Genomic DNA, 1,153,433 nt, shown 5'->3' on the forward strand with positions numbered 1-1,153,433 from the left:
ATAACTTGCTTGTTGTGTGAATCATATAATTTTACACAGGCAGTAGCTAAAAGGACTTGATTATTAGAAGATAAAGATGAAAGACTAGACACGTTTTGACCTATACTAATATTTTCATTACGAGTTGTAATGATTGGTTGAGCACTAGTGGACAAATGAGAAACTTCTTGAGATTCATTCTGAATTTGTGATAGATTATTTGATCTGGATACTTCGTTGTTGGATCTTTGACTAGGAACTTCATTGGAATATTGGCGAGTTGAAGTCCTATTGAAATGGAGCAAACTATGATGCTTTCGATGGCAATTGAAACATGTGTGTTGACTAGAACACGATTGTACACTATGACCCAACGTAAGACAATTCAGACAAGCATTCTTTTCTTTCACTAGACTGTGACGATCGTTAGGAGACAAATTCATGAATTTCCTACACGAATATATCTTATGTTCATCCGTATTACACATAAGACATTTGAAAAATTTATTTTTGTTCGTTCTGTTCGACGTGTTAGCATGATAAGAATGCGTATGGGCATATTTAGGGGAAGTTTTGAATTTCGAATGACCTGTTTGTTCTGTTGAACCTAAATTTTCGAGTACCTTATATTTCTTTTCTAAGAAACCAATAAATTCTGGGAGCGTTGGAAATTCTGAAGTATTCTTTTCTTCTTCAAATTCTTTTTTCAGAGTGAAATCCAATTTCTGGGTGAAAATTTGTATGAGAATCAAATCCGTTAATTTCTCCGATAATTTATAAGTCTTCAAGGCAGCGATATTTGTCTTGATTTGCGTAATAAAATCTCTTAACGCGTGTTCATTACTTTTCGTCAAGGAGGGAACATTCAATAGTTTACGAATATAAGAGTTGACAATAAGATGTGGATTATCATATCTGTCTTTCAAAGTGTTAATAGCTATGTTGAAATTCAAACCTACAACTTCCAAGTTTTCAATAAGTTGTAACGGTTCTTTTGATAATGCTGATTTTAAGTACATCAACCGTTGGATGTCAGACAAATTTTCGTTGTCTGTTATGAGGACGTTGAATAGTTCGAAGAAACTCGGACATTGTTTAATATCACCCGAGAAGTTAGGAATCGAAATTTCCGGTAACTTTATGCTAGAATGAGTAGTGGGCTTATTATGTTTTTCACTTGGCGAGTTTTTGAACTGATTCATAGTTCTCGTTGCCATAGATATAACTTTAAAATACTTAGTTTCTACAATATCTCTGTCCTCTTCATATGAGGCAGAGTCAATTAACTCCAATTGAGTTTGAACATGTTCATAGTCTTTGAAGATTTGCTCTAACTGACATTTACGAGCACTACATTCTTCTCTATCTTTATTATTATCTTGGCCGAACCAATTGGCCATTCTAGTTAGTTTACTCTTAAGTATGGTTCTTTGTTTAACCAAATCATCGATATTAGACATTTTGAGCAAAAGAAATAATTAAGGAAATATATAAAATAAATAAGAATTATATATAAAATGAATGAAAATTCTAAAATTAACTTATCACTCTCCAAAACTGCTTGCACTGGAACCAAAATGGATTTTGGACAGGAACGATACGTCGTAGACAGCGACCTCTTGTTGCGAAAGAATTCACCACACTTTGCGCATGCGTTGATTAAGTTAACCTCTAAGTTAACCAATATGTCTGCTTCAGGCACGTGGGTGATACTTCAATTGTGGAAGTTGATAATTTCTTCAGGGATATCTCCAATTTATATACGGCTCCAAGGATCAAATTTATATCCGGCTCGAAGGATCAAACTTATATCCGGCTCGAAGGACCAAATTATGTAGCTATTAGATGAGAACATCCATACATAAATTGGACTGTTAGGTGCTGGGTTGTTGAAGTTCGAAGGACCATGAAATTTTCCACACTATTTATTGAAGTAGGTTTATATATACAATTACACAATGTACACTTTACAAGATTCGCTTAACTAGTTATCGAAAACTATGAATCAGTTCCACGCACTTATCCAATAACAATTTACCGACTTGGGTACTAATGAAGATGACCGACTGATGGGTCTTTTTTAACCACGTGGCGACTAGGCCAATATTTAACTAACTTGAAATGTGCAAGCTGAACACTGTGTCTCAAGGGGTGAGAGCAACGACGAACTATACTAAACTGTACTTGACTTGTACTTACTAGACTGTGTGTAGAATTCTGAGCTGACTTGAACTCGAACTAATTGAAGTAGGTTTATATATACAATTACACAATGTACACTTTACAAGATTCGCTTAACTAGTTATCGAAAACTATGAATCAGTTCCACGCACTTATCCAATAACAATTTACCGACTTGGGTACTAATGAAGATGACCGAGTGAAGGATCTTTTTTAACCACGTGGCGACTAGGCCAATATTTAACTAACTTGAAATGTGCAAGCTGAACACTGTGTCTCAAGGGACGAGAGCAACGACGAACTACACTAAACTGTACTTGACTTGTACTTACTAGACTGTGTGTAGATATTCTGAGCTGACTTGAACTCGAACTAATTGAAGTGACGTTCCATCTCTTACCCCCTCTCGACCCTTTTGTCGAACCATCGAAAAGGGTTAAGAACATAGAAGTGCTACAGATAAAACGGCCATAGTTAAATTATCATTATAGCCAGCCGTCATTAAAGGACGACTGCGCGTAGCACACAAATAAAGTGCGCGGAATTATCTATAACCAACTTCAGGGGTGGATCTTTGGACAATGGCGGCGCTGAGTTCTACGAACCTTGATCAAAACTTAACAGTATATAAGACCATTTGTTGTATCATTGATTAGTACTCTGTTCGATTAGTTGATGTATCTGAATAATAATAAAATTTAACATATGAATTTCTATAAAAACGATTATTGAATTTTTCTTATATCCTGAAATGATGGGACGTAAAACAATAACAAAAATTATATGAAACAAAAAAAAAATTGAATAACAACACAAATAGGACGGTGAATGAACAAACCCATTACAGTTATAAAAAATTATACTCAATAAATTCTTTCAACAGATGTTGCATATCACATTCGAAGAAATTTATCTGCAACCATCAAGAATTTTGTTATCGCACCACATTTTCAATTGAAGAGATAACATTCCTATTTCCACCAATTGGAGCTAATGCATATTTGATGACTTTCTCTTATTGAGTCATTATAGAAAGAAGAGATATATAGAAGTTGCCTGAAACTTAAAATTACCTCAGTATTTTCGTGAAAGGCATTCTGTGAATAACGTGTTTGCATAGTGAATAATTTCAATCTTTTTCGTAATTGAACAATTCAAAACATGAACATAATGAATGAAAAGGTGATTTTGAAATCGGGATTGAGGAAATTGAAAAATCATAAACTGAACATAAGGAATACTTTACTGATCAAGAAAATAGTTAACGAAGTGAAAGATATTTAAAATGGCGACTTAAGGGATGTGTCAAATATCAGTTGGAAATCTGAGAAATCTACAACTGAGCCGTATCGCGGAAAAATTTGTGATGCAGAAAAACAGAACATTAAAATGAAAAATGATTCAGTTATTGTGAATATGAACTCAGAACCTGAATATGAAGAAGACAAAACAAAAGAAGAGGATAAAATTCATTTGAATACATGCTTGAGAAATGCTTTTCTGATCAAGAAAATTCTTGAAATTACAGCATCTCAAATGAAAAAGGGTTTTAAGACCGAAAAATTCAATCAATATAGTGTAACCTTGAGAAAGAAAAGAAATAATTTTCGTAGACATCAAAATTTCTATTTCAAAATTCCAAATCGAGCTCTATAATGATGTTATATTTCACGTTATTGAATTAAATAAATTACTCTTCAAAAAAACATAAAAATAATGTATATAAGACCATTTGTTGTATCATTGATTAGTACTCTGTTCGATTAGTTGATGTATCTGAATAATAATAAAATTCAACATATGAATTTATATAAAAACGATTATTGAATTTTTCTTATATCCTGAAATGATGGGACGTAAAACAATAACAAAAATTATATGAAACAAAAAAAAAATTGAATAACAACACAAATAGGACGGTGAATGAACAAACCCATTACAGTTATAAAAAATTATACTCAATAAATTCTTTCAACAGATGTTGCATATCACATACGAAGAAATTTATCTGCAACCATCAAGAATTTTGTTATCGCACCACATTTTCAATTGAAGAGATAACATTCCTATTTCCACCAATTGGAGCTAATGCATATTTGATGACTTTCTCTTATTGAGTCATTATAGAAAGAAGAGATATATATAAGTTGCCTGAAACTCAAAAATTACCTCAGTATTTTTGTGAAAGGCATTCTGTGAATAACGTGTTTGCATAGTGAATAATTTCAATCTTTTTCGTAATTGAACAATTCAAAACATGAACATAATGAATGAAAAGGTGATTTTGAAATCGGGATTGAGGAAATTGAAAAATCATAAACTGAACATAACGAATACTTTAATGATCAAGAAAATAGTTACCGAAGTGAAAGATATTCAAAATGGCGAGTTAAGGGATGTGTCAAATATCAGTTGGAAATCTGAGAAATCTACAACTGAGCCGTATCGCGGAAAAATTTGTGATGCAGAAAAACAGAACATTAAAATGAAAAATGATTCAGTTATTGTGAATATGAACTCAGAACCTGAATATGAAGAAGACAAAACAAAAGAAGAGGATAAAATTCATTTGAATACATGCTTGAGAAATGCTTTTCTGATCAAGAAAATTCTTGAAATTACAGCATCTCAAATGAAAAAGGGTTTCAAGACCGAAAAATTCAATCAATATAGTGTAACCTTAAAAAAGAAAAGAAATAATTTTCGTAGACATCAAAATTTCTATTTCAAAATTCCAAATCGAGCTCTATAATGATGTTATATTTCACGTTATTGAATTAAATAAATTACTCTTCAAGAAACCATCAAAATAATGTGTATAAGACCATTTGTTGTATCATTGATTAGTACTTTGTTCGAATAGTTGATGTATCTGAATAATAATAAAATTTAACATACGAATTTATATAAAAACGATTATTGAATTTTTCTTATATCCTGGAATGATGGGACGTAAAACAATATCAAAAATTATATTAAACATAAAAAAAATCAAATAACAACACAAATAGGACGGTGAATGAACAAACCCATTACAGTTATAAAAAATTATACTCAATAAATTCTTTCAACAGATGTTGCATATCACATTCGAAGAAATTTATCTGCAACCATCAAGAATTTTGTTATCGCACCACATTTTCAATTGAAGAGATAACATTCCTATTTCCACCAATTGGAGCTAATGCATATTTGATGACTTTCTCTTATTGAGTCATTATAGAAAGAAGAGATATATAGAAGTTGCCTGAAACTTAAAATTACCTCAGTATTTTCGTGAAAGGCATTCTGTGAATAACGTGTTTGCATAGTGAATAATTTCAATCTTTTTCGTAATTGAACAATTCAAAACATGAACATAATGAATGAAAAGGTGATTTTGAAATCGGGATTGAGGAAATTGAAAAATCATAAACTGAACATAAGGAATACTTTACTGATCAAGAAAATAGTTAACGAAGTGAAAGATATTCAAAATGGCGACTTAAGGGATTTGTCAATTATCAGTTGGAAATCTGAGAAATCTACAACTGAGCCGTATCGCGGAAAAATTTGTGATGCAGAAAAACAGAACATTAAAATGAAAAATGATTCAGTTATTGTGAATATGAACTCAGAACCTGAATATGAAGAAGACAAAACAAAAGAAGAGGATAAAATTCATTTGAATACATGCTTGAGAAATGCTTTTCTGATCAAGAAAATTCTTGAAATTACAGCATCTCAAATGAAAAAGGGTTTTAAGACCGAAAAATTTAATCAATATAGTGTAACCTTAAAAAAAAAAAGAAATAATTTTCGTAGACATCAAAATTTCTATTTCAAAATTTCAAATCGAGCTCTATAATGATGTTATATTTCACGTTATTGAATTAAATAAATTACTCTTCAAAAAAACATAAAAATAATGTATATAAGACCATTTGTTGTATCATTGATTAGTACTCTGTTCGATTAGTTGATGTATCTGAATAATAATAAAATTTAACATATGAATTTCTATAAAAACGATTATTGAATTTTTCTTATATCCTGAAATGATGGGACGTAAAACAATAACAAAAATTATATGAAACACAAAAAAATTAAATAACAACACAAATAGGACGGTGAATGAACAAACCCATTACAGTTATAAAAAATTATACTCAATAAATTCTTTCAACAGATGTTGCATATCACATTCGAAGAAATTTATCTGCAACCATCAAGAATTTTGTTATCGCACCACATTTTCAATTGAAGAGATAACATTCCTATTTCCACCAATTGGAGCTAATGCATATTTGATGACTTTCTCTTATTGAGTCATTATAGAAAGAAGAGATATATAGAAGTTGCCTGAAACTTAAAATTACCTCAGTATTTTCGTGAAAGGCATTCTGTGAATGAAAATAAATAAAATAAAGACTAAAATAATGATAGTCGATAGATTCGGCACGTTACGGTTGACGGGCCTTCTGAGCCAATATGACCTGGTAGACAGTTTCAATAATAATAATAATAATAATAGAGTCTTTATTTTTGGAAATTTTCAGGGGCGAAGTCTAGCCAAGGCTACTCCACTCAACCCCCGACAAAATACAAATAAAGAAAAAACAAAACAAAAAAATCAATAAAAGGAAAAAAACATAAATGAACCCTATCAATATTCAACTGAAATATTTCCAAAAATGAACATAATTTACAAAAACTATAACTGGCTCAAAAACAATGTATTCTTCAATTCTCTTCTCAAAGAGCTCAAAGAAGAACCCCTACATGAAATCAGCATTTCATTATGCAACTTCACCGCATTAAAGGTGAAAGAGCGCTGAAACATGGCTGAACCAAATCGAGGCAGCATGAGCCTCTGCCCATGTCTTAAAGCAACACGGTGAACATCTCGTCTGTAGACCAACCTGGCTTTCAAATAAGGAGGAATACCCGTTCTCAAAATTCGATGTACTAAAATACTCATATGAAGCCGAAAAATATTTTCGACCCTGAGCCACGTTAACCCATTTATTCCATTACTGATCCCCCTATCGTACTTTCTCAAACCTAAAACGTAGCGGCAGCACGAATTCTGCACTTTTTGTAACCTATATCTCTCGACAGAGTCTAGACAAGGATAAAAAACTGGCAATCCATAGCTCAGCTTGGACAGCACGAGTGTTTCGCAGAGATACTTACGTGAATGGAAATCTAAAAACTGTCTCTGGCGATACAAATAACGTAGTGCCAGAAAAGAATTTCTCAACAACATCGAGACATGCTCCTTGAATCTCAGTCGACAATCGAAAAAAACTCCTAAGTTCCTGCAGCAGGAGAAGGATGGAATCTTCTCCACACCTATCTTAACGTCAACCTCAGCATGAAACGTTCTTGGAAAGAAGGGTATATAGAAACATTTTTTCACGTTAATTCTCAGATTGTTCATCCTGCAATATTGCTCAATTCTGGAGAGATCTTCATTTAACCGTTCAACAGCCATAGAAATAGAGGAGGGGAGGAAAGAAAGGTGAACCTGAGTGTCATCACAATAAAAATAAATGTCAACAAACTTAACAACTTTATACATATCAGCTATATATATAAGGAATAACAGAGGGCCAAGAATGGAACCCTGAGGAACAGCCGAAGTTATCAGACAGTACTCCGAAAATGCATCACGCAATTTAACGCACTGATATCTACCAAATAGATAAGACTTAAAAAATCTCAAAGAAGATTCATCAAATCCGAAATAACCCAATTTAGCACAGAGCAACTCATGGTCTAGGGTATCGAACGCCTTTGCGAAATCTAACAAGGTAAGAAATGAAGCATGCCCACTATCCAAAGAACGCAGGATGTCATCAGCTACATTTAAAAGAAGAGTGGTAGTGCTATAACCCCTTCTGAAACCTGACTGGTGAGCAGTAAGAATTCCACTCTCGGAAACATAGTCATAAATCTGAATGAAGAGTACTTTCTCGAGAATCTTCGACATGGCTGGTAATATACTTATAGGTCTAAAATCGGACAAATCTTTAGGATCAGGAATCTTGGGTAGAGGATTCACAATAGAGCACTTCCAGACGCTCGGATAATAACCAGACTCAATGCAAACATTAATTATATGCGTAATGTGTGGCAAAACAACATCGACCGACGATTGTAGCATTCTAGCAGATATACCATCAATGCCCAATGCGTTCGAACTAAGATTTGAAATAACAGACCTTACCTCCTCCATAGTTGCAAGTCTGAAAGAAAATTCCATATTCGGATCGAATTTACTCGAACAATAATGACTAGTTGTCTGCGGGCAAACATGAGGAGGGCTGAAAACAGAACGAAAAATAATCATTAAACTGCTGAGGATCAACAAAGTTTTCGGGCACCGACATCTCTGAACCAACCTGCAATGATTTAAAAGATTTCCAAAAAAATTTTGAACCTTGAGAGCGGGCTTGGGACATAAAGCTGAATTTTTCCCTTCGCACAGCCGATGTAACAGCATTTCGCAGACGAGCATAATATCTGTAATCAGCTAAGTTTTTCGTAAGCTTATATCTTGATAGGGCCCTGTTCCTCAACTTCATCATGCTTTTCACGGTTGGCGTTATCCAAGGAGCAAACGGCTTAGAAACTCTCGATTCAACATATGGGGCATGTAGGTCAAATATTTCCGTAAGACAACGACAAAAGTTGGAGATCTTCAAATCAATATCACCAATATAGAGAACATCATCAAAACATGCACCAGAAAGGTCCGACAAAAAGTCCTGAAGTACAAAATTACGAAAATCACGATAACGTATTAACTTTGGGGAATTAATCTTTTTTTTTAAATTGATCTTGCAAAATACACCCCTATGGTCAGACATCGAATGATCAATGACCCCAGAATCAATTACCAGTTCAGGCCTACTAGAACAAATCACATCAAGTAGAGTATGGGATGTGGCCGTTATACGTGTTGGTTCATCTATTAGTTGTTTCAGACCATAAGATTCAATGCAATCAGTAAAATTACTCACAATCAGTTGATTCTCGTTTATGTCCCCGGCGACAATAACATGCTCATACCTTGAGGATACCATGGATAAAAAATCATCCAAGTAGTGGATTAAATTTGAAATACAACACGCGGCTGTTCGATAAATAGATCCCAGCAGAAGAGTTTCCTTGCCCAACCTCAGCTCGATCCAAATATGTTCCACCCCATCAGGCAGGTCAAAGTCGACGAACACACTCCTCGATGATAGAGAGTCCCTCACATAGAAACCAACCCCCCCCCCAACACGCGCAACACGATCACAACGGAAAACACGAAAACCTGAAATAAAAATGCTTTCATCCGGAATGTTTTGGTTCAGCCAAGTTTCAGTTAAACAAATTATATCAATACGTTCAGCAGTAATAACATCAAAAAACTCATCTAATTTAGGAAAGAGAGAACAAATATTAAAATGGGCTATCTTCAAACACGCACGTGATCTACTCTGCATAATCTATTCTAGACTTAAGTTTACCTATATGGGACAGAAAATAGTTACATATAGAACTGTTAGCACTGTGACCTATATCATGAGCTGTATTGAACCTTGAATTAAGAAACTTACAATTTACACAGCAAATATCATTCGAATCGCAATTTTTGATTTCATGAGGGCCTGAGCATTTGGGACATAAGTCACATTCGCTTTTACATTCACGCCGGTAATGACCGAATTTCCAACATTTGAAACACCTTATAAAACTGAAATGTTCCTTTACAAAACACTTCGACCAACCCAGATAAAGAAATTTTCTCTTAATAATGTCATTAAACAAAAGTGGGGCCACTTCAAGAACTACATTGAATTTATCTTTGAACTTAATTTTGGTAATGAACTTGATATCCTCAATAGAACAATTTAAATTGTTTATATGAATTACTTTTTCCAAAAAATCGGGCTCACCTACTGCATATGAATCAACACCATAAACCATAATACGAGGCCTCAATTTTTTTGGGACGGTTACATTGTATACACCCTTTGTTTCATTTCCCATAAGGGATTTTAGTTTCTCTAGGGAATTATTGTCACCACAAGATATAAGAATTCCATCCTTAATTCTTTTAGTTCCCAAAACGAGTGCTTGAGCAGACGATGGATTCACTTTCGATTTTATTTCGTTTTCGATCACAATATTGTTTACATTTTTATCGATTGTTTTTACTAACAGCACATGGGAATCCCGGCTTCTTTTAACAGCTGATGCGTACGTTGACTTCTCTGACTCACATTTATCCGCCTGCAATCGAACACTGCGAGGTACTTCACGTTGGAAATCCCTCGAAGTTTTCAAAATCTTATTTGAGAATTCTAGTTCAGAGACATACTTCTCTAACAGAATTTTCTCACGGGTCAAACATTCGACCTCCTTCTGCAGAACAATGCACTGAGTTCTCGAACATGAACCGCTGGTATTTTCCGACGACTCGATACAACGTCGACAGAGGAAATTATTTTTGTCCACATAAACCACCTTGCAAATAGCATCCAAACACTTATTATGTACCACAATTTCACAACCTTCAGTTTTGCACTTAATATCACCTGAACCAGCAAATTTTGAACAAAAACGACATTTCTTGTCATTAGTATCAGATGTTGAACCGCCTGCCATGACGGTCAACACAACACACCACAACACAATTACTTGGGTTCTTCCATAACTAGTGATGGAAACTGCGAAGCGGAAGTACGAAGGCGCATAATCATGGCAAAGAGCGCCATGACCCGGTTAACTAAAGTATGGAGAGACCGCTCGATTTCTAAGAGTGTAAAGGTGAGACTTGTTAGAGCTCTTGTCTTCTCTGTCTTCCTGTATGGTGCTGAAACCTGGACTCTGCGGTCGTCTGAACGTCAGAAAATTGACGCGTTTGAATTGTGGTGTTGGAGGCAAATGCTGCGAATACCTTGGACAGCTCATCGCACTAACGTTTCTGTTTTAAGTGAGTTGAAGATAAGAACCAGACTATCGTCCATCTGCTTGCAGCGCGTTCTTCAGTTTTTCGGTCATATAGCCCGCCGAGATGGAGACAACCTGGAGAAACTAATTGTGTCGGGAAATGTTCCGGGTAAGAGAGCGAGAGGTAGATCACCGACTAGATGGACCGACCAAGTTCAACAAAGTACGACCCGCCCATTCTTTCAGGCTCTTCGAGATGCAGAGGATAGAGCGAGGTGGAAACAACTGACCGAGCGTATAGGAGGGAATCACGATCATCAGCAATGATGGAACGACTAGAGAGAGAGATTCTGTGAATAACGTGTTTGCATAGTGAATAATTTCAATCTTTTTCGTAATTGAACAATTCAAAACATGAACATAATGAATGAAAAGGTGATTTTGAAATCGGGATTGAGGAAATTGAAAAATCATAAACTGAACATAAGGAATACTTTACTGATCAAGAAAATAGTTAACGAAGTGAAAGATATTCAAAATGGCGACTTAAGGGATGTGTCAAATATCAGTTGGAAATCTGAGAAATCTACAACTGAGCCGTATCGCGGAAAAATTTGTGATGCAGAAAAACAGAACATTAAAATGAAAAATGATTCAGTTATTGTGAATATGAACTCAGAACCTGAATATGAAGAAGACAAAACAAAAGAAGAGGATAAAATTCATTTGAATACATGCTTGAGAAATGCTTTTCTGATCAAGAAAATTCTTGAAATTACAGCATCTCAAATGAAAAAGGGTTTTAAGACCGAAAAATTCAATCAATATAGTGTAACCTTAAAAAAGAAAAGAAATAATTTTCGTAGACATCAAAATTTCTATTTCAAAATTCCAAATCGAGCTCTATAATGATGTTATATTTCACGTTATTGAATTAAATAAATTACTCTTCAGAAAAACATAAAAATAATGTATATAAGACCATTTGTTGTATCATTGATTAGTACTCTGTTCGATTAGTTGATGTATCTGAATAATAATAAAATTTAACATATGAATTTCTATAAAAACGATTATTGAATTTTTCTTATATCCTGAAATGATGGGACGTAAAACAATAACAAAAATTATATGAAACAAAAAAAAAATTAAATAACAACACAAATAGGACGGTGAATGAACAAACCCATTACAGTTATACAAAATTATACTCAATAAATTCTTTCAACAGATGTTGCATATCACATTCGAAGAAATTTATCTGCAACCATCAAGAATTTTGTTATCGCACCACATTTTCAATTGAAGAGATAACATTCCTATTTCCACCAATTGGAGCTAATGCATATTTGATGACTTTCTCTTATTGAGTCATTATAGAAAGAAGAGATATATAGAAGTTGCCTGAAACTTAAAATTACCTCAGTATTTTCGTGAAAGGCATTCTGTGAATAACGTGTTTGCATAGTGAATAATTTCAATCTTTTTCGTAATTGAACAATTCAAAACATGAACATAATGAATGAAAAGGTGATTTTGGAATCGGGATTGAGGAAATTGAAAAATCATAAACTGAACATAAGGAATACTTTACTGATCAAGAAAATAGTTAACGAAGTGAAAGATATTCAAAATGGCGACTTAAGGGATGTGTCAAATATCAGTTGGAAATCTGAGAAATCTACAACTGAGCCGTATCGCGGAAGAATTTGTGATGCAGAAAAACAGAACATTAAAATGAAAAATGATTCAGTTATTGTGAATATGAACTCAGAACCTGAATATGAAGAAGACAAAACAAAAGAAGAGGATAAAATTCATTTGAATACATGCTTGAGAAATGCTTTTCTGATCAAGAAAATTCTTGAAATTACAGCATCTCAAATGAAAAAGGGTTTTAAGACCGAAAAATTCAATCAATATAGTGTAACCTTGAAAAAGAAAAGAAATAATTTTCGTAGACATCAAAATTTCTATTTCAAAATTCCAAATCGAGCTCTATAATGATGTTATATTTCACGTTATTGAATTAAATAAATTACTCTTCAAAAAAACATAAAAATAATGTATATAAGACCATTTGTTGTATCATTGATTAGTACTCTGTTCGATTAGTTGATGTATCTGAATAATAATAAAATTTAACATATGAATTTCTATAAAAACGATTATTGAATTTTTCTTATATCCTGAAATGATGGGACGTAAAACAATAACAAAAATTATATGAAACAAAAAAAAATTAAATAACAACACAAATAGGACGGTGAATGAACAAACCCATTACAGTTATAAAAAATTATACTCAATAAATTCTTTCAACAGATGTTGCATATCACATTCGAAGAAATTTATCTGCAACCATCAAGAATTTTGTTATCGCACCACATTTTCAATTGAAGAGATAACATTCCTATTTCCACCAATTGGAGCTAATGCATATTTGATGACTTTCTCTTATTGAGTCATTATAGAAAGAAGAGATATATAGAAGTTGCCTGAAACTTAAAATTACCTCAGTATTTTCGTGAAAGGCATTCTGTGAATAACGTGTTTGCATAGTGAATAATTTCAATCTTTTTCGTAATTGAACAATTCAAAACATGAACATAATGAATGAAAAGGTGATTTTGAAATCGGGATTGAGGAAATTGAAAAATCATAAACTGAACATAAGGAATACTTTACTGATCAAGAAAATAGTTAACGAAGTGAAAGATATTCAAAATGGCGACTTGAGGGATGTGTCAAATATCAGTTGGAAATCTGAGAAATCTACAACTGAGCCGTATCGCGGAAAAATTTGTGATGCAGAAAAACAGAACATTAAAATGAAAAATGATTCAGTTATTGTGAATATGAACTCAGAACCTGAATATGAAGAAGACAAAACAAAAGAAGAGGATAAAATTCATTTGGATACATGCTTGAGAAATGCTTTTCTGATCAAGAAAATTCTTGAAATTACAGCATCTCAAATGAAAAAGGGTTTTAAGACAGAAAAATTCAATCAATATAGTGTAACCTTAAAAAAGAAAAGAAATAATTTTCGTAGACATCAAAATTTCTATTTCAAAATTCCAAATCGAGCTCTATAATGATGTTATATTTCACGTTATTGAATTAAATAAATTACTCTTCAAAAAAACATAAAAATAATGTATATAAGACCATTTGTTGTATCATTGATTAGTACTCTGTTCGATTAGTTGATGTATCTGAATAATAATAAAATTTAACATATGAATTTCTATAAAAACGATTATTGAATTTTTCTTATATCCTGAAATGATGGGACGTAAAACAATAACAAAAATTATATGAAACAAAAAAAAAATTAAATAACAACACAAATAGGACGGTGAATGAACAAACCCATTACAGTTATAAAAAATTATACTCAATAAATTCTTTCAACAGATGTTGCATATCACATTCGAAGAAATTTATCTGCAACCATCAAGAATTTTGTTATCGCACCACATTTTCAATTGAAGAGATAACATTCCTATTTCCACCAATTGAAGCTAATGCATATTTGATGACTTTCTCTTATTGAGTCATTATAGAAAGAAGAGATATATAGAAGTTGCCTGAAACTTAAAATTACCTCAGTATTTTCGTGAAAGGCATTCTGTGAATAACGTGTTTGCATAGTGAATAATTTCAATCTTTTTCGTAATTGAACAATTCAAAACATGAACATAATGAATGAAAAGGTGATTTTGAAATCGGGATTGAGGAAATTGAAAAATCATAAACTGAACATAAGGAATACTTTACTGATCAAGAAAATAGTTAACGAAGTGAAAGATATTCAAAATGGCGACTTAAGGGATGTGTCAAATATCAGTTGGAAATCTGAGAAATCTACAACTGAGCCGTATCGCGGAAAAATTTGTGATGCAGAAAAACAGAACATTAAAATGAAAAATGATTCAGTTATTGTGAATATGAACTCAGAACCTGAATATGAAGAAGACAAAACAAAAGAAGAGGATAAAATTCATTTGAATACATGCTTGAGAAATGCTTTTCTGATCAAGAAAATTCTTGAAATTACAGCATCTCAAATGAAAAAGGGTTTTAAGACCGAAAAATTCAATCAATATAGTGTAACCTTAAAAAAAAAAGGAATAATTTTCGTAGACATCAAAATTTCTATTTCAAAATTCCAAATCGAGCTCTATAATGATGTTATATTTCACGTTATTGAATTAAATAAATTACTCTTCAAAAAAACATAAAAATAATGTATATAAGACCATTTGTTGTATCATTGATTAGTACTCTGTTCGATTAGTTGATGTATCTGAATAATAATAAAATTTAACATATGAATTTCTATAAAAACGATTATTGAATTTTTCTTATATCCTGAAATGATGGGACGTAAAACAATAACAAAAATTATATGAAACAAAAAAAAAATTAAATAACAACACAAATAGGACGGTGAATGAACAAACCCATTACAGTTATAAAAAATTATACTCAATAAATTCTTTCAACAGATGTTGCATATCACATTCGAAGAAATTTATCTGCAACCATCAAGAATTTTGTTATCGCACCACATTTTCAATTGAAGAGATAACATTCCTATTTCCACCAATTGGAGCTAATGCATATTTGATGACTTTCTCTTATTGAGTCATTATAGAAAGAAGAGATATATAGAAGTTGCCTGAAACTTAAAATTACCTCAGTATTTTCGTGAAAGGCATTCTGTGAATAACGTGTTTGCATAGTGAATAATTTCAATCTTTTTCGTAATTGAACAATTCAAAACATGAACATAATGAATGAAAAGGTGATTTTGAAATCGGGATTGAGGAAATTGAAAAATCATAAACTGAACATAAGGAATACTTTACTGATCAAGAAAATAGTTAACGAAGTGAAAGATATTCAAAATGGCGACTTAAGGGATGTGTCAAATATCAGTTGGAAATCTGAGAAATCTACAACTGAGCCGTATCGCGGAAAAATTTGTGATGCAGAAAAACAGAACATTAAAATGAAAAATGATTCAGTTATTGTGAATATGAACTCAGAACCTGAATATGAAGAAGACAAAACAAAAGAAGAGGATAAAATTCATTTGAATACATGCTTGAGAAATGCTTTTCTGATCAAGAAAATTCTTGAAATTACAGCATCTCAAATGAAAAAGGGTTTCAAGACCGAAAAATTCAATCAATATAGTGTAACCTTAAAAAAGAAAAGAAATAATTTTCGTAGACATCAAAATTTCTATTTCAAAATTCCAAATCGAGCTCTATAATGATGTTATATTTCACGTTATTGAATTAAATAAATTACTCTTCAAGAAACCATCAAAATAATGTATATAAGACCATTTGTTGTATCACTGATTAGTACTTTGTTCTATTAGTTGATGTATCTGAATAATAATAAAATTTAACATATGAATTTATATAAAAACGATTATTGAATTTTTCTTATATCCTGAAATGATGGGACGTGAAACAATATCAAAAATTATATTAAACATAAAAAAAATCAAATAACAACACAAATAGGACGGTGAATGAACAAACCCATTACAGTTATAAAAAATTATACTCAATAAATTCTTTCAACAGATGTTGCATATCACATTCGAAGAAATTTATCTGCAACCATCAAGAATTTTGTTATCGCACCACATTTTCAATTGAAGAGATAACATTCCTATTTCCACCAATTGGAGCTAATGCATATTTGATGACTTTCTCTTATTGAGTCGTTATAGAAAGAAGAGATATATAGAAGTTGCCTGAAACTTAAAATTACCTCAGTATTTTCGTGAAAGGCATTCTGTGAATAACGTGTTTGCATAGTGAATAATTTCAATCTTTTTCGTAATTGAACAATTCAAAACATGAACATAATGAATGAAAAGGTGATTTTGAAATCGGGATTGAGGAAATTGAAAAATCATAAACCGAACATAAGGAATACTTTAATGATCAAGAAAATAGTTACCGAAGTGAAAGATATTCAAAATGGCGAGTTAAGGGATGTGTCAAATATCAGTTGGAAATCTGAGAAATCTACAACTGAGCCGTATCGCGGAAAAATTTGTGATGCAGAAAAACAGAACATTAAAATGAAAAATGATTCAGTTATTGTGAATATGAACTCAGAACCTGAATATGAAGAAGACAAAACAAAAGAAGAGGATAAAATTCATTTGGATACATGCTTGAGAAATGCTTTTCTGATCAAGAAAATTCTTGAAATTACAGCATCTCAAATGAAAAAGGGTTTTAAAACCGAAAAATTCAATCAATATAGTGTAACCTTAAAAAAGAAAAGAAATAATTTTCGTAGACATCAAAATTTCTATTTCAAAATTCCAAATCGAGCTCTATAATGATGTTATATTTCACGTTATTGAATTAAATAAATTACTCTTCAAAAAAACATAAAAATAATGTATATAAGACCATTTGTTGTATCATTGATTAGTACTCTGTTCGATTAGTTGATGTATCTGAATAATAATAAAATTTAACATATGAATTTCTATAAAAACGATTATTGAATTTTTCTTATATCCTGAAATGATGGGACGTAAAACAATAACAAAAATTATATGAAACAAAAAAAAAATTAAATAACAACACAAATAGGACGGTGAATGAACAAACCCATAACAGTTATAAAAAATTATACTCAATAAATTCTTTCAACAGATGTTGCATATCACATTCGAAGAAATTTATCTGCAACCATCAAGAATTTTGTTATCGCACCACATTTTCAATTGAAGAGATAACATTCCTATTTCCACCAATTGGAGCTAATGCATATTTGATGACTTTCTCTTATTGAGTCATTATAGAAAGAAGAGATATATAGAAGTTGCCTGAAACTTAAAATTACCTCAGTATTTTCGTGAAAGGCATTCTGTGAATAACGTGTTTGCATAGTGAATAATATCAATCTTTTTCGTAATTGAACAATTCAAAACATGAACATAATGAATGAAAAGGTGATTTTGAAATCGGGATTGAGGAAATTGAAAAATCATAAACTGAACATAAGGAATACTTTACTGATCAAGAAAATAGTTAACGAAGTGAAAGATATTCAAAATGGCGACTTAAGGGATGTGTCAAATATCAGTTGGAAATCTGAGAAATCTACAACTGAGCCGTATCGCGGAAAAATTTGTGATGCAGAAAAACAGAACATTAAAATGAAAAATGATTCAGTTATTGTGAATATGAACTCAGAACCTGAATATGAAGAAGACAAAACAAAAGAAAAGGATAAAATTCATTTGAATACATGCTTGAGAAATGCTTTTCTGATCAAGAAAATTCTTGAAATTACAGCATCTCAAATGAAAAAAGGTTTTAAGACCGAAAAATTCAATCAATATAGTGTAACCTTAAAAAAGAAAAGAACTAATTTTCGTAGACATCAAAATTTCTATTTCAAAATTCCAAATCGAGCTCTATAATGATGTTATATTTCACGTTATTGAATTTAATAAATTACTCTTCAAAAAAACATAAAAATAATGTATATAAGACCATTTGTTGTATCATTGATTAGTACTCTGTTCGATTAGTTGATGTATCTGAATAATAATAAAATTTAACATATGAATTTCTATAAAAACGATTATTGAATTTTTCTTATATCCTGAAATGATGGGACGTAAAACAATAACAAAAATTATATGAAACAAAAAAAAAATTAAATAACAACACAAATAGGACGGTGAATGAACAAACCCATTACAGTTATAAAAAATTATACTCAATAAATTCTTTCAACAGATGTTGCATATCACATTCGAAGAAATTTATCTGCAACCATCAAGAATTTTGTTATCGCACCACATTTTCAATTGAAGAGATAACATTCCTATTTCCACCAATTGGAGCTAATGCATATTTGATGACTTTCTCTTATTGAGTCATTATAGAAAGAAGAGATATATAGAAGTTGCCTGAAACTTAAAATTACCTCAGTATTTTCGTGAAAGGCATTGTGTGAATAACGTGTTTGCATAGTGAATAATTTCAATCTTTTTCGTAATTGAACAATTCAAAACATGAACATAATGAATGAAAAGGTGATTTTGAAATCGGGATTGAGGAAATTGAAAAATCATAAACTGAACATAAGGAATACTTTACTGATCAAGAAAATAGTTAACGAAGTGAAAGATATTCAAAATGGCGACTTGAGGGATGTGTCAAATATCAGTTGGAAATCTGAGAAATCTACAACTGAGCCGTATCGCGGAAAAATTTGTGATGCAGAAAAACAGAACATTAAAATGAAAAATGATTCAGTTATTGTGAATATGAACTCAGAACCTGAATATGAAGAAGACAAAACAAAAGAAGAGGATAAAATTCATTTGAATACATGCTTGAGAAATGCTTTTCTGATCAAGAAAATTCTTGAAATTACAGCATCTCAAATGAAAAAGGGTTTCAAGACAGAAAAATTCAATCAATATAGTGTAACCTTAAAAAAGAAAAGAAATAATTTTCGTAGACATCAAAATTTCTATTTCGAAATTCCAAATCGAGCTCTATAATGATGTTATATTTCACGTTATTGAATTAAATAAATTACTCTTCAAGAAACCATCAAAATAATGTATATAAGACCATTTGTTGTATCATTGATTAGTACTTTGTTCGATTAGTTGATGTATCTGAATAATAATAAAATTTAACATATGAATTTATATAAAAACGATTATTGAATTTTTCTTATATCCTGAAATGATGGGACGTAAAACAATATCAAAAATTATATTAAACATAAAAAAATCAAATAACAACACAAATAGGACGGTGAATGAACAAACCCATTACAGTTATAAAAAATTATACTCAATAAATTCTTTCAACAGATGTTGCATATCACATTCGAAGAAATTTATCTGCAACCATCAAGAATTTTGTTATCGCACCACATTTTCAATTGAAGAGATAACATTCCTATTTCCACCAATTGGAGCTAATGCATATTTGATGACTATCTCTTATTGAGTCATTATAGAAAGAAGAGATATATAGAAGTTGCCTGAAACTTAAAATTACCTCAGTATTTTCGTGAAAGGCATTCTGTGAATAACGTGTTTGCATAGTGAATAATTTCAATCTTTTTCGTAATTGAACAACATGAACATAATGAATGAAAAGGTGATTTTGAAATCGGGATTGAGGAAATTGAAAAATCATAAACTGAACATAAGGAATACTAATAAATAAAAGCACTTATCGTTCCTTTCTATAAGGAATACTTTACTGATCAAGAAAATAGTTAACGAAGTGAAAGATATTCAAAATGGCGACTTAAGGGATGTGTCAAATATCAGTTGGAAATCTGAGAAATCTACAACTGAGCCGTATCGCGGAAAAATTTGTGATGCAGAAAAACAGAACATTAAAATGAAAAATGATTCAGTTATTGTGAATATGAACTCAGAACCTGAATATGAAGAAGTCAAAACAAAAGAAGAGGATAAAATTCATTTGAATACATGCTTGAGAAATGCTTTTCTGATCAAGAAAATTCTTGAAATTACAGCATCTCAAATGAAAAAGGGTTTCAAGACCGAAAAATTCAATCAATATAGTGTAACCTTAAAAAAGAAAAGAAATAATTTTCGTAGACATCAAAATTTCTATTTCAAAATTCCAAATCGAGCTCTATAATGATGTTATATTTCACGTTATTGAATTGAATAAATTACTCTTCAAGAAACCATCAAAATAATGTATATAAGACCATTTGTTGTATCACTGATTAGTACTTTGTTCGATTAGTTGATGTATCTGAATAATAATAAAATTTAAGATATGAATTTATATAAAAACGATTATTGAATTTTCCTTATATCCTGAAATGATGGGACGTAAAACAATATCAAAAATTATATTAAACATAAAAAAAATCAAATAACAACACAAATAGGACGGTGAATGAACAAACCCATTACAGTTATAAAAAATTATACTCAATAAATTCTTTCAACAGATGTTGCATATCACATTCGAAGAAATTTATCTGCAACCATCAAGAATTTTATTATCGCACCACATTTTCAATTGAAGAGATAACATTCCTATTTCCACCAATTGGAGCTAATGCATATTTGATGACTTTCTCTTATTGAGTCGTTATAGAAAGAAGAGATATATAGAAGTTGCCTGAAACTTAAAATTACCTCAGTATTTTCGTGAAAGGCATTCTGTGAATAACGTGTTTGCATAGTGAATAATTTCAATCTTTTTCGTAATTGAACAATTCAAAACATGAACATAATGAATGAAAAGGTGATTTTGAAATCGGGATTGAGGAAATTGAAAAATCATAAACTCAACATAAGGAATACTTTACTGATCAAGAAAATAGTTAACGAAGTGAAAGATATTCAAAATGGCGACTTAAGGGATGTGTCAAATATCAGTTGGAAATCTGAGAAATCTACAACTGAGCCGTATCGCGGAAAAATTTGTGATGCAGAAAAACAGAACATTAAAATGAAAAATGATTCAGTTATTGTGAATATGAACTCAGAACCTGAATATGAAGAAGACAAAACAAAAGAAGAGGATAAAATTCATTTGAATACATGCTTGAGAAATGCTTTTCTGATCAAGAAAATTCTTGAAATTACAGCATCTCAAATGAAAAAGGGTTTTAAGACCGAAAAATTCAATCAATATAGTGTAACCTTAAAAAAGAAAAGAAATAATTTTCGTAGACATCAAAATTTCTATTTCAAAATTCCAAATCGAGCTCTATAATGATGTTATATTTCACGTTATTGAATTTAATAAATTACTCTTCAAAAAAACATAAAAATAATGTATATAAGACCATTTGTTGTATCATTGATTAGTACTCTGTTCGATTAGTTGATGTATCTGAATAATAATAAAATTTAACATATGAATTTCTATAAAAACGATTATTGAATTTTTCTTATATCCTGAAATGATGGGACGTAAAACAATAACAAAAATTATATGAAACAAAAAAAAATTAAATAACAACACAAATAGGACGGTGAATGAACAAACCCATTACAGTTATAAAAAATTATACTCAATAAATTCTTTCAACAGATGTTGCATATCACATTCGAAGAAATTTATCTGCAACCATCAAGAATTTTGTTATCGCACCACATTTTCAATTGAAGAGATAACATTCCTATTTCCACCAATTGGAGCTAATGCATATTTGATGACTTTCTCTTATTGAGTCATTATAGAAAGAAGAGATATATAGAAGTTGCCTGAAACTCAAAATTACCTCAGTATTTTCGTGAAAGGCATTGTGTGAATAACGTGTTTGCATAGTGAATAATTTCAATCTTTTTCGTAATTGAACAATTCAAAACATGAACATAATGAATGAAAAGGTGATTTTGAAATCGGGATTGAGGAAATTGAAAAATCATAAACTGAACATAAGGAATACTTTACTGATCAAGAAAATAGTTAACGAAGTGAAAGATATTCAAAATGGCGACTTGAGGGATGTGTCAAATATCAGTTGGAAATCTGAGAAATCTACAACTGAGCCGTATCGCGGAAAAATTTGTGATGCAGAAAAACAGAACATTAAAATGAAAAATGATTCAGTTATTGTGAATATGAACTCAGAACCTGAATATGAAGAAGACAAAACAAAAGAAGAGGATAAAATTCATTTGAATACATGCTTGAGAAATGCTTTTCTGATCAAGAAAATTCTTGAAATTACAGCATCTCAAATGAAAAAGGGTTTCAAGACCGAAAAATTCAATCAATATAGTGTAACCTTAAAAAAGAAAAGAAATAATTTTCGTAGACATCAAAATTTCTATTTCGAAATTCCAAATCGAGCTCTATAATGATGTTATATTTCACGTTATTGAATTAAATAAATTACTCTTCAAGAAACCATCAAAATAATGTATATAAGACCATTTGTTGTATCATTGATTAGTACTTTGTTCGATTAGTTGATGTATCTGAATAATAATAAAATTTAACATATGAATTTATATAAAAACGATTATTGAATTTTTCTTATATCCTGAAATGATGGGACGTAAAACAATATCAAAAATTATATTAAACATAAAAAAAATCAAATAACAACACAAATAGGACGGTGAATGAACAAACCCATTACAGTTATAAAAAATTATACTCAATAAATTCTTTCAACAGATGTTGCATATCACATTCGAAGAAATTTATCTGCAACCATCAAGAATTTTGTTATCGCACCACATTTTCAATTGAAGAGATAACATTCCTATTTCCACCAATTGGAGCTAATGCATATTTGATGACTTTCTCTTATTGAGTCATTATAGAAAGAAGAGATATATAGAAGTTGCCTGAAACTTAAAATTACCTCAGTATTTTCGTGAAAGGCATTCTGTGAATAACGTGTTTGCATAGTGAATAATTTCAATCTTTTTCGTAATTGAACAACATGAACATAATGAATGAAAAGGTGATTTTGAAATCGGGATTGAGGAAATTGAAAAATCATAAACTGAACATAAGGAATACTAATAAATAAAAGCACTTATCGTTCCTTTCTATAAGGAATACTTTACTGATCAAGAAAATAGTTAACGAAGTGAAAGATATTCAAAATGGCGACTTAAGGGATGTGTCAAATATCAGTTGGAAATCTGAGAAATCTACAACTGAGCCGTATCGCGGAAAAATTTGTGATGCAGAAAAACAGAACATTAAAATGAAAAATGATTCAGTTATTGTGAATATGAACTCAGAACCTGAATATGAAGAAGTCAAAACAAAAGAAGAGGATAAAATTCATTTGAATACATGCTTGAGAAATGCTTTTCTGATCAAGAAAATTCTTGAAATTACAGCATCTCAAATGAAAAAGGGTTTCAAGACCGAAAAATTCAATCAATATAGTGTAACCTTAAAAAAGAAAAGAAATAATTTTCGTAGACATCAAAATTTCTATTTCAAAATTCCAAATCGAGCTCTATAATGATGTTATATTTCACGTTATTGAATTGAATAAATTACTCTTCAAGAAACCATCAAAATAATGTATATAAGACCATTTGTTGTATCACTGATTAGTACTTTGTTCGATTAGTTGATGTATCTGAATAATAATAAAATTTAAGATATGAATTTATATAAAAACGATTATTGAATTTTCCTTATATCCTGAAATGATGGGACGTAAAACAATATCAAAAATTATATTAAACATAAAAAAAATCAAATAACAACACAAATAGGACGGTGAATGAACAAACTCATTACAGTTATAAAAAATTATACTCAATAAATTCTTTCAACAGATGTTGCATATCACATTCGAAGAAATTTATCTGCAACCATCAAGAATTTTATTATCGCACCACATTTTCAATTGAAGAGATAACATTCCTATTTCCACCAATTGGAGCTAATGCATATTTGATGACTTTCTCTTATTGAGTCGTTATAGAAAGAAGAGATATATAGAAGTTGCCTGAAACTTAAAATTACCTCAGTATTTTCGTGAAAGGCATTCTGTGAATAACGTGTTTGCATAGTGAATAATTTCAATATTTTTCGTAATTGAACAATTCAAAACATGAACATAATGAATGAAAAGGTGATTTTGAAATCGGGATTGAGGAAATTGAAAAATCATAAACTGAACATAAGGAATACTTTACTGATCAAGAAAATAGTTAACGAAGTGAAAGATATTCTAAATGGCGACTTAAGGGATGTGTCAAATATCAGTTGGAAATCTGAGAAATCTACAACTGAGCCGTATCGCGGAAAAATTTGTGATGCAGAAAAACAGAACATTAAAATGAAAAATGATTCAGTTATTGTGAATATGAACTCAGAACCTGAATATGAAGAAGACAAAACAAAAGAATAGGATAAAATTCATTTGAATACATGCTTGAGAAATGCTTTTCTGATCAAGAAAATTCTTGAAATTACAGCATCTCAAATGAAAAAGGGTTTCAAGACCGAAAAATTCAATCAATATAGTGTAACCTTAAAAAAGAAAAGAAATAATTTTCGTAGACATCAAAATTTCTATTTCAAAATTCCAAATCGAGCTCTATAATGATGTTATATTTCACGTTATTGAATTTAATAAATTACTCTTCAAAAAAACATAAAAATAATGTATATAAGACCATTTGTTGTATCATTGATTAGTACTCTGTTCGATTAGTTGATGTATCTGAATAATAATAAAATTTAACATATGAATTTCTATAAAAACGATTATTGAATTTTTCTTATATCCTGAAATGATGGGACGTAAAACAATAACAAAAATTATATGAAACAAAAAAAAATTAAATAACAACACAAATAGGACGGTGAATGAACAAACCCATTACAGTTATAAAAAATTATACTCAATAAATTCTTTCAACAGATGTTGCATATCACATTCGAAGAAATTTATCTGCAACCATCAAGAATTTCGTTATCGCACCACATTTTCAATTGAAGAGATAACATTCCTATTTCCATCAATTGGAGCTAATGCATATTTGATGACTTTCTCTTATTGAGTCATTATAGAAAGAAGAGATATATATAAGTTGCCTGAAACTCAAAAATTACCTCAGTATTTTTGTGAAAGGCATTCTGTGAATAACGTTTTTGCATAGTGAATAATTTCAATCTTTTTCGTAATTGAACAATTCAAAACATGAAAATAATGAATGAAAAGGTGATTTTGAAATCGGGATTGAGGAAATTGAAAAATCATAAACTGAACATAAGGAATACTTTAATGATCAAGAAAATAGTTACCGAAGTGAAAGATATTCAAAATGGCGAGTTAAGGGATGTGTCAAATATCAGTTGGAAATCTGAGAAATCTACAACTGAGCCGTATCGCGGAAAAATTTGTGATGCAGAAAAACAGAACATTAAAATGAAAAATGATTCAGTTATTGTGAATATGAACTCAGAACCTGAATATGAAGAAGACAAAACAAAAGAAGAGGATAAAATTCATTTGAATACATGCTTGAGAAATGCTTTTCTGATCAAGAAAATTCTTGAAATTACAGCATCTCAAATGAAAAAGGGTTTCAAGACCGAAAAATTCAATCAATATAGTGTAACCTTAAAAAAGAAAAGAAATAATTTTCGTAGACATCAAAATTTCTATTTCGAAATTCCAAATCGAGCTCTATAATGATGTTATATTTCACGTTATTGAATTAAATAAATTACTCTTCAAGAAACCATCAAAATAATGTATAAAAGACCATTTGTTGTATCATTGATTAGTACTTTGTTCGATTAGTTGATGTATCTGAATAATAATAAAATTTAACATATGAATTTATATAAAAACGATTATTGAATTTTTCTTATATCCTGAAATGATGGGACGTAAAACAATATCAAAAATTATATTAAACATAAAAAAATCAAATAACAACACAAATAGGACGGTGAATGAACAAACCCATTACAGTTATAAATAATTATACTCAATAAATTCTTTCAACAGATGTTGCATATCACATTCGAAGAAATTTATCTGCAACCATCAAGAATTTTGTTATCGCACCACATTTTCAATTGAAGAGATAACATTCCTATTTCCACCAATTGGAGCTAATGCATATTTGATGACTTTCTCTTATTGAGTCATTATAGAAAGAAGAGATATATAGAAGTTGCCTGAAACTTAAAATTACCTCAGTATTTTCGTGAAAGGCATTCTGTGAATAACGTGTTTGCATAGTGAATAATTTCAATCTTTTTCGTAATTGAACAATTCAAAACATGAACATAATGAATGAAAAGGTGATTTTGAAATCGGGATTGAGGAAATTGAAAAATCATAAACTGAACATAAGGAATACTTTACTGATCAAGAAAATAGTTAACGAAGTGAAAGATATTCAAAATGGCGAGTTAAGGGATGTGTCAAATATCAGTTGGAAATCTGAGAAATCTACAACTGAGCCGTATCGCGGAAAAATTTGTGATGCAGAAAAACAGAACATTAAAATGAAAAATGATTCAGTTATTGTGAATATGAACTCAGAACCTGAATATGAAGAAGACAAAACAAAAGAAGAGGATAAAATTCATTTGAATACATGCTTGAGAAATGCTTTTCTGATCAAGAAAATTTTTGAAATTACAGCATCTCAAATGAAAAAGGGTTTTAAGACCGAAAAATTCAATCAATATAGTGTAACCTTAAAAAAGAAAAGAAATAATTTTCGTAGACATCAAAATTTCTATTTCAAAATTCCAAATCGAGCTCTATAATGATTTTATATTTCACGTTATTGAATTAAATAAATTACTCTTCAAAAAAACATAAAAATAATGTATATAAGACCATTTGTTGTATCATTGATTAGTACTCTGTTCGATTAGTTGATGTATCTGAATAATAATAAAATTTAACATATGAATTTCTATAAAAACGATTATTGAATTTTTCTTATATCCTGAAATGATGGGACGTAAAACAATAACAAAAATTATATGAAACAAAAAAAAAATTAAATAACAACACAAATAGGACGGTGAATGAACAAACCCATTACAGTTATAAAAAATTATACTCAATAAATTCTTTCAACAGATGTTGCATATCACATTCGAAGAAATTTATCTGCAACCATCAAGAATTTTGTTATCGCACCACATTTTCAATTGAAGAGATAACATTCCTATTTCCACCAATTGGAGCTAATGCATATTTGATGACTTTCTCTTATTGAGTCATTATAGAAAGAAGAGATATATAGAAGTTGCCTGAAACTTAAAATTACCTCAGTATTTTCGTGAAAGGCATTCTGTGAATAACGTGTTTGCATAGTGAATAATTTCAATCTTTTTCGTAATTGAACAATTCAAAACATGAACATAATGAATGAAAAGGTGATTTTGAAATCGGGATTGAGGAAATTGAAAAATCATAAACTGAACATAAGGAATACTTTACTGATCAAGAAAATAGTTAACGAAGTGAAAGATATTCAAAATGGCGACATAAGGGATGTGTCAAATATCAGTTGGAAATCTGAGAAATCTACAACTGAGCCGTATCGCGGAAAAATTTGTGATGCAGAAAAACAGAACATTAAAATGAAAAATGATTCAGTTATTGTGAATATGAACTCAGAACCTGAATATGAAGAAGACAAAACAAAAGAAGAGGATAAAATTCATTTGAATACATGCTTGAGAAATGCTTTTCTGATCAAGAAAATTCTTGAAATTACAGCATCTCAAATGAAAAAGGGTTTTAAGACCGAAAAATTCAATCAATATAGTGTACCCTTAAAAAAGAAAAGAAATAATTTTCGTAGACATCAAAATTTCTATTTCAAAATTCCAAATCGAGCTCTATAATGATGTTATATTTCACGTTATTGAATTGAATAAATTACTCTTCAAAAAAACATAAAAATAATGTATATAAGACCATTTGTTGTATCATTGATTAGTACTCTGTTCGATTAGTTGATGTATCTGAATAATAATAAAATTTAACATATGAATTTCTATAAAAACGATTATTGAATTTTTCTTATATCCTGAAATGATGGGACGTAAAACAATAACAAAAATTATATGAAACAAAAAAAAAATTAAATAACAACACAAATAGGACGGTGAATGAACAAACCCATTACAGTTATAAAAAATTATACTCAATAAATTCTTTCAACAGATGTTGCATATCACATTCGAAGAAATTTATCTGCAACCATCAAGAATTTTGTTATCGCACCACATTTTCAATTGAAGAGATAACATTCCTATTTCCACCAATTGGAGCTAATGCATATTTGATGACTTTCTCTTATTGAGTCATTATAGAAAGAAGAGATATATAGAAGTTGCCTGAAACTTAAAATTACCTCAGTATTTTCGTGAAAGGCATTCTGTGAATAACGTGTTTGCATAGTGAATAATTTCAATCTTTTTCGTAATTGAACAATTCAAAACATGAACATAATGAATGAAAAGGTGATTTTGAAATCGGGATTGAGGAAATTGAAAAATCATAAACTGAACATAAGGAATACTTTACTGATCAAGAAAATAGTTAACGAAGTGAAAGATATTCAAAATGGCGACATAAGGGATGTGTCATATATCAGTTGGAAATCTGAGAAATCTACAACTGAGCCGTATCGCGGAAAAATTTGTGATGCAGAAAAACAGAACATTAAAATGAAAAATGATTCAGTTATTGTGAATATGAACTCAGAACCTGAATATGAAGAAGACAAAACAAAAGAAGAGGATAAAATTCATTTGAATACATGCTTGAGGAATGCTTTTCTGATCAAGAAAATTCTTGAAATTACAGCATCTCAAATGAAAAAGGGTTTTAATACCGAAAAATTCAATCAATATAGTGTAACCTTAAAAAAGAAAAGAAATAATTTTCGTAGACATCAAAATTTCTATTTCAAAATTCCAAATCGAGCTCTATAATGATGTTATATTTCACGTTATTGAATTAAATAAATTACTCTTCAAAAAAACATAAAAATAATGTATATAAGACCATTTGTTTTATCATTGATTAGTACTCTGTTCGATTAGTTGATGTATCTGAATAATAATAAAATTTAACATATGAATTTCTATAAAAACGATTATTGAATTTTTCTTATATCCTGAAATGATGGGACGTAAAACAATAACAAAAATTATATGAAACAAAAAAAAATTAAATAACAACACAAATAGGACGGTGAATGAACAAACCCATTACAGTTATAAAAAATTATACTCAATAAATTCTTTCAACAGATGTTGCATATCACATTCGAAGAAATTTATCTGCAACCATCAAGAATTTTGTTATCGCACCACATTTTCAATTGAAGAGATAACATTCCTATTTCCACCAATTGGAGCTAATGCATATTTGATGACTTTCTCTTATTGAGTCATTATAGAAAGAAGAGATATATAGAAGTTGCCTGAAACTTAAAATTACCTCAGTATTTTCGTGAAAGGCATTCTGTGAATAACGTGTTTGCATAGTGAATAATTTCAATCTTTTTCGTAATTGAACAATTCAAAACATGAACATAATGAATGAAAAGGTGATTTTGAAATCGGGATTGAGGAAATTGAAAAATCATAAACTGAACATAAGGAATACTTTACTGATCAAGAAAATAGTTAACGAAGTGAAAGATATTCAAAATGGCGACTTAAGGGATGTGTCAAATATCAGTTGGAAATCTGAGAAATCTACAACTGAGCCGTATCGCTGAAAAATTTGTAATGCAGGAAAACAGAACATTAAAATGAAAAATGATTCAGTTATTGTGAATATGAACTCAGAACCTGAATATGAAGAAGACAAAACAAAAGAAGAGGATAAAATTCATTTGAATACATGCTTGAGAAATGCTTTTCTGATCAAGAAAATTCTTGAAATTACAGCATCTCAAATGAAAAAGGGTTTTAAGACCGAAAAATTCAATCAATATAGTGTAACCTTAAAAAAGAAAAGAAATAATTTTCGTAGACATCAAAATTTCTATTTCAAAATTCCAAATCGAGCTCTATAATGATGTTATATTTCACGTTATTGAATTAAATAAATTACTCTTCAAAAAAACATAAAAATAATGTATATAAGACCATTTGTTGTATCATTGATTAGTACTCTGTTCGATTAGTTGATGTATCTGAATAATAATAAAATTTAACATATGAATTTCTATAAAAACGATTATTGAATTTTTCTTATATCCTGAAATGATGGGACGTAAAACAATAACAAAAATTATATGAAACAAAAAAAAAATTAAATAACAACACAAATAGGACGGTGAATGAACAAACCCATTACAGTTATAAAAAATTATACTCAATAAATTCTTTCAACAGATGTTGCATATCACATTCGAAGAAATTTATCTGCAACCATCAAGAATTTTGTTATCGCACCACATTTTCAATTGAAGAGATAACATTCCTATTTCCACCAATTGGAGCTAATGCATATTTGATGACTTTCTCTTATTGAGTCATTATAGAAAGAAGAGATATATATAAGTTGCCTGAAACTCAAAAATTACATCAGTATTTTTGTGAAAGGCATTCTGTGAATAACGTGTTTGCATAGTGAATAATTTCAATCTTTTTCGTAATTGAACAATTCAAAACATGAACATAATGAATGAAAAGGTGATTTTGAAATCGGGAATGAGGAAATTGAAAAATCATAAACTGAACATAAGGAATACTTTAATGATCAAGAAAATAGTTACCGAAGTGAAAGATATTCAAAATGGCGACTTAAGGGATGTGTCAAATATCAGTTGGAAATCTGAGAAATCTACAACTGAGCCGTATCGCGGAAAAATTTGTGATGCAGAAAAACAGAACATTAAAATGAAAAATGATTCAGTTATTGTGAATATGAACTCAGAACCTGAATATGAAGAAGACAAAACAAAAGAAGAGGATAAAATTCATTTGAATACATGCTTGAGAAATGCTTTTCTGATCAAGAAAATTCTTGAAATTACAGCATCTCAAATGAAAAAGGGTTTTGAATCGAAAAATTCAATCAATATAGTGTAACCTTAAAAAAGAAAAGAAATAATTTTCGTAGACATCAAAATTTCTATTTCAAAATTCAAAATCGAGCTCTATAATGATGTTATATTTCACGTTATTGAATTAAATAAATTACTCTTCAAAAAAACATAAAAATAATGTATATAAGACCATTTGTTGTATCATTGATTAGTACTCTGTTCGATTAGTTGATGTATCTGAATAATAATAAAATTTAACATATGAATTTCTATAAAAACGATTATTGAATTTTTCTTATATCCTGAAATGATGGGACGTAAAACAATAACAAAAATTATATGAAACAAAAAAAAATTAAATAACAACACAAATAGGACGGTGAATGAACAAACCCATTACAGTTATAAAAAATTATACTCAATAAATTCTTTCAACAGATGTTGCATATAACATTCGAAGAAATTTATCTACAACCATCAAGAATTTTGTTATCGCACCACATTTTCAATTGAAGAGATAACATTCCTATTTCCACCAATTGGAGCTAATGCATATTTGATGACTTTCTCTTATTGAGTCATTATAGAAAGAAGAGATATATAGAAGTTGCCTGAAACTTAAAATTACCTCAGTATTTTCGTGAAAGGCATTCTGTGAATAACGTGTTTGCATAGTGAATAATTTCAATCTTTTTCGTAATTGAACAATTCAAAACATGAACATAATGAATGAAAAGGTGATTTTGAAATCGGGATTGAGGAAATTGAAAAATCATAAACTGAACATAAGGAATACTTTACTGATCAAGAAAATAGTTAACGAAGTGAAAGATATTCAAAATGGCGAGTTAAGGGATGTGTCAAATATCAGTTGGAAATCTGAGAAATCTACAACTGAGCCGTATCGCGGAAAAATTTGTGATGCAGAAAAACAGAACATTAAAATGAAAAATGATTCAGTTATTGTGAATATGAACTCAGAACCTGAATATGAAGAAGACAAAACAAAAGAAGAGGATAAAATTCATTTGAATACATGCTTGAGAAATGCTTTTCTGATCAAGAAAATTCTTGAAATTACAGCATCTCAAATGAAAAAGGGTTTCAAGACCGAAAAATTCAATCAATATAGTGTAACCTTAAAAAAGAAAAGAAATAATTTTCGTAGACATCAAAATTTCTATTTCAAAATTCCAAATCGAGCTCTATAATGATGTTATATTTCACGTTATTGAATTAAATAAATTACTCTTCAAGAAACCATCAGAATAATGTATATAAGACCATTTATTGTATCATTGATTAGTACTTTGTTCGATTAGTTGATGTATCTGAATAATAATAAAATTTAACCTATGAATTTATATAAAAACGATTATTGAATTTTTCTTATATCCTGAAATGATGGGACGTAAAACAATATCAAAAATTATATTAAACATAAAAAAATCAAATAACAACACAAATAGGACGGTGAATGAACAAACCCATTACAGTTATAAAAAATTATACTCAATAAATTCTTTCAACAGATGTTGCATATCACATTCGAAGAAATTTATCTGCAACCATCAAGAATTTTGTTATCGCACCACATTTTCAATTGAAGAGATAACATTCCTATTCCCACCAATTGGAGCTAATGCATATTTGATGACTTTCTCTTATTGAGTCATTATAGAAAGAAGAGATATATAGAAGTTGCCTGAAACTTAAAATTACCTCAGTATTTTCGTGAAAGGCATTCTGTGAATAACGTGTTTGCATAGTGAATAATTTCAATCTTTTTCGTAATTGAACAATTCAAAACATGAACATAATGAATGAAAAGGTGATTTTGAAATCGGGATTGAGGAAATTGAAAAATCATAAACTGAACATAAGGAATACTTTACTGATCAAGAAAATAGTTAACGAAGTGAAAGATATTCAAAATGGCGAGTTAAGGGATGTGTCAAATATCAGTTGGAAATCTGAGAAATCTACAACTGAGCCGTATCGCGGAAAAATTTGTGATGCAGAAAAACAGAACATTAAAATGAAAAATGATTCAGTTATTGTGAATATGAACTCAGAACCTGAATATGAAGAAGACAAAACAAAAGAAGAGGATAAAATTCATTTGAATACATGCTTGAGAAATGCTTTTCTGATCAAGAAAATTCTTGAAATTACAGCATCTCAAATGAAAAAGGGTTTCAAGACCGAAAAATTCAATCAATATAGTGTAACCTTAAAAAAGAAAAGAAATAATTTTCGTAGACATCAAAATTTCTATTTCAAAATTCCAAATCGAGCTCTATAATGATGTTATATTTCACGTTATTGAATTAAATAAATTACTCTTCAAGAAACCATCAGAATAATGTATATAAGACCATTTATTGTATCATTGATTAGTACTTTGTTCGATTAGTTGATGTATCTGAATAATAATAAAATTTAACCTATGAATTTATATAAAAACGATTATTGAATCTAAGTATATATAAAACCGCTTGCACATATACGTCAAACTTTAAACGTAAAATCACAGCCCAAACGGGACCATCTAGAGCAAAAATGACAAGAATAAGACCCCCCTCAAAATCGTCTGGAGATCCCGGGAAAAATCCCAAACCTTCGATTCTCCCCGCGGTTTTCGAGTATACGGGGTGTTTCGGATCATTTTGACATTTCAAGTCCCATATTTCTGTGGTATCTGTGGACAATTTGGCTGTCAGTGTCATGTTAATAATAAATATTCCATTTCGATATATGAAAGTTCTTGAAAAAGTTTGCAGTTTCCAAAATTGTTATTCAATATTTAAATAAATGCCGACAGATAAAATGCAAAGTCTTCGGCGAATCGAAAATTCGATAGATATTTGTCAAAATTTGGAAATGAACATTTATATCATCGAATGCATTTTCCTCAATTCAGGTTTGTTTTAAGTGTTTGTATTATTTGGAATTGATTGGATGAATGTTACTTTATTTCAGGAATTTTTCGTTTATTTTCCACAAACTATAAAACTACATTCCCTTTCGTGAAAATTTGAATTTATTGCGACAGAAGATGGAACTACCAAAGAGAACAGAAGCTTCATTCATCAATTCAGTCTTGGATTGGAGTAAAAGTTGTGCTACTATGAAACAGTATTAAACAGATAGAAAAACTATTGGATTATATATTTGGGTTATATAAATACAGAGTATTCACTAATACACAGATGATGATAATAATCGTTTATTCTCTAGACACTCAGTAAGTCTTAACTCTATCTCAAAAGCAAGTACAATTCACAAGGCAGAACGACCTGACAGAAGCCAGGTTAGAAGAGACTGTCACTCTAAAGTCTTGTCCCCGACCTTCGCTCTCGACCACCGAAGGTCCATTCTTGTTTTCTCTCTCGATGGCCCTCGATGGCCTCGCCACGCGCAGACTCGTAGCGCCACCGCACGACATGCAATAACACTATCAAGTGTAGGGTTGGTTGTCTCTCTCGTAATCTGTTCGGATGAAGTAATATTCTAACACTCCCTCCCTTCATCGAACTGCAATCAACATTCTCCACTCTAAGTCTAATCTATAAACAGAACTCAATTAGTTTATACTCTAGTCCCTAGAAATACTCTGAAAACAAAAATTCAATGAGTTAGTATTAAATCATTAGTTTTTGAGTTAATCTCTTATGACCGTCTGATGGTTAAAGGTTTTGTCATTATGTCAGCCACATTCTCCTTGGTTGGAATCCATCTCACTGTGATTCTCTTTACTTCAACACATTGTTTTATGAAATCACCATGTGTTTCAGCCATATGTCTTCTAAGTCCAGATTTCTCTCTATGTAGTAGGTCGTCATTTATTACCTCTAAATGATCATCAAATACTTTTAGTTTGGGACTACCATCTTTCTTGGTGCAGTCTCCAGCGGAATTTTTATCACACCAGATTGTTGTAGGAAACATCAGTTTTCCTATCACAAATCTAAGTACCTTGTCAAGAATTATTAATTCTTGATAGGCATTATTCATGGTTAGGTATTCGGATCTACAAGTGGACAATGTGACATAGGTTTGATTATGGCTTCTCCAAGCTATTACATCTTCAAACAATTTAATAACATACCTTTCAGTTGATGACAAGTCGGTATGGTCTCTAAATGTTGCATCGGTAAATGCCTCTAAGTATTAAGTTTGAGCGGTGAATTTAAGACTTAAATACACAGTACCTTTCAAATACCTGACGATTCTCTTTACACCTTTCCAATCAGCTTCGGTCGGCTTCATTTGTTTTCTCGTTAAATAGTTAACAGCAAACGTAGTGTCTACCATTTGATGGATACATTAAGCTACCAATAGCTTCTCTATAAGGAACTCTTTTCATCTCTATAAGGAACTCTTTTCATCTTTAGTTTATCTGAGTCATCTTGTAGATTCTCCGATTGATTTCTCTTAATCCTATTTTCAATCTGTCTGGTTACCATAGGAGTATTTTGAGCATTGCAGTCATTCATATTTAATCTATCTAATATATTCATGGTATAATTTGATTGATTTGTTTTATATACCTCTCTTCTCGGTTTCTCTTTATATTTATATCATTTCTCCTCCATGTATATAAACAAGTCCATGTATATCATTCTCTGAACCAAGTTTCTGGATCTCTTCAGTGAATCTCTTATTACATCTCTTTGGACTTATCTTCAGTCCATATAGGGCTGTCTGGAGTTTATATACATAAGATCGTTTGATCTCATTGTCAATGTCTACTCCATCAAGGATCTTCATATAGATCTCCTCTATAGTGCCATTTAAAAAAGCAGGTTTTTACTTCTGATTGACAAGCATGTAAATCATACTTATTTATTATTGCAAATGTAGCTCTAATTACAGGAAGTCTAATGTCATAGATATATTTGACCTTAAAGCCTCGTATGACTAATCTTACTTTGTATCGTATAAGACCATTTGCCTCTAATTTTCTCTCGAATACCATTTCGAGTCTATAATGTTTGCCTGTTTTACAGATATTTGAAGATACTCTTTATCTACCAATATCCAAACCTTATTTTGTATCATGGAATCAATTTCTTCTTTTATAGCTTTCTTCCATAAGTGGCCTTCTCTAGAATTTATAGCTTCCTTGAATTTAATCGGTTCTCGATTTAATGAAGAAATAAGACAAAACCTCATATCTTCTTCTCTATCGGTTTTCTCATATTTACCTAAAATAATAATATTAATAGCTGATCTTTATTGATAATGAATTATCCAAAGGCAATCGACCGAGGTCGTTCAGCCCAATTTCTAAAATATTATTCTCTGAGTAATTAAGAAACCTTGCATAGCTTACGTCCTTTACGATTTTCTTTAAGTGTAGCAGGGTATTGGCCTTTTGATCGGCAGTTCCCTTATTTTGGCTCTTTCGAGTTTTTCATCCAATCCCAGTCGATTATATTTTCCTGGGTCTGTAATTTTTCTTTATTGTCATCAAGTTGTTTATTTCTATAAACGTCTTTGTAGGCAAGTTTCTTGTTAAATCTCACATGTTGAGATTCAAAGGACTTTTTCGAGCTTGAATGCAACATCAAGTATCCACGGTATAACTCACTGGGACAGCTTTCAGGATTCTCCAAATTTCAAGCTGGGTTTTGGAATCTTAATGTATGCGAACATCGCAATACATAATAATACTTACAAATACATCCAATACATCCACATCTCTCAATTTGATCAAAGTGGCATTTTGCATTTGGTGCAAACTTTGTCAATGGTGTTTGATATCTGATAGACTTGTGTGTTCTGTTGTACACATCTATGGATGCATCAACACCAATCTCCCACATACTCTTAGGTAGTCTGGAATCAAACATGTATGTACAAACCTTCTTTTGGATCGTCAAGTTAAACCTCTCCGCTCTCTCGTTCTCTATATTTTCTCTACTCAGTACTTCTGGGAATTTCCTTTCGGTAAATCTGTACCTTGATCTGACCTGATATAATATACCTTCTCATTTTTCTCCAACAAGTTTCTTGTTGATATTAAGAATTTCTTTAATGCTTCAGCCAACTCAATCTCTGTTTTAATGAATATGCTTTAGCAAGTCTCCAATAGTCTTCTATGTAGACATTAATGAATCTTTACTGACCTGGATGAGATGGTGGTTTAATAAGTTCCATCGTGTCAGTGTGTGTCAACTTGTTGTTTCTCAGCTCTCATTCTGTCTCTTTAAAATGTAATTTTTCCATTGTCGATATGATACATACTTCACGTTCTAAGTTTTGGAGTGATTCCAAGTTATCGATCTAAATTACCTCTCTACTGATATGACTGCAATCCCAATTTTTCTTGTTGCTCAAATTGTGTTTCATCTGTTTTGTCAGTTGAAACTTGTGAACTTTCTCTTTAGTTGAAACGATGAGATTATATTACTTCTCCCTCCCAATCGCAGATTCTGGTTCTCCCTCCGAACCTAATAACTCGTTATTGGAATGTGTCTGCGATTGCAAGCTCATCTCATCTTCTTCGCTTATCGTTGCTCGACTCTCTAAAACAATCTCATATCTTATTGTAAACACTTAGGATTTGGAATTGTCCTCTAAAACAATTTCATTATTAACCTCATTATAAACTCTTAGGACCTGTTCTCTAAAACAAATTCATTATTAATCTTATTGTAAACACTTAGGACTTGGACATCTAAGTAAATATTGAACCCAGAGTCTGCGAGTTTACGTAAGGGAAGTAAATTCTCAGAAATCTCTTTCTCTGCAAATACGTTTTGCAATTTCTTAGTATTCTCATCTATAGAATCTAAATATAAGATTAACTCACCCTTACTATCGATTACAATGACTGCTATCTCGTTTTATTCGCTCTCTATACTCATATTTTGACATCTCTCAAAGTTTCTCAAGTCAGACAATCTTTAACGATATGGTCTGTTGCTACAGAATCTGCTAAGAAGTTAATGATTGGATCAAGTTTACCTGTTTTAGTTTCTCTATGCTTTATACTTCCAACCCTTCTTGCCTTGGAGCGACCCTCTTTGTTGAATCTCTTACTCTCTCTCATTTTCCTCTGGTTTACATGACTCCGTCTCTTAGTGTTGAGACGTGGCTTGTTCATCCTACCTCTACTCGATCCTCTAAATTGAACGTTGCGATCGTGCCACCATTGTTAATTCAATCCTCTTACTTGATTGTCCCACAACCGAAACAGAGTCACTTACTTACTCTGTTGCACAAATTTGAATCAGTTGACCAGTGTCTCTCTTTGTTACAACGGAAGCATTTTAATTTATGTACCCGTTGAAATTTTGGAGTCTCCTCTTCAATTTCAGACCTCTTCTCAACCTCTAATCTCTCTGATCTCGTCTAAATTACCTTCTTGGTTTGGGGTCTGTCTCCTGGTCAGATCTGCATCTCGTAAATCGGATATGACTGGTAATACAGCCTGATAAAGTGCAGATCTTATCTTTTTGAGCAGTTAGCTTAATCACACCTCGAAAGCTTCATACTCTCATACTATCGAGTCGAATCTTTCACAGAAATCATCGACCGATTCGTGTTTCTCCATTTTAGTGGAGTACGAGTGAGCTCTTACCTGAAGTGTGTGTGTCGCATTTGACTTGCACTTCCTGGAGAACCTCAAACCTCTACTTACTTCAACAGGGTCTTAGGATATTGAAAGTTTTCTTTTAAGTAATTCTCCTCAATTATGTTTATGATAATATCTCATACTCAATTACTTCTCTTGGATTTGTTAGCCTCTGAAAAAGTTTGGTTACTCATACTTGGCTCTCTGACGTCCAACAAATCGTTTGTCAAAAAGCTCTGATCATAGACTGTCCATCCAGATCTTAAAATTTGAATTCTGCTCTGCAACATAGATTAATTTTAAATACCTGGGTTTTCTAGTACTCTAGAATTTTAACCCCAAAAATTATTCTCTCAATTCTAATCACCTCTGTGAAATGAATTAATTTTTATTAAATACAGCTGGGTTTTCTCAAACTCTTAAATCTCTAAGATTTAATCTCAAAAATATTCTCATTACCTCTGTAACATGAATAATTTTTATATACCTGGGTTTTCTCGTATTCTAGAATTTAACCCCAAAAATTATTCTCTCAATTCTAATCACCTCTGTGAAATGAATTAATTTTTATTAAATACAGCTGGGTTTTCTCAAACTCTTAAATCTCTAAGATTTAATCTCAAAAATATTCTCATTACCTCTGTAACATGAATAATTTTTATATACCTGGGTTATCTCGTATTCTAGAATTTAACCCCAAAAATTATTCTCTCAATTCTAATCACCTCTGTGAAATGAATTAATTTTTATTAAATACAGCTGGGTTTTCTCAAACTCTTAAATTCTCATAACTCTACTCTCTCTAGAGTTTAATAAAAATTATTCTCATAACTTTAGTTACCTCTGTAACATGAATTAATAATTTTTATATATACCTGGGTTTTCTAATACTCTTATATTCTCATAACTCTACTCTCTCTATTGTCGACAATTCCTCCTCTCTCAAATCTCTAATATCTCAAAAGGGGTTTTGTGTAATGACTCTAACATTTCTCTAGCATCTCCCTAGTCTCTTACGTATCACTCGTTGATACTGCTCTAGTCAGCTAAAATCAAGGAAATGGGCAATTATTAATTGCATGAAAAACTTACATTGGTTTTGACAATTCTCTCTTTCCTCGTAATGCATGAAACCTATATCTTCTGCACTTACGGAAATGGTGGAATCGCTATGATAATCCACCAATGGTTTTCCTTGATTTCCTTTGGCTGCCATCTATTTCAGGATTTATGAAACAAAATATTTATATTATGTATTCTAAGATTTTTGTGCATTATATGCTCTCTTAATACATCTACTACCAGGTATAAGATATAAAATTTTGTTTCGTGCTTCTGAATTGCCTCAGACGCACAGCAATCTGATACAATTCGAAACGGAATTATCAAGTTTTCAAATATCACCACCTCATATTTGTAAACCTTACTACAAAAGCGGTATCACGCACTGCAATGAAAACCTGTTGAGTTAGGTATGGCCATTTTACAAATACGGGATGAATACTTGAATCCTATAATATCCCTAGCTTACAAACAAACAACACAGCACAGCAAGCATTGTATGAAAGAAGCCCTGAAATAATAGTTATCACTAATCTTACCATACTGCAGTTTTTGTAGTTTAGTGAAATAAATAATTCCCCAAATTTTTCATCAATATATATAATCTCAAAATATCTCCATCTCTGGATTATGTTTATGGAATGTGAAACATCTAATTTTACATGCTCCAAGCAATGTATGTAGAATCTTCAAATCTACATGATCCAATTCTCTAGGTGTGGTATGTAAATTCTATAAAATTATCCAATCTAAAACAGAAAGTATGTTAGCACAATTCCTAAAGTTTACATAATCTCAGGCTCTGAAAGGTTTAAATAAACACTCTAAAATTTCCTCATGTAAACCTCTCGAATGATGTATGTACATCTCTCAAATTATGACTCTGAAAAATACTCTAAATTCACATAATATAACTTTCTCAAATGATGAATGTGAAATCTCTGAATTTACAAACATCTAAATCAATTTGATACAATGAGTATGCAGAATCTACATCTGCATAATCTAAATCTGTAAAACATGTGTATATTAAAATATCTCATTTCTCTAATCTGAATCTCTATCATCTGAATCTATAAAACATGTGTATAGTAAAATATCTCTTTTCACTAATCTGAATATCTATCATCTAAATCTATAAAACATGTGTATAGCAAAAATATCTCATTTCTCTAATCTGAATCTATCATTTAAATCTATAAAACTTGTGTATAGCAAAATATCTCATTTCTCTAAACATCAACTGTCAATAACCGTTAAGAATCAAAGTTGATTCCTTGTCTAATAGATAGGTAAACACATTAACCAAATATAGTATATACTGTATAACAGGAATTCTCTATTTCAGGAATGAATATGAAATAAATCATTTCCATTCACTGAACTAAGTAAAATATCTCTAGCCTCATAATTAAGTTGAAATTCAACTTACCTCAATGTTTTTTCTCGTTGTTTACACAACGGAATAAGTGTTTACCTAGTTACAGCGCAGTTTAAGCATGCCCTGGAGCCCATTACCTATTGGATTATATATTTGGGTTATATAAATACAGAGTATTCACTAATACACAGATGATGATAATAATCGTTTATTCTCTAGACACTCAGTAAGTCTTAACTCTATCTCAAAAGCAAGTACAATTCACAAGGCAGAACGACCTGACAGAAGCCAGGTTAGAAGAGACTGTCACTCTAAAGTCTTGTCCCCGACCTTCGCTCTCGACCACCGAAGGTCCATTCTTGTTTTCTCTCTCGATGGCCCTCGATGGCCTCGCCACGCGCAGACTCGTAGCGCCACCGCACGACATGCAATAACACTATCAAGTGTAGGGTTGGTTGTCTCTCTCGTAATCTGTTCGGATGAAGTAATATTCTAACAAAAACTCCTTATAGATAATTCACAATTGGCTTTATTACTGGAAAAAAAGAGCCAAGTTAGTCAGATAACATTCAAAAGTTTCCATGTGTTTTTTGAATATCTAAAATATACACTTTTACTACAGAGGAGTGCAAAAATATAAGTGACCACTCCGTTTTTAAGAATTTGAGTGCAGTGCTGTTGAATTTATAATGAATAAGTCAAATCTTTCATACTAATAATTTCAACTATATATACCCTGTTATATTATTTTCCGCTCAACTGAAACATGTATTAATAAACCTTGGAAATTAGAGACTCTCAAACTTATAACCTGATTTCTCAAAAAGGTTTCACCAAGATAAGATATTATAGGTAATTGCTTATGAGGTAACATAGGCCATGGGTATTTGAAAGGCAAGTCTATTCATTATGTCTCTTTTTAGTTGGTTTATTATAGCTATACTGAATATTTCTAAAAATAACATTCACTTTAGATGTGAATTAATTAAATTTGGACTTATGCATCATATCATATATGACTATGAAATTGAGAAAGATATATTCTTCTAAATTCCATTATAAGTCTTTTGAATAGTACTTTGAAGATATTGATTTCAATAACGTATGGAATATATCAGTTGAAATACTAGTCAAAATGTTACGACAGAAATAAATCTTGAAGGATCATTCAGTATATGAAGAATTTTAAAATGGCAGTCACTTTCGAAATTGGTATCAATTTTCCACCAATTCAATGAAGGTATAAAATACTTTAAAAAGCAGACTATTTATTGAAAATTTCCATGTCATGAATGAATGATCAAATTTGTATAAAAATGTAGATACCTACCTATTTGTTCACTAAAGTTTCCAATCTTTTAATCGTTATGGAAATAGGTGCTATATGGCCATTTCAAAAATGCTATCCTACTGATTTATTCATTGCTTTTCATTTTGGTAGAAATTAAATTATTCATTGATTCAGATCCAAAGTTAACATTTGAAAAAATCAAGTCAGATATCGAACCCACTAATATGGGTCAATAGTATTGGCCGATACAATTTAAGTACCGATTTCAAATACTCAGTTCCTTTTGACTGAAGTAAAAATTGAACAATGATCTTTGTATCTTGAGATGAGTTTTGCACTTTTCTAGTGTTCAACAATGAGATAATTATTAAATTGACTCAAGAAATTAACAGAGTATGCTATATCAGGAGTAGTTAATACTGCTAAAGATGTTAATAAACCTATTAATTTCTTATATGGTTCATCATTACCACTCTCTTTTGTTGAATTAAAATTCCATTTAGTTTTCACATGTTCACAATCAGACATGTTGAATTATTGCAATACATATTTGAAGAATATAATCGATAGCATTACTACTTTTTCCATAATTTCTAGTAATATTCAACCCTAATCATTTTTTAGCTTCCCCTAATTTCTTTATCATAAAATTTTCTATCAGAAAATTCATTCAGAATTAACATTAGTTAAAACAAAAAAGTCATCCACGTACAATGCAACAATAGTAAGCCAGTTATTTTTTGATTTATGTAAATACTATGATCAGTTGTTGATCTTTTGAAACTTATATCTATCAAAATTTTATTTACTATATAGGACATAAATTGCCCTGTTTAATTCACTTCTGAGTAAAACCCAGAGCCACAAGTCTCGTTCTATAACATAGCATCAATACAATCTTCAGATACTAATAAACTCCTTAGTTCGTCAGGAATTTCCAATAGGACCTTCAAATTGTTGCAATTATATTGTATTTCCTCACAAAATATGGAATAGAAGAATAATTTGCTGCTCAACTGAAAAATGTATTGATAAACCTTGGAAATGAGGGACTTCTTATAACCTGATTTCTCAGATATGGGTATCGGAAAGGTAGATCTATTATTCATTCTGCCTCTTTTCAGTTTGTTTATTACAGCTATACTGAATATTCCTAAAACAAAAATCTCACTGTAGGTCTTTTCATAGATCTTATCGAACGATTATGTAAATTCAATATTTGTCAAAACTGAAAATGAACATTGAATGCAATTTCTTTATTTCAGGTAGTATTTCTATTAATGAGTCAATTGAATAAATGTAACTTCATTTTAGGGCTCACAAGTAAATATCCAATGGAATGATAGCCCTTAAAATATATCTATTATTCATTTTGAATTGACTTACAAGAATATCAATATTTTCATCGGCAAGACATAAAACGACAAATTTTCTTTCAAAGTTGAAATTCAGAGAAAAATATGCTAATAATTGTCTATTGTAACTATTAAATAAACAAAAAAAGGACCATAAAAAGGATTACAACTTAACTAACAAACATAAACTTTTTTTGTCAATTTTTCCCACCCAATCATCAATTAAATTTGGACTTATGCATCATACATGTCTCTATAAAGAAGAAATGTGCTAATTTAAAATCTTAATGTTGGGATTATATTATTATTCAATATTCTCTAAAAATTTTTTACAAACCTATAAGCATGAATAACTTTCTTGAAAGACTGACGCTCACATTTTGATTATTCATTTCTCCCAAATTCTTCAAAGAAAGAAATTGCCATTTCTGGAAAAATGAGATCTGAGAATTTGGTTGATATCGGTTATTTTTTATTCATTATTAAAGAATACAATATACGATTTATATTTCAACAAATTTTTAAGACATGCGTATGACTGACATTATGATCATAGAGAAATCTTTGTTTATGGTTATGACTGCGTTCGGCAAATCCACACTAGGGATGGGCAAAGGTCAGAAAACTATCGATATCTATACAGGGTCTTTCACGAGGAACCTCACCCATATTTATACGGGAAACTACTGAACGTATTTTCATGAAATTCAGCACTTATAAGTATTTCACGACGCTGATGAAATCTAAAATATTTTCAAGGCATGAGCACCTCCGGTTTTTCCGGAAATGACGTCAACTTCCGTTTTTCAAATTAGAACACAATTTTTTTATTGCAGAAATAGATTCCTTAGAAAATTTCAAGTTATTTTGATGTAACATTTTTCAGTTTTGGTTGGAAAATTCTCTCTGAGCGGGAAAATTCGAAAAAAAAAATCGAAAATAGAGCTCCGCTGAAACAAGAATAACTTCGAGGTTTTTGGATGGAAAATTTTCATTTTTGGGATTTTTCAGGATGTAAGATTGATGTATCCACTTTAAAAATCGAAATCGCGAATCATGATACAGGGGATGAAAAAATCGCTTTCAAAGTTAGGGATGACAAAATCGTGAAAAATCAATTTTTTCAAATTAGAACCCCATTTTTTTATGGCCGATATTGAATCTACGTTAAAAAATAATGTGAGTGTATGCATCACACCCTTGCCCTAAAATGGATATTTTCTGAGTTATTCACAAAAAACTGTTTTTCGTCTTGAATTTTCAGCTATTTCTTTTCCCTTCACGCCAAAAAGATGAAATTTTCAGGAACTGTTATCTGAACCATGCTGTAGATTTTTCACCCCTTCTTGAAACCGACTTCAAGTTACTATTAGGAGAACCATGGCAAACTCTCGCAGTTATAACTAGAGAATTTCTCAAGTTTGTCATGGTTCTGTTAATGGTATCTCTCGTTGGTCTGGGTCGGTCAGGAAACCTCTCAATGAAAATGAACAGTCGAATCGTTCTATCTACAACTTTATAACATTCTCCATGAAGTAGAATGAGATTTAAATAATCTTCATTGGTAAAATTAGGCATAGTGATTGATTTTATAACTTAATACGAATTATCACAAAATTAATAGTAAACACAAAATGCTACTGAATAAAGAGGAATTTGGTAGATGTAATTAATGATATCTATTTTAAAAAAAAAAGAATGTAAAACATGGTAAGTTTTTGCATATGGTTCATAAGGAATTATTTATTTATCACTGGAGAGAAAACCGATGGCCGATTAGTTGAAATAAAGAGGTTTCCGATACAAATTCGAATCAAAATTCGCCATCTATTTAGGAACAACCTGTAACTTTTTTCTCTTGCATATTAGGGTAGTAAAATCTAAAACATGGTTTAAGTAACAGTTCCTGAAAATTTCATCTTTTTGGCGTGAAGGGAAAAGAAATAGCTGAAAATTCAAGACGAAAAACAGTTTTTTGTGAATAACTCAGAAAATATCCACTTTAGGGCAAAGGTGTGATGCATACACTCACATTATTTTTTAACGTAGATTCAATATCTGCCATAAAAAAATGGGGTTCTACTTTGAAAAAATTGATTTTTCACGATTTTGTCATCCCTAACTTTGAAAGCGATTTTTTCACCCCCTGTATCATGAATCGCGATTTCGATTTTCAAAGTGGATACATCAATCTTACATCTTGAAAAATCCCAAAAATGAAAATTTTCCATCCAAAAACCTCGAAGTTATTCTTGTTTCAGCGGAGCTCTATTTTCGATTTTTTTTTCGAATTTTCCCGCTCAGAGAGAATTTTCCAACCAAAACTGAAAAATGTTACACCAAAATAACTTGAAATTTTCTAAGGAATCTATTTATGCAATAAAAAAATGGTGTTCTAATTTGAAAAACGGAAGTTGACGTCATTTCCGGAAAAACCGGAGGTGTTCATGCCTTGAAAATATTTTAGATTTCATCAGCATCGTGAAATACTTTTAAGTGCTGAATTTCATGAAAATACGTTCAGTAGTTTTCCGTATAAATATGGGTGAGGTTCCTCGTGAAAGACCCTGTATATTGTATCGATAATTTCTGACACTATCGAAATGTATCGAAATATGTAAGAGTAAAATATCGATATATATCGCTGTGATATTTTGGTGTGACAAAATTCTGTTGATTTGAATAAAGTTTTTCTATCATAGAGGATAATAATAAGATTCAGATGACAAGATTCAGTGGAAAACGACATATTTAGTAGTTTGCTTCCATTTTTATGGAGTATTTTGTCCTCCTGAACATTTATAGGGACATTGATGTTGACGAGGACGCTGTGATCACAAGGTTTTCAAAGGGTTCAAAGTTTTAAAGACCAAATTAGATTTTGTGATGTAGTTGCCAATTATCTTCTTTTTTTCATATTAAACAATCTAATTTTTTTTTAATTTCTACCTGAATGGTTAAAACCCTGATAAGTAAATAATGGCATTATAATACAACAAATACATAAGGGTACAACTTTTTTTGCGAAATTCGAGGCTTTATTGTAAAAAACTGGTTATACATTTATAATTCAAAGTATTGCCCATCGCTGGTCACTACTTTCTCCCATCTTTCGGACAGCGTACGAATTGAAAAAACTGGTCATCTTTTGAAGCGATCCACGAATCGATTCAAGTTTTTACTTCTTCATAAGATCGGAAGTGTTGGTCAGCCAGGCCGTGTGCTATTAATTGAAACAAGTGATAGTCCGTGGGAGCAACGTCTGGAGAATACGTCGGGTAGGGTTGTGGGGTAGGAATTCCCATTTTAACGTTTCCAAGTATATCTTGACTACTTTCGCAACATGGGGTCGAGCATTGTCATGCAGTAAAATCAATTCATCTTCTCTCTCGTTGTATTGCGACGGTTTGTTTTTCAATGATCGGTACAAACGCATTAATTGCGTTCGATAACGATCGCCTGTGATTCTTTCAGTCATAATACACTACGCCGAGCTGGTCCCACCAAATACTGAGCATGACCTTAGAACCGTGAATATTCGGTTTGGCCGTCGATGTGGAAGCATTGTCAGGATATCCTCATGATTTTATGCGCTTGGGATTATCGTAATGAACCCATTTTTCGTCTCCAGTCCCAATCCGATGCAGAAACCCCTTCCGTCTTTTTCTTGCAAGCAGCTGTTCACAAGTAAATAAACGTCGTTCAAACACCTCGCGGCTTCAACTCGTACCGCACCCAATTTCCTTGTTTCTGAGTCATTCCTATGACGTTCAGGCGTTTTGAAATGGCTTTTAGTGTCACTCCTATTGATCCTACAATTATTGTTGCGTTTGACATGAGTCTTGATCAATTATTGCCTCCAATTCTGCATCTTCAAAAAACTTCTCTCTTCCACCGCGATGCTGGTCTTCGACATCAAAATCACCATTCTTGAAGCGTTGAAACCACTCATCTATATCTTTATTTATTTAATCAAACGGAACAAGCCATTTTACAGATGTACCAGAAAATAACTAAACCTAGACATAAACAATATCGTTGGTACGTTCTTCCACCAATATCGTTCTCACTATAGGTATTTGATAGCATTCGATGAACCTCAGCCGCGGATTTTTTTATATTTTAATGGAAAATTGAAACCTCCCGCAAATGACGAGAATTTGGCTCGTAAGCTAACATGGTTAATCGTGAATAACTTTATGATGCAGACACAAATCGACTAACATGTCAATGGCGTTATGTTCACAAATACCTAAACTTATTGTATGACATCTACGATATATTTATTTCTACTACCACTTACCGTTACAGCCATCTATTGCAAAACGGCGGACGCAAAGTTGTACGCCTTATATAAATATTCATATGAATATCTAAATATAAATATTTTTGAGAGGTAAGGCTTGATATCGGTATAATCTGGGATTTGGTCCCATAGAAATACTCGAAGCACATAACGGCGAACCCCCTCAAAATTTAAGGCTAGGACCGCCCTTGATTTGTCGTCATGGAAAGTTATTTGCATCAAATATTTTCATGTGAGCAAGGGCGAAACGTTATGTTCTAGGAAAGAAGTCATATAGAATTCTACCCTAGAATCAGCATAGGATACCGAGTGAATCGTCTAAAATCAGCTAACGATACAAGGTTTCCGAAAAAAATCTTTTATTTTCTAGAGGGATACCCAGTGAAGGATCTACCGGCATAGTGACGGGGTCCAAGGGGCGGAGCCCCTTCGGCGAGCAGAGCGAGTTTTTCTTATATCCTGAAATGATGGGAAGTAAAACAATAACAAAAATTATATGAAACAAAAAAAAAATTAAATAACAACACAAATAGGACGGTGAATGAACAAACCCATTAGAGTTATAAAAAATTATACTCAATAAATTCTTTCAACAGATGCTGCATATCACATTCGAAGAAATTTATCTGCAACCATCAAGAATTTTGTTATCGCACCACATTTTCAATTGAAGAGATAACATTCCTATTTCCACCAATTGGAGCTAATGCATATTTGATGACTTTCTCTTATTGAGTCATTATAGAAAGAAGAGATATATATATAAGTTGCCTGAAACTCAAAAATTACCTCAGTATTTTCGTGAAAGGCATTCTGTGAATAACGTGTTTGCATAGTGAATAATTTCAATCTTTTTCGTAATTGAACAATTCAAAACATGAACATAATGAATGAAAAGGTGATTTTGAAATCGGGATTGAGGAAATTGAAAAATCATAAACTGAACATAAGGAATACTTTACTGATCAAGAAAATAGTTAACGAAGTGAAAGATATTCAAAATGGCGACTTAAGGGATGTGTCAAATATCAGTTTGAAATCTGAGAAATCTACAACTGAGCCGTATCGCGGAAAAATTTGTGATGCAGAAAAACAGAACATTAAAATGAAAAATGATTCAGTTATTGTGAATATGAACTCAGAACCTGAATATGAAGAAGACAAAACAAAAGAAGAGGATAAAATTCATTTGAATACATGCTTGAGAAATGCTTTTCTGATCAAGAAAATTCTTGAAATTACAGCATCTCAAATGGAAAAGGATTTTAAGACCGAAAAATTCAATCAATATAGTGTAACCTTAAAAAAGAAAAGAAATAATTTTCGTAGACATCAAAATTTCTATTTCAAAATTCCAAATCGAGCTCTATAATGATGTTATATTTCACGTTATTGAATTAAATAAATTACTCTTCAAAAAAACATAAAAATAATGTATATAAGACCATTTGTTGTATCATTGATTAGTACTCTGTTCGATTAGTTGATGTATCTGAATAATAATAAAATTTAACATATGAATTTCTATAAAAACGATTATTGAATTTTTCTTATATCCTGAAATGATGGGACGTAAAACAATAACAAAAATTATATGAAACAAAAAAAAAATTAAATAACAACACAAATAGGACGGTGAATGAACAAACCCATTACAGTTATAAAAAATTATACTCAATAAATTCTTTCAACAGATGTTGCATATCACATTCGAAGAAATTTATCTGCAACCATCAAGAATTTTGTTATCGCACCACATTTTCAATTGAAGAGATAACATTCCTATTTCCACCAATTGGAGCTAATGCATATTTGATGACTTTCTCTTATTGAGTCATTATAGAAAGAAGAGATATATAGAAGTTGCCTGAAACTTAAAATTACCTCAGTATTTTCGTGAAAGGCATTCTGTGAATAACGTGTTTGCATAGTGAATAATTTCAATCTTTTTCGTAATTGAACAATTCAAAACATGAACATAATGAATGAAAAGGTGATTTTGAAATCGGGATTGAGGAAATTGAAAAATCATAAACTGAACATAAGGAATACTTTACTGATCAAGAAAATAGTTAACGAAGTGAAAGATATTCAAAATGGCGACTTAAGGGATGTGTCAAATATCAGTTGGAAATCTGAGAAATCTACAACTGAGCCGTATCGCGGAAAAATTTGTGATGCAGAAAAACAGAACATTAAAATGAAAAATGATTCAGTTATTGTGAATATGAACTCAGAACCTGAATATGAAGAAGACAAAACAAAAGAAGAGGATAAAATTCATTTGAATACATGCTTGAGAAATTCTTTTCTGATCAAGAAAATTCTTGAAAATACAGCATCTCAAATGAAAAAGGGTTTTAAGACCGAAAAATTCAATCAATATAGTGTAACCTTAAAAAAGAAAAGAAATAATTTTCGTAGACATCAAAATTTCTATTTCAAAATTCCAAATCAAGCTCTATAATGATGTTATATTTCACGTTATTGAATTAAATAAATTACTCTTCAAAAAAACATAAAAATAATGTATATAAGACCATTTGTTGTATCATTGATTAGTACTCTGTTCGATTAGTTGATGTATCTGAATAATAATAAAATTTAACATATGATTTTCTATAAAAACGATTATTGAATTTTTCTTATATCCTGAAATGATGGGACGTAAAACAATAACAAAAATTATATGAAACAAAAAAAAAATTAAATAACAACACAAATAGGACGGTGAATGAACAAACCCATTACAGTTATAAAAAATTATACTCAATAAATTCTTTCAACAGATGTTGCATATCACTTCGAAGAAATTTATCTGCAACCATCAAGAATTTTGTTATCGCACCACATTTTCAATTGAAGAGATAACATTCTTATTTCCACCAATTGGAGCTAATGCATATTTGATGACTTTCTCTTATTGAGTCATTATAGAAAGAAGAGATATATATAAGTTGCCTGAAACTCAAAAATTACCTCAGTATTTTTGTGAAAGGCATTCTGTGAATAACGTGTTTGCATAGTGAATAATTTCAATCTTTTTCGTAATTGAACAATTCAAAACATGAACATAATGAATGAAAAGGTGATTTTGAAATCGGGATTGAGGAAATTGAGAAATCATAAACTGAACATAAGGAATACTTTACTGATCAAGAAAATAGTTACCGAAGTGAAAGATATTCAAAATGGCGACTTAAGGGATGTGTCAAATATCAGTTGGAAATCTGAGAAATCTACAACTGAGCCGTATCGCGGAAAAATTTGTGATGCAGAAAAACAGAACATTAAAATGAAAAATGATTCAGTTATTGTGAATATGAACTCAGAACCTGAATATGAAGAAGACAAAACAAAAGAAGAGGATAAAATTCATTTGAATACATGCTTGAGAAATGCTTTTCTGATCAAGAAAATTCTTGAAATTACAGCATCTCGAATGAAAAAGGGTTTTAAGACCGAAAAATTAAATCAATATAGTGTAACCTTAAAAAAGAAAAGAAATAATTTTCGTAGACATCAAAATTTCTATTTCAAAATTCCAAATCGAGCTCTATAATGATGTTATATTTCACGTTATTGAATTAAATGAATTACTCTTCAAAAAAACATAAAAATAATGTATATAAGACCATTTGTTGTATCATTGATTAGTACTATGTTCGATTAGTTGATGTATCTGAATAATAATAAAATGTTACATATGAATTTCTATAAGAACGATTATTGAATTTTTCTTATATCCTGAAATGATGGGACGTAAATCAATAACAAAAATTATATGAAACAAAAAAAAAATTAAATAACAACACAAATAGGACGGTGAATGAACAAACCCATTACAGTTATAAAAAATTATACTCAATAAATTCTTTCAACAGATGTTGCATATCACATTCGAAGAAATTTATCTGCAACCATCAAGAATTTTGTTATCGCACCACATTTTCAATTGAAGAGATAACATTCCTATTTCCACCAATTGGAGCTAATGCATATTTGATGACTTTCTCTTATTGAGTCATTATAGAAAGAAGAGATATATATAAGTTGCCTGAAACTCAAAAATTACCTCAGTATTTTTGTGAAAGGCATTCTGTGAATAACGTGTTTGCATGGTGAATAATTTCAATCTTTTTCGTAATTGAACAATTCAAAACATGAACATAATGAATGAAAAGGTGATTTCGAAATCGGGATTGAGGAAATTGAAAAATCATAAACTGAACATAAGGAATACTTTAATGATCAAGAAAATAGTTACCGAAGTGAAAGATATTCAAAATGGCGAGTTAAGGGATGTGTCAAATATCAGTTGGAAATCTGAGAAATCTACAACTGAGCCGTATCGCGGAAAAATTTGTGATGCATAAAAACAGAACATTAAAATGAAAAATGATTCAGTTATTGTGAATATGAACTCAGAACCTGAATATGAAGAAGACAAAACAAAAGAAAATGATAAAATTCATTTGAATACATGCTTGAGAAATGCTTTTCTGATCAAGAAAATTCTTGAAATTACAGCATCTCAAATGAAAAAGGGTTTTAAGACCGAAAAATTCAATCAATATAGTGTAACCTTAAAAAAGAAGAGAAATAATTTTCGTAGACATCAAAATTTCTATTTCAAAATTCCAAATCGAGCTCTATAATGATGTTATATTTCACGTTATTGAATTAAATAAATTACTCTTCAAAAAAACATAAAAATAATGTATATAAGACCATTTGTTGTATCATTGATTAGTACCCTGTTCGATTAGTTGATGTATCTGAATAATAATAAAATTTAACATATGAATTTCTATAAAAACGATTATTGAATTTTTCTTATATCCTGAAATGATATGACGTAAAACAATAACAAAAATTATATGAAACAAAAAAAAAATTAAATAACAACACAAATAGGACGGTGAATGAACAAACCCATTACAGTCATAAAAAATTATACTCAATAAATTATTTCAACAGATGTTGCATACCACATTCGAAGAAATTTATCTGCAACCATCAAGAATTTTGTTATCGCACCACATTTTCAATTGAAGAGATAACATTCCTATTTCCACCAATTGGAACTAATGCATATTTGATGACTTTCTCTTATTGAGTCATTATAGAAAGAAGAGATATATATAAGTTGCCTGAAACTCAAAAATTACATCAGTATTTTTGTGAAAGGCATTCTGTGAATAACGTGTTTGCATAGTGAATAATTTCAATCTTTTTCGTAATTGAACAATTCAAAACATGAACATAATGAATGAAAAGGTGATTTTGAAATCGGGATTGAGGAAATTGAAAAATCATAAACTGAACATAAGGAATACTTTACTGATCAAGAAAATAGTTAACGAAGTGAAAGATATTCAAAATGGCGACTTAAGGGATGTGTCAAATATCAGTTGGAAATCTGAGAAATCTACAACTGAGCCGTATCGCGGAAAAATTTGTGATGCAGGAAAACAGAACATTAAAATGAAAAATGATTCAGTTATTGTGAATATGAACTCAGAACCTGAATATGAAGAAGACAAAACAAAAGAAGAGGATAAAATTCATTTGAATACATGCTTGAGAAATGCTTTTCTGATCAAGAAAATTCTTGAAATTACAGCATCTCAAATGAAATAGGGTTTTAAGACCGAAAAATTCAATCAATATAGTGTAACCTTAAAAAAGAAAAGAAATAATTTTCGTAGACATCAAAATTTCTATTTCAAAATTCCAAATCGAGCTCTATAATGATGTTATATTTCACGTTATTGAATTAAATAAATTACTCTTCAAAAAAACATAAAAATAATGTATATAAGACCATTTGTTGTATCATTGATTAGTACTCTGTTCGATTAGTTGATGTATCTGAATAATAATAAAATTTAACATATGAATTTCTATAAAAACGATTATTGAATTTTTCTTATATCCTGAAATGATGGGACGTAAAACAATAACAAAAATTATATGAAACAAAAAAAAAATTAAATAACAACACAAATAGGACGGTGAATGAACAAACCCATTACAGTCATAAAAAATTATACTCAATAAATTATTTCAACAGATGTTGCATACCACATTCGAAGAAATTTATCTGCAACCATTAAGAATTTTGTTATCGCACCACATTTTCAATTGAAGAGATAACATTCCTATTTCCACCAATTGGAGCTAATGCATATTTGATGACTTTCTCTTATTGAGTCATTATAGAAAGAAGAGATATATATAAGTTGCCTGAAACTCAAAAATTACATCAGTATTTTTGTGAAAGGCATTCTGTGAATAACGTGTTTGCATAGTGAATAATTTCAATCTTTTTCGTAATTGAACAATTCAAAACATGAACATAATGAATGAAAAGGTGATTTTGAAATCGAGATTGAGGAAATTGAAAAATCATAAACTGAACATAAGGAATACTTTAATGATCAAGAAAATAGTTACCGAAGTGAAAGATATTCAAAATGGCGACTTAAGGGATGTGTCAAATCTCAGTTGGAAATCTGAGAAATCTACAACTGAGCCGTATCGCGGAAAAATTTGTGATGCAGAAAAACAGAACATTAAAATGAAAAATGATTCAGTTATTGTGAATATGAACTCAGAACCTGAATATGAAGAAGACAAAACAAAAGAAGAGGATAAAATTCATTTGAATACATGCTTGAGAAATGCTTTTCTGATCAAGAAAATTCTTGAAATTACAGCATCTCAAATGAAAAAGGGTTTTAAGACCGAAAAATTCAATCAATATAGTGTAACCTTAAAAAAGAAAAGAAATAATTTTCGTAGACATCAAAATTTCTATTTCAAAATTCCAAATCGAGCTCTATAATGATGTTATATTTCACGTTATTGAATTAAATAAATTACTCTTCAAAAAAACATAAAAATAATGTATATAAGATCATTTGTTGTATCATTGATTAGTACTCTGTTCGATTAGTTGATGTAACTGATTAATAATAAAATTTAACATATGAATTTCTATAAAAACGATTATTGAATTTTTCTTATATCCTGAAATGATGGGACGTAAAACAATAACAAAAATTATATGAAACAAAAAAAAATTAAATAACAACACAAATAGGACGGTGAATGAACAAACCCATTACAGTTATAAAAAATTATACTCAATAAATTCTTTCAACAGATGTTGCATATCACATTCGAAGAAATTTATCTGCAACCATCAAGAATTTTGTTATCGCACCACATTTTCAATTGAAGAGATAACATTCCTATTTCCACCAATTGGAGCTAATGCATATTTGATGACTTTCTCTTATTGAGTCATTATAGAAAGAAGAGATATATAGAAGTTGCCTGAAACTTAAAATTACCTCAGTATTTTCGTGAAAGGCATTCTGTGAATAACGTGTTTGCATAGTGAATAATTTCAATCTTTTTCGTAATTGAACAATTCAAAACATGAACATAATGAATGAAAAGGTGATTTTGAAATCGGGATTGAGGAAATTGAAAAATCATAAACTGAACATAAGGAATACTTTAATGATCAAGAAAATAGTTACCGAAGTGAAAGATATTCAAAATGGCGACTTAAGGGATGTGTCAAATATCAGTTGGAAATCTGAGAAATCTACAACTGAGCCGTATCGCGGAAAAATTTGTGATGCAGAAAAACAGAACATTAAAATGAAAAATGATTCAGTTATTGTGAATATGAACTCAGAACCTGAATATGAAGAAGACAAAACAAAAGAAGAGGATAAAATTCATTTGAATACATGCTTGAGAAATGCTTTTCTGATCAAGAAAATTCTTGAAATTACAGCATCTCAAAAGAAAAAGGGTTTTAAGACCGAAAAATTCAATCAATATAGTGTAACCTTGAAAAAGAAAAGAAATAATTTTCGTAGACATCAAAATTTCTATTTCAAAATTCCAAATCGAGATCTATAATGATGTTATATTTCACGTTATTGAATTAAATAAATTACTCTTCAAAAAAACATAAAAATAATGTATATAAGACCATTTGTTGTATCATTGATTAGTACTCTGTTCGATTAGTTGATGTATCTGAATAATAATAAAATTTAACATATGAATTTCTATAAAAACGATTATTGAATTTTTCTTATATCCTGAAATGATGGGACGTAAAACAATAACAAAAATTATATGAAACAAAAAAAAATTAAATAACAACACAAATAGGACGGTGAATGAACAAACCCATTACAGTTATAAAAAATTATACTCAATAAATTCTTTCAACAGATGTTGCATATCACATTCGAAGAAATTTATCTGCAACCATCAAGAATTTTGTTATCGCACCACATTTTCAATTGAAGAGATAACATTCCTATTTCCACCAATTGGAGCTAATGCATATTTGATGACTTTCTCTTATTGAGTCATTATAGAAAGAAGAGATATATAGAAGTTGCCTGAAACTTAAAATTACCTCAGTATTTTCGTGAAAGGCATTCTGTGAATAACGTGTTTGCATAGTGAATAATTTCAATCTTTTTCGTAATTGAACAATTCAAAACATGAACATAATGAATGAAAAGGTGATTTTGAAATCGGGATTGAGGAAATTGAAAAATCATAAACTGAACATAAGGAATACTTTACTGATCAAGAAAATAGTTAACGAAGTGAAAGATATTCAAAATGGCGACTTAAGGGATGTGTCAAATATCAGTTGGAAATCTGAGAAATCTACAACTGAGCCGTACGCGGAAAAATTTGTGATGCAGAAAAACAGAACATTAAAATGAAAAATGATTCAGTTATTGTGAATATGAACTCAGAACCTGAATATGAAGAAGACAAAACAAAAGAAGAGGATAAAATTCATTTGAATACATGCTTGAGAAATGCTTTTCTGATCAAGAAAATTCTTGAAATTACAGCATCTCAAATGAAAAAGGGTTTTAAGACCGAAAAATTCAATCAATATAGTGTAACCTCAAAAAAGAAAAGAAATAATTTTCGTAGACATCAAAATTTCTATTTCAAAATTCCAAATCGAGCTCTATAATGATGTTATATTTCACGTTATTGAATTTAATAAATTACTCTTCAAAAAAACATAAAAATAATGTATATAAGACCATTTGTTGTATCATTGATTAGTACTCTGTTCGATTAGTTGATGTATCTGATAAATAATAAAATTTAACATATGAATTTCTATAAAAACGATTATTGAATTTTTCTTATATCCTGAAATGATGGGACGTAAAACAATAACAAAAATTATATGAAACAAAAAAAAATTAAATAACAACACAAATAGGACGGTGAATGAACAAACCCATTACAGTTATAAAAAATTATACTCAATAAATTCTTTCAACAGATGTTGCATATCACATTCGAAGAAATTTATCTGCAACCATCAAGAATTTTGTTATCGCACCACATTTTCAATTGAAGAGATAACATTCCTATTTCCACCAATTGGAGCTAATGCATATTTGATGACTTTCTCTTATTGAGTCATTATAGAAAGAAGAGATATATAGAAGTTGCCTGAAACTTAAAATTACCTCAGTATTTTCGTGAAAGGCATTCTGTGAATAACGTGTTTGCATAGTGAATAATTTCAATCTTTTTCGTAATTGAACAATTCAAAACATGAACATAATGAATGAAAAGGTGATTTTGAAATCGGGATTGAGGAAATTGAAAAATCATAAACTGAACATAAGGAATACTTTAATGATCAAGAAAATAGTTACCGAAGTGAAAGATATTCAAAATGGCGACTTAAGGGATGTGTCAAATATCAGTTGGAAATCTGAGAAATCTACAACTGAGCCGTATCGCGGAAAAATTTGTGATGCAGAAAAACAGAACATTAAAATGAAAAATGATTCAGTTATTGTGAATATGAACTCAGAACCTGAATATGAAGAAGACAAAACAAAAGAAGAGGATAAAATTCATTTGAATACATGCTTGAGAAATGCTTTTCTGATCAAGAAAATTCTTGAAATTACAGCATCTCAAATGAAAAAGGGTTTTAAGACCGAAAAATTCAATCAATATATTGTAACCTTGAAAAAGAAAAGAAATAATTTTCGTAGACATCAAAATTTCTATTTCAAAATTCCAAATCGAGCTCTATAATGATGTTATATTTCACGTTATTGAATTAAATAAATTACTCTTCAAAAAAACATAAAAATAATGTATATAAGACCATTTGTTGTATCATTGATTAGTACTCTGTTCGATTAGTTGATGTATCTGAATAATAATAAAATTTAACATATGAATTTCTATAAAAACGATTATTGAATTTTTCTTATATCCTGAAATGATGGGACGTAAAACAATAACAAAAATTATATGAAACAAAAAAAATTAAATAACAACACAAATAGGACGGTGAATGAACAAACCCATTACAGTTATAAAAAATTATACTCAATAAATTGTTTCAACAGATGTTGCATATCACATTCGAAGAAATTTATCTGCAACCATCAAGAATTTTGTTATCGCACCACATTTTCAATTGAAGAGATAACATTCCTATTTCCACCAATTGGAGCTAATGCATATTTGATGACTTTCTCTTATTGAGTCATTATAGAAAGAAGAGATATATAGAAGTTGCCTGAAACTTAAAATTACCTCAGTATTTTCGTGAAAGGCATTCTGTGAATAACGTGTTTGCATAGTGAATAATTTCAATCTTTTTCGTAATTGAACAATTCAAAACATGAACATAATGAATGAAAAGGTGATTTTGAAATCGGGATTGAGGAAATTGAAAAATCATAAACTGAACATAAGGAATACTTTACTGATCAAGAAAATAGTTAACGAAGTGAAAGATATTCAAAATGGCGACTTAAGGGATGTGTCAAATATCAGTTGGAAATCTGAGAAATCTACAACTGAGCCGTATCGCGGAAAAATTTGTGATGCAGAAAAACAGAACATTAAAATGAAAAATGATTCAGTTATTGTGAATATGAACTCAGAACCTAAATATGAAGAAGACAAAACAAAAGAAGAGGATAAAATTCATTTGAATACATGCTTGAGAAATGCTTTTCTGATCAAGAAAATTCTTGAAATTACAGCATCTCAAATAAAAAAGGGTTTTAAGACCGAAAAATTCAATCAATATAGTGTAACCTTAAAAAAAAAAAGAAATAATTTTCGTAGACATCAAAATTTCTATTTCAAAATTCCAAATCAAGCTCTATAATGATGTTATATTTCACGTTATTGAATTAAATAAACAACTCTTCAAAAAAACATAAAAATAATGTATATAAGACCATTTGTTGTATCATTGATTAGTACTCTGTTCGATTAGTTGATGTATCTGAATAATAATAAAATTTAACATATGAATTTCTATAAAAACGATTATTGAATTTTTCTTATATCCTGAAACGATGGGACGTAAAACAATAACAAAAATTATATGAAACAAAAAAAAATTAAATAACAACACAAATAGGACGGTGAATGAACAAACCCATTACAGTTATAAAAAATTATACTCAATAAATTCTTTCAACAGATGTTGCATATCACATTCGAAGAAATTTTTTTGCAACCATCAAGAATTTTGTTATCGCACCACATTTTCAATTGAAGAGATAACATTCCTATTTCCACCAATTGGAGCTAATGCATATTTGATGACTTTCTCTTATTGAGTCATTATAGAAAGAAGAGATATATAAGTTGCCTGAAACTCAAAAATTACCTCAGTATTTTTGTGAAAGGCATTCTGTGAATAACGTGTTTGCATAGTGAATAATTTCAATCTTTTTCGTAATTGAACAATTCAAAACATGAACATAATGAATGAAAAGGTGATTTTGAAATCGGGATTGAGGAAATTGAAAAATCATAAACTGAACATAAGGAATACTTTAATGATCAAGAAAATAGTTACCGAAGTGAAAGATATTCAAAATGGCGACTTAAGGGATGTGTCAAATATCAGTTGGAAATCTGAGAAATCTACAACTGAGCCGTATCGCGGAAAAATTTGTGATGCAGAAAAACAGAACATTAAAATGAAAAATGATTCAGTTATTGTGAATATGAACTCAGAACCTGAATATGAAGAAGACAAAACAAAAGAAGAGGATAAAATTCATTTGAATACATGCTTGAGAAATGCTTTTCTGATCAATAAAATTCTTGAAATTACAGCATCTCAAATGAAAAAGGGTTTTAAGACCGAAAAATTCAATCAATATAGTGTAACCTTAAAAAAGAAAAGAAATAATTTTCGTAGACATCAAAATTTCTATTTCAAAATTCCAAATCGAGCTCTATAATGATGTTATATTTCACGTTATTGAATTAAATAAATTACTCTTCAAAAAAACATAAAAATAATGTATATAAGACCATTTGTTGTATCATTGATTAGTACTCTGTTCGATTAGTTGATGTATCTGAATAATAATAAAATTTAACATATGAATTTCTATAAAAACGATTATTGAATTTTTCTTATATCCTGAAATGATAGGACGTAAAACAATAACAAAAATTATATGAAACAGAAAAAAAATTAAATAACAACACAAATAGGACGGTGAATGAACAAACCCATTACAGTTATAAAAAATTATACTCAATAAATTCTTTCAACAGATGTTGCATATCACATTCGAAGAAATTTATCTGCAACCATCAAGAATTTTGTTATCGCACCACATTTTCAATTGAAGAGATAACATTCCTATTTCCACCAATTGGAGCTAATGCATATTTGATGACTTTCTCTTATTGAGTCATTATAGAAAGAAGAGATATATAGAAGTTGCCTGAAACTTCAAATTACCTCAGTATTTTCGTGAAAGGCATTCTGTGAATAACGTGTTTGCATAGTGAATAATTTCAATCTTTTTCGTAATTGAACAATTCGAAACATGAACATAATGAATGAAAAGGTGATTTTGAAATCGGGATTGAGGAAATTGAAAAATCATAAACTGAACATAAGGAATACTTTACTGATCAAGAAAATAGTTAACGAAGTGAAAGATATTCAAAATGGCGACTTAAGGGATGTGTCAAATATCAGTTGGAAATCTGAGAAATCTACAACTGAGCCGTATCGCGGAAAAATTTGTGATGCAGAAAAACAGAACATTAAAATGAAAAATGATTCAGTTATTGTGAATATGAACTCAGAACCTGAATATGAAGAAGACAAAACAAAAGAAGAGGATAAAATTCATTTGAATACATGCTTGAGAAATGCTTTTCTGATCAAGAAAATTCTTGAAATTACAGCATCTCAAATGAAAAAGGGTTTTAAGACCGAAAAATTCAATCAATATAGTGTAACCTTAAAAAAGAAAAGAAATAATTTTCGTAGACATCAAAATTTCTATTTCAAAATTCCAAATCGAGCTCTATAATGATGTTATATTTCACGTTATTGAATTAAATAAATAACTCTTCAAAAAAACATAAAAATAATGTATATAAGACCATTTGTTGTATCATTGATTAGTACTCTGTTCGATTAGTTGATGTATCTGAATAATAATAAAATTTAACATATGAATTTCTATAAAAACGATTATTGAATTTTTCTTATATCCTGAAATGATGGGACGTAAAACAATAACAAAAATTATATGAAACAAAAAAAAAATTAAATAACAACACAAATAGGACGGTGAATGAACAAACCCATTACAGTTATAAAAAATTATACTCAATAAATTCTTTCAACAGATGTTGCATATCACATTCGAAGAAATTTATCTGCAACCATCAAGAATTTTGTTATCGCACCACATTTTCAATTGAAGAGATAACATTCCTATTTCCACCAATTGGAGCTAATGCATATTTGATGACTTTCTCTTATTGAGTCATTATAGAAAGAAGAGATATATAGAAGTTGCCTGAAACTTCAAATTACCTCAGTATTTTCGTGAAAGGCATTCTGTGAATAACGTGTTTGCATAGTGAATAATTTCAATCTTTTTCGTAATTGAACAATTCGAAACATGAACATAATGAATGAAAAGGTGATTTTGAAATCGGGATTGAGGAAATTGAAAAATCATAAACTGAACATAAGGAATACTTTACTGATCAAGAAAATAGTTAACGAAGTGAAAGATATTCAAAATGGCGACTTAAGGGATGTGTCAAATATCAGTTGGAAATCTGAGAAATCTACAACTGAGCCGTATCGCGGAAAAATTTGTGATGCAGAAAAACAGAACATTAAAATGAAAAATGATTCAGTTATTGTGAATATGAACTCAGAACCTGAATATGAAGAAGACAAAACAAAAGAAGAGGATAAAATTCATTTGAATACATGCTTGAGAAATGCTTTTCTGATCAAGAAAATTCTTGAAATTACAGCATCTCAAATGAAAAAGGGTTTTAAGACCGAAAAATTCAATCAATATAGTGTAACCTTAAAAAAGAAAAGAAATAATTTTCGTAGACATCAAAATTTCTATTTCAAAATTCCAAATCGAGCTCTATAATGATGTTATATTTCACGTTATTGAATTAAATAAATTACTCTTCAAAAAAACATAAAAATAATGTATATAAGACCATTTGTTGTATCATTGATTAGTACTCTGTTCGATTAGTTGATGTATCTGAATAATAATAAAATTTAACATATGAATTTCTATAAAAACGATTATTGAATTTTTCTTATATCCTGAAATGATGGGACGTAAAACAATAACAAAAATTATATGAAACAAAAAAAAAATTAAATAACAACACAAATAGAACGGTGAATGAACAAACCCATTACAGTTATAAAAAATTATACTCAATAAATTCTTTCAACAGATGTTGCATATCACATTCGAAGAAATTTATCTGCAACCATCAAGAATTTTGTTATCGCACCACATTTTCAATTGAAGAGATAACATTCCTATTTCCACCAATTGGAGCTAATGCATATTTGATGACTTTCTCTTATTGAGTCATTATAGAAAGAAGAGATATATAGAAGTTGCCTGAAACTTAAAATTACCTCAGTATTTTCGTGAAAGGCATTCTGTGAATAACGTGTTTGCATAGTGAATAATTTCAATCTTTTTCGTAATTGAACAATTCAAAACATGAACATAATGAATGAAAAGGTGATTTTGAAATCGGGATTGAGGAAATTGAAAAATCATAAACTGAACATAAGGAATACTTTAATGATCAAGAAAATAGTTACCGAAGTGAAAGATATTCAAAATGGCGAGTTAAGGGATGTGTCAAATATCAGTTGGAAATCTGAGAAATCTACAACTGAGCCGTATCGCGGAAAAATTTGTGATGCAGAAAAACAGAACATTAAAATGAAAAATGATTCAGTTATTGTGAATATGAACTCAGAACCTGAATATGAAGAAGACAAAACAAAAGAAGAGGATAAAATTCATTTGAATACATGCTTGAGAAATGCTTTTCTGATCAAGAAAATTCTTGAAATTACAGCATCTCAAATGAAAAAGGGTTTTAAGACCGAAAAATTCAATCAATATAGTGTAACCTTAAAAAAGAAAAGAAAAAATTTTCGTAGACATCAAAATTTCTATTTCAAAATTCCAAATCGAGCTCTATAATGATGTTATATTTCACGTTATTGAATTAAATAAATTACTCTTCAATGAAACATAAAAATAATGTATATAAGACCATTTGTTGTATCATTGATTAGTACTCTGTTCGATTAGTTGATGTATCTGAATAATAATAAAATTTAACATATAAATTTCTATAAAAACGATTATTGAATTTTTCTTATATCCTGAAATGATGGGACGTAAAACAATAACAAAAATTATATGAAACAAAAAAAAAATTAAATAACAACACAAATAGGACGGTGAATGAACAAACTCATTACAGTTATAAAAAATTATACTCAATAAATTCTTTCAACAGATGTTGCATATCACATTCGAAGAAATTTATCTGCAACCATCAAGAATTTTGTTATCGCACCACATTTTCAATTGAAGAGATAACATTCCTATTTCCACCAATTGGAGCTAATGCATATTTGATGACTTTCTCTTATTGAGTCATTATAGAAAGAAGAGATATATATAAGTTGCCTGGAACTCAAAAATTACCTCAGTATTTTTCTGAAAGGCATTCTGTGAATAACGTGTTTGCATAGTGAATAATTTCAATCTTTTTCGTAATTGAACAATTCAAAACATGAACATAATGAATGAAAAGGTGATTTTGAAATCGGGATTGAGGAAATTGAAGAATCATAAACTGAACATAAGGAATACTTTAATGATCAAGAAAATAGTTACCGAAGTGAAAGATATTCAAAATGGCGAGTTAAGGGATGTGTCAAATATCAGTTGGAAATCTGAGAAATCTACTACTGAGCCGTATCGCGGAAAAATTTGTGATGCAGAAAAACAGAACATTAAAATGAAAAATGATTCAGTTATTGTGAATATGAACTCAGAACCTGAATATGAAGAAGACAAAACAAAAGAAGAGGATAAAATTCATTTGAATACATGCTTGAGAAATGCTTTTCTGATCAAGAAAATTCTTGAAATTACAGCATCTCAAATGAAAAAGGGTTTTAAGACCGAAAAATTCAATCAATATAGTGTAACCTTAAAAAAGAAAAGAAATAATTTTCGTAGACATCAAAATTTCTATTTCAAAATTCCAAATCGAGCTCTATAATGATGTTATATTTCACGTTATTGAATTAAATAAATTACTCTTCAAAAAAACATGAAAATAATGTATATAAGACCATTTGTTGTATCATTGATTAGTACTCTGTTCGATTAGTTGATGTATCTGAATAATAATAAAATTTAACATATGAATTTCTATAAAAACGATTATTGAAATTTTCTTATATCCTGAAATGATGGGACGTAAAACAATAACAAAAATTATATGAAACAAAAAAAAAAATTAAATAACAACACAAATAGGACGGTGAATGAACAAACCCATTACAGTTATAAAAAATTATGCTCAATAAATTCTTTCAACAGATGTTGCATATCACATTCGAAGAAATTTATCTGCAACCATCAAGAATTTTGTTATCGCACCACATTTTCAATTGAAGAGATAACATTCCTATTTCCACCAATTGGAGCTAATGCATATTTGATGACTTTCTCTTATTGAGTCATTATAGAAAGAAGAGATATATAGAAGTTGCCTGAAACTTCAAATTACCTCAGTATTTTCGTGAAAGGCATTTTGTGAATAACGTGTTTGCATAGTGAATAATTTCAATCTTTTTCGTAATTGAACAATTCAAAACATGAACATAATGAATGAAAAGGTGATTTTGAAATCGGGATTGAGGAAATTGAAAAATCATAAACTGAACATAAGGAATACTTTAATGATCAAGAAAATAGTTACCGAAGTGAAAGATATTCAAAATGGCGAGTTAAGGGATGTGTCAAATATCAGTTGGAAATCTGAGAAATCTACAACTGAGCCGTATCGCGGAAAAATTTGTGATGCAGAAAAACAGAACATTAAAATGAAAAATGATTCAGTTATTGTGAATATGAACTCAGAACCTGAATATGAAGAAGACAAAACAAAAGAAGAGGATAAAATTCATTTGAATACATGCTTGAGAAATGCTTTTCTGATCAAGAAAATTCTTGAAATTACAGCATCTCAAATGAAAAAGGGTTTTAAGACCGAAAAATTCAATCAATATAGTGTAACCTTAAAAAAGAAAAGAAAAAATTTTCGTAGACATCAAAATTTCTATTTCAAAATTCCAAATCGAGCTCTATAATGATGTTATATTTCACGTTATTGAATTAAATAAATTACTCTTCAATGAAACATAAAAATAATGTATATAAGACCATTTGTTGTATCATTGATTAGTACTCTGTTCGATTAGTTGATGTATCTGAATAATAATAAAATTTAACATATAAATTTCTATAAAAACGATTATTGAATTTTTCTTATATCCTGAAATGATGGGACGTAAAACAATAACAAAAATTATATGAAACAAAAAAAAAATTAAATAACAACACAAATAGGACGGTGAATGAACAAACTCATTACAGTTATAAAAAATTATACTCAATAAATTCTTTCAACAGATGTTGCATATCACATTCGAAGAAATTTATCTGCAACCATCAAGAATTTTGTTATCGCACCACATTTTCAATTGAAGAGATAACATTCCTATTTCCACCAATTGGAGCTAATGCATATTTGATGACTTTCTCTTATTGAGTCATTATAGAAAGAAGAGATATATATAAGTTGCCTGGAACTCAAAAATTACCTCAGTATTTTTCTGAAAGGCATTCTGTGAATAACGTGTTTGCATAGTGAATAATTTCAATCTTTTTCGTAATTGAACAATTCAAAACATGAACATAATGAATGAAAAGGTGATTTTGAAATCGGGATTGAGGAAATTGAAGAATCATAAACTGAACATAAGGAATACTTTAATGATCAAGAAAATAGTTACCGAAGTGAAAGATATTCAAAATGGCGAGTTAAGGGATGTGTCAAATATCAGTTGGAAATCTGAGAAATCTACTACTGAGCCGTATCGCGGAAAAATTTGTGATGCAGAAAAACAGAACATTAAAATGAAAAATGATTCAGTTATTGTGAATATGAACTCAGAACCTGAATATGAAGAAGACAAAACAAAAGAAGAGGATAAAATTCATTTGAATACATGCTTGAGAAATGCTTTTCTGATCAAGAAAATTCTTGAAATTACAGCATCTCAAATGAAAAAGGGTTTTAAGACCGAAAAATTCAATCAATATAGTGTAACCTTAAAAAAGAAAAGAAATAATTTTCGTAGACATCAAAATTTCTATTTCAAAATTCCAAATCGAGCTCTATAATGATGTTATATTTCACGTTATTGAATTAAATAAATTACTCTTCAAAAAAACATGAAAATAATGTATATAAGACCATTTGTTGTATCATTGATTAGTACTCTGTTCGATTAGTTGATGTATCTGAATAATAATAAAATTTAACATATGAATTTCTATAAAAACGATTATTGAAATTTTCTTATATCCTGAAATGATGGGACGTAAAACAATAACAAAAATTATATGAAACAAAAAAAAAAATTAAATAACAACACAAATAGGACGGTGAATGAACAAACCCATTACAGTTATAAAAAATTATGCTCAATAAATTCTTTCAACAGATGTTGCATATCACATTCGAAGAAATTTATCTGCAACCATCAAGAATTTTGTTATCGCACCACATTTTCAATTGAAGAGATAACATTCCTATTTCCACCAATTGGAGCTAATGCATATTTGATGACTTTCTCTTATTGAGTCATTATAGAAAGAAGAGATATATAGAAGTTGCCTGAAACTTCAAATTACCTCAGTATTTTCGTGAAAGGCATTTTGTGAATAACGTGTTTGCATAGTGAATAATTTCAATCTTTTTCGTAATTGAACAATTCAAAACATGAACATAATGAATGAAAAGGTGATTTTGAAATCGGGATTGAGGAAATTGAAAAATCATAAACTGAACATAAGGAATACTTTAATGATCAAGAAAATAGTTACCGAAGTGAAAGATATTCAAAATGGCGAGTTAAGGGATGTGTCAAATATCAGTTGGAAATCTGAGAAATCTACTACTGAGCCGTATCGCGGAAAAATTTGTGATGCAGAAAAACAGAACATTAAAATGAAAAATGATTCAGTTATTGTGAATATGAACTCAGAACCTGAATATGAAGAAGACAAAACAAAAGAAGAGGATAAAATTCATTTGAATACATGCTTGAGAAATGCTTTTCTGATCAAGAAAATTCTTGAAATTACAGCATCTCAAATGAAAAAGGGTTTTAAGACCGAAAAATTCAATCAATATAGTGTAACCTTAAAAAAGAAAAGAAATAATTTTCGTAGACATCAAAATTTCTATTTCAAAATTCCAAATCGAGCTCTATAATGATGTTATATTTCACGTTATTGAATTAAATAAATTACTCTTCAAAAAAACATAAAAATAATGTATATAAGACCATTTGTTGTATCATTGATTAGTACTCTGTTCGATTAGTTGATGTATCTGAATAATAATAAAATTTAACATATGAATTTCTATAAAAACGATTATTGAATTTTTCTTATATCCTGAAATGATGGGACGTAAAACAATAACAAAAATTATATGAAACAAAAAAAAAATTAAATAACAACACAAATAGGACGGTGAAAGAACAAACCCATTACAGTTATAAGAAATTATACTCAATAAATTCTTTCAACAGATGTTGCATATCACATTCGAAGAAATTTATCTGCAACCATCAAGAATTTTGTTATCGCACTACATTTTCAATTGAAGAGATAACATTCCTATTTCCACCAATTGGAGCTAATGCATATTTGATGACTTTCTCTCATTGAGTCATTATAGAAAGAAGAGATATATATAAGTTGCCTGAAACTCAAAAATTACCTCAGTATTTTTGTGAAAGGCATTCTGTGAATAACGTGTTCGCATAGTGAATAATTTCAATCTTTTTCGTAATTGAACAATTCAAAACATGAACATAATGAATGAAAAGGTGATTTTGAAATCGGGATTGAGGAAATTGAAAAATCATAAACTGAACATAAGGAATACTTTAATGATCAAGAAAATAGTTACCGAAGTGAAAGATATTCAAAATGGCGAGTTAAGGGATGTGTCAAATATCAGTTGGAAATCTGAGAAATCTACAACTGAGCCGTATCGCGGAAAAAGTTGTGATGCAGAAAAACAGAACATTAAAATGAAAAATGATTCAGTTATTGTGAATATGAACTCAGAACCTGAATATGACGAAGACAAAACAAAAGAAGAGGATAAAATTCATTTGAATACATGCTTGAGAAATGCTTTTCTGATCAAGAAAATTCTTGAAATTACAGCATCTCAAATGAAAAAGGGTTTTAAGACCGAAAAATTCAATCAATATAGTGTAACCTTAAAAAAGAAAAGAAATAATTTTCGTAGACATCAAAATTTCTATTTCAAAATTCCAAATCGAGCTCTATAATGATGTTATATTTCACGTTATTGAATTAAATAAATTACTCTTCAAAAAAACATAAAAATAATGTATATAAGACCATTTGTTGTATCATTGATTAGTACTCTGTTCGATTAGTTGATGTATCTGAATAATAATAAAATTTAACATATGAATTTCTATAAAAACGATTATTGAATTTTTCTTATATCCTGAAATGATGGGACGTAAAACAATAACAAAAATTATATGAAACAAAAAAAAAATTAAATAACAACACAAATAGGACGGTGAAAGAACAAACCCATTACAGTTATAAGAAATTATACTCAATAAATTCTTTCAACAGATGTTGCATATCACATTCGAAGAAATTTATCTGCAACCATCAAGAATTTTGTTATCGCACTACATTTTCAATTGAAGAGATAACATTCCTATTTCCACCAATTGGAGCTAATGCATATTTGATGACTTTCTCTCATTGAGTCATTATAGAAAGAAGAGATATATATAAGTTGCCTGAAACTCAAAAATTACCTCAGTATTTTTGTGAAAGGCATTCTGTGAATAACGTGTTCGCATAGTGAATAATTTCAATCTTTTTCGTAATTGAACAATTCAAAACATGAACATAATGAATGAAAAGGTGATTTTGAAATCGGGATTGAGGAAATTGAAAAATCATAAACTGAACATAAGGAATACTTTAATGATCAAGAAAATAGTTACCGAAGTGAAAGATATTCAAAATGGCGAGTTAAGGGATGTGTCAAATATCAGTTGGAAATCTGAGAAATCTACAACTGAGCCGTATCGCGGAAAAAGTTGTGATGCAGAAAAACAGAACATTAAAATGAAAAATGATTCAGTTATTGTGAATATGAACTCAGAACCTGAATATGACGAAGACAAAACAAAAGAAGAGGATAAAATTCATTTGAATACATGCTTGAGAAATGCTTTTCTGATCAAGAAAATTCTTGAAATTACAGCATCTCAAATGAAAAAAGTTTTAAGACCGAAAAATTCAATCAATATAGTGTAACCTTAAAAAAGAAAAGAAATAATTTTCGTAGACATCAAAATTTCTATTTCAAAATTCCAAATCGAGCTCTATAATGATGTTATATTTCACGTTATTGAATTAAATAAATTACTCTTCAAAAAAACATAAAAATAATGTATATAAGACCATTTGTTGTATCATTGATTAGTACTCTGTTCGATTAGTTGATGTATCTGAATAATAATAAAATTTAACATATGAATTTCTATAAAAACGATTATTGAATTTTTCTTATATCCTGAAATGATGGGACGTAAAACAATAACAAAAATTATATGAAACAAAAAAAAAATTGAATAACAACACAAATAGGACGGTGAAAGAACAAACCCATTACAGTTATAAGAAATTATACTCAATAAATTCTTTCAACAGATGTTGCATATCACATTCGAAGAAATTTATCTGCAACCATCAAGAATTTTGTTATCGCACTACATTTTCAATTGAAGAGATAACATTCCTATTTCCACCAATTGGAGCTAATGCATATTTGATGACTTTCTCTCATTGAGTCATTATAGAAAGAAGAGATATATATAAGTTGCCTGAAACTCAAAAATCACCTCAGTATTTTTGTGAAAGGCATTCTGTGAATAACGTGTTCGCATAGTGAATAATTTCAATCTTTTTCGTAATTGAACAATTCAAAACATGAACATAATGAATGAAAAGGTGATTTTGAAATCGGGATTGAGGAAATTGAAAAATCATAAACTGAACATAAGGAATACTTTAATGATCAAGAAAATAGTTACCGAAGTGAAAGATATTCAAAATGGCGAGTTAAGGAATGTGTCAAATATCAGTTGGAAATCTGAGAAATCTACAACTGAGCCGTATCGCGGAAAAAGTTGTGATGCAGAAAAACAGAACATTAAAATGAAAAATGATTCAGTTATTGTGAATATGAACTCAGAACCTGAATATGGAGAAGACAAAACAAAAGAAGAGGATAAAATTCATTTGAATACATGCTTGAGAAATGCTTTTCTGATCAAGAAAATTCTTGAAATTAGAGCATCTCAAATGAAAAAGGGTTTTAAGACCGAAAAATTCAATCAATATAGTGTAACCTCAAAAAAGAAAAGAAATAATTTTCGTAGACATCAAAATTTCTATTTCAAAATTCCAAATCGAGCTCTATAATGATGTTATATTTCACGTTATTGAATTAAATAAATTACTCTTCAAAAAAACATAAAAATAATGTATATAAGACCATTTGTTGTATCATTGATTAGTACTCTGTTCGATTAGTTGATGTATCTGAATAATAATAAAATTTAACATATGAATGTCTATAAAAACGATTATTGAATTTTTCTTATTTCCTGAAATGATGGGACGTAAAACAATAACAAAAATTATATGAAACGAAAAAAAAATTAAATAACAACACAAATAGGACGGTGAATGAACAAACTCATTACAGTTATAAAAAATTATACTCAATAAATTCTTTCAACAGATGTTGCATATCACATTCGAAGAAATTTATCTGCAACCATCAAGAATTTTGTTATCGCACCACATTTTCAATTGAAGAGATAACATTCCTATTTCCACCAATTGGAGCTAATGCATATTTGATGACTTTCTCTTATTGAGTCATTATAGAAAGAAGAGATATATAGAAGTTGCCTGAAACTTAAAATTACCTCAGTATTTTCGTGAAAGGCATTCTGTGAATAACGTGTTTGCATAGTGAATAATTTCAATCTTTTTCGTAATTGAACAATTCAAAACATGAACATAATGAATGAAAAGGTGATTTTGAAATCGGGATTGAGGAAATTGAAAAATCATAAACTGAACATAAGGAATACTTTACTGATCAAGAAAATAGTTAACGAAGTGAAAGATATTCAAAATGGCGACTTAAGGGATGTGTCAAATATCAGTTGGAAATCTGAGAAATCTACAACTGAGCCGTATCGCGGAAAAATTTGTGATGCAGAAAAACAGAACATTAAAATGAAAAATGATTCAGTTATTGTGAATATGAACTCGGAACCTGAATATGAAGAAGACAAAACAAAAGAAGAGGATAAAATTCATTTGAATACATGCTTGAGAAATGCTTTTCTGATCAAGAAAATTCTTGAAATTACTGCATCTCAAATGAAAAAGGGTTTTAAGACCGAAAAATTCAATCAATATAGTGTAACCTTAAAAAAGAAAAGAAATAATTTTCGTAGACATCAAAATTTCTATTTCAAAATTCCAAATCGAGCTCTATAATGATGTTATATTTCACGTTATTGAATTAAATAAATTACTCTTCAAAAAAACATAAAAATAATGTATATAAGACCATTTGTTGTATCATTGATTAGTACTCTGTTCGATTAGTTGATGTATCTGAATAATAATAAAATTTAACATATGAATTTCTATAAAAACGATTATTGAATTTTTCTTATATCCTGAAATGATGGGACGTAAAACAATAACAAAAATTATATGAAACAAAAAAAAAATTAAATAACAACACAAATAGGACGGTGAATGAACAAACCCATTACAGTTATAAAAAATTATACTCAATAAATTCTTTCAACAGATGTTGCATATCACATTCGAAGAAATTTATCTGCAACCATCAAGAATTTTGTTATCGCACCACATTTTCAATTGAAGAGATAACATTCCTATTTCCACCAATTGGAGCTAATGCATATTTGATGACTTTCTCTTATTGAGTCATTATAGAAAGAAGAGATATATAAGTTGCCTGAAACTCAAAAATTACCTCAGTATTTTTGTGAAAGGCATTCTGTGAATAACGTGTTTGCATAGTAAATAATTTCAATCTTTTTCGTAATTGAACAATTCGAAACATGAACATAATGAATGAAAAGGTGATTTTGAAATCGGGATTGAGGAAATTGAAAAATCATAAACTGAACATAAGGAATACTTTACTGATCAAGAAAATAGTTAACGAAGTGAAAGATATTCAAAATGGCGACTTAAGGGATGTGTCAAATATCAGTTGGAAATCTGAGAAATCTACAACTGAGCCGTATCGCGGAAAAATTTGTGATGCAGAAAAACAGAACATTAAAATGAAAAATGATTCAGTTATTGTGAATATGAACTCAGAACCTGAATATGAAGAAGACAAAACAAAAGAAGAGGATAAAATTCATTTGAATACATGCTTGAGAAATGCTTTTCTGATCAAGAAAATTCTTGAAATTACAGCATCTCAAATGAAAAAGGGTTTTAAGACCGAAAAATTCAATCAATATAGTGTAACCTTAAAAAAGAAAAGAAATAATTTTCGTAGACATCAAAATTTCTATTTCAAAATTCCAAATCGAGCTCTATAATGATGTTATATTTCACGTTATTGAATTAAATAAATTACTCTTCAAAAAAACATAAAAATAATGTATATAAGACCATTTGTTGTATCATTGATTAGTACTCTGTTCGATTAGTTGATGTATCTGAATAATAATAAAATTTAACATATGAATTTCTATAAAAACGATTATTGAATTTTTCTTATATCCTGAAATGATGGGACGTAAAACAATAACAAAAATTATATGAAACAAAAAAAAAATTAAATAACAACACAAATAGGACGGTGAATGAACAAACCCATTACAGTTATAAAAAATTATACTCAATAAATTCTTTCAACAGATGTTGCATATCACATTCGAAGAAATTTATCTGCAACCATCAAGAATTTTGTTATCGCACCACATTTTCAATTGAAGAGATAACATTCCTATTTCCACCAATTGGAGCTAATGCATATTTGATGACTTTCTCTTATTGAGTCATTATAGAAAGAAGAGATATATAAGTTGCCTGAAACTCAAAAATTACCTCAGTATTTTTGTGAAAGGCATTCTGTGAATAACGTGTTTGCATAGTGAATAATTTCAATCTTTTTCGTAATTGAACAATTCAAAACATGAACATAATGAATGAAAAGGTGATTTTGAAATCGGGATTGAGGAAATTGAAAAATCATAAACTGAACATAAGGAATACTTTAATGATCAAGAAAATAGTAACCGAAGTGAAAGATATTCAAAATGGCGAGTTAAGGGATGTGTCAAATATCAGTTCGAAATCTGAGAAATCTACAACTGAGCCGTATCGCGGAAAATTTGTGATGCAGAAAAACAGAACATTAAAATGAAAAATGATTCAGTTATTGTGAATATGAACTCAGAACCTGAATATGAAGAAGACAAAACAAAAGAGGAGGATAAAATTCATTTGAATACATGCTTGAGAAATGCTTTTCTGATCAAGAAAATTCTTGAAATTACAGCATCTCAAATGAAAAAGGGTTTTAAGACCGAAAAATTCAATCAATATAGTGTAACCTTAAAAAAGAAAAGAAATAATTTTCGTAGACATCAAAATTTCTATTTCAAAATTCCAAATCGAGCTCTATAATGATGTTATATTTCACGTTATTGAACTAAATAAATTACTCTTCAAAAAAACATAAAAATAATGTATATAAGACCATTTGTTGTATCATTGATTAGTACTCTGTTCGATTAGTTGATGTATCTGAATAATAATAAAATTTAACATATGAATTTCTATAAAAACGATTATTGAATTTTTCTTATATCCTGAAATGATGGGACGTAAAACAATAACAAAAATTATATGAAACAAAAAAAAATTTAATAACAACACAAATAGGACGGTGAATAAACAAACCCATTACAGTTATAAAAAATTATACTCAATAAATTCTTTCAACAGATGTTGCATATCACATTCGAAGAAATTTATCTGCAACCATCAAGAATTTTGTTATCGCACCACATTTTCAATTGAAGAGATAACATTCCTTTTCCACCAATTGGAGCTAATGCATATTTGATGACTTTCTCTTATTGAGTCATTATAGAAAGAAGAGATATATAGAAGTTGCCTGAAACTTAAAATTACCTCAGTATTTTCGTGAAAGACATTCTGTGAATAACGTGTTTGCATAGTGAATAATTTCAATCTTTTTCGTAATTGAACAATTCAAAACATGAACATAATGAATGAAAAGGTGATTTTGAAATCGGGATTGAGGAAATTGAAAAATCATAAACTGAACATAAGGAATACTTTACTGATCAAGAAAAAAGTTAACGAAGTGAAAGATATTCAAAATGGCGACTTAAGGGATGTGTCAAATATCAGTTGGAAATCTGAGAAATCTACAACTGAGCCGTATCGCGGAAAAATTTGTGATGCAGAAAAACAGAACATTAAAATGAAAAATGATTCAGTTATTGTTAATATGAACTCAGAACCTGAATATGAAGAAGACAAAACAAAAGAAGAGGATAAAATTCATTTGAATACATGCTTGAGAAATGCTTTTCTGATCAAGAAAATTCTTGAAATTACAGCATCTCAAATGAAAAAGGGTTTTAAGACCGAAAAATTCAATCAATATAGTGTAACCTTAAAAAACAAAAGAAATAATTTTCGTAGACATCAAAATTTCTATTTCAAAATTCCAAATCGAGCTCTATAATGATGTTATATTTCACGTTATTGAATTAAATAATTTACTCTTCAAGAAACCATCAAAATAATGTATATAAGACCATTTGTTGTATCATTGATTAGTACTTTGTTCGATTAGTTGATGTATCTGAATAATAATAAAATTTAACATATGAATTTATATAAAAACGATTATTGAATTTTTCTTATATCCTGAAATGATGGTACGTAAAACAATATCAAAAATTATATTAAACATAAAAAAAATCAAATAACAACACAAATAGGACGGTGAATGAACAAACCCATTACAGTTATAAAAAATTATACTCAATAAATTCTTTCAACAGATGTTGCATATCACATTCGAAGAAATTTATCTGCAACCATCAAGAATTTTGTTATCGCACCACATTTTCAATTGAAGAGATAACATTCCTATTTCCACCAATTGGAGCTAATGCATATTTGCTGACTTTCTCTTATTGAGTCATTATAGAAAGAAGAGATATATAGAAGTTGCCTGAAACTTAAAATTACCTCAGTATTTTCGTGAAAGGCATTCTGTGAATAACGTGTTTGCATAGTGAATAATTTCAATCTTTTTCGTAATTGAACAATTCAAAACATGAACATAATGAATGAAAAGGTGATTTTGAAATCGGGATTGAGGAAATTGAAAAATCATAAACTGAACATAAGGAATACTTTACTGATCAAGAAAATAGTTAACGAAGTGAAAGATATTCAAAATGGCGACTTAAGGGATGTGTCAAATATCAGTTGGAAATCTGAGAAATCTACAACTGAGCCGTATCGCGGAAAAATTTGTGATGCAGAAAAACAGAACATTAAAATGAAAAATGATTCAGTTATTGTGAATATGAACTCAGAATCTGAATATGAAGAAGACAAAACAAAAGAAGAGGATAAAATTCATTTGAATACATGCTTGAGAAATGCTTTTCTGATCAAGAAAATTCTTGAAATTACAGCATCTCAAATGAAAAAGGGTTTTAAGACCGAAAAATTCAATCAATATAGTGTAACCTTAAAAAAGAAAAGAAATAATTTTCGTAGACATCAAAATTTCTATTTCAAAATTCCAAATCGAGCTCTATAATGATGTTATATTTCACGTTATTGAATTAAATAAATTACTCTTCAAAAAAACATAAAAATAATGTATATAAGACCATTTGTTGTATCATTGATTAGTACTCTGTTCGATTAGTTGATGTATCTGAATAATAATAAAATTTAACATATGAATTTCTATAAAAACGATTATTGAATTTTTCTTATATCCTGAAATGATGGGACGCAAAACAATAACAAAAATTATATGAAACAAAAAAAAAATTAAATAACAACACAAATAGGACGGTGAATGAACAAACCCATTACAGTTATAAAAAATTATACTCAATAAATTCTTTCAACAGATGTTGCATATCACATTCGAAGAAATTTATCTGCAACAATCAAGAATTTTGTTATCGCACCACATTTTCAATTGAAGAGATAACATTCCTATTTCCACCAATTGGAGCTAATGCATATTTGATGACTTTCTCTTATTGAGTCATTATTGAAAGAAGAGATATATAAGTTGCCTGAAACTCAAAAATTACCTCAGTATTTTTGTGAAAGGCATTCTGTGAATAACGTGTTTGCATAGTGAATAATTTCAATCTTTTTCGTAATTGAACAATTCAAAACATGAACATAATGAATGAAAAGGTGATTTTGAAATCGGGATTGAGGAAATTGAAAAATCATAAACTGAACATAAGGAATACTTTAACGATCAAGAAAATAGTAACCGAAGTGAAAGATATTCAAAATGGCGAGTTAAGGGATGTGTCAAATATCAGTTGGAAATCTGAGAAATCTACAACTGAGCCGTATCGCGGAAAAATTTGTGATGCAGAAAAACAGAACATTAAAATGAAAAATGATTCAGTTATTGTGAATATGAACTCAGAACCTGAATATGAAGAAGACAAAACAAAAGAAGAGGATAAAATTCATTTGAATACATGCTTGAGAAATGCTTTTCTGATCAAGAAAATTCTTGAAATTACAGCATCTCAAATGAAAAAGGGTTTTAAGACCGAAAAATTCAATCAATATAGTGTAACCTAAAAAAAAAAAAGAAATAATTTTCGTAGACATCAAAATTTCTATTTCAAAATTCCAAATCGAGCTCTATAATGATGTTATATTTCACGTTATTGAATTAAATAAATTACTCTTCAAAAAAACATAAAAATAATGTATATAAGACCATTTGTTGTATCATTGATTAGTACTCTGTTCGATTAGTTGATGTATCTGAATAATAATAAACTTTAACATATGAATTTCTATAAAAACGATTATTGAATTTTTCTTATATCCTGAAATGATGGGACGTAAAACAATAACAAAAATTATATGAAACAAAAAAAAAATTAAATAACAACACAAATAGGACGGTGAATGAACAAACCCATTACAGTTATAAAAAATTATACTCAATAAATTCTTTCAACAGATGTTGCATATCACATTCGAAGAAATTTATCTGCAACCATCAAGAATTTTGTTATCGCACCACATTTTCAATTGAAGAGATAACATTCCTATTTCCACCAATTGGAGCTAATGCATATTTGATGACTTTCTCTTATTGAGTCATTATAAAAAGAAGAGATATATAGAAGTTGCCTGAAACTTCAAATTACCTCAGTATTTTCGTGAAAGGCATTCTGTGAATAACGTGTTTGCATAGTGAATAATTTCAATCTTTTTCGTAATTGAACAATTCGAAACATGAACATAATGAATGAAAAGGTGATTTTGAAATCGGGATTGAGGAAATTGAAAAATCATAAACTGAACATAAGGAATACTTTACTGATCAAGAAAATAGTTAACGAAGTGAAAGATATTCAAAATGGCGACTTAAGGGATGTGTCAAATATCAGTTGGAAATCTGAGAAATCTACAACTGAGCCGTTTCGCGGAAAAATTTGTGATGCAGAAAAACAGAACATTAAAATGAAAAATGATTCAGTTATTGTGAATATGAACTCAGAATCTGAATATGAAGAAGACAAAACAAAAGAAGAGGATAAAATTCATTTGAATACATGCTTGAGAAATGCTTTTCTGATCAAGAAAATTCTTGAAATTACAGCATCTCAAATGAAAAAGGGTTTTAAGACCGCAAAATTCAATCAATATAGTGTAACCTTAAAAAAGAAAAGAAATAATTTTCGTAGACATCAAAATTTCTATTTCAAAATTCCAAATCGAGCTCTATAATGATGTTATATTTCACGTTATTGAATTAAATAAATTACTCTTCAAAAAAACATAAAAATAATGTATATAAGACCATTTGTTGTATCATTGATTAGTACTCTGTTCGATTAGTTGATGTATCTGAATAATAATAAAATTTAACATATGAATTTCTATAAAAACGATTATTGAATTTTTCTTATATCCTGAAATGATGGGACGTAAAACAATAACAAAAATTATATGAAACAAAAAAAAAATTAAATAACAACACAAATAGGACGGTGAATGAACAAACCCATTACAGTTATAAAAAATTATACTCAATAAATTCTTTCAACAGATGTTGCATATCACATTCGAAGAAATTTATCTGCAACCATCAAGAATTTTGTTATCGCACCACATTTTCAATTGAAGAGATAACATTCCTATTTCCACCAATTGGAGCTAATGCATATTTGATGACTTTCTCTTATTGAGTCATTATAGAAAGAAGAGATATATAGAAGTGTCCTGAAACTTAAAATTACCTCAGTATTTTCGTGAAAGGCATTCTGTGAATAACGTGTTTGCATAGTGAATAATTTCAATCTTTTTCGTAATTGAACAATTCAAAACATGAACATAATGAATGAAAAGGTGATTTTGAAATCGGGATTGAGGAAATTGAAAAATCATAAACTGAACATAAGGAATACTTTAGTGATCAAGAAAATAGTTACCGAAGTGAAAGATATTCAAAATGGCGAGTTAAGGGATGTGTCAAATATCAGTTGGAAATCTGAGAAATCTACAACTGAGCCGTATCGCGGAAAAATTTGTGATGCAGAAAAACAGAACATTAAAATGAAAAATGATTCAGTTATTGTGAATATGAACTCAGAACCTGAATATGAAGAAGACAAAACAAAAGAAGAGGTTAAAATTCATTTGAATACATGCTTGAGAAATGCTTTTCTGATCAAGAAAATTCTTGAAATTACAGCATCTCAAATGAAAAAGGGTTTTAAGACCGAAAAATTCAATCAATATAGTGTAACCTTAAAAAAGAAAAGAAATAATTTTCGTAGACATCAAAATTTCTATTTCAAAATTCCAAATCGAGCTCTATAATGATGTTATATTTCACGTTATTGAATTAAATAAATTACTCTTCAAAAAATCATAAAAATAATGTATATAAGACCATTTGTTGTATCATTGATTAGTACTCTGTTCGATTAGTTGATGTATCTGAATAATAATAAAATTTAACATATGAATTTCTATAAAAACGATTATTGAATTTTTCTTATATCCTGAAATGATGGGACGTAAAACAATAACAAAAATTATATGAAACAAAAAAAAAAATTAAATAACAACACAAATAGGACGGTGAATGAACAAACCCATTACAGTTATAAAAAATTATACTCAATAAATTCTTTCAACAGATGTTGCATATCACATTCGAAGAAATTTATCTGCAACCATCAAGAATTTTGTTATCGCACCACATTTTCAATTGAAGAGATAACATTCCTATTTCCACCAATGGGAGCTAATGCATATTTGATGACTTTCTCTTATTGAGTCATTATAGAAAGAAGAGATATATAGAAGTTGCCTGAAACTTAAAATTACCTCAGTATTTTCGTGAAAGGCATTCTGTGAATAACGTGTTTGCATAGTGAATAATTTCAATCTTTTTCGTAATTGAACAATTCAAAACATGAACATAATGAATGAAAAGGTGATTTTGAAATAGGGATTGAGGAAATTGAAAAATCATAAACTGAACATAAGGAATACTTTACTGATCAAGAAAATAGTTAACGAAGTGAAAGATATTCAAAATGGCGACTTAAGGGATGTGTCAAATATAGTGTAACCTCAAAAAAGAAAAGAAATAATTTTCGTAGACATCAAAATTTCTATTTCAAAATTCCAAATCGAGCTCTATAATGATGTTATATTTCACGTTATTGAATTAAATAAATTACTCTTCAAAAAAACATAAAAATAATGTATATAAGACCATTTGTTGTATCATTGATTAGTACTCTGTTCGATTAGTTGATGTATCTGAATAATAATAAAATTTAACATATGAATTTCTATAAAAACGATTATTGAATTTTTCTTATATCCTGAAATGATGGGACGTAAAACAATAACAAAAATTATATGAAACAAAAAAAAATTAAATAACAACACAAATAGGACGGTGAATGAACAAACCCATTACAGTTATAAAAAATTATACTCAATAAATTCTTTCAACAGATGTTGCATATCACATTCGAAGAAATTTATCTGCAACCATCAAGAATTTTGTTATCGCACCACATTTTCAATTGAAGAGATAACATTCCTATTTCCACCAATTGGAGCTAATGCATATTTGATGACTTTCTCTTATTGAGTCATTATAGAAAGAAGAGATATATAGAAGTTGCCTGAAACTTAAAATTACCTCAGTATTTTCGTGAAAGGCATTCTGTGAATAACGTGTTTGCATAGTGAATAATTTCAATCTTTTTCGTAATTGAACAATTCAAAACATGAACATAATGAATGAAAAGGTGATTTTGAAATCGGGATTGAGGAAATTGAAAAATCATAAACTGAACATAAGGAATACTTTACTGATCAAGAAAATAGTTAACGAAGTGAAAGATATTCAAAATGGGTGCTTAAGGGATGTGTCAAATATCAGTTGGAAATCTGAGAAATCTACAACTGAGCCGTATCGCGGAAAAATTTGTGATGCAGAAAAACAGAACATTAAAATGAAAAATGATTCAGTTATTGTGAATATGAACTCAGAACCTGAATATGAAGAAGACAAAACAAAAGAAGAGGATAAAATTCATTTGAATACATGCTTGAGAAATGCTTTTCTGATCAAGAAAATTCTTGAAATTACAGCATCTCAAATGAAAAAGGGTTTTAAGACCGAAAAATTCAATCAATATAGTGTAACCTTAAAAAAGAAAAGAAATAATTTTCGTAGACATCAAAATTTCTATTTCAAAATTCCAAATCGAGCTCTATAATGATGTTATATTTCACGTTATTGAATTAAATAAATTACTCTTCAAAAAAACATAAAAATAATGTATATAAGACCATTTGTTGTATCATTGATTAGTACTCTGTTCGATTAGTTGATGTATCTGAATAATAATAAAATTTAACATATGAATTTCTATAAAAACGATTATTGAATTTTTCTTATATCCTGAAATGATGGGATGTAAAACAATAACAAAAATTATATGAAACAAAAAAAAAATTAAATAACAACACAAATAGGACGGTGAATGAACAAACCCATTACAGTTATAAAAAATTATACTCAATAAATTCTTTCAACAGATGTTTCATATCACATTCGAAGAAATTTATCTGCAACCATCAAGAATTTTGTTATCGCACCACATTTTCAATTGAAGAGATAACATTCCTATTTCCACCAATTGGAGCTAATGCATATTTGATGACTTTCTCTTATTGAGTCATTATAGAAAGAAGAGATATATATAAGTTGCCTGAAACTCAAAAATTACCTCAGTATTTTTGTGAAAGGCATTCTGTGAATAACGTGTTTGCATAGTGAATAATTTCAATCTTTTTCGTAATTGAACAATTCAAAACATGAACATAATGAATGAAAAGGTGATTTTGAAATCGGGATTGAGGAAATTGAAAAATCATAAACTGAACATAAGGAATACTTTAATGATCAAGAAAATAGTTACCGAAGTGAAAGATATTCAAAATGGCGAGTTAAGGGATGTGTCAAATATCAGTTGGAAATCTGAGAAATCTACAACTGAGCCGTATCGCGGAAAAATTTGTGATGCAGAAAAATAGAACATTAAAATGAAAAATGATTCAGTTATTGTGAATATGAACTCAGAACCTGAATATGAAGAAGACAAAACAAAAGAAGAGGATAAAATTCATTTGAATACATGCTTGAGAAATGCTTTTCTGATCAAGAAAATTCTTGAAATTACAGCATCTCAAATGAAAAAGGGTTTTAAGACCGAAAAATTCAATCAATATAGTGTAACCTTAAAAAAGAAAAGAAATAATTTTCGTAGACATCAAAATTTCTATTTCAAAATTCCAAATCGAGCTCTATAATGATGTTATATTTCACGTTATTGAATTAAATAAATTACTTTTCAAAAAAACATAAAAATAATGTATATAAGACCATTTGTTGTATCATTGATTTGTACTCTGTTCGATTAGTTGATGTATCTGAATAATAATAAAATTTAACATATGAATTTCTATAAAAACGATTATTGAATTTTTCTTATATCCTGAAATGATGGGACGTAAAACAATAACAAAAATTATATGAAACAAAAAAAAAATTAAATAACAACACAAATAGGACGGTGAATGAACAAACCCATTACAGTTATAAAAAATTATACTCAATAAATTCTTTCAACAGATGTTGCATATCACATTCGAAGAAATTTATCTGCAACCATCAAGAATTTTGTTATCGCACCACATTTTCAATTGAAGAGATAACATTCCTATTTCCACCAATTGGAGCTAATGCATATTTGATGACTTTCTCTTATTGAGTCATTATAGAAAGAAGAGATATATAAGTTGCCTGAAACTCAAAAATTACCTCAGTATTTTTGTGAAAGGCATTCTGTGAATAACGTGTTTGCATAGTGAATAATTTCAATCTTTTTCGTAATTGAACAATTCGAAACATGAACATAATGAATGAAAAGGTGATTTTGAAATCGGGATTGAGGAAATTGAAAAATCATAAACTGAACATAAGGAATACTTTACTGATCAAGTAAATAGTTAACGAAGTGAAAGATATTCAAAATGGCGACTTAAGGGATGTGTCAAATATCAGTTGGAAATCTGAGAAATCTACAACTGAGCCGTATCGCGGAAAAATTTGTGATGCAGAAAAACAGAACATTAAAATGAAAAATGATTCAGTTATTGTGAATATGAACTCAGAACCTGAATATGAAGAAGACAAAACAAAAGAAGAGGATAAAATTCATTTGAATACATGCTTGAGAAATGCTTTTCTGATCAAGAAAATTCTTGAAATTACAGCATCTCAAATGAAAAAGGGTTTTAAGACCGAAAAATTCAATCAATATAGTGTAACCTTAAAAAAGAAAAGAAATAATTTTCGTAGACATCAAAATTTCTATTTCAAAATTCCAAATCGAGCTCTATAATGATGTTATATTTCACGTTATTGAATTAAATAAATTACTCTTCAAAAAAACATAAAAATAATGTATATAAGACCATTTGTTGTATCATTGATTAGTACTCTGTTCGATTAGTTGATGTATCTGAATAATAATAAAATTTAACTTATGAATTTCTATAAAAACGATTATTGAATTTTTCTTATATCCTGAAATGATGGGACGCAAAACAATAACAAAAATTATATGAAACAAAAAAAAAATTAAATAACAACACAAATAGGACGGTGAATGAACAAACCCATTACAGTTATAAAAAATTATACTCAATAAATTCTTTCAACAGATGTTGCATATCACATTCGAAGAAATTTATCTGCAACCATCAAGAATTTTGTTATCGCACCACATTTTCAATTGAAGAGATAACATTCCTATTTCCACCAATTGGAGCTAATGCATATTTGATGACTTTCTCTTATTGAGTCATTATAGAAAGAAGAGATATATAAGTTGCCTGAAACTCAAAAATTACCTCAGTATTTTTGTGAAAGGCATTCTGTGAATAACGTGTTTGCATAGTGAATAATTTCAATCTTTTTCGTAATTGAACAATTCAAAACATGAACATAATGAATGAAAAGGTGATTTTGAAATCGGGATTGAGGAAATTGAAAAATCATAAACTGAACATAAGGAATACTTTAATGATCAAGAAAATAGTAACCGAAGTGAAAGATATTCAAAATGGCGAGTTAAGGGATGTGTCAAATATCAGTTGGAAATCTGAGAAATCTACAACTGAGCCGTATCGCGGAAAAATTTGTGATGCAGAAAAACAGAACATTAAAATGAAAAATGATTCAGTTATTGTGAATATGAACTCAGAACCTGAATATGAAGAAGACAAAACAAAAGAAGAGGATAAAATTCATTTGAATACATGCTTGAGAAATGCTTTTCTGATCAAGAAAATTCTTGAAATTACAGCATCTCAAATGAAAAAGGGTTTTAAGACCGAAAAATTCAATCAATATAGTGTAACCTTCAAAAAGAAAAGAAATAATTTTCGTAGACATCAAAATTTCTATTTCAAAATTCCAAATCGAGCTCTATAATGATGTTATATTTCACGTTATTGAACTAAATAAATTACTCTTCAAAAAAACATAAAAATAATGTATATAAGACCATTTGTTGTATCATTGATTAGTACTCTGTTCGATTAGTTGATGTATCTGAATAATAATAAAATTTAACATATGAATTTCTATAAAAACGATTATTGAATTTTTCTTATATCCTGAAATGATGGGACGTAAAACAATAACAAAAATTATATGAAACAAAAAAAAAATTAAATAACAACACAAATAGGACGGTGAATGAACAAACCCATTACAGTTATAAAGAATTATACTCAATAAATTCTTTCAACAGATGTTGCATATCACATTCGAAGAAATTTATCTGCAACCATCAAGAATTTTGTTATCGCACCACATTTTCAATTGAAGAGATAACATTCCTATTTCCACCAATTGGAGCTAATGCATATTAGATGACTTTCTCTTATTGAGTCATTATAGAAAGAAGAGATATATATAAGTTGCCTGAAACTCAAAAATTACCTCAGTATTTTTGTGAAAGGCATTCTGTGAATAACGTGTTTGCATAGTGAATAATTTCAATCTTTTTCGTAATTGAACAATTCAAAACATGAATATAATGAATGAAAAGGTGATTTTGAAATCGGGATTGAGGAAATTGAAAAATCATAAACTGAACATAAGGAATACTTTAATGATCAAGAAAATAGTTACCGAAGTGAAAGATATTCAAAATGGCGAGTTAAGGGATGTGTCAAATATCAGTTGGAAATCTGAGAAATCTAGCCGTATCGCGAAAAAATTTGTGATGCAGAAAAACAGAACATTAAAATGAAAAATGATTCAGTTATTGTGAATATGAACTCAGAACCTGAATATGAAGAAGACAAAACAAAAGAAGAGGATAAAATTCATTTGAATACATGCTTGAGAAATGCTTTTCTGATCAAGAAAATTCTTGAAATTACAGCATCTCAAATGAAAAAGGGTTTTAAGACCGAAAAATTCAATCAATATAGTGTAACCTTAAAAAAGAAAAGAAATAATTTTCGTAGACATCAAAATTTCTATTTCAAAATTCCAAATCGAGCTCTATAATGATGTTATATTTCACGTTATTGATTTAAATAAATTACTCTTCAAAAAAACATAAAAATAATGTATATAAGACCATTTGTTGTATCATTGATTAGTACTCTGTTCGATTAGTTGATGTATCTGAATAATAATAAAATTTAACATATGAATTTCTATAAAAACGATTATTGAATTTTTCTTATATCCTGAAATGATGGGACGTAAAACAATAACAAAAATTATATGAAACAAAAAAAAAATTAAATAACAACACAAATAGGACGGTGAATGAACAAACCCATTACAGTTATAAAAAATTATACTCAATAAATTCTTTCAACTGATGTTGCATATCACATTCGAAGAAATTTATCTGCAACCATCAAGAATTTTGTTATCGCACCACATTTTCAATTGAAGAGATAACATTCCTATTTCCACCAATTGGAGCTAATGCATATTTGATGACTTTCTCTTATTGAGTCATTATAGAAAGAAGAGATATATAGAAGTTGCCTGAAACTTAAAATTACCTCAGTATTTTCGTGAAAGACATTCTGTGAATAACGTGTTTGCATAGTGAATAATTTCAATCTTTTTCGTAATTGAACAATTCAAAACATGAACATAATGAATGAAAAGGTGATTTTGAAATCGGGATTGAGGAAATTGAAAAATCATAAACTGAACATAAGGAATACTTTACTGATCAAGAAAAAAGTTAACGAAGTGAAAGATATTCAAAATGGCGACTTAAGGGATGTGTCAAATATCAGTTGGAAATCTGAGAAATCTACAACTGAGCCGTATCGCGGAAAAATTTGTGATGCAGAAAAACAGAACATTAAAATGAAAAATGATTCAGTTATTGTTAATATGAACTCAGAACCTGAATATGAAGAAGACAAAACAAAAGAAGAGGATAAAATTCATTTGAATACATGCTTGAGAAATGCTTTTCTGATCAAGAAAATTCTTGAAATTACAGCATCTCAAATGAAAAAGGGTTTTAAGACCGAAAAATTCAATCAATATAGTGTAACCTTAAAAAAGAAAAGAAATAATTTTCGTAGACATCAAAATTTCTATTTCAAAATTCCAAATCGAGCTCTATAATGATGTTATATTTCACGTTATTGAATTAAATAAATTACTCTTCAAAAAAACATAAAAATAATGTATATAAGACCATTTGTTGTATCATTGATTAGTACTCTGTTCGATTAGTTGATGTATCTGAATAATAATAAAATTTAACTTATGAATTTCTATAAAAACGATTATTGAATTTTTTTTATATCCTGAAATGATGGGACGCAAAACAATAACAAAAATTATATGAAACAAAAAAAAAATTAAATAACAACACAAATAGGACGGTGAATGAACAAACCCATTACAGTTATAAAAAATTATACTCAATAAATTCTTTCAACAGATGTTGCATATCACATTCGAAGAAATTTATCTGCAACCATCAAGAATTTTGTTATCGCACCACATTTTCAATTGAAGAGATAACATTCCTATTTCCACCAATTGGAGCTAATGCATATTTGATGACTTTCTCTTATTGAGTCATTATAGAAAGAAGAGATATATAAGTTGCCTGAAACTCAAAAATTACCTCAGTATTTTTGTGAAAGGCATTCTGTGAATAACGTGTTTGCATAGTGAATAATTTCAATCTTTTTCGTAATTGAACAATTCAAAACATGAACATAATGAATGAAAAGGTGATTTTGAAATCGGGATTGAGGAAATTGAAAAATCATGAACTGAACATAAGGAATACTTTAATGATCAAGAAAATAGTAACCGAAGTGAAAGATATTCAAAATGGCGAGTTAAGGGATGTGTCAAATATCAGTTGGAAATCTGAGAAATCTACAACTGAGCCGTATCGCGGAAAAATTTGTGATGCAGAAAAACAGAACATTAAAATGAAAAATGATTCAGTTATTGTGAATATGAACTCAGAACCTGAATATGAAGAAGACAAAACAAAAGAAGAGGATAAAATTCATTTGAATACATGCTTGAGAAATGCTTTTCTGATCAAGAAAATTCTTGAAATTACAGCATCTCAAATGAAAAAGGGTTTTAAGACCGAAAAATTCAATCAATATAGTGTAACCTTCAAAAAGAAAAGAAATAATTTTCGTAGACATCAAAATTTCTATTTCAAAATTCCAAATCGAGCTCTATAATGATGTTATATTTCACGTTATTGAACTAAATAAATTACTCTTCAAAAAAACATAAAAATAATGTATATAAGACCATTTGTTGTATCATTGATTAGTACTCTGTTCGATTAGTTGATGTATCTGAATAATAATAAAATTTAACATATGAATTTCTATAAAAACGATTATTGAATTTTTCTTATATCCTGAAATGATGGGACGTAAAACAATAACAAAAATTATATGAAACAAAAAAAAATTTAATAACAACACAAATAGGACGGTGAATGAACAAACCCATTACAGTTATAAAAAATTATACTCAATAAATTCTTTCAACAGATGTTGCATATCACATTCGAAGAAATTTATCTGCAACCATCAAGAATTTTGTTATCGCACCACATTTTCAATTGAAGAGATAACATTCCTATTTCCACCAATTGGAGCTAATGCATATTTGATGACTTTCTCTTATTGAGTCATTATAGAAAGAAGAGATATATAGAAGTTGCCTGAAACTTAAAATTACCTCAGTATTTTCGTGAAAGACATTCTGTGAATAACGTGTTTGCATAGTGAATAATTTCAATCTTTTTCGTAATTGAACAATTCAAAACATGAACATAATGAATGAAAAGGTGATTTTGAAATCGGGATTGAGGAAATTGAAAAATCATAAACTGAACATAAGGAATACTTTACTGATCAAGAAAAAAGTTAACGAAGTGAAAGATATTCAAAATGGCGACTTAAGGGATGTGTCAAATATCAGTTGGAAATCTGAGAAATCTACAACTGAGCCGTATCGCGGAAAAATTTGTGATGCAGAAAAACAGAACATTAAAATGAAAAATGATTCAGTTATTGTGAATATGAACTCAGAACCTGAATATGAAGAAGACAAAACAAAAGAAGAGGATAAAATTCATTTGAATACATGCTTGAGAAATGCTTTTCTGATCAAGAAAATTCTTGAAATTACAGCATCTCAAATGAAAAAGGGTTTTAAGACCGAAAAATTCAATCAATATAGTGTAACCTTAAAAAAGAAAAGAAATAATTTTCGTAGACATCAAAATTTCTATTTCAAAATTCCAAATCGAGCTCTATAATGATGTTATATTTCACGTTATTGAATTAAATAAATTACTCTTCAAAAAAACATAAAAATAATGTATATAAGACCATTTGTTGTATCATTGATTAGTACTCTGTTCGATTAGTTGATGTATCTGAATAATAATAAAATTTAACATATGAATTTCTATAGAAACGATTATTGAATTTTTCTTATATCCTGAAATGATGGGACGTAAAACAATAACAAAAATTATATGAAACAAAAAAAAAATTAAATAACAACACAAATAGGACGGTGAATGAACAAACCCATTACAGTTATAAAAAATTATACTCAATAAATTCTTTCAACAGATGTTGCATATCACATTCGAAGAAATTTATCTGCAACCATCAAGAATTTTGTTATCGCACCACATTTTCAATTGAAGAGATAACATTCCTATTTCCACCAATTGGAGCTAATGCATATTTGATGACTTTCTCTTATTGAGTCATTATAGAAAGAAGAGATATATAGAAGTTGCCTGAAACTTCAAATTACCTCAGTATTTTCGTGAAAGGCATTCTGTGAATAACGTGTTTGCATAGTGAATAATTTCAATCTTTTTCGTAATTGAACAATTCGAAACATGAACATAATGAATGAAAAGGTGATTTTGAAATCGGGATTGAGGAAATTGAAAAATCATAAACTGAACATAAGGAATACTTTACTGATCAAGAAAATAGTTAACGAAGTGAAAGATATTCAAAATGGCGACTTAAGGGATGTGTCAAATATCAGTTGGAAATCTGAGAAATCTACAACTGAGCCGTATCGCGGAAAAATTTGTGATGCAGAAAAACAGAACATTAAAATGAAAAATGATTCAGTTATTGTGAATATGAACTCAGAACCTGAATATGAAGAAGACAAAACAAAAGAAGAGGATAAAATTCATTTGAATACATGCTTGAGAAATGCTTTTCTGATCAAGAAAATTCTTGAAATTACAGCATCTCAAATGAAAAAGGGTTTTAAGACCGAAAAATTCAATCAATATAGTGTAACCTTAAAAAAGAAAAGAAATAATTTTCGTAGACATCAAAATTTCTTTTTCAAAATTCCAAATCGAGCTCTATAATGATGTTATATTTCACGTTATTGAATTAAATAAATAACTCTTCAAAAAAACATAAAAATAATGTATATAAGACCATTTGTTGTATCATTGATTAGTACTCTGTTCGATTAGTTGATGTATCTGAATAATAATAAAATTTAACATATGAATTTCTATAAAAACGATTATTGAATTTTTCTTATATCCTGAAATGATGGGACGTAAAACAATAACAAAAATTATATGAAACAAAAAAAAAATTAAATAACAACACAAATAGGACGGTGAATGAACAAACCCATTACAGTTATAAAAAATTATACTCAATAAATTCTTTCAACAGATGTTGCATATCACATTCGAAGAAATTTATCTGCAACCATCAAGAATTTTGTTATCGCACCACATTTTCAATTGAAGAGATAACATTCCTATTTCCACCAATTGGAGCTAATGCATATTTGATGACTTTCTCTTATTGAGTCATTATAGAAAGAAGAGATATATAGAAGTTGCCTGAAACTTAAAATTACCTCAGTATTTTCGTGAAAGGCATTCTGTGAATAACGTGTTTGCATAGTGAATAATTTCAATCTTTTTCGTAATTGAACAATTCAAAACATGAACATAATGAATGAAAAGGTGATTTTGAAATCGGGATTGAGGAAATTGAAAAATCATAAACTGAACATAAGGAATACTTTACTGATCAAGAAAATAGTTAACGAAGTGAAAGATATTCAAAATGGCGACTTAAGGGATGTGTCAAATATCAGTTGGAAATCTGAGAAATCTACAACTGAGCCGTATCGCGGAAAAATTTGTGATGCAGAAAAATAGAACATTAAAATGAAAAATGATTCAGTTATTGTGAATATGAACTCAGAACCTGAATATGAAGAAGACAAAACAAAAGAAGAGGATAAAATTCATTTGAATACATGATTGAGAAATGCTTTTCTGATCAAGAAAATTCTTGAAATTACAGCATCTCAAATGAAAAAGGGTTTTAAGACCGAAAAATTCAATCAATATAGTGTAACCTTAAAAAAGAAAAGAAATAATTTTCGTAGACATCAAAATTTCTATTTCAAAATTCCAAATCGAGCTCTATAATGATGTTATATTTCACGTTATTGAATTAAATAAATTACTCTTCAAAAAAACATAAAAATAATGTATATAAGACCATTTGTTGTATCATTGATTAGTACTCTGTTCGATTAGTTGATGTATCTGAATAATAATAAAATTTAACATATGAATTTCTATAAAAACGATTATTGAATTTTTCTTATATCCTGAAATGATGGGATGTAAAACAATAACAAAAATTATATGAAACAAAAAAAAAATTAAATAACAACACAAATAGGACGGTGAATGAACAAACCCATTACAGTTATAAAAAATTATACTCAATAAATTCTTTCAACAGATGTTGCATATCACATTCGAAGAAATTTATCTGCAACCATCAAGAATTTTGTTATCGCACCACATTTTCAATTGAAGAGATAACATTCCTATTTCCACCAATTGGAGCTAATGCATATTTGATGACTTTCTCTTATTGAGTCATTATAGAAAGAAGAGATATATAGAAGTTGCCTGAAACTTAAAATTACCTCAGTATTTTCGTGAAAGGCATTCTGTGAATAACGTGTTTGCATAGTGAATAATTTCAATCTTTTTCGTAATTGAACAATTCAAAACATGAACATAATGAATGAAAAGGTGATTTTGAAATCGGGATTGAGGAAATTGAAAAATCATAAACTGAACATAAGGAATACTTTACTGATCAAGAAAATAGTTAACGAAGTGAAAGATATTCAAAATGGCGACTTAAGGGATGTGTCAAATATCAGTTGGAAATCTGAGAAATCTACAACTGAGCCGTATCGCGGAAAAATTTGTGATGCAGAAAAATAGAACATTAAAATGAAAAATGATTCAGTTATTGTGAATATGAACTCAGAACCTGAATATGAAGAAGACAAAACAAAAGAAGAGGATAAAATTCATTTGAATACATGCTTGAGAAATGCTTTTCTGATCAAGAAAATTCTTGAAATTACAGCATCTCAAATGAAAAAGGGTTTTAAGACCGAAAAATTCAATCAATATAGTGTAACCTTAAAAAAGAAAAGAAATAATTTTCGTAGACATCAAAATTTCTATTTCAAAATTCCAAATCGAGCTCTATAATGATGTTATATTTCACGTTATTGAATTAAATAAATTACTCTTCAAAAGAACATAAAAATAATGTATATAAGACCATTTGTTGTATCATTGATTAGTACTCTGTTCGATTAGTTGATGTATCTGAATAATAATAAAATTTAACATATGAATTTCTATAAAAACGATTATTGAATTTTTCTTATATCCTGAAATGATGGGACGTAAAACAATAACAAAAATTATATGAAACAAAAAAAAAATTAAATAACAACACAAATAGGACGGTGAATGAACAAACCCATTACAGTTATAAAAAATTATACTCAATAAATTCTTTCAACAGATGTTGCATATCACATTCGAAGAAATTTATCTGCAACCATCAAGAATTTTGTTATCGCACCACATTTTCAATTGAAGAGATAACATTCCTATTTCCACCAATTGGAGCTAATGCATATTTGATGACTTTCTCTTATTGAGTCATTATAGAAAGAAGAGATATATAGAAGTTGCCTGAAACTTAAAATTACCTCAGTATTTTCGTGAAAGGCATTCTGTGAATAACGTGTTTGCATAGTGAATAATTTCAATCTTTTTCGTAATTGAACAATTCAAAACATGAACATAATGAATGAAAAGGTGATTTTGAAATCGGGATTGAGGAAATTGAAAAATCATAAACTGAACATAAGGAATACTTTACTGATCAAGAAAATAGTTAACGAAGTGAAAGATATTCAAAATGGCGACTTAAGGGATGTGTCAAATATCAGTTGGAAATCTGAGAAATCTACAACTGAGCCGTATCGCGGAAAAATTTGTGATGCAGAAAAATAGAACATTAAAATGAAAAATGATTCAGTTATTGTGAATATGAACTCAGAACCTGAATATGAAGAAGACAAAACAAAAGAAGAGGATAAAATTCATTTGAATACATGATTGAGAAATGCTTTTCTGATCAAGAAAATTCTTGAAATTACAGCATCTCAAATGAAAAAGGGTTTTAAGACCGAAAAATTCAATCAATATAGTGTAACCTTAAAAAAGAAAAGAAATAATTTTCGTAGACATCAAAATTTCTATTTCAAAATTCCAAATCGAGCTCTATAATGATGTTATATTTCACGTTATTGAATTAAATAAATTACTCTTCAAAAAAACATAAAAATAATGTATATAAGACCATTTGTTGTATCATTGATTAGTACTCTGTTCGATTAGTTGATGTATCTGAATAATAATAAAATTTAACATATGAATTTCTATAAAAACGATTATTGAATTTTTCTTATATCCTGAAATGATGGGATGTAAAACAATAACAAAAATTATATGAAACAAAAAAAAAATTAAATAACAACACAAATAGGACGGTGAATGAACAAACCCATTACAGTTATAAAAAATTATACTCAATAAATTCTTTCAACAGATGTTGCATATCACATTCGAAGAAATTTATCTGCAACCATCAAGAATTTTGTTATCGCACCACATTTTCAATTGAAGAGATAACATTCCTATTTCCACCAATTGGAGCTAATGCATATTTGATGACTTTCTCTTATTGAGTCATTATAGAAAGAAGAGATATATAGAAGTTGCCTGAAACTTAAAATTACCTCAGTATTTTCGTGAAAGGCATTCTGTGAATAACGTGTTTGCATAGTGAATAATTTCAATCTTTTTCGTAATTGAACAATTCAAAACATGAACATAATGAATGAAAAGGTGATTTTGAAATCGGGATTGAGGAAATTGAAAAATCATAAACTGAACATAAGGAATACTTTACTGATCAAGAAAATAGTTAACGAAGTGAAAGATATTCAAAATGGCGACTTAAGGGATGTGTCAAATATCAGTTGGAAATCTGAGAAATCTACAACTGAGCCGTATCGCGGAAAAATTTGTGATGCAGAAAAATAGAACATTAAAATGAAAAATGATTCAGTTATTGTGAATATGAACTCAGAACCTGAATATGAAGAAGACAAAACAAAAGAAGAGGATAAAATTCATTTGAATACATGCTTGAGAAATGCTTTTCTGATCAAGAAAATTCTTGAAATTACAGCATCTCAAATGAAAAAGGGTTTTAAGACCGAAAAATTCAATCAATATAGTGTAACCTTAAAAAAGAAAAGAAATAATTTTCGTAGACATCAAAATTTCTATTTCAAAATTCCAAATCGAGCTCTATAATGATGTTATATTTCACGTTATTGAATTAAATAAATTACTCTTCAAAAGAACATAAAAATAATGTATATAAGACCATTTGTTGTATCATTGATTAGTACTCTGTTCGATTAGTTGATGTATCTGAATAATAATAAAATTTAACATATGAATTTCTATAAAAACGATTATTGAATTTTTCTTATATCCTGAAATGATGGGACGTAAAACAATAACAAAAATTATATGAAACAAAAAAAAAATTAAATAACAACACAAATAGGACGGTGAATGAACAAACCCATTACAGTTATAAAAAATTATACTCAATAAATTCTTTCAACAGATGTTGCATATCACATTCGAAGAAATTTATCTGCAACCATCAAGAATTTTGTTATCGCACCACATTTTCAATTGAAGAGATAACATTCCTATTTCCACCAATTGGAGCTAATGCATATTTGATGACTTTCTCTTATTGAGTCATTATAGAAAGAAGAGATATATAGAAGTTGCCTGAAACTCAAAAATTACCTCAGTATTTTTGTGAAAGGCATTCTGTGAATAACGTGTTTGCATAGTGAATAATTTCAATCTTTTTCGTAATTGAACAATTCAAAACATGAACATAATGAATGAAAAGGTGATTTTGAAATCGGGATTGAGGAAATTGAAAAATCATAAACTGAACATAAGGAATACTTTACTGATCAAGAAAATAGTTAACGAAGTGAAAGATATTCAAAACGGCGAGTTAAGGGATGTGTCAAATATCAGTTGGAACTCTGAGAAATCTACAACTGAGCCGTATCGCGGAAAAATTTGTGATGCAGAAAAACAGAACATTAAAATGAAAAATGATTCAGTTATTGTGAATATGAACTCAGAACCTGAATATGAAGAAGACAAAACAAAAGAAGGGGATAAAATTCATTTGAATACATGCTTGAGAAATGCTTTTCTGATCAAGAAAATTCTTGAAATTACAGCATCTCAAATGAAAAAGGGTTTTAAGACCGAAAAATTCAATCAATATAGTGTAACCTTAAAAAAGAAAAGAAATAATTTTCGTAGACATCAAAATTTCTATTTCAAAATTCCAAATCGAGCTCTATAATGATGTTATATTTCACGTTATTGAATTAAATGAATTACTCTTCAAAAAAACATGAAAATAATGTATATCAGACCATTTGTTGTATCATTGATTAGTACTCTGTTCGATTAGTTGATGTATCTGAATAATAATAAAATTTAACATATGAATTTCTATAAAAACGATTATTGAATTTTTCTTATATCCTGAAATGTAGGGACGTAAAACAATAACAAAAATTATATGAAACAAAAAAAAAATTAAATAACAACACAAATAGGACGGTGAATGAACAAACCCATTACAGTTATAAAAAATTATACTCAATAAATTCTTTCAACAGATGTTGCATATCACATTCGAAGAAATTTATCTGCAACCATCAAGAATTTTGTTATCGCACCACATTTTCAATTGAAGAGATAACATTCCTATTTCCACCAATTGGAGCTAATGCATATTTGATGACTTTCTCTTATTGAGTCATTATAGAAAGAAGAGATATATATAAGTTGCCTGAAACTCAAAAATTACCTCAGTATTTTTGTGAAAGGCATTCTGTGAATAACGTGTTTGCATAGTGAATAATTTCAATCTTTTTCGTAATTGAACAATTCAAAACATGAACATAATGAATGAAAAGGTGATTTTGAAATCGGGATTGAGGAAATTGAAAAATCATAAACTGAACATAAGGAATACTTTACTGATCAAGAAAATAGTTAACGAAGTGAAAGATATTCAAAATGGCGACTTAAGGGATGTGTCAAATATCAGTTGGAAATCTGAGAAATCTACAACTGAGCCGTATCGCGGAAAAATTTGTGATGCAGAAAAACAGAACATTAACATGAAAAATGATTCAGTTATTGTGAATATGAACTCAGAACCTGAATATGAAGAAGACAAAACAAAAGAAGAGGATAAAATTCATTTGAATACATGCTTGAGAAATGCTTTTCTGATCAAGAAAATTCTTGAAATTACAGCATCTCGAATGAAAAAGGGTTTTAAGACCGAAAAATTCAATCAATATAGTGTAACCTTAAAAAAGAAAAGAAATAATTTTCGTAGACATCAAAATTTCTATTTCAAAATTCCAAATCGAGCTCTATAATGATGTTATATTTCACGTTATTGAATTAAATGAATTACTCTTCAAAAAAACATGAAAATAATGTATATCAGACCATTTGTTGTATCATTGATTAGTACTCTGTTCGATTAGTTGATGTATCTGAATAATAATAAAATTTAACATATGAATTTCTATAAAAACGATTATTGAATTTTTCTTATATCCTGAAATGTAGGGACGTAAAACAATAACAAAAATTATATGAAACAAAAAAAAAATTAAATAACAACACAAATAGGACGGTGAATGAACAAACCCATTACAGTTATAAAAAATTATACTCAATAAATTCTTTCAACAGATGTTGCATATCACATTCGAAGAAATTTATCTGCAACCATCAAGAATTTTGTTATCGCACCACATTTTCAATTGAAGAGATAACATTCCTATTTCCACCAATTGGAGCTAATGCATATTTGATGACTTTCTCTTATTGAGTCATTATAGAAAGAAGAGATATATAGAAGTTGCCTGAAACTTAAAATTACCTCAGTATTTTCGTGAAAGGCATTCTGTGAATAACGTGTTTGCATAGTGAATAATTTCAATCTTTTTCGTAATTGAACAATTCAAAACATGAACATAATGAATGAAAAGGTGATTTTGAAATCGGGATTGAGGAAATTGAAAAATCATAAACTGAACATAAGGAATACTTTACTGATCAAGAAAATAGTTAACGAAGTGAAAGATATTCAAAATGGCGAGTTAAGGGATGTGTCAAATATCAGTTGGAAATCTGAGAAATCTACAACTGAGCCGTATCGCGGAAAAATTTGTGATGCAGAAAAACAGAACATTAAAATGAAAAATGATTCAGTTATTGTGAATATGAACTCAGAACCTGAATATGAAGAAGACAAAACAAAAGAAGGGGATAAAATTCATTTGAATACATGCTTGAGAAATGCTTTTCTGATCAAGAAAATTCTTGAAATTACAGCATCTCAAATGAAAAAGGGTTTTAAGACCGAAAAATTCAATCAATATAGTGTAACCTTAAAAAAGAAAAGAAATAATTTTCGTAGACATCAAAATTTCTATTTCAAAATTCCAAATCGAGCTCTATAATGATGTTATATTTCACGTTATTGAATTAAATGAATTACTCTTCAAAAAAACATGAAAATAATGTATATCAGACCATTTGTTGTATCATTGATTAGTACTCTGTTCGATTAGTTGATGTATCTGAATAATAATAAAATTTAACATATGAATTTCTATAAAAACGATTATTGAATTTTTCTTATATCCTGAAATGTAGGGACGTAAAACAATAACAAAAATTATATGAAACAAAAAAAAAATTAAATAACAACACAAATAGGACGGTGAATGAACAAACCCATTACAGTTATAAAAAATTATACTCAATAAATTCTTTCAACAGATGTTGCATATCACATTCGAAGAAATTTATCTGCAACCATCAAGAATTTTGTTATCGCACCACATTTTCAATTGAAGAGATAACATTCCTATTTCCACCAATTGGAGCTAATGCATATTTGATGACTTTCTCTTATTGAGTCATTATAGAAAGAAGAGATATATATAAGTTGCCTGAAACTCAAAAATTACCTCAGTATTTTTGTGAAAGGCATTCTGTGAATAACGTGTTTGCATAGTGAATAATTTCAATCTTTTTCGTAATTGAACAATTCAAAACATGAACATAATGAATGAAAAGGTGATTTTGAAATCGGGATTGAGGAAATTGAAAAATCATAAACTGAACATAAGGAATACTTTACTGATCAAGAAAATAGTTAACGAAGTGAAAGATATTCAAAATGGCGACTTAAGGGATGTGTCAAATATCAGTTGGAAATCTGAGAAATCTACAACTGAGCCGTATCGCGGAAAAATTTGTGATGCAGAAAAACAGAACATTAAAATGAAAAATGATTCAGTTATTGTGAATATGAACTCAGAACCTGAATATGAAGAAGACAAAACAAAAGAAGAGGATAAAATTCATTTGAATACATGCTTGAGAAATGCTTTTCTGATCAAGAAAATTCTTGAAATTACAGCATCTCAAATGAAAAAGGGTTTTAAGACCGAAAAATTCAATCAATATAGTGTAACCTTAAAAAAGAAAAGAAATAATTTTCGTAGACATCAAAATTTCTATTTCAAAATTCCAAATCGAGCTCTATAATGATGTTATATTTCACGTTATTGAATTAAATGAATTACTCTTCAAAAAAACATGAAAATAATGTATATCAGACCAATTGTTGTATCATTGATTAGTACTCTGTTCGATTAGTTGATGTATCTGAATAATAATAAAATTTAACATATGAATTTCTATAAAAACGATTATTGAATTTTTCTTATATCCTGAAATGATGGGACGTAAAACAATAACAAAAATTATATGAAACAAAAAAAAAATTAAATAACAACACAAATAGGACGGTGAATGAACAAACCCATTACAGTTATAAAAAATTATACTCAATAAATTCTTTCAACAGATGTTGCATATCACATTCGAAGAAATTTATCTGCAACCATCAAGAATTTTGTTATCGCACCACATTTTCAATTGAAGAGATAACATTCCTATTTCCACCAATTGGAGCTAATGCATATTTGATGACTTTCTCTTATTGAGTCATTATAGAAAGAAGAGATATATATAAGTTGCCTGAAACTCAAAAATTACCTCAGTATTTTTGTGAAAGGCATTCTGTGAATAACGTGTTTGCATAGTGAATAATTTCAATCTTTTTCGTAATTGAACAATTCAAAACATGAACATAATGAATGAAAAGGTGATTTTGAAATCGGGATTGAGGAAATTGAAAAATCATACACTGAACATAAGGAATACTTTAATGATCAAGAAAATAGTTACCGAAGTGAAAGATATTCAAAATGGCGAGTTAAGGGATGTGTCAAATATCAGTTGGAAATCTGAGAAATCTACAACTGAGCCGTATCGCGGAAAAATTTGTGATGCAGAAAAACAGAACATTAAAATGAAAAATGATTCAGTTATTGTGAATATGAACTCAGAACCTGAATATGAAGAAGACAAAACAAAAGAAGAGGATAAAATTCATTTGAATACATGCTTGAGAAATGCTTTTCTGATCAAGAAAATTCTTGAAATTACAGCATCCCAAATGAAAAAAGGTTTCAAGACCGAAAAATTCAATCAATATAGTGTAACCTTAAAAAAGAAAAGAAATAATTTTCGTAGACATCAAAATTTCTATTTCAAAATTCCAAATCGAGCTCTATAATGATGTTATATTTCACGTTATTGAATTAAATAAATTACTCTTCAAAAAAACATAAAAATAATGTATATAAGACCATTTGTTGTATCATTGATTAGTACTCTGTTCGATTAGTTGATGTATCTGAATAATAATAAAATTTAACATATGAATTTCTATAAAAACGATTATTGAATTTTTCTTATATCCTGAAATGATGGGACGTAAAACAATAACAAAAATTATATGAAACAAAAAAAAAATTAAATAACAACACAAATAGGACGGTGAATGAACAAACCCATTACAGTTATAAAAAATTATACTCAATAAATTCTTTCAACAGATGTTGCATATCACATTCGAAGAAATTTATCTGCAACCATCAAGAATTTTGTTATCGCACCACATTTTCAATTGAAGAGATAACATTCCTATTTCCACCAATTGGAGCTAATGCATATTTGATGACTTTCTCTTATTGAGTCATTATAGAAAGAAGAGATATATAGAAGTTGCCTGAAACTTAAAATTACCTCAGTATTTTCGTGAAAGGCATTCTGTGAATAACGTGTTTGCATAGTGAATAATTTCAATCTTTTTCGTAATTGAACAATTCAAAACATGAACATAATGAATGAAAAGGTGATTTTGAAATCGGGATTGAGGAAATTGAAAAATCATAAACTGAACATAAGGAATACTTTACTGATCAAGAAAATAGTTAACGAAGTGAAAGATATTCAAAATGGCGAGTTAAGGGATGTGTCAAATATCAGTTGGAAATCTGAGAAATCTACAACTGAGCCGTATCGCGGAAAAATTTGTGATGCAGAAAAACAGAACATTAAAATGAAAAATGATTCAGTTATTGTGAATATGAACTCAGAACCTGAATATGAAGAAGACAAAACAAAAGAAGAGGATAAAATTCATTTGAATACATGCTTGAGAAATGCTTTTCTGATCAAGAAAATTCTTGAAATTACAGCATCTCAAATGAAAAAGGGTTTTAAGACCGAAAAATTCAATCAATATAGTGTAACCTTAAAAAAGAAAAGAAATAATTTTCGTAGACATCAAAATTTCTATTTCAAAATTCCAAATCGAGCTCTATAATGATGTTATATTTCACGTTATTGAATTAAATGAATTACTCTTCAAAAAAACATGAAAATAATGTATATCAGACCATTTGTTGTATCATTGATTAGTACTCTGTTCGATTAGTTGATGTATCTGAATAATAATAAAATTTAACATATGAATTTCTATAAAAACGATTATTGAATTTTTCTTATATCCTGAAATGTAGGGACGTAAAACAATAACAAAAATTATATGAAACAAAAAAAAATTAAATAACAACACAAATAGGACGGTGAATGAACAAACCCATTACAGTTATAAAAAATTATACTCAATAAATTCTTTCAACAGATGTTGCATATCACATTCGAAGAAATTTATCTGCAACCATCAAGAATTTTGTTATCGCACCACATTTTCAATTGAAGAGATAACATTCCTATTTCCACCAATTGGAGCTAATGCATATTTGATGACTTTCTCTTATTGAGTCATTATAGAAAGAAGAGATATATAGAAGTTGCCTGAAACTTAAAATTACCTCAGTATTTTCGTGAAAGGCATTCTGTGAATAACGTGTTTGCATAGTGAATAATTTCAATCTTTTTCGTAATTGAACAATTCAAAACATGAACATAATGAATGAAAAGGTGATTTTGAAATCGGGATTGAGGAAATTGAAAAATCATAAACTGAACATAAGGAATACTTTAGTGATCAAGAAAATAGTTACCGAAGTGAAAGATATTCAAAATGGCGAGTTAAGGGATGTGTCAAATATCAGTTGGAAATCTGAGAAATCTACAACTGAGCCGTATCGCGGAAAAATTTGTGATGCTGAAAAACAGAACATTAAAATGAAAAATGATTCAGTTATTGTGAATATGAACTCAGAACCTGAATATGAAGAAGACAAAACAAAAGAAGAGGATAAAATTCATTTGAATACATGCTTGAGAAATGCTTTTCTGATCAAGAAAATTCTTGAAATTACAGCATGTCAAATGAAAAAGGGTTTTAAGACCGAAAAATTCAATCAATATAGTGTAACCTTAAAAAAGAAAAGAAATAATTTTCGTAGACATCAAAATTTCTATTTCAAAATTCCAAATCGAGCTCTATAATGATGTTATATTTCACATTATTGAATTAAATAAATTACTCTTCAAAAAATCATAAAAATAATGTATATAAGACCATTTGTTGTATCATTGATTAGTACTCTGTTCGATTAGTTGATGTATCTGAATAATAATAGAATTTAACATATGAATTTCTATAAAAACGATTATTGAATTTTTCTTATATCCTGAAATGATGGGACGTAAAACAATAACAAAAATTATATGAAACAAAAAAAAAATTAAATAACAACACAAATAGGACGGTGAATGAACAAACCCATTACAGTTATAAAAAATTATACTCAATAAATTCTTTCAACAGATGTTGCATATCACATTCGAAGAAATTTATCTGCAACCATCAAGAATTTTGTTATCGCACCACATTTTCAATTGAAGAGATAACATTCCTATTTCCACCAATTGGAGCTAATGCATATTTGATGACTTTCTCTTATTGAGTCATTATAGAAAGAAGAGATATATAGAAGTTGCCTGAAACTTAAAATTACCTCAGTATTTTCGTGAAAGGCATTCTGTGAATAACGTGTTTGCATAGTGAATAATTTCAATCTTTTTCGTAATTGAACAATTCAAAACATGAACATAATGAATGAAAAGGTGATTTTGAAATCGGGATTGAGGAAATTGAAAAATCATAAACTGAACATAAGGAATACTTTACTGATCAAGAAAATAGTTAACGAAGTGAAAGATATTCAAAATGGCGACTTAAGGGATGTGTCAAATATCAGTTGGAAATCTGAGAAATCTACAACTGAGCCGTATCGCGGAAAAATTTGTGATGCAGAAAAATAGAACATTAAAATGAAAAATGATTCAGTTATTGTGAATATGAACTCAGAACCTGAATATGAAGAAGACAAAACAAAAGAAGAGGATAAAATTCATTTGAATACATGCTTGAGAAATGCTTTTCTGATCAAGAAAATTCTTGAAATTACAGCATCTCAAATGAAAAAGGGTTTTAAGACCGAAAAATTCAATCAATATAGTGTAACCTTAAAAAAGAAAAGAAATAATTTTCGTAGACATCAAAATTTCTATTTCAAAATTCCAAATCGAGCTCTATAATGATGTTATATTTCACGTTATTGAATTAAATGAATTACTCTTCAAAAAAACATGAAAATAATGTATATCAGACCATTTGTTGTATCATTGATTAGTACTCTGTTCGATTAGTTGATGTATCTGAATAATAATAAAATTTAACATATGAATTTCTATAAAAACGATTATTGAATTTTTCTTATATCCTGAAATGTAGGGACGTAAAACAATAACAAAAATTATATGAAACAAAAAAAAATTAAATAACAACACAAATAGGACGGTGAATGAACAAACCCATTACAGTTATAAAAAATTATACTCAATAAATTCTTTCAACAGATGTTGCATATCACATTCGAAGAAATTTATCTGCAACCATCAAGAATTTTGTTATCGCACCACATTTTCAATTGAAGAGATAACATTCCTATTTCCACCAATTGGAGCTAATGCATATTTGATGACTTTCTCTTATTGAGTCATTATAGAAAGAAGAGATATATATAAGTTGCCTGAAACTCAAAAATTACCTCAGTATTTTTGTGAAAGGCATTCTGTGAATAACGTGTTTGCATAGTGAATAATTTCAATCTTTTTCGTAATTGAACAATTCAAAACATGAACATAATGAATGAAAAGGTGATTTTGAAATCGGGATTGAGGAAATTGAAAAATCATAAACTGAACATAAGGAATACTTTACTGATCAAGAAAATAGTTAACGAAGTGAAAGATATTCAAAATGGCGACTTAAGGGATGTGTCAAATATCAGTTGGAAATCTGAGAAATCTACAACTGAGCCGTATCGCGGAAAAATTTGTGATGCAGAAAAACAGAACATCAAAATGAAAAATGATTCAGTTATTGTGAATATGAACTCAGAACCTGAATATGAAGAAGACAAAACAAAAGAAGAGGATAAAATTCATTTGAATACATGCTTGAGAAATGCTTTTCTGATCAAGAAAATTCTTGAAATTACAGCATCTCAAATGAAAAAGGGTTTTTAGACCGAAAAATTCAATCAATATAGTGTAACCTTAAAAAAGAAAAGAAATAATTTTCGTAGACATCAAAATTTCTATTTCAAAATTCCAAATCGAGCTCTATAATGATGTTATATTTCACGTTATTGAATTAAATGAATTACTCTTCAAAAAAACATGAAAATAATGTATATCAGACCATTTGTTGTATCATTGATTAGTACTCTGTTCGATTAGTTGATGTATCTGAATAATAATAAAATTTAACATATGAATTTCTATAAAAACGATTATTGAATTTTTCTTATATCCTGAAATGTAGGGACGTAAAACAATAACAAAAATTATATGAAACAAAAAAAAAATTAAATAACAACACAAATAGGACGGTGAATGAACAAACCCATTACAGTTATAAAAAATTATACTCAATAAATTCTTTCAACAGATGTTGCATATCACATTCGAAGAAATTTATCTGCAACCATCAAGAATTTTGTTATCGCACCACATTTTCAATTGAAGAGATAACATTCCTATTTCCACCAATTGGAGCTAATGCATATTTGATGACTTTCTCTTATTGAGTCATTATAGAAAGAAGAGATATATATAAGTTGCCTGAAACTCAAAAATTACCTCAGTATTTTTGTGAAAGGCATTCTGTGAATAACGTGTTTGCATAGTGAATAATTTCAATCTTTTTCGTAATTGAACAATTCAAAACATGAACATAATGAATGAAAAGGTGATTTTGAAATCGGGATTGAGGAAATTGAAAAATCATAAACTGAACATAAGGAATACTTTAATGATCAAGAAAATAGTTACCGAAGTGAAAGATATTCAAAATGGCGAGTTAAGGGATGTGTCAAATATCAGTTGGAAATCTGAGAAATCTACAACTGAGCCGTATCGCGGAAAAATTTGTGATGCAGAAAAACAGAACATTAAAATGAAAAATGATTCAGTTATTGTGAATATGAACTCAGAACCTGAATATGAAGAAGACAAAACAAAAGAAGAGGATAAAATTCATTTGAATACATGCTTGAGAAATGCTTTTCTGATCAAGAAAATTCTTGAAATTACAGCATCCCAAATGAAAAAAGGTTTCAAGACCGAAAAATTCAATCAATATAGTGTAACCTTAAAAAAGAAAAGAAATAATTTTCGTAGACATCAAAATTTCTATTTCAAAATTCCAAATCGAGCTCTATAATGATGTTATATTTCACGTTATTGAATTAAATAAATTACTCTTCAAAAAAACATAAAAATAATGTATATAAGACCATTTGTTGTATCATTGATTAGTACTCTGTTCGATTAGTTGATGTATCTGAATAATAATAAAATTTAACATATGAATTTCTATAAAAACGATTATTGAATTTTTCTTATATCCTGAAATGATGGGACGTAAAACAATAACAAAAATTATATGAAACAAAAAAAAAATTAAATAACAACACAAATAGGACGGTGAATGAACAAACCCATTACAGTTATAAAAAATTATACTCAATAAATTCTTTCAACAGATGTTGAATATCACATTCGAAGAAATTTATCTGCAACCATCAAGAATTTTGTTATCGCACCACATTTTCAATTGAAGAGATAACATTCCTATTTCCACCAATTGGAGCTAATGCATATTTGATGACTTTCTCTTATTGAGTCATTATAGAAAGAAGAGATATATAGAAGTTGCCTGAAACTTAAAATTACCTCAGTATTTTCGTGAAAGGCATTCTGTGAATAACGTGTTTGCATAGTGAATAATTTCAATCTTTTTCGTAATTGAACAATTCAAAACATGAACATAATGAATGAAAAGGTGATTTTGAAATCGGGATTGAGGAAATTGAAAAATCATAAACTGAACATAAGGAATACTTTACTGATCAAGAAAATAGTTAACGAAGTGAAAGATATTCAAAATGGCGACTTAAGGGATGTGTCAAATATCAGTTGGAAATCTGAGAAATCTACAACTGAGCCGTATCGCGGAAAAATTTGTGATGCAGAAAAAAAGAACATTAAAATGAAAAATGATTCAGTTATTGTGAATATGAACTCAGAACCTGAATATGAAGAAGACAAAACAAAAGAAGAGGATAAAATTCATTTGAATACATGCTTGAGAAATGCTTTTCTGATCAAGAAAATTCTTGAAATTACAGCATCTCAAATGAAAAAGGGTTTTAAGACCGAAAAATTCAATCAATATAGTGTAACTTAAAAAAAGAAACGAAATAATTTTCGTAGACATCAAAATTTCTATTTCAAAATTCCAAATCGAGCTCTATAATGATGTTATATTTCACGTTATTGAATTAAATAAATTACTCTTCAAAAAAACATAAAAATAATGTATATAAGACCATTTGTTGTATCATTGATTAGTACTCTGTTCGATTAGTTGATGTATCTGAATAATAATAAAATTTAACATATGAATTTCTATAAAAACGATTATTGAATTTTTCTTATATCCTGAAATGATGGGACGTAAAACAATAACAAAAATTATATGAAACAAAAAAAAAATTAAATAACAACACAAATAGGACGGTGAATGAACAAACCCATTACAGTTATAAAAAATTATACTCAATAAATTCTTTCAACAGATGTTGCATATCACATTCGAAGAAATTTATCTGCAACCATCAAGAATTTTGTTATCGCACCACATTTTCAATTGAAGAGATAACATTCCTATTTCCACCAATTGGAGCTAATGCATATTTGATGACTTTCTCTTATTGAGTCATTATAGAAAGAAGAGATATATAGAAGTTGCCTGAAACTTAAAATTACCTCAGTATTTTCGTGAAAGGCATTCTGTGAATAACGTGTTTGCATAGTGAATAATTTCAATCTTTTTCGTAATTGAACAATTCAAAACATGAACATAATGAATGAAAAGGTGATTTTGAAATCGGGATTGAGGAAATTGAAAAATCATAAACTGAACATAAGGAATACTTTACTGATCAAGAAAATAGTTAACGAAGTGAAAGATATTCAAAATGGCGACTTAAGGGATGTGTCAAATATCAGTTGGAAATCTGAGAAATCTACAACTGAGCCGTATCGCGGAAAAATTTGTGATGCAGAAAAATAGAACATTAAAATGAAAAATGATTCAGTTATTGTGAATATGAACTCAGAACCTGAATATGAAGAAGACAAAACAAAAGAAGAGGATAAAATTCATTTGAATACATGCTTGAGAAATGCTTTTCTGATCAAGAAAATTCTTGAAATTACAGCATCTCAAATGAAAAAGGGTTTTAAGACCGAAAAATTCAATCAATATAGTGTAACCTTAAAAAAGAAAAGAAATAATTTTCGTAGACATCAAAATTTCTATTTCAAAATTCCAAATCGAGCTCTATAATGATGTTATATTTCACGTTATTGAATTAAATAAATTACTCTTCAAAAGAGCATAAAAATAATGTATATAAGACCATTTGTTGTATCATTGATTAGTACTCTGTTCGATTAGTTGATGTATCTGAATAATAATAAAATTTAACATATGAATTTCTATAAAAACGATTATTGAATTTTTCTTATATCCTGAAATGATGGGACGTAAAACAATAACAAAAATTATATGAAACAAAAAAAAAATTAAATAACAACACAAATAGGACGGTGAATGAACAAACCCATTACAGTTATAAAAAATTATACTCAATAAATTCTTTCAACAGATGTTGCATATCACATTCGAAGAAATTTATCTGCAACCATCAAGAATTTTGTTATCGCAACACATTTTCAATTGAAGAGATAACATTCCTATTTCCACCAATTGGAGCTAATGCATATTTGATGACTTTCTCTTATTGAGTCATTATAGAAAGAAGAGATATATAGAAGTTGCCTGAAACTTAAAATTACCTCAGTATTTTCGTGAAAGGCATTCTGTGAATAACGTGTTTGCATAGTGAATAATTTCAATCTTTTTCGTAATTGAACAATTCAAAACATGAACATAATGAATGAAAAGGTGATTTTGAAATCGGGATTGAGGAAATTGAAAAATCATAAACTGAACATAAGGAATACTTTAATGATCAAGAAAATAGTTACCGAAGTGAAAGATATTCAAAATGGCGAGTTGAGGGATGTGTCAAATATCAGTTGGAAATCTGAGAAATCTACAACTGAGCCGTATCGCGGAAAAATTTGTGATGCAGAAAAACAGAACATTAAAATGAAAATGATTCAGTTATTGTGAATATGAACTCAGAACCTGAATATGAAGAAGACAAAACAAAAGAAGAGGATAAAATTCATTTGAATACATGCTTGAGAAATGCTTTTCTGATCAAGAAAATTCTTGAAATTACAGCATCCCAAATGAAAAAAGGTTTCAAGACCGAAAAATTCAATCAATATAGTGTAACCTTAAAAAAGAAAAGAAATAATTTTCGTAGACATCAAAATTTCTATTTCAAAATTCCAAATCGAGCTCTATAATGATGTTATATTTCACGTTATTGAATTAAATAAATTACTCTTCAAAAAAACATAAAAATAATGTATATAAGACCATTTGTTGTATCATTGATTAGTACTCTGTTCGTTTAGTTGATGTATCTGAATAATAATAAAATTTAACATATGAATTTCTATAAAAACGATTATTGAATTTTTCTTATATCCTGAAATGATGGGACGTAAAACAATAACAAAAATTATATGAAACAAAAAAAAATTAAATAACAACACAAATAGGATGGTGAATGAACAAACCCATTACAGTTATAAAAAATTATACTCAATAAATTCTTTCAACAGATGTTGAATATCACATTCGAAGAAATTTATCTGCAACCATCAAGAATTTTGTTATCGCACCACATTTTCAATTGAAGAGATAACATTCCTATTTCCACCAATTGGAGCTAATGCATATTTGATGACTTTCTCTTATTGAGTCATTATAGAAAGAAGAGATATATAGAAGTTGCCTGAAACTTAAAATTACCTCAGTATTTTCGTGAAAGGCATTCTGTGAATAACGTGTTTGCATAGTGAATAATTTCAATCTTTTTCGTAATTGAACAATTCAAAACATGAACATAATGAATGAAAAGGTGATTTTGAAATCGGGATTGAGGAAATTGAAAAATCATAAACTGAACATAAGGAATACTTTACTGATCAAGAAAATAGTTAACGAAGTGAAAGATATTCAAAATGGCGACTTAAGGGATGTGTCAAATATCAGTTGGAAATCTGAGAAATCTACAACTGAGCCGTATCGCGGAAAAATTTGTGATGCAGAAAAACAGAACATTAAAATGAAAAATGATTCAGTTATTGTGAATATGAACTCAGAACCTGAATATGAAGAAGACAAAACAAAAGAAGAGGATAAAATTCATTTGAATACATGCTTGAGAAATGCTTTTCTGATCAAGAAAATTCTTGAAATTACAGCATCTCAAATGAAAAAGGGTTTTAAGACCGAAAAATTCAATCAATATAGTGTAACTTAAAAAAAGAAAAGAAATAATTTTCGTAGACATCAAAATTTCTATTTCAAAATTCCAAATCGAGCTCTATAATGATGTTATATTTCACGTTATTGAATTAAATAAATTACTCTTCAAAAAAACATAAAAATAATGTATATAAGACCATTTGTTGTATCATTGATTAGTACTCTGTTCGATTAGTTGATGTATCTGAATAATAATAAAATTTAACATATGAATTTCTATAAAAACGATTATTGAATTTTTCTTATATCCTGAAATGATGGGACGTAAAACAATAACAAAAATTATATGAAACAAAAAAAAAATTAAATAACAACACAAATAGGACGGTGAATGAACAAACCCATTACAGTTATAAAAAATTATACTCAATAAATTCTTTCAACAGATGTTGCATATCACATTCGAAGAAATTTATCTGCAACCATCAAGAATTTTGTTATCGCACCACATTTTCAATTGAAGAAATAACATTCCTATTTCCACCAATTGGAGCTAATGCATATTTGATGACTTTCTCTTATTGAGTCATTATAGAAAGAAGAGATATATAGAAGTTGCCTGAAACTTAAAATTACCTCAGTATTTTCGTGAAAGGCATTCTGTGAATAACGTAATTGCATAGTGAATAATTTCAATCTTTTTCGTAATTGAACAATTCAAAACATGAACATAATGAATGAAAAGGTGATTTTGAAATCGGGATTGAGGAAATTGAAAAATCATAAACTGAACATAAGGAATACTTTACTGATCAAGAAAATAGTTAACGAAGTGAAAGATATTCAAAATGGCGACTTAAGGGATGTGTCAAATATCAGTTGGAAATCTGAGAAATCTACAACTGAGCCGTATCGCGGAAAAATTTGTGATGCAGAAAAACAGAACATTAAAATGAAAAATGATTCAGTTATTGTGAATATGAACTCAGAACCTGAATATGAAGAAGACAAAACAAAAGAAGAGGATAAAATTCATTTGAATAAATGCTTGAGAAATGCTTTTCTGATCAAGAAAATTCTTGAAATTACAGCATCTCAAATTAAAAAGGGTTTTAAGACCGAAAAATTCAATCAATATAGTGTAACCTTAAAAAAGAAAAGAAATAATTTTCGTAGACATCAAAATTTCTATTTCAAAATTCCAAATCGAGCTCTATAATGATGTTATATTTCACGTTATTGAATTAAATAAATTACTCTTCAAGAAACCATCAAAATAATGTATATAAGACCATTTGTTGTATCATTGATTAGTACTCTGTTCGATTAGTTGATGTATCTGAATAATAATAAAATTTAACATACGAATTTCTATAAAAACGATTATTGAATTTTTCTTATATCCTGAAATGATGGGACGTAAAACAATAACAAAAATTATATGAAACAAAAAAAAATTAAATAACAACACAAATAGGACAGTGAATGAACAAACCCATTACAGTTATAAAAAATTATACTCAATAAATTCTTTCAACAGATGTTGCATATCACATTCGAAGAAATTTATCTGCAACCATCAAGAATTTTGTTATCGCACCACATTTTCAATTGAAGAGATAACATTCCTATTTCCACCAATTGGAGCTAATGCATATTTGATGACTTTCTCTTATTGAGTCATTATAGAAAGAAGAGATATATATAAGTTGCCTGAAACTCAAAAATTACCTCAGTATTTTTGTGAAAGGCATTCTGTGAATAACGTGTTTGCATAGTGAATAATTTCTATCTTTTTCGTAATTGAACAATTCAAAACATGAACATAATGAATGAAAAGGTGATTTTGAAATCGGGATTGAGGAAATTGAAAAATCATAAACTGAACATAAGGAATACTTTAATGATCAAGAAAATAGTTACCGAAGTGAATGATATTCAAAATGGCGAGTTAAGGGATGTGTCAAATATCAGTTGGAAATCTGAGAAATCTACAACTGAGCCGTATCGCGGAAAAATTTGTGATGCAGAAAAACAGAACATTAAAATGAAAAATGATTCAGTTATTGTGAATATGAACTCAGAACCTGAATATGAAGAAGACAAAACAAAAGAAGAGGATAAAATTCATTTGAATACATGCTTAAGAAATGCTTTTCTGATCAAGAAAATTCTTGAAATTACAGCATCTCAAATGAAAAAAGGTTTCAAGACCGAAAAATTCAATCAATATAGTGTAACCTTAAAAAAGAAAAGAAATAATTTTTGTAGACATCAAAATTTCTATTTCAAAATTCCAAATCGAGCTCTATAATGATGTTATATTTCACGTTATTGAATTAAATAAATTACTCTTCAAGAAACCATCAAAATAATGAATATAAGACCATTTGTTGTATCATTGATTAGTACATTGTTCGATTAGTTGATGTATCTGAATAATAATAAAATTTAACATATGAATTTATATAAAAACGATTATTGAATTTTCTTATATCCTGAAATGATGGGACGTAAAACAATATCAAAAATTATATTAAACATAAAAAAAATCAAATTACAACACAAATAGGACGGTGAATGAACAAACCCATTACAGTTATAAAAAATTATACTCAATAAATTCTTTCAACAGATGTTGCATATCACATTCGAAGAAATTTATCTGCAACCATCAAGAATTTTGTTATCGCACCACATTTTCAATTGAAGAGATAACATTCCTATTTCCACCAATTGGAGCTAATGCATATTTGATGACTTTCTCTTATTGAGTCATTATAGAAAGAAGAGATATATAGAAGTTGCCTGAAACTCAAAATTACCTCAGTATTTTCGTGAAAGGCATTCTGTGAATAACGTGTTTGCAATGTGAATAATTTCAATCTTTTTCGTTATTGAACAATTCAAAACATGAACATAATGAATGAAAAGGTGATTTTGAAATCGGGATTGAGGAAATTGAAAAATCATAAACTGAACATAAGGAATACTTTACTGATCAAGAAAATAGTTAAGGAAGTGAAAGATATTCAAAATGGCGACTTAAGGGATGTGTCAAATATCAGTTGGAAATCTGAGAAATCTACAACTGAGCCGTATCGCGGAAAAATTTGTGATGCAGAAAAACAGAACATTAAAATGAAAAATGATTCAGTTATTGTGAATATGAACTCAGAACCTGAATATGAAGAAGACAAAACAAAAGAAGAGGATAAAATTCATTTGAATACATGCTTGAGAAATGCTTTTCTGATCAAGAAAATTCTTGAAATTACAGCATCTCAAATGAAAAAGGGTTTTAAGACCGAAAAATTCAATCAATATAGTGTAACCTTAAAAAAGAAAAGAAATAATTTTCGTAGACATCAAAATTTCTATTTCAAAATTCCAAATCGAGCTCTATAATGATGTTATATTTCACGTTATTGAATTAAATAAATTACTCTTCAAGAAACCATCAAAATAATGTATATAAGACCATTTGTTGTATCATTGATTAGTACTTTGTTCGATTAGTTGATGTATCTGAATAATAATAAAATTTAACATATGAATTTATATAAAAACGATTATTGAATTTTTCTTATATCCTGAAATGATGGGACGTAAAACAATAACAAAAATTATATGAAACAAAAAAAAATTAAATAACAACACAAATAGGACGGTGAATGAACAAACCCATTACAGTTATAAAAAATTATACTCAATAAATTCTTTCAACAGATGTTGCATATCACATTCGAAGAAATTTATCTGCAACCATCAAGAATTTTGTTATCGCACCACATTTTCAATTGAAGAGATAACATTCTTATTTCCACCAATTGGAGCTAATGCATATTTGATGACTTTCTCTTATTGAGTCATTATAGAAAGAATAGATATATAGAAGTTGCCTGAAACTTAAAATTACCTCAGTATTTTCGTGAAAGGCATTCTGTGAATAACGTGTTTGCATAGTAAATAATTTCAATCTTTTTCGTAATTGAACAATTCAAAACATGAACATAATGAATGAAAAGGTGATTTTGAAATCGGGATTGAGGAAATTGAAAAATCATAAACTGAACATAAGGAATACTTTACTGATCAAGAAAATAGTTAACGAAGTGAAAGATATTCAAAATGGCGACTTAAGGGATGTGTCAAATATCAGTTGGAAATCTGAGAAATCTACAACTGAGCCGTATCGCGGAAAAATTTGTGATGCAGAAAAACAGAACATTAAAATGAAAAATGATTCAGTTATTGTGAATATGAACTCAGAACCTGAATATGAAGAAGACAAAACAAAAGAAGAGGATAAAATTCATTTGAAAACATCCTTGAGAAATGCTTTTCTGATCAAGAAAATTCTTGAAATTACAGCATCTCAAATGAAAAAGGGTTTCAAGATCGAAAAATTCAATCAATATAGTGTAACCTTAAAAAAGAAAAGAAATAATTTTCGTAGACATCAAAATTTCTATTTCAAAATTCCAAATCGAGCTCTATAATGATGTTATATTTCACGTTATTGAATTAAATAAATTACTCTTCAAGAAACCATCAAAATAATGTATATAAGACCATTTGTTGTATCATTGATTAGTACTTTGTTCGATTAGTTGATGTATCTGAATAATAATAAAATTTAACATATGAATTTATATAAAAACGATTATTGAATTTTTTTATATCCTGAAATGATGGGACGTAAAACAATATCAAAAATTATATTAAACATAAAAAAAATCAAATTACAACACAAATAGGACGGTGAATGAACAAACCCATTACAGTTATAAAAAATTATACTCAATAAATTCTTTCAACAGATGTTGCATATCACATTCGAAGAAATTTATCTGCAACCATCAAGAATTTTGTTATCGCACCACATTTTCAATTGAAGAGATAACATTCCTATTTCCACCAATTGGAGCTAATGCATATTTGATGACTTTCTCTTATTGAGTCATTATAGAAAGAAGAGATATATAGAAGTTGCCTGAAACTCAAAATTACCTCAGTATTTTCGTGAAAGGCATTCTGTGAATAACGTGTTTGCAATGTGAATAATTTCAATCTTTTTCGTTATTGAACAATTCAAAACATGAACATAATGAATGAAAAGGTGATTTTGAAATCGGGATTGAGGAAATTGAAAAATCATAAACTGAACATAAGGAATACTTTACCGATCAAGAAAATAGTTAAGGAAGTGAAAGATATTCAAAATGGCGACTTAAGGGATGTGTCAAATATCAGTTGGAAATCTGAGAAATCTACAACTGAGCCGTATCGCGGAAAAATTTGTGATGCAGAAAAACAGAACATTAAAATGAAAAATGATTCAGTTATTGTGAATATGAACTCAGAACCTGAATATGAAGAAGACAAAACAAAAGAAGAGGATAAAATTCATTTGAATACATGCATGAGAAATGCTTTTCTGATCAAGAAAATTCTTGAAATTACAGCATCTCAAATGAAAAAGGGTTTTAAGACCGAAAAATTCAATCAATATAGTGTAACCTTAAAAAAGAAAAGAAATAATTTTCGTAGACATCAAAATTTCTAATTCAAAATTCCAAATCGAGCTCTATAATGATGTTATATTTCACGTTATTGAATTAAATAAATTACTCTTCAAAAAAACATAAAAATAATGTATATAAGACCATTTGTTGTATCATTGATTAGTACTCTGTTCGATTAGTTGATGTATCTGAATAATAATAAAATTTAACATATGAATTTCTATAAAAACGATTATCGAATTTTTCTTATATCCTGAAACGATGGGACGTAAAACAATAACAAAAATTATATGAAACAAAAAAAAAAATTAAATAACAACACAAATAGGACGGTGAATGAACAAACCCATTACAGTTATAAAAAATTATACTCAATAAATTCTTTCAACAGATGTTGCATATCACATTCGAAGAAATTTATCTGCAACCATCAAGAATTTTATTATCGCACCACATTTTCAATTGAAGAGATAACATTCCTATTTCCACCAATTGGAGCTAATGCATATTTGATGACTTTCTCTTATTGAGTCATTATAGAAAGAAGAGATATATAGAAGTTGCCTGAAACTTAAAATTACCTCAGTATTTTCGTGAAAGGCATTCTGTGAATAACGTGTTTGCATAGTGAATAATTTCAATCTTTTTCGTAATTGAACAATTCAAAACATGAACATAATGAATGAAAAGGTGATTTTGAAATCGGGATTGAGGAAATTGAAAAATCATAAACTGAACATAAGGAATACTTTACTGATCAAGAAAATAGTTAACGAAGTGAAAGATATTCAAAATGGCGACTCAAGGGATGTGTCAAATATCAGTTGGAAATCTGAGAAATCTACAACTGAGCCGTATCGCGGAAAAATTTGTGATGCAGAAAAACAGAACACTAAAATGAAAAATAATTCAGTTATTGTGAATATGAACTCAGAACCTGAATATGAAGAAGACAAAACAAAAGAAGAGGATAAAATTCATTTGAATACATGCTTGAGAAATGCTTTTCTGATCAAGAAAATTCTTGAAATTACAGCATCTCAAATGAAAAAGGGTTTTAAGACCGAAAAATTCAATCAATATAGTGTAACCTTAAAAAAGAAAAGAAATAATTTTCGTAGACATCAAAATTTCTATTTCAAAATTCCAAATCGAGCTCTATAATGATGTTATATTTCACGTTATTGAATTAAATAAATTACTCTTCAAGAAACCATCAAAATAATGTATAAAAGACCATTTGTTGTATCATTGATTAGTACTTTGTTCGATTAGTTGATGTATCTGAATAATAATAAAATTTAACATATGAATTTATATAAAAACGATTATTGAATTTTTCTTATATCCTGAAATGATGGGACGTAAAACAATAACAAAAATTATATGAAACAAAAAAAAATTAAATAACAACACAAATAGGACGGTGAATGAACAAACCCATTACAGTTATAAAAAATTATACTCAATAAATTCTTTCAACAGATGTTGCATATCACATTCGAAGAAATTTATCTGGAACCATCAAGAATTTTGTTATCGCACCACATTTTCAATTGAAGAGATAACATTCCTATTTCCACCAATTGGAGCTAATGCATATTTGATGACTTTCTCTTATTGAGTCATTATAGAAAGAATAGATATATAGAAGTTGCCTGAAACTTAAAATTACCTCAGTATTTTCGTGAAAGGCATTCTGTGAATAACGTGTTTGCATAGTAAATAATTTCAATCTTTTTCGTAATTGAACAATTCAAAACATGAACATAATGAATGAAAAGGTGATTTTGAAATCGGGATTGAGGAAATTGAAAAATCATAAACTGAACATAAGGAATACTTTACTGATCAAGAAAATAGTTAACGAAGTGAAAGATATTCAAAATGGCGACTTAAGGGCTGTGTCAAATATCAGTTGGAAATCTGAGAAATCTACAACTGAGCCGTATCGCGGAAAAATTTGTGATGCAGAAAAACAGAACATTAAAATGAAAAATGATTCAGTTATTGTGAATATGAACTCAGAACCTGAATATGAAGAAGACAAAACAAAAGAAGAGGATAAAATTCATTTGAAAACATGCTTGAGAAATGCTTTTCTGATCAAGAAAATTCTTGAAATTACAGCATCTCAAATGAAAAAGGGTTTCAAGATCGAAAAATTCAATCAATATAGTGTAACCTTAAAAAAGAAAAGAAATAATTTTCGTAGACATCAAAATTTCTATTTCAAAATTCCAAATCGAGCTCTATAATGATGTTATATTTCACGTTATTGAATTAAATAAATTACTTTTCAAGAAACCATCAAAATAATGTATATAAGACCATTTGTTGTATCATTGATTAGTACTTTGTTCGATTAGTTGATGTATCTGAATAATAATAAAATTTAACATATGAATTTATATAAAAACGATTATTGAATTTTCTTATATCCTGAAATGATGGGACGTAAAACAATATCAAAAATTATATTAAACATAAAAAAAATCAAATTACAACACAAATAGGACGGTGAATGAACAAACCCATTACAGTTATAAAAAATTATACTCAATAAATTCTTTCAACAGATGTTGCATATCACATTCGAAGAAATTTATCTGCAACCATCAAGAATTTTGTTATCGCACCACATTTTCAATTGAAGAGATAACATTCCTATTTCCACCAATTGGAGCTAATGCATATTTGATGACTTTCTCTTATTGAGTCATTATAGAAAGAAGAGATATATAGAAGTTGCCTGAAACTCAAAATTACCTCAGTATTTTCGTGAAAGGCATTCTGTGAATAACGTGTTTGCATAGTGAATAATTTCAATCTTTTTCGTAATTGAACAATTCAAAACATGAACATAATGAATGAAAAGGTGATTTTGAAATCGGGATTGAGGAAATTGAGAAATCATAAACTGAACATAAGGAATACTTTACTGATCAAGAAAATAGTTAAGGAAGTGAAAGATATTCAAAATGGCGACTTAAGGGATGTCTCAAATATCAGTTGGAAATCTGAGAAATCTACAACTGAGCCGTATCGCGGAAAAATTTGTGATGCAGAAAAACAGAACATTAAAATGAAAAATGATTCAGTTATTGTGAATATGAACTCAGAACCTGAATATGAAGAAGACAAAACAAAAGAAGAGGATAAAATTCATTTGAATACATGCTTGAGAAATGCTTTTCTGATCAAGAAAATTCTTGAAATTACAGCATCTCAAATGAAAAAGGGTTTTAAGACCGAAAAATTCAATCAATATAGTGTAACCTTAAAAAAGAAAAGAAATAATTTTCGTAGACATCAAAATTTCTAATTCAAAATTCCAAATCGAGCTCTATAATGATGTTATATTTCACGTTATTGAATTAAATAAATTACTCTTCAAAAAAACATAAAAATAATGTATATAAGACCATTTGTTGTATCATTGATTAGTACTCTGTTCGATTAGTTGATGTATCTGAATAATAATAAAATTTAACATATGAATTTCTATAAAAACGATTATCGAATTTTTCTTATATCCTGAATTGATGGGACGTAAAACAATAACAAAAATTATATGAAACAAAAAAAAATTAAATAACAACACAAATAGGACGGTGAATGAACAAACCCATTACAGTTATAAAAAATTATACTCAATAAATTCTTTCAACAGATGTTGCATATCACATTCGAAGAAATTTATCTGCAACCATCAAGAATTTTGTTATCGCACCACATTTTCAATTGAAGAGATAACATTCCCATTTCCACCAATTGGAGCTAATGCATATTTGATTACTTTCTCTTATTGAGTCATTATAGAAAGGAGAGATATATATAAGTTGCCTGAAACTCAAAAATTACCTCAGTATTTTTGTGAAAGGCATTCTGTGAATAACGTGTTTGCATAGTGAATAATTTCAATCTTTTTCGTAATTGAACAATTCAAAACATGAACATAATGAATAAAAAGGTGATTTTGAAATCGGGATTGAGGAAATTGAAAAATCATAAACTGAACATAAGGAATACTTTACTGATCAAGAAAATAGTTAACGAAGTGAAAGATATTCAAAATGGCGACTTGAGGGATGTGTCAAATATCAGTTGGAAATCTGAGAAATCTACAACTGAGCCGTATCGCGGAAAAATTTGTGATGCAGAAAAACAGAACATTAAAATGAAAAATGATTCAGTTATTGTGAATATGAACTCAGAACCTGAATATGAAGAAGACAAAACAAAAGAAGAGGATAAAATTCATTTGAATACATGCTTGAGAAATGCTTTTCTGATCAAGAAAATTCTTGAAATTACAGCATCTCAAATGAAAAAAGGTTTTAAGACCGAAAAATTCAATCAATATAGTGTAACCTTAAAAAAGAAAAGAAATAATTTTCGTAGACATCAAAATTTCTATTTCAAAATTCCAAATCGAGCTCTATAATGATGTTATATTTCAGGTTATTGAATTAAATAAATTACTCTTCAAGAAACCATCAAAATAATGTATATAAGACCATTTGTTGTATCATTGATTAGTACTTTGTTCGATTAGTTGATGTATCTGAATAATAATAAAATTTAACATATGAATTTATATAAAAACGATTATTGAATTTTCTTATATCCTGAAATGATGGGACGTAAAACAATATCAAAAATTATATTAAACATAAAAAAAATCAAATTACAACACAAATAGGACGGTGAATGAACAAACCCATTACAGTTATAAAAAATTATACTCAATAAATTCTTTCAACAGATGTTACATATCACATTCGAAGAAATTTATCTGCAACCATCAAGAATTTTGTTATCGCACCACATTTTCAATTGAAGAGATAACTTTCCTATTTCCACCAATTGGAGCTAATGCATATTTGATGACTTTCTCTTATTGAGTCATTATAGAAAGAAGAGATATATAGAAGTTGCCTGAAACTCAAAATTACCTCAGTATTTTCGTGAAAGGCATTCTGTGAATAACGTGTTTGCATAGTGAATAATTTCAATCTTTTTCGTAATTGAACAATTCAAAACATGAACATAATGAATGAAAAGGTGATTTTGAAATCGGGATTGAGGAAATTGAAAAATCATAAACTGAACATAAGGAATACTTTACTGATCAAGAAAATAGTTAAGGAAGTGAAAGATATTCAAAATGGCGACTTAAGGGATGTCTCAAATATCAGTTGGAAATCTGAGAAATCTACAACTGAGCCGTATCGCGGAAAAATTTGTGATGCAGAAAAAAAGAACATTAAAATGAAAAATGATTCAGTTATTGTGAATATGAACTCAGAACCTGAATATGAAGAAGTCAAAACAAAAGAAGAGGATAAAATTCATTTGAATACATGCTTGAGAAATGCTTTTCTGATCAAGAAAATTCTTGAAATTACAGCATCTCAAATGAAAAAGGGTTTTAAGACCGAAAAATTCAATCAATATAGTGTAACCTTAAAAAAGAAAAGAAATAATTTTCGTAGACATCAAAATTTCTAATTCAAAATTCCAAATCGAGCTCTATAATGATGTTATATTTCACGTTATTGAATTAAATAAATTACTCTTCAAAAAAACATAAAAATAATGTATATAAGACCATTTGTTGTATCATTGATTAGTACTCTGTTCGATTAGTTGATGTATCTGAATAATAATAAAATTTAACATATGAATTTCTATAAAAACGATTATCGAATTTTTCTTATATCCTGAATTGATGGGACGTAAAACAATAACAAAAATTATATGAAACAAAAAAAAAATTAAATAACAACACAAATAGGACGGTGAATGAACAAACCCATTACAGTTATAAAAAATTATGCTCAATAAATTCTTTCAACAGATGTTGCATATCACATTCGAAGAAATTTATCTGCAACCATCAAGAATTTTGTTATCGCACCACATTTTCAATTGAAGAGATAACATTCCTATTTCCACCAATTGGAGCTAATGCATATTTGATGTCTTTCTCTTATTGAGTCATTATAGAAAGGAGAGATATATATAAGTTGCCTGAAACTCAAAAATTACCTCAGTATTTTTGTGAAAGGCATTCTGTGAATAACGTGTTTGCATAGTGAATAATTTCAATCTTTTTCGTAATTGAACAATTCAAAACATAAACATAATGAATAAAAAGGTGATTTTGAAATCGGGATTGAGGAAATTGAAAAATCATAAACTGAACATAAGGAATACTTTACTGATCAAGAAAATAGTTAACGAAGTGAAAGATATTCAAAATGGCGACTTAAGGGATGTGTCAAATATCAGTTGGAAATCTGAGAAATCTACAACTGAGCCGTATCGCGGAAAAATTTGTGATGCAGAAAAACAGAACATTAAAATGAAAAATGATTCAGTTATTGTGAATATGAACTCAGAACCTGAATATGAAGAAGACAAAACAAAAGAAGAGGATAAAATTCATTTGAATACATGCTTGAGAAATGCTTTTCTGATCAAGAAAATTCTTGAAATTACAGCATCTCAAATGAAAAAAGGTTTTAAGACCGAAAAATTCAATCAATATAGTGTAACCTTAAAAAAGAAAAGAAATAATTTTCGTAGACATCAAAATTTCTAATTCAAAATTCCAAATCGAGCTCTATAATGATGTTATATTTCACGTTATTGAATTAAATAAATTACTCTTCAAAAAAACATAAAAATAATGTATATAAGACCATTTGTTGTATGATTGATTAGTACTCTGTTCGATTAGTTGATGTATCTGAATAATAATAAAATTTAACATATGAATTTATATAAAAACGATTATTGAATTTTTCTTATATCCTGGAATGATGGGACGTGAAACAATAACAAAAATTATATGAAACAAAAAAAAAATTAAATAACAACACAAATAGGACGGTGAATGAACAAACCCATTACAGTTATAAAAAATTATACTCAATAAATTCTTTCAACAGATGTTGCATATCACATTCGAAGAAATTTATCTGCAACCATCAAGAATTTTGTTATCGCACCACATTTTCAATTGAAGAGATAACATTCCTATTTCCACCAATTGGAGCTAATGCATATTTGATGACTTTCTCTTATTGAGTCATTATAGAAAGAAGAGATATATAGAAGTTGCCTGAAACTTAAAATTGCCTCAGTATTTTCGTGAAAGGCATTCTGTGAATAACGTGTTTGCATAGTGAATAATTTCAATCTTTTTCGTAATTGAACAATTCAAAACATGAACATAATGAATGAAAAGGTGATTTTGAAATCGGGATTGAGGAAATTGAAAAATCATAAACTGAACATAAGGAATACTTTACTGATCAAGAAAATAGTTAACGAAGTGAAAGATATTCAAAATGGCGACTTAAGGGATGTGTCAAATATCAGTTGGAAATCTGAGAAATCTACAACTGAGCCGTATCGCGGAAAAATTTGTGATGCAGAAAAACAGAACATTAAAATGAAAAATGATTCAGTTATTGTGAATATGAACTCAGAACCTGAATATGAAGAAGACAAAACAAAAGAAGAGGATAAAATTCATTTGAATACATGCTTGAGAAATGCTTTTCTGATCAAAAAAATTCTTGAAATTACAGCATCTCAAATGAAAAAGGGTTTTAAGACCGAAAAATTCAATCAATATAGTGTAACCTTAAAAAAGAAAAGAAATAATTTTCGTAGACATCAAAATTTCTAATTCAAAATTCCAAATCGAGCTCTATAATGATGTTATATTTCACGTTATTGAATTGAATAAATTACTCTTCGAAAAACCATCAAAATAATGTATATAAGACCATTTGTTGTATCATTGATTAGTACTTTGTTCGATTAGTTGATGTATCTGAATAATAATAAAATTTAACATATGAATTTATATAAAAACGATTATTGAATTTTCTTATATCCTGAAATGATGGGACGTAAAACAATATCAAAAATTATATTAAACATAAAAAAAATCAAATTACAACACAAATAGGACGGTGAATGAACAAACCCATTACAGTTATAAAAAATTATACTCAATAAATTCTTTCAACAGATGTTACATATCACATTCGAAGAAATTTATCTGCAACCATCAAGAATTTTGTTATCGCACCACATTTTCAATTGAAGAGATAACATTCCTATTTCCACCAATTGGAGCTAATGCATATTTGATGACTTTCTCTTATTGAGTCATTATAGAAAGAAGAGATATATAGAAGTTGCCTGAAACTCAAAATTACCTCAGTATTTTCGTGAAAGGCATTCTGTGAATAACGTGTTTGCATAGTGAATAATTTCAATCTTTTTCGTAATTGAACAATTCAAAACATGAACATAATGAATGAAAAGGTGATTTTGAAATCGGGATTGAGGAAATTGAAAAATCATAAACTGAACATAAGGAATACTTTACTGATCAAGAAAATAGTTAAGGAAGTGAAAGATATTCAAAATGGCGACTTAAGGGATGTCTCAAATATCAGTTGGAAATCTGAGAAATCTACAACTGAGCCGTATCGCGGAAAAATTTGTGATGCAGAAAAAAGAACATTAAAATGAAAAATGATTCAGTTATTGTGAATATGAACTCAGAACCTGAATATGAAGAAGACAAAACAAAAGAAGAGGATAAAATTCATTTGAATACATGCTTGAGAAATGCTTTTCTGATCAAGAAAATTCTTGAAATTACAGCATCTCAAATGAAAAAGGGTTTTAAGACCGAAAAATTCAATCAATATAGTGTAACCTTAAAAAAGAAAAGAAATAATTTTCGTAGACATCAAAATTTCTAATTCAAAATTCCAAATCGAGCTCTATAATGATGTTATATTTCACGTTATTGAATTAAATAAATTACTCTTCAAGAAACCATCAAAATAATGTATATAAGACCATTTGTTGTATCATTGATTAGTACTTTGTTCGATTAGTTGATGTATCTGAATAATAATAAAATTTAACATATGAATTTATATAAAAACGATTATTGAATTTTCTTATATCCTGAAATGATGGGACGTAAAACAATATCAAAAATTATATTAAACATAAAAAAAATCAAATTACAACACAAATAGGACGGTGAATGAACAAACCCATTACAGTTATAAAAAATTATACTCAATAAATTCTTTCAACAGATGTTACATATCACATTCGAAGAAATTTATCTGCAACCATCAAGAATTTTGTTATCGCACCACATTTTCAATTGAAGAGATAACATTCCTATTTCCACCAATTGGAGCTAATGCATATTTGATGACTTTCTCTTATTGAGTCATTATAGAAAGAAGAGATATATAGAAGTTGCCTGAAACTCAAAATTACCTCAGTATTTTCGTGAAAGGCATTCTGTGAATAACGTGTTTGCATAGTGAATAATTTCAATCTTTTTCGTAATTGAACAATTCAAAACATGAACATAATGAATGAAAAGGTGATTTTGAAATCGGGATTGAGGAAATTGAAAAATCATAAACTGAACATAAGGAATACTTTACTGATCAAGAAAATAGTTAAGGAAGTGAAAGATATTCAAAATGGCGACTTAAGGGATGTCTCAAATATCAGTTGGAAATCTGAGAAATCTACAACTGAGCCGTATCGCGGAAAAATTTGTGATGCAGAAAAAAAGAACATTAAAATGAAAAATGATTCAGTTATTGTGAATATGAACTCAGAACCTGAATATGAAGAAGACAAAACAAAAGAAGAGGATAAAATTCATTTGAATACATGCTTGAGAAATGCTTTTCTGATCAAGAAAATTCTTGAAATTACAGCATCTCAAATGAAAAAGGGTTTTAAGACCGAAAAATTCAATCAATATAGTGTAACCTTAAAAAAGAAAAGAAATAATTTTCGTAGACATCAAAATTTCTAATTCAAAATTCCAAATCGAGCTCTATAATGATGTTATATTTCACGTTATTGAATTAAATAAATTACTCTTCAAAAAAACATAAAAATAATGTATATAAGACCATTTGTTGTATCATTGATTAGTACTCTGTTCGATTAGTTGATGTATCTGAATAATAATAAAATTTAACATATGAATTTCTATAAAAACGATTATTGAATTTTTCTTATATCCTGAAATGATGGGACGTAAAACAATAACAAAAATTATATGAAACAAAAAAAAAATTAAATAACAACACAAATAGGACGGTGAATGAACAAACCCATTACAGTTATAAAAAATTATACTCAATAAATTCTTTCAACAGATGTTGCATATCACATTCGAAGAAATTTATCTGCAACCATCAAGAATTTTGTTATCGCACCACATTTTCAATTGAAGAGATAACATTCCTATTTCCACCAATTGGAGCTAATGCATATTTGATGACTTTCTCTTATTGAGTCATTATAGAAAGAAGAGATATATATAAGTTGCCTGAAACTCAAAAATTACCTCAGTATTTTTGTGAAAGGCATTCTGTGAATAACGTGTTTGCATAGTGAATAATTTCAATCTTTTTCGTAATTGAACAATTCAAAACATGAACATAATGAATGAAAAGGTGATTTTGAAATCGGGATTGAGGAAATTGAAAAATCATAAACTGAACATAAGGAATACTTTAATGATCAAGAAAATAGTTACCGAAGTGAAAGATATTCAAAATGGCGAGTTAAGGGATGTGTCAAATATCAGTTGGAAATCTGAGAAATCTACAACTGAGCCGTATCGCGGAAAAATTTGTGATGCAGAAAAACAGAACATTAAAATGAAAAATGATTCAGTTATTGTGAATATGAACTCAGAACCTGAATATGAAGAAGACAAAACAAAAGAAGAGGATAAAATTCATTTGAATACATGCTTGAGAAATGCTTTTCTGATCAAGAAAATTCTTGAAATTACAGCATCTCAAATGAAAAAGGGTTTCAAGACCGAAAAATTCAATCAATATAGTGTAACCTTAAAAAAGAAAAGAAATAATTTTCGTAGACATCAAAATTTCTATTTCAAAATTCCAAATCGAGCTCTATAATGATGTTATATTTCACGTTATTGAATTAAAGAAATTACTCTTCAAGAAACCATCAAAATAATGTATATATAACCATTTGTTGTATCATTGATTAGTACTTTGTTCGATTAGTTGATGTATCTGAATAATAATAAAATTTAACATATGAATTTATATAAAAACGATTATTGAATTTTTCTTATATCCTGAAATGATGGGACGTAAAACAATATCAAAAATTATATTAAACATAAAAAAAATCAAATAACAACACAAATAGGACGGTGAATGAACAAACCCATTACAGTTATAAAAAATTATACTCAATAAATTCTTTCAACAGATGTTGCATATCACATTCGAAGAAATTTATCTGCAACCATCAAGAATTTTGTTATCGCACCACATTTTCAATTGAAGAGATAACATTCCTATTTCCACCAATTGGAGCTAATGCATATTTGATGACTTTCTCTTATTGAGTCATTATAGAAAGAAGAGATATATAGAAGTTGCCTGAAACTTAAAATTACCTCAGTATTTTAGTGAAAGGCATTCTGTGAATAACGTGTATGCATAGTGAATAATTTCAATCTTTTTCGTAATTGAACAATTCAAAACATGAACATAATGAATGAAAAGATGATTTTGAAATCGGGATTGAGGAAATTGAAAAATCATAAACTGAACATAAGGAATACTTAACTGATCAAGAAAATAGTTAACGAAGTGAAAGATATTCAAAATGGCGACTTAAGGGATGTGTCAAATATCAGTTGGAAATCTGAGAAATCTACAACTGAGCCGTATCGCGGAAAAATTTGTGATGCAGAAAAACAGAACATTAAAATGAAAAATGATTCAGTTATTGTGAATATGAACTCAGAACCTGAATATGAAGAAGACAAAACAAAAGAAGAGGATAAAATTCATTTGAATACATGCTTGAGAAATGCTTTTCTGATCAAGAAAATTCTTGAAATTATAGCATCTCAAATGAAAAAGGGTTTTAATACCGAAAAATTCAATCAATATAGTGTAACCTTAAAAAAGAAAAGAAATAATTTTCGTAGACATCAAAATTTCTATTTCAAAATTCCAAATCGAGCTCTATAATGATGTTATATTTCACGTTATTGAATTAAATAAATTACTCTTCAAAAAAACATAAAAATAATGTATTTAAGACCATTTGTTGTATCATTGATTAGTACTCTGTTCGATTAGTTGATGTATCTGAATAATAATAAAATTTTACATATGAATTTCTATAAAAACGATTATTGAATTTTTCTTATATCCTGAAATGATGGGACGTAAAACAATAACAAAAATTATATGAAACAAAAAAAAAATTAAATAACAACACAAATAGGACGGTGAATGAACAAACCCATTACAGTTATAAAAAATTATACTCAATAAATTCTTTCAACAGATGTTGCATATCACATTCGAAGAATTTTATCTGCAACCATCAAGAATTTTGTTATCGCACCACATTTTCAATTGAAGAGATAACATTCCTATTTCCACCAATTGGAGCTAATGCATATTTGATGACTTTCTCTTATTGAGTCATTATAGAAAGAAGAGATATATAGAAGTTGCCTGAAACTTCAAATTACCTCAGTATTTTCGTGAAAGGCATTCTGTGAATAACGTGTTTGCATAGTGAATAATTTCAATCTTTTTCGTAATTGAACAATTCAAAACATGAACATAATGAATGAAAAGGTGATTTTGAAATCGGGATTGAGGAAATTGAAAAATCATAAACTGAACATAAGGAATACTTTACTGATCAAGAAAATAGTTAACGAAGTGAAAGATATTCAAAATGGCGACTTAAGGGATGTGTCAAATATCAGTTGGAAATCTGAGAAATCTACAACTGAGCCGTATCGCGGAAAAATTTGTGATGCAGAAAAACAGAACATTAAAATGAAAAATGATTCAGTTATTGTGAATATGAACTCAGAACCTGAATATGAAGAAGACAAAACAAAAGAAGAGGATAAAATTCATTTGAATACATGCTTGAGAAATGCTTTTCTGATCAAGAAAATTCTTGAAATTACAGCATCTCAAATGAAAAAGGGTTTTAAGACCGAAAAATTCAATCAATATAGTGTAACCTTAAAAAAGAAAAGAAATAATTTTCGTAGACATCAAAATTTCTATTTCAAAATTCCAAATCGAGCTCTATAATGATGTTATATTTCACGTTATTGAATTAAATAAATTACTCTTCAAAAAAACATAAAAATAATGTTTATAAGACCATTTGTTGTATCATTGATTAGTACTCTGTTCGATTAGTTGATGTATCTGAATAATAATAAAATTTAACATATGAATTTCTATAAAAACGATTATTGAATTTTTCTTATATCCTGAAATGATGGGACGTAAAACAATAACAAAAATTATATGAAACAAAAAAAAATTTAATAACAACCCAAATAGGACGGTGAATGAACAAACCCATTACAGTTATAAAAAATTATACTCAATAAATTCTTTCAACAGATGTTGCATATCACATTCGAAGAAATTTATCTGCAACCATCAAGAATTTTGTTATCGCACCACATTTTCAATTGAAGAGATAACATTCCTATTTCCACCAATTGGAGCTAATGCATATTTGATGACTTTCTCTTATTGAGTCATTATAGAAAGAAGAGATATATAGAAGTTGCCTGAAACTTAAAATTACCTCAGTATTTTCGTGAAAGGCATTCTGTGAATAACGTGTTTGCATAGTGAATAATTTCAATCTTTTTCGTAATTGAACAATTCAAAACATGAACATAATGAATGAAAAGGTGATTTTGAAATCGGGATTGAGGAAATTGAAAAATCATAAACTGAACATAAGGAATACTTTACTGATCAAGAAAAAAGTTAACGAAGTGAAAGATATTCAAAATGGCGACTTAAGGGATGTGTCAAATATCAGTTGGAAATCTGAGAAATCTACAACTGAGCCGTATCGCGGAAAAATTTGTGATGCAGAAAAACAGAACATTAAAATGAAAAATGATTCAGTTATTGTGAATATGAACTCAGAACCTGAATATGAAGAAGACAAAACAAAAGAAGAGGATAAAATTCATTTGAATACATGCTTGAGAAATGCTTTTCTGATCAAGAAAATTCTTGAAATTACAGAATCTCAAATGAAAAAGGGTTTTAAGACCGAAAAATTCAATCAATATAGTGTAACCTTAAAAAAAGAAAAGAAATAATTTTCGTAGACATCAAAATTTCTATTTCAAAATTCCAAATCGAGCTCTATAATGATGTTATATTTCACGTTATTGAATTAAATAAATTACTCTTCAGAAAAACATAAAAATAATGTATTTAAGACCATTTGTTGTATCATTGATTAGTACTCTGTTCGATTAGTTGATGTATCTGAATAATAATAAAATTTTACATATGAATTTCTATAAAAACGATTATTGAATCTTATATCCTGAAATGATGGGACGTAAAACAATAACAAAAATTATATGAAACAAAAAAAAAAATTAAATAACAACACAAATAGGACGGTGAATGAACAAACCCATTACAGTTATAAAAAATTATACTCAATAAATTCTTTCAACAGATGTTGCATATCACATTCGAAGAATTTTATCTGCAACCATCAAGAATTTTGTTATCGCACCACATTTTCAATTGAAGAGATAACATTCCTATTTCCACCAATTGGAGCTAATGCATATTTGATGACTTTCTCTTATTGAGTCATTATAGAAAGAAGAGATATATAGAAGTTGCCTGAAACTTCAAATTACCTCAGTATTTTCGTGAAAGGCATTCTGTGAATAACGTGTTTGCATAGTGAATAATTTCAATCTTTTTCGTAATTGAACAATTCAAAACATGAACATAATGAATGAAAAGGTGATTTTGAAATCGGGATTGAGGAAATTGAAAAATCATAAACTGAACATAAGGAATACTTTAATGATCAAGAAAATAGTTACCGAAGTGAAAGATATTCAAAATGGCGAGTTAAGGGATGTGTCAAATATCAGTTGGAAATCTGAGAAATCTACAACTGAGCCGTATCGCGGAAAAATTTGTGATGCAGAAAAACAGAACATTAAAATGAAAAATGATTCAGTTATTGTGAATATGAACTCAGAACCTGAATATGAAGAAGACAAAACAAAAGAAGAGGATAAAATTCATTTGAATACATGCTTGAGAAATGCTTTTCTGATCAAGAAAATTCTTGAAATTACAGCATCTCAAATGAAAAAGGGTTTTAGGACCGAAAAATTCAATCAATATAGTGTAACCTTAAAAAAGAAAAGAAATAATTTTCGTAGACATCAAAATTTCTATTTCAAAATTCCAAATCGAGCTCTATAATGATGTTATATTTCACGTTATTGAATTAAATAAATTACTCTTCAAAAAAACATAAAAATAATGTTTATAAGACCATTTGTTGTATCATTGATTAGTACTCTGTTCGATTAGTTGATGTATCTGAATAATAATAAAATTTAACATATGAATTTTTTTAAAAACGATTATTGAATTTTTCTTATATCCTGAAATGATGGGACGTAAAACAATAACAAAAATTATATGAAACAAAAAAAAATTTAATAACAACACAAATAGGACGGTGAATGAACAAACCCATTACAGTTATAAAAAATTATACTCAATAAATTCTTTCAACAGATGTTGCATATCACATTCGAAGAAATTTATCTGCAACCATCAAGAATTTTGTTATCGCACCACATTTTCAATTGAAGAGATAACATTCCTATTTCCACCAATTGTAGCTAATGCATATTTGATGACTTTCTCTTATTGAGTCATTATAGAAAGAAGAGATATATAGAAGTTGCCTGAAACTTAAAATTACCTCAGTATTTTCGTGAAAGGCATTCTGTGAATAACGTGTTTGCATAGTGAATAATTTCAATCTTTTTCGTAATTGAACAATTCAAAACATGAACATAATGAATGAAAAGGTGATTTTGAAATCGGGATTGAGGAAATTGAAAAATCATAAACTGAACATAAGGAATACTTTACTGATCAAGAAAAAAGTTAACGAAGTGAAAGATATTCAAAATGGCGACTTAATTGATGTGTCAAATATCAGTTGGAAATCTGAGAAATCTACAACTGAGCCGTATCGCGGAAAAATTTGTGATGCAGAAAAACAGAACATTAAAATGAAAAATGATTCAGTTATTGTGAATATGAACTCAGAACCTGAATATGAAGAAGACAAAACAAAAGAAGAGGATAAAATTCATTTGAATACATGCTTGAGAAATGCTTTTCTGATCAAGAAAATTCTTGAAATTACAGCATCTCAAATGAAAAAGGGTTTTAAGACCGAAAAATTCAATCAATATAGTGTAACCTTAAAAAAGAAAAGAAATAATTTTCGTAGACATCAAAATTTCTATTTCAAAATTCCAAATCGAGCTCTATAATGATGTTATATTTCACGTTATTGAATTAAATAAATTACTCTTCAAAAAAACATAAAAATAATGTATATAAGACCATTTGTTGTATAATTGATTAGTACTATGTTCGATTAGTTGATGTATCTGAATAATAATAAAATTTAACATATGAATTTCTATAAAAACGATTATTGAATTTTTCTTATATCCTGAAATGATGGGACGTAAAACAATAACAAAAATTATATGGAACAAAAAAAAAATTAAATAACAACACAAATAGGACGGTGAATGAACAAACCCATTAGAGTTATAAAAAATTATACTCAATAAATTCTTTCAACAGATGTTGCATATCACATTCGAAGAAATTTATCTGCAACCATCAAGAATTTTGTTATCGCACCACATTTTCAATTGAAGAGATAACATTCCTATTTCCACCAATTGGAGCTAATGCATATTTGATGACTTTCTCTTATTGAGTCATTATAGAAAGAAGAGATATATAGAAGTTGCCTGAAACTTAAAATTACCTCAGTATTTTCGTGAAAGGCATTCTGTGAATAACGTGTTTGCATAGTGAATAATTTCAATCTTTTTCGTAATTGAACAATTCAAAACATGAACATAATGAATGAAAAGGTGATTTTGAAATCGGGATTGAGGAAATTGTAAAATCATAAACTGAACATAAGGAATACTTTACTGATCAAGAAAAAAGTTAACGAAGTGAAAGATATTCAAAATGGCGACTTAAGGGATGTGTCAAATATCAGTTGGAAATCTGAGAAATCTACAACTGAGCCGTATCGCGGAAAAATTTGTGATGCAGAAAAACAGAACATTAAAATGAAAAATGATTCAGTTATTGTGAATATGAACTCAGAACCTGAATATGAAGAAGACAAAACAAAAGAAGAGGATAAAATTCATTTGAATACATGCTTGAGAAATGCTTTTCTGATCAAGAAAATTCTTGAAATTACAGCATCTCAAATGAAAAAGGGTTTTAAGACCGAAAAATTCAATCAATATAGTGTAACCTTAAAAAAGAAAAGAAATAATTTTCGTAGACATCAAAATTTCTATTTCAAAATTCCAAATCGAGCTCTATAATGATGTTATATTTCACGTTATTGAATTAAATAAATTACTTTTCAAAAAAACATAAAAATAATGTATATAAGACCATTTGTTGTATCATTGATTAGTACTCTGTTCGATTAGTTGATGTATCTGAATAATAATAAAATTTAACATATGAATTTCTATAAAAACGATTATTGAATTTTTCTTATATCCTGAAATGATGGGACGTAAAACAATAACAAAAATTATATGAAACAAAAAAAAAATTAAATAACAACACAAATAGGACGGTGAATGAACAAACCCATTACAGTTATAAAAAATTATACTCAATAAATTCTTTCAACAGATGTTGCATATCACATTCGAAGAAATTTATCTGCAACCATCAAGAATTTTGTTATCGCACCACATTTTCAATTGAAGAGATAACATTCCTATTTCCACCAATTGGAGCTAATGCATATTTGATGACTTTCTCTTATTGAGTCATTATAGAAAGAAGAGATATATATAAGTTGCCTGAAACTTAAAATTACCTCAGTATTTTCGTGAAAGGCATTCTGTGAATAACGTGTTTGCATAGTGAATAATTTCAATCTTTTTCGTAATTGAACAATTCAAAACATGAACATAATGAATGAAAAGGTGATTTTGAAATCGGGATTGAGGAAATTGAAAAATCATAAACTGAACATAAGGAATACTTTAATGATCAAGAAAATAGTTACCGAAGTGAAAGATATTCAAAATGGCGAGTTAAGGGATGTGTCAAATATCAGTTGGAAATCTGAGAAATCTACAACTGAGCCGTATCGCGGAAAAATTTGTGATGCAGAAAAACAGAACATTAAAATGAAAAATGATTCAGTTATTGTGAATATGAACTCAGAACCTGAATATGAAGAAGACAAAACAAAAGAAGAGGATAAAATTCATTTGAATACATGCTTGAGAAATGCTTTTCTGATCAAGAAAATTCTTGAAATTACAGAATCTCAAATGAAAAAGGGTTTTAAGACCGAAAAATTCAATCAATATAGTGTAACCTTAAAAAAAGAAAAGAAATAATTTTCGTAGACATCAAAATTTCTATTTCAAAATTCCAAATCGAGCTCTATAATGATGTTATATTTCACGTTATTGAATTAAATAAATTACTCTTCAAAAAAACATAAAAATAATGTATTTAAGACCATTTGTTGTATCATTGATTAGTACTCTGTTCGATTAGTTGATGTATCTGAATAATAATAAAATTTTACATATGAATTTCTATAAAAACGATTATTGAATTTTTCTTATATCCTGAAATGATGGGACGTAAAACAATAACAAAAATTATATGAAACAAAAAAAAAATTAAATAACAACACAAATAGGACGGTGAATGAACAAACCCATTACAGTTATAAAAAATTATACTCAATAAATTCTTTCAACAGATGTTGCATATCACATTCGAAGAATTTTATCTGCAACCATCAAGAATTTTGTTATCGCACCACATTTTCAATTGAAGAGATAACATTCCTATTTCCACCAATTGGAGCTAATGCATATTTGATGACTTTCTCTTATTGAGTCATTATAGAAAGAAGAGATATATAGAAGTTGCCTGAAACTTCAAATTACCTCAGTATTTTCGTGAAAGGCATTCTGTGAATAACGTGTTTGCATAGTGAATAATTTCAATCTTTTTCGTAATTGAACAATTCAAAACATGAACATAATGAATGAAAAGGTGATTTTGAAATCGGGATTGAGGAAATTGAAAAATCATAAACTGAACATAAGGAATACTTTACTGATCAAGAAAATAGTTAACGAAGTGAAAGATATTCAAAATGGCGACTTAAGGGATGTGTCAAATATCAGTTGGAAATCTGAGAAATCTACAACTGAGCCGTATCGCGGAAAAATTTGTGATGCAGAAAAACAGAACATTAAAATGAAAAATGATTCAGTTATTGTGAATATGAACTCAGAACCTGAATATGAAGAAGACAAAACAAAAGAAGAGGATAAAATTCATTTGAATACATGCTTGAGAAATGCTTTTCTGATCAAGAAAATTCTTGAAATTACAGAATCTCAAATGAAAAAGGGTTTTAAGACCGAAAAATTCAATCAATATAGTGTAACCTTAAAAAAAGAAAAGAAATAATTTTCGTAGACATCAAAATTTCTATTTCAAAATTCCAAATCGAGCTCTATAATGATGTTATATTTCACGTTATTGAATTAAATAAATTACTCTTCAAAAAAACATAAAAATAATGTATTTAAGACCATTTGTTGTATCATTGATTAGTACTCTGTTCGATTAGTTGATGTATCTGAATAATAATAAAATTTTACATATGAATTTCTATAAAAACGATTATTGAATTTTTCTTATATCCTGAAATGATGGGATGTAAAACAATAACAAAAATTATATGAAACAAAAAAAAAATTAAATAACAACACAAATAGGACGGTGAATGAACAAACCCATTACAGTTATAAAAAATTATACTCAATAAATTCTTTCAACAGATGTTGCATATCACATTCGAAGAATTTTATCTGCAACCATCAAAAATTTTGTTATCGCACCACATTTTCAATTGAAGAGATAACATTCCTATTTCCACCAATTGGAGCTAATGCATATTTGATGACTTTCTCTTATTGAGTCATTATAGAAAGAAGAGATATATAGAAGTTGCCTGAAACTTCAAATTACCTCAGTATTTTCGTGAAAGGCATTCTGTGAATAACGTGTTTGCATAGTGAATAATTTCAATCTTTTTCGTAATTGAACAATTCAAAACATGAACATAATGAATGAAAAGGTGATTTTGAAATCGGGATTGAGGAAATTGAAAAATCATAAACTGAACATAAGGAATACTTTACTGATCAAGAAAATAGTTAACGAAGTGAAAGATATTCAAAATGGCGACTTAAGGGATGTGTCAAATATCAGTTGGAAATCTGAGAAATCTACAACTGAGCCGTATCGCGGAAAAATTTGTGATGCAGAAAAACAGAACATTAAAATGAAAAATGATTCAGTTATTGTGAATATGAACTCAGAACCTGAATATGAAGAAGACAAAACAAAAGAAGAGGATAAAATTCATTTGAATACATGCTTGAGAAATGCTTTTCTGATCAAGAAAATTCTTGAAATTACAGCATTTCAAATGAAAAAGGGTTTTAAGACCGAAAAATTCAATCAATATAGTGTAACCTTAAAAAAGAAAAGAAATAATTTTCGTAGACATCAAAATTTCTATTTCAAAATTCCAAATCGAGCTCTATAATGATGTTATATTTCACGTTATTGAATTAAATAAATTACTCTTCAAAAAAACATAAAAATAATGTATATAAGACCATTTGTTGTATCATTGATTAGTACTCTGTTCGATTAGTTGATGTATCTGAATAATAATAAAATTTAACATATGAATTTCTATAAAAACGATTATTGAATTTTTCTTATATCCTGAAATGATGGGACGTAAAACAATAACAAAAATTATATGAAACAAAAAAAAAAATTAAATAACAACACGAATAGGACGGTGAATGAACAAACCCATTACAGTTATAAAAAATTATACTCAATAAATTCTTTCAACAGATGTTGCATATCACATTCGAAGAAATTTATCTGCAACCATCAAGAATTTTGTTATCGCACCACATTTTCAATTGAAGAGATAACATTCCTATTTCCACCAATTGGAGCTAATGCATATTTGATGACTTTCTCTTATTGAGTCATTATAGAAAGAAGAGATATATAGAAGTTGCCTGAAACTTAAAATTACCTCAGTATTTTCGTGAAAGGCATTCTGTGAATAACGTGTTTGCATAGTGAATAATTTCAATCTTTTTCGTAATTGAACAATTCAAAACATGAACATAATGAATGAAAAGGTGATTTTGAAATCGGGATTGAGGAAATTGAAAAATCATAAACTGAACATAAGGAATACTTTAATGATCAAGAAAATAGTTACCGAAGTGAAAGATATTCAAAATGGCGAGTTAAGGGATGTGTCAAATATCAGTTGGAAATCTGAGAAATCTACAACTGAGCCGTATCGCGGAAAAATTTGTGATGCAGAAAAACAGAACATTAAAATGAAAAATGATTCAGTTATTGTGAATATGAACTCAGAACCTGAATATGAAGAAGACAAAACAAAAGAAGAGGATAAAATTCATTTGAATACATGCTTGAGAAATGCTTTTCTGATCAAGAAAATTCTTGAAATTACAGAATCTCAAATGAAAAAGGGTTTTAAGACCGAAAAATTCAATCAATATAGTGTAACCTTAAAAAAAGAAAAGAAATAATTTTCGTAGACATCAAAATTTCTATTTCAAAATTCCAAATCGAGCTCTATAATGATGTTATATTTCACGTTATTGAATTAAATAAATTACTCTTCAAAAAAACATAAAAATAATGTATTTAAGACCATTTGTTGTATCATTGATTAGTACTCTGTTCGATTAGTTGATGTATCTGAATAATAATAAAATTTTACATATGAATTTCTATAAAAACGATTATTGAATTTTTCTTATATCCTGAAATGATGGGACGTAAAACAATAACAAAAATTATATGAAACAAAAAAAAAATTAAATAACAACACAAATAGGACGGTGAATGAACAAACCCATTACAGTTATAAAAAATTATACTCAATAAATTCTTTCAACAGATGTTGCATATCACATTCGAAGAAATTTATCTGCAACCATCAAGAATTTTGTTATCGCACCACATTTTCAATTGAAGAGATAACATTCCTATTTCCACCAATTGGAGCTAATGCATATTTGATGACTTTCTCTTATTGAGTCATTATAGAAAGAAGAGATATATATAAGTTGCCTGAAACTCAAAAATTACCTCAGTATTTTTGTGAAAGGCATTCTGTGAATAACGTGTTTGCATAGTGAATAATTTCAATCTTTTTCGTAATTGAACAATTCAAAACATGAACATAATGAATGAAAAGGTGATTTTGAAATCGGGATTGAGGAAATTGAAAAATCATAAACTGAACATAAGGAATACTTTAATGATCAAGAAAATAGTTACCGAAGTGAAAGATATTCAAAATGGCGAGTTAAGGGATGTGTCAAATATCAGTTGGAAATCTGAGAAATCTACAACTGAGCCGTATCGCGGAAAAATTTGTGATGCAGAAAAACAGAACATTAAAATGAAAAATGATTCAGTTATTGTGAATATGAACTCAGAACCTGAATATGAAGAAGACAAAACAAAAGAAGAGGATAAAATTCATTTGAATACATGCTTGAGAAATGCTTTTCTGATCAAGAAAATTCTTGAAATTACAGCATCTCAAATGAAAAAGGATTTTAAGACCGAAAAATTCAATCAATATTGTGTAACCTTAAAAAAGAAAAGAAATAATTTTCGTAGACATCAAAATTTCTATTTCAAAATTCCAAATCGAGCTCTATAATGATGTTATATTTCACGTTATTGAATTAAATAAATTACTCTTCAAAAAAACATAAAAATAATGTTTATAAGACCATTTGTTGTATCATTGATTAGTACTCTGTTCGATTAGTTGATGTATCTGAATAATAATAAAATTTAACATATGAATTTCTTTAAAAACGATTATTGAATTTTTCTTATATCCTGAAATGATGGGACGTAAAACAATAACAAAAATTATATGAAACAAAAAAAAATTTAATAACAACACAAATAGGACGGTGAATGAACAAACCCATTACAGTTATAAAAAATTATACTCAATAAATTCTTTCAACAGATGTTGCATATCACATTCGAAGAAATTTATCTGCAACCATCAAGAATTTTGTTATCGCACCACATTTTCAATTGAAGAGATAACATTCCTATTTCCACCAATTGGAGCTAATGTATATTTGATGACTTTCTCTTATTGAGTCATTATAGAAAGAAGAGATATATAGAAGTTGCCTGAAACTTAAAATTACCTCAGTATTTTCGTGAAAGGCATTCTGTGAATAACGTGTTTGCATAGTGAATAATTTCAATCTTTTTCGTAATTGAACAATTCAAAACATGAACATAATGAATGAAAAGGTGATTTTGAAATCGGGATTGAGGAAATTGAAAAATCATAAACTGAACATAAGGAATACTTTACTGATCAAGAAAAAAGTTAACGAAGTGAAAGATATTCAAAATGGCGACTTAAGGGATGTGTCAAATATCAGTTGGAAATCTCAGAAATCTACAACTGAGCCGTATCGCGGAAAAATTTGTGATGCAGAAAAACAGAACATTAAAATGAAAAATGATTCAGTTATTGTGAATATGAACTCAGAACCTGAATATGAAGAAGACAAAACAAAAGAAGAGGATAAAATTCATTTGAATACATGCTTGAGAAATGCTTTTCTGATCAAGAAAATTCTTGAAATGACAGCATCTCAAATGAAAAAGGGTTTTAAGACCGAAAAATTCAATCAATATAGTGTAACCTTAAAAAAGAAAAGAAATAATTTTCGTAGACATCAAAATTTCTATTTCAAAATTCCAAATCGAGCTCTATAATGATGTTATATTTCACGTTATTGAATTAAATAAATTACTCTTCAAAAAAACATAAAAATAATGTATATAAGACAATTTGTTGTATCATTGATTAGTACTCTGTTCGATTAGTTGATGTATCTGAATAATAATAAAATTTAACATATGAATTTCTATAAAAACGATTATTGAATTTTTCTTATATCCTGAAATGATGGGACGTAAAACAATAACAAAAATTATATGAAACAAAAAAAAAATTAAATAACAACACAAATAGGACGGTGAATGAACAAACCCATTAGAGTTATAAAAAATTATACTCAATAAATTCTTTCAACAGATGTTGCATATCACATTCGAAGAAATTTATCTGCAACCATCAAGAATTTTGTTATCGCACCACATTTTCAATTGAAGAGATAACATTCCTATTTCCACCAATTGGAGCTAATGCATATTTGATGACTTTCTCTTATTGAGTCATTATAGAAAGAAGAGATATATAGAAGTTGCCTAAAACTTAAAATTACCTCAGTATTTTCGTGAAAGGCATTCTGTGAATAACGTGTTTGCATAGTGAATAATTTCAATCTTTTTCGTAATTGAACAATTCAAAACATGAACATAATGAATGAAAAGGTGATTTTGAAATCGGGATTGAGGAAATTGTAAAATCATAAACTGAACATAAGGAATACTTTACTGATCAAGAAAAAAGTTAACGAAGTGAAAGATATTCAAAATGGCGACTTAAGGGATGTGTCAAATATCAGTTGGAAATCTGAGAAATCTACAACTGAGCCGTATCGCGGAAAAATTTGTGATGCAGAAAAACAGAACATTAAAATGAAAAATGATTCAGTTATTGTGAATATGAACTCAGAACCTGAATATGAAGAAGACAAAACAAAAGAAGAGGATAAAATTCATTTGAATACATGCTTGAGAAATGCTTTTCTGATCAAGAAAATTCTTGAAATTACAGCATCTCAAATGAAAAAGGGTTTTAAGACCGAAAAATTCAATCAATATAGTGTAACCTTAAAAAAGAAAAGAAATAATTTTCGTAGACATCAAAATTTCTATTTCAAAATTCCAAATCGAGCTCTATAATGATGTTATATTTCACGTTATTGAATTAAATAAATTACTTTTCAAAAAAACATAAAAATAATGTATATAAGACCATTTGTTGTATCATTGATTAGTACTCTGTTCGATTAGTTGATGTATCTGAATAATAATAAAATTTAACATATGAATTTCTATAAAAACGATTATTGAATTTTTCTTATATCCTGAAATGATGGGACGTAAAACAATAACAAAAATTATATGAAACAAAAAAAAAATTAAATAACAACACAAATAGGACGGTGAATGAACAAACCCATTACAGTTATAAAAAATTATACTCAATAAATTCTTTCAACAGATGTTGCATATCACATTCGAAGAAATTTATCTGCAACCATCAAGAATTTTGTTATCGCACCACATTTTCAATTGAAGAGATAACATTCCTATTTCCACCAATTGGAGCTAATGCATATTTGATGACTTTCTCTTATTGAGTCATTATAGAAAGAAGAGATATATATAAGTTGCCTGAAACTCAAAAATTACCTCAGTATTTTTGTGAAAGGCATTCTGTGAATAACGTGTTTGCATAGTGAATAATTTCAATCTTTTTCGTAATTGAACAATTCAAAACATGAACATAATGAATGAAAAAGTGATTTTGAAATCGGGATTGAGGAAATTGAAAAATCATAAACTGAACATAAGGAATACTTTAATGATCAAGAAAATAGTTACCGAAGTGAAAGATATTCAAAATGGCGAGTTAAGGGATGTGTCAAATATCAGTTGGAAATCTGAGAAATCTACAACTGAGCCGTATCGCGGAAAAATTTGTGATGCAGAAAAACAGAACATTAAAATGAAAAATGATTCAGTTATTGTGAATATGAACTCAGAACCTGAATATGAAGAAGACAAAACAAAAGAAGAGGATAAAATTCATTTGAATACATGCTTGAGAAATGCTTTTCTGATCAAGAAAATTCTTGAAATTACAGCATCTCAAATGAAAAAGGGTTTTAAGACCGAAAAATTCAATCAATATAGTGTAACCTTAAAAAAGAAAAGAAATAATTTTCGTAGACATCAAAATTTCTATTTCAAAACTCCAAATCGAGCTCTATAATGATGTTATATTTCACGTTATTGAATTAAATAAATTACTCTTCAAAAAAACATAAAAATAATGTATATAAGACCATTTGTTGTATCATTGATTAGTACTCTGTTCGATTAGTTGATGTATCTGAATAATAATAAAATTTAACATATGAATTTCTATAAAAACGATTATTGAATTTTTCTTATATCCTGAAATGATGGGACGTAAAACAATAACAAAAATTATATGAAACAAAAAAAAAATTGAATAACAACACAAATAGGACGGTGAATGAACAAACCCATTACAGTTATAAAAAATTATACTCAATAAATTCTTTCAACAGATGTTGCATATCACATTCGAAGAAATTTATCTGCAACCATCAAGAATTTTGTTATCGCACCACATTTTCAATTGAAGAGATAACATTCCTATTTCCACCAATTGGAGCTAATGCATATTTGATGACTTTCTCTTATTGAGTCATTATAGAAAGAAGAGATATCCCAGCAAACACGTTACATCACTTGGCAGTTTCGCGAAGTCTCAAATTGCACATTGACAGATATCTTCATTGCGATTACGCATACTTGTTCTAAACATATTTATTTTGCGACATTGCTTTGTTAACAACAATTCGAAGATGCAGTGATAATAATTCGAGGATATTAATAAATAACCACAATGCCATCCCCATAGAAAGTGGTAAATTAGTAGTTAAAAAGTTTACCATCGAGCGACTTCGCAACGAACTACACAATGTTAACATGAATTGGATGATATTTCAAATCCTTTTTGAGTGGGTCACTTTATGTTCCCAATGTGGCTGTTTATTCTGGTGAATGTAATAGTAATACTTTGCAGATTATTATTTTCAATTATCCATCTGTGGCACTGAAATATCCAGCCCTCAAAGAGTCCGACGAATATTTATTTATTCTCCTTCATCTGGATGTAATAAACAAAAACAAACGATTCAGAGCAATCCGAGAGGTCGTCGGTGAAAGCAGAACGTGATCCTAATAGAAGCATTTTTGCAACAAAATACAGATTACGTATTCACTTGGTCCGTTTTCTGGCTGATCGAGCGATATTTCGAAAACTACAATAGCTATAGGCTTCCCGTTTTTTCAGTTTTATTTGTGCGTTGGTGTCTGCCATGTGGCTGGTGATATAGCTATATCACCAAAAAACCAATAAATTAAAATATATATAGTATTTTTTTATAAGTGGTCAAATGAAGACCGGCTCTGTTTGTTAATTTTATTATTTTATGAGAGATAATTTCACTTTTTTGTGACGTTTGTTTTTTATATTAGATTGAATAATTATTTATTATATGGATGTTTCATTACTTCATTTCCCATTTCCAAATTGTATGTACAAATTTCTACAGGATTACTTTTGTGATATTCATAAAATAGTCCCTTTGGCACTATACAGTGTGTTTCCAAATTGTATGTATGACTTTGTACAAGATATTCTACACATTAAATAAATGATATTCTATATAGGAATCCTTGTCCGAATTTGAACAATACAAGGCATTTGACCTATATTAAATATCATTTATTCAATGGGTAGAATATCTTGTACAAAGTCATACATACAATTTGGAAACACACTGTATAGTGCCAAAGGGACTTTTTTATGAATATCACAAAAGTAATGTTTTCTGGGGATTACAGATTCCTGCGTTACGGTCATGGTGGCGCTGCCAACCAGGTTAACGCTTCCCCCAACAGAGGGCGCAACAATCTACTTAAGCCTCGAAGTAAGCATCTTAAACGGATATAAGCCGAGGAATCTCAGTCAAATAGCAACCTACATCATGTAGCATTTTGTGTCTTGTATTATATCTGTACTATATTTCATTTTTACTGTTTTATTTTATAACCGTCTAACTAGGAGTAGGCAGATAAAGGCCTAGTTAGAAAACCATTTATTTTTCCCGCTAACTAGGAGTTAGGCAGATTGAGGCCTGATTAAGCCCCGGTGCACACATCCGACATTTGCAGTTGCGACACCGTTACGGTGTCGTAAGCTAGTGTGCATGCTCCCATTTGATTCTTAGTACCACAGCCCGCATGATGGCAGTTACGACGTCGCAACGGCACGGCGGGTAGTGTGCATGCTCCCATTTGATTCTTTGTACCACAGGCCGCAAGTACGACACAGCAACGGTGTCGTAACTGCAAAAGTCGTATGTGTGCACCGGGATCTTAAACCCCACCATCGACCAAGTCGTCACGCTGTCCCAAAAGTTTTATTAAGTTCAAAATTTTATCTAGTATGGAAGTCAGTATGTGTACTCTATGTGTAGTGAAAAAATAGAATTGAGAAGTCTAATAATGATATCCTAATGAAATCATAATCGAACTTCCTATTGAAATTGATATAATGTTCTCTATGTGTGGTGAAAAAGGGAATGGAATATAGAGATATCAAAGAGACCTCCCATGAAACGACCCAATGTGGTTATTAAAAAGACATTTATTGACTCAAAAACTTCCATAAAAGTGACAACAAATGGATGTTTTTTTGGGGATATTTTTTCATGTCTCAATTTGAACAACACAACGACTTGAAATGCGTACATGATGTCGCGGACATTTCGCTGCAAATGCGAGCGGGAGGCAATGTTTTTAATACATCGCATGCGAGCTTTTAGTTGCAAAGTTACTTCCATGGTACTTCACAGTTACCTCCCAGTGTTTGCTGGGATATATAAGTTGCCTGAAACTCAAAAATTACCTCAGTATTTTTGTGAAAGGCATTCTGTGAATAACGTGTTTGCATAGTGAATAATTTCAATCTTTTTCGTAATTGAACAATTCAAAACATGAACATAATGAATGAAAAGGTGATTTTGAAATCGGGATTGAGGAAATTGAAAAATCATAAACTGAACATAAGGAATACTTTAATGATCAAGAAAATAGTTACCGAAGTGAAAGATATTCAAAATGGCGAGTTAAGGGATGTGTCAAATATCAGTTGGAAATCTGAGAAATCTACAACTGAGCCGTATCGCGGAAAAATTTGTGATGCAGAAAAACAGAACATTAAAATGAAGAATGATTCAGTTATTGTGAATATGAACTCAGAACCTGAATATGAAGAAGACAAAACAAAAGAAGAGGATAAAATTCATTTGAATACATGCTTGAGAAATGCTTTTCTGATCAAGAAAATTCTTGAAATTACAGCATCTCAAATGAAAAGGGGTTTTAAGACCGAAAAATTCAATCAATATAGTGTAACCTTAAAAAAGAAAAGAAATAATTTTCGTAGACATCTAAATTTCTATTTCAAAATTCCAAATCGAGCTCTATAATGATGTTATATTTCACGTTATTGAATTAAATAAATTACTCTTCAAAAAAACATAAAAATAATGTATATAAGACCATTTGTTGTATCATTGATTAATACTCTGTTCGATTAGTTGATGTATCTGAATAATAATAAAATTTAACATATGAATTTCTATAAAAACGATTATTGAATTTTTCTTATATCCTGAAATGATGGGACGTAAAACAATAACAAAAATTATATGAAAAAAAAAAAATTAAATAACAACACAAATAGGACGGTGAATGAACAAACCCATTACAGTTATAAAAAATTATACTCAATAAATTCTTTCAACAGATGTTGCATATCACATTCGAAGAAATTTATCTGCAACCATCAAGAATTTTGTTATCGCACCACATTTTCAATTGAAGAGATAACATTCCTATTTCCACCAATTGGAGCTAATGCATATTTGATGACTTTCTCTTATTGAGTCATTATAGAAAGAAGAGATATATAGAAGTTGCCTGAAACTTAAAATTACCTCAGTATTTTCGTGAAAGGTATTCTGTGAATAACGTGTTTGCATAGTGAATAATTTCAATCTTTTTCGTAATTGAACAATTCAAAACATGAACATAATGAATGAAAAGGTGATTTTGAAATCGGGATTGAGGAAATTGAAAAATCATAAACTGAACATAAGGAATACTTTACTGATCAAGAAAATAGTTAACGAAGTGAAAGATATTCAAAATGGCGACTTAAGGGATGTGTCAAATATCAGTTGGAAATCTGAGAAATCTACAACTGAGCCGAATCGCGGAAAAATTTGTGATGCAGAAAAACAGAACATTAAAATGAAAAATGATTCAGTTATTGTGAATATGAACTCAGAACCTGAATATGAAGAAGACAAAACAAAAGAAGAGGATAAAATTCATTTGAATACATGCTTGAGAAATGCTTTTCTGATCAAAAAAATTCTTGAAATTACAGCATCTCAAATGAAAAAGGGTTTTAAGACCGAAAAATTCAATCAATATAGTGTAACCTTAAAAAAGAAAAGAAATAATTTTCGTAGACATCAAAATTTCTATTTCAAAATTCCAAATCGAGCTCTATAATGATGTTATATTTCACGTTATTGAATTAAATAAATTACTCTTCAAAAAAACATAAAAATAATGTATATAAGACCATTTGTTGTATCATTGATTAGTACTCTGTTCGATTAGTTGATGTATCTGAATAATAATAAAATTTAACATATGAATTTCTATAAAAACGATTATTGAATTTTTCTTATATCCTGAAATGATGGGACGTAAAACAATAACAAAAATTATATGAAACAAAAAAAAAATTAAATAACAACACGAATAGGACGGTGAATGAACAAACCCATTACAGTTATAAAAAATTATACTCAATAAATTCTTTCAACAGATGTTGCATATCACATTCGAAGAAATTTATCTGCAACCATCAAGAATTTTGTTATCGCACCACATTTTCAATTGGAGAGATAACATTCCTATTTCCACCAATTGGAGCTAATGCATATTTGATGACTTTCTCTTATTGAGTCATTATAGAAAGAAGAGATATATAGAAGTTGCCTGAAACTTAAAATTACCTCAGTATTTTCGTGAAAGGCATTCTGTGAATAACGTGTTTGCACAGTGAATAATTTCAATCTTTTTCGTAATTGAACAATTCAAAACATGAACATAATGAATGAAAAGGTGATTTTGAAATCGGGATTGAGGAAATTGAAAAATCATAAACTGAACATAAGGAATACTTTACTGATCAAGAAAATAGTTAACGAAGTGAAAGATATTCAAAATGTCGACTTAAGGGATGTGTCAAATATCAGTTGGAAATCTGAGAAATCTACAAGTGAGCCGTATCGCGGAAAAATTTGTGATGCAGAAAAACAGAACATTAAAATGAAAAATGATTCAGTTATTGTGAATATGAACTCAGAACCTGAATATGAAGAAGACAAAACAAAAGAAGAGGATAAAATTCATTTGAATACATGCTTGAGAAATGCTTTTCTGATCAAGAAAATTCTTGAAATTACAGCATCTCTAATGAAAAAGGGTTTTAAGACCGAAAAATTCAATCAATATAGTGTAACCTCAAAAAAGAAAAGAAATAATTTTCGTAGACATCAAAATTTCTATTTCAAAATTCCAAATCGAGCTCTATAATGATGTTATATTTCACGTTATTGAATTAAATAAATTACTCTTCAAAAAAACATAAAAATAATGTATATAAGACCATTTGTTGTATCATTGATTAGTACTCTGTTCGATTAGTTGATGTATCTGAATAATAATAAAATTTAACATATGAATTTCTATAAAAACGATTATTGAATTTTTCTTATATCCTGAAATGATGGGACGTAAAACAATAACAAAAATTATATGAAACAAAAAAAAAATTAAATAACAACACAAATAGGACGGTGAATGAACAAACCCATTACAGTTATAAAAAATTATACTCAATAAATTCTTTCAACAGATGTTGCATATCACATTCGAAGAAATTTATCTGCAACCATCAAGAATTTTGTTATCGCACCACATTTTCAATTGAAGAGATAACATTCCTATTTCCACCAATTGGAGCTAATGCATATTTGATGACTTTCTCTTATTGAGTCATTATAGAAAGAAGAGATATATAGAAGTTGCCTGAAACTTAAAATTACCTCAGTATTTTCGTGAAAGACATTCTGTGAATAACGTGTTTGCATAGTGAATAATTTCAATCTTTTTCGTAATTGAACAAATCAAAACATGAACATAATGAATGAAAAGGTGATTTTGAAATCGGGATTGAGGAAATTGAAAAATCATATACTGAACATAAGGAATACTTTACTGATCAAGAAAATAGTTGACGAAGTGAAAGATATTCAAAATGGCGACTCAAGGGATGTGTCAAATATCAGTTGGAAATCTGAGAAATCTACAACTGAGCCGTATCGCGGAAAAATTTGTGATGCAGAAAAACAGAACATTAAAATGAAAAATTATTCAGTTATTGTGAATATGAACTCAGAACCTGAATATGAAGAAGACAAAACAAAAGAAGAGGATAAAATTCATTTGAATACATGCTTGAGAAATGCTTTTCTGATCAAGAAAATTCTTGAAATTATAGCATCTCAAATGAAAAAGGGTTTTAAGACCGAAAAATTCAATCAATATAGTGTAACCTTAAAAAAGAAAAGAAATAATTTTCGTAGACATCAAAATTTCTATTTCAAAATTCCAAATCGAGCTCTATAATGATGTTATATTTCACGTTATTGAATTAAATAAATTACTCTTCAAAAAAACATAAAAATAATGTATATAAGACCATTTGTTGTATCATTGATTAGTACTCTGTTCGATTAGTTGATGTATCTGAATAATAATAAAATTTAACATATGAATTTCTATAAAAACGATTATTGAATTTTTCTTATATCCTGAAATGATGGGACGTAAAACAATAACAAAAATTATATGAAACAAAAAAAAAATTAAATAACAACACAAATAGGACGGTGAATGAACAAACTCATTACAGTTATAAAAAATTATACTCAATAAATTCTTTCAACAGATGTTGCATATCACATTCGAAGAAATTTATCTGCAACCATCAAGAATTTTGTTATCGCACCACATTTTCAATTGAAGAGATAACATTCCTATTTCCACCAATTGGAGCTAATGCATATTTGATGACTTTCTCTTATTGAGTCATTATAGAAAGAAGAGATATATATAAGTTGCCTGAAACTCAAAAATTACCTCAGTATTTTTGTGAAAGGCATTCTGTGAATAACGTGTTTGCATAGTGAATAATTTCAATCTTTTTCGTAATTGAACAATTCAAAACATGAACATAATGAATGAAAAGGTGATTTTGAAATCGGGATTGAGGAAATTGAAAAATCATAAACTGAACATAAGGAATACTTTAATGATCAAGAAAATAGTTACCGAAGTGAAAGATATTCAAAATGGCGAGTTAAGGGATGTGTCAAATATCAGTTGGAAATCTGAGAAATCTACAACTGAGCCGTATCGCGGAAAAATTTGTGATGCAGAAAAACAGAACATTAAAATGAAAAATGATTCAGTTATTGTGAATATGAACTCAGAACCTGAATATGAAGAAGACAAAACAAAAGAAGAGAATAAAATTCATTTGAATACATGCTTGAGAAATGCTTTTCTGATCAAGAAAATTCTTGAAATTACAGCATCTCAAATGAAAAAGGGTTTTAAGACCGAAAAATTCAATCAATATAGTGTAACCTTAAAAAAGAAAAGAAATAATTTTCGTAGACATCAAAATTTCTATTTCAAAATTCCAAATCGAGCTCTATAATGATGTTATATTTCACGTTATTGAATTAAATAAATTACTCTTCAAAAAAACATAAAAATAATGTTTATAAGACCATTTGTTGTATCATTGATTAGTACTCTGTTCGATTAGTTGATGTATCTGAATAATAATAAAATTTAACATATGAATTTCTATAAAAACGATTATTGAATTTTTCTTATATCCTGAAATGATGGGACGTAAAACAATAACAAAAATTATATGAAACAAAAAAAAATTTAATAACAACCCAAATAGGACGGTGAATGAACAAACCCATTACAGTTATAAAAAATTATACTCAATAAATTCTTTCAACAGATGTTGCATATCACATTCGAAGAAATTTATCTGCAACCATCAAGAATTTTGTTATCGCACCAGATTTTCAATTGAAGAGATAACATTCCTATTTCCACCAATTGGAGCTAATGCATATTTGATGACTTTCTCTTATTGAGTCATTATAGAAAGAAGAGATATATAGAAGTTGCCTGAAACTTAAAATTACCTCAGTATTTTCGTGAAAGGCATTCTGTGAATAACGTGTTTGCATAGTGAATAATTTCAATCTTTTTCGTAATTGAACAATTCAAAACATGAACATAATGAATGAAAAGGTGATTTTGAAATCGGGATTGAGGAAATTGAAAAATCATAAACTGAACATAAGGAATACTTTACTGATCAAGAAAAAAGTTAACGAAGTGAAAGATATTCAAAATGGCGACTTAAGGGATGTGTCAAATATCAGTTGGAAATCTGAGAAATCTACAACTGAGCCGTATCGCGGAAAAATTTGTGATGCAGAAAAACAGAACATTAAAATGAAAAATGATTCAGTTATTGTGAATATGAACTCAGAACCTGAATATGAAGAAGACAAAACAAAAGAAGAGGACAAAATTCATTTGAATACATGCTTGAGAAATGCTTTTCTGATCAAGAAAATTCTTGAAATTACAGCATCTCAAATGAAAAAGGGTTTTAAGACCGAAAAATTCAATCAATATAGTGTAACCTTAAAAAAGAAAAGAAATAATTTTCGTAGACATCAAAATTTCTATTTCAAAATTCCAAATCGAGCTCTATAATGATGTTATATTTCACGTTATTGAATTAAATAAATTACTCTTCAAAAAAACATAAAAACAATGTATATAAGACCATTTGTTGTATCATTGATTAGTACTCTGTTCGATTAGTTGATGTATCTGAATAATAATAAAATTTAACATATGAATTTCTATAAAAACGATTATTGAATTTTTCTTATATCCTGAAATGATGGGACGTAAAACAATAACAAAAATTATATGAAACAAAAAAAAAATTAAATAACAACACAAATAGGACGGTGAATGAACAAACCCATTACAGTTATAAAAAATTATACTCAATAAATTCTTTCAAAAGATGTTGCATATCACATTCGAAGAAATTTATCTGCAACCATCAAGAATTTTGTTATCGCACCACATTTTCAATTGAAGAGATAACATTCCTATTTCCACCAATTGGAGCTAATGCATATTTGATGACTTTCTCTTATTGAGTCATTATAGAAAGAAGAGATATATAGAAGTTGCCTGAAACTTCAAATTACCTCAGTATTTTCGTGAAAGGCATTCTGTGAATAACGTTTTTGCATAGTGAATAATTTCAATCTTTTTCGTAATTGAACAATTCAAAACATGAACATAATGAATGAAAAGGTGATTTTGAAATCGGGATTGAGGAAATTGAAAAATCATAAACTGAACATAAGGAATACTTTTCTGATCAAGAAAATAGTTAACGAAGTGAAAGATATTCAAAATGGCGACTTAAGGGATGTGTCAAATATCAGTTGGAAATCTGAGAAATCTACAACTGAGCCGTATCGCGGAAAAATTTGTGATGCAGAAAAACAGAACATTAGAATGAAAAATGAGTCAGTTATTGTGAATATGAACTCAGAACCCGAATATGAAGAAGACAAAACAAAAGAAGAGGATAAAATTCATTTGAATACATGCTTGAGAAATGCTTTTCTGATCAAGAAAATTCTTGAAATTACAGCATCTCAAATAAAAAAGGGTTTTAAGACCGAAAAATTCAATCAATATAGTGTAACCTTAAAAAAGAAAAGAAATAATTTTCGTAGACATCAAAATTTCTATTTCAAAATTCCAAATCGAGCTCTATAATGATGTTATATTTCACGTTATCGAATTAAATAAATTACTCTTTAAAAAAACATAAAAATAATGTATATAAGACCATTTGTTGTATCATTGATTAGTACTCTGTTCGATTAGTTGATGTATCTGAATAATAATAAAATTTAACATATGAATTTCTTTAAAAACGATTATTGAATTTTTCTTATATCCTGAAATGATGGGACGTAAAACAATAACAAAAATTATATGAATCAAAAAAAAAATTAAATAACAACACAAATAGGACGGTGAATGAACAAACCCATTACAGTTATAAAAAATTATACTCAATAAATTCTTTCAACAGATGTTGCATATCACATTCGAAGAAATTTATCTGCAACCATCAAGAATTTTGTTATCGCACCACATTTTCAATTGAAGAGATAACATTCCTATTTCCACCAATTGGAGCTAATGCATATTTGATGACTTTCTCTTATTGAGTTATTATAGAAAGAAGAGATATATATATAAGTTGCCTGAAACTCAAAAATTACCTCAGTATTTTTGTGAAAGGCATTCTGTGAATAACGTGTTTGCATAGTGAATAATTTCAATCTTTTTCGTAATTGAACAATTCAAAACATGAACATAATGAATGAAAAGGTGATTTTGAAATCGGGATTGAGGAAATTGAAAAATCATAAACTGAACATAAGGAATACTTTAATGATCAAGAAAATAGTTACCGAAGTGAAAGATATTCAAAATGGCGAGTTAAGGGATGTGTCAAATATCAGTTGGAAATCTGAGAAATCTACAACTGAGCCGTATCGCGGAGAAATTTGTGATGCAGAAAAACAGAACATTAAAATGAAAAATGATTCAGTTATTGTGAATATGAACTCAGAACCTGAATATGAAGAAGACAAAACAAAAGAAGAGGATAAAATTCATTAGAATACATGCTTGAGAAATGCTTTTCTGATCAAGAAAATTCTTGAAATTACAGCATCTCAAATGAAAAAGGGTTTCAAGACCGAAAAATTCAATCAATATAGTGTAACCTTAAAAAAGAAAAGAAATAATTTTCGTAGACATCAAAATTTCTATTTCAAAATTCCAAATCGAGCTCTATAATGATGTTATATTTCACGTTATTGAATTAAATAAATTACTCTTCAAGAAACCATCAAAATAATGTATATAAGACCATTTGTTGTATCATTGATTAGTACTTTGTTCGATTAGTTGATGTATCTGAATAATAATAAAATTTAACATATGAATTTATATAAAAACGATTATTGAATTTTTCTTATATCCTGAAATGATGGGACGTAAAACAATATCAAAAATTATATTAAACATGAAAAAATCAAATAACAACACAAATAGGACGGTGAATGAACAAACCCATTACAGTTATAAAAAATTATACTCAATAAATTCTTTCAACAGATGTTGCATATCACATTCGAAGAAATTTATCTGCAACCATCAAGAATTTTGTTATCGCACCACATTTTCAATTGAAGAGATAACATTCCTATTTCCACCAATTGGAGCTAATGCATATTTGATGACTTTCTCTTATTGAGTCATTATAGAAAGAAGAGATATATAGAAGTTGCCTGAAACTTAAAATTACCTCAGTATTTTCGTGAAAGGCATTCTGTGAATAACGTGTTTGCATAGTGAATAATTTCAATCTTTTTCGTAATTGAACAATTCAAAACATGAACATAATGAATGAAAAGGTGATTTTGAAATCGGGATTGAGGAAAATGAAAAATCATAAACTGAACATAAGGAATACTTTACTGATCAAGAAAATAGTTGACGAAGTGAAAGATATTCAAAATGGCGACTTAAGGGATGTGTCAAATATCAGTTGGAAATCTGAGAAATCTACAACTGAGCCGTATCGCGGAAAAATTTGTGATGCAGAAAAACAGAACATTAAAATGAAAAATGATTCAGTTATTGTGAATATGAACTCAGAACCTGAATATGAAGAAGACAAAACAAAAGAAGAGGATAAAATTCATTTGAATACATGCTTGAGAAATGCTTTTCTGATCAAGAAAATTCTTGAAATTACAGCATCTCAAATGAAAAAGGGTTTTAAGACCGAAAAATTCAATCAATATAGTGTAACCTTAAAAAAGAAAAGAAATAATTTTCGTAGACATCAAAATTTCTATTTCAAAATTCCAAATCGAGCTCTATAATGATGTTATATTTCACGTTATTGAATTAAATAAATTACTCTTCAAAAAAACATAAAAATAATGTATATAAGACCATTTGTTGTATCATTGATTAGTACTCTGTTCGATTAGTTGATGTATCTGATTAATAATAAAATTTAACATATGAATTTCTATAAAAACGATTATTGAATTTTTCTTATATCCTGAAATGATGGGACGTAAAACAATAACAAAAATTATATGAAACAAAAAAAAAATTGAATAACAACACAAATAGGACGGTGAATGAACAAACCCATTACAGTTATAAAAAATTATACTCAATAAATTCTTTCAACAGATGTTGCATATCACATTCGAAGAAATTTATCTGCAACCATCAAGAATTTTGTTATCGCACCACATTTTCAATTGAAGAGATAACATTCCTATTTCCACCAATTGGAGCTAATGCATATTTGATGACTTTCTCTTATTGAGTCATTATAGAAAGAAGAGATATCCCAGCAAACACGTTACATCACTTGGCAGTTTCGCGAAGTCTCAAATTGCACATTGACAGATATCTTCATTGCGATTACGCATACTTGTTCTAAACATATTTATTTTGCGACATTGCTTTGTTAACAACAATTCGAAGATGCAGTGATAATAATTCGAGGATATTAATAAATAACCACAATGCCATCCCCATAGAAAGTGGTAAATTAGTAGTTAAAAAGTTTACCATCGAGCGACTTCGCAACGAACTACACAATGTTAACATGAATTGGATGATATTTCAAATCCTTTTTGAGTGGGTCACTTTATGTTCCCAATGTGGCTGTTTATTCTGGTGAATGTAATAGTAATACTTTGCAGATTATTATTTTCAATTATCCATCTGTGGCACTGAAATATCCAGCCCTCAAAGAGTCCGACGAATATTTATTTATTCTCCTTCATCTGGATGTAATAAACAAAAACAAACGATTCAGAGCAATCCGAGAGGTCGTCGGTGAAAGCAGAACGTGATCCTAATAGAAGCATTTTTGCAACAAAATACAGATTACGTATTCACTTGGTCCGTTTTCTGGCTGATCGAGCGATATTTCGAAAACTACAATAGCTATAGGCTTCCCGTTTTTTCAGTTTTATTTGTGCGTTGGTGTCTGCCATGTGGCTGGTGATATAGCTATATCACCAAAAAACCAATAAATTAAAATATATATAGTATTTTTTTATAAGTGGTCAAATGAAGACCGGCTCTGTTTGTTAATTTTATTATTTTATGAGAGATAATTTCACTTTTTTGTGACGTTTGTTTTTTATATTAGATTGAATAATTATTTATTATATGGATGTTTCATTACTTCATTTCCCATTTCCAAATTGTATGTACAAATTTCTACAGGATTACTTTTGTGATATTCATAAAATAGTCCCTTTGGCACTATACAGTGTGTTTCCAAATTGTATGTATGACTTTGTACAAGATATTCTACACATTAAATAAATGATATTCTATATAGGAATCCTTGTCCGAATTTGAACAATACAAGGCATTTGACCTATATTAAATATCATTTATTCAATGGGTAGAATATCTTGTACAAAGTCATACATACAATTTGGAAACACACTGTATAGTGCCAAAGGGACTTTTTTATGAATATCACAAAAGTAATGTTTTCTGGGGATTACAGATTCCTGCGTTACGGTCATGGTGGCGCTGCCAACCAGGTTAACGCTTCCCCCAACAGAGGGCGCAACAATCTACTTAAGCCTCGAAGTAAGCATCTTAAACGGATATAAGCCGAGGAATCTCAGTCAAATAGCAACCTACATCATGTAGCATTTTGTGTCTTGTATTATATCTGTACTATATTTCATTTTTACTGTTTTATTTTATAACCGTCTAACTAGGAGTAGGCAGATAAAGGCCTAGTTAGAAAACCATTTATTTTTCCCGCTAACTAGGAGTTAGGCAGATTGAGGCCTGATTAAGCCCCGGTGCACACATCCGACATTTGCAGTTGCGACACCGTTACGGTGTCGTAAGCTAGTGTGCATGCTCCCATTTGATTCTTAGTACCACAGCCCGCATGATGGCAGTTACGACGTCGCAACGGCACGGCGGGTAGTGTGCATGCTCCCATTTGATTCTTTGTACCACAGGCCGCAAGTACGACACAGCAACGGTGTCGTAACTGCAAAAGTCGTATGTGTGCACCGGGATCTTAAACCCCACCATCGACCAAGTCGTCACGCTGTCCCAAAAGTTTTATTAAGTTCAAAATTTTATCTAGTATGGAAGTCAGTATGTGTACTCTATGTGTAGTGAAAAAATAGAATTGAGAAGTCTAATAATGATATCCTAATGAAATCATAATCGAACTTCCTATTGAAATTGATATAATGTTCTCTATGTGTGGTGAAAAAGGGAATGGAATATAGAGATATCAAAGAGACCTCCCATGAAACGACCCAATGTGGTTATTAAAAAGACATTTATTGACTCAAAAACTTCCATAAAAGTGACAACAAATGGATGTTTTTTTGGGGATATTTTTTCATGTCTCAATTTGAACAACACAACGACTTGAAATGCGTACATGATGTCGCGGACATTTCGCTGCAAATGCGAGCGGGAGGCAATGTTTTTAATACATCGCATGCGAGCTTTTAGTTGCAAAGTTACTTCCATGGTACTTCACAGTTACCTCCCAGTGTTTGCTGGGATATATAAGTTGCCTGAAACTCAAAAATTACCTCAGTATTTTTGTGAAAGGCATTCTGTGAATAACGTGTTTGCATAGTGAATAATTTCAATCTTTTTCGTAATTGAACAATTCAAAACATGAACATAATGAATGAAAAGGTGATTTTGAAATCGGGATTGAGGAAATTGAAAAATCATAAACTGAACATAAGGAATACTTTAATGATCAAGAAAATAGTTACCGAAGTGAAAGATATTCAAAATGGCGAGTTAAGGGATGTGTCAAATATCAGTTGGAAATCTGAGAAATCTACAACTGAGCCGTATCGCGGAAAAATTTGTGATGCAGAAAAACAGAACATTAAAATGAAAAATGATTCAGTTATTGTGAATATGAACTCAGAACCTGAATATGAAGAAGACAAAACAAAAGAAGAGGATAAAATTCATTTGAATACATGCTTGAGAAATGCTTTTCTGATCAAGAAAATTCTTGAAATTACAGCATCTCAAATGAAAAGGGGTTTTAAGACCGAAAAATTCAATCAATATAGTGTAACCTTAAAAAAGAAAAGAAATAATTTTCGTAGACATCTAAATTTCTATTTCAAAATTCCAAATCGAGCTCTATAATGATGTTATATTTCACGTTATTGAATTAAATAAATTACTCTTCAAAAAAACATAAAAATAATGTATATAAGACCATTTGTTGTATCATTGATTAATACTCTGTTCGATTAGTTGATGTATCTGAATAATAATAAAATTTAACATATGAATTTCTATAAAAACGATTATTGAATTTTTCTTATATCCTGAAATGATGGGACGTAAAACAATAACAAAAATTATATGAAACAAAAAAAAATTAAATAACAACACAAATAGGACGGTGAATGAACAAACCCATTACAGTTATAAAAAATTATACTCAATAAATTCTTTCAACAGATGTTGCATATCACATTCGAAGAAATTTATCTGCAACCATCAAGAATTTTGTTATCGCACCACATTTTCAATTGAAGAGATAACATTCCTATTTCCACCAATTGGAGCTAATGCATATTTGATGACTTTCTCTTATTGAGTCATTATAGAAAGAAGAGATATATAGAAGTTGCCTGAAACTTAAAATTACCTCAGTATTTTCGTGAAAGGTATTCTGTGAATAACGTGTTTGCATAGTGAATAATTTCAATCTTTTTCGTAATTGAACAATTCAAAACATGAACATAATGAATGAAAAGGTGATTTTGAAATCGGGATTGAGGAAATTGAAAAATCATAAACTGAACATAAGGAATACTTTACTGATCAAGAAAATAGTTAACGAAGTGAAAGATATTCAAAATGGCGACTTAAGGGATGTGTCAAATATCAGTTGGAAATCTGAGAAATCTACAACTGAGCCGAATCGCGGAAAAATTTGTGATGCAGAAAAACAGAACATTAAAATGAAAAATGATTCAGTTATTGTGAATATGAACTCAGAACCTGAATATGAAGAAGACAAAACAAAAGAAGAGGATAAAATTCATTTGAATACATGCTTGAGAAATGCTTTTCTGATCAAAAAAATTCTTGAAATTACAGCATCTCAAATGAAAAAGGGTTTTAAGACCGAAAAATTCAATCAATATAGTGTAACCTTAAAAAAGAAAAGAAATAATTTTCGTAGACATCAAAATTTCTATTTCAAAATTCCAAATCGAGCTCTATAATGATGTTATATTTCACGTTATTGAATTAAATAAATTACTCTTCAAAAAAACATAAAAATAATGTATATAAGACCATTTGTTGTATCATTGATTAGTACTCTGTTCGATTAGTTGATGTATCTGAATAATAATAAAATTTAACATATGAATTTCTATAAAAACGATTATTGAATTTTTCTTATATCCTGAAATGATGGGACGTAAAACAATAACAAAAATTATATGAAACAAAAAAAAAATTAAATAACAACACGAATAGGACGGTGAATGAACAAACCCATTACAGTTATAAAAAATTATACTCAATAAATTCTTTCAACAGATGTTGCATATCACATTCGAAGAAATTTATCTGCAACCATCAAGAATTTTGTTATCGCACCACATTTTCAATTGGAGAGATAACATTCCTATTTCCACCAATTGGAGCTAATGCATATTTGATGACTTTCTCTTATTGAGTCATTATAGAAAGAAGAGATATATAGAAGTTGCCTGAAACTTAAAATTACCTCAGTATTTTCGTGAAAGGCATTCTGTGAATAACGTGTTTGCACAGTGAATAATTTCAATCTTTTTCGTAATTGAACAATTCAAAACATGAACATAATGAATGAAAAGGTGATTTTGAAATCGGGATTGAGGAAATTGAAAAATCATAAACTGAACATAAGGAATACTTTACTGATCAAGAAAATAGTTAACGAAGTGAAAGATATTCAAAATGTCGACTTAAGGGATGTGTCAAATATCAGTTGGAAATCTGAGAAATCTACAAGTGAGCCGTATCGCGGAAAAATTTGTGATGCAGAAAAACAGAACATTAAAATGAAAAATGATTCAGTTATTGTGAATATGAACTCAGAACCTGAATATGAAGAAGACAAAACAAAAGAAGAGGATAAAATTCATTTGAATACATGCTTGAGAAATGCTTTTCTGATCAAGAAAATTCTTGAAATTACAGCATCTCTAATGAAAAAGGGTTTCAAGACCGAAAAATTCAATCAATATAGTGTAACCTCAAAAAAGAAAAGAAATAATTTTCGTAGACATCAAAATTTCTATTTCAAAATTCCAAATCGAGCTCTATAATGATGTTATATTTCACGTTATTGAGTTAAATAAATTACTCTTCAAAAAAACATAAAAATAATGTATATAAGACCATTTGTTGTATCATTGATTAGTACTCTGTTCGATTAGTTGATGTATCTGAATAATAATAAAATTTAACATATGAATTTCTATAAAAACGATTATTGAATTTTTCTTATATCCTGAAATGATGGGACGTAAAACAATAACAAAAATTATATGAAAAAAAAAAAAAATTAAATAACAACACAAATAGGACGGTGAATGAACAAACCCATTACAGTTATAAAAAATTATACTCAATAAATTCTTTCAACAGATGTTGCATATCACATTCGAAGAAATTTATCTGCAACCATCAAGAATTTTGTTATCGCACCACATTTTCAATTGAAGAGATAACATTCCTATTTCCACCAATTGGAGCTAATGCATATTTGATGACTTTCTCTTATTGAGTCATTATAGAAAGAAGAGATATATAGAAGTTGCCTGAAACTTAAAATTACCTCAGTATTTTCGTGAAAGACATTCTGTGAATAACGTGTTTGCATAGTGAATAATTTCAATCTTTTTCGTAATTGAACAATTCAAAACATGAACATAATGAATGAAAAGGTGATTTTGAAATCGGGATTGAGGAAATTGAAAAATCATAAACTGAACATAAGGAATACTTTACTGATCAAGAAAATAGTTGACGAAGTGAAAGATATTCAAAATGGCGACTCAAGGGATGTGTCAAATATCAGTTGGAAATCTGAGAAATCTACAACTGAGCCGTATCGCGGAAAAATTTGTGATGCAGAAAAACAGAACATTAAAATGAAAAATTATTCAGTTATTGTGAATATGAACTCAGAACCTGAATATGAAGAAGACAAAACAAAAGAAGAGGATAAAATTCATTTGAATACATGCTTGAGAAATGCTTTTCTGATCAAGAAAATTCTTGAAATTATAGCATCTCAAATGAAAAAGGGTTTTAAGACCGAAAAATTCAATCAATATAGTGTAACCTTAAAAAAGAAAAGAAATAATTTTCGTAGACATCAAAATTTCTATTTCAAAATTCCAAATCGAGCTCTATAATGATGTTATATTTCACGTTATTGAATTAAATAAATTACTCTTCAAAAAAACATAAAAATAATGTATATAAGACCATTTGTTGTATCATTGATTAGTACTCTGTTCGATTAGTTGATGTATCTGAATAATAATAAAATTTAACATATGAATTTCTATAAAAACGATTATTGAATTTTTCTTATATCCTGAAATGATGGGACGTAAAACAATAACAAAAATTATATGAAACAAAAAAAAATTAAATAACAACACAAATAGGACGGTGAATGAACAAACCCATTACAGTTATAAAAAATTATACTCAATAAATTCTTTCAACAGATGTTGCATATCACATTCGAAGAAATTTATCTGCAACCATCAAGAATTTTGTTATCGCACCACATTTTCAATTGAAGAGATAACATTCCTATTTCCACCAATTGGAGCTAATGCATATTTGATGACTTTCTCTTATTGAGTCATTATAGAAAGAAGAGATATATAGAAGTTGCCTGAAACTTAAAATTACCTCAGTATTTTCGTGAAAGACATTCTGTGAATAACGTGTTTGCATAGTGAATAATTTCAATCTTTTTCGTAATTGAACAATTCAAAACATGAACATAATGAATGAAAAGGTGATTTTGAAATCGGGATTGAGGAAATTGAAAAATCATAAACTGAACATAAGGAATACTTTACTGATCAAGAAAATAGTTAACGAAGTGAAAGATATTCAAAATGGCGACTCAAGGGATGTGTCAAATATCAGTTGGAAATCTGAGAAATCTACAACTGAGCCGTATCGCGGAAAAATTTGTGATGCAGAAAAACAGAACATTAAAATGAAAAATTATTCAGTTATTGTGAATATGAACTCAGAACCTGAATATGAAGAAGACAAAACAAAAGAAGAGGATAAAATTCATTTGAATACATGCTTGAGAAATGCTTTTCTGATCAAGAAAATTCTTGAAATTATAGCATCTCAAATGAAAAAGGGTTTTAAGACCGAAAAATTCAATCAATATAGTGTAACCTTAAAAAAGAAAAGAAATAATTTTCGTAGACATCAAAATTTCTATTTCAAAATTCCAAATCGAGCTCTATAATGATGTTATATTTCACGTTATTGAATTAAATAAATTACTCTTCAAAAAAACATAAAAATAATGTATATAAGACCATTTGTTGTATCATTGATTAGTACTCTGTTCGATTAGTTGATGTATCTGAATAATAATAAAATTTAACATATGAATTTCTATAAAAACGATTATTGAATTTTTCTTATATCCTGAAATGATGGGACGTAAAACAATAACAAAAATTATATGAAACAAAAAAAAATTAAATAACAACACAAATAGGACGGTGAATGAACAAACCCATTACAGTTATAAAAAATTATACTCAATAAATTCTTTCAACAGATGTTGCATATCACATTCGAAGAAATTTATCTGCAACCATCAAGAATTTTGTTATCGGACCACATTTTCAATTGAAGAGATAACATTCCTATTTCCACCAATTGGAGCTAATGCATATTTGATGACTTTCTCTTATTGAGTCATTATAGAAAGAAGAGATATATATATAAGTTGCCTGAAACTTAAAATTACCTCAGTATTTTCGTGAAAGGCATTCTGTGAATAACTTGTTTGCATAGTGAATAATTTCAATTTTTTTCGTAATTGAACAATTCAAAACATGAACATAATGAATGAAAAGGTGATTTTGAAATCGGGATTGAGGAAATTGAAAAATCATAAACTGAACATAAGGAATACTTTACTGATCAAGAAAATAGTTAACGAAGTGAAAGATATTCAAAATGGCGACTTAAGGGATGTGTCAAATATCAGTTGGAAATCTGAGAAATCTACAACTGAGCCGTATCGCGGAAAAATTTGTGATGCAGAAAAACAGAACATTGAAATGAAAAATGATTCAGTTATTGTGAATATGAACTCAGAACCTGAATATGAAGAAGACGAAACAAAAGAAGAGGATAAAATTCATTTGAATACATGCTTGAGAAATGCTTTTCTGATCAAGAAAATTCTTGAAATTACAGCATCTCAAATGAAAAAGGGTTTTAAGACCGAAAAATTCAATCAATATAGTGTAACCTTAAAAAAGAAAAGAAATAATTTTCGTAGACATCAAAATTTCTATTTCAAAATTCCAAATCGAGCTCTATAATGATGTTATATTTCACGTTATTGAATTAAATAAATTACTCTTAAAAAAAACATAAAAATAATGTATATAAGACCATTTGTTGTATCATTGATTAGTACTCTGTTCGATTAGTTGATGTATCTGAATAATAATAAAATTTAACATATGAATTTCTATAAAAACGATTATTGAATTTTTCTTATATCCTGAAATGATGGGACGTAAAACAATAACAAAAATTATATGAAACAAAAAAAAAATTAAATAACAACACAAATAGGACGGTGAATGAACAAACCCATTACAGTTATAAAAAATTATACTCAATAAATTCTTTCAACAGATGTTGCATATCACATTCGAAGAATTTTATCTGCAACCATCAAGAATTTTGTTATCGCACCACATTTTCAATTGAAGAGATAACATTCCTATTTCCACCAATTGGAGCTAATGCATATTTGATGACTTTCTCTTATTGAGTCATTATAGAAAGAAGAGATATATAGAAGTTGCCTGAAACTTAAAATTACCTCAGTATTTTCGTGAAAGGCATTCTGTGAATAACGTGTTTGCATAGTGAATAATTTCAATCTTTTTCGTAATTGAACAATTCAAAACATGAACATAATGAATGAAAAGGTGATTTTGAAATCGGGATTGAGGAAATTGAAAAATCATAAACTGAACATAAGGAATACTTTACTGATCAAGAAAATAGTTAACGAAGTGAAAGATATTCAAAATGGCGACTTAAGGGATGTGTCAAATATCAGTTGGAAATCTGAGAAATCTACAACTGAGCCGTATCGCGGAAAAATTTGTGATGCAGAAAAACAGAACATTAAAATGAAAAATGATTCAGTTATTGTGAATATGAACTCAGAACCTGAATATGAAGAAGACAAAACAAAAGAAGAGGATAAAATTCATTTGAATACATGCTTGAGAAATGCTTTTCTGATCAAAAAAATTCTTGAAATTACAGCATCTCAAATGAAAAAGGGTTTTAAGACCGAAAAATTCAATCAATATAGTGTAACCTTAAAAAAGAAAAGAAATAATTTTCGTAGACATCAAAATTTCTATTTCAAAATTCCAAATCGAGCTCTATAATGATGTTATATTTCACGTTATTGAATTAAATAAATTACTCTTCAAAAAAACATAAAAATAATGTATATAAGACCATTTGTTGTATCATTGATTAGTTCTCTGTTCGATTAGTTGATGTATCTGAATAATAATAAAATTTAACATATGAATTTCTATAAAAACGATTATTGAATTTTTCTTATATCCTGAAATGATGGGACGTAAAACAATAACAAAAATTATATGAAACAAAAAAAAAATTAAATAACAACACAAATAGGACGGTGAATGAACAAACCCATTACAGTTATAAAAAATTTTACTCAATAAATTCTTTCAACAGATGTTGCATATCACATTCGAAGAAATTTATCTGCAACCATCAAGAATTTTGTTATCGCACCACATTTTCAATTGAAGAGATAACATTCCTATTTCCACCAATTGGAGCTAATGCATATTTGATGACTTTCTCTTATTGAGTCATTATAGAAAGAAGAGATATATAGAAGTTGCCTGAAACTTAAAATTACCTCAGTATTTTCGTGAAAGACATTCTGTGAATAACGTGTTTGCATAGTGAATAATTTCAATCTTTTTCGTAATTGAACAATTCAAAACATGAACATAATGAATGAAAAGGTGATTTTGAAATCGGGATTGAGGAAATTGAAAAATCATAAACTGAACATAAGGAATACTTTACTGATCAAGAAAATAGTTGACGAAGTGAAAGATATTCAAAATGGCGACTCAAGGGATGTGTCAAATATCAGTTGGAAATCTGAGAAATCTACAACTGAGCCGTATCGCGGAAAAATTTGTGATGCAGAAAAACAGAACATTAAAATGAAAAATTATTCAGTTATTGTGAATATGAACTCAGAACCTGAATATGAAGAAGACAAAACAAAAGAAGAGGATAAAATTCATTTGAATACATGCTTGAGAAATGCTTTTCTGATCAAGAAAATTCTTGAAATTATAGCATCTCAAATGAAAAAGGGTTTTAAGACCGAAAAATTCAATCAATATAGTGTAACCTTAAAAAAGAAAAGAAATAATTTTCGTAGACATCAAAATTTCCATTTCAAAATTCCAAATCGAGCTCTATAATGATGTTATATTTCACGTTATTGAATTAAATAAATTACTCTTCAAAAAAACATAAAAATAATGTATATAAGACCATTTGTTGTATCATTGATTAGTACTCTGTTCGATTAGTTGATGTATCTGAATAATAATAAAATTTAACATATGAATTTCTATAAAAACGATTATTGAATTTTTCTTATATCCTGAAATGATGGGACGTAAAACAATAACAAAAATTATATGAAACAAAAAAAAATTAAATAACAACACAAATAGGACGGTGAATGAACAAACCCATTACAGTTATAAAAAATTATACTCAATAAATTCTTTCAACAGATGTTGCATATCACATTCGAAGAAATTTATCTGCAACCATCAAGAATTTTGTTATCGCACCACATTTTCAATTGAAGAGATAACATTCCTATTTCCACCAATTGGAGCTAATGCATATTTGATGACTTTCTCTTATTGAGTCATTATAGAAAGAAGAGATATATAGAAGTTGCCTGAAACTTAAAATTACCTCAGTATTTTCGTGAAAGACATTCTGTGAATAACGTGTTTGCATAGTGAATAATTTCAATCTTTTTCGTAATTGAACAATTCAAAACATGAACATAATGAATGAAAAGGTGATTTTGAAATCGGGATTGAGGAAATTGAAAAATCATAAACTGAACATAAGGAATACTTTACTGATCAAGAAAATAGTTAACGAAGTGAAAGATATTCAAAATGGCGACTCAAGGGATGTGTCAAATATCAGTTGGAAATCTGAGAAATCTACAACTGAGCCGTATCGCGGAAAAATTTGTGATGCAGAAAAACAGAACATTAAAATGAAAAATTATTCAGTTATTGTGAATATGAACTCAGAACCTGAATATGAAGAAGACAAAACAAAAGAAGAGGATAAAATTCATTTGAATACATGCTTGAGAAATGTTTTTCTGATCAAGAAAATTCTTGAAATTATAGCATCTCAAATGAAAAAGGGTTTTAAGACCGAAAAATTCAATCAATATAGTGTAACCTTAAAAAAGAAAAGAAATAATTTTCGTAGACATCAAAATTTCTATTTCAAAATTCCAAATCGAGCTCTATAATGATGTTATATTTCACGTTATTGAATTAAATAAATTACTCTTCAAAAAAACATAAAAATAATGTATATAAGACCATTTGTTGTATCATTGATTAGTACTCTGTTCGATTAGTTGATGTATCTGAATAATAATGAAATTTAACATATGAATTTCTATAAAAACGATTATTGAATTTTTCTTATATCCTGAAATGATGGGACGTAAAACAATAACAAAAATTATATGAAACAAAAAAAAAATTAAATAACAACACAAATAGGACGGTGAATGAACAAACCCATTACAGTTATAAAAAATTATACTCAATAAATTCTTTCAACAGATGTTGCATATCAAATTCGAAGAAATTTATCTGCAACCATCAAGAATTTTGTTATCGCACCACATTTTCAATTGAAGAGATAACATTCCTATTTCCACCAATTGGAGCTAATGCATATTTGATGACTTTCTCTTATTGAGTCATTATAGAAAGAATAGATATATATATATATATATATATATATATATATATATATATATATATATATATATGTAGGGTTTTTTTATCGTTGTCTAGGGGTTTATATAAAAAAGGCCGCCGGAACTTAACTATGTTTATTTACACAATGTACAATTCAACTTCAATTGAATGTACAGCCACTGAACTTTCGTCTATTGTCTATCGAAGCTATTTTATTCCGTCTAACTGTTAATAGTCTAATTATCGAATTATTCGCGTTGATCCGTCAATATCTAACGTCGAATTATCTTACTCGCTGCGTCTACTATTTTACGTCGAACTCTATGCGTCTATCACGTCGAATTATTTAACTTTTCCCGTCTCGTCTCTAACGTCGAATCCTAACTATGTCCGTCTACTATCTTACGTCGAATTCCACCCTCGTTGGTCTGTATCGTACTTCAGTCCTTAAGTTTCAAGTACCTCTTCCCCTTACGTCTTCCTATATCGATAAATCTGCATAGTCCAACCTTTTAGGGTCGATCGTGTAATTCTCGTTTCGTAAAGTCAGAAGCGTATCATTCAGTCGGGTGTTAAGAATTTGGATCCCACACTCGGCCATCCTACTGAGAATCCGACTCGGATTCATACTGTATCCAAGGCTTCATATACTCCGAACAAGTCGATGTCCGAATGGGTCCTTCGTGATTTCCTATCTTAATTACGTCATATCTATCATTTCTCTTCGCTTTGATCACTTCGTATGGTCCTAAAGATGTCTTATGCACTTTTAATCCTGCTCCGAATTGAGTTCTTCTAATCGAAACTAGGTCACCTTCTTTGAAAAATACGGCTTTACTCCTTTTTTCGTTATAATTTTTCCGATTTTTATTTTCGACTTTCATTAAGTGCTGCTTATGAAATTCTTCTCTCAAATTTTCTCTTCTCTTCTCTTCGTCAAACCATTTCTTCACTTCTTCTTCAAAGAGTTCTGCTAACACAATATCTTCCTTTTTTCTCATCTTATTCCCTTGAGCTATTTTCACTTTCTCTAACAATCCATTTTCGTCAAGTGGTTTTTCTTCATGTTCCTTTTCCGGTTTTATGCATATCGGTTCTTTATCTTTGTGTACTTCAAAATTAGTAGACATCGTCTTTTTTGACTTAACATCTCCAATAATTCGTTTCTCTAACTTTCTGAATTTTCCATCGTCTATGTACGTCAAATCAATTCTTCGCCGTCTATATTAACATTTTTTCTGATGGAACCTATTGTTTCAACTCGATTTGCTCCTATCCCTTTGATTACAATCGTATCCTTTGAAATTGGATCTTCGCTAAAATACAATTCGTAAACGTCTTGTCTAATGGCGCTTATATCACTGCCGGTATTAAATAATGCTACTAATTTAATTTCGTCAAACGTCAATGTTATTGCATTTCGCGGTACTATATTCATAGTATTTACCTTTTTAGAAGTTTGAGTCTGTTGTGAAGTTTTGTCAGGACAGTTCGATGATAAATGACCAAATTTCTTACAACTAAAACATTTCACGCCTTTACTTCTGTCTGGACACTCTCTGGATTTATGACCGTGGCTTCCACAATTATAACAAAGTTCTTGCTTATACCTTCTATTTTGATGACTAATTTCAGCTCTATATTCCTTCTTAAATTCATGTTTTTCCTCATGTCTCATTTCGTCTCTGTTCGTCTTGGAAGGTTTGATACATCTTACAGGTTGTTTCTTGGAAATAGTTTCATAGAGTTTCACTTTTTCCTTGAATTCTTGAAATTTTCTGGCACCATATAATATAACTTTATTTGATGATTCGTCTTGTATCCCGTCTATGATGTATTGAATGATAACTTCATCTTCTATATTAGCTCGACTAGCTATTTCCCTCATGATCAATACATATTCTTGAACATTTTCGTCATGTCTTTTCCTTCTAAACATCAAAATTTTATGAATTTGTGCACTGTTTACATTGACTTCAAACTCCTGAATCAATCTTCTCTTCAAAATACTCCAAGTTCTAATACCTTTTTGAGATTGTATGAATAGTTTCGCGAGACCTTTCAAAGATTTCTTTGCAAATATCAACTTTTGCAAGTCATTCCATCCCGTCACTTCTGCAATTTCTTCGAAATCCTCGATCCATCTTTCTATTGGATAATCGTCTTTTCCGTCAAACGACTTGATACTATCTTCCACGTCTCGAAAAGTCAATGAAAAACTCTGTTTTTTCATAATTTTCCGTCTATTGAATTTGTCATGTCTTGAGGAATATTTGTCTACGTCACTGTTTTCATTCTCGTCGTCAGTGTTTTCCGTCTCGTCGTCATTTTCGTCATCTCTCTCTGATTCGTTGGAATCCTCTTCTAAATTTCCGTCATCTACTTCGAATTTTATTAAAAATGAGCATATGCGTTCGATAATTACGTCATCAGTTCCAATATATTCCAAGCCAAGCATATTGGAAACGGTTATCAGGTCTGGGAGTTTGAGTTGTTTATAAACGTCTTGTACTTTAGTCAAGTGATCGTCTGAGTTTTTGTCCCATCCAAAACCCGAAAATTTACGTAGCGCTCTACGGACCTTATGCGATTCACCTTCATCACCGTAACAAATAAAATGTAATGCTTTGACAGCAGATAATGTAGCATTGGATATTTGATTTTCAATAATTGTAATATCGCCCAAAGTTGACATTTTTAATAAAAAATACTCAATCAATATTAAATGGAAAACTGAAAATTCAAATGAACGAAAACCGCCAAATTAAAACAGAAAACACTAAAATCAATACTAATTCAATTATGCTATCTCAATTTAAAATTATCAAAATTCGTAGTAATAGCGAACGTTAAATGGCTGTATATTCTCACAAAATAAATCAAATCAATAATCACAAATATAAACAATGTTCAAATGCAATTTCAAAATTCAAAAATATTAAAAAAAACAAATATAAAGTCTCTTCTTTGGTCGTCTTCTTCAACAAGCCTCACAAAATGGAAATTGGAAAGATAAACGTCCTACCTTGAAAGTCTGCATACAATTTTACCATTCATCCTCTGATTACTGCGGAAAATTGATCTCGTTTCGGTCCTTTCGTCTACTGGATCGAAACTCTCTCGTCTACACCTCTGGTACTGGCTTCTTCCGTATTCTCAATTGTTGATTGACTCACTGGCAATTCTTCCTCGTCGCAAATTCTGGACACTTCTATATCGATTTCGATGTCTTCTCCAAATGATTCTTCAAAATATTTGGTTCTCTTCCTCTATCCCGGACAATGTAGGGGTTCACTTCTTTTATCTCGGACAATGAAGGGGTTTTTCACTTTTATCCCGTCGATGAAGATGTTTTTCACAATCCCGGACGATGTAAGGGTTTCCTTTTTCTTCGATCCCGGACGATGTAGGGGTACTTCTTCTTTTATCCCGTCGATGAAAAGGTTTTTTCACTTTTATCCCGGCTGAGGTGAGGGTTTCCTTCTTCTTATATCCCGGTTGAGCCCCCAAAATGTAGGGTTTTTATATCGTTGTCTAGGGGTTTATATAAAAAAGGCCGCCGGAACTTAACTATGTTTATTTACACAATGTACAGGGTGGGCAAATAAGCGAGGTAAGCGGCTATATCTCAGGAACCACTCATCGTAGAGACTTGCGGTAAAAAATTTTACTACTAAAGTAAACAAAAGAAAACACTGAAAATTGTTTTGAAGTTTATACCTCCACCGCTAGGGGGCGTAATAGCTATCGTCGAGTAGAAAAATGCATTTTACTCGAAAAATTTTCATATTAAGTTGGAAAAAAAATATCATCACTGTAAACCTTGGAAAATTCTCTATCTGTTTGAATTGTCACTTTCGATTTTGCGACATCAAATAAGGGTGGGGGAAAGATAGAAATCTGACTGATTGAAATGTCTGTAACTTCAGTTTGGCTCAACATTTTTGAGCAAATCAGATATTATTTGAGAGACAACATCTTGTTGATTAAGGAAAAAATATACTCATGATGAATTTGATTCAGCTGCTTCCGATAGGGAGCGCTAAGTCAGAAGTTCATTGTTTTGTTAATTTTTCTCTGAAATTTCAAACGTAATGATAGGATTTTCTTAACAGAAACAAAAATTTCATTGAATTTGCATGAAAAAACCTGAAGGTCTCAAAGCGATAATTTCAGGCGTTCTGAAGTTATGGCCGGAAGAAGATATTCTTCAACTGATGCACTGCGAAAAACCAAATTGGGTCTTCAAGTTCTAACAGAAACAGAAATCCCATCAAATTTGTATGAAAAAACCAAAAGGTCGCAAAGCGATAGCTTCAGGGGTTCTCTAGTTATGGACGAAAGAAGACACAATTTAGTTTTTCAGTGCATCAGTTGAAGAATATCTTTTTTCGTCCATAACTAGAGAACCCCTGAAGCTATCGCTTTGCGACCTTTTGGTTTTTTCATACAAATTTGATGGGATTTCTGTTTCTGTTAGAACTTGAAGACCCAATTTGGTTTTTCGCAGTGCATCAGTTGAAGAATATCTTCTTCCGGCCATAACTTCAGAACGCCTGAAATTATCGCTTTGAGACCTTCAGGTTTTTTCATGCAAATTCAATGAAATTTTTGTTTCTGTTAAGAAAATCCTATCATTACATTTGAAATTTCAGAGAAAAATTAACAAAACAATGAACTTCTGACTTAGCGCTCCCTATCGGAAGCAGCTGAATCAAATTCATCATGAGTATATTTTTTCCTTAATCAACAAGATGTTGTCTCTCAAATAATATCTGATTTGCTCAAAAATGTTGAGCCAAACTGAAGTTACAGACATTTCAATCAGTCAGATTTCTATCTTTCCCCCACCCTTATTTGATGTCGCAAAATCGAAAGTGACAATTCAAACAGATAGAGAATTTTCCAAGGTTTACAGTGATGATATTTTTTTTCCAACTTAATATGAAAATTTTTCGAGTAAAATGCATTTTTCTACTCGACGATAGCTATTACGCCCCCTAGCGGTGGAGGTATAAACTTCAAAACAATTTTCAGTGTTTTCTTTTGTTTACTTTAGTAGTAAAATTTTTTACCGCAAGTCTCTACGATGAGTGGTTCCTGAGATATAGCCGCTTACCTCGCTTATTTGCCCACCCTGTACAATTCAACTTCAATTGAATGTACAGCCACTGAACTTTCGTCTATTGTCTATCGAAGCTATTTTATTCCGTCTAACTGTTAATAGTCTAATTATCGAATTATTCGCGTTGATCCGTCAATATCTAACGTCGAATTATCTTACTCGCTGCGTCTACTATTTTACGTCGAACTCTATGCGTCTATCACGTCGAATTATTTAACTTTTCCCGTCTCGTCTCTAACGTCGAATCCTAACTATGTCCGTCTACTATCTTACGTCGAATTCCACCCTCGTTGGTCTGTATCGTACTTCAGTCCTTAAGTTTCAAGTACCTCTTCCCCTTACGTCTTCCTATATCGATAAATCTGCATAGTCCAACCTTTTAGGGTCGATCGTGTAATTCTCGTTTCGTAAAGTCAGAAGCGTATCATTCAGTCGGGTGTTAAGAATTTGGATCCCACATATAAGTTGCCTGAAACTTAAAAATTACCTCAGTATTTTCGTGAAAGGCCTTCTGTGAATAACGTGTTTGCATAGTGAATAATTTCAATCTTTTTCGTAATTGAACAATTCAAAACATGAACATAATGAATGAAAAGGTGATTTTGAAATCGGGATTGAGGAAATTGAAAAATCATAAACTGAAAATAAGGAATACTTTACTGATCAAGAAAATGGTTAACGAAGTGAAAGATATTCAAAATGGCGAGTTAAGGGATGTGTCAAATATCAGTTGGAAATCTGAGAAATCTACAACTGAGCCGTATCGCGGAAAAATTTGTGATGCAGAAAAACAGAACATTAAAATGAAAAATGATTCAGTTATTGTGAATATGAACTCAGAACCTGAATATGAAGAAGACAAAACAAAAGAAGAGGATAAAATTAATTTGAATACATGCTTGAGAAATGCTTTTCTGATCAAGAAAATTCTTGAAATTACAGCATCTCAAATGAAAAAGGGTTTTAAGACCGAAAAATTCAATCAATATAGTGTAACCTTAAAAAAGAAAAGAAATAATTTTCGTAGACATCAAAATTTTTATTTCAAAATTCCAAATCGAGCTCTATAATGATGTTATATTTCAGGTTATTGAATTAAATAAATTACTCTTCAAAACACCATCAAAATAATGTATATAAGACCATTTGTTGTATCATTGATTAGTACTTTGTTCGATTAGTTGATGTATCTGAATAATAATAAAATTTAACATATGAATTTCTATAAAAACGATTATTGAATTTTTCTTATATCCTGAGAAGATGGGACGTAAAACAATAACAAAAATTACATGAAACAAAAAAAAATCTAAATAACACAAATAGGACGGTGAATGAACAAACTCATTACAGTTATACAAAATTATACTCAATAAATTCTTTCAACAGATGTTGCATATCACATTCGAAGAAATTTATCTGCAACCATCAAGAATTTTGTTATCGCACCACATTTTCAATTGAAGAGATAACATTCCTATTTCCACCAATTGGAGCTAATGCATATTTGATGACTTTCTCTTATTGAGTCATTATAGAAAGAAGAGATATATATAAGTTGCCTGAAACTCAAAAATTACCTCAGTATTTTTGTGAAAGGCATTCTGTGAATAACGTGTTTGCATAGTGAATAATTTCAATCTTTTTCGTAATTGAACAATTCAAAACATGAACATAATGAATGAAAAGGTGATTTTGAAATCGGGATTGAGGAAATTGAAAAATCATAAACTGAACATAAGGAATACTTTAATGATCAAGAAAATAGTTACCGAAGTGAAAGATATTCGAAATGGCGAGTTAAGGGATGTGTCAAATATCAGTTGGAAATCTGAGAAATCTACAACTGAGCCGTATCGCGGAAAAATTTGTGATGCAGAAAAACAGAACATTAAAATGAAAAATGATTCAGTTATTGTGAATATGAACTCAGAACCTGAATATGAAGAAGACAAAACAAAAGAAGAGGATAAAATTCATTTGAATACATGCTTGAGAAATGCTTTTCTGATCAAGAAAATTCTTGAAATTACAGCATCTCAAATGAAAAAGGGTTTCAAGACCGAAAAATTCAATCAATATAGTGTAACCTTAAAAAAGAAAAGAAATAATTTTCGTAGACATCAAAATTTCTATTTCAAAATTCCAAATCGAGCTCTATAATGATGTTATATTTCACGTTATTGAATTAAATAAATTACTCTTCAAGAAACCATCAAAATAATGTATATAAGACCATTTGTTGTATCATTGATTAGTATAGTATATCCAAAGTCACTTGGAGGAAGCCAGAATATTTCGATTATACAAGGGTTATCCATGTTCTCAGAAATTCTATCGGGGTCAGTGAATTTATTGCCTAACAATACTTTCAAATAAACCCAGGTATTAAGCGGATTGCGGTATCCACTTCAAAGTGACATCTGGCCAAGCGTTTTTATGGACTAGTTCAAGTGACTTTGAATATACTATACTTTGTTCGATTAGTTGATGTATCTGAATAATAATAAAATTTAACATATGAATTTCTATAAAAACGATTATTGAATTTTTCTTATATCCTGAAATGATGAGACGAAAAACAATATCAAAAATTATATTAAACATAAAAAAAATCAAATAACAACACAAATAGGACGGTGAATGAACAAACCCATTACAGTTATAAAAAATTATACTCAATAAATTCTTTCAACAGATGTTGCATATCACATTCGAAGAAATTTATCTGCAACCATCAAGAATTTTGTTATCGCACCACATTTTCAATTGAAGAGATAACATTCCTATTTCCACCAATTGGAGCTAATGCATATTTGATGACTTTCTCTTATTGAGTCATTATAGAAAGAAGAGATATATAGAAGTTGCCTGAAACTTAAAATTACCTCAGTATTTTCGTGAAAGGCATTCTGTGAATAACGTGTTTGCATAGTGAATAATTTCAATCTTTTTCGTAATTGAACAATTCAAAACATGAACATAATGAATGAAAAGGTGATTTTGAAATCGGGATTGAGGAAATTGAAAAATCATAAACTGAACATAAGGAATACTTTACTGATCAAGAAAATAGTTACCGAAGTGAAAGATATTCAAAATGGCGAGTTAAGGGATGTGTCAAATATCACTTGGAAATCTGAGAAATCTACAACTGAGCCGTATCGCGGAAAAATTTGTGATGCAGAAAAACAGAACATCAAAATGAAAAATGATTCAGTTATTGTGAATATGAACTCAGAACCTGAATATGAAGAAGACAAAACAAAAGAAGAGGATAAAATTCATTTGAATACATGCTTGAGAAATGCTTTTCTAATCAAGAAAATTCTTGAAATTACAGCATCTCAAATGAAAAAGGGTTTCAAGACCGAAAAATTCAATCAATATAGTGTAACCTTAAAAAAGAAAAGAAATAATTTTCGTAGACATCAAAATTTCTATTTCAAAATTCTAAATCGAGCTCTATAATGATGTTATATTTCACGTTATTGAATTAAATAATTTACTCTTCAAGAAACCATCAAAATAATGTATATAAGACCATTTGTTGTATCATTGATTAGTACTTTGTTCGATTAGTTGATGTATCTGAATAATAATAAAATTTAACATATGAATTTATATAAAAACGATTATTGAATTTTTCTTATATCCTGAAATGATGGGACGTAAAACAATATCAAAAATTATATTAAACATAAAAAAAATTAAATAACAACACAAATAGGACGGTGAATGAACAAACCCATTACATTTATAAAAAATTATACTCAATAAATTCTTTCAACAGATGTTGCATATCACATTCGAAGAAATTTATCTGCAACCATCAAGAATTTTGTTATCGCACCACATTTTCAATTGAAGAGATAACATTCCTATTTCCACCAATTGGAGCTTATGCATATTTGATGACTTTCTCTTATTGAGTCATTATAGAAAGAAGAGATATATAGAAGTTGCCTGAAACTTAAAATTACCTCAGTATTTTCGTGAAAGGCATTCTGTGAATAACGTGTTTGCATAGTGAATAATTTCAATCTTTTTCGTAATTGAACAATTCAAAACATGAACATAATGAATGAAAAGGTGATTTTGAAATCGGGATTGAGGAAATTGAAAAATCATAAACTGAACATAAGGAATACTTTACTGATCAAGAAAATAGTTACCGAAGTGAAAGATATTCAAAATGGCGAGTTAAGGGATGTGTCAAATATCACTTGGAAATCTGAGAAATCTACAACTGAGCCGTATCGCGGAAAAATTTGTGATGCAGAAAAACAGAACATCAAAATGAAAAATGATTCAGTTATTGTGAATATGAACTCAGAACCTGAATATGAAGAAGACAAAACAAAAGAAGAGGATAAAATTCATTTGAATACATGCTTGAGAAATGCTTTTCTAATCAAGAAAATTCTTGAAATTACAGCATCTCAAATGAAAAAGGGTTTCAAGACCGAAAAATTCAATCAATATAGTGTAACCTTAAAAAAAAAAAAGAAATAATTTTCGTAGACATCAAAATTTCTATTTCAAAATTCTAAATCGATCTCTATAATGATGTTATATTTCACGTTATTGAATTAAATAAATTACTCTTCAAGAAACCATCAAAATAATGTATATAAGACCATTTGTTGTATCATTGATTAGTACTTTGTTCGATTAGTTGATGTATCTGAATAATAATAAAATTTAACATATGAATTTATATAAAAACGATTATTGAATTTTTCTTATATCCTGAAATGATGGGACGTAAAACAATATCAAAAATTATATTAAACATAAAAAAAATTAAATAACAACACAAATAGGACGGTGAATGAACAAACCCATTACATTTATAAAAAATTATACTCAATAAATTCTTTCAACAGATGTTGCATATCACATTCGAAGAAATTTATCTGCAACCATCAAGAATTTTGTTATCGCACCACATTTTCAATTGAAGAGATAACATTCCTATTTCCACCAATTGGAGCTAATGCATATTTGATGACTTTCTCTTATTGAGTCATTATAGAAAGAAGAGATATATATAAGTTGCCTGAAACTTAAAATTACCTCAGTATTTTCGTGAAAGGCATTCTGTGAATAACGTGTTTGCATAGTGAATAATTTCAATCTTTTTCGTAATTGAACAATTCAAAACATGAACATAATGAATGAAAAGGTGATTTTGAAATCGGGATTGAGGAAATTGAAAAATCATAAACTGAACATAAGGAATACTATACTGATCAAAAAAATAGTTAACGAAGTGAAAGATATTCAAATTGGCGACTTAAGGGATGTGTCAAATATCAGTTGGAAATCTGGGAAATCTACAACTGAGCCGTATCGCGGAAGAATTTGTGATGCAGAAAAACAGAACATTAAAATGAAAAATTATTCAGTTATTGTGAATATGAACTCAGAACCTGAATATGAAGAAGACAAAACAAAAGAAGAGGATAAAATTCATTTGAATACATGCTTGAGAAATGCCTTTCTGATCAAGAAAATTCTTGAAATTACAGCATCTCAAATGAAAAAGGGTTTCAAAACCGAAAAATTCAATCAATATAGTGTAACCTTAAAAAAGAAAAGAAATAATTTTCGTAGACATCAAAATTTCTATTTCAAAATTCCAAATCGAGCTCTATAATGATGTTATATTTCACGTTATTGAATTAAATAAATTACCCTTCAAAAAGCCATCAAATTAATGTATATAAGACCATTTGTTGTATCATTGATTAGTACTTTGTTCGATTAGTTGATGTATCTGAATAATAATAAAATTTAACATATGAATTTCTATAAAAACGATTATTGAATTTTTCTTATATCCTGAAATGATGGGACGTGAAACATTAACAAAAATTATATGAAACAAAAAAAAAATTAAATAACAACACAAATAGGACGTTGAATGAACAAACCCATTACAGTTATAAATAATTATACTCAATAAATTCTTTCAACAGATGTTGCATATCACATTCGAAGAAATTTATCTGCAACCATCAAGAATTTTGTTATCGCACCACCTTTTCAATTGAAGAGATAACATTCCTATTTCCACCAATTGGAGCTAATGCATATTTGATGACTTTCTCTTATTGAGTCATTATAGAAAGAAGAGATATATATAAGTTGCCTGAAACTTAAAAATTACCTCAGTATTTTCGTGAAAGGCATTCTATGAATAACGTGTTTGCATAGTGAATAATTTCAATCTTTTTCGTAATTGAACAATTCAAAACATGAACATAATGAATGAAAAGGTGATTTTGAAATCAGGATTGAGGAAATTGAAAAATCATAAACTGAACATAAGAAATACTTTACTGATCAAGAAAATAGTTAACGAAGTGAAAGATATTCAAAATGGCGAGTTAAGGGATGTGTCAAATATCAGTTGGAAATCTGAGAAATCTACAACTGAGCCGTATCGCGGAAAAATTTGTGATGCAGAAAAACAGAACATTAAAATGAAAAATGATTCAGTTATTGTGAATATGAACTTAGAACCTGAATATGAAGAAGACAAAACAAAAGAAGAGGATAAAATTCATTTGAATACATGCTTGAGAAATGCTTTTCTGATCAAGAAAATTCTTGAAATTACAGCATCTCAAATGAAAAAGGGTTTTAAGACCGAAAAATTCAATCAATATAGTGTAACCTTAAAAAAGAAAAGAAATAATTTTCGTAGACATCAAAATTTCTATTTCAAAATTCCAAATCGAGCTCTATAATGATGTTATATTTCACGTTATTGAATTAAATAAATTACTCTTCAAAAAACCATCAAAATAATGTATATAAGACCATTTGTTGTATCATTGATTAGTACTTTGTTCGATTAGTTGATGTATCTGAATCATAATAAAATTTCACATATGAATTTCTATAAAAACGATTATTGAATTTTTCTTATATCCTGAAATGATGGGACGTAAAACAATAACAAAAATTATATGAAACAAAAAAAAAATTAAATAACAACACAAATAGGACGGTGAATGAACAAACCCATTACAGTTATAAAAAATTATACTCAATAAATTCTTTCAACAGATGTTGCATATCACATTCGAAGAAATTTATCTGCAACCATCAAGAATTTTGTTATCGCACCACATTTTCAATTGAAGAGATAACATTCCTATTTCCACCAATTGGAGCTAATGCATATTTGATGACTTTCTCTTATTGAGTCATTATAGAAAGAAGAGATATATATAAGTTGCCTGAAACTCAAAAATTACCTCAGTATTTTTGTGAAAGGCATTCTGTGAATAACGTGTTTGCATAGTGAATAATTTCAATCTTTTTCGTAATTGAACAATTCAAAACATGAACATAATGAATGAAAAGGTGATTTTGAAATCGGGATTGAGGAAATTGAAAACTCATAAACTGAACATAAGGAATACTTTACTGATCAAGAAAATAGTTAACGAAGTGAAAGATATTCAAAATGGCGACTTAAGGGATGTGTCAAATATCAGTTGGAAATCTGAGAAATCTACAACTGAGCCGTATCGCGGAAAAATTTGTGATGCAGAAAAACAGAACATTAAAATGAAAAATGATTCAGTTATTGTGAATATGAACTCAGAACCTGAATATGAAGAAGACAAAACAAAAGAAGAGGATAAAATTCATTTGAATACATGCTTGAGAAATGCTTTTCTGATCAAGAAAATTCTTGAAATTACAGCATCTCAAATGAAAAAGGGTTTTAAGACCGAAAAATTCAATCAATATAGTGTAACCTTAAAAAAGAAAAGAAATAATTTTCGTAGACATCAAAATTTCTATTTCAAAATTCCAAATTGAGCTCTATAATGATGTTATATTTCACGTTATTGAATTAAATAAATTACTCTTCAAAAAACCATCAAAATAATGTATATAAGACCATTTGTTGTATCATTGATTAGTACTTTGTTCGATTAGTTGATGTATCTGAATAATAATAAAATTTAACATATGAATTTCTATAAAAACGATTATTGAATTTTTCTTATATGCTGAAATGATGGGACGTAAAACAATAACAAAAATTATATGAAACAAAAAAAAAATTAAATAACAACACAAATAGGACGGTGAATGAACAAACCCATTACAGTTATAAAAAATTATACTCAATAAATTCTTTCAACAGATGTTGCATATCACATTCGAAGAAATTTATCTGCAACCATCAAGAATTTTGTTATCGCACCACATTTTCAATTGAAGAGATAACATTCCTATTTCCACCAATTGGAGCTAATGCATATTTGATGACTTTCTCTTATTGAGTCATTATAGAAAGAAGAGATATATATAAGTTGCCTGAAACTTAAAAATTACCTCAGTATTTACTTGAAAGGCATTCTGTGAATAACGTGTTTGCAAAGTGAATAATTTCAATTTTTTTTTGTAATTGAACAATTCAAAACATGAACATCATGAATGAAAAGGTGATTTTGAAATCGGGATGGAGGAAATTGGAAAATCATAAACTGAACATAAGGAATACTTTACTGATCAAGAAAATAGTTAACGAAGTGAAAGATATTCAAAATGGCGAGTTAAAAGATGTGTCAAATATCAGTTGGAAATCTGAGAAATCTACAACTGAGCCGTATCGCGAAAAAATTTGTGATGCAGAAAAACAGAACATTAAAATGAAAAATTATTCAGTTATTGTGAATATGAACTCAGAACCTGAATATGAAGAAGACAAAACAAAAGGAGAGGATAAAATTCATTTGAATACATGCTTGAGAAATGCCTTTCTGATCAAGAAAATCCTTGAAATTACAGCATCTCAAATGAAAAAGGGTTTTAAGACCGAAAAATTCAATCAATATAGTGTAACCTTAAAAAAGAAAAGAAATAATTTTCGTAGACATCAAAATTTCTATTTCAAAATTCCAAATCGAGCTCTATAATGATGTTATATTTCACGTTATTGAATTAAATAAATTACTCTTCAAAAAGCCATCAAAATAATGTATATAAGACCATTTGTTGTATCATTGATTAGTACTTTGTTCGATTAGTTGATGTATCTGAATAATAATAAAATTTAACATATGAATTTCTATAAAAACGATTATTGAATTTTTCTTATATCCTGAATTGATGGGACGTAAAACAATAACAAAAATTATATGAAACAAAAAAAAAATTAAAAAACAACACAAATAGGACGGTGTGTGAACAAACCCATTACAGTTATAAAAAATTATACTCAATAAATTCTTTCAACAGATGTTGCATATCACATTCGAAGAAATTTATCTGCAACCATCAAGAATTTTGTTATCGCACCACATTTTCAATTGAAGAGATAACATTCCTATTTCTACCAATTGGAGCTAATGCATATTTGATGACTTTCTCTTATTGAGTCATTATAGAAAGAAGAGATATATATAAGTTGCCTGAAACTTAAAAATTACCTCAGTATTTTCGTGAAAGGCATTCTGTGAATAACGTGTTTGCATAGTGAATAATTTCAATCTTTTTCGTAATTGAACAATTCAAAACATGAACATAATGAATGAAAAGGTGATTTTGAAATCGGGATTGAGGAAATTGAAAAATCATAAACTGAACATAAGGAATACTTTACTGATCAAGAAAATAGTTAACGAAGTGAAAGATATTCAAAATGGCGAGTTAAGGGATGTGTCAAATATCAGTTGGAAATCTGAGAAATCTACAACTGAGCCGTATCGCGGAAAAATTTGTGATGCAGAAAAACAGAACATTAAAATGAAAAATGATTCAGTTATTGTGAATATGAACTCAAAACCTGAATATGAAGAAGACAAAACAAAAGAAGAGGATAAAATTCATTTGAATACATGCTTGAGAAATGCTTTTCTGATCAAGAAAATTCTTGAAATTACAGCATCTCCAATGAAAAAGGGTTTTAAGACCGAAAAATTCAATCGATATAGTGTAACCTTAAAAAAGAAAAGAAATAATTTTCGTAGACATCAAAATTTCTATTTCAAAATTCCAAATCGAGCTCTATAATGATGTTATATTTCACGTTATTGAATTAAATAAATTACTCTTCAAAAAACCATCAAAATAATGTATATAAGACCATTTGTTGTATCATTGATTAGTACTTTGTTCGATTAGTTGATGTATCTGAATAATAATAAAATTTAACATATGAATTTCTATAAAAACGATTATTGAATTTTTCTTATATCCTGAAATGATGGGACGTAAAACAATAACAAAAATTATATGAAACAAAAAAAAAATTAAATAACAACACAAATAGGACAGTGAATGAACAAACCCATTACAGTTATAAAAAATTATACTCAATAAATTCTTTCAACAGATGTTGCATATCACATTCGAAGAAATTTATCTGCAACCATCAAGAATTTTGTTATCGCACCACATTTTCAATTGAAGAGATAACATTCCTATTTCCACCAATTGGAGCTAATGCATATTTGATGACTTTCTCTTATTGAGTCATTATAGAAAGAAGAGATATATATATATAAGTTGCCTGAAACTTAATAATTACCTCAGTATTTTCGTGAAAGGCATTCTGTGAATAACGTGTTTGCATAGTGAATAATTTCAATCTTTTTCGTAATTGAACAATTCAAAACATGAACATAATGAATGAAAAGGTGATTTTGAAATCGGGATTGAGGAAATTGAAAAATCATAAACTGAACATAAGGAATACTTTACTGATCAAGAAAATAGTTAACGAAGTGAAAGATATTCAAAATGGCGAGTTAAGGGATGTGTCAAATATCAGTTGGAAATCTGAGAAATCTACAACTGAGCCGTATCGCGGAAAAATTTGTGATGCAGAAAAACACAACATTAAAATGAAAAATGATTCAGTTATTGTGAATTTGAACTCAGAACCTGAATATGAAGAAGACAAAACAAAAGAAGAGGATAAAATTCATTTGAATACATGCTTGAGAAATGCTTTTCTGATCAAGAAAATTCTTGAAATTACAGCATCTCAAATGAAAAAGGGTTTTAAGACCGAAAAATTCAATCAATATAGTGTAACCTTAAAAAAGAAAAGAAATAATTTTCGTAGACATCAAAATTTCTATTTCAAAATTCCAAATCGAGCTCTATAATGATGTTATATTTCACGTTATTGAATTAAATAAATTACTCTTCAAAAAACCATCAAAATAATGTATATAAGACCATTTGTTGTATCATTGATTAGTACTTTGTTCGATTAGTTGATGTATCTGAATAATGATAAAATTTAACATATGAATTTCTATAAAAATGATCATTGAATTTTTCTTATATCCTGAAATGACGGGACGTAAAACAATAACAATAATCATATGAAACAAAAAAAAAATTAAATAACAACACAAATTGAACGGTGAATGAACAAACCCATTACAGTTATAAAAAATTATACTCAATAAATTCTTTCAACAGAAGTTGCATATCACATTCGAAGAAATTTATCTGCAACCATCAAATATTTTGTTATCGCACCACATTTTCAATTGAAGAGATAACATTCCTATTTCCACCAATTGGAGCTAATGCATATTTGATGACTTTCTCTTATTGAGTCATTATAGAAAGAAGAGATATATATAAGTTGCCTGAAACTTAATAATTACCTCAGTATTTTCGTGAAAGGCATTCTGTGAATAACGTGTTTGCATAGTGAATAATTTCAATCTTTTTCGTAATTGAACAATTCAAAACATGAACATAATGAATGAAAAGGTGATTTTGAAATCGGGATTGAGGAAATTGAAAAATCATAAACTGAACATAAGGAATACTTTACTGATCAAGAAAATAGTTAACGAAGTGAAAGATATTCAAAATGGCGAGTTAAGGGATGTGTCAAATATCAGTTGGAAATCTGAGAAATCTACAACTGAGCCGTATCGCGGAAAAATTTGTGATGCAGAAAAACACAACATTAAAATGAAAAATGATTCAGTTATTGTGAATTTGAACTCAGAACCTGAATATGAAGAAGACAAAACAAAAGAAGAGGATAAAATTCATTTGAATACATGCTTGAGAAATGCTTTTCTGATCAAGAAAATTCTTGAAATTACAGCATCTCAAATGAAAAAGGGTTTTAAGACCGAAAAATTCAATCATTATAGTGTAACCTTAAAAAAGAAAAGAAATAATTTTCGTAGACATCAAAATTTCTATTTCAAAATTCCAAATCGAGCTCTATAATGATGTTATATTTCACGTTATTGAATTAAATAAATTACTCTTCAAAAAACCATCAAAATAATGTATATAAGACCATTTGTTGTATCATTGATTAGTACTTTGTTCGATTAGTTGATGTATCTGAATAATGATAAAATTTAACATATGAATTTCTATAAAAATGATCATTGAATTTTTCTTATATCCTGAAATGATGGGACGTAAAACAATAACAATAATCATATGAAACAAAAAAAAAATTAAATAACAACACAAATTGAACGGTGAATGAACAAACCCATTACAGTTATAAAAAATTATACTCAATAAATTCTTTCAACAGAAGTTGCATATCACATTCGAAGAAATTTATCTGCAACCATCAAATATTTTGTTATCGCACCACATTTTCAATTGAAGAGATAACATTCCTATTTCCACCAATTGGAGCTAATGCATATTTGATGACTTTCTCTTATTGAGTCATTATAGAAAGAAGAGATATATATAAGTTGCCTGAAACTTAAAAATTACCTCAGTATTTTCGTGAAAGGCATTCTGTGAATCACGTGTTTGCAAAGTGAATAATTTCAATTTTTTTTTGTAATTGAACAATTCAAAACATGAACATCATGAATGAAAAATGTGATTTTGAAATCAGGATTGAGGAAATTGAAAAATCATAAACTGAACATAATAAATAATTCACTGATCAAGAAAATAGTTAACGAAGTGAAAGATATTCAAAATGGCGAGTTAAGGGATGTGTCAAATATCAGTTGGAAATCTGAGAAATTTACAACTGAGCCGTATCGCGGAAAAATTTGTGATGCAGAAAAACAGAACATTAAAATGAAAAATGATTCAGTTATTGTGAATATGAACTCAGAACCTGAATATGAAGAAGACAAAACAAAAGAAGAGGATAAAATTCATTTGAATAAATGCTCGAGAAATGCTTTTCTGATCAAGAAAATTCTTGAAATTACAGCATCTCAAATGAAAAAGGGTTTTAAGACCGAAAAATTCAATCAGTATAGTGTAACCTTAAAAAAGAAAAGAAATAATTTTCGTAGACATCAAAATTTCTATTTCAAAAGTCCAAATCGAGCTCTCTAATGATGTTATATTTCACGTTATTGAATTAAATAAATTACTCTTCAAAAAATCATCAAAATAATGTATATAAGACCATTTGTTGTATCATTGATTAGTACTTTGTTCGATTAGTTGATGTATCTGAATAATAATAAAATTTAACATATGAATTTCTATAAAAACGATTATTGAATTTTTCTTATCTCCTGAAATTATGGGACGTAAAACAATAACAAAAATTATATGAAACAAAAAAAAAATTAAATAACAACACAAATAGGACGGTGAATGAACAAACCCATTACAGTTATAAAAAATCATACTCAATAAATTATTTCAACAGATGTTGCATATCACATTCGAAGAAATTTATCTGCAACCATCAAGAATTTTGTTATAGCACCACATTTTCAATTGAAGAGATAACATTCCTATTTCTACCAATTGGAGCTAATGCATATTTGATGACTTTCTCTTATTGAGTCATTATAGAAAGAAGAGATATATATAAGTTGCCTGAAACTTAAAAATTACCTCAGTATTTTCGTGAAAGGCATTCTGTGAATAACGTGTTTGCATAGTGAATAATTTCAATCTTTTTCGTAATTGAACAATTCAAAACATGAACATAATGAATGAAAAATGTGATTTTGAAATCAGGATTGAGGAAATTGAAAAATCATAAACTGAACATAATAAATAATTTACTGATCAAGAAAATAGTTAACGAAGTGAAAGATATTCAAAATGGCGAGTTAAGGGATGTGTCAAATATCAGTTGGAAATCTGAGAAATCTACAACTGAGCCGTATCGCGAAAAAATTTGTGATGCTGAAAAACAGAACATTAAAATGAAAAATGATTCAGTTATTGTGAATATGAACTTAGAACCTGAATATGAAGAAGACAAAACAAAAGAAGAGGATAAAATTCATTTGAATACATGCTTGAGAAATGCTTTTCTGATCAAGAAAATTCTTGAAATTACAGCATCTCAAATGAAAAAGGGTTTTAAGACCGAAAAATTCAATCAATATAGTGTAACCTTAAAAAAGAAAAGAAATAATTTTCGTAGACATCAAAATTTCTATTTCAAAATTCCAAATCGAGCTCTATAATGATGTTATATTTCACGTTATTGAATTAAATAAATTACTCATCAAAAAACTATCAAAATAATGTATATAAGACCATTTGTTGTATCATTGATTAGTACTTTGTTCGATTAGTTGATGTATCTGAATAATAATGAAATTTAACATATGAATTTCTATAAAAACGATTATTGAATTTTTCTTATATCCTGAAATGATGGGACGTAAAACAATAACAAAAATTATATGAAACAAAAAAAAAATTAAATAACAACACAAATAGGACGGTGAATGAACAAACCCATTACAGTTATAAAAAATTATACTCAATAAATTCTTTCAACAGATGTTGCATATCACATTCGAAGAAATTTATCTGCAACCATCAAGAATTTTGTTATCGCACCACATTTTCAATTGAAGAGATAACATTCCTATTTCCACCAATTGGAGCTAATGCATATTTGATGACTTTCTCTTATTGAGTCATTATAGAAAGAAGAGATATATATAAGTTGCCTGAAACTTAAAAATTACCTCAGTATTTTCGTGAAAGGCATTCTGTGAATAACGTGTTTGCATAGTGAATAATTTCAATCTTTTTCGTAATTGAACAATTCAAAACATGAACATAATGAATGAAAAGGTGATTTTGAAATCAGGATTGAGGAAATTGAAAAATCATAAACTGAACATAAGAAATACTTTACTGATCAAGAAAATAGTTAACGAAGTGAAAGATATTCAAAATGGCGAGTTAAGGGATGTGTCAAATATCAGTTGGAAATCTGAGAAATCAACAACTGAGCCGTATCGCGGAAAAATTTGTGATGCAGAAAAACACAACATTAAAATGAAAAATGATTCAGTTATTGTGAATATGAACTTAGTACCTGAATATGAAGAAGACAAAACAAAAGAAGAGGATAAAATTCATTTGAATACATGCTTGAGAAATGCTTTTCTGATCAAGAAAATTCTTGAAATTACAGCATCTCAAATGAAAAAGGGTTTTAAGACCGAAAAATTCAATCAATATAGTGTAACCTTAAAAAAGAAAAGAAATAATTTTCGTAGACATCAAAATTTCTATTTCAAAAGTCCAAATCGAGCTCTATAATGATGTTATATTTCACGTTATTGAATTAAATAAATTACTCTTCAAAAAATCATCAAAATAATGTATATAAGACCATTCGTTGTATCATTGATTAGTACTTTGTTCGATTAGTTGATGTATCTGAATAATAATAAAATTTAACATATGAATTTCTATAAAAACGATTATTGAATTTTTCTTATATCCTGAAATGATGGGACGTAAAACAATAACAAAAATTATATGAAACAAAAAAAAAATTAAATAACAACACAAATAGGACGGTGAATGAACAAACCCATTACAGTTATAAAAAATCATACTCAATAAATTCTTTCAACAGATGTTGCATATCACATTCGAAGAAATTTATCTGCAACCATCAAGAATTTTGTTATCGCACCACATTTTCAATTGAAGAGATAACATTCCTATTTCTACCAATTGGAGCTAATGCATATTTGATGACTTTCTCTTATTGAGTCATTATAGAAAGAAGAGATATATATAAGTTGCCTGAAACTTAAAAATTACCTCAGTATTTTCGTGAAAGGCATTCTGTGAATAACGTGTTTGCATAGTGAATAATTTCAATCTTTTTCGTAATTGAACAATTCAAAACATGAACATAATGAATGAAAAATGTGATTTTGAAATCAGGATTGAGGAAATTGAAAAATCATAAACTGAACATAATAAATAATTTACTGATCAAGAAAATAGTTAACGGAGTGAAAGATATTCAAAATGGCGAGTTAAAGGATGTGTCAAATATCAGTTGGAAATCTGAGAAATCTACAACTGAGCCGTATCGCGAAAAAATTTGTGATGCAGAAAAACAGAACATTAAAATGAAAAATTATTCAGTTATTGTGAATATGAACTCAGAACCTGAATATGAAGAAGACAAAACAAAAGAAGAGGATAAAATTCATTTGAATACATGCTTGAGAAATGCCTTTCTGATCAAGAAAATCCTTGAAATTACAGCATCTCAAATGAAAAAGGGTTTTAAGACCGAAAAATTCAATCAATATAGTGTAACCTTAAAAAAGAAAAGAAATAATTTTCGTAGACATCAAAATTTCTATTTCAAAATTCCAAATCGAGCTCTATAATGATGTTATATTTCACGTTATTGAATTAAATAAATTACTCTTCAAAAAGCCATCAAAATAATGTATATAAGACCATTTGTTGTATCATTGATTAGTACTTTGTTCGATTAGTTGATGTATCTGAATAATAATAAAATTTAACATATGAATTTCTATAAAAACGATTATTGAATTTTTCTTATATCCTGAAATGATGGGACGTAAAACAATAACAAAAATTATATGAAACAAAAAAAAAATTAAATAACAACACAAATAGGACGGTGAATGAACAAACCCATTACAGTTATAAAAAATTATACTCAATAAATTCTTTCAACAGATGTTGCATATCACATTCGAAGAAATTTATCTGCAACCATCAAGAATTTTGTTATCGCACCACATTTTCAATTGAAGAGATAACATTCCTATTTCCACCAATTTGAGCTAATGCATATTTGATGACTTTCTCTTATTGAGTGATTATAGAAAGAAGAGATATATATATAAGTTGCCTGAAACTTAAAATTTACCTCAGTATTTTCGTGAAAGGCATTCTGTGAATAACGTGTTTGCATAGTGAATAATTTCAATCTTTTTCGTAATTGAACAATTCAAAACATGAACATAATGAATGAAAAGGTGATTTTGAAATCGGGATTGAGGAAATTGAAAAATCATAAACTGAACATAAGGAATACTTCACTGATCAAGATAATAGTTAACGAAGTGAAAGATATTCAAAATGGCGAGTTAAGGGATGTGTCAAATATCAGTTGGAAATCTGAGAAATCTACAACTGAGCCGTATCGCGGAAAAATTTGTGATGCAGAAAAACACAACATTAAAATGAAAAATGATTCAGTTATTGTGAATATGAACTCAGAACCTGAATATGAAGAAGACAAAACAAAAGAAGAGGATAAAATTCATTTGAATACATGCTTGAGAAATGCTTTTCTGATCAAGAAAATTCCTGAAATTACAGCATCTCAAATGAAAAGGGGTTTTTAGACCGAAGAATTCAATCAATATAGTGTAACCTTAAAAAAGAAAAGAAATAATTTTCGTAGACATCAAAATTTCTATTTCAAAATTCCAAATCGAGCTCTATAATGATGTTATATTTCACGTTATTGAATTAAATAAATTACTCTTCAAAAAACCATCAAAATAATGTATATAAGACCATTTGTTGTATCATTGATTAGTACTTTGTTCGATTAGTTGATGTATCTGAATAATAATAAAATTCAACATATGAATTTCTATAAAAACGATTATTGAATTTTTCTTATATCCTGAAATGATGGGACGTAAAACAATAACAAAAATTATATGAAACAAAAAAAAAATTAAATAACAACACAAATAGGACGGTGAATGAACAAACCCATTACAGTTATAAAAAATTATACTCAATAAATTCTTTCAACAGATGTTGCATATCACATTCGAAGAAATTTATCTGCAACCATCAAGAATTTTGTTATCGCACCACATTTTCAATTGAAGAGATAACATTCCTATTTCTACCAATTGGAGCTAATGCATATTTGATGACTTTCTCTTATTGAGTCATTATAGAAAGAAGAGATATATATAAGTTGCCTGAAACTTAAAAATTACCTCAGTATTTTCGTGAAAGGCATTCTGTGAATAACGTGTTTGCATAGTGAATAATTTCAATCTTTTTCGTAATTGAACAATTCAAAACATGAACATAATGAATGAAAAGGTGATTTTGAAATCAGGATTGAGGAAATTGAAAAATCATAAACTGAACATAAGAAATACTTTACTGATCAAGAAAATAGTTAACGAAGTGAAAGATATTCAAAATGGCGAGTTAAGGGATGTGTCAAATATCAGTTGGAAATCTGAGAAATCTACAACTGAGCCGTATCGCGGAAAAATTTGTGATGCAGAAAAACACAACATTAAAATGAAAAATGATTCAGTTATTGTGAATATGAACTTAGAACCTGAATATGAAGAAGACAAAACAAAACAAGAGGATAAAATTCATTTGAATACATGCTTGAGAAATGCTTTTCTGATCAAGAAAATTCTTGAAATTACAGCATCTCAAATGAAAAAGGGTTTTAAGACCGAAATATTCAATCAATATAGTGTAACCTTAAAAAAGAAAAGAAATAATTTTCGTAGACATCAAAATTTCTATTTCAAAATTCCAAATCGAGCTCTATAATGATGTTATATTTCACGTTATTGAATTAAATAAATTACTCTTCAAAAAACCATCAAAATAATGTATATAAGACCATTTGTTGTATCATTGATTAGTACTTTGTTCGATTAGTTGATGTATCTGAATAATAATAAAATTCAACATATGAATTTCTATAAAAACGATTATTGAATTTTTCTTATATCCTGAAATGATGGGACGTAAAACAATAACAAAAATTATATGAAACAAAAAAAAAATTAAATAACAACACAAATAGGACGGTGAATGAACAAACCCATTACAGTTATAAAAAATTATACTCAATAAATTCTTTCAACAGATGTTGCATATCACATTCGAAGAAATTTATCTGCAACCATCAAGAATTTTGTTATCGCACCACATTTTCAATTGAAGAGATAACATTCCTATTTCCACCAATTGGAGCTAATGCATATTTGATGACTTTCTCTTATTGAGTCATTATAGAAAGAAGAGATATATATAAGTTGCCTGAAACTTAAAAATTACCTCAGTATTTTCGTGAAAGGCATTCTGTGAATAACGTGTTTGCAAAGTGAATAATTCCAATTTTTTTTTGTAATTGAACAATTCAAAACATGAACATCATGAATGAAAAGGTGATTTTGAAATCGGGATGGAGGAAATTGGAAAATCATAAACTGAACATAAGGAATACTTTACTGATCAAGAAAATAGTTAACGAAGTGAAAGATATTCAAAATGGCGAGTTAAGGGATGTGTCAAATATCAGTTGGAAATCTGAGAAATCTACAACTGAGCCGTATCGCGGAAAAATTTGTGATGCAGAAAAACAGAATATTAAAATGAAAAATGATTCAGTTATTGTGAATATGAACTTAGAACCTGAATATGAAGAAGACAAAACAAAAGAAGAGGATAAAATTCATTTGAATACATGCTTGAGAAATGCTTTTCTGATCAAGAAAATTCTTGAAATTACAGCATCTCAAATGAAAAAGGGTTTTAAGACCGAAAAATTCAATCAATATAGTGTAACCTTAAAAAAGAAAAGAAATAATTTTCGTAGACATCAAAATTTCTATTTCAAAATTCCAAATCGAGCTCTATAATGATGTCATATTTCACGTTATTGAATTAAATAAATTACTCTTCAAAAAACTATCAAAATAATGTATATAAGACCATTTGTTGTATCATTGATTAGTACTTTGTTCGATTAGTTGATGTATCTGAATAATAATAAAATTTAACATATGAATTTCTATAAAAACGATTATTGAATTTTTCTTATATCCTGAAATGATGGGACGTAAAACAATTACAAAAATTATATGAAACAAAAAAAAAATTAAATAACAACACAAATAGGACGGTGAATGAACAAACCCATTACAGTTATAAAAAATTATACTCAATAAATTCTTTCAACAGATGTTGCATATCACATTCGAAGAAATTTATCTGCAACCATCAAGAATTTTGTTATCGCACCACATTTTCAATTGAAGAGATAACATTCCTATTTCTACCAATTGGAGCTAATGCATATTTGATGACTTTCTCTTATTGAGTCATTATAGAAAGAAGAGATATATATAAGTTGCCTGAAACTTAAAAATTACCTCAGTATTTTCGTGAAAGGCATTCTGTGAATAACGTGTTTGCATAGTGAATAATTTCAATCTTTTTCGTAATTGAACAATTCAAAACATGAACATAATGAATGAAAAGGTGATTTTGAAATCAGGATTGAGGAAATTGAAAAATCATAAACTGAACATAAGAAATACTTTACTGATCAAGAAAATAGTTAACGAAGTGAAAGATATTCAAAATGGCGAGTTAAGGGATGTGTCAAATATCAGTTGGAAATCTGAGAAATCTACAACTGAGCCGTATCGCGGAAAAATTTGTGATGCAGAAAAACAGAACATTAAAATGAAAAATGATTCAGTTATTGTGAATATGAACTTAGTACCTGAATATGAAGAAGACAAAACAAAAGAAGAGGATAAAATTCATTTGAATACATGTTGAGAAATGCTTTTCTGATCAAGAAAATTCTTGAAATTACAGCATCTCAAATGAAAAAGGGTTTTAAGACCGAAAAATTCAATCAATATAGTGTAACTTTAAAAAAGAAAAGAAATAATTTTCGTAGACATCAAAATTTCTATTTCAAAATTCCAAATCGAGCTCTATAATGATGTTATATTTCACGTTATTGAATTAAATAAATTACTCTTCAAAAAATCATCAAAATAATGTATATAAGACCATTTGTTGTATCATTGATTAGTACTTTGTTCGATTAGTTGATGTATCTGAATAATAATAAAATTTAACATATGAATTTCTATAAAAACGATTATTGAATTTTTCTTATATCCTGAAGTGATGGGACGTAAAACAATAACAAAAATTATATGAAACAAAAAAAAAATTAAAAAACAACACAAATAGGACGGTGAATGAACAAACCCATTACAGTTATAAAAAATCATTCTCAATAAATTCTTTCAACAGATGTTGCATATCACATTCGAAGAAATTTATCTGCAACCATCAAGAATTTTGTTATCGCACTACATTTTCAATTGAAGAGATAACATTCCTATTTCCACCAACTGGAGCTAATGCATATTTGATGACTTTCTCGTATTGAGTCATTATAGAAAGAAGAGATATATATAAGTTGCCTGAAACTTAAAAATTACCTCAATATTTTCGTGAAAGGCATTCTGTGAATAACGTGTTTGCAAAGTGAATAATTTCAATCTTTTTCGTAATTGAACAATTCAAAACATGAACGTCATGAATGAAAAGGTGATTTTGAAATCGGGATGGAGGAAATTGGAAAATCATAAACTGAACATAAGGAATACTTTACTGATCAAGAAACCAGTTAACGAAGTGAAAGATATTCAAAATGGCGAATTAAGGGATGTGTCAAATATCAGTTGGAAATCTGAGAAATCTACAACTGAGCCGTATCGCGGAAAAATTTGTGATGCAGAAAAACACAACATTAAAATGAAAAATGATTCAGTTATTGTGAATATGAACTCAGAACCTGAATATGAAGAAGACAAAACAAAAGAAGAGGATAAAATTCATTCGAATACATGCTTGAGAAATGCTTGTCTGATCAAGAAAATTCTTGAAATTACAGCATCTCAAATGAAAAAGGGTTTTAAGACCGAAAAATTCAATCAATATAGTGTAACCTTAAAAAAGAAAAGAAATAATTTTCGTAGACATCAAAATTTCTATTTCAAAATTCAAAATCGAGCTCTATAATGATGTTATATTTCACGTTATTGAATTAAATGAATTACTCTTCAAAAAATCATCAAAATGATGTATATAAGACCATTTGTTGTATTATTGATTAGTACTTTGTTCGATTAGTTGATGTATCTGAATAATTATAAAATTTAACATATGAATTTCTATAAAAACGATTATTGAATTTTTCTTATATCCTGAAATGATGGGACGTAAAACAATAACAAAAATTATATGAAACAAAAAAAAAATTAAATAACAACACAAATAGGACGGTGAATGAACAAACCCATTACAGTTATAAAAAATTATACTCAATAAATTCTTTCAACAGATGTTGCATATCACATTCGAAGAAATTTATCTGCAACCATCAAGAATTTTGTTATCGCACCACATTTTCAATTGAAGAGATAACATTCCTATTTCCACCAATTGGAGCTAATGCATATTTGATGACTTTCTCTTATTGAGTCATTATAGAAAGAAGAGATATATATAAGTTGCCTGAAACTTAAAAATTACCTCAGTATTTTCGTGAAAGGCATTCTGTGAATAACGTGTTTGCATAGTGAATAATTTCAATCTTTTTCGTAATTGAACAATTCAAAACATGAACATAATGAATGAAAAGGTGATTTTGAAATCAGGATTGAGGAAATTGAAAAATCATAAACTGAACATAAGAAATACTTTACTGATCAAGAAAATAGTTAACGAAGTGAAAGATATTCAAAATGGCGAGTTAAGTGATGTGTCAAATATCAGTTGGAAATCTGAGAAATCTACAACTGAGCCGTATCGCGGAAAAATTTGTGATGCAGAAAAACAGAACATTAAATTGAAAAATGATTCAGTTATTGTGAATATGAACTCAAAACCTGAATATGAAGAAGACAAAACAAAAGAAGAGGATAAAATTCATTTGAATACATGCTTGAGAAATGCTTTTCTGATCAAGAAAATTCTTGAAATTACAGCATCTCAAATGAAAAAGGGTTTTAAGACCGAAAAATTTAATCAATATAGTGTAACCTCAAAAAAGAAAAGAAATAATTTTCGTAGACATCAAAATTTCTATTTCAAAATTCCAAATCGAGCTCTATAATGATGTTATATTTCACGTTATTGAATTAAATAAATTACTCTTCAAAAAATCATCAAAATATTGTATATAAGACCATTTGTTGTATCATTGATTAGTACTTTGTTCGATTAGTTGATGTATCTGAATAATAATAAAATTTAACATATGAATTTCTATAAAAACGATTATTGAATTTTTCTTATATCCTGAAATGATGGGACGTAAAACGATAACAAAAATTATATGAAACAAAAACAAAATTAAATAACAACACAAATAGGACGGTAAATGAACAAACATATTACAGTTATAAAAAATTATACTCAATAAATTCTTTCAACAGATGTTGCATATCACATTCGAAGAAATTTATCTGCAACCATCAAGAATTTTGTTATCGCACCACATTTTCAATTGAAGAGATAACATTCCTATTTCCACCAATTGGAGCTTATGCATATTTGATGACTTTCTCTTATTGAGTCATTATAAAAAGAAGTTGCCTGAAACTTAAAAATTACCTCAGTATTTTCGTGAAAGGCATATATAAGTTGCCTGAAACTTAAAAATTACCTCAGTATTTTCGTGAAAGGCATTCTGTGAATAACGTGTTTGCATAGTGAATAATTTCAATCTTTTTCGTAATTGAACAATTCAAAACATGAACATAATGAATGAAAAGGTGATTTTGAAATCAGGATTGAGGAAATTGAAAAATCATAAACTGAACATAAGAAATACTTTACTGATCAAGAAAATAGTTAACGAAGTGAAAGATATTCAAAATGGCGAGTTAAGGGATGTGTCAAATATCAGTTGGAAATCTGAGAAATCTACAACTGAGCCGTATCGCGGAAAAATTCGTGATGCAGAAAAACAGAACATTAAATTGAAAAATGATTCAGTTATTGTGAATATGAACTCAAACCCTGAATATGAAGAAGACAAAACAAAAGAAGAGGATGAAATTCATTTGAATACATGCTTGAGAAATGCTTTTCTGATCAAGAAAATTCTTGAAATTACAGCATCTCAAATGAAGAAGGGTTTTAAGACCGAAAAATTCAATCAATATAGTGTAACCTTAAAAAAGAAAAGAAATAATTTTCGTAGACATCAAAATTTCTATTTCAAAATTCCAAATCGAGCTCTATAATGATGTTATATTTCACGTTATTGAATTAAATAAATTACTCTTCAAAAAACCATCAAAATAATGTATATAAGATCATTTGTTGTATCATTGATTAGTACTTTGTTCGATTAGTTGATGTATCTGAATAATAATAAAATTTAACATATGAATTTCTATAAAAACGATTATTGAATTTTTCTTATATCCTGAAATGATGGGACGTAAAACAATAACAAAAATTATATCAAACAAAAAAAAAAATTAAATAACAACACAAATAGGACGGTGAATGAACAAACCCATTACAGTTATAAAAAATTATACTCAATAAATTCTTTCAACAGATGTTGCATATCACATTCGAAGAAATTTATCTGCAACCATCAAGAATTTTGTTATCGCACCACATTTTCAATTGAAGAGATAACATTCCTATTTCCACCAATTGGAGCTAATGCATATTTGATGACTTTCTCTTATTGAGTCATTATAGAAAGAAGAGATATATATAAGTTGCCTGAAACTTAAAAATTACCTCAGTATTTTCGTGAAAGGCATTCTGTGAATAACGTGTTTGCAAAGTGAATAATTTCAATTTTTTTTTGTAATTGAACAATTCAAAACATGAACATCATGAATGAAAAGGTGATTTTGAAATCGGGATGGAGGAAATTGGAAAATCATAAACTGAACATAAGGAATACTTTACTGATCAAGAAAATAGTTAACGAAGTGAAAGATATTCAAAATGGCGAGTTAAGGGATGTGTCAAATATCAGTTGGAAATCTGAGAAATTTACAACTGAGCCGTATCGCGGAAAAATTTGTGATGCAGAAAAACAGAACATTAAAATGAAAAATGATTCAGTTATTGTGAATATGAACTCAGAACCTGAATATGAAGAAGACAAAACAAAAGAAGAGGATAAAATTCATTTGAATAAATGCTCGAGAAATGCTTTTCTGATCAAGAAAATTCTTGAAATTACAGCATCTCAAATGAAAAAGGGTTTTAAGACCGAAAAATTCAATCAATATAGTGTAACCTTAAAAAAGAAAAGAAATAATTTTCGTAGACATCAAAATTTCTATTTCAAAATTCCAAATCGAGCTCTATAATGATGTTATATTTCACGTTATTGAATTAAATAAATTACTCTTCAAAAAATCATCAAAATATTGTATATAAGACCATTTGTTGTATCATTGATTAGTACTTTGTTCGATTAGTTGATGTATCTGAATAATAATAAAATTTAACATATGAATTTCTATAAAAACGATTATTGAATTTTTCTTATATCCTGAAATGATGGGACGTAAAACAATAACAAAAATTATATGAAACAAAAAAAAAATAGAAAACAACACAAATAGGACCTTGAATGAACAAACCCATTACAGTTATAAAAAATCATACTCAATAAATTCTTTCAACAGATGTTGCATATCACATTCGAAGAAATTTATCTGCAACCATCAAGAATTTTGTTATCGCACCACATTTTCAATTGAAGAGATAACATTCCTATTTCCACCAATTGGAGCTTATGCATATTTGATGACTTTCTCTTATTGAGTCATTATAGAAAGAAGTTGCCTGAAAATTAAAAATTACCTCAGTATTTTCGTGAAAGGCATATATAAGTTGCCTGAAACTTAAAAATTACCTCAGTATTTTCGTGAAAGGCATTCTGTGAATAACGTGTTTGCATAGTGAATAATTTCAATCTTTTTCGTAATTGAACAATTCAAAACATGAACATAATGAATGAAAAGGTGATTTTGAAATCGGGATTGAGGAAATTGAAAAATCATAAACTGAACATAAGGAATACTTTACTCATCAAGAAAATAGTTAACGAATTGAAAGATATTCAAAATGGCGAGTTAAGGGATGTGTCAAATATCAGTTGGAAATCTGAGAAATCTACAACTGAGCCGTATCGCGGAAAAATTCGTGATGCAGAAAAACAGAACATTAAATTGAAAAATGATTCAGTTATTGTGAATATGAACTCAAAACCTGAATATGAAGAAGACAAAACAAAAGAAGAGGATGAAATTCATTTGAATACATGCTTGAGAAATGCTTTTCTGATCAAGAAAATTCTTGAAATTACAGCATCTCAAATGAAAAAGGGTTTTAAGACCGAAAAATTTAATCAATATAGTGTAACCTTAAAAAAGAAAAGAAATAATTTTCGTAGACATCAAAATTTCTATTTCAAAATTCCAAATCGAGCTCTATAATGATGTTATATTTCACGTTATTGAATTAAATAAATTACTCTTCAAAAAATCATCAAAATATTGTATATAAGACCATTTGTTGTATCATTGATTAGTACTTTGTTCGATTAGTTGATGTATCTGAATAATAATAAAATTTAACATATGAATTTCTATAAAAACGATTATTGAATTTTTCTTATATCCTGGAATGATGGGACGTAAAACGATAACAAAAATTATATGAAACAAAAAAAATTTAAATAACAACACAAATAGGACGGTAAATGAACAAACATATTACAGTTATAAAAAATTATACTCAATAAATTCTTTCAACAGATGTTGCATATCACATTCGAAGAAATTTATCTGCAACCATCAAGAATTTTGTTATCGCACCACATTTTCAATTGAAGAGATAACATTCCTATTTCCACCAATTGGAGCTTATGCATATTTGATGACTTTCTCTTATTGAGTCATTATAGAAAGAAGTTGCCTGAAACTTAAAAATTACCTCAGTATTTTCGTGAAAGGCATATATAAGTTGCCTGAAACTTAAAAATTACCTCAGTATTTTCGTGAAAGGCATTCTGTGAATAACGTGTTTGCATAGTGAATAATTTCAATCTTTTTCGTAATTGAACAATTCAAAACATGAACATAATGAATGAAAAGGTGATTTTGAAATCGGGATTGAGGAAATTGAAAAATCATAAACTGAACATAAGGAATACTTTACTCATCAAGAAAATAGTTAACGAAGTGAAAGATATTCAAAATGGCGAGTTAAGGGATGTGTCAAATATCAATTGGAAATCTGAGAAATCTACAACTGAGCCGTATCGCGGAAAAATTTGTGATGCCGAAAAACAGAACATTAAAATGAAAAATGATTCAGTTATTGTGAATATGAACTCAGAACCTGAATATGAAGAAGACAAAACAAAAGAAGAGGATAAAATTCATTTGAATACATGCTTGAGAAATGCTTTTCTGATCAAGAAAATTCTTGAAATTACAGCATCTCAAATGAAGAAGGGTTTTAAGACCGAAAAATTCAATCAATATAGTGTAACCTTAAAAAAGAAAAGAAATAATTTTCGTAGACATCAAAATTTCTATTTCAAAATTCCAAATCGAGCTCTATAATGATGTTATATTTCACGTTATTGAATTAAATAAATTACTCTTCAAAAAATCATCAAAATAATGTATATAAGACCATATAAGACCAAATAACATACAAGTGAAATATAGATTATTCGTTGAAGTAGCGCTCTGAGTAAATCTGATATTTTGTGTTGAATTTTGCCGAATTAATTTTCGTGAACTGTTTTAGAGGAAGTACATTTGTTTTGGCCACATTTGGTGAATGATATATGTATATTATTAATTAGTAATATATTAATATTTTGAAGTTAATCGACTCGATTGATCGGGAGATTAATCGCTTATCTTCAGTCTCTCCATACGGCGACGGTTGATAAGAAATTTTCAAACAGGACCGCATCGAGTGGAATTTGTGAAATTTCATTTCGAGAAATGACAGGAGTTGAGTTGACAAACATACAACTTCGAGATGAGATTGTAAAGGGAAATGAAGATGTAAAATCTTTTTTACGAGCATTAGAGGTGAAACTTTCATTGAAAATCGAGGAGATTAGTCACCTTCTCAACAAAGCGGAAAAAGAAAATGATGAACTGAAGAGGAGAGTTGAATACTTGGAAAGAGAACGAAGAAGGAACGGAATTATAATTTTTGGTTTGGAGAGACACACTGCGATAGTTGGAGTTCAGGATATTGTAGAGTTTATTGGAAATAGTCTGAAAGTTAAACTGGTGGAAGGTGACATCAACAGTTTGTTTACACTAGGGAGGAATAAAAATAGTCCTATAAAGGTTGAATTTACATCCTATTTGAGGAAACTCACAGTGCTCAAGAATACTAAGAACCTAAAGGGTTCCTCAATAAGGATCACGCAGGATCTCACTGAACAGCAGAGATCTGAGAATAAAATTTTGAGGAAACATCTTTACTCTGCCAAACAAAGAGGGGTGACCAATTGCTACATTAGGAAAGGAAGACTTCATATGGACGATCGTGTCTTCACTCCAGCCGATCTTGAATGTCTAGAGGAAGAAGGTTTTGAGTGTTTTCCCAGTAGACCGCATAGTGATCCAGGTACACCAATCCACCAAACCAAGTCTACAAAGGAAGAAATAGGACACGCAAAGCCAGGTGAATCTACGGTGAAACTGCCCCCGCCAACCCAACCAGTGAAACTGACAACAACCAACAGCGTTTCTGAAAGAGGGTCTTCCATTACGCCTAAACCAGGTACTGTACAAAATTCTTTAAGGGCTTTGGCAAGAGATCGACCAAATACAAGAAAAAACTCGGCTAAAGCGAGTCTCAGAGATTAGTTTCTGTATTATTTGTGTGCTTGTTATGTGTGCAACATTTTGTTGATGTAGATTAGTAACTCCTACTACAAGAATTCTTCGTGGGATTATCCTGATTTATTTTCACATTACTTGAATTGTTTTCATTTTGTGCTCGTTTTTTTTTTGTTAGGTCTACAAGAGTTTTGGGATGGATCAATATATAAGGGATTTCGAACATCTGCAGTACGAATCGACTGAAGTGGACGACGACCAGGGCTTTAGGATCATTGATGGGGTAGCCAAGAAGGCGGGATTTGCTGTTTTTCATGCGAACATTAGAAGCATCAATAAAAACTTCGATGAAATGTCAATTTTACTGAAAAAGTTCGATTACCATTTTGATGTTATAGTCTTCACGGAAACATGGTGTGTTCCGGATATCAACCTTTTCAAAATGCCAGAATACGAAATAATTTATAACTCAGGAGATTATAATCAGAACGACGGAGTTGTCGTGTATATAAAAAAGAAACTGGTGTTTCAGTGTTTTTTTCTCGATCTTGGTATTATAAGGACAGTTCGCCTCACCATCAAAGGCGTAGACAGAGATATTACAGTTGATGCCCTCTATCGTTCTCCCTCATCCAGTCCGTACGAATTCAATGAACATCTCTATAATTACATGAAGAACTACTGCCTGGACAACAAATATACGTATTTTTTTGTCGGTGATGTTAATATAGATATTAAATCAGATACTGATTTTTGTAATGAATATCTGAATATACTAGGAGAATTTGGCTTTAATTCAATGATTGATAAATATACGAGAGTACAGGGTGAGTCCCAAACTTTGTTGGACCATATCTTTATCAAGAATCCGGTGAACCCTTCAGGATGCAAGTCATATGTCCTCCACTGCAATGTTACAGATCACTTCCCTATACTTGGAATATGTCCAATGTCAACCATTAGAGAACAACCTCCATCAAAAAAACGAGTTGTATTAGATCGGAAAAAACTTTTTGAGACCATGGAGGTGGAAGACTGGAGTGACTATTTCTGTTTGGATGATGTGAACCGGATGTCTGAATGTTTGCTCAACAAGATAAGAAGTGCTGTGGCATCATCTTCCAGACGACATATTAAAAGCCGTAAAGTGAAGAGAAAACCATGGATAACGAAGGGTTTGGTAAAGTCTGTTGATGAAAAACAAAGGATTTATAGGTTGGTACTTAGTAACCCGAACGATGCTCAATTACTACACAAATACAAAACATATAAGAATAAACTCACCAATCTGATTAGAACAGCGAAGAAAGACTACTACTCAGAACAGATAGGAAAAAATAAGGATAATTCAAGAGCTCTTTGGTCCAATATCAGAGATCTGACGGGAAGTGAGAAGACCCAACCTGGAATATATAAGATCAATAAAGAAGGTACCAGCATCACAGATACAGATGAAATTGCTCGGATGTTCAATTCATACTTTGTGAATTTGGGTGGAGAGATGGTTAATCAGATCAGGAGACCAGTGACCCGTATTGTGAGGAGAGACAGAAAGAGCAAAACAATGTTCTTGAGGCCGACAGATGGAAGAGAAGTGCTTGAAATAATAAATGGACTAAAAAATCATAAATGCCCTGGCTTCGATGAAATAACTGGAGAACATCTGAAAATTATTGGTGAACACATAAAGGAACCTCTAGCGTGCCTGGTGAATGTTATTTTTGAAAGAGGAAAGTTTCCAGACAACCTCAAGACGGCTATGATAAAACCTCTGTTCAAAAAAGGTGATCGAGAAAGTCTCTCCAACTATAGGCCAATCTCACTGATTAGTACCATTGCAAAAGTTGTGGAAAAGGTGATCAGGGTACGACTGGTCGAGTTTCTGGAGAGAAACAATTTGCTTTCCAAAAAACAATTTGGTTTCAGACCGGAGAGATCAACGGATGATGCTATTGTTTGTTTGACGAATGGTATCTATCGAGCACTCGATGGGGGAAAATGTACGATGGGACTCTTCTTAGACTTGGCCAGGGCCTTTGACACTGTCAACCACCGCAAACTGTTGGACGTCATGGAGGACCTTGGTATAAGAGGAGTAGCGGGTGATTTGTTCCGGTCGTATCTTGAGGATAGAAAACAATGCGTGGAGGTTAATGGAGTCGTGAGTGAGGGGCAGGAGGTTTTGACCGGTGTGCCCCAGGGGACGGTCCTAGGACCTGTACTATTTCTCATCTATATAAATGGATTCCTGTCTCTTGAGGTGGATGCAGAAATATCGTCCTTCGCAGATGACACTGTGATCCTGTTTACTGGCTCTACCTGGGAGGAAGTTGTGGATAAGGCCGAGAATGGAATGGAAGAGATGAGAAATTGGTTAAGTGAAATGGACTTGATGCTGAATATGGAAAAGACCAAGTGCATGGTATTCTCTAACAGAGTATCTGGCTTACCCAGGATTCAGAATTTGGTATTGAGGAATGGCAGTGTAATTGAGTGCATAAAATCGAAAACTTATCTTGGAGTGGAATTCGACGAACACCTTAGATGGGACCTTCACATCGCCAGGGTGACGAAGAAACTTAGATCCCTATTATTTACATTCAGATGCCTGAAAAGAATCATGGACGATGGTATTCTCAAAATTTTGTATCATGCACTGGTTGAGTCGCACTTACAATATGGAATATCATCCTGGGGTGGAGCGTACAAATGTCACAAAACACAACTCAAAGTTTTACAAAAAACCTTCCTCAAGATTATGTATAACAAGGAACGGACTTATCCCACCCAAAAACTCTTCGAGGAAGTAACCATGTTAGAATTGGAAAAACTTTATTATTTTAGAGTTCTTTGCCAGCAGTACAAAAGGAAAACGGAATTGCCGTCTATAAGCCATACTCACGACACTAGGCACAAAAAAAGATCGGAATATGTCACTGAAAGAGCAACAAAAGCAGTAGGTCAGAGATCATTTTATTATATGGCTCCAAGAGTCTTCTCGCTGGTTCCGCTTCATATCAGAAATGTGAATAGTCCAACATTATATAAAAAGTGGTTGAAGATCTGGTTGAGAGGTGTGTCCGCGGATGAGATTGACAGGATTACCGTGAATTCTGGTTAATGGCACTCTAAGAACATTGAGAGCGATCTGTTTTTAATTTTCACTCTTGCATACGATCCCGGTTTGGATTGCTTATTGTTTTTTTTTTCTTCTTGCATTTTTTGTGAATTACCTACAAATATGATTTTTCATAACTGATTGTATATGTATTAATTTCTGGGAAATAAATCTTATTATTATTATTATTATTATTATTTGTTGTATCATTGATTAGTACTTTGTTCGATTAGTTGATGTATCTGAATAATAATAAAATTTAACATATGAATTTCTATAAAAACAATTATTGAATTTTTCTTATATCCTGAAATGATGGGACGTAAAACAATAACAAAAATTATATGAAACAAAAAAAAATTAAATAACAACACAAATAGGACGATGAATGAACAAACCCATTACAGTTATAAAAAAATATCCTCAATAAATTCTTTCAACAGATGTTGCATATCACATTCGAAGAAATTTATCTGCAACCATCAAGAATTTTGTTATCGCACCACATTTTCAATTGTAGAGATAACATTCCTATTTCCACCAATTGTTGCTAATGCATATTTGATGACTTTCTCTTATTGAGTCATTATAGAAAGAAGAGATATATATAAGTTGCCTGAAACTTAAAAATTACCTCAGTATTTTCGTGAAAGGCATTCTGTGAATAACGTGTTTGCAAAGTGAATAATTTCAATATTTTTCGTAATTGAACAATTCAAAACATGAACATCATGAATGAAAAGGTGATTTTGAAATCGGGATGGAGGAAATTGGAAAATCATAAACTGAACATAAGGAATACTTTACTGATCAAGAAAATAGTTAACGAAGTGAAAGATATTCAAAATGGCGAGTTAAGGGATGTGTCAAATATCAGTTGGAAATCTGAGAAATCTACAACTGAGCCGTATCGCGGAAAAATTTGTGATGCAGAAAAACACAACATTAAAATGAAAAATGATTCAGTTATTGTGAATATGAACTCAAAACCTGAATATGAAGAAGACAAAACAAAAGAAGAGGATAAAATTCATTCGAATACATGCTTGAGAAATGCTTGTCTGATCAAGAAAATTCTTGAAATTACAGCATCTCAAATGAAAAAGGGTTTTAAGACCGAAAAATTCAATCAATATAGTGTAACTAAAAAAAAAAAAAGAAATAATTTTCGTAGACATCAAAATTTCTATTTCAAAATTCCAAATCGAGCTCTATAATGATGTTATATTTCACGTTATTGAATTAAATGAATTACTCTTCAAAAAATCATCAAAATAATGTATATAAGACCATTTGTTGTATTATTGATTAGTACTTTGTTCGATTAGTTGATGTATCTGAATAATTATAAAATTTAACATATGAATTTCTATAAAAACGATTATTGAATTTTTCTTATATCCTGAAATGATGGGACGTAAAACAATAACAAAAATTATATGAAACAAGAAAAAAATTAAATAACAACACAAATAGGACGGTGAATGAACAAACCCATTACAGTTATAAAAAATTATACTCAATAAATTCTTTCAACAGATGTTGCATATCACATTCGAAGTAATTTATCTGCAACCATCAAGAATTTTGTTATCGCACCACATTTTCAATTGAAGAGATAACATTCCTATTTCCACCAATTGGAGCTAATGCATATTTGATGACTTTCTCTTATTGAGTCATTATAGAAAGAAGAGATATATATAAGTTGCCTGAAACTTAAAAATTACCTCAGTATTTTCGTGAAAGGCATTCTGTGAATAACGTGTTTGCATAGTGAATAATTTCAATCTTTTTCGTAATTGAACAATTCAAAATATGAACATAATGAATGAAAAGGTGATTTTGAAATCAGGATTGAGGAAATTGAAAAATCATAAACTGAACATAAGAAATACTTTACTGATCAAGAAAATAGTTAACGAAGTGAAAGATATTCAAAATGGCGAGTTAAGGGATGTGTCAAATATCAGTTGGAAATCTGAGAAATCTACAACTGAGCCGTATCGCGGAAAAATTCGTGATGCAGAAAAACAGAACATTAAATTGAAAAATGATTCAGTTATTGTGAATATGAACTCAGAACCTGAATATGAAGAAGACAAAACAAAAGAAGAGGATGAAATTCATTTGAATACATGCTTGAGAAATGCTTTTCTGATCAAGAAAATTCTTGAAATTACAGCATCTCAAATGAAGAAGGGTTTTAAGACCGAAAAATTCAATCAATATAGTGTAACCTTAAAAAAGAAAAGAAATAATTTTCGTAGACATCAAAATTTCTATTTCAAAATTCCAAATCGAGCTCTATAATGATGTTATATTTCAAGTTATTGAATTAAATAAATTACTCTTCAAAAAACCATCAAAATAATGTATATAAGACCATTTGTTGTATTGTAGCTATTAGATGGGAACATCCATACATAAATTGGACTGTTAGGTGCTGGTTTGTTGAAGTTCGAAGGACCATGAAATTTTCCACACTATTTATTGAAGTAGGTTTATATATACAATTACACAATGTACACTTTACAAGATTCGCTCAACTAGTTATCGAAAACTATGAATCAGTTCCACGCACTTATCCAATAACAATTTACCGACTAGGGTACTAATGAAGATGACCGACTGTAGGGTCTTTTTTTACCACGTGGCGACAAGGCCAATATTTCACTAACTTGAAATGTGCAAGCTGAACACTGTGTCTCAAGGGACGAGAGCAACGAAGAACTATACTAAACTGTACTTGACTTGTACTTACTAGACTGTGTGTTGAATATAACGAACTGACTTGAGCTCGAATCGATTGAAGTGAAGTTCGATTTCTTACCCCACCTCGACCTTTTCGTCGAACCATCGAAAAGGGTTAAGAACATAGAAGTGCTACAGATAAAACGGACATAGTTAAAATATCATTATAGCCAGCCGTCATTATAAGGACGACTGCGCAAAGCGCACTCATAAAGTGCGCGGAATTATCTATAACCAACTTCAGGGGTGAATCTTTGGACAATGGCGGCGCTGAGTTCTACGAACCTTGATCAAACCTTAACATACTCCCCGGGCTGAACCGTCCAGGTTAAGGATAAAAGTGAAAATGAATAGAAAAAAAATTGATGTGATGATAAAGAAAATAATTTCTTGGAACAAATAAAATAAACAAAAAATAAATGAAAAAATAAAAGAATTAAAGAAAGAAAGAGTCATATTGATAATCATACTTGATTGTCAATGTTTTCCGTGCAGAATGGAAGTGATTGTTCTAGTGAATGTTCCTCCTTGAGTTTTAACATGAACAATGCGAACGCGTGAATCTTTTCCGGGAATCAATTCTACTACACGGGATAAAGGCCATTTAAGCGGCGGTGTTAGATCTAGATTTGATTGAAGAAGAAAATCGGGACCCTGCCACCATAAATATGAGACAAGTAATTGTGATGGCAATGATCCTCTCGAAAGTATATCTGCAGGATTCAGGTGCGATCGAATATGTCGCCAAGTAGCATCTTTGAAATTGTTCTGAATTTGCACAATTCGATTTGACACAAATACAGACCAACGTGATGGATTTGATCGAATCCATGCTATTTTCGAATCAGACCATAGATTTAGAGAATTTATATTTCGTAAGTCAATTGGTACTAAAGTTGAAATTTTTGAAACAAGGGTAGACAGAAGTACTGCACTTATTAGTTCGTGCTTGGGTATAGTAAAAATTCTCAAAGGTGCAACACGACTTTTAGCTGTAATTAGATTTGAAGTGACTGAATTATCAGCAATCATGACATATTGGAACGTACGAAACCGAATTAAATCGAACAAGTCGGGTTGTACTGTAAAACCTTTGATAGAAAAGACAGATGAAGATTTCATTGAACCGTCGAAAACTACTCAAAGTTGAGTTGTGAGGATTTGCTCACGCATTATACAATGATGAGGGAAGAAATATTTTGCATGCCCTAGGGATATATAATTCTTTATAAATTCCGAATACTGATGTTTCAGTTCCTGATTATTTTGTAGTCTTCTTTCGAGATTCAAGAATCTTTTCTTCGCTTGCGAATACGAATCACCTAATTTAAATGGTTCGTTTGGAGGTTTGAAGGGTAGGTCAACTTGAAATCTACCCGATGGTAACCGAATGGTTTTGTTTTTGAATATCCGTTCAGCATTCTCTTCTGCTGAAGATAAAATGTGTTGAGATTGATTAGATATCTCCTTGAGGATAGCACAGGAGACCTTAATCTTTCGATGAGGGTATACTAATGGATGAATTGTTAGATCTATCATTCTATTTGACATAGAACAACTTTGTGAGATGCCAGAAATTTGAATAGTTTGATTGTAAGGTTCGAGATGAAGTCTGTTGACCAGATCTTCAGTTATGAAAGACGTTCGACTTGCGGAGTCAGTCAAACAACGAACAATAACTTGATTGTTGTATGAATCATATAATTTTACACAGGCAGTAGCTAAAGGAACTTGGTCATTAGAAGATAGAGATGAAAGACTAAACACGTTTTGACCTGGACTAATATTTTCATTACGAGTTGTAATGAATGGTTGAGCACTAGTAGACAAATAAGAAACTACTTGAGATTCATTCTGAATTTGTGACAGATTATTTGATCTGGATACTTCTTTGTTGGATCTTGGATTAGGAACTTCATTAGAATAATGGTGAGTTGAAGTCCTATTGAAATGGAGCAAACTATGATGCTTTTTATGGCAATTGAAACAGGTGTGTTGACTAGAACAGGATTGTACACTATGACCCAACGTAAGACAATTCAGACAATCATTCTTTTCTTTCACTAGACTGTGACGAACGTTATGAGACAAATTCATGAATTTCCTACACGAATATATCTTATGTTCATCCGTATTACACATAAGACATTTGAAAAATTTATTTTTGTTCGTTCTGTTCGACGTGTTAGCATGATAAGAATTAGGATTTTGACTTTGCGAGTTCTCGAACTGATTCATAGTTCTCGTTGCCATAGATATAACCTTAAAATACTTATTTTCTACAATATCTCTGTCCTCTTCATATGAGGCAGAGTCAAATAACTCCAACTGAGTTTGAACAAGTTCGTAGTCTTCGAAGATTTGCTCTAATTGACATTTTCGAGCACTACATTCTTCTCTATCTTTATTATTATCTTGGCCGAACCAATTGGCCATTCTAGTTAGTTTACTCTTAAGTATGGTTCTTTGTTTAATCAAATTATCGATATTAGACATTTTGAACAAAAGAAATAATTAAGGAAATATATAAAATAAATAAAAAGTATATATAAAATGAATAAAAATTCTAAAATTGACTTATCACTCTCCAAAACTGCTTGCACTGGAACCAAAATGGATTCAGGACAGGAATGATTCTTGATGTATGCAATCGATGGATGATTGCGATACGTTGTAGACAGCGACCTCTTGTTGCAAATGACTTCACCACACTTTGCGCATGCGTTGATAAAGTTAACCTTAACGTGCTTCAGGCACGTGGGTGATACTTCAATTGTGGAAGTTGATAATTTCTTCAGGGATATCTCCAATTTATATACGGCTCCGAGGATCAAATTTATTTCCGGCTCGAAGGATCAAATTATGTAGATATTAGATGAACATCCATACATAAATTGGACTGTAAGGTGCTGGGTTGTTGAAGTTCGAAGGACCATGAAACTTTCCACACTGTTTATTGAAGTAGGTTTATATATACAATTACACAATGTACACTTTACAAGATTCGCTTAACTAGTTATCGAAAACTATGAATCAGTTCCACGCACTTATCCAATAACAATTTACCGACTAGGGTACTAATGAAGATGACCGACTGTAGGGTCTTTTTTTACCACGTGGCGACAAGGCCAATATTTCACTAACTTGAAATGTGCAAGCTGAACACTGTGTCTCAAGGGACGAGAGCAACGAAGAACTATACTAAACTGTACTTGACTTGTACTTACTAGACTGTGTGTTGAATATAACGAACTGACTTGAGCTCGAATCGATTGAAGTGAAGTTCGATTTCTTACCCCACCTCGACCTTTTCGTCGAACCATCGAAAAGGGTTAAGAAAATAGAAGTGCTACAGATAAAACGGACATAGTTAAAATATCATTATAGCCAGCCGTCATTATAAGGACGACTGCGCACAGCGCACTCATAAAGTGCGCGAAATTATCTATAACCAACTTCAGGGGTGAATCTTTGGACAATGGCGGCGCTGAGTTCTACGAACCTTGATCAAAACTTAACATGTATCATTGATTAGTACTTTGTTCGATTAGTTGATGTATCTGAATAATAATAAAATTTAACATATGAATTTCTATAAAAAAGATTATTGAATTTTTCTTATATCCTGAAATGATGGGACGTAAAACAATAACAAAAATTATATGAAACAAAAAAAAAATTAAATAACAACACAAATAGGACGGTGAATGAACAAACCCATTACAGTTATAAAAAATTATACTCAATAAATTCTTTCAACAGATGTTGCATATCACATTCGAAGAAATTTATCTGCAACCATCAAGAATTTTGTTATCGCACCACATTTTCAATTGAAGAGATAACATTCCTATTTCCCCAAATTGGAGCTAATGCATATTTGATGACTTTCTCTTATTGAGTCATTATAGAAAGAAGAGATATATATGTTGCCTGAAACTCAAAAATTACCTCAGTATTTTCGTGAAAGGCATTCTGTGAATAACGTGTTTGCATAGTGAATAATTTCAATCTTTTTCGTAATTGAACAATTCAAAACATGAACATAATGAATGAAAAGGTGATTTTGAAATCGGGATTGAGGAAATTGAAAAATCATAAACTGAACATAAGGAATACTTTACTGATCAAGAAAATAGTTAACGAAGTGAAAGATATTCAAAATGGCGAGTTAAGGAATGTGTCAAATATCAGTTGGAAATCTGAGAAATCTACAACTGAGCCGTATCGCGGAAAAATTTGTGATGCAGAAAAACACAACATTGAAATGGAAAATGATTCGGTTATTGTGAATTTGAACTCAGAACCTGAATATGAAGAAGACAAAACAAAAGAAGATGATAAAATTCATTTGAATACATGCTTGAGAAATGCTTTTCTGATCAAGAAAATTCTTGAAATTACAGCATCTCAAATGAAAAAGGGTTTTTAGACCGAAAAATTCAATCAATATAGTGAAACCTTAAAAAAGAAAAGAAATAATTTTCGTAGACATCAAAATTTCTATTTCAAAATTCCAAATCGAGCTCTATAATGATGTTATATTTCACGTTATTGAATTAAATAAATTACTCTTCAAAAAACCATCAAAATAATGTATATAAGACCATTTGTTGTGTCATTGATTAGTACTTTGTTCGATTAGTTGATGTATCTGAATAATAATAAAATTTAACATATGAATTTCTATAAAAACGGTTATTGAATTTTTCTTATATCCTGAAATGATGGGACGTAAAACAATAACAAAAATTATATGAAACAAAAAAAAATTAAATAACAACACGAATTGAACGGTGAATGAACAAACCCATTACAGTTATAAAAAATTATACTCAATAAATTCTTTCAACAGATGTTGCATATCACATTCGAAGAAATTTATCTGCAACCATCAAGAATTTTGTTATCGCACCACATTTTCAATTGAAGAGATAACATTCCTATTTCCACCAATTGGAGCTAATGCATATTTGATGACTTTCTCTTAATGAGTCATTATAGAAAGAAGAGATATATATATAAGTTGCCTGAAACTTAAAAATTACCTCAGTATTTTCGTGAAAGGCATTCTGTGAATAACGTGTTTGCATAGTGAATAATTTCAATCTTTTTCGTAATTGAACAATTCAAAACATGAACATAATGAATGAAAAGGTGATTTTGAAATCGGGATTGAGGAAATTGAAAAATCATAAACTGAACATAAGGAATACTTTACTGATCAAGAAAATAGTTAACGAAGTGAAAGATATTCAAAATGGCGAGTTAAGGGATGTGTCAAATATCAGTTGGAAATCTGAGAAATCTACAACTGAGCCGTATCGCGGAAAAATTTGTGATGCAGAAAAACAGAACATTAAAATGAAAAATGATTCAGTTATTGTGAATATGAACTCAAAACCTGAATATGAAGAAGACAAAACAAAAGAAGAGGATAAAATTCATTTGAATACATGCTTGAGAAATGCTTTTCTGATCAAGAAAATTCTTGAAATTACAGCATCTCCAATGAAAAAGGGTTTTAAGACCGAAAAATTCAATCGATATAGTGTAACCTTAAAAAAGAAAAGAAATAATTTTCGTAGACATCAAAATTTCTATTTCAAAATTCCAAATCGAGCTCTATAATGATGTTATATTTCACGTTATTGAATTAAATAAATTACTCTTCAAAAAACCATCAAAATAATGTATATAAGACCATTTGTTGTATCATTGATTAGTACTTTGTTCGATTAGTTGATGTATCTGAATAATAATAAAATTTAACATATGAATTTCTATAAAAACGATTATTGAATTTTTCTTATATCCTGAAATGATGGGACGTAAAACAATAACAAAAATTATATGAAACAAAAAAAAAATTAAATAACAACACAAATAGGACAGTGAATGAACAAACCCATTAGAGTTATAAAAAATTATACTCAATAAATTCTTTCAACAGATGTTGCATATCACATTCGAAGAAATTTATCTGCAACCATCAAGAATTTTGTTATCGCACCACATTTTCAATTGAAGAGATAACATTCCTATTTCCACCAATTGGAGCTAATGCATATTTGATGACTTTCTCTTATTGAGTCATTATAGAAAGAAGAGATATATATATATAAGTTGCCTGAAACTTAATAATTACCTCAGTATTTTCGTGAAAGGCATTCTGTGAATAACGTGTTTGCATAGTGAATAATTTCAATCTTTTTCGTAATTGAACAATTCAAAACATGAACATAATGAATGAAAAGGTGATTTTGAAATCGGGATTGAGGAAATTGAAAAATCATAAACTGAACATAAGGAATACTTTACTGATCAAGAAAATAGTTAACGAAGTGAAAGATATTCAAAATGGCGAGTTAAGGGATGTGTCAAATATCAGTTGGAAATCTGAGAAATCTACAACTGAGCCGTATCGCGGAAAAATTTGTGATGCAGAAAAACAGAACATTAAAATGAAAAATGATTCAGTTATTGTGAATATGAACTCAAAACCTGAATATGAAGAAGACAAAACAAAAGAAGAGGATAAAATTCATTTGAATACATGCTTGAGAAATGCTTTTCTGATCAAGAAAATTCTTGAAATTACAGCATCTCCAATGAAAAAGGGTTTTAAGACCGAAAAATTCAATCGATATAGTTTAACCTTAAAAAAGAAAAGAAATAATTTTCGTAGACATCAAAATTTCTATTTCAAAATTCCAAATCGAGCTCTATAATGATGTTATATTTCACGTTATTGAATTAAATAAATTACTCTTCAAAAAACCATCAAAATAATGTATATAAGACCATTTGTTGTATCATTGATTAGTACTTTGTTCGATTAGTTGATGTATCTGAATAATAATAAAATTTAACATATGAATTTCTATAAAAACGATTATTGAATTTTTCTTATATCCTGAAATGATGGGACGTAAAACAATAACAAAAATTATATGAAACAAAAAAAAAATTAAATAACAACACAAATAGGACAGTGAATGAACAAACCCATTACAGTTATAAAAAATTATACTCAATTAATTCTTTCAACAGATGTTGCATATCACATTCGAAGAAATTTATCTGCAACCATCAAGAATTTTGTTATCGCACCACATTTTCAATTGAAGAGATAACATTCCTATTTCCACCAATTGGAGCTAATGCATATTTGATGACTTTCTCTTATTGAGTCATTATAGAAAGAAGAGATATATATATATATATAAGTTGCCTGAAACTTAATAATTACCTCAGTATTTTCGTGAAAGGCATTCTGTGAATAACGTGTTTGCATAGTGAATAATTTCAATCTTTTTCGTAATTGAACAATTCAAAACATGAACATAATGAATGAAAAGGTGATTTTGAAATCGTGATTGAGGAAATTGAAAAATCATAAACTGAACATAAGGAATACTTTACTGATCAAGAAAATAGTTAACGAAGTGAAAGATATTCAAAATGGCGAGTTAAGGGATGTGTCAAATATCAGTTGGATATCTGAGAAATCTACAACTGAGCCGTATCGCGGAAAAATTTGTGATGCAGAAAAACAGAACATTAAAATGAAAAATGATTCAGTTATTGTGAATATGAACTCAGAACCTGAATATGAAGAAGACAAAACAAAAGAAGAGGATAAAATTCATTTGAATACATGCTTGAGAAATGCTTTTCTGATCAAGAAAATTCTTGAAATTACAGCATCTCAAATGAAAAAGGGTTTTAAGACCGAAAAATTCAATCAATATAGTGTAACCTTAAAAAAGAAAAGAAATAATTTTCGTAGACATCAAAATTTCTATTTCAAAATTCCAAATCGAGCTCTATAATGATGTTATATTTCACGTTATTGAATTAAATAAATTACTCTTCAAAAAACCATCAAAATAATGTATATAAGACCATTTGTTGTATCATTGATTAGTACTTTGTTCGATTAGTTGATGTATCTGAATAATAATAGAATTTAACATATGAATTTCTATAAAAACGATTATTGAATTTTTCTTATATCCTGAAATGATGGGACGTAAAACAATAACAAAAATTATATGAAACAAAAAAAAAATTAAATAACAACACAAATAGGACGGTGAATGAACAAACCCATTACAGTTTTAAAAATTATACTCAATAAATTCTTTCAACAGATGTTGCATATCACATTCGAAGAAGTTTATCTGCAACCATCAAGAATTTTGTTATCGCACCACATTTTCAATTGAAGAGATAACATTCCTATTTCCACCAATTGGAGCTAATGCATATTTGATGACTTTCTCTTATTGAGTCAATTTAGAAAGAAGAGATATATATATAAGTTGCCTGAAACTTAAAAATTACCTCAGTATTTTCGTGAAAGGCATTCTGTGAATAACGTGTTTGCATAGTGAATAATTTCAATCTTTTTCGTAATTGAACAATTCAAAACATGAACATAATGAATGAAAAGGTGATTTTGAAATCGGGATTGAGGAAATTGAAAAATCATAAACTGAACATAAGGAATACTTTACTGATCAAGAAAATAGTTAACGAAGTGAAAGATATTCAAAATGGCGAGTTAAGGGATGTGTCAAATATCAGTTGGAAATCTGAGAAATCTACAACTGAGCCGTATCGCGGAAAAATTTGTGATGTAGAAAAACACAACATTAAAATGAAAAATGATTCAGTTATTGTGAATATGAACTCAGAACCTGAATATGAAGAAGACAAAACAAAAGAAGAGGATAAAATTCATTTGAATACATGCTTGAGAAATGCTTTTCTGATCAAGAAAATTCTTGAAATTACAGCATCTCAAATGAAAAAGGGTTTTAAGACCGAAAAATTCAATCAATATAGTGTAACCTTAAAAAAGAAAAGAAATAATTTTCGTAGACATCAAAATTTCTATTTCAAAATTCCAAATCGAGCTCTATAATGATGTTATATTTCACGTTATTGAATTAAATGAATTACTCTTCAAAAAACCATCAAAATAATGTATATAAGACCATTTGTTGTATCATTGATTAGTACTTTGTTCGATTAGTTGATGTATCTGAATAATAATAAAATTCAAAATATGAATTTCTATAAAAACGATTATTGAATTTTTCTTATATCCTGAAATGATGGGACGTAAAACAATAACAAAAATTATATGAAACAAAAAAAAAATTAAATAACAACACAAATAGGACGGTGAATGAACAAACCCATTACAGTTATAAAAAATTATACTCAATTAATTCTTTCAACAGATGTTGCATATCACATTCGAAGAAATTTATCTGCAACCATCAAGAATTTTGTTATCGCACCACATTTTCAATTGAAGAGATAACATTCCTATTTCCACCAATTGGAGCTAATGCATATTTGATGACTTTCTCTTATTGAGTCATTATAGAAAGAAGAGATATATATATATAAGTTGCCTGAAACTTAAAAATTACCTCAGTATTTTCGTGAAAGGCATTCTGTGAATAACGTGTTTGCATAGTGAATAATTTCAATCTTTTTCGTAATTGAACAATTCAAAACATGAACATAATGAATGAAAAGGTGATTTTGAAATCGGGATTGAGGAAATTGAAAAATCATAAACTGAACATAAGGAATACTTTACTGATCAAGAAAATAGTTAACGAAGTGAAAGATATTCAAAATGGCGAGTTAAGGGATGTGTCAAATATCAGTTGGAAATCTGAGAAATCTACAACTGAGCCGTATCGCGGAAAAATTTGTGATGTAGAAAAACACAACATTAAAATGAAAAATGATTCAGTTATTGTGAATATGAACTCAGAACCTGAATATGAAGAAGACAAAACAAAAGAAGAGGATAAAATTCATTTGAATACATGCTTGAGAAATGCTTTTCTGATCAAGAAAATTCTTGAAATTACTGCATTTCAAATGAAAAAGGGTTTTAAGACCGAAAAATTCAATCAATATAGTGTAACCTTAAAAAAGAAAAGAAATAATTTTCGTAGACATCAAAATTTCTATTTCAAAATTCCAAATCGAGCTCTATAATGATGTTATATTTCACGTTATTGAATTAAATGAATTACTCTTCAAAAAACCATCAAAATAATGTATATAAGACCATTTGTTGTATCATTGATTAGTACTTTGTTCGATTAGTTGATGTATCTGAATAATAATAAAATTCAAAATATGAATTTCTATAAAAACGATTATTGAATTTTTCTTATATCCTGAAATGATGGGACGTAAAACAATAACAAAAATTATATGAAACAAAATGAAAATTAAATAACAACACAAATAGGACGGTGAATGAACAAACCCATTACAGTTATAAAAAATTATACTCAATAAATTCTTTCAACAGATGTTGCATATCACATTCGAAGAAATTCATCTGCAACCATCAAGAATTTTGTTATCGCACCACATTTTCAATTGAAGAGATAACATTCCTATTTCCACCAATTGGAGCTAATGCATATTTGATGACTTTCTCTTATTGAATCATTATAGAAAGAAGAGATATATATATAAGTTGCCTGAAACTTAAAAATTACCTCAGTATTTTCGTGAAAGGCATTCTATGAATAACGTGTTTGCATAGTGAATAATTTCAATCTTTTTCGAAATTGAACAATTCAAAACATGAACATAATGAATGAAAAGGTGATTTTGAAATCGGGATTGAGGAAATTGAAAAATCATAAACTGAACATAAGGAAAACTTTACTGATCAAGAAAATAGTTAACGAAGTGAAAGATATTCAAAACGGCGAGTTAAGGGATGTGTCAAATATCAGTTGGAAATCTGAGAAATCTACAACTGAGCCGTATCGCGGAAAAATTTGTGATGCAGAAAAACACAACATTAAAATGAAAAATGATTCAGTTAATGTGAATATGAACTCAGAACCTGAATATGAAGAAGACAAAACAAAAGAAGAGGATAAAATTCATTTGAATACATGCTTGAGAAATGCTTTTCTGATCAAGAAAATTCTTGAAATTACAGCATCTCAAATGAAAAAGGGTTTTAAGACCGAAAAATTCGATCAATATAGTGTAACCTTAAAAAAGAAAAGAAATAATTTCCGTAGACATCAAAATTTCTATTTCAAAATTCCAAATCGAGCTCTATAATGATGTTATATTTCACGTTATTGAATTAAATAAATTACTCTTCAAAAAACCATCAAAATAATGTATATAAGACCATTTGTTGTATCATTGATTAGTACTTTGTTCGATTAGTTGATGTATCTGAATAATAATAAAATTTAACATATGAATTTCTATAACAACGATTATTGAATTTTTCTTATATCCTGAAATGATGGGACGTAAAACAATAACAAAAATTATATGAAACAAAAAAAAAATTAAATAACAACACAAATAGGACGGTGAATGAACAAACCCATTACAGTTATAAAAAATTATACTCAATAAATTCTTTCAACAGATGTTGCATATCACATTCGAAGAAATTTATCCGCAACCATCAAGAATTTTGTTATCGCACCACATTTTCAATTGAAGAGATAACATTCCTATTTCCACCAATTGGAGCTAATGCATATTTGATGACTTTCTCTTATTGAGTCATTATAGAAAGAAGAGATATATATATAAGTTGCCTGAAACTTAAAAATTACCTCAGTATTTTCGTGAAAGGCATTCTGTGAATAACGTGTTTGCATAGTGAATAATTTCAATCTTTTTCGTAATTGAACAATTCAAAACATGAACATAATGAATGAAAAGGTGATTTTGAAATCGGGATTGAGGAAATTGAAAAATCATAAACTGAACATAAGGAATACTTTACTGATCAAGAAAATAGTTAACGAAGTGAAAGATATTCAAAATGGCGAGTTAAGGGATGTGTCAAATATCAGTTGGAAATCTGAGAAGTCTACAACTGAGCCGTATCGCGGAAAAATTTGTGATGCAGAAAAACACAACATTAAAATGAAAAATGATTCAGTTATTGTGAATTTGAACTCAGAACCTGAATATGAAGAAGACAAAACAAAAGAAGAGGATAAAATTCATTTGAATACATGCTTGAGAAATGCTTTTCTGATCAAGAAAATTCTTGAAATTACAGCATCTCAAATGAAAAAGGGTTTTAAGACCGAAAAATTCAATCAATATAGTGTAACCTTAAAAAAGAAAAGAAATAATTTACTTAGACATCAAAATTTCTATTTCAAAATTCCAAATCGAGCTCTATAATGATGTTATATTTCACGTTATTGAATTAAATAAATTACTCTTCAAAAAACCATCAAAATAATGTATATAAGACCATTTGTTGTATCATTGATTAGTACTTTGTTCGATCAGTTGATGAATCTGAATAATAATAGAATTTAACATATGAATTTCTATAAAAACGATTATTGAATCTTTCTTATATCCTGAAATGATGGGACGTAAAACAATAACAAAAATTATATGAAACATAAAAAAAAAATTAAATAACAACACAAATAGGACGGTGAATGAAGTAACCCATTACAGTTATAAAAAATTTACTCAATAAATTCTTTCAACAGATGTTGCATATCACATTCGAAGAAGTTTATCTGCAACCATCAAGAATTTTGTTATCGCACCACATTTTCAATTGAAGAGATAACATTCCTATTTCCACCAATTGGAGCTAATGCATATTTGATGACTTTCTCTTTTTGAGTCATTATAGAAAGAAGAGATATATATATATATATAAGTTGCCTGAAACTTAAAAATCACCTCAGTATTTTCGTGAAAGGCATTCTGTGAATAACGTGTTTGCATAGTGAATAATTTCAATCTTTTTCGTAATTGAACAATTCAAAACATGAACATAATGAATGAAAGGGTGATTTTGAAATCAGAATTGAGGAAATTGAAAAATCATAAACTGAACATAAGAAATACTTTACTGATCAAGAAAATAGTTAACGAAGTGAAAGATATTCAAAATGGCGAGTTAAGGGATGTGTCAAATATCAGTTGGAAATCTGAAAAATCTACAACTGAGCCGTATCGCGGAAAAATTTGTGATGCAGGAAAACAGAACATTAAAATGAAAAATGATTCAGTTATTGTGAATATGAACTCAGAACCTGAATATGAAGAAGACAAAACAAAAGAAGAGGATAAAATTCATTTGAATACATGCTTGAGAAATGCTTTTCTGATCAAGAAAATTCTTGAAATTACAGCATCTCAAATGAAAAAGGGTTTTAAGACCAAAAAATTCAATCAATATAGTGTAACCTTAAAAAAGAAAAGAAATAATTTTCTAGACATCAAAATTTCTATTTCAAAATTCCAAATCGAGCTCTATAATGATGTTATATTTCACGTTATTGAATTAAATAAATTACTCTTCAAAAAACCATCAAAATAATGTATATAAGACCATTTGTTGTATCATTGATTAGTACTAGATATAGCTAGATATAACACGGCACACGGAGGTGTTGCTATTATAGTGAAAGATCATCACAATACATCGATTATTGAAGACTTGAAGAAATGTGAATTAGAGGGAAACTTCGAAGTGACAGGCATTGAAATAAATAAACTGAATATGAAAGTGATTGGTATTTACAGAGCACCTTCGTGTGCAAAATACGACGTTGAAAATTTTTTCAGCAGTTTGGTGTTGTGTCTAAGGACTATAACTGAAAAAACAAAAGATCAAATAACTTTTATTGGTGGAGACTTCAATGTGGATCTGTTGAAGTCTTCTAAGGACTCGAAAAGGTTGCTGAATCTGATGAAGGAATTCGGGTTCGAACCTCTCTTCGGGACGGCATCAAGAGTTACCTTGGAATCATCTACGTGCATAGACAACATCTTTCACAATTATTATAACACTCATGGCATCAGTACTAGTACGTTCAATCCTCATATATCTGACCATCTAGCACAGAGAGCTGATTTTAGTATTTTCGGAGATAGAAAATCAAAAAAGGAATTTCAGTATGTAAGAAAAATTACAAAGTATAAAATAAGTAAACTGGTAACTCACCTAAGTGAAGTTGATTGGACTGAAGATAAATATAGAACTGATGACCCAAACCAGATATTTGAGAATTTTCAAAACGACGTTTTATCAGCACTGAATCAATATTGTCCATTAATCAGGAAAGAGATAAAACCAGCGAAAAAGTCCAAACAACAACCCTGGTACACTGAGGAATTAAAGGAAATAAAGAACCGATTAGATGCACTACAAACACGAATTCAAGTGAGAAAGGAAAATGAAGCAGTGCAATTATATAAAATATATCTCAAAGAATATAGAAAGTCATTGGAAGAAGCTAGAAAAGAATACTATTCAAGGCGAATAAGTCAATCCGAGAATAAACAGAAAGTGACTTGGGAAATCGTTAATTCCCTCAGGAAAAAAAGGGACATTGAGAATGTAGTGGACCCGGAAGAATTCTACAAGTTCCTTGATAAGTTGAATGATGACTCTCAACATATTGACTTAGATCAGTCTGAACAATATCTCAATAAAGTAAGAATAAGGAATTTTAAGTCATTTTTCTTGGATCCGGCAACACCGGATGAAGTGAAAATGATAACAAATTCACTGAAAGGCAAACATACTTCAGATACATATGGTTTATCCACTTGTATTCTGAAAGATATTATAAATGTTATCGCGGAACCTCTCACTATCATTATCAACAGATGTTTCGAAGAAGGTGTTTTCCCGGAATCCCAAAAGAAAGCTAAAATCGTTCCTGTTTATAAACAAAGCGGCAAAAAGAACATGCCACATAACTACAGGCCGATTTCTATTCTTCCAGCATTATCAAAAATCATGGAGAGTTTGATAAAGAATAGATTAATGAAATACATGGAAACACATAAATATTTAACAAATAAACAGCATGGATATAGAGAGAAAAAGTCGACTATTACAGCACTGATAGAAGTCATAGAAAAAATTACGGAAGGCCTTGATGACGGCAACAAGGTAGAACTGAGTTTATGCGATCTGTCGAAGGCTTTCGATAATGTTTCTCACAAAATCCTCCTGAGAAAATTAGAATATTATGGGATACGAGGCCTGCCCCTTAAACTGATCGCTTCATATATGGAAAATAGACAACAATATATTCTAGTCAATAATAAATCAACAACTTGTATGAAAATCAGCAAGGGTGTACCCCAAGGTTCTATTTTGGGGCCTCTCCTCTTCATTGTATATATGAACGATCTACCCTGCAATATAACATGTGAAAATGTTTGTAATTATGCGGATGACACATCATTCTTGAACTCCTGTAAAAACTCAGAGTCACTCAGAACAAAGACACATAAAACTCTTCAAGAAGCTAAGTTTTGGTTCAATTCCAACGGTCTCCTTATGAATCTAGAAAAAACTAAAATATTGGAAATAGACATGAGGCCGAGAACTACACAGAGTGTCGCAAGTGCGAAATTTCTTGGAATAGAAATTCAAGAAAACTTCAAATTCAGTTGTCACATAGAAAAGGTGGTAAAAAAGTTATCGTCTACAATATTTCTGCTCTCCAGGCTGAAAAAATTACCCAAAAGAACATTTTGGTAAATACTTATTTCGCTCTATTCCATAGCTGTATGTCTTATGCAATAATTATCTGGGGCGATGCGTCGGAGGCAGATCTGGTTTTCCTGAAGCAGAAGAGAGCCATAAGAACAATTGCGGGTATTAATAACACCACTTCCTGCAGGGAATATTTCAAAAAATTAAGAATACTTACCTTCTATTCCCAGTTCATTTTTTCATGTCTAAATTACATTCATGAAAATAAACACAAATATTTTACGACGGGCGAATTCCATCAATACGCTACTCGCAATAGAAATGATCTCTGTATTCCATATCATAGGATCAAAAATGCACAAAAAGCCACTAACTATTTAGGCATAAAGTTATATAACCATCTTCCTGTGGACTTCAAAACTCAAGATGGTTTCAAGAGACGTCTCCGAAATTTGATGATTTCGAAGGCCTATTATTCTATTGAGGAGTTTCTGTCCGATGTTTTTCAGTGAAATTCTCAATACTCGTATAATGAATATAATAATACATGTGTATTCATTTTTGATACTGTTTTCTATTTCAAATGTTTTGGTATATATATTTTTTTTTTTGACTATTAATTGTTACCTTTGGCTTTGTAACTATTTGTGAAATAAATTTGATTTGATTTGATACTTTGTTCGATTAGTTGGTGTATCTGAATAATAATAGAATTTAACATATGAATTTCTATAAAAACGATTATTGAATTTTTCTTATATCCTGAAATGATGGGACGTAAAACAATAACAAAAATTATATGAAACAAAAAAAAAATTAAATAACAACACAAATAGGACGGTGAATGAACAAACCCATTACAGTTATAAAAAATTATACTCAATAAATTCTTTCAACAGATGTTGCATATCACATTCGAAGAAATTTATCTGCAACCATCAAGAATTTTGTTATCGCACCACATTTTCAATTGAAGAGATAACATTCCTATTTCCACCAATTGGAGCTAATGCATATTTGATGACTTTCTCTTATTGAGTCATTATAGAAAGAAGAGATATATATAAGTTGCCTAAAACTTAACAATTACCTCAGTATTTTCGTGAAAGGCATTCTGTGAATAACGTGTTTGCATAGTGAATAATTTCAATCTTTTTCGTAATTGAACAATTCAAAACATGAACATAATGAATGAAAAGGTGATTTTGAAATCGGGATTGAGGAAATTGAAAAATCATAAACTGAACATAAGGAATACTTTACTGATCAAGAAAATAGTTAACGAAGTGAAAGATATTCAAAATGGCGAGTTAAGGGATGTGTCAAATATCAGTTGGAAATCTGAGAAATCTACAACTGAGCCGTATCGCGGAAAAATTTGTGATGCAGAAAAACACAACATTAAAATGAAAAATGATTCAGTTATTGTGAATATGAACTCAGAACCTGAATATGAAGAAGACAAAACAAAAGAAGAGGATAAAATTCATTTGAATACATGCTTGAGAAATGCTTTTCTGATCAAGAAAATTCTTGAAATTACAGCATCTCAAATGAAAAAGGGTTTTAAGACCGAAAAATTCAATCAATATAGCGTAACCTTAAAAAAGAAAAGAAATAATTTTCGTAGACATCAAAATTTCTATTTCAAAATTCCAAATCGAGCTCTATAATGATGTTATATTTCACGTTATTGAATTAAATAAATTACTCTTCAAAAAACCATCAAAATAATGTATATAAGACCATTTGTTGTATCATTGATTAGTACTTTGTTCTATTAGTTGATGTATCTGAATAATAATAAAATTTAACATATGAATTTCTTTAAAAACGATTATTGAATTTTTCTTATTTCCTGAAATGATGGGACGTAAAACAATAACAAAAATTATATGAAACAAAAAAAAAATTAAATAACAACACAAATAGGACGGTGAATGAACAAACCCATTACAGTTATAAAAAATTATACTCAATAAATTCTTCCAACAGATGTTGCATATCACATTCGTAGAAATTTATCTGCAACCATCAAGAATTTTGTTATCGCACCACATTTTCAATTGTAGATATAACATTCCTATTTCCACCAATTGGAGCTAATGCATATTTGATGACTTTCTCTTTTTGAGTCATTATAGAAAGAAGAGATATATATATAAGTTGCCTGAAACTTAATAATTACCTCAGTATTTTCGTGAAAGGCATTCTGTGAATAACGTGTTTGCAGAGTGAATAATTTCAATCTTTTCGTAATTGAACAATTCAAAACATGAACATAATGAATGAAAGGGTGATTTTGAAATCAGAATTGAGGAAATTGAAAAACCATAAACTGAACATAAGAAATACTTTACTGATCAAGAAAATAGTTAACGAAGTGAAAGATATTCAAAATGGCGAGTTAAGGGATGTGTCAAATATTAGTTGGAAATCTGAGAAATCTACAACTGAGCCGTATCGCGGAAAAATTTGTGATGCAGAAAAACACAACATTAAAATGAAAAATGATTCAGTTATTGTGAATATGAACTCAGAACCTGAATATGAAGAAGACAAAACAAAAGAAGAGGATAAAATTCATTTGAATACATGCTTGAGAAATGCTTTTCTGATCAAGAAAATTCTTGAAATTACAGCATCTCAAATGAAAAAGGGTTTTAAGACCGAAAAATTCAATCAATATAGCGTAACCTTAAAAAAGAAAAGAAATAATTTTCGTAGACATCAAAATTTCTATTTCAAAATTCCAAATCGAGCTCTATAATGATGTTATATTTCACGTTATTGAATTAAATAAATTACTCTTCAAAAAACCATCAAAATAATGTATATAAGACCATTTGTTGTATCATTGATTAGTACTTTGTTCGATTAGTTGATGTATCTGAATAATAATAAAATTTAACATATGAATTTCTTTAAAAACGATTATTGAATTTTTCTTATATCCTGAAATGATGGGACGTAAAACAATAACAAAAATTATATGAAACAAAAAAAAAATTAAATAACAACACAAATAGGACGGTGAATGAACAAACCCATTACAGTTATAAAAAATTATACTCAATAAATTCTTCCAACAGATGTTGCATATCACATTTGAAGAAATTTATCTGCAACCATCAAGAATTTTGTTATCGCACCACATTTTCAATTGTAGATATAACATTCCTATTTCCACCAATTGGAGCTAATGCATATTTGATGACTTTCTCTTTTTGAGTCATTATAGAAAGAAGAGATATATATATATAAGTTGCCTGAAACTTAAAAATTACCTCAGTATTTTCGTGAAAGGCATTCTGTGAATAACGTGTTTGCATAGTGAATAATTTCAATCTTTTTCGTAATTGAACAATTCAAAACATGAACATAATGAATGAAAAGGTGATTTTGAAATCGGGATTAAGGAAATTGAAAAATCATAAACTGAACATAAGGAATACTTTACTGATCAAGAAAATAGTTAACGAAGTGAAAGATATTCAAAATGGCGAGTCAAGGGATGTGTCGAATATCAGTTGGAAATCTGAGAAATCTACAACTGAGCCGTATCGCGGAAAAATTTGTGATGCAGAAAAACACAACATTAAAATGAAAAATGATTCAGTTATTGTGAATATGAACTCAGAACCTGAATATGAAGAAGACAAAACAAAAGAAGAGGATAAAATTCATTTGAATACATGCTTGAGAAATGCTTTTCTGATCAAGAAAATTCTTGAAATTACAGCATCTCAAATGAAAAAGGGTTTTAAGACCGAAAAATTCAATCAATATAGCGTAACCTTAAAAAAGAAAAGAAATAATTTTCGTAGACATCAAAATTTCTATTTCAAAATTCCAAATCGAGCTCTATAATGATGTTATATTTCACGTTATTGAATTAAATAAATTACTCTTCAAAAATCCATCTAAATAATGTATATAAGACCATTTGTTGTATCATTGATTAGTACTTTGTTCGATTAGTTGATGTATCTGAATAATAATAAAATTTAACATATGAATTTCTTTAAAAACGATTATTGAATTTTTCTTATATCCTGAAATGATGGGACGTAAAACAATAACAAAAATTATATGAAACAAAAAAAAATTAAATAACAACACAAATAGGACGGTGAATGAACAAACCCATTACAGTTATAAAAAATTATACTCAATATATTCTTCCAACAGATGTTGCATATCACATTCGAAGAAATTCATCTGCAACCATCAAGAATTTTGTTATCGCACCACATTTTCAATTGTAGATATAACATTCCTATTTCCACCAATTGGAGCTAATGCATATTTGATGACTTTCTCTTATTGAGTCATTATAGAAAGAAGAGATATATATATATAAGTTGCCTGAAACTTAAAAATTACCTCAGTATTTTCGTGAAAGGCATTCTGTGAATAACGTGTTTGCATAGTGAATAATTTCAATCTTTTTCGTAATTGAACAATTCAAAACATGAACATAATGAATGAAAAGGTGATTTTGAAATCGGGATTGAGGAAATTGAAAAATCATAAACTGAACATAAGGAATACTTTACTGATCAAGAAAATAGTTAACGAAGTGAAAGATATTCAAAATGGCGAGTTAAGGGATGTGTCAAATATCAGTTGGAAATCTGAGAAATCTACAACTGAGCCGTATCGCGGAAAAATTTGTGATGTAGAAAAACACAACATTAAAATGAAAAATGATTCAGTTATTGTGAATATGAACTCAGAACCTGAATATGAAGAAGACAAAACAAAAGAAGAGGATAAAATTCATTTGAATACATGCTTGAGAAATGCTTTTCTGATCAAGAAAATTCTTGAAATTACAGCATTTCAAATGAAAAAGGGTTTTAAGACCGAAAAATTCAATCAATATAGTGTAACCTTAAAAAAGAAAAGAAATAATTTTCGTAGACATCAAAATTTCTATTTCAAAATTCCAAATCGAGCTCTATAATGATGTTATATTTCACGTTATTGAATTAAATGAATTACTCTTCAAAAAACCATCAAAATAATGTATATAAAACCATTTGTTGTATCATTGATTAGTACTTTGTTCGATTAGTTGATGTATCTGAATAATAATAAAATTCAAAATATGAATTTCTATAAAAACGATTATTGAATTTTTCTTATATCCTGAAATGATGGGACGTAAAACAATAACAAAAATTATATGAAACAAAATAAAAATTAAATAACAACACAAATAGGACGGTGAATGAACAAACCCATTACAGTTATAAAAAATTATACTCAATAAATTCTTTCAACAGATGTTGCATATCACATTCGAAGAAATTTATCTGCAACCATCAAGAATTTTGTTATCGCACAACATTTTCAATTGAAGAGATAACATTCCTATTTCCACCAATTGGAGCTAATGCATATTTGATGACTTTCTCTTATTGAATCATTATAGAAAGAAGAGATATATATAAGTTGCCTGAAACTTAAAAATTACCTCAGTATTTTCGTGAAAGGCATTCTATGAGTAACGTGTTTGCATAGTGAATAATTTCAATCTTTTTCGAAATTGAACAATTCAAAACATGAACATAATGAATGAAAAGGTGATTTTGAAATCGGGATTGAGGAAATTGAAAAATCATAAACTGAACATAAGGAATACTTTACTGATCAAGAAAATAGTTAACGAAGTGAAAGATATTCAAAATGGCGAGTTAAGGGATGTGTCAAATATCAGTTGGAAATCTGAGAAATCTACAACTGAGCCGTATCGCGGAAAAATTTGTGATGCAGAAAAACACAACATTAAAATGAAAAATGATTCAGTTAATGTGAATATGAACTCAGAACCTGAATATGAAGAAGACAAAACAAAAGAAGAGGATAAAATTCATTTGAATACATGCTTGAGAAATGCTTTTCTGATCAAGAAAATTCTTGAAATTACAGCATCTCAAATGAAAAAGGGTTTTAAGACCGAAAAATTCGATCAATATAGTGTAACCTTAAAAAAGAAAAGAAATAATTTCCGTAGACATCAAAATTTCTATTTCAAAATTCCAAATCGAGCTCTATAATGATGTTATATTTCACGTTATTGAATTAAATAAATTACTCTTCAAAAAACCATCAAAATAATGTATATAAGACCATTTGTTGTATCATTGATTAGTACTTTGTTCGATTAGTTGATGTATCTGAATAATAATAAAATTTAACATATGAATTTCTATAACAACGATTATTGAATTTTTCTTATATCCTGAAATGATGGGACGTAAAACAATAACAAAAATTATATGAAACAAAAAAAAAATTAAATAACAACACAAATAGGACGGTGAATGAACAAACCCATTACAGTTATAAAAAATTATACTCAATAAATTCTTTCAACAGATGTTGCATATCACATTCGAAGAAATTTATCCGCAACCATCAAGAATTTTGTTATCGCACCACATTTTCAATTGAAGAGATAACATTCCTATTTCCACCAATTGGAGCTAATGCATATTTGATGACTTTCTCTTATTGAGTCATTATAGAAAGAAGAGATATATATATAAGTTGCCTGAAACTTAAAAATTACCTCAGTATTTTCGTGAAAGGCATTCTGTGAATAACGTGTTTGCATAGTGAATAATTTCAATCTTTTTCGTAATTGAACAATTCAAAACATGAACATAATGAATGAAAAGGTGATTTTGAAATCGGGATTGAGGAAATTGAAAAATCATAAACTGAACATGAGGAATACTTTACTGATCAAGAAAATAGTTAACGAAGTGAAAGATATTCAAAATGGCGAGTTAAGGGATGTGTCAAATATCAGTTGGAAATCTGAGAAGTCTACAACTGAGCCGTATCGCGGAAAAATTTGTGATGCAGAAAAACACAACATTAAAATGAAAAATGATTCAGTTATTGTGAATTTGAACTCAGAACCTGAATATGAAGAAGACAAAACAAAAGAAGAGGATAAAATTCATTTGAATACATGCTTGAGAAATGCTTTTCTGATCAAGAAAATTCTTGAAATTACAGCATCTCAAATGAAAAAGGGTTTTAAGACCGAAAAATTCAATCAATATAGTGTAACCTTAAAAAAGAAAAGAAATAATTTTCGTAGACATCAAAATTTCTATTTCAAAATTCCAAATCGAGCTCTATAATGATGTTATATTTCACGTTATTGAATTAAATAAATTACTCTTCAAAAAAACATGAAAATAATGTATATAAGACCATTTGTTGTATCATTGATTAGTACTCTGTTCGATTAGTTGATGTATCTGAATAATAATAAAATTTAACATATGAATTTCTATAAAAACGATTATTGAAATTTTCTTATATCCTGAAATGATGGGACGTAAAACAATAACAAAAATTATATGAAACAAAAAAAAAAATTAAATAACAACACAAATAGGACGGTGAATGAACAAACCCATTACAGTTATAAAAAATTATGCTCAATAAATTCTTTCAACAGATGTTGCATATCACATTCGAAGAAATTTATCTGCAACCATCAAGAATTTTGTTATCGCACCACATTTTCAATTGAAGAGATAACATTCCTATTTCCACCAATTGGAGCTAATGCATATTTGATGACTTTCTCTTATTGAGTCATTATAGAAAGAAGAGATATATATATATAAGTTGCCTGAAACTTAAAAATTACCTCAGTATTTTCGTGAAAGGCATTCTGTGAATAACGTGTTTGCATAGTGAATAATTTCAATCTTTTTCGTAATTGAACAATTCAAAACATGAACATAATGAATGAAAAGGTGATTTTGAAATCGGGATTGAGGAAATTGAAAAATCATAAACTGAACATAAGGAATACTTTACTGATCAAGAAAATAGTTAACGAAGTGAAAGATATTCAAAATGGCGAGTTAAGGGATGTGTCAAATATCAGTTGGAAATCTGAGAAATCTACAACTGAGCCGTATCGCGGAAAAATTTGTGATGTAGAAAAACACAACATTAAAATGAAAAATGATTCAGTTATTGTGAATATGAACTCAGAACCTGAATATGAAGAAGACAAAACAAAAGAAGAGGATAAAATTCATTTGAATACATGCTTGAGAAATGCTTTTCTGATCAAGAAAATTCTTGAAATTACAGCATTTCAAATGAAAAAGGGTTTTAAGACCGAAAAATTCAATCAATATAGTGTAACCTTAAAAAAGAAAAGAAATAATTTTCGTAGACATCAAAATTTCTATTTCAAAATTCCAAATCGAGCTCTATAATGATGTTATATTTCACGTTATTGAATTAAATGAATTACTCTTCAAAAAACCATCAAAATAATGTATATAAAACCATTTGTTGTATCATTGATTAGTACTTTGTTCGATTAGTTGATGTATCTGAATAATAATAAAATTCAAAATATGAATTTCTATAAAAACGATTATTGAATTTTTCTTATATCCTGAAATGATGGGACGTAAAACAATAACAAAAATTATATGAAACAAAATAAAAATTAAATAACAACACAAATAGGACGGTGAATGAACAAACCCATTACAGTTATAAAAAATTATACTCAATAAATTCTTTCAACAGATGTTGCATATCACATTCGAAGAAATTTATCTGCAACCATCAAGAATTTTGTTATCGCACAACATTTTCAATTGAAGAGATAACATTCCTATTTCCACCAATTGGAGCTAATGCATATTTGATGACTTTCTCTTATTGAATCATTATAGAAAGAAGAGATATATATAAGTTGCCTGAAACTTAAAAATTACCTCAGTATTTTCGTGAAAGGCATTCTATGAGTAACGTGTTTGCATAGTGAATAATTTCAATCTTTTTCGAAATTGAACAATTCAAAACATGAACATAATGAATGAAAAGGTGATTTTGAAATCGGGATTGAGGAAATTGAAAAATCATAAACTGAACATAAGGAATACTTTACTGATCAAGAAAATAGTTAACGAAGTGAAAGATATTCAAAATGGCGAGTTAAGGGATGTGTCAAATATCAGTTGGAAATCTGAGAAATCTACAACTGAGCCGTATCGCGGAAAAATTTGTGATGCAGAAAAACACAACATTAAAATGAAAAATGATTCAGTTAATGTGAATATGAACTCAGAACCTGAATATGAAGAAGACAAAACAAAAGAAGAGGATAAAATTCATTTGAATACATGCTTGAGAAATGCTTTTCTGATCAAGAAAATTCTTGAAATTACAGCATCTCAAATGAAAAAGGGTTTTAAGACCGAAAAATTCGATCAATATAGTGTAACCTTAAAAAAGAAAAGAAATAATTTCCGTAGACATCAAAATTTCTATTTCAAAATTCCAAATCGAGCTCTATAATGATGTTATATTTCACGTTATTGAATTAAATAAATTACTCTTCAAAAAACCATCAAAATAATGTATATAAGACCATTTGTTGTATCATTGATTAGTACTTTGTTCGATTAGTTGATGTATCTGAATAATAATAAAATTTAACATATGAATTTCTATAACAACGATTATTGAATTTTTCTTATATCCTGAAATGATGGGACGTAAAACAATAACAAAAATTATATGAAACAAAAAAAAAATTAAATAACAACACAAATAGGACGGTGAATGAACAAACCCATTACAGTTATAAAAAATTATACTCAATAAATTCTTTCAACAGATGTTGCATATCACATTCGAAGAAATTTATCCGCAACCATCAAGAATTTTGTTATCGCACCACATTTTCAATTGAAGAGATAACATTCCTATTTCCACCAATTGGAGCTAATGCATATTTGATGACTTTCTCTTATTGAGTCATTATAGAAAGAAGAGATATATATATAAGTTGCCTGAAACTTAAAAATTACCTCAGTATTTTCGTGAAAGGCATTCTGTGAATAACGTGTTTGCATAGTGAATAATTTCAATCTTTTTCGTAATTGAACAATTCAAAACATGAACATAATGAATGAAAAGGTGATTTTGAAATCGGGATTGAGGAAATTGAAAAATCATAAACTGAACATGAGGAATACTTTACTGATCAAGAAAATAGTTAACGAAGTGAAAGATATTCAAAATGGCGAGTTAAGGGATGTGTCAAATATCAGTTGGAAATCTGAGAAGTCTACAACTGAGCCGTATCGCGGAAAAATTTGTGATGCAGAAAAACACAACATTAAAATGAAAAATGATTCAGTTATTGTGAATTTGAACTCAGAACCTGAATATGAAGAAGACAAAACAAAAGAAGAGGATAAAATTCATTTGAATACATGCTTGAGAAATGCTTTTCTGATCAAGAAAATTCTTGAAATTACAGCATCTCAAATGAAAAAGGGTTTTAAGACCGAAAAATTCAATCAATATAGTGTAACCTTAAAAAAGAAAAGAAATAATTTACATAGACATCAAAATTTCTATTTCAAAATTCCAAATCGGGCTCTATAATGATGTTATATTTCACCTTATTGAATTAAATAAATTACTCTTCAAAAATCCATCAAAATAATGTATATAAGACCATTTGTTGTATCATTGATTAGTACTTTGTTCGATTAGTTGATGTATCTGAATAATAATAAAATTTAACATATGAATTTCTTTAAAAACGATTATTGAATTTTTCTTATATCCTGAAATGATGGGACGTAAAACAATAACAAAAATTATATGAAACAAAAAAAAAATTAAATAACAACACAAATAGGACGGTGAATGAACAAACCCATTACAGTTATAAAAAATTATACTCAATATATTCTTCCAACAGATGTTGCATATCACATTCGAAGAAATTTATCTGCAACCATCAAGAATTTTGTTATCGCACCACATTTTCAATTGTAGATATAACATTCCTATTTCCACCAATTGGAGCTAATGCATATTTGATGACTTTCTCTTATTGAGTCATTATAGAAAGAAGAGATATATATATATAAGTTGCCTGAAACTTAAAAATTACCTCAGTATTTTCGTGAAAGGCATTCTGTGAATATCGTGTTTGCATAGTGAATAATTTCAATCTTTTTCGTAATTGAACAATTCAAAACATGAACATAATGAATGAAAAGGTGATTTTGAAATCGGGATTGAGGAAATTGAAAAATCATAAACTGAACATAAAGAATACTTTACTGATCAAGAAAATAGTTAACGAAGTGAAAGATATTCAAAATGGCGAGTTAAGGGATGTGTCAAATATCAGTTGGAAATCTGAGAAATCTACAACTGAGCCGTATCGCGGAAAAATTTGTGATGTAGAAAAACACAACATTTAAATGAAAACTGATTCAGTTATTGTGAATATGAACTCAGAACCTGAATATGAAGAAGACAAAACAAAAGAAGAGGATAAAATTCATTTGAATACATGCTTGAGAAATGCTTTTCTGTCAAGAAAATTCTTGAAATTACAGCATTTCAAATGAAAAAGGGTTTTAAGACCGAAAAATTCAATCAATATAGTGTAACCTTAAAAAAGAAAAGAAATAATTTTCGTAGACATCAAAATTTCTATTTCAAAATTCCAAATCGAGCTCTATAATGATGTTATATTTCACGTTATTGAATTAAATGAATTACTCTTCAAAAAACCATCAAAATAATGTATATAAGACCATTTGTTGTATCATTGATTAGTACTTTGTTCGATTAGTTGATGTATCTGAATAATAATAAAATTCAAAATATGAATTTCTATAAAAACGATTATTGAATTTTTCTTATATCCTGAAATGATGGGACGTAAAACAATAACAAAAATTATATGAAACAAAATAAAAATTAAATAACAACACAAATAGGACGGTGAATGAACAAACCCATTACAGTTATAAAAAATTATACTCAATAAATTCTTTCAACAGATGTTGCATATCACATTCGAAGAAATTCATCTGCAACCATCAAGAATTTTGTTATCGCACCACATTTTCAATTGAAGAGATAACATTCCTATTTCCACCAATTGGAGCTAATGCATATTTGATGACTTTCTCTTATTGAATCATTATAGAAAGAAGAGATATATATAAGTTGCCTGAAACTTAAAAATTACCTCAGTATTTTCGTGAAAGGCATTCTATGAATAACGTGTTTGCATAGTGAATAATTTCAATCTTTTTCGAAATTGAACAATTCAAAACATGAACATAATGAATGAAAAGGTGATTTTGAAATCGGGATTGAGGAAATTGAAAAATCATAAACTGAACATAAGGAAAACTTTACTGATCAAGAAAATAGTTAACGAAGTGAAAGATATTCAAAATGGCGAGTTAAGGGATGTGTCAAATATCAGTTGGAAATCTGAGAAATCTACAACTGAGCCGTATCGCGGAAAAATTTGTGATGCAGAAAAACACAACATTAAAATGAAAAATGATTCAGTTAATGTGAATATGAACTCAGAACCTGAATATGAAGAAGACAAAACAAAAGAAGAGGATAAAATTCATTTGAATACATGCTTGAGAAATGCTTTTCTGATCAAGAAAATTCTTGAAATTACAGCATCTCAAATGAAAAAGGGTTTTAAGACCGAAAAATTCGATCAATATAGTGTAACCTTAAAAAAGAAAAGAAATAATTTCCGTAGACATCAAAATTTCTATTTCAAAATTCCAAATCGAGCTCTATAATGATGTTATATTTCACGTTATTGAATTAAATAAATTACTCTTCAAAAAACCATCAAAATAATGTATATAAGACCATTTGTTGTATCATTGATTAGTACTTTGTTCGATTAGTTGATGTATCTGAATAATAATAAAATTTAACATATGAATTTCTATAACAACGATTATTGAATTTTTCTTATATCCTGAAATGATGGGACGTAAAACAATAACAAAAATTATATGAAACAAAATAAAAATTAAATGACAACACAAATAGGACGGTGAATGAACAAACCCATTACAGTTATAAAAAATTATACTCAATAAATTCTTTCAACAGATGTTGCATATCACATTCGAAGAAATTTATCTGCAACCATCAAGAATTTTGTTATCGCACCACATTTTCAATTGAAGAGATAACATTCCTATTTCCACCAATTGGAGCTAATGCATATTTGATGACTTTCTCTTATTGAATCATTATAGAAAGAAGAGATATATATAAGTTGCCTGAAACTTAAAAATTACCTCAGTATTTTCGTGAAAGGCATTCTATGAATAACGTGTTTGCATAGTGAATAATTTCAATCTTTTTCGAAATTGAACAATTCAAAACATGAACATAATGAATGAAAAGGTGATTTTGAAATCGGGATTGAGGAAATTGAAAAATCATAAACTGAACATAAGGAAAACTTTACTGATCAAGAAAATAGTTAACGAAGTGAAAGATATTCAAAATGGCGAGTTAAGGGATGTGTCAAATATCAGTTGGAAATCTGAGAAATCTACAACTGAGCCGTATCGCGGAAAAATTTGTGATGCAGAAAAACACAACATTAAAATGAAAAATGATTCAGTTAATGTGAATATGAACTCAGAACCTGAATATGAAGAAGACAAAACAAAAGAAGAGGATAAAATTCATTTGAATACATGCTTGAGAAATGCTTTTCTGATCAAGAAAATTCTTGAAATTACAGCATCTCAAATGAAAAAGGGTTTTAAGACCGAAAAATTCGATCAATATAGTGTAACCTTAAAAAAGAAAAGAAATAATTTCCGTAGACATCAAAATTTCTATTTCAAAATTCCAAATCGAGCTCTATAATGATGTTATATTTCACGTTATTGAATTAAATAAATTACTCTTCAAAAAACCATCAAAATAATGTATATAAGACCATTTGTTGTATCATTGATTAGTACTTTGTTCGATTAGTTGATGTATCTGAATAATAATAAAATTTAACATATGAATTTCTATAACAACGATTATTGAATTTTTCTTATATCCTGAAATGATGGGACGTAAAACAATAACAAAAATTATATGAAACAAAAAAAAAATTAAATAACAACACAAATAGGACGGTGAATGAACAAACCCATTACAGTTATAAAAAATTATACTCAATAAATTCTTTCAACAGATGTTGCATATCACATTCGAAGAAATTTATCCGCAACCATCAAGAATTTTGTTATCGCACCACATTTTCAATTGAAGAGATAACATTCCTATTTCCACCAATTGGAGCTAATGCATATTTGATGACTTTCTCTTATTGAGTCATTATAGAAAGAAGAGATATATATATAAGTTGCCTGAAACTTAAAAATTACCTCAGTATTTTCGTGAAAGGCATTCTGTGAATAACGTGTTTGCATAGTGAATAATTTCAATCTTTTTCGTAATTGAACAATTCAAAACATGAACATAATGAATGAAAAGGTGATTTTGAAATCGGGATTGAGGAAATTGAAAAATCATAAACTGAACATAAGGAATACTTTACTGATCAAGAAAATAGTTAACGAAGTGAAAGATATTCAAAATGGCGAGTTAAGGGATGTGTCAAATATCAGTTGGAAATCTGAGAAGACTACAACTGAGCCGTATCGCGGAAAAATTTGTGATGCAGAAAAACACAACATTAAAATGAAAAATGATTCAGTTATTGTGAATTTGAACTCAGAACCTGAATATGAAGAAGACAAAACAAAAGGAGAGGATAAAATTCATTTGAATACATGCTTGAGAAATGCTTTTCTGATCAAGAAAATTCTTGAAATTACAGCATCTCAAATGAAAAGGGGTTTTAAGACCGAAAAATTCAATCAATATAGTGTAACCTTAAAAAAGAAAAGAAATAATTTACATAGACATCAAAATTTCTATTTCAAAATTCCAAATCGAGCTCTATAATGATGTTATATTTCACGTTATTGAATTAAATAAATTACTCTTCAAAAAACCATCAAAATAATGTATATAAGACCATTTGTTGTATCATTGATTAGTACTTTGTTCGATCAGTTGATGTATCTGAATAATAATAGAATTTAACATATGAATTTCTATAAAAACGATTATTGAATCTTTCTTATATCCTGAAATGATGGGACGTAAAACAATAACAAAAATTATATGAAACATAAAAAAAAAATTAAATAACAACACAAATAGGACGGTGAATGAAGAAACCCATTACAGTTATAAAAAATTTACTCAATAAATTCTTTCAACAGATGTTGCATATCACATTCGAAGAAGTTTATCTGCAACCATCAAGAATTTTGTTATCGCACCACATTTTCAATTGAAGAGATAACATTCCTATTTCCACCAATTGGAGCTAATGCATATTTGATGACTTTCTCTTATTGAATCATTATAGAAAGAAGAGATATATATAAGTTGCCTGAAACTTAAAAATTACCTCAGTATTTTCGTGAAAGGCATTCTATGAATAACGTGTTTGCATAGTGAATAATTTCAATCTTTTTCGTAATTGAACAATTCAAAACATGAACATAATGAATGAAAGGGTGATTTTGAAATCAGAATTGAGGAAATTGAAAAATCATAAACTGAACATAAGAAATACTTTACTGATCAAGAAAATAGTTAACGAAGTGAAAGATATTCAAAATGGCGAGTTAAGGGATGTGTCAAATATCAGTTGGAAATCTGAAAAATCTACAACTGAGCCGTATCGCGGAAAAATTTGTGATGCAGAAAAACAGAACATTAAAATGAAAAATGATTCAGTTATTGTGAATATGAACTCAGAACCTGAATATGAAGAAGACAAAACAAAAGAAGAGGATAAAATTCATTTGAATACATGCTTGAGAAATGCTTTTCTGATCAAGAAAATTCTTGAAATTACAGCATCTCAAATGAAAAAGGGTTTTAAGACCAAAAAATTCAATCAATATAGTGTAACCTTAAAAAAGAAAAGAAATAATTTTCGTAGACATCAAAATTTCTATTTCAAAATTCCAAATCGAGCTCTATAATGATGTTATATTTCACGTTATTGAATTAAATAAATTACTCTTCAAAAAACCATCAAAATAATGTATATAAGACCATTTGTTGTATCATTGATTAGTACTTTGTTCGATTAGTTGGTGTATCTGAATAATAATAGAATTTAACATATGAATTTCTATAAAAACGATTATTGAATTTTTCTTATATCCTGAAATGATGGGACGTAAAACAATAACAAAAATTATATGAAACAAAAAAAAAATTAAATAACAACACAAATAGGACGGTGAATGAACAAACCCATTACAGTTATAAAAAATTATACTCAATAAATTCTTTCAACAGATGTTGCATATCACATTCGAAGAAATTTATCTGCAACCATCAAGAATTTTGTTATCGCACCACATTTTCAATTGAAGAGATAACATTCCTATTTCCACCAATTGGAGCTAATGCATATTTGATGACTTTCTCTTATTGAGTCATTATAGAAAGAAGAGATATATATAAGTTGCCTAAAACTTAAAAATTACCTCAGTATTTTCGTGAAAGGCATTCTGTGAATAACGTGTTTGCATAGTGAATAATTTCAATCTTTTTCGTAATTGAACAATTCAAAACATGAACATAATGAATGAAAAGGTGATTTTGAAATCGGGATTGAGGAAATTGAAAAATCATAAACTGAACATAAGGAATACTTTACTGATCAAGAAAATAGTTAACGAAGTGAAAGATATTCAAAATGGCGAGTTAAGGGATGTGTCAAATATCAGTTGGAAATCTGAGAAATCTACAACTGAGCCGTATCGCGGAAAAATTTGTGATGCAGAAAAACACAACATTAAAATGAAAAATGATTCAGTTATTGTGAATATGAACTCAGAACCTGAATATGAAGAAGACAAAACAAAAGAAGAGGATAAAATTCATTTGAATACATGCTTGAGAAATGCTTTTCTGATCAAGAAAATTCTTGAAATTACTGCATCTCAAATGAAAAAGGGTTTTAAGACCGAAAAATTCAATCAATATAGCGTAACCTTAAAAAAGAAAAGAAATAATTTTCGTAGACATCAAAATTTCTATTTCAAAATTCCAAATCGAGCTCTATAATGATGTTATATTTCACGTTATTGAATTAAATAAATTACTCTTCAAAAAACCATCAAAATAATGTATATAAGACCATTTGTTGTATCATTGATTAGTACTTTGTTCTATTAGTTGATGTATCTGAATAATAATAAAATTTAACATATGAATTTCTTTAAAAACGATTATTGAATTTTTCTTATATCCTGAAATGATGGGACGTAAAACAATAACAAAAATTATATAAAACAAAAAAAAAATTAAATAACAACACAAATAGGACGGTGAATGAACAAACCCATTACAGTTATAAAAAATTATACTCAATAAATTCTTCCAACAGATGTTGCATATCACATTCGAAGAAATTTATCTGCAACCATCAAGAATTTTGTTATCGCACCACATTTTCAATTGTAGATATAACATTCCTATTTCCACCAATTGGAGCTAATGCATATTTGATGACTTTCTCTTTTTGAGTCATTATAGAAAGAAGAGATATATATATAAGTTGCCTGAAACTTAAAAATTACCTCAGTATTTTCGTGAAAGGCATTCTGTGAATAACGTGTTTGCAGAGTGAATAATTTCAATCTTTTTCGTAATTGAACAATTCAAAACATGAACATAATGAATGAAAGGGTGATTTTGAAATTAGAATTGAGGAAATTGAAAAATCATAAACTGAACATAAGAAATACTTTACTGATCAAGAAAATAGTTAACGAAGTGAAAGATATTCAAAATGGCGAGTTAAGGGATGTGTCAAATATCAGTTGGAAATCTGAGAAATCTACAACTGAGCCGTATCGCGGAAAAATTTGTGATGCAGAAAAACACAACATTAAAATGAAAAATGATTCAGTTATTGTGAATACGAACTCAGAACCTGAATATGAAGAAGACAAAACAAAAGAAGAGGATAAAATTCATTTGAATACATGCTTGAGAAATGCTTTTCTGATCAAGAAAATTCTTGAAATTACAGCATCTCAAATGAAAAAGGGTTTTAAGACCGAAAAATTCAATCAATATAGCGTAACCTTAAAAAAGAAAAGAAATAATTTTCGTAGACATCAAAATTTCTATTTCAAAATTCCAAATCGAGCTCTATAATGATGTTATATTTCACGTTATTGAATTAAATAAATTACTCTTCAAAAATCCATCAAAATAATGTATATAAGACCATTTGTTGTATCATTGATTAGTACTTTGTTCGATTAGTTGATGTATCTGAATAATAATAAAATTTAACATATGAATTTCTTTAAAAACGATTATTGAATTTTTCTTATATCCTGAAATGATGGGACGTAAAACAATAACAAAAATTATATGAAACAAAAAAAAAATTAAATAACAACACAAATAGGACGGTGAATGAACAAACCCATTACAGTTATAAAAAATTATACTCAATATATTCTTCCAACAGATGTTGCATATCACATTCGAAGAAATTTATCTGCAACCATCAAAAATTTTGTTATCGCACCACATTTTCAATTGTAGATATAACATTCCTATTTCAACCAATTGAAGCTAATGCATATTTGATGACTTTCTCTTTTTGAGTCATTATAGAAAGAAGAGATATATATATAAGTTGCCTGAAACTTAAAAATTACCTCAGTATTTTCGTGAAAGGCATTCTGTGAATAACGTGTTTGCAGAGTGAATAATTTCAATCTTTTTCGTAATTGAACAATTCAAAACATGAACATAATGAATGAAAGGGTGATTTTGAAATCAGAATTGAGGAAATTGAAAAATCATAAACTGAACATAAGAAATACTTTACTGATCAAGAAAATAGTTAACGAAGTGAAAGATATTCAAAATGGCGAGTTAAGGGATGTGTCAAATATCAGTTGGAAATCTGAGAAATCTACAACTGAGCCGTATCGCGGAAAAATTTGTGATGCAGAAAAACACAACATTAAAATGAAAAATGATTCAGTTATTGTGAATATGAACTCAGAACCGGAATATGAAGAAGACAAAACAAAAGAAGAGGATAAAATTCATTTGAATACATGCTTGAGAAATGCTTTTCTGATCAAGAAAATTCTTGAAATTACAGCATCTCAAATGAAAAAGGGTTTTAAGACCGAAAAATTCAATCAATATAGCGTAACCTTAAAAAAGAAAAGAAATAATTTTCGTAGACATCAAAATTTCTATTTCAAAATTCCAAATCGAGCTCTATAATGATGTTATATTTCACGTTATTGAATTAAATAAATTACTCTTCAAAAATCCATCAAAATAATGTATATAAGACCATTTGTTGTATCATTGATTAGTACTTTGTTCGATTAGTTGATGTATCTGAATAATAATAAAATTTAACATATGAATTTCTTTAAAAACGATTATTGAATTTTTCTTATATCCTGAAATGATCGGACGTAAAACAATAACAAAAATTATATGAAACAAAAAAAAAATTAAATAACAACACAAATAGGACGGTGAATGAACAAACCCATTACAGTTATAAAAAATTATACTCAATAAATTCTTCCAACAGATGTTGCATATCACATTCGAAGAAATTTATCTGCAACCATCAAGAATTTTGTTATCGCACCACATTTTCAATTGTAGATATAACATTCCTATTTCCACCAATTGGAGCTAATGCATATTTGATGACTTTCTCTTTTTGAGTCATTATAGAAAGAAGAGATATATATATATATAAGTTGCCTGAAACTTAAAAATTACCTCAGTATTTTCGTGAAAGGCATTCTGTGAATAACGTGTTTGCATAGTGAATAATTTCAATCTTTTTCGTAATTGAACAATTCAAAACATGAACATAATGAATGAAAGGGTGATTTTGAAATCAGAATTGAGGAAATTGAAAAATCATAAACTGAACATAAGAAATACTTTACTGATCAAGAAAATAGTTAACGAAGTGAAAGATATTCAAAATGGCGAGTTAAGGGATGTGTCAAATATCAGTTGGAAATCTGAGAAATCTACAACTGAGCCGTATCGCGGAAAAATTTGTGATGCAGAAAAACACAACATTAAAATGAAAAATGATTCAGTTATTGTGAATATGAACTCAGAACCTGAATATGAAGAAGACAAAACAAAAGAAGAGGATAAAATTCATTTGAATACATGCTTGAGAAATGCTTTTCTGATCAAGAAAATTCCTGAAATTACAGCATCTCAAATGAAAAGGGGTTTTAAGACCGAAAAATTCAATCAATATAGTGTAACCTTAAAAAAGAAAAGAAATAATTTTCGTAGACATCAAAATTTCTATTTCAAAATTCCAAATCGAGCTCTATAATGATGTTATATTTCACGTTATTGAATTAAATAAATTACTCTTCAAAAATCCATCAAAATAATGTATATAAGACCATTTGTTGTATCATTGATTAGTACTTTGTTCGATTAGTTGATGTATCTGAATAATAATAAAATTTAACATATGAATTTCTTTAAAAACGATTATTGAATTTTTCTTATATCCTGAAATGATGGGACGTAAAACAATAACAAAAATTATATGAAACAAAAAAAAAATTAAATAACAACACAAATAGGACGGTGAATGAACAAACCCATTACAGTTATAAAAAATTATACTCAATATATTCTTCCAACAGATGTTGCATATCACATTCGAAGAAATTTATCTGCAACCATCAAGAATTTTGTTATCGCACCACATTTTCAATTGTAGATATAACATTCCTATTTCAACCAATTGAAGCTAATGCATATTTGATGACTTTCTCTTTTTGAGTCATTATAGAAAGAAGAGATATATATATAAGTTGCCTGAAACTTAAAAATTACCTCAGTATTTTCGTGAAAGGCATTCTGTGAATAACGTGTTTGCAGAGTGAATAATTTCAATCTTTTTCGTAATTGAACAATTCAAAACATGAACATAATGAATGAAAGGGTGATTTTGAAATCAGAATTGAGGAAATTGAAAAATCATAAACTGAACATAAGAAATACTTTACTGATCAAGAAAATAGTTAACGAAGTGAAAGATATTCAAAATGGCGAGTTAAGGGATGTGTCAAATATCAGTTGGAAATCTGAGAAATCTACAACTGAGCCGTATCGCGGAAAAATTTGTGATGCAGAAAAACACAACATTAAAATGAAAAATGATTCAGTTATTGTGAATATGAACTCAGAACCTGAATATGAAGAAGACAAAACAAAAGAAGAGGATAAAATTCATTTGAATACATGCTTGAGAAATGCTTTTCTGATCAAGAAAATTCTTGAAATTACAGCATCTCAAATGAAAAAGGGTTTTAAGACCGAAAAATTCAATGAATATAGCGTAACCTTAAAAAAGAAAAGAAATAATTTTCGTAGACATCAAAATTTCTATTTCAAAATTCCAAATCGAGCTCTATAATGATGTTATATTTCACGTTATTGAATTAAATAAATTACTCTTCAAAAATCCATCAAAATAATGTATATAAGACCATTTGTTGTATCATTGATTAGTACTTTGTTCGATTAGTTGATGTATCTGAATAATAATAAAATTTAACATATGAATTTCTTTAAAAACGATTATTGAATTTTTCTTATATCCTGAAATGATCGGACGTAAAACAATAACAAAAATTATATGAAACAAAAAAAAAAATTAAATAACAACACAAATAGGACGGTGAATGAACAAACCCATTACAGTTATAAAAAATTATACTCAATAAATTCTTCCAACAGATGTTGCATATCACATTCGAAGAAATTTATCTGCAACCATCAAGAATTTTGTTATCGCACCACATTTTCAATTGTAGATATAACATTCCTATTTCCACCAATTGGAGCTAATGCATATTTGATGACTTTCTCTTTTTGAGTCATTATAGAAAGAAGAGATATATATATATATAAGTTGCCTGAAACTTAAAAATTACCTCAGTATTTTCGTGAAAGGCATTCTGTGAATAACGTGTTTGCATAGTGAATAATTTCAATCTTTTTCGTAATTGAACAATTCAAAACATGAACATAATGAATGAAAGGGTGATTTTGAAATCAGAATTGAGGAAATTGAAAAATCATAAACTGAACATAAGAAATACTTTACTGATCAAGAAAATAGTTAACGAAGTGAAAGATATTCAAAATGGCGAGTTAAGGGATGTGTCAAATATCAGTTGGAAATCTGAGAAATCTACAACTGAGCCGTATCGCGGAAAAATTTGTGATGCAGAAAAACACAACATTAAAATGAAAAATGATTCAGTTATTGTGAATATGAACTCAGAACCTGAATATGAAGAAGACAAAACAAAAGAAGAGGATAAAATTCATTTGAATACATGCTTGAGAAATGCTTTTCTGATCAAGAAAATTCCTGAAATTAAAGCATCTCAAATGAAAAGGGGTTTTAAGACCGAAAAATTCAATCAATATAGTGTAACCTTAAAAAAGAAAAGAAATAATTTTCGTAGACATCAAAATTTCTATTTCAAAATTCCAAATCGAGCTCTATAATGATGTTATATTTCACGTTATTGAATTAAATAAATTACTCTTCAAAAAACCATCAAAATAATGTATATAAGACCATTTGTTGTATCATTGATTAGTACTTTGTTCGATTAGTTGATGTATCTGAATAATAATAAAATTTAACATATGAATTTCTTTAAAAACGATTATTGAATTTTTCTTATATCCTGAAATGATGGGACGTAAAACAATAACAAAAATTATATGAAACAAAAAAAAAAATTAAATAACAACACAAATAGGACGGTGAATGAACAAACCCATTACAGTTATAAAAAATTATACTCAATAAATTCTTCCAACAGATGTTGCATATCACATTCGAAGAAATTTATCTGCAACCATCAAGAATTTTGTTATCGCACCACATTTTCAATTGTAGATATAACATTCCTATTTCCACCAATTGGAGCTAATGCATATTTGATGACTTTCTCTTTTTGAGTCATTATAGAAAGAAGAGATATATATATATATAAGTTGCCTGAAACTTAAAAATTACCTCAGTATTTTCGTGAAAGGCATTCTGTGAATAACGTGTTTGCATAGTGAATAATTTCAATCTTTTTCGTAATTGAACAATTCAAAACATGAACATAATGAATGAAAGGGTGATTATGAAATCAGAATTGAGGAAATTGAAAAATCATAAACTGAACATAAGAAATACTTTACTGATCAAGAAAATAGTTAACGAAGTGAAAGATATTCAAAATGGCGAGTTAAGGGATGTGTCAAATATCAGTTGGAAATCTGAGAAATCTACAACTGAGCCGTATCGCGGAAAAATTTGTGATGCAGAAAAACAGAACATTAAAATGAAAAATGATTCAGTTATTGTGAATATGAACTCAGAACCTGAATATGAAGAAGACAAAACAAAAGAAGAGGATAAAATTCATTTGAATACATGCTTGAGAAATGCTTTTCTGATCAAAAAAATTCTTGAAATTACAGCATCTCAAATGAAAAAGGGTTTTAAGACCAAAAAATTCAATCAATATAGTGTAACCTTAAAAAAGAAGAGAAATAATTTTCGTAGACATCAAAATTTCTATTTCAAAATTCCAAATCGAGCTCTATAATGATGTTATATTTCACGTTATTGAATAAAATAAATTACTCTTCAAAAAACCATCAAAATAATGTATATAAGACCATTTGTTGTATCATTGATTAGTACTTTGTTCGATTAGTTGATGTATCTGAATAATAATAGAATTTAACATATGAATTTATATAAAAACGATTATTGAATTTTTCTTATATCCTGAAATGATGGGACGTAAAACAATAACAAAAATTATATGAAACAAAAAAAAAAATTAAATAACAACACAAATAGGACGGTGAATGAACAAACCCATTACAGTTATAAAAAATTATACTCAATAAATTCTTTCAACAGATGTTGCATATCACATTCGAAGAAATTTATCTGCAACCATCAAGAATTTTGTTATCGCACCACATTTTCAATTGAAGAGATAACATTCCTATTTCCACCAATTGGAGCTAATGCATATTTGATGACTTTCTCTTATTGAGTGATTATAGAAAGAAGAGATATATATATAAGTTGCCTGAAACTTAAAATTTACCTCAGTATTTTCGTGAAAGGCATTCTGTGAATAACGTGTTTGCATAGTGAATAATTTCAATCTTTTTCGTAATTGAACAATTCAAAACATGAACATAATGAATGAAAAGGTGATTTTGAAATCGGGATTGAGGAAATTGAAAAATCATAAACTGAACATAAGGAATACTTCACTGATCAAGATAATAGTTAACGAAGTGAAAGATATTCAAAATGGCGAGTTAAGGGAAGTGTCAAATATCAGTTGGAAATCTGAGAAATCTACAACTGAGCTGTATCGCGAAAAAATTTGTGATGCAGAAAAACATAACATCAAAATGAAAAATGATTCAGTTATTGTGAATATGAACTCAGAACCTGAATATGAAGAAGACAAAACAAAAGAAGAGGATAAAATTCATTTGAATACATGCTTGAGAAATGCTTTTCTGATCAGAAAAATTCTTGAAATAACAGCATCTCAAATGAAAAAGTGTTTTAAGACCGAAAAATTCAATCAATATAGTGTAACCTTAAAAAAGAAAAGAAATAATTTTCGTAGACATCAAAATTTCCATTTCAAAATTCCAAATCGAGCTCTATAATGATGTTATATTTCACCTTATTGAATTAAATAAATTACTCTTCAAAAAACCATCAAAATAATGTATATAAGACCATTTGTTGTATCATTGATTAGTACTTTGTTCGATTAGTTGATGTATCTGAATAATAATAAAATTTCACATATGAATTTCTATAAAAACGATTATTGAATTTTTCTTATATCCTGAAATGATGGGACGTAAAACAATAACAAAAATTATATGAAACAAAAAAAAATTAAATAACAACACAAATAGGACGGTGAATGAACAAACCCATTACAGTTATAAAAAATTATACTCAATAAATTCTTTCAACAGATGTTGCATATCACATTCGAAGAAATTTATCTGCAACCATCAAGAATTTTGTTATCGCACCACATTTTCAATTGAAGAGATAACATTCCTATTTCCACCAATTGGAGCTAATGCATATTTGATGACTTTCTCTTATTGAGTGATTATAGAAAGAAGAGATATATATATAAGTTGCCTGAAACTTAAAATTTACCTCAGTATTTTCGTGAAAGGCATTCTGTGAATAACGTGTTTGCATAGTGAATAATTTCAATCTTTTTCGTAATTGAACAATTCAAAACATGAACATAATGAATGAAAAGGTGATTTTGAAATCGGGATTGAGGAAATTGAAAAATCATAAACTGAACATAAGGAATACTTCACTGATCAAGATAATAGTTAACGAAGTGAAAGATATTCAAAATGGCGAGTTAAGGGATGTGTCAAATATCAGTTGGAAATCTGAGAAATCTACAACTGAGCCGTATCGCGGAAAAATTTGTGATGCAGAAAAACACAACATTAAAATGAAAAATGATTCAGTTATTGTGAATATGAACTCAGAACCTGAATATGAAGAAGACAAAACAAAAGAAGAGGATAAAATTCATTTGAATACATGCTTGAGAAATGCTTTTCTGATCAAGAAAATTCCTGAAATTACAGCATCTCAAATGAAAAGGGGTTTTTAGACCGAAAAATTCAATCAATATAGTGTAACCTTAAAAAAGAAAAGAAATAATTTTCGTAGACATCAAAATTTCTATTTCAAAATTCCAAATCGAGCTCTATAATGATGTTATATTTCACGTTATTGAATTAAATAAATTACTCTTCAAAAAACCATCAAAATAATGTATATAAGACCATTTGTTGTATCATTGATTAGTACTTTGTTCGATTAGTTGATGTATCTGAATAATAATAAAATTTAACATATGAATTTCTATAAAAACGATTATTGAATTTTTCTTATATCCTGAAATGATGGGACGTAAAACAATAACAAAAATCATATGAAACAAAAAAAAAGATTAAATAACAACACAAATAGGACGGTGAATGAACAAACCCATTACAGTTATAAATAATTATACTCAATAAATTCTTTCAACAGATGTTGCATATCACATTCGAAGAAATTTATCTGCAACCATCAAGAATTTTGTTATCGCACCACATTTTCAATTGAAGAGATAACATTCCTATTTCCACCAATTGGAGCTAATGCATATTTGATGACTTTCTCTTATTGAGTCATTATAGAAAGAAGAGATATATATAAGTTGCCTGAAACTCAAAAATTACCTCAGTATTTTCGTGAAAGGCATTCTGTGAATAACGTGTTTGCATAGTGAATAATTTCAATCTTTTTCGTAATTGAACAATTCAAAACATGAACATAATGAATGAAAAGGTGATTCTGAAATCGGGATTGAGGAAATTGAAAAATCATAAACTGAACATAAGGAATACTTTACTGATCAAGAAAATAGTTAACGAAGTGAAAGATATTCAAAATGGCGAGTTAAGGGAAGTGTCAAATATCAGTTGGAAATCTGAGAAATCTACAACTGAGCCGTTTCGCGGAAAAATTTGTGATGCAGAAAAACATAACATCAAAATGAAAAATGATTCAGTTATTGTGAATATGAACTCAGAACCTGAATATGAAGAAGACAAAACAAAAGAAGAGGATAAAATTCATTTGAATACATGCTTGAGAAATGCTTTTCTGATCAGAAAAATTCTTGAAATAACAGCATCTCAAATGAAAAAGGGTTTTAAGACCGAAAAATTCAATCAATATAGTGTAACCTTAAAAAAGAAAAGAAATAATTTTCGTAGACATCAAAATTTCTATTTCAAAATCCCAAATCGAGCTCTATAATGATGTTATATTTCACCTTATTGAATTAAATAAATTACTCTTCAAAAAACCATCAAAATAATGTATATAAGACCATTTGTTGTATCATTGATTAGTACTTTGTTCGATTAGTTGATGTATCTGAATAATAATAAAATTTCACATATGAATTTCTATAATAACGATTATTGAATTTTTCTTATATCCTGAAATGATGGGACGTAAAACAATAACAAAAATTATATGAAACAAAAAAAAAAATTAAATAACAACACGAATAGGACGGTGAATGAACAAACCCATTACAGTTATAAAAAATTATACTCAATAAATTCTTTCAACAGATGTTGCATATCACATTCGAAGAAATTTATCTGCAACCATCAAGAATTTTGTTATCGCACCACATTTTCAATTGTAGATATAACATTCTTATTTCCACCAATTGTTGCTAATGCATATTTGATGACTTTCTCTTATTGAGTCATTATAGAAAGAAGAGATATATATAAGTTGACTGAAACTTAAAAATTACCTCAGTATTTTCGTGAAAGGCATTCTGTGAATAACGTGTTTGCATAGTGAATAATTTCAATCTTTTTCGTAATTGAACAATTCAAAACATGAACATAATGAATGAAAAGGTGATTTTGAAATCAGGATTGAGGAAATTGAAAAATCATAAACTGAACATAATAAATACTTTACTGATCAAGAAAATAGTTAACGAAGTGAAAGATATTCAAAATGGCTAGTTAAGGGATGTGTCAAATATCAGTTGGAAATCTGAGAAATCTACAACTGAGCCGTATCGCGAAAAAATTTGTGATGCAGAAAAACAGAACATTAAAATGAAAAATGATTCAGTTATTGTGAATATGAACTCAGAACCTGAATATGAAGAAGACAAAACAAAAGAAAAGGATAAAATTCATTTGAATACATGCTTGAGAAATGCTTTTCTGATCAAGAAAATTCTTGAAATTACAGCATCTCAAATGAAAAAGGGTTTTAAGACCGAAAAATTCAATCAATATAGTGTAACCTTAAAAAAGAAAAGAAATAATTTTCGTGGACATCAAAATTTCTATTTCAAAATTCCAAATCGAGCTCTATAATGATGTTATATTTCACGTTATTGAATAAAATAAATTACTCTTCAAAAAACCATCAAAATAATGTTAATAAGACCATTTGTTGTATCATTGATTAGTACTTTGTTCGATTAGTTGATGTATCTGAATAATAATAAAATTTAACATATGAATTTCCATAAAAACGATTATTGAATTTTTCTTATACCCTGAAATGATGGGACGTAAAACAATAACAAAAATCATATGAAACAAAAAAAAATTAAATAACAACACAAATAGGACGGTGAATGAACAAACCCATTACAGTTATAAAAAATTATACTCAATAAATTCTTTCAACAGATGTTGCATATCACATTCGAAGAAATTTATCTGCAACCATCAAGAATTTTGTTATCGCACCACATTTTCAATTGAAGAGATAACATTCCTATTTCCACCAATTGGAGCTAATGCATATTTGATGACTTTCTCTTATTGAGTCATTATAGAAAGAAGAGATATATATAAGTTGCCTGAAACTCAAAAATTACCTCAGTATTTTCCTGAAAGGCATTCTGTGAATAACGTGTTTGCATAGTGAATAATTTCAATCTTTTTCGTAATTGAACAATTCAAAACATGAACATAATGAATGAAAAGGTGATTCTGAAATCGGGATTGAGGAAATTGAAAAATCATAAACTGAACATAAGGAATACTTTACTGATCAAGAAAATAGTTAACGAAGTGAAAGATATTCAAAATAGCGAGTTAAGGGATGTATCAAATATCAGTTGGAAATCTGAGAAATCTACAACTGAGCCGTATCGCGGAAAAATTTGTGATGCAGAAAAACATAACATCAAAATGAAAAATGATTCAGTTATTGTGAATATGAACTCAGAAGCTGAATATGAAGAAGACAAAACAAAAGAAGAGGATAAAATTCATTTGAATACATGCTTGAGAAATGCTTTTCTGATCAGAAAAATTCTTGAAATAACAGCATCTCAAATGAAAAAGTGTTTTAAGACCGAAAAATTCAATCAATATAGTGTAACCTTAAAAAAGAAGAGAAATAATTTTCGTAGACATCAAAATTTCTATTTCAAAATTCCAAATCGAGCTCTATAATGATGTTATATTTCACGTTATTGAATAAAATAAATTACTCTTCAAAAAACCATCAAAATAATGTATATAAGACCATTTGTTGTATCATTGATTAGTACTTTGTTCGATTAGTTGATGTATCTGAATAATAATAGAATTTAACATATGAATTTATATAAAAACGATTATTGAATTTTTCTTATATCCTGAAATGATGGGACGTAAAACAATAACAAAAATTATATGAAACAAAAAAAAAATTAAATAACAACACAAATAGGACGGTGAATGAACAAACCCATTACAGTTATAAAAAATTATACTCAATAAATTCTTTCAACAGATGTTGCATATCACATTCGAAGAAATTTATCTGCAACCATCAAGAATTTTGTTATCGCACCACATTTTCAATTGAAGAGATAACATTCCTATTTCCACCAATTGGAGCTAATGCATATTTGATGACTTTCTCTTATTGAGTGATTATAGAAAGAAGAGATATATATATAAGTTGCCTGAAACTTAAAATTTACCTCAGTATTTTCGTGAAAGGCATTCTGTGAATAACGTGTTTGCATAGTGAATAATTTCAATCTTTTTCGTAATTGAACAATTCAAAACATGAACATAATGAATGAAAAGGTGATTTTGAAATCGGGATTGAGGAAATTGAAAAATCATAAACTGAACATAAGGAATACTTCACTGATCAAGATAATAGTTAACGAAGTGAAAGATATTCAAAATGGCGAGTTAAGGGAAGTGTCAAATATCAGTTGGAAATCTGAGAAATCTACAACTGAGCTGTATCGCGAAAAAATTTGTGATGCAGAAAAACATAACATCAAAATGAAAAATGATTCAGTTATTGTGAATATGAACTCAGAACCTGAATATGAAGAAGACAAAACAAAAGAAGAGGATAAAATTCATTTGAATACATGCTTGAGAAATGCTTTTCTGATCAGAAAAATTCTTGAAATAACAGCATCTCAAATGAAAAAGTGTTTTAAGACCGAAAAATTCAATCAATATAGTGTAACCTTAAAAAAGAAAAGAAATAATTTTCGTAGACATCAAAATTTCCATTTCAAAATTCCAAATCGAGCTCTATAATGATGTTATATTTCACCTTATTGAATTAAATAAATTACTCTTCAAAAAACCATCAAAATAATGTATATAAGACCATTTGTTGTATCATTGATTAGTACTTTGTTCGATTAGTTGATGTATCTGAATAATAATAAAATTTCACATATGAATTTCTATAAAAACGATTATTGAATTTTTCTTATATCCTGAAATGATGGGACGTAAAACAATAACAAAAATTATATGAAACAAAAAAAAAATTAAATAACAACACAAATAGGACGGTGAATGAACAAACCCATTACAGTTATAAAAAATTATACTCAATAAATTCTTTCAACAGATGTTGCATATCACATTCGAAGAAATTTATCTGCAACCATCAAGAATTTTGTTATCGCACCACATTTTCAATTGAAGAGATAACATTCCTATTTCCACCAATTGGAGCTAATGCATATTTGATGACTTTCTCTTATTGAGTGATTATAGAAAGAAGAGATATATATATAAGTTGCCTGAAACTTAAAATTTACCTCAGTATTTTCGTGAAAGGCATTCTGTGAATAACGTGTTTGCATAGTGAATAATTTCAATCTTTTTCGTAATTGAACAATTCAAAACATGAACATAATGAATGAAAAGGTGATTTTGAAATCGGGATTGAGGAAATTGAAAAATCATAAACTGAACATAAGGAATACTTCACTGATCAAGATAATAGTTAACGAAGTGAAAGATATTCAAAATGGCGAGTTAAGGGATGTGTCAAATATCAGTTGGAAATCTGAGAAATCTACAACTGAGCCGTATCGCGGAAAAATTTGTGATGCAGAAAAACACAACATTAAAATGAAAAATGATTCAGTTATTGTGAATATGAACTCAGAACCTGAATATGAAGAAGACAAAACAAAAGAAGAGGATAAAATTCATTTGAATACATGCTTGAGAAATGCTTTTCTGATCAAGAAAATTCCTGAAATTACAGCATCTCAAATGAAAAGGGGTTTTTAGACCGAAAAATTCAATCAATATAGTGTAACCTTAAAAAAGAAAAGAAATAATTTTCGTAGACATCAAAATTTCTATTTCAAAATTCCAAATCGAGCTCTATAATGATGTTATATTTCACGTTATTGAATTAAATAAATTACTCTTCAAAAAACCATCAAAATAATGTATATAAGACCATTTGTTGTATCATTGATTAGTACTTTGTTCGATTAGTTGATGTATCTGAATAATAATAAAATTTAACATATGAATTTCTATAAAAACGATTATTGAATTTTTCTTATATCCTGAAATGATGGGACGTAAACCAATAACAAAAATCATATGAAACAAAAAAAAAAATTAAATAACAACACAAATAGGACGGTGAATGAACAAACCCATTACAGTTATAAATAATTATACTCAATATATTCTTTCAACAGATGTTGCATATCACATTCGAAGAAATTTATCTGCAACCATCAAGAATTTTGTTATCGCACCACATTTTCAATTGAAGAGATAACATTCCTATTTCCACCAATTGGAGCTAATGCATATTTGATGACTTTCTCTTATTGAGTCATTATAGAAAGAAGAGATATATATAAGTTGCCTGAAACTCAAAAATTACCTCAGTATTTTCGTGAAAGGCATTCTGTGAATAACGTGTTTGCATAGTGAATAATTTCAATCTTTTTCGTAATTGAACAATTCAAAACATGAACATAATGAATGAAAAGGTGATTCTGAAATCGGGATTGAGGAAATTGAAAAATCATAAACTGAACATAAGGAATACTTTACTGATCAAGAAAATAGTTAACGAAGTGAAAGATATTCAAAATGGCGAGTTAAGGGAAGTGTCAAATATCAGTTGGAAATCTGAGAAATCTACAACTGAGCCGTTTCGCGGAAAAATTTGTGATGCAGAAAAACATAACATCAAAATGAAAAATGATTCAGTTATTGTGAATATGAACTCAGAACCTGAATATGAAGAAGACAAAACAAAAGAAGAGGATAAAATTCATTTGAATACATGCTTGAGAAATGCTTTTCTGATCAGAAAAATTCTTGAAATAACAGCATCTCAAATGAAAAAGGGTTTTAAGACCGAAAAATTCAATCAATATAGTGTAACCTTAAAAAAGAAAAGAAATAATTTTCGTAGACATCAAAATTTCTATTTCAAAATCCCAAATCGAGCTCTATAATGATGTTATATTTCACCTTATTGAATTAAATAAATTACTCTTCAAAAAACCATCAAAATAATGTATATAAGACCATTTGTTGTATCATTGATTAGTACTTTGTTCGATTAGTTGATGTATCTGAATAATAATAAAATTTCACATATGAATTTCTATAAAAACGATTATTGAATTTTTCTTATATCCTGAAATGATGGGACGTAAAACAATAACAAAAATTATATGAAACAAAAAAAAAATTAAATAACAACACGAATAGGACGGTGAATGAACAAACCCATTACAGTTATAAAAAATTATACTCAATAAATTCTTTCAACAGATGTTGCATATCACATTCGAAGAAATTTATCTGCAACCATCAAGAATTTTGTTATCGCACCACATTTTCAATTGTAGAGATAACATTCCTATTTCCACCAATTGTTGCTAATGCATATTTGATGACTTTCTCTTATTGAGTCATTATAGAAAGAAGAGATATATATAAGTTGACTGAAACTTAAAAATTACCTCAGTATTTTCGTGAAAGGCATTCTGTGAATAACGTGTTTGCATAGTGAATAATTTCAATCTTTTTCGTAATTGAACAATTCAAAACATGAACATAATGAATGAAAAGGTGATTTTGAAATCAGGATTGAGGAAATTGAAAAATCATAAACTGAACATAAGGAATACTTTACTGATCAAGAAAATAGTTAACGAAGTGAAAGATATTCAAAATAGCGAGTTAAGGGATGTATCAAATATCAGTTGGAAATCTGAGAAATCTACAACTGAGCCGTATCGCGGAAAAATTTGTGATGCAGAAAAACATAACATCAAAATGAAAAATGATTCAGTTATTGTGAATATGAACTCAGAAGCTGAATATGAAGAAGACAAAACAAAAGAAGAGGATAAAATTCATTTGAATACATGCTTGAGAAATGCTTTTCTGATCAGAAAAATTCTTGAAATAACAGCATCTCAAATGAAAAAGTGTTTTAAGACCGAAAAATTCAATCAATATAGTGTAACCTTAAAAAAGAAAAGAAAAAATTTTCGTAGACATCAAAATTTCCATTTCAAAATTCCAAATCGAGCTCTATAATGATGTTATATTTCACCTTATTGAATTAAATAAATTACTCTTCAAAAAACCATCAAAATAATGTATATAAGACCATTTGTTGTATCATTGATTAGTACTTTGTTCGATTAGTTGATGTATCTGAATAATAATAAAATTTCACATATGAATTTCTATAAAAACGATTATTGAATTTTTCTTATATCCTGAAATGATGGGACGTAAAACAATAACAAAAATTATATGAAACAAAAAAAAAATTAAATAACAACACGAATAGGACGGTGAATGAACAAACCGATTACAGTTATAAAAAATTATACTCAAAAAATTCTTTCAACAGATGTTGCATATCACATTCGAAGAAATTTATCTGCAACCATCAAGAATTTTGTTATCGCACCACATTTTCAATTGTAGAGATAACATTCCTATTTCCACCAATTGTTGCTAATGCATATTTGATGACTTTCTCTTATTGAGTCATTATAGAAAGAAGAGATATATATAAGTTGACTGAAACTTAAAAATTACCTCAGTATTTTCGTGAAAGGCATTCTGTGAATAACGTGTTTGCATAGTGAATAATTTCAATCTTTTTCGTAATTGAACAATTCAAAACATGAACATAATGAATGAAAAGGTGATTTTGAAATCAGGATTGAGGAAATTGAAAAATCATAAACTGAACATAATAAATACTTTACTGATCAAGAAAATAGTTAACGAAGTGAAAGATATTCAAAATGGCTAGTTAAGGGATGTGTCAAATATCAGTTGGAAATCTGAGAAATCTACAACTGAGCCGTATCGCGAAAAAATTTGTGATGCAGAAAAACAGAACATTAAAATGAAAAATGATTCAGTTATTGTGAATATGAACTCAGAACCTGAATATGAAGAAGACAAAACAAAAGAAGAGGATAAAATTCATTTGAATACATGCTTGAGAAATGCTTTTCTGATCAAAAAAATTCTTGAAATTACAGCATCTCAAATGAAAAAGGGTTTTAAGACCGAAAAATTCAATCAATATAGTGTAACCTTAAAAAAGAAAAGAAATAATTTTCGTAGACATCAAAATTTCTATTTCAAAATTCCAAATCGAGCTCAATAATGATGTTATATTTCACGTTATTGAATTAAATTAATTACTCTTCAAAAAACCATCAAAATAATGTTAATAAGACCATTTGTTGTATCATTAATTAGTACTTTGTTCGATTAGTTGAAGTATCTGAATAATAATAAAATTTAACATATGGATTTCTATAAAAACGATTATTGAATTTTTCTTATATCCTGAAATGATGGGACGTAAAACAATAACAAAAATTATATGAAACAAAAAAAAAATTAAATAACAACACAAATAGGACGGTGAATGAACAAACCCATTACAGTTATAAAAAATTATACTCAATAAATTCTTTCAACAGATGTTGCATATCACATTCGAAGAAATTTATCTGCAACCATCAAGAATTTTGTTATCGCACCACATTTTCAATTGAAGAGATAACATTCCTATTTCCACCAATTGGAGTTAATGCATATTTGATGACTTTCTCTTATTGAGTCATTATAGAAAGAAGAGATATATATAAGTTGCCTGAAACTTAAAAATTACCTCAGTATTTTCGTGAAAGGCATTCTGTGAATAACGTGTTTGCATAGTGAATAATTTCAATCTTTTTCGTAATTGAACAATTCAAAACATGAACATAATGAATGAAAAGGTGATTTTGAAATCGGGATTGAGGAAATTGAAAAATCATAAACTGAACATAAGGAATACTTTACTGATCAAGAAAATAGTTAACGAAGTGAAAGATATTCAAAATAGCGAGTTAAGGGATGTGTCAAATATCAGTTGGAAATCTGAGAAATCTACAACTGAGCCGTATCGCGGAAAAATTTGTGATGCAGAAAAACACAACATTAAAATGAAAAATGATTCAGTTATTGTGAATTTGAAGTCAGAACCTGAATATGAAGAAGACAAAACAAAAGAAGAGGATAAAATTCATTTGAATACATGCTTGAGAAATGCTTTTCTGATCAAGAAAATTCTTGAAATTACAGCATCTCAAATGAAAAAGGGTTTTAAGACCGAAAAATTCAATCAATATAGTGTAACCTTCAAAAAGAAAAGAAATAATTTTCGTAGACATCAAAATTTCTATTTCAAAATTCCAAATCGAGCTCAATAATGATGTTATATTTCACGTTATTGAATTAAATTAATTACTCTTCAAAAAACCACCAAAATAATGTATATAAGACCATTTGTTGTATCATTGATTAGTACTTTGTTCGATTATTTGATGTATCTGAATAATAATAAAATTTAACATACGGATTTCTATAAAAACTATTATTGAATTTTTCTTATATCCTGAAATGATGGGACGTAAAACAATAACAATAATTATATGAAACAAAAAAAAATTAAATAACAACACAAATTGAACGGTGAATGAACAAACCCATTACAGTTATAAAAAATTATACTCATCAAATTCTTTCAACAGAAGTTGCATATCACATTCGAAGAAATTTATCTGCAACCATCAAGAATTTTGTTATCGCACCACATTTTCAATTGAAGAGATAACATTCCTATTTCCACCAATTGGAGCTAATGCATATTTGATGACTTTCTCTTATTGAGTCATTATAGAAAGAAGAGATATATATAAGTTGCCTGAAACTTAAAAATTACCTCAGTATTTTCGTGAAAGGCATTCTGTGAATAACGTGTTTGCATAGTGAATAATTTCAATCTTTTTCGTAATTGAACAATTCAAAACATGAACATGATGAATGAAAAGGTGATTTTGAAATCGGGATTGAGGAAATTGAAAAATCATAAACTGAACATAACAAATACTTTACTGATCAAGAAAATAGTTAACGAAGTGAAAGATATTCAAAATGGCGAGTTAAGGGATGTGTCAAATATCAGTTGGAAATCTGGGAAATCTACAACTGAGCCGTATCGCGGAAAAATTTGTGATGCAGAAAAACAGAACATTAAAATGAAAAATGATTCAGTTATTGTGAATATGAACTCAGAACCTGAATATGAAGAAGACAAAACAAAAGAAGAGGATAAAATTCATTTGAATACATGCTTGAGAAATGCTTTTCTGATCAAGAAAATTCCTGAAATTACAGCATCTCAAATGAAAAAGGGTTTTAAGACCGAAAAATTCAATCAATATAGTGTAACCTTAAAAAAGAAAAGAAATAATTTTCGTAGACATCAAAATTTCTATTTCAAAATTCCAAATCGAGCTCTATAATGATGTTATATTTCACGTTATTGAATTAAATAAATTACTCTTCAAAAAACCATCAAAATAATGTATATAAGACCATTTGTTGTATCATTGATTAGTACTTTGTTCGATTAGTTGATGTATCTGAATAATAATAAAATTTAACATATGAATTTCTATAAAAACGATTATTGAATTTTTCTTATATCCTGAAATGATGGGACGTAAAACAATAACAAAAATCATATGAAACAAAAAAAAATTAAATAACAACACAAATAGGACGGTGAATGAACAAACCCATTACAGTTATAAAAAATTATACTCAATAAATTCTTTCAACAGATGTTGCATATCACATTCGAAGAAATTTATCTGCAACCATCAAGAATTTTGTTATCCCACCACATTTTCAATTGAAGAGATAACATTCCTATTTCCACCAATTGGAGCTAATGCATATTTGATGACTTTCTCTTATTGAATCATTATAGAAAGAAGAGATATATATAAGTTGCCTGAAACTCAAAAATTACCTCAGTATTTTCGTGAAAGGCATTCTGTGAATAACGTGTTTGCATAGTGAATAATTTCAATCTTTTTCGTAATTGAACAATTCAAAACATGAACATAATGAATGAAAAGGTGATTCTGAAATCGGGATTGAGGAAATTGAAAAATCATAAACTGAACATAAGGAATACTTTACTGATCAAGAAAATAGTTAACGAAGTGAAAGATATTCAAAATGGCGAGTTAAGGGAAGTGTCAAATATCAGTTGGAAATCTGAGAAATCTACAACTGAGCCGTATCGCGGAAAAATTTGTGATGCAGAAAAACATAACATCAAAATGAAAAATGATTCAGTTATTGTGAATATGAACTCAGAACCTGAATATGAAGAAGACAAAACAAAAGAAGAGGATAAAATTCATTTGAATACATGCTTGAGAAATGCTTTTCTGATCAGAAAAATTCTTGAAATAACAGCATCTCAAATGAAAAAGGGTTTTAAGACCGAAAAATTCAATCAATATAGTGTAACCTTAAAAAAGAAAAGAAATAATTTTCGTAGACATCAAAATTTCTATTTCAAAATTCCAAATCGAGCTCTATAATGATGTTATATTTCACGTTATTGAATTAAATAAATTACTCTTCAAAAAACCATCAAAATAATGTATATAAGACCATTTGTTGTATCATTGATTAGTACTTTGTTCGATTAGTTGATGTATCTGAATAATAATAGAATTTAACATATGAATTTATATAAAAACGATTATTGAATTTTTCTTATATCCTGAAATGATGGGACGTAAAACAATAACAAAAATTATATGAAACAAAAAAAAAATTAAATAACAACACAAATAGGACGGTGAATGAACAAACCCATTACAGTTATAAAAAATTATACTCAATAAATTCTTTCAACAGATGTTGCATATCACATTCGAAGAAATTTATCTGCAACCATCAAGAATTTTGTTATCGCACCACATTTTCAATTGAAGAGATAACATTCCTATTTCCACCAATTGGAGCTAATGCATATTTGATGACTTTCTCTTATTGAGTGATTATAGAAAGAAGAGATATATATATATAAGTTGCCTGAAACTTAAAATTTACCTCAGTATTTTCGTGAAAGGCATTCTGTGAATAACGTGTTTGCATAGTGAATAATTTCAATCTTTTTCGTAATTGAACAATTCAAAACATGAACATAATGAATGAAAAGGTGATTTTGAAATCGGGATTGAGGAAATTGAAAAATCATAAACTGAACATAAGGAATACTTTACTGATCAAGAAAATAGTTGACGAAGTGAAAGATATTCAAAATGGCGAGTTAAGGGATGTGTCAAATATCAGTTGGAAATCTGAGAAATCTACAACTGAGCCGTATCGCGGAAAAATTTGTGATGCAGAAAAACACAACATTAAAATGAAAAATGATTCAGTTATTGTGAATATGAACTCAGAACCTGAATATGAAGAAGACAAAACAAAAGAAGAGGATAAAATTCATTTGAATACATGCTTGAGAAATGCTTTTCTGATCAAGAAAATTCTTGAAATTACAGCATCTCAAATGAAAAAGGGTTTTAAGACCGAAAAATTCAATCAATATAGTGTAACCTTAAAAAAGAAAAGAAACAATTTTCGTAGACATCAAAATTTCTATTTCAAATTTCCAAATCGAGCCTATAATGATGTTATACTTCACGTTATTGAATTTAATAAATTACTCTTCAAAAAACCATCAAAATAATGTATATAAGACCATTTGTTGTATCATTGATTAGTACTTTGTTCGATTAGTTGATGTATCTGAATAATAATAAAATTTAACATATGAATTTCTATAAAAACGATTATTGAATTTTTCTTATATCCTGAAATGATGGGACGTAAAACAATAACAAAAATTATATGAAACAAAAAAAAAAATTAAATAACAACACAAATAGGACGGTGAATGAACAAACCCATTACAGTTATAAAAAATTATACTCAATAAATTCTTTCAACAGATGTTGCATATCACATTCGAAGAAATTTATCTGCACCATCAAGGATTTTGTTATCGCACCACATTTTCAATTGAAGAGATAACATTCCTATTTCCACCAATTGGAGCTAATGCATATTTGATGACTTTCTCTTATTGAGTCATTATAGAAAGAAGAGATATATATAAGTTGCCTGAAACTTAAAAACTACCTCAGTATTTTCGTGAAAGGCATTCTGTGAATAACGTGTTTGCATAGTGAATAATTTCAATCTTTTTCGTAATTGAACAATTCAAAACATGAACATAATGAATGAAAAGGTGATTTTGTAATCGGGATTGAGGAAATTGAAAAATCATAAACTGAACATAAGGAATACTTTACTGATCAAGAAAATAGTTAACGAAGTGAAAGATATTCAAAATGGCGAGTTAAGGGATGTGTCAAATATCAGTTGGAAATCTGAGAAATCTACAACTGAGCCGTATCGCGGAAAAATTTGTGATGCAGAAAAACACAACATTAAAATGAAAAATGATTCAGTTATTGTGAATATGAACTCAGAACCTGAATATGAAGAAGACAAAACAAAAGAAGAGGATAAAATTCATTTGAATACATGCTTGAGAAATGCTTTTCTGATCAAGAAAATTCTTGAAATTACAGCATCTCAAATGAAAAAGGGTTTTAAGACCGAAAAATTCAATCAATATAGTGTAACCTTAAAAAAGAAAAGAAATAATTTTCGTAGACATCAAAATTTCTATTTCAAAATTCCAAATCGAGCTCTATAATGATGTTATATTTCACGTTATTGAATTAAATAAATTACTCTTCAAAAAACCATCAAAATAATGTATATAAGACCATTTGTTGTATCATTGATTAGTACTTTGTTCGATTAGTTGATGTATCTGAATAATAATAAAATTTAACATATAAATTTCTATAAAAACGATTATTGAATTTTTCTTATATCCTGAAATGATGGGACGTAAAACAATAACAAAAATTATATGAAACGAAAAAAAATTAAATAACAACACAAATAGGACGGTGAATGAACAAACCCATTACAGTTATAAAAAATTATACTCAATAAATTCTTTCAACAGATGTTGCATATCACATTCGAAGAAATTTATCTGCAACCATCAAGAATTTTGTTATCGCACCACATTTTCAATTGAAGAGATAACATTCCTATTTCCACCAATTGGAGCTAATGCATATTTGATGACTTTCTCTTATTGAGTCATTATAGAAAGAAGAGATATATATATAAGTTGCCTGAAACTTAAAAATTACCTCAGTATTTTCGTGAAAGGCATTCTGTGAATAACGTGTTTGCATAGTGAATAATTTCAATCTTTTTCGTAATTGAACAATTCAAAACATGAACATAATGAATGAAAAGGTGATTTTGAAATCGGGATTGAGGAAATTGAAAAATCATAAACTGAACATAAGGAATACTTTACTGAACAAGAAAATAGTTAACGAAGTGAAAGATATTCAAAATGGCGAGTTAAGGGATGTGTCAAATATCAGTTGGAAATCTGAGAAATCTACAACTGAGCCGTATCGCGGAAAAATTTGTGATGCAGAAAAACACAACATTAAAATGAAAAATGATTCAGTTAATGTGAATATGAACTCAGAACCTGAATATGAAGAAGACAAAACAAAAGAAGAGGATAAAATTCATTTGAATACATGCTTGAGAAATGCTTTTCTGATCAAGAAAATTCTTGAAATTACAGCATCTCAAATGAAAAAGGGTTTTAAGACCGAAAAATTCAATCAATATAGTGTAACCTTAAAAAAGAAAAGAAATAATTTTCGTAGACATCAAAATTTCTATTTCAAAATTCCAAATCGAGCTCTATAATGATGTTATAATTCACGTTATTGAATTAAATAAATTACTCTTCAAAAAACCATCAAAATAATGTATATAAGACCATTTGTTGTATCATTGATTAGTACTTTGTTCGATTAGTTGATGTATCTGAATAATAATAAAATTTAACATATGAATTTCTATAAAAACGATTATTGAATTTTTCTTATATCCTGAAATGATGGGACGTAAAACAATATCAAAAATTATATTAAACATAAAAAAAATTAAATAACAACACAAATAGGACGGTGAATGAACAAACCCATTACAGTTATAAAAAATTATACTCAATTAATTCTTTCAACAGATGTTGCATATCACATTCGAAGAAGTTTATCTGCAACCATCAAGAATTTTGTTATCGCACCACATTTTCAATTGAAGAGATAACATTCCTATTCCCACCAATTGGAGCTAAAGCATATTTGATGACTTTCTCTTATTGAGTCATTATAGAAAGAAGAGATATATATAAGTTGCCTGAAACTTAAAATTACCTCAGTATTTTCATGAAAGGCATTCTGTGAATAACGTGTTTGCATAGTGAATAATTTCAAACTTTTTCGTAATTGAACAATTCAAAACATGAACATGATGAATGAAAAGGTGATTTTGAAATCGGGATTGAGGAAATTGAAAAATCATAAACTGAACATAAGGAATACTTTACTGATCAAGAAAATAGTTAACGAAGTGAAAGATATTCAAAATGGCGAGTTAAGGGATGTGACAAATATCAGTTGGAAATCTGAGAAATCTACAACTGAGCCGTATCGCGGAAAAATTTGTGATGCAGAAAAACAGAACATTAAAATGAAAAATGATTCAGTTATTGTGAATATGAACTCAGAACCTGAATATGAAGAAGACAAAACAAAAGAAGAGGATAAAATTCATTTGGATACATGCCTGAGAAATGCTTTTCTGATCAAGAAAATTCTCGAAATTACAGCATCTCAAATGAAAAAGGGTTTTAAGACCGAAAAATTCAATCAATATAGTGTAACCTTAAAAAAGAAAAGAAATAATTTTCGTAGACATCAAAATTTCTATTTCAAACTTCCAAATCGAGCCTATAATGATGTTATACTTCACGTTATTGAATTAAATAAATTACTCTTCAAAAAACCATCAAAATAATGTATATAAGACCATTTGTTGTATCATTGATTAGTACTTTGTTCGATTAGTTGATGTATCTGAATAATAATAAAATTTAACATATGAATTTCTATAAAAACGATTATTGAATTTTTCTTATATCCTGAAATGATGGGACGTAAAACAATAACAAAAATTATATGAAACAAAAAAAAAATTAAATAACAACACAAATAGGACGGTGAATGAACAAACCCATTACAGTTATAAAAAATTATACTCAATAAATTCTTTCAACAGATGTTGCATATCACATTCGAAGAAATTTATCTGCACCATCAAGGATTTTGTTATCGCACCACATTTTCAATTGAAGAGATAACATTCCTATTTCCACCAATTGGAGCTAATGCATATTTGATGACTTTCTCTTATTGAGTCATTATAGAAAGAAGAGATATATATAAGTTGCCTGAAACTTAAAAATTACCGCAGTATTTTCGTGAAAGGCATTCTGTGAATAACGTGTTTGCATAGTGAATAATTTCAATCTTTTTCGTAATTGAACAATTCAAAACATGAACATGATGAATGAAAAGGTGATTTTGAAATCAAGATTGAGGAAATTGAAAAATCATAAACTGAACATAAGGAATACTTTACTGATCAAGAAAATAGTTAACGAAGTGTAAGATATTCAAAATGGCGAGTTAAGGGATGTGTCAAATATCAGTTGGAAATCTGAGAAATCTACAACTGAGCCGTATCGTGGAAAAATTTGTGATGCAGAAAAACAGAACATTAAAATGAAAAATGATTCAGTTATTGTGAATATGAACTCAGAACCTGAATATGAAGAAGACAAAACAAAAGAAGAGGATAAAATTCATTTGAATACATGCTTGAGAAATGCTTTTCTGATCAAGAAAATTCTTGAAATTACAGCATCTCAAATGAAAAAGGGTTTTAAGACCGAAAAATTCAATCAATATAGTGTAACCTTAAAAAAGAAAAGAAACAATTTTCGTAGACATCAAAATTTCTATTTCAAATTTCCAAATCGAGCCTATAATGATGTTATACTTCACGTTATTGAATTAAATAAATTACTCTTCAAAAAACCACCAAAATAATGTATATAAGACCATTTGTTGTATCATTGATTAGTACTTTGTTCGATTAGTTGATGTATCTGAATAATAATAAAATTTAACATATGAATTTATATAAAAACGATTATTGAATTTTCTTATATCCTGAAATGATGGGACGTAAAACAATAACACAAATTATATGAAACATAAAAAAAAATTAAATAACAACACAAATAGGACGGTGAATGAACAAACCCATTACAGTTATAAAAAGTTATACTCAATAAATTCTTTCAACAGATGTTGCATATCACATTCGAAGAAATTCATCTGCAACCATCAAGAATTTTGTTATCGCACCACCTTTTCAATTGAAGAGATAACATTCCTATTTCCACCAATTGGAGCTAATGCATATTTGATGACTTTCTCTTATTGAGTGATTATAGAAAGATGAGATATATATAAGTTGCCTGAAACTTAAAATTTACCTCAGTATTTTCGTGAAAGGCATTCTGTGAATAACGTGTTTGCATAGTGAATAATTTCAATCTTTTTCGTAATTGAACAATTCAAAACATGAACATGATGAATGAAAAGGTGATTTTGAAATCGGGATTGAGGAAATTGAAAAATCATAAACTGAACATAAGGAATACTTTACTGATCAAGAAAATAGTTAACGAAGTGAAAGATATTCAAAATGGCGAGTTAAGGGATGTGTCAAATATCAGTTGGAAATCTGAGAAATCTACAACTGAGCCGTATCGTGGAAAAATTTGTGATGCAGAAAAACAGAACATTAAAATGAAAAATGATTCAGTTATTGTGAATATGAACTCAGAACCTGAATATGAAGAAGACAAAACAAAAGAAGAGGATAAAATTCATTTGAATACATGCTTGAGAAATGCTTTTCTGATCAAGAAAATTCTTGAAATTACAGCATCTCAAATGAAAAAGGGTTTTAAGACCGAAAAATTCAATCAATATAGTGTAACCTTAAAAAAGAAAAGAAACAATTTTCGTAGACATCAAAATTTCTATTTCAAATTTCCAAATCGAGCCTATAATGATGTTATACTTCACGTTATTGAATTTAATAAATTACTCTTCAAAAAACCATCAAAATAATGTATATAAGACCATTTGTTGTATCATTGATTAGTACTTTGTTCGATTAGTTGATGTATCTGAATAATAATAAAATTTAACATATGAATTTCTATAAAAACGATTATTGAATTTTTCTTATATCCTGAAATGATGGGACGTAAAACAATAACAAAAATTATATGAAACAAAAAAAAAAATTAAATAACAACACAAATAGGACGGTGAATGAACAAACCCATTACAGTTATAAAAAATTATACTCAATAAATTCTTTCAACAGATGTTGCATATCACATTCGAAGAAATTTATCTGCACCATCAAGGATTTTGTTATCGCACCACATTTTCAATTGAAGAGATAACATTCCTATTTCCACCAATTGGAGCTAATGCATATTTGATGACTTTCTCTTATTGAGTCATTATAGAAAGAAGAGATATATAGAAGTTGCCTGAAACTTAAAATTACCTCAGTATTTTCGTGAAAGGCATTCTGTGAATAACGTGTTTGCATAGTGAATAATTTCAATCTTTTTCGTAATTGAACAATTCAAAACATGAACATGATGAATGAAAAGGTGATTTTGAAATCGGGATTGAGGAAATTGAAAAATCATAAACTGAACATAAGGAAAACTTTACTGATCAAGAAAATAGTTAACGAAGTGAAAGATATTCAAAATGGCGAGTTAAGGGATGTGTCAAATATCAGTTGGAAATCTGAGAAATCTACAACTGAGCCGTATCGCGGAAAAATTTGTGATGCAGAAAAACACAACATTAAAATGAAAAATGATTCAGTTATTGTGAATATGAACTCAGAACCTGCATATGAGGAAGACAAAACAAAAGAAGAGGATAAAATTCATTTGAATACATGCTTGAGAAATGCTTTTCTGATCAAGAAAATTCTTGAAATTACAGCATCTCAAATGAAAAAGGGCTTTAAGACCGAAAAATTCAATCAATATAGTGTAACCTTGAAAAAGAAAAGAAATAATTTTCGTAGACATCAAAATTTCTATTTCAAATTTCCAAATCGAGCTCTATAATGATGTTATATTACACGTTATTGAATTAAATAAATAACTCTTCAAAAAACCATAAAAATAATGTATATAAGACCATTTGTTGTATCATTGATTAGTACTTTGTTCGATTAGTTGATGTATCTGAATAATAATAAAATTTAACATATGAATTTATATAAAAACGATTTTTGAATTTTCTTATATCCTGAAATGATGGGACGTAAAACAATAACACAAATTATATGAAACATAAAAAAAAATTAAATAACAACACAAATAGGACGGTGAATGAACAAACCCATTACAGTTATAAAAAGTTATACTCAATAAATTCTTTCAACAGATGTTGCATATCACATTCGAAGAAATTCATCTGCAACCATCAAGAATTTTGTTATCGCACCACCTTTTCAATTGAAGAGATAACATTCCTATTTCCACCAATTGGAGCTAATGCATATTTGATGACTTTCTCTTATTGAGTGATTATAGAAAGATGAGATATATATAAGTTGCCTGAAACTTAAAATTTACCTCAGTATTTTCGTGAAAGGCATTCTGTGAATAACGTGTTTGCATAGTGAATAATTTCAATCTCTTTCGTAATTGAACAATTCAAAACATGAACATAATGAATGAAAAGGTGATTTTGAAATCGGGATCGAGGAAATTGAAAAATCATAAACTGAACATAAGGAATACTTCACTGATCAAGATAATAGTTAACGAAGTGAAAGATATTCAAAATGGCGAGTTAAGGGATGTGTCAAATATCAGTTGGAAATCTGAGAAATCTACAACTGAGCCGTATCGCGGAAAAATTTGTGATGCAGTAAAACAGAACATTAAAATAAAAAATGATTCAGTTATTGTGAATATGAACTCAGAACCTGAATATGAAGAAGACAAAACAAAAGAAGAGGATAAAATTCATTTGAATACATGCTTGAGAAATGCTTTTCTGATCAAGAAAATTCTTGAAATTACAGCATCTCAAATGAAAAAGGGTTTTAAGACCGAAAAATTCAATCAATATAGTGTAACCTTAAAAAAGAAGAGAAATAATTTTCGTAGACATCATAATTTCTATTTCAAAATTCCAAATCGAGCTCTATAATGATGTTATATTTCACGTTATTGAATTAAATAAATTACTCTTCAAAAAACCATCAAAATAATGTATATAAGACCATTTGTTGTATCATTGATTAGTACTTTGTTCGATTAGTTGATGTATCTGAATTATAATAAAATTCAACATATGAATTTCTATAAAAACGATTATTGAATTTTTCTTATATCCTGAAATGATGGGACGTAAAACAATAACAAAAATTATATGAAACAAAAAAATATTAAATAACAACACAAATAGGACGGTGAATGAACAAACCCATTACAGTTATAAAAAATTATACTCAATAAATTCTTTCAACAGATGTTGCATATCACATTCGAAGAAATTCATCTGCAACCATCAAGAATTTTGTTATCGCACCACATTTTCAATTGAAGAGATAACATTCCTATTTCCACCAATTGGAGCTAATGCATATTTGATGACTTTCTCTTATTGAGTGATTATAGAAAGATGAGATATATATAAGTTGCCTGAAACTTAAAATTTACCTCAGTATTTTCGTGAAAGGCATTCTGTGAATAACGTGTTTGCATAGTGAATAATTTCAATCTCTTTCGTAATTGAACAATTCAAAACATGAACATAATGAATGAAAAGGTGATTTTGAAATCGGGATCGAGGAAATTGAAAAATCATAAACTGAACATAAGGAATACTTCACTGATCAAGATAATAGTTAACGAAGTGAAAGATATTCAAAATGGCGAGTTAAGGGATGTGTCAAATATCAGTTGGAAATCTGAGAAATCTACAACTGAGCCGTATCGCGGAAAAATTTGTGATGCAGTAAAACAGAACATTAAAATAAAAAATGATTCAGTTATTGTGAATATGAACTCAGAACCTGAATATGAAGAAGACAAAACAAAAGAAGAGGATAAAATTCATTTGAATACATGCTTGAGAAATGCTTTTCTGATCAAGAAAATTCTTGAAATTACAGCATCTCAAATGAAAAAGGGTTTTAAGACCGAAAAATTCAATCAATATAGTGTAACCTTAAAAAAGAAGAGAAATAATTTTCGTAGACATCATAATTTCTATTTCAAAATTCCAAATCGAGCTCTATAATGATGTTATATTTCACGTTATTGAATTAAATAAATTACTCTTCAAAAAACCATCAAAATAATGTATATAAGACCATTTGTTGTATCATTGATTAGTACTTTGTTCGATTAGTTGATGTATCTGAATTATAATAAAATTCAACATATGAATTTCTATAAAAACGATTATTGAATTTTTCTTATATCCTGAAATGATGGGACGTAAAACAATAACAAAAATTATATGAAACAAAAAAATATTAAATAACAACACAAATAGGACGGTGAATGAACAAACCCATTACAGTTATAAAAAATTATACTCAATAAATTCTTTCAACAGATGTTGCATATCACATTCGAAGAAATTCATCTGCAACCATCAAGAATTTTGTTATCGCACCACATTTTCAATTGAAGAGATAACATTCCTATTTCCACCAATTGGAGCTAATGCATATTTGATGACTTTCTCTTATTGAGTCATTATAGAAAGAAGAGATATATATAAGTTGCCTGAAACTTAAAAATTACCTCAGTATTTTCGTGAAAGGCATTCTGTGAATAACGTGTTTGCATTGTGAATAATTTCAATCTTTTTCGTAATTGAACAATTCAAAACATGAACATAATGAATGAAAAGGTGATTTTGAAATCGAGATTGAGGAAATTGAAAAATCATAAACTGAACATAAGGAATACTTAACTGATCAAGGAAATAGTTAACGAAGTGAAAGATATTCAAAATGGCAAGTTAAGGGATGTGTAAAATATCAGTTGGAAATCTGAGAAATCTACAACTGAGCCGTATCGCGGAAAAATTTGAGATGCAGAAAAACAGAACATTAAAATGAAAAATGATCCAGTTATTGTGAATATAAACTCAGAACCTGAATATGAAGAAGACAAAACAAAAGAAGAGGATAAAATTCATTTGAATACATGCTTGAGAAATGCTTTTCTGATCAAGAAAATTCTTGAAATTACAGCATCTCAAATGAAAAAGGGTTTTAAGACCGAAAAATTCAATCAATATAGTGTAACCTCAAAAAAGAAAAGAAATAATTTTCGTAGACATCAAAATTTCTATTTCAAAATTTCAAATCGAGCTCTATAATGATGTTATATTTCACGTTATTGAATTAAATAAATTACTCTTCAGAAAACCATCAAAATAATGTATATAAGACCATTTGTTGTATCATTGATTAGTACTTTGTTCGATAAGTTGATGTATCTGAATTATAATAAAATTCAACATATGAATTTCTATAAAAACGATTATTGAATTTTTCTTATATCCTGAAATGATAAAACAATAACAAAAATTATATAATACAAAAAAAAAATTAAATAACAACACAAATAGGACGGTGAATGAACAAACCCATTACAGTTATAAAAAATTATACTCAATAAATTCTTTCAACAGATGTTGCATATCACATTCGAAGAAATTCATCTGCAACCATCAAGAATTTTGTTATCGCACCACATTTTCAATTGAAGAGATAACATTCCTATTGCCACCAATTGGAGCTAATGCATATTTGATGACTTTCTCTTATTGAGTCATTATAGAAAGAAGAGATATATATAAGTTGCCTGAAACTTAAAAATTACCTCAGTATTTTCGTGAAAGGCATTCTGTGAATAACGTGTTTGCATAGTGAATAATTTCAATCTTTTTCGTAATTGAACAATTCAAAACATGAACATAATGAATGAAAAGGTGATTTTGAAATCGGGATTGAGGAAATTGAAAAATCATAAACTGAACATGAGGAATACTTTACTGATCAAGGAAATAGTTAACGAAGTGATAGATATTCAAAATGGCGAGTTAAGGGATGTGTCGAATATCAGTTGGAAATCTGAGAAATCTACAACTGAGCCATATCGCGGAAAAATTTGTGATGCAGAAAAACAGAACATTAAAATGAAAAATGATTCAGTTATTGTGAATATGAACTCAGAACCTGAATATGAAGAAGACAAAACAAAAGAAGAGGATAAAATTCATTTGAATACATGCTTGAGAAATACTTTTTTGATCAAGAAAATTCTTGAAATTACAGCATCTCAAATGAAAAAGGGTTTTAAGACCGAAAAATTCAATCAATATAGTGTAACCTTAAAAAAGAAAAGAAATAATTTTCGTAGTCATCAAAATTTCTATTTTAAAATTCCAAATCGAGCTCTATAATGATATTATATTTCACGTTATTGAATTAAATAAATTACTCTTCAAAAATCCATCAAAATAATGTATATAAGACCATTTGTTGTATCATTGATTAGTACTTTGTTCGATTAGTTGATGTATATGAATAATAATAAAATTTAACTTATGAATTTCTATAAAAACGATTATTGAAATTTTCTTATATCCTGAAATGATGGGACGTAAAACAATAACAAAAATTATATGAAACAAAAAAAAATTAAATAACAACACAAATAGGACGGTGAATGAACAAACCCATTACATTTATAAAAAATTATACTCGATAAATTCTTTCAACAGATGTTGCATATCACATTCGAAGAAATTTATCTGCAACCATCAAGAATTTTGTTATCGCACCACATTTTCAATTGAAGAGATAACATTCCTATTTCCACCAATTGGAGCTAATGCATATTTGATGACTTTCTCTTATTGAGTCATTATAGAAAGAAGAGATATATATAAGTTGCCTGAAACTTAAAAATTACCTCAGTATTTTCGTGAAAGGCATTCTGTGAATAACGTGTTTGCATAGTGCATAATTTCAATCTTTTTCGTAATTGAACAATCCAAAACATGAATATAATGAATGAAAAGGTGATTTTGAAATCGGGATTGAGGAAATTGAAAAATCATAAACTGAACATAAGGAATACTTTACTGATCAAGAAAATAGTTAACGAAGTGAAAGATATTCAAAATGGCGAGTTAAGGGATGTGTCAAATATAAGTTGGAAATCTGAGAAATCTACAACTGAGCCGTATCGCGGAAAAATTTGTGATGCAGAAAAACAGAACATTAAAATGAAAAATGATTCAGTTATTGTGAATATGAACTCAGAACCTGAATATGAAGAAGACAAAACAAGAGAAGAGGATAAAATTCATTTGAATACATGCTTGGAAAATGCTTTTCTGATCAAGAAAATTCTTGAAATTACAGCATCTCGAATGAAAAAGGGTTTTAAGACCGAAAAATTCAATCAATATAGTGTAACCTTAAAAAAGAAAAGAAATAATTTTCGTAGACATCAAAATTTCTATTTCAAAATTCCAAATCGAGCTCTATAATGATGTTATATTTCACGTTATTGAATTTAATAAATTACTCTTCAAAAAACCATCAAAATAATGTATATAAGACCATTTGTTGTATCATTGATTAGTTCTTTGTTCGATTAGTTGATGTATCTGAATTATAATAAAATTTAACATATGAATTTCTATAAAAACGATTATTGAATTTTTCTTATATCCTGAAATGATGGGACGTAAAACAATAACAAAAATTATATGAAATAAAAAAAAAATTAAATAACAACACAAATAGGACGGTGAATGAACAAACCCATCATAGTTATAAAAAATTATACCCAATAAATTCTTTCAACAGATGTTGCATATCACATTCGAAGAAATTTATCTGCAACCATCAAGAATTTTGTTATCGCAGCACATTATCAATTGAAGAGATAACATTTCCATTTCCACCAATTGGAGCTAATGCATATTTGATGACTTTCTCTTATTGAGTCATTATAGAAAGAAGAGATATATATAAGTTGCCTGAAATTTAAAAATTACCTCAGTATTTTCGTGAAAGGCATTCTGTGAATAACGTGTTTGCATAGTGAATAATTTCAATCTCTTTCGTAATTGAACAATTCAAAACATGAACATAATGAATGAAAAGGTGATTTTGAAATCGGGATCGAGGAAATTGAAAAATCATAAACTGAACATAAGGAATACTTCACTGATCAAGATAATAGTTAACGAAGTGAAAGATATTCAAAATGGCGAGTTAAGGGATGTGTCAAATATCAGTTGGAAATCTGAGAAATCTACAACTGAGCCGTATCGCGGAAAAATTTGTGATGCAGTAAAACAGAACATTAAAATAAAAAATGATTCAGTTATTGTGAATATGAACTCAGAACCTGAATATGAAGAAGACAAAACAAAAGAAGAGGATAAAATTCATTTGAATACATGCTTGAGAAATGCTTTTCTGATCAAGAAAATTCTTGAAATTACAGCATCTCAAATGAAAAAGGGTTTTAAGACCGAAAAATTCAATCAATATAGTGTAACCTTAAAAAAGAAGAGAAATAATTTTCGTAGACATCATAATTTCTATTTCAAAATTCCAAATCGAGCTCTATAATGATGTTATATTTCACGTTATTGAATTAAATAAATTACTCTTCAAAAAACCATCAAAATAATGTATATAAGACCATTTGTTGTATCATTGATTAGTACTTTGTTCGATTAGTTGATGTATCTGAATTATAATAAAATTCAACATATGAATTTCTATAAAAACGATTATTGAATTTTTCTTATATCCTGAAATGATGGGACGTAAAACAATAACAAAAATTATATGAAACAAAAAAATATTAAATAACAACACAAATAGGACGGTGAATGAACAAACCCATTACAGTTATAAAAAATTATACTCAATAAATTCTTTCAACAGATGTTGCATATCACATTCGAAGAAATTCATCTGCAACCATCAAGAATTTTGTTATCGCACCACATTTTCAATTGAAGAGATAACATTCCTATTTCCACCAATTGGAGCTAATGCATATTTGATGACTTTCTCTTATTGAGTCATTATAGAAAGAAGAGATATATATAAGTTGCCTGAAACTTAAAAATTACCTCAGTATTTTCGTGAAAGGCATTCTGTGAATAACGTGTTTGCATTGTGAATAATTTCAATCTTTTTCGTAATTGAACAATTCAAAACATGAACATAATGAATGAAAAGGTGATTTTGAAATCGAGATTGAGGAAATTGAAAAATCATAAACTGAACATAAGGAATACTTAACTGATCAAGGAAATAGTTAACGAAGTGAAAGATATTCAAAATGGCAAGTTAAGGGATGTGTAAAATATCAGTTGGAAATCTGAGAAATCTACAACTGAGCCGTATCGCGGAAAAATTTGAGATGCAGAAAAACAGAACATTAAAATGAAAAATGATCCAGTTATTGTGAATATAAACTCAGAACCTGAATATGAAGAAGACAAAACAAAAGAAGAGGATAAAATTCATTTGAATACATGCTTGAGAAATGCTTTTCTGATCAAGAAAATTCTTGAAATTACAGCATCTCAAATGAAAAAGGGTTTTAAGACCGAAAAATTCAATCAATATAGTGTAACCTCAAAAAAGAAAAGAAATAATTTTCGTAGACATCAAAATTTCTATTTCAAAATTTCAAATCGAGCTCTATAATGATGTTATATTTCACGTTATTGAATTAAATAAATTACTCTTCAGAAAACCATCAAAATAATGTATATAAGACCATTTGTTGTATCATTGATTAGTACTTTGTTCGATAAGTTGATGTATCTGAATTATAATAAAATTCAACATATGAATTTCTATAAAAACGATTATTGAATTTTTCTTATATCCTGAAATGATAAAACAATAACAAAAATTATATAATACAAAAAAAAAATTAAATAACAACACAAATAGGACGGTGAATGAACAAACCCATTACAGTTATAAAAAATTATACTCAATAAATTCTTTCAACAGATGTTGCATATCACATTCGAAGAAATTCATCTGCAACCATCAAGAATTTTGTTATCGCACCACATTTTCAATTGAAGAGATAACATTCCTATTGCCACCAATTGGAGCTAATGCATATTTGATGACTTTCTCTTATTGAGTCATTATAGAAAGAAGAGATATATATAAGTTGCCTGAAACTTAAAAATTACCTCAGTATTTTCGTGAAAGGCATTCTGTGAATAACGTGTTTGCATAGTGAATAATTTCAATCTTTTTCGTAATTGAACAATTCAAAACATGAACATAATGAATGAAAAGGTGATTTTGAAATCGGGATTGAGGAAATTGAAAAATCATAAACTGAACATGAGGAATACTTTACTGATCAAGGAAATAGTTAACGAAGTGATAGATATTCAAAATGGCGAGTTAAGGGATGTGTCGAATATCAGTTGGAAATCTGAGAAATCTACAACTGAGCCATATCGCGGAAAAATTTGTGATGCAGAAAAACAGAACATTAAAATGAAAAATGATTCAGTTATTGTGAATATGAACTCAGAACCTGAATATGAAGAAGACAAAACAAAAGAAGAGGATAAAATTCATTTGAATACATGCTTGAGAAATACTTTTTTGATCAAGAAAATTCTTGAAATTACAGCATCTCAAATGAAAAAGGGTTTTAAGACCGAAAAATTCAATCAATATAGTGTAACCTTAAAAAAGAAAAGAAATAATTTTCGTAGTCATCAAAATTTCTATTTTAAAATTCCAAATCGAGCTCTATAATGATATTATATTTCACGTTATTGAATTAAATAAATTACTCTTCAAAAATCCATCAAAATAATGTATATAAGACCATTTGTTGTATCATTGATTAGTACTTTGTTCGATTAGTTGATGTATATGAATAATAATAAAATTTAACTTATGAATTTCTATAAAAACGATTATTGAAATTTTCTTATATCCTGAAATGATGGGACGTAAAACAATAACAAAAATTATATGAAACAAAAAAAAATTAAATAACAACACAAATAGGACGGTGAATGAACAAACCCATTACATTTATAAAAAATTATACTCGATAAATTCTTTCAACAGATGTTGCATATCACATTCGAAGAAATTTATCTGCAACCATCAAGAATTTTGTTATCGCACCACATTTTCAATTGAAGAGATAACATTCCTATTTCCACCAATTGGAGCTAATGCATATTTGATGACTTTCTCTTATTGAGTCATTATAGAAAGAAGAGATATATATAAGTTGCCTGAAACTTAAAAATTACCTCAGTATTTTCGTGAAAGGCATTCTGTGAATAACGTGTTTGCATAGTGCATAATTTCAATCTTTTTCGTAATTGAACAATCCAAAACATGAATATAATGAATGAAAAGGTGATTTTGAAATCGGGATTGAGGAAATTGAAAAATCATAAACTGAACATAAGGAATACTTTACTGATCAAGAAAATAGTTAACGAAGTGAAAGATATTCAAAATGGCGAGTTAAGGGATGTGTCAAATATAAGTTGGAAATCTGAGAAATCTACAACTGAGCCGTATCGCGGAAAAATTTGTGATGCAGAAAAACAGAACATTAAAATGAAAAATGATTCAGTTATTGTGAATATGAACTCAGAACCTGAATATGAAGAAGACAAAACAAGAGAAGAGGATAAAATTCATTTGAATACATGCTTGGAAAATGCTTTTCTGATCAAGAAAATTCTTGAAATTACAGCATCTCGAATGAAAAAGGGTTTTAAGACCGAAAAATTCAATCAATATAGTGTAACCTTAAAAAAGAAAAGAAATAATTTTCGTAGACATCAAAATTTCTATTTCAAAATTCCAAATCGAGCTCTATAATGATGTTATATTTCACGTTATTGAATTTAATAAATTACTCTTCAAAAAACCATCAAAATAATGTATATAAGACCATTTGTTGTATCATTGATTAGTTCTTTGTTCGATTAGTTGATGTATCTGAATTATAATAAAATTTAACATATGAATTTCTATAAAAACGATTATTGAATTTTTCTTATATCCTGAAATGATGGGACGTAAAACAATAACAAAAATTATATGAAATAAAAAAAAAATTAAATAACAACACAAATAGGACGGTGAATGAACAAACCCATCATAGTTATAAAAAATTATACCCAATAAATTCTTTCAACAGATGTTGCATATCACATTCGAAGAAATTTATCTGCAACCATCAAGAATTTTGTTATCGCAGCACATTATCAATTGAAGAGATAACATTTCCATTTCCACCAATTGGAGCTAATGCATATTTGATGACTTTCTCTTATTGAGTCATTATAGAAAGAAGAGATATATATAAGTTGCCTGAAACTCAAAAATTACCTCAGTATTTTCGTGAAAGGCATTCTGTGAATAACGTGTTTGCATAGTGAATAATTTCAATCTTTTTCGTAATTGAACAATCCAAAACATGAATATAATGAATGAAAAGGTGATTTTGAAATCGGGATTGAGGAAATTGAAAAATCATAAACTGAACATAAGGAATACTTTACTGATCAAGGAAATAGTTAACGAAGTGATAGATATTCAAAATGGCGAGTTAAGGGATGTGTCAAATATCAGTTGGAAATCTGAGAAATCTACAACTGAGCCATATCGCGGAAAAATTTGTGATGCAGAAAAACAGAACATTAAAATGAAGAATGATTCAGTTATTGTGAATATGAACTCAGAACCTGAATATGAAGAAGACAAAACAAAAGAAGAGGATAAAATTAACTTGAATACACGCTTGAGAAATGCTTTTCTGATCAAGAAAATTCTTGAAATTACAGCATCTCAAATGAAAAAGGGTTTTAAGACCGAAAAATTCAATCAATATAGTGTAACCTTAAAAAAGAAGAGAAATAATTTTCGTAGACATCATAATTTCTATTTCAAAATTCCAAATCGAGCTCTATAATGATGTTATATTTCACGTTATTGAATTAAATAAATTACTCTTCAAAAAACCATCAAAATAATGTATATAAGACCATTTGTTGTATCATTGATTGGTACTTTGTTCGATTAGTTGATGTATCTGAATTATAATAAAATTCAACATATGAATTTCTATAAAAACGATTATTGAATTTTTCTTATATCCTGAAATGATGGGACGTAAAACAATAACAAAAATTATATGAAACAAAAAAAAATTAAATAACAACACAAATAGGACGGTGAATGAACAAACCCATTACAGTTATAAAAAATTATACTCAATAAATTCTTTCAACAGATGTTGCATATCACATTCGAAGAAATTCATCTGCAACCATCAAGAATTTTGTTATCGCACCACATTTTCAATTGAAGAGATAACATTCCTATTTCCACCAATTGGAGCTAATGCATATTTGATGACTTTCTCTTATTGAGTCATTATAGAAAGAAGAGATATATATAAGTTGCCTGAAATTTAAAAATTACCTCAGTATTTTCGTGAAAGGCATTCTGTGAATAACGTGTTTGCATAGTGAATAATTTCAATCTTTTTCGTAATTGAACAATTCAAAACATGAACATAATGAATGAAAAGGTGATTTTGAAATCGGGATTGAGGAAATTGAAAAATCATAAACTGAACATAAGGAATACTTAACTGATCAAGGAAATAGTTAACGAAGTGAAAGATATTCGAAATGGCGAGTTAAGGGATGTGTAAAATATCAGTTGGAAATCTGAGAAATCTACAACTGAGCCGTATCGCGGAAAAATTTGAGATGCAGAAAAACAGAACATTAAAATGAAAAATGATTCAGTTATTGTGAATATAAACTCAGAACCTGAATATGAAGAAGACAAAACAAAAGAAGAGGATAAAATTCATTTGAATACATGCTTGAGAAATGCTTTTCTGATCAAGAAAATTCTTGAAATTACAGCGGTTTTAAGACCGAAAAATTCAATCGATATAGTGTAACCTTAAAAAAGAAAAGAAATAATTTTCGTAGACATCAAAATTTCTATTTCAAAATTCCAAATCGAGCTCTATAATGATGTTATATTTCACGTTATTGAATTAAATAAATTACTCTTCAAAAAACCATCAAAATAATGTATATAAGACCATTTGTTGTATCATTGATTAGTACTCTGTTCGATTAGTTGATGTATCTGAATAATAATAAAATTTAACATATGAATTTCTATAAAAACGATTATTGAATTTTTCTTATATCCTGAAATGATGGGACGTAAAACAATAACAAAAATTATATGAAATAAAAAAAAAATTAAATAACAACACAAATAGGACGGTGAATGAACAAACCCATCATAGTTATAAAAAATTATACTCAATAAATTCTTTCAACACATGTTGCATATCACATTCGAAGAAATTTATCTGCAACCATCAAGAATTTTGTTATCGCACCACATTTTCAATTGAAGAGATAACATTCCTATTTCCACCAATTGGAGCTAATGCATATTTGATGACTTTCTCTTATTGAGTCATTATAGAAAGAAGAGATGTATATATAAGTTGCCTGAAACTTAAAAATTACCTCAGTATTTTCGTGAAAGGCATTCTGTGAATAACGTGTTTGCATAGTGAATAATTTCAATCTTTTTCGTAATTGAACAATTCAAAAAATGAACATAATGAATGAAAAGGTGATTTTGAAATCGGGATTGAGGGAATTGAAAAATCATAAACCGAACATAAGGAATACTTTACTGATCAAGAAAAAAGTTAACGAAGTGAAAGATATTCAAAATGGCGAGTTAAGGGATGTGTCAAATATCAGTTGGAAATCTGAGAAATCTACAACTGAGCCGTATCGCGGAAAAATTTGTGATGCAGAAAAACAGAACATTAAAATGAAAAATGATTCAGTTATTGTGAATATGAACTCAGAACCTGAATATGAAGAAGACAAAACAAAAGAAGAGGATAAAATTCATTTGAATACATGCTTGAGAAATGCTTTTCTGATCAAGAAAATTCTTGAAATTACAGCATCTCAAATGAAAAAGGGTTTTAAGACCGAAAAATTCAATCAATATAGTGTAACCTTAAAAAAGAAAAGAAATAATTTTCGTAGACATCAAAATTTCTATTTCAAAATTCCAAATCGAGCTCTATAATGGTGTTATATTTCACGTTATTGAATTAAATAAATTACTCTTCAAAAAACCATCAAAATAATGTATATAAGACCATTTGTTGTATCATTGATTAGTACTTTGTTCGATTAGTTGATGTATCTGAATAATAATAAAATTTAACATAAGAATTTCTATAAAAACGATTATTGAATTTTTCTTATATCTTGAAATGATAAAACAATAACAAAAATTATATGAAACAAAAAAAAAATTAAATAACAACACAAATAGGACGGTGAATGAACAAACCCATTACAGTTATAAAAAATTATACTCAATAAATTCTTTCAACAGATGTTGCATATCACATTCGAAGAAATTTATCTGCAACCATCAAGAATTTTGTTATCGCACCACATTTTCAATTGAAGAGATAACATTCCTATTTCCACCAATTGGAGCTAATGCATATTTGATGACTTTCTCTTATTGAGTCATTATAGAAAGAAGAGATATATATAAGTTGCCTGAAACTTAAAAATTACCTCAGTATTTTCCTGAAAGGCATTCTGTGAATAACGTGTTTGCATAGTCAATAATTTCAATCTTTTTCGTAATTGAACAATTCAAAACATGAACATAATGAATGAAAAGGTGATTTTGAAATCGGGATTGAGGAAATTGAAAAATCATAAACTGAACATAAGGAATACTTTACTGATCAAGAAAATAGTTAACGAAGTGGAAGATATTCAAAATAGCGAGTTAAGGGATGTGTCAAATATCAGTTGGAAATCTGAGAAATCTACAACTGAGCCGTATCGCGGAAAAATTTGAGATGCAGAAAAACAGAACATTAAAATGAAAAATGATTCAGTTATTGTGAATATAAACTCAGAACCTGAATATGAAGAAGACAAAACAAAAGAAGAGGATAAAATTCATTTGAATACATGCTTGAGAAATGCTTTTCTGATCAAGAAAATTCTTGAAATTACAGCGGTTTTAAGACCGAAAAATTCAATCGATATAGTGTAACCTTAAAAAAGAAAAGAAATAATTTTCGTAGACATCAAAATTTCTATTTCAAAATTCCAAATCGAGCTCTATAATGATGTTATATTTCACGTTATTGAATTAAATAAATTACTCTTCAAAAAACCATCAAAATAATGTATATAAGACCATTTGTTGTATCATTGATTAGTACTCTGTTCGATAAGTTGATGTATCTGAATAATAATAAAATTTAACATATGAATTTCTATAAAAACGATTATTGAATTTTTCTTATATCCTGAAATGATGGGACGTAAAACAATAACAAAAATTATATGAAATAAAAAAAAAATTAAATAACAACACAAATAGGACGGTGAATGAACAAACCCATCATAGTTATAAAAAATTATACTCAATAAATTCTTTCAACACATGTTGCATATCACATTCGAAGAAATTTATCTGCAACCATCAAGAATTTTGTTATCGCACCACATTTTCAATTGAAGAGATAACATTCCTATTTCCACCAATTGGAGCTAATGCATATTTGATGACTTTCTCTTATTGAGTCATTATAGAAAGAAGAGATGTATATATAAGTTGCCTGAAACTTAAAAATTACCTCAGTATTTTCGTGAAAGGCATTCTGTGAATAACGTGTTTGCATAGTGAATAATTTCAATCTTTTTCGTAATTGAACAATTCAAAAAATGAACATAATGAATTAAAAGGTGATTTTGAAATCGGGATTGAGGGAATTGAAAAATCATAAACCGAACATAAGGAATACTTTACTGATCAAGAAAAAAGTTAACGAAGTGAAAGATATTCAAAATGGCGAGTTAAGGGATGTGTCAAATATCAGTTGGAAATCTGAGAAATCTACAACTGAGCCGTATCGCGGAAAAATTTGTGATGCAGAAAAACAGAACATTAAAATGAAAAATGATTCAGTTATTGTGAATATGAACTCAGAACCTGAATATGAAGAAGACAAAACAAAAGAAGAGGATAAAATTCATTTGAATACATGCTTGAGAAATGCTTTTCTGATCAAGAAAATTCTTGAAATTACAGCATCTCAAATGAAAAAGGGTTTTAAGACCGAAAAATTCAATCAATATAGTGTAACCTTAAAAAAGAAAAGAAATAATTTTCGTAGACATCAAAATTTCTATTTCAAAATTCCAAATCGAGCTCTATAATGGTGTTATATTTCACGTTATTGAATTAAATAAATTACTCTTCAAAAAACCATCAAAATAATGTATATAAGAACATTTGTTGTATCATTGATTAGTACTTTGTTCGATTAGTTGATGTATCTGAATAATAATAAAATTTAACATATGAATTTCTATAAAAACGATTATTGAATTTTTCTTATATCCTGAAATGATAAAACAATAACAAAAATTATATGAAACAAAAAAAAAATTAAATAACAACACAAATAGGACGGTGAATGAACAAACCCATTACAGTTATAAAAAATTATACTCAATAAATTCTTTCAACAGATGTTGCATATCACATTCGATGAAATTTATCTGCAACCATCAAGAATTTTGTTATCGCACCACATTTTCAATTGAAGAGATAACATTCCTATTTCCACCAATTGGAGCTAATGCATATTTGATGACTTTCTCTTATTGAGTCATTATAGAAAGAAGAGATATATATAAGTTGCCTGAAACTTAAAAATTACCTCAGTATTTTCCTGAAAGGCATTCTGTGAATAACGTGTTTGCATAGTCAATAATTTCAATCTTTTTCGTAATTGAACAATTCAAAACATGAACATAATGAATGAAAAGGTGATTTTGAAATCGGGATTGAGGAAATTGAAAAATCATAAACTGAACATAAGGAATACTTTACTGATCAAGAAAATAGTTAACGAAGTGGAAGATATTCAAAATGGCGAGTTAAGGGATGTGTCAAATATCAGTTGGAAATCTGAGAAATCTACAACTGAGCCGTATCGCGGAAAAATTTGTGATGCAGAAAAACAGAACATTAAAATGAAAAATGATTCAGTTATTGTGAATATGAACTCAGAACCTTAATATGAAGAAGACAAAACAAAAGAAGAGGATAAAATTCATTTGAATACATGCTTGAGAAATGCTTTTCTGATCAAGAAAATTCTTGAAATTACAGCATCTCAAATGAAAAAGGGTTTTAAGACCGAAAAATTCAATCAATATAGTGTAACCTCAAAAAAGAAAAGAAATAATTTTCGTAGACATCAAAATTTCTATTTCAAAATTTCAAATCGAGCTCTATAATGATGTTATATTTCACGTTATTGAATTAAATAAATTACTCTTCAGAAAACCATCAAAATAATGTATATAAGACCATTTGTTGTATCATTGATTAGTACTTTGTTCGATAAGTTGATGTATCTGAATTATAATAAAATTCAACATATGAATTTCTATAAAAACGATTATTGAATTTTTCTTATATCCTGAAATGATGGGACGTAAAACAATAACAAAAATTATATGAAACAAAAAAAAATTAAATAACAACACAAATAGGACGGTGAATGAACAAACCCATTACAGTTATAAAAAATTATACTCAATAAATTCTTTCAACAGATGTTGCCTATCACATTCGAAGAAATTCATCTGCAACCATCAAGAATTTTGTTATCGCACCACATTTTCAATTGAAGAGATAACATTCCTATTTCCACCAATTGGAGCTAATGCATATTTGATGACTTTCTCTTATTGAGTCATTATAGAAAGAAGAGATATATATAAGTTGCCTGAAACTTAAAAATTACCTCAGTATTTTCGTGAAAGGCATTCTGTGAATAACGTGTTTGCATAGTGAATAATTTCAATCTTTTTCGTAATTGAACAATTCAAAACATGAACATAATGAATGAAAAGGTGATTTTGAAATCGGGATTGAGGAAATTGAAAAATCATAAACTGAACATAAGGAATACTTTACTGATCAAGAAAATAGTTAACGAAGTGAAAGATATTCAAAATGGCGAGTTAAGGGATGTGTAAAATATCAGTTGGAAATCTGAGAAATCTACAACTGAGCCGTATCGCGGAAAAATTTGTTATGCAGAAAAACAGAACATTAAAATGAAAAATGATTCAGTTATTGTGAATATGAACTCAGAACCTGAATATGAAGAAGACAAAACAAAAGAAGAGGATAAAATTCATTTGAATACAAGCTTGAGAAATGCTTTTCTGATCAAGAAAATTCTTGAAATTACAGCATCTCAAATGAAAAAGGGTTTTAAGACCGAAAAATTCAATCAATATAGTGTAACCTCAAAAAAGAAAAGAAATAATTTTCGTAGACATCAAAATTTCTATTTCAAAATTCCAAATCGAGCTCTATAATGATGTTATATTTCACGTTATTGAATTAAATAAATTACTCTTCAAAACACCATCAAAATAATGTATATAAGACCATTTGTTGTATCATTGATTATTACTTTGTTCGATTAGTTGATGTATCTGAATAATAATAAAATTTAACATATGAATTTCTATGAAAACGATTTCTGAATTTTTCTTATATCCTGAAATGATGGGACGTAAAACAATAACAAAAATTATATGAAACAAAAAAAAATTAAATAACAACACAAATAGGACGGTGAATGAACAAACCCATTACAGTTATAAAAAATTATACTCAATAAATTCTTTCAACAGATGTTGCATATCACATTCGAAGAAATTCATCTGCAACCATCAAGAATTTTGTTATCGCACCACATTTTCAATTGAAGAGATAACATTCCTATTTCCACCAATTGGAGCTAATGCATATTTGATGACTTTCTCTTATTGAGTCATTATAGAAAGAAGAGATATATATAAGTTGCCTGAAACTTAAAAATTACCTCAGTATTTTCGTGAAAGGCATTCTGTGAATAACGTGTTTGCATAGTGAATAATTTCAATCTTTTTCGTAATTGAACAATTCAAAACATGAACATAATGAATGAAAAGGTGATTTTGAAATCGGGATTGAGGAAATTGAAAAATCATAAACTGAACATAAGGAATACTTAACTGATCAAGAAAATAGTTAACGAAGTGAAAGATATTCAAAATGGCGAGTTAAGGGATGTGTAAAATATCAGTTGGAAATCTGAGAAATCTACAACTGAGCCGTATCGCGGAAAAATTTGTGATGCAGAAAAACAGAACATTAAAATGAAAAATGATTCAGTTATTGTGAATATGAACTCAGAACCTGAATATGAAGAAGACAAAACAAAAGAAGAGGATAAAATTCATTTGAATACATGCTTGAGAAATGCTTTACTGATCAAGAAAATTCTTGAAATTACAGCATCTCAAATGAAAAAGGGTTTTAAGACCGAAAAATTCAATCAATATACAGGGTGAGTCTTTGACTTGTACATATATTTTAACCGAAGATTCTTGAGGTCAAAAGAAACACTTTTTTCATTTACCATTTTTTCCGATTCGGCCCTGTTAAAAAGATATAGCCATTTTAAATTTTCATAATGAGCTAATTCACCCCTGGTAACCGGAACACTGAAGTTTTCGCAAGTATAAGATATACAATTTGAACCTTGGAAATAAGATACTACATTGGAAAAGCATCATAAACTCACTTTAACATTCCATTTGTTGAACAAAGTAGTATTTATAATTCAATAAATGAGTTATCCCAATTTCATTGACGATAAAGATTAAATGTTTTTCTGTTGATTTTCCATTTCATTTTCGATAATCACAACGAATTGAGCTCGCTACCACCCATATTAGCTTAGCTCTGATATTCATAATTTATATCCATTCATTTATTATATCGCATTTATAATATATCGTTGTGTATTTCATTCCGTACAATTTAACCTCACATTCTCAAATAAATAATATTCATCTGAGTTCTAACACAGACTAACTACTCTAACTAGTAATCTGTGCTAGTAGTCTGTGGTTTTAAGTTTGAACCTCAAATTTCGAGTGTTGCAAATTTAAACACAGCAGTTCGAATAATCCATAGACCTAATATCCATGGATGGATATTAGGTCTATGGAATAATCTATGTTCTAACCTAAAATATTTATTTACAGTGAGATTACACTGTTGTTGTTACTATGATATTTAATTGATATTATATCAGCATGAGATGAAAATCATCGAAGATTTGAAGAATCCCAACAGAATATTGAATTTCCATACATATTTTCGAGAAATTTAAAAACAATTTCCAAAATAATTGTGTGGATACAAAATAAATAAGTGTGCATTCTGATAGAAAGTAATTCCTTTATGAAATGAAGCATTTGATTTTCTCCAACTATCTCATGAAAATAAAAATAATAATCTGCTTCAATATTTTTGGAGCCATCAGTGTGAAAATATGGAAATGAAGTTTTATGGCTCTGTAATCAATGGAAAATGTTAGACTCCACTTGTCATCAAATTTGTTCTATAATATGTACCTACATTATAGTCAACTCTACTACTTGATTCATCTTGATTTTGCCATTGAAAATAAATGAGAAGTATTCAATATAAATATCCACAGTTGAATATCCTGTTTCTTTCAACTCACCTATTTGTTTTCATATTAAAACAATTATGGCACTCTTGGAAGTATGTCAATCATATGCTCTAGGATGAATTTATGGAATAGCAAAAGAAAAAAAGTATTTAATCTCAATCACATGAAAATTTGTCTAGTATGTACTTAGTGGTATATTTCGGTGTGAGTTTGAATGACCCTCGAAGAATACAGTATTGTTCGATAGCAGCAGTCTTTAGTGGGATATTGACTGTTGTAATTATAATGGGACTATTTTGTGAAAACTTTTTTAAACATGGGCATTATGGGAAATCTGGACTTTTCAAAATAGAATGTTGATTTTAATGAAGTATCTTCTTATTATAAGAGCTGTGTCAAAGCTCAGTAATTTGTAATCAAATAGAAGAGTTGAGGTGAGCTCATTCAAATAACTTCATTTTCAAACTAAGTTGGCTAGTACTTCAATTCTAAAATCTGAGACATGACATCATAGTAAATATTCATTTCTGTGGATTTTTTTCCACAACAGAACAGAGTTGCATTTAGCCAAAGTACCCAATTTTTCGAATTTCACAGATAATTTTTTTTTTTTAAGATCAAGTTACTCGAAAACGGCGCTTTGTAGGAGAAAATATGAAGAATACTTTTATTTTTCAAATAAGCCAAATATTGTTCAATGAACGTTCAAATTACTTTTAAGAGTTGGGTTCTTCGAATTTCTGGTATTTTCATGTGATGTAATGTTCATAATGAAGAAACTGAAAGATGTGTAGGGAATCTTGTGTTCGGAGAAGATGTATCACATCAAGGAAAAGCTATATTCCAAAAATCATTTCCTTCAATAGAACCATTTACGAGATATAGCTGAAAATCACGTTTTTTTATCGATTTTCAACAGCCTGTATCTTTGTAACCGGGCCGAATCGGAAAAAACTGTAAAGGAAAAAAGTGTTTCTTTTGACCTCAGGAATCTTCGGTTGAAATATATGTACAAGTCAAAGACTCACCCTGTAGTGTAACCTCAAAAAGAAAAGAAATAATTTTCGTAGACATCAAAATTTCTATTTCAAAATTCCAAATCGAGCTCTATAATGATGTTATATTTCACGTTATTGAATTAAATAAATTACTCTTCAAAACACCATCAAAATAATGTATATAAGACCATTTGTTGTATCATTGATTAGTACTTTGTTCGATTAGTTGATGTATCTGAATAATAATAAAATTTAACATATGAATTTCTATGAAAACGATTTCTGAATTTTTCTTATATCCTGAAATGATGGGAAGTAAAACAATAACAAAAATTATATGGAACAAAAAAAAAATTAAATAACAACACAAATAGGACGGTGAATGAACAAACCCATTACAGTTATAAAACATTATACTCAATAAATTCTTTCAACAGATGTTGCATATCACATTCGAAGAAATTTATCTGCAACCATCAAGAATTTTGTTGTCGCACCACATTTTCAATTGAAGAGATAACATTCCTATTTCCACCAATTGGAGCTAATGCATATTTGATGACTTTCTCTTATTGAGTCATTATAGAAAGATGAGATATATCTAAGTTGCCTGAAATTTAAAAATTACCTCAGTATTTTCGTGAAAGGCATTCTGTGAATAACGTGTTTGCATAGTGAATAATTTCAATCTTTTTCGTAATTGAACAATTCAAAACATGAACATAATGAATGAAAAGGTGATTTTGAAATCGGGATTGAGGAAATTGAAAAATCATAAACTGAACATAAGGAATACTTTACTGATCAAGAAAATAGTTAACGAAGTGGAAGATATTCAAAATGACGAGTTAAGGGATGTGTCAAATATCAGTTGGAAATCTGAGAAATCTACAACTGAGCCGTATCGCGGAAAAATTTGTGATGCAGAAAAACAGAACATTAAAATGAAAAATGATTCAGTTATTGTGAATATGAACTCAGAACCTGAATATGAAGAAGACAAAACAAAAGAAGAGGATAAAATTCATTTGAATACATGCTTGAGAAATGCTTTTCTGATCAAGAAAATTCTTGAAATTACAGCATCTCAAATGAAAAAGGGTTTTAAGACCGAAAAATTGAATCAATATATTGTAACCTCAAAAAAGAAAAGAAATAATTTTCGTAGACATCAAAATTTCTATTTCAAAATTTCAAATCGATCTCTATAATGATGTTATATTTCACGTTATTGAATTAAATAAATTACTCTTCAGAAAACCATCAAAATAATGTATATAAGACCATTTGTTGTATCATTGATTAGTACTTTGTTCGATTAGTTGATGTATCTGAATGATAATAAAATTTAACATATGAATTTCTATAAAAACGATTATTGAATTTTTCTTATATCCTGAAATGATGGGACGTAAAACAATAACAAAAATTATATAAAAAAAAAAATAAATAACAACACAAATAGGACGGTGAATGAACAAACCCATTTCAGTTATAAAAAATTATACTCAATAAATTCTTTCCACAGATGTTGCATATCACATTCGAAGAAATTTATCTGCAACCATCAAGAATTTTGTTGTCGCACCACATTTTCAATTGAAGAGATAACATTCCTATTTCCACCAATTGGAGCTAATGCATATTTGATGACTTTCTCTTATTGAGTCATTATAGAAAGATGAGATATATCTAAGTTGCCTGAAATTTAAAAATTTTCTCAGTAATTTCGTGAAAGGCATTCTGTGAATAACGTGTTTGCATAGTGAATAATTTCAATCTTTTTCGTAATTGCACAATTCAAAACAATAACATAATGAATGAGAATGTGATTTTGAAATCCGGATTGAGGTACTTAATTGAAAAATCATAAATCGAACATAAGGAATACTTTGCTGATCAAAAAAATAGTTACCGAAGTGAAAGATATTCAAAATGGTGAGTTAAGGCATGTGTCAAATATCAGTTGGAAATCTGAGAAATCTACAACTGTGCCGTATCGCGGAAAAATTTGTTATGCAAAAAAACAAAATATCAAAATGAGAAATGATTCAGTTATTGTGAATATGAACTCAGAACCTGAATATGAAGAAGACAAAACAATAGAAGAGGATAAAATTCATTTGAATACATGCTTGAGAAATGCCTTTCTGATCAAGAAAATTCTTGAAATTACAGCATCTCAAATGAAAAAGGGTTTTAAGACCGAAAAATTCAATCAATATAGTGTCACCTTGAGAAAGAAAAGAAATAATTTTCGTAGACATCAAAATTTCTATTTCAAAATTCCAAATCGAGCTCTATAATGAAGTCATTTTTCACCTTATTGAATTGAATCAATTTTTCTTCAAAAAACCATAAAAATAATGTATAAATGACTATTTGTTGTATCATTGATTAGTATTTTTTGCGATTAGTGGATGTATATGAATAATAATAAAATTTAACATATGAATTTCTATAAAAACGATTATTGAATTTTTCTTATATCTTGAAATGATGGGACGTAAACCAATAACAAAAATTGTATGAAACAAAAAAAAAATTAAATAACAACACAAATAGGACAGTGAATGAACAAACCCATTTCAGTTATAAAAAATTATACTCAATAAATTCTTTCCACAGATGTTGCATATCACATTCGAAGAAATTTATCTGCAACCATCAAGAATTTTGTTATCGCACCACATTTTCAATTGAAAAGATTACATTCATATCTCCACCAATTGGAGCTAATGCATATTTGATGACTTCCTCTTATTGAGTCATTCTAGAAAGAAGAGCTATATATAAGTTGCCTGAAACTTATAAATTACCTCAGTAATTTCGTAAAAGGCATTTTTTGAATAAAGTGTTTGCAAAGTGAATAATTTCAATCTTTGTCGTAATTGAACAATTCAAAACAATAACATAATGAATGAGAATGTGATTTTGAAATCCGGATTGAGGGAATTGAAAACTCATAAATCGAACATAAGGAATACTTAGCTGATCAAAAAAATAGTTACCGAAGTGAAAGATATTCAAAATGGTGAGTTAAGGCATGTGTCAAATATCAGTAGGAAATCTGAGAAATCTACAACTGTGCCGTATCGCGAAAAAATTTTTTATGCAAAAAAACAAAACATCAAAATGAAAAATGATTCAGTTATTGTGAATATGAACTCAGAACCTGAATATGAAGAAGACAAAACAAAAGAAGCGGATAAAATTCATTCGGATACATGCTTGAGAAATGACTTCCTGATCAAGAATATTTTTGAACTTACAACTGTGCCGTATCGCGGAAAAATTTGTTATGCAAAAAAACAAAACATCAAAATGAAAAATGATTCAGTTATTGTGAATATGAACTCAGAACCTGAATATGAAGAAGACAAAACAAAAGAAGCGGATAAAATTCATTCGGATACATGCTTGAGAAATACCTTCCTGATCAAGAATATTTTTGAACTTACGGCATCTCTAATGAAAAAGGTGTTTTAAGACCGAAAAATTCAATCAAATGTGACCTTGAAAAAGAAGAGAAATAATTTTCGTAGACATCAAAATTTTTATTTCAAAATTCCAAATCGAGCTTTATAATGAAGTTATAAGTATTACACGTTATTGAATCAATTCGATAAATCATCAAAAACCATAAAAATAATGTATATAAGACTATTTGTTGTATCATTGATTAGTATATTGTTCGATTAGTTGATGTATCTGAATAATAATAAAACTCTAAATATGAATTTCTATAAAAAGGTTTCCTGAATTTTTCTTATATTCTGAAATGATGGGACGAAAATTAATATTGAAAATTTTATGGAACAAAAGAAAAATTAAATAACAACACAAAAAAGACCGTGAATGAACATACTCATAATAGTTATAAAAATTTAAACTCAATAAATTCCTTCAACAGATGTTGCATATCACATTCGGAGAAATTTATCTGCAAACATCAAGAATTTTGTTAACGCACCACATTTTCAATTGAAAATATAATATTCATATCTCCACCAATTAGAGCCAATGCATATTTGATGACATTCTCTTATTGAGTCATTCTAGAAAGAAGAGCCAAAAAACAAAACATTAAAATGAGAAATGATTCAGTTATTGTGAATATGAACTCAGAACCTGAATATGAAGAAGACAAAACAAAAGAAGAGGTTAAAATTCATTTGAATATATGCTTGAGAAATGCCTTTCTGATCAAGAGAATTCGTGAAATTACGGCATCTCAAATGAAAAAGGTTTTTAAGACCGAAAAATTCAATCAATATAGCGTAAACTTGAAAAAGAAGAAAAATAATTTTTGTAGACATCAAAGTTTCTCTTTCAAAATTACAAATCGAGCTCTATAATGAAGTTATATTTCAGGTTATTGAATTGAATCAATTACTCTTCAAGAAACCATAAAAATAATGTATATAAGAGTATTTGTTGTATGATTAGTATTTTGTTCGATTGGTTGATGTATCTGAATAATAATAAAATTAAACATATGAATTTCTATAAAAACGATTATTGAATTTTTCTTATATCCTGAAATGATGGGACGTAAACCAATAACAAAAATTATATGAAACAACAACAAAATTAAATAACAACACAAATAGGACGGTGAATGAACAAATTCATTACAGTTATAAAAAATTATACTCAATAAATTCTTTCGACAGATGTTGCATATCTCATTCTGGGAAATTTATCTGCAACCATCAAGAATTTTGTTATCGCACCACATTTTCAATTGAAAAGATTACATTCATATCTCCACCAATTGGAGCTAATGCATATTTGATGACTTCCTCTTATTGAGTCATTCTAGAAAGAAGAGCTATATATAAGTTGCCTGAAACTTATAAATTACCTCAGTAATTTCGTAAAAGGCATTTTTTGAATAAAGTGTTTGCAAAGTGAATAATTTCAATCTTTGTCGTAATTGAACAATTCAAAACAATAACATAATGAATGAGAATGTGATTTTGAAATCCGGATTGAGGGAATTGAAAACTCATAAATCGAACATAAGGAATACTTAGCTGATCAAAAAAATAGTTACCGAAGTGAAAGATATTCAAAATGGTGAGTTAAGGCATGTGTCAAATATCAGTAGGAAATCTGAGAAATCTACAACTGTGCCGTATCGCGAAAAAATTTTTTATGCAAAAAAACAAAACATCAAAATGAAAAATGATTCAGTTATTGTGAATATGAACTCAGAACCTGAATATGAAGAAGACAAAACAAAAGAAGCGGATAAAATTCATTCGGATACATGCTTGAGAAATGACTTCCTGATCAAGAATATTTTTGAACTTACGGCATCTCAAATGAAAAAGGGGTTTTAAGACCGAAAAATTCAATCAAATGTGACCTTGAAAAAGAAGAGAAATAATTTTCGTAGACATCAAAATTTCTATTTCAAAATTCTAAATCGAGCTTTATAATGAAGTTATAAGTATTACACGTTATTGAATCAAATCGATAACTCATCAAAAACCACAAAAATAATGTATATAAAACTATTTGTTGTATCATCGATTAGTATATTGTTCGATTAGTTGATGTATCTGAATAATAATAAAATTTAAAATATGAATTTCTATAAAAACGTTTCTTGAATTTTTCGTATATTCTGAATTGATGGGACGAAAATTAATATTGAAAATTTTATGGAACAAAAGAAAAATTAAATAACAACACAGAAAGGACCGTGAATGCACATACTCATAATAGTTATAAAAAATTAAACTCAATAAATTCTTTCAACAGATGTTGCATATCACATTCGGAGAAATTTATCTGCAAACATCAAGAATTTTGTTAACGCACCACATTTTCAATTGAAAATATAATATTCATATCTCCACCTATTAGAGCCAATGCATATTTGATGACATTCTCTTATTGAGTCATTCTAGAAAGAAGAGCTATATATAAGTTGCCTGAAACTTAAAAATTACATCAGTAATTTCGTAAGAGGCATTCTTTGAATAACGTGTTTGCATAGTGAATAATTTCAATTTTTTTTGTAATTGAACAATTCAAAACATAAACAAAATGAATGAGAAGGTGATTTTGAAATCAGGATTGAGGAAATTGAAAAATCATAAACTGAACATAAGGAATACTTTGCTGATCAAGAAAATAGTTACCGAAGTGAAAGATATTCAAAATGGTGAGTTGAGGGATGTGTCAAATATCAGTTGGAAATCTGAGAAATCTACAACTGTGCCATAGCGTGGAAAAATTTGTAATGCAAAAAAAACAAAACATCAGAATGAAAAATGATTCAGTTATTGTGAATATGAACTCAGAACCTGAATACGAAGAAGACAAAACAAAAGAAGGGATAAAATTCATTCAAATACATGCTTGAGAAATGCCTTCCTGATCAAGAAAATCCTTGAAATTAGGGCATCTCAAATGATAAAGAGTTTAAAGACCAAAAAATTCAATCAATATAGTGTAACCTTGAAAAAGAAAAGAAATAATTTTTGTAGACATCAAAATTTCTTTCTCAAAATTCCAAATCGAGCTCTTTAATGAAGTTATATTTCATGTTATTGAATTTAATCAATTACTCTTCGAAAAACCATAAAAATCTTCTATATAAGACTATTTGTTGTATCATTATCATTGATTAGTATTTTGTTCGATTAACTGATGTATCTGAATAATAATAAAATTCGACATATAAATTTCTAACGAAACGATTATTGATTATCTTTTCTGAAATAATGAGACAAAAATCAATAACAAAAATCACTTGATACAAAAAAAACTTTGATTAACAACATAAAAACGAAAGTAAATGAACTGACTTATAATATATATGAAATATAAAACTCAATAAATTATTTCCACAGATATTGCAATCACATTCGGAGAGATTTATCCACAACCATCAAGAATTTCGTTATCGATCCACATTTTCAATTGAAAAAATAATTTTCATATCTCCACCAATGAGAGCTTATGCATATTTCATAACTTTTTCTTATTGAGTCATTCTAGAAAGAAGAATATATAAGTTGCCTGCAACTTAAAAATTACCTCAGTAATTTCGTATAAGGCATTCTGTGAATAACGTGTTTGCATAGTAAATAATTTTAATCTTTTTCGTAATTGAACAATTCAAAACATAAACATTATGGATGAGAAAGTGATTTTGAAATCGGGATTGAGGAAATTGAAAAATCATAAACTGAACATAAGGAGTACTATGCTGATCAAGAAAATAATTACCGAAGTGAAAGATATTCAAAAAGGTGAGTTAAGGGATGTGTCAAATATCAGTTGGAAATCAAAGAAATCTACAACTGTGCCGTATCGCGGAAAAATTTGAAATGCAAAAAAACCAAAAATGAAAATGAAAAATGATTCAGCTATTGTGAATATGATCTCAGAACCTAAGTGTGAAGAAGACAAAACAAAAGAAGCGGATAAAATTTTTTGAATACATGCTTGACAAATGCATACCTGATCAAGAAAATTCTTGAAATCTCGGCATCTCAAATGAAAAAAGGTTTTAAGACCGAAAAATTCAATCAATATAATGTGACCTTGAAAAAGAAGAGGAATAATTTTCTTCGACATCAAAATTTCTATTATTTTTTTTGTGTTAGATTCTAACAAATTTTTTCAATTAACACCTGAATACATATCCAGTGAATAATAAACCGAGTTTAATACTAAATATTAAGAAACAACGTGTTTGTTTCCATCAAATAAATATTTTCTGAAAATATATACAAGGAAAAATCCATTATGCCGCTTACACGTGAACAAACGGATGAATTGAAATGTATAGTAAACTTGACAATTAAACAGTTGCGAAAGGAACCGAATTTTATAAAGACAATCGTCGATAAGGTTTCAGATGCGATTTCTAAAGAAATCAATAATAAACTGTAATAAAATTCGAGGAACAGCTGCGAGATATCAGGAAAATGAGATGCGTCAAGTTGGTGATCCACTCCTAGAATTTTGGTATCCAATTTGTTAAGTTTTGATCAGAGTTCGTAGAACTGAGCGCCGCCATTGTCCAAAGATTCACCCCTGAAGTTAGTTACAGATAATTCCGCGCACTTTATGAGAGCGTTGCGCGCAGTCGTCCTTATAATGACGGCTGGCTATAATGGTAATTTAACCAGGGGGGTGAAACCGCTTGTACTAGCATTGGCAACAGATGTCACAAACACTCAGCATACACGGTATACTTCATGCATACATATCACGATGTAAAAATTTTATTCTCATAATAAGCCAATCAGCGTTCGAGTTTTTCAATACGATTTTATAACCAACAATAAATTGTGTTTGTAATTCTTGTATGGTAGCAATGAACAGATAAAGTAGTTTTTATTGTCACTTATTAATTATAAGTTCTGTTTTAGGTTTCAGGTAAGGTTAGGTCAGGTAATCCATGAGAAAATGAATTTAGAACAAAATAAGACCGGGTTTTTCCTCATATTGTATTTCAATGTTCTAATATATCTGAGATCCTTACTTGTGATTATGATAATCCTTCAAAACCAACTATATTAAAGTAAATTCTGTTCCTCGGCATTTACTGAAGTATCAAATTTATAATCATCAGCCCTATGATTGTAGAACTTCCCTAAATGTTAGTATGGAAAATACTAATGATTCTTACAATAACCATCTACGTGATCCAGAATTATCATATCAAATTAAAATGAATTACCTACTACTTGATCGCTATTTATATTCTTTTTTTTTTTCATATCCACCTACAACCTCCAAATGAGTTAAAAATGAAGTACCAAAGAAGACCTGTGATAATAAAAGTGAATCACGAAATGAGCACTGAAACGCAGGAAGATAGATTAAACCAACTGAAAATTTTTATCTTTCATGTATGTGTAGAAATTTGAATATTGCTTCAGAAATGTATCAATTCAGTTGTTCATCAGATATAATTTTATAAAGTAGGTATAAATAGGTATTTTTTTTTCAGTCAGGTATAGTGTAAATCTCTCAATATAATGTATATTATGTATTGATTTTTATAAATAATTACTATTTGAAGCAAATATGTAAATTGACATTGATAAATAAAACTTTTGAATGATATTTTTTGTTTTAATTCGAAATTATAGCAGCATAATCTAAAATAAATTCAAACAATATTCCAACCATTTCAATGAATTGACATGCCTTCATATTCAAATTTTCCCGCCATGTAAACACTCAGTGATGGCGGACAAAATATCGGCCATATTGTTGCCTTGATTTAGCACGGCGTTAGCACTTCTTATATATTTAGTGTTCTGTGATTTTAACTATGTCCGTTTTATCTGTAGCAGTTGCTCTCGGGGGATTAGTCGACCCCAGCCATGCCAAGGTCTGTGCTGGCATGGTTCACCGCAGCCTCCTCAGGGCGAGAGTTGGACAGTGATCGACCGACACTGACCAATGCGGTGCGACTCCCCATACTCTGCTGTAGTGTCGTGGCTTGGGGTATTGCACGGGGTTTACGATGCCAGGTATGCAAGGGATCAGCACTTCATGCCTGATATACCGACATGTGGAATCTGATGTCTGTGGTCATGTCTCGCGAGCAGAGGACACATGCCGGGGGATTTGGCTTAACCGCCTGAACCGAGTGTATGAAAGACACAATAAAAACTTTCCCCAAGACAAGGTGGAACAGCGTATGCCGAAGTCTGCGTGGCTAGTGGGAGGATCTAGTCCTGAATATGCGAACTCCAGATACCAGGCGACCTCTGGTTTAATTGGCCTGAGGAAAAGGGCGCAAGTCCTGACCCCATGGCGGAGAAAATGCTGCTGAAGAGCAGCGATGAAGAGGTCGTAGCTGGCCTCGAAAAGCTGACGGTCAGGAGACATAGACTCTCCGGGGCCGCCAGAAGGAGGATGAAGTTCCGTCTAAAGAAAGGGATGGCTCCTGACGATGCCAGGAAAGAAGCCTCCAAACCAATTGGTCCAAGGCAGAAAACAGAGGGACCAAGAAAAATAGGTCGGAGGACAGCACGCTTAAAGGCAAGGACCTAAGAGTGCCAAATGCGAGGCTTCAAAAGTCGCACGGTCCTCAGGAGGTGCCGGGGCTCAGGCCTCGGGTGCCTCCAAAGTTCAATCCTCGGGAGCTTCCGGGGCTCAGCCCTCAGGAACTCCCAAGGGTCCCGCATCAGGTGGGCCCACCTACAGCCAGGCTACCGCTGGTCTGAAGGTGGGGATAATGCACAAAAAATTTCCAGAGGGGATTTTGGAAATGGACCAACTAATGGCCATCAAAAAATCGCTAATGAAAGAGATTATTGCACTGGGGAACGAGGACGCCATAACGCCTACGTTCCAGCAACTGCATATGAGGCCAGGCTGGCTTGGGCTGACATGCTCTGACAAAGCCACTGTGGAGTGGCTGAAGAGCATACAGCCAAAACTCAAACCTTGGGAGGGAGCTGATCTAAGGATAGCCGAAGAGGCAGAACTCCCTCACCCGGAGATCCTGGTCGGATATCTCCCCGACAGCCATGATCTCTCCAATGAGAAAATTCTCAAGGCGGTAGGGAATCAGAACGCAGGGCTCAAAACCTCCAGTTGGAGAGTCCTTCGAAGGGGACCATCAGGACCGATGCTCGAGATTGTAATCTCGGCTGATAGAACATCGGTCGAGAGACTTAGAGCAAAGAATTGGCAGATAAATTACTTTTTCGGCCAAACAAATCTTCGCCTTAAGGGACCAAAGACAATGGCCGAGAGGAGAGGAGCATCTCAGGCCCCAACCTCTGGTCCGGCGTCGAAAAGGCCCAAAGGGGAGGTAAAGAAGAAGGTGGTGAAACCTCCAGGAAATGAAGAGGCCATAAAACCGACCACCAGCTCTAGGGGGAGGGCTGATCCGCAAGGGCGTGATAAGGGGGGTCCGACGTAGAAAAACCGGCGGTCCCTTCCGAAAAGCCTAGCGGACATCCTACCTCATAAGGAGCAGATGTCTGACATGCCTTCAGATAAACCTCCAGCACTCGAAGGCAGCCTCTAGTGCCTTATGCTGGAGAACATCTAGAAGGCATATTGACATAGGGCTGATACAAGAGCCCTGGATCAATGGAGGCCAAGTAAGAGGCCTACCAAACAAAGTATATCAGACGATATACTGCGATAAGGCAGTGAGTCCAAGAGCCCTAATAATACTCAGAAGGGGACTAACCTGTCTTCCACTTACAGAGTTCCTGACAAGGAATCTTGCTGCGGCATTGGTTGAGGTGCGAACTGAGAACATCAAGAGGCAGCTTGTTATCGCCTCAGGATATTTTCCAGGAGACGCCATCAGCCCCCCACCGGAGGAAGTACAACGCCTCATCGAATGGTGCCGCATAGAGAAGAAACAACTGATTCTGGGCTGCGATGCGAACGCACACCACAAAGTATGAGGCAGCACAGATATAAATCATAGAGGTGAGGATTTGCTTGACTTTCTATTTTCTACTAACATAGAGATGGTAAATGTGGGTAATAGTCCAACCTTCATGAATGCGATCAGAAGGGAAGTAATTGACCTTACACTGGCGACACCTTTTATTGCGGGGATGGTCAAGAACTGGAGGGTCTCAGAAGAGCCATCCATGTCAGACCATATGGCAATAGAATTCAACGTTGAAGCAACTGCTTCAGCTGATGTTGAGTGCAGGATACCCAGGAAGACAGACTGGGAACTTTACATAGATAGATAGATATATATATATTCATCTCAAGTATTTACAGATGCTGTCAAAATGAATGTATATAATAAATATAAATACATGTTCACACGTTACAAATTTCACAGTACGATATAATCAACGGCAAAATACACAATTTTTCATAGGGATGACTAGAATTTATGGGACAGAAACTCATCCATCGAGTAGAATACATTTGCCCACATGAGTTCTGATCTGAAGGGCCTGAAATACAACATCAGCTCCAATGAGGATCTGGAGAACGCCTCTGCTCACTTCACATCATGTCTGAAGAGGGCATTTGAAAACAGTTGTCCACTCAGGAAGAAAACGATCTCCAGAGACGTCCCCTGGTGGAACAATCATCTTGAAAAGCTCAAGAAAACTGTTAGAAAAGCCTTCAACAAGACTAAGCGAGAGGGCAGCTGGAATGCCTACAGACTAGCCCTGACCAACTACAACAAAGAGGTCAGGAAAGCCAAAAGGCAGTCCTGGAGAAGCTTCTGTGAGGGAATAGATAAAACGGCCCCAGCAGCTAGACTTCAAAAGGTACTATCTAAGGATCACTCAAACCCAATTGGCCAAATAAAGAAGCCATGTGGGGAATTTACGAATGATCCTCAAGAGAGCCTAAGAGCTCTACTAGAGACTCACTTTCCTGGCTCCAGGCAGATTCCCCGCTGGGAAAGTATACCACCAGGTGGGATTCTCAGAAAGCTGGTAGACTATTCACACCAGAAAGAATTGAATGGGCGATAAAGAGCTTTCAGCCCTTCAAATCAGCAGGCATGGATGGTATTTTTCCAGCCATGCTTCAGAAAGATTTTGAAGTGCTTATAGCCCCGATAACTGAGCTCTTTAAGGCCAGCTTTACAAGGGGCTATATCCCGAAATCATGGAGGGAGGCGAGGGTAGTATTCATACCCAAAGAGGGTCGAAAAGGCTCCCCAGAGCCTAAATCCTATCGACCCATATGCCTCACCTCCTTTCTCCTGAAGACCCTGGAGAAAATAATTGACTACAACATAAGAGGCAGTTTAAAACTCCACAGCAAACAGTTTGCTTATAAGGCGGGTAGATCTACTGTAGACGCCCTTCATCATCTTCTTAGAGAGGCACCCTCAACGCAAAGGAGATTCTGCTTGCAATGTTCGGTGATATCGAAGGGGCCTTTGCCAATACCCTACATACCTCCATATGCAATGCAGCCAAAAGGAAAGGGATAGAACCCTCCACTGTTTAGTGGATATCAGCTATGTTGAAAGGACGAACCGTTACAGCCTATCTGGGAGAAACCGAAGTGACTGTGCTGACGTGCAGGGGATGCCCTCAGGGAGGGGTTCTATCAGCCCTGCTGTGGAGCTTGGTCATGGATGGCCTCTTGGAGAGGCTTACAACAGGCGGATTTAACGTCCAGGCTTACGCCGACGACATAGTGGTGACGGTTAGAGGCAAGCATGGGGGCCCAATAAGTAGCCGAATGCAACTTGCTCTCAAAACTATTGAAAAGGAAGAGGGGCTTACTGTCAACCCCTCGAAAACATCAATAATCCCGTTCACTAGAAAAAGGAATCTCGACCTCAGAACTCTGGTCTTAAATGGTCAGACTCTGCACTTCTCTAGTGAGTGTAAATATCTAGGTGTTATCCTAGACAGTAAACTGAACTGGGGAAAACATATAGATAAGACTCTTTCCAGAGCCACGGCGGCTATGTGGGCATGCAAAAGACTCTTTGGAAAGACATGAGGAGTGAAACCGAAAATGGTACTGTGGTTATACACAGCGGTGGTACGCCCTATTGTCACCTATGCATCTCTAGCATGGTGGACAAAAACCGAGGAGGTCACCACACGCATCAGGTTGCAGAAAATGCAAAGGCTGGCGTGTATTGGTCTCACAGGAGCTATGCACACAGCTCCTACGGCAGCGCTGGAGGTCATACTAGACTTGCCTCCCTTACACCTACATGTGAGGAAATGTAGCCTGCTCGAAGCAATAAGGATCTCCCATAATGGAAAGCTCCTTCCTGGGAACTGGGTTGGACATATGAGGATACTGAATCAACTAGATTCAAACCACCTCGCAAAACCATCAGATATTATGCCAACCACCTACGATTTTGAAATGCCCTTTGAAACGGTTATAAATGACCGTCATAGTTCAATAAGTTTCATAAATCGTCTGGACAAAAAGTCATCCATATGGTTTACAGATGGATCAAAAACAGAGAAGGGCACCGGCATTGGGATATATGGACCTAGACTGAGGATCTCTAAAGCCCTGGGAAGTGAGCCCTCGATTCTACAGACCGAGATAATGGCTGTTTATGTATGCGCCCAGGAGTGTCTCAAAATGAACCCCAAAGGGGCGCATATCTACATCACCACGGACAGCCAAACCACGCTGAGATCCCTGGAATCGTGCTGCCAGGGGTCTCTGCTGACTTGGGAGTGCCGTAACACCATAAAGCAACTGGCCAGAGGAAATAAGGTGACTCTACTATGGGTACCAGGGCACTGTGGGGTTGAAGGAAATGAGAGAGCGGACGAGCTTGCAAAAAGTGCATCAAGGTTAAGACCTGCTGGACCTGAGCCTTTCTGTGGGATAGGAAAAGACCAATACAAAGCTGCGGTCCAGCTATGGGAGTTGAACAGTAGGACAATCCACTGGACTAACACTCCTAGACTTGCTCAGGCAAAGAAATTCGTGAAGATTTCACCTACTTACACCAGAAAACTCCTGAAGCTTTCACGAGCGGAGCTTCGGGTGATGGTGGGACTGCTGACGGGGCACTGTCGGTACAAACATCATTTGTACCGAATGGGTAAGTCAGCAGACGAGATTTGCAGACTCTGTGGATCGGAAGTAGAAACGGCTGAACACTTGATATGCAAGTGTCCAGAACTGGCTGGCCTAAGAACCATTCACATGGGCAAGCCGGTCCTGGATACCAGAGAGGTAATGGCCTAGGCCCCTAGGGAGGTTGTCAATTTTATTAACGTCGTTGACGACCTCCCTGGGTTTCTATGAATGAGTAGGGTAGTGAACAAAAGATCTGCATGGTCGCAGTTCCCGGAAGGCTTACCGAAGCAAAACGACCCCAGTTCAAATAATAATAATAATAATCTGTAGCAGTTGTATCTTCTTAACCTTTTTCTATGGTTCGACCAAAAAGTGAATCGGTGTCGAGATGGGGTGATAGATCGAATAGTCAGTTCAGTAAATTCAACACACAGTCAAGTAGCAACAAGTCAAGTACAGTATAATATAGTTCATCGTTGCTCTCGCCCCTTGAGACACAGTGTTCAGCTTGCACATTTCAAGTTAGTTAAATATTGGCCTTGTCGCCACGTGGTTAGAAAAGACCCTACAGCCGGTCGTCGGTCTCAGTCACCAAATCTTCGTTAGTACCCAAGTCGGTAAATTGTAATTGGATAAGTGCGTAGAACTGATTCATAGTTTTCGATAACTAGTTAAGCGAATCTTGTAAAGTGTACATTGTGTAATTGTGTACATAGACCTACTTCAATAAATAGTGTGGAAAATCTTATGGTCCTTCGAACTTCATAACCCAGTACCTTACAGTCCAATTTATGTATGGATGTTCTACATCTAATAGTTACAAGTGCCCATTTTGTGCCAATTTTTGCCATATAAAAAAAATGTCTGCCCATTCAGTTTCCGAGATATTTCGAGTTTTTTCCGTGAGTCACCAACTTGACGCTGTGACTCATACATGAAAACTTTCAAATTTTTTCATTTGGATATTTTGTGCCGGTTTTTGCCGCATAAAAGAAAATTTGTGCCCCTTCAGTTTACGAGATATTTTGAGTTTTCCCTGTGAGTCACTTACTTGTCGGACGGAAATTTTCTCATTCAGATAAATTGTGCTCATTTTGTGGCGTATGGTATGGATTTTGTTCCCCTACAGTTTTCTAAATATTTGTAGTTATTAGTTAGCCATGATATTACAGCAGAAGGAAAGTAGCTATCACAAAACTTGATATGCCGTTCGAAAGCCTGCTAAATGAAGAAGTTTTTACTGCAAAGAAAACATATTCTCATTAATATTTTTTCATTCATAAAACGATTGGAGAGATACGACTTATTTCGCTCTCTTCAGAATATTTATATTCACCACTTCACCACACTCGTCAGTAAAACTCTTTTGCCACTTATACTTCTCATATTAAGGCAATTTTTATGTTCTTTCGGAATATATGATCAAATTCGACGAGGATGCTGAAATGAATAAGATATAATTGGTTTTTTGGAAAAAAGTAGTAAATTCCGTGAAATCAAAAAATGTTAAATGGAAGAATAACCGCCAACATGTGTTATATGACATTTTTTGTTGCAAATCACTTGTAAAATCCCCTTGAAGTTTAAAAGTGTATACCCTGCATATAGTTTGGCTAAGCAACTTTCCATGAAAAATTGTCTGACGGAAGTTTATAGTCTCAGAGCTGAAATACTTTCCACTTGTTTTCAATAAACATCTTTGCTGAATTTGGTTCGATCAGTCGATTGTAAAACTACTATATATAATATGGTGAAAATTTTTAATCTGAAGAGCTACTAAGAAATGGGAAAATATAATTATGTAAATGTTTTAAATTCTGAGCATGCCACTATCATTTGTTGTAATACAGTTACACAAAAGGGTATAGAATTTTTTAGTGACAAAGTGCAACAAGTGTGGGCAGCCACTACATTCTGAACGAATCTATGAAAATATAGTTTTCATCGAAGTAAACACTGTAGTGCAGAAAGAATTCGAGAACTGCCTTTGTCACTAATTTTGGGTGCCATACCTAAAAAGTTGAATATGATGCCCGATAGATATCATAATTTGCGGAGTTGCGTCGCATATGAAGGAGCTGCCTTAGAAAGCAGCATCAGACACTTTTGGGCTGATTGTCGCCGCAATAATAATCATTGTTTAATTGAATTGGGTAGTATATAATGACGTGATGAGAGAAAATGAGATAAAGTGACAAACATCACCGAAAAATCTATAATAAATACATATTTATTAATTTATACACTGTGAAATCATTTAATGTTTGTTTTGAAAGTTGATTTGTTTGTTTTGAAAATTGTTTTGTTTGTTTTGAAAGTTGTTTTATTTGATCTGAAAATTTTATAGATAAATATATTTTTTTATTGTTTACTTTATTGAACATTTCTATCGTGGTATCCTTTAACATGAAATAAAAATACATTTCATCAAACTTATATGTACCATACTGATAGATATGTCAACGTCTTAAATTAATCCCAATATATTTATTATAACTTAACTACTATACTGAATCAATCTTTCTAAGTGATGAGGTATTCCTGAAAATAAAAAGGTATTGAAACGTCGACTCATAGAAATTTGCCTGCCTTCCAATGCAACAACTCATAATTATAACTAGGCTTCGGATAAATATGCATTGAAAACTTTCATACTATATAATATGCATCTAAAATATTACAAATATGCATTGAAAAATTGTTTATCAGATTAAATAAAACATTTTTCGAAGATTATATTGATTTACTCACAATAAATTTAGATACAGAATTTCACTCTTACTCAAAGTTAGGACATAATATAGTAAATTGTCAAATATAAATTAACGTCTATTATCGCGCATGAAAGATCCACTATGTCCGTAGGATTCGAATTACTGGCGACAATTTCCTCATTTTGTTACATCTTACAATTAAAAAAAAAATCATTAGCAGTATTTTCATTTGAAACTGAAGGTATTTTTATGCAAAACTACTATTATTCAATTTACTTTACCTAATGGCCTAGCTGCTGAGACACGTTAATTTAAATAAAAAAAAAACATTTTCAATAATTTATATAATTTTTCTGGAGGAAGTCTTTTGGTTTTCAATGCTTAAAATATTCTCGGTAAAACAAATGATATTGAATTCAAAATTCATTCAAAATATGGCAATTGTAAAATGGTTCAATTTTTTAACATGTTCATTATTAATAGGTACGATTTTTTCTTCAACTCGAATTCCCAAAACATTATGTGCTTCGCATCTTTCTTCTACAAGCGTTGTTTGTTATTTCATTTAATGAACAAAAGTTTTATCTTTAGCTTTTTCTTACAGCTTTTTTATAGTGGAATTGTATAATGCCTGAACATAGTTTTTTCGCAATAAAGATTCGTCTGGAGTATTTTGCTTAACATGTTAAAAAAAATGTTGTGAATTTTTCAATGTCGCAAACATAATGTCCGCAAAAATTAGAGCTTCACTCAATCCTTCGGTGGACGACTGGGACTACAAGCGGATTCTAGCGCCCCTCATTTAAAAAAAGATACAAATATAGAAAAATACAAAAGCATCGAGTAATTATACAGGGTGATTTAAAATTCAGTATCAAGATATCAGGGGTGTATTTTTCAGGTCGAAATAATAATTTTTTTCAATAACCTGAACCCGCAAACGCTTCGTTACGGAGCTACAGGGCATAAACGTTTCAAGATTTTTTTTAGTTTTTTCTTCATAGTTCTTTCAGTTTTTGAGCTCTCAAGATCAAATTTGGACTATAACTATAGGTTATGTTTTAGGCTTTACAGCAGCCGACTGATTGTAAGAAGCTACAGGGATATATTTTTTCGCCTCATAAACTTTTGCAGTACAGAGCTGGTGATTTTTAATATATGAAATGAATGCTATAGTATATTCATAAATTTTTTGGTTTCTGTTACTTTTACGCATCTGCGATTGTCACCGAGAAATAAGTGAAATCATTTTTTGTAATTGGCTGCATTTAATTAAAATTTTTACTAAAGTTAAAAACCTATTTTTACATTGAAGACAAAACATTTTTGGTTTATGAGCAAATTACAAGTTTCCTTAGACATTAACTAAAAATAAGAACTTTATTTCATCTTGTATTTATAAATTATCCCTGCATTCTTCAAAATATTCGTTTAAGCTATATGGTTCACAATTCATAAGGTGCTTGGTTAGTTCTTTTTTAAATATTTTTATGTTACTTACAACATGAAGGTTTCTGGGCAGGGAGTTGTAGATCTTCATACACATATATTCCAAATATCGAATGGAACCTGTGCAGTTTTTTACTATTTCCACGATTTAAAAGAATGGGGAGGTTCCCAATTTCCGAATAATTATGTTAAGTATAATTCCATACTAAGGATAAAAAAAAAAATTCTACAAATGTTTGAATGTTGCTCTGACAAAACAAAAGATGAATTTTTGAGCTGAGTCTGTTTCAGGCGATTGATCATTATGGATGATATCAAAATTGCATTTTCTAAGCTAACATATTCATAAGAGTCCAAATAATCTTTAAGATCAAATGTTTCCTCTTGTTTCAACAAATACTTAGTAGATATTTTTGTAATGTTAGAAAGTAATGTTGAAAGGATTTAATGTAATGTAATGTTAAAAGGATTTAATGAATCTCAAAATATTACAATTATTCATAGATTAGTTTTTTATTTCACTCTCTATTTATGGATCTTCACGACAAAATGAGTGATAGTAATTGCTTAGATGTTAGATAGTTATTTGGGCTGTTTCCATTATCGGTGTGGTTGGTTGTTACTGACCTTTCGGCAAGCATTCCCCTGTCATCTTCAGGGTCTTGAGAAGGACCAATTGTTTGGTTCTGAGAAGAACCATTTGCTAAACTAGATCTGTCGGGACTTGTAGGCACCATACTTTTTTAGAGTTCGTATTGAGGTTATCCCAGTTGAACCCAGGTTAGATTGGTTGCAATCACCATTAGTCTACAGAACTAGGTAGTAATCCATATGCATTAAGCTTAATATAATGTACACCTTACTTCCGGCATACGCAGTAGTTGAATTTTCGGGATGCGCAGTTTGTTCGAGTTCCGACTCCTTTCTAATTTGGTGGTGTCAAGGAAAAGTTGTCAGTTGCTCCAACATGAACAGGGCTCAACTCTAAAAAAAGTATGGTGCGTACAAGTTCCGACAGATGCAGTTTGGCAAATGGTTCTTCTCAGAACCAGAAAATCCGTTCTCCTCAAGATCAGTACCCTGAAGACTGCAGGCGAATGCTTGCCGAAAGGTCGGTAACAACTAACCGCACAGATGCCCAAATAACTATCGAACATATAGTCCAATTTTAATATCACGACAACAATTAGTCCTCAGATGTTTCTGGTGTATTCAATTTCAGAAATATACAATAGGGCATCATTATGTTGTTTCCTTGTAATTTCATCACTTTCAATCTACTACAAAAAAGTCATTGATAGAGATATGTATTTGATATTACTCATGCTTATTGCTTACATCAGAACAATTTTTCTCATCAGCTTTATGGTCAAGCAAATCTTGAGGAATGAACATTTTCTTGTAAACCTGACAATTTTTATGCAACACTGCCCAACGCTCTGTTATTTTTGGATGAAGACTCTTCCTGAAAGCCAAACAGTGAATATGAGGCAACTTTTCATATTTTATTCGAGAAAATCCTATCTCTGCAAGCATAAAACGCCAAGACTTCATTAGCTGAGCATTTGCTCCAACATGTTTAGAGTCTGGTGTTATTATAAATAGAAGACCCTCAGGTTTCAGCAATGTAAGTGCTTTCTCACAACACTTAAATCTTAAATCTGGGCATGGGATGTATTCTAAAAATAAACTGAATACAACAATATCAAAAGAACTATGTGGTAAATCATTGGATTCCTCTTCCTCTTCAAGGAAATCTAATTTTTCAACAGAAGGACTTGCAGGTGCAATATCAATAGCTAAAACTTCAAAAATTTCATAAATGGAAAATGGATTGAAACAACTTCCTACATCTAGTAATTTTAAAGGTAGTTGAGGTAATGGTAAGTCCTGATCAATGGAAACATCAATTTTTTCAGCAATCTCAACTTCCCGTTGTCTTTGTCTCAATATTTCTCTTTCTGCTTCATTACCAATGAAATAATTCAGACTATAGTAATAGATCCATACGATTCTGGAGTAGGCATTACATTTTTTTGTGAAATTACTTTGCCAATAATTAGTTGCTAGTGTTTTCATAGCTACTGAATATTCTTTCAATAGATTATTATTCTTACAATGTTCCTTCCATGCTTCTGAAACACCTATCTTTTTTGATTTTTCTCTCAGATTGGAGTGCACTGATTTTATTAAATTCGAAAGTTTCAACTGCTCCTCAGACGCCATCCCATCAAATTTTCAAATGCAAGTGATGCCTCTTCCAGTTGAATTCAAACACACAATTTCTAAGCAAAGTAAAAGTTATTTAAGACATGTTAAGATATTTTAGTTATTCTTAAAAAATAAATAACTTCAATTCAACACCAAAGGTTGAGGTTATCAAAAATTTCTAGAGCCCGGAACGGCGGAACAAGTTCTAAATCATATTCAGTGTTTACTCCATAGAAATATAATCACAGACTAGTAATCTGTGATATAATGTTTCGTTTCGCTGCAAAACATTATCGAAAGTAAAATGAACTACTTGTAGTGTTAAAATGAAGAATTCAACATTAGCATCAAATCAACAGACAAGGTACATATCCCTCTCCACTATCCCCACTAATAATATGAAAATGATATCACAGACTTTGATGATATTTCAAAAAAAATGTCTTTCGTGCCTGACACTACAACTACCGATTACGCATAGACCTAATATCAAATCTATGCGATTACCGAACTACCTAACCTACATTTGTGTTTGTCATTTTAGGTAATATTTTGACAGATTTTTACTATAAGCATAAGGATTAGGTAATAATAAAATAATGTCGTCCATACTGAGAAAATTAACACAAGTATCCAGAAAACCCTTCAATGTGAATATACCTGGTAATATCCTGAATTTTTAACTTCGAAATTATTTAATTTTCCCTATCTTTCAGGAATTATTTCGGTATCACATAAATTATCCACGGAAGCAACCAAGGAAACTAAACGTTAGTTACTTTACTTTTGAATCAAGTTATATGCCTATAATTTTGAATGCATGTTATAAAAAAGAAGAACACATAGTAATTTTTATCTAAATATTTCCTTTACTTTTTAAGCTACCATTAGGAAAGTACAACATGGTGCTGTCGATAAGCTCAAAGATTTTGGGAAGTATGTCGCAGAATGCATGCCTAAGTATGTTCAGAAAGTTCAAATTGCAGCTGGTGATGAATTGGAAATTTTGATAGCTCCTGAGGGTGTTGTGCCAGTATTGCAATTTTTGAAAGATCATCATAATGCTCAGTTTGCTAGTTTAGTTGATATTGCCGGTATGGATGTACCAACTAGACAATTCAGATTTGAGGTATCTCATCTTTTGAATAAAAAAGTTGCACATATAGAAAATTTCATTTTTCAGATCAATTACTCAACTCTTACAATCCCTAAAATAAACAAATGCAACCACTAAAAAATAAGGTCACAATTATAGTGATATTTTTTTAGGTAATCTACAATCTTCTATCCTTACGATACAATTCCAGATGCCGTGTTAAGACATATACAGATGAATTAACACCTATTGAATCTGCTTGTGAAGTGTATAAAGCAGCTAATTGGTATGAAAGAGAAGTTTGGGATATGTATGGAGTCTTTTTTGTAAATCATCCTGATTTGAGAAGAATACTCACTGACTATGGATTTGAGGGACATCCTTTCAGAAAAGATTTCCCTTTGAGTGGATATGTAGAGGTAATTTTAAAATCTAGGTTTTTTTATTATTGCTTCTTATCTGCCTTTTCCATAATTAGCTGTTTGACAGTATGAACAATATCACTTACTCATAGGTTAGAATTTCAAGTAATATATACCTAAAAACAAAAACAAAAAAGTTATTTAATATGCAAAACAAACTCTAAAACACCTATCTCATACCTTTAAGTGATGAGAAAACAATCAGGATTGGGCCAACTTAGGGTAATTTTAATTTGTGTTAGTTAGACTTTTGTGTGCATTTATCATTTTTGTTCTTTGTGTTTTGCTGCGAAAATAGAATACTCTCAAAGTCTCAAATAATAAATAGTTCATTACTTACATCAAAATGATTTTCACAAAAGAAAACGGTGTAATCAATAATGAAAACAAGCACTTTTTTTTTATAACAACCAACTGTTTATATATCCAAGTGACGTCATTATAGCCATGTTGAGTATAATTGTATTTTGTGAGCAATTTTGAATAGTTTTTTGAGAACTATTCATATTCTCAATAAAAATCAGGGAATAATTCGAGAAATTAAAGAGGAATTTGTAATTTCCCGATCAGAAATCAAATGGCAACAAATTCTTTAAAATTAGAATCGTGTGTAGCCTTCATTGATATACCGAAAAACGTATCAAGGTTTTTTTTATTTAATTTATCTCACTTTAGTCTCGTGGTACAATCCGGTATATTTTGTTATGAATATAAAGATGGATCACAAACACTATTTATTGAACTTTTTTTAAGGTACGGTACGATGATGAAAAGAAGAGAGTTGTAGTAGAGCCATTGGAATTAGCACAAGAATTCAGAAAATTCGATTTATCAGCGCCTTGGGAGCAATTCCCTAATTTCAGAAAGGGAAGTCAAATTGCAGAAGAGGTTGAAATCAAGAAGTGATTGGTCTATTTGCTTCAATAGACACAATAAAAACACTTTAAAATTTGTATTTAAGATTATAACTGGAAATAAAATTATTTGAACTGAAAAAATTTTTTATTGAACAACATATTATTGTTTTCTTCCTTCCAACGATTGGAAAATACTTTGAATGAAATAAATAAATAGATTAAGTGAAATATTTCTTTGATTTACAGCATCTGTGAGCAAATTATTGGAAAGTTATTGACACAATATTCAATTATGTAAGACAGACCATACAATTATGTATTATTTGAATTTTGTAAGCCTTCATTTTGGATAAATTATTCCCTTTGGGGATATTTTAAATGCTCTTGTTGGCCCCTCAAATTAATATTTCATATTTCCTCATAATTCATAAAGAAAGTAACAAAGTATATAATCAAACTAGTAGTAAATTAACTTCAGATGTTGATAGTTACCTTCCAACTAGATACTTCTTGAACAGAGCAGCGCTGCTCGCAAATTTATTTTTGTTATTAACCATTCCATTCAGAGGTACAGCCTTTTTGAGTTTGTAGCCACTCCTCACTTCTTCTTTACAAAGCGCTCCGCAAATATACAGTTAGTAGAATTAACTATTTTAAACCAGAAAGTTCTGAAAACCTGTGATGCACTTCTACTAACAGTCTTAGGTTTGCAGGCTCTATGGAATGGTGGAAGAAACAGCTGAACACATGGTGTGCAAATGTTTAGGGTTGACTGGCCTAAACCGATCGTATAGGAAAGTCAGTGCGAGCATTGTATAAGAAAATATCCATTCTTTATGAAATGGTCCGGGATACTCGCGAGATAACAGCTCCTGAGGATGTTATCGGTTTCGTTAACAGTATCGACGGCCTCTTTGGATTTGTATGAATGGGTAGGGTTGAGAAAAAAAGATCCATGTGGTGGCAGTTCAAATAATAATAACCGCTCTAGACATTTTGTACTCCTTTGATGCCTTTCATTTCCTATTTGTTCATTTACTTTAGCACCGGTTTTTTACATACAAATAAATAAATTTATTCCAACAGCACAGGCTTTATATATGAATGACATCGTATAGAGAAGGAGGAATAAATTTCTTTATTCGCATAAGAAAAAACTGGCCCTTAGTCAATTCAACTTTACTGTTCCTCATCAGGAATAGATGTGGCGGTGCTTAGGTTAGTTAGAAGCCCTAAAAATGTCATCGATATCTATTTGCCATCGTAAAAGCCACTTAAGAGGTAATGGTACCACGTGCGTTTGAGCGCATCTGTCAAAGTTTACCTATTCAGCTCCCTCCAGCCCCTCTGAGATGCCGTCACTTTTCAGAATGGAATTATAAAAAATTCTCATTCTCAGAAATTGACTACATACAAAAATCAGTTGTTATATCAAAATATCGCATTAATTCTCAATGCTCAGGATTACGATCCAACAATTTTGAAGAGAAAAAAAGGACTCTAATCTCATTTTCAGAAATTGACTATGCAGAATCAAGAAATTTCTAAACAATAATAACATCTTAGTACTGACCTTCAATATTCCCCTATAATTACCAACCAGTTCAACTGAAATATTAATTCTTGTTGTGCATAAAAATAATCACATTTCCATACACTGAAAGATATTGGGATTGACTGAATATCTACGGAACAAATTTACATGATTAAAAAAACTAATAGTTGTCATAATTATTAGAATGACCACGTACTAATGAGATTATTCTCGGAAAATGTGAAAACTATAAACATGAAATTTGATAAAAAATCAGTTCTTATATCACTTATTGATCTTTCACACTCAGGATCACGATCCATTAATTTGGAAGGCAAAAAAAAGACTAAAATCTTTTTCGAAAATTCTCATTTTCAGAAATTGACTTCGTACAAAAATCAGTTGTTATATCGCAATATCGCATTAATTCTCCTTGCTCAGAATTACGATCCATTTATTTTGAAGGCAATAAAAGGTTCTCAAATTTCAAAAAATTCTCATGTTCAGAAATTGACTCACATCGTAACATCGTAGTACTGAACTTCAATATTACCATATAATTATCTACCATTTCAACTGAAATGTTATTTCATGTTGTGCATGAACATAATCTCTTTCCCATACACTGAAAGATGAATTGGTATTGAATGAATATTTACAAAACAGATTATGCATGATTAAAAAACTAATAGTATCATCATAAGAATGACCATGAACTAATAAGATTCTTCTTGTTTTCCTGTAGAAATCAAATTTGATATTTTTACATGATACTCCCAAAAAGCAAGTAATAGGATCAGAATAAATAAATCCTTGAATCTCTTGTTACCCATATCGAAAAGAATTGACAGCTAACTAAACTGAATAAAGGTATGAACAGACCGACGCGTGACTGCGGGAGCGGGAAAGAAACTTTTGTGGGATGGAAATCAACGGCTTTGAGCAGTAAAACTTCTTCCTCCGAAAAACTGTCATTTTCATACATAATTTTAGATTCATACTAATAATCGTGTCTCATTATTTTCGCGTAGGTGTGCATGCTATGCAATCTGCCCGCTGAACGCATCGCTCCCGTTCCCGAAGTCCCGCGTCGATCTGTTCATACCTTCAAACTTTCGAAAAGAAACGAACAAGCTGGAAATTTTTCTATTCACCTAATACATACTGTTTACGACTCTAACTGAGAACTGATTCATAACGCAGCAACGTTGCCGGAATTATCAAATTGTAGGTAGTATTGAAGAATCTGGTGATTCGTTGCGAATTTATACAGTAGGGGCAGCACTATACGACGGTCGATTATTCTTTTTTATTACGAAGTGATTTCAGCTCTTTTGAAATGTTTTTCTGTAGTTTTTTTTTACGAATAATTTTAAAATAAATCAGTGATAAGCCCTTTCATCCATATCATCAATTCCTTTGCGGAAAACGAAAAGTTACCAACTTTTTTTTTTGTTTTTTCATTCGCAAATTAAAAATAGCCCGTCCCTGCCTTTCAGATCATTGTTTGAAGAAATTATCAGAAAACCCCATACAAATCGGTGATCTGCAAGAATAGTTATTCCCCTTTAAGTTTTGAACTGACCAGTCAAGTGGTACCATTCCCTCTTAAGATGATTCATAATATTTCACAATCCCAGTTCTCAAAAAGAATACCATCAAATAAATAAATGGCACCTACACAGATGTTTCTAAAACCACGACGGGTACTGGCGCTGGAGTATTCGGTATTGGCACCAAATGATCACTATCGTTAGTCCACTGTCCAAGTATCTTTCAGGCAGATAGGGCAGATCGAAAGATGTGTGGAAATTAACCTAGCAAGAAACTATCAGAAATGTGATGTAGCGATATCCTATTGTGATTGTGATTCAGGCTGCAATCAAAACATTGAGTTCACATATCATAGATTCTGAAATGGTAAAATGGTATTAGAGTGCTGAAGCAAAATCAATGAAACAGACAAGAATAACAAAGTCTGTTTGGTCTGGGTTCCCGCTCACTAGGGAATTGAAGGAAATAAAGAAGCCAATTCACTTGCCAGAAAAAAACACGAACTATTTTCATTGGCCCAGAACCTTTCTGTGTTATAGGTACCTACAAGAATGAGTTTCAGAAAGAAAAAACCGAAAGAGAAACACTCTGGCCACATCTTCCTAGGTTGGATTATTCCAAAAAGTTTCTTTGATACTGGAAGAACTGAGAAGTATCTGGATGTAGCAAAAATATGCTACACCTTCTCACTGGAATTCCTTATAGGGCATTGCCGCCTCAGAAAGCACCTCATGAGAATGAGTCTAGTAGAAAACGACGAGTACAGATTCTATGGGCAGGAGGAAGAAACTCCAGATCACCTGGTGATGAAATGCCTCGCCATTGCTAGTGAACGCAAAAAATGCTTTGGACAACAGACTTGTAGAAATGGGAAAGTAACCTCCTTGAAGACATCTCAGATAATGGAGTTCATTAGAACTCTGGACCTGGAGACTACGACTAATATAGAGAATAGGTGAGGGACACACTAGACTAGGGAATCCAATCCCCCAAATCCGCGGTATTAAAATTGTGAATCCCGCGGATCTGCAAGAATGCGGGATCGTTAAAAACATATATACTCTTTGTACTCCACCTATTAAACATGCTCATAAGAAGGTATTATGTTACTAAAAACATACGATAGTACAAAGGTTTTTATTTCATGGCAAAAGCTGACAAGTTTTGCCGCGAAAAAATTCGAAAAATCTCACACAAGATACAAAGATCGGGAGGGCATGCAAAGCTTCGAAAATTAATTGGGGTTAAAAACATGTGACCCGCATTTTACAGATACTAGTTCTGAATGCAAAATCCTAGAAATTTTCCGTATATTCAAAGTGTAAACAACTTCCATATAATTCGAAGCAAAGATAGTGTTGTTTTCCGTCTTTGTGAAATACATTCACCCCTCTTTCAATTAGGATAATAGGCAATGCTTTTTATATTGGTTGGGTTGCCATGTGTTATTTATTGAACAGGCGGCTTAGTAAAGACTGGAGATTTTCATTGCAGGGGATATTGATAAACGCTGCGTAGCGGACCAACCTCATGTTGTTTTTAAGAATCAAGACTATATTTTTTTTAGAAATATGAAAAGACGGCCACAAACTGGGCTAATTTATGAGTGATTTATAGCTTTCTGGTACGTTTCAAAAGACGTTTGCGCTTTTATTATCTAATATGCAGTTTTACTATTGAATCCCGCGTGGAAAATCCTGCAATTTCCCTACACTAGGCCATCAGGTCGCAGTGCAATTGGAAAACCCCATTTTAATCTATCCTAATATTCTTAGCGAAATTGGTGATCACGATTTTGTATTTGTTGGTGAGAACGCAATGAAAAGTAAAAATTAAAAAATATACCTCTTTATTTACGCCATGAAATATTTCTTCACAATACATCAAAAGCTTTTTACTTTATACAACATTTGGGTTTTATCAATACAACAACTCTACATGGATAAATGACAAATATCAATCTACATATTTCCAAAATATCTTATATTAAAGAAAAAATTATCACATTTCAATATGTCACGTCCCTAAAAAAAATTATATTCCATCCAGAAATAATATCTGCTTCGAAGTATGACAATTGGTGATTCAACAAATTTCTATTAGGACGTTAGTTACTTTGTCATTTACAGATAGAAATCAATGGATATTTTCCATCACATATGCTCAGTGAAAAATAAATCTGTGATATTATAACATTTTATCCAAAATAAACATCAGATTCAACAGAAAAATAGCCATAAATAATTAACGCTTCAATTATTTACAAATATTTACATTAGATAATACTTTTCAGGTATAGAAAATAAATCTTAAGAAGGAACTTGGGATTGACAGGACCCAAGTAGCTTAATATTTTCATAAAAAATATATCTATCAACAATGAGTTTTCAAATATAGAAAGATGATTTACTAGAAAAAATCTGTGGCAAGGCATGAAATATTTTTGATATAAATAGAATTTTTTCACATATAACAATGTCCCTCATCAAATAATATTTCTGAGCAAATTTGCTTTTTTTAAATAACGTTAATTGCATTTCAGCCATAGACCTAACAACAAATGGACTATGTATGAGTCAAATAGGTGATTAATTTTTGATAATTAATAATTCTTTTGGTTTTCGAATCCTTCAATTATTATTTTGATAGTAAACACAATCTCGAAATTATACGCTTTTTCTCTTCTTAAAATGATCCGAGGAATCTATCGTTTCCGTTTGAACCTCCAATTTAGGAACACCCTGTATAGTTTATATCTGAGCATTAATAGATTGTCTCTGTTTAATCATTCAACAACACTTTATCGAATGATTAAACACTTTGTAGTCTAGTGAGTTATCTGAAAGTATAGTTGATTATATAACCAAAGAGCCACTGGAACCAGTGTTGAGAAATATTCAACAAACATACCTCATTGAAAGTGTAAACAACTGTTTCCATCTTATGAATCTGACCTGACCAAAATGATATTATAATTTCAAGAAATACAATCTACACAGTCAACCATGTGATTTGGTCTACCTAAGTGTTGAAGAAGCAATACAAATTTCGACATCAATTGTAATAACAATACTTTTCATTAGAAATAAAAATTACCTAGAGAAGCTCGTGCATGAGTTTATATTTAATCTGAAAACGAAAGAAAATAACTGACACTTTCTTTCCGATACCCATATTGAAAACTGACAATCTCATAAAATTTTTCTGAAAAAACACATCCAAATATTTTCCCATAATAAAAAATGGGATTTTATGATTTTTTTGGACGAATGTATTAAGTCAGAAGGCAGTTAGACAATTTTAAGTCTGAAATGACTCAGCTTCTCCTAGTTCTTGAACCTCAATATAATACAAATATAATTCAAGTCTACGTAAGTTTTATAAAATGCTATTTAGACATACATTCTCATTCATTATTAGGTCTACGATCCTGGTATCAAAATGATTACAAGCAAAATTCTGAATACTTTGTACTGATATTTTTCCATCATTATAACACCACTTCTGAGACACCCAAAACAGATAAGCTGCCACTGAATGACATGCAAATTGGTTTTCATTGGATTTTGGTTCTATCTAGCGATTCAGTTGAGTGTTATTTTTGTGCGTTTCACAATACAAATCACAATTATCCAAAAAGCACGTAACAAATACGTTTTTCTTTCGATATTCTTCAATGAGAGCTTCATTAATATTTTCATCAATATCTTTTTTCAACAATATTACAATTTAATAAAAACAATAATCTTCGAAAACTGTTCAATAATTGTGAAAAAAGCAAAATATTCAACATTCAAACCTTAGCGACACTAGGGTCATTCTCAAGGAACTCAAGTTTGCAAGCACTCTCCGAGTAGAAAAACAAGAAATAACTACCTGACTGTAGTAGGTACTCTGGATCTTTCGATATTGAAGAAAAATCTGAGAGCTGGATTACAAATTATAATAAAAAATATGATGTATGATCAACTGAACGAAACTTAGTTTTAAAATAGAAGCGCTTATTATCCTTCGTTTATTCACCAGAAATTATGCCGGCTCACTTCAGAGACTAATTTACAGGGTGCGCCATGGTTAAATCACACTTTTCATTTATCATGGTGCGAGAATGGGCAATCCCAGAAAGATTTTCAGATCTCATCATATTGTATTTGGGAGACTAGGGTAGTTTTGTTGTCGCGACTTTTATTGAAAAAGATACTTCTGTAACTGCCACATAGAGGGCCATTCGCATGCAATAACTGGAAAACAAACTCGAAAGAGGTTACACAAACAGGAGGAAGGGTCAGTCTTTTAACACCTCTCATTCTACACAAAAACATGCCCGCATTCTTCTGATTTCAGACACTAGAATGAGACGCATTTTGCGTACTGACCTCAAGATCTTACAAAATCATGGTTACCACCAACGGGACTGGGGGAGAAGTCTTGACAGTTGCAGGCAACTGAGTTATGGAGCTTACTTACATCTTCCAGGTTGTGTTAATAGGCAAAACTGCTGTGATTGGGCAACTGACAAGCCTCAAGGGGACCATCCACCCAACCACAACCCAAAAGGCTAGAGGCGTCATTTGGTCTAACATTCTTGAAGATGCTAGTGTCACCGCTCCTGTTAACTCAGTTTTACAGTATACAGCTTTGAACAACTATATCTACTACTTGCTTTTCTTTAACTTCTATAAATTTTATCTTTAGGAACTTTTTAAAGTGTGGGAGCTAAGCATGACGCACCTTGTATTGACTCAAGTGAATGATGATCTTCATATGTGTTTAATTTTGTAGGTAGGAACAGAATAGTGTGTTGCGTTGCGTGATGACACATAAGTGTTCTTCTGCCATCAAATTCGGTCATAGTGCGATAACGGTTTTTTAAATCAAAGATATTATTCGTGTATCATAGCTATTCCTGAATGAAAAAGTTTAAAACAAATGGATTGGATCATTTTAAACAATACTTATTCTAATGAATTCGGAAAGGCCAAGCGACGTCAACATTTGATATTAAAGTACAACTTTGAACTTTGATAAACCGATTTATGGTTACTTTTCGAACCTTAAGATCAGTGATGCTGACAAAGAGAACTTCCCTCTATGGAATAAACCATTTAATGTTAAAAATTTTCCTTTGTTTCATCAACCGTGTTCAATATCCAATAAAATTCTTCTTGTTCCCAATATTCTTTGAGAACAGAATACGAACAGACTCTACCTTCAACAGCATTCCAAATTTGTATATGAATATTATGATATAACCATAGAATTAAATCGATTTTCTCTTAGAGTTTACAGCTTTTCAACAATCGCATTTTTCAACTTTGAAAAGGTGCAAAGAGAGCCCAATGTCAAAATTTGTTTTTCAATCTCAATCATCACCTCCAACAAAATTCCCTCCTCTACCGCATATCATTAGGAACTATTTTTCCATGTGATAATTCGTATAGATTTCCAAATTCTCAATCAGGCGTCTCACATAGAAGTAGTTTTCGGAAAAACGCGCATGACCGATGTTGTCAGCGCGATTGGATCAGTTTGACTGGGATGTCTCTCGTGGTACTCCTGAAAGCAGGGAACTATACAGAGGTTAGTTTGACATTCGGGACAATGGTATTTAGTTTTTCTCCTTAATATTCGACCATGGGTGTCGACTGTGTTCCAGCAGAAGTTGCAACCTAGAGCCGGCCCAGGACGTACTACCGGACAATGAGAAGACCTTGCGCTTTCCTGAAAAATAAATAGTGAATTTTGTTTATATTAATTTGATCTCGATAATATAATAATGATAATAATATAGTTTATTCTCAGAAAAAAAACAAAATTTCTCATAATAAATAAACCCATTAAAACAAAAAAATTCACTTGTACAATTTCAAAAACTATTTTTCCAACCAACATCGAAGATATTACACTCTATTAATGTGAGTTTGTTTGATATCGGAAGTAGAAATGGCGTCTAAAATATTCCATGAATTAAAAAAAAAAAATAAATATAAGTTAATTTCTATAACTTTTTCAACAGAGTTGAATGAAATTGCAATTATATCTGATTTCACGAACTTCACACATTGATTAAATCATAAACTAACAACCCGTGATCTACATTACTGGTTGATCTATGAAGCTGATAGATCCACAGATCTGATAGATCCACAAAGCCAGTAGATCAATAGACTCACAGAGCCTGTAGATCAATAGAGCTGATTTAACCACAGAGCCGATAGATCCCTAGATAAGATTGATTAAGAGCACCGGTAGATCCACAGAGTAGGGATGTGTGGTTCGTTCAATTTCGACGAACCGGGTCGAACCAGATCCATTGCTGAGACGACCCGGTTCAAAAGACCCGTTCATTTGACCCAATGGTTCTTTTCAGCTCACTAGCTCAGATCGAATCATCTACGATTTGCGCATGATTCAAAGATCCGTAGATCTGGTTCTTTCGTTCTTTGTTTTTTTTCTTGGTAAAGAATTTTAAGTTAATATCAGCTTTGTATTTGTTAGTCGGTATGTTTTTAATCGGATCGGGAATTCGTGATAATGATTTTTTGAGACATAATCATAAACATAAATGAGATCCTTTATCATAAAGTTATAAGTTACTGAGATGGCAGAATATAATAAATTGATATCTGGTTCATGAGATGATTATAGACCTTTCGAAAAAATTTCAAAATCTAATATATATTCCTCGTTCAAATTGATGATTTTGGAATATTTAAATGACTAATGAAGAAGTAGAAGTAAATCATGAATGTACTTTGTACAGAATACTAAATTCACGAGGTCTTGAATTATTAATTTTAACGAAAACTATACCTAATGATCATTATCTATATCTATTCCAACCAAATAAATACAGAAGATCTGAAATCCCTTAAACTGATATCAACCCTAATTAATATATCTTGTTCCAAAAAAATATTCATTTTGATAAACTTTACAAAGTAAGGTTTGAATATATAGTTAAAAAAATTCTCAAAAAATAATGAACAATATTTAAGACCATAACATTTTCAAGAAATAATAATTGGTGCATCTAAGAGAGTGCAATTACAGAGCCCAGTTTCTTTTACTATCTATCACATTTCTTCAAAACCGGGTGCGAAGCCAAGTGCCGAGCCGATGATTCATTTGCGAAATGGATGTATTTTATTACAACCATATGTTCCCTTAAGGTCAGTCCAAACCGAAACCCATCTGCCTAGGCTCGGATAACGAACCATTCTTTCTATGGATCTTTGGGTCCTAAAAGATCCTCAGATTGAATGAACTGAATGTGAAAGTTTGGCTCATTCGGATCGGTTCGAACGAACGAATCATTTTCAGAGAGACGACCCGATCGAACCATTCGTTCTGAAGACCCGGGTTTTTTGATTCGTTCGTTCGTGAACGACACATCCCTACCACAGAGCCATTGAGGTGGCAGATCCAAATGATGGTAGATTTCTAGAGCACATAGATCCATATAACTGTTCATAACGAGACCAGATTCACATGCAGGTAGATTCCTAGAGCCCATAAATCCGTAATGTTCATAATGAAACCTTCCAAAGAGTACATAGTTCCGTTTACTTGGGAACAACCATAAATGAAGAATGGTAACATCCGATAGAGATAAAATACCGAATTGAAAAGTCACGTGCTGCATTTCTTAAGATGGGAAAACTATTAATAAGCGGTGATTTAGCGCTTCCTACTAAGGTTAGACTACTTAGATGCTATTTGTTCTTGTAGATCTGTAGCTGTTAGATCAATAGAACTAAAAGATCCAAAAGCCGGTAGACCCTCGGGTAGACCCCTAGACCTGACAGATCCACAAAGCTTGTAAATCACTTGTAATAATGAATTTATAGACTCAGATGATCAATAGAGTTTACATGGTCAATGAGTCAGTGGAGCATAAAGTTGACAGATCCACAGTGGCGGATCCAGAAGATGTTTGAGGGGGGGCCATAAAAAGTCACGGCTCATATAGCAAAATAGCGGAAATTTTTGATGGGTCAAGTGTTTTTTTTTATAGAAAGATGGATTTTAGTAAATCATATCATATTCAATTTCAAAAATTTTTGTACGACAAAAACAAGTTCAAAAAAAATTTCACATATTTCATAAATATATGTAAATTTATTTCATAAGAAAACTCAGGTGCAAGAAAGTATGAGGTGTAGTAAAAAGAAAACCATTATTTTTGCATGAAGAACAAAACTTCAATTACCATAGTTAGAATGATTCAATTTGGGTCAAATATGCGCTGTTTCGTTCGATAACTACAGTTCCAAGTTAACAATTGTGTCATAGGGGAACCGCTCTTCGTAGATAATTCCCTGCCAATCTCACTGAACAAACAGCAAAACCTTCCTGGCCGTTTCCGAGGACTCACCGCGTTTCAACCACGACCGTTTTTGCTTGACGTTGTCATAAATAATCCATTTTTCATCAGCAGGTACCAAGCGTTTCAAAAATGGGGCGATTTTGTTGCGATTTAGCAGTGATTCGCAGTGGAAGCGGTCCATGCGGTTTTTTGCCTTAACTCGTTTGGTACCCATACATCTAGCATCTTCTTGAGATCAGCCTTTTGCAAATAGTGTTTCAAACGGTTTATTGTGCTCTTGAACAATCGAAACAGGGCTCGACAATGTCCATGCTTTTATCGCTATTTTCGACAATTGGCCAGTGGCCTTTTAGTGCGTGGTGCATCTTTGACATCGAAATTACCGGAACGGAATCGACGAAATCAAAATTGCACATGATTGGCTATTACAGTATCAGGTCCATGAACACCATCTACATTTTCAGCCGCCTGGCTTTAATTTTTGTCTTCATCTAAGAAAAACTATAAAATATAACGTATTTTCTTTTTGCTAGTGTCCACCTTTGTGGCGCGCTCAAACTCAACTGAGTCAACTCATTACAAAACTGTCCGAATGTTTTTGTAGTGCGAAATCTCATCTTTCTAACGCCATATAGTAAAACCCGATTGGACTTGTACAACGCGAGATACAGATAACTAAAGTCATCTATTAGAAAAATAATGGATTCCTTTTTACTACATATGTTAAATAAAAAAATATGATGAAATTTTACAGCTTAATAACAAATTCTAGTCACCTATTTTTTTGACTAGCGTATCTTTGTATAATATTGTCAACATTAACACTGCTGCAAATGGTTCTATGTATATGCATTAATGCCAATACATTCGACCTGTCTTCAACCATTCTAGATCATATCCAATTTTTCACCCTTCTGAGTGCCCACGCATATTTTTCGATTTTTCTGGATATATTTTTATATTTATAAGGTCCGCGAGGGGGGGGGCATGCCCACGCCCCTGAATCCGCCCCTGCAGATCCACTGAGTCGCAATTAACACATCCACAGAGACGGAAAATCATTAGCGATAATATATTCACAGATCCAGTACATCATTAGAGCTCACAGATCCATAGATTCGGTAGATCAATAGAGCTACTAGAAATAGATAGCTGTAAATTTTGTTGTAATTTATATCCTCAATTACTTTTTGACTAAATCACTATGATTAGCTCGTTGCACTAAGAACGAACAATTCTAGTGTACGGCTTTCAACGCTTTTTTTTCACTTCGAAGGCTATAAAACTAGTGCTTACCACACGAATGTGGTTTTGCATTTTTCTAAATCTCAGTTGCGCTGAATATTTGTAAATATCTTAATGTTTGATCTGTCTAATTATAGTTTACGTTTTATTCGGATAAGAGCACTTTTTGTTACTCGTCCAAAATAATCAGAACATTCTTTCATCACAGAAAGTCACACTTTTACTCCCAATAAAACAATATATTATCATCATTATGCAATATTTCAATTTTTATTGAATGTAAAGCCATTCTCACCTTTCGTAGAATATAAAAGTATTTGCAAGTATACAGCTAAGTATACGAAGAAAATAATATCGATTTCCCTATACATTGAAACCATTAAAGTATTTGATCAATAATCGTTAACAACCGGCCAAACGACTCGAAAACAGTCTCTTACACCAATAATGTTGAAATCTAAGGTGAAACAGAAACTACCTGCGCTAAAATTTATAGGCGAAATAAAACGTAAAAATATCAATGAATTATTCGAACCGGTGAAAACATTGATTTTTGAGAACGACGAAGAAGAAAATCAAGCGGAAAGGGACATCAGTGAAAGTGAATGGCCAGGGAAACACGGAAAGAGGTTCAGAAAAATTTTCATCGAAAACCAGAAGATTTCTAGCAAATTCACTAATGATTATAAGAAAACATTGAATGAAGTGAAAATTGAAATGGGTTTGTTTTCAAGAAAACAGGTACTTCAATACTTCAAGGAACTTTCAATGCGATTATATTCACCTCTTTTTTATAATGTGAACCAGATGAGATAGACAAAATCTGATACCCACTTCTCGGTCTCTTTTTCTGAGAAACTAACAAGGGTAGTATTCATTTTTGGCCACCTTCTTTTGTTTTCGAGTTATAAGCGAAAATTGGAAAAATGGCGATATCGAAAAACATTTATATCTCCGCTAATATTGATGATAGAGCTCTGAAATTAAAACATTATACAGGCACTTTTTTACGTAGAATCCAGTGACGTGCTCGTATTTTCAAAAGGGTTTTTAATTACGAAGCTATGACCCAAAGTTATGTTTTTTCAAATGGGAACACTAGATTTTTGTGCCATTTTCTGAAAGCTTAATTTTTCCTGATTTCAAAAATATATAACATCGAATGATTCGTATCAAAATAAATAACACAAAATGGTCAAAAACCTTTTTTTACTTAAGAGTCTCAATATTTCTATGGTTTCAACTTTTGATGAGCCTTCCTATAACAAGAGCAGTGTCCTTCCGTCAATCTGATTATTTCTATGCTTTTCACCTATTTCTACAAAATTTGAATCTATATTTATTTTATACAAATAGTTTCGAAAAGATAAACGAACTTGGAAAAATTTTCCTAGGTAGCTTGAACACAGTTTCAAATATTCATCTTTTGAAATATCGAGAAGAGGTGTCGACTGTGCATTGTGCAATTGTTGTCATTATTAGGTTAAATATTATTTCTTGTTTGTCCCTTCGTAATTAAAATGTTGAGTTCAATCATATATGCATTGTTTCATATGCTGTTTAAAATGGATTGGTACTTGTGCATATTGATTCTGGAGACCTATGTAAATAATCTCCTGATACATGCATCTCAATACAACTCTTTCGATTGAAAAATTCGATCTTGTGGTTTCTCCGTTATTTCCAAATCAAATTTCAGATAAAAAATTTATAAAACATATCTAGATTCGAATTTTGTAGAAATAAATGAAAAGCATAAAAATAATCAGATTGACGGAAGGACACTGCTCTTGTTATAGAAAGCTCAATTTTTCTGTGTTCATCAACAGTTGAAACCATAGAAATATTGAGACTCTTAGGTGAAAAGAGGTTTTTGGCCATTTTATATTATTTATATTGATCATTGAATCATACAATGTTGTATATTTTTGAAATTAGGAAAAATCGAGCTTTCAGAAAATGACACAAAAATCTACTATTCCTATTTGAAAAAACATAACTTTGGGTCATATCTTCGTAATTAAAAACCCTTCTGAAAATACGAGCACGCCACTGGTTTCTACGTGAAAAAGTGCCTGTATAATGTTTCAATTTCAGAGCACTATCATCAGTATTAGCGGAGATATAAATGTTTTTCGATATCGCCATTTTTCCAATTTTCGCTTATAACTCAAAAACAAAAGAAGGTGGCCAAAAATGAATACTACCCTTGTTAGTTTCTCAGAAAAAGAGACCGAGAAGTGGGTATCAGATTTTGTCTATCTCATCTGGTTCAAAAGTTGTAGTGCTAAAACATCGAAATTTGCCCACCCTGTACAAATACATATTTTAATTTTGTAGAGAAATATTTTTTTTTCTCTATCTTCTCACCATTGAAAACTCCTCGTTGAAGCGCCATCTAGGCGACATATTATCATTTTCTATATAGCCATTTTATCATAATATGAATATTCTAGGAAAAAAAACCAATTCTTTCCGAAACGATGGATGATTTGAGGCAAGTGATAAATAATTCTAAAAGAAAACATGTGGAAGATGTTCCATCAATTAAAATCAAGGATCCGATTGAAATTGCTGATTATATAGACGAAAACGAATCAGACGAGGAGGAAGAAGATTCAACTACGTGGATTCTTCTGCGAACAAAATGCGATGAACCAAACAATGATTTCATCTCAGAAGGATGCGTGGATTTTCAAGAAGATGACGATGAGATGATTAGGCCATCGGTTGATTGGGAGGTTTTAAACAAATCTTATGTAAAATGCCAAAACTGGTTGGATGGATTGAATATAAAATAGAAACATTTCAATTATCATGGAATTATAATAATAATAATTGTTAACTGGTGTAGCATCCATTATATCGAGAGTAGTTTCTTTTCTTTCGACGGTAACTTCTACAAACAGTTGGATGGCACTCCTATGGGAGTACCACCCAGCCAATCTATTGCTAACCTTGTTATGAATGAACTCTTGGAGTGTGTGTTTAGTGTTAGATTTTAGACCACCCCTTCTTAAACTATACGTTAATGATTCCTTATTATTGATTCCTGAGAATAAATTACAATACACCCTTGACATATTCAACTCTTTACTCTTTTCACGAAAAGATCCAGTTTACATTCGAGAGAGAAGACCCACCACAAATTTGTATAACAAGCCGATAAATTCAAATCGATGTCTGAATTTTACTAGTAATCATTGCATCAAACACAAATTGAACGTGATGAACAAATTAAATAGAAGAGCTACCTTACTAAGCGATGATAATTTCAGGCATGAGAATCTCAAACTAGTCAAAGAAATTTTAACTAAGAATAATATAACTATATAATTAACAGAACCATAAAAAAGGTCACATCGCCTTGTACACCTACTAAATCCTCTAACAACGAAGAAAATAACCTGATCAAGACCAGATATTTTAAATTTCCGTTTATTCCTTCTCTATCCAGTAAAATCAGCTCAATATTCAGAAAGTTCAACTCTACAATAAGCATACATCCAGAAAGTTCTTCACAAGAATTAAAGATCAAACTCCCACCTCACTTAAATCCAACTTAGTTTACAGAATTTCTTGTTCCATCTGTGATGGATGTTACGTTGGCCAAACTAGTCAACACTTGAGTAACCATCTAAAACAACACAAATATGATTGCAGAAATGTTTCGAACAATGATAAAACAGCCCTAACTTCTCACCATTTTAATATGGGACACAATTTTAGATTTGATGATGCAGACGTTTTGGATAGTGAACCTAATTGCTACAAACGTAGAATCCTGCATTTTCAGAGAGAGAAGTTTTTCTCAGGGTCTGTATTTTCGCATACTATCTCATGCACTACTGTATTATTATTTGAACTGGGGTCGTTTTGCTTCGGTAAGCCTTCCGGGAACTGCGACCATGCAGATCTTTTGTTCACTACCCTACTCATTCATAGAAACCCAGGGAGGTCGTCAACGACGTTAATAAAATTGACAACCTCCCTAGGGGCCTTGGCCATTACCTCTCTGGTATCCAGGACCGGCTTGCCCATGTGAATGGTTCTTAGGCCAGCCAGTTCTGGACACTTGCATATCAAGTGTTCAGCCGTTTCTACTTCCGATCCACAGAGTCTGCAAATCTCGTCTGCTGACTTACCCATTCGGTACAAATGATGTTTGTACCGACAGTGCCCCGTCAGCAGTCCCACCATCACCCGAAGCTCCGCTCGTGAAAGCTTCAGGAGTTTTCTGGTGTAAGTAGGTGAAATCTTCACGAATTTCTTTGCCTGAGCAAGTCTAGGAGTGTTAGTCCAGTGGATTGTCCTACTGTTCAACTCCCATAGCTGGACCGCAGCTTTGTATTGGTCTTTTCCTATCCTACAGAAAGGCTCAGGTCCAGCAGGTCTTAACCTTGATGCACTTTTTGCAAGCTCGTCCGCTCTCTCATTTCCTTCAACCCCACAGTGCCCTGGTACCCATAGTAGAGTCACCTTATTTCCTCTGGCCAGTTGCTTTATGGTGTTACGGCACTCCCAAGTCAGCAGAGACCCCTGGCAGCACGATTCCAGGGATCTCAGCGTGGTTTGGCTGTCCGTGGTGATGTAGATATGCGCCCCTTTGGGGTTCATTTTGAGACACTCCTGGGCGCATACATAAACAGCCATTATCTCGGTCTGTAGAATCGAGGGCTCACTTCCCAGGGCTCTAGAGATCCTCAGTCTAGGTCCATATATCCCAATGCCGGTGCCCTTCTCTGTTTTTGATCCACCTGTAAACCATATGGATGACTTTTTGTCCAGACGATTTATGAAACTTATTGCACTATGACGGTCATTTATAACCGTTTCAAAGGGCGTTTCAAAATCGTAGGTGGTTGGCATAATATCTGATGGTTTTGCGAGGAGGTTTGAATCTAGATGATTCAGTATCCTCATATGTCCAACCCAGTTCCCAGGAAGGAGCTTTCCATTATGGGAGATCCTTATTGCTTCGAGCAGGCTACATTTCCTCACATGTAGGTGTAAGGGAGGCAAGTCTAGTATGACCTCCAGCGCTGCCGTAGGAGCTGTGCGCATATCTCCTGTGACACCAATACACGCCAGCCTTTGCATTTTCTGCAACCTGATGCGTGTGGTGACCTCCTCGGTTTTTGTCCACCATGCTAGAGATGCATAGGTGACAATAGGGCGTACCACCGCTGTGTATAACCACAGTACCATTTTCGGTTTCACTCCCCATGTCTTTCCAAAGAGTCTTTTGCATGCCCACATAGCCGCCGTGGCTCTGGAAAGAGTCTTATCTATATGTTTCCCCCAGTTCTGTTTTCTGTCTAGGATAACACCTAGATATTTACACTCACTAGAGAAGTGCAGAGTTTGACCATTTAAGACCAGAGCTCTGAGGTCGAGATTCCTTCTTCTAGTGAACGGGATTATTGATGTTTTCGAGGGGTTGACAGTAAGCCCCTCTTCCCCACACCAATTTTCAATAGTTTTGAGAGCAAGTTGCATTCGGCTACTTATTGGGCCCCCATGCTTGCCTCTAACCGTCACCACTATGTCGTCGGCGTAAGCCTGGACGTTAAATCCGCCTGTTGTAAGCCTCTCCAAGAGGCCATCCATGACCAAGCTCAACAGCAGGGGTGATAGAACCCCTCCCTGAGGGCATCCCCTGCATATCAGCACAGTCACTTCGGTTTCTCCCAGATAGGCTGTAACGGTTCGTCCTTTCAACATAGCTGATATCCACTTAACAGTGGAGGGTTCTATCCCTTTCCTTTTGGCTGCATTGCATATGGAGGTAAGTAGGGTATTGTCAAAGGCCCCTCTGATATCACCGAACATTGCAAGCAGAATCTCCTTTGCGTTGAGGGTGCCTTCCACCTCTCTAAGAAGATGATTAAGGGCGTCTACAGTAGATCTACCCGCCCTATAAGCAAACTGTTGCACTACTGTAACATAACAGTTTTCACTTAAAATCTCCATACTAGGTATGTCTTTTCTGTGTGATGTTCTTGTGTTATCTTTTGACATGACCTTACGCAGTGAAAATTTCAAGTTTCTAGAACTCTTCGTTTGGTTCGTTTCAAAAGAACAGAATTTAATTTGAGGACGGATTCGTCATCAGTGAGCAAACCTTATCGTTCGAGACCAGTCTCGTATCAAAATTCGAAAACAAGACATTTTGACGAAATGATGGGTTTGAAAAATGATATATAAATATAATAAAAATATAAAAACTCTTACTTGTGGCGATGAAACACTTCTTTTCAGTTCATCTGTCCTCACCCTCAATGTAGCAGTTGGCATCTGAGGGACATCCCCTTTAAGTGGAAGTTCTTGCGATACGGATAATGGATCTGTTACCACAACAACAGGGCTGATTGCTCTCTCAGCTTGATCACCAAGCTTAGAAGAGTGTATGAAAGTCTGCAGATTCGGTGGTGGAGAAAAGGACTACAACAACAAAAGAATGACATGAAATTGGAAGACTAATAATAAAACACAAAATACTTATAGAATAATAGTATTAGATTAGAACCTAATCAATATTAGTTGAAGGGTTAGAACCATTGAAATCTGGCTTAGAACATTAATAATATCTATATTCTAAAAAATCAGGTGCCCAATTTGGACTAAGCCAACATTTCACCTATATATTTCGACAATATTCAAAAATATTATGATGTGAACCGAAATCGTAATTTTAAAGGTTATACATAACTGACCATACTCAATAGAATATTGCTCAGAAATTAGCAATATTCAGATCGTGGTATATGTCATAAGGCAAAAATGATTCTCTCGGTGTCATCTACCGACTACATATATTTGTCCAGTTTATGATGAAACACTATTTCTATTTGAAAGAACTGAAATTTTTATGGAATCATTTATGTCCCAACCTGAACACTAGTAAGAAATTTCACGAAAATTTACCTGAACCAGATTCAAGCAAACTAGCAGAAAACTTACTCTTGACTGACTCATTAGAAGAGGATGCGAGTGTTGTTTCAACAAGACCGAACCAGGAACTGCTAATAAACCGCCAGAAGAAGAGTTGGCAGGCAGAGGATCGGAACATTGGCGCTCCATGCGCATCGGTGGAACTGTCAAGTATTGGATGGTTGGTGAATCTCCATCTGACGGATGACCGCCATCATTTTCCTTCTTGATACGCTGTTGTCTCATCAAGAATCGTCCCCTTTTCGTACCCATAGTGATTTGACTGTGGTGTACAAACTGTTGGGATAGTTGTGCGTGTGTAGTTACATTAGGTTTGTCTAAAGGAAGAAAAAATTAACCTATAATGTATTGGAATAAATATGTAATCGATATTCTACCGTCAATTATGAAACAGTTCCGTTCTTTCGAATATGATAACTTTTTATTACACTTTTTCTCTTCCGAGCCTATTTCTTGAATGAATTTCTCTTATTACATGAGACATCTTTTTCTGAAACTGAAAGTCCATGCTTGAAATGCGCATGCATTCTGGCCTATTTTTGATGCGATTATTAATCAATCACACTAATCGTATCACACTAGGCCTTAACCGTATCTATTTTGACATTTTTTTCATGTTTATTTCAGGGCTGATTTTTGAAAGATGAAATGCACGATGACACGATCCTTTTATAAAGCTTGTTTCAGTGCCAATTTCCTACAGAACTGCAAAATTTCTATGAAATACTATCAAATGCAAACAATAAATCACTAGTCCTCAGAGTAGCCAACCCTAGTAAATTTGACTCAAATAAAAAAACTTTCTTTAAACGACGGTCGGAATATGTTCATGAAACCGGAGACACTTTCAAGTTCCATATGAAGGCTACTTTCTTATGAAGCGGTCTTTACTAAGTGGAGCCTTTTCGGATGGATTATAAAAGTAACCCTTAGCCATATATGAGAGCACAATTGGTAAGACAGTAAAAAAATGCGATGAACTGGATCTGTAAGTTATGTCTTAAGGATCATACTTCATTGAAATGCACGCTCTACTGAAAATCTTACTGCTGTAAGGGCCAGTTTCATAAAGGAAAGTAAAGTCTCGTTTTCTGTGAGAAATCTTCGTTACAAATGAAACGTTATTCATAAACCAATTTTGAGATTAGAAAACGGTTTGAATTGTCCATCCTCAAGTCCCGATATTGGCCCTTTATGACAAGAAAGGGATCCTTTTTTTCATGCATGCTTTAGGACTAAAAAACATAACGTCTTTTTGGAACCTAACGATCATTTCATGAAATGCGCATGCCTCCAAGCTTCAAGACCTATTTTTGAAGCTATTATCAGATATGAAAATCACCCGAACATTTTCCCTGATAAGTCAGAAAAAAAATTATAAGTTTAATGTAGAACGTATTTAATTATACAGCGTTGTGGCCATTTCATAATATCACATTTCAGATTAATGCTTTTGTGTTATTTTTTGATGGTCCTAGTTTTCAATGAAAAAAAAATCTAAGATTAAATTTCATGCCTAACTCAGTTAAAGTACGCATTTAGTTCTAATTAAAGGCATATAGTAATAAAAACACCATAAATTTAATAGTGATAACGGGGCTGAAGATTTGAATGAATATCTTGTTTATACTTTATTAGCGACAAATAATCAGATGAATTGTTTCTTCTTATACATTTCAAAAAATCAATCAGTTTCCATTTTTCATGGAAGTATATAAATGAGTAGATTTTAATTTTTGAATTTTGTTTAAATCGGAAACAGCAACCTTCATAAGCTAATACTTGAAACAAATTTACTTTTTTTTTTGAAAGAAGATCTTCATTTTTTGTAACGCTCGGAACTAAAAAAAGAAACTAATAGTGTCAGTTTCATTCATCATGCTACTCTTGAGCTGCACTCTACAAAAGTAGGTAGGATGTTGGGTAATATATTCCCATTCAACGAAGAAAACAATTAAATTTGGAGTCATTATTTATTTTTTCAGAATCACATTACAACACGATTTTTCGGAAAAAATTAGGATAAAAACAATAAAATAACAAAAAAAGCAATATATGTAAAATAACAAAAAGAGAATATTAAAATTATGAGTCTGCTGACTACACAATAAAAAATAAGGCAAATCATAAAATTTCAACTTCTATTTTTCCAAGCTTTCGTGAAGTTTTTTAAGTTCCTAGTGGGTGAACAAAACTTTCTTCAGAATGATCAAATATGTAAACAAATTTTTAGTATTAATACCATTGTCTGAATAACAATGTTAATACAATTCTGCAGTAGTTCAATTGCAAATATATTAACGTATTGATGAAATATATCAATACAAAACTGGATAATGTTTTCTATCCAACTATTCGAGACATCTCAGTTTGGAGCTTGTACGAGTTTGCGAAAAATGAATTCATCAAAGTATAAAAAAGTACCAAGAATCCCGAGGAAAAAAGAATCTGAGGAAGAGAAAAAATCGTTTCGAAAAAATTAAAATCTCAGGACGAGGCACTTTTAAAATAACAAAACCTAGGAAAGAAGGAAAAGGAAAAAGAAGTCAAAATACAGAATAATAAAACTAAAAAAAAACATTCATTCTTATATTTATTTATCAATTCAGAGGTGCTCGTTAGTATAGACGAAAATTTTCTCGATAATTCACTATTTGAAGTACCAAAAAAAACTTAAAAAAAAATATATCGATTTAATTCTTTGGCTTTGTGAAAAATATTGCTTGTATTTAAAATAACAAAACCTAGGAAAGGAGGAAGAGAAAAAAGAAGATAAAATACAGAGAAATAAAACTAAAAAAACCATTCATCCTTCAGAATTGCATTGGTTATAGGACATCATTTGGGATTTGAGGCTCAGGATGCAACAATTGACAAAGAAATTAAATTTTTAAAATGTATAATTTCTATTTCAAGGAGTTACTGTTGAAGGTATTTCTACGTTTTTTTTTAGAATGTTTATAGAAGATTTTGAAGTTGGTTTACATGAGATAACAATATACAAATAAATAATGGCGGATAAACAGTAAAAAATACTATAGAGAAGATAACCTAGTGTGAAGATAAACACTAATAACAAAAATAAAGTATAATTGATTAGCTTCAGTTGTCGCTATAATCAGACCTTGCAATGGGTATATCGAAAAAAGGCAATTGTGAATTTTGCATGATATGACATTATAGACATTATAAATCTATTGAGATGGTGAATTTTAGACCTATCCAGATAGCACACAATGTCTCTATGGGTATCCTTTTCGATTCTATCTCAGGTAGAAATATCCTCGTAGATAGAATGAACATCCATCAACATATAAAAAATGAATATTCAACATTATGGAAGTCCATAGAACAATATGTTCTATGAAAATCCATAGAGAACTATGGACTATGGAAGTCGTGGAATATCCTTCAATGACAATGAATCCACCCTTTCTGAGAGTTAAATATGAGGAATGATTAAAGAAACATTGAAAATAGATTATGATCGGCTGAATTCGTCTCTAGTCTACCTTCGGTAGCACAGTGGTTTCGGAGACGGCTGTGATGCCGAAGGTACCGGGTTCGAATCCCGGCTAGGTCATGGATGTTGTACATGTCTGGTGGTGGACAATGCATTACTATATACTACGTGATTATGTGTACATAGCATGACTGCTGAGCACAAATAAAATAGAAAGAAAAAAAAAAAAGAAAAAAAAAAAAAAAAATTCGTCTCTAGTCAGACGATCTTCTGAGAAGTATCACCTCTTGATTTTAAGTGCTGTGAGCCGACCTAAATTATCATGTTTACTCTTTCAACAGATTCATCCAGTTTTTTTTCTTTGATGAGCAAATTAAGATTTGTGTTAACCTTAGAATAACATTTTGTAGGTTAGGTTAGCCGTTTCATACACTGATATATTCTGTCAAGTTGGTTCATTGATGAACTTTGGTGAGTCTTGAACAATAAAGATTTGTGTTGTAAAAATAAGAAGTTCCTTGGTTTTTGTATATTTTAGTGTCCACATGTGCTATCTGGATAAAGGAGTAATAGTACGAACAACTCTTCCAGCTGACTAATTTACTTTTTAATACTTATTTCATCATTGATTCATTTCATTCTGAAGAAAAGAGGGCTGCATCATAAATTAACAAGTAACAACAGAAATGAATTGGCCATTTACGATTCATACCGGCTTAAACACTAGATTTTTCAAATGATGTAATGCAAGTATGACCTTAAAATGTACGGCAGTATAATCGAGGCGTAAGATTTGCAAATTTTAAGTCGACCGTTCGAAATTTGACTCGTTGATTTTTCGTTCGAGTCTGTATCGAATGTTAATTGATTTGATCGAAATTCACCGTTGGATAACCATTAATGCTTGTAGCTTGCTGACTCATCGAACCGGTAGGATTCATCCTTTGAATCATATGTGTGTAATCGGTATGTTTATCGAAATAACCAACTACAGTGCCAGCCAAGTTGACTGCGTTATTTGATAGCGGTTCCAATTTATATTCTTGGTGTTCGATGTGTGGTTTATTTTCGTCGATTTTTTCGCTGATGTTTACATCATTTTGAGTTTCGATCTTTCGGTTCTTTATGCTCAACCTGAAATTGGGATAACCGCGTTTTTTGTATTCTAACCACAATGTACGATTGTTAACGCCGTACAATTTGGCAGCCTTACAAAACCCGATACCGCCGAATCTCACAGCTTCCAGCGCTTTTATAAACCTCTCCTCGCTTTGAGGATTCACACTCCTCTTTTTCTTTTGATGTTGCGGTATTTCGTCGCTAGAGGGCGCAGGAGACACACCCCCGTTAACGTTCAACATGCATTCGGGCAACGCTACGGTGTTCGGAGGCATGGCATCGTTTGTGGGAAAGTTGTTGTATTGACCTGCGGTACTGTAGCCCGTTTGGTCCATCATATTGGTCCAGTTGAGGCCTGGAAGGATGGGTGGATGGTTAACGGATTGCAGTAATGGCGAGGCTAAGCTCAACCGCAACGTAAGATGATATTTGTCATTGTGATATAAAACATTTGTGGAGGAAACACCAATCGTTCGAGGAGCCTGGTTATTTGCAATAAATCGCACTGGTATTGCAGTGATCAGAAGTGGGCGGATGGATCACTTATTTCCACTCCTACTAATGAAAAGAGTATAAATACCGGACTACGAACATCAGTTCTTAGAAATCCAGTGTCGAGTTACAATCTATGACTCAGAACCTCTGAAGATGCCTACCGCAGTTGAGGGCGAAACGTCAGGTAAAAGAACTGATTAATCACGGTTACAAGGCCCGGAAATTTCTAACTTTTGCAGATCATCATCACAACATTACAACAATTATTGAAAAAGTTTAGTGTGTTTTTCAGAACGGTCTGAAATGCATTTTGCTAGCAGAAATTTTGAATGCTGACTGAACATTTTTCAATCCTGAAGGTGTTCACTCTTTACATTCGATCGATTTCATAATATGAAACGTAGGATGAGATTTTTTTTATAATTTGCATAATTAATTTTATTATCGAAGAACTCAAATCGATAGCTGACAGAAGTAAGTAAAAGAGTAATTGAAGAAGTATGAGAGTAACAGACTTGAGCCTATAGCTGGTTTCAACAATTTTTTTTTTTATCCTTAAAATGTTTAGATCAGATCACCAAATTAGAAAGACGGATTGATTCCAACCAGTTATGAGCCAAAAATATCGATAGACTAATTGAAAACAAAAAATATGAGGTTGTTCATTAAAATCCTAATAGACAAGACTAAGGTATGCTTGGAAAAGCTCTAAAAGAACGTCGAATATTTCATACCTACTATCTTGTTGAAAAAAAAAACGAACTGGCTAGCTTAAAATGATGTCAATTTGAAGTAAACAGGTCATATCAAAGATAATTGTTCTTTCCTTTTTGTTTAGTGTTTTACTGCGATTTTCAAAATTTTCTACTATAAGATCTCCTAGATAATTTGAGAGTCTGGATAGATTCATTTTTCTCATAGAAGAATAATTGAATTTACAATATTAAATTTTAACTCAAAACAGATTGTTATAAAGGATTTTCCAACAGGAATAATACAATTTAAAATGGTTATAATGGCAACAATGTATTATTATTCAACCTTATGTCATTTGTTTTCAGTAGATTATGCCATTCAATCATAAAAATACAGATACAACCTTCAACAAAATTCAGAAATTATTAAATTGTTTTATCAAAGTAAGAGCACATTTGTGAATACAGAGAAATTCTAGAAGAATTCATAGACGATATTATTCAGTTTATCGACTCACTATCCATAGTATTGTAAATGAATTCTTCTTGAATCTCACTGAGTATTCACAAATGTGCACTGATTTTGATAGAACAATTCTAAACGTTGTTCAAAAGTGCATCTTTCTATGATTAAAGGGCATCTACTGAAAACAACATCACCATTTTGAAATGCATCATGTCTATCGAAAAGCCCTAGAGTAACAATGTAATGAAGTAGGTAATGTTCACAATAAAATAGCATTCAATAATAATGTAAGTTAACTACTTACATCAAAATAATTTTCACTAAAGAATGAGTTTGAATTAATAAAAAAATACCCATTCATATGACACTTTGATGAATTCATCTTGTTAAACGATTGTCATAACCTATGATAATAGGACTATAGGAGCTTAGCCTCTGCCAAATATCTGCATTTATTAGGAGAAGAATCGTTGTGATTGGATAATGAAGAAGGACATACCATGCTTACATAGCAGTTGAACTTTAGCCTCATAATTGTCGTAAAAAATCTAAGTGGAAATTTATAAATAGGAGTATTGAGTACTTACGACATTCTGACTGATGCGATGTACTTGTTGAAGGTTTCTGCATTTCTAAATTAGTATCCGTTATAGTTTGTATGGTTGTGTACTCTGGCTGGGATATGGGCTGGAAATAAGTACTCATCTTAAGAAAATTATATATCAGACAAAACTATACAGATCAACTAATAATATTAACTGATATTAATATCTCTGAAAATAAAAATGAGAAACGCACTGACTTTAATAAAGGAGCTGTTGCTTGCTTGTTCAAACCAACACGACAATAAATAAATTCCCCGTTGATTACTGCTGAGTATGTCACAGAATAAAAAAATCAAGCCAAACTTGTGCAATTTGTCAAAAAAAAAAGGTCATTTTGTTAAGATGTCGAGCCAATATGGAGAAAGAAGATGACCCAAAGATAACCCTAAGAAATCAAGCAAGCAAGTAATGAAAATCAAAAGTGGAAGAGAAAAGATTTTTCCAGCAGAATACCTCATGAACATATTCATTTTATGGGAACATCAATGTATTGATGAGTTGTAGAATTTATTTATTAAATAAATAAATAAAATAAATAAATAAATGAATACTCGAGAGTAAGAAACGAAAATCTCAACAAAAAAATACCATTGGATGGAAATTTGCTAGACTCGATTTGAGCATTTGTTGGGTTCTGGACACTTATTTCCTTTTTCTCATAAAATTTCAACCTCTTTCCTTGTCCTGTTAACATTTGTAACCATTTTATGCACTGGATAAATTAAAAGGTATTTCATTTTCGAATGGAATAATACGTAAAGGAATAATCAGATTTTGAAAAATTTCAGTCATAATCCGGAGGAAAAGAGCTTTTCAACAGCATATAGCATGATTCATTTTCCCTAATCAAATTTAAAGGGTTGGGGTTGCCACATAGGAAGATTAAATAATATGATGATGGTTTTTATGTAAAACAAAGTTCCCTTCTAGAATTGAATGGATGGGCCCAAGCAATTGTCTAAATTTAATTTTTTCTATGCGAGAAGATATCTGTTTCATTCACAATGTGATACTGTTCAATATAAGTGATTTCAACTTCCAATGACTAGTAGATAAATGAAACATATAGTAGACGACAAAATGAATGTGGAACCAAAGAAATTTGGTATAAGTGGAAAAGCTCTTTAAATTGGATAGAGTTATCCCAAGAATAGAAATCAATTTCTCACAGTGAAAAATGTAAGTCTGAAGTCTGTGAACTTGAATTTTCTTAAGTGCTGAAAAGGAGTTCCCGAAGTTCTATTTTAGGATCAGTTCTTTTTATTCCCTACAAAAATGATATTACAGAAAGTATTGACTTCGCCTTTTTTCTTTATGTGGATGATACTACGGCAATTGCATCAGGAAAAAATGGTTCCTCCTTACAATTGTACAATGTCATTTATTGAAAAATTTACAATCTACCCTTAAGGCATTAGTAAATTGGATTATATAACTCAAGTTTTGATGAAACAATAAAATCCGTGAATTTCTCATAGTTATGGCGAATAAACTCTTGACGACGTGGTATAATCGTTTTGGTGTTTTGCCTCTTGCCATTTTGTGATAATTTCCATAGTAACTTTTTTGGACGTTCGCCAAAAAAAATTAAAAGTGAAGCTCGGTGAAATGTCCTTGAAATTTTCAAAATGTAGCCTTTTGGTTATAGTTAGAGAAATTGAAACTATTATTCGTTATATAATCGTAGCGAATACCAACTCGAGCATAGACAAATATATTTTGATTATACAAACCTATTCACTCAATATATTTGAGGAAACTGATGGATTTTTTACACAATTTATTGTAAATATCCAACGGAAATAAAGCTAGTCTTAATATAGATAAAAAGTAGATAAATAAAATAACAAATTACTTTAATTAGTGGAAGTATCCATTGACATTTAGTCAGAGATTAAACTTTATGACTAGAAAATGTTCTTCCATGAAACTGTTTAAAATTGAAATTGATTACTTACCAAATGTATATGTTGTTTTAAATTAGTATCACGATCACTGCTTTCATGGGAACTGCCTCTTTGTGATTCTGAATCATTACTGTTTTGTTTTTTTGGATGGCCGATATTATCCATGTTAAAACCAGGATCAGATTTTATTACTGTTTCTACATTGATATTGGTATGACAAGATTCACTCAAGTGTGATTCATCCACTGACTTTTCAAGAGAACCAGATCCCGACCCTGTTGATGATTTCCTTAACCGTTTCCTGAAAGAAATCAGAGTAAAGGAAATGAGACTAAATCAAAGAGTTATGCAAGCATAGAACGAAAGAGCGAGTATTATTTTTTCAGAAATCGTTCAAGAATTATCATTTTCTTGCAGTACAAATCAGACCACAAACTATACTCAATCAGTTTTCTTATCCGTCACTATGCATTGAATTTTTCCGCACTGTTCCCGGTCCGGAAATAAATATTCTTTCATAAGTTCAAAATTCAAAAACGAGCCACAGGTGACTAGATTTTGAATGAACTTCAAGTATTATTCATTATTTTCTGTAATTCACTGAATTTTTTTTAAAATATTGTAATATTTACATAAATTTAATATCATCTAGTGATTTTTGCATTGACAAATGATGGTTGGCAGAACTGTTTTCTGAGTGACAAATTTGACAGATAACAGATAAATCCATGACAGGATAGTTCCTAATATCAGATTTGCCACAGAATTTGAGAAAATTCTCTAATGATATCATGTTCATAGCAGTAATAAAAAAGTTATGGAAACTTTTCATTTAATGCCATTTCCCAATTTTCTCTTATATCTAGTGAACAGTTGAATTCATCAGATTGAGGTTCTCATCAAATTAATTCCCTCCAAAATCAAGACTGAAAATGTGCCATTCATATTTTTCTAGGTCGAAGGGATTCTGAAATCCCCAAACTAGACAACGAATTTGGGACACCCGATACCTCCAATTTAGGAATACCCTATATAGTTTCTGTAAAGTGGCATATAAGTTTTGTTTATTACAATGGATCTTGGCATGTTCTTTTGTTATTAAACATTCAGATAAAAAGCTTAGATCTGAAATCTTCAATATCATTCACAATTAGTTCATAGAATTCATCATGGTTACAAGCTCTGCTAACACCAAATATTAAAGCCATCTAAAAAGTAAACCCTACATAAATATCTAGATAACCTCAAAATTCTTAAATGCTAAAGGTACCTTATTCATCAAGTATGATTTGTATGATAAATAAATAAATATGTGATTGGGTGCTTGCATAGTAAATAACTTGATTTGTTCATCAAACAAAAATTATGACTCTTGGTTCATACATTCTCTTCACTTAATTTACAATATTCTGAAATATCAACATCTTCTTTTGTACTTAGTTCATTCCTCTACATGAAGTATTTTGACTATAATGTAAATGTAATTCACATTGTCGTCTACGACAATATCACTTTGACTACTAGATTCTCAATGTACTATTATTTATCTTTTTGATTGATCCTTTTAAATTTGTTAAATGAGAAAATTCAAAGATCGTATTTAACATAACATGTTACAAAATCTAAGAGATACCTACCTCCTACATGATGGTGATGATGGACAAGGTGAGGGAGAAGACCGATTTTGTATAGTCTCATTATTCCAACTGGTATCAACCGTTGTTAAAAGTTCAGCCCGATCAGATGTGTTGTCTTGTCTTGTCATAGACTGATCAACTGGTATTTCTGCCAATCCTGTTTTCAGAATGAAATCAAGTTAATCAAATGTGAATTCTGGATATTCCCCATTAATTTATTGATACTCATTCATAAAGTATACTCACCCTTAATTTTTAGCATTTCTGCTGTTTTGAGGATATGCGGTAGTTGTTCCTGAGATACATTTACTTCTCCGTAGTACATAAAATCGACCATTATCTTCAGATCTAAGAATTTCACATCCTTAAGGATTACAATTGGATGTTGGCAAGGATTAATGGTGAACAATGACTGAAAATTTAATGTAAAAAAAAAAGGGAATTTTAATTTTCTGGTTAGTTATATTATCGCTTGCTCTAAAATCTAAGCCTTCGTTCTAAGAATATCACGTATTGGTATTTGACATTTCAGGTAACTATTGTTTTGCTTACTTGGAAATAGGTGCTACATGCTGATAAAACCACTTTATGAGCTTGTAAATGTCGCCCTTCTGCTGCTAATGTAACATCAACTAATGATTCACTATTCAAAAGACTAGAAAATACAGAAATGAAATTTGGTTGATGATTATTCCATCTGAGGCAATACTGCTGCATTGTCATTTTTGAATTATGGAATACTGATTTCAATGATATTAATCCTATTCTTTTCTGAAAGTTGTTTATGTTTTGTATTCCTAGTTGGGAATCAATAAATTGATTCCATTTATACGGATAACCTTGAAATCAAGCAATAACCAATGTTATACGAGATGACATCAACAATGCTTGTATTTTATTACGTCATTACTCTGAAAATTGATTTTTCTCAATAGATAAAATTATTCTTTATTCGTGATTATATCAATTGCATCACCATTAATTACTTGTTTGACTTATTTTAGTTTCAAGTTTCAACACAAGAACGGCTATAGAAATATTGTAATGTCAGCTGTTAACTGACAAACTGAGAACACAGATAACCAGGTATGTGTCTTCTTTTGGAAAAGTAGGGTGAGTTCGGAAAGTCAGCGCTGACGAATGCGCTTTAAGCGAACTGCTGGAGAAGTTGAATCAGGAGAAATTCTGGCCCCAAGGTATCAAAATTGAAAGAATTTTTTTTTCGAGACCAAAGAAGATATAGTAAATCACCAGGACAGCAAATTCAAACTACTCAACATTAACATCCGCTCGATAAATGGAAAAATTGAGCAACTGCAAGAGATAAGAGATCCTAGTTCAGGAAAACATGCAGGTTGCCACAATTACGGAACATTGGGTGGGCAGAAATAACATGAGCAAATTGTGCTTCCAGGCTACAACATCAAAGCATACCATTGTAGACCAAATAACTATGGAGATGCACTCATATTATCGGATCATACCGTACAAGTTGAAGAGATAAATTATATTTCGGAATGCTCAGTGGAATCTGTCATTGAAATTTGCGGAATCTGGGTGAAGGATATGAGATCAGCGATTTTGGCAGTAGATAGACCCCCTCATGGCAGCATATATGAGTTTGTCCGAAGTTTAAGACATTGCTTGGAGAAGGTGGTGGATATGAACTTGCACTAGAGGCACATATTTGTTTCGGGTGATTTAAATAAAGACATGTCTAATGAATGCCCAGTTCCACAAAAACTTAAAGAGTTATTTGAATATTTCGGCCTAGAACAGAATTTTTTGGAACCATCAAGAGTTACCAGCACATCACAGTCACTGATCGACAATATCTTTTACAACTGTTCAGTGATAGAGAGAAATACATTTGAACCCCATTTGTCTGATCATAAAGGACAGCTTTTGGCTTGTGATATGAAAACACACATAGCACCTCAGGAAGAAGGAAGAAGAGTGATCAGGAACACGAGTCATGGACATCTTAAACAATTTAAGCGTGAACTGGAAGAGACAGATTGGTCTAATGTAACGATGGCTGAGTCAGCTGAATCGGCTTTTGACGCATTCTGGGAAAAATTTATGGGAGCCTTCGACAAAACATGCCCAGAAAAAGTTTTAATTAGTAGAAAGAAAAAAATGAAGAGATCCAAAACAAACAAGGAGGTCATTGAACTCAAGAGGACACTGGATGCACCAGAAGGACCAGACAAGTAGGAAAGTCTATAATTCATTTAAGGCGAAGTACAGGGAAAAGTTGACAGAGGTCGATCGCAATTTGAATCTAGAGAAGATAAGGAAGGCAGAAAATAAGTCAAAGGCCATTTGGTCTTTGATTAGGGAACGAACAGAGTCCAAACAGAAAGTAGTCGAACAGAAGAACACCGTCGATGAATTCAACAAATTTTTCGCCAACATCGGAGAAGAAACAGCAAGAAGTTGCAACAGAGGTAATATAGCACCAGAAGAACTTCTGAAAAATGCAGCAAACAACCAAGTAATTCTATTTACATGCAAGACATAACATCAGACGAAATAGAAAGAATTACAAGACGGATGAAAGTTAAGAACACAAGAGACATTTATGGACTATCTACTAAAGTTTTGAAAGAGATCATTTCCACAATCGCCTTTCTTTTGAGTGGAATATTCTCAAGATGTTTATCTGAGGGACACTTTCTCGATCAACTAAAAAAGAGCCGAGTCATTCCGATTCACAAACAGGGTGACTTAGGAGAGATGAGTAACTTTCGGCCGATAACCATACAACCAGCAATGGCAAAAATTTTAGAAAGTGCGATAAAGTATAAATTCACTAGCTTCTTTAAAAAACAAGACATCTGGAGCCGACAACAACATGGCTACCTTAAGGGCAAATCTACCACAACAGCACTAGCTGAAATCCTACGATAGATCGCTGACGCCATTGATGCAGGAAGGAAATGTGAATTATCCTCATGTGATCTTAGCAAGCTTTTGACAGTATTGATCACTCACTCCTGCTAAAGAAGTTGAGGTTTTATGGAATGAGGGGAGTTTCTATGAAGCTGATGACCAGCTACCTTGAAAAGAGGTACCAACAAGTACAAATAGGTGAAGAATAATCTAACTGGGAACTAGTTGAAAGTGGAGCTCCACAGGGATCAATTTTGGGACCAATTCTTTTTCTGGTACCTATATGTTAATGATCTGCCCGCGAATATAGAACAGGTGGATGTGGTTATGTTTGTGGATGACACCAGCTTCCTCCATTCGGCCCTCAACCAACAGGAACTAGATGATAGCAAAAGAAAGACATTGGCGGATGCTCAACAATGGTTTAATGCTAATAGAATGGGGATGAACCCGGAAAGGACGCAATCATTGTGCTTCACACCTAGAGACTCTGAGACAAACTACCTCAAATTCCTTGGAATTCAAATCCAGTCAGATCTAAAGTTCTCATACCATATAAATGAACTTGTTGAGAGACTCTCTAGAGCAATCTTCGTCATAAGAAGAATGAAGCAGTTGGCCGGCCAACAGGCAGGCTTATTTTGGCTTTTTTCACTCGGCTATTTCGTACGGAGTGCTTGCTTGGGGAATCTTGCCAGGAAGGGAGCGCATATTCGTCAAGCAAAAAATGGCTTTACGAATAATATGCAATGCAGATGAAACATCGAGCTGTAGACATTTATTTAGGCAGGAAAACATCCTTACTTTGACATCCTTATTTATACTCTCCTGTATCGCTTACATCCATGGCCATAAAAATAGTTTACAGCTCAATAACTTCAACCATGAGTACAACACCAGAAATGCAATTTAGCTCATCATCACCCACCATACACTGGCCACGACCCAACTAAGTATAAACCACCAAGCGGTAAAAATATATAACAGGCTACCGAAAAGATATAAGGAACTGAGCAACAAAAAATTACGGAATGTACTCAAGACGGAACTCGTACGGAAAGCCTACTACAGATTGGAAGAGTACTTCACAGGTCCTATAAATTGAAAAAATGTATGTTACTCGTGTAAAAATGTCCATTGTTTTATATAACCTCTACAAGTAACGTTATCTGATTGCTATGTATAATTTTAATAATGCTCTGTTTTTTTTTCATGTATATTCATATGCCTGTATATACCATTGTATTTATGACTCCCCATGTAATTTTGATGGGTTGAAATGGTAGGATCTTTGTAAATTTAGATTGATTACTATACAAATAAACAAATAAGCGCTATGTCAACAAAGCGTTCGTTAACACAGATAACAGTGTTATACTATTAGTAGCTCAAAAGCAGTTCAATAATGAATATTTTATTCAATAGGAGTAGATAAAATGAATGTAAGTTTAAAACATGCCTAATCTTAAAACATTGATAGTCAATAATCAAGAATAGAAAAAAAAACAGTAAATGAGTGCCTACAAAACACAAATATTAGTTTGGAAGAATGGAAGAGGTATTTTGAAAAAAATTATGATACGACAAAAACCAGCACATCGCCACATAACTTACACCGAGACGATAAAGGACACACCCAGAGATAGATTATACCTTTGGAGAAAATAGAATAAAAGGTGAGTAAACTAAAAAACGGAAAATCTACTGGCATCCATGAAATATCAAATGAAATGATCAAATATGGGGGTGACACGTTATACGAAGAACTACACAATTTTTCAATAGATTGCTTGACACCAAAAGTATACCATCTGAATGGAAAAAGAGCATTTTGATATCGATTTTCAAAAAGGTAGAAATACCGAGGTATCAGCTTGATGAGCATAACACAAAAACTTTTTCAATAAAATTTTAGCAGAAGAGATTTTGTCGTCCGGAATATCTGAGGAACAGCAAGGGTTGAGAGAAAACAGTTATGCAATAGTTAGATGCTATATTTGTAATCCACCAAATTACGGAAAAGGCTATAGAGTTCAATAAGACAGCCTTTATGTGTTTCATGAATCTCACTAAGGCATTTGATAGAGTGCGATTAAAAGATATAACCTATAGTACCTACAGTTGTAGGTACTGAAGAAAAGGAAGATTCACTCCACAATGATGAAAATAATTGAAGGGCTGAACACTGATAATTGCACATATGTGAGAGCGGAAAATAAGTTGAGCAATGGGATACCAGCGACAATCGGCATCAGACAAGGAGACAGCCTCAGCCCGATCTTATTGAGTATAATAATAATATGGAAGAGGATACCGCATGGAAAACAAAGAAGTAAACATAGTGTGTTAAGCTGATGACACAGTGATCATCTCAGAAGATGAAGATAACTGCAAAGGCTCCTGTTTGAGTTCAAGCAAACAGCAGAAGTTTTTAGCATGCAAATATCCGCGGAGAAGGAAAATTTCTCTCACATTATTCTCAAAGAACCAAAAAGATGTAAACTCGCTGTATACGATCAGAATGCGGAACAAGTTATAGAATTCAAATATCTAGGAGTGAACAAAACTAGTGTTAGCTCTCGAATGAAAATATAGTGGACTGTATGAAAATGAAGAATCTTAGCTAACACTAGAAAATGCATCACAACCCTTTAGTAGCACTTACCCTCGATACTACTTCTCCTCTGCTTGGGGATCCCCTCTTATCTGGAACTTCAACACCAACACCAATAGTCTTGTTAAATGAAAAGGAAATTATGTAGCTTAAACACTTGAAAACTAGCGAAAATAGCGAAAATATCATATATGAGATTCATATATCCCGATACTCATCCATCAACTCACTAACAACATGTTCAAAAGTACCGATCCTCACATGCGCACAGTGCCCCTCGAGAACCGTGGTGCATATGAATAATAAAATGAACAAAAAATGAAATATTGCACTAACAACTAGTAATAGGAATTCGAAGAATGAAGTCAAAGCGCAAACAACAAGGGCTTCATCAACATCAGTGTACTTGAGAGATATTATTTGGTGGAATAAATAATATATGAGTACAAAGAGCAAAATCAGAATATATGTATAAGACTTCTCTCTCTCTCACCCTCTCTCTCTCTATAAGAGCAGCTTCAGCGTGACCAGGTTGAAATATAGTGAATCTACTAAACTTGCCGCAGAAATCTACTAAAAATCTACCAACACCGTTCAGAAATCTACTAAAAATCTACATATTTTTTAACAAAATTTCACAGACGGCGCTGCATTAGATTTTAACATTATTCAAAATACACTTTATTCTAATGTCACTTATGGTTAAATTTTACTTCATGAATAGGATATACAGTACAGATGTGTTCAGATTCGAAAATAAAACAAGATTTTATTTCAAAATTTGAACGACAGAAAAAAAAGGAAAAAAAACCGAACAAAAACAAATAGGATCAAAATAGCAAATATAAACAAACAAATTTATATATTTAAATAAACAAAAGGATATAAATAGAAATAAAAACTAAAATCTTTCGGATAAAAATAACATTAAATAAAGAAATGAAATACTACAGTTGAACATAAAAAAAATAATTGAAAAATCAGTATCAATCTGCAGTCAAATCATCGTCTTTAACATCCATACATAAATTTTCACTATCCATCGAATCGAGCATATTTTTTGTAGGTTGAAAACGACAACAATCACCTATCTCTTTGAGTCCTTCTTTAGAGTGTTATAATAATGCTATATTTTTATTTAGAAATCTGTTTTTATTTTTTGTTTTGATGCGGTTAATAGCCGAAAATATTCTCTTGCATTTGGCATTCGAAATATGAAATATGCAGCCACCCAAATTTGTCGATGAAATTCCAGTTAGACATATTTTTTTCCACTGAATAGACTACCAAAGGTGAGATAATGGTATATTTTCAACGGAAGTTTACACACCATCTGTTTTCAATGAGGCACCCTTCGGATATTCCATCATTCTTCGTATTTATTCTCAGCCGATAGAAGTTTTATGATTTTATTATGTTTAAGTAGGTACGTTCTTCTAGAAACACGTAGAACGTAGAACCTCAATGAGAATGAACAATGAATTGATTCATAGAAACAGTCTAGACATCCGAATTTCCATATTCTCAATCGTCTCGGTTATATTTTTTAAAACTACCAAAATCTACCAAAGGATTTCTTCCTACTAAAAACTCCATGAAAATGCGAAAAATCTACTAAAAAAGTAGATTTCTACTAAATCTGGTCACACTGAGCAGCTTAAGACCAGTGATGATATACGCGATCGAGACTAGAGCGGAGAACACTATAACTAAACGGCTTCTGAGAACAACTGAAATGCACATTTTGAGATCAATAGCGGGACACACGTTACTTGATCACAAGAGGAGCAAATACATAAGAGCGATATGTGACATCCAGGATGTGGTAAGATGGGCAAGAAACCGGCGAAGGGGATGGAAAGACCACGAGAATAGAATGTCAGATGCTCGGTAGGCAAAGATTGCAAAGGAAAGAAAACCAAACACATCCCGAGCTCCAGGACGGCCGCTTATAAGAGTGTATGAAAGTTGGTCTTCGTCATCCAAGCTGCAACTAGGAAACCATTGATGTGAACACAGGACCAAGTCCTAACGTACGATGAAGAAGAAGAAGAATATAAAGATCTCATTATATACTCGTATGTCCTTATGGTTTATGCTTAGTTGAGTTGCTGCGACCCTGTGATATGGAGTTAAAAAGTTCCTCTCATCGAATTCCTTGTGGTGTAATTGTCGAACTCTCCATTTCGTGTCAGTTTTTTCTTGTTATCTTAGATGTACCGGGTTTTTCACCATAAATTGACCCCCCTTCAACTTTGTTACTAGAAGAGGTACAAAATAGTAATTTACGTAACAAGTCCGGAAACTAGGGTTTTTTTTGGACGAATAGACAAAATTCCAGGACGAGCGTAAGCGAGTCCTGGAAGTCTGTGAGTCCAAAAAAACCATTTTCGGGCGTGTTGCGTACAATATTTTTTCGGCAACCATGTAAAATAACACTATCGCTGCTGCTTTCCATATTTTATTGCGATTGCTATAAAAAAACATGCAAATTTTTGACAACTAATTTCATATGAACTGTCAGCCGTTATCTCGGTTGCTATGGATTCTATGATTCTTTTCCGGCCTAGTCCGGGAAGTACGTACTTTCCGGACTAGGCCGGGAAATGTTACTTTCTCAGAGAAAAAGCGTCCGGAAAGTGAGCACTTCCTGGACGGTTGCCGAAAAAAATGTTTTTCACAAAAGGTTCACGAAATCGAATATTTTTTTTAACATGATTTCACAAAACGAAATATATACAGAGTGGGCAACATATTGATAGCAACTTCATTTTTTCAAATGGAGCACCCTGTATATTTTTCTATATTTGACTAGCTCTTTTTCCCTTGATTTCGAATATGTAACATATGTTTGGCCTATCTCTTTTATTCTGAGTACCACAGAGTTTCAAATTTTAAGAACCATCTGGCAAGCTAAGTAATCTGTTTTCAATTGAAAGGCTGCGATAATTCAGAATGCCCTTTTTTGAGTTATCTCGTTGGCAACGATATATAACATACGTTTGTTATTGAATAAAACTATTCATCGAATATGCTCTACTCAGAAGCGGAAAAATTTGAAATATTTTCGCTTTATGTGGATAACAATAAAAATAAGAAAGGAGAGGATATATGGAGTTGCATCCAAATCACCCAATTCCAATTTATAGTGAAAAACGTATGTCATATCGTTGTCAAGGAGATAACTCAAAAAAGGACATTTTGAGTAATCGCAGCCTTCCACTTGAAAACTGATTACTTAGCTTTCCAGGGGATTCTTAAAATTTGCAACTCTGTGGTACTCAGAAAAAAGAGATAGGCCAAATATATGTTATATATTTGAAATCAGGAGGAAGAGAGCTAGTCAAATATAGAAAATATACAGGGTGTTCCATTTGAAAAAATGAAGTTGCTATCAATATGTTGCCCACTCTATATATATTTCGTTTTGTGAAATCATTTCAAAAAACACTAGTCGATTTCGTGAAACTTTTGTAGAAAACATTTTTTTGTACCTCATTTATTAACAAAGTCAGAGGGGGGGTCAAAAATTTGTCCTTGGCCGTGAACTACTTTAGTCACAGTATAAGGACCACAACCCACAGCACTTTATTGGAATACTGTATTGTTTCCTATATCTTTTAGTACTATGTAAACTAACTTGGTTCTTCTTCAGAAGTTTCTCCATTACTTCTTCAAAATCTTTTCTGCCTTTTTCTTTATTTTTGTTTATTTAACTCTTTCTCGTTGTAACTTGTATTTTTACTTAGTTACTATTTTTCAGATAAACCAGCCATCTTTCTTCTTCTCTTTAATCTGTACTTCTGAGATTTAATTACATACTTATATACTTCTTTTTTTCGATTCAATTAATGAATAAATTTTCCAATAAGAGGCTTCTGAATAGCCAGCAATCTGGAACGCTGTCATCTTTTGATATTCAACAAGTAAAAAATACGCCATTACCAAAAATGGTTTGATACACGTTTCAATAACATGCTGAAATTGTTAAAATTCTCTACAAAAATGGTGAAAATTTTGCATTCACAGTTCGCAAAACTAAAGCAATTTTGGGTCGTCGTGAAGCAAATAGTGGCAAAATCGAGCTGTTGGGACAAGTTAGTGAACTGAAGAATCGAAACCGTGTGCGTTGCTCAAGAACAACTGACAATATAGCTGCTACTGCCCGTAGCTCTGACTTATCGAAAATCAGGCTGATGCAACTGTTACCGTGAATAGATTGAGGTACTGAGCTAAGATCAATGGTTTTTTATGGACGAAGTTGGAAAATATTGATGTGCAAAGAAACAATCCCAATTTTGCAATTTTCCTGGCTGTATTATTTCTCGAAGAAAAGGACACAATTGGCCACCTAGATGGTGTGATTTCACACTTTGGTCTTTTTTCTTTGAGGCAATGTGAAAGATAAGATATATGTCAATGATCCACAATTTCGATAGAGCTTTATTCACTGACTTATTCCAGTTAAACTCAAGTAGATTCCAATCTCGTGGAAATATCAGGATAAAACTTGGCCTATGTTATTCGGCGATAGTGTACCTTTCGACAGGGGAGCGAATTTTTGAAAATGATTCAATAGTTATTGAGCCTATTCACAAAAAACATATAAAAAAACAACCAAACATGCAAATAAAAGTTAGGTACCTACCTCTTTATTATATTAGTATAAATAAATTGTCTAACCGAAACAAAAGCAGAATTTTTGACAGAACAACATCTCCTGGGCCAATTTCATTATGAACATCGGGAAAATTGGGAGCATTCCGGTTTTTAGAACAAGGAGGGAGCTACGGAAGTACACTGTTTCATTGAAACAGGTACACAAATCTCGGATTGTTTTGTTAATAACTTGATGAAATTTCATCAGAATAACAGTAGCTGCATTCATTCTTGAAAAGTTTCTCTGTAGTCCGTTTTATTAGTACATTCCAGAGTCTAGGTCAGATTGAAATTTACTCGAACGTTTCTAATTCTTCGCAAACATTGTTGGAACGTTAAATGGTCCGTAATCCGCATAATGCATCGCTATGATCAATATTCATAAAGTTTGCGAGAAGACGGAGATTAGATAAGGAAACCAACATTAATAGTTTAATTCCACTGTATTATCTAACGACCAGTTTCGGTGGGTACAAGTTTTGAATTTCAATGAAAATACACGGTAATACCTATACGAGCAACGAAATACTTTTCAGGTGATTGGTGTATGTGCATTCCGTTTAATCGGATATTTAAGGAGAATGAAATCAATTCAAATTCGATCGTGTTCAATCCGTGATATTTCTGATATTATTGAGAAATAACAGTAAGAAAACAGATTTCAAGAAAATGTAAATAGGAATGTGTAGTAGAGCCATACTTTCATTGTTATAGGTATCTACATTAATATCCTATGGACATTTTGAAATAGTAAAACCTTTCCCTTGGTCGTGAGATCCTATCATATTGTCTAAATATCAATATCTGCTGTCTAGCTCACAGAGCAAATGAGATAAAATTATACCTAATTATTATACGTATTTTCTATACATTTTTTTCTGTAATTGTTTATGAAAATAAATATCTATTATTATTATTATTCATTCAATATAAGTCCAGTACAACCACATTTTTTCTTGAATAATCGACTTTATGTACTTATGTACCGGGTTTTCACCATAATTTGACCCCCCCTTCAACTTTGTTACTAAAAGAGGTACAAATAAAAAATGTTGTCTACAAAAGTTTCACGAAATCGTATTTTTCAAAATGATTTCACAAAACGAAATATATACAGAGTGGGCAACATATTGATTGCAACTTCATTTTTTTTTTAAATGGAACACCCTCCATAGTTTTCTATATTTGATTAGCTCTTTTTTTCCCTGACTTCGAATATATAACATATGTTTGGTCTATCTCTCTTATTCTAAGTACCACAGAGTTTCAAATTTCAAGAACCACCGCATGCTCAGTAATCAGTTTTCAAGTGGTAAGCTGCAATAACTCAAAATGCTCTTTTTTGAGTTATTTCGTTGGCAACGATATGACATACGTTTTTCACTTTAAATTGGAATTCGATGATTTGGATGCAACTCCATAGATTCTCTTCTTGTAGCTTCCTTATTTTTATTGTTCTTCAAATAAAGTGAAAATATTTCAAATTTTTCCGCTTCTATGTAATGCATATTCGATGAATATTTTTATTTGATGACAAACGTATGTCACATATCGTTGCCAACGAGATATCTCAAAAAAGGCATTTTGAATTATCGCAGCCTTACTTTTGAGAACTGATAACTTAGCTTGCCAGGTGGTTCTTAAAATTTGAAACTCTGTGGTACTCAAAATAAGAGAGATAGGCCAAACATATGAAATATATCCGAAATCAGGGGAACAAGAGATCAAATATAGAAAAATCTACAGGGTGTTCCATTTGAAAAAATGAAGTTGCAATCAATATGTTGCCCACTCTGTACTTATATATTTCTTTTTTTTTAATCATTTCAAAAATCACTAGTCGATTTCTTGATACTTTTGTAGAAAACGTTTTGTTGTACCTCTTTCAGTAACAAAGTTGAAGGGAGGTTCAAATTATGGTGAAAAACCCGGTACGTGTACTTCAACGCTCCTCTAACTTTCCAATTATTTTTTCTGTCCAAAGATTTATCTTTGCTTTCGCAACAGGCGTCAACTTTGGCAATCACTTCTTCATTTAGAGCCATATTTCTTTCCTAGGAGCATTCTTTGAAGGTCTACAATATCTACAGCAATAGTGATTACTGACCCAGTGTGTATCAAATCTGGAGCATATGCTGGAGGTCAAGTAGTTGGAATCCCAATTCGTTCAATTTGACCATGATTTCCATCGATTTATGTCTTTGGTGAAAGAGATCGAGAACTTTTCTCTCAATTTCTGCAGTCAATCGATCCGATGATTCTGATGTCTAACTTTGTGTAATTCTTCGTGTTTGACTGAAGCTAAATTCTCGCATTCTCATGTGGGCTGAAGGAGTGTCTGCTGAACGAAATGTGGTGTCCAAAGGCAGATTTATCTGGGTATCTCAGGTGATCCTGTATTCTTGTCTTGAGTTGTCTGCAAGTTCTTCCAATGTATGTAGCGGTCCAAAAATCACTTTGTGATGTCACTTTTTCAGGCCTTTCTTATTAACCCTTACCTGCAGTTTTAAGACTCCGGACATCTATTTACTTATTAACCTTTTGACTATTTTTGTTTGAAAACCTATCACTTTTTTTTGTGGTTTGTGTGTATACCTTTGTAATTCTTAATAATAATAATAATATAATAATAATAATTTTATTCGCCATCAAAAGATAACATTATAGTATATTACATGGCACGTCAAAATTCATTTAAATATACATATAGAAAGAAAAACGAATACACAGCAGTATATTATATAAAACAAGCTATAACACTCAACAAGAAAGCCAAACAAACATCTGTCAGAACGAATGATCAAGAAATTCCTGAAGGGTGTAGAAAGTATTCTCCAGAAGGACTTTTTTTATTTCTGCGCAAAACCTCCGATGATCCAGTTCCCTAAGCCGATCGGGTATCTTATTATAGAGTCTCAAACACCAACAATTTACAGCGGTCTGAGTGGTCTTCATTCGGTGGTATCCAACTATAAAGTCCTCTCTATGCCTAGTATCGTAGGAATGAACGTCACAATTACGTTGAAACCGTGTTTTATTACCATGTGAGTATTTGAGGCAAGCCAAGATGAACACAGCCGTCACGGTAAGTATACCCTGCTCCTTAAAAAGACCTCGACAGCTAGTAGTGCCTGATACTCCGCATATAATTCTTATTGCTTTTTTCTGTTTCAGGAGCACCTGTTTCAACCCAGAGCTATACCCCCAGATGAGGATCCCGTAAGTAGCGACAGAATGGAAGTTCGAGTAGTAGGTAAGTTTGCAAACTCCTTCGTAGAGATAGCCCTCATACGCCTCATACTATATAGAGCCGTCGATAATTTCTTTGTCAGGATCAATATATGGTTATTCCAACTTAGATCGTTCGCAAAAGTTATACCCAATAGTTTAAGGTCTCCCTTTTCTTGCCTGTTCATCTCAAACTTCAGGCTCTGCATCTTCTCAGCATTCAGTTTAAGGCCGTTGACATCAAACCATCTATCAGCTTGGAGCATCGTTTCATGGTTCAGTTGGTCTAGATCCTCATAATTTCGGGCCAAATTTATGATGGTTGTGTCATCAGCATATATAAATGATTTATGACATGAAACATTAGCAGGCAGGTCGTTCACGTACAACAAAAAGAGCACCGGTCCCAGTATAGATCCCTGTGGGACTCCCACATCAATGTTTCTCTTATCAGAGTTCCTACCTTGCCACTTTACTATCTGTATTCGGTCACTGAGATAAGAGTCAATGATTTTATATGCAATACCTCTTATTCCATAATATTCGAGTTTGCTCATCAAGATTTCTTTTATGACACAGTCGAATGCCTTGCTCAAATCCAAAGCTAGAACTTCTGGATGTAGATGTTGGTGCAGTGCTTCTGATATGCTCTCTATAAGCTCTCCTTTCTTAGGAGAATCTCTTCTTTTTGATATTTGAAATTGAGTTTTACCCAATTTCTGTTCTTTCGTTGTCTCTCGGGAGTATCGGGGTATCCTAATCACATCTTCAACACGGTTGTAGAAAACTAGTTTTTAGCTCCTAATTCGAATGTTGACTTCCTTTTTTTTTTAAATTTTTCTCGATCTTTCTCTTCAGGAAATCTGTGACAGTTCCTTTTCTAAGTCTTTGTAGGTTTGCTGCTTTCTTACGCTTTGTTACTGAAATTACTTTTGGCTACATAATCCTAGATAGCCGATCTATGTTAGTTGAGGTCTTGCAATTGACTTGATCATTCTCAGTTTTGTAAATTGGTTCATTTGGGTTTTTCTTCCTAAGTGGGCGAAGTCTGGTCATAGTTGAGTTTGTTTTACCCCCTGCGTTTTTTATGGTTTTGCCACGTCTATCCTCAGATCTGAGTTGACCGCTAATGACCACTGGCATTTTCTGTATTGTTTATTTGAATTTTTCATTTAATGGACCACTCGTCTGTATCTTATATAGTTTCTCACAGACTTTCTGTTCGTCAATATCTGACGACGCTGTTCCCGTTCCAACTGCATAAATCGGTTCATTTAAATTAATAATTATTGAAACCTTCTCCCAAATTTCAGACATTTTCCTGAATTGCGATATGCGGTTTGAATCTGAATGATAATATCTCGACTCCCAACTCATTGTATTTAGCGAATGCGTATTGATTCGATCAGAATGAATCTTCTTCGAAATTGGTTTTCTTGAACACTTAAAGTACACGTCTTCTTGGATTTTGTGCATCGCATCCGGGGCACGTTTCCATCTTGGTAAAACCAATTAAGTAGAGTACCCACAGCCCGACTTGTGCAAACAAAGACGGAGACAATTCCAGAATGCAAATTAATGAATCGTTCGAAGAATTTTGTCAAACAGTGATTAGTTTCAAGGTGACTGATCCCGAACCCAATTGCAGAGACGAGTACCTACAGGGCAGAGCAGGTGCAAAATAATGGATTATTATGCTTGCTGAATATTTATGGTTCTACATAAGGGCTTCGACTGTGAAAATGGAAAAAAATAGGCATTTTCAAATTCGGGTATTCATATTGATTTCGTTCATGTGAAATTAATAAACATACAGGGTGTCCCGTAAAGACCACGTCAAACCGAGGGAGAATGTAGATCAAAGGATAACCCACCTGCTATGACAAAATGCCCATTATAGAAGTCTTACCGTTTTTGAGTTATTTTTTTTTTGAAAATAATGAATTTTTGCCCCTTTCAATAGTTTTGCCTTCACGGTTGGTACAATTTTACATCTTTCTGGTTAATTTTTTCAGTAAAATATTGCTGAAGAATGATTTTAACGTTTACATTAAAAACATCCTCCGAAAATTTTAAAGGGGGGCTATGAGAAATATTTTTATTGGAAATTTTGGTAATGGATTATTTTGTTCATGAAGTTTAGCCCATCGTAGTGGAAAAAAAATGTACCGAGCTACTGCTGCACATTACACCAATAAATTGTCTATTTTATAGTGATTTCAAAGAGGTATCACACAAGTCATTTGTTATTCAAAAAACAAAATATATGGCTGTTTTTATCCAAATGGGTACGTTTCTGACAAAATCAAGTTTGTCAATTCTGTTAAGAAATCTTCGATGTTGCATTACTTAGTGAACAATGGCAATTGTTTACGTGCGAAAATAATTTCATCGCTTTGCTTCTAGCATACCTGTAACCTCAAATAGTTGAATTAAAATTCAAGAAAACCGCTGACTTAGTGTCAGGAGCTCTTTTATCTGCTTGAATCAAACTTTTATATCGAGCGCTAGGTCATTCATGCGCCTATAAGAGAACACTCAACTGTAATATTTCATGATGTCAATTGTAACTTATTTTATCTAGATGATAAGATTTATAAGTTCTGATGAAACGATCCAACTGAAATTCGCAATGAACATTGGAGTGACTATGGATATTAACTAAAGAATTTTCCAATAGTAGGTTTCGATTTGAATAACCTGCTATCTGGGCAGCTATCATCCTTTGACATTTGACCAGTAAAAACTTCGCCATCAGTGAAAATGGAACGATACAGACTTCAACAAGGCATTGAAATTGTTAAATTCACTCAAAAATGGTGGAAATTTTGCAACCACAGTTCGCAAAACTAGAGCACATTTGGGTCGTCGTGAAGTACCTTCTCGATCAGCAATAGCGAAATTGGAGAAAAAATTTAAGTTCTTGGGACAAGTTATTGATGAGAATAATCGAAACCGTGTGCGTCGCTCAGGAAAACTGACAATATCGCTGATATAGCCGTAGTGTTGACGAAAACACAGGTTTGTCAATTTCTCGGCCATCTTGCGAATTAGGTATTTTAAAAACGTATTTTGCAGAAAGACTTGAATCTTAAGTTCATTTAACACAAGAACACATGCCGGTCAATCACCAGCAACGTCTTATCTTCACTGATTCGGTTCTTGAAGTGCATCGAATTATGATCCGGATTTTCATCGAAAAATCATCTTCAGTGAAAGGTCCATTTTCATTTGGGAATCTCGAATGCTAAGTTACGAGTAATAAGCAGAATTGTCGCCTTTGGGATTCATAAAAATCCAACAATGATTATTTGAAATAATAATAATAACAATCTTTATTTCAGAAGGTTCTCATTCACAAAAAAGAAAGAACAAATGAAACAGTGTCAAAAATTAATATTTACTCTTTACAAAAAAATCCTCAAGTATATGGTTCTAGTTTAATTAAATGTTCATGTATGTTTTTTTTAATTTTTTGAAATTTTCCTCCGTTTGAATCTTGGCTGGCAGCGCATTGAAGAATCTTAGGCATATATATTCTATTTGATCTTCTGTACTTTTCAGGCGATGTTCAGGGTAGGTGTAGTTTTTGTTTTTAATATTGCATATTAGCTTATTTTCGTTCAGATGTTGATCCAATTTGTTCTTGTTCTTGTGAAGATAGATAAGACTTTCTTGTATATATATATATTGCATATATTGTTAGTAATTTGTTCGTTCTGAAGATACCTCGGCAGGACTGTATTCTGCTCAATCCAAATAAGACTCGGATGGCCCTTTGTTGTAGCACGAATATCGACGTGATGTTCCCTGATTCATAGAATATAATTCCGAATCTTAGTCTTGCTTCTATTGTTGCGTAATAAATTATTTTCAGTGTGTGATTGCTTAGATATCTTGATACAATGCTGAATCCGTAGATGGAAAGCCTCCCCATCCTCTACTGTTTGGTGCAGTTTTTGGACTGGTAGCGTAATTGGACTTATTTGAAAATGATTGTCACGGAGAATGGAATCATTTTTTTTATGCGTTTATGATGTGGACGACGATTTTTTTTATCAAAATAGTCCAAAGTGCTGAACAAGCAACGAAACAATAGCAATTCTGGAAGAAAGTTTCACAAGAAAATATTCACAAAGTTACAGGGTGTTTTTTATAAAATTATGGTACCGATAAAACTAAATGAAACAGAAATGTTCTAATCGATAGTACCTATAATATCTATTGAAAAAAAAATTTTTAACATACACTATAAGTAAAAGTTCACCACAAATTTCTCACCATTAGATTGCATGCAGCGATAAAACTGTGATTATTTTTTGCTCGAAGACGAAGCAAAAACAAACAATAAGGTGATTAAAAAGTGTTAAATGCCATTTTTCCCTTCATGCTTATCTGAATCTGTACTGCCAGGTGTAGGCAATACGCAAAGAGATTATTGCTTTCAGAAAATTTCGTTTCAGTATTCTGTAGGTATTGCAGAATTATTTTTATCAGTTTTATCAGTTCTTAATAAAAATTACAAAATGGTTTACACGTTGGAGGAAAGGAAGGAAATAATAAAAATTTATTTCCAGAAAAATGACTGTGCTGCGAGGATTTTAAATGAAGGACATCCTGATTAAAATGTTTATCATTCAGTTGGTACATAAATTTAAGGTAACAGGTAATCAGTTGCAAACAAAAAACAACACTCTGTATAACTTTGTGAATTTTCACTTTATAGAACACAAACTGCAGGTTCATACAAATTTGAATCCGTGCATACATCAAATGTATGTGCTACAAAACTACCCACTTTCCATATTCAAATTTCTGATGGGGTTGCAACCCTCTCCAGGAGGTTGCTAGTAAAAACAAGCTTTGTATCCCAAATAATGTCCCCCTTTCATCAAAAATCGACCTGTCTCAGTGTTTTCACAAATTCTATTTCGTTGTTGAGTTATTGAGGGTGGACAATTTTGAATGAGACACCCAGCATACTCGTTGTTCTTCAATTTCAAATGTATTCATTCCAAAATACATTATTGATAAGTATAAACATAAGAACTCATCACCTTAGCATAAAGTCATAAAGTCCTAAATACCCAAATTAACAAAAAAAAAAAGAAAACCCGACACATAATTTCCCTAGTTACACTTTTCATTACATAGGATGATGCCAAGCCGCAATCAAGCCATCATTCATAGTGTGCCAATTAAAACATTTATTTTTCAAATGAAGACACAAGCAAAATCAAGATCTTCTCATACTATATCTTCATATCTACATAAAATGTTGGCTATCGTTTCCCACAAATAATGGAGTAGAATACAGCCGAATTTTCGATTATATACATTTTGAGATCCTTTCTATATTTCCTGTTTCTTATGTTGATGTTACTTTTCAAATGAAGCGGTAGTTGGCAATAGAATTTAGGACCATGATAAAGTTAGCTGTGCTGAACATGGGTGCTCCTGAATTTGGGTAACACAAATTCTTGATTTCTAGCATATCTAGTTCGATATGTGTGATCAAACAACATTTTCTTCTTTCCTATTTGCCTTAAGATATATTTGTAAATATATAACTGTCGAATATTTAGTTCTCCAATTTGAGAATATAATTTCTTAGTATTATATCTTCTTTCTACCTTACGCATGGTTTTAGGACAGTGTTTTGCGCAATTTCTAAATTTTTTAAGTGGCTATTTAAAACACCACCCCAGATAACAATTCCATATCTCAACATTGACACCACTATCGCTTTATAGACTCGAGAAATTACAGTTCACGAAAGAACACTTCTCAGCCTATAGAAAACATGAAACATGCCCTTTAGCCTTTCTACCAGGTAAGCGACTTGTCTATCCCACCTAAGGTGTTGATCAATGAAAATGCCCAAATATTTTATCTGTTCAGCTTTTTCAATAAAGGGACAGTAGCACTCAGGATCACCAATGCAATCGGTTGAATAGACAGGCAAAGGGTAGTCATTTGCTTGGCCACTCACTGTGAGGGAAAGGGTTAAAAATTTAGTTTTCGCAACATTCAGACTGAGTTTTCCGTTAACCACATATTGAACAACCTCAACCCCTCCTCAGCCGCATTCCGTGTTTTCTCTCAATTTCCACCTCTTAAAATTAATACAGAATCATCCAGCGTATGAAATAATGTCAAGATTCGGATCAGAGCAGAGTTGGTTTATTAAGATCAAAAACAACAATGGTCCCGGAACTGTTCCCTGTGGTATTCCAGTATCAACAATTATTGGTTTACTGAGTGTACAGACAATTTTCACATACTGTTTCCTATCTTTCAAATAAATTCATTAAATTTGATAAATTCATTATCAAAATGTGTAAGTTAATTTTTAATGAAGACTCTGGATAGAATCCTTCCGGTCGGTTGCTATTCACTTCGGTTATCCATCTGGTCTGGTTGAGAGCTTAAATCTGAGGGTTTCCCGTAGGATGTTTCGGGAGCATGTGGCGCGGTCTCATCTGATTAGCCGCAACAAGAGACCTTAATTTGAGTTACGTCGCTGACGCTTAGTTTACATGAACTATACCTCCCTCACGACTAACTCAATTCCGAGTTGGGAGCCAGGACTGGCAACGTCTTAGCGCGTTTGCTGTCCGAATCGATACCTGAGGGAGAACGACAACAAATCAAAATACAGGACTGGACTCTAATGATATTTTGAACTTAAACTAGGTTTGTGAAAGTACGGTCGCGAAAACTACAATGACAGAGATGGGGTAATTTAGGGTTCTTCGTCGGTTCTTCTATGTACAGGGTGGGCAAATTTCGATGTTTTAGCACTACAACTTTTGAACCAGAGGAGATAGACAAAATCTGATACCCACTTCTCGATCTCTTTTTCTGAGAAACTAAAAAGGGTAGTTTTCGTTTTTGGCCACCTTCTTTTGTTTTCGAGTTAAAAGTGAAAATTGGAAAAATGGCGAAATCGAAAAACAGTTATATCTCCGCTAATACTGATGATAGAGCTCTGAAATTAAAACATTATACAGGCACTTTTTTACGTAGAATCCAGTGGCGTGCTCGTATTTTCAAAAGGGTTTTTAATTACGAAGCTATGACCCAAAGTTATGTTTTTTTAAATGGGAACACTAGATTTTTGTGGCATTTTCTGAAAGCTTAATTTTTCCTGATTTCAAAAATATATAACATCGTATGATTCGGATCAATATAAATAATAGAAAATGGCCAAAAACCTCTTTTCACTTAAGAGTCTCAATATTTCTATGGTTTCAACTGTTGATGAACACAGAAAATTGGAGCTTTCTATAACAGATTTCCGTCAATCTGATTATTTCTATGCTTTTCACTTATTTCTACAAAATTCGAATCTAGATATGTTTTATAAATTTTTTATCTAAAAAATGATTCGGAAATAACGGAGAAACCACAAGATCGAATTTTTCAATCGAAAGAGTTGTATTGAGATGCATGTATCAGGAGATTATTTACATAGGTCTCCAGAATCAATACGCACAAGTACCAATCCATTTTGAACAGCATATGAAACAATGCATATCTGATTGAACTCAACATTTTAATTACGAAGGGACAAACAAGAAATAATATTTAACCTAATAATGACAACAATTGCACAATGCACAGTCGACACCTCTTCTCGATATTTCAATAGATGAATATTTGAAACTGTGTTCAAGCTACCTAGGAAACTTTTTCCAAGTTCGTTTATCTTTTCGAAACTATTCGTATAAAATAAATATAGATTCGAATTTTGTAGAAATAAGTGAAAAGCATAGAAATAATCAGTTGACGGAAGGACACTGCTCTTGTTATAGGAAGGCTCATCAACAGTTGAAACCATAGAAATATTGAGACTCTTAAGTAAAAAAAGGTTTTTGACCATTTTCTATTATTCATATTGATACAAACCATACGATGTTATATATTTTTGAAATCAGGAAAAATTAAGCTTTCAGAAAATGGCACAAAAATCTAGTGTTCCCATTTAAAAAAACATAACTTTGGGTCATAGCTTCGTAATTAAAAACCCTTTCGGAAATACGAGCACGCCACTGGATTTTACGTAAAAAAGTGCCTGTATAATGTTTTAATTTCAGAGCTCTATCATCAGTATTAGCGGAGACATAAATGTTTTTCGATATCGCCATTTTTCCAATTTTCGCTTATAACTCGAAAACAAAAAAAGGTGGCCAAAAATGAATACTACTCTTGTTAGTTTCTCAGAAAAAGAGATCGAGAAGTGGGTATCAGATTTTGTCTATCACCTCTGGTTCAAAAGTTGTAGTGCTAAAACATCGAAATTTGCCCACCCTGTATAGTTCATCCTAATGGACTCACAACTAACACATTTTAATTCTCCGTTATTTTCGATATCGAAAGGAATATCTCACGTGAAAGAGAAATTACAAAAAGGTTTTGGAATTCGGTTTGTTATACCATCAGACTGTCATTCAAATACCTGAGGAAACTATTGAAAACTAAAGGGTTTTCCCATGAGAGTTTTCATTTTGTTTTGGAAAAAAATTAGTATGTTTTAAGAGAAATCATTGGATGTTAATTGTAAAAACAAGGTATGCCATTAACAATGAAAAATGATATTAGGCGAATGGCCGCCACAGCTGCGGTTGCAGAACCATATCCTTGTCATAAATAAATAATAAACAAATAAATAAACAGCTTTATTTTTCTACAGGTAAAACCCAATCACATGAAAATTAACAAAAATAAATTATCATCATCTTCTTCAATCGAGATATCTCTGTTGTACAGTGTTCAAATTGTCAAAGAAATTATCACACAAATTGTTCATTAGGCTACACGCTACACATATGCTGAATGGGCGTTCGAATCATGCAATTATTCCTACGAGAGACTAAATAAAACAAAGGGCTACATCTCATGTTGGTCCTTGGAATATAAAAGTAAAGCCTCTCTAGTAGGTATGGACAATCAACATCAGCGTGAACCAGCCTGTAGAGAAAGAATGAAAGATGACCGCCTGCAAACCCCGTCGATCAGCCAAAGAAAAAGAACCGAACTTACTCAAAAGTAAAGGGTGTTTTTTTAGAGCTATAGAACTTTAAATTGCAATTAAACAACGATGGATTATTCGATTGATATGAATTTCATTTATCTGCAAGATAATCTTGTGGCATTACATTTTAAATATGATTTCTGGCATATAACCGCCACGGATGGCTCGGATGTAGTCCAATCTGGATGTCCAATTTTCGATGACTTTTTCCAACATTTGTGGCCGTATATCGGCAATAACACGGCGAATGTTGTCTTCCAAATGGTCAAGGGTTTGTGGCTTATCCGCATAGACCAATGACTTTACATAGCCCCACAGAAAGTAGTCTAGCGGTGTTAAATCACAAGATCTTGGAGGCCAATTCACAGGTCCAAAACGTGAAATTAGGCGGTCACCAAACGTGTCTTTCAATAAATCGATTGTAGCAGGAGCTGTGTGACATGTTTCGCCGTCTTGTTGGAACCACAGCTCCTGGACATCATGGTTGTTCAATTCAGGAATGAAAAAGTTAGTAATCATGACTGTAACGTTCTGGCCATCATCGTTTTTGAAGAAGTACAGACCAATGATTCCACCAGCTCATAAAGCGCACCAAACAGTCAGTTTTCTGGATGTAACGGTGTTTTGAAATACACTTGAGGATTAGATTCACTCCAAATGCGGCAGTTTTGTTTGTTGACGTAGCCATTCAACCAGAAGTGCGCTTCATCGCTAATGGACGTAGTGCGCGATACGTATTCCGCACAGAACCATTATTTTCGAAATTGAATTGCACTATTTGCAAGCGTTGTTCAGGCGTAAGTCTATTCATGATGAATTGCCGAACCAAACTGAGAATAAATCACTTGACAGCTATTAAATCGGTCGCCATCTCGAACAGCAATGCCAACTTAAAGTTATATACCTCGAAAAAAAACACCCTATACAGTATGGTCGGCATTTCTCGGAGGATAGACACCATCCTCTCCACGCTCCTCTTTATATGAAACAAATTTATAAGATGTGTGCTGAACTGATTCCAAACGCTGACTATGACTATGTAATAAATAGGCAGCCATACGAAAAAGGCATACTGGTCCTCTCCAGAGTATTAAACAGCAGAACAAAAGTTCCGGAGCTCTGAAAATGTCTTGCGTTTCGAACTATGATGCCGTACAACTTAGAAGTAGCACTCAGCAGGTCATCTATGTGAGGAACAAATGACATCTGACCATCAAACAGTATAAATGATATGCAAATTCAACTTCAGATGATCACCATTTCAATAATTCCATTAATGCTCTTTGCAATCTAAAACAGTCCTCCATACAACTAACCATGAAAAAGATCTTAAGATCATCCGCAATTTCTCATACCAATTCACACATTTGTGGCTCTATAACTTCAAGAATTCCATTCCAGGAGATCTTAAATTGATTGTGGAGTATTAGCGTAAACCTGATCTATACCGTCGCCCCAAAGAAAAAGTCTAAAGGTGTTAAATCACATGATCTCGTTGGCCAATTGTGATCACTTCTTTTATGAGAAATAACACGACCAGGAAACTTTTCTTTGCAAAATTAGAATTGATTCGTTGCTTATGTGGCACGTAACGCCTTGGCTAACGTTGAAAATAAACATCATATCATATCTACCAATTCCGGCCCTAAAAAATCAGAAATCACTATCAATTCACTGTATAGTTGTACCAGTCTCATTTTGGAATGAATAAGGTCCAATTATACCACTAAACAGTGACCAGTTGAGGGTGGAGTCTCTTTTCGAAAATCAAATAGAATGAATCCTCCTAGCACTTTCCAGGTACTCACACTCGCGGTCCAAGAAAATTGGAACAACATCTCAATGAATACCATTAACTCCCTTATTATTTCCATGTACTGGCGCGCTAACACTTTACTACAGAACAGGGGAGGTCAAACCGAATATTAATGCAATTTTGATTTCCCTCTAAAGTGGTTTTCTTCTTTATTTCAGTTTCTGGTAATCATTGTACCTATTATGAACTATTTTCCGTTTGTGATTTTTTTCTTGTTTAGTTTAGATTAAATTCAGCCATTGCATTGGTTACATGAACTAATTAAATGTACTTTGTAATACATTTATCGACTTATATTAACAGTATCTCATTCCGACAAGTATAAGGAGGTCCAATAATTTTGGCGATGTGTGTATTATCGATCATACTTAGATAGGTATATCTTTGTTGAGATTGAAGGTGTTAAGATTTCGTGTTATCTGGTCATTACTACCTGCCTGAGCCCAAGCAATGTGTCTGTGGTTTCATTGTATCTCTTTGACACCAAATATTTGATATATCACCAGATTCAGTGTTCCACCCCTTTCTGACTAGTTAGATGAGTTGCCTTTTATATTTCGGGAATGGATAAACACACTATACATATAATACATACATAATTTGAACGGCTTCATTGTTTCTCAAAATATACTCCATGAAGATTAATACACTTCTTCATACCATTGAATCAATTTTCAAAACAATTTTTGCACTCTGAATCAAGTAGCTTCAAAACATGCTTGGAGGTATCAACTATCATTTGTTATTGAAAACGCTCGCCACGCAATATATTTCTTATGAGAGGGAACAACGAGAAGTCATTGGGTACTAAATCTGGACTGTACGGTGGATGACTCTTCAATTCGACGTTTTGACCACTCATATTCACTTGTTCGAGCCAAAACGTGACAGCTCGCGTTGTCATTATGATTCTGCGCGATTTCTTTTTTCAGAAACTCCGTAACAGGTGGAAAAATGTTCGTGTACTACTCAAAATTGACAGTGTTTCGTTGACTCGATGGTACAATTGCCACATTTCCGATTATTACGAAAAAACAAGCGACCATTTGATTCGAAGTGCTTCGAGTAGGAACAAGTTTTGTGGATTTAGTTTATTTTGGAAGATCTTAATTTTCGACTTCTGCTCAGTTTCGTGTTCATAAGCATATATCCAAATCTTTTGAACATTTCTTTTTACCAATTGATATAAGCCTCTCTCTAAGTGATTGTCAAATTATTAAGTACTCAACGGGAACAATTTTTTTATAGCCAAATATTCATGTAAAATCAAAAGTATGCAAGTGAAACTAATGTGCAAACGTGTCTCTATCTCTCTGTATGTTACATTACGATCTCGTATTATCAGTTTTTGCACAACATCGCTGTTTTTTCACACAACAACTGATTTTGTATTGTATTCAAAAATACTAGTTTTTTGGACGAGGTCTAATTATATTAGTAAACAATCTCCTTAAGTAATTATAATTTATCATACGATCTCGAAACAATAGATTCACCATGAAATAAATTTTCTTATAACTATATATTATTATTGTAATATAGGCATCACCTATATGGAAATATTGGAAATGAGGTCAATAATTCTCCTAACGGGCTGATTTCGACCCTACATCGTGGAAGACACGTAATGCACTGTTGGTGAGGACAAAACCAATTTACCAGTTCACATCTCCGTGTCAGGATGAAAAGTGAGCTTGACGTTATATTAACATATATAGATTGTGTGAAAATTCATCAGCGATGTCGAATTCTGTTCATCAGAACATGCCATACGTATACTTTGAATACGATATAGGTACCTAACTTTTGAATCTATTTGTTCCCTCCATTCAATCGGAACTTGTTTTATCAATCAATTATTTGAGCATTGAATCTTACTGGGAACATTTACTTCATATTCTGAAATTTTCTAGCTAAATATTGGAATATTTATATACTGGGATTAACATGAGTAGTTCGCTTTAGTCAATTGTGCCTGCAGGTCATTCAGGCCTTTCAGAAAAGTAGGTTGATATGCATTCTGAGACATAGTTTCGGAGATACAAGTTGATTCATGAACATTGGTTTAAATTTCTGATATCCATTACTTGCAAATCGGATGTCTGATTTTGTTGTGTTGTGTGTTTGTTCACTTCATATAACCCTTCAAAACGTTTATGTTTATTTTAATACTTTTAGGGCTGCAGCTTTCCGCTATCACGTCGGGATCACCACTTTGGCGAGACGTTCATGAGCCAAGTTACGAGGTGCGCCATCTCCCAGGGGTTTTGTGTTTCGTCCCGAGATCGCTGGTGGACTCATCGGTTAGCCATTCCAGCGATCTCTACCTAAAACACACCTTCTCATACCATCGTGGAGAAGTGACTCTGTTGTAACGCGACAACTCCTTTAAATCCGCCGGGGCCGATGTAGTGTGGCGCTTATAGCCATAGCACCATCTGTGAGCAGACAGAGTCACTACATACTCCCCCCAGTGCCGACGACCTACCAGAGGAGGAGGTACGCAGGTGCACTTAGGGGATAGAGAGCGCAAGCGAGCTATGAAGGCGGAAATGCATGGCTCAGCGTGCCATTGGCACTATAGTGTCTGATGAACACGCAAGTAGCCGTAACGTTGATTGGGGCAGTGAGTTGCCTCCGGAAAATTTCATGAAAAGGATATGGTGCTGTAACTGTAGCCGTGGTGGCCATTTTGCTTTGTTTTCCATCGATAATGGAATACTTTCCTCTTTTCATTGAAATAAACACCCATTCATTCCTTATAAAATATGATTTTATAATATCAAAATGAAACCTCTTATTGAAAAACTCTTATCATTCAATTATGAAGTGTAAAACTTGTTTTAGTCATGATTAACTACGGTTATAACGACGTTCAATATTTGTAAAGAACCATAGCATTATATTAACAGATGATATGATGTATGTTGTTAAGGCTTACACAGGAAAAAGAAGAATTCCTGTGTGTTTCAACTCTTTGCTTAGTCGCACCATGCTCTCACCTCTATCGAGTGCTTCCATAATTCAGTTTTCATAAGTTATGAGTTTTATTACAATTACAGCTCTATTCGAAGTTTGTGTTCTCTCGCTTAAGAAAGCATATTAAAAAAGATAAAATCGTTATCGTATTTTCCTTCATCCACAATCAACATTATACAGTCCTTCAAACAAGAATTAAGCAACAGTTTTGGTACTTCCAGTCAGAAGAAACAACATTTTGGTACTTCGAGTCAAATAAAATCAAACACTTCGTTGGGAAAAATGCTTTTTACTAAAAATTGTCAACAGGTTTCTATCAAGAAAGTGAATAGAGCTTAGAATTGATCCATTACAGCTAGTGGGTTAGTGGAATGCTAATGCAGTGGTTCAAGCTTCTGTTTGTGACCGATAATTTCCCAGGTTTGATCGATCAGAGAAGAAATTTCACTCGGAACTAACGATCCATCATTTCCCTGTGGGTAAGCAATTTATGCCTCAGGTGACGAAAAGACACACTAAAGAAGCACACACAGAACCAATTAGTTTTCCTGAACCGGATATCTCAAAGCCGCCTAAAATAGTCGAATACAATTTCTCCTTCATACAAAGTTTATGAATGGTTTTCCAATAAGAGGTTTCATTTTGCTATTTAAAAAAAATATATTTTAAGAGAAATCATTGGATGTTTATTTCATTGTAAAGAGGAAGGTATGCCATTAACGATGAAAAACGATATCAGTCAAAGCCAAAAGCCACACAGACCATGGTTGGAGCATCATATTCTTCTCATGAATTTTCCATTCCCAATTGGCACATTTGCGGCAATATGTCGATAAATTTACAAATTAAATCTTCAATCGATTGTGGAGGATTGGCATAGACCTTACGATGAATCGACAAGTCTGTGTTTTCGTCGAAACTACGAACTAAAGCAGCAATATTCTCAATTATTCTTGACCGACACACACGGTTTCGATTCTTCACCAACTTTTCCCAACTGATGAAATTTTTCCATCAGTTTCACTATTGTTGATTCAGAAGGTGCTTCACGACCACCCAAAAGTGCTTTGACTGCAATATTTTCACCATCTTTGTGGTAAATGTTAGTAATTTCAATTCATTGCTGTATCTTTCCATTTTTAGTAATGGTGTATTCTTTACTTGTCAAATGTGAAAAAATGACAGATACTTAGACAGCTGACTATTCAGAATGAATATTGATTTTGAGTTGAAAAACTAGTTCGTTCTCGTTGATGAATACATTATACAGGATGGTCCAAATTGGATGTTTTATATAGGTCATGTAGGATCTCTGGAAGTGTGAGATGTGTGTCCGTGAAGTTAGCACCCACTTTTTCGAAAATCAAGATTTTTTTTTTACATTCGTTAGTAACTCGTTAGTAACTATTTGTAACACAAAATTTTTGTTTGTACTTCAAGGATACTGGTAGGAAAACATCGCATTTCGCTGGGGTGCTAACTTCACGTTTTTTTTTCCGATTTTTTGCAAAAAAAAACAAATACAATATCGTTTCTGCTCTCGAAAAAATTGGACAGGGATTAAATAGTCTCATGGAAAAGTATAAGTGCATGACATGCTCTCACGAAAAGATGTTTGCACGGATATATGAAACCATTTAATTGACTGAATCTGCTCATACAAACTTTAAATGTATGTTTCTGGGATCGCTGCAAGGACACTATAATTGCCTGATATATTCTAATGAAGTATTATTGGAAACTATATTCAGCAGTCATCTCTTTATCAACACAAATGAAGCATTTGAATATAATGTAATGTATAACAAATTCTTATTTTGAGAATACACTTTTATTTAAATCATATGGGAGTTTTTATTCATAGGATATTTTATAGTCAATATTTGGAAGCAAGTTTCGGCTAAATGAAATCTACCACATAAAAATATATAATTCATTAAGTGAAATACTTATCACGTATAGGGATATCCGCGTATTACATTCTTTCGTGTACCTGCTAAATCTTCCAATGAAATGACTGATAAAAATAATATATCAACCGAATATAAGATATATTGTGTTGAAAATAATGAACTTACTGCTTTTTTCAATATGCATTAAACAGGAATTATGTGTATGTAAATTCTATAATTGAAGTAACTTCGAGTACGATATCAGATTTCCTCTAGAAAAGAAAATTTTGGTGTAGAAGATAGTTACTCTCGAAACAAAAAAAATCGAGAACTGTTAAGAATATGGGTGCATAATATCCATATAAGGCGTAGTATTTTCGAATTACAAATATTTACTAACGAAGAACTATTTGGAGAAAAAAAAAATGTTATTTTCTGAGGATATAGGTGATAACTTTGCTTTTAGGGGTTGTAATTTTCCCATTATAATTAGGTTAGGTTACAAACAAAATTTTTTGTGTAACAAACAGTTACTAGTATAACTTTCAAACTGATTTTTTTTTGAGAAACATCAGAAAATCGAAAAAAATCGTGAAGTAAACATCCCAACGAAATGCGATGTTTTTCTACCAGTATCCTTGAGGTACAAATGGAAATTTTTGTCTTACAATTAGTTACTAACGAGTTACTAACGAATGCAAAAAAAAATTCTAATTTTCGCAAAAGTGGGTGCTTACTTCGCATTTTAGGAGAATTTTTTTCATTAAAGGTTGGGTTACAAACGAAAATTTTTGTATTACACACTACTAACGATGGACTTTCTAATTAAATTTTTTTTTTGGAAAAATCGAAAAAAAAGAAAAAAAAAACGTGAAGTTAGCACTCCAGCGGAATGCGATGTTTTCTACCAGTATCCTTGAGGTACAAACGAAAATTTTTGTGTTACAAATAGTTACTAACCAGTTACTAACGAATGCAAAAAAAAATTCTTAATTTTCGAAAAAGTGGGTGCTAACTTCGCATTTTAGGAGTGACATTTTTTCATTATAGGTTGGGTTACAAACGGAAATTTTTGTGTTACAAACAGTTACTAACGATAGATTTCCAAACTAAATTATTTTTTTTTGGAAAGATTAAAAAAATCGAAAAAAAACGTGAAGTTAGCATTCCAGCGGAATGCGATGTTTTTCTACCAGTATCCTTGAGGTTGGGCTGAATGATGATGATGATGATGATCCTTGAGGTACAAACGAAAATTTTTGTGTTACAAAAAGTTACTAACGAGTTACTGACGAATGCAAAAAAAATTCTTGATTTTCGAAAAAGTGGGTGCTAACATCACGGACACGTGAGATGCGACATTCGAGCTCCTTCGTCGAGAAATTGAACCTAATATCGTCGGTTGAATAGATACATTGAGGACGACAGAAAAACCTGAAAAGTACACGAGAAGTTAATGAAATGTATGAGAAACACTCATGAACACCTTTATTATATTATGACTGTTGGAACTATCACATGTCTCGAAAGTTTTGGCATTAAATCCTCATATAATTTAAAAAAAAACATGGTTTTACGGAAAATTTTCACAAGAGATTTAATTCACTCAATTTGAAATAACTGCTGTTGATAAAACAATAAATAAAATCTCTTGTGAAAATTTTCAGTTAAATTCAAAATTCACTCATGTTATCTTGTATGTTACCCTCGATGTTATCCTCACATATTAGGTGTACAACTTTGCTTCCGCCGTTTGGCAATAGATGGCTGTAGCGGTAAGTGGTAGTCGAAATAAATAGAAAGTAGATGTCATAAAATAACCTTAGGTATTAGTAATCATAACTCCATCAAAATATTAATCGATTTATGTCTGCGTCATAAAGTTATTCTCGATTAAACATATCAGCTTACGAGCCAAATTTTCGTCATTTACGGAAGGTTTTAATTCTATTCTCTAATATAAAGAAATCGTCGGCTGAGGCTCATCGAATGCTCTCAAATACCTATGATGAGGCCACTATTAGTGAAAGAACGTGCCGAGAGTTATTTCAAGAACGGTGATTTTGACTTCGAAGAACAGCATAGCGGTGGAAGAGAGAAAGTTTTCGAAGATGCAGAATGGAGATATTACTTGATCAAGACTCGTGTCAAACGCAACAAGAATTGGCAGTGACCATCTCTTCCGGCCTTATGAAGAAGTAAAATATTGGATTGATTCATGACTCGCTTCAAGAGATGACCAGATTTTTAACACGGGATTCGTACGATGCCCGAAAGATGGGTGAATGTAGTGGTCAGCGATGGACAATACTTTGAATCATAAATGTATAACCCGTTTTTTAGAATAAAGCCTCGAATTTCGGAAAAAAAAACGGCGGAAACAAGGTTGTACACCTATTTAATATGTTCATAAAGAAACTTACCTTTACTCTGTTGGAGTTTTTGTAGATAAAATGATGATTTCCGTTTAATCATTTAATACTTCATTAATATTTTGAATCATTTAAATGCACCAAGAATTTGAAAGATACAATAACTCAATGAAAATGAGTAAATATCAATTTTCGTTCGTACGTGTATCAGTTCCTTTCATTTCTCGAATAAAAGCTCAAAAATATATTTCTATTTCTGAACTCTGGTAGTTCAGTTAAAAATATAAATTTTATTCGACTCTATTTCCATTATTATTTCATGAACGATTATGTATACGAAATACCGAGTTGTGGGGGAGCATTCAAATTGAAGAACCGCTTGCAAGAATCCCCCTGGTAATTGTGAAATATCTTCGTTTACTTTGCCCGCCGATCTAAAGACAGAAAAGCACGGAGGGTAAGTTTGCTCAAATCTCTTGATATATAGGGGACTTGACATTGACTAACGCAGGTAATTAATCTTGAATTACGCGTAAGCAGGTCTTTCCTGGTTTTATCGCTTCCTTCTCTTCTCTACATGCCTTTACCGTCGAATTTCTACTTTCCACTGATAAAACGGTCATTTTAAAAGTTATTATTTTGCCTTGGGCACACACCCGTTAATCAAACAGGTATATCCGGCTGAATTTATGGCATGATCAATTTTGTCGGAGATTTTCCTAAATGATTAATCGGGAGTTGAAGGCTCACACTTTGCTCCCGAGAAAGGTTCTTTGGCATTCCAGGATATACAGGGCGTTTCTTATATGTGAACATTGTAAACCGTAAGTTTGAATTCTCAATGTATTCGGTCGTCCCCTGATGGCAATTCATTATCAGATGGAATTGAAACAAAATTTCCACAAATTTGTGGAAACTATTTTTGTTTTTATTTCATTTCATAATTTTGAAGACGTGTAGACGTCTTCAAAAGAGTGACCACTTTTTTAATGGGATTGTAATGGTTACTTTAAAACCATAAGAGTAAGAAGGTCGGCCAATTGGAGAAAAAGTTGCATGCATAGAAGCTTCGTCAAGCAGTTCAAACAAATCGAGATACACAGGGCCGGTTTTTGAGATATCATGAGGAAAGTAAATTCTGTAATTTTGATTTTTTCTCACTTTATTTCAGATGTTATCAAAAAATGTTACAGGAATTTTTTATTCAACAGTAAATTATCCTCAATTTGAAGTAATCAGATTTCGTATTCAACGTTTCGTACTCTCTGGGCCACCCTCAACCTCAATTTTTTCAATACGGACCTGCATATTTCATGACACTTTTCGAAATAACTTTTAACGCTGAATTCAACGATATGTCATACAATGTCATTCAAAGTGGATTTTCAGGTGATTTTGACCCTTATCCAAATTTCTTGGTGAGTATGTAAGAATAAACAAGTCTATCAACGATATCAATGTTCTGACCCAAATTCAATTGAATCCAGAAAAAAAATCTAGAACAGTGGCCAGTGAATGCAATTTATCAAAAACTGCTGTTAATAAAATAGTCAAGAGCCGCGAATACAATGATTCAAAATTTGAATACCAAGCCTTGCAAAAATTATATCGTAATGATCTCAAAATAAAGTTCGATTCTGTAATTTGTTTCAATGGAACAAATGACAAATCCAACAATAGTGATTCCTCGCGAGAAGATTGAGAATGTATAGGAAGTTATTCAAGGACACGAAATAAGCAAATGTATAAGAAGTATGGGTTCCAGAACCGTAAATTACAAAATGGTGGACATTTCGAACACTTACTTCATTAATTTTCATTTACTTTAGAATAATTATTTGATATTTTTTTCATCGAATGATAGTTTCGTTCAATTATTATGAATTGAAATATGTGAATAATTATTTCTTGTTTTTTGCTTTGATTCAGTGCGCACGGTGACAGTGGGTAATTTTTTTACAAAAACGCCCATGCGTATTTTTCACTTTTTTATTATTTTTCATTGGAAATGTGCATTCTGAAATGATTCTTGATGGTTTTCCATGATGGTAAACTTAAACAGGTATAGGATAAAAGCATGGATAAATGGCAGAAAAAATATTGGACATAAATCCTGAGAACGAAATGTCGTCACTTACAAGTAGTTACAATCAAAATAATTCCCGAATAGATGATTTAATCGCAAAATTTGCAAATTTAGAAGCGAAAATTGATGCAGTTCAAGCGACAAGACGACATTTCCGATCTCGACAAAGTAGTAAGAGTAAATCCACTAGCACTGAACGCGGATGACGTAGAAAATATAATCCGAATAGAAAATATTGTTATGCACATTTTCATTTCGGAAAAAGGTGCTTCGCGGAAACATGCAAACCACTATGTTCTTGGAAAACACCGGAAAACTTCAATCGGCAGTAGAAAAAGCGGATAGCACTGCTGCTGCAAAAAATCCCGTCAATTCCGCTTATTTATAAGAGATGAAAAACAGGTTGGCAATTCGTAGTAGAAAGTGGTGCTGACGTTTCCATAATTCCTGCAAGTGAATCGCAAACACGAGTTGAGTCTGAGTTCAAATTATATACAGCAAATGGAATAAAAATTCCAACATTTGGAACAAAAATAAGGTCACTAAGTTTGGGACTTTGAAGGCAATTTCAATGGCCTTTTGTTATAGCAGAAATAAGCAGAGCCATAATTGGAGCTGATTTTCTTTACCATTTCATTTTATTGATCGACAAACGTGGTAAAAATTAATGGATGGACTGCAAAACGCCATGGGTAATATTGCTGCTTTAGACCACCAAAATATAATCCAAACAGTGAGTAATATTGGTGAATTCGCTGACATTCTTAAGGTCGATTAATATTATCCGACACGTATCGTTTCAGACACCAAGCGAATCGATTGTCGGAACGGAGAACGCGTTCGTATACTCATTCAAGAAGCGTTTCAGTTTGGTTCAGACATTGGATAAATTGAGGTGCGAATGTTGAAACTTTCACATAAAAAACTATGTGCTATTGCATTATTACTGGATGGAGATGAAACAAGAGAAAAGTCAGTAAGAAGATTTAGTGTACACCCAATTTTCAAAAACAGAACCATCTTGTTTCAATTTGTCGGCAATTGCCCTCCAAACATTTTCCTTTTCATTGGTATCATGATACAATATGTGATGTAGAATTTAGATTATATAGAATTTCCTGCTCAAGCACTAAAAATATTAATTTTTCGGAATCCATTACCAACGAAAATTACGTCTTCCAGAACTAAGCGCAACTGTCTGCTAATTATCATTATCCGTTCAGACACGTTGATAAAGACTCCGCCCATACGACATCAGACAAAATATTCTCTCGAGGAATACTGAACGGAACGGATGGCGAATGACACGATCGGTGACGGACAATGTTAATTACTTCATATGAAACGCATCCAATGATGAGTTTATTGATATATCATCTTAAGGCATATAATAATCTTTATTCCAAGAATTCCATCGATAATATTCTTCATTTCAAGAATAGCATTAATTATTACTTTTTGAATGAAAAGTCCCTAGAATTTCCCTATTTTCCTCTACATCCCTAAAATCATAATTTTTCCCTAGATCTGGGGAAAAATCCCCAGACTTGAAATCACTGCCAATAAAATGTTTGCAAGTGATCTTGTCTTTCATCTGAGGATAAATATGTCAACATAGGAGTCCCCCAGGGATGTAGTCTGGGATCTTTCAGTTTATGATGTATATCAATGATCTAGACCTCTTGCTGCGGAAATCTTGGTTCGAGTATTGAGCGAACTCAATTAACTTTCAAATCTGTGCAGCGCTAGTGCACCCAAAATAAATTACATCTGAACGTCTCTAAAACTGTTTGCGCGATGTTTAGAACAATTCAGTCTAAGTTCGAATATTCTCGGGCAATAACTCTGAATAATACCCAGAAAAAATTTTTATCGTCAACGAAATTCCTGGCAATTTTGTTAGATTGTCATCTTAAATGAAATAATCAAGTGAATCAGACGAATCAGCTCAGCAAAAAGCTCAATAGTGCTTTTTACATTATAAAGGTATTGTCTCGGAGAGTGGACAGGAAACCATTAAAAATATTTTACCATGCTAATTTTGTTTCACTTCTGAGATACGGGCTTGTAATTTGGGGTGGAAGCAGCAATTTGAATAAATTACTTATCAAATATACCTTGAAAGCAATACTTGAGTTAAGATATAGAGAGTCATGTAGAGGTCATTTTAGACACAATTTCCAGGACTACACGTTTTAGAACTCTAATATTTTGAAGACCAATTGAATATAAACAGTACAAGACGTAGAGTTCTGTACCACTTTCCAAGGCATTCCTTAACACTTACTGAACGAAACGCATAAGATTGAATTATATACTACAATACTACCTAAGAATTTAATTGATTTATCTGATATAAAAAATTTCAAATTGAAATAATAATAATAATATGGTTTATTCTGTAAGCTACAGGGTATAAACATATAATCACAGAGGCGTGAGCCTGTACGTGACTTCTAAATAAACAAAATATAATACAGTAGCCGGTATTCAAATAATTCCACAAATCAAAATCAATATCTAACAACATATTTGAACTAAAAGATATAAAAATCAACAAAAACTTAATAGTACATCATCCACAGTACTGATCACTGATGAGTGCAAATCTTTTTATTTACATACAATATATCACTAACACAAGTTCATTCCTTACTGCATGTCACGTCAATATACATATTTACATGGAGGAAGGTTGCCTTCGGTAAGTAAGTTATCCATTTATCTCCTTCAGTAAAATTCATTGAAAATGGTGTGAATTATTGGGGATTTATTATCGAATTGAAATATTTTCTGCCCTTATCAATTACCCAATTTTTCAATTTTTTTCTCTTTTTAATAAGTTCTCCGATATTTTTCAGGTCCTTTGGAACAGCGGCATAAATTCTTGGGGCTAGGTAGGCAAAGCATCTCTCATACAACTTATTGTAGATATTGAACCATATTCTATTAAATTTTTGACTATTTTCTGTTTTTATTTTTGTGTATTACATTGATTATGGAAATAAAGTTTGTTTTGTTCTGTTCTCAACATGCGTAGTTTTTTTCCGGTTTTCGATACTCATGGGGGGGGGGGGGGGTAATTACTCCCAGTACACCCTCCGTAAATCCACCCTTGATAATGAACGACAACATGACTTTCCGCACATATCCAATCGAAAAAGAAATCGAAGCAGTATCTTGACGAAATCTCGAAGGGATTTAGATTCGGTTATCTTTGCCGCGAACATGCTAGCTACACGTCAAGTGGATTCCAAATGAAATTTATTAGATCTTATAGGATTCTTTTGCCGCATCTCCCCTCGACCGAATAAAACTTCTGACATAAAAGTTTTCCAATACTACACTATATCATGATTTTTCCGAGAGAAGGAGCGTTAGTTTGGAGTTTGCCTTTCAGGTCTCAAAGTTAGTTATTTTATGTTCCCAAAATGCATTTCGGGACTGCATTGAAGTTTGAAATCTCTCGTGATATAGCGATATATATGTACAGAGGAACTGAATCAATATTTCCGATATGAAAGAATTGTGATGGGTCGGGAAGGTGAGGTAAAGTATAAAATGAGAAATTATTATTACTTAAAAATATTTAATATTTCAACAACACAATGATCACTTTATATGATTAAACTCAGAGTTGTTTATAAAATATACAGATTTATGAAAGACTTACTCGTACAGAGGGATGGTTGGATAATATAAATTTTCAACTTTTATAGTTTTCCAGGAAAACGAATGAAATAGTCAACTATGGGAGAAATATAAGTTCACACAATAAATTAAACACTTTTTGAGTCATAATAACATTGGGGATTGTTTTGAGTTATCTAAACAAATTAAGTTTTTTGGCATAGATCAAGAGTTCATCATAATATTACCTTGCATATTTATATGTATGCATGATAAGACTACTATGATAACTTGAGGTGTAATAGCAAGCATAGCATCGGCGTAGCCTACGAGGGCTCTAGAGAAATTACAGAATATAAAGCTGAGACATCGACCTGGAATTTCGGTTAATAGTTAAAAGTATAACGGTATGTGACCTATTTCTCTTTAATATTCATCGCGTAGATTTCCTTAAATTAAATTAAATTAACCTCATATGTAAAGGGTGCTTTTTTAGGGCTATAGAACTTTAAATTGCAATAAAACAACGATGGATTATTCGATTGACATGAATTTTATTTATCCGCAAGATAATCTTGTGGCATTACATTTTAAATATGATTTTTGGCATATGACCGCCACGGCTGGCTCGGATGTAGTCCAATCTGGACGTCCAATTTTCGATGACTTTTTCCAACATTTGTGGCCGTATATCGGCAAAAACACGGCGAATGTTGTCTTCCAAATGGTCAAGGGTTTGTGGCTTATCCGCACAGACCAATGACATTACATAGCCTCACAGAAAGTAGTCTAGCGGTGTTGAATCACAAGATCTTGGAGGCCAATTCACAGGTCCAAAACGTGAAATTAGGCGGTCACCAAACCTGTCTTTCAATAAATCGATTGTGGCATGAGCTATGTGACATGTTGCGCCGTCTTGTTGGGACCACAGCTCCTGGACATTATGGTTGTTCAATTCAGGAATGAAAAAGTTAGTAATCATGGCTCTATACCGATCACCATTGACTGTAACGTTCTGGCCATCATCGTTTTTGAAGAAGTACGGACCAATGATCCAGCCCATAAAGCGCACCAAACAGTCAGTTTTTCTGGATGTAACGGTGTTTCGACATACACTTGAGGATAAGCTTCACTCCAAATGCTGCAGTTTTGTTTGTAGACGTAGCCATTCAACCAGAAGTGCGCTTCATCGCTAAACAAAATTCGCTTATGAAAATCGGGACACGTATTCCGCACAGAACCATTATTTTAGAAATAAAATTGCACTATTTGCAAGCTTTGTTCAGGCGTGAGTCTATTCATGATAATATAATATAATAATAAGTTTATTTGCAATAAAAGATGTACATTTTTCACAAAATTAATATGACGTTACAAACGTGCAAACAAATATAAACAACCCCACTAAAACCGCAGCTGTGTGTGGGGTACTCCCAATTCATATGCACTACATGAATTATCTCCGTACACTGAAAACATGTGAGAGTTTTAAACAGATTTATATCAGCATCGAGCAATTGGAAAATCAGTTATTCGAAATCAATCCATGAACTACTTCTCTGCCTATAGTGAGTAGATATCTCCTGAAAATCTTTCTGATTAAGGCTTCACTATTTATTGTACTTATATATGTTCGGTACGCTTCAGGTAAGTAATTGAATATTCTATTTCCAAGGTACGTGTAATTGCGCTGTCCAATAGCTTTTCTAGTTTTTTTGACCTGAACATCACCTGCTACTTTATGTCTAGTTCCATACTCGTGATCGATTTTTCGCAGACTATGCCTGTTCCTATAAACATTAACTATTATATCATGCACGTATAATTGCCGAATGTCAAGAACTTGACTTTCTCCGAAAACAAGGTCCGACGAATAATCATATTTCCTGTTATACATAATCTTTAGGATTCTTCTCTGTAGCACTTCCATCTTCGTCAGGTGTGTATCCAGTATACCACCCCAACTCAGTATACCATATTGTAGACGGGATTGTACAAGTGCGTAATACACAATTTTGAGATGTGTTATATCCAGAATTGATCTCAGGTACCTGAATTTGTACAACATATATCTCAAAGTCTTCGACACCTGGCAAATGTGAACGTCCCATCTTAAGTGGCTGTCTATGGTGACACCCAGATACTTTATGTTATCTGTTCTTGTTATTTCCATAGTGACACCATGGTTATTAATTGTCAGCCTGTTGTACTCTGGTAACTGGTTTTCGTAGCTTGAAAATGGTATGAAATGGGTTTTGTTGAAGTTGATTGTTAGCAATCTGTGATCAAACCAGTCTTTTATTTTGCCAATCTCATGTTCGACAATGAGTTTCAGATCAGCCCAGCTGTCTGCACTGAATAGTATGGCCGTATCGTCGGCGAAACCAAACATTGAACCTTTGAAATGCATTCTCAGCACACCATCCATATAAATGAGAAATAACAAGGGTCCGATCACCGTGCCTTGCGGAATACCATACACCACCTCAGCTTCTGAGCTGTAAGAACCATTGATTTTCACAACTTGTGTCCTGCCTTTCAAGTAGCTTTCGAAGAGTTGATGGGCATTTCCACGTATTCCATAATCATGCAAGGTCTCCAGCAATTGTTTATGGTCCACAGTGTCGAAGGCCCTTGCCAGATCCAGGAACACACACATTGCCGGTCGGCTCTGGTCTACATGGCCGTATATTTCACCCGTGAGGGCAGCTATCGCATCATTCGTTGACATCCCGCTTCTGAACCCAAACTGATTTCTCGAAATCAAGTCGTGCTTCTCCACGTATGATACAAGCCTGGTTTTAAGCGCCTTCTCAAAAATTTTTGACATATTTGTCACGAGTGAAATCGGCCTGTAATTTTCGATCATTTCCTGATTACCACTTTTAAATATAGGAGTAACAATCGACTTCTTGAATACTTGTGGACACTGGCCCGTTTGAAATATACCATTCACCAAGAATGTCAACAGCGGAGCAATCTCCCGTGCTACTTCTTTCAGGTCTTCTGCTTGTATACCATCTATGCCTACGGATTTCTTACTCTTCAGGGAATTTATTATAATGATTATTTCCTCGTCATCCACCGGTGTCAAAAAAAATGAGTTCCCACTGCGAATTTTTTCTGGAATTTCAGTTGGTGGTTTTTTTATTTTCTCTGCATACTGTCGGCCAATATTCGCAAAGAACCTATTGAACAAGTCAGCTTTGAGTATATCATCCTTTATTCTTGTACCATCTTCACACAAAACATCCTTCATAGGCAATCTCCTCTCCGGCGTGTTCATACCCTTTACAGTTTCCCATAGTTGTTTCGAGCTGTTTCGACTATTCTTTATTTCATCTTGATAGAAGTCCCGCTTGGCAATTTTTATTAGTTTATTTATGAGCGATCTATAATCCAGGTATCTTTGTTTCTTCCAGTTGTTCTGTGGATCTTCTTTGTACTCCCTATGTAGTGCGTTTTTCTTACTTATCGATTTAACCAGTCCTGCTGTTATCCATTTCTTCCTTTTATTCTCGCTCTTCCGAATTTTCATAGTTATCGTGCTCTGTGCGATCACACGACTGAGTGTCTCAGTCAGATAGTAGGCCTGTTTATCAGCAGTATCTAAACTATAGTAAAATGACCAATCATGCATTCTGAGGCTCTCTCTCACCGATTCATATTTTATGCAAGTTCTAGTGCCACCCCGATGTGTCCTCTCTTCAGTATTTTTACAAGGAATTCCCAACATAGTACTCTTATGATCAGTTATGCTCGTATCGAAGACTCCAGAAAAACATTCATCATGTCTGTGTAAATTTTTCATTCTCAAAAATATATGGTCGATGCATGATCTTGACTCGCCCTGTTCTCTAGTATTTTCGTTGACCATAGAGAAATAGCCATGCTCGCTCATTGTGTTCAGATAACACGAAACCAGTTCATTTTCCTTATTAGTATCTATATTCATATCGCCAATAATAACGTGATAATCGGAACTAATATTGTTTACTTGTTTCAAGTAATGTTCAAGATGTACAACAAATTCATCTTCTCTCGATGAAGGAGATCTATATAGCGCCGTCACCATAGTTGATTTATTCCCAAACTTGACTTCTGCCTGTACGGCCCGACTCTCGGCAATCTGGACTAGGGCGTGTTTGCAATAAATGTCCTCCTTCAAATAAACGATTACCCCGTCATTCCTATTGAAATCACCTTCATTATACAACATTCGATATCCCTGTATGCTAAACCTTTCACGGTAATCCATTCCCTGGAATGTTTCTGTTAGCACAATCACATCAAACTGGGTGTCCAGTTGATCTAGGAATATCATGATTTCATCAAAATTTTTAGCAATGCTTCGTATATTTTGGTGAAATACTTTCAGAAAGTTTTGATTCATCCGCTTTTCATTCATGATCTTATTCAACTCCATTATGTTGCACAACTCGATCGTGTTTACCGGTTCATAATTGCAGTCTCTCACCAATTCCAGCATTTAAAACTTGATCTTTGCCAATTTTTCCCCAAAAAACAACAAAAATATTCCCAAAAAGTGACAAAAAAAAAAAAAAAACCTTAGCTCTGCTTCCTACGAACCAATCAGAAAAACAAAAAAACAAAAATTAATGAAATAACTAGTTCTCACCCCTATATTCTAGTTCTTGTGGTCTGATCGGGTTCTCGGCTTTCTGATAATATCCAACTGTGCCGGCTTTTCTGCTCGATCGATCTTAATATTTACTGGTGAAATATTTGGGGTTCCACTGTCCTCTTGCTGATCAGACAACACTGGATCTGCCCTTGACAGCCTATACGCTGGTAACGGGGTTGAGGGTGCACTGTTTGGCTTGTCTTTAGGGGTTTCTTCTACCTCGAGTTCTTCAATTCCATACAGAGTTCCATCCACTAAAAGTTTGTTTCCCCTAATGACGCACTTTGTGTGATTTCCTTCCTGCTTGATCCTCAAAAGATGTTTTCTCAGTATATTATTTTCCCTTCTTTGGACAGCAGTCAGGTCGTGCGCTATTGCAATTTTTTTTCCGCGCAGCTTATGGCAATTGTTTAGGACTTCCCTTTTTTTGGGATATGAATTGAGCTCAACCTTTATTGGACAACCTACTGCCCTTCCCAGTGGGTATACGTCTCCGATATCACTTTCCTTTAACTGAACACCAATCAACACACTCAGGTCATCACACACGCTTTGTGGTGTTATTTCATCCTCCTTTTTATTCAGCCCAAAAATCAAAATATTCTTCTTATTTTGCTTTCTCTTAAGGCCCTCAACTTCCTCTCTGAGTTCACAGTTCTCTCTTTCCAACAACAGTAACCGCTTTCTCATCTCTTCAAATTTCAGCAGAATTCGAGCCAAACTGAGAATTGCCAAACCAAACTGAGAATAAATCACTTGACAGCTGTTGAATCGGTCACCATCTTGAACAGTAATGCCAACTCAAAGTTATATACCTCGAAAAAAAAACACCCTATACAAGCATTCATAAAGCTAATAGAGAAGTGACGTCAAGTTTAGCACATTTCAGAAAACATGGTTCATATAGTCATCTTCAAGTATACAGTTCCAAATCTAAGAACAATTTTCTTATTTTTGTTTTAACAGATTATGATTTTCTACAAATTCAGAGTAATTGGCAATTTATTAAATATATAAGACGTATCTTCTTCAGTCAAACTAAGTCGATCTTCAAGCTAATGTATGTTAATCGATCTGGTTTCATATCTGGTGTTTAAATCTTTGTTATTTCGAAATTTGCTATTGTTTTTTACTAGGAATATCGAGCACTCCTATAGAATAAAGAGTAAAGACCATATGCAGTAAAAATACTTTTCTCTCTAAAAAGTCCTCTGCATGACTGACATTCATCCTATTTATGATTCTCAGTAACTACCTTTTTTGGACAACAAAAATGCTTGCTACAATTGTTTCTATATATATATTATCAAAAAACCCAATTACCATGAAAATGGTGTAGGGTGCAATATTACATTATAAAAGAATATTTCAATAATTTAAGAAATAAATAAAAAAAATTCAATTCTTCATTGTTGGATTTCTCCCCCATGTACGAATTTGGTCCATGCTCTTTTATCCACAGCCATATCTCTTGCTTCTCTCCATGTTCGTCCTCTCTCATTAATTATTTCGGTGATGGTGTTGTTCCATGTTTGCTCTGGTCTTCCTCTTTTCTTCCTCTTTTGGATTTTGGCCTCCCATATTTGCTTCGCAGGCCTCTGGTTGTTCATTCTATTTAAATGTCCCCACCAGCTGAGTTGTCTTCTCTCTACAAAATCCTGTAATGGCTCTATCTCCAGATCTTGACATATTGACTCGTTCCTTATTTTATTCAATCTTGTCACTCCCTTCACTCTTTTGAGGTATTTCATTTCTACTGCTTTGATTCTACTTTTCTGTCTCCTATTCAATGCCCATGACTCGCAGGAAAAGGTCAATGTCGGTCTATAAACTGCCTTATACCTATACTTTTATCTTGGTGCCTTGGGAAATTTCCTTCTTACTTATGAAACTGCTATTCATGATGTGGTATAGTTTTATTGTACTTTCTATCCTGCGATTGATTTCTATGTCTTGTTTCCCGTCCTCACTCAATTCCACTCCCAAGTATCTAAAGGTCTTTACCTGTTCTATGCTTGTCCCATCCAACCTTATTTTTATTTCTTCAGGGTCTCCTATCACCATAACTTTCGTTTTGTTCCTATTTATTTCCATCCCGAACTCCCTAATCACTGCATCCCAGATCTCCATGTTTCTCTGTAGATCCTTCTTTTGTCCTGTAATCACCATGATGTCATCCACAAAAGCACACTCTGATATTTCCACCATCTTCATATTTTTGTATCCAACTTGAAATTTCTTGGTTCTTTTCGTACATTCCTTTAGTATTTCATCCATAAATATTAGGAACAACAGCGGACTCAAACTTCCACCTTGTCTTAATCCTGCCTTCGTACAGAATACCTGTGATGTTCTATTCAGGCTTATCACTCGATTTTTATTCAACCTGTATATATTTTCTATTATTTTCATCAATTTTCCCGTTATTCCTCTCTTTTCAATTATTTCCCACAACTTCTTTCTTTTTACCTTATCGAAGGCTTTCACCAGGTCTATGAAGCCTACATATAGTTTTTTGTTCTCTTCTCTTGCTTTTTCACATAGTATCTTCATGGTAAATATATGATCTTGAATGCTTCTTCCTTTTCTAAAGCCGCTCTGTGTTTCTTCTAGTGTTGTCTCTATTTTCTCTCTTATCTTTTTGTCCAATATTTTTTCGTAAATTTTCATAGCCGTACTCAATAAAGTTATACCCCTATAATTACTACAATCCTGTTTGTCACCTTTTTTGTATATCGGAACTATCAATGCTGTTTGCCAATCTTCTGGGATCGTCTCTTCCTTCCATACCGTTTCAAAGATCCTCAACAATATTTCCAATCCATTCTGTCCCAAGTTCTTAATCATTTCCGATGTTATTCCGTCACATCCAGGCGCTTTTCCATTCTTCAATGTTTTTATCGCCTGCTTTAGCTCTTCCAATGTTATTCTTTCATCTTCCTTAACTTCTACATTTTCCGGTTTTTCGTTTGGATCTTTTCCTTCGTTCTGTCCATCATCCAATAGTTCTTGAAAATATTCTCTCCATCTCTCCATAATTTCCTTATCAGCTGTCAACAAACTTCCATTTTTACCTCTTATTTTCCCACATTCGTTTCTTCCTTCGGTTCTTTTTGATTTAAGAGTTCTGTAGAAGAGTTTTTGATTTGTCTGAAAGCTGTTCTCCATTTTTTCCCCAAACTCTTTCCACTTTTCCTTCTTCAGCGATATTATAAGGGTTTTGACACTCTTTCTCTGTTTTTTATATTTTTCATAATTATCTTCCACAAACTGCTTTTGTCGATTCTATAACTACACTCTTAAATTTGTTCCATAAGCTTTCCAGTGTAGGTTCATTTTTCTGGTCCCTTTCAAATCTTCTTTCCGTTTCTACCCTGTACAGTTCTGCTACTTCCCTGTTTGATAGTCTATAGGCTCTAAGGCATTCGTGCTCTATTTTCTTCTCCTTGTTTTCATTCTTTTTACTGTTCGTATCCACTTTAATCTTGGTTATAACCACGTAGTGATCACTTCCGATTTCTGGCCCTCTTCTCACTCTGGTATCAAGAATACTTGACCTTTGTTCTCTCTGCACTAGAACATAATCTATTATTGATTTTTCTCCACGACTGCTAACCTCCCTTGTGTATCTATGAATGTCCTTGTGTTCAAATAGTGTATTTGTTATTATCATATTATTGAGTAAACAAAAACTCAGTAGTCACTCACCATTATTATTCCTTATCGTTTCTCCAAATGGTCCCATAACCTCCTCATACATCCTGTCTCTTCTACCTATTCTACCATTTAGATCACCCAATATAATCACCTTTCCCTTTGCTTCTTCGGTGATCGTTGTTAGATCCTCCCAAAATTTCTCCTTGTTTCCGGTGATGTCATCTTCATTTGGACCATATACCACTATTATTGTTTTCATTTTATTATTTATATCTTTAATTTCCACCGATAGCATCCGCTCTGACCAATTTCTCCACCCATATACACTTTCAGATATTCTCCTACTTAATAGACATCCTACTCCCGATTTTGCCCTCATGGTTTTCTCCACTCCACTGTAGATTTATAGATGATTATTTTTTGTTCTTATGGATCCTTCCCCTTTTTTCTTCGTTTCTGTTATTGCCAACAATTCCAGTCCCATATCCTCAAATTCGGCCTCCAGTTCATATTCCTTTCCTTGTAGGCTCCTCACATTCCAAGTTGCTATCTTCCATACTGTCTCAGATTTCAATGTCCTCGATTTACCATTCTCTTGTCCTATTTCACGCTTTGTCCTATCATCCATTTTGGTCCTTGAGAGAGAGGTATTTTCTAGTTTTTTGGCTTTGATTTTTCTATTTTTCCAATTGTTTCTACTTCCCAAAATATCAGTCACATCAGACAGATCCGAAAATGGCATGGTATAGCATTCAAGTATCTTGCAGTTATTGTAATTGCACAGCCAATCTTATTTAGTTTACTAAAAATAATTTCTACAGGGTGATTTACTGCGATGGCCTATTAGACGTTTATTTTGAACTGAAAATTGTCGTGTTGGGGTTTGAGACAATAATCTCTCACCCCCTAAATTATTTTCAGATCTCTACAACTTCCGGTTATACCGGAAACAATCTACTACTTATTATTTCATTATTATTTCAAATGGCACATCCAGTGTATTTATTCATTATTAAATAGCTTTTTTGACGACAATTTCAGGACTATGCCATACCTTGGGTAAAAAATAACGGTTTATGAGTTAATGGGATTCTTATGATAAAAATGGTGGTGACAAGGACTCACATTTCTTTAAATATTATTGCAGAATTTTTTTTTATTTTCGATTATGCAAATAGGTAGTATTATGAGACTATTTGCGTTTATTTACTGTTTGTGAAATTTAATGCAGGCTGAGGAGATGCTTCACGACCAGTTTTAATTTTTTGCCACCTTCTTTTGTTTTTGAGTTACGAGCGAAAATTGGAGAAATGGCGATATAAAAAAAATCATATCTCCGCTAACACTGATGATAGAAATCTGAAATTATAACATTATAGGTGCATGCACTTTTTTACGTTGATCCAGTGGCGAGTTAATTTTTGTAACAGGGTTTTTAATTATGAAGCTATGACCCAAAGTTTTGTTTTTTCAAATGTGAACACTAGATCGATATCGCCATTTTTCCAATTTTCGCATATAACTCGAAAAGAAAAAGAAGGTGGCCAAAAATGAATACTAACTACTCTTGTTAGGTTTTCAGAAAAAGAGAACGAGAATGGGGTATCAGATTTTGATCTCCTCTGGTTTAATAGTTGTAGTGCTGAAACATCAAAATTTGATAACCCTGTAGTTAGGTGCATTACTGGACTCCTCCTTTTCTCACACTGAATTTTCAAGTTTTTTTCTTTGTGAAATTATTTGTATTGATCTCGTATTGCGGGAATGAAGTCAATTATTATTATTTTCATTAAATGTTTTTTCTGGATAAGGAAATGGTAAGGAATAAAACAATTGCATAATTTTAACAGGAACGTACGTTTATTTTGCGTAAATACAAGCTAGCGTACGGATTCTCGCCGACTGTTTGAAAGGTTGACGAACATTTATTCTTTAATCAAATTTCACAATGAAAACAGAATTGTAGTAATTAGATTGTATCATACCCATTCAAATATTATTTTCATTTAAAACCGTTATCGGTTATGGAATTTCTCACTCGAATCATTCAAGGGTAGAATACAATCTTCACACGATGATGAATGTGTGTATTTTTTACTAGACCTAAGAATCAAAGATCAAAGTATTCACATACAGAATTATACTACATGTAGAGATTTATTAAAATGGAAAATAATAATGAATATCCTATAAAATTTTATCACCACTTCCGAGGAATACAAAATCGAAATCCTTACAAAAATGTTCAATTCAATTGAAAATAGATCTCTGAGAGATCTTTTCTTGTCATACCTAGCAATCCTTATTTACAAACTGAGAATTTAAATTTATCCACTTGATCTAGAATAATAGTATTTTTTCAACATGAAACACATATCCCTCATTGAATTAAATATGAAAATCTTACATTAATAATGTATAAATTCAACTGTGAAATATATTTGAATTTGGAAACTAAATCTATAACAAATGTCAGAGTAAGGACTACTCAAATTGAAATTTATCCTTTCTCCCACCTGTTTCATTGATTTTATTCATTTTTTGTGGATTGGGCCATGTCGGCGAGGGAGTACAACTAAATACAACAAGTAGGTCTGGGAATTCTCGCTCTTATCGATAATTGTCCGAAAAGTCCAAATTGCATCTAAATAAATCTAATAAAATCTCGAATTTGAAGCATAATTAAAATTTATAGATATGTTCATGTGTTCAAATAATTTTGATTTCTGACGAAAAATTACCTAAATTTCTAAGCAACTTCATTTTTGAAATATAACAATAATTTTATATTTCAAATACATATAAAATTAAGTCATCTTCATCATTTGTGAATATCACCATATCTTTTGTTCCATTTTGGATGAATTAGAACTCAAAATTACATCTAAAAAATAATGACATTTTCTAAAAGGTATTTTCATAGTACCGATTGCCTAAAGTTTCGAAATTATTTACTTATTCGCTATAAACCCACATAGGTTTTGAAATTGAATTCATTCCATTCAATTAATTCTTCAAATATTGACGAACTTGATAATAAAGACATTCAGAACAACTGAGATATTTTTCTATTCTGATTATCTACATCATTTGGACTTTCTTTACTTATCAGAGTTGTGTATATTCCCATGACCTGAAACACGACATCAACATGAAATAATGTCACATATAGGTTGACAGCACATTTTTTCTATATATGGATAGTTCCGACTAATAATTTCGCCATTTATCACAAATATTTACATACAAATAACCATATTCACATTTTCCTTGAATGATTTTTATTGCAATTGTTCGATCTTTGGTATAACAACATAATGCATTATTTACACGTGATTATAATATCAAAAATCACTCAGAAAAAAAAATTATAGCACCTAATTCCGAAGAACAACGATGAAGAAATGAAAACATATTTTCAATATACATTTTATCCTTATAACAAAATAAGCAAGGTCAAATAATGATTCATATAAGTATTTCTTCCTTCCATTGTTCACTAAACCCCTTCGATAATTAAAAATATTTTCAACTTTTCAATCGCTAAAAATTATTTGTTGGAACCGTCCATATCGATTTAGAGCTGGATTAAAGATGAGCCTACACAATTCCACTCAAAACTGATTGCTGGGCATTCAGACTGTAAAAATTCATTTCCTCGATCCTTCGAATAACAATCAGGAGTTTTACAAATTGAGCGGCTCTTTCTTCAAAACAAATGCAGCGGAATAGATAGAAGCAAAATAAACTAGCGATCGAAATATAATATATTATACAATAAAGAATCAAAAACATCAACATCATATACGCATTCAGCAGGTAAAAAATTTTTATATAAACTAATCAATATATTACTCTGAAGATTACAATCTAATCACTTGTATATCCGAAGACGATTGATGCTCTTCATGATGCAAACAGTTTTGGCTACGATCTTGAGGACAGCCGTTATCACAAAAAAATCTTTTCAATTGTCCCGTTTTATCATACTTAAAAAAATTGCACTATAACTTGACATTTTGATGGTTCCTTTTAACAATTTCACTTCGTTTGCGAAGTGAGATTTGTTGAATCTCTTTGGATATACAAGTGTTAATATCTAAACTACCGTCTCCGGAAGAACAGATTCTGACAGGTTCTTACAGTTACACGTCATTCGCACTTGGCCCGCACACAAAAAATTGCCTTTTGCACATCTAATTAGTAAATGTAATGAATCAATTAACAAAGCATGCAGCTGTACAAAATGCTTCTTTAAACACTAAATTATCTATACATTTTTCTTAATTTCAATTCTACAACATTCACTCACCCTAAAGTATGGCGTAGAAATATAGAGAATGCTTCGAAAAGGAATGCCGTAAGTAGGCGACTTGTTGAAACGATGCGTTCATGTAACTAATCAAAAAAAAAAAAAAAAAATTGGAACTGTAGAAATTCATCCTGTACAGTTACAGTAGAAAATTTCATCTTCTGAACTGGGAACATGTTTATCGAAACGGCTCTAATCACGATCGAATGATCACTTAAAAACTACAAGGCGAGCCACGGGAATCTGAAATTTTTGACAAAAATAAATGGCATGAAGGATTCAAAGTAACATATGGTTCTTGCTGAACGCTTTCAAGGTCATCCCTTAAAAGATATGCGCTGTTCAACAGCTACTTGCCATAATTAATTAATTCTCGAGAAGAAATAACTGACAATTATTCAAAAACGGCAGACTCCCGAAGATCGCCCTGTAGTGTGAACTCATGAGCATTCAAATTTCATTTGAACTGATCAAAATCTAGATGGTGTTATTTACGATTGAAACGAACGCATCGAGTATCGCCATTTACTGTATCGGAAATGCGAAGGTTGTACACAAAATATTGTTTACTGTGTTATCGTTGCATCTTATTGAAAAAAGTAAGTTTTCATTCAAGGTCACTTTCTCAAAAAATATAATTAACTATTTTATAATACTCTGTTATCATCAGTTTCTCCTCGAATTCATTTTTGTTCGATCTCCTATTTTTTTGATTTCTTTTTTACAAACAGTGACATTTAGCCTAAATTCCGGCGATGTGCGCCTGCACAGTCTTCAGTTAATACTTTGACACATTCGTACACACTAATTCTAGTAACATGACTAAGATCCATCTCTTTCGTCGTTTCAGCATACGAGAAAAATGTTTTCGATTTCGAAACGAACAACTTGATCAGCAGGTTGTCCTTGTAACTGACTCGTTTGGAAATCTCAATTTTGGTATCGTACATATATTACAGATTTTGTTTGGAATTAATGAAAAATTGAGCAGAAAAATGAGGTATATTTGTTGTATTTATGCTTGGAAAAATATACATTGACAGTTACAAGGATTTTTGAATCTATCTTCGGAACATTTTTCTCCTATTCATCGAACAACCGACGAAAGAGGATATAAATTTTACATCTAATGTAATAAATGCTATTTAGGTGTGGTTTTTGGCCTTTTGGTAGCCAGAGATGTTGATCACAGGTAGAACATCACTGAGGAAGAACCTCGAAACATGGGCTCCAAGAGTTCACACCTTTCGTATTTTTAGGTTCATAATAATTATGCTATGAGAAATGAATATTTAGGATAAGATTATCGAGAAAAAGATGTATTCTTGAAAATTATTCCAGAATCAGCACTGCTATCAAAGGGGGCAAATTCAAACACTAATTTGAAACAGAAAAACTAATATAAAAAGTTAGCCTTCAATCAGACGCATTTTTGAGTTTATAAATATAGTTATACCAATATATCTGTTATTTCAACACACTTCGGTGTAAAGAGCTGTAAAAGTTACTTTTGAAAAGCGAAGTTACAAATTTTAAGTTACTCTCCTAGATGCTGAATTAGATACTTCTTCTTCTCTTTTTAAAATTTTTTTAACATTTGAAGTACGAGATGGGGTATCTCGAATGAGACTTTTCAGTATCTGAGATTTTTAAGTTACAGCTCTTTTTGAAAAGTATCTGAAAGTCCTTTTTTGTCAAAACTAGAAGAAACTGAAATACATTAACTCATGCTTCAAAGTATCTAACTCAATTTTAATTGTAATTAATATAAATTTTTCTGACAGAACTGAATTTCAATAATATAGATGAAATAATTGATAATATTCAATGAAATTTGATTTTCTTTTTATATATTTTGTAATTATTTTCTTGAATACATTTAATTCATTTGAGTCAATTTTCTGGTCATAAATAATATATTTCAACAAAAACTATAGGACAATGGAAAAAATTGAAAGATAAAGTAATAATATTTCTTTATTGAGAAGAAATTTCTAGTTACTGAAGTACTGCAAGTGTTTGGCGTTTTTAACTTTTCAAATATGTCTGAGAATGTTGACTCAAATGAAATTGAATCACTAATTTTGTTTTTTTGGCAATTATTGAACTCAGCTTTTCACATAACCAGGTGGAGTGAATTTTGAAATACATATTTATAGAGCATACTTGTTAAATATTTTATCATTGTACCTGATAAAATATGGCGCAGTTAGAATAACAGTTATATTTTATGGAGAAAAGTGAGTATTTCTCCAATGAGAAATTTCAAATTAAAAATTACTGTTCGAATTTTACTTACTTTACGGCACTTTTCTTCGTAGAAATCTTATCATTATCGAAGACGTACTCCCATTTATGTACATTCTTCAGTAATGAAATGAATTGAGAATTGAATAATTTCGGTATAGACAACGAAATGAATTGCTTTTAGAAAGTAGACTAGATTCTATAGATTTCAAATTAATATTTATCAGTATGTTGTTGTTACACCACACTGTTGCTGAAGTTTGACAGAACTCGAATCATTCAAGAAAAATTGGAATCAAGTCATTTCATGTTCTTTTTGAATTAAAACAAAATTATTTGAATATTATAACGATTGTTCAGCCAACACATTACATTTCTACTAATCAGTCGAATGGAAGTCATAGCGTTGACGAAAAAATTGTTGTTTATTTTAAAATATTTTCGATTTTTTATTGTCAACAGAATAATTTCAGATATGAATGAGAATTAGAAAAACTTTGCCCCCAGATTGAATGTTTGTCATCTCTCGACTTATTTTCGATATTATTATATTATACTGGCTAATTGTTTTAATCCCTCGATATCTTGATTCTAAATAAAACTTTTCTCACAGCACATATTATGATACACTATTGGTAACTGGCAGTGATGCAGATGACACGGCAAAGCGAGACCAGAGCCTCATCGACAAGGTCCTTAGGCGTGCCTCTTCATGTGCAGAGCTAGATGATCGCTTCGGCTGAAGCAACGATCGCAGTGGCGACACTTGAAGGGTTTAGCTCCGGTGTGCTTGCGATAATGGCGGGTGAGTTCATCCGATCTGGCGAATCTCCATTCGCAGCCCTCCCACGAACACTTGTAGGGTTTTTCTCCTAGAAAAAAAGTACGTAATTAGTTGCGAGAATGAACTGTTCGAATATAAAAGTATTGAATTTAAATAGGTCATTCATGATGAAGGTTTGCTTGATATAATACATTTCGAAAAAATTCACAGAAATTCTGTAAAAACAATTCAACGAATCAATTTATTTCAAATTATTTGTGAAAAATATAAAAATTGGTGTATCAGGTTCTAGTCCTTCGAGAATATTCGATTTCCAGGAATCCGCGAAGATCTTTGTGGGCGGTACGGCAAAGCTCTTATTGGACATGGGGATGGTACTTTCCCTAAGGGTGTGGTCAAGCCGAAAGAAGGGAGGTCGGTATTCGGGACAGGGTAAGTTCCAATCGGCAGAGAGACAGTAAAAAAAAGTTGAGACGAAGGAGAGAAGAGTTCAAGTTAAGTCTAAGACGAGTCAAGTTCGGTCGGTCAACTTAAGACGTACGACGTAAAGACGGTTCGCGGACTAGGTTAAGACGAGTCGCGAACAAATCAAAGACGAGACGACCGAAAACTTGAAGTACGATGAAGACGTGATAAACGAAGATGTGACGTGATAAACGAAGCATTCGAAACGAATGCTCAACAAACTAGTTAAAGACCAAATTCAGTACCGTAGTGAGAAACTTGTAATTAAGACGTAATTAGGATATTCTCAATACTGAGTTTGTACTGTATAGGTAAGGCTTTGTAAATAGATGTAAATAATTGAAAAGAGTTCAATTATTGCAAATTCAACAAAGTCACGGAGAAAAAGATGAAAGGCCAGGTAATCGAATCATACCTCTAGACGATCGATTAACCAGGCCTACATTTATTTAATATTAACATTAACATATTAAAGAAAGGTGTTAATATACGTATATATTCAGTCTGTTGAGCCACAATCACAATCACACAATCTGCCCAAAAATCGCACCAAATAGTGACACGTTGAGAAGGAAGAGTAGGGGAAATGTGGAAAAAACGACATTTGCGGAAAAAACGACATATGCGGACAAAATGAACTTCTGAATTTTTTCAAAAGTGGTGCCGTATAGCTCAGGGTTTCACAGTGATTCAGTTTCTGCTTGCGATGATGGCAATCCTGCGAAGAAATTGACATCCCACTGTCTGTTTCACTGGTGCAATAGCTACAAATGTGGTTAGGTCGGTTGAATTTTTTTTGTTTACTTGGTTTCTGAATTGCTTCTGGAGAGTTTCATTACGATATTCGTTGTTTTTTTTAATGTTTTCTTGTTGGTAATAATATGTATAAGTTTTAAGATGGATATTAGTTTTGTTTTGAAATTATTCTTCAATATCATAAAAAGTATGTATCGGACAAAATGACATACTATCCTGATGGACAAAACGACAACGTATGTCATTTTGTCCGATCCATGTCAAGAAAATATATTTTCGGAAATAATATGAAATTTTGTTGATTGATTTTCACATGGAACAAATGAGCACATTTTCATGTTGTTTTGAACTCATTTTGCACGACCATACGTGATATAACGTGAAATTCTGGTATGTATCTTGTAAAAAATACGATATCCTTTCCTAATGAAATTCTTTCACCACTTCCTCAGTGACAAGGCATAAGAAAGCCAGAAGCTCGCAAATGCACGTTGTTAACGCCTTATTTTGACAAAACCAAGGCTAAATCTGCTGCGACCATTCCACCCAAGAAGAAGAAACAAGAAATTACTGAAACATTATTCAATGATAAAAAAAACCCTGTGGTAAATAAAACAAGGCCGTTGAAAAATAAAAAAAGTCGTTGACGATGAAGAATTCGACACTGAACCGTTTCAAATTAACAATAAAAATAAAGATATCGATGACTGCCCCTGAATTTATTGCAATGACGTTTTTTTTCGTTTCATACCTGGTGAGCAGTGGCTGCGTTGCATGCAGTGTTTTCACTGGGCTTATACATCGTATGCTACTGTCTCGAGAACCAAAACCTTCATATTTTCGAACTTTGCAGTCAAATATTATGTTTGTCATTATGTCTATTAGACACTAGTATGTCATTTTGTCCTTAGTATACGGACCAAATGGATTTTGTTAGAAGTCAAAATAATTTCTTATATCTTTTATTTTTGTAGTTCAATTCAATTTTCAGCTTATAATACTTAAAAACAATCAACCAAAGTTAGTATTTAGCATCAAAATGGGAATATCATTTCAATTATTAAAAATATATAATTGAAAAACAAAACAGTATGTCATTTTGTCCGCATTTTCCCTACTGGTATAATACATATACAAAATATTTCGCGTTATATGGATATGTTAGGAAAAAATTGCACATAATATTAAGGAAGTACCGATATTGCACCAAGTTTTGATTAGGGAATTCTCGATAATTTCTTCTTCCACATTTTGAGTTCAAATTGAAGGGTTATTTCGTTGGCTGTTTCTAAATCCATTCCGCTGATTTTTTATGACCCAGCAATTACTGCTTCTGCGGCAACTTTATCGTCTCTAGGTAGTATTTTTGTAGAACGTACCAACTCAAAATACAACACGTGCAGCAAAAACGGATATTTCAACTGGATTTTCACAGGAACAGGTGACAGATTACACGTGCTTTCTATTTTTCTTCTTTCCTGGAGCGGAAGACGTGAGTTTATGTCGCAATAGCGGTGTGACTGACGGTTTCCAATCTCGACTAGTCCAATCCACCACTAGTTTAATTACTTTCCGGAAGTTAAAATCGTTTTCTGGCCCCCTTCCGAGAAAAGGATGAAGCTTGCTAGAGCATATCCAGGATCGAACGGGTAATTAACGAATGCGAACAAACAAGCTAAAAACAGAAGTCAACAAATTCTGAAAAATGCGATTTGATGATATTCGGTCCAAAAAATCAAATTGCCGAAGTTGGGGACCCTGTTGATGTAAGAATAGCTGATGTTAAACCTAAGATTAAGGATTAAGGATGTTGCTAGATATTTGGGCTTGACATTTTTTCAAGATTCGAACAAAACACTTCAAACATGGTGCAAAGCGCATATTCAGCTGAGAAATTTCTACAATAGTAGACTTTTCGTTCCGCAGAATATCAAAATACTTTTCTGTAAATCAGTAGTACTTTCAGGATTTTATTACGCAGATTTTGGCCGTTGCTTGAAGGTGGTTCAGAAGTTGCGAATATTAAAGATTCAAAATTCTGGCCTTCGTTTCATTTATGGCATCAGAAGGTTTGACAGAATATCACACAAAATTAGGAATGCTGGTTGGTTGAACATGAAGGATCGAAGATAGTTTTATATGTCTAAGACTATTTTGATTAAGAAACCCTCCTATCTTCACAGAAAAATCTCCTTCAGCAGTCATGTTCATACAATTAATATAAGATCTAGAGACCTGATAGCGCATCCTACTCATAGAACATTGTTGTTCGAAAGGAGCTTCGCTTATAATATTTATTCTCTATACAATTCTCTCCCACCGCAGCTCAAATCAATGAGTATGACTAGATTTAAGGTTAATTTATTCGAGTATTACTTTGATCACATAAACTAGCTTGATAGTAATTATCCAAAGTAGTTATTTATAATAGAAGTGTTGAAGACATTGATATTCTTTCACGAGTTCAAAATTCAAAAACAAGTGTCGAGTTTTTAAATGAACGACTGTAAGAATGAGCTTTCTGTACGAGTATTATATATTATTATATATTTTCCTAATTCACTGATTTTTTATTGAAATCAATGGAATATTTTTATCAATATCGTCAAGTGGTTTTGGCATTAAAAAAATGTGAGTTGGCAGAACAGTTTTCTGTATCACAAACTTGGCCAAAAAATCGTGTGAATCTGAGATATTCTCTTATGGTATTGTTCTACAAGGTATGGCAGAATGAGTTGATTTTCCACAGAATTAGGGCAATCATCTTCAGCGATGAGACCCATTTTCGTTTTCGGAGGCTTCGTGAATAAACAGAATTTTGAAGCTCGGAAAATCAAAGATAGATGAAGATAGCCTCTTCATCCTCAGCTGGCCACTGTTTGATGCGGCTTAGGGCTGGTGGTAGGTGGTATAATTGTGCCTTAGACTCGTTTCACACTTATACGGTTCGATTCGGTTCGGTGCGTATTCGATTCGTTTTCGGTAGCCGCTGGAAAAGTGTGAAACGGTGATACGGTGTGTGTTCGGTACCTAATAGATAACTGATAGAACCGAAAGCCCCCTCGACACGAATCGGTTTCGTTCGGTTTCCATTCGGGTCTAGAGTTCACAAAAGCAATTGGTCGGTTTTGTTTCGGTTCGATTTTTCTTGAAATATATTGTTTTTTTTAATATCAAAATAAAACCTTTTATCGGATAACCCCATATTCGCATTTCATTTAGAAACCAAACGATTTCAGACCCAACCCGCTGAAACCGCAGTTTTTGTGTGGCATGCCGAACAGGATAATTGCGATTGGGTCGCAGCATTTTTTGTCTCCGACCTGCTAGGTTGAGGCTGCCAGGACGAAGCGGTAACACGCATTCTTGCAATTTTCATGAGTATTTCGTATGCACGGTCGTCTTCGTACAAAATGCATTTGACATTCGAAGGAATGCGGTGGCAGACGACGTTAAAGTAGGAAAAGCACGAATTATTGAAATACTTGTGTTTCGGCTACGCAGTTCTTTATTTGCTTTCCTGGAACGGGGATAGATTTGAACAGTTGCGGATTTCCCGAAACAAAGATGGCCGCGATGTTTGCCGCCCTAACGATTCAGGATTTGTGGAGAGGGTAGACGTAGTTTCTATTCCTTTTCTTTTCGAACCTCAATATTTTATTAACACAATAGGTCAATATTTTGGCGCTGACAAACTATCTGAACACTGAAAGAATATATTGCCTGAATCTTTTAGTAATTTTGATCCGAAAAATCCCCTTATTCAGAAAGGACTATGTTTTGTTGCATACTGATCTAGTTGAAATAATGTCTTAGTTCTGATAGATAATTAAAATATATCGAATTTTTGTTGTTGTTTGGAAAAAACTTTGAAAGTTGTTAATTTTTTTTTGGAAAGATATCCCTATTTGTCCTCATTACTCACCTCCTCCTGACTCTTCATCTTCTTTCGTAATATCTCTATAATTTAATTTGAATGAAGTTACTGAGGTTCGAATTTAATGGAAAAAATTCAAGAGGTTCTTTTTTTTAGGTTATATCATTTTGATAGCGGTTTTGTGGATTTTATTCATCAAAAATTTATGTATAAATTTTTAACAAGAGAAAAACGATCACACTAATTCTCAATTTTTCATAAACATATAAATACAGATCCCATTCTACCTATATAGCCAATCGGATTACACCTAGGATGATTCATAATGAACATTTCCTTATATCAAGAACGATACTGAACTATAAAAACAATTAGAAATCAACTTAATTGAAGAATTTTTGATAAATAAAAAAGAAAAAGAAAATCTCAAATAAATTGCAAAGAATTACACAGAAGGTATTTTGAAAAAAATTCCTTATATCTTCAAAATAAATACAATTTCAGAGCCTGTCTTCAAACCAATTTAACCCTCAGTTAATTTATGAGGAATAATAAAGACATTATGACAAAAGGTGATCAATCAAGAGTCTATAATACAGTTTTTGGGAGTGATTGCCAAAAATATATAGAGGAAGATCTTTTCAACAGTGAATTAATAAATATCTGAAGTGTTTGCTCAAAAACGAGAAAATTTCAACATATTTCAACTATCTATTAGAACTGCCAACAATTTTGAAACTAAAAATTATGCCTTTGCCTGTCAAGAAACCTTAGAAATAAACAAACATGATAAAATAGAGATTTTCTTCAACAACAAAACAGATGTGAACAACGTTGTCAAATATTATATAAAAATTATTTATTGCTGTGATTCCCTCAGTCTTTTGTTGTTAACTTGTGCTGATTCCTATAATAATCGGCCATATCGCAAGGCCAACTAGAGAGATCCATTTCCGGGATAAATGAGGCGTTCAATACTTAAAACTCACTCTGTATATTTGACCGATTTCGAATACACGGGAAAATAACAACTTCATGTTTTGAGACAGGAGACTGGTCTCACAGAGAGAGGACGTGGGTTGGCCAGCGCGCTCACCAGATTTGAGTACTAACTCAATAATAAGGTCTTCAAACATCGTCCACACATCCTAGCAGGAACAGTAGCCCTGGGAAGAATAACAAGAATGCGACACCCAAATAATGTTCTCCATAATCCCCACAATCAACTTTTATATGAAAAACCAAGAATTGAACAAATGAATCAAAGAATCAAGAGATTCAATAACAAGATTTTAAAACTTATTGAACAGTAAAAATTAATTGTACAATACCACGATGATGGAATGAATAAGTTAACAAGAAAACACCCTTCACAAAATCTTTTGAAATTTTAAAATACCCATTAAATAATTATTGTACGATATGAATTATATTATACTTAATAATAAAAAAAAATGAATTAAAAGGCTAAAGGACTATAGGTCGATGGCTCTTTGTTTAGAGGCAATAAAGAACAGCCATCATATCCCCATAGAAGAAGCGGAAAAAAATGCTAAGGTATTGATTAAATGATAATTCGCTCAGCTCATACTTGTAGAATCATTAGCGAGCAAATGATGGTCTTGTTTGGCAATAAATCGACGCACATCACATCAGCATCCCGCAGGCGAATGGACTTCAAATCGGCGTTACCAACCTCATGAAGGGAAACAGATGGCGTTAAACGCCATATTCTGGGAGGTATTTGGTTAAGTTAATGAACACTCGAGTCCTGATTGCAGCAGGTTTGTGTTCTCCACCGAATGTTCTGGCTCTAATTAAGCGAATTATTTTTATGACTCATTACCGATGTGAACCCCTGTTTTGATTGAGGTATGTTGTAGTTCCGCCGAATTAAATTCGATTACCTTGGCCATAGTTTCAACTTTTATTGCTTCGTGGGCTTGAGGAGTTTTATTCCGCGAACGGTTTAATTCATTTTCACTTCAACTATATCTGATGCTGAGCGAAAAATTTAAGATATAATACTTGTTGAGAATGCAACCCGCAAGAAGCTATTGTGTATAGAAACTATTGTTATTGACATAATAAAATAGTGGAAATTGGAATAACTCCTATTTGATATCAATTAGATGGATTTCCACCAAGTAACGTCCAAGTCAATCAAATACTTGAAATTGAGAAAATAGAAATACAATTACTTATTTAAAAAACCTATGAAATGATATGCCTTGAAAATACACGGTGAATTATTAGCTCATCGGAAAAATTTTCAATATGGAAGATCATGTGAATTCAACAAAAAAAAATGCAAACATATGTCCAATTTCAAGTATTTCAGGAAATAAATGGCTTCAAAAGTTTCATTCATTCTATTCATATAAAGTGTGATAAAAATAAGAAGAAATCCATTATTTTTGCATGAAAACCAAAGCTTTAATTACCATAGTTAAAATGATCCGATTTAGGTCGAATATGCACGTTAACTCGTTGTCAATTTGTAGGTAATATCATAATGGTTGTCACTTGGTGCCAGGTCCGGACTATAAGGTGGATGCATAAGAACCTCTCAACCAAGCTCCTGGAGCTTCTGGCGAGTCACTATCGATATGTTCGTATTGTGTTGCCTTGATGGAACACAATTCCTATCCTATTGGCCAAAGCTGGCCGCATCTGGGCGATTGCTTCCTTCAAACGGTCCAATTGTTGACAGTTCAGTTCCGAGTTAAGAGTTGTGCCGTAGGGGAGCAGTTCATAGTAGATAATTCCCTGTCAATCCCACCAAACACAAAACCTTCCTGGCCGTCAATCCTAGCTTGGCCACCGTTTCCGGCGGCTCGCCGCGTTTCAATCACAACCGTTTTCACTTGACGTTGTCGTAAATGATCCACTTTTCGTCACTAGCCACCAACTGCTTCAAAAATGGGTCAATTTTGTTGCAATACAGCAGAAACTCGCAGATGAAATTTCGGTCCATGAGGTTTTTGGCGTTAACTCGTGTGGTACCCATACATCGAGCTTCTTCTTGAGACCAGCCTTAAATAAATGGTTCCAAACGATTTCTTGTGCAATCCTTAGCTTTCCAACAATCGAAATATGAATTACATGACTGAAGGACTCGGCTATGTCTATGCTTTTATCGACATTTTCGACAACTGGCCTTCCCAGTGCTTGGTGCATCTTTGACATTTGAATTACCGGAACGGAATCGACAAAACTAAAATTATCAGGACCATAAACACTATTTACATTTTTTGCCGCCTGGCTTGCATTTTTGCCTTTTTCGAAGAAAAACTGTAAAATATAGTGTATTTTCTCTTTATTAGTATCCATCTTTGACGGCTCAATCTAAATTGAGTCAACTGATCACAAAACTGTCAGAAAAGTTTTTGTAGTACGAAATTCATTTTTCTAATGGCATCTAGTAAAACCCGATAACTAAAGCCATCTATTGAAAAATATTGGATTTCTTTCTACTACCTACACTACACCTAATGATTTTGTAAACTTATTAAATAGATATAAAAAGAGCCAAAAAGTATTTAAATTCAGATCAGATAAAATTATTATAACGAAATTTTTGAAAAACCCATTCCATCGATGAACTTCATATACACACAAAATTCGAGTGGGAACTGAATGATTGATATTGAAATTCAGAAATTTACATTCAAACTAAAATTCGCAAAGGAAATTGCAGTCAATGATCACTCACAAATTATCCGGATGACAGACAAGTCCTCCAGACGCAAACGATTGCCGAGTCCAATCACCGTCAACTAAAACACAAAATGCCATTATCTTAAGGACAAATTGTTCATCATCCATAAGAGATTGTAATTAGCTTAAAATATCGCCTGTACGCCGCTGCTGTACCAGGGAAATTTAAATTTTCCCAAACAAAAAATGTCACTGGCTGGGACATTCATCTCTGGGACGACAAATGATCCACCGGAACGGCAACGGTGAATCTTAACGAACAGCCAGCCTGATCGTAGTATGCGGCCGCCTGAGTTTTTGTCCCATCCTCAACTAGGTGGCAGCAGGGTTCTTGATGGGAGAATGGCATCATTAATAACTCCCGCCATCCATCACAGTCATGGCTTAGTTATGCGTGGAATTTGAAGTGATCCACGTCATCCGTACTGCTTCTTTCTTTTTTTTTTTTTTTGGTGGGGAGAAATTATAATTTCGCCAGGTGAGGTGGAGCAGAGCTGAGCTCAGTATCTCATTTAGGTTTATTATCTTCGCCGTGGCTTATTATTTCTATGGTGACGTCTTGGAGTATTGTTTACCATCATTATTATCTATGTGAGACATGAGTAACGTGTGATGAAGAAATTTATTCCAGATAAATTAGATCTCCTCGTAAACTTATTACCGATTAAAACATATTTAAATGAACATAAACTATTAGATATAAAATCTCACGAGAGATTACCACCACGTGGTTTTTCGCGTATCAGTCAAAAAAAAGTTGTAAATTCTTTTTATCATGTTTTTTTTCGAAGAAAATAAGTAGAGGGCAGCACTGAAGGACGATTTTCACGAAATAATAATTCTACTTCTTGTGTTTCCTGGTAAATTTTTTTTCAAAAATATTCAAAAAATATATCATTGCTTTGTACAAAGTATATAATATCATCATTTTTTTTTGTGAAAAACGAAAAGTTACCGAAATTTCTGTTTGTTCATTCGCAAATTGAACATATTTACTTTCTTCCATGTGAATTATTGTTTAAGGATATTATGTGAAAATCCCATAAAAATTGGTTATTTGTAAAAAGAAAGATCTCTTGAATATAAACAATATCACAAAAAGAATTTCATTTAGTAATTCCTACATAGGCATCCGCAAGTACCTACAAACATTTTCCTGAAAACAACTTGGGAAATGTTGAAAATATCAATAAAAAAATCTGCCAGTTGAAAAAAAAAATTCCATTCATTCAATTAAAAATTTGGTATGAACTGAATTGTAATTTTTTGTGAAAGTTTGCAATGTCACAATGCAAGAAGAACAAGTTCAAGAAAATGTGCAAAAAATGTATTTATGAAAACAGTTGGCAATTTGAGGGAGTTTTTTAGTTGGACTGTTGGTGGTGAATTTGGACTAGACATTCTTGGTTGTGCTGTAGTATACTGCCTCTTGAATCACATGTAGTGAAACTTCGAAATGTGAGAGTGAATGTCTGCACATACAGATGTTTTGACATCTAGGTGCATTCGTGGATATGGTTTTGGTGATTTGTGGGATATTGAGGTGGGGAGAAGACTCCGCCTCTCTGATTTTTCATTTGTTTATGTTTTATTTTGATTTGATTTCAATAAATGAATCAAATTCAAATATCTTTGACTTCTCTACTGTGTATCTTGTGGAATGTAGGATCAAAATAGCAGTGACAGTAACATGTGCTTATAACGGCTGAATTGACACAATTTGATATGGTTATAACGGCAACACTAAGTATTATTTTTTGATAATTCTTATGTCACAATAAAATGAGAAATTGGTATTTTTTATGAATTCCATGAAGTGAACTGTTGAGGTTCACCCAGATAAAATTTCTTCATTTAGATGAAAAATTCAGAATCTCAACCTCTTAAATAGTAACGATTTTCCAATCACTTAGTGTGCGACGTGCAGTAAATCTAAATCGTTTGCTTGGCATTCGTTTGCTCAACTTATCAATTGAACTCCTCTCTAATAGCTCCAGGGACCATCAAACCATACACGAACTAATCTGAACCAAATTGAATCGAAATAGAGATACGTCGGTGTGCAAACGCCGCCTAGATACGGTTGATGCAGTCGAGCTTGGTGGAACATAGGAAAACACTTTATGAGAATCGTTCGAAATAGACGAGGACCTGAGATGCTAGGAAGTTTCAAGTGGAACAACTCATTAGTTTGATTTAGATGCGATTTTTTGTCGGTCGCAATTTTAGCTCATACGAGAGAGAATCATCCACCTTTTATCAGGTTGATTAAATATAAATAGCAATTTCACGGAAATAATCAAATAAAATGAAAAAAAAAGAATCAGAATATTACGTCACCATATATCCGCAAGTTAACCAATAAAATCTGTTCGGTTGTTATTAAGAGTTCCTCACCGGTAGAAAACATATTAGAATGGTTAAAAAACTATCCCATACCTTGGCATCATTGGTGTTTACTAGAACTAAAGAAAGAACAAACAAGCTGAATAGGAATAACCAGAGACAATAATGAGACTGTCAACTCCTTCACTAAATTTATCCGATTTTGCCTTCGTCATCTATATTTGTCTATATCATTCGAGTTCGCATAAAGCTATTTTTGTTTCGCTCATGAAAGGCACCAGTAGAGGCGCTACGTACGCTTCTGTTGGCATTGCCAAATCTGAACATATTTACTACTATTTCAAGAAAAAAGCGCACTGTCTCTTATTTCTTATATGACAAAAGTGCAATCTATGATCTTCAATATACTTCTTCCAAACAATTTTGACAACACGGAATGAGATGCATTCTATGCATCACAACACGGAATAAAGTTTGACGTGCATCGTCTGTCAGAAATTTAAAAGTTTTTATTCATAATTAATTGATTTTCGTTTCGTCTGTGGAGAAGAGGAAGTAGCAAAAATGTAATAATCTCCAAGAAATAAATAAAAGTAAGTAAATCTCCCTACCAGTCAGTATGCTTTGAATATTATGTTTTTATTTTTGCAGATCAAAAGTCTGGCAAGAAAACTAGGAATTAGATTCACAGGAGAAAATCTCTGAAATTATAGAATATGCTCTAAACATTTCACATTATAGTCAAATATTGATACAATAAAGCTTAGATGCTGAAGTTCAATCAGCCATCATTTTGGTATTTACCAAAAAGAAAGTGGTAGAATTCTCCACAGAAAATTTTTCCATGAGTCACCCAGGTAAAGAAAGTCAGTTAAGATAATCCATCACAAAGAAGTCTATTATGGGAAATCAAAAAGCAGTATAGGAAAAAGTCAAAACTTTGAGGAGTATTTTAAAGCTGCCTGGAACCACATAAATCTCAAAGTGACAGTTCACCAGATAGCGAGCTATTCAAAATAAAACGTCTTATTGGAAAAACCCTCTACTTTTTCTTTACTTCAGTTTCATTGATATTTCTCCAATATATATATAGGTATTAAATTATATCTGTCAATTAAAAAAAAGCTATCACTCCAAATCTATCCCAGATTTCTGCTGTATTCTCGTCACGAAATTGTAAGCCGAGGACCAGACGTAACGCATGATGAATATACTGCTAGGAATTGTGTTCTTCTCTCGTATTTCTAACCAACTTTTCGGGGGCTAACACAGCAATACAAGTTAGATTTATGAACCTACAAGCGAACGTCGCTTCAAAATATGAAACAATTTATCATGCTTAATATAATATCCGACGAGCACGATGTAGGTGGGTGTTCGTATCATCAGGGCTGCCCTAAGCTGTTACTCATCAAAGAGAGGTGTGATGTTGAGCCAGATTTTTCGGAAAATGTGAAAATTCAGTTGACGATAAAATTCTCAGTTGAAAATTTTCAGAATTCTGGGTAAATTTAGACGCTGTTTTTTGGTAACCTCAATCGCTAAATGATTATAACGGGTGTTTTTTTTTACTGCATGCGAACTTAAATGGTTTTTTTCTATGGTTTGACAGTTCAGAATATCAAACAATGTTGACATTTCTGTTTAGTCAGGTTTGGCAATTCATCATGAATCTTTTACCCCCTGAACAACGCTTTCCAATTGTGGAAATTAACTTCGAAAATAATTAATCTGTTCGCAAATTTCATAGAGCACTGGTCAGTCAAAGATAGCACGAGATCGAAAACCCACTGGAAGGAGAGACGTAGGAAGACCAAGAAAAAGGTGGCTGGAGAGCTAGGTATCCACCTCGGTAGAGACACCGTGAAGAAGAACAGGTTACGACCTAAATAAAAGAGGAAGAAGGAGAAGAAGACTTAATGGTCAACATAATCGGCCTAGTGAACAAGCAATTCATACAGTCATTAATCGTTTTCGCAATAATTTTACTCTTTTCGAATCAAATCCATCAACAAGAACAAAGAAATGTGCTTCCCGAAGAGAACATTGCTTACGTGCTTATGAAATACAGCACGTGCAGAGCCGAATGACCATACAGCGCAATTAACAATGAATTAATTTCATAATCAATTTGGTGACAACTTTATTTCCAGAAGGGGTACAGTTAATTGAGCCAGTGCGACATTGGTTTATGCTTACATACTAGAAACTCTTGAAGCATTGCCGCGGCGGACATATGCCGAAAATTATATTGAAAAAATATATGCTATGAAATTCACTAAGTATTGCATAGGCGTACAAATTTGCATCCGCTGTTTTTCAGAAAATCGAGGCTTTATTGTTGAAAACTGGTTATACATTTGATGATTCGAAGTATTGTCCATCGCTGGCCAGTACTCTCTCACATCTTTCTGGTGGTGTAGGACTTCCCATTTCAACTTTCCAAGTATGTCTTGACCACTTTTGCAACATGGGGTCGAGCATTGTCTTGCTGTAAAATCCCTTTATCATGTCTCTCGTTGTATTGCGACCGTTTGTCATTCAATGCTCGGCTCAAACGCATTAATTGCATTCGATGACGATTGCCTGTGATTGTTTCAGTCGGTTCTAACAACTCATAATACATTACGCCGAGCTGGTCCCACCAAATACTGAGCATGACCTTGGAACAGTAAATATTCGGTTTGGCCGTCGACGTGTAAGCGTGGCCGGGTTATCCCTATAATTTTCTGCGCTTGGGATTATCGTAATCTACCCATTTTTGGTTTCCAGTCACAATGCAATGCAGAAATCTCTTCCGTCTTTGCCTTGCAAACAGCTGTTCACAAGCAAACAAACGTCGTCCAACATATCTCGGCTTCAACTGGTACGGCACCCAATTTCCTTGTTTCTGAATCATTCCACTGACTTTCAGTCATTTTGAAATGTCTTGTTGCGTGTTTCCCAATGACTCTGCCAATTCTTGTTGCGTTCGACACGAGTCTTGATCAAGTAATGCCTTCAATTCTACGACTTCGAAAACCTTCTCTTGTCTTTGACGTCAAAATTACCGTTCTTGAAGCGTTGAAACCACTCTCGGCATGTTCTTCCACTAATAGTGCCATCACCATAGCTATTTGAGAGCATTCGATGAGCTCCAGTCACAGATGTTTAATCGAGAATAACTTTATGATGTAGACACAAATCGACTTATATTTCGATAGCGAAGTTTAAAAACACCAAAGCTTATTGCATGACATCTACGATCTATTTATTTCGACTACCACTTATCGCTACATCCATCTATTGCATAACAAAGTAGTACACCTAATAGATTATAATAATTTAAAAAAATTTCAACAATATTTCTGTCTTGTGATATTATTCAAAGTTATGAAGCTTCAACAAAAAAAATCATTATTATTCAGCATGTTTTCAGGTCAACCCTGAAATCAACCCCATTCCCAATTTTGATGTTTACTGCCTCGAATCCAACGTTCCCCAGCACAAAACACGTCATAAAGCCGCAAAATCGGAATATATTCGAGCCGCATTTCAAAATCCCGCTGGTGGCCGGTTTGAATTCATCAATCAGTATCGTCCGGCATCTGAAATCTCTGCGGAATTTCGGAACGCTGTCGCTTTATTATGCTGGGGAGGGCTCGCAACGAAACGAATATATTCGTCCGACAAAAACGATTGATGATGGGGCGAACCTATGTAAGTTCTCTCTATGTTCTGACAATGAAAAAACAGACTTGGTTCAATCTGAAAGTCGATTGTTCGACGGCGTACGGAATGAGGGTACAATTTTCTAAAAACTGCTGATGATCAACCGCCATGTTAACGACTCTGGGGAAATTTATTGAGTCAAAAAAATTCATTTCTCTATTTCAGAATCGTAATGAGTTCATTACAGTTCTAAAAACAATGCTGTAATGAACTCATTACAGCATCGTTTTCAGTTATATTTTTCGGTTTGTGGTTGTCTGTCTTTACTGTCTTCCAATCTTATCAAATTTCAACGAACTTCGATAATTGTCAATAATTTGGATATAGTGAGATGATTTTCAACATTATTCGTTATTTTTTCTAAATTCTGGTGGTGTTAAATCGATTTCGTCAGACACAACATTAAAGCGTAATTGTAAATTATTCCAAAATTCGGAACGTACGATTCATATTCAAATTCCGTGATCTGTCAATGTTCGTAACAGTCACACCAACTGCCAATATACAATACAAATGTTACTAGGATATTTTATCTGAATTTTTCGTTGAATTTCGTCAATATTTCACAAAACTTGACTGAAATAGAGAAAATATCGTCTAATACTCGTTGCAGAAGGCAATTCCAACACTCTTGCTTTCGCATTCGTGTTGGAATAGAAGCCTATTCTGCAACTTGTTTTAGAATATACTATTTCCTCTCGTGCGATGAGTGTGAAAGTCTTTCCGAATTAAACATTAAAAAAATGTACTTTTATCATTTTACTATATCTCGTTGAAGTCTGTGATTTTGAACTACCCTGTATGATTGGAGTCATATTTTTTACACGTGAATGATACACGGGATATTGGTATGCATAACCGAAATTTCAGCATTCTAGGATTCCAAGTACCGAAGATACCGTTGAAAGTTAAATCGAAGCTATGTTTTTCAACCGTTAGAGAAAGGGACAAGTTAATACATAAATAATCAAGAGGCTATGACAAATCAAAAAAGTAATAATGGAGTCAAAAAAATAAGAAATTGGAATTTCCTAAATAAATAATAAATAAATTAGATACCTGTTACATAAGATCACAGAAACTGGTGTCTACCTAGCATTTCGATTCCTGTTAAACTGAAGTATGTCACGTGAACAGGAAGAAATGTAGGGTTAACAGAAATTAAAAGTTATGAATTTTCTGTAGTAGAAACTGTCAGAAACGAAGTTTTACTTCATCAAACATAACTGGAATAGTTTGTTACATAAAACAAATAGTACTGTAATATATAACTTTCATTTTAGTGGAAATAAGTTCAAATTTACAGGAATTAATTCCTTTACTTTGTAGGAGAATTGGTTCCCGCATCAGCACTAATTCACTTTTATTATTATAAGTACTGTTCCTTCAACAGGAATCAAGGTACTGTAATCGTTTGTTAGATATAACAGAAAAATACTTCTTTGTCTATTTTGATCAGAATTTCCTGTTCTCGTTACTAAATTTTTCTAATAGCTACAAGATTATTTTTCTGAGTGTATGCAGGGTGTTCTATTTGAAATATCGAAACTGTTAGTAATTTATGAAATAAGCGGCAATGTTGTGGCGCAGAAAATATTTTAGATCTATAGAGCAGTGGTTCCTACCCCAAAAACCAAATTTTCAATAAAACTGTAACTTCCATTTTCCGTTAAAGTCTAGGGTACCATCGACCGTGGCCTACCCTGTATATTCTTGAAAAAAACGATACGTTGATGGGTTTCCTTTCCCCATATGATGACCACGATCTTTCATTCCCCCTCTCATCTCCACATTTCCACAATATCAGCATAATTCGGGAGGCCGTGTACAGTTCCACGAGTATATCTATGAAATATCGAATGGGGCATTATTCATCTCATCCGAGCAGCAGCGGGGCGGGGGCCAGTTCTCTAGGGCTACGCCGCCGTGAATAATACGCTAACGACGTATGAAATATGGCAGTTGGAAAATTATATTCGGGAAAATATATCAATTCGGAAATTCTATTCTGCGATATATGAATCTCTCTGGCGCGGCGACCGTTCAGATTCAGATTTCGATCTCTGACTACCCGCTGAGGGCGAATATACAGGCTGGAGCTTTTGTGATCTGGCGGTTATCAGGAATTTTTGAAGTGATTAACCACATATGAATAAAACTTCAAATGGAGAATATAGAATATTGGAAAATCCATTTATAAAAGGCATTGCATCGGAGATGATATAAAATTTATAATTGAATTGTTTGTATATTTTGATGGGAGAATATTCGAATTTTATAGTTTTTTTGGAGTGGTTGATATTTGCTTCAAAATTATATATTTCACCTAGATTCTTCTAGAGAATCCTTAATGGTTTGTTCTTGTTTCCAAAAGATCTAAACCTCTTCAACATTTTCTAGTGTGTATATTTTATCAGAAGAAATAAAAATGTACAAAATATAAAAATAATATAATGTATTGTTGTATATTATACATATAAAACAAATTATGTGATACATTTTTTGTTGTTTTATGTTTTTATGAGGGTTTATTTTATACGATGTATGGTATAAATTTTTCAATAAATATCTTTGAACTATGTTTTGTTATGTTTCCACAAATCGAAGAATAAAAAAGTTTGAATTTTCATTGAATCAATGAAACTATCTATTATCATAATTCCGTTTTGCAAGAAGTCTAAGAAATCGCCGTCAAAGGTTCCTACTACTTTTATTTTGGATAAAATTACAAACCAATAATTTTATTCAGAAAAAAAGGAGTATGAACATTTGATGACGATTTTCTCAACTTCTTTCAAAACCGAATAGTATTGATTCAATGACTACGTACGTTGAATTAACGTACAAGTTAGTTAATCCAATGAACAAATTTCATTCCGACAACGAAACTCATTCATTGGGCCAACGAACTCGTTCATTCCAATAATAAATATCGTACATTGATTCAACGAATTCGTACATTGAATTAACGAACAACGTTTGTTAATCCAATGAACAAATTTCATTGCGACAACGAAACTGATTCATTCGGTCGATGAATTATCATATGTTGCCGTGATGTATCATGGTTGTAATATTTACGCACATTCGGTACATACTCTCAATGTACGATAATTCGTTGGCCCAATGGACGCATCCACTGGCTTTATTTTGATGAATAAATTCATTAGCCCAGTTGTTTTTACGTACTCTTTTCGTTCAGTGTATATTAATTTCAACTAGGAGAAAATTGTCTCAGGGAAAGCTGCCCGGGAAGCTGTTATAATTGAAATTGATTCAAAATATGCGTCAGAGTAGAGAACATTCAATATTGCGCTGTGTGTAGAAATTTTCAGATATTTCATTTTCCACATTATTTTAATTTTTTAATTATAATCGATCTGGTGACCAAGACAGAATAATATTGTAGCATTGTTTCTAATATTCTTAAAATATTCCAGTAATCGTTGTCGGAATTTTTGGGAAACTTGATTAGCTCTTTGAGATATGATTTTTTACATATAAGTTTGATTCCTATGACGTCATGTTTAAGTTGAAGTTTCATAAGAGGAGAATCGAAGAAGATTTTTTATTTTTTCAATTTTTTTTTATTATTGTGCCTATTTCTGTACAAAAATTATTTATCAATTTGGAAATTGAGAATCAATTTGGAATTTCAACATTTTCAAATTGATAAATGTTGTTCTTTGAATGTCAGCAAAGAAAAAATCTAAATATCTAACGAAGTTGAAAAAATGATTTTTGGCTCTTGCCTCTGCGTTCAATGTTTATGTTTAATAAACTATTATTATTAATCCGGTCGAGTTAATAATGAAAACAAATGCTTTTTCGATGCCTTGATGCATAAAACTGCATTTTTGCAGCGTTTTCAAATTGCTCTCTTTTCTCCGCAAATTTTTCCGATAAATATGTATGGAAATCAAAAATATACACTCTATAAATATTTCAAAATTATTTTAGAAGATTTGAATAATTTCTTAATTAGCCTTTTCGAAAAATTTTAGAAACTGCACTGAAAAAGTTGTTTCATATAGTAAAATGAAATTCAAAAGCTGGATTTTATACTATTCGTGAGTGAGTCTTTATATTGCAGTGACGAAGCAAACACAATACAAAAATGTTTCATTTAACTTGCCGAAGATCTCTTCTTCGAAGAGCTCCCACAGACCTAGAATATCGGAAAAAAGCATCGAAATATTGATCTCTCTCAATCAAATAAAGGATGAGTATACTCAACTTTTATCAATTTTGTTATTTTTCTTCTTATTTTGATAGAGCGCCATCTATGGCCATATTTGAAATATAAATAATAATCGCAAATACATCGAAGACACTCATTTAGACTAAATACGAAACAAAATGGCGAAGGAGCGGGTTCTTCAAGAATTTCGAATGCAAACAACTAACTATTTGGTGAGGAAAACCAATTGGAATTGATGTTTTATGGTTATTGGGAACTTGACCCTTCATGACTGAAAAAAATTTAAAAAATTGTAGGTACCAATTCAAAAAAAATTTTATAAAAATTGAAACTGACTGTTTTTTCAAAGTTAGATTAGAATTTGAAATAATCGTATTGAAACATCCTTTGAGGAATATGAATATATTGCTTTTATAACATGAAAGGTGCATATTAAATATATCCAAATATAATATTTTTTATTCGTTATATATTATATGCTCGATACACTCATATTTTCCATATGAAAATGCAAACTGGTTGAAAGCTCTCAAATATCACGATCCCTCAACATCTCCAACCTGAGAAAAGGAAAATTCCCATTCACTCTCACAATAAAGAACTTGCTTCATTCCACTCCCAGACTTGCCTCGTGTAGAATAATTATTTTCACGGCACACTGCGCGAAAGATATACTCCGGCAGTCGAGGTGCTAAATGCATTAGGGTGCGTCATCCGAATGTCCTTTCTATTTCGGGAACCTCATTTTAAAAGCCCCTCGGGGCATCGGAAAAACGCCGGGAAGAGAAAGAATACGTACAATGGTGCCGTATGAATTTCTATAAATAATTGTAATGTCTTTCTCACCGACGCGAATCCCCTTTATCTGAAAGTTCTCAACTCCTCACAAAGGAGAGCACGGAGAGACGTTGGCTGCCGGAGATTTGCCGCACTACGAACGTTTAGAGGGATTTTGATATCTGATCGGTTTTTTAGATAACGGTACGTGAGAGGAGTAGGCAAAACGGCGGAACGCTAGATAGTCGGCAAAACTAAATCATCAATTCGAATGGCTGGGCAGATCAACGGGCGGACCTTTTTGTATTGAATTTCGCGAAATTTATTGCCTTGCTTTAGGACGCTACAATGGGAACAATCTCGACTGAAATTGAGGCAAAATTAGGTCCACGGCATTCTTATCGGAAGCATTACAGTAATTGATGACTCTCGAGAAGCTGATCGTATAGTTAGTATGAACAATTGAACAGAATACAGGGAGATCTACTGTGATTGAATACTAATAATGATCTCCCATGGTGCATGGTCAGAAAGGTATAATCTTTCAACATAACAACAACAACAACAATAATATTTATCAATTCCAAAAAATTACATCAAATAATTAGGACATAAAAATGGAAGAAGTCAAAAATAACCCAAATTAATAAATATACACAATGACAAACAAAACCAAACTTATCTCCTACAGAATGACCTGAATTCAGATAAACTGTATGGCTCAGAATTTAATATAAAACAATATAAAGATTTCTTGAAATTTCTCTCACCATAGTTCATTATTAATTCTCTGGGAAGAGCATTATACAATGATATGGCCATATATTCAACAGTTCTTTCCCTTAGTGAAGTCTTATGAATCAGAACAACATAAGGAAACATCCTTCTGGTATTATTGACATTCTTATATCTATCAAAATGATGACTATTCTTTTTAAAAAAAATTACAGCTTATAAACATACAATCCATAAACAGTGAGTATATTATTTTCTTTGAATATCCTTCTATATGATTCTCTATACCCCAAATGTAACATGGTATGCAATGCTCTTTTTTGAAGAACAAAAATATCTGCCATAAATGAAGAACTACCCCAGAAGATCAGTCCATAGGAAAGTATGGACTGAAAATTCGCATAATAAACCAGCTTTAAAATATCATTATGCACTTGATTTCTCAACATAAACAATATATAACATACATAGTTCAGTCTACTTTTAAGTTGCTCGCAATATGGACTCCATTTAAGATGTCCATCAAGAAGTATCCCCAAAAATTTCACTTTCTCATCAACGACAACACAACTATCAAGAATATCGATTGATTTAGGAAACTCTAGTTTAGATTTATCACTATGAAAAATCACACACTTAGTTTTTTCAATATTCAAAACAAGGTTATGATTACCTAACCATTTTTCTATTGATATCAAGGTATCATTGGAAGCAGTTATAGCAGTTGAAATACAAGAAGATCGGGTCAAGAAATTTGTATCATTTGCAAAAAGCCTTGAAGAATTTTTATCATCTGTAAATTACCCAAGGTAGATTATGTACATTATGAACAAAAGCGGGCCAACGATACTGCCCTGAGGGACTCCCAAATTAATTTCAATTTCATCAGAGACATATGTTTTCCCATTAACCTCCAGGATCACTCGTTGCCTTCTGGATGTCAAGTAACTATCTAAAAGTTTGACCTGATTATCTCTTATTCCACAATAATCTAATACCTCCAACAATTTCTGATGGTTAACACTGTCAAAGGCCTTTGAGAGATCTAGAAACAAAGCCAAAGATATCTCTCCCCGTTCCAGTGCAAGTACAATTTCATAATCAAGATCAATCAAACATTTCATTGTTGGTGAAAAATTTATACAGCCTTACTTTTACAAGAATATATTGAACATAATATACGTTATAGAGTTCATTTAAGTGTTTTTCATGAATACTATTTATCAAAATTACAGTATTTTCAATTGACTACCATTTTGTTTTTTAAATTTTTATAATGCTGGAATCAAAACCCCCTACAAACATGAAGAATTCAAAATTCAAAATTCAAAATTTATTCTTACATTTAAAGTACAGTAATTTTACAGTTTTTTTTATTACATTCAAAAACATTGAGAGATGTGCAACAGTACCTAGACAAAATGTCTGTTTCTACCATTGCACTCCCTCACGTTCCTCGAAATGTACATACAAAATAACAATTGGCAATAAGACGAAAATCGAAAAAAAAAACAAAACAAAACAAATGGAGAAAGCAGTGACGGCAGGTAAGGACTCATCCGGACATGCAGGTAGTCCATTACTTTTGATTTTGCTTCATCTAATCATTCTAATCAGTTAAAATCAGAGAATTATTGGAAAACGGGGTTTTTAAATGAGAGGTCTCATTTTAAATAGCTTGTCATTACTAAAAATGGAATGCTAAACGCTTCAACAAAGCGTTGAAATTGTCCAAATTCACTACGAACAGCTGAAAAATTTGCAGTGACAGTTCGCAAAACTAAATCAGTTTTGGGTCGTCGTGAAGCACCTTCTTGGCGGGCAATAGTACGAAATATTAGAGTTGTTGGGACCAGTTAGTGATGTGAAGAATCTAAACCGTGTGGGTCTCCCAAGAACTTTAAATCTTTAGTTCATTTTCTTTGGGCCACGTGAAAGGTAGAATCTATGCCAATACTCCACAATTGATTCAAGACCTCAAAGCTGAATTTCGTGTTATTTCTCAAAGATATTATTACAATTGATCACCGAGATCTTGTTATTTATCACCTTTAGATTTTTCCTTTGGAGGCTACGTGAAAGATAAGCTATGTCAACTCTCCAGAATTAATTCAAGACCTTAAAGATGGAATTTGTGAAGTTATTGAGGACATACAAATGTGAATTAGTTACCTACTCTTTCTTTTTCAATATCAAAATGAAACCTTTTATTGGAAAACCTTTGATAAATATATTGTTAGACACATTGTGTATAATAAAACCTTGTGTATTAGTGAAAATGATTTTCTAAATATTCGTGAAAAAACCTACAAAAAATCATTGAGAAAGACTGAAAAAGCTAAAACTACAGTGCAGATGTCTATTTATATGCTTTGTGAAGAGACAGAAGATAAAATGAATATACAACTTCGTGCACCGTACAAGTTTCCTCATCGCTGTTGCGCCACAGGAGAAATGAATGGGTACCTAATGTTCGACTGATACCACGTAGTGGTAGTCCCTCTTTATACCATTTCGGGCGTTGAACTCGTTTTGGCCAAACGCAATGTTACAAACTGAACTATATATCTTTCTTCAATGTTTTTCACCCGCCGATATTTTCGCGTCCGCAGTTTATTTACAGTGTTCTGTAATTATCAGCGATGTTACCGACCGACGATTTATTTTTCCTCGCAAGAAAACCAGTCAATTCCGGAACCGCCGTTGATTCAGTTTCGTCCGTTTTAATTTGTCACGTCTTTCAGGGCCTTCGGCGGGAGAGAAGTTGGATCAAGCGGGTTTTTGGGAGCGCTTCATCACATCAATCTTTCCGGCAGTAGTTTCGCCAAATCCGGTTTCATTACGGAACAGATTCATCTTGCAGTCTCGGTAAAAAGAATGGGCGTTCGGAACGCCTTCCACTACGTGAGGCTTTGTTCTGCAACTTTGTTTCATTGATGTCGGTTATTTTATACCGGCTCGGGGAAGGGATATTATCGAAACGGGTCGTGAAAATTGTTTCGGATGAATATACGGGGTTTTTCCGAGTGGCGATTTTACCAGAAGGCTAAGTAGGATAAGCCTAGGACGTCAAATTTTAAGGGGCTGCAGGTTGAGCTTATTAATTTTTTATTTTGATTTATATGTACGTTACCAGCAATCGGTATAATCCGTCATTCTACAGGGTTTCCAAATTAAGTCGGCACCATTGCAAACTCCGTTATTATTAATGCTACGATGTCGGTTAAATGGGCAAACTAGTAGCATTTTTAGTGGGTTTTTCGATGCCGAAAACAAAATAAAATCGACAGTCGCGTTGTCATTATATTTAATAAAATGATATTTTTTTCAATGGAACACCCTATATTTCTTCATGCATTTCGATTTGTAATAACATTCTCAACAACAAAGCTCTTTTGACTTTTTCGTTAAGGTGAAAATAAGACAGTTGTATTAAAAGGAAATATTTATAACAAATGGATTTGATAAAGCGCTATAAAATATCGAGTAAATGTTCAAAAACACCGCCTTCTTGTTGAACACATATTTGGAATCTTCTATTGACACCCTTGATTCACAAAATGAATGCGGCTAGCGGAATGGCTTTAAGATGGAAATTATCGTTTTGTATATTAATACCAAATGGTTTAGTGATGTCAATTGAGTGGTGCGACATGATGATCACGGGTTTTACGAATTCACATTCCAGCGCAATTTTTTCTTGTTACTGTCTTATTTTGCTATTAGTAACAAAATATTCTCATTCGTACAAAAATGGTTGTTTGGACAATCATGAGGTTTTATTCGCCAAAACAAATGAATTTTTTGTACTAGTGAAAGAAATAAATATTTCAAAATAAGTCGCTCATTTTCCACTTTAGGAAGAAAATGAGCTTTGTTGTTGAGAATGTTATTACGAATCGAAATGCATGAAAAAATAAAGGGTGTTTAATCGAAAAAATATCATTTTATGAAATATTATGACAACGTGACCGTCTATTCTTTTGTTGTTTTCGGCATCGAGCACTTAAAATGCTATCAGTTTGCCCATTTAACCGAAATCGTAGCATCAATAATAACGGAGTTGGCAATGGTGCCGACTTAATTTGGAACACCCTGTATACAATCATTACACGATATGGTTTTTCGTTAAGCTAATAAAACACCTGTATAGTCTTATATACAGTGCCAAATAATATTGCAAGATCTCTACATGAACAATTGCTAACCTCTTTGTAAAATATACTAGTGAATAAAATTTCGTACGAATATATAATTGATGATTTTGCGAATTTGAAATCTCGCAAAAAGGTATTGTAATGCTTTTATAATTCAACTTGAACTGTCATACTAACAGATAATTGAGAGAGGAAATGTATGGTATTGTTTTCGAAATTTGAGTATATCAAAAAAATATTTATCAAGGTTCATCAAATGTATATTTTCTGTGTGAACTTGATTTATATTATGTAAGTATGCATAGTTTTGAGACATATACCTTACCTCACACTGAAAGTGGTACAAGATTGAAATATTCTTTGCTTAAAATAATGTTTTTATCTTTGCTGTGAAAATAATCAAGGATCTAACATGAAAGCTTAGTTTTCTCGATGATAATCATCTGGAAAAGTTGATGCGAGGATGATAGAGCACAATTCGTAAAGTTAGAATTTTATTGATAGACATTTGAATTGATATGATTGTGAACTTAGATATAAAAATTTAAAGGCGGCAAATCTGTGAATCCGCCACTGGTTTTTTCCCTCGTGGACATTTGAATAATAAAGGGTGAGTCACACTATACCGTTTCACGCCCTCGATGGCCCATTGAACGTTTATCGTGAACCGCACAATGGATTATTTTGACAATAACACAATACAACACAACTGCCTAAAAAAAAAAAAAAAAATATCGACTTTCGATACAATACGAGAATATTCAACTCTTTAACTACTACTGCGCCAATTTTTTCAATAAAGCTCTTCCAATAAGATGTTTCATTTTGAATAGCCCAATATCTGGAAAACTGTTACAGGGGATAAAATTGTATCCTCTATACAGGGTGTTTCTCAACCTTTTTTTCTTAAAATGATCCGAGGAATCTGTCATTTTCGTTTGTACTTCCAATTTAGGAACACCATTATTTGTGATTATATGAGTTCATTCATTCAACCAAATAATTGGCGGTAGACCTAGTGACCCTGGAATCATAACCAGACGACTTTTGAAGTACGAGTTGAGCATACATAGAGAAAAACAATACATCAAATAGGCTGTTCATTATAATGGAAAAGTATAGAAGAACTGAAATGAGAAAGCATCTCATTATTTTATCCAATTAGCTTTCAATTCTACGTTCCGAAGTCGGCAAATCGATATTCTCCCATTTACAGTATGTTCCACGAATATGACACTGAAAAGTTCTGGAGCGATAAGACTGATTTACAACTATAGTTTTTCAATAAACAAGAAAAAAAAGTATAAAGATTTTAGCTCGAGGATGTATTGACAAAAAACCTAGAGAAAAAAATCTAATATTTTTCCCTTGTTTGATACTTCTAAAATTTCTGGAATGGAAAAAAAAAGAATTTGATGATTTTTTTTTTGATTAGAAATATATGCGTGATATGTAACTTTCCGAACAAATATACAAAAAGTCTTGTCAAAGGCTGAAAATGCGGTTCTTCTGAAATTGAGAATAAAGACGTAAAAACCTATTCTAGCATATGGCAGAAAAGGACGGTAAATCAGACGAACGTTTGAGATTGCTTCACTCATCCTGAACAGTGGTGGAATTTCAAAAACGCCGAAGAAGAAGAGGAGTAGTTAAACTTTGGCAGATCACGAGAATGCCACGTGGGATAAACCCCTCTCGCCAAATTTTCTAATCCCCATCATAACGATAGGAGACATCTCAACCTAAGCTCGGAGACGAGATGGCTAATAAACGACAGGAAGTGAAACAATGCTGCAAACACAAAGGGAAGAATTGACGCGGCGCTAAACATGATGATCCGCCAAATTTTTCGCTTTTATTATTTCGAGTTCAAAGGGCGATTATTGCGAAGATTGCGCCCGTGGAGTTAACGCAGTTAGGTCTCCGGTTCGAGGTTAATTTTTTTTTTCATTCCACCTCCGCATCATCCCAGACTGGTACACAGCGGAGGTCCTTAATCTTGCGGATATTGAAAGTTGAAAATGCCTAGGGATTTGTTTACTTCGAAACTTCGTCGGATTTTCAGGGCCGGATCGGCGCTAAATTGTGTAACTTGGGCTACACAATTACCTGTCTGGATAAAGTACCATAAATTATGAACACGAAGGGCGGGTCACTGAAAGTAAACTATGTATTTCAGAAAGTGGGAGGCTCTGTTTGTGACGAAACGAGTTCTGTGTGTTCCGAATGGTTGAAGTTCTAAATATATCACTGTTAAGTTGAAGAAAAGGGTAAGTGGATTATTACTTTCGTTGCACTAGAGTTATTCTAACCACAGTAGTATAATTTGAGCTTGAGAACTTCAAATGATAAAACAAGACAGAAATATTATTGAAACTTATTTGTTTTTATTATGATCTGGGAGATAATTTCATGGTGTTCATTTTACAATTTGATTTCCGGCACATGTCCGCCGCGGCTACGAGTTACATAGACCATTCGATCAGACTAATTTTCCACCACTTTTTCTAATGAATCTGGCCGTAAGGCCTCAATGGTGGCTTAAATATTGGCTTCCAATGCTTACAGATTTGCTGGTTTATCGGCATGAACGAATGACTCAACATTGTCACATAAAAAGTAATCGAGAGGTGTTAAGTCGCACGAACAGTCCAGAGAAAAAGACAACTTCTAGAAATTAAGTTGTTACTGATCTTGAGGATCAGATTGCCAAATCATCATCCGCTAATAGGATCAAGACCCTACTGAAGACCAAATTGATTTTGAAATGAATTGATGATCAAGAGCTTAAGATTGATATTTTAGAAACAAAAAATTAGTCCGCATGGATCGATATCACTCACATTCACCATAACCGCAGCTTCTTCCTCTTTTCGAAAGAAATAAGGACTGACAATGGCGCAAGCGTATTAACCGTACAAAACTGTCAATTTTAATGGATGTAAAGGTGATTCGTAGATAGCTAGAGAATTATCTCTGCTCCTTACACAGTATTTTTGCTCATTAACGAAACCATTTAACCAGAAATGAGCATCACTGAACAATTCGGTAAAAATACTTATTTTCGGCCAGTTTCAAGTTGACGCAATCACAAAATAGAGCGATGTAAACGATGCTCATTTGGCTTCAACTATTGCAGAAGCTGTATTTTATAGACACGTAAGCCAACAACCTTATGCCTAGGCCGATTTATGTTCAACGTAAAATCGACAAAAATGCTCTAACTTCACAAACAGATTTTTTGTTTCAAGTAAATTTCCAAAATTTGGAAGCGTTATTTTGGCGATAAACGATTCATGATGAATTGTCAAACCTTACTGAATATAAATGTCAACACAGTTTGACATTCCAAACTGTCAAATCATAGAAAACAACCTTCGAAACTTATCATACAGTGCTCCTATAAAACTTCTGATGATTAACGTCTCTATTAATTCGATTGATAAACATTTGTTGAACTGAAATTGAAGGCCATGATCCACTATGTACTTCTCATACTCATTGCCCAGTTTAAATTGACATTTTAAGATTCCGTGCTATCTACGCAGTAGTAATGTACTTGCTCCTGAACTCAAGCGACGCAACTTTGTTGACAATCCATCCAATTTACGCTGCTATTTGGGATTATTATTTCTCTTTTATTTATACATTATAAGTGCTGACAATAATTTTAATGAAGGACATTCAGTAGCGAATCTTCTGGTGAATTTGATCAATTTCATCTTCCTGGAGGGTATTTTAGAGAGCATGTTTCGAATTTAGAGATTCGACCAAAAGGAATGTTTTATCACGACAATGGTTTGAAACAAAAGACCTACTAAGCATCCATCAAGATCCACACTACTGTCAAATTCAATAAAGGTGATATTCTGTAGTGGATACATACTTGATTTGGCGTCAAACTAGATTAAAATCATTGCAAGCAAATTCAAAAAAATTTTTTTGAAAATGAGTTTCTCGAAAACAATCGATTATGAAATTGAAGAATTATAATGAGACGATTATGTTCAAATATGGAAATGAATATGTTTTTGGTTGAATCGATCAACTGTAATTCTATTAAATTGGGATAATGAAACACTGGATTTCTTAACTAATATATTGAATTTGGCTGTACAAGTTACGTGTTTACAAGGTAAGAGCTACGAGCGTACTGAATATGGTATGGTACCCCGATTTCCTGGGGATGTTGAGCGTCGCTTTGGATTTTGCAAACCAAAGCGCAATCCAGGTCCCTGATTGGTCCACGTCTTCGTTCCTTGCCCTTAGATGTGACTTCAGGATGACCATATGTAACGCCAATGTGGCGCCAAGGATGTTCCTGTTCTATTTTTAGCCCTTGCTGTACCTGCTGGGGGTTGGTTTCTCGACCTAAATGCATCTTTCTGAATATTCAACTGCCCGTAAAGTTTGCGTGAAATTCACTTGACGCAACAGAATACGAGTCCTATCGACGGGTTTCATGAAACTTTGATTGACCGATCAACTCGTTGATTGTATTTTGAAATCTATGGTCTAAGTGTCAGAAGTGAACCGAAATTGAACACTGAAATGATTTGATCGAACAAATAACGACAATAAAATTTTTATGAAAGCCACCATATATTTTAGTTTTTTATAATCAACTACTCAATATAAATGCGATTAGCATGAAATTTTGAGTGCCCATCTTCAATTTCCGATAGAAGTACAATCTGTTGTTTCCTGAATCAACCAATCGAGACGGCGTGGAATCAAATAGACCTTGCGATATCCTAAAGGCTCCTGGTAGAGCGAGTTAACACAGTTTGTAATTGTGTATTTACCGAACTGTGCATTTGGGTTAGGGGCGTTGGGCGTAGGAAGTGGAATCTATGAGACAGAAGGGATGTAAACTTGATACCGAGATTGATGGAGGTGTTCCGTGAATTCCCAATTGAACAATGAATCTTTGATCGACATAGGACACCCGACAATCTCAAATTTTACGAGAAAAGAGAATTTATGTCTTCCGATGGGTTCGAGTTGTTTATTTGCGAGAACGGGGAAAGAGAACTATAGGGTGAGCAAAGGAAAGTGAGGTTTCTATATATTTGTCATATATATTTTCATTTATTTTTAAATAGATACCTCGCCTATTCTACATCGAAGATTCGCCATTTTCATTTCATCGTCTATCTTCTAACTGTTCAAATTGTCACTTTTTCAATTTTGAATGACGATTTTTCGTATCGATTTTTTTTTGCGAGCAATGATATTTTTCACTCGGTCGTAATGTGAACAGGCAAAATTATTGCATATAGGGCATTGAAAATCCTAATGTAACTGGTGAGAGACTAGTGTACCTACCCACAAAAAGGTCACTGTTGGAGTGCAATTTGGTCTGGTCGACTGATTGGCCCGTATTTTTCGAAAATGAAGAAGGGATCTCTTTTTGAAATTAATGAATTTGAAAGATATGTGGTTCCAGTGAAATGATGCCACACAAAACAACCCCTTTTGACTTCATTACAGCGATCTTCCAACTTTTCGATACCATTTTTGTAGTACGATTTGTCTTTCGCTTCGAAATAGGATTCAGTTTCGGCGATTACTTCTTCATTGGCATTGAATTTCTTTCCAGCGAGCATTATTTTGAGGTCTGAGAACAGGGGGCACGATCTGGCTAATTCAGTGGATGCAGAAGCAATTCGAAGCCCAATTCATGCTATTTTGCCATTGCTCTCATTGATTTGTGACATGGCGCATTGTCTTGATGAAACACCATTTTTTTTTTCAAAGGGGGCCATCTTTTAAGGATTTTATCCTTTGAACGATCCAATAACGCTGTATAATAATCGCTGTTGCTGGTCTGGCCCTTTAGGAGGTAATCAATGAATATTATACCTTGCGCATCCCAGAATACTGATGCCATAAACTTGCCAGCTGACTGTAGTGTTTTCCTCAATTCAGTTCATCGTGTGCAGTCCACTCAGCTGACTGTCGATTGGACTCCGGAGTGAAATGATGGAGCCATGTTTCTTCCATTGTTACATATCGACGTATCAGGTTTATTGCAGCTTTAAACCCTGCTCAAAATCATCAACACGTTGTTGCGTTTGATCGATTGTGAGCTCGCGCGGCACCCATTTTGCACACAGCTTTCTCATGTACAAAAATTCGTCAATGATATGTACACGTTCACAACGTCTGCTAGCTCGATGAACTTCACTTCACGGTCATTCAAAATTATGTTGTGAACTTTTTTGATTTTTTCGTCGATGACAGCCTTTTTTGGGCATCCACTGCGTTCGCCGTTTTCGGAGCTCATTTCACCACGTTTAAACTTAGCATATACCAATCAATGATGGTTCATTTTCCTGGTGCAGACCCCGGAAACTCTTCATCAAGCAACGATTTTGTTTCAACCGTATCTTTTCTCTTCAAAAAACAATATTTTATCAGCACACGAAATTTTTTTTCCATCTTTTTTCAAATAACAAAAGTAGCTACACTCACAACGCAATATCTCACAAACTAATGGTCGGACTGCTGTCAAATTTTGACACGTATCGTTTGAAGGTTGGTACCAACTAAAAATCACATGGATTTAATACTAGCACCGCCATCTGTGCATCAGACCGGGGACTTTTCAATTGGCCTGAAACGTTCACTTTCGGAACCATAAAATGTATAATATGATGTGTGAAATTATTGTATAATGGAAAAAGTAATTATCCAGACCTTGGACTTGGTCTTCGAGCGTCTGAGCCGTCCCTGGGCATTGAGATTCATTCAAATCGAGCGCCCAAGACGCAAAACGAGATAAAAAAAGAGGCAGAACGACGACGACGCTGTGGAAGGGAAAAAAACGCGAACAAAAGGATACCGAAGCATCGCGAAAGTGCAATTACCTAGCTCGTGTATCGCGCTATTCGCTCGCTTTTGTCTCCGCCGTTATTTAATTAGAAATTGATTTTGGAGAGGGCGTAAGGAGTAAATTGTTGCCGTCTGCCGGCTCTTATCGAAACGATGAGTAATTATTAATTGCTCTCGGGGTATTTTGAATCTTCCGATTCTTCCGTCGCGATGCTCAAGTCGAGTATCAATTCGAGACAGAGAGCAATGGTGGATAAATTTATTTTGAAGTGCGGAATCTCCATCCGTGGTTTCATTTTCATCTACGTCACTTTTTCTTTTCATTACTAATTGAATATACGGATAGGTTCTTCAGCAATTCAAGAAACATGAGGGCCTATTGCACCATTCAAAAAATAAACGATTATAATTTCTAACGATTGCACAGTTTGATAATAATCGATGTTTAGCCAAACGGGAGATTTGTTTGGCAACATCGACGGTGATCATAGAAAAATCAGGAATTTGAATTTTCTAATATAATGTTCTCTGTTCTTGTTGTGACAAAGTTAACATAAATTACAAACTATCATCATAAATTGTCATTGAATGATAGTTCACGATCTGAATCTGAATCCATATTTAAATTTTGAAATTCCTCACAAAACCAAACACAGAAACATACAATGTGACACCATCAGGTTATGTTCATAAATAATGTTTATGGTAATGTAAATAAGTCATATGTTTCGAAGTTTTGACCATAGACCTAATATCAAATTGATATGAGGACTATGCGCAGAACCCTGTATAAAACTAATCAGGAAAATAAACTTATAAATTTTCCTGTTTAGTGTAATCGGTAATTAGGCCACATTAAGCGTCATTTGAAAGATGGTGCAAGAGAAATCAGAAAGTAATCAATGTTTCAATTTTTAATCAACGATTAGGAACATGATGCAACTGGCTCCATCACTGCTAAAAAGAAGTTATTTTGAAGCTCATAGAACTATGACGATAATGTGATAGTGATAGTAACTATCGCTGCAAATGTCACCATGTAAACTACTCCGTAGTTACTATCACCGTGAAAATAAGCCTTTATTCATTTAAAAATTGATGAAAATCATTGTTGTAAAGAGGTTTCCAATAGTAGGTTTCATTTTGATATTAAAACCTGTTAAGCTATTGGATAACAGACTATCGCAGATACTGTAGTATATGTTACAAAATGGTGAATGCACAACACCATGTATTTTTAAACAAGGTGAGCCAAAATGTGGAACGAGTTTTCTTTGAAAACTAAGTATTGTTTGATGAATAAACTTATGACCCAAAATGAATATTGAGAAATATATATCATTCCAAAGTTGATCGAATTAAAGAAAAAAATTCTCCGCATAACTTCTAAACGGTGAATGCCACCATTTCGCTCATAAATCTAAATACAAAAAATTGAACCGTTCTAGAGATATTTGAGTTTATACAATCACATGATGTCAGCAGATTCTTTCATCGCGAGATTAATCGATAACGATAGAAGTTGTCCCAAAAAAATCATGACTCGCCCTCTAAAAACACCCTTTATGACTATATCAGAAATGTTGAAGTGAAATGAAAGAATGTATTTTGACAACATACATTTATGCACGAAATTTCAAACTGGTGGCATTCATCGTTTAAAAGTTATGCGGAGAAGTTTTCAATTTGATCAACTTTGGAAGGGATATATCTCCCATAATATGGATTTTGGGTCATTAGTTCACTCATCAATGTATACTTATTTTTCAAATTAATATCACACCCAAAAAGCTCGATACACATTTTTGACTCATCCTGTATATGTATATAATTAAAAATCACAATCAATACACCGGCGCCTTCGCCAATATGTTCACAAATAATATTACGACATTCTTGCAGAGACCAATAATTGTAACGAAGAGTAATTGAAACGAAAAATCACCCATGAACTATTTATAGAATTTTAAATAATGCCACAGAAAGCGGAAATTCAATAGATCGACCTTGTGTTGTATCTATGAATTATTCGAAGGGCTGACCATAATATTCAATTCTGTTTTATAACTCTGTGGCAATTTTTTCCGTCATACCTGGTAGAACAAAATCGCTGGGGAACATCTAAGTTTTAAACAGATTTCATGGTTAGGTTTCATTATAATATGTTGGTATTCGTAACTTTCCCTTCACAGATTCAACTAGGTATTATCTGTCAAATTTATGATACAGAAAACAGTTCTGCTAACCTACATTTCTCAATGCAAACATCACGATACTTATGGAAATATTCCATTGATTATAATGAAAATACAGTGAAAATTAGAGAAAATAATGTATAATACTCGTTCTGAAGGCTCATTTTAACATATTTAAAACCTCGTCACTTCGTGGTTCGTTATGGAATTTTGAACTCGAGTAAGAATATCAATACCCTCTGCACTTGTAATTGAAAATAAATATTTAGCTATACTCTTAGCACGAAACCGAAAAGACTCGATTAATTCAAAGAATATAAGGATTCTATTGACATTTCTTTCTCGAAATTGTATTCCAAAATAGAGGAGAATATTTTATTGGAATTATATTCAATAAATTATTAACTCCAAACGTTACTGGACAATATATGAATTATTCAGCTATCATCATATCTAGCAATCATAAGTATATAAGATCGAATTCACAGGATAATAGTAGAATATGCTATAGAATTACACTAATTTAGGATTGTATCATACAAGTAAATTTCAAACGAAATACTCTGGCAGTTGTTCGAACCAGAAAACACTGCAAGGATGTTTGAAAATCTTATTCTCATAAATATGAAACATTGTTTGACAGAGAAATTGTACTTTTTAATTTATTCAGCTATATGCGGAGAAATTGTATTCAATTAACAAATAAGGTTACTTGTTAATTGATATTTGAGTGATTCAATTGAAAAATTAAATATTTAGTTGATGAATGTTATTTGATATATGTTATTTTGAGCTGCATAATTCCGAATTGAAAAAGAGAAAATTAAAGCTTGGGATTAAACACCAAGGACTTTGAGGAGGAAAAGTTTGAATTTTATTGAAACTCCATCATATGGATTGTCCTAGGAATTCTCTGATAGAATTCACTCGAAATGCTGCGCTCCGCGATAGTATTTAATTTCTATCAAGAAACCCCCTTCGAAAAGTTCACATTAAGCATCTGAAAAGAAACTCATTATCATTCGATTTAATACTCTGAAACTATTCGCGATAAGTCCAAGAAAATTTCACGAACTTGTTTGAAAAACTCAGCCCCGGCATTCTCTGACCATTTCCGTGGGAAACTTTTCGGAAGTTGGGAATAATCAGCGGGGAACGGTTAATTGAATTATTTTCGTGAAAAAAGTTAGATTAAACAAGCTGGTACAAGCTCAGTCGAGAAGATAGCAATCTTTTCAGACTTGAGGCCACTACCAATACAGCTTGAATAAGCAACTCAACCATCTCCTGATTGACGAATAAGCTTATCAGCAAAAAAAGGAAAATATGATATTTTCATTCCGAAGAATGAAAATTGGAATAAACTTGCAATATCCATAGAATTTGTCACCTCACATGATCTCAAAATACTTCACGGCAATAAACATCACACGTAGATTGAAATTGACGAATTTTCGAAGGTATTGTATAAAATGAAGTTTGAATGCATTCAGTTTCAATGATTCTAATGGATCTTCGAGTGATATAATACAGTTTTCCAATAACAGAAACAGGACTTCGTCCTAACGTATGAAGAAGAAGAAGTAACAACGCAGTATCCGAGCAGCTGTCACTTTCCAAACTGTCATCTTAAAACATTTGACAAGTAAATACTAGGCCATTATTTAAAATGGAAAGATACACACTTCAACAACGCATTAAAATTGTTAAAATTCACAACAACATTGGTGAATATATTGCAGTTCGCAAAAATGAAGGGTTTTCGTGAAGAACCTTCTCGGCCGGCAATAGTGGAACTAATGAAAAATTTGAGCTGTCAGAAGAGTTAGTGATGTGAAGAATCGAAAATGTGCTTGAGAACAACTGAGAAAATTGCTGTTCTAGCCAGGAGTCGATCTTGGTCAATCCACAAACGATATTATACCGTATTTTGCATAAGGTCTTAAGTCTTTTTATATCTTCGCTGACTGATTCTTTGAAATGCATAAAAATCAGCCAAATTTTTATCGAAGAATCGTTTTCAGTGTTGAGGCTCATTTTTACCTCGGAGGCAATGTTATTGAGCAGAATTGTTGCATTTGGGGCTCGGAAAATCCAAGATTGATTATTGAAAAGCCACTCCATCTTCAACGTTCCACTGATTGGTGCAATTTTCGTGATGGTGTTGTGATTGTACCTTATTCATCCAAAAATGAGTTTTGTGCAACTGTTACTGTGAATGGATTGTGATACCGAGCTATAATTAATGATTTTTATGGTCAAAATTGGAAGATATTGATGTGACCGACTCTTTTATTTTCACCAAGACGGCGATACCTGCCACATAAACAATGAAAAATCGCAATTTTGCGAGAAAAGTTTCCTGGCCATAATATGTCTGGAAGACATAACCATAATGAGCCAATCTTGTGATTTAATACGTTTATGCCTTTTCCTTTGAGACTACGTGAAAGATAACGCCTATATTTCAATGATCCACAATCGATTCAAGACCATAGACATACAATAATATTGGACAAAAAAGTTGAGGTGGCCCATAGACGTACAATAATATTTTGAAATAATATTGACGTGAGTGTGCCATATTGCTCAATATCACCCATAGATGAAGCAAAATTTTTCTGCATTGTACAAAAAATATATATATTTTTTGATTTCTTTCGATACCAGATTCACACGTTCAATATAATTGTAACGGGTGTATTTTTTCGAGGTATATAACTTTAAGTTGGCATTACTGTTCAAGATGGCGACCGTTTTAACAGCTGTCAAGTGATTTATTCTCAGTTTGGTTTGGCAATTCATCATGAATAGACTCACGCCTAAACAACGCTTGCAAACAGTGCAATTTTATTTCGAAAATAATGGTTCTGTGCGGAATGCGTATCGCGCACTACGTCCATTTTATTCTGTTAAGCGATGAAGCGCACTTCTGGTTGAATGGCTACGTCAACAAACAAAACTGCCGCATTTGGAGTGAAGCTAATCCTCAAGTGTATGTCGAAACACTTTATGGGCTGGTGGAATCATTGGTCCGTACTTCTTCAATTCGATGATGGCCAGAACGTTACAGTCAATGGTGATAGGTATAGAGCCATGATTACTAACTTTTTCATTCCTGAATTGAAAAACCATGATGTCCAGGAGCTGTGGTTCCAACAAGACGGCGCAACATGTCACACAGCTCGTGCCACAATCGATTTATTGAAAGACACGTTTGGTGACCGCCTAATTTCACGTTTTGGACCTGTGAATTGGCCTACAAGATCTTGTGATTTAACACCGCTAGACTACTTTCTGTGGGGCTATGTAAAGTCATTGGTCTATGCGGATAAGCCACAAACCCTTGACCATTTGGAAGACAACATTCGCCGTGTTATTGCCGATATACGGCCACAAATGTTGGAAAAAGTCATCGAAAATTGGACGTCCAGATTGGACTACATCCGAGCCAGCCGTGGCGGTCATATGCCAGAAATCATATAGATTATCTTGCGGATGAACAAAATTCATGTCAATCGAATAATCCATCGTTGTTTTATTGCAATTTAAAGTTCTATAGCTCTAAAAAATCACCCTTTACAACTCCCAATATTATACCATATTATTGTACGCCTAGCGGCCGCTCAAAGATGAAATTCATAAAGTTATCGAGGACATACAACCACAAATGTGCGGATTGGTGATGACAAATTTCATGAGAGGAACATGATGGTGCAACCCTAGCTGTAGTGGTCATTTAGCTGATAAAGTTTTCCATCGTAATGCATTTACAATGAAATGAACATCCGTTGATTTCTCTTGAAATATACTAGTTTTTTAATATCAATATGAAACGTATTATTGGAAAACCCTTCAGAAGATATAAGATTTTCGAATTGGAGTGATACAATTTAAAATGGTCATAAAACACAATTGTAGACAGCTATTCAAAATGTAAAACTTGAAGAAGCGGCTGTGTAGGGAAACAATTATTATTTGAATAAGAAGTAAAAAAAGTGGAAATGCTGTCATTTGATTTCGATATAAATGAGAAACTGCCAATTTTTTCGCCTGATAATTTCAATAAGAAATTTTTGCGGTCTTCCTTATAATTCACAAATGTGGTTATCCGAATTCCATCTTGACCGTCGGAGTGGAATACGAAATGTCCAATTTACAATTCTCGAGTCCCCCCGTCCTCAATTATACGAAGAGAACGGCGGCACAAGCAATCAAAGTTGTCAACTCTAACATTTTGGCATTTCCCGAATCCGACCACCGGTGACGTTGAATCTACAGATATTTATTAGGCAAATATTACATTTAGGATGAAACGGGGTTGTTTACATTCCCGCCCCGATGGAAACCCCTAATTGATAAATTTCCTCATTGATTATTCGCGTCAAACGGCTCGGATCCGACAGGCGGATTCCCGTAGCCCCCCCGCCATTTTGTCTTCAATTATTCGCCGGATCCATCCCTGAGACCCAGTCGATATCAGGCGGATGTGCATGGATTAGATCCAAGTATGTATGGAGATTGAATTCGGTTCGGTCGCGTAATGCATATTCCGAATTAGGAACGAACAGGAGGAATTTGCATGGGGAGGGCCGTTCTTCGACTTCTGCACAATTGAAGATCATCGGAGATATTCAATTTGAATCGAAAATTGTTTTCTTCGGGATATGATTAATTCATTAGTTTTCCATGAATTTGGGTTGGGCATTTCTATCACAGGATTTCAACGCCTCAAAATATCACCTTCCTGTCTCACAAACACCACTGAGGCCGCTGGTTAGCTCGGGAGAGATTTAAAAGAGCGCCACTGATTCAAGAGAAAGAGAAGCGTGGGCTAGGTGAATCGGTACCTGAAATGCTACAAAGAGAAGGAGGGGATATAAGGGCGAATCACAATCCCTCAAACTCAAACTCAGCATCAATTGCACATTACACTCTATTTGAATGTAGTGGAGTCTCAACAGTTTTCTGTGAATTTTTATTTCTGTACATTCTGCAATTCGGTTTGTTTACATTCTGATAAAATGAGCTTCATCACTGAGTAAATTTCAATCAATTCAACAATTTGAAGCGTGCCTTTTTCTTTGCTTAAATGGGATAATCTACTTAACACAAATGGACTAGTTTAGTGATGTTGATAATACTATATTTGACACGATAGAATTAAAATATAGAGCAAAACTGATAAATCGGTGAAAAAATTTTGAAAATCCATCAATAAATGACTGAGAAATAGATTATTTGAATTTACGTATTTTAGCGCGGAACGTCTTTGGTCTCCGACTCGTCTGTGACGTCACGCCACTTGCCTGTGATCGCTACACCATAAATTACGTTTAAATACTTAGCCGCGCCAAGGCTCTCGCGCCGTTTGTAGTTGTACAGTGTAGTTTTAACTCGAGTTTTGTTTTTATGTCACCATAATGGAAGAAGGCTTCGTGAAAGGACAAAGTTATTTTTACTCAATAACTTATTTCAAACCGACTTACACCTTAGTATTTTTATTATCAGAAATAGACAGCTAGTACTGATAGGTACTTACATCAAAATGATCTTCACACACATATGAAGTAGTTTTAGTTCCAATTAAGTCACGCCTCATTAATTTGCACCACTTCTTTCTTTGATTCATGTCATTTGGTACATGAAAAAACAATTTATTGGGGTTTTTAATTGTGCTTGCACACATAGGCACAATAAAATATTTGTAGGATTTTTTTTATTTCAGCCATCGTGTAACGAACAAAACACGACACGAAGGGCACAAGTGATTGTACTTGTACACCAATGAATTCGTAAGCACTCTGCGAATACCAGTCGCCTCGTGTAAGTGGCGTGACGTCACACACTAGACTATGAAATTATTCTTCTAAGCGCAAATTCAAAGTCCCATAACTTTTTTATTTCTAGAGATATTTCAATGATTCTTCCACATTTTTGTTTTATTTTACTTAAATTTTTAGATTTAATCCTTAACAAAAAAATGCAAACTAGTCCATTGGAAATCATCGGAGATATTCGATTTGAATTGAAAATTATTTTCTTCGGAATATGATTAATTCAAATTTTTTTTAAGATATTTGGGTATGACTTTTCAATTGAGGGATCTCAACCAATCTGAGAATATGATTAAGTCAAAAAAAAAAATTGAACGAAAAATTTATCTTAATCTATCAACATTGTGGATCTATCGATTCATAAATCTGAAACGTATTAAACTATTTCTAATCAATTTTAGAAATTTGATACTCCATTGGGTCCAATTTCTTTATAATTATAATAAATTAATCATTGTTTCAGGATATGAAGAGTGGTTCTAGACATAATTATTTGAATGAGATATTTCATCGATCCATGAATCTATGGATCCAAAAGTTCATTTCTATAACTATCGAGTTAATTGATATAGTAACTCTAAGGATCCATATATTATTTCCAATAATAAACCTTTAGAATTTTAATGAAAAAAAAAATTGGCATACACGGAAAAGCAAATATCCAATGAAAAATCCATGTCAAAAAAAGACTCATTGAACAATAAATAAATTTTGGATGAATCAACAATGGGCAAAGTGAAAGAACCTATCCATTTTCCTGAAGGTTGTCTGCCAAAAGCGTACTGAAAATACAAGATGATTAAACTTTCACACTGACGCCATAGACGATTGAATGGAATAGTCAATGATATTGGGCTTCGCCTATAGCATCATAAATGAAGGAGTATGAAGTCCTGAATTCGTGACTTGCTTACGTTACGAAACGGACAAATAAGATGCTATGTCAGTATCAATACGGGTCGTCATATTGATTCTGATTTTTTTGTATTTTATGTTTACCCAGGCTACGATATTGTGGAGTTAGTCGCCTTGGGAAATCGTTTTTCATATCACATGATATTGGGTATTTTTTTATGGTTCGTGTCCAACGGAGACGATGTAGTCGGAACTATTCAAAAATGTTTTATCCCTTCAGTATTCGATGGAATAAGAAATGTTGAATGAAGACAATAAGAGAAGCCAAGTGTTCGGGAGAACACTGAAACATAGAGAACATAATCTTGTTAGGTTAGTTAGATTTAGTGTTATCTTCACATCTTTATAATATCTTCACATCTTTATAATGTCTTCACCTGAGCTCAAGCGACGAGACACTAGCTTCAAATATGATAATTTTCGCGATGCCTTTTCGTATTTTGATTATTTCACTTGTATGTATCATAGATAACTGTAAATTTTGGTAAATTCAGGAATAGCTCACCTTCTAGCAGGGTGTTTTAGGTAGCATAAATTCATCTGGCTCCCAATAAGGGATTTTACCAGATTTACGAAATCATCTTACCCCCACTATGAGCTAGACCTTGGATACTAAAGTATTGATAGGCAACTCGATTGGCGTTTCAAACTAGGATGTGAAATATACTGATATTAACAAGTTGCAAACAAACATTTGATAATCGAAAAGTTCTATGTATTGGAGTTCGAAATGGTATACCCAATTAAATCCTAACTTTGAATGACAGATAATTTGATTAGCTCATCCAATATCAGGCGAGCGTATGCAACATTGCCAATTACTTGTACAGGACTCGAAGTTATAGAATGCTATGATACTGTCCATAGGGAGTTTTGGAGGAGCAAGGATCCTAATTTCATCTTTTGTTGCATCCACGTTTGGTTCGCCGAACTGGGCGAGTCGCAGATGTTTACTTGCGAACGTAATCTTGTTATTAATATTTCATCGAATCCGGAGTTTGCCCAGAATTAGTGGATCTGTCGATTTACTGGACCGTAACATGATGTATCATCTTGTCGGACTTCCCCACAGGAGCGTTTCCTTTGAGCCTTTTTCGTGCTGTTATTTCTCGAAACCGCGGTTGACGTTGAGCTTAATAGGCTGAAATATAGGGTTTCGGAGTAGGCATTCCGGAGGATTTCGGGATCTGGTTCGTGTTTATCACGAAGGGCAAATGGAAAAAATAAATATGCTTTTAAATGAAGGATGACATTTTTAGATGTGTTACGTATATAATTTCTGAAGAGGGGGATTAAGGGAGACATAATTCTACACGGGAATTTCGTGAAGATGGTGACAATCTTACGTCCACGAAAATTTCTCAGTGCTGAAAATGAAATGTGAAGAAAAAAAAAATCCATGATGGTATACTGAGATTGCTTCAGATACAGACACTTTTTCAGGCGAAATAGACATCGGCTTTCATTCCAACATAGTATTTTAGCAATTAATTTTTTCTCAACATGAGAAACAATAATATTTTACTCAAAGTTCATCATCATATAATCTAGCACATCTCCATAAATGAAGAAAATCGCAGGAATATCTCACTCAGATTTATTAATTCACTTGCAAATATCATCATTTGAACTGAATATGAGGAGTTGAATTCAAATTCTCCTGCGTGATGAAGATTTCGACGAAAAAATTTGAAAATTTTATCTTCAAGGAATTTGGACATGGCAAAAACATATTTTTCGTTTTTGATCATTTTAAATTTTTTTTCGACAAATGTTGTGTCAATTTTTGTTTTGTTGATGAACTCACTTTCTTATATTGATACTGCTACTATGCCTGAATGAGTTTAATATTTTTTTATGATTCTCCTCCTTTCAAAGTATATCAAGTGAAAAACTGAATGACAATTTTCTTTTTCAATAGGTGCCTATTCATGAAATTCATTCAATTTTGAATATACCATTAAAAACTATCCTGGAAGAGGAAATCAAGTTCAGTGAACAACGTTCTTCTTTATACTAATTATTTGTCGTAAATCTTGGATTTAATTTCTTCATGTTCATTATGCTGCAAAATTGCGTTCTTACTCTTAGGAACAATGATGAATGGGCAAAATTATTGAAGAAATCTTCAAGCTGATCGTTACGGAGGAAGCACCATCCGGTTTTTATGGTGTGTATCTAACTCTTGAAAGGGTAGATTTCATGAGGCTTCGCATACTGCCTATTTTTATCCACCCTAGAATATCGAACTGATTCTGATATAGAAATGATGTTGAACTCAATACTTAGAATGACCTAAACATCGTTTGAGTAATTCATATTCAGAAATATTCAGTTTGTGCGGATTTCAAAAATGTTCTGATTGAAAATATGTATCGTACTTGCAAGATGCTGAAGGTAGGTTTATAAAAGCAATGGTTCATTTTCTAAAATTTTGATAACTGCTTCAATGTTCACAAAAAATTCTGATTCGTAACATCCCTTTTTCGTCAAAAGTGTATTTGGTAAGCTCTGAAATTGAAATTAACTCTTGCAATTATATTTGCATTTTCATTTTGGGAACAAGAGTTATTTCTGATCAAGTGATTCCAACAATAATAGGTTGGAGTTTTTGTAACTACATAGAAGCAGATTTACATATCAATTTGCGGTAGGAATATGTGAACTGCAAATATGGGGCATCAATACGCTTTGGAATTTTAACCTCCTGAAGATTCAAAGAATTTGTTGGTGTCCATTGGTTTATGATGGAATCAATTTCCATCGTTTATTCAAAGAATATCCGGTCGCATGTTCAATTGTTTTATTGGAAGTTTCAGGAAACGCTTTGGCAACAAACTATCCTCGGAAATCGGGTTAGCAAATGGTTGCAATTGGTAAGGGCTGTACTCATAGCATCCCTGATAACGTATAGAGACTAAGGTGGCAGGATAAATAAGACAACAACATCCTCAGTCGATTACAGTTGGTCAGTCGAGCAGAGTCAGGGTTCAAGACTAGGTGAGAAATTGACGTGATTCGAAGTTGTATTCAACTTAGACGTTTAAGATGCCAGAAGACGTGAAATACGACGTCTGTTACTCCATCAGATGATTATGTAGTTATCATATATAGAAGAACCTAAATAGTTCGTCAAATTTCGAACTACTTAGGCGTACAACTTTGCTTCCGCCATTTTTTTCAGAAATTCGAGGCTTTATTGTGAAAAACTTGTTATACATTTATGATTCAAAGTATTGTCCACCGCTGGTCACTACTTTATCCAATCTTTAGGGCAGCGTAAGAATCCCGCGTTGAAAAAAATGGTCATATTTTGAAGCGATTCACTAATCGATAATTTTTTACTTCTTCATAAGGCCGGAAGTACTGCTCAGCCATGTCGTGTGCCATTGATCGAAACAAGTGATAATCCGACGGAGCAAGGTCTGGAGAATGCGGCAGGTGGGGTAGGACTACCCATTTCAACGTTTCCAAGTGTGTCTTAACCACTTTGGCTATATGAGGTCGAGCATTGTCGTGCTGTAAAATCACTTTATCATATCTCTCGTTGTATTGCGGCCGTTTGTCTCTCAATGATCGGCTCGAACGCATTAATTGCGTTCGATAATGATCGCCTGTGATTGTTTCAGTCGGTTTTTAACAACTCATAATACACAACGCCGAGCAGGTCCCACCAAATACTGAACATGATCTTGAAACTGTGACTATTCGGTTTGACCGCCGACATGGAAGCATAGCCGGGATATCTCCATGATTTTCTGGGCTTGCGATTATGGTATTGAACCCATTTTCCGTCCCCAGTCACAATGCGATACAGAAATCCCATCCGTCTTTGCCTTGCAAGCAGCTGTTCACAAACAAACAAACGCCGTTCAACATCTCACGGCTTCAACTCGTACGGCACCGAATTCCCTTGTTTCTGAATCATTCTCATGAATTTCAGGCGTTTTGAAATGACTTGTTGCGTCATTCCCAATGATCCTGCCAATTCTTGTTGCGTTTGACACGAGTCTTAATCAAGTAATGCCGCTAATTCTGCATAGTCGAAAACCTTTTCTCTTCCACCGATATGCTAGTCTTCGGCAACAAAATCACCGTTTTTGAAGAGGTAAAACCACTCTCGGCACATTCTTTCAAGAATAGCGGCCTTGCCATAGGTATTTGGAGCATTCGATTAGCCACAGCCGACGATTTCTTTATATTATAGCAGAAAATTGAAACCTTCCGCAAATGACGAGAATTTTACTCGTAAGCTGGCATGTTAAATCGAGAATAACTTTATGATGCAGACACTAATCGACTAATATTTCGATGGCGTTATGTTTACAAATGACTAAGCTTATTGTATGACATCTATACGATCTATTTATTTCGACTACCACTTACCGCTACTGCCATCTATTGCTAAACGGCGGACGCAAAGTTGTACACCTAATATTGTTGGAGATACTTTGTTGATTAATTTGTGGAGGTAGATTGCAACATTGCACTATAGTATTCATATTGACGCTATATTCTAACCACTGCATTTGCGTTATAATATTGTAGTACGAACTTCCCTTCCATTCCAAATTCCATCTTCCGCATGTAGACGTCAGAAAATGAAATAATAACCAATAAGACATCCGATCGCATCGAATCAATGCTGGTGACAGTATTTGCCGAACCGATGGACGCGAAAATCAGCTCTATTCTCCGTCTCCAATCCCCGCGTTATGTAAATAATATCAGTGCGAAGTGCCGGAACGCCGTCTTTTCAATGTCAAATGCAAATTCCACCCTAATAACTCCGCCAACACCATTCGCCAGTTACTGCAACGACATCCTTCTTTCTCTGGAACGACGTTACAAGGATTTTATTGTTATTTGCGGCGCCATATTCGGGCGTACCGAATTCACGGGTTATAAAAGCCCGCAGAAATGATTCGCGATATTGAAGGTACATATTATATGGAAATAGAGGATTCCCGTTTATTCGATTCATTCGTCGGGGATATCTTTTCTGTGGTTTTGCTGCGCGTTTGGTCCGTGATTTAGCCAGAATAACTGTAGTTATTCACAGCCGAAAATAGCGTGGTATTATTAGGTTAGGCCCTCTGATGAGCCGGCGGCCAATTTAAAAGTGTACACTACCTTTCTCACCAGGTTCCTCAGTGCACATTCATTCTGATTCTGTAAGGAAATGGCTTGATCGATTCTTTCAATTTTTGGAAAAAAACCTTGGTATTGCAGTTCAGAATGAATTCACTGATTTTTTCAGAAAAAAATTATAGTTTTTGTTCTACATCACTTCGAAATTTGAAAAGTTTATCAATCGTATCTCGATTATTAGGTGTACAACTTTGCTTCTGCCGTTTTGCAATAGATGCAATAGTAATAGTCCAAATAAATAGATCGCAGATGTCATACAATAAGCTTAGGTATTTGTAAACATAACGCCATCGGAATATTAGTCGATTTGTGTCTGCCTCATAAAGTTATTCTCGATTAAACAAGTCAGCTTACGAGTCGAATTCTCGTCATTTGCGGAAAGTTTCAATTTTCTACTCGAAAATGAAGAACTCTGCCGCTGAGGCTCATCGAATGCTCTCAAATACCTATATTGAGACCGCTATTAGTGAAAGAACGTGCTAAAAGTGGTTTCAACGCTGCAAGAACCGTGATTCTGACGTCTGACCCCATGGCGGTAGAAGAGTGAAGGTTTTCGAATATGCAGAATTGAAGACATTACTTGATCAAGACTAGTGTTAAACGCAACAAGAATTGGTAGGATCATAGGGAGTGACGCAACAAACCAATTCAAAACGCCTGACAATCAAGGCAATGATTCAGAAACAAGGAAATTGGGTGCCGCATGAGTTGAAGCCGAGAGATGTTGAATGGCGTTTGTTTGCTTGTGAACAGCTGCGTGCAAAGCGTAGACGGAAAGGATTTCTGCATCGAATTGTGACTGGAGACGAAAAAAGGGTTCAGCACCATAATCCCAAGCGCAAACAATCATGGGGATATCCCGGTCATGCTTTCACGTCGACGTCCAAACCGAATATTCACTGTTCCAAGGTCATGCTCAATATTTGGTGGGACCAGCTGGGCATAGTGTACAATGAGTTGTTGAAACCGACTGAAACAATCACAGGCGATCGTTATGGAACCGTATTAATGCGTTTGAGCCGAGAAATACAAAAAGAGACATGATGAACGCAAATTTGGCATATATTTTCCGATATGAAGATTTTATCAAGTGATATGTTTATTTTGAATGCAAATCTACAGAGTGGTATTCTTCTGTAACAGTGCCCCCTTCTTTAATATATAACTTTTTTTGGTGGACTACCCACTGATAGTTTAGAAAACTGTAAAAAAAAACTTTTATCCAGTTCTACACTTCTTGATTTCTTGTAGGAAAATATTTCAGCCGACAAATGGAAAACATTGAATCATTACATTATATGTGGAATTCATTCATTTTCTGACCCAATGATGTTTTTTCACCTTCTTGTATACATATAGGCCGTTACGTCATTTAATCAAGATCATTAGGTTGCTAGTTTTCACTTGGGTATTCTCAAGTTGGAGTCCAAGAGCTTGTTCATTATTTTTGAATTGGGACTAAGAATCTTCTAGTTGGGGAAATAGTGATTAATGTGAAAGGCAGATTGTTTTGAGATAGCCATCATAGTTTTTTCTTGAGGGAATGCAATGATCTTTACAACTAACATACAGGGCCAGCGCGATTCATTTTGGCACCCCTATTGAAAAAGCATCAATAACAACATGACTTCCCAAAAAGGAAACAGCACCTGCTCCAGTGATAACACAGAACTTTCTTCTTCCGATGAAGAATCTTGCAATCGTGCAGAAAAAAACATTAAATTCTAGTGAAACATCGTTCTTCTGAAAACATATGGCATTTAACAGTAACTAGTTTGGAATGCAAAATCGTAGGAATTTTCCATATTATGTTGAATGTAAAAACATCGGCTTCAAAATAATTCGAAAGCGAAGGTGGTGTTGTTTTTCATCTTTATGTATTCTTCTTTCAATGAGGATAATAGGTAATCCTGTTTTTATTGTATGGGCTACCAAAGGTTATTTATTATACAGTAGTTAGTATTAGTACAGGTGGTTCGGAGATTGTCATTGCAGGGAATGTAGACAAACATAGCGGAGCGGAACAACCTTATGATGAATGAAGGTTGAAATAAGAAAGGGTGATCAGAAAACTGGACCGAATTGCCGCCCTCAAAAAGAGGCGCCTGAAACGGCCGTTTTACCCCTAACGCCGGCCCTGCTAATAAACATATTAATCTGAAGCATTAAATCTCACACCAATTCGATAATTATTTCCATTATATTAACGGGAATGTGTAAAACCACATTCGTATATATGAATTCACGCATTCACCATATTAGCAATACTTATAGGTCAATTTATGATTATGCCGTTATTCTCTAAAATATTTGATATTGATTATCTGTTTGTTGATTTGCTATTCACAATATTACAGATGCAGCAATACGTAATCCAAAAATTTTCTGTAATTATACACAAGCATTGTGCCCCTGAACTCAAGCGACGTGACACAGAATACCATTGTTCGAATATTTCAAAAATTATCACAAAAATCACAATTCAGTAGCCAACAGGACGAATATAAAGAATGAATGATTGAAGTAATGAGACGTTGTTAAAATTTATTAGTATCCCAAATGACCGTTTCAACGTTGAACCATTCAATAAAGGTTGCGCAATAAATAATTTATGATCATCCCTCCACCTAGATCTATGCATTCGGAATGAAATGCATTACGAGATAATAAAGCAGCGCATATAAAATGTTATATTCGGCGGTAAATCCTCGACCGCTTTTCCTAGGCGTCGGAAACTCATGTAGCCCCTTAAGTTATTTATAGCGACAATCGCCAATATTGATGCTAGTCGATACGATAGTGGGATTTTCTACTCCTAGACATGAGGAACGATGATATTTATTACGGAAAATACCCCTGTGCGTTAACTTCAATTCAAATTGAATTCTGGAAGAGCAGGGAAAAAGAAATTAAAAATGAAAATAAAAATTGAAATCAATTAATTTAATATACAACAAATCATCGCTGTCGTGTCTTCATTCGGTTAGGAATATTAACTTTCTCATTTTCCAGAAACTGCATATAGATATGCTTAACGATTAATTTTGAATTCAACCGAATAATTAATTAATAAATTAATGATTATCCCAGGGAATTTAATAATACAAAAAAATAATAAATATAAAAATAGTTTCGACCTTCATCTGATTTTTCAACAATTATCTTAAAGACATATCAATGTGAGAATAGTAGTTTATAATACATATTATTATTATTATTATTACAATTGAATACAGAGTAGAGGCTTTCAAGCCTATGAAACTCACCAAAAAAATAATCATATACATACACATCATTGAATAAACAACTAAATAACAGAATCAATATACTAAAATTAAAAAGAAAACTAAATAACAGAAATTAAAAATCCCAGAGAGTAAAGAGCACAACAAAAATTAATCAACACCGACACACTTCACTCAAAGTTAACCTATATTATTAGCATTGGATGTTTTTTTTTTGCCGTGATAGAAGCCAGATTCGTGTACAAGATTGTCCATTCCTTGAAGAGAGCTACAAGCTCCATGATGAAGAAACACCAAGAGAAGAAACGATGGAGGGTTCGCCATTTATATATTTAATTGTGATATTCTTTTCACCTTTATCCAACCGATTTTTGAGTTCTTCACGAGTTCGGTTGAGTTTTTCAACTTGCTCGCGTGATTTATCATCAGAAATATGGTAATTCTTTAGGGCAGGATTATCTAAGATCAATCTTCTACTTTTCAGCACTTTGAGGGGTGTATGAAAATTGCTGAAGCATACCTTAACTGGTCGACGGTTATTACTAGCTCTACCGATCCTGGTAACTGAAACAACAGTATCACATGCGGAATTATCGATAGCATTCAAGATTCCTTTAACCACCTCGACGTCTTCAGCATCATTGCCCTCAGGGATGTTCTTATCTATGATATTGTAGGATCTCTTAAGCCTTTCCAAGATTTCTCTCGAACTAACAGCATCCGAACTACCTGAAGCAACACCACCCATAGAGTTTTTCGCAGTGACAACCATATTGCCAATTTCTCCAATCTTTGACTTCAAGGATGAGATTTCACTCAAAACAGAATTGTTAGTTGTGTGCAAATCTGTTATACTCCGCTGACATTCGGAAATAGCGGAATCATGCTCACGCAGTAAACTGGAATTTCTCTCGACCTGTTCGGAACATTTCTTTATCTCTTCACATAGGTCAGTTTGAGTATTTTTTATTAATTCGATGTCTTCAGCGATTTTATCAAGCTTTGAAAGTTTTTTAATTATCAACGCCAAGGGATCCGACATACTAGCTTTTTCAGCAGCAGAAACGCCACCAGAATTACAAGAGTAGCTACGCAACTTTCTCACCGTATTCCGACACGAGGGGCAAGAAAACCCTTCCCCCGACTCCGACTTGTATTCTATGTCCTTCAGGTTGACACAATTTCCATGATAAGTTCTATTACAAGTAGAGCACACAAGTTTATTTTCTTTAGTTCCCACGTTTTTGAAGCAAGTTGGACATGAAACAGGCATTTTGAGTAAATTCGCTGATGTTCGGATATAGATAGACAGGGAAAAAACACTTTTCACTTTCTGAGGCCGACCAGAAAGACTTCGATCAGACAAACACAGGTAGGCCTAGGAAAAAGCAAGGTAACCCCACAAAGGAAAATAACAAAGGAAGTTATAATACAAAAATATTTACATCAATCGAATTTATGTTCAGCTAGAAAATGGAAAAACATTAACGTGTATGTTCTCCCTTAATAACCGGGCCTCGATATGCTTATCAGAAAACGCAGATGACTGGGTACAGATGGATATTATTTACGTTGCACTTACTAGTAAAAAATGAAATTGAGTTGTTAATAATTAATAATCAAAAGCAATAAATTGAAACATATCACCTCAGAACAACTCTGAAACTCACAGGAACACCCTTATCTGTCACCTGAATACAGTATATCAATAAATTTTCAATAAATCACTCAAAAAAATCACAATAATACTGCACAATCCAAAAGTACGTGTATCTGTCACGATTTCAACGGGATATATAAATATCAAAACAACTGAAAACATTGTGTCCTTTCTTTTCACACTAAAATTTTGGGTCTTTTTGTCTTGGAGTACGATTCCAATTCGAAAAATGACGAAATATTATATTAACCAACCGAAAAAAATTGAAAACATAACCAAAACTGTATAAATTGAGTAAACGGTTAACAAATTGACCAACAAAAACTTATTTATCAATTATTATTTATTTATTAAATTTCTAAACAGAATAGATAGACTCTCGAGAGAAATAATAGGAAGATACGCGACATTTTCTCTAGTTGAAATAATAATTTTCGTCATAAAGGAATAATATTTCGAGGCAAATTAATAAATATGTATACAGAGTGATTTTTTAAGTATATCCGATCCCGAAATTGTTGATTACATATAATGATTCTGCTCAAAATGCCTACTAAAAATATTGCTAGTTTCCAAGATATCGAGTTTATATAGATTATGATTTTTACAATATTTTATGTTTTGTAACTTCTCTTTGAAAATTGGCCATTCTACGTTTTAGAGCACGAGGGTTACTTATTTAACATTGCTAATAGAGAGTACTATTTATTCATATTTGAGTTCAGTATCGTAGTGAAATGTTTTTTTTTTTGAAAGAAAATTTTTTTTTCTGATTTCGTAACAAAACAAATTAAAGAACAGAAATGAAACTACCATTCACTGCAATACACTTCAGGATCCGCTATCGTGAAAGTTTATTAAGATCGAATAACCCTTGTATATTATTTTCAATCATATTCGCGGCTTCTTCTATTTTCAGTTGTAATTCTGGGAGAGAATTATTTTTTTCTTCATTTGCGACAGAATTGTAAAATCCAAAGGATTGAAATCAGGATTTCTCGGTGGCCAAACACGATTAATTTATCGATGCGGAAACTGTTCGTTTAAGTATTGATGAATGAAAATTTTTATGAAATCAAGTCAATTAATTTTTTTAGAAATAAATAACTTGATGAGCGCTCGAATCACATGAATAAAAAAAACAATATTTTTTGCTATTTGACTCAACACAACCATAGTATAAGGAAAGGATAGTAAGCCAGTGTAGTGCATTTTTCGATTTTGTTGATGTTGAGCGCCATCTAGTTGTACTCACGTTTTACTCGAATTTTACTGTCAAAAATTGGTCCGTAAAGTGGAGCCCTCTGAAAAAATCGGTGTTATTTTGAAGAACTAAAATATTTGAAATAGAGTGTTCAGAAGATTTCTATATTTTGATATTTTTTCTGCTCTGTAATAAGCATTTACGCCAGTGGCGTGTATTTGTGATAACTTAATAATAACATAAAAATTGTTGGCAATGTCATGCGACCCCTTTTCAACCACGCCACTGAATGAATTATCGTATTATTTCTGCGCCATCTATAGCTCATGATTCAGCGCTATCTATTATCGAGTTACTTCTCCAAATCCAAATCCAACTACAGTAGCGACCCCTGGTGACTATTTCCTTGCCGTCAAACGGCGGTTGGCTTACTATCCTTTCCTTATACTATGACACAACACAACCAAAAGTAACTAACGCCTTTTATAAGTAATGCTAAATGAGAGTCAGAATTGGCAAAACTCAGACTAAAAAAAAAGTAAAAGTGACAATTTTGACATAGAAAATTATCGCAAAAATCAATATCTATAATCAGAAATTGAATTTAAGTGAAATATCAATGTTACAATCAGTGGTACTATTTGGCTATAAACGATTAAATGCCTCATATCGACTTGTAATGAGAGTTTGGTTCAAGAAACGTTCTCTCGACACGGAAATGGATTTAATAGACGAGATTCCGTCCAGAGAGGTTCGAACCCTGCTCGCTAACGAGTCCCGGACGTTGTGCTGACCAAGTAGCTCCACATCCCGAATTTATACTGTTTTTCCCGGGAAAAATTCGGCAAAATGACGAGCTTACGTCGGCAAGCGTGACTTGTTTGAGGAAATTCATGAGGGGCCGTCAAAAGAAGACGTAAATCTTGTTTACGGGATAAGAAACGATGATTCGGGTCTTTGCGCCAAGATAATATTACACGGAAGATTTACATAATGCAAGAGATCATACATTCCGGACGGAAAATGAAGCTGACAATCGTGTGAGGCTTTATCTGGGTTTATGAACGCGCATAGAAGCTCAATAGCGGAAATGAATGAATTATGTTGGGTCTTTCCCAATTACTTTCGTTTCCCCAAAAAATTGTCATTCCTACAAAATTAGAACAGGGTATGATGTTCAGGAAATGGCTGTTTAGAAATTAATATGCGACAGATACACCCCTGATAATTTTTTTCACTGAATATTTTTCAGAACAGTATTGAAACGAGAATGCTATAATAAACTGGGGAATATCTGAAAGTCAATGAATATTTGAGATGGAATTTAGCAAATGATGTGTAATATAGATACGCTGAAAGTAGAATATTTTTTATTCAACGAAATTTTCGAATTTTCATTCAACGAAAAAATTTTAATCGGAATAGCAATACTTTTATAAATGAGAGGAAAAAAATGAAACCTGAAGAGTTGTTAGCTATCGATGAAAAATTGATAATAATGCAGCTTCAAAATCATACTCAAAAATGCAATCAGAATTTCCATAGCTCAGAAATATGTTTAATTAAAAAATTTCTCGTTAACAATGAATTAATCAAGGTTTAAACTTATGGAATTTTTTTATATGTGTAACATTGGAAAATGTTGCCAATTACAATTTTATATAACATGGCTTCAGGTGACTTCTATTATAAGTATTAATAAAGAATCATATACAGGGTGTTCCACCATTGACTCGCTGTTTCGGTTAAGCGAGAATTTCGAATTTCTTATGGACACAGTAACATTAGACTCTATTAGAGCTATATCCTCAAATTGTTTGAAAATACATGGGATGTAGCAAAAAAGTGTGAATAAAAAATCATGTTTTTTCTTATGGAATACCCTACAATTTATTGAAATTCATTATATTAGATGTATTAAAGCTCGAGTTCATTCGAAGTTTCATATGCTTACGTTTTTGAAATATTTCTATTTTTATAAATGAAAGGTCTTCGGAAAAATCCAAAAACTTTGAAATTGAATAATTCATTTCAATGGGATTTTGGAAGTGAATACTAAAAGAACGGAGGTAAGTACTGACTTTTGAGTATTATCATTGAGAACAATACTGGGTGTTCAACATAAGACAATTCATTGATGACTTATTCAAACGATAATATGGGACTTATTCCCAATAGCACTCTCTTTATTTCATCTTATCATTTGGTAGACAATTTTTCGAACATAATAAAATTTGCTACCAATCAAAAAAGTTAAATACCGGGCATGCCATGGAATAAGCCTGATATTAACGTTTGAATCAGTCATCAAGGAATGGTCTCCTTTTTAACACCCTGTAGGTGCTGAATGATTATCGAAATGCGAGTACTTACCTCCATTCTTCTTGAATTCACTTTCAAAATCTCTTTTAAATAAATTAATTTTTTTCGAAATCGTTAGGTTTCAATATATAAAAAACCGTAATATCTCAAAAACGTTTGAAGCATATGAAACTTTGAACAAACTTGGGTTCATTTATTCTATAATAAGAAAAATCAATAAAAACAGGGTGGTTGATGTTTTGTCACTTACATTTTTTTGGTACACCCTGTGCATTTCCAAACAATTTGAGGGTGTAGCTTTAATGAGGCCTGATAAAACTGTGTCAATAACTTCAGCGTTTAACCCTAATAAAACGTTGCGTCAATGGTGGAACAACCTGATTTTATGAATAATCAAATGCCACACACGCAAGTATTTTTTTCATTATAGATTAAACTGTTTTCATGAGTGATGAAGATCATTTTGTATTTCATCCGAATATCACTTTCATTTATTACCTTCTTAGGTACTATGAACGGCAACTGTTCGAAGTTGGAATTATATGTTGTATAGAGTGTTTTAGATCAATAAACTTTTTATAAGAAGATTGGAAATGTTGAAAATTTCGGAATAACTAGCATTACTGTAAATTTTGTCAAAATTATTTGCAAAATACTAAACGCAAACAAACGAAAATAGTTATGTGTCTGGGTTTGTAGAGATTTCTTTGCATATTTGTTACCTTTTTTTTTTAGGAATTGATGCATATCATTGTCGAAAGTCTGATATATGGGGATATCAATGTATGATAGTTTAACTACTATCAAATAGCATATTGGCAGGTGCGCTGACATCGATTAAATTTTTCATCTCATGGCTTTAAACATTAAGTCTCCATTCTCCAATATGAAAGGATAAAAGTGCCATGTTAAATTGAACCCCTAAAATGAATACTCAACCTAACCTTCTAATCTACCAAATTCGAATACGAACAGACTTATATAATCAAACATAATTTGAATGAGTGCTTAATTAATTCAAATTTCGTTCAATTGTCACCTGTAGAATATGAACCTGTTTATTTCGGGCAGTCAAGAGTTCAAAGCAGCTTTAAACTCAACGACTCCACTCGTTATTGAAGGTTGTAAACTCGCGGATCCGTTGATTGTTTGAAAATAAAACACGAGTTTGAATAATTCCTTTCCCACTCGAAAAACTGCACCGCAGAGAACTTTTTTCCCGAAAGAGCACTCTTGGAATCCGTCTGGATTCCGGAAACACAAAGTCTGATATATTAACGAGCGCCGAATTTACAACTTCGTTTGGCATGCAGACGGATGCTCCAGTTTAAAAATGTAGCGCGGGTACGAGCCATGAAATATTCAACTGATGCCGTTTCCTCTGCAGACTCCGCTGTCTGCGTGCATCTCTTCCCTCCCTGTTCCGGACTCGCTTTCAACAATCATTTTATTACATTGTTTATGCGACTGCCTCATTTGTATGCCGTTTGTTTCGAAGAAAATTTGTCCGCGAGGTCTGCCAGGTGAGGTGCGGGGGAAAAGAGGCGTAATCTCGTTTTAGGAACGAACGTTTAGAAGTTCGGGTTCGTTATTTTGTCACAATCTTCTAAAATGGACGAAAATTTCGAATCTCATCGGTTATTTAATAATGATTATGTCTAATATTGATTTGATATTATAGATGCAAAATATTTCATGTTATCTACATTTCAGTATTGTGCCTCCTCCTGAACTCAAGCGACGCGCCGCTAGTTCTGTTTAATGTCCGTTCAATCTTCGCAAATGATGTGTGATGAATTTGAGGGTTCATAACAGTTGAATGCACTTACTAACGTTCAATGTTTGTAATTAACAAGAAATTCTCAAGGTAATTCAAGGATTTCCTATCACTCAGTAGAATATTTGAAGAATTCGTCAATACTTGAAGGATCCATCCTATATTGACTGAGATAGAGAATGGAGATAAAAGGAACTAGGCAATTTGATGAAATATCTTTAATGAGGAATTTCACCTCATACCCCATAATGCTCTGAAGAGTATAGAGCTATTGCTTCGAAACAACTACATAAAATTTTGATATGGGAATTATTCAATTTATATTTGAGCTATCTATACTTTCTATGTTTTCTGAAAATCAAAAATTGAATATGAACAATTTTACATAAATAATATCAACCCAAACATGAAAAAAAAATGGACCTTTCAATATCGCACTCGAACCAAAAAATTCTTCTTCTTTTGGTGCCTATCCATTCTGGATGTTGGCTATCATGATGGCGACACGGACCTTATCAATTGCTGCCCGAAATAGCCCTGTGGTTGTTGAGTTGAACCAAACTCTCAAATTCTTCAACCACGATATTCTTCGTCGTCCAATGCTTCTCTTTCCCTGAATTTTTCCCTGTAGTATCAGTTGTAGAAGTCGATACCTCTCCGGATTTCTCATAACGTGACCCAGGTATTCAAGTTTTCGTTTTTTTTACTTGGTACCAAACAATTAACTTAACGTTAATATTTAGAAAACTCACATCCATTGATATATGATAATTCAAACCATCATCCAAAGTAAACCACGAAACGGAAATAGACCCCATAAAAACAACAACTGCAAACAATGAGTTCAAATAGGCAAATTTGCATAAAAACCGAAAAATTAATTTACTAGTCGAATCTCGGTGATATAAGTGAGAAAGTTGGTAATAGTCTTTCTGAATTGAATCTGAATATTGCCTTCAAACAATTAAATTAAATATCATCGGTAGTCAGTGCAAAAGTAACACAAGTAAATCCGGAGTTTATGATATAACATTTTCAACTTGCAATATCAAATATACAAGACAGACAGGACGTCCATTCAGAACTAGATTCAGTCAACATCGAATGGATTGTACTGAAAATAAAGGACTCTCCACGTTTGCAACATTTCCTTAGATAATGATCACCCTTTCCCCACAATTGACTACTTGAATACACGTGGAATCAAAAGGCAGGTGGCTCTAATATTCATAATCCATTAAACTTTTTAAACAAGTAAACACAAATAGTTTCGAAATTATGAATGAACGAACACAACTGTAATCCACAAATTGTTAGGACTATATTTGTGGTAGTAAAACATAGAAAGTGTAATTTTTATTTTTTCGATTGGTAACGGCTGAATTAGTTAAATATTTAAAAATTTTCAGTGATTTTATTATACTCACAACATTTTACAAATTGTGTATCTTGAAACTGGATGAATCATACCTGAAACAAATGAAACAATCAGTAAAAGTATTCAATTTTTCAGATATACTTTCGAGAAAAAATTTTATATTCAGAGTGAACTCATGAAGAATACATGATTTACAAAAAATCTATAAGGTGTATTAAAAAAAAAATATTTTTTTTTTGTTTGAGAAATAAATACCATACAAATTACCATAGTTAGAAATGAAACAATCAGTAAAAGTATTCAATTTTTCAAATATATCAAAATTATCCAATCGTTTACCGAGGGTAGGGAGCGTTTTGCGAGAAGGTTGAAAAAAAATTGTTGGTCTTCGCTAGCATTCTCAACAACTTTGGTTTCGTCTTTGTCCTTCTGTCCTGAAATTCTTGTAACAACCTTAACTTCAACAATTTCTATTCAATGGAATTGACATATTAATCAATCTAAAAAAGGCGAAGGTCATAATAATCTCGAAGACCAATAATATAACATCTGGTTTCAGAGGGCCAATGCATATGTGCACAAAGTCAAATACTTGTGATTCTGAATAATTGACAGTCTAGATTCAGACATCGTAATAAGATCAAGAAGAACTAAGCTAAATCAGCATTTGAGCGAATGAAGAGACTTCTAAGCTACCCATTATGCGATAGAAACCTCTGCATTGAAATGTGATCTTTCGCAGAATACTCGAGATTTCTTGGATCTCACCCTCAGAGGCAGCTGACTTGTTCGGGAAAGATAATGGGTGTTTTTTTTAGAGCTATAGAACTTTAAATTGCAATAAAACAACGATGGATTATTCGATCTATCCGCAAGATATTCTTGTGGCATTACATTTTAATAATGATTCCTGGCATATGACCGCCACGGCTGGCTCGGATGTAGTCCAATCTGAACGTTCAATTTTCGATGACGTTTTCCAACATTTGTGGCCTTATATCGGCAATAACACGGCGAATGTTGTCATCCAAATGGTCAAGGGTTTGTGGCTTATCCGCCAATGACCAATGACTTTACATAGCCCCACAGAAAGTAGTCTAGCGGCGTTAAATCACAAGATCTTGGAGGCCAATTCACAGGTCCAAAACGTGAAATTAGGCGGTCACCAAACGTGTCTTTCAATAAATCGATTGTGGCACGAGCTGTGTGACATGTTGCGCCGTCTTGTTGAAACCACAGCTCCTGGACATCATGGTTGTTCAATTCAGGAATGAAAAAGTTAGTAATCATGGCTCTATACCGATCACCATTGACTGTAACGTTCTGGCCATCATCGTTTTTGAAGAAGTACGGACTAATGATTCCACCAGCCCATAAAGCGCACCAAACAGTCATTTTTCTGGATGTAACGGTGTTTCGACATACACTTCAGGATTAGCTACACTCCAAATGCGGCAGTTTTGTTTGTTGACGTCGCCATTCAACCAGAAGTGCGCTTCATCGCTAAACAAAATAAAATGGACGTAGTGCGCGATACGTATTCCGCACAGAACCATTATTTTCGAAATAAAATTGCACTGTTTGCAAGCGTTGTTCAGGCGTGAGTCTATTCATGATGAATTGCCAAACCAAACTGAGAATACATCACTTGACAGCTGTTAAATCGGTCAACTTAAAGTTATATACCTCGAAAAAAAAACACCCTTTATAATAGGCCGATTCAATAGAAAGAACAGCGTGGGTTAGGTGAATCGGAACCTGAAATACTACAAAGAGGAGGAGAGGATATAAGGGCGAATTAAAATCAATCGAAACTTCCTCTCTGAAATTAAAATTATCTTTTATACACAAATATATAGTTTACAGTGGAATTAAATGAGCTCTGCAAAATAACAACGAATGTAGCAGGAAAATGAAAGATTATTGAAAGATGACAATGCATAACTCGCTTCCAAATAACTCACTCAGATCTGATCGAATTGTATAGATATTCGAACCGATAAATAGTATGGGAGATCTAATAAATTGCAATTCGATAATAAACACCATCTTCATTCTGCTGTTTAACCTCTATTCTATACCAATTATCATAATCAATGTAAACAAGATGGCCAACCGAGCATCGAGTGATGTCATAAAATATTTCAGGGGTGTGCAAAACATTTACCGAACTGAACGATAACTTGTAACTGTGATATTCTAGACATTTTTAATGCAGATAGAGAGCTATAAACACCTATTGAAAGGCGGAAAAACGTCCTACTTCGGAAAAGTTTCGAGAGGTAATATCAATTGCCCCAGTTGATCAAAAAAGGCGAAATAAATAGAAAACGAGGAGCAAGAAGGAGACAACACTCCTTGATGAAGAATAAAGGAGACTTGACAAGAATGTATGTCCAAACGTTAGTTTATACCGCTCAAGAAACGGGGCATATTTGACATGATTATCTCCAATCTTCACAAAGAAAGAATTTGAAATCGATATCCTTCTTGGACCGTAGGTGGAATCATACGAATTTCAGTCTCTCTAGATATTGGCTCCATATCTCGAATTTTAAGGTTCTTATTTTGATGAAATTTGGATATTTAGATTACTTTAGGAAATTGTGTGTGGAAATGCAAATGTGCAAGTTCCGCATGGACAAAGACGATTTGATGAATTGAAAGAAAATTAGAGATGAACCTGAAGTACACTCCGAAATTCTCTCTGGTTCCCATTGAGCTGTAGGTCAAGTACCTAAGTAAAGCTACGATCAAAAATTTCTTCTTCTTGTTATAGGCTTTCAGCCTGTTTTTTCCAACCTAGTCGTTAATTTCATTGGATGTTGATATCCACGACTCTCTCCATCATTTATGTGGCCTCTTGATTTCTGGGATTAAAAATTTAAGATGATGAAATAATTTCAAAGGCAGTCTTCGAAAAATGGAAGTAATAACGAAATGAAAATGGAGTTTCAACGAGAATACCACGATTCAAATTATGATGATGATTATAACAATTTTAGATTGTAGCAAAGTGCGAACAACAAGCTGAATGAATGAAATTGTAAAAAATTTGGCAAATTGGATGAATACAGGAAGAATCGCCTGGAAACTCAACAGACCATACTCTTTTTATCCAGTCGAAGTGAATTTTCTCCCGAATGAGAACACCTGCTCGCGTGCATACCAACAATACAGAAATGGGCGCCACGGCTATCTTTTTACCCGGGAAGGGAACCGAAAAAGCATTCAAATGAGCTCCCGCTAATGAAATTTTGCAGTTCCGATCGTAATTCACCGGATGGGAGGGCCGAACGAATGTTTTTAACACGAGCAATTTACGCTTCGGCCTGCAAGATAATGGATGAAAGCGGGTAATCAAGGAAGAAGGGCCAGCAAAACAATCTGCATCCCTAACGACGATTAAGACCGGGATGATTTACACTTGCGAGATGCAAGAGAACCGGACAAGAAATGCGCTCCTGTTAAGCCGCGGGATTAACTTGAAAGTCATCAGTGGACTACATGCAGGATTCGTGTACATCCCTTATTAGACGTCAGTTGCAATGCAGTATGGCGCGATGAATGGCCGAGTTGGCCGGAACAATCTCACCGCAGGAATAATGTTACAGGTTCGGCTTTATTAACTACGTTACTTTCTTGAAATTAAACCATGGAAAGTAATACAAGAGGTGAAATGTACAAGGTATGAAAATATTGAAAATATTCGAGGAAGCGATTGACCTACAAGGTGCAAGTACTTCTAGCATGTATAGGTTTTTTTTGGTGTCTGAAACTAGAAAACACTTCTTGTTGAAGATCCAATTATCAGCGTAATATTATCGTGTAACACTTCTTATTCATGAAAGATTTGGCGATAAAGGTTTTTATTCTTCTATAATTGTGTATATTGAGTTCAGGTCATTTTTTGAATGAATTTCGTAATACAAAAGTAATTGTTTTTTTGAGGTCTGGTGAAAATTCTTTCCATCCAAGTAGTTATCGTCTCATACGTCTTTTGAGCATTCCTTTTATATTTTTGAAAAGGTTGATTCTATTCAGGATTGAATAGTCTGAGACAAAAGCAAATGAATTTTATAATCTGACGTCAAGACTAAATGTTGAAGTTGATTTAGAATGTTCACAACAGGTTTCAACAAACTTAAACTGACCGATCAACTCGTTTTTTGTAGTTTCAAATCTATGGAAGTGTCAAAAATGAACGGAAATTGAACACAGAAATGATTTTATCGGGCAAATAACAACGACAGAATATTTATAAAACCAACCATAAGACTCTTTACAACTAACATTTTGCGTATTCCATGTTCCTTACAGATATTCTGTCCTCTAAAGAAGATATTTGATATTTATAATAGATTGCCTTCATCAAGTAGACTCATTCGACTCTTATAATGGTAAACAACTTTGCTTCCGCCGTTTTGCAATAGATGGCTGAAGCGGTAAGTAATAATCGAAATAAATAGATCGTAGCTTGTAAACATTAAGGCATCGAAATATTAGTCGATTTGTGTCTGCATCAAAAATTTATTGTCATTGAACAAGTCAGCTTACGAGCCAAATTCTTGTCTTTTATTCATTTATTTATTTATTTCAACGGTACAACCATTTTACATGATAACGAAAAGAAATAAACAGTAATAAAACAAAGGAAATAATACAGTTCAGCTGAAGGCCCAGAGAATATACAAAAAAAAATATATGAACATGCACGAGGTTTTAATTTTCCGCTTTAATATAAAGAAATCTGCGGCTGAGGTTCATTGAATGCTCTTAAATACCAATGGCGTGGCCGATATCAATGAAAGAACGTGCCGAGAGTGGTTTCAACGCTTCAAGAACGGTAGATTTGACGTCGAAGACCAGCATGGCAGTATGGCGGTGAAAGAGAGTTTTCGAAGAATGAAGAATTGGAGGCATTACTTGATCAAGACTCGTGTCAAATGCAACAAGAATTGGCAGGAACATTGGGAGTGACGCAACAAGCCATTTCAAAACGCTTGAAAGTCATGGGAATGATTCAGAAACAAGGAAATTGTATGCCGAGAGATGTTGAACGGCGTTTGTTTGCTTTTGAACAGCTGCTTGCAAGGCAAAGACGAAAGGGATTTCCGCATAGCAATGTGACTGGGGTCAAAAAATGGGCTGATTGAGATAATCCCAAGCACAGAAAATTATAGGGATATCCCGGCAATGCTTCCACGTCGATGGCCGAACCGAATATTCACGGTTCTAAGGTCATGCTCAGTATTTGGTCGGTCCCTCGGACTATCATTTGTTTAGATCACTGGTACACGGCCTGGCTGAGCAGCACTCCCGGTCTTATGAAGAAGTAAAAAATTGGATCGATTCGTGGATCGCTTCTAGAAATGACCAATTTTTCAACACGGGATTCGTACGCTGCCCGAAAGATGGAAAAAAGTAGTGGCCAGCGAAGGACAATATTTTGAATTTTGAATCATAAATGTATAACCAGATTTTTACAAGAAAGCCTCGAATGTCGGAAGAAAACGGCGGAAGCAAAGTTTTACGCCTATGTAATTTAAAGTTAGATATGATTTATTGATTAGAGTCGACATCAACCAAACGAAAACATCAAATTCTCTTGAATTGCTATTCCAATTGTTAATGTTGATTATATATCCATTTCACAGAAGAGTAAGAGAGTAGATCGATGACTACCTGATGAGATTGCTATCTCCCTATATCTGATCAGAGAATGTTTCGTTCCAGTTAGCCTAAAGTGTTCTCAAATTGAAGTTATTGAAATCGATACAGAAGATTTAAGTATGTAAATTCATAAAGATTTTTGAACTTCAAAAAACTGATCAGGAAAAATCCTAGGCTTGTCTCTATGTTAATTTAGTGATTCAATTCATTAGCCGTTTACACAATTCGTACAGTTTTTGATTATTTAATTTATTTTTCTATATATACTAAAAGAGTTTTCAATTGAAACCAAGAGAAGTCCAAGAAAAGACCAAACGTCTTTACTACTACTGACCTGCGCACTTGGTAGTTTAAGAGTTGGTAAAAAAACTTGATCAATATTATATAACCTACCTGTATGCGTCCTTTGGTGCGCTTTGAGGTGGGAACTCTTCGTGTAGACCTTTTTACAGCCCAAGAACTGACACTTGTGTATCCGCCTCTTGCTGTCCGGCGAGTGGTCAAGTCGGCTGTGCTTCGTCGTCACGCTCGCCGTCTGACTCGTGATTGGACCTGTCGCCGCTCTCGGCACCACCGAAATATACCGGGCCAACCCTGTCGCCCTAACCCGTACGATCGCGTTCCTAGGCACGCTGTTCACCCTCAGTCCGCACACGTCCAACTCACTGGCACTACTAGAACTGCCGTTACTGTGTCCAGGGCCGGACTCGGGACTCGAGGGGGGCGTCAGTGTGGCGGTAGAGTTCCTGTGCGGCACCAGACGTAACTGTAGCGCGTCTTCCGCGTCCGAGTGCACCTCCTCCTCCTCATCGTCGATGGGTTCCTGTTTGACGAGTACCGCGCAGCTGAGTGCTGCGCCGTCCCACGAGCACGGCGAACTGGCCGAGCTCAGAGCGTCCAAATGTCGTTCCGCGTAGTCGTCCAGGCATTTTACCTCGAACCATGTTCGTTCCATGTCGGCGGGTAACTTTTTGAGGGTGTGCATTTTGGGTTCGTCCTTGAGGTATCGTTCCATCTCGTAGCAGGTCTGAAATGGAGAAACTGTCTATTACAATCGTGCTAGTATGTGAACTTGAATTTCATATATAGTATAGGCAATTAGGTAACATGAAGATATCCAACAGGAAGAGAGACCAAATCCTATTAGTTAAATAAAGAAAGTCATTTGAACAATTCTCTTTGCAACATCGCATTGTAGACAAGGTACAAGTAGACATACTTGAAATGATTCGGTGCAGATAATCTGAATTTTTTACCATGTAGGACGATATCGGCTCTGGTGACAATACTAGCACTGGTTGCTCATACACAGCTGATACACAGATCAACGTTTCTATGATAATAATTATCAGTAGAACTATTAGATCCATTGGTTACCAATGGCTACCAATTATATCTCATATACTTTCGCCTCATATTCGTAGATAGGTTGCAATCAAGAAATCTTGGGATAAATTTCATTTCTACCAGATACGAGAACTATCAGATTTAGATGAAATTTCATATACAGTTAGGCAATATCGCGTAAAGATAACAGCAACAGTGATGGAATCCTATTAGATTAGATTTAGATTTATTCACTTTATCTCAGCATATTCACTATAAATGTTTACATTCGTTATAATAAGACACTAATAACATATTAGTTAAATAAAGAAGTCATTTAAACAATTCTCTTCCCAACATCGCGTTGAAAGCAGAACGGTACACGTAGGCATGTTTGAGAAGATTCGGTGCTGATAATCTGATTTTTTTAACATGTTTTAACGGTAGGAATTTATTGGCTTTGATGACCATACTAGAACTGGTTCAATAGTACTCATATCCGTAAAATTGATACACAGCTTGACGTTTCTATGAAAGTTATCAGTGGAACTATTAGATCCACATCTTCACATTGACTACCAATGCTATCATATCTACTTCCACCTCATAGTCGTAAACACAAATTATATAATTTATAATTAATACTTTCATGTAATCAAATGAAAGTGACAGAAGAATTTGGCGTTCGGAATGGAATTCTTGTAATTTCATCAACAAAAGACTACTCATTGATCCTTTTAGAAAAAATTTCTGGTTCCAATCATCCTAGAAAAATTTGGTGTCCTTCAAATCAACTTAGGAATGTGGAAGAATAGATAAGAGAACAAACAACAGAAGCCTTAAGAGTAGATGGTTGTTTGAAAGACACAACATGGCGCATCAAAAATTTAAGAACTGAAACCAAAACCAGAATCTACAAAACGACGATCAGGCCTATAATGACATACTCCTTCCTGCTTAAACTAAACCATTACTAGAGAAGACAGAAATGAGGGTGCTTAGAAGGATTGCCGGAAGAACACTTCTCGACCAGAAAATAAGTGAAAACATACGAATAAGAACCTGTTAAGCGGATAACATCAATGAGTAGACACTGAAAGGAAGATTGAATGGAACTCCCACATAAAGAGGATGAGCGATTCAAAAATTGTCAGAATAGCACGTGGCAAATCCCCATTAGACCTCAGAGATCAAAACGACCGGTATCGAGACTTTGTGTTTTACCGATCGTAAATTGACATTTTTTTCAGTGTTAGTGTACTCTGCCAGCAGTTTCGGACGTTGTTGAAAGGCAGAGCTTTCAAGGGGGGCGGTATGTTGCGTCAAGTGAATTTCACGCAAACTTTACGGGCAGTTGAATATTCAGAGAGATGCATTTAGGTCGAGAAACCAACCCCAGCAGGTACAGCAAGGGCTAAAAATAGAACAACAGCATCCTTGGCGCCACGTTGGCGCTACATATGGTCACCCTGAAGTCACATCTAAGGGCGAGCAACGAAGACGTGGACCAATCAGGGACCTGGATTGCGCTTTGGTATGCAAAATCCAAAGCGACGCTTAACATCCCCAGGAAATTGGGGTATCATATACCAGTACGCTTGTAGCTGTTACCTTGTAAACATATAACTTGTGCAGCCAAATTCAATATATTAGTTAAGAAATCCGGTGTTTCATCATCCCAATTTAATAGAATTACAGTTGATCGATTCAACCACAAACATTACATTCCACAACTTGAGAGTTGGTAGGGTTGGCCAAGACGGGTTGACGATGTGTGTATATCTATCTATAAGCCGAAGGAGGTAACTTACTTTGCCATTAAATTGACCCCGTTCAGTCGAGATGCTCCACATGCAGCACATCCCTGACCTTTTCCATTCAGCGCATCGTCTTAACTATCCAGACTGACTCACAATGGGTTGTCAATTATTGGAGTTCGGCAGTAAAATGGTAAACAGGAAGCGATAGCCACCGCGGAAACCGTAGCTCTAACGAGCCAATTCATAAAGGTTCCGGATTGCGCGCCGTTTTAATTAATTATACAAACATACTTAGTTGTAGTTTCATTTACTATCGCGTTACACAAAGCAGTCAAGTCGGGATAGCATCTAATTAACCTCCCATAACACGAACTAAATCTTAAACTTTGGCCCTTGCCTAACTTTGCTCATCAGACTTAATTTCGGCCAGGCCGCAATTTTCATGCGACACACGGCAGATACGCCTGCGGCATAATTATTCTCCTCTGTGATCTTTCCAGAAAAGTTCATCAATGACTATCAATCAAAAATTAACCGGAGGTTAGGGGCCCATTCTTGCAGTAATAGGGAATTCCGACTTTGATGACTGAGCACTCGAATTAACAGGGGATTTGGCGATCCGTGAGATTTTTTCATTACTGTGATAAAAATAAGTTTATCACGCGGGAATTTATTATTCTTTGAAACTGTTTGGGGAACGAGAAATACCAATATGTTTTGTTCAACTTGATAACCACAAAACTAGCAATTAACTGCCCTGGAATATTTTGAGAATCATGTCCACTATATTCCACTTAAAAAACACTTCACTCAATAAGTTCCGACGTTAACAAATTGAAACACTTCTTTTTTTTTTTAATTCGACTTTATTCGTCAACATACTCCAATTACTTTTCAATGCGTTGTCTGTAGAAAGATTCGTCCCTGCTATCGAAATGGAGGAAATGGTTTTCAATGATTCGTTACAAGGAGCATTATCTTGGTAAAAAAAACCTCCTCGAGCGGGATTTGAACCCGCAACCTCCGATTCACCAGTCCAGTGCTTTCACCAACTTAGCTACCGAAGAAGTTGAAATTTCCAACCGCATATCGAGGAACCGCTTCTTCCGGAATCAAATTTTAGTAATAGTAACCCTTACAAACTATGTAGTTCACAAGGGTTAGAAAAGTTTATGTTGAAAGGGAACTCACTATCGCTGATCATCACGTTTCTCTTTGCCTTTCCTCTAACGTCGTAGATATTTTATCGACTTCAGTATGATTCAGGTTTCTGAATCTTGAGACCAACTGAACAATTTTAGAAAAATTAGTTAATGTCTTGCGAACTAGACAGTTTGTAAAGGATACTTCTCCTAACATTTGATTCCTCGATATGCGGTTGGAACTTTCAACTTCCTCGGTAGCTCTGTTGGTGATAGCACTGGATTGGTGATTCGAAGAATGCGGGTTCGAGTCCTGCTCGAGGAGATATTTTTTTCGGAAATAAAATTGTGTGTTAGCTATCATATAGTATGATGTTATTATAATTCATTTCAGAGTTATATTCACTTTTGATGGTTTAACCTTTATCGAGACAGTCAATGAACACTTCGCCAAAACATATTCTGTCTTGAAAATTCGAATTTATTCGTCAACATGATCACCTTCAAGAGTAATACATGTACTTCAACGATCCTCTAATTTTTCGAAACCTTTTCGGTAGAAATATTTGTCTTTAGTTTTATTAGAGACAAATTTCTTTTCCTGAACCATGGGTCTGCGAAACTCCAGTAATCAATCAATTCCCATCAAAAAGATGTATTTGCAATGATTCAAGTTATTCTGCAATATGGAAAAAATGTAGAAAATTATATGTAGAAATTGCCGTGGACATTTTGGCGAGTTCATAAGAGCTGTAGGTACTATTTTATCATCCTCTCATTCCCCAACTAGAAGATTGTTCCGGGAATTAGAACATCAGCTCAATATATTTATCTCGCACACGAAACTCCAATCAAACTCAGGGAGGATGTGCAACTGACATCAAAGGAATTCACATGAGCCACACAACAACGAAATCTGATCCAGCTTCATGAGGAACAAGAACGTTACATATTATAACCTCGAGGTGTGTTGAGTCTATTATTATACTCCATGATTGCATATTATTTCTTCAAGTGCCGGATATCGATATTTATTTCATGCTCCAATAATTCGAATTTTGAATCAAATATTCAGAATTTTATCATTACGACACAACAATTTAGTATTAAATGGTTAAATCATTTTGAATATTGATCCAGAAACCCATACACATGATATGGTATAAAAATAGATAAGCATCGATTTCGCTTTATACATAAAATCAAGAAACTGAGAAGATCAAAAACATATATGTATCGAGTTTTTCGCTATAATTTGACCCCCCCCTTAACTTTGTTATTGAAAGAGGTACAAAAAAATAATTTCTACAAAAGTTCCACGAAATCGACTAGTGTTTTTTAAAATGATTTCAAAAAATGAAATATATACAGAGTGGGCAACATATTGGACAAGCTCTTTTTCCACTGATTTCGAATATACATATGTGTATATAGTAAATCATATGTTTGGCCTATCTCTCTTATCCTGAGTACCACAATAATAACCACCTGGCAGTTTTCAAGTGGAAGGCTGCGATAATTTAAAATGCCCTTTTTTGAGTTATCTCGTTGTTAACGATATATGAAATACGTTTGTCATTGAATGAAAATATTCATCGAATATGCACTACACAGAAGTGAAAAAATTTGCATCCAAATCATCGAATTCCAATTTATAGTGAAAAACGTATGCCATATTGTTGCCAACGAGATAACTCAAAAAAGGGCATTTTGAGTTATCACAGCCTACCACTGATTACTGAGCATGCTAGTTGCTTCTTAAAATTTGAAACTCTGTGATACTCACAATAAGATAGACCAAACATATGTCATATACTCGGGAAAAAGGGGAAAAAGAGCTTATCAAATATAGAAAAATATACAGGGTGTTCCATTTGAAAAAATGAAGTTACAATCAATATGTTGCACAATCTGTCTATATTTCATTTTGTGAAATCATTTTAAAAAACACTAGTCGATTTCGTGAAACTTTTGTGGAAAACATTATTTTGTACCTCTTTTAGTAAAAAAGTTAAAGGGGGGTCTAATTATGGTGAAAAACCCGGTATACTTTCGTGTTATTCTCAAAAATTGAACACCACATAACATATAACAATCAAAAAGTTTTTCAATAAGAGGTTTCATTACGATATTAAAAAAAAAACATATAATTTGAAGGAAATTAGTGGATGTTTATTTTTTTATAAAGAGAAAGGTATGCTGTGAACAATGGATAACGATATTAGCCAAATGGTTGCCACTGCTACGGTTGCAGCCTGTTGTGGCATGTATCACTGTTGATGAAAAACTGTTTCGAACTGTAATTACAAAAATTTCACCATTTCTGTAGTCAATATCAACACTTTTGCTGGGTTGTTGAAGAGTCCTTCGTTTTATTTTTTCAAGGCGTAGTTTTTACTTGTCAAATGTCAAAAGATGTTCAAAAGAGACAACTGCTCAGATAGCGGGCTATTCAAACTGAAACCTCTATACAGGGTGGCCACTTTTTCAATGGGATTGTATTGGTAACTTTTAAACCATAAGAGTTAGAAGGTCGGTCAGATGGAGATAAAGTTGCATGCATAGAAGCATTATCAAGCAGTTCAAACAAATCGAAATTATCAGTGCCGGTTATTGAGATATCATAAGAAAAGTAAATTCTGTCATTTTGATTTTTCTTTTTTTCCCACTTTATTTCAAATATTAACCAAAAATGTTACAGGAATTTTTTATTCGACAGTAAATTGTTCTCAATTTGACGTAATCAGATTTCGTATCCAACGTTTCGTGCTCTCTGGGCCACCCTCAACCTCATTTTTTTCAATACGGACCTGTATATTTTATGACACTTTTCGACATAACTTTTAACGCTGAATTCAACGATATATCATACAATGTCATTCAAAGTTGATTTTCGGGTGATTTTGACCCTTATCCAATTTTCTTTGGGTCGGATCTGTAGTGAATGCAATTTATCGAAAACTGTTGTTAATAAAATAGTCAAGAGACGCGAATACAATGATTTTAAATTTGAATACCAAGCCTTGCAAAACTTATATCGTAATGATATCAAAATAAAATTCGATTCTGTAATTTGTTTCAACGGAACAAATGACAAATCCAACAATAGTGATTTCTCGCGAGAAGATTGAGAATGTATTGGAAGGTATTCAAGAAGACGAAATAAGCAAATGTATAAGAAGTATGGGTTCCAGAACCGTTAAGTGCATTTTACAAAATGGTGGACATTTCGAACACTAACTTCATTCATTTTCATTTACTTTCGAATAATCATTCGATTTTTCTTTCATTAAATGATAATTCGTTTAATTATTATGTAAATAATTATTACTTGTTTCTTTATTTGATTTTGATATGTTCCATTTAGTTCAAGATCAGAAAGTTGATTTTCTCATCGAAATGTATTGCATGTTGTTAATTAAACTAAAGGTACCTGAATGTAATACAGATCCGACCCAAAGAAATTTGAATAAGAGTCAAAATCACCTGAAAATCAACTTTGAATGACATTGTATGATATATCGTTGAATTCGGCGTTAAAAGTTATTTCGAAAAGTGTCATAAAACATACAGGTCCGTATTGAAAAAATGAGGTTGAGTTGAGGGTGGCCCAGAGAGCACGAAACGTTGGATACGAAATCTGATTACGTCAAATTGAGAACAATTTACTGTCGAATAAAAAATTCCTGTAACATTTTTTGATAATATTTGAAATAAAGTGGAAAAAAAAGAAAAATCATAATTACAGAATTTACTTTTCTTATGATATCTCAATAACCGGCCCTGATAATTTTGATTTGTTTGAACTGCTTGATAATGCTTCTATGCATGCAACTTTTTCTCCATTTGACCGACCTTCTAACTCTTATGGTTTAAAAGTTACCAATACAATCCCATTGAAAAAGTGGCCACCCTGTATAAACTATTTAACGAACTCTGAAGGAGGTACCTATTTGCTCTTTTCTTCTTCTTCTTACGGTGTAGTCTTCTTTCGAAGGTTGACGATCATCATAATTATGTGTTATTATTATTATGCTGTTTTCTAAGGAACCCCAATACTTTTGAAATATGTTTGTCACTTTTATCAATCGAACATTGTACCTGTCGCCAGTTCCTAGGTTCTGTATAGAGTAAGTTAGAAACAACAGTCCCTATAATGACCAAAACAACACAGGTAGTGAATACATACCTTTTTTGCTATGTATTCATGTGATACGAGTGTCTACAATATTGAGCCAATGTGTACCTACAGTTTGCAGCTCTCTCTGTCTTGTTCGCATTTGTGACAATCTGTAGAGCTCCTCAAATTAGTCCCGATGAACTTAACCTCTCCGGTAATGTTATTTATAATCATACGGGCTTGCGTTACCTTCGCTTTGATTACACGGGATCGAGTTTGTTTGGATGATGAATCTTGCGGGACCACGGTTTGCTCATTTGTTTCTACGGCACGGGTTTGTTAGTGGAATGGATCGGGAAACCTACACGCATGGAAGCATACGCAGGAATTTCATTGTACGAATTGGCCTGGCCTGTTCGAGTACACAGAGAAGTCGGGTTACAAGACCCTTCGCAAAGGTCATCGTTCTTGTGTCACCACGACGAGGTTGTTTTGACAATGAGTAACGATCAGGTGGAAAGCTGATTCGACGAGATGTAGACAACTGGTTTCCTGATAAGAGATTGACTATGAGGCAAATAAATCACAATATGAATTCTGGAAATTATACGCATTAATCCAATATTTTATTAATCCATTTCAACCTCATTCTATAAGGCACTAAGTCTCTGTATATTGTCATAGTATAAAGAAAGGATAGTAAGCCAACCGCCGTTTGACGGCAAGGAAATAGTCACCAGGGGTCACTACTGTAGTTGGATTTGTATTTGGAGAAGTAACTCGATAATAGATGGCACTGAATCATGAGCTATAGATGGCGCAGAAATAATATGATAATTCATTCAGTGGCGTGGTTGAAAAGGGGTCGCATGACATTGCCAACAATTTTTATGTTATTATTAAATTATGACAAATACACGCCACTGGCGTAAATGCTTATTACAGAGCAGAGAAAATATCAAAATATAGAAATCTTCTGACCACTCTATTTCAAATATTTTAGTTCTTCAAAATAACACCAATGTTTTCAGAGGGCTCCACTTTACGGACCAATTTTTGACAGTAAATTTCGAGTTAAACGTGAGTACAACTAGATGGCGCTCAAAATCAACAAAATCGAGAAAAGCACTACACTGGCTTACTATCCTTTCCTTATACTATGATATTGTATATTCATTTCGCTTACTCTTTAAGAAGTAAACGGTCTGCGGCATGCCTAACGCGTTTCTTTGTCTAGCGCTTTATCTGCATCGGCGCGGCAAGAAATCGAGAATATTCCTACGCCTTTGAAGGCGGCTCCAAAAAAAAGATGTGAGGCATGCCGATACCCCCCCCCCCCTCCAACTTTATTACTGAAAGAGGTACAAATAATGTTTTCTAAAAAAGTTTCACGTAATCGACTAGTGTTTTTCAAAATGATTTCACAAAACGAAATATATACATAGTGGGCCACATATTGATTGCAACTTCATTTTTTTAAATGGAACACCCTGTATATTATTCTATATTTGAGTAGCTCTTTTTCCCCTACTTCGAATATATAACATATTTGGTCTATCTCTCTCATTCTGAATACCACAGAGTTTGAAATTCAAAGAACCACCTGGCATGCTCAGTATTCAGTTTTCAAGAGGTAGGCTGCGATAACTCAAAATGCCCTTTTTTGAGTTATCTCGTTGGCAACGATATGACATACGTTTTTCACTATAAATTGAATGGGATGATTTGGATGCAACTCCATATATTCTCTCCTTGTAGCTTTCTTATTTTTATTGTTCTTCACATAAAGGAAATATTTCAAATTTTTCCGCTTCTGTGTAGTGCATATTCGATGAATAGTTTCATTCAATGACAAACGTATGTTGCTGCCAACTCAAAAAAGGGAATTTTGAATTATCGCCGCCTTTCACTTGAAAACTGATTACTTAGCTTGCCAGGTGGTCCTTAAAATTTGAAACTTTGTGGTACTCTGAATTAGAGAGATAGACCAAACATATGTTATATATTCGAAATCAGGAGAAAAAGAGCTAGTCAAATATAGAAAAAAATACAGGGTGTTCCATTTGAAAAATAGAAGTTGCAATCAATATGTTGCCCACTCTGTATATATTTCGTTTTGTAAAATCATTTTGAAAAACACTTGTCGATATCATGAAACTTTTATAGAAAACATTTTGTTGTACCTCTTTTAGTAACAAAGTTTAAGTTTATGGTGAAAAACCTGGTACAAGTGATGAAAATTGTTATAATTATTATTATGCAACGGACAAAGTGAAGTTCACTAGATAAACTTTGTTCGTAAACTTGAAATATGTATGTATATTACAGTAATAATGATTTTTTTTCCTATGAGTCTCACCATATCATAATGTCACTAGCTGCCACTATTTGAATAGCCCGCTATCTAGGTGACTGTAATCTAATGCTAGAATTACAATTGATAATTTTTGCCGATTTGTTCTATCAACGTGAACATTCTGAATTTTATGGGGAATGCACAGTCTTCTCTGATATTTACCCATCGAAACCGTTCAAACACCAAGAATACCGTCGACCTCGTTAGAGGCTGTTTATAAAATTTAAAACAAACTCACTTTCCATCAAAGCACCCCTTATTTCTACCTGGAAGACTACTTTCTGGGAAATGTAATGAAAGCAATCCATCCTCGGCCTTGAAAAATATTATTTCAAAATTAAGCACGGTACACGTTCGAAAGCGACAGAGTGTATCGTGCAACTTCGTCCCAATTTATATTTCAACATCAATTTCTCTAAAGTTCGCGAACAACTTATTTCTCCTTTGTTACACAGGCAGTTTTTAATTGGGACTTTATTAAAAAGTTTCGTCCATGTTAAATTCAACGACAGATGAATTGTTCCGCGCTGCACCGTGATGAGGTCTGCGCTGCCTAGCTGTTAGTTGGACTAATTTTCCCGTTTATTTTTCTCCCCGTTTGAGAGAATTTGGATTCTTCAGCAGAATCCTGTTATTGCAGTTTCGATCTTATAATTGACTCTTTCAGAGACTGAAACAAAATAAGGCATCCTATTAAAATTTTCTAGAGAGATGAATTGGAAACTTCGAAGAGCAGAGCTTCGGTTTAACCACCTCAAGCGATATCAATATCTTGTCAAGTTCAATAATCAAAAAGAAGTTCATTCCCAAACATATCACAGAACCAATTGCATCGAATTATTCACGAATTCGACTATCTCGTTCACCATAATATCTTTCGAAAAAAAGGAAAGCACTGAGATGAAGTCGGGAGAGTGCCAATGGCACCCCTGGAAACCACATAAATGTATATAGGTACATATATATGAAATCTTCAAAAGTGCAATTGACATATAAATAAACGCTCAAAAACTCCTGACTACAATTCTCTATGGTTTTGAAGCAATGATTTACAAAAAATTTCACATGAAGCTTGAAATTGTCATTCTTCAACCTAATGCAATTATTTATTAAATGAAATTTCAATTTTTACAGAGTTTGAATGAAGGATTGACTGACGTTTTCCACTTCCGAGAGCTTTGAAGAAGCAACAAGAAAGTTGCAAAACGTCGCTTAAAGGAATGACTTAACGTCTCTCATTTCAAACTTATTCCACTCCCAAGAGAATTTATCCAATCTAATGCAAATTTTCTTGTCTACTGGTTCTTTCAAACACTTCTACGTGTACTCCCCTTCCCTCAAAGCTATGTTGGAAGGTGAATTATTCGAATGACCTAATTTAAAGTAGTAATTTCTCTAATTATGTGGCTAATCCAAGTCCTAAGAACTATATGACTTAGAAAAAATTTTTTCAAGAACCACCGATTTCTTTTGTCGAATTTTTCGGTATATAAGTCTCCCATTTCCTGACTCATATCTTTGTTATTTTTTCTATTATAAAATACGTTGTGTAAATGGGTATTGTGTGATTGTTCATACGTTATTATTTGAATTTTCAGTTAGTTCTGAAAAAATCTTCGAAAAATATTTTGAAATCTATCAAAATTAATTAATCGAAATATTTCTTTTGTTAGGCTGGATTGAATATACTTCCATACCGCCGGCGAGTAGGCCACCAGGATCCATTACGCGTAGTGTCGCAGGGTATCGAAACATTAAGCGGCCAAAACAGGGCCCTTTCAAACTGTCCAACTTTCACACGTAATCGATTTACAGACCAGGCGATAGTGATGTTTCTATGGGTCGAAACTTTGCTTTCAACAGCTTTGTTGCACCCCTTCGACACCTCGAGGGTTATATTCTTACATAGCAACTAACCAAAGTGCTGTTTTCGATTAGAAACTTCACGATAGGAATATAATAGTAAAAGTGAGCGGGTCTATGAAGTTTCAGCATATTGGATTTGAAGCTAATCTCATTCGTAGTTCGTGTCAACTCCAGGAGCTTTTGAACGTTTTATGATCGTGATTTGTTGGAAATACGAGAATATCAAGATAAAATTGTAAGGTTCAAATGGAAATATACTGCGCAAAGATGCACTACGTCGCAAATAATTGAGCGCAATAATCGAATGAGCAGAATGAAATCCTTCATCTTGGTTCATTATTATATTGAATGCTGATTCTTGAGATTGTCGAAAGTGATCCACTTTGCATCACCAGTCACCAACTGCTTTAAAAATGGGTCGATTTTAATGCGATGCAGCAGCGATTCGCAGATGGAAATTCGGTCCATGAAATATGGTGTTTTTTCTCTTTGATAGTGTCCAGCTAAGACTCGCGCTCAAGCTAAACTGAGTGAACTAAGCACAAAACTGCCACAAAAGTTTTTGTAGTACGAAATCCGATCTTCCTAACGCCATCTAGAGTAACCCGATCGGACATATACAACGCGAGATCCAGATAACTGGATCCATCTATTGGAAATGATAGAAAATCTTCCTAATATGCTTGTCAAACCGAAACTAAAAAGAGTCGACCTTATGGGGTCTTCAAAGATGAACAAAATCCAACAAAAATATTTATACTTCAAAGCAAATGGTCGCCTGTTTCTTCACAATAACTGGACATATGGCTATTGCACCATAAGATAAACGTAGAATAGTAAATTCTGAGTGGTACATGACTATTTTGTTCACCTGAAGTATTTGCGTAAATTGAAAAAAAATGTGTTGAAGAATCATCCTTCATCATTGTTGCGTCAAGTGAATTTCACGCAAACTTTACGGGCAGTTGAATATTCAGAAAGAAGCATTTAGGTCTAAAAACCAACCCCAGCAGGTACAGAGAGGGCTAAAAATAGAACAAGAGCATTCTTGGCGCCACATTGGCGCTACATATGATCATCCTGAAGTCACAACTCAGGGTAAGGAACAAAGACGTGGACCAATCAGGGACCTGGATTGCGCTTTGGTATGCAAAATCCAAAGCGACACTTAACATCCCCAGGAAATCGGGGTACCATATTTAGTACGCTCGTAGCTGTTACCTTGTAAACACATAACTTGTATAGCCAAATTCAATATATTAGTTAAGAAATACGGTGTTTCATTATCCCAATTTAATAGAATTATAGTTGACCGATTCAACGAAAAACCAATCATGACTACACGATCTCTAACACTTCAGCTCGAACAAAGGAATTTTTGGGTGATCAAAATGTGGAATTGATGGGTCAGCTGCTGTAGAATCCAGATTTAGCACCCAAAGAGTTCTTCTTGTTTTATCACATAAAAAAATGAGTGGCGAGAGTTTTTCAAAACCAGTTGATGCCTTCAAAATCCATTTTTTTCCTGAATCGCAGTGGAGAAATGGTTCTGAAAATTGGTTTGATCTCATGAATAAGTGCATTGATCTTCATGGAGAATATTCTGAAGGACAATAAAGCCATTCAGATCTATAGTATGTTTTCCTGTCCTTCACTGAGATATGAAAGGCAAAAATATTACTATCAATTGAAGGACTTCGTATATGGATTTTTAATAAAAATTTATTCAACCCCAAAGAAGATCAGCCAGTAGAAGACGTCTGACCTCTTCATAGAATCATATCCATAGGGGATATGTAATCGGGAGTTGGAGTTTTCAACGAAGGAATACTTCAAAATAAAAATTTTAAGAGCAGCTCCTCTTATTCATCGACGAAAAACACATCCATGTCGATCGTAGCCATATAGGTTGCAGGACACTCAGATGGGAATATCGTTTGCAGGAATCGGATATCAGGCATGTCGTAAAATCCCTATTGCAAATTGACCATCGTAGCTTCATCCGAAGCTATAAAATAAAACGGTGCCCAATCCAGCGCCGGCGTCTGCCCAAGCCATCCCAGGGCAGGTTTAATGATTGGATTTCAGTCCACGTAGTAACAAGAATTCCGCAATGCATAACCTCAAAACATTATCTTTATTTATTAACCGTCTTTCGACCCATTTATATGCAGCGCGACGGTAGGGAGGCACATGCACTAACTTTATTTATAAACACACTACGAATAGAAGGATGCTGCTAGATGTGCGATTTGTATTTCGTGGAGATGGTATGGAAGTAGGAGGGAATTGTTTTTGTTAGTGGATCGGAGGTGATTATTGTTGATTACCGTGTTTGCACAGTGAGGTTTATGAGGATCCTCCAACCGCATGACATTCTTTGCTCGGAATTATTTATTGCCTATCAGTGTCGAATTTACTCAGACGACAGGGCAGAATAGCCGGTGGATTCATAGGTTAGAAGTGTTGCAGCAGAGTCACCTCTTCACGATGATGTGAGAGTATGTGTGTTATGCAGAGATCGCGGGATTGCCCAATTGAAGAGTCAACCAGACATTTCTTGACGAATCAACAAACCCCTAGGAGAGTACTCACCTCGTAATGTGGGTCGAGAACATCTCGCTAAAAAATGAACATCTATTGATTTCTCTTGAAATATAACTACTTTTTTTTATCAAAAAGAAATCTCTGGAATGAAGAAACAATTACTATATCAATAGAAAGAACAATAAATTCGAATAGACAATAATGATAATCGCATAACTTTCTTCATCTCGCCACCTTCGATTCGCATCGTTCGATAAAAATTAACCCCCTCGCGGACGAAATATGCGACGACCGTTCGATAAACTTGTTTTGGCCATTCCAAGGGGGCCCACACGGAACAGAGCGCGGAGAGCAAACCGAACGTGACTGTTAATAAAATGAACGCAGAAAATCAATTTAACGTTGTATTTTCCTACGAGAATCGTAAATATCATAGATTGCATCGAACGCGCAAAATTATGACATGTATTTTCCTATATTTATGGGAGCCTCGCGATTTATGGCCACGAATAGAGATGTGCAATTTGATAATTTGATTCGGAACGGTAGAGGGGAAAAAAGGCACGTGCAAGGAAGGTATAGACGGCGGTGGGGCCGATTTGAATTTCATGAAACGGCATAGTTCTGTGCCCTATCATGGAGGAGGAGATGAATTTTGGCATGTTTATGAGCTTTTGAATTTGGACCGTATTTTCTGGGATAAGATTCAAATAGCGGGCCATAGAGGGCACTAGCCACAATATCTCCTTACAGTGACTTGATAAACCACAGTGGCAACACGCGTGGCCTAGTTTTTGATTGGCTGAGCCTAAATATGGCGATGTTTTGTTTATATTATCCGTAAACCTGATTTTTTGATTTTATTCGAAATGTAAGGTATTAAGTCACTGTAGTATTCTTCAATTGAATAAATTTAATCTATATCCAACCAACACTATCAGGCCCTCAGAGAAATAAACATAGATAGCGTTATGTGAACATGAACTTTCAAATTTGAAATGAAGCGCGCGGAAATGAAAACAAATCAGTGATACAATATTTCACTCAATTTGCGATTTTCTTCAAAAAGAACGTTCTTTTTATGTACCATAGTGAATTAACGTTAAAGTGAATCAACGTTTCATATTAACTCAAAATATATAGAAATAAATACCTAAATATATCAGGAATTCAGAAAACCAACTTCAAGCGCGCCAAACGAAGTGAAATAACCGATGACACTAGGAGAGCAAAAGTTGTCAAACCTTGGATTTCAGCAGGTAGATACAGAAAATATTGAATATTTTGCTTATTATAAATTCGACAATTAGAAAAATTATCGTATTTCAAATATTCAAATTTGCATATTTAATAGAGAATCACTCAAATAAATATATTTCATTCAATATAATATATTCATAACGATATAGTAAAATTGTGGATTTGAAAATATCACAATCCGACAACGTAATCTTACCATTTAAAAATTGGATATATTCCCTCTATCTATGTTTATTACTCTATGACTGTATATTTCCCTACAGTGACTTAATAAAACATAGTGGCGGCAATTCGTTCAAATTGAGCCTAATAATTGCAAAACCATATGGCTCTACCCAAGTACTTGAAAAAACAATTGGCTGAACTGAACTAACTTATTGAGTGATTTAATAAAATCGGCCTTACATTTTGAATAAATCAGGTAAACGGAGAATATAAACGAAAAGCCGCCATATTTAGGCTCAGCCAATCGAAAACGAGACCAAGCGTGTCACCACTGTGGTTTATTAAGTCAATGTATATTTCCAAATATTTGACTATGTTGATTACTGTTGTTCTCGAGGATACAATTCAACAGCGAAATGAAATGAATCAGCTTTAAGCCTAAAAACGGAATCAAAATTGTTATGAAAATTATAAATAAATAAATTAATACAAACTAATCAAAGGAATTAAGAGGTGAAGATTCGGAGAGATGAATGTTGAATGACAAAACATCCTGTGTGGCAGCCTGGTTGACAGATATTCATGGATTATGATGAATGAATTCACTTATATGTATAATTATACTGTAACAGCGCTTGCATATAGATTCTGGAATTTCGCCCGGAAAATAATTTTATGGTTGAAAGATCATCTTCAAAGGATTCCAATACGGAAATTGTGATTAGAGGTACTGAGGGTGCTGATTTGGTTATTCTAGAGCGCTCGATCTAGATTACTCTATCATTTCGTCACAATGTCGAATTTTGCGATTGGAATGCTCTCGAATCTCTGATACGTATCCATGCTCAAATTCAGTTCTGGACCGCTGTACACACGACCACTCTTGAACGAACATTTTTTTTTGGGGGGATTCGGATGTCGAATGATGCGATTAAGTTCATTAATGAGCAAAATCCAATTAGGGTTTCAGTAAACTTGGCCGTTCGATTTTTTTTTCCTGCTAATTCCAAAACTGCGAATTCAATCAAGAGAAAAATTTGTATTTGAATGAAATATGCCAACGAGATTGACAATTTGAAGCCTAGTGCAACTTTTCATCGCATGACCAGAACCAAGAGAAAATGAGAAGAATTTCCAGACAAATTACTCAATATTCCGTGACCACAAAACTGACGAAGCTGAGAACTAGGAGTAAATATGAAATTACAATTTCAATCTCCTTGCGGTATTCAGAGCTGATCACATCATCAGAATCATAGAATAATAGTAGACAAGAAATACACAATATTTCTATGAAAACAGATCCGATCAAGTTGAAATTTATACATGGAATATGGTATCCATTATACATGGAATATGGTATACATTATACATGGAATATGGTACACATTATACATAGAATATGGTATATCGGGTGTCCCAAGGTGAGTGGCCTATTAGATTATTATGGGAACTATTGATGGTAAAGATTTCAAATTTTGTAGATAGATATTTGACCATGTAAGGTACATTTTTAAAACAATTTCACATTTCCAGTGTTGCCGGATGTACGACAATTTGGCAACAACTTTGTTATTTTAAATGGAACATCAGGTATTTCTATTTTTTTTATGATACTCCATAAAATATTAAACCTATTCACTCTTACTTTTCCATCCCTATCTTTAACGGTTTTTGAGTTATTAATTATTTTTCGAAATTTTAGATCAAATTGGCGTATTACAAAAATGACTCTAGTTCGCTCAATATTCGAGATTTAAGTCAGAAATTTTGCAAGTCGCTAGATATTGATCTGATCTGTGTCACTGCTTTTGAATTATGGTTGTCAATAATACAGGACGGACCAAAAAAAATCATCATTTGCCAAGTTACAAAATTGTAAAAAAGACTTTTTTTTTTCAAATTAGACACCTATTATATTTTTCAATTTTTAGAATCAGTACAACACACTCTACAATTTTTCTTTTCACGTCCCTATACCTATCTCAACTGGATTCCGAGTTATATGCGTTTATTAGATTTCACATTGATTCAATAAGCGTTAATTTCTTTTGTATTGTTATTTTCTTTATGTCGTTCATAGATGGATATATCAATGAATCAGTTCAATCCATAAGTGTCAAAATAAACAATTATTGCCTAACAGGTGTTTTGTTCCGAGGTTTTTCTATAAATAATGGCTCAAGAAAGATATACACATATAACGCATATAACTCGGACTCCAGTTGAGATAGGTATAGGGACGTGAATAGAAAAATTGTAGAGTGTGTTTTATTGATTCCAAAAATTGAAAAATATACTAGGTGTCTAATTTGAAAAAATAGACTTTTTTACAATTTTGTAACTTGGCAAATGATGATTTTTTTTGGTCCGTCCTGTATTATTGACAACCATAATTCAAAAGCAGTGACACAGATCAGATCAATATCTAGCGACTTGCAAAATTTCTGACTTAAATCTCGAATATTGAGCGAACTAGAGTCATTTTTGTAATACGCCAATTTGATCTAAAATTTCGAAAAATAATTAATAACTCAAAAACCGTTAAAGATAGGGATGGATAATTAAGAGTGAATAGATTTAATATTTTATGGAGTATCATAAAAAAAATAGAAATACCTGATGTCCCATTTAAAATAACAAAGTTGTTGCCCAATTGTCGTACATCCGGCAACACTGGAAATGTTAAATTATTTTAAAAATGTACCTTACATGGCCAAACATCTATCCACAAAATTTGAAATCTTTACCATCAATAGTTGTTTCCATAATAATCTAATAGGCCACTCACCTTGGGACACCCGATATATGGAATAACAGTTTTCATTTTCGATAGAAATTGGTATCCATAGCGTAGTCAGTACCCTCGAATATATAAAAAAAAACGAAGAAAGCTATGACGTGAAGCCAGGAGTTTTTAAACGATCATTCATTCATGCGTCAATTATTCCATTGCCAACCTCATATACCTTTTACCTTTATACATTTCCCTGGTCTCTAAGGACGAAATTGGGCAAGAATGAACGAGGGGTCAAAAGTTCCTAACTTTACATTATATTTAATTTGCAAGAGAATGTTGTGAACAATTGTGAATTGTGTGAGATGAGAAACAAACAGTAGATTTCATCCGAGTTTTCATCTTATGAGGGGATGTTGTGGACGCCGATTGTAGACAACATTTCGCCTTACGTGGATTTCTTTTTGTACTCAATATTTAAATGAATATAAGGTTAAACCTTCAAAATAGAGACTAACATGGATATTGAATAGATAATCCAATTGAAATACAATTTACTAAATGAATGAAGATGTACCTCAGATTTACATACACCTCTAGTTGCCATATCTAACTGAAATGAAAGAAGTTTGCTTGGGTCTCTCACACGCATTATTTAGCGCCTTGAAGATTTGGAGTCATCACATCATGTGTTACAGATTATATTATCAGGCTTTTATATCCTTAATGGAATCATATTCGATGTTGAATTGAACTAAAACGAATTAGTATAAAAATAATGAATATTTCAATCAAGCAGCGCTTTTATACTGAAATAGCATTTCGAAGGTGACCACAATACAATTCGAATTGAATTCAAACACTCCAAAATTATTCATCAAATAATATTAATCTGCCCTGAGGCCTGGAAATATTCGGTGGCCATAAACTCATAAACTCCAGTTGATTATTTGCGTTTTCAGTTGTTTGACGCTTGTGTGAATCGCAATTTATCGGAACCATAAATCGAATTTAATTTTAATTGGTTTTCAAAACTATAAATATCAATCCCCTGCAACCGCAACTGTTGCCATGAATCTGCTCACGGACTGCTCAAAAGACTAAAAGCTTTTTGAGAAAGAAAGCGGTATAAATCAGGAGAACGGTCTACCAACTGCTAAGAATAATGGAATAGAATCCTTTTGGAAAATTCCTGAAGAATTCAAAAAAAAAATGTCAACACAATGTGTCACCCAGGTTTCTGTTAAAATTGAGATGAGCAAATTTCCAACAGAGAAAATGAGAATATTGCAATTACATTTATAATTTATGATCAAAAGAAGGATATTTGAAGCAGGCGTGCCACAAGGATCTGTCAAAGATCCAATGTAATACAGCCCATTCGCAGATAATTCTGCACTCAATTACTCCAGGACTGAAATTACTCACAACTAGAAGTTGAGATAATGAGTCTGTACTCCAGATTTGAGGACGGCACTGATTCGGTATCAGGAGCTTTTCAACCGTTTATTCAGGCGCACATGCACACCACAGGAAATATGTATCAGATGACATTTCTCATTGAATATATTCAATACATGGGGTTATTATTTTACATATACAAACTAAATATCCCCTGTGAGTATTCTTTAGTTGATAAATAAATAAATAAATTTGAAACTGGTGGATTTGTTGTCACGGAAACATCAGGTATTTTTTTCTTCGATATTCTGCTTGAATTCTGAGAGATTCTGATTATACCCACATTTGAAATGCTTCATTTCATGTCGGAGTTGCAAAATTGACATAAAATAAGATAGTTGTATATATGTATATAGGAAAGGCTTATGCTGGGACAGAATTCCGATCACCGAAAAACGAAAAAAGACCAGAGAAACTGACATCATGAGAAGAATAGCGAAACTTAAGTGACAGTGGGTGGCACATGTTACAAGGCAAAGTGTGGAGAGATGGTCACACAAAGTGTCGTTTTGGAAACCTCGAGAAGCGAAAAGAAGCATAGGAATACTGAGAAACAGATGGATACACGACATAGTCGATGTAGTCGGCAAGTAATGGATGAGAACAGCAAAAGACAGAGAAGCATAGAAAAAACTGGAAGAGGCCTATGTCCAACAATTATAATAATAAATTTATTTATCCAACGATTGTATAATACAATATAGGATAAGTCGAAATGAACAATAATAAACAACATTCCTTCATTATTTTAAAGAAATTCATTATCTAAAAATTCTGAATGAAAGAGGGCTGAAAGAAGAAGAAGAAGAAGATGTATATATCATTTATTCATTTGACGAGGTAGTTCCATGTCCAAGGTTGAGTTACTTAGAAAACTTTCCATTCGTTCAAAGGCTGATTCACCAACATACTCTATTCTTTATTTTATTTCAATGTCGGGCATGGACTGTCAGTTATCCATCATATCAAGTAGGTACTTAATCTTGTTTAGTTGTTCTATGCACTGGCTCTCTAGAACCATGTTGTCCGTTATATTTTTGGTCTTTTGTCTTTTTTAGATTAATTAATATGCCCTATTCTCTTCTAGATTGCATTTATTATCATTTGTAAGGATTCTTCATTTTCTGTAAATATGACGGTGTCGTCTGCGTATTATATGTTGTTCAGTATCACCAAACTTAACCTAATCTTGATACTCTCTTCGATGTCAGCAGTGCTTCTTTGACAATTCCCGCAGAGTATATGGAGTAATGAAACCTCTTGAAAAATCAATATTTTGATATATCATTTGTGGCGGCTTCTCATAAAGCCCACATAGCAACAATGAACACAGCACTCGGTAGCCTAGAGGCTAAGACTAAGACTCACTCACCGAGATGCGACAAGGTGCCGGGTTCGAGTCCCGGCGGCTCCCGATAATAATAAATTCCCCAAGCGTCTGTGACACGGCACACACAATTATACCAAAGTCACACTGATGAGTCCGGTGTGTGTTCCATGGACGAAACGCATAAGTAGGCATACCTATGTGAAATCCTACACATTTTTCATGTGCAAGATGTGTTACTCATACTTAAAGAGATATCGTTTAATATTCAACAAACGTGAACCGAGGAGAGTAACCATAGTTGAATTCTTGTGACCTATATAAAACTATCTGCATTCGAAGTTCCGTAATTCGGAATGCCGCACGACAATATCTAAAAATATGTCTTGTTCAGGACCCGGCAACCCAGACGAAATTAGTAATTCAATTAGGGGGCATAATGAAATCCGACGAGGGATGGCTTAATAGTTTTCTTTCAAACTAGACGACGACGTCGACCAAAGTTTGCCAACACTCACGACAATGAGAACTTGACGGCGCCCCTTCGGAGACGAATCTGCATCTGAAAATTCCAGGAGAGAGTCCCCCGCATAAATATGTATTGTCCCCGACGATGCAGTTAATTTATATTCTAATGCGAGAATTCCGGCTTTTCGAGCACAATCGGAAACGGCAATTGGCGTCACATGCAGTCGACTCGGTGTTGTCGCGGCTTGTAGCTCTCCATTTTCGTTCCGTCGACGGCATTTCCATACTGTCTTGCTTCTCGATTTTCGGCAGTCTCGTAAATCATCCATCCTTCCATACCCATCGCCCTGAGTATACAGTGTGATCCACAGAAACTCTACGTTTTTAAATGATCTTATTTTTTCCTCAGAAAATGAAATTCTTCACAACAAAATGTTGCTATTTGATTAAGATTAAATAGGTTTCATTCCACTGCGACCTCAAGGTCTACCGAACCACTCATCAGAGCTGTCCTCACTTCTGCAAAATCTAAAAAACCTTTCCTTAGAGTTCAAATGAGGTCCAAGTTTTCTGTCCAAAGCTTCTCTGCCTAGGCTTGAAATGGCGAGGCATTTCGTAACCAGAATATCAAGTGTTCTTCCCTCCACAGAAACTCCACTCGCCAGTTTCTGAAATCCGTGCTATAATATTTCTCTCCAAACTCTTACTTCTGGGTGAATTTTTCTATAGGTACCATAGAAAGGCATTCGTTTTCCCTTTTAGACAATGGCATTTATTGGCCTCTTTGTTTCCTTTGACTTGCGAGTCTCCAAAAACTCAAACTAAAAAAAAATGGTTCCTAAATCATTGATTTTCCTTCGGCATTTCTATTTTAACTTTGAATCTATGACATGCTCAGTGCTTTAATAGAAGACTGACTTTACATTTCTAGGCTCATCTCCACGCATCTTTCAATTGCAAGTATTTATGATACTTACTTGACATTTATATGAAGAGTAATTTCAAATGCGAAATTTCACAACAATGTACTATAAAATAAAAAAATTAGAAATTAAATAAAGTAATTGATATGAACATATGGGCAAATCATAAGGAAATATGCGATGTTGCCCGGTTCACAATTGAGAGGCTCTCTCTAAAAAAGATATTTAAGAAATATTTCTATTAAAAACATTAGACATGAAAATTTTAATTGCTTAAATATATGATATGACTTAAATTTATATGAAAGTTTTGAAAAATATTGGGTTATACTTCACCCGCCCAGTGAAGTTCTCCAAAAGATCTTTCTTGAACTATTAAAATGAAACAATCAGCTATCTTATTGCCACGTCAAGTCAATTCGAAGGAGCGTAAATGAAAAAAAAACTTCCATACCATTTGGCTTAAAAGTTACCATTCTCAAACTCTTCGGTCGAAAAACTTTTGAACCTTGTTTTTCTTTTTTCTGATGAAATTTGCAGCCTTTTCCGTTTCGAATCCCTTTATACACGAGCTGTTTTGAAATTTAAGATTTGAAGCGGATCGATCTTATTCCTTAAAAAAATTCTTGAACCATATGTGCAGTGGTGTAACATAAAAATTTCTGAATTTCTTCACCATCTTATCAACAAGAATTCCTGAAGAGGAGTCAGAAAAAAAAGATAGTTTCATCAAAAACGTTGTCTTCTTATATTTCTGAGGTTGTTTCTCGATCTAAGCGTTTCTGTTTAGAAAACAGATGACACACATACGTTATTGTTTTTGTGATATTTCCTTTTTATATTTTGAATTCTATCCTCTTTCTGGTGGCCCATATTCGTACTGAATGAACAACAAATGTTTATGATTAGATCTATAAGTAACTATTTTGCCACTTTTCATTTTATAAGCTGTTTTGAATTTAGAAATATCATAATTTTATAGTTAAAAATAAAATAAAACGAAGTAATTTCCACTATGTTATTTAATTGTTAGCAACAATTGTTTCGCCACACTGTGGCTTCATCAGGCTACATTTCTGAACTGATGATTATTTATAATGAATTTCCGCCAAGTAAGGACCGAATCCATTAAATATTTATAGTTAAAAAACCAACTTGTTGGTTGTTTCCGTTGCATATTTTATTGCTATCAAACGAGCGTTGCTAAGAAACATTTCTCATTAAAAAAGGAAGGAGTGAAATCATAAACAAAAAAATTTCGAAATCCAAAAATCATATGACTTGCCCATGATCTGGAATATAATAATATTACGGACCTATGAGAATCAAATTATTACATATTTCAATTTTTGAAACAACTATGAACCACTATGATTGGATTTCATGAGAAATTTCGAGTGCGATTGAAAATAAAGAAGTTAGCGATACACTCGAGAGCAATAATAAAACCACAGGGATTGTTTAAAAAGATCAAAGTAGGACGTATAGTGTAAGAGATCGCAGAACCAGAGCAAAGTTGTTTGTCAAAAGAATAATATAATTATCTTCGCATTCATCGTACGGCAAAAAAACGCAAGACCCTAACGGAAATGAGTTACTTTGTTGGTCCAAAAGTCGTATAAATTTGATGTAGAACACCGAGGGCGTTCGTGGGCAGCCATTGCCAGAGAGTACATAACACAAACACGCTCGGTAATTCCCGAATGGGTCGTATTTCTTCAGATTCCTGTACCATTTTCATTCCAAGGGTCTCAGAGGCGCATATGGACCAACATTCTACCCGAGTTCGGTTCCCTGTCGTAATGTGTTCTTTATATGCGTTGGAAATCGGTAAAAATCCCTTTTATTTCCAGTTTTTCTTGCCCCTAATAAAAAAAACGGAAAGACGGCTTGTTGTTCGGATTCGATACTTCGGTTCTTTGGAGCAGGAAACAAAAGGGATAACGGGATTTTCTACGTCGAAAATGGCAACATCGATACATATCTGTATGCGAATATGTATCGAATTGGAAATATGTAACATGTGATATACTGATGGAAAACAAACCGAATGATTTCATGTTTTCCAATAGGCAATCTTTAGAATCGTTCAAGGAAAAATGTTTCCAACTTTTCTAGGAGTTATCACAATAAATGTTATGGAATGTGCAAAATAAGTAAATGAAACAAAACACTACAAAATAAACTCTATGATCTGCTTTTTTGAGGTATCCAAATTTGAAACTTATATCAAACCTAGAGAAGATGCTATCTTATACAGGGTGATTCACCGGGATGGCCTATTAGACCTAAAAAAATTTTCAGATCTCTACAACTTCCAGTTATACCGGAAACAGACTACTACTTCCTTATTTCAAATGGCACACCCAGTATATTATTGCATCATTAGATAGCTTTTTCGATGACAATTTCAACAATATGCCATACTTTAGGTAAAAACTCAACGGTTCATGATTTAATGGGATTATTATAAAAAAAGGTGGCAATGAGGACTCACATTTTCTTGTATATTTCGGCAGAAAAAGTTTTTTTCGAAAACATGTTTTTCTTTTTCGATTCTGCGAGTACGTTGTATTAGTTGACTGTTTGCGGTTTGGAAAAATTCATCAAAACTCAAAATTTTCAAATTAGAACCAATATTTTTTATTATTTCAGTCGATTCTACTCACAAAAATAGTGGGGTTTACTCAAGCAAAGCCTATACCTATAATGAATACTTCAAGAGTTACCGAAGAAGAACCTTAAATGAGGAAAAACCGCTATTCCTCATTGTGTGGAGTAGTCTGTGACTAAAATTCAATGTTTTTATAACTGAATTTGACATTTCAAGAATTGAAATGAATTATTCGTAATAGAAAATTGTAAAAAAAAATTGAAATGTAAAATTTAGTTATCCAAAGATCGAATTTTAGTTTCTTTCTGTGTTTTCCGGAACACACAGACTACTCCACACACTGAGGAATTGAGGTTTCTTCCCATTTAAGGTTCTAACTTGAAAACCTTGAGTTTTGATGAATTTAAGTTGTCCAAGTTCATGATCTTCTCATAAACACCCTGTACATTTTTGTTCCAAACCGCATATAGTATTATAATAAATAAAAAAAAAATTATTTTTGTGAGTAGAATCGACTGAAATAATAAAAAATATTGGTTCTAATTTGAAAATTTTGAGTTTTGATGAATTTTTCCAAACCGCAAACAGTCAACTAATACAACGTACTCGCAGAATCGAAAAAGAAAAACATGTTTTCGAAAAAAACTTTTTCTGCCGAAATATTCAAGAGAATGTGAGTCCTCATCGCCACCTTCTTTTATAAGAATCCCATTAAATCATGAACTGTTGAGTTCATGATTCAGTATGGCATATTGTTGAAATTGTCATCGAAAAAGCTATCTAATGATGCAATAATATACTGGGTGTGCAATTTGAAATAAGGAAGTAGTAGTCAGTTTCCGGCATGTCCAGAAGTTGTAGAGATCAGAATATTTTTAGGGGGGTCATTGTCTCAAACCCGAATAGGCAAATTATCAGCTCAAAATTAATATTAATTTTCCATAAACGTCTTATAGGCATATCATCCTATGAAAAGAGAAATATTTGAGGAGAAGTTTTTTGTAAATTCGATGAATTTGCATGATAAATCAATTTCTCTCAAGTTTTTCAGTTATAAATGGGGTGATAGTTTTGATTTTTCTAATAAAATTAGATTAAAATTAGATCAATCAGACGTGCGTCAAGTAATCTTTACCGTTGGATCACACCAGAAATTCGTCGAGCCAGTGTAAACCTAAAGTACTTGCATTGGGTCAGACTAAACATGCACACACAAGAAGCTGCGAACACCTACAAGAGAGCTAAGTCCGATTATAGTGCTTTACTAAGACAAGCCAAGTACAGTTATAATGTCGATCTCATTGAATGTTCTAGTAATAAAAACAAAACGGTTTGGAATTTGGTTAAGACTATTACTGGACGCGAAAATTTGAGTTAAAAAAAAATTAATTTGAATGTCAATGACGTAACCATATCGGAACCGCAAGAAGTCGCAAATGCTTTTGGCACTTATTTTTCATCAGTGGTAGTTTCTACGCTCGATGAATATTTCGGACCCGTTCGGTCATTGTCTTGCACATCTAAGATGGTGTCAAACGGAACTTTTTTTTTCTATCCAGTTAGCGTGGAGGAAGTAATTTCGACAATAATTACGAACTTAAATAATAAAAGTAGTACTGGACTGGATCACTTGTCTACGAGAGTAGTAAAAGCTATGAGCTCAGCTATCGCAAGACCACTTGCACATATCGTGAATTTGTCAGTTGCTTCCGGTAGGTTCCCGACGAGGTTAAAGATCGCAGCTGTAACGCCAATTCACAAAAAGAATGCTATTGATGATATAACAAATTATAGACCGATTTCAGTACTGAGCGTGTTTTCTAAGATAATTGAAAGGATTGTTCATAACAGAATCATGAATTATTTAAATAAATTCGATATTATCTGTAAAAATCAACACGGTTTCAGAATAGGACGATCTACTCAGACGGCAGCAGGTGAATTTGTCCAGTGTGTCTATGAACGTTTAGACGAGGGATTGTTTGTAGCGGGATTATTTTTTGACCTCGCGCGTGCTTTCGAGAGTCTTGGGCTTGGTTTTGTTCGGACCAAGTTGTATGATTTGGGTTTCCGGGGTGTCTTTTTAGACTGGATAATGTGTTATCTCTCGGGAAGATCATTTTATGTGAGAGTTGAGGGCTCATCCTCAGAGAGATTTCCTGTTGATATTGGGGTTCCTCAGGGCTCCGTGTTGGGACCTCTCATTTTTTCACTTTTTATTAATGACTTACCTAAATACGTTGGGGCATCCTTTTTAGTATTATTTGCTGATGACACGTCGATGGTGGTTACGGCACGGAGCGTTGAGGAGCTTACTGTTAATTGCGGCCTGATCATGCGTGACTTTTGTTCCTGGTGTCATTCGAATAATCTAATGGTGAATATATCCAAGACGGAATGCTTATTTTTCAAATTTAGTAATCGCTCGAATCATCCTTTGACCATTAAATATGATCATGAAACATTAACCTCAAAGTCCGTCACTAAATTTTTGGGTGTCTATGTCGATGGCGGACTCAGATGGAGCGATCATGTAGATAACCTCAGCAAAAAGTTGAGCAAATCATACTTTGCTATAAATAGAGTGAAAAATTCTCTTCCTTTGACATCCTTATTTAATGTTTATTACAGCCTGGTATACAGTAACATCAGTTATAACATTATTTTGTGGGGAAATTCGACAGATGCCGGCCGTATTTTCATTGCGCAAAAGCGCATTATTCGCATGATGCTCGGTCTGGGTCCGCTTGAGTCATGCAGACCCGCCTTCTTAAAATATAGAATTTTGCCTCTCCCTTGTATATTTATCTTGAGTTGTCTGATATACGTTAGAGATAACATTTCCCTGATGTCAAAATTTTCGGATCATCATAGTTATGGCACCAGGAATGATGATATGTTGTGCTTCCCCAGGCATAGAACTACCAAGTTCGAGAATTCTCCGCTGTACCAGGGCATTAAGTTTTTTAATCACCTTCCCAAAAATGTTAAGCGCCTGGACTCTCGAGAGTACAAAAAAACTGTTAAGTCAATGCTTTTGAAAAAATGTTTTTATAGTGTTGCTGAATTTCTGAATGACAAACTGTCCTGATGTCAAATTTCTTTCTTTTTTTTTGTATTTGTATTTATATTATCTGTATATTTTACTTATATATATCTACATATTTATATATCTACATATTTATTTATTAGTGCCAGTATATGTCGCATTATATTGTATTTAACTGACTTATCTCATACATAATTTGTCCTAAGAGATTCAATAAATTATTTATTTATTATTTATTTTATTTATTTAATAAGAACCTATTATTTCGATTTCATTTTGAGGTAGATTATTTCTTATTGATTTCAAGAATTTGGTATGTGTATCACATCAAGAATGTGGAAATTTATGAGTTCCGTTCTGGAAAATGAAAGGAAACCTAGAAAAGCAATCTTTAACTTCTTTCATTTTTTTAAAAGAATCGCTCGACAATATGAAAACATGATATCCATTCATCTCTAGGTGGTGTAGTTCCAAAGATCCCATCATGAAACAAAAAAACTCTTTCCTTATTGTCAATGCCAATTTATCAGGATTTTATGAAAATTACCAGACAAATCCGTTCCGAATGCGATGAAAGTTGGGTCCGAATCGACCATTTATAATTAGAAAATTCGGCCGGACAGTAATAATTATAAGCGAGCGGAGCCATCAACCCCATCCGTGGAAATACTTCAATTAGGACGTAATCCTTTTAGTTTTCGAATCGTCACACATAGTAAATAAAGGGATGTTGCGCTTAGCGGCGATAAACTGCATGCGGAGGGTGCAGGGGGGTCAGAGGGGCAGTTGCCCGTCGACTGATATATGGAAAATGCCAGACGCAGTGACCTTGATCTATCGTAATAGCCTTTCCAGTTTCTGCCAGTGCGATACGGTCCGTTTGTTCAATTTTATGAACGCAACCCCCCCAACAGGATAATGCTCGTGTAGCGCCTTCGGCCCATATCTCTACAGGGTGTCTGTCTGGCAATTTCGACGCCATTAGGTGGGATCTTTCCCAGCTGGAAATTTTGACGTGGAAAAATTTTGCTAAGATTTCGGTGTATGGAGTAGAAACGCGGGGTTCCCTAACATTCTTAGACTTGAAGATATCGAGAGACAAATCCAATTCAATTCATCTAGTAACGGGTGTTTTTTTTTCGAGGTATATAACTTTAAGTTGGCATTTCTGTTCAAGATGGCGACCGATTCAATAGTTGTCAAATGATTTATTCTCAGTTTGGTTTGGCAACTTATCATGATTAGACTCACGCCTGAACAACGCTTGCAAATAGTGCAATTTTATTTCGAAAATATTGGTTCTGTGCGGAATACGTATCGCACACTACGTCCATTTTATTTTGTTTAGCGATGAAGCGCACTTCTGGTTGAATGGCTACGTCAACAAACAAAACTGCCGCATTTGGAGTGAAGCTAATCCTCAAGTGTATGTCGAAACACCGTTACATCCAGAAAAACTGACTGGTGCGATTTATGGGCTGGTGGAATCATTGGTCCGTACTTCTTCAAAAACGATGATGGCCAGAGTTACAGTCAATGGTGATCGGTATAGAGCCATGATTACTAACTTTTTCATGCCTGAATTGAACAACCATAATGTCCAGGAGCTGTGGTTCCAACAAGACGGCGCAACATGTCACACAGCTCGTGCCACAATCGATTCATTGAAAGATACGTTTGGTGACCTCCTAATTTCACGTTTTGGACCTGTGAATTGGCCTCCAAGTTCTTGTGATTTAACACCGCTAAACTACTTTCTGTGGGGCTATGTAAAGTCATTGGTCTATGCGGATAAGCCACAAACCCTTGACCATTTGGAAGACAACAGTCGCCGTGTTATTGCCGTACGGCCACAAATGTTGGAAAAAGTCATCGAAAATTGGACGTCCAGATAGGACTACATCCGAGCCAGCCGTGGCGGTCATATGCCAGAAATCATATTTAAAATGTAATGTCACAAGATTATCTTGCGGGTAAATAAAATTCATGTCAATCGAATAATCCATCGTTGTTTTATTTCAATTTAAAGTTCTATAGCTCTAAAAAAAACACCCTTTAGAACTTATGTGTATTATTGCAATGTGCGTACAAAATTGTATGCAGTAACCATTTTATTTTTTTCTGATTTGAATCCTTTTTCATCTGGCTTTGAAAGCAAAAGAGTGATTCCTCATCGGTAACTTTATTTTTGTCTGAAATTCTGAAGCGATTTAAATTGGCGAAATTTTTATATCAATTATGGGTACGATTACATTTCGATTTTTCCGAAAAAACAATGATATGATACTTGCCTACAGACAGCACAAATTAACTCCCCAACTCGTGAAAGAGGCAGAATAAGAACATAGATTTACTATGGAACAACTACATTATAGCTTCCACTATTTTTTTTTTTTTGGTTTCCTCCAATTAATCCAAAGGTAGATATAATATTCCAGAAGACCGAATTTTATTATTCTTTTATCTGGAAGCGTATAACGAAGTCTCAATTTCGTTTTATATTTTCCGGGATGAGTTTGTAATATTCGGAATGAGAATGACAAACGCTATAGAGTTACAGCTTTTTTAATTACGTACTTTCTTTGATGGAGAGACCTGACTACTGAAACAGCCGAGCCCCTGATTCTATTAAAACGACTCCCAAGTAATTGAAGGAATTGGAATGAGCAGTCTACGAAATTTTTTTCTGTGAAATGAATGATAGTCAATTGATTACGATAAGTCTACCTTCAGTGTAGAACGAGATAAAAAAAAGTTCTAGATAATCAAAGATTTAAAACGATTGATATGAAAATACCGAATTGAAGAAACATATTTAAATTGTTTCATTACAAGAAGAATACCTATCATGTTGTATTCAATGTACATAAAAAGGTCAATTGGCATGGATATACACAGATAAAATTGAATCAACATTGAAGAAAAGTCAATAATTGAAAATGCCGAACTGATGCTTACATCGAACAACGGTTATACGATACAAGAGATCTGATCTGCCTGAGGGTGTTGTTATTGCAGGGGCATGTATGATGGTCGAAACGGCTATCAAATCTTTCAAACAAGAAAATAATTATTTCGAACCTCAATAACGAAATGTTTTGATGATGATTCTAGATACTGAGAGTGTAACGTGATTATTAATATCATTCAATGTAATTTGAATTTTTATTCTTTTTCAGATGATATATAGGATTAAATGGAAAAACAATTTTCATTTCTAGGCTTAAAGATAAATAATATTGAAGAATTTCAAATCGCTTCTGCATCGTTTCCTCGAATACAACAGTGCCATGGTCGATCAAGACGTCACCGTGAAACATCGTAAAATGAAAATATGTAAAATATCATATTTCATGCATTCAAAATACTCATGTTTCAAAAACACCTACGTGTACTCCCTTCTGCTCAAACCAATGTTCGAAAGGAAATTCTTCAAAGGATCTTATCTTTTTTTTTTATTAACTAATAATATTTCCTCTCTGTTCGTTGTATTGAATATCTTTCATATCAAGACATACTGGTAGAATAGTGAAGTGCTCAGTTATGTGAAGGAGACTTTTTTGGTACTGTACCTCAGAGCTAATGATGATTTCTCCTTATAGTGATAGTTCAGAAGAAATAGCTAAAAGCATTGAGCAGGACGGATAATTATTTCTAGTACTACCAATCAGTACAGATAAGTAGCGAACTATTGGTTAGGATGTGACCTAACTATGAAATACGAAACTTAGTATGGTGATTCTTTAAACCGCTAAAAAAAAAGTTCCCATAAACATATTTCCGGATTTTCAAAGTTTCTGAAGTTTAAAATGAAAACGGTATTTGAATATATCTTAAATATTTTGAAAACTAATTTGGTTGAAATTAAGTACATTCATTTAAAGTATTAGGCCAATGTTAAGCCCAAACTAGATTGAAATGTTTAGATTCAGTGGCGTCTCAGTGGAGACCACAGCAAAAAAATATAGATAAAAACTAACCGATTATACTGCCAGCGGGTAAACCGCATCAAACCAGACTCGAGCTTCATAAATAAACGCAATTCTTCGATGAGAATCCTCATCTTGGATCAATTTCAAATTAGCCCAATCAGGAAAAATGCGACGTGACCGATGATCATTTTTCTTCAATTCTTGAACGAGCTGTATTTTATATGCACGTAAGCCAAAATCCAAGTTGATAACAGCGACGTTTCGAACAACACTTCAAGCTAAAGTAACAATATTTTCTTCGGTGCGTATATTTCCTTGTCTTGCTGATGCTTATGAACCGAGAAGACTGAAATTAATGCGAAAAATGACGTAAAAATGAAAGGAGGGCTCTATGAATTTGGGGAACAGATTTATTTTTTTCAAAGTATAATTTCCACAATTTGAATATGTTGTTCTGGCATTGAACGATTCATGATGAATTGCCAAACTTTACTGAACAGAAAACATGAACACTCCTATGACATTCTCAATTGTCAAGTTCTGAAACTACAAGGACAAGAACCAACCTGTACAGGGTGTCCCAAATTTGTTATCTAGTGAGGTGATCTCAGAATCCCTTCAAGCTAGAAAAAATGATAGACCATTCATTTTTTTCTAGCTTGCAGGGCTCGATTTTTGAGTGAAGTAATTTGGTGAAAACCGCTACCTCATAAACTCAACTGTTTCCAAGCTTCAAGAGAAACTTGAAAAATGACATGAAATAAAGAGTTTTCATAACTTCTTCATTATTGATGCTATAAAAATAAAACGAAAACATTCTACAGGCATTTTTTTCGGTGGAATTCATTGGTGTAATCATATGCTTTTTATTTCAATTAGTTTTGAAGTTATAACACAAATTTGTGTTTTTTCAATGTGAACCAAAATAATTCATATAAGAAATAAAACCAATTTCTTTTCCTCTTCAAAAATATATAACATGATATATAAATTTCACATCAAACTATAATATCAACAAAAGTTTCAGTTTTACACGGAAAATCCACCAGGTGCCTAACTTTGATAAATCTGTGAACATCAGATAATCGAAATTTTCGGTGGCCACGATGGTTTGGTGATTTGACACAGTTAGATTTATGCCTTGGGTGACATTTGAAGAACAAAATTCATCAATTTGAAATTGTTGAAAAAATCTGACGGTGGTAAATTCGGAGACTTTGGTGGCCACCACATATTTTAAATATCTGAAATTGACAGATTATCATAGATAGACAGTTGAACTGAAACTTTTGATGATTTTCATAGTTTGATACGAAATGCGCCATTCAACTTGGGGCACCCAATACATCGATATCGGAACCGCATCACCTGTCCAATCGCTTCATATATTAATATCGGCTCTCACGTTCAGTCGGCGGGAAACCGTTCGACGAATATTTTTCAGACTGGCCGGAAACAAATTGAATATAAATTCCATGCTGCGACGAGTTATTCCCAACACAAAATCAATTATTCGCGGGATAAATTAAATAGTTGTCCCGCATTCGTAACCGATTTGCAATAACGATTTTAACATATATGTGTGCGTGATACTCAATTTCGGCTCGGACGAATTGAATTTTGCGGAGGAATTCCACCTATCCAGTTTCCATATATTTTCTCTGACAGCTTATTGTGGCCCAATCGAAGCGTCGCAGTTTTCCCGATTCGATTGCAATATGCGATTCGCCATCGATTTAATTAGAAATAATTTCACTGTGGTATGGTGATTTCTAAGTCTCGAACCCATTTTGCATTCTAATATGAATATAAAGGTTATTCCCATAAGAGGATTCGTTTTGATGTATTTCAATAGGAATCAATGGATGTTTATTTCATTATAAATTGGAAGGTATGCCATTAACGATATCAGCCAAATGACCGTCACAGCTTTGCTTGTAGCAACATAACCTTTACAGAAGCAACTGGCCAAAGGAAATAAAGTGACTCTATTAAGGGTACCGGGGCATTGTGATATTGAATGAAACGAAAAAGCCGATGAACTTGCAAAAAGGGCATCATCATGTTAGTCCTGAGCCCTACTGTGGGCTTGGAAAAGACCAATATAAGGCAATGGTCCAACAGTGGGTGTGGGACAATAGAGAAACCCTCTGGAGAAACTCTCCGAGTCTTAATCAGGCAAAGAAATTTGTGGTGCTTTCACCGACCAATACCAGGAAGCTTCTGAAGCTACCACGAGCTGAGCCTTGGGTAATGGTGGAACTGCTGACAAAACACTGTCAGTGCAAATACTTTTTGTACCGCATGGGTAACTCAATAAGTGGGATCTGCAGGCTCTGTGGAAAGTCAGAAGAAGCAGCCGAATACATAGTGTGCAAATGTCCGGGACTGATTGGCTTAAGAACCACTTACATGGGAAGTAATAGCCAAGGCTCCTAAGGATGTCGTTAATTCGTTAGTTTCCGAGGTGAAAATGGGCCTCCTAACTGAAGATGATTTTTCGATGAACATGCGGATCATTTTGATGGATTTTAATTTTCAAAATCGATGAGGAAACGACAAACTTGGATTTTCGTCAACACTACTTGTTGAAGCAGAAATATTCTCAGTTTTCTTGACTAATGCACACGGTTTCGATACTCCATAATACTCACTTGTCCCAAATGCTTAAAAATATTCGACAGTTTCATCATTTACGTCGAGAAATTGCTTTTACTATCTGTAACTGCGAACTTGTCACCATTTCTGTAATGGATTTTAACAATTTAGATGCGTTGTTGAAGCGTATTTCGTTCCATTTTTAGTAATAGCCTAGTTTTCACCAGTCGAATGGCAAACGATGACAGCTGCCCAGATAGCAGGCCATTCAAAATGAAACCAGTTATTGGAAAACCTTTTTTGTTTTCTGTTTTCCTCAGTTTGTTATTGATTATTTATTCGGTTTGTGCTTTTATTTTTAATTTAGCGAACAATATTTCTGGGACTTTTGTCCTATTTGTGTTCCAAATAACTGAATAAATGTGATTCAATTCAAAGCGATATCCGAAATTTAGGGAAATCGCATTTGTTTTGATGGGCAGATAACCACATCTTGCATTTTTGGTAGAATTATTTGTTTCGATAAGTTCTATATTCTGACAAAAAAAAAGACTCATTCATAAAAACAGCACACATTACTGACAAAACCGGCGTGAACTTGGTCAAAAATTTGATATTCGGTATTTAGACCCCTTAGACGGTCTGCAAATCAATGTGCTTTGCATAAGTTATTCTGTGACTATTGAAAAGTAAGTATTCCAAATATCTACTAGGCTAAACATTTTTCAATGTTGCAATCCTGAAAATACTTGTATGTACCTCGTCGTTTCATTGATCAGCATGATTCACGTTCATCTATAATATTAATTTATGCATTGGAATGTCATAATTACTTGATTGAAGTCGTTCAAGTGTACTCAAAAATTAAATTCTTGCGTTGCACCCCAAAAACAGATCGATTCGTTAGTTTCAATTTCTACCGACGCCACTGGTCGTTTGGCTGCTGGAATGAATTCGGCTGCTGAAAAGTGGCTGCCAAGTTCACGCCGGTACTGAGAAATAACTTCAAAGATCTTTCATTCCAAAGGTGATCAAAATTCGTTATGGCAAATACAAAATCGAAATCAAATGGCGAGACATATCCCTAGTCATTATTTTCTCAAATAATATGGATAAGCAATTCATACCCATATAAAAAAAAAATAAAAAAAAAATTCTGTCAAATCTTATAGGTCAAAATCGTGCGAGAATATCGCAGATTCGTACAGATATCATCTTTAGGTTGGGTAGGGTTAATTCCACCAAAATTGTTCTGCCAATCCACATTTTTCAATGAAAAACAACTGAACGATATTTATGGGAATATTTCATTGATTTCAATCAAAAGTCAGTGAATTAGAGAAAATAATGCATCATACTCGTACAGAAGGCTTAACCTAACTCTCATTCATTTTGAACTCGTGGGAGAATATCGATCTCTTCTGCACTCGTAATATAAATATTCCGTAATTCAGGATAGCAACACTCTCAAACCGAGTTGCCTTGTATACGCCATCATGTGCCAAATTCGATTTCATTCCTCTGTCGGTTTCAGCCGACCTCGCGTTCTCATATTGGCGTGGAGCGAAATAATTTTCCCCCGGTCCACACAGACCACACACACGTGAGAGACGTCGACATCTTCGGGAAACATTTCAATTATGAGGGGTGCCCCGGGAGAATATACAGGCCCAAGGTTGGTTATTTCGTATTTTTCCAAAGGCGTTGAACGGCCCGGAGAAATTGTGTTTCGAATTATTTCTGGCACGATTCGTCGGCAGGAGTGGCGTGACCAGGAGATGCTGAGGAACAACTTCTACGGATAATGGATTTTCGAGGCGAACTTCGCCAAAGAAGACCGTTCGCGTTTTTCTCCCCTCGGTATGAACTCGCATCTTCACGTCTTGCAAAAAGTTTTCTATTGAAGCGTCACGTGATCATCGCGTACCTTTATCCCACCGAATTTCCGGAAATTGTTCGATCGCTTCATTTGGTGTCTTTGTTGCGTTGATTTTCCTTTTCGTTTTATCTTCAATTTTTGTTGGTCACCGTGTCTAATTAGGAGTTTATGTTTTGATTCATTTGATCTACTAGTAAACTTCTCAACGATCATTTTGTTTGTAATTTTAGATAAAGCAAAGGATTCTTAACAAAATATCTTGTATTTGACAAAATTCGTGTAATTAAGATACGAAAGTTTTCTATCCTTCTTTTTATTTTATTATTTCAAGGTGGATTTCGCATTGGAATTGTGATTAGAGAAACCGAATGTGCTATCTGGGCTATTTTTGAGTCACTGAATATTCAAGATGATCTGCATTTTAGTATTTTTCCTGCGCTTGAGCTCAAGCGACGCGCCACGCTGGAACTTAATATCCATAATTTTTTTTCTCTCAAACATAACATCAATATTTGACGATTTATACCACTTGAATCTTTTTTAGTTTGATGTTTGTTTATGGAATAAACGTGTGATTTATAATAATCAATCTTACATTGGTGAATTCAAGAATTTGTTAGTCCCTCTTGGGGTATATATTGGGGCTTCAAAGTACCAGGTGGCCAATAATTAATTTATTTAGGAATTCACTCCATCTCTACTCTAAGCCATATCCCAGGCGAATATCCTAGTGTCAGTAGTCACACTGAGATCACACGATCAGAGGTGAGTCGCGACGTGAAAATATCTTAAATTGAACTGAATTGGCAAATACTCTGGAGGAAATTGTAGTTGAACTAATTTCGATTGAATTAATATAACATTTTCCTCGAATTCGTATATGAAGTGTCAATTTCATCTTTGGTTTTCATTTAAAAAATATTCAATAGGATTTATATGTCTGCTCAACTTGGAAAATTCCTTATTAGTACTTTGAGATTTATTTGTAAAGAGGTTTTCATTTGAAATAGCCTGCTACCTGGACAGTGGTTACTTCTGCGGATGTCGTCTTTTGACATTTGATAAGTGAAAACTACGTCATCACTAAAAATGGAAAGATACACGCATTGTTATTGTTCAAATTCACAACAGAAATGGTGAAAAGGCAGACACAGCTCGCAAAACTGAACCACTCTTGGGTCATCGTGAATCACCTTCACGGTCGGCAGTAGTGAAAATGATGACAAAATTCGAGCTGTTGAGACAAGTTAGTGATGTGAAGAATCAATTCCGTGTTCATCGCTCAAGAATAACTAAGAATATATTTGCTCAGGCCTATAATATTGACGAAACCCTAGGATTTTTGATGTTGAGAATTATGCATTCCACAAAACACATTAAACTGTTTGCATAAAGACTCAACTAACATCTATTAACAAGACAGAGCTACGCACCATACAAGAAATGAGGTGTGATTTAAGACATTCTTTAAGCCACATATGGTCATTTAGAAGTTAGACCTAAGAGCAAGAAATAAAGACGTGAACCAATCAATTACGCTTTGACTATGTATGAAAAAATCCAAAAGACGCTCAAATCCCCTTGAAATTGGAGTACCATGATCAGTACGCTCCTATTTGTTATGTAATAAACGTATATCATGTACAGCCAAAATTCAATAAATCCCTTCAGAAATTCAGTGGTTTATTATCAAAATTTAGTAGACTTCATTTGAACACCAATCATTTTACCAGTGAGAATAATCTCTAGCGCAACAAGAACACTGCGACGAAATCCCAGTCTAATCTCCGGACATGTCAATGAAATCAATTGACATTTTCGAACCTCCGCGTTGACCATATATCTAATCAAACTTCATCATTCTTCTATATTCCGCCATTCTCCTTGAGGACACAAATTCAATCATAGCGAGAAAATTTTCTGTCCGAGCCGTGATACTCAGCGGGTTCCCTCCGTCGACCTTGGTGTCCCCTAGTCACGTCCCAAGCTCCAATGGAGCACACGCAGACCTGCACACTCCCAAGGGCGAGATGGGAAAAGTTATTATTTCATATATTCCGCCTTCGGCTCAGCTAGGAGATTGAAAAAGTCAAGGTCGTAATACTTGACTTTTCTCATTGAAACGTTTCAATTGATGAGATGAGATATCGCATCAATACTATTCAGATATTGATAACTTTCTCGCTGTAGAAGTAAGTGTTAAAAATCGATTTTGCATCATTGTTGAAGTATTTCAATAATGCACAAGTTTTTCAAGAAAAAAATCTAATTTTTCGTTGATTCAATCTAGGGGTGATTTTATTCTTGATGCTAAGAGATATTCATCTATGTCGTCAATTCATGAACATTAATGTAATGTTATGAGAGTGCTTTTTTTCGAATCTGCAATCACGAAATAAAAATGTTTAGATTTGATGAAAATCAAACTTCTGTGAATTTAAAAGGAATGCATGTTCTACTACACCATTACTGAAAATAGAACGATACACTTCAACAACATATTGAAATTATTGATATTCAGTACAAAGGTGGTGAAAATCTTGTAGTCATAACGAACGAATGAACTTTTTGGTTCGCTAGTGAAACTGGTGATGAAATTTGAGAAGTTAAAACAAGTTAGTGATGTGAAGAATCGGAACCATGTGCGTCGCTGGAAAACAACTGACAATATTGTTGTTGTAGTCCGTTGCTTTGTTAGGTTTGTCAATTCATCGTCGAACTTGGAATCCTCTGTAACGAATTGTATGTTTATTGACAATTGTCTTAATAAACTAATTGATTGATTGATCGTCGAACTTGGGTATAAGGCATTCCACAAATGACATTACACCGTATTTTGCATAGAAACTTAGGTCTCGAGTCATTTAAAGCTAAGCTAACACAATAACTCAAGCATCACATTTGTGCTCTATACCGAATACAAGAGAGATGGAAGTTTAGTGTCACCAATCACAATCGAGCTAGCCGAATCCATAGGTGTGCTTTGTGTGATTTGATTGTTGAATGTTTCATCAGAAATCCTCTTTTCATAACTTCACAATAGCTAAATCAAACTGAGAAAAATATTGACCTTTTTGATGCACGAAAGAATTTTCATGAATAATTCAGATTGTAAATTATTTTTGATCATTTCGGAATGAATCTACTGCTATAGTGTCCAGTCAGATAAGGAGCGACGAATGTTGGCATCAAAACGAATGCATCATTTACAAGGCGATTTCCGTTTTTTTTATTGATGTTCTAAGTTGGCCATAGAGTTTTTGTGATTCAACACCTTCAGACATTTTTCTTTGGTGTCACGTAAAGGATAAAGTCTATGCCAATGCTCAACAATCCGTTCAAGACCTTAAAGATAAAATTCGTGGAGTTATCGAGGACATTCAGCAGCAAATGTGCGAATTGTTCATGAAGAGAATATGATGCTGCACCCGTAGCCAAGGCGGCCATTTGGCTGATATCGTTTTCCATTGTTAAAAGCATTCCTTTCCCTTATAATAAAACAGACATTTATTGATTTCTCTTCCAGATAACAACATTCAAAATCTCAGCCTCTAAGCCTCAAACTTAAAATTCGCCATGGAAGCGTGGATATTGGAGAAGATTGACACCAGAAGGATTGAAGCATTAGGATACTATCGTGGATCTTGGATAGTATCGTGGACACAGAGAGTAACGAATGTGGAGATTTTGCGGGTTATGCAGAAAGAGAAAGAATTAGTACTGACTTTAAGAAAGCGCAAACTGCAATATCTACTTGCGACATATTATGAGGGGAGTTAGATACCAGTTGCTCCAGCTTTTTGTCCAGGGAAAGATAATGGGCAAAAGACCAATAGGAAGAAGAAGAATGGTACAATTGCAACAACTGCCAATTGTTTAGATCTGCAGTCTCGAGAATAGGCATAGCTTTGATGGTAGCCAAACAAAACGGAACGAAGACGACACCTGAAGAAGAAGAAAATCTCAATGGAAATATAAGGTAATTTTTTTCGATAATTTTTCTAATTTTCTATGCTTCTAATCACGTGATCACAATGAAAGTTTGCACGAACCTTAGAATTGTTATTCCACATCCAAACGTAAATTTTTATCTAGATTGATAATGTAGTTCAACTGCTTCATTTCATTAAGAATTGTTTGGAATCAGTTCCACATAATCACCACACATCTAATATTTCAAGATTGATGGTAATTCTTCGAATCTTTCGAACAAAGACGACATGGAAATCTGAGAAAGTGAGAAATAATCTCCGAGACTAAGCCCCTAAATTCGTGCAAGATCAAAAGCGGGAACACAACTGAACGTGTGAGTTTCTTAGGCGGACCTGTCGATGCAAACTTGATGAAGTTTGTTAATCTGTCAGTCAGACGTTCCAACGAAATTATCGAGTAAGTTGAAATATCACCCCCGAGGGCCTGCGGTAGGGATTCATGACTATTGAATTAACCACTTACAACTTGTCACTTCCAACGATTTCGCCACGTAATTGGCTTACGTTCTCGTCTCGTCTACTTCTGCCAGACGTACCTGCAAGAGATAATAAACTGAATTAGCTTCGGAATGTCAGAACGAGAGATAAATTGAATGAAAAGTCGCGAATATACGGGCATTGTGGCAATCCAACCGGCTGAATCTACAATGGGAGACAGGAACTAATTCAATGTACACACACACACAGTTTGAGATGTAGTCGGCGAAATTAAATGAGCTCCTCATTCGGTCTGCTCTGCGGCTGCAAATCGACGTATTGGTATTAGATTAGTCGATAGGTGTGAATGCTAGTCTGGTAGTTTCAAATTAGATGCTCTCTGAAAGAACCTGGAGAACTAGAAGTCTTAGAGAAGATAATAAGATATAAAAAAGCAAATTAAATTATCTAAAGTCTCTAATCTAAGAAATAATGCTATCACCCAGGATGCAGAGTTTATTACAACAAATACAGTTGAACAGTTGAACTAACTTACTATACAGGATCTAAGTCGAAGTGATACCAATGAGGGCCGTATCAAAAGTGTGTATTCGAGCAACAGTACCTTGGTACCTTCCCTGTAGATTGGGTTCGATCATAGAGACGCATGCGCGTGATTGATTCTGACAATTATTTATGGTCTCAGTATTACATGGGCTTTCTATTAAATTATGAATTGCTCACATAGATATCTTGATTCGTTATCAAGTTACAGGGTATTTTGAAAAATAACTGTTCAGAGTATTTCGATATAGCTTGGCTTTGTTCGAGATATTCGAAAAATTCTAAAAAAGTTTGGAACACTAATATGCATTGATGGAGTTGCCGAAACCTTATAGATGTCACTCATTGTGACTCATTTATATATTACTAGCTGACCCGGCAAACTTCGTACCGCCCTATAATCAAGAAATGTCTGTTACCTTTTCATCTGAATTAAGTTAATTTCTTTATTATGTTCGAGCAACACAATGACAAATTAAAAATAATTCTTACCAAAAAAATTGAACTTTATAATTAACAAATAAAAAAAAGTGGTTAATCGTAGAGGAATGAAAAATTGAGAGTATAATCAGATTTTTTTTTTAAGTCGACAGAGTAAAAAAAAATTTTTGCCAAAAAATTAAAGTTTATAATTTACAAAAAAAAATAGGGGTTGATCGTAGAGGGGTGAAAATTGAGAGTAATATGAGATTTTTCATTTAAAGTCATGATAGAATAAAAAAAAATTTTTGCCAAAAAATTAAAGCTTATAATTAACAAATAAAAAATAAGGGTTGAACGTAGAGGGGTGAAAAATTGAGAGTCAAATGAGATTTTTCATTATAAGTCATGACAAAATAAAAAAAAATTCTTGCAAAAAAAATAAAACTTTTTAATTACCAAATAAAAAATGAGGGTTGATCGTAGAGGGGTGAAAATTTAGGGTTGCATGTATTTTTGTATGATGTATCATAAAAAAATAAAAACAGAAAATTTTGTCTGAAAAATAAAAAAAAAAAATTAAGGGGTGGACCACCCTTAACATTTAGGGGGATGAAAAATAGATGTTGTCCGATTCTCCCCCCTGACTAATATCCTCGCTAAGGATCACGAAAATCGGTCGAGCCGTTTCGGAGGAGTTCGATTACGCACCCCGTGACAGAAGAATTTTATATATTAGAAGAATAAAATGTGCATATTGGGTTTCCATTATTTCTATTCTGGAGCAAAAAAAACTATTCTTTATCGAATTTATCATCATACCGTAGTGATATGAGTTTTTGAAGGCTTTTTGGTTCAATTCAGTGGGAAATTTTTTTGGAAATATCAATATTATATGAAGATTTGACATATTATGTTAAATTTATTTCAATAGTTTCTAGAAACTATAAAAATATTCCTCCTTAGATTAAGGATCACATTTCCTTGAAACATGTAAGAGTATTCCGAAAATCAGTTACTTATTTAATACAAAAGACGAAGAAATAAATCGTTGTCATCACCTTTCGATGAACTTGTTCTATTTTTCCGAACCGTGGTGGTGAAAATCTCACACAATCTCACAATAGATTGGAGTTGAAAATCCCACCGTACGTACTGCTGGGAGATAAGATTAGGTTAGATTTAAGAAGGGTTTAAATGCACCACGGTTCACAACCTTATGATCTATTATGCCTTCTATTAGAGCTGTTCCCGCCATTAGTCGTCGTAGTCTACAGCTTGCTCTCCAGTTCCACAGTTCTGACAACTTGTTTTCGAACATGAATATCAGAATCATTTCAATCGAAGGACCAAGAAAAATATGTTTGTCATAAATTTTGGGCAAGAATTATTGATGCAATTAAAATCAGGAGGACGTGCAATGGAACCTTATTTATTGATGATTTTATTTGGCTCGAAGTACCAAAATGTTGTTTCTTCTGGTTCAAAGTACCAAAACTGTTGCTTTTTGTTCAAAGGACTGTATAATATTGATTGTGGATGAAGGAAAATATGATAATGATTTTTATCTACTCCTATTGAATTATAAACTCATTATTCAACTGCTTTTGAGCAATTAATAGTATCTATTAACAAACAGCGTGATTTATAATAACTCACTACTATAACTCACTATTATAAATCGGAAAATATGGATCTGTGCTTCTATACTTCTCTGCTTCTATTCGATTGGCCGAAAGGGAACATTCCATTATTGTTATTGAGGGGAGGAATGTTCGAGGGAATGTCACTTTTGACGTTTTCAAATTAAGTTGATATATAATTATTGTGAATGTTTTGCTGAAAACGATTAATTCAGATAGTGAAGATGAAATATTATAAAGGTATACATTTCCAAAAGACAAACAGCTAATGTTACCATACAGAATTAAATGCCCTAAAAAATATAAAGGAGTTTGAAAAAATTTTCAAGATTGGTGTAGCAGTAAGATCATTAAGTCATCGTTTACAGGGAATATTTTTTGGTATATTTTAATGCATTTTTATAGGCAATTATTAAGATTTCTCAATAAATTTCTATGTCTGTACTCTGTACTGGATTCGAGCTAGCCGAAGCTAGTTCGATTGTGATTGGTAGCACTAAATTTCCATCTCTCTTGTACGGGATCGAGCACATTATGTTTATTTCCAGTTCCTTTTGTCTTTATTCTAAGTCTGTATTTTTTTCTTAGTATTTATTGATATAGTCGTAGATAAAGTATAGTATTCAACTTGCGGTAATGGTCATAACTCACTTGATGAATTACAGCACTCGCCTGCGGCTCGTGCTGCAAACATCATCTGCGTGAGTTATGACCTACATTACCGCTCGTTGAATAATATACTATTACTTGTTTGATTAGCATTGTTAAGCGAGATAACACATACAATGAATAGAACTGTAATTGTAATAATAATACTACTACTGAATTATTCTGGAAGCACTCTATAGAGGTGATAGCATGATGCGAGTAAGCATAGAGTCGAAACATAGATAAATTCTTTTTTTTCCTGTATAAGCCTTAACATTTATATTGTAGTAAAAGCAACAACTAATCCAAACAATGTTGGAATCGAGAATGTGCTTCAACTACAAGATATACATAGGTATTTTGTATGAAATTGCAATCGGCATTATCATAAATCAACAATGTTTTCAGAATAAATATCGATTTTCCATTACAATCTCATAGCCTATGAAATCTTTTCCCTGACAATCAATTCATTTATCCGTTTAATTTTCTTAAGTTCGTTGCATAGCGACGCAGAATAGTTGATAAGCGTATTTTGTGGTTCGAATTTCCTTCGAGAAAGAAGGCATTCGTAAACGATTTCAGAAAAACAAAATTATCCCGTATTTCTTCGTATAATGGTTATCTCCGACTGGTCCATTCCATAATGAGGAAAATAATAATTATGAAAAGATGTTCACGAGCGACGATAAAGGAGGATAGAACATCCGAGAAGAATGGGCACATTGAATATAGAAATTTGAATTATGCAGCAGTTTCAATTTTCGTGCGAAGGATGTTCAAAAAGTTGATTTACTCCCCCGGAATATTTTCCATTTAAACTTGGATAAAACGGCCGAAAAAAAAAATTGAACAATGCGAACCTCCGCGGGCACTCTGCACGAAATTTTCTTTCATATCCACACAAAGGTCCCCTTGGCGAGAAGGAAACGACACCACTTCAATTCTGGAGTTTTATTGCACGGGAACAGACCCTATATCAAATTCAATTTGGGGGCACTTGCGTAGTGCCGCTACTGCACGGAGTGGCGGCACGGTAGGGGAGGCCAGGCGACCCATACCGAATTACTGAATAATTAGATTACTCGCCTTTGTACCTCCATTACGCGATGCGAAGTTAATGATACAGCTTTTTATGTCGCCCTGACTCCATTTCCACTCGCGTGGCACTGTCAGTTAGACATTCGATGCTGATTCTTTGAGTAGCTCCACCTACTTCTAGGTAGGACTGAAAAGGCTTGGGTACACATGATTATTATTTTTATTATTATTTTGAATCAGGGTCGTTGCGGATCGATCAGCCTTCCAGAAACTGCGACTACATGAATCATTTGTTGTTAACCCTACCTATTCATACAAACTATTGTAGGCTGTGAACACTTTTAACGAAACGGACAACATACTAAGGAGCCTTGAATGTTACCCCGTAAGTATCCAGAACGGACCTTCTCGTATCTAGTTCATAGCCCAGTCACCTCTTGACATTTGCATACCATACGTTCAGATGTTTCCAACTCCGTTCCACAGAGCCTGCAAATTTTATCTGCTGACATTCCCATGCGGTAAAAATGTGCACCATTATCCGAAGGTTGACTAGTGGCAGCTTAAAGAACTTCTTGGTATAGGTCGGTGAAAGCACTACAAATCTCTTTGCCCGAACAAGACCAGTAGTGTTCCTTCATAGGGTTATTCTGATTCTCGCATTTGGGAGCTTCCCAAATTGACCATTTGTGCTTTGAAAGTATCTGACAAAGTTCGTGCCAGAATTGTGAAAGCAGGTGGTGAAGTTATTACTTTCGATCAACTTGCTCTGAGATCTCCACTTGGAAAGAAGACAGTCTTGATGCAAGGGCGTAGAAACGCTAGAGAATCTGTGAAACACTTCGGCCCAGCTCCAGGTGTTCCCCACTCTCACACTAAGCCATTCGTAAGGTCAAAGGGACCCAAGTTCGAACGTGCTAGAGGGCGTAGGAAGTCTTGTGGTTATAAGAAATAAGCATTTTAATTTGCTATGACAATATAACCAACTGCCATTATTGGACCGCTGCCTTATATTGGTCTTTTCGAAGCTCACATAAAGACTCAGGGTTGAAGGGTGTTAACATTGATGCTATTATTACAAGTTCATTGGCTTTTTCATTTCCTGCAATACATCAATGGCCCGGTTAGCCATAATAGAGTTGGGTAGACATAATTCCTCGTAAACTCTCAATATTTCACCGTAGGATTGTCGAGATGAAAGAACGAATGTTCATTCATACTACAAATAGGCGTTCGATAAAATGCAACACTCAAAACTTTAAGAAAGTCTGAGGAAAAAAGGTTAAGGCAACAACGAAACTAACACATCAGAAATCTCTAATGGAACTAGAAAGCAAATATCAAAATAAAATCGAAAATAACGGAGAATTCAGCAAGGAGTGAGCCAGGGCTGTATTATCTCACCAATCCTGTGCAATATACACTCAAGACATTTTCGAGCAAGTACTGAAGGAAATTTAAGAGTTTATGGGGTTAATGGGGTGATACTGAACAACATAAGATATGCTGACGTCATATTTACAGATAATGAGAAAATAATAGATGCTATCTAGAAGTGGGGACGAGAATAGGCCATATTAATTAATCTAAAAAGACAAAGGTCATGGTAATCCCGAAGACCAATTATATAACAACCAACATAGGTAGTTCTAGGGGCTGGTGTCAGAACAAGTGAAAAAAATCGAATGCTTGGGATGCTGGATATTTGACAGTCTAGTCTAAACCCAAACGTCGAAATAAGATCACGAATAGACTATATTAGATCAGATTTGAGCAAATGTTTTTGAGTAATAATTCAAAGCAATATATTCTGAAGTTATTAAATGAGATATGATAACTTCAAACTTAATTCTCTGCTCTTTTATAAGTAATGGAAGTCAGTAAAGTCAAGTTGGCAACTCTAAGGCGAAGCAAAGTTATGTAGGTCTTTCGCAGAATGCCCAAAATTCATTGCATAAATGAAGTTTCTGCAAGTATTAATGCAGATGGAGAGCTATTGAGATCTATTAAAACACGGAAAACGGGCTTCTTCGGACACGTGTTGAGGGGTGATCAGTATCATCGGTTCAAGTTGATCATGAAGGACAAAAGGAAAACGAGGACCAGGAAGAAGACACACTCCTGGATGAAAAATTTGAAGAACTGGATAGGGATGAGTGTCCAAACGTTGGTTGCCACCACCCAAAAGAGGGACGAATTTGCCATGCTTCTTCACTAGAGGGGACAAGACAAGATTAAGTTTTGAGACTCAGATATATTGAGTCCTCTGTTTGCTGGAATATAAAGTGTTGATGAATTTAAAAGAAAATGTAATAATTATGGGGGAAGGAAGTATCAGTCTCTTAGTGCATCAAATCGTAATCGTAAATATTCAAGTAGAACATAAATCTAGCCTTCGTCATCAGAACAAATATGGATTTCATCAATTATCTTCAGATTATAATTCTATGTCAACTTGTACTTTCAGTATATGTTGCCAAGAAGGTAATTCTTGTTAATTGGTTACTAAACACGTCGATAAGTGATTTTGTCGACGCTTAAATTACTCATCGACTGTTCCATAATAATCCATTAAATTTCACGTACATCAAGAATCCAAAATAAATAAAATTCGACATATTTATTAGCAGAATTACTTTAGACGTAAGAATAAAAACGTATGGTTGATATAATTATTTATGCTAATGCCTCGTGCATTAGTGTAATTGGTATTCACTAAAACTGATGCAGCATAAATGTCATTTTTATTTTAACATCGATTAGGTGGAAGTTAATTCATTCAGATAGCGCAAAAATAGTAGCATAGTGAAAAAACGACACGATGTCATTTGTCACATTTTGAATTGAATTTTTCTTGATAACGGAAAAAAATTATTGATATAACACTAGCTGAAACTATGATGAATAATCTGAAACATCAACTATTCAGCTTCTATAAACTTGATAGGGTCGACACGATGTCATTTGTCACATTTTGAATTGAATTTTTCTTGATAACGGAAAAAAATTATTGATATAACACTAGCTGAAACTATGATGAATAATCTGAAACATCAACTATTCAGCTTCTGTCAGACGAGTTGATAATGTTGAACATAGGATCGCACAAACCCAGAAACGACCTCATCTATAGGTCAGAAAAAGACGTTATTTTCAACAAGCTTTGACAACTATTCATTTTGTCTTCTTGAAAATTTCTGAAAAGGTGCTTTTTACCTTCTGTACCCAGAACTTTCCTGGCTAATATCCTTTTGAGCCTTGTTTTAAATATTGGAGTTCATAGTAATTACCGTTTTTATTATTGTTCTCTTCCATCTAAATCTCGTTTATCATTGAATATTTGGACTATGACGAATTCGAAGAAAATATTTCAGAGAGATCGATAAAAATAATAACAATATTTATTCATTCACTATATAAACATACAGGAAACGTCATAATGTATCCCAGAAGTGCAGTTTCATTAATATCCTCTATTTTGGTATTTTCTCATAAGAGTTTTGTAACCTATTCGACAATTAGTATTCTGCTACCTTTTTTCTCAAATTTTTCGATATATTTTCAGCTCTAGATTATTTGAATTCGAAATTTAATAGTTTTTCAATAGCATGATAGCGCGTCTCAGAAACAAATGGATATAAATTCACTATGAAAGCATTGAATTTTGAAAGTTATGGATGTAGCCAATAACTAGTTTAAAATAAACTTTTGTATGCATCACGAGTACTCGTATTAGAGGTGTTGATGCTTTCCTTCGATTCTGAAATCTCGGGCCAGAGGTCCTTAGATTTGAAAGTTGTCAACTTAAGGACATAAACATCTACTAATTACATAAATGTTCATTAATTTTTGGTTCCGATCAATGTTTTTGGAACCGTTCATCAAACTTTCAAAACTTGCAAAAGTTGTGAACACCTGCAGTAGAAACAGAGGTATACACAACACATTTCCCCCTTTCTCAAAAATACCGCAGCCTTCGATTGAAATTGTCCGCACAGAAAATAGAAACCTAATGGAGAAGTGGAGCTAATCACTGAATGCGCAGCCTGCAAAAATGGAGAATCACCGCGAGCAATTCCATTAGGATGCAGGTCCATACCTTCTTATCCGAACACTCCAACAGGCTTCATTACAAATACGGCATCCAGAAGATAAATTACATCCCAAAGTATCGTTTTTTATTTGCACTACGAAACTACTCAAACTTCCTTGGAAAATCCTGATGAGAGCCTGAAGTTTATCCTCTTTTTTTTCATGTTTACCCGAATCAGAGAGGTAGCCTGAAAACTTGACGTAACTTCTGCACGGGTTTCGAGTTTGCCGACGGTATACACAATATTTTCCAGATGGGGAAAAACTAGGAAACAAATTCAAAAAGTGGATAAGTGGTTGAACAAATAGATTCCTTATTACTCCTCGTCTATCGGTTCGGCCGGGGATCGATCAACCAATATGTCGTTCCGTCCCTCCCGACTTGCCGAGCCGTCATCGGAAAAACCAATTTTGCTCTGCAATTTGTTTTTCGTTGTGCTGGTTGCGACGAAATGAAGTTATCGAAGATCGTTTTTTTTTTCAACGATCGGCAACTTATTTATTTCGAATCAAGTTAACTAACGTACTGAAAAACGATTCGGAGAAAATTGAATTTGGGATGACGACAAATGACGACTGAACGAAATGAAAAAGAATGGGGGATATCATTAGATATATCGTGCGTTCAATGAAAACTAGATCGAGGAGACTGTGCGGACTTATAAAACTGGGGCTTAACTTTCATCATGCGAATCACGTTCCATTTTATGATCCCTAATGGAAAGCATAAATATATGTCAATGACATGACCATATAGTAGGACTCTGTGATGGTAGATTTGACCTTATACGAATGTTTTGGATTTCTAATTCACCACTACAACATAATACCAAGGAGTTCTGCAGGAATCTTCCACCAACGAGAATTCTATTCGACCAATGTGAGGGAATAGACTACGATTTCCTAAACCCACTGAGTGACTATGTGAAAAGACTTCTGTTTGAGATAATCAATAATTGAATTTAGAAGATGAAATATTCATTTATATCAAAAAATTAAATAATAGAAATACACCAAGAACGATATCAAGGGTTATTCAATGAAAGACTCATTTTAAAGAGCCCGTTATATGCCCAGCTAAGGTAATAAGCAAAATTATCGCATTATGGACTAGGAAAATCCAAGAATGCTTGTTGAAAATCCTCTTCAACCTCAACGTGTCACTGTGTCTGGCAGTTTTTGGGCAGGTGATGTGATTGGATCTCACTTATTCGACAAAGCTTGTAAAACTGCTGGAGTGAATGGATTGCGCTACCGTTCTATGATTGATGATTTTTATGGTCGAAATTGAAAGATTTTGATGTAGAGGAAGTTTATTCTCATCAAGACATCGTTAAGTGCCATATAGGAAAATTCCATGAAGAGGATATGTTGCTGCCATGTGGTTAATATCGTTTTTCATCGTTACTGGCATCCTTTTTTCTTTACATTCCTTTTGAAATACAAGTCTTTTTTAATTTCAAAAAATTGTGCTTTTTTTCCGGTTACCTTTTCTCTTTCGGGAAAAATCAGAATATGAAAGAGAAATACACACCAAATCACTCCAAAATCTCGATATCGAAGTTAGAGTGTGTTTCAGAAAATTAAATGTTTAAAATATTTCGCTATATCTTGGTTTCTGATCGAGATATTCGAAAAATTCTAAAACGTTTTCTTCAGGATTTTTTTTGGTTCATTTGATACTTATAACAGATCATAGAAATAATTACAATTTCAGGGATATACGAGGCGTGTATTTAAAGTGAGGTCTTCAAGGCCATTGTATCGCCGCAAGTAGCGCTCGATGAAATCCGGCAACACGGCAATACGTTAGGCTCATTAGGACGCTCAGTCTTGACGTAGCAGCCTTTTGCAATGGAAGTGCCGGTTATCGCTCCCGCCAGGTGCGAGTTACGTTCAGTTATTAAGTTTTTGCACTAAGAAAAACTCCACCTATAGAAATTCATCGTCAATTGGAAGAAGTGCATGGTGAGAAATGTATGGACGTGAAAAACGTTCGAAAATGGTGTAGAGAATTTTCTGCTGGCCGACTAAACCTTCACGACGAGGAGCGCAGCGGCAGGCCGTCACACTCGGACAAAACAGTGCGGAAAGTTGAGGCGCTTGCTGAAAGATCACAATGAGTTGGCCGAAAAACTCCAAGATGTGTGCAGTAGAGAATCTATTCATTCAATTTTGGTGAATAACCTGCAATACCGAAAATTGACAGCTAGGTGGGTCCCGAAAATGCTTACCCCGGAGCACAAAGTCAAACGTGTCCAATGTGCCCAAGACATTCTCGCCAGTTTTGAAGAGTGACCCTAGTGACTTCCACATGTTTCCTGCTCTCAAAAAACATCTAGGAGGAATGAAATTTGCGAACGGTGAAGAAGTTTATGAAGCGGTCATTTCGTTCTTGCGCGAGGCGGCGGTATCGTGGTTCGAGGAGGGGATACAAAAGTTTGTCGTATGCATGAGGAAGCTCATCGAAGTGAATGGCGATTACGTAGAAAAATAGCTTGGATTTCAAGCTTCACAGCTATGTATAAAACTTAGTAAATAAATGTTATTTAATGTGAAAAAAATAAATGGAAACCTTACTTTAAATACACACCTCGTATAGAGAAATGGTGTTTCTTGAATGGGACATTCCATATTTTTCTAGGCAGTTTTTTAGCCGCTGATTTGTAGAAAGCATTTCTATGCTTTCTCGGAGAAGCGGTATGCTTCTCGACAAATCTATGGCCCAAAACTGCCTTTCTATGATCTGTTATGAGTATCATATGGACCATAAAAATTACTGAAAAACATTTCAGAATTTTTCGAATAACTCGACCAGAAACTGAGATATAGCGAAATATTTAAAACAGAAACGCGCTGTAACTTGAGGACGAATCAAGATATAAAAGATTTTCTTTCTGATATCTTATTATTTCGAAAAAAGAGATCTGAATATTTTTTCTCTAAGTTTCATAGATCTTTCAGTGAGCATCGAATGTAGGACACCTTGTACAGGGACCTTTCAAATAGTTCAAATTTCGGAGAGAGATTGTTCCGGGTTGCGCAAAGAAGATCGAATTAAGTATTCGGGAAGCGCCAACCCGCCACCTACATCCATGCTAATTTCCTTTTATCGAACTATACAAAGAGACCGATTAAAATCCAATTCAGTCGGAACTAGAATCTAAACGGAACCTTTTGAGAAATGAGAAGAGGAATCATTACAATACCATCGGATCGTTGAGCGGAAAACGTTCGACCTCTCTTCTAGGTTCAACGGTACGGATCCCCTGTGCATTCGAAAATTAGAGCGGCCAACAAAGATTCCATTCTATCTGGAACAATTCCATCGGAATATCTCAGGAAATGCCGGGGCGTTCAATATACTGAAAGAAACCCTGGAGGGAAACCGTAGCATTCTCCTGTGAGCGAGCGAGGTAGACTACCGATGGGATAAATTTTTAATTCAAATGTAAAAACTATGCTGGCAAGAATGGGTATTACTTCTTTTTGGATTATTCCTTCTTGCAGAAGGGGTAAGATTTCAATATTCGGAGAATGATGATTCAATTTTATATTCTTCCAAATTAACTCAATACGTTCCGGGTCTTGCTCAAAGATGGCAATGCCAGTTCCAAGCTACTTTTTTCTCGTTAGTACTAAGCTTCAAGAGATGCGAGTCAACATTTCGGAAAATGTTCAGTTTAATCTAAATCGAGATATTGAATGTGTCACCTATCATTCAATACATATATTATTCTTTGGAAAATAGATGAGAATATGTTTCGTGTTGTAAGAAAAGAAGGGTTCCTCACCAACAGATAACAATATGAAAATAGTTAAAAGGGTACCTCATATTTTGGCTTCATTGGTGTTTACTAAAATTAAAGACAGAACTAACAAACTGAACAGGAATAACATAATATATAAAATTGATTGTGGAGTTTGTGAGGGGTCTTATTTCGGATAGACTGGAAGAAACCTTAAAACTAGATTAAAAGAACATCAGAGAGATTGCCAGAATTCGAAGCCTTCGACTGGTCTGACTACTCACACAGATGAGACAGGTCACCGCATGAATTTTGAGGAAGCTACAACATTAAGAACGGTAGATAATAAGTTTAAACGCTAATTTATTGAGTCTTTGGAGATTAAATATTTAAATACTTCGTTAAATCTAACACAGAGTAGGAAAGTGTAAGCGCCATCTATTGTAATGTGGTTGACTAAATAATGAATAGAAATAATTGAATAAAATGAAAATGAAGTAATAAATATTGAAAATAAAATAAAGATAATTTTAGTATAACTTACCGGAATAGTATGGCTAACACAACGCTGTTGTCGTCGACTGAAGTTTCAGTAGTTTTAATTTGTTGTCGGTGTCAATTTTCCTACTCGTAGTTTCCGAGTGTTTACCATCTTGTTGTCATGCGTTTTTACAGATATATATTGTTTATTTTTGAGATAATTGAACTGTGGATTATACCTATTTTTTCAGTTTTTAATTTTATGACCTGGAAGTTTTATTTATAGAGGTGACTCTCATTGTTATGTTTCTGCCTGACTTTTCTTATGACTAATGAGTTTTTTCGTTTTTTATAGTCGTTTGTAATAAAAAATGATTTCCTGTGCCCTGAAGATGGCCATGTGAATGGTCGAAAGCTTGGCCAAATTTAATGAAGAACTTTAAGTGAATTTATACCCAATATTTCATTATGTTTCGTGTATTGATGAAACAATGTTTTTTTGATGGAAAAAATGTGCAACCGAAGCAATGACTTGATAAGTATTATTAACACTCTGTTTCACCGACAAAAAAGGTTGAAATAAGGTACTCTAGAGAAAGAAATTTGGTTCTAATGATGAAGCGATTGCTGAGGTTGAAGCTTGTTTCGAAAGCAAAGACAAATATTCTAACAGAAATGGTTAGAGGATTGTTGACATTATCAGAACTAAAGAAAATATCAAATGAAATATTGGAAAGAAATACTAAATAGAAAACCATTCTACCAAAACGAAAGGAAATCCAAGAAGAATAGGAAAACGAAAATTTGATATCAGAGTGACAACTAATCCGATCGAGTAGAAATTGTACATGTATATGTAAAATAATCAGCAATTACAAGCTTCGTGAAAAATTTCGTGTCAATGGCGACGTCAAAACCACAGGCTATTCGAGTAGAATATTGAAAATAATGAGGAAAGAAATGGAGTATGTTTCAATTTTAGTTCAACCTCGGCCATTAGGTCGATGCCGGCGGGTACAGGTAGCGACGAGCTCCCCGGTCTCGGCTGAAATATTCCCATAAAGAACTAGATCCTTGATAATTAGAGATATGATTCTTTTTTGAATGTTGCTCTATAACTTGACACTGAATGTACATGTTATCTATGTTTGTGTTAATTACTTAGTTTCGTATTTTGTCTGAAGAATGAATACGAGATGACCAAGGTATTTTCGGCTTCCCTATGAGTTTTCTCGTTTTCACAACAAAACTGACCCAACACTGATAAATGACATAGTATCGAAAGTATGATCTATTATTCTATTTATTTAAAGACATGTCTCATTGAAGATTACATGAGTAATTGTATACCATGATTGAACTTTGGGTCACATATCTCGAAACTTAGGAGACCAGGATGTTCCAGTTATGTTTGGAAGACTGAAGATCCCACCAAGTTGAATTTTAGCGTACACATCTGAAATATCAATTCCAAGTTTCGTGATAAATTTTGTGTTGAAAGCGACATCGAAAAAATAGAACATTCGGGCAGAATATCGGACTATAACATTTTTTTGCTTCATCAATTTTTTTCCGAAATATAGAGGAGATAATAAAAAAAAAAAGAAAGAATGAAATAAATCGTCATTTTTTCCTCGCAACTCGTATAAACTCCGGACGTCCTTCTGCCACAGCGAAAGGGACGTCCTAAGGGATATCATGGCATTCGCCAATAAGTAAGTATGGGATTACATATACATATTTAATTTATATAGACTACGGCTGACCTGGGGGAAATACCCTGCGACGTGCAGGATGACCGGATTCTGGACCTCCTCCGCAATGATGCCATCAAATTTAATTTGGGCCATTTTCAGCCCGTGTCACGGGTCCCATACCCGTCTCTCGTAGGAAACGTGCGACGAGTCGTTCGATGAATTATTTTATCTCCCCTCTCTTCGACATCAACGTATTCGTGTGTGATTCGCGGAATCGTTCTTCTGGGGATAACCGTATTTTCCGGAACGCGAAGAGTTATTAAAATGAATCGCTCGGACAACCAGGTTATTTATGAATTGGTTGATCTGCTCGGAAAAGCTGCAACCGGTCGCGATACCATCCCAAACCCAACAACACCAACAGGGACCAATGAAGTCGTCAAGAAATTGAAATTTTACCCAAAAAGATTAAAAACGTTATTGTGTTCAATAAGCCAGGGAAGGATAGAGAATTCACACAAACATTAACACTTTTGTCAGCACTTGGAAAAATAGTTGAGACAATCATTGCAAGAAGTCTAAATGATCAACAGGATTGCCTTAAGAATCAGTTCTAGGACCTCTACTATAGAACATATACATATAACATCCCTAAAAATCTAATAGACAGTCGACAAACAGACGTCATATACAGAAAACTGCAATGAGCACCAGAAGATATAGACGAATGGTCCATGGAATGGAAAATTCAAATGAACAGTACAAATATCTAAGCGTTTCTCATACAAAGGAGACAAGAGATCGACTCAAATCTTAGGATAGATGGAGAAGAGATAAAAGGGGAAAATTAAAGTTCGAAGTCAAGTACCGAGGTAACTAGACTTACATGGAAAAACCATATTAGATATGGAGTGAATAAAACAAACTCAGCAATGAGCAGACTGTATCCACTTCATTCAATTACAAGAACTCAACTCACGTATGCAGCAGAAACTACACAGCCAAAAGCCATATCGAAAAGATACAAGTGAATAAACTGTTGGGAGCTACAATGGATATGCCCATGGTTCGAGAGTGTCAAACTGTCACAGATTTCCTGAAGAGAAAGGCTCAGAAGATTGTGAAAAAGCAAGTCAACATTTACATGATGAGCTAAATTGACTACAACCCTGTCAAAGATGTGTTGAGCATACAAACATATGACGGAAAACCCAGAGATCAACTATGAGAGAACAGAAATTCAATAAAACTCAATTTCAAAAATAAAATAAGGAAAGACTCCCTTATAAAAGACGGTATAGGTACCTAACGAAAATTGTGAAAGAGTTATAAACGAAAGAAAAATGAAAGGTTAATAGACAACGAGATTCCTGAAACCTTTAAAACAGCATACTTTTTATGCACAGCATGGAGAGGTCAAATGTAACGTTACGAGCATGTACTGAATTGAAGTGAATTATATCGTTACTTTTTGGAAGGATCGCTTTCGAGAGCGTTTCATATTTAAATTACCCTTGTTTTTCAACAAAGCTGGAATTTTCAGAGTCGACTACATGGCATTGAACATATCCAATTAAAATTAACCAACGCATGTCCTCCCATCATACAGGGCCTGTAGCGAGTTTGGTTGGAAACTGAAACGATATATCATAAATATTCACATCATCGGATTATTTCATGAAATTTTCAACAATGACATGAAATCAGGGAAAAACTAAGGAAAAACACTTTATATTTCATGAAATGGTTCACAACTTCTTTCCAAAGATGGAATGGCTCAAATAATTCATAGTAGTTGCTTACGCGCAAGAAGAAAAATATTTCTCGGGGATTCAATTCGAGAACTGTTACACCGTAACTCGGAGTACTCGAGTACTCCGTACTGAGTGAAATATCACTCAGAAAGCGGATCTCAATGGATAGAAAAAATCTCGTGCCTAGTGATACTTGAGTAAAGTTGAAATATTGGCCTCAGGAACAAAAAAGATAAACACTATTCTTTCACGTTTTAGCCCTTTAAGAGAGCCCTTTAAGAGGCCTTCTTCAGGTTAAAAGCAATAAATAACAATCAGTTACATATGAAGAGGAAGAAAAAGTAAAAAGTCAGAAGATGTTAAATCACAACATTCCGCTGGCCAATTGTGATCACCTCTTCATACGGCCAAGAAACTTTTTGGGCGAAATTGCTTTTGTTTCGTTGCTTATGTCCTACACATCAATAAGTATCTTTCAATTCCAGCTATAAAAAGCCATTTATCATATCTCAGTAGCGCAATCCATTCACCGTAATAGATGCACCAGCTTCGAATTCAAATAAGTAAGGTCAAATCACACTATAATTCCCAAAACCGCTCAAACAGTAAGATGTTGGGGCTTTTAAACAGTCATTCTTGGATTTTCCGAGCCCTAAATGCGACAATTCTGATTATTAACGTAGCCTCCGAGGTGAAAGTCATCATTGATGAAAATCCGATGATTTTGATTAAATTCAAGGACCTAATGGGAGAGGATACCACGTTGCTGGTGATCGACCGGCTTGAATTATTGTGTTAACTAAATTTTGAAAGGCTTAAGACCTAAGTCTTTATAAGAATAAGGTGTAATGTAATTTGTGTAATGCGTTATTTTCAAGATCGTTGAGGAATCGATAAACATGGGCTTTCGTCAACACTATGGAGTACAGCAGCCATATTTTCAGTTGTTTAGCGACGCACACGGTTTAGATTCTTTGTATAATTCAATTGTCGCAACAGCTCAATTTTTTCCACCAGTCTCACAATTACTGCTCGAGAAGGTGCTTTAAGACAATCAAAAAATTTTGGCAAACTGACTGCAAAATTTTCACTAGTTTTATTGTGATTTGAAACGATTTCAATGCGTTGTAATGGCGAAGTTTTACTTGTCAAATATCAAAAGATTGCAGCTTCAAACATAGCGGACTATGCAAAATTAAATTATTGAAAAATCCTCCATTATGGGGAATAGGAAAAGGACCAGGATGGAAATACTCAAAACAAGAAGCTAGACTAGTTTTTGTCATCTAGCAACATTCGAAAGACATCGTACACTTTAACGTTCATAGAACAAGGATTATTAGGCATGAATTATGCGAAAGTGAACTATGGTTATGAACAGTTTCTCATTGAACGTTATTCGATTCATCAACCTTTGTCATTTGCGTATTCCTTTGTAATTTGCAATGGTATACAATCATCCCATAATTAAATACATTGCCGTCGGGTCCTTCAACTTGGAAATGGAAATAATTGAATTTTTCCACCGAACAATCCCCCAGATGGAACAAATCAAACAGTTTGTATCTCCGTGACAATCGTTTGCGGCACAATTTCGCATCCTGATTAATCATGCCGAATGAATGGAATTACGCGCATCGACTAATTACGCAGGAAGCGGCCGTAATGAAAAATTCACCTGCTACCCGAAAGTCCTTTCCGTTCCTCCCCCGGGACGTTATTAAAAAAAAAGCCAACATCAACAAACACGAGGGGTGGGCGTATAAGAACCGAGTGAATTAGTCGGGTTTTGGGGATATCCGAAGCCGTATTTTGCCTCTAATGCACTTCCATTATCGCGAATATATTTCCACTCATTTCATTACTCCAAGGAAGAAAACGGTTCATTAGAATTTCTGCAGACGCCCGGTTTCACTTTCCTCGCCATGAAAGATACATAGGATTTTTTAGTGGAAAGAAATGGATGGTTTGTTTTCAGTGGAAGTGGATTCAGCAGATTCTGCAGTCCTCTTTGTACATTATTTTCATATAGTAACGGGTATTCTTCAGCACCATCAGAAGTTTAGTTGGTTGTTCTCTATCGTTTGACAGTTGAAGCGCGAAGTGTTGAAGAAGAAGTCGAAATGTCAATACGTCACTGTTCCCAACTTGATGGACTACGTCCTTCGACTACGTAGAAAATTTTACGGATGCTTAAGTTACAGCTCGTGCAAGGCTTGAAGCGAAATGGCCGTCGTTCACGTCGCATTTTTGGTGATTGAGCTAATTTGAAAATAGTCAAAGATGGAAAGTTTCACCGAAAAATTGTGTTCAATCGTTGAGCAAAATTGCCGTATATGGAGCGAAGACCATCCTCTGGCCATTAATGAATCACCATCACATCCATTGAAATTGACTGTTTGGTGCGGTGAACAGCATGGCGGCATCATCGGTCTTTATTTATTTAGAAATGAAGAAGAAGCTATGGTGTCGTTTTGAAAAATGAATGAACTAAACATCAACGACATTTGGTTCCAACAAGACAGCATAACTTGCCATACATCTCGATTAACCATCAATTTATTGCAAATTCGATTTGGTAGCAACTTCATCACAAAATTTATTAATTCCAGAAATGGTCATGTCAACTGACAAATTCTTTCGACTTATCTAATGTTTCTAAATTATTTTTTGATTGGCTATGATTAGCCATTAGTTTTTGCTGACAAACCAGCAACTCTTGAAGCATTGGAAGTCTTCTAACAAGATGTATCATTAAGAATATTCCGCCATATAGCTTTCACTTTTGAAGCTTCCATCTTTTGACATTTATCAAGGGAAACCTTGGCCATTACAACAACAGATTGAAATTGTTAAAATCCACTAGAAAAATGGTAAAAAAATTGCAGTCACGTAAAACAAAAGCATTTTAGAGTCGTCGTGAAGTACCTTTTTGATGAAAAATTTCATCTGTTGGGATAAATTAGTGATGTGAAGAAAAGAAACCGTGTGCGTCGCTCAAGAACTATTGATTGCTGCTATGGCCCCAGATTTGTCGATTCCTCGTGGATCTTAGTATACGGAAGATAATGATGTGGATGACGTATATTATCAACAAGACGGCGCTACGTGCCACACAAGCCACGAAACAAACACAATTCTGCGAGAATAGTTTCCTGGCTGTTATCGAAGAGGTGATCACAATTGTACACCGAAATCTTATGATTCAACAACTTCAGACTTTTTTCTTTTGGGGCAACGAGAAAAATGAGGTCTACACCAATGCTTCAGACTCGATACAAGACCTTAAAGATAGAATTAGGAAGTTATCCAGGAGACGCAGCCACAAATGTGCGAATTGGTCATGGAAAATTTCATATGATAAAAAGGATATGATGCTGCAAGGGTAGCCATGACGGCCATTTGGCTGACATTGTTTTCCATCGTTAATGACCTTCCCCTTAACAATGAAATAAACTTTCATCGAGATCTCTTGAAATGAACTCGTTTTATTTAATATCAAAATGAACCATCTTTATTGGATTTATTCTCAAAATCTTGTCATTTCAATTTCTGATCTTCTACTTCACATTCCTCTCCTCTTCTCATATTTTTCTTTTCAGAAGAAATTCAGCGATCTTTCAAAATGTAGTTCAAGTAATATTTACTTTCCCTCTTCAATTTATGTAACGTCCCTTCTTAGTCACTTCCTCAAGGTTGACATATTCTGTGATAGAGAAAGAATAATAAAACCATGCTGGGAAATCTGCAGCGGTTCTATCCTAGGCTTGACAATGCCAGGAATCGCGGCCCAACTCCTAAAACCGAAGAGTTGGCCGCGATTCAAACGTTCATCATCAGGCTTCGATTCCTAATAACTCAAACCCTCCTCCGAACGACGACGACAAAAAAAAAAGAGAGAGTCCGACTCCAGTTCGCATCCGCGATTTAGGGAACCGGAAGAAATGAACCCGAAAGTGCGGCGATAGATCAGCCAAGAGTTAAGAATTACTACGTCATGCGAAAAATAATCGTTTATCATGGCGAGCATAATTTTTGAGGCCGCCATGCCCACGTCGGTTCGGGACAGGGCAGACTCAGATAGTAAATTAACAGTTTTCCAGACGAGGGAGCCCTTAAGAGCCAATAACAGGAAAGGGAAGGGTGTCAGGATCCGGAATATCTGCTCTAGACGTTTTCGATAACCTCATACAGACGTTCGGGATCCGTTTCTAAGGAATTGGCGGGGTTTTAACCTACCGCAGATGATTTTTGTTCGAATGTATAATCCAGGTCGTTCTTTTGGTTTCAGGAAAGTCCTCGAGGAATCTGGACCAGTAGACGTCGTTCTGTCGGAAAATCTGATTTATTTTCAATAGCATAATTGATTTCAAAACTTCAATTACAGTTTTATCGTCAGCTATTCGATTCTGGTACACTTCAATGATTATTCGTTCTCTCTTAACGAATTGACATAATTATAAATGAATTATGAATGAGTTTAATATATGTTATACTTTTTTTTTACTAATACATAAAATAATAATCAAGATATTTGGTTGATTCACTATTCACTGGTGAAAATTCATTTTGAATCGAAAATGAAATGAGTTGATTGATTTCCACTTTTCAATTTAACAATTTACAATTTTTCCACTACACTGTAACTTCTTCAGATTTCACATTTTCAATAACTGGTTATCAGGATTTTAAACGGTCTGTTGTCCAAAGCATTTTATCGTTGGCTAGTGATGGTGAGGCATTCCATCACCAGGTTTCAGTCGAATTTGCAAAAAATGTCTATAATATATAGAGATATTTGAAGTAACAATGATATTTCTTCATATTCATCAGTGATGCACAAATATTCACACATTTACTCAAGCGGTTGTTGACTATATCATATATACATTTGTAGTCACTTTTTGCTAGTCCAGCAAAGTCACCAATAACACGCTGAAATTGTCGGTTCACGTTAGAAGCCGAGTAGCGCCGAGCGCGATTAGGACTTGGATGGGTGACTACTTAGGAAGTTTATTTCCTCCCCTTTAGAAATGGAAGGTGTTTTTGACAGAGATCAGCGAGTGCTAAACTGACAATTCAATGATAATAAAAATAGTTACAGAAAAATAACCTGAATAATTCATACGTGTCTATTTTTTGTTATGTGGAATACTTAAATACATAAACAATTGTTTGAATATTAAAAGTTAAAACAACGTTCAATATTCACGTTATTTCCCGCGACATTTTCACTGATAATAAACCCAACAATTTCACAACGTTAAATCAGCATACCTGTGCTCATAGGGAAAATAGCAACAGAAGCAATGAAAAATATTTCAAACTCTTTGAATAGACGAAACTTTTTGAGCAGGATAAACAAAAATCGTTCATCTTACTACTTCATCCGAGCTGTCATCCTCAAAATACCATTGATAATATTTATCTGTTGTCCAAGCGAAAACATTTTCTTTCAGAATGACAGTTGTTACTCTGCAAAAGTCAATAATAAAAGGCGCAATGAAAGTGAAACTACGAGTGACATAACAAAAATAGTAAGTTGAAAAATACCTACCAAAGAAATTTTCCCAGAATACTGCATCAGGTGGAAGTAATTTTTTGATAATATGAAAAAAATATTCTAGAATATAACAAATCTACAAAAAATATAGTTTCAAAATAAAACACAAGAACGAAATATTGAATTGACATGAGAAGTTTTCAGAAAATCAGTAGCATAAATTCTTGACTCTATTGGAAGTGAGAATATAAATGAATATTCGTTTTTATAAAGAAGTTCAAATTATAGTTTCAATTTTATATGCTCATCACAACGACTATCAATACTTCTTCAGGGCATATGATTGGCAGAATATGAAATTATGTTTATTGACATTTATAGTCAGTGAGAATAGGAGAATACGTGTAATTCCCCTCTTTAATATCTTTAAGATGAAAGCATAGATTCTTAGAAATTAGGTTAGTGACATTCATACTAGCTGAGAATTTTACGATCTCTTATTCCTCCAAAACTTCGTAATTAATTCGGAGAAGTGTGAAAATTTCATATCTGCGTGAGGAATAGGAAATCATTAAAACTTTTCAGACAGTCTCGTTCCAAAATAAGAGGACTGGTTGGTTTTTTCCCCAAAGAGCTTGGAGCTATGAAACTTCACTCTTTCTTGAGACAGTTCAGGTTAATCCACTAGATCAATAACTATTTGAATATAAGAAATGAGATTTTTTTATCACAATTCATCTTTCTCATAATATTTTATGAGGGGTAGTGTCCACGTATGTGATTTATAATATTTGAAGACCGCATATCGTTCCAGTTTTATTTTGGGCTTTATTGTATCATAAGGAGTGTCGATGGTGAAACAAATCAGCAATTCTCAACTGTCAGCAAAATATTTATCTGTCATAGTAATATAATTTTTTTTGAGCAATTTTCTTTTTTTTTACCATTTCAGAAATTTCATGATTCTTGTAAAAATTTCAAGTAAGGAATGTGTTTGAAGTAATGATCAAGTGACCCGTTTTTTCTGCTCGCCAGTGTATTTCACAAGCAGTGATGTGGAACCGCTCTGAAGCGGAGAGAATAATCAGCGGTAAGAATTTCAATAAAGCGCGGATCAATCAATATTGAAACAAACGGAAGAAATTATTCATCAAAACGTTCGAATTCCTATCGGACACCTGTCAGAAAATCAACCTGAAACTGCCGAAATAATTTCGGAACGCAGTCAGAGGTGAATTAATGAAATCGATTCGAAAACGCTCGGTTTTTCCATTTGACGTCTCGGAATTTGTTTCGTCAAAAAGTTTGTCAAGTGAAATCCAATTCCCTCAGTCGCATTAACCGACGATCCTCTTGTGACTTGTCAATGCGTCCCTCATTCCCTGTTTTATGAAAATACTTTCGGGAAAGTCTTCCCGAATTCCACAATTTCGGTTTAATTAAAGTCGATCGAAATGGACCTGTCATATTGTCATGATATTTTTTCGATCGAAAATTGACGCGAAGAATTTGATGGAATGTGAAAGTTTCTGGGATTGAAAGAGAAGTTGGTAATTGGAAGTAATTCCCCAAAAAATATGAAAGGCAATATGACAAGAATGAGAAGAAATCATTCAACGTTACATTTGCAAAGAGTATAATCGAAATCAAATTATTCATAAGTTTTTCCGAAGGAAAAATTGGAAATACTATTGTTACTATACCTACACCAGAAAAATTGTTCGCCATGGACAGAAACAGATGGCAATCACTTGATTCCAGGTCCGGACTATAAGAACCTTCCAATCAAGCTCCTGGAGCTTCTGGCGAGTCACTATTAATGTGTGTGACCTGGCGATGTACTGATGGAACACAATTACTCTTCTATTGTCTCAAGCTGGCCGCTTATGGGCTATTGTTTTCTTCAGGCGGTACAATAATTGACAGTCTAGTTCCTACTTAACAGCTGTGTCATAGGGGAGCAGCTGATAGTAGATAATTCCCTGCCAACGACCGTTTTCGCTTGACGTTGTCGTAAGTGATCCACCTTTCATCACCGGTAATCACCGTTCTCAAAAAGAGGTCGATTTTGTTGCAATTCAGTAGCTATTCGCAGATGGAAATTTGGTCAATGAGTTGGTTTTTTGTTTTAACTCGTGTGAAACCCATACATCGAGCTTCTTGAGACCAGACTTATGCAAATAGTTCCAAACGATATTTTGTGCAATCTTCAGCCCTTGCGCAACCAAACTAGTGTTTACATGACGGTCGGACTCGGTAATGTCCATAATTTTATCAATTTTCGACAATTGTCCTTCTAGTGCGTGATGCATCTTTTACATCGAAATTACCAGAACGGAATCGACGAAACCAAATTTGCGCATGATTGGCTGTATAATCAGGACTCTAAACGCTAACCACATTTTCAGTCGCCTGGTTAGCATTTTCGCCTTTATCGAAGAAAAACTGTGAGATATAGCATATTTTTTCTTTGCTAGTACAGTCTACTAAGACTGAGTCAACTAATCACAAAACTGTCAAAAAAGTTTTTGTAGTATGAAATCTCATCTTTCTAACGTCATCTAGTGTAATGCAATCAGACTTATACAACTCGAGATACAGATAACTTAAGTCATATATTGGAAAAATAATGGATTTATTTTCATTCCACCTAATATAAAGATAAACTTTGGATTTGAAGTGAAAATAACATCGTAGCAGAACTCACGCAGTATCCGTATCGTTCCAAGCAACAACGCCAGAGAGAGCCATGCGAGTGGTTCAATTCAATTTGGACTACGCCTTGGTAATTCGGCAAAAGCTCATTCGTTTTTCACCCGCGATGCGCTCGCCCAAGTCGTATTTCCATTTCAAGAGTCATGTATACTAATAGCGCCGCTTATATTTCTGGCTTTCCCGGGGAAATATATGCGCCATAGCTCTTGCCGCGGCCCTGTTTGCGGAGATGGCCGGTAATTTTACGATCGTGTATGTTTCAGAACTCGTAATGCAGTTGGCTTGTAGGGCCGAGTGGATCTGTACTTAAGTTAATGAAAAAATGAGATGCCGTACGTTTTCCACTATAAACAATATGTACGCCATGCGATATGGGTATTTCTTTCGTATAACGGCCAAGAAATGGGTCGTTTTGCTGCTATAAACTCGCACGGTTTATCCATGAGCGTTTTGGCGAGGGAATCAGAAAATGATGGAAGCCTCTCGATGCAAGAAATTTTGGCGTTTTAGTCCCAATTTGAATTTGATTATTCCCAATTTGGATTTGTTAAGTCTCATTTTCAAATAGAAGGTATATCATTTCAAGAGGGAACTCTACCATGTGATATTCTCGTCGTTTGCTAAATTTTTTCCAGAGGAGGAGGGACAAGAATTATGTGCGGTTTTGCCTCGGGCGTTGCCAGAACGGTTGTATGATCAGAAAAAAGTTAGAAATATCATAATACTTTCAACTTTCGTCGAAAGAAAGTAGGTATTTGAAAGCCTCTTCATGAATTTTCACAAAAGAAGAGTTTTTCCTTTATTGTTATGATTTTTTGTACATCAGTACTGTACAGGGTGGGCAAATAAGCGAGGTAAGCGGCTATAACTCAGGATCCACTCATCGTAGATACTTGCGGTAAAAATTTTTACTACTAAAGTGTACAAGAAAAAACACTGGAAATTGTTTTGAAGTTCATACCTCTACCACTAGGGGTGTAATAGCTATCGTCGAGTAGAAAAATGAATTTTACTAAAGAATGTTTCATATGGAGTTGAAGAAAAATATCATCACTGTAATCCTTGAAAAATTCTCTATCTTTTTGAATTGTCACTTTCGATTTTACGACATCAAATAAGGGCAGGGGAAAGGGAGAAATCTGACTGAATGAAATGCCTATAACTTCAGTTTGGCTCAACATTTTTGAGCAAATTAAATCTCGTCTGGAAGATAATATCTTGTTGATTGAGGACAAAATATACTCATGATAATATCTTGTTGAGTAAGGACAAAATATACTAATGATGAATTCGTTTTTGCTGCTCTCGATAGGGGGCGCAAGTAAAAACTTCATTGTTTTGTTCATTTTACTCCGAAATTTCAAATGTAATGATAGGATTATCTTAACAGAAACAGAAATTTCATCAAATTTGCATGAAAAAACCTAAAGGTCGCAAAGCGATAGTTTCAGGCGTTCTGAAGTTATGGCTGAAAGAAGATATTTTTCAACTGATGCACTGCGAAAAACCAAATTGTGTCTTTAAGTTCTGACAAAAACAGGAATCCCATCAAATTTGTATGAAAAAACCAGAAGGTCGCAAAGCGATAGCTTCAGGCGTTCGGGAGTTATGGCCGAAAATAGATATTCTTCAACTGATGCACTGAAAAACTAAATTGTGTCTTCTTTCGGATAACTCCAGAACACCTGGTTCTTTCATACAAATTTGATGGGGTTTCTGTTTCTGTCAGAACCTTAAGACACAATTTGGTTTTTCAGTGCATCCGTTGAAGAATATCTTCTTTCGACCATAACTCCAGAACGCCTGAAACTATCGCTTTGCGACCTTCAGGTTTTTAATGCAAATTTGATGGAACTTCTGTTTCTGTTGAGAAAATCCTATCATTACATTTGGAATTTCGGAGTGAAATGAACAAAACAATAAATTTCTGACTTAGCGCCCCTATCGAAAGCAGCTAAAACAAATTCATCATGAGTATATTTTGTCCTCAACCAATAAGATATTATCTTTCAGGAGAGATCTAATTTTCTCAAAAACGTTGAGCCAAACTTAAGTTACAGGCAATTTCAATCAGTCAGATTTCTCCCTTTCACCTACCCTTATTTGATGTCGTAAAATCGAAAGCGACAATTCAAAAAGATAGAGAATTTTCCAAGGATTACAGTGATGATATTTTTTCTTCAACTTCATACGAAATATTTTCGAGTAAAATTCATTTTACTACTTGACGATAGCTATTACGCTCCCTAGCGGTAGAGGTATGAACTTCAAAACAATTTCCAGTATGTTTTCTTGTACACTTTAGTGGTAAAAATTTTTACCACTCTACGATGAGTGGATTCAGAGATATAGCCGCTCACCTGGCTTATTTGCCCACACTGTATATCATATATTTTGAGAAATAAAAAATGTTATGAAAATTATAACTTTTTTGTTTAATTCGCAAATTGAAAATATTGAAATAGTACAGTGTAGGTGTAGATTATTGTTTGAAAAAATTAGGTGAAAACCGTATAATTGAAATAATAAAGATTCACCATTTTAGCAATATTTGCATTGACTATTTCGTAATGATAACGCCGTTCGAAGTTCTCTTCAATTAGAAATTGGAAATTAAGAATTTGTGGGATCTTCGCGATTAATTTTAATATTCAAAATTTGGTCATAGTCATCGAATAATTTAAGATTTCATCACATATTACGCACTATAGAAATATTTCATTCTTAACTATCTCAAGTATAATATTATGTTAAATAAGAATATTTCTAACGTTGAATTGGGCAACGAAAATTCTTATATTCTGCTTATATTTGAAGAGTTCGGTAATGAAAATCTGAACCACGAAACAAAAGTGTATCTCTCCATTCATATCCATATTCCAAATTCCAGCCTATAACTTTTCTACCCCAAGGAAAAACCATCACAGTATATACAGCGAGGATGGGAGCTTATCGTACATTCATTTCAGTTTCAAAGTTCGACAAATAAAAGCAGAAAGAATGTTTATGCTGAGGTTATCCCGAAGTTTGATTCCTTCCACAACCTGCAATTTCCAATCTGAACATCTTCCGGATATTCCCGTTCCCATTTTGCACGAATGCAGTTGCAGACGAAAAGTAATCTCGAAAATAAGGCAAATGGAAAAAGAGGAGCCCGATAAGCGTTTCCGACGACAAGAAATTCCATTAAATCATCACCAAAACCAACAATGGAACAAATTGAATTATACAAATTAATTCTCTCGCTATTAAACGATCTGATAAACATACCGAGCACCGCGGGAACATAGAAACTTATCGCGAACACGGAAGATCGTGGGCGTTGAATCTACGAGTAGATCTAATCCTGAAATAGACTTATGGATTTTGCTGTTTGTGTTTAGACCGAGATGTAATTCGACTTGGTGATTCGCAAAGGAGATAGGACTCTATTGTCAATGAGTAGAATTGAAAAAATAGAGAAAATCACTGAGAATCCGAAGCTTTCGAGGGTTCATCATCAACAGAACAGATCGACATGAAACTTCTGTTCTACCGAATTATGGTCATTCTTCATTGGAATTCTATCCCGGTCCTATAGCGACTGAACTCAATTACCAAAAAATCGACGCACTCATCTTTTCATAATTCCTGAGTAAAACTGTTTATCCTGAGTGAAGTACTGAATATTTATGTGGGTGCCCTATTTAGCATACCTAAGATATTCGAATCAATATTCATTAGAGAAGAAAAAGACCAGAATTTTGAACTTCGCATATTTTAAGCACCGTTCTTCGATGAATTGTGTTCTTATTCCAAGAGAACAGCGGGTATTCATTCGTATCTAGGATATGTCATTTTCGAATTATGAGAATAATGGTCCTAACTAGTAGATACCATTTTACCTGAACCATTTCATGAAAATGCCATGCCCACAGAATTTTTAAATCATTGAGTTGAAAATAATATTTATACGAATTTATTGAACTCTGATTTCGATTCTTTCAAAAAATTCGCGACATGTAGAGCTTTTGTTGTCACATTATTAATGTTACTAGGTTATCCTACTGTGTTATTATCTCTATCCTCGTCCTGAAATATACTAGCAAGGAACATTATCAACTATGATAATGATCTTTGCATAAAACTATAACTATAAGCACACGAAAGTGTTTTTGATGAATTTGGAAATATTCAGTCTAGAGATAAGGCAAACTAGTAATAACATCGATAAGAAAATTTAGTGAAAACTATAGTGGTGAATCTCATTTAGTTTTTTTCGTATTCCATCAAAAATCTTTTTATCAGTGGTATGAAGGTCCTTAGGATGCGAAATCATTTTTTCAGAACTCGACGTATTATTACCAAGTTTGAATGTAATTGGAGTAATAGATTTGATCGCGAAATACTCATCTTCATTTTTTTTAACAGTTGCCACAGAATTTCACCAAATGTCGAAATCATTAAAACCTCTCTCATTTTCTCGATGACTGCTGAGTCCTTCGTCAGTGTGTGATTAAATTTCCTCAAAAGGTTCTAAATAACTCTTCAAGTCAATTCTATTGATGAGATGTGGAAAATGAGCACAACTACCACCAAAAAGAGCGACCAAATTGCCACGCGGCAGCAAGTGCACTATTCCAAGCAATGAAAGTGAACAAATTGACACATACTATTTCGATAGACAATCAACTAATGTACTGGAATGTATTCTAAAGGACTAGTAGGGCAATGAATTCCCTTTTCTTTGATAAAAGAAACATTCTGGCATACTTCGAGTGACTTCGAATATACTTCTTCCAAATAAAAAGAAGAAAAATCACACAACGAATTACAACCGAGTGAAAATGAATCATAAGAAAAAGAATGTAGAATTGCGTAAGATCAAGATCAAGATGTGTGTAATTGCAACAAAAGTATTATTTAAGCCAATAAAAACAACCAAATCACCAAACATTCTGGTTCCAGAAACGATCTACCAAATACCGGATTTCATTTGAAAATACTGTTAGAAGTGTTGAAAGTACTATTTTAGCCTACGATGGCGTTACGTGAAGATTGAATGTTGAAGAAAGTGACGTGCTTAGTAATAAACCAATAAAGTGCTATAAAAGACTTAGATCCAGGTGGATGAAGAAATAGGATAAAACCTTGTGAATATTCTCAGAATTTGGTCTACAACCTGCGTGATTCAGACATTTCGATTCGGATGTTATATATTCCTTGTGATTATGATGATATATTCAAGTGAAAGGCACTGTGCCAATGAAATTCGGAAGAATGCACGGACTTGTACCCCTTCCACGGTAACTTTTTACAAAGCAATTATAATGGCACACGCAAAAATCAAACCACGGTAGATTCCCAACTGTACACGCTAACCCTAAGAGTGGTTTTCAACTGTACCGCGTGGCGTATGCATTCAGGTCTTAAGTTAGTAAGGCCCTTAAGAGGGGTCTATAACGTTTCAGCGATCAGTTCAGAAATAAATACGCTTTTTTTACGCTAAAGACCATCGATTTATACGAGGTAATAATTATTATTCATTCTAAAAAGTTCGTAATTGCGGAAAGTCCTTTATCGGCAACCGTCTAGGAAGTGCTCACTTCCCGGACGCTTTTTCTCTGAGAAAGTAGCATTTCCCGGCCTAGTCCGGAAAGTACGTACTTCCCGGACTAGGCCGGAAAAGAATCATAGAATCCATAGCAACCGAGATAACGGCTGACAGTTCATATGAAATTAGTTGTCAAAAATTTGCATGTTTTTTGATAGCAATCGCAATAAAATATGGAAAGCAGCAGCGATAGTGTTATTTTACATGGTTGCCGAAAAAATATTGTACGCAACACGCCGGAAAATGGTTTTTTTGGACTCACAGACTTCCAGGACTCGCTTACGCTCGTCCTGGAATTTTGTCTATTCGTCCAAAAAAACCCTATTTTCCGGACTTGTTACGTAAATTACTATTTTATAATTTTTTTTTTAAATGAAAAAAAAAAGAATTAGATGATTTTTTTTTGAAAAATAAATATATGCATAAAATAACTTCCTCAACAGACACTTATTTTATACAAAAAATTTTGTCGAAGGCGAAAATGCGTTTTTTCTAAAATTAAAAATAAAGTCGTAAAAATGTTTTTTGAATTCTTCCATGTGATAGAAAAGACGGTAAATCAGAGGACAGAGAGACTTTACTCAACCTGAAAAGTGGTGAGATCTCGAAAACACTTAGAACACAGGAGTAGTTCAACTTTGGCAGATCACAAGAATGTCACGTGGTATGAACCCCTCTCAAGATCAGTATGAATTTGACGTTAAAGGTTTCTTTGAAAAAAAATTGAATGATCGATTAAAATGAAAGTTGACGGATGCAGAAATTTTGCTTGAAGGTGCATGGAAATAACGAATCAGAAAAAACTGCATTCACCGTTCGCCTTCAAAATTGGCTCCCGGAAATACATTGAAAGATTACCTGGGCAGGTCCCAAACCTATCCCGGAAAACCCGACGAAACAATCTATTTTTTGCCTATACAGAAACACCGTGCGGCCGAATCCAGAGCATCTCTGAACTGGACGGCGCATCAATCGCGCGCGCTGCGGCCAAATTGTATTCCAGAAATGGATTACGACAAAAAACCCGTCTGGTTTGCATCTCTTAAGCCCTGGCCGAGATTGCAGGACGTCTCGAGTTTGCCGTAGATACTGGGGGAAAATTAAATTCTGACGCGGATCACTGACTCCAGACGTGCACCTGCAGATTTGGCCCGAGACGCTCACGGTTATCGTCTGGCTGCATTCGAAAGGGGAATGTGCTCGAACCGATTGCATCGGAACTGGATGAATCCGGAATACAACGCAAAATAGATGCCGGAGATAGTAGGCAGGAGGTACATGGTTTGGTCAGGATATATTGAAATCAAGTAGCCGTGAAAGAAGAAAATCTGGAAAGGCATTCTTTGTGTCGGTTTGTTATCCGCGAAGTATACCTGAAAGTGAAAAATGTTCGAGACTATTTCCGTTGAGAATTGTTTGAGTATAGAAAGAACTTCAATATCCACAATAGACGTATGTATTGAGAAAATCAGTTCATTATTTGCCTATAGGATAGAATTCCTGACATTCTCGTGATCTGACAATATTTTTCTTGGGAAGGAGGGACAAATTAATGTGGCAGTGATATCAAAACGACTGAATAATCAGTATAAGTTAGGAATATCACAATAGTTCCAACTTTCGTCGGAAAGAAGGCCTTTTTAGAGTTTTTTCAGAAATTTTCACAAAATTAGAGTTTTTACTGTTTTGTTAGGATTTTCTTCACGAATATTTTTAAAATACATCAGTTCTTTGTGGGGATACCTATCATCAATTATTCTGCGAATGACGAAAAGCTACCAAAATTATCATTATTTTTCATTATCATTATTTTCATTTCAAATTAAAAATATTGAAATAATTCAATGTATATTACTGTTCAAAGAAATTATGTGAAAACCACATACAAATCGGTGATTTATAAGAAGGAATATCTCTAATTTCGTTTTGATTTGAGAAGTGATGTGGTGGTGTTTCCTCTAAAGAAGATTTTAAAAAAAATCTGTCCACATATGGAACTGACTCGGTCTTAACTCAATAGAAATCATTTTAAACACAGTAATTATATTCAATTGAAGTAAATAACAGTTATTCTATTTCCACTTTTTCATTATTCAAATAATAATTTTCAAAAAATACGCGCTTGAACAACGTACAAAATTGTCAAATTGTTTTGTCAGGATCAGTGCTCATTTGTGAATATTGAGAAGAATTTAAGATGAATTCATTGACAATATTATCAGTAGTAATATCCGTAGGACATTGATGATTTTATGACAATCGAAAGCTCGAGCTTGAGAAAATTGTATTATTATGAAATTATGACGCATTTGTGGCAACTCAACATTAGATTCATTGCTGTTCTGTACTATAGATGCTCTATTACCATTGCATCGTTGGCATCTCGGACTGATTTCAATACTATATTATTAAAAGGGTCAATCATAATGTTATTGTCATTATAGTACTTTTTCGCAAAAGTTTGCACAAAATGTTCCACATTGTCCTAACCGTTGCTTCTTTATATTCGGTCCCGTCTTTTTTTCTCATATTGACTGCCCAATCTTTTGGTATCAACGTCAATTTTTCTAAGCTCCTATGTTCATTGAATTCATATTTGTGTTCGTAGCAAAAATCCATAAATATTCCCCAAATATATTTGTGATTGTATGTTTTATTTCTGTGAATTTTTCGTTGATTAACGCATTCAGACTTCCAGTTTTTCAATTAATTGACTGACTCTTCATCAGATTGTAGACAAATTTGTCCTCAACACAATACAAGAGAATCAGTACTAAGTACTGAGTATTAAGTAGTCCCAATGTCAAATTGGTCCAGAATACGAAGAATAGTGAGTTGATTTACTGAATAATGTCGTCCAAGAATTCTTAAATTTCTCTCAGTATTAAAAAATGAGCACTAAAAATTTTAAACGTTGTTGGAACGGATATCTTTCCAGGATTGAATGGCATGACCTACTAAATACAAATGACATAAAAATGTCAAAAACTATTGCACATTGTTTCCATAAGAATATTCTTAAATATAATTCCTATGAAAAATCCTTCATTTCCAATTTCCTCAAGGTTATTCAATAAAATAACTGTAGAAACAAATTATTTAATGGAGTCTTTATCTCGGTTTCATTCGCACGAACAGCTGTTATGAATTACTTTTAATACAAGGATGTTTCTCATTTCCATCTAAGCCTTTTCGTGTATTCCCGGCATTTTTCCAAGACATAAATCATGGACCGGTGATTGGAAAAGTCCAAAATCCACAAGGAAAGTAATCTCCTTTCTCGTGGAATGTAACATATGTCCGATAAGTTTCGGATCGACAAAACTACTCCGAAGAAAAAGGAGAAGGCGGATGGAAAGAAACCAAAGGAAATACAATCCTGTGGTTTTTTTGCGGCAATAGTTTTTAGGCGGTCTCCAGACGCTATTTGGACCGGGAAACAGCGCCCCTGATTGGTCCAGATAATACTTCCTATAAATCACCTGCGTTGGTGCGATCTTTTTTCAACGGGCCAATGTTCAAATTTCCGGTAATTGAAATTTTGTATCAGCTGAATTTGGATTTATGGCACGATTTTATGGTTATCGCGCCAATTGGAAAAATTCTATCGTTCTATCGTTGCTTCTCCCGATGTGGTCGAACCTAAAATCGAGTTTTTTCAAAGGGATAACCCCTATCTTCGACATGATTCTTTGTGAATTTAATCATTGAAAGAATGAATTTGTTTGAACAGTTTTAGCATATTTCCTCATCTTCAAAAGAAGTCAGGAATTTGGTACAACATGCCTCCAAGCATGAATTCAATTTCAAAATTGAAAACAACATTTGCGAAAAATATTAGAAGTTAAAAAAAGTTAAAATAACGAACCATTTCTATAGAATATCTGCCATTTTAGTATTGATCAAAAAAAGAGTGAATCAACACTAAAACAAAATAAAGGAGTATTTGAGTGTACTCCCCTTCCATATCTACAATCAGATGCAAAATATCATTTGAAACTTATCTATATCTGATGTCAATCAAAATTCTCAGAAAATAGATTCAGGACTAGATCGGATTTCTTTATCTGTAATCGAGATGGATAATCCTCGAATAATTATCTACAACAATTTTTATTTCAACTTCTGAAATTCATAACAAAAATTAACATGCTCCATTTTAATTTTTCAAAACTTGGTTTCCCTATATCAATTTCTTGGATTTCTCAAACATTATCGTATGACTCTTCGACTATTATTCTCTTGCCAGAGTCATATCGAATAATACTTTATATGAAATTCAGTCTTCAGTGGTATTACACATGACAACAGTTTTTTAACATTACTCTGTTACGAACATCATATTTGTTATCATGATATTAGGCGTATTGAAAAAAAATTCGTAATTATGGTATGGTGACTGATAATGAAAAGTGGACATCTTACGACAACGTCAAGCGTAAACGGTGGCCAAACTAGGATTGATGACCAGAAAGGTTTTGCTGTGTATTTATGGGATTGGCAGGGAATTATTTATTATGAGTTCTATGAGAAAGTCAGAATGAAATTATCTGAATGATAAATAATGTTTTCTTTTTCACTAGCAGCCATATTGGTCAGTAGCAGGGAGACAGATATTGAGGTAGAAAACTTGATTTCGAATCTATAATATTCTAAGATTTCTCATTTTTATAATCCGCCTTTTTTGATGATCGCAGAAAATAACGATATCGTAAAATTTGTAGGTGTTTTGTTTTATCTTATCTTTCAACTTACCAGGCGGCAAGGTAGTGGGCGAATGAGTGCAATCGAAATGGATCAAGAGGAAGAGAGCACATCTCCTAACCCTACGAAGTCATTTGCAGGATATTGGGTTTATAGGAGCACGTTTTGAGCTTTGCGATTAATCAGTTCCCGACCTTGAATGGAATGCAATCAGGTTTGTTTATGCCAGAGCTGTTTTTTTGAAGTTTCGACGTCGAAAATGAGCAAACAGGAGCAATTAAGGAGGCTTACGTGACCTGATAAAATGCGAGATATATAACTTGTGACGCACGAAATGCCATCGTGCATTTCAATCATGATTCCAATGAATTGATACTTGGATTCATTCATGAATTCGCTGTTATTCACCGATATGATTTTTTTTTAATAAAAAATTTTATAGCTCCATGTATTTTTTTTCAGAGAAATATTATTTGGTAGGTTATGACAAAGAAAAAAAAACATTATTTACTGTGAAGTATTATACAAGAGGCTAAATATATCTACAACATTACGGTGCTACCAGAATACAACTTCATGCATTTTCATATGTTATAAATCTCCAAGTAAACCACATATACCTCTAGTTTTAGTAGAATCAAAGATGTTTTTTCGGATATGGAGACAAGGAGCATAATATTAAGAATATATCCAATTTCCCCATGCTGTACCATATAATAAAGGGAATATAACCCTCATAAAAATTTTATTTCCTTCAGCCCCTTCCAACAATTCAATCACATTAGGAAAGAGTCGAGGAACAGAAAGGTAGTTTCATATGTTCTATGATGTATGAGGATAGTCAATAACGATAAGTAGAGTATGTTTGCACATGGTGTATGTTACGGGGAAAAACACGATGTGAATTTCAAGTAGAATATGGCACTTCGGAATGAGTTTTTGAATTGTGAGTCAGTATCACATTGAAACATCTCATTTCAAGAAGATAAGTCCAGAAAAGAATTTATTGGTATGAAAATTATTTCCAAAAGTGGAAGAAAATAAAAATAGCTGAATTCATATTTTCTCTTTTTTTTTCGAACATAAACATAATATATGTTGTAGCAAAGATATTCCCTGAAATTTGGAACATTGGGCTCTGCTTCTGGAATAATTTTTAATTTTTTTCTAATATTCGAAGTTACAGTGTCTATGGAGATTACAAATATCAGAACGTTTTCAATAATCGGAATAATTCAATTTATTCATACTGCAAAAAACCATTGACGAGATTCTAAATGATTTTTGCGTCCAACATTTTTACAAATACTTGCTTTTCCTGCACTCTGACTGAAATATCAATCATTTTCGGGATTATTCGTCGATTATCTCATAAAATGTATTTTCGAATGAGAGGTTTCATTTTGATATAAAAAAACGACTATATTTCAAGGGAAAACATTGGATGTAGATTTCATCATTGAGAGGAAGATATGTCATCTATTGCGGCTGTTATGTCCTCGATAACTTCACGAATTCCTTATTTGAGGTATTGAATCGATTCCGAAGCATTGGCATAGACCTTTTTTCACGTGGCCCCTAACAACAAAATTTAAAAGTGCTAAGAAACAAATATCAATTATGATCACCTCTTCTAGAAATAACATGGCCGAGAAACTTTTCTTGCAAAATTCCAATTGTTTCGTTGCTAATGTTACACGTAGCGACGTCTTGTTGAAAAAATATATGTGGTCCATATCCATATATTCCAATTCCAGATATGAAAAAATCATTATTCATAACTCGGTAGCAAAATCCATTAACTGTAGCGTCATTTTTGCATTGGTAAGTAAGGTCCAACCATACTACCAGCCCAAAACCCACCCCAAACTCTAATACATTGAGTATGGAGAGGGTTTTCAACAGTCATTCTCGGACAATTTTGTTATTAATGTAGCCTTCGAGGTGAAAATGGGCCTTATCTCCGAAGATAATTTACCGATGGTAATCCAGATCATTTTGATGCATTTCAATGACCTAATCAGCCTATATTTAGGACACTCAATAAGAATCGGCAAAGAAAATCAAACAGCAGAGATAAAAAGAAGAATCAGGCTTACTTGGATGGCTATTGGAAAGATGAAATATATATTCAGGAATAACGACATCCCAATAAACCTTAAAAAGGAAGTTTTCGATGCCTGCATATTACCGGTAGCGACATATGGCCTGAAACTATGGCAATAACTAAGAAGACCGCAAACAAGCTGAGGGTGATGCTGAGAGCGATGGAAAGAACTATGCTCAATGTCAGTCTTAGAGACAGAAAAAGGAATGGAGAAATCCGACAAAAAAACTAGAGTCGTAAATATTATAGCGCGTGTTGCAGTGGACAAATCGAGATGGACATATAAAGTAACACACTGGCGACCAAGAACGACGAAACGCAGTGTTGGTAGACCACAGAGAAGATGGCTTGATGATATAAAGCAGTATGCGGGAAATAGATGGTTTCAGATAGCTCAGGACAGGACAGCATGGAGGAACATGAAAGAGGCCTACATCCAGGAGTGGATAAGGGAAGGCTGACGAAGAAGAAAAATCAGCGAAGATACGACGAACCCATTATTCCTCAATTAAGAGGTTTCAGCTTGAAGCTATCACTTTTTATTTCGAATTTGTAGTCATTGTTTATATTTCCAAATAGAACATAAATTCAGCTTCAATATGCGGTATTACTCAAAGTTGTCATATTTGACATTCTTTTCTTATGAATTCTCGAATAAGAGTTCGAAGAATTTGATATCTATTCTATACATGGAATGAAGTAGAAAAAGAACCAAAGAACATCAAAAACTGTGTGTGTGTGTGTCTGTATAATTCACAGAAACCTTTTCGCAGAATCAAATTACCTGTTCTAATATTCTTCCTCGAACACAATAAAAATGAAAAAATTGCTCCGATCCAACTCTTTTGATCTTATTTCTCAATTTATTTACCTACACTCGTCTGGATTGGATTTCCAAGGATACCATACCTGAAACAAAATAGATCCATCAGAAATTGTCTCGTAAAACTTCCCTTAATTATATCAGTCTCCAGAAAGACTTCCAGTCTGACAGACAGTCATAAATCGGCGACTTATCTCTTCGAAAAATACATCAGCGCAGTTCGGAGGCTGCCTCTCCCAGCCGCAAACTGCAGTTAGTTCGTTAAATGGGGCGAGAGCACGATGATATTTCTGTTTTTACCCCGGTTCCGTAACTATAACGACATCCTCGACCGCCATTTCCAGCCACCAGAGTGCGCCTTGTGCTCTTGAGGTGGTTGATTTATCGTTTATGACGTTCTTGACTTATTAAACACGACTGTACAAGAGGTCCCATCGGAATTTATAATTAGATTCTGCGATGCAGTTCGCGCACCACTCGGCGATGACTGTAACGGCCGATTAACGCTGTCTTATAACTTTTCCTAACTACTTCGATACCGAGTTCGTACTGTTTTTCTTACCCCTTCTTCACGTTGAGAAAAAAATGGAATAATTACTCCACCCGGAAGTTTTCGAGGTGCCGTTCAATCAAGCGAGATTTAATTGCGAACAGACCGGGGCCAAGTACCTAGTCGACAATTCCAGAAGCATTAAATTGCAGGAGATCATTTAAAACAAACTGAGATATACAGGGCGAGTCTTTGACTTGTACATATATTTTAACCCAAGATTCCTGAGGTCAAAAGGAATACTTTTTTCCTTTACCATTTTTTCCGATTCGGCCCGGTTAAAAAGATACAGGCTGTTGAAAATCGTTGAAAAAATTTGATTTTCGGCTATATCTCGTAAATGGTTGTATCGAAGGAAATGATTTTTGAGATATAGCTTTTTTTTGATGTGATACATCTTCTCCGAACACAAGATTCCATACGCATTCTTCTGTTTCTTTATTATGAACATTACATCCCATAAAAATACCAGAAATTCGAAGAAACCAGCTCTTAAGAGTAATTTGAACGTTCATTGAAGAATATTTGGCTAATTTGAGAAATAAAAGTATTCTTCATATTTTCTCGTACAAAGCGCCGTTTTCGAATAACTTGATCTTAAAAAAAAATTATCTGTGAAATTCAAAAAAATATTTCACATATTTCCATACTGATGGCTTCAAAAATATTGATGCATTTCAATGTTTTTATGAGATAGTTGGAACAAATCAAATGCTTCATTTCATAACAAATATCTCATAACAATAACAGTGTAAACTGTAAATGAAAATTTTAGGTTAGAACATAGATTTATCGAACCGAACTGCTGTGTTTATATTTGGCATCACTCGAAATTTGAAATTCAAAATTTAAAACCACAAATTACTATAGTCTGTGTTAGAACTTTCACAGATGAATATTATTTATTTGAGATTTTGAGGTTAAATGGCAATTCTTGTACGAAATGAAATAAACAACGATATCATATAAATGAAATATAATGAATGAGTGGATATGGATATCAGAGCTAATATGGGTGGTAGCGAGCTCAATTCGTTATAATTATCGAAAATGAAATAGAAAATCAAGAGAAGAATATTTAATCTTTAGCGTCAACAAAATTGGAATAACTCATTTATTATATTATAAACACTACTTTGTTCAACAAATGGAATGTTAAACGTGAGTTTATGATGGTTTTTCTAATTTAGTAGCTTATTTCCAAGGTTCAAAAGGTATATCTTATGCTTGAGAAAACTTCAGTCTTAAGGTTTTCAGGGGTGAATTAGCTCATCTTGAGAATTTAAAATGGCTATATCTTTTTAACAGGGCCGAATCGGAAGAAATGGAAAATGAAAAAAGTGTTTCTTTTGACCTCAAGAACCTTCGGTTAAAATAAATGTACAAGTCAAAGACTCACCCTGTATAAATTATAACACAGCAGCATGACATAGTAAAATTAATGATGTGACAACAAAAGCTATACGTACTGGTCGCCAAGTATCTCAAAGAAGAATTCAATACAATCGCATAATAGTAAATAGACGTACAACCTTGTTGCCGCCGTTTTTCTTCAGAAATTCGAGTCTTTATTGTAAAAAACTGGTTATACATTTATGATTCAAATTATGGTCCATCATTGGCCACTACTTTTTTCCATCTTTCAAACATCGTACGAATCCAGCGTTGAAAAAACTGGTCATCTTTTGAAGCGATTTGCGAATCGATCCAATTTTTTTATATCTTCATAAGAAGTGCTGGTCAGCCAAACCGAGCGCCATTGATCGAAACAAGTGATAGTCCGATGAAGCAACGTCTGGAGAATATGGCGGGTTGAGTAGGAAATCCCATTTCAACATTTTCAAGTATGTCTTGACCACTTTCGCAATTTGTCATGCTGTAAAATCACTTTATCATGTCTTTCGTTGTATTGCGGCAGTTGGTCTTTTAATGCTCGGCTCAAACGCATTAATTGCGTTCGATACCTATCGCCTGTGATTGTTTGAACAACTCATAATACACTACGTCGAGCTGATCCCGCCAAATACTGAGCATGACCTTGGAACCGGAATATTCGGTTTGGCCATCGACGTGGAAGCATGGCCGGGATATCCCGTTTGGGATTATCGTTATGAATCCATTTTTCGTCTTCAGCCACAATGCGATGCAGAAACCCCTTCCGTCTTTGCCGTTCAACATATCTCGGCTTCAACTCGTACGGCACCCAATTTCCTCGTTTCTGAATCATTTCCATGACTTTCAGGTGTTATGGCTTGTTGCGTCACTCCCAATGATCCTGCCAATTCTTGTTGCGTTTAACACGAGTCTTGATCAAGTATTGCTTTTAATTCTGCATCTTTGAAAACCTCTCCTCAGCCACCGTCAAGCTGTCTTCGACGTCAAAATCACCGTATTTGAAGCGTTGAAACCACTCTCGGCACGTTCTTTCGCTAATAGCGGCCTCACTATAGGAATTTGAGAGCATTCGATGAGCCTCATCCGAGAAAATCCTCACGATGCAGACACAAATCAACTAATATTTCGATGGCGTTATATTTACAAATACCTAAGCTTATTTTATGACATCTACGATCATTTCATTTCGACTACCACTTACCACTACAGCTATCTATTGCAAAACGGTGGAAACAAAGTTGTAAACCTAATATTTTCTCAAACAAGTTGCAAAATGGGTTCATATTCCAACACATATTTTCACTAGAAAATGCAGTGTAGCATTCAGCGACCATGTTTTTTCATGTCTAAGAGATCATTCAAGAGATGGAGGGAGACCGCAATAAACAGTTCCCAGTATCTATATTTCTTTGGATGAGACGAATTGAGAAACTACGCAATAAGTCTTGGAACACACTAGATTTCACTTTATTAAATTTTTCGATCATTTCTACAAGATTCAAACACTCCTGATGTTACAAAAAATCTCTACACGACTTTGTCTTCCTATTTGGGATTATGACTTCAAAGCATGCTACTACGTCCCTCACATTTTCTACTAGAGTAGATTTGTGATTTCTTTCAGTTATCACGCTCCCACTAGGTCAATAATCGAAAAATCCTAAAATAATCATTTCATCCAATATCTCCCTAAGAGAAATCTTTGCTTCTGCTGAGATTAAAAGCATACCATTTTTGAAAGTATGAACATCTAGTCTTATGTATTTTCATATGCTTATATTACGTCGAAATGAACACAGATTCGAGTCCTAAATAAAAAATATACATTCAATCTTTTTCCATCCATAATTCTCCATAATTGAGAAGCACATGAACAATATTATTATAAATACTCGTTATAACGTCATAGAACTCCTAATTAATTGTAGTTTTACCTTCTCCGTTTGTAGTTAATTTTTTATATTGATTCATCAAACCTCGCCAGCAGTATAAAATAATGTACTGCAGGCAGCTTTAACAGTAGGTATACATCCCCCAGGTTATTTACTGTTGGTTAATTTAAAATAATCGTAAATTCCATAAAACCGATTATTCAGAATTTACAGCGCCTATTATTCCGATGGAATTAATAACGGTTATGATGAAATAATGCTGGAGGTCGAAAAGAAGTAAATGTAATATGCACTATGAAAATCTTTCCACCTGATATACCATATGCAACTAGAAGGACCAATTTTGTTTCAACAAATTTTATATCGGTGCATGTACAGGGTGAGCCTTGAAGTTGTACATCAAAGAAAACTATGGATTTCTTTCATCGAAAGAATAGCTTTTTTATTTTTCAAGATTCGGCAGGTTGAAAGTTGTAAGAATTTTTTGGTTTTACAATGGGATAATGGACATATAACTCGATCTCTTCGATCAATGAAGTTCTATGAATTCTATTATTTATTTGGATGAAATCAAATCCAGGAATAATGAAGCTGAATTTGCAGTATGTCACATTTTGCATATTATTACAACATCCACTGGCTCATGTGTGGGATCACGTTATAATCTATGGTATCTATTAATTTATGTAAAGTTATGTATGTTGCTGTTAGTACAATTATCAAACATAGGTTAAACTCTACCTGACACATAATCCTCTTTCTCGCTGGCCTCTCTGAATTCATTAATTATATCACCTGAATAGTAAACGATGTTTTTCTTAGGTAATAATATTTATATTTCTCTTCGACACTTCGCTTGCCGAATATTTTATATCCTATGTTCAGTTTATTCTAGAAAAATTCCTCAATATATCCTTCGGCAACATTTGATTATTTCCATCTCCCATGCCTATTTGAAGCAATTATTTCTGCTTCTGATATCCTGTGTATTCATGTGTAAGGCAAATTTGAAATGGTGTGCAACATATTTCAATAATAATAATAATAATATTTCTTTATTTAGTAAAAATTACTAGTTATAACTTCATAATAAAATTAACATAAGATATCAACAATTTCCTGGAGGTTACATATTTGTTGCAGTTCCTTAACATATTAGGCAATTTATTATAACATATCAAACCTCTAATCAGAGTGGAACTCATTGTCATTTCAGTGCTGAATGTATCAACAAAAAAACTATTTTGATTTCTGGTATCATACTGATGAACCTCAGAAACATATCTAATTTTCTTAGATAAATAATCTGGTAACATTTTATGTTCAATTTTGTATATGAAATCTAACGTTTTGAAATAGATTCTTTGTCTGACGGTCATCAAATTCAGTGCCTCTAACATTGACCTGATTGGTGTGCTTCTACCACATCTGAGAACCATTCTCATGTCTCTATTCAGGACTATTTGTAGTCTAGTGATGATATTCGATTTCAAATTAAATAATAGAGACGTACAAAAATCTAAATGTGGCAGTACGATTGACCTGAACAAAAGATATCTTGTTTTTTCTGTAAAGTGGCTTATAATGTTCGTAGACTGATGGGAGAAGTGATGATTATCTGACTCTTGTCACAACGATTCGATTGCCAAGGAAACAATTTCATTGACAACCAATCTTCACTCAATGTCGAATTATGTATTTATTTATAATTCACGGACGAGCCATTTTACATTGAAAGTGAGAGAAAAACAAACGAAAGAATAAGTTCATAAAAAAGGTTAATCTAAACGCTGTTCAAAATATTTTTTAAGCTGTAAGATTGATATGTGGAAATAATCGACTTTCCTATTTGCTGATCAAGAATCGTAGTGTTTAGTTTCAGTAATAACTAGTGTTGTATCATCGTCCGTAACTTATGAGTGGTTTATTGCTTTCTGGGACGTTTCAATAGACGTTTGCGCTTTTATTGTCTAATATGCAATTTTAATATTGCATCCTGCAGATCCCGCATGGAAAATCCCGCAATTTTGATTCCGCAGAATTTCTGAGGGATCCCGCATTTGCGGGATCCAGCATTTGCTGGATTGGATTCTGTTTTTGGTTGAATCGATCAACTTTAATTCTATTGAATTGGGATAATGAAACACCGGATTTCTAAACTAATATATTGAATTTGGCTGTACAAGTTATGTGTTTACAAGGTAACACCTACGAGCGTACTGGTCTATGGTACCCCAATTTCCTGGGGATGTTAATCGTCGCTTTGGATTCTGCATACCAAAGCGCAATCCATGTCCCTGATTGGTCCACGTCTTCGTTCCTTGCCCTTCGATGTGACTTCAGGATGACCATATGTAGCGACAATGTGGCACCAAGGATGTTCCTGTTCTATTTTGAGCCCTCGCTGTACCTGCAGGGGTTGGTTTTCCGACCTAAATGCGTCTCTCAGAATATTCAACTGCCCGTTAAGTTTGCGTGAAATTCACTCGACACAACAGATTCCCTAGATGCAACATCAGTGCGTATCATTTTTTTGATTTTCTGTTAAAAAACCCAATGAGACACCCCGATGTTACGCTGTTACGTAGTGCCGTCCAGATTTGTTACGCGTCGGTGTTACGATACGATGATTTGTTCTATGTCTGTACGCGCCTTTAGACCACTGATGAATTAATTGAAACTGACTAATTATTGTTCAAAAAAAAAAAAGAATGATGTGTTGAAAGCTGCATCCCCGAACAAAGCAACATAAATTTTCCCTTCCAGTGAGCAGTGATGACTCTACTTCGCCACATCCGTATCACTCCCATGTACGGCTGTATACCAATCAATAATGCAATTATACGAATCAATCACTCTGACATATTCCGCAACATGTTTACATAGCGAAATTGCGGAACGTACCATTCGGAAAAACAAATCGAGTTTCGACGAGTTACATCGTCACCGTAAACATTTGGATGTGGACCTGGCCGATTTCGGTACCCGAAATTTCCGCTGAGGTGGGGGGGCGAACGCTTTAATTGGTTACCGCCGATCGGGCCTATACCGCCGGCCGTTCGGAGAAGAAAGTAAACAATGTCCAAAATGAGAGTTTTCGCGTAATAATTGGCCTCATCGTTCCGGCGACCGGAATCAATTTCAAGTGGATGGTCATTGCTTATGAGCAGGACTATAATGGCAAATGTGGGGCGCCGGAGGGGAGCCTTCGTAATGCGTTTATTTTTGTATCAAGGTCGCGGAAAGACGGATGCCTGAATAATATCGAGATTTTTCGGTCACTACTTATTTTTTCAAAGGGTGACAAGACCTCGATTATTTGGCACTACAACTGCGGAATTATTACCCACACTGTATAGAATATTGCAGGGGAAAATTTCAGAATATTTCCTGAAAGATTTCATGGAATACTTACCAGAGGTTCACTTAATATTCACGATAAGTTAAATTTTTGATCGATATATGATTATATATTCTTCGAATATAACATAAATGATTCATTAAAAAAGTATATAATTATGTCATAAATATTTCATTTGTAATTGATGAAAAGCTTGCCTGCAATTATTTCATGAATATTTCAAAAAAGTTTCTTGCTATGTGGGTAGATATGAAGAAAAAGTAATATTACCGTCATGAAACCTTTTATCGAAAAAAAAACAAAGTTCAATACAATATCTATATTCTGACCTAGGGGTGATTATTGAAACCGGTAAATTTTTACAGACCTAATGAAAAACTATCATTCATTCATTTTCATTTTATTTTATTGGTATAAACCGAATTAGAAAATTGTAGTACTAGTAGTATTGTGAACTGCATTAAAAAAGGCTTCCATTTGGGAAGTCAGGATCGTTCTTGTTTTACGCCATATAAATTAATTCGATTTACTAGCTGTTTGCTGAACCTGAAGAAGCATATTTCATCAAATTCAATATATTATAATATTTAACGTAATCGAACGCTTCAAAAGATCTGTTTGTATTTATCGATGGATCAGTACAAAATAAGTCAATTCAATAAATTGTATTAACAACACCTAAATCCTCAGGATCTATATGATTGTTTAACGAATCGTTGTTACATCGACATTTCCATCTACGGAAACTAGGACCAAACATCCCGAAATATTTACCACAGGGTATCGAACTACCTCACTACTAAAGTCATTATGAAAATACCACCAATCATATTATTCGATACGTCCCTACTTAGACTAGCGTTTTTTTTTACAATAAAGAGAATAAACAGTGGATTCTTGATTGGTTTTGAGTAAGAAGTGAGCTGATTATATGATTTTTCAATATGACCCATTGTGCTTAAACAAACAGACAAAAAGATTTTGGGTGCAATGGAATTTACTCAAATGTTCAAAAGAATAACTTAATTTCGAGTAGAAACCAATTTGCAATCCCCTGTTTACTCTCCTTGATATAAATGAGAAAAAGCCACTCTAATAGAGAAGTGCCGAAAAATGTGCCTGTTGGTCGTGTAGTAATGGCTTGAGTAGTTTGAGACTTTAAATATAAAATCCAAACCGGAAAAATATAGACTTCTCTCTTACAGCAAAGGAGATTTAAGATCATCAATTTGAGAAAAGATGGAGAAGACATACACTAGATAATAGACTCACATGGAAAAACCATATAAAATATACAATAGATAAAACAAACTCAACAATGAGCAGAATTCATTCAGATGGGGCCAAATACGGCAAAATTCGAAACTGTGAATGGTTTGCGAGACCTCAACTAACATATGGATAGACAGCATGGAGCTACGAAGACAAAAGCCATAACGAGAAGATATAAGTGACAGAAAATCAATGTTCAAGAGCTGCAATAGATATGCCGTGGTTGTTAAAATCACCGTTTTTGAAGCGTTGAAATCACTCTCAGTTCGTTCTTTCACTAATAGTGGCCTTACCATAGGTATTTGAGGGCATTCAATGAGCCTCAGCCGCAAATTTCTTCATATTAAAGCCGAAAACCTCCCGCGAAGATGACATTTAATCGAAAATATCTTCAAGATGCAGACACAAATCGACTACTATTTCGATGGCGTATGTTCACAAATACCTAAGCTTATTGTATGACATCTACGATCTATTTATTTCGACTAACACTTACCGCTACAGCCATCTATTCCAAAACGGCGGAAGCAAAGTTCTACACCTAATAAAATGGGAAACTATCACAGATTGCCCGGAAAGAAGGGCCGAAAATATTTATGGGAATGCAAGTCAACATCCAAATAAGAGCCTAAAGACTAGTTGAATACAACACAGTCGAAGATGTTATTGGGAACCAATCTATCATGAAAGAACCGAAGATCAACTAGAAAGGAACATAAATTGAGTAAAACTCAATTTGAAAGACCGGAAAGAAGAGACTCTCATATGAAAGACATAGGTCTACACAAGAACCCCACGACAAAAATCGTGAAAGAGTTAAAAAAAAAGAATCAGAATGCTAATAGGTCAATAGATGCCCGAAAACTTAAAAACTGCAGGTTTAGTGATGTTAGGTCGTACCCTTCAAGTCCCAAATTGTTCGATCGAAAAAGTATGAGAACCCTCGGTAGATAAGACATTTTTGTACATAGTATCTACATCGTTGTCAAACAAAAATTAGAGTGTGGTTTCTACAACTTACTTCAATGCGAATATATTTGGGTGACGAAATGGCGAATGCGCTAGTATAAAAAAATCATCTGAGATGAAATCGTGTCAACTGTAAGCCTTCAAGTGTACAGAAACGTAAACTTTCAGTGGCACCTTTACCCAACGAACCTCGAGAGAGATTCATCACGAGGATTTTCACGAATCGGAGTGGACTGAAAAAACAACCGTCAGGCAAAAAGGAAGTCCTCCTCCCTGCAGCAGAAAATCCCCGTTAGTCTCAACGTATCTGACGCCATAAATTCATTCAATAAGTCATGCTTTTCACATTGAAAAGAAGGAAAGTATAACGAATATCCCTTTCGGGAACCTACACCGATCCTCCGGTTCTCCTTGTGAGAGAGGGAGGTTTGATGACCTCGGCTCGTTTGGCCTGGTGCCATACGAGGGGCGGAAAACGGCATCGGGATATGTGTACGATACTCGCGAACTTCATTTCATGTCAAGAATATACGATAGCATATGATGTTGAGATGGCGAGTTTAGAATTCGAGACGAGTTATGTATGCACTTATGGAATTGCAATTATGGCGTATGAACGAGTAGTATACATTATTTTCTCTATTTCTGTATCGTAATGAGTTCATTACAGTTCTAAAAAACAGTGCTGTAATGAACTCATTACAGCATCGTTTTCAGATATATTTTTCGTTTTGTGGTTGTCTATGCTGATTTCCAATCCTATCAAATTTCAACAAACGTCAATAATTCCAATATTATATAATTTGGGGATATAGAGAAATGATTTGCTACATATTCGCAAATTCTCATATTTCTGGTAGTGTTCAATCGATTTCGTCAGACATAATTCACGAATTTAATGTGTAATTGTAAATTATTTCTAAATTCGAAACATACGATTCATATTCAAATTCCATAATCTGTCAATTTTCGTAACAGTCACACCAACTGCCAAGATACAATACAAAAGTCACTAGGATATATAATCTGAATTTTTCATTGAATTTCGACAATATTTCGCAAAACTTGACTGAAATAGAGAAAATATCGTCTAATACTCGTTGCAGAAGGCAATTCCAACACTCATGCGTTCCAAAACTCGCTCCTTCGTCGCTCGTTTTCGAATTTCGCATTCGTGTTGGAATAGGAGCCCATTCTGCAACTTGTTTTAGAATATACTATTCTCTAATTCATTGCATTTTCATGGAAATTAATGAAATATTTCCATAAATATATTTTAGTGATTTTTGCATTGAAAAATGTTGGTTGGCAGAACTGATTTCTTTAAGGCAAATTGATGAATTGACAGATAAAGCCGTGGCGGAAAGTTCGGAGTGCCAACATCGAATAATGAAATATAACCATGAAAACTGTGCGTTTCTGATATATTCTCGCACGATTTTGTTCTACAAGATGTGGAAGAATGAATGGAATAACCACAGAATTAGAGAAAAAAGTTTCTATGAACATATGACCGGAGTTGCTTTGTTTCTGAGATACATGACGTTGAAATTAAAAAGAAATCGGTGTTTATTGAATATCATAATTATTATTAGTATTATTTGAAATATTAATATCAAAGTCCTTCATGTTTACTTTCCGTTTTTATTTCATGTTATCCATAGATAGTTATCAGAATGAGTTGAAGTGAATTAATTTTTTTGCTCGATAACTGAGCTTCAGACAAAGAAAACGCAAGAAAGCTAAAACTTGCATTTTTAGTTATTAAAGTCTCATTTTTACGATAATACAACTCATGTTTTGATGAACCAATAGAATCTGTAAATTTACCATAGTTACGGCGTATTGATAAGTGGATATACCTTTGACGACGTGGTATAATCGTTTCGGTGTTTCGCCTCCTGCCATATTGGGACCATTTCCATATCAACATTCTTGGATGTTGGCCAAAAAAATAAAAGTCAAGCTCTCAGTAAAATGTCATTGAATTATCAGAATTTGGTTATAGTTATTAAAATTATTCGTTATACATAAAATCCTAACGAGTACCAACTCGAGCATAGACAATATATTTCGATTATACGAACCTCTTCACTCGACGTAGTTCACCAAACACACCTCGAGCTGCGCTCTCGTGATGATTCGCGAACTATGTCTCGTGAATCGGTGTATAATCGAATATTGTCTATGCTCTTGTGATGTTATAACTGATAATAGTACTCTCATGATAGTATCATACTATCGCAGGAGTTATCACCATATAAACTGACTAATTGACTAATTTCACACTGTCGCGACAGCACTTTTGCACTATGAATTGTACTATCGTGAGAGTTACTGTCATCGTAAAAATGAGCCTTTGATCTTAAATAATTAAAATATCCCAAAAAGCTAATGGCGTACTATTATACTCGAAATTGTTGGCTGTGGCTCCATCAGACGCCAAAGAACCTGAATATTCCAATTTAATAAGGCAGATATAGCTAGTGAACAATTTGGTTTCAGGAGAAGCTTGGTAACAAGTGTTGTTGTGTTGTGATGTTGTCTTGTTTTGCTGCAAAACATATCAGAGGAAGTATACATGCTTCATTGACTACAAAAAGGCTATGGATAAAGTTCAATACTCAAAACTCTAACGAAATCAACATCAGAAATCTCTTTTGGATCAGAAAGCAAATATCAAATTTTTCCAAGTTAGACGTGAACCTTGGAGGACTTGTTGGTATGACTCTTTATTTGTCGTTTGAACTGTTTTTTAAAAACACAGGAACTCAAATATCTTGAAAACTATTGATTTTCGGTTATCAATAAATATAGCAATCGATAGCAAATGAGTGATACTAAAACCTTCTTCAAGGTTCACTTCTGAATCGAAACACCCTGTATAATATGAAGAAAAATGCACTATTATTCTATTAAAAGCTGCAAAACGGGTTACTTCAGACACATGATGAGAGATGATCAGTATCAATTGCTCCAGTTGATCATAAGCAAAGGGAAAACAAGAATCAGAAAAGAAACAACACTTCTGGATAAAGAATATAAAAGAGTAGAAAGGGAAGAATTTCCAATTTCCGTTGGTTCACACCTGCCAAAATGGCGACGAATTTGCTGTGGCTGTCGCCAATCTTCTCTAGAAAAGACACTAAAAGAAGAGATTTGAGTCTTGAAAAATAACACGAATGAGGATTCGAACAAGTTTCTGACGTCAGTGCTTTTCCCAAATTCTCCCATCTACAAACTACGTCTCCCTCGGCACCCGCTCCTAGCGCATTCCAAAGGACCACCTACGGTTCTTCCTGGTCTTTCCCGTTGTCGGCTCGTTTCCATCAACTCGCCATAATGAGGGACCCTAACGGATCCAATTTCCACGCCATATTTCATTAAATTCTCCTTCTGAGCACAGATACCAAAGGAGAGCGCACCGCGCACACACACACACGCGCGCCCGGCTCCTGTTGTGGAAAATTCAATTTTGACGAACAAATAACAAACACGACGGGTGATCCGCTCCGGGACGGCGGCTTTCCCGCAGGTGTTTTCCATATTTTCCGCGTGGCGGAAGATTCCGATTCTGGTGGCGCAAAAGGAGGAAACCGTGGAATAATTTACGTCTGGCGTGGCGGATTCGCGGCATGTTTACCCGTTTCGAAGGGTTCAATTATGCCCGGAAAATGCATCGCGTAATTCCTTTAATCTCCCTACCTGCCCCCGCTGGAAAACTCGGGTCTCCAGCTGCTCGGTGGAAATTCATCAGAATTTTCCAATGCGGAAAATAAGCGTTCGCTGTTGGATGGGTAATTGTTGTTGTCACGTTTTGAAGACATAAACGTAGATCATTTCGAACTTGGTAGACCTATCAGAAACTCCTGAAGATCTAGAACTTTGTCTTCGTCTTTCCATCACATGATGGCGTCGTTAAAGACGAGATCCTTAATTTAGGAAAGGACTTTGGACCATACGAGGGTGGGACTGTTGTTTATTGAAATATGTCGCTTTTGTGTTCATCAGCAGCAAAATAATAGCCTTGCGTTACATACAGGAGGTCGTGACACCACATGTTCTATCATACACGGCGGTTGGTGACCGTATTTATACATATAGGAATGCACCATTAATTACATTACTTTCTAGCTGCTCGGTGGAAATTCATCAGAATTTTCCAATGCGGAAAATAAGCGTTCGCTGTTGGATGGTTAATTGTTGTTGTCACATTTTGAAGACATAAACGTAGATCATTTCAAACTTGGTAGACCTATCAGAAACTCCAGAAGAACTGAAACTTTGTCTTCGTCTTTCCATCACATGCGTGATGGCGTCGTTAAAGACGACATCCTTAATTTAGGAAAGGACTTTGGACCATACGAGGGTGGGACTGTTGTTTATTGAAATATGTCGCTTTTGTGTTCATCAGCAGCAAAATAATAGCCTTGCGTTACATACAGGAGGTCGTGACACCACATGTTCTATCATACACGGCGGTTGGTGACCGTATTTATACATATAGGAATGCACCATTAATTACATTACTTTCTAGCTGCTCGGTGGAAATTCATCAGAATTTTCCAATGCGGAAAATAAGCGTTCGCTGTTGGATGGTTAATTGTTGTTGTCACATTTTGAAGACATAAACGTAGATCATTTAAAACTTGGTACACCTATCAGAAACTCCAGAAGAACTGAAACTTTGTCTTCGTCTTTCCATCACATGCATGATGGCGTCGTCAAAGACGAGATTCTCAATTTTGGAAAAGAGTGTGGACCATACAGTTGAAAATTTGAAACCAGGGGGGCTGCTGTTTTGTTGATTAATCGAACATGTCAGCTTTATATTCATCAGAAGCAGAATAACTATCTTGCGTTGCATACAGGAGGTTGTAGAACGACATATTCTGCCATAAAACGGCGGTTGGCATCCGTATTTATACACGCATTGGCATTCCAATGCGTGGTGCATCTTTGATATCGAAATTACCGGAACGGAATTGACAAAACCAAAATTGCGCGTGATTGGCTTGCACTTTCGCCTTGATCGAAGAAAAACTGTGGACTAAAGCATATTTCATCTTTGCTAGTGTCCATCTGACGCGCACTCAAACTGAACAGAATAAACTAATCACAAAACTGTCAGAAAAGTTTTTGTAGTACGAAATCTCGTCTTTCTAACGCCGATCGGACTTAAACAACACAAGATGAGTATAACTAAAGCTACCCATTGGAAAAATAATGGATTGCTTTTCACTACACCTAATATACATACGAATCGTTAATAACATAACTTTCTGTGAACCGCTTTTCTAGCCGAATGCGAAATTTAATTTCGAAAAAGGATGAAAATCGGTGGTTTCAAGTAAAAAATATTGTGACTTTCTTTTATTATGTGGCAAATCCGATTATTCTGCCACATGTAGTAAATTAAAATAGTGCGTAAATTAGTTAGTTTCACACATATTTCATGTTTATATTGCATTATTATACGTTGGTACTCGCAACTCTTCCGTCACGGATTTATCTATTTTCTATCAAATTTGTGATACAAAAAAGAGTTCTGCCAACAAACTTTCCCCAATCAGAACAGAAATCACCGAATGATATTCATGCAAATATTCAATTATTAATTTCAATGGAAATTAGAGAAAATGATGTACAAGGCGCCCCAAATTCGATACTCACGAAAGCATTTCCAGAACTATAAAACTTTGAGAAAAATTCTTCAAAGACCTCCGTTTTTTTTTTTTCAAAAAAGGATATCAGAAAGCAGATTTTATTTAATTCATCGATACATTGTTGCTGAGTTAATCCACGTCGAAAGTTATAAAAAGTTATTGCAAGGAAATTTCCACGAGTTATAGTTATTAAGTGACTCTAAACAAAAAACATATACGGTTCTGAGTACGTTTATGCTGAAAAATGTCAAAACTTCACGATAGCAATTTAGTCATCAGGGTTGCCAACTCTCATAAGAACTCCGATTCATTTCAATTGCATATTCAAACTAAAAAATGATTAATTCAGACGAAAGATATTTCCACATGTTAAATAATGATGATAAAATAATCAAAAATTCAACGACTCAAGATCTTATATTTCATTATGAAAAAGATAGATATTAAAGCAATACATTTTCAGTCTCCAAAATGTTCATTCTTCATTTTGAACACTGTAAAATCTGTGATCGTATTCTTGAAGAGAAAGGGAATAATAAATTAGTTGGCAGAAATTAAGGAAAATATTTTCGCAGACAAAATCATATCAACTTTTCGTAAAGACTCATTTCAAGCTTTCCCATTAAGAATTTCGAATGATGTAACAAAGGACGGAGGCGGAACAGATGGAGATAACTGCATTCAAGATGTTAGTAATTATATTCGTACAATAAGTGGCGAATTAATTGGTTAATACCCAGATGAAAGTACGAGCCACTCAGAAGATTAAAAACTATTTAGATGTTTCCGGAAAATCTCCGCTGCTCCTAGACTACCCCCGGAAAATGTAATAAAGATGCAATTTTCCGCATTTTCCAGGAGCCGGGGCCCGATTCTTTCATTTCGGTTAATAGGATTAAGACTGTTAAAATTCCTCGACCAAGCACGCCGGCATAATCCCTCCAAAAGAACCGATCTCCCCTCTGCAATATGGCATGCGAATTTCTTTGAAATGCCCCGGCGTTTTTGCAGTTTATTCCGCCCAGCGGAACATTAGGAACATCCATTATGGAAGTGTTTTCATTCTTATGCCGATTTTTTATTGCTTCATCCGGGTTAGAGAATGAGGATTAGGTGCTTTTTTCTCCGAGTGCTCTCGGCTGTTCAAAAACTGAGAGTATCTTTCGTGCACCGAACATTGACGGTGATGGGGGGAGTTTTATGAATGATGAATGTGATAAGAGTTACTTTACTCGAAATTTGATAACGGGGGATTTGTATCGAGAGAATTTTCCCTAATTGGATGTTTAGGGATCATCTCCACAAAGAAAAAAAAATGAGGTGGAGCGAAATTGAATTGTTTCAACATTAAAATTGAAAATTATACAATTTTTAAGAATGCAGAAAAAATGAAGATGCATGGAATAAATAGTGTCGAAATTTCGTTATTAATATTAATCAAAATTTTAAACAAGAATCATTTCTGAAACTGTCATATAGGGCACTATTTCAATCTGAGATTGTGATTTTATAGGCATGTAAGCCAAGATCATTGCGAAGTAGTAGTCTTCCACAACTACAGCAGCAATATAATTATCTACGGCATACACATTTCTTTGTCTTGCTGAAGGTTTCGAATTCAGAAGAGTAAAATTAGTGCGAAAACGATCAATGACTACACGAATTGCTTGCTCACTAAGCCGATTAAGTTGACCGTAAAATGTAAGAGCAAATACCCACAATTTGGAAGCGTTGCCTGGCGATTGAGGATGAATTGCCAAACCTTACTGAACAGAAATTTCAACAAAGTTTAATATCCTCAATTGTCAAACCAAAGACAACAAACATCAAAACTTCTTATGTAGCTAAGAAAACACTCATTATGAAATGATGTTGAAAGTCACTATTAACCCAATGGACACAGGAACCAATGAACCTGTGTCTTGGTTACCTGACCATTTATTATATATTGATATAACGTTGTGGAATGGTCGGTTGACCAACCGTTTGTTATCACTGAAAATGTCGCGGGAAATAACGTTTATTTTCGAAGTATTATAGCAAGATGCGACGTTATTTTTGAAATGTTTTATTATTATATCAACAGAAACGTTAAACGATTACTGAAATATATAAACAATTGTTTATTTAGCTTCAGTATTTTAACGTGAACTAACAATTTTAGCGTGTTATGGGTAACTTTGCTGGACTAGCAAAGAGTCACTACAAATGTATTTATAATAAAGTGAGTAGAAAAATGTGAATGTTTGAAAATCTCAGAAAATTTAAATAAAGGTCATTCTAGTACTTCCAGATTATTCAGAATAGCTTTCTGTACAATAAATCTTCTTCCTTATTATAACATAAGAGAAATTCAAATTTTGAACAGGTTCACGTGAACGGGTTACTGGATTTTGTGATTAATTCTTTGAGCAAAATGAAAAGTGACCCAACCATATGATAGTATTTTTACGGGCTCTCTAAATAAATTATCGAAGAAACTACCAGGGGAGAGAAATTTTATAAAGAAGACCAGTTTTTCCAAAAAAAAGTTGTTTGCATATTCGACTGGTTTTCAGACTTCTTGAAAGCTTCTGAGACAATGAGGAAATAACGTTGTTTCAAAATGTAGAAATAACTAAGGATAATAGCGCATATATCAACGTGATAAAGTAACATGATTAGATCGTAATTTCATTATCAATTTAAAACGGATATTCCATTATCACTATCAACCATTTGAGTCAAAAAAAGGTTGAGAGGTCGATTAAAATATAAATTCAACATGAACGATGATATTATAATGTTGAACACTAACCTGTATGTTAACGAAATAACGAGTATGAATGACATGTTTGTATCAACGTTGAATAAAAACGGGATGATATAATTATTTGAAAACTTAAAATCAACTTGTTCTATAGATAGCTTGCTATTCGATTGTTTCAATGTAATGTTGAAATAACGTCCAATATCACCATATTAATAATATATACAAAATAACGTATTACAGTTATTAAAAACTAATTTCAAAATAAACCGTTGAAAAAATACGTCGAATATAATTTTAGCTACACGCATATGAAACACGTTAAATTTGGAAACCAGAATGAAAACGTTGGAGATTCAACCGGTTCCGTGAATTTCAACGATACAACGTTGAATAAACGTGGAGTCAACGTACGTATACCCATTGGTCAGTACAAAACATATATGTATGTATAGTGACGAAATGGCGAATGCGGCGGTTCCAGATTTCTTCAAATACTCATTCTGGCATTCTACTTTCTCAGAAGCCTTCGCATCTCAACCAACAACTATAAAGAGAAATCTCGATCGAAAATTGATGACCAAGTGTATTGTTCATAACAGCAATAGTTTCAATGGACTAAAGAAAAACGTATTCTCCTCATAACCTCACTCTTCTCTCCTAATGGTATTTTGAGACGCAGCCAGCTCGTTGGTGGTGGATTTCGACCACCCCGAGGCTATCGGTTTATCTGCGAAATTTATGGAACGCCATCTTCGAGTATACTTTCAAAGCTGTTGTGAAAAATGCCGACATTATTATCAGTCCTGCTCAGCGTGGTCGAGCTCAGGCTGTCGCCCAAATCCCGCCTTATTGAGGACAGGTTCTTTATCTACACGTCACCATTATAAGGGATTGGGAAAGGGTCATTAATATTCGTGAGTGGAAATCTCGCGAGGTGCATCTTTGAGGGTCTTTTAAGGTTTATACTTTCCGCTTGAACTTGATAGTCCAGTCGATTTGTGCTCATAAGAGCCCCTCACGGAAAGCTTTTGGGGTAGTTTTGATTTCTTCGATTTTTCATGTTTTTTGGGGGCTGAATCCGAATCCTAGGTTTTCAATCGAAATTTCATGACGCAACATGGAAAAAAAAATTAAAAATTATTTTTTTTTTGTGGTTTTTCGAATATTATCCAGACAATATACATTTTTCGGGAATGACTTTCCTATACCAAAACAAAGAAACCAAAAATTTTCTAGGAATTTCGCCCATCATGTTTTTTTTATTCGATGAACATTTCTGACTCACACGGTAGTTGCAAATTGGCGTATTTCATCTGTCTCTTTGCAAAAACCTTCTTTTTGGGATAATTTGGATGTAATCGATTTCATGTTTTTTGGGATACTGAATTCGAATTCGAGGTCTGCCAAAAAAATTTCGTCATGGAAGATTGGAAAAAAATGTGAAAAAGTTCATTTTTTTGGTTTTTTGCATATAACTTGAAGAAATTCTTTCGTAAATGATCTTCCTACACAAAAATTTCAATTTAAGTGATTAATTGTATAAATTCTACGCCGGTATTATTTCCTAAATAGATTTATTGAAAACAATGTCAAGCTTTTTTCTGAACTGATGATTAGATTTATAGGTTGAAACTATCTAACTAATTGTATTTGAAGAAGAAGATATTGAGTAGAAGAAATGTCATTAATAATAATAAGTTTTGTAGTGAAAAACTGGGTTTTTGTAGAGACATATGAAATGAGCCAATTTTCAACTATCGTTTGAGCCAGAACGGTTTATCAGGCAGAAAATCTTAATGGAAGAAATTTGTAGGGAATTTTATTAACTTTGATTTTGGACGGAGAGCAATTCATGAAAAATTGATATTTTTCTAGTTATATCCAAAAAAAAGGCTAAGAGATTATTTTTCCACCTTTTTTCGCATTCTTCCCAATGTTCCGTCAAGAAATTTGGTGGCAAACCTCAATTCGGACCAAGATTTCGATTTAGCAATTCCAAAAAGATTAAAAATCGAAGAAATCAAAACAACCCCAAAAAGTGGGTTTTTGCAGAACAGATAAAATACGTCAGTTTTCAACTTTTGTTTGAGCCAGAGAGATTTATCGGACAAAAATTTTAAAAGAAGAAATTTGTAGGAAATATTATATAGTTTATTTCTTTATAGAAATGTGATTCATAAAATTGATATTTATCTATATGCAAAAAACCGCCAAAAATTGCGGTATTGAGGTATTGTGTGGTATGGAGCGCCATCTTGTTAAAAATGAACATTAAGACGTAAGTCTTTATGCGAAATACGATGTAATGTCTTTTGTGAAATGCATTATTTCCATGCTCGGTCAAACTGGGTTTCCATCAACACTACAGCAGCAATATTTTCGGTTGTTCTTGACTAACGCACGCGGTTTGATATTAATCATCACTCATTTGTCCCAATTTTTCCATCACTTCCTCTCTTTCAGGTCGAGAAAGTGCTTCACGTCCACCAAATAGTGCTTCATAGTTTTGCTAACTGTGACTGCAAAATTTTCACTATTTTTGGAGTGAATTTCAACAATAACAATGATTTGTTAAAGCGTGTATCGTTCCATTTCTAGTAATGGCGTAGTTTTTACTTGTCAGAAGTGACAGTTATCGAGATAGCGGGATATTCAAAATGAAACCACTCGTTGGAAAATAATATATATGAAATTTTTCCATCAGTTAAATTTCTCGAAATGAAAAAATCAGAAGAAGCTGTGCTGCGATATAATTGATATTTAAATAAAAAGAGATATTTTATTCTACAATTCATTTAGATAAAGGTGGTTCATTTCACAATGAGATAAAATTTCGAACTGTATCTGACAAATGAACACGCATTTCTTTCATTGAAATTTGGTCCCAAATATTATTTTTATTTTCGTATTGAGAAGCCATAAAGTATGTTTATTGTCATTTAAATTGCGAATTTCTTATGTACGATATCAATGAGATGGTTCTCGGCCATGTCCTTTTAGTCCTCCCAACTCTGATCACTGCACGTTTCCGCCAAATTGAAATATTTTTTGATGCCGCCGAGAAAAAGCAAGAAATCCTTTTCATTATTCCCGAGCAAATTGCTCTGCCGCCCTTATTTGTCTCGAGTTGGAATCTTCGGATTTCCCAGCTTTGTCTCCGTTCGAACTTAATTTGTAAGCTTTTATGTTTTGACTTTCGGAAACCTTTGTTTCGAGTTGAGTGGCTGGAATGTTTCATTTCTGTTATGGGTATTCAAGATGTCCCCTCCTCATTTCAGCCCCATTCTCTCTCGTCAGTTGTTCGCGAACGGATGAACTTTATGGAAATATCGAGAGGAATTGTTTCGGTTTTTTTTCTCGTTATTCCAGAACTCCGGGTGGCGGAGGCAGCCTTCGATAACAGACATGAAATATTCGTGTTGAAATTATCAAAGTTCTCGGAGATTTTTCCGGAACTATTCGGACAGAGTTTTCCTGTTGATAATTGGATTCCGGGATAAACTCGGAAAATGCGCCAATTCGAGGTGAGCCTTTAAATGTCAGCGTTTACGTCTTCATTTCGCACGATTTCACCGGAATACAATTTTGTTTGTTTGGAACGCAGATTCTGATTTCAAGGTTGCGCCGATCTGGATGAAAATATTTTCAATACAAACAAAATTGTATGCATAGGTATTTCCAATAGGAATAATTAAATTTGAATTGATTATAATGACAACACTGTGCACTAATTTTTTCAATTTCTTATGTCATTTATGTTCAATAGTTTATGCCGTTTAATCATGAAGAGAACAGAGAGAAGTTCAAGAAAATTTCATGGAAGACATTATTCAATTGAGTCAATTTCAAATTTATCTACAATACAACGAATAGGTAACCGATTACCTAAATAATGTTGTTCTTCCAGAATTCCTCTCAGTTTTCATGAATAAGTTCTGATTTCGATGAAACAATTTAACAAATTTCAAACGTTGTAGAAGATTGCATCTTTTTATGATCAAATGGTGGAACCCATTGAACACAAACGATAAAAGAAATGTCAAAAAATAGTACAACGAATTAACATTATAAATATTTCAAATTGTACATTCCTATGGAAAAATCTTTCATATCGAGTGTATTAGAAGTGGAATGTTACTTTTATAGTGAGACCAAATGTTTAACAACTTCACTCCTGCTTTTTTCAAACGCCTTCGAACCGATAGAATTAAAGATATATATCCAAAAAAATTAGGAGAAAAATGTAATACCTATTACATTTATGTGACTCCTGCTTTTGTGGTTGACAGATCGAGAGAAATCATTGGACAATTCAAAATTACGATGGATGAGGCTTTGTAGGAGAAGCATTTTGAAAATTCACCAATTATGAATTCTACAATGATTTACAGGCTGAAATTGGTTCGAAGAAAATCATCATAAGTGATTGAAAGAATTTTTTTTCTGAATTGACAATCGAAGCGAGGAAAAAGATACGTAATATTGTCCGCCTCTTGTTGATGACATTTGTAAATTCGACAAAAAGTTTGATAATTTACCAATAAGATTGTCAGAATTATTTAGTTAGAGACTTAAATTGGGATTGTTTGTTCTGTATCTAGTTGTACATATGATTCCAAGGGGTGTGTATGAAAATGCCTATTTTATTTCTTCTCATGTTGATTATAATTTTTTTCGCCAATGCTGAAATGGCAGATGCTCTATTCATTTATTTATTTATTCAAACAATATTAATTGTTATACATTTGAGTCTTGGAACAGATCAATCATTCTACCATGTTCTTTGAACATTTTCTTCTAATCACATTTAGAAAGATACTCCATAAAGATTTAACTTTAGATTCTTCATATTCTTCGCCGTTTTTCTTTTCCATATTGAAATCGCAGTCTTTTGATATTTCTGCGAGTTGTTCTGGATCTGAGGAGTAGTTCCTGTTCAGCAGGAATTTTTATAATACAGACATCTTGTAGCATTAAGAGATACCAGTTTGGCAATTTCATACTGCATTTCTTTCAAACAAATATCTCCGAATCTTTCCCTTCTTGATGGCTCATTTCTCGAATGATTCAAGCGACAAATACGTTCACTATGCGATCTGCAATTCATTAATTGATGAATATTCATTTCTCGAACTGTCTAAAATTTGAGAAAAACCAAATTTCATCGCTGAAAAATCAACTTTTGTTTTGCCGGCTTACATGTTTTATCGCTATGAGAACTTTCTCACTAAAAATGTAAAGAGTGAAATAGTCAAAGCTAAAAAGCTGACAGTAATAACAAAAATCATCCCTCCGTGAGTAACAATTTCAATATCGCTGTGTACAGGGTGTCCCGAATTCGATGCCCACTGAAAGCATCTTGGGAACTCGAAGACTTCCTTTTTCCGAATAATAAGATATCAAAAAACAGATAATAGATATCCTGATTCGTTCTTGTGTTACAGGGCGTTTCTGAAAAATGACCATTTGAAATACTTCGCTTTATCTTGGTTCGAGATATTTGAAAATTTCTAGAACATTTTTTCCACTAATTTTTAAGGTTTAGACGATACACATAACAGATCATAGAAATCAATTATCGTTTCAGAGGGAAGTTGGTGTTTCTTAAATGGGTGACCATATTTTTCAACACCGTTTTTTAGCCGCAGATTTGTTGAAAACCTTCTCGTTATCAATTTTTCAAAAATGTCATAGATAACACTGTTTTTAGTTCATTTTGTGGATGGGACACCTTATATATATTTTTCAGTTATTTTGAGATTTAATTCATATATAATGTGTTCCATTTGAAAAACACCAACTCTCCTCTAAATCTCTGAAACGATGATTAAGATCTAATTGAATATGACACTCTATATATGACTCGATTAAAATCATACAATGGACACAAAATGAATTACAACTCGAAATATTTATAAATAAGGAATATCAATATCTTCGAAACGCATAACATTATTGAAAAACCGATAATGGGATGTTTTTCGACCAATCTACGGCCAAAAAAAACTGCGTTGAAAAAGGTAGGGTGTCCCATTTAAGAAACATCAACTCAATATCTTTGAAACGGTCATCAATTTCTATGATCTGTCATATAAACTATAAAAATTACTGAAAAAAAAGTTTAAAAATTTTTTGAATATCTCGAACAGAAACCGAGACGGTTAATTTTCAAAAACGCCCTGTAACTCGAGTGTTATAGTTCTCGAGATGTTTTCAGTGAGCATCGAATTTGGGACACCCTGTACTTTAACAAATTGCTAACTCGATACGACCCTATTGCATTTCACGACTTCGACTGCTATCGATCTACCAATAAGACCTTAATTCAATAGACGCAACGATTAGCATGAGAATAGATCATCGAGAACCGGAAACTACCAGTCGATAAAACGCCCTTGGAATTGACCATACCACAGCCGAAAGAGATTAAGCGGTCTTCATAACCGCGTCAACCCCTTTCGCGACGGCCGCAAACTAATCTCCGATAATCAATAAATCGGAGCTTTATGCAGATTTTCCGGGGCCAATCGTAGCCGTCGAAACGGGAAGTTTATGGCGTTTGAAATATTAAAATTCAATCCGAAACCGAACCGCGGGCCCAAAAACGGCCGTTAAATATTAACGGCCAGCTCATGTATAATTGATGAAAGCCATAGTTCAATTGTAAAATGCCGAAGTACGCCGCCATCTGCGATGTCAGGACGCGCATAAAATATGGAAGGGAGTCATTAATTTTTTTTTTTAATGACGAATTGAGGATATAATGAAGCCTCGACATAATAAAGTTTTGCGAGTCCCGAAATGTCGTTAGTTAGGGGGGCGGTCGTAAAAACGGAAGTTCCGTGATAAATATTATTTTACGTCGTCGACGATTTTGGACAGGGAGAAATCTGTGATCAGCCGGACGGCGAATGACAGCCATCTACAATTATTCTCACTCATTGCATTAGATTTTTTTTTTCAAATGTCAATTTTTTGTGGTTTCAACTGAGATGCAAAGAAACCCTATGTGTCTTTTTTTGTCTGTTAAACTTCCAGACAAAACGAGAGGTTTTTCAGATTTATGCCTACTTGGTTTTTCAGAGATCATGACAGTTTCAGATGGCGCATACATCGTTTATATTTGACATTTCTCGCGATTTTCTACTCTCGTGAACATTGAGTATGGAATAATTATATTCTATGTTCGTGACAATCTTCTATACTCTGAATCGACCAATTGCCGTCGTCATTATATTTCATTAATTTCATTAAAAATTCGATATGAACTGAATTGTTATTTCTTGTGAAAGTTTGCAGTGTCTCAAATCATTATTTCGTTTTCAAACGCCGCCAGACAGATAGCGGGAATTCGTACGATTCTAAAAAGCAATAGGTGGACTATCTCAAAAAGTCTGAAACAAAATCGAATCAGTGCACACACCAGAGTTTCTATGCATCTTGGTTTCAACTAACAGCAAGGCATTGTTCTAGCCAATCATTCGATATTATACTATTTCCCTCATCTAAATGACAATGTGTATGATAGCACCTTTCAGTTTTTTCACCTAACAGTTTTTTCGAGTTTACCCGTTGCAAGACTTGACAGCAGTTGTAACCAAAAATTTCAATAACTTTAATAACAAGTAATTATAGTCTCATGATGTTTTCCTTGGAAAAAATTCGTAAAATCACAATGCAAGATTCTAGTTTTTTAACGAAAAGCATTCGCGCAGTTGCAAAAATTCTCATCTTCGACTCGGATTTTTGTTGCCACCAGCACTCATGCTTCATGAAATATTAATTATGGTATTCATACATTTTCCAGCTCTTATCCAATAAACAATCGTGAATGGTCTGAATATTTAGATATATGTAATTATGTATTTTCTGATCACCCCTTCAACAATCAAACCTTCAACAACAATTCCTAATTTTCTCTACACAACTTTATCTTGGTAGTTGGGATTATGACTTGAAAACTTACTTCTTCGACTATCACATTTTCTAGCAGTAGATTTGCGATTTCTTTCTTTAGATGCTCTCCCGCATCAAATACTTTTAAGCTCAAATTGAAATACTACGTGTTATCCAGTTTTTCATCCCGTCTTGAATATTTTTTTGAAAAATATTTAACTTCATCTCTCGAATTGTAATGTGAGAAAGTGTAAGTATTTAGCCAGAGAAAAGAATTGCAGACTAAAATATTCATCGAATTAACTCATAGAATAGGAGTCAGTTTAGAATAGCCACTAATAAATTTAGATCATCGTGGCCTAGGCAGGGTAGGGTCATAAAGGTGCATAAAATTAAGACCCAATTACGTCATCAATATAAAAGCAGAAATTCATATATGTTATTTGAATAACAACAAAAAGACGACATCCCAAATGACAGCGAAATGAACGTCCCCTAATATTCAAATTTTAGGGTCAATTTGAGTTGTGTATATAAAAGCTAAATTTACATATCATAACACTTGGACAACTATCAAAAGATGTTATACCAATTGACAGACACTTTGCCTAATGAAAACCCTCTCTGACACACCTCTAAAATTGACGAATTTAAGGGTTGATTTACATCATAAGTAAATGAATAAGCATCTATATTATAATCTTGGTAATATGAGATGGACAGTGTTATGTCATGAGACATAAATATATCACTATTGTGTTTCCGCCTGAACTCAAGCAACGCGACGTGCCACTAGTTTCGCAAAGGTGAACTTCAAATTTTGCAATTTTCGACAATTTATATCACTAAAATGTTCAGATTACTGTTCGTCAACTATATAAATATGAATGCAATTAGTGATTTAATAGCAATTTTCTATGTGAATTTAGGATATTAATATATTTTCGTGGGGTATTTGAAGGAGCCAAATCCCAACGAGCAAAGTTGTCTTATAAATCGAATGTTTGGTGACTATTTTATTTTAAAGGTATCTTATAAATGCTTTCAATAATAGCAATTTATTATATTAAGCCTACATAAATACTTTTTTGTTGCGAATAGCTGAAGAATTTTATAGAGTTATCGTGACAACGTTAGTAAAGCGAAATTATAAAATATCTTATGAAACAGTTGCCTAGTTATCATTTAAGTGTGTCGATACCTAGCTTATAAAATAATACAATCTATAAAACTGATTTGTTGCTTAGTGGTTTTTTAATTTATTATGGTGATAAGGCAGATAGTGTTACAAATATCTTAAAGAAATACTTTTAAGTTGCTTTTCGTCCACTTAAAAAATTGTTATATTGTTGTACCTTTAGCAACGATTTCGTTTCGATGAGTAAATAGTTGTTTTGGTAACCACTTGATAACTATTTTGTTGTATCGTATTTCTACGACAATAATAAAACAATATACCTATAAATTTTAAGTTAGGTTACCTATTTTGAAAATAATTCTTCATTATGTGCGATATAAGTCAGTGGAAAAAAATCAAAAAAAGTGGTGCATTTCGAAGACGAATGAAAATGTGTTATGAAAATATGATGAAGAATACAAGTACATATAGTGCTGGGAATCAGGAGACACTACAGAAAGATGTTGAATCAATAGACTGTACACAATCTGCAGATGCTGAAATCTCAATGAGCGAAAATACGTCTGCTATCTCGATTACCAAAGCCACAGCAACTGAGAACCCACAAACAGTGGTGGACCTGTCGAATAATAATACTGACATAGTCACAAGTGATGATGAAGTAAGAGGTAATTGGTTGATAGAATTAGAGTCAAATGAAGATTGCGACTCTGTACTGGAACTTGAGCAAAATGCAGAATTTAGGAATCGTTTAAGGCAATGGGCAGTTTCATTTAATATTTCACACTCAGCATTAAGAGTGCTCTTTCGATACCTGAATGGAAGGATGCCGAACATTCTACCTCATGATCCCAGAACACTTTTGAAAACATATCACACTATTGTTATGGTTAAAATTGGAGAGAATGGCCATTATTGGCACCATGGATTACAATTTTCTTTACAGAAAATGTTGACATCAATTCAAAATCTTCCAAAGAAAATTTCGTTGAATATTAGTATGGATGGTCTTCCCATATACAAAAGCAGTAGAAGTGAATTCTGGCCTATACTTTTCAACATTCATGAACTTCCTGAAATTAAACCCATGATAATAGGTATATATTGTGGTAAGGGAAAACCTTCAAATTTGGCAGAATATTTGACACCATTTGTTGAAGAAGCCAAACCAATACTTTCGGAAGGATTGATAATCAACGGAAACAACACTACTGTTAAAATAAGATGCTTTGTATGTGACTCACCGGCTAGAGCATTCATCAAAGGTAATTATTATAATTGACCATCAATGGCCAAGATAGGTATATAACTTAAAGGGTGAATGATTATTTTCTTTATCTTTCAGGAGTAACGAACTTCAATAGTAAACATGGATGCCTCAAGTGTACTACAGTTGGAGAATATTCACACATTTCCCATACAGTCTACTTTCCTACGATAGGTTGTGAAAAAAGAACTAATGCTGGATTTCATGCAAAATTATATGGCTCCCATCATAAACAAGATACCCCTCTAAGTTTACTGCCCATCGATATGGTTGAAGATTTTCCGGTCAGTGATTCTCTTCATCTGATCGATCTGGGTGTCATGAAAAGGTGTTTATTGGGATGGAGAGATGGAAGTTTTGGTACTTATAAAACTAAATGGTGTGCGAAAGATATTACTGACGTTTCACATTTTCTTGAGAAATGTAAGCTACCATCTGAAGTTCATAGAGCTGTACGAGGCTTAAATGTTTTATGCCATTGGAAAGGTTCCGAATATCATACTTTTTTACATTATTTAAGTATAGTAATACTTAAGGATGTATTGCCTCTTGATGTGTACCAACATTTTCTTAATTTTTTTTGTGCTATAACTATATGCTCAACTAAATATTATGTGCATTTTCTCCATTTGGCTGAAGCATTACTCAATAATTATGTTGAATATTATCGAGATTTTTATGGAGAGGATTATATTACCAGTAATGTTCATAATCTCACTCATTTAGTTGATGAAGTAAGAAGGTATGGACCTTTGACGACTTTCAATGCATACCCTTTCGAAAGTCGACTTTATCAAATAAAAAATTTATTACGAAATGGAAATTCCCCACTGGCTCAGGTTGCAAAAAGGATGAGTGAAATTATACAATGTGAAAATGAATCTAAAAAATATTGCACATCTTTTCCTGTTTTAAAAAGCAAGAACGACTCAGGATTTTTTTCAAAAATAGAATTGAAACAGTTCTCATTATCGGCAGACAATCGTAATAAATGGTTTCTTACTCACAATGATGATATTGTAGCAATGGAGTATGCCATATTGATAAATAACACTCCTCTCATTTGTGGACATGCTGTAGGTGATAATTTACAAGAAGTTTTTGAAATTCCAATAAAATCATCATTCTTAAATATTTTCAAAACTAATAATAATAATCAAAAGCCATTAAAACTTTATTCAACTACGGATGTTAAGTGCAAAATGGTAGCAACTAAATATAGAGATGAATTTTTTTTTATTCCTTTATTGCACACTTTACATGAAAATAAATAATTTTCATCTTGTAAACTAAAAATCAACAAAATATTCAAATAAAATAAGTTAATAATTTATAATCTGCACTCATTCATTTTCACTATCCTCTCCATTCACCTGTTCCATCTCTTCTAATGTTACTCCTGTAGAATCCTCATTTCCAACCAGAACCTACAAAGTTGAAAAGAAAGAAAATTGAAGAAACTCCCAAAGTTTGATTATATAACTCACATAACTACTTAGAAAGTTCTCCTCGTTGATGATTAATTCATTTAGTTCCATAACATTACTTTCTTCAATCTTTGGGTTCTTAATCTGAAATGAAGAATGTATTGTATATGCATAGAATGATGTCAGATTGCATTATGTTCAGACAAAGAATGAGCCCTATATTGATGTCAGTACTCTACTCACATGTGAATTCATTCATAAATCAGTTCTCCACAAAAATATAGCCAAGAAAAAAGTTCTCTCATTACCTTGTAAGAAAGACTTTTGGGCCTCCTTTTGCTCCTTGATGTTCGTGTCATGCTACTCTCATTCCTTTTCGTTGAGTTTCTGATGACAGCCTTGAAAAACTCTTCGCAATTTTTCAAGGTAAAATCTTCATCGGAGAGTCTCACAACACGAAAAAATAATCCGATAACATTTTTGAAAAATTTGAATGGAATTTTCTCTTTTCCAGGATCTTTAGCACCTCCAGCCCAAGAACATAGAGTCATGAATTTTCTAGAGAATATTTTGTCCACCAAAATATAGCAGTTATTGGTTCCATTTCCACATCCCTTTCTTCCACATACATAACTAAACTTTTGTATTAAGTCTTCCATTTCCTTCTTATTAGCCAATTTGGCCTCCAGTTTCTCAAGTACCGCTAAAGAGTCTATTGGCTCGAAAAAGATATCATCAATATTATTATTATTCTGAGTTGCAGTGTTACATGTACAGTTATTGTTAATTGAATGACTAGCCATAACATCTATACTGGTTTGTAATTTGGCAAGGAGTTGCATTATATTTTCTAGATAAGATAAATGACCTTCTCTTTCCAGAATTAGTTTCTGGTTATTCATAATTATGTCTTGATTAATTATCAAGCTCTCAAATTTTTCCATCAATTCTGCATCTAGAGAGGATTTTTCTGTTCTTAATCCATCTGGTATAATTTGCTGGATTGTTTTTTGGGGTAGGAGTACTTCAGTATCCAACTCTGTTTTTGAAGATTTCACCCTAGAATCTTCCAAAGAAGCAGTCAACTGCAATACAAGAAGACATTTGTTAATTCAACTATAAATATTGAATAGAAGTGGATTATGATTAGAATCATTGATACACAATAGTCGAATATAAGCAAATAACCGGAACAGATCGGTTAAGACCAATATATTGCTATACATAACCAATCGGTTTTGATAGCAAGGGATCGGTCTTAACCCCTCTGATGTTCCTGTTACTCGCTTGAATTTGTCTAATAAGAATTAATAACTCACCATACATTTATTGGCCAATTCATTAAAATTATGTTCGCTAGATATGGACTTTGGCAGCTTCACGCTCGGTCTCTTTTTAGTCTGGACCTCTAAAATATCCTCTTGTTCAGTATCGTCATTTTCCAACATTCGATTTAGTTCCTCTTCAGCAATTTCATAGTTAAATAAGTGGTTCCTTTTTAATTTGCAAGCCATTGTGAACCAGTTTGCTTCTGGTAAGGAATTAGCAGTCCTGATCAGCTTCTCAGCCCCTAATTTTGGCCAATGAAGCTGATTATTATACTCCCATCCCGAAGGAACAATTGTTAGCTGTTTCAAGCCCCTTTCGATAGTTTGGACGATCTTGAACATGTCTAAAAGAAGTTCAGTAATATAGAAAGAATGTAGGTAACAAACTCTAAGATATCATTTTCATATCAAAAAGCACAAATATGTTATGCACTCATTCATTTACCATAGTGTATTTTACAGTGAATCATTATTGAAGATTCGGTAAATTAAATTAAGGACATTCCATGTCTGTGCTTTACCTAGTTATCGATTGAATCACTGGTGCAAATCTCTCAATCAACTTACCTTGCATTTTCTTTTCTAACTTAAACAGGTCACTCGTCACAGTCGGCACTCAGATTTGCCAAGCAGTTCAGAACAAATTTGATTTTAGGTTATGTTAAATTAAGTTTACGCGGTATATTTATTCCAGAATAATCTATGGATTTCACCTCCTCTCCTCAGTAGCGCCAAATTGCTGCGACCCAATCACTATCACGAGAGACAATAGACTATTTCTCTAAGACTATCACTACAATAAGAAGTTTAACTATCACATAATCATAATTATATTTCTTATTCCATGAGGACTTGCTTTATAAGGCCGTAAAAAGATCGTCAATTAGCCAAACAGTAGTCAATAATGCTCTATAAGTGATCTAAGCAACCTTATTATTTTAATATTTGGATCAACTGGAACTCACAACTGTTTCGCTGAAATCTGAAATCCTTAGGACAGGACCGTATTCTATTGATCGACATACTCGACAGTTTTAATAGGAATTACTCCGAAGCTTTAATGAAAAGTTGTTAAGAGCAGCTTCGGAGTAAGCTTTCCCACATTTTGTATTTTTGGCGCAATTGTTCATCGGAACAGCTGAGTGCTTATCAATTTGCCTAAATGTCTGTAATTTTCGAATATTTGGTTGAATATGGTATAAAACGTTTTGGTTCGACTCGCTATCAGGAATCCGTGGTCAAAATCCATTCTGTCCGGCCGATCGTCCTTGAACAGGATAACTGTCGAACGGAATGACAGTTTAAATTTTCAGAGTAGATTTGGAAGATAAATATCTCGGATAAGTTCGATATTGGGCAAAATCGACCAAAATCGGTGTTCTCGGAGTAACGAAAACAAACATATTGTTTATAGAGCTTTGTTTCAAACTGAAGCATATTCGAATCATTTCAAATTTCGAAAACAGAATGATTAACATTCCAAGAATTCAAAACTGAAAGAACAGACAGAGCATCATTGTAAGGGCGGCCTTATACAGCCGGAATGGCTCTCTGAATTCATACTCTCAATTCATAATATTAGTTAAGAAAACACATAATTCCATACTAATCCACTATTCACCTCACAAATTCTGATTTTTTCGGAGTATTAATATCTAGAATTTGCAAGCTTCCAGAATTCAGATTATGAATTGAGAATATGAATTCAGAGAGACATTCCGGCAGCATAAGTCCGGCCTTAGTCTATTCTAAAATGACATATACTTCAATAAGCGGACATGCCATAGAATCATAATTTAATATTCCCACTTATTTCTACTCTCTCTGATTCATAGTGCCAGCAATTAATATCTATGAACTTAGTTTGGCATGTCTCTATCTGTATCACACATAGACCATGTCTATATGGTATCACAGAACATACGTTAAATTTCGACGTGAAAACATATATGAAGTACGATGAATTATTGAAAATTCGAAAAATCATATCTGTATTAGCTTGCTAGATTAGAAAATGATATTAATAGATTCTTATGATGAAACTGTTACGAAACCAGTATGCCGATTTTCATCATTAACGAACTTAACCGAGATATCTATATGCCGAACATACTCTGAAAATTTCAACCGTCTAGCTCATTCCGTTCGACAGTTATCGGATACACGGTCGGCCGGACAGAATCAATTTCGACCACGGATTCTTGATCAGTGAGTCAAACCATATCGTTTAAGATCATTATTTTCAGCCAAAAATTCGAAAATTAGAGATAGCAACCGGTTTTTAGCAAACAATCAGAAATGAGTTATGAAATAGAAGGTATAGTCCTTTCTCGGAATCGAAAATACTCATACGTATAAGGTATGTTGTAGAAAAACTGATTCGGAAGCAGTTCGGTCCTGTCTCACCATAGAGGTAGTGCTGAAGTAAATAATATCAGAATGTTTTATAGTAACTATATAATAGCTAAGTTATCTTAAAAAGCTTGCCGATGATGCAGAATTATTTTATAAGAAGACGCCATTGAAAAATTACATCATTTGTGGTGGTAGGAAATGGCGAGGAATTAAAATGATGAAAATCATTGATATGTGAAGATTACAACCGCCCAAGTACGAAAACTCACTCAAATTGATGCGTAGATCAAATATAGATATGTTTCATTTACAAAAAAGATCATCAGATTCACTAACCTAATTTTTTGATAATTTTTTTTATTATTTTTTTACTGAAAACATTTGTGAATAGAGGTGGCGCGTTAATAATCTATTATTTTTATGCTCGATTTCACGATAAAATTTCATTTGCATCATAAGTTCATTTCGGTCATCATGAAATATGTCTCAAACTTCATAACTAAGTATGATTCGAATATAATCTCTAGTGAGAAAACCCAACCGACATTCCAGTATTATGTCTTCTCATTCCTAAAGAATTATATTAATATATACTTATTGAAACTGTAGGCATCAATTACAAAATATTTTGATTTTATAGATGGCAATGCATGTCGTTTTTTCACTTCAGAACGTTTAATGAAGTCAGTTATACAGCTCTTATAAAACAGTTTTTAGTTGATTCCCAAATATTAGGTATATAACCATTACATTTTATACTGTATTATGCAAATATTCATTGAAACTGTTTTATAATGTCGTTAATGAATTTTTTAGCAGCAGCCAGAATGTTTATAAAATTGTTTCGTAACGTTACTAGAAGGCTTTATGAAATTCCTACGGAGACAAATGTATTTTATAAAATGGTGCCAATTTTACGCTAGTAGCTGTTGTATACAAGCATTGAAAACATTTCCGAGACCAAGGATATTTTATAACATTACCATTCAAAACGTTTTGGCAACAGTTACAAAATATGAAATTGCTAGTTGGGATAACATCGATAATGGCGGCAAAGGTGAAATCGTGACGACTCAAGATTTAAAAATGAATAATGGTTTTACGTAATGTTAAAATTCCATTAACATATTTTGGGGTCCTACACCTTCCATTAACGAATGTTTATGTTACTTAAATGCATGACTTTTCGAAATGAAGAATATAATTGAAAACTGAAGAAATTGAAGACTAAGACAAGAACGAAATTCCAACCAAAAATCAAACAAAGATATATTCTACCGAATCTCCGGTTTGTTAAATTCGAGTTAAATAAAACCAATGTATCAATATACTGTTTTCGGAAGATTTGGAGCGCTCTGCAAACTTCACATAATTAGATTCCGCCATAGTTATCGATCTTGCCACCTTCACCTCCGCCAGAATCCATCACGTGTCTCCATAATCCATAAAAATAACCGTCACCGCCACACCGTCATTTCCGAACTCACGTAGGCGAAAGTAGCTGCCAAGTCTCATAATGCACGGTGTAATGGAGCACGGTAACATATCGGGGCGGCAATTTGACGCCGCCATCGAACATATGTCGTCGCACGAGACAAGAAGCTGCGCTGCACTAGCTACACACTGGCAAATGAGTTTTTTCAACAAGATGTTTCTCAGAAAGTTTGAATCGTTTTTTATGGCGAGGACGGCGATTGGAACGGAGGGGTAGAAGTTACGGCATGTTTGTAAATCAGTACGTTTATTATGCATGACGTCTGGCCTACGTCGCATGTTTTCGGAGCGAGCTGGAGCTCGAGGCTTCCTTGGGTTATACGAAATTTGCGTAGCTCAGAAGATATCTCAGGACATGGTCCTTGAATGCCACGCACGATTATTTTCAAACGTTATGAGACCTCTGGCGGAATCCTAGAGCACAGGAGTTGATTCAGAATATTTCAGAATGACTTTCCACACGCCATTATTATTACCTACTTTTTGTGGCGAAGCCGAATGTCTTTGCAGTGGAGTCGTAAAAGGTATTTTTTTCAGTACCTATAACTGACAGTTTCATGACTGACAGAGCAAAAAAAGAAGACTAATACTGTAGTTTCTTATTGCGAAAGGAGAACTAACCATAAATTAATTCATTTTTCATTTGTTTGATCTTTATAATTTTTCAATGTAAAATTGCATTCCTAAACAAAAAACTTATATTGAATTGTAACTTTTGTTATAATGAAAAAGTTTGACTTAATTTGATTTGAAAAGTGATCATTTTGGTCATTCAACTTTTATAATTCATAATTTGAAGTAATCATTCATCGATTAAATTCAACATAGACCAAAATATGAAGACATGTTGATTTGTATACTTATATCACAGAAGAGTAAAAAAGACCATGAATTCCTTTTTAAATTGCTCTCTCTAAATCCGTACCACAGAAAGAGTTTTTCTCAATTTGCCTAGAATTTAAGTTTGTGAAATAAATATCCAAGTTTGTAAAATTCAGTAACTTATTTGAAATACTGGAACAAATGAAAAAATTCTTATTGAAGAATACGAAAATTTTGAATTGTACGGCTGTCTTTTCATCAATTCAGTTATTCAATGTATTAATCTTTGACCCAATTAGTACAGTTTTGAATAATTCAAATTTTTTCAAAATGGGAATGTGTAGCGTGACTTAGCAGTTGTATATAATTATTGAAATTATATCAACTAAATAAAACAGCTCTGAAATGAAACTCTTCTTTCGTCACTGTAACAATGTGTTCGATAACTATCTCCCGTCTATCTTATGTACTGACCCGGTCATCTGTGTCGGTTAATATCTTTTAATTTGCGCATGCTATCAAACCAAAGAAACAAAATAAGAAATATTCTAATTACCTTAGAAATGTATTTCCAGATGAAAGAGTATATATCAAGAAGAAATATTAAATGCAGTTTCGAATAATTTATTTTTTTTTTTCAAATTGGGAATGTATTTCTAGATAAAAAAAATTATATCAACAAGAAATATTAACTAGGGAAGGTGGAATTTTTCGATCACAAGTTGATTTGAAATTAAGTGAGCCAATTGTGAATGCTGATTGTATACTTACTTCACATAAGAGGAAGAGAGATCTATGACTACCTATTGCAAATGTTTTCTTAGTGAATCTGTACTAGAAAAACTATTTATATCAATTAGTCTACAATTCCTGAAGTGAAATTCAGTAATTTTTTTGAACTATAAGACACCGATGAGAACAAAATGTAGTTAAGAATACAAAAATTTCGAAACGTACGTCTGTCTCCAGGTTAATTCAGTGATTCAATTTATTCACCGTTCATCAGATTTGTATAGTTTTTGATGAATTATTTTGTCTTTGGTTGGTTTTTTGATATTTTGTCAATTTGGAATTGTTTTTTCCAAATAAAAAAGTGAATATCATCAAAATATATCGAATATTCAAGGTTTTGCCACAACGATATCATAATTTTGATAATTACCTCATTTTGGCATTAATCGACTAATTCAGAATGAAATCAAAGCAAAATATAAATATACATGGTAACCCTCATTTCCACATTCCTATTATTATTTTCAGCCCAATACATTATCTTCTATAGTCTATCTGTTACTATGTGGAGTAGAAACCAAGATTTCAACTGATTTCATGCAGACAGCATCCAAAAAAGTTTGTAGATAACGGACGAACTTATATATCCTGAACGGCTGAAAAACTTTCAATCCAGGTACCTTATCGAAGATAATAAACTGAAAGCTTAGATACTTCGTAAAGCTAATATAGCCTTCTGAAAGACACAAAAAAATCTCCGTCTCACTTTGAAGGGATAGAAGATTGAAGTATATAAGATGCGTGTAAAGAGATGCTTGAGAAGGTAATCCAGATAAATCAGATCGGGCGCACAGATGACCAAACATTAGGCAAATCTAAAATCGATAACTCGTTTCCTGTGTGGCCGAATCACGGCAATCGACTCAGAGGAGATCAGGGGAGCATTCGGAAAAATCCTCTCTCAATTTTGAAAACTTTCACAATGGAAAAGACTGCCGGAAAATTGACTGTATTATACCGTGTTATCACAATAACGAAAGGTATCGAGTTCGAATGAATATTTTTTATATTTTTATACCGTACGTCACTCAATTCTGGCGAACAGTGCCATATCACTTTTTATCGTTAACACTTAGCTTCAAAAGATATGTTTTAAAACTGTCGTAACAAAAGGTTGATTACGAATCTTCAAGTAACGCTACATTTGTTGTTGTTTGAAAAATGGTAAAAAACAAGTTTCATGTAGGCATTGATAAAACAATTTTTTATGAGAATAGTAGTGTGCAAGCGAAGCAATGGCTGCTGCATCGACAACTAAGGTTAAAAAGAGGTTTGGAGAATTTAAACGTGTTTGAAGAACCATCATTGATACAGAACCCTCTAGTCACCTGAATTTCACAATGGTTTCGGAAAACATAAAAAAAACTGATTGGAAAACAGTCGGTGAAAGCTTTCATGAGCTACCAAAATCTCAAACATAAGCTGGTAAAGTTAATGCATCCGTATTTTTGGGATGTGCATCGTATATTATTCATTGATTACTTTGACGAAGTTGAAACTTTCAACAGTGAATATTTCATATGAAGCAAGAAAAACTTCGTCAAATGCCAAAGAAGAAAATTCTCAAGATGATGCTCCCTGTCACAAATCGAAGAAACTCATAAATGAATCAAGCTTCTAACTGATGGACCATCCAGCTTATTATCCAGATTTGGCCCCCAGTGATTAGTGGCTTTTTACAGATATAAAATATTTGTAATAAGGAAGCAATTGCTGGGATTAAAGCCTATTTATAATGCAAAGACGAATATTTCTACAGAAAAGGTACTGAAATGTTAGAGGATCATTAGAGTGTCACTCTTGAAGGTGGCTGTTGCGTCAAGTGAATTTCACACAAACTTTACGGGCAGTTGAATATTCAGAGATACGCATTTAGGTCGAAAATCCAACCCCAGCAGGTACAGCGAGGTCTAAAAATAGAACGAGAGCATCCTTGGCGCCACATTGGCGCTACATATGGTCATCCTGAAGTCACATCTTAGGGCAAGGAATGAAGACGTGGACCAATCAGGGACTTGGATTGCGCTTTGGTATGCAAAATCCAAAGCGCTCGTAGATGTTACCTTGTAAACACATTTCTTGTACACCCAAATTCAATATATTAGTTAAGAAATCCGGTGTTTCATTATCCCAATTTAATAGAATTACAGTTGATCGATTCAACCAAAAACAGTGGCTATATTGACGAATAAAGTTGAATTTTAAAAGAAAATGTATTTTTACAGGTTAGGTTTGGGATTTAACTCAAAAAATTTGACATAATCATGATTTTACATTTGTAATATTCTGTAAATTTTTATACGTGAATAGTTTATGGTATTTCACAAGAGCTGAAAAACCTAGCATTCACTTTTTATCTTGATTTTCATAGCTATTCGCTAGCTTTTCAGGACCAGAATATGCCTTTTGATTTATTTTGATCTATTGAAATGAGCAAAAAATCCACGTCCATCCATTCTGAAAATAAAACATCAAAAATGCTAGGAATAACTCTAAAAAAGGGTAGAGCTGCGTGGCACCAATCGAAAATATTTGTCTACATTCTTGCCCTCAGATTTCATCAAGTTTGTGCAAAACTCCAACTGAAGTTTGTTCGAGAGTTCCATCAACCTAATTTTCAATTCTAATCAGGACGCTACCGTAAGCTAGTTTTGTATATTTGTATTGTTCGCAATGATCATTCCCAAACACCGAACAAAATTGGCATGGAAATGAAAAGACTACCAGAACGAAAACGTAAATACCGAGTAGAGTTTGGCTAACGGAAGACATAACATGACTCTTCCAGTGCACCCAATTATGGAACTCCCAACTGAAACACATTATCGACATCAGGTGCAGACGGCAGAGAGTACAATGGCAGTGTCGACAATAACGGTGCGAGTATGAGATAGCAGGTTCTGTGTTCTAGGGAAACTGTGTGAAATAATGAGAGGGCTGTTTAATCGGGATAGGAGCATTATTTCTCCGATTTGAATGTTCAATTATAACGGGAGTGCGGGTGAACTAGTAACTCGGTTCCTACCACCGCCGAAGGGTGACGCCAATAACTTTTAATGCCTCTATTATGAAATTTTACTGTCTGATGATTCAGCCGCTATACGCGAATTATGCTAGAGGGTAATCAAATTACCAGTCGTAACTAGTCGAATTATGCGAGCGACGATTACATATGTTACGATGGCTTGATGTGAAATTTTAACGATATATATTTATACAGGGTGTCCCAACAAAAATTTGACCATCACAGAACGCCGAAACGAAGAATTTCCGAATATTTGAAAAAAAAACGGGTCAACTTCTGTTTTGAAGAGTTGAATTTCCATCATAAGTTTGTTCGGAAAAAACCACCCCCATGGAGGTGGCATCAAAGTCCAAATTTTTGAATAGGAAAGAGATGTGGAGTGTTGGCTAGATCCGAAGTCATTTACGTTTTGTATACAACCCAGTTGAAATTTTCAAAATCGATTAACTATTCAAGAAACAATTGAATTCTGAATGAAATTTAATCAAAACCCTCGATTTTCAAATTAGACCCTTACTTTTTTATGATTGCCTTGGATTCTACGGAGAAAAATGAGGTTTGTATTCACACATGATTATTCTCCGGAATTCAATAATTCGAGAGTTATTTTAGCTGAAAAGTGAATCACGATCAATTTAATATTCCAAATTTTTAGATTTCAAATAGGACCCATTTACAGATTCGTCTAATAGGCAGTCGAACCTGAAACATAATGATTATATCGGTATTAAGTATTTTAATTTGTGGTGACAAAAGCAGTTAGGTTTTGCCGCGGGTAAACTGAAAAAAACTGCTGACAGTTGCTGTTTTTTCATCCAGAAACCATTTGTGATTCAAAATTGAGCGTTTGTGAGGGGTGAAAATTAAGACGAGGGAAAAAGTCGTAAGCATAGAGTAATAAACATAGATAGAAGAAGTATACGCAATTTTCAGACATGTCCCCAACATAATTAGATTACGTTGGCGGATTGTGATATATTTTCAAATCCACAATTTTACTATAAAGTTATGAAAGTATATTATATAGAATAAAATATACGTATTTATTTGAGTGATTTCCGATTAAATAGGCAAATTTGAATATTTGGAATCCGATTTTTTTCCTAATTGTCGAATTTATAAAAAGCAGAATATTTATTACTTTCTGTAACTACCTACTGAATTCCAAGGTTGGGAAACTTTTGCTCTTCTAGTGTCATCGGTTGTTTAACGTCGTTTGGCGCGCTTGAAGTTTGTTTTCTGAATTCCTGATATATTTAGCTTTTATTTCAAAATATTTTGAGTTAATATGAAACTTTGATTTACTATGGGATACTTTGCGTTCTTCGTGGAGAAACTTATCAATTTAGTGAAATATCGTTTCAAATTTGATAGTTCATGTTGGTGACAAAATTTGCTCACTGAAAATGACATATGCTCCCTCTATCTATGTTCATTACTGTGAGATCGTAAGTAATATCATGAGGCCATTTTATTTCTTCGAAAAATATCGAAACAACACGTTGCTAAGTAATATTTTAACAAGAAGCGTGACTGCTGGTGGCATCTAAAATCCGAGTCGAAGACGACCAAGACACCAATAAAATTGATGCTACTACTACTACTGACACCATTACTTTGCATTTTATTTTTTAGTTTTTTTTCACAAGAAAAATTATATGACAAGACTATTTCATGAGAATAGAGAATCTCCCGGTGAGAGCCTCAAATATCAATCCCCGAACAATGTCAAATGGAAAATTATGAACCGAATACACGTGAAAGATCGGAAAATGCACGATGCCACAAAAATGGGGATCCTCTCTCATAGTTCAGATAGGTCGACACCGAGTCACGTGACTATCGTTTCGGGCAATCGTCCTGGGACCGTCCCCATGTTTTGGGATCAGCTGGTTGTCCCTTTCATCCCCCCGGCCTACTCTGGGGTCGTGCATTCCGGGGATGAATCAACGATCCCCGCTTCTTCCGCCCACTCAAAACAGTCGATTTACTATTCCAACAATAATGATACTCCATATAACTGCCGGAGCGGAAATGGAGCAGAAAGACAGGATTGGATCGGGGACCTGCGGGCCCGTATCACGTGAATATATCATTTCAGGACTTTCTGAATTGGTATTCTTTTTTCAGTTGATAAAAACAGGACAGATTATAATAGATGATGTAAGTTATTAAAAACAAATGGAGAAGAATCATAGAGTAATAATAAACATAGATAGAGTATACACAATTTTTACATGTCCCAAACATGGATAGAAGACGTCGGATTGTGATTGTATTTCAAAATCCACAATTTTATTATATCATTATGAATGTATATTATATTGAATGAAATATACTCATTTGAGTGATTCTCAATTGAATATGTAAATTTGCATATTTGGAGTTCGATATTCACCCTAATTGTCTGAGTTATATCAAGCAGAATATTCATTATCTACCTACTGAAATACAAGGTTTGGCAACTTTTGCGCTCCTACTATCATCAGCTGTTCCACGTCGTTTGGCGAGTTTATTTCTGAGTTTCTGAGATATTTAGGTATTAATCTCCATAAATTTCGAGTAACTATGAAACGTAGATTCACTATGGAACCTAAGGTGTTTTCTTTTTGGGGAAACCGGCGAATTGTGAAATATCGAAACACTGATATGTTTTCATTTCCGCGCACCTTATGTCGAATTTGATAATTCATGTTGGGGACAAAATTCGCATATTGAAAATGACAAATGACTCTCTGAGAGAAGAATAGATTTTCGGTACAATCGTATTGAAATTCATGTCTCTAACAGACTTTCGTGATCTATTCTACATTTTCTTTTTTTGAGGGCTCGTCTCTAGAGTTTGAACAATTTTTGAAATGAGATTGGTCTCAAACAATAAGATTTGACTTAATGATCTGTATTCGAGATCAAATTCTATATCGTCCGTCTGTATCGAACGGAAAACTAAAAAGTAGAAATTTCAATTTTATTTTCAGATTTCGAATGTCACAATTAATAGGTAAAAACTAACAAATGTCTAAATTGTAGGTGCGAGTTAATAACCCATAGTCAATCACATGCAATTTTCATTAATGAGCAATTGCACCAACAAACTTTGCAATTTTTCACTTAGAATTTTGTCAAATTTGAAAAGTGAAAGATATATGCGTAGACCAATGCTAAAGACAGTTGCATCAACCTTCTTTGCAACTTTTTCTTGACTTTTTACTCAGAGCAAAAAAATCATTCGAAAAATTTAAAATTGCGAAATAATTTGGTGCAACACGCCAGAACCAAATTGCGTGAATATATCATTTCGAAACTATGCAGTGAAATGTCCATTTTAATTGTGATATTCGAAATCCGAAATTCTTGAAAATTTCAAGTTTTTATGTTTATAAGAGGTTTCATTTTGACAAGAAAAAAAAACGAATATATTTCAGGAGAAATCAATGGATGTTTATTTCATTGTAAAGAGGAAGGTATGTCATTAACGATGGAAAACGATATCAGCCAAATGACCATCACAGCTACGGTTACAGCACTATATCCCGTTTCTGAAATTTTCCATGACCAATTTGCACATATGCTTATGTTTGTCCTCCATAACTTTACAAATTTCATATCTAAGGTTTTGAATCGATTGTGGAGGAATATCGCATAAAACTTATTTTTCACGGGGTTCCAAAGAAAAAGGTTTAAAGGTAAAGGTCAATATCTTCAGTTACACCAGCCTCATTTTTAAACAAGTGAGGTCCAATCACAAAATCAGCCCGAATACTTCACCATACAATGGCACTTTGAGAATAGAGAGGTTTCCGAACAATAATTCTTGGATTTTCCGAACCCCAACTGCGATAATTCTGCTCATTAACATAGCCTCCGAGTTGAAAATATGTCTCATCACTGAAGATGATTTTTCGATGATAATCCGGATCATTTTGATATACCGCAATCAGTGAAGAAACGACGTTGTTGAATTCTTGTATTAACTGAACTTTGAAAGCCTTTAGACCTAAGTCTTTATTCAAAATAAAATGTTATGTCGTTTGTGGATTACCTTATTCCCAAGAATCGACGAATATAGCCACTATGGTCTGCAGCAGCAATATTCACATCACAATTTCAAGGATAACTTCACTAGGTCGTGAAGTTTGGAAACTTCACAACTACAAAAATGTGTTCTAATATATGCAGAATATTCACCATTTTAATTGTGAATTTTAACAATTCCAGAGCTTTGTTGGAAGGTTTATCGTCCTTTAATTTGTCAAATGTCAAAAGATGGCAGCTTCAAAAGTGACAGCTATCCAGATAGCAGAAAAAACTGAAAAATCATAGAAAGTAAAAATAGAATTATGAAACATTATACGAACAATCGCCAGAAGTATAGGTGTTGTTTTTGCCCCTGCATTCTGGACATGGACATGAAAGAAGGATCCTGAAAGAAGAAGGTTGAAAATAATACAACCCGAGGTGTTAAATAGAAATTCGATTTGAATAAAATCAATTACCCACACGATTGTCAACGGCGTCCCTAACTTTTCAGATTCTCTTTTTGTTCGCAGGTGAGTGCTCCCTGCACGAAACTCAAATTGAATCATTCCAAGCGAGGAATAGAGAGAACATAATAATTGGATTAACCGAAATATAAAGGGTAAGCACGTTTCCATAATAGAATTTATCTCTCATCGCTCGTTCAAAAGATTCACGAAATATATCCGCCGAGTTATTTACACTGATGTTACGCTCAACAAAAAAAATATATTACATTACTACTCTCCCCGCGCGTTTCGACAAAGGGGATAACACTTCCAGGGATTTTTGTCGGGTTGAGAGATGAATGAATTTTCTAAACTTCATTCGTAAATCGGTCTCAATTCTCTTTGTACGTTGAAATATAATCCGCTTGAAGGCTACACGGACGTTCAAAAATACCACAACGCTCGTTCTGATATTTTCAGATTGGCGCACAAAGAAAACTTCGCGATCTTCTTGTTTCGTTTGTCTGGCTTAATTTGTATGGGAATTGTTTCTGTTTAGCAGTAATCTGTACATTCGTCATTTATTCCGGCCGAGAATATGGTCGTTATCGTGAAAATATATAGGGTTTTCCAATATTAATAATAATAATATTTATTGGTCTAATAGACATTACGGAGAATGTATTAGAAAAGTGAATCTATCGTAAAAGAAAATATCTTCTAAAATAAATTCCAATATGAAATTCAAACGAATAACTTATCAACTAGGTATTTGTCAATGCTTTCTTATTCGGAAAAACGATTTTTGTTAGTTACCGCGTTGTTGGATTGCAAAGGTTACAAAGATAAACAGAACAGTAAGTGGATCACTTACCGTTCATCGAACGAATGTATCCTTGAAACAACACCCTGTGTATAGAAATGATGTAAATCAGTTCTTAGATTTAAAAAGAGCACAAAAACTAAACGAAGTCACGTAATTCGAATTTTCGCGCCGAAATTTTTGCTGCCCTAATTTTCAATTTGAAAGTGAAGTTTTCAATGGATATCAAAAAGTCACTTTCGGTAATAAATCATTGAAACTATCGATTTCCTTGTTATGTTGCTTCTCTATCTTTAAATATTCTTTGGCGAGTTTTTCTAGAGCCAAGTTTAGAGGTGCTCCCACTATCAGGGGTTTGTGTTTTGTCCCGAGATTGCTGGTGGACTCTTCAGTTAGGTTATCCAGAGAGCTCTGCCTAAGACACATCCTCTGACAACGTTGTAGAGAGGTGACTCTGTTGCAACGTTATAATACCTATAAATCCGCCAGGGCCGAAGTATGTGTTTCGCGAAAACCCATAGCGCCATCTGTGAGGAAACAGAATCACTACAATTCAAATGTTAATATAGGCAAGTATTGAGAGATCAGTCTGTCGAAATTGCGAAAATTGTTCCAAATTATATTTATTAATTTGCCTAATTCACATGGAAATACAGTGAATCGAAACGTTATATTATACATATTCTTAAACTGGAATAACAAACATGCAAAAGCTCCTATCGTCTTCAAGAATGTGAAGGATATTCACGATTCTCTTTTATTTGTAAGTCAGGTGAAGGTACCTAAGAGTGACAATTTTATTTAAACATTTAGTCCAAATAGTTCCATATTTCAATTGTATTCGATAATGGAGTGCTTATTGCGACAATAACACAATATCCCGGCGATACGACAATAACATTTTACGCTATTCAAGCGGTATAAAGTTAACGCTAGATCGTATAAACGGTGAGACTTGGCGACGTGTAATTTCTTAATACAGCCATTTTACCTGTACAGTTGTCGCTATATTAACTTTGAGATTCGGATAATTCCATTTTTACTGCCTTTTCACTATCCTTCGTATTATTATTGGCACGTTATTTCAGGCGAGAAGAAAAATAGCAAGATTCATGACGAATTTTAGAGTTCCAGTGTAGACCACACAACACTATTCTCATAAAGAGAAAAAACACTCAGTTTCGTTGAAAACATTTGAATTTGTGAGTTATTTTTGTGATTAACTGATAACCATTCGATAATCATTACAAAATATATGATGAGATAATTTTCATTGATTTCTAACGATTCAAGGTTGAAATTGGAAATTAAAATTAATGTTTACTTCTCTATTTACATGTATCTATACATAGTTGAAATAGTATCGAATTTCGAATTTGCCACGCGGCATGAAATCTGGCAAACGCGAACAAAATAATTTTATTTGAGAGGGATTACCACCTCGTGGTTTTTCGCGTATCCGTTGAACTTTGGTACCCATTCAGTTCTCCTCGGGCGCTTCTCGATGCACGGTATTCGAAGTTGTACATTCATTTCATTCTTTTCTTTTATGGAAGTAAATGAGTAGAGGGCAGCACTGTACGACGATTTTTACGGAATAATAATTTAACTTCTTTGGTAATGATTTTTGGTAGGTTGTTTTTCACGAATATTTCAAAAATATATCATCAATTTTTTTGCGAAAAACGCAAAAAAATTAACAAAAAAAAATTTTTTTTCTTTCATTCGTAAATTAAAAATATTTACTTTCTTCCATGTAGATTATTGTTTGAGGAACTTATGTGATAACCACATAAGAATCGGTGATTTGTAAGACGAAATACCTCTAATTTCGTCTTAACTGAGCAACCACGTGGTGGTGTTCCCTCTTAAGTTGTATCCATGATTTTTTCCAAAACTTAAAATTTTTCAATATGAAATGAAATTAATCTTCATATCTATCACTTCAACCCATGAGGTTTTGATAGTCACAATAAAAGGTTGTTTATATACATCTCAAGGTATTACGAGTGAGGTTATAAAAAAAAAAAAAAAAATGGAAATATCGAAGTTGAGAATAATAGTACTAGTAAAATTAAAACGGCTGTTCTTTTAATTGCATGAGAAGTATTGATGGTTGTTGTCTATGATTTAACAGTTGAAAATGTCAATATGGGTTGACATTTCTGTTCGGTAAGGTTTGGAAATTCATCATGAATCATCAGTCGTTAGTTCTTTCGAAATGTGCTGCGGTTTCGGTGAATATAAAGTGCTATCAAGCCAAGCTGACTGATCTTTTGTTTCTAAAAATTAATCATCCAAACATCAACGACATTTGGTTCCATCAAGACTTACCATACAGAGCGCAATTTATTGCAAAATCAATTTAATGACAATTTTATTTTATTTATTTAATAGTGGCCCCCTCGTTCGTGCGACTTAACGGCCCTCGATTTATTTTTATAGGGATTTTTTATGTAAAGTAATTTTTTATGTTAAGTAATTCATTCATACCGATTATACAGCAACTCTTGAAGCATTGGGAGTCAATATTCAAGCTACCATTGACGCTATACGGCCCGATATTTTGGAAAAAGTAGTGTAAAATTGGACTGATCGAATGAACTATGTAACTCGTAAACGTGGCGAACATATATGTCAAAAAATTTAATTTAAAAAATAAATGCCATAGAATTATCTACTAGACTTTAATAAATAAATAATTAATTTCAACAATATTTCTATCTTGTGTTATTATTTAAAGTTTCTCAAACTCTGAAAAAAAACCGTTCTGCTTAAAAGTATACACTATAATCTTTGATATATCATTGAATATATTTCTAATACTGTTAAATAGCATATTAACTCAACGATAACTTCTAGGTACGACATTTTGTCATTGAAAAAAACTTGTAGAAGCTTAAAAATTCTGAATAAAGGATGAAAAATGAACAAGAACTGCAGAAACTTCAATAAACCATACAACTTCTTCATCATAATGGAACGGTGGAGAGCCAGCGTACATCGAGAAACTACCTGTAAAAATACGAGGTACGAAAATACGAGGTCCTCAAGGGTATCCAGCGGCAACAAAGTAGGAATTTCACTAATTTATTCGGGAACAATGTACCCCGCCGCGCATATTCTAACAGGAACGCGTTTCAAAAGCGTTGCATCCTAGGCATTTTCACCGTTTATCGAACAAAGAGGAAACGATGTAGACGGAGTGGACGACTACGTAAAAAACAAGCACGAGAATGTCGGGAAAATATTTGCTGCCCCAAATAGTTCAGCCACATATATCAGATCCTCCAGATTAACGTTTTATGTTTCCATGCGGAAAACAACGTGGGAAAAAGATAATAAAATTGAATGAAATGTTGTACTTTGTAGAGGATCACTTATTTATAGATCAACTTCACCCATTCCAAAATATATATAATACAATTTGAAAGGTTCTTCATGGGGTGCTGATGCCAGCACTCTTCGTACTGCAGCTTTGCCCTGGGTTTTTTATGTTGCTGAATACTGTTGTTCTGTTCGATTGCTCATGTTCATAAAATTGATGCACAGCTCACCGTTTCTATGAAAATTGTCAGTAGAACTATTCGACCTACACCTTCACATTGGTTGCCAGTGCTATCACATATACTTCCGCCTCATATTCGTAGACAGGTTGCAGTCAAGAAATCTTGGGATAAATTTAATTTCTACCCAAACTTATTTTCAATTGTATCCAACCTCCCAAATTTAAGTCACGTAAACCTTTATGAATTCAAAATTCTCTTCAATCTAATGAGAGTTACAAGGAAATTTGGTCTTCGGAAAGAAGTTCTTGTAATGTTTTGAACTAAAGTCTAATCGTTGCTCCTTCATAGAAAGTTACAGGTTTCCATGTTCCCAAGAAAATTTTATGTATTTCAAATCTATTTAGGACTAGTTATGGCCGTTCAAATGGCATTCTATTGAAAGCTCCCTATGTGAGTGTGGCGTGGAAGAAACCATTGACAACTTGGATAGTTGTTCAATTCATAACTTGCATGGTGGTGTCCAAGTTATCCATTCAGTTTCAGATTCTTTTTAAGAATGAGTTGCTAACTTTAAATCAATATAATGGAAACTATTACATTCATTACTTCTTTCTGGTTCTTTCTTTTTTTTTATTTCAGTCTTAATTATTATAATTGATATGACGTCAGGAGGAAGGAGGAAGGATGAAAGAGGTTTTGTTTGAATGAAGAGGAAGCCCTTCAATATAAATACGTCAGCTTATTTTGTGAACCAATCACTATACCTATACGGGGAAAAGAGTTTTTGCTGAAGTTTTTATTTGTACTCTTGTATCATACGTTGAAATGATGCACCGGTTACATTTCTCCTGTTAATACTGAGATTTCATCTACACAAACTTTATTGTTTGAAGTTAATAATTTTTTGTGAAGAATTTCTGCAGATTCGAAATGATATCCAATCAATAATAATGAACTAAAAGCAAAATTGTTGAAGCATAACTACGATTCAATTATACCTGAAAATTCGTAAAATGTTTATGTGAGCAGTAGACCACAACTATCAACGTTTGAATTTCCATATGGAAATGATCACGTCAATGATATTTCATTATTTTATCGATATATTATGAGCTATTCGGTTCCAGGTTTTCTGCCAATCAACTACTTATCTGAACAGCAATCGCCAAGTGACATTCTGCGCCGAATCACCTTGTGAATTAACTACCGAATTTACCATATTTCACTGGCGAAAAAGCTATAAAATAACATTTCAGTTTCAATTCGAATCGAGGCTAGAAAGCATTGTATCCACTCTGGTGAAAACCTGGTAAATTGTACAGTCATGTGGAATAGCAATTTCTTTTTATATTTTATGGCTATTTTTATTGCAGTTTATTTGCTGAACACAGAAGGTATGTGAAATTTCATAAACTAAAAATTGGTTATAATTCGATTCATTATAAATTTCAGAAGAGTTTGAGTGGCTCAAGAAAAAAGGGTTGTTGCTGAACTCGGGAGATCGAGTGTATGCTAAATGAAGTATTTATGCATATCTTCATTCAAGAAATTGAGGGATAGATAATTGTTATAACATTGTTTTCATTATTTTTGAAAAATAAATTGAAGTAACAGAAAAATCTGATAATTATGTGTTCGCAGTACTTTCATAGTATTCAGGATGATTATCATTACCTTATTATTTTTTATACTGAAATTTTATATCGCAAAAGTCTTCTCACAGTAAAATCACAGTCGAATTTTTGAACTGAATCAATCGTATGGAAAAAAGAATTAATGACACGGATAAAAAAGAATTTAGCTAGCTTTCATTCCTTTTCTATACAAGGCACAAATTATTTGAAGTTTCCAAATGAGTAATTCAGACTCCCACGACCAGTTAAATGCCATGGAAAACGCAACATAACCCCTACATAGTTTAATGACTAAAATCATTAAAAAACTAGTGTATATAGCAAACTTTGTTCTACCTGAAAATCGGCTCCTTAAGATGACTCAATTGATACCGAAAAACATCGTACCACTTTTATAGTTTCTTTTTTAAATATAAATATTATTTGATTTTTATTTTTTGTGTACTTTCTGGAATTATACATGGTGTAATTGAAATGACTTGTATTCTTCTATGAAAATTACTCAGGTATTGAAGTCTAGATAATGTAATTTTTCGAATAAGGTAATAATCTCCTACCAAAATTATCCAGTGGTATAGATACAGGGATACGATGATCCTTTTCTTTAAACATTCTAGGCCAACGAAAATAAATAAAAAAAAAATTCTCTTGAATTTTTTTCATAGAATGAACCATTTTCGAGGTAATCGAGTATAAAGCAAACACTATCCTTTTATGAAAAAAATTCAGGATACCTTTTTCTTTGAGTAAAACTCTGTTGATTTCAGAAATGAAATAACTTTCTCGGAAAAATGTCAGTGGCGTAGATTTTCAATAGGAAAAGGATCATCGTACCTTTATATCTACGCCACTGGGTGATTTTGGCAGGAGACACTTACCTAATTACATTATCTTGATTACAATATCTAAAAATTCAAACAATGAATGTAAAAATACCAGAGTTATAAATAAAAAAGTGTTTTTTTTCAAACCTTAACACCCTGCATCTCGAAAACTGAGATTATTGAGATATTTGTTTATATGAACTTTTTTCATGGAGAAAGTTGTTATATCTGATGCCAAAGTTATTGATCTGAAATTTGGGCCATACTGCAAAATGTATATTATATTGTCAATAATCATTCCAATGGAGAAGAAAGGCTGGATGGAAATAAGTTGAAAGCATTCCTTCATTTGCATAATTTTTAGTAACATAGTCTTAACTATACTCTTTCGGTATAATAGTTTATCCTCCTAATAATTCAATTGTGAACATCACCAACACTCAAAAGTCAAAGATTGTCATAGAAACATAGACACTTCCAATTCCTCGAAACTGTTCAAATCTCCTTCCATTTCACACTTCTATAAATGTTATTTCCCTCGAAGCAATCCCCCCCACATCAACGGACCCTTCGAGTCCTCAACATTCCCAGTCACCCACAATTTCCATATCATCGACTTTTCGAATAATGAAATTCCAACTAGCATTAATACCCACACCCGATATGAACTTCCACTAACGCCGCCTAGCAGATTTATTACGGAACTCTATGCCCGACCCGTCGTTCGATATATCACCATTTGCCGTTTGGCAAAGTCTCTGCGTATAATAATAAGTGAAAACTCCGGATTGTGTATATCAGGCCGTGTTTTGCAACATCCCAGGACGCCCCGACTAACAGCGTTTCAAGTTGGTAACTGCGATAGATGCCCAATTTAAAGTTGCAAACTCGTCTAGCAAAACGTCCAGTGTACTCGGGGCGAACCATCTGTATGCCGAGCAACAACTTGTTCGGCACGAATTATTCACGAGTACAACCCCGAAAAGTTACCACTTGATTGCTCCAGATAACAATAGGCCACTCACTACCAATTTGTTCTAACTAACGAATGGGCGGTCTCGGATGATATCATTCTCGGTTTCTTTATTCGAACAATTCGAGTGGTTAGATAGATCCGAGGGGTGCACGTAGGTAACTAATTTAAAATTGTACAGGCTGTTGATTGATTGACTCTACCTACAAACGTAAAGGGAATTATAAGTTTTCGTCTTGAAATCACACAAATTAGAGTGATTTCAAGACGAAAACTTAAAATTCTTATATGATCAATTAGTGAAACTGGGGAAATAAAATAATGCATGTAATAAATTAATTATCCCAAAGTTTGTTCAGGTTCTGTTATTGAAAAATTCAAATATCAACATTGAATACGACAAAAAAGTTTTTACATTATTGAGCATGATCTCATGATGATGACCTTCGTTATTTTATGGAAGCTGAAAGTTTAATAATAATGTATAATAATATTTTTGTATTTTATAATATTAGAATAACATTTTTTACTTTATATAACATCGATATCTCAAAGATCGCAATCGAGTAAGCAATCTCGCCCGCACTTTCAACGGACTCGCAATGTATTAGGCAAGATGTAAACAACATTATTACTCTCCGTCTATTGAAATCAATTTTTTTATAGGTTCTCAAATAACATAAATAAAAATAAAATTTAGCTTTATACTATAACGAAAGTAAAATTGTAATTATAAATGTTTAGGGCTGCCTGGCAAGGGGTACCAATTGTAATAAGTGTCCGGCATTGGAAGACGAGTTTTCTTAACTTATCCCGAAAAAAAATTATCTTTATACTTTAGAGGAGTGTATACCGTTTTAGCGATCAATTAAAAAATTAGTACACTTTATTTTACGCTAGAGATTCACATGTGGTTTTCACTATTATACATCTTTTATTTTTTTATGAATTTTCACATGAAATATTATACGAAAGTTTCGTCAAATGCTGAAAAAACGGTTTTTCTAAAATCGGAAATGAAGACGTAAAAACGTATTTTGAATTCTTGCATGTGATAGGAAAATACGGTAAACCAGAAGAATGATTGCTTCAATCATCCTGAAAAGTATTGGGATCTCAAAAATGCTGAGGAGGGAGGAGTAGTAGAATTTTAGCATATCACGAGAAAGTAAAGTGGTATAAACCCCTCTAAACGAATTTAAGGTACTATTTGGAGTGATTTATTGCACTCACATAGAAATTTTAAACAAAAAATCCATGGAGACGAATACATAAAGCTGAAAAACAAGACTACCCGTAATGTTCGAGCGACGTTTGACTTCAAAGAAAATTTACAAGTATTGATGTCAGTTGGCCTGGATCCGTGTGGACGACGCCAGAATTTGGAGATATTCTCAAGTCGGAGAAGTTATGCATTCAAATCGAACGCAGTTCTAATGATGATGGATATGGATTAGAGCCAAGGCTGCACCCTTTTAAGATCCAGGTAATGAAGTAACGATAATATTCAATAACCAGCTTGAAAAGAAAAGAATCACAATATTGCAGTAGGTCCATTCCTAGACGACCATCTCAAAGATCTGAGCGTGAAGAGCATAACGCAAACCCTCTTATAAGGAAACCCCTAGGAAACACAAAAGACCGTAGATGGCACTTCCTTAGGAAGTGTGTATTAAAACCAAACTCTTACTGTCATAGAGATTGTCTAACGATTAACCTAACCTTCTCAGTGGCATATTGCCACCTGCTAGAGCAGATCAAAATAGGTCACCAGAGGTGAATTATATTGAGATTGAGCAGTAAAAGGCTAATAGCCTGACTGCAATAGAGAAAGAAGTTTCAAGTATTGCAGTATGCTTTTAATTCAAGCCATTTTTAAGTCAGATTAAGGGGAAAATTAAACAATTATTTAAATAGTTCGAAGAAACGACAGTGTATTTCTGCTGGACTATCAACAACCAGAACAGTTGATTTCCTCATGTCAACAAGAGCAGAAGGATTTGCTCGCAAGTAAGAGGTGATCATTATCCATATGTTTTTACTTCTATCTTTTCCCTTTTTTGTATCAATATGGATCAATATTTACCGTTCTCTTACGCAACTTCTACTTACTATCGCTCAAAACTATTTTGTAGACTTTTTACTGACTTTGAACGTGATTCTTTCATCACGTTTAGAGTCAGCATACCATTTTTCAACCTTTATTGTTGAGGAAAATGGTCTGAATGAAACTTATCAAGCTATGTTTTGTGCTATTGTCATCTTCAGAACATTCAAAAATTACATTTGTTAGCAATTCAAACTTCATTCGAGAGGTAGATCTAGTGAAGTCAGAGTGAGAGTAGACACGTCTTCCCCCACCACTTTCCTACGCCATTACGCAATTCAACCTCAAGGAAACGTTCATCCAGCGCCCGAATTGAAGGAGATTTTCTCTACGCGGCCGTGAAATGTCTTAATGACGCCTATTACGTCTTCTTGATGGCTAAGAGGTCAACATAATTGACTCAGGGCTGCGGTCCTGCGGAGGTGACTCCTCTGCGACTATTATTTTCCAGGATGATGATTGCGTAGCAGTAGGTGCCCCTTGGAAAATTGCTGTCGCTGGCCGTTATTGCTTGTTTGATGGAAGAACGGAGGTTTGACGGGCGTTCAATAGACTTGGCGGCTTCGACACGGTTCGATTCATCGGATTTCCCGGAAACTAAGTCCCGGCTATGAAAGCCTGGGAAACGAATATGACTCTTTCGGTTATCGATTATTATCGGATGGTTGAAGGTCATTCGGTTTTCTCCCTATAAGGCTCACTATCTGTTGGCACTACGTTAAGACATAGAATAGTATTTATATACTAAGCTGTCCACTTTGAAATCATAGTCTCCTAGAGGACAGACAAATATTAATGTCAACCTATACATTGTATACATTGATGTTGTTACTTGATACATTGTTGTTCAAATATAATTCATAAACAATTGAGTTTCTAAACTTCCAAGCATTATAACACTAATACATGACTAACCTCAGAAACTGGCAGCTAAATACAAAAACTTGTCATCCAAGTTATCGAAAAACTCTATGCCTTTTTATATTCTCTAAAAACGTAGAACCATGAGAAACAGCGTCTGAAAAATTGGACACTTGAAATGAAACAAATGATAGTCCAGTAAGTAAGTATCCCATTGCCATGGCAACAAGTTGAATCCTATGCAGTATATAAACTTCTTGATTTTTGAAAGAAAAAGAACCAAAAGAACCAAAAAAAAATCAACTGTGCAGAAAGAGAATGCCTGAGAATCCTTCCACTATCAATCACATCAAGGTTTTCAATAAAATATATCCTCATGCTATTTTAGATTAATTGAAAACAATTGGCAATACGTTAACTATCACTTTCAACTCTCCAACTTTTGAATGGACTCGATCCTTCATTGGCGGAAATTCATTGATCGTTTTTGAGAGCCTCTAGTAAAGATTAGCCCTTCTTTTGGGCGGTGTGAACTCCATTTTGGCATTGATATTCCTGATATTAGATCTTAAATCTTTATTTAAATAAATACTTTTTTGGTGCATTAGAGCAAGTATTTCCTTTGTTGTCCAAGGTTTGTTTGACTTATTTTCGTATCTCGTTTTCAGGAATTTCTCTTCTGTTGACAGTATTGTGTGTATGCTCATACCCCTTCTACATCTACAGCGTAGATGGACTGTTGTTTCCAATCTTTAATGTTTGTTCGCAGAAATTGTGTTATTATTGATGTTATCTTCTTTCGGCAGTGAAAGTTCATTATTAAACTGAATGAAACGCAATTGACTTCCTCAAATTTGTAGTAATCAATTTTGTTTTTTAATTATTCACAATCTACTCTTTGAGTCTAGTGAAAATTTTTCTATGTGATATTTATCAGCAATGAATCTTTTAAATCCAGCATTAATTTAGTTTTGAATTCAACTGAGAAAGAACTTTTCAGAATTATTTGAAACGACTGAGGTGAGGATTTCGTAAAAAAGTATTCAGGGACGTATTAGCATTACCCACTTCGAAATTTGTGTTTGTTTATAGTCTAGTTCTCGAAAAATGATAATAAGATTTCTTGGTTCTTAACATTGGAAATTTATAGAAGTTAAAGAGTTCTCGAGATAGGAAATTCAAACGGTCAATAAAAACGATGAAGTTTTGGTGTTGAGTATTGTTTTCTTTTGATTTTCATAAAGGGTTTTTAAAAGGGAATGGACCAAGTAAGGCTCAGCACTTGTTAGCAGTTGTTGTGTCAAGAAAATTCGAATTTGTTTACAATACGACGAGAGGTGATTCAATTAACTGAATAATGTTTTCCATTAGTACTTCTTGAATTGCTCTGGGTATTCACAAATGAGCAAAGATTTCGATTAAACAATTGAACAATGTCTATAAGTTATTAGTCCAAACGTTATTGAAGCGTGTAACTTTCCATGATGAAATGGCCTAACCTGCTAAATACAAATGACATAAGAAATTTCAAAAATTAATACACAGCGTAGCAATTATAACCATTTTAAATTGTATTGTTCATCTCAGAAAACTCTATACACAAGAAAAAGCTGATGTTTTTTCTGCCATAGTGATTCTCAACCTAAAATTAGTAGATAAATATTAAATACTCCACTTTATAGAAGAAGATAATATAGATACCAAGAACAGATTATATAACTAAAAGGCAAATGAACAGATTTGGTCGAAAACAATTCATTTATGAACTAAAGAAAAAGTAACCCTTGTTATTGATAATGAAGAATATTATTTGCTGTGGGAATTCCGTAGTACAAGAAATTTCCACTCTTGCAAAGAACAAAAGAAGCAGTATCGAGTTTAAGTTGAATACGAGATGATAAACGATTCGACCCGACAGAAGTCCCGATACTTGGCAAAATAAGAACGTAAACAAGGCCATCGACCAAGTGCCCCAGATTTCTGTCTAAACGGGACCGGGAGTGTGTTTACAGTCTATCCCTCTCTCTGCTTCAGGGGACCCGAGTCGATGCAGGCTTTGTGAAATCAGCGGGTTATGAAATTGGCAAATTTCCCCGTGAGTTTTTTGATGCGACATCAGCACCCTGATTTCGCAAACGGCATATTTTTTCCTAGGGGCAGGCCAGAGTCGTATCCAGGAAAGATATTCACTTTGCGAAAAACTTATAGAGTGTGTAAAAGCCGAATGGAATGAATTAATTATTTAGGTTACTGCACATATTTATGGAAAATCCCCAAAAACGTCGAATTTATATTTCAAATTGTCATTCTTCTTCGTAAAAATGCGAACCTCACCTTCAACCTCCTTCGGGATACAGGTACAACCTCCAACTTTTCAAATGGAAAGTATGAGGTTGTGATGCTTCGTGTGACAGGTCTCTATTCAGAAATGTTACTGCTTTCAATAATACTACAAGGTCTCCGGATTTAATACCTTTAAATTATTTCTTCGGTCAGTACAACATTTATAGATTTGAAAATATTGAGAAAATCTAACGGTGGTAAATTCGGAGACTTTGGTGGCCACCGAATATTTTAATTATCTGAAGTTCACAGATTATCATAGATAGGCACTTGGCCACTTGGTTTATTTCGCTCCTTAAACTGAAATTTTTGAAGATTTTAATAGTTTGATAAGAAATTTATATATCATGTTATACATTTTTGAATAGGGAAAAAAGCGATTTTATTTCTTAGACAATTTTGAATGGTTAATATTTGAAAAAAAAAGTATATATCATAACTTTAGAACTAATTACAATGAAGAACAAATGATTTTACTGAAAAAAGTGTATCTAGAATATTTTTGTATAGAACCAGTAATAAAGAAGTTATGAGAACTTTTCATTTCACGCCATTACCAAATTTTCTTTTTTTTTCTAGCTTAACGAATTCGAGACACCCGATACAGTAACCAATTTAATGAATTTATTCCATTTGGCTTTTCCACATTGTATAAAGGTATACCGTTCGATCTTCTGATGTTTATTGCTTCGGCAATTAGCTCTTGTCAATCTTCAGTTCGCCTTACCTGCAACAAGAAAAAACACATAATTAAAAAGTGAAGTTTTAGATCAAAACAATTTGATTCGTGAAATATAAAATGAAAATAAAATGATATATAGAAATATTTTCGGAGTACGAGAGCACAAAAAATAACAATTCAAGTCAAGCTTCAACAACACATTGAAATATTTGAAATTCACGGCAAATATGGTGAAAATTTTAGAATCATAGTTAATAAAAGGCACATATGGAACGTCTTGAAGCACCTTCTTGGACGCGAAAAGTGAAACTGGTGGAAAAATTCGATCTGCTGGGACAAGTAAGTGATGAGAGATGTGATTAGACCTTGCTTATTTGAAAATGATGCAACTGTCACGGTGAATGAATTAATGTTTTTTTTAAGGCCGGAATTGGAAGATATCTCGGAAAATATTGATGTGAACGACGTTTATTTTCAATACGACGGCGCTATGTGCCACATAAGGACCACAAAAGTTTTCAGGCCATGTTGTTTTTCGAAGGGGTGATCACATTTGGCTTCCGAGTTCCTTTGATTTTACAGGTCAAGACTTTTTTTTTTGAGGCCACGTGAAAGATGAGATCTATGCCAATGCCCTACAAACGCTTCAAAACCTTAAAGATGGAAAGTTATCAAGAACATAGCCGCAAATTTGTGAATTGGTCATGGTGAATTCTATGAAAAAGATATGGTGCTGCAACCGTAACATTTGTCAATTGGCTGATATCGTTTTCCTTCGCCTTTCTCTATACTATGAAATAAACATCCATTGTTTTTTTCAGTACCAAAATGAAATCTTTTATTGGAAATCCTTCTATTTGTTTTTTGTCATTTATTTTCAAGTCAATTTGACTAAACCGTTCTTCAGCTGATGTGTATAGTTCAAAGCATTCAATATTTGTTTCATTGATGTAAATGACTGCTACTAAATGATGGTATCATCTGCAAAGTTTGCTGTTCTGGTCAAATACTTCATCCAGATCTTTAATCATTATCAAGAATAGTATGGCCCCTAAAATAATTCACCAAATTAACTTGGCTGCGTTTGTTTTCATAATTGATACAACCTATTTATTCCGTGAAAATCATTCACTAATGAGCTTTTCATTGTTCGATGATGTTTAATTAAGTTGATCAATTACATTTTTACAAAAGGAGTATGTTTAAGTCTATTGTTTAATGTTGTTTTGGATGCTCCAATTCATCTTAACCGAGTAAAAAAGGCTTTTTTTAAATGACGATGAGTTTTTTTTATTTTTATCGGATTTTGATGGAACAAGTCCTGAATGTTGTATAGATGGGTTAAATCTATCTGAAGAAATTGCAACGAAATCTATTCAACTTAGCGTATACAGACAAACCAACAAAAGTAAATAAAATTCTATATTATTCTCTTCTCATCTACGCTATTTCATGAAGTCAGGTAGGTACAGAGATATTCGAGGATAAACCCTTCCCTAGAGCTTTATTTCAAGTTTAAATAACTATAATTAGAATGTCAGGAAACCCCTGTTCTCAAGGGAATGAAAAGCAATCGATAGGAAAAGAGAAGGGATGAAACTGGAAAAGCCTAGCACTCACAACAAGTGTCTAAAATTTCGACGGTAAAGAGGTGAACAGTTTCGTAGTGGTGGTGATATGCACTTTGTCCAGAAATAAAAGACCATAATGAGCAATTGCTGCCGGTAAGAAAACAGCTTCAGTCGAGAGGCGCTACTTGAAAAAGCGAAAAGAAGTAGATTGGTGTGAAGACGTAAACGGAAATTTTACAGGACCGCATTGCGGACTGTTTCGACAAAAGCCGATGCCTAAACAATTTTTAGGTATTTGTGGATTTCATAATACTCTGATCTGCCGATCAAGTAGTAGTTTACAGTTAGGATAGGGATACTCAAGGAGAATGTTGAGAAATTATCAAATTACTGCTATGAAACTAGCTATTAGATCCAAATATCATCATATAGTTTCCAAGGTTTTTTCACTTGAACTAAAGGTTCCAGAGATTAGAAAATTATCTGAAAATCTTTAAAACTAGTAGGCACCGTACATCTACATAACCCGTAGGTCAACATAGATGGTAGAACAATATACAGCTGAGAGATCGACATAGTCCGTCGATTAATAAAGTTGGGATATTTTTCTAGAGTGTGAAAGTAAATAGCAGTATTTCTAATTGAACCAATATAGTTATTTCTCTATTTCAGTATCGTAAAGAGTTCATTACAGTTCTAAAAACAGTGCTATAATGAACTCATTACAGCATCTTTTTCAGATATATTTTTCGTTTTCTGGTTGTCTATACTGACTGACAATCCTATCATATTTCAACAAACGTCAAAAATTGTCAATATAATATAATTTGGATATAATCTCGGATATAATGAAATGATGTGCAATATTATTCGCAAATTCTCTTAATTCTGGTGGTGTTAAGTCGATTTCGTCAGACATAATTCACGAATTTAATGCGTAATTGTGAATTATTTGAAAATTTGGAACGTACGATTCAAATTCCGTAATCTGTCAATTTTCGTAACAGTCACACCAACTGCCAAGATACAATACAAAAGTCACTAGGATGTATATAATCTGAATTTTTCATTAAATTTCGACAATATTTCACAAAACTTGACTGAAATAGAGAAAATATCGTCTAATACTCCTTGCAGAAGGCAATTCCAACACTCTTGCGTTCGAAAACTCGCTCCTTCGTCGCTCGTTTTCGAATTTCGCATTCGTGTTGGAATAGGAGCCCATTCTGCAACTTGTGTTAGAATATACTATTTTATTTATTTGTGTGTTTTTCAACTCAACAACGCCGGGAACGGTTCCAATGAAATTTCTGGAATTTGTGTCTATTCCATATAACAGAACAAATACCGGACAGGATAGGTTATTGAAATGTTGTTATAATAATCGATGTCAAGTTGAGTTCAGTTTGACAGACATTATATGGATTGGCAATCCATTAAAAAAGGCTTGGATTACGATTGGTCCATAGACTAAGAAACTTCCAGAGAAAAGAATCAGAACAAATAATGGAAATAATCCAAAGCGATTCTGTCAACCGGATAATTTCGAGCTATAGACACAATATCAATATGCAAGAAGGTTAAAGACATAATATATTATTCCAATCGAAAAAGCATGATAAGACAACTCCAAGAAGACTTACATGTTGTAGAGAACTACTTTCAACGATGGCGAATAAAGATCAACTCAGATAAGATTGAAGCCATATAAAGCAAATAAAGCGAAGAAATAAGACCATGGCAAAATCATTATCGATAATCAGAAAATTGAATGGGAAAAAGCAGTCAGATGACTAGGGAAGATTCTAGTAAAAAAAACAGAGCCCATTAGAACCCACCCATCAGAAGAAAATACGAAGCATATAAGCGGTTGCCCGGATTCCTTAATCCTTTACACGTTAATGAACTCGACGAGCAAATTAACTTTAAAAATCAAGTTAAAATCATAAAGGAAGTTGGAATTCCGAGCATCACATATGCAGAAAGAGAAGAACTCAATGTGGAAAACCCTAAGAAGAAGACCTTAGAAAGTGCACTTAAGAAGATAATAAGACATGTTATATAGTTCTATGGTACATGAGCAACCGACAACGATCGACCTGAGGTTATAAACCAAAGAATTGGTGATTGAGAAAAAATAGAAAACTGAATACAAAGAATGAAAGACTTCAACTGTGGAATGAAGAGAATACTGAAAATTCTTGTCAAGATCACAATTCTGTCCATAATCAAGAGATAATTGCAGAGACCATGAGAAAACCACGAATGCAACTGTAGAAGAAAATTAAAGAAATAAGACAGAAACCAATGAAAGAAAGTTCCATCCTTCATAAGGCAAAAGTATCTATGATGTTCTGGTCCAGACCAATTGCTCTATAATCAAAAGGAGGTGAAAATTATAATTCTGACAAGACATTCTGAGATTTTGATATTTCAAAATGTTGGTAGTAAAAAATTCATTTAAAAACGACAATGTGATCAAGGCAAATTACAAACGGAGTCAAGCATTCGTAAAGTTTCCGAATGTTGAATACCTGCTGTCTTCAAATCATCGCATGTTTATAACGTAGGAAACTTTAATAATTAGTGAGCAAACCTTCAAGCCTCCAGAAAAATATGCGTCTTGACTACAACAGACTATTAGCTGCACCCATCTGCTCCACTGTCAAGTTTCTAGACGAGATGCATCATTCAAATCCCGTATTCCTGCGAGAGCTGAAGCAATTAGACGAGTAAGTTTGCTAATAACCCTCTGACGAAAGGAGGCCCTTTTCTACCGAGCGAAAACAAAGGACCGAACAAAGACGGCAGACAAAGGCATCCCAAACAAGCGAAAAGTTATCATTTGCATTTGTGTGACAATTATGTCGGAAACTCATTACCAGTGTCTCGTGGAGAGAAAACGCAATTCGGATCCGGGGGTAAATTGATGAGGTTATCCGAGTACAATACACGAATGCAAATTCCTGTTCGCGGGGCGATATCGGGAAAGCTTAATTTGGGATTCCGGCAGGCATCTTCAATTATTTCGTCGATAGTTCGGTCAGGCAATAGAGTTAAGAGCCACTTGAGATGCTGGACGAGATGAAATTATGCAGAAAAACATGCTAAAAGGGAGCTGATGGGGCGTTCGCTGTTCCATTAGATTAATCTGTGAAGATCCTTTGGCGATGATGGAAATATGAAACGTGAATTAGGAAATTCTGGTGTCTGGGTAGGAATATAACAGGTTATGTTGAGGTGGAAGAAGTTCGACGACGAGTAATGAAAGTGAATAAATAACCTATCGATTTGGAGAATCAAACATCATTCGACCAGTAGATAATAATATATTATTTAACGATCTGTAATGTAGGTCATAACTCACCCAGATGAAGATTGTAGTAATTCATCAAGTGAGTTATGACCATTACCGCAAGTTGAATACTATACTTTATCTACAACTAAATCAATTAATATTAAGAAACAAATACAGACTTAGAATATAGACAGAAGGAACGGAAGGTAAACATTTGTGCTCGATCCCAAATACAAGAGAGATGGAAACTTAGTGTCGCAATCGAACTAGCTTCGGCTAGCTCGAATCCAGTACAGAGTACAGAGATATAATTTTATTGACAAATCTTAATAGTTACCTTTAACAGTGCTATACAAATTTTAGATTGTAATTAGTCGTTTTGTTTATTGATAAAATTAAGTGTAAATTTTGAACAACCAGTAAAATTTTTGCCCCTTTAGTTTCTGTGATTGACGTTCAAGAAATTACGTAATTTTAAATTCTCTATATTGATTCCATTATTCATGTTGGGTGTGCTTTCTAGCATGGAGTGGAAAGTCCATAGAAATTAGAGACGATGCTTTATATTTAGTGCTAAGTTCACTATAAAATACCAAAAAAGATTCCCTACTCAATTTGAAAACGTCAAAGTTATTAAAGTGACATTCCCTCGGACATTCCTCCCCTCAATAACAATAATGCATGGAATGTTCCCTTTCGGCCAATCGAATAGAAGCAGAGAAATATAGCACAGATCCATCTTTTCCTATTTATTAGTGAGTTATTAGAACTCACGCTGTTTGTTAATATATACTATTAATGGCTCAAAAGTAGTTGAATAATGAATATAGAATTCAATAGGAATATATAAACACATTTTACCTGGAAAAAATTCCTAACTCAATGAAACTTCTACAGGTTGTTCGGGGGTGCTGTGGCATGACTCTGTCAAGTTATCCAACACGAGGACCCTGTGCTAACTTGAGGAGGGCCGAAGAACCTCAACATTTTCGGACTTTTTTCAGTTTTTTGCTCATTACTTCTAAACTAAGTAGTTTTCGACCAGAAGGTTCAGTTTCAAAGTTGTAGATCATTGAATTCTCTACAATTTTGTATCCATAGACTTTTTCGTAAACCCAATATCAATTGAGATACTGTCGGTCAAATAATAGTCCAGTGACAAAGCAAAAAAAGTGGGGTCTGCTGGAAAAAATTCTGAACTTAATGAAACTTCTACAGGTTGTTTGGGGGAGCTGTAGGATGATTCTGTTAAGGTATTCAACACGAGGACCCTGTGCTAACTTGATGAAGAACCTCAACATTTTCGGATCTGTAGAAGTTTCATTAAGTTGGAATTTTTTCCAGCAGACCTACTTCTTTTGTATTTGTCTACTGGACTACATATTCGTACCGCTAAAATAAGAATATACGGCAAAATGACAAAACATGACCAGATATGTCAAATTCAGAAAGATTTTTCGAGAGATGATGATTCTTGTGACGAATTTTTGGAAAAACCTTATAGGACGAAGAGTAATGTTCAAATGTAAGAAAATGATCCAAATTAAAAGGAATGCTGGTTGATCTATGAGTCCGAATCTCTCAACACTGATTCAATGTCACATATCAAACAGAACTGTCATCCGAAGCGTCATATGTTCAGTTGAAGGCTATCTATTCAACAATAAGTATCATTTAGTTATTGCTGAACGAATGAAAATTATGAAAGATCACTACACACTAATGATTAAGTACTAAGCTTAAGTATTGCATCACAAGCAGATAATGGTCATTATAATCTACATCTGCAATTTGTTACATACAATTGGTTAAACAGTGAAAAATTCAAAGAAACTGGATCTGCACAGATAGGTCTTAGCCCATACATCGTCGAAATGCATGCTTGACTGAAATTATTGCTGCTGTGAATGAAAGTGTTGAAGAAGATCCAAATTTACCTATTTCTTGGCGCGCACAACATTTGGTCCTCTCTTACGGCACGCTACGGCGTATTATGCACCTGGATTTGCATCTCTATTATTATAAGGTGCAGACATGAGAACAACAGACAGCTGACCAAGCGAGGCGTAGAACATAATATGGCAATTGGGTGCTTGAACAACAACGTTTAGAAGACGGAATTTCGCATCGAATTTTCTTCAGCGACAAAGCACATTTCTCACTTAGTGGTTATGTTAACAAGCAAGATTATCACATATGAGGCAGTGAAATTTTTTATGTAACTGCTGAGAGACCATTACATCTAGAAAAAGTCACTGTATGGTGTATAATTGGGGGTGGAGTTTTGGGCTTGTAGTTCTTTGAAAATAAAGAAGATGAATTAGACATTTCACATTTAATATAAAGAAGATCCATTCAAACCGTCAATTCTCATCGAGCTTTAGCAAAATAATTGCCGATTTTTTTTGGTCTGAAATTAATGATATGGAATTGGAAGAGGTGTGATTTCAGGAAGGTGGTGCCACACGACAAGATCCGTTTTGACGATGTAAAGTGGCCACTATAATCTGGTGATTTATCGCCTTTGGATTTTTTTTTTGATAATACGAAGGATCATTATTATGCCTATAATCCTAAGACTACTGACGATTTGAAAACCAACTTCCATCAAGTTATTGGTGATAAAGGATGTTTTTTTAGAGCTATAGAACTTTAAATTGCAATAAAACAACGACGGATTATTCGATTGACATTAATTTTATTTATCCGCAAGATAATCTTGTGGCATTACATTTTAAATATGATCTCTGGCATATGACCGCCACGGCTGGCTCGGATGTAGTCTAATCTGGACGTCCAATTTTCGATGACTTTTTCCAACATTTGTGGCCGTATATCGGCAATAACACGGCGAATGTTGTCTTCCAAATGGTCAAGGGTTTGTGGCTTATCCGCATAGACCAATGATTTTACATAGCCCCACAGAAAGTAGTCTAGCGGTGTTAAATCACAAGATCTTGGAGACCAATTCACAGGTCCTAAACGTGAAATTAGGCGGTCCCCAAACGTGTCTTTCAATAAATCGATTGTGGCACGAGCTGTGTGACATGTTGCGCCGTCTTGTTGGAACCACAGTTCCTGGACATCATGGTTGTTCAATTCAGGAATGAAGAAGTTAGTAATCATGGCTCTATACCGATCACCATTGACTGTAACGTTCTGGCCCTCATCGTTTTTGAAGAAGTACGGACCAATGATTCCACCAGCCCATAAAACGCACCAAACAGTCAGTTTTTCTGGATGTAACGGTGTTTCGACATACACTTGAAGATTAGCTTCACTCCAAATGCAGCAGTTTTGTTCGTTGACGTAGCCATTCAACCAGAAGTGCGCTTCATCGCTAAACAAAATAAAATGGACGTGGTGCGCGATACGAAATCCGCACAGAACCATAATTTTTGAAATAAAATTGCACTATTTGCAAGCGTTGTTCAGGCGTGAGTCTATTTCTGATGAATTGCCAAACCAAACTGAGAATAAATCACTTGACAGCTGACAAATCGGTTGCCATCTTGAACAGTAATGCCAACTTAAAGTTAAAAACCTCGAAAAAAAACACCCGTTATATTGCCCAAAACGTTCCTACATTAGTTAGATAAAATTCCCGATACCAAATGCTTTCATTCTTCTTACGAAACCATTCGAAGAATCTCAAAACACTTCACCCTTCATTGATTCCGAATTCCATCTTATCCAATTCCATTCATCCGACAACATTAATACGGTTGTCACAACTATGGTAGAACAGACAGAGGTGACCGCAAAATGTGGGTCACAATTTAAAGACCCGGTTGCGTTACGTCAACACATGGTCACGTGGGCTTGTCAGGAATCCCACATGAGAGTAATTGACTGGAATTGAATAATGAATGACTACTCTGCCTGTTACGATATACGTCGAAAAATTTAAGAGCGAAGCCGTTATGTTTTATTAATGACTTCATCAGATTAGAACTCGCTTATGAATGAAGTCTTTATCGTTCAACTGGAATATATTGATAGTGATTCACTGAATTTTCTCGGGGTAATAAAATATTTTAATGATGATGAAGGAACTGACGCGAAGCCAAGAGATCTTGTTCAAATTCGCATTTACGTAATTTTCGGGAGATTTCGAATGATCCTTCGATACGTTGTACTAATAAAGTGTTTTCCATATATTATATAAGGTTTTGATATTAAAAGTCAACGAGTATATTTCCAGAGAAATTAATGGGATTGTTCTTCATTGTAAAAAAGAAGATATGCCATTAATGATGGAAAATGATATCAGCCAAATGGCCGCCTTGGCTACGTTTGCAGCACCATATCCTTTCCATGAAATGTCCTGGACAACTTTATTAATTCCTTGTTTAAGGTTTTGAATCGATTGTGGAGCATCTTATCTTTCACGGATTCCAAAGAAAAAAGTCTAAAGGTGTTAATTCATAAGATCTTAGTCATTTTATATTTTATATTTTTTTTATATTTTTATATTCAATATAAATATCAAAAACTTTGTGTCTATTCCTTCACAATAATATGTCTTTATGATATATTTGGTTTATTTTTGTCTTGGAATACAATTCCAATTTTAAAAACGACAAAATTACTAACCAACCAAAATAACTAAAAGTGTACAAATTGAGTAAACGGCTTACAAATTGAATAACTGAATTAACATAAAGACAGGCGTACATTTCTGAATGTTCGTATGCACTTATACAATACAATACAAAATATTGTATTAGTAAATACAAAAATTCGGAAACGTACGTCTGTCTTTATGTTGATTTAGCTATTCAATGTTTTAACCGTTTACTCAATTTGTACAGTTTTAGTTATTTTGAATTTTTGTTTGGTTGGTTATTAATTTGGTCATTTTTAAAATTGGAATTGTATTCGAAGAGAAAAATAAACCAAATATATCATATTTCTTCTACGCATTTATATGTTTTCATCCACGTCACTTTGTTGGTTGAATGGTAATTTATTAATACTATTTTATTGAAGGGTTTTCCAATCATATAGACTTAATTTTTAGTAGCATGTTATCTAGGCACCCATTTTTGAAGTTGTTAACTTTTGACTCTTGACAAATAAAAACTACGTCATTAGTAGAAATGGTCATGGAACGATGTTTCAACATTGAAATGAAATTCACAAAAAAATGGTGAAAATTTTGCAATGAATATTCGCAGATATAAAGTACTTTTGGTCGTAGTGAAGCACCTTCGCGACCAGAAATAGTGAAATGCATGGAAAAATATGAGTTATTGGGGCAAGTTAATGATGTGAAGAATCGAAACGGTGTAACATCGATTAAGAACAACTGAGAGTATTGCTGTTTTTGATCAGGTGGTGTGATGGGAACTTACTTATTAGCTATGGTTAATTATATTTCATGACCGGAATGGGAATATATTGGTGAACACGATGTTTTTTTACTTCAAAAAGACGTGCTACATGCCACATCACAATCGCAATTTTGCGAAAAAATTTCTCAGTCGCGATATTTTACGAAGATGTGATCTCAATTGGCTATCGAAATCATGTGATTTAACACATTCAGACGTTTTTCTTTGGGACCAAGTGTTAGATGAGATTTAGGCCAACGCTCCACGATCAATTCAAGACCTTTAAAATTGAATTCGTGAACTTATCGATGACATATAGCAAAAAATGTGCGAATTTCTCATGGAAAATTCCATGCAATCGTAGTCATGGCGGATATCGTTTTCCATTGTTAATGGTATACCAAATCAAATGATTTATCTCAAGATATACCAATACCTCCTAGACTACTGTTTTCTAGGAGGTATTGGATATACTAGTTTTTTCTTTCAATATCGGAAAAGCCTTCAGTTCTCTTCTGAAAGCTTTTCTCTTTTGACAACTGAAATGTATTCTCTAACGTGATAATATGAGTTTTGGAAAGAGAAAAAAATTGTCTATAGTCGGAGCTATATAATATAACTACAAGTTTTTTCTCAGGTTTGGTCAGGTTCGTTGTTAAAAATTGGAAAGCTATATCCTGCAAGTAGCAAATTACATTCGGATGCAAATTAGAATTCATGATATATTTATTCCTTGAAATTAAAACACATTGGAAGTTGAAAGTGGTTAAAAAACATCTGATAAGTTTGATTCAAACTAACGATAACCTAAAACAAAGTACCTATGAAACAAACAAACTACTACGAAAATGAGATCGTTAGGCCTTAACAACCGCTCGACTAGCCTCAAAAAAAAAATGGGATCAATTTGTAAGGCAGTAAAATATAGAACCGCATAAAATGTCAGTTATTCGTGTTCCATTTTATGCAAATGAATTACTTTCCGAATTAGGAGTGGAGCGGTAGATCAACCCATGCGAAAGTTGCGTGATCGTCATCCAGGGGGGTCTCTCAGTCACACTCACGTGAAACCGAAATTGCATTACCGGTGCACAGTGTTGCCGAAAACACCGATTTATCGGTATTTATACCGATTTGGAAACTGATCTCCCGATGCACCGAAAGGGGATAAATGTATAACGTTTTTTCAATTTCATAGATATTGTGTCGAAATTGAATCTTTTACCGAAAAATTAAATATTTTTTATAATTAGATGCATAGACAAGAGATTAGATGAGCACATCTTGCTCGGTTTAGATACATAAAGATAAGATTCAAAAAGGTCATGGGCCTTCATGTTACAGACCACTGGCGCTTTCGAAATTTTGGGATTTCCGGCTTATACATACATGTTTAGTGAAGAAAAAATTGAATTTTTTAAAGTCAGGTGCTTGGATTTCTATCTAGAGGCCTGTCAACAAATAATTCAAAGATTCCCAATAAAAAACAATATTATTAGGGACTTGAATATTTTCAAAGCAAGGAATGTTAAGGAAGGCAAAACTGTCTCTGTAATTCCAGTGTGCAGATTGTTTCCCGGTTTAATAGGCGACACAGATTTCCAAAACTGTGATACAGAATGGAGAACCCTGCGGAATACGGAAATAATCAAAGAGTTTCCTGACGATACGTTATTATTTTGGGAAGAAGTGGTTCATATTAAGAATGGTGATGGCACTCCCACTTTTCCCACTGTAACTAAATTCGTGTTTAATATTTTCACATTACCCCATTCCTCGGCAAACGTGGAGAGAATATTTTCTGCCATTAACCATATGAAAACGACTCAACGCAACAGACTGTCAACCGAAACAATTACCGGTTTGTTGCACGCAAAAAGATTGATAAAAACAACAGGACCTAACTGTTTTGATTTTGACATTGGTCAAGAAATGACCTCAACTATGTCAAAATCATATTGGTATGGGTCGACAAACTCATGAATACCCAATTGTGGGGAAAATTTATATGTTTTTATTTTTCAATGAAAATATTGTATTTTATTAATTTTTTCACTTAATGTTATTTTTAGTTACAAGAAAATGTATTATCAGTTAATTAAATGTTCTTTTGTTTATATATCATTTTAATAAATTGATATTCTTGGTAAAATCTTCCTTACACCGATTTCCTCCCCAAATACACCGATTTTGCGCAGTCATTTATACCGATCTTGAGTTTATACTTTCGGCAACACTGCCGGTGCACTCGTGCCGCTGCCCCTCTTTAGAATAACACACCGAGTGCACTGCGGTTTTTTCATTACGAGACCTAGAGAGGGTGCTTGCCTTTCAGAGTGCAAGTGGCTGCAAGAGGCCAACACGAGGGAAGCAATATCGTACCCCGCAATAATGGAACCGAGATCGCTATCGGGTGAGTAATGTTTTCATTCATAAATTCGACATGAAGTCCTGTTTCGGAGCGCGATGTTATCATTATCGTCGCACAAACACGAATAAAGTGGATGTTTCGCAATTCATTTCAATTGAAAACGTGCACATGACGTCTGAAGTCTGGTGCCTCTTCGCTTTGAATTCATCTTTTTTTGGGATTGGTCACGTATGTTTTATGGTTATGTGATATTCGACATTTTACTGCTGACAGCATTCAATTGGAAGCTATAATTGTATGGTTTTTTCATTATTTAGTTCTCAACTGTAGTACATTACACAATGAAACAATCAACTCATAAAGGAAAAATCATACATTCCTAATTTTGTAAAGTCTCTATATTTGAGAGCTGAAACAGATATCACGATCGAGATCAAATAATCCAATATATCATCAAATGTATCCATTCCTTCTAACCTTGAGCCAGCAATGAAAATAAAACTTCTTGATTTCAGATTCGTCAAATGGAGACGAGTACGATAGTGGAACAAACACGTCTGCAGAATGAACACGGAAAGACTAGCTAAGATCCCAAATACCAGAAGAACCATTGGCGAATCCCCAAAACGCTGGAAAGATTTCTGGGTGTCTTCATCCACCGAGGATTAAAGTGGAAGGCTTGACATAAGATGCAGAAGAAGAAGATTTCAGAAAAATCGTAGCTTCCCTAAAGTACCTACTGCCATCCCAAATCGTATATTATTTAACGGTCAAACTGTTCGGTACTGTGCGATTGGCAACATCGCATCGAATATATCTTTAAAGTACCACTTGAGATGGTTCGACCCCAAGCAACAAACACCCCATGCGAGAGACAATTTCTACCGCAATCTCGAGTCAACCATCCACAGTCTAACGAAACAAAACCAATTAATACTCTCTTCTCAATTTTATCCATATATATAAGCGTCAGGCTGGTGCAACTTGTATGTGATCTGTGCATCAATAAACACCTATTCATAAAATTAGAATTTGTGTTTCAAAACAACCACACTCCAATTCACAAACTATTCATAACAATGAGAAGTATGACTTTTGAATAGTAGACATCTTGAGAAGACATAGCACTTTGGCTTTTCTAGATGTATTCTTAACAAGAAACATAGACACTAAACTAGGACAAAGTGTTCACAGAAATCCTTTCCACGCAGGTAAATTAATGTCTCAACATAACTCTAATCACCATTCCCAATGAAAATGAGGGTGAATCAAGACCTTTAAGCAGAGAGATCAAAAAAAGTATATGTATATCGAAACACCTTAAGAAGCAGTTGAACCTCTTGCATAGGCTTTATTGTTCACTGGCTGTTCAATTCATTTACAATAATTACGAGAATTCAAGGAATTCATTTTTATCATGAAATGGCAACAGTGGCAACATTGCATTACGAGCAGGTACTAAGCCAGCTCTCAAAGGGCTTAACCCAAGAAAAAGTAGGTCACGCAGTTGAGTTACGATTTCACACTCGCCCACGACGTATGTAAAGTTTAAATCATTATACAGTTCAAAATTCGAACCTCGTATCATTTCAATCCCTAGCAAAGGGTGGTCCTTCAAGCAAACCACGTAACACTGGCTTATACTTCTGAAAAAACTTAAATGAGCCTTAAGGCTAAAAAATCAACCACCTGAGAATAAGGCTCTAGACGACCATTTGCCTTTCATAATTTCAGTGAAAAAAATCGGAAAAAATCTCAACAAACATATCGTCGAAGCAGTTTATGAACCAACGCAAATCCGGGACAATTCTCAAGCAGTGCCAAGACAAAAACAATTCTTTTTCCAAGGCTGTGGAAACATTTACATCGGGAGGACGAACAGTGTTGCCGATTGAATCGAAACGCCAGAGGCACTTTTGAAAATGCTGAAAGGTCAGGTAGATAACCGACTACACCTCGAATAGAAAACAACCTCCTTCGAGTACCTGAATGAAAAAAAATTAAAAACAGTAATTTTTTATATATAATACTTTTTTTCAAGCAGGTACTCCAAAGAGTTAATGAATAATTGTGAAATCAACTTAGTCAACAATTGCTGCGTACATCAGGTTGTTTAACCTCCAGGTTAAAGCATTTTGGAGTTTGTGTCATAATGTATTATTGTTCAAATGAATAAAATTGCTTGAGAAAATTTTAAGTATAGGAAAACGAAAAGAAAATTTTCAAAACAGAAGCATCGTGATCAATCGATTAAAGCTCATGTTCCATTGAAAATGAAGTAGGTCTAACTGGAATCAAGGTGATATCCCAAAACATCAAAATATTCAGCACCGAAAATGAGCACAAAAGCAGCGTTTTTGAATGTAACTAATTCGACGGAATCGCGCATTTCAAAAACGATCCACCTAACGAGCATTCACAATTAGTCGTCGAAAATCGGCCCTTCATTGGATTCCACTTCCCGAGTGCAGCGTCAAAAATACGTCCCGGGAAAATGAACAGTCCGCACACATACCGGCAATTAAACATGCCCCATTCAAAGAAAAATTCCAGTTATGGCTTTGTGCGGACGAACAATCGATAAACCCTCACAGATTGGAATTCGTTTAGCGGACCACAACGTTTTCCGCGGTCCCCGGCTTCATATTTTTTCGCATCGCTGAAGTCCGAGGCTTTCATCATACCCGAAGCGAGGCGCCTGCACTTTCGCTGGCATTGCCGGAATAATTTATCGGGATCGGCATCGAGATTTCACGATAGATTAACATTTGCATGGTTTTGTTACAAACACCGCGAAATTTCAGGATTGTTTTATTATTTGTCTATACTCACATATTTTCACAATTTATGCGGAAAATGCTTCGAAATTTACACTATTTTCTCAATTGAAACGAATTGATTTTGAGCTCTTTTCAAATCTCAGAAATTTCACAGAAAAATTGATTCCTTGATATCCTGCCTTACTTACTGAATTATCAAACTTGTAACTTGTATATGTATGTCATATATTTTGTAAAATTCATTTTTCTTTTAGTTGGTTTTCAATATTCCATCAATTTGAAATTAAATTTCTGGACAAAAAAGTATATATAAAAAATATTCGTCAAATAATGAAGGTTTTGGCCATAATAATTTTGCCATAATCTTGAAATTCACATTGAATTGTCAATATTGTCAAGTAGACTCATTTAACCTTTATAATCTAAAGATGAAATGAAACTCTCTTAAATTGTTATTTCAATGGTAAATGTTGATTTGTATACTCATTTCACAGGATAGTAAGGATGAAGATCTATGACAATCTGTTGTGATTGCTGCCTCTGTGAATAAATCCCAGAGAAACAGTTACTTTCAGTGAGCACTACGATTCTTAAATTGCAAGTTCGTGAAATGAATATACAAGTTTTAAGTTTGTAAATTCAGTATGTTATTTTGAACTATAAGACTCTGATAGTGAGGGTTTTGGCAAAATTATATCCCAATTCAGATACTTATTTATATTGAATTGCCTTTATGAAATAGGCTCATTCAATCTTTATAATTTATAACAAAAGTTTTCATTAATAAAAGAAAATATTTTGGTTTGATAAGGAATCCACTGTTTATATTCTCGGGAATTGCATCCGAACAGTTCGTTGAATAACCATGAAATTAACCTAGGAATATATCATGATAATTGGATAGGCCAGAACGAAAATATCAACATCATTCTTCCATTGCCTCGTTAGTTGGATGACGAACGCATAATAATTTTATAATGACTCATCGGCAAAGTGCAACCGCAATAAAATATTAATCAAATTGACCCTGACGAAATTGGAATTCCGTTATCAGTTCATCATCCCGGATAATGCATACGCGGGACAATAGCCATTGCAAACAATCACTTCCCCATCGCATTCAAAACGATGGTCGATCGGAAGAGAGAGAGATGTGTTGTGCAACGGTTATGGCTGTGGAGCCCGCCATTGAAAAGTTCTACTCGCTGGACGTTCAGATCGTCTATAAATCGTGTTTATCGAGAACCTTTATGATGGTTATTATTAATCGCCGTCAAGTGAGCGCCGACCTTGAAATTCCCACGCGTTGCATAAGCTATAACGTACGATTGTAATAGCGTATGTGATGCCAGAAATATAAGGAGTCGCAGTGCAATTTTATTTGATATCATTCAAAGACAAACACATACCTATATTGTTATTCCAGGAGAAATCAATGTGACATTCCGTGTCGAATCTAAATGAAACAATTACAGAGAAATATCTGTCTCAGCTGATTCTGTGCTAACTAGTTTTATAGTGGTCAAGGTAACAGCCCTCGAAAATTACTTTATAGCTGAATTATGGAGAGATGCCATACGAATAGCAATAGCTCAAAAGAAGCCTTTAACTTCAACTTCAACTGTGATATGTCGAAGACTTCCTCGTCAAGTGAAGAGGACCATCGTCATCACTGTGAAGAACATTCAAAAGCCGTACTAGACAACCCAATAGTTATTTAATCATGAAAATTGAGAAAAAATAACTTTTTTAGACGTCTTATTAAAAAAAAAACAGGAAAGTGATATAGGACACGGGGTCTATAGAGAACTTACAAAAGAATATCTACACGAGGATTCATATCACCATCCACAATATTTAAATAACCGCTTCTATGCAGAGAAGAAAGTTCAATGCGAAGGGTGAATTTCGTTTAGTTTATGTTTAGTCAAGCGATCAGTTATTGGTCGAAATACCTTTGATATTCTGAAGAGAAGATAATATAATAGACTATCTCGAAAATCCGGGCTTTTTAGCCGTAGTCTAGTTGGGTTTTCAGGTGAAAACCTTCTGAAACAGAAACTAATTCTTCATTCAACAAGCAACACGGCGAAGATAATAAAGAATTCAGTGCCAAATCATTATGAAACACAGTATAATTCAAAAAATGTTTTTTGAAGAATATGAAATAGTCAAATACCTCTTTTTGACTTGTATCATTAGAGGTTCACAAACCTCAGAACTATTGAAGTCATCGACTACAATTTTAGTTGCTTCGAATAACGACCGCATTGAAAATATAACATTTGGGTGACAATTCGGAACAAACCTTGTAATGATGGTCAAGAAAATAATTCATAATTGTATTACCTAGTTGAAGGAATGCTGCAAAATGCCCTTATCGCCAGATAAGGACATTTATCAAGAAATTATGTTCTGGTTCTCACGAAAGGGAAGAATATCCTTTAATGTTCAGTAAACATTGTAAATTCCAAGGAAAACGAAAGAAATTGGTGTTCTCCATAAACTTCTGGAGGTTATATGCCTCGGGGTAAACCTATCAAGGCAATTTGTTCCAATACCTTGCTGTTGGATGAACTAGTCTTTGCAAAGAGATGTGAGACCTGTCCAGGGCAGGTTGAATCTGCGTCTTATAGATCATAATCAGTTGACACAGAGTGAAATAACTCTTAACATGAAACAGAAAACCATGTTTTTGAGATGCCTTTTTAGCAATTGGCTTCCCAGAAAAGGTTATTGCTGATAGCGATACCAAGCATCGAGATGGATGACTTCAATGATAATGTTACTCCTGACAATCTCATGAAAGGCTTTCCTGGAGAAAAGTAATGCTTGTGATTTGTTTGCGTTGAATAAGTTATTGGATCCACATTCGAGAATTGTTGCCAAGTCATACTTTTATTGTTAACATTTCTCATTTGTTCGTTTGCACAACCGTACAACGCTCAACGCTAAAAAAAAACTTAAAAATCAAAGTATGAATTGAGTATGATAAATAACGTCAGGAAATTATGTAATAATATGAAATATTTCCAATATTTCCGCCAGATCGAATATTCAACATTAATATCCCGGTGCTAGACTTCAAATAGATGGAAACGAGAAGTGATAATAGGATTGAATTGCGTGAAATATCGCTTAAAAAAAAAATCCAACGTCAAATTCCACATGAACGCTATTTGGGTGGATGGAGTGAATTAGTTCTCTCTGCAATATGAAAAGCCGTACCCAGGGCAAACCGACCGTTTTGCACGTGCCGTCCTTTGTGGAACGCACTCGGAAAATATGCCGTTCGAGGGGTGGGGGGGGGAGTTCCACTGAACGATTATTCGTCGTTTTTCATTGAGCCTCTAATTGGTTTGCGCTTACGACCTTCCGTCCATGAATGAGGCCACTGCCAATTCACGACGAGTATTTCAATCCATCTTTTCCATTTCACTTTATTATTTCTAATAATGACCCTTTAGAATTTAACTTGAGTGGTGCTTTGGACATATCACATTGAGTTATAAATAGGGATTTCAACAGAATTGGAATATTTTAGGCTTTTTGGCCGTGGTCTAGTCGGTTTTCACCTGAGGTTCAGCTTAGTGGTGATCATCTTCAGAAGTTTCTAGGTCGTAAATTGGCACTCGACAATCTGAATATCAATTTCCGACGGATTTGGTATTTGTACGATCTATAGCTGATAAACAGGCGCTATGAACAATTGGCGTTCTTTTTCGTCTATTGATATTATTCGAATTTATGGGGATCTTTCGATGACTTCCATATTTCATATTTATTTCTAAATATTCGAGAGATTTCCGTCTTTGAGGTTGAGTCTTAGTTCGTCAGTGAGGGCATGCTCAACGAGTGCAAACTTTTGTGTTCGGTTCAGGCAATCACCACCGTTCGTGTGAACTCGGGTTCGAATGCATATTTTTGCAGTGACGATGTAAATTTAACCAAAATCATAAGGTATACACCAGAAGAGTTGGTTTGTAAATTGGTTCTTTTCTTTTGCAAAGTTTTCCTATTTTGTCAGTCGCTGAGAGTATAAAAGGCAAGTATGTTTTTCCGTTGAAAATCATTTCTGGAGTCCTATTTTCTAGTGCTTGACGTTGAAGTTTTAATTCCATCATACCATTTCTTTCGAAATATAACCATTGCAGCCGAGTTATAATATACAACTCAGAAACCTATGAAGATGCTTGTAGATTGTAGTTTTAAAGGGGGTTTCATTGCACCCCGACCTAGTATGCCCCGATCAGAGCTGTTCTTGCAATTAGTCTTCGCAGTCTACAGCTCGCCCTCCAGCTCCTGAGTTCTTATGAACTCCAATATGTGGGATGGCTCCAAGCAAGTTTCTTCCCCACTTCTGAAAGTCTATTGTCCAAAGCATTTTTCTGCGTTGGCTAGCGATGGCGAGGCATTCCGCCACGGGATGAATTTTTTTCCTCCTCCCCGCAGTATCTGCACTATCTGGGATGGCTTCAAGGAGGTTACTTTTACAATTTTCTTGACCAAAGCATGTTTTGCCTTGGCTAGCGATGGCGAGATATTCTGTTACCAGGTGATCCAAAGTTTTTCTTCCTTTCCACAGAATTTGCACTCGTCGTTTTCTGCAAGACTCATTCTGATGAGAAGATTTCTGAGGCGGCAATGCCCTGTGAGTAAGTCAGTGAGAAGCTGAAGCACATTATGATTTTTCAGATCTTGCTGCATCAATGTTTCGAAGGAAGTTTTTGGAATAATCCAAACCAAAGATTCCACCAGTAGTTTTTCTCTTTCTTTTAGCTACATTAATCTTTACCATATAAACGTTCTGACCTCTTCATTTCCTTCAATTCTTGAGTGACCGGGAACTCAGATTGAACACACCTTGTTATTCTTAGCTATTTCATTGAGGTTCCTTCCGCACTTCAACACCATCTTAGAATCGATGAATATGTGAGGTCAATACTCAATTGCAGCTCAACTGTCCGAAGATGTCTGAGATAAGCGTAATAACGTCAGGTGAAACCTGACTAGGAAACGTGAACAAATCCAGGAATTTCCAATTCTATTGGACAATCGGATCCTGCAATCTCTCGGCATTATAATAAGGATTTTAATAAGAAAGGTTCTTGGTGAGCACTTCGTTCAGGGTTTAGTAGTGAAATAAGAGGCTAAATACTTACCTGTATGCAATTTGGCGCAATTCTTGCCAAATGACAAGAGGTCAAAAGCTTCTGACCATTTCATTGAGAATTTTCTAGGATTTTGAAGGTGCGATCAACACGAATTTTTTCATCAGGCTTGAAAGTATTATTTTATATGAACAAAATGGCCTTTGTTTTCATTGGATTGTCATGATATTGAGTTATTTTTGATCTAGACATCTGTCAGTTCGATATTTATTCATTATAATTAATGTTTGGTGCTTTCAGTTAAGTTCTAACTTGTCGGAAGATGTAAAGAAATAAACTGCCCCTAAAATTCTGCATTTTTTTCGTCTGAGAACATTCATGAAGCGATCTGCACGTGCACACGACTCGGCGGCAATAAATTACCGATAATGAATTCCAATTATTCGCAGTGTTGGCTATTTTTCGCGTTAAATACAGCAGTTTCGTACTTTTAATTCGATAAAAAGTTAGGCGGACCCCCGATGGGTGATTAATTCGGGCACGACTGACGTTTATGGCCTCTTTAGGGGATCCGACTGTACTATTTTCGGAGAATTGAGTGCCGGGGGTAATGAGGATATGGCGTTTTGATAAGTTTCCATAACTGAGTAGGTCGTTGAGAAAATGGGGAGAATAAAAGCAGGAAACTCTTGAATGACTTGCACGCATTAGGTAAACCCTTTTTAAATGTTATTCGCGATTATGGAATTTTACCTACCATATGATTTCTATGGAGAAAAAATGCGCCGTTCAAAGCTTTCTGAATTTTTTGTTAAGTATAATAATATTGATTATCTTTATTGGGTGAAAGTTTAGATTTTGCTACTCTTACACTTCAACCCACAATATAACAATATATCCCTTAATCTTAAACAAAATTTGATTAACAAGAAGATGAGAAAATTAAAAAATTATATTCTGCCATTTATGAAGCAGTAGATTCCTGGCTGAATAGAAGTGATTTTTTGATTTTTGACTTAAAACCATCCAATGATGTTGCTTTTATATTATGATCGATATCATTGTTAATAAAAGGGGCCAGATAAGAGAAGGTACTCTTGAATTTAGATGCAATGTGGCGTGGGATACTGATATCTGATGAACTGCGGACATTGACACTGTGCACATTCCGTCTATATATGATTTTTGATGCAGAAATGGGGGTTGTCTCAGCTGAATGATTTTATGAATGAAACATGATAAATGAAGTCTACGGCGATTCCTCATGATGTTCCAACCCGTAGAATGTAGGCAGCCAGAGGTTAAAACAGTCCTCCCCAAATGGCTTATGAATCATGTTGGGAGCCTTGACAGAAAACGCACCAAGCTTGGAGATAGAGTTAGCGCTTTCAAAAATCAAAAAATCAGACTTATCGGGATTCAAGTGTAGATTATGATTCCTCGCCTTCAATGCCAAGGAACTTAGATCTTCATTTATCTGAGAAGTTGTCACTGCAGCCTGATTTGGATTGTAATCAATGTAAATCTGAATATCATCAGCAAAATCATGAAACCGACAAAATTAAACAGTACCACACAAATCAGCAGTATAGATCAGAAACATGAGTGGACCTAGAATCGAGCCCTGTAGTATTCCCTTTGGGATATTAATAAGGCTTGAGTAGCCCAAAGACTTCGAATTATACGTAATTATAAACAGAGTGTCTGGTAATTAGTGGAAAAACCGCTAGGTGGAGATAGAGTTCATCTGTGTGCTCAACACTTCCTAACAAAGAAGCTCCAGAAGGACACAACAGAATTGGAGAACATTTCCATGAGAATATCAGCAGCATGCAGAAAAATAATTCTGGAGTTGGTATCACAGTATCAAAATGGATCATTTGAAAATCGTTGAAAGAAGAGAAGTATCCTTAGCATTACCAATTTGGAATCTGTTAACGAGGTTGCAAGATTGTTGTACTCCAGATGACTCAGAGATCGCAAAAGCGAGATCACGAGAATAATTTTCAGTGATGAGGTAAGGTACAAGATGTAATAGGCACTTTTGGCAATAAACACTTTGCTTCGAGAAAAAAATTAAGAGGCGATTTTGTGACGATACAAAAAAAATAGATTAAATCTTTCACTTGATAAAGAGCAATATGTGTCGGGGACTGCAGTGAAATAAAAAATCTCTAGAAACCAATATGATATTCTATCAAAATTGGGATATATTTTACACAGCATTTATATCCAGTATATTACCACGAAATGAAATTAGAAAAAGAAATGTATTTCGCCAGGTGCATTGAAATAAAACTTTCCAAAAACCGCCATCTACTCTTCTATTTCTGTTACAAACCGAACTGAATACTTCCCGTTGTTCCTCTAAAACGAAAGGAAATTACAATTCCAATTCGCAGTATGTCGCCATTCGAAATGGAGAAAAATAAAAAAGTGTAAACGATGCAGCACGGTCATCGATGCATGTTAAAACCGACGACCACACAGCTGACCGTCCCGTTGTGCATCCGGCGCTGCTGACGCCTGGCGTCGATGTGCATCCAACCCGACTGACGTTTAATTGAGGAACCAGGAGAGCGTCGGCTAAATTGTATTTTTATAGCGAGTGGCGTCGATTAAACACCGTCGTTGTTGAATCGAGACCATGTAATTATCGCATAAATTATTCTGGTAGATAGCTTCCAACCACTTGTGCGAAATGTTTTATAGAGTGCGCTGTGTTATACCGGGTGTTTCCGTGCGTGGGTGGAACGAGTTTTTTCCACGCAAATAGACAGGACCTGTTTTGTTCTGTCGAAGTAATTAGTAACTTCCGGCAGCATGAAGCGATGACATAAACTTATTACTCAAAGAAATGATCAGTTCCACAGGATTTGGTATGAGACCGCCATCAGCAAATATAATTGGAGGACCAATATAATCTGGTAGGTGATTGTAAGCAGAATAAATACGAGCGGTATCAGAACAGACCCCTGTGGAACTCCCAAATTGATTTCAAATTTACTTAACGAGAACTAACAGATATTACGATTCGTAAAGACAATTGGGAGAGTATTTCCATTTTAAACTGCGGTGAACTGTAAAATCCAAATATTTTATTGTTTTATTGAAATTTAAAATCATGTATTGAGGTAACACAAATCCAAAAAATTTGTTCCTTATATAAATATTCAATGAACTAATCTTCAAGCTTGCATATTCATTATATATTATAAGTAATATGTAAGTATAAGTGGATTTGTGTCACTTGAAAACTTTGATTTTAAATATCAATGAAACAATTGATTCGTTCGATTCGAGTATTGTTTCTAGCACAAAATATAATATTACGTTTGATGTTTAAACTGAATTCACGTAAACTATTTCTTTCCTAGTTGGATCATTCAAATAATAGATGTTTAGCTTATGAGAAGGAACATGAACAATTATTCGTCAAACTATCAGGTTAAATTCATAGTTCTACCAAGAATGTTGCTGCTTTATGAATTCCTGCTCATTCAACTACTTAGGTACTGAATTTGAATATTTTCCTCTTTAGCAGGGCTTCATTTTGAATAGCCATTTACCTATTCTTGTTCAATTGTTGAGTAAGATAATATTCAAGAAATTGGTAAAATAAAGCTCTCAAACAGAGCTAGTATACTTATAGAGTATAATTAGCTGATGAAAGCTCCTCTGTTATATGGTATTTATGCTATTTTTATTTCTCTTTAACTTGTCTCATACATATTGGTTTGTTTTATGGGACCAATAAAGGTTACTTTTATTATTATTATCATCAATTATTGTGGTACTCTGCTTCGCTCTTGAAAAGTTCAGCACTCAAGGGCGGCCCTAGTCATAAATTTGGGGAGGGATCATCGTTACGGGCTTATCAAATTTCATGCCTTCTCTGCTTAAGACGCATATTAAGTGTTGGGGAGGGGGTTCATGACCACCTTGACCCCCTCCCCCCCTGGGACCGCGCTTGTCAGCACTTATCACAGTTATTTCGCTCTTGTAATACTTTCCTATGCCAGAGAAATTCTAGCTTACGCATGCATAACTGATGCTTAAATTCTTATTAAGTCTTTAGATTAGAAAGTAATGAAAATATGAGCACTTTAGTAACTTACTTTTGCTCAGAAAATTTCGATTTGTTTAAAATTATAATAGGTGTCATCAATATCAAAATTTTGAATGATTTATTCTGTTTCTTACTTTCAAATATACTTCTTTCTTCTTTATGTTGCAATTAATGACATAATATAAATTTTGTCACGATATCTGTAATTTTGAGCTAAAATGATTTCAAACAATAATAATAACTAACTGATGATGAATTCTTCCTCAAATTTAATTCTCTATCACACGAAATACCTGGAATTTTCAGGATTGGTTCGGATCTCAAATGGCACAGTTAAGGTTGTTAATGGCCGAAATCCGACTGGAGTTCCGTATACAAGGCCTTTGAAAACTTCGTTCTCCTGTTAATTTCAAAACTATTGAATAGATAGGAATTAGATTTTGCAATTGGATGAAAAATAAAATTTCAGTCTGTAAGCGGAATTCAAAGTTGTCTTGTGAACCAGGGAAAATTAAAGATAATCGATAAAATTGTCCAATCTTTATATTATATTATGCCCGTTTAGATTGTACTGTTAACAAAGATTAAGTGTCAGAGCTCTCCCAAGTGAACTTCCTCTTCAGATTTCTTTTTCATAGAAATATAAATATTTATTATATTGATTCAATATAATATCTATATGTTTTCTTGTTTTTGTTCGACATTCAATTTATTCTAAGTATAGCACACTGTTATGATTTGTTCACTTCTCATATTTGGTTATTTTTTTTCTTGTTTATTGTTGCTTATGTTAGACATACATACATAGCAATTGTGTCCTTAATGAAGGAATGAACGTTATGTGAAGAACTGAAAAAAAGAACACTATGAACGTATAACCGAAACGTGCAGCGGATAAAAATGCAGCGAAAATAGGTATTGAATTCGTTAACATCCGGAAACAATTAATGCAACGATCTCTTCATCCAAAAAACCCTACGGCCAGTGACTGGATCGTACTAGTATAGCGCCTATATATAAGCCCGAAATTAAAAAAAAAAGGTCGTATCATTTTCCGGGAAATTGGCAATACTCATTTCACAACATCGGCCATAACAAGTCCATCTATCGCCCCAGCAACAAAGAACAATGGATTCCGTCGAACAACGCGGCTATATCCCTGTCCACACAGGGTATCGCACATAGCAGAGAGGCCGTACTGAATCCATTCGATTATCTATCGCGTGTTTCTCAATTTCCCGGCCCGGTTTAATTAACTTTTTCTCCCAGCTCCTTCGGACCGCTGTTTTATCACGTAACAGATTTATGATGTAGAATTTACTGTTCGCGCTCAATTGAACCATAAACCAATTTATGTCCTGACAAAAACATCGCGTAACCGCCGCCATTATTCGCTGATTTGGCGGGAAATATCGCAATTGCGTGCCGTATCCGGCTGAAAAGAGCTTTTCCTTCCTAGGGAAAACGCACTGATTACTTAACGACAGGGACTCGGAGAGCCTTCAGTTATCGGTTTAACCGTGAGTGATCGTTAAGTCCTTGCAGTGGAGAATTATTATTGATTATGTGTTTTCATGAGTTTCAGAAGTCCAATTCATTAATAACATTAAAACTGGGTAGCATTCATAAAAAAATAACATCGATAAATATATCATTAATAAACATGTACATTCGAAATAAATTCATACCACGATACGATGAAATATCCTGATGCTAGTCTTCGGGAGATGATAATTGATCATCGAAAGATTGATTGTTGAAAGATTAGGCACAAACCAATGGCACTGGTGCCTTTTCAGGACAAAGTCACTAAATTCCACTTTTCCCGATTTGTGTCGAATTATATCTATGTTATTAAGATAATCACGGTAATTCATAGAACAGATTAATTGAAAAGTGATTTTAACGAAGTTTTCTGAGTTATCTGAAAACTTTGATGATGTTTCACGACGTATTCAATGTTCGGTAAAATCTCAGAATGAATTGATATTATAAAGACTTTTATATATTTCATTTCAATATTGAAAGAAAAAGAGTCAATTTTAAGATAAATCAATGGTTAATAATAATAGTGCCTTTATTGTTAAAAAAAAATCATTTCATTATTAAGAGGATGGTATGCCAATAACGATGGAAAACGATATCAGCCAAATGGCCGCCACGGTTTCGGTTGCAGCACAATTTTCCATGATCGATTCGGACGTTTGCAGCTGTCCTAGATAATTTCACGAATTCAAGTCTTGAAATTCTTGAACTGATTGTTGAGCATTGACATAGACCTAAACTATCACTAGCCAAAAAAATAAAAGTCTAAAGGTTTTAAATCACAAGATCTCGGTAGCCAATTGTGATTAGGAGGAAACTCTTCATGCAAAATGCAATTGTTTCGTTACTTGTGTTGAATTTGAAGTGCCGTTTCGTTGAAAATAATTAAGATCTTTCAATTCCATGAAAAAATCATAGCTCGGTAGTGCTGTCTACTTACAATAAGGGTTGCACCATCCTATTTTCGAATCAGTAAAGTCGGATGACACCACCAGCCCAAAAACCCCAGCAAACAGAGACACATTGAGAATGGAGAGGCTTCTCAACAATCATTTTTGGAAAATTCTGCTAATAACATTGTACTTTTTAACCCGTCGTTGTTAAAATGGGCCACACATCTGAAGATTATTTTTCAATAAAATTATTTTGATGCATTGAAGAACCCAATCAGGGAAGATTGATGTTGTTAGTGTTCGACTAGCTTAATTTCTTGTGTAAACTGAACTTTAAAAACATTTGAACCTAAATCTGTATGCCAAAGATGGTGTTATTTCGTTTGTAGAGTGCCTAATCTCCAAGACGACGAGGAATCGACAAACCTGGGGTTTCGTCAACACTACAACAGCAATATTCTCAGTTCTCGAGAGACGTACACGAATTTGGCTTCGTTTTTCGAGATACAGGGTGTTAACCTTTGAAAAAAATGAGTTTTTTACTCATAACTGGAGTATTATTGAATTCTTCGTTTTAAGTTATAGGTACTGAAATCTAGATAATGTAATGTTTCGAAATAGGTAAGTGTCTCCTGGCGAAATCATCCAGTGGCATAGATATAGGGCTCCGATTATATTTTTTCTATCGAAAATCTACACCACGATTTTTTTTTCGAAAAAATGATTTCATTTTTGAAATCAACAGATTTTCCTATAAAAAATTTGTCTATTGAATATTTTTCATGAAATGTACCGGTTTTGAGATAATCGAGTACAAAGCAAACATTACCCACAAAAACCTACAAAAATTCATTTTTCGAATTTCCTCATTAGTGATGAATGAAAATACTAAAATTTGCGCAATTTATTTCAATACTTTCAGATGACATTAACCGAGAATTTCAGAAGAAACATTTATCAGACATGAACAATAAAAAAAATTTTGTGAATATTTTTTTAATTTTAAGTGTCTGATGAATGTTCTTACTGGAATGTTCAATTAAATGCCATCTGAATTCGATGTTAAAAACCACCCAAATTTCGGTACTTTCATTCATCACTAATAGGAAACTTAGAACAATCCGTTTTTGTTGATTTTTGTGGATAGTGTTTGCTTTGTTTTCGATTATCTCGAAAACTTTACATTTTATTTTTTAAAACTAACCTTAATCGGAACATCACATTATCTAGACTCCAGTACCTAAATATTGAAACAAAGAATTCAATAAATCTAGAGTTATATGTAAAAAACTCTTTTTTTTTTCAAAAATTAACACCCTGTATCTCGAAAACAAAGCTCGTATGGATTTGTTTATATAAACTCTTTTCATGAAAAAAGTTGTTCTATCTAACGCCAAAGTTATTGTACTAAAATCTGGACTATCCTGTATAGAGGACGATTCAATGCGAAATAACAAAACCGAAAAAAGCAGACCGATGCTATGAACTGAAACAACCTGCGCTGTCATTAACGGTATAACAATTGCTAATATCAAAATGACACCGCAAAAAAAGGTGTCCGATGCCTCCGAAAGGACTGTATTCAATGAAACAGCGTCATATCCTCCTTCAAGTCCAAACAGGCAAACAACACAATATAAGGTAGGAAACTATTGAAGAATTCCCAAAACTAAGATCGTATATCATCTGCAGCCAACACGTTGTGTTGTATGTAATCCCATTAGACAACACAACCCAACTCTAATTTGTCAGTAAACACGCTTCATCAATCTTTCTGGACGCCATTGCACAAAGACCCACCGTCATTCAAACGTTTTTTTGCGCAATCCCTTGCCTTCGCTGACAATTAGAGCAAGATGTCGTCCATTGAGATCGCCACAAGCAAGGCGACATAAAGATATTACAATAGAGTGCCCTAGTGGTTCATTTTCCACATTAGAAAGTGGAGATTTTGGCGGCCGTTCACGAAAGATTTCTCAGCATAAAGGTGAATGATGAATATTTAATTTGGGCTCTAAAATATTTGTTGATTATTTTAGGTTATTTTGATCCTAACTCAAGGTCTGTAGATTACACAGGTTTTCACTCCTCAACTTGGGTTGAAGAGTGGGGTAACGCGTCATCCGGTGTCTGTCAAGGTCTATAGAGTGTCTATATCGCCATTGGCCATCATTGACAGACATTTTATTGTAGCTATTTTGTGATTGAAGATATTAAAGACTATTTAGGATAGGCTACAAACGATATACGCGATCAAACTAATAAGAAAATCCGTGAAAACCCACGATTTCATTACAATCAAATGTTATTCATTTGAATGTGTGAACCGAGTGACGTCACGAATGGTTGACGCTGATTGGTTGAAAGTTACGAGACAAACTGTCTAAATCTATAAACCTTGATCCTAACCTAGCAGGACCATATCGACTGGAAGACATCATAAATCTACTTATAGGAAATGTGAAAGATGAAGAATTCATGCTTCAAGTCTTAATTTCATCTACCAAGACAAAGTTGTGAAGAGAATTTTTGAAAAATCAGGAAATACTGAGAGAAATCAAACTGAGTAATCCTCTCAAATGTTATTTGAAGGTGAATACAATATATTTAAGAAAATAAAAAAAGGAGGAAAGGAATCGTAACCAGGCGAGAAAAAATTCGACGATACACAAGGGGACCACGTGATGCGCGTGCGGAGAGGTTATGTTGGAACAGAATGCGAACGGACGTGCCGGACGTTCTTGACGTTTTCCCGACAGCAGTATTTTCGCCGGAAACTACGATACGACCAATCCCGAGGCCCCGCAACAAAGCAGAGGTGAAATATGGCCCCTAAGTCGGCCCAGCACGTGCACGGAGGAACGAACGTCTTCATCTGACAAAGAAAAATGCCTCCGGAGTTCAACGGCAACTGGGGACGTGAATGTCGAAAGTTAAAATTGATATTTCGCCTCAGATGCTGAACACCTGTATATAACACGGAGTTTGCGGAGTTAATGGCGCCATTTCACAAAGAAAACCACGAAATCTTGCATAGACCGAGAAGTATCAACTAGATTCGACAACATGTTTTATTAGTTTTCTGCTTTCTTATTTCGAGAATGGGAGTTTTGTGCTCTCATGACGTTCTTTCCGGTTTTGAAATAAAACAGATAGGTTCCGAGGGAATTTGTCTATGGCCACTGTAAATTCATACTAAATAATGAATTAACAGTAACAATACGCTAGAATCCCGGCCAGCACAATTTTTTTATTCTTATAACTTACAATAATAAAAAATATCAATCAAGAGGGTTTTATACCACGTGGCATTCTCGTGCTCTGCCAAAGTTTGAATACTTACTTCTCCCTAATTAGCGTTTTTGAGATCCCTCCATTTTTTAGGACGAGAAAAGCATTCTCAAAAGTTCAAACGTTCCTCTGATTAACAGTCTTTTTCTATCACATGCAAGAATGCAGAATACGTTTTTATCTCATCATTTTCAATTTCAGAAGAACCGTGTTTTCGGCCTCCGATAAGAATTCATGAAAAAAACATTGTTTGTAAGGAATCTAATGTAATTTTTTTTATAGCCAAAAAAAAATTTTTAAATAAGGACTTTCCGCAATGACGAACTCTTCAAAATGAACCATTGTGAAAACTTTATATAAATCCATGGTCTCTAGCATGAAATAAACCGATTTTTGAACTGATTGCTGAAATGGTATAAATTTTCTTCTTCTTCTCTAGTTGTCAGGGTTTGAAAACAAGATTTTTTTCATTTGCGAAGTACCATCAACTTCAATTAACAAGTTAACCAATTAATTCAACTGCTAATAAGTGTTAGTATAGGTATGACACATCTACTAATACTGTCCATGATGTCCGGATGTCACAACCTTCTTTCAACGATATATTATGGCAAAGAGAACTGTCATCTGTAATCCGAAGCGTCAGATGTTTAGTTGAAGATTAGCGATATGTATCGTTCATCTACTACTGAAAGAATGAAAATTGGGGAAACTCGCTTCAAAAATAATGATTCAGTAGTAAAACGTTTGGTGCATTACGGGTAGATTATGGTCGACATATACGTTCATCTGAGCCTTTAACTGGTAGGACAGTAAACAAATGCGAAAAGACTGGATTTGTTACTGATCAACTTATTTATATCGACTACAGTAAATTGACAATTCGAGGATATCGGGTGTGGTAGTCAAACTCTATAAGATCTATCTCATTTATTGTACCATCCTAGCTTTCGGTCATCATTGTGACCATCTTCAGATAGATCTTATAGAATTTGACTACCACACCCGATATCCTCGAATGATGTTCTGAAACCGAAAGTTTTGCTGCGGTAAGTGAAAGTGTTGAAGCAGATCCAAATTCATCCATTCCTCGGCGCGCACAACATTTAAACCTACCTAACGGCACGCTATGACGTATTTTGCGTTTGGATTTGAATCTCCATCCTTATATAATTCAGTTGACACAAAAGCTGAAGCAATTTCTTCTGCGACGAAGCACATTGTTTACTCGATGTCTATGTAAATGAGCAAAATTGTCGCTTATGTAGTCCTGAAAACTCTCATGTAACTGTTGAGAGACCATTACATCCACCAAAACGCAACTGTATGGTGTGCAATTTGGTCTGGTGGAGCGATGGGCAGTACTTTTTTGAGAATGTTTGAGATGTCACTCAAACCGTCAATTCTCATAGCTTTAGCCAGATGATTATCAAGTTTTTTGTCTTGAAGTTTAAAGATATGAAATTCGAAGGGTGTGAAACAAGCCACAAAACAAGACTCATTTTGGCAATTATGCAAGATAAATTCCCAGGACGTGTAGAAATCGAAAGACTTTTCTTAGCGATCGAATTCGGAAAGGCCGAAGTAGCCGAGAACAAATTCCCAATATATTCAGGGATTCCCGTACCGCTGAAAGCGTAGGGTCACAACCGACGCTCGTAAAATAGACCCCTTCGCAGTTTCCCCCTCGACCCTTATACCTTAAGACATAAACTTCAATTCCTCAAACCCCCTTCCCTAGTCTTCGCCCTAAAACTTCGCGAAATGGAGTTATATCCCGACCTCTCCAGACGGATCTGTCACAGTGCATTTAGTTTTTACGTATCCGCTGCATCGTCGGCTCTCCTTGCCGTAATGGCCGAAAAAAAGGGGCCGATAAAAAGTCTCGGCAGCGCAGCGCGAAACAAGAAGCCGACGGTTGTTGGCCGCAAAAGTTCGAAAAGTTCGCGACACAACTGCCACTTTTCGCATAACTCATCCGAGAGTCTATGGACCGGCCCCGACTCTCTGTTCCCGATGCTTGTCGCCGGCTGTTTATTAATATGCCGGCTTCGTGTTCGGGAACTTTTGATGTGTTTCGGAGAACGTCCCCATCAGCCCCTCTGACGTGCTTCGAGAGGGTCCGAGATGTTAGGACTCGATATTTGACGATAGTTAGATAGATAGTCGAGAGTTGGTTGTAGACTTCTAGTCACTCATATGACAAGTGTTTAGACTCTGGTAGAAATATTCCATAATTTCATGACTCGTTCACTTTCATAAAATTGAACCTCTCAAGTGTAACCCGCTCGAATTCAACACCACGAGAATCACTGATAGAAAATCAGCAACCCAATGAATATCATTACACCTGATCAAATAGTAGTTACTATTCCATATAAAAAAGGCACAAAAAGAATAAATCCCCAGTTGAAAAGAAAAGAATCAATACTTCGTATTGAAAATACGTTTCTGTGTTATCAAGAGTATCCAAACATAATAACATTCTTTATTTCTTATATCCAATTATCTGATATCTTCAATAAATGATCAAATGAACCAACAAGATAATGACTAACAGTGCAGAAAAAAAAAACATTATAGATTGATCTATTTTACTGACGAACCAACGATCAAAAACATACCTCACTGCCATATTCATCAAATATTTTAGAAGATTGGGTTGTCCGAAATATCCTCTTAAGAGATGAATATTGCCTGTGCATGAAAGATTGAGAACCAGTAATTGCATTTTATAGATTCAAATGAACTCTTCTCAATAAATCTGGGGCGTAACCAGTGAAAATACATCCCTCCTTAAAATGCTCTCTAACTTTTCAATACCTTTTCAGTGAGAAAATTAGTCTTTGCTTCCGAAACAGACTTCAACCTTGGTAATCACTTCTTCATAAGAGCCAAATGACTTTCCCTGGAGCATTCTTTTGAAAATGGCAAAAAGCCAGATATCACTGGTGGCCATATCTGGGGAACAAGCTGGGTGTTCAAGCAGTTGGAAGCACAATTTTTTCAATTTGACCATGGTTTTCATCGATTTGTGACAAGGAGCATTGTCTTGGTTAAAGTGAATTATTTCCATTGCATTTCTGCACTCAATCGATTCAATAACCATGTGATTGCTAGCCTGCAGTGCAGAGAAAGCACTTGAAGAAGAATATTGAGTGTTGATGGTTACTAAGTCAAGATAATCAATGAACTATATGCAATGAACGTCGCGAAACACATATGTCATAACTCATAACCTTGTCCACTGATGTCTCCACCAAATGCTTTCCACTCAACTACGCTCTCTTTGACTCAAAAGTGTAGTATGCACTCAATTGACTCAAAATGGTGAATGGACTGCCTTCTGATATCTTCAACTCCAGTGCTGTTTTATGCAACAACATGCAATTACACTCATCAAGCCCAATGGCTTGATTTTTTTATTGAAAAATACCGTGTGTTGCGTCAAGTGAATTTCACGCAAACTTTACGGGCAGTTAAATATTCAGAGAAACGTATTTAGGTCGGAAAACTAACACCAGCAGGTACAGCGGGGGCTAAAAATAGAACAAGAGCATCGTTGGCGCCACATTGGCGCTACATATGGTCATCCTGAAGTCACATCTAAGGGCAAGGAACGAAGACGTGGACCAATCAGGGACCTGGATTGCGCTTTGGTATGCAAAATCCAAATCGACGCTTAACATCCCCAGGAAATAGGGATGCCATATTTAGTACGCTCGTAGCTGCTACCTTGTAAACACATAACTTGTACAGCCAAATTCAATATATTAGTTAAGAAATCCGGTGTTTCATTATCCCAATTTAATAGAATTAGAGTTGATCGATTCAACCAAAAACACCGTGTTCTCAAAACAATTTTTGATAGCACGGTATGTTTCAATGAAAAAACTGTTTTTATCCATTTTCGAACAACGAATAACGAAGTGTCATTATGCCTCAAATATTTCGGTCGATAATTTTATATTATAATTTCATTTTGGTGAGCATCTTTTGAAACTTGTGAATAGCAAAATAAAAAAGTGATATGGTTGTGTCATCTGTGTGTCAGACTCGAGACTTATTGAGTAATGATACAGACGAACCAATTGTTGAAATTGTTGTAGAACTTAATGACTTAATATCTATCATAGGCATATCTAGTGACTTTCAAATCATATTCATGAAATTAACCCAATTAACCTAATCTACCTTAAACGTTTTTCATTCTTTTAGAAGTTTTGCAACTAACCAGAAAGGAGCGTCTTGAATGGTTTTGGTTTTAAATTTTGATTGAGGGAAATATATTACTCTGCTATGATATCCTGCTCACAATCTTATTATATTTCAATATTCCATACTCCTTCATTATATGCATCGGAATTCGGGACTGTCAATTCTGGCTATTTAATTTCATTTGGTCTTAGTATTAGTTTGCATTTATTCGAATTGAATCATAAGTAGCATATAACAATGGAAAAGTCTCCTCAATTAGTAAACCTTGAATTTGGCTTATTACTACAATGTAACATTTATTTGATATTCTTTTCTATCCATGTGATCCGCAGTAGATGATGCCATATTGTACAAAGGAAACGAAATAAAACTTCGTGTATTTCATCCTCAAGTATACAAATGAACGTTCCACACTACTCTCTTAAATTCTGTATCTAATTGCACATACGAGAATCCTCTTCGGAAATTTTCCATCATTCTCGAGAAATGAACGTTCCAACCGCTTACATTCGAATTGGAATAAATTGAATAGCTTCGTCCGATCGGCATCGAAAACACATTCCGACCGTAATTTTTTTTAGCCAAAAAAAAAACCAATTTCGCGATATGAAATCGGAAACAACGTTTTGGAGATTAAATTCGCCTCCTTCCCTCCGGACCGTCAACCGGACACAGTCCTATTGATTTTATACACAAAGAGGATTTCTCCGGACCCCTTCGGCCACCAACCGGAGGAACTCCGGATGGATCCGGAGGAATCCAATATGTTTGTTTTTAAAGTTTAATAACGCGCAACTCTGCTTTGTTTTCTTTCGATTTCTATAGGGGTATTTTTATGCGCCTCTCCGGGGAAAATAAATTATGAAATGTTTCCTCGAACATTCCTCCTTGGTTTTCTTTACCGTCCGGGGGCATTAGATTAGACATGGCTTAACCGTTTTAATTGCGGCTTTCAAGAGGAAAGGGAGATGTATACAAATAGAGAAATGATTATTATGGCCCTCTGTGTTTCATTTAGACAGATAATGAGAGAATATGGAATGAGACGAGGAATATCTCATCAGGCTCTTGATTGAGGGTTCCCAAATTAAAAAAATTGTTCATATTCTTGCCAGAAATGAAAAAAATGTTGAAGAGTCTGCTGAATAAACATTGACTTCCAGAAGAGCTAAACACTAATATTAATACTCTTACGTTCATCCAGCTTTTTGCGCTTCGTTTACTTCTGTTATTTACTCTTTAGTAACGACTTATAACCGTTGATTTTCAACAGTTGATTATGAGATACTCTTGAAAGTTATAATATAACAGGTCAGCTCATGAGATGGTTCAGATCGAACTAAATACAGCGATAACCAATAGTGTTGTCAATAGAAAAAGGAAAAGAAATATAATCGCACAAAATCAAATAAGTACAGGACACTACAAGTAGCTGTTGGTAGCAAGTGAGACAGCAAACGATGAATTATGTAAACAATTCTTTCATTCTTCTTCACAACTTTGCTGTCGTTCTGGATTTAATTCCTTATAACATTATGAAATGGAACACTATATTTCTGATAATATTCACATGCTAAAATGCCCCATTATACAGGGTAACTCACCGCCATGGCCTATTAGACGTTTATAGAAAATTGATCATGATTTTGTGCTGAAAATTTGCAAATTTCATTCTCGATTCTGAAAATTTCAAGATTTTCAAATTAGAACCTAGATTTTTTATTATTTCAATCAATTCTATTTATAAAAGAACGAGAGTTACTTGAGCAAACCCCTCGGCAAACCCTATACCTAAAATGAACAATTCAAGAGTTACCGAGGAAGAACTTTGAATGAGGAAAAACCGCAATTTCTAACTATGTGCAGTATTCTGTGACATCGGGAAAACACAGAAAGAAACTGAAATTCGATGTTTCGATAACTAAATCTTACATTTCATGAATTATAACAATTTTGTCTTTGGGATTGTTGAAAAATCCAAAAACGGAATTTTTAATTACGAATTATTGATTACAATTCTTGAAATGTAAAATTTAGTTAACAGAATACCAAATTTTGACTTCTTTCTGTATGTTTCAAAAGCCACAGACACCACCCAGTTGGAAATTGCTTGGGTAACCCCCTCTCCTCTTTTCATTCGTAGAATTAACTGAAATAGTAGTAAAAATATAGGTTTCAATTTGAAAATCTTGAGTTTCGGTGAATTTGAGTTGTCCAAGGTCATGATCTTCTGATAATCACCCTGTACATTTTTGGTCCAAATCGCAAATAGTCTTATGACATTACGTATTTGCTGAATCGAAAATGAAAGAGGTTTTTCAGAAAAAAAACTTATTTGGCAGAATTTTTAAAAAACAGGAGGTCCAGTCGCCACAATTTTTTTCTTTCATAAGAAACCCGTTAACTCTCATACCGTTGATAATTTTCCTTAATTATGGAATAATTGCTGAAATTGTCATAAAAAACTATCTAATGATGCAATAGTATACTGGATGTGCCATTTGAAATGAAGAAATAGTAGCCTTTCCGGTATAACTGGGAGTTGTAGAGATCTGACAATATTTCAAAGAGAAAGCTCGTCGTCTCCAATCCCAACATGCAAATTTTCAGCACAAAATTATGAATAGTTTTCCATCAACGTCTAATAGGCCATCGCGGTGAATCACCCTGTATATACAAAGTTTAAATATTTTTTTTGAGAGAAAATACTGAAGAAAGAAAAGAGATGGAAATTTCTTGTGATATTGGGACATAGATTAACTTCCTCCTACTCTTAATTTGTTCGATCACAGTAAACTTTTTCTTTTTACTCTTACCAGGTTCTTACTCCCCGAAGAGATAGAGATGTTGAAAGAATTTAGATTGTCCGAGTGAAAATTAATTATTTAGTTAAAAGCTCATTACCAATTCCCCTTAGAGTTAATCCAGATTATTTCAGAAAATTAATTCACAAGTAGTCACGCTAACCACAGGACTCTAGTTATTCCAGACTGCACATAATTGCCATCAAAACTTGTCTTATTAGCAGGTTTTTTCACCAGACATGCCATCCGGCAGTATTTTCGCATCGATTTATGGAACGACAGATAATCTTGTCCAAACTAATTGAATTATAACGGCATTGTTCGACAAACTTCGGGTCAAGTGAAATATAAACGTAGCTAAACATTAATTATTATATTCGCGAACTTTCCCATTCATCTTCATTGTCTGAAATGTTCATGATTGTACGGAAATACATTATATAGGCTGTGAAATAACTAGATAATGGTTTCACAGGAAATTATTCGGATCGAGTATCAGCATTTCGTGGAAGTATTCACCTATGTTTTTTCTTTCATTCAAAACTTTAATTTCATTATTTTCCAAAGGAGCATTCATCAGCCTCGTTAGGAAAAAATTGATCCCCTGATTTTTTTTATGATGAAATATTTGGTATGTATCCCAAATAATGCCAACGAGAATAAGAATTATTTGGATGATTCTTGAACTGTATTTTTCTGTGATTTTGAAGTGTTTCAACGGAGACACACTCGAATATCATAATCCGCTTAGTTCTAATCGACTGAAAGGAGGAAATGAGAGATCAACTTTGATAGTTCATAAATTTAGTTTGAAACGATAACATGAAAAATTTTTCAAATTTTCAAACGAAAAACAAAATTTCGAGCCTGCCCGAAAGTGGTAATTTTTTTCATTATTTACATATATTTGAAAAAAATTTGCAAACTCATTCTTGGAATGTGAATTAGTTGAAGGGTCTGCATAACTCTCCTACTAATATAAAATCTTCTGGCAGATACTTACAACCATCAGAATAAATTGACAGTTTTTTTCACACTTAAACATATGTAAATAATCGAGTGTCAGAGTTTGGGCCTTGTGGGACCATGTCAAAAAAAATTTTTTTACGTTTCAAAAATTAAAAAAATTGATGATGCAACCGCCAGAATTCAATTCTTCCAATTGACCGATAATGAAGCATAAGTTTAAAATGTTAAAGATTTGTTCAAATCGACCGCTAGCTCTTTGGCTATAATGGATTAGCATATTTTAGTTGAGTTCAACGAGTCGAATATGAATATCGAGCAAAATTTTCCGTTCCGTCTTTTAATCTACTACATACATCAATCACATTGTATTTCGAAGAGCTCCCGTTAGAGTGCACATCTAGTTTTCTGATATTACATCCCATGGATGATGCAAGGTCTTCATGGTTCGTTACACATTTCTCAATTTTCACCAATTTGCTTGAAAGAACTTACTGATCTACCTACGATCTCTTTGTTAGATGATCATACCTGCAAAGAAAACATACGATAAGTAATATACTATAAAAGACAAATAAACAAGTATTCGAACTTAGGAATATTGGTCAAGTGAAAAAAATCCATTATTTTTACAAAAGATCACTTTAGTTATCTGTATCTCGCGTTGTATAAAACCGATCGGTGTAAGAAAGATGAGATTTCATACTAAGAAAGCTTTTCTGATAGTTTTGTGATTATTTGACTCGATCTAGTTTGATCGCGCATCAAAGATAGACAATTGCAAAAAGAAAATACGCTATATTTTACTTTTTTTTTCGATAAAATCGAAAATACAAGCTAGGAGGCTAAAAATGTGAATAATGTTTATGGTCTTGATACTATAACCGCCAATTCCTCGCAATTTTTGTTTCGTTGAACTATGGTTTAATTACCATAGTTAGAAGCCTTGTTTTTCATGCAAAACTAATGGATTTCTTTTTACTAACTTATATGTTCACTGATGATGACTCCTTGTATGAGAAAACTGATTTTGATTAATATTGGAAGCCGTTAGAGTGAAGTAACTCAATAGCAATAAAGCTCTCATTCTAGGTATCTTTACAAATTGAAACAACAAAGAAAAATAAACACTTTGATCCCAATTCATCAATAAATTCGTCAACTTAATCATTTTTGGGAAAAATCTGAGTGGTTGACAACCATATATTTCGAAGAATTTCCGAAACATAACTAAAAACTAATGAAATTCAACTGTTTCTTGATACGGTCATGGAAGTTTATTATCTAATGAAAACTGAGTATCGTCCGTTTCAATTTCCGGTCATAATCTAGTTTCATCGGCGAGGAAAAAGTTTGGCATACGGGCTGATACATCTTGGAAATGCCGGTTTCATATTGCTGAAACGCTTTAGTATTCCGCAACTGACGCCAAAACAGCATGGCGCATTTCGGACACGGTCATAAAAGGATCTCTCGGGTTCATTTAAAATTTAAATCTCCATCCGACCATGTGTCGAATCTGTTGGATACGTTGCATTTCCTGCATGGATATTAGACCCAGTTACTTTTGCGTGATTTTCGATAAGGGTGAAATTTTGCTTATAATTTCGTGTCCTTTTTTGCCTTTGTTTCAACTCTTGCTCTACAACTGAAAGGAAATGATGTGATTCACTGAAATTTTAAAGTGAAAAGTTTTGCAGAATTTTTTCGTCATTATTAATAGTTGATATATTTTACATTTCATTTCCTGCTTTTCTTTAGATATCTTCGAACTACATGGCAAGCCTACGAATCATCAAGGAGTTTAATATACGTTTACAGAGTTGTTCTCAGTAGGTGTGCATTGCGATTATTTTAAGATATGAAATATGTTTTTATTTACGTCCATTTTGTTTTGCACGTGGACATTGACGTCTATAAGCTTTTTTCTTCGAAATTTATTGATCAATTTAATGTAATATTGATTTTCAGGTTAAAAATTATAATACTGGATTATTAATTCTACTAGAAGCTAATTTTTTCACATAACTAGAAGTGAAATTTTCTTTAAAAACTGGATTAAATAACTTCGTTACATAATTGCTGTTAGAAATTCACAGCTTGACTTAATATTCAAACTACTTGACTTGAGCTTGACTTGAAATCAACTCAAGTTCAAGTGAAATAGTAGTTTTTCATTGTCAAGTACTTGATTTAACATTGAAAAACTACTACTTGACATCAAATTGAGTCGATTTCAAGTCAAGCTCAAGTTGAGGAGCTTGAATATCAAGTCAAGCCGTGAATTCCTTATCGTTGTAAGAATGGGCCAGCATTAGAGGATTTTTTATAATAACATCTGAAATCAACAACACTTTGGAGCCTAGGCCATCAAATAGGCGACTGAAATCATTTCCTGTCGTGGATTCCAACTGAAATGATCCACCCATAGATCTATCCTGGAACCAGAATCCGGATGATTACCCTTCTCAATATTGAATTATACGCCTTGGACAACTTTATTTGTTGTCAAATAAATTTGCAAGTGAATGCCGGCATTTATATAAAAGCCCCTCGGACACTGTAGAATTATATATCAATTTGCTTGAAAACACTAAATTAAGGTTTGATTTCCTGGTATCCTTCTAATTTGTATAAGTTGATACGTAAAATTACCTGATGAAGACACTGTATTGGCAAAAAATTATCGTTACATTTATGTTTGTGGCAATTGAAATTTGTCTTACTTCATTTAATAATGAATTTCCACCAATTAAGGACCAAATCCAATGTTATTATAAACTGTACGGAGTCAGCTATTTAATCCAAGACCTTGAGCTATGGAATGCAGCGTTGCCAATTCCTTGCACACAGTCCGTAATTATAGAAGACTATCTTAAAATTTGAAGGAAAGAGTCTTAACGATTGAGTCACGAATATGATGACCATGATTCGACGTTCTGAAGGGTTTTAACAATGAGAGATTTTATTATGAAAATTCTGCTATCTGGGCAGCTGTCATCTTATGACATTTGATAAGAAGAAACTACGCCATTACCAAGAATAGAACAAGGCATGCTTCGAAAATGGACTCAAATTGTTTCATTTTTTTTTGGGACCACGTGAAAGATGAAGTCTATTCCAATGTTTTACAATCGATTCAAGACCTCAAAGATGAAATTGGTAAAGAAAAATTTTATGAAAAGGATATGATGCTGAAACCGTAGCCGTAGCGTTCATTCGACTGATATCGTTAATGGTATACCTTCCTCTTAGGGATTCACGGCTTGGCTTGATTTTCAAGCTACTCGGCTTGAGCTTGACCTGAAATCGAGTCAACCTCAAGTCAAGTAGTATTTTTTCAATCTCAAGTCAAGTCAAATATTTATTTATCAAGTACTTGAATTATATCAAGAAACTTGATTGTTAGCAGTTTTATTGTGTAGTGTCACATCAATAATAAAATTATGAAATGAGAAGGAACCTTGCAAAAAAAAATTTTGATTATTGAACTTATTGTATAAAAGAACTAAAAATACCAACTTTCTTGAAATAGAAACACAAATCAAATCACTGTAACTAATAACGAAATAATAAAGTTTCTTAATATCGAGAAACCTCCAGGCTTTCCTTGATTTCATAATTTTCCATTCAGGATCTAAGACACATGAGACATCTTATAGATTTGTCGCCTAACCTATTGCGGGAATTGTAACTTTAAGAGCAGCTCTGGAAAATTATCTTTCAACGGGAGCTGAAGATGCTGGCGTTGATAAAAATCCTTGGCCAATCTGGCCCAGTCTGGAAAAATATTTCTCCAATTCTGTGGTTATTCCGTTCATTCTTCCACATCTTGTAGAACAAAATCGTGCGAGAATATATCAGAAACGCACAGTTTTCATGGTTATATTTTATTATTCTATGTTGGTACTCCGAACTTTCCGCCACAGCTTTATCTGTCAATTCATCAATTTGCCTTAAAGAAATCAGTTCTGCCAACCAACATTTTTCAATGCAAAAATCACTAAAATATATTTATGGAAATATTTCATTAATTTCAATGAAAATGCAATGAATTAGAGAAAATAATGTATAATACTCGTATAGAAGGCTCATTCTACCACTCGTTCATTCCAAAACTCGCCACTTCGTGGCTCGTTTTTGAATTTTGAACTCGTGGAAGAATACCAATGCCTTCTGCACTTGTATTATAATAGTTATTTATAGTACAAGTGCAGATGGCATTGATATTCTTCCACGAGTTTTGGAATGAACGAGTGGTAGAATGAGCCTTCTGTACGAGTATTATACATTATTTTCTCTAATTCATTGCATTTTCATTGAAATTAATGAAATATTTCCATAAATATATTTTAGTGATTTTTGCATTGAAAAATGTTGGTTGGCAGAACTGATTTCTTTAAGGCAATTTGATGAATTGACAGATAAAGCCGTAGCGGAAAGTTCGGAGTGCCAACATAGAATAATAAAATATAACCATGAAAACTGTGCGTTTCTGATATATTCTCGCACGATTTTGTTCTACAAGATGTGGAAGAATGAACGGAGTAACCACAGAATTAGAGAAATAACTATTCTGAAACTATCAAATTCCACCAATAGATTTCATAGAAATGTGAGAAAACTACTTATTAGGTCACACTGGCGAATGCTTCAGTCTCTCGGCGCTCTCGGAATTCCCTTATGAAATCCAAATCTAGCATATTTCAAAAAATATATATGAAAGACAAAATCTGAGGGTTCTTTCGGACTCTGCACACAAAAATTGAACAGTTGAAAAATCACGTGCAGCAAAATGTCTGTTGTTAAATGAATGTTTATAGTTTGCCATTAAAAAGGGAAAACCTAATATTTGGGTCGTACGAATCAATCGAATAATAAACGATTCGAAACATCCCAATGAGAATGATGACTGCCTGGATAAAAACGAAGGATAATGTGGGTCAAACAGTTTCCCGTTCTCTCCCTCTCTCCCGAATATCCCGTGGCGGCCCATTAAGTATACATAAGAACAACATTCCATTTGTCGGGCATAATAGAGGCAAAGCGAAATCCCGCCGTTATAGCGTTTCATCAGGAATTACAACTCCATCAAAACCCCCGACATAACCGACTGTTTGCAATGAAGTCGCACAAATTCCGACCGGTTAATTTTTAATCCTCTCATGAGAAATTCACGGTGTTATTTTAGGAGCATCGTCGTCGGAATTAGTTTGAATAATTTATTTAGGGGTTGGGCGGGAGGGCTGGGCCCGTAACCACCTGTTAAGTGGAGGGACATCGAGCAGCGAGGATCGGCTGGCAACAAACCGGGAGGAGGTAAACACGAGTCAACAAAGGGCTTCTCGTGTTATGGCGGCTTAAATAGGCGCGCGCGAAGGTTTTCTCGATGGTCTCTGTTGTTTAGTCATCCACTTTATTTACTCCGTGAACGGGGATTCCGAACTTAGTTGGGAGTCTGCCTGGGAGGGAGGGGTAGTTTAATCGGGTTTCAACTAAAATTCTCCGATTTCACACGCACGCTCGTCCCGAAGAACAGGAACCGTTATAAAGGGTTTTCCAATAAGAGGTTTCATTTAAGGGAAAAATCAATGGATGTTCAATTCATTGTAATCCATTAAAATCAACCAAGTTTCCTGGAAAGCAATTCGGGTGGCTATGTAGTTGGTGAACCTTTGAAATTTGAAAGCATAGTTTCCAGGAATTCTACTTTATTCTCTGCTTTATGATACACAAGAAAATTTTTTACTACCTTGTAACGTTACAATTACCCATGAGACTCTAAAGACTGCTTTCTAGGGGTGGTTTGGCTCATTTGGCAACAAAACTCCTACTCACGTTTTTACAAATTTGATAAAATTAAAATATACAAAGATCGATCTTTTTCACTCTAAACAAATAATATCGAAATAAAAACATAATTTATATCGGATTTAATGAATTACTATACTATTATGATGGAACCTCTCCTGTAGATTATTTTCAGCCTTCTCAACACTAGATCTTTGCAGGAACCTATAGTAAGCCAATTCCCATTTAGCGAAGTTGATGTAATAACGCCAGCTATTCTCTCACTGAAGTGGTTTAACGTACGTACTATTCCAACTTCTATATCTCAAGGAAGTACTTCTTGATATTTTTCAATCCCAAGAGAGGTTTCTGTTGATATTTGAATTTACAACTCCTTCTCGGATTTCTAACTAGGAAATTATAAAGAAATGATTACATTTATCATAAAATAAATCTGAGGAGTTTTGTTGAAATTAACTGACACAAAAATTAATTGATTCGGGCTGGTGAGATTATTACCCGTTGAATGCAAACATTTATATCAACACTTACCGAGAATCCCGACACAATTCTCGCCGACAAATTGAATTCTAAATATCAAATTAAACTAGCAATGGTTGAAATCCATAACAAAGTACGTATCTTTCCTGACGTCTCGATAATTATTGAAAATTTTTCAGAAAATTATCACTGTTTCTTTCTCTAGAAACGCGCATCCGTTGGCGCTTCATCGGCGATCAATCACCACGACGAATCGACAAATTACCGCGGTTTTGAAAATTCCTGTGAAGTAACATGAATTGAAGCGTGCAAAATTGTTGCAACCTACTACAAATGAAAAGTCGATCTATAACGAGTTACCTCATTTGAGGAAAACCTCGAAGTCCAATTTCTGTTGATACAAAGTTCATTCTTAGTTCTGCTGTCCGAAGAAATTAAAAATTAGAATCCACAGTGGCCCAGATTTTCAATAAGAAAAGGATCATCGCATCCCACTGGATAATTTTTGCAGGAGATTATAATCTAATTCGAAACATAACATTATCTATTCAATAACTAAAAATTTAAACAATTATTGTAATTATACTGATTTTTTCAAACTTTAACATACTGTATCTTGAAAACGAAGTTTGATGGGATATATGTTGATATGAACTTTTTGTTGTAAAAAACTGATTTTTTCAAACTTTAACATACTGTATCTTGAAAACGAAGTTTGATGGGATATATGTTGATATGAACTTTTTTTATACAAAAAAAAATGTTCTTTCCGACGCCATAGTTACTGAACTAAAATCTGGACAACCCTGTATATCTTATTTGTCATGTTCAGAAATAAATTCCGATGACACGTTCAAACCGTAAAAATCGATTAAATGCCGTTTAAACGTCGCGTACACAAAAAAAGCATACCTACCTACTCCAGAGAACGAGTCATTAAAATAAAGCAGTTAAACAACGTGAAACGAAAATGGTATTGCTCAGGATTCGCACCTCATTGAACAACAGATCCAATCATCATATTATCTGCCGTCCGGCCGCCCATTTAAACCCATTCATCCGACCAAAACAACAAACGAATCCTATACGTGTTCCACCTGACCTACTGAAACATGCACCTACTACCTCCATTGCCTCTACGCAATGTTGCGTACGAACAACACTAACAAAACCGGTTCCGGTGAAAGTGAATCTGACCGAAAAAAAACAAAATAAAAGCGGTGCTCGTTTATTGTTTGTCCCGGAGTTCAACAAACTTGAACCTATTCGATATCTGTTGTCGGAAGTGTATAGACCCAGACGATGTCGATGAAGTAGCGGTTTCGTTTTTTTTTTCTGCGATGGATTCTCGGAAAGAACACGACGATCTGTTATGTTTCACGGATCATTTGATGCGGCGTATTGACTGTTTTAACTGGTTATGTACCTACATGGGCGTAGGTAAGTGGTGGTAAATCAAAAGGGTTCAAGAAAAACTGATGCCAATAACACACAATATACCGATAGTTCACATTCTGTATTGTAATACCTATAAAAAACAGGTAAAGCAAGTTGGAAGAATTTGAACTCTCTTTCATTCATGGAGATCACAAAAATGTATACAGGGTTATTTACAACAAAAAAAGTCGTATAACACATCATCGAAATTTTGATGCTTATTCTTCATTTTTGAATTTCTTGTTCGTTGATATTATGGCAGAGGACAATCGGCTACTCGGCTAGCACAAAAGTTGATATATTTTTCGAAAGCACACTGAATGAGGTACTTTTCACTGAAAGGAAACATGTCCATAATTAATAATTTTTCATCTATAAAACCATTCGAAAAATATTAATGATTTTATTCACTTCAGAATCGTGATATTTGTCTGCTTACCACGCCTGCAATACAATTATTTTGGAACACAGAACTTCTTGTCTTGTAGTAAATTGAATTTCGTTTACAAATATGTGACCAAATTTGATGTGGCTCTGAGGATAACTGAAATATATTGCATTTCATGGAAAAGCTTGAAGAATTAAAGAAAAACAATCAACATTTCGATCATGTGTTATGAAGGCCTTTTGAGAGTAGACACCCTGTAAGGTCTCCAAAGCCGCAATTGACGACCGAATGAACGAGCGATTGAAAGCTTCTAACTTCTTGTAAGTATTTTTGTTCTCGATATTCTACTCGAACTTTTCATGATAACAAGGACACTATATATAGGCTGTCCCAAATTCGATGCTCACTGGAATCATCTCAGAGCTAAGGGACGCTAAGCGAAAAAAAATCTTCAAAAAACCCCGATCTCTTTCTTCTAAATAATAGGATATAAAAAGCGGATCATAGATGAATTGATTAGTTTCTGAAAAATAATTGAAGAAAAATTGAATTGAAGAATAACAATTAACATTAATAACATCATAACATGTGTTATGACATTTTTTGTAGCAGAAAATTGTATGATTTTGGCCTTTTAAGAGAAGAGACCCTGTAAGGTCTCCAAAAGCGCAATTAGCGACCAAATGAACGAGCGATTGAAAGCTTCTAACTTCCTGTTAGTATTTGTTTCTCAATATTCTACTCGAACTTTTCATGATAACAAGAACACTATATTTAGCCTGTCCCAAATTCGATACTCACTGGAATCATCTCAGAGCTAAGGGACCCTAAGCGAAAAAAAATTTCCAAAGAACCCTGATCTCTTTCTTCTAAATAATAGGATTTAAAAAGCAGATCATAGATTAATTGATTGGTTTATGAAAAATAATTCAAGAATTGAATTGAAGAATAACAATCAACATTTCGATCATATGTTTTGGCATCATTTGTTGCAAAAAAATAGTATGATTTCAGCCTTTTGAAAGTAGACACCCTGTAAGGTCTCCAAAGGCGAAATTGGCTACCGAATGAACGAGCGATTAAAAGCTTCTAACTTCCTGTAAGTATTCTTTTTCTCGATATTCTACTCGAACTTTTCATGATAACAAGGACACTACATATAGGCTGTCCCAAATTCGATGCTCACTGGAAGCATCTCGAGAGCTAAGGGAGCCTAAGAGAAAAAAATCTCCAAAGAACCCCGATCTCTTTCTTCAAAATAATACGATGTAAGAAGCAGATCATAGATAAATTGATTATTTTCTGAAAAATAAATATTTCATATATTTATTATACCTATATGAAGAATAATTTCGAGATTCAATTCATTTTGTGTCTATTGTATAATTGTCATCGTGTCATTTATAGGGTCTCCCATTTAAAAAACAGAAACTCTTCTCTATATCTCTGAAACGATAATTAATTTCTAATTAAACAGGACAGCCTTTATATAACTTGATAACAAATGAATTGATAGTATATATATAAAACCATTCTCAAAGAGGAATTATTTTCAGAAATCTAAAATTCTAGTGGTACCATTAGATTTCTTGTCCTGTAAGTTCCTGTTCTTTTAATTGTGGATAATCATTTTGTCCAGTTGCAATTATTTCCTAGTTACGCCTATGGTTTCTAGTTGTTTCCTGAATTAATCTGTTGTTATTAGACATAGCAACATCGATGCGAAGTGACCTTCTCGAAGTTCACCTTGAAGTCAATTTGAATCTCTAAGAAGATTATACTGAGGTTCGATTGAGGTATTGCAGTTGCTTATACTTCAGTGATGACTAACTTTGTGTACTCATAATCTGGATTAAATTGAAAAGAGTTCAAGTTGCTAGTATTGTATTACTTGCATTCGCATTGAGTTTTCACATACGAACATTTGTTTAATATAATGCAATGTGATTCCAATGTTATTTCTTGTTATGTCATTTCTAATTCAATGTGAAGTTTAATTAGAATTCCTTCACAGCTAGAATTAATGATATTTTCAAGATAAAAGAATTTCTGCTTTTGGTAATATGGATTGTTGATTGTAAAACTAGTCATTCATATTTTTGATAGGATCTTTAAAAATTGATATATTTTTTATTTCAATACATATTCCATAGATAGAATTCGTTTTTGAACCTTTTCTTGCAAAAAAAAATTTCTCAAGTATAAAAGAGTGGGTAATTGCCTTTCTCAAACATCGTCTTGAATAGAACAACTGAAGATTTAAAAAAAAATTCACTCTTTGATTACACTCCTTCTTATAGATTTTGAAAGTACACGTGTGGGTTTTCATATGAAAGGATGACTATATTATAATAGACAATGTAATGAGGAATCAATCAGTGATCAGATGTATAGATAGTGCAAATTGGATAGAGGTAAAACAAGCAGTGGGCTGGTTGAGGTATAGTTAATTTTCATCAAACAAATACGTCATTATATGACTTCGAACATAAATTCAGAAAATAAACTAATATATATGTTAATAGACTTCAAACTTTCAAAATTTGAAGGAAATTGTTAAAGAGTATCATCACGAATATTCAATGAATTGGAATTGATTCTCAGAATTCTGGTATTCAGAATACATTTATGTGCATCTCCAATATTTCAAATGTATGTGATGAAATAACGACTTGCTCCTTTTGGAAAAGATGTAATGCACCATATTACTCATTCGTTCCATAAATAATTACAAACAGCTGCCCCAAGTCATCGTAACTCGAAGATGTAATATAATTGCAAAGTATGATTCGACTTTTTATGAATTTTTCGTGTTCCAAAGCCAAACATCATGCAGAATATTCAAATCTGGCGAGCTTTTGAATTTTATTAACATTTTTAGTAGCATGGGAACAAAATTGAGTTCCGATAGAGATTTGCATAATTGATTCCATCCGCCAAGGAAAAAAGATTGAGATTTTTATAAGGTCGGCTTTCAAGCTAATCTGGTCGAAAAATATGTCCTCAATTCTATGCGATTGATTTAAGGGATTCATAAAATAGAACTGTTCCTCGCGAAGAAATATTTCAAGAGGAAATACTCAACATGGGAACAGCAGAACAGATTCGGTCCATTTGAAATGCAATTATTTCAAATTTACATTGGAATATTCCAATGTGGCTTCGGAGACATTTATGTCTCACCATCTTACTGTACATTATTAGCATCTGTATCAATTCGATATTTATTTTTGTTTATATTGAATATAACAATATTGCCCATCCGCTATCTTTGAAATAATCAAGTTTGTTTTTGGTGATGTCTGCTTAAAATATTGTTCAATATTATTATATTCGTATTGTTTCTTGTCTGAACTCAACGTTCAAATGTTTGTAGATGTATTCGCTCAATAAAGAAGTAAGAAAAACAGGTACGTAGTGTAAGGGGAATCTATTGAATTCGAAATCATCCAAATCGAACAATAGACGGTTCCATCTTGGACATATTGAGATTCACATTACCGGGTAAAATCTCAACGTTGTCCTTTTGGTTTCAAAATCGAACGTGGTTCAGATGCTTGTAGATACCGAATGAATAATAAAATCTAGTGACCCGCTGACGTGAACCCGCTGACGTTGTACCAAATATGAATTATTGTTATGTTTGTTATAAGGAAGAAGATCTATACTACAGAGAGCAATTTTGAGTAACTTTTCTGAGTACAAGAATGATATCTTTTATATTAGTCAATGATAACCAAATATTTACACATTTACTCAAGCAGTTGTTTACTACACTACATGATACATTTGTAGTGACTCTTTGCTAGTTCAGCGAAGTCACCCATAACACGTTGAAATTGTCAGATATAATAAATCATTTCACAACTCATCTGTCCATTGATATTGTGCCTTCACCTGAACTCAAGTGTTGTGCCTGTATGTACAAAACAATACTCTTTACGCTTTTGCCTTGAAAAATACCTAATATAGAATCATCTGAATTCAAGTCAATTTTTAACAAATGGTTTTCGACGAATGTTTTTTTCTTGAGTGTATACTGTATATTGCAGGAAAGGTCGGAATTTTTCCTTGAACCATTCTGAAGATTCACACTAGAGAATAATCGAACAAATTCTGCCATTAGTATTGTGCTTTCACTTGAACTCAAGGGACGGGCTACTGATTTTGTTGGAGTGTCCTCTCCATCAAGGAATGAAGTTGAAACGATACAGGTATACATTTGGCGAGGAAAATATTGAATTCACTATTAACCAAACATTAGACGGTTTATGATTATGACACCGTTATTATATTACTTTTTTCCGTGAAACCGAAAATTTGAGAAGAGTTCAATTTTTTTTTCTTGAACGATTCTGAAGGTTTATATTAGAAAATAACCGACCAAACTAATCACTGAACCGTCTAATTCCCGATATTCCGAGGGAATTAAACTCCTAATAATAAGAAAGTTGTTCGGAAACTCTTTCGTTTGACCGATCCATCATCGGTACACCTCATTACTCTCATTCCGCGCCGTCAGAGAAAAAGTATCGGTTCGTTTAGTGAACGCAATTTAGCCATTCGAAAATTTTCAGGGGATCCGGCAAGTCTGGACCGGGAGCGGAGTTTTCTCGGGAACTCCCATTATTAACGGTTCGTAAATTTTAATAATCCGTGGTAATATCTTGAATGAGTTTGTCAACTAATTTCAAAACAACGTAGTCAAATCATTAAGGGAGATATTAAATTGGCTTTCCAACGTTAATCCGAAAATAACCTTCAAACAAAGAGTGGCTATAAGAGTGGTTGGAAATAGGGAGGCCCCACCCCAATTATAAGCTACAAGTCGATGTGATACTGTTATTACTCAATGGCAGCACCCAGAAAGACCTATGTTCTTTCAAAAATAAGTAAGAAATTATTTTTTACTCGTTCATAATTCACCATGTAGCACTTATTAGCATATAGATTCAGACCATGTTTCTTTGAAATATCTCATAATCGATTCAAGTCCTCGTCAATTTAATATCTGCAGTATTCAATTCATCAATGAAGAAATCAATGAAGGGTTGGAAATCATTAGCGTACATGTGCACTTTGCAATGGTGAATGAATTTAACAAATTGGCTGGAATACAAAATGAAGACTATTGATCTGATCTCTATCTGCATAGGACTGGCAGGATCGCCATGTTATGTACCCAGCTAGGGTAGGTTCGGTCAATCGTTATACAGTTGAAGGAATGGTCAATTAATACTCTGCAGACTCATCAAAGGGTATTTATTTCTTACTCCACACTGAACTGACCACAGATGATATCTCACATGATGTAATTCAAGAATGTAAGCATCGAATGAATGAATTACAGAATACCACTGATTACTGAATAAGATCATTATTACTACTTAATGTATCTAGCGACATGATATATACTTAGTATTTATATTGTATATTCACAACAACCTTGCGAGTTGATGAATACAACACGATCGACAAGGGTAAACATAGTAAATATATTTATATTTCAATATGGTGTTTGGTTATACGGACCTTGTCGTCTCAAGTATGAAAATATACAGGTTCTTCATACTGATACATACTGCAGGCCCTAGAACCGAGCCCTGAGGAACTCCATTCAACAAGAATCTGGCATTAGAAACACCCAATTTACTATTTTCGAGCGATCACCGAGATACGACTCGAATAGTTTTAGTACATTCCCCCATACTCCACAAGAACTCAACATGGCAAGAAAAATGTCGTGCCAAAAGCTCTACTAAAGTTTAGCAAAAGTAAAGCAGCACATTAAGAATCATGAACTGACCGCAGGATGTCATCAGTTACATCAATGAGAGTAGTAGTGGTACTGTAACCCGGTCGAAAACCAGACTGGGCTTCAGGAAGATTCTTATTCGATTCAAGATATTCCGCGAGTTGAACTACCATAATCTTTTCCATTAGTGACAAAATATTTATTGGTGGAAGATCTGAGTATTTTAGGATTATTTGTTTTCGGAATAGGTGTGATTTTTGCACGTTTCCAAGAGCTGGGAAATTAGGAACTTAGCAATATGGAATTGAAAACATTTACAATGAAAGGGAGAATATAAGGTCAACAAAGTTTTATAAAAGAAATTGAAATATTTATATTTTCCAACTTCGACACCCTGTATCTCGAAAACTAGTCATAAGATTGAGTTGGACCTATAGACTATCTCATTCTGAAGGTGAGATACTACAATATACGAAAAAATCAGAAAAATTTATTTTTCCATTAGGCTACTGCCTGGTCCTTTTTAAGGATAATTTGAAAAACAGAAAAAAAAAACTATAAAATTATACCTTTTCAAGACCACGTGTCGAAATCCTCCGATAATTAGATCAATCAGTCTCATCCGATTCAATCATGCAACACGCTCCCATCTCGCTCGGTTACAACGTGCCGCCAAAAATTAATAACCAAATTACACCGTTGCCAATCCTGGCAATTAACAGCTAATCCTCGTTAATTGATAGTCTATCAACGGTGCAACGGTGGCTAATAGGCAAATACGCGATTCGGATTTCGGTTACCTGTCTGTCAGTTCACGGCGGCCCTTTCGTGTTGATTCCTGGCCCGACGCCAAGTGTGGCGAAGCGGCGCCGGAAAAAGTGGTGGGGGGGGTCATTCCAAGGATATCTCTGCTATTTACTTTCAACCAGTGTGTTTTCTCTCCTCGCATAAATTACCCGATTTACATGGTGTTAAATGAGTAAGTACACAAATTTTAAGAGGTAAATTCGTTGAATGATTTTAAGACGGAGATGTTCGTATTAACATACATTTATGAATTGATGAGTAGCAAGGAACTTGGAGAGAAACTTGGCAATATGGCATTCTGATAGAGTTGATATAGGTGAGCCGAAGGACACTGGTCAGAGAGAAAGCATGAATGACTTTACTGGCCCTAAACCTTTCTATGGTATAGGAAAATGCACCTAAAAAAATATCGAGCAAAGCAGGAAATAGAAAAAGAACTCTATCGGATTCTCACAGAGACAGATCACTCCAATAAGTATTCCGAACTCTATAAGAACATCCACACCGACGTCCTCTGATGAAGTTCATGGAAATGAAGACGCTAACACCCTTACCAGAAAAGGAGCTCAAATTTCTTTCATTGGCTCAGCACCTTTTTGGTGTATAGGTAAATGTACCTACCCTACAAGAGAAAAATTTAAGAGAAAGAAAATTCCGAAAGAAAATCAACACTCTGGCAGAATCTTCCTGGATTGGATCATTCCAAAAATATCCTTCGTGCCTTTGAAATTGTGAGGTCTAAGAAGTACCTAGATCTCAGAAAGAATATGCTACACCTCCCTACTGGATTACTCACAAGACATTGCCGCTTCAAGGAGATCCTCATGAGAATGAGTCTAGTAGAAAACGTCGAGTGCGGATTCTGTGGGGAGAACGAAAAACTCTGGATCACCTGGTGACAGATTACAACGCTATCGTTACCCAAGGCAAAAAATGCTTTGGACAAAAGACTTGTAGAAGTGAGGAAGTGGCCTTCTTGAAGCCATAGATACTGGAGTTCATAATAACTCTGGAACTGAAAGGGGAGCTGTAGATGACACATTAGTTGTGAGGATGTCAAATTGCTAAGGACCTGCGTATAAAAACAGGTCAATCAAATACATAAATACATCGTATTGAATAGAAAAACTAAACCACATACAGAATTGGCAATATTTCTTCTTGATATTGTGGACCCCCAATAGCAGGGACAGGGATGAAATCCAATAAGTTGAATGAAGACAGTAGATGTGGTCACTTGAACAATTTTTTTCCTACATCGCTTTGAGGAAAGGGGAGTATACATTGGCGTTTTGGAAATGATTTCTCCTAGATTATCTGCATAAGTATTTCGTAGGAAACGAGAGTCATGCAAATATTCTTTCCATTTAAGTTGCTATCAATTATAGAAGATCCTACAACATTTTCTTTCACCATTAATTTATTAGGATTATTCTTGCATTATTAATAAGATCCAATGTTTATTTTGTTGGAATCAAAATCTGTCTACTGAAGGAGTGGCCAAAGAACGAAAATTTACACAAAATTGCATTTGCCTGAGACAAAACATCCCTAGGACATTGGGTACCTTTTAGGATTCATACCTTACCTTTTTCAATTTCACACCATAATATTACATTTGTGATTTTACTTATGTTATTATTAGGATCCTTTTTTTTTAAACTTATAACTTATTCTCATCGAATTATCTTATTTTAATGAATTTTGAAAAAGGTCCAATATTTTCCAGGTTCTTAGATTTAGAGCGTGTGTATAATCATGTGAATATGACGTTTACAATTACACAGGTGGAAATACTTACTGAATAGTTATGATGCAATATGAATTCTGGGAACTCGTTATCCTTACCTGCAAAAAAAAGAAAAAAGTTAATTTTCTCGAATAAGAAACGAAATTTCAGCTATGGAAAAATTAAATTAGTTTTCTAGTTGGAGTTGAAGACGGTGTACAGCAATTATTCGTAATGAAATGGTTCCATGTATTTCCAAGAACACAACTTTTTCGTTAACAATTGCTACCACTTATTCACGACGAAATCCTACAATAGGTTAGTATCACACGATCATTAAATTCGAGAAATTATACCTGCGCATTTCCAGGTTATTAACAAACAATAAGAAGCCTCGAAGTGTGGTAAATAACTCAGCGTTTTCCCGGTATTATTATATGCAATTTGCGATAATTTCAGAGGTAAAATATTTCAGTTGTATATTCAAGGAATTCTCAGTTCACATATTCAGACATGCATTCTTCGCAAGAGTTGATACTTGAATTAAAAAACACTTTACCTGGCAGCATTACTGGCACGTGAGTTTCGAAATTTCTTCAATGCTCATGCTTATCGCTTTCCTTAAATTGAAGGTTTTCAAATATACCTGGAATTGTAAATATTTTTTCGACATGCAGAAAATTGATTCCCACACAAGCTGTGTAATATTTGGTATTTATAGAACTCTGCAGGAAATTTTTGTTTTTTGTAAATTTTTGTCTTTAACTATGCTGATTTCCTGTTAGGTTGGATCTCATCAGCTTGTTCAATACTGTTAGATTCATTTCTAAATTTTGTTTAAAACTGATCTTAGTTATTTATAATTTGAGATTGATATAATGTGTAATCTGTACATTATAGTAATACCTCCCCCTGAGCTCAAGCGACGTGGCTTTTTGCTCATCTTATCAAATCAATCTTCTGTTCATTCTGCTCGATTCAGATTCAAATCTCCGAATAGAGATTCACCACACAAAAGCCAATAGAATAAAATTTATCTTTACAGGAACACGATCACGTTCATCAAGAGGTCTACATATGCAATTTTCCGCGAGAAAGCGCCAACTGGCGTCTTGAGCGAGATTCAGAGTGCTTGATATATTTGAATACGAAAGGACGGGTGGTGTGGAAGATAGATGGGTTAATTTTCCCAGTTATTTAGTATACATGGCGTAAAACTGCTGGCTATATGGCAAACGTTGCGGGGTTTATGAGTCAAGACGCTCGAATTTCAGCAAAGGACCGATGGATCTCTTGGGCGTTGGGTGCTGAATTGACGATAAGAGGGAAGCTGTATTCGTCTTAGGGGTTGCTTGAATAATATCATATACTTCGGATCCTATGACCATGTTTTTTTATTCTTTTATTCCATTCACTCATAATTTCTTGAAGAGAATTCCATTTCAAGATGACTATTCCAAATTGGAATCAGCGCTCATTATAGGTAATGATGGTAATAATGGTAGAGTACCACATTATGATTTCGGAACTGCTGGTTTTTAAAATCAAAATAACGCGCGTTCATTAAAATTCGTGGTCAATAGTGCTTTTGAGAATTTAGAGTTGATTTTCTGTTAGTGTGAGAATCGCTTAGCTTGTACCATGATTCGAAGTTTGTTAACAAATGGAAGTGATATGATACAAGCTAAGCACTACTCATCCACTGTCCTCCCGCTACTGTTCTGACGTCATCGATCCACACTTCTTGTTTTCCCTCTTGGTCTCCATAGTATCACCCTCTGGGTCCATCTGTCTGGCTCCTGTCTCGCCACATGGCCGATCCATTGCCATTTTAGGCTTGCTACTCTTTTAAGAACATCTGTTACCTTGGTTCTATCACGTATCTGGCTATTTCGAATTCTGTCCCTCAAGGTAACTCCCAACATTATTCTCTCCATGGCTCTTTGTGCAACTCTCAGTTGCAACAGATCGTGTGGCATGGAAAAACCTGGAAGAGGCCTATATCCGACAATGGATGGACACGGGCTGAAAAAGAAGAAGAAGCACTACTCGTTGTCACAGAAAATCAATTCGAATTTCTTCACAACACTCTTGACCACGAATATAGATGAACGCTCGTTAATTTGGCTAAATTTGAAATGTTTATATGTTGGAATACATACTTAACTCTATTCGTCACAGTGTAAGGAAACGAATATTCTATTCTACTATTAATATCAAAAATTGACATCATTGTGTCCATTCCCTTTACAATAATATATCTTTATGATATATTTGATTTATTTTTGTCTTGGAATGCAATTCCAATTCTGAAAATGAGAAAGTATTAATAACCAACCAAAAGAAAATTCGAAATAACTAAAACTGTACAAATTGAGTAAACGGTTAACAAATTGAATAACTAAATTAACATAAAGACAGACGTGCGTTTCGAAATTTTTGTATTCATTATTACAATTTCAAAAATGTATTCTACTAGTCAGAAAATATTAGCTTTTAAAAAGTTGAATAAAACTTCCTTTTGTTCACTTCATTTCGATATTTGAAGAATATCTCTAAAAATAATTTTGTTCAGTCAATGTTATCATATGATCATTATGCTACGTCAATTTATAATAAAAATGTCTAAAATACTGGTATGTTGACTCATTAAATTTTGTTTAAGATATTTATGGCGACTCGGGTCGGCATGGGTCTCTTTACCTTTTCTCTCTGAAGATGACGTTATAAAAAGAATTGACCAATCAAGGGTATCATTTTAAAATTTTTATTTGTTCTGTTAAAAATCTTTAGCTGATTTCCATTAAACTCAAAACGATATTGACAGAAAAACGACGTGAATGCCGTAAGAAACGATGTGGACATCAAGTGAAAAGGGACCAATGCCATTCAAGACAATCCAAGAAGGCTAGTCCCTTCAAAATACGCCACTTTTATCTCAAAGTTTTTCAAGAGTAAGTGAGCACACCAGTATTATAGACATCTTAGTTATAATCTACGATTTCGAAAAATATCTATAGATATTGAAGGTGAAACGTAAGGTGAAAAATCTATTAATCAATCATTGCAATACCCAGAGGTTTTCAACTCTGTTACCACAATATTCTTACCAAAAATATTTCGAACGTTACTGCAATTATAAAAATTAAAAGTAATATGTGATTATAAACGGAAAACAAAACTTGAGAGGTTTGATATAAACCAGCAGAAAATTTCTAGGAGAAGATTCGTCATTCTATACCCTTTCATTTCCCAATTTTTAGTATCTACTACTCCACTCCATTGTTGTTTATTCAACACATAAAATCCCTCCTTGTTATTTACCTTCGTTTTCTGTCACATGATATTCAAGTTTAACTCTTTTATGGTATACGTTATCTATGCTGATTGTAGATCATCCTGCATCCAGTGAATATCTCGAATAGTAAAGCCTAGTTTACATTTGTATAATTAGCAGTAGAGTTCGGTGGTAAAGTGCTTATTATTTCCCCTTCTTAGACACTAGACTTGAAAGACCTTAAAATATTTCTTTCATTCTGTAAAGATTAAGTCGATTGGTAGAATAGTTCAAATAAAAACCTTGTCAGTCAATTCCATAGAATGGAAACTGAATCATGATTGGCCAGAGTATACACCAACTACAGAATAGTTATTTATAATACAAGTGCAGAAGGCATTGATATTCTTCCACGAGTTCAAAATTCAAAAACGAGCCACGAAGTGGCGAGTTTTGGAATGAACGAGTGGTAGAATGAGCCTTCTGTACGAGTATTATACATTATTTTCTTTAATTCATTGCATTTTCATTGAAATTAATGAAATATTTCCATAAATATAATTTAGTGATTTTTGCATTGAAAAATGTTGGTTGGCAGAACTGATTTCTTTAAGGCAATTTGATGAATTGACAGATAAAGCCGTAGCGGAAAGTTCGGAGTGCCAACATAGAATAATGAAATATAACCATGAAAACTGTGCGTTTCTGATATATTCTCGCACGATTTTGTTCTACAAGATGTGGAAGAATGAACGGAATAACCACAGAATTAGAGAAATAAAGTACCGTCTTTATCTATCAGCTCTATTGGTCTACCGACCGGGCTAGGTAGATCAGCAGCACGTACCTAAGATTGAAAAAAACAATAATATTGAAAGATATATCAATGTTATGTTTATAGAGGAATTTTCCTTATATTAAATAATCTTCTTGAGGACCGACTCGTTTGAATTTTATTACATACTAAATCAGAGATTTTTTTAACTCGGGGTAGAAATGATAAATCTCACGTTACAAGTGAGATACAACCAATTTCGTTCGCAAATACCCGTTATTAAATTGTGTGTTCTGGCATGAGTAAGGGTTTCAATTTCATAGCCGAGTTACCTCCTTCAATACCCGATATTCAAAAGAGCGACAGCTCTCTCTCTCTCTTCTAACACGCCGGCGGGCAAACTTCTCGAATCGTTTTTCCATATGTTCGCTTATGCGATTTTCCCCGCCATACTAACGCTCTTCCAGCTCAATTTCTCCCGAAAAATATTAAGTTACAGCGAAATAAACCTATTTATGTCCGGTTGTTTGCTGTGAAGTGAAATTTGCACGAGCAGTTGTGACATTTTTAGGAGACTGGCGCTTTCTTGAATAACTTGTTTGTGTACGGTTGCCGGGATGCAAGACGATGTAGCAAACTATTAGCTCAAATCGCAGTCTGCTGCTATTCCATTTAGATTTCACATGCTTGATGGTGAGCTTTCTCAACGGAAAACTGACGTTTCTTAAATAATCTGTATACTCTTTTTAGCACGATAGACGATTTTTGTTAGTTACAGCGTTTGTTGCTATATAGGTAGATTATTTCTACTGGTTGCTAAGATAAACAGAACAAGTGAATCACTTACCGTTTAGCGAACGTCAAGTGAGAATGACTAAATATTCATTGAAATAATGGAATAATTCACAAACATTTTGAATTTAATTCGTAGAGCGAAATAAGCAAGCCATACTTTTTCATTGAATTGGTTGCCTACAGGAGACCTGATCTTATCCCTTTGGATTTGTATGTCTGGAACACATTGAAAGTAAAAGTGCATCAAATACGCTTTCAAACTCGAGATGATCTGATGAATTGAATAAAATTGTGTTGTGCAGAAATGGGTCAAAAACGTTCTGAATGACGTAGGGTTGTAGATTCAGAGTGAAATGTATAGAACAAGGCGGTGAACATTTCGATAAATGTGGCATCGAGGTCAGTTAAAAAAAAATGAAGTTGATGAAATTTCCAATACAACTTACGAGATTGATACAATCGTACCTGGCAAATAGAAAATTTAGGGTGAATATCGATAGGACCAGGTCAACGATAAGAGAAATAAAAGCCGGAGTTCCCCAAGGATCGGTGATGGGACCGCTGCTAATCAACTTATACATGGCAGATATACCGAAAATGAATAGGTGCAAGATCGCCCAGTTTGCAGATGACACTGTCATATACTATCACAGTAAAATGCAGGAAACAATTACTAGGAAGTACAGATAGATCTAGATAAACTGATAGAATACTTCAAAAAGTGGAGATTCAAAGTGAATACATCAAAAACAGTTGCAATCTACTTCGGGGGAACAACAGTAAAGAAAGAGCAAGCAGAAAACGTCAAAATAGAAAACCAGACGATAGAATGGAAGAGGGAAGCAAAATATCTGAGAGTAATACTTGATGAAAGAATGAATTTTCACAAACAGATAGTAGAAAACAGAAATAGGCAAGGCAATTGCACGGGAGACTGTACCCGCTGCTCAACCCCAAAAGTGAACTTTTCTTAGAAAACAAGCTGAAGATAATTAAAAAAGTGCTAATACCAAGCATTACGTATGCAGGAGTAACCTGGTACAATACGAAAGACAATAATAAAGATCAGTTGCAAAGTACGCTAAATTCAGTAATCAGAACAGCGGTTGGCGCTCCATGTTATATAACCAATCAACAAATCAGAGAAGAACTGAAAATTGAAACCTTGAGGAAATAGTCAACAAACAAAGAAAGAAGACAATAGAGAACTGAAAGAGCATGAGGATAAAGAATTAAGAAAGTACTACAAATCAAAATGAGAATGACAGATGAGAGGAAATACCTCTTTCAAAGAACTAAATAGAAGAAAAAAGTGACATGAAGTAGGGAGGAAAACCTTCCGATCAGACAACAGTAGATCAAAGGAGAAATGAAAATAAAAGCGTAGGGAATGTAAATTCCGGATCTTCAGCAAAAAGAAGATCTGAGAAGATTTCGAATGTTTGCTTTGAGTTAATTGTTGGATTTATAGCATTTTTTCCTCTCTCTTAACTTCCAGCTTATGATATATATTATTTTAATGAAATTTAGTTCGTCGTTTGATTCGACATATAAATTAAGAGTTCTAGTGCGAGTAACTTCAATATTCAATCAGAGAAAACAACTGATTCAATCATTAAAAGCTTCAAATGTTCAAACCTGATTTTCAGGTTTGAACATTTGAATTTCTTATTTTACGTTGTTATCCTGTAAGCTATAATAATAGGTCGAAAACAAAAAACTAGTACAAAATTATATATGTCATTCGAAAGATCACTAAATGGGATAGTTTTCGCTGAAACTAAAACATGTTCAGAATCATTCATTTTTCATCGATAAACCTATTGGAACAATATGATTGATATTGTTCACCAAAGAATAGTTATGTTTATCTGCTTACCACGCTTGCAGTAAGGAATTTTTTGGCACAAAAAAAATCTTGTGTTATAGCCAATTTCATGCTCTTTTGAGATATATGATCAAATTTGATGAGGCTACAAGGATAACTGGAATTTGATTGATTTCATAAAAAAATTTAGATATTCCATAAGAACACAAAGTGTTGAATTGAAGAATTACCGTCAATATTTCGACCATGTGTCGAATAAAATTTTTTGTTGGAAATAACATGTAAAATCTCGCCTTGAAGTTTTGGACTTTTCAAATTAAACACCTATATATCAATTGATATACCTACTAACCATGACATCACAATTGACCATTCTCAGCGAGTACAAAGCTGATACGTACCCAGCTTCATTAAGGACAAATAAGCGCAACTCGATGAGAATTTTCAGGAGGAATAATGATTGATATCGATTTCCACGTTGTTACTCACTTCTACCCCAGTAATTCTCTGAAATGTTACACTCGACATGAATACGCCAGAAATTTAATGAATGAACGGTTCGTGTCGCATTTGCAAGCGATGAAAATGTCCCCAGAATGGTTGAATTTGTCAGAGCTGCAGACTTTGTCTCGAGAATTACGATTTACGCTCGGCAATAAAAGATATTTTTTCGTCACCTTGCAGACCGCCTGGAAAATCTTACATTAGTGTTTGTTCGCTCAAAATGGAGATTTTATTGCATACTAGGGATTTTTCTCAAAATTTAAGTACTGACCTTTATGTATTTCTCAAGACGGAATATTTTCGCTCGTATTTTCCCCGCATTATTTTATATATTTTTTTGCGTGATTCATCTTTCAGGATTACTTAAGGTATCTGTTGCTAAAAAGCTAGGTGTTTACCATAGAGTAATAAACATAGGACTATATGCAATTTTTACATGTCCCATGCTTAGATTACGTTGTCGGATTTTGATACTTATCGTTATGAATGTATACTATATTGAATGGAAACTATTTATTTGAGTGATTCCCGTTTAAATATGCAAATTTGAATATTTGGAATCCGATATTTTTCCTAATTGTCGAATTTATAATAAGCGAAATATTTTCTATTTTCTGTATCTACCTGCTGAAATCCAAGGTTTGACAACTTTTGCTTTTTTCGCATCAGTTGTTTCACGTCGTTTGGCGCGCTTGAAGTTTGTTTTCTGAATTTCTTATATATTTAGGTATTCATTTCAATAAATTTTGATTCAATATGAAACTTTGATTAAATATGGGACATAAGAAGTGCGTCCTTCGTGGAGAAACTCTCGAATTCAGTGAAATATCGTATTACTGATATGTTTTCATTTCATATCAAAATTGATAGTTCATGTTGCGGACAAAATTTGCTTACTGAAAATGACATATGCTCCCTCTATCTATGTTTATTACCCTGAGGTGTTTACTAGTTGCTAGGCCAAAGGCGCTACTACAGCAATTTATCTATTACCAACATAATATTAAATATTATGTTACTAATACAAGTGTTGTGGTATTAACGGGTATTTTAACGCACTTATATGGAAAATTTGTACTTTAGAGCACTTTTTTCAAGTCACATCATTTCTCATATTTCTAGAATTGTTTTTGCTGAAACCCAAATTCCTTTTGAATTTGATGGAAAACGTTAAAGTTGACAATTCATAGAGTTAATACTATTTAAGAATTAATGGAAATATTTCATTAATTAATATTTTTAAATTCCATAGAATCAAAAATAAAGACTCATAATCAATATTGTAACTAAATCCTTCACATTTATATTTCTTCCAACTGCATAAATATAAAAACATCGGTCGCATTTTCCATAATGATTTTTCTTCCGTGTTTCTATTCAAATAAAGAAAAGAGGAATAACTATTGATTACTTCTCCTTTATAAAGAATGAATGGACGAGATGGTGGAAGTTTCTGCAGTTTCGTATTTTGAACGTTCCTATTATCTCCTTTGTTTCGAATACTATGGTACCCACTGCAATTGTTTGTCTTGAATGCCATTTTTATTCTTACTTTAATTCACGATAATAGATGCAAACTGGACTGAAAGTGATATTGCGAAAGGAAACACTATTTACGTTTGCAGAATTTTATTTTCCTTATTTCTCGTCCAGAAAGTTTCATTGTTTCACGATCCTTTATTTCATGATGAAAAATATGCATTAGATTGTAAGAACTTACCATACATTGTGAGGAATTGTCAAATATCATGAGAAATTATCATAAATTGTAATAAATTGTCATGAACTGAAGAAAATTGAAAGCATGTCGACAAACTATGGTAGACAATTGTCAATTTTTATTTCAAGCTAAAAGTATAAGAAAAGCTATAGATTAACTATCGCCTAATGAAAACGGTTATTATAATTATTGTTATCTTCCTCTATTCTCTTATTAGAATTACTTTTCCTCAAAGGGAAATTTATATTTCATTGGTATATTACTGTTTCAACAAACTGCGTTCATATGATTAAAACAGTTATTCTTATATTCACCTTTGAATATTTGACAATAACAGATATATCAATCTATTACAGCTAAACTTATGACGATACTAAATGACTCCAATCGAGCTACATAGAGTATATTTAATATTGGCAAATAAAAAAACATTTATGGTAGCATTACCGGCCAGTACCCATAAGGTATTTACAAAGAAAGAACAAAAACAACAAAAATATCTTCAGGTAAAATTTGTTGCCATTAAATTGCAGCATTTGGTTAGGGTGCTTATATAAACGTTCATGTATTATAAATAAGTGAGACACGAGATTTCGTTAGATAAATATTTCAACAGTGCATTAAAGTTGAATCAGTGGAGAAATCAGAAAATGTTTGAGTTCATACTGTGTTCATACAATTTCACAGGTGTCATTTTTATCTTCGGATGTGGCAGTGCGTGTAGCCTCACAACCATCTACATTATAAAAAAGTTATTTTCTATATATAATGCTAACTCTTCATAACTTTTTCGGTCACAATTCAACAAATGTTGAAAATATTAAGTTAGTGAAATAAATTTCCGTGAATCTGGCTGAATTTTTGGTATGTTGTAGTTCTTGATAGGCTTATCGAAAATGGATATAGCCAAATCTCATAAGATTTCGAATCTAACTTCCGCTTTATTTGGAAGGGAATACTCCATTAATTTTTCGAATGAGGTGTAGAATAAGATTCATAAACATTTTTTATTGTAGATCACCAATGCGATATCAAACCATTTTCGAATAAAAGAACTTTAAAAAAAGAGAGTAGCTGGAACACACTGAATAATTGACCAAATGTAAAAACAACAAAAAATATTATTATTAATAGTAGAACACCAAAGAATAAAGCTTTCAATAGTATATCATATTAATCACTGTTCACATCTTGATTACTCAGAATAGTGATGATTATCCAGGATAACGTTTTGTATTGCTTAAAAATGAAAAATAGATAAGAGACTTCAGGGGCCTCTAGCGTCAAAAATAGCCTATAGAAAATTTCTGCTAATCGAACTTTTTGTTTGGAATGACTTGGACTAAAACATATCAAAAATTCTGCCAATTTGATAGGCCACTTTCCTGATGGAACGATATCTTTTATCGTCAAAATGACTTATGCTCTCTTGTTTTCAAGGAAGATGATGCCACATATGTTTGCCTAAGATTAACCCTAGGAAAGTGGAGATACGATAATTAGTATCAAAGATGTGCTCTATCTAGTCGATCTGTAAGCAAGCAAATAACTAATTGTTCTCGGAGCTCCTTCCATTCTGAATCTTGGAAACCTCATCCCCGGCAAACAGGGTAAAATGATAACTGCCAAACAAGTCTCATATATCTAGAACTTCGATATTTCAATCTAGGCATTCGCAGTTGGTTCATCCTAGGAACTGCTGGGGGACTAATATCCCCGGGGAGTATCTACGCGAAGAAATTACACAATCAAACACGAGACTCTCTGTTTGCATCGAACAAACTGGGAAAATATGTATCCCGTCAGAAGATGATGTTGATGAATTTCCTTGTCGAAGAGAGCGAAAACAAACCGCACAAGACCCCGGGAGTTCGTACACAGCAAACTTGCCTTCCCATACGAATGAACTTGTTTATTCGAAAACCACTTTTGGCAACCCTGGATATTGACAGCGGCGGTTCAGCGCGCCCTTGCGGGGGTATAATGTACCGCCAGACGGGGACGGTCGATGGGCGAAGATAATGGCAGAAGCAAGTTTTATTTAAGTTTCCAACCGCAGCAGCGGAGGCGTCGGTACGTGTGTCTGGGGATATATCAGCTGGAGGCTGCTCAACTTGCCGCCAACTATGATCAAATATCTGCGAGCCGGCAATGACGAAAATCGGTAGGGAAGCCCAACCAGCTAGTCTACAGGGTGTTCAAATAAAAATTTATAGATTCCATAGATAATTTTAATGAATATTTCCCTCCTGTCAAAAATTCTATGTAAATGGAATGCAATTGTCGAAAATTACAGCGAATATTTCCCTCCTGTCAAAAATTCTATGTATATTGAGAACAATTATCGAAAATTACAGCGATAATTGCATTGTAGGAAGCGAAACAGCACTGCGATAATTGTTCTGTTCATAGATGCATAGTTTCTATGCATCTTACACAGTTCGAATTTATGGCAATTCCATTTTACATCAGTTTGACAAGTGATATAACAGTTTATTCGGGAAATATTCCCCCGAATTACACTCGTGCATCAAAATGACCGGATAATTTCGCATTCCAGCGTGTTTTCTTTGAAAAACTGCATTCGGTCATTTTCATTTTTGGAGAAAGAGCCCGACACCGAAGGTGGAGGGCTCATTGCAGTTTTTATGACAACATGCTGTCATGCAAAATTATCGGTAATTTTGATGCACTTGTGCAATTACTTACGAATATTTTCCTCCTGTCAAAAATTCTATGTATATGGAGAACAATTATCGAAAATTACAGCGATAATTGCATTGTAGGAAGCGAAAGAGCACTGCGAGCACTGCCCTCCACCTTTGGTGTCGGGCTCTTTTTCCAAAAATGAAAATGAACTCATGCAGTTTTTATGACAACACGCTGTCATGCAAAATTATCGGTAATTTTGATGCACTTGTGCAATTACTTACGAAAATAGTCCTATAATCATACGTCTGCAAACGCATTGTTTTTGATATAGAGTGGTGTTTCTTGTAATCCTACTTTTTGTGATGATAATACCAACTTATATGATTACAATTAGAAATAAAAATAATATAAACTGGTTTTAGGGGAATGAAGCGGTTACTGTGACAGAAAAAATATCACCCTGTAGATTTGCATTGAAAATCAGCATATCACAGGATGGGAACTGTAAATTGGAATATCTATGCTAAATTTAAGTTGAATATCTTTTGCTACGAACGCGCTTTGAGAAAAAAAAACAAGAAAAAAAATCGGACTTGTATCTCGAAAACAAAGATTTTGCGGGCCGAGGTTTATAGGACTTTTTTTATTCAAATTATTCGAGGAATCTGTCATGTTTGTTTGTACCTCCAATTTAGGAACACCCTGTACAGCAATATAATATCGACACATTCTGTCGTTTTACAATAAGAGATACTTTCAATGGCAACAAACACTATGTATTATTATTTTGTCATTTATTATGCCATTTGTGTGCAGTACTTAGGTTATGCCATTTAATCAACAACGTTTAAATATTTTCCTAATTCTGGGACGAATCTGTAAATTCTGCCATACATTGTAAAAAAATGTGGAAATATCTTAGATTCACACATATTTCATGGTCATATTTCATTATTATATGTTGGTAATCGAAACTCTTCTGTCACATATTTATCTTCCATATGTCAAATTTGTAATACAGAAAACGGTTCAACATTTTTTGATGCTAAAATTATTAAACGATATTTATGGAAATACTCCATTAATTTCAATAAAAATTCAGTGAATTAGAGAAAATAATGTAATACTTACAGAAGGCTTATTCTAATATTCGTTCATTCGCTCCTTCGCGGCTCGTTTTGAGATTTTGAACTTCAATTTATTCTGCATTTGTACCTAGGCATTTTAAATAACTCTTCGAAGGCAAAACAACCAATCTTAATCAATTGCAAGCCCACATCGTTCTATGATCTTCGGCCAAAATAAAATAGGTCAAATAAACGTCAATCTATATTCTGCAACAGACATCCATTGACATTTGAAAAATTACTTTTTCTGACGTCTACGGTTAAATAACATCACAAAAACCAGATCAGTCATTTTGTTGAGAAATTCACTGGTTCTTTGTATTGTTAGAATTTCTATGTATAGTCTCTTATTTCTGGAATTTCTTCACTTATTTCTGAATTCTTCAGATTTTCCAATAGATCACAATAACTCACTTCACTTTGTTTCCTATAAAAATGTCTTATTCTAAAATAAGATCGAATTATTCCATTAAAAGAACGCTCTAAAACCTCTCTTATTTTATAAATCTATTGTGTTTCGTGTTTTGCAATCGAAAAACTGCATCGTCCGACTTAATCGTTTCCAAGTTCCGTCTAGTTTGTCTAATGGATGGCATAGAGGAGTTACACGAGATTTAACGACAGTAATAAAACTCGGAAGTTGAGAGCAGTGATAGTTGGCTGGTGTACGTAAGACATTGTTTAAAATTCGATCGTTGCACCATGCACAAATGAATGCCGAATAAAGCCAACTCCTTCATCACATTCTTCGCCATACGTCTTGGAAAAATCTCTCACTTTGGTAGAGTGGAACATCGACCGAATGAATATATTTCAGGTGAGTTGACCCGAATTTAAATAATTTTCCTTGCCAAAGACGCTGTAGGATCACGGGTCAAGAGCGCTGACATAACTATTCGCTCGCTGTAGTCCGAGTTTTTCATAAAAGGTAGGTCACTTCGTGACCTTGAACTGTATCGAGATTTCCTGGATTCCACATATTTTTTAGATATGTGCTTGGTCTATTTTTAACAACTTTGAGTCAGTTGAACTGACCATTGAAATTTGTTCGTTCTACTGACTACATCTATTTCGGAACGCTACCTTCTTTCATCATAAAAACTCTTCTCATCCTAAGGACTAACGTGAATTCTGAAAGTAAATAATTGAGGATTCAAAATGATAATGATTCCTCGGAAACTATAGAAAATTAAAGGAATTCAAGAACCGGATATGACCGAGATCCATCCTGATATTTCAAATCACCTTTCGAATAAATTACTTTGAAACAACCAAAAATACAGTCTACTGTTCTCTTTTTCGTTCAGTATGTATTGAACAGCTACTTGCAAGGCAAAGAAGTAACGGATTTCTGCATCGCATTGTGACTGGGACTGGGGACAAAAAATTGGGTTCATTACGATAATCCCAAGCGCAGAAAATCATGGGGATCTCCCGGCCAAGCTTCCTCGTCGACGTCCACACCAAATATTCACGGTTCCAAGGCCATGCTCAGTATTTGTTGGGACTAGCTGGGCGTAGTGTATTATGAGTTGTTGAAGTCGAGCATTAACAGACAAACGGCCGCAATATAACGAGAGACATGATAAAGTTATTTTACTGCATGACAATGCTCGACCCCATGTTGCGAAGTTGGTCATACAAACATGCATACATACAGTCATACAAACTTGGAAACGTTGAAATGGAAAGTCCTACCACACCCGCTGTATTCTCCAGTTGTTCCCTTGGACTATCACTTGTTTCGATCAATGGCATACGGCCTAGCTGACCAGCACTTCCGGTCTTATGAAGAAGTGAAAAATTGGATCGATTCGAGGATCGCTTCGAAAGATAAAAGTAGTGGCCATCGATGGACAATACTTTGAATCATGAACGCATGATCAGTTTTTTACAATAGAGCTTCGAACCTCGGAAAACAACGGCGAAAGCAAAGTTGTACGCCTATGTTAATACAAACATATCTGTGTCATAATAGTATATTATATACCGCGGGACTGAAGTAGTACATTTAATCCTGAAGGTAAAGTTTATGGCCCGACCGCAGGGAGGGCCATAATTTACCTGAAGGATTAAATGTACTTCAGTCGCAAGGTATATACGATACTTTTCGTACTTCCGGTATGATTTTATTAATTATTTCAATGATTTCAATCACTTTTTTCTCTCTTCAACTCATTTAATAAACTGTCTTTAAAATAAGTTACCATAGTAACATTGCGTTGTGACAATTATAATTTAGAAACATTCTCATTACTAGTGTCATTGTAAAGAAACATTGTTATTGATAATTATTGGTATCATGAGTGAAGAAGGTGTATCTGATATTGATAAAAGAGCAGCCGAAGTAGGTGAAGAATTGTTACCACCGAAATCTAGAAAACTATACGAGCAGCAGTACGATGCTTTTAAAAAGTGGTGCCGCTTAAAAAATGTGAGACAACCTACTGAAAATGCGCTGTTAGTCTACTTCAATGATAAATCAAAAGCGGTTTGTGCCTCAACTCTCTGGGCACATTACTCAATGCTGAAATCGGTTATTAACATTAGAGAAGATATTGATATAAGTAAATTTCCAAAATTATTAGCTTTTTTGAAGAGAAGAAATGAGGGATTTAAGCCAAAGAAGTCAAGAATTCTCACGTCTGAGCAGGTAGATCAGTTCTTACGGGAGGCTCCGGATGATAAATATTTAATGTAATTTAAATATTTAATGGTAAATTTGGAAATTTGTTTATATTCAGAAATTTTAAGAAATCAATTTTTTTGTAGGTTGCACTTATTTTGGGCGTTGCGGGAGCTTGTCGTGGAAAAGAGTTGATTGATTTAGAAATCGACGATGTGAGAGATTTGGGCGATTCCTTCCTAATTGCGATTAGAAACACCAAAAATAAAATTGACCGAAATTTTGTGATCAAAAATTCAGAAAACAGTGCCATCAGTTTTGTGGCGATATTTCGAAAATATGTGGCATTGCGAAAGACAGGGACACCTCATTCAAAATTTTTTGTTCAATACATCAACAAAGAATGTACTACGCGAGTAGTAGGAAAAAACATGTTTGGTACATTTCCACGGCAAATAGCAGCTTTCTTGAAATTAGAAAATGCGACGTCTTATACGGGACATTGTTTTAGACGCACATCTGCGTCTTTGTTAGCTGATTCGGGAGCAACAATAGACGTGCTGAAGAGACATGGAGGACGGAGATCCTCCAACGTGGCCGAGGGATATATTGAATCGTCTATTAAAAATAAACAAAAAATTTCAGATAAAATATTTGGTCAAGTCGCCGATTCGTCCACTATAGTTATGTCACAGTCCCCATTCTCGCTTCCTGTTTCCGCAGGATCTTCGAAACAAACACCAGTTCAATATGAAAAGGACCTATCTGTTACTCGTCAGTTACCTGGTGCATTAACCCAGGAAAGACTGGTCAATATGACGAACTGTCACAATATTAATTTGAATATTAACGTCAATTACAATTCCAATTAATTATATTTTTCAATAAAATATCCCTTAAATTCGTTTGTTTGTGATTTAATCGTTCCGGGAGTTTCGTCAATATTTAATCCCGGAGGGATTAAATGTGACACTTTAGTACCTGTCACAAGGGAGTGAAGTTGTCACTTTAGGCCCGGAAGTACGAAAAATAATTATTTAAAAAACATCAGGTTTAGCGTGGGCCACACGTTTCGATAGTATTCCAACAAGGAGCACCCGAAATGAGGGCAGAAACCGAAAAACCCACTGAAGCCCTTATCCTAAATGCAGATGTTATTCACATCAGCCCAAAGGGGCCTGAAAGTTCCGGAACCGGGCACGCAATTAGATCTGTCCCATCCATCTTTATTACATTTTCATAATTTCTGAATAGGACGTGCGAGTCCCCGCCAGGGGAGACTCGCGTCTGAATGACTGCGGTCCTTTAGAAAACTATTCTGAATGTCCTTTCGGCGAAACACTCCGGCCAGAAGACATCAGAAATGATTTGATGGTCCTTCGCATTGTTCTCGGGGGTAATTACTGTAGATGGGGCTGAAAGAAACTCGTTATCGTCGAAAAGGGAAATCTCTGATAAATGTTTTGACGACGGACTCGATGAGGTTCACCCCTTTCATCGGTGTACCCTCTTGAACGGAGCGGAAGCTCTTCGTTATGGATTCTACTTGAAGATATGTGCCATGAAACGGAAAGGTTCTCTTGATATCATTTATTTCACTTCATTTATATACCAGCATGAATCTCCCTTCCGAACATGTCGAAAGATTAGTGGAGAATTGAAAAAAGAAAATAAATATCAGACTCTGTATATTCAACTATTCAGTTAAATACAGGAAGGACTTGAAACCCTTCTGATGTGATCTTTGTTCTCTTTAATTTTTAATGTTTCTATCTTAGCTCCCCCAGGGCCTCTCAAAAGCTTAGAGCTTGTACTGGTTAGAAGAACCAGTATTCTTCTAATTACAGGGTTAGGACCTTTGTCCATCGCTGGCCACTACTTTCGGACAGCGTACGAATCCAGCGTTGAAAAAAGTGGTCATCTTTTGAACCCATCCAGTTTTTTGCTTCTTCATAAGACCGGAAGTATTGGTCAGCCAGGCTGTGTGCTATTGATCGAAACAAGTGATAGTCCGGGGTAGCAACGTATGGATAATATGGCGGGTGAAGTATGACTTCACAATTCAACGTTTCCAAGTATGTCTTGAGCACTTTCGCAACATGGGGACGAGCATTGCCATTCTGTAAAATCTCTTTAACATGCCTCTCGATGTATTGAAGTCTTTTGTCTTTCAATGCTCGGCTCAAATGGATTACTTGCGTTTGATAATGATCGCCTATGATTGTTTCAGTCGGTTTTATAGTACACTACGCCGAGCTGATCCCTCCAAATACTGAGCATGTCCTTGGAACCGTGAATATTCAGTTTGGCCGTCGACGTGGAAGAATGACCGGGAGATCCAGATAATTTTCTGCGCTTGGGATTCTCATAATGAATCCATTTTTCGTCTCCAGTCACAATGCGATGCAGAAATTCCTTCCGTCTTTGCCTTGCAATTAGCTGTTCACAAGCAAACAAACCCCGTTCAACATATTTCGACTTCAATTCGTACGGCACTCAATTTCCGTGATTCTGAATCATTCCCATGACTTTCAGGCGTTTTGAAATGGCTTGTTGCGTCACTTCCAATGATCCTACCAATTCTTGATGATATATGCTGCAAGGGCGATTATATTATCGTTATCTCTGAATCTCTTCATCACAATCGAATTTGTGTTGTTGAAGTCGCATTCTTTGTGAGTTGTTCTGATTGCACTAAGTAACATTTCAGGCTCAGCACTGTTAATCTTCACCCAACAACCAAGACATAGGAAGTCTTTGTAATTGATCCCAAGCGTGCTCGATTAGATTTAGATCAGGGGATCTGGGAGCTGATGCTTGATGAGGAATGTCCAGGTTTTTCTCTAGCAGTTATCATCTGGTGGGATCTGCGTGGCCGTCCATCTTAAAGAGCTTCAAGAATTAGTGGTAATACTCCGCTGATAACTTCATCAACATATATCTGGGGGATGATGGTTATTTAGAATACTAATGAGTCAGTTCTACCATCGTAACAAACTTCACCTCAAACTATAATTGTGTCTCCACGAGTGTGGACGTTCCTTTGATGAAAATATCCATAGGACTCGTCAGTAACCAGTTTACCCTCTTCATCGCTCATTCTAATCTATGACACTTCTGTTCTTGTCTAAATGAAACTTTCCATATCAAGCGTCCCGATGTTATATTTACTCTATAGAGATGTCTTAGGAAAATTGATGTAGCTGATGAAGCAATGCCATTCTGAAAGTTATAGGAGGCTGTACTCTTACCTGAAAAGTTGGGTCTATTATCGTTGTCAACCACTTCTGGCTCTTTGACGTACATTTCCAATGTAGAAGTACCATCCCAGTAAACGTCACATTTTAGTTAACATCGAAGAAATTGTACACTTCCACTGAAACCTGTTGCCATAGATTTAGGACAAAACTTGTCTAGGGATGATGAAGCAGATTTGATTTTTAATTAAGTAGAAGAATTTGATGTTAGTGAAAACCAGACTGAAAAGACAATCATAAAAATTTCGCTCCATGGTGAACCAGAATTCTTCAAAATTAGACGTAATTGCAAACAAATAGTTATACGAGAGGAAAACGGATACCATCGTCAGAGTATTTCCAAACATGGGACGATGTTCCTACCCATTTGGATCTCTTGTTCCCACCACATGATAATCTTCTTCCTATTTCATGTTTTGAACAGGAGACATCGTCCATTATCGAATTTATACCTCATGATTCGTCCTCTTTCTATGCATACATTCACATCGGCGTTACTAACACGCCATTCGGTTTTATTGTCCGACCATACCGACTCTATTGTTGTAAAAGATGAGATAGAAAAGTTTAACTGCTGCAATAAAGTTCGGTGGTTGAATTCTGATGTCGTCATTTCGTTTCGTGTGAGAGTCTGAAGTCGTGGACGTTTTTGCAAGAATTTCCTGCGCTTGGAGCTTCGTTTCTCGGAATGCATGTCCGTCTTTCCATACGTTTTCCCCACAGGATGGGATTGAGAAGTTGATAAGGTTGAGAGTTCGCTTGATGAAGTTTCCACAAAGTCATCACATCATTTTTAAAAAGGGTTCTAAACATGATGTTGTACATATGTCTTGTTTTGTTTTGATCGGTCAAGGAAATATCTTGCTTGTTATTAACTAATTGACAAAGAAACTGAAACACCCAGAGGGAAATGTTTAAATTACATTTTTCTTTTTTTTAGTAAAACATAGATAGTATATCAAGGAGTAAATGATTTAATTTGAAGAATAAATCTAGAAGGATTTTTCATGTAAAAAATTATGTTACTTAAATATTGTAGTCGTTTTTTGCAAGTTTTCTTAAATTTTACAACAAACCAGCTGTTGGAGGAGATCCAACGATATTTAGTTGTTGTTGTGAAATGCCTAGAGCAATTGTAAGCGGAATTTATCGCCTGCTAAATGAATTCGAATGAGTTCGAAACATTGGTCTTCGAGAGGCGGGGTTGTCATTTCGAGAAATTGCTAACCGTACGAACAGAAAACCAACAACTTTTATGAGATGTTGTCAAGCGTGGTTTGATAATGCCCAAATTTAAAGTTCAAAATTGACGTCTAAGACTTATGGCCATTAGAGACCGATTTGCGACAACTCGGTCTTTGGCTGTTTAGGAGAACATCCTTTAACTGTCCGAAAGGTTTCCGCCGGATAAGTTAATTTGGACTGCAGCATTATCGACCCCATCTTGTGTTACCTCTGACGGTTGAGCATCGCCGGCAACGATTACGGTGGCGCAGAGAACGTAAACATTGGAATGTGAAATGGCATCAGGTTGTCTTTTCTGATGAATCTTGATTCTCCTTGGGTGCACATGATGGCCAAAGAAGGGTTAGACGACGTCGGGAAGAAAGACGTGAACCTCAGTTTGATGTAGAGCGTCATGTACACCGGATAGTAGGCGTTATGGTATGGGGTGCTATTGCACATGCAAGTAGGTCAACAGCCCATAAACTGTACCAAAATGTGATACGTTGATGAGGTTGAGACTTTTCAACAATCATTCTTGGATTTTCAGAGCCCCAAATGAGACAATTCTGCTCATTAACGTTACCTCCGAAATGAAAATGGCTCACATCACTGATATATTTCCTTTTAATGCATTTCAAGGACAAAGATACGACGTTACTGGTGATCGAGTTCTTGAGTTAATTGAACTTTAAAGCGCTAATACCCAAGTCTTTATGCAATATACGGTGTCATGTCGTTTGTGGAATGCACAATTATTCTCAAGATCGACGAGGAATCGACAAACCTGAGTTTTCGTCAACACTACAGGCTACATCTGCAATAGTTGTTCTTGAGCGACACACCCGGTTTAAATTCTTCCCATCACTTACTTGTCCAACAGCTGAAATTTTTTCAGCAGTTCTATTTTTACCGAGCAATCTATTATTGAAAAACCCTGTACAATCTACCTTTACTTCATAAATACGCAGTATTTCATTTCCCATATCAAATAAATCCAATTTCAGAAGTGATCTCACAACATTACAGTATAACGTTATAAATTCGCGAAGATGAACTGTCTATTTTCAAGCCTTCTTCAGGTTCAAGGACGGAACAGGAATACAAGACCTATAACATGAGGCACATTTACGCGCGCCATGTTTTATAAATATAGAACGTTGATGCTAACGAACCAGGGCGCGGACAACGTTTTCCATATGCCATGACTATACAACATTGTTTACATTATGCAACGATCTTCCTGAAAATCTATCGACCGTTTCATATACGGAACGATGTATTCAGAACGGAAATTTATATTCAAATGGTTACACACACAGTCTCCCTTGGCGATGGAGCTAGACAGTGTATCAGAACCCTTCCAAGGAAGTTTCTGCCGTCAGAAATAACGTACAGTATGCTGCTTCCATAAATGATTCTGCCGAAGGAGAATAAACAGAGATATTTTATTCCAAAACTATCGTGGAGAACACTCATTTTATTTGAAATTGATAACCAGGGTAGGTCTTGTTCTAGCAACATTATAAGCTGAACTTTCCTTATCAAAAAAATTTTCTGCATGAAATTGAATTGAAGATTTTTCGACACTTTCTTCCACTTCGAACATATAAAATTCTCAAAATCATATTTGAAATATTTTCTGGAATGTATTGAGTCAGAAAAATAAATCGTTTGGTATAGGGTAACCAGTTACTTAACCTATGAAAGCTCTGTTCCTATGTTTGGCCACATCTAAAATTCCGTGGAGAATAGTGAATAACTGAAGGAATAAGCTTCCTATCATAGGTATTTATATCTTATATAGTTCCACGCAAGACAAGTAATGTAGCAGTTCAATTGACAGGATAAGTACCGATCCTGATAGGTCCTTAACTTGAAAATTGCAGCAAAGTTTTCTTCTTCAATCTCTTAACATTTAATGAAAATTGAGCAGATCATATTCAACAAATCTGAGAATAAAAAATATGTTTAGAATTATGCAGTATCCCATTCAGGAAACACCAGATTTCTTCATATGATCGAATAAAATAAGCATTCAAGTATGAAGAAGTACTGAAGAGTTTTGTAATATTTGAAGTATTTCAAATATAAATCATTTTATAGCGATATATTGATACAATAATTTTTCAGAAACACCCAGTAAATCCAAATCGGATCAAGATAACTATGAATGAACAGCTTTCTGATACTTCTTTATTCGAAAGAAATAAGAAAGCACTGACGCTCAGATAGAGTTCAGAATTGTTATATTCTATTCACTTGCATAATCGTAACTTACTGCTGTAACTGCAATATAATTTTTTTCCTATATACATTACTTGAGGTTATCGGGTGGATGGACGGAGGAAATGAAGAAAAAACCTTCTCAAATGAAAAAAAATCTTTTCCCCCTTGGAGGAAGCTTGGGGGAGACTTCTTGTTACAAATCGATGAAAACCATAGTCATATTGAACGAATTCTGCTTTACCACCCACATCTTATTCTTCAGATCTGACCCCAGTGATTACTGCATTATTGCAGCCTCGAAAGAATACTCTAGGAAGAGAAATTTGGCTCTAATGAAAAAGTGATTGCATAAATTGAAGCCTATTTCGAAAACAAAGACGAATCTTTCTACAGAAAACGTATTGGAAAGTTAGAGAAGCGTTGGAGTAAAGCGTAAAGCATAGAGTAATAAACATAGAGAGAAACGCAATTTGTACGTGTCCTCAACATGGTTGAATGACGTTGTCAAATACTGATATATTTTCAAAGCCACAAAATTTCACTATATCATCATGAATTTAGGTACATTATATTAAATGAAATATATTTATTTGAGTGATTTCCGATTGAATATGCAAATTTGAATATTTGGAATTCGATATTTTCCCTAATTATCCAATTTAAAGTAAGCATAATATTTATTATTTTCTGTATCTACCTGCTGAAATCCAAGCTTTGGTACCTATTGCGCTCGTAGTGTCATCGGTTGTTTCACGTCTATGGCGAGCTTGAAGTCTGTTTTCTGAATTTCTGATATACATATTTATGTATTTATCTCAATATATTTTGAGTTAATATGAAACTTTAATCCACTGTGAATCACAAGAAGTGTTTTTTTTTAGAAACCCGCAAATTTAGTGAAATATCTTATCACTGATATGTTTTCATTTCCGCGCCCTATGAGTCAAATTTGAAAGTTCATGTTGGGGACAAAATTCGCTCACTGAAAATGACGTAAGCTGCCTCTATCTATGTTTATTAATTTGAGGAGTAAAGGTAACTAGGGTTTATTGTATAAATACAAATATATTTCAGTATACTGAAATACGAAATAAATGAAAATGAAATAACATCTATGTAAATATAAAAAAACAAAAAAAAATTTCTAATATAAACCTTCAAAGTAATAACACAATAAATAAAATATAATGTACTTAAACATATAAACCTTAAATAAATTTGAGATTCTATTAATATAAGATCCTTTTATAGGATCACATTAAGGAATGTTCATAAGTTTTGAGAATATATAGAATATCAATACTAATTTGTTACATATTGAAATAGGACATTACTACTAGTAGACTTAAGCTATCTCCAAAATTCAAATAAATTTTTACCAAAAATATTACTGATCCGTATGTGAACTGCTCAGCAAAAAACCTTATAATAAAAAAAGTGTACAAATATATTGAATATTATGAGGAAAAAACTCACATTCAGTAATATTTCTGATTATATAAAATATAGGTATCACTTGTGCGACTATGTTGATGAATAAAGTCGAATTATAAAGGAAAAATGTATTCCTATTGGTAAGGCTAGGTACTTATTGAGTGAAGTGATAGAATAATCCTAGATCCTCCGATGAACTAGACCATCAATCCAAAAAAATATTCATGAACATAGCAGGCTCTTCCAAAAGTTAATGAAAATCCCCGAAGGACCGAACATTAAAAGGGTTCGAAGAGGTATAAAATTCGTAATCGCTAACCAATTCATTAAAAACGTCCCTACGAAAATCTAATACCGAGATTGCTTCCCGCCGCCGTAGCGGAGTGAATTTTCTTTTTTCTCCTACTGCCAGCTACTGCTTATAGAGAGGCAACGCTCCAAAATAAGTGGATTAAAAACGCGCACATAGAGATGCATTAGAGGAAACGTCCATCTGAGCAGATCTAATTTTCCACGCCTCGCACTCTCACTCTTACCTTCTCCCACTTCCTCTCGCGCCGATGAAATTACATCTCGTGAGGTGCCTCTATATTAATTTTATTTTAATAAGCGTCGCTTTTGTCTCATTCGACGCCGGGCGTATCTTAATTTGGCTCCTATTGGGCGGTAGGGCGCCGAGACTTATGTCCCCTTCTCTTTCCGCCCGTTATCTGCCCTTCGATGAATTATGCCTTTATTACGATTCCCTTCTTCTTCTTCATCTTCGAACGTCAGCTTCTCTGGACCGATTGTTCCTTCGCATTGATATTGATTACGATTAATTAGGTGCCTTCCTGATGTTTGGAGATTTCGCGCTGCGAATAAATTATGAATTTCCCCCGTTTGCTCGAATAATTAATTGTGTCCCTATTCAATCGGGGTAATTCTGAAGCATAACGAAATTGAGATCAATCTCTTTGTATAAACATCGTTACCGAGAGAGAAAAGAGTGGTATTTGTTACGAATGGAATTTGTTCCTAAAATCAGAGAAAATGAGGAAAATAAGAGCAGTTTTTGAGTCCTCGTTCATTCACGCACCAATTGCGTTTGTAGAGACCCCATAGATTGTTGATTCAAGGTGGGTTTCATTGTACTGCCACCTTATGATCTATTGTGCCCCACATCATAGCCTTTAGTCGTCATATCCAGAGTTATACTAGTATCTTAGATGGCTTCAAGGAGGTTACTTCCTCACTTCTACAAGTCTCTTGTTTTTGTGTTGGTTAGCAATGGCGAGACATTCCGTCACCAGGTGATCCAGAGATTTTTTCTATTTCCCCAAGAATCTGCACTCGTTGTTTTCTGTAAAACTCATTCTCTGAGGCGGCAATGCCCTGCAAGAAATCTAGTGAGGAAGTATAACATATTCTAGCTAAGATCAAGATACTTCTTGGATATCGCAGTATGGCAGTTTCGACGAACCCTTTTGGAATGATCCAAGCCATGAAAACTCCACCAGTGTGTTTCTCCTCTGGTTTTTTCCTTTTCTGGGAACTCTTTTGTTTCTTGGTTGAATCGATCAACTATAATTCTATTATATTGGGATAATGAAACACCGAATTTCTTAACTAATATATTGAATTTGGCTGTATAAGTTATATGTTTACAAGGTAACAGCTACGAGCGTACTGGTTCCCGATTTCCTGGGGATGTTAAGTATCGCTTTGGATTTTGCATACCAAAGCGCAATCCAGGTCCCTGATTGGTCCACGTCTTTGTTCCTTTGTTCCTTGCCCTAAGATGTGAGTTCACGATGACCATATGTAGCGCCAACTTGACGCCGAGGATGTGCCAGTTCTGTTTTTAGCCCTCGCTGTACCTGCAGGGGTTGGTTTTTCGACCCAAATGCGTCTTTCTGAAAATTCAACTGTCCGTAAAGTTTGTGTGAAATTCACTTGACGCAACATACCGCCCCCCTTGAAAGCTCTGCCTTTCAACAACGTCCAAAACTGCAGGCAGAGTACCCTAACACTAAAAAAAAATGTCAATTTTCGATCGGTAAAACACAAAGCCAGAGCAAGGTTCTGGGCTAATGAAAGGAGTTTGTGCTCCTTTTCGGAAAGTGTGTTGGCCTTTTCATTCTTTTTAATTCCCGAGTAACCGGAAATCCAGACTTAACATACCTTGTTATTCTTGCCTATTTCGTTGAGTTTTCTTCGGCATTCTAATACCATCTTAAAATAGATGATATGTTAGCTCAATGCAATTCAAAGGCTTTTGAGCGTTCCCCCATTCTCGCATCACTTGCGCTCTTGGTGATCACATAACATATATAGGGTGGGCCACGGTCGATGATACCCGGAGAATGGAACGTAAGATTTTTTTTTGAGTTTCTAGGGCATGAAGTATTGCTCTATCTATATTCTAAGCGTATAATCTGACAACTGACATTGATTCTATAGTATTGTTGAATTTCTGAACGGAAATTTAATTGAAAGACGATTCAAATGGAAGGCTATAATTGATTTTAATTGAGTTTTGATGGAATTGTTTATTCTTTACAACCAATGCGATCAAATTGTAGGTAGAACATGCGGAATGTTTATCAGATATATCCGAATGTAGAACCAATGATCAAGAAAAATTTGTACAATTGCAAAATAGTTATTTATAATACAAGTGGTATTCTTTCAAAAATTCATAATTCGAAAACGAGTACCAACATTTAATAATGAAATATAACCATGAAAGCCTTGCGAATCTGATATATTCTCGCACGATTTTGTTCCATAAGATGTGGCAAAATGAACGAATTGGCCACAGAATTAGAGAATAATTCCATCGTTCGTGGATCAGAACGTAAAACGAAATAAACAATTCTGAAGCCTGTGACTCCAAAAAGAGATAACATTATGAATATTTTAGTTTCGACGTTGAATGCAGAAGAATATTCAAGAACACCCAGAACCAGAACTTCTATTCGAAATTTTCTGCATGTTCTTGCTATGATTCGAACACATTGAATTTGAAGAATAAACAATTTCATCAAAACTTTATGTATATCATTTGTTGCCTTCTATTTGAACGTTTAAGAATTCGGAAATGTTCAAGAGGCTTCAGCGAAACGAAAAAGTCATAATATACAGGGTGTTTCATTCGAAATACCTATCGAAATTGTACTATTTTATATAAGCGACAACGCAGTCGGGGTCTTCCAAATTCCACTTAGTTTGTGAATAAAATAAACGTTCAGAAGTATTTGTGTTTCAGCTCAAAATAATCCATGCTCGAATGTTTTCACCAGAGAATTCCGTGAGTTTTCTTGTCCTCATTAGAAATGTTGGCTACTGAAGGATTTCAATTGCACAAAAGAAATTACAGTTTTCTGGTCAGAGTATCGGCAATCCTCGTTCTGCTTGTTATTTTTATCGTCTAGCTTGATCAGTTAATCCAAGAACCTCAATATCATCTTCGAGCTGATGAAATTGGAGCTCTGCGCCTTTATAAGCGCTTGCCTGTAATATTGGATCCTTTAAGTCCCATTTGTGATAGTTGTCTGCTGGATTAAATCGTACACATTCCAAAACAGGGTATATTCCTATCAGATTATAGCAATTGTGAGTTATTCGTTTTTTATCCGAGATATTATCGATTAATTGGAAAATAACCCATTTCTTTCTTGGAACTAGAACTTAAGTACATACAACTGAGATGTTTTGCTGCCCGTTGGTTTCATCGAGATGAAACCCTGAATGTTAATGATTCCTAATATGAAACTGGTCAGTATTACTTTTATACTTTTAAATTCGATTTACAACTCTCATTCCTTGGGGTTATTCCAAATATGGTTTTTGATTTAGTTCAAGATCTTCATTATAAGTCAGTGAGTTATGTATTTTTTCCAATCCCAAGCAAAAACACTCCTCAAATGATTATGATGGTGGAAAAATTAGAGTTGTTGGGACATTTTGATTTGATTTTGTAATGTGAAGAATCTAAACCGTGTGCGTTACTCAAGAATAAATGAGAATATAGCTGCTAAAGGCTGTAGTGTTGACGAAAACCCAGGTTTGTCGATTCCTCATTGATCTTGGAAATTAGGAATTCCTCATTACACGACATTACACCGTATTCTGCATAAAGACTTAGGTCTTAAAGATTTAAAGTTCAGTTAACACAAAAACTAAAGCTGTTCGATCACCAGCAACGTTGTATCTCTGCTGATTAGGTCCTTAAAATGCATCAAGATGCATTGGATTTTCATCGAAAATTCATCTTCAGTGATTAGGATCATGTTTACCTCGAAGGCTATGTAAATAAGCAGAATTGTCGCATCAGGGCTCGGAAAATCATTGATTTAAAGCCTCTCTATCCTGAATGTGCCTGTGTGGTGGAGATTGGATCTTACTTTTTCGAAAAGTAGACTAGTGCCACTGTTACAGTGAATGAATTCCGATACCGAGCCAAGATAAAAGGTTTTTATGGCCGGAATTGGAAGATATTGTTCTGAAAGAGGGTTATTTTCAATAAAACGGAGCTATGTGTCAAAAAAACAACAATTTGGTAATGGAAAAGTTCGTGAATAGGATTTGTGGTGCATGCCTAGCAGTGGCGGCCATTTGGCTGCTATCGTTTTCCATCATTAATGCATATCTTCTTTCTGACAATTAAATAAACATCAATTGATTCATTTTGAAATTTACTTATTGGAAAACCCTATATGACATACGACGTGAGATATTACAGAATCATAACTATGTATCAAGTAAATGAAAACTAACATTCTTAGGACAATTTCGATTTTAGAATCTTCATATTCCAAAGCAGTGGTCAAATAGTATATTCTGAAACAATAGACTCCTATTCCAAAACGAATGCAAAATTCGAAAACGAGCTATGAAGGAGCGAGTATTCGAACGCATGAGTGTAAAATTGCCTTTTGCAATGAGTATTAGACGATATTATCTCTATTTCAGTCAATTTTTGTGAAATATTGTCAAAATTCAATGAAAAATTACGAAATTGACAGATGACGGAATTTGAATTCGAATCGTACTTTTCGAACTTTGAAATAATTTATAATTACGCATTAAATTCGTGAATTATGTCTGACGAAATCGATTTAAAACCACCAGAATTGAGAGAAATTGCGAATAATGTTGCAAATAATTTCACTTTATCTAAATTATATCATATTGACAATTGATGTGTGTTAAAATTTGATAGGATCGAAATTCGGTGTAGACAACCACAAAACGAAGAATATAATTGAAAACATATGAAATGGATTCGGTCCTTACTTGGCGGAAATTCATTATAAATAAAATAAAACGAAATAATTTCATTATTTTATTTTATTTATAATTGAAAACAATGCTGTAATGAGTTCCTCACAGTACTGTTTTTAGTACTGTAATGAACTCATTACGATACTGAAATAGAGAAAAGTATAATCTAAAACAAGTTGCAGAATGGGCTCATATTCTAACACGAATGCGAAATTCGAAAACGAGCGTTTTGTGAAATATTTTAGAAATTTAATGAAAATTTCAGATTATAAATCCTAGTGACTTTTATATTGCATCTTGTCAGTTCGTGTGACTGTTACGAAAATTGACTGATTACCTAATTTGAATTTGAATAGTGAGTTTCAAATTACAAAATAATTTACAATTACGCATTGAATTCATGAATTATGTTCGACGAAATCGATTTGATACCGCCAGAATGAAGAGAAATTGCGAATAATGTTGCAAACCATTTCACTATATCCAAATTATATTATATTGACAATTATTGATGTTTGTTGAAATTTTTAAGGATATGAAGTCGATATAGACAACTAAAAATGTGAAAAATATAACTGAAATCGATTCTGTAATGAGTTCATTACATCACTGTTTTTAGAACTGTAATGAACACATTACGATACTGAAATGGAGAAAAGAGTTTCTTTTGCATCTCGGAAGACATTGCAAAAGCTTCCCCCCTCCGATAGTCCGGAAAGCCAAATTGCAATGAAAAAACGACATCGAACCTGTACATATATCCTCATCAACTTTCAGCAGTGTCACTTCATCACCGCACCGATTCACAAAACCCCCAATCCCGAAATATTCGGGATAATAAAGCTCCAAATCCGAAACAAATAGGAACTAAAATTCCGGTCGATTCAGCGTCCGAAGTCGCCTCCAATTGTTTCACTGCTGCAGTCCGGGTGCCACAATGGCCGAGCGATGCATTCGGAACATGGCTTCGTTCCGTGAGTTCATGTGCCATAGAATTGCGCGCGTGCATACGCACCAGTCATTCGGAGGGGCGAGATGATAATTATTATCCAATTCAAAGAGTATCGGCATGGGGAATGCGATTAAATAGAGGTCCCTTTGCATCAGAGGACGCCCGGCTTTGGCGATGAGGCCTTTCAGAAAATTTCCAATCACGGGGATTGACGCGCCCAGAGGGTGTTTCGAATGAAAGAAAGCGTCAGGAAACAAAAGTTCACGGGTTGTCGAATGAAAACTGGCGAATTTCTGATTTGGATATCGGTTCAGTGGCGTGAATCGAGGTGAAGAATTGCGCTGTAAGAGCACTACAACGAACGACAGCGGTACTGTCGTTCATTGGAGCTCAGTCATCATTATAATTGGCGTTTTGTTAGCTGCACCAGAATTTCGATAGTTCTTGCATATCATTTGACAGTTGAGAATGTCGGACTGTGTTGACATTTCTGATCAGCAAGGTTTGGAAATTCATCATGAATCGTTCTCAACTTGTTGTCCTTTGACTACGTGGAAAATTTCCCGTGACGATCTTGGCTCACTTGCGTATAAAATATAGCTCGTGCAAAAATCAAAAGCCGAACGAGCATCGTTTGCGTCGTATTTTTGCTGATTGGTTTAATTCGAAACTGGCCGAAGAAGAGCAGTAGTATGGTCATTTCTAGTTGAATGGCTTCGTCAATAAGCAAAATTGCGGTTTATGTAACAATGACAACAATCCCTAAACCATTAACAAATCACTATTACACCCATTTAAATTCCCTGTTTGGTGTGGTTAACATGCTTCATTCATTTGAAATGATGAAGAAGCTATTTATGATGATTGATTTCTTGTTTCCAAAAATTATTGGTTCCAACAAATCGGCGCAAATTGCGTACAGCGCTTTACCATAAAATTATAGCAGAATCAATTTGGTGAAAACTATTTTTCTAGGAGTGGTCCTATTTCAACTGGCCCCCTCGTTCGTAAGACTTAACGTCTCTTGATTGATTTCATCTTTAATCGATGGTTTATGCCGACAAACCAGCAACTTATGAAGAATTGGAAGCCAATATTCAAGCCCCCATTGACTATGTAACTTAGTCGCGGCAGACATATGTCGGAAATCAGATTAAAAAAATAAATACCATGAAATTCTCTACCTGATTATAGTGATAAGAACACATCGCAACATTAATTATGTTTTGTATCATTATTTGAAGTACTTGAGCTCTTAAAAAACACCCATTACAAGGAAATCAAAGTCATTCAATATCAATTTGAATCGAGTTATAGACATAGATAGAGGAAGTATACTCAATTTTTACATGTCCCCAACATGGTTAGATTACGTGTTGGATTATGATATATTTACAAATCCAAAATGTACTATATCATTATGAATTATTTTATATTGGATGAAATATATTTATTTGAGCGATTCCCGATTAAATATGCAAATTTGAATATTAGGGATCCGATATTTTTCCTAATTGTCGAATTTATATAAGCAGAATATTTATTATTTTCTGTATCTACCTGAAATCCAAGGTTTGACAACTTTTGCTCTCCTAGTGTCATCGTCTGTTTCACGTCATTTGGCGCGCTTGAAGTTTGTTTTCTGAATTTCTGATATGTTTAGGTATTCATCTCAATATATTTCGAGTTAATATGAAACGTTGATTCGCTATGGGACATAAGAAGTGCGTTATTTGTGGAGAAACTCTCGAATTGAGTGAAATATCGTATAAATGATACGTTTTCATATCCGCTCGCTTCATGTCACATTTGATAGTTCAAGTTGGGGACAAAATTTACTTACTGAAAATAATTTTTTCATAGATTTAGGGAGCCTATGTATTGCTCCCTCAATTTATGTTTATTACTCTGAGAAATGAAGTTACATCAAGGAAAGACCTTTACAATTGAATAATTCAAAATTTTAATTTTTCAAATTCTTCATGGAAAATTCTGCCATTGATCAGCTAATACGGACTAGATAATGAAATGAAACCATAATGAACTGTTGGAATACAACGTCAGAGTAAGAAGGGAAAGAACAAGTCTTTATTTTTATGGTGTTAGATGAAAATATACGAGTAATTTTGAGTTTCGGCAATATTTTTCCTCGAAATTGCACCTCGCAGTTTTCCCCATGACCTTTCCGCTTAATATCCATCTCTGCAGGAGATACAGGCATCCGCCACACGAAATTGGTTCCGGAAGTTTTCCAATTAAACATTATTCAATCATTATTCCAGTCGGGTCGGCAGCCAGATACGAAGATCCTACTTTAAAAGGTTTCGCGGCTTGTTTTGCGATTACCTGTGTATCTGGGGTCCAGGACCCGAGTCCAGATGTGGTAAGCTACAATCATTCGCTTTGGAGAATTTTATCCCTTTCTGACCCTTGGGAATGGAATTTTTTTAGGTATAGGGAGGTAATTTGGGCGAGATCAGCGAGGAATATTGGTGGAGGTAGCTCTACCAGAGGTTATTAATACTGAAAACCAGTGGAGAAAAGGGGGATGGCAGATTAAAAATGCCCACAAAAACTTTTGGGGTTACGAAAAAAATTTGTAGCCTATTCTACCTCCTACTTTATAATCAAGACACGGTGGATAGTGCTACTAACTAGTGTATTCACTTAGGTCATTATTGTTGAATTGAGTTTCACATATAGTATGATGTAAAGAGTGTTGAAGCGTACTTCTGGTTGAATGGCTACGCCAACAAACAAAACTGCCGCATTTGGAATGGAGCTAATCCTCAAATGTATGTCGAAACACCGTTACATCCAAAAAAACTGACTGGTGCGCTTTATGGGCTGGTGGAATCATTGGTTCGTACTTCTTCAAAAACGATGATGGCCAGAACGTTACAGTCATTGGTGATCGGTATAGAACCATGATTACTAACTTTTTCATTCCCGAATTGAACAACCATGATGTCCAGGAGCTGTGGTTCCAACAAGACGGCGCAACATGTCACACAGCTCGTGTCACAATCGATTTATGGAAAGACACGTTTGGTGACCGCCTAATTTCACGATTTGGACCTGTGAATTGGACTCCAAGATCTTGTGATTTAACACCGCTAGACTACATTCTATGAGGCTATGTAAAGTCATTGGTCTATGCGGATAAGCCACAAACCCTTGACCATTTGGAAGACAACATTCGACGTGTTATTGCCGATATACGGCCACAAATGTTGGAAAAAGTCATCGAAAATTGGACGTCCAGATTGGACTACATCCGAGCCAGCCGTGGCGGTCATATGCCAGAAATCATATTTAAAATGTAATGCCACAAGATTATCTTGCGGATAAATAAAATTCATGTCAATCGAATAATCCATCGTTGTTTTATTGCAATTTAATGTTCTATAGCTCTAAAAAAACACTCTTTACATTCACTTATATGGTTTCCCTCACAAGATGTGCGTCATCCAAAAGCTATAGCCAAGAAACGTTCATCAACGAAAAGATTGTGTTCAATTGTCGGAGAAGGATGAATACACTACTTTTATCAACTCGAAGTGTGAACATTTCTGAGCGAATCCTTTTTTCTCGAAAAAAAAAACGATCAGTGTTAGGATAATTTGAAGAACGTCGGTTACCTTTGGTAGTCCTGTCTTACTTAAATGACAAACACAGAATTACGGTCAAGAAAATCGGAAAGCAGGAAACACGGAAGGGACATAATTGGGATGAAACAGATATCAAGAACTAATTGCTCCCAAGCGATGCGATAAGAAACCTCCGCATCTCTAATCATTATTAATTTGTCAGGACTGTCATGTAGCAGCGGTATCGTAACAATTGCGATACAATCTGGCTCTCCGGTGACATGGATCAGATTCACGATCTTTTCGTCCTTTATTCCCACTGTTCGTTATTTATCATTCTGGACGTTGACTCGATATAGATGGGAAACGTGATATTCCGGTTAACATACAATCATCAAGAACAACCAGATTATCGTATTTGCCCGGAAATTACCTTTTACAGTGCGACGTTTACCTGGCGTTGATGAATTGTTTATTCATTATGCATTCACAGCACCACCCTGACATGTCACTTCAAAACATGCCGAAACATATTCTTGAATAGTAACGTAAAGGGTTAGAGGAATTTTGGGGCCGATTACGTTCTGGAGGGAAACATAACAAAATGAAGCTCATTTCAGTCTCTCTATAGAATATCAGTATTTGATCCAAGCTATAAGAGAGAATTAGGTATACATTACATTAAATATTCGATGTTTACGATTCCACACCTCAGGAATTCCTTTTGGAAAAACAAAAATAATTTTTCCACTTTCATATGAACTATACCAATTTCTGCATGTGAAAATGTAAAACGAATAAATATTCCCTAGTTTTTTTCAGAAGGAAAAGGCTTCATACAAAAAACTTAGCATCAAAATCAGAGGAAAACTATTTCATCGAAATCAAATAGAAGAGGAATTGCACTGTGCTACTTCGAACAACCTTGAGATGCCAATGGCGTTCAAAGTCGTTCTTGATGTACGTAGATGAAAATTTGATTGGATTTTCTGGCGGACTTTTTCCGTTAAGCATTGGAAGTAGATTTACTTTCAAATAAATTATAGTCCTGCTTCCAAAAATCGATTGAATTATTTGACTGGCGAGATTCGCAAACACATCCTCAAATATTATTCACTATACAAGTGGGATGAAGGCATCATTACTAAATGAGTACCATAAGAAAAAAAAATTGACTATCACTTCTCTGAAATAATGAAAAACAGAAAAAATCTGATTTCACCATCAGAATCTCTATATTGGATTATTGCTACAAACTGAATTCATCTCCAGAAATAAATTAGTTGGCAGAAAATAAATAAAATGTCGATTTTTAGTTGTCCCAAGATATCTCGAGAACTATTGGAGATATTTCGGATCTGTTAACAACACCAAATCACTAATTCCTAAATAACGCAACTTTTTTGTAATTCAAGCCACCACTAACGGTTTTAGATATCCCTGTAGGCCTGTAGTGTCCCTCTAAATAGTTCTAACCCTGTATAAAAAAAGCAGTGCCGGTTATTGGATAAGTACAAATTCATTTATTGTCTGAATTCTTTTCCGAGAAAATGCGTTACGTAATGAAATTTGAGTTGTGTAATGAGTTTCATTACGTAACGCAAATGCAGCAAATCCAGTGGTCTAATAATTCGAAATGAAGCAGAAGTAGATAATAGTATATTGTGCAACAAGTGGGGAAAGTCCAACTTTTCTCGCGAGAGTGGAAGTTTGTAGCACGAGCCTGGAAGGCGAGTGCCGCAAAAACACGAGCGAGAATAGTTATTTATAATACAAGTGCAGAAGGCATTAATATTCTTCCACGAGTCCAAAATTCAAAAACGAGCCACGAAGTGGCGAGTTTTTGAAAGAACGAGTGGTACAATGAGCCTTCTGTACGAGTATTATACATTATTTCCTTTAATTCATTGCATTTTTATTGAAACCAATGAAATATTTCCATAAATATCATTTAGTGATTTTTGCATTGAAAAATGTTGGTTGGCAGAACTGATTTCTTTAAGGCAAATTGATGAATTGACAGATAAAGCCATGGCGGGAAGTTCGGAGTACCAACATAAAATAATAAAATATAACCATGAAAACTGTGCGTTTCTGATATATTCTCGCACGATTTTGTTCTACAAGATGTGGAAGAATGAACGGAATAACCACAGAATTAGAGAAAAGGACTTTCTCTACATGTTGCACACTATACTTTTCCTACAACTGCACAAATTTCAATGATTGAAGTAATGGACTCGATTTAAATCGAAATGGCCTTCATTGAAAGTATGTGCCAATTGATTGCGTTTCCATAGAAACGACTCAAAAGCCCAATTTCATTGGTCTACCAAGCAAGGTGTGGGCAAAGTGTCGTGGGGAATGATATTTCCCACAGTATGAGCAAGACATAGTTTTGAAATTGAGTAAGCCGTGAAGAATACGCTACTTTCCATAGCAGTTGTAGGAAAAACTATTTAGATACTCATTGTTGGCAGAATTCCCTCAGTATCCTATCGTGCAGTTGATGAATATTGTTCATGAAGCAGGACCTAATAAGTCACTCAAGTCCTGAGTCTTGTACACATTTAACATCGCCATACCATACCACAATTTTTTTCCGTTTCTACCAAGCTTTAAAAGATGTCAAAATATAACCCTGTATGCGCCATCTGGAACAGACGCGAAATCAAGTAGGTATAAATCTGAAAAATTTCCCGTTTTTCTGAAAGTTTTACAGGTATAAGCAGACACACCAGGTTTTCTATGCATCTTAGTTCCAACGTTAAGGTATTTGTGGTAGGCAAATATAACCTTGGCAAACTCTAAAGTAATCAAGATCAAAATGCACCTCATCACAAAATACGCCAATTCAACAAAATGATCCAGATGCTTCGTATCCATCATTACAACCCGAGAAAACGAATATTGTCACCATAACCCGGAACATTGCCGATCACGATTACTAATTCGGAATTCCTTGTCATGTTTCTCCTATAGGACCAAGACAGGGGAGAGATGGGCCCAGACTGGTGAAGTGGTTGAACTTGAGTTTACGTCACACAAAGTAATTCCGATAAATTTGAATTGATAAGCTCTTTGGAAGTTTACCGAGCCGTCTACGGATCGAGATGTAATGAAGACTGAGAGGTACCAAAATAGATCTGCCGATTGTTCAGACGAACTGCGGGCGGGAATATAAAGAGAAGAAGAGAAAGAAAAGTTGCGTCATGTTCGAATAAATCCGGATTCATTGGATTCAGCCTCAAATGGGTCACGAACTACACTTCTATGAGAGAAGCATTCGCGATCATGAAGATACTAACTTTTTCTTACTTACGCTTAGGATGTCGAAGTATTTCGAAAGCCATCTTACCTGAAACAGAAAAAAAAATGAATAACATTCGAATTTAGTCGTTTTCAGAGACATTTCAAAAGGATAAATTATGTGTATTATGTCTTTTTTCCAAGATGCAATATATTCACCAGACAAATATTAGTGAAGCGTCTATTAATGAATCAATTAGACCGACTAATTGACTTTCTCTAATTGACTGATTACAATTAGCAGTACATGTGATATTTATAACATGATCTTATCTCTATAATAAATCGCGTGATCCATCCATAGATGCAATTCAGCTGAATCTGCAGTTAATTACAAAGTTATATACATTATAAATATTATGGAATTATATTTTTCTAATTCTGTGACTGATTCCTTGATTCTGCTACACTTTCAAAAACATAATCGTGTGAGAATATCTCAGATACTCGTAAAAAAGGCTCATTCTAACACTCGTTCATTCAAAACCTCCCCACTATTAGGTATGTTTTGAACTCGTGGAAGAATATCAATGCCTCCTGCATTTGTATTATAAATAATTATTATATTTGGGAGCATAGTGTTGGAGAATTCTAGGAAACCTACATTTTCTCAACATGTACTAAGAGTTGGAGCTCATCCTAACATTTATAATTTAACCACCTATTCCACTGGGTATAAGAATGGATCTTCTGTGTTGTCGAACACTCCATTTATATTGTGAACCTCTTTTACGAATGAACGAACTCTAGTAGCACTTAACATCTCAGCACTTCCTATTGCTACACTTTCGTCGTTAGCCATTTCGAAGAAATCTTGAATAGTCCTCGAGTTTACATAATGTTACGTTAATTTTTTTCACAATCAATATCAGGTAAGTATTTGAACTGAAAAAAAGTTCAACGTAAAAAAATTACTGCTGATCAGTAATTTTTGAACCTAGATAAAACAAACTTTCATTTAGAATATTGATCAAATTTTCATTTCAATAGAATGCTTGCAACTTGACATTATGTAAAAGTATCGTGGACAGAGAGAGTAACGAATGTGGAGATTTTGCGGAGAATACAGAAAGAGAATTGGTACTGACTACTAAAAAGCGCAAACTGCAATACCTGGGACATATTATGAGATGAGATAGATATCAGTTGCTGCAGCTTATTGTCCAGGGAAAGATAATAGGCAAAAGATCAATAGGGAGAAGAAGAAACTCATGGTTGAAGAACTTGAGAGAATGGTACAATTGCAACAACTACCTATTGTTTAGATCTGAAGTATCGAAAATAAGCATAGCTTTGATGATAGCCAAACTTCGGAACAGGGGCGGATCCAGGCGATGTCTGAGGGGGGGGCCATAGAAAGTCACGGCTGATATCGATTAGCAAAATAGCGGAATTTTTTTTTGGTGCCTATCAAGACACGTGTTTTTTTATAGAAAGATGTATTTTAGTAAATCATATCATATTCAGTTTCCAAAATATTTGTAGTACAAAAACAAGTTCGAACAATTTCATGAATATATGTAGATGTATTTCATGAGAAAACTCGGGCACAAGAAAGTATGAGGTATAGAAAAAAATCATTATTTTTGCATAAAAATCAAGATTTAATTACCACAGTTAGAATGATCCGTTTCCTTTCGAATATGCGCCGTTTTGTTCTATAACTTGTTGCTTTTTTGAAGGTTTGTGTATGCCTCCCTCATAGAAGCCCTAGTCGATATTGGCGAAAAATTGAGACAGTCGAATTTCACAAGCCTCTGTTAAAACGAATTTTTCACCAGCAAAATTGTTCGCCATGGACAGCAAGATATGATAATCCCTTGGTGCCAGGTCCGGATTATAAGGTGGATGCATAAGAACTTCTGGCGAATCACTATTGATGTGTGTGGCCTTACGTTGTCCCCAAGGAACACAATTCCTCTCCTGGTGGTTGCTTCTGGGCAATTGCTTCCTTCAGAAGGTCTAAATGTTGACAGTACAGATCCGAGTCAATATTTGTGCCTTAGGGGAGCAGCTTATGTAGATAATTCCCTGCCAATCCCACCAAATACACAGCAAAACCTTCCTGACCGTTTCCGACAGCTCACCGCTTTTTTACTAGGACCGTTTTCACTTGACGTTGTCGTAAGTCATTCACATTTCATCACCAGCCACCAACCGTTTCCACAATGGGGTTATTTTATTGCGTTTCAGCAGCGATTCGCAAATGGAAATTCGGTCCAAGAGGTTTTTTGCAGTAACTCGTGTGGTACCCATACATCTAGCTTCTTCTTGAGACCAGCCTTTTGCAAATGGTTCAAAAAGGTTTTTTACGCAATCTTCAACTCTTGAGCAATGGAAACAGGACCCGAAAATGTCCTTGATTTTGTCGATATTTTAGACAATTGGTCTCCAGCATCAAGCATCTTTGACATAAAAATTACCGGAACGGAATCGACGAAAACAAAATTGCGCGTAATTGGCTATTACAGTATCAAGAACATAAACACTATTTAAATTTTCAGCCGCTTGGCTCGCATTTTCGCCTTTATCGAAGAAAAACTCAAATATAACGTATTTTTTCTTTGTTATTTTGTCCATCTTCAACACGCGCTGAGTAAACTTATCACAAAACTGTCGCAAAAGATTATGTAGTACAAAATCTCATCTTTCTAACGCCATGTTGTGGAACCCGATCGGACTTATTAAATGCGTAATACAGATAACTAAAGCTATCTATTGGAAAAAAAAATTTAAAACTTAATGAGTGCATATTTTTCGGGAATTCAGGATACACTTTTATAGTTATAAGGTCCGCGAGGGAGGGGCCATGGCCCCCATGGCCCCCCCCTGGATCCGCCCCTGCTTCGGAACGAAGACGGCACGGTTTCTCAGCAGTTACATGAGGATTTTCACTTACCCGTTCGCGACAATTTCACTTGTTTAACCACCACCGAGTGAAAAATGTGCTTCGTCGCTGAAGAAAATTTGATGCGAAAAATCGGCATCCAAACGTGATTGTTCAAGCACTCAAATGGCATATATTCTAGGCATTACATGGGCAGCAGGTTTTTGTGTTTGTGTCAACTTTACGCTATAAGAATGGAGATGCAAATCGGAATGCAAAATTCGCCATAGCGTGCCGTAAGGGAGGCCCAAATATTGTGCGCCGCTCCCAGGAATGAATAAATTCTGATCGTCTTCAACACTTTCACGTACAATGGCAATCTTTCCTATCTATCGTGCATTTCGATTATGGTTGGGCCTTAAGACATCACTGTCTTACCAATTGTATGCCCATATGGACAATTATATCGATCAAAATCTGCCCACATTGAACAAAATCTACTAACAATTTTCACACGTTCAACAAAAGATAAACGATCCATAATTTTGAATGGCTATAAACCTTCAACCAAACATATGACGCTTCGGGTGACAGTTCTCTTTGATGTATGTCATCGAAACCGGGCTTTGAAATCCGGACCACGACATGGATAGTCCAGTATTTTAATTGAAAGTGTAAATTTTTATATGTGTTTTTATTGAAACCTGTGCGATATCTCTTTCTCATTTGTCAAATGCAATCCACTCAATGGACGTGATAAAATATACATGTGACAAAAAATGAAACTGCAATATTTCGCGTAATATAGGGTGTTTTTTTTTCGAGGTATATAACTTTGAGGCATTACTGTTCAAGATGGCGACCGATTTTACAGCTGTCCAGTGATTTATTATCAGTTTGGTTTGGCAATTCATCATGAATAGACTCCTGCCTGAACAACGCTCGCAAATAGTGCAATTTTATCTCGAAAATAATGTGCCGTTGTTCCCGGTTTTCAAAAGCGAATTTTGTTTAGCGATGAAGCGCACTTCTGGTTGAATGGCTACGTCAACAAACGAAACTGCCGCATTTGGAGTGAAGCTAATCCTCAAGTGTATGTCGAAACACCGTTACATCCAGAAAAACTGACTGTTTGGTGCGCTTTATGGGCTGGTGGAATCATTGGTCCGTACTTCTTCAAAAACGATGATAGCCAGAACGTTACAGTCAATGATGATCGGTATAGAGCCATGATTACTAACTTTTTAATTCCTAAATTGAACAACCATAATGTCCAGGAGCTGTAGTTCCAATAAGACGGCGCAACATGTCACACAGATCGTGCAACAATCGATTTATTGAAAGACACGTTTGGTGACCGCCTAATTTCACGTTTTAGACCTGTGAATTGGCCACCAAGATCTTGTGATTTAACACAGCTAGACTACTTTATGTGGGGCTGTGTAAAGTCAATGATCTATGTGGATAAGCCACAAACCCTTGACCATTTGGAAGACAACATTCGGCCACAAATGTTGGAAAAAGTCATCGAAAATTGGACGTCCAGATTGGACTACATCCGAGCCAGCCGTGGCGGTCATAGCCAGAAATCATATTTAATATGTAATGGCACAAGATTATCTTGCGGATAAATAAAATTCATGTCAATCGAATAATCCATCGTTGTTTTATTGCAATTTAAAGTTCTATAGCTCTAATAAAACACCCTTTACCACAACAATCGTGTTCCTTGACAAGACTGTAACGAGTGTAACGGTATTTTTTTTTTTGGCTCGAAATACACTGAAATTATGTGTCGGCTCCATCGTAAAACCATTCCGCTGCAGCGCCATGAATCCACTTCGAATAGAAACTCGCATTCTCCCAACTTGGCCTTTTCGAAACGGCGCACATTTCATAAATAGAACTTGTTTACGTCCTAACAAGACACGCAATTTCACACCTAGCTCAAAACCGTATAATGAAGCGACTATGACGCCGCCAGGAAGAGGAAGATGCAGCAGCGGTCATTGTTTACGCCTTCATTAGCGCGACCGGCTGAATTATTCAGTTAGCGCGCGTTTGACATTAACGAACCCGGATGAAATGTGCATGCGATATGTCCATATTACGAACGTTAAAACTGAAGTCTTCTATTTGCTCTCGTGATACACGAATTAATGTTCCGAATGGCCGGTTCGGTATAGAAATTGCCGGACGGCTTGTATGCGGCAAACATTTGCATTTATTCATGTATTATGTCGACTTTGCGGTGGTGTGTGTGTCTTCGGCATTAGGTGATGATATGCGGGGGTTTTCGTTCACGTTTTGTGAACGGATAACTAGATATTTTAATTAGGATGGCTGACAATAAATAATGTTATTGCTTAATAATATTATTCATAACCCTTCTCTCCGATACCATCGTTCCCTGGTCGTACTCGATTACGTGAATTATTGAATTTTCACGAGTGAAGTTGTGCTGTCATTTCGTTCAAAATTTCATCATTTTATAGTAGAGAATCAAAACACAGAATACACATAATGTATTCCACAAGCAACTGATACTACAGGGAAAAATTCAGGGGAAGAGAAGCATTGGACGACGAAGAAGATCGTGGTTGAAGAATTTGAGAGTTTGGTTCAACTCAACAACCACAGGGCTATTTCGGGCAGCAATTGATAAGGTCCGTGTCGCCATCATGTTAGCCAACATCCAGAATGGATAGGCACCAAAAGAAGAAGAAGAAGAATTCCACAAGCAGAAATAGCTGTGTAAATCAAACAGTTGTTTTTGGTTGAGTTTGTGGCGAATACACATTGAAAGAAAACAGAAACTCCATTTATGCCTTTATGAAAAGAGTTCATCTTGCCTATTTTGGCATTCTTAATTAATTTTGAACCCCACATTTTTGATGTAGTATATGAATATGTTGGTCATTATTTTGCGACAGATGATGTTAGAGGAGGAAGTATGTATGTTTGGAGACAACAGCGAAACCATCATAACGACTGTTATTATGTCTCGTTAATATTGAAGGCATACAAATCGAAATACTCAGATCTAGATTCTACAAAAAGATTTGTAGAGCAATTCGAAGAAATGCTAGTGCCAGTTCCATATCTCAGCAGTCTTCCTGAAGACGATACAAAAACATCCTCTGCTGATGTTTAATGGATTCTATCTTTGTCGGTTTTGTTGCTTCCCACCTTTCGGTTTTAGCTCTATTGTCTTTCGCTCTTAGCTACCTACTATCTAGTTCATTAATTCTTCGCGCCAATTTCCAGTTTCTAAATTTGCGAGTCCAGTATTACTTCATTTGCCCACTCATAAGCCTTCTGCATGTCTGTGTCATTTTTTCTTCCATCCTTCCTCAATTGAACCATTATGTCTCCATACTTTTTTTTTCTATATTTCCTCTTGCTGTTTGTCTGAAATTAAATGAACAATGTTGTCTTATATGTGTAGCGTCCTCTTCCTCGTTTCTGTCACAACCACATTTTCCCGTTGTCTCCGGCAACTTGAACCTTTTCTTGTATGACTCCATGTTTCCATGACCCATCATCAACTGCGATGCTTTGAAGTTAAGCTGTATTATCTTGTTGCCACTTGTCTGCAGTGTTCGTACAGTTCTCTTCATTAACCTCTGGATTCTATATGCTGACGGTAGTGAATTTGAAGCAGATTTGAAAACTTTGCATTATTTAAAAAAGAAGGGCTGAACTATCTCGTAAGATACCCGGACCTTTCGAAGGCGTCTGCTGGAATACTTGCATCTAGAAAGAAGAAAAAGGAACCTTCTTCATCCCAAGTACTAATATTACTTTTAATCGTCAAAAATCTACTACCCTGGTATTCTGTAACAATGTAAAAGAAATCTTAGCAACAATGAGTCTGACAAAATAATTATCAGACGTTTAATGGGTTTTTGGACAGTACAAAACGTAGATTGAGATGTGTTCTTCTACATAACTGTAATGAATATGGTTCAATTCCCATTGACCATTCTACTACCGTGAAGAGAAAATATCGAAAAATTTCACCAGTTTCGACAAAATCGAATGAGAAGAACATCAAGGATCAATTATCGTCAATCTGGTAAAGGTCAGTCCACATATAGAGATGACCAAAGCGTTTGATGAAATGTGGCACAAATGAATGCTATACAAAATGCTAGCGGCCGGTTTCCATTTAATATGATTCAACTTGCAGGCTCTCACCTATATTTTGCAAGTTTGGAGTCGAAGTGTACTGAGTACTGTCTTCAAAGAGGACTCCTTTAGCCGGAGTCCCTCAAGGATCTCTGATATCGCCGTTATTGTTTATGGTATGTGTCCGGAATGCCGGAAACGGCTGAAACCTCCATGACACTTTATGTTGACGAAACCATCATTCTTGACAGTTCGTGGTGTCCCAAAATGGCAACAAACAACCGACAAGAAACCATCTCAAGACTTCAATCATGGTTCACCATCGAAGTGAAACCTATGAAAAGCGATGCTGCCGATGCTGTTCTCTTCAGTCGAAAGAGGAAAGATCCTCAAAGACCCGTCTTGATATTCGGTTGGCATATCGAATGGAGAAACGACTACTTGATAGAACTTAGTTTGAAGACCTTCAAAAAAAAATGAAAATCACGAAAACCACTTTATAAAGTAAGAGAAAGTCCAGAGGAAACACAAGAGACCGAAGAATGGCACTTTCTTCAAGTGCGTGTTAAGCCAAATTATTGACTGATCAAGAGAATGTAGTTATATAGATATTTTTTTAGCATATTGCCAACTGCTAGAGCATAACTCATTACTTCACCAGAGGGATGAAACAGTAAAAAGCTAACAGCCTATCTACAAAATGGATTGAAATCCAAAGTCCTAATAGAAAAGAAGAGTTCAAACTTCAATGGTCCGACATCAATGCTTCTGTGAGATTTGTAATAACTAAGTTTCATTTAGCACTAAGTAGACGCTACAGTGATGACCCACCAGCTGGCGAAAAGAGAGAAGGAAAACCTTCCGATGAGATCTCCCAAAGTCGAGCAGCATCCAACAGTAATTTTCTGATATTCGACTTATAAATGTGAAAACCATCGAACTCCACGACTCCTTGAGAAACGCGAAGAGCCGTCGGCACAATGGCTCACCTGAAGTGCCACTAATGAAGCGAAAACGTCGGGACGTCGATGGTATTGTGGTTTCGTACAATCGGTCTGGCTGTCGGCGGCCCACGCATTTACTCTCATTGTGCTCCCAGGTTTTTTTCCCTTTCTCGGCGCACGTCGCAGGTTGACGGAAAAGGGCGAAAAATAGTTTGTTCTAGGGAAGAATGGACTTCCTTTCTCCTCGGAACGCTTTGTGTTGAAGGCCGCTCAACATGTGAGCGTTCTAAAGAGAAGTGCACACAAGAAAGGGGGGAAACTTTGAGTGGAATTTTCCGAGTGCAAGTTGGTTGATTTTATTGTCGACAGTTGTGAGTCCAAGTATCAGTTCCATATGTTGGAAACAACATACTCTGACACAAAATAGGTCAGAGGTTGTTAGGTTGACTGTAATAGTAAAACATTATAATAAAATTAAGGTTCAGAAATTCTATATTTATATATGTATATATATATATATATCCATATATGTATATTTCATTTTCATCATAATCTAAGATCAGGTTTCGCTAGAGTCAGCATTGTAAAAAAAGAAGCGTTTTTCCTACTAACGTTTCGAAAGTATTACTTCCCACGCGCATTGACATTTGGAAAGTAGTTTTTCCCACACGCAAATATTAAAGAGTCGCATCAATTAAAAAATTCTGTTATGTCTGTATCGCCAATCATAAAATTCAAACGTAGGAAAACGTTACGAAAATAACTATTTCCTAACAAGTGTGGAAAGTGATACTTTTCCGCAAGAGACTGCAGTCTCCGCTTCGCGTCGTTCGGTCAAGCTGTCGAGTGCGGAAAAGGCACTTTCCAGATGAGTTAGGAACAGTATTTTACTACTAGCCTAAAAGGAACACTATCACGGAGTGTTTTCGTCTTGATACCGACTGACGTTACAAGAAATTATATTTTTGTGCGCTTAGCCGCATAGAGAAACGTTTAAATTTCACGATGCGACTCTTTAATATTAGCGTGCGGAAAAAAAAACCCCTGCTACTCACTTTCCGCATCCATAATGCATATGAGTGCGGAAAGTGAATAGCAGGTTTTTTTTCCGCACGACTTTGGAACAGTACTATGTACTTTTCAAAACGTCAATGCGTGTGGAAAGTAATACTTTCGAAACGCTAGTAGAAAAAAACATATATTAGGCCTTCTTCAGGTGTCAAAATGATGAAAACTTAAATATATTCATCTACAGAAAATTGTTCTTCAAAAATCAAAGAAGAAAACGACTTCTATTGAACCTAAGCATCGACGTTTGTTGGTTTTTCCGGGGTCAAGACAAATCGAACATAATATACGAATTGATTCATTCTTATTGACTCAGAAAAAGAATGAATTCATGTTTGTTTTAATGACGAATCATTGAAACATCAAGAATATCTTGAAGTATATTCTATGGAATGATAAGTGTGTTTAATTTATAGTTCCTCTTCTGACTCGAATTGATTTTTCTATTATACTGATTCGCTTGATAAACGAGGTTTCAGACGCAGATTATCTCTATGATAAATTCCGAACAAAATTCATCAGGATTGCGACTGTCGCGAATAAAACCCCACAGAGAGAGCGCACGGCAATTCACAAGAACAGAAAAGCCCGGGGAATCCCAGCCGATGCAGCGGCTCACAATAATAATTCTAATGTCTGATTCGGTTCCACACACATGCACACATGTCATAGGGGGATTCAATTAACACTGACCTCAAAGTTCTCGGATTAACTCCGGGAACGGAGCAATCCGAGCGGGCTAGGCTTGTTGAAGTGTTTTTGTTCCCATAGACAACTCGATTCGGGCTGCGACGGTTTTGAATTCTGGTAAATCAATCTCCATACACTGTGTGACTGTTCGACTCGAACGTCATATATTGAATTACCATTCAGCATCTAAGACGCATTAAACGTGGAACTCGGTAATAAACGGAATATGAGACGCAGGGGATAATCCCCCCGCCGCCCCCGCTCCTCCACACAGTACCCGTTTAATTGCTTTTCTATATCGACAGAAGCGCCGCCGCATAGATGGCGCTCCTATGACAGGATTAAACCGTACACGTCGTCGGGTTGAAGTTCGCTGTAGTGTTCTGCGGTCTGACCTTGTTACCATCCCCGGTTTCATGCAGATTTGACACCGATCCGTGCCGATATTAATCAGACAAATGGTTCGTGTAATTACTCATCGTATTTATGCGGATATACGTTCACATGTCGACTGGCCTGCGCGGTTACAGCGCAGAAGGAAATTTCGTTGAAATTCGATGGAGATTTAAAGCATATAGTGACGTGAAGGGCTTTCCAATTAGCAGTGGCGGCTCGTCGTATGAAGCAACTGAGGCCAGCCTCACATGTGTAAATCAATAAAATATGAAATTTTCTACATATTATTCATTTTAATGTAAAATGATTTTAAGTAGTGTTCAGTCATCGAAATGAATTATCAAAACATAGAATTAACATCAACGTTGAAAATATTACCATCCAACTATCCAAATTTAATTCTAAACGCTCTAATCGCTGTGCGACCGCATAATAGTAATACCAGAAATTTGTTCTTCCTATACGTTTCAAATCACTGATAGAATGCCATGCTAGTAACAGCAGCACCCCGTCCGCTTTATTTGCACAGGGCGGGAATAATTGTCAGAGTTTGAAAAGTATTTTTTATAGTTTTAGTTGGCCTATTGGCGTTGACCTCCAAATAGAAGGTCAAAGCGTCAAGGAATAATACTTGAGGTGTCTAAACACCAAGGTGTCGTCGAAATGTATTCCTTCTTATAGGGCCTCCCTTGCTTTGAGTGACACGAGCCACCATTGTAAATTAGAGGTTTAATTCTGAATAGCCTGCTATCAGGGCAGCTACAACTTTTGAAGTTGGTCATCTTTTGAATAGTTAAAACTATGCCTCTACTAAAAATGGAACGATAAACGCTTAAACAACACATTGAAATTGTCACTAGAAAAATGGTAAAAAATTTTGCAGTCGCAATTCGCAAAACTAAAGCACTTTTGAGTCGTCATGAATCACCTTCTCGGTATGAAACAGTGAAATTGGTGGAAAAATATGAGCTTTTGAGACAAGTTAGTGATGTGTCACTCAAGAACAACTGAGGGTTAGATCTGGAGAATAAGCTAAGTGGTCAAGCAGTTGGAAGCACAATTCGTTTAATTCGACCATTGATTTAATGGTAAAAGAGATTTTTCACTTTTGAGTTTGAGGATGCTTTTTCCCAATTTCTGCACTGAATAGGTCCAATAATTTCATGTTATATTCATTGTTACTGGTTTCATCTTTTTCAAGATAGTCAATCAACAATAGAGCAAGCACTACTCAAAATACTGATGGCATAACTTTCCTTGCCAGGTTATGTTCGAGATTTTGGTCGTTTTGAAAGCTTTCACCGACTGCTTACCAATCAGATGACGCGGTGTTCGACTCAGAAGTGTAGAGACGAAAAAATGTTTCAGTCACTGTCATGTGTCGACCCAAAAATACTGTTAATTTCGCCTGAACAGCTCCAAGCAGCATTAGCACCCATTTCAAGAACAAATTACATGTACAAAATAATGAATACTCTGTCTTCTGATATCTCTCCACAGCTATCTCACGCAACTTTTTTTACGATTGCTCAACGTCATCTTATGGACTTTTTCGATGTTTTCTGAAACAACTGGCGAATTCGGCTGATCAAAGCGTTCAGCTTCGTGGGTAGTTCATGGACTATGTTCAAAGTAAGCATCTTTCAACCGTTGTTGTCGATGCAGTAGATTCTGGATAACACTTTATGAAACAATTCTTTCGCTTGATCTCAATTCTTCTTCCATCAAAATACAGTGTTTCAAATACACCAAGCATTTTTGAATCCGCACATCTCCCTACTGATGATGCAACCACAGAAATGAATTTGGCATAACTCTCCGTTCAAGGACTGTGATCCTGAGTTTCATCATAATCAAAAAAGTACTCGAGGAGATTCAGGTCATTTTGTGTCAAAATCGAGTATTTTTTTCAATGGTTGTGATGCAACCACAGAAATGAAACTTGGCACAACTCTCCGTTCAAGGACTGTGATCTGTAGTGCAAAGTGTAATCACAATGGAAAGAGTTTTTGCGGAGATTCAGGTCATTTTGTTTCGAAATCGAGTAATTTTTTTCTTTGGTTGTGAAGCAACTACAGAAATGAAATTTGGCACAACTCTCCGTTCAAGAACTGTGATCCTCAGTGCAAAATTTCATCACAATCGGAAGAGTACTTGCAGAGATTCAGGTCTTGTGTCAAAATCGAGTAATTTTTTTCTATGGTTGTGAAGCCGTTCAAGAACTGTTATCTCTAGTGCAAATTCTCATCACAATCAGATGAGTACTTACTCTCACTTTGGAAGATAAAGAACGAAAGGATGGTATGGCACTGGTGGTGCAATCTGTTCATCAAACCCGTTAGAGACGGGGTTATCTATGAATCATAAAATAAGAAAATCATCTCCAGAAAGTCGAAGAAGTGAGAGTAAAGCAGCTGAAATGGTTTGGGCACGTCCAAAGAATATCACCAGAAAAACTCCCAAAACAGATATTGCACTGGGTACCCGCGGGAAGAAGGAGGAGAGGAAGACCGAGGAAAAATTGGAGGGAAGGCAACAACAAAGAAATGCAGGAGAGAGGACTGGAAGAGAATCAATGGATTGACCGTGACGAATGAAGACTAGGTATCGGAAGACGTCGGAGCACGTTGTAAAAGCCGATAGATACATATATCTCCAGAAATCCTTCTGGAATTGCTGTCAAAAACAATTAGAAAATTTCATGGCTCAAACTCTCACACAGCATGTTCTAACAAACATTATTTACACCATCGAGTATACCAAAACAATCTGAAACTGACAACCTCATCAGTAAACAATAAACACGATGAAAAATGGACTTAATAGGTCCTATAGGCAGGTGAAGAGTCAACACTGCACACAAACGCCATTTTAATATTTAGATCGCGCATAATCTGTGACCGAGATCCGTTTGCTTGTAACACACTGATTAAAATCTAATCTGGCAATGTTCTAGGCTTCCGAACCAAATTACGGCGCGCACAAAACCCGGGGACGAACAATCTGCCGTGGCACGACCATCAGAGGTGGGATACCTCCACTTCCGATAATCCTCGGTTCGAATTTGCTGCGGTCTGTTTTAATTAGGGTCGCGGCCAAGACGAGACTTACGCTAATGGGTGTTAAAGTTATTTGTACGGTTAGAATTTCAGGTGTGTTGATTCTGGATGCGCCCAGGGTTCAGAGTTGATCGGTTTAAGTATAGCCGCCGGGGATTTGTTTGCGTAATCCCCGTTTATTACACTATATTCGGATATCACGCCCGAGGTGGCATCGTCGACGATGAAGTGCTATTGTGTAGTACTCAATAGTCGCACAATGAAAATTATTCTTTAGGAAATTTGAGAAACATTTTCAACATGGCGTATAATGCTGAAGACGTCAGTAACTGCAAAAGTCGTGAAGTATATCAGAATTTCTTTGTTATTTATAGTATCTGCTGCCAAAACGGTAGGTTTTGTTCACTGGTGACATGACTAATGGAGTCGGTGAAGTATAAGGCTTAGTGAAAATGAATCCATTATTTATGCATGAAAAATAAAACTTTGATTACCACAGTTAGAATGATCCGTTTCAAGTCAAATATGTGCCGTTTGTTCGATAACTTGAAGGTAATATCATTATGCCTCTCTCATAGAAGCCGTCATCCGTATTGGCAAAAATTGAGATAGTCGATTTTCACAAGCCTCTATGGAAGCGAATTTTTTCACCAGCAAAATTGTTCGCCATGGACAGGAACATAATGGTAATCACTTGGTGCCTGGACAATAATGTGGATGCATCAGAACCTCCCAACAAAGCTCCAGATGCTTCTGGCGAGTCACTTTCGCATCGATGAGTGTGGCCTGGTGTTGTCCTGATGGAACACAATTCCTCTCCTATTGGCCAAAGTTGGCTTCTTGTGGACGACTGCTTCATTCAGACGGTCCAATTGTTGACAGTACAGTTTCGAGTTAACATTTGTGCCGTAGGAGAGCTAATCCTACCAAACACACAGCACAACCTTCCTAGCCGTCAATCCTAGCTTGGCCACCGTTTCTGCCGGCTCTCTACGTTTCGACCGTTTTCACTTGACGTTGTGGTAAGTGATCTACTTTTCATCACAAGTCACCAATTTCTTCAAAAATGGGTCAATTTTAGCGATAACGACTTTTGTATCAAATTTAATGCCATTAGCTCTATAGTTACGGAGAAAAGCTTCAGAGGTCGGGCGGAAATATAATGGTAGGACATTTTTCTTCATCCAATTTTCGAATTCTATACAATTCGAAACGTGGAGGGCACAATATGGTTTTGAGCGATCGTAATTCGAAGTAACGTGAGAGAGCACAAGAATTGAAGGCCTCATGTAGTCTATTCACTATTTGCGTGTATATTTGGCCATGAGAAAGCTTCAATCAAATTAGATGCCCTACTTGCTCACCGCTTATAAATAGCAACAACGCATCGTCGATTACAAACACTGTTTGGAGCAGTTTGAGAGGAATAAACAACATTGATTCATCACTACACTCGTGATTCAAATAGTGACTCAGATGAGGGAAGAGAGCTAAAAACCTTCCAAAGCGACAAAAATCTTAAACATCAGCTAGCAAAGTTTAAAGTGCATGGTTTATCGGCTACCTTGGCAAAGGTGAAACCTTCAACAGTGAAAATATATAACTTTATTGGATCGAATTAGTACAGATATTTAAAAAAGAACGTCCGCGAACGCAACAGAGATTTTTTCCTACTAAGACAATCTTTCTTGACACAAATCGATGAGAAATATACTCAAATTGAACAAATTGCGCTTCCAACTGCTTTACCACCCAATTCGTTATACAGATCTGGCTCCCAGTGTTTATATTTGAATCTGTAAATTGTAATCAGTAAAACTGTAAGCTCTGCTTCGGTAATTTTTCGAATACAGACAATGTTTATCTCGTGAGATAATATTTTGGAGAACCCAAACTTCAATGACCTTGAACAATTACGGCAGTGGAGTATATTTTTATCGCCGGTTCCGCTCTATATGGATTGATACATCAATGTTTCTATTTTATGCACTGTTGGTGATCACCTTGTTAGTTACTCGTTTTGATTATGTGTTGATTATATAAAACAATTGACCACGAAGAATGAACTATGTAGTGTGAATATTATCGAGTTGATGTGCGAGTTATCTTGATAACGCAGTAAATAATTTACCTCTGTACGTTTGATTATAATATGTGGGTATTGATTCAACTCGTTTCAATCTCGGTTTTTTCTTTTTTAGACGTAACATCGTTGATCAGGTGGAAGGAAAAGTTCTTTGGGTTGCTGATTGTCTACAAGTAGTTTTCCTGTTCAATTCAAGTAGTTGGTCCATTAAACAGATTGTCGTATTGTAGCTGAGCCTGATCTCAAGCGACGCGCCACACGTGATGTCTTATACTCTGATAATTCTGACCGAATTATATTTCTTTATGACAAATGTTCATTCTGATTTGAAAATAGTCATCCCATTAGCATTATGATGAATCAACAGAGAAGCTACCAACTTGATTCATGGTTATTCATCTGTTTTCTCGATAATTCATTTCCAAGTATATGGTTTCGCGTAGAATTCCGAGAAATAAATTTAATTGTTTGTTTGATCAATCAACCATTACATATTCATGATAAACTAAGTCATCTGTCATACCTTACTCTTATTTCAGAAGCAGAAAAATACCACATGATGAGATTCAATTTACACTGTGCTCCAAAGTTTAATGTACAACTTATTGAAGTTCAAGGCAAAAAGATGCATATTGTTGCAAGTTGCAATGGAATAAGGACAGACACACATTCTAAGATGATATAACTAATTGTTACTACAATTTCATTAGGTGCATCTATAAAATCATCTTGTTCACTTTCAAGAATGAAAAGGAATCTCATATAAGATTGAAGGAAGTAAGTAATAAAAGTCAAGATTCCTGATATCAATCATATCACATATCCTGTTAGCGATAATTAATGATAACAGTGAACTCCTGATAAGCTAGACATTTTCAACCGAACATCAAGTTTTATAGAGAAATTTAAGCTTATTCCCCATATCGAAAACAATCGGCGTTATTCCAGATAACGAGGAATCAGTAAAAAATAATGTTCATAAAATAAAATACTGGATGATTGGTTTTCCACAGTTTCATCACACCCTCCGCAAGAACAACTGACATAATTGCAATAACCAGGGCGTGAATTATGGTTCACAAATATCGATATCATGGCTAATTTGAATGCCGCCATATCGATCCCTATATGACAATGCTCGAGATTAGGTGGAAATTGGAAAACAGGATGGAAATACGCAGCCCAAAACAAGCCTGATTGCTTAGTGGAATGGACATAGATTGCAATGAATTAATAATTTACACATTACGTTCTCTACTTGTTTGTTGCCAGATCGATTCTGTTGATTATTCATCACACATAGATGTTTTCCAGGTTGTTTGGAATTGATTCATCTATATGTTAATAAATTCCGGGCTTGTTACCATCAATTGGAAAACTGAATGTAATTTGGTTCATTAGCGTTATATGATACAAAAAATCATGGTTGTATATTTTCATCCGGGCCAAAAACTGGGTGTTCCTAGTAAGTAATAACTAACGGAGCGTTGAGTTCCAATGTTATCAGATGAAACAAAGATGAACAGATAGAAGTGTCTGGATAAACACAATAAAACTTATGGTAGGATAAGGCGAGTTCTATTAACTGGATTTCTATTCAGCAATCGGGAAGACCAAGAAATTTAAATGTTAAAAAAGATAAAAAAATAAACACAAAAGTGTAGCTATTAGAACATACACTTCTTAGAAGCGTGAAATTTCAGATTGATAAGTCAGTCAGCGAACTTCAATTCCAGGGTACCTAATCATAGCTTACTCCACTCTGCTAATGTTTATTTCTATCCTAACAGTGTGCTTGGATGCAAGTTATATTTTTCATATTGCTACCCCAGTGTTCATTAAAATCTTATTGAGTTAAGATTGGCGCTGTTCATATTTCCTGTTATCTATACATCAGTCCAAGAGAATGTACGATTCTCTTGAACTCAAGCGACGAGCCGCTAGTTCTGATGAAATATCCATTCAATTTCCGTTGTTACATGAGATCTGTGATTGTCATTGATCCATGTCTTGGAATTACTGTTTGACGTGCACTTTGTGATTGAATAGTAGTTCTTGGATTCATCCCCTATTGTACTATGAGTTAATTTGCAGATATTATTTCGGTATATTCGATTAATGTTCTTGTTTTCAAAATTATGATGGGTTGGCTGAAGATATCTTTAAGAAACGAAGAAATTGTTATACAGCACTATTCTTATGCGTCCTGATTCATTTTTTCAGTTCTCAAATAAGATTGTTTATGAATTCACGAGTTTGTTCTAAATCACCGAAAAGTTTTCACTGCTCTGTGAATAACATTTTGAAAAAACAACAATTCCCGGCCTTTTCATCAGCGGCACCGAAGAAGGATGTGAAACCTAACATTGTGAGCTTGAAAAGAAACGCGGAATATCTTTCGGTTAACAAACAAATATATTTCCGGTGTCAAAACAAGGCACTCATTGTCACCGCGTGAAAATTATTAGCCTGCATGTAAGAATCCCGTCCACCAAGGCGCGAGAGCGGCAATAACTCAGCGTCCGCATCATTGAAACTATGATTCCGGAAGATTTTCCGGACGCATCTCCTCCAGTTTTCTCATGTACATATACATATAAATACATGTTGGAGGAGTTTATATTTATTGAGTCACGTATTCGAGGGGAGAGGGGAGTGCTCTGGGGAAATTACAGTAAATCACTCCCGGATATGAGGAACATTTAAAAGATAAAAATGTGTATTGCTACGTTCGCTGCTCTCTCGACTCCGTCCCGCGCACTTTGTTGTTTAGCGCGACATAAATCTGCGGAAACATCCCCGCGTCCGGAAATGGGATTTTTTGTTGATGTTAAAAAATTGTATGGAGTTTTTTCGCGAATGGGGGAATTGGTTTTATCGCTCCGGACGGTATCTAATCGTTTTTTGAGCAGACTACGTGCATAGCATACAATGACGGAATGTGACATGAATGTTGCGCATCTCTTATCGAAATAAGAAACCACGTGTAGAAAATAACGGGTGTTTTTGTAGCTGCATGAGATGTTTTGATGGTTGTTGTCTATGGTTTGACGAATGAGAACGTCAGACTGTGTTGACATTTCTGTTCAGTAGGTAAGGTTTGGCAATTCATCAAGGATCGTTTAACGCCAAAACAACGCTTCTAAATTGTGGAAATTTACTTTGCAAAAATAGTCTGCAAAAGCTGTAGAGCACTTCGTCCAATTTCAGGTCAACATGATCGACCTAGTGAGCAAGCAATTAGTGCAGTTATTAATCGTTTTCGCACTAGTTTTACTCTTCTCGATTCTGAACAATCAACAAGCCAAAGCAATGCGCGTACCGAAAAGAATATTGCTGCTGTACCGTATAGTGTTGAAGAAATCGGTGGCTATGTGATCAAGAGAAATTGTTGCATATGAGGCGGTAAAAATCCTAATGTAACTGGCGAGCGATTTTCAAACTACAAAAGTCACTGTATGGTTTGCAATTTGATCTGGGGGAGTGCTTGGCCGTACCTTTGAAAATGAAGGTGTCACTCAAACCGACAATTCACATAGCTGAAGCCAAATAATTACCGACTTTTTCGACCAGAAATTAATGATAGAATAGGAAGAGATGTGGTTCCAACCAGATGATGCAAAAAGCCACACATGTCCCGTTTTGGAATTACTACCAGAAAAATTCCAAGGAAATTTGGATCGATATTCTAAATAATTGTGCATAACTCTTCATATTGACTAGAGCTAATGACGTTTTTTCAAGGTTCAATTACATGGCTATCTATTAATATTTTCCTCTACATACACACTGCTGAATAAGTCATGAACAGATGTGAGTAAGTATCAGAGAGATTCAACATTCTGAACTTTTCAGAGGGAATGAAGAGTTCAGTGAGGAATTTACCCCTCCAAAGCTTGTAGATTATTTTTGAATCTTGCATTGTCAGTAATGCTGTACTTCAACACTAAAACATTATACAAGATTCAAAAAGAATCTGAGCAGTAAATAGGGAATACCACCACGTGACTGCTCAACTCAAAACGAAAGTATAGATTTTTTCCTCTTACACAACATTTTTGAATTGCTAGTGGAAAAAAAACTACAAAAAATCATTACATAAGAGGAAAGACTTCTACTCATGTATTTCGTAGAAAGAGTAAAGAGAAAGAAGATAATGTGAATGTACAACTTTGTATTACAAACAAAGTTTGCTAATCGCAGGTCCGCCAGAGGCGAAATGAAAGGGCACCTAATGTTTGACTGATACGCGGAAAGCCACGTGATGGTAATCCCTCTTAAAACTACAAGGTGATACAAAATTCAAAAAGAATCAAAAGAGCATTTGAAGGATTTCTCTATTTGATGATGAATCGAAAAGTAACACTAAGTTTTTTCTTAAAAAAAAACTACAACTTTGCAACCGAAAAGACCCCTTACAGCCGAAGAACACAAAACGAAGAAGTATCACATTCTCGGGATCCCATTGACGGGTAACGAATTAATTCCGATGACGTGGCAGTCGGCGCTTCGTCACGACATTCCAGAAAGTTTCTATCAGGATAAACAAACATCCCGCCACACCAATTCATTCCATTATGTACGTCGGAGGCCGACACACCTAGTGGATTTTTATTTATGATTCATCGCGCTCATTACGGGAATGAACGAGTTACGGGTAGCCTTTTACGAGTTAATAAGGTCGCCGGGACCATAGAGTACGGCGCTCGCTGCCGTCGAGCTATAAATAAAAATTAGACCGAAGATTATCGGCGTGAACGTTGACACGGGAAATGTTCGGACTGCATCCGAGGGAATTTAATAACCGTTAGAGAGATATTGGAATGGTTAACTAGAGCCGCTGGTCGAGGTCAGGGATCACTGTTATCGGTTAATCGCATGGACATAGAATAACATGGACTGGGCGTTAGAGAGAGACCATTTAAGTCGGTGTTTTGTGACAAGGATAGAAGAGTTAATGGCAAAATATTGGTTTCGTGAATTGATTGTTGTGTTTTCTTATGAAGATTACGGATTCCTTAACGATTTACTGGAAGTTTGTTGTAATTATTCTGCTTATTTGTAGTGCCAGTTCATCACATTAATTTTGATCAGTTGTATTCATTTTTCCTTTGACTAGGAACTTATCTCATTTGACCTGTCCTATACATTCTTTTTGTAATGTCGAAGAGATCAATAAAGAATTATTATTATTATTATTTTAGTACCAATAACCAATTTTAAGTATGGCTTCATGTGCAGCTTATAATTGTGTTGTTCGATCCAAAAAAAGAGTTGGACGTGACATTTCATAGGTAACAAAACAAGAAGTGATGTATTCTTTATTCTATTGAATATTTTCACAGGTTTCTGAGAAATTAAATGAAATGAGTGATGGGAATGAGGAGTAAAGACTACAAACCTTCTGCTACAGGACTATTATGTCAAAACCAAGTTTTGGAGGAAAGGGACATACAATTATGATATTGAGAACATGTGTTACTACAATGATGATGAATACTACACAGCAAATTCCTACCCTTCATAGATCCGGATTTATGAACTTCTGACCATGTTATTCGATTTTCAAAGCCCTGATTCGAATCTCTCCGTCAGATTATTATATTTTTTTTTAGATCAATGTAATATGTTTTCATATATGCTCGTGTATAAAGATAAAAGGTAATATAAATAAACCCTCCTACAAAATTTGCAGTACTTTTTCACACCGCCAGAGTAAAGGAAGACTTGAAAGAACATAATCTACAGATACTATGGTTTATATATATAAAGTTCTTGTCTTCATGTATCTTCATCCTCACTATTTTGAGGACTATAAAAATGTTAATTCGATGACTAGAAAAAAGAACATTTCTGTTATCCCTACCATAATTTGACTATGACCAGTGACGGCTCGTGCCCTCGAGATGTGGGTCGGCCACACTCCGGAAAATTACGAACGTATATATCAAATTTATTAAAATTCATTAGTTCCAAAAAATGAAGTGATGCAATGTCTTTAAACCTTATTTCAATTTGAGTTATAATTAAATCCAGAATTTCACAAAAAAGCCGTTTCATTGAGGAATTATCCGTGAGCTGAATTTCGGAATCTATTTTACGTTTTCGACGTCTAGCACTCGGTGGCATTACTTCTGGGAGTTTTTCTACTTCTGAATATAAGCGAATGAAATACTCATCTTCTGTGTGAAATTTTTTCAGAGTCGATAATAAAGAAGTGATTCTGGCGTTGCAATAAGTTATATCTGATAACTTATGCTGAATTATAGAAAAAACGGGATCTCTGTATGTAAAAATCAAATTAAAAGAGTGGAGAATGAACAAAAATTCGAAATCATTCAACATTTTCTTCAGACCGGTAGCTTCACGTATTGTAATATCATCCCATTCATCTAAATTGTCGCTGATATGATCAAAAACTTCAATTAATTCTTCTCTCTTATCGAATATTTTTTTTACAGCGCGAGATTTGAAATTCCAACGAGTTTCCGAGTTAGAGGGTAATCTTTTTTTGCAAATTTCGTCTAGAATATTAGTGCGTTTACTTGATTTAGTGAGAAACGACGAAAATCCTGAAAGATTCGATAAAAACACGCGACACTCATTGATTTTCTTGGTCGAATCTTGTAACACTAAATTCAATTTATGTGCATAACAGTGCGTGAATAGTGCTTGAGGAGCAATTGTTTTTATTCGCGCTTGTAACCCATTAATTTCCCCCGCCATCACAGCTGCCCCGTCATATGTTTGACCTACTAATTTAGTCGCTAAATTGAAATCTTTAAAATTGACCAACAAGGTATTGAAAATATCATTCGCGGTTCGACCTTTACTAACATCGAAAAAACCCCAAAATCGTTCGGATATTTTACCTTCTCGAACGAAGCGGAAAATTACTGACATCTGACAAAAATATTTAACATCCGTTGTTTCGTCTATTTCCCAAGAAAAGCACGCAGAATTATTTATTTCCTCGCGAATTTTCTCCCTCGAAATTACAGAACTTTTGAAATCAGGATGTTTTCAAAGTTAGGAATATATTAATTATATTTTCATGATCAGACAATCAATACCTAACTACTATCGAACGGCATAAATAAGTTCTTTTCTGATTAAGACGTAATATCCCATAATTAACCATTCATTTGAATATATTAATTATATTTTCATGATCTGAAAATCAATAGCTACTATCGAACGGCATAAATAAGTTCTTTTCTGATTAAGACATAATGTCTCATAATTTAATAAAAATATAAATAAATACATAAATTAACCATTCATTTAATTATCAAATATTTGAAATAAACTGTGAAAAGTTGCTGCTTGACGCTCTGCAATAGGATAACCGGCCAGCCGACCCTGTGTATAGGGAAGCGACCTTACATCGAGTTGTTGTGCCGTTCTATTGAGTGGTCGTATTCTGGGCGTATGTCGTAGTATCTTTTCCTTTACGTAGCGCTCTCGGTAGCGCTGGTTCCGCCATCGGCTCTTGGCCGACCTAACGTGATGAGATGCTTTCAGTGACATTCCAAGGGTTGCAATTGTATAATTGTAACATTTGTGTTACATTTCAGACCTAATGTTACGGTGTTACGTACAATTCTGGAATAACCTGTTTGGGGTGATGTTACGAAAAGTAACCATTTACGATTGTGGTTTGTTACAATTTATGAAAGGGAATAACAACGCTGGATGCTTTGGAAATCGAATATAAGGTGGGTCCGAAAGAAAATATTGGCCGGTATAAGTTATATTTTCCTGTTCTGAGTGGAAATATTCATTACCGAGGGAATTTGGATATCGAAATCGATAACTCCGATTGAGTTTGAATGAATTGAATATCTAGAATTATTTTCTATTTCCCGATAATTTTTGGGTCGGCCCGGCCGACCCTGCCGACCCTGACGAGCCGTCACTGACTATGACAGAAAAATCTCCTCTTTATCTTGGAATGAAATTAATGAAATTCTTCCTAATAGAATAAATGTAATTAAAGATGTGAAATGTATTTGTTATTTAAATAGTTTCAATGCTCAGCATTTAAATCCTATGCAATTTTATTAATTCCTAATAAATATCTGTAAAAAAAAAACATTTTTAAGAAAACCCTGTATGAATTTATTATGAAATTGGAACAATATTCATTGTCTGAATTTTTTTCTTTCTCTAGATCAACAATTATTTGACGAATTTCAATCTTATTGTATAACAATAACTCTTGAATTGAATAAATATCTATCTATCTATCCATACCTTTGGAACGTAAGGCTGAAATGTCCTCCTTTGAAAGGAAAATTATAGAACTTTCATCCCCAATAGCACTCATTATAGATATAGAATTTTAAAATTTCAAAAAACCTTTTGAAAGTGTTTTATTTATCACAAATTTTAATTTCCCTAAAGTTCAGTTACACTTGTAGCTACATTATATCCAAAATAAATCTAATTATCTCTAATATTATTGATATATTGAACTATCTAAAAACTCTGGAATAGAAATTAATAAATATTTTCTTTCAGTTATAGCACTCATTGAAATTCGCCTTTTTTTGAAAGAAATTTTAGATATCATTTTAGATAACCATACAGTTCCTAAATGTAATTCATTTAGCTATTTCAAAACTATTCTCATCCGAATATCTCAATATTTCTATTGAAAAAACATTAAAAGCGCGTTATTGCCATAGCCATATTAATCTATTTCAATACAATTCTCATCCGAATAACTCAATATTTCTCTTTAAAAAAATTAAAACCGCTTTATTTCTATAGCCATTTAGTTATTTCAATACTATTTTTTTTCAGAATAAAATTAAAAACTTGTTATTTCCGTGGCCAATTCGTATGTTTTGCCATTAATTATTCCATCCCTCACAACACCTCTCTCTCTCTCTTTGATAATCCGCAAAGCATAGCGAGTAGAAGCCACGTGAGGGCCAGTCCATGTTATTATAGCTCTATGGTCAGGGATCACTGTTATCGGTTAATCGCCGTTGTTATATCGTCGTCACAGCTCTTTCTCGTTTCGTAACGCTCTTCGCTTGTTATCGCGCGTTCTCGGCGCAACAAAGGTGTTTTCCGAGGTTCGAAGATGAGATTGGTGTTTGCCAATAGCTATTGGGGTTGTTCCACTTCATTCGGATAACAATAGATACGGTTATTCCGACTGAAACATTTTTAGATGGGATTTTTTTGGGGCCTGTTGGTTTTAAGGGGGGCCATTCTCGGAGACGTTAACTATTACGGTACGGAAAATTGGTATGAAAACGGCAGGAATCTACAAAGAAGATTCTGAGCTACTCGAGGGTATTATGAGAGTGGATTGAAAATGATAAATGCATATTGAGCTGTGTCAGCCGTTACTTTTTGGAAGTTGATCATGATTAAAGCAATTCGTTTTTACTACCAATAAAACCGGATATTTACAATATGAGGATTACATTGTGTAACCAGGAGTTTCGAACTAATTTCAAGTTCATCTTCAAACGCGGAAGGTTCTACAATTGGTACAGAGTATTTATGTGAATTTGGGTACGAAAAAGGTGATGAGAAGAATCAAAAAATCTCTATTAAATTTGTTTGCAATGAAGAAATCGTGTTTGACTGTTATATCAAGTAAAATTTTCATGTTGTCAATTGTGGGGAAAGAGTGATCATTACCTATGCAAACTGTTGCATGGGTGGAGAATTGCTTATTTTTGGTCAAATCCAGTTGATGTTCGTTAAATCTAGTTCTGAATGGACGATCTGTCTGTCCTTGGGGTCGCTTTCTTTGCATTGAATATCAACGATCTTATTTTATTCATTGTTTTGAAGGAAAAAAAGATCAGAAAGACTTCAAGCTACTTTTTCATTTATATGAATGAATTATAAGAGATAATTGAATTTTTTGCCTCCTTTGGTTTTTATGACAGCGTATATTTGATATATGTCAATTTGTGATATTTTCTGCTCAACTTAATTCTCTATAATCACATGTTTGAACCCATTATTTGCAGCTATTGTTTAATAGTTTCTATTTTAGTTTCACGGTTTACTTTGAATGATGGTAAAGTTAATCATTGATCGAAAAGGTGAAATTGTTTGTTTATAGAGATGGTTTGAGAATAGTGAAATTCATATCAGTGCATATGGAATTTCTGAACACGTTTAATACAATTTTTCAATTTGAGTATCATATTGGAAGGTCTACCATTTGTAGAACCTTCAGTGACTGAAGATGAAGAGGATTGGCATAGACCCTCGCATAAACCTTATCTTTTCCGTGGACTCAAAAAGAAAAGTCTGAAGGTGTTAAATCACAAGATCTCGGTGGCCACTTATGATAACCTCTTCGAGTTTCATTGTTTTGTTGCTTGTGTGACACGTGACGGGTTAAGAATGGGTCCCATCGCTAATGATGATTTTTCAATAAAAATCCAGATCGTTTTGATGCATTTTAAAGACCCAATCAGCGAAGGTACGACGTTGCTGGTGATCGACCAGATTGAATTCTTGTTTTAAATGATCTTTAGAAGCCTTCATACGCCAAAAAAGGTGTAGAGTCGTTTGTTGAAAACCTAATTCCAACGATCGACAACGACTCGACAAACATGGGTATTCGTCAACACTACGGGTTACAGCAGGAATATTCCAGTAGTTCTGAAGCGATGCACATGGTTTTCATCACTAAGCTCAAATTTTTCCACCACTTTCGCTATCGCCTGCTGAAAAGGTACTGCAGACGGACTGTGACTGCGAAATTTCCACTATTTTTGTAGCGAAATTTAACAATTTCAGTGCAATTTTTGATGATGTATTATTACATTTAATTATTGGCGTAGTTTCTAGTTGTCAATTTTCAAAAGATGACAGCTTCAAGAGTGACAGCTGCCCAGATTCGAAATGGAACCTTATTATTGGAAAACCCTTTATTTTCAATTAGTTATGATACGTCAAGTGAAATATAATCTTGTGGAAAACTACCATAGTCCAGTAGACAAATACAAAAAAGGTGGGTCTGCTGGAAAAGATTATGAATTTAATGAAACTTATACAGGTTGTTCGGGGCTGTTTTGGAATGACTCTGTCAAGTTATCCAACACGAGGACCCTGTGGTTGAGGAGGGTCGAAGAATCTCAAAATCTTCTCTTTTCAGGTTTTTGCTCATAACCTCTGAACTGAGTAGTTTTCGACCAAAACGTTTGAAGTTGTAAAGCATTAAACTCTCTACAATTTTGAATTAACAAATTTTTTCGTAAGCCTACTATCAATTAAGATACAGTCGATCAAAATTATAGTCTAGTAGACGAAGCAAAAAGCAAAAGTTCCAAAAAAGTTGGGATTCTTCGGACATTCTCGAGTAAACACAGGGTCCTTTTGTTGAATAACTTGACAGAGTCATCCTACAACACCCCCGAACAACCTGTAGAAGTTTCATCAAGTTCAGAATTTTTTCCAGCAGACCCTACTTTTTTGCTCTGTCTTTTGGACAATTATTTTGATCGACTGTATCTCAATAGATATTGGGTTTACGAAAAAGTTTGTGAATACAAAATTGTAGAGAATTTAATGCTCTACAACATTTAAAATGAACGTTTTGGTGGAAAACTCATTAGGTTAGAAGTTGAGAGAAAAAACCGGAAAAAAATCCGAAAATGTTGAGGTTCTTCGGCCCTCTTCAAGTTAGTATAGGGTCCTCATGTTGGATAACGTCGTCGTCGATATCGAAAATAAAATGTATCGAGATCAACTTCCTAGCATAAACATTTTGCATCGACCACGACTGTCCGGGATTCCCAACCATAAAACGTCCATCAGTGGTATCCCGCTTCCGAAATGGATCGCGCCGCGCGAACGTTTTCTAGAAATAATCCTTTTCCAAACGACCGTACACTCTTCACCCCCACCCCGGTGGTGATGATTTAAACGTCTCGACGTCTAGCCGTGTCCGAAAATAAATTCGTACTTATATGGCAAGAATGATTACTGTTCTGCGGCCCAGACTGGATCCCCGGTCCTTTGTGTGTACTTTATTGGACGCCTCCACTATGCGTGAAACTTGTTAATGCAAATGGAGATTGGTGTACATAAGCAAGGGACCTCGCTCAAATTTACTGTGTTTATTTTCACACGGCGAGAATTATTCTGATGCAAGCGGATCTCTTGGCTGAGGAATCTTCCAGTACTGGCAACTAGTCAACTAGGATTACCTTTCATATTTATTTATTTGAACTTCAAGAAAGGTTGAGGTTGAACCGAGGGTTGAATCTATAAACCCATAAGAACATTAACAGAACAAAACAAAAGAAACAAACAGAAGTGAGAGCAACAAAAAAAAAAGTTAGAGGCGTCTGACACTCCATGCATCGAATCTGTTTTTGAACTCATTGACGGTAGGGGCCTCTACAACTGTGGATGGTAGATTATTCCATTGGTCGAATATCCTATTGGAAAGGACCTTCTGGCGTGGTGTCGTCCAGTAGGGTTCCTTCGACAGCTTTCAGCGATGGCCTCCCAGGTTGTTGGAGTTCAACTGGAACATGTTCCTGAAGTCCTCATCAAGATGACCAATTATGGCTCCATAACACTTCAGGTAAACAAATGGTCGTGTTCCATTCAGAATTGACTGTTCTACATTGCTCTAATCGTACATCAACCACGTCCGGTTATTGCGAAGAAACAGGAAACCATTTGCCTCAAATACCCAAATCCAACAACTTTTGTTGGATTTGGTTCATCTTGGAAGATCCATATGCTCGATTGCTGTTTAAATTCTTGTTTATATGCATATATCCAAGATCCGTCACCTGTCACGATCTTGTAAACGTCTTTTGAAGCACCACTATTGAATTTTTTGTGCATTTCTTCGCACCAATTGACATGATCCTCTCTATAAGCGATTGTCAAATTATGAAGGATCCGAGGTGAACAATTTTTTTTTTGATAGTCGATAGTTTCTTATTGGGATCTTTTAACCTTGGATGGCTAGAAAGTAACCCTCCATTTCTAGATACATTCTACCTGATGTGAGCCAATAGTTCGACAAGATACTGGTAAACCTCTTTCCATGCATGAGCTTCTTGTCCGATTTCTGCAGTTTTTCTAGTATTGTGGGGGGAGTTGATTCATCTACCTCACACAATATTTGATAGACCACTGGTTCACTTTCTTGGTCTTTGAATTATTTTCGTAGGTATTTTATTTCTCCATAAGCAACTTCTTCGATCTCCAGCAGACCCATGCCTCTCAATTCTGCTTATGGGTGTTGTTTTTCTGCTTTTGTTAGCTGTATAATCAATATCATTATTTTATTTATATTTTTGCCCGCTAATACAGACAATGTAGGAAATTATCAAATAATAAAGTTATTATTATGAGTATAAACTAAAATGAATATACGGATCAAAATACACAATACAACAAAACAAGGGTACCTATATGGTATCTTGACGACAACATGAATATACCCAATAACATCATTAGTAGAGTCGATTAAAGAATAATTATTTGAAATACAAGAAGGCATCGATATTCTTCTACAGGTTCAAAATTCAGAACGAGCAACGAGGTGGCTCCATCTGGTGGAGCCCTCTTTACATTATTTTTATAATTCTGCGAATTTTTATTGAAAAATGTTGATTAGCTACTCACTTTTGCGTGTCATAAATTTGACATACATTGTTGAGTTCCGAGTACCAACATATTATAATGAAATAGAACAGTGAAATAGGCATAAATGTGTAAAAATCACGATTTTATTCTACAAGGTTTAGCAGCATGAAAGGAAATGCTACAGAATCAGAGAAAATTACTTACTACTAACTGAAATTCCGATCGAACCTGTTATATCATGAAGTATATTTTGATTAGAAACCTAGAATATTTCTTCAATTCAGCCGTTTATACGATTCATTATTTTTCCCGAATATAATAGCAGTGCCTGAAATACGTAATCATTCTAGCAATTAGATATATTCAGAATAAACGCTCTCAACATCCCAGCATAGCAACAAACTCATTAAGGAAAGACTGTTTACAACGTTTCAGAGACGGTTCGTATTTATTAGGTGAGATCCCGATTTCATTAAAGCTGAAAGTACTTGCATAATAATGGCAACCTAGATTGTAATTATATGAAAATCGAGCAGATAAGCTGGCATTCATACCGACATAATGTTCATGAAAAGGAACAGTTTCCGTTTATTTTATGTTTCTTGGAATTATTTATTTGGTATGGTCTGGAACTCCAATGAGATTTCGGAATTAATACTAAATAGGTACTTAAATCATTCAATGCTTATCGTCTGGAAAATTCTCATACTGAAATTGATTTGGTATTTACGTGTGTGAGAACGAACTCTTCCTAAGCATCGAAACCAATATTGATTAATTTTTTTGCGTCTTCTGGTGAGTTCCAGATTCACAATAAAAACAGAATTTAATTCCAGAATAGTTATTTATAATACAAGTGCAGAAGGCATTGGTATTCTTTCACGAGTTCAAAATTCAAAAACGAGCCACGAAGTGGCTAGTTTTGGAATGAACGAGTGGTAGAATGAGCCTTCTGTACGAGTATTATACATTATTTTCTCTAATTCATTGCATTTTCATTGAAATTAATGAAATATTTCCATAAATATAATTTAGTGATTTTTGCATTGAAAAATGTTGGTTGGCAGAATTGATTTCTTTAAGGCAAATTGATGAATTGACAGATAAAGCCATGGCGGAAAGTTCGGAGTACCAACATAGAATAATAAAATATAACCATGAAAACTGTGCGTTTCTGATATATTCTCACACGATTTTGTTCTACAAGATGTGGAAGAATGAACGGAATAACCACAGAATTGGAGAATAGTTATTTACAATGCAAGTCAAGGAGCCATTGATATCCTTACACGAATTCAAAAATCAAAATTCAAACGAACGAGTGTTACAATGGCCATCTTTATAAGTACTAAAGGTACATTAATTTCTGTAATTCACTGATTTTTCCATTGAAATCAATGAAATATTTCGATATATATCGTTTATTGGTTTTTTAATTTGAAAATATTGATTGGCAAAACCGTTTTCTGTATTACAAATTTGACAGATAATAGATAAAACTGTGATAGAAGAGTTCCGAGTACCAACATATAATAATGATATAAAATTATGAAATACGTGAGAAACTGAGATACTCCTGCACGATTTTATTATACATGGTAAAACAGAATGAAAGGATTCGCCATAGAATTGAGAAACTTAAGAATTTGTCACTTACTCGGGATGACCATCATCCCGAGTAGGTACTGTTATGGTTTTTTTTTTCAGAATCGAAATTAAAATGGAAATTCAACTAGAAAAAACTTATTGTCCACTTCCAAATTCTAAAATTAAAATGAACAGATCCATAGGTAATTTTTCTGAATTGAGATCATTTTTGATTCAAAATAAGAAATATATTTTGCCAAAAGTCTGTTATATTGTCTAGAATAAAAATATGAAACGAAGAAAATTTGATGAAATTTACAGGATTTGAGTAACAGCAGTTCCATAGAAAGTAGCGCCATAGATAATTCATAGATAAACAAAGATAGTATCATGGAAGGCTAGAAGTAAGATTTTTACGATAGACGATTGCGATGAGAACAAAAGAGGAGAGATGTCAAGTGATATTTTCTAGCTGATGAGAAAAATGAATTGGAGAGCTGACGGCGATTGCCGAAAGTTATTTAAAACCTGAGAGTATGCAGAAGCAGATTTAAAATATTATTGAAAGCTGAAGGATATGAATAAGAACTAATATCCAGAAGAATGGAAGAATCTACAGAATCAATATATTGGAATTTTCAAGGAGAGATTCGACGTAATTCGAAAGGACATTGAATATCAAACAACATAAAATAAGTTTAGATAAGTAATTATTAAAGTAAGTTTATTGTTTTTATTAAAAAAATATATAATTCTAAATTTGAATACTCGAAATTTATAGTGGCGCCCCACGTTGGGCGCCAATTGATATGATTTTTTTGCGCATCCAACTGCCTGAACTCTCAGCTTATTTTCCAGATTTGACCTCTAGTGGATACTGGCTGTTTGCAGACCTCAAATTAGTGTTTCAAGGAAAGACATTTGGCTTCAATGAAGAATTGATTGCAGTGGTTGAAGCTTATTTCAAAAGCTAAGACGAAAAGATTGAAAAATAAGTGCGTTGGAGTATATTATGTATCACTCCTGCAGGTATTTTTTCTGACGATTCAATACGAATTTATAAAAAGAAATGTTTTGTGTTATTTAGGACCGCGACTTATTGAGTAAAGTGTTATCGTAGTGTTGAAATTGTTTGCTTTATCGCATTTATATTATCAACTAGAGAACATTGATCAACATTCAAGGCTAAAATTAATGGAATCAAGTTTGATCTTCTCCTCGAAAGCTTTATTACAAATAACCATGACATTTGAAAAATAAGTTGCTACGACGAGACCGAATGAAATATTCTCATAATACGCGCATAAACAAAGTGAATTACGCATAGCTACGCGTTCGGTTCGTTGCAAGTGCAGTTATTCAAAGAAGGAAGGTCTTTCGCAGAATGAAACGTTTCTGCATACCTCATTTTCCAGTCACAGAATTGGTATTCAACGAATGGTGTAGTTTCCTTTTCATGTTGACGTTTGATATTACCAGCAGGCAGACTTTGGAGAAATGCGACATTTGAAATATGCAAAAAATATATGCGACACAGTACAGTTATGCTCGTTCTGTGCTTAGTACGAAGATCAATAAATATCACACAGGGTGGGCCACGGTCGATGATACTCTAGACTTTTACACAAAAAAAATATACTCGAAAACAACTAAAGAAGGAATAAATAATGAAGAGGCTACTCAAACCAAAAAAATTTAATTTACAGGGCGTTCTATTTGAAATATCGGTTTTAGTATTTTTTGATATGAACGACAACACCACAGCTGTGAAATTTTTTTGGATCGATAGAGCTGTATTCCCTAACCAAATTTTCGTAAGTAATTGCACAAGTGCATCAAAATTACCGATAATTTTGCATGACAGCGTGTTGTCATAAAAACTGCATGAGTTCATTTTCATCTCCTTCGGTGTCGGGCTCTTTCTCCAAAAATGAAAATGACCGAATGCAGTTTTTCAAAGAAAACACGCTGGAATGCGAAATTATCCGGTCATTTTGATGCACGAGTGTAATTCGGGGGAATATTTCCCGAATAAACTGTTACATCACTTGTCAAACTGATGTAGAATGGAATTGCCATAGATTCGAACTGTGTAAGATGCATAGAAACTATGCATCTATGAACAGGACAATTATCGCAGTGCAGTTTCGCTTCCTACAATGCAATTATCGCTGTAATTTTCGATAATTGTTCTCCAGATACATAGAATTTCTGACAGGAGGGAAATATTCAATAAAATCGTACCTTCCGTTTTCCGTAAAAGTCTATGGTACCATCGATCGTGGCTCAGCCTGTATAAGTGACTATTTAGCGATTCATTGCGGATGTAAAAATTTTCGAAAAAAAATAATGGAATTGACCATAGCATGATTAGAATCATCAATTTTTGGTTTTGAATAATTGTCTTCCGCTTTAAGCTTTAATTGAGTATGTGATAACCGATCTTAACACGTAGTATTTTCTGTGACGCTCTTATTTATAAAATGAGGAGAAATGGCCAACTCGGACGGAAGGATGACACAGAATTGAACGATAAGGTTGAAATAATGGAGGAACTAAAAAATTTCATGTTATTTTTCTCAAGAAAAGTCAATGGTATGGATAAAATCATAATAATCATTCATTTTCATATCGTTGACCGGATTTTATTTTCAAAACATCAAGAGGCGGGTTTTCGATGCCTGTGTTTAATGTTTGTGGTTCCTTCCTTATCCTGACAATTTGTGTAATAGCCTATGTTCTATGAAATATTGCGGAAGTGTAACCACAAAGAAAAGATTACTAAGCTGCTATAAAAAATTCCACAAGGTTTGATAACTTATTCTCTCCTTAAATTTTCATGTTGATGGAAGTAAAAGTAATTATCTAAAACGTTGTAAATATGAACTTTGCGAAACTTATGTCAGTCTTTATGTTGATTCATTTATTGTAGCTATTCGACAGTAATGTTCTTGATTTCAGAATAATATTTCATCCGTTGGACTAATCTGAGAAAATATCTTTCATTCAATAACATCATGTCTATATTCTTCAAGAGCAAGTCCAATTTCCGAAACATGTACATATCATTATTGTTTTCAGATCATCACTAACATAAATTACATGGTCCTTCAGTTCAGATATCAATTGTCAATTATTTTTTATATATCTACTTTATTTCTCATGCAGCGAGTATGCGTACGGTATAGAATCGTATATTCGTTTACGCCAATTCACACCGAACGTTGTTCATAACAAATACAACAGAAAATTTTGTAATTCTACTCGGTATATCATAAAGTTTATTACATTTCTGTTGAAACCATATCTATTTATATATTTCTTTTGAGACGAGGAATAGTCGGTTCTTGACGAGTATCCAAAGCGTATTGTGGATTTACTAATTTCAAAATTGTCCGCTTCATTTTTATTGTCAGCAAAATCATTACTATTATATTCGCTACAAATGTGACTTAATTGAGACGATATTGAGTACAAGGCTATCTACAAATATTAAATTGAAGGAAAAGTCGATAACTTTTTGAATGTTCTATGTTGTTATATGTTTCATGTTGAAGTAATATTAAAACAAAATATACATAACCTTGAACAATCTGTCATCCAAGTTTCCACACAATAAAGATGAGGCATGAAACACTATGACTATCCTAATTACTGAACTCACCTGAAAAAAATAAACAATCATTAGTTAAAAGAAACTTCAATCTTAATGATTTATTTCTACTTTTTCTTAGAATTGAATCAATTCTTTGAGAACTTATTAGCGAAACAACAGGATAATTTTCTTATAGAATTTTAAACCACAAGATTATCTGCGGAAAAAAATCAACATTGCGATTATTCCCAACTTTACCACAAAAACAAGCCTCTAATTAAGGATTACAAGAACCCTCAGCTTTGTGCGATGTTCGATAATTGAATTCAACGAAATAAGCATTCTTCATTCTGTTGCGAAGGGTATTGTATCGCGATTTTCTTTGATTAAGAAACTAAAAAAAATTTAAAAATGTTTTCAAAGGGGTAACGAAAAGGGTCGACGTCTTGTTATACTCAAAGCCTTCCCAAATGTCTTTCACTCAAGAAATATTGGGATGTTGAATTATAATCATGAAATGAAAGATCTTTTTGCCGAAACTTTCGTCTAGGTCTCCGCAAAATGATATCACAAGCTGAGGTGGAAATAGATTTGACCAAAATTTCAACCTTCGATATTTACACAGCTGCCCATGTTGAAATTCTTGTTAAATCAGGGATCTACTCAAATAAGCATGTCTTTTGATGTTAAATTAGAAACTAATTTGAAGCGTAGAATCAAACTTTGCCGGAAGGTATGAGTTCTCAGAAACCTTACGAAATATTTGTAGTGGTAATTGAGAATTTTCAATCGAAGTAATGAATTACTATGCAGGTGCAGATCTTTCGTAAGCGAAGGTGTCGATTATATTCTAGACAATTTCTCCTAATGATGTCGTAAGTGTTTGAAAAACGCAAATTTACGTGAACCTATAATACAAAAAACCTATTTTAATGCATTAGAAAATCCGTCCTATTCTTGGAAAACTCATCATTACGTCTAATGTCTGTTATTCCGAGCCAGGAATGGTCTCAAACGATAAGGTTCCAGTCAAGAAGAACCTTGAAAATTTGTAGGATATGTTCGGATCTTGCATGCGATGGTTAAGTTATTAGCGGTTAATTGATTTCAATAACAATTTCAGGCCCTGTGCAAAATTGAAGCTGATCACATCATTAGAACCATAAAAAATTATTTCCTTGATTACGGATACGATCATTGTTGCCTCAAGTGAATTTCATGCAAACTTTACGGGCAGTTGAATATTCAGAAAGACGCATTTAGGTCGAAAAACCAACCCCAGCAGGTACTGCGAGGGCTGAAAATAGAACAAGAGCATCCTTGGCTAGCATTGGCGCTACATATGGTCATTCTGAAGTCACATCTTAGGGCAAGGAATGAAGACGTGGACCAATCAGGGACTTGGATTGCGCTTTGGTATGCAAAATCCAAAGCGACACTTGACATCCCCAGGAAATCGGGGTACCATATTCAGTACGCTCGTAGCTGTTACCTTGTAAACACATTTCTTGTACACCCAAATTCAATATGTTAATTAAGAAATCCGGTGTTTCATTATCCCAATTCAATAGAATTACAGTTGATTGATTCAACTAAAAACAATCATCTTAAGATTTTTGTGAAAAATTAATACTTCCTTAATAGAAAATTGGCGCATGAATGAACGACTTCATTTGAATCTCGAATTCGGAATTTTTGGCAATAGCTTGAAGAAAAAATGGCCACAAAGGCAACAAGCACCCTCACTTATAAAGCACATTTGACTCCACATTACAGCGAGAACACAGAAAAATTGCCTCTTGATAATTTTTATCGAAATATCATTTTTAACCGCGGTGACCTGGTGTGAATAAATATGCTATTTCCCTTGAATTTATCTGACGCAGAAACCGGTAGACACAAAATTTATCAGTTTTCTCACCCTGGCGCGGATTGTGCTCGAGGCCATACCGTAGTTTTAGCTCCCGATAATAATTCAATCTTCATTTGAATTTATTGCGCGTGACGAAGGAATAAAGAGCGATAGCAGATTCAATGAATTGCACAACTTTGGTGATGCCTTATTTTCTCCATTTCCACAGGAATTTGGCAGGATTCGCTGCACTCGTGCAACTTATCTTGTAGGAGGATGAAAACGTTATCAAGTTCACAAGTGATGAGGCTTTCGAAAGCTCACGAAACATTCATAAAACACTTTTTCATCCCCAACAGGTCACATATTGGTAGGTAGTCTTTAGATTTGGCTTTAATAGGCCATATTTTTTTGGCAAAAAAATCATTCTTCGATATCCTTGAGAATTTTTACCATCGATTCGACTGTGGCTGCTACTGTAGTAGACTATATCCATGTACCTCCAACAACCACTTTACACATCTAGCAAGATCAAATTCCTACAAATGATATCTTCATCGCATCCCTACAGAAAGAATAAGAATTTTGTGTGTTTGGGCGATTTCACCATTTAACACAAGGAAGCATCATAACGGGTTTAATTTTTTTTTTTATGTGCAAATTCATAAGAGAATGTTTACGACCACATTTTCCATAGTTTTCCTGTATCTCACAGTGTGTATCAGTGACTGTACAGAGTGGGCAAATAAGCGAGATAAGCGGCTATATCTCAGGATCCACTCATTGTAGAGACTTGCGGTAAAAAATTTTACCACTAAAGTGAACAAGAGAACACACTGGAAATTGTTTTGAAGTTCATACCTCTACCGCTAGGGGGCGTAATAGCTACCGTCGAGTAGAAAAATGAATTTTACTCGAAAATGTTTCATATGAAGTTGAAGAAAAAAAATCATCACTGTAATCCTTGGAAAATTCTATATAATTTTGAATTGTCACTTTCGATTTTACGACATCAAATAAGAGTAGGTAAAAGGGAGAAATCTGACTAATTGAAATGCCTGTAAATTCAGTTAGGCTCAACATTTTTGAGCAGATTAGATCTCGTCTGAAAGATAATATCTTGTTGATTGAGGACAAAATATAGTCATGATAAATTTGTTTTTGCTGCTTTCGAAAGGGGGCGCTAAATCAGAAGTTCATGGTTTTGTTCATTTTACTCCGAAATTTCAAATGTAATGATAGGATTTTCTTAATAGAAACGGAAGTTCCATCAAATTTTCATGAAAAAACCTGAAGGTCGCAAAGCGGTAATTTCAGGCCATCTGAAGTTATGGCCGAAAGAAGACATTCTTCATGATTTTTTTTCTTCAACTTCATATGAAACATTTTCGAGTAAAATTAATTTTTCTACTCGACGGTAGCTATTACGCCCCCTAGCGGTAGAGGTATGAACTTCAAAACAATTTCCAGTGTGTTCTCTTGTACACTTTAGTGTTTAAAGTCTCTACGATGAGTGGATCCTGAGATATTGCCGCTTACCTCGTTTATTTGCCCACCCTGTACACTATGAATGTCAGTTTACTGTCTAACTTTCCTCGATCATGACATCCTCTTTCGACCCACTTCCCTTGTACCTCCGATCCAACTCTCAATATTCAGTTGTAGGAGCCGATATTTGAGGTTTCGCATGATGTGACCAATAGCACTAGTTTATCTTTGCTTTATTATCTTAAATAGAACATGGTCCCTACTTCACCTAAGAACATCTTCACTCTTTACTCTATCTGTCCATGATATCTTCAGGATTTTGATGTACATATATCAACATTTCAAAAGCTTCTCACATGTTGACTGAACTCACCGTAAATAAGTACAAAGCAGACATATCACTGCAAGTGAACATTCTTTTGAACTTTGAAAAAGCTCCTCTGTTTCTCTATCTTCTTCTTCTCCTTCAGCCCGTGTCTATCCATTGTCAGATATAGGCCTCTTCCAGGTTTTTCCATGCCACACGATCTGTTGCCTATCTGTTTCTCTATACGGAACTTGATTTCATTTTCAGTTGTCTACTCCTCCAGAAGCCATGTTCTCAAATATTCAATTTTTCTTTATCCGTTAAATTCTTCTCTGAATAATTCCGTCTGTCTTCTCATGAGTATAAATTTTATTTTCTTAGTGTTTATTCTTAGACCTTTATTTTGCATCTCATTATGTAAACCAGTTGTTATAGTTCATTTATGTTGTTAGCATGATAGTATCACCATCATATATCGTATTCGCTTGAAGAAAAAACATTTGAAAAATAATCATTAATGAAACATTAGGTTTCTGTGTCACCATGGACAATTGCATCAAATGTAAAAGTAAGTATGATTTATAGTTTTCAATTATGATGGAGGTGTTATATTCTGCCTGACCAGAAACGACTGAAGGGAAGACAGATCTAATTATCCAGGAATTGCTTGAAGGAATTTTCATTTTAACAATCGACCTGAAAAATTCGTAGTCTGAAAAATAATTTGTAGTCTGAAGTAAAATTCGATATCAAAAAGCCATAGGAATGACAAATGGGAGAATAATCCCTCGAAAAATATATAACATTTCATCTTCGACGATAAGTCCATAAAATCCCCTTTTGTTTCGGCCGTAGCCAATGGCAGGACACAACCGTTTGTAATTGGGAGTAGAGAAATAGGGCAGTAAAAGTAAAAGTGTCTCGGCTCTAATAAACTTGTTAATAGCCGCTCGTAGAAAGCAATAAAACCAATACTACTTCCGGTAATAGACATTCGGACGTCATCACATTCATCTTAATGAAGAACCAATACACTCAACCAGAGGCCATTTCGCTGCGTGAGGGCCTATTCCTGCAGATTTTTCGACCACCTATTATTTTCAGAGGACAATCTAAAGAATTATGTGATGCGTGTGGATATATTTTCATTTGAGTAGTATAATTTTATATTTCAGTCCCAAAAAGGGCTTTACAACAATAAATGATAGCTAATATAGAAAGGTATTCAAGAGTGGCAAATTGTCGACTTACACTTACAATTTTTTTGTGTCTATTTAGTTCAAGAGCTTTTAGGAAGGTAGGGTCATAAGAGTGGACAGGACGATTATCCTTGGCACAAAACGAAATTACATTTGATGGTCGCCAACCACCGTTTAGAAGATGACACTCAAAGAAAAAGAAAGGACATAACTTCTATTCTCGTTGTATAGTATCACGAAATGAATGTTGACCGAAAGTCTAATTCGAATGAGTAACTGAAATATATTGAATTATTCTTGATATTTAGGGAACTCTTCAGATGTCCATTGATTCTAGTTTGAAAAGGTTCTCCCGTTTTTTCAATATATGTATACCCTGATTCATAATCTTCTGACGTAAGGGGTTTTCAAATGGGATGTTTCATTTGAATAGCTTGCTATTTGGCAACTTTTGAAGATGGTATCTTATGTTCTATGACTAATGACAATTACTCCATTACAAAAAATGACGATACACGTATCTTCGCTGATTGGGTCCTTGAAATACATCAAAATGATGATGAGGATTTTTATCGAAAAATCATCTTCAATCATAAGTCCGATTTTCACCTCGTAGGTTACGTTAATGAGCAGAATTGTCGGAAAATCCTCTTCCTCACAACGTGTCTCTGTTGGGTGTGATTTTTGGGCTGGTGGTGTGATTGGATCTTATTTATTCGAAAATGAGGCTGGTGCAACTTACGGTGAATCTCGATTGCGCTACTGAGTGATGATTAATGATCTTTTTTATGGCCGGGATTGGAAGATATGGTTGTGCACGATGTTTATTTTGAACAAGACGGCAGCGATACGTGCAATACAAGCAACGATATGCTCGCAAATTTTTTAATGAATATTTCTTGGTCCTTTTATTTCTCGGAAAGGTGATCACAATTGGCCACTGAGTTCTTGTGATTTATCACGTTTATACATTTTTGAGCCTTGTAAAGATTAGGCATATGCCAATGCTCCACAATCAATTCGAGACCTTGAAAGTGGAAGTGAAGTTATCGAGGATTATTTTGAATTTGTACTAAATAAACTTTATTCTATTCTATGTAAATGTGCGAATTGGTCATGGAAAATTTTATTAAAAGGATATTGTGCTACCATCATAGTCGTGGCGTTGGCTGATATCGTTTTCTATCGTTAATGGCATATAAATAAACATTCATTGATTTCTATATATCAAAGCTATAGGGTGATTTTTTCGAGATATCTAACTTCAAGTTGGCATTACTGTTCAAGATGGCGACCGATTTAACAGCTGTCAAGTGATTTATTCTCAGTTTGGTTTGGCAATTCATCATGAATAGACTCACGCCTGAACAACGCTTGCAAATAGTGCAATTTTATTTCGAAAACAATGGTTCTGTGCGGAATACGTATCGGGCACTACGTCCATTAGCGATGAAGCGCACTTCTGGTTCAATGGCTACGTCAACAAACAAAACTGCCGCATTTGGAGTGAAGCTGATCCTCAAGTGTATGTCGAAACACCGTTACATCCAGAAAAACTGACTGTTTGGTGCGCTTTATGGGCTGGTGGAATCATTTGTCCGTGCTTCTTCAAAAACGATGATGGCCAGAACGTTACAATCGATGGTGATCGGTATAGAGCCACGATTACTAACTTTTCGTTCCTGAATTGAACAACCATAATGTCCAGGAGCTGTGGTTCCAACAAGACGGCGCAACATGTCACACAGCTCGTGCCACAATCGATTTATTGAAAGACACGTTTGGTGACCGCCTAATTTCACGTTTTTGACCTGTGAATTGGCCTCCAAGATCTTGTGATTTAACACCGCAAGACCACTTTCTGTGGGGCTATGTAAAGTCATTGGTCTATGCGGATAAGCCACAAACCCTTGACCATTTGGAAGACAACATTCGCCGTGTTATTTCCGATATACGGCCACAAATGTTGGAAAAAATCATCGAAAATTGGACGTCCAGATTGGACTACATCCGAGCCAGCCGTGGCGATCATATGCCAGAAATCATATTTAAAATGTAATGCCACAAGATTATCTTGCGGATAAATGAAATTCATGTCAATCGATTAATCCATAGTTGTTTTATTGCAATTTCAAGTTCTTTGGCTCTAAAAAAAAACACCCTTTATATTCGAAATGAATTCCCTTATTGGAAAATCCTTTATATCTATTATACATCCAATGTTTGTGTCTAGTATAATTTTCAATTAGTTACTTGTTAAAATTTCAATGTATTTACAAAATTTGGAGGAATTTAGCCGGGCATCGTCAGATATGTTTCCGTGTTTTTGTAATGATTCTGTTTAAATGCGCGAGTCGAGGTCAAAACATCTGCGTTGATTCAATCAGCGAGAATACACACAATCGACGTTTTTCCCCCTGACCACCCCCGCATTCGTACATCTGTCGGTCTTGTTAGGGGTCGCTCAATAAGAACTCCTCGCCCCACGTCTGACAAAGGAATTCCGAATTAATAAAGGCTCTTGTGGCTCGAACGCGAGGTGTTGTTATTGAATTCCTGGTAGATATTATCACTGCCGAACGATGATGGCGTAACCTTTATTTGTTCTGTCGTTGTCAGACCGGAAAGTGTTATTGGTTTTATGCCCGTCCGGAATTCACGGAAATAACTTCACTTTTACGTCTCCGTTATAACGTACGCCGTAATTTACTCTGTCAGTGTCAATAAGTCTCATGATACTAGAGCAACTAGTATCTAGAGATGAGCGATACCGTGATTTCTAGATCACGTTGTGAAACGTGAACGTTATTTTATGATATCAGTGAAATTAAAGCGTGACGTGATCACTGTTTAGGATCGGATTCGGTCCGTGTCCGTGCTTGTTATTAATATTTGTATGATTCACTCAAACCTAAGCTCGTTTATCTATGCACCTCGAATTGCTCACTGTTATCATTCAAAGCAAAGCAAAATTGATGAAGAATTATTATGAAAGCATCCATTTCTCTTACATTTTCAACTCTTCCTTGTTTCAGCTTTAGTTAGGAACGTAACAGAAGGATGTCGATTTTTCAAATGTTTCCTCAAATTTGAAGTGGTGGTTTTGAAAGATAATTTCAACTTGAATGAATTACAAGTAGCACAATTGACATAAACTTCTGTTAAGAAAGCCCAAAGATCGCTGGTCTTCCGCCTATTCATTTTTTAGAACAACTCGTTCATACAAATCGAACACAACAACTCAAAAATACCGACGATTCGAAGAAAGTTTGTCGCTTACGTGTTTTCGTTTATTTTTTTTTATTTTCATTTATCGCTTCGGTCGGCGAAAGAATTTCTTTGGGGTTGTTTATCAAAGATGCATAAAATTAGAATTTCATTGCCCTCACTAATTATGCAGTAATTCAGTTGTTATTATTCCTTTGTAGCAAGTATTATTGTTTAACAAGTCCTACAAAAATACATCCTAAAGCCGGCAAAGTTGCCGACGGATGCTAGGATTGTCATAAAAATATGCAATTATGTTAGTCGAAAAAGGTTCCAAAGCAATAAAAACATCAGGCTGGCTTCATAATTTACGTTTGCAACGGACGGTGATATGCCCTGAAAAGATCTGTGAAATGTTGAAACTGATCCCGTCACGGTCCGTATTCGTTTTGCGGAACCGTGACTACCTGTGACATTCAGATATCAGTGATTAAATCACAGTTCGTGAAATATCGCTCATCTCTAGTTGCTTCTCAAAATAACCATAATATTCAACTTTTATTTCCAACAGGTAGAAGTTCAGTGGTTGAACACCATGAAACAAAGAAATATTATTTTTTGTATAAAGTATCACATCCTACAAACATACTTCCTGAAGCCGAATATGCTGACGGATGCTGAGACTACTCGGTCATGAAAAATACACAATTGTGCTATACGAAAAAAAATTCCGAAGTAATAATAATAATATAATAATAATAATAATAATAATAAGTTTATTCACCAAAAAAATGTTTTACATAGATAATAAAAGAATAGTTGAGATGTAAATAAACATTGAAATCCCACTAAAACTAAAGTTGCGCGTAATAGAACTATCTGGTGTATCAATCTGTGCTATCGTCATTCTCGTGTTTGATTCATTTTACTAATGACTCTTCGACTGATTTAACAAAATTATATCTAATGGATTTGGAAAGAACCAACGATATAACCCTTGAATGTGATTCGAAGATGTGGAAGAAGGAAATGTCAGGATATTCCCAATTGAAAATGTGCAATATCGAATTTTTCTGAATATGATGTGCAGTTATTTCATAACATATCTATATCACGCAAAATATTTGTTTTCAAACGTACAATAACAACGATATATTTTGATTGACAGGATCATCGAAAAGATCTACTTTTCCTCCGTTGTTGCTATGACAACGATGAATTACTCTTTCGTCCCTCGGAGGAAAAAGTGTTGCCTATCAATAATAACTTCATGTATGTCAAAATTAATTAAGCATGACAACCGTAACTGGAAAAATTTTCCATTGATCAATCAATTATAACGATCGTTAATATAAATCTTATTTGAAGTTGGATCTTCAGGTTCTTTATGAATTAAAAAAATTAATCGGAGAAGAAGCGACTTTACATGGCTCACCATCATTACAGACTCGCCATGAAAAGTGACACTTCACCTCCTTATGAAATAATATACTATTGTACGTTACCAGTATCGACGTTCGTGCCGGAAACAACTTATTCTATCCTCAAGAGACTGAAAACGTATTTGAGGAATACAATGAGAAGTGAGAGATTGACTGGGCTTGCTCTGTTGAAAATTTAATATAAGTTTAATTTGATATTGAGAATGTTTTAGATATCCTAGGAGCATCTGAAAGAAAACTGAATACTTAAAATGATTTATTTTCATCATCTTCGACCTTCAGTTCAATCTCCGAATTATAGATTAATTTTTCATATCAACAAAATAAAACCCTAGATCTCGCCCTGGCTGCGCCATTGCAGATGATCAACGTTGGGTTGATGCATCTATCATCATCCTACACGTTTCACGAAGATGTGGTGGTCCTGCGATCAACTGATTTATCTGTTCGAGAGACTGGATTTCATAAAATTTAATCGTGTATGTATCAGTTGATGAAAGAAAACATTCTTGTGAGTTGTGACCTTGTAGGCGTCGCGTGATATATTTAGCTCGGATTATAAAGAAACTGAGAGCGATATTGGCGACATCCGTACATTGCATTGCAATATGATACAAGACTATGAAAGAATCTTTGAGGCAAGCACAACGTTTAAAGTAATTTAAATGCACTCAACATAATTCATGTATCATGGAAAATAGTTGTTTTTAATACATTTGCAGAAGGCATCGAAATTCTCCCAAGACTTCAAAATTCATAAACGAAGTGTTTTTGAATGAAAGAGTGACAGAACGAGTCTGCTGCACGAATATTATACATTATTCACTGATTTTTTATTGGAATTAATGGAGTACTTCCATTAATATCACTTAATGATTTTTGCATTGAAAAATGTTATGTATTGTTCTATGAGGTAGAAATGCAGAATGAACGGATTTGCTACATACTTTTATATCTTTATCATTACAATATATTTTAGATTATGATATCATTCTTAACAATTGTTGTTGACAAGCGGATACATAAAAATTAATATTATAGATAGGGAGTTAAAATAAAAAGTTATGATGCAGGTTTGATAAAAAAATTCTAATTGTCGATCACTCATTGAGCTAAATTGTCGATCACTCATTGAGCTAAAGACTTTCAAATCAAAATAAACTCTTTGTTTTATGTGAAGGTTGTCACAGGAAATTTCAAAAATTCAAGGAATTTAATTTTGCAATGGAATAACACTTGTGGCTGACTCTTTTAATGCGAAGCATCTACTGGATGTTTGTACTTTGGCTCAGTGAAACGCAGCAAAGACCCTAGAAAAGCTGAAAGTCAACAGTCGGATGAACATTGCAGACATGCTGGTAGGGGTGATGAAGAACGCCTGAAATCGATTCATTATCTGTATTGAAGATAGAGGAATCACCTACCTGACATGTTTTTCAAGACCACGATTTCACCACAATTATTGAAATCTAAGTAGTTTCTATGGAAAGTAGCGTATTCTTCTTAGCTTAGGTACTCAATTCCAAAACTATGTATTATTGCTTATACTGTGAGAAATATTATTGCATACGGCACTTTGCCCATATCTTTTTGAGAAGTCGTTTCTATGGACACGCAAGAAATGAACAGATACTGTTAACGAAGGCCATTTCGAATTGAATTAGGTACATTACCTGAATTATTGAAATTTGTGCCAATATTGTGACACAAGTGGGGAAAGTCCAACTTTCTTTCACGAGTGTGGAAGTTTGTCGCACGAGCCTGAAAGGCGAGTGCCGCAAACAGACGAGTGAGACAATGTCTCTGCACATGCTGTACACTATAATTCTCGTACAACTGCACAAATTGAAACTTAATTCAATTCAAAATGGCCTTCGTTGACAAAATCTGTTCATTTATGGCGTTTCCATAGAAACGACTCAAAAGCCCAATCTCGTTGGTCTACTAAGCGAGGTGTGGGAAGAGTTCCGTATGGAATAATATTTTGCACAGTATAAGCAAGAGGTACATAGTTTTGAAATTGAGTAAGCTATGAATAATACGCTACTTTCCATAGCAGTTGTGGGAAAAGTAAAGTGTGCAACATGTGGAGAAAGTCCTTTTCTCACTCGTGTGTTTGCGGCATATCCCTTACAGGCTCGTGCCACAAACTTCCACACTCGTGAAAAAAGTTTGTCTTTCCCCACTTGTTGCACAATACAATATTAATTTTCCTTAATAATTTTTGTAATTTGATTTTTTGTCGTTTTTTGTATGATTGTTTTGACTTATTCTATCTTCACTATTTGTTATTCCTTTGAACTAATAAAAATATATTGTATTCGAGATTGTATTGTACAATATATCTTCATGGAGTCAGACAGATCTGCTGAATTTCAAACTAAAATAAACGGAATCTGCAATTCAAATGAGACGTTTAGTGAAACATCGAAAATCAACCAGTTGTTTCGCGAAGTCGACGAAGCAACAAAAACATCTAGTTATGCAGTCTTTTCCGTTTGCTTATCGCTCATGATAACATGCGGGATTAACGAATCCGTATTAACGTATACGTACGTTGCAACGGGAGGCGAACGTAAATGGAATTAGAGGGCATATTTAATGAGTTCATTTCATTAAGTGACCGCACCGTCCGAACCGGCAGCGTGGCCGTTCTCATTCATTCCGCCATTAGAAGGAAAGTGCTGACGACCCGAAGTCTGCGAGTAAGATACTTTCGTGCCGCCCGTAATGGTCTTTATGCTCTCTTCGTTCTATTTCTGGTATTGCCGGGATGGCTACGTCACAGCGTGATTATTTTATAGACCCTTTACACCACTAGAAATCAGACAATGTTGTGTTTAGTAGGTATAGAGCAGATTAGCGAGGTTAGGATCAATAGACCTGTCGTCATAATTTATATTAACTTCTTCTTTCGATGCCGTGCCGCCTTCAGGCGTTTGCTATCACCATGACCACTTAAAAAATAATATCAATAAAGTGGAACAATCCCAAACTTCGGACTTTGATCTGCTGGCGATAATAGTTGATTGTGAAGCAACGACAATTGATAAACCAGAAAATATCATTTATAACTTTAATAAAGGTAACATCAAGCAAGTAAACAAAAACAGAAAATTTAATAGATAAAGAGGAAAAACTATAAATGAATATCTAACTGTTTTTTGAAAAATTGTTTAACTGAATTTGATTAAATTCGGCTAATGAATTACTAAACTTCTCAACTGATGTGTATTGAATTTCGACTGCGACCGTTTTCGCTTGACGTTGTCGTGAGTGAACCACTTTTCGTTACTAGTCACCAACCGTTTCAAAATCTCTTGAGCAATCGAAACAGTGCTCATATGAAGGTCGAATTGGACAATGTCCATGATTTTATCCACATTATCGACAATTGGTCTTTCAGTGCGTGGTGCATCTTTGACATCGAAATTGCTTGAACGGAATGAGGAAATTAGGAATAAGAGAGCCTGGTCCTCCTTGACTAATTACATGCCATCAGCGAACCTTCCCGGTGACGGTATGATAAAGAAAATTAGCATCAAAAAAACCTTCATTACGATACTGAGTAGAAAATAAGATTGGGAAAAGGGTCCACAATCCCAGTTCTTAAAAATGGTTAATAGATGGTTCCAAAACCACGACAGGACTGGCGCTGGAGTATTCGGGACTGGTAGCATATGCTTACTATCGCTAGGCCGCTGTATATGTGTCTTTCAGGCAGAGATACTTGCAATAGAAAGATGTGTAGAAATTAACCTAGCAAGAAACTATCGGAAATGTGATAGAGCGATACATTCTGATAGTAAGGCATCTTCCATAAGGCATCTTGGTACATGAATAACTATTTAATCCACTCTTGTAGTAATCTAATTTTTTCTGATACATAAAATAGCGTTTGGATAAACCTATATTGAAACAATATCAAATGCATCGTAGGTTCATCTACTTCAAAGCTCTAAATCACATAATGCTCTCCCTAATTTCGATTTTATCGTCGAAAATCTCCCTACTACAATCAAGGCAATGAGCTCACATATCATCGACTCTAAGATGGTATTGAAGTGCCGAAGAAAACTCATTGGAATAGGCAAGAACAATAAGGTCTTTTTAATGTGGGTTTCCGGCCACTGGGGAATTAGAGGGAATAGAGAGGCCAACACACTTGTAGAGAAGGAGCACAAACTCCTTTCATCGACCGGAACCTTTCTGTGACGTAGACAAATATACCTACAAGAAAGAGTTTCAGGAGAAGGAAAAAACCGAAAGAGAAATACTCTGGTTTGGATCACTCTCAAAGTTTCGGAAAAACTACGAGATCCAAGAAATATCCGGATCTGAGTAAAAATATGCTACACCTCCTCTCTGGATTCCTCACAGGGCATTGTCGCCTTAGGAAACACCTCATGAAGAAACTCCGGATCACCTGTTGACGGAATGCCTTGCCATCGCTAGCCAACGCAAAATCTACTTCGGACACGAAACTTGTAGAAGTGAGGAATTAGCCTCCTTGAAGCCATCCAGATATTGGAGTTTATTAGAAATCTGGAACTGGCAGACGAGCTGTAAATCACGTTATGGAGAGAATAACTCTGATGGAAGGCACAATAGACCATTGGGTTGCAGTGTAACGGAACCTCCTTAATTAAATCTTAATCTTAAATCAGGACCATGAATACTATTCACATTTTCTTCCGCCCAGCTTGGATTTTTGCCCCTATCGAACAAAAACTGTAAAATATAGCTTATTATTATTAAAATGAGACAACTGATCACAAGTTATTTTTCAGGTTCGAATTATCATCTTTCTAACGCCATCCAGTGAAACCCGATCAGACTTACACAACACGAGATGCAGTTAACGAAAACCATCTCTTTCAGAAATAATGGATTTCTTTTTACTGCACCTAGATAACATCAATGGCGCGTCGCTTGAGCTCGTGGGAAGGCAGGAATCTTTACACAGTTAAGCTCAATCTACCAAGATCAATACTCAACAATATTTTGACAGTCTTTGTGTGTCACCATGTGCTAATCCCCTGAGTGAAATATCCGTTCAGATACCGAAAAATAATTGGGGAAAATCAAATTCCCGTCCTTTGAAATGGAGATCGAGTGAAGGACATATTTCCGATGGTGTGGCGAGGAAGCGTGAAACAGTTGTATAATAAAGGAGGGGGGCGGACATAAACATGGACGTCAAAGGCAGAGGTGGTCGAGTTCGTTTCCGTATAGGAAATAACGCATATACACGACGACGAATGTTATCGAGTTGGGGCTCTCGGGAACTACTTTTCCCAATTCCGTTACCACCACCACGCTCTCGGGGAAATCGATCAGCTCGGAATGGCAGGAAAGTGATGAAACGTCGACCGGTACAAATTGTGACCGAGGATTCGAGTGGAATAATTATCGGATGTGGGAATTAGTTCTGCCGGAGTCGTATTACGAGGTCGCGTCTACGTCGTACGGTGATCGATTATTATTTCTGATAATAAGTCTTTGGGACTTGGGAAAAAAAAAATCTCCTCTGAAATTTCTTCGGAGATTTTCTCGGAAACTTTGAGTGCCATTTGCATGAACTTTGGTACAGAAACCGATAGCTATATCGCATTAATCCTACTTGCTTCCCAACTATACAAGGTTCTGAATTCAAAAACATGTATACGATAAATAACCTATAATATTTACCGCAAAGTCCAAGCTATCATTTCTTCAAATTCTTACGAATCCACAAAGGTTATTCTGTGAATGAAAAAGAAGTGACAACTATAATTTTGTGATTCTGACATTCAAAAGTAGCATTCGTTGGAATTCAATTTGTAATCATATTTCCGAAATGGAAGCATACTTTCAGGAAGAACAACGACTTCTAGGTTCAATCAATAAATCAATCAAATATTTATTTCCACAAGACAATTATTACATTGTATCGGAAACGTCAAAAATTTTAAAATATAGAATTATCAACAAACTTCAACATAGAAATCAAAAACAATTATATAAACATATATAAAAACTTATATTAATGAACAGAACAGTTAAAAAAATATTGCAAAGTATAAAAACTATTCTGCATCAAAAATGCTTTAAGACGCGTCCTAAACATCTTAAGTGTTGAACTGGACCTAATATTTTCCGATAAATGATTAAAAATACGTGGTCCTAGATAGTTAGGTGCACTTTTAGAAATCCTGTATTTTGCAACCTGCGTATGAATCAATCCTTTTCGGCGTGTATTCATGTTATGAATCTCTTCGTTTCGTTTGAAAGAGCTTATGTTGCAGAAATATAACACGAAATTTCAAAAATATATAAACTGGCAAGCGTCAAAATACTGCCGGACCTAAAAGCTTATGTTATTGTTATTCACTTATGTGAATGATCAATATTCTTGCATAAACACGAGTGACATTTTTGTCAAGGAAATCTATCACCCTCCTTCTTCGAAGACCCCAATGCAACCACACCCGGACAGGAACACTTTCAAAATACTTCTTCAATACCCATTTACCCTTATTCTGGGGCCAAATTCTGCACACATCAACTGTACATACTGTACCATAGATATCGACGACCAATGTATCATTCACGTTTTTTAAACTCCTGTACTGAAAATTCTCTAACTACTTCTTCAATTCTGGATACTCATAGATTATGGGGCCAACATTCTGCACAATTCTACAACTTCAAATTTTGACTCGATAACTTTCCTCTCAATGTACCTATGTGTTCAGCTGTCTAACCTCTATCAATTATCATAATCTATATAATAATAATAATAATAATAAGGCCTTTATTTCTTTATAGAAATCTCAAGGGGAAGTTCACCCATAGGTGTTCTACCACTTAACCCTTGTTGATACATGAAAGAAAAAAAAAATCAAATACATATATACATTGTGTGCAATCCATCCAATAACATTGATAAATAAACAATAATAGAGCATAAAAAATTGAAAAAAAAATAATAATTTCCTTTTTTACCCTCTCGGAGATAGAAGGTGAGCTAGGAGGAGCTGAGCAGGTATTCTCTGATTTTGTTCCTGAATCTGTGATCATTAAGTTGTTTCAATTCATAAGGTATAACATTGTACAATTTACAGATGTTGTATCTAAAACTTCTTTGAAAAGTTGAGGTTCTATGATGAGAACATGTAAGCAAATTTCTATATCTGATATTAACATTGTGAACATCAGCTCTGTATTGCAACTTATTGAAGAGATAAGGTGGTCTTCTCTTCACAACTATTTTATGAAAAGTACAGAGAGCATGATAGTTGAAACGAATTCTCATAGGAAGCCAACCCAACTCCACCAGTTTATGGGATACATGTTCAAATTTTCTAATACCGAAGATAAATCTTATACAGTTGTTCTGTACCCGTTGAATTCGACCAAGAGAGTCCTGGTCCAAGCAGAAGCTGAACACAGGGGAGCAGTAATTGAACTTCGATAATACCAGACTCTCACACAGAAGTTTTTTAGTATGGATAGGTAAATACGATCTATGCGGATATAAGATTCTTAACGCTCCATAAGCTCTACCAACCGTATTCTCTACATGCTCGCGAAACCTCAGCGACTCATCCATAATTAACCCCAAATTACGTGCACTATCAACGAAAGTAACAACATCATTCGCAACCACGATTTTGATATTATCCTTAACGAGTTGTCTATTGTTTTTGGAGCCGAATGCAAGAGCAAATGATTTTTTTGCATTTAAAGACAAGCCATGTCTCCTAGCAATGTCCCATAACCGATGTAAATCCTCATTGATATAAACAAGATAGCTGACCGAGCATCTAATGCTGCAAGAAAATATTCCAAGGGTGTGCAAAATATCTACCGTACCAAACGATAACTCCGAACGACTCATAACCCTGACAAATCTTCCAACTGGTAACACCCAAAATCCCAAACGTATGCACTATGTATACACTATGACACCAAAAATGCAACACCAAGAATGCTTTGACGTTTTTTGATCAAAATTGGCAGATTTCTCTTTGCCAGTCAAATATAGTAATTGATCAAAATTTAAAAGCAATGTGATAGACCACATAGAAGGAGTTTAACCAGGCTATCGAGTTCCTTATGAGGTATTGCATCCAAGGTGATCATTAATTCATGCATTCTAATGTTTGTGGAGGATTGTCTAATTGCTTCAGTCTTCTAACTATCATGTCCCACACCTGTACGATAGGCAAAGGGTGGGTAGGTACTACAAAATATTGACGTTTGCCTTTCCGAAGCGCTCCATAGATTGCTCTGCAAATTGGGGACGGGTATTATCCTGTTGAAAAATCAGGTCCTCTAACTGCTGAATGAATGGATTTGGGGCTCTACGAGGGGCTCTACCACTTCATCCACATATCTGTGGTATTCATATTGACTCTTGACTTGAATACCAACATTTGCTTCCATAAACAATGACTCTAGACTCATATACCAACATTTGCTTCCATAAACAATGACTCTAGACTCATATTTTCTGGGGCCAAAATTCTATTCAATAACCCAGCCAAAAAACTGTGATGAAGATAGTCTTCAATAATCCGCAAATGCGATAAAAAATACCTCCATAGGATTTTTCCAAATTTTGACTCCAGAACATTCCACTCATTCCGCTATGTGATTTAATAATTGAAATCAGTTCTCTTCGATAATAAACATCGTTTTCATTCAGTTGTCTAACCTCTATCCTATACCAATTTTATCATAATCTGTCGGAACAAGATGGACGACCGACCATCGATCGCTGTCATAACATATTCCAGGGATGTGCAAAATATCCACGGCACCGAACGATAAACTCGAACGTCTTATAACTGTGACAAAATAGTTAAACATTTTCGAAGGCCTTTTTGGTGTTGATGTTTATGTCGCAGAGTGAAATAATTTTGGGAGGATAAACATAAGAATCAAGATTCATTGAATCGAATCAAAATAGAAACTTGAGAAATGAAACAAAACGACTCAATTTCAAATATCGTTCCCTTCTGAAATCGAAAGAATCAATGTGAATGCAGTTAAAGTCGAACATCATCATACAGCGATCTCTCAATGAAAGCACTCAATCAATCCAATAGAGCACAATGACCCAAAATCGACAACTTCTAGAACCTCGAACGGGTCGTCGACATAGCCACAACACAATATCGTTCGCAATACACCAGTATTGCAGTCGCCGTCATATACTAGGTGCATAGAGAAGAAGTAATACCGTTACGGTGGATCTCTGGTACATTCATCTCCTGGCAGCTCGGGCAGAATCGGAAAGTTGCATAGAAGGCTATTATATTGGACTAACGAGGCGTAGAGAATTCACGGGCACAGATCGTCGAAAATATAGCCGGCATAAGTCTCTAATTTCCAGTTTTGCGGGAGTATAATGAATGTTGTGATAACATCGTGATTCGTTTCCAAGTAGGAAGATTTTCGACGATAAAATCGAAATTAAGGAGAGCATTATGTGATTTAGAGCTTTGAAGAAGATGAACCTACGATCCATTTGAAATTGTTTCAATATACGTTTAGTCGAACGCTATTTTATGTATCAGGAAAAATTAGATTACTACAAGCGTGGATTAAATAGTTATTTATGTACCAAGATGCCTTATGGAAGATGCCTTGCAAATCCAAATGCCTCTAGCCCCAAGGGCGATGTCACAGTAGTCAATCTCTATATTATACGAAATATAAGGTAAAGTAAAAAAAAAACATTATTTTTCCATGAAAACCAAGGCTTTAATTACCGTAGTTGAAATGATACGATTCAGGTAAAGCATGCGACGTTTTGTTCGATAACTTGTTGCCATTTTAAAGGTAATATCATTATTTTTCTCTTAGACGCCCTCGTCCCTATTGGGAAAGAATTGAGACAGTCGACAGCCCCTGTTGTAGTGAATTTTTCACCAGCAAAATTGTTCGCCATAGGCAGAAACAAACTTTAATCACTTGGTGCCAGGTCCGGACTGTAAGGTGAATGCATAAGAACATACCAACTAAGCCCAGGAGCGTCACTATCGATGTGTGTGGATAGAGGTTGTCCTGATGGAACTCAATTCCTCTCCTATTGGCCAAAGCTGACAATTTTAAAGCGATTCCTTTCCTCAGACGGTCCAATTGTTGACAGTAGAATTCCGAGTTAACAGTTGTGCCGTAGGAGAGCAGCTAATATCAGATAATTCCCTGCCAATCGCACCAAACACACAGCAAAACCTTCCTGGCCGTCAATCTTAGCTTGACCACAATTTCCGCCAGCTCAGCACATTTCGACCACGACCGTTTTCGCTTGACGCTGTCGTAAGTTATCCACTTTTCATCACAAGTCACCACCCGTTTCAAAAATGAATCGATTCAACTGCGATTCGCAGATGGAAATCCGGTCCATGAAGTTTTTTTCGTTAACTCGTGTGGTACCCATACATCGAGCTTCTTCTTGGGACCATCCTTATGCGAATTGTTCCAAACGGTTTTTTGTGGAATCCTTATCGCTTGGGCAATCAAAACAGTGACCATATGACAGTCGGACTCGACAATGTCCATGATTTTATCGATATTTTTAACAATTGACGTTCCAGTGCATGGTGCATCTTTGACATCGAAATTACCGGAACGGAATCGATGAAACCAAAATTGCACGTGATTGGCTGTTACGATATCAGCATCATGAACACTATTCACATTTCCAGCCGCCTGGCTTGCTATTTCGCATTTATCGAAAAAAATCTGTGAAATATAGCGCGCTCAACCTAAACTGAGTTAACTAATCACAAAACTGTCAGAAAAGTTTTGGTAGTGCAAAATCTAATCTTTCCAACGCCATGTAGTGGAACCCGATAAGACTTATACAACGCGCGATACAGATAACTAAGGCCATCCATTGAAAAAATAATGTATTTTTTTCCACTACACCTAATATACCGACATAAATCCTGCAGTGAGTTCTAGAACTAACAGCGAAAACGAGATTGTTCAATTTGTTAGGATTTCAATTTATATCACATTATTCGAAAAGCCTTGGGCTTAACAAACGGAAAAGCATGTAATGCAATTCACCGAAAAAAAAACAGTTTTCGAACGACACGTATCCAAACTCCAAACAATTCGACCTTCACATTCAGTTTGTCCAGTTAGTAACGCATCCTCTATCAGGAGTGGAAAGCTGATCTGAATATTCCCAGCACAAGAATACAATAAATAATATAAAATTGGCTAACACCTGCACTTGGTAATGAATGAAGAAAATACAAAAAGAAAAAGAAGTACGATTTCCAAGTGTGTAATATCATACGATATTAATTATTTATCTGGTTAATGTTCAATAAGGTGCCTGCTATTTCGTTTGTTTGTCATCTTGGGTTGAGTTATGCGGTACTGATGATCCCTAATAAGGGTGAAACCTTGGTTTACTTTCGATTATGATTCCTATGAAATAGCGTGGAAATCTTCTGTTTGAAAATGGTTATGTTGATGGCAATTTTGTTGATACATTAACCAGATAGATAATTAATATCGTATGATATTACACACTTGGAAATCGTACTTCTTCTTCTTTCTTTTTGTATTTTCTTCACATGAATACAATTCGAAAATTACGACGAGCCAATTCGCAGTAAGCGCCGCTTCTTCGAAGAGATGGATCCCAGTAAATACACACACACAAAGTTTCAGGGTTAAATCCCGAGAAACGCAATCGTTTCGCCTAAGAAATACAAGCCTGCGAAACACACGTTAAATATGAGACTGGTGCCCAACCTCTTGCTTCATAAACTAGGATCATAATCTGGGTAGCAGCTGCGAGAAGAAATATTCTACAGACTAACTCGGTCCGTGCAATTTATACGTCTATTATTTTTCATACTTCAGGGTTTTCTGTCATCGTTTCTCAAGTTAATTAAGTTGAGTCTTGGTTGCCGAACGATGGGGGTATAACGGCCACGTTCTTCGCTTTTCAATTCGATGACGATTTTTCGGTACTTGATTTCGGTGAATTGAATTGCCTGAATCGGAAATCGGAGGAAATTTAGGTTTTTGGTGATGACAGTTGTGAGATAGTATATTCGTGTCCGTGAAGTGACATTTTCGTCTGGTCGAATTATTTCTCGGAGAGGTGATTTGTTCTGTGCTCAAATTTGTTTTCAATTTTTCCATCAATTGAGGTTAATGTTATTGTTTATATGTCGAACTGTGTGCATTAGCGCTACGGGTGTCAACTGTCGATCATTGATATTCGGGTGAGAAAAATTAAGGGCCGCCTTGGTGGCAGCAGTGGGATGGTTCCCGACTGCCAAAGCTAAGGTACCGGGTTCGAATGGATGGTTGTTTATGTCCTTAGTTTGTCACAAAAACAAAAATTGTCTAGACTTAAATGTAGTATGGCTGAGTAGTATGCAATAAAAACGTGTCGATACTTGATCTGTGTACAGTGCATCCCATTTTGGGTGAGACAGCCAGGTTTCTCGCTTGTTATTTAAGATAGAGCCTTGCGGTTTTCACGTTCCTGACCTACTTTTTCGTGAAACTCAAGTTGGTCTCATCAGATTTTTCATAACTGTTTCCGTTCAAAAAATACAGGGCGATTTTGGAAATTGATACTTTTCGGACCCCTCCTTTATCTCCGAAGTTATTAGAAATAATAATGAGGTAAAAACTATGCCTGAATCAGAATTCTGCGTAGAATCCAGTGGCGTACTCAAAATTTTTTTTCGGGTTATAGTTTTGAAGATTCAACACAAACCTATATTTTTTTTTAATGAAACACCCTATATATCATTACTTCGTTGAATTCGTTATTTTTTTCCCTTCAAAATGATATATAATACTATGTAGGTAGGATGTTCAGAAATGTTGAAAAAACACTAAAACATCAAATAATGATGATTTTTTTGTTAATTGGCAATGGATATAAAAAAAATCAATTGGATAATTTTCATTTGTGATTTTTATTCATAGTAGAGTGAGCAAACAAAGATAATACACTCATCACTAACATGAAATACAAAACGTAGGTACATACCTAATAGCAACAAATAAATAATACAAAAATTCATAAACATTGTATGATATCTTACAGATTGAACTAGTCAAATTGCCGTGCTTATGGAAAATTTTGGTTAGGAGCTGATGGTATCATTTGCGATTTCTCGAATTCTGGACTTAGAGTCATCCATTGTGGGATTTATTTCGATGATCGTATTTTGTGCATTATTCACAATCCTAGCCCTTTTTCGTTTTGGAGAAACTAGTATTTTCCGTATTTTTCTTCGATGGAAACTTATTTGAATATTCTACTGCTCTAATTGCATGTGGTGATCTTTGGAATTTCCGTCAATCAGGTATGTTTCGTAGTGTACACTTTCTGCAATGCTTCTCACCATCTGATATCTCCTCTTTGACAGTTATTGGTGAAATTTGGTTGGAATTCACTGAAAAATTCCACTCAGTGGAAAATAAGTCTCATTGACTGCCCCCAAACAACTGTATATATGAAAGTTGCCTATTCCTAATTATTTTCTGGTGATATACTATTTGTGAAGAACTTTATTACCTACCACGCAGGTTCAAACTGCGAAGACTTTTAGTTTCATAACGTTAATATAATCTCATTACCTTTGTTGATATACCACTCACAAGTAAGGTTATTTGCATGCAAGTGTTATAGAGAAATTTGTCATTATTATATCAATTATATATATTATATACAATATATTGCCTATAAATGCCGACGATGATTTCATTTGTGAGGTACAGATTGAACGTATTTTTTCTGTAGAGAATAATTCCGTATAAAATGTTATCATACTACGCGCATGCGCCTGAGCTCAAGCGATGCGACGCAGTATATTCGATTTCCTCAATTTCATTTCCTCTTTCTCACTGTTTTGTATCAGTGACCCCCCTCCTTATCGTTCAATTGCGACCAATTTGCTCTTACTTCTTGTGCTACCTGTATAAACCTTTTTATTATTACACTCTTTTGGTAAATTTTAGAGTTGTTTGTTCTGACTAGAGGATATTTCCGGGAAGAAATTCACCTGGCGCCCATTTTATTAACTATTATATCTTACCATCTTGAAGAATCCCCCCGTCTCCACTCAGGAAGCCGCGGATATCCAAGTAGGTAGTTCAGGTAAAAACCTCAGATATTTGAGGTTACAGATTAAAACCGAGATCTTATGATTTAAAACCTTCATAGTTTTCCCTTGAAGATAGAATTCGTGAAGAAATATGGTGCCTTTTTCTTTTTACAATGAAATAAACTTCCATTGATTTCCCTTGAGATAAAGGCTCGGATATAGGTACTCTTTGCTTACCACCGAAATAAAATCTCTTATTACAAATATCCTCCAAAAACTAAAACACAACCTTGTGCAACCTCTTGCTCCAGAAATATGAGGCATTTCGTTTGCGATATTCTGCTTCAATTGTCTATGGTTCTGGTTATGCGATCAAAACAGAGTTACTCATAAATTTTCAAATTTGAACACGATCGAATCCACGGTTACTAAGATATTTTTCCTACATTATTCTTAAATTTTCTGTGGCTTTTATTCTGCAATCGACATCAAATTTTGCATGGGGTTTCAAATAAGTTTCTTTATCTGAATGTCAAATTCAATCTCTATGGAATTAGTATCAAATTTGGAGGCGGATTCGCCATCAGTGCGTACCATCTTTGAGACTCGGCTCAAAACTAGAAAATTATAGATCTTGGTGAAGTGATAGATAGATCTGTTAATGAAACAACCATTCAAAAATAACCAAGTAATCTTATGATGATAAATCCTATCCTTCCATACCTCCTAAATGATGTATGGTATATTGAAGTTTGCTTTTGCAGTCTTCTCAGACCCTGCGAGGAAGGTCAACTAGGTCATTGATAGAATGTGTTAATCAACCAATCGAGTACTGCACTCATCTAACATATTATACAAGTTTACAAGCGGATTCACGCTATTCTCATAATGAAGCTTATTACTGTATGATGTCTTGATTTGTTCAGATTACACCTTGCTCTAATTACAGAGTAAAATGTAATAAGAATGGTGCATCTGTTATCTTGCCACAGAGTATATATCAAGATTCTTTATTAGTCCTCTCAGAATATGATAGCAATAAAATTAGTTTCTAAATAATCGGACCAAACAAATCTAATCAGGTTTCTACAGAAATAGTTCAGTTCAGAAGATGCCAAATAGCAAAATATTTGTTACTTCAATTCTCCATTCAATTGATATGGATGATGGCGTGTTTATCTTCCTTCCAAAGAAGTTGCAAGCTACAGCAAAATCTTCTCGTTGTTGGTACTCCCTTGGCAATAGCAGTTGGATGATACACATATTGTGATCTTCGAATCGTTCCACAAGCATCTACCCACTGATTCACTACTCAACGTATTTTTGCTGAACGTCCAGGGGTCTTAATCAAGGCTTAGCTTACTCTGAGGAAGTTTATTTATATTCTCACAGTGCTCGCGAGTCTGCTACAAATCTTTTTCGAATTTTTAAGCTATTCCAGAATCGTATTGCGATTTCATGTTGTGCAACATGACTTCACGACGAAAAAGTCCGTGAGTTATTACTGCAAACCTAAGCGTCATACGAAATCGAAGAACGTTTCCATTGTTACTGAAATGGAAATTTTCTCTTCCTGAATCCAGCTCTGACCCTTTCCAAAAACGTCAGGTTCCTGTGGGTTACGTTGAGTAATTAATAGTCAGGATATTATCTCTTATACACGAACTCATAGTTGAAAACAAAACTACTTGCTTTTATTGGTCTTCAGTGGATCGATACTTGAGCATCATCAGATGCTATAAATCACACATACCTCCATTATTCCTTTCAACCATCGTGCCAATCGAAGAGATTTGCAACAGAGGCATTGTTGCAGGGTAACTCCGATTGATCGAGAATTTCGGGTTCGGAAACTCCAAACTGGGAATTTCGCGGGTAAATTGTTTGCCAAACCCAATATAACTCACCTGATTTCATACATGGTCGCTCAAATACACGTTAATAACATAACTGCTTATGATTTCCATCGTGCGTAACGTCTGTTAACGCCCACGGCTGGTTGCGGCGTCGATCTAAACGTTCGATGTTAATTTGAACTCTGAGAATAAGTTCCGCCATTACCTGTCGGTGAGGTCTCAGAAAGGGGTTAAGGAAATTGGGTTATGAACTGCGAAAATGTTTACAGCGCTGATGTTAAATAAACAAACCTGAATATATTTTGTTGAGTATTACGCCATCCAGAAAGAGTCTACTTATAACCACTGGCGATTATTTTGCCCTGTATATATTCAAATGAGTCGAGTTTTTCTGATCTATAAATGGCGAATTTGCTGGCCACGGTAATCTTTGATAATTTGCAATATTAAGTGCGTTTTGTACTCTTTTCGTCCGATGAAGTCTAGCGTTGTCATCAACAAAAAAAATACATGTCAGAGAGGATAAATAATGGGTTCAATAATGTTTTGAACATATATGTCACCTTTCATAGTCCAGAAAGGGAATAAGCTGCATACGACGACCATGCATTATGCCTCCCCAAACTGATATTTCTTGGTATAAAATGACTTCTGTTGCAAAAGGTAGCCTTTCGTGTTGCTCTGACCCTCTCTAAACTCTGTGTCTCCGACTATCACTAACTAAACCAATTCTGATTTCGTCCGAAAAAAGAACATTTCGCCACTGACCCAACAGCTAGTCTCTGTGTTCCTGTGTTCACTGTAGACGAGTGGCTGTGTCTGGGAAATAACCTGGTAGGGATTCTCGGTTTGACTTAATATTCAAGGTTCTTGACTTGAAATCATCTCAAGTTCAAGTGAAGTAGTAGTTTTTCAATGCTAAGTGAAGTATTTATTCATCGAGTACTTGACTTGACATTGAAAAACTAGTACTTAATTTGAATTTGAGTTGATTTCAAGTCAAGTCGAAGGCAAGTAGCTTGAATATCAAGTCAAGTCGTGAATCCCTATAACCTTACCAAACCTGGGTGCTCTTAATGGTCTCATGGATCGCAACTTGGCTCTAGCTAGTCTCCGCCGTATTGTGGTGCTGGAAATTAAGCGACCAAACGTCCTTCTTAAATATGTTTCGACAGGAACGCTGTTAGGAAACGCTGTAAAATACTATTCTGATAACTGAAGTGGGGAGAATCTTTAGTCTATTCGCGATTTGATGATTCGATAGACCCTCATCATGCGAAGCCATTATTCTCAATTATAGTCATGAAAATAACAAAATAAACGTTGTTTTCTGTGCCTTTTTTTTTCTTATTCTTAATACCTTCATTATGTTATTTTTATTACTATAATTTATGTTTTCATTCGTTGACATAATCAGTTCATCCATTGTTTCATATTTGGTAATTCCTTGTTACTGTTTTGTTTTCTGTTTATACTCAGCTGGTCGCACGATTCTCAGACTGAGGACATCCTTTTTTCATTTTTAACTAAATGGTTGTTATTGCTTTTGCACCCTTGGCTGTCAAAATTTTCGAGAACTTCTGTTATGTCTCTTCGCATTGATGGTGGAAACAAAGTATTTTTGACGAGTAAGTGGCTGGCACACTGAGGTCACGAATTGTTCTCAACTCACTCTTTGTTTTGTTTTTAGTGGTACTGAAGATGGCTGTTTAGCCGAAAACGTTTTACTAAATTTTAGAATTAAATACTTGAAGTACAAATAATTTCTTGTTTTTTATAATTATAATTGCAAAGAAAAACTCAACAATCACTCAAACTGCTAAATCGATATGAACCACTTTCAAAACATCGGTATGTAAAATTAAAAGAAATTGTTTTTAAATGTGTGTAGCACATGTGAAAGAAATAAAGATTAAAAAAAATACCACCACGTGGCTGCTCAGTTCAAAACTAAATTAGAGATATTTCTTCTTCGCATCACCGATTTTTATGGAGTTTTCACATTATTTTCTCAAACAATAATCTACATTGTAGAAAGTAATTATTTTTAATATGCGAATGAAAAAAAATTGGTAACTTTTGTTTTCCACAAAAGAATTGACATGTACAATGTACAAAGCATAGACATATTTTTAAAATATTCGTGAGAAAAAACTACCAAAAATCATCACAAAAGAGATAAGATTAAGAAAAAAATAATTGACCGTCTGAGAGTGCTGCTCTCTACTTGTGCTTTATATGCTTGGAAAAGTGAAAGAAGATAAGGTGAATGAACAACTTCGTACACCTTACGAAGTTTGCTGATCGCAGGAGAGCCAGAGGGGAAATGAATGAGCAAAGTTTGACTGATACGCGAAAAGCCACTTGGTGGTAATCCCTCTTACATGTACCAAAAAACCATGCATGATAGATATTCCTTTTCCAATTTACGAGGGGGGTCTAAGAATTTTGGCTACATGTGTTTAATTATTCGTTATACAAGACTTAACCACAAAAATAAACTCCGCGAACAAGAGGTTGATAAGAGAGTCGAATGAGAACTGGAAAAAACCCTTTGCGCGTTAGTGCTGCGTGACATTATATTTAATAACGGATGAGGAGTATCTTAATAGGCAGTAATAGAGTTTTATCCATTGTCATTAGGGGTTGTTCATCCCTAGATCGTTACCCGAACGATCGGAGGCGAATCGAAAAGAGGGCCAGGAACTATAGTAATCGTATGATCGATGGTTGTTTATATCTGTGTCGCTGTGAAATATCACAATAATAACGGTAATCGCGCCGAGACGATTACTATAACTCACGGTTATTAGTCTGTTTTATTGGAACGATTTGTTTGATCTGTCCCGTGGACTAATTGCCGTGTCGTTGCGCCGTCCGTAAAAATATGAAGTCGTGTAGCGTGTGATGAACAGTTTAGATTTGACATTTTCGAGTAAACACACACAGGACGCGATTGAAGATAAACATGGCCAACGTTGATTAATAGGGTTACGAGTGAGGTAAGGCGATTGTGTTCTGGACATCGATTCGCGTCAGAATGTTTAGACACAAAATTGGTGGCTATCTTATCGGATTCGACAGGCGTAATTAGATTTTTAATTATGGTTTGTCTCGTTGAAGTTTCATTTCGATGGATTCCATCATTATCACATAGTTATACTCCCGACAATCTTCGAATTAAACTTGATCTCTCTTGCAATTTGCATATAAAATTGAAGTCGAGGAATGTTATTCTTCAAAAATTAGCTGGTTCCTCATGGAATGCTGATGACAGGACTCTTCGTAAGGCAGCTTTGGATTTCTTTTTTTTCTGCTGAATACAGTTGTTCTTTTTGATTTAATAGTGCCCATGTTCATAACATTGATGCACAGCTTAACGTTTCTATGAGAACCATTAGATCTACACCTTCACATTGATTATCTGTGCTACCACGTATGTATACTTCCGCCTCATATTTGTAGACAGGTTACAGTCAAGAAATCTTGAGATGAAGGATATAGCACACTTTATTGGGAGAAGTGGCCTGTCAAATTGGCTGAATATTTGATATGTTATAGTCCAAGTCATTCCAAAAAAGTTCAATAGGCAAAAGTTTTTGTATAGCCTACTTTTGACGCTAAAGGCCCCTGAAAAATCTCATTTGTTCTCCATTGTTAAACAATATCCTGGCTAATCATCACTATTCTGAGTATTCAAGATGTGAACAGTCATTAATATTGGATGCTATTAAAAGCATTTTTCTTTGGTGTTGTTACATTTGGTCGATTATACAGTGTATCCCAGCTACTCACGATTTTTTAAGTTCAATATTCGAAAATGTTCACAAATCGGCTTAGCGATTCAGAGTTGAAAAAATTTTATGAATCCTATTCTACACCTTACTCTACATCACAGTCGAAAAAATATTTTTCTCGAAAGAAAGCGAAAGTTTGATTCGAAATGTTCCGTCTTCCAAAAAATTCTTATTCATGACTACCTACTATACTTCTATTTGTTACCTGTACTACTTTAGAAAACGCTCAGCTCTTCTTCAATGGAATATTACCTGCAACAAAAAAGACAAATAAATAAAATCTATCAAATTGCAATTGAGAAAATATATTAGGCATATGATATATGATTGGATATAATGGCTTATCAATAGTGAACATTAACAATTTTCAGTTATGATTGATTATAGAGATTACCTAAAAAAACCCTGTCAACTAAATAACTATATTAAGTAAATAACAAAAATGTTAATATAACTTTTCCCTAACCACATATCACACTATGCATTTTTTATTTTCAAGTTTATGTTTTTTTTTCTACTCCTGAAAGATTTATATCAAAAGAGAGATATAATGTCACAGTTTCACAACAATCAACAAAACATAAAGTGATTTCTGCTATGAGCGTTTCGAGCGAGTAGACGTGCTATTGAGTCGGCGCTTTGACGTGGACCATAATTGACCAGCAATTATCAATCAATTCATCAAATAAATTGATTTAAAATTTTTAGTATTTGAAAATGGTATTTACAAAGGATCAAAGATCCGATATCAAGAAAATAATTTGTGAATGTTTCCAAGATAAAAAGTTCATGGAATCGATAGCTGACAAATTATCAGAATTGGTCTCAGAGAAGTTGTCTGAAAAAATCATCGAATTGGAAAGCAAAGTCGACCTAGTGAAAATGGATATGTCACAATTAGCTGATGCAAATCGTAACTTGCAGTTAAAAGTCGATCAATTAACTGAAGAAAATCATAAATGCCAGGCTGAAATAGATGACCTTCATCAGGTTAAAAAATTGTCTAATTTGAGAATTTATGGAGTCGAGCAGGAAAAAGATGAAAATGTTGGAGAAATTGTTCGAAATTTATTCACACGAAAACTTTCACTACAACTGTCTGATTTTGAAATAAAAAACTGTTACCGAATAAATGCTAATAGTCAAATTGGAAATAAGAAGCATTGTCCAATTATTGTGAAGTTTTCATCGTCCGATGACTGTGTCAAGATCTTATCTAATAAGAAAAAGTTGAAGGGATCTAATATCACTATTACTGAGGATTTAACTAAGTCAAGATATGAAGTTTTCATCAAGGCAAGGGGGATCTGCGGAAGACAGAATGTTTGGTCTCAAGGTGGAAGAATATGTATATTATTTGATGGTAAAAAACATTATTTAAGAAGTTATGCTGAATTCAGAAAAATCCTTTCATTATAGATTATCGTCTCGTTGATTCATTTTGCACTGTTCAAATCTCAATTTTGAATACAAACTTGTTTGTTTATATAGTTTTAGGTTAAGTTTTCTATCATTTCATAAATTTTTGCGGGGAGGAAGAAGGAAACAAAGAGTATCGTTCTTATCTTTTACCATTTGTCATTGTTTTTTGCCTACCATATTGTTTAGGAACGTTATCTAGTGTTTGTTTTTATACGTTAACTGGCTGTACATGTTGGGATATTGTATGATATTTGGTTGAAACATATTCAATTTGAAAATAAAATATAATTTGTTTTGTTAATATTTGTATCACTGCTACCTACTTAGTATTTAAATTGGAATTCATTGTTTGGGGGAGAAATTGTTTCGGTTTACTAATAATTCATTATTTGATTTACGTTCATTATTAATTCTATTGTGGTAATTAGAAGATGTGGGATGGCTAGAAATTTTAAGTTGTGTCATTTGAATATCCGTTCACTTTTGGCTCATTTTGATGATTTCAGAACATTAATAGATGATTTCGATGTCGTGGGTGTTTCTGAGACGTGGTTGGGTGATGGGGTTGATGCGGAGGCCATAACCATCGATGGTTTCACTTTTTATAGACAAGATCGACAAACCAGAGGCGGAGGTGTCGGAATTTATGTATCAAATAAAATCAAATCCATATCATTAATTTCAAGTAGTATTAACAACCATTGCGAACAGATTTGGATCCGGATAAAGATAAAAAATACCTCCTTTGCGGTCGGTTGCGTCTATCGTCCCCCTAAGGGTAGTCTACCTTCTTTCATTGAGTCTCTTGACGATTCCTTGTCCTTAATTTTTCCCACTGTAGATGAGTTGATTTGTTTTGGGGATGTTAACATCGACTTGCTCTCAAACGGGATCTTGGTTAATTCTTTGGAGGCCTATGGTCTCGAACAGTTGATAAATGAACCGACAAGAATATGCGGACGCTCCATGACATTGTTGGATCCAATTTTTATAACTAACCCTGAATACGTATTAAGTTCTGGTGTCATGGATGCAAGCAATGTGTCTGATCATAATTTAGTTCATTGTGAACTCAGCTTTAAATCGTCAGTCACGGAGCCTAAAATACACTATTATAGAGATTTCAAAAACTTCGATGTTACCTTGTTTCAACAAGACTTAGTACAAGAATCGTTCAATGATATATTCGCTATAAATAATATCGATGAAAAAGTTGATTTTTTCTCCGGTTTGATTCGGTCCGTGTTCGAGAGGCATGCTCCTTTGAAAGCGTCTCGTGTGACGAAAAAACATGCACCGTGGTTGACCTTTCCCGTCAAAATGATGATGAGGGAGAGAGATTCAGCTCTAGCAAAATTTAAAATATCCAAAACGCCTGATGATTGGGATTGTTACAAGAAAATACGAAATTTCACTCTGTCGTCTATAAGACGAGAAAAAAAAGCTTATTACGATGGTATATTTCGGGCACGAGATTCTAGATTGTTGTGGAATAGTTTGAGGAGGATAAGTCCCCAAAAAAGTAATGTGCGTTTGCCGACCAACCTGGAGCGACCGGAGCTGGCTAATGATTATTTCAGTTCCGTTTTTGTTGATAAGCCAGTTGATGACAATCTCTTAAATTTTTACGCTACAGAAAAATTTTCTAACTTAACAAGTCCTGAAACTTCTTTTAAGTTTCGATTTATTACTGTCGATGAGGTCGGAAAGATTATTTCGAGCATAAAATCAAATGCTGTTGGTTTGGATGGTATAACGATCAACATGCTTAAATACTGTGGTTCTTCACTTGATAAATATATAACCCATATAGTTAATTGTTGCATTGAAAAGAATTATTTTCCACAATCATGGAAGGTTGCGGTGATAAGGCCGTTAAGTAAAATCAATGACCCCAAGCAGTTTTCAGACCTCAGACCTATTAGCATTTTGCCCGCGATGTCAAAAATACTTGAGAGGGCAATCCATCGACAGATAACATCATATGTCACTGACAACAATATTATTCCCAATTGTCAGGCTGGTTACAGGGCTGGACATAGTACTTCATCTGCGTTGGTGAGGGTGGCTGATGACATCGCCAGGAGTTTTGATGACGGAAATGTAACAGCTTTAATAACCTTAGATTTTTCAAAGGCATTCGATACCATCAATCACACATTACTTTGTCACAAGCTAAAATATTATGGGTTCTCTGAAGATGCACTTTCTTTCATCTTCTCTTATCTGAATAACCGTTCTCAAAAGGTACAAATTAACAATATTTTGTCTTCTTCGCGTTATGTTATCTCTGGTGTACCCCAGGGATCCGTTCTGGGACCTCTACTTTTTATTATATATTCAAGTGATATCCTAACATCAATTAAATATTGTAAGTGTCAGGCCTTTGCTGATGACACTCAGATATATTGTGACTTGAATGCGGGTAACTTTTTTCAAGCTCAGGATGGTGTAAATAGTGACCTCGAAACGGTAAATAGATTGGCTGGGAAACACAATTTGGAGTTAAATGAGAGTAAATGTCAGGTGATTTTATTCGGAAATAGGAGCTTGAGGGAGAATATTTCACAGAGACTTCAGGTGAAGATTGATCGTTCAGTCTTGCCCATCGTTGATACCATCAAGAATTTGGGTATAACGTTTGATTCTGACTTGAAATTCACTTTTCATGTAAATACCCTGCTCAAGAAATCATTCTGTATTCTCAAGATGATATACTCGCACAGACATTGCCTTAACTCTTCTATTCGTAGGATTCTTGGTGAATCATTGGTTTTATCTTTATTCAATTACGGGGATGTTGTTTATGGAAATTATTTGACGAAATTTGAACAGCACCGTATTCAGAAAGTACAGAATTTTTGTTGTCGTTTCGTTTTCTCTCTTAGAAAGTTTGATCATGTTTCGCACAAAATAAGAGAGCTGGGTTGGCTTCCAATGCATATTCGAAGAAAATATAATTTTTGCTATTTTTTATACAAAATAATGAAGTACAAAATTCCCGTGGAACTCTATAGTAGACTTGTTCCTAGGTCGGCTGTCCATTCGGTCGCGGTAAGGGGTAGAAATCACTTGAGCATCCCTCGTCACTCCAGTGCTATGTTTCAGAAATCATTCACCTGCCAGGCCGCTAAGATGTTCAAAACATTTCTCATTGATTACTTACATATCTCCGAATTTCGGATGAAGCGTGTTCTGAGAGCTAGACTTCTCGAATTATTGGGTTAGTATTTAATATGGACTCTTTTATTTTATCTGTCCTGTTATACCCTTTTTATCATATTGGGTATGTTGTTTTGATTTTTGTTTCATGAAACCTATTGACATGTTTTCTTTCTTTTCTTCTCCTCTCTAGAGTAAAAAACGCTATTGTAATATTTGTATGTATCGTGCTGCACAGGTTAAGTGTAAGAATAGCCTGAGGCTAAACTTCGCCTGTGTTGTACTGAAAAAGAAAAATAAAGACGTTTATTATTATTATTATTATTATATTAGATACGAAAAACTGTTATACACGGTTATACACACTGTCTTTACTAATTTGAGTTATGCCACGTCAAACAGACAAAAAAAATTGTGTTTGTCGATCTGCATTCTGACATTTCTTGGGGAAATGTTCAGTTGAATTTCATGCATGACTATCTTGAAAGAATATGCCTGAAGGCATGCGCATTTTAAACACGCGTAAAAAAATTTTCGGTTTACAATTGGTATTATAAATTGCGTGTTCAACACGATGCACTTTCCAATCGAATTGAAAAATTTGAGAACTTTTCTTTGATATGCCGATTTTATCAGTAACACCAGTAGAAGTTTGATTATGATTAAATCGTTTATAACCTATAGAAGAAAGGTGCTGAAATCAAAATTAGTCCAAATCTATCATTCAGTTATAAAAACACCTTCAAAGAAAATACATACAATATCGAATATTGTATGCCGCTTGCAAGAACACATCATGACTAAATATTACATCACACCTACGCATTCTAGCAGAAGGTAAAATGCATAGAGTAATCAGTAAATATATATGTTTGAAGGACGCAACATCTCCACTGCTGGTTCAAGGTTCAACAGAACTTACACTCTAAGCAGAAAACCTTGAATTACGTGGAGTTTATGTTGCATAACTGTGTTTCTTAAGACAGCGCACAAGAAAACTCGTGAGAAAGTCACGCGACCTAATAATACTATTTACCGCTTATAATTTGTTTACAACATCATCCGTTGCCTCTTGAGAGAGAAAGAAGCGTTAGCTATTTAATTCTGTAGTACGATAGAATGTCATTGTACCATTATTTGTCTTTGCATCAGAAGATTTTCTTCGAGAACTATTTGTTTTATGGAATTATGACACGAAATAGTATATTAAGTATCGAGAAAGGTAAGGTCCTTCTACCGATCGAAGACAAAGGTTATAGGAGGAGCGCAGTGAAGACTCCAATTTTGTCTGAGATCGGTAGCTTTAAACTTTGAGATACTTTTCATGTTTTCTGCATGATAGACACACCTTCTACTCAAAATACAAAATAATTATCCAACAAAGATATTTTGAGGATATTTGAACTTGGCAACTGTTCTTGTTCGTTTTTTTCTGTTTTGATGTTTTTTCCTCTAGATTTAAACATTTTTTTGTATTATTCTTAAAAATTATATAATGTTGTATATCTTGGAAAATTGGCCCTGCCGTTTGTAATAAATAAATAAATTCATTCGCGGCTTTAATGTCAATGCTGTGTAGAAATACAGGGTGTTCCTAAATTCAGACGTCCAAATTCAGGAGGTGAATACTCGTATGAAATTAAGATGGGTCTTTTCCATAACAACATTTCCTCAACCCACCCCTTTCCGAGATATCACCCGATTTGAAGAATCGTATTCAAATAGCGTGTGACATCATAAGAAATACACCTCAAATCTTTGAAGGTGTACGGCACTCATTTCCAGCATTTAGTATTAATCCTTTCACATTTTACATCTTTACTGTTTTTCACTCAATTGATTGAAAAAAAAATCAAATATGGTTTTTCTTTTCAGCTAGTTTTCAGCTGGTTTTGGGAATTCAAGAATAGAAAAAAATTGTAAACAATATGATTTCATTTCGTGAAACTTCATCTCTAAAAAAAGGTTTGGTATGAAATAAAGTAAGGGTTGCTAATTTCACCCCCGTATAAAATAACAGGAATATTGAAGAAATACCAGTTGTTAGTCCTGTGCGAGTACACGAAAATTACAGAATATCATGTTTCTAGCATTACAGGAATTTCAGAAAAAAAAAATGAAAACTGAATTTTAGTCACCACTTTTTAAGGGTCTGAAAGGGGAGGGCTAAGGAAATGTTGTTATTGGCGAGATCCATCTCAATTTTATACCAGCATATCTGGCTAAACATTCGAAAATTGCAGGCATTGTGAAGAAGAGATAACGATCAGTAAGTAATCAATGTGTAGAGTTTTTCCAAACTTAAGGATTGTCCAAGCTTCAAAAAATTATTCATTAGGTGATTGAAATTTGATTTGGTGTCAATAATTTGCGATACTCCTCAGAATTTCACAACCCTTACGGCAAAACATCAAAGGAACAGAAGTAGTATGTTTTTCTACACATAACTTGGTCAAGAGACTTTGGTCGAACAAGTCACATCAAAAAGCAACTGAAACTTCATTAGAATTTCGGAAATAAGTCTCTTTCCCCTTTATTGTACTGTTCCTCAAAGGTAAATAATTATTATTATTTATACACAAAATTAAAACTCTTTTGTCTGCGAACAACTATCCTCCTAAACTAATTGGTAGGATTTTGAATTCGAGAAAAAAAGAAAAACAACCTACTGATGATATATCTTCCGTAAATGACATTTTTATAAATTAACATACATTATCAACTTAACGGAGAAATCAGTAATACTCTGAAAAGTGATGAGTTGAATAAATGTTTCAATCCTGAAAATACAACGAAACGCTTTTTTTCCAAACTAAAAAGCGTTACTCTTAAAGAACTCCGCTCTTACGTTATATATCGTATTCCATGTTCTGAATGCGATAGCGTATATATAGGACAGACGAGTAGATATTTGAAAACAATCAAACATCGAAGGGATGCTTCTAATATTATGAATCCAACTAAACGGAAAGAAGCAAACACAGCTCTAGCAGAGCATGTCCTTCTTACTTCGCATTCTTTTTATTTTGAGTAAACCAAAATTTAGGGTACCCAAAGCTTTTTGAACAGGAGATTATTACACGAAATGATAAGTATCAAAAAGGAAAGAAATGCCTTGAATAAGAGATCCGATACTGAAAACCTTAATTCTTCATAGGTAATTTAATTGACAAAATGAGAGACAAAACTTGAGAAGGTTTAACAAAAGTTTATGTTATCTTTTTTCGCCTGTCTCCTTGTTACTACATCTGATAATTATTCAATTCAGTTGGTGAAATGAGATTGATGTAGGTGTGCGTTTCCTTGAATTATTTTAATATAATTTTATTAACACGGAAAACTGACTGTTGATGTGAATAATAGAGAAATATTTATTATTGTCCTTATTATTTAATCATTTATTTATCTTATTTATTCATTCAATCGAATTAATCTTTACAGTTACTTTTGTCATTGCAAATGATTGTTGTTGATTTTTTTTGTATGCTACTTATTTTTTAATTATTTTTTTTTTGTAGTATTCTGGTTCCATTGGAAATAAGTTTTCCTTTTTTTGGTATCGTTTTAGAGCCCTGAAGAAGATATCAAATACATATATCAAAAATTCGGCATTTCAATAAAGCAGATTTCCTAAAAAGGACCTATACCTATCATCTGTATAGCATCATATAAAGGTCGTCATGCTTCACAATTATAGGTAAATATTTATTTATTATTATTATTTTTTTTTTGACAAAGGAAATGTTATTTATTTCGAAACCTCCCCCCCTATAAGGCTAACCGCGAAAAATTCCACTGCCGAGGAATGTAAATCCTCCGGAATATGACTAACAACCCCCAAGGGTGCCCCACGTCCCAACCACCCCGCCCCTTCCTATTCTGAGGTGTTGTACCTGGGGGTAACATGAATCTACCGGCAGAGGGGGCACGAGGGGGGCGGGTTGGTCGTCGGTCGGGAGTAGTCGACGGCTGCGGCGTCGACTACACAGAACAATGGAATAATAAAGCAAGGACGGTTTTAAAATATTACCGCTTCCGGCGTTCTCCCGACGACATAAAGTCCCTATTAATAATATATTTTGAATAATGTCGCTCTTCCTTGGAGGACGTGGAGGAGAGAGAGGATGTGTGCATGACGACTACGGGCTTGCGGATGAATTTTTAAGGTGGGGAAGGTCGGTAAGTCTTAAGTAACTTAAGCTAGAAGTAGTGCATGTAACGATAAGAGTCTCGTCTATGGAAATGATTCGCAAGAAACAGAGATTCGGTGAGGATGAACTGAAAATGTCACTTCAAACTTTGGTTATTTAAAATCTCGATTTTGACGAATGCAAATGCAACTCAAGAAGTTTGGGATATAGTAAGTACGATTTCAGTTGTATTGTGAGAGGTTTTTCGATGAGAGGTTTGTTTTCGAATAGCTCGCTATTTGCGCAGCTGTCACATTTGAAGCTGTCATCTTTTAGACATTTTTGGTGAACTGGTGGAACAAATTTGAGCTGGTGGAACAAGCACAGCTGAAAATATTGATGCTATAGCGCCTAGTGTTTACGAAAACCCAGGTTTGTTGATTCCTCGTTGATCTTGGGGATTAGGCTTTCCACAAACTATATTACAATGTATTCTACATAACTGGACACCTTTTGAAGCGACCCACAAATCGATCCAATTTTTTACTTCTTCATAAGGCTGGTCAACCAGGTCGTGTGCCATTGATCGAAACATGTAATGGTCCGCATTAATTTCGTTCGATAACGATCGCCTGTGATTGTTTCAGTTGGTTTTAACAACTCATAATGCACTGCGCCGAGCTGGTTTCACCAAATACTGAGCATGACATTGAAACCTTCAATATTCGGTTAGGCCGTCGACTTGGAAGTATGGCCAGGATGTCCCCATGATTTTCTGCGCTTGGAATTATCGTTATCCAGTCACAATGCGATGCAGAAATCCTTTCCGTCTTCGTCATGCAAGCAACGGTTCACAAGCAAACAAACGCCGTTCAACATCTATCGGCTTCTACTCGTACAGGACTAATTTTCCTTGTTTCTGAATCATTACCAAGACTTTCAGGCATTTTGAAATGTCTTGTTGCGTTACTTTCAACGATCCTGCCAATTCTTGTTGAGTTTGATAGGAGTCTTGATCAAGTAATGCCTCCATTTCTGCATCTTCGAAAACCTTCCCTCTTCCATCGCCAAAATTACCGTCCTTGAAGCGTTGAAACCACTCTCGGCACGTTCTTTCACTTATAGCGAATTGGTTATGGAAATTGTTATGAAAATGGTGTAGCAACTAGCAACCTTAGCTGTGGCGGCCATTTAGATGTAATTGTTTTCAATCGTTCATGATTCCACTTCAGAATGAAATAATCATCCATTGATTTCTCTCAAAATATACTCTTCACTGGAAAACCCATTATATCCTATCATATTTCTCAGTATGTATTTGCATCTCTGTTTTCAGTTGTCTTTTAGTTTGACCAATTTCGACTCTTGTTTCAATTGAATATGTCATGATTGACCTGAAGTACGTTTTGTGAATATGGACTTGCTAGAAGTGCTCAATTTTGATATGAAAGTTACGAGAAAGGTGTATGCGTCAAATTTTGTGACATAATAATATCTGCTGCATAATGAACGCATGAAATAAAATTCCTATGAATTCTTAAAATAGGATTTCACCGCTTTATCTCTGTAGGAATAAGACATGTCGTAATAAAGCCTTCAAAATACTACAAGAAGATAACCAAAAATTTCACCTATGTCAACTTTGATTATAAAATTGACTTTTTGCATCTACTACTTGTTCGTCTGTTGAAATTCTGTTCCATATCGATTATTATCTTGTTGAATTGGAATTGACATTATTAAGATTTCATGTGTGTACCTTATATCTTCCCCTGAGTTCAAGCAACGCGACACTAGTTGTGTCCAGATATCCATAAAATTTTTGCTTGGTACTTGGCAATATATAGAGTGTTTTTTTTTTAGAGCTATAGAACTTCAAATTGCAATAAAACAACGATGGATTATTCGATTGACATGAATTTTGTTTATCCGCAAGATAATCTTGTGGCATTACATTTTAAATATGATTTATGGCATATGACGGCCACGGCTGGCTCGGAAGTAGTTCAATCTGGACGTCCAATTTTCGATGACTTTTTTCAACATTTGTGGCCGTGTATCGGCAATAACACGGCGAATGTTGTCTTCCATATGGTCAAGAGTTTGTGGCTTATCCGCAAAGACCAATGACCTTTCATATCCCCACAGAAAGTAGTCTAGCGGTGTTAAATCACAAGATCTTGGAGGCCAATTCACAGGTCAAAAACGTAAAATTAGGCGGTCACCAAACGTGTCTTTCAATGAATCGATTGTGGCACGAGCTGTGTGACATGTTGCGCCGTCTTGTTGGAACCACAGCTCCTGGACATCATGGTTGTTCAATTCAGGAATGAAAAACTTAGTAATCATGGTTCTATACCGATCACCATTGACTGTATCGTTCTGGCCATCATCGTTTTTGAAGAAGTACGGACCAATGATTCCACCAGCCCATAAAGCGCACCAAACAATCAGTTTTTCTGGATGTAACGCTGTTTCGACATACACTTGAGGATTAACTTCACTCCAAATGAGGCAGTTTTGTTTGTTGACGTAGCCATTCAACCAGAAGTGGGCTTCATCGCAAAACAAAATAAAATGGACGTAGTGCGCGATACGTATTCCGCACAGAACCATTATTTTCGAAATAAAATTGCACTATTTGCAAGCGTTGTTCAGGAGTTAGTCTATTCATGATGAATTGCCAAACCAAACTGAGAATAAATCACTCGACAGCTGTTTAATCAGTCGCCATCTTGAACAGTAATGCCAACTTAAAGTTATATACCTCGAACAAAAACACCCGTTATAATTCTCAGTAAGTGACAAGGTTTCCATACAAAGTCACTTTGAGCCACAAGAAACATTTATGTTATAAAAAACAATTCCACCTATTGGAATTGACGATATTAAGATTTCGTTCTCTATGTACGTTGTGTCTTTCCCTGAGCTCAAGCGACGCGACACTAATAGTGTCAAGATATCGATTAAGTTCTCGCGGGTACTTGAGGATTACTAATTCCCAGTAAGTAACAGCGTTTCAATACATACATAGTCACTTCGATCCACAAGAAACATTCAAGATCCCGTTTCCGAACAATTCCGACCCACCAATATCCACCTTTTATATGCACAATAAACCTGCCAGAGCAATTCATCATCGATTCCGCCATGTCGTCAAACACCGGTCGAAATTAGATTCAATGTCAGGTGTCCTTCCGCCTGCTTTTAAATCCGGCCGTATCGGTCCGACCGGCCACGAACGGCCTTCCGGACGGTCCGCCAAATTGGCAACGGACCGGTCAAATGCAAATTTCTGAGCCGGTTCCGCGAACACGAGCCGGTGCTCGACTACGATCGATCGATCGGCTCGGTCTGTTTATGTTATTAAATATGTGGGCAGCGTACAGCCGAATTCCGAACGGTTGGCGGCGGTTTTTATGCACGAAAAACGCGCGTAGCGTATATTTGCGCGGGGAATTTCGAAACGGCCCAGCGCCGTGTTTGTTTTTTTCGGAAACGGCACACGGTTGTTACCGGGGCCAGATATTCCCACAGTTTGGGGCTAATAGGCGTTCAGGGACGGTTTAGTCGAGTCGGAATAGGCGACGCGATTAAAAATTTAATCGAATAATTAAATGACGAGGCTCGGTCGGAGCAGAGGAGTCTTTACTGGTAGCATTAGGTTTCTATGGCTCGCATCATTTGACAGTATCTGCAACCTTGTTGTCTCGATGTTAAAATTGATATTACGATTCCCAGTTTAAAAGTACTACATGTTTCGTAGTCGCCGAACATTTATCCAATCTAGATGGCGACACAGATATACAAATACATATGCTTAGCTAGTAGTTCAACTGAACATCCCCTATTTTTCTTTATGACTGGTGATTGTCGATTTAGGAGTTGTCAATAGCGATGGGCAACTCGAGCTGTTCAACTCGATTAACTCGATTTGCAATCTCAACGAGTCAGCTCGATTTACCTTTGTGTTTATTCGAGTCAACTCGGAACTCGGAAGAAACCATACGATTCGGTAAATCGTGAATCCCCGTTCGTTCCCGTTGCAACTCGAGCTGTGGCTGGCCCGAATTGGGTTCGATCTTACGAGTTTCGACTATACAACGTAAACCGAATCAAGCCATCGTGTTGTTGGGACGCCGAGTTAAACCTTCCTTCATCGAACTGAACTCGGTTCAACGTTCCAACTCGTCGACCGAATTGAACTCGGAAGAACCGAGTTCAACTCGGTCGACGACGGCAGTCGAAGTCGACGCGATGAGCCTTCACTCGGTGCGGTGAACTCATCGAGTTATTCGAGTTGGGCCCGGATGCGGCCGACTCGAGTCAACTCGACTTTCAAACCGAGTTGGCCATCGATACAACTCGAGTAGATCGAGTTAAGAATTATACGACTCGTCCCATTACTAGTTGTTAACACTTTCACCTTTACTGTCGTCTCAACCGAGGTCGTAACCCTCGACGGAAAGTTGAGTTATAACTAGTTTAAAAGAAGAGGTTTCATTTTGATATTAAAAAAACAATAGTATATTTCAAAAGAAATCAATAGATGATTACTTCATTGTAAAAAAAAAGGTAATTCATTAACGATGGAAAACAATATCAGTCAAATGGCCGCCACGGCAACGATTGTAGCACCATATTCTTCTCATGGAATTTTCCATGATAAATTCCCATATTTGCGGCTGTAAGTCCTCGATAACTTCACGAATTCCATCTTTAAGATCTTTAATCGATTTTGGAACATTGGCATATACCTCATCCCCATTTTCACCATTTCCACATATAAAGGGTGTTTTTTTTAGAGCTATAGAACTTTAAATTGCAATAAAACAACGATGGATTATTCGATTGACATGAATTTTATTTATCCGCAAGATAATCTTGTGGCATTATATTTTGAATATGATTTCTGGCATATGACCGCCACGGCTGGCTCGGATGTAGTCCAATCTGGACGTCCAATTTTCGATGAATTTTTCCAACATTTGTGGCCGTATCTCGGCAATAACACGGCGAATGTTGTCTTCCGAATGGTCAAGGGTTTGTGGCTTATCCGCATAGACCAATGACTTTACATAGCCCCACAGAAAGTAGTCTAGCGGTGTTAAATAACAAGATCTTAGAGGCCAATTCACAGGTCCAAAACGTGAAATTAGGCGGTCACCAAACGTGTCTTTCAATAAATCGATTGTGGCACGAGCTGTGTGACATGTTGCGCCGTCTTGTTGGAACCACAGCTCCTGGACATCATGGTTGTTCAATTCAGGAATGAAAAAGTTAGTGATCATGGCTCTATACCGATCACCATTGACTGTAACGTTCTGGCCATCATCGTTTTTGAAGAAGTACGGACCAATGATTCCACCAGCCCATAAAGCGCACCAAACAGTCAGTTTTTCTGGATGTAACGGTGTTTCGACATACACTTGAGGATTAGCTTCACTCCAAATGCGGCAGTTTTGTTTGTTGACGTAGCCATTCAACCAGAAGTGCGCTTCATCGCTAAACAAAATAAAATGGACGTAGTGCGCGATACGTATTCCGCACAAAACCATTATTTTCGAAATAAAATTGCACTATTTGCAAGCGTTGTTCAGGCGTGAGTCTATTGATGATAAATTGCCAAACCAAACTGAGAATAAATCACTTAACAGCTATTAAGTCGTCATCTTGAACAGTAATGCCAACTTAAAGTTATATACCTCGACAAAAACACCCGTTATTTGATTTTTTCAAAACTTGTTTAATATTCCTCCTTCGTGGTAGTAGAATTACCATATTTGTTACCGTTATGAAGAAGAACACATTTTAAACTTTTAATGAAAGAGCGCCAGTTAGCTAGAGTTTCTCCTATAATGGTGCAGAATTCCAGTTTTTTTCCTTGGCGCCAGAAGATCCTTATTTCTATGACGATCAAATGATTAGATTAGTACCTGGATAGAGAACGTTCTTTTCTTTCAATCTGCATACATTTATTTCAGCAGAATCCATAAAAGATTTCAATTGCAGGTGTTTGGCTACTTGGGCTGTTATTTCTTTTATAACCGTTAAATATATCTTCTTGTCTTCATTTTTGGTTGATATCAGAACACCAATTAACCTGTATTTAAAAAAAAAAAACAAGAGCTGGGGCGTTTCATTCCCAGCAGCAATTTTTTTTGCGTTTTGTTATCAGGCGATTAGAAAAACAAAATGGTGGAGGCCAATGAGATGCCCAGAAATATGGGTCATGCTTCGAATAAATCCACCCCAAGATAATGAAGTGAACGCCGAGAGAGATAGCCGTCTTCATCGAACGTCTGGGGAATTACAAACACTTTAGAATCCGTATCTCTTTATTTGCCGAAAGCAAAAGCCGTCAAATTGAGCCCATCGCATTCCGAGAACAATCGAACCACGAATAATGGCGCCCTCTGCAAAAATGAACGAGAGAATATGTCCCAAATACCTGAACGAGCGCGCCAGATATTAATGACGATTCATTGTTTTATTTTATTTGTTTTATTGAAGGGGAGGAGGGCGGAAGTAATGCCGTTATGAAAAACAATGGAAAGATGGATGGGGACGATAAAAATTGGGTGCAAAGCCCTTCGAACGAGTGGAGACCGAAATGAGGATTAGTATTTCTACTCCGTGGGGTGTTTGTGTTGAAAACGCTTTAATATGCTCTTTGCGCAAAAAGTCCTCCATTCTAGTGATAGATTATGCCAATTTATCTTTCGTTATATTGTTACAGGGTGCATATTTATTTTTCTTGCGGAAAATAACGGACCTGCAATTTATAAGGTTGATGTGAAAAGGTTTTTCCCTTTTAATTATTTACGACTTTTCACTTTGATAACTTAATTCATTTCGAGCTTTTTTCCTACGCCTATCCGTTTGAAATATGCATAGTGAGTTGAAATTGTACGTTGAATTTAACCGTGAATGCTTACCATCAAATAGAACACTTTTTTCATTTATAATTCTTTCAGATTTGGCACAGGTGAAAAGATGTTTAAGTTTCAACCAAAATTTTTTTTCGTATATAGCTCTGAGATGAGCATTAAGAATAGAATGAATTGCAGTGTGAATTTTCTGTAACTAAGATGTTTTTATAATTTTTTTTATACTTAATATAATAATAATAATATTTATTTGGCCATCAATAAGAAAATACGTAATTACATGGCACTTCAGTAATAAATAGTATATTGTGCAACAAGTGGGGAAAGTCCAACTTTTCTCGCTAGTGTGGAAGTGTGTTTGGGGCACTCGCCTTTCAGGCTCGTGCCGCAAACACACGAGCGAGAAAAGGACTTTCTCCACATGTTGCACACTATACTTTTCCTACAACTGCACAAATTTCAATAATTCAAGTAATGGACTTGATTCAAATCAAAATGACCTTCGTTGACAGTATGTGCTAATTTATTGCGTTTCCATAGAAACGACTCAATAACCCAATTTCATTGGTCTACCAAGGGAGGTGTGGGCAAAGGGCCGTGGGGAATAATATTTCCCACAGTATGCGCAATACATACTTTTGCAATTGAGTTAACTATGCAGAATACTCTTCTTTTCATAGCAGTTGTAGGAAAAATTATATACGATCACAAGACAATATATCAGAATACAATTAAATATGACAAACACTTAAAAAGAAATTTAAATGTCTATAATAAGTTACTGGAACTAAGGAACTCAATTGTGTAGAAAGGAATCTTCACCAGGAACTTCTTCATTTCACGGGTAAATCTTTCTGGTGATAATATTTTCAGAGAATCAGAAATTTTGTTGTAAAACTTCAGGCACCAATAGTTGACAGAGAGTTGGGTTGTTTTTAGGCGATGGTATTCTATAACTAGGTCGTTTCTGCCTCTTGTGTTGTAGCTATGACAGTCACTGTTTCTCAGAAAGTGGTGTTTATTGAATTGGAGGCAGGTAAGTATGTAAACAGATGTCAAGGTGAGTATTCCCTCCCTTTAAAATACTCACGACAGCTGGTTGTACTTGACAATCCATTTAAAATTCTCACAGCCTCCTTTTGCTTCAATAATATTCTCCTCAGACCAGCAGCATGACCCCACAGCAAGATGCCATACGTTGCAATAGGGTGAAAATTTGCGTAGTAAGTAGATTTACAAGTTCCTTTGGAGCTGATTGCCATCATGCGTCGCATGCTATATAGAGCTGTTGATAATTTGATAATTGAGAATATTGGTATCGTCGGCATACAACTGAGTAGAATGACAAGAGATATTTTAAGGTAAGTCATTTACATACATGATGAGCAATGGTTCTCAAATTCTAGCCCCGATGATCTATAAAACTATACCAAATAAATATAAGGAAAGCAATGAGAGATTATCCAAATTCATTTTTGGAATACACATAACACAATCATTCAAGAAAATAAAAGTATTCTTCCTCGTTTCTCATGGAACGCTCCATTTTACAGTTATTAAGGATTGAATTATATAAAATTAGTGGAGAATTCGACAAATTACACCTTCAAACGTCTCTGAACAAGTAAACGCCTTGAAAACGGCTAAGGCAATATTACAGCGCTTTTTTTGTATGATCAAAGTTATGATAATTAAGGCTCGCACACCGGCGTAATACGCAACAAGCATATTGAAGTGTGTATTTCACATTAAAATTTAAGGGGCAATACGCAACTAGCAAAGGCCAATGAGCAACGATAACGATTTCACGTTGCGTCGGTGTACCTACGAGTGGCCATACAAATAAATGTGAAATACTTTATACTGTCAAAAACATTACTTATTGCTTGTTGCTTATTGCTCCGCTGTGCGAGGCGCCTAAGATGAAGATTTGAATCTGTGAATAGGATCTTGTAGATGAACAACAATTGAAAGTTTCATCCTTGCAAGATGTGCATCTTTCAACATCGGCTCATCTCATCTTATCATCATTATTATCGTTGGACTAATTTTTAATTTAGAAAAAACAATGACACAATGACCAGAAAAATATTGTATCGTTCTATGGAAGATTTTGCGGTACAAGTAGAAACTTTCATTTAACACGATGACCTACACCTACCCGATATTAGTTCTCTTATTTCAAGGCGATTATCTCAAATACCATGTAAATACTAAATAAATGTAAAACATTCAGTAAGCTCGTACACCGGAGCAATAAGCAACTAGCAATATACAATGAGCATTGCGCAGCGGGCATCTATCTCTACGCAGACCTTAACGATAGATATTCTTTTGAGATAGAACAATACAAAAAATTAACATCTTCGAACAGAAAAACATGGGTAGATGTTATCTCAGTATTAGCAGAGAAAATGTAAACGGAGCATCATACATTTCAACGTATGATACAAGAGAACAGATAAAAACCTCAGCAAAAGCTCTGTCTCCCCGTATAGTTGTAGTGACTGGTTAGTGTATACGTTTACATAATATGCCGACATATTTATATTGAAGGGCTTCCTCTTCTTTCAAAACAAAATCTTCCCTATCCTTTCTCCACCAACGGTCAACGACTTTATAATTAAATCATAAAACAAATTAATAAATATTAGTTTTCATTATACTGATTTGAAGTTAGCGAACCACTCTGAAAAAGATTCTGAAACTGAAAGGATAACTTAGAAACCACCATGAAATTTATATATTGGACAAGTATTCACCAAGTGATCAATGGTTTCTTCTACACCACACTCACATAGTAGGCTATCAATAGAATGCCATTTGAAGAGCATACTATTACAACGACCATGACCAGTCATAAGTCGATTTAAAATACACTGAATTTTCCTCGGAAGATTGAAACCTAGAACATGCTCTGCAGGATCAGCAATTAGACTTTTGTTGAAGACATTACAAGAACCCCATTCTGAACAACAAATTTCCTTGTCACTTTCATTAGTTTGAAGATAAGTAATAAACGATAAGGGTTTGCGCGACTTTAATCTGGTATTTCTAGTATCTGGGAGGTGAGATACAATTGGAATTAACGATATCACATTGCGTCGGTGTACTATTCGCCATACAACATAATGTGAAATACATACTGCCAATAATATTGCTTATTGCCCCTTGCTAGTTGCGTATTGCTCCGGTTTGATTTGAAATTATTAGATAAATATGAGAATCCTGCGAGCAACCTGTATTAATTATCAGTATTACCATCCACATTCGAAGAATGAGATGGATCCTGATCAAGGCTCTGATATGTTCACTCAACGCTTATGAGCAGATTCGAGCTCTTAACTCAATCAGATCAGATGACACTCAGCACAAATTATTATATTATATTCATATCTCAGATATCTTGAACGCTATTAAGAGGCTACCTGTGAAGGTAGATGAATGGTGTCTTCAATAGTCTTCATCATAACTATACCCTTGAGGGGATAAATGGATAGGACATAAGCGACTTGTCACTGCAATAGCTCAAATTATATATCTGGGTACACAGAAATCAGCAACGAGGGTATAATATCAAGGCGTCAATATCATAACATCAGGTCTCATACATTGCTAAGTGGATTAATATTTGATCAAAGGACGTCATTCAATCGAGAGTAACAACATAATTTATATAGCAAAGGAGGTAGGATATTTTCTGGGAATTCTGACAGTTCCACAAATCCGATAATTCATCACCAATATGCAGAATGCTGTTAATATAATCTGACAGTATCTGTCAGGAAAGTATTCCTTTCTCGATTCCTAGTATTTCCCCTATAACGCGCCATTTTCGAGTAATTCAAAGAAAATATATATCTATGGAATTCAAAAAATTAGGAACTTTGGCTGAATGCCACTCCATTAGAAGGACTGACGGAAATTAATACTTGCTATATTGTCACAAGGGCGTAGATCTTTTTTCTTGAGTGGCATACTCGAAAACATGTTTCTTTTATATTTGTAATGTTAGAAACACAAGATGAGAAAGTTGGAACTGAATTACTCGAAATAACAGCATTTTTTATTATCGATTGTACTTGCCTCATGCAGGTTGTTCATAAATTGGAGGTACGGAGAAAAATAAGAGATTCCTTGGGTAATTTCGAAAATAAAATTTTCCATAAACAAGGGCCCCAAACTCTTTGTTTTTGAGATACAGGGTATTTCTTGTAATCCTAATACTCCTACTTTCCTGTGATGCCTATATTAGTTCATCGAAATTCTCCTTCGCTACAGATTGATTAAATAACTACCAAAACTATTAATTGATGTATTCATCCCAGCTTACTAACTGGATCTTTATAATCATTTGCATTTTCCTGGTAATAACTAGAGAGCAGTTTGAAATTTTTTTTCTCGAAATCGGTAGTAGATATCTACGACAAAACTTCAAGAAACCAGAAAGTGTATTACTGGACCAGAGTTTCTTTTCACATTTTTCTAAACTACCAGTGGTTCCAAAAAAAAAAAGATCTGCAGGAAAAAGGCGGGCACTCCTCCATAAAATATATCACCCTGTAGATTCACATTCAAAATTAGCATATTACATGATAAAACTTCGAATTGGAATATCTATGCCAAATTAAAGTTAAATATCTTGTGAAGGGAAGGTGCTATGAGAAAAGACTTGAAAATATCAAACTTTAACAACCTGTATCCCGAAAATGAAGCATTTCCGGGTCCAAGTGAAGCAGGTTTTTTCGTTAATACCTCCAATTTAATAGTATAGTCAATTCAATACTGATTTCTCGACTAATGAATTGAAAAACATTAAATTTTTCGATGCGATTAACTCAGTTCAGTTCTTTGATAACTGCAGTATAGCAATTTTGTGACAAGAATGATACAAAAAACCGAAACAAGAGGTAAGTATTGATATGGTTTTCTTAATCAAAAATTTATGACGTGTGCAAGCAATTGATAGTAAAGCATGAATAAACTTACTTACTATAGTCATGAAATTTCAAGTATAACTGAAATAATTCAGGTATCTCATTTGGTTTCATAAATAAACATATGGTCTTCACATAATAATCTAATTTAGATATAGTAAATCGATATGGAACATCGAAGAATGGAATGAAAACTGAAAATCCACGATAGCCAGAAAAAAAATTGAAGAGAGACGTCAAGCGGAAAAATTGGAGAAATTTGAAGGAGATTATTTTTGAGAATTTGAATTTGATATCGATAGAATTGAAAAAAGGAATAAGAAGTTGGAATCAAGTTATTAACGAGTTGAAGAAAAATCTATAAAGATATTGAAAGAGTTTTGGAATTGGAATTGAAAAAGGAAATTTGAAATTAGAATTGAAATGAATTTGGAGTTGTAACATCGAAGTAGTATAGAATAGGAGTTTTATTTTGAAAGAAGGATTTATGGAGCAAGACTAAGTGGAGAAGAAAATTATTGAGATAAGTGTTTTCAATTGTTTGTATAAATTTCATTCCGATAGGTAATTAGTTAGGTAAATAGGTTTGTTTTTGATTGAAAAAAATAAATTTTTCTCTGAACCCACCTGAGAGGGAATTATTTACAAGTAGAGATATAATTTTTTTTTTATCTATTCCAGAAAATATTCCAAATTCATATTGAGGAGATCCATATCAGTATGTTCCGATGAAGAATGCAAAAATCACAGATGGCGAAACAGTATTGAAATTTTGTGACGAGAATGATACAAAAAACCGAAAACAACGGGTTACTGTCTACCAGTGACGAATGCAAAAATCACATATGGCAAATAAGGGGCGATGCCGACAAAGCAGATAGATAAGGGAAAATAATAAACATCGGACATGGGCGTGCCCGTAATGCAATAAATGTACTCCTCTTTGAAGCGATAATAAACTCAAAAACCGGAAAAGGTTCCGATTTTTTACTGCCGTTTCTTTTAGTTGATGAAGTAAGTGATTTCCAACTGAAACGTCATGGAGGTTGGACAAGTTCATCCATAGCCAAGGAAACTTACAATTTCAAACTCATGTAGACTTTCTTCAGCGTCTACAGTTGTCATAAAAAATTGTAGAAATTTAATTATCAATTTTCATTCATCAGACTAAATAAATTCTCTAGAAAAAATAACCGAGTAACCATTTAAAAACGTAAGCTCTCCCTGGCCTATCCCGTATATCGCCAGTCATAACGGATCTAAAAGTTGACTATTGTTTCGAGCGTCCCAGCTAGTCCAATAATAGGAAGCAACCAAAGACCGTTCTATATAAATCCGACGTCTCTTTGTCCTCTCTACGTTCCGTATTTTGTCACCGGATAGCCTTGCCGAGCAATTCGGCCCGATGTGTCTGTTCGGACCGTGCTCGACGCAGAACGGCTATTTGCGCCAGCACAACCTGATCCCTCCTTCGCGAAATTAAGTCTGAAAGCTTCGTATACCTCGCACGATCCCGTGGAATAAGACGGGTAATGAAGTAAGAGGAGAAGACCAAGCGGGGGATATTGGAAAAGTGGAGGAAACAACACGATTGGATTACCGGAGTGCCTTTGGGGTGTTTCGTTACGGAATCGCATTGCCACAACTAAACGGTCTCCCGAATGAAATTTCTATGATGTCGAATCCACCCCTGAAAGTAGGAGTTGGTGTCATCTGAGCGTACGGTATGAAAAAACTGACGTCGAGTCAAGAGCGCTCGTTCATTCATGCAACAATTGCGTCCTTGGAGATCGCATGGATCTATAAACAGTTTGGTGATCTCCAATGGACTAGTTTAGTGATGTTGATAATAGTATATTTGACAGGATAGAATGAAAATATAGAGCAAAACTGATTAATCAGTGAAAAAATTTTGAAAATCCATCAATAAATGACTGAGCAATAGATTATTTAAATTTACATATTTTAGCGCGGAACGTCTTTGATCTGTGACGTCACGGCTCTTGCCTGTGATCGCTACACCATAAATTACTTTTAAATACTTAGCCGCGCCAAGGCTCTCGCGCCGTTTGTAGTTGTACGGTGTAGTTTTAACTCGAGTTTTGTTTTTATGTCACCATAATGGAAGAAGGCTTCGTGGAAGGACAAAGTGACAATTTGCCTAAAAGAGATATATTCGCAGTGATGGAGTTTTTTTCTTCAGATCCATCTTATGTCAGTGCAGAAATAAAAGGAGTTGAACTTTTCAAGTAAGTATCTACTTTTGAGTTTGCTACATCATGGTTCAACTTATAACGATGATTCATTTAAAAAACGTTTCATAAACAGTTTGTAGTTGAGTACTGGTTGTTGAAGTCTATCAATGGCAAAACATATTTATGTGAGGAGTAAAAAGTAAAAAGAGAAAAATGTAATTTATATGTATGTATATAGTAAGTTTTTTCAGCCATCGTGTAACGAACAAAACACGAGACGAACGGCACAAGTGATTAAACACCAATGAATTCGTAAGCACTCTGCGAATACCAGTCGTCTAGTGTGTGACGTCACGACACTTACACGTACTATGAAATTATTCTTCCAAGCGCAACTTCAAAGTCCCATAACTTTTTCATTTCTAGAGATATTTCAATGATTCTTCCACATTTTTGAATTTTTAGAATTAAGCCTTAACAAAAAAATGAAAACTAGTCCATTGGTACTGAAATGGCATTCTATCCCATTCTCTATTCCTCTCCTCTCTGTGTACTAATTGTTACAAAAACTTTGTTTGGTCGAATGTCAACGAATAATGATGCAGCTTTTAATTTTGAGGAAAAATGGCACTACACATAACTGAACTTCGTACTCGTAGATTATCTTTTCGACTTTTGCCTATGCGCGTAGGATTTCTCCTCGCCGTCGGCTTCTCACTCCCCACTAGGAGGAACATTCACTCAATCCCAGATATTTAAAATATCAGAAGGGTAGAACTCGGTCCTGTCCGGTCCTTGTGGTCCCCCTGGTTCTCGTCGAACTTCTGGTCCTCTTACACTTGATCCTTGGACCTGTCCTTCGCTTTCTAGGAATTTTCTCACCGACCTTGCAGTACCTCAAAGAACAGCTTTTTGAATTATATCACATATATATTCACTAAGTCCCAGTTGCTTGATATTACTCTTGAGATTTTTGGGCACTATTCCAGTTGTTGAGATGATAATTGGAATTGTTTTCGTTGATAACATTCCCTACTGACACTTTATCTGAGATTCGAGGTCCCTATATTTTGAAATTTTTTCGACCTCCTTTTGACGCAGGTTGTTGTTATTTGGTATTGCTACATCGATGAGTATTGCTGTCTTTTGATGTTTATCGCAGTAGCAGTATATCTGGCCTGTTGTGAGCGACTGTTTTATCAGTCAAAACTGTACGATCCCAGTACAGTTTAAAGCGTTCGTTTCCAAGATAGTTTCCGATTGGTACTTGTAGTATAGTACTTTTTCAGAATGAATTAGTTTTAATATTATTGCCAATTCTTGGTGTAGTATCTTTCCTACTGCATCGTGTCTCTCTTTATATTCATTTCATGCAAACATTTGACCTCCTCCCGTGATATGTTGGATTGTCTCACTGGATGATTCGATTATTATTATTATTATTAAACTTCGATTAAAGTGTAGGCAATGTCTATAATCTCACAGATTTTTTTTTTGAAATAAGAGAACAAGGTTAAATTATTTGAAAAGCAAAAAATAACAAAGATTATCTGGAGAAAAAAATAACACAAAAATTACACATGTTGATGATATTCAAATAATGTATTTTGTCAAGTTGATAATTTAACTATTATTCTTTAGTCTGTAGTCTTTACTCAACTCAGGTATATTGTATTCACATTTTGTCCACAGAATTCTTCTAGTGAGGTTTATCTACTGGCTGTTTAATCATCCCTTGTATTATAGAAAAAATAATAATTGCAAAGTTTCATCGAAGACATTCATCTCCAGTTGAAGTGGAAGCAGCTTACGTGTACGACGGTGCCCTAGAGGATGTTCCCAACTCACACTTGCCTCGACTAGAAAATATAATAAGGAAAACGACCGAGTTTTCCATTTGAAACTTCACTACATCGCAAGAACATTTCCTCTTATTCCTTCGAGGGATTATTCAGCTCTACAAGAACTGATTAAACTTCACTCTCGTAACCTATTGTGAGTCGAGGGTTCCTTTGTAACGTTAATCTGTTGTCGCATTGGAGGGGACTCCAAGAGAATGGTGATAACATTGAGTTCAATGTTCTACGCAGTTTCTAGTTCGAGATCATTTTCTCGACAAATTTTCTCGGTAGCGTGTTAGTAATATGAGTATGCATCAATTCCAGTCGATGATGGAACTAATCAATACTATATATATAGAGCATTGATTAGTTTCATATGACAAACACTACCACAATTTAGTGTAGTGGAGGTAGAAAACTGTGTGGAATGTATTAATGAAACTGTGGTGCTATTACACTTTAACGATATCTCTGGAATATTTCCTTCAAATTTCTTCATGGTCCAATAGTAAAGAAGCTTTTGATGGTAAATAAGTTTGTTGAGATTGTTAATTAACTTAAATTAACCGAATGTTTGAAGCAACTATCGAATGAATACTGCCGAAAAGTCTTTGAAAGAGAAGGTGTGCAGAAATGTATTCAAGAGGTACCAAAATATTCGTTTCAAACGTAACGGGTGTTTTTTTAAGCTGCATGAGACATTTCGATTGTTGTTGTCTATGATTTGACTGTTGTCAAACTGTGTTGACATTTCTATTCAGTAGGGTTTGGCAATTCACCTTGAATCATTTAACGCAACAACAACGCTTTTATATTGGAAATTTACTTTGAAAAAATAAATCTTTACGCGAAGTTCAATTCATAAATTTCATGATGGTATCTAAGCCATCCATTCTGTTTCAGTTTATTTCTTAAATGGGTCGCTAACTTGAAATTAATATAATGGAAACTATAACATTCATTACTCTTTTCTTGTTCGTTTTCAGATTTCATATAATATATGCGTCGTCAACTTTTGTTGAGAAGGAAGCATGGAAAAAAAATGGTTTGGATGAAGAAGCCCTTCAATATAAATAAACCTTCATATTTTTCATGTATGCATGTATAATAAGTGAGATATGTGTATACAGAACAATCTGTTACTTATGAATATAATATATAAATAGTCTTGTCAAATACCTTTCGGGCATCAATTATTCCAGTGAAAGAAATCGAAAAAACACCATCCAAAGTAATATTTTTTCAACAAGAATTCTTGTTGCAACCTGCATTCATGAGTCATACTTCTTGTTAAAATATTACTTAGCAACGTTTTTTTTGTTTTTTTTTCTGGAAAAATTAGATGCACTAATGATATAACTTATCAATAAACATATTTATCAAAATCTTAAGTATCTTATTGCCAATATCTGGGTTTGCACGACCCAGAAATATATACAAGTCAATGTCTGTGAAGAGCTTTAGAAACTATTCTGGCAGAAGCTGGATCCTGTATGACACGCTAAAACGTCATGCGGTTTGAAGGAGTATGTCTGTTGCTGAAGGATGAATAGTGGTCAGTATATCTTTGAAAAATGAAGTGCAAAGGATGCTTGCAGGTATACCGTCTGAGTCTGATTTTTCTTTACAGAAAAATGATAACTAGACAATGAAACATGAATCTAGGTAATTCATATTAGACCCAAGGGCCATAAAGTATTTAGATTATTTAGATTACGTTCAGGAGCATACATAATGTACTCAATAACAACATCCGTAACTGACCAACAAAATTAAATAATAAACCGATATGACATAATAGTATATTATTCAACGAGCGGTAATGTAGGTCATAACTCACGCAGATGAAGTTTGCAACACTCGGCTGCGGCTCGTGCTGTAATTCATCAAGTGATTTATGGCCATATCGTAATTTGAATACTATAATTTATCTACGACTATAACCATAAATACTACAATAGAAAAAAAATAGAAAAAACTTGACAAACACCAAAACTTACCTATAAACGTCAAAATTATCAAATTGACATTCCTCCCCTCAATAACAATAATGGAATGTTCCCTTTCAGCCAACCAAATAGAAGCACAGAAGTATAAAAGCACAGAGCCATCTTTTCCGATTTATTATAGTGAGTTACAGCAGTGAGTTATTATAACTCACGTCGTTTGTCAATAATTATTTGCTCAAAAGCAGTTGAATAATGAATATATAATTCTATGGGAGTAGATAAACGTAATGTTTACGATCTTGCTAAAAGTGACGTTTGCGGTAGGTATTAACTCTAATGAGATTCACAAATGTACGAAATTCATAACAGACAACTTAATTTTCTTTCGAGAGGCGAAATATTCGGAGATTAAAATAAAATAACTATTGTTGATCAACAATACTTCACACGAATTGTACGAATAAGAAATGATCGAATTGGCAACACACTGTGTGTGTGTGTGTGTGTCATTGGGTAACCGAATTCAAATTAACCCGACGGTGTGGGAACAAAATGATGAATTTAAACGCGAGGAACATAATGCTTAGTATTCATTTCAGAGCACCGGAATGAATAAGGTCAAAATTTACAGCGAATTTTACACCTCCGCAAATACAACATGGACTCTATCAGATGCGAAATTTATGGAGCTAAATTGCCTCGGAGATGGGCATCATTTGAATAAACACGCTGAACGTATCATTATCAGACATATCGCACACGCACATACTCACTACATATACACTCCCGAGGAAAACAAAGACAAAGGGCATAAATGAGCTTTTTGTATAATTAACACGTTGAATGAATACCAGACGTATGATTCTTTTGACATTCAGGTCTGTAACATGTTGTTTGGTTAGGACGATGGAGTCTTTGTGGATTATTTTGGTTTCGGCGTTTTCGACTGGTTGGTTGCGAACCTGCATTATATGTAGATGAGTCTCTAATTTTCATAGGTTAAGGCTGAAAGGGATCCATGTTTTTTGTATTCATTTCATAAAGGGTTTGACATTGTATAGTGTTTTTTTTTTTCGTATATTTAGTTCGTCCTCGCATAAACTTTCAACGAAATATAGATAAGAGCTCATTTCTATAGAAGAAAAAATGGAATAAAAATGATGGTTTTTTGATTTCGAGGCATTTGAACAAATAGGTTCGGTTATTCTGAGTGTTCTAAAAATTAGTATTAGCAGAGGAAATAAAAGCAGGACATCATACATATGATACAAGAGCACAGAAAACACCCTCAGCAAAAACCCTGTCTCCCCGTATAGGTGTAGTGCTTGGTTCGTGTATTTGTTCACAGAATAAGCTGAAATATTTATATTGACGGGCTTCCTCATCAACCAAACCGAATCATTTCCATCTTTCCTTTTCATCAAAAGTTGATGACACGTATATTTCAATTAACTCTGCAAACAAAAAAGGAAATAACCAGAAAGTTGTAATGAAGTTTATAGTATCCATTATATTGATTTGAAGTTAGCGACCCATTCTAAAAAAGAATCTGAAACTAGATGGCTATCCAGAAGTATGAATGAAATTCATGAAAGAATACCTATTTACCAAGTGGTCGATGGTTATTTCTACGTCATACACACATAGTGGTCTTTCAATAGAGCATTCTATTGTAACGACCGTAACCAGTCCTAATCGATTTGAAAGACACAACATTTTCCTAGGAAGATCGAAACCTGGAACTTTCTCTGAAGGATCAACGATTAGACTTTTGGCGAAGACATTCGAAAAAATCCATTCCGAATGCCAAATTTCCTTGGCACTTTCATTAGGTTTAATGATCAATCCATGAAGGTTTGCATGACTTTAATCTGGTAACTCTAGTATCTTGGAGGTTAGATACAATTGGAAAGAAATTCGAGTCGAAATGAAATGTATCCCAAGATTTCTTAAATGCAACCTGCATCAATTTTTTGAACAAAAGCACTATTAAACCCAACAGAACTGTATTCAGCAGCATAAATTCCAATGGCAAAGTTGACATACGAAAAGTGCATTCAGTATTTTTAAAGAGAAGGACTATCAAACTAAATTTTGAGTGAAGGTAGTGAGGGAGTGAATTGTTTGGGTGAATGTTGAGAAACAAAGCTGTAAAAACTTCGAACCATACGTAGACGCCTCTCTAAAGATTTTAAAAATAATTGTTTTTTTAATCCTCAATTCTTGAGATGAAATTGGAAATTGATGTGCTTTTCATCTAACCCAACCTATTCTGAAATGCCATCATTATAATAATTTCTTTCAAACTACCTCTCAAAATGGATTTATCAGGTTGTCTTCTGGGCATTTCAGAACTTAAGGGGAGAACCTCCACTTCTTTCAACCTGGTTTATCACCAAAAAGACATCTCTTGCAATTTCAGGGATAGCGTTCATTAAACTAACCAAACTTTGCCTGCGGAACTGGAAAAGTTTCTCGATGAGAGAGGAAACTTGAAAAAATAGAACCGATGGCTAATGTAAAGGAAGCGGTCGTGGATAGATCAGGGGTGGCATAGATTTCGCGGTGCACTCCGATTCACAAATTTACGATTGGAGGTAGTTTTTCTATCGTCTTGAAATTTGCAAAAACGAATTATTTTACTTTGATTCAATTCAAAAATCCTTTCAGTTTATTTTGACATTACCATTTATAATAAAATGAATTTGAGTGTGAAGTTTCTATAACTAAGAGACATATGAAGGAATGTTCCATACTTTCTAAATTTTCAATTAATCCAATTATTGGTAGTAAAAACATAGTGAAAACAATTTAGTCAAGATCAACTACCAAATAGTGATGGCTTTTCTAATAAGAGGTTTCATTTTGATATGAAAAAAAAAATGTAAATTATACAAGAAATCAATTGATGTTTATTTCATTACGACTTAAGGAACGTATGCCATTAACAATGGAAAACAATATCAGTCAAATGGCCGCCACGGCGACGATTGCAGCACCATATACTTTTCATGTTTTTCAACACCAATTCGCATATTTGCGGCTATATGTCCTTGATAACTTCACGAATTCTATCTTTAAGGATTGAACCGTTTTACGTTTTTACTCCAAAATTGCTTCAGTTTTGCGAACTGTGCCTGTAAAATTGGTACAATTTTTAAAACGAATTTTAAAGATTTCAATGCGTTTTCGGAGCGTGTACGATTCCATTTTAAGTGATGTCGTAGTTTTCATGTCAAATATCCATTGATGATAGCTTCAAAAGTGACAGCTGCCAAGATAACTGACTTTTCAAAATTAGTTCTCTTATTGAAAAACGCTGTACAAACAAAAAATTTCAACCTAACCGAATCAAACATTAATTTTTTTTATGAATTCTCACTGAAAAATACTTTCACCATTATTGTTAATGAGGGGAGGAATGTCAGTAAATTTTGGGGTTTATCAATAAAGTTCTTGCTCTATTCTTGTATTTTAGTATTTGTTGTTATAACCGTAGATAAAGTATAGTATTTACTTGCGGTAATGGTCATTACTCACTTGATGAATTACAGCACTCGACGGCTGTTCATGCTGCAAACTTCATCTGCATGAGTAATTACTATATTATTCAACGAGCGGTAATGTAGGTCATAACTTACGCAGATGAAGTTAGCAGCACGGGCCGCAGGGAGTGCTGTATGAGTTATGACCATTACTGCAAGTTGAATACTATAATTCATCTACAACTATAACAATAAATACTAAAGTACAAAAATAGAGAAAGAACTTTATTGACAAACCTTAATATTTACCAATAAACGTCAAAATTGTCAGAGTGACATTCCTCCCCTCAATAGCAATAACGGAATGTTTCCTTTCGGCCAACCGAATAAAAGCACATAAGTATAGATGCACAGAGCCATATTTTCCGATGCATCATAGTGAGTTATAGCAGTGAGTTATAATAACTCACGTTGTTAATAGATACTATCAGTTGCCCAAAAGTAGTAGAATAATGAAGATATAATTCAATAAGAGTAATAAAAGTTTAATGAGTCTTATATCTGTATGATATATTTAGTTTATTTTTGTCTTGGAATATATTCCAATTCTAAAAATGACAAATTTAATAATCAACCAAAAGAAAATTCAAAATGACTAAAACTGTACCAATAGAGTAAACGGTTAACAAATTGAACAACTAAATTAACATAAAGACAGACGTACGTTTCGGAATTTTTGTATTTAATAATACAATTTTTCCTCATCAGTGCCTTAAAGTTCAACGAAATTATTGAATTTACAAACTCACCACGTGTATATCCACTTCACCAAAACTGCAAGCAAGAAACTACAAACTAACTCAACGTACCGGTTACTCTAGTGAGGATTTATTTGATTTATATCAATAGGAGTAGATGAAATAATGCTCATCCTGATAAAGGGGGGAATATCAAAAGCGCTAAGGAGTTAAACTTTGGCAGATCACGAGAGAGCCACGTTGTATGAACCCCTCTTCATACTGGCTCCGGTTAACGCATATCTACAAATGAATTAAAAATGATATACCGCTGTACCTGGATTTTGTACAGGACTTTTGTCGCGAGTTTGATGTTTCTTCCAATAGAAACAAAGAAAATCGATTCCTATGACACAAATACATCCTGTATTTCAAATCGAAATTGAACATGCTAGGTACTAAACATAGTCATCCACTCAAAATCGAATACTTTCAGCATACAAAATCTGCAAGACCACATATATCCGCCATTTTCAAACCATCTTCCACGCTCGTAGCACAATAAATATTTTCCACCGACCGAAATCTAGACGGCGCGGCTCTCGCAGAGATACCCACCGAAATCATTGCGGGTCGGAGCGAATCCAATCCTGTAATGCGATAATGCTGGGTCTCGGGGGCCGGCCGGCCGTGCGTCCGTATAAAAGATGTGTCCCGAATAGAGAATTAGGGGCCCATCCGGTCGGGGCACCGTCGACTCTTGATGAATATAAAAAGACGCGGAGGAGGAGGCTGAGAGGGCGCTGCTATCGTTCCTTACTCCTAGCCTAGCCGATGTTTTAAACATGACCGTCCGGTGGGGGGAGAGAGTGACAAGTGGCTAATAATGGAACTGGAAACAGCGGGGACAATGAGAGGAACCCCGGGTGATGTAATTGGTAATTGCGGGCTCGTGAAAAAGTCGATTAGGCCCTTCGAGTCGCGAATGAAGGGGTTTCCAATAATCGATCATCCGATCATTTTGACTAGCTCGCCATCTGGGTAGCTGTCATGTTTGAAGCTGTCATATTTTGACATTTGGCAACTGAAACTACACCAATACTCAAAATGGAACGATACACGCACAAATTGTTGAAATGCACTAGAAAAATTGTGAAAATTCCGCAAAACTAAAGCACTTTTGGGTCATCATGAAAAACTTCTCGACCGGCAATAGTGAAAATGGTGGAAAAATTTGAGCTGTTGGGACAAGTTAGTGATGTGAAGAATAGAAAATGCGTGTGTTGCTCAAGAACAAATGAGAATATTGTTGCTGTAGCTCGTAATGTTGATAAAACCCAGGTTTGTCGATTCCTCGTCTATCTTGGGAATAAGACAATCAGAAACGACATGACACCGTCTTTCGCATAAAGATTTAGGTCTTCAGACTTTTAAAGTTCAGTTGGCACAAAAAACTCAAGCGGGCTGATCACGAGCAACGTTTTCGGGAAATTGACTCATATATAGTACTAAAAATTTTTTGATTAGATATCATTCATAATAAAAATCAAACTGATAGATTGATAGATAGACCCAGGTTTTTCGATTCCTTATCCATCTTTGGTATTATTCATTCCACAACGATATTACAGCTTATTTTGCATGAAGACTCGTAAAATCCAAAAATGATTGTTGAAAAGGCTCTCCATCCTCAACGTGTTAGTGTTTGGTGCGGTTTTTGGGTAGGTGCTGTGACTGGACCTTACTTATTGGAGGCTGGTGCAACTGCAACGGTGAATGGACTGTGCGACCGAGATATGGTAAATGATTTTTTATGGCCGGAATCCGAAGATATTGATATGGACGACGTTTATTTCCAAAAACGGTACTACGTGCCACACAAGAAACGAAACAAACGTAATTTTGCAAGAAAAGTTTCCTGGCCGTTTTATTCCTCTAAGAATGGCTGAGGCGGTCATTTGGCTTATATCGTTGATGGCATACATTCCTCTTCACAACGAAATAAAATTCCATTGATTTCTCTTGAAATATACTCGTCTTTTCTAATATTAAAATGAAACTCTCAGATGTCATGTTACACCATATTTATGGGTTGTGGGTTTCCCGATATCTGTCTGATAAATCAACATATTATAGTCAAACTTCAATCTTGAAAGGAAATCGGTCTTCCTGGTTTTCAGGGCGATTTATACCCCCAATCAAATCCAATTATCGGAAATGGTAGTTTTTCATAGAAATGTTTGAATAACTTATGAGTACAACTCGAATGAAAAGCCCTTTTTTGCACTTGCATGCTTTCATAACTCGTTTATGGTTCGTGATGTACAGGGTGGGCAAATTTCGATGTTTTAGCACTACAACTTTTGAACCAGAGGAGATAGACAAAATCTGATACCCACTTCTCGATCTCTTTTTCTGAGAAACTAATAAGGGTAGTATTCATTTTTGGCCACCTTCTTTTGTTTTCGAGTTATAAGCGAAAATTGGAAAAATGGCGATATCGAAAAACATTTATATCTCCGCTAATACTGATGATAGAGCTCTGAAATTAAAACATTATACAGGCACTTTTTTACGTAGAATCCAGTGGTGTGCTCGTATTTTCAAAAGGGTTTTTAATTACGAAGCTATGACCCAAAGTTATGTTTTTTCAAATGGCAACACTAGATTTTTGTGACATTTTCTGAAAGCTTAATTTTTCCTGATTTCAAAAATATATAACATCATATGATTCGGATCAATATAAATAATAGAAAATGGCCAAAAACCTCTTTTCACCTAAGAGTCTCAATATTTCTATGGTTTCAACTGTTGATGAACACAGAAAAATTGAGCTTTCTATAACAAGAGCAGTGTCCTTCCGTCAATCTGATTATTTCTATGCTTTTCACTTATTTCTACAAAATTCGAATCTAGATATGTTTTATAAATTTTTTATCTAAAAATTGATTTGGAAATAACGAAGAAACCACAAGATCGAATTTTTCAATCGAAAGAGTTGTATTGAGATGCATGTAACAGGAGATTATTTACATAGGTCTCCAGAATCAATACGCACAAGTACAATCCAATTTGAACAGCATATGAAACAATGCATATATGATTGAACTCAACATTTTAATTACGAAGGGACAAACAAGAAATAATATTTAACCTAATAATGATAACAACTGCACAATGCACAGCCGACACCTCTCGATATTTCAATAGATGAATATTTGAAACTGTGTTCAAGCTACCTGGGAAACTTTTTCCAAGTTCGTTTATCTTTTCGAAACTATTTGTATGAAATAAATATAGATTCGAATTTTGTAGAAATAAGTGAAAAGCATAGAAATAATCAGATTGACGGAAGGACACTGCTCTTGTTATAGAAAGGCTCATCAACAGTTGAAACCATAGAAATATTGAGACTCTTAAGTAAAAAAAGGTTTTTGACCATTTTCTGTTATTTATTTTGATACGAATCATTCGATGTTATATATTTTTGAAATCAGGAAAAATTAAGCTTTCAGAAAATGGCACAAAAATCTAGTGTCCCCATTTGAAAAAACATAACTTTGGGTCATAGCTTCGTAATTAAAAACCCTTTTGAAAATACGAGCACGCCACTGAATTCAACGTAAAAAAGTGCCTGTATAATGTTTTAATTTCAGAGCTCTATCATCAGTATTAGGGAAGATATAAATGTTTTTCGATATCGCCATTTGTCCAATTTTCGCTTATAACTCGAAAACAAAAGAAGGTGGCCAAAAATAAATACTACCCTTGTTAGTTTCTCAGAAAAAGAGATCGAGAAGTGGGTATCAGATTTTGTCTATTTCCTCTGGTTCAAAAGTTGTAGTGCTAAAACATCGAAATTTGCCCACCCTGTACAAAAAAAGTTTCACCTCACAGATGAATATCGAGTCTAGTGGGGATTCTGTAAGATAGGAAAGAATAATCTACTCCTTTGCCTTTCTTTTTGAAGGGCAACGCTATGCATCATTCTTATCCAATATTAAGATGGATTGAATAATTCCTGAAATGAGTGTCAGATAAGGGTGTATCAAAAGTGAGCGTTTCTTTGGTGTTGAATCTCAACCCTCGTTCGATTCAAGTATAGAAGATATTCGAGTATAAGAGAAAAAATCAGTATATTTTAAAAGAAATCAATGGATGGTTGTTTCATTGTGAAGAGGTTCTTGTGTCATCAACGAGATCAGTCAAATGTCATACTGCTACGGTTGCAACCTTTTCATGAAATTTTTCATGATCAATTCGCAAATTTGCAGCTGTATGTCCTCGATGACTTCACCAATTCCATATTTGAGGTCTGAAATCAATTGTGGAGCATCGACATACACCTCATCATTCACATGTTATTCAGTGTACAATTATTATAAAAATATAACAGGGCCTTCAAACTTTGCCCCTCGGAGAAAATTTTCTGAAAGAAACACTAGAATGCGCTATTCCTCAGATCGAGGAGCAATGGACAAATCTGGGTTTTCAACACAACGGACTACAGCAGCAATAATATGAGTCTTGAGTGACGCATGCGGTTTCAATTTTTCAAATCACTTATTTGCCCTAACAGCGTTCTTTAGGAGTTTCACTGTTGCCGACCGTGAAGTTGCTTTACAACGACCCAAAAGTAATTCAGTTTTGTGAACTATTCACCATTTTTCTAGTGAATTTCAACAATAGCGATGATATTATTTTCATATATTTAACAATTTCAATGCGTTGTTGAAATATGTATCGTTGCATTTTTAGTAATGGCGTGGTTTTTAATTGTCAAATGTCAAATGATGACAGCTTGAAAAGTGACAGCTATCCAGACGGCGGGCTATTCAAAATGAAACCTCTTATTGAAGAACCCATTTACATGGAATGGATATACCTTACGATTTGAATAAAACGACAATGTTCAAGTAGAAATTCGGATGAATCGATGAATTCTAAGGGGAAATAACCCCCGTCTCTTTAAGTTGTTTGTTTACATTTCGGGGAAGCATCATGAAAAATGATTCGGAAAATCATGGCCGTCTATCAAAACGACGCAAAAACAGACTGCGCCCTGCCTATTCACTTGTATCAGGAATTTATTGCGAGTCCGAGGAACGGAAGTAGAGTATGATGAGGACGAGATAAGCTGGCAGTGAAAAATTTCCCCTTGATCGTAACAAATAGAGGTATAGAGAGAAAAAGACGGACGCGAGAGGACGACATCTTACTCAGTTCAACATGTGATACGGAATGATTTATTTTGAGATTCCGTTCGAAAATAGAACGGAAGCCACGCGGTGTCAGGTTTGTTTGTTTTGATGAGGGTAATTTTAAGTTTGGTGTAGAATTCTTTGTTGATTGATGCGAATTCTACGACACTGATCCATTTACAGCATTCGGCTGCAGCCCTGATTCATTCAATATATCCATATAAGAATAATAATACAAAATTCAACGAAAATATTGTTGTTCGACTAAATGTGTAAATTTTTTTGGCGGGACTAATTCTCCACATATTATTTTTCCACAATTTTATTCAGGTCGATATATTAATTTGTTTCATTGATAACATTTTTTTTCGAGCGATATAAATAACCAATTATATATCCAAAGATGTATGGATTTGACAACTCAATTCCTAACATACTTAATTTTCTAGATGCAGGGTGTTAAAGTTTCCAAAATATTAGTTTTTTCCTTATAACTCTATTATTAAATCATTCATTGTTTTGATTTTTTTAGGTATTGAAATCAAGATAATGTAATGTTTCGAATCAGGTAAGTGTCTCCTGCCAAAATTAGCCAATGGCGTAAATATATGGGTTGCGATGATACTTTTCTTATCGAAGATATTCACCACTGTCTTTTTTCTATGAAATTATTTCATTCCCGAGATCAACAGAGCTTCACTAGAAAAAAGGTCCCTTGAAAGTTTTTTAATGAAATGAAGTATTTTCGAGATAATCGAAGCGAACACTATCCACGAAAATCTACAAAAATAAATTTTTTCAAATTTTCCCATTGGTGATGAATGAAAGTAACAAAATTGACGTTGTGTATTATAATGCATTCAGATGTCATTCAATTGAACAATTCAGAAAGAACATTCATCAGAAATTCCAACACAAAAAATATTAATAATAAGATTTTTTATTGTTTGAGTTTTTAATTCTTTTTAAAATGATCAATTAAATGCCATCTGAAAGCGTTATTATCCACTACGTCAATTTTGTACCAATTTTATCACCAATGGGAAAATTTGAAAAATTAATTTTATGGTGGATAGTGTTTGCTTTGTACCCGATTATCTCGAAAATGGTACATTCTATGGAAAAAAATTCGGAGTACCTTTTTTTTAGTGAAGCTCTGTTGATTTCAGAAATAAAATAATTTTGTCGGAAAAAAGACACTGGTGAAGATTTTCAATAGGAAAAGGATCATCGCACCCCTATATCTACGCCACTGGATAATTTTGGCAGGAGACACTTACCTAATTCGAAACATAGCATTATCTAGACATCAATATCTAATTATTGAAACAATGAATGTAATAAGACCAAAGTTATAAGTAAATTACAGATTTTTTTTTCAAACTTTACACCCTGATGTATCTCAAAAATAAAGCTTGTTGGAGATATGTTTATATGAACTTTTTTCATGAGAATAACTGTTCTATCCGACGCCAAAGTTATTGAACTAAAATCTGGACCACCCCGTATTATAATCCTTCAGATTGCATAATGTAATTGATCATTTTCTCCCGGACGCTTCTCGAGATATTTTTTTTTTTTTAATTTTCTTCGCAAACACACAATTTTCTAGATACTGATTACCCACCCAAGTATTGCGAAAACCATTGAGGAATCGTCGGATATCCCACCCCAAAGCCCTTTCTTTCGCAATCTAGAGGTTTAATTTAGATAAAAACTTGTCAGTAGCTGTGCGAAAGAAAGGATGTTTGTGGCAGGAATTACGTGTTTATTTTCCACGAAGAAGAAAAATTAGGTACCGGACGTGGATGGAAGAAATTGATAGAGTTTTTCTACTAGATAAGAGACTTCGCACCCCAGATTCTCCCCAACATATAGGCAGATATCCCATCCAATCAGTTATCTCGCTCAAGATGATTCACTTGTTTCCTAACAGGCAGTCTATTTGCGAAAGTGAACATTCTTTCCCCATCGCTGGGCAAACATTTGTCCAACTTACAACTTTTCTCATTTCCTTAGATCAAAAAGACGTTTACGAGAAGGAAATTGGAATTAGAATAATGACATTCGAAGATTAAAAAATGCCAACCATCTATGTTGAGTTTTTTCATGACATCAATCATTTGAAGAGATATATTCATCGGATGTTTTATCGAGATAATAGTATGAACTATACCTATATTCTTAACACTTCACTCAATAAGTTTTTTCTCCTAAAAATTCTACTTTGTTCGGCAACTTAATCATATTCAAGGGTGATACATGTACTCCAAGGCTCCTCTAACTTTTAAATACCTTTACTGTAGAAGATTAATCCTTTCTTTCGAAATAGGCTTCAATCTCAGCAAATTATTTATCATCAGAGCTCAATTCCTTTGCCTGGAGCATTTTCGAAGTCTGCTAAAAGCCAGTAATTACTAGGAGCCAGATCTGGAATATGAGCTGGGTGGTGAAGCATTTGGAGAAACAATTCGTTCAATTTGACCATGGTTTTCATCGATTTGTGGAAAAAAACATTGTCTCAATGAAATAGAATTTTTTCTTCTGCCTTTGTGGACATTTTTCTTAAGAGAAACCATGTGGTTTTCCGCGTAACTTTGAACGATGTATGAAAGATTCGGACTCGCACGATGTTGAAATATAATTTTCCTACAACTGCTATGAAAAGTAGCGTATTCTCCATAGCTTACTCAATTTCAAAACTATGTATTGCTCATACTGTGGGAAATATTATTTCTCACGGCACTTTGCCCACACCTCGCTTGGTAGACCAATGAAATTGGGCTTTTGAGTCGTTTCTATGGAAACGCAATAAATTAGCTCATACTGTCAACGAAGGCCATTTTGATTTGAATCAAGTCCATTATTGAAATTTGTGCAGTTGTAGGAAAAGTATGTTGTGCAACATATGGAGAAAATCCTTCTCTCGCTCGTGTGTTTGCGGCACTCGCCTTTCAGGCTCGTGCCACAAACTTACACACTCGCGAGAAAAGTTGGACTTTCCCCACTTGTTGCACAATATACTATTTTTCGATTTCGAAGTATATAAATGTGGTCACTAGCATATTTAAAACTTATTCTTGTTCGAAACAAGGTGCTCACATTACCTACATTTAGAGCAAATATTCGACCAAAATTTCCAATTTAATTCTTGACAAGTGTTTATATTGTTCTTTCCGAAATGAAAAATTCGAAAAATAATCCCACTAGGAAGAGAAAACGATTCAATTTTCCTTCTACTTTGTTTTGCACGTGTGTATTTTTTCACATTTCACTCGTCGAATATCTGAACCATGGTTCCTCCTGAGGTAATCACTCACATTTCTTTGGAACATATAAGTTAATTGAACTCGACGATACCCAAGCAGAATTTTAACTTGTATTTATTTTGCTGAAGCTGAATCGCTGAGAGTTACAAATTATCCCACACAATCGTTCCTCCGGGAGCGGGCAAATCCGAAACAATTGTATCCTCGGGATTGAAAGGATAGATTTTCAATTCTGAAAGTGGAAAGTTCCCTCAGAACTGTAATCCTGACGATAGAACTTTTCTTTTAGTATCATAGTACTGAATGACGATCTGAAAAAAGTAGAGGATTATTGTATTACTATAGTTTCGAAATTCCAGATGTCATCCTCATGATTGTTTATTACACTTTTATTTTGAAATGAAAAACCTACAAGCGTCAATTACAATATTAAGCCAATTGAAAAGTCCCCTGTCTGATGCAAAGATGGCGGTGCTTTCATTGAATCCATATGATTTTTAGTTAGTACCAATCTTCAAATGATTCGTGTCAAGATTTGACAGCAGTCGGACCATTAGTTTGTGAGATTTTGCGTTGTGAGTGAAGCTACTGTGTTATTTGAAAAAAAAATGGAAAAAAATAATTTCGTGTGTAAAAAAAATATTGCTTTTTGAAGGGAAAAAATACAGTTGAAGCAAAAGATTTTCCGGGGTCTGAACCAGGAAAATCAATCATCATTGATTGGTATGCTGAGTTTAAATGTGGTGAAATGAGCACCAAAGAAGGCGAACGCAGTGTACGCCCAAAAGAGGCTGTCACCGACGAAAAAATCAATAATTTTCACAAAATAATTTTGAATGACCGTAAAGTGAAGTTGATGGAGATAGCAGACATTGTGAAGATATCATCTGAACGTGTACATCATATAATTCAAAAATATTTGTACATGAGAAAGCTGTGTGCAAAATGGGTGCGGCGCGAGCTTACAATCGATCAAAAGCAACAACATGTAAATAATGCTAAGCAGTGTTTGAAGCAGTTTGAGTGCCATAAACCTGAATTTTTTGCATCGATATGTGACAATGGATGAAACATGCCTCCATCATTTCACTCCGGAATCCAATCGACAGTCAGCTGAGTGGACTGCACACGATGAACCGAATCCGATGTGATCAAAAACACAACAGTCAGCTGGAAAGGTTATTGCATCAGTATTTAACTTAAAGAGGAAGTATACAAAAATGAATTCTGGCCTGTTGGTATTTCCTTTGCTAGATTCAATTTTATGAGAGGACAACATTTTTTAGAACCTCAACCGAATTCAAAATCGTCAACTCAAACAATGATGATCAAAAACTAAAAAATGTAGCTTTAGGGTACAATACTCAGTGTTTATCAAGAAAATCTGAATCTTCTAAACGTACTAAGATAACAATTATTCACCAAAATATTCAGTCAATTGGCAATTGTGTTAATAGATTGGAAAAATTTGTTGAAGATTTTCCTGATTGCTTATTCTTGTGTATATCAGAGCACTGGAAAACAGAGACCCAACTGAGTAACTTCGGCATCAACAATTTTTACTTGGCTGAGGCTGTTTGCCGCAAAAATGAAAACCAGCATGGTGGAAGTGCGATTTTTGCAAGACAGGGTACACAATTCAAGTCACTCAAAACGATTACAGCTCTTTCAGAACAGGGAATCTGCGAATGCAGCGTATGCCAGTTCATAGTTCAAGGAGAAAAAATTGCTATTATGTGTCTGTACACACCTGGTGGAGTGGTAGCGGATTTTTTGAGATGCCTGGAGGACATACTGAATAAGTTCGTTTCGTTTCCAGGGCGAATATTCCTAGTGGGTGATTTCAACATCCCAATGCATGAAAAAGATAAAAGTAGAGAAAAAGAACTGTTATTCTCTCTATTAAATTCATACAACATGTTTCCCATGGTTAAAGAATACACTCGGGTTACAAATGTCAGTAGGTCTTTGATAGACAATATTTTTACCAACTATCCTGAAAATTGTGAGGTTAAGGTGCATTTTAATTTGATTTCTGACCATGCAGCACAAAGTATGAGTTTCTTCATCCAAAAACACAATGAATTTGTTTCCAAGAGAATTTTTAATGACTTTAACAAGTTGGATTTCAAAACTAGACTCAAGGAAGAAGAATGGACTAGGGTATACAATGCAAATAATGCAGATGAAATATGGGATAATTTTCACAATATTTTCCTCTATCATTTCAATGTCAGTTTTCCCATTAGAAGATTTAAACAAAGAAATAATCCACAAAAGCAAATAAGGAACGACCCAGAGATAGAACGATGTAAGAGACACTTGGATGTTTTATATGTGATGAGCTCGGTAGATACAACATTCAAACCACAGTATAAACGAGCAAAAAAAATATATGAAGATACACTTGCAAAACGAAAGGCAGAACGTTTTCAAAAAGAAATAGAAAACTCAGACAATAGAACAAAAACTGTATGGTCCATAATAAATAACATAAAGAGTGGTTCAGGTATACCCAGAGATATCCAGATGGATGGAGATGGTGAGATGATTGCAAATCATTTTAACAGCTATTTTCTGAACTGTACAGCATACTTGTTGTCTGCTTCACCTGTAGGAGACCACCAAACTTATTTCGAGCAAGCAGATAGATCAATGTTTCTCAAACCAATAACAGAAACTGAGATAATAAAAGTAGTGAATAGCTTGAGTAATAAACACAGTAGTGGTTATGATGAAATACCAACTTCTTTGATGAAATTTTGTATTCATGAGGTCATTTCACCCCTAACTTTTGCCATCACCACATCTTTCAGAACAGGGGTTTTTCCAGACAAATTAAAACTGGCAACTGTAAGGCCTTTACATAAAAAAGGAGATGGGTCAGGTGTGGAGCATTATCGACCGATAAGTTTGCTGCCGTGTTTTTCCAAAGTGTTTGAGAAATGCATGAGTATCAGATTGATGGAGTACTTTTTGGATAATGATATGTTCTATAGGGGCCAACATGCCTACATGAAGGGAAGGGGAACTCAGACTGCTCTGTATGAATTTACTGAGTCAATCTTACAAGCACTGGAGAATAAAAGCTACGTGATGGGTTTATTTTTGGATCTGACAAAGGCTTATGACTGTGTAAATCATCAGCTTTTGTTGAAGAAACTGAAGCTGTATGGGATAACTGGGGTTGTTATGTCCTGGTTGAGGTCGTATCTATCGGGAAGGTTGCAGCAGACTGTTGTTACTGAAAAAGGAGTATCTGTGAAGTCGAGGATAGGGATGGTTGAGATGGGCATTCCACAGGGAAGTATAATCGGTCCAATTTTGTTCAATATATATATTAATGACGCTCGGGAGTGTATTGTTGGACGGAATTGCTCGTTAACTAACTATGCCGATGATAAGAACATATTAATAACTGCTCAAGAAATGCAATCATTACTCAATGATTCGGATAGGATTTTTAAATTATTTTCTGAATGGACTTCAAACGAAAGACTGATTTTAAATGAAAATAAAACGAATTGTGTCATATTCAAAACCAACAGATCTAATCTTGAGTGTCCAAATACAATAAAACTAAATGAATCTGAAATTAATATAAGTACTGAAACTAAGCTCTTAGGATTAACGATAGACTCAGTTCTATCATGGGAAGCTCATATAGAAAACCTCAATAAGAGATTGAACTCGGTTTGTTATACTTTGAGAGTTATGTCACAATATCTCGGCAAAGATGGCCTGAAGATGATTTATTATTCAAATTTTGAATCCCTCGTTAGATATGGTTTAATTTTTTATGGTAGTGTCAGAGCAGTGGACAATATATTTAAGACACAGAAAAGAGCAGTCAGGACAATAAGTAAACTTGATTTTAGAGCTTCATGCAGAGGTTATTTCAAGAGTAGCAATTTTCTAACAGTAATAGCGCTACACATTGAAGAGTGTATAATGTTTCTTTTCAAGAATAGAGATTACTTCAGTTCAAATTTGCCATCACATTCTCATAATAATAGAAATTGTTTATATGTATATCCAGTTCATAGATTGACTGTAACGGAGAGAGGAGCAAAGTATTCTTGCATGAAGTACTATAACAAATTGCCACCAAGAATAAGGCAAATTGATCAACAAAATAGTTTCAAAAAAGAATTACACAAGTTTTTACTAGATCTTGAACCATATACAATCCATGAGTATCTCAATTCTCCAACATAGAATTTATATTTGTTTTTTTTCTCTGACATATATTTCGTTCTGATTATATATATATATATTGTAAAAGTGTATGTGTAAGATTTTCGAAATAAATATTATTATTATTATTATTATTATTCTGGGATGCGCAAGATATAATATTCATTGATTACCTCAAAAAGGGCCAGACCATTAGCAGCGATTATTATATAGCGTTATTGGATTGTTTGAAGGGTGAAATCGTTAAAAAAACGGCCCCATTTGAAGAAGGTTTCATCAAGGCAATGCGCCGTGTCATAAATCAATGAAAACAATGGCAAAATTGCATGAATTGGGCTTCGAATTCCTTCTGCATCCACCATATTCACCAGATCAGGCCCCCAGCGACTTTCTCCTGTTCTCAGACCTCAAAAGAATGTTCGCTGGTAAGAAATTCAGCGCCAATGAAGAAGTAATCGCCGAAACTGAAGCGAAAGACAAATCGTACTACAAAAATGGTATCGAAAAGTTGGAAGATCATTATAATCGCTGTATCGCCCTCGAAGGCAACTATGTTGAATAATGCCGCCATGTAATAAAATCGAATTTTGCCAAAAAAAATGTGTTTCACTATGGTAGACCGAAGACTTTCCAATTGGCCTGTTTTCCCTATCCAACTAGTTGAGATAAGTTTCAAAATTTCCATTGTTGGTTTTGTTCAATAACGCATAATGTCAACTCTTTTCTCTATCCTTTATCGATTCTTTTGTTTCAGTCAACGGAACAACAGACAAGTTTCCAGCTAGAGAAGACGCCGCATCGAGCCATATATCCTGGATCAGATTATTCAGTTCACAAAACGACGACGTTCGGTCGACGACAACATGAATGAAGGAGAGATATCTATAAATAGCCCACAGAATTGAATAATACAGGCGATTGTGAATACATTTTCATTCATCTTGACGGTACGGCGGAACGTGTAATTTAAATGGCGGCCTTATCTATTTCATTCTACGCGATGTTACACAATGCACCGTTACACCAGACCGTTCGATTCGCGGGTATGTGTAAACGTCCATTTGCTCTGTTTCTGCCTTGTATTACTATCGGTGGATTGTCGACGTGCAATAGAAACAATAACGAATGTCGACGCATTTCTCATTTCTGCTAGAAGTTTGGTCGAGTTTGAAGATGTGTCATCGACTTCGAATAATTCAGCCTCGAATTGATTTATTTCAAGGAATGTTTTGCTCAAGTTGGCCCTAATGACAATCGTTCTACAATAAGCGGAGAGCATTAGGTACTTCTGTGTCTATTTAATAGAGCTATTCACCATTATAGTACGCGTGAATAGTCGTTGAAGAGAGCAGCAAAGATAATTGTCCTTAATCAATGAATGTATAAAGTTTCATGGTTCACAATTTTTTTTGTTATGTTTGTTTTTATTCGAGGACGCAATGTCTTAATTCTTCAATCGGTTAAACTGCATCGCGACCTAAAGGTTTATTGCGACCCCTCAGTAGTGTTCCCGCAACAGAAACACAAACCTATAGCTTGTCCTAACTCCCACAAATTTCTCGTCCATAGGCACCCTTCTGTGACAAGAAGATCTGTAGTAAAAAATATGTATGTACTCGTCGGTTTCTGTAGGGTGCACTTTTTTATACCACAGAAAGGTTCTGGCCAGTCAAACGCGTTTGTGCTCCCTTTCTGGAAAGTTTATTGGCCTCTTCGTTTCCTTTGATTCCCCAGTGACCGGGAACCCAGAATAAAAAGACCTAGTTATCTTTTCTTATTTCAATGATCGATGCCTCTCGATATTTCAGAAAATATCAAGAAGCGACAATGTCTCTAAAGAATTCAAACTGATACGATTTTTTTTTCTGTAAAATTTGACAATTGAAAAAACGCCAGTATCATTCTTATTATTGGTTTCATGGTTCGGACTTCGTGTTTTTGTAGATAACTTCTTCGTATCTCTAATGTTTTTTCAGTTTCTCTCAACTATAATACTTGCTAGCATAAGACTAGTTGAAGACTCACAATTTAATATTTTTGTCTTAAAATGGTTATAATGGCAACACTTTTTTCCAGGTGCTCTTTGAGATTTTTTAAGTCATTTGTGTGCAGAAGGTTATGCCACATAATCTTGGAAAAATAATTCAACAACGTTCAAAAATTATGAAATTGTTTTATTGAAATCAGTGGTCATTGCTGAGAGAAATTTAGGAATAAATAATGGACGTCAGTAGTCAGTCAATCGACTCACTATTAGTCGTATTGTAGACAAATTTGAAGGTGGTATCAAGTACGGCTTAGTACTTGGTACTGATACTCTTGTATTGTGTAAAGTTTTTATAAAATAAGTCTATCAATTGAATAATATCGTCAATGAATTCAAGCCTTTCTCTCAGTATTCACAAATTAAAACTGATCTCGATAAAATAATTCAACAACTTCTGAACGTTGTTGAATTCTGTATATTCGCATGAATAAATGTAATAACAAATGACATTAAAAATGTCAAAAAATAATACACAGTATTGTCATTATAATTTGAAACCATATCAATTGGTTTCATTTCTAATGGAAAGCCCTATATATCTTTTAGGATAAATTTCAAAACCTATAGTCAAATTACTCAACTGAAAAACGAAAACGACCAACGTGAGAAATTTTGTAGCCGATAACGAAATGAATTTAATTGATTAAACTATATGAAGGCCTATACTTCTTTACATTTTTTATCACATATAAAAATGATCGAATACAGTTTTCATCAGATAATATGTAGCTAATTTTGGTTTCACTTCCAATTTAATTTTGCCTATTGGATAACTCACCAAAACAAAAGCCTTTTGAAGTTTCAACTGCCAATTTTGACTATTGTTTTTGATTTCATAGGAGGGGAGATGTTTTTGCAGCGAGTTATTGTCCTGCAATGAGATTGACGTTTTTGGATAATTGCATTCCTCTCATGTGAAACTTCATACACGACGGAAATATCATTAAAAATTGTATTAATATTCCATTTATATACGGAAAGTTGAATAAGCCTATATGGCAATCCCAATCAATTTGATATCCAGCAGTAATACAAATAGAAAGCAGAGATTATTTATTGCTGAATTCAATATTGAAAATTCAACAGAGATCTTTTCAGATTGAAATTTGCAGTGAAAAAAATGCATGAAGTGAGGTGAAACAAATTATCGGATCAAATTTCAAATACGAAACTATTGAAAAACCTGCATCAAAAAAAAATGTGGAGAATTCGAAGTTGAATGTTAAACTTTTCCAGTATTTGTCATCCTAATGATTTGGTGATGATTCAGAATCATTAAATCTTCACAATCATGCACTATCAAATATTTAGGTACATTACCTTGGTTCACGCACAAAATGCTTCGAATAATTTTCCAACTTACATGAACTGAACGTGCAGACAAAATGCCGGATAACGCATTGAATTGGCTGTGTTGAACGTAGATACGGAGCCCATGTTTACGTAAATATAACCATTTTTCACGTGGGTAAAGATAAAACACGTTACCTGGAACAAAACAAAAACATATAAATATATTGAAATCGTTCAATTCAATTTGGGAAAAATGTGAAACAAGATTACGAAACTTTCACTGGTTTGATTGATTATGCTCTAGGTTCTTCCGATATCAGATTATTATTATGCACAAATCACAGATTAAACATATCATTCATTACAAATTTTCCCATAATGAGTCTTACATATACACATATACCGATTGGTTAAACACTCGGTTAAACCATAACAAACGTTCAAAATATATAACGCATATGCTAATATGCCCAAAAAAGATATTTGAATTGTTTATTCCACTTAAGATTTGTCATATTTCGAAACTTAACCACAAAAAATGTCAAATGGAAAATTTTTCCTTGAGGAATGATGACGGTTATCCAAAAATAATTGAATTTATGAAATTTTATTCTCCGTATATGTTAAAATACACGAGGAATTGAAACTAATGAAATTATTCTGAGGTTCTAGGTGGGATTATTAATTTCGTGACTTTATTGCCAGCTCCACGTCAGATTCAACACTGATTTATTTGGGCATTTCGTGAGCTATATCTTGATACAATCTTTCTACATTGAGTACATTGTAAGAGTGAGTAATTGAATATTCGACATTCTGGGTATTCTTTTCTTGATGTGTCCTATTGATATATTCACTTCAAAAGTTTTATTATGTAGTTTTATTCAGATAATTTCTAATATTTGTTGTGTTAGCTTGGTCGAATATAGTCACTTTGAATTATCAAAATCTGTATTGATTCGATATTGATTTCCATTTTGTTGAACTGTAATTGGAGGTTTTTAAACCACCGTACAATTTTCAGTAGTTATATCCATAGGACGTTGATAATTAATAGATGAGATAATTTTATGACAATCGAGAGCACGTTAGTTTTGTACTTGTTACCGAGATACGAGCTCGAAAAATTTGTTAAAAAATTTTTCAATACCCAAGGGATATTCGGTGGAAAATTTTTTGAAAAAAAATTTTATAACTTCATTAAAATTTAACCAAATATTAGATTCGTTGCTGTCCTCTGCTATAGATAATCTATTACCATTGCATCATGGGCATCTCGGGCTGATATAAATACATATTTATATTATATATTATATAGTGTTAAACGGGTCAATCATAATGTTTTGGTCATTATAGTACTTTTTTGCAAGAGTTTGCACAAAACTATCCATATTGTCTTCACCGTTTCTTCTTTACACTTGGTCCCGTCTTTCTTTTTCATGTTGACCGCCCAATCTTTTAGTGAACGTCAATTCTTCTAAGCACCTATGTTCATCCAATTCAAAACTCCATGAATATTCCCCAAATATATTTGTGACATTAGGTATATTGTGTTGCTGGGAATTTTTCTTTGATTAGAGTAGTTATACTTTGAACATACGCATTGCCAAAACGTGACGTTTTGAAATTTATTTTTTCTACATTCATGCAAAAAGCAAAACTTTATTGGAGTATATTTAGTGTAAAAAGAAGTTCTTCATTTCACTAATGCAATAAAGTTTTTATTGCACTCATCTGTCATTCTTCTTCAACGTGCTGTCATCATGACAAACAAATATTTCAGCCTGAAGGAAATAACGATGTACAGTTACCAAGTTCTAGTACGTTTACAGCAGTAACAAATCAAGAAGTGGATTTAAAAAGTACTTCACTACGAAATATTCATACTGAAAATTGCACCAATTGTTCATTCACTTTCAACATTGAGGGTAAAAATAAAGTTTGAGTTAAATTGTTCGTAACGTATTAGTTCCTGTTTCAGTGCAAATCGATATTAATAATAAAGTATTCAAGTTGCGCTTTTCATTTTCCTACACCTAGTGCCGCACCTCAATAAATCATTTTTTGCTTTTTGCATGAACGTAGAAAAAATGTGGTATGCAACTCGTGCAAAAATTGTTTATTGCACTCGACGTGAAACAACACGTCGAGTGCAATAAACATTCACTTTTTGCACTTGTTGCATAAATAACTATGGAACGACGTTGTCAAACTCCATCGTGTTGTCATAATGACTGATAATTGCACTGAATGCAATTACCATTGTTATGTTGACATGATTGGGTGCAATTTTTTGATATGACACAAAATGACAAAATTTGATTGGTTTTTTCATAGTGACATAACGCATCCATTATTTTTTGCAATAATTCCATCTGCTAGTTCATTGAAAATATATCCATACTTGTTCAATATCATATTGATACCTATATCATCTTGTCAAGTTTAAATAGATGGTGTTATGATAATCTTGTCATCTACATAAATATTAGTATTGTATCAACCTTAACTCAAGCGACGCACCACTAGTTTTGTTAATGCCGTGTTATCTGCATGTTATTACTTATTGCGTTTCCGCCTGAACTCAAGCGACGTGACACCAGTTTTGACTACAAACAAAACTGTCTGATTTCTTTACCCCTTATTTCATTTGAACTGCTCCAATGACGTCATACCTCTCAGTGGCCAGACATCGGAAATGACTTAGAAGCAACCTGTTTCAACATCAAATGTTTTCATCCGAATCACAATCAACGTAATATCTCCTTTGGTGTTGACTTTCACCGTGATCAAAACAGCCGCTTCGTTCCGATACGGAATGAATCCTCTTCTAAATTGAAAATGCTATAAGATAGGACCGAGTCCAGGAACGCGGAAGCTCCTACGTGAATTCCTATACAACAACGGTCTTCGATAGGGAGAGAGAGAGAGAGGCAGCGCGGCAATAAGAAATTTCTTCATCAATGTAGTTCGCGCGACAGGAATACGCGATGAGCCGATGATAGGGGTCCATCGCGACGCAGATCACGTGGTGCACGTTTCATGCGAACTTTTTTTGTTATTGCGTCTTCTGGGGAGTAACGAATGTCGGAAATGAAGCATATCCAGATGAATAATTCACTGTCGGATAGGGACTCGGGTTTTAATCGATGCTGTTTGTGTCGCTTATCTGCCGGATCGAATAGGAATCATCGACGGTTGCTGATTCATGTTGAATTTTAAATTTTTGCGTCATTCATCATTTCCGAAAAATGAATACGTGCTTTTCACGTTTTTTTTTCTGATAGCACAAAAACGATAAAAATGTCAAATCAACTCAACTTGAAAACATATACCAGAATTAGTTCCGGGTTCAACCAGTCAAAACCTCAGAGTAATGAGCAAATTTTGTCCACAACATGAACTATCAAATTTGACATGAAGCGCGCGGAAATGAAAACATATCAGTGATACGCCATTCCACTCAATTCGCGAGTTTCTCCACAAAGAACCCACTTTTTATGTCCCATAGTGGATCAACATTTCATATCAACTTAAAATATATTGAAATAAAACCTAAATATATCAGAAATTCAGAAAACAAACTTCAAGCGCGCCATAGGATGTGAAACAACGGATGACACTAGGCGATCAATAGTTGCCAAACCTTAGATTTCATCAGGTAGATACAGAAAATAATAAATATTCTGCATACTATCATATAAATTCGACAATTAGGAAAATATCGGATTCCAAATATTCAAATTTGCATATTCAATCGGGAATCACTCAAATTAATATATTTCATTCAATATAAATACATTCATAACGATATAGTAAAATTGTGGATTTGAAAATATATCACAATCCGACAACGTAATCAAACCATGTTGAGGACATGTAAAAATTGCGTATACTCCCTCTATCTATGTTTATTACTATATGGTCAAAACACAGTAACCTTCAAAAGTGATGCATATATTCCATATGATGCTTGTCTAACCTTTTAATACGGTTTCAATATTAAGATTCGTCGTTGCCTCCATTAGAATCAAATTTCTATTTCTGTTGAATTCTTTTGAGGTCTACAAAAGCCAATACCAAATCCTTAAGAATCAGATCTGGAGAATAAGCCCGGTGAAAAAGCAGTTGGAAGTGCAATACTTTCAATTTGACCATGTTTATCGATTTGTAATCTTGGTGGAAGAGTATTCCTTCTTTTGCTGTTTCACTGTTTGTGTTTTCGAAACTCAATAATTCTTAGAGACAAGAAAACAGATCTTTCCTGCATTCTGACGCGAGATATTGTTCCGATTGTGTTTCTTGGGATGCAGAGAAACCACGTTGACTCAGTATGTTCGAGATTGAGTGATGCATTTTTCGCCATAAAACTTCTTAAACAAGTCCTATCGGAAGAATCTCTGATTTGCGTCTATTAATCCTTGGTCTACTCTTGAGCTATAACGTTGTGTTATGGAAAGGATTCTCCTCGAGTCATCGTGCATTCATCCCATAAAATAAAATCATACATAAGTACACTATTTATAGCTAACAAAAATTATCACTTGAACAAAACTAAAAGTCAAAAAGTAGAAGAAAGCAAATACCAATTTTAGCAAGAATACATTTTCGATCTATTGATCAAGTGAATATTATCATGGTCACATCATGTGAAACCCTCAATATCAGCTCCTTCAACTGCTTATTGAGGGTAAGATCGAAGGTAGAAGAGGAGTGGGCCGAAAAAGGATGCTATGGTTGAGGATTGGAAGACAGAGTAAAGTCATCCAAAGTATACAGACACTGATACAGAGGAACAGGAAAGCCATAGATGATGTGGTCACAAACATCTACTGATGGACTCGAACATGAAGAAGAAGAAGATCCAAAAAAAGACCAATTCAATCGTTAGTAATAGTTTTCGATAGATTTCCGAATAGCATAATTTTAAATGACATAATAAGTATACTTTTCGATGATTATTCACGACTTGAAACTATTATTTTTTTGAATTAATAGTAATAATTGTTCCATATTGAAAATAAGAAAGTAACGTGTTTGGCTCACTTCAAATCGAGATCCAGGGATACTAATTAGGATTGTGTCATAATAAGGGTGAACCGCTCGAATCGATTGAATAAGTCGTAATTCTAATACTGTGAACCAATGTTCTCATCAAACACGAAAACTATTCATCCATGCTGAAATTCATCCGAGTTGATTGCAATGAATAATTAACCTTTCTGCGCTTTGCTTAATTGAAACCAATTCCAAAGAAAAACTCAATAACTCGAAAGCAATTTAAATTTCTACTTCAGAAGACTACTGAATGAATTATAATTCCACTTTGTTGATATTACACATTTACTGTTTGAAGTTAATAATATCCTATTGGGATTCTGTAGCAATTAATACCGACATTGTTTTCGGAGTTATTGATGGATGAATACAATTAAAATTTCTGGACTCGTCATATTGAACGAACCTGATTTACATGCATAATTTACATTATGTAAATGATGGCTCATTGGAAAAGACAATGGATGATTAGAGATCGATGATAGCAATGCAACATTTTCAGAATTCTCCAAAGAGTCAATTGTTTTATCAGGAGTAAAATTGTGACAATGAAACAATTATAGAATGAAAAATCTATCGGTAATGATTTGATTTCTATCATTATTTTGAAAGTAATAGCATATGATATTTCTGAGCATTTCTCCCAATTTATTAGTGAATCAATTTCCAGAAGTGTTTTAAGTTAGAAATTGTAAATCCCGAGGTAAATCCAATCACAGAAAGTGTATGCAAACGGCGATATGGCGAACTTTCGACCAATTTATATATTGAGTGTTTTTCTCAAAGGTACTATAGAAAATAATATTGAATCGCATTATGAAGCATCCAATTGGATTCGATGTAATTAAAGAAAGCTCTACGCTCAACCAAGTCAACTCTCATTGAACTCTGGTTCGTTCAGCAATCTTAGCAAGGTTGCTGTTATTTTTTTCGACCTCTCACGAAGTTTTGATCCCAGTCGATTTCATGGTAGTTTTTGGATTAGATAATTCATGTCATCAAAAATTAGCAGTAAAGATGGAAACAAGAAATTCTTCTGAATATGAAATTGAACTCGGAGTGGCACATGGTTCTGTACTAGGACCACAGCTTTTATATTATTTGTTAATTATTCATCTCATATAGAGGTGAGTGAAATTGTAACTTCCGTAGAGGATACCGACAATGTTCTGTCAGCAGTGCCACCATTACCCGAAGTTCAGCTCGTGGTAGCTTCAAGAGCTTCCTGGTATAGGTCGGGACAACTCCACAACTTTCATTACCTGAGCAAGACCAGGAGTGTTCCTCCAGAGGATTTTTTTTCTTGCTCCTTTCCCATTGTTGGACCGCTGCCTTATATTGGTTTTTTCCAAGCCCACAAAAAGGCTCAGGACCAACAAGTGTTAACCTTGATGCTTTATTTGAGAGTTCCTCGCCTTTTTCGTTTCCTTCAATGCCACAGTGCCCCTGTAGCCAATAGCATATAGTACTCCTCATATTCGGTACTGCTCTGAAATACAGATTACATTATCTGACAATGAATTAATAACTTCTGAAATACAATTTTTCTTTTCTGAAACATAATTACGTTATTCAACATTTACTCCGGTAGAATATTCAAGTTGGCATTGCAAGGAATGGAGATGGGCATCAAAATGAATGGTAGAATAATTAATAATATCAGATTTTCCGATGATACAGTGGTGCTAGCAAGTGGGATCGATGAACTTCAGTTTCTTATGAATAGGATTAACCAGATCAGTGAAGATTTCGGATTGAAACTCAATACTTCTAAGACCAAATATATGATCGTGAGTAAGAAAATTGCACCACCTAGTATTCTTAAATTAGAAAATAAGCCTATTGAACGTGTGGAAAAATACAATTACCTTGGCACTATAGTAAATTCCAACTGGGAACAAATCACTGAAATCCGCAGCCGCATAGAAAAAGCACGATCAGCATTCCTGAATCTGAGAAGCTTGTTTATTAACAGGGAACTTAGCATTTCCTTGAAGGTCCGTATATTGCAGTGTTACGTTTTCTCGGTACTGTTCTACGGGGTTGAAGCTTGGACCCTCACTGACGCACTGCTTAAAAGACTGGAAGCATTCGAAATGTGGACTTATCGCAGAATTCTTCGAATATCATGGATAGATCACATCACTAATGAAGAAGTATTGAGAAGAATGAAAAAGAACAAGGAAGTTGTGTTCACCATCAAACAACGAAAGCTTCAATACTTCGGACACGTCATGAGGAACAGCAAATACCAAGTACTGCAGTTGATAATACAGGGAAAAGTGGAAGGCAGAAGGGGACCGGGTAGAAGAAGACATTCATGGTTGCACAATCTCAGGAAGTGGTTTGGCCAGACATCCATACAACTTTTTAGAAACGCAGCGAACAAGATAAAACTTGCCATGTTGATTGCCAACGTCCGGAACGGATAGGGCACGCCAAGAAGAAGAAACATAATTTGCTGTTTCTGAAATTCAATTCACTTCTTTGAATTACAACTTTGACCTCCAGAATTTCAAGTTCGTAATCTGAATTTCAATTTCGTTTTTCTGAAATGAAATTAACTATGTATTCTGAAATCTAATTTTTCTTTTTTGAATGACACTCACCTATTCTAAAACACATGTTCCTATTTTTGAAATTTTACTTTTATTTTCTGAACTACAGTTGGAAAAAGGGCAGAATTTGATTGCACTACGAAATAAGAGCGAAGTGCACACTCTAGAGAAAGAACGTGGAATTTTCCTAGACTCCGCGTGCAGTTAACCATTGGAGCAATAAAGAAATAACGCCGAAGTAAATCAAGGCCAATACTTAGAGCGGGGCGCAATTACAATTTTTCTCCATGTCCGAAACTCTGCAGTTCCACATGCATCTTCTCACTCGGACCATATCACGAAATGAAGTACATAGTCGCAATTTGCAGATTGCGAAACTGTGCATTCCTGGTGCATTGTTCATATTTCATACGTGACACGCTGTGAAATAGATTTTGAGGCAAGGTCGCACGTGGAATTCGCCATAATGGGCTTTTCGAGGATGGATATTTGGGGTATGGTGTCAACATTAATTTTGCCGCATCTTTGGAGTTATCACAAAATACCTATTTTCATTTCGCCTTGGATTAGAGGCTGATTTGATATATGATACATTGACATTTGAAGTGAATCATATGAGACAGAATGTTCGTTCCCAAGCAGATAATGGAATCGAAATGAATCACACATCATCAAAATTATTTATTATTGGAAATATTCAGATAACAATATTTTGTAGACATTACGGTTATCATAACTTTATAACTCGAAATATTTCTACGTCTTAATATTCTATTCTTTTTTGATTGGGCAAGTTGATTATATCTATTAACGAGACTATATTCAACAATTTGAGAACCGCATTAATGCTCAAAATCAAGGAATATTGAAAATAGTTTAGGTAGCTATTTTTAAATTTTAGGAGAGTACAGAAATATGGATACACATGGATATGGACATATTTATGTCTTTTTATATTTATTCTGGAATTCCCAATATGTCTGATAAATTAGCATATATTCGACTTAGATCTTGTGTATCGTTCCTGTTTTCAGGAAATACAGAAAATTACATACCTTGAATATATATATTCTTTTGAGAAAGATCAATACAAAATATTAATTTCAAACAATCAAGCATATGTGTCGCTGAATCTCAGTATTAGCAGAGGAAATGTAACGGGGCATCATACATTTCAACGTATGATACAAGAGAACAGATAAAAACCTCAGCAAAAACTCTGTCTCCCCGTATCGGTGTAGTGACTGGTTTGTGTAAACGTTTACAGAATAAGCTGACATAATTTATATTGAAGGACTTCCTCTTCAACCAAAACAAAATTTTCTTTATCCTCTCTTTTCGGTTGACGACTCTATAATTTCCAATTGGATCCTAAAACAAAAAAAAAGAAGCAGAAAGGAGTACTAAATATTAGTTTTCATTATATCGATTTGAAGTTAACTACCCATTCTAAAAAAGAATCTGAAACTGAATGGATAGCTTGGAAACCATCATGAAATTTATAAATCGGACAATCATTCACCAAGTGGTCAATGGTCTCTTCTACACCACACTCACATAGTGGGCTATCAATGGAATGCCATTTGAAGAGGGTACTATTACAACGACCATGACCAGTTCTAAGTCGATTTAAAATACACCAAATTTTCCTAGGAAGATTGAAACCTAGAACTTTTTCTGAGGGATCAATATAAGACTTTTGTTGAAAACATTAGAAGAAGTCCATCCCGAACGCCAAATTTCCTTGTCGCTTTCATTGGATTCAAGGAAGGTGTTAGTCCTTCCCACACAAACATTTATATCATATCAATTTATATTATCTATACTGCATTCTGTGTACATAATGTAAAATTTTTATAATGTGTTTACCTATTTTTTATTTTCAAAAAATATTAGCCTTATGAACGAAAGTACCGTTCGAATCATTCGAATTATTTGTAATCATATTAAAAAGTGAGCATTTATAGAAATATGCCTATTAAAATCAGCATTAATTCAATTCGAAGGTGATATTGACTGATGCGAAAAAGCTAATAAAGTCCATAAAGGTTTGCGTGATTTCAATCTAGCAGTTCTAGAATCTGGGAAATAGGATAAAATTGGAAATGAGTTCGGATAGAAATGAAATTTATCCCAAGATTTCTTGACTGCAACCTGTCTACGAATATGAGGTGGAACTATATGTGATAGCACCGGTAACCAAACTAAAGGAGTAGATCTAATAGTCCCACTAATAATTCTCATAGAAACATTAAGCTGTACATCAATTTTATGAACATGAGCACTATTAAACCAAACAGAACAACAGTATTCAGCAGCAGAAAAAACCAAGGCCAAAGCTGCTGTACGAAGAGTGTTGGCATCAGCATCCCATGAAGATCCTGCTAATTTTTGGAGGATATTATTGAATAAGATTCGTCGACAACAGAAGCAAATTGTCGAACAAGAAAGAAACTACATACAATATAAGGAATTTTATGATCATTCATTGCAATGAGACATTTTTGCGATAAATGAATAACATTTTAAAATATTACAGCTGTCACTTCGTAGATACGTCTATTGGAAGGTAGATAGTTAGATAAGCATTATTGGCAGGTCAACTATTTAGATATATGTTGTAATAGACGTTAGAAACGGTTGAACATAGTACATAGTTCTAGCCTTGGTTCCAGCTAATTGTAATTTTCATCGAGTAGACCGTTAAAAGGTGAATATAGTTTCAGAACGCCTTTTCGTTGGAATGTTTTCGAAACTTTTGATGAAACACCACCCCGTGACTGCTCGGTTCAAAATGGAATTAGAGATATTTTTTGGTACAAAAGTGATATTCACATAATTAATTCAAACTATAATCTACATTTTGGAATGTCAATATTTTCAATTTGCGGATGAAAAAAAAAGATTTTCATAACTTTTCGTTTTCCGCGGAAGAATTGATGATATGGTACTCCTACTAAGCACTGTAGTATTTCGAAAATATTCTCAAATCCTCCGAAAACTCATTACAAAAGAGGCGAAACAATAATTTTGTGGTCATTTATAAAGTGACTCGTGAAGTAATTACTTTTGAGAAAAGTTGGAATTATTGCAATATTCCTAACTTATACTGATTTTCGGCAATGCCGCACGTAATTTGCGTCTTTCCTCCGCTGGGAAAATATTGACAGATCACGAGAATGTCACGTGATGGTGTACCCTCTGGAGGAAGAATAAAAACGAAAGTGAACGAGAAATAATGATAAATATAAATAAAACCTTCCTCCGGATGACTATATAGCGAACCCACGACGATTCTTTCGGCCCACAGAGGGCGCCGCATCATTAGTCGGGACTGTTGTGGTAATTAATGAAAATACGGATGTCCCTACGTGATAAAGGCTTATTATAAACTCAAACACGAACGTTCCCCCGGGACCCGAGCGGGCAAGGGGGGGAATCCGTAATTGTGAAGATACCGGTTAGCTTATCCCCAACAATAACACAGACTCCGACCGACCATTTATACTCGGCTCTGTGATCATTAATTACAATAATAATAGCGAAATATTATCGAGGTATATGACGAGCGATTGTCGCAGATGAGCGGCATTTCCGAACACGGTGCAGGCCGGAGTCGATTCGGGATGAATAGGAGTTTACATCGGGACTTTATTGAGGTTAGTGACTGCGTAATGACTGCCTTTATTCTATGCTTATCGTACTGTTCGCAAATTCGTTTTCTACATGTTGCGTCCTCGTTCAATTAATGTATGTGTGTAACATTTCACTTTATAGTTCCTGGTTTATCCAAGAAACACATTTTGTTCCCGAAAATTCGACTTTATTTGTCAAAATGTTTTACATTTACTCTAATCTAACTTAGCAAAACCTTTTCCGTGAAACGATTCGTCTTTGCTTTCGAAATAGGCTTCAACTTTTACAATCACTTCTTTATAAGAACCTGAGAGTAATGAACATAGAAAGAGGGAGCATTTTCAGTAAGCAAATTTTGTCCCCAACATGAACTATCAAATTTGACATGAAGCGAGCGAGAATGAAAACATATCAATGATACGATATTTCACTCAATTCGCGAGTTTCTCCCTAAAGAACGCACTTCTTATGTCCCATAGTGAATCAACGATTCATATCAACTCAAAATATATTGAGATAAATACCTAAATATATCAGAAATTCGGAAAACAAACTTCGAGCGCACCAAACGACGTGAAACCACCGATGACAGTGGGAGAGCAAAAGTTGCCAAACATTGGATTTTAGCAGGTTGATACAGAAAATAATAAATATTCTGCATACTATAAATTGTAGATTTGAAAATATATCACAATCCGACAACGTAATCTTACCATGTTTGAAACGAAATTTGTTTCTCTAGAGCATTTTTTCGAGGTCTGCAAAAAGTCAGTTACCACTGTGTAGCCAAATCTGGAAAAGGAAGCCCAATTGGTCCAAGTTTACCATCGCCTTGATCATAAAGAATCTTTCTTTTGCATTAGAGGACGATTTTTTGTCAATGTCTCCACTCAATCGATCGAATATCGTTATGTATTCTTGACTGTTCACGATTTTATCTTTGTCAAAGTAGTCAATGAACAATGCATTTTCCAAAATATGAATTCAATAACCTTAAAAGCTGATGTTTGATGTTTTGGTCGCTTTGGACAGCTTTGACCGAAAACTTTCGATTCTGCTGATGCTCACTTTGACTCGGGAGTGTATTTATGAATCTATATTTCATCTACCTTTACATATCGACGCAGACCTCCTGTTCATTCCGCTTGAATAGTTTCCAACAGCGGAATTGATAATACGTTGTTTCTTTTAATCAGCGGAGAGCAAGTCTTCTGATATATCTTTAACTGCTCTGCTATCTCAAGCAACTTTAATTTACGACCGCTTGCATGAACTTTTTTATGTTTTCTGAAATAACTCTTGATACGCGCACACTGTTAGCAAGCCTTGATCACGAGCCCTGGACAATATAAGATTACATTTTTCACTATATAGAATCTTGTACAAATTTTTATAATTCAACTCTTACAAGATGTATGCCGCCAACAGCTACAGCAAAGAGAGTACTAACAACGAACATACCAACAAGCGAAACTTTCGCTATTGAGATCTCGAAAACCCATTTAACATTCACTAATGACCCCTTCTACCACAAGGGTTTACACTTTGATGTGCATTCTGCAGATTTGGCTTTATTGGGTGGTATTTTTCTGAAAAGGTAGAACCCACACTAAGGGCGGGTATTATAAAATACTTTTTGTGTCGATTCTACAACCATCGGTGATGGTCAAATTTATTTCGGTTGGCTTCACTGCTCGTTCAATTCTGTTAGTTTTCTCTTAGATTTCCTAGTCCGAATGCGAGAAGAAAAAAAAATTGATAATTCTATATGCCTCAATGTCTATAACCTCATATTTATGTATTCGTTAACCCTCGGTTGAACTCAACCGACGGTCAACCATCCTTTAAAATACCGGCACTAACTCTCACAAATGGTACTTGCGAACGTTGGTCAAATATTTCTTTTCTTGGTTTCAATAACAAAAGAGGAAGGACCGCTTCACCCATCATTGTTGCATCTCCCAAGTCTAGCGATTACGATTAATATAAAACATGTTATTGTTAAAAGTATCGCATCTTGCACTGTCCCTGGTTTGATAGAACGGTAATTAGTCGAACTTGTACGGGTCATTTGCCAGGAAATTATATGGGTTATTTAATGACCAATTACGTCGACATGATCCCCCACTGCTTAATTACCGAACCAAAGTAGAAGATCCAATTCTTTTCCGTTCATAAAGGCACGAATTAATTTCAATTGAATGTTGGTGTCGTTCGCGGTGAGCACAGTAGTTTGAACATTAGGTCATCGAGACGTAAATACTATTTTGGTAGCAATTAACCTTATAATTAGCCATGACTTCGTTCCACATTGAAAACGAACAGATGTGTACATTGATCTCAATAGAACGTTCACTCATGAGACATAATAAAGCTTATTTGCTATTTCTTCTACGAAGTAAACTCCAAATAACGACTAATAGCGAGTTTAACTGCACTCACTGATGCATGAATCATGTAGTCATCAGTCACCTACTCATACTGCAAAAGAAGGGCAATGGAAAATTAATTTGTGTTCAAGTCCACTTCAGGATTTCAATTTTCAAAAAGCTCTCTTTTCTACAACGACATTTTTCTCAAGATATAATTTGATATTTTCTAAAGGGTAAGGATATATGTCTTGCTTTCTATGTGCGCATTTATGAAGCTTGAAATAAAGCGTTTTTCAATTATGAATTCTTTTATTATTTAGTTTAATCGAAATTACATGTAGAACGCCACTCCTCAGGAGCTTTGAAAGATGGCTATCAAATTTTCGGAACATGGAGTTAGGTCTGGATTGAGATATTGAAGGGTAAGTGACACTACATTTGATGTTCGAAAAATGGATGAAAATGAGTTTGGGCTATTGATAAAATACAGTTTTTTGATTAGAAAACTACTGAGTAAACACAACAATGACTTGGCAGGTGTTATTCAAACTCCATCGCCTCCTAAGAAAGAAACGCATCAAAACCAAAGCTTTTAAACGTTGATGTGAAAGGTGCTCCGAATTTGGCTTCAATGAAGAGCCAAGGTTGGAGCTTTTTACGAATGGAGCAAAGACGAATGTTTCTATAGAAGAGGTATTTGGAAATTAGGGGGGCATTGGAGTATATGTATTAGGTAATTTTAGATGTGACTATGTTGAGTATAAAGGCGAATTCATAATAACAAATTAAAGCTACTTTTTCTTCTTATTCGGTTTTTCTAAAGGGAAACATCAAGAATATAGGTTAACCTACTTCTCTTATGTTACCTAGATGCTACAACTTTCAAAGCTGAATTGAATAAACAATTTTGGGCTTGAACAACTTATCCAAACTAAATTGGAGAATAACTTGGTGGGGTTTGATTGATTAACTTCATAATGAAGAGCAAAAGCAATAATTTATAGATTTAAAGCTATATTAGGAAAAATTTGTTAAATACCAAAAAATTTTCTGTATTGATCAGCTATTTTTTACGAATTTCAATTTTGAAAATTAAATATTCTCTTTTGATTGATACGATTTTTGTCTTCGATGAAATTATATTTTCATTGTTGAGATTATTCTATAATCAAAGTAAGTGAAAATAATGAATATCAAACAAAATATCGAACAGTCAGAAATCTACATCAAGAGTCAACCACAAGCGAAAAATTGATAAGTATAGGTTAATACAGAGTGTTACAGAATAATATCATAGGTCGAGGAGTTATTTCTGACAACATTCTTATAAAAAAGTTTCCATTTTCATACGTATGTACATGGGAACTTTACTTTTTAAAATATTATCTGAATTAACGTCTGAAATTTCCTGAAGTAATTCTGGAACACCCTGCATAAAAACTGATAGATTAATATAAAGCCTTATTTCAATAATACAAAATAGATCGACATCTTCAATATTGTAATGTATTATTTTTAGGAAAAATACTACATAGATCGTTCACTATATTTATATTTTGGATTTTTCTGTCATGTGTACAAATATGTAAATGCATAAATACCTATAAATAAATAAAAACGATACAAAATCTTTGATTTTAATATAATGTCAGTTTCAGATCGGAGGCTGGTGATTCGAAATTCAATTCGGCTGGGAAACCGCATTTCCCAACTAGCGAGGCCGTCTTAAAATCGACCATGTAAACTTTTCAGAATAGACTTCCTTATTGGTAGTCGCAACGACCAGGTCTTAGTGCTCCCCAGCTATCTCTAGCGCACCGTAGTATAAATACGGAACGAAAAGATATAAGCAAGAAGTGGATAATATCAAAGGCAAATTTCATTATGGTGTTCCGGACGTGCTAGCATCCCGGCAGGAGGGGGAGAAGGGAGACGGGCCGACAGTGGCGGCTCGTGAATAGTTGCCACATGTAAGCAGATAGTTAACGTGGTTTAAAACAACACCTTGAAGAAATTACAAATGAATCATACTTTATAATGAAAAGTATGTTATCAGAAGAAGTGAGCATATTTTACCAGTGGAAGAGGAAGACGATTGTTTTTGTCTATATGATAAGTAGTTCTTGCGTATTTCATTTTTTGAACGATCCCATAATTTTTTCCCCGATTTAAATCATTCAATTTGCACTTAATAACTGAAAATTCAAAGAGATATTTTTGCTATATCATTTTAAGCGATGACACAAGAGCATTACCAAAAATAATTACTCCAAAATATATGTGAATATATCGAACAGTACTTTTGTACTTTTCTAATTTTCGGTTTATAATTTTTATGAAACTAAATTTATTATTATGGATAGGTCAGTGAATAATTCAGGCTTCGGAAAAATTATTTACCGACTTACCGCTTCTGGTCAAGCAACCATTCAATAAGATATCTCATCTTGATAGAAGGTTCGATAATTCGTACAAGAATGTATGTATTCAATGTATTGTGAAAAATATGATAGAAATCTTGTAAGAATCCTATTTTTGATTAAATCTTATGATACAATCATATTTAATAGTAATCTTGAATTTGCTTGAAGTATGCTTTCTCCTCAGAGCCTTATAGTTCTAGTAGATGAAGCTAGTATTCTGGTTAGTTAACTATAAAAATCTAAATAAGAAAAATTATATGAAAAGCAGATATAGCAAAACTTATGTTCACCTTAATTTATTTTTTTGAATTATTTGCTATTGTCTTGGAAGTATTGGAAGAGAAATAATATCTACCTTTGGTGTGGTTTTTGGGTTTACTTATTCCAAATTGAGGCTGGTGCAACTGTTTCAGTGAATAGATTGCGCTACCGAGTTACATATATGCCACACAAGCAACGAAACAATTGCAACTTTGCAAGAAAACTTTCCTAGTCGTGTTATTTCTCGAAGAGGAGGTCACAATTGGTCACCAAGATCTGTTGATTGAACACCTTTAGACTTTTTCCTTCGGGGGCACGTGGAAGATATATGCCAATGCTCCACAATCGATTCAAGTTCTTAAAGATGGAATTCGTGAAGTTATCGAAGAAATACAGTCGCAAATGTGCGAATTGGTAATTGAAAATTTCATGAAAAGGATATAGTGCTGCAACAGTAGTCGTGGCGGCCATTTGGCTGATATAGTTTTTCATCGTTGATGCCATACCTTCCCCTTTATAGTGAAATAAACAATCGTTGATTTCTTTTGAAATTTAAATATGAAGAAGAAACCTTTCATTGGAAAACATTATACTTAATCAAAAAAAAAGAAGAATATCGCTATAGCGACTATAGACCATAGACCGATAATAATAGCGAACTGGCAGAAATCTAGTATAAGAGTTAGCCACAAGGAAATGTGCTGTCATGAAGGTGAGTAGCGACAGACCACTCCGATATAGAGCATTATTCTTTATTATCTTTGAATGATACAAATACTTCCTAGATTTTAGGTATCATGTTAGAAAGAATTACAAACAACATTTCAAAAGAATCGATTATTTCATTATGACAAAGCCAATAGGAGTAATGTAGATTTTTGTTCGATTTCAATTTTTTGGGGTGCCGTAGCAGACGAGTCGCCACTGTCGAAGGGGGCAGAATAGGGTCGGCGTGGCGGGCGTACGTCCGACGCCGGAGATATGTATGTGTGTCGACGAGGTTAGCGCGTATGCACGCGAGCCTGATACAGGATAAATGGATATGCCGGATACGTGGGAGTTTGAAAACGAAAACGGGGTCGGTATATTATTTTCCTGCGTGGTTCGGTAATCGTTCCTACGTAGCGGCGTGGAGGGCTGATCTTTCTTTATTGATATGTTTCTCGAAGCAGGTGTTACGGGTAGCGAGAAATGGGATCCAAGAGCAGCAAATTTTAGGCACCAATACGTTTAATATAGAACCATTTTGCACTTTCCTTAGATTTCGATAGGAAATATGAATATATATTTATAAAAAATGTTGCCAGAAGATTAACCCAATCTACTCGTGAAAGTCACAAAATAATACTTTGATAGAAAAGAGCGTGAAGACAGATAAAATAATTTGAATTGCTTTTTTTCACAGACACACGCAACTTTTTTCTTAATAGAAGAATCATCATAGATGAACTAACTACCATTTAAAAGGTCGAATAGCTTGAGACTTCGCGTTTGAAGAACACGACTTACCCCACTAAACCTAACCTGCTGTGTTTCTCAGGGATCCTGGGATCATTTTGCCCTTTGCCTTTTTGACTCTTTCTGTTTGTAACTTTATCGCAATTTTTGTCGTGTGGTTTTTGTGTATTCTTATGTCTTTCATAGGATTTTGATATTTGCAACTGAATTCCACTCAATTTCTTTTCTTTCGTAGTTGATCTCAGGGTGAATAGTTCTTAAGCTAATCACATATTCCATAGGGTTGTAGTCAACTAGTATTTCAAGTTCTTCATTGGAATATTGAAATTTTCAAAAATCTCAGCCTTTCTCTTCAGGAAATTTATGATAGTGTTCCATTCCAAGTTGTTGTTGATTTGCTAGTTCTTTCAAACCACGGCATATCCATCTCAGGTCTCAGTAGTTTTTTTTCTGTCACTTATATCTTCTTGAAATGGCTTTTGGCTGCATAGCTCCATGATGTCGATCCATATGTTAGTTGAGATCTTGCAATTGACTACATTCTCAGTTTCGTATTTTGAATCATCTGGCTCTTTGTTGCTATAAGTGGGTTGAGTCTGCTCATTCCTGAGTTTGTTTTATCTACTGCATATTTCATCTTATTTTTCCATATAAGTCTATCATTTAATACTACACCTAGATACTTGACTTCATTTTCCCATCTTATCTTTCCTCTTTTTTTGTGGGACAATAGCCTGGCACTTCTTGCCATTTATTTAAATTATCTATTTGATTGTATTCGACTATTCTTCTAGTGCTTCTTGCAGTTTTCTGTATATGTCTGACTTGCTCGGTTGGAATCAGATTAAGTGTTTTGTTTGGCAGTTCAGTCTTCTTGCAATGATTCTCTCAACAATTTTATCCAAGTATAATTAATCAACATGTAATTTTCTGGTTTATTTTGGGAGACCACTTTGGAGTAACCCAAGGTTTCTTCTATATATTTAGACTTTATCAAGGCTACAGAGGAAACAAAAAAAAATAGTTGAAGAATTGAAGGAAACGAAGTCGAAGTTCAAAATAATATAATACAAAGTTCATTTTGTCGAATGAAGATGATTTGTTAGGATACAGAGAATATTTGAAATTAACAGTAAATCTTTCTTGAATGAATAAAATCTCTGTTAGAACAACGTACACATTAAAGAGTCTATTATGAAATTGCAATTACTGTCAGAATGAGTAATATTCTGAAATTAACATGATTCTCATAAAACTGAATGAGACCGACAGTTACATAACCGATACACAAGATCTAAGTCAAGTATACGCTGATTTATTAAACAGATGTCAGGAATTTCACAGCCCATAAATATGTCAACACATGACATCTGTATGAAAATGAAAATATCACTCATTCAACAGTTTGTTCTGACAGTGATAGCAATTACATAACAGATTTTTTACTGTTTCTTTCTTTCAATAAAGTGTTACTGTCAATTTCCAATATCCTCTGTACCCAAACAATAGTATATTATTCAACGAGCGGTAATGTGGGTCACAACTCATGCAGATGAGGTTTGCAGCACGAGCCGCAGGCGAGTGCTGTAATTCATCAAGTGAGTTATGACCATTACTGCAAGTTGAATACTATACTTTATCTACGACTATATCCAAAAAATACAGACTTAGAATATAGACAGAAGGAACGAGAAATAAACATATGTACTCGATCCCGAGTACAAGAGAGATGGAAACTTAGTGTTACCAATCACAATCGAACTAGCTTCGGCTAGCAGTAGGTACAGAGTTCATACATTCAGCAAAACATTCAAAATAATTAGATATCAACTTAATTTGAAAACGTCAAAATTATTAAAGTGACATTCCCTCGGACATTCCTCCCCTCAATAAGAATAATAATGGAATGTCCGCTTTCGGTCAATCGAAGAGAAGCAGAGAAGTATAGAAGCATCACAGATCCGTATTTTCCGATTTCTTATAGTGAGTTATAGTAGTGAGTTATTATAACTCACGCTGTTTGTTAAAAGATACTATTAATTGCTTGAAAGCAGTTGAATAATGAATATATAACTCAATAGGAGTAGATAAATGATCTTTATTCGATTAAATGAACTTATTAAGCAAATATTTTGCACTGCAAATTTGTTAACTTTCATTTATACATAGTTGTTATTTCGTTCATTTTTTCTGTAGCCTTTAAGAATTCTAAATATTTGGGCGAAACATTGCCTTAATTTGAATTGGTAGCCTGATTTCTATGATCCTAACCATTGCAGAACCACTTTAGAATTTTCGATTTTTTTCTGTCCATAATTTCAAACTAATTTATTATCATATTGTTCTTCAATTTTGGGACCTTCTAGCTCAAAAGCTGGCAGAACCACCAAGCTAAACGATTCTTTATGAACAATCTGACCATAATTTTAGGCTTATGTTCTTAGAATTTCGTTTGTCACTACAGGGATACCCAGCATATACAACCCATGATATCTCCTTGAACTGGAGAGCAAAAAACGCAGACCAAACTAAACGAATATGGGGACAGATCACCAATGATTCTCTTAGCTTTAATCCGAAACTACGAGATAAAATCATAACCACTTTATAATGGCTTAGGCTTGGATCGTTCTCGATCCTGATGAAAAGGGTTATACGCGAAGGAGCGTCTTAACATCAACCGACATAAATAAAACCGACATAGTTCATCCTCCGGAGCGTAATGGACCAGAGCCGATAATGTAGTTAGAACGTTTACAAGTTCCGAGGTCAACAAACGCACCCCCTGGTTCGGCGCTCGCCCATAGGGTGCGTTTACCTGATTTAATCGATCCCGGTAGTAGAAAGGGGTTGTTATTTATAGCGGGACCAAGGGACGACTCTATATTGTCATGACATAATTTGTGCTCTATGTCGACGGCGAGATCAAAGCTGACGATGAAATTTGTCATGTTTGCGGGATCGTGTGCAAAGTCAAATGGTGGGGGGCACGTTGCCTCCTCTCCGACCATGGTTTGTGTTCCGAATATGGATAGGTTGGGACAGCTTCTGATGTAAATATTGCTTTTTCGGAATTAGAGAGCTTTGAACCGTATGTTTATCGCACAGCGTCATCGAACGCATGGTCCTTTAACTGTTGACCTTTTACTTATTCGGGCCAAATGAATACAGGGTGTTTGATGAAGATACAGGACATCTGTGTGGGTTGGGAAATTATAAATGGAATTGCAGTTTAATTCACATGGTAAGGACAGCTAAGATCATGCGACTAATTTGAACGTTTCGTCTACTCATTAAGACTTTGTCAAGACAATGGAATAAACAAACGAAATAGGTATAAGTTAATGATAAACATGTATAAATAAAAGGTAACAGAGTAACAGTTTAAAATATTTGCTGATCAAGTTTTTTCAGTCGAATGAAAATGATTAGTTTCAGTAAAGAGAATTTTGGAAATTAACAGTAGTAACACTTTGTTGAATGTATAAAAACTAAGAAAGAACGACAAACACATATATGCGGGGTTTCATAAAACTTTTATGGTGGTGATTTGCTCGATCGAATCATTCTGTGTTCAATTTCAGATAATTTTTGACACTTCCATATAATATACATATTTCAAACTAACGAGCGTTCATTTAAATTGGTGGTCAAGAGTGCTGTGGATAAATTAGAGTTGATTACAAGTAGCGCTTAGCTTGTACCCGAATTCGAAGTATGTAAACAAATATTGGTAATATGGTACAAGCTAGCGCTACTTGTAATCACAGAAAATCCACTTTTAATTTCTCCCCATCACTCTTGCCCACCAATTTAAATCAACGCTCGTTACAAACAACGAGTTGATCGGTCAATCAAAGTTTTATGAAACCTGTCGTTGAAAATCTATTATAAAATTACAATAACTGACATGATACACTGTCGAATTATAACATAACATACCTGGGATACTAAAAATGCTGCAGACTACAAGAGTACAACTATCAGAAATGCGAATCAAACACAAAGGGTTGCGATGAGTTACTCAGAGATAAGAAAAATACAACCCAAACAATTCACTACAAAAACAGTCGAAATTTTGCAGTTCGCAAAACTGTAGGTCTTTTGGGTCGTTGTGAAGCAATAGAGTAACTGGGAGAAAAATTTGAACTGTTGGGACATATTAGTGATGTGAAGAATCGAAACCGTGTGTGTCGCTCAAGAACAACTGAAAATATTGCTGCTGACGAAACCCCAGATTTTCTTGGAAATTAGGCATTCCACAAACTTCATTGCATCGTCTTCATATGTACAACGAATAAATCACAATTGGGCATCGTCGTCTTGTGGTTTAACACCTTCTTCTTTGGGCCACGTGAAAGATAAGGTCTATGCCAATGCTCTCCAAACGATTCAAGAACTAACAGATGGAATTTGTGAAGTTATCGAGAACCTACAGTGAAAGTGAAAAGGATAGGTGCTGCAACCGAAGCCGCGGCGGTCATTTGGCTGATATGGTTTTCCATCATGCTATATCTTCCTTTTCACAATGAAATCAGCAACCATTGATTTCTCTCAGAATATACTCTTTTTTTTAAATATCAATATGAAACTCTGGTTATAAAAGCCTTTACTTGCGTCAAGTGAAGATCGGAACAATCATATGATTAATTATCGTGTGAAAAACGTTGTACTATTTTTTACGTATTATTGAATGACGTTTGAATGTTCAATCTATCCACTGAATGCTCCTTACAGAAACAATACCTACATCTAAGGATTTCTCTTTTCTTCTCTTCTCAAACTTAGTAGTCAGAAGTCGAATTGTCTATTGTTATTAAAAATCCAAATAAAATGATGCTCAACTTTTATTACAAAAATTTTCTCAATAATTATTATGATAAATCATATATAAAAATGATGAATGGAACACAAAACCAAATATTATGTTATCAATCCCAAATACCTATGTCAAAAGTGTCAACTAGTTTCTTCAACTATTTAGTCTATGAAAAATAGTTCATTTTTATAAAATTTGCTTGATAAACTCAATCTGCAGATGTAATATAACCAATAAATATATTCTTGATACTGAATGAAAAAGATATTAAAAAAGGAAGGAAATTCATCCGTTTTCGATTTTCTTTGATTATTATATTATTCTCACTCTTGGGATATTTATGATTGTCAAAAAACAAAATCAGAAATATGTTAATGCATCCATCTTCATATCCCAACAATATTTTAAAAAGGTTCACTGCTGAATATAATTCGTGAACAGCATTTCCGTAATTAACTATAAGTCAATAAATGACGTGCTTCATTGAATTTATAGATATCGTTATTGCATCAATCTAGATACAACTCGAGAAATGAGTATCTATATAAGAAGTCTTTCTACATTTCGTTAAATTCAGGTTAGATCCATCAACAAGAACCATGAATAAAACCAATCCAACAACTGCTAGCAACTCTCACTTTCAGTCTGTATTTAGTACAAAGATCTCTACACCTGGGTTCAAGTTGATTTGCATAAATTTCAGACACTAATGTTATGTGTGAATTCATCACCATTGATTCGAGATCCCGTCTAACAACTATGATATCATGCGGTTATTAATAGATTCTAAACGTTACACGAATCTTATTAAACGAAGATGATTTTCGTGATTGCACACTTGTTTGACGATATCAAATCACGTGGTTGTGGTTTATTACCGTCAATCACAAATATTTTAATGATAGTTTTGAACCACATGATATTTTCCCAGATTACGTTTTGGAATACCTACCTAATGCTGCTGTCTTTCTGAAAATTCATTACATTTTGATATTGTTTAATATATGTTGATGAAGATAGGTGTCTATCTGTGCGAAGAATGAAAATAAGAAACCACTGGTTGTAAGAATTCAGTCATTATCAAACGCTTTTGAACTTTAAAAAAAATGTTGGCATCTAATGATACAATTCACATATCCAATGTACTTTGAAATCTTTTTCGATCTTTATTGATGGGATTTAAAGCAATGCTATGTTGTACATTTTTCGTTATTACGGTAGGTAACTTGTATGAATGATATACTTAAAAGTAACTAACTGGTGTTTTTTTTTTGGATATATAACTTCAAGTTGGCAATACTGTTCAAGATGGCGACCGATTTAACAGCTGTAAAGTGATTTATTATCAGTTTGGTTTGGCAATTCATCATGAATAGACTCACGCCTGAACAACGCTTGCAAATAGTGCAATTTCATTTCGAAAAAAATGGTTCTGTGAGGAATACGTATCGCGCATTACGTCCATTTTTTTTTGTTTAGCGATGAAGCGCACTTCTGGTTGAATGGCTACGTCAACAAACAAAATTGCCTCATTTGGAGTGAAGCTAATCCTCAAGTGTATGTCGAAACACCGTTACATCCAGAAAAACTGACTGTTTGGTGCGCTTTATGGGCTGGTGGAATCATTGGTCCGTACTTCTTCAAAAACGATGATGTCCAGAACGTTACAGTCAATGGTGATCGGTATAGAGCCATGATTACTAACTTTTTCATTCCTGAATTGAACAACCATGATATCCAGGAGCTGTGGTTCCAACAAGACGGCGCAACATGTCACACAGCTCGTGCCACAATCGATTTATTGAAAGACACGTTTGGTGACCGCCTAATTTCACGTTTTGGACCTGTGAATTGGCCTCCAAGATCTTGTGATTTAACACCGCTAAACTACTTTCTGTGGGGCTATGTAAAGTCATTGGTCTATGCGGATAAGCCACAAAGCCTTGACCATTTGGAAGACAACATTCGACGTGTTATTGTCGATGTGATTGCCAGTCGTGACGGTCATATGCCAGAAATCATATTTAAAATGTAATGCCACAAGATTGTCTTCCGGATAAATGAAATTCATGTCAATCGAATAATCCATCGTTGTTTTATTGAAATTTAAAGATCTATATCTCACCCTTTATATTCATATAGGACGTTGTAGCCTTAAAATTATAACTACAATTCTTTTTCTACTTCAAAAGAATACACATCTAGATGAAGACGCATTTTACGTTCTTATTGAAAAATATATCAGAAAAACCTCATAATAAACTCGAACAAATGAAACCATGTAATTATCAGTTTTCCTGCTTTTCGATCAAAATTCGATACGGTTACCTTCAGAGTTAATTTCAGATAGAACGGGGCTTATTGATGCAATAACTCTTCCCACTTTGAACATCGGCTCTACAGTGAGTCAGAGTTCTCTTTACAACCTCTAGTTCCTAACTCGATCTCACAACTCATACAAGCTCTCAAATGAGTTTCTGAAAAGTTTCGCAGATAATAAATGATCTAAAATACAGAATGTTCATTTACATTCGTTCCTGTCACAACCTTCTATAACTTCGAACCGTGTCCATGAAATCGATAACAGCGTATTAACCTCGGTAACACAATCAATTCAATTCAATGTTTTTAATCCAAAAAAAAATATTTTTCCGAATACAATAAAAAAATGTTGAAAAGGGCAGAGAGAAAAGAGGTACAGTAAAGTTGATGGTCGTGAAGTAGAGCAAAATCGCCTCTATAGGTAATTTGATATGGATGAACAAATACAGTCAAATGAATATTTACAGAATGCAGATTCTAGCTTAGTTACGCACATATAATCAAACCCTTGAATTTGGTTACCTTTGTAACATATTTATTCTGTTTGTTGACTGTATGAGAATGCAGATTCTAAAATTTCTACACTTTCTTCCTAAATTTTCTTTCAATGATTTCAAAGAATAATTAGTTAAGTTCTGAATGAGATATCCTCTAAATTTCAAAATCCAAAGTTCGGATTTCAAAGCAGTAAAACACGAGAAAGAAAATTCTCCAGTGGACTAGATTCTACGTGCAATACCAGAATTTTCAAGTGTCATGAATTCCCGATGAACAGCTCAAACCAGGGCTCAAACTATCCGGCTTATGCACTGCGCCAAAAGTTTTTAACGATGTAAGTTCCTTGCCCGTAATTGACATACTCCGGTGCTTCTAATAACCGCCCCCGTCCAAGTCTGATCATCATCAACTTCGAAAAGAAAGATGAATATGTACGAGGGTCGCTTCATAAGTTTTAAAATAAAAAAGTAAAATAAATATTCATAAATTCGATTTAAAAATAATGTTCTTGAAGAGTTACTACTATTATTCACATAATAAATGCCATTAAAAAAAAGCTCTAGGCGTATTTCTGAATTCTACACATTACAAAACATCAATGTGTAAACCCATAACCGAAGTTTCTCGATTAGTCCGTTTGGGAGTTGTCATGTTTCCAGAAGAACATTCAGCCACCGATTCGTCATCACTGGGCTTCGGATAAAAAAAAAGCATTTGCACAACTGCATATTTTGATACATCTATAAGACATACAAAATTAGGAAAATGCTGTTGTTCCAAGTAATTCGAATCATACCGACAGTGGATTTATCATTACCTCCTATTGCATCATATCAAAAAGTTATCATTTTTACTTTGCATTTTTATGTTTTTGTTAATAAAATACTATCAGTACCTATAACTATGGGAAATGATTCACCAATTTGAGCTGCTTGTAGCGATTCTGGTACACCTAAGGATTCGTTTGGTCTAGAATCGGATCTGGTTGAAAAGCTTTAGTATTATTTACTTGAATATTTACGGACAAGGGTTATTTTTTGTTGACATAGCCATAGATAGTGACGCGGAGTTGATCCTTCAAGTGAGTCTTTAGTAATGGTGAAGTTGACGAAGTATTCGTCATTCCTTTCAAATTCTGCAATATCTTCGTCATTGATGGAAACTCCCTAATACTATTTGGCCTTAAAATTTCGATATGATTCACTTTTATCCTTCAACTTATTGCGGTGATTCCGATCGTCATCATTTAATCTAAGTATATATAAAACCGCTTGCACATATACGTCAAACTTTAAACGTAAAATCACAGCCCAAACGGGACCATCTAGAGCAAAAATGACAAGAATAAGACCCCCCTCAAAATCGTCTGGAGATCCCGGGAAAAATCCCAAACCTTCGATTCTCCCCGCGGTTTTCGAGTATACGGGGTGTTTCGGATCATTTTGACATTTCAAGTCCCATATTTCTGTGGTATCTGTGGACAATTTGGCTGTCAGTGTCATGTTAATAATAAATATTCCATTTCGATATATGAAAGTTCTTGAAAAAGTTTGCAGTTTCCAAAATTGTTATTCAATATTTAAATAAATGCCGACAGATAAAATGCAAAGTCTTCGGCGAATCGAAAATTCGATAGATATTTGTCAAAATTTGGAAATGAACATTTATATCATCGAATGCATTTTCCTCAATTCAGGTTTGTTTTAAGTGTTTGTATCATTCAATTGGATATGAATGTTACTTCATTTCAGGAATTTTTCGTTTATTTTCCACAAACTATAAAACTACATTCTCTTTCGTGAGAATTTGAATCTATTGCGACAGAAGATGGAACTACAAAACAGAACAGAAGCTTCATCTGATCATGTATTAAACAGATAGAAAAACTCCTCATAGATAATTCACAATTGGCTTTATTACTGGAAAAAGAGCCAAGTTAGTCAGATGACATTCAAAAATTTCCATGTGTTTTTGGAATATCTAAAATATACACTTTTACGACAGAAGAGTGCAAAAATATAAATGATCAATCCGTTTTTGAAGAATTTGAGTGCAGTGCTGTTGAATTTATAATGAATAAGTCAAATCGTTGTGAAATCTTCCATACGAATAATTTCAACTATATATTATCTATTATATTATTTGCCGCTCAACTGAAACATGTATTAATAAACCTTGGAAATTAGAGACTCAAACTTTTTACCTGATTTCTCAAAAAGGTTAAAATTTCTTATGAGGTAACATAAGCCATGGGTATTTGAAAGGCAAGTCTATTCATTCTGTCTCTTTTTAGTTTGTTTATTAAAGCTATACTAGGATATACATATAAAAAATCAGTTGAAATACTAGTCAAAATGTTACGACAGAAATGAAATTTAACGGATCATTCAGTATATGAAGAATTTCAACATGGCAGTTACTTTTGAAATTGGTATCAATTTTCCAGCAATTCAATGTAGGTATAAAATACTTTAAAAAGTAACTATTCATCAAAACTTTCCATTTCATGAATGAATGATTAAACTTGTATAAACATGTAGATACCTATTTCACTAAAGTTTTCAATCGTTATAGGAATAGTTGCTCTATGGCCACTTCGAAAATGCTATCCAACTGATATATTCATTGCTTTTGATTTTGGTAAAAATTAAATTATTAATTGATTCAGATCCAAAGTTAACATTTGAAAAAAATCAAGTCAATGTAATTATCGAACCCACTAACATGGGTCAATAGTATTGGCTGATACAATTTTAGTACCGAGGCAGTCATTTCAAATACTGAACACATCTTCTGACTGAAGTAAAACTTGAACAATGATCTTTTTTTACTTGCATCTTGAAATGAATTTTGCACTTTTTCAGTGTTCAATAATGAGATAATTATTAAATTGACTCAAGAGATTAACAGTATGCTTTATCAGGATTAGTTAATACTGCTGAAGACGTTAATAAACCTATTAATTTCTTATATGGTTCATCATTACAACTCTCTTTTGTTGAATCAAATTTCAATTAAGTTTTCAAAGGAGTTTTCATATGTTTACAATTAGACATGTTGAATTATTGCAATACATATTTGAAGAATATAAACAATTACTATACTACCTTTTTCATAATTTCTAGTGATATTCATCCCTAAACATTTTTAGCTTTCCGTAAATTCTTTATGATAAAATTATCACTTAAATTTTCTATCAGATATATTCATTCAGAATTAACATTTGTTAAAACAAAAAAGTCATCCAAGTACAATGCAACAACAGTTAGCAAGTTATTTTTTGATTTGATGTAAATACAATGCTCAATTATTGATATTTTTTAACTAATATCTGTCAAAATTTCATTTACTATATATATTGCCCTGTTCAATTTACTTCTGAGTAAAACCCAGAGCTACAAGCTTGCTCTATAACGTAACGAACCATCACGATTAAGCTTTAATTCAGCTGTCCTCCACTGAATCAGAATTATCTAGTGAAATTTCTATATCATCCCTTATCTATGATAACTATATCTTGACTGGTATTAATGAACTTGTTACCTATATCCCTTTGATCATTCACCAGAACCCACAAAAATCATTTTTGTCCATATACCTTCAAGAAATAGGCAACAGAAGAGTATGCAAAATTCATCGATACAATTTTCAGATTCTAAAAACGCCTTAGTTCTTCAGGAATGTCCAATTGGTCTTTCAATATTATAAATTATGGAAAATAACCTACTATTAACCAAATTTTTAGATGCTTGTAAGGCAACATTAGCCATGGGTTTTTGAAAGGTAGATCTATTCATTCTGCCCCTTTTCAGTTTATTATAACTATACTGAATATTCCTAAAACAAAATTTCACTGTAGGTCTTTTCATAGATCTTATCGAATGATTATGTAAATTCAATATTTGTCAAAACTGAAAATAAACATTGAATGCAGTTTCTTTATTTCAGGTGGTATTTCTATTGACTGATAATAACTCTCACATTTTGATTATGCATTTTTCCCAAATTTTTTAAAGAAGAAAGAAATTGCCATTTCTAGAGAAATGAGAATTTCAGATTTCAAAATGTCTAATTACTACTTCAAATATATATACACCCTATATAATTGTTGATCAAATATTGTGTATTTCTTTACAAATTAGTTAATAATTTGAAGCTTTAATCTCAATTTTCAGACTTGAATTGGTCCAACATCTCTAGATACTTCTAATTGATATTCGACAAATAAATATCCTGTATAATTATCCATCCAAACGAAAATAATCCATCTTCTGAAAAGAAAAACAATGTTTACTATATAGAATTAATTTAAATAATGATTCAAAAGTGATGAAATTTTGCAGACTTACTTATTTTGGGTCTTAGATCACGAATCCGCTATCATAAATTCCTTAATCCAGCTAGTTTTTTTTTTTAATTGTGAAATTGGCCTAATGAAGGTGAGGTTATCCACATTAATAGCTAGTTTTCTTGTATTTTATTAACTGATTCTCGTTAGAAATGATTAATTAATCACATTTCAAGCTTTCCCTGAAATAAAAATGGCTTTTTTTCGTCAAAATCGATGGTTTTATCGATTGTTTATATATGGCGGCGGCCATCATGTTTAATACGTAACGTCTGTCAGACTCAGATGCTAAATAATCTGCAACGTTGCCTGTATGCCAGATCTTCTTGATGGGATCGGTTTTTTACTTGGTGGAAATTCATGTTAATAGATTGTTTGAGATTATGACGTATTATAAAACTGTATGGAAACTCATAATTTTCGCACAGCTATTCGAGCAGAAAATTCGGCAAGTTTATTTTCGAAATGAATAAATGGTAGTTCATATGGTGTTATTCTGGTTTTTTCGATATTGGCATCGGATTCAGTTTAGTCCTCCTGAACATATACAGGGACATTGATGTTGACGAGGACGCTGTGATTACAAGGTTTTCAAAGGGTTCACAGACCAAATTAGATTTTGTGTTATACTTGCCAATTGTCTTTTTTTTTTCATATGATACAATAGATTTATTATTTTTTTTTTTAATTTCTACCTGAATGGCTAAAACCGTGATAAGTAAATAAATATATTATAATATAACAAATACATAAGCGTACAAATTTTTTTACCGAAATTTGAGGCTTTATTGTAAAACACTGGTTATACATTTATGATTCGAAATATTGCCCATCGCTGGTCACTATACTTTCTCACATCTTTCGGGCAGCGTACGAATTGAAAAAACTGGTCATCTTTTGAAGCGATCCACGAATCGATCCAAGTTTTTAATTCTTCATAAGATAGGAAGTGCTGGTCAGCCAGGCTGTGTGCTATTGATCGAAACAAGTGATAGTCCGAGGAAGCAACGTCTGGAGAATACGTCGGGTGGGGTAGGAATTCCCATTTCAACTTTTTCAAGTATATCTTGACTTTCGCAACATGGAGTCGAGCATTGTCATGCAGTAAAATCCATTCATCTACTCTCTCGTCGTATTGCGGCGGTTTGTCTCTCAATGCTCAATGATTGCGTTCGATAACGATCGCCTGTGATCGTTTCAGTCGGTTTTAACAACTCATATTACACTACGCCGAGCTGGTACCACCAAATACTGAGCATGACCTTAGAACCGAGAATATTCGGTTTAGCCGTCGACGTGGAAGCATGGCCGGGATATCCACATGATTTTATGTGCTTGGGATTATCGTAATGAACCCGTTTTTCGTCTCCAGTCCCAATCCGATGCAGAAATTCCTTCCGTCTTTGCCTCGAAAGCAGCTGTTCACAAACAAACAAACTCCGTTCAAACACCTCCCGGCTTCAACTCGTACGGCACCCACTTTTCTTGTTTCTGAATCATTCCTATGACTTTCAGGCGTTTTGAAATGGCTTGTAGTCCTAATGATCCTGTCAATTATTGTTGCGTTTGAAATGAGTCTTGATCAAGTATTGCCTCCAATTCTGCATCTTCAAAAACCTTCTCTCTTCCACCGCGATGCTGGTCTTCGACATCAAAATCACCATTCTTGAAGCGTTGAAACCACTCTCGGCACGTTCTTTCACTAATAGCGGCCTCACCATAGGTATTTGAGAGCATTCGATGAGCCTCAGCCGCAGATTTATTCATATTTCAGTAGAAAATTAAAACCTCCCTCAAATGACGAGAATTTGACTCGTAAGCTGACATGGTTAATCGTGAATAACTTTATGATGCAGACACAAATCGACTAACATGTCGATGGCGTTATGTTCACAAATAACTAAACTTATTGTATGACATCTACGATATATTTATTTCGACTATCACTTACCGTTACAGTCAGCTATTGCAAAACGGCAGGAGCAAAGTTGTACGCCTAAATCTAAAATTTCGGAATATGACATTGTTCAGCTAAAATATTTTCGAAGTTCAGGCGCTTCCGGTTTTATAAGAATTAAAAAAATTTTTTTCAAAACAAACTTTTTTTTCATTTTATGTCTCAAATATTATCGAGATTTCCATTCTCAATTACTCTTTGCTAAAATTATTGTGTTAGTCCTCATAGTTTTCAAAATATCAAGGAAAAACCGTAAAAAAGAGAGAATTTCCTTAGTCACAATTACCTGAATTATTTTTACTGTGAATATCCTATGCCTATTTCAATTCACTTTCTCAAACTAAAATGATGTTGGAACATCGTGCATATCTTGAATTTGAGAAATATCATCACAGGGTGCCAAAAATTGTGAACAAAATTTGATCATAACTTTCGATTTTCAAATCAGAACCCTATTTTTTTGTGATTTCGCTGGATTCTACGGTAAAAAATAAGGGTAGTGTCCAAACGTGATTATGCTCTCAAATTCAATAATTCAAGAGTTATTCGAGATTTTATGAATTTATGTTATACGTAGGGTCAATTTTATTCGATCTGTTTCCAAACAGACTAGCAATAATACTCTATGACCATAGAAATTTAAATATCTAATTACTTTACATGTAACAGGTATTTTCATTATCAAAGCTTCACTAATTTGATTTCACGAATTGAATTTCCGATATTCAAATGACAAAATTCTGGATATACTTTTCTCTAATTATGTGGCAAATCAGTTCTTTCCGGCACATTTTGTGGAACAAAATAGACTGGAACGGATTTATCTATTATTTGTCAAATTTGTGATACAGAAAACTGTTCTACCAACCAACATTTTTCAATGCAAAAATCACTAATAGATATTTATGGAAATTTCCGTCAATTTCAATAAAAAGGCAGTGAATTCGGGAACATAAGTTTAAAACTCGTACAGAAGGCTCATTCTACCACTCGGTCATTTTGAACTCTTGGGAGAATATCAATAAGTTCTGCACTTGTATTATAAATACCTAATTCCATATTCACGATGAATGCATTAGAATTATTGGTAGAACTCATCAAATTTTAAATCAGAAATTTCCTTATCTTCTTGAAAGGATGTTGCATACTTCATGAATATCCATTATACTGGATGGAGTACCTACCTAGAAGAAAAAAACCTCTACCTACCAAATGAAATAAAATCATGCAGGACTCCTGTGTGCCAATTCTATTCATATGAAAAAGCGGTAGAATACATTTTATGAATTCAGGAAAAAATCAGCGTGGTGATGAAAAGGGAGTAACAGAAAGTTTGAAACAATTCTGTTGCATTCACCGTGGATATGGAATAGATCCAGAATTTCATTATTTGAATAACGGGGATTCATATCGTCAAATTATAATCTACTTTATTCAATAATGAGTACACCTGTCACTTTGAAATAATTGAATATTTGAAACGCACTCTAGAAACAGATTGAATGAAATTGACCCTACGTATAACATAAATTCATAAAATCTGGAATAACTCTTGAATTATTGAATTTGAGAGCATAATCATGTTTGAACACTACCCTTATTTTTACCGTAGAATTCAACGAAATCACAAAAACATAGGGTTCTGATTTGAAAATCGAAAGTTATGATCAAATTTTGTTCACAATATTTGAAACACCCTGTGATGATATTTTTCAAATTCAAGATATGCACGATATTCCAACATCATTCTAGTTTGTGAAAATGAATTGAGTATACGCATAGGATATTCACAGTGAAAATAATTCTCGTGATAGTGACTATGGAAATTCTCTCTTTTTTACGTTTTTTTCTTAATATTTTGAAAACTATGAGAACTAACGCAATAATTTTAGCAGAGAGTATTTGAGAATGGAAATCTTGATAATATCTGAAACATAAAATGAAAAAAAATATTTTTTTCGAAGAATTTTTTTTTAATTCTTGTATAACCGGAAGTGCCAGAACTTCTCAAATATTTTAGCTGAATAGGGCATCATGAACAATGTCATATTCTGAATTTTCAGATTTCAAATCGGCCCCGTTCTCCAGAAACGTCTAATAGGCCTTCGAACTTGAAACACCCTGTATAAATATTCATATAAATATCTAAATATAAATATTTTTGAGAGGTTAAGCTCTTTATCGGTGTAATCTGGGATTTGGTACCATAGAAAAACTCGAAACCCTTAACGGCGAACCCCCTCAAACTTAAGGCTAGGACCGCCCTTGATTTGTCGTCATGGAAAGTTATTTGCATCAAATATTTTCATGTGAGCAAGGGCGAAATGGTATGTTCTAGGAAAGAAGTCATATAGAATTCTACCCTAGAATCAGCATAGGATACCGAGTGAATCGTCTAAAATCAGCTAACGATACAAGGTTTCCGAAAAAAATCTTTTATTTTCTAGAGGGATACCCAGTGAAGGATCTACCGGCATAGTGACGGGGTCCAAGGGGCGGAGCCCCTTCGGCGAGCAGAGCGAGTGTGGCATATAATGTGAATTATAACATTTGTTAGTCACATCTGTTTTTTTTTTCAGATTCAATTATAATATACGCCTCGTCAACGTTTGGTGAAAGGAAGGATGGAAAATATGTTGTTTGGATAAAGCAGAAGGAGAAGCCCTCATTTAAATATATCAGCTTGTTTTGTAGACCAATACACAAACCACAAACCACCTGACACTATACAGAGAGACAGAGTTTTTCTTAAGGTTTTCGTCTGTACTCTTGTAGCATACGTTGAAATGTTGAAACGACTTTAGATAGAACAAATGGAAATTTTGAAATGATTAGTCAATTTACAGTGACTTTATAAAACACAGTGGCGACAATTCGTTCAAATTGAGCCAAAAAATGGTTGACCATATGGCTTCACCATAGAACTTAAGAATAAAATTGACTGAACTGAACTGACACTTGGTCAAAATTAAAATTATTCTCCTGATAGTATTTGACAGAGAACAAATTTACTCAATTTTAGAATATTACAGTGACTTAATAAACTGAGCCTTGTATTTTGAATAAATCCCAAAAATCAAGAAAACGGATAAAGTAAAAAAAAGCCGCCATATTTAGGCTCAGCCAATCAAACCGAGACCACGCGTGTCACCACTGTGGTTATTAAGTCATTGTAAGTCAACTCTTCGTATAGCGCCACCTTAAGGAAGAAGGGAGAAAAGAGACCCATGCCTAGCCGAGTCGCCAGAATTATCTTAAACAAAATCAGATCAGTGAACACTTCAGTATTTTATACATCTCAAGTGTAGCGTAGTGAAATGAATATAGAAAAAATCTGTAGTTAAATACACCAATATAACCTTCAAAAATTGTTTCATTTAAAACTAACAAATGATGTTTCAATGCATATTATATTCAAGCTACTTGGCTCAAGTTCAAGTAGCTTGAGCTTGACTTGAAATAAACTCAAGTTCAAGTCAAGTAGTAGTTGTTCAATGTTCAATCAAGTACTAAATAAATAAATACTTGGCTTGACATTGAAAAACTACTACTTGACTTGAACTTGAGTAGCTTGAGCTTGACTTGAAATCAACTCAAGTTCAAGTCAAGTAGTAGTTTTTCAATGTCAAGCCAAGTATTTATTTATTTAGTACTTGATTTAACAGTGAAAAACTACTACTTGACCTGAACTTGAGTTGATTTCAAGTTAAGCTCAAGCTACTCAAGTTCAAGTCAAGTAGTAGTTTTTCATTGTTAAATCAAGTACTAAATAAATTAATACTTGGCTTGACATTGAAAAACTACTACTTGACTTGAATTTGAATAGCTTGAGCTTAACTTGAAATCAACTCAAGTTCAAGTCAAGTAGTAGTTTTGTAATGTTAAGTCAAGTACTTAATGAATAAATACTTGACTTTGACATTGAAAAACTACTACTTGACTTGAATTTGAGTTGATTTCAAGTCAAGCTCAAGCTACTTGAGCTTGAGCGAAGGCCAAGTAGCCTGAATATCGAGCCAAGCCATGAATCCCTATTTCAGCTGCTTATTTTGCAAATTTATTAATACATGTTTATCCGAATGATGACTTACGTAGGGACCCTCGTACATATATCTAGAATTTTCCCAATTATAAGCGCGAGACTGCAGTCAGTTTTAGCCGCGGCGTACCTATCCGGAAAGTCCGTGTTTGCCATCTCATTATCTCCCCTTAAGGACAGATTTTCCGGTTGGGATGATCGCAATTTTCGCGGGGGGCGGGCGCGGTATAGGGTTGGCGCGGCGGGATTGTTCGCTGTAAAATTGGGAAAAAATGGAAAAAGTTTTTAATCCGGGCGGGCGCGGTATCGCGGTACTTCGTTCCGGGAGCGATTGGAACGTGATCCGGAATAATGAGAGCGTATAGAGGGGGCTAATCGGTTCGACAGAACTCGCTCGAGGGGGGACCCCCGTCTGAAGGAAGTTTCCGAAGATAATTATTCTACCACTTCGCCGGAAATGCACGTAAAACCGAAAACGATCTCAATGCCAGACGTGAAACGAAAACAGTAGTTATCTCCGCGGATTGGGGATCTTCGTTCATGGCCGTCGCTATAAAACAGGTTACGTCAGTCGGCGGTCGCTAAACCGAGAATCGAAAGTCGATTACTGTGTTTTAGTTCACTCATTACCTACTGTTCTGATTTTGGGTTGATAGACAGTTATTGCAACGTATAAATAAGCGATCTATAATTAAGGAGTCCTTAAACAACAACGAAAGTCAATAAAGTGGCGCAGATCTTTAAATTTGTATTTTGTAACTTTGACTTGTGGTCTGATATCGATATACACGTTATTTTAGATTTTTTTTGTATCCTTTTGGTCATAAAATTTAAATACTGTAGTTATCAAGAAACTGAACTGAGTATTTCGCATCGAACAATTGTCTGGGCTGTGTTATACAAGTTATTGCGTTTCATTCAAATTGCAGAGAAAGCCCGAAGTGCCTTCTTCAAAATGAAAAAGCTTTTCACGAGTACCTTAGCTATGAAGACCAAAATAAGGCTACTGAGGTCCTATGTCCTTCCGGTGTCGAAGCATGGACATTAACAGAAGCGTCCTGCAAGAAATTAGAGGTGTTTGAGATGTGGTTGTACCGTCGTATTTTGAAGATCTCATGGGTTGACCACATCACGAATGCAGAAGTTCTCCGCAGATTCAACAAGGAGAAGGAGATCTTGTACCAAGTACAAAGAAAACTTGAATACCTGGGTCACGTTATGAGAAATCCGGAGAGGTATCGACTTCTACAACTTATACTACAGGGAAAGAGACACATTGGACGACGAAGAATATCGTGGTTGAAGAATTTGAGAGTTTGGTTCAACTCAACAACCACATGGCTATTTCGGGCAGCAATTAATAAGGTTCGTGTCGCCTTCATCTTAGCCAACATCCAGAATGGATAGGCACCAAAAGAAGAAGAAGAAAAATTCAAATTGCAATTTATTTGTGAAGACATCAGTTTTGAATTGATTATATCAAAACGGTGTTCCTTAATTTGAAGTACAAATAAAAATGACTGATTTCTCGGATCATTTCAAGAAAAAAAGTCCTATAACGCAAACGCTTTGTTTTTGAGATATCTGTGTTAAAGTTCCAGTTTTTTTTCTCATATATACTTTCCCTTCACAAGGTATCTAACTTAAATTGGCATAGATATCCAACTTTGAAGAATTCATCTTGTGATATGCTTATTTTGTATGCAAAAGGGTGAGATTTTTTTTTGGAAGGGCACCTGCTTCTTTTCTCTAGAACTATTTTCTGGTGAGGGACTTGTACTTTAGTCGTATTTGCGCTGGATTTTGAGAAGAAAAAAAACAAATAGCACTGTAGTTATCCTCAGAATAATCCAAATTATTATAAACATCCAGTTAGTAAGCTGTGATGAATAAATTAATTATAAGTTTTGGTACTTATTTACCCATTCTGTAGCAAAGATCAATAAAGATTCCATAAACTGATATAAGCATCACTGAAAAGGACGACTATACAAGAAACACCCTGTATCTCGGAAACATTTGTGGGCTCATGTTTATGGGACGTTTTATTCTTAACTTCATTCAAGGAATCTCTCATCTTCTGTCGTAACTCCATTTTAGGGAAGTCCAGTATAAGGTAACAACAATCGAATTGGTACTAAAAAAATTATTTTGTTTCAAACTTCGTTATCAAACTTCTTTTTCTCACAATACAGATATGAGTAAACGTTGTTCTGAAAATTTCTTTTTCGATTATCTTCCCAAGAAAAAATAAGATCTACGCCCTTGGATTTAGATGATACAATAGACGAGCAATTTTATTTAAATAACTTCCATTGTTTGAGAAAAGATCTGCGAAGACTCAGACCTTCACTCAAAATTCTAGAAAAAAATAGTAACTGAAAAAAAAGTGTTTGGTGAATTCATCAGACATCAATAAACATTTCCACAAATGTTGTAGGACAACTTTAAAAGTGCATGTTTCTAAAACGGTTGAGTTATCCAATTCGACAAATGGACTTGAAAAGTTTTCTCAACTACAACTCAAGTCTCAATCATTATCGCAGTTTATTATTGCAAACTTCATTGTGGAAAATCATGGATACTTATTAGATAGCTGTTTGTATTAAATAAATAATTTGAATGCACATAAGTGGCTTGATAGGATTAGGTATCAACTAAGTGCACTGCAGAGTGCAGGTAAGCCATCAGCTTAATTGGTTATTCTGTTATGAACTTAAATGATTAACTTCTTCTTGTCAATTCGTAATATGAGAGGAGCTGTACCAAAATGGGTATTTATCGGTATTTATGGGTATTGAAAACGTATACTCCACGTATAATTTCAAAATAACATTTCTGTGAAAATTATTTTGGTTCTACACATTGTATTATACTTTTTTTGTCATGTACCTGCAGTTTTTAAAAAAGCACTCGGGTTTTTTCCCAAACAACTGAATTTCTAACATGGCGAATTCATGTGACAGAATAAATGACTTAACAATATATTAAATATCAAAAATTAATAATATTCAATATGAAAAAAAATTATTCAATTTGAAAAATTGATAGTATTCTACAGGATGATTGATTAGCTCACCGACAAATTTTGCCATATGAAAGGTCATGTGATTAACAAAAAAACATTATGGGAACATATCACCTTCGCTTTCAATTATTTGAAATTGCTATAGGAAAATCCTCTACTAGTCTTATATCGTAAATTCTTCTTGTTGATAGCTTCATCACTACCATATACAATTTTCATAGAATATCGAGAAACAACCAAATATTTCAGTGACAACAGATTTCACTGAGTTGAGTTTTTGCAAATAAATATGAAATAACGATAATTTCCCGCATCATCCCAAATTTCATATTGATAGTTTCATTAATAGCATAAAAAAATGAAGCAAAATAAAAAAATATAGTTAGTAAACACTGACATAAAGACAGGAGCTTTGAAAGGCTCGTCATTCGTTGCCTTTTCGATACTCAGAAATATAGTTCTGTTATCTAAAAGGCTGCAATTGGTACATAAATAAACAAGCGCTCAAAAGTTCCTGAATTGATTCCAGTGGATTCCTCATGTTTAGTTTTGTCCATATTTTTGCGGCCTTGTTCTAAGGTACCGACAGTTTAATGTCATGTCGTAATGTTGTTATTCGTGGAAAATGATGCGGAACGTCTGATCGTCAATTCAATTTACAAATTCTAGGAAATGATCAAACTTCTATGACCATTTTTATAGCCAATAAGATTTCAATAACAAACGTACTATCAGAAATACGATATTTCGAATTCTAATCATGATATAGACTATAGAGTGCAATCCATGTACTATTCCAACACAATAACGCTTTAATAGGAAATCATCTATGAATAGGGGTCATTAATGAACGATTCCATGTACGTTGAATTGACTTGTTACGTCAGGGTCGACGGCATTATTTTTTTCAGATCCAGTCTCAAAAAATATTCTCAACACACTGCTCAGCTTTGATGAATTTAAATGAAATCAGAAAAAATAATAGTAGAATAACAAATCATCTTGTTGATATTTCTAATTGATCTATATGCAAGTGAGATCTGTGAATTAGGTGGATCCTCAGAGTAATAAACATAGATAGAGGAAGCATATGGCATTTTCAGTGAGCAAATTTTGTAACATTCATAATAATAATAACAATAATGATAATAAACAAAAACCAATTTAAATATATATTAGCAATAGCAAGAATCGAGTAGTTAGATAGGAGTTTACAAGGCGTGAAAGGCTTGATTTTTCTTCTTATTTTTGAGATGATTTGTGATTGTGCTACGTTCGTTGATATTGTTTTATGTTACCAAATCATTAATTTTGCCCTCGATTCTTGCGATTGCTAATATAATTTTAAATTGTTTTTTGTTTATTATCATTATTGTTATTATTATTATGAATGTTACTCTCATTATTATATTGTTTTTGATTGATCTACTCATTCATTCTGCCAACGATCATATTATTAGATAGTATTCATTCGTATGTGTGAAGTTCAAAACGTTCATAGAAAAAAAAAATATTTTCAAGAATTCGTGGGTTAATATCGGAAGTTCCATTCATAGTTAGCTTCCAACACTTGGACTTCTATATTCTACCCGTATAGTACTATATTGCATCAAAACTGCAGACATTTTCACGGATTCGTTTGTCTGTGAGATGCTATCATCAATTTCGAGACATTCTGAGGAGAATGTCTTGGCACCCCATTGTCAGATTATCGAGATTTGTGAGAAACAAATCACATATCATGTAAATGACATCAATAGTGATCACAATTGTTATCCCTGAGGATATATGATTATGATTTTCCCATTTTCCCCCATTACAGCTCGCGATGCCTGGTTATGAACATTTCGGCTAACATATTTGATATTATTGGACATCAGATATATGAGGATTCAGTTATTATGGTCTCTCTTAAAAAAAATCTCACAATATGTCATTTCTCGGTCATGTGAATTATTCTGGCGTCATCTTGTGGCATGAAAAGATGTATGGAAGATCTTGGATTTTGTATCTCATTTCATAGCCAATGTGGAGCAGTGTATAAAAAATTATCGATGGCGGTGCCTAATATAACCAAGGAAGATCATTTCTCAGTCGGGTTCTGGGCCGCCGAACATCCAAATTCCATCAAAACCAGAAATGAGAGCTCTCCGATTAATGAGCAAAAACCCCGAAAATTGCAAAAAAATCTATTTTCAAAGCTCCATATCTCGAAAACAGTTCATTTTTGAGCTTTGTGGCTAGGAACTTTTCTGATCAGATCATCAAGAACAACAACATATCAAAAATTCAGCCAAATTCACGGAAAGCCATTTCCCATACTAAACGTGCGGGGTCCTTTGTCATGAAACGCGCGGAAATGAAAACATATCAATGATAGGATATTTCACTTAATCCGTGAGTTTCTCCACAAAGAACGCACTTATTATGTCCCATAGTCAATCAACGTTTCATATCAATTCAAAATATATTGAGATGAATACCTAAATATATCAGAAATTCAGAGAACAAACTTTAACGAAAGACATGAAACAACGATGACACTAGGAGAGCAATAGTTGCCAAACATTTGGATTTCAGCAGGTAGATACAGAAAATAATAAATATTCTACATACTATGGATCTGACAATTAGGAAAAATATGTTGATATTTAATACATAAATTTTATTAAAAATTGCGAGAGATAATTGAATTCATTATCGAAAAAGTCAACAAAACTCCATTGGATCTTCGGAAAATAACAAATTCAAATATGCTGCTTTGAATGTAATAAGTTTGAACTTATATGAAAAACGATTCATTCGGGCGTATTATTCAAATATGGATAAAACCCAAACGAACGAAATACGAAAATTTCATTTAACACCCGAAGATAGAGATTTATTTATTCTCGTTCGAATCCGTTCTCACTTCTCTAGCATCGGAATAAATTCATCGCGACCGAGAGATTCAACAAAGTGCGATAATCTCGGCTATTAATTACTTTTGCAACTTGAACACAATTTCTCTTGCTTCGTTTCCACCCTTCCCTTTGGCCGCCTCGGATTCATTCATGGCGTCTAAAACCAGAGGCGGCGTTTCATATATTCGGTGCATAATAAATAGTTCTCCTGAGAGATTGTTTTTATTTGAGTAATGAGCAAAGTTTGAAACCAAGAACGGAAATTTTTCATGGAATAATTTGATCGATTTATATGCGAACAATAATATAGTTATTTTCCTAACAAGTGTGAAAAGTGATACTTTTTCGCAAAAAACTGCAGTTGACGAAAAGTTGACTCGTCAAAAATTAAATCATTTAAAGATTTTCCATTCAGTGCTAAAATATTAAAACATCTCAGAGATGCAGGTTATAAAGTTCCAACTAAAATTCAAAAAGAAACTCAAATGCTAGCTTTCAAAGGCAATGTGAATGCGAACAATAATATAGTTACGTGTTGCTCAAACAGGTAAAACACTAGCTTTTCCAATACCATTACTGGAAAATTTGAACAATGGACTCATCTTGATTAATTGGGAGCTATATTAATAACGCCCAAAAGAGAATTGGCACTTCAGATTTTTGAAACTCTGCAAAAAAAAATAGAACTTACCATGATTTTTCATGTGGTTTGATTATCGGTGAAGAAGATTTGAAATTTAAGAGACATTGAATGGATCAGTGTAATATAATAATAACTGATCCATTCTATTTCTCTCAAATTTCAAATCAGGTGTACAGTGCATCCCATTTTGGGTAAGACAGCCAGGTTTCTCGCTTGTTATTTAAGATAGAGCCTTGCGGTTTTCACGTTCCTGTCCTTTTTTTTTCGTGAAACTCAAGTTGGTCTAATCAGATTTTGCATAACTGTTTCCGTTCAAGAGATACAGGACGATTTTGAAAATTGATACTTTTCGGACCCCTCAGTGTTTTTTTGACATTTCTGAACATCCTACCTACATAGTATCATACATCATTTTGAAGGGAAAAAAATAACGAATTAAACGAAGTAATGATAAACTGGGTGTTCCATTAAAAAAATATAGGTTTGTGTTGAATTTTCAAAACCATACCTCGACAAAAAAATTGAGTACGCCACTGGATTCTACGCAGAATTCTGATTCAGACGTAGTTTTCAGCTCAGCATTATTTCTAATAACTTCGGAGATAAAGGAGGGGTCCGAAAAGTATCAATTTCCAAAATCGACCTGTATATCTTGAGCGGAAACAGTTATGCAAAATCTGATAAGACCAACTTGAGTTTCACGAAAAAGAAGGACAGGAACGTGAAAACCGCAAGGCTCTATCTCAAATAACAAGCGAGAAACCTGGCTGTCTCACCCAAAATGGGATGCACTGTACATATAATAATATGTACACCTGGTAGGTTGTTAAAACATATGAATGGAAACCCTATCTTTGTGCTGTAACCTCGGCTGTAACTTTACAGATTTTGATTCTTGACGAGGCTGATCGTTGTCTTGACATGGGTTTTAAAGAAACTATGAATGCCATTATAGCTAATCTACCTTTGGAAAGACAAACCTTGCTTTTCTCTGCAACCCAAACAAAATCTGCTAAGGATTTGGCCAGGCTTAATAATCCTAACGTCGATCCTAACTATTAGGTTTCTGTACATGAACATGCACCAGATAACCTTGAACAAAGTTACACTGTGTGCGAGTTGCAGGATGAGGTTGCTATATTCTGGAGTTTTATCAGTCCGAAATTTTTTTCTGCCAGACCCCACTTTTTTACTTTGTCACTGGACTATTATTTTGATCGACTCTATCCCAATTGATATTGGGTTTACGAAAAAGTCAGTGGATACAAAATTGTAGAGGATTTAATGATCTACAACTTCGAAAATGAACGTTCTGGTCGAAAACTACTTAGTTTAGAGGTTATGAGCAAAAAACAGAAAAAATTCCGAAAATGTTGAGGTTTTTCGGCCCTCCTCAAGTTAGCACAGGGTTCTTGTGTTGCATAACTTGACAGAGTCATGCCACAGCACCCCCGGGCCCCGAACAACCTGTAGAAGTTTCATTAAGTTCGGAATTTTTTCCAAGTAAAATGTATTTATCTACTGGACTAATGTTCTCCTACAAGAAATTAAACAAATGCCATTTTCCAACGATAACTCGAAAACTAATCCTAGGATTGAGTTTGACCAATAGACGTTCTTGTTCAGAAAGTCATATTCCATAAAATAAGAAAAATTCCGAAAACTTAACCGGTGAAAAATTTTCCATTAGACTTCTACCTGGGCTTTTGGTGGAAAAATACCTCGAAAAATACCCCAACATGATGGCAACCCAGCAGAAAACGCCAAAAATAAAAACAAAGACTTCCGAATAGCCGACATGGTCCATCTCCCCGCCTAACAATAATCGTGATCGAATCCAGTTCCTCCTTGTTGTACCATTTTTCATCGTGCATGAAACAATGACCGCCTTTTTGTCGCATGTCGACGCACCTCTCGCTATGTGTCCATCCATCCGGGGAGCAATTTATTACGCGTGTCACGTACAGATGCCACCGTTGCAGAATCTTCGTGAAACAAACAAAAAAAAAAAAACGGCGGACATATGTGACCCGGTTCGGTCGGCGAGCGACGCATTCGTGTGTCAGACGCAGGAATTGACCGCCGGCCGGTGGAAGGGGTGATAGTATTAGTCATATTATCGACAAATGGGTAGTGCTACAGATGTGCGACTAAGGAATCCAATCCCGCAAATGCGGGATCCCTCTGAAATTCTGCGGGATAAAAATTGCGGGACATTCCATGCGGGATATACGGGATTCAATATTAATTTTGAATATTAGACAATCAAAGCACAAACGTCCTTTGAAACCTCCTAGAAAGCAATAAACCACTTATAAGTTACGAACGAAGATGCAACACTAGTTACTGCTGATGAAACTACACTACGATTCATGATCATCAAATTGGAAAGTCATTATAACTCGTTATTGAGTAAAGAAATGGTCGAAGTTTTATTATATAGAATAAAAGAGCGCCGTTCATCAATGACAAGTATGTTACCGTATTTAGGAAACCCAGGCAAATATCTGGGATAACAGTCAATGCTTACAAATAGCCAAGAAGACACATTAGTACTTCCTAGCAAATCAACATTACGAAATGAAGTTAAGAGTTTGACTCACAGGCTGCAAAAAGAGACGTCTTTTGAAGACAAAAACTACTACTTGATTTGATTTCAAGTCAAGCCCAAACTAAGTAGCTTGAATATCAAGTCAAGTAGCTTGAATACCAAGCCAAGTCGTGAATCCCTAAAACTTTCAATGAATTATCGAAAAAAACGGCGCATATTTGACCTAAACCTGATGATTCTAACTATGGTAATTAAGGCCTTGTTTTTTCATGCAAAAATAATGGAGTTCTCTTTACTACACCTTATATTTTTGGAAACTGCATAGAAGCAAACATTATAGTTTTTAGTGAATTGTTTATAGGCACAAAATTCACCAGAGGGTGAGTTAGAAAGCATTCAAAGAAATCCTTCTCGTTTTATCCGACGAAAATGCACATCCAACGGCAAGGAATTACTCAACAGGAAATTCAGTGCTACCAAAGCCAGCATAGATTTCAAAACAGATTTTATTTCGACAGGTTCACCTCCGTATGACCCTAATGTAGTAACTGAACCGTGAAGTTGTACGTTCGGCGAGTTATAAAATTTGGAATAGTAATGGGAAACATGTGGTTTAAAACTTCACATGATTTATTCGACTGTGAACGAGAGTAGATGACATGAATAGAGTGGATAAATGGTAGTTGAAATACTGTTGTATCTCTGTTTCAGAATTAGAATTGATTGGTCAATTTTTTCCGATAATAAGCTTTCGAAATAGGTCAAGGAAAATGTTTCTCCCCCTGAGAGCTCTTTTTGTAGGCTATAAGAGAATGAAATATGGTACAAGAATCGATCTTAGATCTATCAGATATCGATTTCTGAATTTTTGAAAATTCAATTCAGATTTTGCAACGGATGATTTTGTTGTTAGGCTTATTCATTGGGTATGATTTTCCAGCGTTTGAAACCAAAATAGGATGTTCGTTTTGTTAAAAAAAAAAGAAAAAAATTATACCTCGTTCGACGATTCATATTAAATGAATTAATAATAATAATTTTGAAACCATCCATCAACATATCGTTCATCTCCGAAAAACAAACATTATCCTCATAGTTGAAATTAGTACTGGATCAAATTTGATACATATATGATGTTAGGTCTTTAAGTGTTACGCCGCTGTTTTCTCCTAATAGTTTTACCAGGAAACCCTCGAGTGGGGCCTTCCATGCATGTGTTAAGTAGTGTGGTTAGCAAGAATGCGCCTAGTTGAGATGCATGGTATGTATGTAACTGTTAACAGAAAACAGTCAATAAAGACAATAGTCGATTGTCTATCTCAAAGGTTGTAAATAAAGTCTTGTACCATTTACAAGTGCAGCCAAATATTATAGTCCATAAGGTTTTTATTAGAACCACATCTGACAATTCCTTTTATTTTGTTTAGCATTTCAATTATTGAATATCTGAAGCAAGATTTTGAGTTTGAAAATCGCATTCCTTAAAAACAGTATAAACAAATTACTCTATCCATTGAAATTCTCACAGAATAAAATTTTGAAACTTTTTTCTATAAAATATGTGTTATTGAATATGCTAAAAATTGAAAGATCGAAATTTATTGAGCAAAATAAGGACCACATCATTTTATGGCAATTTCAATTCAATTCCTTAGACTTAATAATTTTGCTCCGAATTTCGATATTTTCAACAATAAAATATGATAGCTATTTCGAGAGTTTGGCCAGCTTTATTTTCTCTATAAGGATCGTTGAAAATCTTCAAATCAATATCGAATTCTAACGTCAAATACCAGGTGTCCCAAGTTATCGTATACAGGCAATTTCTAGCTTATTTGACAAGGTAATAAAAAAATAAAAAATTGCTTTGAATAATACCAAAGTACCTTCCCAATGATGTATGAAAAAAGTTCTTAAATTTGACAGCCCTGTGGTAGCCACCACTAACTTTTTGTTTTTAAATGGCGCCCCCTGTATATTGTCAGTGAAAATTGCGTGTCATTCTATTTGGAATACAACGATAGCACATACTTAGTATTTTTTCATTATTATTAACATTTTGTGAAGTGAAGTGTAATTAACATTTTGTGAAGTATGAATTGCAACCAAAATACCAACAATACAATTCAAGAAACGAAGAAACATTTAAAGCAAGTATTCGGTTTTTGGAAACCAAAAAAATATCTACTTTTCATATGTGAAAATTGTACAAAAAAACAAAATATTAATGTTCTTGTTAATAACAACAGAAACATTAATATTCCGTGTCTTCTCTTACGTTATTTATTTATCCTTATAAAAATGAAATGCTTCCACCCATGTTCAACTTCACATATGATGAAAAGAAGATGATTTTCTTGTTTTAAACAACCGGGAAATTATAATATAATAAATAATTTTGACACTTGCTTCAAATGTTTCTTCGTTTTTTGAATTGCATAGTAAATATGTTGGTTGCAATTCATACTTCACAAAATGTTAATGTTTTTGTTAGTGACGAAATACCAAGTATGTGCTATCGTTGTATTTCAAATAGAATGACACGCAATTTTCACTGATAATATACAGTGGGTGCCATTCAAAAATTAAAAGGGTAGCTTCCACAGGGCTGTCAAATGTAAGAAAATTCTTTATTCATCATTGGGAAGGTAGTTTGATGTTATTCAAAGTAATTTTTTTGTTATCTTTTCAAATAAGCTAATATTCGCCCCTATACGATAACTTGAGACACCCGGTATACTGCAATATTAAGAAACTCATCAACAAAATAATGACACAAAGTTATTTATTATTATATAATAATTCATTAAATTGAATTATTCAGGACACTTATATGGTTTTTTCACATAGAATTTACCGCACTTGCCTTGTCTCGTTGAAATTAGTAATAATTTTATATTCTAGATGAGGAGAGTGCTATTTTTTTCGGAGTTGACCCCCGTACCCCCACAAGGAGAAATTAAATGGAAGAGGTTCTGACATAAGTATTCTTCTCCCCAAAACCATCAACCTATTATTAGAAATATTTTTTCGTAAGATTTTTCTTTTTCGAGATATTGGACTGATTCAACTCAAGAAAATAACACGGTATATACCGAATACGGCCCTGTTCAGACCCAAAGAGTAAACATTGACCGTCGTTCCCCTAGCAAACTCGCAAATGGGGCTCCGGATGGTCCCACACGCATTTTTATTTATTTAAATATGTCAGGCCTTGTGGACAGAGGACGAAAATATTAAGCGCAAAGTTGGTTCGTGAAAATACCTTAATGGCACTTTTCAAGGAAGAACATTTGTCGACCGCAAATCTGTGACGAGCTTTTGAAATTTTTATAATGACCGGATTTCCCCCTCGAGCTACCCCGTTTCCTGGAAGTAACGCAATTTAGCGTTTGGATTCCGCATCGTGCCTCAATGTTGTCATTGTCAAAGAAGAATAGCAACAGTTTTTCATACACGTCACAATACCAACAGAATCAACTTTCTGTTCGGAAACGAACGTGAAAAGCACAGAAGCGAAGTAAGGAGCTTTTCTCTATTTCAGTATCGTAATGAGTTCATTATAGTTCTAAAAACAGTGCTATAATGAACTCATTACAGCATCGTTTTCAGTTATATTTTTTGTTTTGTGGTTATGTCTATTGACTTCCAATCCAATCAAATCTCAAAAAACGTCAATAATTGTCAATATAATATAATTTGGATATAATGAAATGATTTGCAACATTATTCACAGTTTCTCTTAATTCTGGTGGTGTTAAATCGATTGCGTCAGACAAAATACACGAATTTAATGCGTAACTGTATATGATTTCAAAATTCGAAACGTACGATTCATGTTCAAATTCTGTAATCTGTCAATTTTCGTAACAGTCACAACAACTGCCAAGATACTATTCAAAAGTTAGTAGGATATATAATCTGCAATATTTCCCAAAACTTGACTGAAATAGAGAAAATATCGTCTAATACTCGTTGCAGAAGGTAATTCCAACACTTTTGCGTACGAAATCTCGCTCGTTTTCGATGTATTTCGAATATAAGCCCATTCTACAATTTTCCAAGCTTACAATAATTCAACATCCAATTAGTATATTTGTGCTTGATCTCATCTATATTTTCATACATATTGGAAAATATTACATAGTGTATCTTGAGATATATCTTGTAGTAAAAGCGATACTTTTCCGGAGGACAATGTGAACGTTTGTGCTTTTTTCACGAAGTATCATCTTTCCAAGCGTCATAGGAAATTACTGTGTTCAATTAACATGCGAAGTAATAGAATTACTTGATATTCATGTTATCATTTTTTGTGCAATTTTCTTGCAGGGACGAAGATGCCTATAAAATAATAAATACATTCCTAGAAGGATCGATGATTATTCTTTCGACATTAATCAAGAGGCAACGGCAAACCGAAAAAAGTAATGATATACAAGGTGTTTTATTTGAAATATCGAAGTTGTTAGTAGTTTTTGATTTGAGCGGTAACACTGCAGCGCTGAAAATATTTTATATAGATAGAGCAGTGGTTTCTACCTAAGAAACCAAATTTTCAAGAATATCTGTTCTCCGTAACAGTCTAGAATACCATCGACCGTGGACCACCCTGTATAATCGACATCAACTTATGAAACAAGAATATCCTGCATTTGAATTTGGCTATGTCTGTGTCCGCAAGTAACAGCAAATTTTATTTCTTTTTTTTGTGGAATTTTTTTGGTAATCGTGTATGTGTTGTTATGAAAAGTTTTCAGGCGTCGCTTTAGATTCTTATTGTATGAATAGTAATAACCATTGGAATGTTATACTTTTTCAAAGGTACGAAATTTTTAAATTCAATATTCGTTGTCATAATATTTTCATAAGGATTTAACGAAATATCAATTCAAAGTATTTCATGAGAAATTTTCGATACGGCTCTGTCAGGTTAGTTGGGGGAGTCTTGAACCACCGGATTATTTGCAATTTCTCCCCCTACCCTTCCTTCGTCGTATCGTGGAAACGAGGTATTATAACAGAACTATCATGGTGACAATGGCTTAATATCTAGTAGAGCAGATGCCGATATTTCGGCTAATTGGTGCGAAAGAAACAGCTGTTTTGTTTCTAGGTTTATCGTAGAAAAAAGGACCGATGGACTGGGCAGTCACATAATATTTGATTTATCATTGTACTTAATAGGGTTTTTAACAAATTCAACAATTCCTCTCAAATTATTCCGAATGTTTATTGAGCTATTGATCGTATAAAATTCGCAAAGTGTGCGATGGGATAGTCCTTCAGGTTCTATTCTTTTATTATATTGAAAATTATATTCTTTTAATCTTTATTGGTCGGTGATCCACTAGCGAAGGGTTCTCCAATAAGAAGTTTCATATTATACCGTTTTTTGTATAAAGACTGATGTCTTGAGGATTTTGAGGTTCATTTAACTAACATAAGAACTCAATCCAGCAGCGTCGTATCTTCATTGATTGGGTCATTGAAATGCATCGAAAAATCATCATCAGTTATGAAGCCTATTTTCACATCGGATACTACGTTCATAAGCAGAATTGTCGCATTTGGAATGATTTTTGAGAAAGCCTCCCCATCTTCAGTTTGTCACTGTTTGGTACGGTTTTTGAGCTGGTGGTGTGATTGGACCTTATATAGGGTGTTTTTTTCGAGGTATATAACTTTAAGTTGGCATTACTGTTCAAGATGGCGACCGATTCAACAGCTGTCAAGTGATTTATTCTCAGTTTGGTTTGGCAATTCGTCATGAATAGACTCACGCCTGAACAACGCTTGCAAATAGTGCAATTTTATTTCGAAAATAATGGTTCTGTGCGGAATACGTATCGCGCACTACGTCTATTTTAGCGATGAAGCGCACTTCTGGTTGAATGGCTACGTCAACAAACAAAACTGCCGCATTTGGAGTGAAGCTAATCCTCAAATGTATGTCGAAACACCGTTACATCCAGAAAAATTGACTGTTTGGTGCGCTTTATGGGGAGGTGGAATCATTGGTCCGTACTTCTTCAAAAACGATGATGGCCAGAACGTTACAGTCAATGGTGATCGGTATAGAGCCATGATAACTAACTTTTTAATTCCTGAATTGAACAACCATGATGTCCAGGAGCTGTGGTTCCAACAAGACGGCGCAACATGTCACACAGCTCGTGCCACAATCGATTTATTGAAAGACACGCCTAATTTCACGTTTTGGACCTGTGAATTGGCCTCCAAGATCTTGTGATTTAACACCGCTAGACTACTTTCTGTGGGCTATGTAAAGTCATTGGTCTATACGGATAAGCCACAAACCCTTGACCATTTGGAAGACACAATTCGCCGTGTTATTGCTGGTATACGGCCACAAATGTTGGAAAAAGTCATCAAAAATTGGACGTCCAGATTGGACTACATCCGAGCCAGCCGTGGCGGTCATATGCCAGAAATCATATTCAAAATGTAATGCCACAAGATTATCTTGCGGATAAATAAAATTCATGTCAATCGAATAATCCATCGTTGTTTTATTGCAATTTGAAGTTCTATAGCTCTAAAAAAAACACCCTTTATCATGTAAATGATGGATTGGACTAAAAAAATATTATTAATTATCGTTAATGACAAACATTCCTTTTTATAATGAAATGAACATACGTTGATTTCTCTTGAAACATACTCGTTTTTTGTTCAATACAAAAAAAAAATGGAACCTCTTATTGGAAAACCCTGTACAATTACAACATAGAAGATGTTTATTCGGTTCAAAAAAAAAAAACGTGAAATTCTCAAATTGCAGGGTTCGCTTCCAATTCAGGCGAACCTTATTGGAAATAACAAACCAAACTAACTGTCCGACTACGAGCGAACATAGAAAGAACGAATGTCTTTTCACGGTGGCAGCGGCGTTATTGCATTCCGTTCGGGAACGTTCCAGCCGTTCACGCCAAAAGTAACGGATGTTGGATCTATGGTGAATAACATCATTCCCAGATAAGTACTTCCTTGCCGGTTAGCGCGCGGACCGCTGCGGTATTCGTTCGACGAAATTCCATGTTTCGAACCGCAACGGATGCAATGTGACGTCAGACAATGGGACAACAGAAGAAAACAACCGCTCGTGCTGATTAGGGTTTTCGATAACATAAACGAGCGATATCGACGATGACGAAATTGTTGATGTATCGTTTTTAATCGTTTCGAAACGTTTGACGGCGATGAGCAGTCTTTTTTTGCTGTGAACCAGTTACACGATTTTTTCAAAGGAAGCGGGTAATAATAATTCTGTTCAAACACTATCATAAGATGTAAAATAGTATAATATAAAACAAGTTGCAGAATGGGCTCATATTCCAATAAGAATGCGAAATTCGAAAACAAGCGACGAAGGAGCGTTGGAATTGTCTTCTGCAACGAGCATTAGACGATATTTTCTTTATTTCAGTCAATTTTTGTGAAATATTATCGAAATTCAATGAAAAATTCAGATTATACATCCTAGTGACATTTGTATTGTATCTTGGCAATTGGTGTGACTGTTACGAAAATTGAAAGATTACGGAATTTGAATATGAATCGTACTTTTCGAACTACGCATTAAAATCGTGAATTATGTCTCAAAATCGATTCAACACCACCAGAATTGAGAGAAATTGCGAATAATGTTGCAGATCATCTCACAATATCCGAATTATATTATATTGACAGTTATTGACGTTTGATGAAATTCGATAGGATCGGAAGTCAGTATAGACAACCACAAAACGAAAAATATTACTCAAAACGATGCTGTAATGAGTTCATCACAGCATTTTTTTTAGAACTGTAATGAACACATTACGATACTGAAATAGAGAAAAATGCACGCATGAGTGTTGGAATTGACTTCTGCAACGAGTATTAGACGATATTTTCTCTTACTATTTCGGTCAAGTTTTGTGGAATATTGTCGAAATTAAATGAAAAATTCAGATTATATATCCTAGTGACTTTTGTATTGTAAATATCTTGGCAGTTGGCGTGACTGTTTTGAAAATTGACAGATTACATAATTAGAATTTGAATCATACGTTTCGAATTTTGAAATAATTTATAATTACCTATAATTAAATTCGTGAATTATATCAGACGAAATCGATTCAACACCACCAGAATTGAGAGAAATTGTGAATAATGTTGCAAATCATTCCAATAAATCCAAATTATATTATATTGTCAATGTAGACAACCACAAAGAACTGAAATAAAACAGAAAACAATGCTGTAATGAGTTCATAGCAGCACTGTATTTAGCACTGTAATGAACTCATTACGATACTGAAATAGAGAAAATCAATTTTAACCTATATAAAAACCGAGATTAAAACTGAACCAAGAGAACGCAGTGAATATAAGCAGATAAAAAAACTTACACCTATCTGGTAGAGAGAGTTTTAACAAAACTCATACGCCTTTTCATGACAGGACTAGCACTCACCTAAAACAAAAAAAAATAGATTAAAACAGAACCTCAAAAATTTAAGGTAATAAAATCACCAAAAATAATGTTGCTCATAGAGATAAACCAAATTCAGTTTAGAATAGGTCACATTGCAATGTAATCTAAGTAATAAGGTAATGATTGAAATGAAAGAATATTTAGTAATTAAGAAAATAATGGGAATATTGGACACAATTTTATTCTATTGTTTAATTTGTAACAACGCCGACGTTTCGAAACAGTTCTTTTCTTTTTCAAGACTAAAAAATAAATAAAAATAAATATTTATTTATTTTTTAGCCTTGCAAAAGAAACGAACTGTTTCGAAATGTCGGCGTTGTTACAAATTTCCCCTCGGGGAAAACAATTGAGAGCAAATAGCAAATGCACCATCTGATGGTACGTATACACGAAAAAAATTCAGATGTGATTTGGAGGCTTGAAAAATTAAATTTTTCTCGACCGATTTAAAGGTTCATTATTGAAAATACAAGACCAAAAAGAGGAAACCACCCCCTAAAACTTCCAGAAGGGTGTGTGTCGTAACAAACGCCGTTCAATCGTCCCGGAATCGATTCTCTGGGCCGACACCGTTGGCATTAATAAAATTAACGGCAAGGGTGAGGTACGGCTCGATTCCATTGTTGCCTTACATCGACATCCCGTCTCCGGGAAGATATATAGGCGAATTTTCCGAAGGAATTCAGATTCGTAATTCCGGTATTCTTTTGTCAACGGACCGACGATCCGCGAGGATCCCGCGGGACCCTGCGAGAGACGTCTTTTCGCCCGGCCTTACGCGGGGATGTTGGAGCACCCCCGGGATAGGCCCCTCCTCCCCCGGAATCGGATGACTCCGCGCGAAATGAAATGAATCTCAAAAATTCAACAGGAAACGGATGAATTATTGCGTTATTGTTCGAATAATTCAACGTTTCATCTTTTACGTCATCGGAATGTCCCCGCTGTATCTCTACTGTTTCATCTCTCGACTGCAAATTGAATGTTTCAATCGCCTCAACTCCGAAGAAATATTTCCGTCTTCCTGATGGGTGAAAATTCGCTTTTCTGTCGCGTGGCGTAGGATTTGCTTTAAAGAGAGTTGACATTTGAAGCTGGTAACGTTACATTTGACCGCCTCAAGTTGAACTTTTGAAAACAATTCGAAACAATCAATTACTTGGGGGTTGTCCATTAATCACGTGATCTTTTTTTAGCATTTTTTTAAACCCCCCTCCCCCATTGGTGATACGTAGTGAGGTTTAAGACCACCCCCCCCTCCCCCTTCTCAACATCACGTGTATTTTTAGTACCTACAACGAATCTTAAAATTTTCTGAATATTAACTCAATTTAAATACAGGTATAAACTATAATCTTTCTTCTGAAATTAAGGACCATAATTAAAATGTCTACACCAGGTTGCAAGTTTTTTTTGATTGCCATAACAATAATAATAAACGAAAAGTGTAATCATAGGAAAAACATGTATTGTACTAGTACATGAATATATTTAATGTAGTCAAGGTCACTACACGCCGCGCCGTGCCGCTTAATATTTGTTTAAAAATCGCGCGTTTGACGAAAAAATAAATACTCGTGATATCTTACTACACCCCCCCTCCCCCTTGTGATATTTTCGTGATTTTTATCAAACCCCTCCCCCCCCTTTCAAGCCTCACGTGATTAATGGACAACCCCTTGGCGTCAGGAGCATTTGAGCGCTTGTTCATTCTTATAACTGTATTTTGCAACAAGATTAAACCTGTTATTTTCCACTTCAACTTGATAGGATCCGGTATTACTCCAATATTGAGTAGTTTTTCCGATTTTCAATTATAATATCACAAGAGCATAGACAATATTCAATTATACACCGATTCACGAGACGTTCGCGAAACATCACGTAAGCGCGGCTCGAGTGAAGAGGTTCGTAAAATCGAAATATATTGTCTATGCTCGAGTTGGTATTCGTTACGATATAACGAATAATTTCTATTACCAGAGTACTGCATTTAAATAATTCAATGACACTTCATTGAGCTTGACTTTTATTTTTTTGGCGAACGTCCGAGAATGTTACTATGAAAATGATCCCAATATGGCAAGAGGAGAAACACCAAAACGATTATACCATGTCGTCAAGGGTATATATCCACTTATCACTAGGACTTGAATATGAGAAATTTCATCAGAACATGAGTTATTATATAATCTTTTAAATTTTACTCTTGAGGTATATCAAAGGTCTGAAAAGGTATTGGCTTTCATTCAACAGTGTTTTTTCTGTCTGGTACCCATATAGGGAGTCACGTTGTTGACTTTAGTCAGGATAGAGCGCTATATGATCTCAGCTGCCAAAACCAATTTTTGTTCATGTAAATAACAAAACATATCAATTTAATATCAGTCAATGCAGGTAAAATAAGACCGTTAGGGCTCTATTCGTGGTTCATTTTCGACATTTTCTTTAGTCGAAAATTGTAATTCATTATCACTAAAGGATGAAGAGGATTCTCAAAACCCTGCACAAAAAGTAAACATATTGTTGTTATCCGCCATATTAGCACTAGAACTGATGCACCTACTCCCAGAACTAGTTCGGAAAAGGTTGCCCTGGGTGCGCACTGAGAGCAATGTGGGCATAAGCAAAAAACGTTAACACTGAAAAAGTGCGCACCGAAAAGGTAAGCGGAAAACGATACACCCGTACGGGACAACACTAGTACAACAAGCAGAAAACGCTATAAGAATCAATTCTTCTCTCTCTCAGCTATCTACGCTCGTTAGGTTTTATGTCAACACAGTGCCCTAGTCTGTCAGATTTCTAGGTGAAACGTCAATTGAAAAACCGACTATATCATGGTTACAGAGCACGGAAACCGTGGATTTCAGAAGGTAACCGTATGTTCAATAAATTGAATTCATCATTGAACGCTACTAGACTTGAAATTTTCTTCTTTAAAATTTATGAAATGTAAACAGGTAACAAATACAAATGTATAAGACCTCAAGCCGTCATCAACTGAGGTTAATCATCCGCCAAGACAAGCTTTTTCGGTTTTATCACAGTGCATTCGTCGTCTGTCGTTAAAAATGAGAAATAAAATAGGTCCCAAATTAGAACCCTGAGGTACCCCTGATCTCACTAAGAAATAGATCCATTCGACTTGCCTCTTTTCTCAGTTGGTGCAACCATTTCTTCGACTATCTTATTGTGCCCTCCCACGAACGACGCGCATTGATATATGTCTGTTCGAGAACAAATAACCAACAAGGCGCAGTTTGCATTCTTAGCATCGTATATTGAGAAGACCGGCCCGCGCGCCATAAATCAGACCGAACTTTAATAAAAATGGCGGCGTGGCGAGTTACTTCCCCCGCATTTCCGAAATTCCTCTTCTTTTTCCATCGCCCGGCGATCATTAAACGCGAGATGAAATGTGCGCTCTACGCTCGCCGAAGAAGAGAGAATAGTGGTGGTAGTTCGTAGTCAAAAACGGGATTTATTATATACGTTTCGCGGATGGATATCGTGTATTCCGGTCGTTCTTCGCGTGTGGGTTCCGTGCGTCTGAGAGGTTCGTTTCAAGGTCTAAACGGAGCGTATACCATGTGTCAATTTGAGAAGGTACCACCTTTCATATCTCGACCACAATGCAAAATAAGACAAAATGCAAAAATAGGTAATCCTTGGTTCGTAGGGGAACATTTCATACGGTTGGTTTCCAATCAATTTGTATCACAGAACACCTTGATCAAGATAATGCTGAGGAATGATAGGCTCTATCCAACAAGAGATTTATATTGTGAATCCAAGTTGATGAACGTTGAAAATCTTTTTATTTACCAGTCACTTATGTATATGTTCTCGAACAACTACCCTCTTGTTGACTATGGAAATAAATATATGACTAGATTAGTAGGTAATGAGTCTCTCCAAATTCCATTATTTAAGAAAAGCCATTCTCAGAATTTTCTATTTAGGTCCGAAATTCTATAATAGGCTTCCACTGTATGTGAGAAAAATGAAAACTAAGAGAGGATTCAAATTGGAAGGCCGACTTGCCTTTGACTCGTTGATCTCGTGATTTTTTCGATGATACGCGATAACGGTGAAATTGAGCGAATTTCTTTGAAATGTCGATCTTTCCTCCTGTTTTGCGCCCAGAACCGTCCACACCAATTACTTTATTTTTTGTTTTTTTTTTCTTTCTGTTCAGATAGGTTTGGTGCTTAATTTCGTCGGGGAGCGGAGACTACATAATACAAGCGCATTGCGCTTAGATGGGTTTCCGATCGTCGATGATGATATCCAGTGTAATGTTATAATTTAGTTGTACATAGCCACCATGTAATTGGAATCAGAATAAATTTGAATTTGAATATATCTTGTGAGCGTGATGACAGCCAACATGTAAATAATGAAAAATTATTACTATAAAATTTTAGAAACGGTTTCCATAATATTTACACAAAAATATACCCTGGAAACCAGGAGACCCGTGGGTAGACCACTTAAAAGATGAAAAGACTCCTGGATCTCAACGTCTAACGAATCGCATGATTGAGTTGGAAAAAAACAGGCTGTGAGCCTAAAAAAAAGGGGAAGAAGAAGACAAAAATATAGCCTATTTTTAAATTCGGCCCTAACTTTTCGGAAAACTGCAACTTGAATTTCTCGGCATGCTCTGCGTATTCTTACTTTCTAGTTGGGGCTGTGTTTTATAGACAACCAACTTTGAATATGACTAAAGGAAAATATCTAAAGGCGTCAAGTCTGAGGACCTTGGTGGCCATTCAATGAGCCTTCTTCTACAATCCATTTCTCTCGGAAATGTTTTATTGCAACTCTTGTGACTATTCTACGCTTCTTTTCATTTTTCAGAAGCACTAACAAAAAATGTCTAGCGTACGGCATAACGACAAAACACTCAATATTTCCGTAACAACAGATCCGATACACTAACATTCATTGTCGCCCGGAAAAACATCGCTTTCACTACGAGGTACAAAATGTACTATTATCAATTTTAATACCGAAAAAGATCAGTTCCCTGATACGATTGAAAAATTCTTTATAAATCATTTCAGAACTGATTGAAATTTTGAATCATTTCGCTCTGGTCCAAATATTTTACTATAAAAGCAACAATGATGATCAGCTGGTTATCAGACGATAAGGTCGAAAGCGTTGACGCGACAGGAAGTGAGTCGACTTTTCGAAGATAATTCAAAAAACTATCGTGTTAGGTAATTTTTTCTCCGATTGACAGCAAATATTAATTTTGCAGATACATATCAATCAGAAAAAGTATTACTTTTACTGCCTAGGCAGCAACATGATTATTCTCAATGGGAATAAAACATTTCATAAGTTATCAAATTATGTACTTATACATTTCCATAGCAACCAACCATTCCGAGCTCTCAACAAGAGATTATTCATTGCTCTTCTAATCATTCTATCCTGTGCCGCAACTGCTCCCCTGAATCAATATTTTACACAGCGTATGACAACATTCAGTAGGTGTTGATGGTTTTAGAATAGAGAAAAGCTGAACAAAGCTAGAAAATACGAAAACTTATGGGTATCAGCAATTAAGGCCAAGTTTCATGAATCTCCCTACATCACCGAAACTAACACGATACACAACAAGCTTCCACTTCCTCCTCTTTTCGTTAGGTCGTAACGTGTTCTTCTTCACGGCGTCTCTGTTGCAGTGGAGACCCAACTTTCCAACCTTCTTTTCCTTGGTTTTCCCACGTCTCTTTTTCCTCTCGGGCAATTCTTATGAGTCTTTCTTCTTCGGCTCTACTGACATATTATAGAAAATTATTTTCTTGAGTGGCGCTTATGCCCTTATCCAAATAAAACAGAAATCATTTAAATAATCAACAAAAATACAGAAAATTGAAAGTAACTTTCAATAATTCCGTCTTGAATCATAATTTTGCTCCCAAATATCTTGGAGTTAAACTTGATTCTTCTTTGAATTTCAAGGTTCACTTGGAAAATTTGCGTTTGAAATTGAAGTCGAGGAATAATATCCTCCGAAAATTAGCAGGATCTTCATAGGGTGCTGATGCCAGCACTCTCCGTACAGCAGTACAGTACTGCTGCTGAATACTGTTGTTCTGTTTGGTTCAGTAGTGCTCATGTTCATAAAATTGATGCACATCTTAACGTTTCTATGAAAATTATAAGTGGAACTATTAGATCTACACCTTTACATTGGTTACCGGTGCTATCACATATAGTTCCGCACATATTCGTAGACAGGTTGCAGTCAAGAAATCTTGGGATAAATTTCATTTCTACCCGAACTCATTTCCAATTGTATTCTACTTCCCAGATTCTAGAACTGCTGAATTGAAATCACGCAAACCTTTATGGATTAATACCTTCCTTCAATCTAATGAAAGCGATAAGGAAATTTGGCGTTCGGAATGGACTACTTCTAACGTCTTCAACAAAAGTCTTATCGTTGATCCTTCAGAAAAAGTTCTAGGTTTCAATCTTCCTAGGAAAATTTAGTGTATTTTAAATCGAGTTAGGACTATTCTTCTATTGATAACCCACTATGTGAGTGTGGTGTAGAAGAAACCATTGACCACTTGGTGAATAATTGTCCGATTTATAAATTTCATGGTGGTTTCCAAGCTACCCATTCAGTTTCTGATTCTTTTTCAGAATGGGTCGCTAACTTCAAAAAGATATAATGAAAACTAATATTTGATACTCCTTTCTGGTTCTTTTTTTTTTCTTTGTTTTAGGATCCAATTGGCAATTATAGAGTAGTCAAACGTTGGTGAAAAGAGAGGATGAAGAAAATTTTGTTTTGGTTGAAGAGGAAATCCTTCAATATAAATTATGTCAGCTTATTCTGTAAACGTTTACACCAACCAGTCACTACACGGGGAGACAGAGTTTTTGCTGAGGCTTTTATCTGTTCTCTTGTATCATACGTTGAAATGTATGATGCCCCGTTACATTTCCCCTGCTAATACTGAGATTCATCGACACATATGCTTCATTGTTTGAAATTAATAATTTGTATTGTTCTTCCTCAATAGAATATATACATATACAGGGTGGCCATTTTTTCAATGGGCTTGTATTGATAACTTTTAAACCATAAGAGTTAGAAGGTCGGTCAAATGGAGAAAAAGTTGCATGCATAGAAGCATTATCAAGCAGTTCAAACAAATCGAGATTATCAGGGCCGGTTATTGAGAAAAGTGAATTCTGTCATTTTGATTTTTCTTTTTTTTCCACTTTATTTCAAATATTATCAAAAAATGTTACAGGAATTTTTTATTCGAAAGTAAATTGTTCTCAATTTGACGTTATCAGATTTCGTATCCAACGTTTCGTGCTCTCTGGGCCACCCTCAACCTCATTTTTTTCAATACGGACCTGTATATTTTATGACACTTTTCGAAATAACTTTTAACGCTGAATTCAACGATATATCATACAATGTCATTCAAAGTTGATTTTCAGGTGATTTTGACCCTTATCCAAATTTCTTTGGGTCGGATCTGTATTACATTTCGGTACCTTTAGTTTAATTAACAACAAGCAATACATTTCGATGAGAAAATCAACTAATCATCATCTTGAACTAAATGGAACATATCAGAATCAAATCAAGAAACCAGTAATAATTATTTACATATTTCAATTCATAATAATTAAACGAATTATCATTTAATGAAAGAAAAATCGAATGATTATTCGAAAGTAAATGAAAAAGAATGAAGTAAGTGTTCGAAATGTCCACCATTTTGTAAAATGCACTTTACGGTTCTGGAACCCATACTTCTTATACATTTGCTTATTTCGTCTTCTTGAATACCTTCCAATACATTCTCAATCTTCTCGCGAGAAATCACTATTGTTGGATTTGTCATTTGTTCCAGAATCGAACTTTATTTTGATATCATTACGCTATAAGTTTTGAAGGCTTGGTATTCAAATTTAAAATCATTGTATTCGCGTCTCTTGACTATTTTATTAACAGCAGTTTTTGATAAATTGCATTCACTACAGATCCGACCCAAAGAAATTTGGATAAGGGTCAAAATCACCTGAAAATCAACTTTGAATGACATTGTATGATATATCGTTGAATTCAGCCTCAAAAGTTATTTCGAAAAGTATCATAAAATATACAGGTCCGTATTGAAAAAAATGAGGTTGAGGGTGGCCCAGAGAGCACGAAACGTTGGATACGAAATCTGATTACGTCAAATTGAGAACAATTTACTGTCGAATAGAAAATTCCTGTAACATTTTTTGATAATATTTGAAATAAAGTGGGAAAAAAAGAAAAATCAAAATGACAGAATTTACTATTTTTATGATATCTCAATAACCGGCCCTGATAATCTCGATTTGTTTGAAATGCTTGATAATGCTTCTATGCATGCAACTTTTTCTCTATTTGACCGACCTTCTAACTCTTATGGTTTAAAAGTTACCAATACAATCCCATTGAAAAAGTGGCCACCCTGTATACTGACATAGTCATTCCATTCTCTGCGTCTCTTCCTCATGAATTTCCCGAAGTCACAACAAGCTACTTTTCAGAATGGTCTCGACTCGGGTATAGATGACCTGCATTCACCACAAGGCTATGGCCAACTACTCGAGTTATACCGTGTATTCGACGTCTAGTCCGGGCCTGTTCGAATAGATATGCCCAATTTCATTCCATCCGCAATTTTTGCCCAATGTTTGTGTCTAATCCAACATCCATACATAATTGACACGATCGCACGTGAAATATGTCGAAAAATCGATGTTAGTCGTATGAAACGTAACCGGCAATGCGACAAACGTTCGTAACGCGAACGGTTACGTTGTGAAAATTCGCAAAACGGACGCTATGTCATAGCGCTGCTAATCGTGTCGCCCCGATCGACTAGGAAATTGGGGGTCTGGAGGGTTATCGCGTGACATCAAAGGTGACTCCTCGGGCCCGGGTTGAGGGACGTATAAAGCACTATATCGCCCCGACACCGTCTTTTAGACGGGCCGTATATATCGGAGGGGCGATATAGAGGTCTGCAGGGTTTCCTTTATTTGGGTTAGGAGATCTAGGGGTGACTCATCTCTGGGAATGTCAGAATCTTCGGACTGACGAGACGGCCGTTTGGTAGAGGTCCTTTATCTTCCGAGCGAGATCCACCTACACAAAGACGTTTTGAAATAATTTATGATCTTGTTTCTGTTCAGAACGTATCGAGATATGTATAACCCTTTAGGGGTGTTTCTATCTATGTTTGGTTCGGTAAATCCTCTGCGATAGATTTCAAAACTATCAACGATAGTTCAGACTCTTGAAGATATCAGTAATATAGGTGTACAGGGTGGGCAAACTTTGAAGTTTTAGCTTTTAGCACCACAACTTTTAAATCAGGGGAAATAGAGAAAATCTGATACACCATTCTCGTTCCTTTTTTCTGAAAAACTAACAAGAGTAGTGTTCATTTTTAGCCACCTTCTTTTGAAGTTATGAGAAAAACTTAAGCTTTCAAAAAATGGCACAGAAATCTTGTGTTCCCATTCAAAAAACATAACTTTGGGTCATAGCTTCGTTATTAGAATTCCAGCTGAAAAAACTATCACGCCATTGGATTCTACGTAGAAAAGGGCCAGTAAAATGTTCTGATATTAAAGCTCTATCAACATAGTATTAACGGAGATATAATTTTTTTCAATATCGCAATTTTTCCAATTATCGCTAATCGCTTATAACTTGAAAACAAGAGAAGGTGGCCAAAAATGTTAGTGTTCTTGTTAGTTTCTCAGAAAACGAGAACGAGAATGGATATCAGATTTTCTCTCTCCTCTGGTTTATAAGGTGTAGTGCTGAAACATCGAAATTTTCCCACCCTGTACAGTGTGTCCCGAAAATATGATGCCAAATGGAAACAGAAGATTCGCTTTGAAAAATGAATAAGACTTTCCTAATATTGCTCAAATGTCGTTCGTTACGGAGATACAGGGTGTTACATAACAACAATTTTTTATTCATTTTTATTCATAATTTCCACAATTTTCAAAATTTTTCAATTAAATTTGAAAGAATGTTTGTGTCCAATAGGTGCTGTATTTCGAAGAAAATTTTTACATTTTCAGTTGCCACAAGTGACTTACAAAAATATCTTCTTAGTCGCAGACGGAATACAGAGGGACATCAGCCGTTGACAGATATAACACAGAACAGCCCAGAAGAATATCATTTTCAAAGTATTCAGTTCTTAAACTTGACTCAACACATTTTATCGAATGTCCCAAATTCGTTGTCTGGGGATTGGATCTGTGAACCCCCCCTTTGAGCAATAAAAAAATGAGTAGCACATTTTCGGGCTCGAAAGTCATGGGAATGATTCAGAAACAAGAATATAGGGTGCCGTACGAGTTGTAGCCGAGAGATGTTGAACGGCGTTAGTTTGCTTGTGAAGAGCTGCTTGCAAGACAAAGATGGAAGAGATTTCGGCATCGCATTTTGACTGGGATCCTTACGATAATACCAAGCGATGAAAATCAAGGGGGATATCCCGGCCATGCTTCCACCACGACGGTCAAACTGAATATTCACGGTTCCAAGGACCAGCTCGGCGTAGTGTATGATGAGTTGTTACAGCCGACTGAAACAATCACGCGTTTGAGCCAAGCATAGAGACAGACAGCCGTAATACAACTTGAGATTTTTAAAGCATGACAATGCTCGACCCCATGTTGCGAATATGGTCAAGAACTAATTGCAAACGTTGAAATGGGAAATCCTACCCCCACCTGCCGTATTCTCCAGAAGTTTCTCTCTCGCACTATCACTTGTTTCGATCAATGGCATAAGGCCTGACTGACAAGCACTTCAACTCATATGAAGAAGTAAAAAATTTGATCGATTCGTGGATCGCTTTAAAAGATGACTTGTTTTTCAAACGCGGGATTCGTACGCTGCCCGAAAGATCGAAGAAAGTAGTGGCCAGCGATGAAAAATACTTTGAATCATAAACGCATAACCAGTTTTTCACAATAAATCCTTGAATTTCTGAAAAAAGAGCGGAAGCAAAGTTGTACGCCTACGTTATATCATGTTATATATTTTTGTAAAAGGAAAAAAGTGTATTATTTGTTATAGAAATTGTTAAAAGTTTGTATTATAGCTTCAAAACTAATGACAATGAGAAATAAATGATAATAAATAATGGATTCTACTGAAAAAAGTACTGAAATTGGAAAATGGCGTGAAATTAAACGTTCTCATGAGTTCTTTATTATTGGTGCTATCAACATTAAACAAAAACATGGTATAGATGTTTTTCATGAGGTCCGATTTCCACCAAATTAATTATATCAAAAGTCGAGTCCGAAAATGTGCCATTCATTTTTCCCTTCACTAGACAACAAATTTGGAACAGTAAAACATATTTGTTACTGTACTCACTTTCAGTTAGCTGCATTTCTATTCGAATTTTATTTTACTTGAAATTAACTGTAGTGAATAAACATGAAATTTTCAAAACTTGCACATCACTATCCAAAACAACAGTTCAATCAAATCGCTAGCTCTTGTTATATAACGTATAACGATAAAACTACAACTATCGTACCATAAAGAAATCCCAGATACCCATCGAGAACACTTCAATTTCAAACTCTCCACCATATCTGAGCATCCCATGGCAATCTGAAATTGCGGAAAACAATAAAACCAATGGCAACGATCAAATCAACGATTTCGACGGGTCCATTGCCATAACGTGGAATGCAGGTACGTATACGAGAAAAGAAAATGGAAACTGCGCGGCTCATGAAATAGTTATACCGACGATTAAATTCCTCCTCACACATTCCATTGTTGGAACGCACTGGCCACATTAGTTATTGGGTATAGAAAGAGACGCCAACAATACAGACAATGGCCTTTATTCCTAATTGAAAACCGAAGATATCTCAAGAGAGAATGATAAACTGGAAGATTGAATTCGGTTGAGATCCTAATGCTTTTTGTTGAAGATCGATACGAACAAGAAATCTTCTATGAGGTTGGACACAAAACATAGATTTCAGAATGCTTTTAGATCTTTAAACATCGTACCTAATGTCTTGATGATAGAAATTTCAAAGAATATTCTAGCTCTAAGCAGACAATTCAATTGGGGGATTCAAATGATATCTAAATTATACTACCAGTCGGAAAACGAAGGTCTATAATATAGAATACAAGACGTTTTCAACTATATATAATTTTTTTTTTTGTAAAAGCTGAAAAATAGTTCCTAAACAATTCACCAAAAGTGCTCTATTCAAACACAAAGAATAAACCAATAATATCCAGACTAAATAAACTATTAACCAGATTTGTTGAAAAATTGAGAAAACAAGACGATGATAGCAACCACAGTTCCTCAAGGAAACACTCAATACAGACCTTATTAACATGAAAATTATTCATTTTTCATTTTTAAATGTAAATATAATGTATCTGAAAGATAGCCATTTGCTCCGCAATAATTTTTAAATAGAATAATTAGAAAATCGAAAAATACAATTCAATATTTTCCGAGATATTTTCTTCATAACTGAGGTATTAAAATGAATATCATGGCAAATGACAAATTTGTGAGAAATTACGGATAAAAATTGAGTATCGCTATTTTTTTATTGAAAAAAATTTATATCCAACTTGGCATTCGTTATCGATAGTCAATAAATTATTCATTAATTTCCTATAAGATCTTTCAATAAGCTTGATGACGACCCAAAAGTGCGTTAGTTTTGTGAACTGTAAAAATTGTCGCCATTTTGCAGTGAATTTTAACAATTTCAGTGCGATCTTGAAGCACGTTTCATTTTCAGCAATAGCGTAATTTTTACGTTTCGTACATTGAAGTTTCTTTTTGTAGTTGTTTAAACTATCGGTGATTCACCAAAGAAGTTCTGGAGCAAAAAACGGACACTGTTCAATGATAAATATCCCCCCTGTATATTGACAATAGAAATCACATGATGTTAACTCTAAATTGTATTGTTTATGCTAAATTTCAGTGAAATATCATGTGAAATGCAGATGCTATGAGAAAAAACTCGAAAAAAATCAAACTTTAAGAACCTGTATCTCGAAACTAAAACATTTGCTGTCCAGGTTTATAAGACTTTTTTCCTTATAATAATGCGTCCTTTTCGATCGTACCTCCAATTTAAGAACATCCTAGACAAAAGCAATGACCCTGTAGCAGCGTTAAAAGTGTTACAACAAAATTTTTGTGTGAATTATGACATAACTTGTAAGAGAAAAAGCCTACACAATAAGCTGGCATCCTCACGACAAAGATAAATCTCCTTCCTTTCCTGCTATCTTGATAAAGGCATCAAAATTCATTGATATTATCTTCGGCGTTATTCAGAAACGGTTATTGATCCCAATCTCAATTCAGTTCATCTAACAGCCCTTCTCCTGCAGAAAGTCTGCCTGAATAGTCCGTTATTACAATAACAATGAATATCGATTAGTTAACGCACAGCTAACTGAGCAACGCATCTCCTCTATCGCCCTTTCGTTCATGAATTTGTTTGAGATATCGCTAGTGTTGTGAATTTCGCACCATAGTTTATTATTTACATTTTCAATGCGAAATACTTGGACAATCGGAGGAAAAAAAGTAAATTATCAATGTGAAAAAAATTCAATGAACTTCCTACGACGAGATTCGAACCCGAAATCCGAAAGCTAATTCAAAAAATCATTACTCCGAAACTATAAGTGCTGAGTTGAAAAAGTTTTCCTCAGACGATACCAAAGGTTTTTGATTGTAAATAATTAACCAACATAAGACTATGTGATTTGAGATGTCTGATGTTTATGTAACTACGATTATTATTTATAATTGGTTGAAAAATGGTTTTTAACGATTGAATTATGCGAAAACTTTTATCATTTACACGACGTATTCACTGTTCTGCAGAGTATTAGAATGGCTGTACATTATTTTGAATGCGCATATTTGAAAAGACCATAAATATATAGAGGCGAACTAAAAAACGGATTAATAATAAACTGAAAGTATGGTAAAGATATAGAGAAAACGCACCATTATTTCAGAATTTATATCTGATAAAAATAAAATAAATTCAATTGGTGATGCAACTTCAGACTAATTAATCAACATCGTGAATTATTGCAATATAATCTCATCATTATGATATTCAAGTCTCTCAAATTTACAATAACATAATTCCTAATTGAGCCATTAGTGGACCTATAGACAGAAAAAATCAAACTCTAATTCATCGATTATTTCAATAATTATTTTCGATTTGTTCGGAATGAAACCTTATTTAGAAATGGGATGATGAATAACAGACAAATTACTTGTTTGAGAACATACATACATGTTGATGATAAGCGTTATAGCTTTTTTATTAGGTAGAAAATCACAAATATCAATATATGAATTTCGAATGCCAAAGTTCTTTTTTTTTGTTCAAACGTAATGGTCGTCAATGGTTTCCATAAACATTGGAAACATTTTTAAAATGGACAGTGATGATGTTATGTAGATGTACGAGACACCACAAGAGTTGGTAAGTGAAAATTTCATCTAGAATTTGTTGTCGAATACATTCAAGGAAAAATATGAATACGCTCACAAGAGCGAGAGAAGACTCGATCTGAACATGAAATGATATCATACATTTCCCATTTTTTCTACGAAGTTGAAATCATCTACATTATAGACAAATTACTACATGCATGCATCCGAAAGTTACGCTAAGTAGGTACAATTAGATGATATGGATATTTCAGAATATTCTATATACGTGCTTTTTGAGAAACCTATAAGAATAAATCAAATTTTCAAAATAAAAAAACCGAAGAAAAATCATCAAAATATTGACCTAAAATTATGTAGGATCTCTATCATTTCATATTGAAAAATACTCAATTCCCAATATATATCCGGAATTTGTGATGTTAGCCCTCTATAACTAACTTTCTACTTAATATACATTCATAACTATTTCATCGATACTCACAATTATTATATAGCAGGAAATTTTCCATCCAAGTTGTTACTCACCTGAAAAAAAAAATTCTCATTACATTTATATTCTTCCTCAAAAGAGAAACATATTGAATCAAATTTTTCCGCAAACGTGTGAGGATGTCGACTTCATGCATGTCTATTTATAATGTTGAAGTTTAATTTGCAGACGTCATTTTTACCGTGAGAGTATAAAAAACTTGCAGGAAAGTTTTTGATGTTTTTCTCATTCCACAGCTTGTCTGTTCTTTAAATGTCACTACTGTGCTGGATTTTGCTTTGAAAATATTCTCTTATTGTTTTTCCATTTGAATGCCATTTGCAGAAAAAATATCTTGCTTCATTAGGAGGAAAAAACTTTTTGAGATTTGACAGAAATTGTCAAACTATCAGTCTTGCCACAAATCACAGTTTTACTCATAATGAAACACTTTAGAATTTGTATGGAGGAAAGTAAATTTCTGCCTCAACTGGTGACATTCGATTTTGTATATTACGTCAATTGTGTGTAAAATATTAAATCCATTCGTAGAAAGAATAGGAGTATAAACAGAAACATCATATTTGATGAAGTTGATTTGTCAACGTTGTACGACAAAATTAATGTCCGAAAAAGTTGGCTGACAACTCGAATCAATTTATCATGCGACTCATCTTTGAATTGAGAGCAATTACTTCATCAAATTCTGAAGTAGGTACTCAAACGAAGCGGGAATCGTTGCAGTAACGATATATATTTGTTTCAATTATGCTCTTTAATTTCCTGTATTTTATACAAATGATCACTATTCACCTAATTACACCTAATAAATGGGTACTGGCTTGTAAATAGAATCGTTGCAGGTTGTGCGAGAGCTGTAACGACCGGCATTTACGACTGGAGATGTTCAGGTGATCTTGATTAACGCAATAGATCCGAGGAATAAACATAAAGTGACTACGAGAGCACTCGAACGACAAAACGTGAGATTTATCGTCTTCAGAAGTTGAATGTTGTCACTATTTATTGGCCTAGTTTTTCATCAGAAAAAAATATCGGTTGATATCAATCACGATATCTTATCGATATTGACGAGAACAATAAAAATCATTATCTTTTATCTAAGTATGTATACATACGACAAATTGTCTTGCAATTCGTGAAGCGAATATGCAATCAACTGAATGTCACTCTGAATTTTCAATACTTAGATATGAAAGTCAACTATACTGACGTGTTAATTAATTGAAATGGACGTATCTGCGAAAAAGCACTTTTGAGATATCTGACTTTGAAGACTTCCATTTGTGCCATCCACAGAGTTCATTGAATTAACATGTATCGTCATACAATCCTTTTTTATTTTAAGTCAATCGAATATGGATAGCACGAATGAAAATCTTTTTAGTGAAATATCTCAAGAGTGCTTCCTTGCAGAAACGCACTCTTCAATTAACACGACAGTATACAGGGTAGGTCTTAATCCATCCTAAAACGAGTCCTAAAACTCCCTTTTCTGAATTACAATTTGCATCTTTTGATTTTCAATCTGCTTTTCCGAATTACAAGCGCGTAAAACTTTTTTTCCAAAATTCGAGGCTTAATTGTGAAAAACTGGCTATGATTTAAAGTATTGTCCATCGCTGGCCACTACTTTATCCCATCTTTCGGCCAGCGTACGAATCCCGAGTTGAAAAACATCATCTTTTGAAGCGATCCACGAATCGATCCAATTTTTCACTTCTTCATAAGACCGGAAGTGCTGGTCAGACAGATCGTTTGCCATTGATCGAAACAAGTGATAGCAACGCCTGTAGAATACGGTGGGTAGGGTAGGACTTCCCATTTCAATGTTTCCAAGTAGGGGGTCAAACATTTTCATGTTGTAAAATGACTTTATCTTGTCTCTCGTTGTATTGCGGCTTTTCAATGCTCGGCTCAAACGCATTGATTACGTTCGATAACGATAACCTGTGATTTTTTCAGTCGGTTTTAACAACTCATAATACACTATGCCGAGCTGGTCCCACCAAATACTGAGCATGACCTTTGAACTGAGAATATGCGGATTGGTCGTCGACGTGGTGGCATGGCCGGAATATCCCCATGATTTTCTACGCTTAGGATTATCATAATGAACCCATTTTTCGTCTCCAGTCACAATGCTATGCAGAAATCCCTTCCGTCTTTTCCTTGTGAGAAGCTGTTCACAAGTAAACCAACCTATCTCGGTTTCAACTCATACGTCTTCCAATTTCCCTTTTTCTGAATCATTCCCATGACTATCAGGGATTTTGAAATGGCTTGTTGCGTCACTTCCAATTTACCTGCCAATTCTTGTTGCGTTTGACACGACTCTTGATCAAGTAATGCCTCCAATTCTGCATCTTCGAAAATCTTTTCTCTTCCACCTCCATGCTGGTTTTCGACGTCAAAATCGCCGTTATCGAAGCGTCGAAACTACTCTCGGCATGTTTTTTCACTAATAGCGGCCTCGTCATAGGAATTTGAGAGCATTGGATTAGCCTCAGCCGCAGATTTCTTCATATTAAAGCAGAAAATTTAAACCTCCCGCATAAGACAAAAATATGTCTCATAAGCTGACATGTTCAATCGAGAATAACTTGATGATGCAGACACAAATCCTAATATTTCGATGACGTTATGTTTACAAATACCTAAGCTTATTGTATGACATTCACGATCTATTTATTTCGACTACCACTTACCGCTACAGCCATCTATTACAAAACGGCGGAAGCTGTACACCAATCAATTTTACGCTTTCATAATTAAAATTGGAAAAGGTGCAGTAAACAACACAAACGGCAATTGTATAACGAAGCGTTCTGAGGATTATAACCATCAAAAATGTCAATTTTTTACAGTGACAATGTCAAATTGGACCGGTGTTGCCATATCTCAAGATTAACGTATCAACCCGCGTGTTTTTTCCGCTCCGCCGGATATTTCGTTGTTGTGAACACCGATAAATTCGGATTGTTTATTCTGGTCTCGTTTGCAGTGCCGAAACTGCAGAGGGAAGCCATGTTCACCAAACTCGGGCCTCATAATGGCGTCGTGTACCAACACGGTAGGATCAAAAACATCACATAACCGAATTCATTTGCACAATTATGTAATCAGAGCTTAAGGCAACGTCGATGTTAAGCCCCGACATATCGTGTTGTCATCGTGCTGCATACCTCTCTCCGCGACATGGACGGGACAGCAAACACACAACAGCAGCTTATTTGCCTTCAACGTAATATCTGGAGTGCATGATCTCATGATGGTTGCGCAATTTAAATTTATTATACCGTGTGAATTGCTGTGTACAGCCCGGGAGCGAGAGAGATCTTTTTGTATCTCTCGAACTGGTTTTATTGAGGACGAATATGATGTTTTGACGACCATGTGGTTGGTTGTTTGAACCGTGCGTGCCGTCAGATTTTTTTTTCCGAGTCGTCTCTCTTCTAATGCCTGCTGGAATTTTAAGTGGTTTCTCCTTTTTGAGAAGGTTGCAGTTTTCAGCGTTCTACTTGCGGTTATGTTGATTCGGCCATTTCGTCTTTTTATGTCGGCTGTGAAAAATTCAGCGAGTTCCATAGAAGGTTAATATACCTTTCGATGTTTCCAGCTTTAGTAAATTATGAATCAAGTAGACCAACGGAGGAATCAATTTTGCAATTTTCGAGAGTTATTAGAGAAGTATATTGAAAAGAACAGCGAGCCACACAGCTAGTGCAATTTTATAATAGTTGGAACGTTTACAATCGGAAACTTACAAAATATTCCTAGACTCTGAATAGTTTCCATTATACCTGAAGATTTTCTATGATGAATCTGCCAATAAAAAAATATAATAAATATTAAAAAAAAAATAAAAAACAAGGGTTCCCATTTAAAATTACAGAGTTGACCTCTGTACCGCCCGAGCACAAGGGGAAATGTAATAGAAGAGGTTTTGGCATGAGTGAACTTCCCTTCAAAAGTATTAACCTTTCATTTGAAACATTTTTCCCTAAGATTTTTCTTTCTCCAGATTTTTGACTGATTCAGCTTGAAAAATCACTCGGTATTTATATAACAGAAATATAACCCGAATTTGGCATATTTACATCAACAACATTTAGAAATGATTGTTTCATAAAAATCATTTGTGAATATTAAAAAAAATCTAAAATGAATTTATTGACGAAATTATTCAGTTACTCGAATCGCTATTCGTCGTATTTTAGACAAAATTGAAAGCAATACCAACTACTTGGTACTGGTACTAGATCATGTAAAAAAAAAAACCTTTTCAAATTTGTCCACAATATGTTGAATACTAAGTTCATGAAAAACTTCGTCCATAAATGAGTATTGATTTTGATAGAACAATTTCTAAGCGTTGTTGGTACCTACGTGTATATTTCCATGATTGAATGGTATAACTTTCTGAACACAAATGTCATAAGAAATGTCAATGAATAATGTTTCAAAACAATCAAACTCATCTTCAAACTGCAATTGAATACAATTCAATTGACACTCTTTAGTTTCGAATCCACAAAGCAAATAAGTTATTTTTGTAATGAAAGTTTGCTTGTAGGCATTTGAATTTTCAGCGTATTCCTGACTTCCTTTGTTACTCGACAGCGTGAAAATTCGTAAAAATGTTATTTTCAGAACAAAGATATCAACAAATCAGATTTCAGTTGCTACTTGCCATTGGTTCTTTCATCGATCTGCTGGTTTATTTGAAGGAATTGGAAACTTGTATACGTATGATATCACATGCCTAATAGAGAAACACTTCTAACTAGAAGCTCTTCCCTAATGATTAATGAGTCATGAAATTCAAAAATATAAATCAGAAACATGTTATTACAACTCGGCAAAATCACGTTTTATTTTTCCAGGAATGGATTAGTTAATTATTATCAGGAAACATACAAGTCATAATCCGTTTTGGGAATGACACTTTTCAATGAATTCGGACATCCTCTCATTGAGAGTGAAAGATTCGCCTAATGTTGATGCCTGTTCAAATAATATTTGTCAATATGTATCTTTTTGACCTTGACATTCCCATCAATGTGAATTCCAAGATTATATTCAAGGTTTATGCTGATAACCCTACACGAAATGAATCATTTCGCTTTCACTCATAATTTCCCCTCGTTGGATACTCAATATCAATTTTACAGTCGATTCTTTATTGAGGAAAATCGAAAAGATGCCAACTTTGTAGAAGATTCAAGAACGATGGGATTTCATGGATTTTCGAGTGGGTTTTGAGTTCATGGCAAGAAGATACAGGTTCCATTTTTGAAAAATTTCAATAAAAATGTCGAAATAGACCAATTATTATCAGTAGTAACTCATATGTTCGAATCCACTGGTTTTCCTTAAAACAGTTCTTTTTCCGAGAAATCATATAATCATCCATAATTTCAATAAACCACAATTCGAATTTCATTCGAAACGAAAAAAAAAATGAACAACAGATATCCTTTTCTGATGATGAAAATATAAATTGTATATTTTCCTTCAAATGAGCATTTTCTATAAAAAAAAAGAAGCCTTGATTTTACGACAGCGTATTTTCCTCGATATTTTTACTTTTTCATACGAATACCTATGCTAAAACGAGTGCTAGAATGAAAGTATTATAATGTTGTGTAAAATATACATTTTTCTTCGATTAACGAGATTAAAATACTGCCAAAAGTAAAGTACAGAAATCTTATAATTATTTCTACAGAAACTGAAAGTAATACTTAAAACATAGTGCGTTTTTTCATCTTCGCACTGGAATGCTTGTTCAATTAATTCTCAAAACGAAACGAACATTTCATTAAAAGGTTGCTGTGAGACCTTTCTTATGAAACATCGTGAAAAATAATGCCCACTGACTTGTGGTCAGGAGATGTATTTTCAACACTGACAGAACCTCTACCCTTAAACATATTCCTCGAGAGTGGTTTGAAAACTCATCTATTCAAATCGCCAATAACTGGAGGATAGAAGGCTGAGAAATTCGACAAATTCCAAAAAGAAAAAAAAATGGGTAAACCGAGGAATATTCCCAGTAGACTGAATATTTAACAAAATTCTCAAATCTTCTTTAATTACTCTGTGGGGTTCATTGAGAACATAAAAGATGGATGTTTTCAATTAGTATGCAATTATTTCTCAAAAAAAGGGAGTAATTCGAGGAATAATGAACGAACGCTAAAAAGCTCCCGACTTCACGTTTTGGAAAAGAGTTGTTCTATGAGACGCCAAAGTTATTGCACTGAAATCTGGACCATCCTTCATACACGGTGTATTTGAATAACACAGAAAAAATGTAAGAGATGATTTTGTGGTCAAAATTAAGGTATGTATTTGGTATAACATTTTTTGAAAAACCTTCCCACGGAACTGTTATACCCCTCAGAAGATTAATTCTTGTTTTTCTTATTTTAATTTCCATCTTCATAAAGCTGAAGACATGAACCTTGGTAAATCTTATTTCATCTCTAAAAGTTTTTTTGAAAACTTAAGCATTTACGAGACAAACATAAATGCGCATAAATGTATTGCAAGTTCATGTACAGGGTGGGCAAAAAAGAGAGGTAAGCGGCTATATCTCAGGATTCAATCATCGTAGAGACTTGCGGTGAAACTTTTCACCACGAAAGTGTACAAGAAACCACACTGGAAATTGTTTTGAAGTTCATACCTCTACCGCTAGGGGGCGTAATAGCTACCGTCGAGTAGAAAAATGAATTTTACTAGAAAATGTTTCATATGAAGTTGAAGAAATATCCTTGGAAAATTTTCTATCTTCTTGAATTGTCACTTTCTACTTTACGAGATCAAATAAGGGTAGGGAAAAGGGGGAAATCTGACTGATTTAAATGGCTGTAACTTCAGTTTGGCTCAACATTTTTGAGCAAATCAGATCTCGTCTGAAAGATAATATCTTGTTGATTGAGGACAAATTATACTCATGATAAATTTGTTTTTGCTGCTTTCGATAGGGGCGCTAAGTCAGAAGTTCATTGTTTTGTTCATTTTACCCCGAACTTTCAAAATTTAATGATAGGATTTTCTTAACAGAAACAGAAATTTCATCAAATTTGCATGAAAAAACCTGAAGGTCGCAAAGCGATAGTTTCAGGCGTTCTGAAGTTATGGCCGAAAGAAGATAATCTTCGACTGATGCACTGCAAAAAACTGAATTGTGTTTTTAAGTTCTGACAGAAACAGAAATTCCATCAAATTCTTATGAAAAAACCAGAAGGTCGCAAAGCGATAGCTTCAGGCGTTATGGAGCTATGGCCGAAAGAAGACACAATTTAGTTTTTCTCTGCATCAGTTGAAGATATCTTTTTTCGGCCATAACTCCAGAACGCCTGAAGCTATCCTATCATTATATTTGAAATTTCGGAGTGAAATGAACAAAACAATGAACTTCTGACTCAGCACTCCCTATCGAAAGCAGCAAAAACAAATTTATTATGAGTATGTTTTGTCCTCAATCAACAAGATAGTATCTTTCAGACGAGATCTAATTTTCTCAAAAATGTTGAATCAAACTGAAGTTACAGACATTTCAATCAGTCAGAAATCAAAAGTGGCAATTCAAAAAGATAGAGAATTTTCCAAGGATTACAGTGATGATATTTTTTCTTCAACTTCATATGAAACGTTTTCGAGTAAAATTCATTTTTCTACTCGACGATAGCTATTACGCCCCCTAGCGGTAAAGGTATGAACTTCAAAACAATTTCCAGTGTGTTTTCTTGTACACTTTAGTGTTAAAAATTTTTACCGCAAGTCTCTACGATGAGTGGATCCTGAGATATAGCCGCTTACCTCGCTTATTTGCCCACTCTGTAGAATTTCTAGCATTTTATTGAACAAGAGCCAACCAAATTATGATTCTACAAGGTTAAGATTTTTTCATCTGAAACAATAGTGAACAAACAATGAACAAAAACCTGTCGAATATCGAAAATGCAATTTAAATATTCCTTTAAAATATTTTTTGTTAATCTTCGGAGGAGTGTTTTATACTCGGTTTTATACCAAATACCCGTCTCAAATTTCATTACAGAATCACCCTTTTATCTAAGTTATTCAGATACACCCTGTATATGACGTATTATTAGGTATGAATTACTCGGATTTTCCGATTTTTTTTGTCAAATTAACATAAATCGTTCTTAAAAGTCGAATCTATGTAAATGTCACTGAATATTAGCATATTTTTCATACTGCCAATCGGCGATTTCGTTCGCTCCGTCGTCGAATAACACGAGATCGAATTCGTCAGGCTAATTCGATAAGTTCAGATTCATCAAAGCAGCAGGATCGCGTCAGATCCAGTTAATGAGCTCAAAATGAACGTCCGACTTATCCGGGACTTTAATGAGTAAATAGCGAGCACACTCGTAAGGCATTTTTCTAATGGCTTCTAGAATAAATGAGCGGAATTCGATAGAATCGCACGGCAATTACACCGTGAACACGTCGCGGGAATTAATGTCATGTAGATCACGGTGGAAATGAGGCCTGTACTAGTTGTTTGATCGTTTGCTTGAGGAAATCCTTAGAATCGGAAAAGAATCGGATGTCCAAATATCGAGAGAAAGGTCTTCCGCTCTCCGATTGCAAAGGTTTTCTCGAAGGAATCCAATATCGATCGAATAGAACAGCGCAATCTTCGGTAATTCGTTGAAACATCTAAATCTAAATTCAACGGAATCGCACGCCTATGGAACGCCGAATGGCTTTAGGGTGCAAATTTGCAATCATAGAGTTGTTGGAATTGATGTTCACTCGCACAAATGAAACTTATTCATGTTCAATTCTTTACAATTTTGTTGAAGTCTTTACAATTCCGTTCAATTCTTTACAATCCAGTTGAATTCTTCACAATGTTCAAGTCTTTACAATTCCGTTCAATTCTTCACAATTCAGTTGAATTCCTTACAATTTTATGCAAGTCGTTACAATTCCGTTTACGTCGTTACAATTCCTTTCAATTCTTCACAATTTTGTTCAATTCTTCACAATTCGGTTCAAGTTTTTACAATTCCGTTCAATTCTTCATAATTCCTTTCAATTCTTCACAATTCCGTTAAATTATTTACAATTCCGTTGAATTCTTCACACTTTTGTTCGAGTCCTTATAATTCCGTTCAATTCTTCACAATTCAGTTCAATTCTTCATAATTCCGTTTAATTCTTCACAATTCCTTTCAAGTCTTCACAATCCCGTTCAGTTCTTCATAATTCCGTTCAATTCTTCATAAATCCTTTCAATTTTTAACATTTCAGTTCAATTCCGTTCAATTCTTCACACTTCACAATTCTTTACAATTCCATTTAATTCTTCACACTTTTGTTCAATTCTTCACAATTTTTTTGAATTCTTCACAATTCCGTTCAATTCTTTACAATTCCGTTCAATTATTCACAGTTCCGTTCAATCCTTTACAATTCTATTTAATTCTTCACAATTCCGTTCAATTCTTCAGAAAACTGTGTGCAAAATGAGTGCCGGGCGAGCTCACAATCGATCAAAAGCAACAACGTGTTAATGATTCTGAGCAGTGTTTGAAGCTGTTTAAGTTCAATAAACCTGAATTTCTGCGACGATATGTGACAATGGATGAAACATGGCTAAATCATTTCGCCCCGGAGTTCAATCGACAGTCAGCTGAGTGGACCCCACACGATGAACCGAATCCAAAGCGAGGAAAAACACAACAGTCAGCTGGCAAGGCTATGGCATCAGTATTCTGGAATGCGCAAGGTATAATATTCATTGATTACTTCCAAAAGGGCCAGAACATCAACAGCGTTATTGGATAGTTTAAACGTTTAAAGGATGAAATCTGCCCCATTTGAAGGAAAAAAGGTGCTGTTTCATCAAGACAATGCGCCGTGTCACAAATTAATGAAAACAATGGCAAAATTGGGCTTCGAATTGCTTCTGCATCCACCGTATTCGCCAGATCTGGCCCCCAGCGACTTTTTCCTGTTCTCAAACCTGAAAAGAATGCTTGCTGGAGAGAAATTTGGCGCAAATGAAGAAATAATTGCCGAAACTGAGGCCCATTTTGAAGCGAAAGACAAATCGTACTACAAAAATGGTATCGAAAAGTTGGAAGATCGCTATAACCGCTGTGTCGCGAAGGCAACTATGTTAAATAATAAAATCGAATGTTGCCAAAAACTGTGTTTTACTATCGTAGACCGGGGACTTTTCAATTTGCCTGTTAAATGGATTATACCACCGAGCAATGATTTATGATTTTTTATGGTCGGAATTGTATGTTATTAAAGATTAAGAAAGCTTATTTTGTGAAAACAGTTTCCACGAGAAAGGTAGGGCTATGCCAATGCTCCAAAATCGATTCAAGATTGTGCAGATGGAAGTTATCGAGGATATACAGCCGCAAATGTGCCAATTGCCTTGCCAATAGATTCATGCGGCACACAGATCTGTGAAGACGATCCCCAGCTCTAGCTCATTCCATATTAAGTATCCATTCATCCAGTAAAACGCGATACGCAATGGCGAGATAGATAAAATCAATAGACGCGCTCAAACCGAATCAACTGCCAATTCAAGACCGACGAGCGCAATTCGTCATGACGAAACTAATGACGGATGCATCGCGACAAAACCAACTAATTCGGAACAAACCCGTTCGTTAATTCGACAGAATTCCATGCCGCTGAATCACGCACAAGAGATAGGAAAAAGGAGCCTTCTCCACACACTGCCAGAGCGAGTCGGCCGGCGACGACTAGATAAATGAGTGAACGTTTTAACTCCGTCGGTATTTTTCCGATTGCTGGGAGGCATGGAAACATTCATAAATAACGTCGGCAAGAGAGCACAAGCAAATCGACGATCGACCCCTCGGTCGAATACGTTTTCGAACGTTACTTCGGGAAATGTCGTTTTTTTTGCTCGACTCTGTAAACATGGCGGAACGACGACGACGAGAAAAACTGGCGATTGGATTTCAATAATTATAAGTGTATCGGCGCTGCCGTTCCAGTTTGTTTTTCGGCTCTCTTTGCATACGACGTCCAGAAGATATTGGATTCGTTGTTCAGATTTCGCCGCCCTTCTATACAGGGTGGGCCACGGTCGATGGTATCCTAGGATTTTACGGAGAACGGAAGGTACGATTTTATTGAAATTTTGGTTTCTTGGGTAGGAAACACTGCTCTATCGATCTAAAATATGCTGCTCCACAAGAGTTAGGGATATCGTATTCAATCGTTTTGAAAAGTATGTAATCTTCGAGAAAATCGCTGTAAAATCATTAAAACTCAATAACAACTTGAATCGATCCAATAAAAATCAGTATGAGACATTTCGTCAATCTGGTCGCCTTTTTTCTTAAGTTTGGTTCTTTGTATATGCTTCATGAATATTCTTATTTCGAAATGGAGTGAGTTTATCAACGGCTTAGATTTGAAACGGGTTTTCTGAAAATGCCAAGACGTAAATTAACAAACGCTGAGGCTAAAGATGAGCCTAACTCAGGTTGTTGTAGCAGAAAGGCTCCAAGTCAGCCAAAGTGTGATATCTCGACTTTGGAATAGGTTAAGGGAGACAGGTTCCATGTTGGAAAGACCAAGGCTTGGTGGGCAACGAAAAACAACACCTGCTCAGGATCGTTTCATCACCGTTTCGGCGAGAAGGAACCCTACATCTACGTGTAGAATGCTACGGAATACTATTCAAAATGCAGATGGGGTCTAAGCGAGGGTCTAAGTTTCCATCGAAACCATCAGACTGCGTTTGAGAGAGGTGAATCTAGATTCTAGACGTTCATTAAGAGGAGTTCCATTAACACGTGACCATAAGCGTCAAAGACTGGAATGAGCAAGGCAACATATCAATTGGAACGATCATTGGCGTAGTGTTTTTTTCACTGATGAATCCAGATATGGACGATTTTCAGATTCTCGAAGAATAAGGGTATGGACTATCCCACGCATACCACGTAATCGTCGCTATGTCCAAGTCCATCCAATCCGAGGGGGTAGTGTTATGGTATAGGCTGGGATATGTTTCAACGGGAGCACAGATCTACATATTTGTCCTGGGATATGACCGCCTTAAACTATAGGGAGCATGTCATTGACAATGTTGTTCCAAATTTTTTACGCTGCTATTGGTGAAACTTTTCAATTTCTAGACGATAACGCTAGACCGCACCGTGCAGCCATAGTTGAGAATGCGCGCGAGGAGCTTGGTATTCCACATTTACCAATACCTCCGCACTCACCAGATTTGAATTGCATACAACATGCATGGGATATGCTACAAAACAAGCCTGAACGTCAGTATGAAAAAATCAGTCGAAGCTCACTAATTCTCTTTTCGAATTGTTCCTTTGAGGAATAAAATTAATTAAAGTATCTTACAAAAATGCTTTGCTAATGCGTAAATATTACAAGAAACAAACAAGTTTCTGAACAAAACAAAGAATGAGGGCTTGACTATTCAACAAAAGAAAGGCTATATTACTCGATATTCTGGCAAATAAACCCTATAACGTTTCACCATTGTTTCGAATTTGAAATCATATCTCTTCGAATTAAATAACCATCAGGTACGATATTTTCTCTGAAATTCTGATGAGGAACCAGTGAATTTATCGCTGGATTTATCGTAAACACATGACCAACCCGTGATATAATCTGACAATCCAGATAGAATGAAAAAGTTTCCAACTTCACAAACATTATTGTTGCATTGAATGGAATCGTCTAGTTCATAATTGATTCATTTGTACATGGAAGTTATTCCAGACAAATTGAGAATTAGTGGAATTATTCCTCTACATGAAAAAACAAGGTTATTGTGGCCTCCAAGACGATCGGTGATATAAATAACAAGTACAGCAATGAAATGATATTTGTTGTGCCTCAGAGATTGATTGCGATAATCCAGTAAGGTAACGTAAGGACTAATCGTGATACATATTTTGAGTGATTGAATCCAGGAAAAGATTACCACTTGGTGAAATTCCATGATGAATACTGATTGGATAATGCTATTGATACCACAACTCAGGTATTAGCGAGTGTGAAATAATCGTCACTTTGATCATGAACCTCTCTAGCACATAGGCGCATAGTCACCGAATTGTTTGAATTAGATAATTCGAGGTCTTATCTTATCTGAACATGTTTATTGAACCTACGTGGGTTTTAGTTTCGATTTTCCGAAGGTGGATTTTTCCTTGTGTATATATTTGATGTGGACTGAAATGGTGATTCTCATATGACTTCAAAATTCAATAGAAAGGGAAACATACTTTACCAATATACAGGCTGGTCCAAAACAACTATTTTCATGAGAAAATAGTTTTTATATAGTTATTTATAATACAAGTGCAGAAGGCATTGATATTCTTCCACGAGTTCAAAATTCAAAAACGAGCCACGAAGTGGCGAGTTTTGGAATGAACGAGTGGTAGAATGAGCCTTCTGTACGAGTATTATACATTATTTTCTCTAATTCATTGCATACTTATTGAAATTAATGAAATATTTCCATAAATATCATTTAGTGATTTTTGCATTGAAAAATGTTGTTTGGCAGAACTGATTTCCTTAAGGCAAATTGATGAATTGACAGATAGAGCCGTGGCGGAAAGTTCGGAGTACCAACGTATAATAATAAAATATAACCATGAAAACTGTGCGTTTCTGATATATTCTCGCACGATTTTGTTCTACAAGATGTGGAAGAATGAACGGAATAACCACAGAATTAGAGAAAACATATATTCTAACAAGCTTCATTTTCCAGATACAGGGAGTTGAAGTTAGAAAAAAAAACTGTTCTTACTAATAACTCTAGTATAAAGACATTTATTGTTTTAATTTTTAGTTATTGAAGTCTATATAGGTAATATAATGTTTCGAATAAAGTAAGTGTCTCCTTCCAAAATTATTCAATGGCGTAGATATGAGGGTGCGACGATACTTTTCCTATTGAAAACCTACACCACTGTCTTTTTTTTTTACAAAATAACTTAATTTCTGAAATCAACAGAGCTTCAATAAAAGAAAGATCTCATAATTTTTTTTTCATAGAATTTACCATTTTTGAAATAAGTAGTCAAGTAGTTACAGAGCAAACCGAGGAGCAAACACTATCCACGAAAATCTATAAAAATCAATTTTTCCAATGTTGTCATCTCAGTAATAAATGAAAGTACAAAAATTGACGTAGTGTATAACAACGCCTTTAGATTGCATTTAATTGAACATTTCAAAAAGAACATTTGTCAGACACTCAAACAATAAAATTTTTTGTGAATATTTCCTTGTGTTCAAACATTTGCAGAAAGAACATTCATCAGACATTCAAATGTCTGATGAATGTTCTTTCTGAAATGTTTTATTAAATGTCATCTGGAAGTGTTACAATACACTACGTCAATTTTTTTACTTACATAATTTTTTCCAGTAAACCCGTTACTTACCTAAAATGAAAACTTCAAGAGTAACCAAGGAAAAATATGAACTGAGGAAGAACAATTTCTAAGTGGAGAAGTCTGTGACATTTCATATAGAAACCAAAAGTCGATGTTTCGATAACTCTTTCCAACATTTCATGAACTAGGTATAATTTATTGTTTGTTGGGAATCTATAAACAAATAAAATTTTAAATTACGAATGATCAATTACAATTTATGAAATGTTAAATTCCGAATTGTTTTCCGAATGTTACAGTCTCCTTCCACTGAGTTCACTCATGAATCTCTGAATCTCCGCAAGTACTCAACCGATTGTGATGAAAGTCTGCACTAATGATCAAAGTCCCTCAACGGAGAATTGTGCGAAATTTTATTCCTGTGGTTGCAGCATCACAACCATAGAAAAAAATTACTCGATTTTGACACAAAATGACTTGAATCTCCGCAAGTACTCATCCGATTGTGATGAAACTTTGCACTTATGATCACAGTCCCTCGACAGAGAATTGTGCGAAATTTCATTTCTGTGGTTGCAGCATCACAACCATAGAAAAAAATCACTGAGTTCAAGTTAAATTGTTCATTTTAGGTATAGGCGAGGGTATGAGGTTTGCTGTAGTGAACCATACAGAATTTGTCGAATGTTTTCTATAAATCTGTGCAAGTTTAAACGAAACGTAATGTTTTCAATGTTGTCCATATTTGACATACAAATGAAAATTAAATTCCCAACATACCAAATCCATGTTTTCTCAGTTCGTAATCACGTTTTTCCATATCCCACTTTTCGATTGAACCAACCCAGTGTCGAGTACCACTGTTCATAACTTGGCGAACAACTTGAAAACTCGCCCCCCTTGTAAATATCCTTCCCTGCTTCCTGTATAATGAAAGTTTTGTTGTTTAGGGAGACACGAAACCAGTAAATTTTGTGACTTTATTACATCGGCACGGAAATAAAGTTCTGCGGGGATATATTTCGGGGTTGTTCCAATAGAATCACAGGGAGATGCGTTTCCAAATCAAGGAGTTGGCAACGGCGAAAGGACCTTGGAACGGTTCCCGAACGATCAGCCATTATATCCGCATAAAGACATGTTGAAGGCGAGCTACAAATCTCATTTGTGAGAAAGGATTGTGCTCGAGAAACCCTTCCTAAATTTTAGGTAGCATACTTAGTTGCCAACTTATTACGGCAGAATAACTAGGAGAGTTCCCTTTCAGCGACAGGGGAATTGAATGAGGTTATGTTCAGATGTGGGAAGGGTAAAATCTGTACCTATAGGGACAGTACGTTAAAGCCTTAGCTGCTCCGCTGGTATTAACGTTGAAAATTGAATTTATCGATTGTAGCCACTGGCCGTGTTGCGCAAACGTACTCATAAACTGACTCTTCAATATTTGTTCAACATGAAATCATCGTCGGTATTTGATTGATTCGGTCTGCATTGAACAGAAATTAATTTAATCTCAGAAGTATAGATAAAGCTTTCATTTTTCGTTCAATAAACAAAATTAATTCGCATTCTCTTAAAAAGCGAGACATTACATCAAATAAAACTAATTGCTGAGCTACTAGCTACTAAAGGACAACAAAATCCATTTGAAATGGTATTATTCTTATTCAATACCATTTTTGAAAATCAATTCAATACCAAAACTAGGCAAAAACCCTGACCAAGTCTTATTCTATAGGCCCATAAGACTCTTGTTAACTGCTTCCAAAATCCTGGAAAAGCTGTCCTTCAAAAATTAATGGAATTTTAGATATAATATCAGATCACCAGTGTTGGTTCCGCCAGAAGCACTCAACCATACAGCAATGCCACAGGACAGAAACCAGATAAACATGTCCTTAAATGAGAAAAAAATACTGCACATCCGCATTTTTTGATATAATGCCAGGCATTATATGAACCAGAGTGCATAAAATTTCTCAAAATCAAAATTCCACAGAAATTGAGCATAAATCTAGAACTATTCAAACATAAAAACTAAAAGTACGGTTCATTGAAAAGTAGACGCAATAATTCATGACGTTCAAATTTATATTGCTCAGTGATAAAAGTCAGTACCTATATTCAGTCATGAATTTTGTATTTGATCTTAACTCTCGTCTTAACTAGTAAGCATAATTCGTTTCATAAGTTAGGCTAAGTTTTTTGAACTACATATGAACTTTGACGAACAGAAATTGTATACAAATATACCGAGAAATATACCAAATTTCGTGAGTATCTATGTTGATATTCGATTTATTAGCTATTCTTTTTGGAGTACTAATAATTCATTTTTTTTCTTTTGGTTGATATCGAGGTTGATATGAATATTTTTTCCTTATTGAAATTGTATTTCGAGGCAACTAAATAAATATGTGTACATATCAATTCATAGACAAAACATGTCACACCAAAAAGAAAGTTCTAATTAAACACTTTTAGTCCCATTATTTTCAATTCAGATTAAAAACAGTAAATCTGGCAGTCAAGTTCTCTGTCACGAAAATTATAGTGAAGAATGAAACAATAAAAACAATGTATCTATACAAATTATTTTAATGTTGAAGATCAAATTCATGCATCTTTTCAAATGCAGAGTTAATCTGCCTCAGATACTCAATAAAGACCCCTTGTACCTTGCTAACCTAGCCAATTCTCTAGTCTCCCTCACAAGGTTCGTTGTTCCGATTAAAATGATTAAACCCAGGACGTACTCATGAACACACGTTCATAACGCAAGGATGACCTCACAACTTAGACTTCATAACTTTCCTCATCCTTGGAAATCGCAGTTCTCAAGAGAGATCAGCCGTAGTTACTCGAACTATTCCGTCCATTATCTATTTAATAAGAAAAGACGATATATTTCTCGCATCATTTACGATAATAAAGTGTTCCTTTCATCCCTACTACAAGCAGAGAAGGACAATCATCTCAAGAAAAGGGTCATATTCAGTATCAGTTCTATCCCCCAAGCCATGATCACTTTAATCGATTTCAACATATATTAATCCGAACACTCAAACTATGCAGCTACCGATTCTTCAATAAGTTCAAGTGTGAAATCTGTTTGAATTACATTGAAACAAAGATTGGGTGAACGCCCTCCAAGAAGCAATCAATCTGCAAAAGGATATTTTCGACATAAGGTAGAGAGCGATATATTTTGTGGTTGGCGTTAAAATTGATTCCGCTCATACCCCACAATATGCATATTTATTTTTTTCTGAAATCGTTCTATAATGCCTTCTTTTTCGGAGCAAATTCAAGCACAAAATAGTATTCAAATCTATTCGACACTACCCCCTCCAAATATTTATCTGCAATGTCTACTTTATTTCTGAAAGATAAGATTCCCCAATATATACTTTCGGCAACCGTTGAGGAATTCCATCCCACATGTCTCTTGAAAGCAATTGAATCCGCTCCAGCCGCTACCAAAATTGTTGCACATGACCGACGAAAACAATGTCCGTTGTATTCATATGTTTAGGCTTATTTAAAAAAATGCAGAATTTTGCCAAGCTAATGCATGACCACTGCTTGCCACAACGTTTTTCATTTGTATATTATTCAAAAAGTGTGGAGTGGCATATAAGTTTCCTTCATTACGAATGATGTTGGCTTTTTTTCCATGCCTTATCCGCGACATTCGAAATCGGAAACTATCCTGAAATTTTCAAGGAATTCTAGGTATTCAATCAAGAATTCGTTATCGGTGGGTTAAGGCTCAAAAAAAGGCAAGGAGTTAACAATAAGGTTCAAAGGCTCCCAAAAACCAACTCGGAAATTCGAATATTCGTACCGCAACACGCTCTATTAGTGTGACGTCACACACCGCCCTTTTTGGGTTCTCCTGTCAGTATTCGGAATCCAAACAAATAAATTGTCATTCAAATTAGTACGGTGTCGTTGAAGGAATTGGCTCATTTTCATAAATAAGAGTATTTGAGGAACGATTTCAGTATTAATTGATAGACAGAAGGAACGAGGTTAATACCAGTAAGTTTGAATCCTGTATCATTCCCCAGATTTTGTAAAAAGCCGTGTTTATTAGTTGAACTTCAAGTTCGAACTTACTGGCATTAATCTCGTTCCTTCTGTCTATCAATTAATAGTAAAATCGTTCCTTAAATAATCTTATTTATTAAAATAAGCCAATTTCTTCAACGACAACGTACTAATTTGAATGACAATTTGTTTGTTTGGATTCCGAACACTGACAGGAGATCTAAAATGGCGGTGTGTGACGTCATCACTAATAGAGCGTACTGAGTATGGATCCTTACTCGGTACTTCCGATTATAAAACTATCATCAATCGATAATACATTAGTAGGATCCAGACTCAGATACATTCGCATTTGCTTGGTTTGTGGGAGCCTCTAAACCTCATCGTTTGAGACCATTCCCAACTCAAAATTCGAAAACTACAGACATTAGAAAAGAGGCGATATAAGAGATGCATTCTTCTAAGCGTGGATTCCATTCCCTGTTCCCGCCCATATTTTCCATTCCCAAAGAATTAATTCTGAAACGTCTCCGGCCATGTTCCCAGATTCCAATAACAAAGAAATGAATGAAAACTCTGCGAGCGATGGAGACGAAGAAACGCCGAATCGAAGAGGCTTGAGAACTTTTTCCCGCTCCTCTCTGGAATTATTCATGTCGAATATTTTGATGTTCGAGCTAGGAGTCGACCGAATCGGAGTTTGGTGTTTTTGCGGTCTCCATTTAGCGCAATTCCGAAAGTACGGTTCCCGCTTTGCGTAATACCGATGTGGGGAAAAGAATGGAATCCCGTTGCGTTATTGGATCGCGGTCGAAAATTATCATTTCGTAATTAGTTTACTGCGATGTTATCATTTTTTTTTTCGAGCGAAAAGTTTTCAGAGTGCCGGCTATACGATATACCAGCGTATCTTATCTGCCAGTAATTTGAAAAACTGGCTTTTATAGAGTTCGATGTGCTCTTACCGAATTTCAATTTTGCCACCTTGAATCTTTGCCGTCCGCGCCGCCATTTTGGAAAAATTGCACCCAAAATCAGTTTTATTTATTGGTAATACCTCCTTTTGACACATTTCATAACACAGTTATTCAATATTCAATATTCTACTAAAGGGCGTTAGAAAGATGATATTTCGTACTATAAAATCTTTTCCGACGGTTTTGTGATAAGTTGAATTTGAGCGTGCGTCAAAGATGGACACTACCAAAAATAAAATATGCTATATTTAACAGTTCTTCCTCAATAGAGGAGAAACTGCAAGCCAGGCGGTTGAAAAGATAAATAGTGTTTATGGTTCTGATACTGTAACAACCAATCATCGATTCAGTTCGGGTAATTTCGATGACAAAGATGCACCAAGCACTGGAACGCCATATATCGTAAATCATGGACATTATTGAGTCCGGTCGTCATGTAAGCACTGTTTCGATTGCCAAGAGCTAAATATTGCACAAAAACCGTTTGGAACCATTCGCATATAGCATAAGAAGAAGCTTGATGTATGGGTACCACACGAGTTAACGCAAAAAAAACCTCATGAACCTAATTTCCATCTGCGAATCGCTGCTGAATCGCAACAAATTCGATTCATTTCATGAAGCGTTTGGTGACTAGTGATGAAAAGTAGATCACTTACGACAACGTCAAGCAAAAACGGCCGTGGTCAAAACGATGGCCAAGCTACGATTGACTTCCAGGAATGTTTTGTTGTGTGTTTGGTGAGATTGATAGGGAATTATCTACTATGATCTAAGGTGAAGGCAGCATAAGTTACTTGCAAACACCTTCAGTGTGAAACCAGCATAAAGCGCCTAGTTTATACAACACGATTACCAACAATTCGACGGTGAAACTCAAAGGTATCGCGAATATTTTAATATTGTCAATTCGGGAAGGAATAAAACTAATTGGAGCCAGACGGAAATATAGAAGGATCTCCATGGCAACTGGATCCTTATTCGGTATCACTAAACTGCTCGTGCTTTCTGCCGGTTGATATGGGGGGATCCCAACTGCATACATAAAATATGAGTTGACATACTGAAGTTTAGCGCTTTCTGGATTGTCTGAAAATGGGAATTTCATTCGGGCGAGGCGCAGACGATCCAGGGATAAGTTATATATGCTTTGAGCATATTCTAAACACATTATTCACTCCTAGCAGACCGAACTATTCGATACGGGGGGATAAAAGGATTCGCCTCTGTATGTGAGCTCGGTTGAAAGACCAACAATTTCAACGGAATCCTTGGTATGCCTTTCGGGAATATCCCGTTGGTTCAGGAATGCCGGAACATGGAATGATTCATTCAACGTAATACGTTTTTGTCGTGGTGCTGCATTATGGGGTGTTTCGGGGAATTCGGTAGTGTTTTGATTCGTGTGCGGAATCGAATAGTTTATCGGTTTTTTGGTCAGTTGTTCGGAGCTAGGCTCAGGAAATGGGACTCTACAAAACTTCTCATTCAGAGGGATTTCCAATAAGAGGTTTCATTTCGAATGGCCCACTATCTGGGCAGCTCTCACTTTTGAAGCTGTCACTACTCAAAATGGAATGATACACGCTTCAACGACGCATTGAAATCGTTGAAATTTGCTAAAGATACAGAAAATTTTACAATCATAATTCGCAAAACTGAAGCACTTTCGGTTCTTTTGGGTAGTCGTGAAGCACTTTCTCTGTCAGAAATAGTGAATCAGGTGAAAAAATTTGATCTGTTGAGACAGGTTAGTGATGTTTGAAACCCGAACCGTGTGCGTTACTTTAGAACAACCGTTAATAAAGCTGCTGTAGTCCGCAGTATTGAACAAAATCCATCAGGTTTGTCGATTCCTAATTGATCTTGGGAATGAGGCATTACACCATATTTCGCATAAAGACTGATGTTTTAAGATCGGTCTCAAGACTTTTCAGTTAATACAAGAACTCAAGCCAGTCTATCGTAGAAATGCTTTAAAATGATCCAAATTTCGATCGAAAAATTATCATCAGTGATGGCGACTATTTTCACCACGGAAGCTAAGTTAATGAAGCAGAATGGACTAGTTTGGTGATGTTGATAATACTATATTTGACACGATATAATTAAAATATAGAGCAAAACTGATAAATCAGTGAAAAAATTTTGAAAATCCATCAATGAATTACTGAGAAATAGATTATTCAAATTTACGTATTTTAGCGCGGAACGTCTTTGGTCTCTGACTCGTCTGTGACGTCACGCCACTTGCCTGTGATCACTACACCATAAATTACGTTTGAATACTTAGCCGCGCCAAGGCTCTCGCGCCGTTTGTAGTTGTACAGTGTTGTTTTAACTCGAGTTTTGTTTTTATGTCAACATAATGGAAGAAGGCTTCGTGAAAGAACAAAGTGACAATTTGCCTAAAATAGATATATTCGCAGTGATGGAGTTTTTTTCTTCAAATCCATCTTATGTCAGTGCTGAAATAAAAGGAGTTAAACTTTTCACACACATAGATAGATAGATAGATAGATAATATATTTATCCTGAATGACATTACATTAATGTATAGGACACGTCAATACTTAATACAAATAGTAAATAAAAATAAATACTAAATTAACTGATTTTAGTTGAAAAATATTCATCCAGGTTATAGAAACAATTGAGAAACATAATTTTGGTAACTTCCTTCTTGAATTTCGATGGATTCAAGGACTTGATCCAGTTTGGTAAATGGTTGAACAGCTTGATCCCCACATATGTTGGAGACGATTCAAATCTAGATGTCTTATGGGTCGGAATACAGATGGTGAAATTGTGCCGTGTGTTGTATTCATGGAAACCAGAAGTTGTATCCAGCTCCGGCAACTTACTGTGAACAAACAGCAGACAGTTCAAAATATAAATGCAAGGCAATGGAAGGATTCTATGTTGGATGAAGATCGGCCTGCATGATTCTCGAGGTCTTAGGTTGAATATAAGTCGAATACACCTTTTTTGAGTTATGAAAATTCTGCTACTCGATGCTGAATTACCCCAAAGGACAACATTATACTTCAAATGGGCAAAAACCAGGGCGTAATAGACGGCAAGCAAACCCTCCAGAGGCAGCGAGTTCTTGAGGCGACTTAGAGCAAAAAAGGACCCATTTAATTTTTTGCTAAGATGATCAATATGGTAGTGCCATCTCAAACTGCTGTCAACGTGCACTCCCAGAAATTTAACGCTATCAGTTGACTTAAGTTTACTGTCTTTGCATTCGATAACAAAAGGCACTTGAGGAATAGATTCTCTTAATTGGAAATGAATTATCTCTGTTTTGCTTAAATTCAACATGAGTGAGTTTCGATAGCACCAATCGGAAAATTGCTGGATAAGTCTGTTGCATTTATTTTCAAGCTCTTCCTTTGTTCTCCCTGAGACCCCCATCGACGTGTCATCAGCGAAAAGAGTGATAGAGTCGGCCTTAATAAAATCAGAAACATCGTTAACGAATAACAAAAAGATTAAAGGTCCCAATACAGATCCTTGAGGTACTCCCATAGATAGAGGATAACTTTCCGACCTGCAACTCTTATTCTCAACAAAGATACTGCGGTCAGACAGAAAACTAGAGATCCACCTCAGAAAAACTCCTCTAAATCCCATACTGTACATTTTATCCTCAATGAAGGAGAACTGCAAACAGTCGAATGCTCGCGAGAGATCAAAAAATAAAGTAAATATCTTCATGATCTTCATGAAGCAGTTTTAGGTCCAATTAAGTCACGCCTCATTAATTTGCACCACTTCTTCTTTTGACTCATGTCATTTAGTACATGAAAAAACAATTTATTGGGGTTTTTAATTGTCGTGCTTGCACACATAGGCACAATACAATATTTGTAGGATTTTTTTTTTATTTCAGCCATCGTGTAACGAACAAAACACGACACGAACGGCACAAGTGATTGTACACCAATGAATTCGTAAGCACTCTGCGAATACCAGTCGCCTCGTTTAAGTAGCGTGACGTCACACACTAGACGCTGCGTACTATGAAATTATTCTTCTAAGCGCAACTTCAAAGTCCCATAACTTTTTCATTTCTAAAGATATTTCAATGATTCTTCCACATTTTTGTTTCATTTTACTTAAATTTTTAGAATTAATCCTTAACAAAAAAATGAAAACTAGTCCATTGTCTCATTTAGAGTTCGGAAAATCCAAGATTGATGGTTGAAGAGCCTAGCCATCTTCGACGTGTCACAGTTTTAGCATAGTATAACGAATTCTTTGTACTATGGTTTTAGGGCTGGTGGTGTTATTGGACCTTTCTCATTGCAAAATCAGGCTGGTGCAACTGTAACGGTGAATGAATTGCAGTATCGAGCAATGGTTAACGATTTTTTATGGCGGGAATGGGAGATACTGATGTGGATTTCCTTTATTTTCAACAAGACGACGCTACGTGTCACACTGGTTAATCTGACAATAGTAAAGTGAACACTTTTGGAGTCCTAACTCAAACTTGTTAATCTCCAGAAAAGTCAATATTGGATATTCGCACTAAGTTCGGCGAATAACCTGGCCATCTGGTCGGTTTGTAATGAGATTATATCAGTGGCGTACGGTATATCAATTCAATTTCACTCACTCCCAGAAATCTAATATTCACGTTTTCAATTACAAGAAACGTGATATTATCAATAAATGCAGATATCTTCAAATATTCCAATACATTTTTATGAAACCACTTCGAGATAAGTGTTCATGTAATAACATGGCTATCCAATTTTTCGTTCAAAAAATCGATAATGATATTAGATAAAAGTTTATGCCTTTTGTGGTAAGATACAATTACTCATCTTGATAAGTGTGGTTCAATTTTGTTTCCGATACTATGCAATGTGGTATTAAACGAAATTAAAGAGCTTATCTTAAAAGCTCTAGAATGCCACATAATATGGGAAGATAGTTCAGTATTTGAAAAGGAACTATAATTTCCCAAATTCCTTATTTAATGAAGATAGTTCGAAAATTGCGACCTGTACCTTATCATCAACAAATTTAGGGACCTAAAAAAGTCGAACAATTTTTCGAACTTACGGTTTATATCTCTTCAAACCGTATTCATAATCCAAAAATTACGACCTCAGATCGACTTAAAACCATTCTACACGAATTTTTAAACCACGTTAATCATGAAATAGGAGTCTCCAACCTTTGTTTTAGCCAAGCTGGCGCATATGACAAGGTGATTTCGATGCTTTTCAATTATAAAAACACGCATAGGTTCATTAGCATTACATCAGTTCTCACGAAATAATTTAACACGTAGGTAAAAAATTCAGTGATTTTTATTACATTGAATTATGTCCTACGGGTGTGAAACAAGGTACAAAATCCATTTATTCACTAACAGAAACACAACAGGTGTAAGTCTCGGTGTAGGTATTCCAAACAGATAAAATACCAGTGACCTAGTGGGTTCGACTATGAAATCATGTAATTAGGGGCTGTCTGATGTTCAGTAATTATTTTCGTAATACCATTCAATATCCGATGCCTGGAGCAATATCTGAAGGAATAGCACTTCATTCAATGAGTCCTAGGCTTAGTGGGTAAAATAATGTTTTTTTTTATTAAATTCGACTTCATTCATCAACATAATCATCTTCAAAATTGCTACATGTACTCTAACCTCGACTCCAACGCTCCTCTAACTTTACAATTGCTTTTCTGTAGAAAGATTAGTCTTTGCTTCTCGAAATTTTAGTTGAAAAAATATATTTAGATGATTGAATAAGCTCGTTTAATTTTTGAATTCCTATTTTTTCTAATATCCATATTTCTAACATGAAACAAACATTTGAAGATAATTCAAATCACGATTCAAATTAAAGAAGTTAATTCAATCATAGCCATCTAAATGTATTATTTTAACTTCGGCGAATATAATGTAAATGTAGATATAACTCCGAAATTATAGCCTTCAGGTAGAGGGAACTACTTTACATGAAAAATATTCAGTATTTCTTGAGGATTTCGAAATTCTTATAATTTACAGGGTGATCACATTTGAGTTAATAATTATTCCAGAAAAAAAAAGGTTTGACAACAATGTAAATACCATTATAATATCGGCCATATCATCCTCGTACCCAAATCTATGAAAATCATTCGTTCCATGCTTGGAACTTGCTCTGTTTAGTGAATTTAGGGACGTATTCGTCATCAGTGAGTCGAACCCTCGGTCGAACCGGAGGTTGAACCCGAGGTCGAACCATCAAAAATAGAAATTAAAGACATTGTAGAAAAATGATTGAGCTGTCAGTTCGGGGAACGAGCGCTCATAAATGAATACAAACCGAAACGGGGATGTCAACCCAACTGTTGCGTCAAGTGAAATTCACACAAACTTTACGGACAGTTGAATATTCACAAAAACGCATTTTAGGTCGAAAAGCCAACCCCTGCAGGTATCAGCGAGGGCTAAAAATAGAACTGGAACTTCCTTGGCGCCAGGAGCCACATATGGTCATCCTGAAGTCACATCGTAGGAACAAAGGAATGAGGACGTGGACCAATCAGGGACCTGGATGGCGCTTTGGTATGCAGAATCCAAGGCGACGATTACCATCCCCGGGAAATTGGGGTACCATAGAACGCCAGTACGCTTGTAGCTGTTAACTTGCAAACATATAACTTGTACAGACAAATTCATTAAAGTAGTTAAGAAATCCGGTGTTTCATTATCCCAATTTAATAGAATTACAGTTGATCGATTCAACACCAAAAAACATTGGTCCTTCGAGCCGGATAGTGAACATTGCGAAAGATTTCGACGGGTAGTGTTGTAAAATCGGGAAACAACGCTAAGGTGTACAAGTGCAAACGGTAGCAGAGTTCAGCGTATTCAAGGCATTTTGGTGTTCCATTTGGGGAGAACACAGCAACACAATCAACGCAACAGCGTAATCAAGGCAGATTTCGGAGTTCCACCTGGGGGACAATACAAACGGACACATAGGATTACTGGTTACCCAGCAGCAGATTGGTAGCTAGCTATAATCATTCAAGGTACAGAAAAAGGACGGATTGTGAGTACATTTTCCTTTCCTTCCTCATTCACTTTGGTACGATTTATCAGTGCATTGACTGGTTGAAATTATTAAATAAGTTAGACTCTCATTATTTCTCAAAAAATGTCGGAATTGAATGTTTTAATTAAACGCAGAGGTGTAGTTAAAGCTCAATTAACTCGATTTGAATCCTTTTTGAAGACTATCGAGTCAGAAAAGGCAGGCCAAATCCCGGCACGGTTAGAAAAATGCAAAGAGTTGTGGAACGAGTTCGAAAATTTGCAAATACAAATTGAAGAACTCGACATCAATCATCCTGACTTGCAGGAACAAGAAAGAATCGAGTTTCAGGATGCGTATTTTGAATCAATTGCTCTCGCGGATACAAAGATCTCGCAATTCATGAAGGGTTCACTTTGCTCAAGTGAAAATTCAATAGCGGAAAGAAATGTCAAATTGCCCACAATGCAAATTCCAGAGTTTCAAGGTTCTTACAAAAACTGGTTAGAGTTCTATGATAGTTTTAATGCGTTAATACATTTAAACAAGGGATTAACGGACATCCAAAAGTTCTATTATTTGAAGAATGCTCTTAAAGGCGATGCGGCGGAAGTCATTCGGTCTTTAGAAGTTTCGTCTGACAACTATAACGAGGCCTGGTCATTGCTCAAGACCAGATTTGAGAACAAAAAGATGATCGCATTGAATCACATAGAATCTCTCTATAACTTTCCGCCCATAATGAAAGAATCATATGGTCAAATCAGGAAATTTTTAGACGAAATTAGAAGGGATTTGAGGGCTCTTAGGTCATTGGGTCAGCCGGTAGATCATTGGGATACTTTACTAATTTTTACTCTCGAGGCCAAATTAGATCCTGTCACAAGAAGGGAATGGCAAAAATCGGGTAAAGTGAATAAATTCGCGAGCATGGAAGAGTTTTTACAATTTTTAGAGGAAAGGTGCGTTCTTCTTGAAACAATAGAGTCGAATAGAACAGGGGTACAAAGCGATAAATCAAGGTTTGAAAGAACATCGAAGGCGTTCATGTCATCTTTCAAGTCATGTACAATTTGCAAGGAAAACCACCCTTTATTCATTTGTAAAAAATTCTTGGGACTTTCAATAAATGAACGGCGAAATGAAGTCAAACGTTCAAATTGTTGTCGAAACTGTCTCCAGCAGGGACATTGGGCGCAAGACTGTAAACGTAGCGGTTGCAGGTACTGCGGAAATAAGCACAACACTTTGTTGCATGTAATTAGTCAACCGCAAAAATCACAACAAAGGGATGATATTCCGGCAATGGGAGCTCCAGGGGGCTCGTCTCACAATTATCCATGTGTCACGGAAGGGCATCCCTCAATTCGGGGTCTTGGGAATACTGACGGTCAAGGAGTTCCGAAGGTCGTTAATGTAGAGTCGGCACACAATTTTGCGGTCAGACAAGGATCAGACGTTCTATTGTCAACGGCAATCGTTTACATTGCGGGTTCGGACGGAAAACTACATCGGGGTAGGATGCTTTTAGATTCTGGAAGTCAGTCCAATTTTGTCACGAGAGAATTCGCTGAAAAACTGAACCTATCACGCATTCGGGTAAATATACCAGTCGTTGGTATCGGAAACGTAATGTCTCATATAAAATATTCGATTAATATGTCAGTTCATTCAAGGTTCAAGGACTTTAAATTCAATTCTACGTTTCTTGTTATAGAAAAGATAACTGACAGTATTCCAACAAGAAAAATCGACACAAGTCGACTCAACATTCCAAAAAATATCAACTTGGCAGATGAGTCTTTTGCAGAGCCCGATAAAATCGATGGGATATTGGGTGTCTCTATATTTTGGGATTTAATCTGTGCGGGTCAAATCAATTTAGGTAGGGGGGAACCATCGCTACAAAAAACGCGGTTGGGTTGGATCATAGCCGGACAAATAAATGGGAAGGTGTCGGATTCAAGAAGGAAGAAGGTAGTTTGTAACCTTTCAACAAATGTTGCTTTAGAGGAGCAAATTCAAAAATTTTGGGAACTCGAGGAATTCGGTCATGAAAAAAGGTTTTCTAAAGAGGAAGCTCAGTGTGAACAAGGATTCAGGAAAAGCACAAAAAGGAATCAAGAGGGAAGATTTGTTGTTGAACTTCCCTTTAGAACAAATATTGACGAATTAGGGGAGTCATTCAAAATGGCTCATAGGCGGTTAATGCATATGGAGCGAAAATTAGAAAAAACTCCACAGATTAAAGAACAATATCATCAATTTATGCGTGAATACATCGAGATGGGTCATATGTCTAAGGTCAATGACACGGAATTCGCGGATACTCATAATCATACTAATTATTTACCCCATCATGGGGTGTACAAGGAAGACTCCTTAACAACGAAGTGCAGAGTGGTATTTGATGGCTCTGCAGCAACAAGTACGGGAGTTTCCTTGAATAACGTTCTCATGGTTGGGCCTCAACTACAGGACACACTTTTTAGTATCACATTAAGATTTCGCAAGCACAATGTGGTTATTACTGCGGATATCGAAAAAATGTTTCGGCAAGTCCTAATTAAGGAAGAACATCGGGATCTCCAGCGGATTCTGTGGCGGTTTTCTGCAGAGCAATCAGTTGAGACTTACAAACTCAACACGATCACTTATGGGACAGGGCCCGCAAGTTATCTCGCTGTCAGATGTTTACAGCAGTTGGCTCATGATTGTAACGAGCAATATCCAGAGGCTAGTCGCGTTATCTTGAAGGATTTTTATATGGATGATCTATTGTCAGGTGCCCAAACAGTCGAACAGGCAAGGGTGCTTAAACAGGAAATAGATCAGGTTTTGCAAACAGCTGGATTTATTCTTCGCAAATGGACATCAAACATGAAAGAGGTTTTTTCCGATGAAGAGAAAAGGGGTAAGGAAATTGAGCATTACATAGCAGAGGGTTCATCGACTAAGACACTCGGTCTGTTGTGGAATGCAGAAGAAGATACTCTGCATTACAAAATTAAGTTTGACAAAACCCAGGCCAGGGTAACAAAAAGGACAATTTTGGGGGTAATAGCCCAGATTTTTGACCCTTTAGGTCTTGTCGGTCCTGTTATAATGAATGCTAAGATAATTATGCAACAGCTCTGGAAAAGTAAGTTGGACTGGGACGAGTCACTTCCTCTTGACTTACACACTTCTTGGGTTCGTTTCAGTAATAATATATCTGAGTTATCCAAGATAAAGATATGTAGGCATGTCATTTGTGCGAATCCTAATGAGATACAACTGCATGCATTCGCAGATGCGTCAATGGTAGCCTATGGGGCTGCTGCTTATATCCGTTCTACAGATGCAGCAGGTGTGCATCACGTACATCTATTATGTGCTAAATCAAAGGTGGCGCCTTTGAAGGTAGTTTCCCTACCTAGGCTGGAACTTTGTGCTGCTTTACTAGCGGCCAGATTGGTAAGGGAAATTAAAGAATCTATGGGTATTCCTTTCAATAAGATTCAGTTTTGGTCAGATTCTAAGGTAACATTGGCATGGATTCACGGGGAATCCAGCCGATGGAAAACATTCGTAGCGAATCGAACATCTGAAATTCAGGAACTCACGGGTAAAAATCAGTGGGCGCATGTAATCTCAGGCGACAATCCGGCTGATATCATTTCCAGGGGGATAGAGCCAGGAAGGTTGGGATCATATTCATTATGGTGGCACGGGCCAAGTTGGTTAAGTTTGGATGAACAAATGTGGCCGGAGAGGGAAGAATTCAGTTGTGATGAGGTTCCAGAGCAAAGAATAGAGATAAAAACATTTTTTGTCGAAATTTCATTGAACATTTTCGACCGATTTTCAAGTTTCGTCAAATTACATCGGGTATGGGCTTATTGTTTGCGATTCATAAGGAATTGCAGGCGTAATGCTCCTAAAGTAACGGGATCTCTTTCAGTAGATGAATTGGTAAAATCTACAAATGATCTGATAAAACTGGCGCAAGGGCAAACCTTCCAAAGAGAAATTGAAGCTTTAAAAAAGGGTCAAGCCTTACACAAATCTAGTAGGCTGATAGCTTTGAATCCTTTCCTAGATAGCGAAAACATAATTCGGGTTGGTGGACGCTTACAAAGTGCAAATATCCCGTACGATCAGAAACACCAAATTGTGCTACCGATAAAACACAATTTGACAAATCTTATAATAAGGCATGAGCATAATAGGAATATGCATCTGGGAGCACAAGCTCTTCTTTCATTAATGCGATTGAAATATTGGGTATTATCAGGTCGCAGTACCGTCAGAAAGGTACTGCATAAATGTCTAACTTGTTTTCGTGCTAAACCTTCAAGCTCTATTCACATTATGGGCAATCTTCCAGAGAACAGGGTAACGGCTAGTAGGCCATTTATTAATTGTGGGGTAGATTTCGCAGGCCCCTTCGAAATAAAGGTACACAAACTCAAGGGACAAAAGTACGTCAATGCATATTTATGTTTATTTGTCTGTTTTTCTACAAAGGCAGTTCATTTGGAACTTGCTCCGGACTTGAGCACAGAATCTTTTATGAATTGTTTTAGGCGGTTCATAGCAAGGAGAGGATTGATTCAAAATATGTACTCGGATAACGGGACGAATTTTGTTGGAGCGAATAGGGAACTCCGGGACTTGTACAATTTTTTAAAATCGGATAAAACTCAAGTAAAATTTTCGGAATATTTTTTAAGCAATATGATCAAATGGCATTTCATTCCACCACGAGCACCGCACTTTGGCGGTCTGTGGGAAGCGGCAGTAAAGGCAGCTAAATTTCACATTAAAAGAGTTTTAGTTAATGAGAGGCTGACTTATGATGAGTTTTATACAGTCATTGTACAGGTAGAGGCGTGCTTGAACTCACGACCTTTAACACCCCTCTCCGATGACCCTTTGGACCTGAATGTGCTCACACCAGGTCATTTTCTTATTGGATCACCACTTCTATCAACACCGCAAGAAGACCTACGATTCGAGAATCCAAATCGAATCAAGAAGTACCACCACCTGAAACAAATCGTACAGCATTTCTGGACCAGGTGGTCCAAGGACTACTTATCAACTCTTCAAGGTAGAACAAGGTGGCGATCGAATCAAGGAACTAGCAACATGGAACCAGGGACAATGGTATTATTAAAGGAGGACAACTCCCCTCCGCAAAAATGGGACCTAGCCAGAATCATCGAAACGCATCCTGGTAAGGACAGTATAGTGCGTGTCGTGACAGTGAGAACGGCTAAAGGATTATTTAAACGACCGGTATCGAGACTTTGTGTTTTACCGATCGAAAATTGACATTTTTTTTTTTTTTTGAGTGTTAGGGTACTCTGCCTGCAGTTTCGGACGTTGTTGAAAGGCAGAGCTTTCAAGGGGGGCGGTATGTTGCGTCAAGTGAAATTCACACAAACTTTACGGACAGTTGAATATTCACAAAAACGCATTTTAGGTCGAAAAGCCAACCCCTGCAGGTATCAGCGAGGGCTAAAAATAGAACTGGAACTTCCTTGGCGCCAGGAGCCACATATGGTCATCCTGAAGTCACATCGTAGGAACAAAGGAATGAGGACGTGGACCAATCAGGGACCTGGATGGCGCTTTGGTATGCAGAATCCAAGGCGACGATTACCATCCCCGGGAAATTGGGGTACCATAGAACGCCAGTACGCTTGTAGCTGTTAACTTGCAAACATATAACTTGTACAGACAAATTCATTAAAGTAGTTAAGAAATCCGGTGTTTCATTATCCCAATTTAATAGAATTACAGTTGATCGATTCAACACCAAAAAACACCAACCTACCCCTTCCCTCTTAGCCCCGCAAGCACCCAACCCTCGTCAGCCATTATTCAGGCCAAGAGAGCAATTTCCATTTTTCTTTCATTTGAATGCCGAATCGTTTTGTCGTCTCCCGGCATCCAAAACGAAAGTTGAGGAATTGAAAATTCCGCAGAAATTCCAGCAATTGTTCCTCCTTCGATAATAAGAAATTTTATGGAGGTTCACTTGTTCTCCTGCCGCTTCTCCTGCTATACGGACAGCATACGTAAAATAAAAGATGTTATAAGCAAGACATTTCAGAACCGTTTTCTATCACAGAGGAATGTTTCAACTCGAAAAAGTTACGTTTTCATTATTCCTTCCATTATGGTATTTACGTTCCAATAGACATGTAAACAAAATTAGATTCGGTCAACGAATCGTTAGCGATTTAATATACAGCGTTTTCCAATAAGAGGTTTCATTTTGAATCTTGACAGGTCATCTTTTGACAGTTGATAATGAAACTGATTCAATAATTTGAGCTGTTAGGATAAGTTAGTGATGTGAAAAATCGAAACCGTGTGCGTAGCGCAAGAAAAGCTGAGGAAAGTGCTGCTGTAGACGAAAAATATTTTGATATTCATCGAAAAATCATCTCATTTTCACCTCAGACGTTACTACGTTACTTTAACGTAGGGATTCACGGCTTGGCTCGCGGCTTGGCTTGATATTCAAGCTACTTGGCTCAAGCTCAAGTAGCTTGAGCTTGACTTGAAATCAACTCAAGTTCAAGTCAAGTAGTAGTTTTTCAATGTCAAGTCAAGTATTTATTTATAAAGACTTGACATTGAAAAACTAATACTTGACTTGAACTAGAGTTGATTTCACGTCAAGCTCCTGGCTGTGTTATTTCTCGAAGAGGTGATCCCAATAGGACACCGAAATCAGGTGACTTGACACCCCAAGACTTCTTTTTATTGAGCCACGTTGAAGATAAGGCCAATGCTCTACAGTAAATTCAACACCTTCAAGACGAAATTCGTGAAGTTTTCGAGGATATACAACTTCGAATGCGCAAATTGGTCATAGAATATTTCATGAAAAAAATATGATGCTGTAACCGTAGCTATGGCGGCTGTTTGGTTAATATATTCTACCATCTATTATGGCATACCTTCCTTTCTACAACGTTTTGGTCTCGGAAAATCTCATGAATATGATATGGTGTTGCAACCATAGCCTAACTGGTGGTCTTTTGACTGATATCATTTCCCATCTTTAATGTCATACCGACCTTCATCTTTACAATGAAATGAACGATCCATTGATTTCCCTCTCAAAATACTGGATTTTTTAACATCAAAATGAAATATCTCATTGGAAAGCTTAATAATAATAAATCCGACAGAATCAAGATTTGGCAAGTAGAAATAAAATGACATTTTCAATATCGACCATAGAGTAATAAACATAGACAGAGGGAGTACACGCAATTTTTACATATCCCCAATATGGTCAGATCACGTTGTAGGATTGTGATTTTTATATATTATATTGAATGAAATATATATTTATTTGAGTGATTTCCGAATAAATTTGTATATTTGGAATCCGATATTTTTTCTAATTGTTGAATTTATAATAAGCAGAATATTCATCATTTTCTGTATCTACCTGCTGAAATCCAAGGTTTGGGAACTTTTGCTCTACTAGTGTCATCCGTTAATGCACGCCGTTTGGCGCGCTTGAAGTTTGATTTCTGAACTTCTGATATAGGTATTTAGGTATTAATTTCAATATATTTTCAGTTAATATGAAACGTTGATTCTCTATGGGACATAAGGAGTGCGTTCTTTGTGGAGAAAATCGCGAATTGAGTGAAATATCGTATCACTAATGTTTTCATCGAGGTTTTCATTTATATCAAATTTGATAGTTCATGTTGGGGACAAAATTTGCTTACTGAAAATGACAAATGCTCCCTCTATCTATGTTTATTACTCTGAGATATCGACATAAAATCGACAAAAAAAAAAGCATTAACGTCAGGAGCTTTCGAACGCTCAGTTCCATCGTGCGCCCATTCCACCTTTGGATACTCAATATCGAACATCCATAAGTTTGGTCCACATCCAAAACTCCAAAAGACCAACCGTGCCTAGTCAAGCGTACGCGCACCCGGGAGCGCGTTACTTGTTAATTCAAAATTACGCCTGCACAATGAGGCCATTAGGTTCCACTCCTTGCCGTAATGGGCGTCTGGGGACGAGGCGCTTCCCTCCACTTGAGCGCATTCATAACGGCATAAAAGTGAGCCAGGTTAAACATTTACAAAGGTGACGACTGTACGGAGGCGAAAAATACTATGTAAATAACACTCGACCCGATATACAGGTGTGCTATTGTGTGCGCACGGAACCGCCTGGGCCGCAAACACTTCTCTTTCGCAATTTCCCGCAGATGCGATGGTCCGTCACCTTTTTTCTTTTCAGCGTGGAAGCGTTTGGAGCGTCTTTCCTAGTGATAGTCTAGCTATCTAGAACGCATGTGATGATATAGATTTGCATTTTTGAACGAATCTCTATACTACAAAAATACCACAAGAATTGGTACTGATATACCAAATCTTACATATTAGGTGTACAACTTTGCTTCCGCCGTTTTGCAATAGTGGTAAGTGGTAGTCGAAATAAATAGATCATAGATGTCATACAACAACCTTAGGTATTTGTTAACATAACGCCATCGAAATATTAGTCGATTTGTGTCTGCATCAAGGAGTTATTCTCGATTAAACATGTCGGATTACGAGCCAAATTCTCGACATTTACGGGAGGTTTTAATTTTCTTCTGTAATATGAAGAAATCTGTGACTGAAGTTCATCGAATGCTCTCAAATACCTATGATGAGGCCGCTATCAATGAAAGAACGTGCCGAGACTGGTTACAACGATTCAGGAACGGTGATTTTGACGTCGTAGGCCAGCATGGCGGTGGAAGAGAGAAGGTTTTCGAAGATGCAAAATTGGAGGCATTACTTGATCAAGACTCGTGTCAAACGCAACAAGGAATTGCAGGATCATTGGGAGTGACGCAACAAGCCATTTCAAAACGCCTGAAAGTCATGAGAATGATTCAGAAACAAGGAAATTCGGTGCCTACGAGTTGAAGCCGAGAGGAGTAGAACGGCGTTTATTTGCTTGAGACCAGCTGCTTACAAGTCAAAGACAGGAGGGTATTCTGCATCGCTTTGTTACTGGAGACGAATGATGGATTCAATACGACAATTCTAACTAAAAAATCATGGGGATATCCCGGCCATTCTTCCACGTCGACGGCCAAACCGAATAGTCACGGTTCCAAGGTCATGCTCAGTATTTGGTGGGACCGGCTCGGCGTAGAGTATTATGAATTGTTGAAACCGACTGAAACAATCTCAGGCGATTATTGCGTTTGAGCTTAGCATTGAAAGAAAGAAGGGCGCAATATAACGAGAGACATGATAAAGTGATTTTACATGACAATGCTCGACCCCATGTTGCGAAAGTGGTTAAAACATACTTGGAAATGTTGAAATGGGATGTCCTACCCATCCAGACGTTGCTCCCTCGGACTATCACTTGTTTCGATCAATGGCACCCGACCTGACTGACCAGCACTTCCGGCTTTATGAAGAAGTGAAAAATTGAATGGATTCGTGGATCGCTTCAATAGATGACCAGTTTTTTCAACACGGGATTCGTAAGCTGCCCGAAAGATGGGAGAAAGTAGTGGCCAGCAATGGACAGTACTTTGAATCATAAATGTATAACCAGTTTTTTAGAATAAAGCGTCGAATTTCGGAAAAAACCGTTGAAGCAAAGTTGTACGCAACAAGTATATCGAAGTTGAGTGCATTTAAGTGCTATAAATCCTATAAATCGTCTGATGTAAATGGTCGGTTAATAACTGAGAAAAACAGATCTTAAGTCATGGCGAAAATTTAACGAAACTTAAAAAAAAGCGACTCGTCACTTGAGTTCAGAGAAAACTGATATGCAGATAACACAAAATATTATCACCATCAATTTCCAATATGATTATCAATATCGAACAATAATTCGAATGACGTAATTATCAAGCGAAATGTTATTATGTAAATGAAACAATGGTTCAACACCTTCAATTTCAAATCAATAAAACGAAGATCAATATTATATCAATAAACATATCAATAATTCAAATTCGAATTCAAATTATTGATGGAGAGTAGAAATGTAAGATGCAATCATTTTCCAATTCAGCTTCTCTATTCATTTCTTTGTAACGAAATCCTTGAAATCCAATTCATTTCATGATAATTACTTAATTCGAAATATAGTTCAATGATTATCAAAGTGTGTATTGCGCCTTAGCTATGTTTGTGTTCTATATACAACATTTCGCAATTTAGTACAAATTCTTGTTGTATTTTCTGGACTTGTTATCTCTTAGTAGGGTTATTGAAACAGCATAAATTTACCTGACGTCCAAAAATTTATTCACCAGGAATCCACCTCATCGTCAATGTGAGTTAGACCACGGCTGAGACTACGCCTTTTCATGTAAATTTGTTCAAATCTGCATATGTATTCATGGAGTCTATTTAAATTGAATTTGAGACGAGTACATGCTCTTCATATTATCGAAATTAATTCTGCCCCCGAAACCGAAAATTTTCTGCTACGGCAACATCAGCTGCATCCACAGACAGATCCTTCTTTCTAATTGGACAATATGAGCACGTGCCCAGGGTGCATCGATCGATGGGGGCACCCCTAGTTTTTGATAGATCACCAAATGATAACCGATATTTATTTCGAACAAATCGAACGATAACGACTGTCTACAATACTCACTTGCTCATTAGCTTTTGCAGGCTGAAGCTACTATTACACTCGCTATTACAGTATGTTCAGATAATTTAAATGAAATAAATTACTCAATGAACTTTCCAGAAAGAAGAATCATCGTATGTCATCCATTGTTTTGTGTCAACGAGTATCAAGAGACGTATTTAATTCAAAGAAATATTCCCATTTGAAGCAATTAAATCTGCCCCAGGGTTGACCAAAATTGTTGCAGATGACCATGGAAACATGGTATGGTGGTTGCTGAGTATAGCTTTGGTAATTTACCATCTAGATGCTTTCAACTTCGTAGACAAATGAAAGAAGTAAATATTCATCTCAATTTCAGATCGAGCAATAATCCATAAAACGTTTGTGAGCGTTTCCCTTGGCGTATCCATATTGATCCTTGAATTTATTAGGCAACGAATTCAAGATGACATTAACAGCAGCATTTACCAGCTTTGGTATATCCATTTCGTATATTTCTGGAAGATAAGTGGATAGTGAACCGGAATAAGTAATCATTATTTGATTTTCGATCTGACTTAAATTACAACGAACAACGAATCTATTTCGTTCTATTCGGGGTCCATTATTTCATAACGCTTCATAGAAGTAAACCTTTAAAATAAGTATGAAATTCAATTCAGAAAGTAAAAAAAGGTATTGAAATATTTGGTACACTATCCTTGGAATCAAATATACAGGGTGGCCATTTGAAAACGAAACAGACGAGATTACAGACGAAATAAAGTTTTCCGATAGAAATGCTCGGACAGGTCGATTTCTGTTTCGAGGGGGACAACTTAAGATGTAGGTTACGGACGCATAGCGCTTCAACCCTTGCTGCTACAACCCCCACCCCCAATTTTTGAATAGGGAAGATGGGGTGAGTGATACCTCAATTTAAAGGTATTTTTATACTGATTTCAGCACAGTAATTGTTTTTTCATTTTATGCATTAGTTCTCGAAATATTCATGCGTTAGTTAGTTAGGAAGGAAGCCACAGTCATGGTTGTTTTGAAGCTCAAAATGTCGAACACTACAAGTGCCATGAAAACACCACTTCATTTTCAAATACTTAGTTAAGAATATTTCGAGAACTAATGCATAAAATGAAAAAACAATTACTGTGCTGAAATCAGTATAAAAATACCTTTCAAATGAGGTATCACTCACCCCATCTTCCCTATTCAAAATTTGGGGGTGAGGGTTGTAGTAGCAAGGGTTGAAGCGCTATGCGTCCGTAACCTACATCTTAAGTTGTACCCCTCGAAACAGAAATCGACCTGTCCGAGCATTTCTATCGAAAAACTTTATTTCGTCTGTAATCTCGTCTGTTTCGTTTTCAAATGGCCACCCTGTATATGTTCAAACACCTGATGAGGAAAATTTTTTGTGGATTTTATTGTCCTATTATCTATATAGTCCATCGATGTAAAGAAATAAAAATAAATCAAAAATTTTGGTCGTCTATTTCCTGTGTCTGTTCAGAACCCCAACCATGATGAAAAAATTCGCAAATACCCCTCATGCCGCCCCTGGAAACGTATAGTTGTTACTGTTGTATCTAACCCTCGCAGACAAGGACGCCCTTTTGTGATGTGAAGAGCTCAAAAGGAAGGGAACAGGTGAATCGCATAAATACAAGGTCGCATCAGCGTGTGCCGTGCTCACCACATAGTAATTTTATGGCGACGTTGTCAGATCGGATGGAAAACGGACAGTTTTAATGATGTCGTTGGCGCCATTTTCGTCTGGTGTCGCGAATATCAATGCAAAACAATTCGATAAAACGTGGAGGCCCGAGATCCACGACGATGTGCGAAACGAATCGTTCCGTTCGGTTATTTTCGTATTCAATGACGCGTTTTATCGTTAGAAAATAAGAGATAAGTGATCATGAGTCTGTTGGTCACAGTTGGGACAGGATCGTCGATGGAGGAATTCAAGGCCAAGGACAAAGCTGCAAGATGATAATTATTCGTGAAATGCACAACGTTTATCGTCGTAGTATAGTCGCAAATGAACATCTAATTAATACGAAAATAGTGGTTTAAAATCTGTCTGTTTATATATGAAATCAATATCACGGCTATCAGACAATTTTTCGATTCTGGAAAAAGTATCTCCTCGAGCGGGAATCGGACCCGCAACCTCCGAATCACTAGTCCAGCGCTCTAATCACTAAGCCTTCCTCGTTGGACTAGTGATTCGGAGGTTGAGGGTTCGAGTCCCGCTCGAGGAGGTACTTTTTCCAGAATTGAAAAATTGTCTGATAGCCGTGATATTAATTTCACATCCAATTAATGTTTGTATCTAATAAATGTAATGTAGCTATGGAGTGGCGGATTTCGCCAATGAGGGACATGAGACACCGACATCAGTATTCGTCTATGTAGTATAGATTTGGGACTTCCCATTCAAAAGTATCCAATTCGGCCTACTATCGGGCCTACCCTGTACATTAAAAACTTGTCATTCGGTGACAGAACATCTTCTATATACTTTGGACTTTTTTGTCTGTTTTTTCGGTTTATTCAAATATCCCACCAACTCATGTTAAGTACCGATGTTGATATGCATTTCTATTTAAGTGTTCTTCATTATTGACAATATGGACCATGAAGAACTGGGTTGAAATATTTCAGAGAGATCAGTAAATTATCCGAGGTCATTAATATAACGGGTGTTTTTTTTCGAGGTATATAACTTTAAGTTGGCATTACTGTTCAAGATGGCGATCGATTTAACAGCTGTCAAGTGATTTATTCTCAGTTTGGTTTGGCTATTCATCATGAATAGACAAACGATCATTAAGTAAGGCGTAGATTCGTCGAATGGGCCCAAAATGAGATTGCCGTTGCCGTATTTTCATAAGCGAATTTTGTTTAGCGATGAATCGCACTTCTGGTTGAATGGCTACGTCAACAAACAAAACTGCCGCATTTGGAGTGAAGCTAACCCTCAAGTGTATGTCGAAACACCGTTACATCCAGAAAAACTGACTGTTTGGTGCGCTTTATGGGCTGGTGGAATCATTGGTCCGTACTTCTTTAAAAACGATGATGGCCAAAACGTTACAGTCAATGGTGATCGGTATAGAGCCATGATTACTAACTTTTTCATTCCTGAATTGAACAACCATGATGTCCAGGAGCTGTGGTTCCAACAAGACGGCGCAACATGTCACATAGCTCGTGCCACAATCGATTTATTGAAAGACACGCCTAATTTCACGTTTTGGGCCTGTGGATCGGCCTCCAAGATCTTATAATTTAACACCGCTAGACTACTTTCTGTGGGGCTATGTAAAGTCATTGGTCTATGCGGATAAGCCACAAACCCTTGACCATTTGGAAGGCAACATTCGCCGTGTTATTTCCGATATACGGCCACAAATGTTGGAAAAAGTCATCTCATATTTGAGATGTAATGCCACAAGATTATCTTGCGGATAAATAAAATTCATGTCAATCGAATAATCCATCGTTGTTTTATTGCAATTTAAAGTTCTATAGCTCTAAAAAAAACACCCTTTACATTCCACGCGGTTTTCTGCCACCCATTTCAGAAAGTTTTGGTACTCTTTTCACATTAGGAGCACATGCATTCATGTTTATAGTGAATACACATTATATTATTATTATTATTATTATACATTTTTCACTACTTATTCGGAAATTTTACAATTTTCTTCCATTCCTTCAATGTGTCAATATCAACTATAGTACGTTTCATTCGCGGTCTCATTTAAAATTGATATATCATTCACTATGATAAAATTCGAGATAAAATTGAATTTTCAAATTTGTGGAAGTAGTAATTAAATGGTATGGCATAAAAGTGTGTTTCTCGCTTTGTATGCACCACGGGTATCAAAAGATGTTTAAGCCCTCGGGTGATTTACATACATAACCAAGTCGTCGCCCTCGGGGCATAAACATCTACTCAATGCCCTTGGTACATAAATAACTATGATACTGTTTAGTTGAATTCAATAAATACTTACGTATTAACTGATTATTCAAAATTGTACTCCGTGTTCAGAAATATTAATTTTAACATCACCACTAATTATCTTTGAAGTCATTATCTTATGTCTTATAGTATTGTGAAAAAGTTTCTTTACTTCTAAGTAACTATTTCAGTCAAAAAGGATGTGCTGCAGCTGAGGCTGCAGCACAGTTAACAGTTTTCAACCATTAAAAAAACAAGTGGCTCGTCGCTTGAGTTCAGGCGCAATCACATCATTTTAACAACATCAATTTCCAATTAACAATTAAAAAGTTAATTATTCCAAACAATTTCGGGAAGTATCTGCAGTGTTTGTTACGATTAAAGAATACACATAAAATTTTTGATTTCCAGCTGACCCTCGAGCTGTCCTTTTTTATACAAAATTTGGAAAGGATAATGTGTTAACATCATATAGAAAGAAGCAAACCTTCAACTTGCCTTCTTCAGCTATCCGAATGGAAGATACCCGAACACTGAGTTCAAAATTAAAATTGAAAGTATTCAACACGAAAATATTTCGAGTTCAACAACAGTGCGAATATTATTCTTGTGTTCATCGACATATCGTATTGTCTATTTTCGATACGGAATGTTTACAAACTAACTATAATCCTCGCTATAATCGATTAGTAATAAACAATATATTGGCGCTGAATACACAATAACTCCACTTCGATAATGCCGTCAATAATAAACATGAAACATTACAAACTATAATTAATCTTGACATGTGAAACGAGAGGTCAAGTTGAAAAAAGTCTCAACCGGTATTTGTCTTTGACATCCGCATATGAAATGAATCATTAATATTCCTGCTTTTTCGAGAAGATAAAACATGTACTCAAAGCGATAGAAAATTATGCGTTTTTTTATAATATTTGAAATCGTTACTATTATAATCACTAGACATGATTCAGAGATCCTTCACTTCATCAGTGGCCAATTATCAAGATCAGCAAAGTTAGTTGCATTCGAAGAATAAAATTTTGAAATTTTTTTTTCAACGATCAAACATAATTTTCTCTCATTCTCACTAAATAACTCAACTCATATAAAAAATGCAAAAAAAATGCTACAGTTTTAATAACAATCTGGAGTTTTCCAATCCAAAGTCCGAATAAAAATTCCGAGGATTCAAGACTTTTATTAATTTCAATCCTTCAATTTTTCAAGAAGAATTTTCACAATCCAGCACAGACCTAAACGATTACCTAAGACTCTAATGAAAACTAAAATTTAATTTAAGATTCAACCGGGGATTCAACCAATTTGGATATCACTCGGATATCACTAATATTAAGTTTTTTTATAACAACATCAGGTGAGCAAAGATAAACTTTCAACTCATTATTCAAATATCGCTGAATTCATTTCGTAGGCGCCTATCACCAAACGACTAAAATTAAGATAAGAATGATAAGATGTATAATCGTGTCAAAATCACGTGAAAAAGGTAAAATATATTCTCCAAGTTCATCACAGAAATATCTAAAAAAATATTTTCACAAAATAAAGAAATTAAGTTTCACCAATTCAATTCCTTCACGGTATTGAGTAATGGAATCGCAAGTAGATATTGCTAAGGTGATAGCAAATACAATAGTGTTTAACGCAAAGTATAGAAGTTACAAACGACACAACGTGAGAAATGGATATTTCTTTCCACAAGTTGAGATAAACAATTGTACAAAATATGCAGTGTTTTCAACATTTGTATCAATCATGTAGTTTTCCTGGTTCATGAAAAGAGAAGACAAACCATTGAAGCCTCTATTGGAGCTCTGTTTGATCGGGTAAATCAGTCATTTTATAATTTTTCGGAAAACGTCGAATTAACTTTTAACTACTGCAAATATTTGACACTGATTTTTCAAATTTTCTAAAATTATCAACTTATGTTTCTTTAGAATAATAAACTTTTTATCACTCAATAGTAAATACCGTCCCATTAGAATATAAGAATTACCTTGATTGATACTTCAGTCATTTGTTCGAGAAAAGAATTCAATGTTATTTGGATGCCCCATCAGAGTTTCCACATTTTATTGTCCAAAATGTAGAATTTCACTTCAAATCACTGAATGCAAAAACACACTAACACGTACTTGCTTCAAATTGACGTCATCGTATGTTCCCCCTGCTCTACTTTTCTCATCCAGTGATAATAAGCATTCGCTTTTTTGCAACTTAATAAAATATAAAGTACTTAAATATAAATACGAGTCTCGATACGAGTATAAATATATGAATCGAAAAATATTTTTTGATCAAATCAATGTATGAGTTTCAATCCATAAGGATGTCGATGAAAAGGATAATATATTATATTATGACAAACAACGTATTCAATGAGTAACTTCATCCCAGCTTAACATTTTTATAACCTTTCAAATATTTCATTAGGTATACAACAAGCGATACTTTGTTCCATTTACGAATTGGAGAGGAGTTATTTTCGTGGTTCTATATTGAAATCACAAATCTGGTTGCTCATAAAAGAAGTCGAAATAGAACACATCAAGGATTCTCATCGAAAGAGTGATTCCGATATTGAAAAATAATTTAAGACCGCTAACTTCATACTAGTAAGTCAGGATATAGTTCATTATGTCGATAAAAGAAGACGCAGATTCTAATGATCTCAATTTTCAGGAAGTCAATGTTGAATTATATTATACCGAGTATTATACATTCTTTTCAGATTTAACATTTACTTCCAATTCAATGTATTTGAACAAATCCGAGATCAAATCCTATATTCGAGATGTATGTTTTGAATTAATGTATTGGAATTTTTTTACGATAATATATATCTATAGATCTCGCTATAGATATAGATGTTCCATTATTTAAGTCAACTTTTTAATATCAAAGAGGGAGTTGAATTTCACCCAGAATAATTCCAAGGATTTATCGAATATAATAAATCCAAATCAACAGGACAGTAAAGTTCTTTGATGTGGTGTCTCCATCCTCCATAGGGGTTTGACATATGACATGATGGTAGGGGGTTCGCCACAAGAATTGATTGCATCACTTGGTGAGTAACATGCAGGCTCACGTTGAATGAACCCATTCATACTAACAACAGAAATAACAATTCTGGTATGAGTAAAGTCAACAACAGGAGTCATAAAAAAGTAACTTCTAACGGCAACGTTAACAATTAGCTTTTCTTTGAAACGATAAGAACTGGATGCAAGAATATCTGGTACAAAAACAATCACTAACACTACTACTCATACGTAATAAAGGTGGCCAAGTTGTTTGTTGATACCCAATGAAGCATTTTTATTGTTAATATTTTATTTTGTTTTGGTGAAAGAATTGCAGCATTCTCCGAAATTGTCCCTAATCAATCTATCTTTATCAATCACTTATATTGAATGTAAAGGATATGTCAAAAGAAGTAAAAAGCATATCAAGAAGCGCATATAAAAATTAAATTGAGATAATTCAAGCAAGATTAGGACAAAAAAAATATTATTTACACAGGCACAAACATCAAGATCGATATGATGTTTGGTGATTTCGAGGGTGATTTGGTAAGTTAAATAGAAAGTGAAAATCTCGGTGAAATGATAATGTGGCAGCTCTGAAGTAGAAAAATCGAAAAAAAGATATTCTCGATGATATTCTTGATCCAACTACCTACAAAGTTCTATTTTTTGGCATCATTGAAAATATTCTATTTATATTCATGGGAAAACTTGATGTAAGTATCAGGCTATTCGTTGAAATTAATCTTTACGATGTTCAGTATTTAGACTACCAATAAAGTGTAATTACATCATGATACTTAAAATTACCTAAGGTTATCATAGAGTCAATTGGATATTATCAAATATTGAACACGAATGTCAAATCGATAATGACAGCTCATATTTTCACTCCATATACGGTTGTTTTCCATTTGTAATCTAAAGTCAACAATACCCTACTTTCATACAGTTGATATCGAAGAATAAACAAACGTGTAAAATGATTCATTGATGACTTATATTGAATGCAGCTAGTGCACTTTATTACTTCTCTTGTTAGTTAGTGTTCGTGAATGAAATTGTTGATAGAGCATATAAGTATTTCGACCATTACAAACATTCCAGTAGCAGACATCATCTATCTTGATCAAAATCTTCACTTCAGCGTGTTTAATGCCTTGAGAATTATGGATAATAGTTTCATAAATCGACAAATCTGAAAAATCCTCGGAAAACTCTTTCACATACTCAATTTTAGTCATTTGCACCACTCGAAGATGGCGCAAAAACGCATTCAATTCAGCCCTAGATTTGGCTCAACGAACTAGTCTGCGCAATTCTTCAAAACTACACTACAAATATCGAACTTCAAGGTTAATTGTTTTTGAAAGTAATGTATTAACGGCTTGTCATTTCATTTTTCAGTATTGTAGATTTTTGCTTCAACTAAAGGTACTTAATTCTGCTAAGAATAATTTTGTGTCAAAATTTCCTGGTCTGTCTTGATTTTCGAAATAAGTACCTCTAACTCATTAACGCTATTAACATATTACCTTTGAAAAAAGAAAAATATGTAGAATTAATGAATTCATCCATAGAAGATTCTATTTTGTCCCTTCCAATCCAACTTAGGCCTCTTCTGGAGCCTTTATGGAAGGACATTATGGTTCAATGTTTCCACTTCGAATCGATCTTTTTATTGAAATTCACAATTTTTTTTTTGAATAAATGCTTAGTGTTTCTGCCATTTAGTAAACATCGCAAGAAAATTCCCTTCTCTTTGTGCCCCTCGTTGTGCCCTTTCAAAAAATATACATAAATCAATTTTTTTTTTCTGTATAGAAACTACATAGCGCGACATAACATAGCTACATGATCGGCTACATGTTAGAATAACCTACTTTCTCATTCGTATACACAAAAAATTTCAGTTGTATCATTTAATGAAATAACTCGCATACGAGCTTGCATAGTTTCAGAAAAAACACTTTTTCAAGATTGGCACATTTCAAATCAAACTGTCAATGGTTTATCATTAGTTAAAACAAACCAAAAAAGCGAGAGTGACAAAATTGTGGAAAAAAAATTTGAGGAGAGACGAGGAAAAAAGCTTTTTCAATGCTTTCAATAGTGGTTTCAACTGTTTCAAGGATAGAGCAACTATCTATTAGCGAATTCAAGCGAATAACCTGGTTATCATTGGTAATTACCAACAATATCCAACTGCATTCAAGCGCTTTTGGTCATTGTTGGTTATATTACATGACGTCCTGAACTAGCCCTTCTGTGTCACCGATTTAGACCACATTATTATTATAACAAGTAAGGTAAAATTCGATCAAAATAAGACTCAAAATATGCGAGCTTACACAATTCTCTCGACAATTTTCTATTGGTGGCAAGCTTTTTTTTATTAAAACGGAGCGTTAATACAGAAGGATGATGTTAAAATAAAAGCTGGTTGTGTTTGTTTTTATACAGAATAACCCACACTGTATTCAAGCGGAAGTTGGTTATTCTGAGGTTATCCCTGAAGGTCCAACTATTCATCTCAAATGTTTTTCTCGCAAAAAAAAATGTTTGCTTCAAACATATTGTTAAACATTGACAAAAGGAAGAGGCGCTAAAATGTAAAGAAATCTGCTGCCGATGAGTCTATTCCAGGCAAATTAATAAAAAGTCAACTGTATTGAAAATTATGGAAGAACATTTTGAGATGAGTTCGAAAGTCAAAGTTTCATGAAAACATGAAAGAATCGGAATATAAATTTTCCCGCAACTGAAACCGATGCCGGTTGTGTGTATTTTATACCGATGACCCAATCACCACTCGGCTTATTTTTAGAAACCGGTCTTAAACCTCAGTGCGGCCTTTAAACATAAAACAAATACGAAGATTGCGACATTCCCGCGACTGACATCATTCTCATGGAATCGGCGAAGAAGCATATTTTCCGATCGTTGGTATGGGTGACACGCGAAATAAGACGCATAAATTTAAAGGAACTCAACGTTCCGAGAATCGCTCGTCTATTCGTTCTGTTCTAGCTGGGCGCACAAAAGGAACCCGTTCGAACAATGTGAAATAAAGAAGCGATAATAGAAAACAAAACTTGGTTATCGCGGCGAACGAGGCGAGTTATCGTGATGTGAATATCGTTCGATAACAGCGATTCTTCGAATTCCTGCTTACCTGTTGCCAATGATCGTCCAGGCTGGGTTGTGCGGAAAAATAGCCGGTATCGTGAATATCCTGGAGTTCTCTGAAAATATGTCCTGAAGGTAGTATATCCATGGTCAGTCGCTGGCGGAAAATTCACAAGTCACAAGCGAAACCACCGAGAACTACACAGAAGATTTGAAGAAACACATTAAACGTGAAAACTTTTGATCCCATTCGATCACGTTTTCGACATTCCTAACCTAAAGCAACACCAAAATCACATTAACAGACACAGATGTTCGGTTCGTGGTGTTTTTCTCCCGATTCGTTGGAATCGCGCGCCTGCAAGTCTTCCAGCTTAGAGTCGTGGAAACGGCGGAATAGCACACAGTGGAGAACTGAACGGGAAATAAAACGCAATGCGTAAACGCGTAAAAGCCGTATCCGGCTCGAAGGACCACTGGTTCGGCGGCAGATTGACCTAAGCGTCGATCATTTGACGTTTCCGATGCCGGGCGCTATTTAAATGGCTCAAATGAGTATGGTGTGTTGTCTAGATCGGGTAAAAGTCGGGTAATGCGGTACAGCGCACTTCTAGAGCCTCGCGGCACGACTGATCGTGGTCTCGTGCGCCGCCGGTCGGAAAGGTTCGGCGGTGCATCGCGTGGTTCGCGAAGCTTCCGCCGCGGCGCCACATCCACGCGAGATGGATTCGATCGAATGCGCCGGCATGGCTGCGTCCTGTCACACGACGCACCGGATTTTTTTACACTTATTTACGCGCGCTAAAACAAGCTTTTCGGGCGAGAGTTGAGGGATTTAAGATTCTACATGAAATATTCATTATATATAGTCGGTGCTGAGGGGAAAACCAAGTTTTTCTGTGGTGCGAGTGCTGGATGATATTATGGGGTAGTTCGTGAAACATGGTTCTGCCAACGGCAAACGGCAAAAAGTGACGCGCACATTCTTCCTCTTCGGAGTTTCAAATTCAACAGCACAAAAGTTTTTATAGCAACCATACCTTTAAAATCGTGTTTTTTTAGCTGCATGATAAGTCTCGATGGTTGTTGACTGTTGTCTATGATTTGATAGTTGAGGATGTCAAACTGTATTGACATTTCTGTTCAGTAAGATTTGACAATTCAATATGAATCATGCAACGCCAGAATAACGCATCCAAACTAAGGAAATTTACTTTGAAAAACAAAAACATTCAAAGATCACTTAATCAGCCTTGTAAGCAAGCAATTCGAGCAGTTATTGATCGTTTTCGCACATATTGTACTCTTCTCATTACATTCATCAAAATTGACTGTTTGGTGCGGTTTACACGCTGACGGCATCATCGGTCCTCATTTCTTTCAAAATAAGGAAGGAGCTGCGATTATGGTAAATGGCGAATGCTATCGAGCCAAGCTGACTACTTATTTCTCTTCAAAAATTTATCAACTCAACATCTGCAATATTTGGTTCCAACAAGACAGCCCAACCTGCCATACATCGCGCTTAACCATAAATCCATTGCAAAATCAATTTGGTGACTATTTTATTTCCAGAAGTATTATTGTTAATTGGCCCCCTCGTTCGTGCGGTTTTACACCTCTCAATGAATTTTTAAGGGGCTATGTTGAGTCATTGATTTATGCCGACAACTCTTTAAGCATTGGAAGTCTATATTCAAGCCACCATTAACGCCATACGGCCAGATTTATTGGAAAAGGAAGTGAAAAAGTCATGAAATTATCTACCAGATTAAAATGATGAATGGTGCATTCCAACAATATTTCTTTATTGTATTATTATTTGTGTCCAAGCACTTAAAAAACACCCATTATTACTTGGAATAGAAAAGTTCCTTCGATATTCACGTCGATACTCTCCCCATCTTTCTTTGACAACGACAAATGGGCTGTAATGACTACGTTCAGATTTGCGGAACACCACCAGAGTTGCTGAGAATGTCATCTTGAATTGGTGGCTGAATAATTCAAAGGAAATATATGAATACGCTTATAGGCGTTTCATGGATAATTGCCAAGAGGAAGACTTGCCTACTTAAATGGTTATCCCTTTGGATGTATGCAATTATAGATCCTTATTAAATTGGCATCAAATCATGAAAGACGAACATTCAAATTTGGCCATTTCAGATTAAAATCGATTATTTCATTGAAATTATATGTTTCTGTTATGAATGCTGCGCTTTCTTGGCATGAACTCGACACTGCAATTTCGTCCTTAACATATTGGGATTCATCAAGCCAAGTAGCTTGATAAGTATTACATACTTAAACATGACTTGACTTGATTTGAGATAGCTTGATTTGATACTTGAGCTTGATACGCACAAGTCTCACGTCACGTCATATATTTCTGCAAGCTCATGCGCGCTTAGACAGATCAAGGGGGTTCCCCAAGCTCCAAGAAGACTGGAGCGATCGCCAGCAGAGGAATAACTAGATTTGACCCAGGGGGGGTGTTTACCCCCAATTCGAAAAAGTAAAATGTTTGAATTTTTTGTGATTTTTTCAAAATTTCAATCGCATTTTTTTATTTCTTCTGACCAACCAATAACCTCCCTCGTGACTTTTTTCAGTAGTTTTCCCTCATTTCTATGAAATTTTCATCAGGCAGAAATCTGCTGGTAGATTTTGGTAGTTTTAAAAATCTAACATTTTGAGAATCAGCTCTAGCAACTCGAAACGTTTGGAAAATGGGATGCCTAGACTGTTTCCATGAATCAATTCATTGTTCATTGAGGATCTGCGTGATTCTAGAACAACCTATGCAAACATAATAAAATTATAACATTTCTTTGGTGGCTGTCGGCTAAGAACAACTACAAAGTGAGAATCTAAGAAAGGTTTCTCATTAAAAACAAAAAGTGTAAATTTCAGTTGAAAATATTCCGGTATTCTATTTAAAAAAAAAATCAACTGCAATTTCATTGATAAATCAAAGTGGCAGAATATTTCAGATTTATACATTCTCATTTCACATGACAGAAACGTTTTTTTATGACCTCTACTTTGCAGTGAATTTCTACGTATCTTTGCATTCCCAATCACTTCAATCATTATTATTTAGATTCATACAATATTGTAATATGAGACTATAGGCGCATATGTTTGATAACTTAATTTCGAGGGAAGAAATATGTAATCACAGAAGAAAAAAAATATTTTCATTAAATGCGTATTTTAAATTTAGTATTTTATATCCAATTTCAAAAAGGATCTTTTATTTAATACCTCGAACACTCATATTCCAAAAATTCTGTATTTGATTATTTTATGTCGTAAATCTTTTCCAACGATACCTCGCTTTTAGAAATATTCAAAGATATTAGGGGAAATATTAGGAAGCTAGCAGAACCACTATTGAACTTTAGATTTAATTTTGGCCATAATTTAAGGCTAATTTATTATCCTATTGAAATATTTTTTCCTCTCAAATTGTCAGAGAAATTGCGGCTTCTGCTAGCTCAACGTTAAGCTAGCAAAACCTAAAAGCCTAATCAAACAGTGCTTGGATATTCCTCAATATGAGGAAACTGAATTTTTCAATTTTTTTAATTTTGTTATTATTTATTGTGATTTATTTTTGGTTCCCATTTCAAAAGAGTTGATGTTTTTGGTTCCTTTCTACAATATAGTTTAATAATGAATAAAATACAGCCATTTTTGATTTAGACCTAAATTAAATTTGAAAATGCTCAAAAAATTCCATTTACGTTTCTGTTTCGAATATCAGCGACGTTTTGATAAACTAGGGCAACTGAAACTCTACGGCAGAGATAGATAAAAACAGGACAGAAAAGTCTACTTTCATATCATCTGGCTGGGTTCACTGAAAGCACTCTTAATATCTTCAAACCTGTGTGGGACTACGCCATTGAATGTACAGGTCAAACACAGAAAAGACACAAAGAGCATTAGACGATTGAGAGCGTTGAACTGGCCGAACAAGATTCATTGGTGTATTTTCATCTCCCGATACCCTCATAGTTTCCATATTAAAAGAAGGGAAGAGTAGAAACGATGATAATGTATGAGTAAACAATGACTCAATACTGGTTAAATGAACTATGGAGCAAAGGTAATGCAATTTCACCTCTCCCCAAGTTCACGATGTCACACTCAAATAACATCATCAAGTAAATGCTTGTTGCGTCAAAAAAAAAAGGTAAAAATACATACAACCAAAATTAAAATTGTGATGTGAATTAATCACGAAAGAAATTAACAGTCATGTAGCTGAGTTATTACATGAAAATGTAATTGAATTGAAGAATTGTGAATATCTAGCTTTTCAAGGTTTGAGATTCACTTTAATATACTTTTTTTCAGTAAAAAGCCTTTGAAATTGGTAAAGAAAAAAATTGTCACACTTTACATTCACGTTTACATCAGGTAATGTAATTTGAATACCTAACTATTAACTTCCAAATCCATTGATTATTGATAAATATAGAAAGAATACCATCAATTGTATAAATAGCAAAATAGATTCTTCGGATTTTACATTTTGAATAGCTGAAATTTTTAAAATTAAACTATCACTTAAGTGGGTAAATGTTACGGTAATTGTTATCAATAAAGGATTCTAGGAATTCCAGCAAAAATTATTTATACAAAATAAAAAGATATTCAATAACCACGAGTTCCATTGGCTCGTTGAATAATATTTCATTGTGTTCATTTATATCTAGATATCCTTACCATAGCTTTTATTTTCGGTATGTATAATTTTATGGTAAAACATATGTCCTTATTCTAATGAGTGATTGAATTACAAGTAGAATTATTCTTGTTGTTAAGGAAACTCTTTCGATGATCATTGAATCTAATCTGAAAAGATCAACCTTTTTGTCCAATACATCGAGACACTTTGGCAACCATAATAACTTATTAACTCCTGATTTATCATATTTTATGTAATTAGTATACAGGGTGATTCACCGGGAGGGCCTATTAGACGTTTATAGAAAACTAATCATAGTTTTGAGCTGAAAATTTGCATGTAGGGGTTTGAGACAATGATCTTTCTCCCTAAAATATTTTCAGATCTCTACAACTTCCGGTTATACCGGAAACAGACTTCTACTTCCTTATTTCAAATGGCACACCCAGTATATTATTGCATCATTATATAGCTCTTTTGATAGCAATTTCGGCAATATGCTATACCTTGGGAAAAACTCAACGGATTATGAGTTATTGGGATTCTTATGAAAAAAATGGTGGCGATGAGGACTCACTTTTTTTTTAATATTACCGCAGAAAGATCTTTCTCCAAAAATTTTTTTTTCTTTTTCGATTCCGCATATACGTAGTATTATAAGATTGTTTGCGGTTTGGGCCAAAAATGTACGGGGTGTTAATAAGAGGATCATGAACTTGGACAACTCAAATTCATCAAAACTCAAGATTTTCAAATTAGAACCTATATTTTTTATTGTTTCAGTCGATACTACATCCAAAAATAGTGGGGGTTACTTAAGCAAACCCAATACCCAAAATGAATACTTCAAGAGTTATCGAGGAAGAACTTTAAATGAGGAAAAACCGCTATTTATAACTGTGTGGAGTAGTCTGCGATTTCCGAAAAACACAGAAAAAAACTAAACTCCTGAAGCTATCGCTTAGCGACCTTTTGGTTTTTTCATACAAATTCATGAGATTTTTGCTTCTGTCAGAACTTAAAGACACAATTCGGTTTTTCAGTGCATCAGTTGAAGAATATCTTCTTTCGGCCATAAATTCAGAACGCCTGAAACTATCCCTTTGGACCTTCAGGTTTTTTCATGCAAATTTGATGGAATTCCTATTTCTGTTAAGAAAATCCTATCATTACATTCGAAATTTCGGAGTAAAATGAACAAAACAATGAACTTCTGACTTAGCGCCCCCTATCGAAAGCAGCAAAAACAAATTTATCATGAGTATATTTTGTCCCCAATCAACAAGATATTATATCTCAGACGAGATCTAATTTGCTCAAAAATGTTGAGCCAAACTGAAGTTACAGGCATTTCAATCAGTCAGATTTCTCCCTCCCCCTACCCTTATTTGATGTCGTAAAATCTTAAGTGACAATTCAAAAAGATAGAGAATTTTCCTAGGATTACACTGATGATTTTTTTTCAACTTTATATGAAACATTTTCGAGTAAAATAAATTTTTCTACTCGACGATAGCTATTACGCTCCCTAGCGGTAGAGTTATAAACTTCAAAACAATTTCCAGAGTGTTTTCTTGTACATTTTAGTGGTGAAAACTTTTACCGCAAGTCTTTACGATGAGTGGATCCTGAGATTACCTCGCTAATTTGCCCACCCTGTACATGATCCATTTATTAGTGCGTAACGAGCTGATTGCACTTTGTATTTTTTAGGATATGTATTATTGTAATTTTCTTGTTTGTTGACACGTCCCATACATATTTATTTATATGTCTAGAGGGAATAAATAAAGATTGATTGATTGATTGAAGAGTCACTAACATTTCTGTTTTCTTCTCCGGTAATAGTAGTACGTTTACTAGATTTGCATAGGTGAAATTCGCGAAGGTTTTTCAATTTATGAATACCCAGTGCTATAGACGAAATGAATGCTGGAATCGATTCGATTTGGTGCCCAAATTTCCATTTTGACAACAAAATATCATCAACAAACAGAGCTAACCTGCGGAAATTCCAATTTTCAGTGGCAAACATCTCCATATCAATGGTTAGACGAATCCTAGATTAATTAACGGAAGGCGTTCGAATTTGTATGTGCATATATTTCGCGAAACCGCAGCTGTAGTTTTCAAGGGTAAGGGAATTGCATGGGAACGGGGTTTCAAATCGCGCACGGTATGGCCAATTTGCATAAATTTGCCTTTGATTTTTCCGTTTCTCATCAGTATGTGAGTGTAGGAAGTGCCACACAAATATTACTCCTCTACGTGCACTATTGATTTTTCACGTTTTTTGGGGGAGTTCCAATATACGTGGTATATTTCGAGAATAATGGATTAAGAAACATTATTTTGATTTATATCGCTATTGATTAACTGCAACGGACCTAGGCTGTTACGTTTATTTCCTTTTTGAGCGGTCTTTCTTCGAACAATTCATCAAGATGTCGCAGTCAACTTAGTTAATAAGCAAATTCCGATTGAAGGTTTCTCAAATATATCTAGCTATTTCAAGTTTAAATTCGAAATGACAAATGCGATAGAAAAAAAATTGAAGTTTTATGTTGAAAGCGTCAATATAACCGAGAATAGAACCAACAAAAAATTCGAGAATTTCAGAGAAAATATCCAATATTTCAGTGACCACCAATGATCTAAAAATATGTAGATAGCGCGTAGCGAGAAATAAAGAGAGTACAAATATCAAAAAATTGTCAACTTTGCCTCATCACTGAAGATTATCATTTTGATTAGGGATTCATCAAGCCTAGTAGCTTGATATTTTAACCTTAACTCTTAACAACTTGTGTAACCTCCCTTGATGAGGGAGAACACTTTAGCCTATCGGCTGCTCAGATCGACCGGTGAGGGTCGGGGTGGACTGCAAATATTGATAACTTGACTTTTTTATTTGTTGAGCGCCAGGCTTGACTAAGCCAAGATATAATAATTACTCCCAATTTTTCCTGAAGGAAGAAATTAAAAGAAAAAAAATTTATATTTCTCCCGAAAAATAATACACAAATAAAATGAAATCAAAATTGAAAATAAATGTAACAAAACTAGGACAGAATTTAACTATGAGAATCTACTGATTTTAATGGGATTATTGTGATTACTGTGGTCTCTTCATCAAGTGCCAACCTAGGTAAATACCTTGGGTATTCATTCTTATTTGTACCAGGAAAATTATCCAAAATGGCCAACTGTTCTGCGGCTCCACCAAAATGATCCAAGGGAGGATTTGGTCTCGATGTCGGTACCAGGAAAATTATCAACGATGAGGAATCGTTCAGCGACTCTTTCAGAAGAAGGATCCAAAATAGAGTTTGATCTCGTGGTAATTTCTTGATTTGATGTGAATATGGCGAAACTCCAATGGTAAGGCCTTTTCTTGAAAAGCCCGTTATAATTCTTCGTTCGACGACAAGATAAATTATTCAGGAAACTATTTCGGAAGCCAGGAAACATCAACACCTCTGCCTATGCTCACTCGAGTACGGTAGAAAATCTAATCCTTCTAAAAATGGCTACCCTTTCACCTCTCTCATCTGGGAAAACGAAAATGTCCGCGCATTTAACGAAATCGATCGATTTTGGTCGATTCGCAAGCCAGTTGCCGAAGCATAAAAATGGCAGTGGCGTATCCCTCTCGAAGATAGGAGGCATTGATCGTTACACTTGACTTGAAAATCAAGCTCGTAAAAATTACATACTTGAACTTGACTTGATTTGAAATATTTATTGCTTGTCTTGATATCAAGCTTCTTGATATAACTTGAGCTTGATAGGCACGAGTCACACGTCATATGTTTCTGCAAGCTCATGCGCGCTCAGACAGAATAAGGGGGTCCTTGAGCTCCAAGATAACTGAAGCGATCGCCAGCAGGGGCGTAACTAGACTTAACTAATGGGGGGCATTTACCCCCACTTTGAAAAAGCAGATTCTTCGAATTTTTTTGATTTTTTTTACAAATTGTTAATCACAATTGTGACGGCGACTTTCTTCGGATTGTTGCTTGTATACTTTTTCCCTTCTATTATTATATATAGGTTTTATAAGATCGCAATTCCTTATGTCGCTCACTATTATCGACCCTGGGAAGCTTTTAAACAGTTGGAGAAGGGTTCGATTCAATCTAAGGTAAGAGCGATTGACCAGTGGTGATGTCTTTCACTAAATTGCAGTAAATGTCTATGAGACAAATAAAAGACACTCTGACGAAACACACTATATTTAACACCATTCGTTTCCTCATGTACAACACCAAATTATATACAATACTATCCTATATATACTTTAATGCAAAAGACTACTAAACACCAAAAGCAAATATTTACAATGCAATACGGTACGGAACGAGAACTAAGCGAGGTGATCAGGTGGCGTATATCAAGCAGCAGAAATGAGTAAGCAGTGAGCAGGCAAATTGAGCAATAATAAAAACGGTTAAGTGCGGACAAGCGTGGAAAGCATGCAGAATGGCGTGTGAAATGCAATCTAATAAGTCAGATGTGACAACCTATCCTGTGTTCCGTACGGTCTGGTTTGAAACTCCTTTATTCGAGAAAACAAGCCTGAATAATATATTCGAATCAGGTCTTGTATCGGCGCCTCCATCAAAATAAATCTCAAGTCAGACTGAACAGGGTGACTCACCGAAATGACAACGGTGATCCGTAAATCGGAAATAAGCGACCACTCTCCACAAGATAAGGAATTCTGTCTGGTGGTCCCAAATAAGAGTTGCTCGCAATAAGGGACCCGACACACAGATTCCACTTGAGAATGTTGGATCTTAGAAACAAATTTCAATCAGGGTATTCGTCGGCGCATCCACCAGAATGAATCTCAAGTCAGACCGGACAGGATGACTCACCGAAATGACAACGGTGATCCGTAAAGTGGAAATAAGCGACCCCTCTCCACAAGATAAGGAGTTCTGCCTGGTAGCTCGCAATAAGGAACCGGACAGACAAACTCCACTTGAGATAGAAAGATCGAAGAAATAAATTTCACTCAGGGTATACCTCGCCGCATTCACCAATCCACGACTCGAGTCGGACCGGACAGGGTAATTAACCTAAAAGACCGCAGTGATCCGGAGATCGGAAATAAGCGACCCCTCTCCCCGAGATAAGGAGTTTTGCCTGGTAGTTCCAAATAAGAGTTGCTCGCAATAAGGAAATGGACAGACAAACTCCACTTGTGAAAGAAAGATCAAAGAAATAAATTTCACTTAGGGTATACCTCGGCGCATCCACCAATTCACGACTCTAGTCGGACCAGACAGGGTAATTAGCCTAAAACACCGCAGAGATCTGGCGATCGGAAATTCGCGACCTCTCTCCCCAAGATAAGGAGTTCTGCCTGGTAGTTCCAAATAAGAGTTGCTCGCAATAAGGAACCTGACTAACAAACTCCACTTGAGAAAGAAAGATCAAAGAAATAAGTTTCACTCAGAGTATACCTCGGCGCATTCACCATTTCACGACTCGAGTCAGACCTGACAAGGTTATTCGCCGAAAAGGCCGCGGTGATCCGGAGATAGGAAATTAGCGACCTCTCTCCCCAAGATAAGGAGTCTTGCCTGGTAGTTCCGAATAAGAGTTGCTCGCAATAAGGAACCGGACAGACAAACTCCACTTGAGATAGAAAGATCAAAGAAATAAATTTCACTCAGGGTATACCTCGGCACATTCACCAATCCACGACTCGAGTCGGACCGGACAGGGTAATTAACCTAAAAGACCGCAGTGATCCGGAGATCGGAAATAAGCGACCCCTCTCCCCAAGATAAGGAGTTTTGCCTGGTAGTTCCAAATAAGAGTTGCTCGCAATAAGGAACCGGACAGACAAACTCCACTTGAGAAAGGACGGTCTAAGAAATAAAATAAATCACACTCGGAAAGTAGCGATGGAACACAGGAAAGTCACCGGTAATACAGACAGAAATAAAACGGGTCTTACCAATCCTAAGAACTTCTCACTTCACCACACGAACTCAAATTCTTTTCGTGCACGAGCTAAGTGTCAAATTCACGCATATAAAATTACTGCACTAAAACGTCCGACGTTCAAAAGGAAAATTGTAAACTAAAAATTCAACTCGAAAATATTACTCCAGGAAAACCACAAAACAATCTTAATCCGCTCAATAACTATCAGAAAATATCTAGCTCGAAGACACCGACAGGAGTAACTAGGAAAATATCTTTATACTTCGAAGACACCGGCAAGAATAATTGGAAAAATATCTTTCTCCAATTCTGTGGTTATTCCGTTCATTCTTCCACATCTTGTAGAACAAAATCGTGCGAGAATATATCAGAAACGCACAGTTTTCATGGTTATATTTTATTATTCTGTGTTGGTACTCCGAACTTTCCGCCACGGCATTATCTGTCAATTCATCAATTTGCCTTAAAGAAATCAGTTCTGCCAACCAACATTTTTCAATGCAAAAATCACTAAATTATATTTATGGAAATATTTCAATAATTTCAATGAAAATGCAATGAATTAGAGAAAATAATGTATAATACTCGTACAGAAGGCTCATTCTACCACTCGTTCATTCCAAAACTCGCCACTTCGTGGCTCGTTTTTGAATTTTGAACTCGTGGAAGAATACCAATGCCTTCTGCACTTGTACTATAAATAACTATTCTACTTCGACGACACCGACAAGAATAATTCTACTTTTCCGAAATACCTCACTATAGTAATGTCGGTTGAAAGAGGAAAATTTCGAGTCTCAAAATCGGCGGTGTGCTTATGAAAAACAAACGACAACATGTAAAAAAGAACATATTGAAGAGATAACGTCTATCGCGGTGTCGCTCGGAAGTTTTTATACATAGGCTGAGATTTTAAATTGCATCGTTATATTTTCATGAAATAAATAAATCAGAAATTATTCCAAATGAATTTTCCTGAACTGGACGAAAAATACCTTCACTGCTTTCGATTAAAATTTTATTTTCACCTACTCATATGACTGGTAGAATAATGATGGAATTCTAAACCTGTGGCAAATTATACTGGGTGATTCTAGTAAAATAATTATTGAATTCTAAACCTGGGGTGAATTATACTATTATAGGTGACTCTAGTAAAATAATTATTATATTCTAAACCTTGGGCAAATTATACCGGGTAATTCTAGTAAAAAAATTTCACTTCGTTTCAGAATTTCTTTTAATTCTCCTAATCAAGGTAGTATTAGAAATCTGACATTTTGAGTATCAGCTCTAGCGACGGAGGAACGGAGGTACCTTGACGATTGGGAAATGGGATGCCTAGACTGTTCTTATGAAGCAATTCATTTTTCATTGAGCCATTGATCTACGCAAACATAATAAAATCATAAAACTTATTTGGTGGCAGTCGGCTGAGACCAACAAACAACTACAAAGGGTGATTCTACGAAGGGTATCTCATTAAAAACAGATGGTGTAAACTTTAGTTGAAAATATTTCATCATCGGATATTCTTTTACGTGAAAAAAAATTTAACTGGATTTTCATTGATAAATTTAAGTGGCAGAATAGTTCAGGTTTATAGATATTTATTCCACATAATAGAATCGTTTTTTTATGACCTCCATTTTACAGTGAATTTTTACGTATCTTTGCATTCCCAATCTATTCAATCATTATTATTTAGATTCATATAATATTGTACTATGAGACTATAGGTGCATATGTTCAATTTCTGAATTTTGAGGGAAGTAGTAATCACAAAAGTAAAAAAAACATCAAAATATTGATAATCATGAATCGATTTGATTAATTCTGAATCTGAAAATTAAAAAACAAACGTTTTCATGAGAAACGTATTTTATATTAAGTATTTCAGATCCAAAATTCGAAAAGTATCTTGTATCTAGTACCTCGAACAGTCATATTGAAAGAATTCTGTATTTGATTATTTTATCTTGTAAATCTTTTCCACCGATACTTCACTTTTGAAATTATTCAAAGATATTAGAAAGCTAGCAGAACCACTTTGGAACTTTAGATTTATTTTTGGCCATAATTTTAGGCTAATTTATTATCCTATTGAAACATTTTTTCCTCTCGAATTGTCGGAGAAATCGAAAATTCTGTTAGCTCAACGTTAAGCTAGCAAAACCTAAAAGCCTATTAATTAAATTATTTAACATCTTCTTGAGCGTCATTTCATTTTCTCGCTAGCCAATGTAAATTTATCAAATATTAAGGAGTTTCTCAATAAAAGATTTTAATCAACTATAGGTAATCACAGCTTGAGGACCGGAGCACAGCAAAAAAGCAACAAAAATCTTTATTAAAATTGCCAATGTTTCGAATCTTCAGTGATTCTTCATCAGAGCTCTTTTTTAGGTTTTATACAGATTTCTTTCACCAAAGACCCTTTTGACCATCTTAGATCTTGTGATCTGAGTGGGTCTAGGATGAATTTTGGTGACAAAACCTATAAAACCTAATAAAGAGCCCTGATGCAGAAACAATAAAGATTCGAAACGTTGGAAATTTAATAAAGGTTTTGGTTTATTTTAACTGTTTCGCCGGTACTCAAGTCGTGATTATCTATAATTGATTAAAATCTCTTATTGAGAAATCCCTTAATATTCGGTAAGTAAATATCGCCTAAATCAGAAACACAATTAAGAGAGACACGTGAAACATAAAAAATCGTAGGTAATTTAATAAATATTACCTAAAAAATTGGAGTATTCATCCACACTTTGTTCTGATTTTTTTTTGCTTCTTTTTATTTTGAAAATAGTTGGTCTTGTTTTATGAAGTTGTAATATTAACCAAGCGTAGTAATGACTCAGTACTTTGAGATTGCCGACGAATCATAAAAGCTCAATTATGATTTTTAGAGATAATAATTGAAATATGTGTTTTTGCCCAAACATTGTGGTCCTCTGAGTCTTGAAATAGCATTTTGAACCCTAGGAATGTCAATTCAGCTGGAATTGAAGCCAAACTTTGTTAAAAATGTCACATGAAGTAATTGTTTTGAGATGAACCTCCAGGTCTACAATACGGTGCCAATGAAGAAGTATCAGTTTACTGTACTGTACCAAATCTATCAAATCAAGAAGTTCAACAACTAACAAGAGAATGGAACAAATCGAAAAGTTGAAAGCAATCAATAAATGGAAATATCGAAAATCAAAATTGGCTTTGTGAACCCACGAGTCAATTCAAAGGATTGAACTGTAGGAGCAATTGAACACGCTGAAATGAAAGCACAAAAAAATGTTATCTTGAAGAAATTATGAAATAAAAAAAAAAACAAAAAAAATTGAGATTGTTTTATTCTGAAGATGGCCATGTGAATGGCCGAAAGCTTGGCGACATTTAATAAAGAGCTTAACTAAGATTCCAACTGACTTTCTAACCAATCTATAATTCCATCAGTTATATCTAAAAGGTTGTTCTTACATTTGGATACAGAATCCACATCGATCTCAACCCACTTCCAATCAGTAGGTCTATCTTTTCCAGTTTTCCGAGGAAAGTGTTTTACGTTCCTTTTCGTCGGCTTTCGATTGAATTCCCCATCTTGACAATTTGAAAAATAAACATATTTGATGGAGGTGACATATTGCGGGGAACGACATCAAGGGAGGAAAAATCGGATGGAGCAATGCTAGAACGATCAAAGGTGATGCGGCTACAAGAACTTGGAACCCTCTAACTGAGGAAACGACAAACGGGGAGGCCTTTTCTTTCTCCATTCCGCAGATTTATTAGACGATTTACGGGCAAGACCAAGACTAGACACGGCATCGCGAGCCGGATTTCGGAGTTTCTCGATTCCGGGTTTCTTTTCTATTCTCCCGCTGCTCTTTTCTCCTTCAAAGGGAATTTTATAATAGTTCAGAAACATTCGCAGTGTTGAAGTGATGAATTTTAGACTATTGAAATTCCAACGGGAAAAATTTAGAAAGATATTCCGAATTAGAGGTTGAATTGCCTTCGAGAAAATTGCTGGGCTGAAAAAAGTGTAGGGATTTCTACTTGCTGAATGAAAATTACGTGCAGAATAATTACAGCCTATACAAAGAGCTTTTACTTCACCATTATCCAAAGTAAACTGCAAAATTGAAATATAAACTATGAAAACAATAGCCGAGGCAATAGCTGCAAACAATGGGTTCAAACATGCAATTATGGAGAGTTCAGTTAAACACAAAATATAACAAAAAGCCGTAAATTGAATATAAGGGAAATCGGGGCTAGTTGTTACAGGGGCATGTTGTCACAACGCCATTTTCTGACTTATCCAGCAAGATATTATGTTGGAGGATAGAACTATGTTTGTCTTATACAGAAAATGTTTTTTAACTATGGCGAAGATTAGTTTTACTGTGCACGTAAACGTGCTTTTCTATTCCCCCTTCAGAAACTGACGGAATTCATACTTCTCGCCAACTACTTAACTGCCTGTTTTGAGCACTGTGCAACTTAAAACTGTGCGATATACTTTATCGTATACAGAAAGCACGATCAACAACCAATAGAGTAGCATCTGTTAAGTAAATCGCACGGTGAATAACCAATAAGATGAAACCTTTAGTACTTGCCACGGAAACGAATACATAGAGCCTACGTAGCCGATAACCTTTTGACGTTTGGCGATTTGACATTAGTATTTGGATTTGCCTAAGTTTTCATGGAAATGAATGCGGTCGTAAAAAAAGTGTTGGACACAAGAGTTGTAGGACAATTACCTAACTTTTTCTAGTCGTGCGTAATATGCTTTTAACAACTCTTGTTATGTAATATACTATTAGGTGTGTCGGAGGTAATATTTTTAATCCGAAAACCGTTTGTGTTCGGAATAGTTTTTCGATATGAAGGTAAGTTAGGTTGGGTATTATTGCATCTGTAATTTTGCCTCCTATTTGTGAGGTGACATTCGATCAAGTATGGTCGAGTGGGGGGTATGTAGATAGGATGTTCAGAAATGTTAAAAAAACTCTAAAACATCAAATAATAATGATTTTTCGTTAATGGACATTGAATTTCCCATATAAAAGAAGAATCAATAATAATAACAATAATTCATAGCGATGACAGCTAGATAAGATTGGTTTTTTTCCCTCCAATGCCTACTTGATAAAACAATGCTCCCAAATGCATAGTAGCCATAATAACAACAAGGATGTTTGTATCATCAATGACCTACTACTTTTAAAAATCGAAAGTAATAATCCTCTTATTGGAACATAAAAAATTCATGGCCCATTTACAAAAAAATCATCATTATTTAATGTTTTAGTGTTTTTTTTAACATTTCTGAACACTCTACCTACATAGTATCATACATCATTTTGAACGTAAAAAAATAACAAATTCAACGAAGTAATGATATATAGGGTGTTCCATTGAAAAAAATATAGGTTTGTGTTGAATCTTCAAAACCATACTCCGAAAAAAAAAATTGAGTACGCCACTGGATTCTACGCAGAATTCTGATTCAGACGTAGTTTTCAGGTCAGCATTATTTTTAATAACTTCGGAGATAAAGGAGGGGTCCGAAAAGTATCAATTTCCAAAATCACCCTGTATCTCTTGAACGGAAACAGTTATGCAAAATCTGATGAGACCAACTTGAGTTTCACGAAAAAGTAGGACAGGAACGTGAAAACCGCAAGGCTCTATTTTAAATAACAAGCGAGAAACCTGGCTGTCTCACCCAAGTTGGAATGCACTGTACAGAGCGCAATTACCGAAGAGCGAAAATTTTTATAGTATCCGTGTTTAGTTAAATCTAGTTAAGTCAACGTTGCTCTGAGAATGTAAAAGGTTCCTTAATGTTGTCGGAAAAAAGAACCATGTCAACCTTATTTGGGTGCCTGGTCTGGCCACTAAGGAATACCCAGAAATAAACAGGCAGATCGACTGGCCAGGGAAGGGGGTCAATCCTACACCGGTCCAGAGCAATTTTGTGACTTTCCAGCCAGTCATAAAGTAATGGCAATTGAGGAATGGAAACAAAAGAGGAATACCAAAATTAAATAATTCTACAAAATCAATTGTTTATCAATTCAATACCTATAAGCTCCTATAGATCTTTTCCAACTTGAAAAATTTTTCAGGCCATCATTTCGGCAGACCAAAATCTTTCGGGTCAACCAGTTTCCAAAAATCTCGAACTTTTCAGGTTTTTCGAACTATTGAGTCTTTTCAGAGTGCTCTAGGTACGCCACATTTGAATTGAGTTACTATCGAGATGTGACCATAAACCGTAAATTTCAGAGGTCACACTGTAATAAATAAGTCATATAGAAAAATAATTTAATTTATATTCGTGATAATTTATGGGATGATACTTCACCTTATATTTGTATGTATAGGGTGTTTTTTTCGAGGTATATAACTTTAAGTTGGCATTAATGTTCAAGATGGCGACCGATTTAACAGCTGTCAAGTGATTTATTTTCAGTTTGGTTTGGCAATTTATCATGAACAGACTCACGCCTGAACAACGGTTGCAAATAGTGCAATTTTATTTCGAAAATAATGGTTCTGTGCGCAATACGTATCGCACACTTCGTCCATTTTATTTTGTTTAGCGATGAAGCGCACTTCTGGTTGAATGGCTGCGTCAAAAAACAAAACTGCCTCATTTGGAGTGAAGCTAATCCTCAAGTGTATGTCGAAACACCGTTACATCCAGAAAAACTGACTGTTTGGTGTGCTTTATGGGCTGGTGGAATCATTGGTCCGTACTTCTTCAAACACGATGATGGCCAGAACGTTACAGTCAATGGTGATCGGTATAGAGCCATGATTACTAACTTTTTCATTCCTCAATTGAACAACCATGATGTCCAGGAGCTGAGGTTCCAACAAGACGGCGCAACATGTCACACAGCTCGTGCCTCAATCCATTTTTTTGAAAGACACGTTTGGTGACCGCCTAATTTCACGTTTTGGACCTGTGGATTGGCCTCCAAGATCTTGTGATTTGACACCGCTAGACTACTTTCTGTGGGGCTATGTAAAGTCATTGGTCTATGCGGATAAGCCACAAACCCTTGACCATTTGGAAGACAACATTCGCCGTGTTATTGCCGATATACGGCCACAAATGTTGGAAAAAGTCATCGAAAATTGGACGTCCAGATTGGACTACATCCGAGCCAGCCGTGGCGGTCATAAGCCAGAAATCATATTTAAAATATAAGGCCACACATAAAACGTATTCATAATAAGTAATACAAATTTTGAAAATTCTTTTTTAATTAGATTAGATTGCATAACAAAATTTAGATCAATACATAATGAAAAATTGAAGAAAATTCCTGTTTCTACCAAAAAACCAGAAGGATATCAAATAAATTTCAATGAACATGAAGACATAGACGTTTTTGAAGTCCTAACAAGTAATTTGAATAGTCATGAAGAAACAACTATTCGAAATCTTGTTGATAAATATGAAAATATATTTGCTAAAGATAAATATGATGATGGCTCGGTAAAAGATGAAGCCAGAATAGATCTTATAGTGGATAAATACTGTAGCTAAAGACCTTATAGATGCACGAATAAAGATAATTGTTCCTCAATCACAACCATTTCCGTTAATTGAAAATTCAGTAATAAAAACCAGTAGTTGTAAAGATTTTTATATAACTAGACATACATTCAGCATTTTGGTCTATTCCAATACGAATTGAAGATAGAAGAAAAACAGGGCTTGTAACTCAAGAGATCATTTCCCATGGACCTGTCTGCCCCAGCTATTTTTCAAAGAATCTTGTCTAACATAATAAGAAAACACAAATTAACAACAATCACTGTAAGCTACATAGATGATATATCTTTTGGAGAGCATATAGATCATCTATCTCAATTGCTAGAAGCAATTATGAAAGAGGGTTTCAGATTGAATCTCTCTAAATGCTCATTTGCATTGGACTCAGTGCAATACCTGGGTCACATCATAAGGAATAACTCAGTTTCTCTAATGAAAGATAATTTGATTTCAATTCGGAATTTTCCCATACCAAGAAATCATAAGAAAATTAGACAGTTCTTAGGAAAAATTAATTTTGATAACGAATATGTTACCAAAATTGATTCTAGAGGCATTACATAATTTGTTGAGGTCAAAAAGTCATTTGGACAGAAGAATATCAAAAAGCTTTTGAATATTTGAAAAATTTTCTGTGTACTCAGCCAATCTTGGCTATTTTTGATCCGGACCTACTAATCCATATACAGATAAAAAATTACAAGAGATAGAAGCTGTTCTGAAACAACCGCAACTCAATGAGAATTCAAAAGTTGAAAAGCCAGTGGAAAAAAACTGGACAAAACACAGAAAAGAAATGGCAGTATTGGCTCATTGGAAAATCATTCGAAGTATTTTCCGATCATAAATCTTTATAGAAAATTAATATTAAAGCTCGAACAGATGAGGAATTGGACGATCTCACTTACTATTTATCGCAATACGATTTTGAAATAATATATCGTCCAGGAAAGGAAAATTTGAAAGCAGATTGCTTGAGCAGAAATCCAGTACTGGAATCCCAGGAGAACGAAGAAGATAAATTGAAAATAGTGAATATGATGGAGATTGAAGATATTTTGACAGATCAAGAAGAGAACAAATATTTAAAAAACAACAGGAATAAGTTCAAAAAACAATATACTTCACAAGAAAGTAAGAAATTCAATTCAATTCAAGTCAATTCAATTGGATTTCTTACTTTCTAGAAATGTAGATTGTTTTTTTAAACTTATTTCTGTTATATATAATGTTAATAAAGAAAATATTATACTGTCGAAAGAGTTTTGAAGAAACTTATAGGGAATACCCACAAGAATTTTTGTCATATAGGGATAAAACAAATGCAAAGCAAAATACTCCCTTAATACATTATCAGCTGATAATGTATCGAAAAATATTAAGATAATTTGTAAAAGTAGTGAAGTTTGCATAAAAAATAAAACGAGATAAGAAAAAATTTGTCTGTTATCGCATCTAGGTCCTGCAGAAAAACCATTTGAAATAGTTTCAATAGACACAATAGGAGAAATATTTACATATCCTAGTCTTCCATTTCACAAGATTTGCTTACATATTGATATCAAAAACACACAACTCAAATGATTTCATCAAGCTTATAGAAAATATATTCAAGATAATAATATTGGAATCCTTCTTTCCGATCAGTATCTGGGTATAAATTTTAAGGGTCACAAGAATTTCCTAGAAAAGAAAGCATCACAATGATTTCCACTGCAATGAAATTCATTATATCTAGATAATAAAACGAAGTTAGTTCCACTTTTTTTGTTCTGACTACATTACAAGAATAGTGGAAATTACTTTGTTTCATTATTTTATTCATAATAAACAGATGTAATGAAACAAAACAGAGAACCATTAAAAGTCACAACCCCCAAGGATACTAAAATGTGACCTACGAACATGACGAAAAATATAAAGCAAGAAAATTCCTAATCATCGGGATCAAAATGGTGTGCAGTCAACTGGATAACAGGAATTTTTGATGCGAATGATTGGCGTTCTTTTTTCCATGCCCAATCAATTTCGGCTGATAGGAACAATGAACTGGAAACGCCAGATTCAGAGGGAGCTGAATTTTTCATGGACCATCTTTACCGGTCTCGCAAAGAATAGCATAACAGCTTTTGACCCAAAAATGGATTAGATGAAAATCAAAAATTTCTTGATAGCAATACCTTGATACCTAATGATACGATCCAGTATTCAAAAACTGACTTATTTTGTCAAATTTTATATTCTGTAAATTAAGATTTTGGGACCTTAAATTCGAAGCCAGCACATGTTGATATTCATTAGGAATCTTTTTTGATTTGATAAAGTAATAAATTCAATAAGATATCATCATTGATTTCTTCTGAAATTTATTGAATTTTCGAATTCAATTGTCAAATAAAAATTTCTTCAGAAGTGTTTCATTGGGAGATCAAAAACAATTTTTCTTTAATTTTGATATTTTAGATTCAACAGAACTTTTTCAAAATATATCGGGTGATATTTCAAGTTGAATCTGTCTGAAAACTTGTGAAGGGAAACATCTTACGAAAAACTATTTCGAATAAAAGGTTGATGGTTTTGAGGGGGGTACTAAAGGGTGTTTTTTTTTAGAGCTATAGAAATTTAAATTGTAATAAAACAAGGATGGATCATCCGATTGACATGAATTTTATTTATCCGCAAGATAACCTTGTGGCATTACATTTTAAATATGATTTCTTGCATATGACCGCCACGGCTGGCTCAGATGTAGTCCAATCTGGACGTCCAATTTTCGATGACTTTTTCCAACATTTGTGGCCGTCTATCGGCATTAACACGGCGAATGTTGTCTTCCAAATGGTCAAGGGTTCGTGGCTTATCCGCATAGACCAATGACTTTACATAGCCCCACAGAAAGTAGTCCAGCGGTGTTAAATCACAAGATCTTGGAGGCCAAATCACAGGTCCAAAACGTGAAATTAGGCGGTCACCAAACGTGTCTTTCAATAAATCGATTGAGGCACGGGCTGTGTGACATGTTGCGCCGTCTTGTTGGAACCACAGCTACTGGACATCATGATTGTTCAATTCAGGAATGAAAAAGTTAGTAATCATGGCTCTATACCGATCACCATTGACTGTAACGTTCTGGCCATCATCGTTTTTGAAGAAGTACGGACCAATTATTCCACCAGCCCATAAAGCGCACCAAACAGTCAGTTTTTCTGGATGTAACGGTTTTTCGACATACACTTGAGGATTAGCTTCACTCCAAATGCGGCAGTTTTGTTTGTTGACGTAGCCATTCAACCAGAAGTGCGCTTCATCGCTAAACAAAATAAAATGGACGTAGTACGCGATACGTATTCCGCACAGAACCATTATTTTCGAAATAAAATTGCCCTATTTGCAAGCGTTGTTCAGGAGTGAGTCTATTCATGATGAATTGCCAAACCAAACTGAGAATAAATCACTTGACAGCTGTTATTGCTGTTAAATCGGTCACCATCTTGAACAGTAATGCCAACTTAAAGTTATATACCTCGAATAATAAACACCTGTTATAAGGCAGAACCTCTTTCGGGGGTCAATTCTGGAATTTCAAATGGAAATCTTTTTTTTTTATTGCAGATTTGTATTCTACGGCAAAAAACACAATTTTTCACGATTCATTACAGTTGGCTCTGTAACCGATTTGAATTTTCCGTTGAACGACCTTAATGTATCAGGAAGAAGAAGAAGATTGTTTCAACGAATAGTTTATTTTTAGTCATACACTATTCGTTGAAACAATCTTCTTCTTCTTCAACCACGACAGTGGCTACTATGGGTCCGCTCGAGCCTGTACCCAGATTTACTGTTTACTATGCGTAAATTGTTTAAACAATAATTTTACAGCGTCTAACGTCGCCTTATAATATCCAACAATGAAAAACAATACTGATGAGAATAAGCATAGGCACGTACAGAAAATTATTATATGTGATTTTCTCTGTGGCTTGTTCATGTTTATTTGAATCTAAAATAAACATCTATCTATCTATAAAGATAGATGGATTAACGAATCTTTATATTAGATTACAAATAATCTTCTTTCTCACTTGATATATCCTTTTTAATAAATGGGAAGTATTTTGAAACAAAACAAATAATTTCGCAATTTTTGAATTATCAATGACCGTACAGGTACTGAAAACAAACAATTCAGCAGACAACGTCAGAATTTTTAGATGTGAATGCTTAATTGAACGTTAAGTTCATCAAAATGGAAAATTCAAATTGGATTACGAAATATTTTTCAATTGGACAATCGTACCTACTGAATATGAACTTGGGATATTTTGAAAAAAATATTTTGCAAGTTATTCGTTTAAGGGTAAATTTTATATCTTGCAATTTTTTCGTTCAATGAACCATTATCAATGAAAAAAAAAGAGGCTTAGGGCCAGTTGCACCATTTGCCTAAACATTGATTAAAATTCAAACATTGATTAATTTCTGATTTCTCTTGAGAAATCATAGAGTAATCAAAGTTTGAATTTTCAATCGATGTTTAGGCAAATGGTGCAACTGGCCCTTAATTTGTATGGAACTCTTAGTAGGTAGTTGATGAATTTTGCCACTCAATTGAAAGAAAGAGCATTGATGAAATCGAAACGCTAGAGGTGGGCATACAAAAAAATGCCGAATATGTTTTTCTTTTTGTTTCAAAACTTCCATTTAATATTAAAACATCGCCACTTGAATTTTTTCCTTAAAATGATTCAGGGCTTTTATTTGAATCCGTGTATCTTCAAACGAAATCCAGATATCAAGGTGAAATAAAAACTGAAAGATGGCAAAAGGATGGTCTTTGTCATGAACTGAGCGTCAACTCTGCGAATTTTCCAAACTGTTCCACAGTGTGTTTAGAAATTGGACTAGAACATATTTTTTTCACCCTGTATTAATAAGCTATCGACATTTCTGGAAAACTTTTTCGGAGTTTGTTTCAATGCCAAAGAATTCATTTTCAATTTGGCCTAGAAATAATTGAAATTGATGAAAAATTATAAATGTTCTTGGTCGACGAACTTGAGCAAAATTGTAGATGATCTTTTTGCTTCTGAGTGTATTTTCCTTGAATGTACTCACTATCCATAATAATTGTTCTGAGTACTCACCGATGGGTTTAATCCTCAATGTGAAAGAGCTTTTCGCCATTATAAACATCGATTCATTAATTTCCTAGAACTTCGTATTCTTATTTTTTCGTCATTACTGTTAACAATTGACTGATGAGACATCATGAACCTATAACTGAGAACATGTATTATCAACACCATTCGATAAAATAAATCATAATATCAAATGTAACTTGTATGAAAAATGTGCATAAACTAGATACCTTCAAAATAAACATCTGGAGAAAAATTGATTAATTCACGTGAATCTCGTATTTTTGCAAGTCAGGCTCATAGACTAATAATAATTCAGCTACCTACCAATAATCATGGGTTGGTAGGCGGGGTTTTGGAATTTCATTAATCTATGATCTGAGTATCTATGTAGAATAGTGAAAACTCAAAACCGTGAAAAAAATACAAAATTGTGGTTGATTTTCTGTGGTATGTCATCGAATGATCCAACTAAGATGCATAGAATCCCTGATGTATATACTGATTCGATTTTTTTCAGACTTTCTAAGATATCCACCTGTTGCTTTAGTGTTCTGCTTCACCAGAGTTTCATAAGGTGGCGCTCTTCAGAAATTTTCGAATTCCCGCTATCTGCCTGGCGCCGTTTAAAAATGAAATGCTGATTTTAGACTTTATCAACTTTCACAATAAATTATTATTCAGTATCTATCTAATTTTTAATGAAATGAATGGAATATAATTACAGAGTATAGAAGATCGTTACGAGCATAGAATATAAAATATTATTATTCTATACTCAAAGGTCACGAGAATCGAGAGGAATGTCAAATATAAACGATGGAGCTATGTGCCATCTGAAAAAGACGCGATCCCTTGAAATCATGTAGGTATAAATCTGTAAAATTTCCCGTTTTGTCTGTAAGTTTTACAGGTATAAGTAGAACACTCCAGGTTTTCTATGCATCTTAGATCCAACTATCAATTCGAAGTTTAAAATAGTCGAAATAAAATGTCTGAAATGTCTGGCAGGTCCGAGTCCTCTTGAAAAAGAATAATGTCTTACTGGAGGATTTTTAGTTATCAGCCCTCTTGTAATCAATTTGTTTCAAGGGAGATTCGGAAAAGATATTATGTATTGAAAGGATTAGCAGCAGTTTTGATATGTTTCACTAAAGGTATATACCAACAATATTTGTATGTTATGCAATTGCTACAATTATAGATATACTTGATATACGGGGTATAACTAAAATATAAGCAGTATAACATTTCTTCGAATTTGTGAAATGTGTACCTACTTAAGGTACATATTCAGAAAATTTACATTCTTTGTGACCACGGGAGCAATTGCATTGTTGATAAACAGGATGTGACGAGGGACCGTATTCTCGACAAGTGATCTTTCAAAACGTATACGTACTTTCAGTGCTTCTAACACTGAGGTTATGTTTCACCAAACAGCACTTGATCCCAGATTGATTAAACTCCGCTTGTTACTAAAGCAGGCTTAACAGTGTTTTCTGTTTCACCATGCATCAACCCGTCCGAAGATGATCGCGATTAACCAAATCGCGATTAAATAGTCAAACCATTTGGCAACGTTGTGAACAAAAAGTTATATAGTGTTCTGTATCGTATTAGCAGTGATGACCACCATTGGCGCTAGGTGTCAGGTGTCATTCATTCATAACTCATAACATTTCAAATCATTTGTCATCTTGTAAACAAAAAACAAAGTTAATTTTTGCCGAAAATATCGAGTGATGTGCTTCGAAATGTCGGAAACTTGCAGAAGTTAAATAGTTATTTATAATACAAGTGCAGAAGGCATTGATATTCTTCCACGAGTTCAAAATTCAAAAACGAGCCACGAAGTGGCGAGTTTTGGAATGAACGAGTGGTAGAATGAGCCTTCTGTACGAGTATTATACATTATTTTCTCTAATTCATTGCATTTTCATTGAAATTAATGAAATATTTCCATAAATATAATTTAGTGATTTTTACATTGAAAAATGTTGGTTGACAGAACTGATTTCTTTAAGGCAATTTGATGAATTGACAGATAAAGCCGTAGCGGAAAGTTCGGAGTGCCAACATAGAATAATAAAATATAACCATGAAAACTGTGCGTTTCTGATATATTCTCGCACGATTTTGTTCTACAAGATGTGGAAGAATGAACGGAATAACCACAGAATTAGAGAAAAGAAATTATCCCATTTCACAAAACCACACCTTCTGGAAGAAAAACTATATAAGTAATTTTATTAACTTATTTATTTTTATGAACAAGTTTAACTGCTTCTTAAATAATATTTCAATCAAACATATCAATAAATTATTCTTTGCAATAAATTTCATAAAACACAAAAACAAAGTTTACGTGTATTTTAAATGGGAAATATTGAGCCTATACATATAGTCATATTTTGATAAAATTGACCCAAAAATTAGAAATTTCCGGAAAAATAATTACATAGACAAGAGTTCCATACTGATAAATAATTATTAATCACAACTTGAAAGGTTATAATTAAGATGCATAGAATACCTGGTGTGTTTACTGATTCGATTTTGTTTCAGACTTTTTGAGAGACCCACCTGTTGCTTTGGTGGTGTGCTTCACCAGAGTGCTGTAAGGTGGCGCTCTTTAAAATTTTTCGAATTCCCGCATCTGCCTGGTGCCGTTTAAAAAGGAAATACTGATTTTAGACACTGCAAACATTCACAATAAATTACAATTCAGTTCATATCGAATTTTTACTCAAACGAATGGAATATAATGACAGACCATAGAATATAAAATATTATTGTTCTATACTCAAAGTTCACGACAAGAGCGTAGAAATAGGGGGATACTAGGGGTAATTACGCGGTGCTCCTAAATTGGAGATACAAATGAAAATGACAGATTTCCGGATCATTTTAAGAAAAAATGTCCTATAGCATGAGTCCCCAAACATTTTGTTTATTATTATTAGTTATTTTCTCGTATAACCTTCCCTTCACAAGATATTTAATATGAATTGGCCATAGATATTCCAGTTTAAAGTTTTCACTATGTGATATGCTAATTTTGAATGCAAATCTACAGGGTGATATATTTTCTGGAAGGATGCCTGCTTCCTTCCTCCAAAACTATATTTTGGTGAATGGCTGTTAGTTTAGAAAAATGTAGAAAAAAACTCTGGTCCAGTACTATACTTTTTGGTTTGTTATAGTTTTGTCGTATCTGCTATCGATTTCGAGAAAAATCTCTAGTAATCCTCAGGAAAATCCAAATTATTATAAAGATCCAGCTAGTAAGCTCAAATGAATGCATTAATTATAAGTTTTGGTATTTATTTACCTAATCTGTAGCGAAGATTAATAAATATTTGATAAACTGTACGACACACTGGAAATAACCTGTATATTGAAAGCAAAGCCTTTGTGGGCTCATATTCATGAAACTTTTTTTTCTCAAAATTATCCAAGTAATTTCTCATTTTCCTTCGTAACTCTTATTTGAGAACAAGGTAAGAACAACCGAATTAGTAACAACAAAAATTATTTCGAGTAATTTGGTTCAAACTTCATTATCAAACTTCTTTTTCTAACATTACAGATATGAATAAAAGTTGTCGTCAAAAAATTTTTTTTCGATTATCCCTCCCCAAGAAAAAAAAAGATCTACGCCCTTGGTTCACAAGAGTCGAGAATTGAGAGAAATGTCAAATGTAAACGATGTATGCGCCATCTGAAAAGCCCGCGATCCCTCGAAATCAAGTAGGTATAAATCCGAAAAATCTCCCGTTTTGTCTGAAAGTTTTACAGCTATAAGTAGACACACCAGGTATTCTATGCATCTTAGTTATAATCCTCCAAAAATGGCCGATTAGTGCTAAATCGCGATTGGTCGATTAAATGGCGCTTTGGAGTGTGGTGAAACGCTACATTACATTAATCGTGATCTAAGGCCTCACTTAAGAGCTAAGTCAAGATTAAAGCATTTGGTGAAACTGGGCCTGAATGAACGTATACGTTTTGAAAGATCACTTGTCGAAAATACGGTCCCAGAAGTGTAGGGAGGCGGTCGATAAAACTTGCTTATATTTATGCATTTTACAACTGAGGTACTTACGGCACTGCCTATCATAAAATCAATAATAGTATCGTTTTCTACCAGATCAATTTCATTATTTCTTACCTATAAATGGTGTAATAGGAAATATGAAATATGTTTTAATTTCCACCAATCACAAACGCTCAATTTCGAATTACAAATTTTTTCTGGATGGAAAATTGTATGACAGCAACTGTCAGCAGTTTTTTTTAGTCTACCCGCGGCAAAATTTGACAGTTGTTGTCACCAAAAATTGCAATACCTTTGATAACAAGTATTATAATTATGGTCTCATGTATTGTCAAAAACCTTTCGGGCATATAATTTTTCCTGTGAAAGAAATCGATAAAAACAATTGTTCAGTCCAAACGATGTGGTGGAATAACTTTATTTCCGACCCTGTATAAATAATACATCGCGAAACCTCTGCACGGGTCACATGGCACCATATGGGGCTGGACAGAGATAAGCAGACAGAATACAACAATACGCCACGAAAAAATCTCGCTTTTCGCTGTGCTGTGCTGATAATTATTAATTTCGCTAAATATAATATAGTTTATTAGTTACATTAATTCTAATATTTCAACGTGCAAACTAAATTGAAGTGTCGCCGAACAATCGTATCGTGGTGAGAGCTGGTGGTAGTCGGATGAGTGGTAAACCACGGGTGCAGAGAAGAAGAAGGCCTCTGGTGAGTTCAGCCCCAACAAAATATTCTACAGTCCACTAAATTAACCGAACAATAATGCAAAGTGATATTTAATAAAAAACATTCCTGCAGATGCACGTCTTCGACTATGATTTTTGCTTCTCATGCTTCTTGTTGAAATATTACTTAGCAACGTTTTTTTTTCGATTTTTTCGGAAAAAATAGATGTCTTTATGATATTACTTACGAAAATATGACCAACATAAAATTTGTTATGAAAATTTACGACTATGACCGAATTTCCATTAAAATGTATAATTAAAATGAAGTCTTCGGTTGACTGTATTTCGAACACAGAACTTTTCAATACCTTTTTCAATAGCAAAATTCATATCTTTTCTGTAGAAAAATTCGTCTTTACTTTTGAATTTGGTTTCAACCTTAGCAATCACTTCTTCATTAGAGTCAAATTTATTTCCCTGGAGAATTCCTCAGAGAATTCTTTTGAGGTCTAGATCTAGAGAATAAGCTGGGTTGGTCAAGAAGTTGCAAGCACAATTCGTTCAATTTGACCATGATTTCATCGATTTTTGACGAGGAGCATTGTCTAAGTGAATGAAAATTCTTCTCATTTGCATTTAGTGATTTTATTCTAAATGTCTGCACTAAATATATCCAATAACATTATGCCTTATTCGCTTTTGATGGTTTTAACTTTGCAAAGGTAGGTTGTCATTGAAAAATATATATTGCAAGTGCCAAAATATGATTGCCATAACTTTGACAGTCGATTTTTGAGATTTTGGTTTGGACTGGGGTTTTCTGTTCTCTTATATCATACGTTGAAATGTATGATGCCCCATTTACATTTACTCCGCTAATACTGAGCTTACATCTACACATGCTTTGTTGTTTGAAGTTGATCATTTTTGTATTGCTTTAGCTCAAAAAAATAGGGTTAGAACTATTAAGAGGGGTACTACAGGGATATCGGAAACCGTTAGAATACAGGAGGCTCAAATAACAAAAAAGTGGCGTTATTTAGGAATGAGTGTGTTGATGTGAACAGATCTAAAATATCTCCAATAGTTCCTGAGATATGTCGAAATAATTAAAAATCGAGAATTTCTTTTTTTCTGCAGAACTCGTTTGTTTCAGGCGATAACTTCACAAAAATCGGTTTGTAGCCATTATCCAACATATAGAGATTGATTCTAATGGTGTCATCAGATTCTTTATGTTTTTCATTATTTCAGAGATTCAATATTTAATTTTTTTTTCATGGACGCCATATTGGTTCTCCTTATGGGGTGCGGGTGATAAGGAAAAAAATACTAATTCAACAATGTATCATATTTCACAAAAATATCGATTCTAGCTACGCAAATTTGAACATTCTTTTTATTTTGCTGTTTAAGTAGTAGGCTAGCGCCAGAATTGTCAAATAACTTGTTACAGCATTCAATTGTTATGTGAAACCATGACTTAATTCTGGTAAAAACCTCAAAACTGTTTAATAACTAACGTTGTATCAATTACAAAATCATGCTGTTACCAACACTCTAGATTGCGTACAACTGACAATGTCTGTAGAAATGTTCTACATAATTTAAAAAAAAAACAGGATTTTTAGTTTTCTCGAGATATCTCGGATACCATGGGAGATATTTTGGATCTGTTCAAATCAACACATTCATCCCTAAATAACGCAACTTTTTGGTAATTTAAGCCACCCTGTATTTCTAACGGTTTTCGATATCCCTATAGTGCGCCTCCAAAAACTTCTAACCCTGTTTATAACACTCTATTCTGTCTATGATAACTGAAAACTAAGATGCATAGAAAACCTGGTGTGTGCAATGATTTGATTTTGTTTCAGACTTTTTGAGAGATCAACCTGTTGCTTTGGTGTTCAGCTTAACCAGAGTTCTGTAAGGTGGCGCTCTTCAAAATTTTTCGAATTCCGCTATCTGCCTGGTGCCGTTTAAAAAGGAAATACTGATTTTAAACACTGCAAACATTCACAATAAATTAAAATTCAGTTCATATCGAATTTTTAATCAAATGAATGGAATATAATGACAGACCATAGAATATAAAATATTATTGTTCTATACTCAAAGTTCACGACAAGAGAAATGGGGGGATACTAGGGGTAATTATAAGGTGTTCCTAAATTGGAGATACAAATGAAAATGACAGATTTCCGGATCATTTCAAAAAAAAAAGTCCTATAACATGAGTCCCCAAACATTTTGTTTTGAGATACATGTGTTAAAGTTTAAGTTTTTTTCTCGTATAACCTTTCCTCAACAAGATATTCAATTTGAATTGGCCATAGATATTCCAGTTTAAAGTTTTCACCATGTGATATGCTAATTTTGAATGCTAATCTACAGGGTGATATTTTTTCTGGAAGGATGCCTGCTTCCTTTCTCCAAAACCATATTTTGGTGAATGGCTGTTAGTTTAGAAAAATGTAGAAAAAACTCTGGCCAAGTACTACACTTTTTGGTTTGTTATAGAGTTTTGTCGTATCTGCTATCGATTTCGAGAAAAAATCTCTAGTAATCCTCAGGAAAATCCAAATTATTATAAAGATTCCGCTAGTAAGCCCTAAAGAATGAATTAATTGTTAGTTTTGGTATTTATTTACCCAATCTGCAGCGAAGATTAATAAATATTTGATAAACTATAAGCATCACAAAAAGTACGACACACTAGAAACAACCTGTATATTGAAAGCAAAGCGTTTGTGAGCTCGTATTCATGAAACTTTTTTTTTTCAAAATTATTCAAGTAATTTATCATTTTCCTTCGTAACTCTAATTTGAGAACACCCAGTATAAGGTATAAGGTATAAGGTAAGAACAACCGAATTAGTAATGAAAAAATTATTTCGAGTAATTTGGTTCAAACTTCTTTTTCTAACATTACCGATATGAGTGAAAGTTGTCGTCAAATTTTTTTTTTTCGATTATTCCCCCTCCAAGAAAAAAAATCTACACCCTTGGTTCACGAGAGTCGAGAATTGAGAGAAATGTCAAATGTAAACGATGTATGCGCTATTTGAAACGATCCCTCGAAATCAAGTAGGTATAAATCTGAAAAATCTCCCGTTTTGTCTGAAAGTTTCACAGGTATAAGTAGACACACCAGGTTTTCTATGCATCTCACTGAAAACCTCACACATTTCTGTATCAGTCAGAGATGACATTTCACCTATAACTGTCATCTCAGTGCGTCGATCATCCGATCATTCCATTTTTTCAAAATTCCCGTGCACACGATGGCCTCAAGCTCGTCGAAAACGAAACAGAAATCGCCATCGGGAAACGCATCGTCTTCGACTCCAGCCTGCGGACCTCCTGTTGGGATCGATCTGGGAACAACTTATTCTTGCGTGGGGGTGTTTCGCAACGGCGCAGTGGACATCATCCCCAACGACCAGGGGAACAGGACAACCCCCAGCTTCGTGGCCTTCACCAACGTGGAGAGGTTGGTGGGGGACTCGGCGAAGCAGCAGGCTGCCATGAATCCGAGCAACACTGTCTTTGGTGAGAGAGGTTCTTCGTTCTCAACTATCAGGGTTTTTTACTATTCACTTTTTTTCATGATTAATGTTAGGATCTCCCTAAATTACTGGAGTTAGAATAATATGGATAACTCATTTTTCCAAAACTATCATCATTATTATTATTAGAACTCTTTAGGTATTGCTTACAAGATTCTACAACACAAAGTGCAATAGAGGAGCATATCGCAAACTGATGTCTTCCTACCAACCTTTACAGAATAGTCCATAACTTAATATTGTAACAATTTGAGTTTATGTTCTACATACGAAATCGTAGAGAAAAACAAATCAAATCAATTAATCAAGAATTAATTCAAAAAAGAGACAGATAAAAAAATACTCAATTATTCCTGACTGAAAAATGAACGTGGACGAGGAAATGAGAAGAGTGACGGAGAATAGAGGAGAAAGATTCATCTGAAGAACACCTCCGAAAAAATATATAACGACATAATAAGATTTATACCAGCTAAACACCTTTTAAGACTAGGCCTGAAGGAACTGTGAGACGTCTTTCGGACTATCTCTTCTGATTCCAAAACTACGGAAACCTCTCTGAAAAACTATTATTGGAAAAATTTGTTAGATGTGCAGTTAAATTCAAAGTGAAATTTCAACTTAAACCAAATGCGGCTTTGTTTTATGTTTAACAAATCTGGGTCTGGCTTGAGGAACTTGAGGAAGTTCGATCACATCAGTATAAATACTGACGTGATTATTCTGCAAGCGCTCGAGTCTGTTCAACTGATTCAACGTTACATATTGGCATAATCAAGTATAGGAAGGAACAGTCAAAAATAAAGGTTTCTTTCTAGTTTGGAATGGCAAAAAATTGTTCATTTCAAACAATGAAGCATGTGTCGATGAATCTCAGTATTAGCAGAGGAAATGCGAACAGGGCATCATACATTTCGAAGTATGAAACAAGAGAACGTATGAAAACCTCAGGAAAAACTCTGTCTCCCCGTATAGGTGTAGTGACTGGTTTATGTATTCGTTTATAAAACAACATATTTATGTTGAAGAGCTTCTTCTTCATCTCAACGAAATCCTTTCATCCTATCTTTTCACCAGAAGTGAACGATGCATATACACTGCGCAAAAAAATTAACGCAAATTCTGAAAATCTCAATTTTAATGAAAGTTATCTCTACATTGACTTTATAACTCATTTTTTATGTTCTCTCGGGAAGGTTTTGAACGAAACAAGACACATTAAATGGAAGAAAAATTCAGGATTTCACCGAATCTTATGTGAAAGAAGAGAAATAAACAATTTTCAAAATACTGGAATGCTGATAAGTGATTTAATACTTACCTTGCGTTAATTACAGCTCGGCAACGACGGTTCATACTCAAAATGAGTGATCTTAAAATGTTCTGATCTAATCCTTTCCAGATTTATCTGAGTTGGATTCCTAAGTCATTAAAAGTAGCTGGATGATTTTCTAAACTTCTCAGCCTTCTATTGAGGTTGTCCCAAACCTGCTCAATCGGATTGAGATCTGGATTTCTTGCTGGCCATTCCATTCGGGAGACTTCAACCTCTTCAAGATACTCCTGAACGATGCGCGCACGATGGAGTCTGGCATTATCTTCCATAAAAATGAAATTTTCACCAATGTATGGGGCAAATGGTACTACATGCACTTCAAGAATGTTTCTTATATCAGTCAAAGATATTCCACCCCATACCATAATCGATCCTCCCCCGAAACCAGTAGTATTCAGGAAATTGCACTGAGCATATCTTTCATGTGGACGTCTGTATACAAGGGAACGTCGATCACAATGGTAGAGGCAGAATCTAGACTCATCTGTGACGAGAACTCCTTCCCAATCAGCTTCTTCCCAATGGATATGCTCTCTCGCAAAATCCAAACGAGCCCTTCGATGGGCTGGGGTAAGAGCTGGGCCTCTTGCCGCGACACGAGGCCTTAAATCATATTCTCTGAAAAAAAAAACATCTGTATTGAAGAAAAACGTTGAAAATGGATAACAAATGCATGCATAATTCTGATAAAAATAATTATCATTATTATCAATAATCATTCAGTTGTAGAATAAATTTGAGATTTTCATAATGTGCGGTAATTTTTTTGCACAGTGTATTATAATGAAATCTGAAAACAAAAAAGAAAAGAACCAGAAGAATCATATCGAAATTTATAGGCCAAAGACTATTAGGGGGCTGGTACATATTGATGACGAAAATATTACAAAATTCGAAAGTTATAAAAAATACACCGTCAACGAAGTTGATGTAAGCATGGAAAGAGTTTTTTACTCAAGGTGGCGATCGTATCCCAAGAGAGTGTTTCATCCATAATCAAACCCAGATTTCTGACACTTGAAGAATAGGGAATCTTCACACCGTTTGGGATGACCTGATGTTCGTGCCTATCAACTAAAATTAAGCTTCTTCGGGTCCCTGTGACAATTGATTGACTTTTAGTCGTATAAATAATGAGACCAATGCATGAAGCGGCAAGGGATATTCTAGAAGGAATTTCGTTTAACAATAGGTTTCAAAAAACTTTGATAGACCTATCAACTCATCGATTATAGTTTCTATGGAAGTGTCAAAAATGAACTGAAATTGAACACAAAAATGATTTGCTCGAGAAAATCAACACGATAAAAGTTTTATGAAACCCACCACAAGAGTGGGTAACACTTCGAAAGAAATCTTCAATTGTAATATGGGTATAGATTTGTAGATAATCTGCAGAGAGGTGATGGCGACGGGGACTCCATTCTTCTTTGAATCTTTCTACAGAAAAGGTCAACGTCACCATCATTTTTCTCATCAAAAGATCATGAACTTTTATTTTTTATTATTTGAGACAATGCTACGTATAAAAAGAGTGGGGGGGTACTCAACCAAATCCTACCTAGATAAATAAAAATAATAATATATATAAATAATAAAATAAATACTTTGAGAGTTATCGAGGAATAACTTCGAATGAGGAAAAACCGGAATCTCTACCCGTGTGGTGTAGTCTGTGACTTCCGGAAAACACAGAAGAAAACTAAAATTAAATGATTCGATGTCTAAATTTTATATTTCAAGAATTGTAATTGATTTTTCGTGATTGAAATTTATATTGGATTTATAGATTCCTCAACAATCCCAAAGAAAAGTTGATGATAATTCATGAAATGGAAAAATTAGTTATCATAGCATCGAATCAGATTTTTTCTGTGTTTTCCGGAAGTCTCAGAGCACTCCCCACAGTTAAAAATTGTGGTTTTTCCTCATATAACTCTTAAAGTATTCATTTTAGGTACCTATAGGGTTTGCTTGAGTATGCCCTCCTCTTTTTATACGATTTTCGTGGAGAAATATGTCGCCAACTATGTAATAATCTATTTAAGCACTGTACAACTTAAACTGTGCAATTTACTTGACCATAAACCGAGAGCACGATCAAAAACAATTACGGTAGCACCTGTAAAGTAAAACGCACGGCGAATAACCAATAAGAAAAAACCTTTAGTACGCACGTATCCGATAACTTTTTGACATTTCATAATTGTGTCGCGATTTGCATCTAGTTTTTGGATTTGCCTGAGTTTTCAGGGAAATGAATGCAATCATAGAAAAAGTATAGTACACAACTCGGGTTGTGAGACAATTCATTTTTTCTATTCGTGCGTAATATGCTTCTTACAACTCTTGTTATGCAATATACCCGTGCATTTTATGCTATTACCACATCTTTAACATATCTTCAATAATTATAATAATATGTTTTTATTGAAATTGACAAAGAAAAAAATTAATCATAGTCACTGAAAAATATGGCAAAGGGCGGGTTCAGTTCATTCCAAGTGAAGAGCCTGCTCTTCCACCTAACCCATGAAAGACAAAAAAAAATATACACAACAAAAACATAATATACCTATACAAATTGATACAATTCAACTAATAAAGTAATAATCTCTCAGCCCAATGAAACAAATGAAAAATGATAATAATAATAATAATGAACTTTATTTAGCACTCAGCTATTGAAAACAATACAAATATAATCCACTAATTTAATTAAATTCTTCATAAATATAACTCATTAAAAATTTTTTGAATTCTCTATAATTATTACAATATTTGATCTTTTCAGGTAGATTATTGAAGATAACTAATCCCCTGCTAAATGTGGATTTATTCATTAATATAGTATTAACTTTTTCTATGTAAAAATTATCTCGACGTCGTGTATTATAATTATGTATCTCATTAGCAAATTTTAGGTTTTCACTCAAATATTCAGGTAACATTTTATTCCTCACTTTGAATATTATATCTAATGTTCTATAAATAATCCTTTGATTGACACTCATCAATTTCAAACAATTTAATATATTTCTTATGGGAATTCTTTTATTACATTTCAAAATAATTCTCATACCTCTATTTTGCACTTTTTGTAACCTATCTATGCTACCTTTATTTAAATTAAACATAACTGACGAGCAATAATCCACATGAGGAAGTACCAATGATCTAAACAACATCAGTGACGTATTCATACCAATTTTACCCCTTATTCTAGATATGAAACCAACCTTTTTGGACATTTTATTTGCGATATAATCCACGTGAAACTGAAACTTTAGATTCTCGTCTAAAATCAATCCTAAGTATTTCATTTTAGTAACCCTCTCTATTTCATCTTTGTCAATATTAATTCTGAAATTACTTATGTCGGTACTACGTGTCCTATATTCACTACCTATTAACATATACTTCGATTTTTTTATATTGACTTTCAAATTATTGTCGCAAAGCCAAATGAACAACCTATCTAAGTCCTCGTTAACTAATTTGAACAAAATTTCAACATCATATCCAGAAACATATATCATAGTATCATCCGCAAACAAAGTTATCTTACAATTACACACATATTTCACTACATCATTTATATACAATAGAAATAAAATTGTTCCCAAATTTGTACCCTGAGGTACCCCAAATTCATTTTTCCCAATTGATAACACAAAATTTCCGAATTTTACTTTTTGCGTCCTTTCTGTCAAATATGACTCAAACCACTGAAAAACTTTCCCAGATAACCCTAGTTTTTTTATTTTAAGTAACAGTAATTTCCTATCAATTGTCTCAAATGCTCTTTGAAAGTCCAAAAACACTACCAATATCATCTTACCACTGTCAATGTCCCCCATCCACTTGTCACAACTATTCAACAATGTAGTTTCACAAGAATGCGCCACTCGAAAAAAAACATTGTCGTTACTTACAATAGCAATGCTCCCAGTAATTGTGATGCAGGTATGATGAAAAAGTTCAATTAAATTATCTTTCAATTTCTTAATTCGAAATTTTCAGCGATGGAAAAAGAGTTCTTAGAGTAAGAACTTTTTTTTAGAGATTTCTAAAAAAGTGCGTTTTTTCATTCAAAATTTTAATATATTACTGAATATTTCAATTCAAAACATTTTTTTAGACGTCCGCGTCCTTCAAAATCCTATCAGCTAATACTCATATTAACAAGAGCAACCCCAACTTGCGATCTAGACTGATAAGGTAATTTTGTACCATTTGCAGATGCGAAAAGACTCATCGGTAGGAAATTCGAGGATCCTGCGGTGAAGCAGGACATGAAGCATTGGCCTTTCGAGGTCATCAACGACCAGGGAAAACCAAAAATCAAGATTTCTTACAAGAACGAAACGAAGACATTCTTCCCGGAGGAAATCTCTTCCATGGTACTGAGCAAAATGAAGGAGACTGCGGCTAGTTTTCTGGGAACAAATGTATCCAAGGCCGTTATAACCGTTCCCGCTTATTTCAATGATTCACAGCGACAAGCCACAAAGGACGCCGGAACAATTGCAGGATTGGATGTGTTGAGAATCATAAACGAACCAACGGCAGCTGCCATAGCGTATGGACTGGATAAAAAGGTAAAAGCCCGTAATTCATTATGAAAATATCAGATTTACAGGCCAATTGAAAAGTCCCTGGTCTACCATAGTAAAACACATTTTTTTGGCAACATTCGATTTTATTATGCAACATAGTTGCCTTCGAGGGCGATACAGCGATTATAGCGATCTTCCAACTTTTCGATACCATTTTTGTAGTACGATTTGTCTTTCACTTCAAAATAGGCCTCAGTTTCGGCGATTTCTTCTTCATTGGCGCTAAATTTCTTTTCAGCGAGCATTCTGTTGAGGTTTGAGAACAGGAAAAAGTCGCTGGGGACCAGATCTGGCAAATAAGGTGGATGCAGAAGCAATTCGAAGCCCTATTCATACAATTTTGGCATTGTTTTCATTGATTTGTAATACGGCACATTTTGCTTTGATGAAACAGCACCCTTTTTTCTTCGATTTCATCCTTTAAACGATTCAATAACGCTATATAATAATCGCTGTTGATGGTTTGGCCCTTTTGGAGGTAATCAATGAATATTATTAACTTGAGCATCCCAGAATGATTATGCCGTAACCTTGCCAGCTGACTGTTGTGTTTTTCCTCGCTTTGGATTCGGTTCATCGTGTGCGGTCTACTGAGACTGTCGATTGAACTCCGGAGTGAAATGATTGTCACATATCGACGCAAAACTTCGGATTTTTTGCACTTAAACAGCTTCAAATACTGATCAGAATCATTAACACGTTGTTGCTTTTGATCGATTGTGAGCTCGCGCGGCACCCATTTTGCATACAGCTTCCTCGTGTACAAATATTCGTGAATGATATGATGTACCGGGTTTTTCACTATAATTTGACCCCTCCTTTAACTTTGTTACTGGAAGAGGTACGAAAAAATGTTTTCTACAAAAGTTTCACGAAATCGATTAGTGTTTTCAAAAATGATTTCACAAAACGAAAAATATACAGAGTGGGCAACATATTCGTTGCAACTTCATTTTATCAAATGGAACACCCTGTATATTTTTCTATATTTGACTAGCTCTTTTTTCCCTGATTTCGAATATATAACATATGTTTGGTCTGTTTCTCTTATTCTGAGTACCACAGAGTTTCAAATTTTAAGAACCACCTGGCAAGCTAAGTAATCAGTTTTCAAGTGGAAGGCTGCGATAATTCAAAATGCCCTTTTTTGAGTTATCTTGTTGGCAACGATATACGTTTCATACACAGAAAGAGGAAAAATTTGAGATATTTTCACTTTATGTGAAGAACAATAAAAATAAGAAAGCTACAAGGGGAGAATATATGGAGTTGCATCCATCATATCGTTGCCAACGATATAACTAAAAAAAGAGCATTTTGAGTTATCGCAGCCTACCACTTGAAAAGTGATTACTGAGCATGCCAGGTGGTTCTTAAAAATTTGAATCTCTGGTGTACTCAGAATAAGAGAGAAAGACCAAACATATGTTATATATTCGAAATCAGGGGAAAAAGAGCTAGTCAAATATAGAAAAATATACAGGGTGTTCCATCTGAAAAAAATTAGTTGCTATCAATATGTTGCCCACCCTGTATATATTTAATTTTTTGAAATCATTTTAAGAAACACTAGTCGATTTCGTGAAACTTTTGTACAGAACATTTTTTTGTACCTCTTTTAGTAACAAAGTTAAAGCGGGGGTCAAATTATAGGCTTGAAAGAGCGTTATAAGCTGTCTTTTCCCGAGAGATGCGTATAAAAAAAAAAATGGTGAAAAACCCGGTACATATTCAGATGAAATCTTCACAATGTCTGCTTTCTCGATCAACTTCACTTATGGTTATTCAAAATTATTTTTTGAACTTTTTTGATTTTTCCGTCGGTGACAGCCTCTTTTGGGCGTTCGCCGTCTTCGGTGCTCATTTCACCACATTTAAACTTAGCATAGCAATCAATGATGGTTGATTTTCCTGGTGCAGAGCCAGGAAACTCTTCATCAAGCCAAGATTTAGCTTCAACAGTATTTTTTCCCTTCAAACAGCAATATTTCATCAGAACACGAAATTATTTTTTTCCATCTTTTTTCAAATATCAAATGTAACTACACTCACAACGCAATATCTCACAAACTAATGGTCCGACTGCTGTCAAATTTTGACACGTATCGTTTGAAGGTTGGTACTGAAATGCTTCTATGCATCTTAGTTGTTACTAACTTAAAATCATATGGATTTAATACTAGCACCGCCATCTGTGCATTAGATCGGGGCCTAATAATTATATAGCTTTTTTGATGACAATTTCTGCAATATGACGTATACCTTTGGTGACATTGGCGACATTGGCATTGGCATTGGCATTGGCGACAAAGCTGTAGGGAATTGTTCCCGATGGAAGGCATTCTTACCTTGCCGAGTATTTTTATACTTGCCTGCATACTATATATTTTCGACCATCAGGAAATAATAGAGAGGAACAACTGTCATCATGAATATGAAACACGAAATCGTGATAATTTCAAAATACCATATCACAGAGTGAAAGCAGCTCAAGTGAACGTAAATCACTTAGCTATTAAATTATATAATAAGCTACCTTCCAACCTAAAAACGCTTAAGAGGGGACAGATGAGGAGAAGGCTCAGAGGGATGTTGATGGAAAAAGCCTATTATAGTGCCAAAGAATTCCTCGATGATGACCTAGTCTGAATTCCGTTTCGATGTGTAGTTGTTTTTCAACGTGTGTTTGTAATCATTGTAACAATTTGTGTTATACATATATATATGTATTTTTTTTTTTTTTGTATAATTCTAGTGACTCCCCATGTAATTTTGATGGGTCAAAAAAACTTATTTACCACAGTTTTTATGTAGATAAGTGAATAAATAAATGAATGAATAAATGAAAACTCGATGGTTCATGAGTTAATAGGATTAAAAAAAAAATCGTGGCGATAGGGACTCACTTCTTCTTTAAATCTTTCTACAGAAATTTTTTTTTCGAAAAAACCTCTTTCATCTTTGATTCTGCAAATACGTAGTATTATGAGACTGGTTGTGGTTTTGGATCAAAAATGAACAGGGTGTTTATCAAAAGATCATGATCCTTTATTTTTCATTATTCTACTTCGTCGATGACTTTCTTTCAGTTTCAGGCACAAAAACATCAATATACACAGATGAAATATATTTGATATGTGCTCGATTAACACTGAACTGCTTGTCCCATTTATAGGGCGAAAACGAAAAGTATATTCTTATATTCGATATGGGTGGTGGAACATTCGACGTCTCAATCTTGCTTCAGGCTGGTGGAATTTTTGAAGTTAAATCTACAGCTGGTGATACTCATCTCGGTGGGCAGGATATTGACAATACTATGACTGAAAATTTTGCAGAAGAATTCCAAAGGAAATACAAAGTGAGTACCTACTGTACAATATATTTTCATTCAATTGGAAAGAAAAACACTGCAAATATTTTTCAGTATCTAATTTCTGCAATTCTTCATCATAGTTCAAGCATATTTATATTCCATTCATTACCAGAGGAACAAAGCAAGTATCTCTACTTTTTGTGAGGGACTTTTATCAGTCGAAACAGTAATATCCCTGTAAAGTTTATAACGTTCGTTAATGGTCTTCAGTCGGTACTTGTAGTATGGCACTTTTTCAGAATGAATCAGTTCTAATATGGTTGGCAATTACTGGTGTAGTATCTTCCCTATTGCATCGTGTTTCTCTTCATATTCATTTCCTGCAAACATTTGACATCCTCTCGTGATATGTTGAATTGTCTCATTCGTAGGATATCCATATCGGAATCGATCATCAGTATGATATACTTGCAGTAAATTATCGTTTATTTATCACTTGATCTTGGATGATAAGAAGAAAACCTCCCGTTTCTGTATACATTGCACCTGATGTTAGCCAATAGTTCGACTCTTCTATGTCGACATGATAATAATAATAATAAGTTTATTCACCAAAAAAATGTTTTACATAGATAACAAAAGAATAGTTGAGATGTAAATAAACATTGAAATCCCACTAAAACTAAAGTTGCGCGTGATCCTTGAAATGTTTTCCATGTAGGGGCTTCTCTCTCCATCTTTGCAGTTTTTCTTGCATTGTCTGGTGGCTATATGAAAATTGCTCCTTGTGAAGTTGTAAAGGTCTTGATTCATCTGCTTCACACAGTATTTTGTACTTTTGTAGACCTCTGATGTACCTGCTTCCCGTAGGCTTTCTATCTGCCTACGAGCAAGTTCCTTGATGTTCGTCAAACCTCTGTCTCCTTAATTTTTCGGCAGTGTTGGCCTTTCAATGATTCTTTTCGGATAGTGCTTGTTTAATTATTATTATTATATTGAAGCCTGTGATTTCAAACAACGCTGTATGATTAGGGACTTATTTTATTACACGTAAATGATACTTGCCAATCCATACCCGAAATTTTAGCTTACTAGAATCCCAGGTAGCCAAGTGATGAATGTTTAATTGAAGCTATGTTTTGCACAAAAGCAGAAGTAAATCAATCAAATACTCAAAAACAGCTAGAGATAGAGACAAGAAAGTTAAAAAAAGTAATTATAAATAGGGTGTTCTATTTGATATATCGAAGTTGTTAGTATTTTTTTATATAAGCGGCAACACCTCAGTGCTGAAAAGAAGAAAGAGCAGTGGTTCTCACCCACCGTTCCCGTAAAAGTCTAGGATACTATCGACCGTGGCCCACCCTGTATATATGGGAGATAAACGGATATTACACCGAAATAAGTGATGATTATCTAACTTTTGTCACAACGATAAAAGGAATCTATTGTCAATAAAACGATTTTATAGGTAGAGTCAAGGTATACACAGGAAAAAGAAGAATTCCTCTGTGGTACAACTCTATGCTTACCCTCATCATGCTCTCACCTATATCGAGTGCTTCCATAATATCTCAGAATTCATAAGTTATTAGTATTCAGTAGTATTCATGAGTATTATTATTACAATTACAGTTCTATTCGATGTTGGTGTTCTCACGCTTAACAAGGCAAATTAAACAAGTTAAAATTATTATCGTATTTTCCTTAATCCACAATCAACATTATACATTTCACGATAGATTGGTGGTGTAGGATCAGAGAAACAGGAAAATGATACTCTGTTAGTCACTTTAGAATTGGAATCAAAAAGCGCTCTGAATTTCCTTGATATGAGAGTTGAACACATGGATGAAAATTTTTGTACGTTGATTTGTATCATAAACCTACTTTTTCTGACAGGTATATAGGTTTTCACTCCCATCATGCCATGATAAATAAAGTCATACGAAATCTCAAGTTCAGAGCCTTGAACCTCTCTGACAAAAGGTATCATGAAAAAAACCTGAGAAAAATCAGATCCATTTTACTAAACAAAAGCTATCCGGCGCATATCATAAACAAAATATTAGGGGAGTCTCTCAAACCCTCTCCACCACAGATCTTTTCATCTGATGAACTTTCGAGTACAGTTTTACATTATAACAAACTCATATATATCAAAGGCCTCTCAGAAAGACTATTCAAGATTATTCAAAAGGAGAACGTCAGGGTGTCTTTCAAAAGTTCAAATACCTTAGGAAAGCATTTTTTCAGTATTGTCAACCAACTCTTCTGAACTCCAACGTTGTTTATAAAATCAGTTGTCTAAATTGTTCTCGCGTTCACATAGGAAAGACACCTTCATCAATGTTACAAATGTTGTTTTCCGTAAATTTGGTAGAGCCCTGAGGATGGAAATAAATTTTTCCGAAAAGTCGGCGAACTAACAGAGTATCATTTTCCTGTTTCTCTGATCCTACACCACCAATATATCGTGAAGTAAAATTTTTGGACCACCACTTCAGATCTTGTGCAACATTATACAGTTCTTCGAACAAGAAGCAACAGTTTTAGTACTTCGAGCCATAAGAATAGTTATTTATAATACAAGTGCAGAAGGCATTGATATTCTTCCACGAGTTCAACATTCAAAAACGAGCCACGAAGTGGCGAGTTTTGGAATGAACGAGTGGAAGAATGAGCCTTCTGAACGAGTATTATACATTATTTTCTCTAATTCATTGCATTTTCATTGAAATTAATGAAATATTTCCATAAATATAATGTAGTGATTTTTTCATTGAAAAATGTTGGTTGGCAGAACTGATTTCTCTAAGTCAAATTGATGAATTGACAGATAAAGCCGTGGCGGAAAGTTCGGAGTACCAACATATAATAATAAAATATAACCATGAAAACTGTGCGTTTCTGATATATTCTCGCACGATTTTGTTCTACAAGATGTGGAAGAATGAACGGAATAACCACAGAATTAGAGAAACAACATTTTGGTACTTCGAGCAAATAAAATCTATCAGGCAATTATAATCATCAAAAATCGTTATTCACTTGAAAAAATCTTAAATTTATGATAATGTTGATTGCGAATTCAGAAAAAGTAGTATGTGTACCTCGTGGTAATAAGACGACTCTTATTCTAATTTATCTGTTCCTTGAGAATCTATCATAGAAAAAACTCCTTCGAATCTCCCCGTAAAATTTGCAGTGTTTTTCGTTTCGAAGCCATCGCTTCGATGGGGGCATAGAAAATCGAATCGTTGGCTTATCCCAACCTCTTCACAAAGTCCTTACGGTAGAAACACGATAACTTCCTCCCGGGGAAAACTTTGATAAGTAACTCCCGGTCCAGGTCAATATTATGGATAACAAGAGGGCACTCAGACGATTGCAGACCGCTTGCGAGAGGGCCAAGAGGACGCTCTCCTCCGCCACCCAGGCCTCTATCGAAATCGACTCCTTGGCGGAGGGAATCGATCTCTATACGAACCTCTCCCGAGCGAAATTCGAAGAGATGAATATGACGATATTCAAGAGGACGATGGAGCCCGTCGAGAAAGCGATCAAGGATGCAAAATTGTCGAGGGGTCAGGTGAGATGAGGGAAATGTGAAGTAAGGAGCTTTTGAGCGTTCGTTCGTTCATGCTCTAATTACGCGTTTGGAGACCTCATATACAGGGTGGCCACTTTTTCAATGGGATTGTATTGGTAACTTTTAAACCATAAGAGTTAGAAGGTCGGTCAAATAGAAAAAAAGTTGCATGCATAGAAGCATTATCAAGCCGTTCAAACAAATCGAGATTATCAGGGCCGGTTATTGAGATATCATAAGAAAAGTAAATTCTGTCATTTTGATTTTCCTTTTTTTTCCACTTTATGTCAAATATTATCAAAAAATGTTACAGGAATTTTTTATTCGACAGTAAATTGTTCTCAATTTGACGTAATCAGATTTCGTATCCAACGTTTCGTGCTCTCTGGGCCACCCTCAACCTCATTTTTTTCAATACGGACCTGTATATTTTATGACACTTTTCGAAATAGCTTTTAACGCCGAATTCAACGATATGTCATACAATGTCATTCAAAGTTCAATTTCAGGTGATTTTGACCCTTATCCAAATTTCTTTGGGTCGGATCTGTATTACATTTAGGTATCTTTAGTTAAATTAACAACATGCAATACATTTCGATGAGAAAATCAACTCACTCATCTTGAACTAAATGGAACATATCAGAATCAAATCAAGAAACAAGTAATAATTATTTACATATTTCAATTCATAATAATTAAACGAATGATCATTTAATGAAAGAAAAATCGAATGATTATTCGAAAGTAAATGAAGATTAACGAAGTAAGTGTTCGAAATGTCCACCATTCTATAAAATGCACTAATTGGTTCTGGAACCCATACTTCTTATACATTTGCTTATTTCGTCTTCTTGAATACCTTCCAATACATTCTCAATCTTCTCGCGAGAAATCACTATTGTGGGAGATGTCATTTGTTCCGTTGAAACAAATTACAGAATCGAACTTTATTTTGATATCATTACGATATTAGTTTTGCAAGGCTTGGTCTTCAAATTTAAAATCATTGTATTCGCGTCTCTTGACTATTTCATTAACAGCAGTTTTTGATAAATTGCATTCACTACAGATCCGACCCAAAAAAAATTGGATAAGGGTCAAAATCACCTGAAAATGAACTTTGAATGACATTGTATGATATATCGTTGAATTCAGCGTTAAAAGTTATTTCGAGAAGTGTCATAAAATATACAGGTCCGTATTGAAAAAAATGAGGTTGAGGGTGGCCCAGAGAGCACGAAACGTTGTATACGAAATCTGATTACGTCAAATTGAGAACAATTTACTGTTGAATAAAAAATTCCTGTAACATTTTTTGATAATACTTGAAAAAAATGGGAAAAAAGCAAAAGCAAAATGACAGAATTTACTTGTCTTATGATATCTCAATAACCGGCTCTGATAATCTCGATTTGTTTGAACGGCTTGATAATGCTTCTATGCATGCAATTTTTTCTCCATTTGACCGACATTCTAACTCTTATCGTTTAAAAGTTACCAATACAATCCCATTGAAAAAGTGGCCACCCTGTACATTTACACACATATATTCAGTTGCGTGGTCTCCGATAGTACAATTAGCACATCAGAAGCTCCTAACTTCACAACAGAAATTTTTTCCCATTTAATTTTGTTTCTATATTATGCTTGAATTTATCATTTGTAGGTATTTGTATTCGGTAAGGAATCCAAACATCTCTGAAAAACTCTTAATTTCATAAATCCAACCTTTCGCCTATTATAATTGTAATCCTCAGGGAACGAAAACTGAGTCGTTCCTCAAAAAACTGTCTCATCCAAAAAAATGAGGAACAACTCAATTTTCGATCCCTAAGGATGTTTATGATAATAGCCAAAAGCTTGGATTTATAAAATAATATCATGGTCAGGGCCCCCGCAACTGCCCGTGCAACCGGGCGCCACTCTAATGGGGCGCCAAAATCTCTTATAGACCGCATGAAAAACCGAAGGACCAAAGGTTTTTGAAAAAGTTTTTTTTTAATTTTTTCAACAATTTTCAACGTGCAAAGACATCTATTACACATCCAAACTCCTTTTTTTTCAATTTATGCAAGTTCCCGAACGTCGCAATCGGTATAAAATATCCTCGGCCACAGATTGCAATTAAACGATTCTTTTCGAGTAAATGAATCATAAATAATCATCCCTTTGTCGGTACGGGATTTCTTTATGGGCCACTTGCACCGGACGGCAGGCACCATTTCTTTGATTATCACTAACACACGCATATGGTTAACATAAACAATCATAAATACCGAAACGATAGCTTTTAGCCAGGGGAATAACTGAAAATTTCTTACGATACCATATGTAGAAAAATACTACAGGTTACGGAGAATTTCTGAAACTACCAAAATCTGCTTGCTACGCTATAACAGCAGAGGGCGTCGTGATCCAAATAATATTTATTTCATTTCCAAACGTTTAAGGGTCAAGACGCAAAAAATTAAAATACTCAGATAATTAAAAATTGAAAAGATTTGTATTTTGTGAAATTGTGGTTTGTTTCACTGTTTTTTTGTGATTAAATTAAATTTTATGAAATGGTAAGTACCTATCCACATACAGCATTTGCATTTCATTAGGTCTATAAAATTCGTTATTTTATTTTCTCTGTTTAAAATGGTGCACATCCTAAATAAGCCCATACCTAGATACCATAATAATATTTTATTTCCCTCAAATAGGGAAGTATTGTTTGTAATCGTGAAAAAATCGAATCGACTTTGATATTTTGAATTTGTAACCTGGAGCCACCATCATATTATACTTAATTTTGTTTTTAACATGCATCCTGGATATCTGTATTATTTATTTAATGTCGTAGCCGTTTGATATTCTGAAAAAATTATATTTCACCTTTGCCAAAAATTAATTATTATAACAGGAATAGGGTATGTGCTTCAGATTGGGGGCGCGGGCCCCCCTAAAATTCTGCTGGCCCACCCTAAAATGTGACATACTAAGGCTAATTAATCAGCAGAATTAGTTTCGCTGTACTTTGGCCCCCCCGAAAAAAATCTGGCCCCCTCTTGGCCACCCCTGTTTTCGAAAGCTGGCGTCGCCACTGATTATCTGGTTGGCCATCTTAGCTATAGAGCAAGAGATACTCGATAAAATTGATTTTGATGATATAATAAAAGAATTCGCAGCAGCCAAATCTAGAAAAACATCCATTTAATTTGATCCTATAATAGAATATTTCATTTGTTATGTGTTTATTGTTTGGTTTATATATTTATGAATAATTTAAAGAAGAATAAAGCTCAGGTTTTGAAACCTCTGTAGTTTCATTACAAAATTAAAATGAAATGCGGTTTTAATCGAATGCTCGAATAAAATAATGAAAAATTTAAAAAATTTATTATGTAACAACTGACAGCATAAAGTTCTTAAGGCATTCAATAAAGGTTGCTGATAGTTTTTTTTAACTCTTCTACACTAAATTCCTAACAAAACTGAAAATTTTTTTTTCGATTATCCTGCGACGTTTTCCTCCACTTCCCCCCATTAAGGGGCGCCTAAATATTTTCGGCACACGGGGGTTGATGACCCTTGCGGGGGCCCTGGCCATGGTTACGGTTGCAGCACCATATCGTTTTCATGAAAGTTTCCAATTTGCACATTTACGGTATGTCATCGATAACTTCGCGAATTCCACATTAAATGTCAATTGTTGAGCATTGGTATCCATCTATTTTTCACGTGGTTCCAAAAAAAAGTCTAAATGTGTTAAATCAAGATTTCGGTGGCCAATTTTGAACACTTCTCCGATAATTACTAGGTCGAGAAATATTTTCTTGCAATATTGCTATTGATTCGATTCAATATCTTCCAATTACGGTCAGTAAAAATGATTAAACATAGCTCGGTCGCAATCCATTGTCCGTAAAAGTTGCAGTAGTGCAGTAGTGAAGTTCAGTCACACCACCAGCCCAAAAACTGCACCAAACAGTGATACGGTGAGCTTTTGGAGGCTTTTCAACAATCATTCTTAGATTTAATGAGCCCCAAAGGGGACAATTCTGCTTATGAACAGATGAACATAAGCCTTATCACTGAAGATGACATTTCGATGAAAAGCCCGATCATTTTGATGCATCAATCAGCGAAGATACGACTTTGCTTGGTGATCGAACGGCTTGAGTTCTTGTGTTAACTGAACTCAAAAACCTTAAGCCCTAAGTTTATGCAAAATACGGTGTATTGTCATTTGAGGAAGGCCTAATAATTAAGAAGTCTGACTTTTCGTCACTACTGTAACACTACGGGTTACAGCAGCCATATTCTCAATTTTTCTTGAGTGACGCAAACGGTTTTGATTCTTCACATCACTAACTTGTCCCAACAGCTAGAATTCACTAATTGTAACGGGTGTTTTTTTCGAGGTATATAACTTTAAGTTGGCATTACTGTTCAAGATGGCGACCGATTTAACAGCTGTCAAATGATTTATTCTCAGTTTGGTTTGGCAATTCTTCATGAATAGACTCACGCTTGACACCACTTGCAAATAGTGCAATTTTATTTCGAAAATAATGGTTCTGTGCCGAATACGTATCGCGCACCACGTCCATTTTATTTTGTTTAGCGATGAAGCGCACTACTGGTTGAATGGCTACGTCAACAAACAAAACTGCCGCATTTGGAGTGAATCCTCAAGTGTATGTCGAAACACCGTTACATCCAGAAAAACTGACTGTTTGGTGCGCTTTATGGGCTGGTGGAATCATTGGTCCGTACTTCTTCAAAAACGATGATGGCCAGAACGTTATAGTCAATGGTGATCGGTAAAGAGCCATGATTACTAACCTTTTCATTCCTGAATTGAACAACCATGATGTCCAGGAGCTGTGGTTCCAACATTAGACAACGAAAAACTACCTACATATAAACAATTGATAGATTTTTTAAGCAAAAAATGTATAACTTTAGAAACCATAGCCGAAAATGACAAAAAACATAAATAAATGAACATAAATTCGCGAAGAATCAGAGTCAAAGACCACATTCACAAATGCAAACGTCCAGATATAAAGCTCACGATTATGCGTTAACTGTAACTGGTCAAAGAGAAAATGCATCCACATGTCCTTTCTGCAATACGGTAAATCATTTTATTTATAACTGTGCCGATTTCATTAAACTAACTCCACAAGAAAAATATGATGAGGTGAAAAGATTGCGTTTATGCGGTAATTGTTCAAGACCTGGACATTTCAAGTGGAATTGTCGATCTGGAAAATGTAAAAAATGCCACTTGAATCACAACACATTACTGCACAACGCGAATAATCAATCAAATATAGGCACCGATCGAGTAGAAACACCAATATTCGAGTAATTATCCGGCTCGAAGGACCATGAATATGCGTGCATATTCCCCTTTCGGGAACGAGAAATAGACTGTATCGGGTTTACGTGTATATTTTGCTTGGTTCCAAGGTTTACAACTGTGGTGTGCGGCGCGTGGCTTCTTAACGGGAACGTGTTGATCACTTGACGGTTGGGACCAGAGAGAGCGTAGGACTCTCTCAGTCTTTCCTACTAGGGGTGTAATTGTTGAGACAGGATGGGGGGTTTTCCAGGCTGCCATGTTGAGCACAGTGGCGCCACATCTAATAATCATGTTTGACCACGGTATAAATTCTATACACCGTAGCTTGACTGTACACCCTTGACCATTTGGAAGACAACATTCGCCGTGTTATTGCCGATATACGGCCACAAATGTTGGAAAAAGTCATCGAAAATTGGACGTCCAGATTGGACTACATCCGAGCCAGCCGTGGCGGTCATATGCCAGAAATCATATTTAAAATGTAATGCCACAAGATTATCTTGCGGATAAATAAAATTCATGTCAATCGAATAATCCATCGTTGTTTTATTGCAATTTAAAGTTCTATAGCTCTGAAAAAAACACCCTTTACTATGGCCGGCGAGAAAGTGCTTTACGACGAACCAAAAGAACTTTAGTTTTGCGCACTGTGACTGAATTTTCATCATTATTGTAGTGAATTTTAACAAAATCAACGAGTTGTTGAAGCATGTATCGTTCCATATTTGAGTCTTAAGTCTGGGGTTTTATGAAAAATACGGTCGATGTCGTTTGAGGAATGCCTAATTTCAAAGAACACTACGCAGATAGCGGGATATTCTTATTGGAAAATCCTGTGTACAGGGTGTTCCTGAATTGGAGGTACGAAGGAACATGACGATGAAGATTCCTCGGACCATTTTAAGAAAAAAGTCCCATGAAAACGGATCTGCAAACGCTTTTGTTGAAGTTTAATTCAAGTTTTTGATTTTTTCAATTTTTTTTCTCATAGCACCTTCCCTTTACAAGATATTCCACTTGAATTTAGCATAGATATCCCAATTGAAAATTCTCGTCGCATGATATGCTAATTTTGAATGTCTATCTAAAGGGTGATATTTTTTCTGGAACAATACAAGTTTTCTTCCTTCACAACTTTTTTTTGGTGGACCAGTGATAGTGATTTGAAAATAAACTTTGATCCAGTACCACACTTTTTGGTTTCTTGTAGTTTTGTCGTATCTGGTACCAATTTGGAGAAAAAAAAATTCAAACAATTCTCATAAATAGAAACGTTGGTCTAGTACTACACTTTTTTAGTCTTTTGTAGTATTGTCGTATCTGCAATCGATTTCGTATAAAAAATTCAAATGATTCTCTAGAAATCCTTAGGAAAATCTAAATTATTAGAAATATCCGGTTAGTAAGCTGTGATGAATCAATAAGTATAGGTTTTGATACTTTTCTTACCCAATCTATAGCGAAGATTAACAAAAATTCGATGAACTGGTATAATCATAAAAAAGTAGGACTACCTGTAGGACACCCTATATCTCGAAAACATTCATTCATTCATGTTCCTCCAATTTATGAACCCCTGTTTATTCGAGTTCGGACAATTCTATGAAAGCACATTAACATCCATATTCCATTTCAGTCTCCATAATGTTTTTTCATTGTATTTTATTCTTTTCACGATACTGCACTCTCAAATTTTCACACGTTCGCAGATCAACGAAGTGGTTCTCGTCGGAGGATCCACCCGCATCCCTAAGATTCAAGCAATGCTGCAGAACTTCTTCCAGGGCAAAGCGCTGAACAAGTCCATAAACCCAGACGAAGCAGTGGCGTACGGGGCTGCAGTCCAAGCCGCCATCTTGTCCGGAGACAAGTCCGAAACCGTGGCTGATCTTCTGCTTCTTGACGTGACGCCGTTGTCCCTTGGCATCGAGACTGCCGGCGGTGTCATGACCACGATCATCTCCAGAAACTCCACGATACCGATCAAACATTCGCAGGTAATCTTAATTCAATATTGACATCGAATTCGACACATCGATTCACTAACGTATGGATTTTCCAGTGGATTTTAAGCTACATTACCGATCGGTGGATGACTGTTAGAGTAGATAAATGTTGGTCAGAGAAATTTGATATCGATTTGGGAGTGCCTCAGGGCTCGGTCCTTGGTCCGTTACTATTTCTTTTGTTCATTAATGACTTACCTCAACACATTATATCCGAATTAATGATTATATTTGCTGATGATAAGTCAGTGTTGATCACGGCTCGGAGTCTTGAGGAGCTGTCTAAGCTTTGCAATACATTGATTCTCAATTTGGTAAATTGGTATCGTTCAAATAAGCTCATTCTCAATTCAAACAAAACCGAATGCATTTATTTCAGTATCAGAAATATTAATAATAATCGATTAGTTATTCGATGCCTCGACCAAGATGTTGTCTCGAAAGAGACTATAACGTTTCTAGGTATTCATCTGGACAGTTCTTTGAGTTGGAATTTCCATGTGGATGCTGTTTGCAAAAAATTGTGTAGTTCCTTCTATGCGATTAGTAGGATAAATAATTCATTACCATTCCAGTCGGTTATATCTGTTTACTTTAGCTTGGTATATAGTCATATGAACTATAAAAATCTGTTGTGAGGTAACTCTGTCGATTCTAAAAAGATGTTTGTTATTCAAAAGAGAATTATGCGTCTGATTTTCCACCTACATCCACGTGATTCCTGTAGGCCTTTCTTTCGTTAACATAAGATTTTAACGCTACTTTCTCTATATATTTAAAGATGTTTAGCCTATATCAAGGAACATGAACACTTAATGGTAACATTATCCAGTTTTCATGGTTCTTCTTCTTCTTCTTCTTCAGCCCGTTTGAGTCCACTCCTGGACATAGGCCTCTTCCAATCGCTTCCATGTCGTCCTACACTCATGGTTACTCTACCAGAAATAATGCTACTTTGTACATTCCATCACATGCAACAACCAAATATGAAACTTCCCCAGTATATCAGGTCATAACATTATTCAATCATCTGCCTTATACTGTTAAGTTGCTCAATAAAATAAAATCTCTCTGTATAACTCTTATCTTATTTACTTTGCGCCTTGTTAAGGTCAAAGTTTCGGCACCGTATATCAGCACAGGCAAGATACACTCGTTGGAGAATCTCCTTTCAAGGTAGACCGGAATATCTTATCTTAAGATTTAGTTAAAATTTTTCGGAGTCTGCCCAAGTTGGTCCAATTCTTCCTCACAACCCAAAATATTGGTTGTCTCTACCCAAATGAATTTTGTGGCTTAGATACTTATAAGAGAATATTATTTGTTTTATTGTATGGTTGTCGAGAGCTTAATTTGAACTTGCTACGAGGTTAATCAAGATTCATAGTTTTGCAAGTGTTTACCCTCAGACCAACCTTCTTTGAGGCTCGTTTCAGCTCATACAGCATCATTTGTGTCTCACCAGTACTATGTCATCAGCTAAGCGTAGGTGGTTACGTTTTTCGCCGTGGAAAGCCTTCAAGGTTAGTACTTTTGAGTGAATTCTCACAGGTTTCTAGGTCAAGAATTTTTCTCACAAAATCAGCTTTTGGGAAAAAGGCCAACTAGTTTCTACTTTATTTTATAGTATTCATCCAGGGCTCTGAGAGGGCTACAACATAAACTACAATAATAACTTATAGCGTTTTCTGCTTGTTGCACTGGTGCGCACTAGTGCTGCACTGATCGAGTGTGTCGTTTTCCGCTTACGTTTTTTGTGCGCACTATTTCAGTGTTCACATTTTCTGCTTATGCCCTGGTTCATTTCCAGTGCGAATATGGAGATATTCACTTAATGTGCAGAGTTTTCAGAATCATCTTCATCTTCAAGTGGTGCTCTTTTTTGGCTTTTTTTCTTCAAATTTTTCTTCGAGGTGTCTCTTTTAAGAATTTTTGTTTTCAGAAACATTGTGTGACTTGAATATTGTTTTTTCAGACCCTCTCATCATCTCTGGCTCTTCACTATCATCTTGAGCGGTAATTTTATTAAATTCCTCTTCATAAGGAATATCTATTTTTTTTTTCTATTCCTTTTTTTTTTCAAAATAGTTTTATATCTGTTTTCGCACTGTACATCGGTTTTTTTATCTGCAGAAGGTTTTCAACATCTATCACAATTTGCTCTTTTAGACCTAAATCTTTTCATAGGCCCAACCAAAGATAAGTACTGCTCGTACTTATCTAATAATAATTTTGTTTCAGGTACTCTACTAGTGTTATGGAATTTTCTCGATCAAAATTTCTAATTCATCTATTTCGTAAAATATCTCGGTTTCAAACGTGATATTAAGATTTATAAATGATAGATGGTTTGTTATGTTTGTAATGATAGTAAAAATTAAGTTTTGAAATATATAAAAGTAAAGGTGATAAAACTAAAGGGTTTGGAATTGAAGCTTAGAATAGGAATTATTATTAGAAACAATAAAACAGGACTGCATGAAAAAGACATTGAAGAAAATAATTTAAAATTAATTAATTTAAATCTGAATTATTTCGTAGTTTGTTGTAAAATACACTTGAAATTTATTTGAACCCAATTGAGTAAACAGTTGCTTGTATTTTTTTTCATTAATTTATATTTTGTCTGAATCTATCTCATTTTTTTATTCAATATACAATTTTTATCCATAATAATAGGTACTAATATGCTTACCTGGCAATGAATTTTCGGTTTCCATCATTAGGTATTTGTATTTTTATTATTATTAAATTATGGTAAACTTAGGGTTTGATTGTTGTGTTTGTGTGTGAAACGTCGCGAGAGTTCTCTGGTAAAAGTGCACTGAGAAGACACTCGTTTTCAGCTTCATTTGTCAATTTCAAATGTCATTTCTCGGGCAACCCGTAAAAGTGAATGACGTCACAGGTTGCACTCAGTGCACACTTGTCCTGGTGAATCAGTGCGCACCAGTGCAACGAGCAGAAAACGCTATTATCTAAAAAAAAATAATTAAATAAATAAATCAATACCTTGTAACGAAGTGAAATTCGTTACTAGAATCACCCGGTAATTTAGCCCAGGTTAAGAATTCAATAATTATTTTACTAGAATCACCTAGTATAATTTACCCCAGGTTTAGAATTCAATAATTATTTTATTAGAATCACCCAGTATAATTTGCCCCAGGTTTAGAATTTCATCATTATTCTACCATCGTATGAGTAGGTGAAAATAAAATTTTGATTGAGAGCAGTGAAGGTATTTTTCATCCAATTCAGAAATTTTCATTTGGAATAATTTCTGATTTATTTATTTCATGAAAATATAACGATGCAATTTAAAATATCAGCCTATGTATAAAAACTTTCGAGCGACAACGCGATAGACGTTATCTCTTCAATATGTTCTTTTTTACATGTTGTCGTTCGTTTTTCATAGGTACACCGCCGATTTCGAGACTCGAAATTTTCCCCTTCCAACCGAGATTACAAGTGAAATATTTTGGAAAAGGAGGATTAGTCTCGCCGGTGTCTTCGAAGTATCAAGATATTTTCCGATTTACTCCTGTCGGTGTCTTCGAGCTATATATTTTCATAGTTATTGAGCGGATTTTCTTGAGTAACAATTTAGAGTTTAATTTTTAGTTTGCAATTTTTCTTTTGAACGTTGGACGTTTTAGTGCCGTATTTTATATTCGTGAATTTGACACTTAGCCCGTACACGAAAAGAATTTGAGTTCGTGTAGTGAAGTGGGAAATTCTTAGGGTTGGTAAGAACCGTTTTATTCCTGTCTGTATTATCGGTGACTTTCCTGTGTTCCATCGATACTTTCCGAGTGTGATTTATTTGTAATTTATTTTATTTCTTAGATCTTTCTTTCTCAAGTGGAGTTTGTCTGTTCGGTTCCTTATTGCGAGCAACTCTTATTTGGACCTACCAGGCAAAACTCCTTATCTTGAGGAGAGGGGTCGCTAATTTCCGATCTCTGGATCACCGTGGTCTTTTGGGCTAATTACCCTGTCCGGTCTGACTCGAGTCGTGAATTGGTGGATGCGCCGGAGTAAACCCTGAGCGAAATTTATTTCTTAGATCTTTCTTTCTCAAGTGGAATTTGTCTGTCCGGTTCCTTATTGCGAGCAACTTTTTTTTGGAGCTACCAGGCAAAACTCCTTATCTTGAGGAGAGGGGTCGCTAATTTCCGATCTCTGGATCACCGTGGTCTTTTGGGCTAATTACCCTGTCCGGTCTGACTCGAGTCGTGAATTGGTGGATGCGCCGGAGTAAACCCTGAGCGAAATTTATTTCTTAGATCTTTCTTTCTCAAGTGGAATTTGTCTGTCCGGTTCCTTATTGCGAGCAACTTTTTTTTGGAGCTACCAGGCAGAACTCCTTATCTTGAGGAGAGGGGTCGCTAATTTCCGATCTCCGGATCACCGCGGTGTTTAGGGCTAATTACCCTGTCCGGTCTGACTCGAGTCGTGAATTGGTGGATGCGCCGAAGTATACCCTGAGCGAAATTTATTTCTCAGATCTTTCTTTCTCAAGTGGAGTTTGTCTGTCCGGTTCCCTATTGCGAGCAACTCTTATTTGGAACTACCAGGCAGAACTCCTTATCTTGAGGAGAGGGGTCGCTAATTTCCGATCTCCGGATCACAGCAGTGTTTTGGGCTAATTACCCTGTCCGGTCTGACTCGAGTTATGAATTGGTGGATGCGCCAAAGTATACCCTGAACGAAATTTATTTCTTAGATCTTTCTTTCTCAAGTGGAGTTTGTCAGGTTCCTTATTGCGAGCAACTCTTATTTGGAACTACCAGGCAGAACTCCTTATCTTGGGGAGGGGGGTCGCTTAATTCCGATCTCCGATCACAGCAGCCTTTTCGGCGAATTACCCTGTCCGGTCTGACTCGAGTCTAGAATTGGTGGATGCGCCAAAGTATACCCCGAACGAAATTTATTTCTTAGATCTTTCTTTCTCAAGTGGAGTTTGTCTGTCCGGTTCCTTATTGCGAGCAACTCTTATTTGGAACTACCAGGCAAAACTCCTTATCTTGGGGAGAGGGGTCGCTTAATTCCGATCTCCGGATCACAGCAGCCTTTTCGGCGAATTACCCTGTCCGGTCTGACTCGAGTCTAGAATTGGTGGATGCGCCAAAGTATACCCCAAACGAAATTTATTTCCTAGATCTTTCTTTCCCAAGTGGAATCTGTGTGTCGGATCCCTTATTGCGATCAACTCTTATTTGGGACCACCAGACAGAATTCCTTATCTTGTGGAGAGGGGTCGCTTATTTCCGATTCACGGATCACCGTGGTCATTTCGGTGAGGCACCCTGCCCAGTCGGACTTGAGATTTATTTTGGTGGATGCGCCGACGAGTACCCTGATTGAAATCTGTTTCTAAGACCCAACTTTCTCAAGTGGAATCCGTGTGTCGGGTCCCTTATTGCGAGCAACTCTTATTTGGGACCACCAGACGGAATTCCTTCTCTTGTGGAGAGGGGTCGCTTATTTCCGATTCACTGATCACCGTGGTCATTTCGGTGAGTCACCCTGCCCAGTCTGACTTAATATCCATTTTTGGTGGATGCGCCGATACAAGACCGGATTCGAAGATATTGTTCAGGCTTGCTTTTTCTAATAAAGAGGTATCGAACCAGACCGTACGGAACACAGGATAGGTAGTCACATCTGACTTATTAGACTGCATTTCACACGCCAATCTGCATGCTTTCCACGCTTGTCCGCACTTAACCGTTTTTATCATTGCTAAATTTGCCTGCTCACCGCTTACTCATTTCTGCTGCTTGATATACGCCACCTGCTCACCTCGCTTAGTTCTCGTTCCGTACCGTGTTGCATTGTAAATATTTGCTTTTGGCGTTTAGTAGCCTTTTGCATTATTGTATATATAGGATAGTATTGTATATAATTTGGTGTTGTACATAAGGAAACGGATATTGTTAAATATAGAGTGTTTCGTCAGGGTGTCTTTTATTTATCTCATAGACATTTACTGCCATTTAGTAAAATAAATCACCACTGGTCAATCGCTCCTACCTTAGATTGAATCGAACCCTTCTCCAACTGTTTAAAAGCTACCCAGGGTCGATAATAGTGAGCGACGTAAGGAATTGCGACCTTATAAAACCTATCGCAATTGGCGCCCGAGGTAATATAGAAGGGAAATAGTAGACAATCAACAATCGGAAGAAAGTCGCCGTCACAACCTAAATAAAACTATTTAATAATTTTTCAAAACAGTGTTGTTATGTTCAAATTTCAATCATCAGAATTTTTATGGTGGTTCTTATGTATTATTCTGTCTATGTAAAAAAGTTTTTAATAATTTAAAACCAAATTTTGCATTACAGAATTTGGTTTTAAATTATTAAAAACTTATTAAAATTATTCCGTATGCATTGTCATTTCTAGACATTTCTCAATTTTCTATTTCTGTGGTCAAATATTGTTTCATTCTGAACTGCGAACCGACGAATCTATCTTTTAAATCTGAGGTCTAAAAATGTACACACATCAACTGGAGTCTGGAGTAACATCCCCCCCAAACAAAACTGAATCAGAAAACAAAGTTTTTCGAAAATTTCATATAATTCAAATGAAGTGTATTCTTGAAGGATGTTCTCAGAATCCGCTCGATCATTCTTTTTGTGCCTGTAGACCTGTAATGGGTCTATGTGGATTGTATTGTCTTGGCGAAGGTTTTACCGAGTCTATTTAAAGATCTATTGTATTTTGTACGTTGTCATGTAAAAATAATTTCTGCATTTACCAAACGACAATTTGATTATAAAAATATGACAATTTTTTCGGTAAAACTAGAGTACTCCCGATTTTCCAAGAATAACGAACATTTTATCATTTATACATCAATAATAGTGAACTTTGTTCAGTATTACCTGTTCGTAAAATAGATCTGTTAAATATTCATGCATATTTTTTGCTAGATATCAACGAAGATCTAGGTGGCTAGGTTTTTTGAGTAGAATATTTGGATAAGTATTAACTGAATAATCATTGAATATTTACTTGATATTCATTGAATAAACAGTTATAATATAATAAGAGCATAAAAATATTCGATTATACACTGAGTAACGAGAGCGAAACTAGAGTGGTGTTTCGCGAAATACGTCGATTGAAGAAGTTCGTATAATCAAAATATAAATACAATTTTTAATTTCTTATTTATTAATAGAACTATAATGGTAGCGCTGCCTTTTGAAAAATTCAATAACATTTCACTGAGCTCGTCTTTAAATTTTTTTTTTTTTGACGAAATTCCAATTACGTTACTGTGGAAATGATCGCAATGTAGCGAGAGGCGAAAACTAAAACGATTATACCACGTCGCCAAGAGTATATTCACTGATCAAAACGCACGGATTGTAATGGTTCATTAAAACATGAGTTTAATAATCACTGAATATTAACTGAATATTCTTTGATCAATCACTGAATATTCATTGATTAATCACTGAATATTCATTGAGTAATCCCTGAATAATCATTGAATAATCACTGAATAATCATTGAATAATCAATGAATACTCGTTGAATATTCAACGAATAGTTGAATATTCATGACTATTCATGAATTATCAAGCATGAATATTTGTTTTGATGAATTATTCGAATAATCAAATAAATTTAAGAATGAATATTCGAATACAAAAACGCGAAAAAGTCCCAGCCCTATTCTGGATATTTGCTAAGTCCACTTTTTATGTATCTATACGTCAATAGCTTTCTACTTTCTTCCATTCTGCTGGTGTTGTACAATTTCTCAGACATGCATTAAATAGTCAATATAATAACTTTCAAAGCAGTAAAGCACAGTTCCTCTCATTTCAATATGTTCAACGGTGACAGCATCATCTCCGGGCGATTTGTTGTATTTCATGTTTTTAAACTATATTTCAGCTCGCTTATGATTATATCTGGGATGTCATCGGATACATCATTTTTATACTGGAATACTTTGCCTATTGCTATTTATTTGAGATCTCATCATCCTCATACAATTTCTCATAGAATTTATTTACAGAAAGCATAATCTTCTATTTATTTGTTGTTGATCATCATAGATCTTTCCAATTTGTTTCCTTCCAATTGAAAGTCGTTTTCTCAGTACCCTTGTCCCAGCATTATCTTCAATTGCTCCGAGTATTTCTTCCGTTTTTTGTCGTCTCATATATCTCCTAATAGTCTAAGATATTTATTTCTTTATTTAGTTGATTCAACTGTCCCGCGTTTGTTGAGTGCTCGTTTTCCGATCTCTACCTTTTTCCATCAGCTGCACAGTTTTCAATGTTTGTTTTTCTGGCAACCACTTTTCGTTCTCATTATTGCTATTAGGTTCTATTTGATTGTTCATTTTTTCAATATCCACCTTCTCTTCCTGTGTATTCTCGAGAGTCGCCAAATTTGTTTAAAGGAGTCGACAATATTGATCTGCATTTAGGGCTGTTATTGGTTTTCTCTTCACCGAATTTCGAACTAACTTTAAAATTTCTTGTTTCACTTATATGCGCAGAATGATTTTTGAACGAACAGCTCTAATATCACTCCCTATGGAGAACCTAGGTATTCAATACAGTGACTTCTTGGACTATTTTTTTCTTATTGGTAATTATGAAGACAATTTGGTTCTTTGATATGACTCCATCGGGACTGGCTCACGTCCACTTCTTTTTCTTTGATTTCCAAGTTAAAGGGTGTTCAAAATAGGCATGAATAATGCTCAATTGCTTTGACGCAAATCATCAAAAGAGATAAGTTGTGAAATGTGGAACTTCATTCACATAATTGATTCAATTATTGTTTCTAAACAAGCAATTCAATGCTCACGTTCCGTTAACAGAGAACATCCAAACAATCGATTGCAACCTAACAGATGGTTTCAGAATTAATGCAAGTTATTACAGTTGTTGATTCTTTTATCTGAAAACAGAATGCTACACTACACACTCATGAAAAAAAAATTCACTAATACTATGAATGTTCAACTAACTACGTAGTGCCAATTCGCCAATGCGTATTTATCGAAATATTGAGAAAAAAAATAATATGTAGAATGTCAATTTTTGCTTCAATATTCTTATTATACTCTTTTCAGCAGAAGGAAAATGAGAATGTATCCAACACAAGTTCTTTTGAATATATTTTTATGCATAAAGGGTATCCTTAACAGAAAAATTTCATGAATACATGAGTATAGGAGCTTTCAATAAATCACCAAATGATTTTGAATGCATTCAAAATTTTCAGGAACAAAGTTAAACATGTTTTAATAATGTCAGAGCTATATTATTGGCAGAATATTTTGAAATTGCTTATATTTGTGAAATCATTTCTCTCAAATCATGCATTATTATTAAGATTTATATTTTTCATTGGAAATAAAGAAATTTAATTATTATTATCTTTTTGCATTTTGGCATTTCTTCGCCTCTTCCTGCAAATAACAGCTAGCTACTCCACTGATCAACTCATTAAGTTCAAGTAATACTTTTCTGTTTGTCTGAAACAAGCTCGTCAAACTCTGAAAAACGATATATTTTTGTTTCGGTTTTGTCTGGTCGCCATATGTGAATTATTAACAATTTTTGAATTTGTACGCACCGTATAAAATCATTTCAATCGGTTTTCACGAAAAACATGCACAGAAAATAAACTAATATAAAGGTACCTTTAGTTCATAGGAAAAAAGTTCTCTGAAACTCCTCACCCCTGTGTTTAATCACACTATGGAAGACTTGAAGATATGAAAAATCTTAACATACACAAAATTTATTAATGAAATAATTTTGGAGGATAATTCATTTCCTACTTATTTCAGATCTTTTCGACATACGCTGATAATCAACCAGGTGTTCTGATCCAAGTCTACGAAGGAGAAAGATCAATGACGAAAGATAACAACCTATTGGGGAAATTTGAATTGATAGGAATTCCTCCTGCCCCTAGAGGTATACCTCAGGTGAGTCCAATTTTTTCAAGAACCTAGGTAGGCACCTATTATTTCTTAAACTATGAGTTTCAAAGATTCATCTGTTATAATTTTATGGAAGGCGTATTGAACGTATCGACGTTAATATTAATACACCACAAATATCAGGGCCACCGCAACCGCGCGTGCAACACGTGCACCGCATGCGGGCGCCAAAATCTCTTATAGACCGCATGAAAAACCGAAGGACCAAATGTTTTTGAAAAAGTTTTTTTTTAATTTTTTCAACAATTTTCAACGTGCAAAGACATCTATTACACATCCAAACTTCTTTTTTTAAATGTATGCAAGTTCCCGAATGTCGCAATCGGTATAAAATAGCCTCGGCCACAGATTGCAATTATACGATTCTTTTCGAGTAAATAAATCATAAATAATCATCCCTTTGCCGGTACGGGATTTCTTTATGGGCAACTTGCACCGGACGGCGGGCACCATTTCTTCGATTATCACTAACACACGCATATGGTTAACATAAACAATCATAAATACCGAAACGATAGCTTGTAGCCAGGGGAATTACTGATAATTGCTTACGACACCATGATTGTGTAGAAAAATACTACAGGTTACGGAGAATTTCTGAAACTACCAAAATCTGCTTGCTACGCTATAACAGCAGAAGGCATCGTAATCCAAATAATATTTATTTCATTTCGAAACGTTTAAGGGTCAAGACGCAAAAAATTAAAATACTCAGATAATTAAAAATTGAAAAGATTTGTATTTTGTGTAATTGTGGTTTGTTTCACCGTTTTTTTTTTTGTGATTAAATTAAATTTTATGAAATGGTAAGTACCTATCCACATACAGCATTTGCATTTCATTAGGTCTATAAAATTCGTTATTTTATTTTTTCTGTTTAAAATGGTGCACATCCTAAATTAGCCCATTCCTAGATACCATAATATTATTTTTATTTCCCTCAAATGGGAAAGTATTGTTTGTAATCGTGAAAAAATCGAATCGACTTTGATATTTTGAATTTGTAACCTGGAGCCACCATCTTACACTTAATTTTTTTTTACATGCTTCCTGGATCTGTATTATTTATTCAATGTTCGTAGACGTTTGACATTCTAAAAAAATTATATTTCACCTTTACCAAAAATGAATTATTATAACAGGAACAAGATATGTGCTTCAGATCGGGGGCCCGCCCCCCCTAAAATTCTTCTGGCCCACCCTAAAATGTGACATACTAAGGCTAAAAAATTAGCAGAATTAGTTTCGCTTTACTTTGGCCCCCCCAAAAAAAATCTGGCCCCCTCTTGGCCACCCCTGTTTTCGAAAGCTGGCGTTGCCACTGATTATCTGGTTTGGCCATTTTAGCTATAAAGCAAGAGATACTCGATAAAATTGATTTTTATGATATTATAAAAGAATTCGCAGCAGCCAAATCTAGAAAACCATCCATTTAATTCGATCCTATAATGGAATATTTTATTTGTTACTTGTTTATTGTTTGGTTTATATATTTATGAATAATTTAAAGAAGAATAAAGCTCAGGTTTTGAAACCTCTGTAATTTCATTACAAAATTAAAATCAAATGCGTTTTTAATCGAATGCTTGAAAAAAATAATGAAAAATTTAAAAAATTATTATGTAACAACTGACAGCATGAAGTTCTTAAGGCATTCAATAAAGGTTGCTGATAGTTTTTTTAACCCTTCGACACTAAATTCCTAACAAAAACTGAAAATTTGTTTCCGATTATCGTGCGACGTTTTCCTTCACTTCCCCCCTTTACGGGGCGCCAAAATATTTTCGGCACGCGGGCGTTGATGACCCTTGCGGGGGCCCTGACAAATATGTATCGAGTGTCATAGAGTTTACTACCAAAAAATCTCATAATACACAGGCTGTTCTATAATTCGAAGGTCATAATGCAACAGGTGATGTTAAAATTTTGCCCATTAAAATTGTAACGAAGTGAAATTCGTTACTAGAATCACCCGGTATAATTCACCCCAGGTATAGAATTCAGAATTATTTTACTAGAATCACCTAGTATAATTTACCCCAGGTTTAGAATTCAATAATTATTTTATTAGAATCACCCAGTATAATTTGCCCCAGGTTTAGAATTCCATCATTATTCTACCAGTCATATGAGTAGGTGAAAATAAAATTTTAATTGAGAGCAGTGAAGGTATTTTTCGTTCAATTCAGAAATTTTCATTTGGAATAATTTCTGATTTATTTATTTCATGAAAATATAACGATGCAATTCAAAATATCATCCTATGTATAAAAACTTCCGTGCGACACAGCTACAGACGTTATCTCTTCAATATGTTCTTTTTTACATGTTGTCGTTCGTTTTTCATATTCACACCGCCGATTTTGAGACTCGAAATTTTCCCCTTCCAACCGAGATTACAAGTGAAGTATTTCGGAAAAGGAGGATTATTCTCGCCGGTGTCTTCGAAGTATTAAGATATTTTCCGATTTACTCCTGTCGGCGTCTTCGAGCTATATATTTTCATAGTTATTGAGCGGATCGTTTTGTGGTTTTCCTTGAGTAACAATTTAGAGTTTAATTTTTAATTTGCAATTTTTCTTTTGAACGTTGGAAGTTTTAGTGCCGTATTTTAGATTCGTGAATTTGGCACGTACACGAAAAGAATTTGAGTTCGTGTAGTGAGGTGGGAAATTCTTAGGGTTGGTAAGAACCGTTTTATTCCTGTCTGTATTACCGGTGACTTTCCTGTGTTCCATCGATACTTTCCGAGTGTGATTTATTTGTAATTTATTTTATTCCTTAGATCTTTCTTTCTCAAGTGGAGTTTGTCTGTTCGGTTCCTTATTGCGAGCAACTCTTATTTGAACTACCAGGCAAAACTCCTTATCTTGGGGAGAGGGGTCGTTTATTTCCGATCTCCGGATCACTGCAGTCTTTGAGGTTAATTACCCTGTCCGGTCCGACTCGAGACGTTAATTGGTGGATGCACCGAGGTATACCTTAAGTGAAATTTATTTCTTAGATCTTTCTTTCTCAAGTGGAGTTTGTCTGTTCGGTTCCTTATTGCGAGCAACTCTTATTTGGAACTACCAGGCAAAACTCCTTATCTTGGGGAGAGGGGTCGTTTATTTCCGATCTCCGGATCACTGCGGTCTTTGAGGTTAATTACCCTGTCCGGTCCGACTCGAGACGTTAATTGGTGGGTGCGCCGAGGTATACCTTAAGTGAAATTTATTTCTTAGATCTTTCTTTCTCAAGTGGAGTTTGTCTGTTCGGTTCCTTATTGCGAGCAACTCTTATTTGGAACTTCCAGGCAAAACTCCTTATCTTGAGGAGAGGGGTCGTTAATTTCCGATCTCTGGATCACCGTGGTCTTATGGGCTAATTACCCTGTCCGGTCTGACTCAGGTCGTGAATTGGTGGATGCGCCGGAGTAAACCCTGAGCGAAATTTATTTCTTAGATCTTTCTTTCTCGAGTGGAGTTTGTCTGTCCGGTTCCTTATTGCGAGCAACTCTTATTTGGAACTACCAGGCAGAACTCCTTATCTTGAGGAGAGGGGTCGCTAATTTCCGATCTCCGGATCACCGCGGTGTTTTGGGCTAATTACCCTGTCCGGTCTGACTCGAGTCTAGAATTGGTGGATGCGCCAAAGTATACCCTGAACGAAATTTATTTCTTAGATCTTTCTTTCTCAAGTGGAGTTTGTCTGTCCGGTTCCTTATTGCGAGCAACTCTTATTTGGAACTACCAGGCAAAACTCCTTATCTTGGGGAGAGGGGTCGCTTAATTCCGATCTCCGGATCACAGCAGCCTGTTCGGCGAATTACCCTGTCCGGTCTGACTCGAGTCTAGAATTGGTGGATGCGCCAGAGTATACCCCAAACGAAATTTATTTCCTAGATCTTTCTTTCTCAAGTGGAATCTGTGTGTCGGGTCCCTTATTGCGAGCAACTCTTATTTGGGACCACCAGACAGAATTCCTCATCTTGTGGAGAGGGGTCGCTTATTTCCGATTCACGGATCACCGTGGTCATTTCGGTGAGACACCCTGCCCAGTCTGACTTGAGATTTATTTTGGTGGATGTGCCGACGAGTACCCTGATTGAAATCTGTCTCTAAGACCCAACTTTCTCAAGTGGAATCCGTGTGTCGGGTCCCTTATTGCGAGCAACTCTTATTTGGGACCACCAGACGGAATTCCTTATCTTGTGGAGAGGGGTCGCTTATTTCCGATTCACTGATCACCGTGGTCATTTCGGTGAGTCACCCTGCCCAGTCTGACTTAATATCCATTTTTGGTGGATGCGCCGATACAAGACCTGATTCGAAGATATTGTTCAGGCTTGCTGTTTCTAATAAAGAGGTATCGAACCGGACCGTACGGAACACAGAATAGGTAGTCCTATCTGACTTATTAGACTGCATTTCACACGCCAATCTGCATGCTTTCCACGCTTGTCCGCACTTAACCGTTTTTATCATCGCTCAATTTGCCTGCTCACTGCTTACTCATTTCTGCTGCTTGATATACGTCACCTGCTCACCTCGCTTATTTCTCGTTCCGTACCGTGTTGCATTGTAAATATTTGCTTTTGGTGTTTAGTAGCCTTTTGCATTATTGTATATATAGGATAGCATTGTATATAATTTGGTGTTGTACATAAGGGAACGGATATTGTTAAATATAGTGTGTTTCGTCAGGGTGTCTTTTATTTATCTCATAGATATTTACTGCCATTTAGCGAAATAAATCAACACTGGTCAATCGCTCTTACCTTAGATTGAATCGAACCCTTCTCCAACTGTTTAAAAGCTACCCAGGGTCGATAATAGTGAGCGACGTAAGGAATTGCGACCTTATAAAACCTATCGCAATTGGCGCCCGAGGTAATATAGAAGAGAAATAGCAAACAATCAACAATCCGAAGAAAGTCGCCGTCACAAAATGTGAAAAATAACTTGAATCTAAAGTTTGAAAAATTACTGTTAGGAATTTCGAAATGTATTTGAAAAGTATTATTTTGTTGTAATATTCATAACACACATTGGGAAATGAATGTTTGTCGGCCATTGATTAGATATGCATTCTAAAGTGAAATGGAATATTCAAAAACAAGAATACCTCAACTCAAATGTCGGTATATATATAATTTGTTTTTCATGCAAGAAGAATGTATCTTTTGGGTTAGACCTTAATTTTACAAAGTAAAAAAAATATAAAATATAAAGAGCTTCCTCTAGAGCTTAGAGATTAGGTCCAAACTGATACTAAAATTGAGTCAAAATACAAGTATACTTGTTTTTTGTTTTAATATCTTTTACTTTGAACACCCTGTATCTTTATTAGGACTAGAATTAGCCGCCACATTTATCAAAGAAATCTCTTATCTTATCTGGTGGACAAAATTACAATAATTTTTTGTGTGCTCATAAAGTAACGCGTAACATTCTTTATTAGTTAAATTAACAATATTATCAAAAATACTTATTCTCCAGCGGCAATTGGTTTGAATGTAACACCCTGTAGTTTGTTACAATTTCAAATTAATAAAAATGTATAAAAATAAGGAATAATTTCTTTCATATTCTGTCTGCAAGACCTCAAGTACCAAACATGTTTGGAAACAACTCATTTTTATTAATCTAAAACTGTAACAAACTACAGGGTGGTACATTCAAACCAATTGCCGCTAGACAATAAGTATTTGTGATAATATTGTTAATTTAACTAATGAAGAATGTTACGCGTTACTTTATGAGCACACACAAAACTATTGTATTTTTATCCACCCTGTACCAATTGGAATCAACATGTGATACATTTTTGGAATCAGCTCAGCTAGAGTATTCGGAAAATTGAGACAAAATGGGGGTGTTCCCTTTGAAAACAAGACGGTGACGTCATTACTCGAAAGTAATTCACCCTGTATATTAGATTATAATTTTAAAATACGGTAAATTACAATAAAAATTGACGTGTTTCAGCCTTATTTCTTAAAATGGTCTGTCTAGCTAAAAATGAATTTGTTCCATACTTTACGGACACAGTGTATATTTCATCATTTATTCATAAAAATTCAGTTGAGCACGTTTATTGTTTATCACATTCCACGTTTCCTAAATCATCTATTCGATTTAAATTTGAATCTTCAAGTAATAATTACACTTAAAATACATTTTTTCGGCAACCGTCCGGGAAGTGCTCACTTCCCGGACTCTTTTTCTCTGAGAAAGTAGCATTTCCCGGCCTAGTCCGGAAAGTACGTACTTTCCGGACTAGGCCGGAAAAGAATCATAGAATCCATAGAAACCGAGATAACGGCTGACAGTTCATATGAAATTAGTTGTCAAAAATTTGCATGTTTTTTGATCGCAATCGCAATAAAATATGGAAAGCAGCAGCGATAGTGTTATTTTACATGGTTGCCGAAAAAATATTATACGCAACACGCCCGAAAATGGTTTTTTTGGACTCACAGACTTCCAGGACTCGCTTACGCTCGTCCTGGAATTTTGTCTATTCGTCCAAAAAAACCCTATTTTCCGGACTTGTTACGTAAATTACTATTTTCTTTCCTAAATTACTTTTCATAAAAAAAGTGTGGAGTTTTTCATGCTAAATATATTAATACAGATTCACCAATCCAACCAAATAACTCCACCGTCCCCGCTCTATTGCTTAATAGGGATGGGAATACCGGTTACTCTCCAGTAGCGTTACATTCGCGACCGCTCCAGCCTCCAGAAAAATACCGCTCCAAAATACCGCGATTTTGTAACTGTGGTTACTGGTAACAAGACCGTAAGCGATTGCAACTAAGTTGAGTATCAGCAACGGAGGAACGAAGGAAACGAGAGTTTCGACGTTATTCTAGAAGAACGTATGCAAGCATAACAAAATCATAAAACCATAAAAAATTTTTGGTGGCTCAGAATAACAACAAAGGTTAGAATCTTCGAAGGGCACCTCATTAAAAACAGATGGTGTAAACTCCAGTGGAAATATACCATCCTCGGGTAATCTAGGTATTACGTGAAAGGAATTATATCTATTTGTATTGCTGAAGACGTGGTATTCAACGTGAAACCTTAATGAGGTATCCATATTTACCAAACCTCGTTCAAATATCCCAAACCGTTTCGATGTCGGTACGCCGTAACCATCGTTACTTTTGAACCGGTTACTTTGCGTTTGTGGAACGCGCGACTACGTTACTCAAAAATACCGTTCCAAAATCGCGGTATTGAAATACCGTCCCATCCCTATTGCTCAATACAATGCCTGCAAGGGTGCCGACTTTTATTTTTGTCGAGGAGGCAGAAACGCTAGAGCTGGCTCTGGAGCCCGATTATCCAATATTAATTTTCAGCAGTAAGCTTCTGTTAGGCAGCAAATTGGGTCTCTGTCTAGGGCGACAGTTCGGCTGGCTTAATTGTATGATTTCTACACCCGATATTCCTTTTAGTTGATTTTTTTTTTTTTTTTAATAATTCACACAGTGTAAACTGTGGGTTGTTTCCTCAGAACATGCCCGGGCGTAATGCCAAGAGCATTTCTGCCTTCCCTACGTCAATGGGGGTATATAACCTGTCTTATTATATTCACTGTTCCCAAGATGACAGCTTTTTGCATCCATGTAATGGTGCCTTCCGGTAGTTTCAGTTCTCGCAGATGTTTGACCGTTTTTTGTGGACTAATCCGTTCGTACTTAGTATCCGTTCGTACCTAGTTATATATATATATATATATATATATATATATATATATATATATATATATATATGTATATATATATATATATATATATATCAACAATTTTAATTCCCAATATACAACAATAGTTATAAGTTAGATAAGGGGTGTGGGAAAATTGATAAGTGTTATAATGTCACTCTTCTTTATTTCATTTAGTCGACGTTTCGATCCCGATGGGGACTTTCTTCAGGACTCTACAATAGCAATAAAAAACAGTCAAAATAAGGCAATCACAAAACATGTAAAAATAGTACATACCGAAATACAGAGTTGTAAAGATCTTATTTGAACACAAATCAATAGCTCTCAAGAAAGCAACTAACAAGAACATCAACAACTTCAGCGAAAAAAGATCTGATACTTCGTTAGTAAAGGAGTAGAAATCAATTATAATAAGTAAATAAGGTAAACAGAATAATCAACAAAATGAGAGGTTGTCAAAAATGTTGTCAACCAGACTTGCCACAGAATACACGCACATGACAGATGAAACATAGAGTAGCATTAAATCACATTGGTCGCAGTAATTCACTCTCACCGAACTCAGAACAAATGCGATTTTTTGAAAGATTCCATGAACCGAAACCAATCCCCTCTCACAGAAATGGCCTAGAACACAAAATTCATTTTCACGTTATCCCTACGACTGCTGAACTTGTTGAAATTCTTTCTGTATGTGATCCATCCAATTCTCTCCCACCGAACCGGTCATAATGAATCAAATAAGAATAGATGGAGCTGATATTATTTACATCCCTTCTGTAGTTCATCGAACAGGTTTGACGTTTAATATGATACATCTCTAAGAAACATCTCTTTCTTCCACTGACTTCAATTTCTAGGATTTTGGTGGAATCATAATTCATTGGATGATCTTTGTCCCGGGTATGGTCTGCTAGGGCACAAATCTTACTTGAATTTTTGATGTCGCTTTTGTGTTGAGCAATCCTTCTCTTCAGAAGCTGAGACGTCTGACCAATGTACACCTCACTGCATATTGAACAAGGAATACAATACACCACTCATGTTATCAACAGTCATCCTATCAGTCAATTTTAAAATAAGATTTCTGAATCAACATAATTTCTGTGGTCTTTAAGAGGTTAATTAATGCGTTTGTCATACCATTAATTAGGGGAATAGACAAGTAAAGAATTCTACCCGTGTTCTCAGTGTCCACAGTGGTGGATGCGCTCCTCTCTCCATTCGTTGGCCGTGTCGAAGGAGTGGTATTATAAATCAATCTGGACAATAACCTTTTTGGGTATCCATTCTCTAGCATCAACTGCATCAACAACCTCAGATTCTGCCGCCTTAGACTTGGATGGGCAACCTTTTGTATGCGATTCTTCAATCCTAAAATCATGTTTACCTTTTGTCCATGTGAATGATTAGAAAAATAGTGTATGTATCTCCCTGAACTTGTTGGTTGTCGGTACCAATCTAGAATCAGCCTATTTTCCATTTGCCTTGAGACCAATAATATCATCTGTTAACACCCCCACATCCAAACTGTCAGTTTTTGTTTCAGACATCCTGTCTAAATATCTTTCTTCTACCAGAAGTAGATATTTTATTGAAGATTCCTTTGCTTTTGCCCAGTATGTGAATGATTTCCAGTTACCTGTTGATTATGTCCTGATCAGCCTGGACGTTGTATCTCTTTTCACCAACATTCCTGTCGAGTTGGCAGTTTCAGCTGTTGAGAACAAGTGGGATACTATCAGAAACCACACAAGTCTACCAAAAGAAGAATTCATCCATGCCATCAAATTCCTGTTTTCTTCAAACTATTTTCTTTTTAATGGTAGGTTCTTCAAGCAGGTGCTCGGTTCCCCTATGGGTTCCAACTTCAGTCCATCCATTGCTGAATTAGTAATGGATTTCCTTCTGGACGGCATTCTTGTTAGTATTCCTTTTGACATTCCTTTCATCAAGAAATATGTTGATGATCTAATATGTGCTGTACCTAAAGACCAGGTTGCTTTCGTTCTAGACAAGTTTAACAGTGAACATGAAAGTATACAGTTTACTTTGGAGGAAGAAACAGCGAATGGAGTCCCATTCCTGGATACAAGGGTGATTCGAACACTGGAAAATAGGCTGATTCTAGATTGGTACCGACAACCAACAAGTTCAGGGAGATACATACACTATTTTTCTAATCATTCACATGGACAAAAGGTAAACATGATTTTAGGATTGAAGAATCGCATACAAAAGGTTGCCCATCCAAGTCTAAGGCGGCAGAATCTGAGGTTGTTGATGCAGTTGATGCTAGAGAATGGATACCCAAAAAGGTTATTGTCCAGATTGATTTATAATACCACTCCTTCGACACGGCCAACGAATGGAGAGAGGAGCGCATCCACCACTGTGGACACTGAGAACACGGGTAGAATTCTTTACTTGTCTATTCCCCTAATTGATGGTATGACAAACGCATTAATTAACCTCTTAAAGACCACAGAAATTATGTTGATTCAGAAATCTTATTTTAAAATTGACTGATAGGATGACTGTTGATAACATGAGTGGTGTGGTATATTGTATTCCTTGTTCAATATGCAGTGAGGTGTACATTGGTCAGACGTCTCAGCTTCTGAAGAGAAGGATTGCTCAACACAAAAGCGACATCAAAAATTCAAGTAAGATTTGTGCCCTAGCAGACCATACCCGGGACAAAGATCATCCAATGAATTATGATTCCACCAAAATCCTAGAAATTGAAGTCAGTGGAAGAAAGAGATGTTTCTTAGAGATGTATCATATTAAACGTCAAACCTGTTCGATGAACTACAGAAGGGATGTAAATAATATCAGCTCCATCTATTCTTATTTGATTCATTATGACCGGTTCGGTGGGAGAGAATTGGATGGATCACATACAGAAAGAATTTCAACAAGTTCAGCAGTCGTAGGGATAACGTGAAAATGAATTTTGTGTTCTAGGCCATTTCTGTGAGAGGGGATTGGTTTCGGTTCATGGAATCTTTCAAAAAATCGCATTTGTTCTGAGTTCGGTGAGAGTGAATTACTGCGACCAATGTGATTTAATGCTACTCTATGTTTCATCTGTCATGTGCGTGTATTCTGTGGCAAGTCTGGTTGACAACATTTTTGACAACCTCTCATTTTGTTGATTATTCTGTTTACCTTATTTACTTATTATAATTGATTTCTACTCCTTTACTAACGAAGTATCAGATCTTTTTTCGCTGAAGTTGTTGATGTTCTTGTTAGTTGCTTTCTTGAGAGCTATTGATTTGTGTTCAAATAAGATCTTTACAACTCTGTATTTCGGTATGTACTATTTTTACATGTTTTGTGATTGCCTTATTTTGACTGTTTTTTATTGCTATTGTAGAGTCCTGAAGAAGGTCCCCATCGGGATCGAAACGTCGACTAAATGAAATAAAGAAGAGTGACATTATAACACTTATCAATTTTCCCACACCCCTTATCTAACTTATAACCATATATATATATATATATATATATATATATATATATATATATATATATATATATATATATATATATATATATATCAACAATTTTAATTCCCAATATACAACAATAGTTTTATGCAGAAGTGAGAAACAACTATGGAAGAGTAGCATATGAAGCGTTGAAGTCATGGTCGTCATATAATATGAAACTGGCATCTTATAGAAACCGAAGAGTGTTCCTTTTGGAATGCAAAAGACAGGGTTTACTTCCCAAACATATTTCCAACAATATGAATTATTTGTTCAGCTCAGCAAGTGATTCAGGTTCGTCCAGACAGGTTCAGGCTATGTTGGAGAAATCAAGACGTCTCGTTCTTCAATTTGAGATCACTGTGACTGTGAGCAGGATAGGAAGAATGGAGTGTGATTCTTCCAGGTTGTGGCAGATCTTGGAGGGGTTGCTTCCACCAGAGATGCTAAGTCGTTTTGAAACTTACCAGTCCAGAAGGTACAGAAGAGAATTTGCTACTATTAGGGAGAGAAATCTGATGAAGGTGAGAGCTCTGTCAGATGAACTTTTAAAGAGAGTAGAACCACAGGAAAGGTGGATTAAGAATGTTAGTACTGTTATTGTACCAGATAGAATATTGAAATTTCTAGCACTGGGCCCCAAATTCGGCATTGATATTCCTTTAAGGGAGGTGTCCATGTCGAGGCTGTTGTCAGATGTGGAGGGCATTGTTGATCTTAATGATAGACTGTCAGATGAGGGAAAGAACATCAAACGTTCCCAAGCTGTTAATATTATCACAAACTACATCAAACCTGGAAAAAGGACTAATAATATTTTCCAGAGAGAATTTTACCACTGTAAGAGATACCTAAGTGAACATCAAGAATTGCTTGTGTTACGGGCTGATAAAGGCAATGTTACGGTTTTGATGGATAAGGATCAGTACATAGAGCTCTCCAACGAAATTTTACTTAATGTACAATATTACCAACTTCTTACCAACAGAGATCCAACCGTTACAATACAAGGTAAATGTAATGCATTGATTAAACGATGGGTCAGTGAGGGCCACATAACACAAATACAAGGTAAATCACTGTACATTTACAATTCAGTTCCAGCTAGATTCTACGGTTTACCAAAAATCCACAAACCCATTCTTGCCTTGAGACCAATAATATCATCTGTTAACACCCCCACATCCAAACTGTCAGTTTTTGTTTCAGACATCCTGTCTAAATGTCTTTCTTCTACCAGAAGTAGATATTTTATTGAAGATTCCTTTGCTTTTGCCCAGTATGTGAATGATTTCCAGTTACCTGTTGATTATGTCCTGATCAGCCTGGACGTTGTATCTCTTTTCACCAACATTCCTGTCGAGTTGGCAGTTTCAGCTGTTGAGAATAAGTGGGATACTATCAGAAACCACACAAGTCTACCAAAAGAAGAATTCATCCATGCCATCAAGTTCCTGTTTTCTTCAAACTATTTTCTTTTTAATGGTAGGTTCTTCAAGCAGGTGCTCGGTTCCCCTATGGGTTCCAACTTCAGTCCATCCATTGCTGAATTAGTAATGGATTTCCTTCTGGACCGCATTCTTGTTAGTATTCCTTTTCACATTCCTTTCATCAAGAAATATGTTGATGATCTAATATGTGCTGTACCTAAAGACCAGGTTGCTTTCGTTCTAGACAAGTTTAACAGTGAACATGAAAGTATACAGTTTACTTTGGAGGAAGAAACAGCGAATGGAGTCCCATTCCTGGATACAAGGGTGATTCGAACACTGGAAAATAGGCTGATTCTGGATTGGTACCGAAAACCAACAAGTTCAGGGAGATACATACACTATTTTTCTAATCATTCACATGGACAAAAGGTAAACATGATTTTAGGATTGAAGAATCGTATAGAAAAGGTTGCCCATCCAAGTCTAAGGCGGCAGAATCTGAGGTTGTTGATGCAGTTGATGCTAGAGAATGGATACCCAAAAAGGTTATTGTCCAGATTGATTTATAATACCACTCCTTCGACAAGGCCAACGAATGGAGAGAGGAGCGCATCCACCACTGTGGACACTGAGAACACGGGTAGAATTCTTTACTTGTCTATTCCCCTAATTAATGGTATGACAAACGCATTAATTAACCTCTTAAAGACCACAGAAACTATGCTGATTCAGAAATCTTATTTTAAAATTGACAGATTATATAGTCGAGTGAAAGATAGGATGACTGTTGATAACATGAGTGGTGTGGTATATTGTATTCCTTGTTCAATATGCAGTGAGGTGTACATTGGTCAGACGTCTCAGCTTCTGAAGAGAAGGATTGCTCAACACAAAAGCGACATCAAGAATTCAAGTAAGATTTGTGCCCTAGCAGACCATACCCGGGACAAAGATCATCCAATGAATTATGATTCCACCAAAATCCTAGAAATTGAAGTTAGTGGAAGAAAAAGATGTTTCTTAGAGATGTATCATATTAAACGTCAAACCTGTTCGATGAACTACAGAAGGGATGTAAATAATATCAGCTCCATCTATTCTTATTTGATTCATTATGACCGGTTCTGTGGGAGAGAATTGGAAGGATCACATACAGAAAGAATTTCAACAAGTTCAGCAGTCGTAGGGATAACGTGAAAATGAATTCTGTGTTCTAGGCCATTTCTGTGAGAGGGGATTGGTTTCGGTTCATGGAATCTTTCAAAAAAGTCGCATTTGTTCTGAGTTCAGTGAGAGTGAATTACTGCGACCAATGTGATTTAATGCTACTCTATGTTTAATCTGTCATGTGCGTGTATTCTGTGGCAAGTCTGGTTGACAACATTTTTGACAACCTCTCATTTTGATGATTATTCTGTTTACCTTATTTACTTATTATAATTGATTTCTACTCCTTTACTAACGAAGTATCAGATCTTTTTTCGCTGAAGTTGTTGATGTTCTTGTTAGTTGCTTTCTTGAGAGCTATTGATTTGTGTTCAAATAAGATCTTTACAACTCTGTATTTCGGTATGTACTATTTTTACATGTTTTGTGATTGCCTTATTTTGACTGTTTTTTATTGCTATTGTAGAGTCCTGAAGAAGGTCCCCATCGGGATCGAAACGTCGACTAAATGAAATAAAGAAGAGTGACATTATAACACTTATCAATTTTCCCACACCCCTTATCTAACTTATAACTATTGTTATATATATATATATATATATATATATATATATATATATATATATATATATATATATATATATATATATATATTTTGATCATGTTATTTACCTGCTTTTTAATAGTCAATAGTATTTTCTTCATTTGGAAGTGTCAGGTTTTTATATATATATATATATAAGTAATAATTTTTTCAGAGAAAGACAGAACAACGTCTGCCAAGTCAATTAGTTGAAAAACAATCATGAATGAATCTTATGCCTTTTTCGTCGCCAATCGCTTGTATAATGATCGCTTTTAGAATTGACACCCTGCATATCAATCAATACACTAGTATTTGAGGCAACTTATCGAGCGCGTTGCGAAACTCAACAGACCAAGCATTAATAACGTTACCAGAGAAGGAAACCAATAAGCCAGAAATGGGAGTCCGAGGCCCTTCGTATACCAGATCCGTCATCATTGGAATAAGTAATGATCTGACGGTAATTCGGCAGTTCGAATCAATCTTATGTTGAATAATCGTACCATATTGTCCGATATCTTTGTACAATGGCCGATCATTGGATGAATCCCGGTTTGCTATCCCGTTTATTGAACCGGCGGGATATTTGATTGGTGGCGATTTCGATTCCCCGGAAACGCTTCTAAATTCGCACAAAGGGTTATTATTTCGTCTTTGGACGGAATACATTTGCATTTGGTTAGAAGCGAAATCTGTTGATAGCCCGCTGCCGTTCAGGTCGTTGTCGAATCGAATATTCGAAAGGACCCCGCACGTTTAGTATGGAAAATGGCTTTCCGTGAATTTGGCTGAATTTTTGATATGTTGTAGTTCTTGATGAACTGATCAGAAGTGTCCTTAGCCACAAAGCTCAAAAATGGACAGTTTTCGAGATATGGAGCTTTGAAAATGGATTTTTTGTAATTTTCGGGGTTTTTGCTCATCAATCGGGGAGCTCTCATTTCTTGTTTTGATGGAATTTGGATGTTCGGCGGCCAGAACCCGAATGAGAAATGATCTTCCTTGGTTATTTTAGGCACCTCCATCGATAATTTTTTATACACTGCTCCACATTGGCTATGAAATGAGATACAAAATCCAAGATCTTCCATACATCTTTTCATGCCACAAGATGACGCCAGAATAATTCACACGACCGAGAAACGACATAATGTGAGATTTTTTTAAGAGAGACCATAATAACTGAATCCTCATATATCTGATGTCCAATAATATCAAATATGTTAGCCGAAATGTTCATAACCAGGCATCGCGAGCTGTAATGGGGGAAAATGGGAAAATCATAATCATATTTCCTCGGGGATAACAATTGTGATCACTATTGATATCATTTACATATGATATGTGATTTGTTTCTCACAAATCTCGATAATCTGACAATGGGGTGCCAAGACATTTTCCTTAGAATGTCTCGAAATTGATGATAGCATCTGACAGACAAACGAATCCGTGAAAATGTCTGCAGTTTTGATACAATACAGTACTGTCTGGGTAAAATATAGAAGTCCAAGTGTTGGAAGCTAACTATGAATGGAACATCCGATATTAACCCACGAATTCTTGAAAATAATTTTTTTTTCTATGAATTTTTTGAACTTCACACATACGAATTAATACTATCTAATAATATGATCGTTGACAAAATGAATGAGTAGATCAATCAAAAACAATATAATGATGAGAGTTCGTTGATATAGTTTTATGTTATCAAATCATTAATTTTGCCCTCGATTCGATTCATAATATTCTAAATGATTTCTTGCGATTGCTAATATAATTTTAAAAGTTTTTGTTTATTATCATTATTGTTATTATTATTATGAATGTTACTCTCATTATTATATTGTTTTTGATTGATCTACTCATTCATTTTGCCAACGATCATATTATTAGATAGTATTCATTCGTATGTGTGAAGTTCAAAAAGTTCATAGAAAAAAAAATATTTTCAAGAATTCGTGGGTTAATATCGGAAGTTCCATTCATAGTTAGCTTCCAACACTTGGACTTCTATATTCTACCCGCATAGTACTATATTGCATCAAAACTGCAGACATTTTCACGGATTCGTTTGTCTGTGAGATGCTATCATCAATTTCGAGACATTCTGAGGAAAATGTCTTGGCACCCCATTGTCAGATTATCGAGATTTGTGAGAAACAAATCACATATTATATGTAAATGACATCAATAGTGATCACAATTGTTATCCCTGAGGATATATGATTATGATTTTCTCATTTTCCCCCATTACAGCTCGCAATGCCTGGTTATGAACATTTCGGCTAACATATATTTGATATTATTGGACATCAGATATATGAGGATACAGTTATTATGGTCTCTCTTAAAAAAATCTCACAATATGTCGTTTCTCGGTCATGTGAATTATTCTGGCGTCATCTTGTGGCATGAAAAGATGTATGGAAGATCTTGGATTTTGTATCTCATTTCATAGCCAATGTGGAGCAGTGTATAAAAAATTATCGATGGCGGTGCCTAATATAACCAAGGAAGATCATTTCTTAGTCGGGTTCTGGCCGCCGAACATCCAAATTCCATCAAAAACAGAAATGAGAGCTCCCCGATTGATGAGCAAAAACCCCGAAAATTGCAAAAAATCCATTTTCAAAGCTCCATATCTCGAAAACTGTCCATTTTTGAGCTTTGTGGCTAAGGACTTTTCTGATAAGTTCATCAAGAACTACAACATATCAAAAATTCAGCCAAATTCACGGAAAGCCATTTTTCATACTAAACGTGCGGGGTCCTTTCCTAATTCAGGGACTCTTATAGCGAGATATGTTAGAATTTTTTAGCAATGAATACTAGGCGGTAAAAAGAAATCCATTATTTTTTCAATAGATGGCTTTAGTTATCTGCATCTCGCGTTGTATAAGTCCGATCGATAGATGGCGTTAGAAAGGTTAGATTTCTTACTATAAAAACTTCCCTGAAAGCTTTGTGATTAGTTGACTCAGTTTAGTTTGAGTGCGCGTCAAAAATGGACACTAGCATATAGAGTAATTAACATAGATAGAGCGAGTAGGTATACGCAATTTTTACATGTCCCCAACATGGTTAGATTACGTTGTCGGATTGTGATTTATTTTCAAATCCATAATTTTACTATATCGTTATGAATGTATATTATATCGAATGAAATATATTTATTTGAGTAATTCCCGATTAATTATGCAAATTTGAATATTTGTAATCCGATATTTCCATAATATTCTTATTCTTATTGCTTATTCATAATGAGCAGAATATTTTTTATTTTCTGTATCTGGGTATAGTATATCCAAATTCACTTGGAGGAAGCTGAATATTTCGATTATACAAGGGTTGGCCACATTTGCAGAAATTCCTTTGGCGCCAGTGAATTTATTGCCTAACAATACTTTCAAATAAACCCCGGTATTTAGCAGATCGCGGTATCCACTTCAAAGGGACATCACCACGCACTTCAAGGCCAATTGTCGAAAATGTCCAAAAAATATCGGACATTATCGAGTAATGTAAGTACTGTTTCGATGTCAAAGAGCTGAAGATGTAATTCGGGATGAAGATATATCCAACGAATCAAAGATCATTAAAATCGTCCATTTTAATTCAAGTATCAATGATTAGCCAACACGACTTTGTTTTGTAAGTTTACAGGATGATGTGATACCAAATAAGTGCGAAGTTTTTAGGAGGTGAATCTTTGTTGAGAATTAAATGAGGTATTTATATGAACAAAAGCTCTTAGGTCTTTCCTCAAAAAGATACATGATTCTAAAAATGTGAAGAAAAAATCATTTTTATTTTATTTGAGGTAATAACATTTTGTGTTTGTTTAATCAAAGAAGGATAATTCTCACCAAAACTTTTTAATGAAACAAAATTTTCTAATTTGAAAATTTGTGTTGGAAATAACGATCCATTGCAAACAATACTTGTGATGTATCCGAAGGTAATAGTTTCCTAATAAAAAGATAAAACAAAACATTATGCATAAACAGATTTTCCGTAAATGGAATCGAAATATTTAGTAGATGGCTGCCCTTTTTATTGATAGAGGAACATGATTACAAAATGTTATTGTTTCTACTCTCTAGCCATAAAAACACAAAGAAAGAGATCGAATTTATATCTACAGGAAATTAAAAAAAAAGTTGTCCCTGTTGCTACGATAGATAGAACACATCATAATAACTTGAATTTTTTCAGTAAAAATTGTTAGTTACGTATTCAAGATAATGAGGGCGTTGAATTTAGTCATATTTATAATAGTACCTACACTGCATACTAGCTTACTTCATCATTTTTAAATCGAAAAATATTCAGAGTACCGCACACTGTATCGAGTCTTAGCTATAGTACATTTTTGGTTTACATATATGATATAATTTGGGATAAAAACTAAACCTCAAAAAAATTACGGTATACCTAGCGCCCTCTATGACAGATATAAAAACAATTGCATACGATTTGTAAGCTTCCGCAACATATTCTTTTAAAATAACAAATACCCAATGTTACCAGAAGTTTTGACATAATCGTAAAAAAAAAGCGTCTAAAAATATTTTCTTTAAGGACCCTGGGTTTGAATACGGATGCCGTTAAGTAATGTTTTTACTGGACAAACCGTTGCCGTGTTCTACCTAAGTATTTACCTTTTTATGAAAAGCGTAATAATCAAATCTCTATCATAGCTACTTTTGTTAAGTCCTAGTCTTAACTATCACTGAAATCAAGTTTTGGTGGAATAATAATAATCAAGACAGAAAAAAAGTAGCACCCATTGCGTAGAAATGTGGGGGTACTGGGGGTAATTAATCCCCCCCCCCCCAAGATTTCCAAAATATAAAATTCCAGAATTCTCGCAAAGACGAAGAACGAAAATTTTCAATAAAATGAACGAATATTTTACTTTCCTTTGAAATCGACAAGGCAGTAAAAAAATCGGGCCCTTTTACGGTTTATGAGTTTTTCATCACTTTCAAAATGAGTACTTTTTTCACTACGAGCTCGTCTATGTCTGAGGTTTATCATTTTCCTTTATCTATCCGCTTTGTCGACGTTGCCCCTTATTTGCCATATATAATTTTTGCACTCGTCACTGGTAGACAGTAACCCGTTGTTTTTCGGTTTTTTGTATCATTCTCGTCACAAAATTTCAATATTGTAGTTATCAAAGAAGTGAACTGAGTAATTTGCAGCGAAAAATTGTCTGGGCTGTGTTTTACAATTTATTTTGTTTCATTTACATTGCAATTGATTTGTGCATATTCCGTCACCAGGTGATCCGGAGTTTCTTCCTCCTCCCCACAGAGTCTGCACTCGTCATTTTCTGCTGGACCCATTCTTATAAGGTGTTTCCTAAGGCGACCATGTCCTGTGAGGAATCTAGTAAGGAGGTGTAGCATATTTTTCTAAAATCTAGATACTTCTTGGATCTCGTAGACTCCAAAGATCCAATCCAGGAAGATTCCGCCAGAGTATGTCTCTTTCGGTTTCTTCTTCCTCCTGAAACTCTTTCTTGTCTACGCTACAGAAAGGTTCCGGACCGATGGCAAGTGTGTTGGCCTCTTCATTCCCTCTAACTCCCAGATTAAAAAGACCTTGTTATTCTTGCCTATTTCATTGAGTTTTCTTCAGCACTCCAATACCATCTTAGAATCGATGATATGTGAGCTCAGTGCTTTGATTGCAGCCTGACTATCAGAATGTGTCGCTATATCACATTTCTGATAATTTCTTGCTAGGTTAATTTCTACACATCTTTCTATTGCAAATATCTCTGCCTGAAATGCACTTAGACAGCTGCCTAGGGATATTGAGCATTTGGTACCAGTCCCGAATACTCCAGCGCCAGTCCCTGTCGTGGTTTTGGAACCATTTGTTGGTATTTTTTTTAAGAACTGGGATTGTGGACTTCTTTTCCCAATCTTCTTTTCTACTTAGTATCGTAACGAAGGTTTTTTCGATGCTAATTTACTTTATCATCCCGTCACTAGGAAGGTTCGGTTATGGTATGTAATTAGTCAAGGAGGACCAGGCGCTCTTATTCCTAATTTCCTCATTGCCGCTACCTTCCCTAGATAGTCTTAGAGTGGCCGCATAGGCCACTCTCTCTATCACTAGATGATGAAGAGGTGTGAGATCTGTAATGATCTCCATTGCCCTAGTTGTGCACATTCTCATAGATCCAGTGATACAAACACAGGCTAACCTTTGTATTGTATCAAGGGCTTTCCTCGTGTTGTTCTTACTTGTTCTAGCAGCATTCTAAGTCCCTCCTGCATTAAATCGCACAAGGTGCTGTCGAATTTTCCTTTGACTATTAAGACTATATCGTCTGCATAGCCTATACAGTCGAAGCCAAGCTTCCACAATAGGCTCCATAGAAGGGGAGATATAACTCCCCCTTGGGGTGTGGCTTGAACAGAGGTGGTTTGATTACCCACTTGTGTCTCAGTTATTCTCGTCTTCAGCATCTCATACATCCCTTTTATAATGGTTTTGTTCACTTCTCGCCTTTTGAGTGCCTCTCTGACCGACACATGTGTTGTTTTGTCAAAGGCCCCAGATATGTCCAGGAAGGCATAGATTGCGATCTCCTTGTTATTCAGGGTACTCTGGATGGCATCAGTCAGCTAATATAGAGCAGTCTCTTTTGATCGGCCCGCTCAGTAGGTATGCTGACATTTATGAAGTAGTTTGTTTTCCAGATTCTCCGTTCTTATGTTATTATCCACCACTTTCTCCATCGTTTTCAGCAAAAACAATGTTAGGCAAATGGGTCAGAAAAATCGGGGATCAGTCCCATCTTTCTTCCCTATTTTTGGTATGAAGCCCTCCTTCATATTCTAGGTATTTGACTGCTTTTGTTATATTCAGGAGATGGGGAAGAAACTTCTCCATTCTCCATTCCTTTCTGTCGGAGTACTGGGAATATAATGTTGTTGTTTATTGCCCATTCCAGCCGTTTTCTTGTAAAAATTTTCTTAGCAATATCCCAATCCTCCTTGCGGGGATTTTTGGTTTGGGTTGCATTGATTATATCTAAACGGTGTTCCTAAATTGGAGGTACAAATGAAAATAACAAACTTCTCGGATTATTTTCAGAAAAAAAAGTCCTATAACATGAGTCCGCAAACACTTTGTTTTTGAGATACAGGTGTTAAAGTTCAAATTTTTTTTCTCGTAGCACTTTCCCTTCACAAGATACTCAATTAGAATTAGCATAGATATTCCAATTTAAATTTCTCATCATGTGATATGCTTATTTTGAATGCAAATCTACAGGGTGATATTTCTTCACTTGGTAGCTTGGTATTCTTGATAGGCATGATCATTTACAGAAATGTTTTCATTTATCAAATAAAACATCTACTCATGAGAAAATTGATATTGAACCCACAATGGGAATTCAAACCAAAAAAAAAGTGGGTATCAGAACGTTTGACTAGAGAAATTGTCTCCCACCAACTGCAAAACTGGTCAACGGAATTCGAAGTAGATTGGCTGTACTTCCGTTCTAATCAGATTTCGCTGTGGTTTCTAAGAAAACATGACCATTTTATTCAATATCGCCACCTATGGGAAAAAAAAGAGAAGTTCTTCGATCGTTTCCATTGAAATATAACCATGTACGTAAGGAACGAGAAGTTTTAGCAAACCAGGATTGATGTCGCCTGAGATGGGCACACCAGTGAACTGAAGAACTCTATTCAGTTCACTGGTGCACACTGATTAGGATTAGATATTTGGTCATATTTCCATAGAAATGACAACCAAGATCTTACCATTTATTACGTAGGTGGCACATTTACAATGAAATGTATATCCAAAGAAATTAAAGGGAAATTAGAAGTAAGTGCTATGCGGTAATCAATTGAAGTACCGCCAATCTCTTTTAAATTCATGAAGGCTGGTCACTTCAAATTCGCCAGTTTTCATCGAACTTTTCCAATTATGAATGGCATTATTTTCAGACTTCTCAGTAAAATTTATTCTTTCAGATTGAAGTTACTTTCGATATCGACGCAAACGGAATATTGAATGTTAGCGCCATCGAGGCGGCAACTGGTCGTAAAAACACTATAACAATCAAAAACGATAAAGGACGATTAACTACTGGCCAAATCGAAGGAATGGTAAAGGAAGCCGAAAAATATCGGGCACAAGATGAAAAGTTAAGAGCTCAAGTAGCTGCTAAAAACGAATTGGAAACTTATGTATATCAGATCAAAAATATGGTGAGAATCTGAAAAATCTTCCCAAATTCTGAAATTAACAATTATATTCCAGCTTTCTGAACCAGCTCTCGAAGGAAAAATTCCAGCTTCGGATAGAACAACACTCATCAACACGTGTGAAGCTGCATTAGACTGGATGTCAAAAAATCCAAACGCTTCAGAACAAGATATAAACCGTAAAAAGCAGGAAATTGAAAATATTTGCAAACCAATTGCAACAAGACTTTACGCCACAGTTGCAGGAGGACAATTTGCAACTCAAGGTCGGGAATTTCCAACAAATACTAGTCAAGGGCCTATAATAGATGAAGCTGATTAATGGATCTTATATCTTCATGAAAAAATACCTGATCAACATTTCTACATCAGGCTTGTTTCATGTAGATGGCGCTCTGCTTAAGGATGTAAGAAAAGTAGGAAAACTGATTCTATGGTCTACAAGCATATTTTTTAACCTAAGTTTTACTTTTTAAACTGAAGCTTTAAACCAAATTGTCGTTGGAGGCGGATTGTTCTTCAAGGCATTCCAAATGGAGGATAAAATTGTAAGTTAAATTCTTAGACTATATATCATACTTATATAGTCTAAGGTTAAATTAATCATAAAATTTCAAACCTAACTGATTTTTCAGTTTCCAGCAAATCTCTCCGAAGTATGTTCAAAAAGGGAGGCTGCAATGGTCAAACAAATTTTTCTCGACTTATGTGAAGGTAGGAAGAAAACACAATCTTGAAAACTGAGGTTGTGTATCATCAAGTAAATTTTTCAAAATGATAGCTTAAAATTAAGATTATTTAAATATTCATTGTCCAAGAATTATTTAAATTTTTTCAAACCCATATAAAGTGGCATTTCGATTTCACCAATTGGTTTTATTTGGATATTTTCGAATTATAAAGGAAAGAATATCATATTATTGGGTTTGGCTGCATCATTTAATTGAGAATTGATTTATTTTTAACTAACATGTACTCATGTTTCAGTTAAAAGATATTGGGATGTCGAATACCTGTTTGAAAGTACTCATCGAAAGACCTTCATAACTGCGAAACTATCTAAGACACAAAAACCCAGTCTTTTTGTTCCGAGTCATCTTTCAGATAGTACAAATTTTTTGGAAATGAGGCGGTTACTTTCTCTCAATAATGACCAGAAGTTTCATAGGTAAGCTTTATTTGAAGTACATAATTTTGTCTATATATATATTTGTTTCTTACAAAACATATACAAGTTTCAATTTCAACATCTTCCTAAACAATATTTGTTTTTTTAGTATATTTTTGGCATTCATAAATGCAGACACAACTTGTGTATACTATCAAATAAACGAAGGGCTTCTACAACCCAAAGCAATCACCAGTAAGCATCTTGTAAGAAATAGTCAAAACATACGGGATTCTTTAATCAGGAAGAATAAAGATCTCATCGAGCAATCAGCTTCTTATGGAATACCTATAACGTTGAAGCTAGACCCAGGGGATGATGAATCTACCGACCATAGGAAAGATGTGTAACTGAAGGTAATTTAGGAAGAATGTATCTAATTACACGGAATTAAGAAGATCCAGTTTGCGACTAACAGCAACTCTCTTAAAAAAATTTTCATAGGCTGTGATTTTTCTAGTATATCTGAAAACGTACATGTCTGCAATACCAATTGTTGATAATTTCCGGATAATATTTCATTAATAAAATATCAATTTTTGCAAAACTCATTTGTCAAAGCCAACAGAATTGTATTAGATAGAATCATACTTTTTGAGATATATGCCTACAAATCTGCGGATGAAGCTTACTCAAATGAAAATTATTTTTACACAAAGTTAAACACCTTTTCAAAAAAGGAGAAATAGTAAGTTTTGACTTGTACAAACTTCTGAGGAGTGTCACAAAAATCTAAGAGAGGATAAAAACATTGAACAATTATAATCCTCCCTATCTTATAGTTTATCAAAAAATTATGTGAAGTCAGGGGCTTTTAGGTATTCAAGTGATTTTTTTTAATGAAATTACGTGTGAATTTCCCAGTCATTATTTTTTAACCATGTAAAAGATTTTCATGATTATTATATCAACTGTTACACTTTTGTTACTGGAAGAAGGTAATCTTTATTGCAAGTGTTATCAGTCTGTACAGGGTGTTTCCAAGGTAATCAGAAATACTTTTCTGGGTGAGTCGTCATTTAGTTTCAAGAATGTATTAATTTTATGTTTATTACAATGGTATTGCTTCTATTAAAATAAAAAACATTGACCACAATTCAAAATTTGTCACACATGTTTATAGGAACTTTTCGTCTTAAAATTGAATGATAAATCAGCCACAAGAATTTTTACGATTTCTTTGAAACACTCCAGAAATATTGAAAAAAAATCTTGGTGAATAAAATCAAACTATAGACAAATTTGTGAATAAGGAACCTCCAAAGAAAATCAGAAAAGGTTTGTTATAATCAAAAGGCCGTTATATTTGTGCTGCGAATAAAAAATAATTATTAGGTATTTCAGTTAATTTTAATAGAGTAATCAATAAATGTATAAAAAAGAAAGTGAATATTAAAATATAAAAATTTACACATCTGCAGAATTAGCGGAACAAACAAAATCTCAATGAGGTTTGTATTTCATTTTATCTGGAACCACGATTATAGAAATTATTGTTTTGAATTGTAGCTTGACAGAGGTGAACACAAAAATGAAATTTAAGGTTTTATTCAGAACACCCTGTAGAAAGATTCGTTGACAGAAGAATTTGTTTAAGAATACTCAGATGTTGCCTCATCCTTTCTGAACATTTTCTCTTTTTATTTATTGAATTTCTTGGCTTTGAGAGAAATTACAGCAATCCATGTGGTACTGTTGTTGAACGAGAAATCAATGTTTGTAATGAATGTGAAATGAACATAATATCTATCTATGTGTAGATCAGTTGTACATATCAATAAAGTATTACTGTTCATTCGATATCGTCTGAAGTAGTTAATGTACAATTTTATATAATAAAGAACAATGTTCTATGCAATGTATATTTCAGTGAAATAACGAACACTCTACATCAATTTCAGAATCATTGAATTGATGAATAGGTATTCCTAACATCAATGAATAGGGTTGTATGATAATTTAATCACATTGATGAAAAAGTATCAATGGTATGAAACCAAGTTGATGACTGTTATTCTTCGATACAATGAACAAAGTTTTTTTTACTGTACTGAAACCATTCAAAGGGATGCAATTTCTCTTAAAAAAATTAGGATATTGCTATTACTAAAAAAATTGTTTAATTTTTTAGACAAGAATGTTTACGAACACTTACATGTTTATGTAAGTGTTCGTAAACATTCTTGTCTCTCAACGATTCCCTCCACAGGGTGTTCTGAATAAAAGCCTACTTTTGATTCTCTTTATCCACCGTTGAGTATAACACAAAACAAATAACTAGGGACGGCATTTCAACAGTTATGCTCTTTAGGAATCAAGCTACAATTGAAAAAAAATGCTAAAATAGGCTAAATGCTTTGAGAGAAATTAAACTTCAAACTTCGCTGAGATTTTGTCGGTTCCCCTAATTTCACAAGTGTGTATATATTTTGGCCAGAAGTTCTCGAGCCGATTTCGAAAGTGCGCCCTGTCTCTGAGGTTATTGGTTATTAATCAAACTATTTTATTTTGAAATAATTGTGGCTTAAGAGTGTCGGTTTTGAGTGGCACTATAAAGGAGCGGCATATAATAATAATGATAAACTTTATTCACCAGGAATCATCATTACAATTCACAATGAAATTAGGAAATGTCAAGGAAAAAAAATAGAAAATACATAACAGTGAATATGTTAAGTTTGACTTATTCCTGACAAAAAATCCAAAATAGTGTAGGATTCAACCTGTATCAAAAATTCGTGAATCTCCCTGCGAAATTTTTCAAATTTCTCAATCTCTCTTATGCGTCTTGGTAGTGCATTGTACAATTTGATACACAGCTAAGTACAAGTTTTTTTGGTGGAAGAGAGATTCTGCTGAGGATAAATGAAGTAATCATTCATCATGAACGGGTCTTTCCGAACTTAGTGAAGTATTGCGGTTGTTTGTACACAAATTGTAGGCATTTGATTATATAGAGGGCAGGTAAAGTTAGTATATATATTTTTTTTAATACACCTCTACAAGTCTCTCTATACTTCATCTTGAATATACTCCTTATAGCGAATTTCTTTATTCTGAATATAGACATAGCATGTATGCCATATGGCATGAGCACTTTATACAAACTATATGATGGGAAACTCTTCCTTTAATGATTTTTTTTTTATTTATTTATTAACCCAAAGGGATCATGAGTGATCCATAACAGGCATATTTTACAATATTTTTTTTTCTAAAGTTTTATTTTTTCTGTTTAAATGAAGAAATAAAGCCGATAAAAGGCGGCAAATGTAAAACATTAAACAACTTGAAATTAAATTAAAACAAATCTTAATTCTAAGAACGAACAGTTAAAAATAAACTTATCTATGCGCATAGACTAGTCAGTCAATAAGTATTTTTGGATGTCTAGCAAAAATATAATACTACTATTAGTTTATCAGTCTTTCGGGTATCACAGGTCGGTAATTTATTGGTCTTTGGGCTGTTTGGGCCGCATGACCAGGTACTTTTCGGAAATTAGTGATCCTACTGATTTGTAGGTCGTTTCCTTTGAGGATATACGTTGCAGGGGGTTGTGAAGCCAATAAGGTCCATTTCGCCATAGTATGTTATGTCCAAGGGTGGAGAAGTGACCTATTTCATTGATGTGTGTGATGCAGTTTGTCTTGGTTCCGGTGGCGATCATCGCATTGTTCGGGGCGACATTTAACTCTGTAGTTGAGTGTTGGAACTCGAAACTGAATACACCTATTGGGTGAAAGGATTGGGTCAGGGTGTGAAGGGGGCTATCAGCAGGGGCGGGAGTGCAGGCTTTGGTGAACTCTGATACCATCAGGGGAGCTGAAGTTGAGTTAGCTGAACACTGTGCTAAGGTGACGGAGCCGGTGAAGTAGTTGGAATAAGTACTCAATATCTGAGCAATGTTTCCAAACCAAGTGTCGTCGGTCTTGAGGTAGCAAAAGCTATCAAGATGTTTGATGCTGTCGTCAGCTGCTGGTACGGGAAGGGACAGTCGGTTTCCATATCTATTGAAAGATGTATCTATTTCTCTATTTGTCTCTGGGGCGTAAAGTAGTCCGGGAGTGAGGAGAAAGGCTCTTTCAGTTTCAGTCCAGTTGTTAGCTTGGAAGAGGTGGCCATTTATAGTTTGGTCAACAATGTTACTGAAGGTAGTTGGAATGGTATAATCTGGGATATTCGCTGCTTGAGCGGATGTTAGCTTGTGTATAAATCCAAGAATTCCAGGTATGTTTGGTATTCCTAGCATATAGCAGTGGGCTGCGTCGTAGTTCAGGAGATTAGAAGCTCTAATTTCGAGGTTCTGATCGAATATAGTGGGAGTAACTTTCCAAACAGGGTGTTGGAGGGTCGGGTGGGATTTATACTCTCAAAGGTGGCTACGAGGGGTCCAGGTATGTTGAGGGACTAGTAATAGTAACAATAACAAGTGTGGCAACTAAACAATTACTTAATTCTAATCACAGTAGTCTTAAAATAAACAATTAATTCTATTGACCAGAATTTTATACTGGGTATTATATAAATTAAATATTATTCAGTCTTTTTTGGAATAATTGATTTTTCACTTTATTTGTGAATACCTTCAGAGTATCAGAGCCCTTGATGTCGTTTGATAATTCATTAAACCATTTAATTTAATTTTAATAGAGAAAACACTGAATGACGCTCTCCCGCCATAACGTTGGTGGTGTCTGAAAATTCAACCAAATTTGAAAATGAAATTTATTTTGTAACTAGGGATTCTTTCAATGAAGAAAATAAATCTTTATTGTTTGATCTCTAGGCATCGACAAAGTCAAAAAATTGAGTTTTAACAGAATTTGTCAGATTATCATAAAATAAAACAGTGAAGGCATATTGCTTTTTGACTGAGATATCTGTGGTCTCATCCCTCACTTGTGAAAAAAAATCCTAACTGTCTCATTTCTCATACATCTCATGCATGAAATGTTCACCTAAACCTTTGCATATCTGGGTAATAGCCTTGGTTCTTTTCAAACTCAACTTTTGAGCAATTTTTAAATCCGGAAAAATATTTTTTTAGTTGTGGTGTTACAGTATCTATTAATAAAAATGGTAGATTGTTGTATTTGAAAAAGCTCTTGGTATATCTAGTTTCCTAATTTCCTAATCTATGCTGGCTAAGAGCATTCACTGTAATGTCATTTTGCAAGTTTTTTGACTGTGATTGACTCACTTCTGCCGCTCGACATAGGTTGATAGCTCTGTTCAAGTTCAAGCTGGACTCTCGAAGTAATTTTTCTTGATTGAACTTCCTTCAGTTCTAATTCTATCATAGCCTCCGAACAATTGGTCTGCAATATTTGTATATGCATATACAGTGGACTCTCGATAAGTCGAACTCCCAGGGACCACATAAAACTGTTCGACTTATCTATAGTTCGGCTCACCAAACGTTCGAGTTATTGAGGTGGGAGTTCGACTCATTGAGGGAAAAACTCGAGGTAATACATATTGATCATCGTTAGTCAATGAGAAGCAAGCGTATATGTATTTTACATTTAATGAAAAATATGTATACATACATTGTACATATTCTAATCACATATCTTCATAAAATTCATACGGGTTTAAAAAAATCGTTAATTTTCATTTGCTTTAAACGTTTTTTTTCCAATTTGGAAACGACCGAAGATATTTCATTTAGTTTCCTGAAAATGTCGTATTCGATATCTTCAGAACTTTCCAGAAAACATCTGATCGTATCGATAGCTTGTCTAGCTTCTTGAACAGTTGGTGGTGTAGGTGGCTCAATTTCAGGGTCCTCCAAATTGTCCAAACCTGCATCGTCTTCTTCTTCCCTTCCTAACACTTCACGTACGATGCTTTCATCTGTAGGTGGAAAGCATACCGGTAGATCACAATCCACCTCCACAAATTCGTTAAAGTTTGCATCCACATCAAATACAGATGAAAGGATTCCCCATCCATCAATTTCCACTTCTTCTGGATTTTCCAGCGCTGTGTCTGATTCATCGGTGGTAATCACGTCGAATCCACATGCAGAAAAACAATTCTGAATTGTTCGAGGGCTCACTTCATCCCATGCCTTCTTGATGAAATGTAGAGCTTCTAATACATTTATTGGGACTACAGCACGATTTTCCTGTATTTGTCGAAGCACATGGTTTACTACTTCAGTACGGTATTTAACCTTAAAATTTTTAATGATTCCCAAATCCAAGGGCTGTAGTTTCGATGTCGTGTTCGGTGGTAGAAACTCTACTTTTAACGATATAAGAACAGGCAAGGGATTATGAGCTGGACAATTGTCTATGAAGAGAAGAGCCCTCTTCTTTTTTTTTGTCAACTCGTTATCCCACTTTTGCAACCATTCTCTAAAAATAATTCCAGTCATCCATGCTCTAGAATTCGCAGTATACTCTGTAGGAAAGGTTTTAACATTTTTGAAACAACGGGGCTTCAGCGATTTGCCTATAACGCATGGTACATGTTTCACTGAACCGCTCATATTAACAGCAAGCAAAACAGTTAAACGTTCTTTACTTTCCTTACCACCATGACAATCTGTGTTTTTGAAATCTAATGTTTTGTTGGGTAAACATCTGTAAAACAGCCCGGTTTCGTCTGCGTTGTAGATCTCATCGGATGTGTACGTTTCCAATAAATCCGATAGATGAGCTAGCCATTCAGCACAAGTGTCTTCATTAACGCTAGCACTTTCGCCTGACAAGGTTCTTCCAGCAATTCCGTACCTTTTTTTAAAATTGGATAGCCAACCACTACTCGCTGCAAATTCGTGGCCTAGGGAAGATGCGAATTCCTTCGCTTTCTGTTGAAGAAGTGGTCCATTTACTGGAATATTGTTTTTGCGCGTTTCCTGGAACCACTTTATCAAACATTTTTCAACATCTGAGTGCTGAGGCAATTTTTGACGGTACCGGTGTACTGATTTTCCTTCTGCAGTGGAAGCGATGATTTTCATTTTGTTTTTGATGATGGTTGACAGGGTAGATTTAGGAATTCCGAACTGGATAGCGATGAGGCTTTTACTTTTTTCGCCTTTCTCTACTTCCCGAATGAGTTCCAGTTTATCTGCTACTGATAAAATTTTGAGTTTTCGCGGAGCCATGACTTATAACGCTCTTGGCACACGATGGCTTCATAAACAAATAAGGAATGAATTGAACTAATGTCCCTCGACTCCTGAGCGGTTGAAGAACACATTATGATGGCTGCCACTTGTGGTGATTGGTTTGCGTAACGAATCCTTTTCGCTTTCATTCGTGAGATCAAAAAGTTCGACTCATTGAGGCGATGGTGGTCAGGAGTACGACTCATAGAGGTGGAGATTTCCGCGGAGCCCTTCCAGCAGTTCGACTCATCTATTAGTCTCTTTAGTCCCAAGAACACTGTTCGACTCATTGAGGTGAAATTACATAGGGTAAGATACGCAGGAATCGGGACTGGAGAAACAGTTCGACTTATCAAAGAGTTCGACTTACCGATGTTCGACTTATCGAGAGTCCACTGTATTTATTGGCAGCTTATTACTTGGTTTATCTAAAACAAATTAGTTACCTATTCAAATAAAATAATCGTACTTCTATGTATCCTAATTGCCCAACACATGCTCTTTCACAGAGATACAAGTTAATAGGAAAATCAGTTTTTCTTCATTTTGAGCCAACCATTTGGTTAAGGAAATTCCTTATGCTGTTTCTTGACGTTCTTTATAATGTTTCCTAGCTTTTTCTGTATGACATTTCCAATCGATAAATGTCTGAAAATGAATATAGCTACGTAAATAAATTGAAATTAATTAATCTCACTAGCGAGTGTACCCTTAAAGAAATTATCTTAATCGAATTATGGAAGCAGATGTGATCACGATGGATGCTATCTCAAGACTAACTTATTGAAGTAAATGTGTTTTCATTCTACACTGAAAATGAAAAGAACAGAGACAAAACGCCACAGCTGATAAATCACACGCATTTAAAGCAGATATACCTTTACTAGTTGATGATTGAATCACAGCTTTTATAGCCAAAATAATCAATGTAACTTATTAGCAAACGGTATAAAAACATTCCATAACGGTTAGAGGATTAGTAACTTGAGTGAACTAAAAGGTATCTACATTTTTCATACAAGTTTTATCATTCATTCATGACATGGGAAGTTTCAATGAATAGTGATTTTTCAAAGTATTTTACACCTCCATTGAATGGCTGGCAAATTGGTTCCAATTTTGAAAGTTATAGTTGAAACTGCAATGTTAGAATTCTTCATATTTATTTATTTATTTATTTACTTCTTTATTCTTGACCTCTAATACAGTACAAGTACTGGTGACAAGGCCTATTTAACAATATACAAAAAAATAATACTATATAATATTCAAAACAACAACAAAGTTAAACTAAACAAAATAAATCTTTCAGGTACAACTTAAGCTTAATATTAAAGTTTTTTTTAGTTCTTATATACTTTATTTCTGGTGGTATTTGGTTAAATGCTTCTATTGCTCGGTAAATTGGGGAGTCCTGGGCTTTCCTCGTAAACCTGAGTTCACTTCTGATGGTACCTCTACCTCGGGTGTTATGACTATGCACATTCTGTACTAGTGTAAATCAGGGTTGTTTCGTTTTAAACATTTTGTTGTAATCAACTGTTTTAAACATTTGCTTAGGTTTGAAACAGTTTTTGTTTAAAACAGTTCAAAACATGTTCGAAACACTTAAATCAAACAAGCGTTTTTTTTTTATTTTCTTCATTAATATAATGAATAAAAAAAGGAAAAATTCTCAAATACATTATACAAACTTCTCAACATACTTATATTTATTTAGTTTTTATTAATAGGAACAAAACAAAAATTGGAAAACTTGAAACATTTAAAAATAGGAAACATTTTCAAATACAAAACACATTATATAAACCTTTTAACATACATATTATTTTTATTCATTAATAATAGGAATAAGGAACATAACAAAAATTGAAAAACACAAAATATTTTATTTTTGCATAAAACTAAAACATAAAACCGTTAACAAATTTCTCACACTTTTTCAGTCTCACTCTTATAATCATCAATCTGATCAGTCACGTCATCACTGATGGAATTGAGCTCTTTAAAAATTGAAACCAACTTAGCCGCTTTGGCATTGCCTAGCCGATTACGTAATTTTGAATGGACTAAACCGTATGATGAGAAGAGTCTTTCTATGTTGGCTGACGATGCAATAGCTGAATGAAGTTGTTGAGCAAGTTCCAGTGCTGTCGTATTTATATTTTTTATAGAACACCACCATGCCAATGGTTTTACTTTATCATTCTTAATTAGATATTCAGAAAAGAGATATGGTTTGAAGGGTGCACACTTTGCCTGGTAATTAATAATAATCGGTAATGCTTCTGGATGATAGGTTTCTACATATTCCATGCCAGTTTCTATTTGCTCTTGACTGAGTTTATTTCCTCTAAAGCGATGATCAAGCAAATTTGCCAAAAAATGAGCTGGGGTCAAAGCCATTTCCATACGCTCCTTGACTTTATTTGTGTAACTTACTGAACAAGCAAATTCTCCATTTGCTTGTTCAGTCTCGAATGCTTCCAAAAGTTCTAGCCATATCTCTGTAGCCTCTCCTATACCTAGTGCAAGTGTTTCTTTGGACTTTATCCAAAGCAACTGCGATATACTTCAATTTTTTTAAATGGTCTTGGGCCTTTGTCTTCAAATCGATGTCATTGACAAGCTTTATTATATCTTTATCAATACTTATTCTGTTGTTTGAGCAAACGTCTAATAATAATGGCCAGTTTTTCAAGTAACTTTCCAAGCAGTCCCATAAAGTATTCCAACGAACATCCTGAGGCAATACAAGAGCAGAATCACCAGCTTTTCGGAATTTTGCGCTAGCAAAATGTACATTTCTGAAATATTTACAAATTTTTTTGATATTACCGTTTATTCCTGGCACTTCTATATCATGGGCAAGTAGGTTCAACATATGAGCTGAACAACCATAAGTTATTACGTCTTTCCTGTCTAATTCTTCAAAGAGATCCCTTCTCATTTTGGTCACATTTGCAGCGTTATCTGTGACTATGCTAGTTACCTTACAATTATATTCTTCACATTTCATAATAGAATTCTTGAGTAGCTGTAATAAATATTCGGAAGTGTGACTATTCCCACTCGTATCAATGGACTCAGATGCACCCGTTCACTCTCTATATCTGTGACACATACGCCTATTATAGGTTCATTATGAATGTTGCTCCAGCCGTCAATCGCTAAACAGACCCTCTTGTTGCATACATTTTCTTTAATTGTTGTTTGTACCGAATTATAAACCTTATCAAGCAAGTCTGTTGAAACAGAATTCCTATTTGGTGGCTTATATCCAGGACGTAATGCATTTATTTACCGATTTTTGTTGGATATATATGGGTTTTTTCAAATACAGAGTATTCACTAATACACAGATGATGATTTTAATCGTTTATTCTCAAAACACTCTCGTAAGTCTCCCTCTATCTCTAAGCAAGTTCAGTTCAGAAGGCAGAACAGAAGGGAGCTCAACCCAGTTCAGACGTCAGAACGGAAGACTATTCAGAAGGTAATTCCTCTGCTGTTCTAATTTTGTACTCTGTATATTTTTGTAATAGTGTAGGAAATAAATTATCGTGGAAAAACTTTGATTCATCTATTTCCACTATCTTCGAAGTACCATCTTCATTCAGTCCATCTTTTGTTACACAGTTGTTCGTCAAATAGGTTTCGCACACTTCCCGATAGAAGTTAAATTAATAAATTGCTTGTCGCGCAATTTAGTCTTGCGGTAATTCCTCTGCTGTTGTAATTTTGTACTCTGTATATTTTTGTAATAGTGTACACTGAAAGAAAAATATAATACCAGCAATGAGAAAATTCATATACTATATGCCTCAACAAAACATTCTAATTCTCAGAGTTCATCTTGGTTTACTGCGATTTAGTTAATAATGGCTATATGATTTAACTCTTCATAACAGGAATAAGACCGTTTTACCACAAGTATTAAAGTGATGAGACCGCAGTTGTACTTCTAGTTTTACTACTATTATTACATTATTTCATTGTGGTTGTAAACCCGTTTACTTGCTTCTGTTAAGTTCTCAATTGCCTCAGTAACTTTTTCTCATTAACTCAGTATCCTCATATGACTGTGTTTGTAACACCGTTTCACTACGTTAGTCATTTTATATAACTGGTTTTGAAACTGATTTCACTATCTCAGTAGACTTAAATAACTGCGTTTGTGAGTGTGTATTACTATCTTAGTAATCTAGTATAACTGCACTTGTAACTTTTTCTCACTATCATAGTAACATTGGATATCTACCTTTTACTGCCGTAGTAAACCTATTTTGTAGTCCTTGTTATCTCATCTGAATGGCTTTATCAGCTTCATTTGCCATTTTAATTAATTCTTAACTGCCATGGTAGAATGATTCAATGTAACAGAAAACATTGACCAATTAAATTTTTTCTGTCACATTGGTGCAGTCAGGGCCATTGCAGTTAAATAAATTAACTAAGAGCGGAAGTTGACAAAGGCAGTCGGATGAGTTTAACCATAATATATGAGAGTGCATAAATGATAAAAATATAGTTTATTCTGTGATGAAACATCTACGGATTTACAGATATAAACAATTCACGCATGCGTGACAGACCATTGTCGAACATTAAAACCAACCTGCAAAACATATATCAACTCTATTTTCAAATTGTGATTCTATCATATTGATCAATAAACCATGATGTAAAAATGACCTAAATTGACATAACTAACACTGGAACTTTATTTAATTATCTCGAATTGTTAATAACAGAATTTCAATTACCTGCAAATTGTGCAATTGCTTTGTAAACTGTAATGCACTAAATTTCCAATAATTTTTTGCGCTTTATGTATTAAATCAGCAGTATTGAATTCATTTCATGAGAAGAATATTATCTCCAATGACTACTTCAACATTATTTGGTGGAAATACTAATAAAATAAATAATATTATAACAAGATATTTTATTGTTGCTAATTATCACATTTTTTCTCTGAGAGAATATTTCAAACATAAACTAACAAATAAATTATTTCATAATATAGCGACAAATAAATCCTGAGATTCAACTTGTTCATATAGTCAACATACCTCTACACTGACAAAAAAACTTTCCTGGCACTCGAGTCTTGTTGGTCTCCAGGTTTTACCTTGGTTTCTCAAGGTTATCATGGGATAAAGATATGGCAGCTTCAGTAATGCTTTTGTGGATCTATCTGAAATAATTAAGAAGAAAATTTAGTTAGTTCAGTTCATTTCTTCTTGATACAATATGATTAAATAAATTTGCACTCACCATGTAATTCGGATCCAATATCAATTTTCCTATCTTTGCACTCGTCAATAATAGCTTCCGCTACTTTAGGCCATTCTTTGTATACAATGTCTATTTCTCCAGGGTTTTGTCTATCGAAGTCAGATTCGAACTGTAATAAGTAGACATTTTTTACATTCACTTCAAAATTTATGTCATTTATATAAATGGAAAGAAACATTATTCTGCATGCTGAATTTAAAATATTGAAACTTACCAACTGAATACCGTTCTGGGTTCTCAATATTGGATACTTTATAAGTATATTCAGTATATCTTCTTTAAGAATGAAATCCCTTCTCTCTTCGAAAGTTGCTTTCCACGCCAGCAACTATCTTGGGAAATCAGTTGCGTCTGATTCTAATAATTTCAAACTTGAAATAACTTCTTCAGAAGGTTCTGTCAATAATGATGCATGTTCTTCTGATTTATAATTATTTGAAAATTTTTCGGCCAATCTCAGGCCAGCTTTAACATGAATATATCTCGACCAGAGTTTTCCCCTTGGTGCTTGTTTCCTCAGATTGGAACTAGACTTGGTATATGGCGTAAAATAAACCTCCTGTGCTTCATTGGGGAAGAGCCTTGAAATTTCTTGGGATGCTCTGCAGGGCCGTAGCTAGAAATGAATTTAAGGTAGGGCAATGAAGGTTACAGGTAGGGCAGAAGTAAAAAATTGTACTCGATGTGATCTGATGAATCAATTTTCATCGTACCTACTTTTGAGTGTATGGTAGTATGTATATATAAAAATATTTATTTCTTCAGTTTATATTATTTCTTTCAACATGTTGTGATTAATATAATGATGATAAAAAACTTCCTCAAAACAGCTGAATCCTTCGATTTGTCATATTATTAAATATGCGAAGGACTTCATTCAGATCAACAGACTGAGTCCTTCTCTTTTCAAAGGCCAGAAATACCATGCCTGCCATTCTTTCGTGACTCATTGACAGCCTCTGAGGTCTATTGATTGCAGTTAAGGTTGAAAAAGTAGATTCACAAACAGCAGTGCTACATCCTATGGTCGCCACAGATGCAAAGAGTTCATATGTATCTTTGAAAGCCTCTCGCTGTCTGTACAAAACTTGCACTATGTCTTCTGTTTTATCCTCACGACGACTCAAATAAGCTTTAACCACTGTAGCCTCTTCATTTGATGGAATTGTTATACCTGAAAAGTTAATTTAAATTGTGAATTGAATATGAATAAACAAGCGTAATATTTTAGAAGCAGCAACATCATTTTGTTAATTGCCTTACACTCACCTAAATTTTTCAAAGGTTCCATTTTGTTCACATCCAACTCATCGAGACTCGCTACAGAATTTAACAGATCATCGTTGTCTGAAAACCTTCTCTGTAATTCAGCAACTAGTATGTCCAATGTTTCGAAATACTCAGATTTAAATGGTTGATCTTCTTCATTTTGTTTCGTTGAGGAACAGGAAGAGTCAAACATCAAGTAGTCATCCATGCGATTAGATCTTCTGACTTGCCTTTTTTGGGTGTGAGTCCTATTTTCAGAATCAATGCTTGTCATAGATTTAGCTTCTTCCAAAATTTGATGATACATTTCATCTGTTCTCAATTTTGTGATTTCATTTTGGACGCAATTTATGATTATTAGGGCGTCTTTCAATCCTGCGCTTCGGGCTTGTAAACTTGCATCTGCAGGCTGAAGCATGGATAGTATTTTTTTGGCCACAACCATAGCCATTCGGAATTCCAAATTAAGCATAATTTTTTTGATGCCGACACTCTTGGCAACGTCGTCACCATTGAATCTGTCATTTTTCATTTTATCTAAAGTTAGCAAAATCTCTGAATAATTATCGTTTACAACTTTTGTAACCGCCAAGTGTCCTGACCAACGTTGTTCGAGTAATCTGCCAATTATTTTTCCACCATACATTGCAGCTATTTTTCCATGATGAAAGAACTCATGTAACATGATGCATTGATCAAAAAATAAACGGATGAAAGTCATTTCAGAGATAGTCCTGATAACTATTAAATGTAAGCGGTGGTTATAACAGTGGACATAAGGAATTTTTCGGCCCAATTGATTCTCTATTCTAGTCGCAACTCCTGAAACTTTTCCGCTCATAACACTTGCTCCATCATAGCATTGGCTTAGCATACGGGAGAGATCAATGCCATTTTTCGTAAGAGTGTTTAAAGTTAATTCGGTAAATGTTGCTGCATCAAGATGTTCAGTTGTTGTAACTGTCAGCAACGACTCATTGACGATTCCATCCTTAACGTAACGTATTGCTATAGCAATATTTTCACGATTATTCTTATCCCTCGTTCCATCTTCCATTAGAGTGAACCAATTCACGTCAGATTCCTTGATATCTTTGACAATGGAGTTCTGTACTACTTGAACCATTGCTTGAATTATTTGGTTTTGAATTTCCGGTGAATGATATGTCGCATTTTGTGGTATATGGCTGAAAGCCTCCTTCAAATTCGGATCTTTCATGCACGTGTATTCAAATAAATTCTGAAATAATCCTTGTTCTTTTTTTTCCTCCAAAACATAATTTCCTCGCAAAGCTAACTCGTTGACAACTAAAAATTGTATAACTTCAACAATTGATTTCATGTAATACCGGTTTTTTTCTAAAACTTCATGATTTATCAAAGTTTCGACACTGCTACCTGTAGATATTCTGCGTAGTTTGTCTTGCCACATCGCCATGGCTTGTGTATGAGGAATTGATTTCTCATGTTTTGGAAACCCAGTTCTTGTATCACTGGCATTTTTCCAGTTTCTGAATCCTGTGGAAGTATAAGAACTTTGTTTGCTTCCATGGGGTAAAAATTGTTGACAAGGATAGCAAAAAGCAGCATCTCTCTCGACCGAATACTGCAACCATTTATATCGCTTAAACCAATCCGCAACAAAGGCCCTATTATTTTCTTTGGGATATATATTTAAAATAATTTGTTTTATCGGTTCTCCGATTCGTGCAATATCCGAAGGAATACCATAGTTAATTCTATTTCTACCAACCTGTTTTGCCAAACTAGTTTCCATAGAACTAGGAGTGGGTTTTGAGCAATGGGGTTCATCGTGATGAATTCCCTCTTCAACTCTTCGTTTTTTGGTAAAGAAAGTCCTTATATCCATCGCTAAATGAGTCAATCAACACTTCACTTCACTTCAATAAACAAACAATTATTTCGCTAAACTCTATTTTGGGTTATATGGGGATCCCCCTACCAAGGGGCGTATATTCCAGTACAGGTCCCATACATACTTCAAATGCCATCTATGTGCGGAATCAAGAAAATAAGCACATGAGGTGCTTCTGAAAATACAGCGTGCTGTATATATACAATGACCACGGTGCACTCTATTGATGTAGTTCGCAATCTCTAACAACTCGTGATTAATTCAGAATTGATTTGCGAGTGATAATTTTTTCCTCACGTCACATAATGAAATTTCCTTTGAATATTATTTAAATTGTTACTATTTTTTAAGGTAGGGCATTGAAAATTAAAGGTAGGGCATTGCCCCATAATGCCCCCCCCTGGCTACGGCCCTGATGCTCTGGTGAATACCTCTGATTTTAAGCTGAAATAGAGCATTGAATTGAAAATATCAAATTCGTGAAAATTTTGTTTTAATATCTTTTTTTATATAAGGTACACTATATGGGACAATGTGTAGAAATATTTAACTCACAAATCCAAATACATTATATCCAAATTTATTCTTGTTTAGAATGTTTGTTATGCATTATTAATATTTTGCAACTCTAATATATATCCCTAATTTAGGGATAATCTTTCGAACTGTTTTAAGTTACATAAAATCACTTCGTTCAGTCCAGTACTAATTCATCTGTTTTTAGCTCGGTTTTTAGTTACTTGAATGACTTTGTTCAGTACGAAAGAACATGCATATTAGCGTTTGATTTTGATATTCGATCTTTCAATAATTAATTATTTAGCCTTTCGAATAGAATTCAATTATCACGGGCTATCAAGCCAAAATGCGATGAGATCAATAGAAATTATAAAATATTAAGTTATTAACTAGCATCCACTCCCTTGTATTAATCCCAAACGCATATCCGCCATATTTTCAAGATCCAACGGCCAACATTGCTACCTATTATGAAAACTCAACGGTTAGTGAATTCTAATTGATGGTCTAATAATATTTACGAATATACCCAACTTACCTGTAAATTTTTCGATGTAATCTTCTAGACCGCAACTTTGTAATAAATTTGCAAAGCGTGAATTCTCCATTGGGAAGTCTCAGATTCAAAATGCGCTGCACAAACACCTGTTCGAATATGTCCCACTGTCCCAGGAATCAGGATTGATGGCAAGCACAACAAATATTCCGGAATATTCAAATGGACACTTTTAACAACACTATGAGGATATGCTTTTGAATTAAATTAAATTCGTTCAATCACTTTGGTTTTATTTGCTCGACTGCCTAAAGACGATTAGAGAACGCTTAGTTGGACAGAAAGCAGAAGATACGCTGATTTCGTTTTCGTTGACGATCGTGTGAGCGGGCGAATCGGGTGGCGCGAAACCCTTCATTCGATCATTATCGCATATATTCGACTGATTTAATGAAACAATATTAACTGTGGCAGAGACAAGTGCGACTGTGGTAGTAAATTTATGGAACGAAGATATCTCTCATAGTAATGCTGAATTGTTATGGGTATTGGGCGACGGTCAGGCAACTTAGGTTTACTGCGGCAATTCGACATTTGAATGTGACAATAAAACACATTCATTGGTTTAGTAAGAAAAACCTAGTAAAATTGATTTAACAACTATAGCAACTCAATTTACTATGTCTATAGGGCTGTTTTAACTGGAGAGTAAGAAATAAATCAGCCCTAGTAAGAATAATTTTGGTAAACCTTTCTCATTGAATCATTTCTTTCAGTGTAGGAAATAAATTATCGTGGAAAAACTTTGATTCATCTATTTCCACTATCTTCGAAGTACTATCTTCATTCAGTCCACCTTTTGTTACACAGTTGTTCGTCAAATAGGTTTCGCACACTTCCCGACAGAAGTTAAATTAATAAATTGCTTGTCGCGCAATTTAGTCTTGCGGTGATTCCTCTGCTGTTGTAATTTTGTACTCTGTATATTTTTGTAATAGTGTAGGAAATAAATTATCGTGGAAAAACTTTGATTCATCTATTTCCACTATCTTCGAAGTACCATCTTCATTCAGTCCACCTTTTGTTACACAGTTGTTCGTCAAATAGGTTTCGCACACTTCCCGACAGAAGTTAAATTAATAAATTGCTTGTCGCGCAATTTAGTCTTGCGGTAATTCCTCTGCTGTTGTAATTTTGTTCTCTGTATATTTTTGTAATAGTGTAGGAAATAAATTATCGTGGAATAGTTATTTTCCTAACAAGTGCGGAAAGTGACATTTTCCCGCACGGAACTGCCGTTACCCAAACGACGCGAAGCGGAGTTTGGGTAAGCAGTTGAGTGCGGAAAAAACACTTTCCGCACGAGTTAGGAACAATATTTTTTCTACAAGCGCTTATGCGAGATCGATTTCAACACACAGATCAAATGTGAATTGATCATTCTAAATACACATGAATGACAAAAGTCTCTGACAAGTCGTTACCATTGTACTCTCATCGTTGACGTTCGGTCCATAGAGACTACAAGCCTATGAAATAAAGTGTAATAATATTCATAAATTCTTTATTAATTGAAAAGAAAACTAGACTAACAGCACATAAAAATGAATTTTGATAAGGAATCCATGTACATTCTGTTTCTTCCCATTATTATCAATATATTCATTAGAAATATTCAGTTATTAGTTATATTTATTGTAAACGTGCAGTTGGTCGCGTTATGCAAATTTATAGCAGAAGCCATCATATTGGTCGAAGTCAGCTGCTCCTTGGAAGATAATGATTCTGTATTACAGTTTGAAGAGGAAGAAGCAAAACGTTGAATATTTGCCATCATATTGTTCGAAGGCTCTTTGGAAGGTAATGATTCTGTATTACAGTTTGAAGAGGAAGAACCATTCAAATTAAGAATTTCAGTGGACATTTTTTTTTTCTGGTTAATAGATTCTTCCAAGTATCCCTCAGCAACAGCAGTTGACTTCCATCCTCCTAAACGTTTAATATTTGTGATACCTTCTCCACAATTGGCTAGGAAAGTAGCCGAGGAGCGCCTAAAACTGTGTCCTGTGTATAATTCCGGATTTTGTAGGCTATAGTAAGCTGCAATTTCGGACGGTATTTTTCCTATTGTATTGATTCCGACAGGTTGAATCTTACATTTTCCCCGATTATACTTTATGAAAATTCGGCGATGAGGTATTTCCTTTGGACGTAAATTCATATATTTTCTGTATATGTTCAGAAAATATCCATTATTGGTGTCTTGGGATATAACAAACGATCTTGGTGAATGATTTTTGGAGTCCTTAATATTGACGATGATCAAGTCTCCTTTATCATCTATATCGTCGATGGTGAGTTTTGTAAGTTCCTCTCGTCTGCAGGCACTAGCTTATCCAAAAATTGTTACCAACTTCATCATCAAGTAAATTTCATCAGATGCCTCACTCATGAATTTTGTTATTTCCTCTTCATTAAAAGTTTTGGCCTTTTTTGGACGAAATCCTATATTCTGTCGTTTAATGAAGGCAGTTAATTTATGGAATTTTCCAATATCCAAATCCTGTTTCAGTTTACAAACACTCTTTATCATTGAATATCGGGACCATAATGTGTTTGGTCTCCAAATTTTGGACATTTCCAAAAAATACGCCGAAAAGACTTCCTCCTTCCTCGGTTGAACCTTTTTGGAATTACACCAATCAATGAATTCTGAATATTGCTTCTCATATTTTATCTTCGACTTGGCCGGTAACAAATTTAAACTCGCTTCATAAGAAGCTGCTAATATTTCTTCGGGCAGGCCATCATCAAGTCCCGAAGTATCTGATTGAATTCGAGTGGATATTATTTATATTTAAACACAATTTCATAATATAATGACAATGTATTAATTCTTATTCACATGCCGTTTCCATATCATTATTCAGTTTATTCTTTAGAAAAAGCGTGCGAGAAAAACCCTTGCTAATCCATTACCACACGCATTTGCGTGCGGTAATGGAATAGCAGGGGTTTTTCCCACACTGTTTGGCAATGTTACTCTTTACGAATTGAAATACGTGCGGGAAAGAGAATGAAAGTGCACGCTTGTAGAAAAAAACTTTGATTCATCTATTTCCACTGATGGTACTAAATCTTTGATTTCCTCTCCAATGCAATCAATTAACTCATTTTGTGTTGTTTCACTCACATAGGTTGCTCTTGAGGAAGACTCTCTCAAATGTTCTCTCAATGTTTCGTCCCTCGACTTCACCCGAAATTTAAGTAGTTTCCTGAAATTCCCTTCATTCGTCTCTGACATTTTTTCATCAATGCTTATGACACCATCATCCCGATGACCTCTGAAGGCAATATTCTGTTTTCCCAAGAATAGAATCGAATATATGTTTGGTTTCAATCTTTTCTATTATCACTCACTTGAAAAGCTTAGATTTGTTGATTTGATTCCTCACATCTGCTTAAGGATTTTCAAAAGACTTCATGAAATTTTGGGCAGCTATTACTGCCTCTATATGGTATTTATTTTTATCATGAGTTTCGTAACATCCCTGGTGTCCAAGTAATTTGGCGAATTTCACTATAGGTTCCAATATCAGCCCTTTCAACTGTTTCGAATCTTTGGATTTGCTGAAGATAACGCAGTCCTTGCAAAATAACCCTTTTTCAAATGTGAATATCAATCATATGTATCCTAGTGATTGAAATTGAGATACCTCTTGACAGTTGTATTGTTCTTGTTATGTTCACTGAATGGAAACTGATAACTTTCAGGAGCATACCAGGTATTTTTTAAAAAGTTATATTTCTGGAACTCACTCATTTTTGAACCAGCAACACCAGTAGCTGCCCCAATATCGAACACCTTTTGGTAATGATCTATAGTTTCAGAATCTTCTGATGTAGATGGAATGTTATTAATAGAACTCGTTAAATTACCAGAACTATTGAATGTAACTGATGCATTTCCAAGTAGAATATCTGAATGAGTGATGGTTCCTGATGCATTTTGATCCACCTAATTTTTTTCAATCGCTTGAAAAAATCTGTCAATTTTGTATTCTTATCGATATTTCTTTTCATTTTTTTGTTTGGTGATTTTTCTTTATGTGTATTTTATTTTATCTGAAATAATTGAAGATACCGCTAATCGATCATGAATATAAAAACACATATTGCATCAAGGAAAATATAAAACAAAATAACTCAAAATAATACATACCCTTCATAAAAGATCAAGTGTATACTGCATAGGCGCGAGACAAGCGGACAACGAAAACAGTTGGATCGCGCACGTGCAGTAGTAAATTAAATTGTTAATGGTTCGGCCTCATGATACAATGAAAAGAAGAGATATGATACGTAGCGGTTCCAAATTCGTCCGATCCGCGCAGCATGACGTCATCTTGTGAGTTATTCATGGCGCGCTTTAATATTAGCAAGTAGAAATTTGAAATATTAGTTGTTTGGAAGGTTTTTAAGTTACTAGTTGGATGTGATGAAAAATTATCGAACTCAAAATAAGTAAATGCAGGGTGTCCGTTTATATTTTTCACCTCTCCTATAACCTAGATGCCGCAAAAAAAATTGTGTCCCTCCTTGAAATGAGAATGTTCAATGGTTTCTCCTCTTGAACACTAAAGTATTGAACATTGGCGTAGCGTGGGAGGCCTTTGAGGCTTCAGCCTCCCTCTTATGGCACTCTGAAATATGTCTGAAAATTCGTATACAGGGCATTAAAATCAACATCAAACAAAACAAAATCGTATAAATATGCTCCAAAAACCTCCCCCCAAATAGAAGACCTGTCATATATTTGGATCAATTAAAAAAGTTTGATATATTACCCATTTAAGTTCTATTTTGGTTCTCTAGAAAACTATACATATCAAATACAAGAGTAAATTCAATTTGTTTTCAGTTTGATGTGTTCGCCTTCATCATTTCTTGTTGTATCGTTTATTGACCATCGTTGTCATTAATTTGTATTTGTGATATTGTTTTGACTGTGATTTTATTTAAGCCTTGAAAAAGAGTAAAATTTGCTCGAAACGTCGGCCAATCGAAAAGGATTGTTTACTGTCACCCAGCCCTACAAACCACTAACATTTTCGTCTATAGTAAATTCAACTTTTAGTAGATTAGGATGTAGGTGCAGAGTTCAAAATATAATCGCACGACAGTCTGTACCTACTGTGTTATATAAACAACAAAAATGTATCAAGTATCAGTATTTATCAAGATCTGAGTTTAAGTTTAGGTCTTGTAACTAAGGCGACAACAATAGTAACAAGGCTGAAAACAATCATTACCTAACAACTAGACTTAGACTAACCCTTGGTTAATCTTACTATTATATTGCAAATAAAACAATGTTAAAACTCAGTTCATATATTTATTTCATTATTTTTTTATATTTTCGTTTTCTAGAAATATCAACATTAAGCAAATCATGATTCAACTGCCTCATTCTAAAAAACATTCGAGAACGAAAAAACAATAATTTGGTCTTCTCTTCACACAACACATGAGAACTCATTTCCACTAATTTCTTCAAATAATTCTTGGAGATCAATAAACTGTCCTTATTTACAGATCTGAATATTTTCTCAAGTTCTTCCAACTGTATCATGAATTCTGAAGATGGCTTTGATAAGCCACCTTCACTCAAATGTGAAACCCAAGTATAGCTCGATGTTGAAGTTGTAGAGGTAGAGGTATCAAGATGTTTCATTTTATAGCAAATATAACCAGCCAGGTTTTCCAATCCATCATACTCAATATCACTCAGTTCAATATCAACTGAGTTAAGTGTTGTTGAGTCACTAGGCTCCTCAGGTTCTTTGTTGTCGTCAACCGCTGAAAAATAATGTCCACATAGATTAACTTCCTCAATAGGTAAATCAGGAGTATCGTCCTCCTCAACGTTGCCAAAACTTGAAAGAGAGCCCTCATTTCTACCGAGAATGTAGGACCTCAATCTGTATTTAAACTCAAGGGCATCTGGATGATCATGAAGCCCTCCCTTAGCCCTTATAACTCCAAAAAAGTTTTCCAAAACGTCTTGGTTTAGCCTGTATGTCAGAAGGTATTTTGTGGAAAATCTTGCCTTCAGATGCTCGAATAACAATCTCAAAGAGGTATTTGTCATAATTACACCTAAAACAAAGAAAACTAGAAAATTTGATCCTTATGTAAATCCAAAGTACTGATTATAAGTCATATAAAACTCTTATTGCCAAATTTTGACCTTCTTCTTTGTCGTAGGCATCAAATTTCTCCCAAATTACACTTTGAGCTACAACCCCTCTGAAAAACTGCAATATTCTTAAACAAAATTGACAGAGAATGAAAGCAATGTTAGATAACTCATCCATAAACACCCCTCTTTTTTTTCCTCCTCTAGCCACGTCACTTAGTTTATGTATGTTTATAGAAAGCTATAAAGAAAAACTTTATTACTGTACCTACCTTTTTGAAATGGAAGTAAAGTTCTTTTGCCCTTCACTCTCATGTTCTCCATAGTATGGTTCATTTTAGTGAGTATACTGTCTTGTGTTCTTAATGCAAGTCCATAAGCTTTGGTTGTATCTCTACTGTCACTTTTAGGAACTCGTACATTCAATATATCGAACCAATCATTCACCTTAAAAGGCATAGGAATAGCTTACTATTTTTTAAGAAGATGGAATTAAACAAATAATATAAATACCAGTTTGAAGAATTCTGCACATTCTACCCAGTTTGGTTGATTTATAGACCCCATTGTTCCACATCGAGAAATGGCCATTGATATTGTATGTGAAAATAACTTTGTGGCATGTTTTACTTTTTGACGGGCAGCTCCTTGTACATTTAAGGACTCTTTTGAAATTTTGTGTGTTATTCTCAAGTCAGAAGTGCTTGTGACTTCCAAGAGTTGTTCAATTGTGGTTTTATTTATTTCTTTCCCATTTACTATGAACCCATAGTCAACAAAGTGATTCCTTATTAACTTCATTAGATGGGGAACATCAGCAAATACAAAAACAGGTTCACCATTAGAAGGATTTGTGAAGCTAGTGTTATTATGTTTCAAATTCAGTTCACTATGAAGAGATCTATTTCCACCTCCCAGATCACTTACCATAGCCACAACTTGAAAACCTGCAAGTAATTATTTAATAAATTGTTTCATGAAAAATTAAATTATCCAAAAAAGCATATTAATTTACTAGAAATAATTAATTACCTGAGGATTCCACAAAGGTGATTATCTCAAATAATTTCTCTTTAGTAAGCTTGAAATCATAATCATAAAATATAGGCTGCTTCCAACTTTTGAAAAGTCCCCTTAACATTACTACTTGTGCATAGCTGTATGGCTTCAAAGTTTCATCCTTGACTTTGTCGTATAGGTAACATTTTCTAATTTTCATTTCATCAAATGATATAACACACACATTATCCAGAGTACTCATATCTGATAGCTTCATAATATTGAAAACACTTTTTAATATTCCAGGAGAAATTTGAATTTTTCTGAGCCAGCATCGAAGAGTGGATACTGCAGGGAAGGGATACCCTTTCTTCAAGAGCAATCTGTATGATCTGGGACCAGCAGAATATATTACAATAGCTTTTGAAATGTCTTCGACAGACCATCTTAGGCGAGCCTTTGATCCCTCTAGTTTTTTTAGTTGTTCCCTGCTAAATAGATTTCCAATAATATCTTGTTTATGTTCCAAAATTTTCAATTTTTCTTGAAGGCTAGCTATTATTCTGTCACGATCATCTACTTGTGTGTCAGTATTGACTCTAAAAAATAGTATTAAGAAGGAAAATTAAAACCAAACCAAGAATACTAGAACTTCAAACTACAGCGGCAAATTATGATGAAAATATGAAATATGTACCCTATTTCTCGAGTAGATACATCTACCTGAGCATCTACCAAATCCTCTTCTTCATTAATCGGATGATATTCACTTATACTAAAGTTAACGCTATCACCATCCAAAACATTCACTCTACAAGCAAAAAACACCTATTATTATTTATTGGATATTATACATGCAAGGGACAACTGAAATTGACCAGCAAGGGTTAGTTAATAGACATGCTAGGAGGATATTGTTTTTGCCAACAGCTTCAAATTAACGACTGTAAAAACCAATCCAAACCAAACCAAATTAGTATACAAATAACCCAATATCTATGTGCACTGCTAAATATTATACCTCAAATGAAAAATACCAACAAAATGATGTATATATGTATATCTAATGATAGGACATAATGTACAATCCCCAAAATAACTTACTCTTCCAAAACAGTTTTTATCAACTCCTTTCTTTCCTTTTCTCGTGCCCTATTCTTAATGCGTTCTTCCCTGAGAGATGCACTCTTTTCTTGAAGTTTTTCAGATTTGCTAAGTAGCGATAAGTTTTTTGATGGTATAGCGTCCTTTTTTAGGGGTCTATATTTTTTTGGCTTGTATCCAAGCAACTCGTGCTTCAGGTTTCGCTCATAATCCTCATCACAAAAATGTTTGGAGCAAATCCGAGCAGTTTTCAGGATAAATTTGTCTTCTCGTTTGCAAATATGTTTCCATTTAGCTTCCAATTCTTTGTCTTTTGGGAAGCTGAAGAACTTCGTATCAGGCGAAAATCCTTTCGCCTGATTGTCGACACCACATCCAAAGACAGCACACCTCATTTTCTTGAATTTATTCACTGAAAAATGGCTTCGAAAATGAAAAAACTATCAAAACCACACGTAAACTACGAATTATGTCCGGCCACAAAAATGTGTCGATTGTCGATGTGAGTAAACATTGCGCCGAACTCACAAGGTGACGTCACTTATTGGAATTAGACACGCCCACTGCTGCGCGATATCATATCTATCTTTTTTATTCTATCATGGTTCGGCCTGAGCCAGGACGCACGTAGCCGGGACGCGTATTGGCATTGTTTACTATGCTGCAACCACAGATTACGGATAACATAGATGGGACACTCCCCTACCTAAAGTAGAATCATTTGAAATTAACTCCCCCTGGCAACCGGGACAAGAACAAACTCGACAAACGCGGGAAATTTGAAGTGAGTGGTTTTCCTATACTTGTTTTGAATTTATTAACGAAATATTAAGCAATTCAAATGGAGTTTGGTGCTATGATGACCAAAAACCATTTGAATTTTTTTATAAATAACTGGTATAATATGTGATGATATTACATTTTGTGCAAATAAAAGTCGATAGTAGAATAAACATATAATTTATTAGCAGTAAACAAAAATAAAAAAAATCAACAAAAAATAAACAATATATGTATAAATAAATCAACATTGAAATAATAAAGGAGCATCAACATTAAATAAATAAATTAGTTCAAACAATAAAAGAATAAATTAGTTTCAACAATAATAAAATTACTTTCAACAAAAATGAATAACATGAATAAAATAATTTGAATAAATAAATAAATATATGAATAAATAAATAAATAAATATAAAATTAAATAAATAAATCATTTCTTTTTTCTTTTTGTATCAAAGATCCTTTTTGCCCCTATTTTGATAGGATCAATTAATTCTTCACTAGGGGAAGTTAGAAGGAACTTGGAAAATTTTGTGTCGGTACCACTCATAATTTCGTTTACCTGCTTGCACCACCAGTGCAAGGAACACCTTATTATTGTCTCAAATACTTTTTCCCCCAACATATGTTCATTACAATTTAAAATTTTGAAGTCCAAATATTTCATTAAAAACGATTTTAAATAGAGGGAAATGTTTTTTTTTTCACAAATTCGCGGAATAATATAGAAAAGGTAATTTAGAGAATGCCGAAATAAAAATGATACACATTGCCCAGGTTTTGTCAACTTTCCGTGTTTATACTGCCTTACCTGAATAAAATCCATGTCCCCCAATTCTTCACTGTTAAAGGTTAAATTTTTTTTACACTTATCACATTGTTTGATCAATTTATCTTTAAATAAAATTTTACAAATGAATCCACACATAAACTAAAGTACATCTACTAAATTTTGATTTTGGTTCAAGGACTATTAATTTCGGAATAACTATATTTAAATCTTCAAGCACAACATTTTGAGGTAAAGGAAATTTTGATAAAACAAATGATTTTAGATTATCCAAACAATGTGATGTCAAATCCTCTTCACAGTTGGAACCTACAGAATGGGAGGACATGAAGTTATTCAAAGTAAGGCATTTGAAAGAGGACATAAACTGGCCAATATTTGGATTAGTGTTCCTTACACCATGCCCTCGGATATAAATGAAAAAATTTTCAAGGCAATCTTGATTGAAAGCACCAGTCAAGATATACTTGAAATTTTTTTCAGTTAACAACCTCCTCTTAAGGTAAACGAAAGCTCTTAAAGTCAAAATAAAATTTTTTATGGTGGGTACCACCACATTTTTTTTTTTCATCATAAAAATACATGTTTTCAAAAATTTTTATCGATTTTTTCCAAAAGATTTCATGTTCCGATTTTGTGGTTATTGGTTCCTTCAAAAACTTACCCTGTGTATTTCGAATCTTCGATACATTGAGAGAATCGAATGATTTATCCAGAAATAAAATTAATTCGGCAGTGTCTGCTGCTTCAGAAGGTAAACTGCATTTGTCTTTAATATCCGAAATGAAAAAAAAAATAGTTTCAGTATCATTTTAAAATAAAGATGGATCTTGATTAATAAGTCAAGTAGAAATTTGAAGAATAAATCATCATACAAGTAGTTCTTCATTTTTGCAACTCACCCCATTTAGAAATTCTTTTCATTAAACTTCCTACAGTGTTGCTGAACACTTGTGTGCACAGCTTCACCTTCATTTTATTAATTTTTTCAGGCAGAACATGTGAATCAGTTAATTTGGCACATATCTCCGTTGATGGGTCAGATATGTCCAAATTATAAAACTGTATGATATGGTTCCATTTTGTTTTTTTTGGGACATCGTCTAATAAAAAATGTGCATCTTTTGTCAAGAGATTGTTCCTTAAACCTTTAATTAGGTGAGGAGTATCAAATAAAGGAACAATCTCTTTGTTGTCCACAAAAAAACCAAAATGGTCATGATTCACATGTTCCTGTCTTCCTTCCTGAAGCAGCATTTGCACTGCCTTTGTGTTGGTGGTGCCCTGATCACAAATTGTGACCACAACATCTAACCCAATTAATTCTAATTCTTTTACGAGTAATTTTATTAGGAATTTCAATTTATATGAATTAATGGCTCCTCTGCTGAATGTGAATGCCAAAGGTTGTTTATAAGATTTGTACAAACCTTTAATAAAAAAAACATTGGCATGATCGGCTATAACACCTTTTTTTTCATCTCTATAGTCCTCGAAGCCAACAATTTCGTCTTTATAAGGACTATAAGAGATGAAAGTTTGTACACTCATTTCATCAAATATGAGTACACAAATCTTGTGCATTCATCTTATAAACAACCTTTTTAAGGTGCTCCATAATATGAGCATTCACACCAGGTTTAAATTCTAGCTTTAGCAATAATCTCCTCAGAGTAGCACCTGTTGGTAATGCAAACAATTTACTCAACAGGCGATATCCTTTGGGAGATGATTTATATAATGCAAAAGCTAGAATTTTTTCATCAACTGAGAATCTCCTTGCATTTAATTGCCGCCTTTGATTCCTTATTTGACTGGCAAAAAAATCCAAGGTTACCTGGTTGACAGAGGTAGCCAATTTTCCAAATAAATTACTCTCCGTAAATTTTTTCGCCTCATTCATCCTATTCTTGAACTTGTTGAACTTATTGGAGACCATGTTATATCTACGTTTCGTTTTCTTCAAAAGATTGAACAAAATCCTTTCTCGTTGAGACAAGTTATATTTCGAAACTCTTAGTTGCCTCAACAATGATTTTCCACGACCTAAAAAAAAAGATGATTATTTCAACTGGAATAATAATAATGAAAAATTTTATTCGATGACAATTGCAATCAATTTGTATGGAACATGGGGGTAATCTTATATTATACAATTATTAACTTTACAAGAGAAATTGTGGGTATATGGTCACATAGAAAGAAATCTGCGCGAATTTTTTGAAATTAAGGATATATTTCCTTCCTCCCCCCTTCTGAATCCGCCCCTGCCACCATGACCACGATGCCTACGGAAATAGGAAGAAAGAACTGTAAAATCATGCAGCTTTACTTGCTCTAGCTCCCTCATACACATCCAATGTCCACTGAACAAAACAATATCGTGATCTAAACATAAAGCCTCTTTTTGTTCAATTTTATTACGAAGACATTGGACATTTATATGAAGAAGCCTCAGCCTTGGACTACGCTGTCCCTTCTCCTCCCCTTCTGAAAAAAATTCTGAAAATTAAAAGCTCTTATAATTGCACCACTAGGCCAAAAATCTTTATTATTTAACAATTTATAAGTATCGTCATTAGGAGCGCCTATACTGAACGCAGAATTTGATCCTACAGTGTTTAATTTCTTAACGATAATATTCTCCGATGTCTTCAAATTACTCAAATACTTTTTAACTGCTTCTTCTGAAATATCAATTGCAATTCTTCCGAGATATATCCACCGCTTTTTTGGTGCACCCTTAATGTTATCTTGTTCAGGGGCATTGATTCCAGTACACACTGTTGCTATTTTGCCTTTGCGTTTCCCAGGTACTACTTTCCATTTATAGAAAATTATTTTATATCACTAGGTACAATTTTTCTGTTAGGAAAATTACCATGAAAATCTTTTTTCCCCAATAGTGTTACAGCTGCACCACTGTCAAATTCAAATTTTATTCTTTTACCTTCAACTGAAATTCAGCAATAAAATTTCCTTCTATGAGCTAAATCAGTACTTGAAACTTGATATAAATTTAGTACATCATTCTGGCACTCAGAATTTGTCGATACCTCATGACATTCACTAGCTTTTTTGTTTCTGAAACAAACTTTTTCTAAATGACCCTTACGATTACAGAAATTACATTTGGTATTAATGAATTTACATGAATTTGCTAAGTGTCTAGAATCTCCACATCGAAAACATTTATTCGAATTACCACCCACCTTCTTCTCTTCTTTACCGTTTGAATTTCAACTGACCTTCTTTTCTTTTCCTTTCTTCCAATTTGGTTTGTTTTTGTATTGTACCTTATTGACCTCAACTGTTGGTGATGGTTTTTCCATTGCGTGTAACTGCATTTCCGTTGCTTCATATGCCTTGGCAATCTCCGTTCGTCTAATTTTAAGTCTCCTCGTTCCAGGAACTTACGTCGTAAATCAGTCGATAATCCGTTTACAATTACCTGGTCTCTGATTTGGTCATCCAGATCGGTGTAATTGCAATTTTTCCTTGTTGCTTCAACTTTGTGATGAACTGTTCCATGGTTTCACCTGGTTTCTGCTTAATACTTCTGAAAATATATCTTTCGTAAACAGTGTTTGCTTTCGGTGAAAAATAGTTGTCTAAAGGGATTCTTGTATGATCATACTGTTTTCCAATAGTTTCATCTTCACTTTCAGGTAAAGTAAAAAAAATATCCTGCACTTCAGGTCCTGCACAATGTAATAAAAGGTTTTTCTTTCGTAAATCGTCGGTGATTCCTTTTGCATTTATATACAGGGTTTTCCTAAATTGAACGTACAAATGAAAAGGGGAGATTCCTTGAGTGAGTATGATCTTCGCAGATCTGTTCGTCTCGAGAACGGACTGGCTCTGAACCTAGGTTTTCAACCTCCCAGAATTTTGCCAATGAAAACTGAACATCCGGATTTGATGTGTTGAATTGAGCAAGATGGCAGCTTGTTGAAACAACTCCCGAACTGATCGGACCCGAAACGATCCAACCCAATTTTGTTTTCTGCAAGATCGGGCGATTTTTACCCAACGAGATTTGCCCTACGCTAAGTACGTTCCAGAACACATCCGAACCTAAGAGCATTTGAATTTTGTCTGGCTGATAATACTATATATATAAAACTAAAAGCATTTTTGCATGAAATTATTCTCAAATTGTGAATTTTAAAATTTTATTGCATTCTGTTATCATCTTTAAGAGGTTAGGAGGTGAAGAAATTCTCAAATTTACTCTTCTGAATATATTTTTCGATTAAATATTGAGTAAAAATTCTATAAAGCAATTAGAATTTATTAAATTTTAAGATTACCCATTGAAGAACAAAAAACAGATAAAACAAAACTTAATTTCAAAATAGAATATAAATAAACTATAGATGCAATGCCAAGACTTTGTTTACAGGTCTTTTTCATATAGCCTAATATAATATAACTTCGGTCATGCTCCATGAATTTTTGAAATTCATCATTTGATCTGTGAACACATTATTTCAAGTATCTACAGAAAAGGTAGTAATTTATCAACCCAATTATAAAATAATTCTCCCTTCATAGATTTATATAATCCTAATGATCACCACTATCAAAACAAAATATCCAGGTAAAAATCCATCAATCCAGCATTCAAAATAGCGCTCCTTCTACTTTTACCCTTGAATATACTTGAAAAACTTTTTGTTTTCTTTCTAGAATTCACTGTTGAATAAGACTGCCATTTTCAAATAATCAAGTTCCCTCCAGAATTTCACATTTTGTTGCAAATATTCTCTGTATTCGCCATAATACCGTACTCAATTTTTAATCAATAAGAATTTTCCTCTTATTAACTGTTTTGAACTTGTAACCAATTAATTTTATGTAATGTTGTCTTTGATTAATTGAAATCCAGATGCATTTTGGTCAAATTTTATCCAGACTGATATATTGGTTGCTTTTGTTAATAATTGAATCATTCAATGATTCTTTGAAGGTGAAATAGTATCGCACAGGTTTTCTTCCGCTAATAATACAGGCTTCAATGACTTGCTTTCTTCTTTTTTCAAACAGTACTGTGAGAAATACTCAAATAAACTAATCAATGTGTGTTTGAAATTGATACAACTTTTTAGTTTCTACATTTCTTGGATCAAAACCAATAACACAAACAAACTGAACAATCTAACCTCCTATGAATGACATTCACAATGCCAACCCGAAATCTGCAATTCAAAATGTTACTGAATGCGCCAGTACCAACTTAATTTCGATTTTCCACAGCCACCCGGGATGTCAATAATTCCTGAATGGACTGTACATATTATAGAACAAATTTGATTACAAGTGGAGTCTAACATTTTCCATTGATTACAGATCCATAACATTTCATTCCAATATTTTCATACTTTATGGCTTCAACAATATTGATGCAGTTCAATATTTTTATGAGATAGTTGGAATGAATCAAATGCTTCATTTCATAAAGGAATTGCTTTCTATCAGAATGCACAGTAATTGATTCTGTTTCCACACAATTATTTTGCAAATTGTTTTTAAATTTCTTGAAAATATGTATGGAACTTCAATTTTTGTTGGGGAGCTAACATAATATCAAATATCATAACAACAATAGCAGTGTAAACTGTAAATGAATATTTTAGGTTAGAACACAGATTATTAGAACAGCTGTGTTTAAATTTGCAACACTCGAAATTTGAAGTTCAAACTTGAAACCACAGACTACTAGTCTGTGTTCGAACTTTCACAGATGAATATTATTTCACAGATTAGTCTGTGATTATTTATTTGAGAATTTAAGGTTGAATGGCAATTCTTGTACGAAATGAAATAAACGGTATATTATAAATGCGATATAATAAATGAATGGATATGAATTATTGATATCAGAACTAAGCTAACATGGGTGGTAGCGAGCTCAATTCGTTATGATTATCGAAAACGAAATAGAAAATCAAGAGAAAAACATTTAATCTTTATCGTAAATGAAATTGGAATAACTCATTTACTGTATCATAAATACTAATTTGTTCAACAAATGGAATGTTAAAAGTGAGTTTATGATGGTTTTTCCAATTTAGTAGCTTATTTCCAAGGTTCAAATGGTATATCTGTTACACTCAAACACCGAAAACGCTCACTGAGCGGAATAAACGGCCACAACGCGTTGTGGACGGTTCTCAATAACCAAACACCGAAATATCATCATTAATCGCGTTGTGGCCGGTCCATTGCGTCCACAACGCGTTCTGGACAATCTTTAAACAGCCAGAACGCGTTCTGGCCAAAGATTAGGGAGAGAAAGATAGGAAACGCCGTACTAACCCTAGTGCTAAATGGCGGCCCACTTTTAGGCTCGTAGTTTACAACTAAAAGAACAGGTGGCGCTGAAATCATCTAACGAAAAAGAAATCTATATCTGGCGCGAATTTCAAATCTTCACAGTATTCCACATTCACTAGTAGCTTCTATTTTTTATACCATATTATAATATATTTTTTTATACGGGGAGACAGAGTTTTTTATCTGTTCTCTTGTATCATACGTTGAAATGTATGATGCCCCGTTACATTTCCTCTGCTAGTACTGAGATTCATCGACACATATGCTTGATTGTTTGAAATTAATAATTGTTATTGCTCTTTCTCAAAAGAATATATATATATATATATATATATATATATATATATATATATATATAAATATATATATTATAAAATTAACATATTAAGAGAATATTTAAATAAAAATGCTTTGTCGAATTAGTGGAATTTTTAATTCAATTGAATAAACATAATAAAATGTACAGAAGAATATATACATAAAAATAAGTAATATATAAGTAATCTTAAATGTGAATCATTATTCATTGCATAGATTTCTGAGTTTTTGATTTTTTGTTTTCACTTTTTTTATTTTATTTTGATTTTCGAACCGAACACCCCAAAGACAACGTATAGTCATAAACATCTTGAGGAAATGGCCAGAGGCTTCTGGTGTACACAGATCAAATGAAATTTCATTTTTTCCTCTGACTATTTCCACTAGATCTCCCACTATATGCCTACTATGTAGAAGGTCCTTGAAGTGCACATTATGGATTACTTCAAGCTTCTTTATATATTCATAAAAACTTTGAGAAGCATAAAGCAATCCTTCAGATTTTGGCAGTGATTCCCCCTGTTTGAAATATGTGAACAATTGATGCTGACCTGTTAATTTTTTTCATCGTCCACGAGTAAACTTTTACATTTTTCACAATGGTGCAATTTTAGAAATTTCTTTGCCATATATCCGCTAACATAATATATGGCATTTTCATCCTGCAGGTCAACATCAATATTATCGATAGCTTTCCAAGACAAAGATGCTTCAGATTGACTGTTTATTTGACTTTCGGAAAGCTCACTCAACTCACTTAATTTTTTCAATGAAAATGAGAAGTCATCTTCACAGTTTGTCTGACTTGACAACTTTGAAATACTTGTGAGGTATGTATGCCGCAGACCATTCTCAAATTGCAAAGAACTTGGTTTCCGGCAACAACCGTGTTGTTGTCTTACAGTGGCGAATAGATTTTGGACAGGATCTTGATTCAGATGTCTTGTCAATAATTTCGCAACACCATCATTCAAACGCAAGTCCTCTGCAAGTTGTAAGACACTGTTAATTGTTATGATAAAACCATTAATACAGGGAGGGATAGATCGTTTAGATAGTAGAAACCTCGAATTTTTGAAATTGTCCCTGATTTCTGAAATGAATTTTTCATGAGGTGATCCATCACTCATGGCATATCTCATCTTCAGTAAATCAGTATCGAGTTTGCTACTATTCAAACAATCAAACAGTTTATCCATATCACTCACAAACTCAGCTGTAGCTAAGGAATCAGCTGGCAACTCTCCAAACTGCTGTAGTACGAGCATTGCTACACTTACCGATTCACTTAATACTTGAGTGGCATATTTTACCCTCATTGCATTAAATGGTGTCACATTGAAATGCTCTTCAGTGAGTTTAGGTAGCAAGCGCACACGTAGAGGGTTTGAAGATTTGCCAGCTGATTCAATGTATTTCCACCTAACAGTTTTGTTCTTATAAATTAGGTCATATTTCGCCAAATTATTCCTAACACTTTTCAGTAGGTGAGGAGCATCAAACAGAAAAAAAATTTTCTCATCATTTCTGAAAAAACAACTTTGGTTTACTGAAATTTTGAGCTGCCAGGCCACATTCTGATTCACAGGACTTTGATCACAGACTACAGCTTTCACTATGAGTCCTGCTTTAAAAGCAGAGTCAAGTGAATAAGAAAAAATTGATGGTAAAAATTCATTTGTGGCCGTACGGCCCAAAAACCAAAGTGAATTTCCAATTATAAACGATGCCCCTTACCATACAGACAAGTGCAGACGTAGCCTTCTCATTTCTCCTTATGTTGCCAGTATCAACAACTCCAATTACTTTATCTGTCGCCCTATTATAATGAATCTCTTCACTAAGAGAAATTTCGTCAGAAATCAATATGCAAATTTTTCTTTTTTGATCTGTGCAATTTTTAAAATGAATTTTGAGCGATTCCTCTATGGCTGGACTTATACCAGGAGAAATTTTAAGCTTTGCCTGCCAATTTCTCAAACTCCTAACAGTGGGTAAGTTGAGTGATTTGGATAATGCTTTATAACCCTTTGGTGAAGCATAATACCATAACAAGCACATTTCTTTCAAGTCATCATCATATCTTCTGTTGAATTTATTAACAAAGTTTGCTTTCAACTCATTAGCAAAAATAATATGAGCATCTTTGGAAAGGTATCGTTTTGATTCACATATCAATCTTGAAATATTTGTTCTATTGTTAGCCTCGATGGGTCTTCCTTTGCAAAAACAGTGGGGAACTTTACGCCTAAATATTTTGCACTTCAAAGAATTGATTTTAGCCTTCATTCTTTCAATTCTCTGGTTGGTTAAGGGGCTCAGCTTACTACCACTACGTTTGGGGGTGGCCGAAGTGCTACTTGCTTCTATAAAACCTTCTGATTCCATTGTAACATCTAGAAAAAAGAAAAACAATTTCATCTTATTGCATTTATCACTAATTTGAATTGATAATTTCATTCAACAACTTCAAGTAACTAGACTTACAAATATGATTTGCATTCATGTGTCCTCTTTTCAAAAATTATCAAATGATAATATTTGTTCACAGGTAACGCAGAATCTTTCTACAAAAAAAGAAATACAATGTCACTCAGTTTTCAATTCCTTTGTGTGATATTTAATCTATACATTTGTGATTCAATTAATAACAGGAAAAACTCACCAATATTAGATAGAGCTACGTTTTGATCCGTTTGAACAGTTTCTTTATGGATGATCTTCTTAGACTCTGATTGAGGAAGAACATCTGATTTAGGTCCATTCACATGAGGAATACTTCCACGCCAAAGCAATATCCGTGGATATATACATTTGAACTGGTTTTCTGTAAAATGCTCACTACACATTCTATAGTCTTTCGAAGCACCCAGGTCAAGATCTTTGCGTCCAGAGAATTCGATCCAACTTTTGGCACTGAATAATAATAGAAATTAGATGATTTTGTTATATTGAATTGACTACTTAAACTTACATTTTCATGTCCTTCGGTAATGTAAAAAACGCGAGCTTTGGGTTTTTAAGTTTATTGTTCGAGCAGGTTAATACCAAACAATATGAACCACGGCTCATCTTGACAAGAACAGCAAATTAATATTAATCTTTGATAAACAGGTTCAATAACACGTGTGCTTAATAACCACAACACTAATCTTTGCACAGCACGTTTACAAACAAAGATTTAACCCTAATCTTTGATTTAACTCGAAAGCAAAGATTAGGTTAGATTAGATTAATCTAATCTTATATAGTTTATAAATAGCCTCCGTAATAATATTTTAACCAATTTTGTTCACAACTGACAGACCAGATGTCGCTGGCGTCGTCTGGGTCGCTTCGTTTCCTATCTTTCTCTCCCTAATCTTTGGTTCTGGCAATATCCAAACAACCACAACGCATTTAGAATAAAAGACGCATGTAAACCGATTATATTTTAATATGGAACAGGGTTAACAAAGAAAAAATAATCAAACCCTTTGATTATTTTTCCTTAGATCATATAATATAATATACTATAATAATAATATAATATAATAGTTGGAAATCTAAGTACAAACATAAAACACAAATGAAAGAAAATTTTAAAATATTTGAAAGGTCGAATATAGGTATACCAGATTAAACGCGAAACAGATACCTAGTTAAAAGGACATTATAATTGTCTATTTACTTATTTTTGCAGGCACTATTATCATGACATTTCGAATTGCACAACACCTTATTGGCCTTGCAGTTGCACCTTTTTGTGTTACAATAACGCTTACAATTGCACTTAACAAAACCTTGTCTTCATCCAGACGAAAGAGCGGAAGCTTTTCTCAAATTTATAGAGCAACTCGGGACATCTGATAAATTTATAAAATTTGAATCCGCAAAGATAAATTCATTACGACTATAAAGTCTTTCCAGTGCACCGTCTTTGGTTCCCAACTTATACAAGCTGGACTCATTGACGTTTAAGACCACAGCTAGAACACTTCTAGGAGCAAGACGCCCCCTGTCGACATCCGGAACTTTTACTACAACATTTTGACCAATTTCAGCAGGGGGTAGTTTTTCCCGGTTCAAAGTCAGCATTTTTTCAGCTTGCTTTTCCAATCCGGCTTTTGCGTCCTCGCGTTGCACTTTGATTGTATCACTTCGAAAGCAAAGGCTGCATGTGACTTCTCCTTCATTTTCAAGACCGCACTTTATGTGTACTTTTAAACCGCATATTGTACAGGGTTGGGTAATTCCAAATTCTTCGCAAGTGTAACATGCAACGGGATTGGGTTCTGCATTTGTCACTATCTCTTCATTCTGCTGTTCTGTTTCACATGTCACCCCTTCTAACATTTTCTCCAAATCTTCTTCAGTTTTCAAAGAATCATATACTTCACTTTCCAGGGAGGAGTCTGCCAGTCCGATTCTTTGCTTGCTACCAAACATAGCTTCGTAAGGGCTTTTTTTAATCCCTTCGTGTAGGGCTCGATTTTTTTTACTCTGAATAAACCGTAAACCGTCTGACCACTGTTTGGTATTATTGTCAAGCATCCAAGCTACCAACATATCTCTTACATCCTGATTAGATCGTTCTACAGATCCTTGGCTTTGTGAATGACGGGGCTTTCCGTGTACAAGTTTAAGACCTGGCCACAAATCCTTTAACTCTTCTATAATCCTATTGGAAAATTCTCTTCCGTTGTCGCTTTGTAGAATAAACGGAGCACCGAACATGCAAAAAATGTCTACCACGACATACGCAACTTCTTCAGCGGTTTTTGATTTAAGTGGTTTCAAAATGGTAAATTTTTTGAGGTGGTCTTGATAGTTTAATATAAAACGGTAGTCTCGATCGGGTTCACTCTGCATATCGATCAAATCCACTTGACATCTGGAGTTCATGTGATCTGATAAAATTGGTGCGACAACTAACCCCTTTTTCCTTATTTTTTTTTCCTTAACATTGTTCGCAAAGAGACAAATAAATTTGTCTACTTATTTGAAATTTTGACCCTTCTCTAGTTTTATTTGGAAGTAACATTTCAGCAAAAGATTTCCATAACATGAAGTCCGTATGGCTTAAACTTACAACGTTGTAAGGTTGGGGATCAACTCTGGAATTTCTGATCAATGTAGGCCATGCTGATGGGGCCCAAATAATTCTTTTACGTACAAATCTTTCGATGGTTGCATGTACGGAATCTTCTGGCACGTTAGTATGCCCGGGTAATAGAAAGGTAATTTTAAGGTGACTGATATTCTTAGATTCTTTCAAAAATGTATAGAGCATGACTAACATCGCCTTGTTCTCATTTTGCCCTGCACAGCTATCGCAAGAAAGGGCAACACTCTTGACCGTCAAGCGACTATCTGCTTCTTTCAAATATTTGTGGATAATTGAACAAATTTCGTTAGTGCCTCTATTTCCATCTGTTTCATCCCAAAGGTAGCAGTAAGCATTCCTCGTTCCACTTTCGTATACAGTTTCATTATAGAAAGAATATTTCTGAGAATAATATAAAAGCATATTGTCTCCATGAGGAGTGTTTAAAACTTTCTGAAGGTCGAAACTTGAACAGATGAAGCTACTATAATAATAATAAATCAACTTTATTTAATGATATATGTACAAAGACATATGATATGTTTAGATGTTGGACTAACCATACTGAGGCGGAGTTTAGTTAAAGACTATTCTTACACTCAACCTGGTATGGCTGCCATTTCTTGATAATATAAATAGAGAATATAATATATAAACAACAATAAACAAAATAGAGAATATAAATATAAAAATATGTATAATATAAATGGAGAAGGTAAATACAATAGAATAAATAACATGCAGAAGGAGAAAAAAAATTTACTGTATCAAATCACTTGAGAGAGAGCTCTTGATTTGAAGTCTGAATTGTGAATAGCTGAGGCTGAAAACACTACCGTCCACACTATTCAAAAATTTTACTGCTTTGTAGGAGAAACATCCCTGAAATTTAGCAGTACGATGCAGAGGAACCGTGAAAAAAAAGGAGTTCCTGACGTTGACCGAATGCACCGAACTTCTAGGAATGAGCCTTCCATGAAGAGCCGCACAATACTGAGTCGTTAGAAGTTTATAAACAAAACATCGAAAATGTAGCGATCTTCTTTCATGCATCCTCAACCAACCCAACTCACGAATCCTATCTTCCTTTGCAATATTTTGATCCGCGAGAAATTGAGTTTTGCACTCTTCTTTATCTTTTAAATGTATCTGGTATTCCAAGTCTTCTATCGCGAAAGATTTGCGTTCTTCATCCCTATTTCGGGATTCACAGGTAATGCATTTGTCTTTTTTTGGTAAATGAAATCTTTTTTGAAAATATTTCAGAAAACTTTCACAGAGTTTTTATTTCATGAAATTCTCACTGATCTTTTACAAATATTCGATGCGATGGAATTGCCGGCAACTTTTTTATGAAATCATGAACTTGTTTTTTATTTTCTAAGCTAATTTTATGAGGAGGGTCATGTTTTCCATGCTGGTCACTCTTAGGAATCTTGCCATCTAGTGCACTCTTAGGAATCTTGCCATCTAGTGCAGTATTTTTTGAGTATCTCAGTGTCATTTGTGAAATGTTCAGTGTTTCCAAAAGAAACTGTTGACAGACTTTAACTTCCTCATCATTCCACTTGATGGAGTTGTGTACTAATTCCCAAGTTTAATTTTTTTTTCAAACAATTTATTTCCTTATCCATTGCTTTTATCCAAAATTTGCGTTCATCTGATTTAATTGCATCCTGAAATGAATCTGGAATATCAGTTCTGCATAAATTTACAATTATATTACCGCTGTATACATAATAGTCATCGAAATGTTTAGATGGGCGTTTATTTCTTTGCGATCTCTGTGTACTTGGATTACTACCTTCTTCAAGATTTTCAGTTTCTAATTGTTCATCATCTAATTTATTCATTTCTTCCATTTCATCATTTTCTTTATTACTTTCAGATTCAGTATTATTCTCATCTAGTCCAATACACTTCATACCTTCTTCTACTATATAAATGTGCCTAGCAACTATGACCCTATTATTCAGTAATACTCTATATCCTACTTTACTATAACCTATCAAAATTCCAACATCCGCTTTTCTATCCCATTTAGATTCCCTCTTTTGCTCTGGTATCCTAACAAAAACTTTAATAATAATAATAATAACATTTCTTTATTTCAAATGATTTGTAGTTACATAACATAAACTATACAAATTAAGTGAAATGACGTCACAATTTAAGTTTTACATTGCTTTTTCAAAATATTCCTGGAGACTATAAGGTTCTAATTGAATAAGTAGATTTTTCACTTTGATTTGGAATTTTTTATATTGTGAAATGCCTTTTAACTCGTTTGGTAGTTTATTGAAAGCTCTTATACTCATGTAGGTTGGACTTTTTTCAGTTAATGTTAATCTATGTGTTGGGAAAATTATGTCTGAAGTTCTTGTATTATATGAATTTATATTTTCGCTTGTGAATTTGCTCCTATTTTTATGTAAAAACATTAAACATTCGAACAAGTAAAGACCATGCACTGTTAGAATATTTTTTGATCTAAATTTTCCTCTGCATGATTCCCTAAATCCCAATTTGTATATTATTCGAATTGCTCTCTTCTGCAGTAAAAATATTCTTTCCAGATTCTCATTTGTTCCCCAGAAAATGATTCCATATTTGTAGGTGGCTTCAAAGTTCCCAAAATATACTACTCTTAAGGTGTTCTCATTCATATACTCGGTGATTGATCTCAGTGCATAACAATTTTTACTTAATCTTTTTGATATTATTTCTGTGTGTTGACGCCAATTCAGAAATTGATCGATGTAAACGCCAAGAAACTTGACACATTCCGATAGTTGAAAATTATTATTCGATAAGGTTACTGAATCTGATTTTAGTTTCTGTGATCTGTTTGTATCAAAAAGAACAAGTTTAGTTTTATTTTCATTGAGGATCAAATTGTTTTGGTCAAACCATGTCTTTGATTTTAAGAAAATTTGGTTTGCTCGTCTTGTTAGTTCTTCAAATTCTTCTGCACCAGTTAATAAATTTGTGTCATCAACGAAATTGACCATGCTACCTTCATTATCTTGTATTATGTTACCTAGATCATTAAGATATACTAGAAATAGTAAGGTACTAATGACACTTCCTTGATCAATTCCCATGTTTCTCATTAATAGGTTTGATTTAATCTGGATATTGTTTTGTGTGATGGAAACTCTCTGCTTTCTGTTGGAAATATAGGACTTGAGCCATTTGTTTGTATTTCCTCTAATACCATTTAATTCCAATTTCCTAAGAAGATGTTCTCTGTCTAGTGAGTCATAGGCTTTAGAAAGGTCGAGGAATATACCTAAAGCCATATTCCTGTTTTCCAGTAATTCTAAAACATATTGTACAAACTGGAAGATTGCTGTTTGTGTAGAACGTCCATGCAGATATCCATGCTGGGTGTGGGAAAATAGATTATTTTCCTTGAAAAATTCCATCAATCGTACTGACATGAGCATTTCAAAAATTCTGCTGAATGCTGGTAACAAGCTTATTGGTCTATAGTTGTTTAATTCTTCTGGATTGCCTTCTTTTAAGATTGGTTTTATTAATGCAAGTTTCAGGGACTCTGGAAATATGCCATATCTAAAAGAGTTATTAATTATGTATGATAGTATTTCGCTGACTGCTGGTAATGATAGTTTAGTTATTATGATGGGGATTTCGTCATCGCCGCTGCTGAATTTATTTTTTATAGATTTACTCAGGTTTTTTATTTCAGAAGGTGTGGTTAGCTTTAAATAAAAAGATTTATCAATATTTCTAATGTGTGAATAATCTACTTGAGTTGGAGTTAGATTATTTAAGAGGGTGGTTACTACATTACTGAAGTGTATATTGAAATTTTCAACTATCTCTTCTGGTGTTCCTTGTATTTGACAATTTTCTATGTTTCTTGTTGTTCTAGTTAGCTCCTTACAGATTTGCCACATAGTTTTGCTTTACTACCGTATAATTTGATACATCTGGTCTGTTTCCAAAAAATATTCCATAAGGAGTTTTTCTTTCTTTTGTATTAGCTAACGTACGATTTTTCAAATAAGTTGCAGTATAAACTATTTCTGGCCAATACATTTTATGAACCTTCGCTTCATCTAGTAGACACCGTGACATATCTATTATAGTTCTATTAAAACGTTCTGCTGTTACGTTCAATTCGTGTACATAGGCTGGACAATTATAAGTTACCAAATAAAGTTAAAAATGTTACTTTAAATATTCTTTTCCGTTATCGCATCTCAAAAACTTTAGTTTTTTTGCTGTCAAATTTTCCGTTTCATTTACATACTGAACAAGACATTCGAAAACTTCCATCTTATTTTTCATCGTATAAACTTTAGCCATTTTACTGAAATCGTCTATGAAAGATATAAAATATTTCTCTCCCCTAAAACCGGTTGTTTTAAAAAGGCCACAAACATCCGTATGAACGATTTCCAATAAATCTTTTGCCCTTTCTCTATTGTTTTCAAAAAGAATATTATGCATCTTATTTTCTATACATGTGCTACATTTCATAAAGTCTGTCTCTAAATTTTTCGGAATTCCAATCAATAGCTGCTCTTTAAATAAAGTATTCAAATATTTAAAGTTAACATGCCCTAACAATCTATGCCATTTTTCTTTTTAACTCATGCTTTCGATATTTTTATTTGCAATATTTACTGATGATTTACCATATTTCAACTTGCTTTTCATCATTCTCAAAGCAATAGCTATAATTTTTTTCTTGTTATTAATTATTTTTGTCATTTTGCCTTTTGAAATAATTGTATGTGGTAAGGGTACGCTTATCAAAGCACCAACTTTGTGGAATACAAAAGTTTGTTCTTATTTCTACCACGGATTAAGATACCCTTAGATTCTGATAAAACACTTGGGTTTTTATACTTATATTTGAACAATAACAGTATACAACGATGAAAATGAAATAGGTTATGAACCAAAGTGGACTGTATTTCTATGATATGTCAGCTGATTGCTGTCTATACAACACTACTATGAAATCAGGGATTTGAAAGAGAGTTGAGTGACGGTAACGATCGGTTAGGTCAAGTTGAGACCACAGAACTTACACATTAATGATTTCTTGTTCCCTTTTGGCTGGCCTCAACCGTCAATTGAAACTTGAAATATAATTCTAATACATAAACTCCGACATACCGCCAACCTTGAAACCTGATGGTTTCGAAATAATGAATAAAACAAAAATATACAAAATATCTTAAAGCTATAAATGACACAAATGAAAAATGCTGAAACCTTGTGATGTCAATACTGAACATTTTAATTACTGTCAATGGGAAGCACGCACAATTTTTGAATTGTTCTCATCACTTCACCGTTTTGAACCTTGACTGACACTACTCGTATGAGCCCATCTGCACCAGGAAACAACTTCTGAACTCTGCCTAACTTCCACTTCAAAGGGGGGGAGGTGGTCTTCCTTGAGAATGACCAATGTTTCAATGGCTTCAATAGGTTTTTACACTCAGTCTTCCACTTTGCCCGTTGTTGAAGTGTGGAAATGTATTCGATCGACCATCTTGACCAGAATTGTTGCAGCACCTGGGTTGCTCGTTGGTACTGGGTCAATCGGTTACTTTGTTTTTCCTAGTTCTAAACTGATGTTTGGTCTAAACCTCACTTTTTCAAATTTGATCACTTCTAATGTTTTATTTATTTAGAAACCTGAATTTCTTACCTTTACGCTGCCACCATGTTTTGTTATGTACTTATGAAGAAAATAGTCTTTATATATTAGATAGTCTTTATTAACTTAAAGTAACAACACTGAATCGGCGTGAATGCCTAGCACCAACTTCTACTAAGAACTAACTCAATAGCACCCCGCGCAGAAGGCGTCTGAAAGATGTGCTACGTGGCATATTTCTTATAGCTAACTGCTATATTACTCTTTGAAATAACACCACGATAGGAAGAAAATAAATATGAACATTATTAATCTTTTCAAAAAGTTCAAGATATTCTGAAAATGAAAATTACAAATAATTAATTTTGATTCCTTGGAGTCTCTTGGATCTTCTCATTGATTGGATCCACCAGCAGGTGGCATCTTCAGACGTCAAGCAGAAGATTTAGGAAAGTTGAGACGCTCTAGCTCTACATCGTAGTAAACTGGAATTGGTTTCGACTGGCGTTGTTCAACATTGATTGCATATCTGGAAACATGGACACCCTTCGATTTCTCTAAGTTCTTTGGTACGGCAAAGGTATCTTCTTATATGTTGAAAGAAACCACACCATTTATAAGAATGTTGTTACCAATGATTAGAGTGATCAAGCCAAGATTCAATTCCAGATAATTCTAATTCATTCATAACTTCAGCCGATAATTGTGAAACTACATAAAGGAATTTTTACCTCAATTTTTTAAATAAAGCCTTGTATGAAGATGTCCTACTATACTCGCTGAGGATAAGCAATTCCTTCCATCTGTTTTCATGAAATTTCTTTCAGAGAATATAATTTTTTTTTAATTAATGGTCATTTCTTTAATTCAAACAGATTGGGGGTAAGGGATATCGACCTATAAATATTCAGTTGTTATTTCTCTTTATTCATTCAACCTAGCTTTCGGAACCAAATTTGTTTCTTCCTCAGAGTTTCTTCAATAATCAGACAATATTGATCACAAAAAAAAACTCAATTTTTTACATCTTCAAATCTTACATGTGAAACAAAATTCAACTTACTGAATTCGAGGTTTTTTTACTTTCTCAATTTCTACTGCATATATAGCAAAATAATCTATATCCTTTCTGGAACTTATTCATTTATATAAATTAACTTTTTAATCAAACAATTCCAGCCTACTACTTACTAACAATCTGTCAATTTTTATTCCTATCATAAAAGGGAGCAAAGAAAACAAAATGAAACATCATAAGAATACTATTGTCAAAATGTCAGGGGTGTCCAAAACTACAATACTGGTTTTATTCATCGACTGGGCCATCATAAATCGGTTCTCGATTTAAAGATAAAAGATGTGTGTAAATGTTACTTAAATTATCAGTATCAGTCCTTTTGTTTATTGGGCTTGCTTGTTCTCCAATATGCACTATTTCAAGAACTGTCCTCTTTCTATAATTTCTTTCTTCATCCAAAATTTCCACTTCTTCTAAGTTAATCCGGTGATCATTTTCATTTGCATGTATGGACAATGCACATACAATACAAGTCCAAAATACAAGGAGAGTCCATTTTGCATCATACCCGAATATTGACAACTTAACAACAAAATTGAAAAATATATTCAAGGATGAGACTGTAAAAATTGCAGTGTATAATCCAAAAACAGTTAGAAATTTATATAGTAGAATAAAAGACCCCATACCACCAACTCCACTAAAAAGCAACGTTGTCTACCAAATAGAGTGTATAGATTGCAAACGAAATAACTTTGGACAAACCTCCCAATGGGTTAAAAGTAGAGTAGCACTACACAAATCGGATATAACCAAATATAAAGAAAGATGTGCTTTAGCTCTACATGCACATAATATGGACCACCGTGTAGATTTCGAAGAGAAAAATTATCAAAAGAGACTAATCCATGAAATGATTGAGATAAATAAAAATGAAGAAGTAATAAATAAGAAAAATGATACGAACGATTTAAGTTCCATATACAGTTATCTATTAGAAATATCAAAATATAAAAACTTTTACGATGGTCCCCTAGATGAATGAAAAACCAAGTAGATAGAAAATACAAAGAAGAAAACACGTTGAATATAAATCACAGAGGACTGAAACATAACCTGTGAATTCCATAAACAAACAATGTTGACATGAAAATTATTTTAATATGTATAAGTATGATCTGGCTAATTTCTATTTACTGTCCTGTGATGTATTGATTATTAATTGTTTTTTTATGACGAATGTTTCGAACATGATGCTAGTTCATTTAAAAATCTCACATTCAGTAAGTTCCATGTGAAAATGTTTTCAAACTTAAAAATAATTGTACTTTTCCGTAGAAGCCCTGAAGAAGTATTAAATAAATAAATGCGAAAGCTTGGCATAGAATAAAGAGTCCACTTTCTTTTTCCTCCAAAAAATCGAGTCGATATACCCTTATAAGCTTCTTCTGTATATATTTAGGAAAGGTAATATTTCTTGTGCTATATTCGATTTATTGAAAGTATGATTTTCTTGGGCTTAGTGCACATTAAAATTCAATTTTTACATTTTATTCAGTGAAATCAACATATGTTTCGGCGTAAAATACGCCTTTTTCAAGATTGTATATCATTACAGTTGGACATCAACATTAGTCTAGCACTATTTCTTTAATAAAAACTTTACAAGTCAACTCAATAAAATATAAATCTTTACGAGGGTACTGTCAAATAAAAAATTTTATTTGACAGTACCCCAGCTTCCATCCTCTTCTATCCTCCCAGTCTTCTGGCTGTAGGTTTCGTTCAGACATCACTTTGTGCACTCCGCCAATCCATGTTTGTTTGGGTCGCCCTCTTTTCCTTTTCTCTGTAGACGTCCATTTAAGGACCATTTTCGGGAAACGATCTTCTTGCATTCTTTCGACATGGCCGTACCGTACTAATTGCCTTCTATTTACCTCATTCACTATCGTGCTTTCTACTTCCATGATCTTCCTTATTTCCTCGTTTCTCGCTCGTTCCAATCTCGACCTACCAGCTGATCTACGCCAGTAATCCATCTCCAGGGCCATCAGACGACGTTCTAGATTTTTATTCATCTGCCATGTATCGCAGCCGAGGGGCAAACCGCATGCCAAAATTTGTACACCATAATCCCACTTACTGTAGGAATTCCACGTAATCCCACAGGAATCCCACGAAATTCCTTGGAATCCCACATAAGTCCAAGGAATCCCATGTAATTCTACGGAATCCTACAGAATTCCATGAAATTCCATCAGAATCCCACGGAATCCCAGTGAATTCTACTGGACTGCTAATGAATAATTCTCATTAATCTTTCATAAGATGCGTCTATTTGGATTTTTTCATGACGTGAAATTTTGAAAGTTGTGATACCAATCATCCTCACTGGTCCATAAAAAATATATAAGCTATCAACAATATCACAGTCATCTTGCTTTGGCCAAATAAATTCCCCTAAATTCTCTCGAAGAAATTTAACTCTGTATTTCGTTGTGTCCATTTTGGAGATAATTTTTCCAATGAACCATTTCTGATCATAATAGACAGCGTAAAACTTTCCTTCAGATATTTCTATTTCCTCGTTATCGGTATCGGATGAACGATCAAAGTATATTTTTTCGGTATCCGAATCCGATGATTCAGTAGAGCTATCGATAGAATTTCTGGAGTAATTGTAGACGAACGTTTAGTAGAAGCTAGAGAAGAAATTGAGGCAGAAACCGACGTAGAAGCTAGAAAGTAACCTATCTCATTCAAATCTGATTCAGCTAATGCTAAATTTGATTCTGAGAAAAGAATCTTATTGGGATTCAGAGTTCCTTGGTTATTCGATACTATAAGGGGCGGTATCGGGTAAAGTTTTGTGATCTTGCTCAAAATTCCCGCCGAATCAACATAATAAAATGTACAAACGCATCCCAAGTACAAGTTTTTTTGAGTGGAACAAAACGTTTTACTTATTGGTACGTGCATTTTTTGTGCCGTATTCATTTTGCTTAATTATATAATTCGACCAAAAACGTAACTTTTCAAGGCACTATGAGAATCAACAATAGAGAAATCTTCATCACATTTGAAAATACACCATTCGCCGATTTCAATGTGATTCCTTTTTTCCACGGTTTTGCAACTACTTGTTGGACTTTAGACCGTTTTTTCATTTGATTTTTTTACAATAAATCTTTTGAGCCTATCAGTACTCACTCTTTCTCCAGGATTTTCTAAAAGCCAACAAATTGATGATTTTTTTATGATGTGTCTTTTTGAGTTGACAGCCACTTCAATGAACGGAGAGTCGAAGGTTACGAAATTTTTCTCAATATTGAAGGTTTTTAATTTCAAATCTCCTTTCACACATCCTATTTCAGCCAGATCTATTATTTCGTCTAGTTCTGATTGTTTTTCTGTCCATTCTCGACCTCGAAAAAAGTTTCTGTTCACCTTTTTCCAAAGTGTTGAATCTATTTCATTCGTTTCCTCGATATGGTCTGAATCATTTTCCTTTTCAGTAAAAAAATCTTCTTTTTTCCATGATGGCAAGTCTACTTTTGTGTGATCTTCAGTATCTTCTTGAATTCCCAGATCGTGTAGGAGAGATAGTATCTCGTAAAGTTCTATCAACAATCTCTCTAATATAGTTATCATTAAAATCTGTTAAACTAATACTTTCAGTTATGTGTGTTGGCGTCATTTTCCTCATTTTTGTACCTCCAATTTAGGAACAATAAAGAATAGCGTTATGATAATTATGGCATTAAAATATTTAAAGTACATAAAAAATTTTCTATCATGGTGATTCATAATTAATTTTGATAGACTTGTAAAGGGCTTCCACACAGGGATTAGTTATTATTTTACACATAACAATTGAATTTTCGAAATCACATTCAGCCAAAAATCAGCCTTATTGGCAAAAATAATACGAACAAATCCAATATTATTCATTTTATATCCAATATATAATGGTGTCTCCTGAAGTGTATTTTTCTTGTGCACATCTATGAAATTCTCCATTAGCATCACTGAGATTAAGTCAGATTCTTCATCGGCTATCGAGGTCCTTCCAGCAAAATGATGTAAAACATTGTTTCCATAAAAATCAATACTATTTGGATTTGCTCCTAACCTAAGTAGTTTCTTTATCAATTCTGTGTCACCATCCTTTATTGCTATATGTAACAAGGTGCAACCATTACCGTCTTTTCTATCGATATTGGCTTTACAAAGAACTAACTGTTCCAAACACTCGATTTTTTTTTGGGCAAACCTTTATCATATGAATTGGTCTGTTACCATTCCAATCCAGTTTTTCTACATGAGCACCATGGAATACTAGATGACTTATTATGTGGTAATGTCCATTCTCTACAGCCAAATGTAGAGGTGTTTGGTGTTTTCTGTTTCTTTGGTTTAAATCAGGACGATATCGAAGTAACTCACAAACTTTATTAATATTACCATCTTTCACAGCAAAATGCATATCTGAATTTAGGTCAGAGTCGAAAGGGATGCATTCATTTAATATTGGTTCCTGCAATAAAATTAAAACAAATAATTATCGGATTTTCAATTAAATAATACTATATTGAAAAATAGAAGAATGTTGATTTTTTGTAAGACCGTATATATGACCGATATATTTACTGTGGCGTGCTGTTTTTCTTCTCCAAAGAAACATTAAAATAACCAGTACAATAAGCATTGTTCCTATTATTGTATACAGCATCATGTGATGAGTATAAGGAATTCTTTCTGGTAATGAGAGATCCTTGATATCTTTAAGGTCATGTAAGGAAAAATCAATAAATGATGACTCATTTACGCTCAAAAAGGAAGCATTTGTATGATTGTAATGTATTGGGACATAATTATCTATAACTAGATCATTATGATGAAGCGTGTGAGTTTTATCGTACACTAAGACTGAGGACACATTGTTAGAGCAGTAGATGTGAGATCTGCCATCTGTGTGCTTCACACTGATCCTTGTAGAGCCTGAAGGTTCTGAATGAAATGCTGTGTATTGGGGAGTCAAAGGACATACAAGAACTCCATTCGGCAATTGGTATGCTTCATATCCTCCTGAGTCCCGACATAATATTAAAGGTGATATAAAGGTGATATTTGGGATTTCGGTTCATTTAACACTGAAAACGTCACAAAATTTTTTTGAAAAATTTTATTCAAGGGGAAGTACAAAAAAAATAATGTCCAATGAGATGGACATCAGGACGATATCATTATAGATTATGATGCAAATGAAAATTTCTGAAGCAATTATTGCTACCTGTCAAGCACAACAATAGGGTACATTTCTCACAATAAAATTTAGTTTTCAATTTGCAACCTGGATTTTTACATCTGACTGCGTTCTTGAGTTCAATTTTCGAAATCACATTCAGCCAAAAATCAGCCTTATTGGCCAAAATAACACGAACAAATCGAATATTATTCATTTTATATCCAATATATAATGGTGTCTCCTGAAGTGTATTTTTCTTGTGCACATCTATGAAATTCTCCATTAGCATCACTGAGATTAAGTCAGATTCTTCATCGGCTATCGAGGTCCTTCCAGCAAAATGATGTAAAACATGGTTTCCATAAAAATCAATACTATTTGGATTTGCTCCTAACCTAAGTAGTTTCTTTATCAATTCTGTGTCACCATCCTTTATTGCTAAATGTAACAAGGTGCAACCATTACCGTCTTTTCTATCGATATTGGCTTTACAAAGAACTAACTGTTCCAAACACTCGATTTTTTTTGGGCAAACCTTTATTGGTCTGTTACCATTCCAATCCAGTTTTTCTACATGAGCACTAGAGATACTAGATGACTTATTATGTGGTAATGTCCATTCTCTACAGCCAAATGTAGAGGTGTTTGGTGTTTTCTGTTTCTTTGGTTTAAATCAGGACGATATCGAAGTAACTCATAAACTTTATTAATATTATCATCTTTCACAGCTAAATGCATATCTGAATTTAGGTCAGAGTCGAAAGGGATGCATTCATTTAATATTGGTGCCTGCAATAAAAATAAAACAAATAATTATCGGATTTTCAATTAAATAATATTACTATATTGAAAAATAGAAGCTTTGAATGAACCACAATAGAAATTGATATAGCTAACATTAAAATTATGGAAAAATTCAGCAGCAAATATTTTGTTCACACTTATTGGTTATTCTTATCGACTTTTAACTCGACAAATTTGAATTAAAATAGTAACAAAGCTCTAACTCATTCAAACATATAAAATCACCGAAGACTTACCATTAGTCTGGGTAACTGAAGAATCTGCATGTCGGAAACACACTTCTTCATGCCGTCTAAGGATAGTCAGGCCATGAGTTTCATCAGAGCAGATACGGTCTCTACAGACTCTGTTATCTGGAGTTATGTACAGATTATAATTACAAGGATATATTGGGGGGATAACTGATATCAGGAGTATGAGGAGAGGGTTATGTACCTTCCATCTGTGAATTGTCAGGCGGTCTATAGTGTGGGTCCGTAAAGGTGAGATCATGTTCTGTCTTACTTTGTCGTCTGTGTGCGGGACGTTCTTGTTTATGTGTTGTAGTGTGTGAATTTTACATTAAGTATAGTTCATCCAAAGGCACTTGAAATAGTTCATGAAAATGCTGGGCTAGATGTCCCTATAACTATAATCAAATCTATATAATCTATAATTAAAAATTAGGTTTGGTCACCTATACCCAATAACTCAATATATATGCAGAACTTGCTCAAGGTGTCTTTTTTGGACCATCGCTAACACTCGTCTTGAGGTTCTACTTGTAAAGCCTTAGAAGCAATCAGAACACTTTTCATATCGTACCAATGTACCACCGAAATTTTTCCGTCTGTCTTAAATGACATTTCTGAAGAACCTCGCCCAAGTCTTGCCATTGTCTTTTCAGGTGTTAAATGCACACTCCTGGGAATTCTAGATTTCATTATTGTACCGGTGACTGTCATCTTTTTTCCAACATGTATTCCAGAAGCGGTATTGTGGTGAAGTATCTGTCAATGAAAATATGCGTTCCTTCTTTCAAGGTTTCAGTTAATCTGATAACAGATGAAGGGCCGATTCCTAGATTTTTAGATTTCTCATGTAAAAAAGTGTTTTTTCCTTGATAAATTTCAAAGTCGAGAATAAGCCCGTCAGGAGTCGCACAAACAAAATTTTTCAGTCCCTCAGGATTAGGCTTACCTCTAATAAATTGCTTCATTCTGCAAACTCCAGTGAAGGGAATCATTTGTTCATCGATGGCAACTACTGAGTATCTCGGTAACATCAAACACCCCTTCCGAATACGATCAATTAGAGGACGAATCTTGTACAAGCGGTCGAGCGTTTTTTCTTGAGGTGTGACATTGTTATCGATCACTACTTTCAGGTTATTCCTAATCAAGAAATATCGATCCCTGGTCATTGCATATGTCTTTCTTGTACACAAATCTAAGACTACCTAGGAACTTTAGTGTTGAATTTTTTTTATACCTAAATCGAAATGATTGACTAAAAAATCAGGGAATATCGTGAAATTTTATCCCATTAATGCCCATCAGTTTTCTAAATAAGATAAATATGTGAAACATATATTTATGGATACTGGGAGTGTCCATAATATATACCAGAAGACAATTGACATTTATTTTTCGGAATATACAGAAAAAGTTGGTGTCCTAATCAAGTAAAATGGGTTCAACAGGGTTTGGTAATAAAAAATAATAATAATACAGTAAAACCTCTCTTGGGCGGACACCATTGGGACCGTGAAAAAGTGTCCGCCCAACGGAGGTGTCCGTGTAAGGGAGGGCCTGCCCACAAAATATTTGAAAGGTGAATTCAATAAAACGAGAGATCTGGACATATATACGTATATATTATAAGACAAAAAAATTTTAGAAAAAAACATATTTAAAAGAAACGAATATGCAAATATTTCAAGTGGTTGAGAAAAAATCCAATAATGATGTCTGGCGTGTATTTGTTCGCGAAACTTGATTTTGGAAATGAAGTTCTAACTCAGACAGCATCTCTACTGCCTTTGAGTCTCCTTTATTCTTGGCGAACCCTTTCAACGTCTTCAAAATGCCATTGGCTTGGGAATAATTCTTTGGAATACCCTCATTTTCGACTGGGTCTTCGTCCGATTCACCGGAAGACTGATCTGCTTCGCCAGCATTATAGATAGAAACGTTTTCATCTATTTCTTCTATCATCAAATCTGTGTCAATATTGATAAAATCTTCGACTTGATTATCTCTATAGCCCATCGTTCGCGCATTTCTCCATATGTCTTGTAGAACAGATAGAGGGATGTCATCTTCAGCTGAAAAAATATCATTTTCCGTTGTCTGTTCGACTGATTCTTGTCTGAATCCAGCTCTGTGAAAACAATTCCTAACAGTTTCTTCTGTTACTCTCTGCCAGGCAGTTTTGATATAATAAATAGCATCGAGTACGTTTATATTCTTTGTAAGAACTTCAGCCTTGCTAACTGATTCAATTTCAGACAACAATTTTTTCACAACAAGTGCTCGATAAAAAGTTTTGAAATTCCTAATGATACCTTGGTCTAAGGGTTGGACGACGGATGTACAATTCGGCGGTAAAAAAATTATCTGAATGTTTGTTAAACGTATGTCTTTCGGATGAGAACTCGCGTTGTCTAAAAATAACAAAATTTTTCTCCTTTCCATACCCATTCTTCTATCAAAATTTTTCAACCATTCCTCCATTATTGTACATGTCATCCAAGCCTTTTTATTGCTCCTCCAAAAAACTGGCAAATCACTCACATTAATGTTCTTGAAAGCTCTGGGCTTTTTAGTCTTCCCAATCACCAAGAGTTTTTCCTTTTCTCCAGCCAAATTTACGCAGTGAAGTATCGTGAGCCTTTCTTTAGATAATTTTCCACCGGTGCATTTTTCATGTTTTAAGGTTAGGGTCTTATTTGGCAAGGCCCGGAAAAATATCCCTGTCTCGTCAGCATTAAAAATGTTTCGCGGTGAATAATCTTTCAGTAACATGGGCAATTTACTCAAGAACATTTCTACGTCTATTGGATTTACACTTGAAGCTTCCCCTGATATGGCTTTAAAAGCGATATTATGCCTTCTACGGAATTTTTCCAGCCAACCAGAGGATGCACTGAAGTCTTTATAGGCTAAATTGTTCGCAATCTCTTTTGCTTTCGATTGAATGATGGGCCCTAAAATTCAGAACGTTTTTAGGAGATGATTCTTGTTATAAATAGAAATGAATTACCTGACAACGGAATTCCTTTATTTCTCGCCTTGATGAACCATTCAAAGCAACACTTGTCAATAGTTGAGCCCGTTGGTTTTAAAAAATTTCGCCTTTTACTCTTACTGTCATTAGAACGCCACTGATCCAATAATTCACTCCTCTTTTTGACAATTTCAGCAGCCGCTGTTTTTCCAATATTGCAACGTTTAGACAATTCTCTCACACTAAGTTTTTGCTCATTGTATATATTCACTACATTAATTTTCTCTTCGAGAGTCAATACTCGACGTTTTGTAGACATTTCTGCTTTCTCAACGGAATATATCGGACACGCTATCGGGAAGATCAAACTATACGGAACTAGACCATGAAAGCCGATGCTGATTATCATCTGCAACCGGGGATTCCCCCTTTGTGAATCACAGATACCATGTGAACACAGTTTGCACAGTACGCAGTGAAGCCTCTCATGAAATATTTACGTTGCATATGTTTCGGTTGTCCGTTCAAGGGAGAGTTTCGAAACGTAGTATACGAAAAATAGGTGTCCGTGTCCGCCCAAGGGAGCGTCCGCCCAAGAGAGGGTACCATATGAAGGATTTGCATTTACCGAATTCCGGACTATGAAAATGCGTCCGTTCAATAGAGGTGTCCGCTCAACGGAGGTGTCCGTTAGTAGAGGTTTCACTGTACAACCATCTATTTTGAAATACAGACAACTATTCAGTTGATTTGATTTTGGGAGTGAAATATTTTTAAACAATCCCTCCTTTCAGTGCAGAGTGTAACGTTGCATTTTTCACACCTCCACCACACTTTCATGTGGCAATGACGATATCTCAGGGGTTCTTTGATTTTTTCAGGAAAAAGACCAGAAAGATCTTCTATGATACTTCTTGGTAGTGAACCTGATGGTCTGTTTGAAGTTGTCCTTCTCTGAATGGCCTTGCTGTATGATCTGAGTGTTCGATCTCGTGAGATTTTTCACTAAATCTACTTGATGTTCTTCGATGGTGATGATGAATAAAACACTCACTGGGTGATTTTAAAATGATTTAATTTGTATAATGCTGATTCACTTTGAAAATAAATGTATGATTGTACTACGTACGTTATGAGAATTGAGTAATGAATAAAATGTACATGTGTACGTGAAGGGATGCTTTTCTCGAATGGCTGAACCAGAGCCAACGCCCAACAGCTGCAGTACCGCGGGGGCAAGCTCCCCTCGTGCCATTAGTAAAGAGGGTGCGCGCATGCCGAGCTCATAGGCGTGCGCGTATAACATAAAATGATTAAAATGAATATTAATATAAAAATTGAAGGAAACAATACACTGAGATAATGGCGACATATACACGACACCATTTTGGTTAGTGATCGTGTGCAGACTCCATGAATTCACCAAAACCATATTCAACATATGGGCAAAAAGAACCCACCACCATTTTTATCCGCGAACGCGTAATTGATAATTACTGATTCCTTGATCATAAAATATCAACACTGCCTATTGAATAATTGTAAGTTGTGGCACATGTATCATTTGCTTCTCCTTAGGTGACCATCGTCTGACCTGTGTCATTGGTTCCATCGTATCATAATTTGTTGTCATAGTTACTGCACTATTTTCATTCCATCTAACGAAGAGTAAACATGCTTCCTTATCGTATCGGAAATCATAAAATCCTCTAGGTTTTTTTTTTCAAATCCTTAGTACCCAGAAGAGGACATTGTTTAGTGCGATTATCGCGCACTGTGCCAGTAGCTCGAATTCCTTGCTCCCTTAGTGTATTCGTGAGTTCATAACTCGAGAAATAATTATCAATAACAATTATGTGGTAAGTTGGAACTTCAACAATTTTTAGCAGGTCGAGTACAACTTGGAATCGCAACGGAAGGGCGTTTTTCGTTGTTATTGATTGGGTTTGTATGGTTGAAGCTTTGGCACCACAATAAGTATCAAATGCGTAGCAGTAGCCACTGCACATCACCCAATCTTTGTATCCGAAACGAACTGGTTTTCCTTTGATGAATTTCTTCGCAGAGTGATGCCCACCATTGCTTCATCAATGGGAAGTTTTCATGAAAAATTCCCTACTGTTGAAATTTTTTATTGAGGATTGAACGCTTATACGAATTGATTGATTCGGCTTCTGAAGGACCATGGACGGGTATGTTTGATATATGTGCTGTGTGCTTGGTTGGATGAAGGAAATACGTATGATTTTTACTGGTTTAATATGTTAAACAAACACTGTATATAACTATAATGTTATAATAGTAATAACTAGTGAATACCAAGTGATTGAATACTTGAATATTGAAATGAATGATGAATACTGAGTTACTAACTGATGAATATTACTGGGTGAATACTGATTTATTGAAAGCACTCTCTCGAGGTGGGACCATGCTGGGAGAAAGCATCGAGTTGAATCACAGGATTCTTCTTCCTCTGTAAGCCTTAACAAGGATATTCATCAATGGTCGAACTTTGTACATTTTGTCGTTTTTATCCAGCTTCGAATTATCAGCCAAGTGAATATACTTTTTTATTTCTGTGAATCTATTTCTGCCTATCGCATTCGATATCAATGGGATACCTGCAGCTTCATCCAAATTCCAATAAAGACGTTCACGAGGTAATTTGTGGTACCTAGCCAGTGAAGAGGAGGAATCCGATGAAAATCTTCATTTCATCATGAGTGACGTTGAATTTATTATTGTTCTTGGATCTTGCGTAAATATTGGTTTGGTGTACAATATGCTCCACCACTTCGTCGTCGAATAATTTTCCGAAAATTTGCAAGGCATTCAATCCAGACAATTCATCACGAACCTTACTCAATTGGATTTCAGATCCATTAGTACTCTCAATATACATATTTACAGGTGTTTGGCACCACTTTGGTACTTTTTTTTGCTTTTTCTGTCTTTTCGCAGATTTCGTCACTAAATATCCATCTTCCTGTACGAATGTATTCATTTCCAATTCTCCAGGAACCTCTATTGGCGCAAAGTAGCTTCTAACAAGTCATCATCATCAAATTCCTCTTCGTCAGATTGATGATCCACTTCGGGTGGAATTATAACAATATCGATTTCAGACTCAGTGGACCTCATGTCTTCAATCTCATCTACCGCAGCCGCTAATGTGGCGAATCTTTTTCCATAAAATGAGAACGTAGGAATGGTTTTGAATTTCATTTTTGAAAATTTGAACTGTGTGAGGGGATCTTGCATTAATAACTTACACGAGGTTTGAAATAAATGTATTCTCTAAAGTCATACTTTAAAATGAAGGGTTAGTGCGGTTTTACAAATAAAATAAACAGGTATGCGGAATGTACTTGAGAGTCTCTTTGAGGTGGCAGTAAACCGTACGGGAAGGACTTTCGGCACAAGTCCTGGTTGTCGAAGACGAAAAACACTTGGTGAACCTAAAGCACTAGGTCTGTACGTTGGCGATGGCGACGTCATTCAATCAATCAATCATTTATTTCAATGCTCTACAATTCTTAGACAGTTAAATTCCAAACATTTAAAAACTATAATATATAAACAAAAACCATATTTTGAAAGATGGAATTTCAGAGGAGAAATCTGCCTAAGGTACAACCTTGTGTGCAGATCTCCTCTTCCATTTATGTATGGCGGAAGAGGCAGGAAAGAAGCAGACAGTGTTTCAAGAGTTCCACTGGGGATGCACTTGATAATGGAAAGTTTAATTATATTACCAGATAGCTCTAGAGGATCCCGTTGCAGGATGCCTCTGTGTAACAAAAGTTCCCTGGGGATGCAATTGTTGTATGAGAATCTCAATAACAAATTAAAGCTTTTTGTATTAGATATTAGATCGATATCTGTTCATCTTGCCACGTATCACTGATTCACTGGCTATACGCGATTTGGTCGCGAACTATCGAGTAATATACAAACACTGCTGTCGCGGTAGTCCTGCGGATGGCGCTGTGTGGGTTGTATCGTGAATTGCTGTACGTGTTTGTAGACGTTCTCTGCGTCGTACGGTTGAGATTGGTGTTACAGGCTCCCCCTCTGGCTGCGAAGACGTCTCGGCGAGTAAGCCAGGATCTTCTTCCATCGTCTTCTTGGGTCTGCCTCTTCTTCGGATAGGGTGTGTGGGAACTAATTTGTTCTCCAAACCTTTGCATGGGGTTAAGTCGGAGGCGTGGTATACACCGATGACTTCATCTTGATTTTCTTGATTCGTGATGGCATATGATGTGGGACCTCTTCGCTCCTTGATGACATATGGACCATCTCATCGTGGGGCTAATTTGGATGAAAAGCCATCTGCTTTCTTGCTTAATAGTTTCGTATTTACCCATATTAGTGTTCCAGGAACAAGATTGGGAACTGGTCTTCTCTTTTCATTCGGATATTTGTTGCGTCTATCTTGTTCTAATTCTTGTACTTCATGGGCTGTTTTCAGGGCTTCTTCTAGTTGTAGTAGCTTCGGGGTAACTTCTGGTACAAAGTTTTCGTTCAGTATGATGCTTCTTAGGTCACGATGAACTTCACCTGGGCTTCGTAGTTCTCTTTCAAATGTGAGAAACGTAGGGGTTGAGTTCGTCGCTTGGCATCTCGCTGTGTTCACCTGTCGTAGAACGGACATTGTAAGAAGTCTTTCTCGTAACGTCTCGAATGTATTCTGACACTCTTTACTCCAGTGCCAAGAAACGTTCTTTTTGGTAAGATTTGTAAGAGGACGGGCTATTTGTGAGAATTCAGCTATGAATTTTCGAAACCACGAGCATGCCTGCAAAAATGATTGCAGTTGCTTTAAATTAGTAGGTCGAGGTCTTTCTCTGATGGCCGCTACTTTATCTGGATTCGCCTTTATTCCTTGCGGTGAAATAATGCGTCCTAGTAGCTTGACCTCTCTGGCACTTATCATGATTGAGTCGTAAATTATACTTCGCTAATGTTTGAAATAACTCCTTCATGTCGGTTATGTGCTGCTCTGTACTGACTGATAGTAGCACCAAGTCGTCCAAATATGCTAAGACTAGAAGATTTGGGCGTGATCGACGAACTCGGTCTATCATTCGTTGAAAAGAGGCTGATGCATTCTTTAGTCCGAATGGCATTCGTTTGAATCTATATGTTCAAAAGGAGTAATAAAGGACGTCTTATCTCTATCGTCGGGGTGTACTGAATCTGCCAATATCCTGCTCGTAGATCCAATGTCTTAATGGCGGTATGACCTCGAGTTTCCTGAAGTAGTTAATCGATGCGTGGTAGAGGGTAGGTGTCTGTTGTTGTAATAGCATTTACTTTTCTATAATCAATACATATTCTCGTTCCTCCCCCTGGTTTTGGCACCATTACTACAGGTGAGGCCCATGGCGAATCACTTTCTTCGATGACATCCTCTTGTAGCATCTTATCTATCTATTCTCTCAAGATGGCTGTTTTTTGGGGTGTCAATCGATATGGGGGTGATGCTACTGGCGCATGGTTACCTGTGTCGATTCTGTGCTCGTATCCTGTGCACCGCGTATCTATTTCTTGAAATAGATTTCTATTCTCGATTAGTATCTTATTTACATAATATTGTTCTTTCGAGCTGAAGTGAGAACATTCTTCATCTCTTAGTAGAAGATCAATATTCTCTTCATCGACGATATCAAGGGTTGATAGTCCATGGTTTCGTCCCACCATGCATCTACATCATGCACAGCGGCTTCCCACATCCATCTCTGCTGTGAAGGAGAAGGACAGTACAGAGGGGATGGTCTATGTTCCTCGGTCAATTCTCCTTCTGTCATGGGTTTGTAGAATCTATGAGGTTCAACATCAACCGATGCTACGACTGAATGAGCTGTGGGTTTAGTTTCTTCCCATCTTCTTCAGAAAACCAACTGAATTTTCTATTTGGCTGATCCCTGAAGAACCACGTTCCGCCAGCCTTGTCTAGTACTAGTCCTGCATCTTGGAAAAAATTCATTCCTAGTAATGTCCTATTGTCGGGTGAATGTGGTAACAGAATAAAAGATGTTGGAATTTTTTTCCCTTTTAATCTTAATTCTATTCGACAGGTTAGTATTTTGCCTGTTCTCAATTTTCCATCAGCATATCTGTAATGGGCATTGATTGTTGAGAATGGTACCTTCTTCTGCTGAAGTTTGTGATAGAGCGAGGTTCCGGCAACGCTGATTCGTGCCCCGGTATCTACAGGGTGTCCCATAAGTGGCACGTCACAGTGACACCGGAGGTAGGTCTGCTAAAGAGGGACCTAACCAGCCTAACATGACCCCAGTAAAAGTTGCCTGGTTTTCGAGTTATTACCAAATTACGTTTTTTAGTGAATTTTCACCTTTTTTAACATTGTCAGGGTCAGAATTCTGCTGGAAAGCTCTCGAAGTTTATTTTTTTTGTTGTAATGGAATCTTAAATAGTTATTTAAGATGACATGAGTATGATACTGTCAAAAAGTTATGTGGATTTCCGTAAATTAATGGATAAATCTTGATTTCAATTGCTAGCAAAACGAGAACTTCGACTTTGGACACCTGCTGTGAAAAAAAAAAATCCTTGAAACAAAACGAGCAAGTAACATCAAAAAATTGGGCATTTTAGACAGATTTAGAAATGGTACAATACACGAATCTTATGCCAATAATACTAGATATTTCGAAAAATGTCATAAAATATGCAGGTCCGTATTGAAAAAAATGAGGTTCAGGGTAGCCCAGAGAGTACGAAACGTTGGATACGAAATCTGATTACGTCAAATTGAGGATAATTCACTGTCAAATGAAAAATTCCTGTGACATTTTTTGACGATATTTGAAATGAAGTGGGAAAAAAAGAAAAATCAAAATGACATAATTTACTTTTCTTATCATATCTCGAAAACCGGCCGTGATAATCTCGATTTGTTTGAACTGCTTGATAATGCTTCTATGCATGCAACATTTTGTCCATTCGACCGACCTTCTAACTCTTATGGTTTAAAAGTTACAATCCTATTGAAAAAGTGGCCACCCTGTATATACTTAGGGGAGGCCGGGGCCACAATTAACAAAAATTGCATATTCATTTGTAATTCCGAAATTATTCAACATTTAGACCTGGTTTTTGCGTCAATTGATACTTCAAATGTTCAGGCATCATGTTAATAACATAAATAAAAGATTGAATTAATGATGTCTTAAAGAGACATTTTAATGACGAGAAAACCATTTGTTAATTCTTACCCCGTGGTTGGGGCTAAAACTAACAGCTCTGGGGCATTTATTAACATGATGTTATTCAAACTAATATGAAAGAAAACTAACATGACAATGAAATAATACTTTATTATCAAACTATAACTATAAAATAGCTGAGTATTATAGACTACATTAAAAATAAAAAAAACTATTCGTACTCATCGTCATCTGAATCACAATTCAAGCAAAGGAATGATGTGATATCACCCTTGATGCACCCAGCTTGGGCCCATTCTTTACAAGAGATACATTGTATCCAATCACCACCTGATAAATCATCCTTATACAACATACCACAAACAATGCAAAAACATTCATCTGCTTCATCAGAATCATTGCTTTCGTTTAATATTCTTTTTTTTACCTTTTCTATTTTCTCGTCTTTCTTCCCCTTTCCTTTACCTCTTCCTTTTTCTTTCTTATTCTCTTTGTTATGTTTTCTTTCCTCCATTTTCCTCTTTTTCAGTTCTCTAACGTGTTGTTCTTCTTCCAACCCTTTTTTTTTCAGGTGTATCGGTGAGAATGGCAGATTTTTTAGCCCGCTTACGGTTGGATGGAGCTCGTGGTGAAGCTTTTGGCAGAGGTCTTACAGTTTCAATGGAGAAATCATTAGAATCCCTCTGCAAACCTGATGGTCCAGCTACTGGCCCATTAAACACGTGCGCAGTAACTACAGTTGAGCTGTCCAAATCGGGCATATCGTTCAGTAGTTCAGAATTAATTGAATTCGATGAAAAATCTTGATTCGTCGGGTCAGGACGGTCCGTGACATATGATGGCGCAAAGTCCGAATCTTGGAAGACTTCGTCGTTGAGTGGCCAGACACCAGATTTCCTAAATGCGTTTATCACATTCCTCGGATTCAATGCCAGAGGCAATGCATCTTTAACAATACCAGGGAGATCATATATGGTCATAGTTTTTCCGGGATTACTACTCATCCAAGAAGTTTGCGCTCTATTTAGATAATTTTTAAGTGGACCATACACTCCAACATCAAGAGGCTGTAGGCGATGGGAGCAATGAGGTGGGAATGACAATAGAATTATATTATTTTCCTTGGCTTTGTTAACTACTTCTACATTCACATGTGAGCTGTGGTTGTCTAGTAAGAGTAAGACAGGGTCTTCTTTTGACGGCTTCACATGATGAATAAAATGATCAATGAATTTCACAAACTCTTTTTGAGTCATCCAGCCCGATTGATTACCAACTCCTATGCATTCTGGTGGTCCATTTCTAACAAATATGTCATTGTAACGAATACGAGGAAAGACAAACATACAAGGTATGGCATTGCCAATAGCATTTGTTGCTACTACAAGTGTAACTAGTACACCTCTTTCAGCAGATGTTACCGCACCGACCTGCTTTGTGCCTTTGCCAGCAACAATCTTCTTCGGCTTCTGCACGGTTGTGATACCTAGGAAATTATGATATTTATAAAAGTATTAAGTAAAAACTGACATAAGATTGGTATGAAGCAAAGAAGACAGATACCTGTTTCGTCAACGTTCCAAATTCGAGATGGTGGGAAGCTGTATCTTTCTAGTACGCTTCTGTATTTCTCGAAGAAATTTTGAACGTTAGTTCTATTAAATGAAGTCGCTCTGCTCAAACTGGTGGCTTCAGGGCTTCGTATTGCCAACTTAGGATTTCTCTTCATGAAATTAGTGAACCAATCATTACCGGCCATCTGGTTAACATGCCAGGACTCTGGTACCTTATCAACATCGTAAAATTTAGCACATTGATATGCTAATCGCCTTACGTCTTCGGGTAGTAATATTGGAGCACTTCAACAAATATTCTGCAATAATTTCTTCTTGTGCAGCATTGAAGACTAAGCGGGTTTTCTGGTAACCTACTACTGCTTGTGCACCCGATTTTTTTTTTTTCACGAAGTTGTAGAGTGAAACGTGACAGAGCTCAAACTCTTTCGCTACTTCTCTATACTTTCTATTTCTTTCTATCACTTCCATTGCAGCCAACTCGTAGACTTCTAAGGATTTGGTTCCCCGAATAGTTTTTCGTTTATACGTTCTCATTCTGTAATAAAATGGAACGAAAGAAATATTTATATCTAATTATCATACCCAGTCCATAAACTTGTTAATACTAGCCCTCAAATTTGGGGTAGGTTTTAACACGTTAATTCTAACCCCGGTGATTTGTTAAGTTTAGCCCCAAAGGAATATTTTTGATTTCAAATAACATAAGAAAATATTTGTAGAAACGTTAGTCAATTGGGCTACACAGCCTTATTAAGTATGAAATAGGCTTCTAGAAAGATGAAAAGCATAATAATAACGCCGTTTATTTTGAGTAAAAATCAAATAATTTTAAGGTTAAAAATGTTCGTTACCTGCGTAATAAATTGATACAGTACACATGCGTCTTGCAGGACGCGTGGAGAACAACTGGGCAATGCCGAGTCATGTGGCGTGATCTAGATGGCGTTTTGAACCACGTGGTGTAGGTTTAACTTGTTTAGTTCTCGAGAAATTCTCTTGTTAATACTTACCCCTGTTAATTGTAGCCCCGGTCTCCCCTATTTGAAGTAAGTAATCAACTTACCGCTGGATCCATCAATTGTACCGGATTTTTCTCCAAGTATAGCAGGACATCTGCCAAGGGAATAATGCCATAAATTATGATTTCAAAATCGATTATTATATAATTGAGAATTTCCAAGTTCGTTGCAACTGGAAATGTTGGACATGTTTCCTGGAATCTTGCTATCAACTCTCCGATATAATCTCCTACAACAATAAATATGGGGTTTTCAAATGTTTCATCGTTAAAGTAGAATGAGAACCCTTATATGGATAGTCTCAAAAATCAATTCATGTGACCGAAATTAACACGTTCGCGACGTCGTGACCCACCGGTGGGTCACACTGGTTATTACTATTGGCCGTTCGTGACCCACCGGTGGGTCACGCTGTGTTCAGTTTATTTAGCCAAATATATCTCTGCATTTTCTAGGTAGATCTTTGAAATTGTAGCTACGGCTGCAGGTGAAGTACATGAAGCTATGTGCAGTGTGGTTTTGGAATTGTGAAATTTGGATAAAAAATAAGGCCATAATGCCAAAAAATGTTTTATTTCTGGAACAACAGACGAAAGCATAATATATTTAACAAAAATAAAAGTAACATCATTCTTTCATAACATATAACATATAAAAATTATAAAAACATAATTATTTTTCTCAAAACTCAATAATTTTTTACGTGAAAATGAAAATAAACTGCATCTATTTGTGTAGTTCATTGAAACAAGAGATACAGAGAGTTGGTTTTTCATCACAATCAACACAATATGTAAGCACTTTTTTTGCTTTTACTCTCGTCTCTTTGGAACCCATCTCTTGTTGGATACGTTTGTAGCAAGCACTGCACCTTCTTCTGTTTTTTCTTGCACTCCCTTCATACTTCCCAATCTTATGTTGCGACTTCGACCGCTTTCTCTTTCTTGAGTGCTCCAAATTCTCATTCATGGGTCCATCGCCTCCACCTTGTATATCTGCACTAGTAGTTGCATCTCCTTGGTTCAGCAACCCATGAATAACGTTTTCTCTGAACCTAAGCATGTCCATTTTTTTCCACCTTTGTTGTAATTGTTGTGTAAAACCCAAGCATTCACAATACATGTTCCGAGCATAATCTCAAATATAACTTTCTTATACCATTTTAGGCTTTTTCTCAGACAAGTGTAGTAAGAGGACATCTGGTCCGAAACATCAACACCTTTTTTTGCTTTGTTATAAGCAATAATTGCATGTGGTTTGACTATATCATCTCCATTTCGGTTTTTCCTACCCGTTGGTACTAGGCAAGCTGCATGAGCCGGAACAGAACTAATCATCAAAACAGGTCGTTTATCTACCCACTTCAATACACGAATTCCATCTTGATTCTGTTGGCCATAAACTTCTCCCCTCTTCAGTTTTTTCGTGCACACTGTTTTCGGATTTCCCTTTCGATTACTGCGTAGAGTTCCACACACATATGTGTGAGATTGCAGAAGATCGCGACACAGTTGCACACTGGTGTAAAAGTTATCAATATATAATATGCGTCCCTCATGTTTGAGGTCTTTCAGTAAGTCCATACAGATGTTATATGTGTGTCCCTTCCCATTTTGTGCTGTGACACCAGTTGAAATGTTTTTTCCGGCGTAGATTCGCAAGTCATAGGTGTACCCTTCTGTTGTACACACTTTATATATTTTCACACCATATTTATGTGATTTCGCAGGAAGGTACTGCCGGAATACTAACCTGCCTCTCCAAGGCACCATACTTTCATCTATCACGACCTCTTCGTTTGGTGTAAGTGTCTCTTGGAATTGGCGACAAATTAGCTCAACGACAGTTTTTATTTTAGAGAGCCTGTCGGCATTGGCTTCGGGATCAGTGTTATCTGTAAAATGTAAACACCTCAACATCATATCAAATCGGTTCCGTGTCATGGTTTTCTTGATCAGATCGTTTCCATACATTTCGTCGTTTGACCAATATAAGCGCATTTTTGGAAGTTCATTGATGCCCATAATCAGTAGAACAGCCAAGAATCTTTGCATCTCTTCTCTGTTTGTGTCTACCCATTTGTGCAATAATGATCGAGGTCGAAGTGGTTTGGACTTCAGTTGCGATGCATATCTGTTAGTTTCCGAAACAATAAGATCAATAATTTCATTTGTTATAAACTGTTGATATATATCAAATGGTTTATTCAAATCCAAGCTATCTTTTTTCAAACCACTTTGCCTAGTGAATTGGAAAGTGACTGGCAGTTCCGTACAAGGTCCCCACCTGTCCAAATCGTCTGTTTCCGCAACGTTGCCATTATCATTTTTGTCGTCATCACTTGATACTTCACTTTCTGACAACACGTTGGGAGTTTCAACCTCGTCATCTGAAGGTCTGTATGAATCTTCAGAACTCTCAAATGGTTCAGATTCTGAAGACGATATAATATATGCCCTGCTTCTTTGATTTGAACCTGCTGCTTGTGGAAGTAAGGGAGAATTTCGGGTGCAGGGTGATTCCTGCGATGATGGGTCTGGATCAGCAGACGATGTTGCCTGTTGAGAATCTTCCTCGTTCAAAGATTTCACTGCTAATGAAACTATTTTTCGAGCTCTTGAACTCATTTTTCAATGATCTGAAACAAAAAAAGTCCAACATATGTTAGCGTGCTCAAATGACCGCTGGTTCACACAGAGCTAATATAAGCCCTGTGTGACCCACCGGTGGGACACGACGACTATGAGAGACAATTATAACTTGGGAACGTCGTGACCCACCGGTGGGACACGACGGAAAATGGTCAAGAATTTGAACGTCCACACGGGTATCTTTGTGAATCTTAGTTCTCGAGAAATTCTCTTGTTAATACTTACCCCTGTTAATTGTAGCCCCGGTCTCCCCTATTTGAAGTAAGTAATCAACTTACCGCTGGATCCATCGATTGTACCGGATTTTTCTCCAAGTATAGCAGGACATCTGCCAAGGGAATAATGCCATAAATTATGATTTCAAAATCGATTATTATATAATTGAGAATTTCCAAGTTCGTTGCAACTGGAAATGTTGGACATGTTTCCTGGAATCTTGCTATCAACTCTCCGATATAATCTCCTACAACAATAAATATGGGGTTTTCAAATGTTTCATCGTTAAAGTAGAATGAGAACCCTTATATGGATAGTCTCAAAAATCAATTCATGTGACCGAAATTAAAAAGATTCTTCAGAGAAGTGAATAAATGAAAAACGCAGAAATAATATTTTCTTATGTGAGACTTGAAAAAAACACAAACTGATCAATCACAAATACAATTGTTAGCTTCATCCCCTCATCTAGCTAACAATTGTCTGGCGGTGGCCCTCCACCGCCAGACAATTGACGAAATTAACCCACTTATTCCTGAACCATGAGAAATTCAATTAAATTGCAAGATTTTTTTGTGTACAACTTTATTTCAATCTCAGAAATGGAATTTGACAATCACAATAAAAAAATCAAAAAAGATCAACACAAAAACGACTGTCCTTTATATAGGACGTCAGGAGGATTTATGACTAGAATTATAATTTTGTATGAAAATCTAAAAAACATTTGACGTGGAGTCCGATGGCACATTTCACACACCTCGTGGTTGTTTTGAGATGACAGTGGCGGCATCTAGTTTGTTTATCCTGTGGGATTACAAAATGATTGATACAATCATACCGCGAATCAATATTTTCCCGTTGACTAGGGCGACCAACTGAACATGTGCTGACTTTCTTATGAGTTTGTAGCAGAGAAATAGCGATTCTTCTACGAAATGCTAAATGGTCCAAATGTTTATCTTGATTACTGAGGCGACTAAGTTGCCACGCATTTTGTATTGCCATATCAATACTATGGGCAAACATGCAAAAATACCATTTTTTGCCTCTAATTCCAGTGCGATATAGTGAGATGTTCTGATCACTTCTGTCAACGCCGCCCATGTTCTCGTTGTACAATTTTATCATGAACGGCTGTGGTACTTGTATTGTTTTTTTTTTCCTGTCGGGAATACCTTTTTACCATACGGATAGGATTGACTACAACTGCATTCGATGCTAAGGAGACCACACTATTGTCATTCCAACATAGGACTGTCAGATTTCTATCAAGGTCTGTCTTGTAGTCATGTGTTCCTCTTGCAGACTTTTTCATTTCAGCAGTGGATTTCAAAGGATTTTTTGAAATTCTATTGCTCCGTATTGTACCTGTCCCACAAATACCAATTTCTGACAATTTTTCAAACAGTGCCATACTTGAGAAGAAGTTGTCAAAGAATATATGGAATTTACTATTGGGCCACCGACTTCTGAGGGAATTTGCATAAGTGAGCACTACTCCAGCACCGACTCCCAGTTCTTTGTATTCTGTTGACACATGAGTCGAAGCTCCCTGATATGGTTCAAACCAATTTATATAACCATTCCTTGTACAGCCTACCCAAAGCTTGTATCCCCATCGTATAGGCTTACCTCGGATGAATTGTTTGGCACCATGCCGCCCAAAATAGGGAACCATTGCTTCATCTACACTGTGATGTTCCTTATGAGGTGCAAACTTCAAAAAATTATTGTTGAGGGATGTGAAATGAGGCCGTAATTTAGAAAATTTATCATCAGGATCTAGGTTATTATTATCTGCAATATGAAGAACTTTCATTATGTAGTCGAACCTATCTCTAGAAAGAGCCTCAGATACTAGTTGGTTATGCACATCTTTGTCCCTCTCCCAAAACATCTTCCTCCTGGGGTACGGTACATATCCACTCAGTATAAGTATTCCCACAAAACTCTTCATTTCTTCTACATTTATTGGCTTGCAGTTTATATTCTTCATTGCCGCATACGCGTTCGATTGATTCGTCAACATATCGAATATATTTTCATCAAAAAGGCTTTAGAATAACGAAATTTGAGATTTCTCATCATCGTTATTTTCTGGTTCGATTTCCTCGAATGGATTAGATTGATGAGAAGTAGGAAAATGAGAGTCCCTCCAATTGAACACTTTAGCCGATTTCAAAATCGAACATTTAGGCTTAGTAACTAACCTCGCTAGAGGAATATTATCATCGTCTGAGTCTGAATCCTCTATTCGAAAAGGTACCTGTACCTCAGCTTGGGTACGTAATTGTGAGGGGGGTAAGTTATCAGGTGACATCACATCTTCATTTCCGGAATCTTCCTCAGTCTCAGCTCCGTCATCTGGTGGAAGCATGATGATATCTGCAGAAGGATGGGGAAAATCAAGATCCTCTATCATTGCCAGTGCCTCGTGCAACGAAAACCCTCTGAAATTACAAGAAACAAATGATTAACACAACCATGGAAAAACTGTGATATAAATTAATTATAATATTCGATACTCCTGACGTACTACATATAGGACGGTAATACTTAACCTCATTTTTGGAGAGAATTCCATGCGTTTTTCAAGCTTGCTATAAATTAGTGAGGAAGTGAGCTAGTTTTCAACATTCTACATATGAAAATTAGGGATAAAATATAATGTTTCGATTTTTTCACTCACCTTGAAAATCTGATGCCTATATCACTCATTTTTACGAGAATTTGTCACTAAATATAACTAACTTCAACACAGCTATAAGCAGCCTGATCGAATATAACAACAGCAGTAAGTATGTAGAATAACAAATACGTAACGCGCAGCCGCAATATGATCCAGGGGCGCAGCTACAAATTAAATAATGTGGTGTCCTTCCATTAGGACGTTAGGGATATCTGGGTTAATAATATAATATCTGGCATATTCAAAATAATCAGAAATGAATTCTATATTAGAATCAGATAAAGGTCTTTTGAATACACCTCTTCCTAAAGAATTTCTTGAATTCATCAAATCAAAAATATTGTTTATTATTCGACAGAAAAGTGCAGTACTATGAGCTCCTTGGAACTGTTCGAACTTCAAATAATCAGAACAGTATAGAAGAGCATCTGCAACACTATCACTAAATGTTTGCACTGCCAATTTGACTTTCATTTTTTCTTGGGACTAATTTATATGCCTTTTTCTAATTTTGGTTACTGCGTGCAACAATACTTCACTAAACTGGCTTTTTCTTCAGCTCCTAACCAATTAATTAAAAAATATCCTATTGGCAATTTCCATCTACTATTGAGTGCAACAATTGAAAAGACCTATGCTTCTCTTGCCTCAGGTAGAGAATCGCCTTCCATAGGGTAAAAAAAATATTGTAACCTACTTGTTTTTTGCCATTTCATTGAATATGTTTCCGTATAGACATTTCATCCATTACCAAATTACACACTAATTTTTTCCCTTCTTTTCCTTTACACTTGAGTTCAATTTCTCTTAGAGACTCCGTTGTATAACTTGGTGACCCGTTAATAGCTTTGTACCATTTTGATGAAGTTTTTGGATGAGGCAGACAGTTTGAAAACATTCTTCTGACATAGTTATATACTGAAGTGAATAAAAGTTGAGGGTGAGAGCAAATATCCTCAACTCTTCAGGATATTCTTTCTTTGTTGAATATTTCAATTGTCTGAATGTAAGTTCCTGTTCAGCTTTCGAAATACACTCCCATTACGTATGATATATTGAGAAAATTATATGAACCCATGTAGCTTCAAATTTTAAACAAGTAATCTAAAAAAAAAGAAAAAAATGCATTCTTTAATTCACAAAGTGATTAAACAAGGAGATCAAAAATAATTTAAAAAAATCGATAAAATGTTGATTTTATTAAACAATTCCATTTTTATACTTACGCCAGATAAAATAAGTAAATATCGAATAAAATGAAGGATCTGTAATTAATGAGAGTTGATTTTTGAAAAGAAAGACCTTTGTTATGAATACTAAGTTTAAACTAATTAATTCTAAAAAGCAACTACCACACAATGTTAGGACTATTTGACTACATTTACTGCCTCAAAATTCACTAAATTCTAATCATCATAAGCATTAAACATATTCTAACAAACGTTTCTTTCACCTGCATTATATCATAACAATTCTGTGAGATGTTTCGGGAATTTCTCAAATGTATTATCAGTTCTTTTAACTTGGTGATCTCGCTCTGTATTTTATTTTTTGTGTTCGGATTTTGCGGATTCTTTGAATACTTCTGTTAGCAATGCTCCATATCATTTTCGATTCTGCTGACGTCAAATCAGAATATTTTATATTTCCAAAATAATAAGGAACTTGCCTCCTACAAAAAAGTCAAGTACTTGAAGAAATAATTGCATGAAAATGAATATTACCTTGTTTTTTTTTTAATTTGAGATTCCGCAATACAATCATCTTTACTGATATCCTCCTCCAAGTAGTTTTGAGAACTTAAGTATGAGGAAACATAACACCTCCATAAATATATCGCACCATTTTAATAACCTAGTTGATGCAATATTTTGTTGAGCCTTTTATTATCACTAGGTTCATTTTGATCTTCCATAGTCTTCAAAGGTCTTTTTCTATGAGATCTAGGTAAAGAATTCTTCTTTTTCAAATGTTCCGGAAAATCAAATATTGAGGGAATGGAGCCTTCTCTGAGTTTTATCTGTCCAAAATTACGCACAATATCACTTTCAATAAAATGTTTACTGCATAACAGCTATGCATTCTCTTTTTCGATGAATCAGATGAACTCCTTTTTCTCGCACTCCTCCTCAGCGGATAAGGAGTAAGGTCTGACTCATCGAACACCAAACGCCTCCATCTCAACGTTGGCTTCACGGAGGGTTTGGCCCTCCTTGGGGTCGCCATAATTTGGGATTTTTTAAGCTCAGTGGTGGCCACACTGCTGGTTGGGACTGTGCTAGTTGGAATCTTTGATTTTGGTACCTCTATATTATAAGAGACTGGCACTCCTATTGATCTGACTTTGGAGGGTACCGCTAAAGGATCCGCTGGCTTTGTCCTCCTTCTCTTCCTTTTAAGTTCAGAACAGCTATGCATCCTCTTTTTCAATGAATCAGATAAACTCATTTTTCTCGCACTGCTCCTCAGCGGATAAGGAGTATGGTCTGACTCATCGAACACCTAACGCCTCCATCTCAATATTGGTTTCACGGAGGATTTGGGCCTCCTCGGGGTCGCCATAATTTGGGATTTTCTAAGCTCAGTGGTGGCCACACTGCTTGTTGGGACTGTGTTTGTTGGAATCTTGGATTTTGGTACCTCTATATTATAAGAGACTGGCGGTCCCATAGACGTTCTGATTTATACACAACATACAAAGGCAACATTTCACCAGATGCAGTTGCGGCAAACATTAGTGAAACAGCACTTTTTGTCGAATTCATAAATCGTTCTGGGTATTTGGTCCCTCTCCTAAAAATGCACTTCTGAGTTCCGGGATTGTCGCTTAGGTTCGTCTCGTCGTAATTGATTATGTTTTCAGGCTTGACCCCACTGAGACTTTTCTCTAGCCGTTTAAAATATTCTTCCATTTCTTCATCAGTTTTTTCTGCTCTAGAGCGTTTTAAATTTTGGCAGTGTCTTTTTGTTAAGAGATGCCGATGTCTGTTGATAAACCCTTCTACCCAAACTTTGCCAGGCATATTATCTGAGAAGATCGGGTTTCGAACTCCTCTGGAGTTTAAATAATTTTTGATCAGCATTCTGACATCCAATGATGTTAAAGGGGAACCGTACTCAGCACATGCGATGATAACATCTACGAAGTTCCTCAGTCGCTGTAAGTGCTGTGGGGCGACCCACATTCTCAGTGTGCTTTTTTTTATTTTATTCAGAATTGTTTTTCTGGGAACTTTGAATCTAATTTCAGCTTCCCTCGAACTCACATGCCGATTCTTGACAGCAGAAATAGCTTGTGAGAGATTTTCTTCAGAGTAGTTTTTGTAGTGGCGAGCGCCAAGAACCCTTCTGCTAGGTCGTGGCATACTGCAAAGAAAGACGTTGAAAAATGAATTTATAGTTTCATCACTCATTTCATGTTCACATGAAACCATTAACTATCAATCGAAAAAAAAAATAATAAAGAATGAAAATACAATGCTTCAGGTGGCAACTTTGCCCATTCTGATAATTCAGCACGCTATAAAAACTATTAGATTGAGCTGTAAATCGAAATATCCCTGTTGGTCACAAAGCATCAAAGCATATCAAGTCAAAATTTCATCTGAATCTCTCTTCAAATAATAATTGTTTGAACCTTAGCTTTCGGGCTTCGGAATTGACGAAAAAGATGATAATTTTCCCTACCTGATGTTCGAGCCTGACACGTTCCAGCAGTGGTTGCAGGAGCACTGAACATTGCCGCCAATTCCTAGGAACGCCTAGACGTACCATACAACGTTCTAACAGTGTTGCCGTGCTTTAAAAATGAAAGTGAATATGACCTTGCAAGTGGGCAAAGTTGTAGTCGCAGGGCAAAGTTGGCAGGATTTACGGTACTAGAAAAAAAAATTATTATCATAAAAATAAACGAATTCCTCTGAAAACAATGAACAAAATTCTTTCATGAACTAACAGTTTCTAAAGAATTGGAAAACTATTATATATATTTGAGAACATAAGTGATAAATAATTTCAATTTCAATCTTTACTATATCCAAAAAACTTTGAGAACTATCCTCGGCCTTCATCACAGTTGATCACATTATATTGAAGTCTTGTTTCACCTCCTCCCATTTTTTTCTTGTAGTTTGGCTAATACCCTTACTACAACTTCTTTAGGTGAGAAAAGCGGACTTGTTTGGGATTGAGCTCCAGAAAAGTTTGGCTCTGGAATATGACTCACATACAGGTCTATATCTATAATGAAGGAACTCCTATTTGCAACCATAAGTTCATGGTTTTCAGTCATTTCAATTGTTTGCGCATTCGTTTTTAACTCATAGAAAGTACATAAACATCCCAGTCCACGTTTTTTTCCGCCTTTTGGGAGCTCCGTAGTTGCTGAATCCAGTGTGTATTTCCTGCTCTTAGAAGAACTTGACAAATACCTGAATGAGAGCAGATTGACAATCGGGGAAAAATTTCTCTTGTTTTGTTTTGGATGCTGGAAAGCACACCAATCACCGATGCATATGCTATATTTTCTGAATACATCCATAACTTCATGTATAGGACCATTGATAATTTTGTTATTTTCGAATCTTCTGAGTCTATCAACAATCAATCTATCTTTGGTGTCATTAAGAAGCCAACAAAATGAACTTTTTTTCACCGTCATCTATTTTTCTCCAAACATAATATTCAAGTATGGACCATTCACGATACTTTCTGTGTTTCCGGAAAAATTGAAAAGTTTTTCAAATTTATTTCATCTCCTACTTTCAATTCTTGAGACAACTGCTGAAGCTCCATTTCATTAGCTACCTCCTCTTCAATATCACAGCATTCAACCGCATCTTCCATTTCAGCTGTAAAGATATGTGGTTATCAAACCCAAAATAAAAAAAATAGGAAGAGTATGTTGAAAAGTATTGAATTACCTGTGCATAGTTCGTCAAATGATTCAGTAGTTTCTACTTCTTCTCTGGGTCTTCTTGTTCTTCCAAGTCGTCTTCATTGTCCTTAATCATTTGAGACAAATCAATGTCTAACCCTTTATCATCATCTAATATCATGCCTAATTGTCTTGCGCAGTTTTCCACATCAGCTTTACATCTGAGTACAATTTCATTTATTTTCATGTCGTCAACGAGATCGACGTATTCATTATTATTATTTGTGCCCAAAATATTAGACATGTTAGCCAAGCGAGGATTATTTTCTCTTGGGAATTCGAATTTCTCCTCACATTTTCCTAAATTGAGATAAAAATTTAAGCTCAACTTACACTTTATTATGGTTCTTAGGATTTTTCTTGCCGTATGACACTGTTCACAAAATAAACGACGCATTCGCCGACGCAATAATGTTGTCAAAATCTATGAACAACATATTCTAACCTCACTTTATCGCGTCATCGAGAAATCTAGTACGTTTTGCGCATGTCCATTTCCAAACATTGCCAGACATTTCCCTGGCATTTCATAAACATTTCCACACATTTCGATACATTTTCGGTATATTTCCAAACATTTCAAAATATTTCGAGACATTCCCTTACATTTCACTTCATTTCCAATGAAGTGTAGAACCATTTCCGCTCGTGATCACCCCCTCGTAAGGAGTATGGTCTGACTCATCGAACACCAAACGCCTCCATCTCAATGTAAGCTTCACGGAGGATTGGGCCTCCTTGGGGTCGACATAATTTGGGATTTTTTAAGCTCAGTGGTGGCCACACTGCTGGTTGGGACTGTGCTGGATGGAATCTTTGATTTTGGTACCTCTATATTATACGAGACTAGCGGTCCCATTGATCGAGTTCTACTGACTTTGGAGGGTAAGCATAACTATTTGTACAGGTCAACTCCAACTCCGAACTTATTTAAGATGGCGTCGGTTGAGGATGACCTGAGTGAAGGCGAGAGCATTAGGAGTGAAAAAGAAGTAAATTTAGTGAAAAATAATTATAGGTGTTGTGTTAAAAAAGTGTGCACAACTCAAGTGTGTATGAATTGTGGGGGCTTATACCATAATTCGTGCGCGAAGAAGAAAAATATAAAAATTATCAATGAGAGATACGTCGAGTGCTGTGATGAAGTCCAGGATGGGAGGCGGAATCTGAATAGAGAGGAAATATTGGAGTTGAAAATCGAACATCTGAGTAAGCTCCTTGTGGAATCCAATGAGAAAAATGAAATATTGAAGGAAAATAATAGCATTCTAAAAGAAAACAATAAATTATTGAAACAAAGGTTAGATGACATGGAGAAAAAATATGCTGAAAAAACTGATAATGAGCGTAAACAGTACTCTGATATACTGAAAACTGATCGGATAGGAGATAAGATAGCAAACAAGACTTCTGACAGCAAGATAGTTCCAAGAGTAGTAGTTCAGATGCATGAGGACGCCGAGGTTGACAGGCGACATCTGATAGATGACACTAATTTCAAATTCAAAGCAAGACAACAACAACAAAGTAAATTCACGTCAACATCAAAGAATCAGGGCAATAAAGAAATACATATCAGAAATATTAATAATGAAACATCATACAATCACGACGGTTTTGAAAGAGTTCAACGCAGAAGACCTAAATCTAGACGACTTGGTACAACGAGAGTCTCCGAAGAAGAGGAAAAAACAGGTTTTGTTGGAGCTGAAAGAAGAGCATGGATATATCTTTATAGAATAAAACGACATGTTAAAGCTCAACAAGTAGAAGAATATGTGAAGAAAAACCCGGCTTTCACCAATGAAAAGGTCGAAGTGAAAGAGTTACCAAGTGAACCAACTCAGTTGAAATGTTTTGTTTTGACGGCACCGCTTGAGAAAAAAAATCAACTGTACGATCCTTCGTTTTGGCCACAAAATGTGGGAGTGAAGAGATTCAATTTCGGACACTTCCAAAAATATAAACCAAGTGAGGATTTTTTATAGATAATAAATCATATCAGAGGGACCCACAGAAGCATGTGAAGAACAACCATGAATACTCTAATAAGGTGGGTAACTACAGCATTATTCATCAAAATATACAATCTTTGGGAAACAGTATAGATCAGGTTGAACAACTTTTGAGGGAAAATACAGAAACTTTAATACTTTGTATTACAGAACACTGGAGGTCAAGAAATCAAATCACTCAGATTGGTATTCAAGGCTTCAGACTAATGTCCTGTTTTTGCAGAGAGGAGGGAAAGCATGGAGGATCAGCCATTTACATCAAAGATTCTATAGTATGTAGAGAATACAAAAATACAAATAAGCTATCCATACTTGGAGAATTTGAATTATGTGCTGTTGAGTGTTCTCTGAAAAAGATTAACATTATTGTCCTATGTATCTATCGACCACCGGGCGGTTCAATTGAGGTATTTTTTAACCAGCTAGAGAATATTCTTTCCAACCAGATAAACCTTGAAAGTACTATTTTTATAACAGGGGATTTCAACATTGAAATGCTGGACGAAAATAGAAATAAGCTCAGACTGGCTACAATGCTCAATTTCTACTCCATCAGAACAACTGTTGTTAACTACACCAGAGTAACTGAGCAAACTAAAAGCTGCTTAGATAACATATGTACAAACCTACATAATGGACACACATCGGTAATTCTTGCATCACATGTATCTGATCACTTTGGGCAGAAATTTGTGTTCAATATAGACAAAAATGATGAAAGGAAATTTGTTCGCAAAAGATTTCTCTTCGATGAAGCAAATAGAATTAACTTTGTAGACCAACTGAAACAACAAACATGGGAGGACATACTTGTAATCGATAGGAAGGATGTGAATGAGCAGTGGAAGACTTTTATCAATGTCTATTTGAACATATTCAACCAAAGCTTTCCACTTACCAGAATTCATTCCAATAACAACAAGAAATACAAGAAGAGTGAACGTGCTGAGGAAATCAAACATCAATTAGATATTTTACTAGTACTTTTGACTGATAACCCATCTCTCAAGGAGCAATACAAAAACATGAAAAAGTATTATGACAGCATATTGAAAGAGGACAAAAAGAAATATCTTCAGGATAGAATAATGAAATCAGATTGCAAAATGAGATCCATGTGGACCATATGTGGAGAGTTAACAGGGAAAAATAAACATAGAGAAAATAACATCGATGAAGATCCAAAATCATTGCCAGACAAATTTAACATACACTTGATTGAAGCAGTCCAAAAACTAGTAGATGAAGTGCATCATCAGAATTTCTTCTGTGATATAGAAGAGAATGATCAGTCGCTGTTCTTGAGACCTGTAAATACTGGGGAACTAGTTAACCTGTGTTCCAGACTGAAGAACAAACATTCCAGCGGATATGATGACATTCCAACCAGTATTGTCAAACTTTCACTTGTACAGATAGCATCAGTATTGTGTTACATCATCAACAACTCCATGAAATTTGGGAAATTCCCTGATCAGTTGAAATTTGCCCTCATAAAACCCATATATAAGAAGGGAGACCGTAATAGTCTTGATAGTTATAGGCCAATCAGCTTGCTGCCCTCATTCTCCAAAATTTTCGAACTGGTAATGTGCACAAGATTGTTGGATTTCTTCAAAAAATGTAATCTGTTTTTGGACTCGCAACATGGTTTCCTGAAAGGTAAATCTACAAATACTGCCATCTATCATTTTGTAAATATGATACTCCAGGAATTTGAGAAGAAGAATTTAGCAATTGGTGTGTTTTTAGATCTTAGCAAGGCCTATGATTGTGTGAACCTCGAATATTTACTAATAAAACTTGAAAAATATGGCATAAGAGGAAAAGCATATAAGTGGATTGAATCTTATCTTCTAGACAGAAAACAGCAAGTCATCATTAATGAAAACAAATCCAATATTGCAATTAAAGAAAGAGGTCTAGCGCAGGGCAGTAACGCAGGTCCTATTTTTTTCATCATCTATATTAATGACCTTATTATGGATGGACTGGTGAACTATGTGGATGACACCAACATATTGGTATCTGGAAGGACCCTCCCGGAGGCAGTTGATAAGGCGTATGACAGTTCATCTAGAATCTGTGATTGGTTCAACAGGAATGAGTTGGCACTGAATTCGTCGAAGACAAACATTATGGTATTCAGAACAAAGAACTCCCGAGTTACTCCAACTGGCACCATAAACCTGAATGGCAATGAAGTGAAACCTGTTCATGATATGAGATTTCTTGGAATACATATTGATGAATTTTTAGATTGGAACAGTCATGTGGAAAAAACTGGGCTGAGATTGAGTAGCATTGGATATGGAATCAGAGTGGTATCCAGACATATGGATGAGAGGACATTGAAAATACTGTACCACGCCAACTTTGAATCGGTACTGAGATATGGGATTGTGTTTTGGGGATGCAGCTCCAGCATTCAACTCCTTTTCATTATACAAAAAAGAACCATAAGATCAATCAGGCATATGAAATTTGGAGCCACCTGCAGGGGTGTTTTCAGGGATATGCAGATTATGACTATATATGGGTTGTATATATTTGAGTGTCTGATGTTCTTTTTCAGGCACCAAGTTGAATTCAGCTCTAACTTTGGTCATGGCTATAATACAAGGACGACGAATTTCATTTACCCTTCTCATAGGCTTACAAGTACAGAAAAAGGAACCTACTATATGTGCATAAAACTATATAATAAATTACCATCTACATGCAGATTATCTAGCTTAATAAAATTCAAGAATGCCATAAAGAAACTGCTAATTAAACTGGAACCATATTCACTTAGAGATTTTCTAGATTGTAACAACTTGTCAGAGTTTGTATAGATTGTATATATTGTTGTTGACATCATTTCGCTTCTCTCTCTGTAATTTACTGTGGGGATGATTTGAAATAAAGGAATTTATTATTATTATTATTATTATTATTATTATTATTAACTCCACATCCTCTATAACAAGTTAGGGACAGGTATCTTCTCTTCATGCTGTGTGTAGAAGGATTCTATTTCTCTTTTGGAGGCTGCTACCTCTCATCTAATACTACCACACTGGCCCACAATGCATCTAGGTCATTCTGTTGATGGCTTCCTGAGGGCCCTGGTGCTTGGTTTGCATATGCCATTCTTATTGGGTTGTATTAAGATCAGGACTCTGTTGGTAAAATCAATGAATATATATAATAGAATCTTATATTCCGTGTTTATATTTTTTTTTCATTGATGAATTCCAATTCTATTAATTTTTCTTTGGATGAATACCAGTTTATACTATTGAATGAATAATTCCAATATATGTAATTTCCAGTTATTTTAATATTAATGAAAGGATTTGTCCATAGTAAATCACAAAACCTTGTTTTAATCATTCCTGAATAGTGAGGTGATCATTCAAACTTTCATCCGTAACTTCTCAAATGATTCATAAATATCCAACTATTCACTGAATAAACAGTGAATACTCAACTATTCACTGATTATTCATGAATAGAAAAGTAGTCATTGATTATTCAACTATTCAGTGAATACTCGACTATTCACTTATTATTCATGAATAGAAAAGTAATCATTGATTAATTATTCAACTATTCACTGAATATTCGACTATTCAGTGAATATTCATGAATATTCGAATAATGCAATTATTCGAATAATTATTCAATGAATATTTGAATATTCAAATCATTCATTCATGATTCCCAGCCCTAGTTGAAACCACTCTCGACATTCGATGAGCCTCAGCCGCAGATTTATCCATAGTTAAGCAGAAAATTAAAACCTCCCACAAATCACGAGAATTTGGCTCTTGAGCTGTAACCTGTATTATTAGTACAAAAAAAAATACCATGAAAAAAACTGAAAATCAGAGAACAGAAATTAATAATGAACCAAATTAAGGTGATGGCTCTTCTGTTTCTAAAACAACCAGAGTTTACATAAAATATATCAATACTTTTTTCATCGCTGAACAGAATGACTGCCAAATGAGATAAGAAACGAAATCGGGATCTCAAGGCAATCACATGTAGATTGTTTCAGAAAAGATCTCTTTCAAAATGCAAAAAACGAAAAATATAATAACAAAAAAAATAAAACGAAAAACATTCTGCACATAAAAATTCTGTGAAAATACTCATAAATGAGTTATAAGTCATTACTTCATTTATGACAGAAATTCACAATAGTTAAAACGAAGGTACCTACATAAAAACATCAATAATAAGTATTTAAAATTGTTCGATTGTAATAAATTATATTTAAATAATGAATAAAAATTTTCATCTCACATAAAATTATGGGATGTTGAAATGGCGGATGCATTCCTTTATCAGAGTAAATCTGAAAATCAAAATTTTTCAATTATATTACATATACACAATAAAATAATACACAAGTGACGAGAAGAAAAATAAACAACTTACCCCTTTTATGAGGGTTTTATGAATATAATAGAGGAATATAGCTTTATGAATTTCGCTGCAATTATTATCAATAACGTTCATTCAAGGAAACCAGGAAAATAAATGATATGACAGTTTCACTGCATTGGCTTTCCATCAAATTTCTTGCTCAGTTGAATATACATATTTAATTTGGGGCTGACATGTTTAAACGAGAATAACTTTATGATGAAGACAAAAATCGACTAATATTTCGATAGCGTTATGTTAACAAATACGTAAGCTTATTGTATGACATCTTTGATCTATTTATTTCGACTACCCCTTACAGCTACAGCCATCTATTGCAAAACGACGGAAGCAAAGTTGTTCACCCAATAAGAGTATTTTTTTAAATTGTTTTATTTATAATAAATCACATTCATAAGACAAACGAGAGCTATTTCTGATTGAAATGACACTTAGTTAGTTGAAGTTAGGAAAAATAAGATGAAAAAAACAAATGATTCAAATATAACACAATTTATATTTATTTATTTCATTGTGTCGAACAGAGATGTAAAATCTCAAAGAAATCAAGATGACATATGATCACAACATAATTCAAAATAAAATTTGTATATATAAAACGATACAGCATAAATCCAAACAAACAAAATACAAGTGATATTTCCTCCATTAAATCTCCTCGTTGGTTTGGCCTTCATTTTCTCCTTCATTCTGTTCTTAATTTTTCTCTTCTTTTTCTTCTTCACTTTCACTTTCATCATCTTCTTCATCACTGTCTATTTTGTCGAACCGATGGATATTAACAGGTTTCCAATTAGTATCGAAGATACTGAAGGTTTCTTCGAAAATTAAATTTGTCCTGCACATGGGACAACATTTGGAACTGGAGCACCACCTGTCGATGCACTCCTTGTGGAATGAATGTCTGCAATCGGTAAGGTATAATTCTCCGGTCAACCTGCTCAAACATACGCTACAATCCTCCTCGAATGTTATACCCCTAGGAAAAAAAAAAGTACATATTAATTCACTGTTTGATAGGTACAATATGCTTATTGTTCATTTCATACACATATATTGAACAAAATTTTCTTTATAAGAATGCAACATTCAGAAACTAGAGTTAACATTTGATTATATTGTTTCAAAAATAATTGAAGAAATAAATTATGTAAAAGCTTTCTGTACAATCGTTGTACAACTTTTCGAAATTGAATTCATACAAATGGTCTAAAGACATCTTTTCAGCTTTAAAATTTACTGATCTGCACTTCAACACTGTTAAACTGATACTAAGTTAGTAAGGGTACCAACACCCTTAAGTACTCAAACACGTACACTATCGACCAACGGGACTGGATACTGAATGTGCGCTTGCCTTATTCATTACTAGTTTGATTTAGGGAAAGGGACAAAAAACTTTCGATATATAATTTATCGATATTTTCTGTCACTATCGAAATTTATCGAAATATGTAAGCGTAAAAATATCGATATTGCTCGAATTATTGAAATTTTTACAGTTGTAGGGAAAGTATAGTGTGCAACATGTGTAGAAAGTCCTTTTCTCGCTTCAAGGCATATTCAGTATACTTAGGTATAATAAATTCATTTTTACTACTTCTAATAAATGAACTGTTTCTTCGAAACTGCCTACCATCTGTATCAATCACATTATATGATCTGGGCTGTTCTAATTTTGAATTAATCATTAAACATTTTCGTTTTCAACAAAGTCATTTTGGCTTTACTAGACTTATAATAATAATAATAATAATAATAAAGGACTTTATTGAATAGAAATTTAAATACAATTGTTTCAACTTTATAGAGGGCGAGGTTCAGTTCGTTCGGAGTATTTCATACCCCAAACGTCTATTCAACTAACCCTAAAAGAACTCAATAATTTAATCACAATGATTCCAAAATATGACGCCAAAAATAAATAAAAAAAAAATCAACTTGAAAGGTGAAAAGAGAAAACGAAACGAAAAAAAAAATTTTGAGGGCAGAATTATACCCATATCCCTGAAATATTAACGAATTGTATCCAGTTTTCAAACTTTATTTCCACCTACGTATCCACTCAGAATTTCCAGCACCATCTTTCTGAATTTTTTCTTAGGGTAAGATAAATCAATGCTCTTGTAGTCTAAGGGGAAGTCGTTCAAACATTTTGCGACATTATAAGAGAATGAGCGTTTAAACAGCTCTTTTGAGTGAGATGGTATTGTGAGCCTTCCCCTGAAACGGACATTGACATTGTGCACGTCACATCCGACCCTTATCTTATTATATAAATATGGTGGTGATCTGTGGGCGACTACAGAAAAAAACTGGCAAGCAGAATGAAGCCGACGTCTCTGAGCCATGTTTAGCCAAGATATATCTTCTAACTTATGTTATCATAGTTAATTTGATCTTTCATTCGTTTTTCTTCAATAAGTAATTTAATTCTTTTATGATTTGACTGTTTTGGTTTCAAACTGTAAGTAGTGACAGGTAAACCGGATTTAAGTTTTCTGTTCATTGAAATCTAAGCTGGACTTGAGCCAACTCCCAGAACGGATGTCGTTCTATATTCTAACAATCCTAAATTGAGATTTTTGCATTTTCTTAATATATTCTTTGAAATTCCAACACCTTTTTCCGCGAGGCCATTTGATTTAGGGTTGCTCGGGCATTCCATTTCTTAGCAAATTCCTTTCATTCATATGAATTGAAGGCATATTATCTGCTACTATTTCTAATGGAAAACCGTGTACCGCAAAATTAGACATATATGCTCCATTTACATCACCTGCTGTTTTACCTTTCAATTCGACTACATCGAGCCACCTCGAAAAATAATCAAAAATGACTAAATAATTTTTTCCCTCGAATTCAAAAATATCACTAGCTAGCTTTTGATATGGCCCGTTAGGGATTTCATGACTGATCTTTTGATATAATATTAAACTGCTAATAAACTTAATTCCTTTATTACATAAAGCTTTTACAATCTTTATTCAAAACCCAACTTAGCATGTGCTTCGCTACAAGTGCATCGAAAATTATATTACCACAAAAAAAAGGTTAAGTTAATAAGTTATAAACCACAGAAAATTAACAACAGAAACATAACTTATAAGAAGAAGAATGCATTAGTTGATCTCACAATACTTCTAGTGAGATTGTATATATTCAACATTCCTCCTCAATCGAAACTAGAACTAATTTACTAACGAAATATCTTAAATTTACCATACTTAAAGGTTTTGTGAAGATGTCAGCTGATTGCTGTTGTGTACATATATATTTTAAATCAACTTAACCATTCTCCACTATTTGCTTACTGAATTTATATTTGATATCTAAATGCTTCATTGATTTTTGATCATGATTCTTTGCTTATTTGATCGTACTCTGATTGTCTTCGAAAACTGTGACCTGATCAACATTCAAATTGAAGTCTTTCAATAATTTTATGATCCATATCATTTCTTTTACAGCTTCACATAAAGAAACCAATTCGGCTTCTGCCGTACTTAAAGCTATACAAGTTTGTTTTTTACTTCTCCAAATAACTGAATTATTATAAATTTTGAATAAATAGCCAGATGTAGACTTTCTGTCTTCATCTCTAGCCCAATCTGAATCAGCGTATCCAATTAAAATAGAGCAGTCATTGGTTTTTGAATATTTCAGTTTCAAATTTAGAGTACCCTTTATGTACCTTAAAACTCTCTTTAATGCCACCCATAACTCTTGACAAGGTTAAGACTGAAAACGACTCAAATAGTAAACCGCGGTAGCCAAGTCTGGTCGTGTTCCTGCTGTGACATACATTATTGACCCGATTAATGATCTGCATCTAAGTTCAAGAGTATCACCAATTAAACATTCGCTGCTAGTGATTTTGAAGTTAACTTCCATTGATGTATCTATAGGTTTGCAATTTTCCATACCATATTTAACTCATACCTTTTTCAAATAAGATGATTGATCCAATAGTATGTCATCTTTTAATTTCAATATGGAAATTCCCAAATGATTCAAACGTCACTTACCTGTTGTTTTCGGTTTCATTCTCGTCACAAAATTTCAATATGTAGTTATCAAAGACCTGAACTCAGTAATTCGCATCAAAAAATTGTCTAGGCTGTGTTGTACAATTTATTGTGTTTCATTCAAATTGCAATTCATTTTTGGAGACATCAGTTTTGAATTGACTTAATCTACTGGTTATTCCTAAATTGAAGGTACAAATGAAAATTACATTCACGGATCATTTCATGAAAAAAAGTCCTATATAACATGAGTTCGCAAACACTTTGTTTTTGAGATACAGGTGCTAAAGTTTAAGTTTTCTTCTCATAGCACCTTCCCTTCTCAAGATATTTAACTTGAATTGGCATAGATATTCCAATTTAAAGTTTTCATCATGTGATATCCTAATTATGAATGCAAATCTACAGGGTGAATTTTTTCTGGAAGGGTGCCCGCTTCTTTCTTCCAGAATTATTTTTTGTGAGCCACTGGTAGTTTAGAAAAAGATACTTTGATTCAGTACTACACTTTTTGGTTTGTTGTAGTTTTGTCGTATCTGCAATCGATTTCGAGAAAAAAATTCAAACAGCTTTCTATAGTCATTCTCAAGAAAATCCAAATTATTATAAAGATCCAGTTAGTAAGCTGTGATAAATAAATTAATTATAAGTTTTGGTACTTATTTACCAACTCTGCAGAGAAGATTAATAAAGATTCGATAAACTGGTTAAGCATCACAAAAAAGTAGGACTACTAGACACACCCTGTATCTCGACAACAAAGCGTTTGCGGGCTCATTTTTATGAGATACATTTTTTTTAATCTTTCTCGATACTTAGACATGTCAAGTATAGAAATTTCTAATTATCAAAATGATTATATTCGCTCAAAAAGGTCTGAATATGAAAAAATAAGATTCACCTCACACAAACAATTTAGAAAACGGAGCAGTCAGTTTTTGTTGAAATCCCAAAGAAATCTCGATGAATATTGCGAACTCTTAATTATTAACTGCCCTAATATGGCTTGAATTATTAATAAATATTATTCCAATCACAAAATAACACAAAAAACTGAGACAATATTCAATTTTGGTCCATAATAAATAAAAAAATAAAAATTAAACATACAAACTCGCCAGTTTCGATTTGAAATCAAAGCTATTCCCGCTACGGCAGCGAGTAAGAGTGAGAAAGCTTTTCCACAAATGCTCTATTTCGGCCTCACTTTTCTGTACCTACGGGTTCCTTCCAGATTTTTCTTCAGTTCACTATGGGCAGTTATTATCATTAATTCATCCACCATTTATGTAATTCAGACCTGAAATACATTCAATCAATATTCAAATACAAGAAAGCCTTCTGTGATACATTTGGCTAGGCATTTATAGAAAAACTTTGTTGTGCAAATCACAAACAATTGAAGTCACTTTATTCTTCTTGTATGTACTGCATTATAAGTATATAATTACCTATTCATTGATGGTAACATATTCCTACCAATTTCGAGACAACCAGTACCAGATATACAGTATTAAACATTTTACAAAAAAAAATTAATTTTCATAAGTGTCATCTATGTATATTATTCAACTATAGAATGAAGGTCTCAGGTTGTTGGTTGATGACCAGTTGCAAGCTCGATGATGGACGGTTATTATCATTAATTCATCCACTACCTGAAATGCATTCAATCAATATTCAAATACAAGAAAGCCGCCTGTGATAAGTTTGGCTAGGCATTTGTAAGAAAACTTTGTTGTGCAAACCACAAGCAATTGAAGTCACTTTATTCTTCTCGTATGTACTGAATTATAAGTACCTATATAATTTCCCATTCATTAATGGTAACATATTACCACGAATTTCTAGACAACCAGTACCAGATAGACAGTAATAAACTCTTTACAAAAAAAAATGTAATTTTCATAAGTGTCATCTATGTATATTACTCAACTATAGGATGAAGGTCTCAGGTTGTTGGTTAATGACCAGTTGCAAGCTCGATGATGGGCAGTTATTATCATTAATTTATCCACTATTTATGTAATTCAGACCTGAAATGCATTCAATCAATATTCAAATACAAGAAAGCCTTTTGTGATCCATTTGGCTAGGCATTTATAGAAAAACTTTGTTGTGCAAATCACAAGCAATTGAAGTCACTTTATTCTTCTTGTATGTACTGCATTATAAGTATATAATTACCTATTCATTGATGGTAACATATTCCTACGAATTTCGAGACAACCAGTACCAGATATACAGTAATAAACATTTTACAAAAAAAAATTTAATTTTCATAAGTGTCATCTATGTATATTATTCAACTATAGGATGAAGGTCTCAGGTTGTTGGTTGATGACCAGTTGCAAGCTCGATGATGGGCAGTTATTATCATTAATTCATCCACTATTTATGTAATTCAGACCTGAAATGCATTCAACCAATATTCAAATACAAGAAAGCCGCCTGTGATAAGTTTGGCTAGGCATTTATAGGAAAACTTTGTTGTGCAAACCACAAGCAATTGAAGTCACTTTATTCTTCTTGTATGTACTGAATTATAAGTACCTATATAATTACCCATTCATTAATGGTAACATATTACCACGAATTTCTAGACAACCAGTACCAGATATACACTAATAAATTTTTTACAAAAAAAATGTGATCTTCATGTTATCAATGTATATTAATTTTACTAGAGGATGAAGGTCTCAGGTTGATGACCAGTTGGAAGCTCAATGGAGGGTAGTTATTTCTAGTAATTCATCCACCAGTTATGTAATTTAGTCCTGGAATACATTCAATCTTCTAGATCAATGAATTTTCAGTTTGAGAAGGCTTCCATTATTTCTTGTAACCAACTTGAATATCTGAGAATAAATGAATAATTTAGTTCAAAAACTCGATATATTCATTGTAAGTACCTTAGAGTACAGTGACTTAATACAACAAAGTGGCGACAATTCGTTCAGATTGAGCCTAAAAATAGCGAATGGGGACATAGAACTTGAATAAAATTGACTGAACTGATACACGTCAAAATTAAAATTATTGGGGCTGACAGTATTTGATTGTATATCGAACAAATTTATTCAACTGAAGAATACAACAGTGACTTAATAAAATGGGCCCTACATTTTGAATAAATCCCAAAAATCAGGTAAACGGAGAATGTAAACGAGAAGCCGCCATATTTAGGCTCCGCCAATCAAAAACGAGACCAAGCTTGTGGCCACTGTGGTTTATTAAGTCACCAGTGGCGTACGCAAGGGGGGATGAGGCGGATATATCAATCACAAGAAGTGTCTTTAAATTCAAAGGACATCGGAAACGAATACTCAATTTTTTTTCATTTATTTTTTTTTGTTCTCTTCGAGAAAGCACAGAAAACTACTTAAACTCAATATACCTACTTGACCGTAACAACCTATTGAAAAGCTCAGAATCATTAATACCTTGTTGCTTTTGATCGATTGTTAGCTAGCACGGCACTTATTCTGCACACAGATTTCTCATGTACAAATATGCGTGAATGATATGATATGTACACGTTCAGATGATATCTTCACAAAGTCTGCTATCTCGTTCACTTCACTTACGGTCATTCAAAATTATTTTGTGAAATTTATATTTTTTCCTGGGCGCCCACTGCGTCCGCCGTATTGGTTGCTCATTTCACCTAATATTATCGCCACTTGAATAGTCACTATATATTATGATTTTGTACTTCATACCACTTTTTTCTCTCGTTACTACTAAGATTCAAAAGATGCGTGTCAAAATTCGAAGCATAGAGAAAAATGTGTTTTTACTGGTTAGACCTGGTAAGTGTTAAATGTATAATAACAAACTATTAACTTACCTACCTTTGCCAAAACAACTCAAATTGTTGTTTTTCAGTTTTGGAAAAATGGATCGTAAATGGAAACAGATGCTTCGCATAGAAATAAGTATGAAATTATTAACAAAAATAAACAAATAACTCTTTTGAACATAAATAAATATTACAACAAAAAACAAAAAATATATACAACTATATTGAATTGATTTTCAACAATTCACAAAATAAATTGTTAGATTGATTAGGAATTATCATGAAGAAGTATCAGGATTCAGTAAAACGATTCTTAACTTTTACAACTCTATATTAATTATTACTTCAGCAACCATACATCTTTTTTACCAACGTGACATCTACTTAACTACTGGAACAGTCCGTTGACAATGCGCAGATGCGCTCACAGAATAATCATAGAATAACATAACAGGCTTGGTTAAGGCCATCTTACACTTTAACACCCTCCCTCAAACCTGTTATCAAAGTTTTACAATTTAAAGTTTAACATTGAAACAAACTTAGAAAATTTTTCATGGCTTAGTGCATTTGTGAAAATGTCAGCTAATTGATCACTAGTACAAACATATTTGACCTCTATAACATTTTCCTTAATTAAATCTAATACAAAGGGTAGTTTCACATCAATATGCTTACATCGCTTGTTATTTTCAAAATTTTGAAGCAACTTAATTGTACTTTGATTATTTTCATATAAGCAAATAGGTAACAAAAGATCAATCTGCAAATCAGATAATAAATTTTTAATATAAAGTAATTCGCATGACGCAACACAAACAGCAACGAATTCAGATTCTGTACTTGATAATGTAACAAAGGTTTGTTTCTTTGAACTCCAAGAAATAGGATTGCCAAACAATTTAAAACAATAGCCACTTATAGATTTCCTGTCCTGAACATTATTTGCCCAATCAGAGTCAGCATAGCCAATGATGTTCCTACTAGTATAGTGAAAATATAATTTGTATTCAACAGTATTTCAACAGTAATTTCAAATATTTCAAAACTCTCAGAAGATGTTTAAAATGTTCATCTGTGGCACAATCCTGAAATTGGTCAAAATAACTAATACTATAACATATGTCAGGTCTTGTTCCCAACATTATATACATTAAGCTACCTAACAACTCCTTATACAACAACTTCTATAGCTAATATCTGATGATCCATCATTATAATTTTATTTTCTCTATTTCTTTTAATTTTAATTCCCAAAAATTCACATTCATCATTAATTAATTTCTTAATCTTAAATGATTCGCAAAGTTTCTCATTTAAATATTTCAAAAAGTTACCATCATTGCAGGCTGAATGGTTGTGGACTGTAGAAAAAAACATATGCACTGGATTTTGAACTTGTGTTTTAATTGCACGTAACTTGATGCATACATAAATTGATATACAGCGATGTGTACTTCATAAGGTCTCGAAGGGTACTGTCTTTTCGCGCTCCACTTCTTTACCGCCCTGGATGCGTGCGGTGTTGACACTGTTGCCATCAACTAGGTCCTAACACAGGCTATCAATATGTCATCGACATAGAGAATTAAATAACATATTATATTCTCATACAAAAAACTAAAAAGACTGACATGATTGCCAGGCATATTATAATCCTGCTTCTCTGAATAAAGACGTCATTCATTAATTTATTTATTTATTTTATTTACAATAGTCAGACTTTGATCTCTTAAACTTCAGTTTTTTCATAACACTATTAAATTGTTTATTCCATGCTTTAGGTGATTGTTTGTTCCAGCGATAATACTCCTAACTTCCTCAATACTTCTATTCTGGGCCCATAACCAATGTTAGATTGATTAGGAATTATCGTGAAGAAGTATCAGGATTCAGTAAAACGATTCTTAACTTTTACAACTCTATATTAATTATTACTTCAGCAACCATACATCTTTTTTACCAACGTGACATCTACTTAACTACTGAAACAGTCCGTTGACAATGCGCAGATGCGCTCACAGAATAATCATAGAATAACATAACAGGCTTGGTTAAGACCATCTCACACTTTAACATAAATAAACAATTCTTTTTTAAAAAAATGAATATTTTTCTCAATAAAATACAATTCAATAAAAATGAATAAATGATTTGTCTTAACAAATATAAAAAAATAACTCTGTTCTACAAAAATGAATAAAAATCCCTTTCCAATGAAAGGAGACGACTATTTACAAATTTTTCCTTTCAAAATTCTTCATTTTTTTTAACATAAATAAATGAAAAAAAAATTTACAAATAGGAGGAACGACTATTTACAATAAAAAATAACTTTTTTCTACAAAAATAAATCAAAACTTTTCAAAATTCTTCATTTTTTCATTCTAAATTTTTTTTTCATTTTCAATTTTTTCATTTTTTTTTAAGATAAATAAATGAAAAAAAAATTTCACAAATGAAGGGAACGACTATTTACAATAAGAAATAACTTTTTTCTACAAAAATAAATGAAAATTTTTCAAAAAAAAATTGGAGAAAACTATTTACAAATCTCCCATCTCCGAAACTTACTTCATTTTCCTCAATAAAATACAATTCAATAAAAATGAATAAATGATTTGTCATAACAAATACAAAAAAATAACTCTGTTCTACAAAAATGAATAAAAATCCCTTTCCAATGTAAGGAGACGACTATTTACAAATTTTTCCTTTCAAAATTCTTAATTTTTTTTTTAACATAAATAAATGAAAAAAAAATTTTACAAATAAAGGGAACGACTATTTACAATAAAAAATAACTTTTTTCTACAAAAATAAATCAAAATTTTTCCTTTCAAAATTCTTCATTTTTTTTTATTTTTTTCATTTTTTATTTTTTTTTCATTTTCAATTTTTTCATTTTTTTTTAACATAAATAAATGGAAAAAAATTCACAAATAAAGGGAACGACTATTTACAATAAAAAATAACTTTTTCCTACAAAAATAGATCAAAATTTTTCAAAAGAAATAGGAGAAAACTATTTACAAATCTCTCATCTCCAAAACTCACTTCATACTCCTCCTCTAGTATCACATTATTTGACAAAGAATTGCAATGGACTAACTAGTTTAGTGATGTTTATAATACTATATTTGACACGATAGATTTAAAATATAGAGCAAAACTGTTAAATCAGTGGAAAAATTTCGAAAATCCATCAATAAATATCTGAGAAATAGATTATTTAAATTTACGTATTTTAGCGCGGAACGTCTTTGGTCTCCGACTCGTCTGTGACGTCACGCCACTTGCCTGAGATCGCTACACCATAAATTATGTTAAATACTTAGCCGTTTGTAGTTGTACACTAGTTTCAACTGGAGTTTTGTTTTTATGTCACCATAATGGAAGAAGGCTTCGTGGAAGGACAAAGTGACAATTTACCTAAAATAGATATATTCGCAGTGATGGAGTTTTTTTCTTCAAATCCATCTTATGTCAGTGCTGAAATAAAAGGAGTTCACACACATATGAAGTAGTTTTTGGTCCAATTAAGTCACGCCTCATTAATTTGCACCACTTCTTCCTTTGATTCATGTCATTTGGTACATGAAAAAACAATTTATTGAGGTTTATAATTGTCGTGCTTGCACACATAGGCACAATACAACACGAACGGCACAAGTGATTATACACCAATGAATTCGTAAGCACTTTGCGAATACCAGTCGCCTCGTGTAAGTGGCGTGACGTCACACACTAGAGACGTCAGACTAGACTATGAAATTATTCTTCCAAGCTCAACTTCTAAGTCCCATAACTTTTTCATTTCTAGAGATATTTCAATGATTCTTCCACATTTTTGTTTCATTTTACTTAAATTTTTAGAATTAATCCTTAACAAAAAAATAAAAACTAGTCCATTGTACAATTGTTTTTTGTTTTTGTATGTTTTCGTTACTGGTTCTGATACCTACTTGGCCTTTATTGATACGGTGATTTGTATTTTTTTGGAACACTCAATAACAAAATTGCCTGTTTCATTTCAATCCATTAAAACTTCGTTGAGCATATTGGAAAAAATTATAATTTGGCGAAAAGAGGACTATGAATCGACTGAAAAGCTGTGAGGTTACAAGGGTTAATCTAGAACTGTCTAGAATATAATATTCATAAATAAGTTAGCGCCAGTCGCTGAAGACTCCTATCTGTCAACCCAGAAGCTCATGCCAAATATGGGCATGCAACTTTGTTTGAGAGTCAAGTTCAGAACCGATTCTTCTGTGTTTTGGAGCAAACCTTTCGTTCTTTGATGTGTGCAATAGCACTTAATATCGTACTTTCTGGCTTTTCATTCGGCACTTACTGATGAGTTTTCATTCTACGTTTTTTCCCTACAACTGCACTCGACATTTTAGGATTAATCAGAACCTCAAATTTCGATCTTGAAGACGAATCGCGGTTGACTTCGAACTGTCAATCCAGGGGCGTGCGCAGGGTTCTTGTCTCACCGCTGGGAACGCAGTGACGTGCTGAACAACACTGCTCTCACCCAACCATTTTTCATTTCTAGAGATATTTCAATGATTCTTCCACATTTTTGTTTCATTTTACTTAAATTTTTAGAATTAATCCTTAACAAAAAAATAAAAACTAGTCCATTGTACAATTGTTTTTTGTTTTTGTATGTTTTCGTTACTGGTTCTGATACCTACATGGCCTTTATTGATACGGTGATTTGTATTTTTTTGGAACACTCAATAACAAAATTGCCTGTTTCATTTCAATCCATTAAAACTTCGTTGAGCATATTGGAAAAAATTATAATTTGGCGAAAAGAGGACTATGAATCGACTGAAAAGCTGTGAGGTTACAAGGGTTAATCTAGAACTGTCTAGAATATAATATTCATAAATAAGTTAGCAGAGTATATCGACTTGAAAATTGTTTTCGCGAAACCTACTTTGTCCTTCTGTATTATCTAAATACAATGTTAGAACTGTCAAAAATGAGATTTCATTAATACTTGCCGATACCTAATGCTAGCACTATACCATATTTCAGACCATTGACTTTCTGTGGCATTGATTATTTTGATGTGATATATTTCATACGCTTAACAGTTCGTGCAAATGCTGGATTTACTGATCATGCAAACAGCAGCCAAGATACGAAAGTTTTGCGCCAGTCGCTGAAGACTCCTATCTGTCAACCCAGAAGCTCATGCCAAATATGGGCATGCAACTTTGTTTGAGAGTCAAGTTCAGAACCGATTCTTCTGTGTTTTGGAGCAAACCTTTCGTTCTTTGATGTGTGCAATAGCACTTAATATCGTACTTTCTGGCTTTTCATTCGGCACTTACTGATGAGTTTTCATTCTACGTTTTTTCCCTACAACTGCACTCGACATTTTAGGATTAATCAGAACCTCAAATTTCGATCTTGAAGACGAATCGCGGTTGACTTCGAACTGTCAATCCAGGGGCGTGCGCAGGGTTCTTGTCTCACCGCTGGGAACGCAGTGACGTGCTGAACAACACTGCTCTCACCCAACCATCTAAGTGAGTTCGATATGTGCGTCTTGATGACGATAAGTAAGCACCCTCCCCATGATTGTGAAGATCTATGGGTTCCTGTATTCATTCTCTAACAGAAATTCCTCAAACAGAGAAAAATTCCTGCTCTCAAAAAATCATACCACGCTCATCCCCCAGAATAAGCTGCACATTCATTGATTGATCTAAATGGTTATTAGAAAACGATAAAACACTTTTCCTGAGTTCACATACACTTTTCCTAATATGTAAAGAAAGGGATTTGAAATTCGATGAGAATATTGAAAGAAACGAGGCGAAAATCAAGCACAAAATGAAGAAAAAGGAAGGGATCTAAAATTCAATGAGAATATTGACAGAAAAGGAGCGAAAAGCAAACATACAGAATGAGAATTTATAAAAGACAATTGTGTCATTGATTGTGGTACGCCAAAATGAAGAAATAAAAAGAAAGAATATAGAAATAGACAATATGAAAGAAATGAAATACCACAAAAAATCGGAATTTTAAGTATATTTAATTACAAAATGTTTCTATTCTAATTTTTATTTGGACATTTATTCATTTAATAATTACACCATTTTTGAATCCAAGTAGCAATCAACTATTACCTTATATGTATGAAGGCAGAGGTGAAAAGACGCAAAACTAGATTTAAATGAACTTATTGGATAAATAAAGAAGAGTGAGTAAAATGTGATGATTCGTTAAAATTAAAAAGTAAAAAATGGCAGATGAATAGAAAGCTGAATATTGGAACTGGATATGATTTTTTTTTATTGAAAAATAAAGTGATTGCGAAATTAGAGAAAAGTGAGTATGTACCTATATTGCATTGTATAATATTCCTTCTCTTCAATTTTCGTGTGAAAATAATAAGTTACAATGAAATCGCTGTATAACGACTATGAAAATAAATAATTATTAGTACTAACAAAACGGAAACGTTCAACTACTAAAATTATAAATTGATTGAAATTCCGACAGAATAAAATAATATAATATTAACACAAATCCAATGCTGAAGTTTTTGTTTTGATGAAAATTTGATATCCGGCTTAATGATGAAATTTTTCCCAAATCGCACCCACCTCAACATCTCACCAAGCCTCTGAAATTTCTTCTGTTAGAATCATTCTCACAATATTTGCTGTTATATGAGAAATGTGATGAAAATACTGTCGCTTTCTCCTCGGAGATAGCTGGCCTTTTTTTTTTTTGGTAGCCTTCCACTGTTGTCAATATTTTCGATATGGTGTTGAAATTTTGAATTGAAGTACTCTTGCAGGATTCTATGGAGTTTTCTTGTGAGGTAATTATATTCTCGTTTAGCAGTCAGGATCTCTGATAAAAAATTTTCTGATTTCAACAAACCCTAGCATATCTTCATTCTTCTGTTGATAGAATCAATCAATCAATCAAATCACTAATAAATTTTTTTTTAACTCAGTTTGCTTTTCTGAAAAAAGTTGATCGACCCTTACCATACAACTTGCGATGAAGAGGACGACAATAAAGACATAAGATTCTCATGAAGAAAAATGAAATTAAGAAACTAGAAACATCTTAAACAGGGTGAAAATGAGGGAATGAAATAGTTCTTAGCTGGATATAATAATACACGGGCGTAGCCAGAGGAGGGGGGTTTAGGGGTTCAAACCCCCCCGAAATGTTAAAGATGTCAAAAAAACTTCTTTTTTTTTTCAAAATTTCGAAAATATTTTTTAATGGAATTTGTAAAAAGTGAATGAAATTATCACTCTCAGTTCAATTAATTTGTAATGTGAAATTTGAATTAAATTACCTCTACGTAATCCAGTCAATTTGTGCTCACATGTGCCCCTCAAAGAAAAGTTATGGGTTAGTTTGATTTTTTCGATCGTATGTAACGGGTGTTTTTTTTCGAGGTATATAATACAGTGCTGTAAAACAAACGTCATTCTATCCAGGAAGAGAGTAAAATCCCCATCAGGAACTCTATATGCACTTATTACACAAATTTTAATATCTGGAAGAGTAACGGTCACTCCACAAAACTCAAATTGTTTTTCCTCTGAGAACTTTGGGATTCCAACACCTTTCACTTGAAGACCATCACTTGCATATATGACAACACCCCCATGACCATAAGTTTCACGACAAAAGGAGGCCACCTGAATATATCCGTGAATAGACATGACTTGGAGTTTTTCGTTATTACACCAGTGTTCAACCACACTAGCAATGAAAGGGCGTTCAACCTCAAATAAAAGTTCCAGATTGTTCAATTTGTTGAATAAGGATTGAACATTTGCGTGAATAATTTTGAATGGTTGATAATCCATTTTTACTTCTCGGAGATTTTCACTCGACTTGGGAAAAATAATGAACGCTTGCATTGTTTGGCCAATTTGCAGGATTTTTAACTCTATCAAGTTCGCTGTGTTTTACAAGAACTTTGAAGGAGGCATATATTTCAGGATAACGCGACTTAAGCAGTTCACGTTTTACATAAGTGAACTTTTTGGCAAGAAAATTCTGAAGATCTGCTACAGAAGTCGTAGATCCAGATTGGCTGCTCCCTGCAAGACTTGGAGGATTTGTAGGGTAGCTAGGTGGTAGAGTAGCAGGGAGGCTCGGAGGGTTCAAGGGAGTGTTCATCTGGGTAACTGTCTGGATTGAGTTCAGATGACTTTCTAGGAGGTCTAATCGTGTACTCAATATACCAGGAGTCTGCAGTGTGTCTTTTGTGCCTGGTTTGTTTACCGCTACATCTATCTGGGCCACTACTGCGTGAGTCCTGTGGATTGCAGATAGAATGTCCGATAAAGTAGGCTCTTTCTTGGCTATAGGGATCTCTAACTTCATCTCCATCGCCCCAATATACATTGATAGGTGGTGAAGAGTCTTGAAGTGCCCTTCTGTTCCATACCCGGCAGTTAGATCAGCTAAACTGAGGGTTTTTGTAATGTACTTTTGATAATGAGTAGAGTACAAATAAACCTAATTCCCTCGAAAATTTGTGATGCTTAACAAAACTTAAGCCTTTTGTCAATACATCGGCTGGCATATTGTTAGTCGGCAAATATTCAATCGTAACGATATTTTTGTTTATCGTTTCCCTAATGCCCGCCACTCACAAAGCGTTTCTTCGGGCGTTTGGTAGCAAGCGTCGAAGAGATTCCAGTCGGGCAGTCAAGTTCATACTCTGATTTACAGTCGTACGGCCGTGTCCCGAGCTGTCTGACTGGAATCTCTTCGACGCTTGCTACCAAACGCTTGAAGAAACGCTTCGTGAGTGGCGGGCATAACAAAGTGATATCTTATATCAATATGCTTGGTTCGCTTGTGAACTGTTGGGTTTAGGCACAACTTTTGTGCACTTTGACTATCGTTTAACAGAGGTATGCACTCAAACTTCCCTGTTAACTCCTCAAACATATTGTATAAATGGATAACTCCTCTTGAAGCTTCGGAGATCGCTATATACTCTGCTTCTGTGCTAGAAAGGGATACAGAGCATTGTTCCCTACTTTCCCAAGATACAATTGCACCAGAAAGCCTGAAACAATAGCCACTATACGATATCCGATCTAAGATATTTGCAGCCCAATCAGCGTTAACAAAACCTTCTAATTTTAGTGTGTCTGACTTTCTAAAGGTAAGACCCTTACATTTTGTACCTTTTACGTAACGCAGTACCCTTTTTGCACTTTTCCAATGTGCTTCGTTAAAGCAGGTATTAAATTGGCCCAAATAGCTGACACAAAATGAAATGTCAGGCCCTGTGAGCACTGCTAAGTACATTAATCCCCCTATTAATTGTCGATAAGGAAAATTTGTATCTTTTCCTTCTTCTTTTTCCAAATTGAGGTTATATTCCATAGGAGTGCTCACAGGTTTACAATTACTCATATGGAATCTTGATAATAAATTATCAATAAAAGTTTCCTGATCTAAAGTTATCTGGCCTTTTGTCTCGTCAAACTTTACTCTTACTCCTAAGCAATGCTTCAGATTCCCTAAATCTTTAATTTTGAATTTGGACTTTAGTTCCCTTTTGAGATTATCTGTTTCCTTATCAAAGTTGGAAAACATGAAGAAATCATCTACATATAATGCTATCATTACTTTTACATTAATGTTGTTCTTTAAGAAAAGACATTGTTCATAATTAGATTGGACAAAGCCTAAAGAAAGTAAGATTTTTTCTACTTTTTCATACCGTACTCTGGATGACTGTTCTAGACCATAAATTGCCCGTTTCAATTTGAGAACTTTATTTGAATTAACAATTTTGTCGAAACTAGACTCTTCTTTTAATATAACTGTCACTGGTGTATAATACGTTATTATACCCAATTCCTCATTTTCAATACATACTGATATATGGAATCTGTTCATAAATATATTTTCAGGTATACCGGCATTCCTCTGGTTTGCGGAGCATCTTTTGGTTGCTGTTCTGTGACCGGTTTCTAAGCATATCAGGCAGAATGGCTCGTCAACACATTGCCTTACCATATGTCCTGATTTCCCACAGTTCCTACATTTTATTTTCTCTATCTTCTCTTTTGCACTCTTTGGCCATGTGTCCCTCCTCCCAACATCTGTTACATTTCAACATTGGTGTTCTCTCTCTCAAATTAGCTGTGGAGAATCCTACTTTGTTTTTTTTTTTTCACCAATAATTCTATGGTTTCGGGATCTGCAATCACCGTAGCTGCTTGCCTTCCACCTATCATTGGCCTCAGCGCCTTAACTTCTATTTCCCCTTTTTTCCAGTGGTTTGTTTTTTAAGAGCCTCCTTGACCTGATCTTCGGTGACATCTATATCCAGACCGTATATATTTGCAGCTTTCTTTCTCTCTCCTCCCCTATATCTTTTCACGTTTTCTTGCTGCGTTTTTTCTTTAATGAGTTTGCAGATATTACCCGTCTCCTTGCTGCCTCTTTTCATTTCTAGCAGAAGATGTCCCTCTCTTGTTTGTCTGAGTCCTTCTATTTCGTCCCTCACATTATCTTGCTTTACCAATTTTTGTTTCAGATAAACAACCATCTGGGCATATGTGACTCCCTCTTCCCTCTCTACCAATATTGCCTCCGTCTCTCGTGTCTTTCTTGTCTTTCTTTTTTCATAAGGGGGATCCTTTTCATGTAATATGATTTCTGTTCTTTCCTGGAAAACACATTCTAGGATTCTAGGATGTCGCAGATTATCGCGAAATGTATTTTCTCTGCCTCGCTTTTCTTCATTGTTTGTTTTACTTTTTGACAAGCTTCGAACAATTTTTCCCCTGTCCGCCCTCTTCCTCTGATAGGCCAACCAGATGTACTTCTCTGGCCTCCTTCACGATCTCTTCGTTTATTTTCCATCTCACCCTCCTCCCTTTATTTTTCCCGCCTGTATGTAACTTGACACACTTTTTGATGTCCCTATCAGCTGTCTAATAAGCCTTGTCTGAGCCATTCTTTTTCCATCTGCTATAGCCACTATTGTCCCTTCCTGTTATGTTTTCACTAACTACCTTGTGTTTATACGCCTCCTCAGGCCATTCCCATTCCGATATCCTCTCTGTATCCTCCCAACTCATGTTCTCTACAATTTCTCCCCGTATATGTCCAATCGTCCTTTCAAGTTGGATCTCCTCAGGTGCCTGTGTCCCCACGTCATGTTTCTCCTTTTGATTTATGTCTTCCTTCATTGTAACTATTTCTTGATTAATACTTGAGGTTATTGCCATCAACTTCTCCTTCATCTCGTCCTTCATTTCTTTTTCTTCTTCAATCACTTCCCTTAGTTTTTCTGCGATTTTCCTGAGGTTCTCAGTTAATCCAGTATACTTTTCTCTATCAATGCTGATTTCCAAAGATTTGTCTATTCTTTTCCTCTTATTTGGGTTTTTTGCAATAAGCCACCCAAAGAAATCTTCCTCACCTTCTTCCATCCCAAACAGGGGAGGACTCATAATTTCCTCTGAATTCTTGGTGCTCTCCATTAGAAAAATCCTTATTTGAAGAATGATATTTTATGATGTGCCCAAACAACACACACACACATCTTTATAACATTTTTTAGACAATATCTCATAGATTTTTAGACGATCAAGAAAACATTAGAAAGTATAGAACTTCTAACCTAGATTCGACGTAAAAATGTCCGCGAGATTTACGTTGAAAAGTATTACTTTTTAGACGTCTATTTAAGAGTCTGTTTACACCACACTGCTTGGGTAGCAGAGGGGTCGCGACGTGAAGGGGCAAGAGCGGGTAGGCGTTGACTATTGTGGTGAATATATCGGGAACGTATTAGGCCCTCAGCCCAGATAGAATGAATTTGTAACGCATTGGGATGATCTCGTTTCTTTCTCGTGTTCTACTAGTGCGTGTCGGAATATGTGGCCGCATTCTTGACATTTTGATGAAATGGAATGATTGTCAAATGGTCATCTATGATTAAAGTTGTAAAGACGGTTTCTTATAATTAGAATAGACTTGAGAAATACGAACTCTTTTTTAGGTTTTGAAAATGACCCTCTATTTTCCATAATTACTCCATATCAAATTGGGAATCCAAATAAGCTTTGATATACCATTATTCTCATTTTTTGAATTGTTAAAAACCCTTATGAATTAAATGGAATGAATTTTGAACGAATCAAAATTGTTAAGTTTCATTGAGAATGTTGATGAATTTATTTCATAAATATCTACAGTTCTAAGGAATTCATAGGAGAATAAAACTTTGTATAAATCAAATAAATAATGGAGCTTGCTTGATAATGATATATTTAATAATAATAATAATAAGGCCTTTATTTCTTTAAAGAAATTTCAAGGGGAAGTTCACCCTTAGGTGTTCTACCACTTAACCCTTGTTGATACATGAAAAAAAAAAAATTAAATACATACATACATTGTGTGTTATCCATCCAATAACATTGATTTAAAAAAAAATAATAATAGAGCATAAAGAATTGAAAAAAAAAATTCCTTTTTCACCCTCTCGGAGATGGAAGGTGAGTTAGGAGGAACTGAGCAGGTTTCTTCTGATTTTGTTCCTGAATCTGTGATCATTAAGTTGTTTCAATTCATAAGGTATAACAATGTACAATTTACAGATGTTGTGTCTGAAACTTCTTTGAAATGTTGAGGTTCTACGATGAGGACATGTAAGCAAATTTTTATGTCTGATATGAACATTGTGAACATTAGCTCTGTATTGCAACTTATTGAAAAAATAAGGTGGTCTTCTCTTCACAACTAATTTATGGAAAGTACAGAGAGCATGATAGTTGAAACGAAGTCTCATAGGAAGCCAACTCAATTCTACCAGCTTATGAGATACATACTCAAATTTTCTAATTCCGACGATAAATCTTATACAGTTGTTCTGTAACCATTGAATTCGACCAAGAGAGTCCTGATCCAAGCAATAGCGCTATACACAGGGGAGCAGTAATTGAACAATTTCAAATTGCCTTTTTTCTCTTCAATTTTTGCTCATCTTGAAGATCTAATTTGTATTGAGAATCCTTTATTTTTAAGCCTCTTGTATGTCTTGGATCAATTATTTCAGGTAAAACACAGTCATAATAAAATTTTTCGAGTTTTGGTAACATTTTTTCTTTGAAAAACTTTTTGTCGATGTTGACTTCGATAAATAAAAAGTCCACACGACAAAGTAGCATTTTTCTCTTTCAGCTATATTCAATTGTCCCTGAACTTGAAAATAATAATTATCATTTTGTTTTAATCGATATTCCTGGTCTCCATTCTCTTCCAAATATGTTATTTTTTTTTTGTTCAATAGCGTCTTTTATCTTATTATTTCTTGCTGAAAAAGGGCATTTGATTTCAACTAAAAGATTATTTCTTTCAACAACGCCATCTGGGGAAGCACCTAGAAAAGGCCATTCTTTATTAATAAAAAGGCCACTATTTGTAGTCTTCGAGCATAATTCATTTTCTAATAGACGCTTCGCTCGATCTTCATTATTTTTTCCCCAATCTATAGCTTTTGCAGAAAATTGTTAATACAAAATGCTTTCAACTGTTGAGCAACAACTTGTCGTACCACGCATTTTGCATATTTTTCCGAATATTGAAGCCGTCAACAATTTCCTCCTCTGCTGATACCAATCAGAGGAATCAGTTTGAAGCCGTGTTTTCTGCTCAATTTCCTTATAAACTTCTTCGATCTTGATCAAATCCATATCACTATTTCACGAACTATTAATTTCAACGCAAAATTCGTGTTCAAACCTCCAATGATGTTCGAAGATTTGAACGTTACTACACAGGACAAATATATATGAAAACTTCAAGTAATACCTCACCCCCAAATTGAGAATACCATTCTAGGAATTTCAGTTTGAAAATGCGTTATTTGAATGTCAGGTATTGTTAATATCCTTCATTTCTACATAAAATCATTGAGTAAGTAGAAATATAGGTATTAGTACAAAAATAGACCCTTTTAAATCCTTTCTTCGAAATTGAATTCTTTCAGGTACCTATGCAATGCTGAACCGACCTAGAAACTGTCAAATTGTCCAGCATTGAAATAATACGTACACAAAAGAGTACCGAATAACCCTTATTTACAACTGATGTTTATATAATGGGTCAATAAAATCTTGATATGAATCAAATAATTTTACACGAAATCACTTCTTGTTAACTTTCAAAGTACAATACCTTCTCTGAGAGAGGTTCAAAACTACCTTAATTCTGTATTATATGAAATATGGTGAACACAAGATGATTTACCTGACACCATCAAATCCAAATCGCTTTCCTTCAATAACAAACATTTCTTTTTTCTCAAACTTACGAAACCTTCGGTCCGAAGTAATAAGTTGACTATTGGATCCAAAATCTTCCACGAGGAATACATTTTTTCATTCGAAAAAGTAACATGAAAATCGGTCGTATGGCTTTTTTAAACGACAAAATATTTTTTTTTGTTCGCGACAAATAATTCAGGTTTTCAAGAATATATTTCCTAAAAGACGGTCCTGATAGCTACAAGCCACGCCCCTCAGGGAGGAGCAACGATTTTTAGTTCACAATTCTGGCACTTGAAACAGATTTACAACGTCACATAGAATTTTGAGTAACTATGATGTAATATAATTCTTATTGGTATCATTGGAAAGAAGAAAAAATAGGCTATGATCATGTTGTATTAGATTTTCGAATTAAGGTCAACTGAAGCGACAATAAATTAATCAGAATTGGTTTTGAAAATCGTTCTTTTTACGTCAATAAAACAATTAATTTGCAACTTAAAGTAAAATTATTACCTAACGAACATACAAGGGATAAAGATAAATTGTTTTGAATCATCTCGATAGCGTTTACCGTTTCTGAGAAAATCAAGACCGAATTAGTTAAGAAAACGCCTGAATTTGCGCCGCGTGAACGGACTCTTAACGTAAAATAAATTCATTCTACAACAAGAACAATTTCTGATTAATTCTAGATTATCCTGAATTGGTATTATGTTTGACATATAATAGATGCTTGAGGATATATATATATATATATATATATATATATATATATATATATATATATAAAAACCGTTTCTTTGAGTGTTATACAAAACTGATCACATCCATAAGAATATTGCTCAAAATTGACGTTTAACACCCTGTATCTCGCTTATGCGTCGAAAACGGGATATATTGTATAAGGCAAAAATGATTCTCCCGATGTCCTCTACACGAATATATATGTTTGTCCAGTTTATGATGAAACACCCTGTATATATATAATCAGATTTTTGACATTTTCCTTAGATCAACAATCTGATAATATATAGATGATACTCATAACCTCTAAATTATGTAATATCTTCTTCAGATGGTCTACATGAATGAAGAAATTGGATGTTTATCAGAAGATTCAAAGATGAACGTTTTTTCGATGTTTTTGAAAAGTTGATGATTTAATCATCAAGATGAATTTCCGACAAGTAAAGACTGAGACAATCAAACACTTTTTGAAAAGTCTTTGAATTGTATAGTTTTTGACGTCTGAATGTTGTCAATTTCGGAACGGTTTTGAAGGAATTATTTCAATAACATCATATTAATGACCTCTCAACAATATATTCCATAAGATTTTCAAAAAGTTTCATTGCCTGAAAATTAAAAGAAAATGGACGTTCGATAAATTCAGAATTATGGTTGCCATAAAGAGGATTTGGCTAGATATTTTTACAAGAACCGCAAATATAGATTCATATTATAACACAATCATCAGATCTGATATAAATTTTAACTTCTTTAAAATTAAAGAAGTTAAAATTTATATCAGATCTGATGATTGTGAGTATGATGAATAATAATTTTTTAAGATCTGATAATTCTCTGATTTTGAATAGTTTACCTATTCGGTCTGACAAATTTTTATATTACTTATATATGAAAGGGGGTCTGCAAATATATGCAAGGAATTTAGGACTTGATTCCTCGTTGAAAATAAGCAAGTAGTTTAAATTTTTTTTAAATCTAAATTTCCAGAGGGTCATAATTTTTTTAAAGTATCTGAGAATATTATTTGGTATGGCTCTGTTAAATAAGTTGACATCTTTTATGGGAGTTAGAAAAAAATGAACAGTTTTCGATACGAAAAATCAATGTTTTTTTAATATAAAAAAAAAGAATATAATGCTATAAATACAAACAGATTTTTTAAATACTTCTATTTCATTAGTTTATTTTTTTTTATATTCAAATCGTTGATTGGCCAGTCTTAACCAGTCCTGGATAGCCCTTTTGATGACAGCGTCATTGAGATCAGTTGGCCTCTCTTGTTCAAAAAGGACATATACAGCCTCTGAAAGTAAAACAAAATTAGCTAAATGTGCTTTGATTATATAACAATTACAAGTTGAAGAAATATTCATAACAAAAGCTTTTTTGAATGATGTTCGATCTATATCGAGTATTTAAAATTGCGTTCGCTTTTTTTCCAAGAATATGGGAGAAATTGAAGAAGTATGAAAAAAAATATTTGTTCTTTTTTTATGAGGACATGAATCTGGCATTTTTTTTTAAGATCTCCTTTTCTGTGATATACTCGAAAACATTCCTTGAAAGGACATGAATATTCACTGACCTTATGAACATATTCTAAATGAAATGAGAAAGTTTTGAAAGTTTCAAACTTTTTATGACATTCTATACATTCCATTTTAAAAATTTAGACAAAAGCACTCAGAAGTCTGGAATCTAAACAAAAATGGCACCCTTGATATTCCTATTCTGTAGATAAAAATAAATCAATTGAAAAATTTTCGGAAAAATCAACAGGTTGGTCTTAATTTTGTGACATACTCCAGTATAAAATGAGGGATTGCATAGGATTTTGTTACGATATCGAAAACACAACGCTGAATGAGCACATATATGTAATGGCATTGAATAGGATAATTCGCATCCAAAACATGAAATAATTTAAATAATATGTCGAGAGCCTGCAGAGGAAAACTGAAGATACAGCTCATCTACAACAATGTAGAAATTTTTCGGCTCCAATAGGGACTCGCCCGATACCAACAAATAGGGGTGGACCGTTTGATTCCTTTGAGCCGCTTTAGTTTTCTGCTCTTGTATTATTTGCCCAATATCTCCTGAGCTCTGCAAGAAATGAGGAAGTTAGTAATTGATTAATTTCACCTTGAATTTCTTCAAATAAAAAATATAACTTTGGCCTGAACAATTAATCCTTGGATGACCTCTTGGATTGAATATTTCCAGTGTGATTTATTTATTATCGATCTTCCTTTGGGAGGAATTAGAAATGGGAGGCTCATGAGTTGAAATATGAATCTGACATCTGAAAATCTAAATTTCATTTTAAGTCTATAGAAGTAGGTAAGGGCTACACAGTTCCTAGCTTCATTTTCTGTTTTGGCGTTTTCCAGGATGTCTGCAGAGGAGGAATCCTTTTTATTCCTTTCGCACAATTCGAATAGGTAATCATAAAAGATCTGCCACTTCGCGAATAGTTTCACCCCTTTATCTGGATGCAGACGATCAAAGTCAGAATTAATCTGAAAAATGAAAAATTAATAAATATCTTTAGTAGTGGACAAGTTCAGATATGTTATATCTCTTGGTGCTCAAACTCCTTTTTCTTTTATTTGACGTTTCAATACTTGCCAACATATAACTTCTTAGAACCTTCAAAATGGGCCATTTCATTCACGGTCTTCGAAGAATCATTTATTATTCTGAGGTGGAAAGTATTGTACCATTTCTTCATAACTTCATCCCAGAGCTCTGAATTGATCTGAAGCCAAATGAAATCTGAATTCTCTTCTGAGGTTGAAGAATTACAATCATCACTAGCACAAATTTCTTCATTATCTGCAGCTAGTTTACACCTCTTCCTTTCCGGTTCAGCTGCACAATATGCAACATCAGGGTAAGAGCTTGCTTCCATCCAATTGGGTCTGTTATATACTACACAGTAGTGATGGAATGCAATCGGCTGTTTTTTTTGAGCCTCCTGAAGTGCTTCATATTTTGTCATGAGTGCTTTCCCTTGGTGGAACACAGCTTTTAGCGTGTGCGCTTTTGTTTCACATAAGTCAATGAATGCATAAGAAAGTCTAAGTGTTGACATCGCGTAGTACTGGGTAATCAGTGCAATCTCCATCTTCTTTCCTTGTGAGATTAGATCTTCTCTCAGCCCAGAAAGAACATCAGTGAGTGCTGATATTAACTGCGGTATGGACTTGGCAGCAGAAGTATGCCCTGTTCTCTGGCCAATTTGTTCAAAGAATTCATCAGAAAAGTGTTGAGTTCTCTTGCGGCTGAACACTGGAACTGCGCATGTCTGTGTATACTTTGACGCAAACAATCCAGTTTGATTGGCAGCGCTCAGTTTGGAGTAATATCTTAACTTAATGGGTGTGAATGTAGCAGCTTTACCACAGGTCTTCCCTTGTATTCCATGTTCCTTGGTCTGTAATTTGTGAGAGGATGGTCAGATCTTCCTTATGAGTCCCGAACACGCTGTGATAAACTATCTGTCTAGCTTCGTTTTCGTTAACATTTCCCTCCAATGTCCATCGGTGTTGACACATCCCTAGATACCAGTAATACCCGCCTTTTCCTGAAACGTTGAAGCCCTCTAACAGTTCATCAGGAGGAGTAAAATCTCTTACAAGTGCAGGCTTATCAGCAGGAGCAACTGCGCTCAAGTCTTGAAATCTTTGTTCTTTTATTTTATAATCATTATAGAGTTTCACGAACATATTCATCGGAAAAGTAATCCTAGCATGTCGAGCCCCGGTGATCAGTGTTATGTCGGCTAGAAGTCTGATGAGAGTACTAATCTCAGTGGCTATTTTGTTCTTAGTCACTTCGAACACTTCGTCGATCAAAGGGATTTGCATCATGGATCTCTTTGCTGCGTCAGTCCACTTTTGCCGATATTTTTCCTCAGATCGCACATGGCACAGTAGCGCTGTCATGGGGCCTACACTCTGTCGCATGACACTCCTTTTCTCCGCTGGGCAGGAGCTCCCTTCTAACAGGACATGGTGACTTCCGTCCAATCCGTACTTTGCTACAGAAGTTGTAACAGATAGAGATGAGCGATACCGTGATTTCTAGATCACGTTGTGAAACGTTCCTGTTCCTCCATGATATCAGTGAAATTAAAGCGTGACGTGATCACTGTTTAGGTATCGGATTCGGTTAGCGTCCGTTCCGTGCAGCACTGGGAGTGGGGTAACCCCACTCACAGTGCTGCACGAAACGATGGTTGCGGGAGGCTCTTGGTCAGGTGAAATTACTTGATTTTGTGTAGAAGTCGTTGCTAATTGGTTCGTTGCTTCAACTGTTGGGAGCTGTAAAAAATTCAAAGCAAAATTAATGAAATATTATTATGAAAACATTAATTTTCCTTACATTTTCAACTGTTTTCGTTGTTTCAGCTTTGGTTTGGAACGTAACAGAAGGATGCCGATTTTTCAAATGTTTTCTTAAATTTGAAGTGGTGGTTTTAAAAGATAATTTCAACTTGCATAAATTGCAAGTAGCATAATTTCCATCAACTTCTGTGAAGAAAGCCCAAAGATCGCTGTTCTTCCGCCTATTCATTTTTTAGAACTGGTTCACACAAATCGCACACACCAACTCTAATAGTGAAAATTCACAAATTCACGACTAACGAACGATAACGTTAAAGAATATTAACTTTGATTATCAACAGAGAATACTGCGAAATCAATATCAGTATCAATTCTAACACTTCTAATATTCAGCTCAAATATTGTAAAATGAACTGTGAAATAATATCAAATTCAAATCCACTAGCAGCTAGAAAAGGGGCATCAGGGGCTGCAGCCCCCCTCAAAGATACCGACGATTCGAAGAAAGTTTGTCAATAGAAAAACCATAACGTCTCCAACGTGTTTTTTATTTTTTATAATACAGAAAACAGTACCAATTATATAGTAATTCTGTAGTTATTATTTCTTTGTAGCAAGTATTATTGTTCAACAACTCCTGCAAAAATACTTCCTAAAGCCTGCGAAGTTGCCGACAAAGGTTCCGAAGCAATAAAAACATCAGGCGGGCTTCATAATTTACGATTGCCACGGACGTTGATACGCCCTGAAAATATCTGTGAAATGTTCAAACAGTGATCCCGTCACGCTCTGTATTATTTTTGCGGAACCGTGACTACCTGTGACAGTCTGATATCAGTGATTAAATCACAGTTCGTGAAATATCGCTCATCTCTAGTAACTGAGGTACCATTATCCTTTCCTATAGGCATTGTTGAGTGTCCTAGTCTGAGCTCATTCAATCTCAAATGGTTGGCACAGAAGAAATCCAGATAAGGGGCAGCCGTGCCGTACCAATTATTTGGGTCTTTTGGATCGTATTTTTTAAATTCTAATCCTACTGACGCTGCTGCATCCCTACCATCCTGAATTGCTTTCTCGACATTTACGGTATAAGTCTTCACCATACATGTCACCGTGAATGTCTTCATCGCCAGTGCTTTTTTCTCCGCATTGCCGCTTATACCGTTCGCCCGCTGCTTGTTTATGACCAATACCGTGAACACTATGTTAGCGATTTGGTGTCCAAGGCTTATGTTAGCATAACTGTCCATTATCCCTACAGACTCATGAACTTTCATGAACAGCTCTGCTATGAATTTCAGGGCTGCAATTTTCTTGCTTTTGTCCACTCGAGATTTCTTGGTGACTGATATAGGAGTGTTGTCGTCTGGATCCTCCATTATAGAGTAGGTTCTCTTATTACCGCTTGTCTGTGGGTCAATCTCCATGGTAGTCATTATTATCTCTAAAGGCTTTTGAGTCGTTCGGTTACTCAAATTTTGAAAACAAGAGTCCGTTTTTATTATATACTCGGATCAAGTTTAATATTTCAAGAATATAATGTTTCTTGATTTGAGAATAGATTTTTTTCCGTGTACCTACAGTTTCGTACGGTAACCTATCAAGGACGGCTCTCGCTTTAGAATCTCTTGATCACTGGCTGACATCACTGTTACTATCACTTGTCTATATCACTGTCTCTTAGGAATACCCATTCGACTATTCACTGTCGAACCGACGATCCGGAAGGATATGGAGTCCATATCCTTTATAACAGCAGATGGTGAAAGCCAACGTGTTTGTGAAATCCAATAATATTTTCCGTAGGAATTTAGTTTAAGTCAAAAGTATCGACAATTTTTTTGAAAATAATGTTCAGCTGTTCCTTGCCTCTCTATATCTTTGTTTTCATCAAACATTGGTACGAGCTCCCATAATAATGACTCTACCTTACACTGATCAAAATATCGTACAACAATGCAATCAGATTCATTGACCCCTATATCTGTAGGCTCATCAGTCAAAACACTGATTTTTTTTGTTTTGAGTATGGTCCCTAAATCTGATTTATGTGCCACACCTATTAAATTAGTGACAATTGATTTTGCTTTCGTTCTACGAACTGCCAGATTATTAATGAGCACATATATGTAATGGCATTGAATAGGATAATTCGCATCCAAAACATGAAATAATTTAAATAATATGTCTAAAGCCTGCAGAGGAAAACTGAAGATACAGCTCATCTATAACAATGTAGACATTTTTCGGCTCCAATAGGGACTCGCCCGATACCAACAAATAGGGGTGGACCGTTTGATTCCTTTGAGCCGCTTTAGTTTTCTGCTCTTGTATTATTTGCCCAATATCTCCTGAGCTCTGCAAGAAATGAGGAAGTTAGTAATTGATTAATTTTACCTTGAATTTCTTCAAATAAAAAATATAACTTTGGCCTGAACAATTAATCCTTGGATGACCTCTTGGATTGAATATTTCCAGTGTGATTTATTTATTATCGATCTTCCTTTGGGAGGAATTAGAAATGGGAGGCTCATGAGTTGAAATATGAATCTGACATCTGAAAATCTAAATTTCATTTAAAGTCTATAGAAGTAGGTAAGGGCTACACAGTTCCTAGCTTCATTTTCTGTTTTGGCGTTTTCCAGGATGTCTGCAGAGGAGGAATCCTTTATATTCCTTTCGCACAATTCGAATAGGGAATCATTAAAGATCTGCCACTTCGCGAATAGTTTCACCCCTTTATCTGGATGCAGACGATCAAAGTCAGAATTAATCTGAAAAATGAAAAATCAATAAATATCTTTAGTAGTGGACACTCCTTTTCTCCGGTGGGCAGGAGCTCCCTTCTAACAGGACATGGTGACTTCCGTCCAATCCGTACTTTGCTACAGAAGTTGTAACAGATAGAGATGAGCGATACCGTGATTTCTAGGTCACGTTGTGAAACGTTCCTGTTCCTCCATGATATCAGTGAAATTAAAGCGTGACGTGATCACTGTTTAGGTATCGGATTCGGTAAACGTCTGTTCCGTGCAGCACTGGGAGTGGGGTTACCCCACTCCCAGTGCTTTCAGGTGAAATTACTTGATTTTGTGTAGAAGTGGTGGCTAATTGGTTCGTTGCTTCAACTGTTGGGAGCTGTAAAAAATTCAAAGCAAAATTAATGAAATATTATTATGAAAACATTCATTTTTCTTACATTTTCAACTGTTTTCGTTGTTTCAGCTTTGGTTTGGAACGTAACAGAAGGATGCCGATTTTTCCAATGTTTTCTTAAATTTGAAGTGGTCGTTTTAAAAGATAATTTCAACTTGCATAAATTGCAAGTAGCATAATTTCCATCAACTTCTGTGAAGAAAGCCCAAAGATCGCTGGTCTTCCGCCTATTCATTTTTTAGAACTGGTTCACACAAATCGCACACACCAACTCTAATAGTGAAAATTCACAAATTCACGACTAACGAACGATAACGTTAAAGAATATTAACTTTGATTATCAACAGAGAATACTGCGAAATCAATATCAGTATCAATTCTAACACTTCTAATATTCAGCTCAAATATTGTAAAATGAACTGTGAAATAATATCAAATTCAAATCCACTAGCAGCTAGAAAAGGGGCATCAGGGGCTGCAGCCCCCCTCAAAGATACCGACGATTCGAAGAAAGTTTGTCAATAGAAAAACCATAACGTCTCTTACGTGTTTTTTATTTTTTATAATACAGAAAACAGTTCCAATTATATAGTAATTCTGTAGTTATTATTTCTTTGTAGCAAGTATTACAAGTTCAGATAATGTTTTATCTCTTGGTGCTCAAACTCCTTTTTCTTCTATTTGACGTTTCAATACTTGCCAACATATAACTTCTTAGATCCTTCGAAATGGGCCAGATTCCAAATATTTCATTCACGGTCTTCGAAGAATCATTTATTATTCTGAGGTGGAAAGTATTGGACCATTTCTTCATAACTTCATCCCAGAGCTCTGAATTGATCTGAAGCCAAATTAAATCTGAATTCTCTTCTAAGGTTGAAGAATTACAATCATCACTAGCACAAATTTCTTCATTATCTGCAGCTAGTTTACACCTCTTCCTTTCCGGTTCAGCTTCTCCGCATTTATAGATAAGGTTTTTCACCTTATCGACCAATTTCCCTCTTGCAAGAATGCATTTACCATGCGGGGAATCCCTCTTCTTCACTGGTGGTACAAAATATATTCCTATCGTTTCGTTTGGGAATAAACTTATAATTTTCGCTGCTAATTTATTATATCCTTCATTTCGCAGTCGAATGAAAATAAAATACTTAATAATTTCGCTGATTCAATACTAAAATAAATCCAAACTAACTGTTTGATTATATATTTATATAGGTGTTTTATAATAATATCAACAAGTCGATTTTTTCTCGTGTTATCTAGTATTCTGTTGACCTCATAGTACTTCAGTATACTTGCACCCAATGGGCTCGTTTGCAGAAGTGTATTCAGATCAAAGTCTGTGAATTGAGTTTTGAAAAAGTCACTCACATCCATGTTGTTCCATTCATTTACATTTTCATCAACAATTGACAAATTACTTGTAATTGTTGATGAACCGCAGCTAATGCTGTTATTATCAGAGACATTTTCCATATTCTATAAATGGATCAAGCTCGATTAAAATGCATTAGGGGAAATGTGTCTGAGACGGCATACTTTTTGAACTAGGTTTATATCTATCAATATAAATATCTTAAAAAGGTTAGGACCAGACGAAATTATAGTGCAATGTATAATCTATGGAATGCTTCATTCAAAATTGAATATAATAACAATATGAAAGTGTAAAATAACAATCAAACAAGGTCTTCATATGCCATCTCACCCTCAACACTGTGGATGAGATGGCATAGGTACATGATAAATTATGACCTAGGTACATATTTCGCAAATACATTTTTTTATTTTTTTTTTGTCAACTCCTGCACATTCTGCATGACACCACTGGTCAAATCCATTGCATTTGAGCCATATTTCTTTGGAACGAGATCGAGAAAACATGTCATTGCAGTATATACATGCAATGTCGTAATTTTCATCGCCATTCCCATTGAAAGGATCTTCTGTGTCCATTGTCCATTAATTCATTTTTCATATTTTTCCTTGGGAAAATGAGGTGGAATGTAAGTCCCAACGGCATTCATACCGCAGACCACAGTGAAATGATGTCCTCTTTCAGCACTAGTCAGGACTCCCACCTGTTTTCGGCCGCGTATGGCAAAAATTTTAGTATTTTTCGAAGGTACTTGTTGATAATCCTGATCCGTCGATATTCCATATGTCTTCAGCCTTCAAATGATGCTTTTCCGGTACAATAGAAAGAAGGGCAAAATATTTTTGAATCTTCTGCTTGTTGAAAGCACTAGCTATAGCGAATGAATTTGATTCTGGAGTTCGAAGGCTTATACTAGGATTTCTATCCCGGAATCCTTTTAGCCAATCCCATCCTGCTATTTTTTTGACATGGGAAAATCTGGGGGATTTTTTTTTGCTTCCGTCACTTCATAAGCAAGCTTTCTGACGTTGGTTTTTGTAAAACCAAATAATCGTATTTCTAAATTTTTTAAATGCTCAACAATTTCCCTTTCTAAGGTTTCATCGAAAGTAACTTTTTGACCCCCCATGTAATTTTTGCACGTCGCCTTAATGTGCTAGGCACATTGAACGTCTTTTAGGCTATCAACCAGCCCATTTTTTTTTCTTGAACTGCCTTTATCGCTTCCTTCATATTCTCTTCGCTCCAGGAATGTCTTGTTGATTTTCGTTGATAACGCCCTATTCCTTGAAAAATCATAATTAAGTTTTCTACTCGAAAAGGAAACTTAACAAAGTGCCTGGGTGAGATGGCATACCTACGCCATCTCATCAGCATATCACGTATGCCAACTCACCCAGAAGCAAACACCAGCACTTTTTTCTTTCTCAATAACAATGGTGGATACTAAGATGAAAAAAAAAATATTATTCTGAAACTAAAGTGTATGCAGAAATAATAGAAAATATTTGCACTCACCGATATACCTGTTTCTTTCAAATATTCACCGAAAACTCTAGCTGTTGTAAATTTTCAGCCGACTCGATAAACTTTCCTCGCATGCGCTGACCAAATACTACTGCAGAATTTACTAAAACTCACGCAGACGTTTAACTACGTCTTATTCTATAGTATGCGCATTGAACTGGCGCCTAATTCTGAATGTCAACAAAGAAACACGTTGTATGCCATCTCATCAGCTATGCCGTCTCAGACACATTTCCCCTACTTTTCATCGAAAATATAAAAAATACTATGGTGATTTGGAAAAATAACATCACCACAGTCAAATTCAAGTTCACATGAAAACTAAAATTATAAATTAAATTTGAAAATTATACTCACTTCAGAATTCATCTCTTTAAGTTTCATGGAAAGCAATTTTCGCATTCCAAGAGTAGGAATCAGTTCTTTGAGGTCAACATTATTGAGTGTTTTCAACAATTCCAAAGTGATATCTTGTTCTAAAAAAATTAAAATTTTCGATGAGGAAAATATAGGTAATAGAGGAGAAGGTGGTAATGTGACCCCCCACTTTGCTTTTGAGGGTTCATTTCTAAAATAAAGGAATTAAAAAGATGAAATGAAAAATATTGGGTTCAGTATTTATATGTGCATTCACATCTTACAATGAAATAAAATAAACTCGCTAAATGAAATACAAATTATCATTTATTCTTAAGTAATCAAATTTGGCATCTCGAGATCAGCTGATGGTTATGTGGCCCCCTGGGGGTCACATTAAATGTATTGGCACCTAACGACAGAAGTCACAAATATAATAGTCCCCTTCTGAACCTGCACAGGCAATATGAGCCCATAATTGGCAACTCTGACACTGTATCCATTTCTCTCCAGGTCTGTCATTGGTATAAATGGTTTCGCAAAAAATACAGGGTACATTTTCGTTGTCAGGAACCCTATTCAGATTTATGTCATCAAAATTGACGTTTGTTTCGTCACTGTCGGAACTACTGCTGGGTGTCACATCTCTCTTGCGCCGTACACTAACTCCACTTGTGCTTGCTCCATCATAATTATGCCTGACACCTTGTCCACGTCCGCGACCACGTCCTCGTCCGCGCCCTTTTACACGAGTCTCTGCTACTTGTAATGATTCGGTTAATTGGTTTTTATATGGCGATGAAGTGATAACGTTCGCTCGAGTAGTCTTTCTTCCACGATTAGAAGTGCGAGTCTTTGCCTTAGGGATTGGTTGAATGTCTTCTGGGAGAATCAAACTACTTTGCAGCTCTTGTACTTCAGAGCTCACTCCTGGAGTACTCTGGGATACTACATCAACAAGGCCTGTTTCTTGGTTATCAGGAGTAAGAGAACTATGAGATTCTTCCGTTAAAAAATCGACCTCACTGAAAACTTGCGGATTAAATGGATAAATGCCTGTTGCACGGAAACCATTTACTGCAATTTCTCCTGTCGTGCTCTTGAGATATGATCGTCCAAAAAGTTCAGCAATGTCGTAAGGTTTTAGCATTCTTTCAGAGTGCAAAAGAAACTTGCGAATCTCCTCACTGTAGTGACTCTTCAAGGCGCCCATGAAAGTCTTGTCCAAAGGTTGGAGCTTATGAGTTGTGTGAGGTGGAAGACTGATGATCGTAACATGGTTTACACGAGCAAGCTCTATTATTTCAATGTTGCGCGTGTGACTGTAATGGCCGTCAAATATAAGTAATATGGGAGACTCGGCACTAGGGTTAGTTTTATCAATGAAGTGTCTGAACCATTCAGTGAACAAATTGGACTGAATCCAACCAGATGGATGAACTTTGCCAATCGCTCCAGGAGGTGCACCTTTCATCAAGATATCCGTGAAGTTTTTCCTTGGAAAAATCATCATAGGGGGCACAAACATACCTGATGCACTCATGCAGCAGACAATAGTACACAAAGAACCTCGTTCAGCAGCAGTTAAGGCTCCTATCTGCCTTTTCCCCTTTTTCCCTAACACTTGTGGTACTTTTGATTGCACGATAGTCAACCCAGTTTCATCGACATTGAAAATTCTGTCGGGAGGATAATTCGTTTTACTCATTTCGGCTTCCAAAATATTGAAAAACTCCTTGACTGCTTCACGGTTAAAGCCATTAGCACGAGCATATGATGTCCCCATTGGTCTGCGCAACGATAATTTATCTTTGTGTCGCCTTAAAAAGTGATCCAACCAAGCTCGCCCTGCTACATCATTCTTGAATGTATTCTGAATATTATTTTTCACCGCCAGCTGATAAGCCATTTTTCTAACATCCATCCTAGTGAGTCCATAGTACCTAGCCTCCATAAACAAAATATAATCCACTAACTTTTCTTCCAAGCTAAGTGGTAGTATAGGTTTTCGACCAAGAGGTTTATGTACAAGTAAATCTAAAGACTTTTGTGGATCCTTCACTAACCGTTTCAGTGTAGATCTAGGCACCGAAAACAATTTTTCAGCTTTTTTATATCCCATGACCTTGTGCCTCACTGCATCGATTGCTTTTTTCATTTGTTCAGGGTCCCACGTCTTTTGTTTCTTCTTCGAAGATGGAGATAATACGCTTTGTCTAGGCATCTGAAATCACAAAATAAAAATATGTAAATGCTTAACAAGTCTTATTTGTAATGTGGCCCCCGGGGCCATGATACAACCAATGTCGGGGGGCCAAATTAGAGTTATTCAAAATATTTTGATATACAATCTAAAACATTATGAAATATTAAAAAAATGCATATTTACCTTATAAGTACTGTAGACCACAGTGTCACGACACAATGTTCAAAACCACAGCAAATTTGATCAGTTGTTTTACCAATTAAGGAATAAAACTCACAGTAGTAAAATAAGTTTGGCCGGTACGAGTTTCTACTTGTTCAAATGACGAACGAACGCAACCGCCTCTAGCGGATTTATAGGCTATTAAATCAATAGTACACTAAAATGATCTCGTTGCACCAAAATAATACTAGATGTCGTTGTGGGAAGTAACTAATATTGAAGGGGGCCAATATACCTGCGGGGGTCACATTACCACCTTCTCCTCTATATCTATTATATTTTTATATTAAGTTAACATAGCTGTGAAAGATACTTTGCGATAGTATCTAGTTATAGAATAAGATCACTTTCTGCAAATGGTATCTGAAGATACTCCAAAAAAAAAATAACTCAAATACTTATCTTAAGATACTTTTTACATACTTGATAAGATAATTTTTCAGACGTAAAAATGCTAGGTGCAATTCTGAAAGTCTTGCAATCTCATTACCTTTCTTCAGTAATTTATCAATTAATAATCTATTCTAATTAAATTTCTAATTTAATTATTATTTATATTATTAATCTAAAAATGTAACAAACTACAGGGTGTTACATTCACACCTATTGCCGCTAGACAATAAGTATTTTTGGTAATATTGTTACTTAACTGATAAAGAATGTTACGCGTTACATTATGAGCACACACACTATTGTATTTTTGTCCACACTGTACCAATTGAAATCAACATGTGATAATTCTTTGGAATCAGCTCAGCTAGAGTAATCGAAAAATTGAGAAAAAATGGGGTTGTTTCATTTAAAAAAAATGACGGTGACGTCATTACTCGAAAGTAATTCACCCTGTGTATTAGATTATTATTTTAAAATACGGTAAATTAAAATAAAAAATCGACTTGTTTCAGGATTATTTCTTAAAATGTTCTGTTAAGCTAAAAATGAATTTGTTCCATACTTTACGGACACAGTGTAGAATATGCTCAGAAAACCTCGACACCAAAACAGCTGTTCTCCTTTGAATCAACTCAAAACCATAAAAAGCTAAAAATGAACCTCAGCCCATATCTTGTATCTCATATCGCGTAGATGGCGGTCCATTAATGAGTATATTTCGATAGTTTGTACAGCAGTTGTCCACAAGAATCGTAATAGGTAACAATTTACCATCGCAACAGTAGCTCACGTATCTGTTTTCTCCAGTCAGTTGTTTGACAGTAATTACACTAGAGATGGAGGTGATGAGGTATCCTTCCCAAGTATGTAGTTGAACACATTAATTCATTTTTTATCACCGTTATCTCTACCAGCGGTCTGTATATTTAGTATTGTCTGTATGGATGTGATGAATGAACAGTCCGACAAGTTTCAATTCGATTTAATATATACGGTTTCAATCATTTATGTGTTAATCAATCATTTCAATCATGATTGCAATGTGCTCAAGCAAATATTCAATATAAACATAGGAAAAATCTCTACAAATTACTATTGTACATTATTTCCTTTTTATGACCGAATATATCGGCAAATGGAAAAAAATAAAAATAATATATTAAAATTCAATTTCTCTACCAGCTTGGTAATGACATAATTCAAAAATTTATAATTAAAATATATTTTCAATAAATTGTAATAAATCACTTTTTTGAATAATTTTAATTGAATTGATAAAATTTCTTTATCGAAAAATAAACTTATAGAATAATAAATTACTCGTAGGTCTACTTGTAAGGTTTGATTTTCCCCATTTCTACATGTCATTATGAAGCGATATGCATTTTGTGGTTCCGAAATCACTTTCGGAAGCTAAATGGAATTTATTAACATTCACATGTTAATAAATTCCATTTAGCATATCGATCAAATTTTGACTTCAATATAATGCTCGGACCTTGCCGTTATGTGTGGATTACAAAATCATTTGAATATCCTCTGCGAGATCTCTTACAGGACTCGATCCTTGTGAGGTAATTTTTGTTAATTCGCCGGCACATTTCGGCAGACATATCTCACCAATATAACTCGACGTATGTCGATTTTCTGATCGTCAATAGTCCGAGGATTCAATCAATCAATTTCTATGTTTCTATGGGTGATTCATGTTTATTTGCTGGTTTTATATTTTAGTTCCAACTATTATTTATATGGTTCATAATATGTATCTTGGCTTTGTATTTTCAAATTGAGCGAATAAACTTATTATTGAATTTATTGCAAAATTGACGAGTGTAATACTGACATTTTCCTGCTAAAACAAAAATTGGGTTATCCAAGCATGTGTTTTCTAAGTAACATCAAATGTTTCATCAAATGCATCCATATCCACTTTCTTACCAGTATTTATATTTACACAATGTGAAAAGGAAATGTCTAGAAAAATTTGGGTGAGGGAACACCGAAAAATAATTATGGGTTTTCTTATGAACTCATTTATCCTATTACTTTTACATTTCTTAGCGACTATCTTATAACAAGGGCTAATTACTTTCTTACAAATAAACTAATTGTTCATGTAGATATGACTACCAATGTCAATCGATTCATCGAAAAATTTCTAGAAAACTTCTAAGGTTTGTGAAACCCTCAGAGTACGAATAGCTATGTTTATTACTTTGAGGTAAAACCCTTCTGAAAAGAATAAGCCCAAAATAATTTTGATGTCATCACAATTCCATTCTTAAGTTTCAACAATTATTACCTGAATTTCAGTAATGAAGCCCCCTGATGTTATATCATTAGCCTTCAGATTCTACACAACAAGACGTCGTTAGGGACTACACTGAAATTCACATTCATTAATTTCGAAGTCATTAGGTCTTTCCAAAGACCCTCCAATTTATGGAACATCTAAATATCTCAAAATCGGTTAGTTTTAAGCATATGAATATTCGAACAAACTTGCGTTAATTCATTTCATCCAATCTAAATATTCGATAAAAAAAAAGATGTTCCATAAGAAAAATCATTTACACTTTTTTGGTACACTCTGTGTATTTCCAAACAATTTAATAATGTAGCTTTAATGGAGCCTAATGATACTGTGTCGATTTGAAATTCTAAGGGCCAATTGCTTCAATCAAAAAATAAACGCTGTTTACGTAATCCATGTTTAGTAGTAATCGATGATTATAATTTCTACCGATTGCACCGATTGATAATAATCGATGTTTAGCCAAACAGGAGATATGTTTGGCAACGTTTCAAAATATCGACGGTGATCATAGAAAAATCAGGACCATCAATTTTCTAGTATAATGTTCTCTGTTCTTGTCGTGACAAAGTTAACATAAATTACAAATTATTATTATGAATTGTCATTGAATGATAAGTCACGATATGAATCTGAATTCATATTTCAATTCTTAAATCCCCTCACAAAACCAAACACAGAAACATACAATGTAACACCATCAGGTTATGTCCATAAAGAAATTAGGTTCAGGTTATGTAATAGGTCATATGTTTTGACGTTTTGATTTGCTCAAAACCATAGACCTAATGTCAAATTGATATTAGGTCTATGCGCGGAACCCTGTTCAAAACTATTCGGGAAAATAAACGTCCAAATTTTCCTGTTTTGTGTAATCGGTGATTAGGCCACTTTAAATGTCATTTGACAGATATTTCAAGACAAATCAGAACGTAATTAATGCTTAAATTTTTAAACACCGATTAGGCGAATGGTGCGCAACTGGCCATAAGATTTACCTTGCTTTTGGGAATATTCAAATTTATTAGGGAGTGAACTTAACCTAGTAAAGCTAGAAGGAACACTTTAGATTTCTAAATTTTTTTGGTCATAATTGAAGGCTAATTTATTACCCTATTGAAATATGTTTTGCTCTCAAATTGCAAGGTTCCTTTTTAATTCAACATTTTTATTATTGATGTGCACATTATGACTTAAAATAATAAAACTGCTAAAAATCAAATAGTAATGCACTTGATTTCCCAAGTACTTGATAAATAAATACTTGACTTGAAAATTATTACCTGACTTGTATCTCATATGGCGTAGATGGCGGTCCATTAATGAGTATATTTCGATAGTTTGTACGGCAGTAGTCCACAAAAATCGTAATAAGTAACAATTTACCATCGCAACAGCAGCTCACGTATCTGTTTTCTCCAGTCAGTTGTTTGACAGTAATTACACTAGAGATGGAGGTGATGAGGTATCCTTCCCAAGTATGTAGTTGAACACATTAATTCATTTTTTATCACCGTTATCTCTACCAGCGGTCTGTATATTTAGTATTGTCTGTATGGATGTGATGAATGAACAGTCCGACAAGTTTCAATTCGATTTAATATATACGGTTTCAATCATTTATGTGTTAATCAATCATTTCAATCATGATTGCAATGTGCTCAAGAAAATATACAATATAAACATGGGAAAAATCTCTACAAATTAGTATTGTTCATTATTTCCTCTTTTATGGCCAAATACATCGGCACATAGGAAAAAAATACAAATAATATCTTAAAATTCAATGTCTCTACTAGCTTGGTAATGACATAATTCTTGCCATTCTTGCTACAGGGGCATATACTTCATCTTCTATTGATGGTTGTTGGTATCCCCTAGCTACTAATCTGGCCTTTTTCTTCAGTTTTCCATCCACCAGTTTTTCACTGAATATCCACTTCGAGTCAATAATATTTGCATCTGGAGTTGGAATAACCAATTTCCAAGTATCATGTTTTTCCAAAGATTCCAACTCTTCATTGATAGCTTGCTCCCATCCATTTTCCATATTTAATGCTTCATTATAATCTCTTAGTAACTCGTGAGGTAGACTACCAGCTGATAAGGCTGCCATTAGTTCTGTATCACTGTTTAAGTCATAATCTTGTAAATGTGTTGGCAATTTTCTATTTCTCTTACTTTTCCCAACATTTTGTTCCATTATTCCAACCTCCGAACCTGAAACACCCAAGTCATCCTCATCTCCCTCATTCTCATCCTCTACAATTCTTATCACATCCATTCCCCGACTTGTGTCTGCTACCGTCTTGCCCTCATCAAACATTACAGATCTGGCTACAACCACTGATTTTTCTTCCATGTCATAAAGTTTGTACCCGTTATTACAATATCCGATGAAAACTGTTTTCCTAGAATGTGAATCCAGTTTTCCTATTCGATTTTCTTTTGGTATGTGGGCATACGACACACATCCAAAAACCTTGATTTTATCCAAATCGGGATCATATCCATACCACATCTTTGCTGGTGTTGAATTTTTAGGGACCACTATCGATTCTAATCTATTATATACATATATCGCTGTCAGTAAGGCATCTCCCCAGAATATTTTTTCCAGATTTGAGTCAAAAATTAAGCAACGAGACTTGTCTAACAAAGTTCTGTTAAATCTCTCTGCTATTCCATTCTGTTTCGGATTTCTAGGTATTGTATACTCGATCTGAATACCTTTTTCCTTACAAAAAATCCTAAATTCTTTAGAACTATACTCGCCCCCATTATCACAACGTAATCTTGATATTTTTGAATTGAACCTTGCAGATACCAGAGCTTCATACTCCTTGAATTTTTCAATGACTTCAAATTTGTTTTTCATAAGATAAACATGTGCAAAATGAGTATAATGATCTATAAAACTCACATAGTATCTCATATTGTCTCGTGTTGAGGGTGTAATTGGCCCACAAACATCAGTCGAAATGACTTCCAACACTCGTCTCGCCTTCTTTTCCTCAGTCAGTGATTTAAATTTGACACGAGTCTGTTTCGCTTTAAGACATATCTCACATAAAGCTCTTGGCGGATATTTCGCTGAGTGACCCATTCTTCTATGCATTTAATCCTGATCGACAACTTCATTTGCAGAATAAACTTTTGGTCTGAAACAGATTACATATAAATTTCCTCTCAAATTACCTTCCAACAGTGTTTGATTACTGTGTTTCCTACATATTTTGACCTTTCCATTTTCAAAGATTACCTTAAATCCCTCTTTTTCAATTTTTTTGATTGACAATAAGTTGTATTCTGAATCGTCACTTTGTAGAACATCGTTTAATTTGAAGTTTCCTCCTTTCATGTCGCTAACATGTAAATTTCCACTCTTGGTTACATTTATGACAGAACCTCTTTTCGCAACATTAATATTACATTTTACAGGTTTTACCTCAGACAAATAAGCATCAGCATGTTTGTTTATCAAATGGTTTGTTGCTCCAGAGTCTATGATGAACGTCAAATTGTCATTTTCTGTGACAGCAAATACATTGTTGCCACCATCAGATTTTTTTGTCATCTATGATTGAATCTTCCGCATTGTTTGCAATAAATGCAACTTCTTCATTATCGGCATTTGCTACATTTGCACTACTCCTACATTCGCTTCTTTTGTGACCTTGTTTACCACATCTGTAGCATTTGAAATTAAATTTTGGTTCTTGTTTTCTCTCTCCTCTACCTCCCTGTCTCGGATAATTTCCCCTGTACCTACTCGTAAATGCAACAGCTTCTTTCCCTTGATCATTGTTTCCTTGCCTCATTTCCTCCTGCAGTAACTTATTTTTAACAAATCTCACAGTTACATCCTTAGGATTTGTGCTAAACATCAAGTCTATTGACGTTGTCAGTGCTTGATAACTTTCGGGCATAGCCGCTAGCAGTTGACAAATTATTTCTGGTTCTTCTAACTTTCCTCCACTGGATTTTAAATCTGTAACTACTTTATCAAACTCTAGTAGAAAATTAGTCAGATTACCTTCGGAAAATTTCATGTTTCTTAACTTCCTTTGCAGATCCACCTGCATTGACAGTCCCCTTCTCGTGTACGTAAGCTTCAGTGTCTCAAACATTTCCTTGGCTGTCTCCTTTTCCTTTACCATCTCCAGTACCTCATCCGCCAGCCACTGTACTATAGTATTCCTGGCTTTTGCGTCCGTTTTCTTGAATTGTGCCAGTTGGATTGCATCTGTTGGCAATGATTGTTCCAGTACCTCCAATGTCCCATTTTGTTCCAGGAAGATTTTCAAACGGAATTCCCAGTTCGAAAAGTTACTCCCATCGAACGGTTTCAAATTTGCCACCTGCAAATTTAACATAGCCATGTGTCTTTCCTATAGGTGCCGCTTCCAGAATATAATTCCAATTCCCGCAGTTTGTTTTCCAGCTCGATATAAAATATATAACTGGGCCCATAACCTCTAGAATTCACTATTGCGTGAATGTGTTTATTTGTATTTTCAAATAAAGATGGTTTCAATTCACAAGGATTTATTTGTAGCAAAATCTTACATCGGTACATCAACTTCTTCAACAGTATCAATTGGTTATCTAGACATAGAACATATATTCTTCTTCTTCTTCTCAAATCACTTATTGGTGATTTAATGGGTTCGCATTTAGCATGTACCCAGATTGGTAGCTTACTCTGTGTTTGATTGATTTCTTATTTTCTCTGACTTTCCCACCCTCAAAAACCCAGAGAGAATAAAGGATAAGGTTGGGTTATTTTCATATGAGGGATCAAACATCCAATGTTAGTAGGTATCTACTGTATAAACAAGATTCTTCTATATCTTTCATCAATCTGTTGAATCCATTTTAAATTTCTATTTTACCTATTTTACAATTATTGCTTATATTTTAATATCTGAACATTCCAAAAATTCATTCAATATTTGAACTATATCAATGCTATCTGTAAAGATTACTTCATAAATATTAATGGGCCTTTGAATCTCAAACTTTTCGAGTTTTGTGTATAGTGTATTAATATTGTGTACATTCAGGTTACATTCAAAAAATACATGCACCAACGATCCAACTTTACCGCATTCACAATTGGGTGAGGAATTGATTTTGATCGTATATAAATGTTCTGGTGTCAAACAATGTCCTGATCGTAATCTCATCATAGTTGTAATGTGTTTTCTTGTCAAATTATTTTTTAATAGTTTATATGGCTTATCAATTGTACATTTTTTATCCCGATTACGCATGTGAGTGTATGTTCTTCCCTTATTTCTACCCCACTTTTGTAGTGTTCTGATCCAATTTTCCCTTATTTTATCCTTGATAATATTGTACATAAATTGTGGACCTCCCTTGTAGTTTAATAATTCACCGTGTCTACCTTTATTTGCAAGATGATCTGATTTATCGTTTCCTATTATTTCTGAATGACTCGGTATCCAAACTCCCTTTATGATCTTGTTATCATTACTTAAATCTGCCCATATCTGCTTAACCGTTGCTGTGATGGTATCTATTGATGAGTCTAACTTCCAATTTTTTAAAGTTAATAATGCACTTAATGAATCCGAGAAAATGACTGCTTTGGTAATATTTTGATTTTTAATTATTTCTAACGCTTTTCCAATTGCTAATAATTCCGCTGAATAAATTGACCAGTATGAAGGTAGTTTTCTGCTATATTCTAAAGGTAGAGACGGTGAATATATTCCTATTCCTACACTTATGTTACCGTTAATATTTTTTAATGAGGCATCAGTATAAAAACTCTGAAAATTTTCAAATTTATTCTCGCAATAATTTTTAAATTTAATGTTTGTATCAGGTTCTTTTTTTCCAAAATCTGGAATATCTATATCACATTGGGCCGAATGTTGTATATAATCCAAGGAATAAAACGGAATTTGTTCTGCTTTGTAAATGTTGTTTTTAAATTCTCTAACGTTTTGAAGGGCTGTTAAATATGCTGGTTTGTATTTTTTATTCCAGAAATGTTGATGTGAATTTAATTTATTAATTTGATCTATTATAATATTATTTTTAACTTGTAAATTTTTTAAAATATATTTTGAGGCTAATAATTCTCTTCTTTTTTCAAGTGTTGTTTCTCCGCTTTCCGCTAAAATAATGTTAATTGGGGTTGATCTCATGTATCCCATTGCTGTTCTAATTCCTTGATAATGTATCGAGTTCATTTTGTTGATAGTTGTTTTAGATCCACCGTATATCATAGAGCAGTAATCCAAATGTACTCTGGATATCGCTTTGTATAAATTTAGTAAACTTTGTGGTTGGGCACCCCACCAAGTCTTACACAGGCACTTTACTATATCAATTCCCCTTTTCGCTTTACAATTTGCCTGCTCAATTTGCAATGACCATTCCAATTTTGGATCGAGGATAACCCCCAAATATTTTACTTGATTTTTCCACATAATATTTTGATTACCAATTGTTAAACATGGAAGTATTTTTGGTGTTTTTTTCCGTGCAAACAACATCGCGTACGTTTTTTCAACTGAGATTATTAAATTTCTTGATGAGAGGAAAGAATTAATGTTATCCAGAGTTTTAGTGATCTTTTCATAAATATCGCCTATATCTGATCCGGTACAAATTATATACTTATCATCTGCATATTGACCTATTTCGACCCCTTTAACTTTACATTTTATTACATTTTTTACATATAGGTTGAAAAGAAACGTGCTTAGTTTAGACCCTTGCAATATTCCTTTACTATTGAAATAAGGACCCATAATTCTGTTCTCCCTTGTGCATTGAATATACATTTCTTTGTTATTTAGTAAATGATCTATAATGCCTATGATATCCGATGGTATATTAATTTCACGTAAATCTTCCAATAATATATCTATATTTACACTGTCATATACCCCTTTTATGTCCAGGAATACTACTACTGTGAATTTTTTTTCGGCAAACCCTGTATAAATCCGTGAAGTCAAATATACCAAACTATCGTTAACCGATTTCATTCTTCTGAATCCGAACATTAACTTATTTTGATTAAGACTTTTTTCAATTATATTTTCTATTCTATTTTTTATTAAGCTTTCTAATATTTTGATGCTACATAGTGATAAAGCAATTGGACGAATACTATCCATATTTAACAGCGGCTTGTTGGGTTTATTGAATGGTAATACTAAAATTTTGTTTTGACCTTTAATGTTAACTGGGTTTTTTAATATTTCATTCATTATGTTCAAAAATTTTATTTTTAATTTTTTACTTAAGTTAGTATACATATCATATGTTAATGCATCTAAACCCGGGCTTGAGTTCTTCCTATTTTTGAGAGCCAATTCTAATTCAAAAAAACTGAAGGGGTTGGATTGATTTTGTTCCGAAATGTTTTCTTTTCTTATTTGTGATATTTTTGTGTTGATAGGTTTGGATAGATTGGTCATTAATTGATCTAATATTTCTTCTGTAGGTAGGTTTTTCAACATTGATGTTCGATTCATGATTTTTGAATTTTTTAATAGATTTCCATGCAGATGTGAGAGGTAAAAAATTTATATTTTCACAGAACTTTGTAAATGAATCTTTCTTTTTTTTTCATTATTAATTTTACTTTAGCTCTTGTATTATTTGCTTTAATATATAGTTCTTGAGTAGGGTTGTTACTATATTCTCTAATTATATCCCGTCGCAATTCTATCATATTTGATAGTTCTTCATCCCACCAGATAGCTCTATATTTATTATTATAAGATATTTTTTTTGTTGGAAATTTTTCTTCTGCACTGTGAATTAATAATTTGTTGAATTCATCTAAATTGTGACAATCTGAGTATTCTAATTCATTTTCTATCTTAGTGTTATACCCTTCCCAATCAGCCTTCTCCGTTTTAAATTTTTTTGTGGTGAAATAAAGATTTGTAACTATCGATTTATTACCTACATTTATCTCTATTAAAATGGGGTAGTGATCACTTTGCGCTGGATCGAATAATACCGTCCATGAACATTTATTTGCCAAATTCAAGGAAACAATACTTAGGTCTGGGGCGCTATCTCCTATTTGGGGTGGTGTACACCTGGTTACTGTACCATCATTCAAAACAATTAATTCTTTTTCATCTAGCATTTCGTCAATGACCTTACCATTAAAGTTTCTAGTGTGGGATCCCCATCTGGGACTTTGTGCATTGAAATCACCTATTAGCATATATTTGGTTCCGATCTGTTTTATTATTTCGTTAAGATTACTTGCTTTTAGCTTGATATTTGGTGGATTATATAAATTTACTATTACAATACCATTTATTCTTACTGCTTGGTATTGAAAATTGGGAGAACACACACTCACATGTATTGTAATGTCCTCATACATTATATTACTCTTAATTAGGAAGGCTATACCTCCCTTACCGTCATCTCTATCTTTCCTTAGAATATTGTAATTTGAGATTTTAAGCTTTTTACTTTCCCGCAGAAATGTCTCTGATAAAGCGACAACTTCCGGATTATACTGCTGAAGTTTTCCCGTGAGATCCAAAAAATTTGTGTTAATCGACCTAATATTCCACTGTAGTATTTTCAACGTCTTCCTATTCATGTTTTTGATTTATTCATTAGATGTTTTATTTACTGTTATAATATTTAAAATTTAAAATTGATGAGGATACTTAAGTATTTGATTTTTTATGTATTAACGCTTGCGTGTGAATTTCGTTACTGTATTCTTCAAATTCTACATTATTTTCTTGAGTTGCATTATAGTTTGATGAGGAACTATTTTGAGAAAATTCCGAATAACATTCTAAAACTTCCATATCTACTGAATTATTATCATCTTCATTTACTTTTGATTTAGGTTGTGACCAATCTGATAATTTATTTTTTTTATAATTTGGGGTATATTGGACAAGACAATCTTCAATCTCCTTTTTATTATAACCTGGCTTACTTTTCTGTGCTCTATTTTTGGTTTTAACTGTTGTAATTTTTTTTTGTTTAAGATCGTTTTGATTTTTCAACCCTTGTTTTATGTAAGTATTACCATTTGAACTTGTTTTTTGCGCATATGTAACTTGTGAAACCGTAGGGGGTAATTTTTCATTTAATTTTAATATTTCTATTTTATTTATTTGTGGGAAGTTAGTTAAATCGTTTTTGATATCACCACTATTAATATTTTTTTTCTTAGAAATTAGGTTTGCCTCAAAATAAGTATATTTATACACCGCCATCATATTTTTAATTTGTTTTTGTCTATCATATTCAGTACATTTTTTATATGTGGCTGCATGCGGACCTTTGCAATGATAACATGTAAAATTCTCACTGTCGCAGGTATTAGTCTCGTGTTCATTTCCACATTTATTACATTTCTTTTTACCTTTACATAATTTTGAAGTATGTCCATATAATAGACAGTTATAGCATTGAACAACTGGGCTTACATATTGTGTTACCTCTAATATATTATGATATAATGCTATGTTATTCGGTATATTTCTATTTCTGAATGTTACTACACACGATTTTGAATCTATGTATTCTACTTTATTTTCAACTGTCGTTCTCCTTTTTAACCTTCTTACGTTCAATATTTCATATTTTGATTCTGCACCCTCTTTAATTTCTTCCTCCGTAATACTAACATCGATGTCTGAAATAACTCCCATACTGATAATGTTAATAGGTGGGATATAAACATTACAATTCTCGAATTTGATATGTTTGACAAATAAATTGGCATGGCCAGCACTAGCAAATTCAATTCCAACCCTATTTTTCCCTTTCCTTTTTATATTTCTAATATCAAGGTTAAGGTTATTATTTTCATAAAGATGTTTTCCAAGTTTTAAAGGATGAACATAACCAATGCTACCATTTGTACCCTCAATGTACACAACATATGGACCTAAATCCGTTAATCTATATTCATAAACAGTTTTTTGTTTGTTTTCATTAGTTTTTATGTTGTTTTTTACAGTTTCAATAATCTGCGATAGTGATTCTATTTGATTTAACATTTCAAAATCTTTATTTACTTTAGCCTGTTCTCTCAATTGTGTTAATTCTAATCCCAATTCTGCTAAATCTGCCCAAGACAATGTATTTTTATGCAAATTTTCAATTGTTTTATTTGCTTTAGGTGTTAGGTAGAATGAAGACCGGGATCCACTGGATCCCGGGCTATTATTATTCATCTTGTTTATATATATATATATTCTGGGCTTAACAATATGATACAATGAACATATTAATAAGATACAGCCTAGTGCCGTCTACCCAGTCCTCTTCTCCAAGCCTCTCGATCCTGTGCCAGTTCCGCATCAAGCTATCTCTGCTCCATAGATTGGCGTATTCCCTCATTCCAAGAGCGCCTCGGCCTTCCTCGCTTTCTTCGTCCTGGCGGAACCCACTCAAACAGACGCCTAGGCCATCGATGTTCAGGCATTCTCATCAAGTGGCCAAACCACCTTAGACCTCTAAGTTCGATCCGGTCAATTACAGACTCCCTAGCATGAAGACGATCTCTGATCACTTCATTCGTCACATGATCTAGCCGTGACGTTCTGGCACTCCGTCTCAAATAGTCCATTTCGACTGCATTTAGTCTACGTTTGAGATCAGCGTTAATGGTCCATATTTCAGACCCATAGCAGAGTGCTGATTCCACCATAGTTTTTCCTATGCGTTTTTTCGTCACGTTGGAAATATTTTTATCCCACCACAGGGAGTTAAGGCAGCCAATGATCTTTCTAGCTTCTTGTATTCTTCGTTTGATCTCCGTTCCACCAATACCATTTTTATCCACAATCGCCCCCAAGTATTTAAATTGTTCTACTTGTTTTATGGTCGTGTCATCATCGATGAGTACCTCAAAGTTCGCCTCGCTATTTACCACCAGGTATTCGGTCTTCTTCATACTCACACTCAAGCCCCATTGTTCGTACTCTGAGTATAGTTTTCTCATCATGTATTCGATGTCAAACGAATCTTGTGCAAATATGACCTGATCATCTGCAAAGCTCAGTGTGAATATTGTATGATCGCCTATAGGTATCCCCATCTCGCCACAACTTCTCCTCCATCTGGTCAGCACCACTTCGACATAAAGGTTAAACAATAGAGGGGACATGCTACATCCCTGCCGTAGTCCTTTTGACGTATAAATTGGTTTCGATAGCTGTTTACCAATTTTAATATATGCAGCATTATCTTTGTAAAGTTCTTGGATAAGGCGCAACATTTTCGTGTTGATCTTTAAAATGTTCAAAGCTTCCCAAAGTTTTTGCCTTGGAATAGTATCATATGCCTTCTCCAGATCTATAAAAGCCATATGCAATTCTTGTCCCGTCGATATTCTTTTCTCCGCCAGCTGTTGTAGGACGAAAAGGTTATCCACGCATGATCGTCCCGCCACAAATCCCGATTGTTCTTCACTTATTTCATGGTACAGCTGCTGGTTGAGTTTGGAGTTCAATATCTTACCATACAGGCGGCTCAAGCTGCTGGTAACACTGAGGCCTCTGTAGCAATTGGGATCTTTCCTATCCCCTTTCTTGAATATCGACACTAAGTATGCTTGTTTCCACTCGTTGGGGGTTGCTACCGTTTCGATGCATTGGTTCATCAGAGTTGTTAGTCTGTGGATTAGTGCCGCTCCTCCATGCTTAACCAATTCTATCGGTACATTACCAGGGCCAGGCGACCTTCCATTTTTCATTCTTTGTAATTGTTGTTTGAGTTCTTCTATGGTTATTAATATATGATTTTCCGGTTCATCCCTACATATTTCTTCTTCTTCACCCCCTGTGTAGTCTCTGGATTCAGTCAACAGTAGTCTATAGTGATCTTCCCAGTCGTTCATGGCTATCAGATTCAGTGCCCTATTCGTCTCGTTGGTTTTCAGTGACCCAATCGTTCTCCATACCTCTGTAGATTGCGCTCCCCCAACATAATTCTCAATTTGGTAGCACTTTTCCTCCCAGAACCGATCTTTGGTTGATTTGATTTTCTTTTTCAGTTCCCTGCTTTTGTTCTTATATATTTCTCGACTTGTTTGGTCTTTTTTTGTCAGCCACTTACTGAATAATATGTTCTTTTCCTGTATTAAATTTAATATTTCATCTGTGAACCATGGAGGTTTTTTGCTCTTCTTACTGGTTGGCATTGGACCCAGAGCTTGCATTGCAGCCGATTGTATTGCTGATTTGATGTTTTCATATTCAGTATCTATATTGCTGTTTAGTGGTCTGGATCTGAGTTCTTCTGTCAGTCGGTTTTGATAAAGTATGCTGATACTTTCCTGTTTTAGAAGGTATAGCTTATAATTTTGATTTTCAGGTAAGGTTTGCAGGTCTCCGATTTCTTGGGGTCTCTTCATTTGTTTCTTTTGAAAAGGGCATATTATCTTCGTCTCCACCATATAATGATCCGATCCGCAGTTTGGACCTCTCCTCACTCTACAATCCTGCCATTTGAACCGGCTTCTTTGTTTACCTATGAAATAATCTAGAATGGATTTCTGATTTAGTGATGGTCTCTCCCATGTGTATCTATGAATTTGTTTGTGTTCAAAATAACCATTCCAGATTTTCAATGAATTTTGGGCACAGAAATCCACAAGCATTTCTCCTGAGCTGTTGACACAAATTTCTCCGAACTGTCCCACCACTTCATGCTCTATTCTTGATCCAACTCTTGCGTTCAGGTCACCAGTAATTATAATCTCATGATGATGAGGAAGCGCATCCATCACCTCTGTCAGACCACCATAGAAGTTGTCTTTAAGTTGTTGTGCCGAATCGTCTGTGGGTGCATAAACAGCTATTATTGTGGTATCGTGGCCATATATCGATAGCGTCAAAGTCATGATCCGTTCCGTCACGTATTCATATGTCTTGATAAATTTCTTATGACATTTTTTGAGGAGAATAGAGACTCCAGCCGCCGCTCTCTGGGATTTGTTCACGCCCGACCACAGATGTACGTAGTTATCTAGGTCCTCATTACCTTTACCTTTCTTCTTTGTTTCCGTTAGCACAGCAAGATCTGTATTGTTTTCACTTAATGCGAACAGAACTTCAGGCATTTTATTCGATATTCCTTGAACGTTCCAAGTTACCATTCTCGTAGTCCTTTTACTTGCAAGTCGTCGCCGTATATTTCCATTCCTATTCCGAGGCTTGTTGAATGTATTAGTAGCGCTTTGATACATTTTACTGGTGTTGGGTTGCTGGCCCAACGCCCAAACCCCCATCCTTGGAGGACCAGGCTTTTCTGTCGGGGAGTGCTCCCTTAGCCGATCTGTTCCAGTTTTGAGGCGCTGGAAACCCGCCTTTCACCCTCTCTCGTCTGCACCATCCCGTGCATAAACTGCACGTTCTGATCCCAGCTACTACGTAGCTTGTTTATTCAGTAAAAAAAATTAAACTCACCACAAAGGATAACCCCAGTATTAGATGAAAACTTAGGATTTTCGATAATAACACTAGAATAATTTAGGATTTCTCTCAGCGACCCGACCCTCTAATCTCTCTAGATTTGTTCTAATATCTGAAAATACGACTTTGTTTTTCAAACACAGTTTATCAAACACACACGAGTCCACAACTGTCTCTAGCACAGTTAATTCAAATATCTAAATAAACGATTCAAATTGTACTACACAAATGACACCTTAATCGTCAATTTGATCTACAGGAATCATAGAACATATATCTCTTTTGACATTTATAATGTCATTCAATGACAGTGTTACCAACTGTTACATAGAATTGCATATAACAACACTTTCCCTCAATTCTACAATCTAACCATGAAAAAAAAAATAAACACATTCACGCAATAGTGAATTCTAGACAATGTCCCCGTTTTTTCCTTCAGCATCTCATTTTCTCTCCTTATCGCTTTCATTTCATCAGATATTGTCTCAAATTTTACCTTGTAATCATCAAAAGCGTCGGACATGTACTGTACCGAAACCCTCAACTGCTAGATTTCGTCTGTAATAGTCTTTTTGAATGGATTAAGCAACTCGTTTAAGGTCTCTCTTATTATTATTTTTAGTTTCTTCTCATCCATATTTATTGCAATGTTGAATTCACCGGTTTTAACCTCACAATTGCCACGCTTTCCACAGCAATCAAGAATTTTCTCGCTATTAATTACTTCTTTTGCCTGTTTTCCACAGCTGGGGTGAAAACTGGATCCACAAGTATTACAGTCTACTGGTTCAGCGACAATTTTTTTACAATGTTTGCAGATCTTTTTAGTCCCTGAAAACTTCCGACTTGCTTCCGCCAAACCTCAAAAAGTAAAATGAGAGTCATATATCATAATAAATTATCAGGCAAAAATAAAGAATGAAAGATGGAGAGAAATGTTAATGACCCAACGGAATATTTTTCAAAATAAAGTATTAAATATTAAAGATTATTGTTGTTGAAACACAAGAAATATCATATTTCAAAATTGATAATGGAAATTCAATATTTGCGACAAAACTTTAATAACTACAATAACACATCATATTACAATACATTTAAAATAATTACATAACTACAACATATTAAAATTACAATTTGTACAAACATAGCAGTATTTTATATTTATTTTTTTTTCAAGTGAAATCGAAGGTTTTATTCCTCGTACACTGGGTATTATTCAGAATAAAGGAGTATTTATTCATCCCTTCCATTCAGTTTTGGTTCAATTGCTCGATTGGGTAATTTGTAGCAAAATGAATGGTGCCTATGACGACGCCAATTTTCTTCTTTCCTGATCATATCTTTCTGACTGAATTTTTTAATTTTTAAACCTTTGTTGATTCTATTTGCCTTCGCCTCAAGGATCGTCTTGATCATTTGTGCCCTTTTTAAACGCTCTTTCAAATATTCTCTATTCAATCCATCCTCTTTTCTTTTTTCCGCACCATTCTCAACCTCTAAGTTATTTTCTTCATTTTCTGCGGAAATATCATCGCCTTGTTGGGAAGATATAGTGCTTTCTTGAGCATCATCTCGTTGATATCTCACTTTCATAATAGAATGCTTGACTTGAATTGTTCTTCTTATGTTTTTCATTGGATTTTTTCTCAATTTGGCCAGTCCGGTTTCTTCAACCCAATCGAGAAACATCTTATTGTTCATTGTGTTCATTTTGGACAATTTTCAATCACAATAACACACCAAAAATTATTTTCTTAACAGAGGCCGAACGCTCACACTACGGGATACTCTATTTATCTGAAGTAATTTCTAATATTCAGATATCTTATACAGGTACCTCTATCATCAACAAGGGTTTCTTCCATAGAATCTATCAGGTATACATCAACTCAAGTTTATTAGATATAAAATAAACTTTTTTCTTCTTCTTCTTTTAAACTGCAGTCAGGTAATTAAAAAAATGGTTGATGAGTTTTTGTTTGATGATCAATTTTTGCAAAATTTTTGAAAATATGATGGCTATCTTTATGGAGTGGATCTTTATGAATCAACATTGTAGAGGAATGATTTAATTTAAATTTACCAATGGCAGCTTAGGAAAAGGAATGTTCGCATAAGAATTGACATTTTTCAATATAACGGACGAGTTTTTCAAGTTCAGTCAGTCATAAAATCTCGAGAATGAAAAATCTTATGGAAAAATTTTGATGGTTTTGAGGAGGAAGTCCTGTCATGCAACCATTTCTTCGAATTTCTTCCAACCTTGGGGGGGGGCGGGTATCAGCTTTGGAATTTTACATGGGAATCCCTATTTTTTATAGCAGATCAGTTCTATACGATAAAAAATAACAGAACTCGCTCTCATGCCGGTAAACCGAGATGTTGAAGGGACGGAAATAATAGAGGGCGGCATCTTCTACTTTTTCCGAGAAATCAGAATTCCTCGAAGAATGTATTAAATAATTTTTTTTTTAATTTCAACGGATTTCAATGACGGCTGCATTCGAATTTAAAATAATGGTTCATCCACATCATTGTTCTTCTCAAACATTTTGAAGAAAAAAAACAAAATGTTCAAGCGTTTTTTGAAGTCGAAACTCAGCAGAAGAAATCGAAGGGCGCCAAATCTGCATTACCAGAAGAATGTAATAAATATTTTTTTAAATTTTGTAGAAATATAAACAGGATTTCTGTTTTTGATAAGTTTTATTGGTTTTATAACTTTGGTTTTTTGAATACTGATTGCAAATTGTAATATTATTTGAAATTCTATATCTATTATATTTTTATATTGAGTTAACATAGCTGTGAAAGTTACTTTGCGATAGTATCTAGTTACAAGATAAGATCACTTTCTGCAAATGGTATCTGAAGATACTCCAAAAAAAGAACTCAAATACTTATCTTAAGATATTTTATAAGATAATTCATCAGGCGTAAAAATGCTAGGTGCAATTCTGAAATTCGGAAAGTCTTGCAATCTCATTATCTTTCTTTAGTAATTTATCAATTAATAATCTATTCTAATTAAATTTGAACCCATGAAAAATAATTACACTACATACATTCTCCTTCCAAAGATAATTTTATCCGACAACTAGAGCGCAAAATAACTCGGTATATTTCACTGTTGCGCATGAGCAAGGCATCCAAAAAACATGTACATCCAAAAAAACTGAATATTTCATTGAGGTGTCTACAGCAAAACAAAATATTTCACCCGAAATTATTGAAATTTCTCGAGATTGAACTTTTTTGTATACCTAACACGAGTATGAAAACAGAATCGAAAAATATCAAACGATTCCTTTATATATAATATATATGTTTATTTCAAAAATGTTTTTTTTTTTGTGGAATTCATAATGATGTTATTGCTATATTGTGTATAAATGTATATATATTTACATATAGATGTTACTTTATGCAGAATCTACGTTGTTATTGATGTTATTGTTTTTGTAATATTGTTTTGGTATTCTACTTTTTATTATTGCACCTGTTGTGCATGGTTTATTGTAACTTTGTCTCTGGAAATAAACATTATTATTATTATCATTATTATAACGGCCATCCAAATTTCTTCTTCGGTCCTCTAACATAATTGAAAAACAACTGGTTGGGCTATGAGGTGCAGAACTTTGAAATTGCACTGTCAAAACATTTCAGATGGTAGTATAAAATAAAAAAAAGGGAAAAAAAATTTCGCTTCAATTTCATGGATCTCTGTGGGGGAGTCGAACTCTCGACCTCTCGAGGTATTACCCAGAATGTAAATTTGAACTGATGCAATAATATTAATTCTCGTAAGGGTTTACCCCCCCCCCCACTTTGAAGAAAAATCTGATATTTCTTATAATTTTTCTTCAATTGTAACCTAAAATATTTTCTTATTTTTTCTAATAATTGTCCTCAATAACCCCTCCTCCCTCGTTATGCATTGGTCAACAGGTATAACGTGAAAAAGATGTAATTGAAATTTCATTGACACATTAAAGTAGCCGAATATTTCAGATTCATAGATATTCATTTCACATTACAGAATGGTTTTTTTGATGACTTTTTTCGAAGATAATTTTTACGTTTCTTTGAATTTCGAATCAATTCAATTTTTTAGATTTATATAATTTTGTAATATAAGACAATGAGAGCATATTTTCAATTGTTCGATATTTATCGAAAAACTAATCAAAAAAGTTAAAAAAAAACACAAAAAATATTGATAGTCACAAATCCAATTGATTGATTCTAATTCTGGTATTCTGGATATAGTTTTTTTTTTTATTTAGGTTTTCAGAATCAATTACGAAAGGTATCTTGTCCCTAGTTCCTCGAACACTTAAGTTGAAAAAATTAAATATTAAAGAAAGAGTAAGGAATATATAGAAGACGCCAACGATTATTAAAATAATTCATAAAGAAGCTGTACCTACTTTAATAAGTTTCATATATCAAAATAAATCAGGCAAAAATAAAGAATAAACGATGGAAAGAAATAATATTATTTTTTTTTATTTTTTTTTTATTACAATAATACATCATATTACAATACATATAAAATAATTACATAACTACAACATAATAAAATTACGGAATTTTTTTCCAAACAAATGATTAAATATTGATTATTGATTATTGTTGTTGAAACACAAGGAATATCGTATTTTATGTCAAAATTGATAAGTGAAATTCAATATTTGCGACAAAACTTCAATAACTACAATAATACTTCATATCACAATACATATAAAATAATTACATAACTACAACATAATAAAATTACAATTTGTACAAACATAGCCATATTATATTCTTTTTTTTTTCAAGTGAAATCGAAGGTTTTATTCCTCGTACACTGGGTATTATTCTAAAAAAAAGAGTATTTATTCATCCATTCCATTCAGTTTCGGTTCAATTGCTCGATTGGGTAATTTGTAGCGAAATGAATGGTGCCTATGACGACACCAATTTTCTTCTTTCGTGATCAAATAATTTTGACTGAATTTTCTAGTTTTTAAACCTTCTATTTGCCTTCGCCTCAAGGATAGTCTTGATCATTTGTGCCCTTTTTAAACGCTCTTTCAAATATTCTCTATTCAATCCATCCTCTTTTCTTTTTTCCGCACCATTCTCAACCTCTAAGTTATTTTCTTCATTTTCTGCGGAAATATCATCGCCTTGTTGGGAAGAAATAGTGCTTTCTTGAGCATCATCTTGTTGATATCTCACTTTCATAATAGAATGCTTGACTTGAATTGTTCTTCTTATGTTTTTCATTGGATTTTTTCTCAATTTGGCCAGTCCGGTTTCTTCATAAAGATATATACCACCATTCTCATTGGTGTTGCCCTGCTTTCGATTTCGAGTTTGTCTCCTGAATTTGGTATTTTCACAACCCAAACTTTACTCCCAAATACTCTTAGCTTGCTCAAGTCAGTCTTGGAATAGAAAATACTGACTGGTATCTTTCCTTGCAAAGCAGCTGTTGGTGATCTGTTCAACTGGTATGCGGCACATTGAATAGCTTCACCCCATAAACTTCTAGGTAGGTTTGTTTCTGTAAACATAGCTATTACCTTGTCTAATAATGTCCGATTGGCTCTCTTACTAACTCCGTTCTGTTGTGGTGTGTAGGCCAGTGTATGCTCGGTTTTAATTCCTTTTTGTTTACAAAAATTTTTCAGTTCGGTACTTGTATATTCACCTCCTTGATCCATTCTTATTCTCGAACACACAAATCCTTTGGCTTTCATTTCTCTGATGTACTGCATTAGATTGAAAGGTGCTTCGCTTTTGTTCCTCAACAGGTATACTGTAACAAAATGTGAATGATCATCAATTATAGTTTGATAATACCTTTCTGGCACGAGACAGAGAGGAATTCCAGTTGATGGTCGCCAACCTCCGTTGAGGAGACGGCACTTAAAGAAGAAGAAGAATACCTTTCGTCATTCAATGTAGGGGTTCGTATTGGCCCTCCAATATCTGAATGCAAAAGTTCCCCAACAGATTTGGATCTCGGTAGTTGTTTACTCTCAAAAGGTCCCCTTGTTCCTTTGGCTTCTCTACATGGACTGCATGTGGTTTTTGGAGTTGGCAAATTCATCTTCTTCATATAACATTCCGAAATATGTCCCAACCTTCTATGCCATATATCTCCTGTTGCTACTAGGTTACATACTTCTTCTTGTAATTCGAATGATGCTATGTATAATTTGCCCATAGACTTGCAATTTATTATTGTACCATCCATACTTTCTATGAAAGTTTTGTTTTTATCAAAAATCACTTTTTGCCCTCTTTCATTTAACCTTTTCACAGACAACAAATTATTTGTCAAAATTTGTACAATAAGAGCATCAAATCGTATGTTCCTGTTTTTATATATAACTCTTAGTGTACCCATTTTCTTCGCAGTCAAAAAATTTCCATTTGCAACCCTGATTTTCACTTCATTGTCTAGATTTCTTACATCTGTCATCAATTCTTCTACTTTTTCAGTGACAAGATGGTCAGTGGCTCCATTATCTAAAACAAAATTTATTTTCATATCAGAATATGTTATATTCACCTCTCCTGAATTGAGAATTTCTGAAATGAAGACTATTTCTTTCTCATCTGTGTTTTCCTCACTTGTGTAAGCTCGTCTATTGACATTTCTGTTGAATTTACCTCCTTTTCTCTGTGTGTAATTTGTTCTACCTCTACTTAAACTTGATACCTCATTTTTGTTCTTCTCCGGACAATCTCTCAGAAATGATCTCCTCCACAACCATAACATTTGTAGTCTTTTTGATTCTTCTTTGTTAAAAATACTGTGTTCCTTTCAGTGGGTCCCTGCAAATCTTTGAGTTTCTGTCCTGCATCCAAAAGTCTACTTTTCACAAATTCCAACGTTATGCCTGTGTTAACAGTTTCTATGGCTGTTATGACTGTGTCATATTTTTCGGGCATTGTTAACAATAAATAACAGACCTTATCACTTTCATCTAGATTTGCACCCGCTCCTTCAAGTTCTCTCAGCAAACTTTCAACATTCATGAAATGTTCCTGCAGTTCATCAACTGTACATTTCATTTTCAGAAGTCTTTTCATAATGTTCAACTTTGCTAGTGGACTTTTCTTTTCAAATATGTTCTTCAAAGATTGTTACATCTCAAGAGCAGTTTTGGCATCCTTGATGTATTCCAAGTGTTGATCAGACATACATTGAACTATTGTACCTTTGGCTTTTGAGTCTGATCGATCGAATGCTAACTTATCTTTCTGACTGAGTTCGTTATATTCATCCTGGGTGGTTGTTAGCACGTGACTCACTCCTTCCTTGTCCTGCAGGATTTCTACACGAAATCTCCAATTGAATAATTGACTGGAATGGCCAGTCGTTTATCTTCAAGTCTGAACTAGGTTCAATCAAATGTGGGGACTTCGCAAACTGTTCCCTGGGCGGAGTCCGAGGCGGAGTATCATCTTCAACGAGATGATTATCTTCTTCATCTTGAGCAGATGGCCCTGGTAAATGTTAAAGCATCGATGTGGTTCCTTTACTTCGAACTGAGGCCACATTCGTGCTATCATTCTTCTCTTGTTCGTTCTCAACAGCTGGTCTATCGGTTACAGAACTAGGCATAAAGTCCTCTTCAGTAAAAATGTTCTTATCATAAGGAAATATTCCACATTTTTTGAAAGCCTTTGTTATATTTAATGGCGTCATGGCCTTCATGAAGGCAGATCCAACACACTCAGCAATATTATAGATGGTGAATAGGTTGCCCTGGATTTCTTAGTAACCATGAATCCACTCCTGCGTTGTAAACACATTTGAATGGGCCATTTATTCCAACATCTAGAGGTTGAACTTTAGCAGTGGTGTGTGGATGAAGAGTTAAAACTGTTACTCCCGACGCTTTGGCGAGATCAAGAGCTTCGACTGACAGATGGGATTCATGATTGTCTCTTATCAGCAGTGCAGGATTATCTTTGGATGCCGAAATACACTTAATAAAATGTTGCATTACTTCTACAAATAGATCTGCATGCATCCATCCAGATGATGCAGCCAATCCCAGAGTTCCATTCGGTGCGCCGTTCAGCATATGTGGCTTGAATTTTTTTCTCGGAAATACCATCACTGGTGGTAATGCCTGTCCTGTAGCGCAGATTATTAAGCAGATTGTTACCAAAGTACCTCTTTCGCCACTTGTTACTTTAGACACGCTAGTGCCTTTCCTCGCCAAAACTTTAGAGGGTTTATGCACTGTCGTAGTGGAGGTCTCATCAAAGTTGTACAATCTAGTTCCATTCGCGAAACTTGGGTGCCTCTCCATAGTGGACTTCAAATTTTCGAAGAAGGCATTAATATTATTCTTATTGAATGCTGTGGCTCGGGCTAAGCTGCAGGCCTCCGGCTTTTTTAGTGGAATCTTGGGGTGCCTTCGCCTGAAGGAACGTAGCCATTCTTTTCCCGCCATTTCAGTCCATGGTTGTGGCATTTTTTTATTATTGACCTTGGCCATTTGATATGCCACCCGGCGACAGTCTTTTGCTGTCAGCCCATAAAGCAATTGGGCACAATATTCGACGTATTTCAATAGCTTTTGCTCTTCTTCAATAGTAAAAACTCTGAACTTCGTAATTTGGAACTAATCGTACGATTTCTGTCGCGTTCTCTTTCATTCGAGAAGAATATAGTCGGACAGTTGAATATTTGAGCTGGCGTTCTTTACTGGCCTTCCTTATGCTCATTCCATTATTTATCAGTTTAAGAGCCTTGCTCATCGAAGTTGCTGTATGCGCACCTATTTTTCTTCCAGGTGCCTTGGGTCGGACCATCTGAAATAAATGAAATTCTAGAAAATTCGAAAAAATTTCAGTGGTCCACAGTTAACCATGGCTAGCTGTTGAACACAGGCCATTGATCAGCTGTAGATCACCCCAACTCAAGTCACTTTTTTTGATATATCCTCGAAAATAGTAACAATGCAGCAAATTGAAAACGTTAGAAAGAGCAAGCAGAATTCATATTACAAGAGCTATGAGTTATAATTGTTGTAATAATGAGCCAAAAGATAGGTGATCAAAATATACTGACCTCTAATTATTTACTTTTGGTGCACGTTTTTATAATTTCTTCTGTCATATAACCATACTGCACGCTGGCGAACCACCAACTGGTGAGCTATCAATATGGCCGTATACGTGACGAATGAGCTCAGGTGGGAGGTTTAGACAACGTTGCCTCTACGACTTCTACGCTTGACTAACTGTCTGTATCTGACTGGAACTGTTCAACATCTGACCCTGAATCTATTCTTGATATCAATCCTAAACGTTTACATGCTTTTAAACCTAAAATGGGTTTCACCAATCCATTTACAACAACAAAATCTATAGTATATTGTTTCTCTCTGATCTTGATATTTAAATTAACTTGGCCTAATGGTTTGATTTTTTCGCCCCCAAATGCTTCCAACATCATGTTAGTTTTCTTCATTTTATTATGTGCAAAATTCTTCAATTCTGATATTGGAAGAATATTCACCTCTGCACCTGTATCCAATTTAAATTCTATTTTTCTATCGTTGACTTCCAATAATTCTGTCCATGTTTCCTTATTTAGTGAATGCACTTTTACTACTGGTCCAACGAACATCTCCCCTTCTTCTTCTATTTCTACTTGCTTGACTGTCCTGATTTCGCAAGCCTTTGCAAAATGGTTCATCTTCTTGCACTTATTGCATTGTTCACCATATGCTGGACATCTTCCATATTCATGTATGCTACCACATTTCCCACAGACTTTCTTCTGACTTTGTGTCTTATGCTCCTCTCTATTCTTTCTTATGAAATCCATAGCAACTTCTCTCTCTCTCTCTCTCTTACTGATTTTACTTGCCTTTTCGTGACTTCTGCACTCCTACATATCTCTATTATTCAGTTTGAGATCGTTTATGTTTTATAAAGCTTCTTGCACTTTATTGTCTGCAATTCCTAATACTACTTTATCTGTTAAAATAGAATCTTCTTGATCGCCATACTCACAGCTTGATATTAGCTTCTTCAGATCACTGAAAAACTGTTCGAAAGGTTCTTCGTCCTTTTGGCATCTGCTATTGAAGACAACCCTTTCATATATCCTATTTCTCCTGGGGATACAATATTCCTCGAATGCCTTTACAACTGCTTCATAACTTCTGGATTCTGCTTCGGGCAGCTTAAAGGTGTTGTATATTGAGATAGCTTCTGGACCCATGATATTTAATAGGATTGCTATTTTAACTGCATCTTCAAAATTGGATTTCCCTGTTGCTACTAGATCAGAAGTATTGAAAATAAAATTATCCCTGTTTGGATCGAACAATATAACTGATGGGTTAAGAATAACACAGCGGAACTGTTTTATCTATGTAATATAATCAATGAAACTAATATTGAACACAAGTATAACTGATAACGAATAACAATATATGTACTTACACCAAGAGGTCTGCTTTCAATAATGATGCTCTACATCGAGCTCACAATCAGGTTAAAAATATGATCATAGAAATATGACATTACACGGTAAAATTGTTCTTCTTCTTACAAACAACACAAAAGCTGCACACATACTGCAGACATACTTAAAATTGTTTATTAGTACTAAAATAAGCAGAAAAATTAAATGAATCGTTAAGGAATCCGTAATCTCCACAAGAAAACACACACAATCAATTCACGAAATCAATGTTTTGGCATTAACTAGAGAGTTAATGGCAAAACATTGTTAGAAGAGACGTTGTCACAATACACCGATATCAATGGTCTTTCTCTAACGCCGAGTCCATATGATTCTATGTCTATGTTGGGAACCAGCATCAAGGAAAATGCGACATGTCTTGGGCTGGCCGATTGGATTCGATATATCGACGATTGCGCTCGCTACTAAAGTTTCAAATACAACAAAAGCATGCAAATTCACACTTGGCGGTTGACTCGACTTCATTCGAAAGTGGCTCCATTTTATTAATTCCCTGCAGAGGAAAATGCAGAAGTGTGTGACGCTTTCTACAACACGTCCGCCATCTACCACCGGGACAGTTTGTTGCAAGATGGCCTTCACGCAAGCAGTTGATACATAATGCAGCTCTTTTTACTAGGGATGGGACGGTATTTCAATACCGCGATTTTGGAACGGTATTTTTGAGTAACATAGTCGCGCGTTCCACAAACGTAAAGTAACCGGTTCCAAAGTAACGATAGTTACGGCGTACCGGCACCGGACTTCGAATAATAACATCGAAACGGTTTGGGATATTTGAACGAGGTTTGGTAAATATGGATACCTCATTAAGGTTTCACGCTGAATACCACGTCTTCAGCAACACATAGACTTCTTTCACGTAATACCTGGATTACCCGAGGATGGTATATTTCCATTGGAGTTTACACCATCTGTTTTTAATGAGTTGCCCTTCGAAGATTCTAACCTTTGTTGTTATTCTGAGTCACCAAAAAAATTTATGGTTCTATGATTTTGTTATGCTTGCAAACGTTCTTCTAGAATCTAGAATAACGTAGAACTCAATGAACAATGAATTATCATTCAACAGGACAGTCGACAAATAGTCTAGGTATCCCAACGGTCTCGTTTCCTTCGTTCCTCTGTCGCTGGTACTCAACTTAGTTGCAATCGCCTACGGTTTTGTTACCTGTAACCACAGTTACAAAATCGCGGTATTTAGGAGCGGTATTTTTCTGGAGCGGTCGCGAATGTAACGCGACTGGTGAGTAACCGGTATTCCCATCCCTACTTTTTACCGCTTCATAACGAGCTGAGATCAGGCGCGGATCCAGGGAGGGGGAACTGGGAGAACGTCCCCCCCCCCCCCAAATGACCCAGGCACCTCTTAAATTTTGCCAATTCTCCTAGAATTTGACTTACTAAGGCTCAATTAATTACGAGATCAGCAAAAATTTCACATCCAATACATTTTGTGAAAACCCATATTAATGAACGGCAAAAAAAATTATGTCCCAAAATGACGGAAGTGTCTGGGGTCCACATTTACAGTATTTTGAGTACGCTTGTTGTCTACGTGGATTCCTATTTCTATAGGTTTCTGCATAAGGCCAAACAGGACTTTGCAATAACGTAAAAACCTTGCCTTGTCGCAATCAGTTTCTCCCAACATTGTTGTGATATTCTCACATCGATCGAGCGTCTCAAAGTCGAAACATTTTTGCGTGCTTTCAACCAAGGTTCTATAAGACTTCCTTGAAGTTGAAGCATGTAATCCTTCCGGTATTCTAGGGTTAAGATACTTACCTATCTGTCTTAGAAATAATGTCTTCTCTAATCTCATCAATCACAATTTGTACAGCTTGTTTTGATAACCGAAATCGGAATTTAAAATCCACTTTGTAAAATGATTTGAGCCTTCTCTATACGTTTGCCTCAATCTAGGATTTTGTATGTTATCAATTAGCTCCAAAAAAATCTTCATCATCAGTTAATTCTTTATATAATATATAAATATGAATAACTTATGAGTAAATATACCAATAATGTCAACAAAATGAAGGATCAAGCTTTGAACCGACCATGTATCAGCGTTCAACTGATCTTGGTTATGAACTTGGTTATCGATCAATAGTGAACGAGGTTGATACAACTTATATTGTTTATTTAACGTCATCAAAAAATTTACATGACTAAGTCATAAAATAGGTGGATACAAGAAAAATATAACATTGTTTGTTTAAAATTTATCAAACACATTGAAGAAGACACAAATAGACCAGACAACGACTATGAAAAAACATCACAGACAGCAAAAGAGATCAGCCCTCATATTGTCCAGTTTGACCTTAAAAATTCATCGACCGAATAAAATGCGCCCATGATTAACATCTTAGTTATTTTTTGCTAAAATTTTTTGCTGTAAGTAATTTTGTCATTAAATTACAGTCAACATTGAACTTGAAATGTACAAATGTGCCCGTCGTTGATGAAACGATATCATATGATCTATTGTAGGATTCGAATATTCGCTGCTGAATTCTTCCCATTTTTCCAGTAGAAAATGATTGAATTTTTCCAGCAGAATTGCAATTATAATCGTCTCCACTACTCAACGGACTCTCCTAATGTCTTGAGAGCTCTGTAGTGTTTTCGAAAACAATCCAACAAATCCCGAACCATGAAATCCTTGGAGATTCTTCTGTAGTGATGGAGATCAGTAATATTGCGTGACCGCTGACATACGCCTCTTGCTTTTCTTTTTTCAGATATTAATTGCCGTATGTGTAGAGGAGTACTGCTATCATTGGAGATTTCTCTTTCGATCCAGGGGGTAGCTTGCCATGCTGCTTGTTGTACGGTTTCTGTAAAGTGCTGTACGGCTATATCAATCTCTATGGGTTCTTTCATCGAGAGGTTATTATCCAGTTTTTCTGTGATATAGTCTTTGAAGTTATTCCATCTAGTGAACTTCGTAACCAATTTGGGTGGGGAATTTGTTTTTATAGGCTGACTGTTTAAATTGAGAACAACAGGTGAATGGTCAGAATCCAAGTCATAGCAGGTCTCCAGAAGGCAATTTTGTCTAGCGATGCCATTAACTACAAAGAAATCTAGCAGATCTGGTAATCTTCTTGGGTCCGTTGGCCAGTACGTAGGCTCCCCATTCGAAAGATGTTTGTAGCCTTTGTCGTTTAGTGCCCGAAGCAAGTTACGACCTTTTGTAGTGGTTAGTCTAGATCCCCAGTGAGTATGCTTGGCATTCCAATCGCCACCTACAATAAATCTATGCCCAAGAGTGGCGAAGAACTCTTTGTATGTGTCTGTCGATATGATATGTCGTGGTGGGCAGTACACTGATGGCTATGTTGATGTGGCCAGTACTGGTTCTTATTGATACCGTTGTTGCTTGAATGGGATCTGTTTGAAATTTTTCTTGTTCATAATGACATATAGAATTTTAGATAATAACAGCTGAGCCTCCATGAGCTGTTCCATCTGGATGTATAGTGTGGTAGACTGAATAGTATGGAATCGAAAATACTGTTCGGCTGGTAAAGTGAGTTTCAGAGATCAGTAGGACGTCAACCTTATTGAGATCTAGGAAAGTTATTATTTCTTGTTTGTGGTTTGCTAATCCGTTGGCATTCCAAATCGCAATTCTGAGAATCTCATTAGCCCTGTTCGGGATTATGGAAGTTTGTTCATTACGGTGGTGAGCAGATTCAGGATCATGCTGTTCTGGTTTAGTAGCTGTGAAAACATATTTTTGAATTCTTCAAGGAAACTCGATAGTTGATGATTAAGTTGGGATAGGGGTAACTCTTGATTCACATTTTTTGTCACTTGAGAGTAGGTTCGTGGAGATTGGTTGTTTGGTTGCAGAGGTATTGTTGTTGTCGCAATGTTAGTGGATGATATATTTGGACGGCTATTTGGGGCACGGTTGTTATTTCTTGGATTTCTTTGCATGAGATCTTTGTACACTTGGCATCCTTTATAGTTGGCTGGATGATCCCCATTGCACAGGGCACATTTTGCAGGAGTGTTCTTGGTTTTTTGGCAAGTTTTCGAATCGTGTTGGTCGCCGCACTTAACGCAATTGTAGGGTTTATAGCAATATGTTTTCGAGTGGCCATATTCCTGGCACCTCATACACTGTACAATGCCTCGTTTTTTTCTGGGTGGTTCTATAGTGACCTTTGTTCTGTATATGTATCGAAGATCATATATGGTTTTATTGTTTTGATGGGGTTCGAGGTCGACGAAGAACATAGAGAGTGGTTCTTTTGTCACCCTATGTTGAACATTTAAAATATTCTTCACTTTGTGTCCAGCTTGTAAGAGTTCTTCTTTGATTTCATTTATTGGCACTGAGTGATGCAGATTTCTGATGACCACTCTGTAGGCCCTCTCTTTTCTTATTTGGTAGGTGTGATGGATAATATGCTCATTCCTCAAATAAGAGTTTTCTGTAGGAATCCAACGAGTGTGTGCTGATTTTGATTTTGTCGTTAGTCAGTACCCTAGTATGAAATGAATCTTTATCAATTATATTTGCAAAGGTGGTGATCATTGCTTTGTAATCAGCAACATCGTAGACAAATATTGGCGGTGGAGTTGGTGCCTTGTTTTCTCTTTTGTCCTTATCTCCATTATTGTCACTGGGAGATGTTGTTTGTAGCGATTGTAGCGGTGAGAATCTGTTTGGTGTTGGTGTTGGAGGTGGACCGGGTGTTTGTGTGGGTGATCACTCACGTTTCTTTGCTGTCTGCCATTTGTGTTTGTTACTTGTTTCCGGTTCTTGATCCGGATTCATAGTGGAAGAGGTGGAAGTGAATAAGCAATCCATAACGTTGTTTATGCTTTGAGCAGATGAAGAAGTATGCTCATCCAGTGAAAAACCTTGAAAAGCATGCGGGTTTTGATGGATTATTATGTTGGGTAATAACCCAACAAAATAACTTGAAATTTTCTAAGGAATCTATTTCTGCAATAAAAAAATGGTGTTCTAATTTGAAAAACGGAAGTTGACGTCATTTCCGGAAAAACCGGAGGTGCTCATGCCTTGAAAATATTTTAGATTTCATCAGCATCGTGAAATACTTATAAGTGCTGAATTTCATGAAAATACGTTCAGTAGTTTCCCGTATAAATATGGGTGAGGTTCCTCGTGAAAGACCCTGTATAACACAGGCCAACACACATTTTGGTGCCTGCGATTTTTTAACTGTTCCTGAGTAATTTTTGGATACAGAATGTAAAAAAGTTCTCAGATTTTGTCTATCAGATCTAGTTTTTGAAATTTTTTAAAAAATTGTGTATATAATTTACGTTATAACTGTTATAATATATAATATTACTATTGACAGTTAAAAAAAACAAAGACACATGGATTTAAGTATTCATTGCAAAAACTTAATTTACATAATTACATTAGTCACTAATCACATAAAAATTTTCTTTTATACGATTTTCTAGAATGGAGTGTACAAGGACAGTCTCGCTGAAGGCTCCAGCAGTAGTCCGCCATCATGTGGCTGTCCCATCGTCCTTGATAACGATCTTCCATAGTTTTAATATCCTGGTGGAATCTTTCCCCCTGTTCTTCACTACAATCACCTAAGTTTTCTGGAAAACGATCTAGGTGGCTGTGGAGGTAGTGAACTTTTATACTCATGTTACAGCCGAGAATATTAAAATTTGAAAGCATAGTTTCCACTAATTCTACGTAATTCTCTGCTTTATGATTTCCAAGAAAATTTTGTACTACTTGAACAAATGAACTCCAAGCGTTAGATTCAGTCTCGTTCATTGATGTGGTGAATTGTGGATCTTTAACAAGTTGCCTTATTTGGACCATCAAATATACCAGTTTTTAGTTTTTCCGTGCTAATGCCAGGAAATTTACGTGACAAATACCCATAACAATTTCCATTTCGATTTAAGGCCTTCACAAATTGCTTCATTAGGCCTAGCTCGATATGCATGGGCGGAAGTAAGATTTTTTCTCTTGAAACCAAAGGTTCATTGATCACGTTTTGTATTCCTTGAATCATGACATCTCTTGAAGGCCAATTTTTGTTAACCCAGTGCTCATTTTTAGCTCTGCTGTCCCAAAGGCACAAAAAACAAGGATATTTTGTAGAACCACTCTGCTGTCCAAGGAGGAAGTTAACCATTTTTAAATCAACACAAAATGACCACTGATGTTCTTCGTATTTAATATTTCTCAAAACTAATGCTATTATTTCATATTCTTCCTTCATGGTAGTAGAATGACCAATAGGAATTGAGCCATATTTGTTACCGTTATGTAAAAGAACACATTTTAAACTACGTTTTGAACTGTCAATAAAAAGGCGCCAATCATCTGGAGTGTATTCAGGCAAACCCATATTTTCTAAGAGCCCTTTTATATTGTTACAGAATACCAAGTCATTTTCCTGAGTGAAAAAAGGCAGCAGATCCTTATCCCTTTTACGATAAAATGTAATATTAGTACCTCGACAAAGTAGATTTTTTTCTTTTAATCTGGATGCGAGTAATTCAGCGGATTCCTCTGAGAGATTCAGGTCTCTTATAAGATATATCATTTAACTTGTAACGTGTATCTCAAAAACTAGAGCTAATAGAAAAAATCTGGTGGCATTTTTGGAATCAGCACATTAAAAACATCTAAAATCAGATGTTAGATTTCTGGCACCAAATTTTTTTTTTTCATTTTGTTGGCCTGTGTAATCTTTACACTCTCTTTTTTCCCGGGAAAAAAAGTAATTTCGAGAAAGTTATATTTTGTTACCTGTCAACAGAGATAGAATGTCTAATTTTTTTCCCGTGCCAAATTTTTTTTTTATTTCTGTTTGAAGGTAGGACGACGAAGCTTTTAAAACAATATTATGACCAAAAATACGATTCGAACAATAGCTCTACTCTACCCTTTTTCATGCAGCTAGCCGGCATGCGGCAAGGGTAATAAAAATTTATTGCGGCCAAGAGAATTTCTTCCGATGCCTGCTCGACGACAGAAAGATGAATAAAGATTGAACAAGAAACGCACTAGAGACATCTGTTGTTCACTATACCCAAAAATTAATACTCGTCTGAATTTTCAACATTCCACATAGGCAACCCATCATGTTGGGCCTCTTCCGGAGTGGCGCCCTCTAACGATATTGACCAATATCCTCCAATGATATTTGAACCGAAGTAACTAACTATCTTCTCCTTAAACAATAGTATAAGTGAAACTATTGTGTAATTCCAATCCATCATCGCCTATTAAATTCAAGACAACGGCAATTTTCTTCGACTCATCTTTAGTTTTTAGATCCGTGGCTTCTAAGAACACGTCGAATTTTTATTGAAACCTTTTCCAATTCTCGGAAATGTTACCATCAAGAACAAGTTGTTCCGGGGGTCTGTAGAAAGATTCCATCGTTGCTTCCACGTGGGCTTCACAAGTTGAATCGTTAATTTACATAAATATGCAAGAACACACACAACTGACACCATGTATTAGGGAGCGGTTATATGGTTTAGGTATTTGTACAACAAGAAGTACTTCTACTATCAGTTTTAACAAGTGTATTTGTCTAACAAGATTACACGGCAAGCATGGCGTTAGTAGCGGCCATTGTTATTGTACATCTGTAACTGTCATGTGCATAGACTGGATACTCATAGAATAGCATGTGACATATCAATGTTGCCAACATACTATTTTACATATTTGATATAATACAATCTTTTCCTTTTTTAGAGGTCAGTCATAAATATTGACTTAGTTGTTTTTGTCACTCATGTTTACTCCTAGTTTTCTCACTAAAATTTAAGAGAAGGGTCTTGAGTGGAGGAATTTCAACTTGTCAGAGAATTTTTGAAAACAATTGAAGAAAAACATGTTATGAGAAGAGAGAATATATTCTTCGTTGATACATATACCTTAAAAATATATCAATAGAAATCTTGTTTTATCACACAAATAGGTATATCGATATAATCAATAGAAATCTTGTTTTTTGAATTAATACTGTTGTTTCGACAATTAAACACGCTGCATTGATTCACCATTTTGAATAAATCAATAAGTAATTGATATCTTGGAAATTCAAAATTAACAAACGAATGTTTACTTGCTAACAGAACAAGGTAAAATGAGTAAATAACTTGACACTAAGGTTAGGTTCACGTGCAAATCGACGATTTCTATGATATGGTTCAATTTCTCTGAGCTGCAATAGGAGGAATCCGCGTGTCCGACAAATGACAAAGCTGAGAATATTAAAATTTGAAAGCATAGTTTCCACTAATTCTACGTAATTCTCTGCTTTATGATTTCCAAGAAAATTTTGTACTACTTGAACAAGTGAACTCCAAGCGTTAGATTCAGTCTCGTTCATTGATGTGGTGAATTGTGGATCTTTAACAAGTTGCCTTATTTGAGGACCATCAAATATACCAGTTTTTAGTTTTTCCGTGCTAATGCCAGGAAATTTACGTGAAAAATACCCATAACAATTTCCATTTCGATTTAAGGCCTTCACAAATTGCTTCATTAGGCCTAGCTTGATATGCATGGGCGGAAGTAAGATTTTTTCTCTTGAAACCAAAGGTTCGTTGATCACGTTTTGTATTCCTTGAATCATGACATCTCTTGAAGGCCAATTTTTGTTAACCCAGTGCTCATTTTTAGCTCTGCTGTCCCAAAGGCACAAAAAACAAGGATATTTTGTAGAACCACTCTGCTGTCCAAGGAGGAAGTCAACCATTTTTAAATCTACACAAAATGACCACTGATGTTCTTCGTATTTAATATTTCTCAAAACTAATGCTATTGTTTCATATTCTTCCTTCATGGTAGTAGAATGACCAATAGGAATTGAGCCATATTTGTTACCGTTATGTAAAAGAACACATTTTAAACTACGTTTTGAACTGTCAATAAAAAGGCGCCAATCATCTGGAGTGTATTCAGGCAAACCCATATTTTCTAAGAGCCCTTTTATATTGTTACAGAATACCAAGTCATTTTCCTGAGTGAAAAAAGGCAGCAGATCCTTATCTCTTTTACGATAAAATGTAATATTAGTACCTCGACAAAGTAGATTTTTCCTTTTAATCTGGATGCAAGTAATTCAGCGGATTCCTTTGAGAGATTCAGGTCTCTTATAAGATATATCATTTAACCTGTAACGTGTATCTCAAAAACTAGAGCTGATAGAAAAAATCTGGTGGCATTTTTAGAATCAGCACATTAAAAACATCTAAAATCAGATGTTAGATTTCTGGCACCAAATTTTTTTTTCATTTTGTTGGCCTGTGTAATCTTTACACTCACTTTTTTCCCGGGAAAAAAGTAATTTCGAGAAAGTTATATTTTGTTACCTGTCAACAGAGATAGAATGTCTAATTTTTTTCCCGTGCCAAATTTTTTTTTTATTTCTGTTTGAAGGTAGGACGACGAAGCTTTTAAAACAATATTATGACCAAAAATACGATTCGAACAATAGCTCTACTCTACCCTTTTTCATGCAGCTAGCCGGCATGCGGCAAGGGTAATAAAAATTTATTGCGGCCAAGAGAATTTCTTCCGATGCCTGCTCGACGACAGAAAGATGAATAAAGATTGAACAAGAAACGCACTAGAGACATCTGTTGTTCACTATACCCAAAAATTAATACTCGTCTGAATTTTCAACATTGCACATAGGCAACCCATCATGTTGGGCCTCTTCCGGAGTGGCGCCCTCTAACGATATTGCCCAATATCCTCCAATGATATTTGAACCGAAGTAACTAACTATCTTCTCCTTAAACAATGGTATAAGTGAAACTATTGTGTAATTCCAATCCATCATCGCCTATTAAATTCAAGAAAACGGCAATTTTCTTCGACTCATCTTTAGTTTTTAGATCCGTGGCTTCTAAGAACACGTCGAATTTTTGTTGAAACCTTTTCCAATTCTCGGAAATGTTACCATCAAGAACAAGTTGTTCCGGGGGTCTGTAGAAAGATTCCATCTTTGCTTCCACGTGGGCTTCACAAGTTGAATCGTTAATTTACATAAATATGCAAGAACACACACAACTGACACCATGTATTAGGGAGCGGTTATATGGTTTAGGTATTTGTACAACAAGAAGTACTTCTACTATCAGTTTTAACAAGTGTATTTGTCTAACAAGATGACACGGCAAGCATGGCATTACTAGCGGCCATTGTTCTTGTACATCTGTAACTGTCATGTGCATAGACTGGATACTCATAGAATAGCATGTGACATATCAATGTTGCCAACATACTATTTTACATATTTGATATAATACAATCTTTTCCTTTTTTAGAGGTCAGTCATAAATATTGACTTAGTTGTTTTTGTCACTCATGTTTACTCCTAGTTTTCTCACTAAAATTTAAGAGAAGGGTCTTGAGTGGAGGAATTTCAACTTGTCAGAGAATTTTTGAAAACAATTGAAGAAAAACATGTTATGAGAAGAGAGAATATATTCTTCGTTGATACATATACCTTAAAAATATATCAATAGAAATCTTGTTTTATCACACAAATAGGTATATCGATATAATCAATAGAAATCTTGTTTTTTGAATTAATACTGTTGTTTCGACAATTAAACACGTTGCATTGATTCACCATTTTGAATAAATCAATAAGTAATTGAAATCTTGGAAATTCAAAATTAACAAACGAATGTTTACTTGCTAACAGAACAAGGTAAAATGAGTAAATAACTTGACACTAAGGTTAGGTTCACGTGCAAATCGACGATTTCTATGATATGGTTCAATTTCTCTAAGCTGCAATAGGAGGAATCCGCGTGTCCGACAAATGACAAAGCCGAGAATATTCAAATTTGAAAGCATAGTTTCCACTAATTCTACGTAATTCTCTGCTTTATGATTTCCAAGAAAATTTTGTACTACTTGAACAAATGAACTCCAAGCGTTAGATTCAGTCTCGTTCATTGATGTGGTGAATTGTGGATCTTTAACAAGTTGCCTTATTTGAGGACCATCAAATATACCAGTTTTTAGTTTTTCCGTGCTAATGCCAGGAAATTTACGTGACAAATACCCATAACAATTTCCATTTCGATTTAAGGCCTTCACAAATTGCTTCATTAGGCCTAGCTTGATATGCATGGGCGGAAGTAAGATTTTTTCTCTTGAAACCAAAGGTTCGCTGGTCACGTTTTGTATTCCTTGAATCATGACATCTCTTGAAGGCCAATTTTTGTTAACCCAGTGCTCATTTTTAGCTCTGCTGTCCCAAAGGCACAAAAAACAAGGATATTTTGTAGAACCACTCTGCTGTCCAAGGAGGAAGTTAACCATTTTTAAATCAACACAAAATGACCACTGATGTTCTTCGTATTTAATATTTCTCAAAACTAATGCTATTGTTTCATATTCTTCCTTCATGGTAGTAGAATGACCAATAGGAATTGAGCCATATTTGTTACCGTTATGTAAAAGAACACATTTTAAACTACGTTTTGAACTGTCAATAAAAAGGCGCCAATCATCTGGAGTGTATTCAGGCAAACCCATATTTTCTAAGAGCCCTTTTATATTGTTACAGAATACCAAGTCATTTTCCTGAGTGAAAAAAGGCAGCAGATCCTTATCCCTTTTACGATAAAATGTAATATTAGTACCTCGACAAAGTAGATTTTTTTCTTTTAATCTGGATGCGAGTAATTCAGCGGATTCCTCTGAGAGATTCAGGTCTCTTATAAGATATATCATTTAACTTGTAACGTGTATCTCAAAAACTAGAGCTAATAGAAAAAATCTGGTGGCATTTTTGGAAT

General features: G+C 33.7%; 18 protein-coding genes, 2 long non-coding RNA genes and 1 other non-coding gene across 27 annotated transcripts in view; 7 read left to right on the forward strand and 14 right to left on the reverse strand.

Annotated features, from left to right (window-relative positions):
* The window catches only part of LOC123673373, a 2,305-nt gene extending 866 nt beyond the window's left edge, over window positions 1–1,439 (reverse strand). The window contains exon 1 of the mRNA XM_045607859.1: window positions 1–1,439. This exon is cut by the window's left edge and continues 631 nt beyond it. Within this exon, the coding sequence (XP_045463815.1) occupies window positions 1–1,439 (1,439 nt within the window).
* A 199,204-nt stretch (window positions 1,440–200,643) lies between these two features.
* Window positions 200,644–201,657, forward strand: LOC123673374. Its single transcript, XM_045607860.1, has one exon. It carries the CDS (start codon window positions 200,644–200,646, stop codon window positions 201,523–201,525), a length of 882 nt encoding a protein of 293 aa, XP_045463816.1. The 3' UTR covers window positions 201,526–201,657.
* A 106,560-nt stretch (window positions 201,658–308,217) lies between these two features.
* On the reverse strand, window positions 308,218–310,205 carry LOC123672801 (S-adenosylmethionine sensor upstream of mTORC1). Of its 2 annotated transcripts, none has more exons than XM_045607096.1 (2): window positions 309,101–310,205; window positions 308,218–309,039 (listed from the first exon to the last, which is right to left on the reverse strand). In XM_045607096.1, the coding sequence occupies exons 1-2, from the start codon at window positions 309,986–309,988 to the stop codon at window positions 308,956–308,958; spliced, it is 972 nt and encodes a 323-aa protein (XP_045463052.1). In that variant the 5' UTR covers window positions 309,989–310,205; the 3' UTR covers window positions 308,218–308,955. The 2 variants fall into 2 exon arrangements, with proteins under 2 accessions (XP_045463052.1, XP_045463053.1); XM_045607097.1 differs by having other exon boundaries at window positions 308,218–309,042; window positions 309,101–310,204.
* Window positions 310,206–310,478: 273 nt separating this feature from the next.
* On the forward strand, window positions 310,479–312,489 carry LOC123672802 (NADH dehydrogenase [ubiquinone] iron-sulfur protein 3, mitochondrial). The gene is made up of 5 exons (XM_045607098.1): window positions 310,479–310,636; window positions 310,690–310,743; window positions 310,855–311,102; window positions 311,243–311,488; window positions 312,245–312,489. The coding sequence occupies exons 1-5, from the start codon at window positions 310,573–310,575 to the stop codon at window positions 312,395–312,397; spliced, it is 765 nt and encodes a 254-aa protein (XP_045463054.1). The 5' UTR covers window positions 310,479–310,572; the 3' UTR covers window positions 312,398–312,489.
* A 4,779-nt stretch (window positions 312,490–317,268) lies between these two features.
* Window positions 317,269–343,424, reverse strand: LOC123671958 (protein tramtrack, beta isoform). Of its 3 annotated transcripts, XM_045605871.1 has the most exons (9): window positions 343,328–343,424; window positions 342,904–343,262; window positions 342,598–342,763; window positions 342,352–342,508; window positions 340,766–341,015; window positions 338,790–338,889; window positions 331,974–332,281; window positions 331,245–331,454; window positions 317,269–321,157 (listed from the first exon to the last, which is right to left on the reverse strand). In XM_045605871.1, exons 2-9 carry the CDS (start codon window positions 343,072–343,074, stop codon window positions 320,903–320,905), a joined length of 1,617 nt encoding a protein of 538 aa, XP_045461827.1. In that variant the 5' UTR covers window positions 343,075–343,262; window positions 343,328–343,424; the 3' UTR covers window positions 317,269–320,902. The 3 variants fall into 3 exon arrangements, with proteins under 3 accessions (XP_045461827.1, XP_045461826.1, XP_045461828.1); XM_045605870.1 differs by having other exon boundaries at window positions 342,904–343,405; XM_045605872.1 differs by lacking the exons at window positions 317,269–321,157; window positions 331,245–331,454; window positions 331,974–332,281 and adding an exon at window positions 335,760–336,901 and having other exon boundaries at window positions 342,904–343,400.
* Window positions 343,425–385,610: 42,186 nt separating this feature from the next.
* On the reverse strand, window positions 385,611–385,955 carry LOC123673375. The gene has a single exon (XM_045607861.1). It carries the CDS (start codon window positions 385,953–385,955, stop codon window positions 385,611–385,613), a length of 345 nt encoding a protein of 114 aa, XP_045463817.1.
* A 4,766-nt stretch (window positions 385,956–390,721) lies between these two features.
* LOC123672955 (Krueppel-like factor 6) lies at window positions 390,722–912,830 on the reverse strand. 2 transcript variants are annotated; one of them, XM_045607325.1, is made up of 4 exons: window positions 537,577–537,701; window positions 500,129–500,201; window positions 458,537–459,170; window positions 390,722–395,292 (listed from the first exon to the last, which is right to left on the reverse strand). In XM_045607325.1, exons 3-4 carry the CDS (start codon window positions 459,156–459,158, stop codon window positions 395,117–395,119), a joined length of 798 nt encoding a protein of 265 aa, XP_045463281.1. In that variant the 5' UTR covers window positions 459,159–459,170; window positions 500,129–500,201; window positions 537,577–537,701; the 3' UTR covers window positions 390,722–395,116. The 2 variants fall into 2 exon arrangements, with proteins under 2 accessions (XP_045463281.1, XP_045463280.1); XM_045607324.1 differs by lacking the exons at window positions 500,129–500,201; window positions 537,577–537,701 and adding an exon at window positions 912,237–912,830.
* Window positions 462,223–462,296, reverse strand: Trnat-ggu. The gene has a single exon. It is a non-coding gene; the product is annotated as a tRNA-Thr (tRNA).
* On the forward strand, window positions 564,344–567,053 carry LOC123672951. Its single transcript, XM_045607318.1, has 2 exons — window positions 564,344–565,771; window positions 565,852–567,053. The coding sequence occupies exons 1-2, from the start codon at window positions 564,874–564,876 to the stop codon at window positions 567,045–567,047; spliced, it is 2,094 nt and encodes a 697-aa protein (XP_045463274.1). The 5' UTR covers window positions 564,344–564,873; the 3' UTR covers window positions 567,048–567,053.
* Window positions 566,999–571,268, reverse strand: LOC123672954. Of its 2 annotated transcripts, XM_045607321.1 has the most exons (5): window positions 569,096–571,268; window positions 568,520–568,872; window positions 567,509–568,285; window positions 567,261–567,344; window positions 566,999–567,200 (listed from the first exon to the last, which is right to left on the reverse strand). In XM_045607321.1, exons 1-5 carry the CDS (start codon window positions 569,100–569,102, stop codon window positions 567,117–567,119), a joined length of 1,305 nt encoding a protein of 434 aa, XP_045463277.1. In that variant the 5' UTR covers window positions 569,103–571,268; the 3' UTR covers window positions 566,999–567,116. The 2 variants fall into 2 exon arrangements, with proteins under 2 accessions (XP_045463277.1, XP_045463279.1); XM_045607323.1 differs by lacking the exon at window positions 566,999–567,200 and having other exon boundaries at window positions 567,248–567,344; window positions 567,444–568,285.
* Window positions 586,938–587,336, forward strand: LOC123672957. The gene is made up of 2 exons (XR_006746393.1): window positions 586,938–587,208; window positions 587,267–587,336. It is a non-coding gene; the product is annotated as an uncharacterized LOC123672957 (long non-coding RNA).
* On the reverse strand, window positions 849,722–865,218 carry LOC123672958. The gene is made up of 3 exons (XR_006746394.1): window positions 865,041–865,218; window positions 864,851–864,894; window positions 849,722–849,790 (listed from the first exon to the last, which is right to left on the reverse strand). It is a non-coding gene; the product is annotated as an uncharacterized LOC123672958 (long non-coding RNA).
* A 27,189-nt stretch (window positions 912,831–940,019) lies between the features above and the next one.
* Window positions 940,020–997,328, forward strand: LOC123672953 (heat shock-related 70 kDa protein 2-like). Of its 2 annotated transcripts, XM_045607319.1 has the most exons (9): window positions 943,519–943,875; window positions 949,471–949,829; window positions 953,023–953,208; window positions 956,516–956,755; window positions 963,830–964,117; window positions 973,971–974,111; window positions 996,547–996,783; window positions 996,836–997,196; window positions 997,264–997,328. In XM_045607319.1, the coding sequence occupies exons 1-8, from the start codon at window positions 943,608–943,610 to the stop codon at window positions 997,100–997,102; spliced, it is 1,986 nt and encodes a 661-aa protein (XP_045463275.1). In that variant the 5' UTR covers window positions 943,519–943,607; the 3' UTR covers window positions 997,103–997,196; window positions 997,264–997,328. The 2 variants fall into 2 exon arrangements, with proteins under 2 accessions (XP_045463276.1, XP_045463275.1); XM_045607320.1 differs by lacking the exons at window positions 943,519–943,875; window positions 997,264–997,328 and adding an exon at window positions 940,020–940,360 and having other exon boundaries at window positions 996,836–997,107.
* Window positions 997,186–998,495, forward strand: LOC123672956. The gene is made up of 4 exons (XM_045607326.1): window positions 997,186–997,328; window positions 997,416–997,494; window positions 997,768–997,948; window positions 998,058–998,495. The coding sequence occupies exons 1-4, from the start codon at window positions 997,314–997,316 to the stop codon at window positions 998,296–998,298; spliced, it is 516 nt and encodes a 171-aa protein (XP_045463282.1). The 5' UTR covers window positions 997,186–997,313; the 3' UTR covers window positions 998,299–998,495.
* Window positions 998,496–1,003,535: 5,040 nt separating this feature from the next.
* LOC123673376 (tigger transposable element-derived protein 6-like) lies at window positions 1,003,536–1,005,068 on the reverse strand. The gene has a single exon (XM_045607862.1). It carries the CDS (start codon window positions 1,005,066–1,005,068, stop codon window positions 1,003,536–1,003,538), a length of 1,533 nt encoding a protein of 510 aa, XP_045463818.1.
* A 935-nt stretch (window positions 1,005,069–1,006,003) lies between these two features.
* LOC123673377 lies at window positions 1,006,004–1,010,971 on the reverse strand. Its single transcript, XM_045607863.1, has 4 exons — window positions 1,010,587–1,010,971; window positions 1,010,352–1,010,481; window positions 1,007,812–1,010,271; window positions 1,006,004–1,007,633 (listed from the first exon to the last, which is right to left on the reverse strand). Exons 3-4 carry the CDS (start codon window positions 1,008,088–1,008,090, stop codon window positions 1,007,004–1,007,006), a joined length of 909 nt encoding a protein of 302 aa, XP_045463819.1. The 5' UTR covers window positions 1,008,091–1,010,271; window positions 1,010,352–1,010,481; window positions 1,010,587–1,010,971; the 3' UTR covers window positions 1,006,004–1,007,003.
* Window positions 1,010,972–1,011,110: 139 nt separating this feature from the next.
* On the reverse strand, window positions 1,011,111–1,013,928 carry LOC123672950 (zinc finger MYM-type protein 1-like). Its single transcript, XM_045607317.1, has 2 exons — window positions 1,011,642–1,013,928; window positions 1,011,111–1,011,546 (listed from the first exon to the last, which is right to left on the reverse strand). Exons 1-2 carry the CDS (start codon window positions 1,013,509–1,013,511, stop codon window positions 1,011,194–1,011,196), a joined length of 2,223 nt encoding a protein of 740 aa, XP_045463273.1. The 5' UTR covers window positions 1,013,512–1,013,928; the 3' UTR covers window positions 1,011,111–1,011,193.
* Window positions 1,013,929–1,050,783: 36,855 nt separating this feature from the next.
* Window positions 1,050,784–1,052,393, reverse strand: LOC123673378 (tigger transposable element-derived protein 6-like). The gene is made up of 2 exons (XM_045607864.1): window positions 1,052,111–1,052,393; window positions 1,050,784–1,052,054 (listed from the first exon to the last, which is right to left on the reverse strand). Exons 1-2 carry the CDS (start codon window positions 1,052,391–1,052,393, stop codon window positions 1,050,784–1,050,786), a joined length of 1,554 nt encoding a protein of 517 aa, XP_045463820.1.
* Window positions 1,052,394–1,059,402: 7,009 nt separating this feature from the next.
* Window positions 1,059,403–1,061,362, reverse strand: LOC123672913 (MFS-type transporter clz9-like). The gene is made up of 2 exons (XM_045607247.1): window positions 1,060,834–1,061,362; window positions 1,059,403–1,060,756 (listed from the first exon to the last, which is right to left on the reverse strand). The coding sequence occupies exons 1-2, from the start codon at window positions 1,061,027–1,061,029 to the stop codon at window positions 1,059,804–1,059,806; spliced, it is 1,149 nt and encodes a 382-aa protein (XP_045463203.1). The 5' UTR covers window positions 1,061,030–1,061,362; the 3' UTR covers window positions 1,059,403–1,059,803.
* Window positions 1,061,363–1,073,671: 12,309 nt separating this feature from the next.
* LOC123673379 lies at window positions 1,073,672–1,077,308 on the forward strand. The gene is made up of 3 exons (XM_045607865.1): window positions 1,073,672–1,074,194; window positions 1,074,350–1,076,760; window positions 1,076,952–1,077,308. Exons 1-3 carry the CDS (start codon window positions 1,073,672–1,073,674, stop codon window positions 1,076,961–1,076,963), a joined length of 2,946 nt encoding a protein of 981 aa, XP_045463821.1. The 3' UTR covers window positions 1,076,964–1,077,308.
* A 62,975-nt stretch (window positions 1,077,309–1,140,283) lies between these two features.
* On the reverse strand, window positions 1,140,284–1,141,740 carry LOC123672265. The gene has a single exon (XM_045606297.1). It carries the CDS (start codon window positions 1,140,948–1,140,950, stop codon window positions 1,140,357–1,140,359), a length of 594 nt encoding a protein of 197 aa, XP_045462253.1. The 5' UTR covers window positions 1,140,951–1,141,740; the 3' UTR covers window positions 1,140,284–1,140,356.
* Window positions 1,141,741–1,153,433: the final 11,693 nt, after the last annotated feature.

This window comes from Harmonia axyridis, chromosome 2, assembly GCF_914767665.1.
Source record: "Harmonia axyridis chromosome 2, icHarAxyr1.1, whole genome shotgun sequence".
NCBI lineage: Eukaryota > Metazoa > Arthropoda > Insecta > Coleoptera > Coccinellidae > Harmonia > Harmonia axyridis.

Excerpts from the sequence above, each read along its gene's own strand:
- LOC123673374 (XM_045607860.1), top strand. The coding sequence starts at position 200,644 with ATGACAGGAGTTGAGTTGACAAACATACAACTTCGAGATGAGATTGTA.
- LOC123672801 (XM_045607096.1), bottom strand. The coding sequence starts at position 309,988 with ATGGCGTCTGAGGAGCAGTTGAAACTTTCGAATTTAATAAAATCAGTG. Across the intron at positions 309,040-309,100 it reads ATGAGAAAAATTGTTCTGAT|ATTGAAAGTGATGAAATTAC; the intron begins GTAAGCAATAAG and ends TTTTTGTAGTAG.
- LOC123672802 (XM_045607098.1), top strand. The coding sequence starts at position 310,573 with ATGTCGTCCATACTGAGAAAATTAACACAAGTATCCAGAAAACCCTTC. Across the intron at positions 310,637-310,689 it reads CTTCAATGTGAATATACCTG|GAATTATTTCGGTATCACAT; the intron begins GTAATATCCTGA and ends CCTATCTTTCAG. Across the intron at positions 310,744-310,854 it reads AGCAACCAAGGAAACTAAAC|CTACCATTAGGAAAGTACAA; the intron begins GTTAGTTACTTT and ends TTACTTTTTAAG.
- LOC123671958 (XM_045605871.1), bottom strand. The coding sequence starts at position 343,074 with ATGACAATGCAGCAGTATTGCCTCAGATGGAATAATCATCAACCAAAT. Across the intron at positions 342,764-342,903 it reads CATGTAGCACCTATTTCCAA|TCATTGTTCACCATTAATCC; the intron begins GTAAGCAAAACA and ends TTAAATTTTCAG. Across the intron at positions 338,890-340,765 it reads TAAAACAACATATACATTTG|CCCATATCCCAGCCAGAGTA; the intron begins GTAAGTAATCAA and ends ACTTATTTCCAG.
- LOC123673375 (XM_045607861.1), bottom strand. The coding sequence starts at position 385,955 with ATGAAATACCTCAAAAGAGTGAAGGGAGTGACAAGATTGAATAAAATA.
- LOC123672951 (XM_045607318.1), top strand. The coding sequence starts at position 564,874 with ATGTGCGATATAAGTCAGTGGAAAAAAATCAAAAAAAGTGGTGCATTT. Across the intron at positions 565,772-565,851 it reads GGCTAGAGCATTCATCAAAG|GAGTAACGAACTTCAATAGT; the intron begins GTAATTATTATA and ends TTTATCTTTCAG.
- LOC123672954 (XM_045607321.1), bottom strand. Across the intron at positions 568,286-568,519 it reads AATTGGCCAATAAATGTATG|TTGACTGCTTCTTTGGAAGA; the intron begins GTGAGTTATTAA and ends CTTGTATTGCAG. Across the intron at positions 567,345-567,508 it reads CCAAAAGTCTTTCTTACAAG|ATTAAGAACCCAAAGATTGA; the intron begins GTAATGAGAGAA and ends TCTTCATTTCAG.
- LOC123672955 (XM_045607324.1), bottom strand. The coding sequence starts at position 912,338 with ATGGATATACTACCTTCAGGACATATTTTCAGAGAACTCCAGGATATT. Across the intron at positions 459,171-912,236 it reads TGGACGATCATTGGCAACAG|ACCTGCTACGAGATGGAACG; the intron begins GTAAGCAGGAAT and ends TCTCCATTTCAG. Across the intron at positions 395,293-458,536 it reads GCACCAAAGGACGCATACAG|GAGAAAAACCCTACAAGTGT; the intron begins GTAGGTTATATA and ends CTTTTTTTCTAG.
- LOC123672953 (XM_045607319.1), top strand. The coding sequence starts at position 943,608 with ATGGCCTCAAGCTCGTCGAAAACGAAACAGAAATCGCCATCGGGAAAC. Across the intron at positions 943,876-949,470 it reads TCCGAGCAACACTGTCTTTG|ATGCGAAAAGACTCATCGGT; the intron begins GTGAGAGAGGTT and ends TACCATTTGCAG. Across the intron at positions 949,830-953,022 it reads CGTATGGACTGGATAAAAAG|GGCGAAAACGAAAAGTATAT; the intron begins GTAAAAGCCCGT and ends TCCCATTTATAG.
- LOC123672956 (XM_045607326.1), top strand. Across the intron at positions 997,495-997,767 it reads TTTTCTCGACTTATGTGAAG|TTAAAAGATATTGGGATGTC; the intron begins GTAGGAAGAAAA and ends CTCATGTTTCAG. Across the intron at positions 997,949-998,057 it reads AATGACCAGAAGTTTCATAG|TATATTTTTGGCATTCATAA; the intron begins GTAAGCTTTATT and ends TTGTTTTTTTAG.
- LOC123673376 (XM_045607862.1), bottom strand. The coding sequence starts at position 1,005,068 with ATGGCTCCGCGAAAACTCAAAATTTTATCAGTAGCAGATAAACTGGAA.
- LOC123673377 (XM_045607863.1), bottom strand. The coding sequence starts at position 1,008,090 with ATGAAATGTGAAGAATATAATTGTAAGGTAACTAGCATAGTCACAGAT. Across the intron at positions 1,007,634-1,007,811 it reads CTCTTGTATTGCCTCAGGAT|TTGCTTTGGATAAAGTCCAA; the intron begins GTTCGTTGGAAT and ends AGTATATCGCAG.
- LOC123672950 (XM_045607317.1), bottom strand. The coding sequence starts at position 1,013,511 with ATGGATATAAGGACTTTCTTTACCAAAAAACGAAGAGTTGAAGAGGGA. Across the intron at positions 1,011,547-1,011,641 it reads GGAACCTTTGAAAAATTTAG|GTATAACAATTCCATCAAAT; the intron begins GTGAGTGTAAGG and ends TTAACTTTTCAG.
- LOC123673378 (XM_045607864.1), bottom strand. The coding sequence starts at position 1,052,393 with ATGTCTACAAAACGTCGAGTATTGACTCTCGAAGAGAAAATTAATGTA. Across the intron at positions 1,052,055-1,052,110 it reads TAAAGGAATTCCGTTGTCAG|GGCCCATCATTCAATCGAAA; the intron begins GTAATTCATTTC and ends TCTGAATTTTAG.
- LOC123672913 (XM_045607247.1), bottom strand. The coding sequence starts at position 1,061,029 with ATGGCCGGTAATGATTGGTTCACTAATTTCATGAAGAGAAATCCTAAG. Across the intron at positions 1,060,757-1,060,833 it reads TTGGAACGTTGACGAAACAG|GTATCACAACCGTGCAGAAG; the intron begins GTATCTGTCTTC and ends ATAATTTCCTAG.
- LOC123673379 (XM_045607865.1), top strand. The coding sequence starts at position 1,073,672 with ATGGAGAAAAAATATGCTGAAAAAACTGATAATGAGCGTAAACAGTAC. Across the intron at positions 1,074,195-1,074,349 it reads CGAAGTGAAAGAGTTACCAA|ATAATAAATCATATCAGAGG; the intron begins GTGAACCAACTC and ends GATTTTTTATAG.
- LOC123672265 (XM_045606297.1), bottom strand. The coding sequence starts at position 1,140,950 with ATGGATTTCATAAGAAAGAATAGAGAGGAGCATAAGACACAAAGTCAG.